The following is a 1,105,013-nucleotide window of genomic DNA, read 5'->3' on the forward strand; positions in this document are numbered from 1 at the left end:
AGGAATTATCAGCGTCCCATTCCCACTGCCGAGGAGCTCCTCATTTTGCTTGACACCAAAGGCACCATCAAACTAATCCCCAAATCCATGTTTGGAGGGATTGTCTCCTGAGACCATTCCTGGTACCATTTCATCAGCCAGTATTCAGTCAGGAAACAAATTAAACCAGTAATTTAAACAGAAAAAAATATAAATAGTAAAAAAGCGGTCAACTAGTAAAAAGGGAACAGCAGTGGCAACCGCAGCTGAATCATGAGGGCTGGGGAGGTGAACGTCCCAGGCCCCATTAGTCAATCTGCACGCTGCCCTGAGAACTTCAAGGCCTTGTCTCTTGCTAAATTCTACGGTGTTCCTCCAGCCCCCCCTGTTGGCAAAGGAGAGCTGTCTACAGGGTCCAGAGCTGCTGAACCACAATGCAGAGCAAAGGGCAGTAATAACTGGCACACTACTCGTTTATACGAAAACAATCTGCTAAATTCAGAATATGGAAAATTCTATGAACCAAATGACCAGGTTTCTTCAATAACTAAGTGGTAAGGATAAAGTGGGGGAATTACTGGAGTCTAAAGACCAAATGCAACAGGTCACCCGTGTCTGGATTCTGCTTCAAACCAACCAACTGTAAAGCACCTTGGAAAATCAGAGAAATCTGCCCGCGAACAGGATATGCGATATTAAGGAAATGTTAGTTTAGGTATAACGATATACGGTTGAGTCTTTATCCCTGGGTGAAACGTTTAATGATGAAATAGGTCTGGGATTAGCTTTTTAAATAACCCAGAAAATGGGGAGGCAAAATGAAAGTGGCCACAAACTGATATTGTTGAAGTTGAGTTATGGATTCAAGGACATATATTATACTATTCTTTGTATTTGAAATTTTTAACCATAAAACATCCAAAAAAAAAAAAAAATCCCACCCCCAGCCGTTAGAGAAGGGATAGTACAAACAACTCACCTCACATTAGGAGCTCTACATTCTGCTGCTTGGGGAGCTAGGTGGCAAAGAAGCCAGTCTCTAGGGCATCCATGCCGACTGGGATGGGAATGCGGCAAAGGGCTCCTTCAAGTTAAACCTGAAGAAGAGTTTGCTTCCTACTTTCCTTCTCTCGTCTTAAGTCTAGCAAGAGGAGTGGAAGCAAAGCCTCATGGTTAAGAACGCACTGGAACAAAAACACCTGGGGTGGAATCCTGGCTCCTTCGTTACTCGTTCTGATTTAGGTAAGACACTTAACCTTTCAGAATCTATTTTCCCCTCTTTAAGGGACTGCCAGGGGTTAAACGAATAGCATTTGCTACCGTTTAGAAGAGTGCCTGGCCCAAGGTTAATTTTAAAAATTCCAACCAATGATTTGCTACTTAAAGCTCTTGCCAGAGTGGAGCTAAGGTTTAAAAGAGAGAGAAGGAAGAAGGGAATGTCAGGAAGAACAAATATAATGGAAGCTTGCAACCTGCTTTCACCCCCATTACCACGGTGTAACTGAGGATGGGAATTCCTGACCTCCAAGTTTAATTCAGTTTCTAATTAAAGGCATAAATTTGAACTGTAAAACCAAAGCCCAGGAAGAAAACCACAATAGTCCCAGCAAGTTAAACCCAAAGACAAACCTGAGGAATCCTCTGCATGCCTGTTACAAAGGATGCTTACGTGAAACCCATATGACCCTTAACAGGTAGCAGCTGGCGAGGGAAATGACCCACAGTCTAAGATAGCAGGCGATGCAAGCGTCTGAGGTTCCCATTCCCAAGGAGATGAGCTGGAGGGTTCTGCAGTTGCTGAGCTCATCTCTGGTAAAGTTAATTATGGTTCATTCCATAGTTATTAGGGAGAACTGCAGAATTCTAAAGAAACCCTGAAAACCTAGAGGTGTTGTAACTGGGCAACGTAACGGAAGGGCAAATGAGAAGCTAGGGTAGTGTAAAGGAATTAAAATTTACTCTGAGTAAATTCTGGTCAGACTTACTGGCAAGACATAAGTCAAACAATAAAATTACTGCAGAGAGAAGGAAAATAAAGTAGCTAGAGCATTATATTGATGGTGAGGTAATTGTCTTAAGAAATGACAGAGGAAATATGAAAAATGGTCCCTATACTGATAATACTGAACTATGAAAAGGTTTACATAAAAGTCAAAAGAACTCTTTAGTATTTCAGCTTACAGGTTTCCCCCACCCCCTCACTTCACTATCCATTTCCCCCATTTAACAGTATCCAAACATGCATTTAAAATACGATAATCCTTCCTGGGCTAGGAATACAACTGAAAAGATTTCCTACACACTTGAGCCCTATGATTGCTTTACAACATCTTACTAGGAGGCCATATTGTCTTATTTTGACATAACCCAGCGGCTCCAAAAATGCTGCACATTAGAACTGGGAAATTTTAAAAAAACTTCTGGGTGCAGGTCGTACCCCATACCAATTAAATTAGAATGTCTGGGGTTAGGAGTCAGATGTCAGCATTTTTAAAAACATCTCCAGGTTGTTGTCAAAATGCGGCTGTTTTGAGAACTACGGAAAATAACCTAGAGTTGTCCCACTTCTTAGGAAGAAAATCGCTCATGCAGGACAAAAACTTTAGCAAAAAGTCTTTTCCAGGGATGACAGATTGCCTAAACTTTGGACATAAAAAGGAAGAACACAAAGTTTCTGTCCTGGGGTAATGTTTTTAGTTTTCATATGCTAACATTCAAAACAATAGTTTATTTTGTACATCTAGCCTCCCTGCACAAAAAAAAGATTTAAAAAATTAAATCTTGTTTTTTCGCGGGTTGGGGGGGGAGGTCAAATCATCTAATAAGAGTTGAGATGTAGAAAATTATATCCAGATACTTTGTCATAACGAAGTAAGAAAAGGTAAAATACACTGGTTTAAGATAGAAAACTTCAGAGTTTGGGGTCAAAAACTGTGCAGGTCTTAAGAAAAACAAAAACTTGTCATAGAAGACCATGCTTCCTAAAATGTCACGGCAAGATGTAGAATATCACACTTAATACTAGCAATAAACTTTATAAGTCATTTCCATTAAATTTACTTTTAGTGAGAAAATGACTGCCACCTGCTTGGTCATTAACCCAACTTCCCACCTGACACTTAAGCTGTCTGCCCAAGTGCAATGACAAGACAGACTATGGATACTGTTTCCCTCACACTTACACACTGTTTTCCATCATAAATGGAGAGGAAGGATCTTCTCCTTGCAAGTTTCTTGTTGCATGGGGACTGTATCGCTGTAAAGTTCGGTTGGGGGAGGGTGTTCAGTGGGGAGGATATTCACATGTAAAATGATTTGATAAGTTGTACTCAGCTTGTTACTACATCCAGTTATTTAGAATTCTAGTTCTCACTTGGACTACAATTTCAAAAGATTTAAACTACCTTAATGGTTATTTGTGTGTATATCCCAAATCCTTGATGTGAACATAATTCCTCTCATTTAATAATAAAAATGATTATTTAAAGGTTACTTTTCCGTTACTATATCCTTCATAATATGCATTATTTTTATGTCAAACTCAAGAAACACAATTCCTAACTTGCCTGCATTCAGCAGGCCCCATAAATACCTAGTTACAGTAGCTAGGTGAGGAATGAAAAGCCATTATAAACCTACAATTTCAGGCCACTAGTTATTATGATGTCTAAGTGATTCTCTACTTTCTTGATTCTCCTTCCTAGGTGATTACCCCATTAACTTGTCTCTCGGAACTCAGCCTTCTCTCTCCAGTTCCTATCCCACCCACGTTCCCAAACTACTCCGGACATCCCTTCCTACATGTTTCTAGCCAGACCAATTTCACATTCGAGTAGAATAAACAAGTGAAATGTTCAGCATGCATAATGGAGTCTTTTCAAGAAATAGTGCAGACAACTGGATGTATATCCCCATGTAAAAGAATGAGGTTAAGACTCCTACCTCACACCACATTCAAAAATTAACTGAAAAATGGATCATAGATCTAAATGGAAGCTAAAACCACAAAACTTAGAACACAGATGTCTTCTTGACCCTGAGTTAGGTAATGACTTCTTAGAAACACCAAAAGCACAGCAACTGAAAAAAATAAACTGGGCTACATAAAAAATGAGAAAAACTTGTGCTATTAAAATGAAGATAGGAGAAAACATTTGCATATCATGCATGTGATGAGGGACTAATATCGAGAATATATAAAGAATGCTTATGACTCAATAATAAAGACAAAAGTTCAATTAAAAACTCAGCAAAGGACTTGAAGACATTTCCTGAAGGACAAAAATGACCTATAAACACATGAAAAGACGTTCATCATTGGCTAGTACAGAAATGCAAATCAAAACCCCGAGATACTATTTTAACCAGAATGACTAGAATTAAAGTCAGGTAACAAGTAACTATGAGAATATGGAGTAGCTGTAATCCTGACATTGTTAGTAAAAATGTAATGTGCTATAGCCACTTTGGAAGAGTTTGGCATTACTCAAAAAGTTACCAAATGACCCATCAATTTCACACCTAGATGCATACCAAGAGAATTGAAAACATACTGACACAAACTCATACAGGAAAATTCATAACCGCATTATTCATAACAAGGACAAAGTGGAAACGTGAAACGTAGTATATATCCATACAATTGACTGTTTCACAATAAAAATGAAAACACTTTTAAAGGGTTTTATCTCAAAAAAAAAAAAGATGATTAAAAAAAAAACTATGGAGGGAACATTCAAGATCTTCCCAGAATTGTTGTCAGTTTGCTCAAATAAATTCATTTTAAAAAAAAAGTGAGAAATTTAAACAAGTGAAGGGAGAATGACAGGGAGTGTGAATTTTTGTGTTTTTGTGTTCCATTTTAAACAGGGTTGTTAAGGAAAAAAAAATCAAGTACAAACAATAACCTAATAGCAAACATAATTTAAACTGTTACCAAAAAACAAAAACAAAAACAAAAACTTAAAATATACTTTCTCTAGTTTAGAAATGTATAAACTATGATCCAGACTAAATTCTGAAATATAAAATGGTTGCTCATTTGAGAAACTTATAAGCTTCGTAAAGGACTAGTCCTCAGATCTTTAGTCTACGTAGTGGAGATCGCAGATCCCTTTGCCGGGGTTTAAGACAAAATTTAACAACCAAAAAAAAAGTACAAGTCAATGCTTTATCTTTGGAAAGGAACATTCATTACAGCTTGGCAGCCACTTTCATTCCAGGTCTCTTTTTTAACATTCGGAATACTTTGCAAACATTTCCCCAAACAGAAAGTTCACGCCTCAGATGAGAATACTATCTTCCTATGGGCAAAGGAGGCATGGCATCAATTTGCCGTTTTCAAACACAGAGAACAGGTCAAGAGTTAAGAATAAAAACTGCCAGACTCCAAAATCCATATATTTACTTTTTATTGAATTTGTTAATGTTACAGAGTTCTTGCACTGCCAAACCATGCCTGAGAATTCAAAGAAAGAAATGGTACAATGGACAGCCTCAACCACCCATCATACAGTATATTAAAACTTGATTCATGTGCATTTTGATAATTTCACAATCTTTTAAAAAGTTATAACAAGAGTTGGTTTTAAATCTCCTGCAGGTCTTCAGATTTCTTGTATAGTATGCCATTAAATAAGGTCCACATACCCATCTCAGTTCATTACTCAATAACATAACCCCCAACAAAATTGTTGGAAAAAAATGCATACTTTTCAGGGAAAATATGTGGCTCAAGGTATAAGAGATTTGTTAAGATTTTTGGTTCCCAAATGAAGTCTTCAGTTTAACCAAGAATCTCTTGTTTCTTGCTTAATCATCCAACCTCTCCTTGGCTTGCTCAGCAACTCACCCAAATACATCAGAAGGCAGGCATCCTGCCTGCCACCTCAAGTAACGCCAACATTATTGCCCAGAAATGGTTGGCAGGTCCTGTCAGGAGATACTGCAAACCCCACTAGGAGTCCAATTCCTGTATTAACACTTTCATCAAAACTAAGCTCCCATAAGATAGGATAGTTTTACTCACCCATATGCTTCACTCTTGCCAGTAGCAAGTCTGCAACTCCTGCCATTTGGCAAAGGGATTTATTATAGAGACACCCAGACTCTGCATCAAGTGGTCACATACCACTTTGAAATATTTCTATTGAACCAAAGATACAAAACTAGGAAATTGCCAGGCTATCTCATTAGATGGAAAGACACTGTTCAGCAATCCTGGGTATCTTTCTGAAGTCCCTTTTAAGGACTTAAAATTACTGGGTAGTTTAAGCTGTAATTATTAAAAACAGAAGTGCTACATCACCTGTCTTTCACCCCCGACTCTCCAAATGAACAATGTAAAGACACATCAGAAGGCTGATAACAGAGCTAAGCTGGGACAATTATCGCACTTATAGAAAGTCCAATACCTTAAACATCTGGGCACAAGTGTATCTGGAACTGTCAAAGTTCATGAAAGATCCATGAAACATAAGTGTGTTTTAGGTTGAGGTTCTGCTCACAATGCTTTGAATTTATAAGGACAGGTCAGTGAATCCCTTGGCCTGAGCAGGAACTATACTCTTTGCACTGCAGTTTACAATTTAGACCTGATTTTGAGGAGGCTTTAGCAGCACCTGAAGTAGAGCCCCCTGCATCCACTGCCCTTTACACCAAAGGCTATTTGGTTCCACTCTAGGGATTGGCAAATTCACGAGACACCTCACAATTCTAATGCATATTTCAGGTTACTTACTTAACCAAGCAATATGCTCTGAATATGCTCTGTCAAAGAACTTATTCCAAGTCAAAGCAAAAAAAAAAAAAAAAAAAAAAAAAAGGCCTTAATGTGGAACACAGAAAAAACACTACCATCCAAATAAAAAATTACTAGAAGAAACAAGATTATTCCCTCCCCTGCCCCTCAGTGGACCCAAGTTTGGTTGAATTTGTGGTTACCTAAGAATACAAACTCAAAGTTTAAATGATAAATCACAGCCCTACATAGATTATCTGAACACATCGGTTCTTTTGAGAGTGGCATATTCCAGGAACTCTAATACAGCCACAGCCTACTACAGAGAGTATTCCTTAAGGGGCACAGGACAGGTTAATTAAGGTCACTTAAATCTTCATCTTTTACAGCAGATCAGAACCCAGATGGCTGACTTTCTGCAGGATTTCTGATAGGAATCCAATAGAGCTGGTTTCAAGTTTCACATCGACACTTATAAGCTGAAACCTTCTTATCCAGAAGTTGTGATCCACATGAAGTTCACAATGAGTGCAGCAAATCTGAGGTAGTCAACCCTTACGAAGGCTCAGTATCTGAACATAAAAAGATTTTGAAATGACCACTGGCTGCAGGGTTTTTTTTTTTTTTGTATTTGCAGAGTAATTATTATGAAAGAACACTGCTGAACCTACTTCACACATTTATAACAATGAAAATCCCCCTAAATTCAATATAAAGAGCAGCTCTGACTTTAAACTTCCATAGTGCAATAGGGCCGGTCACTTATACCAAGTGGTCTGCATCGGTTGCTGTAGATCCAGGCAGAAATCAGATGACGAATGGCTGTTCATGGTGCTTAGCTGTGGTCTAGTTACCTTATAAGGGTTAGGAAAAACCATTCCTTAATTGTACTGTGTGTGGCTGCTTTTTTGATTTTCGAGTACAGCATACTGGTTGTCTAGCTGAAGTTTAAGTGCCTGGTTTTTTGAAACCTCATCCCTACCTCTAGTTTTGTGTCTTACTACTTCAAAGCTCTTCTCCATTTCTTTATCCCTAAGGGAAAAGAAATGTAATCAGTAAATATTTCTTGAGGTTGTTTTGAAAATATTCTTCCTTGTATTAAAAAAAGAAAGCCACCCCTTAGAAGAATCTTGAAGGAGAGATAAGAGAGAAAAACAAAATCCTTATCAAACCATTTTTAAGACTTCAATTGAACAGAAAACATAGAATATTGTTAATATAAGTTCTATGGTCCCACTTTCTGTGGTAGCAAATCTGCTGAATACTATTATCTGCAAACCTACTTTGGGACCAACATGAAGACAACTGGAAAGTTAAAAAGCTAGAGTAATATGATGATTCCTTCTAAGACTCACTTTTATTTTAGCAAATAATGGACAATACATCTCTCTTTATGCATAAGGGCAACAATTTTCTCATTCAAATAAAGCTCCGCTTATTACTCAATGATTTCTCCTCGCTTCTCCTTTATGGGCAAGGACCAGGTAGGGAAAGGTGAATGTGGTGGATCACTGCTCCTCATTTTGCAGGACAGGGCAGAGGAGCAAGTCCCGGTGGAGTTTCAAATTCAAGCCAGCTGTGCTCTTAAAGAGGCAAAAGGCTGAGATTTACTTTAAAAGGCACCCTCCAAAACCAGTATTTCGATCTGATCTCATTTATATTTCTTCCCATTTTAACTTTAAAAATGCATGTCCCTAAGTAAGATGTGGATGTGCCATATGTGGTCATTTAACTCCAGGTAGCATTCATTTTAAGAACCTGCTAAAATAAGATCTTAACATTAGATTTATAAAAGTCAACAACTTTCACCTATTCACATTAACAGGGAATACAATGAAATACTGTTCTTTCATTTTTAGTTTCTGTATATGGAACATAAACCAACAACATGTGCTTAATAAAGAATTCTAACTAGGTGAGGCTTCTAATAGCTACAGAACATAAGCCAGGGATAACGGAACTTCTGCAGTTTGTTTTTGGTGCCCTTCCCCTTCTCCTGGGCACTAAGTCCCATCCTAATTATCAGCTGCCTGTCAGATGCAGCCTGGGCTTTACCAGAAAGGAGTAACCTCCTCTCCCTTCCTCCCCAAACACACACTAGGTACGTTTTTCTATCTTCTCTATCCCGTTCCCAGTCAAAGAACAGAGAGGGCTCCAAAACAAAATGTGACCATTAGAGTACTTACTTTCGACTTTCTACATGCTTGGCAGTGGACTGCAGGGATGGGAACTGTGTGTCACTATATATTTCTGGTGGTCCTTGCGGTGTTTTCCTTGTTGTGGTTAATCTGGCTCCAGGAGGCCTATACACACCACCAGTCATTGCCGGTTCCGGGGTTTCTGTAACTAACATTTCAAAACAGCTTAGAGGAAATATTCGATGCTTGGCATTTTAATAAGCTAGACTTATAAAATCTATCATTTAACAATTACAGGAATAAAACCAGTATCTGACTAAGAAAGGTCTCTGGCCAACAGAAGGAAATTTAGTTATCTGAGGAAATGTCTGAAAGTGAAAATATTCCAGTGTAGCCCCCTAAAGCTCTCTTCCACGTACAATTTTAATTCCCTGTGTAAATAAGTTCTGTAAGTAAACTAATTGGAAGTAGAAAGGAATCTGCTAGACCTGGAAGACAGGTCTCAGAAAAATTGCCTTTCAGAGTATGACCACTTTAGTCCTCAGTTTACATAACAGTAAATGTGGATAATCATTTCTTTACCTGCTTAGTGGATTAAATGTCGTTTGTAGAGAACTTATTTAATAAAATGCCTGTGTAGTTCTTTTTAATTGTAAAGAAGACTAATAAAAAAATAAAAATAAATTCTAGATATAACCTTAATGATTTTACTGTCTTCCAGATCAATGGGTTTTAAGGTTCTTCTTTATTTTTTTGTAAAATGGAAAATAATTAAGCAGCTGAGCAGCCCAAAGTCTTTCACAATGGATAACATTTTGAGAAGGCAGCCTTCTAGCCTTTTCCTACGTACCAATTTCCCCCATCTTCAATACAGATTCAGTGTTTTTTAAAACCACATTTTAAGTACTTAATAGAAACATGTGGCTAGTGGCTACTACACTGAACAGTGCTATTATATCCCTGCAAAAATACACTACTGGACAGTACTATTGTAGAAAGAGGACACAAAATATGTAAAAAGATAGGTGCCATACCAATAATGGAAGTGGGGGAAGGGTTTGTAAAGTGAGCACAAAATGGACAGTGAGGTGCCTGAAGAAGCTGTGATTTTAAATAAGGTGATTCTGGAGAGTTGTCAGTGATGAAAATTAAGCAAAGGCTGAAAGGACGAGGCCAACATATCTAGAGTTGGCAAACAAGCTGAATCTGGTCCAACACTGATTTTATAAATAATGTTTTACTGGAAAACCACCACACAGTAGGTATACATAGTGTCCACGGCTGCTTTTGTGCTACAACAGCAGAGCTGAGTAATTTAAAAAAGTCTGCATGGCCCTCAAAACCTAAATTACTTACTATCTGGCCCTTTACAGAATAAGCTTACCAACTGCCTATATAAAGAAAGAGAATTCCAGGCTGAAAATATCGGTACAAAGGGCCTGCAGTAGCAGGGCGAGCAAGTTCAGATTACCGAAAGACAAACTACAAAAAAGGGGGATCACCAGGCAGGTGTCTATGGCCTGCGTGGCCATAAGTCACTGAGAACTCAGGCTTCTACCCTGATTAGAGGGAAGCTATTGGAAGTTAACAAACAGCACAGGGACGTGCTCTGCCGTATCTGAAAAGATTACCACTCTTGCTGCTGGCTGTGTTGGAAACTGTGTATGTAGAGAAACAGGCAGATCAGGTAAGGGGCTACTTTAGGAATCCATTAAAAAAATGATAGTTCGAAACCAGGGTGATAGCCATGGAACTGCTGAGAACTCGTCATATAAACGGTCTGAATTTATTTTGAAAGTAAAGCCAAAAAGAAATTACTGACAGATTAAATTTAGGTTTGGAATAAAGAGTCAAAGATGACGCCAAGGTTTGTGGCCTAAGTGACTGAAAGCATAGCAATGAGATGAGAAAGGTTGTGGGGTGCGGCAAATATATATGAACAGTTCGGTTTTGGACATGTTGAGGCTGAGGTGTTTGTTGGGTAGGCAGTTAAGATAAACTTGTGTGGAGTTAGGAGAGCTGATAATGTTAAGTTTAAAAGTCGCTGGCATGTAGACTGCCAAGGGAGAGGGAGGGTAGATAGAAAAAGGGGAAAGGGCTGAGTGCAGGAGCAGACTAGCATGTATTGAGCAGGGTGAGAAGTGGTAATAGCAAGGGAGGCTGCGAACCAGCCAACCAGTGGTAGGAGAATGTGGTGTCCTGAAAACCAACAGAAGAATGTGTTCCAAAAGGGTAATCAACTGTGGCAAATGCTGCTGCTGATGGGGTCAACCAGCAACAGATTTAGCAATGCAGAGACCATGAGAGATCACTGACAGATGCAGTTAAAAAAAAAATTAAATAGAAAAACATATACATAACAAAAGGCCAGAAAGAATGCAAAAATGTTGATGTAGTTATCTGTGATCCCTGGGCAGTAAGACTTGAGATGATTTGTTATTCTTCATATTATTTTGTACAAAATACTACAAATACATTAAAGCAATGTTTCTACAACTTTTTTCATTATTGTCCTCTTAAGGAGCTTTTTAAAAAATGTTTCCTAATCACCACTGCCATCCCACCAAGAAATGTTAATACCACAGACACACACTGCACATCTGTTTACATACTTTGGCCCTCTGATGGGCCACAAACCACTTTAAGATCTAAGATTTCTTCATCCCAAGAACTATTTTTTATCTCCTTGGAAGTGATAAAATCCTCCCTTCTGATAATTAACACTTCAAGACAGGAAAATGCAGAATGTGAAGAAAAAAAAAAATGACCACAGGTGAAACACAGGTAGCCAATATTCCTTAGTCAGCTGTCTAAAATTGTAGTAAATACTTAAATATTTAAATTGGGCAAGTTAGTTTACATATAAATTTAAAGAGCATGTATCCTTTTATTGCAACTGTGTTTGTAGTAATGTTAAGTATATAAAAAAAGAAAAGCCATGTATCTTAACTTTCAAATTTCTTTGGATGTGGAAGTCTTTAAATGTACATATATAAATCTCTCTCCCAAGAATGGAAAGGAGCCCCACTAACCCCACCACAAGCATGCCTTTAGTTGAAAGCTGACCATACATAAAATTATACATAGACGTCCTTATAAAAATGAAACATTAAGATTACCAATTACTGGAGCAGGAGGTGCTTGTGCCGGAGCTGTTTTATTCCAGGGACCTGAAGATTTTTCTACACCACTCCCACCACCACCACCTCCACCTTCTTCCCAATTATCACCTGGATCTTCTCTTTTTTCATTATCATCTTCTTCCTTTTCACTATGGGAGAGAGAAAAATATGGGATTTAACCTATTTTATACAGTGGAACTTCTACTTGACTTCACATGAAAAAAGGATTTTATTGCTGAAAAAAGGTTTAGAAAACCACTTAGTTGGATAGGCTCCACTTCCCTTTTGCAAACTTCATATACTCAAGAACATTTAGAAATATTTAGCATGCTGACATGCTAGGCTACGACAATCTGCATAATTATTTATAGCAACCCCAAGAAAGAGCAGGACTCCAGCTACCAGCTTAAGCAACTGAGGGAGGGAAGAGACCTTACCCTAACCTGAAATGCAGAGAACAGGGCGACTTGAACATTCAAAGTATAATTACTAGATTTTTTAAGACCAAAGTGTACAAACAGGCACTTATGGTAAGCATATTTTTAGTTATCGAACAAAGAGTTTTTGAAAAGTCATATAATTTCATTTGCCAATCCTTTAGTACATGTTACAAAATACTCTCAAATTTAGAATTCACATTCCAACAGAGGAAAACAAGTCAGTGCTCAATGTTTACATCAGTGCTACAGATTTAATTAGTGCAAGGCTCTACTGTCTGATACGGAATATACAGAACTGGTCCCTAACACCAGATATGCGCCACCCATTTAAAACAGATTATAATACAAGAACTCAGTCTTTGTGGCTTACTAGTGATTATAAATGCAAACCATATCCTCAATGGTAACACAGCATCCTGAGATTCCCTGCAGTATTTTTTAATGCCATTTGAAAATTTCTTCTTGAATTGACCTAAGTCAGAAATCTATAATTTCTCCAAGGTATCTTTGATTATTTCTCCTTTTGCTGTATTACTTATTACTATTTTATGTAAACTTGAATGTTCTAAATAATCAAGCACATGTTTCTTGAGTCTCTATAGTGCTGCCTTCACAACTGGGAAATAACTGCCAAACTGAACTTTTTCCAACTCTTTGCCCTTGCTGAGGATGCACCTGGTACAGACTAGCAATCTCTTCCCTGATAATGGTGGTTTTTCCTAGGTCATCAATCTATTAATCTCTACCATTCTAACTACCCTTTTCCCTCCTACAAAAAAGAAACAAACAAAAATAAAACAAACAAAAACCATGGCTGTTGCATGAAGCTCTGCCCCCTAGCCTTCCTCTCATTTAGGCATTTTCTCCTTTAGATATCTGATTCATGATCACGGTCATAAAAACGTACAGATGATTCCCACCCTGACCATGTGACCTTAGGAACATCATGGCCTTTACTAGCTTCTGCAAAATGACAGGTAAGGGTGCTTCCTTCCATTTTTATTTAAACAAGATAAGTCCTGGCTGCAAAACAAATTTCTTCAATAGCTAATGGTCTCGTATAAAGACACTTATAAACCAACGTGAGTATGGCCTTTAACTTCTGTATGCTTCAGTTTTCTCAAGTGTAAAATAGAAATAACAGTCCCTTTATGAAGACTAAGTTAACAAAGAACTGAGAATACTGCCTGGCACATAGTAAATGCTGTAAATGTTCACTGTAAGCTTTTAAATATTCACTAGTGTTTTCACACAAGCAGCATGTATACCTTGATAATAGGAAAAAAAAGTTTTCATTTGGAAACATGAAGATATGCTCTAAATAGATTTTAAAATTATAATAAAATAAATGGATTTAAAAAATGGACACCAAACAGTATGACCTTGTTTTCTAAAACTTTTTAAAGTGAATGAAGGACCAGGTAGAGATATGGAGGTCATAATTTAACCAAGAGTATATAATAGTGGTATCCAACTATCAGAACTGTCCCTCCATAATTTTTAGAAAATTACCCACTTCTGAAGCTGTGCCAATGTAATTATACAATAATGTAATGTGCTTGGTTCATGAGTAAAACCGTGCATGTTATTCACCTAGTTACAATGAACTAATTAGTAATGTGCTAGCAAACCCAATACATGCCAGACAGGAAGGTAAGACCCCTTACAAAGATGTAAGTGCCTTCCTTGCAATTTTATACTCTTATATACTCAAGCTGAGAAAGCTTTCAGTTGGTCATTTACACTTTGAAACAGCAATGTGCTGAATCACAACTGTTAAATATATACATTAGACTCTAAAATAACTTTCCCCTCAAATTAATATTTGGTGATTAATTCATCCAAATTCCAGAATTATCAGCTTGCAATAAATAACTAAAAATCAAAAAAATTTAACCCTAATTATCTCCAAGCAGAAGGGACTGTAATTCTTATACATATGCTGTTAATCTTTCAAGTGTTCTTTTAAAAATAAGTATATTGTTCTTTGGATTCACAAAAAAATTTTAAAGAAAAACTCCAGTTTGTTCTGATAAAATACGGAGTCTGAAGTAAAAAAATTCCTTTACTGTCTAGTATTTATCACCTCTTCACCCTGAGACAAGTGAAATGAATAAAACAATCATGTATCTAAAGATACCTCTAAATTATAAACTATTACTAAAAAATAAGAGTGATCTGTTTAATTAGAGGGACTGCATATCTATAAAAATAGGCATGAGACAACTTAGTATTTTGGCTTCTTAAGATTCTTAAATATTAGCTAAACTCAACATTGGAAATCGTCTAGTTAAGACCCTTCATCCAATAGAGGGAACTAAAGCCCAGAGATGCTAAGAGCCTTGCCAAAATACCACAGTGCTAACAGCAGAGTAGAAATTATTTGAATATCCTATTATTTTTTCATATACATATTCCAGAAAATGTCAAATCTCCAAATACTAAAGCCAGAATAAGAACTACGTTGTAAAGAATTATTTTCACAGAAGACAATTAGGCTAAAATTTCGTGTTTGACCCACCTATAGATTCTTGTAGGCCAAATCGGACGTTTTTAAACACTATAATGTTATCGTAAATTCAATACCACAATTTACAATATTCTAGTCTTAAATATACGTATGTATGTGAGGCACTATTGGTGGGGTAGGGAGCATGATGGTGCTAGAAAAGGTATATTTACTGAAATCTCTACCATGCCTGGCAGCGCGCATACTACAAAGTTCTTAAACCTTGCAATAACACTAAGGCAGGGAGAAGATCCATCGTACATATGAGAAAACTGATAGACATTTAAGCACCTTCTCCAGGACTACAAAGTAGCAGCACCAAGCCAGTGGGACTCCAGGGCCCTTATTGTTTCTGGTTGCCTCTTATTTCATTTTATCCTCCCTATAGCTCTGAGATACGACAGAGAAATTTTCTCTATTTTGAGATTTGAAGAATTCACTTTCTTTAATAAGACTGTTCAGGATTACACATCCTGCAGCAGTATATTTATAAAGAACAGAATGGTTTTACCTCTTTATCTTTAGGGACATTACACGAGATTCATGGATCCTAACCCCTCTTCCCCGACATTACGTGGGAGAAACTGCTAAAACACAATCTAGACTTAACTGCTCTTCTACTGGAATGCTGGGGATCTCTACTGGTTTTACACTATTAGCCAAACACTATTACAACAGTAAAATAGGGAGATAGAAATGGCCTGCTGAGTTATGCCTGGCAGCTTAAATGTCCCTGTATTTCATCCAAGGACTCTTTCGACCCATTGATGGTAGATTAGACGAAGTGTCTCCTGTGCCCCATATCACTGAAATGATCTACTGGGTTTGGCAGAGTATAAGTTATATTTATGACCCCAAAACCCAGCACACAGTACTCACAAATATTTACTACAATGAATCCAGTATGAATAAAGGAGTAATTTCTTCTCCCCAAAGGACAACTTAACCAGCCTTACCTAATGGGTTTACAAGTCTAGATTTCTTAAGGTTACCAGAAAACCACTGGGCTCCAAGAACTCAAATCTTTATCGAAATATGACATATACTCAACATTTTGTAACCTCAAGCAATAAATGAAATCTTTCTCCTAAAAACCCATGTTAAAAATGGGTGAAGCATATAGGTTCACTATCAGCCAATAATCTAAACTCAAATGTTAGGCCCCTTCATTTATCACCATCTCAATGGCTCCCCTCTCAAAAACTTATCTATAAATAATGACATGACCTTGATTAACATCTATTAATTTACACACAAAATTTGACACGTCCTTATAACAATACTCCTGGTACTCAATTCTTGACCTAGTTGGTAAATGTGAGATAGGACATTACCACAGCATTTTGCTGCTACTGAAATTTCCCCCTTTCAAATGTGCACTTATCTTTGATAAAGGTCGAGCTTGCTAACCTACTATAAGGACTAGTGTCAAGAACTTGAAGATTGTATGCAATATCTGCAGCTAATAACTAAAGAGAAGGCATATGTGGCAAAAACGATTGGTAGATGTAAGCAGAGTACATAGGTGCTTATTTACTATTCTTGCAAATTTTCTGAAGTTAATAATTTTTCAAAGCAAAAAGTTAAAAGAAAAGGTTTAAGACTATAGGCTGCAAATTTCAAAATATTTTAAGTCAACTTACAAAGTTTCATTTTCCTTGCCCACATTGAGATAGACAGGCTGCTTCTCACAGATAGAAGGTAAGAGATTAAAGGCATAAACACCACCACCTCCCAAATCCCAGAGAAAGGAAAAAAATCTCATTTCTCTTTCCTTCTATGGGCTTTTGCCCAAACAGGACAAAGCCATAGAAAATAATCATTCAAAATTGCTAGCAATACTGAACACTCTGAGGATTTTTGTGTAGTTATACTAAAGCCAATCTGAACAAGTCACTTTCTTCCATTATGTCCACAGTGAACTGATTCACCAGTGTCTGACGTTAGTCATGATAATCGTGTATAACTCCACTTCCCTTCTCCTCAGATCTTGGTACTACAAATCAGGGGTCTCATGGGTAAACAGAGTAGGTCATTCTAATTTACCCACTGAACAGAGAAGATTAATGTTAACTCAGTGGGTATTTTACAAACATCTTCTTCAAAGTCCTCACAATTCTGAATAGCTGGTTCAATTTTGTAGATAAGAACCAATGTTCAAAACTAAAGTGACTTTCCCGAGGTCACACACAAGTAGCCAAACTAAAATGTAAACCCAAGTTTGTCTGTCCCCAAAAGTCCATCTTTGTGTCACATTATCAACTTCATCTATGTAACTACTCCTATGAAAGATCTCTTTCCTTGGGAACGCCTATCCTACTTTTACTGTAAAGAAAATTTACTACAGTTTACAAGAATATTGAGTATGTAAAATAAAAATTTTACTTATTGTTATTAAATCTCATATGGCTTCTCATTCTTAAGCCTTTCCTGAAAGCTGTTAAGATTTCCCTGTATTGAATGATTTATAGAGGCAACAGAAATATAGACCCCCCAGGCTCCATAGTGACTGAGGATCTACATAAGCAGTTTCTTATTAGTAGATTAGAGGAAGATCTCTGGATGGCCACTTGAATAATGAAAAAAATATATATCTCTATCTATCTATCTATCTATCTATCTATCTATCTATCTAAAAGCTGGTCTACTTAAAGTCAAGCAGAACTTAAATAGCTATACTAGCCCCTGGAAAAGATGAAGGATGTAAGTAATTTAAGAAATATTTCACCATCTCAGGAGGAGCCAAATATGAAGACTAAAATAGTTCTGACTATGAATATAGGATATTCAATGCCAGAAAACTAGGTAGTTTAAATATCTTCCATAATATACCAAAATCAATTTCTAACATTCAGTGAACTTGAATCCTTTTCCCTTTAGAAAGTGCTGCTCTTGCCCAGTAAGTTCAACACGACCAAACACTTTCCTTCCTGTCGCTGAAGTCTTCAAGAAGCTTCAGTCTGGGGCCTGCAGCCAGAAAGGCAAACCAAAAGCCTTATTCCACAAGAGAGAGGAAACACACACATATGCACCCACGTAAGCAGTTCCACAAACCCAAATGGTTAAGAACTAAAAACTCCAATCTAATCACTTCTACTCAACACTACTACAAAGGAATCTTAAGAGTAGAGAGGCCACATTTCCTAAAGTTGCCCACTATCAATCAGGTTTCCCTTTGGTTAAGCTCATGAAATGATTTAAAGAACCTAGGACATTAATGCCCAGCTGTGTTAAGTATTCAACAAATGTCAAAAATATTAGCTCTGGTTTTTCAATGAGTTATTTAAGGCCATAAATATTACCACCTAGAGAGATCAAAAGACAGTAAGTATTCCATGAAGGAAAATGATTTCCTCCACTATGCCATATGGTCACTGGTATATACAAATTGAAAACTTCAAACTAGAGGCAGGTCATTGGGATCATTTCTTTCTTTAAATTGTGAATAAACGGTTTTTAATTTTAAACCAACGGAACCACTTTTTCCTACTTCACCAGCCCTTCAAAACATGACATTTATATGAACCTAAAACTGACTACCATAGATTGGACTTGGAGGGGAGCTTTCTTCTCTACCAGTAATGTTCAGTTTCTTGACTTTGGTTAACTGTGTGCATGTGTAACATCTGTTCTTCTCTGTAAGCATGCTTCCATTAACCTGTTTATTGAAGAAGATCTGAAAACCTGTTATATCTGAAACAATGAGAAAAACTAAATTCAACTCACCAATATTAAAAGTATTTTGTAATCACAAAAGCATTTTTAGCTGTCTCAAAAATAACCTAACCAGCACTGGAAGTAGGCAAGCTCTCTCAGGATTTTGGACTGGCAGCTAATTCTGATCAACATATAGAATGACTGCCATCACAGAGAGAAGGACTACACACTATCTATTAGAGGACTAATAAGATTATATAAAGCACAAGGCTAGGATGATGATGTTTTGGGGCTAAAGAATAACCGAAGATACAATACCTACCCTAAGGGTTATCTAAACATTTTTGTAACCAGATCATACCTTATTTGCATTGCCTGGACTCTGAGGCCGCTGTAGTCAACCTCTTTTTGCTCAAATTCTTTCCACTCATCTTCGTCCTATAAAATACATATCATTTGATTAATTAAAGATAATTATAAAAATACCATGAAGCAAATGTCAGACTATGAAAAGGGATCAAGTGACTGGAACCTAAAGTATGGACTCGTTTCCTAGCAGAAGCTCTTGCTTGATCCTGAGGTCGACTAGTTTGGAGGACAAACGCGCCCAGCAGACAGTTACTTCCACTGGGTTCTTTCTCGGGAGCTGTTACTTTAAAAGCGACCAGGAAAAGCCGAAGGAAGAAGTCAATGGTTAAGACCACAACTAAATGTCTACCTCGGTGTTGCCATGTGATTTCTACAGGCTGAGACCGAGTAATGCCAAATTAGATAGCTACAAATGCGACTGTTAGAAAATTCAGCTTCGAATACTGGGCTGAAGTCAGAATACTAAATTACTCAGAGTAAACGTCACTCGATAAATGCTCATCTATGCTGGGCACTTCGGACACAGACCAATTTCCCCTCGAGGGTGCTGCTTGCCCGGGTTTTGGCACAAGCCGAGCGACACGGGGTGCAGAGGGGCGGGTCGGGAGCGGGGTGGATGGGGTCCCGCGGGGAGAAGGCAAGCCGGCCCAACGTGGTAAGCCCACGTCACGTGGCCAGACTCCGCACCCGTCCGCTCGCTGACCGGCCCCGGGAGGCCCCTCCCGGACGCTCCGCCAAGCAGATCGGCGAGGGCCGGCACATGGTCGCAAGCTCGCGGCCCCGGTCCCAAGTCCCAGCCCCTCACCTTCGTTACGGCCTTGGTGGCAACCCCAGGGCCCGCGGCCCCCGCGCCCGAGGTCCCGCCGTCGCCCGGCCGGGCCCCTGCGCCCGCCCCACCGCCCGTCGCGCCCGCTGCTCCGCTGCTCCCGCCGGCGCCGCCCGCCGCGCCCGCCGCGCTCGCCGCCCGGTTGCTCCGCTCCTTCTTCTTTTTCTTGTCCCTCTTGGCGAAGAAGTTGTCCAGGCTCCGCTCCTCCGTCTCAGCCATGGCCTCGGTTTCCTCGGCCCGGATGGGTGGGGCCGGGGACGGGCGCCGCCGGCGGGGTTCCGACCTCGGGGTCGAGGCCGGCTCTACGCTCAGGCTCTCGGGCGCGGCGACGCCTCAGCCCCGCGGGGTCGCCGAGGCGTGTGCGGCGGGGCGGGCAGCTCCCCCCGCGTGCTGGCGGGCGGTGGTACGGTCCGCCGGGGCACTCGCGCGCCGCTGCCGCGTCTGAGCGCGCCGGGACTGCCGCTGCTGCCGCTACCACGCTGCAGGATCCTGTCCGCTCCGCAGCCGCAGGGGAAACGGCACGCGCGGGCCAGAAGCTTCGGCGAGAGTGCTGGACTAGCGGCGGCGCGTGCAGAAGGAAGAAGCGCGCACGCAGGCCGGGAGAGGAGGGGAGAGGGGGTGGGGAGGGGAGGGAGGGGGAGGAGGGAGGGCGGGCCACTACAAGAGAGAGGCAGCGCCCGCGCCTGCGTACAAGAGCCGCCCGCCGCTGTGGAAGCGCGGGGGGGGAGGGCGACGGGAGGAGACGGAGGCGGAGCTGGCAAAGGAGCCAATCAGATGCCAGGACTAAGTGCTTAGGCGACAATCCCTGCTTCAGACGGGGTGGGGCCGTGGCGTGGGGGCGGGGAAAGGAGGGAAGATGCTAAATAAGTGACGTGTTGATGACTCTAGCTTCCCGATTGGTAGAGGGTTCAGTCTTGAGGGTAGGAGTTTAGAGTGGCTGGCTGGTGACTGAGCGAAAGAAGTCCGTCGGGTCGAAGGAGCGGGCAGGGAGCCTCTGGGCGCATGCGTAGGGTACACGTGTGTTTGCTCTCCCAGACCATATTGTGGCCTTGGCATTTGAACTTTAGCGAAACGGAAAGGCACGTGTGTTGTTAGCTGTGTTAAAGATGGTACCTCTCCCTCTGCTTGCTTCTGTATATCCACCCTCTCTGGTCTACCAACTATTAATTTTCATCTTACGGGATGATTATTATGAAAGTGAGAACAGTGGGCTTGAAGTTAGGGTCTCGTTTACTAAAAGATCTTTAATAAACCAGAAGGTAGACAGAAGGGATTGATTTTGTCTGAACTCCACCCTCTACTAAGCTTGACCGTCTACTAAGGTCAAGCTAGGTAAATCTGACCCTCCACTCTTGACCTGTAAAATGGGAATTATTAGCTCTTCTAAGATAGGTGGGGAAAGTGTACCTGTTAGCTGCCCAGCACAGTGTTTAACATTTATGTCGGATGAGACATAAATGAGTTTTTAATATATAAATACTGCCCCTCTGCCCTGGCTTGAGTCTAGATGATTGCAATTTATCCTTAGCTTTTATCCCTGATAAAAAGGAGACTAATGTATCACAGGGATGGGGACAAAATGCCCATGCAAAACCCGGCTTCACCATTTAAGTACTTTCTGGACCTTGAGAATGAAATGAATACTCGTATATGAAAAAGGTGGTCTAATGTAAGGTATTAAACTTTCCACTTCCTCATAAGGGCAGAGGATAGAACTGTCACAACCACTGAGGAAATGACTCAGAGGTATGTTAGTAGCCTCACGGGATATAGAGCACAACCAGTAAACAGAGCTACGTCTTTGTCTTTTCCTTTAGTTTCCCCATTAAAGGTTGTCTTCTCACCCTCCTCCACTTTTAGAATATGTCAAAGTAGTAAATCAAGGACCAAGCCTTGGCCAACAAGCTTACATATTCCCCAAATATAAACTGCCCCCAACCACCCAGAATGGGTCCCTGGTAACTTACTTCTGTGACACCACTTGTCTTCTGTGATGCAAGCTAAGTTCACCTGTACCTCCCTTTGACAACTGTGACCAAATTTTTTTCTTCTTTTTCCTTTTCTTTCCTTCTTTCCTTTTTCCTTTCCTTTCCTTTCCTTTCCTTTCCTTCCTTCCTCTTCCTTCCTTCCATCTTTTCTTCCTTCTTCCTTCCTTCTATCTTTTCTTCCTCTCTTTTTCTTTGTCTCCCTCCCTTCCTTCCGTCTGTTCTTTTCTTATCTATGAAGCACCTATTTAGCAACGGTTAAGTCAGCGTGCCTTATTCTAGGTTGAATAATTTGTCATTTCTGCCTTCAAGTCCCTTATACTTTTACAAGAGAAGATCTGGATATGAATAACTGGAATTCAGTCCTCCCTTTCTTAGGTCCCCATCAATATATCAGTGTCTTGAAGGAAATAACTTGGGAAAATGCAGAGAAGGAACAGTAGTTGAGAGTAGACACAACAAAATGTCCCACTACATTTTTCAGTGTGATTGATGGCATGCTCCCGGAGCTTGATCAAGTGTAAGAAGTTCAGGCCAGAACAGTTGAGAGACCAATGTCTCTGTGGTTGTGTCTCTTGTCCATGTAGCTGGTCTCTTCCTCCTTGAATTCCCTGCCCTGAAACTGACAGCGTATATTCCCAGCAGATGTTCTTCTTAAATCTCCCCTGCCAACCTCCTCCAAAGCATTTACAAAGAGCCCTAAATCCTGCCATCACCACCCCTCCTCATCATCACTCTGCCATTGAAGCACCTTCTTGCTCTTTCTTGCTGAAGGTATCTTCCTCTCTGTCTTCCAGTATTTGGACTTTCCCCACCTTTAAAGCAAAACAGACCTTCACTTGTCCTTGCTAGATGGAAAGTTGAATAGTGTAGAGGACTCAGACTATTCCCAGGTATTTCAGCACGTCTTCTAAGGATCCTAATGCTATCTGAATATGGAAATTTTCTCTAAGTCCTCCGAAGTGGTAAGATCCAAAGGACATCATTTATCCCCCTTGACAAGGCCCCCTGAGCTCCAATATTCTGTGAGCTCAAGAGCTGGCAAAGGGCAGCTGGGCCCAGCCCCATTGTCCCTGGGTTCTTTTTTGCTGAGCTATTTGTTCCAAGTTCCATTCTGCTACCTAGGCTGGAAATTCCACACATGCTCAGCTCAAAGGAATGCAGCTCATGCTGGCCACAGAGCTTGCCAGGAAATGAGGAGCAACTTTTCATTTGTGGCTTCATTTCACTTGTGGCTTCCTCTCTCGCAGCTATGAGGCAGACTATGCTACTGCCTGAGCTGTTCCACCAACCTTTTTTAATCAGAGAGTGACTACTTTCAGGTCACCTCCTCTGGGGAGCCTCTTGTTAACTTCTGCAATCAGCCTGGTTCCTAACCTTTAAAGGCCCAGAGACCTTTCATTTGGTATGGTATATAATGACTTTCTGATATTTCCATGTTTTGTTTAACCTCTTCATTTATTTATTCATTCATACACTCCTTCATTAGTGTAAGACATCTTTTAGTGAGCACCTACTATATGCCAGGCCCTATGATAGGAGTTAAGGATTAGTAAATCAGACATAGGCCCTACCCTCACAGAACTTATTGTATGGTAAACTGGTAGCTAGAAGCAGACACACAAGGACAAATACAATTATAGCACAATGAAAATAATTGCAGGTAGGAATGGTGTACATCACACAGGTGTTTGAGTGCTGTCTGTAAAATGTCAAATGTCTCCATTAGTCCCCAGTTTTCCACATTCATAGGGGAATGCACAAACCATGGGCTATCTAAAAGTGTTCCTTAAAATTATTCCTTTTTGGCTTCAGAACACATACTCTGTCATGTGTAACAAAGAATTGACCTTCTCCCTCAAGTTTCTCCTTTGTTCATCTCTGACATTAAGGCTTTAGCTGGAGGATGAGTGGACAGCAAAAGGAACAAGGGCACAGACACCAGTGCCTTCCCAGAGAAGCTGGTTTCCCAAAAGAAGTAAAAAGCTGCCATGCCTGACCCCCACAACACACACCTACCACTATGGCTTGCAAAAGAGAGTTAGACTTATTAAGCCTGCCCTTAATGTATCCGGTTCACTGGTAGTTGAACCACATGAAGTTGTTGCTGTTTAACTGCTTTTGACCTGCCAAAAATCCAACTTTATATGGTTCAACTTAATACATCTGAAAATAAACAAAAATTCCATATATAAATAAAGAACTTGGGAACAACCAACACCCCTCCCCCCCCCCATCAAGATGACATTCCTGACTTAAACTTGGGTGGGAGGGGTAGGTTTGGAATGTGATGATAACTGAATGATCAGCAACCTAATCAACTGTATTGTATGAAGAATGCATGAAATAAGAATGAAAGATGAAGATGGAGGATAGAAAGAAGAAAAAAGAAGTAAGGTAAAGCCAAGAGGCCAGGAGTCAACAGTTGTTACCCACCACTGTTCGGGAGAAAGCAACTTGAAATTGGATCTAACACAGATGTGCCTAGCTATGGAATGGAGATGACTCACACTAATCTCCACCCTGACTTGGATGAATCTGCCACCCTTAACTCCTGGGATACACTTGCCAGCTAGCTTGCTGATGACTCATTTGGTCCCCTGGGGTTGCTGAGATTGGGAAAAGGGTGCCACAGTTGACAGAGAAACATTGCAGTTATAGAAGCGCTAACATCAACTGTTAATGAATACATGGATACCTGGTTATATACTTCAGCCTCCTATGAGTTGGGTTGCTGGGAATTATGCTTGTCCAGGTAGATGAACTTCAGGATAGCGACTCGACTGTGGTAAATTCATTAAGGCGATACCACCCTGGGCGACCTCTTGGGGAGTCAGTCAATGACTCTGGCACAAAGCAAAACCTTCTGACTCAATCATTTTGAACTTACCGTGCAAAGGCTATAATTATGTTGGCAAAGGCTCAATTATCCTGTTCCTGATGTTAATTAACTCTGTTTCTAGTCTTTCCTCATGACCCATCAGGTAGATGTGAAATTGTCTGGTATGTTCTGCTTCTGATTCAGAGCCACCCCAGTTCCAATGACCAGGTCAGTAGGTCAATGGTATTGTCATCATTCTTGGGCTAAAAAAGCAAGGAAAAGGCGAGCGTATAGGGAATGCAGAGAGTTCATCCTCATGGTGAAGAAGTCCTTTATTTTCCCTGCAGTACCCAGCTGTTTACTTCATGGTCAAGTGCATGTTTCCTAGAGCTAGACCTTAGTTAAAATCAGAGCTCTGATTCTTCCTAGCAAGTTACTTCTCTGCACCTCTGGTTTTTTCATCACCGTAAAGTAGGGATGATAAACAAATTCACCTTATGGAGTTTTAAGGACCTAATGAGGGGATGAATTAAAGACTCATCAGCTTAGTGCTTGGCAAATAGTCAACCCAATTAATGTTAGTATTATTATTAATAGTAATGCTATTACTAAAGCATGTATTATGAATTATATAATTTCTGGTGACTGCTTCTTTTATCTGTCCCCTTTGACTCTGCTTGTCTTTTATTACTAGGTCTTCATTGTCTGCTGAGTGAGTGCCTGCCCCATGGTAGACAATCACTAAACATTTGTCGACAATTTAAAAGAAAGTTTTCATGCTTTATATTTGCACTTACTATGAAATTGCTTGATATATTGGTATCCCCTCTCAAATCTCCTGATTATACAGTTTTTACTTATGCTAAACTGTCAGTGATAAAGGGATGGATCAAAATAGCCACTAGAAAGTACTCCATTTACCTAGCGATTCTGCAGCTCCTCCTCAGGACTTCACTGTTGCCAGCTATCCATTCAGTCTTTTGAACTGGGGAACCACTCTCTCCATAAGCACAAATAGAATTGGACTTACTGGTCTACTTTCCAGTCTAGAGTTTGAGGAAGGGGTCAAGGGTAGCCTCAGAAAATCATTGATTAGCCTCTAGTCAAATGATTACACAGAGGAAGAAAGCATTTTGATGACTGTGGCCTAACCTCCTGCTTGAAGTTAATCCTAGATGGTGTGATTCTGGGGTCTGCCCTACCTCCAACTCCTGCCTGGCTTCAGGCAGACCTCCCACTCTAAAGGGAAGCCCAGCCAGAAGAATGTCAAAAGGACAGAAACTGGAAAAGGTTTGTGAGGCTGCCTGGGGCTTCTCTCTGTTGCTGACAAATCTCCTCCTCATAGGAATCTGTGGGGTCTTGGCCTTGGAGGAACAAAAAGCATGTCCTGTACTTGTAAACAATTGCAAATTTATGTAAATCAATAAGGTGCAGTTATAAATTATGTATTGAACCTGATGCCTGCCAAATGAAGCTCAATGAAGAATAACTCAACTTGTGAGTTCTCAGTAAAATAGCAGTTAATTAAAGATCAGTAGTGATGCTATGCCTCTCCCTCTCCTCTAACCGCCTCCCTCCCGCCCTGCCTGCGGCAAAGAAGCTCATCCCAATGCCCCACCCCTATGCCCACCACCAAACTGCAGCAAATCCACAATTGCTCCATAACTGCTTATCACCATCCCAGCCCAATTCCCAGGTCCCTGAGCCCTTCACATTTTCCAGGATGTCCTACACAAAAGGGAACTCAATTTCCTGGGTGTGGAAAATGTAAAGCCTGAAAATTTCTCAATCCTTGAATATGACATTTAGATGAAAATTACCTGGCATCTGGTCTTGCCTGACCAGCCTCAATTGAAGGCTGTTCTGTGTATGCAGGTAGATTTTAATCAACTGAGGTTTCAAAGACTTTCAGTTCAATTCACTCTGACACTGCCCCCAGAGTCCCCTGCTCAGGCTTGTTCCTTCCCAAACTTCCTTTAGGTGATTCTCCCAGACTGTGCCCACCTTGCCCCACCTGTCTCTACCCTTGAGACTCCAGGCCCCTCTGAAGTTTTGTTGGGCACTGGATGTGTTCTGAAAGATAATACGAAGGTTTAGTGTTTTATAGTTTTTACATACCTTATCTAAGTGCTTAAATAGAAAGAAAGCAAAAGAAAAAATACAGATAGGAAAGTAAGAGGCAAGGAGAATTGAGGCTAGAACAAAAAATGCACCTCTAGAAACTCTAGGAAGTTGCTTTTGGGTGGTAAGTTATGGACTGTGCTTCCACCATTTTCCCCCAAATGATGTCACAGGGAAGTTCTCTCAGTCATTGATGACAAAAATGTCTTTGGGTCAAAGGTTAGATCATTGCCCCAGATCTTCATGATCTTGTGAGTCTGAGCAATATACATAGTTATATTTCCTTCCATCTAGAAAGAGTCATGCCATTGCAAAGCACTCACAGCCCTAGCTCATCCTTTATTTTCCCCACTCTGGATCTCTGTACCGGCCATTCCCTCTTCAGAGAATGTTCCGCCCCCTCCTATCTGCCTAAGGAAGTCAACCTGTTCTTGTTAGGTAGCTTAGTCAGACTTGAGCAACTGGAAACAAAGGAATAGAGGCCCAGCCTAGAGACCGCTCAAAGAATACCCTTATTGGTAGTTAGAAAATCCCTCCTGCATCCCCAGAGACAAAGGACAGGAGGGCCATAATCTAACTTGCTTAATCCAGCCATAGATGCCTGTTCAGAAGGTACTACCCTAATCTACCTTTAATCTAATGCTCATTATACTGTCATTATAATACTTTATGCCTAGAAGTTCATGAATCTATTTATAACAGACTGAATCTGGGTAAGCACATGCATAGTAGGCAAAGTGTTATATAGCAGCCAGCTGTCAGTCAAGGTAAGCTCACATACAGATCATCGAGGACCTCCCATCACAGCCCAAACATAAACAGACCTTCCCACTTCTACTTTGTTACAGTCCCCTTGCTGAAAACCCACTCCTCCCTTGAGATATATTGTCTTATCTCTTCACCTCCCAAATTCCATAGGGCTGCAGCCTTTCTTAGCATGGCCTGTCTCCTAAAATGTACTTTCAATAAATCTTACTTTTTCTAAATCTCGCTGACCTGTAATTCTTTGCTGTGTCGGTGGGAAAGAACCGAGGGACAACTTAAAGTCACCGTCCTCTTCTTCCATGATGCTGGGGCAACACTGGAATGTTACCCCAGCAGTAACATTCTTCAGGGCCCAGAAGAAACCCATCATTTCTGTACCTTCCTAGATGCCTAGAGGAAATTAAACTCTTTGCACCTCTCTTAAATCACTGATCTGAGCCTGTGCTAGTCACCTTGGACTTGTCTCTAGCTGGCTGTAGATTTTTGGGAGGGCAGGGACCAGGGCATTTTCTCCCTGGAGCTACATCTAGAGTGGTGCTTTCTCCTAAATACGAAATCATGAAGAATTGTCGAGGAGGTGGCTTCATAGTCTGCTTTACACGCAGAAGGTCCTGGGTTTGCGCCCCAGGTGGAGCCTCGGACCATGCCCTGGGTGCGCCAGGCCCCCCAGGTGCACACCATGAGCATGTGGGAGAAGAACGCCCCGCCTTCAGAGATCCAGTTCTTAAGAGGAAATGGCAACATCCATGGGTCAGGGGGAGAATTAAAAAGGGGCGGGGGTAAAAGAATCTTTGAACTGAAAAACTCCAGGGGACTTGATGATCTGTAGCAAAAAGAGCTCTTAAAGATGGGGTGGTCCCAGAGGTCCTTCACAGAAGGAAGGTATTAGAAGTCTCATGGGTTACTAATACCTCATGGTGGTTCCCAGTTCTGCTGGGCCAGTTGTGCTTTCTAGGACCTTTTGCTTTTATGGGCTGGGCTGGCCTATAGGGCCTGAGTCCCTTGACCAAGTCTCTAGCCAGCCGGCCAGCAAGAACCTCAGGGGATGAGCATCTAAAAGTTAACCTGCCTCAGGCCCTGACCTCAGGCATCCCCAGCTCCTCTGGTCCAAAAGGGAACTGTTTTGTTATTCTCTTTCTGCATTTAATCCTACCTACCCAGCTGTCCTGGGTGGAATCCTAGGGTCATACTGGAGTCCTGCCTGTCCCCCACCCTTCATCCCATTAATCATTAAATCCTATTGAACTCCAAATCTTTCTAGATCAAAAAATCAGATCAGGTTATCACTCCTCTGTTTAAAACCATTCACTGGCTGGCTATTGCTCTCAGGATAAAGACTAAAGTTCTTAACAGGATTTAAAAACCTTTTACTTGGCCCTTTTGAAATAAGAGGATTTATAATCTTTTCAAAACCAACAAGTGTCCTGACATAATCTTAATTTTTCCAGCTGTCGAAGCTATTTAAGATTGATAAGTTCTGCATTAAATTGTTAAAAGGTGATTAACTCATCTGGCCTGAATGGCTGTGAGTTCCAAGGGAATTTTTTTCTCCCTTTATTTGGTCCACCTGCTACATGACACTTAGGTGACTGTGTAAGCAGGTTCATTAAGACAGGTTGGAGAGGGTGGGTATGTGGGGAGAGGGCTGGAGGAGTACTGTAGATGAGACTCCGGTAATACCAAAAAACCTCAAGAGTGGCCCCTGTAGAATTTCTACTCTTATCAGCATGATTAAACTGTCAGAATTCCTCTTAATGGTGAAAATATTTGGAAGGAATGTAACAATAGGGGAATGGTATGTAAAGTATAGCTGGAATAATATGCTGCCATTTAAAAGGAATGTTTTGAAGGTTTTGCAGCAACATGAAACACCACATATGATGTCACAATAAGTGGAATGTTGGCCACTGTCTGAACCAAGAGAGGTGGTGTGGGGATGTGAGATGCTGACAATAACAAGGATTTTCTAGCTGGATAGACCAAAACTAAGCATTAGGTTCCATTTCCCCCACTCAGGAGCTGTGTGAGCATATGAAAGTTACTTAACCTCTCTGGGCTTTGGTGTCTTCTTTTCCAAATGTGGATAATACAAACTGGATTGTCTTGAGTATTAGATAAGATAATGCATGTGAAAGTGCCAGCCAGAAATCAAAGTGAGAATTCAATAAACATTAGGTCATTTCTACTTCTCTAAGTTGGGTGTGTATGTGTATGTGTGTGTATACACACATATATGTGTATGCGTGTATATATACATATGTGTGTGTGTGTATATATATATAATTTCATAAAAAGACTTGAAAATAACAAGATTAAAGACTTTTTAATTTTCCCAGCTGTTTTAGTTATCTATTGCTATGTAATAAACTGGCCTAAAACTTAGTGGCTTAAAACAACAACCCTTTTATTATATCTCATGATTGTCTAAAAGTCAGGAATTTATGCAAGTGCCTGGCAATTCTTCTGCTCCACATTGCATTAACAGAGGCCACTCACTGGTATTTGTCTGGTGACTGGGCTGGTCTGGAGGGTCAAGATGGCTTTTTCATTCATGGGTCTAGAGCCTTGGTAAAGATGGCTAGAAGGCAAGGTTCATTTGGAACTGTCGACCAAGAGGGAAGTGAATCACAGGAAGAGAAATTTTAATATGCAAATGTGTGAAGTTGTGAAAGTACAGAGGCAGTAGTTCAAAATAACAAAGTGCTTCGGAGCATCACATGAAAGGAAGCTTACATCTGTTTGGGAGATTCTGAGAAGGCCTTCATATGGGCCTTACAGGTTATGGAAGAGTTCTCAGGCCAGATTGGGATGGAAGGCCTCTTAGAGGAGATTTTAAAAAGCACTAGCAAAAGCATAAATGTGGGAAAATAAGAGACTTGTTTGGAAATGAAGGTGTAAATAAATTTGTAATGAAGTATTTTTACAGGTGGTAAGCCTGAGTAAGCCATACTGTGAGGATTTTTTACTGCCAGGCGAGGCCTATTTTATTTCATAGGCAAAGAGGAGGTTTCAGTTGGCCTTAGTGATAAACTCAAATTCCTCTTGGGATGAAGCAGAGAAGATAAATGAGTCAAGTAATCTGGGTATAAAAATAATCGTCTTGGAGGCAGCCAGTGCTCAACTTTAGCTCACAGGGATCACAGCCACTTGGCCAGAACCTTTGGTTTTCAAAATAAAATTCCAAATTCTTATGTGAAACATCTCACTTTTAAATGTTAACAATGAGTTAAAAACTGTGGGCAGGCTAAACAAAACGTGTCTATGGGCCAGATAAAGCCTGTGGGTGGCTGTTTTACCACGTCTGCTCTCCCTAGATACTTGTAGGACTGAACTGTGGTGCTAGGGCAGAGATTATGGGAGGAAGATCAGGGAAAGATCCCTAGAGGGGGAGCTGCTTTAGCTCTCATTTTATCCTGACAAAGAAACCTGAAGGAAACATCTCTGAAGTGTTGGCATGTTTTTTGTTTTTTGTTTTTCCTTTTGGACTCTTCTCAACCCCAGCACTGGTTTGCCAGGGAGCTCCGGATTGGGCTTAGCTGCTGCTTCTCACTCCCTTCAGGCTTTCTAACCGAAAAATCTTATACAACCCGTCCTCTTTCAATGGTTAGTTGCTTTGTCCCAGGGGTGAGGTCTCATATAAGGAATCTGTGTGTGTGCGTGCGCGCGCGTGCGTGCATGTGCATATGTGTGTGTGTGTGTGCGCGTGTGCATGTGCATATGTGTGTGTGTGCGTGTGAGAGAGAGAGAGATCTTCCTTCTGGACTTTCTCAGTAACAGTAGATCTGCTGAGCTGAGCCATCTGAATCGTCAGGAGCTGACTTTTATGGAAATAATCTTTTGCCTGTCATAGTCTCAGAGTGGTCACCGACTAAATTCATAATCTCAGCCGACTATCAGAGGTTATTAGCAAACCATGGTAGAGGAGAATTTCTACTACATTATGTCTGTGCACAGAGATGGAAAGTAACGTAGTGGAAGAAATATTAGAATCTGCGGAGTTAGATTAGAATGTTTTATTTGCTAGGTAACCTTGGCCAATTCACCTTACCTCTCTGTATCTCAGTTCCCTCATCCATAAAATATAACCAGAAATATTCACCTCCCAGGGATATTGTGAGGATTCAGTGATATCATGGATGCAGAAATGCCTGACACCTAACTATGCTAGATCAGAAAGGAAAACAATGAAGGTATCAGAGCTAGGGAGATGCGGATTTAAATCTCAAGTCCACTACTTACAACAACAGCTACCATGAGTTCAGTAATTACTGTGTGCCAGATTCTGTGTATTATCTTTTAAAATCCTTGCAATAACTTGGCATAGATGGAGGTATTGTTATTATCCTCGCTTTACAACCGAAGAGACAGGGGCACAGAGAGGTTAATTAACTTGTTCAAGGCCTCTCAACTAAGTGGCGAAGTGAGGCTATCAGATTTCAGAGCCGAGTTAGAATAAGCCCCATAATCTTTCTGATCCTAAAGCTATACTATTAGAAATTCTTTGTGAGGATTAGGAAACAAATATAAAAATGACTATCATAGTGACTGGAATTTCATGGATATTAACTGGTTTTACTAAATGCTCAGTATTTCGGATCGAATTGTCTCTCCTCACCCAACTCCCCAAAAGATGAAGTCATAACTCCCAGTGCCTGAGAATGTGACTTATTTAGAAATGGGGTCTTTGCAGATGATTAAGTTAAGATGAGGTCATTAGGGTGAGAAATCTGGACACAGAGACATACACAAAGGGAAAAGGCCATGCCAACACAAAAGCAGAGATCAGAGTGATGCATCAACAAGCTGAGGATTGCCAAAGATTTCCAGCGAACCACCAGAAGCTAGGAACAGATTCCCTTTCACAGCACTCAGAAGGATTAACTCTGCTAACACCTTAATTTTGGACTTCAATAGTCTCCAACTACAAGAGCATAAATTTCTGTTATTTTAAGCCACACAGTTTGTGGTACTTTGTTACAACAGCCCCCAGAAACTAAGAGCACAGCACATGCTACTTGTATCTTCACCTACTTTGCATGGGTCTCTGGGTCCCTGGGTATACTCAGTATCCTGCCCTGAGCATGCTGGGTGCTCTGCCTGTGTGCAGCCTTGTAGCCTAACTGTAAATGGTCTAACACAACATTAGGAGGCGGAGCTAAGGTCAGCTTTGCAGGGGCCCACCTGCCTTTTGTGCTTCCCCGGATTAAGTTCTCAATGCTCTTATGCTACCCTGCGCAGGGAAAATGTCTTCAATAAACTCATTCAGAAGAAGGTGCTGGTGAAGAAATAAAATTTCCCTCCCAAGTTAGTTAATCACACTTGAAAAGTGAAATCTCAAATATCCTGGTACCTGGTTGGAAAAGATTTTAGGTCAAGACCCCCAGGCCTCCCCAAACCATCTGCATGTCGTGCGGGCCCCACACCCCTGTGTGTTGCTTTCTTCACACAGATGTCCACGTTGCCGGGGCTCAGGGGATATTTTCTAGTAGAGAAGGCTGTTTACATGGCCCAGGTGAGCACCTCTGGCCTTCGGGGAAATCATGGTGGCCTCAGAGAGTGTTCGGAAATGAAGAGGCGCGAGGACTTCTGAGCCCTAGAGATTTATTGTTAAAGCTTGGAAAACAATTAGAGTCGGAATGAGCTCACCCAGCAGCAGCCATGGGCCCTGCCTGCCCTTGCTCTTCAGGAACTCTAGAAGCAAAATTCCCTCAGGTTGATTTTCAGGAAAGGAAAAGAAATCCCCAGAAAGAAGAATCATCACAGCCGTTTAAAACAGGATGGAGAATGTGGTCTGTGTATGTTCCCTGTTCCTGCTATGTATAAGGGCGTAACAAACCACCTGTATAAATTACCTGTTGCTGTTTAATAAATTACCCCAAATTTAGCAGCTTAAAATAACAAATATTTATTATTTTGTGCAGTTTCTTGAGGTCAGGAGCCTGGGATCAACTTACTTGGGTGGTTCTGGATCAGGGTCATTCATGAGGTTGCAGTCAAGCTGAGGCTGTGAGCTGAGGCCACAGTCATCTCTGGGCTTGACCGGGGCTGGAGGGCTGGCTTCCATGATGGCTCCCTCAAGAAGCTGTTGGCAGGAGGCCCTCAGTTTCCTGCTTAGTGTTGTCCAGGGGCCTCAGTCCTTCATTATGTGGGCAGAGGGGGACCATTCTGGTTTGCCCAGGATTGGGGGGCTTCTCAGGATGTAAGACTTTTAGTCTAAAACCTGGAAAGTCCTGAGCAACAGGAAGAGTGATCTGAGAGAGGCATCAAGACAGAAGCCACAACATCTTTTATAACCTAATCTTGGAAATAACATATGTATTATTTCTGCAATATTCTTTTAGCATACGGATGAGCCTGGTATAACGTGCAAAGGGATTATAAAAGGGTGTGAATATCAGTAGGTAGGGCTCACTGGAGCCACCTTAGAAGCCGGCTACCATATTACCCCCCAAACCTAGTAGTTAAAAACCACCACCATTTTAGTGCCTCTCGTGAATCTGTGGGTTAACAGGGCTCAGCTGAGTGGTGGTTCTGCCCCACATGTTTTTGGTTGGAGCTGCAATCATCTGGGGTTCAGCTGCGCTGGAATCCCACAGGACTCATCTGCATGGCCAGCAGTTGGTGCTGGCTGTTGGCTAGGAGCTCAGCTGAGGCTGCCAAGGAGAGTCTTATTCTCCCTGTGACCTCTCCACATGGCTGGGGCTAAGTTCTGAGAGGGACCACCCGAGAACAAGCATATAAGAGGAGGGAAACAGAGGTTTCCAGGCTTTCTAGGATTGAGGTCAGAAGTCTTCAAACATCTTATGTTGCATTCCATTGGCCAAAGCAGTCAGAGGGACAGGCCAGATTTAAGGAAAGGGGAAATAAGCTCTACCTTTAGATGTGAGGAAAAGCACATGCTTATAGGAAGGGGAGGCATTATCAGGGGTTACTACACTCCCTTATGGGGGCTACCATACTCCCTAAGGATTGTGTTTTGGGGTCTCTCATTGGAGGAAATACAAAATACCCAGAGATGGAGAGGTATTCCAAGCATTCTTAAATTCCTAGATCTATAACCCCGGCTTATTTAAAAAACTATACAAGGAACTGTATAATGACATTCATTATTTAAAAAATTAGAATACACAGGTAAGGACAAGAAAAAACCTTATACTGTCTAATTTTGGTACATAACATCCATCCTAGAATTTATTCTGTGCAAAAATAATAATTTTATTCTACAAAGTGGAACAAGTCTATACCTACTACTTTATAACCTGCCATTTTTCACTTAAAACTACATTGTGCACATCTTTTTCCATGACAGTTAATGTAAAGCTACATCAGCTTAAGGGTTGTAGAGTGTTTCATTGTATATAGACCAACCAAGGTTCTTGATTGCAGCAACAGAAACCAACTCTGGTTAATTTAATCAGCAATAAAAGAAATTTTTTAAGGAGGGCATTGGATAGTCCAGAGGACCTATGCTATATTAGTTTAGTGTTCCATTAACTTTGCATTGTCACACAATATACAAAACTTAGTGAAATATAACAGCCGCCGCTTTACTATGCTCATAAATTCTGTGGGTCGGGAATTCTAAAGGCACAGCAGAGATGATGCTGCAGTACACGGGATCTCGGTTGGGAAAACTCGGAGTAGAAGTGAAATGAAAAATTGGGGTAGGGGTGGGGCGATGGAATTATTCGGAGGCTTCTTCTTTTATGCGTTTAGAGATTGAGCTAAGAGCACTTGACCCCTGGGCTGAGCTGGGACACTTGGCCAGAGTGCCTATACATGGCCTCTCTGTGTGGCTTGGGCGTCCTCACATGTGGCAGCCTCTGGGTGGTCTGACTAATTACAAGGTAGCTCAGGGCTTCAGGACCTAGTGTTCCAGTAAGCAGGGAGGAAGCTGCGTGCCTCTCATGACCTGGCCTTAGAAGTCACTTTCACCTTAGTCCATTGATCAAAGAAGTCACAAGCCCGCTTCAAGTCTTCAAGTCAAGGGGAGGGGACGAAGACTGTACTTCTCAATGAAAGGTCAAAGAATTTGTGGCCATATTCTGCCATGATTAGCATACGCTAAGCTTCTGTAAGAAAGAAAGCCCAATTTAGAGTGATTTAATGAATATAATTTACTTCTTTTGTACAAAACAGTTCCAAGGTGAGTAGTCTAGGTTATTGAAGTGGCTGTCCTCCACCGGAACTTTACCTCTATGCCACTGGCATCTAGGCTTCACTGCCAACACGGTAATCTTGAAAATCATTGTCTTTTTGCCTTTGTGGGCAAAGCCTGAGGTGGGAATACCTCATGGGCCACACTCAGTTCACATGTCAATACTTTCTAGGGAACAGGGAGGGGCATATTTGCCTTCCTCCTGCTTCTGTAGTGGAAAGCAGGGCAGGGTGCTTCTTTCATATCTTATAATTTCCTCCTTAGTGGAAGGATGGTCAGATGCTAGATACTCTAAAAGCAACTAATATCCCGTAGAATATGGATGCATCATCCCATCTCCTACCTATAGACATTTAGGTTGATAATGTGCTCTTGATAACATGCTATTCACACTGTTGCAAAAAAATATCTTTCTACAAATATCTTTAAGCACTTGTAAGATGGGTTTTCCCCTTTAAGATAAACTCTAAGGAATCGTGTCAAAGTTTCTGATTTCTATATCTAGTTCTGCAGGATCTAATTAAAGAGGGAAACCTCCCCCTTTTCTTCAAGTCAGGGGTGGCAACTCAGACATTTGTATAGGCCTGGGAGAAAAAATGAAGAGATCCAGCAGGTACTATCAGGATTAGGTGTCAGCGTGTCCATGATCGTAACCTAGTCCTGTTTATGGAGTACCGTGTGAAGGGCTTTACACATACTATCTCACTTCATCTTCACATCAGTCTGATGAAGAAGGCATTATCTTCATTTGGCAGATGAAGAAGCTTCGGTTCCAAAAGATTAAGTAATTTATCCAAGGCCTTAGAGCTAGGGCTTAGTCCTAAATCAGGGCTTTGAACCAATTCCTCCCTCTTAGAACATTTTCTCTGAGGTGACTTCCTTTCTTAGTCCAGCTGATATATTGTGGGACACCCAAACCACACAAAGAGACTATGTGTAGACATTTCGACCAACAACCCCAGCTAAGCTCCCAGCTGACAGCCAGCATCAGCTACCAGCATGTGAGTGACCCAGCCTGGACTTTTCAGCCCAGTTGAGCACCTGGATGGCTTCAGCCCCATCCGACATCACACAGAGCAGGACGGCTCCGTTGGGCTCAGTCAATTCAAAGAGTAGTGAAAACTACTAAAATAGTTGCTGTGTCGTCACTAAGTTTTGGCAAGATTTGTTACATAGCAATGGAGAACTAAAGCAGGTGGGAGCTATTCGTTCTTGAATGTGCCCAAGCAGAGCCTGAAGAGGGGACTTCTGCTCTGGGGGCATAACTAGAGTAGCGGGTCTTTGGTGATCCTTATGAGTTCGGGGCACTAGTCTGGGCCAATATATGACAGTTTTCCTTGTTGCCTTTCCCAGCTGGGGAAATATTCACTGAGTCACAAGGCTGAGAGGAGAAACCGTGTGTGAATGAGTTAACAGAAATCTGGGAAAGATTCCCAAAGTAAATAATGTTGATTCTCAGCATAAAAAAAGGCATTACTTAATGCTGTGAAAACTCACATAAACAGTGATTGGTTTAAGACTGATTTACTATATTTTCACATTTCAAAAAAGTAACCATAATAACCATCAGCAAAAAAGTAAATAAATAACAGCACTTGGAAATGCTTAAACATTGCACGGTTCTCGAGGGTCATAAAAATGTCTTTTATTTTTTAATACTTTACAGTCTTGTGGGCAGGAGATGTTGCCAATATGACCTCAGGGTTACCCCAGCTGGCACTTGGATCCCAAAGCAAAATCCAACTCCTTCTTCCCACCTAAAAAGCAGAGGAGGAAGCAAAAAACAGTAAGATGGCGGCTCTTGGCCTTCATCAACCTCAGGCATTTACTCTTCTATCCCTCACCTCTCAGTCCCTTCTGGCTCAGTGGTTCTCAAAATTGGGGGCATCAAAATCATCTGGAAAGTACTTCAACAAATGCAAATTTCAGGGTTCCTCCACAAAGGATTCCCATTCTATAAATCTGGGGTTAGATACCAGAATTTTCATTTGTGCAAGAACCAGATGATTCTTTCCTAGACAGTCCCCATACCACGTCTTGAAGAGCACGGTAACCTCAGGCTTTCCCTAATAACATGGAAGAGAGATGGAGAGAGTCTCCTCTGAGCCAAACCTCCAGAGATCAGGATGGACCCTGGAAGCAGGTCAGATAGGGACTGCAGGTCTCAAGCCAGGTAGGATCAAACAAGCCCATCTAGAGTAAGTGGTTTTCAAACTGTTTTTTGAACCCAGAAATCCTATCACCTCCACCCCAGCAGTTTCTCTTTAATCCATTTTATTATAGTAGGTTTCCACGAAAGATTCCATTAGAAAAAAAGATTTTTTTTTTTTTTTACTAAATGCCCCCCCTGCTTTAAAAAAAAAAATTCTCATGTTGGCGAGGATGAGGAACAAACAGAACCCTCACACACTGATACGATGGGAATAGAAAATGGTGCAGCCGCTGTGGAAAATAGTTCAGTGGTTCCTCAATAAGTTGAACATAGCATTACTATATGTTTTAGTCTGCTCAGGCTGCTATAACAAAATACCACGGACCAGAAGGCATAAGCAACACTTATTTCTCATAGTTCTGGAGGCAGGGAAGTAGGAGATCAGGGTTCGGTTCTTGGTGAGTGTCCTCTTCTTGGCCTACAGGTGGCTGCTGCTCTCTGTGTCCTCGCGTGGGTGGGAGGAGAATGAGAGAGCTCTGGTTTCTTCTTCTTATAAAGACACCAACCCCATCATGAAGCACCCTCATGACCTCATTTAAACCTAATTACCTCCCACAGGCCCCATCTCCAAAAACCTATCACATTGGTAGTTTAAGGCTTCAGCATATGAATTTTGGGAGGGCACAACATTTTGTCCATAACACCGTATTGCCCAGCAATTCTACTCCTGGATATACCCAAAAGTATTCAAAATAGAAACTCAAACAGATGTTTGTATACAAATGTGCATAGAATGTTTGGCTATTCACAATAGCCAAAAAAGTGGAGATAACTCAAATGTCCACCAAGTGACGAATTAATAAAAGTAATATATCTCTACAATGAAGTATTATTTAGCCATAAAAAGGAATGAAGTGCAGATACATGGATGAACCTTGAAAATATTATGCTAAGTGAAAGAAGCAAGTCACAAAAGGCCACATAATTGCGTAGTTTCATTTATATGAAATATCCAGGATAGGCGAATCCATGCCAACGAAGATTAATGGTTGCCAGGGGCTAAGGGTAGGAGTAATGGGGAGCAATTGCTTAATGGGTGTGGGGCTTCTTTTGGGGGTAATGAAAATGTCCTGAAACTAGATAGTAGTGATGGTTGGCGTGACACTGTGAATGTACTAAATGTCAGTAATGACACATTTTATGTTACGTGAATTTTACTGCAATAAAAAAATCATCGCCATTCGAAAGATCTAAAACAACCATTTCATTTTTCACTGACAAGGAAGTTGAGGTCAGAATGGGACGATGACCTGGTGAGACCACCCAGCTTGTCAGAGGTAAAAGCCAAGGCGGGTGACACCCAGCCCACCACAGCAGGCTGCTTCTCTTCGTCAACATCCAGGCCCTGCCAGAAAAGCTCAGATTCAGGGACAAGCAGAGGCCTGGGCTGCAGGCCACTCCGGAGTTTCTACAGCCAGGCCCCTGGCTTTCTAGGCAAAAGTCTACCTCGCCCACTCACAGAGTTCTCGGCCAGACTTTCTTCTGCTATCTCCAGTGCCTGCTCTCTTCAAGTGTGTTGATTAAAAACATAACCATGTCTAACTTCATACTTGAGTAAATCTTCCCAAGGGCCTCAGCCACAGCTGCAGCCTCTGATGGGCCTGATAAGGGCTGGGTGGATCAGATTCCTTACATTGCAGACATTACTCACTTTTCCAAACTCCAGCTGAGCAGGCAGTCTGGAGAAGCTGGTAGTGGTCCCAGGGCTGACTAGGATTGCTCCCAGCCCTATGCATTTGTGTGCACTTGACTCCCCTCTCTGGCTATTGGATCATATACATCTGTCACATACTAGGTGCTTAATAAAGATTCGTTGGCACCAGTAGTTTCGGTCTTGGGGTCATCTTGGTATTGTCTTCTTCATTCTAGTTAAAAGAGTTCAGGAAAAGGTATCATTTTCCTCGGTGCCCCCAAGAGTAAAAGATAAAGGGTACGCTTGTAAGTGAAGCAAGAACATTTTATCTGGTCACCATCCGAGATGGAATTATTTACCAATTTGGGAGATGGCAACTGATGACGTTGGGTCTTCTGGAACAGCAGCCCCTTCCCATGTCTCAGGAAACCGCTAAAGCTTTTGGTCTGTCCCAGATCCTGACCTTTCCTTAGATCTTTTAGTTATACCCTCCGCATTTATCATGGATGTTTTAAAAAGTGTATTAGCATTCAAAAGGACAACTGCAGGACCCAAGAAAGTTGGTTCTCTGGAAATTTATTGCACTCAGCAGCTGAGAGACCTGGCTGAGAAGGGAAACCTAGCTTTGTGCCTTGTGTTCAAGACTTGCTTCACGACGGGAATGAGAGGGGGTGGTGAATTCCCTCAGTTCTGATAAGGTAACCCTCTTCTCTCAGCCTCAGATTATCTAACACCCTGAACTTGAACTTGGAGATGGGCTGCAAGCAGCAGGGATGAGTGGGGACATTAAGGAAGACTGCAGAGACACAGGAGCTGCTGTTTGTAAGTTGCCATTTGGGATAAAGCAGAGATGGAGAGAATTTCCACGATGCAGGGGTTTGGGGTTATAGAGCTCTAGGCTGAGGCCGACTGAGGTTGTGTATGTGGTTTCCTGCTGTGTGGATAGATTTTCTATTTCCAGATGCAGCCGTCCTAGCTGGGGAAGTTCTCCCAGGACAGCAAGGTTTAGGAAACACTACAGACTCTATTCCTCATTGGAAATTTTAAAGTGCACAACTCTGCTCAATGCTGAGTCCTGTGGAAGAGAAACCTGCTTTGGTGTTAATTAATCTAGTGTTTCCCAAAGTTATTTGATCTCCGAATTCTTTTTCCCCTTGATAACACTCATGTATACCCTATGAAAGCCAAGTTTCCAAGAAAGCACTTGGAAAATGCCACCCTGATGTCCAGTGGAGTTGGTTCTGGTCCCCACTGCTCTACAGTGAGCAGTGACAGGGACATTTGGGTAAGACATACAAATCCTGCTATGATAATCCAGGAAATACAATCATTTATTGTACCTGTCAGTCTCCCTCCCACACCGAGATTTTGTGATTCTCTCCACACCAACCAGGAAGACACTGACATTTACTGGGCAGCGTGTGCCTGGATCTTCCCACACGTCATCTATGTAATCCTCTCTCAGCTCCATGTTCCCCATTTTACAAATGAGAAACTGAAACCCAGAGAGGTTCTGTAAGAAGGTCACTCAGTTAAGTCTGTGGCAGAGCTGAGAGTCAGGCCGAGGATGCTGGGACTCCACACTGGTATTCTCTCCTCCAACACCAATGGTGGAAATGGAAAATAGTGCAGCCACTGTGGAAAATCGTTTGGCATTTACTCAATAAGTTAAACACAGAATTACCATACATCTTAGTCCACTCAGGCTACTAAAACAAAATACTATAGACTGGGTAGCTTAAACGACAGACACTTATTTCTCACAGGTCCAGAGGCTTGGAAGTGTAAGATCAGAGTGGGTTCTTGCTGAGGCCCCTCTTCCTGGCTTTCAGATGGCTGGCCGCCTCTCCTGCATCCCTCCTCTGTGCCATTCCTCCTCACGAACAAGTGGCATTTTCATGGCACTGTTTCCAGAATGTCCGATTCCCATGGGGAACTGTTCTGGTCATTGGAAAATCCAGTCTTCTCGGGGGAATTTTTTTCTCCTTCAGAAATTTTATTTCTCTTGGATTGAAAATCCAGCTCTGATATTTACGGGTTATGTGACTGGGCCTCTGGGCCTCAGTTTCCTCATCTCTAAAATAGGATAATAATCTCATTTTCTTCCTTCTGAACTTTTTCTTCTTTCATCCCACTGTTCCTTTTTCCATCTCCTTTCCTTTCTTTCTCCCTCATTTTATTTTTCAATTTTTTTTTTGTAAACCCCCACCCCCGCCCCACCCCGTGCCAGCCTCCTGTGTTAATTTTCCCCCAGAAGATCCCTGGAACCCCACAGGGATGCTCCACAAAGTGGCTTGAGAGGCACTGGTAGTTTTTCAGTAACAGAGACCAGTAGAGAAGGCGGCTGCTGATTAATTCCCTGTCAGCCGGCGTGTTCTGTGCTCTGCATCTAGAATAGGGCAGTTTCCAAGGTGACCGAGACCAGCGTGTGAGGATAAGGTGAGGGCCTGGAGTTACGAGCTGCCAAACTCATACACCACGCGGGCTTCTTCCAAGCCACTCTTCGCACACTGCTCACCAAGCAATTTAACAACCGACTTGTGGCAGGCAAAGCGTTCCAACGATATTTAATGATCAGTGAGTGCATCTATAAATAGGATCGTAAGAACAATTTGGATAGATGTTAATATATAGGTTCAGTTGTGGGGTTGACTAAACCTTGAGCTGTTTTGACCTCAGAGAGCCGTCAAAAATCTGCTGCAAGGAACGACTCTGTGGTTGTCCACGGTGACGTTTTGTTCCTGTTTAACATGTCCTCATGTGTGGACATGTTACTAACATGATGATAATGTGCTGCTTGGAAGTTTGCAATTTACAAAGTGCCTTCGTACAACCTGCTCTCATTTGAACATTGCCAGACATTGTTATTGAGGTTCAGGGAAGACGAGTAACTTGTCCCAGGACATCCAGATGGTGGAGCGACTGGGGCTGAAGGGGACAGTGATGGTGGTGGTGGGGATAGAGTCCAGCTGTGAGATAAGGATGGTGTGGATCCCACACTGATATTCCTTTCTTAGTCCACCAAAATCCTACCTCCTGGCTTAAAAAACTTGGAACAATCAATACCCCTCCTGTCCTCAAAGAGGCCAGGACCCTATTCTCTCCTCTGATTACTTTGCATTAAAAATAGGCTTGCCAGATTTAGCAAGTAAAAATACAGGACACCCACATTAATTTAAATTTCAGATAAACAACGAATATTATTCTAGTATAAGTATGTCCCATGATATATTTTATCTGGCAACCTTTATTAAAAATACTTGTTATGAAAATCTTTTTTCTTTAAAAAATATGGATTACTTACAGAAAATGTTGAAAATTTGGATAAGCAAAAGGAAGAAAATATAAATTACTCTTAATTTTACCAGTAGGTAATATTAATGTTTTAATATTAATTGTTAATATTTTGGTAAATCTACTGTGAAATTTTTTCTCATGTATAGTTTATATGCACACATCTTTTTTTAAAAAATTGAAAATGAAATTTACTGAATACACTACTTCAGACTTGCTCTTTTTTTTCACTCAATAATATGTCATGAACATCTTTCATAGCTTTACGTGTTTTGTAATATTCAAACACCTGCAAGGTCATCGACTGGATAGCACACTATGTCTAGCTTATCTCCTGTAGGCAAACCCTTAGATTGTTTCCAGTGTTTTATTTTTACAGACTTGCCATGCATAGCCTTCGCTAGGTCTCTCTGCACGTCCCTGGCATAAATTTCTGGCAATAGAATTCCTAGGTCAAATAGTGTGAACACTTTCAAGGTTTTTGTTATATATATAGTCAAATTGTCTTCCAGGAAAGTTGTGCCAACTTACGTTCTCAAAAACAGTCTCGGAAAGTGTTGTTATTATTATTATTATTATTATTATTATTATTATTATTATTATTTGCATACGTCAATACTGGGAATTATCATTAAAACAAAAAAGAAAAATAACCACTTTGATTCTGAGCCTGCCCTTATTCAATACTCCACATTCAATACTCTGTCCCTAACCCACACTGTGTGATCTTAGTTCTTTTTACTGAGTCTTCATTTCTAAAAGAGATGAGTAAATTAGATTGGGGATAGAAATTACTACCATTGTTTCATCACATGCCCATGTCAGACATCAATAACCAATTCTAGAAGGAAGTAAAGCTGTTACTATTTGCAGGTGAGATGATATTATGTATAGACAATCCTAAAGACCTCATCAAAAAAACTGCCAGAACTAATAAAAAAAACTGCCAGCAAACTCTCAGGATAAAAAGTTGATATGCAAAAATCTGTTGAATTTCTACATGCTAATAATGAATTCTCAGAAATTAAAAAAACAGTTCCATTTACAAATGTATCAAAAAGAATAAAATACCTAGGAATAAATTTAACTAAGGAGTTGAAAGATCTGTATACTGAAAACTATAGGACATTAATGAAAGAAATTGCAGAAGACACAAATACATAGAGATTCAGTGCTCATGGACTGAAATAATTAATATTGTTAAAATGTCCATAGTACTTAAAACAATCTAAAATTCAGTGCAATTCCTATCAAAATTCCAATGACACTTTTCACAGAAATAGAACAACCTTAAAATGGAACCACAAAAGACTCAGAAAAACCGAAGCAATCTTGAGAAAGAACAAAGCTGGAGACATCATGCTCCCTGCTTTTAAACACAATTACAAAGCTATAATAATTAAAACAGTGTGGTCTTGGCATAAAAATAGACACATGATCAATGGGACAGAATAGAGAGCCCAGAAATAAAACTGCCTATCTATAGTCAATTAATTTTTTACAAAGGAGTCAAGAACATACAATGGGGGAAGGAAGTCTCCTCAAAGAATGGTGTTTGGAAAAGTAGAAACATGCAAAAAAGTGAAACTGGACCTCTATCTTACACAATATACAAAAATTAACTTAAAAGTGGATTAAAAACTTGAATGTAAAACCTGAAACCATAAGACTCCTAGAAGAAAACGCAGGAGGTAAGTTCCTTGACATAGGTCTTGGTGATGATTTTTTGAATCTGATACCAAAAGCAAAAATAAATAAGTAGGGCTACATCTAACTAAAAAGCTTCTGGACAGCAAAGGAAACCATCAACAAAATGAAAAGGCAACCTACTGAATGGGAGAAAATACTTGCAAATAATATATCTGATAAGGGGCTAATATCCAAAATAGATAAAGAACTCATACAACTCCATAGCAACAAACAAACAAACAAACAAACAAGCAATCTGATTGAACATGAGCAGAGGAATCTGAACAGACATTTTTCTAAAGACACGTAGAAGGCCAACAGGTACATGAAGAAAATGCTACATCATTAATCATCAGGATGATGCAATCAAAGCTGCAATGAGATACCTCCTCACACCTGTTAAAATGGCTATTGTCAAAAAGACTAGAAATAATAGTGTTTGTGAGGATGTGGGGAAAAGGAAACTGTCAGTGGGAATATAAAGTAGTGCAGTCACTATGGAAAACAGTGTGGAGATTCCTCAAAAAATGACAAATATAACTACTACATGATCTAGCAACTCCACTTGTGGGTATTTATCTGGAAAAAAAAAACCCCACTAACTTGAAAAGATATATGCACCTTAATGTTTATTGCAGCATTATTTACAATAGCCTATGTGGAAACAACTTAAATGTCTATTGATAGGTGAATGGATAAGGAAATTGTGGTATATACATATATGCCATATATATGTATATGTATATACACACACAATGGAATGTACACACACATATGTAAATACATATATGTATATTCACACAATGGAATATTATTTAGCCATAAAAAATGAAATATTGACATTTGTGACAATATGGGTGAAACATGAGGGCATTATGTTGAGTAAAATAAATCAGATAGACAAATATTGTATGATCTCTGATATGTGGAATCTAAATATATATATATATGTATATACACATGCACGCACACCTACAGATGATAGATTTATGGTTGCTACAGCTGGGGTGTGGTGATGGGTAGGAGAAATGGGTGAACTTTTTGTTTGTTTGTTTAAATAAATGGAATTTTTCTTAGTAATTAACTCGGCCATTCTTTCCCCTGAGTTTGGAAAGGTCTTCAGAGTCTTATTCATCTCAGACAACCATTACTAATCTAAACAAATTGCTCATCAGGGAAAATCTTGATAGAAGAATTCGATTAATAAATGGAGAAAGAATGACAGAAATAGAATGGCATTAACCATCAATAACTGTATATATCAGGTGCCCTGATGGAAGAGCACACCACCATAATGAAGTATTCTCTTCTAGATCCAACTACCAATTTACAGGAAATAGAACAGAGAAAATGTTATACTGCAATATGGACATATAATCAGCACAATCCAGATTGTGGGAAACTCTATAGGTCCAATGACTTTTTTCTTAAAAAAAAAAAAAAAAGAATGAAGGGGAAACCTATAGATTAAAAGATAGCTAAAAGATATGTCAATTGATCACATATCAATCACAAAAACTATTGGAAAAAAATAGTCATAACATTTATAAAACAACTAGAAATTTTGACAGTGACTAGATATTTGATTAGACATAATTATTGACTTTTGTATGTGATCATAGTATCATAGCTATATTTTAAAAGAGACCTCATGTTTTAGCGGTTCTCGGTTTTGGTTTTTGCCCCTAGGAGACATTTGGCAATGTCTGGAGACGTTCTGGGTTGTCACAGCGTGGAGGAGGCAGGGTGGCAGTCGTGGTGGTGGTGGTGGTGGTGGCAGTTCTGACTGGCCTCTAGTACAAGGATCTCAGAAATGTTGCGAAACACCCTGCAATGCAGAGGACAAGCTCCTCACAACAAAGGCTCACTTGGTTCACAATGTCAACAGCACCGAGGTTGAGAGATCCCGTTTTAGAGATAAGGGCTGAAATATTTATGGGCAAAAAGATAATACAGGTAGGATTTCCTTCAAAATAATAAATTGTGGTAGAGGAAGCGGATGGAGGTCTGGATGCATAGACTGGTTGATGGGCATGGGTTGGGGCTGGGTAAGGGGTATGAGGCTGCCTTACGGTCTATCTCCTTTTAGATGTTCGACATTTTCCATAATAAAATGTTTTTAAAAACATTTTCATGAAGTGAATTGCCATCTCTGGAGTCCTTCTCTAAGAATTCTCTTTAACATTCTCTGGTGACTAAACTGTGAACTAGTTTATTTTCAGTGTCCTATCTCTTCCCTCCCTACCTCCAGAGGAGAGGTGTGTAGGTTGAGCTTTCTCTAACCTATTTCCTTATCCTAGTTCCTCGTCTACAAAACAGGGACACAAATGAATCTTGCTTACTCCTAGAGGTGCCGGAGACACAGCATTCCATTTCGTCTAGCATAATTAAAATTGCAATATTTTTCTTCCCTTAATAGTGCAGTCTTTTGTCTCAACTTGAATTAAAGTCAAGTACTAGCATAAAGTTGTTCATAAATTTTCCTTATCATCTTTTTAATCATTGTAAAATCTATAGTGATATCTCCTCTCTCATTTCTTAAATTGGTAATTTGTGTCCGAATTAAAGTCTTTAAACAGCAAATATTCAATAGGAAGATAGGATTCCTTTGTTCACATGAGAAAACCTACGTAAGTTTGAAGTCTGCTTTTATACATTTTTATAGGATTATTTCTCATGCTGAACTAATGCAGCAGGAGGCTTATGGGAAGGGGAAGGAGAATAGTCAGGTAAAAATCTGCTTTGTAACCAACTGCTGTCATTATGAAAGGAGGGAGCAGAGGTAGTGGGTCACCCAGCAGTGTTTTTGCATTCTGAATTAGTCAAAGAATCAGGTAGTTTTCGTCAAGAGCATTGGCTCCTACATTCTGGATCCTTTCCAAACCATTCAGTTAACCATCCTATTATTTTAGTATTTTAGTAGCATGTGATCCTAAATGATGTCATCATGTCTGCTTACTCCCAGACCTTGGAGATTCTGACAATATAGACCAGCTCAGATAATATTCTAGGTCTGCGTTTTCAAGAACTGTCCAGGGGAAGTTTGAAATTGTGAGAAAACCATGGGTTTTGGAGTGAGACAGACCTAAATTCATAGTTTGGCTTTGCCATTCACTAGTTGTGGACCCAGGACGACTTCTGAGAGTTCTCTGATCTCTACTTTCCTCATATATAAAATTGGGTTAATGATATCTGCTTCATAGTGCTCTTGGGATGTTTAAATGAGATAATATATATGTCTAGCACATATTATCAACTTCGAGTGGATCTCAAAGTATAGAACCTAGACCAGCAGCATCAGCAACACCTGGTTGTTAAAAAAGTAAATTCTTGAGCTCTACTTCAGGCCTACTGACTCAGAAACTCTAGGGGTGAGGCCTAGCAATCTATGTTTTAACAAGCTCTCTAGGTGATTCTGATGACCGGTCAAGTTTGAGAACCACTGGACTAGCACAGTCTTTGGCACCTGGTAGAAGCTCAAGAAATGCTAGTTTTCTCCCCTTACTTACGCTTTCTTGATAACTATTCTTCTGCTTATTCTCGGCTCTCATACTACTTAAACTCTTTAAGTGTTAAGATAGTCTCTCTCTGTCTCTATTTTTTTGCCCCTTTCTCTTCCCCAAGTTCCTGGTGAATGTTAGTATTCGGTAAGAACTCAGAGACAGTTAACTATATTTCTATGTGCCAAATAAGAACAGAACTGCCCTTGGCTTTCCCATGCTTTACTTATTTATTTGACTTATATAGCATCTTGGCTCAATTGTGCATCTGGAAGATGAAGTGTTCACTGTATGCCTGGAGTGAATACCAATCTAGCTCTGACACCAAGGATGCTGGGAGTGCAATGTCTTTCTCCCAGTGTCACTCAGGCACCACTTCAATCCCGATAGACATAAAAGCCTGAGCCATGTCCTAGACCATGTGGTCCTGATTAAAGAAGAGAGGTAATAAAACCTCATTAATTCACAGCAAGCGGAGTGAATGAGAGAGGAGAGGGAAGACCAATAAATAAATGAAAAATCTAAGTTACATAGATAATTCTTTTGTCTGAGGAAAGCATGGTGACCTTAACATTATTAAACACTCAATAAGCAATATTTGTAAATTATTACTGGTTGTAATAGAAGGTGATGGATGAATGTTTATTGAATAAATGGCTAATAGAATGAGTGATTGGTTGAATGAATAAATGAACTATCAACTTGTTTGATCGCAGATTTTTTTTTCTTATTGCAAAAGCAAGCTTCAGGGAAAATGATTCATTTAGTAGCTAGTGAGTCCCGTAACAGCTATTTGATCAGTATAGTTGAAATTAAAACAAACCAACCAACAAACAAGCCAAACTAAACCGAAACTTTTTCATAATACCCCGGAAGTAGAAACCACCTAAATGCCTATCAAAAGGTGAATGGATAAAGAAACTGTGGATCATCCATACAATGGCATACTATTTAATATTTAAAAAGACTGGACTATCGATAGACACAGCCAGGATGAATCTCAAAAACGTTATATTGAGCAAAAGAAGCCAGACAGAAAAAGGTTCATACTCTATAACTTTATTTACTTACCATTCTAGAAAAGGTAAGCTGAATTTATAGTCAGGAAGCACATCCATGGTTGCCTGGGGCTGGGAAGGGGCTTTGGAATTGACTACCAAGGGACCTATAGGAGCCTTTCGGCATGATGGAAAAGTTCCATATCTTGAATATGGTGGTAGTTACAAGAGTGTATACATTTGTCAAAACTCGCTGAACTGTACATTTTAAATGAATGGATTTTATTGTCCTTAAATTATATTTCAACAAAGTTGATTTAAAAAGAAAACAGCAACACTGTCTCCTACCAAAGACTGAAAGCCATTTGTGGTACCAGTGTAGATTTTGAATCCAGAGTGAGATGGAGCAAAGGCTTCTGGACTTGCACAGTCTGTACTGCTCTGGCTAGAGAGGCCATGCCCTGTCCACTTAGGTTGCATCTACTGGGTCTGATTGCCCCAGGAGAGGAGGCCAATGCAGTAGTATGGGATAGTGTGGCCTAAAATGAAGCCATTCCTGCAAGGAGAGCAGATATTTCAAGCTTTTTCCTCAGGTTTTCTTGTCTTTTGTTTTGTTCTTAAACTACACAGTAACCTCTATTTTCAGCACTGACCAATTTGGAATGTTCCAAAATGCATTTAAACGCAATGTTCCAATCCCTACAGGAACTATTCAGAGGGCCCCAAAGAATCTTAACAAGTTGAGTCACCTTGAAAGGCTACCTTACAAATCATTTTCTGAGCTCCTATAATCAGAGGCGTTCAGTGTGGCCTCTAACCCCACTGTAGTGTAAGCTTGGTCACCACAAAAGATCTGGGCCAAAGTTTAGGATGCAAAAATAGGCACCATGGAGAGGCTGCTTCTATCTACTTAACTGCTATTTATCTATCCACCTACCTAAGTATCTTCCCAAATAACATTTCACAATCTAAATACGAAATCAAAACACGGTCATCTAGCTGATTCGAAGCATGCAGAAAAGCATGAAAATTAAAAATCACTACCAATTAGTGATAACCACTGATTAACATTTTGGTCTATATTTTTTCAGAGACACACACATACATCTACTTTAAAAATAGGACATTATTGTATTAGTTGTTTTGTTATCTACTTTTGCTACCACTTAATAATTTATTGAGAGAGAGGGAGGAAAACAGAGAAAAGCTCTTCTCAGCAGGAAAGGTGAGTTGCCGTTGGAGAGATGAAATTTTTCCTGAGATGATAAAGAAGAGCAAACAGCAGAACTTCAGGGGGGACCATCTGCTTTGCTCAGGAATGCAGTAATAGGGGTGGGAGTAAGGCAAACCAAGGGTCTTTAACTCTGAATGAACACTTCATTTCCCTTCGTAGGTTTTCTTTAGAAAGGAATGTAAATAATAGGGCAAGAATTATGGATAGTATTTAGAAAATTATCATCCATGGGCAAGGACTTATAGGAAGTTCAGAGTTAGATTTTTTTGTAGCCCAAACACCCTCTACCTCTTTTCTTGAATATCTAGTGATTCATTCAACAGACATTTACTGTCTCTTCTCCTGGGAACTGCGTTGGGTACCGGGGCCACACCTGTGACAGGACGAGTACCTGTTCTCATGGTGCTTGTGTTCTCTCAAAAGCAGCTGAAAAAATTTCAGACTTGCAGTGTTGAATGAGAGTCATCGAATAATAAATAGTCAAGTGATACTCACTGATTCACTGTTTCACTGGTTCATCCATTCAAAAAGATCTATTTAGCAGCTGTTAGGTACCAGGTGCTGTTCTAAGCATAAAAGAAGAGCTTTAAATGAGACCTTATCACTGTTCTTGGAGATTAAACAGATGGGCCCAAAGGCAGTGACAGGAGTGTGACTATTGTAGTGTAAGGGGAATGTAGTATTATAGGAGAAATGTGGTAGTTTGTAGGGTGACTATGACAGTATAGTGTGACTGTGATAGTACAAGAATACTGGGCAGGAATGGTCACTTTGCCTGAAAGGCTCAGGGAAGTCTTCTCAGAGCAGAGGACATTTGTACCTAGTCTTGAAAGATATCTGGTGAACAGGGAGGCTAACGTGGTTTTGGTCAAACTGGAGTTAGTTTAAACAAAAAGGGGGAATTTTCTGGAGCATACATGTACTTTCCTGGAACCCATAGGAAACAGGGCCTCACAAAGCATGGGACCAGGAGCAGGAAAGAGCCTCTAGGAACCATGGTAGAGATGTCATCTGACTCTCTAAAGCTTCGTGGTCTCTGTCTCGATCCTTTCTACACATCTGCTTCCTGACTTTCCCTCAGGAGACCAGCTATCTGGATTTCTCTGCCCAACCATAGCTCCTGAGCTGGCCTATCTTTGAGTCAAGCAACCAGCAGAACCTGACTTATTTATATTTTAGGTTCAATTCCCCATTCTTGGGAGATAAAATTCTGATTGACCGTCTTGAGTCAGGTGTCCACCCTCGGCCTAACTAGCTATGGTCAGGGAGGGTCAGGGTCACTGATAACAAAATGGCTGCCAGGTTGCATTCCTGAATGTAGGTGAGACAGTTCTCAGGAAGGGGTGAAGAGCCATCCTGACACTATGGAAAGTGTCTTCCACAAGGTACAAAGGTGAGAAGTCAATGAAGGCTTTTAATTTTAAACTCATTCAAGAAAACTGACAGCATACAAGATGAAGAATAGCAAATATCACAGGTCCAAGTCAAATTCCAAAGCCAACAAGAATAACTAAACACAAAGAACAACATAGTAAAGCTTAGATAAATACCAGATGATTAACTAATAGTATCTTGGGAGATTTCCATAGTCATTTTAACTAAAAACGAGCTATAATCAGATTCAGGGGTCAGGCAGGGGTCTCAGAAATAGTTTGAAAGCTGGAATTAGGAAAAGAGCAGAAAAAAGAGGAAATGAAATCTTTCCAGGTTGCGGGGTGGGGGCAGAGGTGGGGAAAATAGCATAGAGAAATAGGAGAAGATCTGGAATTCCCATCTGTGGGGATTTTATTATCACTGTTGATCTTGTGACCTTACTTCACGTGGCTATTTTAATCAGATAGAAATAATCTGGCACTTTCTCAGAGAAGGGAAATTTCTTTCCCTTTTGGGTCATAAATTTCCCTGAAGCTCTTGGGACTGCTAGAATTTTGGTTATGAAATTCAGAAATCCTGATAATTTGGGGGGTAGCACTGTTATTATTAATACTAGAACATTTTTAAATGGCAGAAAGAAAGAAAGAAAGGGAAAGAAAAAAATGCAAAAGTCGATAAAATGTGACTAAAATATACAAAAGTGTATCACTGAGTAGTCTAGGCCATCAGAGATAGGTAATGGTTATAATTTTAGCTTATATTTTCAGTCGTCCTATTTCTTTCAGGGCCTGCCAATGACTAAGCTGAGACAACTAATGAGAAAGAAAGAGAAAAATATAAGTTTAAGGCTGCTCAGCCTTTCCTGAGTGGTTCTCAAAGTATAGTTTGAGGAACTCTGGGGGAGTGGAGTGCTTCCCCAAATATTTAAGGGAATCTGTGAAGTCGAAACTTTTCTCATGATAATATTAAGACTTTATTTGCCTTTTTCACTGTGTTTATATTTGCACGGATAGTGCAAAAACAACGGTGGCACCTCAGGATGAATCAAGGCAGTGTTACCAACTATCCTGTGCATTTGATGGTCACCTAATTCTCCATCATGATGTGCTTGCATAAAAAGAAATGCCAGCTTCCCTTAAAATTGTCCTTGATGAGCAGTAAAATTTATCAATGTTATTAAACTGCTACCCTTGAATGCCCATCTTTTTAATGTTCTTTGTGACAGATGGGAAGTGTTCATAAAGCACTACCGTTGTCCTGGGGGAAAACACTTATGCCCTTGAGTTGTGAGTTGAATACACTAGATGGCTTTTTCATTGAATGTCAGTTTTACCAGAAAGAATAACTGACAAACTATTACAATTTAGGCTCCGGTATTGGGCAGACATTTTCTAGAATGAAATGAGCTTGTTATTTTAAGGAAAACGAATGACAGTATTTCTTGTCACTCAAGCTTTTAAATGAAAATTAGAATTTTGGAAAACTAGTATTTGCCGTGATGAACTTTACATCTTCCCAATACTTTTCTTGTAACATTGGTGGTGATATCAACAAGAGTGAGTTTAAAAATACTGTGTAATAAAATGTGTCAATATTTGAAAGATCTGCATAGCTCAGTGAAGCACTATTTTCCAAACGGCTAATGGATAATGTTACAGAATAATGCATGGATAAAAGATCCATTCAAAACATAAGATAAACCAATGAATTTTAATTTAACAGAATAAGAAAAATTCATTGATATGGTTTCAGACTTCACATTGCAACTAATCTTTAAGAAACCATCATTTATAGAGTTTAGATATAGAGTAGACCCTCCTTTTGTGCAGTTTCACTTTCTGTGGATTTCAGTTACTCTCTGTAACCACTATTCCAAAAAGTTAAAGGGATAGTTCCAGAAATTAACAATTCGTAAGTTTCAAATTGTACCCCATTCTGAGTAGTAGGATGAAATCTCTTACTGCCCTGCTTCATCCCACCCAGCATGTCAATCATCCCTCTGTCCAGTGATTAGTCACTTAGTGGCCACTGGGTTATCAGATTGGTTATCAGAGAGAAAGAGGGGATACTCACATAACTTTTATTACAGTATATTGTTATAATTGTTCTATTTTTTAATTAGTTATTGTTAGCCTAATCTATAAACTTTATCACAGGCATGTATGTAGAGGTAAAAACATATTATATATAGGTTTCAGTACTGTCTGCAATTTCAGGCATCCATTAGGTATCTTGAATCATATCTATTATGGATAAGGAGGGACTACTATAGCATAAAAAAAGAATATTGACAATTATCTGAAAAAACCTATTAAAATACTCCTTTTTCAATTACATATCTGTGTGAGGCTGGATTTTTTAAAAATGTACTTAAAACAATTTACCTTACAGACTAAATACAGAAGCAGATATGAAAATCTAGCCTGCCTTCTATTTTAAGCCAGATAGTTAAGAGGTTTGAAAAAATATAAAATTTTTTGTTTTACAAAATGGTTATTTTTATAAAAATATTTGTTAAAATGTAATGAGTTAATTCTTCTTAAAGGAATATTCTAAATATTTTTCAGTTTTAACTTCTAATACAGTATGTATCACTGGATATTTCCTATATAAACATTTTTTTTAATTTTCAATACTTTTAAGAGTGCAAAAGGGGAAACATAAAGAGTGTGTGGTTTGAACTAATGAGAGTTTCCTGCTCATGTAACAGTACAAGGTGGAAAGGAAAGCTCTCCCCCACACTCAAGCTTCTCCCATGTTGTAGCTCTGCCAACCCTCAGAATCTGCCCATCACCTGTCTTCAGTTAACACAGGGAAAGAGAATGAAAGAAGGCATTGGAAGACCAAGCCTGCAAGTGGTAACCACTCCTTCCTTACTTTCTGTTGGCTAAATTCAGTCACAGGGCCTTCCCTGCCCCCCGCCCAGGACTTAACTGGCAAAGAAGCTGGAATATGGGGGATGTTGCAGGCAAGAGGGGCTGGGAACCACATGGCCATTCTAACTCCAAAGGAGACTGAGAAAAAGTCTAGCTGTGTGCCAGGGAGAAGAGGAAATAGATTTAGGGCGAAGGGTTTGTAGTCTCTGACATACCATCCCAGCTTCTTGGTACACATTTCTTATCTCAATTATTTCTAATGTCCCCTTAATCTTTTTATTGATTCATATAATTTTAAAACTTTTTATTCAAAATAAAATAGACGCGCAGAAAGCTTCAACAACAGTATAGAGTTTTGTGTACCCTTCCTGAAAAGAAACATCTTATATACCTGTGGTACAACAAGAAAGCTGACGACTGACATTGGTTCATTACTGTTAAGTAGACTACAGACCTTATTCAGCTTTTACCATTTTTAAAAACCTGTATTCATGTGTATGTACATTTATATATCTTTTAATTAAAAAAATTATCCTATAGTATGTGTTTTAATATGTGCCTTCCATTTTTAGAAGTGTGTTACAAATTATAAAGAAATAAAAAGTGTCCAATGGGCTATATCAATAACCTTCTTGATATGCCTGTAAATGGGTGTGGTGGGAGGGGACTCATTTCTTGTAAACCTGAAGATTTGTGCAGCTTAGCTCTGTAGAAAGAGCATGAAAACTAAAGGCAAATAAAGCTTGGTTCAAATCCAACCTCTACCATGTCCCAGCTGAACGATTGAGGGTGGGTCACCTAACCTCCCTGAGACTTCTCTATCCACTTGCAGCATAATAAAGTACAATTCTCACTTTACAGGCTGCTGTGAGGACAAAGTGAGATCATGCACATAAAAATTTTTGTACAACACTCTGCAGAGTTGTACTTATAATTAGGAACATAAAGAAGTACAGAGTGTGCCAGGAATTGGGATTAGTGCAGGAATTGGGATTCCTAAACCCAGCCCCAGGAAAGCAGTGCCATCCAATGAAGATCTGAGTGTAGGTCCCAACCTCTTAGGTCATGAGGACCCTTTTCTAATGACATAACTCCCAAGAAATCCTTCACCCATAACTGCTGCACTTAAGCTCTGATACAGCCAGCACTTTCAGTTGTTCGGATCTGGGAATTTTGAAATTTAGGGGCTGAAAGAAACCTTTAATGTCATTAGGGGGAGACACTTCAGTTTATAGTTGAGGCTCAGAAAAGTGAAGGCTATTGCGAAAATCATACAGCAAGGTAGATACCAAGTCAGACAGAACCTATGTGCCCTACCTGCCAGTTCAGAGCCCTTCCCACTAGGCCGTGCTCCTAAGTCCTCAATGTTTCTTTGTCTTTTTTCTTCTTCTTCCCATCCTTTTCCAAGCCCCATTCTTCGAGCTTGGGTTTTTTTGCTTCTCAGTCTGAACTTCCTTAATTTGAGATCACACCAACATTCACTCCTTCCTCCATACAGGCCTTCATTCATCCATCGTTGACCAAATAGAATTTGGTGCCAAAGCCTGTCTGGACAGCGAGTGTACAGCTGGTTATCAGAGGGTCCCAGTGAATGAAGGTGTTTCATTATCAAGACTAGTCCCCAAATGCAGAACAGGAAAGCCAGCCCCTCAGTGGCACTAGATAAGATCTAATTATGTATTAGCATCTTTGTTTAGGGGTTCAGAAGTCCTACAGGCTTCAGAGTGATTTTAAATCACCTCATTTACATTGCCTGATCTGTGTTCAGGGACTAGTTTAGTAACCATTATTTATCTACCTAGCAAGCTTGAAATTCACATTTTCCTCCTAGCACACAGTTAAGGAAACAAAGAGAAAGGCTCATGTTTGATAAATCAAAGAGGAAATAGGCAACAGACCAAAGAGGTTTCAGCCCTTGGGTTCATGAGTTTTCTGAAGCATTTTCATGCCCTGTCTTAAGAACTACTAAAGAAGGATGAAATGTTAAAACTTATTTAAGACAAAACAATGTAAATTCAAAGCTCATACCACATTCTTTCTAGAAAGCTGATATTTTAAAATATTCAATCGACCACTGGCATCATCTTTCTAAAATAACACACATTTCCTTTTCATGTTATTTCAGTTGTTAAAGAGGCAGATGAAACTGATAGTTATTTGGCTGAATATGTTTGTGTTGGGTGATGTCTGCATCCTGTCTCTACACCCAAGTCATTCATTCAACAAATATTTATTAAGTGATATTAGTGAAGTGCAGGGTTTTTCAAGCCATGAGTCACAGTATATTGATGGGTCATAAACTCTGTTGGGCTACAACTGGCATTTCAAAAAATGAAATAAGACCAAACAGAATTGAAAACATTAATGTAAATTATGTCTAGGAAGGGTAAATATTGCTGCATGAAACTTTTGGTGCACACTTTACTGCACTTAAAAGTTTATGTCTTATTGTGAGTCACCATCAAAAATGTTTAAAAACATCGATATAGCATTTAAGACCACAGACTCTGGAGTTAGCATTAGTTCAAATTCTGGCTCCCTCATTTCCTACATGTATGATTATTCAGCAATTATTTAAACTCTTTGTGAAACAGGGATTATGATAGATTATGACCCAGGACCAATGCACCCATTGGCCTGGGTGGCATATGGTCATGGTGACTGGGGCACGTGATATTTTTAGGAGTGTACTAAAATGTTTTCTTTTTTTTTTTTTTTGAAATTAGAAGAAAAAATGAATATTTACTATTGAGGAAAATATTTTACTTTTTTCCTTTACTCTGGTAGGAGGGGCTCTTGAAGGAAGAAGTGCCTAGGGCCCATGAAAGTCCTGATGCAGTTGTGAACTGACCTAATAGGTGGGGTGACCAATTTGCCCCAGTTTTAAAGATAAAGTCCCACCACCTAGGAACCCCCTCAGCCCCAGATAAACCAGGACAACCATCCACCCCGCTGATAGGCTTGTTGTGGGGGTGAAATTAGATGGTTGCTGGCAAAATGTGGCAGAAACCGAGCACATCAGTGTTCAATAAATGCTTTAAGATGCATCAGGCATTGTGCTGGCCTTTGAGGGTTTTAAGATGAACAAGACATGATGGAGAGAGAGGAGAGCAAGCTTTCTGGTGTCTCTTCTATACATCCTATTGAACAGAATTTAGTCATAATACCGACCTTATATCACTCACTGGCAGAGGACAGTGGGGTTACCATGACTGGTTTAGCTTAACTGTGATTCCTGCAAATCCAGCTGGTCTTCTTTTAGCAAGTAGGAGGAGCGGAATGGCTGTTGGGTAGGCTTCTGAGGGTGTCTGCCACTGAGCAGCTCCCTAGGGAGCTAAGCAAAACACTGACAGGTACTACAGAGTGGAAAGAGTGGCACTAATGGTAAAAATAAAGATGAAGGGGTGGAATTCTTTAGGGATGTGACAGGCATGCGAGTTGGGTCTTGAGGCTTGAGGAAGATTTCTTCATGCAAAGAAAAGGAAAGAGAAGAAGGGTGTGGAAGTAGCCAGAGAACAGAGCAATCAGGGCCCCACAGGAATATGCTGGAAGGGAGACTTCAGGAGGCGAGAATGGGTGGTAAGTGATAGAACTGAGGCAAGAGACGTTGAGTGAGCCCAAACCATGGAGACTTGGATGCTGGGTTAGGGAGAATGGACTAGATCCTGAGAGCAGTTTGGAGCTTTAGAATATTTGAATCAGGGGAGTGGCTAATTGGTTGGACGTCAAAGGAAAATCCATGTTTCTTGGTCTTGGGTATGTACTTTCCAGTGGACACATGATGGTGAGGTCGGGGCTTTTGAAGTCACAAGATAAATAGATGCATCTTCTTGCATGCAACTGAATAGTTAGGGGAGAAAAAGTTAAGAAATGTATCCAGTAAACAGCTTAAAATTTATTTAAACATTAAAAACAAACAGGTATATGTTGCAAAGTAAGACAAATTTTCAGGAATAATGAAGATAAAAATAGAAGACTTCAAAGAAATTATGAGTTGTGGTGGTCTTTTTGGGGTTATGAGCCCAGTCCTCTTGAGTCTACATTTACTGCCCTCTATAATTAGGGGTTTGTTGGTGGAAAAGTTGCAAAGGCCTGGGGTAAGTAACAAGAACAACAGGAAGCTATCTTATTCCCTCTCGACATATTCCTTACTTGCCTGCCCATGACTGAGACCCTTCTGATTTAATAAGCTTCTTCTTCCTTGAAAAGTATCCTTCAGAGGAGAGTTCACAGAATTTATTGAAACATATTATGCTGAGTCATTCTATTGTCAACTTGGTTAAACTGGAAACTGCAATTCCAGAATCAGCCTTTCCTGTATGGTTTCAGGTTATAGTTGGCCAAAAGAGGAACTTCTGTAAAATTTGGGAGATGGAAGAGAAGCAGCAGCCATTACCCTCAGAATGTCATCATGGTTAGATGCAGTGACAGATGAAGAGGTGCCAGTGGATCCAACTTATCCTGGTTCTCCTGTACTCTGAGACCAGCTCTTCTATCCAAGTGTGGACCTTGATGACCAACAGCAGCCCCTGGCCCATCAACAGATGCCCAGCTGTGGACCCATAGCCAACACAGACAACAGCTTCTTGTAGATTCCTCTATCAGCTTCCCCCTTTGCATCTCACTTCAACAGCAGATGTATTTCTCAGATCGACATATTGGTGACTCTCTGAACTCACTCCTTTATGACCAACTGCCACTTCCCAGCTCCTTCCATCATTATTTAAGGTCCGATTCCAAATCCCCAGAGCTCATTGTGGTTCTGCTTCTCTGATTGAACCTGGATTGGCAAACATAATTTCCTTTTGATGCTACACTAAGCCTTGAAGAAAGAGAGGTGTTGATAAAAAATAAAAAGAAGAGGTAATCAGTCTTAAAGCTGTGGCAACACTAGAAAAGGTACGCCTGGATAGGACACGGCAGTGGGAACCCACAGACAGCAGATGTACGTTGAGATGAGGGATCTAAAGGCCATGGAGAGGTGAGAGAGCACCAAAGGAAAAAGGATTTCTGCTTCCTGCTTTCACCAGGGTCTGCCTCGGACAACAGCTTACTCATTCTGTTCTGGCTGTTGAAACGATTTGCTGAAAAATGGCTTGTAACAGATGATGCTTACATCTCCAAGAGAGAAACAAAATCAGAAAAAACATATAAAGGTAGGTCAGTGGAAAGTAGAATACTGAGTGAGAAGAAAGTCACACAGTGAATTCATTAATCTAGACAAGACTCATATAAATTCCTTTTGTAGAATTGAATTTATAAAACTATATCTTTCTCTATTGTCTTCATAGTTAGGATCACAGGAGAAATAGTTATAAGTAGATCTTTCCTTATTTATTTGTAAAATGATTACTGAGAATGTTGTCTACTCTATTGTTCATGGCCTTATACATAAAGATCCACATAAAAATTGTCCTTTCAGAGTTCAAAGATGAAAAGAAAATTTGAGTCTTCCAATAGTTTGGAAGACATTCATGTATGAGGAAAAAGAAATATGACATCTTTTGTTCTTCTTGCCCTGGCTGCCAGAAAATTCAGTGATACGTTTTGTTTTTGATTTTGTTTTTGTTTTTGCTTTGTTTTGTTTTGCTTGAATGCAGAAGTGTTCTTAGTTCAAATTAGTGTTATTATTTTGTACTTGATTCTTTTTAGAGTCTGTAACCTTCCTTGAAAATTTTCTTTATGGATACTTGAAGCAATTCTATCTTTATTGAATTTGCTATATTGAATTTGCTGTCTCTTCCTTTCTCTTTTGGTTTTGGAGACAACGTAGAGAGGAATTTTATTTCTGATACTTCACACAATCCCTTTCCATTCTATGTAAGAAATCAACACGATCCTTGACTGAGAGGAAGACAAATGAGAAAGTGGAGGCCATATTTCCGGTTTGGACACAGATGAAATTACACTTGTGCGTGGACATTAAAAATATGGTTATTTTTGTCTAAAATACAAATAAGATATGGAACACCTATAAGATTGCTCATTTTTATGGAAGTACTAGAAAAAGTTTAATAGATTGCTTCTAAACAGTCAATGAAGAGTTTTCGGTCATATGATGAATGTGCTTACAGGTTACCTTAGAAACCATGGGCTTTTTCTATGGGTCCTCGGCTTTTTCATTTTTAGGTAATAGTTCAGTTAATCAAAAACAGTTATAAAAATAGTTTTCTAATAGAATCATATATAGGTGACTTTATTCTTTAACTTATTGAAAATGTGATCATATAATTTGCAATTAGAAATTAAATTTATAAAGAACAGTTTGTTATGACAACAAACTGAGTTCCCATGTGTAAGGTTAAGTCTATAAATTTAATCATAACAGATCTATCCTCAGGCTACAGAAAAGTGGATTAAAATCAACATGGATAATTTAATCTGAAGTCCTCAAGAGAATTCAAACTAGTTCCAGATAATGTGAAAACAATAAATGTCAAGGAAAATTCAATCTCATTTTATTAGGAATATAAAGGATCTGGGTACCACAGGCTAGTAAAATGTCAAGAATTGACATAGTAATTATGTAAACATATCATTGTAAACCCAAATACACCTACACTGTGTGTACCACACAAGCATATATACTCAAAACGTAAGCACAACAAAAGTAAGGACTTTTTTTTTGATTTGTGGTATCGCCAGAGACCAAAACATTGTCTTGCCATGGTAGCTACTCAAACATATATTGAATAAATGAACACAATACAAAAAGCACACAAAGATATCAGTATAGATAAAAATGCACCCTCAAATAGGGGCATGGTCTCCATAAGTGCTTTGCACTGTAAGAACGTACACATGTAGAATATTAATCTAACATAATAAGATCTATGAGACAATAAGCTAAGACAATAGAATGGGTTGAAGAGGACATTGCAGAGCTAAAGAAAAGTTAAATCTATTAGATATGTAATAAATATACTTAATATTGTTATGAGTAGACATGGCTGGAAGTCAAATTTTGGTGGAAGGCCCAAGATAATCACAACGAACGCAGAGAAAAGAGAAATATTTTAAAAACTAGAGAGGAGATGATAGACATAGACAAGAGTAAAGACGATCCTTTGATGGCTTTTAAATATAGACTCTAACAAATGGAACAGAAAAAATACTCAGAGAGGTAAAACAGAAAAGTTGCCTCGAAATGAAAGAACAGAATTTTCAAGCAGAAGGGCACATCATATAATTGGAAAAAAATGAATACGAACAATAGAAATCAAAGCACATCTACATTCTGATTTATTTAAGAACTTGAAAAATGAAGAAAAATATTCATGTCTCCAGGAAAAAGCAGTAGGGGTAAAGAGGTAGATTGGCCTCAGGCTTTTCCACAGTAGTTAAATCTGAGAAACTATTAAGTGACATCTACCAAGTTCTGAAGGAAACAGAGTGTGACTTTGTGACTAGCTCAGTTCTTATTAACAGAAACAGACATGCCCAAATGTGAAAGAAGTCGGGATGTCAAGTATCTATCAGCCATCAGCCCTTCTTGGAAAATTCCTTAAAGGTAAATGTACTTAAACAAGACATGAATCAAAATAAAATTTCAGGAATGAAAATGCTGGGGTAAAAGTACTCATTTAAATATAAATTTATTTAAATGTGAGTTCATTTAAATATAGACTAAGATTGATCAGCAAAAGGAATTATTGGTTGGAGAAAAGAATGTGTGTATAATCAACCTTGATAAAGTAAAAATGATGTGTGAGAAAACATATTTAGAGGGAAAGAGAAGGGGAAAGGGGAAAAGTGTGGCCGTGATAATAATTACATGTTGTTTGCCCCGGAGACAATCGATAGTGTATAAAACTGAAACATGTGTTTAAAAGAAATACGTAATATTCCACCCTCTTAAAAGTTTTCATTACCTTTTAAAAATAAAATCCTAGGCCCAAAAGAATCTTATAGTAACTAATATTTCTTAAGGTAAAAAATCATTTATCAAAAGTTCACTATTTCTCTGAATTTCATGTCACATTTTTTTTTTAATGTTAAATGCAAGTGAAATGGAACCTTATTTTTTTTTTTTCAAGAAGCAGCATGTATATAGCATGAGCCTAATCATATATAATTTATTCTGGTTGCTTCTCTTTCATCTCTTTTGATCAATATTTCTTACCCACTGTGGACACAGATGGAGGGCTAGAGATCACCAAATGCTAGCACAGTTTATTTCTAGATGATGAGATTTTAAGTGATTTATTGTTTCTCATTTGAACTTCTCAGTGTGACTTAACATTTCTATAATGAGCAGACTTTTTAGGTTTTTACTTTTTAATCATTCTTGACTTTCAGAAAAGTTGCAAGAATAGTACAAAGAAATGCCACATTCCCTTCATCTAGATTCCCCCAAGTATTAATACTTTACATTTGCTTTATTACTATTTGTATGTGTCTATTTCTTTATTCTCCTGAGCCACCTAGAAGTAGGTTGTAGATATAGTGCCCTCTTTACCCTTTAATACCTCAAGCGTATTTCCTAAAAACAGAAACATTCTCTTCTATAACCAGAGTACAATTATCAAAATCAAGAAATAAATATTGATACAATACCAATACATACTATTATCTAACCTATAGACCTTATTCAAATTTGTCAATTGTCCTTTATAGAATATAGAAATATGTCCTTCATAGAAAAGAAAAAATTCTGGTCCAGGATCCAATTCAGGTACATGGGTTACATTTAGTTGTCATGTCTCTTTAATTGTCATCTGGTTAGTTTCTTTGTGTTTTTTTATCTTTTATGAACTTGAAATTTTTGGAGACAGTGATTTTTTTAAGCTGTCTCTCCATTTGAACTTCTCTGTTTTCTCATGATTTGATTTGGATTATGCATTTTTGGTGGGAATAGCACAAGAGGGATGTTCTCCCTCAGTGCAACAACAGGAGTCACATGGTAGCAATATGGCTCATTCTTGGAGTGTGTATTTTTAAATTAAAAAATATGATCCTTAATTAAAAACAAAAATAAATTAGGGGCTACTTAACATTAACCACGTGACAATGTTAAAAGAGTGAACAGATATGTATGTCAGTCACCTGTTTGGAATAAGCTTCCTGTGTAAGGAAACCCCCTCTGTTATGATGTTTACAGTGTGGATAGCCGATGGGGGATTTGGGCAAGTTATATTCATGATCAGAGTTCTGGCATGAGGTAGATGGCACATGCAACTTGGCTACTTTGAGGAGAGTTTGATAAATGGATAATGTACAATGGTGTAGAGTGCCGAGGAGATCACATGAGCTAGTGTGGCATCACCAGGCTGGGGCAGCAGGGCACTGTTACACCTCCAGGTTTGGGAGTGTGAAAGGAAGGAGCCATTCCCAGACTCAGAAAGACAGAATTGTGTGGAGAAAGCTGACTGATGGGGGCAGAGAGCTTTAGTCAGGTCCTGGGCCAGCTGGTGGTGATGCCACAGGGAGGGGCAGGGGAATAAACACTGGCCTTACCCTTTCTCCCCCTGCATTCTCTTGCTAGTGATCCCTATTGCTGGTATACACTGGAGTCTGTGGGGAAGGAAGCCATTCTCACAGTTCACAGTGCACACAGATCTGCCTTTCAGGTACAGAGTAGGTGGCTCAAAGTCGAATGTTCAATCCTCCAGGTTCTGGGGTAACCAGGGAGCTGCTGCTCTTCAATGGAGGACAGTTGTCAGAGTGGTGGGCAGAGCCTTTCTCTGACATTCTAGGAGTTTGCACTGTGATTCTCCTACTGTGGCTTGCCAGGGTTATGTACAGTGTCTCTGTCTGCAAGACACTTCCAACATCATTGGGTGTACTGGCCATAAGACCTAGGGCAGCTTGCGCTCCCTTGAACCTGCTACAGATCCTTTCTTGCTCTAGGCCCCACTTAAAACTTGTAGCCCCTCCACAAGTCCACAATGAATAAACACACAAACACAAATAAATAGGAGAGAAAAGAAAACTTTCTTACAGGAGAAAGCCAACTGAAAATGTAGAAGAAGTAATAGATTTTAAAAAATCACTATTTCCCAGCCATATTTGTAATAAATCATTCAGGCAAGAATCATCAACCGATACTAAAGCTAACACTAGTGGGAGAAAGTTTGGGGAGTAACAGAATATTTATATAGTCTCAAAGTGCCTTCCCACAGGATACTTATTCATTACAAAGAGGAAATCAATAACTTTAGGGCAGAGAAGTTTACACCACCTTAACTAGTGATCAAAATGAATGTCACCAGTAATGTGCCTTTAGATCAGATTTATAGTATTCCAACCTAACATGCACAACCTAAATCATCTTGAGGAAACATTAGACAAACCCAAATTGAGGGACATTTTGTTAGTCTGGGTTGAATTGTGTCCCCCCACCCCTTGAAGATATGACAAAATCCTAATTCCTCAGAATGTGACCTTATTTAGAAATAGGATCATCGTAGATATAATTAGTTAAGATGAAATCTTTTAGAGTGGAATGGGCCTTAATCCAATATGACGAGTGTCCTTATAAGAAGAGAAAAAATCAGGGAAACAGACCTTTGATGATAGAATGTCATGTGAAAACAGAGACAGAGATTGAAATGCTACAGCTGCACACCGAGGGAAAGCAAGGATCGCCAGCAAACCAGAAACCAGAAACAGGCAAGGAAGTATGCTCCCCGACAGGTTCCAGAGGGTGTACAGCCCCGTAGACACCTTAATTTTAGACATCTAGCCTCCAGAACTGTGAGACAGTACATTTGTGATAATTTGTTACAACAGTCCTAGGAAACTAATACATTTGTGCTTGTCACAATGCCAATGTCATAAAATACTGACAGAAAGATTGAGGATTTTTTCAAATTCAGGTACACTAAAGAGACATGACTACTGAATGGAATCCATGATCTGGAATTTTCTTTTGCTCTAAAGGATATTATTGAGATACCTGGTGAAGCCCAAACGAGGTCTTCTGATTGGATACTAGTATTGTTAGCAATGTTAATTTCTTGATTTTGATAATTGTACTGTAACTATTTAAGAGAATTTCCTTCTTTTAAAGATATAGTCATTGAATTGTTTAGGGGTAAAAGAACACCATGTCTGCAACTGATTTTCAAATGATTCAAAATTCCATCAAATTATTTTGTGGACATAGAAAAACTGATTCTGAAGATTAAGGCAAAAGACTCAGAATAGGCAACAGATCCAATAGGCAAGAAGCAGAACAAGTCCAGAAGATCGACGCTATCAGACTTCAACCCTTGTTATAAAGTTACAGTAATTAAGACAGCGTGGTTTGTGAAAGAACAGACAAACCCAGAGGAAATAGACGAAGAGAGAGGAAAAAGGTGAATGGGTGGAACACAGGATTTTTAGGGCAGAGAAATTATTCTGTGTGACACTCTAATGGTGGATACATGACATTTGTCAGGACCTATAAAAGGTACAAGAGTGAATCCTCAAAATAGACCCACACAAATAATCAACTGATTTTTGGCAAAGGAGGGAACAACCGGACTTCCATGAACAAGAGAAATGAGTCTAGACACAGGTATCACATCTCTCACAAATATTAACTCAAAGGAATCATAAACCTAAATGTAGAATGCCAAACTATAAAATGCTTACAAGATTACATAGAAGAAAACTTTGAGTTTGGCAATGAGTTTTTTAGATACAAAACCTAAAAAAAAGTATGATCAGTGAAAGAAAAAATTTGGTAAGTTGGACTTTATTAAAACGAAAAACTTCTGACCTGCAGAAACTACTATTAAGGAAATGAAAAGATAAGTCATAGACTGGGAGAAAACATTTGTAAAACGCACGTATAATAAAGGATTGTTATCCAAAATATAGAAAGAACTCTTAAAACTCAGTAAGAAAACAACCCAATTAAAAAATGGGCAAGAGATCTGAGCAGACATCTCACCAATGATGATATACAGGTGGCAAATAAGCCTATGAAAAGATGCTCAACATATGTCATTAGATTATTACAAATTAAAATAACAATCATTTAACAAATGTACCTCACTAATGTAAGAAGTTAATAATAGGGAAAGTAGGAGAGGGAGTATAGTGGAACTCTGTAAAATATGCTCAATATTTCTGTAAACCTAAAACCATTCTAAAAATTAAGTCTACTAATTGGAAATTATTACTTAATATTATACATTTTAAATAATAAATTTTTAATTTTAAGTTTGTGTCTCAGTGTTTGCCAGTCAAAATTTCTAAAGCTAAATAAGGACATAAGAAATTTAAATACTTTAACTTTTGAAGAGAGACTACAGCAGATTGATGAGTTACATGGGTCTGGATTTAGACTCTTTGCCCTACCAAATACTTACTTCAAATCAAGGAGGTGCAGGACAAAACCCAGGATTTATCTATGGAAATCCATATCTGGTATCCAAGAAAGTTCTGCCCCCAGCCTGCTCCCTCTCAAGAAATGCCCCACCAGGAAATCAGTCATCGCTGATGACATTTTTGATCACACCTTGGAACAGCAGCCCATCCAGACCCTTTATTTGAATTGTCCCATTTGTGACAAGAGTTTCTCAGCAAAAGAAAAGCAAATCTTTGCAGACCATGTGTTCTGCCACACTCTATAAGTGTCCTCACCTCTTGGATCTATATACTAGACATAGATTTTATAGAGTACGACCTATAGCTTCTACTATGAAAAAAAAAAAGCTCATAAATGCCATTTAAGTTCATGGCATTTATTCTTAGGAAGTTAGTAAAATTTAAAACTACATTAAGATTTTTGGATTTTCTCTCTCATTAACATTTGTGGAATCTGACTAAAGGGTTTATGGGAATTCTCTGACTCTTCTTTCAACTCTTCTGGGTCTAAAATTATGTCAAAATGAAAAGTTAAAAAGAAAAAACTCAAACCTTGTAGCTTTATGGGTTACTGAGTTAAAATAGTTCACAGTCAAATCTGGATCGTCTTGCTTCTGAAAAATCAAGCTTTGTGCCTCTTTCCTCATGGTACTTGATGTAAAGTACATGTACTCACTTTAGAAGGGTTATCCCAACACATCCAAGACCACTGGACTCCTAGAGGCATCACCCATGCAGCAGGCTCCTGATGGTTCTCAGGGTTTACATCCCAGCCTCTGGCATGCTTGTGCCTTACTAAGGTACCTAGGTGCTAGCTCCTTTGGGCCCACCACATCCAATTAGAATGATGAAAACATGTAATGGATCATCTTGGTGTTCCGTGAGTCCGTCTAGACTACATTATGACCAAGTGCAGGGTTGCTGACATAGCCTGAGGCAAGACAGTAAGGGTACGCTGTTCTCTCTGCCAAGAGTGCCAGGAGAAGATGGGGAGAAAAGCATTTACTAGGCTAATAGTGGCATATCAGATGCTAGAACTGTGTGGATTTGCTCTGGGAAAAATACCACCTCTGCAATCCTGCTATGATTCACCTTGCCATTTGATTACTCTGTGATAATGTCCAGTCATTGTCCATGGCCCACCTGACCTGTGCACTGACAAAACAGGAGAGTTAAGTGTGGATATGATAGGAGCCACCATCTTCATCTTCAAGTCTTTTGTGGCGGCACTATGCTCTTGTGAAGAGCAGAGAAAAACATTTTTAAAAAGGTTGCATACCATAGGAACTTGATAAATTGTAGCTATCGTTATCATCATTGTCACTATAATTGTTGGTAGGCCAAACTTGGGTCAAAATTTATATTACCATTTTCCTTTTTAAAATCCTATATTTTATTGATCCTAAGAAGCACATTGTTTCACATCTTTGAAGTCATGATATGATAACAGTTGATGATGTGTTATTGCTGTCCCGCTGGATTAAAATTGAGTTTATTCGCAGAAGATTTCTGTTTGCTTCTGCCTGTGGCTTAGGGGCAGAAACATATTTAAAGCCCTTTCACTTGTGTGCTCTTCCAAGACCTTGCAAGGATCCCCAGTTACAGCTTTATAAGACCGTTATGTTTTTGTAAAATTTTCAAAATAAGGCATTTCTTATTCATTTTCTTAAATATATCCCCAAATTGTATAATCTCTGGGCTCTGCCTCTGCCAAGGTACTCAATAATATGAGGTCATTTTAAATAAAATTCTCTGTCTGAGGTTTTTTTTTTTTTTGACTATTCAGCTTAGTACCACGCCCTGCATGAGAGTTTGGGGTTCAACTGATCAGGGAAGATATGTTCCCTCCCTCTACCCACTGGAAAATTTGAAACGTGCACCTTCCATTGCTGTCTTGCTTTGCATGTACCTTCCTTGCTATCTTTTTCTGTTACAGATTTTCCCTGCTATCCGAAAGTAGAGCATTCCTGTGAAACTTTTGGTAAGCTAAAAAGTGAAGCGAACGGCATCCCCTGCATTCTGAAAATTTGCATTACACTACTTCACTTTTGAAAGACCTGCATTAGTACAAGAGATTTTTTTCATGGAAGTGAAAATCCTTTTCAGAATTCTCTGTTAGTGAAAACAGGTACTAAGGTATTCTCATTTCTCATTTGCCCCTATTCTAAGGCCTTTGCCCCTGTCTCAGTTTATCTGGGGTCTCCTAGTAAGCTTCCACTTGGAGTGGTTTTATTTCTTAGTGTTACCTCCAGTAATGATGCATCTTATAATCAATAACGCCTCAAGTTCCATGAACATAGTATATGTAACAGGGTATGCAGGCTGGATCCAGCTGAGATCTGTAGGCAAGTGTATGGAGTTGGACAACATTGCCCCCTAGAGGTCCTTCTTGTACTTTGGGGAGATTAGTACCCTAACTACTACTGATAATTCAGGAGTTTCTTAAAAGTCAGGAAATATTTGGGGACATTGAAATAAATGTCTGGTCACATGCCCTGATTTGAATAAGGCTGAGGAAGGAATGTGAATTCAGCCTTGATATGGGGTTCATTTCTGTTTGAGAACTGAAATGGTTGTGTTGAATTCCTGATGAAGCTAGACTGAGAAAGAGGCTGTGGGATCTTGGAGAGAAAATCACCATGAGGGAGAGAAGAAACTGGCAGAATGGTTTAGCTGAGCAAGTAGAAGCTAGATGTGAGGTCATGCTAGCTAATTTTGATTCAGCTTATCTCTTCCAGGGCTTGTGTAGTTAAAAGATCAAGGAAAGGAGAGGAATGTGACATAAAACAAGAGACTTAAGTTCTCAAGAGGCTCAAGAGCTCTGCTAGGGGAACTCCTTCCAAGAGAGCTGGTTATGCGAAGCAATGCAGTGGAGTAGAAGAATTACCCAAGCAAAGTAGGAGGCCTGTCAAATTGTTGGAATGGCAGCCACTCTATTTATACCTGGCTAGGAAACTCAAGGATACCTGCCTTCAGGCATTTCAGACATATCTGGGGAGGTGAAAGCAGGACCTCTTCCAAATACAACCTCAATTGTTTTCACAAGCTGGGCAAGCCCTTTGTACATCCCACCCATCTCTACGCAACTTTTGTCCTCACTATCTAATATGGCGGCCACTAGCCATGTGTGGCTATTGAGCACTTGAAATATGGCTAGTGTGACTGAGAAACTGACTTTTAAATGTTATTTAATTTTAATTAATTAAATTTTTAATTTTAAAATTGAAGCAGTATAGAGTATTTGCCCTATAAAACTTCTAAAATTTTTTGAAGATTTTTTATATTTACAAACTTAGAGTTGATTTTCAATTTATGTAATATCTCCTTAAACTTGGTATTAACAATACTGAATAGATACAAGAATTAGTGAATTTACTTAACTTGAACAGGTGTGGTTTTGCAACATATGCTTTTGCTTCAAAGTCAAATAAACTCTTTAAAAAATATGAATCAGTTTTGTCACTATAGATAAAAACATCAAAAAGAAACAATGTTTTCGTTCCTAATTCAGTTATTGGAAAACATTTAAGTAAGTTTGGACAAGTTGGGCTTGTGAATCTGCTTTTTCAATTATAAAATTTATGAAATCCAGCAAAATATATTATTAAAACCAGTTTAACTGTTTTTCCCTTTTTTTTTTAAATGTGGCTATTATAAAATGAAAAATTATGCATGAGGCTTTTATTGTATTTCTATTGGACAGTGCTGATCTGGATTATTTAAAGTCAGGTCCACATTTTGTACTTCTCCATCTCCTTGGCACCTAGTGTAGTGCTGACAGGTAACGGGGGCTGAATAGATGTTTACTGAGGAACGGGTTTTAATTTTGGAGAGAGTTTTCTATTACTGAGCACGATGATTGCTCAGGTGAACTGCTCAGACTGAATCCTCAAACTAATATGTAAAACCACTATTTCACTTCTCCAGGACAGTTTATTACCCTACATATTTCTCTAGTCTCTTTTCTCTTGGCCGCCAGTAACCGAATGAAGTGCCGAACCTACCACTAGTTTATTGGTTCCTGCCTCCTCCACTTTTTTTCCTTCTGAAAGTACCCATAATGCCACTAATTACCATAAAGAATGTTGGCATCAAGTTGTCTTAATTATCTAGTCAGGTTTGCCAAGTAGGCTTTTTAGTTTAAAATTGTGAATTCGTTTATACCTATTTTCCTGTCCTGGCCATCAGTAAGATCTTTGGCTGCATAAAAAATAAAAATAAAAAAACAAAACAATAAATGTATGATTTGTCCAAAGAAATTCAGTAGTTTGTTGCTCATCCACTTTGCAAAGCCCCTTCTCCTAAAACGTCGCATGGTTGTTGTGTCCAATCCCAGAATTACACTGAAAGCTTGACTCCCTGTGGTGTGAATTACCTCTTACTCTCCATAGGACTGAGAGAAAATGGAGTATTTCCTCTTAGGAATAACAGAGAAAAGTGGGATTTCTGTTGACTTTGCGGCATAACACATCTATGCTGAGATCTATTCTAGTTCCTGCTCAACCTATTGTTCAAAGTTACCAGTCTATATGATCCAATTAAGCCAGTTGCTTTGGCCGGAAAATGTTTGCTTTATTTCTTCACTCAACTAGCTGATTAATTTCTTGGGCATGATTGGACTTGCTGTGCTGTTGTGTCAGGAGAACAAGCTTTCAATCAAGCAAGACGGGGCAAAAATATATCCTGGGCCACCCTTCCCCTTCTTGTATGTCGGCATATCCAAACCAGAAGTGCTGGACCACCTTCATATATTATCTGAGGTCAGAGAACTAGGTGGGGAATATCAAGTACAGAGTATTTCTGCCTGATAGGGTAAAGGCTGCCAGATGACTTTTTAGTAGAAGCTTGTCTCATTAATGCATCGAGCATACTTCTACTAAAAAGTTATTTGTAGTTTACCTAAATTCAAATTTACCTGGGCATCTATATTTTTATTTGCAAAGTTCAAAAATCCTTAATAAGGTGCTAGAATTGCCTCTAAAAGGCACATCCTCTTTTGCCACTTCTCAAAACAAAAATAATGTAAAGGTCTATGGAAGAGTATCCGGGACACAATAGCCTCAGAAATGATAAAATATTTGGGAGTAAATTTAACCAAGGAGGTGAAGAGCTTTACACTGGAAGCTATGACATTGATGAAAGTAATTGAAGAAGACACAAATAAAAGGAAAGACATCCTGGATTTGAAAAGTTAATATTGTTAAAATGTCCATACTACCCAAAGCCATTTGTAGATTCAGTGCAATCCCTATCAAGATTCCAATGGCATTTTTTATAGAAATAGAACAACAATCCTAAAATTTATGTGGAACCATAAAAGACCCTGAATAGCCAAAGCAATCTTGAGAAAGAAGAACAAAGTGGGAGGTATCACACTCCCTGAAAAGAGCTCCTTGACATGGACCTTGTGAATGATTTTTTGGATATGACACCAAAAATGTGAGCAACAAAATCAAAAATAAACAAGTGGTGCTATACCAAACTAAGGAGCTTCTTCTGCACAGCTAAAGAAGCAATTATCGAAATGAAAATAATGGGGGAAAGTATTTGTAAGCCATATATTTGATAAAGGGTTAATGTCCAAATTATATAAAGAACTCATACAACTCAATAGCAAAAACAAACAAATAAAAAACAAATACAATTGACCCTTGAACAACATGGATTTGAATCTCTACTTACAGATAGATTTTAGTGTCCAAGGGGGGTCCTGGAACCCATCCCCTGTGGACACTAAGTGCCAACTGTAGTTGAGTTTTGGAGGAGGCAAAATTTATATGTGGACATTGATTGCATGGCAAAGGGGTTTGGCAACCTTAATCTCTCAGATGTTCAAGGATCAACTGTAATCTCGTTAAAACACAGGCAAAGAAGTTAATAGGTAATTTTCCAAAGAAGATACTCGAATAGCCAAAAGGTACATGAAAAGTTGCTCAACATCACTAATCATTAGGGGAATCTAAAACCACAATGAGATACTACCTCGTACCTGTTAGAATGGCTAGCAGTAAAAAGACAGGAGATAAATGCTGGTGAGAATGTAGAGAAAAAGGAACCCTTGTACACTGTTGGCTGGGGGTGAGGTAGGGGGATTGAAAACTCGTAATAACCACTATGGCAAACAATATGAATATCCTCAAAAAATTAAAAATATAACTACTATATTATTCAGCAATTCTACTTCTGGGACTATATCCCAAGGAAATGGAAACATCATGTTAAAGAGATATCTGCACGCCCATGTTCATAGTATTAAGCAGCATTATTTACAATTTCCAGGAGATGTTAACAACCTGTGTCCACTGAAGAATGAATGGGTAAAGAAGTTGTGGCATGTATGTATATATGTATATGTGTATATATAGATCTATGTGTATATATACACAGACACACAACGAAATATTATCTAGCCATAAAAGGGGAAATCCTATAGTTTGAGACAGCAAGGATGCATGGATGGACCTTGAGAGCATTACACTAAGTAAAATTAGTTTGTGGAATCTTAAGGAAAAAAAAACAACCCAAACTCACTCAAACTCACAGAAAGAGGCCAGATTTGTGGTTACCAGAGGCAGAGGTAGAGATGGGTGGGGGAGGGGGATTGGATGGTAATAAAAAGGTACAAACGTCCAGTTATAAGTTCTCAGGACATGACAACTACAGTTAACACTGCTGTCTAGTACGTAGGGGAATTGTTAAGAGAGCAGATCCTAAGTTCTCATCACAAGGAAAGAGAATTTTTTTTTTTATCTATATGAAATGAAGGATGTTAATTAAGTTACTGTGGTAGTCATCTCATGATATATGCGAGTCAAACCATTATGCTGTACACCTGAAACTTACACAGTGCTGTATGTCAAATATATCCAATAAATCTGGGGGGGGGGGAATAGAATATCTGCAGGGTAAAGATAACTGGAGACTAGCATGGTGCTTGTTGAATCATCTCACTCCAAATTGACATAGATCAGACCTGGATGTCTATTTTCACATTGTCTCTGATAAACTGAATTATGTGAAAGGGCCACGCAAACTGTAATGTCCTGCTCTGTCTGCTTTGCTTTGTTTCTACTTTTATGTGCACACGTAGACTTGCCAATGAGATTGTAAATCCACCAGGGCAGAAACTGTGTCTTCTTTTTATACTGAAGGCCCCAAGACCAGCAAAATGTCTGGGCACCAGTAGGTACTCAGGAGCATTATAGATTATAATGAAGATGAGACTTAAGGACCTTGGCTGAAAGCCAGCCTCGGCTGCGAGTTAACACTGTGTTCCAGAAGTGAGGACAGAGGCCAGTGGAGTTACCTGGTGGGGAAATAAAGCTAGTCCATGCTTTTGGAGGAGTCCATTGGAAGCCCTCTGGTCTGCCCCAGAACAAATGCTCCGTCCTTGACACCAACACAGCAGCGGCCCCCTTGCCGCCTGTCAGCGGACCACTGCCAGAGTGTTACTGTACCGGGTGTTGTGAGAGGAAGCCAGAGTTAAATAAGGCCCTGGTGGATTTGGGGGACCAGCAGTGCCTTTTCTTGCCTGTTAATGAAGCCTCATTAGCAGCAAGAAACCCACGCTGAGAACTGGAAGCACCAGCCAGCCTTGGCTCTCCCTGCCAGAGGATGATTAACATAATGATTTACGGCAGCTGCTACTTGAGGTTACAGAGCAGAGGAGACCGGTGTGTGCAGCCTGGCTCAGCGTGCGGTCTGATAGAAAGTCAGGCGGGGGTGCAAATTCATTCTCCCCTTCTTCCAATGGCTGAAACAGCTTCACGGCCATTCAGATGCAGAAGCATCTCTTTTGGATGGCAGACCTTCTGGGGCCCTCCACTGTGTTTGGGTCAGGGATTTCAGTCTTGGCTGGAGGGTAAAAATTTAATTATAACAAGTAAAAAAAAAGAAACAGACCTCAGGTATGGTATGTCCAATACAGCTGGGCCAGCTGCACACTGTGTCTTCTGGGGAGGCCCTTGTACCCAGTGCTTAATTATGAGCACCCCCAGAGTATGCAGCTATGGAGGGATTGATGCTTTGCTGAAATGTAGCATTAGGTGGTATCTTGCCTATTTCTGTGTCTTAAACAACAAATGGAATTATGTACAGATGTCATGCAAACTGTAAACAGCTGGCTTGCCCATGTGACTTAATACAATTCCTTTATCCTATCAGCCAAACAGAAAGCCAGTTGGAGCAATTTCAAACAGGAGACCCTGGTTCTTACCTTGCTTCTGTTTTAAGCTTTCTTAAGGGTAAATAAGATTTCTTTTGTTTATCTGTAACCCTAGTTATTGAAGGGTGGGTATCTTTGAATGTGTCTGTAGTGGATACATTCCCTACCTGGATTAGCACTTTATGAGGACAAAGATTCAACACGGATATTTTGGTTAGTAATTCTGTGTGACAGGTGGACCAACAGACGCTTGTGGAAAGAATGAAAAAATTGAGGTTGAGTTTGTGTTTGTGTGTGTGTGTGTGTGTGTGGTGGGGGGGTTTGGAGGCACTGAGTGCCTCTGCTAGAACACAGGTGGTGGTTTCAATTTTAATCAGAAGGCAGAGGCATCTTGCTTCGGTAGGTGGCAGATGCAGTAACTATATTTGGCTGGCCCAGGTCCTGACCCTGAAAGGCAATTCTGAGGCTGCAAGAGAGGTAAGCAACCACGACTAATTAATGCCCCACACACTTGAATGGAAGTTCCCTTTAAGTTAATTAAGAGGTGCTCTGAAAGTAGTGGTAAAGTGTGTGTCTGCACATAATACCCATGCAGAGTACATTAAGGAGGTCTGAATGCTTTGTGATGCCTGTAATTCTATTACATGCAATAACGCAGCATGCCCATCCCTTCTCTGGTAAATACTGTTTTTGCCTCAAATTGTGGCAAGCTCAAATGCTGTGAACACAACTCTTGCCCAAGCATTATATTTACATTGATAAATCCAAGAGTATCTGACCCTTGGATGGTGAGGCAGATGGCATTGTGCTCGAGAAACCTTCCAGAAGCCTTCAAGAATGGCTCCATGAGCAACAGCCAGGCAGGTAAAGTGATATCCATCTTCAGCTGATAGTGAGTTGAACAAGGTGGGCAGACTGAGAGCCACACACAAAGCATTTATTTGTTGAGGGACAAGGGAGGTTGCTCAAGCTACAGTCTACTTAAAGGCAGAAGGACTCTCTCCACTTTCGAAAAGCTTTTTGGCAGGTTGGGGGAAACTGCTCAAGGAACTTCATTGGTCACTTGGTGAGGAAGGCAGCATTTTCTTCATGACAAGAGGAAGTTTCTCCATTAGCTGAAACAAACAAATACATTTTTTTTTGTGAGAGAAGCCATGGATGATGAAAATTAGTAACGATATCATAGTAAGATTATAGGAAAGGCAGGCATCTCATGGAAAGTTGGCCTTTGGAACAAAACAGTTGGATTTCAAATCCTGGCTTCATGGTTATTAGCTGTATGACCTTGGACAAATGACTTAAGCTCTCTGAGGCGTTGTTTCTTGTCTGTAAAATGGGAATAAATGATGTAGTACTGGCAGGGTTTAAGGTGAAATGAAGATAACAAAGAATTTAAGGCTGTGTTGGCACATAGCCAGCATTCACTAAATGGTGTTTTTATATTTTTGAAGAAAATGCAGCCTAACTTGCTACTTTTTGTATTTGTTTAAAACTGTTTTATGCATTTATTCAGACGTTCATAGGCATCTGATAAAAATGGCTTTGTTAGGAACATCTAGCTTTTATAATCAATAGAAGTCAATCTAGTAATAAGGCAGTTTGGAAAGGAGCTGGATGACACATTTCCATTTGAAAAGAGGATTAGGCCACTTCCATGAGGCTCTGTCTTCTGAGGAAAGAGATGTTAAGGGGAGTGCTTTGGAAAGAGCCAGGAGACCTGGGAGCAGTCCCAGCTCTGCCTCCACCTCCCCCTGTGATCATGGTAAATTCCTTTTCTGTTCTGAGCCTTTTGCATTCTCTTTGGAATCATGGAGGTTGGACTATATAATTGCAAAGCTGTCTCTTAGAGCTGATATTCTATTCAACATATGCCACAGAAGAGACTTTGGAGGGAGACATGAAGATACAGAATTATGATAAGATAAAGGCTTGGATTTCCTTAGACAGCTGGCAAGGAAGCTAAGCCCCAAGGCTTATGCATTTGCTCCTGGAATCCCTACCCACTAAAAAGACTGCACATATATGTATATGTGCACATATACACATATGTGCACATATACACATGCATACACACATATACATTCATAGTCAGATATATGCCTTGCCTCTCTCCACTATGGAGGCTGGAAAAGCTAAATAGTTGCTTTTCTAGAATCCCTTGCAGGTAGGTATGGCCATGTGAGCAGGTTCCAGTCAATAAGAAATAAGGCAAATCCATTGGAAGTCTTCTCAAAATATTATTCCCTCACTGACTGATAAAAGAAGAGCATTACACAGGGAAAGGCCTTTTTCATGCCCTCTCTTCCCTCCCCCTTCTTCTTGTCATAAACAAGGATATGATGTCTGGAGCTGTGGTAGGCATTTGGCAATCATGAGTGACAAAAATGAAGACAAAATCCAAAATATCAGGGATGGTGTATCAGAAAATAGCTTGGGACCTTAATGAAATCATTGAGCAGCCTAGACCACCTTATTTCTGGAATTCTTAAATAAACATGATTTATACCCAAGTTGCTTAAAGTGTGGTCTGGGGCCAGCAGTACAGGCATCACCTGAGAGTTTTGTTAGAAACGAAGATTCTCAGGCCCTACTCCAGACCTACTGAAGCAGAATCTGCATTTTTAAAGAAATGCCCAAGTTTCGAGCGTTTAGGGTGCATATTAAAGTTTCAAGTGCATTGGTTTATAGCCTTGTCAATTAGGCTTTATTACATGCAGGTGAAGGCATTCTAAACCGATGCCATGCATGTACAGCAAGTTCTCACGCAATATTAGCAATAGGTTGTTGGAACTGCGGTGAAAAGAATAATAAAACCAGTTGATCATATGCTTGCTAATTGATATAAACAAGAGTGAAGCTCCTATGGCATCTCATTAGCATTATAACAAAACAACATTGAATGAAATGTTATTCAAGGACCTGCTATACTAGTTAAGTATGAACACATATAGGTATGTCTATGTGTGCATATAGTCGTATATACAGATATACACACATATACATGTATATATGCATACATATATAATATATTTTTGTCTATATTTTTGTGCATATATGCATATATGAACAGAAAAATCCTGGAAGGACGCAGAGTGGAAGTGTGTGTGGGAGGGTGGGGTGGGGGGGAATTTGGGGAGTGATTTCTTATCTTAATTCTATAGTGTCTGAAAAAAATATTTTTAAACCCACAAGTTGTATTCCTTTCATAATTAAAGAAGAAAAGAGACCCACCCGCTCTCCTCCCTGTCTAGCAGAGCATGGTAGGACGCCACATCCCTCTGCAGCTGGCCCTTGTGAGCCAGCAGATGCTCTCGCGCCTGCTGCTGCTGCTCCGCCTCCGCGCGCATCTCCCTGAGCTCCGCCTCCAGCCTGCTGACCACCGTGCCCAGGTTCTGCAGCTCGATGTCGTGCCAGTGCTTGGCGTCGTGCAGGGTGTTCTCCAGGCCTCGTTTCTACAAAAGAGGGAACATGGTCCAAACACAAGGCCAACAGGCAGGGCCCTTGAAGAGGGCGGAGGGTGGAGGGCAGAGCCGTAGGCGGGGTTGGAATTGGCCTGGTTCGTTCATGGTTCGTTCAATTCTTCAAAGACAGTAACCTTGCCAGGCTTACGTGGGCGGCTTGGTGGGGGAAATAATGAATCCTCCTTAGAAGGCTGGACTCTTGTTTTGTCTAATTCACTGAATTTTCTGATAGCAGGGGGCGGGGGTGGGAGGTAGATGTGCAGGTGTGTAGGTGTAGGAAGGGGAGGAAGGAGGAGAGGGGAGGAGGAGGGAGAGGGGGAGAGAGAGAAATGAGATATAATAATGAGAGACAATGAAAAGTGAGTGAGAAAATGAGAGAAAAATTGAGAGACAGAGACAGATTCTGGTGACAGGCAGTTTGCAGGTGTTTCTTCAAAGAAATCTTTCTCTCTGAACTGCCTCTGGGCCTTCTTGCTCAGGATTTCCCAGCCCCTGGGGGGCCCTTTTTTTCCTCTACTGCTGAAACCCCATCCATCATTCAGGTAAATGCTGTCTCCTCCAGCACTCTCTCAGATTACCATTGTTAGATACACTCAGCATTTCCTCCGTTGGTGTTTTATAGGCCATTTTGATTAATTCGTCTTCCTCTCGCTTCCCCTTCTCCGTGGGCTCCCCACCACCCCATCCCGAGCCTGTTTCTGAGCTGTGCCTCCTGGGCCTGTGTTAGTTGGTCTCTACCACACAGGATTTTAGTCGTCTCTCCGCTGACGGCTCCTGCATAGATCTCTCCCCTAACCACTGACCCATTATTGAACTTCTTACTGGAAACATGTACAGTCCAGCTGCACCTCAAGTCAAGGCATCCAAAATGGAACCACTGGTTTCCCCTTGGACCTGTTGGTTTATCGTATTCTGTGCTTCAGCTGGTGAACATATGTGAGCAAGACAATGGGGAAGGACATTTCCCTGATCTTGCTCCCCTCTCAAATTCAGTCATCATTGAGTTCTGCTCTTGTATATTCTGAAAAATTTTCACATCTCTGCCCCTGCTTCTCCAGCCACCAGTGCGCAGGATCAATGCTTATCACCTTTCACCTGGGTAACCTTAGTGCCCTCTTAGCTTGTCTCCACCCTCTAGTTCCTTTTTGTCCTGCATTCCTCACATAGCAGCCACCACGCTCTAAATCCAAATCTGGGCCTGTATCTCCTCTGCTTGACCCCCACCCCCGGCTCCCCAGGGCCCCTAACATGGCGCACACAACTGGCCCAGTATCTTTCCATTTTTACCTCCCCCACCCCTCACCATGGTCAACACATCTAGACTGAGTCAATTGGGTTCATGTTTCCTGCACCTGTACCATGTTTCTCTGTTTCCTCCAGCATCATTATCTGGCTTACTCTTTTTCATCCCCAAGTCCAAGCTCAGGGATAACCCGCCAGCCCAGAGAGCCTTCCTTGACACTCTCTTGCCCCGCCACCACTGGCTGGGTTAGGGCTCCCTCCTTTGGGGTTCCATGACTACCCAAGCACATGCATGTCCTTGAACTTATCATTCTGTACTGAGTTTCTTAGGGGCATATCTCCTCTACCATGTGGTGAACAGTCTGAGAGCAGGAATCAAGGCTCTATAACCCTAGTGACAAGATAGTGCCTAGTGCAGAGTAGGTGCTTGTGTGTATAGATTGCCCAGGATGATGGCACTTGTATTACAGTACACTTATTGTCCTTCCTACCTGTCTCCCCATTTAACTGGAAACTTCTCATTTTCCCATATACCAGGCCCATTTACTGTGGGCTGACCAGTAAATACCTTTAAAAAACTGTATGCATCTGTCTAACATTTTTAATAGTTGTAATTATGGTGTACTTATAATTTAGCATTTGGCTTTTTATATAATACGTAAGAAACATATAAATATCTTTCTAAATTGGATTAAGTCAAATCTTGACGAAACAAGTTTCTGTACCCTGACACCCAGGAGGAGGTTTTTCATACTCTTTTGATCACTGTGGCAGAAATGGAAGATTTCTGGTTATGACTCCATCTTGAATCATGGCTGTTGTTAAGCAGGGATCATCATATTATCTTATTTAAATCTTGATTCCATAGATCATCAGGATGTTGAGTCAGATTCCTATCCTAGGTATATTTACAAGTGGCAAACTCTGATCAGTGGAAAGTAAATCTAGATCAGCATCTAGTTGGATCTGAAATCCCCTATATGGCAGAGAGGACACAGGAACGGCCACCTGGACATTGAGAATTGTTGCCCCAACATTCCTGGGGGTTCTTTCCTTGTTTATCAGGAAATTGCTAGGCTTGTTTGTGAGTGGTGCTTATTGGACCTGTTATTTGGAAACCATTTCACAGAATCACAGTTGGGTCATCTGTTCACAGTTTTGGCTCCATGTTCATAGGGACTCCTCCATGTGGCCTGGGTTTTTTCTCTGATGTCTTAGGCCCCACTGCCCAATGTGGGTTCACGGGAACCCCCATCAGCAGTCCTATGTCTTTCCCATCCTACTGTCACAGTCCAAACCCAGCTTCCCCACTTAAATCCCTGACATCCTGACCCAGTTCTAACAAAGATGCTTGAGCGGCTGCAATCAGGCCACTGCTGTAGGCCCCATCCCACTCAGCAACACACTACCAGCAAGCAAACCAGAACACAGAAGCACACTGACTCCCCAGACTCTGAAGATTTGAAAGTAAGTTGTATCCTTGAAATCCTTGACTTGTAAACACTCCAGGAAGTGAAGTAGTGACCTTCCATGATTTCCGGTTAACTAAACACAGAACTCAATAGGCCTCAAGCACATTATCAATGCCTAACTGCCAGTATCAATGGTGCCTTTCTGGAAAAGGGGCTGAAAGTCTCATCAGCTTGGTTGCCTGAGGCTTATATTAGCTTTGAGGAATCCTATGTGTATGCAGGTTGCTCTGAGAGTGACAGGGTGTCTGGATGAACTCTGCTGCATTTGAACCCTATAACAGGTGTACTACCTATTCTGGCTCTGTCTGTGCTCCTAACCTTGGCTGCAAGGACCAGTGACCAAAATTCTAATCTGCCAGAGGCAGGAGGGAACAAAGACAGCCTGTCTTGGATCCTGGGCACAGCCAACATGCCATTACACCTGTCTTCTGGTTGTGGTTGTGAGTTCTTTTTCCATTTGTTCCAAAAATTAGGACCATGGGGTTTAAGTGAGGTGACCAGATGATGCAAACTTGGGGTTACTATACTGGTAGTTATAATAATTTATAGTGATAATAATAGATACCATTTACTGACTGCTCACTCTGTGCCAGGCACTGTGCTAAGGGCTTGACCTGCCTTATCTAATTAATCATCCCAATGACTTTATGAGGTAAATTCTGCTATGGTCGAGGGGTAGATTACAATTCCAAATGCAACAGCAACAATGATCTCCATCCCATATGCTCTTCTCTATGTGATCTTGCCATGGCCTCATCAAGAAATAGAGTTTATTTTTATTCCTCTTGATTCTGAGCTGGCTTTCTGACTGCTTTAACCAGTATCATGCTGTCTAAGTGATATTCAGGAACCTTTGAGCCCAGGTGGTAAGAGGCCTCACACTCTGAGGGAAGTCCAACTATGTAAGACTTCCACGACATGAGTCAGTTGAAATTAGCTACATGGAGTGGCCATATGGAGAGAGAAAGAGAGATGCATAGCTGACATGTGAGTTGAAGAGGCCATTCTTGGATATTCCAGCTCCAGCCTTTGCTACATGGAGCAGAGAAGAGCTATCTATCTCTGCTGAACTCTGCCTAAATTGCTGAATGAGTAAACAAGCAATTTTAAGCCACCAACACAACGGATAAATATGATAACCAAAATAGACTCTCACTTTATAAGTGAGACAATGGTATCTTAGGTCATATGACTGGTGAAGAGAAGAGCAAGAATTCAATTCCAGAGTCTGAGTATCAATCCCCAATTCCAGAGGATGGCTGTGGTCTAGGAGAGAAGTAGAGCCAGAAGGGCATGTCTCCTCCACCTACTACTTATGTTAATGGGTAAATCCCTGAGCCACAGTTTTCTCTTCTGCAAAATGGGATGGAAGTCAAAGTCCAGCCCACTTCTCAATGTTTCTATGAGGATCTAATGAGAGAATGCCTATGAGCATGCTCTTATTACTATTGGTATCACTTTGAAGACATTTTGTTTTGGGCACTGTACCAAGTACTTTGAAAAACACAAAAGTAATGAAACCTGGTCTCTGCCCTCAAGGAGCTGATGCAACTTCTGTAGATGAGCTGTTATCACCACACAAACTATTCTGAATGTGAGTGGGTGGCAAGTGGGAAAGATCATCCCAGCTGTAGGAGTCAAGGATCTAGGCTTCTCCATGGGTAGAGTGCTTCAGTGTCTTCCACCTCACTGGTGCCAAGGGTGTGAGGAGAGGATCAGGTAGAAGTGGGCCAACTTGAGGGGAGGGGTCTTCTTCCAGCCATAGGAAGAGCGTGTCCAAGCTCTCAAGGATAGGAAAGCAAAGGACAAGTTTTAGACATTAAAATGAAGCCAAAGCTGGGTAGTGCCAGAAGTCTGGCAAAGAAAGACTGTCTTTTAGGCTGTTAGGCAATCCCGGGGGAAAGGACACTGAAAATGCAGAAGAGAGGGGACAGTAGGTAGAGGCCATCCAGATGGTGCAACATGGGATATGTAGAGTCTATTGAAGGAAGAGGCCATGCATAAAGCTTCAGAGGTATTTTGAAATGGGAAACAGAAACCAGAGACCTTATGTTGGGGATCTTAATCTTCTCTGCAGAATGGTGCAGGTGACAGCATCTGCTGAGGGACAGAGAGATAAAGGTGGGCTGAGAGTTGCTTAGAATGGAGACTGTTGGGAGCAGCTACTCTGGGGAACATTGTCCCTTGGCTTTGTTCAGACATTTGTGCATGAGTTTTCTTTACCAATTGGGTTATGAGCTTTCACGGGACGGGAACCGTTCAATTCGTATTTGCCTCCTCAGGACCTAAGGGAGGGTTTTGCACATGGTAGGCACCCAATATATGTGTGTGGAATATGTGCTGAGTCATGGGCCACCTGCCGCATAGGTATATTTCATCCAGGCTTTTTTTGATGTGGGCTTGAGGATATGGCCCCAACCTTGTGCCTAGAACTTTGTTACCAGGAGAGTGAGAATTTTGGCAGGTACCAGGATACCCTAAAGCAACTTGGGCAAAAGGCAGCACCCCTAATGTTAGGATATTTTTCAAGGGTTACGGCACGTGACTAAAACTGATTAGCATAAAATTCATATAACTCTAAATAAATGTGATCTCTTTCAGACAGTTTTTAAGTTAAAGTAGCATTGCTTTAGGCTGTAGTTTCCTGATTTTCTCATCTTAGCTCTTTACTTATATCTCCTTACTCTGACTTAGATTTCGTCAGAGAATGAGTGGGACAGAAGTGGACCAGCAATATGCCTGTCATGTTGTAGCAAGTCCAAGCATCTTCCTGAGCTGACTGGTATTGTATGACCTTGTTGGCTGTGACCTATGTGGCAGGTGGCCCATGGCTCAGCACGCATTCCACACACTTGAAAAAAATAAAACTGGGGGTGATGGGATGATCTTGGCAATAGGCAGAGAAAAAGTTGTTTCTGTGGCGAACTGACTAGAATGAATGAATACCTGAGCTAACTTCATGGCAGGCTGTGGCTCCAGTGGGAGATGGGGCTGGTGGTTTGGGAATGGGTGACAGAGTTGAGATGCAGGTATATGGGGAGGGGTGGAAGAAAGGGGCACCAGCAATGTTATCTGAAAAGCCCCAGGACTTGAGGCTCATGGGATAAGGGGGCTTCTTGGGCTTGAGACTACCTCAGCTATACAAGGATTATGTGAGCCAATTCTTTCATGCACTCTGCTGTGTACAACACACTTGTGGTTTGAACCAATACATGCCTTGGAGAGGGCATCAAGGAGGAACTGTGCTTGACACACTAACAGAACTTCGGTTCTTCCCATAGAGCAAAGGGTAGATTGCTGTATTATTAATAACTATTTTAATTAATAATAATAATTAAGGATGCATAAGATCTTCCCACAAATCACAGTGAGTCTGAGGAGTCTTAGGTTGCATGCCCCAGAGCAGAGCCAGAGACAGGGACCTTCCTGGTACATGTAAATAATTAAGAGGGTGCTCTCAGGAAAAGGGGGAGCAAGGGCAGCAGGATAGGGCAGTGGAAGGTGCTAAGCCAGGAGATGGTCTCAGCTGAAGTCTGACTAAAGCCTGATCTGAGGGAGCGCCCTGGAATGTGAATTACACCATAGAGCTGGTTCCACTTTGAAGCAAGTGTGCTGGGCTTTTAAATCTCCCTGTGAGTCAATCATTGGCGAGTAAAGTGAGCTGGCCTCACCATCTACGACAGGTGGCTACCGTTGGGCAGAGTACAATTCTCCAGAGAAGAGGGGCAGCTGAGAAGGGGCATCTGGGGGTTTTAGGTATTTACATTCACGGCAGCAGCCTGGTGAAGGGTCTTGGTGCGGCCCTCACCATGACCACTACACTTGTGATTTGGTATCAGACGATCCTTTCCAGACTCAAAACTCCTGTGCTGTGAGATGGGAACCCCTTGCAAACTGTGACCCATTTGACTGTAATTTGGCAGTTGAGAGTTAAAAATTGTCACAAGAAATGCCAGGGCTCTTCCTGGCCTACTCACCAGGGCCCGCAAGGATTCCGTCTCAGCCTGGAGGCTCTGGACCTGGCACGAGGTGTTGTGTAACTCCACCCTGAGGGCAGCAGCCAGCTTCTCTTCCTGGGTCTGAGCCATGCGGGCCACTTCCGCCTGTTGCTGTGGAGAGTCAGGTCTCGGGTGAGCAGAACGAGTGGAGGCTTGAACCCATCCTTCCCTCTCACCTTATCTAATGATCACTGTGTATAACTCAGAAGAAACAGCTATTAGATTTAACACCCCTCTTTTTCTATAGGCACCCATATCAGCTTGTATACAAATATTTATTCAGTTTAAACACAGAATGCATGCAAATAGAATAAAATTCAGAAAATTTTCTAAAGAATATCTGGCAGAAAGCATATGTAATCTTTTTTCTTCCTGTGCCCTAATTATCCAGTTCTCAGGTTCCCGGTTTCTTATACTTCCTTCCAGAAATATTTCACATATTTACGAATATATATGTATGATCATCCCCTTTTCTTTGATACTTAATATATCTTAGAAATGCTTCTATATTAGTATATATAGATCAATTATATTTCTTAATGGCTGCATAATATTGCCTTGTTTTAAAGTACTGTAATTTTTTATAAATCCCCCACCGATGGACACATAGGTTGCTTCCAGTCTTTGCCTGTTACAAACAATGGTGCAAAGAATAGCCTACATCCCTCATTTTCCATACAAGGGAGCATTTCTGGGGGCTAAGTTACTCTAGTAGATCTGCTGAGTCAATGGGTAGGCATTTGTAATTTTGATGACTGTTGCCAAATTGCCCTTCGGAGAATTTGTAACCTCTTCCAGCATTGTAAGACAGTGCCAATTGCCCCACACCTTCCTTAAATAAGGAGTTAGCCAACATGATCTAATCGTTCCTGTTTCCTTGTAAAAACATGTCTGGCCACGATTGTAACTATCAAGGGGTAAAGTCTGTGTTTTGAACTTTCTATCTGAGCAAGATGGACATACGTTGATTCTTCTCCATACATTAAGGGGAGTGGGTCATTGTTACTCCTCTCTTTGCTGGGGAAAAAGGAAAAATTGAGAGATCACTCTCTTCAATGCAGTCTGATGGAATATCTCCAAATCAGTGATATAGGAGGGAAACACTGCTTTGTCTCCTAGGTTACTGGCTTTTCGAGTTGACCATTTTTACTACACATGAATAGTTATTTATAGAATTATGCGAAAATAGTCCAATCTAATTGACTGGCTAAGAAACCACAAGTCAAAAGGCTCATATCTCAGTAGTAGTTCTCCCAGTTCTTGCTGTTTGAGGGCTGTGAGGAGCTCAACAAAAATGCCCATTAAAAACCTGGGATCAGCTGAAGGAAAACTGAAGCCATGGGCCCAGCTCTGACTAATTGGACCATGGCCGTGTGTCCCTGGGCCATCATTCAGCCTGAGTCCCAGTCCCTGCTCATAGAACACAGATGACAATGAGCAGAGAACGATAATCATATAATGACTACCTCCTGGGTTACTATGAGACTTCCATCAGGTTATGCACATACAAGCTTTTAGAAATTTAAAGCCATACAAATATTGGCTGTATATATTTTCTATATGTAAAAAGTAATATTAGCCAATAAATGAGTTTGTAAGGGCCACTATGAATTGAATACTACTAATGATAACTCATATGTGTTAAGCACTGTTAACTGCTTTAAGTCCATGATCTCATTTAATCTTTACAACCCTGCGAAGCAAGTGTCATTACTATTCCTGTCATCAGTAGCCCTGTTTTTATTCCTCTTTTCGAGGTTGGGCCTGGCCAAATGGGCTGGGTGGGTGGGTGGGAGGTAGGAGGCAGGTGTCCTGACAGACAGATGGAATCAGGCAACAGCTATATAGAGTGGCCATGGGCAGTGTGAGCTGGAACCAGATCCTAACAGCTCATAAGAGCTGAGTGTTCAATTTTCAGAAATTTTGTAAGCTGGTTGTTAAACACAGCCATCATTAAAAATTAAATCATATCAACTTATAGTTAAGTAAGTTACATTAAAAATGGTAATGAATAGTCAAAACACATCACTTGCTAATTACTTACATTTTATCATTGTTTATGCTATTGAGGTTATTGACGGTACCTGTGTGGTGGGAATAAATGGTGTGCTCCTGCTGAACTCTTCCTAACTCTGTGTTCGTTTACATAAAGTTAGTAGTTTGAAATCAGCCATAGTGAGAGTATTAACATCATAGAAATTGGCAAACACTACAAATCCAGGATTGAATTATTGTTTTGTTGATTGTCTAGACTTAAAAAGTGCATTTAGAAATGTTAATAAGGCAGATTAAACTTAAAAATGAGTCACGTCTGTAGCTGTTGCATTGTGAATGGCACAAAAATTAGAGGGAATATTTTCCAACATTTCAAAACTATTATCTGTTTTGCAGAAAAGTTATATCACTGATGAATGAACTCATTAAGGTCAATGAAACTATCAACCAAAATTCACATCAGAGCTATCCTCATTCATCACTGATGTTTTTATATAATCAAATATTAATGATCAAACATTTTTCTGTGTCTGATTTTGTGACACTATTGTTGATGACAGAATTATAAAAATGGTGGGTTTTGTAAGAAATAGCAAGTCACACTGAAGTTACAGGTGCGAATGGAAAAGCTAATTATTTTATCTTAAAATTTATGTGTTTTAAAAATATAGAAAGAAAACATCAACAGCAACTTCTTTCTTAATTTTAAGTAGTATCATGAATTTGATTGACATGTAAATATATTTTCTTACATTTCCCCCCAAGGGGATGTTACTAGGACAACATGGGTAAGAGCTGGGCATGAATGGAGGCCCAGCCCCATGCAGCGAGGCCATGTTTCAAAGTCTTGGCAGTGGGTCTGGGGTAAAGCTGTTGGCTAAAGCTCTCGCCACAGCGCCCCATATAATCTGTCCCTCCTGTCAGTGATTCAGTGGTATATACTAGTCTCTGGCAGGACGAATCCCCATGTCTTTGTTTCATTAGCAAAATGCTGTACCCAAGTGTTTCCCAAACATGGGAAAAACCAGCATGTTCTTTCACATATCTGAATGCTAATTCAAACTATTTCCATTTCGACCAATTCACTTTTTCTTTGTACATAAATGTGTTTAAATGGAAACTGTAGATAAGTTCTTATATTTTAATGAGCATCAGCATCCTTTGGAGGATCTTGTGAAAATACAGGTCTCGATTCAGGAGATTCTGAGTGGGGCCCAGGAATCAGCATTTAAAACTCCCATATGATGACTGGTCTATGGAAGCAAGTTTCTAGATTGCTACAGAAACCGACACAACTGTTTCACTTGCCATAGATAGACTATAACTGAAAAAAATAACAAAATTAAAACAAGCCAATGTTATTCTCACAAATGTTGCTTGCCAAGTTGCTGAGTCCCACAGCCTGCTCTCTCTTTGTTGAAAGGTGAAATTAATAGTTATAAGAGAAATGTTAATGACCTACCAGCACCAAATGAAAACTTTCTTATACAATATAATTAGGATTGAAAGAGAAAAACAAATTAATTTGATCACTATGCATTCCAATGCCATTTTATATCATGTCTCATACTTTCCCAAACCAGCTCACCACCTACTTGCCCATCATTTGGGAACAATTAATAATTTTAACTCACCTAAAAGTATTACATGTTCTTCTTCAATGGCTTTTGAAATTTGTGCTTTCTCATTACTGTAATAACTCTATTTTTGTTTCCCATTGACTCTAGATTTCTCCTCACAGACCAAATAGTAGGTGTGTGATTCTAGACCCTGAGGATAGGAAGGCAGGAATGTGTTTTGTTTATCAGTGCAGTTGCTAGGATGTGTAATGAGATTCAAGTATGTTAGTCCCAGGCTTTCAAACCAGCTTGAAATCTTGGTTCCACTGTGCAGGAGCTGGGCTGCCCGTAGTTGGACTCCATCTAATCACTGGGGAAAGAGAGCATGTGGACATTTTGAAATTGAATGAAAAAAATTTAAATTAAATTTGCTTCTTACTGCATGTGAAAAATGGGTGTGGGAGAAGAAAAGCAGCATGCTTTTGTGTTAAGTCAGAATGAAGTATTTGGGAGTCTCCAAATGGAGGGGAAAGCAACATCTCCAAACCCGACCTACTATGCTGATTAGCATTGCCATTTTCTAAAGCATCCTTGGCAATGACTCAGAGTAATGTAGAAATGCCACTCTGTAGTGTGAGGGGAGAGTGAGAGCTTCGGAGGAGGCAGACTATGGAGAGTGATGATGCAGGTGTGCTCTCAGCAGCACATGTATCCAGAAGGAGTGCAGAGTTTGAAACGTGTATTCTGCCTTACTCCAAGCAGTTGCTGCTCTGGCTTCAGCAAGCCACTTGAACTCTCTGCTATTGCAGCTGGTGAAAAAAGGCTTTATGAAAGCATTATTCTGCTGCGGAGTATAGCTAACTGCCTTGCTCTTCAGCATCTTAGACCTGCTTGGATTATACTAACCTCATTATGTTCAATATCATGGAGAAAGGGAAAGCAGTGAATCCCTGGGGGATAGTGCGGTTCCTGATTTTGTACCACAGAGGAATCTTATTCCACAGGGAGGGCATAGAACCCTGGTTTGGTAAGATCCTGACAGAAGCCTGGTATAACCTTTTAGGCCCTCATGTCAGAGCCTCCCAACTTCACATTCCACAAGATGTCACTCGCTCATTTTTTAAAAAGAAAATGAATCACAGTTCCCCCAACTCCATGTAATCTGTCCAGGTTAGCAGTCAGGAGAGTTGATTCTGGAGTAATGTTAACAAAAGGCTGGCTATGTAGTAAATCTGACAAGCCTAATTGAAAGTTACCTCAGAGATGATTTGATCATAAATTCCTAAGTGGCCACAGGTCATACCCCAGGCCTATAACTTCCTTACTAAAAGGTTAATCTTTGCCTTAAGCAAGCCCTGTCCATTGTTCTTGTGTATCTAAGTTAACAGACCTTTGAAATACCAGAGTAACCCTTTTTTTCTAGATCCCTCAAAATCATGACCACCCTCAAGGGATTACATGATCTTATTACCCATATACTATCCCTATTTACTGTAAATGTTAAATGTTAACTGTCTTATACTCACCAATGTAAGAGAGGTATGTATCTTTCCATTTTACTTTTTATCCAATTATAGAGATTTGTCCACCTTGCATTCTTATGTCTTCTTAATCTATCACCGATGAGTTTCATGTGATCTTCCTTACTTCCCTCCTTTGATTCCAAATACATTTTTTAAAAAGTGCAAAACTTCCTTTTTCCAGGGCATTTTCCCAGTCCATTGAGATCTTGTTTCTGAGCATGTTCTCAGTTTGGCTCAAATAAATTCTAATAAACTCTTATACAATTTTTCTATGTGTTTAGACGTTTGTATATTGATAGGATGTGTGACTCGAATCCTAGTTCGGCTACTTTCCAACTGTGTGATTTTGGGTACGTTACCTAACCTCTTTGTTCCTCAATTTTCTTCTTTTGTAAAATAGATTAAATCACAATACTGGGGAGATTAAACAAGAACATGCCTATCAAATACTTAGGACACTGTCTCGCACTTGATAAGTGCTCAATAAATGCTTTGCTGTCACTGTTCTCATGGCACATCCCGTTTGACCTTGTAGAAGATGGTCTTTCTATCCACTGCCTCCCACACCGCCCCCCACCTCCAGCCACCCTGTGTGCAGGGTCAACTTCTTAGTTACTCCTTTATCTTCCCTCCTCCCCCACCACACACTGGTGACCTAACATGGCTTTTTACATGGAGGACATGCTCAGCGACAATGATTGAAGGTCTACAAAGTGTGCCAGGTACACACTAGGGACTAAAAAAGAAGAGGATCTCAGGAATGGGGAATTAAATCAAATCTCCTTTTCATTAGGAAGATTAGCTTTCATTGTTTTAACAATTATAAGTCACTTTACAGTCATGAGATGTCATATAAATATTATTTAGCTAAGGATAGCTCTTGACAGGCGGCACACACACCCTGACTGACTCTAGCCAGATGTAGGATTTATTTGGGAAAAGGCTGGATGCCACCCAGTCTTCACCAGAGGCATGGGTTTCTCCTTAGCGGGAATTAAAAAGAAATGCATGTCTCACTCGGTGAAACTTCAGCATTGGCAGAAGAGCGAGCCTGTCTAGGCCAAGCCAACTTTCTCCTTGAATTTACACAAGAATTGCCTGGCTGTTGACACTGCTCTCTTTGGGGTGTAGGACCAATTCCCAGCTTTGGTTGAAGCTGCCAAAGGAAACACGAGAGCACATGGCTCTGTGGACTCGCTGCCCCCTTGGTCAGAAGTAAGCACACCATCCTGATGACAGCAGCAGAAGAGGCTCAGCAATGAATGTCATTTTGAAGAGAAAAGTATATTTTTCTTCTTAAAGTAATCATTGGGTAAGTCTAGATGATAGTATTTTTGCTCTGGTTTGTTGAGATCATCCTGTTCCTGAGAAGAAGGGACTTCTCTGCTTTGTCCCTTCCAGGAGACCACCTTAATTTCTCAGAGATTTGGGTTGTTTCATCTTTGCAAATTTCTTATTTTAGAATAAGATCCCTATACTTTTATAGGAAAGAGCTACTATTAAAGAACACGTACAATAGCTTGGAGACCAGAAGAACTGGGTGGCCTGCATTGGGCATTTTTTGAAGCCAGGAACTTTGCATCCACAGCGCCAAGAGCAGGACTTGGCAACTGTCTGTGGTTGACAAATGGAGTCTGAACGAGTGAGGGAATACTCCTTGGTAGAAGGTGTGAAGAGGAAGAGGCAATGTTGAGTGATACCCTACATACATAGTCACCCAAATATTTGTTGTCGACCAGTTGTGGGTTTGAAAACACAATGCAGATGATGATGGCCTGGGAGTGCCCTCTACAACGTATATGGTTGTATTGGGTAAGGTAAATGACAGGCAAAGGACAGGCAGTACCTGCCTCAATGCAGCAGTCTCTTCATTTTCTCTTTTCACTACTGATTCCCCCTGCTTTGACCCCCAGTTGTACCAGCTGAGATACAGTGGTATACGGCAACAGAAACCAAATACTGGCCTACCTGTCTTCTGTAATAATCCTTCCTTATTGGCTAATAGTATCTTTTGAAAGCTAGGTGGAACTACATAAATTAAGTAAAAAGACAAGTGACAAGCTGGGAACATATTTGCAATTTATATTATAGAGAGAATCAATTTCTCTAATGTACAAAGAGCCACTACAAAGCTATAATAAAAAGTCCAAGACTTATTAAAAATGGGCAGAAGATATGATCTCATAGCATGCACAAAAGCAAGTATGGATAAAATTCAGCACATAAAAAGATGTTCCACCTTCCTTATGGAAATGCAAAATAAAACTTCATTGAAAAACCGTTTTTTACCTATAACATTGGCAAAGATCACAAAGTATGGGAACTCACAGTTTTGGTGAGGATGTGGGGGAATGGGCACTCTCAAACATTTCTGATAATAATGTAAGTTGTAGCAACCTTTATAGAGAATAATTTGGTAATATTTATTAAAATTACCAATGCACATAAGTTTTGACCCAGCAATTCCATGTCTATGAATTTCTCTCACAGATATAATTCTATACTGGGTGGCCATACGAAGTTAGTGACTAGTCTTCATTATAATAGCAAAATATAGGAGCCGCCTAAGTAATTATCAGAAGGGCACAGGTTAAACAAATCCTGGGGTATCTGTGAGCTAGAACAGTGGTTAGCAACGTTTTTTGTAAAGGTTCATTTTAGGTTCAGCCGGCCACATGGTCTATGTTGTGACTATTCAACTCTGCTGGTGTAGTGAAAATGCAGCCGTAGACAATATGTAAATGACTGAGCATGGCTGTCATTCCAATAAAACTTTATTTGCAAAAACAGGCAGTGAGGCAGATTTAGCTTATGAGCCAGTTTGCTGTGTCCTAGGTGCAGCTGAAAAGCAGTATGTTCTGAGTACTTCTATTTGTATAAAAATAGAAAGGATTATGCATATCCTTGTATATGCATAAAACGTCTCCAAAAAGACATATAAGAAAAGGATAACATCGATCGATCCCATAGAAAAGAACTGGGTGGCTGGGACATGGGTTGGATTATACTTTGCATTGTGTATCATTTTGTACATTTTGAATCCCAAACCAAGTGAAGGTATTATATATTCAAAATGCTTAAATAAAATGAAAATAAATTTAAAAAAAAGAAATGAAAGCAAGCTGGAGCTCTTTTGCAAAGCTCACTCTGTGACAATCTGTGAGGTATAGAGATGATTCCCCTTCAGTGCTGGCTGTGAGCACATCAAAATAAACCCTGGCTTATTTCACTGAAGGGCCATCAGGGCTTATAGATAACTCATCAAAACACAGGGACCTCCTAGATTACAGATGCTCTCAGGGGTTCTGCTTTACTCTCCCAATTGGCTATCATGGCCATATCACACTTGGCCATCTTGTAGTCTAGAGCCAGTGACCTCAGTGGAGTAGCAGAAATCCAGTTTAATCCAATTTCATATATCCTAGAAAATATTGACTCTTCTTGGTAAAAGCAAGCAAAGAAAAGGCATAGACACAACAGCCTACATAAAACGTTTGCCCTGACAGGGCTAATTGTTTGTGAATATGGATGACATGGGGACATGTTACCCAAGGTTTCTAGTCTCCTTTAGGCAGATCTAGACCTACATATATACTGTCCTATATGGTAGCCACTAGCCATATGTAGTTTTTAAATTAAAAATAAAATAAAATTGAAAATGCAGTTTCTCAATTGTATCAGGTGCATTTCAAGTGCTCAGTAGCTCACATGTAGCCAGCAGCTGCCATTTGGGATTGTTGCACAGGTTATAGAACATTTCCATCACTGCAGAAATGTCTGTTAGAGGGCACCACTCTAGTTGACCTCTAATGTCTCTTCCAGCTCGAAGACTATCAATAACCAGAAACCTCGCCATTCATTTCAATCTCTGTACCTCTCTCATTCTTAACCATCTCCATAAACAATCATTCTGATTGCTTAAGGCCTGATGGTTACTGCTCAGATAAAGTTTCTGACTACAAACACCTTAAACTGGTCCGAGGCTCTGACCTATGATCAGAGCAGGTAGCAGGGCAGGGATCTATGTTATGGAGTTCCTGGCCCTGAGAGAATATTAAAAGGGTGCTGAGTTCTCTCTTACCAGTGCCTCCAGCCCCACACCAGTTTGTGCTGGTAATCGAATAAGCCTTTGGTATTAAAGACATCATTCAGCTGCAGTGAATGAGGGACAGAGATGAGGCTTCTGGGAATGAGGGTATATGAAGCCCTTCCCAGGGAAGGAAGGAAGACCCAGGAGGAAGTTAAGAAGGTGAAATAGAGCCTTCCTTGCTGTGAGCTGAGTGCAGACCAGGCTTAGGGCGAGGAGCAAAGGTGTCTCAGTGCCTAGGCTGAGAGACTGGATAAGGAAGAGAGGACCTGGACTCCCTTGAAGGAGGTAGGCTGAAAGCAGCACTGTCCACCTGGCAGAGGAGGCAGCTGGCAGGAGCTAGAAGTTCAGTCTTAGTTCTCTGCTGTAATACTGGGTGGCCTGGTGTAGTGGGCAGGAATCTGAGGTGACCTCAATGATCTCTGCCTCTAGGTATTGTGCCTCTGATTAGGTTACATTATAAGACAAGGGTGAGGGGATTTTGTAGATGTAATTAAGGTCCCAAATCAATTAATTTTGAGTTGATCAAAAGGGAGCGTATCCTCGAAAGGGCTGATTTAATTGGATTAAAGATTTAAGGGTGGAGCTTTTCTCCTGGCCTTGGAGGAGCATACAGCTTTGTTGTGAGCTGCTAGGGGCTCAGGGCCTCAGTCCTGTAACTGCAAGGAACTGAATTCTGCCAACAACCTGAATGAGCTCAGAAGATGAGAATGTAGCCAGGCTGGTACCTTGGTTGCAGCCTAGTGAGACCCTGAGCATGGAACTCAGTTAAACCTGGATTCCTGACCATGGAAACTGTGAGACAATCAATGTATGTTGTTTTAAGTCACTGAGTTTGCAGAGACTGGTTACAAAGCAATAGAAAATGGACATATGTCGTTACCTTGGGGGAGGGCCTCCAGTTCCATCGATGGGTAAAGTGAAGTGGGAAAGGTCGACCTTTGCAGCCTAAGCAGCTTTGTTCAGAAACTTTAGAAGCCCTTAGCCTACAGGCTGGCCTGCTTTCCAGGAGGATCCCACATTGTAAGGAAAAGGTTGGTTGGAAGAAACACTTGATTATATTTATTATAATGGACGGACACTGACATGAAAGGCAATAATTGTATAATATTCTCGGAAGTGTCATTTTGGCTACCTAGAACATCATTTTCCTCTTGATTATAAAAAAGGTTGTGTCTGTGAAAGAAAACTTTAGTAGAAATAACCTGGCTGCAGAGAAATTAGAAGCTCTTGCCTCTCTTGATTCCCCCTCTCCCACTCCTTCTCTCTCACTTCAATACTCATAGTTCTTGCTTTTGAGGGTGTTGTGAGAACTGGACCAGCAGCAAAGTTGTTAAAGTTCTGGCCACCACAGATGCCCTCACCAGGTTATCAATTTTATTTTAGAACTTTAAGTTTGAAAGCAGTTATTGACGGGGTAATTTCCATGCACTCATAAGTTCCACAAAAGTTTTACAGAAGAAGGGCAGCAAGAGAGCTTAATTTGGACAAGGTCAGGGTAAAGCACACTTGATTTCAGGAATCTCTTTCTCGTTTGTCACTCTGCGGAATGAACACACCTCAGCACATGAATCTAGGAAACAGGTGAATAGAAGTGGCCTTGTATTTCCAAAGGTGACTTTTTAAAAGTCTGTTGGTTGCAGATTGAGGAATGGATTCCATCCTAGCCAAGAGGTCTGGGGAGTGGTATGGCATGTTGCCTGAGGTTCCTGAAGCATCACCAAATACCCTGAGTTGAGTAACCACAATGAACAGAAAGGGAAGGACCAGACTTTAAGATCCTTCAGAAATTCTCTGGACCAAGTTGATCCTCCCAAACACTGAACCATATAGCTTTAGAAGCTCCAAACACCGGACCACCGAGCTTCCTGATATCCGTAACAGTGGCTGGAGAGACTAAGCAGAACCTCTTTATAAACTTTTAATGATTAAAAAAACTAAAAAAAAATTTATGGAAGATAGTATGGAAGTTCCTCAAAAAGTAAGACTAAAAACACCATATGATCTAGTCCTTTCCCTTCGGTATTTATCCAGAGTATACACAAACACTAATTAGAAATGATATATGTACCTCTATGTTCATTGCAGCATTATTTACAATAGCAAGATATGAAAACAACCTAAGCGTTCATCGATAGATGACTGGATAAAGAAGATGTAATACATATATAAAATGGAATATTACTCAGCCATAAAATAGAAAAAAATTTTGCCATTCATGATAACATGAATGGAGCTAGAGGGTATTATGCTACATGAAATAAGTCAGATGGAGAAAGAAAAATACTGTATGACCTCACTTATATGTGGAATAAAAACAAAAATAAACAAAACAAATGAACAAAACAAAACAAAACCAGTCTCACAGATACAGAGAACAGATTGGGGGTTACCAGAGGGAAGGGGGTTGGAGGAGGGCAATATGAAGAGGTAAACTGTGTGGTGATGGATCGTAACTAGGTTTTTGGTGGTGATCACTTTGTAGTGTATACGGATGTCAAATTATAATATTGTACATCTGAAACTTAACATAGTGTTACATACCAATTTTAACTCATTAAAAAAAAAAGAAAAAGACTAGGCAGATAAGTGGTAGCAGAGGCTGATGACATCCACCTTTATCCCTCAGGCCTTAACATGTTAATTCTCCACAGCTTCCTTTTCACTGCGAGATTCTGTACCTCTGCCTGAAAACTCTCTAGCAGACAGAGGACTGATGGGAGATAGTAATATTACCCCCGGCTTTCTCACGTTCCCCTCTCTTGTATTCTGTGAGGTTCCCCGGAACCCCCGTCGGGTTCGCTGCAGTCTCTCACAGTGGTAACTCATTGGATAACACATTCTTTGTTGGTTCCCTTCTCTGCTCCTCCTCTACTGCTATTTTGGTGCTTTTCCCCCACAACATCCAAACAAACCACCTCCACTTCAGTGTTTGTCTCTGGATCAGTTTCTGGGGGAACCTAAACAAAGACATAAATTAACCATGTCAATTAATCTTCAGCCTACCCGAGCTGAAAGGTAATTAAATATATGTTTGTATTCTCTCTGCAAGAGGTTTTGAAAGCAGTGTGTGCTGAGCCATTTCACATTTGTGCTTTGCCGCCAAGAAACCTACAAGAGGTGATCAGGATGGACAAATGTCAGCCCCTGAGGGCATGACTGCAGCTGACAAAACTATTTATTGGAGGACTTCTGGCTGTCAGTTCTGATTCTGTTGATGATCGGAGGAATTTACCCATTCTGCAAATATTTTCTGAGCTCTGCCTCTCTGCAAGAGGCCCAGGCAGCATTGGCCAAACTAAAACAAGTACTGTCTGTTTTCTCTGAGATGTAGCTTTCAGATTACTCTATTAAAAAGACACTAATGAATCTGTTTATAATTAATGTTTGAATTACTGTTGGGCTGGTGATGATTCTTAAGCGTGTGAGGGGTGAATAATAATGATCAGTTTTTTTTTCCTGTTTCACACTACACAAAATTTATTCCTGTTAATTACAACACTCCTCCTCCCTTTCCCAAAGAAATAATCACTATGGTGTGGTGTACATCCCAGGTGTGTTGAGACAGAAGCAAGTTTTCAAATTGCTAGGCCACCAAAGATGTAGCTTTGGAAACAGAGCCAAGGAGAAATGACGGCCTGCTATTGAGAAAAGGCCCCTGGATTGAATGCCAGGTAAGCTAAACCGTGATGCTACAACCAGCTCTGTGACCTCAGGACGTCCACTGTCCTTTCTGGGTCTCCATTTTCTCACCTGTAAAGTGAGAGAGTGGGATTGGATGGTTTCTAGGGTCATTAATTGTAAATGATTCTCCTGAAAAAGAAGCAATGGACCAAACTCAAATCCAGGGTTTGGTTTCACCTTCCTGCTGTGTTCTTTCACCTTTCACTAGGTTAGGGTGGGGTGGGGGAGGGCTGCATTTTGTGGAGTTACTAGACACTGTTTGCCATAAAAAGTGTTTGTTGTGAACTGGCCCAAGGAATTGAAGGTTAGAAAGGAAAGAAGCTGTTGAAAGGCTGTAGAAGGTGAAGAAATGGGGGAGTGAAAGATGTTTCTTGGGCTGGAGAACAACTGGCGAATCTTGGATTGGTAGAGCCCCTTCTGGGAAGGTTCCTGTTGACACTTGGGGGGCGGGGGATTGAGCGGGGCTGAGAGAAGGAAGAACAGAAAAGGTCCCCCTGATTTTCTTTTGGTAGCTTTTATAAATTCCTGGTTCTCAACCCTGGCTGTGTATTAGAATCATCCAGAGAGCTTAGAAAACCACAGTCTCTCTCTGATTTAATTGGTCTTGGGTGTAGCCTGGACTTGGGCATTTTTGAAACTGCTCTGAAATAATACCTCTGTGCAGCCAGGATTGAGAAGCACTCAGTGGTAACCAAGGATGCAGGAGCAGCCCTCTAGCCTCGTCTCAAATAGCTACTTTATTTTTCACACTTCCTCCACAGTTTCCTTCTTCTCTTTTTGTGCTCTGCCTCAAAATTCCAGCCATACATAGGTGGAGGATGGAGAAAGGAAGAACAAACCCTATGCATTCTATTTCTGGTTAATTCCTTTATTGTTTATGACGTTTAATAAAAGTTCTTTTCCTCCATGAATAGAACTCTACTACTCAAGAAAAACTTAATACTCAAAACCAAGAAAACAAAACATTTCAAAGTGTCAAATAGGTCCATCACTCAAAGACAACCACTGCTAACACAGTGAACATTTTAGTGTTTTCTTTCTAATCCTTTCTTGATGCCTAATTTCTTTCAATGCTTTATCCTACTGTATACACCAGGGGTTGGCAAACTGCAGCCTGCAGACCAAATCCAGCCCATCTCCTGTTTCTGTAAGTGAAGTTTTATTGGAACACAGCCATGCTCATTTGTTACCTGTTGTCGATGGCAGCTTTCACACTACAGTGGTAGAGCTGAGTATTGCAACAGAGGCCACTTGGCCCTGCAGCCTAAATATTTACTATCTTGTCTTTTACAGAAAAAGTTTGTTGGTCCCTGGTATATACCATTCTGTAATCTTTCTCCCCCATCCTTATTTTACCTTATTGCATGAACATTTCCCCATGTTGTTATAAATCCTTCATAAATATCATTTCTTATAATTGCCTGATAGTTCATTTTGTGGTTAGGTTGTGGCTTAGTCTTTCTCCTATTATTAAACATCGATGTGTTTTTCTCCCCATTTTCACTCTTATAATGAATGTATCAGTGAGTATACTTGGATGTAGACTTCATTTGTATTTTCAATGATTTCTTTAGAATAGTGTCCAGATTATTTAACTAGTAGGGTAGGGATATTTTGGGACTTGATACATATCACCAAATCCCTTACTCAAAGGGATTTGTATTAGTGCTCCCCAATAACATAGGCAAGAACCTCCTTCTCTACATAACTTGCCAAAATTATTAGTAGTACCATTTTAAACATTTTCTGATTTTAGATAGTTAAACTAAATGCTATTATTTTAATTTGCACTTCCTTTATGTCTAATGAGATTGAAACAGCTGCATTTCTTCCTTGGCATGTTGACTGCTTTTCTTCTTTGCTTGGCCTCCTTCTGCACAGGGCAGAGTGGAAGATGTGGGCCATACCTCTTACCTTGACTTGGAGCAAGGCTCCTGCTTCTATCCGGTTCTTTTCAACATCTCTCTCCCAGTGAATTCTGATTGTCTCCAGGATGTCATCCAGACCAGTGCCAATGGGAACATCTGCTTGTTCCAGCTCAGACACTGCCAACTGTTTATACAGCACTTTCACATCCTGAAAATGACAACATACACCTCAGGTGAGTTCCACCAGAGAAGGAAAACACATGGAAATCTAGCCAGCAGAAGTCCAATTCTATGGGCACTACTTCTGCTTCTCATTTTGCTTCCACCAAATGTGGGACTTCATGGAGACTGGCAAAGTCCCTGATCCTCTTCCCAGCTTAGGCATCATACTCTCTTTTCCCAGGATGCATTTCTCAGCTGGTGTTCATAAGCCCAGGCCCAAAGCAAACATCAAAATTAATAACTAAATAATAACACAAATAGAGTAAGCAATAATGAATGGCAAGATGGAATTCGTGAGTATCGTAATGTCAGAGCAGGCCAAAAGAGATTTAAAGATAACTCTGGAGTCTCTGAAGGGTTGCAGTTGATGAGTGGTGAAAAACTACAAAGCTAAGAACAAGAGGAAGTAGGCTTATTGGTTCCTGATTAGCTTAAGGGTGGACAAAAGAAGGAACTTCCTGACATGAGCATTGTTAAGTGGGTTTTGACTTTTTCAACTGTAAGCACTTTAGATCTCGGGTCAGAGAGTGGCATGTGGGAGGTGGTTTAGAATCCGTGCCGTTCTGCGGGGAACCGGACCGTGTTGCTGTGGGAGGTTCCCTCAATCCTGTCACTCCATGATCTGACCTAATTCCACTAACGAGTATGTGTAAACCACAGCCTGGATTTACCCTCGGAGTTGTTTTCTTTGTCCTATATAGCGCTGAAAGTAAAGATCTGAAATCGAATGTTTTGAGATACGGGATGCCCCCTCCAATTCAACCCAGGCGCCATCACTCGCTGCTGCTTGGACCTGTTCCCTCCCCTGTTCACGTGCTAGCCTGGTCCTGAAGCCCTTTGAGTTTGAGACTCCTGGGCTGACCTGACCCACTACAAAGATGAAAGTGTCTCATTGGCATTTTCCCTGCAGCCCTGGGTAAGTGAGGGTATAGAGAGGCTCAGATGAGTTACCGGCCCCTATGTTTTGAAGTGTGGCCAGACAGGACAGGGTCTATTGTCTTGTAGCTAACCTAGTGTCACCCGGTCCCCCACCTACCTCTTCATAGCTTCTTGACAGAAAGCCAAGTTCCTCTTTCAGGCTTTCTATTTGACTCTCCACATCCATTTTTGTCAAATTAGCTTCATCAATGACTTTATATAGAGAGTTAATTTCTTCTTCCGCTGCCTTTCGAAATGGCTGCTCGTTTTCATATCTGCAGATAAAGGAACTTAATCAGCATAGCTGGGCAACCCCAAAGAAAAAAGAATCAGATTATAAATGCTACCAACAGGCCAATTCCGTGCTAGGTAAACAATGAATGTTAAATGTCACTGTTTCAGCAGCTTTGAGGGCACTGTTAATGCAATTATTACATGTTGATTTATGAAAATAAAAATGATTACAGCCAACTTCTGACAACCTAGCTTAGTGGGGTGCCAGCCTCCTGGGGCACAGGAAGCACAGAGCTCTAGGGAAAGTTTCTCCAGGAGTTCAGACCCAGGTAAGGGGATCCAACATCATCATCATCATTCTAATTTGGCATCCTCTTTACCTGAGGATCCTTTAACATTACTGAGAATCTGCCAAGTCCCAGGCTACATGCTGGTGACCCCCAAGTGAAGAACATGATTTCTATTTCATGTGAAATAGAAAGAGCCCATGCAAAATTTCAGGACGGTTGCTGCAACCCCAGATGCCTTCAGAGGCCTAGTGGCCAATGTAGATGAGGGCCAAGGGCCAGTTCTGGGCAGCAGGGAGAGGTGGGAATAGAGGCACATGAGACAGCCCACACCTAACCTGAAAGGGCACTGCTACTCAGCTGTCCCCGTTACTGCTGAGTGGGGAGGGATAGGCCAGTTCTTTTCAAGAGAAATGGGAAACCTGGATTTATATGTGAAATATCCAGAGTTTTAAAAACTTACAACTTACACAATAACATACATGCATATATGCATGCATACTGACACGAGTCTGAAATTGTCCACTCTGAGTTCTTTCAATCTCTGGTTTGCAGTAGGGCCTTTTTTCTAGAATCTACCCAACATCTTTGCCAATTTCTCCCAGTGTCACTTCTGTCCTTCCATGGCCTTCCACATGGCTGTACCACTCAGTCAAATTTTAGTTTTTCTTCATCTGGCCATAGAAGGAAGATATCTCACACCTCTCATTATAGAAAACATCTTAAGGACTTAGAATTTTAAGGGACTTTAACATCCAACTATTCAAATTCCATCTAGTGACAATACCTTGATAGCATTCTCAGTAAGTGATCATGTAGCCTCAGCTTGAATACTTCCAGTGACGGTGAAACTCATTACTTCTCAAGTCCACCATTTCATTTTCGGACAGCTCTAATTATTGTAAATTTCTTCCTTCAAGAGCTTACGTCTCCATTTCTATAACAGTTCTGAGTTCTGTCCTCTGGAATAGCCAAAGTCAGTCTAATTCTTCCTTCTGGCAGTCCTACAAATATTTAGAGACCGTCTCGTATGTCGCTGTCTCATTCCACCCTGCCTACACCCAAACCCTCTAAGCCTTTTGCTCTTCAAGTTATACATTCCAAATTCCTTCTTCCATTCTTCATATAAATTGGTTTCCACATCCCTCATCACTGAGGGCAGGGACTGACCTTTCCATCTTTGAATTCTCAGCACTTAGCCCCAGGCTTCAGATATATTTGTGGAAAGATCGTAAATGCTCTAATTGGTCTTATGTCCTTCTTAAAATGTGATACAGAGAATGTAATGCAAAACTCCAGATGTCGTCTTATCAGTTCAGAGTCTCGTGGGACTGCCTGCTCCTTTGTTTAAGCCCTTTAATTTTATTCATCATGAATCCTAGGATTGCTTTGTGGATTTTTGTTTGTTTGTATGTTTGTTCATTTGATTTTGACCAGCTGTATTTGCCGCTGACAAATTTGGGACTTTTGTCAACTAGAACCCCTGAGCATTTTTCAGAAGAGCAGCTGTAAGCCCAATTTCCCTCCCTGGGCACACCTGGTATTTAAACCCAAAAGTAGGAGTTCATATTTATCCTCTTTCAGTTTCATTAGCCCATTGTTCCAATGCGTTGGGATCATTTTGAATCCTGATTCTGCCATTCTGCTCCTCGCCACCCTTTCTGGTTTTGAATCTTTTGCCATTTTTCCACATCTGCTTTCTTGCACCATGAAGTTAAAAATAGCAAATGAAGGAACAAAGGACAGAGCCCTGTGGCATACCACCAGAGACTTCCTTCAGAGTTGGATCTGTACCTTTGAATCCATACTCGGGAGATGGTTTCCTAAGCATTTTTCTGTACTCTATATGTAGGGTTAACTTTTCTATTCAAATGTATTCTTTATGAATGATTGTATTCTTGTTCATTTTTAGTTCTTTTAGAAATAGTCCTGTCCTTCCAGATGAAGTGAAAATTCACCTCTTTAACTGGGCTTGGTCTCTGGTAATCCAAGCCAAAAGAATCCCCCTTGGGCCTCAGAAGTCCTGTTTTACTCACCTCTCCAGGGAGTCTGGTCCCTCCAGGTTATGGTTCATTCAGCATTATGGGAGGTCTTAGGTGTCCCACAGACCAGTTTTTGGGGAGTCCTCTAAGAGCATGAAATATATCTGCTGCTCTTAAGCTTTTCGCTTTCTCTTGCTACACATTCCCCCTTCCTCCTTCATTTTGAAGTCTTCGTTTAACATCTCTTGCTCATGATACCCAGATTGTCTCATCTTGATTTGCAGGCCACTCCAGCCCAACACCTTTGGTGGCATCTCATAATTTTTGCTTGGTTTCTTCACTATTAGCTCAACTCTGCTTGCTCAAAACTGAACTCATTATTTACCCCTGAATTTAAGACAAGTGTTCTTTTTCCAATTTTTTATTTCAGTCAGTAGAACCATAGCCTTCTTAATTACCTAAGTTTAAAACCTAGAACTTAGCTTTCTTTGCCTTCTTTTTTCAGACTGTATATTTAGATAATTGTCAAATCCTGCTGATTATTTCTTTGACCTGTCCCTCAAGTGCACTCATTGCTACCATCCCAGGCAGACTGTGAGCTAGAACAGCCTTCTAATTGTCTTCCCAGACCAATAGTATTGTCTCAGAGTGACATCCTTAACCACATTGAGTCACTTCTCTGCTCAGAAGCCTTAGGTGTCATCCTCTTACCTCTCTGTAATCTGATTTTACCTTACTTTCCAGCCAGTGGCTTCAATGCAGACCCTGCCGCTCCACTGGTCCAGTCCTTTCATTCCCACTGTTTCTTGCTCATTTGCCTTGCCTTTCCTCTTCACCAATCTAAGGCTTCCTTTCAAGCTCAACTTCGATCATGATGACACTGCTCAAATCCTTTCCATGGGAATCCCTCTGCTCTTAGATAATCTCTAAGCTCTTTGGAATGGCTGACATGGTCCTCCCGGATTGGTCTCTCCTTGGTTTTCAAGCCACATCTGATGTCCTCCTTCATTCACTCCACATGCCTCAGCTATAATGAGCTAATCCCACTAATGCACCATGCTTTCTGAGGTCCCCCTGCCTTTGCACATACTGTCCCCATGTGGCTGGAAAGCTGTCCCTCCTTTATTTGTCTGGTCACTCCTACATGAGTCTAGCACCCAAATCAGGCATCATCTCTTTTGTCAACTCTTCTTGGCCAGACCAGATGTCCCCACCTCACCTGTGATCATCTCAGTGGTGGCATAACTGCTCTGTATTGCTTGTTCACGCCTCTGTTTTCGCCACTAAACTGAGTTCCTCGAAGTTCAATTCACTTCATTCCCATGCCTGGCAAAGGGCCTGACAGATATTCATACTTTTGTTGAATTCATTCATTTATTTATTCATTCGTTGTTGAGCATCTGCTTTGTGTCTGTCACTATTATAGGTGCTGGTAAAACAATGGAGAACAATATAGACCAAATCCCTGTTTTCGGTGAGTTTACATTCTACTCTGTTGACTTGCTGGATGAAGGCATGTATGAATGAATGAATGCATAAGTGAATAAATGAATGAGTGAAAGAAATTTTAGTCAGGTCCTTTCTTAATTTCACACTTAAATTCTCCCTTACATTTAGTACAAATTGTTTTGTGCCTATTGACATCTATCTTTAATTGTGCAGTAAGCTGTCAGAAGCTGGATGATGGTTTCACTTCTTCGCGCTCCTGTGACCTTGGTTAGCACAGTGCTGGACCAAAGAGTAACCCTGGCTAGCTGAGTCTCCTTAACTTCAGAGTAACCATTAATGGAGACCCTTTCAGCAGGTGGTGAAGCTTAGTCTTAGATAAAAGAAATGAGTCAGGGTTTGAGGAGATGGTAGAGAGTCTCCTTTCCATCATCATACCTTCTTATCCTAAGAGAAGAATGATGGTGGGATCATGGTCTTTCCCAAAGTTTCCCAAATACATGCCTTTTCTCTTTGTCTTTATGAATTTAGGAAAATGTTCTCTTAAATAACTACCCCATCACCCATCCAGTTGCCCAATATCTAGGACATCTGCCGCATAGAATATTCTCAAAGTCACTGTATTCATCCATAAAAAGGTCTTCTTTATTTCTTCTCCATTATACCCAGCATTTCCCAAACCTGACTCGCTTTCATGATTTTGCCCTAAATGCATATCTCCTATATCATTATTTACTTTATATAGTTCCTTAAATTTATCTACTTAAAAAGTAAATCTTAAATCAATAAACTTTAAAAGCTCTTTATATGAAGTAAATTTTAATTGCTACTATAAATGATGGGACTATAATGGAAAAACAGTTAATGAGTCATGAATAGAAAGTAACTATAAAGATAAATACATAACTATTAAAAAATATTTATTCTTATAACACTTAAAATAATCTTTATCAGCAATATATACACCATATTCCAGGAAACACTGTATTAGACTTCAAAGAGATGGTTCTCAAGGTTCTTGAGCTTTAAAAATGCTGAGGTCCGGGCCCCACCCCCAGAGACTCAGGTTCAACTCATCTGTGTGGCTTGTGCACTTGCATTTTCAAATGCCCAGGTAATTCTAACATGTAGTCACGATCAAGAAGCATTGCTCTAAACCAGTAGTTCTCCAAGTATGGTCTGAGAACCAGCAGGATCAGCATCAGCAGGAAGTTGTTAGAAACTTAAATTTTAGGCTCCTCTACAAACTCATTGAGTCAAAAACTCTGATGATGGAACACAACAATCTGTGATTTTTTACAAGCCTTTTAGGTGATTTTGATTCACACTTGATTTTGAGAACTCCTACTCTGAACCAAATGACATTGGGTAAAAATCTCTGAGCCCTTGGAGCCTAGTTTGTGTCTGCAAGGAGGGTTTGGGCCAGATCATTTTGGCTCTGCATTCCCTGGGGGCTCTGTCATCCCACCCAGCTTTTCACGTGGCTGGAGGTGAATGCTGCAGTCTCCAGGACAGCATTACCGGTGTCACACAGAAGTCTGGGGGCACGGAGGGACTGTCCCCTTTGTGGCAGAGCGTTACCTCTCTTTAAAGTCGTCTGCGCCCGCCTGGATATTCTCTGTCTGCAGCATGAGCCGGGCGTTTTCCAGGACTGCCTCGCCCACCTGCAACGATCACACACAGCAGAGAAGACACGGTCACTGATAGACCTTCCCTCCTTCTCGCCCTCACCTGGGCTGGGCCCAGAGGCTCTGGGGAACTTAGAGCCCCTTTCTTACAGCAAATATTTTTCAGAATTCGAATATCCCTCTTTAAAAGGGGGGGGGGGGAGAAGATAAAGCATATAATCTGGTTGGATTTTGGAGCAAAAAGATCAAAAGCAAACTTATTCATAGCTGCTGTCACAGTGATGAGCTTTCAACCCCCTCCTTAAAAGAAGTTCCACCAGCTTGACTTAGCGGCTCTTATCGTTTTCTGGTCATGAATACCTTTGCAAAGCTGATGTAATCTCTTGATCAGAGCTGTCCAATGGAACCTTCTGAGTGATAGAACTGTGCTATATCTACACTATCCAACATGGTAGCCACATTTGGCTACTAAATTCCCCAACTGTGGCAAGGGTAACTGAGGAACTGAAAACGTAATAATATTTAAATTTAATTAATGTAAATAGCCACATGTGGCTAGTGACCACTATATTGGACAGCGTGGCTCTAGGATTTCATCCACCTTCAATCAAAACACACATGTGAACATAAACATTGCATATATAGTTCAGGGTTTCATGGAGACTTGAAGAGTGGTCTCTCAAAGTTGACTCCCCAAACCATTCTGGGTCCCCACAGATGGGGACTCGAGGTGGGGGGTGGTTTTCCCCTTAACCTATGATATATACATATCTCATAGGTTAAAATATATATATATATTTTATATATATGTGGCTTTTCTATGATCTTCAGTTTGGGGGGTAGGGATAAAAGGACTTACTTGAAAAGGAGGGTGCAAATCACTGTTTTAAGCTATTCTCAGTTCTTTGCACTTGCATGTGAGTGAGTTACAAGCTCTTTATGGACCAGGAGGAGGACATAGAGCACCAGAGGTCAGAGAGGGAGTGGGACGAGAAAGAACTGAGAGGGAGAGACACCATTTTCTCTGCTCCCCATTGTGCCCCAGGGCCAGACTGGAGCAGAGAGAAGATTAGGTTGCTATGGGAAATTCGAAGAAATGAAACAACATCATATGATCCTACTGGCACAAGGGAGGGGGCACTGTCACTTCTCGCCACGGTAGCTGAGGCTTGGCCCACTCCTGTGAGTCCTCTGTCTCCCTAGCAGAGCCCTCACCCCGCTGTGTTGAGATGGCTCTTCTCCATGGTCACCTCCTTGTTCATTGCTGTGTCCTCAAAGCCTGGCTTGTGCTAGACATCCACCCATGCCTGGTGAATGAATGCATGCATGAATGAATGCTACGACCATGGGTGAGCAGTTCCCAACCTTTCCTATCTCAGGTCTGCAGGCCATTTCTAGAAGCCTCTTGAAAGGGTGCCTTAAAATTTACTCAGGATTTTGTCTTTCTTCAGGTGTGGTGAGGCCAATAGATCAGGAGATGACGGACACTGAAAAGATCGTTTGTTATTCAGAGTTCCCTAGAGGAGGGGGCAGCCACACCCTGCAGGGCCACACGGAGGAGCACCAGGGCTGCCAGGAAGCAGAGGGGTCAGGGCAAAACACAGGCAAAAGCTTTATCGTGGTTTCCATGGGAAGGAATGGGAAAGGCAGATTAATCAGCTAGGATTGGATAGTTCGAATAATTTCAGTGGACTCTGGGCTGTAGGGATGGTCCCTCGCTGTCTGGTACCCAGTCCTGGGGTGATTAGGGCAGAGGAAGATTTCCCCCCAGAGTGTAAGAACCAGAGAGGGGGAGGCGGGTAGGGGCATGTACTCAGAATTGGCTGGTTTTCATGTCAAAGGTTTGCTCGCAGGCCAGTGGTTTATTCTCTCCCAGATTAGCTAGCCCCGCCAGGGGCAGTCTGACCCTGTCGGTGAGGCCCCAGATGCCAGAGCATCAAAAATGCAGAAATGAAGAAAATATAGTTAGTATCGCCAAATGCAGTTCATCCAAAGGGCTCTGGCTGTGTGAAGCCTCCCTGAGGGCTGGCCATGGCTGCCCTGGCTGAACCCTCTCTTCAGCCTCACCCACGCTGATGCTCCACATTCAGGGCCCTTCCAGTCGTAGATGCTCAGTGATGCCATTTTACAGGTGATGAATTTGAAGCTTGAGGCAATTACCTTGCTCGGTTTCTCACAATGATGCCCATGGCAAATGTTCCACCCAGTGCAGGACCCCGAGTTATAGCAGATTGTGGGCTCAGAAACTACTGTGGTAAAGAAGATGGCTTCAAAAGTGCCCTAGACTAGGTGGCCATGCAGGGGCAGATGGGGGCAGACGGGGGCCTGCAGCTTATAGAATTTGGGAGACTGTCTTTAAGAAAAAGAATTAAAAAGGACTAGCACAAAGGAGTGTGTGTGAGTGAGGGACTTTGAAGTTTAAATTCTTTACTTGGTACAGCTTGGTTTTGTTTCTGCTTTTCAAACTTGGACTCAGGGGGTGGACAGAAAAAGTTAAAAATAAAACTCTAGTGTGTGTGTGGGGGGGGGGATATATGTGTGCCATATTTAGAGTCATAAAATTCTGGAAAAGCAGAGATGGTTGAAAATGCAATCCCTCCAAGTCCTGCCGTCCAGCATAAACACCACCAGCATTTGGATTCACTTCCTTTCAACATTTAGCCTGTGGGCTTCCCACAGTACTGAGTGTGTGAATTTGTAACGTTTCCTCAGTTGATTGCAAACTCTAAAAGCAAGAGGCTGCCTGAGCAATCTGGGAAGGAGTCAGGCAGGAAATGCAGACTGCCAAGGTAAGGCGAGGTGAGAGAGGGCTACTCAGTGTCCTTGCTCTTCCGGTCTCACTCAAGGTTAAATGAGTGCTTTCTGAGATAATTTGAGTGTTGCCTCCAAATTATAGGGCACTTCTGTCCAAAGGTCTGTTCTATGCCACTCATGCAGCACTAGGCTCAGGGAAGCTGGAGCCTTCCTGCTTTACTGTTGTTTGGTTACAATGAGGGGTTTGTCCAAGTCTCAAATGGAAGCTAATGATAAGCCCTGACTTGCCAAAGCACAATTGATTGGTCAGGCTCTCCCATCTCCTTCACAGACTAGATCCTGAAATAACCTGCTAGTCCACCATGCAGCTTCAGAGAGCCCTGCACTATGCTGTAGGTGCCTCAGCCCAGCAGAGGCGACGTCCTTTCTGGTATTAGAGGTGGCTCAGCCACCCCAGTGTTAGGAATGGCATGGCAATGGCTGGACCTTGGCTGAGGTTTAGCACAGGCTGGGGAATGGGATGGTGGCCAAGGCCGAAAGTAAAGCTTGGTGCCCGAAGAAGAACAGGGAACATCTTTGTTTCTACCTGAAAAAGAGTCATGAAATCCTCCCCGGAGCCAGGGATAGGAAAAGAAGAGGGAAGGGAAGTCGTACTGACTGATCACCTATAGATGTATCCAGCTTTCGTGTTGGAACTGGCTGGTACTGGCTTGTGAGTAAAGACTATTAACTATTCCAGGAGTTTTGTGAGCTGGTTGTTAAACACAACCATCATGAAAATTTTAATTATGTGAACTTACGATTAAATTATACTAAAAACACAGGTAATAAATGCTCAAAACACAAAAGTCCTAAGTAGTCATCACTGCCCAATTGTTTTACTACCTGTGACTGTCAGCTCTGCTCTTGAAGTTATTTGTTTCAATTGTATCTCTATGGTGGAAACACTGTATAACGGTGTGCTCAACCCTTCATTCAGTGACATTACGTTGTTAGCTTTGTATCAGCCATGGTGAGAGTAGTTACACCAGGGCAAGTGGCCAACACTGTTTCATTCATGGGGAGCTGCCCCACACTCTACTAAGTTCTTAGCATTGATGACTTTACTAAATGCCTCTGACATCCCTCTGATGTTGATATCAACAACTCATTTTACGGATGAGGCAGCTGAGTCTCCAAGAGCTTAAGTTGCCCCAAATCATACAGCTGGAAAGTGGCAGAGCCAAAATGCCAAACCAGGTCAACATGACTCGAAAGTGCGCATATTTTAGTCATCAGCTTTGGAAACTAGGCACATCAGAATCAAGAAAGACTGTTGTGGGGATTGTTTTCTGTATTTTTCCTATAACATAGGATGGTTAGGACTCTTGGTCCCTATTTGGGCAACATCATGAATATAAAGAGATCTTTCCTACTGGCTGCGAGGATGCTAACCAAATCAAACCAAACCGAACTGTAGGTAGGCAGGCTGGCAGTTTGTACATGGTGTGCGAGGAAGGCCAGCAGAGGAGATCCCCTCCTCCTCTTCTCTCCTTCTGCCCAGAGCCAGAACCCCTACCATCAGGGTGATACGACTTAATGCCAGGTCTCTTTAAAAAGAGACACTGTTTGTCACAGCAGCATTAGTGTGAATTGCATTGTGAGATTAGGTAGTCTTGAGGGGGTAGGACCCAGAGGCTCTCTCCTCAGCAGCATTTTCAAAGGGTTGTCAAATGTTTGCTGGAGTGAGAGACAAAAGACCCTTCAAAGCATAAAACTCGGCTGAAGAGAATGGCAGGGTGGAGTCCCAGGAGAATGAGCAGTCCGAGGTCATGGTAAGCTTGGGGTTTATTCTAAGAGGGTGGTTAGGAAAGGAAAAGGAGCAGACTGAGCACTGGCCAGTGTCTGCTCAAACTGCTCGAGGTGTGACATTCATTTGCCTGGAGCTGTCTTCCTTAGCATACCTGTACTCATGGCCCCTGGGCCAGCAGCATCTGTACTACCTGAAAACTTACCAGAAATGCAAATTCTCAGACCCTACCTCGGATGGCTGAGTCAGAATCTCTGGAGGTGAGGCCCAAAGATCTGTTTTAATAACCCTGAACAAGGCTTACAGGGCACACCTGCCTTGGAGAAGGCCCACTTTACAGACACTCCTGCTCCTGCCACCTCCCAAGCTGCTCCTGGCTTCCCTCCATGTCCTTGCCCAAGTCATTGCCTGTACCTAGAACACCTGGTTTTACCACCTTACACCCTGGTCCTTACCACATGAGAAACTCTACCCCACTTTAATGCTCATTCAAATGTGGCTTCCTTTGGGAAGCCTTTCTATTCATCCATTCACTTATTCTTGCCTTCATTTCTTCCTCACATGGTTGACATTTCCTCTGTGCCAGGCTCTGTGATGATTGTAGGGGAATCAGCAACTATTCTGGAAGAAGCAGTTAGAAAAGTAGGCAAAGACCAGAAGATGGAGGAAAGGCCTTGGGAACAATGGAGAGGAGGTGGGATTTACTAGGAAGCCATGGAGTTTCTGAACGGGCACAAGTGTGATCCGTGTGGTAAGTGATCCCTCTGAGTCCAGTGGGAAGGGAGGGGCATGGGATGAGGAGGCAATGCTGAGGGCCCAGCTAGGGGCCTCCAGGGGACAGGATGGTGGCTTTGACTAGGGTGGTTGTAGGGACGGTGGAGAGAAGCAGACAGATTTAAGGCATCTCTCGGGGATGGAACAGATGGTTTTCAGTGATGAAAGTTGCAGGGAGAGTGAGGGAAAGGAATTGAGAATGACCCCAGGTGTTTGGCCTGAGCTGCTGGGTACATGGCAGGGCCCATGCTGACTCTCTTGCTCTCTCCAGTATCTGACTTGCCCCCACCTTTGAGGGTCATGTCCCTCTCTTACAACACTCAGTGGGCAATGACAGCGTTCTCCTATTCTTGAACCTAGCTCTTCCACTCACCAGCTTGGGCCAGTTACTTGGGTAACTCTAATAATTGGTTTCCTCATCCATGAAAGTTGGGTAATACTCCCTACCTCTTAGGATAGTTGTGAAAATTAAATGGATAGTTGTGAAAATTAAATGAACTACCACATGAAAAGCACTTGGTTGACTGTCTGGCGCAGAGTAAATATTCTATGGGTGGTAGCCATTATTATTATTATTGGTATTTGTCTTAGTGCAGAGCAGTTGTTCGGCGACTGTCAAATGAATTTGATGGGTGTGTGCAGTCAGGCTCTGTTCTCACTCTGTTGCACACGCCGTTGAATAAAGATTTCTTTCTCGTGGCTTTTTTCCCCCTTTTCAGTTTTTCCTATTCACAGTCATTTGAAAAACCCTGGTCACCAGTACTATGATAATGAGGATTTTATTTCTTCTGACTGCCATTCTCATTGGGGATGCAGTTATTAAAATAAATGGAGCTGGTGGCAGCGGGTGAGGGATTTGTCCATCACTGTGTTTAAAAAGGGCAAGGACAAGCAGCATTTTAAAAAGTGTTATCGTTTGGGCCCAAGGGTACAGTGAATGCTTTATTTGGAGTTAAATATATTGGCATCTTAGCAGCTTTAGCTTCGGGCATAGGGAGGAGGTGGGCAAGACTAGGCTCCTGGGAAATTAGACTTGTCTGGCTCCGTGGCACGATGCAAGAGTCCCTGGAAACCCTTTGCACGTTTAGGTGACTTTCAAGTTTAGGACAAATGTGCAGCATGACTTTCTTCTAGCAATAAATAAACAAGAAGTCAGTATCTGTCGCTAGTACCTCAGAGACGGCATCTCCACCCAGATGGTGAAGATCACCAAGTCACCAAGCCAAACAGATGCTTCTTTGTGCTTATCTGGACCTGCCAGCTGCATTTGTCACAGATGTCCTTTCCTCCCTTGGCTTCCATGACACCACTCTGTCCTGCTCTTCCTCCTATCTCATTGACCATTTTCACCAATCTTCTCCTTCATTACTTCTTCTTCTTTTTTTTTTTTTTATCTGACATCTACATGCTAAGACTGAGCCTTGGACTTGTTTCTTTATCCCTAAGTGATTTCATCTATTCACATGGGCTTAAACATATGTGCTAATGATGTCTACATATATATCTCTAGCACGGAACCTTCCTCTCAACTCCAGACTTGCAAACCACTCTCATTGACGTCGTCTCTACTTGGATGTTTCTCAGATATCTCAAACTTAATATGACTCAGAATGGAATTTTAGATTTTTGCCCTCAATCATCTCCATTTCGGTAAATGGCATCAACATTTACTCAGAAACCAGGGAGTCTTGCCATCTCACTTTCTCTCGTCCCTCACATTTAATCCAACACCAAGTCCACTCAATTCTACCCGCCATGATGTGTCTGCAATCCGTCTACTTCTCTCTGTCTCCACTGCTGCTACTCTGGCACACATCACCATCATGCTTTCCTCTCCCATGGCCATGTCCTTCCAATCCCTGCTCTGTTCTTCTCTCCTCCAACTGGTTCATTCTTCCTCCTCCTTCTAGAGTGATCTTAAACTCTTTAAATCGGACCATGCCACTCTGATTAAATTAAGTCATAATCTTGTTAGAAGTGTTTCTTATAATGGAGAATAAAACTCAAACTCTGACTGGACTTCAAGGCCCTGCATGCCTGTCGATCTTCCCAATGCTCACCAGGCTCTGGCCATGCTGGCCTCTGGTCTTTCTGGACCATATGCCAGTCTTCCTCCTGGCTCGAGACCTTAGCATGTGCTGACTCCTCTGCCTGGACCACTCCTCCCCTCTTCTTTGCATGAATGGCTGCTCCATCTTGATCACCTCACCTAAATTAGAAGCTTCCTTTACTCTACCGCTCTCTGCCTTGTTAGCTTTCTTTAAAACATTATCACAGCTCGTAATTATTGTCAATTTTTATTTATTGGCTTATTAGTTATCTCTGTATTTGCCACCAAAATGTAAACTCCTTGAGGTCAGGCACCGCCTTTCTGTCCTGCTTATTGTTCCATCCCTGGCACAGTGTCTGCTACAGTAGGTATCAGGTGAATCAACGAGCCCGGCAATAGTGCTGCCTCTTTGTGGAGAACCGAGGCAGGGAGGACCTGGTTCCAACCTGAAATTACTTTCAGCATCTCCCCTTTCCTTATCTCCCAAATCAGAAAATGATCGATCCCCCACATTACTGTGCTTGCTCCATTCCTGCTCCAATACCGAGCCTCGATTCAAGCCTTAATCATCTCTTTTCTGGTTTGACCTGATAGTTGTTACCTGGGGATAGAAAGTACAAAGTCCAGGCAGTGAGTCAGGGTTGCATCTGCAAGTGGAGTTGGGGGACATGTCATCAAGTAATAGAGAAGCTGAGAAATGTGTCTCCAAGACAGTTCTTCGATAAGCACAGTCACAGCCCCTGGGAGTCCAGGGAGAATCAGGGACACTCGAGGGCTAAGATTGGGTCTTACTTTGGAAGGTCAGGACAATGGAAACTTCTGCGTCTGTACTGCAAATAAGGCTCATCCTCAAACTGTGCTCTGGCTGAAGGAAGAAGGTCTTTGTAGAGGGGTCACATGAGCATGGAGTGAGAGGCCATACTGGTGGGTGATGTTGTCTACCATTCTTAGGCAATCAGGAGCAACTTTATCCCTAGAGTTTGCCCTCTGTCACAATAAAGACAAAATTCCTTAGGCCTCATCTCTTCAGGAAGTTTCTCCAGCCATCCCAGTGCTGATTCTGGGCTCATCTAGCATCTAGCATCTTGCCTTGAGCTACCTTTGAATAGGAGGGCTTGCTGTGGACAGCAGGTACGAGTGCTGGACATGAGAGAGGTTTAACCGCCACTGTATATTAGTACATAGACCTGGCTGTATATGTCAGAAGGGTTTGTTATGAGCTGGCCTGTCAGGACCTGATTTTCTAGATGTCCTAAAAAATCTGAGTTTCGAGCATCCAAGCACATCCTGGGAGGCTCTCTTTGGGCAGCTAGCTGATCTCCCTCTATGACATTCTCGCCCCTCCCAGCCCTCCTCATCGGAGCAACTGCTTTCCAACCTCCTATTCCCCTTTCTACTGGAAAGAATTTACTAAGATACATATTTGAACTTGCATTTTATTCAGGGGTATGCTCTTGAATAAATCCTCACAATCTGGGCCTTGCTCTTCACTCTAGCTTTATCTCTTCTTTACTCCCCTACTATGAACAGAATCATTTTTCTAAACTGACCCGGGCCTTTCCAGCTACCAGACCTGGACTCATGTTCCTACCTCTGCATGTCATGACCAAACCGTGCCACCCAGACTCCATGCATTCCTTCTTTGCCGGGTAAACGTCCTATTCATCTTTTGAAACCCAGCTCAGACCACACTGGGCATCCTCTGTACTACCCATTATCACTGCAGCTACCATGCTGGAATTTATTCCGATATTTTTTTGTCTTTCCCCACCACTGACCAATGTGTCCCCAGGGACAATGTCTTTGCCTTCTCAGCACCCAGCTCAGTGCCTGACACCTAGGTGTACAAGAAATGTTTGTTAACCAAGTAGATGAAGCCGGCTAGTTGGGGAGAGCAAATTAACACGAAAATATGAGGTAGAACATAATTAGATGTATAGAGCTAGGTATAAATGCCTGAGAAGCTGAACTCAAAATTTAGAGCCAAACTTTTTTTACCCATAAAACCCAAAATAGAAGCAACCAAACAAACCAGACTCAAACATCTTAAAATACTTATTCTGTTTTATGTCATTATCAGCCCTTTACAGTCACACTTTTGTTTAATCCCTACACTCAATGTAAATGGTCACTCAAATGGGTGTATATTAGCTATTTCCATTACACAGATGAAGAAACTGAAGCCCAAGTGGCCCAGCTGAATTTAATCTGTATCTTTATTTTTCTTAAACACACACACACACACACACACACACACACACAAAACTTTTTATTATGGACAGTTCCAACTATATAAAACTGCATATAAAGGTAGAGAAAAACTAGGATGATGACCTATCTCCCCATCTCTGCACTTCATCAATTAAATCCCATGGCTAATTAAAAAAAAAAAAAAAAAACAACTCTACTCCCACTCAGCTTTATTCCTATCTCTGAGATTATTACATAAATATCGTTTTATCTGAAAATATTTCACTAGTCCATGCTCTATTTGTCCTTCTTGTATTATAATTTAACGATTATCAAAGCAATACACACATTTGATTGAAAAAATTAAATGATACTGAAAAGAAATGCTGGTCAAAAAAAGCATTTCCCTGCCCTGTAACCTGCCTTTCCCCAAGTCCTAGTTTTCAGCATGCCCAGCTTTCCATTTGTCCAGAGCTGCCCTGTATTTCTACAGATTTCTTGATTGCTTGAGTTATTAGCCATAGACATCATGTACTGACCTGGCTGACGAATGAAGATTTAGCTCACTCACACATACCTTCCCTTTTCTTTTATTTATCGCCTGTGTTGGTGACTTTAAATAATAAAGCTCTATCTCTTTCTGTGTCAATTATGGACAGTTTCTTTCTCACACTCATTCTCTCTCTTACAATCACAGATGTTTTATTTTCTAAGGTCAAAATGGAAGACAAAAAAAAAAAAAAACTGAATCCTATGTGAAATACAGGTCCTTTCTGCTAAGAATTATGATGTAGGTGCCCCAACTGTCAGAAGCTATGGGCAGATGGCCAAACTGTTTTGTTTCCCAACAGAGTATCCTCAGGCCTGCAGAATAATGTCAGTCATTTCATGGTCTTTCACTGTGTTATACTCCCCAGGACATGGCTGCAAAACCCACAAGCAACCATCTTGCCTTATCACCATGCTTGAATCATGATTTTAACATTATGTAGCACAGTTTCTTCTCTTGTAAATGAGGGAGCTTTATCTTGATAGTATCAGACACACAGAAATGTCGTAACAGATGTTCGTTAAATAAATGAATAAGTGATATGTTTTTTAAAAAATAACCATGTTTTTAATGCTTAACAGAACAAACCTATTTTTTTTACTATTAAGTTCATTATGAACTTGAATCACTAAAGGTTTAAAGTCTATAATCAATTTTAAGCCTTAAGCGACAATATCTTTTGTGTTAGGTGACTTAACTAAGGAAACTTTGTGCAAAGTCATGAACTTTCATACATTTATGATCTCCAAAAAGAGTGATACATGTTTAAAGAGACAAACACATGAAATAACATCGAGAAACTAATTTACAATCATCAGATTGGCAAACCTTTGGGAGGTGAGGCTATGAAGAAAGCAGAGCTCTCACACATGGTGTCAGGGAGGGTAAATTTGTAAAGCCACTTTGGGGAGCAATTTCTTAATGCCATGTAAAAACTTACGATAGGCACAGCCCATTCTACTTCTAGGTACTGACCCAGAGCAGGGTCGGAAACTTTTTCTGTAAAGGGCCAGATAGAAAATATTTTAGGTTTGTGGGTCTACAATTTTTGTTTCAACTGCACAGCCCTGCCCTTGAAGGATGAATGCAGACATAAATGTATAGTTCATGAATGGGTGTGACTATATTCCAGTCAAACTTTATTTTGCAAAAGCAAGTGCCTGGTTGGATTTGGCCTGCCTGGAGTTTGCCCACCTCTAACCTAGAGAAACTCTCCTGTATGTGTTTATGACCCCTCCTGTTAATGACAGAGTAATTTGGAAGCAACCTACATCCATCAACAGAAAAATCAAATAACCTATGATATTATGTGCAATGAAATATTATGTATATCAACATGGATAAATCTCAAAAACAAAATGAGGAGTGAAGAAAGCAAGTTGCAGAAGGAAACAGTATGTGATGGTTAATTTTATGTGTCAACTTAGCTGGGCCACGGTGTTCAGATATTTGGTTAAACATTATTCTAGATGTTTCTGTGAGGGTGTTTTTAGATTAACTTTTGAATCAGTAGACGCTGAGAAAGCAGACTGCTCTCCAGAATATGGGTGGGCCCATCCAATCAGTCGAAGGCCTGAATATTACAAAGACTGAGGTCCCTGAGTAAAAAGAAATTCGGTCAGCAGACTGTTTTTGAACTTGAACCAGAACATCAGTTCTTTCCTGGGCCTCCAACTGGCTGCACCTTGACCTTGTACTTCTAGCCTCCATTATTCTGTGAGCCAATTTCTTAAAATAAATCTCTTTCTCTCTCTCTATTGATTCTGTTTCTCCTGAGAACCCTAATACACAGTACAATACAATTTAATATAAAGTTTAAAATCATGTAAAATAATCCTATAAGGAGTTTAGATACATCTATAGTAAAACTGGAACAACATTGGCAGGAATGTCAAATACCAATTTTAGAGCAGTCATGTCTCTGGTGGGGGAATGGAATTAGGACAGAGCACAAAGGGGCTTTCAAGTGAAATCTTTGATTTCATGCCTTAAAAAAAAAAAAGGTCTGTAACAAATAACCTTAAGGTTGACAATTCTAGATATCGGTTACTCCTTTTTATATGTTTGTACTATTTCATAATTAAGAAGAAAAAAACGAGATAACATAAACAAAACAGCTAGGAAAAGAAAACCAGAGCAGTGAATGGCATACGCTAGGCCCCTAACATACCTAGAGCGAGACTGGCTGGGACAGGCTGGATGGAGACGGTGGGTCAGAGACGTGCAGGAGGTGGACAGGTGGAGGGGTGGGGAGGCCTCTGGAGCTCCAGAGAAGGCCTCCAGGGGCAGCAGGGGATAAGGATGGAGTGAGATTTGCCAATAGACTCAGGGTGGGAGGTGGGGCAGAGCAGACCAAGAGGTGTGGATCACGGAACAGAGACAAGGAGAGTGTGGGTGAAGCAGTGGGCAGGTAGCTGTGGAGGTGTGGGTTGGTCGTGTGGACTTGGCCACTGTTGTTCCGGGCTCTCCAAGCGTACCTTGTGTTTACCTGAAGGTGGCCCTGCAGAAACGGTTATCCCTGACTTTCCTCTAGGCACTTGCCAATGTCAGAGGAATTTGTGCTTTTGCCGGGGACTTGCCGAAGCTTAAATCAAACCTCAAGCGCTTCTCTCCTATTTCAGGTGTGGCCGCAGACACGGCTGGAGCAGACGCTGCCATTGCTAGGCCAGACCCCCTTGAGTTTTGTGTGTGTGCCCTGAGGTTCAGCGTGGTTCTCCCTTCCCGCCGTCAGCACTGGGCTCTTTTTGGAGCAGTGCCATCGGACTACCAGAGCCCACTTTACAGTCCCCTGGACTAGTCCTTTGGGAATGACTGACAAGTGTGGGGGTGTGAAAGTCAGATCTCTTGCTTGTGGTTAGGACAACGCTGAGGTGGAACTTACCTGCCTAAGTTTTTCCTTGGCTGAAGTCAGGACTTGGCCTGATTTGGTTCCCTTCCTCATTCCTCCCTCACAGGTTTCCCCTGGGTGTATCTCTATAGGAGGTCCCCTGTTAAAGAATCCTAGATTTGGGTTCTGCTTCTTAAAGATCCATCTAAGATAAGAGTTCTTAGCTTTGTGCTCTTCATCCAGAGACTCTCTCGGGTCAGGATGCCTCAAGCCTTAGCCTGTCTGGAGTGGAGCTGGGTACACAGCCTCTGGAGTCAGACGACCCAAGCTGAAAGTCTTATCTCTATCACTTCTTAGCTACGTGACGTTGGAAAATTATTTAACTGCTCTGTGCCTCGCTTTCCTCATCTTTAAAAAAGAGATCATAAACGTATCGGCCTCAGAGGGTTGTTGTGAAGTTAAATGAGGTAAGATATGTAAAAAAAATCTCAGAAAAAAATTTGGTATACCGTAAATGTTCAATAAATGTTAGTTTTGTTTATTTGTATTACAACTAAAGGAATACTTATGGGCAATCAGAGAATAGATATACTTTACTCTTGAGCCTGGGCCTTCAAACCAGGCTAATTTAACAAAAGGAACAGACTGATCTGTTGTGTTGATATGTAACCTCAATTTTATTGCGTCGGGACAGAATGAACAGATCAGTGGGTTGGCAGGGCGGATGTGGCTGATATTTTAGTAAAAGAATTATAAAAGAATTCTCGCTCTTCCTTTGCCTGAGACATCACTGCACCCTCCACCCCAGTTGGCTGAGGAGCAGGTGGGTTGGGGCTCTATGTCTGGGAATGGGATTCCAGTAGGGAGAGTTAGGGAATCGCAGAGACACGCTCACTTAATGCTGTGTGAACAGCAGCAAGAACGAGAGCACAGGACCCCAAGGATTAGACTTGGAAGGGGAAACCGAGCTTCCGGTCCTGGCTCTGGTTTCCACGAGACACCGTGTTTCTCATCTCAGAGTCTCAGTTTCTCCATCTATAAAAGGGGAGCAGTAACACCTGTTCTACTTACTCCACAGGGAGGCTGAGATCTAAGGAGACACAGCAGAGGACATGAGTCCTACGCACTGGAGTCCTATCCATGCACCAAAGTAAAGATGTTACGAAAACTTTGCAACTGCACAGACAAGATTATCCTTGGAAATCCCTTAGAGGTGTCATCTTGGAGACCCAGGGTCAAAAAGTCCAGCACAGCCAGGGTTTTTCTCCAGATAAGATAGTCGACTTAAACCTGAGCCATGTTATCTGGAAAGTGCCTCTCTTGAAACACCGGCATCATACTCAGTATGGCAATTACCCTCTCATCATGAGAGGCACACAGGAAATGAGCCTGTCCAGACAGGAAGCAAATTCATGCCTTCCTTCTCACATTGAGTATCGGGCACTTCCCCATGCAGGGAGCAGGATGCCAGCACCGTTTAAACGGTGTTTCTTTCTCCCAGCACTTGTGCATATTCAGAGACAGGGCGTTAGGGCAGGAAGTGGAGAGCTAGGCTGCTGGGCTGCCTCTCCCACCGGAGGAAGAGGCCTCTGCAGAACCCTCTGCCGTCTGCTTCCAGGAAACCTCAGAGCAGAATTTCATTACAGTTTTAGAATGCTAAGTGCTCTCGAAAAATCACCAATGATAAAGAACTGAGGCGCAGAGAGGTGTGATGGCTTCTCCCAGGCCTCGGAGCAGACCCTTGGCCCTTTGGAATCCAACAGCAAGGACTCGTGGGACGACGATGGGCTTTGCCTGGAGAGACAGGGCTTCGAACCCAGTCTTTGTCACCTGGGGATGTGTGATGCTCTAAAAACCTTCCTATTTCTGGGACGGAGATAAGGAAACGTTCTCCTCAGGGTAAGATGATGAAAAGACACGTGTGTGGAACAGAGTGTGAAACTGCCCGAGCTGAGACTGGCAGGTCACTACACTCCTTTTACGGTGGCCCAGAGCTACACCCATCCTGGGGAGCAGAGGTGGGGCCTGTGACAGGCATGTCGGCCTCGGTCCGTCTGAGGGGCGTCCTGTCCGTGAAGGAAGCCTGCGAGGGTCACGAGGGTCACGGGATGTAGTGCGGCATCAGCTGGAGAAGCGGCTTGTCCTCCCAGCTGGGCCAGCAGGGGAGTCTCAGAAGAACCCAGAAAAGTTTCCCCAGGAAAAAGAATCTGGTTTAAACTTTAGTCAGACCCGGACATCATGAGGCCAACTTACAACAGTCTCTGTGAAGGAAGAACTTTCCCGCCCTCCTGTCCTCCTGCTTAGGGTTTGGCTGCTATAGAAACGGCAGTGGGGAGTTGGGGTGGCAGAGCAGCAGGAAAGAGCCAAGGCGGGGCTCCACCTGGGGGGCGCGGGAGAAAATGAGGGTTGATATGTTGAATAATAATAGATCGACTAGGCATCCTTTTTACTGAATTGAGACTTTGTTTTGTGACTTGAATTGCACAAAATTTTCAGTTATCTTCAAATGAACAGAAAAATCATACACCCTCCACGTCTACATTCAGAGGCAGGAGACAGTATTTACCTCCCACCAAACAGGTTGAAAGGGACCTCTTCTAAAGTCCCTTTCAAACCAGAACTACTTTTATAGTTAAACCTCATGAGTCCTTCCTGTTCAATGCACTTGACATCCATCACACACCCAGCTCTGTGCTTGGCACATAGCAAGCACTCAGCAATGTGTGGCTTTATTTACTACTCATCATCCCTCTTAGACCTCAAGGACCTAGAGTCTGAGAATTTTGACTCTTTAGCTTTTGAATTCCCATAGTGCCTGGTGAAGAGCAGACCCACATTCGGTGCTTGATAAATGAACGTAATAAAACTGAATTCCGTGCCAGCCCCATAGCAGCTACCAAGACAAATGTTACACTCAAGACCGCTGCTGAGGAAGAAGGCAAGGCCGACGCATGCCAACATCACTACTCACATGTGACATTAATTACACCCATAGACTGAGGAGCTGCGGCCTAATCTCTGACACTAACAAAGCCTTTTTTCACTCACATTATTCTCCTTTAGAGCTCAAAAGGGTCTGGGCCTTGATGGCAGGGGTAATTATCTCCCTCTTTTTGAAGATAAGAAAGCTGAAGGTGGGAGAGATTAGGGACCTGGGCAAAGTATCTGGTGAGCTAAGCCTGGGTGGGACTCAGGACAACTGACCCCAAAACTCAAGCTCTGACTGAAAACCCAAAGCCACGGAAAATGCAAATGAAAGAGAAAAGGCGGTGTGTGTGTTGTAGGGTGGGGGTGGGGGAGAGGGGAGTTTCTTCCATCACAAATGGAAGCAGGAGTGAATAGAACAGATTTGCTGGCTAGTACATGCTTAATGTCAGGGCAAAGTGAAATTTTATGGTTGGTTTATAATCCTCAGGAAATTGGGAGCTGTTGCGGAAATTCTGACATGAACACGGTGACTGCAGGGCGGCATGAATTGCACTGCTGGCCTCTCAGGATCAGGGTAGCTTCTCGGTGAAGGGATGATTATAGGCATCCAGAACTTGAGACAAATAACATTTTGCAGCTGGATGACTAGCTGCGTAAGACCAGTTCCCCGAGTAGCCAGAAGGTGGTGCCACTTGCCAAGAGAACTGGGTCGGGGCAGCAGCCTGAGACTTGCCCCATTTGCAGGGGCCTCCCCTGCGACTCTGGGATTTCCGCCACAAAATGAGATGCTCCTGAGACACCAAAGGTCCATCCCTTACTGCCCCTGTGCAGATGCTAATTATTTCTCCCTGGGGTACTCTAGAGCTAGCTACACAAACTAAGTAGTTATTATCATTTTAACTACTACAAACCATGACAGAAATTACTACTACAGTTCATTGAGTGCTTATCGTAGCCAGGTACTATGCTAAGTGCTCTCAGCGAATGATTGGATTTGATTCCCATGAGAATCCCGTGGAATAAATATTATCCTGATTTCACAGATGAGAACATTGAAACCCAGAGAGGTTAAAAAATTTGTTTTAGATCATAATGTTGGTCAGTGGCAAAGTCAGAATTTGAATTAGTTCTTTTGGACTCTATAGCTTGTAATCACTGGATATACCCTTCCTTCCTCCCTTCTTCCCTTCCTTCCTTCCTTCCTTCCTTCCTTCCTTCCTTCCTTCCTTCCTTCCTTCCTTCCTTCCTTCCTTCTCTCTTTGTGCTTAGCCCTGTGCTGGGTGTTCTGTTCCAGAAGGATCAGACCAGACTTTCTGCTCTGGGGGTTCCTGGGTGTAACACATAGGCTTGGATCGGCTGTAGTGGTGATCAGAGCCATGATGACAGCGTATTGAAGGGAAAAGAAAGTTCACTTGCATCCAGCACCAGGCACAATGCTGGGGGCTATTCAAGTTGGAAATTCTAGCTTTCCGTTGGTTTAGTTTAATCTGGGTTCCTGTGATCTTGGATCAAGTGTGGGCTTTGCTGTCTCTCTCAGTAACCCCTCTCAGTAACTGTCTAGCCAATTTCTCCCTTCACTGCCATTTGGCAGACCTGGGATGTATTCTGGCAGGCACAAGTGTGTGTGTGTGTGTATGTGTGTGTGTATGTCTGTGTAGTGTTTAATAAAATTGCTGCTTCATCAATGTTGGAGCATCGGCCACCACCTAACTCTCAGGAATGAGGAGGGTGGCTGCATCACTGAACATTGCCAGTATCAGCCAGCCAATCCGCTGAGCCACAAAAGATTAGGGACCTGGGCTCACTGGAGGGTTGTTTCTTCTTTTTAGGCTCCATTCACAGCTCAGAGATCATGGGAAGCAGTGACAGAAAGGTCTATGGCCCCAGGCTTGGAAGATCAGAGAATTCCGCCCTCTCATTTTACAGAAGAGGATCCTCCCAGCGAAAGGGAATTGCCTCAGAGCACACAGGCAGGTAGCAGCCGGAGGGAAGACAGACGTGAGTCAGCTGCACCTGGTCTCTTCATGTCCATGAAGAGAATGGTGAAGTGACCACCTGCTCAGCGGAGTTATGGAAGGGCTCTGTGTCTGCAGGGAGATGTTGAAAGAGGTGGAATAACTTGTCCAAGGTCAAGCAGCTACTTAGTGGCATCTACGTTTCTACTATGTGAATAGCACTCTCTTGGCTATCAGGACCAAGCCTTTCTTTTCTGAACCCCAAGCTCTGTGTGGTTTGATTGGATTTGGGATCTGATTTCAAGTGCAAAAGGAAGTGAGGGAGAAGTGGATTAGGTACAAGAACATTGGTATTTCGGGAACCTTTAAAAATGAGATTTGAGGTAATAGGCTAAATGTTGGAAATCAGGACTATAATGTGAAAAAAAAATAGCTACTGTTATGGGTTGAGTCGTGTACCACCCAAAAGACACATTGAGGTCCTAACCGCGAACCCCACTCCTGTGAATACCTGTGAATGTGACCTTAATTTGGAAATAAGGTTTTTGTGGATAGAATCAAGTTAAGATGAGGTCATGAGGGTGGACCTAGTCCAATGTGACTGGTGTCCTTATAAGAGATAAATTTAGACACAGACACACAGGGAGAATGAAACAGAGATTGGAATAATGTACCTGCATGCCAAGGAATGACAGGGATGGCCAGCCACAGCTAGAAGGTAGAGGGGGGCATGAAGCAAATTCTCCCTCAGACCCTACAAAAGGACTCGATTCTAGATTTCCAACTTCTGGCCTCCAGAGCTGCTAGAGAATAAATTTCTGTTGTTTTAAGCCACCCAGTTTGTGGTATTTTGTTATGGAAGCCCTAGGAACATGTCTCGTATTAATCGGTTACGATGCTGGGCATGGTCGTCTGTGGGTTTAATCATCATTTATTGGGCATCCACTGTGTGCCAGGCACGTGGGTGCTGGAGTAGGAGCGGGGAGTGGGAGACGCCAAGTTCCTGCCTCGCTCAGGTTTACCTTCTAGTTCATGTGCATCATCTCCCAGCGTCCTCACGGCAGTCCTGTGAAATAGAGACCATTCTTCCTCAATTTAGAGATGAGGAAATTTGCTCTTAGGAGCCAAGGCCTCACTTCTGGTTAGGCCGAAGCTGGGGCTGAACTTCTCCAGGATAAAGTGGTTAAAGGGTACAGGTGGGCTCTGTCTGAGACACCACCCTTCCTTCACAGCTTAGGCGCATGACTGCTGAGAAAGACAGCCAGGAGTGTGGGCTCAGAGATACGTCCCGCTCAGCAATTCTGGGGCACAGAGTGGGCCCTGCCCCCTAAAGCCATAGCATAGTCCAAGAAACTATACCTCGGCCCCTGGCCTCAAGGGCCCTGCACAGCTCCGTGTAAGGATGGAACCCTCTCCCATGCCGGCTCTGTCTGCACAGCCCTCCCTCCCACCGCTGAGCATGAGGAGGCTGAGAAGCCCAGTTTGGGCAGCCGAAGGTAAAATCATGACTCTGGAGGCTGGCAGCTGATAGGTACTCCACTTGCACACAAATATTCACAGAGTCTCAGTGATAACCAGACAGGGCCGCTCTGTGATCCAGGTGGGAGGAGACGGAGGCAAGACCACACATGATCATATCTAAACAGAGAGGCAGGGAAACTCTACAAACACAGAAGTCACCATTCCTTGTCCAGCGAGCACCGTGACGAGTGACTGCTGTTTATTAAGGACAGCTTGATGCCTGCTTCATTCATCGCTTCTCCTGGATAAAACCTATAAGATGCCCGGTCATTAAACTGCCCCCAGTTCCTGACAGGATCGAATGCTGAACAAGTCCTTGCTCTTAAACTTTTCCCCGAATCACCCAGCACAAGCCAAACCTCATAACAAGCCCCATCCAACTAGCATGTTCCGTTGCAGCAGGCTAATGAACTTGACCTTGCCCACCACTCAGTGTGCTCCTGGTGGTCTGCCTGGCTTTAACGGGTGCATGCCTCACCCCCAGACCCAGGACCCATGGGATTGCCACTGGGGACCCTCCACAAGCTGTGGCCTCTCACCTCCTATGATGAACTCTATCCAAGCTCTTGGAGTAGCCCATGGAACTAGGTATTGGTTGGAGATCACTCTTCAGGGGCCATGGATCCCAGCCCAGGAGTCTGTGGCATGCATTGACATAGGCATGTGTTTTAGGAGGCTGCCTACCTCCCGGGGTGGAGGGGTGATCCACGCAAAATTCCTAAACCCTGCTCAGATAAAGACCTTCTGCCTCAGGGGCCGACTGCTCAGCACATTTTTCTGAGCATTAAAATCACTGAGAAAGAAAAATAGAAACCTCTGGGGGGCTTCACCATTCCCTGGCAGCAAAGCTATTAAACTTTCAAGTCCCAGTTCTGATCGGCTTGACAAGCTGGAAGCCGCCCAGCCTAGTGCATTGTAGTTAGTTCCAATGAGAGTGTGCTTGGGTAAGGATCAATCACTGTTTCTGACAGTTTCTTCCAAATTAAAAGAGGCAGAGAAGAGTAGACAAAGGAAGCATACTCCGGAGTTTAAACTCCTCACAGAGAACAGCTCTTACTGGCCATGACTCTATCTTATCACACAGTGGGCACTAAAGGATATGCAGACCCATGATACCTTGGGGTCTGGGATTTGAGGCAGGACTGACACCGGTCTTATAAATAAGCATAACAGGAGGTTTTAAATAATGTTTTAGGGGTTGAGGCAATGCTGAATTGGTCCTGGCTGAGACACTAACTCAATGGGGAACTTAATGTGTGTGGGCCTTAGTTTCTTTGTCTATAAAATGGGTGTTATGGTCTGAATTGTGTCTCCCTCGATCAAATTCATATATGGAAGCCCTAGCCCTCAGTACCTGGGAATGTGACTGTGTTTGGAGATAGGGTCTTTAAAGAGGTGATTAAGTTAAAATGATGCCACGACGGTGGCCCTAATCTAATGTAACTGATTAGAAAAAGAGGACATTTGGACACAGACGTAAGAAGGGAAGAAGATGTGAAGATGCAGGAAGAAGGCAGCCACGGATAAGCTTCAAAGACAAGCCTCAGCGGAAACAACACGAACGGCACCTTGATCTCGGACTTCCGGCCTCCAGGACAGTGGGAAAAGAAATGTCCGTTGTTTAAGCCACCGAGCCTGTGGTGCTTTGTTATGGCAGCCCAAGCAGATTAAGACAGGGCTATACCCCATTTACTTGGGTGACACAGATATTACTGAGAGAACCAAATGAGACAGGAGCAAGATTTCCTGTTAAAACTTACATTTGAGGCCTGCAGTTCATAATGAAAAAGTGGGCAGTTTTATCTTCATGAGTCTTATCAAAGTACATGATTTTATTAGAGAAGGAACATGATTTTGTTAGACAACACTGGAGGGGGACCTGCAGAACCCCCAGAGCTTTCGTGCCCCTCCAGGGGAGGCTGGGATCTGGAAAACAGCCCAGGAATTCAGGGGGCTGTCCAGGGCTGCCCAGTGGAGTTAGTGCCAGGCAGGGCTGGCCTCAGGGGGTACGGACTCCACCCTGGGGACCCCTGGGCTCCCAGGCACCTGCAAGTAGTCTGAATAGTGCTGGGAGCAATTCACTTTGCAGGCAGTGCTCCTTGGGACAAGGACAGAAGCCCGGGAGCTTCACTTTCTTGTCTCATTTACTCCTCACAAGGACCTGTGACCCATGAGAAAGCCATTTTCAACTTCATTATGTAGCTAAACAAACCGAGGCTCTAGTAGTTAAGGGACATGCCGTAAGTAATAGCAAATTCATTTATCGAATAAACCTTCCTTCTCAGAATTGGCTGGGAGCAGCCCTGAGTAATGGGCTCTTACCTGGAGGAATGGAAATGAAAACGAAGAGGACTCGGCACAGTTAAAGGCCAGGCTGATTCCCGGAAGCGCTCAGGGCAGCCGGGCCAGACGGAGTAGCTGGGAGGCGTGCGCGAGGGGAGGGGACAGGTGCTAAGGGTGGGCTGGCAGGTGTGGGCAGTTAGAATTCAGGGAGGGTGCTACTTTGCCTCCTGCGTAACTTTGCCCTGAGTCTGCCGAAGGGGGTGGGGGTGTTTTCTAACTTCATTTCTTTCTCCGTATCGTCGGATTTCCCCTAAGACTTATTTTGATGGTTATTCATTAGTCCTTGAAATAAATAAATAAAAATGACAAGTTGTTTTCCAATAGCAGGTCAGTTTGCGATGGAGTTTTCCACTCCCCGTGCACAGCTTTTCATTACCTACTGCTAACAGCCGAAATCGCTCCTCATTTCTGCTGAATAATGCGTTTGTGACAGTCAGCGCTGCTAGCTCGTTTACGACCAGATAAATGAATCTTTATGTGCTTTTCCCCAGCCAGACGGACGATAAACTGGGTTTTATTTTCCTAAATTGAGTCCTCAACTTTGGCGGATCAGCGTAAACCCTCTGGGGGAACGCCGGGGGCCCCTGCACAACGTTCTGCTTGGTTCAGCCATTCTTTCAATAATTCCCCGTAAAGAGCCTCCACATTTGTGCCCTGAATTTGCACCAGCTGTCTGGATTAAGCGTTAATTTAGTTCTTCTGGATTGTGTCGCCCATTAGATGATCTTTGCTGTTGCTCTTCTATACGGATAATTTTGTGGAGTTTTTGTTTGGAGAGGAGGCTGTTGAGATAGCTTCTCCTCTCCCCCGCGGGAAGCGTCAGTAGAAGGGTTCTGTTGCTTCTACGAGGCTCTGAGGGCTTCGCTTGCACCAGACCTGGCCTGAACCCAACCCCTGCCCCCGCTCCCAAGTAATAAGTTGTTGGCCTGAGTTTTATTTAGTACTTCATTTTTTTTTTTAAAGGTAAAACATCCTTGCAGTGCAAAAAAGTCTATAGCCCAAAGTCAGCCCGCTCCCACCCTTGTGCCTTGTCACCCAGTCCTCTCTCTCAAAGTTTCTGTAACTACCATCACCTGGGTGTGCTTCCAGAGAGAGTCTGCCTTCCCACACTTCTTAAAAAACACTAATAGCAGCATAGCATAAACAGGGTTTTGCGATCTGCCTTTTTACTAAAAAATATATATTGGTGCTAGTTCCACATCAGTGTATAATGAGCTTCCTTGTGCTTTCCTTATAGCTGCCGAAGATTCTGCTGTGTTATTTAGTTATATCAAAATTTAAGGCTGTGTCCAGTTTTTCACTTCTGGTCTAGGATTTTAAAGAAGCTCTCTGCCCCTGGCTTCAGGGTTCCGATTTGAAACCTGAGGCTGTCTGGTTCTGTATTCAGCCCTCGCTGCCAAGCATTTGTTGGCTGCCTTCGGGGAGCTGTGGCACAGTCCCGCTGTGCCAGGCTCTTGGAACAGAGAGGCGATGGGGACAGGCAGTGACCCGGGGAGGGCCTGGCGCTTGGTGGTGAGAACTTTAAAACCCTTGGCATAAACGATGCCATTCGGCCCCCGAGGAGGGGCCCTGATCAAACTCTAATCTGGCTTCTGTCAGCCCTAGACCATGTCCCTGGGATGACCCCAGCGCCTTAAAATGCCTGCCTGATAAAACTCAAGCTGCCGAAAGCATTTACTGTTAATTTCAGCCGAAACCTTCCAAGATGCCCCTGAATGCCCTTTTCATAGGCAATTACTTTAGGAAACTTGGAATTGTAAATCCTTTTCTTGCCCCTTTGAGAAATAAATCTCCTGTTACCCAGAATGTTTTCTCAAGGACCTGGGAACCACATCTGTGAAAAGCAAACATATGTGGAGGTAGCCCCGCCTCCCCCAGTTTCTGTGGGAGCGTACAATGCTAACTTTGGTGGATGTGTAGCTCTAATTTGTCCCTGTCATAAGGATATGAGAAGTGCGTTTCTCCTCTGAATAAGCACCAGTTAGCAAACACAGATGGCCTAGTCGCATAAACCACCCCCTCTCTTCACCCCCTTCAGTACTTTTTGTTTGTTTGTTTGTTTGTTTGTTTGTTTGTTTGTACTTTGGCACTCCCCGGCATTTAAAGTCTCCTTCCTTTTGATTCTGTGGAGTTGAGCTCAGCTCTATACTGAAGTCTCTCTCCCTGACTGCAGTAGCCTGAATAAAATCTGTCTCGCCAATTTTAACAAGTGTCCAAGTGCAAAATTTCTCTTTGACAGTTGGGAAGTCTGCCCCATATCCAGACTGCCTTGCGGATGGTCACGCCCGGTCCTGACGTTCAGGTTTGTCCATGCGAGGCCCGGAGCTGAAGTGCCATCTTTTGGCACATTTTTTTGTGTCCCACATTTAGTCTCCACTTCCGGGTCCTTGCTCGGGACTGGTCAATACCTTCTCTTCTAAACTCCTGAAGCATTTGTGGGTTGAACGACTCATGAATGCATGTATGTAAACACTGTTGTTTACGTTTCTACTCATTTGATGTCTGTACCTCCAAATAGTCCATAGACTTTAACTGGGCATTGATTATGCACCCAGCAATTTCCCTGCATAATTTCATCATGTGTAAATAATGGACCAACCTTATGAGGTAGATATTTTATTTTCGTTTTTGTTAGAAAAATCTCAAACAGATGTAAAAAGAGAGAATGGTAAACAAAAAAGAGGGAGAGAGGGTGGTATAATGAACTCCCATATACCCATCACCCAGCTTCCACGATCACGAACGCATGGCCTATTTCGTTTCACCTATACCCCCTCGAATTTTTGCTCTGCTCAGATTATTATTTATTTTGTAAATATTTCAGCATGTATCACTGGATTATAAAGATGTTTTACAGAAACACATAACTTCGCAATCATTATATTTAAAAATTAATGACAATTCCTCAATATCAAATACCCAGTTCTATTTTTTTAACCCTGATGTACCTACCTATAGATCTTATGGGAAAAGCAGAAAAAAAAAAAAAAGCCCAATTCTTTCTCATCATTTACCAGTTTTCAAAATCATGAGTTGGTTCCTCTGTAGACTCCACAGGTAACTATTTAGGGATTTTTGTTTTGTTTTGTTTGTTTTGCATTATACTGAAGTCATAGATTTAAGCATATTTAGTGTGTTCCAACCCACTGAAGTTAATAGTCTTACTAATAATTCATTATCTTTGGTTAGTGGGATCTTATTTGAATTGACTCCTAAGTCTTTTGTCATGACTCTAGTCCTCATAGCTTGCTTGGTTTTCACAGGACAAGACATTTTAGACTCATCTTGTACATTTCCTGCCCCCAAGCCTGGATTCAGCCATTTCTCTAAAATGCCTCTGTTTTTTCTTAGTGAAAGAAGGTAGTTAGACACCAAAATCTGGCCTAAAAATGCTCATTGTCACTGGGATGACTATTATTTTCTAGGTCTTTTCACTGGCCAGAGCTAGGAAACAGGTATTTATTTTTTGATCACACACATTATGAATTTATACTGATAATTACGATTCAAATTTAGAAAAGAATGGTCACTAAACTTTATCAGTCTTACAACTGTATTGCCTCTCACTCGCACTGAAAGTCTCAGTTCTCAATGACACACATAATTATTCTTTTGCTTTATCCCACATGCACACATACACACATACACACACGCACCAGTGCCAGAATGAGAACACTAGCACCACTACTGACAATATGATTACTAAAGCTTATTTAAGATTCACCTTGCAGTACTCTTTTGTATCTCTACAAGGATATATAGCCAAATTACTTTGGTTTAAAAAGTCACTTGGAATAGTTCTTCTCTGTGTGATTATACCATTGATTTGATACATAGTTGGGTTTATTTGTGTCCTTTTCCTTTTGATTTTTAGTGTTTGCTTTTTAAGATTTAATTTGTCTTGTAATTCTGTAAAATATTTACATGATTCCAAAGTTATCTTGATAAATTAAAAGAATTCTATTGTCTATTTCTTTTCCCTCTTCCCTATTCTCTCCCTTATCTTACAAGTGATTATTTAAAAACACTTAGGAGTTTTTTTTATTCTATTTTTTTCAATTATTAGCAAATATGTGTGTATATGTTCATAGCCTTTCCTCTTTCTTAGATAAATGGATAGAATGACATACACACTTTCTTCACCTTGCTTTTTAAATTCCACAATGTATCCTGGAAATCCCTCCATAATAGCTATAGAGCTATTCATTCCTTTTGTAGACGCGTTACAGCTTATTTAACTATTCTGCTGTTGATAGGTATTTGGGTTATTCAGTCTTTTGCTATTATTGATAAGATTGAAGTAAACAGCCTTATGCATACTTCTTATCCATGTTTTTGCCAATGTGTCATTGGAAGAGATTCCTAGAAGTGGGATTGCTTGATCAAATAACATGTACCTAAATGCATATATAATTTGTCTAGATATTGCCAAATTCTTCTCCAAAGGGGTTATAACATTTTCCATTCCCATCATCGTAAGAACTTGCCTGTTTCCCTAGAGCTTCACCAACAAAATACACTCACACATTTTGGTGGTTTTGCCAATCTGATAGGTGAAAATGGTTTCTCAGGTCAGTGTTTTTTTTTTTAATTTCTCTTATTATGAGTGAAGTTGAGCATCCTTTTATACAGTTAAGAACCATTTTCATTTATTTTTATGTCAACTGTTCACATCTCTAGGCAATTTAAAAATAAGAGTGTTACTGGCTATTTTTTAAACCTCAAATTTGAAATGCTGTTTACAGAATAGGAACATTAACATTTTATATTCTAAGTTGCAAATACTTTTTTTAGTTTGTCATTTATCTTTTAGTTTTGCAATGCAAAATTAAAAAAAATTTGGCAATCAAGAATATCAATATTTTCCTTTATTGATTTTTAGGTTTTGAATTATATCAAGGAAAAATGTCCCATACCCAGGTTATAAAGGAATTTACTCATGCTTTCTACTTGTATGGTTTCCTCTTTTACATTTGAGTCTAGGATACATTTGGAATTGATCCTAGGGTACAGTGAGGGATGGATCCAATTTTATTATTGTACTCTGTCCATTTGTCTGAATATCACTTATTAAAAAGTCCATTCTTTTCTCCAGTCATATCAAGTGTTGCCTTTATCAATCCTAAATTTCCACATGCAGTAGGGCTTACTCTAAAATTCTATTCTGTTTCATTGGTCTTTCCATCTTTTATGTGCCAAAATGAAATAGATTTAATGATTGAGACTTTCTAGTATGTTTTAACATATGGGAGATCTACTACTTCCTGTCGCTTTTTTTTCCCTTTCAGTTTTTCTTTTTTTTGGCTATTCTTGCATTTTTTGTTTCTACAAATAAAATTTATAATAAGTCCATCTAGTTCTAAAAAAATGGTATTTAAAAAATTAGAATTACACTAAATTTATAAATTAATTTAGGGAGAACTGAAATCTTTATGCTCCTAAATCTCTACATTCAAGGATATGATATTTTTTCCATTTGTGTCTTTCAGGTGGGTTTTATTGTTGTCTCATACATTTTGGACAGTTCTTGTTAAGTTTATTAAGAGGGATTTTATTTTTTGCTATTATAAGATTTTCTTTTCCCTTACATCTTTTTTGTTGTTCATATATATGCTATTTACATATATGTTAACATTATTTCATAACCTGCTACTTTACTAAAACTATCTTACTGTTCATTGTACATTTTTCACATGGATCCCTTTGCACCTTCCAGAAAGACCATCATTTTTTCTCTTTCTTTCCATTTCTTATACCTCCAATTACTTTCCCTTGTCTAATCGCATTGACTGTTGTGGTGAACCAATGTGCCATAATAGTAGAGGTGGTGAGCACCCTTTGCTTTGGAATTTCTGTAGGAAGACCACTAGTGTTTTCTTCTTAGAGGTATTTTATCATGTCAAAAAAGTTTCCAAATACCCTCATTATCTAGATCAGAAATAGAGATGTAGAGAGATCAATGAAGAACTTATCTCAAAGTCACACAGGGCCTGAGTATGACCTCAGGGCCCTCTGGCTTCAAAATCCCGAGTCTTTGCAGTATAGCCCTGTATTTTCCATCATCTAGACTTGCCTGCCCTCTATTCCTCAACATGGACCTCACACTCTAAGATTTAAGAGTGGCTGAGCTCAGTGTTTGGGAAGAACATAGAAAGAGGCCCCAAGTGACAGGGTTTAGTCTCCCCCCTATTTTCTTCAGCCATTCTGCTCCCTCCCAGATACTCCATGAAGCAAAAACAAAAGCCCGCAGGAAATCAGATCTATCCTTTTTAGAAAATGGTCTAGCGACCAAGACCCTTGGGAGCAGCCTCGCGCCTCCCTCCCCTCCCTGCTCCATCAAAATATTTCTCCCAACCCTATATATCACTCTCCCTAAGGAATTTCTCCTGAATATATTTTTCTTTGTATAGTTACATTTCTGAAGATACTTTAGTGTGGCCTAATTTCAATCTTGTGTTTGGATGAAAAGGCCCACCATCACCAGAGCTTATAGCATGGCTAACGGAAAACTACCTGGCTGGCCTGCTCTGATCAAACGAATTGCATTTATTAAAACATAGGTGGAGTGGTTTTGTTTTGGATAAATGTTTTGAGGCTTTTGCAGATTCTAAAACAGCTCATGGGCCTTTCTCCCTCCCCCTTTCAGGGATGCCAGCTTATGAAGTATGAACAATACCCCTGTTACCTTTCTTTTTTCTCAGTGGGGAAGGATTAGATCTTATTTTTTAAAAAACAAAAAACGAAAACAAAACCACACTGGGACCACAGCTTCTGAGGGGAGAAAACCCTGGCCCTGATCTAGATTGGCTATTGCTAGCAGTTTCTCTGAATAGGCAGGTCCCCAGAGTATGGGCTCTCTGTCTGCAAGGGACAGAAAAGAGACTGTGAGCAGCAGTTCCATTTTAAATCAGGCTCATTTTAAATTCTAATCCTCTTGCCTTTCAGTAATTTTGAGTCCTCTTTTCCTCCAGCTGACAGCCTTTGCTGTCGGGGGTATAAGCTGCTGTCTTCTCCCATGGAGGCCACTAATTTCAGCGGAAACCTGAGCCTCCACGTTCCCCCATCGTCCCCAGGTAGCATCTCCTGGCCCTGGCTTCTGCTCACAGCTGGTGCATTGAAACGCCACCTTTGTGCTGTACCTCCTCTGTCCCCACTCTCCTTCTATCTGCAGCTCTTAGGCATGGAAGTCGCCTAATTTCAATCTCGTGTTTGGCCTTTTTGAGGATGAAAAGGCCCGCTGTCACCAGAGCTTATTATCAGCATCATTAACTTGACAAGAAAAGTCAGGATCCCTCAGCAAAACAGGGACGACAGCCAACAACATGCATAAGCTGATGCCCAGTTTATGCCCTTTCCATTTTTCTCACTGTGCTGGGGGGAGCCGGTCTTTGCCTAAGAGGGCCTAGAGTGTGAGGGTATGGATATATCAATGATCACGGGACAACATGGGAACTGCAGAATGCATGTGTGTACAGGCTGTCACGAGATCATAAAAGGAGCAGGGAAAGCGTCACAGAATAGCAGCCAGGCCGAGGGCCCCCAGGGGGGTGGTGCGGCTGGGAAAGACGGGCGGCTTCAGAAGGGCCTTGCGGTCATGGACCGTGTCTTGTCAGAGACGAGGAGCCCAGAAGGATTTGGTGCAGGAACATAATGTGGTCAGATCCTGTGTGTCCAAAAGATCATTCTGGTAACTGCGGGGAAGACCAGGATGGGGGGCGGGTGTCAGGAAGCCCATCTTACAGCCATATGTTGGGGTCCGAAGGGGGTGGAACAGTGTAGGTGTTTTGTAAGAGGGTCAAAGGGAAAATTACATATATTTCTCAAATGTATAGAATTTTCTTTTGTTCTTGATGGGACAGATATTAATATGCTGGAAGTCTGGGCCATGTGATACAGAAATAACTCCACGTTGGTCTAACTATAGCTTTAAGTCCATGTTTCAATAAAAGGAAGAAGAGAACTCTATATTCATATCTAGGATCTCAGTTATAGTCACTTAACAGGAAAATGCCCCTCGTTTGGGATTCCGAACATGTGTGGCGGGGGGTTGAAGGTCTTGGCATTGGGCCTTCACCTCTGCAGCGCGGTGGCTGCACTGCTGTCCCTGAAGAGTGTTCTAGTCGACCTTCAGGCAGGAAGCATGCAGCTTATTATCTATGGATTTACCGGAACATCCATAGCATTATTATTCCCATTTCATAGGTAAGGAAACTGAGGATCAGAGAAGTTAGGTAAATCGCCCAAGCCCCTGTAGTTAGCTGGAGCCAGACCAAATTAGTGTCTGTTGAGTATGGACTAGCTTTTGTGGCCATACTTTTTTTAACCTAGAAACAGGGATGGCTGGCTTCTTATGGAAAATCCGTGTGGCATCTGAGTGCAAGAAGCTCTTGGGCAGATGCTGAAATATTAGCATATCTATGGATGTTCTGGTAATTTAAAGGACAAAACTATTTGAAATAGGGACTGTTAGGGTGAATCCCAGAGGACTGGCTACCATAGATTTGATGGCTTTACGGCCCAGGCTGCTCTAAGATGGCTCTACCTCACAGCCGCGCTGGACGCGAGCGAACAGCAGCTCCAGGGCGAAGCTGGGAGGACGGTGTTATAGGTCATGTGTACTGTGCTGTCAGCTGGGCACGGACGGACACTGAAGGAGAAGCCTTCTGGGATGGACTGGGCGATAGGAAGGAAAATGGGGCGGTCCCGCGTGTGCCTGCTCAGCATCACTCGGCCACACACTAGTGAAGGTTTGCGATCTCGTCTTGGGGGGGCTCATGCTGGGCCCCGCAAAGGAATAGGTCTGAGCTGGCAGTCAGTCCCTGGCTGGGTGAGAAGCTGATTTAGCTCAGAGGGATCCCCAAGCCCGCACTTGGTGGGGGGAAGGGAGGAGAGAAGGCAGCCACCCACAAAGAGACAGATGAGATGTGCAGTGTTGGCTGGAGTCCCAGCGTTAGAGCCACAGGCTGCAGGCCAGACATGACGGATGGGCAGGGCGCTCTGCAGAAATCGCCCTGGAGAGCGGTCTTGACTAAGCAAGGGAGAAAGATGAAATCTCTGTGTCCTTTCCTGTTCTGTAAGACAGCCACTAGCCACATGTGACTATTCAGAGTAACAAAAGCAAAATAAAACTTTAAATTCCTCAGTCTCATAGCCACATTTCAAGGGCTCAGTAGTCATATGTAACTAGTGGCTAGACAGTGTGGCTACAGGACATTCCCATCATTGTGGAAAGTTCTATTTGAAGGTAAATTATCTCATTCATATTTTTTACATTGCTCATATATTGAAAAAGCATTAAAATATAGTGTTAAATAAGATATAACTTCACCTGTTTATTTTTACTTTTACTTTTCTTTTATTGTGGGTAATAGAAACTTGTAAATTATTTATGTGGCTCGTATTTCCATTGGACAGTGCTGTTACAGATGGATATAAGAACACACCCCCAGTTAGCCATTTTTTACAATACACACATTCGCTGGTATTCCATTTGATGATGGCTGAAAAACCCTTTCTTAACACAAAGGTTGCAGAGGCAGCCCAAGTTAATGGGACAAATGTAAGCTTTGGAACCAGAAAAATTCAAGTTCAAATCTCAGCTCCATCCCTCTGCTAGCTGCATGATCTTTGTCAAATAGCTATTTGTGCCTCAGTTTCTTGTCTGAAAAATTCAATCAGTGAACGAACCACGGCATAGCACAGCTGTGAGTATTAGAGGAGACAGTGCCAAGTACAGGGACGTGTGTGGGCCTGGCCCCTGATACGCCACAGTCAATGGTAGTTGTTATTGCGATTATTACTGTCATTAGTATTTATAGCAAGACAGTAGAATAGGTTATGGCCAGTTTCTCCGGCCTCAGACCCCTCACTCCCCTGCCCCGTCCTCTGCCTCAGCCTGCTTGTTCTATAATAATGACCTCCCAGAGATGGTGTAAGAGGCGGTCAGTCAGCAACCCCTCCCGGCCCTCTGCAAAGCCCTTGGACGTGGGCCTGAGAACTCACCTGCTGGCAGCTGCTGGCCCAGGAGGCCCTGAGGGCGCCCCAGCTCTCCGAACGCCCAGCCTTGCTCTCCAGGTGCATCCGCAGTTCTGCCTCCAGCTCCTGGCTGACTTGCTCAAGGGCATGCACCTTGGCCATGTATTCCACCAGGCAGCCCCCCAGGTCTTCGACGGCACTGAGGTCCCTATCTAGGCCTGGAGCAGGCGCTGTGGCCAGGCCTGAGCTCCGCAGGCCCTGCAGAAAGACACTGCTGATGCCCAGGGCTCGGCGGGTCACGCGGGCACCCAGGCCGCCTGTGTACCCACTGGGCGCCATCCCTACGTAGACCCTGGGTGCTCGGACAAGGCCACTCATGGCATTGGTCCTGGAGGCCGGGGGGCTATCCAGGGGGGATGATGACCGGGTCCCCCTGAAGGATGCCCTGTGCCTCTGGAGGGACATGCCGGAGCTGGTGCCGGCGGGCGCATCCACCACCACTCGCTTTGAGCTCATCACCCCTTCTGCCTCTGCTGTGCCTAGTGGGTTCACAGAGTCCAGTGGCTTTTGGTTTCCAGCCCCAGAGTCCCTGTGGTCCAGTCATGGGCCTCTCTGGAAGCTCCCCGAGCCCCAGGGCTGCTTTGTCTGCTGTTTTCCATGAGCTTCCATCATTCACTGAGCTGAAAGAGAAGCGGGCTCTGTCCAGGCCTGCATGCAGAGAGGCACTCGTGCATTCTCTGGACGGTCATGTGCCAGACCTCCCAGATTTTTCTGTGGGTGGTTGGGGGAGGCTGGATCAGGGCAGGCTGTAGGGGTGGCTCATCTGGGTGTTTGTATTTCACTACCGAAGAGAGGGCAAGGCTGGCATCAAGCAGCCCCATTTCACAGATGAGTAAATCGAGGCTCAGATCACAAGTGCAGTGAGTGGCTGAGCCAGGACTAAATCAATCCAGGTGTTCCAGGGCCAGTTTTGGGGCTTTCTACATCCTTATACGTGTGCTGTGTCCGTGAATGTGCGAATGTACACACATGTCTAGACAGGTAACAGAGGATGGAAACGGATGTGAACCAGCCACGGCAGGAGGTGGCCCCAGGGTGTCAAGAAAAACAAACCGAGTCTGTTGCTCCCTTTCTGCTCCCTCAGCCCTGGCAGCAGCGGCAGGTCCCTTCCTAGTATCTTTCTTCCCTTGAAAACCACTGTTCATCGGCCGTTTGACCTTGACTGCATTGTTTTTTCCCTTCTCTGGACTGTACTTCCCACTCCCTGGCCTGGACTCTAACTCACTACTGCATTAGACAAGGGATCTTGGGCAAATTCAGGTCCCTGTTTCCCTCTAGCCGCAGCCTGTACATCTGTTTCCTCAGCTGTCAGAAAACAAGTAAGTAAAACAAAGAGAAAGTTTTCCAGGAAGCTCTTTAAGGGTACTCCAAGTTAGGATTGGATGATGCCTCCTGGTTTTAATTCCTCAGAACCCGCTAAGGCATGTTGTTGTGTTCTCACCTCAATCACTTCTCAGGCCAAGAAAGGATCCTCCAGCCCCAGGAATGACATAATGGACCTAAAAACCACTGCACTCAAGTTTTACCCAGAGGCTAAATATTTGTCCCAGATCCTACAGTGTGGGGATCCACCTCCAGTGAGAGAAAGGAGGGGAGTCAACTTTCAGCGTGTGCCGAACCCTTTCCAGGGCCGTGTATGATTTCCATATTTTATTTCATCAGTCCTCAATTCAGTGTTAGGAGGTAGGCACAGGGTTGACATGTACTGCCATTTGGGCTGCGCACTGCACAACTCCAGGAATATCATTGTATGTCCTATGACTGGCTATTGTTCTCTTAGGTGACAAGGACCTTGAGAGCTGCAATGACTTGCCCCACATCCCATGTTCAGAGTGTAGCAGAGCTGGATAAGAAGGACGGCCCCCTCTGACGCCTAGTCCAGTGACTTATCTAGGACAGCCTCTGTGTCCCACCAGCTAGGGAGCAGGGTACCTACCCAAGGTCACACAGGAAGAGTTAGAAGCCCTGGTCGCCTACTGGAGTATTCTATGTGCTCTTCCTTGCTGATTAGGACACCACAATTCTTTTCTTTTTTTCTTCTACTTTGCCTTGTTGAGATGACATGGAAGGTATTTTATAAATATCAATGTTGGTTGTATGATTGACAGATCAAGGAACCAATGTGATCAAGTAAAGGCCGGCAATGTCCCTTGTTTATTTAGATGTGGTATTCTTACTGTGAAGGGCCCGTGGTGCCCATCAAACAGTGTTATGACAACATCCTAATACACGTGATGCTGACTGGGTTCTGAGAAGCTGCATCCCTGTGAATTCCAAGATGTACTGTCCAAGGCTAAATGAAGTGTTCAAGCTACTAAGTTGTTTGCAAAAGTTTAGGTACTATTATTCTCTACAGGATGGCAACACTCAGTGGCTAGGTTAGCTTCAAATTTCCCTGACCCAAAGATATTTACAGTAAAGATCCAAGCCCTGGGGAGGGAGAAGGCAAGGGGGGATAGCCCCTCATGACTCCAGTGTCTCCAAAGACCTGAGGTGAGATGATTCTCTTTTGGAGAAATCGCAGACATGTTTTAAAGGTTTTGTCTTATCGAATGATAAATTGCTAGTCCTATTGGCTCATAACTCTCATAAAACCCAAAAGAGATTAAAAAATACAGATGGCTGTTAGGTGGTATTAATACTGAAGGAAGACTTAAAAGTTATTTTAAAATGAAAAGAATGCAAGATGTATTAGCAACTTAGTCTTCTGGCTAATAAAATAAGTTTATTTATATATACATGGTAGCTGAATTCTGTCGATAAGGAAAAATAAGTCATACATCCACATATGTATATATAACATATGTACCTTTGATTACATATATTATATATAAATTTGACTTTACAAACAGATTTCTTTCTCTATATACACACACATATTGATATACTGAATGCAACAGCTAACAAATATTATGATGATGTTAAAAGGTCAGACAACAGCACACTGGAAAATGAACCTCAGATCAACATGTAACCTGCTCCTTTGTGAGTTGAAGAGTCTTTGAAGAGAGACAACCAGCGAACCCATGTTGAGTACATTCATACAACACTGAAAACACATTTTCGAAGGCCATCTTTTTTTTTTTTAAAGGAAAATGTAGAAAGGAAGGAAAAATTCATGATAAAAAGATCACAGCGACAACACGAACATGTGGCCCGACATTCAAATTCAATTCGTGGTCTGACTATAAGAACATCTATATTCAAAATATACTATCAAACTATTTTTCTTTTGGAGAAAGGACGTGTTAAAGCGGTTATCTTCTGTCCCAGCCACTACCTATTAGGGGAAAAAAAAATGGAGAAGCAGCCGTCTCTGGAAGGCCCTCTTTTGTCTCTGAGGGTCTGACCCCCATTGGCCGAGCTGGACGTGGTGTGGGTTGAGGAGGGGGCTGCCCGCTGACCGGAGCAGTGTGGTGGGTTGGGGGGAGGGGACTGGAAATGAGAGCTGACTGGCATGTCCATCTGCTGACCCCCAAGTTGGTCTGCAGTGCTGAGGAGGGATGTGATGGTTCTTCTCCCAAGCTGTCGCTTTGGCAATCTTGTTGTTTTAAGATCACAGGAAGGTGATTTCAAAAATTATAGCTCCACACTTCAAGGCTTCGTACATAAACATATTCCTCGGGGGCGCAATCCAATGGCCTTTTGAGAAAATGAAACTGGACCCCAATAAACATGTGATCCTTGAAGAAGGACAAGAATTTTCAAGCTCCAGGCTGGGATCTGCGTCTAAACCCTCTCCAGAGAAAGGCACGAGTGTTGAGTGCAGATGTGGGTGTTGGAGAGGGTGCAGGCATGTGCTCAGAGGGGGCCTTCTTTGGCCAGGGGAAGGCAGTCCTGTGGCTGGCACAGCGGAAGGCCCCTGTTGTGTGATGGCAGCGGGACCGCGCCTCGGGGCGCCTGGTGAACTCCGTGGGTCCTGCAGGGCTGCTGGCCCTGCCTGCGTCTGCTTGGGTGGAGTTGCACTCAACAGCCAGCGTGCCAGCGCGAGGCCCCAGGGCCCTCCTCTGCTGGGATGATGACGTGTTCCCTGTCCTGCTTTAGTACATGAGTCTGTCATCCTCTTGCCCCGAGGTGGCCCTTCACTGATGTGCATAGGACGGGGGAGGCAGGGGTCTCACAGAATCCAGAGGAACCAGAGCTTTAAGAATCACTCAAAGGACCGTGCACAGGACAGTGTAACACTCCGGTTCTACAGGCGGGTCTCTTCCCTCACCTGCCTGGGGCTGCTGGGCCCCCCAGGTGCTCCGGGACAGTTAGTAAGAGAAGCAATTAATGCCACTGCTTTGCTTAGAAATACTTTTATTTTATAAAGCCATGGACTGTACTGTAAAGTTTTTTTTTTTTTTTTTTTTTTTTAACCACACTTATAAAAAAGATGTTGACAATTCTTAGGGAAAAAAAAAAGCTGAAAATGTTTCTCATTAAGTCAGGGCTACACAAAGATTATATTTATAATATATATTTGTATATTTATAATTTAGAGATGAAAGGTAGGGAACGGCAAAGCGAGGGCTGCTACGGTTAGATCTCTGATACCTGATCGTTTCCCACAAATAGCGTTTCTTGGCAGAAGGGGTTAACAAGGACCATCCCAGTGTCTCTATAGTCACCGTTGGCTGGGGAGCGGGGCTCTGACAGCTGGTCCTGCAGGGAGAGAGACAAGGGGAGAGTGTGAGCTAGGAGGCTTCATGAGCTGCCATTCTTAAAGCAACGTACCCACGGGGACATTTATTTCCAAAAGGAATTGCTCGGTAAACATTTTCCATCATCCTTACTGCCAATGCTGAGCCCTCTCTACTCTTCTTTCAGATTTTTATAGCAGCTTCCAAAGAAGATTTCCTACTTCCTAACTTGCCCTCACTTTGGAGATGCCAGAGATGGCCCTGTTCTCCTTGTCAACATGCGAGAGGGCTCTCTTGCCATGTTTGACCCACAGCGCAGGGCTCACTGCCCCAACGGGCAAAATCTGGTCCACTTGGGCCCCAGACTCTCCTTCTTGCCTCTCTCTCACAGATAACTGGGAGACCACATTGCTTTTCCTCTCTGAACATACCCTACACTTGCCTACCTCTTTCCTCTCCTGCCACCCAGTTGTCAGAGCCTTCACAGGCTAAATCCTCCCCTCCTGAACTCTCCAAGAGTCAGAATCCATGCCACATTTCTCGTAGTACTAGCTATGCTGAGGTGAGCAGATCTGAGTCTCCGTATGATTTGCACAATCGGTGGTAAGTGGAAAATTCAGTCTATCGACACAGCCCCTGGAGGAGAAAAGCCTAGAGACAGGCAATCCACTGCTCAGGTCATCTGAATGGCTGTGGCCTCCACTACCAAGGCATGCAAGCTTTTGTGGGCCACCGAATGGCTGTACTCGGACTCAGGCCCAGGCAGTGATGTAGGGGGAAAAGTCATAGCTTGTTGCAATTCTAAACAACTGGAGTCTCAGAACCGGCAGGCAATTCCAGGGAGAAGGCTCAGCCACAGGCTCGGGTACAACTGGCTTAAGCTTGACTTGCTTAGGTGTCTGCACTTAAAGGAGCCACAATGAATACTCTGAAGTTTACTTTTAAGCAAAGTATATATAATTTTTGATGAGTTCATGTTGCATTATAGAGAATAAGGAGGGAAAGGAAGAAATGCCACTTGTTGGTAAAATGTCCTCTGAAGACAAGTGTTTCCTTCAATGTTTTCAATTAGTTGAGTGCCCATCTGAGGGGCAGGTGCGGGGCTAACTCTCTAGGTAAGGAAACAGGATGGCATGTCAGCTAGGGACAGAAATTCTCCGTCTTCCCTGGGCTTTTGGATTGAGCTGTGTAGGGGACTTTGGAGGCCAAGGTCTGGCTTGTCATTTTACGGTTCTTGCAAAACAAGTATTCACCCAGGGTAAACCATGTGTGGACTTTTCACTGCATGAAAAAGAGAAAGTTATTTAAGAAGCAACTGAAATAAGAAATAAAAAAAAAAAGAGGAGGAGGAGGGGAAGGAAGAGGGAGAAAGAAGAGCAAGCAGAGCAGGCATGGAAAAGTTCCCAAGCGCCTGTGGGGTCATAGTTTTGCCTGTGTGGCCCAGACTTGTGTTTTGCTTCTTTCGTGGACCCAGAAAGGGAGCAGGGCACAAGACAAACCTGCTTAGGCAAAGCACTGGGCAGCTGCAGAAGCTGGCAGCCAAAAGGCAGGTGGTGAGTGCGCGCCCGAGGCTGTGGAATGCGGTGGAATGTTCCCTGGACTGTATAGGCACTCTGCGGGTGGCCTGCAGTGCACGCGTGTGCCCGCAGAGCCGGAACAACTGTAGCATTACTCTAAATAAAGCAGAGAGAGCGGGCCTGCCGGAAGGGAAACCTATAAACTCACTCTGAAGCCACACTGAGCTTTGTGCTGCTGGTTTTCTTGTGACTGCCTGATCCTGAGCTCATGGCTGGTGGGGGTGGCTCCTTTACCTGAGCCTCTGGCTTGTGTCCCATGCTGGCCCTGGTGCTCTGGGCTAGAATGACTAACTGGCCCTTTCTATGGTGCACTCACATGCACTGTCCTTCTCAAAGAGACTATGAGAAATTTAGAGTTCAGGGGTTCGTGACCCACACTCAAAGTGGGGGCTGCCCCTTGGCCGGGTTACCCAGTTTTCACTCACCGTAACAATTCTCAGGTACACTTTTGCCATGCGAAATGTGTGCTGACCATACTAAATGCCAATGCCTTCATGAAGCCCATCCCTCTGCTTGTCCTTCGGCTAAAACTTTTATTCAGCATTTACTGTGAGTTGGGCATTGGCCTGGGTGGTGGATAAATTGTGAGTAAAACTTTGGGTTCATTTGTGTGACTAACATTTACCGAGTTCCTATCAAGTGCTGGGCACCGTTCTAGGTGCTAGAACAGAGCAGTGGGAAGAAAAATCAGGCTCTCGCCCTTAGGCAGCTTAAATTTAGCAGGGGAGACAGATGACGAGCAGGTCAACAGCGAGGACGACACAGTGTCAGGTGGTGAGACGTGCTCTGTGCAGGAAAGGGAATAGAGCACCATGGGGTCGGGGGGAGGGCGGGCTTCTAATTTGTACAGAGCAGTCAGGGAAGGCCTCCCTGAGGAGGTGACATTGGAACAGAGACCGGAAGGATGTGAGGGCTGGAGGCAGCCAGGAGCAGAGCATTTCAGATAGTCACCAAAGCAAAGCTCCAGGGTGGGAATATGCTCACTGTGCTAGAGAACAAAAAGGTTGGTGTGGCTTCAGTTTTTGATCAAAAGGAGGTCTGGCAGGAAGGAGGCAGGCAGGTGGGCGGAGGCCAGCCCTTGAAAGGTCTGATCGGAGGAATGTAGGTTTCGTTCAAAGTGTGAAGAGGAGCCATTTGAGGATTGGGAGCCATGGCTGACATGAGGTCCTGTCTTAAAAAGACCATCTGGCTGTGCGAAGGACAGACGGTAGGACGCCAGACAGCAGCGGGGAATCCTCTTTTCAGAAGCTGTTGCAGCAATCCACGACTGAGGGATGGTGGGAGCTCGGATGAGGTGGGCAGCAGTGCAGGTGGTGAAAAGTGCTCCTGTGTAGGTCAGGGGAGGCCTCTCTGAGGAAGTGATGGTTAGGCTGGGCCTGAATGCAGAGTAGGAGACAAGTGGAGGGGGTGCCAGTGGGGGACAGAAGACATTCCAGGAGAGGGAACGGCTTACGCACAGCTGTGCAGTGGGATATAACTTGGTGTTGTAAAGAGTAAGAAGAAACCCGGTGTGTCTGTTGCTTAGCCACTGAGAAGGAGAGGGGCATGAAATAAAGCCAGAAATTTGGGCCGGGGCCAGATCTACCTTGCAGGCCCTGTAACAGACTTAAGAGACTAGGAAGCCACTGAAGGATCCTGAGCATGGGAGCAATGTGGTCATGTTCATGCTTACTGATGCTCGCCCTGGCTGCCGTGGTGGTAGATCTTCACGGGAAGAACCACTGGGCTCGCGCTGCCTTTACTCACATGTCCACCATCTTTCTCCATGGACATCTCGACTGCATCCAAGTCGATCTGCTTGTGTCTAGTCTGTCTGTCTGTCTTTCCTCCACCGATTCATCCATCCAATGAACCATCCATCCTTTCCTCCCTTTCCACTCACTGATCACATATAGAATGCCATCACCAGGCCATCAGCACCACCTTTCTAAAACTAGGTCACACGCAAAGCTCAAAACTTTTAATGACCTTCTGCTGCCCAAGACTAAAGTCCTTTCAATCCCATTCGAGAGCATGCCTAATCCTTCTGCCTGTCCTGCTGCACCCTGGCCTCTGCCCCCCTTCTGTGTGAAAGTAGAAAGATCGTAGACTCAGAAGCCAAAGAGACTGGGGTTCAAAGCCCAGCTCTCTCACTGGCCAGCCAGGTGTTTTGGCCAAACGCTTCCTTCAATACCACGCCCAGCACACATCCCCATCTTTACTCAGGCTGAAATACTGTCAGAATCCACTTATCCCTCCCAGCACCTCTACTGTGAAGACTTTCCTCGCCTGGGTTTCCACTCTCCGTGAACTCTTCTTACATCTCCCCTAGTTTGCTTTGTTTTTGAATGATGCTTGGGGTTCATATCTCAACCACATCTTGGAATCTGGGTCCCTTGAGAGCAAGCTCTCATGTTCATAATCCCTAGGGAGCATCTGCCAAAAAAAATCTGCCACAAAATGGGTCCTTAAAGAATATTTGTTGACTCGTCCCCAGAATCCAGAAGTCTCAAGAACAGTGCTTCTAAAACTTTAACATGTGCGTAAAGCACCTGGGGATTCTTGCTAAAACAGATCTCTTGATTCAGTAGGGCGGGGTGGGGCTGCAGCCTCCTGGCTGCTGCCGCTGCCGCTGCTGGTCCCTGCAGCACGCGTTGAGGAGCAAGGCGCTTAGAAATAAGCAGATGCTCCGCAGTTCTCTTTGGAGTTGCTGCCTTTGCAGGCAGTGGGGCCAACGCTTGCAGAGGGTACCCGTGGCTTTAGGCTCATTACCTCGGAGGTTTCGAGGGACTGGATCTCCCTGGGTAACTCCACGGCATGCTTGTTGAAGTAGTCCATGGTGATGGCATTGTTCCAGTAGCTCAGGTTGTTCTCCGGGTTGGCCGTCTTCTTCTTCCTCCTCAGGCAGCACACTGTCAGCAAGACAGCTGTGGAGAGAGTTCAAGTTAAGAGAAGGAGAGGGAGGTGACAAGCACAGAGCCAGCATTGCCAGGTGACAGATGCCAGCCTCCAGGTGGGGGTGTGACAGTCATACATTCAGCCACTTATCCCATTCATTAATTCATCTGTTTGTTCAACCAATAGCTATATATGTTGAGTGCCTACTTTGAGCTGATGCTGGGGATATAGGGAATGGAAAAAAAAAAAAAAAAGACAAGGCTGCCCTGCTTCTAGTGTGGATGCGGAGGGATGCAGAGGGGGTCAGACAATATGTAAGTAATAAACAAAATGAATAAATAAGGTAAATTCAGAGAGTGATAACTGTTCAAAGAAAATAAAACAGAGTGAAGTGAGAGAGACAATGGAGGGGACCTGGGGGAGAGGGTGCTTTGGAGTCATCATGAAAGGCTCCCCTGAGGAGGTGACCTTAGAGCTGAGAACAGAACGTGGGGAAGGAGCCAGCCATGTGCCGAAGGGGGGCGGTGTGTTCCAGGGAGCGACAACAGCACGTGCAAAGGGCCTGAGGTGGGGATAAGCGTGGTGTGCGTGAGAAAAGACTAGCACGGCCGGAGTGAAGTGAGTGTGGAGGAGTGAGGTAGGAGATGAGGCCAGAGCAGTATCTAGGGGCTGCATCCATCGGGCTTAGGGGCAAGAGACCGGATGTAATTTCAGTAATCTGGAGTTATCTGGGCAGGCTGGAGTGCCACTCCCTAAGTCCGTTCCAAGAAAAGGCCTTGCTCATTCGGCGAGAGGGCTGCGCAGAGCCTGGCTGCTGAGAATGGCATGTGTGCTCTGAGTCGCTCTGCTGGGCTGATGAGCAGGAGGGTGGCAGAAGAGGGGCGGGCCTAAATAAGTGCTTGATTCTCATAGAGGGCCTTGATGGCAGAGGCCCGCAGAGCAGAATCACTGGGCAGAGGTCTTGGCGTCATCATCATCATCATCACCGTTATCATCATCATCAATCTCCACCTGCCTCCCCCCGCCCCCCCACCTCACAGTTATATAGTGCTTATGTGCCAGGCGGGATTCCAAGACTTTATAACCATTAATTCATTTGGTCCTCCACTTATCTCTATGAGATCAGTACTATTAGGTTTCCATATTAGACTGTTAGGAAAACTGAGACTCACAGAAGTGCAGTGACTCGGCCAAGAGCAAACCCAGACATCTGGACTCTAAAGTCTGTGCTCTTAACCATCCACCATCCTGCCTCACAGAGACACACCGAAGACTGATGCCGCAGCCTGTACTGCACAGTTGGGCCTGATCAGGGCTCCACACAGCTTGATAGGTGACCCTGTCTGTTCCAGCTCTGAGACTCCTGGGGTCCCAGGGAGGAAGGAGTAGGTCTGGATGTTGATGATGAACTGGTGTGAACACAGTGGCCTGGGCGCGCTGACAGGGAAGGCCAGAGGTCAGAGAGGTGGGATGGCCTGTCCAGGCTCACACAGTGGAACAGATGATGCAGTGACAAGAGTGGCGAAGCCTTCCTGGGGAGGAGCCAGTAAATGAAGACTGGGCGTCTCCTGTCCAGGCTCACCATCACCGGAGCCTGTAGGGCGGGTGAAACTGCAGGCCGGGGGTAGGCAGGGCTGCCCCCGACACCCTGGAGGGGTCAAACATCTGTGCTGAGGAGGGGGACCCAGATTGAGCTGCCCACAGAGGCTGGCACCATGATGGCAATGGCCACCAGGGGGCAGCGGAGGGCCAGCTTTGTCCACAGCAGCTGTAAGGGTCTGGCTAGCTCCACAGGGAACTCTGCATGCAAGGCTGTGGTGAACTGGATGCAAAAGTTGTCACACACAGAGACCACAGGACCTACACCCCAGACCTCTGTGGGAGGAATTCCCCCGATGGAGAAATTCTGTAGCTCTCTTCCTGGCTGCCAGGCCTGCCGGCATCTCAACCTGAGAAGGCCAACAGACAAGGTCAAGAGATGTGGCAAGTCTCCACTTCATCCGATCTGCTTTGATCAAAAACACTTCTAATTTGCTCACCACTCTTCCAGGTGCCCTTAAAAATGTTTTAAAAATATAAAAGAAATATATGAATGTTTGAGCTAAAAGGAATCTTAGATTGGCTGGTATAGACTTGTTCAAATTTTGTGGGTCTCCTTCTTCCCTTCCTTCTTTCCTTCCTTCCCTAGAGCCCTTTCTTCAGCTGGTTGAGGGAGGAATGGGGGATGGGGGTGGGTGAGATGCAGAGCTCAGCCTGAGAATTTGCTCATTTAGGACACCACCTTATTCCCCGGAAGAGAAGACTGTGATCCAGAGGATCCAGCTGACTCGCCACAGGTCACAGGGCTGTGAGTGGCAGGGCTGGGGCAAGACCCCAGGTCCTGTCTCCCTGTTTGTGGTGTCCATATTCTTCACTGTCACTACCTTTCCACGCTGCTCCTGGAGCTGGAATGGTGAACTAGCCTGGGAGAATTCAAGCTGGTGAAACAGTGGCCGCAATGAGGGGTCAGGCCGCAGTACAACCGCGCCGCTAACCCAGGCTGGCGCCGGCTGTGGAATCTAGGTCCCCTGATCCTCCCCCGCTCCCCGCAAGTCCTGTGCTCCCTCTAAACCCACTCCGCCCTGGTTCCAGAGCCTGGGCCTGCTTTAAATCCTGAGAGAAGGGCTGGCACCGCTGCGGATGGCCTCGGGGCTGAAGCGGAGGGTTCTGTTCCTAGCTCCCCCTACTCCCTCCCCGCCACGTTAGTGCTCTGGGCCTGACTGTTCTTTTTCTCAGGAGTTGCCACTGCCTCTCAAGTGCCATGTCACTGATATTCTAGCAGCTGGCCTGGCTATAGAAAGAGAGCACGGGCTTGGCGTCCGAAAGACCTGGGTTCGGGTTAGGCTCTGCCGTGTATGTATTACACTAAGTCACTTCATCGAGCTGATGACTACAAACCTCAGAGTCGTAACCAGAGTTAAAGAGATAATGAATGCAAGCTACCTAGTGCACTACCTGACACACAATAGGTGCTTAATTAATGAGAGTTTTCTTGTTCTCCCAGCATCCTCCATAAGAGGTCTCGAAAGAAAAACTGGGCTGCATGACTGTTCGATGGCTCAAGGCCAAGGCTTCTCCACTTGTGGTTTACAATTTTCATTCTTTCCGTGGTCTGACCTTTAATCCCAGAAAGGACAGCACAACTTGGACTTATGGAGTCTCGAACATGTCCCCAGCCCTGACCTAGGTGCTTTACAGCCTGATTTAACCCACTGCGTGTGAGGAAGGGATTGTTATGCTTCCCAGTTACAGTAGAGGCACCTGAAGCTCATGGAAGTTTGCAACATTGATCCTGCTCACCCAGCTCAACACTGGAACTTAAACCCAGGTCTCTGTGACCTTCAGGTTGATGCTTGCTGTCCCATATTGTCAAGACCACTGGAGGGAAAGTACCTTAGGCATGTGGAAATACTTTAAAAACTGCACGGTTTTGTGCAAACACAAGGCGTTGGCCACCCCTTTCCATTTTAGTCAAAAACTTCAACAGCTGTTTCTCGAAAGGCAACAGCTGTCAGGCTCTAGGTTTTAAAATTGGAGTGAGAATTAAGCAAGTTCTCTTGTGTTCCTAAGGATGTCAATGGGGAAATGTTCATGGCTTGTCGGATGTATGACAGGAAGGAGGAAGGTCACTGCTTTTAAGATGGTGTGGATGCTGCAGCCACGAAAATCCTCTGCTCCGATCTCCTGTGCAGGGAGCACCGCTCGGGGACAGCCCCAGTCGCTGCCCCTGGGTCCACCGTCACATACGTGCTGACGGCATGCTTCCCGGCCTGCTCTCAGCCACGACTGACGGCAGCGGAGGTACTGGCGCCGGCCCATTCCTGCAGGACAGGGGGCTGAGGGCTCGCTCATGCTCTGAGGACTCCCACTGGCCTGCCAGAAACTCCCTTAGAACTGTACCACAGTCCAAGACTCTTCCTGCTCACTCCTCCTTGTCCGTCTCCCTTCACAGGTCAGACCTGCACTGCAGTCTGAAGCTCTCCCTGCCTGATCCGGTCCCGTCTTTCATCTATCACAGGTGTTTCCCCAATGAATCTCTTGCAGGCCTAACCCCATCTTGGTGTCTGCCTCCTGAAGACTCCGAACTCACACAGTGGACACTGATCCTATTTTTACAGGTGACATCTTGGAACAATGATTAAACTGCTTGTCCAAGTCCAACAGGCCATGAGTGGAAGAGCTGGGATGACATCCAGGTGTGTCTGGTCCCCAAGCCAAGTTTTCCTATCACATCAGGCCTCCTCTCCAGCAATTCATGCAGGTTTAAAGTTATGAAACGTTAGGGCAGGAGCTCTGTCATGTTTTAGTGTGGCCATTCATTTTGTACATGGAAAATATGAGACCTTACAAGGAAGGTTGGGTCCGGCAGTGCCAACCTGAGGGGTGAGCCAGGCTGTGCGCAATCATTTTCCTCCTTGGAGGCTGAAGGAGGAGGCCCAGGGGAGGCGTCAGGGTACGGAAGGAGGCCAGGCTAGACACGAGGCCATGGACCGGCGGGGTGGGGGGTGGGGGGACCAGGTCTGGGATCTTACTGTCTGGCTTCCCATCCTAGCTGGAGGGAATAAGCCTGAAGAAGTCCAAAGAAGTCTCCACCAGGGGGCGCTGATTGGGAGACTCAGAGATGCTGTGAGAGCATGGGCATGAATGACATTGGTTGAGCTGAGGTGACAGCCCCTGGACCAACCCTGCCCTGCCCTGAGGCTTCTCTCCCTCTTCCTCCTTCAAGTGGTTCATAAGCCTCAGGGAGACAAACCTAGTCATACTTCCTTCTTGTCTCAATCTCTTTTCACTGGAAAGAGTAAGTCTTACCCCGGTTTTCTTATATAATAATTACAAAGTCAGTTTGGGCCTATGAGTAAAAGGTGCATACATACATTCAGATTTGACTGCTATTCAAGGAAAAACTAATATAGCCAAGAACCGTGTTGGGCACAAGGGTATGGTATCTCTTTGAACACGGCACTGACATTCCTATGACATTTACTGTACATCTACAGGGAAGCCAGACTGCTCCGGGGCAGGGTGCACATGGCCCCTCACACACCCGGGGTCAGCGAGAGGTGCTCCTCTGCCCTGGCTGGGCTCAACTGGATCGATGATGAAAAACGTCTGCAGCTGGCCTTGCTTCTCGTTCTCGCCCCCATATGCCCCTACCTTTTCCCAGGGAGGCTGGGCGGAGACATTCTCAAGAATGGACGTGGCAAGTGCAGAACAGGCCAGAGAGCCTGGAAGAGACACAAAACTGACCTCCTGATGAGAACCCCGGGCGCCGACAGTAGTGAGCTAGGGTCTCAGTGCCAGGCCCCGAGGCTTCTAGCAGCAGGTTCTGGGCTCTGTCCTGATGGTGGCAGCAGAGACCAGCTCAGACCCGCTTCCCTGCCCTGGCCAAACGTGGCCTGGATCCAGTTAATTCGGTTCCCAGCACAGAGGAAACCCGGGGTGGCTGTCTCTGGCAAGGCTCAGGAGACAAAGCATTTCTTGGTCTGGCACAGATGCCCTCAGCCGTTGGGAGGGGCTTGCGAGCTGGAAGGGCAGGTGGTACTGATGACACCCCTCCATGGCCAGGCTTGGTATCTGCTATGACCAGCCCCTGCTTCCAGAGCAGGGGATCACCACCTGCCCGGCGGCCCTGGCCATTTGAAGTCTGGCTTCCGGTGGATGGAGGGAAGTAGGGCAGGGCGGCTGGTCTGAAAAGTCAGACGCGTGGAGATCTATGCATGTGCTTTGCTACCAGCCGGATGCCCGAACTACCTGGCAAACTGGCAAAGGAGGAAAAACCTTCTTTGAGAGCTGTCGACGGAGCTTTAGGATAAGCGTCAGTGCTGGGAAGGTCTGAGATGGGGCCCTTAGACCTGAAAGAGGTCTGTCGGCCTGATGACCAGAGTAGGGTTGGGCTATGAAGACGGTCTGCTAAGTCATTCATCTGCGTGTTGAAAGAACGCAGTGTTCCGAAGTGGGACACGCATTCTATCTTACTGTCCTTCTCATCTGGGCCTTTGCAGGGTTGATGACGGTCCCACAGGAGTTGGGGCTGTGACCAAGGGCAGGCGGCTGATGTGGAGGAGGCCAGAGCGGAGGCAGGACCCTGCGTGAGGCCTTAGCAGAGCCCGCCTCACGGGCTTCTTGGCTGTGTTAGTTTTTCCCCGTGGATGCTGGAGATGCAGATGGATGCCAAAGGAAGCGGGGCTGTGAGTCTGCTTGAACAAAGCTTTCATGTCATCCTTTACAAAGTCATATGTTCTATCCCTAGCACCTGCGGGCTCCAGTCAGTGCCAGAAGCATTTTTGAGCTGCAGTTCCAGACCCTGTCCTTGCTTCTATCTTGGCTGACGTTATCATAAACGGCTTAGGCGGCCCATGGGTTTTCTGCCTTTGCAGTAAGGTCTGATTTAATCTCAAACTCATACATAGCAAAAGGGCTGGAGAAGTCTTTTTAGAGCTGCAAAACCCAGGTGGGTGTGGCCTGTGACTGCAAAGGCTAGATCTACTCTATGCTGTCCAGCCAGGCACAGAGGAAGCCCAGGTGGGGAGAGGGATCTGGGAGTGGGGGAGGAGCCACACCCCACACCTCCGACTCCCCAGTGCTTGGCACAGTGCCTGGCACACAGTGGGCACTCGGGAAATACTGCGTTGACTCAGACATATTCTACCACCAGATCTGGGCTGACTCACGTGTGATTGGGGCCCTGGGCATGTCACTTCACCTGGTGACTTACTCCCCACCTGTAAGGCGTGTTCCTTGCTCAATGTGTTTACTTGTTTCTGTCATTATTTTATTCCTCTGGCTAGTCTGTTTTAGGGATGGAATTATTAAAAATGATGGGAACTCTGTCTTCTAGAGCCTAGAGACATGTAAAGAATGGAAAATTAGAAAGCTGTTTCTAATGTGGTTACTTTTCTAATATGATCATTATTAATAATTCATTGTACAATGTTTTCTCATCATTCTTTTGTTTTAGAAGGGAGCAATCACAGTTTTAAGAATACATGTGTATGTCAATGAGAGAGAGAGCTGCTTAATGAAACAATGAAATGTGCAACCTATAAACATTGTCACTTTTCTTGAATTAGATCCTTGAGCCGAAGTAGGCTCTCCCCATCCCTGCCACCCCAACGTGGAAAGTTGGCTTTGCTTATCAACTATGAGAGACAAAAAGCTGGGAAAGGTGGCTCCTGAAAAGAACCCAAAATCTAGATGAAAAAGATCTTGTTGGAGTACAATGCCAGGCAGAAATCATTTTAAAGGCAAACACCTTCTGCACTAATGTTCAAACGACCCAAGACACAAGCATGGGCTGAGAGACCTGGCTTAACAGCCTCCTCTGTGGAAAGTTCCTGGGACTTTGTTCCTCTAGAGACCAGGGTGAGCGCACAGTGTGACGTGACAGTACGACCGACATTGCTGATGCCAGTGCAGGTTGCCTGAAGGGGACCAGAGCGTCCACACAAAGGAACCATCATCCGTTTTCCTCCGCATGGCTGGGCATGTGGAATGCTGTGCTCTCCCTTCTGGGGGAGCAGGGATAAGCTGGAGGCCATCTGGAGGGGCAGACGGGGATGGGGCGGGGGAGAGGGAGGCGGGGCCAGGGCACTGAGGGCCCTGCCCTGCGGAGACCTGAAGCAAGAGCGCAGCTTGGACACTGAGCAGACTGGCCTCAAGAACCTTTCCAAACATTTCAGGAGTTGATCGACTGCTTTTGTGTGATTTCAGAGGATGTGGCTTAGGACCACAGAGTGAAAATTACAAGGAAGCGAATGTCAGGCCCCCAAGAGAGCTGGGTAACAACCAGAGGGGTCAGAGGAGAATGGCCTGTCCAATGAGTGAGGATCACGGGGCCAGGGGGAGTTCTCACTCCTGAAAGATTCGGAAGGAGGCCGGATGATAACTCTGTGCGGGTGGGGTGAGGCTGAGGCTGAGATCAGTGAGGATTCCTGTGAGGTTATCAGAGAAACTCTAAGAATCTAGGATCAAGTACATGGGGAAGACAGAAAGGAAGCCCTAAGGTCCTGAGCGATTGCATCAGGTTTTTTTTTTATGGAGCTATCAGGGAGAAAGCCTCCCGACTCCTCATTAAAGAATGACAGGCAGCAAGCAGCAAGGAGGCGCTGGTGGCCTGGGGAGAGCCCTTTTCACCAATACCAGTGGAAGCAAAAGACCTTGATGAGGTCCACCCCGCATCCAGCTCAAACCACCCATTAACAAATGAAAGAGGTAGGAGGGGGGTGAGAATAGCTAAATTCTCAGGTAACGCTCAAGCTTTAGTTTAGCTACAAGAATTGAATTATGTTTTTGCCAAGGCTAACAGAACTTCCTGCAAGATCAAAGCTTCATCTCTCCTTCCTTGGGGGAAGAGAGAGGGGAGGAGAAGAGATGAGCGAGGAGAGGAAAGGCTGGGGGAAGTGGACATGACGCAGGAGAGGTCGGTTAGGGCTCTGCTCCCTGGAGGCTGTAAATTTGGACATGACAACTTTCACCTATGCTGTCTTGGTCCTACAGGCACTAGCAGGTCAGCCCTGAAGGTAAATGGGGCAGGATGGTGTCATGACAAGAGCACTGAGTTGAGCTGTAAGGCAGGTGCTTTGGGCTCTCATTCCAGGTCTGTCTCCAACTCTGGAGTCTTAGGTGAGCCACGTCACCTCTCCAGCTTGGTGTTTTTCTGCAAATGAAGGGTTATAACCAGTGGATGCCTGAGCTGTAGCCTGGCAGAGCCATGGATGGGGAGGGGGCAAAAATAACCCATGATTTTTTGTCTTGCCACCTTCTTTCTCGGAATTCTAAAAAGTTTTGTAGCCCACTTCGTGGGGACTGCCCATCTCTGGGACAAAGGAATTCTGGAGATGGGCAAGCTGATGTGGCGGAGGGGGAGGAAGGTGAGGGGGCGGGTGGGGAGAGGGCGAGGCACTTACAGCAGGAGGAGATGGGCACGCTGATGGCCAGGATCACCCAGGCGATGTCCATCTTGCTCAGGCAGATGGTGGCTCTGTGCTGGGGTTTGTCCCCTTCGGCCACATGGGAGATGTTCCCTGCAGTTCCAGGCTTCCAGGTCCCCGCAGGGACCAGGCGGTTGAGGAAGTTTCCGGTGGCCGTGGATACCATCGTGGAGAAAGGACTGGGAACCCTGTCGGTCACGGTGGGGGTGGCCACAGCCTCCTCCTTGGCGCGGGAAGCAGTGCTTTCTGAGACCCCGGGGGGTTGGGGTGGGGCCTGTGGGGTTGAGGATGTTCCCTGAGGAATCCCCTCGGAAGGGGCGGAGACGCTGGCACTGAAGGCAGCCTGGGTGGGCCCTGTGGCGGCCGTGAAGACTCCGGAGCTGGCGGCCAGAGGTCTGTTGGTTCCAGGGGTGACAGTAAGCCAGGAGCTGCTGGGGCTAGGACTGTCCTGGGGGTCACCACGAGGGTGCTGAGAAGGCACTGGGGCAGGCTGTGGGCTGGCAGGGGCACCTGAGGCTGCTGTGGCATCCGGCTCCCCTCCTCGGCTGGTGAAGGTAGGACCACCCCCCCGGTCTGCTCTGCTAAGGCCTGGACTGTCCTCTGTGGGCACCTGGGGGGTAGCGGGTGGTGCCCATGAGGTCCTGCTTGGTGCCACAGTTGCAGCCACTGTCTGGGTCTGTGGTGAGAAGGAGTAGCCCCAGAATGGGTTCCTGGGGGTGAGGGTGGAGGGCTCAGCCTCCACAGACCCTGTGAAATTGCCTTTGTAGATCTGGAAGATTTTCCCCAGAGGCCTCTTCTGCCCCAGATGCATGGAGCTCTGGTTTCTTCCCCGCCAGCCTTCCTTCCTTCCGGAGTGGCCACCGAGTGCAGGCAGGACAGGACGCGAGGAGCTCCCAGCCGCCTTTCGGGAAGAGCCGGGGGGCCTGGGGGCCCTGCGTGTGGTAGCCCGGGTAGGTCCTGCGGTGGGACGGCTGGTGGCTCCAGTTGGCCTTGTCAGCAGGATGGTGGGCCCAGCCTCCCCCAGAGGGTGGCCCTCCAGGTGGGAGGATGTGGTTGCCATGGCAGCAGGAAGGGGCCCTGTGGTCAGTGGGCCTTCGGCAGAGGGGGTGCTTGCTGTTGCCATAATGGTGGAGACGGCGTTCGTAGGGGGGCGTCCATCTGGATGGGGCGTCATCGTTGCTGTGGGGGTTTCGGCCTGTGAGGAGCGTCCATCGGGATGGGGGGTCAGTGTCACTGCAGAGGTGGGGGCAGCCGCCACGGAGGAGTGTCTGGCAGAGCTGAGGGGTGCTGTCGCCATGGTGCCTGAAGGGAGGACCTGAAGTGATTCCCTGGGAGACGGTTCCTGGGCAGCAAATACCAGTGCTTCGGTCAGTGCCAAGGTCAGGAGGGAGCCTTGAGAGGGAGACAGAGAGAAGAGGTAAAATACCCGGGGAGCGGCTCGGTGCCTGGGCCTCCTAATCCATGAACCTGTGACGTGGCGGAACGCAAGGGAAAGGTGGGGAGCCCTCCGGGGGGCCACACTGCTGCCCGACACTCCCCGGACACGGAGTCACGTGGAACTGGGCAGGTCTGTTAGGTGGGTGCCACCCAGCACTGTGGGAAGAGATCCCAGCTCCAGGGGAACCAGACAGAGCCAGCTAAATTGGCCAGGCCCATCCTTTCCCACATGCCTCTGAAAGGCCAGCAGTCTTCTGCCCAAGTCAGCTTCTCAGAATAGGCTGGGGCTGGGAGCAGGATGACAGCTTGTGGCCTCTGAGTGCCTGGGGGCCCTCTGCGGCCAGGGAGTGGTCAAGGCCAGCTCGACCACAGGGAAGCTGCGGCTTAGTGTGAGCCACCCTCAGCCACACTTCTTCTCAGTCTTCCATTTACGAACTGGACAAAAGTACAAAAGAACAGACCTCTCTCCACAGTTGCGGAGGGCCTACCCTCTCCTCGACCTTGGAGGATACAAAAAAGAACAGGGCAGTCTCTGGCCCTGGATGAGCTGGCATAAATCCACAAACAGTCCCGAAGAAAGGCAGGGGCATCTCGGTGCAGGCAGAAGGGAACAGGGGTCTAGAGGAGGGCGACCGGATCAGGCGCCTGTAAAGCACTTAGCACAGAGGCGGGACGAGAAGGTGTGGTCTTCTGGTTGTCCTCAGTGTTCACTGCTCGTGCAGCTACACTCTCTGTGGGAAATCACTGCTGATGCCTGGACTTTTTGAGTAGGCGGAACCCTTTTGAGCATTAAAACAAAGTCGTGGATTTTGCATAATGGTCAGCGGGTATGCTTTTAGTTCATTGAGAAAATGTACAAGAACGAAAACTTATAAATTTAAAAACACTTCTAAATATATGAGGCTTAATCACAACAGCGTATGCTTATCATTAAAAATAATACTTGACGTAAATGTGAGGACATAGGACCAATTCAGATTATAGACTGAAGGACTGGCCACCCAGGGGCAACAAACACGTGGCCTGAAGCAGCAGCCTGACAGACTCTGAGGCCTGATTCTGAGCTGTGGTTCACACGCAGGTCACTCCCTCTCGTGCCCTTCCTTCAGCCCTGCTCGCTGACCAGGCTATGGTAGAGCAGAGAGCTGTCTTCTTCTGGTCCCTCTCTTGGAACCTCCCTCCCCCAATACATTCCAGCAGGATGGATGGCCAAAGGGGGTCCCTGGTGGCGATTTCTGGCAATTTGGGATGGTCAGCTAAGCTGCTGACAGGGGAAGGCAGGGATGCTGGTGAGCTTCCGGGAAGCAGAGAGGGGGGAGTCACCTCCTGGCGTGCCTTTGAAGCAAGTCCCAGGGTGACCCCTGGGGCCACCTCCAACCTAGGTGTGGAGTGCGTTCTTGGAGTGGACCGTTGTCCCATCCCCCTCACCCTGCACTTCTAAATCAGTGGGTGGACGGAGGCCGAGGGACTGGAGATACATCGGAGACTTCAGCACCCATGATCTCTAGGATCGACAATTTGCCCTAAGCAACAATTCTTTCTAAACTTTCGTTCGTGATCGAGCTTAGACATCAGCAGTGTGCTCCGCTTATTCAGGCCAATGCTTAAAACTGTTTACGGAGCACCCATTCCAGCCCAGTCATTCACACTCGATTTAATCCTCATAACCACTCACTGAGTAGGAAATTGAGGCTCAGGGAGATTAAGTAACATGTTCCAAGTCGTATGGTAGCAGAAGTATATGAAACCAGGGCTGTATCCAAAATGCATGCTCTTTCTGGTCAATCATCACCAGTGATACAGAAGGAGGACGAGGGGCGGGCGGGGGGGGGGGGAGGGAACTGCATCCACAGAAGTAACAGCCCGCTGCTATGCTCTGACCAGTTCAGGGTTATTCAGCCCCTCCTTTGCAGTTTAATACCACAAGGATGATTTATTCTTAGAACTGGCATCAAGACATCTGATGTTTTGAGAGATATTTCTGTATAAGCCTCTGCTTGGCTCCTGAGTGCCTTGGTTACCCGAATTGTGTTATCCCCAACTTCATACGCTGAAGCCCTAATCCTCCCCACCGTCCCCCGCCCTGCAGTAACTCAGAATGTGACTGTATTTGAGATAAGGCCTTTAAAGAGGTGATTAAAGTAAAATGAAGCCATGAGGGTGGCTCCTAATCCAATACGACTGGTGTCCTCGTAAGAGGAGGTGATTAGAACACACAGAAAAACGGTCGGGAATGCTCGCGCAAAGAGCAGGCCATGAGAGGTCAGCGGTGGGGGGACACAGGCGAGTCAGGGGGAGAGGTCTCGTCAGGTGCCAATACTGTCAGCACCTTGATCTTGGGCTTCTAGCTTCCAAAACCGTGGGAACGCAAATTTCTGTTGTTAAAGCCTCCCACTTTGTGGTACTGTTAAGGCAGCCTGAGTGTCTCGTGTTAGAGACCCCCCAGAAAAAGAAGTAGAGACTGGGGCTGAGTGCCCATAGTTTATTTTGGGAAGCCATAAGGGTCTGAGATGAGCGAGACAGGGCAAATCAATACAAGGGCAAGTTATAAGCTGCCCAGAGTGGGCGACTCAAATTCACTGGAAACCAATCAGGAGCTGAGCAGACGGTCTCTCGAACTGTCTTGAGAGAGGAGCGCTTACATGCCCAGCAGCTCCACCCCGGGGGCCAAGGGCTGCCCCGTGCTCCTGGGTGCACATTCCGAGGCACCTCCTCACTCCTGCAGGGGGCCTATGTGGCTGTGGCAGAGAGGGGCTGTCTGGTTCCACCTGCATCCAGCTGGAATTAAAACGCAGGGTCCAGAGCATTCCTGGGGTGGAATACCAGATGCGTTGGCTACAACTGGAAGCCAGAGACCAAGGACACAGCAGTCTCTGGGCAGCGGCATCCATCAAGGGCAGTGCAAAGCTTTCAGAGAGACCTCGCTGACTGACGGGGTAGGGGGAGGGAGAGGAGCCACCCTCGCCTCCAGCACTTCTGCAGCACTCGAGGCAGAGGGGTTAACACTTCCCTGTATTCACAATACTCAGGGAAAGAAATTCCCCTGCCTCTCCCACCAGGAGCATCCCAGGGGCTATGACTGGAACCCTTCCTGCTGCAAGACTTGATAGTGCAAGTAAATGTGTTTGCCTTTACGGCGCCTTAAACTATTTTTCTCTCTAGGACTGTTAAAGCGCCCCTTAGCCATTTCTTCTTTACGCTTCAGAGCGGCGGTGCCCAGTATTTTTGGCACCAGGGACCAGTGCTCCTATGAGAAGCTAATGCCTGATGACCTGACACATGAGCCGAGGTGGTGATGCTGGCGCTGGGGAGCGGCTGCAGATACAGATGAAGCTTTGCTCTTTGGCCTGCCGCTCACAGTCTGCTGTGTGGCCTGGTTCCCAACAGGCCACTGACTGGTACCGGTCCACAGCCAGTAGGTTCGGGACTCCTGCTTTAGAGTAGACCATCGGTACAGTAAATAGACACTGCCGTCCTGGCTACGAAGGGTTTTTACCTGGAGGAAAACGTTTAGCTGTCTGGATGAGAGGGGCCCTAGAGGTAACTTAATCTGATCCTCTCATTTCACAGCGGGGCAAATGGAAGGAGTGACGTGAATAGTCCAAGAATACACAGCTGGTTGGGGACACAGCCTGCATCACAGAAATTATTTCAAAGCAACTTTTCATTTGCATCATAAAAATGGCTACAATGTTGCATTGCCCAAACACCTTCAACCTCCACTGTCACCTACAGTATGGAAATGAGACAAGCGTTTACCTCTCCTTCTGGGCGCAAAAGGTTAACAACTGAATACAAAGAGTGGCACACTGTCACAATAGCGGTGCAAGGCCTTCAACCCTAACAGATGCAATTTTCATTCACGGCCCTTTGTGCTGGCCTGCTCATCGAGCTCCCCCGCCCCAATCTGGGGCTACTGCCTCTTTGCAAGCCATTTGCATCTATTTACATAATGGATTCTGGAGGTTCTAATTCCACATATGTAAGAGAGACTAAAACTAAAATCTAGCTTGACATGCTTTAAATATGGAACCGATTTTTAAAGCATGTTGGAATAAGGAGAAGTGTGAGTGTGGGGTGGAAACCCTCAGATTGATGGGAGCCCTGATATCCATGAAGGCCTCCTCCTACCTAAAATTCCAATGTGTATGTGATCCCAGGACCTGGGGAAAAAAGGCCCTCCCCTCTGTTTATGTGGTTGGTTCCTACCGTTCATATTAGACATGATGTTTACATCTGGCAAAGGCAAGGAGGTGAAGAAAGAAATGGCTAGTGTGTACTGCATGGTTTCTACATACTGTGCTGCTTGAAGGGTTAAGCCTATCCTGACACAACCCTCACAACTATTAGCTCCTCCCTGTTGCAGCTGAGGAACTGCACAGAGAGGTACAGAAACCGGCCTGCTCTCACACAGCTGGGGAATGGTGAGCTGTGCTTTGAACCCGGCAGCTTGGCTCCAGAGTGTATAATTTAAACCACTTTCTCTCACTGCCTACCCCGCAGGCTGCTCTGCACAATGAAAGCAATGATCTACAATGTATTGGGAACTGATTTTCTATTATTGGTCTTTTGACTTTTCTTCCCTTTTACCTATTTCCTTCTATCTCCATTTCAGGGCTCTATGTGACACATTTGGCATTCTGTTAACAATCCAGTCCAATCAATTAACTTTACTTTCTACTTTGCCAAGTGACCAGGGCCTGGGAGGGGGATGGAGAATGGAGGGTGGGGTTGGGGGGAGGAGATGGGACAGGATTTGGAGTAGTGCAATTTAAGAGCTGGAAATCCCTGCTGTAATTTCCTCTTTTTCCCTAATCCTGGATCTCATGCACATGCTGCTTAATTAATGGTAAAATTTTTCTGTTAGAATTGCTTATACACACATACAAGACATGTTACATACATTTTTCTCTTACACACATAAACAGAGTTCTAACTCATTTTCCTTGTAATTTAAAATATCTTCTTTTAAGTAGAGCTCCTCATTAAACTAGGTTTCTACTGCCAGACATCGCCATTGCCTCTAAGCCCTATGACAGAGTCCCTGGAGTCTAAGAAGTCCTTCTACCCCATCTTGGCACTAAACAAGATGGCAGCTTGGCCAGCCTGGATGCCCAGTGTGGTGGTTGAAAATCACATCTACAAGTTCTCTGACACTCCTCCCACCGAGAGGTGGCGTCTACTTCCCTGCCCACGGAACCCAGGTAAGCCTCTGTGACCTCAATGAACAGAGGGAAGCAGAAGTGACACCACGTGGTTTCCAAGGTCGGGGCAGACAAGGTCTTGCAGCTTCTGCAGGTTTCTCTTGGGGGCCTTCAGCCCCATGCGAGAAGTCCTGCTCCCTCGAGGCCACCACATGGAGGGCGTGTGGAGAGACCATGTGGAGAGTGAGGGGGAAACCTGAGGGGCCCCAGCTGTTCCAGCCCAGCCAGGCATCAGATGTCAGAGTGAAGAAGCCTGGGAGACGACCCCAGCCAGCGACCATATAAGAGGCCCCCAGTGAGAGCTGCCTAGCTGAGTAAACCCAACATTCATGAACAAAGTAACTTACTGCTTCGAGCCACCGTTTTGGGGTGGCAGCAGTAACTGGAACACCATCTATGTAGAAGTGAAATTTCAGCTCTTTCAGTGACCACTCTGGCTTTCAACTTGGGTTTCTTTTTTTTTTTTAGTGCTTGGGCTCCACAGGCTGATTTTGATTTTGATTCCCTTACTGTCCTCCTCTCTTGCCCAGACTCAAGGAAAGGGAAACATCTCAATTCTGGGCTCTTTCTACAGCATCACGACTTCTCTGGTCTACACAAAGGAAGAAAGGAACAAATGCATAATAGAAGTGCCATGAAGCTTCCTGGCACATATGCACTTTGTGGTCTGTGGGGACACACGGAATAAGGCTGGAGGCTAGTCCATGGTGCCCGCATGTTGAGATATGGCCATGTCCTTCAAGGAGCTGCCATTCTCGAAGGGAAGAAAATCTGTTATGACAGGGGCATGAATGCACACACCAAAGACGTCCCGTTGAAGACTTTCCCCAAACAAATAAAAATGAGGGTCAGAATTAGACGGATGAAAAGGTCAATTCGACTTCTAACAAAATAACAGGATGCTTAATATTCAGGCAACATCTCACTGACATTACGGGAAAAAAAAAAAAAAACAAAAACAAATGTATCATTCCAGACTGCCTTGTACTCTCACAAAGGAAAAGGAAAGGCTCATAAAAAATGTTCCACGTTTTACAGCACAAAACCGGATAAACACTGCCTCAGCCAGGTGGTCAAGGTCACATCCACAGTGACAAAGTCATGGTGATGGTATGTGCCCTTGACAAAAAACCAGAACTTTACACCTGTTGCTTTCCTTCCTCAAACCTGTAACTCCAGTCTAATCGTAAGGAAAACACTCAAAAAAAAAAAAAAAAAAAAACAAAACAAAAAAACGATTAAGGGACATTCTAAAAACACCTGACCAATACTCCTCACAGTTGTCAAGGTCATCAAAAACAAGAAAGTCTGAGAAACTGTCACAGCCAAAAGGTGCCTAAGGAGACATGGCGACTAAAGGCAATGTGGTATCCTGGATGGGATCCTGGAACAGAAGAAGGTCATTAGGGAAAAATGAAGATGATCTGAACCAAGTACTCAGAATAATGTGCCAATATAGGTTCATTAATCAGGACAAATGCACCACAGTCACGATAATAGGAAACTGGGTGTGGGACATGTAAGAACTCTGCTACACCTCCGCAACTTTTTTGTAGGATTAAAACTATTCCGAAGTTAAAGAAAACTGGTTCCACAGAGGTGAGACGGCCATCCCAGCGGGGTGGGCCCTGGAAGGGGCCTTGGCTGAAGGGAGGAGGCTTGCAGGCAGCTTCCCCGGCACCCTGTGTGAGACCATGCACTCACAGATGTGTTCTGGATACTACTTAGGGAAAGAGACAGGGGAAAAAAATTCCATGACTTCTGCTGCATCTATCTATATCCCCTCTGATTCTCACCTTTTTAATATTCGCCAAGTGTGGAGTTTGGAGGTGAAATGGCCAGAGGGACTAAGAGCCTGAACATATGGGTTTTTAACCTGTTCAAATTCCAACTGAGGGGTCAGGGTAATGCCACCCATGTGACATAAACAGTTACAGCTTTCTTGACCAAGGCCGCAGGCTGCACGAAAATCAGAGCTTATCATTACCACAGGGCTAGACTGTCCATCATTCCATTTACACATGGAAGCTATACAACGTGTTGGGCATGGATACATACCTCCTCATTCAAAATTTTTGCCCATACCCCTTTTCCTGCTAGGAGATGACACATCCATCTCTAAAAACCCAACTTGAACTGTCACTTTGTCCACACAAGGTCAAGATCCCTTACCTCTTCTGGACAGAAAATGGTCTCCCTGAGCAGTGCTCCCGGGGCACTCTGCTCCTGTCTATATTGTGGCCCAACTCCCCGCAGAGCTCTTCAGTCAAGGGCCTGGTTGGAAGGCACAGACCTGGGGCTCAGTGGGATTTAGGTTCAATCCAGGCTCTAACTTCCTGGTTGTGGGACTTAACAAATTAGTTAAACTTTTGTTTTCCTCAGTTGTATAACAAGAATGATAATGCCTGACTTTAGGATTCGTTCAGGGATGGGAATATGAGCTAAGAGGCCCAGAAGCCCCACACGGTGCCAGGCATTCAAAAGGTGGTAGCTGTGGTTTTAACTTTTACTACATTTAGGTCACTCCCCTGGGACTGTGAGCTTCTTGAGACCTAGAGCCTCAGAATTTAGTTTGCTGTCTGACTTCTGCTAGGAGCAGGATGTTGTCTGAAAAATCTGAGAGTGAAAGAATACTTAAAATTCCATACATGCCACTGAATGCAGTAAGTGATGTGAGTCCTGTGGTATGGCAGTATGGGGGTGTGCGTGTATGTGCGCACGCGCATGCTTGCACATACCCATGTGTATATGTGCCTCATTTTTTACTTTGCTTGTCAGTGATTAACCAGTTCAAATGAACACACATTTCATATGACAAGTGAGGCAGGAGCAGGCAGGGATGGAACCCACTTCCTGCACTTCCCTCCCAAGACCCTCCCCAACAACTGCACCTCTCACTGTAGGTTCCATTCCCAATTACAGCAGCAAGTTGACCTTCCTTTCCTTCCCAAGTTCTAAAGGGCTGTGTAAGCATGTTTCCCAGGATCTGGGATGTTCACAGACAAGTCCCAGTATTGGCTTCCTGGTCCGAGGTGTATGCCCTTGAAAGGTTTCGATGAGAGCTGTCAGGAAGTAGGACAAACAGGAGGACTTACTGTTGGGAGGCAGCTGTCAGGGCAACGCTATGGAGGGCCTCGGCATGCCCTAGAGAAGTTTGTGGTGTGTCCTATAAACCCAAGAAAGTGACTCCTGCAGAGCCTGCAGACCCGCAGTTGGGGTCTGGTCCAGTGGGCTCCTCAGCAAGCATAATAGGACCTTTGGGACTCTTGGGGAACTCCCTGAAGAGTCCTGGGACCTTCCCAAAGAGGCTGAGGTACCTGACCCGAGCACACCAGCATCTGTCTACCCTTAGCTTCAAATTCTCAAAAACCAGGAGAAAAGAAAAAAGACACCAGGTCCTTGCCTGATCACGCCTGAGAGTCACTTACCTAAAAACAGCATCAGGGCTGTTCACCTGACATCCTCCGGAGCTTGCTGACAGCCTGAAGTGTCATCTCTTAGCATCCCCTCCTCCTCACCAAAGAGCCTGCCAGAGAGGAGGTGGCTAGAAGGGACAGTAGCAGTGTCTGCGAGGAGGGGGGTGGGCAGGGCGCAGGGAGAGCTTCAGGGGCTGATGTCAAAGAAGGCTGGCTGCTCTGTGGCACACCCGCCCGCCTGCCCCGAGCCCCTGCAGCTCCTCCCTGGGCGTCCTGCAAGGCTGCTTGGTATTCTCGCTGTTCCTCGGCCGGCTGGCGGACTGGCTGCAGGCTACCTGGCACCGCTCTCCTCGGTTAGGTTACCGCCGGTTCACTGCCTGCTCCAGTTTGGCTGGAACAAAACGGCTCAGGAAACACAGCTGTGCATCCTTGTGAAATTGCCCAATTTCCCATTTCAAGGCAGGATGCCCCTACTCCAAGGTATAATTTAGGCTTTAGGCATGAATTAGATTTCACAATTGAATTCTGAAATGCAGCCCTCTAGGCTGTGTCTGTTTGGGCATTAAAATCTTCCTCCCCTCTTGTCCCTCCTCCTCAGTACTGAAACTGATACTGTCACTAATTCTAAATTTCTACTTACTGAGCACCTACTATATGCCAGGCACTCAAACGAGTAATTTTTATATATCATCGTACTCAATCTTCATAAAACCCTCAAGTTGGAAAAAGACAAATCTTAACCCATGTCTTGATTTTAAGAGTATCCATCCTTTACTTCTTCATTGTTCTTTTTAGTTATAAATCTGTGGATTTAGGTACCTGACTAATTCAACATGGCCTTGGAGGTAGCTTTCTGAAGGAAACACCAGTAAGTTTTGTCCATGTCAAGCCGAGGAAACAAAAACAAACATGAAGAGCAAGGAGAAAACAATGGAGGGTGGTCATTCTGCACTGTGTTGGATGGAGCAGATGTTCTGTGCAGCCACTTGACAGGGAACCCATGAAAGCTGGAGGAACCCAGGAAGGCTTCCTGGAAGAGGAGAAACCTGAGCTCTCTTACTGCCATTCCTCCATTTGCTCATTTCCTCATTCACACATTCAACACACATTTATTGAGGGCAATGCTAAGCATAGCATTATGTTTCTTTACCATGGAAATGGCTGCTATTGCCTTATTTCCCACCATGGGTAATAAAATGCATACTGGCAGAGAAAATTCTGACAAATTCTGAAAAGGTAAGTTTATCCACGGGTGGGAAACACTTTAGCATACATTATAGTGTGCTGATGTTCAGAATAAGAACACACTTATGAAGCACCAATTACGTTTGCAAGTATTTTACATGTGCAAACTGATTTATACTCATAAAACTTTTGTGAGGTGGGTTTTGTTCCCTACAACTGATGTTTAGAGAGCTTAAAAGAATTATTCAAGGTCACTCATTCGAGGGTAGCTAAGATGCACATGTAAATGTATATTCCCCTTCTCTACTTTTTTTTCTGTTTCCAGCTGTGGACAGTACCAGCTACAAAAGCCCATTAGTGATAATGCTTGATTACTTCTGCTCCCAGTGAGCTCACCACCTGATCAAAGGAGTCCTAATTTCAGCAGACCTTGGAGATGACAAGCAGATGACCATGCAGAATCAGGCCCTTCAGGGCTGTTCCACTCTGGTCTGGCTCTACTCCAGAGGCACAGTTCAAACTTTGTCTCTGATTTGAACCCAATAAAAATAATCAGGATCAGGACTGAAGCACTTCCCTGAAAGGCTCTAATCCCCAGGCCAAGCTTGGGGCGGTGTAGGGACGGCCACGACCCTCTTTAGGGATGTTGTCTTTTGCAGACCCCCTCCTCAGCGGTAGGAAGGTAGCTGCCTCTACCTCCTAGGCTGGGGGCTGAGGAGAAGAGGTAGTTCCTTGCCACTGAGATTTGTTTAGCTGTTTTCCCTTTACTCTAGCCACAGGACCCAAAAGCTCAGGTGCCCGAGGCACATAGGTAAGTGTGCACTTCCCTCCCCCAAACACGGTCCGAATTTCTTTTAGATTCTAGAACACACAGTGTTACAATCCTACAGATCTAGGAATAGGACACTTTGAATAAAGGGTGTTTAGTTCTATTCAATCTCCTTTTTCCTGGAGAGGTGTGGCGAGAAAGGACACTGGAACCAAGTGTAAATCCACTCACTAGTTGTATAACTGTTTCAATTTCCCAGAGAAGCTGGCTACATTCAGAGTCAGGCTGCTGCTTTCCATTCCCTGTGAAGTTCTCTCATTTGTTCTTTAGATTTTGCACTGTATTGGTGTAGTGGACACTGTAGTCCACCGCCCAGATTCCTCCTTCCACACAGCTGAGTTTCTCCTCAGCAATTGGTCTCAGTTCAAGAGAGCTGCATCACTCAAAGTTACCTCCCCCCACCCCCGCTGGGAAACCTGCATCCAATGATTGGTTCCTGTGGGGTTAAAAGGGCTGGTCCCCTGGCCTCAGTCTGGGGGGACTATGAAGGGCCATGGAGCTCCGGAGCTCCCTGCTGGGTTGGCTAAAGCCTCCGGTGGTGTAACTGAGTCAGCCCAGCTTCTCCCCCTGCCTGATCCTGCTCCCCTCACCCTCCTAAAGGTGTTGATTCTGGGAACACTTCCAGAAACCCTCCTGTATGCAGATGTGCAGCTCAGTCTGCTTCCAGGGAGCCAGGTGTGCAGAGCACGGCATTCGGTCAGTGCTGCTGCTGCCGCTGCCGGGAAGACGATCCTTCCTTCTCCTCGGTCCTTTCCTGTGTCTCACTCTCTCATAATCCTTCCACCTCATTTAACATCCTTTTAAGGATTTGCTACTTCTGGGTGGCCTCCCTTGGTGTACCCCTTCTGGGTTCCAGTCGCCCTAATCGTGAATGCCACAGTCAATGATAGTACGTAAGACTTTTCCTTTCGTCATTGTGTATTTTCTTACACTCTTCCATTAGCTTGGAAGCTCCTTTAAAAAGGCAATCTCACGTTTAATTTAAAAATATTCCCTCTCACCCAGTCATATACGAGCGATGACTGGGGACACCCAATCCTATTGGCTGAACATTTGACAAATCCCTCATCACTACCTCATTTTCCTCTCTCATTCGCTTAATTCATTCAGCACATATTTACTGCATGTCCCGTCTAAGCACTGTGCGGCTAACCCTGCGGCCACACTGCCAAGGTTCGAACCCCCTTTCCCTGCTTTCTAGCTCGGTGACTTTGGGCAAGTTACTTCAGCTCTCTGTGCCTTGGTTCCCTCGCCTGTAAAATGAGATTAATAATACTAATTACCTCACAAGATTACTGTGAGGATTACATGAGTTAACATATACAGAGTTTATAACATCGTTTAGTGCACAGCGAGCATTATCTAAGTCTGCACTGTCCAGTATGGCAGCCACTAGCCACATGAGGCGACTGAGCACTCCAAATGTGGCTGCTTCAAATTGAAATGTGCTGTAAATATAAAATACATACCTACTTTTGAAGACTCAGTACAAAAAAGTAGAATAACCCATTAATAATTTTTGTATTGAATACATATTGAAATATTTTAGATATATTTGGTTAAATAAAATCTATTGAAATTCATTTCATCTTTTTATTAATATGGCTACTATACAATCTAAAATTACATATGTGGTTCATATTATATTTCCATTTAATGTAGGGAGGAGGCAAGCGAATTAAAATGTTAATGAAGCCACAATCAGAGATTGCATTATGCTGGTCAGCCCTGCAGCCAGGCCAGGAGGACACCTTCAGAACAAAGGAAGAGTTCTGCTGGATTGCTGACAGCCCGTTCCCCACACCTGTGAAGGGGAAACAGGACCCAAGAGTCATTCCCTGTGGCTAAAGGCATGGGGAGCCTAAGGATTAAAGGCGGGAACTGGCAGCAGGCCTTTCGTTCTACATATTCCTACCTTTTCATGCTACATACTCTTCCCCTTCCTCACTAACATCCATAGCAAAGGAAATGGAAACTAAAAAATGACATATAAACTGAATTCCCTGAATACTCAGGGTCCCTTTCAGTGACTTTACTCTGTCTCTCTCTCTGTCCCTCTCACTCTCTGCCTCTGAGAGGAGACCACACTCTGCAGAGTGTTACCCCTTTCCTAATAAACTTTCCTATTGGTTCTAACTTTGGCCTGTGTGTTGAATTCTTTTTACACTCTCCGCCAAAGGACCCTCTTCTCTCAGTGCAGGGCTTGGTCTCCCCCCGCACTTGGGGAAATTTGCCCTGTCCAGCGTCATCCTGGACAGTATTAATTTAAGTCTTTGCTATAAAAATAGTAATGAAAAGCAGAATATAATAAATCCTGTAACAGGGACATGCACTGCCAGGAGTGTGGACCACCAGCAGCATCAGCACCACCTGGGAAACTTGTTAGAAATAGAGACCCTTAGGTCCCCACTCCTGAGCCACTGAATCAGAAACTCAAGGAACAGGCTAGACAATCTGTATTGTTTTAAAAAGAAACCTACAGGTTATTCTGATCTCACCAAAGTTTGAAAGATATGGTCTAAGAGAGTGCAGCAGCGTCTAACTGGTTCTGCTAGAGAAGACCATGCTGTCCACAGGATAGTCACAGAGAAGAGGTAGGGAGGGAAACCACACAGGAAGTCATCTAGGCATTTAGTAAGTTTCAAATAAAAATAGTCGGGTGGCCTACAGCAACGCTCCATCCCGCTCTGCTTGGCTAACTTCAGATGTAGCTTTTTTTTGGAAACAAATGCTATCTGGCCTGGCCTGGTCCCTGGTCCTCTGCACCTTCTTAATCTAAAGTGAGCCAAGAACAAAAGGAATCTCAACTATCTTCCCATGGTGAAATTAATTTGCATTTGTAAAGTACAACCTCAATACGTGTTTGTTCCTCTGTGCTGTGCTCAACTCCCAGTGGATGTGGAATCTTCTGGGGAAGCCCAGATTCAGAAAGTGCTCCTGCACTAGCTCAGGAGCCCGCCAGTGACAAGTAGGTCAGTTTCTACCTAGAGCTGCTTCCTGAGAGCATCATGAAAGGCAGTGGGGGATGAGGGGTGGCTGTAGAGATCCTCTTCCATCAGGAAAAGACTCTACACTAACTCTGTGATTTTGCACTTTGGATTTATGGTCTATTTTTTCTTGGGCTCTTAGTAGACACCTTTCAATTGATGAAGTCCAAATTTGGCCCTCGGTTGTGAGTTTTGAGAAGTCCATGCATTGTAGTGTGGGTTAAAGAATTCAGTAAACTTATGCCACATTTCTTTCCCAAGTAAAGTGGGAGGGGAGAGCTGGGAAGAAAGGGCTCTACGGGCCATCATCACTGGGCAAGGAGGCTGCAGGTGCACAGCAAACTCATTTTTGTACAGAAGCCTGAGTTTGCTTTCTGCCCCCTTGTGTATTCATAGCCTCCCTGCTCACAATGCACACATCACCTTCACTCATTGTGAATTATGCTGCAGAAATTTTGGGCCAGCAGTGTTTTCCCATTGAATAATTTCCTGGAGGTAGCTTTTGTGTCTGTGGCTCTAACCCACCAAGGGTGGGGCAAGCATCAGCACATCAGCAGTGACAGCCGCATCAGGATTAACAGCAATAATGCTAATACTACTGATAGAAGTGAGAGCACTAACAGTGATGGCAGCGGTAGAAATGGTCAGATGGGTATCGTTTATTCGGTCTACATTCCAGGTACTGAATTATGTACTTTACTACTACTCCAGGTTATATTTTCCAAATAGAACTGCACCAAAATATCCTATCGCACAGGTTCTTCCCACAGTGTGATGTTAATATTCACAGAGAGATGGAGTCTACGTTCCCTCCCCTTGTATCTGGGAAGGCCTGTCACTTTGGCAGAAGTGACAAGATGAGTTCCAAGTTCCCGTATGAGTTAATAAAAGGTGACCTGTGGTAAGTCTGACTGCCCTGAAGCTGCCATGCTGGGTAGATCACACAGAGATGGAGATGCCCAAGGAGTCCCAGCTCTTTAAGCCCCCAACTGTGAGTGGACAAACCTTCAGGTGACTTCAGCCCACATGATGTCAAGAGAAGCAGAGACAAGCTGTCCTCACTAAGTTCTGTCCAGAATGCAGGTTTGTGAACAAAATAAATGGTGTTATTGTTTTAAAACCACAGAGTTTTGGGGTGGTTTGTTACACATGAATAGTAAATGGGACTCCTACATTATCTCGGTAAACCATACAATAACATCTCAAACCCTCAATAACCTAGGTATTATTATCACAGCTAACTTAAGATGAGGCAACATGCAAAGAGGTTAAGTGATTGTATAAACTGTAAAGAAATGAAGACTCTTCAGACTTTACAAAATGAATTCCATGGGGGCCATGACAGTAATGTCAACTTGTGCATGATGGGAACGCCCTTAGGGTGTGACCAGAATGCCCCAAACCACAGAAACATCAGCTTCCACTTGCAGGAGCCAATACGCATGAGGGTCCCACCTTGTAAGGTCCATATAAGCTGAACACCTTAGACAGATGATGCTCAAGCCTAACCCAACAGCATCACGAATGGATGTGCCAGAGCCAAAGACTCTGACCTTCTGACCCATCACAGCTGTTGGCCTGGGACCCATGTGCAGCTCTCCACACCCCAAGTCAACAGAGCTCACTTTGGGGATGCTAAGGGCTTTCATCCCTTGGCTCTGTCGAGTAAGACTGTACTTTCCTTCTCTGTGTGTTGTGTTAACCTGCATGGGTACTTGATTAGTTTACCTGTAGCTTCCACTCCATAAACCTGGCATTATGGAAAGACACAAATGCGTTCAAGAGTGTTACTTCGGTAGCTGCTTTTCTTGCTCACAGCAATAATCTTCCCAAGATCTCACATCTGGTAAGTGGCAGAGCCAGGCTGGAAGCCTAGGTCCATCTTACTCTGCATGCCGGCTCTGAGTCCCATCCTACCCAGACCTGGCCACATGTCCATCTCATGTATGTGCTACAGTCCCCGGTGGGTCTGTATTCTTGCCTAGACATGTCTGCTAGATTACACACGGACATCCGTAAGCAAAGACGACCACTGGGTCTTTTACTGTCATAAGAGAGGGGACTTATCTTCAAAGGTCTGAAGATTAGGCTGATTCCTATACCCAGTATGTGTGTGTGTGTGTGTGTGTGTGTGTGTGTGTGTGTGTGTGTGTGTGTGTGTGTGTATATATATATATATATATATATATATATATATATATATAAATAAAGAACACTTGGCCTTAAAGTGGGAATGAGAACTTTGGCTACAATGAGGTTAGCATAGGACTTTGATGTCTTGGTTTACTCTGGTGGACTTTTAGAGGTTGGCTTTTTTTCTATTTTATTATTATTATTATTATTTACTGTCCATAATATTATTTCAATTAGGAAATGTGTTCTAAGAGTCAAAAAGCGTCTTTACTGTCTTTTACTTCGGAGTCCAATTGGTTTGTAAGCTGGGGACGGTCCATTTGGAGTAAGATTTCCAGGCTGTAGCAAAGTCAAATGTGTTGCTGATATTTTCACCAGCTATTACACCCCAAATGATGCTGGGCATACCCTTAGAAATGGCAAGGTCCCAGAAACAAAGGTAACACCATCAAGGACAGCATATAGCATAGTTGATCCAGCTCATGGCATGTAGGAGAAAGGGTCCCAGACTTATTTATGGTGAGTGGGGACCTTCACCCAGGTGGAGCAGCTTTGCTCCTGCAGACCTGGTTTCCAGCCAGCTCGAATAAACAAAAAACAGATGCAGGCAGGGTCTGCTCATCTCTGTTCCTCTGGGGTTCCCACGTTATAGGGCAGAGGCTTATCCTGCTTATACTTATACAGGAGGACTGACATCACCCATCTTCTAATTACTGAATACGCCTTCCTCTTTCATTGCTTCCTTTTGAGTGGTTCAGAAAGACATTTCCTTCTTTTTAAAATTAAGTTTATTAGGTATGATTTATATGCAATAAAATCCATGCATTTTAAGTGTACAAATTGATGAGTTTTGACAAACATATGTGATTGTGTAGCCACCACCATCATCAAGATATAGAACATTTCTGTATCTCTGGTAAGTTCCCTTGTACCCCTTTACAGTCAAATCTCCTCCCCTACACCTACTTTAGGCAGCCAATGATCTGATTTCCATCACTACTGGTTAGTTTCATCTGTTCTAGATTTTTTTCATTTACGTGGATTTAGATAGAATCTTTTGTGTCTGGCTTTCACTCAGTATAACATGTGAAATTTATCCAAACATCTGTGAAATTTATCCACTTGCTGTATATAGCAGTGGTTCGTTCCTTTTTTATTGCTGAATAGTATTCCATTATATGGATATACTCCAATTGGTATGTTTATTCATCTGATGATAAATATTTAGGTCATTTCTAGTTTAGAACTATTGTGAATAAAGCTGCTACAAACATTCGTTTTAAGTCTGTATGCACATATGTTTTCATTTCTCTTGGGTAAACACCTAGGAGTAGAACCTCTACCAAACGACATATGGTAAGTGTATACTTAAGTTTCTTAAAAATTGTCAAATTGTTTTCCAAAGTGTTTTACCAGTTTACATTTTTGTTTTAAAATTTAATTATGTTGACTGATTAATCGATTGTTTAGGTAATAAAGTCTATTGGCATGATCCAACAGTCAAAATACAGAAAATAAATATAGTGAAAATCTCTCTCTGAGCTGAAGGTGAGTGGTGTTACCAGTTCTTTATGGACCTTCTGGGAGATAACTGAAACATGCACAAGGAAACACTTAAATACACTTCCCCTCCCACGTTTTATACAGATGAGTGTGTACTAGGCACACCTTGCTTTACTTACTTAGTAACATATCTTGGATATTGTTAAACAGTCATTTCCCAAAGTGTATTCTTGAAGAACTCTATACCCATCAGGAGCTCTGTAAGTAAAGGGTTCTTGTGACAATGCTGCATGCCTTCCAAAATTCACAATGCATGTTCACTTATTAAAGGCTCTAAGAGGTTCTGTGATTAAAAAGCAGGGTTTCCACAATTATTTGATCTGAGAATCCTTTTCTTTGCAGTAAAATCTATGTAACATTTTTTGCAGAACTAGAATTCTGCAGGATACTCTTGGGGAAGCACTTAACTAGGCCAGAAGTAAACAAACCTTTTCTGTAAAGGTCAGAGAGCAAGCATTTTAGGCTTTGTGGATACGGTCTCAGATGCAGTTACTCAATTCTGCCATTGTAGTATGAAAACAGACATAGACAAGATGTCAAGGAATAGCCGTGGCTGTGTTTTAATAAAACTTTATTTACACAAAGCAGCAGCATATTGTAGTCTGCCAATTCCTGATCAAGAAAATGGTAGGATTGGAGATGGGGGAGGTTCCAATTAAGTTTTTAGACTGTTTTTCCAAAACGTACTGTTTGTGCTCCTTTTTCCCTCTATGCCCCATTTCCTTCCCCATCTAATCATCCCACCTAGAAGAGGGAAGGGAAAGGAAGGGCGGAGGGGACAAAAGCAGAGAAAGAAGATGGCGGTGGGAGAGAAGGAAAGGCGAGAGGAAGTTGTGGGGAAGGTGTCCTGGAGGAAAATAAACACTGCTGAAGTCTGAATGAACAGGTGCCCAGTCGGAAATGTCCTCCTCACCCAGCTTGTCCTCTCCTTCCCCTGTCCTCTCCAGGACCAAGGTGTCTACTTGGAGCACTGAGTAAAGAGCCTCCATGTTCCACACTATCATGATCCATCTCATTAGACAAATGTTCAGTGACTGAATGCAGGCTTTTGGACTCTGGGCTTTGCCATCTCCATCTGTAAGAACATGGAAGCCCGAGACTCCTTTACAGCTCTCTCATTTTAGGATGCCACAAAACCTTTGTTGTTCATGGCTCTAGGTCCGGGTCTGGCTGTGATCCAGGCTCATGGCTAGAGGCAAGACTCTGGATTTAAAACGTCATGTTAATGTAGTAAGGCGCCTGCACCTAACTTATGCAACTATGACCCATCTTATTGTTTATCACGCATGTGTGGCAGGATGCTACTATTGTTCTCTGACATATATAAAGCCCATGCGGCCCCCTAGCGCAGAGGCATGTGCCCCCTGCAATAAAGCTGGTGCCTGCCGTTTCAACCTCATGTCGGCTCCTCGTGCATTCTTTCAACTGGGTGTCTCACCAGTGAAACCCCTTCTTGATCAGCTCGGCACTGAAACGTGCTGTAGCCAGAAGGTGAGTACAGCCCCCAGCTCTTTGGACGGTCCCCAGGTGGAGAATACCCGAGTGGAGGACATGTGGCCCCCGCTGCCTCCCAGTGGTGCCCTGTGGCCACGTATCTGGCTATGTGAACGTCCCCGGAGGACTGGCATGGAGTGAAGCCACGTCCAGATGATGTTGGGAAAGCCCTGGAGTTGCTGGAGCCCAATGTCCCAACTGCTCACTGGGAGGCAGCGGGTCGGGTGGCCTGGATGTTCCTGGCGGTGCTGCGGCGTTCAGGACGAGGCTCAGCGGGTGCAGTAATTGCAAGGTCAGGAAGAAGCGCTGGGAAGGTGGCAGGCAGCAGCGGAACGCATGCTGCAGGGCCCTGACGGGTCGCTGCCAGCGTCCCAGTCTGGGAGCCCAATGACAACACCGCAGCAGGCGCGGCCGGTGATACGGCAGCAGGTTGAAGGAGAGCAGCCGTTGGCCCCGGGGATCAAGCTTATAGTGCCCCCCTCCCCCTCATGGCTAAAAAGCATACCACCTTGATCCAGTACACCCTCACCGAACTCTGGACCTGATGAAGCAGGTACGGCAGAGAGCTGGGGAGATGGTTCCAGGTGGCTGCTGCAGCTGTGGGATGATGGGGCCGAAGGGACTGAATTATCTCCAGAAGAGATGGCTCAGCTGGCCTCTGTAACGGCGATACCGTCCCTGCAACAGCACCGCCAGAATGTGGCACGGACGGCGTGGGGTGCAGGCCACCGCTCCCTCATTAACTGGCTCATGTTCACTGCACGGACAGTGTGGGCCAACCCTGGGGAGAGGCCAGAGACTGTGAGCAGATGGACCACCTACTTAGATCCAGATAATGAGGGAAATGGGCATGCGACAGATGAAGTTTCATGCCCAGTACACTAGCCCTGATGAGGAGGTATTTATAACCCATATGAAAGACTTGATCTTGACCTCTGGCCTGGCTGGTACTTTGAGCATCATGGCAGCACTGCTGTCCCCTAATGTGGATAGGCGGATCCGCGAGGTAACGTCCACCATGGCAAGGTTGGGGGATGTGGAACTGGAACACAAGTAGTGTTCCACCCAAGTGCGTGCCGTACCACCCCTGGCACTCCCACACTGGTCAGTGCATGGAGGTGTGGCTGAAAGGGGTGGCGGTGCAGTGCCCAGACCCATCGGCAGTGAGAGTGAGCCACAGGCAAACGTGGTTTGATCTCCTCGCAGCAGGGGTTGCTGCAGAAAAGACTGAGCAGCGACCTAATGAAGTGCTGCTGGCGCTGTGGAATCAGCCGGCCTGACCAGCAGTTCACCCCATTCCCGGGGAAGCCACAATCTGTGAGATGTGGCTGGCCGATTAGCTCCCTGAATAGGGATTCAGCCAGGACATCCGGTTGGCAGGGGAGCCAGCTGACCTGACGCTCATGTAAACTGACTATACATTGGTCCCTCTTATAATGTGCAGAGGGTATTAGCCCTCGTGGATACCAGTGCTGATGCCATCCTGCTTTATGGGAATCCGGACAAGTTTTCCAGGCCCACTGTAACCATAGAAAGCTATGGGGGTCGAATCATTCGTGTGCGGCAGGTCTCTATGACATTGGGTATTGGCAGATTGCCTCCTCGGACACACCAAGTGTACATATCCTCCATACAGGAGTACATTTTGGGGGTGGAAGTTTTGTGAGGCTTGACTATAAATACCACTGCTGGTAAATTTTGCCTTGGTATCTGGTTGGTAAAAACTATTATCTGGGGACATCCACACCATGCTCTGTAAGTGTTGCCCCAGCCTACCCAGGGAGTGAATACGAAGTACTGCTGGGCAGCCATGAGGAAATAAAATGCACCATTCTGAAGCTGGAAGAAGCTGGGGTCGTTCATCCTACTCTTACCCCATACAACATCCCCGTGTGGCCAGTGGAGAAGCCTGATGGCTCCTGGTGCGAGACAGTTGACTATTGGGAGCTAAATAAGGTTACGCTGCCCCTGCAAGCCGCTGTACCAACAAACGTCAAATACATCATGGACCGGTTGTCACATGAACTTGGACGATACCATTATGTGATGGACTTGGAAAATGCATTTTTCTCTATTGCCATAGCCCTAGAAAGTCAAGAACAGTTTGGCTTCACCTGGAAAGGGCGATGGTGGACATTCCTCATTTTTCCCCAGGGCTATCTGCACAGCCCTACTTTGTGCCATGGTCTAGTGGCTCAAGTCTTAGCCACGTGGAAACGATCACCCGCAGTGCACTTGTATCATTATATTGATGATATAATGCTAACCTCTGATTCTCTTACAGAACTAAACCAGCCTGAGAGAAGCTCTTGCCGAGTGGAGCTGGGCAGTCAATGAGGACAAGGTCCAGGGACCTGGGTTCTCTGTCCAATTCTTGAGATTTGTCTGGTCGGATAAGACAAAATTAATCCCAGAGGCGGTGATTGATAAGAAGCAAGCATACTCCCAACCCGAAACCGTGAAGTAGCTCTAAACCTGTTTGGGACTGCTGGGGTTTTGGAGTGTTCATTCCTCATTTTGCCTCCTTGTTGTGACCCCTGCACCATCTAGTGTGATGGGGTGCTCAATGGGATTGGACCCCTGAGATAGAAGAGGCCTTTAAGACTACAAAGCAAGCTGTAGCACAGGCCCAAACTCTACATGCAGTAGATCCAGCCCCCCCATTCCTGCTTACGGTGCAGGTGGACCATACAGGGTTTGGATGCGGCTTGTGGCAGAAGCACGGTCCCCAGAAGGAGCCGATAGGCTTCTAGTCCTAGTTATGGAAAGGTGCAGAAACGCGGTATTCTCGATAGAGAAGCAACTGGCTGCCATATATGCAGCCCTTCTGGCCAGTGAGGCCATCGCTGGCCCCGATCCTGTAACCGTGCAATCCACATACCCCGCGGAGGGGTGGCTGTGGTCTTGGGTGAAGACTCCCTGTACGGGAATTGCACAAACCCCTATACTGCCCAAGTGGGGGGCGTACCTGGAGCAGCGGGTGCAGTTCTCTGCGAGCTGCCTGTCAGGTCAACTGCACTCCCTATTGGGATGGTGTAGTTTCAAGCAGGTCTCCTGGCGGAAGCTGCTGAGATGGGGGACGTACCGAGTCCCTGTGTAGAGGGTCGGGCTCCCACCCCTGAGGATGCCTGGTATACAGATGGCTCATGCCACGGGCAGCCCCCGACATGGGCTGCCATGGTGGTACAGCCATCCACAGAACCCTTCTGGTATGAGACTGGTGCTGGCCAATCCAGCCAATGGGCAGAGTTTCAGGCTGCATGGTTGGTCCTCATGAATGAAACTGGCACAGTGCACATCTGCACTGCCAGCTGGGCCACGTATTGAGGTCTAACTCTGTGGCTGTCCCGGTGGGCTGCCCAGGAGTGGATGACAGGCCACCATCCCCTATGGAGTTGGGGGTTGTGGGAAGACATGTGGAAATGGGGTCTTCAACAGGGGCCGCTACATACCATATCCCTGGCCATCGGCCATTACAGGACCCAGGCAATGATGCAGCCGATGAGTTGGCAGGAGGGACTGCCGTGGCACATCACTCCGGCTATGGCTGGGAACTGGATGTGGCTGCGTACCTGGAACGCCACACCTGAATGGGTCAGCAACTCCCCGCGCCTCATAGACTATGCCATTCCTAATGGGTGAGGATGGCTGGTAGTAGAACGTGTGGAATTGCGGGAGCAGGCCCCTCACTGAATAGGGCAAGTAAGACCTGTGCCCAATCATATCATGGGGTGTCTGCCCCCCGAGCTGTGTGCTAAAACACCCTTGCTAATATTTCCAAGGTCTGGTGGGATGGGCAATGTTATGTTGGTACGGAGCCTACTGATCGGCTGGCTACCTGCAAGGTATCTCTGGGTCTGTGGGCACCATGGCTGGCCCTACTTGCCTGCTGATTGGACTGGCCATTGTACCTGGGGATGCTCATATTTAGCTGGACCCATATTATCTACCTTGCCCCAATTGCCTCATAACTGGGATCCCGCAGATCACCGCTGGCACCGGCAGAAACGGCCAGCATGGTGGCTCTATCCCTGGCGTTATTCATTCCAGGGGTGGGATCCATAGATGTAGAATTGCAGGTAGAAGCTTTAGCGCAGCACATCGCACAGGCATCAAACGCTACGCGTCAGGCTATAGTCCTTTTAATGGATGAAACTATGCAAATGTGGAAAGCAGTTCTGCAAAACCACATGGCCTTTGACCTCCTAACCGCTGCCCAGGGTGGCACCTGTGCCCTGCTCCATGTAGAATGCTGTGCCTACATTCCTGATCATGCCGAGCAGGCAAAGGCAGCTCTCCAGGAAGTGGATGCTGAAGTCCAAGCCATCCATGCCCTGGGAGTAGACCCTTTGACAACTTGGTGGAATTCCCTGGTGGACAGTAGCTGTCCTAGCCCTTGTAGCCTGTAGCTTGGCAGTATTTTGTTGTTCTTTATGTTGTTGTTGTGGATTGTGGGCCAAGGTAGCGCCCTCTGGGCCAGATCTCATGCCGCAGACCTGTAGGGGTGGAGTGCGGGTCCCAGGTCCGGCTGTGATCCAGGCTCGCGGCTAGAGATCAGACTCCAGATTTAAAATGTTACATTACTGTAGTAAGACGCCTGCACATAACTTATGCAAGTATGACTCAGCTTATTGTTTACTACACACACATGGCAGGATGCCACTATTGTTCTCTGACATGTATAAAGCCCATGCGGCCCCCTAGCGCAGAGGCGTGTGCCCCCCGCAATAAAGCGGGTGCCTGCCGTTTCATTCTCACGTCGGCTCCTCGTGCGGTTCAACTGGGCGTCTCACCACTGAAACCTTCCCTTCCCGATCAGCTCGGTGCTGACAATGGCAAAACCAACTAAGGAGGCATCAGCTTGTGGTCAGTCTTGTGTTTCTGGGAGTGAATTTTATAAATTTCCTCATGCTAACAATTGGGCAATAAATATACTAGTTAAGGAAATTCTAGCTCTTCTGTTTGAAGTACATTTCATCAAATATAAAAAGCAACATACTACTGTTTTACGCACTAGTAAGAGAGAGAAAACACTGCCATTATACTCACATAATGATTTCTTACATTTCTTACATTTTCAACTTTTATTCTATACTTATTGAAGGAGCTCCTTAAGACTCTTCTAGACACTTTTATCATACATCCCTTCACTTGTATCACATGGCGTGTAACTGCCAGTCTTTCTGTGTTTTGGCAGTGAAACACAACCCAGTTTCGACTGCTTCGTGAGCGTCTTTCCTTTAGTCCCATCTAGAACTCTGTTGTTACTTTGGAATATGGAACGAAGACCATTCTTACAATAATGAACATTCGTTCCACAAATATCAAATGTCTTTGCTGTTGCTCTGCTTTGATGCCCTCTGCATATACAACTTTTTGTTTCAATGCTGAGTCACAGTGAATCTTTGTGAAGACTTTTTAAACAGCAGTTAAATATACTTAGTACCAGTGATGCATTTGTCTCAAATGGAGAGATGAACAACTACAAACAACGTTCGCCTGTGTGTGGGCTGCGATAACTGTGTCATGAGTGCTGTCTGGCTGACAGAGACCGTAAGATGCATCCTGATCTCAGAGATGCTAAAATGAACAGAAGTTTTTCTAACAGCACAAACCTAGATGAAGATGTGTGCTTAAACAAAGTCTCACTTTTAAACTTTAGGAGGTAAAGAAAAAAAACAACTGCTTTGAAGCAGGACATTGCAGCATGTTTTTTCTTTGCAACTATTTCCAAATGCTGCTTAGGGATATTCAGATACTTTTAGCTGAATATCTGTGCAGTGGAAGTGAACTAGATGCGAATAGGTCTAACTATGGAATTCCTACAGGTCCTAACTTGATATGACCCACAAAACTATCTTCATGCTTGCCCTCCCTCCCATGAGCTCAAAAAATAATCTTGTGGTTCACGTAATGAATTATGCATAAGAATGTGATATGCTGATCATTTTAAAATAAGATCGGAATTGAACTATAGCTAGTTTTTTAAAAACATGTGCTTAGCACATATGCCAAAGGAATGTGTAAAGGAAAAAGCAAAATTAGAAATTTATATTTATGTAAAAAATGGTTATATGACATTTAAAGTAAGATCTGACAAGCTACCGCTACAGTTAAGGAGGCTGCTTGGCTCCTTAAACCCCCTCCGAGCTGGGCTTGCCAGGTTCTGTTTGGCACGGTGGGGGTTGTAGGCATCTGGTGAGGCTTGGGTGTGTGTTGGTGTGGCAGAGAAAGCACCATGCCATCCTGCGGGCCACTTCTCTTGGTCATGGAACTTTTGTCTCTCCTGCCTGAGATTCAGACTGAGGTCTGCCTAATCCCAATTCCCTGTTCTTTCCATCCAATACTGTATTACAAATGCGCTGCTAGAATCCAATATCAAAACCTTAATATTTCTGTTCTGTACAACTCCTTGTAGTAAACAAGCTTCCTGGCAGAACTCCCCTGGAGATAGGGCTGAGTGATGTTATGTCTGGATGCCAGCTCGTCCTTCTGTGCCCCTCTACTATGGCAAGTGTCTGTCAGCTGCCTGTCTAGATTTCTTGAGTGGCTCCAATGAATCTGAATTTGCAGATGCATCCCTGGTGCAGAGCTTCACTGGTACACCCCTGATGTGTCTGCCACGCTCCTACCACAGACGGGGCGGGGGGCAAACTGGTGTAATTTGTTTTCGACGTATGCCTTTCATGCTTTCAAAAAGGCTCCAGGGTGGTTTACAACAGGATGGGCACCAAAACGAGTTTTGTAACATCAAAACTGAGATCAATACTTTACAGAAGAATTAGAAGATGAAAATGAGCTGAAACAGAGGGTGGAAGCAAACCCAACAGAGGGAAGCAAGAGCCACCTGTGAAACTCCATGCTGCTCACCCTGCCTCCTGTGGTCTCATTGCTAAGCAACCTTAAAGGACACAAGCAAATCAATGCTTCTCCAGAATGTTAAGGAACAAAATCTGGGAGAAGTCACGTGCATGCCTAGTGTTTGTGAAGGAAAGTTTGGGAAATGGGCTATATGATTAAATTGGATCGTAGGCAAGACACAACACTTTCTTTTTCTGAAAGGGAGAGCCTGAACATAGCATAGTGACTGGGGAAGACGACAAGGTTCTTGGCTGGCTCCTAAGTCTCCCGTGTATGTGTAAGAAGTGATTATTTCTTCTCCCTGTACTACCTTTTTCCCAGTTCAAATCTCACAGCTAGTACTTTCCTGCCAATATAGAAGCATGAGGGCAATAGGGTTGGGGCAGACCCCATGTGCCCACTTTAGGTTAGACTGAGGTCCTACTTGATTGAGTCAGAGATAAGACTCACAGGGCAGAAGCAGATACAGTAATCTTGGCATGTGTCCCTGGCTTCTAGTTCCCTAATGGATAGGATCTTTATATCTGAGGTCATACCAGATTCTTGTTATGTCTGTGCTCTGGATAGGCTTGGATCTTACACCTTCATTTTGGAAGAATAATAATGTATACACTTCTGTTTGAGGAATGCTTACAAATAGTCTCTCTTAACTCTATACTCAAATAAACATCAAACTGCTCTCCATATCTTCAGCTTCTCGGGATTTGGGGTGGGTGGGGAAAGGTAGCGTTATCAATGCCCTGGTGTCCCTCCAACAATGACTTTGCCTCCAGCTTTCCAGTATTCCGGAAAGAGCTTACGCCTCACCCCTAGCATGCCATTCTGCTGCTCAAAAATCTAGTTGGTTTCCTTCAGTTTAAGGAGAAATTTCAAGATCAAGATCACATAGGCAGTAAGTGGCAGAGCTGAACTTCAACCCAGGTTTCCTATTTCTGTTTAGAACCATGACTCCCGCCACATTTGAGGATGCATGGTAGCACCTAAAATTTCTACTGAAGCTGCTTGTTCCGTGTTTTTGTTTAGTCATCGTTTTGTTACATTAATATAAAAATAAAGTTGTCCAATAATGCAATCTCAAAGCTTAGAAAGGAGGTAACATTAGCTTTTAAGATGACATGAACTTTGTATTCTAGGGCATTTTTTGGTGTGCATCTAATTAGTTCCCAACCTTGGCTTTTCACTGGAACCAATATTTTTAAAAACTCCCCAGAAGGAAAAAGGAACCTTCATACACTGCTGGTAGGACTGCAAATTGGTACAGCCACTATGGAAAGCAGTATGGTGATTCCTCAAAAAATTAAGAATTAATCTATCATATATATGATCCATCAATCCCTCTACTGGGTATATACCCCAAAGTTCTGAAAACCCATACCTGAAAAAATATTTGCACATTGATGTTCACAGCAGCATTATTCATGGTGGTTAGGGCATGGAAACCACCAAAGTGTCCTACGATAGATGATTGGCTACAGAAGCTGTGGTACATATATACAATGGAATATTATCCAGCCATAAGAAGAGATGAAATATTTCCATTTGTAACAATGTGGCTGGACCTTGGGATAAGCATGCTAAGTGAAATAAGCCAGACAAAAAAAGTTGAAAATCACATGATATCATTTACACGTGGGATATAAACCTAAAAGCAACAAATGAACAGGACAAACAAACAAACTCACAGACATGGACAATAGACTAGTGATTACCAGAGGGTAGAGGAGGGAGGAGGAAGGTAGATGGGGCAAAAGGGGTCAAATATGTGGTGACAGAAAGAAATCTAAATATGGGCAGTGAACACACAATGCAATACACACACACATATATCCATATAAGGCATATACATATATACATATATATGTGTGTGTGTGTGTGTGTGTGTGTGTGTATATATATATATATATATATATATATATGCTTTACTGCTAAATTGTACTCCTGAAACTTATCGGATTTCATTAACCAATGTCACCATAATAAAAAAATAATAAAAAAATGAATCTAGACACACAGCTTACATTTTTCAGAAATATTAACTCGAAATGAGTTATAGATGTAATGTAAAACATAAAACTATAAAACTTCTAAAAGATAACATAGGAGAAAATCTAGGTGACTTTGGGTTTAATGATACGTTTTTAGATATAACACACAAAAAAATTCAATCCATGAAATAAAAGTTGGACTTCATTAAAGTTAAAAACTTCTACTTTGAGAAAGATACTGTTAGGAAAATGGAAAGCTACAGATTGGGAGAAAATATTTACATATATCTGATAAAGGACATGTGTCTAAAATATACAATTAACTCTCAAAACTCAATAAAAAATACCAACCCAATTAAAAAATGGGCAAAACATCTAAACAGATACCTCACCAATGAAGATACACAGATAGCAAATAAATATACAAAAAGAGGTTCATCGCATGTCATTACAGAACTGCATATTAACACAAGATACCACCACACACAAATTAGAAGGCTAAAGTCTAAAAAACTGTCAATACCAAATATTTGTGAGGATGTGAAGGAACAGGAACTTTCATTCATTGCTGGAAGGAATGCAGAATGGTACAGCCACTTTGGAAGAGTTTGGCAGATTCTTAAAAAGCTAAACATAGTCTTACCATATGATCTCACAATTATGCTCTCACGTATTTATCCAAATGAGTTGAAAACTTATGTCTACAAAAAAAATCCCTGCATATGAATGCTTAAGGCAGTTTTTTTCATAATTCCTCCAAATTGGAAGTATCTAAGATGTCTATCAATAGGTGAATGGCGGTAGAAACTGGTACATCCATACTAGAATATTATATTTAACGACAGAAAGAATTTTCAAGCCACAAAAGTCATGGAGGGGCCTTAAAAGCATATTGCTAAGTGAAAGAAGCCAGTCTAAAGGCTACAGATTGTATGACTACAATTTACACACAGGAAAATTTGCATGTGTTAAGTGTGCAGCGTACATCCATTAATCAGTGCTCCAATCACGATGCAGAACATCTCCATGGCCCCAGAAACTTTACACTCCTTTTTGGGCAATACTCCCTCTCAGAACAACCACTGTTCCAATTTATATCACCACAGATTAGTCCTGTCTGTTCTTAAACCTCATGTAAATAGAAACATTAGTTATTAATTTTTTTTGTATGTTGGCTTTGTAACTGTATACTAATGTCTGATGCGTTCTAATGGCATAGGGTTTTTCAGGAAAATTCATATTCCTACAAATCATAATTTTATATTACTCTTTCATAAATTTGTTACTTTTATTTTACATTTTATTGCATTGATGTAAACATTCAGAATAAGGGTATCTAACAATAATCATGGTGGGCATCCTTGTTTTGATTCTGATTTGAATGGGAATGGCTATACCTAATAATAGTTACTGGTGTTATCCTTCTATATTTAATAAAGTTTTTTAAAGGAGATATAAAATGCTATCAAATAATTTTTCTGTCATCTATTGAGATGGTCATTCAACTACTCTCCTTAGACCTCATGGTTTATATTAATAGATATTACCAGCAATCCATCTGCACATTCTTTGAATAATCCTTATTTTATCCTAACAGAACTTTGTTTCAGATTGTTAGATCTGTTTATGATTAAGAATGACTGATATGTGTGTGTGTGTTAAGGCATCAATTGGGTTAGGTTTTGATAACCGAGTTACATGAGTTGCATAATAGAAATTGAGAAGCTTTAAGAGTTTTCTGTGATGCGGGCCAGTTTATACAACATGTGAAATATTTGTTCATTAAACTTTTTTTTAGTCTATTTGTAAAACAGTAAAACCTCTTTTTTGGAGATATAGTTCTGTTTTTCTATATAATTTTGGTTATCTGTATTTTTCCAGAAAATTGTGAATTTTGTTGAATTTTCACACTAAAAACAGAATAAAGTGTAGCCTTTTAAAAAAATCTCCTTATTCATTATATATTTTTCTCATAACAATTTTTGTCTAATTTTCTCTTTTTTAATAGACTTATCAAGGCAAACTTACATTATTTTTTTTTTCAAATGACTCCTGAATATATTCATGTGTGATTGCTCTTCTAATTTCCAATTATATTCCCTTTTTTAATATTTTCCTCTTCATGTTTTATGTTGTTCTTTTGATTTTTTTGAGGTGTATTCATAGGCAATTTATCTTGATTCTTCCTCATTAAATATTGGAAGCATTCAAGACTATGGATTTGTTGTCTGAATTTAGCCGTAAGATTTTCTGTATTTTTGCTTTTGCATTCAGAATGTATTACCAATCCATTTGTTTTTATTGCTAACCCTAGTTTTTACTGCATTAAAAGTTCACTTTTTAAAAATTTATTGAAGTTTTAAAATTTTTTGTCCAGTATAGAAAAATGTTTTCTAAATGAACTATGGATATTTGAAAGCATATCAATTGTAGGTAAAATTTGATATATATGCGATCAAATTAACTTTATTAAGTACATTTAAATCCTAATCATTTTTGACTCCATGATTTACTGAAGACTAAATATGGTATGCTAATTTTCCTACAGTTTTGTTTTTTCCAGCTTTTCTTTATCTTCTAACAGCTTTCTCTCTATATATATTTCTATGCTACATTTTATAGTACATTATACATTCACTGTGGATCACACTTTTATAAAACGATTCTCTTTATCCAAAAATTTTTTGTTTTATTCTAACCGATATTAATATTGCCACTTTTATTTTGCCTCTTCTGTTTTATTTAAAAATATATTTCAGCTTTATTTTTGTCCAATTTTTCATTATCCTTGTATTTGTAAATCTTTTGTGTCACTGTGTTTTAGGTGAATAGACTATATATCTATATTTTGTTTTAGATGAAAATCTTTGTCATTTTATAGGAGACTTTAATCTATTTGCACTTATTGACATCGATTTGTTAGGTCTTATGATTTCTGTTTTATGATTTGTTTTTTTTTGTTTTTTTGTTTTTGTTTTGTTGTTACCTTGTTCCTTTGTTTTAAAGTATATCTACTGCTATTGTTCTGCCATAATTACATTTCTCTAATTATCCATGTCAAACATGAAATTTTGAATCTCTCCCTCACCTTTCTACCAATCCCATTTAAAAGAAAAAAAATCTGTCAAGCTAGGTGGGCCTCATCCATTTCTGTTTTTAAACAATTGTACTTATTTAACCAATCTGTTTCAAAGTATTACCAACAAAAAGATGTCAATCGTTCCTCATTATTCTAAATGAATTTTATAACAGGGACATTTTAAAATGTCATTTAAGCATAAAACTGCTTGAGGATAAATCAGAAATGAGCAGATTTAATTCTATTTAATTACCATAAGAGATCTTGGTCATAGTTTCAACGTTCTACTTCCGTCTGCTACAGACCGAAATAGTAACTCAGAGCCCTTCACCATATACAGTTTTGGATTAGCCTCGGGGAAGGCAGACAACCAAGAATTCCATCTCTTCTAGGACCGTAAGTCACCAGCCCTATCTCATCCATCTGGAAATTCCTACTGGACAGATCCAGTCAATGCTCTCAATGCCCTGCTAGTTGATCCCATGCCCACGACTGTTCTGGCTACTGTCCTCCTCCTATATCCATAGTGATCTTTCCATCCACCTTTTTTTTTTTTTTTTCTCCAAAGCTGGGCTCAAATCTCACTAATTTTCCTGACAACTTGCTTCTCAGGATGGCCAAAGAAGTGGAAGTTGTTCTGCTTATTGGATCTCATTTGTCATCTATTAATAACTACTTTTACACTTCAAGTGTCTTAATTTGATTATGAATCCTTCAGGGCAGAATCCTGTCTTACACTTCAAAAATGGGCTTACTTCATTTTGTGATTGGGAAGAATTTCAAAAGTCATCCATAGATAGAGGATCAGGAAGACTAGGGTAACACTGCCATTTCTGATTCTAAATAAGTGACTTTAAGAAACTCACTTTTTTTGGCCCTGCAAAATGAGGACGAGCTCCAAAGCCACTTCGTAGTCTTATTTATGACTCGACAAAACTAATGGTCATTTTGTAAAGAAGGAGCTGACTCATAGCCCAGAAAGAATAAAATGACTTGCCTAAGTTTATAGAGTTAATTAATGGCCGAAGTATAATTAGAAGTTCGATCTCCTGATCCCCAGCCTGCCAGGAGCGTTCTTAGAATGCCCTTCAACCCTCCCAAAGCAGCAGCACAGAACCTTGTTAGGACAGATGTTCAATGAAAATACACTAATTGACTTGTAAAGAAAATAAACTTTCCAGAAAGATGCAGCTGACCCCAAACTTTGACTATCCTTAAACACATTATTTATTTACTAAAAAAATTATATAGTTACTTCTCCATTTCAACTCCTAGGCACCATTCCTTGTATGCCATGCCGAAGGTTAGTTGTTTTTTTCTCTCTGTTAAAAAAAGTCTTATTCTTGACCTTGGGACCATCTGTCAAGCTCTGTTGTCTCTTACGTTTTTGATTTTCCACTTGCTCTGATTTTCCCCACCAGAAAGACAAATTACAGCAGAAGCATACTAATTTCTTTGGATCTCTGTTTCCTTATCTGTAACCAAAAGGTGTCGAAATAAATGTTCTCTAAAGGTCTCTCTGACTCTGAGATTAATAGTGTTTTATTTTTTATTTATTTTTTATTTTTTTGAATGAAACAGGAGCGGAGTAAGGAAGGTGAAAGGAAGGGGGTGTTTCAACCCTAGTTTCCCCAGAAAGCAGTCTGAGACATGGTGTAATTGTAGGTATTGTGCAGAGTGATTTCAGAGAACACGTGTAGGGGACTGAACAGAGTGATAAAGTGGAGAGAAAGGAAGAACATCCAAGATGGTGTTATTGAGCTGATCACCACTACTGACAGCTGGGGCTCAGTCTTACTGGGGATCCTCGGGGAAGCTGTGTAGAATGTATCTCACTGTCCTTCAAAGGGACAGAAGAGGGAGAATCTATCCACTTGCTCTGTTCCTCATTAGTCAAAGGATGCCTGCCTTGGGCTGGTAACCTGCTCACCTATCATGAGTGTGCATGCAGCAAAAGGGCCGAGTGGTCCTCACAGCCATCCCACACGCAGGGGCGGAATGAGAAGATGTGGAGTTGGCTGAGGCAGGTGCTACCTGGTTATTTCTCCATGTGGCTGATTCCTGCAGCAACAGCTTGAGAGAAAGATGGACTGAGAGGGAGGGGAAAAGGATTTGGGATTGAGGTCCTCAGAGATAACTCAGTGCCTGGGTGACTCAGATGAAAGAAGCAGTAAATAAGAGTTTGGGTGGACTGAGAGATATTGGTATTTTCCAGAAGACTTAAAAATAGGGGGGAAATATCATTCAAAGAAAGAGAATATAAAATATGTTACTTCTCTGCTCAAAATTCTCTAGGACTTCTAAGTCTAGCTAGAGCAAAAGCTCAAGTCTTAATGACCACTACCTTTCCCTCTGACTTCATTTCTTCATGTTTCCCTGCCTCACTCAGCTCCAGCTACGCAGGCTTCCATGGTGCTCCTCTAACACACCAAACGGGCTCCTGTCTTTGAACTCGTTTCTGCCTTGAAGCCTCCTCCTGCACTTGATTTGGTCTCTGCTGCAATATCGTCTGAGAGGCCTTCTGTGACCACTCCACATATGACAGTGCACTTGCATCACCCTTTACCCCGACCCTACTTAATTTTTTTATATAATGCTTAATACTATATCTCAGTTCATATTAAATATTGGGGTTTTTATTAATTTATTTTCAGTATCCTCCAGTGGAATGAAAGCATCACCAAGACAACACCTTTCTTCTCCATCCCCTACCCCCACTGGCGTATCTCCAACACCTGGGACAGTTTCTGAAAATAGCAGGTACTTGATAAATTAAAAAAAAGAATGAATGACAGATTGAATGAATAAAGATATTCATGCCTTGCTGATGCTGAATTTGTTTAAAAAAAAAACCAAGAGGGTCTAATAATTGCCAAAAATCCCTTTAATAGAAGCACAAAGACTGTTGGATCATGTTCTTTCTGGACGGTGATGCAAGATGTTAGTGTAAAAGGCTGTGATGTAGCAAGACTTGAGCTCTGTGGGCCGGGAAAGGCCAGTGTGCAGACTGTGTCACACGCAATTGTGTGCTACTGTGAGAGACCCTGGGGGCTCAAGGGAGCCATTCTGACACAGCCTGCATCAACTGTCGTCATCTGCTCCTATGCGCCCTCCCCGCCGCCAAACATCCCATGGCTTCTGGGGATGTTTTGTCCTCTTGGCTAATTCAATCAGGTACTTAACCTAAACTCACAGAATGTCTAGGTAAGTGTAGGTATGTATGTAGGTAGGAGTCTCTGTGTGTGTGTATCTGTCCATACGCACACATGTGGACAAATTCCCTTTTAAATTCTCAATGTGTAAATCGACAAAATGTGCAAGGATGTGCTACAGAATCCAAGGTGGCAGCCCACAAAGTGTGACTATGGCAGCAGAACATGCATGTACGTGAGCCTGAACAGAGCAGCTAGTGGAAGGAGAAGGCTGCATGAAGGTGTTTCAGTGACAAAGACCTCAAGAATCAGAAAAGATGGGAAATATTCAGGATTCTGACAACTTTCTATAGATGATAGATGGTTCAGATAGTGAACCTAACAAGAGTCGCTGAATCCAGGCTCTTAGAGGAAGAGCTGAAAGTAGGAAAGGGGTTTATATTAAGTAGAGGCAATGGCCTGATTCTTAAATGATGGTGGGCTTGTCCGTGAAATGCAAAGACTATCAGTGACATATGAAAGTGCGCTTAGAGCATAACCCTGAACTTTGTAGTGCCATTCATTCTTAAGATGTGTTTACTCTTTTGAAATCATAAAAATCTAATATTTATGGATTTCAGCAGCAAGAATTTGGCATCTGGAGATTCTAGGAAAATGAGACTAGCAAAGAAGCTTATAACTGATCTTGGTTTACCTGGACGAAGAAGTACAGGGGTTCACAGACATCCTAAAACTGTATACAAAATTTTATATGTAGCCATGTACATTTTTCTGGAAAAAGGGAATAGTGCATAGTTGGCAAAACATTTTCTGTGAAGGTCCATATAGTAAATATTTTGGACTTTGTGGGTCAGATGGTCTCTGTTGCAAACTATTCAATCCTGCTCATGTAGAGTGAAACTAGCCATTGTGAATACGTAAAAGAATGGGCGTGGCTGTCTTCCAATATAACTTTACCTACAGTCACAGAAGGTGGGCTGAATTTGGCCCACAAGCCATAGCTTGCTGACCCATGGAATGAGGAGAGCTATATACAAGAACTCTCTTCAATAATGAAATGTTCTATGTCTGTGCTGTCTAGTGTGGTAGCCACTAGCCACATATGCTATTTTGTACTTGAAATGTAGTGAGTATTACTGGGGTGCTGAGTTGTTAATTAAATGTAAAATTTAATAGTCCCATGTAGTTACCAGCTACCATGCTGGACAGTACAGGTCTAGAACTTTCATCACAGAATTAGACGTATGGCAACAAAGCCACAAGCTCTCAGAGAAGATGCTCGCCCTGCAAGGAGAGGTGCGGCGTCCACGCTGAGCTCTCCAGGGACTCGCTGTCATGGTATGTGCAGTCATTCAAACCTTGCCTCAGATTGGGTCTTGATGGATTTGTGTCAAGAACTGAGGAGCTGATCTGATTCTATGACACCCATGATCTGCCTGGTACTTGGAGCACTATAAGAGACACACTTTCTCCTCTCTTTCCCTCAATTTATCTGCCTGAAATAGTTGCAAAAGTGACATTAATGGTTACCTACTTTCCTAATGATTCATTGGTTGCATGCTGTGCAGTGTGACTAATCAGCTTAAGGTATAGAAGACTCAATCACAGTGCTTGGTTAATGACTAAAGTAGAAGGGCTTTAAGACGTATACGATATTTCTTTCCCTCTATCTTTAGGAAGTCTTGAAATATGCCAAATCCTGGCTCTAAATTTAAGCATGGGGCTATGAGCATTTCCCAATAATGCAATTATTATAGTATCTGAAGGATCTTTCTGTAACACCATTTTATCTACCTGCCTCTAGAAAGTGTCCAAGTTGAGAGGAGATCTCTAGTTTCTGTGCTTGACTGTCGCTGTCTCCTGCCACATAGTCCAAGTCTTTTGGTAAGCATGTTCATCATCCTCTAGAGTTGGTGGAAATGGATGTGTCAATTTGCATTTGGTACCTTGATTCCAAGAAGTTCCCTTTTGTCAACTGTTGTCATGACTATAGCAAGAGTCATACAGAGACTTTTCCAGATAGTCAACATCCCCCTTCAACAGAATTACTCCCAGTGGGATCTCTAGCCTAGGTGAAATATGCAGCTTCCTCAAAACTCTAAGAGATGAGATAATTCAATGGACAAACCATTTTCTTCTCATAAACTGCCCTTCCCAATACAAGGAGTGGCTAGTCCAGTGACAAATTGTATACCTCAGCCTCCTCTAAGGATCCTGACTCATCCAGGCAGATCATAATTCAAAGCCCCAGCCAGGAAACTGAATTCAAAGTTTCAGTACATTTTTTTCTGACACAAATTGACTTCTGGTCTGGTGTCTGTGTCTGTCTCTCTGTCTCAGTTTCTGAGACTTCTCATTCTCTCCCACTAGAATTCCCCTGACAAATATTAATAGGAATGTTGAGAGTTAATTAGGTTTGTCCCTAGGGAAGTATATACATCATGGAACACAGGGGGCCATGCTTCTGGGGAAAGCAGAGAGAAAGAAATGATAATCAATGAGTCCTTGGGGGGACCCCGTGGATATGTAGCTTACATGTAGTGTCTAAATGGAACTGATATAGTAGCTAAGGAGAGATTCCATATGCCTTATGCTCCCCAGAGGATTCTGACACATGAAGAAAGGCAATATTTTGTCTGTTCAATCCACACTGCAGTCTGCACTGGATGTTTTGTTGTTGATTTTAGGAAAGTCATTTGTCTAGTTTCTCTGTCTCTATTAGGATGTTCCATCAGAGGAATGTTTCATTAGGATGGTAAATTGCCCATAAAATAGTCAGTAGTGGAAGAGACCTATTAGGCCTGGATCAAATCCATAACCAGGAGTTTCTTTATTCCAACATGTTTTTTCATTACCAATAAGACATTTGATGACAGTGAGCATCCCCAAACAGGGCAACCACCACACCAATTCCTTTTAGCAAAATACCTTAGCAGCCTGCACCGTGATTTCTTTGTGATCTACTGTGTTTGCTTCCGTATCTAAGGGCAGACCTGAGTACCCTGTTTCTTTTACTTTTTTATTATAGACTTATATGAACCTATGTAAAAGTAGGCATAATAGTATTATGAACTTCCATGCACCAACAATTATCAGCTCCTTGCAGTCCTGTCTCATCTAAATTCCCATCTTCCATCCTCCTCTCCCCCACTGCTTTGAGGTAAATTCCAGACATTATATAACTATTTTAGGGATCCCTCTTATCCCCCTTGTTTGGTATGTTATGTTGTTTACACTCACCTCTAATGTTTTATTTTGAAGTGAATCCCAAATATCGTACTTTTTAGGGATACTTTTCTTCCTCCAGTCTGATATAGTTTATTATAAAGTTTCTTGTTCATTAGTTTGAATAAATTTGAACATATTAAAAAAACAGGTGTGAGCTAGTCAGCATAGAAAGCATGCGTTAGAAATCTAGTGAGGCGACAAAGCAAACTCCACTCTCTAGAAAGGGCTAAATAGAGTTGGAAGACACAGTATTTTATTTTAGCAAAAGCAACAAAACAAAGCGAATATCCCACCAGTAGCAATAACAGCAACAAAATAAAGAGAAAAACTCACTATGTACTCTATCTTTCCCATAAAACTAGATGGTTTTATTGCCTAAGATTTTCTCCTCTGTCATTCTGGATTTTCCCAAGAGAAGTAACTATAACCCACATATCAAATAAAACATGTTCTCTCTTCATCTCTCTCTCTGTCTCTGCCTGCCTGTCTGATTTGAGAAGAGAGCTTCCTCCCACCTCTCTGCCTCCCCTATGGACTCTCCTGGCCGAAGTTGTTCTCCATGGCAACACAGAGGTCTCACACACACAGCGGCCACTGTACTGTAGGCTTCAGCATGGGAACTGATGCTGGTGAAGAGAAAGCTTCTTATCTAAAGGCAACTTACTTATTCTTAAAAAATTGTCTTAATGAAAAAAATTGTGTGTACCCAGTACATTTCAGGGTACTAAGCTGGAGGTGTTTATGGCATTTTTTTTTTCTTTTCTTTGTATTGCCTACAGAACCTGGTCTTCCTAGATGGTCTCCCATCCAAGTACTAACCAGGCTCGACCCTGCTTAACTTGTAAGATGAGATCGGGTATGCTCGGGGTGGCATGGCCGTAGACTGTTTATGGCATTTTTAATGGTCCTTTTCCTCCTCACAGTGTAGTGGTGGCTTCTTTTCCAAAGCAAAGCTGCCAGATGCAAAAGATGAAAAGACAGGAAACTGGTTCCATAGAGAACCAATATGGCATCCTCCCCAGCAACGAGTTACTTGATATGGGGAATTTGAGGCTTGTTAATCTTCTCTATGCAGAGAAGCTGTAACCACACACTGCCTGGAAGCATGTTTCATTAGCAATTAAACATCCGCTCTCAGGACGGTTCCGGGATGGATGCTGCCTGTGAGTGCAGTTTTGGGCGAAGGCTGAACAGAGGGCCCTGGACCTTCACTTTGTGTATTTGTGATCTGTGATAAGAATTATTTGAAGTTTTTCTTTGCCTTAATAGAAAACAACAAAGATGAGGCTAACCAAACAAAGGAAAGGGTAAGTAAAATCCCTCCCAAAAGATGCTCGTGTGTAATTAGCAAAGCTGCTCAGAGCTGAACTTGCAGGGTGAAGGGGCAATTGGAAGTTGGGCTTCTTCCACTTCCAGTATTGTCCTCCTATTTTCGCTGAAGTTTTTCTGTACGGCCTTGAGATCCTGTCTGCAGAGGTGAGACCCAGCAAAGCTCTGTCGGTCACAGCCAGGCTGCCACAGGCCCTAGGCATCAATGAACTCTTGCTTAGAGAACAATATTTATCTTTCTCAGCAAAGAGCCCCAACTGCATTTCCCAAATTCCTTCTATGATTTTTGTGACATCGACTGGAAAATGCTCCAAGGCATTAGGCAATAGTTACGGATTTTATATTATTTTTGAAGCAGACACTTTCCTTTTCCCTTGCGCCCACCACACATACAATGTGGCTGAACTGAACAGAGCAATAAGGGTTTTCACAAAATATCAGTGTTGTCACATATGCACTGAGATTCATTCACTTAATAATTTCTCAAATACGTATTTACCACCTACTACATTCCAGTCATCATATTAGATTATGAAAATGGTTAAAATAGTCCTGACACTCTTAGGCAACTTATGGGTAGGTGGGTTGTGGGGGAGGGATCATACATACAGATAAACAAACACCAGCAAAATGTGATAAGGGTTAAAGCAGAGGTATGGGTTTAACACAGTGAGATAAAAACTGGGAAGTGAATAATGACCTCTAACCACCTTCCTCCTACTCTGTAGTATTTGAGGAACCTGTGCCACAGAGGGTTCAGAAGGTGTTGTTCAGAGTTCAGTCCTACATTACACCTACCCTGTTACAAACTTGGACACTGAAAGTAAAAAAACAACCGCACTGGTGTTATCCACCTACTGCTCTCTGAGGGTGGACCGACTCTGTCTGCTGCTGCTATGATAGTCTGACAGCAGGAGATGAGAGACAGTAAGATGAGGTTAGGAAAAATCTGCTTCTGTTATCTGCCTGGAAATGTCTGATAACATTTATATCGCCCACCTTGGGTAGAAACGACCAAAGAGCCCCTCTTTCTCTCACAGTGTGACAGAGAGGGAAGACACATGCTGACCCAGGCTGGGGACTCCAGACAGTCAGCAGGTGGTGGAGACTGCAGACGGTTGTGTTAACTGTAGAAAAAGGACGTGCTGATCAAATTATAGGGACGTTCATTGATCTCTACCAGATTTTTAATTACAGGTGACAGGCATAGAGTTTTTCCAACATCCCATTATTTCCTGTGGTTAGGAGGTCATGGCTTGATTTTACATTCAGGCACAGATGATTACATTGCTATTAGGCGCAAACCCTTGCCCAGAACTGTTCCTTCTGATCTCATGATATTGGGATCTAAGGTGCAAGATGATAACAAGTTCCCTGTCTGGGAAAGTTCACATCTAACTTCAGTTCTGAATGTAGTTCCACGTCACCCCTGGACTATGAGCACTCCTAGATGCCAGCTCGAAGCACTGGTGGTATCAAGTAAAAAAAGAAAGAGTTTTCGACAAATGGTATTGGGACAACCAATTAAGCACTTGGAAAAAATTAAATTATATGCATAGTCCATTCTACATACTTGTCATGCCCATCTCCTCCCTCTTGCCTTCCCATCTTCCTTCACTGAACCTTGCTGCTCTTCTTTTCAAAATTTTCTCAGCTCTTCTCTTGCCTTTGCTTGTCCTCACAGACTTTAGAGTCACTGTGACCTCACCCCAAACACATCAACATAAGTAGGCCTTGACTCTGCACTCTCCTTTTAGATGGTAGGATCCCTGCCCCTGAATCTGTGTGGCCTTGAACTTCTGAGATGAAGTAGCAAGACTGTGATGGGGCAGAGGAGATGCAAATGCTTACCCCACTCACACTGACCTTGACATCACTCTGGGGAGGAAGCCACCTCTTTAAACACTTGAGGAAGCAACAGCCCTCGGGCTTTTCTGCCCACAGACTTTTGCCAGGAGGATTCAGATTGCTAAAGTGATCAGTAAGCAGCGGGGTGTGCAGAGCTGGGACCTGAGGCTAGCCTAGGGGAAATCAGTCCTCACATGCAGCTAGGCTCAGGGTGGCCACCTCACTCAGCCCTCCTGGCCACCCGACACATTCACATGTCTGTCTTCATTACGACCTGGCACCATGATGCCCAAACTGGGGACCTGAATCAATCGAGAAGATATTTAAACATCGTAAAAAAAAAAAATGTGATTTGCTTCAAAGAAGGCTAAATGCTCTGACAATAGCAGTTGGGGTCATTTTTCTCCTTGACTCTTAGCGCTAGTCTGAGTCATTCATTTGAAAATAAATTCCCTTCTCTGGGTGACTGGCATTTTTCTTCAGAGCAGGGACACTGAGAGTCCATTTAGCACCTTTGCACAAAGTAGCCAAAGGCGGCCTTCCCTCACTGAACAGTCCCACACTCAGGCACGCTGGAGGAGTTCTCCCAGGTGCCCCATGGCGTGAAAAACCTGTGCAACCTTATCTGTTGACCCTGCTTCTGAAGCACCCATTTTCTACAGAAACACCTAGTTACAACATTGATTTAGTTACTAAACATCAAGAGAGCACCTGAGGGTGGTGGGAAACTAATACTTCCTGAGCCCCAGCTACAAGTGGGGTATTTTCATTAAATCTTTCATTAAATATTTCATTAAATCCCTTTAGTGGGCATTATTACTGCTATTTCACAGAAGAAGAGGCTAAAACATTTGCCGAAGGCTACATGGTAGGTAAGTAATAAACACAGAATTTGAACCTAGGACTCTGTGACCCCAAGGCTATGGTCTTCCCACCTCATATACTGGGAACACAAAAAAGCACAAGGTATGATTCCCTCTCTCAGGGAGTGCAGTCCAGGAGGGGGATAGAGATGACCTAGAAAATGTCAGGCACTCCCTCAGTAGAAACTAGTTCTTCTCTCAAATCATTTCTGGTTCTTAGCTGACTGGTGCATTTGGAAGCCAGATTCTTGGGAGGGATCTTTAGGGTTTATGCTATTACATTATGTTTATGCTGTTCTATTTGATCACCACAGCTCCTCAAGGCTCAGCAAGTAAAGAGCTTTGCTCAGGATTATGCCGCTACTAAAAGGTAGGGCCAAACATCCAATGAAGAGCATTCTGATTCCAAAGACCACCTCCTTTGCCTTACATCCCATTGCCTCCTGGGTTCCTTGAGTTAGATGGTCTGTGGGGCTGATTGCATAAAAACTGAAGACCTGAAAGAGGAGAATCTACCACAGGCAGGAAGTCCAGTGCTATCTTGGCCAGCTCTATAAACCAAGGCAGCAACAGGCAGGGGCACATGAGCTTTGATCATTAGACTTGGTCCTTGCAACCAGCCTAATGGAGGAGACAGGGCACCTAAGAAAGTAGTGGCTGGTCAATGTAACCAGTTCCACATTCCACATTCATCATGGCGCTAGTCTGAGTCATTCATTTGAATTTTTTTTTTTTTTTTTTTTTTTTAAGAACGTGAAGACCACGTTTAATGAGCTGGTGTTAGCCGCAGGCCCGAAGGGATGTCTTATGGCCGTTATGGTCACTTTGCCAGGGTGTTTTGTTGGGTTTATTTTTAGTTTTTATTGTGGGAGATTTTAAGCATATACAGAACTGGAAAGAATAGTATGCAAGCACCATGATCTTGCTACAGTGCTGATCGGCAAATAGCCAATCTTCTTTATTTATTCTCCCGCCAATGCATTATTCTAAAGTTAATCCCAGACATCATCTTCCAGCAATATGTATGTACCTCTAAATTAACTCTTGTTAAAAAATATAGCCACGATGTTACCATACTTAAAAATAAAAATAATTCTTTAATATTTTCAAATACACTGGTAGTGTTCAAATTCCTGAATGTGGTCCATATACTGATATGAAATAGTTTGTTTGAATCAAGATCCAAATGAGGTCCAAACATTGCAATTGGTTGTCTCTTAAGTAACTTTTAACAAATAGGTTATTTCTCACTCACTCTTTTTCATGTGATTTATTTGACACTGTACAAATTAAAAAACCAGATAATTTGTTCTGTACAGTGTCCACACTCTGGATTTTGTTGAGTGAATCTACACCTGGGAAATATTTTTAGGATAAGGAATGAGAAACTTTTAAAAACATATTCAGGAGTAGTGTAAAGATCATAGATTGTGGTATCAGAGAGATTTTGGTTTAGATCCTTGAACTGCGACTAAATAAATTTGAATTTGAGCAAACTATTTAATCTTTATTTCTCAATTTCCTAATCTATAAAATGGGCTTGAAAAATGACAGGGCCGAGCAGGTGAATTCTAAGAAAAAAATGTTAAAGAGGCAATTACAAAAGTCTGTGATGTCCTCAAGACGTAAACCAGTCATCCCCATTGTTTTCCCTCCCTCTTATTTCCATTGCCCGGTGGAAAGCGTAAGTGTGGTGCCTTCTGGGAACATTTACCCCAAAGCAGAACTCTCCCTCCAGGCAATCTGCGGCTTTGTTTTACTAACACAAAAGAACACTCCTTGGTGAATCACTTTCTAAATTTGAAATCCAATCTGTTTCTTAATTTCTCTTGTATCATATATCAAAGTACCATCATTGACCAGAGCTTAAGAGCTTGTGACAAAGATCACACAGTCTAACTGCTTCACTTGATAGATGGGAAATAGCTATCTAGAGAGTAAAATGACTTGCAGGAGCATCCAACCGCCTGCTCTGGAAACTTCTATTCTGAAATTAGAGACACTGGCTGCGTTTCTCCACTTTCCAAGCCGAAGCACCATCCTTCAACACATCTATTCTCCTTTTTAGTTTTAGACTTCTTCCTTGCATGCATCCCCCATCTACCATACCACACATTCTGCTTATGTATTCTGTTTATTAGTCTTTTTGTGCTAGCATGTCAGCTCCATGAGGGTAGGTGCTTGGTCTTTTTGTTTGCTTCTGTATTCTCGATTCCTAGAATGCTATCTGACACATAGAAGGCAATACTCCATTCACATCTGCTGGACTGAACTATGTTGTAAAAAGCCTTTTCGGTTATTACTTGGGGCATCCACCCCAGATAACCTCCCTAGCCAAAATAGCATTAAAGGTTACAAGCAATTACTATTTCTTAATGCTCTTTAGATTTCAACTCTGCTTATTTTCAAAGTTTGGTTTAGTATTTATCTTCCTGCTGATAATTTATGTTCTGTTTCCAATTTGTTATTCACTAAGCCATCTGGGCAATCTGTAAATCTATTACCCACAATTTGGAGAATTTCATTTCTTTAGAAAAATCATATAATTGATATCTGTCAAGATCTTCAATATTTGGCAAAATCTTCCATTTCCTCTCTTTCAGGTAATGTTTATTGTTTCCTTAGCAAAGGTGGTAAAAGCTCAGCATTGTTACTGAGAGCCTGTCAAGCATCTTGTATGAAGGGAAAGGTATACATTTTTTAAAAAGCGAGTTATCATAGCAATATTGTATCAACAATCTACGCATTCTTTGGAGATACAAATCCCTTTCAATTTCTCTATCATCGGATGTAGATAAGCAGGAATAGGGCTGTGGGAAACACAGCTGATGTGGGACCCAGTGGGGACTGATTTACAAAATGGGCTTTCTTCAATTTCCATTGTAAAATATAGTCTTATAAATATGGAGAATACCTATAGGAAGAAGGAACAAACTGAACACCCACAATCTTATCACCCAAAGAGAATCGCTCATCCCTTTGGTACATTCCTTCCAATCCTCCCCCCCCCCAAATATGACGATCATATTTGTTTTTATTTTTTAAGTCCTTTTCTCCCCCTTCCTCATATGTGTATTTCCTTTTATTCTTACTGTTACGGTGATTAATAAAATGCCTAATGAAACAGGGGCTCTAGAACAGTTGATTATTAGAAGCAATGTTTGTCTGTTTATTGGCCCCTCTTTTCTGTCATTTGTGTGTGTTTCAGGAAAGGCGGAAGGGCTCTAAATCGTTCCTGGATCTCAGGAGCAGGGAGGTCTACTTTGAGAATATGTGCTAGCTATAGCTGCAGAGAATGCATGTCTGCTTTTTCTCTCTCTATATAACTAGTGTTGATGATACTCATGTTCACTCAATTATGTATTCTTTCAACTTTAATGTGCAACAAAAATGAAGTGCTTTTGCAAACATGTGCTTCTGTGGTGTCCCCTGTCAAAGTTGGGTCAAATTTAATTTTCATTCCTTAAAGATCTGAAGTTATAAAAGCCATCACTCGGACACTTTCTTGGTCTTTACTTCTGAAGGAGCCCTAACTTTACATTTGCTGCTGCCACTGTGGCTGTTGGGTTTGGTGGACGTAGCATACCAAGTGAGATTTCCTGCTGGGGTATAGCTAGGAGCCTGGAAAGGGCAGGGACCATGGGGGTCATGCTGTTCCTGCCCCCATTTGACTGGCTCCTCACTGAATCTGTGGCAGCTGGCACAGATCCAAGTTCTGGTGGGCTTGAGGGCTGGGGCAAGGGACCAAGAACTTCTGTGGGGACACAGTCTGGTCCTGGCCTTGTTCTATATATCCAGGTGGGGTCTTCAAGGCCTTCTATGCTTCAAAACCATTTAATGAGATAAACTGCTCAAAAGACTGGAGAGAAGAGGGACTCAAAAGCTCGAAACGGCTTCCTGCTCTCTTAGGTCCCCATTTAACGACTACGTGATAGGCAAATCATTGAACTGCTTGTTTCTACTTCTTCACCCATCAAAACAGGATATTAATCCATGCCTTTACTTTCTTGAGTAGGATATTAGGATAACGACAATACTTGTATTAAGCATTTCCTGTGTGCTAAGGCATTGTTCTAAGCACTTTATCAATATTATCTCATTTAGTCCTCACAAAAACTTAAGGGCAGGAAACCACCATTATCTCCATATTATTATGGATGGGGAAACTGAGTCAAGCAAGGTTAAACAACTTTAAGATTACATAGTCAGGAGATGGTGATGACAATATTTAAACCAAGCATTTTGGCTATATGGCCCAAAGGAGGTATTTCCAAGAGTGTTTTGGAAGGGCAAAGGGTTATGCAAATCCAGATCATTGTCAATTGTTATTTCTCTCAGATGTATCAATAGTCACAAGCTTTGGTAGTTGGGCTGAGCTATTTCTATAGACGGGGGAATTCCAAATCCTAAAGTGATGCTACCTGTCCTCACCTCATAGACTTTCAGGGAAATTCCAATCCATCCACTAATCACCAGGATAGATTCCATGTATCAAAGGTCCAGCCCTGGACTTTTGTTGGACTAGGTGGAGAAAAGACTTTAGTGTTCAGATGACAGCTCTCTGGTGATCTGGGCTATAATATATGATGGAGGAATGCATACAACTTCGGACGCAAAAGTTACTTTGAGAATAAACATTTGCCGTGAAGACCTGTTACACAACCATTCCTTCCAGAATCATGCACGTTCCTAGAAGTAGTCAGTCTGAGAATAGGAAATGGATCTAGAAACTGCTCCATCACTGACATCACAGCTAATAATCGGTAAGTTAGCTTTTGAAGGCAACTGATCCTCCTATTTGGATGTGTCTTCAATTAGTATCTACATAATTTAACAACAAAGCTGTCATCCTCTCCTATTAACTGCATGTGGAGATACTGATGAGAAGTGGCACACGTTTCGGATTTGTCATCATCTTTTTAATTTCCCCAAGCCATTAAAAATGTTTTTTCTCCAAGTATTACTCTTTCCAATAAAGTTGGAGCCATTTCGTTTTAAGCTATTCTTTTATCTTTGATTTGATGGAATAGAAAAAAAAAATAAGCCCAGCTCCATCCATTTATTCATGAACTAGCAAGGCAGGGATCGAATCAGGGAAGTCTTCGACTGGAGATATTAATAGAACAGCGGAAAGGAGTTAATCTTATATTAGATTACAGTGGATAAGAAAGCTGTCATCCACTCGGTAGCGGCTTTCTCTAACTCTAATCGCCCATGCATTAGGGAAAGCCCTTAAATACACATTAAAAAGGCCTTTGAGTTTTAATGCCATTATCAGTGTTCCCTTCTCAGGGGGTAGCAATTACTTGTAGTGTTGCAAGTACAGTTGTTGTTCCTCTCCCTGACAGGGACGCTGAGAAAATATCTAAGATGTTGGTTCAAAAAGACAGTCGGAAGATTTACTAAATATAAGGGGAACATGGTAGTTACATAGTAGAGAAACTGAACATCATCTTTATTGGCTGATGAAAATGAACATCGATGACGGGCGGACGGACACTGGCTGCCTCTGGATGTGTCACCCGGAGAAGGACACACCATCTCCTAAGTGGCATTCCGCCTTGGAAAGTGTGACACAAATAGAATTAGGCAGACACATCAGACAGAAAGCAAAGAACATTTATCTTAAAATAATTTTAAAATTATTTTCAAAACTGTAAATATACGTATTTTCTGAAATCTGATGTTTTTTGAAAATGTATTTTCAGAACTATCAATGTTATAAAATGCAAAGAAAGGCTGAGGAAGTGTTTTAGATTAAAGAGACATGACAACTAAATGAACTGTGTGATCCCGGTTTGGGTTCTGTTCATGTGGAAAACATGCTACGAAGCATCGTCCACTTGGCGACACTGGGATATGGGTGACCGATGGCCAGATGCGAGAGTTTTAACAACGTGAAGTCTTGTGAAGTCTCGTGAAGTTGGTAACTCTCGTGTGGTTAAGTAAGAGAATGCGTTCTCAGAAAATGCACACTGAAGCGTTTAGGGGTAACGGGCATGATATGTGCAACTTATTTTCAAATAATTTAGAGATAATTACATACACACAGAATGATAAAACAAATGGGCAAAATGTTAACAATCATTGAATATGAACAATGGATATATGTATGCTCTCTGTATTATTCTTACAACTTTTCTACAAGTTGGAAATTACTTACAAATAAAAAGCTGATTTATAAATTCACTCGATTATGTTGAGATGTCAATTCTCCCAAAACTGACCTATGAATCTGACACAATTTTTATCAAACTCCTAGTAAGCTTTTTAGGAGAAATTAACAAGCTCATCCAAAAATTTATATGAAAATGCAAAAGACCTAGAATAGCCAAAATAATTCTATAAAAGAACAATGATGGAGGACTTATTACCACCTGATTTCAAAACTTTCTATTAAGACAAGTAGTACCGGCACAAGGGTAGGTATATAGATCCATGAATAGGACAGAATTCAGAGAGATATAAATCCTTATATTTCTAGCTGACTGATTTTCAATAAAAGTATCAGGACAATCAATGAGGGAGGGGAAATACTATTTCCAACAAATAAGGCTAGGACAATTGGATAGCTACATGCAAAAATAACTGATTTAGATCCTTATCTCATACTATACACAAAAATTAACATGACACATAAACTTAAATTTAAGATTTAAACTGTAAGATTTCTAGAAGAAAACACAGGATAAAATCTCTGTGACTTTGGTTGGTTAAAGAGTTCTCAAAAATGACATCAAATGCATAAATCATCAAAATTTAAAACTTTGTACTTTAAAAGATCACTATTAAGGAAATCAAAATATAAGCCATAGACATAAATATAAATATAAATCACAGGAGAAAATATTTGCATTATGTAGATTTGTAAATATTTGCATCTAGAATATATAAAGAACTCTTAAAATTTAATAGTAAGAAAACAATCTAATTTAAAAATAGGCAAAAAATCTGAACAGATATTTCACCAAAGATGACACGTCATTTATTATATGGCAAATAAGTATATGAAAAGATGTTCAATATTATTAGCTATTAGAAAAATGCAAATTAAAAACTGCAACAAATATCACTTCATATCCACTAGAATAGATGTAACAAAAAAGACAATACAAGCATCAGGGATGATGTGGAGAAAATGGAATATTCTTACAGTGCTAGTGGGACTATGAAACGGTTGAGCCACTTTGAACAATCATTTGGCAATTTAAAAGAGTTAAATGCAACCTTATCATATAACACTAGAATTTCACTCCTAGGAATCTACCCAAGAGGAATGAAAACATATGTCCACACAGAGACATGTACATGAATGTTCACAGCATCATTATTCTTAGTAGCCAAAAACTGGACTCAATCCAGATTTCCAGCAACTGATTAAGGGATAAACAAAATGTGTACACTGTACAATGAAATACTACTCAGCAATGACAAGGAATGAAACACTGACATGTGTGATGGTCAATCTTATGGGCTAAGGATGCCCAGATAAGCTGGTAAAACATTACTTCTGGGTGTATCAATGAGGGTGATCCAAGAAGAGATTCGCATTTCAATCAGTCTACTGAGTAAAGATCACTCTCACCTATTTAATGTGGGCATCGTTCAATCCTTTGGGGTCCTGAATAGAAAAGGCAAATTTGCTAATTGACCTGGGACATCCATCTTCTGCTTTCAGACACTGGCACTCCTGGTTTTCAGGCCTTCAGATTTAGACTGAAACTATACCAGTGGCTTTCCTGGGTCTCCAACTTGCAGAACGTGGGACTTCTGGGCCTCTGTAATCACGTGAGCCAATCTCTCATAATCAATCAATCTACCTACCTAGCATCCTATCATCCATCCATCCATCTATCTATCATCTATCTATCTATCTATCTATCTATCTATCTATCTATCTATCTATCTATCTATCTATCATCTCCTATTGATTCAATTTCTCTGGAGAATCCTAATACAATGCTGCAACATGGATGAACCTCAAAAACATGTACAATGAAGAAGCCAGATACAAAAGACTGTATATACTGTGCCATTCCATTTATATGAATGTGTAGAAAAGGTTAATTTATAGAGAAAGCAAGCATATCAATGATTGTCTAGGGCTGAAGGCAAAAACGAGGTGCTACAAAGGGGCATGAGGAAATATTTTGAGGTGATGGAAATGTTCTATAACTGTTCTGGGTGATGGCTGCACAACCCCATACATTTATGAGAATCACAGAACTATATCCCTGCAATGAGTAAATTTTATGGTAATCTATACTTCAATAAAGCTGTTTTAAAAATAACTATAGCCAAATTCAGAAGGAATATGTAATATATAAGGCAACTTCCACTCTGTCAGACTGTTCTTATATGATTATGGCTGAATCAAGATGTCAACCACTGTTTTGGAGTGAGATGACCACAGCCCTTTTATGGAACATGTAGGTAAGATAAAGAATTGAGCCAGGCATAATTTACCAGGCATTGCGGTTGTTCCTTTTCTTACATTATTCTATTTAATTACCACGACAGCCAGTGAAGTTGATTAATTATTCCCATTTTGCAGGTTTGGGCTCAGAAGTTGTTAGGATGTCAGAGCTATGTTAATATAGCTTGATGAAGCTGAATCTCATATCATGAGACATATTGGAAGTAGCAGCTACCATTGGCTTATGTAGCAAGATGTGGGAAAAGTAAAGTCCCAAGTCAGGAATAGTTATAAAGTCAGAAACTATATTAACAGAAAGATACTTCGATTTCCTACTTAGGCAGGAAAAAAACAGCAACAAAATTACTAAACAATCCATTTGTATTTCCAATAGATTAAAAAAATCTACAACAAAGTAATCAATTAAAATTAAACTTTTTTGATATTTCATTATGATAGCAGTCAAATTTTTCAAAGTGAACTGTCACATAATTAATTACGTGTGATTTTGTCTTCGTAAATCAACCTTGGATTAGTAAATTAACAGAATTCATTTTAAGGGTATATGTGGTTGTTTAATGACTAAAGTAGGCTTTCATGTTTCATTAAGATTGCATAATGAATGAATAAATAATGAATAAACAATGGCCAGATCCCTTTAGTGCTTAGGGCTCCTGATTTTAGAAGAGGGACATTAGGAAGTTATTTTCAGCAACTTATTACACTAATTTTCTACACATAGTGAAATGTTTAGGAAGGCACCAAAGAAAGAGTTGTTTCTGGCAAATCTCGATAAAGTTCATTGTCTATGAGATTTGCCGCTATTATGAAACACTTTCTTTGAAAAGTCCAGACCTTGCCCACTTCCTCCCTATGAGTGATATCTGACCCCTGAGGGGACCCTGACTGACATGGCTGATGTAAGCCAGGCAGAATATGAAGAATGTGTGTCTTCCAAAAATGATGGTTAACAATAAAATGTACGAAGAAGTGTTTGCAAAAAGACAACTCTAAATAATGTATAAATGTATACTGTGATTATTCTTGAGATAGCTGCCACCACTGTCAGCTCTAAAGGATATCTGTTTCGGTAATTAGAGTTATATTGCAAAATTGAAGATGAGTGGTGTCATGGAAAACCATCCCATAGAACAGTTTTACTATCAAACAGCCTTCTGGTTCTCATAATATTTCTTGGACAACTTTAGCTTCTCCTAGCAGAACTTGTCAAGAGACAGTTAAAGGACAGGGCAGTTGTGTATGAGGTCCATTGTTCTATCAGCAACTTCTTTTTGGACTTGGGGGTCCACTGAGGAGTGTAGTAAGGGGAGCATGAGGCTTAATACTATTCTGCTCATTCTTGAGGGCAGGTATGACACACGTAATACTGGTGCTCCAGGGATGTCCAATGTCACAGGATATAATGCTAAACCCGAAGAACTTGAAGATTAAATACATTTTAATATTAAATGTGTTTTAGAATAAAAATTCAGAAGACTTATGAAATTTTACATTTTTAATGAGTGGCTTTGGAATATGTCTCCAGTCCACCAAGTGTTTAAATTCCCTGATATGTGACATTTGGCAATGTGTGTGCACATGCGTGTGTACACACATGATGCTCTTGTGGTCCCACTGACGTGTCAGTTTGTTTTCATTGAGATAATGAGCAGAGAAATGTCTCAAATCACACATTCCAGCTTCAGACAAAGTGGCAAGATCATAGATTCGGAGGATGTAAGATGTAAGGATCTTACAGATCCCGTTCCCTCTGCACCTCCCTTCCTTGGCCATTCTATAGCTAGAAATGCAAAGCCGTTCTCCTGGTCTTTCCACAGGGCAGAGGGAGAGGCAGGGCAGGGAGCCAGGTCTCCTGACCCCATGGCTGCTGGGCCCGAGCACTCACAAAGCAGAGTGCTTCCTGAGTTGCAGCTGCGTTATGTGCAAATCAAGACACCAAAGGACAATGAGGAAGAACGGACAATGTAAAGCTTAACACATGGTTTTACCCAATGTGTATTTGTGCTGGGCTTTGAATATTAGGAACATGGAACCAAATGAAATGAAAATGATGGTTAGTCAGTACAGGCTTGCAGAGCCTATGGAACTGAAAATGACTGTGCTAAATGCTTTTCTATTACTTGTCTTTTCCCTTGATCCCATCCAAACCATCACTTTTATCTTCTAAATATGCATTGTTAAGAATCCCCCAAAGTGATTATTAATAAGTGAGCCAGTCTGTGCTTGTAAACCATTTTACAAACACAAAAGGCTCTGCAAATGTTTATTCTCATTACTGAAGCTAATTTAACAACAGCATGATATAGTCTTCCCAGATAATGCTTTCTAGCAATGCTAACCGTGCCTGAACTCTGGCTAAACCTGTCAGGTAAGCTGGAGTAAGTGCATTTTCTGTGTTGAGACAACCAAAATGACCAGATATGAGTCCTGCACTGCTTGGACTTTCAAGCCTGTGTCCTGTGAACTACATGCTGCTACTGCATAAAATGCTTCAATGTTCTTTGGGTCCCATGTGCTGATCTTGAAAGATGAATGGCTTTTCATGAGGCAAATTGCTTAGTATCAGAACTGACTGCAGGCTTGCTGGTTTTATACCTGGGCATCAAAGAGAAACAGAATGGGAGATCTTTCTGATATTGTCCTTTACAGTTCCTTACATGCTCTGGGAAAACCAGCCACTAAAACAATGATGCCTCTTACATTACAAAACAAACAGTAGACCTTTTGCTTGAGTGTGTGTATCAAGAGCTGTATTAACTATACTTTCTTATCTACTGTATTCTTATGCTCTGGCACTGGGCCTTGCAGACCTGAGGAAGGAGCGCCCCTCCCAGGGTTAGCTAATTCCTAGAGATACTGCGGTTGTCTGTGATCCTGGCTTTGATATGCAGACCAACCAATCCTGAGTCCATACTCCCACTCACTTCTTTTCATCAGGCACTGGCAGTATGGGACACTATTCCTCTGCCCTAATCACCCCAGAGCCAGGTACTTGGAAACTAGGAACGACCCCTATTGGCCAGAGCCCACTAAAATTATTTAAACTAGTTAATCCTGAACCTGTCTACTCTGGTTACCCTGCCTCGCTCATTCCTCTTTATGAAAATCACAATAAAGACTCTCACCCATGCTCCCCCTTGCTCCTTCTGCCTCCTGACTGACCCGGGTGCTCCTGTGTGGCCGTGTGTGGCATGCTGTGCCTCCTGTTTCTAGAGGTCTGTGAGTAGAAACTTCTTCCTTCATGGCAGTCATTTCTGCGTCCAGATGTCTCACCAAACCTTACCAAAGCAAATCCTGGGTACATTTTAAAACAGAGTCCCTTATGCAGTTGTGACCATAGTCAGCAAACAGGAGTAGAGGTGGTAAATTTGCTCTTCTGAATATGCCCCCAATTTCTCTTTGCCTGGGACTCTGTTGCTGCAGGGTGGCAGGAGATCACCAGGAATTCAGCCTCTGGATAGTAACCATTCTTTCAGTTCTTATTTACTTAGTTTATTTTATATGGCCCAACTTCCTCCTCCTAACTTCCTAACAACGACAAAACCGTTTTCCATCTTTTGAACACCTTTGAAGCTTTTCATGACTTATTAAATGACACAGTGAGCTATGGAGCAAGGGAAGACATGGACCTGTGAGGCAGCCTGTGCCCTCAACATACTTCACTTGGGCCTCATTGGCTCTTTACAATTCCTAAAACTTGGGGTGAAAAATCGGCTATTCCTATTTTCTCCTCACTCTCACATTCCGCCTCTTCTAATTTTCATATTTATCACTTCTATGTGGTAGGAAGACCACTTAAAAATGTGCTAATGATACGTGATAATTACATTTATAATTGGGGAGAATGGGGAACAGCTGTATGATTGTTAATGCTGGGAAGGTCCAGGAGTGTGTGTGTGGGTGGTTAAAGACGTACTCTGGCCTGGGGGAATGGGAACCACATTCAGTCTCTGCTATTTATGGTATCACCCCAGGAAAAGAAGAACAGTGGGCCTGTGTCATAAATGAGAAAAAGCAAAGAAATGCCCTATGATCCACTAAGATTTCCGATGGTTTTGGTCCAATGTCATCCCAAAACCTTAAGCGTGACTTGACTGACCCAAGTGGACCAAGGGGTGGAAGGGCCACAATGTCCGTGAGTTCCTCCATTCTAGGTCATCCTCTAAACGAATGTACTGCAGAAGGAAAGATCCATACTCGCTGTGCAAACACAGCTTTAAGACAAGCCTTCTTAACACTCCATTCCAAAAAGACCACCAACCCCATCTCCACTGACCTCCAAATTAGCTTCTATCTACAGGATGTCAAAACATCCAGATTAAAAGACAAAAGCTAAACTCACTGACTGGTTGGTTAATCTATGTGCCACTGAAGAGATACTGTTTTTATCTTCCCCACTGATATAAATATAGACAATTTGTTTCTCTTGCTTAAAGAGAGGCTTCACGGCTACCAGGTGACCCAGGAGGCACTGAGCAACATCAGGCTGCAACGCATCATCAAGTATGGGAAGCCTTCACCTTCACTAAGCTGCATGCAAGCTTTATAATTTCCCTTTACTGTGCCTAGATTATACTGGCCATAAATCAAACACTAACGACCTCCCCTAAAGTGCCCTTTCTCCGCAGAGTTCAGTTTTCTCCAGTGGAAATCATGCAGGACTGCCACCTCTGTCCAATGGCTCAAAATAGAATGGAGCAGACAGCTCTCTTTGAAACCTATCCTAAACAAGTAATCTGAAAGAATGAAAATGCCATTAGCAACAGGATGTTCTTTGCAGTTATTTATAATTATAAGAAACTACAAGCAACCGAAATATTAAGCACTAGAAAGGTAAGTAAAATGTTAGCATTGCATAGTGGTTATGAGCACAGAAGAGCATATGTCTGTCTCTGTTGCTTACTTACTGTGTGATCCTAGGCAGGTTATCTAACTTCTTTGGGCCTCAATTTCCTCAAGTATAAGATGAGCCTAATAGCGTTGTTAGGTATGTTAAATGAGTTTGTATTTATAGACATTATAAAGATGAAATGAGTTAGTATATATTATAATATTTAAGTACTTAGAGCATGGGAAACGTTATGTGAGGATTTGATTAACAAAGTGGTACCTTTCCTAGATGGAGAATTTTGCAGCTTTTACAAAATCATTAACAAGGCTATAGAGCAATGAGGAGAATGCTTATATTAGAAAAAGTTCCATGAAAATCATAAGTATTCTATGTAAAATACAAATATGAACATTAATTAAGGGACTATATCAAATGAAAATAGTTGCATTAGGATTGAGGAGATCTTCTGTTTTTCAGACATTTTATATAGCTTTTCTAAGTTTTAAGGAAATTTTGACAAGGATTGGTGAGGGGAAGTGGAAGGGAACAGTTTTTCTGGGCCTCTGATTGAAATGGATCACCTGATCCTTCTGGCAGAGCTGGGAGAGTTGTCTGCTCTACCCAGAGTTAATAGAAACCAACTTATAAGACTATCCCCCAAAAGGGAGATAAATGGGAAAAGAGAAGTTTCAGCAGCCAGGAGCTGGGGAGGAGGGGTGGGGTATGGGGAAGGGACTAAAGTCAGTGGACTGGCACTTCCTTTCTACCTACTCTCTGATTGGCTAGGGGTGTGGTTCATTAGGGGAGGCCGGGAACTCCGAGCATCTTAGGTTAGATGGACAAAGAGATCAAAGTATTTGATATAAGGAGAAAATACCCTCATCTGTCAGGGGCTTGTCTATAATTAGTGAAATAACCAACAAAAGCAAATAAATACCCACACCAAGCATCCCGCTCTCTCCTCCTCTGACCTTGATATCTCATCAGTCTTTACCAGGAAGGCAGATTCTTCCCCAGGATAGAGCAATATAATAGAGCAGTCCTGCCCTTTGTGTTTGCCCCACACCCCCTTTTAATCTCCCTTCTCATAAGCAAAGGCTCTCAAGGCTAGAAAGGAACCTTAGAGATTGCCTCAGCCAGTGGCCCTTGAGGCTGGCCCGTAGCCTATTCTTGGAGATTTAAAAAATATAAAGGTGCTGATAGGAAGAATTAACATTGTTAAAATGTCCATATTACCCAAAGCAATATAGATTCAGTGCAATCACTATCAAAATAACAATGGCATTTTTAACAGAATGAGAACAACTAATCTTAAAATTTATAATGAACCACAAAAGACCTCGAATAGTTACAGCAATCCTGAGAAAGAACAAAGTTAGGTACACCACAATACCTGATGTCAAACTATACTACAAGACTATACTAATCAAAACAGCATGGCACTGGCATAAAAACAGACACGGAGATCAATGGAACAGAAATAAACCCATGTCTATATGGTCAATTAATCTATAACAGAGGAGGAAAGAATATACAGTGGGGTAAAAGACAGTCTATTCAATAAATGGTGCTGGGAAAACAGGACAGATACAGGCAAAACAAAAACAAAAACAAAAACGAAAAAAACTAGACCACCTTCTTACACCATATACAAGAATAAGTTTAAAGTGGATTAAAGACTTAAATGTAAGGCCTGAAATCACAAACGTAAACAGTAAAATCTCTGACATTGTTCTTAGTAATACTTTTTTCTGATATATCTCTTTGGGCAAGGGAAACAAAAGGGAAAATAAACAAATGGGACTATATCAAACTAAAAGTTTTTGCACAATAAAGGAAACCATCACCAAAATAAAAAGGTTGGAGTTCTAGCAGTGGAATTGGTTAGCACTCAGTACTTTTAACAAAACGAAAAGACAACCTACTGAGTGGAAAATGATATTTGCCAATGACACATTAATATTCAAAATTTAGAAAGCACTCATACAATTTAACGCCCCCAAAACAAGCAATCCAATTTAAAATTTGGCAGAGGACCTGAACAGACATTTCTCCAAAGAGGCCATACAGATGGCCAATAGACATATGAAAAGATGCTCAATGTCACTATTAATCAGAGAAGTGCAAATTAAAACCACAATGAGATATCACCTCTCACCTGTCAGAATGACCATCATCAATAAATCAACAAACAACAAGTGCTGGTGAGGATGCAGAAAAAAGGGAATCCTTGTGCATTGCTGGTGGGGCTGCAAACTGGTGCAACCACTAAGGAAAACAATATGGCGTTCCCTCAGAAAATTAAAAATAGAACTACCTTATGACCCAGCAATTCCATTTCTAGGTATTTATCCAAAGAAATCCAAAACACTAATTCAAAAAGATATATGCACCCTTATGTTCACTGCAGTATTATTTAGAATAGCCAAGATATGGAAGCCACTTAAGTGAGCATCAATAAACAACTAGATAAAGAAATTATGGTACATGTATATAATGGAATGTTACTCAGCCAAAAAGAATGAAATCTTACCATTTATGGTAACATCGATGGACATAGAGTGTATTATGCTACTGACATAAGTCAGACAGAAAAAGACAAATGCCATAAAATTTCACTTATATATGGAATCTCAATAAACAAAATAAATGAACAAACAGAACAGAAACAGACTCAGAATAAACTGATGGTTGCCAGATGGAAAGGGGGTTTGGGGAGGTAAGTGAAAATGGGGAAGGTATTAAGAAGTACAAATTCGTAGTTAACAAAATAATCACGGAGATGTAAAGCACAGGGAATACAGGTAACGACACTGTAATAACTGTGTAGTGCCAGGTGGGCACTAGACTTATTGGGAGGATCACTTCATAAATTACATAAATGTCTAACCACTATGCTGTACACCTGCAACTAATATACAACTAAAAAAATACAGGTTCCTGGGCTTTAAGAAGTGATAGCTCTGGGGAGAGGCCCAAGATTCTGCATTTGTAACCTCTCTCCACCCCTAAGGTGAATCCCACTCATGTGTGGAAATTATAAATCACCGAGATCATTTTACTAAAACAGTTTAATAAAACAAAGTTTGCCTTCTTTTTTTCTACCTCTTGGTCACTTCCTATTTTCTCCTCTACCTTCACCCCAGTTCTTCTGTCTTCCTCTATTTCTCTCAAAATCTTTCTCTCTTTTTCTGAGCTGGGACTGACATGTTTTTTTCTTTTTGGTTTTAGCATTTTATTTCATAGTATTCTTTCCATGCTAACTTTGAGCTTCTTAAACTGTTTTATTTTATTTTATTAATTTATTTTTCATTGTAACATTTGTTAGCTAAATCCATTATGTTTCAGCTGTAACAGTAAGGCATATGTATATTTACATTGTGTGTTCACCTCCCATAGTTAGATTTCTTTCTGTCACCTCATATTCGACCCCTTTAACCCCATCTACCTCCCCCCTCCTATCCCGCCTCCTACCCTCTGGTAACCACTAGTGTATTGTCAATGTCCATGAGTCTCTGTTTATTTGTCCTGTTCATTTGTTGCTTTTAGGTTTATATCCCACATATAAGTAATATCATGTGATTTCCAACTTTTTCGGTCTTATTTTGCTTAGCATGATGGGACTGGCATTTTTAACTATAGAAATGAAAATTCCAATTGGGGGAAGGGAGGCTGACAACCTATTGTCACTAATAAACATGCTGGCATTGTTCCAGGATAGCCCAACATCCTGACATCTGTCTCAGGAAGAAAGAAGTATGCCCAAGCCATGTGCGCATCTGTCCTGGTAACTATGAAGGGACACAGAGAAACACTCTTAATTAAATTCGAGTGAGCTATAGGCCTAATGAGCATTATTAGTGTAGCTGCATGCACTTAAGAAAAACCAACCGTTAGCCTAATATTGTGTTGACTGCCTTCAGAGACCAAGGGGGTCTGAGTGGTTCAGCTCAGATCTGGGTCTTGTCCTACTCTCTTGATTGGATATCTAAGGACTGGGCCCCTCCAAAAATGGAGACAGTAAATCAGCAGGGGTCCATCATTCTTACTGGTTTGTACTCTCTGTTCTTGCTCCCACCCAATGAGAAAGCTGTTTGCTTAGATTCCACACATTCGAATCAGCAGAATATACCCTCTTCAAACCTTGTTTCTGGCAGTCATCCTGACACTTCTCCCCATGTTTGCTCCTGACCTTTCTGTGCCAGCCAGCCCTTGGCCCCACTGTCTAACAATGGTCCCCAACAGCCCCTGCCCTGCTCTCCTGGCCCTTGCTACGTCGATGGCCTTGGCTCAGGTAGGTCCCTCCTCTGACCTGTCCATCTCCCCATGAGGGTGGAACAGAGATCTGGAGAAACATAAAGGCCAATAAAAATGTCAGATTATTTCTTTTTTATTAGGTGGTGTTGTTTTTTTTTTGTTTTTTTTTTTTTTTTTTTTTTTTTGTTTTTTGCAACCTAGCAACCTGGTATTAATAGTTTAATACTTATATGTCACTTCTCAGTTAGCATGTCTACTTGATATTTTGAGTTTTGGAAATACAGGCAGAGAAAGAGAGATGCGATCTCCTTGTGCATCAGATTTTTTGTGCATTTTGTGTATAAATATAAATCTCACTTTACCTCTCGTGTTTAATTCCTGTTTTAGTGATGTAAGGCTATTTTACATGTAATGAACTCAAAAAAGTAAGGGCTTTGGGGGCAGGTACTCTGAGATTTAAACCCAAACTTCGCTAATTCAATAGCTTTAATGTTTCTTCTGTTACTCTGGCTTAGTTTGGTTTTTTGTCTGCCTTTAATATTTAGTAAAATTCTTTAAAAACTTAAACATGACTAAGAGAAAAACAAGAAGAAAAGGGGCTTTTGTTTATGTTTGAACCAGAGTGTTAAGGGTGAATGCACAAACATTAGAAATACTCGGAGCAACAGGAGTGAAAATAAGACAAGGGAGACTTTTGGAGAAATAGTTGGGACCAGATCCCTTCTCAGTCTTAAAATCCCATGTCTTGTTCTTTCATTTTAGTAAGAGAGGCTGTTCCCTTATAGTCAGTCAGTCCCTTTACCCTGTTGGCTATAAAATGTCTGTTTTCATTCAGGGGGCCTCGGTGACTGTACTCACATCATGTGGTTTTCTCTTCAGTGGGCCCGGATACAATGTTGGCATCACTTACCCAACAGCATTGCCTATGGCCTATATTTATTTATCCCTCTGTAGTGGATGAGGCAAAGGAGAGTAACCGAGTTGTCCAGCAGCTAGTGGTGGCCCCAGCGCTGCACTCATGATCTCCCGCCTGCTCTTTGTGACCCTCAGAGACAGGAGGAACCTGGACTGGATGTTAGGACATCCTGGATACAAGGCTTGTTTTGCCAAAGAATGATCTTGGGCAAGTCACTGGCCACTTCTGCTCTCCACTGGAAAGCAAAGGGGGTTTTCTAGATAACAGTAATAACAACTGACCCTGACATTGGGCTTTAGGCATATAGTTCACATAATGCTTGCAGATTTTATTTCATGCTCATGACTTTTTAGGTAGACATATGTGTTATCACCATTTCCATTTACAGATAAGGAAACTGTGGGCCAAGGGCTCAAGGTCACATGGCTAGACAATGGAGAGCAGGATCTTCCCTGTCCACTTTTCCATCCCTCCTTCTAGAGGAGCTGTTCTCAAAGGCCCCTTCTAGATCTCAAATGTTATGGTTCTCAGGGTTCAGTACAAACTCTGTCTAGTTTCATCAAAATATTTGGATAATTTATACTAATCTCCAACCTTGTCCTTGTTATGAAACAAACATGAGAAAAGTGTTTATGACCTATATGCTAATAATATATAAACTTAGCATCCCAAGTTTTATCTAAATTCACCATTTCCCAATAATTTGTTGTTACAAAAGTAAATAATGGGGAGTAACTGAAAACATAGCCTTTAATTAACTTGATAAACTCTAATTGCTTTTGCCCACAGTAACACTCCTAGAGTTGATGAAATTTGATTTCAGGCTAAGAGTGTACATTATTCGGTTGGTGGTTCGGCTCTCATTAGACTGAAATGACACATACATTCATTTCTTTAAAAACAGTTCTTCAGGAAACAGTAAAGACATATGGATGCTTGAAATCTCGTAAATCTGAAATTACCCCAACTGTGAATCAGCCAACATCGTTAAAGGGAATGGGCTGGCTACCATTTCCTGAACTTCACCATTTCAGTAGTAGCCATTTAATAAAAACTGATGTGCATTTAGTTTTAATTAGTTTCCATCAACAGTGATAAAAATTTAAAAAGTAATCAAGCAAACGCAACAGAAATACATCTCAATATTGCTACTTGGGAAGTAAATGGATTCTATCCTTTTGCAGATAAGGGTATTATCACAGGAGGCAAACCCCCCATCTCTAGAAATATTCCTCATGCCAGTATTCAAATTAAATTGTCCAGAAATAATCATATTTGAAGGAAGCAGAAAAAACATCATGAGATGAGTCATCATGGGGTGATGGCTCTGTGACATAACACTGTGCAGTTTTGTGGTTTTATAGGTTTCTTTGGCTTCTCAATTCTAAATTGGAATTTTTTAAAAAGCAAAACAAATAACACAAAAACAGTGGTTTCACTTTTATTACCACAATTTTTTTTTTCAGAGAAGTTCAAAGAATTCTAGAGTCCTGTTTCTTTCTATCAGCTCAAAACAGCTGTAGGGCTAGAAGATTTTTACTGGACAATAAAATTTTCTTCCTTACATTTAATACTATCACTTTCCTTCTGCCTAAAGATGCCTTGCATTTTTATAAAGAGAAGAAATACAAATGCTTATATTCAAAAAGCACATCTAGTAAATTAAATTCACTCAAATCACATGAGAAAAGGTACAGAGGACTAAATATTTCAGAAAATAGAAAATAAATAGTCATACACAACGAATCCAAGATCTTCTGCATACCAGTCTGGTATACCTTGGCAAGAGGATCGCAGTGTTCCAATCTGTAGCAACTTCCCTCAGGGTGGTTGATTTCTGTTATGAGCTGCTGTTGGAAGTAATTCTAACATTCAAGTTGACAATTCGCTAGCTCTTCTGTTGTACTCTGAGATGACTGTCCCTGCTTCCAACCTAAACTAGATCGGACTCTATAAGAAGAGTCTTCAATTATGTAAAAAACTTTATACACAAAATGCGGATATGCTCTACTCCATTTCATTTAAGTGAGGAAAGAGGAAATGGACATCAGCTGCACAAAGGATGCTCATGCTTGATGAGTTAGCCAGCGAAACCACTCCATGTCCCCTTTAGGAAGAAACTAAAAATAAAGGGTCCTAATGTGTTAGGTGCTTAAAAGTTGGCTCTGGAGAAGGGCAGGAAGTTGGCAAGATGAATCCTTAAAATCCATTCCAACTCAGGAATGTGTATTGTGTTAATCTTTGGCCTGAAGTGCATCTAATCCAGTGCTGGACAGTGTCCAAACTTATTCTTTAGTAGCTAACATTGGTTACTCTGTGCCAGGCCCTGTGATAGGCTTGGGGACGGGAATAAAGAAGGTTTCTGCCTTTGAGGAGTGTAATAAAGGCTTTCATGGGAGGAAATGCTAACTTCTTCAATGAGAAACCAAAGGCAGGCATGACTGACTCTGTCTGCAGATTTAGTGTTGAAGAAAGCTGGGGCCTAGATTCTTTGATGAATGGTAGCTGGTCTAGAGATAAAGGCTTTCGATGAGAGTTAATATTTCCTGAAAGGTACCTACTGGTAAATCAATTCTTCGTGTCTCAGAAAAAGCAACTTGTCTTATGAGGTTAAATTAAGCAATGTTCTGTTCCCTATTGTTCTTAAGAAATAGTACTTTATTTATAGTATACATCCATTTTCTCAAAGTTCCATTCACATAAGATCTCACCCATTTTTCCTGGCTGCAGATAGTCAAGCATACTATTATGCCAATTTTATACACGGGAACTGAGACATAAAGAATGTCTCATTTGACCAGGTTATTTGGCTGAAGGTAAACAAGTAGCACATGAAACAGAACTAGAAGCCAAGTATCTCCTATGTCAAGGCTAAAGCTTTCCAAGGAGCTTTACATCGAAAACAAATTCAGAATTATACAACAGGGGAATTGTGGCTACAGAAGAGGAGAGGACTTGGTGCTTAAGGGAGAAAAACTTTGATGAAAACTGTCTCCAGGTTTCCCACGGCGAGAAGGCTAAAAACCACACAAATTCACTGCCAACTGATTGCAGAGCACTCGGGGTGGGTTGCTCATGCCTGATGCATTTTATCAGCAGCCGAGTTCCAAGCTATGTTGTTTCTCTCTAATTCTTTGCCAAAGCAAAGAATAAACAAGAGGTAGCCATGGTGGGATCAAAGGAAAGCTTGAGACCAACCCAGATTCTGGCGCTGGGCCTAATGAAGACTGGGCAAGGAATCCGCCACCCAGTGAGGCGGAAACAGCAGAACTGGAGAGCTTAGCAAAGAAACCATTATTAGAAGAATTATTATTAAGAATGCTGATATTTATAAAATAGCATCCTTCCCATCTGAGTACTTTTTTGGAGCACAGTTTGAAAACCTTCATTCTCTTGAACTTGCCACACAAACTCCCTCTTCTATACTTGTCCACATAGCATTTTATGTCCACGTGCAAAAAGAATTCTATTTTTCCTTTTGCCAATCTAGTAAACTTCTACTCACCCTTGAAGAGTCCCAAGAAGTGCTTTCTGACAGAATCATCTGAGGTAACTGTTAAACATAACAAAGTTGCGGCCGCATCCCAAACGTACTAAATCCAGATTTCTGTTGCTCTCGAGCACCTCAGATGTGCAGTCAGGATTGGGAACTACTGCAGATCCTGTACTGCAGAATAGTTTTTAACAAGAGATGATTTACAGTGGGACTAACTCCAAGGGTTTTGGGAAGGTGAGAAGGTGGTTTAATCTGGGACTGTAACTTGCCAAGAATCCGGTGCTGAGAAAGGCCAAGATGGAAAGCAAAGGAGCTGAAATGGCTCCAGATCCCTTCAGAAACTCTGCCCTCTGAGTCTGATGGCTTCATTAAGGGCACAGAAGTGAGACAATCAGCAAGCTGAGGGACATCCAGGAAGCTTATAATCGAAAAATCTGCAGTTTTCTCTTGGGTGAGGCTTAGGGAAATTCTGAAGCTCCATGAAGGTTGCAGGTGTCCCATAAAAAGATTTAATGGTGGTGATTTAGCTTAAAAAAAAATTCTGATATTTCCATTTACAAAGTTTTTAAATGTACCATAAGGAAAACAATGCACTGCCTGTTTGATTGATGATTCTAATTGCTATTAACATTTTTGGTATTGACTTCTGTGTATTATCCATTGTTCGATTAAAAAAAAAAATCCCCTCATGGCCCTTCATTCCCATCTTCATGAAACATCTCCATACAAAAGCAAAATATTGTTATCATATGAGCAGCTGGTGTTAGTACAGTGTAGATCCCATTTAAAACAGCTACACATTTTGCTAGTGTCATTTAGCATCTCAAATTATGATAACAGGACTCTCATCTGCATAAAATCTCCAGGCCCTTCTTCATTTCCCATTGTAATTGGGGTACAGTACTGAGCTAGTGTGATTACTTATTACCTTTTACCTTTGTTCCCTCACCCTCCAGGTTCAGGTTCCTCTAAAAATAGTGAAGTCCGGTAAAGCACAGGGAAGAAAAGTTACACGCTGTTTTCCTTTTTCATTTATTTATCTGGTGTAAAATAGTTCCATCACTTTTCTATTTGTTGTACAACTGAACTCTAAGGCTCTGTTTCTGAATTATTTTGTTAAGTGATAACTCAGTGGCTGACAGTTCTCTCTTACGTCTTTCAGGTCTTTACCCGACGACCGTTATCTCAGTGAGGCTGTCCCTGGTCATCTTGTCTAAATTTCACCATCTCCCCTCTCTACCCCAGTTCCTATCCCCCTGGCTTGCCTTTGCCCATTCTTAGCACTTATTGCAGTCTAAATATAAACATGTTTATTGTTTGTTAATTTTATTTTCTGTTTTCTCCATCAACATATAATAAGCCCCACTGGGGCAGGGATTTTTGTGTCTTGTTCACTGCTGTATCCCCTGTCTAGCACAGCACCTGGCAAGTAGCAGGTGCTTCATAAGCACTGGTTGAATGGATCAGTGATGAACCTGTCTTGCTTTTAATGATGAAGCTGGGCTAGCACAGGGGACTGACGTGCTCCATGTTTTGGCTTCTATGTCTTAGTATAGTGCAGGGAACTTTGGTTCACAGGGCATTTAGTTAGATTCAAAAACTTAGGAAGTATTTATGCCCTAATAATCTTAGTAGCCACTTGAAAAAATATATATGTACACTGAAAGAAAAATACTTTAATATGTAATACTGCAATCGCTTTCTAATGTGATGTGTGAACCTAGTAGGGCCTGTACAGCTTTCGAACCTCAGAATCAGATTGGACACGAGTACCCTGAGTTCTTGTTCCACATTGATTTTCACGTGGTGCTTGCTTTTTATCACGAGAAATGCTGAAAAGCCAGCTTCACAGAGATACGACATACTCATAGGAATGAAGCGCAATCTAATGTGGAAATTGTGAATTTGAGTAGTAGTTCAGATGGTATCTGACAGATGTGGAGTTCTGCCATGCTTCCATCCATAGTTTAAAATAACCTGCGGGACCCCGAGTGCTGTTCACTGTTGTACCCTGAACCATGGGTAGTGGCTAAATGTGCACCCTCTAAAGTTGTGTGAACTTGAGCAAGGCCTCCCATATATAAGAAAAAGAAAAAAATAGTATCTACCTCATAATTTTTGTTTTGCTTTTTATTATGGAGAACTTTCGAACCTATGTAAAAAATACACAGAATAAAACAATGAACCCCATATCTCATCACCAAGCCCCAAGAACATTCAATTACGGCCAACTCTGCTCTTGGCACACTCTGTATACTCTGTACCCTAAAATTGGGACGTAAATCCCAGATTTCAGCACCTCTTAGGTTTTTTTTTTTTTTTTTTTTTTTTTGGTGAGAAGAGAATTAAATGAGTTCATACACGTAAAGCATTTTACAGAGTGCTGAGCACCCTGAAGTGTTTGGTATTGTTATTACTGTCATCTCGCCACCAGCAGCTCTACCACAAGAAGTACTCAGTGCCTCCCCTTCCAGGGGTAAGTCCTAATACAGGTAGAAAGTCGAGTGATTTTGCCCAGTATAAAGGAATACTCGCGATCACAGGGAACAAGGCTGCTGCAAATGCATGCCTCGCCAGTGGAGCTCAGCAAGCACTTTCTCCACGAGAAACTTATTTGTGTCCACCTTGGAGAACGCACAGGATGCAGTAGAGTTTTGCTTAATTGAGTGTATCAGAATGCTGCTAGCCTATTATAGCATGATTTTGGAAGAACCAAGAAAATCAGTTTAGGGAGAGAAGGTCCAACCTTCATATAGCTTCCCCCCACACGTGTTTGATTGTTGAAAGGCACGGCTGCTAATTTATGCAGCTGTTCAGGCATGAGGTATGCCAATGATTATGAGGGCAAAAAATAATTGCTATTTTCTATTAATGATTTTATGTAATTCTCCTTTCCCTCTTGGAGACCGATTACAACGTAACTTAAATTGTTATCATCTCAGGGTCTCTGGGTCCATCATCCCAGAACCCAGGCTAAGGCTCCCCAGGGAGTGAGGGATGATGACCAAAACATGAAGTGCTCCTCTGACTTTCATGCCACAGCAGTGAAATTCTCCATTCAGCGTTCCTCAGTTTGTTTGCTGTGGAACCTAAGTGATTATCTGTGTTCAACAAAGCTCAACAAATTATTGATCTGTACTTTTTGATTTACAGTCTATTTGGTTTATGGACCTTAGAGAGGTCCTAAAATTCTTTGGGTTCCATTTAGCCCAAGGGCAAAATTGACAATTAAACCCCCTACAGCTAGCGTCTATCTCTTTTAGGCAATAAGCACATCTTAGACTAGGAAATTGTTCTGACATCTTATCAGCATATCCTCTCTCACAGCATTCATTTTATTGTAATCTGCATCAACATTATATCATAAAATCAATCTAGTTCCTTCCAAAGATGTACAGCAATCTCATACAAAGGAGCAAATAAAAACATTCTGCCAAACAGAGTGAATGGCTAGAAGTAACACTATTAACCTCCATGCAACCTAGGAAGGAAGGGACTCAATAAAATCACATTTGTCTGTAGCTTGTTCAGGGAGTAAATACATGTGAGATATTGTATTATACACTTGAAAACTCCATAGTGCTTTGTTTAAACAGTTTTTACTGGGTTAATGGAATCACTGACTAAGGTCACTCACACCCAGATATATTCGGCCTTGATCTATTTCTAAAAAGGCTTTATAAATAAGGTTTTTGGGGGAATTTTAATCCATATTCCTCACCAATGACCTGATCATTCTCTCCTGAACCTCACTACATAAAACTGCCTAGAGCAGGTGAGTTGCTAAAGATATCAAAGACCACCTTGCCAATCACACTCTCAATTCCGGTGGCAGTGAGGCAGGACTTTGCAGAATCGGCGTCTCTTACTTGTCTAGCCTCCCTGCCCACTTTTAAAGCAGAGAGGAGCATGGGATTCAATGTAAAAACTGGAAAAATAGAGAATGCTCAAATGTGGGCATTAATTAGATGAAAATCTAAGAAAAACACAGGATCAGAGAAGCAGACAACAGAGTCTACATGAAGAAAATCCAATCCATCTCATGTTTGGCCTGCTTCCTGCTTTCCTGTTAAGACAAGCTTTTTCAGTTACTAAGGCGGTTAGGATCTAGTGACAGTACCTACCTATGTGTTTACTAGACATAGAGCAAGCAGGTCCTTGAGTAACCTATTGTTCAACATCATCTTATTATAATGTTGATGAAATGCTGTAGGAACTTAACTCTTATTAATATCAATTAGTCTATGGTAAAATTGGTTTTGTTATACATCATTTTGTTTAGCCAAAGAGCTTATTAATGACGCTAAGTGAGGACTTATGGTACAAGCATGCTGAGGATCGCTCAGGGCCAAGAGCCAGAGGTTTCACTGCTGCTTAGTTCCTCATGCTGCTATTCCATTGTAGCCCTAGGCTAATACAGGTAGGAGCTAGTGGATCGCATCTGTGACTCCCTTTCAGGATCCTTAAAAAGCAGGGTGTGCTAAATTAAAGATGACCACAAATTCCTTGCTATTTCTCCCAGTGAGAGATGGAGTCTAATTGCCTTATTTTTAATCATTCACATTAAATCTAGGTCTCCTTTAGTGACTTGCTTGACCAACAGAATGCGACTTCAATGATTCCTGGGACTTCCAAGGCTAGGTTACAAGAAATTTTGCAGCTTCGGCCTGGCTGTCTTGGGACAGTCTCTCTGGGAGCCCTGAGCTGCCAGGTAAGAAAACCCATGGCCCTGAGATTCCTATGTAGAAGAGGCCAGAAGTGGGTGCTCCAGTTTACAGGCAATCCGAGCTCAGCCTTCCAGCTGTCCACACTAACATATGTGAGCAAAGTCGTCTTGCATCCACCAGATCAACCTACCTGCCAGCTGAATTCCACCGAACGTTCTCAGTCAATGCACAGGGAGAAGAAGAATCACCCATTTTAACCCTGCCCTCTACTTCCTGACTTACTAAACTATGAGATAGAGCAAAAAGGTTGTTTGAAGCTACTACTACACAGCAGTAGATAACCGGAACACCAGCTCTACTGCTTTGCAGCACCATAGCGCAACTGCCACTTCTAGAATTACAGCCAACTGGTCTTGGGCGAGAATGGCCGGTATGTTGTTAATGACTGGTAAACTGGGTCAGCCAGGGGCTCTGAGGGTGATGGCTGGTTTGGAAGAGATGACAGAGCAATGATGGCTTTGTTGAATGAAAACCAAGACCTGTGAGGGGTGTGAGGAAGACTGTTCAAGAGGACTCTGAATGTGTGGGGTTTTGAGCACTGTACAAAATGCGTTGGTTTAGTGATTTGAGGGAGCTGCCAGGGAAGAAACAGACAGAAAATGATATTAGTTCCCTATGTTGGACAGCGAATTTTTAAAAAGATAGACTGTCTTTTTGGAGAAGAGAAGGGTCGGGGCTCCAGAAAGAGGGTATAAAATCACTGCTGTTGCCCCTCACCTGGAACATCAATAGAAAAGTGAGGAAATAAGATGGCTATACACGGGAATCTCATGAAACTAACCACCACCCAATCGGCCACAGGGGACCATTCACTCTGGTTTGCTTGGGACGGTCCCAATATAAACCTGCTGCTCTGGGGTGATTACGAAGAACGTTCTCTTTCACTTTCACAAGTATCTGGTTTTGGATGATAAGTTATGTGCCTCCTCTAATTCTAGGGGCCTGTGTGGCTCAGTGGAAGAGAGTTTTAAACATGTTTTATATCATCCCATTAAGATAACACAGAAAGGGTTTGATGAAAGGTTATAGGGGATCTTCTCTGGAGGTAGTGCTTGTCTTTAGATCTGATATTTCGTATAGTCATTCGACAAATATTTAACGAGAGCTGACTGTACTGCATTCTTTCATACTTATGACCAAATGCTTGGGGAATGATGACTACAAGAGTGACAAAGTCTTTACTTGTGTGTTATGATTAGAAATGGTTTTAATTTGACATTCATCTAGAATTGTCTGAACAGCAAAGGCAGCAATTCAGAAAAATAATATAGGAAAAAGAGATAAAAACCATTTTTTTTTTTTTAAAAGGTAAACTCAAAACATCTGGCTGGTCACTGGTCTCAGGAGCCACTGGAACAAACCATGAACCTCCAGGCGTCTGGAGGTGAAGGCAGCAACACCTGCCCCATAAGAAAGTGAAGTAGGAATGTCAGCCGTCACCTAGTGAAGGCAGCCATTTGAGTGTAGACTGAAGGACAAGGAGAATCTGTTGCCAGTGCTTAGAAATCAGTTAGCCTGAGAGAGGTAGGAAAATGACCTCGAAGTGGAAGGCCTAAACCATGTGGGCTCCCAGAACAAACGGTCCTTTCTGTGCAGACATTAAGAGGATGCTGGGAAGTACTGGGAACCAGGAGAGCCACAGTGGGTGGGAGGGTGGAGGAAAGGGCTAACTCTGGGAGGGACATGGGATGTTTTGCTGGGGACTAGATGCTGCCTCTTCTGGCTGAGAGCTAAGGACTTAATGCAGGAGACCAAAGGGGAGGGTCAGAAAGACAGAGCTGACTGGAGGGCAAGCTAACTCCCTGCCCCCCAGCACCATGCAATCCCTAACAGTCCTCTGGCCTGGGAGGCTCTCTCTCAGTATGCTCTAGAATCATGCTGTCCAGTACTGTATCCACTAGGTACGTGTAGCTAGTCCTACATCTGTAAACACTTTGCACAGGCCTTTCTTCCTACATCACTCAGTTGGGAGATGCTATTGCTGAGTTTTCTGAGTACGTGTGAGGCACCAAAAACATGGCATACAGATCATAATTTTAAAAAATCACAGAAAGCCAATACGAGACGCCACCCATAATTTTAACTTTCTTTGAAATTTACAAAGTCATGTTAGGAACTTGCAGTGTCTCAATGCTATTGTTATAAACATCAGTTATCAGTATATGGTACTATAATTGCTGGATGTGTAAGAAATTAAACGTCATCTGGACTGACCCAGTGACAGAATTTGAAAGGTGTTTTTGGAAGAGTTCCTGATTTTAGCCTCTAACTTATCTCATTTTCAAAAAGCAGAGTAAAGAGGAAATCTGTTGATTATGTAAGCTTTCTGGTTGTCCAGATTCTGAAGAAACAGTACTCACCTGTAATTAAATCGTAAGGAGTTAATTGTAATTAAATTGCACAGTATTTAAGAAAAGCTGCCACTTCTTGGAATTAGCTCTGAGAAGAACACTGAAATGATGGAGTAATTAAAACCTGAAATGCATACATTTTCAGATGGTTCTTGTCCAGGCTGGAATAGACAGCTTCCTTATTTCCCAAAAGCTGTGTTATTTTCACGCACACTGGTGGGTCAGAAAGATGATAACACCTCCATGCACAGGGTGCTGGGTTATTAATCCGAGAAAGAGCAAGTGATTTTCTTATATCCGGAGGTGAATATAAATCATCACCGCCTCTTTACAAAAATCTGTTAAATTTGTTTTTAATTACATAAAATAAATGATTATTTTCTTAATGTTACAAACCTAAGTAATACTGATAAGGCAAAGATTCTCATTACTCTTCCTTACCCCTACCTGCAATGCTGGCTTGAGGAAAACACTGTTACCTGTCTTTCCTGAGGAATCTTGCCTCGTTTCCACACATCTATACCTATACTGAAATATATCACTTAAGTTAGGCTTTCCATGAACCCCACATTAGATGCATTTTTATGTTTTTTTTTTAATTTATCAATATCTTTTGGAAAATAGTCCATGTTAATACCAGTGAATCTTACTTCTTTTAACCGCTGCATTATCTTCCATCAAATAGTCATGCTCTATTGTATTAAACCATTCCTGCCCCTATGGGCATTTAGGTGTGTCCCACTTCTCATGAACACGAATAATGCTGCAATGAACTTCACACTTTACAAAAAGGCTGACTGGAGATGGAGGCAGTAAACACATCCTTAACCTCACAACTGGTAGAGAAAGAGAGATGAAACTACAATGGGCAAACGGAAACGCACACAGCAGAACGGGGTATGCTGTTCAATAAGTGCCAGGCACTGGAGAGCCTTCTTTGGTACCATCTGAAGACTCGGAGATCCAATCCATTAGAGAAGTAAAATGCCAAGGCAGAGAAAGTTTTCTAAGCACCTGAGATATGAAGAGTTTATGCAAAAGTGGAAGCAACCAGACGACTGTGTTAAGAAATGCGGATGTGCTGTAGGGGTGGGGTGGGGAACAGAATCCTAAATCACTGGATTCCAACAGGGAGCCTTGTGTAACCTAAAATGCCACTGGGGAAACTGGGAGAGGAAAGAGTCCCTTCTGATTCTTATTTGCATAATTACTTTTTTTATCTCAAAGAAAAGAAGTAAATTAGATTTGGCAGAGACAAGGCCACTAAATTCCTGGAGTTAAATGATTTAAAAATACTCTTTTCCCCTGCACTGCTTTTTGGGATATGCCATTGTGTGTTAAGGTATTCAGCAATAATTCTAATCTTACTCTTGGAAGGAATCATAGATAATCAAACCCACTCTATTTGGTAGAGGAGGTAACCAAAGCCTAGAGAGGCAAGGTGACTTGGGCAACGTTACAGAGCTGGTTAATGGCAGAGCCAGGTGCAGTTACCCTGAACTGGCCCTCTGGGGCTTCATCACCACCCCTTGTGCAAAAAAGCACTGGGAGTCCCATTTCTGCTTGCCGCTTTCTTAGTCATGTGACATAACATTTTTTGTTCAGACCCCTGTGTCCTTGGTTGCAATGCACAGAGAAAGATGCTCTGTCAGCTGTGGTTGCTCCCAGCTGCCTGAGGTGTATACTGCAAAGGTACTTTTTATCTGATGCTATGCCTCTGCATAGCTTTGAAGCACAAATGCCTGGGAAACCACACCCCATGCACCTTTCCTAAGGTGATCATTCATTCCTGACCAAAACCAATTTTGCAAACTCTAGTGGAACGATCTGGCTCTCATTCCTCCCCTCCACTCCCTTGGTCAGACTACATTTAAATGCATCACACCTCTGACCTCCAAATGCTTTCCTTTTGCCCTGGCAGTTTAAACTCTATATACTGATTTCACTCAGGGCTTTGAAGCTCTTCCCCATCAAGAAGCGAAATTTCTTTCTCAACCTCTGTAATCTGTGTGACTTGCTTTGGCCGACAGAATGAGGTGGAAGTAACAGTGTGCCAGCTCTGAGGATGGACTTCAAGAAAAGTCTTTTTCTGTTGGTTCTCTTGGACATTGGCTCAGCCTCTATGTGAACAAGCTTGAACTAGCCTGCTGTAGATGAGCAATCCCAAATGAGACCATCCTAGATCGGCCAGCCCTCCACTCACTTGTCAGCTAAGCACAAAGGTCTGTGTGAGTCCAGGTAAAACTAGAACTACCCACTGAGTCTAGTCCACATAGCTGACCCACGGAAGTATAAACTAAATAAACGATGGTTGTTTTAAGCAACTGAACTTGTTTTTTTTTTTTTTTTTTGGCGGGGGGTATGCAGCAAAAGCTAATACAGGATATTGATTCCTTTATTCTTGTCTGCAGAAATGTTTATTAAATTGGGCCTCTCAGAACAAAGAGATACTTCCCACTTAGTTCTGTACATTAACTAGAAGAGTAGCTTAATGAAGATTTAGAAAAAATTTATTTTCTTGAGAGGAATAGGGAAATAAGAAAGGCTGATGAAAATTTGATTCCCATGTTCCCTCTATACTTAGCCCATCTCAAACTCTATAGCCTGTGATTAAAGAAATAAATAGAAATCCACAAGATGTAGGGCATGTCATTAATCAATACTAGAATAGCAAGACAAGCAGCAGAAAATTGTTTCCTTATAAGACTGTACAAACATACACTAGGAAAATTATCTAGGAACAGGGTGAAAACCCTATAATCTTTTCAAACATCCTGGATTCCCTGATTCTTTGCTGCACCATCTCTTTGCCACTGTCTTAGGGTCTTGCCTTTGAGCCCACCTTAGTTCCTTCAGAAAGGCAGCAGGAGAGGGGTGGGGGGCCACATCACTTGGCTGCTATGACCAACGCTGTTTTAAGTCCTTCTTAGGCCCTCGACACTAACTTTTCGAGGCTCTATCCATGCCACATGTTAAGATGTGCCCACATCCCATGATTTAATATAATTTATGTAGAACTCAAATGGTCAAGTTGCACTTGACTAGCTGACATTATAACCAGCTAGTTACATATTTTAATGTTTACTTTGCAGTTTTCTTTCTGTATTCTGGAGTTGTTTTGTTATTGATCTTCACGTCTGAAACATTTTCATAACCCCTTGAAGAGCTCACAGGTTCTGAGCTCTATGCCTATAGGCACCTAACAGGAAAGTTGCCCTGGCCTAGTCAATCAACAAACAGCTATTTATTGAGCACTTAATAGCTATAAAACATGGTGCTGAAGTCTTCATCGAAGTCATTCATTGAGCAGCCATTTGCCATGGCCAGCTACTGAGCTAAGTACCTAGAACCACCCTATAGGCACTGCAGTCCCTGCCTTTGAGGGCTCTGAGTTAACTGAGCCTTGGCCCAAAGTAAAGAAAAAGAATTGTGGAGTTAGGATCTGCTTCTGGGCCTTTCCTTTAATCTACCATAAGGGTGAGCAGAGGTCATTTGGGGTCATCACGACCTTCTACCTCTGGCAGCAAAAGGAGACTGGACAGCCAGTCCTGATTCCTACTTGCAGTTGACCTTGGGTTAAGTCCTACATTCGCTCCCTAGCATAGGACGGTCTCATGATGGCCATGGTGGCCTCTAGGCCTAAGGCAGGACTTGGGAGTAACTCAGAGGGGATGTACAAAGTGATGGTGGGTGGAGGCACAGGGGACTCGCTCCTTGAGCTTAAGCACGTGCTGAGGCGAAAGCTGGGTTGGAGTGCCCAGTGTGTTTTTAACGTTCGTCAGAGGTTATGCTGGTTTGCCAGACCATTAAAAGACATACTTTACAGTCTAAATAGGCAAAATGCCGAACAATCAAGTGGCCTCAGTGGTTCCAGCAATCATCAGGTCATTCAGAAGGCCTAGTTTTAATAAGCTCTCTCAGGCTTCTTTAAATGTATCACTTTAAGAATCAACTCAAGGGAAGTGTTTTACTTCAGCTTCTAAAACTTTCCTGTGCATATGAATGCTCTGGAAAGGTTATTAAAATGTAATTTTGGTTCATTAAGTCTGGGGTGAGGCCTGAGGGACTACGTCACTGTCTCCGCATGACATCCATGCTGAACTACACTTTGAGCAAGGCTTTGTTATATAGCCCTTTACAGCTTACCAAGAGCCTCCAAATACTGTGTCTCATTTAATTAATTCACAAACTAAATGAAGCATGAGCATCCCCATCTCACAAAGAAAGGAATAGGCTCAGAGTGGCTTGCTTTAAAACCACCAGCTAGTAAATGGCAGAGCCAGCATTCTGATCCCAGTCCTTTGAATCCTAGTTTGGTATGATTGTCATCCATTCTCAGCCTCAGACATTTTTTCTTTTTACTTTTACCTCCCATGGTTTGTGAGGTCATTTGTCTCAAGGTTAAGGTCCAGAGTTAATTTCATACTTTTCAAACCTTCCTGCTGATAGCCTGATCTTGCTTTTCATGCTGTGTGGCAGCTGGGGAAGGGAAGATTTTCAAAAGTATTCTAGAAAGGGCTTGCAGCGATTCTGTCCGAAGTGATTACGCCTGCTAGGAAACCAATCATGCTTGGAAACACTGCTCAGAGCAGCTAAGTGAATAGGCCTTCCATAGGGGTTTAAAATTAGAGGGCTTCAAGCAGGGCAGAGCTTGAGTCTCAGGCTCACAGACTTGGGGACAGACTGATGTTTTCTGTTTCTGACAAAAATAAGACTATGGCCAGCAAGCCATGGTCTTTCTGTGGAAACAAAAATATATTTAATTTTTGGGGACTACCTATGACATACCAGATACTCAGTCAGATGCCTTGCAAACATCGCCTCCAATCCTAACAGCCAGGCTGTGAGGCAAGTTACAGTACAGGTTAGGAAATGAGGCTCGGCGAGGTTAAGGAGCTGGGGCACTGCAGTGCCCGACTGAGTGTGCCTGATGTGTGGGCTCTTACCACCCTGCACACTGCCTTTGAAGCTGAAAATGAAGTTCAAGTGTAGACAGACCTAAAGCTGCCCTAATTGAGGAACATCTGTTTTTGGACAGTATCAGGCTGCCATCCTTTTCCTTTTTATTAAAAAAATTTTTTTTTACTGAAAAGTTACGAGAATAGTACAATGAACTTCTATACCCTTAATATTGATTTACCAATAGTTACCTTTTGGCGCATTTCTGTGCACATGTGAGAGTACAAGTTTTTTTCTGAATCATTTGAAACCATAAAAATAAGCTTCATCCTTAAAAACTAGGAAACAAAACCATTCTCTCACAACTACTCTCTAAAATAAATTATATCCAAATTTTACCAGTTGTCTCAATAATATCCTACATAGCAACTTTTTTTTTTTTTTTTTTTTTTTTTTTCTGATCTGGGGTTTAATCCAAGATCATGTAGTGCATTTACTTGTCCCTTTAGTCTCTAATCTGGAACTGTCCTTCAGTCATGCCACTGCTGTTGATCCAGCACTTTCACAAGTCACTGGAAAAAATGTCACTAAAAGGATCCTAAGTGTGCCTTATCAAATTAGTGGATATCATGCCGTCCTCTACTTAGTCAGATTTGCCACCTGCTTCCTTGATTCTGAGTCACAGTCCCCCAACTTGGCAGAGAGTGCTGGGAACGATGCTGTTTACGGGAGCCGAAGCCCACATTTGATGCAGGTTTCCAGCCTCTCCATCCCTGCACCTGGGCGAGCAGATGGTTCTTAAAGCAGTGCTTCCTCTTGGCATCTCAATTTCTGAGGCATTTAGAGAGGGAATTATGCTGTCTACAAATGCCCACCACTGCCCACCCCTCATTTAAAAAACAGAGATTGTTCCTAATTTACACTCCTTGATTTTCTTTCTGGAATCATTGGTGGAGATTTAGAAGCCTCAGAATCAGGGGTTGCCTGATTGGCTTACGGCTTACGACCTGACAAGGTTCTTAAGGGCTTTAAGACAGTCAATTAAGAATGCCTGTCAGATTAGTGTTTGGCTCATCAAAGTTCCCCCTGCAATGACCTAGGCCATGAAAACTGCAAATACCTCAATTGTAAAATTAAATTCTGTCATTCTCAATTTTTGGAATTCTGAAAGCAAAACCCCCAAATTTCTAGTCTCTTTAAACATCTAGGCTGCTTTGTATGTTTCATCTCAGCAAATGTGATGTGAGATGAGAAAGACAGTCTTCCTTCATGCCGCCTTAGCGGGCCCACTTGCTGAAGCGGCTTTTAGCCTGCCCGATGTAGTACATAAGAATGCAGTATGCCCAGGTAAATCTGAATTTTAGATAAACTTTATCTGAAATTCAAATCCTGTGTGGGACCTACTAATACTAAAAAATAGTTTGATGTTTACCTGAAATTCAAATTTAACTGAGTAGCCTCTGTTTTATCTGGCAACCCTAAATTTAAGCCCCATGATCACCTTTTAAGTTGGCTGGAGAGAGTTGTCACCACTGAGATTCACACAAGGGAGAAGACACAATCAGCATGCCATATCCACGGCTAGCAAACAGACAACTGCATTGCAGTGTCAACGCTGGGCTAGTTTTTGATAAGCCAACCAAGTGAACACAAACCTATGCAGACAGTTTTCATGATAGAGATCCACAATCCTTTATCTGTAATTCCAAAAGATAAAAAAAAAAAAACCCTCTGAAAACTGAAATTCTTTTTATTAACTCACTTGGCAGCAACATTCAACCTACATGGTGTTATTTATTGTCTTTATCTCACTCTGAATTATTATCCTTTTAGCTACAGAAATTTTGTTTGATCATGGAGTGTTGCTCCAGACCCCCTAGGGGCATAATACTTAATTAACATATGATAAATATTGTATTACCTATCAAAATATGAAAAATTGACTTCTGAATCTGACCTTGAAAATGTCAAATAAGGACTTGTGGCAGATTAAAAAATTAATAGCCAGAAAAGACTTTAGAAAACTTCACTGTGCAACCTAACAGCCATTAGCTTACATGTAGCCACACTAAATACTTGAAATGTGTTCAGTTTGAATTCAGATGTGCTGTTAGTGTAAAATACACATTGGATTTCAAAAATTTAGTATGGAAAAATATGATATATCCAAGTACATGTTGAAAATAATATTTTGGATATATTAGGTTAAATAAAATATATTATAAAAATTAATTTCACCTATTTCTTTTTCTTATTTTTAATGTAGCTACTAGAAAATTAAAAAGTACTTATATGGCTCCTATTATATTTTTAGTGGACAGTAATGCTTTAGAGAATATTTAAGTGTAAAACTTTCTTTAATAGTTGGGAAACTGACTAAAAAAGTGACTTTGGTTATGTAGAAAGTTACTTGTTGATTCTGAGTTAAACCTTTGGTCTTCTGACATCTGGCTCTTTCCATTTCTCCTTGAAAAGATCTAATTCCAACATAAAAATCCTCAGATGATTAGTCAACAGCCTTTGGGCTTTATGCTTGGCATTGGAATTCTAAGACTATTTTTAGAGTCTGAGTATTTGTGGTTCTTTCCTTAAGTAAGGAAAATCAAGCACCAACTTGGAACCGATGATTTCAGGTGTAACAGGATGAGACTCAGAGAAGCAAATGAAAAAGATTTATAGTTCACTAGTTCCAGTTGATGGGATATTTCTCAACAGGTTCAGGATAGGAGAGGCTGTGAGTGCCCTGCCTGAGAGCCAGTGCAATTTCATTCAGAGATGCTGATCCGAGGCAAGCTCCTTCATCAGCTCTGTTGGAAATGGGTCAGGGGCAGAAAATCACACCACGTAGGTGTCAACTGTCTGGTTGACAAATGGCACAAACAAAGGGCAACTATCTCCAGAAAGATCACCTTCTAGATACAAAGTAATCAGAAATAAAATCCTAGTTACCTGAGAGAATGGTAGTAATCGCAGTGGGAAAGAAGTCATCTGTTCAGCAATAATTATGACTCCCCAACAGGCAGCAAAGGGAAAGGACTCTTGCCCATCAGCACACACTGTATTTGGCTGAATTTAGGAAAAAACAAATCTCCAAGGAAAGTAGAACAACGAACTTTGGCGGGATAGAACAAAGCCACCTGCTTAGTCGCCTTGGGAAAGCGGATGCAGATGTCCTTTTGATTTTGATTTGAGCCAAGTCTGGGAAGATCTCAGGGGCTGCCATTCCCACTCAGTAGTGGCCTTGGTCTCTCCCCTCAGTCTAGAAGGAAAGGATCAAAGTTAAGCAAAAGAGAGAAGGAAGCCCATGAGATGTTGTCTTGACAGGATTCTGTATGGCTTTGATGGAAGCACAGACCACCAAAAAAGTGAAATGAAAGTTAGCAGCCTTGCCTTCAGCATCCTGGAAGGACCCAGAGCAACTTGAGAAGGGTCCTGTGGCTGGGGAGGCTGCTGTAATTTGAAGCAATGGAGGCACCTGCTGAGCAGATGATTTTGGCTGTTTGAAAGCATCATTAACTGCTGTTCACTCATTTTCACAAACTAGCTGGGTGTCTGGGAGGGACTGGGTTGGGGTGAACTTGGCTGAAGAGTCACACAGAGCTGGGTTTGAATTTTGGCTTGGCTGTGAACAAGTTACTTAATCTGAGACAGTTTCTTCATTAGTAAAACAGACACGGAAATATGCCCCAGAGGGTTCTGTTCAGGGTAAATGAGATGTGGGTAAAACTCTTGAAGAGTAATTATTCAAAATGTGTGTTCAGTCCTTTTTTTACACCTGACCCTAAATCCTTTCTCACAGAGTGTTATCGAGCTATTCATCTTTGCTCTCCTCATCCCTCTCCTCCACTCCTTCCCTGCCCCCCTCTCCAAAACAGCACCGCAGAGGCTCGATGATTCACTACCTGTTGCAAAATGGATGCAGCACCCTGCAATGGGGGCGCTTTGCCATGTCACTGATTGAATGGGTCAGAAACTGCCCACTTAGAAAAATTTAAAAACACAATGTCTGATTTACAGCGTGACTAGTAATTAAAACCTGAGGTCCTTTTAACACTCAGCCAGGACGCACACTGCTTCAGAAGGGACTTCACAGCTCAGGGTGAAGGATCCTTTGAAGTCAGCGCCCACTCGCACCTCCGTCCTGCTCCCAGTGCTTCTTAATGTAGCGGCAGGAGAGGGAAGGTAGGTGCCGGAAGCAGGTTCAGTGTTCACGTGGCTTTTACTAGGAAATACCAGCTATAATTTTCAAGTGATGGATAAAGTCCATGGCTTCTGATGAATGAAAAAAAGAAAGACAGTCTAATAGTCTGGATAGCACTGTGCCCACTTGACAGGAAAGGACAAATTTACTATTCATTCCATTAGGAAGACACTCTTCATCTATAAGAAAATATAAGCAAATTTAATTTCTTCTACTTTATGTCTTCCTAGACCAGGGATATTAACTTGGGATTTATGGATGGGCATAAAGAGGCTCATAATCCCACTAATATTAAGTGCAAAATCTGTGTGTTTGGGGAAGTTTCCAGGAAGAGGTTTTAAAATCAATTCAACTTAAAATCAATGTAACTTAGCCCCAAATACACATACAGTGAGAAACTACTGTTCTGTAAACAATCACAGAGCCTAGTCTCCTCTTTGCTTCTAACAAGTTCTTCCACTTTTAACAAAGTCACATTAATCTCGTGTTTCTCAAAGTGCTGCTGCCATCTGGGGCTGGGTGAGTCCTCACTGGGTACGACTATTCCACTCATTCCAGGATGTTTGGCATCCCTGGCACTTACCCATTAAATGCCAGGATCACTCCCTTCTCACTGTGGCAACCAAAGGTGATCACACACACGTTCAAATCCCTCTTAAAGTGCAATAACTCCCTGGTTGAGAAGACCAAGTTCAGCTTCTTTGACTTCTCTTTCTTTATCAGGAAAATGAAGGAGACTGAGATGACCTCTAGCGTCCCTTCTAGCTCTATGATTCAGTAACATCTCACACATATCACCCCCTCTTTGACTGTAAAGCTTGTTCCTATTCACCTCACTATGCTACAGATGCGTGTTCCTTGGAGGGACCTGCAAGGTACCATAACAAGTACAAAATTGTGGCCTGGTTCTAGACTTGGCTCTGCTCGTGGTTAGCTGTGTGACTTTGGGTAGTCCTTTAACCTCCTAGCTTTGATGTCCATTAACCATATACACGATGAGTTGATCTGGAAGGTCAGTTCACCTCTAAAGTTGGATGATTCTACACAGTAATGAGAGTAAAGGTCTATAGGATTTCTAGCACCTCAATGAAGTTCTCAGAAGTCTTTCAGATAGTATAATAAACACACCTTTGGGGGGAAAAGAAAGCATTCTGAGTTAGAGGCAGAAGGCCCAGTATGCTCCTTCAATGCCCTGTTAGGTCACATGGATCGGATGTCTAATAAAAAAACAAAAAGACAGAAAATGTTCTAAGGGAAGGAATATCCTGGCTGGCCTTATTAACACAAATCTGGGAATCTGACAGCATTGGGTGAAACTGTGAGGGATCAAACTCAGATGATAGCACCTCTCAGAAACCTGCTTCAGCTCACAACCTAATGTCTATGCACTTTTATTATGACATGCACTAATTTTGCCAATAATTGTTCAATATTTGCTTATCTGCTTAGAGCTTTACTGAGCATCTGAAGTCTTCAAAGACAGAGGTTGCACAGGCCTCTCATCTTTGCCTGATCAGTGCATATCTAGCACACAGCCTGACTCACAGAAGGCATTTGGATGAACGAATGCAGGAAGGCAGGAACAAGACTGGGCCCACGGGCTAAGGAATGAAGTGACAGAAACAAGCTCGACTTGCTTCTAGGTGGGGCTGGCTCATGATTTCTGTAAAGGCAGGCTTCAAGCTTCGTTTCCTCTCACTCCCAGGAGAATCAGAAGAGTGCCTGGTGTGTCAATCACTCTTTCCCTGCAAATGAGACACCACCTGAACTCACACACTAGCTAGGCGGTCCTGTGAAGCCAAGTGAACCATATCGTTAATTCCTCCTCCTTAGTTATGTCTCTCTCTTCCTTGTTCCTCCTCCTCCTCTTAGTCTCTGTCTCAAATAGCATCTAATGTGCAGAAAGACATTTTACATTTTTTCTCTAGGGGCCTAACACTATGTAAAAAGTTATTTCCAAGCAATCACTTTTGAAATGCTTATTATAAGTATTCCTATTGGAAAATGACAGCCCTGTAATAGGAAGAAGAGATGATTTGAACATAGTATTCAGTAGGTAAAAAATTAATATTTTCTAATGACATGATGTAGTTGATTCAACTCCTGAGTCAATTTGCCTCTGTACGGCTGCCAGGTCCTGCCTATTTCTTAGTCCTGTCCCTGATTCCTAGTTCTCTTCTTTCTAGAACTCCTGACCCTGACCCTGTCCCTCAATTAGTGAGCTCAACTTTACCTGGTTTCTACAATTCTCCTTTTTGGCCCCTTGGGGATGGTAAGAATGGTATGGGGTAAGGGAAAGAGTAGGGAAAGACTAGTTAGATGTTAGGGTATGATTTGGGGGTTCAGAGTTGTGATGCGTGATCATCTGAAATAACTATGAGTTGTAAGAATCAAAGAATCACAGAAGGTAGTATCCTGGAGTGGGTCAAAGGTCAAAATAGTGGTTGTATCAAGCAGATGGCTTAGAATAAAGCTTCAGCACCTCAATAATTCCATTAGCAATCCCCCTGCACCAAATATGACTGGGGCTGAGGTTATGACTTTTTCTGACAGAGCTGTGTGTTGATTTGGGCAGCTGGAGAATTGTATGTATGTATGTGCGGGCATTCTTCAAGCCGGCGGAAAATCCTGGAAGCAGAAATTAGTTAATATAACCAAGGAACAAAAGCCACATTTGACTACCAAGGTCTTCTCGGTAGAAAATGTTCATAATACTTGCCTACTTCTGAGCAGGACAAAGAAAGTCCCTTCTTACGGGTGGATCAGAACCAGTAGCCCCCAGCCTCCAATCCAGGCCCATCAGCCAAAAGCAGCAGGAGCGATGGAAAGGGCACAGGCTTGAAACATCTGCTTCTGCAAACTAGCTGTGTGACCTTGGGTGAGTCACAAACTCTCAGGGTTTTATCTCATCATCTCTAAACGAAGGCACTGAACGGGTTTCAAGGTCCTTTAAGGTCATTAATTTATTCAAATAATATTATATACTATGTACCAGGTAAAGCAGTTAACACAAAAGACTAAAATCCCTATCCTCATGCAGTTTGCATTCTAGTGGAAGGAGTATGATAATAAAGGTAAGTATATTATAGTTTAGAAGGAGGTCAATGTAATCACATGAAATAGAACAGAATAGTATAAGGAAGACCAGACAAGCTGAATTTGGGGGGTGAGGGGCGGTGGGTGGAGCAGGCAAGTTACAAATTCTGTGATATCTGATTTTCTAGAATCTCAAAGAATGCCTTTCAACGTAAATCTTTTGAGGAATAGGGATATGATGCCTATCAAGCTGATATACTCAAGAAGAGAAAAATGAGATTTATGTTTAACAAAATTTGAGAATGATCTTAATTAGCATCTCTTACCCAGACTCTAGCTTATTTCCTTGAAGAGAAGATGGATCTTATTTTCAACATCCATTAAGGGTATTATACAGTGGGAATATTAACATGAAAGTCTAAGAGGGGCGTGGTGCTATTGAAAATTTTTCTTCCTACTCATAAATTAGGAATCCTTGAAAATCCCAGAGAAGTAGTTTATACGTGACAAGCAACTTAGACATCTACTACCTAAGGCTCTGAAATTACCAGTAGGCACAGATTTACCGCTCAAGGATGTGCCTCATCACTCTAAGTAGCAATAAATAACTTCATATCATTGTGAAAAGTCACTAAAAATGACTCAATAAATGATAATTCACTGGAAGCCAGACTGTCAGGGGCTGAGATATGGAAAGGACTTTCAGGCAGCAGAGCCAAGGAGAAAGCGCCAGGTTCCCTTTGGTCCTTCCTCTATGTGGACACATCCTGATGGAGCCATTTAATCTCTAGCAGCTCTTGGGGCCAGGTACTTCAATGCTCTTTGAAGAACTTACCTGAATTATCTCCTCCTTATCAGTAAGGACAGCAATTCATGCCTGAAGAATGAGACTAAGGCTCTCGTAGGTATTAAATCATTCACCACTAAAGTAATTGAGTATGTAGGAAGAGGAAACTCCCCCTCCTCCATGAATAAAGTATTTTAATTGTGCCAGTACTTGTTTATAAGCTTTTGGAGGTTTTCATTCATGCATTCATCCCTTCTTCCCTTTCTCTCTCCTCCGCCCTTCCAGAGGTAGCTAACGTATTTATATGAGTTCTAAGATCCAGAACAAATTGATTTATATAATTTTAATAATTACAAAGACCTGGGTAGAAAAGAGGAGGAAAATACCAAGACTGACACACGGCACATGATGATAGTTGGCACCTGCCAGCCCACAGACCAGGACTATATCACACAATGCACTTATTCTTCAGTGCACAAACCACTGGGTGGTGGCTCCCATTGACCAGAACGCAAGTAATGGATTTCCTGGCAGACATTTATTGTGTGAGGCCCAGCGGTTAGTTGGCTCCTACATCTGATCCCAGAAAAGATAATGCTTGGAAAGGTCATTTGGAAATCAGGACATTTTCCAGAATGTGCATTATCTCGTAGCTTTCCAAATCTCTGTTCATCATATTATTCCACTCTTCATGGCCTCTCTTGTGAAAATTTAGGTTATCTGCTCTTCAGACTCTGAGACAAAGCAAATAAGCTGATTGGAAAATAATGTAAAGTTTTATAACAGGAAGAAATTCAGAAGGTTTCCTCTGCCGGCACCAGTTACATGATTATAATTTATAACAAAAGAGAAGGCATGCCTGTTATTAGATTATATCACACCATTAGTTACATACACTGTGACTATCCACAGCACTCTGGACTCACAGCATTCTTGCCTTAGATTCAGGCAAAAATGTTTACAATATGCTTTCCAGCTTGGAATTGGCACAAATATGACTTGGGAGTCAGTCTTCTCTCCTTTTTTCTCCCCCTCAACACATAATTTCTAATTAGTTCTACTGCATCTTCTATAATATTACTTCTCAAACTTTTAGGTGTATATGAATCAGATTCTACTCAGTATGTCTAAGGTGAAGCCTGCATTTCTGCAAGCTTTTAGATGTCAATACTACTTGTCCATGGACATTATTTTGAGTAGCAGAGGTCTACACTGACACGCAACTGTCCTGATCTGGGCCCACATCATCTCATTGGATGTTTATGACAGCTCAGTAGCCCTTCTATTTTAAACCCTTTTCCATATTCTCCAAGAGCCATTTTTAAAATGTAAATCTGACACAATCAATCTCTTCTTACTGCTTCTTCAGTGGCTCTGCATTGCCTACAGATGAAGTCTCAGCTTCTTACTGATAGCTTCTGGGCTCATGATCAGGCCCTGCACCTCACCGCCTTCTTCTGCCACTTCCTGTCCTAAGCTTAATATCCTTGTGTGCTAGCCAGCTCCAAGACTTCCTCAATGATCCCTGTCCACACTCCTGTAGAGTCCCCTCCCACACTGCATAGGACTGACCTGTGTAACCACTAGAATTTTTTGTGACTTCTAACATGTTGTCATCACAGATATTTTAGATTTAGCCTTGCCTTTTCTTAGATGATTCAGCCTGGGAGAAGCCAACTGTCATTTCATACAAACACATGGGCAGGCCTACCAAGAAACCCACATTGCAGGAACCGAGGCCTCCTGACAATAGCTATGTGAGTGAAACATTTCATAAGCAGATCTCCAGCTCCAGTCAAGCCTTCAGATAACTGATAACTTGACTCCAACTTAAGCTCTGGGGTAATTTGTTGTACAACAGATGACCTCTTCTGTACACAGTACGCAGTTCCCCACGCAGTGCTGGACCCTCTTCTGTGGATACTTTTCATCTGGGTAACTATTATTCACCCTTTGAGACCCGGATCTCTAGATACTTTCTCTAGGAAGTCTTCATTGACCTCTTCCATGGGCTCTCATAATGACCTGGGCATGTCTCCCTCCCTGAATTTATTATAATATCTAGTCATTAACTAATTATCTGACAGTCCCACTAGACTGTGAACTCCTTAGAGGCAGGGAGTGAACCATTTCGGCATCCTCAGTGCCAACCACAGCACCTGGCACATGGTAGGCACTCATATGTGTTGGAATGAACAAATGAATGAAGCCAACTGCTCTGGAATCATGACTTTACAGCAGCTATAACCCTTTACGTTATAAGTTCTTAAAGCACTTGACACTATTTACTTTACCTGCACTCTCATATAGGCTGGCTATGATTCAGTCGTTTACTGCTTAATTTCTAGTTTTTTTTTTAAATCATACCACACATTCATTACTTCATTGGCTTTATGCAGGAGAACACATTAGAATCACCTATAGAGATTTAAAATATATATATATATTTCAGTCCTGCCCCCAGAGATTCTGATTCACTAGTTGTGAGGTGAGCTCTAGACATATATATTTTAAGTCACCATAGGTGACTTTTCATATCCCAGTTGATATCCACTGATTTGATATTTAATCTATGTTCAAAAAGAATAATAATAAAAAAAAGAACAGGATTTTAAGAACACACAACTACTAAAAAGAACAACAATAAAACTCCCAAAATCTTAAAGTATGATAATAAGAACAAGTGATGATAAGGTTGCATGGGGGAATGATTATACTACAGAATCTAGGCTAGGAACACTACTGCAAGTGAATGAAGATATTTTAGAGCTCCCTTGGAGCCAAGGCAAAAGGAGATTTGAATGGATTACACAATTCTCGGCATTAGAAAAGGGTAACATAAGTTTTTCAGTAAAGACTTTTGCCCTACTGTTGAATTATAAGATAAATTTATCTTGCAAGTCTTTATGTAAGAGGCACTGAACAACACAATAAATGCTGTCTTCAATATTTTTATATATTTTGAATATTTGATAATTTAGTTTTATTCCTTTTAAGCCTCATTTTACAAAGAATATTTCACCCTTTAAAATATTGCAAAATTAATAATTGTTTAGGTAAAATTAAATCCCAATGTCTTTTCAAGACTTTATTTTATAGATTTTGTTATTCATAGCTGATAGAACATTCAGAAATATAAAACAAAAAAGAAACAATAAACACAAAATTAAGATAAAAAATAAACTTTCTAATTGCTCTCAGAAGGAACATATTATGAATTTGAAAAAATTATATTTTGACATTATTGACTTAAGTATATTATGATGTGAATAAGTTTATCTTACAAGTATTAAAAAAACTTAGTTCAAGTTGTAAAACGGAATAACGATTATTTTTAAAATTCAATTTATAACAACTTTTGAAAAGTTGCATAATTTTAAAGTAATGCTTAGTCACTTTTGATACTTTTTTTTTTTAAAAGAAATGTACAGGAAAATTTTATATACAGCCACATTCAAGGAAAGTCAAAAGTATAATGTTAAATTATAGGTTGGTATAGGTAGTTCTATGGAGAGCCAAATAAAGTATGTAACTTCCTTGTCATCTGCCTTGATATAGAAGACTTATAGAACCTGGAGGAGAAAATAGCATGAATATTCCATTCGTTTTCAATGGTCTCACTCAGGCCTTTTACAGAAGCTCAGTAGATCTCTCTCCACCTCATTAGTTGGCAGTCCAAACATGGGATAGTCTCCCATTACAGCTGTGCTTGCCAAAGCTTGTAAATGTAGAATGAATTCTAGAAACATGGATTCACAAAGCCTCCCTGATGCAGGGCTTGGAATTGCAGTACTGTAGCCTCAGCAAATGATGGAAAGAGCAATATTTAATCTGCAAGTGAATACAGCCCGGTAGTTCAGACTACGGTGATGACATTCAACCCAAAGCATATGTTCTGTCTAACAACACATTGGGAGCTCAAGGACAGCTTTTTAAAGGGATAATTTCAAAGCTTCAAGGTGGAACATCAAACCTTGGAGACATACAGAATGTTAGAGGCAGGAAGGAGCAGCAGTCTGGAGGAAATTAAAAAAAAAAAAAAAAAAAGAACACATAATCAAAGGACCCTGCCTTGCTTATGTCTGGCTGTGATGATTTCTAGTGGATCAGTGCCAAACTGGTCCATCCGAGCATACCCAACCTGTGATTAATGGGTAACTGGTCAGTGAGGTATCGAACAGTCACCATCATACTCCTGGCTTTTCTTGCCAAACACAAAAGATAGTCTTGGAGGTCATGAAAAAGCCCTAGGACTGTAGGTGCTGACTGGGAGAGGACTGGGGTTGTAGAATAATATTCTATGCCATTAATATTGCAGAAAACTTGCAAAAGTTGTACAGAGATTAGAAGTATGCCTGCAAGTTCTGATTCACATATGTAAGGGACATTTTAGCAGTGCTGTCCAACAGAACTTGCTAAAATATTGTAAATATTTTATAACTGCACTGTCCAATATGTTGGCCACTAGTTATACGTGGCCATTGAGAGTTTTAAATTTAATTTTATTTAAATCACCACAGGTTGTTAGTGGCTATCATTTGGATGGCACAGTTCTATAGGGTACGGACCAAACTGCTTCTTCTCTGGAACTGCTAATTGAGAATCCTGAACTTCACCTTCTGGTGAGGGGTATCCCCAAGTATAGCTGTATATTCATGACTTGTGCCCTGAGAGTTTGGGAAGCTGTCTTGGCCAAATCAACAGGGCCTCTCAAGCCAGTAGTGCTAACTTTAAGCCTCAGGGGAGAGGAATCCTTCAGTCCTTCTGGGTCTCTGGGTGCCATTAAAAATCAAGTTGTCAAATGAGCTCTTGGAAATGAGGGCTGAGACACCAGGGTTAAAAGGATTACCTTACGTCTAAATATCAAAGGCAACAAAATATAACTAGACTTTAGCAGACATTGCGTTAAGTACTTTCCTGCTCTGATAAGTAATGTCACTTGATTTCTCCACCCTCCCTTCCACCCTGCTGGCTGGAGAAGTTGAAAATCACGTCCTCTAGCCTCCTGTATGTAGCAGTGCTCTGGATGTGTACTACTACGTGCTTGTGGGAGATGTGACTGGTAGAAGTGAGTGACAGGCCATTGTCCTGTTTCTACAGATGCTGGCAAGTCAGCTCCTTTTCAGAATGAGAAGCAGCAAGGCAGCTGTGTTCCGTGTTTCAGCATTCTAGTCACTACTTGGTTGGTGCTTAGAGAGATGACTGTGCTGGTGGCCACGGTGGCTCCTGGGGTTAGGCAGGAGCAGTTCCTGATCTCTGCAACACTGCTACGTGGCATGTCCTTGGACCTGAGTCTCCCTGACTTCTACTGTCCCAGCTTTTCCAATGGTTTTGTAAGCACTTAATTCCTTCCATACAATCTCTTGCTGCTTAAAATATCTATAGTGATTTTGCTTCTTGTACTGTTTTTCTGACCAACACACTTGTGTTATCTTTTAATCCCCTTGGCAACCCTCTAAGGTAGGTAATTTCAGCATTGCCTGTTTTTATAGACAACCATCAAATCCAGTCTGTTTGTGGTAAGTATTCTGCACATTCATGGTCTCATCTTTTTCTCCAAATAAATCTAGACCTATATCATGGACTGTTTCAAAAGCCAGGACATGTGCTTAGGACTTCAATGCTTCTCTTTGAGATAAATTTGTACCAAAGCAGAAAGGAACAGAATGTTAATGGCAACTTGCAGAGGAAACGATGTTAACTTTGTTAAAAAATGGTGTTGTCAACTGTGGACATAAATTCAATCCCAAATTAGCTGGCTTCCTGCTGAGAAAGTCGCAGTTCCAAGTTCATAGAATGAATCTCTAACCACAAACAAGCGGCTACAACTGTTTCCCGATCATGAGCAATCTGGACAAGAGAATATGGATGGCTGAAGTAACCTATTACCAACTGGGAGAGCAATCTGAAAATTAGCCTTCTTTGGGTGAATCAATACTGTTTGCTACTTCTCCTAAGTTGAGTATCTAAATTCTAAGAATTTTCACCTCCAGATCACCAATACTCCGTAACTCACTGACTATTCTCTCTGTTGGATGAGACACTGACCACTCCGTGGACATATCAAGTCACTGCCCTGAAATAGTTGGCTCAAGCTTGAGAGGAAGAAAACAATCATTTCTAAACTGGCCGTGACTTCTGCAGCAGATCTCCCACCGCGGCTGTGTGGTCTGGGGAAGGACAGCATGACAGACTGACTTCGTTACTTTGCCCAAATGCTGCCTGCAAGCTTTGATTACGCGTTGATTACCTAATTCGTGGGTTTCCTGTGTGCTGCTCCATCTTCTGTTGCTAACTTTGGGTCACTTGACTGTTTAAAAGTCCATCCTCCCAGAGGCTGATTCATGAATAGAATTCAAACTCACACCAGTGAATTTGGTTTTTTAGTATTATTGGAATCTCTAATTATATCACTCTGAGAGCTGCATTTTGCCCTTCCAATGCGTCAAACAGAAAGGGAGCGATGTTCAGGGATCGGGGGAAGGTCAAATTTAAAGAATTTGTAACATCTTATTTTTGTTTGACTTTTTCTTATGCCAAGAAAACTGTGTGGAACTGAGTCATTTTTAAATTTAAGTGAAGGAATATCACCCAGAAATCCTCTGAGGGAGAAAAATACAAGATTATAAGCAACTCATTTAAACCAATAAATCAGCTGTTGTTATCAGTGAATATTCTTTAGTGTTTATCTTTTAATAACTAAGAATAATCGTGAGCTCATCTATGACCCAGGACACTTCAGATCCATGAAGAAATTTCACTATTATATTTGTAAGCCAGATTCTCCAAGCACTGAAATGATTTACTTTAACCATAATTAGGATAGAACAGTAATGTAGTAAACAGTACCATATGTAACATACCAGAACTGATAGAGCTTTCAAAGGTAGTACACATTCAAGCAATAACTTAGCTTCAGATGACATAAATGTTCCTTGCTACTTACTTGCTTATGCAGAAAATGGAATTCAGCTAATTTCTCACTTGTCACTCCAATTCATTCCCTCTAATTTACCACCACAGTATTTTGATTCTTTTTTCTCCAAGAAAGTACAGTATTTCCACTTCACCACTGTCTGTAGTTCTTGTAATATCTGTGCTTTCCACCTCACTTGGGGTATTCTCAATAGGTCAGGATCTTTGCAAGGGAACAAAGCAATAGGCCTGCAAAGTTTTATAAACCATCACCTATGATCTATAACAGCAGAGAACTTCCAAAAACATGGAAGGCTTATTTAAGTATTTCGAGTGGAGGATCTCATTTCATCCCATTAGCAGGATATTCAGGACAAAAATTTGTTTTATAATCATAAACTGATAGCCCATTCTCAAGAGATTTAGGGAAAATAAGTCTGGTAATAAAGGGGTTCTATTTGCAATTTTTGTCAAGATTTTTGCAAAACAACGCTTTTGTGTACAAGGAGTATGATTTTTAGACTGCATGTTCTTTGAAAGGCAGCAACCATATCTTTTCCTGCTTGCATCACCAGCAGCCAGTGGGGCCTGACACACAGTGGGTGCTTACTAAATAGCTAATGAACTGAGTTCTCAGAATCCACAAATAGTGCAATACTCTCATCCCTGATAGACAGTAACTTTAGAAGTGGGCTCTCTGCTTTCTCTAGACCCTCTATCTTGGTTGCTGAGCTCACAGAAACCTAAAGCAGTAAAAAGGAAAGCTCCGTGCTGTCTCTTTCTCCCATTTTTGTTTGAACAATCTTTCTATGTTACTATGGTAATGCCTGGTACCAGGATGCTCTGTAAATGAAAGTGGGAAGGAGGAGGAGATCATGAGTGATGTCGTTCATAGAAAAATCTGCCCAGAGGGCAAACCTCTTTGACAGTCTGCAAAGCTTGTGTATGTCCCATTTTATAATAAATGCATTTAAATAATACATGACACTATGGAATTGATACAATATGTTGAAACAGAGAGCTACTGAGCCCAGGAAAACTGCATTAAGTCTGGGACTATAAGTGAATATTTTAAGACATTTGAAAATATACCAGAGGGGATTTAGTCCACAGATAAGACACTTTCTCATTTCAACACATAAAGGTAATAACTGTGGAATTCCAAAGATAAATACATGAGGCTATACTGAATGGAGGCTGGATATTAACCTGGGACCTGATCTAAATGGTGAGTACAATTACAAAGGGCAGGGATAAACTAATGAAACAAAGACATCTATTGGTGATATTTGCCCTCTGACGTGTGTAATTGATTGTAAGGCAAGGCATGACCAAAGCTAGAGGTAGAATCTGGGACAAGAGAGGAGAAGAGGGCAAGCAGTGTTTGACACCTGAACCACAAAGTCAAGTTTCTCCATACCACTTGGGCACTGTGTGGGTCGTAACTTAAAACCCAAGCTGGGAATGCTTCTGCCTGCCTGAAGCAGGTGCTATAACACCACTGGAAACCTTATATCCTGCAGATAATTTTGTGTGAGGACATTTGAAGAAAGCTGCTATGACTTCTTGATTTATGGCTTCATTAAAATGTTTGGGCTTCAAGCCTCCATCAACATTTATTGGAATTAACAGCTTCTTAAAATGGAAATAGTCCATGATAAATTAACACAGCTTGTATCTTGTGAGAGGGAAAAATAGAGCGCTCTAGGCACCATTTATATTCCTCCAGGAAAAGAGTAATACTGTCTGCCACTGTACACTGGAAAGTCTCAGGAATGAGTAGGTGAGAAGAGGAAAATGAGAGTATGAAGAGAACAATCATTGATTCACAGCCAGGAAGAGTGGAGATGCAAACATTCTTTTCAGAAACGCATTAAGGAAAAGGTCTAAATTGTTCCTGCTATAGAAAGACCACAACCAACTCAGAAGTTAAAAGGCTGCTGTGTCTGTTACAGACATTAACTGACTTGGTATATCACAGAGATCTCCATCTAAAGATGTAGCTTTTAGGTAGGCTGTTTGTGAAGATACCCACAGGGACACAAGAGTGCGAGCTTCCAAGGCAGCTCTAACTCATCTTTTTATATTCATAGCACTTAGCTATATCTAGCAGATACTAAATATTTGATGAATGAATGCAACAGCTACCATTTCTGAAGAGAGCCCCAATTCTTTCCTTGTAGTTTCTCTCTGTCCATTTGGTCAAACTATCCTAGGATCTAGAGATGTAGTATTGCCATCAGCACCAAGCTCAACAAAGTCTTACTTATCCCTTTCCTTATAAATTCATATGCGGACAATAAACAATTAATAGGGAAATTTGGACCTAAAATCTACTTGGTTAGGACATCTTTTACCCTGTTGCCTGCCAGGATTGATAGAACATCATGACTCCCCCACTCTGTATCAACCAATCCATGAACAAGTCCCTTCCATCTACATCCAAGATGTTTGCTGACTCTGCATCTCCTTGTCTCCATGACTGCCACCCTAGTCCAAGTTATAACCATCTCTTGCCTGACCACTATAACCGCCTCCTAACTGGTCACCCTGCCTCCACTCCTGAACCCTTACAATCGATTCTCCACAAAGCAGTAGCTATCTTTTCAAAACATAAAGCATATCATGTTATTTCTCTATTTAGACTTCTCCAATTGCTGCTCATCACACTTACAACTCAAACCTCTTGCTCTTGTTTGCCCACCGTATACCGCGTTTCATCCCATTGGTCCTCTCGCTTACTGCACTCCATCCACAACTGGCCATCTTGCTGTTCCTCAGCAATTATGAGCACGTGCCCACCTTGAGGCCTTTGCCCCTTCTGTCCTTCTATGTGGGCTGTTCTTGTTTATTCACCTTGGCAGGGTAGACTTCTTTTCATTCAGGCTTCAGCTTAATGTTACCTACTCCAAGATGTCTTTATTTTTATTTTTAAATTACAACTGACATTCAATACTATCTTAGTTTCAGGTGTACACCAAAGGGGCTAGACATCTGTATAACCCACAAAATGGTACTGGTAAATCTAGTACCTACTCGACACCATACCTAGTTATTACTAGGTACTGGTAAATCTAGTACCTACTCGACACCATACCTAGTTATTACATTATTATTGACTACGTTCCCTAGGCTGTACTTTTCATCCCTGTGATTATTTTGAAACTGTTAATTTGTACTTCTTAATCCCTTCACCTTTTCCACCCAGCTCCTGCCCCCAAATCTGGCAACCCAAGATGCCTTTCTTGACCACTCAATCTAACTAGCTACCCAATCACATACTATCACAATAACCTTGTTAGACCTCTGCATAGTAGGATTTTCTTTCTGATGTTTTTAAAATTTCTCTATTGTTTGGGTTGCCCAACTAGCCTGTAAGCTCCAGGAGGCAGAGATCTTATTTATCTCATTTACTATCAAGAAAAATGCCCAGCACAATGTAGATTCCTAATATTTTTAAGTAAAAATAGAAAGTCTAAAACAGTCACAGGCAAGTAGCTTTGCAATCAAGAAACAACTTTACTGAATGAAGGTTCCTGAGCCAATCTAGGTGCTAAGCAAAGACACTTTGCACCTAGCTTGGGGGTATATGAGTTGGTGAGTTGGCATAGTTGCTTCCACATCTGATGAGAGTCTCACTCACCCCTCATATCTACAAAATCAGTTTTAATTCTCTTTGGCTCTGGGCTCTGTCTCCACAAAGTATTCACCTATTTGGACCCTGGAGAGTCTGCTGCGGGCATCCACCTGCTCTGTGCCACTTCAGGAGCTGCCTCCTTGACCGTCTGAGTCATTCAGAGGGCTAATCTTCCAGGTCTATTATTTTGAGGTCTGTTCTATTTATAAGACCCACACCCACTCTCTAGGTATTGAAGTTCCTTTGCTCCCTGTTCTAAGTTGTCCTCACCAGTGGCCACTTGGTACTGTATCAGGGCTCAGAGATACTCCTTTCCCTCCTGCTGCAAAACTTGTATTTCTCTTTTGTTAACCCATTATTTCCCCAATTACTAATTAGACTAGCTGAAGGAATACTGAGCTTAATGTCAGACTGTAGGGATTAAAATCTTAGTTCTGTTATTTTTTTTTTTTGATAGCCAATTCAACCCTGGGTATATGATTTAACCTCACTGAGCCTTAGTTTTAGCCTCTGCATAATGGGATATTACTAGCTACCCCTTAAATAAATATGTGAAAACACTGGGGCATGTACTCTGCAGGCACTGTACATCTGAGCCAAGGAGGGTGGCAAGTCCGGAATTTATGGCCTCATCCACTGCTCAGTGGCTTCCTCTGGTAGTTCCCCCAGTATTCACAGGGAAGTGAAAGATTCTTCCAGAACTCCATCAGCAGAGTCTCAGAACACCAAAACACTGCTTTGGTCATAAAAACACAAGCATCATAAAGTAAAGGATGCTATCTCGTCATAGGCTACTTAGAAGCATTAGAGGCAAAGGGAACTAATTAGACCAGGTTTATTAAAGCACAAAGTCAGACAGACGACAACATTGAATTACATAAGACTTTGACTAAATACCAGTAATGTGTTAAGTGCCAAGAAGATCTAGCTGGTGGTTGGAGGAATGTCAGTGGACCCATTATCATACGTTAAAAAGCTACCCATCAGGACAGCCTGAGACTTAATACTAAACCAAGGGACAAGGCAAAGGTTACAGCACATGGCTCTGCAAAGACTAAAACATCAAAGTAATTATCCTCATGTCATGAATAAGAACCTGCTCAATATTATTTATCTGAGTGTGAGTTTTTATTCTCCCAATTTACATTTAAATTTTTCTATATTTTGATAGTGAATTTAAGCCACTTGAGGTAGAGATCAACCCATTGTTTCCTATGTAATAACTCTAAGAACAACTCTTTTCTCTTAGGAAACTTCCATTAGGCTATGAAGTGGGTTCACCTGGTCTTCTGAAAAGCATGTCTATGATTCATATCATTCTCTGCTCCAGGGTTCCCAGCAAACATGCCTTGATATCACCGGAAACTACTTTAAATCAGTGTGGGGGATCTGCGAGAAAACACTAGATTTTCTAACACAAAAGGCAGGCAGAAGTGGGTGTGGGAGGTGGGGTGGACGAGAACAAGGAATGTGGAAACCAGGCACTGCGCATCCATCACTGTACTGCCATGTCCATGCAGACTACCTCACTGGACCTTGGAGGAGTTATACTTTTTCCCGTTTAATAAGTGAGGAGGCAAGCAAAAGTCCCCTAGCTAAAACTGCAGCACCAGGATATCCTATGGTCTCAAGTAGTTCGAATTATTGACATTTCCAGTACAATGTATTAGATTTAGGAGTTCTAAAAAGAAAAAAGAAGAAAAAGAAATTTAATTCTCAGATAGTTCTCACTGGCAGCTCCAGACCTTACAATCTACCAGCTGGGCATGGGCCTCTCGCCAGAATACCACCTGGGTTTGTCAGAATGAGAAGTATGCTCTGTGTTTCCTCAAAGTTTCTCATCCAACCTTAAATCACAGTCATCAAGACCAGATCCCTTATTAGAAAGCTACATGAATAATTAATTTCTACAAGTTATTTGTCATTTATTAGGTATCAGGTATTGTGCTTATAACCTATTAAGGTAATCTCATTTGAACCTTACAAACTCCTACATGGTTATCCTATTCCTTCTAGAAAGATGAAACTGAGACAACTAGTAAATGACAGAAACAAGAATTGAATCTAAGCTTGTCAAAGCTCAATTGGCAAACTCCTGTCATTTTATACAGCTCACAATCAGCTCAGATTAAGACAAAATAAAATTGACATCTTGGATACTTGAAGATAAAGCAAAAACAGCAATATTAAATATCCAATTGGTTTAACATAATATTAGAGGTCAGTTTTGCTCATCTCATCATGCTAAACATAGGTAATGGGTAGACATATAGAATAATGATATTACCAGAAAACTTTCGATGCAATTCTTTTGTAAAATGCACTTGCTACTTCTAACCACCAGCATCTGCGACAGCATTTGTGATCTAAAAATCAGGCAAAAGAGCTTGGAAAACACAGCAAAACAGTAACTGAGCACTTCGGATTTAAATGTAAATTGAGTGACATTAGAAAAGGTAAATAAAATCTCTGACTATTCCTAGGAATGTCCGCAAGTCTGTTGGCACATAAAGGGTCTGTTTCAGTGCTTTCTCAACTGCATTAAACAAGCAGCTAATCCTGAAACTGCTCTTCAGTGTCCAAATTTAGTCTAAGAGGCTTAAATAACCATTTTTTTTTTAAAGTAGAGATGTCACTGTAAGACAAACAAAACACTACCCTTCCTCAAACCAACAAAGAACAACAACAACAAAAGTTTCTCCACACAGTGCTTTGCTCTTTGTTCACAGCGTGAGTTGTTTTCCAGTTCCCTTTATCTCCTCTCCTGTCTCTGTTCCCCCTTCCCTCTGGATGAGGAGCTCATTTTGCTTTCCTCTAAGTCTTGAGGATGGCTATTGGCAGAGGGGGAAGGTTGGAAGAACTGGCAGAAGAGTAGCAGGTGGCAGTGGCGATGCTGGACAATGCTGATGGGGATGTTGGGGATGCTGGGGATGCACCTCTGCTCCCTGAGCTGCAGGGATGGGAGGTGAGATGGCGACAGCTGCCTTAGAGAAAAGGATGTGACATATGGACACCTGAGGGATTCCTCTGGACTTCTACCACTCTGCTTCATCCACTTTTACTGGCAGTAGCTGGGTCCAGCAGCCAGCTCCTCTAGATGCCACATGGCCTTCCGAACCTGGTTCTGGAGAACCACCAAGTGTGCCTTCCTGCCTTCACGAAATTCTTGACAGATACAATGGTGGGTATTTTCACCATGGGATTCATGGGCATCTGAATCCTGTCTTATCCTCCCCACAAAGTCCCTGAGGGAAATATATCAATCAACTCTTCATGGAGCCCTTCACATTGAGGAGATCCTTGCCTCTCGTAAAAATTGTCTGGGTCTCTGACTTCCTCCTAACATGCATAGCTCAGAGTTATATACTCAGTAAGTAGATCACTGCATGGAAGAAAAGTCCCTGTAATTGTCTCCCTCATCCCTGGGAATTGGCCAAAGTTTACAACTAGGCAGCAACTACTCTGCCCAGGTCAGATGAACCCTATGAGGCCTTTTCATCCTATTTCATCTGCCCTTTACTCAGTAACAGCTCTCACAGAGATGGGAAGGAGGAGAGGCAAATCTAAGCGCTTAACTTTTCCTATCCGAGCTTTAAGACAACACTGAATAGAGGACAGGTCAAACTGCTGCAGTCAAAGGGAGAAACAGAATACTGCTTAGGTTTTGTTTTGGGAGGGTCAAATTTTAAGAGGCAGTGATATTAGGAGGTCATGTCTCACTGTTGCATATTTCTGGATATGAGCAATGCTTAAACCATGCAAAATGTATTGCTTTTCTAAGGATTATTAATAATGCAATTGTAGCTACTCAGAGAATGGTTATAAACTTTCAGAGACAGAAAGAGAATGTAAACTGTCCACAGAAACAGAGGCCAATCACTTTGATAAATTATTTTTGATGGCGCCTCATCTCCTGTAACTCTTGGATTGGCTAAGAGTTTACAGTTAATCCTTCGATAACTCCCACAAGCACCTCATTACTCATCAGACTGTGACATCTTGGGCCGTAAAAGAGGTGCTATTATATAACACAGGCGCTGTGTATCAGCCTCAGGTCATGACAACCTCAATGAGCTGATATCAACAGAGTGTGAACCTGTACCCCAGAAGTAAACCGGAAGGCAGCATGGTGTGTCCTTGCAGCATTCTGAAAGCAGGAGGGACAGGTGCAGACACTGTGTCCTTTGCAGCTTTCATGATCACCATCCCTCTCGCCAAGCCATGACTGTACAGTTATGTTTAAGGGTAAGACTGACCCAGAATTTTCTCATATTATCCTTTTCTGGCTTTTGCATTAAGTGTACAGTACTCTTAAACCTAGTTGTGAAGCACTTAACTGCTTAGTTTAGTCCATTGACATTTATTGTGCTTACTGACAATTGCTTTTGATGTCTTTTCTTTCTTATATTTAAGATCTTCCTTCTGAGAAAAATTTTCTTCTTAAAGCACATCTTTTAGAAGTTCTGTAAAATGAGCTTCCATCTGTGAAATGCTCTATTAAAAAATCTGCAAATGTCTATTTTTCTCTCATGCTTTAAAGATAGTTTCATTGGATCCATAATTCTTGGATCCATAATTCTAAGTTGACAGTTATCAACTATCAGCATAAAGATATTTCACTTGTCTCTTGTATGCCATAATGGCTGCTGAGAAGTCAACTTTACACATCACACTTTACGGCTTACACATTATCCCTTTATAAGCAACCTTTTCTCTTGGCTTTTAAGACTCTCCCTTCATCTGCAATCTCATTGTCTGTATACTTAAGTGTGGAGTTCTTTCTACTTTTTTCTTCAGACTCACAGTACTCCCAGCATCTGAATATTCATACCTTTCACAGAACCTAGAAAATACTCTGAGCCATCATGTCTTCAAATATTTTTTCTCCCTCATTTTCTCTGTTCTCTCCCCAATTACACCTGTGTTAGGCTTTTTCATACTATCATTCATGTCTCAATGACTCAAAATTTTTTTATTTCTCTATGATACATTCCAGGTAATTTCTTAAACTCTGTATTCCAGGACATTAATCCTTTTTAAAACAGATTTTTAAATCTGCTATTTAATCCATCCGCTGAGTTTAAAATTCTCATAGCACATTTTTTAATTCTGCAAATTCTAGCCGGTTCTTTTTTCAAAACTAACTGGTCAGTTTTAATAGTCTATTATGATACTCCTGTGCCATTTCCATTTTTTATTTCAAATATTTTTACATTTTGTGACATTATCTTTTGCCTGGCTGCTCTCTCTGCAGATGCCCCTGGGAATCAGGCATCATGCTGTGGGGAAGGCTAGGCCGCATGGAGAGGCCACATTTAGATGTTCTAACTGATAACTCCCACTCCAGCTAAGGTCTCAATCACAGCTGGTAAGAACTACCAGAAATGAATGAATGAGCCTTCAAGATATTGCAGCAGCCAGCTACTGAGTCACTCCAGCCTTCCAGCTGAGGACCCAGAATACATGTGGCAGACACAAACCATTCCCCTCACACCCTGACCCACAGAGTCCGTAAGCGTAACAAATGGTTGTTTTGTTTTATGCCACTAAGTTCTGGGGTAATTTATTAAACATGAATAGATTACAAGAATGAATGCCAGTATTATTATCCAGTATATTTATTGTTTTTGTTTTTATTTTAAATTTATTAGTTCATATTCACTATCTAATAATTCTAATATTTAAAGTTCTTGGCAGTCTAAATAACTCTCTTCCTCTTCCCCTTTTTCTCTTTCCTTTCTCTCCTCTCTCCTTTGCTGACTGCTACTATCCCAGGTTGTTTCCTCATGTATTTGGTAATTTTCACCGAGCTCTCATATTTGGCTGAAGTTAATCTGCAGGTATCCTGAGGCCCTTTGGTTGAGGAAGCTTTCCTACTAAGAGAATGTGCATTTGTTTCGACTGCCTCCCAGAAGGTACTATCCACTGGAATTATTTTTATTTATATCTCCTCTTGGAGGTACCCATACTGTACATGTAATATGGATTCAAAATCCAAAGCACAAGAAAGTGGGTCTATGGTTAGACATTCTTAAGGGAAACTATTGTTATTACTATTTTTCTCCACTAATAGCCATAACAGTGACTGAGTTGGTTCACTGGTTGCCTTTGTTGCAGGTGGATTTTTCCTGGGCACATTCATTCAACCAACCAACACTTAATGAATATCTTTTATGACTGTGTTCCTTTAGATGATGTGTTTAGGATCCCCAACAGTGCTGCAGTCAGGTTTACAATTTAGTTTTTTAAATTAAACCTTTCCAAATATCTGCTTTCCATACGTATTGGAATTAATGAGAAGCTATGTGACATTACGTTTATTATCTTTTTCCTTTATTTTCTTTAATACGGGCACGCCTCAGAGATATTGCAGGTTTGGTTCCAGACCACTGTAATAAAGTGATTATTGCAATGAATTGAGTCATAATCTTTTTGCCAGTAGATGATCTTGGCTTCTGTTTGTAAAAAATGCAACATCTGTGACGAGCAATTAAGCAAAGTACAATAAAATGAGGTATGCCCGTACACATAATAACTACGACAGTCCAATGTGCACAGAAATGTTCTGAACATTTCCTCCCTAGCTTTACTGAGGTGTAATTAATGAAGATTTTAATATATCTAAGGGATACACCATACTTTCATATACATATACTGTGAAATGATTACCACAGTCAAGCTAATTAACCTATTCATCACCTCACATAGTTACCTTTTTTTTTTTTGGTAATGAGAATATTTAAGGTCTATTCTTTTAGTAAATTTCAAGCATACAAAACACATTTTTGAAGATGACTATCACCCAACCAAGGGAAGCCTGGTAAACAATGAAATCAGGTGATATTAGCTTAACTACTAGCAAAACAAATCTTCCTACAGGCAAGATTTAGAATTCAAAAAGTTTATCAGAAAGGTGGCATATATTTCAGTTTTCTATATAAATCTGATATCTAAAGAGTTCAAGAGTTTAACATGTATTTAATAAGCAGTAACACCTGTCGTGGGCTAACTGAAAAGATCACACACTGCCCTTTATTTATATTTCTTCTTTGGTGAGCTTTCTCCATGCTATCTGACTCCAATGTGGAGCTCTAATGACATCAGGGTCATTTTCTTTGTTTTAGGGCAAAAACATTCATCCATTTTTAAAGTTTAAAATCAAAGAATATTAAGAGTGGGAACAACCTTATAAAACACTTGATGTTATTTTTTAATGTTCTTTTTATAGGTGGATAAACTGAGGCTCAGAAAGGTGAAATAACTGATAGCAAGAGCAGTATTAGAACTCAGCTTTTCTGACTCAAACATTTCTGCCACAGAACTACTTGTCTTATGTGATAGATAGATAGATCTATCTATAGATCTATCTATCTATCTATATCTATTTATATATATTGGTGTGTGTAAAACAGCGACTTCTGTACTAGGTTGCTCTACATTCTATGTTTCTTTGAACACTGTGCACAGGAATGGATATCAGAGACCCTCTAGTCTATGCTTCCCATTTTACAGATGAGTGACCAGAGGTCCAGAGGAATCTCTCCATCTACTTGTGTATTTCTCAAAATGTCATAACTACCTGACCCTTCCATCTTTTGTTTCTCAACCTTTCGTTAATCTCCCAGCTCTCTTCCTCCTGATTCTTACTCTCCACTTCTCCATAGAAACATGAAGTACCTGCACAGGAAAAACACCTCCTTACATTCTATTTAAAGAAAAACTTGATCAGAACTTATATTAGAAAAATCTAAAAGGAAAGTTATCTGCTGGGTCCCATTGTGAATCTACACTTACAGCATCATAAACTGTGTTTAAAACGCTACTGTCTTCCTAACCATTCCACTGCTAAAATTTTTCATTCAGCCCTCTAGATAATAGCCACATAATTCTAGGAGGACACCATTAACACAGCCTACAATGTGAATGGTGCCCCTACCATTGTGTAGTTCAAAACTTGAATAATCTTACATAATGGCCCTGTTTTCATTCATCCCACATACCCAGACATTTTCAGCTCTTTTATTACTACCATAGCAGGGAGCTGAAATGAATTATGTTTTACTTTCCTTTCATCCATCTCAATCTGTGAACAGCAATATTTACTCCCATGAATCTATCAAAACTTGAAATTAATGTGGTTCTAGCCACTCATTTATTTAAAAGGTGCTCACATCAACAGATATGGTGATAATGGCAGTGATGATAACGAAACTCCATAATAGAAACCTATTAGTGAAACAATGCCGTAGGAGTTCCATAGCAATGGTGGTTAGAACTAGTTATTTTTGAGAAGTCTTCCTGTTAACTTTATTTTACTCTATACTATAAGCCGCCAGAAGAATTGAATGCTTGACAGGTTTTCTTGTTTTGTTAGTTATTCTTCCACCTGGAGCTTTAAGCATAGAGCCAAGAACACAGAGATGACTAGTTTACTATGCGAGATGCATGTTCCCCTCCCATAGTGCACATGTGTTCCGGGAAGGGGCTGCACGGACACAGACAACATTTCCCAGTCCCCCTGCATCCAGATGTGGCCAGATGACTAGATCTAGCTAATGGGACAGAAGCAGAAATTCATGTGAATTACTTACAGGCAGAGGAGAATAAGCATCCCATACTTATCCCCCTTCTGTGATGGTCTTGGAAGCTAGCATTAAAGATAGGTTTCTGATCATACCTTGGAGGAAAGTGACCCAGCCAGAAATATCTACTTAGGAACTTTGGATGAGTGAGAAACAAACCTGTGTTATGGTAAGCCATTGTGATCTTAAGGGTATTTGTTACAGCAGGTGACCTATACCGACTAAAACAATGAGTATCTGTTGGTTTGTTGTATGAAATTTTTTGAAGAGAAGAAATCCTATCTTTATACATTACATTCTCTGCATTGCCTTCATAGTAAGTGCTTAATCAATATCCATGAAAATTTGTTTTGCAAAAAGATAATTTTTAGCTATCTTTCTCAAGGGTTTAAGATTTTTAAAATTTTGTTTGTTTGCTTTTTAAGGGCTATATCCAGAATCTAGCACAGTGCCTGCAATATAGTAGACATTCAAATATTTGTTGAATGAATGAAATTAGTGCATATTTTTTGTCTATTAATCTCATCCGGTGCCCATTTGCGTTACAGAATGGCGATGGACTGACTGAGATCCTAGGGAAGTTCGCCAACTCACCAGACATGCCAGCAGGACTACACAATTCAAAGATGAGACCTCAAATGAAGTCAAATGAACAAAATCAAAGGGATTCTTGTTTCAGTGATACTTTAAGCAAGTGGCTCAATGCCAAAGAATTCTGCTTTAAGAGATGAGAAAGGAAGAAAAACAGACAAATCAAAGAACTGAGAATTTTAGAAAGTCACCCACCTGTACAATTAGAGATCATAATAATGTTTTAAATCACTATACTTGCTCTTCAGTACAATTTCTATAATAGAGTAAAAGTCCCCCAAAGAATTGGGTCAAAAATCCCAATGCTTCGCATTTGATTGAAATGCTTGGCATTTGATGATTTGCAAATATCCTGCAAAATCCTTTTGATTAACTATTGATGCTGTCCCTGACAACTTCAAAAGCAAACTTGTTAATATTGAGAATATAATGCATTAGAAATCTATGATCTAGGCTAGTTTTATCCAGAACTAAGGCAGAGTACTATATGTGTAGATTATTGGATATTATTCTACTGACACCCCCCAAAAGCATAATTTTTGAAGCTTAAAATGCATATTTAAAACATACATATAACCCCTATCTTACCATACACAAAAATAAACTCAAAATAGATTAAAGACTTGAACATAAGACCTGAAACCATAAAACTCCTAGAAGAAAACATAGGGAAAAGGCTCTGTGATGTCAAAAGGAAAGACAACAAAAGCAAAACTAAACAAGCAAAGCTATATTAAATTAAAAGCTTCTGCACAGCCGAGGAAACCATCAAAAAAATGAAAGCGCAACCTATAAAATGGGAGAAAATATCTGCAAATAATTGATAAGGGGTTAATATCCAAAAATATTAAAAGAACTCAGATGATTTGATGGCAAAAGAAAAAGAACTGGGCAAAGGACATGAAGAGGCATTTTTCCAAAGAAGACACATAGGCCTATGGGTACATAAAAAGGTGCTCAACATCACTAACCACTGGGAAAATGCAAATCTACACCTCAAAGAGATATCATCTCATGCCTGCTAGAATGACAGTCATTGAAAAGACAAGAGATAACAAATGTTGGTGAGAATGTGGAGAAGAAGAACCCTTGGGCACTGCTGGAAAGAACATAAATTAGTACAGCCACTATGAAAAATGGTATGGTGGTTCCTCAAAAAAATTAAAAATATGATCCAGCAATTCTGCTTCTAGGTATATCTCCAAAGAAAATTAAAACAGGATCTCAAAGAGATATCTGCACTCCCGCATTCATTGCAGCATTATACACAACAGTCAAGATATGGAAGCAACCTAAGCATCCATCAATGGATGAATACATAAAGGTGATGTGGAATATACGCACACACACACACATACACATATATGTGTATGTATGTATATATACATATATGTACATATATGTATATGTGCATACACAGAGGAATATTATTCAGCCATCGAAAGAACATCCTGCTATTTGCAATAACATGGGTGAAACTTGAGGGTATTATGCTAAGTGAATTAAGTCAGACAAAGACAAATTCCAAGTATGATATCATTTATACGGAGAATCTAAAAAAAAAGCTTAACTCATAGAAACAGAGGCTAGAATGTTGGTCACCAGGGGTAGGGTAGGGGGTAAAAACAATAAGATTTTGGTCGAAGGGTACCAACTTCCAGTTGTAAGATGAATAAGTTCTGGAGATCTAATGTACAGGATGGTGATTATTAATGATTCTATATTATATGCTTGAAAGCTGAAATGGTAATTATGGGACATCATTCAGGTGTTAGCTAACTCTATGGTAGTAATTACTTTGTAATATATAAATGTATCAAATCAATTTTTGTGTATACAAATGTATCAAACCAACATATATGCCTTAAACTTACACAATGTTATATGTCAATTATATCTCAATAAAACTTGAAAAACACCCAACTACATTTTCATAAACTAAAATTTTCATTTTATTTTAAAAAGTTTTCTACTGTATATATGATAATCACTGACATCACCACATTGTTCAAAGAATGAAAAAGCTCTTTGTTCCTTTATTTACTACAGAAGTTAATTTAAAATGATGGTGCTTCCTGTAGCTAGGTTCCTAATCAGATATACAGACCTCTGAAATATCATCAGTTATAGGATAAAGATGATCGGGGTTATCCTGGAGGCATCTAAGTAGCTATGGGAACAACTAAGACTCAATAGTAATGTTACCATTGTAGGAATCTCTGATGAATTTGAAAACTCATCACTGAGGTCTGGCTGCTTCCTTGCTCCTAATTTTTTTCTGATATAAATAATTCACTATCACTATTTGTGGATGACATGATTCTCTATATAGAAAACCCTAAATACTCCACAAAAACATTACTAGAAACAATAAGCAAATACAGTAAAGTTTCTGGATACAAATTCAATGTTCCTATATTCTAACAACAAAGTGTTAGAAAAAGAAATGGAAAAATAATTCCTTTCATAATTGCAACAAAAAGAATAAATTTAATGAAACATGTGAAGGACCTATATAATGAAAACTAAAAGATCCTATTAAAAGAAATCGAATAAGATACAAAGAAATGAAAAGATATTCCGTATTGTTGGACTGGAAGAATCAACATAGTTAAAATGACCATATTACATAAAGCATTATATAGATTTAATGAAATCCAGATCAAAATCCCATTGGCATTTTTTAAAGAAATAGAACAAAAAAATCATCAGATTTGTATGGTAGCACAAAAGACCTCGAGTTGCCAAAGCCTGACTGACTTCAAATTATACTACAAAATGACAGTAATCAAAACAGCAGAATCAAGAGTCCAGAAGTAAACCCACATTTATATGGACAAATAATTTTTGACAAAAAAGCCAAAACATACAGTGAAGAAAGGAAAGCCTCTTCAATAAATGGTGCTGGGAAAACAGGAAAGCCACCTGTAAAAGAATGAAACTAGACTGTTGTCTAGCACCATACACCAAAAATAACTCAAAATGGATTAAGGACCTGAATATAAGACCTGAAACAATAAAATGCATAGAAGAAAACATAGGAATGAAACTCAAGGACCTTGGACTTAAAGAAGATTTTATTGATTTGACCTCAAAGGCATGGGAAGTAAAAGCAAAAATAAATGAATGGGACTACATCAAACTAAAAAGCTTCTGCTCAGCAAAAGAAATCGTCAACAACGTAAAAAGACAACCATCAGAATGGGAAAATATATTTGCAAGCGACACCTCCAATAAGGGCCTAATATCCAAAATATACAAAGAACTCATACAACTCAATAACAAAAAAGCAAACGATCTAATCAAAAAATGAGCAGAGGACCTGAACAGACACTTCTCCCCAGAGAACATACAAATGGCCAACAAACATATGAAAAGATGCTTAACATCACTAGCTATTAGGGAAATGCAAATCAAACCCACAATGAGATACCATCTCACACCTGTTAGAATAGCTATCATCAACGGAACAAGCAATAACAAATGTTGGAGAGGACGTGGAGAAATAGGACCCTTCATACACCGCTGGTGGGACTGCAAATTGGTACACCCACTATAGAAAACAGTATGGAGGGTCCTCAAAAAACCAAGAATTGATCTATCATATGATCCAGCAATCTCTCTACTGGGTATTTACCCCAAAGACTTGAAAACTCATATCCATAAAGATACCTGTACACCAACGTTCATAGCAGCATTATTCGCAGTGGCCAGGATGTGAAAGCAACCAAAGTGTCCTACAATAGATGACTGGCTAAAGAAGCTATGGTACATATATACAATGAAATATTATTCAGCCATAAGAAGAGATGAAATAATGCCATTTGCAACAACATGGATGGACCTTGAGATAATCATGCTAAGTTAAATAAGCCAGACAGGAAAAGTTGAAAATTACATGACATCACTTACGTGTGGGATATAAACCTAAAAGCAACGAAGGAACAGGACAAACAAACAGAGACACAGGGACATGGACTATAGACTAGTGGTTATCAGAGGGTAGGGAGTGGGGGAAGAGGGTGGAGGTAGACAGAGTAAAGGGGGGTCAATATAGGGGGGTAGGGGGAGGGTGAAATGGGTAAAGGGGATCAAATATATGATATCTGAAGGAAACTGGACTTTGGGTAGTAAACACTCAATAGAATATACAGATGTCAAATGATAATGTACACTTGAAAATTATGTAATGGTATTAACCAGTGTTATCCCCAACAAACTTAAAAAAATTTAAAAAAAAATAAAAGCAAGACTAAGTTCAAAACCATTTTATAACTAGAAAGGAAACATATCTTAAAACAAAAGGAGACCACATTATTTAAATAAAAAAAGAAAAAAAGAAAAATATAAATAATTCAGTACAATGGGCAGATCCTTTGTACTATAGTGTTTTGACTCAGCAAATTTAACAAACTTTGTTAGTCAGGCTTTTTACCTTGTTCCTCTTTAATTTCTTAGGAGATCTTTGGCATTTGATACACTCACTACTCCCTGCTGAAATTTACCAGTCTCGAGGGTTAAAGAACAGAATTTTGCAAGATACTTGCCAAACTGGTGGGGTATTCAGACTGCCATATTTTGGGCTTCCGGGGACTTTTTCTCTATTATGGAAATTGTATTGAATAGCAAATAAAATATGACTTAAAACTATCTATAGCATTATGATCTCTAGTTATAGGATTAAGAGTAGGTTATAGAAATTCTCCATACTCTCGACTCTAATTTGTTTCCCATTTTTCTTTTTTCTCATCTCTTTCCCAGCCTTTCCACCTCATAGCTTCATAAAAACTCTGGACTCAACTATGACCTCTTTTCTAATTCCTTGTACTCCTTTAACTACATTTCTTAATTCTGTGTTACTCTGGGATGCTAGGCTTCTTCGAAACATCTTTATCAACTCTCTTCTGGACTCCCTCATTGGACCATATCATCTTTCTTCTGGGAAAACAAAATAGGATGCCAAACAGATTTTTTCACTGGTCCCATGACCATATCTTGCATATTCTTTTCTCTTGAAGGAAAAGGAGCTATGTCAGGTGGGCTTGACAGTATGGCACTAGTGGCCCCTCAGCAGTGAACCAGTGAAGATGTGAAAGCGGAACTAGGATGAGGCAGGTGGAACAGCTGGAGAAGACTAACCAGATACAGACAGTGTTGCTGATGACAGCTCAGAATGTCCAATGGGATGTGAAACTATCTGGTCTTCATCTGCCCAGGTAACGAGAGCTCAGGTGTGGAGCTTAGGCAATATCGAAAGACTCCAGGCCAAGTCGGCTTCCCTGTCACAGCTCTGGGTAACCAGTCTGCTGAGGGCTGGCCTTTAGCACGGAGGACTTTCAGGAAATAGAATGCAGTTCCCTAGGGTAAAACAATGACAGGTGCTCTGCAGGCAATCCCAAGATGAATTTATGGCAGTGTTCTAATGTCCACAGGACACTGGAGTGCCTGGGGAAAAACGAAGGCAGAACTTGGAGGTGGGATTGGGGAGGAGGCAGCAGGTGAACCCTCAGAGAAAGCAGAGGGTGTGTGGAGGAGGGACAGCTACTATAGGACTCAGGAGGTGGCAATGCAACATCAGTTTACATCCCTCATGGTCAGTGTATTCTCTTTTCCTTTACAACTCCTTCAAAGCTTTCCCATAATTAACCAGAGTGTGAGAGAAGCAGTTTAAGGACTAAGATTCCCCGCCCTTCACTGCACTGGTGTGGCCCAACAGTTTGCCATATTTATTTACTTTCTAAAGTCCTCCAATGTACAGTGGGGCTGTCTCATTATTGCCTCTTGCTCTTGTCACATCAGCTTGAATGAGGCTTAAGTGCCATGACTAGAATATCAGACTTAACACAAATTTGCTAATGTTTCACTTAGAACTGTGAAGGAGATGTCACAGTTACCCAAGCTTCCTCTTTGGCCTTTTCCGACTCCGCCCTCCCACATCCAGCTGGTGTCAAGAATAAACGACTGGATGAGGAGGAAGACCACCAGCACCCTGACACATCCTTCGGCACCTGGTGGCCTCATGAGCAACCACACCAGTGTGGCAGTGTTTAGTCAGCAGCAGGGGAGGGTGCAGCATCCTTTGAAGGCTAGATGAAGACAAATTTAATTCAAGAAACAATTAAGCAGGATGTATATTGGGAGCCAGATTTCTTTTCCCATCCTTTTTCACAGTTGCTATAATAATCTAAGACTTCTAAAAATATAGCCATAAGGATGGCAAACCAGAACTTGCTAACTAAAAAATAATGAGGCTAAATGAACTACAGATTCATCGGCTTATGAAAGGAATGGTCCATCACTTTAATGGGTTGCAGCATTTCTTTTCCCAAATATTTCCCAGCCAATATTTGACTTGGGAGCCAAAACCTCTATCCTGCTACTGTTTGTTTTATTTCTTTAAACAGACACAGGGGGTGGGGAGGACAACAAGACCAACCACCAAAGCTGCTAAAACAAGACGAGGCATATTGCAAGGGAAAGGCTGGAGGAGTTTGCTGACTAAAGTTGAAAAACTTCAAGAAAAAAAAACACACAAACAGACAGCACAACTGTCCTGAGAGGGTAACACAATTTTCTCTGTAAAAGAGCTGTTACTTAGGTAAAACATGGGAGTCTGTGGGACTCTGGAAAAGACATTGGACTTGGAGTAAGAAGACTTGGCTCCAAGTTCCTTATAGGATTTGGGGCACCACACTTGGCTTCTTTGGGTTTCCATTTCCTTAATGGTAACATGGCAATAAAAATGATGCCAATCAATAGAGTTGTCAGGATGACTAAATGGCATTTTAGATGGGAAAACACTATGAAGTATAAAAGGCTTATTTTCATCAGTCTCCTTTGTTTGTAGTGCTGGTTATGGCGACTAATCATTGCCTCTCTCCAAGTTTGGAACCAATTAAAATGTACATGGAGGAATCAGAAGTGAGATCAAAAGTCCTCTTCATTACTTGTTATGTTGGATTTAAGAACGTGGCTTGACCTGAGGCTTCTTACTAAATCCTGTAATGTACTGTATTCTTTTCATCTGCTGTATCTATTTTTTGGATTATACTATAAGCTTCTTGAGAGCAGAGATTATGCCTCATATCTCTGTGTAGCCCCAGAATTTTCCACAGAGCCATACACTTAGCAGGTGCTCTGTCTGATAAGGGACTACGACTGAACACATTTGTATTCTAGTTCTGTGTGTGAAGCCTCTCCTTCCACTAGCCTGAGATCTCGCTCTTAGAGGCAAGGGCTCACGTTTTTTCATTTCCAGTGCTTGGCATAATGCCTGACACACAGTAGGTGAAAGAGTGAAAAACAGAAGGGTAGACAAGGTGGTCTACCCAGGGCTTAAAGAGAGGGATTTAAAGTAGGGCTATCTCCTCGGATTTCTGCTCTTGACAGCTTGGTCCTATTGGAAGAGCTGTACTTGCAAATTACTCATGATTTAAGGATTTATTTGAAACAGTTTTCTTCATGACAAACTTTAGCTTTTGTCTATTTGTCAGGCACCTTGGCTATGTGGGTATCTGCACCCTGGATATCTCAATTAGAGTTACTCTGCTAATGTTCTTAGCAGAGAAGAACTGTCACTTGGTAATTAACTTAGAGCCATGACAAAAGACTGTGACATCCGATGTTTCAGAGTATAACGCTGACCCTGTTCTTCTCCCAAGGGATGCACGCAGCATGAAATACTTTCCTTTGTTGTTGCTGGTAGAATTAGCTCACAGCATGATATCTAGGCCTTTTGGAAAAGTATAGGGAAACTGTGAGAAATAATGTGTGTGCTCCCTAGGTCACTGAGTTCCCTGGTCACTGAGGGACATGCAGTATTGCCAGGCCAGGATTAAAGCAGAGATAAGGATGAGATGGCACACAGAAGACAGGAGGATCTTATAACACTCTTCTGAGGAGTGATGCTCCCTAGTTCAGGGCCTTGCAAGGATCTGAGGAAAAACTTCTATAGGTCAGGGAACCAAATTCATACCAGTAGTTCTCTTTCTCTTCCTCCTCTGAAGTAAGATAGGGGCCTGTAGACAGTTCTTTGGGTTGAGAAAAGGGTTATTTTGTGTAATCAACTGTTCAGTATATGCAGAGAATGGAAAAGCAAGATGTATCAATACGAAGCATAGTCTGTGGCATAGTTTAAGAACTACAAATGCCTGAGTGTAGAGCAAATGCTTATTAACTTCCTAAAGCTAATCACTCCTTAACTCTAAGTATCCAAATAACTTTGATTTGAATAGATATTAGTATATTAAAGCTTATTTTCATAAGCTCATAATAGTCTTAATTTTAACAATTAAGTAACATAACAATTTCCAGTACACAGAACTGAGGCAAAGACCAAATCTGCTAACTCAGGACGCAGTGTCTTCTCAGCAGTGTCGTGTTCTTAAAGGTTTGTGATGATGCTCCTTGAATCAGGATTGGTCTTAGTGACCTCTTTGGCCAATACAATGTGACTGAAGTATTGTTCTGGGATTTCTAAGCCTAATTCATAAGAAGCCTTATAGAGTTTGCCCTGGCCTCAGAGCCCTGAGATGCCAGGTAAGAAGTCTTACTACCCTGAGGCTGCTCTGTTAAGAAGCACCACTTTGTCATGCAAAAAGCCCTCAGGGAAAAAAATGTTGGGCCAGTCCCAGCTGTCCCTGCCTCCAGCTATTGGGAGTTATTCCAGCCCAGAACCCAGACACTGGAGCAGAGTCTGCCAACCCCTGCCCAAATTGCAGATGCATGAGCAAATAAATGACTATTGTTGCTTTAAGCTACGAAGTTTTGAGGTGGCTTGTTATGAAAGAAAAGATAACCAGATGCTCTCTTTATCAGGCTTTTCCCCCCCAAATTAAAAACATCAATTTTGCTGAGTCACATAAAGTAACATTATGTTGACTCTCTTGTTCTCAAGTCTATTTTAGACACTGAAAAACATTTTGTTTGTGGACGTTAATCCAGGCATAACTTAATAATTGGCTGCCTAATGACATGTATGAGTTGTTGTGTGTGTATGTATGTATGCAAGACAGTTTACATTATCTAGGAATTTTACTAAATGTTTAATTCCTCTCATGAGAAAAAAATGCTACAAGTAACAGTCCTTTTCATCTCAATGAACTTGTGAAAATCATGCTCTGAAGTCAGACTAACTGAGTCTAGTGCCCAAGGTCTCCACCCTCCAGCTCTCTTCCAAGCTGGGCTCCAGCCTACAATCAGCTATCTAGTAATCAGGGTGGATTACTCAAGGACACTATCTACCTTCCTCCTAACCAGCAGGAAACTACCTACTCTGCATTTCTAGGCAAACTTGCAATGAATGTGTTAAGACAAAGTAGATTTCTCCAGGAATCCAGATAATCTTTGAAGAAAACCCCTTCAACTTTCACATATGCTCCACTGGGGAAGAAGGGCCTTGTTATAGCATGAGTTGACTCTGAACCACAAAATACTTACCTGATGCCTTTCAAATAATATTTGACTTTATAATATTATGCAAACTTTGGAGACATATAATCAGCATAAGTGAACTCATTTTGCTGCTTTCTAACTCTTCTACGCTCCTTTTCATTTCCTGTTTCTTCTGCCTGTAAAGCCTGTCTCCCTTTTGTGAGTGTGTGTGAGTGTGTGTGTATGTGTGTGTAATTTTATTTATCCTTCAAATGTCCCCTCTCCCATCAAGGTGGAGTTAATCATTCATTGATAACATTGCTTCTTCAATCTATAAAGCCTTTTCTCTAACAAGCAAGCTTATCATTAAAAAAAAAAAAAAGGCAACAACAAACTTACAGTCCTATGGAATACATGGAAAAAGAATGAGAGAGAATCCCTACAACTCCTGGCAATGTTCCATCAGGCTGAAAACAGGCTGACGTGATCTGTATTTCAGGGATTAGAATTCAATAGCAGAAATGAGTCAATTAAAATACCAACCAGAATGCTGACTGTAGATAAAATGTTTTGCACAGGGGGTGCAACGTAACCTGAACTGCTAAATTCTAAGGGCCAACTGATTTGCATCTCAATCTCTTTTCATGTTATTTTCTTGGCAAAAGTTAATAAGGAGCCACTCAGCCTAGGAAAGATAGGTCCTCTTTATCTGCCTCAGCAAGAACCATACAAATACAATGAACTTCGAGTTTTCCTAACTTGATTGCTTTTGTTTGACCTGGAGTGGGCAAAGCCTGTTGTCCCAAGTGAGTCAATCTAAAAACAGCAACCTCACCAACTGATATTGGTTATTCCATTCATTTATTCACAATTCCAATCCCAAAGACTATTCAGGTGGCAACTGGCACTTTATGGCAAACCCCTAAAAGACATGAGCAGCACATAGAAAGTCATAATTGAACATTCTTCATTCCACCATCAATCCTAAAGAAATCACATTTTTACCACTCATTAATTAAGTACACATATAACTATGCAAAACATTCCAAGCCAAAGGCTATACAAACACTGAGTGGTAACAGGTTCTATGTGACAAAATCCATGTGAAATCTATAGAGGTTCACCCTTGATTTTGTTACAAAAACAAGAGCAGTATTGTTTTTGACATTCCCTGTAGAATTAACTGTGCTTAACATGTCAATTTAGAATTATCATAATAGAGTCTACATTACAATTGATACCCTAGGTGATAGGATAACTTATTACTTGATACTAAGAACCTAGACAAAAGCAGAGGGAAAAATTTACTTCCTCTTTCACTGACCAAACCCTGGTCTTCCTCCAAAAGTGTATAAGTTCTCGGCACTGGACAAATAACAACACTGGCATATTCTAGCAAAGAAGAAATGTGATATCAACTTACTTAACAGTTGGCAATAGAGGGCCTGTAAACTTCTCTTCATGGTATCATCTGGTCCTTCTTGTCCTCCAGTTTATTCATGATTCTGTCTAGGAAATTGGGAGAAGAAAATTGTTATATCTGGGGAACACAATTAAAGTCAATAATCAGAAAGACCTCCATGCAGTGTAACCCTAGTTTTAAAGCCTAAAATACCTGACTTTGAAGAGGAAAATTCTTAAAATGGATATGCAATTTAATTTACAACAGTTTATGTTCTAAAACCACCAATTAATTAATTGGTCAAATCCTGAAACTATATACAATCCTGAAGGGAACTTATATAAGTAACTAGAGAGTGAGAATCTGGCTTTGGAATTTTCAAGAGCTTTCAATTAATCTCCCCTGAATCTCTAGTTTTGAAACAGGAGTAACAGAAATTTCTAATCTCATTTCCACTATGATGCTTATCAAAACACTCAAAAAGCTTCACTGCACTTGAAATTGTACTAAACAACTTTTCTATTATTTTCGGATTATAAGATACCTCTACTACAGAAAATTTGGAAAATATAGCTAAACCAAAAATATAGATAATATACAAGAAAATACAAATTACCTATCTCTGTAGCCTTTCAAGAATTCTTGAGACTTCTATTGGTCTGTCTCATTTTATGTAGTATACACTCTAATTTTTTTCCCTAGCAGAAACATCCTCCTGTGTTGTAACTATTACTTTACTACTTTATTTTAAATGGCACACAGTATTTCTTTAAAGATAAATTCCTAGAAACGGAATCACGAGGACAATTTATGGCTTTTGAAATATATTGCTAAATTGATCTTCATCAATATCAGTATATAAGGATATCTATTAGACTACAATATACCCAATGATGAAAATTTATAATCTTTCCATCTTTGCCAATAGGTATATATTCTATTTCATTAATTTGTATTTTATGTTTATTAGTCATTTGTCTTTAAAACATTTTTCATTCACATCTGACAAAGATTCTTTAGTCATGTCCTGTGAATCCTCTTCTTAGGCCATTCTACACACTTTTGTAAAACCTAGTTTTAGCAAGAACCCTGCTAAATCAGTTTAATCAGAAGCCCCCACCCTCAATATCTGATCAGGCACCTCATCCTCCACCATCTGCAGGTGATGATTATCCTGGCTTGCCTTCAGCAAGAATCCTGATAGGTCGGGTTAGGCAGCATCCCTGATGTTTCTTCTCAGTAACATTCCACCCAATGACCCCCAACGCTGCTCCTTGCTAAATTCTCACTTGCTCATGCTGTTTTAGGAGTTGAACCCAATTTCTCTTCCCCATGGTAAAATCCCATTGCAGTGGTTCATATACCTACCTCCACATTCTGGAGTAAAGTCTACCTTACCGCTTTTTAACAAGTGTCATTGTGTACTTTCTTCTTTAAAATAGTCTTTAACTATTTTCTACTGGCATGCTGTCTTTTATTTCCATGCTACCCCAAATGGAATGGATTTATCTTTAAACTTATTTTATTGAGATATAATTCACATATCATAAAATGCAGCCTTTAAAGTGTATAATTCAGTGGTTTTCAGTGTATTCAAAAGTTGGGCTCCCACCGCCAGTACCTAGTTCCAGAATATTTTTATCACTCTGAAAAGGAAACTTCCATGTTCATTAGCAGTCATTTCCAGTTCATTATCCCCTCCCCGCCAGCCCCTGGCAACCACTAATCTATGGATTTGCCTATCCCATACATTACACATAAATAGAATCATACAATACATGGCCTTTTGTGTCTGGCTCTTCCACTCAGTACGTTTTCGAGGTTTATTCACATTATGAAGCATGGTTTTGTTTTGTTTTGTTTTTGTTTTTGTTTTGCAAGAATGAAATACACACACACGCACACACATTATCATGATTAGAGAGGCCTTCCACAGTCCAGGATTGTATAGTTGCTTGTGTTTTCTTCTGGTATTTTTCATTTCCTTTTAGATCTGTTTCTGGACTTCGTATTCTGTTTACTTCTCTGTTTGTTCTTTCTTCCATTATAATGATAAGTGTTGTTTAAATTACTCTTGGTAAAATTAATTCTCCATTTTTACTCTTCTTTTTAAGGTTTGTCTTGTTCTTTGAGCTTGTTTTACCCCCAAATTAATTTTAAGGTCATTTTATTAAATTCCAGGAAAGTAATCACAGTTAGAATTCTACTTGCTTTATTAATTTGGGAGAGACTTGATCTTTTCAAAGTCCAAGTGTGGTGGGAGAAAAATAAATGATATTTAAGATTGTATCTCTAGAGATAAGAAGAATTCTTTTCAGAGGATGAGAAGTGCTTTTGGAAAGGAGAGGGACAATAGCTCAATGACTTCTTTGGTTAGGAAACCCGATGCACCCTTGAGTGTCATCTGGATGAGTAAAAGGGAGAGAGAAAGATAGTTAAGTTACTCTCCATTAAAAAATAACAGGTCTGAGTTCCCAAAGGCTAAGAAAGAGAGGTTAAGTCATCCAGAAATCAGAGAGACTGAGACGATAAAAAGATATATTGAGACAAAAAGAGGCAACTCCAAAAGATAGCAGCAGGTGGGAGCTAAGAATAAAGGATAAAGTGAGAAGTTCTCCACAGGAGGATGATCTGTGAACTTTAACATATATGTGCAATATTTAATTTTTCACTGTTTCTTTTTTTTATGCGGTTTATTCTTATGTACTACATGTTTTCCTTCTCCTCCATACTTATCCACCACCACTAGTATCCTCAAAACCTCAGCAAAAGTCCTGTACAAAATAGCCTGTATTGATGGTTCTCACCTGGGCACTGAAAGAGAAGGTACTATGTCTCAAGACAAGGGTGACCAGGAACAGAGGCAGGAGCCACTGGAGTCATAAGCCATGGTTAGTGGGCATCTATGGAGTGCTTAGGATATGGTAAGTATCCAATAAGTGTACAGCGAATAAACAAATGAATGAGTAAATGAATGATCAAGTAACACAAGAGCAGAGAAACAGGTGTAGCTTATGCTGATCAATAGGAACATATACCCCTCAATCATCTCTGGAGTTGCTTAGTGAGTTTTGAGAAACTGTTACTTTCTACAAGGCAAGGACTAGAGCCATTTTATTCACATTTCAAGAAACAATTGAGCCCATAAACCTGGAACATTTGGGATCGTCTGGGTCACACAGGGCCATCTCAACTACAAGCACTGTATGGCCTAGTGCTTATTCCAAATTGATCTTTATTCAGGTCTTTCTGTAGAGTTTTGTATGTTTTACCTTCATTTAAGTTCTATAGTTTTGTTAATTCCTAGGCATCTCATATTTATTTTTTTTTTGCCACTGTGATGGAATTTGTTTCCATTATATTTTCTAATTGTCTTTATAAGAAAATGATTGGGTTTTGTATATTAATTTTGTGACCTAACTGAACTCACTGTTGTAATGATGGCTGAGTCTCTTGGGTCAATTATGCTGTTATGGATGGATGGTGAGCCACAAACAGATTCCTTCAAAAGTCTCTTTTTAACTGAATAGTGGAAAACATTAATTGTATCTGGTCCTTCAGGGAATAATTTAGGAGCTCCACAGATGACAACTAATTTCTGGAATAAAATCTTAAGCAAGTACAGAGTTTTACGGCCAAAGGATGAAAAAAAGCAAAAAGAGAGGAGAATGATGAACACATCTGACCTAACCTGAAGAGACAGCGGCACAGATGGGGATCTCACTGACTATTAGCTCAGGAGAAACAAGGGGGTGCAAGTAACCTGAACCACTCACTCCTCAAAGAGAGTGAGCTTAATAGAATCTCCCTCTTTCATTGACTTAAATCAGACAGTTACAGTTCCACTGACTCAGGAGGAAATTTCTCTATTGTAGACCACTGATAATGTTCCAATTAGAAATGTCCATGCAGCAAGGAGAAAGTAATAAAGAGCCAAAGGAAAAGATCTGATAGTTGATATGCAGATTGACTTGAAACGACAAGTTCACTGAGAACAAATAAAGAATAACTAGAAAATTCTGGAAGACAAAAACAAAAAACTCCCAACAAGGTGAAGTTAGGGGAGGAAAGAGCTGTCAGCCCTACCAGACATTAAAGTATAATTTAAAGCTTCCATAATTAAAAACAATTTGGTATTGACACATGAATAGACCCAATTTTACATGGAAATTTAGGATATGATAAAGGCAGCACACCAAATCGGTGGGCAAAAAGATGAGCTTTCAAATAAACATTGTTGAGAGCACAGCAGAGCAGTACAAAAAAAGATGATGGTGCCCATTCCAAATACCATGCACCAGCATAAGTTCCACATGGACCAGACATTTAAACGAGAAAAAAGTAAAGCATACAGGCACTAGAAGAAAATATGTGTAAATTCTTCTATTACTTGGGAATAGAGAAGCTTTGGTAACTCTGACTCAAAGCTGAATAAGGTAAAAAGATCAACTCTATTACATAAAAAATTACACAGTAAAAAATACAATTAGTAAAAGTACAAACAGCAACAAAAAACAGAAAAAAATATTCAATTTATAACAAGCAAAGAGTTAATATCACTAACATTTCTTTGTAATCCCAGAATCCATACTTACCGTGCTTTAGCAATCATTGGCAGACATGTGTAGAGTGGCAGAAAATGAGTTGCCCAACGTGCCATGTTCCCAGCTGGGATCAAACAAGGCAACGTTCTGTCTTGTTTCAGCTCTCACGCCATGAACAAATGTCCTTTCTTGAGGCCATTTTCCGGCATTTTTGTGCTTTTTCTAGATATCTGTTTGAAATGGCCCCAAGCATAGAGCTGAAGTCCTCTCTCTCATGTTCCTAAGTGCAAGAAGACTGTGATGGGCCTGACAGCCAAAACACGTCTTAGATAAACTTTGTTCAGGCATGAGTTATAGTGCTATTGGCCTGGAGTTCAAAGTTAATGGGCCAACACTATATATGAAATAAGGTACCTTTAAACAGAAACATATAAAGCAAGGCTATGTATTGATCAGTTGACAAAAATGTGACCAGAGGCTCATAGGAACCTAACCTTGTATTTCTCCTAGAAGCAATGGTTCAGTATTCACTAATTATTATTTAGGACTTCACTGAACACAACTACCATGAGTAATAAGAATCAAGTGTATTTGAGTTGAGCTTTACAATATTTTGTGAGGCAAAAATAAAGACGGCTAACAACAGAGCTTTAACAAAACAAACCAAGGGCCCTACACCTCTCTAGGACAAGAGAAGATCTGATTAAGCTGGTAACCAACATACCTTAGAGTGCCCTCCAGGAAAATGAGTGGGAAGAGGACTAGGACAGCTGACATATCAACTAACATCACAAGCTTGTGAAGAAATTTGAAAGGAGCATACTCTTCCATTTTACAGATGGGGACAGACACACCAGGAAGTCAAGGTCTCTGCTCAAGATCAAATGGCAGGAACTTGAGCTAGTTTCTTGACTTCTCTGATCTTTAGATTCCTTATTTATAAAAGAGATAAGATAAGAAGAGTACTTGATGTGCTAGCTGCAAAGCCTGAGACAATGCAAGCAAAGTACTTGCCCCAGTGCTAGGCACATAGTAAGTGCTCAGAGCAAGTTAGCAACTATTTCCCAAGAGCAGAAGGCAAGATAATGACATATCAGGCCAGAGCTCACCAACTGTCTCTTATATTTAAATTTGCTTCACTTAAACTAGAAATGAACTAAAGGCTTTGGGCTATTCCTCAAAGAGCCCCTTTGTTGCTTATTTACATTGGATTTAGAAATTATACTTAGGGGTATAAACTGAACTTTAAGGTTCTTATTTATAATTTACACCTTTGTCTTCCTTAAAAAGAATCTGCGGGAGCTTACTGCTAGATGCAACTTGTACAAAAGAATCATTAACACATCAAAGTATATTAATGGCATCAGAAAGAGAGATCCAAAATTATGTGGAGGAAAGGGAGAATTAATTTTACCATCGGATACAATGGGACAATACATTTCCCTTGGAGCTTCCTGAAAATAAAGATGAAAAGGATAGCTAGCATCATTTTTTTCTGGCTGCATAAATGGAAGTATATTTTTTTAATTTTGTTTAGAAATATCAAACTTTCCCGCCACTAACTTCTGAAGAAAGATCATTAGACAGATCATTTTTTGATAATCATTGGCATCCTCAATAGTAGTTTTATAGAATATGCACAGAATATTCTTATCATGGCTGCTCTTTATCAACCCACAATAAAAGCTAATTTCATTGTATTAAGTAGTAATTCAGGGAAAGCAATTCAGGGAAAGCAGAAGCACCATGGTGTAGGTGAAAAAAATCAGACAGGCCTGCCACTGAGTAGCTTTGTTATGTGACCTTGGGCAAGTTACTTAACGTTTCTGAGCCTCAGCTTTCTCATTTGTAAATAGGCTGACACCTAAATCAGAGGATTGCTGAGGGAATTAAATGAAGGCACCTACTGTGTGCCTGGAACACTGTATGTGTCTCTTTTTCCTGAGCTAATGGGTACACAGACATGTTGTGTTGGGTCATTTGGGGACAAAGAGAAACTGGGAAAACAGAAGGAACCAACTGATATTGAGCAAGTCACCCCAGGGCTCGAGCATCATGAGTGTTGGATTTCTTCAGGAAGGCAAGTATGAAGGTCTCCAAGGCTCAGGACATAAGTCACAAAAGGCTGCATGTATCCAGAGGGCTGGATTTGGGTTGCAACGGAGTTTTTAATCATATTCTTTTGATACAGATGCTTTGCATATTAAACACAGGAATAGCTTTCACTTCCACAAAGAAATAGATGTTCTTTCCCATTTTTCTTGCAATTTGTGGGCTCTTATAGTCTATTTCCAAATTTTCTCACTTTTGTGCAAGAAATATTTCACTTTCCTCTAAACCAGTGATGAACAGTGTGAGCACAATTATAGTGGCTGTTAGTTTGTCTCAGGTCTGGCAATGTATAGGGACTATAATGAAATAGAAAGAATAAGAGAATAATGTTTTTTTGGCTCCAGTCGATTGTCAGCAGGAAAAAGGTCTTTATTATTTTCTTAAAGAAACTTAACGTCCTCTCAAAAATGTTTCCCCTAAATTTTCAAGGGAAGCCAGATACACAATCTTATTTTTAAATACTAGCTATTAATTTGTGTGGGCCAACACTGCAAGCCAAAAGAAATAGGAGTGTGTGATTTCTGATTTATAAGGCTTTCCTGATGCAGATACTGCATGAACACTTTTCTGGCAAACTGAGGGCTAGAGCATCTGTCTGTGGTGAAAATCGGACTGATGGAGGAAGCGGGGAAGCGGGGCAGACCCGCTCTCCAACCCCAGGCTTTGTTCGCCTGGTCCTCCAGCAGCCCTGTGGCCCAAGCTCTCAGGAAACTTTAAAGGATAAAAAACACCTTCAACAGAACTCCTTTCCTCTCTTTCCCTTCACATTTACTTCTCTGAAAAATAAAATACTGGAGGTTGTTGGGTTTAATGAGATACTGAAATCCAAACAAAAGGGAAAAAATCATTCATCTCCTGCTAAGGAAAAGCCTATAAAAGGGAATCGGCTTCTGGCATACCTCATTTTATTTCACTTCACTTCGTGCTTCACAGATGCTGCAATTTTCATAAATTGACAGGAAGACCCTCCACCAGCAAAAAGATGATGATTCACTTTATTGCGACGTACACTTGATTGCAGTGGTCTGGAACTGAACCCGCGACATCTCTGAGGTCTGCCTGTAATGCAGATTCTGTTTGGAAGTCTGAGAAGTAACTGCCTGAGTATTCCTCCAGACCAGCTGGAGTTTATCTGCATTTGCCGGGGGAGGGTGTTCTGCTATCCACAGCCACTGAAGTCAGCAACGGGGTAAAAATAGGACCAGGAGCTTGAGGCTTATTAGAATGACACAGACCTCCTTCTTCTGGCATTAAGGTGTATTAAGACCATTTATCTCCTTTGAGGAGACAGGTGCTTGTGCAAGGTGAAGAACACATACCACACTTCCCCCTTTATGGCTTTAGAATTAAAACCTGAACACTGAGGTCAGGGAATTAAAGGATATTGTAGCAATGCCAAATGCTAAAAGAACATGTTCTATCGTTTTGACTGCACTGCGTATGAAGAAGATTATTTCTTGTCCACAGCAAACTCATTTTTCTTTTTTCTTTTGCAGTGTCTGAAAAACACTTTCAGATATTGAATTCAGGGATCTAAAAAATACATGTATTTCCTTTGGGAAGCAGGCATTTTTCTGAAAGATGTGCCAAATTTTTTCAAAGGGATGGGCAGCAAGACCATAGGAAGTCGACAAAACTATTATCAGAATATTTTACATGTGGAAAGAACAAGCAAATACATGGTGCATCCTTTGAATAGGCAAAACATTGCAGCATGCAAAATTACTCGCAATATCAAAGTCATTACTAAATTTTAATTTTGACCTCAGACTCTTTTTTTCCCATTCTCCTTCCTTAGTTCCTTTCATTCCACTTCATCCATCTAGAGGTTTCTGTAATACTTGAGCTAGTATGAAGACAGTTTTAATTGGTGGTTCTGTTTTAGTCTTTCAAAATACATATGTCACTTTTGTCAAGCAATTCCATAGGACGGGTAAAGTCTATTGAACATAATGCACAGATGGAATAAAAATTACAATCAACCGAAAAAATATGTGGGCAAGACTAGGGTGGGCCAACATAAAAAAGTTGAGCCATCACTGGAAGAATAAGGATCAAGGTCACAGGTAAGACCAGTGCATGTTGAAGTCACGGCATTCCAAGCATTGCCAATGATTCTCAACTTTATGCCTTGCTCTAGGAAGCATGAATAATGTAACGATTTCTCCTCATCTGTGAAGGCCTTAAGTAGCTCATTTAACTATGTTGATAATTCCACCTTGCTCTGACGACTGGCAGGGCTACAATATCCCAAAGTGCCAAGACTAGAGTTCCCCAAACCCGTTGATGGTCAGAATCTATTTTTAAAATAGTTTCCTAGATTTCTTTCTCAGGAATTCTAATTACTAGGTTCTTCAATGGGGCAATTTGAAAAGGTACTCAAGATGGCTAGCAGTTCCTAACCCTGACTGCACATTAGAACTTTGGGAAAACACACTAGACCAATTAAATCAGACCCCCTGAGGGACTGAGGGAAGCTCTCAGGGGATTCTAATGGGCAGCTGAGCAAGAAGCAGGGACTCTTGCCCCTGCCTAAGAGAGAGCTAGAGTCACAGTGAGGCCAGCCCCACTTGTTTTCATTCCTGAACCTGGCAGTTTTACCAGAGATGGAAGAAGTGGGATGATAAATGAAACCACATTTGCAAGTTATATTCAAAACAGAAAATGAGTGATTCAGAATTTCTTAAATATTTAGATCCACAGCCTCTCATGCAATTCAAGTTTTAAGCAACATGAATTCTCTGTGCTTTTTCTTTGGTAAACCTCTCACTTGTCTCTGCTACTTGCTTCATAGGGAGTCCAAGATTAAGGAGATAATGACTGAAAGGGAGAGAGACTGAGGTTCAGTGAAGAGGGTATGGATGTCACATGCAAAATTATAAAGGCATGAAACCACCTTAATTTCTAAATCACTTGTTCTCAAGATGGGTTGATATTCCTTTACCTGAAGGCTGCATTCAGAGGTGAAACACAGCGAAGAGTTGATGCTGCAAATTCCGAGGGTGGAAGGCCACATTGAAAGGGTCCTCTACCCTGCAGGGACCACAGCCAAAAGCAGAGAGAGAGAAGCAGGGCAGGAGGATACAGTACAAGCAGCAGTGAGTCTGGAGGTCTATTTCTTTGGAAAACGTGAGTGCCACCATGTTACAAGCACTGTGTTAGTAGGAGGGGCTGTGAATAAAAGCAAATGGGACAGGATGCCTGCCCTCAAGGAGCTCGCCGTTTGGCAGGAGAGAATATCATGTCAAAAATCACTCAACAGCCAGTTTCGTCCCTACCAGCTGCATTAGACAAATCATTACACTATAACTAATTATAACAAATTAGAGATTGTGTTATTCTTCTTGAGTTTCAGCATCCCTACCTGTAAAACAGGTATCACACCTACACTGCAAGGTTGTTTTGAGAATAAAGTTACATTCCTATCACTTCAGAGAAAGTTAGAGCAAAAAAATCCCATCACCGAAGTTTTTGAAGAAGATGCGATCTCAGCTAAATTTTCAAGGTTAAGAAGGATTTTGAGAAGAAGTAAAGGTGGAAAAGTTCAACGGTGCCGAGTGCGAGCAGCGAGGCAGGAGTTTGAGGATGAGTACACCAAACAGCAGTTGATGTACCACTGGCCGCTTTAAAATTCCCATAACATACAATTTTGGATATGATGTGACTGGCTCTCTAGCTTCTCAAGCAGGGTTCTCATCTTCTGGGGAGGGAACACTGATAGAGAAGCAGCATACAGCAGCTGAGGAGCACAGAGATGTGGGCTGAGTCCTCAAGGTTCGATCTTCCCAGCAGAATGACAAAGTAAACGCCTACCCAAGAGATAGCTCGAGTGTCACTGTCCTGGAAATCCCAAACGCTACAGGACCCAGAGTCATCCCCACGGATGTTTACACAGCATTGGATGACCACCAGCAGGTGGTGCCAAACCCGGGTTAGCACTTGGATAGATCCTGGATAGAGCTGGACTCTCAGATACCTAGGCTAGCTAGCTATGGAGCTCACTTTCATCACTGCAATAAATTTACAGTAATGTAACCACACGGTTTAGCCAGTGGTTCTCAAAATGTCTGCAGACCAACAAGTGCCCAGGAATTTGTTAGAAATGCAAATTAGTAGGCTCCACTCAAGACCCAGTAAATCAGAAACTCTGGGTGTAGTGCCCACCAACCTGTGTTTCAAAAAGTCCTTCAGGATGCACACTAATGTTTGAGAACCCCTGCTGTGAACAGTGAATTTCTGAACCCATTTATTATGTTACGGCAGGAGTTTACTCTACAACTGTTATCTTGGACAAATCATTTTCATCTTCAAAGGACCAATAAATGAGGAAAGAGTTGGAGGAGAAAGACCCCTCACCAAGATCTTTCATTGATTGATTTACCAGTGGAGAAAATGTTTACAGTTCCTTAAAGGGATTGTTGGTGTTAGCATTTGCAGCTCTTGTTGAGAGCATCAGCAGGGTATGTCTGAATTCTAATGGCAAATTTAGAAGTACCACTCATTTCCATTGTGCGACTTTTTAGACAAGTAATATTAACACTGTATGAGTAACCCCATATGGAGAGGGTGTATTAAAACATGGGCTTTGTGGTAGGAAGACCAGCAAAATAATTGTAATGTATTTGCCTCTGCTGTGGTTATACACAACCAGTTTGAACTAGACCTTTCACTGAATTAAAATTCTAAACACAGGCAGCCAGAATTGATTTAAATGATTAAATACTAGAACAATTACTTTCAAATAGACCTCTCACCCAGAACCTAAAAGACTTAACAATGACAGCCAATACTTAAAGGTAAATCAAACGTATAAATCATTCGTGCCTTGCAAATCGACCCAAATTAGAAGTCTAAAATTCAGAGGTAAAAAGTTGAAAAAAATCAAGCTGTATCTCGAAGAAATCAAATGAAGATGAGCCAGGATTTTTAAAAACAATTGGCCATCTGTTTTCCCTCCTCGAGCTATCGATACACAGACATTTGGATGCAGGCTTTCTAAATTGAAATGTGAGTTCTGTAAAATTTTATCCATCATGTCTGCTACTGTATCCTCAGTGCTTAGAATATGGTCAGGCCATAGTAGGTATTCAGTATAGTTATTAAGTAAGTGCATGGGTGATCCTGCAAAACCGATGTAGGTAGCACTGTCAAATAGAATTTTCTGTGATGACAGAGTCCTCTAAGTTGTATTGTCTGATATACTAGCCACTAGCCTACAGGTGGCTACTGAGCACCTAAACTGTGAGTAGCGTAACTGGGGAACTGAATTTTAAATTTAAATAGCTGCATGTAGCTAGCGGCTACCATATTGGGCAGCACAGTTATAGAGGCTTGAGAAAATGTGTGTGGGGAGAAAAACAACAAAAGAACAGAAAAATGAGTATGTAATGCAGGAAACATTATTTCTGACCCTGGAAAGTGGTTTGAGAGTGAGCAGTATGGTTGAGCAATGCTTCCTGGGCTCCAGATTCTTTCCACTTTCTCTTCAGCCCACTAGAGGCTGTGGCAGCATCTGTTGAGGAAGAAAGGGCTAAGTTTCAGATTTGAGGAGGAGCATCTGTACTCTCCTCCCAACAGGAACAATGCGGTTCTGGACCCATGGACACAACAGCTGGTCGAAGGAAACTGCCAGGTTAAAAGACGTAAATAAGCCTCCATAAATTTATGATACGTGTTGCTAAATTATTTTAGGAAATGAATACATTAATCTACATGGCCACGATCATAATTTGAAACTATATATTCTGAAAAGGGACACTACTTGTTTTTGTAATTATCTAATTCGTTTCCATTTGATTAGCAGCTTAAATACTATTAGTAGGTTCCAAGCTCATAGGCTACAAGGTGAGAAAAAGCTCTGTGGGATCCCTACTCACAATGACTCTCAGTATTCTGTTCACTCAAAAGAGCAGGACGTACAATATTCTATTTTATTTTTTAATCAAGAGTTCTGTTTTGGTAGAAGCATTAGAAGAAGCTTGCCATCTACCTTGTGCCCATACTAACTACTCATCTATCCATCTGGTTGGATCATGAGACCAGAGCCTACCACTCAGTGGCGGCCAACACAAATTACAGGTAAAAAAAAAAAGTCTAGAAGAAGCACGCTGGAAGAAATAGAGACAATTAACTCTCAATATTGAAACTAAGACTAAAATTCTACAAATGACACAACTGTATATAGCAGTATTTCTCAACTTCTTCATTACTCCCTCCCTTAGAAGCCTTTTTGGACATTTTTGCTCAACTGTTCCCCCCATGAAATGTTAATACCATAAACTGCATGTTTGTTCATGTAGTGTATGTACATCTCTGTTTTATACAAAACAGTAAGTATGAAGCTTACAATTTTTATTTAATGCAGGGTTAAGGATGACTACATAAACATTTTAAATTAAAAGATAAAGTTAAAAAGTTATTAATATTTAACTGAACTACATAAATGTATTTGCTAATTTAATATAATTCACTTATATAATGTATGAAACTGAAAATTGAAACTAAAAATGCAAATTGGTAATTTATGTAATTATATAAATGAATTAAGAAAATATTCAAAACTGTTTATCTTCTCCTTAAAAGCAAAATAATTGAAAAAGCTAAAATTATTATAAATTCTTTTTAGTAAACTTAATTTTGCCTGATGTGAGTATATGATTTTTAACCTAGCTATGGGGGCTAGATATTGTTAGTATTTTTCTTTTACATATGTGATATAATAAACGATGGGTTGGATAACTTTTACAGGATAACAACATGTAAACTATTTTTATTTAATTCTGAAGGCCCAAATTACGCACAAAGGCTGAAGGTTAACCGTAAACAATGTCCCCACTGTACCAACAGGTATACACAGACCACCTCCAGCTACGGGACTCTGAGACTGAGGAGCTGATTGAAAGTCCTCCAATTATAATCACATCAATTTGCCATAGTTATGTAGCGCTGCATATACTTTGTGCATCTTCCATCAACTAAATGTCAATATTGCTTTTATGATACCCAAGAAAACCCAGTGAGAAAAATTATATACCAAGGAATAAGATTTTGCTGGGTAGGATTAAATTTTGGAGGCCCACGAACTATTGCAATATCTAAGACTTGAGCCACCCTAACACCTCTCCTTCCTCAAGAACCAATTTTCATGTCCTTGGGGCAAACTGCCCCTGTTGGAAATACATAGTCAAAAGGCACAGAGCAAAAGTCATTTCAGTATCCTGTCATGTGACACAGAGTTGAAGTATCTCTGTGGAGATGTTTTAAAGTCTACATAAACTTTGTCACGATGGGCAGTGTCATTGTACACACTTCCCTTTTCTCCATATTCCTTTTAGTTCATTACTGTCTCCTCTTCCTCTGCTACTTCTTAAATGTGGGCATTCCTGCCTATCCTCGCCTCCTCTGTTTTTCTTGCTCAAAAGGTCCTACTACCCAATCTCTTTAAACTCTTACATTTTAGTTACATCTGCATTAGTTATGCCTCTGAGGTTCCCACCTGCAGGCCTGAGAACTCCTCAGAGAAATCCTCCTCAAACCTCCAACTCAATGTTTCCAAAATAAGATTAACAAAACAGATTGACCACATCCTTGAGTTTTCTGTCTTGGTAAAAGATTTACTCTCTCAATTACCCAGGCTGAATTTCTTACCTTTTAGATTTTATCAGGTAACACATCTCAATGTTTCATTCCTTTGCTATTGAAGTGGCTTCCTAACTCTTCCTCCTATCTGGAAGCATTTAAGCATTGCTTCTTCAATGTGTCAGAGCCTGGGCATCTTTGGCCATGAGACATGCAGAAATTTCACAAAATAGCTACCTGGAAAGAGGAAGAAGCCGGGGAGGAAACTAATCTGGTTGGAAAGGCTGGGCTTAAGATTGGTACCACTCTGGCATGCCAGTACCAAAGACAAGCAGCCTGGGTGCATCAATCGTAATGTTTTAAGTAACAGGGCAGTTTTACGACATCAGTTCTTTTATGGCAGGACCCGAGGCCTGATAGACAGTTGTGATAGTCTCCTACGTGTTTCCTGCCTTCTACCTTTTAGTTTCTAAAAACTGAAATCTCATTCCATACTACGGTACTTTAAATTCTTCAGTGGCTCCCCCTGCACTGGGCATGATCAAAAACATAAAAACAAAAACAAGGGTATAAATCTTCACTAGCTTGGAGCAGAAAGTTGGATAGAACAGTTGGCTCGAGAAGCTCCTGTTCATGCACTATACCAGAGGTGATGACATCTGAGACAAAAACCTAAACTCAAGATCCCTCAGGAGATAGTCCTTTTTATTTTAACCACTTTGGAGATTACCTTTGCTCTCCATGCTCATCCACAGGAGCAATTCCTTAAACTGACAGTCCACTTTATGACTCCATTCCTTCCTGGCCCCGATACCTAGAATGCTGTGGGCTACTTTACCCTTTCTTTGCCTATCCAAACTCTGCTCATTTTTCAAGGGCTGGTTTGAACATCATCTCTTCTGTGGACCTTGATCAAACAGCTTCATCCGGTAGGAAGAAAAAGTAACATGTTTTTGTTAAAGCAATTTCAAATAAGTACTTTTGTTAAAGCAGAGTCAATAGGCTAGAAAGATGGGCTGATGTGACAGCAGGGCTCTTGCGTGTCTTGTTCTCTGATACTTCCCCAGGACCTAAGAATAGAATTTTGTACATTGTAGGTAATCAATACATATTTGTTGAATACATGAATTTGCAGAAGTATATAAGGATGGAGCAAAATCAGATTTTATGAGCTAAATAATATTTTGACTCAATAATTATAGTTGACTGTATTAAAAAATATTCACAGCCCTTACTTGAAAGGGGTAAAGGCTAAGATGATCTGTAATGGGCATGCAGTATTAGTGAACAACCTTTGTTGTTTCAAGTTACTCAGATCTGGAGGTCTTTGGTTATTATAGCGTAGCCTAGTATACCCTAATATAGTAACTGGCATCAGGAAACAGTGCTCCTGTAACAACAAAGAGCCCCCAAATATAAGGCACTGACTTGGGGCCAGGCAGGGGTCCTGCAGGGAAACTCTTAGTGAAGCTTGGAAAAATAGCAATCCACTTCACAGTAGAAAACTGTCACCAGTGACAATTCTGAATACATACAATGCACCCAATGAGCTTGTTGCTCTGGGTGAAGAGGGTGAAAAATGGAATGCTAATAGCATCCTTTGATTGCTGTTGGCTGCATCTGACATGGTGCCATGAGAAAGAGATGATTTAAGAAATAAACACTTTGTAAGCAGAAATGAAAGGGACTAAGAGCCCAGAAATTTCAAATCTTACAGGATTAGAAGAGGCAACATCTTTACAACTCAAACTATAACAGAAAAAACTGAGACCTTTGAACAATGAAAGATAATTAAATCTCAGTTTCAGGGAAAGGACCAAATTAAAGATGTGGCCTTCATAATCTTTGGAAAACAAAAAACAAAAAAACCCTCTAAATGCCTTAAGGTGGCCCCCAGGTGAACAAAATGACCCAGGAAAAAGTAACCAAAGGTGTGGCTCTTCCCCAAGAAATTCAAGGCACTTAATTAAGATTAAGTTTACAAAAGGGATTTCCTTCCCTGCCTAAGCTTGGTGATGTGAGCTGTCTGGCTAATGAAACGTGAGCAGGAGTGATGTGTGTCAATTTTGGACTGAAGCTTTAACAGCCAGCCAGTGCTTAATTAACAGGAAGGAATTCTCTTGTTCCTCTACCACAAAACTGGCAGTGTTCCAGACAGAGGCTAGCTACATCAGCCTTGGTCTCAGAGTAAAGATGACAGCAGGGCTGTAGCCATCCGTGTTGGCACGTAGCATGAGTGAGGAATAAACTTGTGATTATCATCTACTGATGTGCCTTGTGGGTGGTTGTTATCACAGCATAAATCAGCCTACTCTGACAGATACAGTGACTTTTAAAAACATATCTCAAAACTTCAGAGAAGAGGCCTATGTCATCCTAAAGAGGTGAAAGTTTGCTCACTAAACAAAGGTGGTAAAGAGTGGGAGAGAAAACTGATGAATTTAAAACTTAGTTATTATTAAGGCTCTGCAGCAGACTATTCTTTGTTAAAACTGATCCTTTTCTCTGAGTTTGTCTCCCCACCCCCCACATTTCTTTTAAAACAATCTCTGCATGTCTGTCTTGCATATAGTATCTCCAACTCCGATCCTCAGATTCCATTTACAATGGTACTACTCAAAAACATATGGTCACTTCCATAAATTTCAAGTGAAAAATGATTTAATGTTTTTGATCATTAAGAATAAAAATGAACCAGACTGACACATTAAATTTTCTCTTTGCAGTGAACCACTGTTTGAGATACCAGCTCTGTCAACAACTGATGCAATTGTAATATATTTGGCACCAAAGGCTACCAAATGTTGTGTTGAACACTTAGTTTAGAATCTCATGTAGAAGTGACAGCCTCTAACGATGCCAAACATGAGCCAATGTTGCTCTTTGTTCACAAGAGCAAGGAAGATGGTACACACTATAATCTCTGAGTGTATCCAGCAGCCAGCACGACGCTGGCCACAGAGCATGTGATCAGCAAGCATCAAATCTCCTCTTGCACCCAGACTCCTCCTTGCCTGATCAGAAACTATCACATTAAGGTTTTAAAATACAGGTGGCAGGTAACTTCTCCACAGCATAGCTTATAGAGCAGGTCAGTTTTCTAGACCTGGGTGATCAGGTGTCCCTTACAGAACTGGCTCCATTATCTTAAGCAGCTTAAGGACAGCAGAGGACTTGGCAGGAAAAGAATGTGGTGACGTATAACAGAGATTAATTTAATTAGCTCCACTCTCACCCTATTTTGGGGGGTCTTGCAATATTTAGGGAAGTTCAACAAATGAAATTTCCTATTCTTCCACCCTTGAGATATCTCTGGAATGAAAAAAAAAAAAAAAAAAAAAGGTCATTGTTCCTGGGTAGAAAAAATGTCTTACATGGCTTAAGTATTACTTCTTGCCATAATATAAATAAAGTCCTAAAGGCCTTCACTATGGACATTAGCCCTTTGGCCCAGATGCTCTAACAAAACCCTGTTGCCAAAGATCACACTTGCATTCACAATATTGCAATCTTTAAGGCTAGAGAAAAAAAAATTTCATGTGATATCAAGTTAAAAGTTGTGATCTCTGTTGCCATGGAGATGAGCTTTTTCTTGCAATGCTGGCCTTTTGCTGGCAGATGAAGCCAGGAGTATAATCAATAAGAAAGCAGTACTTCATTTTCCACATCCCTCTTGGGGATAAAATTCCGAGAAAAGGCATGTAGAACCATATTTTATGGTCTTAAAAGTCCATGGGTAGAAATTTCCCCTGTGGGATACTAGCACGACCAATAAAATTCTAATCTATGCCTTCACTATGCTCTGCTCAAGGAGTCACTAAAGTTGGAGTATATAGGCCAATCCTTGACTTCCATCAGTTCCTAGTCAATGTTTCTTTACTTCTTTTGGCTTTATCTAAGAAGTCTTTCATACGTTAAAACTGTTCTTAATCAAGACCCAACTTCAGAATTAGACTCTGAATTTTGTAATAAGGTTAAGGGGCATAAATGAACTTCTCTAGAACACCATGTCCTAAATTGTGTCAAGTAATCTGTTACTAGATACCTTGATGACACTTTATTCCATTATCATTGAAGGTGAAATCTCTCTGGCTTTGTTTTTCTTTTGATCATTTAGTATCTTAAAGCCCTGTAATTTTCTCTTCTTTCCCAGAGAGGAACAGCTTGGTAGAGAAGAACAATGATTTAGAGCATTTGCCTACATACTAGATAAATAGATGAGATCTGCTCTTACTTCCCATGTGTATACATTGAATAGTCAGCATCCACTCTCTGAAGAATACCAATTTAAAAATATGGTAATTCAAGCAGGGTCTGTATTTACACATGTTTACTGCTGACAGTAGAAAAGTCAGAGAAAAACAAATGGAATAAAATAGGATCAAATGAATATGTGCCTAACCACTAGATAAGTTCAAATAAATGCCTTAGTGTCATTGCAGGTAGACTACCCTAGGACTAGGACTTGGTGTCATCACAGGTAGACTACCCTAGGACTGTGTGCACAGGTATGGACAGCAAGAAGAAAGGGAACCAAGGCAAAATCAACATTATGTGTTCACCAAACTTGTTTCCTCCTTCTGCAGGTACAAGTCACAGAGTTGAGCTACGTTTACAAAGTTCCTGTGCAGTTAGGTGGGCCCATGTGACTAAGTTCTAGTCAAAGGCCTGGAGAGAGATCCACCTCTCTCTATCCTGCATGATCCTCTATTCTCTGTCCTACTTCTCTGTCAGGTAGATACAGAGAATCCAGTGGAGAGATGCTGAATTTGAGAAAATGGCAGACTTACGTAACAGAGAAAGTCTAGGTCCCTAAGTGACTACATGGAATAGGACCTTTCTTTCACCTTACCTCCCTCCAACCAACATTGAATCCAGGATGAGTGGTAAATTTATCATGTCAAACCACTGAGATTTTGACTTTTTGCTAAAGCAACTAGCATTACCTACCCTAAAACCGGAAGCTAAATAGATCCTGAAATATAGTTCTTTTCTAATGTTCAGCCCACCTTAAGGAGCCAAACAGCATCTTAAACTAATCTTAAATTATTCACATTAGGGTCTTGAGATGACTCTTGGTATATAGACAGTGTTTATTGAGCCTCAGAGTTTAAGAGCCAAGAAGCAATATTCTTAATAGTAAATGCAAACCTAGAATTGCTGGCCAAAAACATAAATAAAAATTCTCCCCCTTTATTCCCCAAACCCTCCATATCTATGAAAAAAAGAGAAAAAAATTAGGACTGCCTCTAAAAGCTGGAATGCACAAATGCCACTTCACAGTAAGGTGGGGAAGGACAAGGGAAGGAAAAAAGACTATCTATTACATCCAATCTCCTTCATATTATTCATTCATCGTTTATATGAGATTATCCTCCTCCAACACCACTTTCATTTGCAAATGTTTAGTGTACAGACTTTCCTGGCTCGATGGAAAAGGTTTCCAAGAAAATTAAATGTCAAGGCTGCTTGGCTTATTGGTTTTGTTCTGTATAAATTCACTTTTTAATTCAGCTTTGAATAATTATATTCCTCAGTGTCAATGTGACAAATTAGCTTCCATCTTAATGGGGTGTGAGAATCGAGAAAGGAGGCAAGGACTAGCAGCTATGGTTCTCATCTTAGAAGGTTAGAAATAGAGAAAATTAAATTTAAAAGACAGCCTTTAATGGCTTTGAGGAAGAAGTGGCCCATGAGGTATCAGATATATATATTTTACAAGTATATTAACTGTTTCTCTTTTTCCTTTTCCAGAGACTCGTGCATTGATATATGTAGAGCTTAAAGTAAGCTAGAAGGCACTCTCCTGAATGTGGATAGGAAATTGCTAGGAAAGCCATGTTGTCTTGTTAGATCAATCGCAGTCAAGACTACGATTTATGTTAATAAGTTAGTGATCACCCTGAGAGACTCAGGCCCAGAATTCCTTCTCCCACTTCTTGACCCTACAGTAGCTCCACGTAACACCATTCTATTACATAACTTCCAATGCTGGAGTTGGTAGCAGTGGGGTGATGGTGAAGATTGGGTTTAGGTGTGTGGATCCAATTTTTGGTCAAAAGAGATTTAAATCTCTCTTAAAACCCGCATCTCAGCTTACATATATTAAAATATAAAACAAAAGTAAAGAGAATAATCTTGTACATATGTGAATCATATTATCCAGGGCTCTCAGGCTATGTTATCTGCATGTGCAGCATGCATAAACATGTGATCTCAAAAGGTGAAGAGGCTTAAGAGGTACAAATGTCCAATTATAAAATAAGCTGTGTGATGGAATGTACAACATAGAGAATAGAGTCAATAATATCATAGTAACTATTTATGATGTCAAGATGGTTACTAGACTTATCATGGTGATCACTTTGTAAGGCATATAAATGTTGAATCACTATGTTGTACACCTAAAACTAATATTGAATGTGCACAGGTATATCAACTATAATTAAAGGAAATAATTCTTTCCCACTAGAATAAAAGAATAAGTATGAAATGCTTAAAATAAAACAGTGCTATTCCTTTACATTACAATGTGAGAAGACAGCACAGAAGTTAACAAGGTCTGGTTCTCTGATATGACCAACTGATTTGATCTCCCTCTCACACAAACACAAACGCACACACACAAACACACATGGAGAGAGAGTAGAAATGATAGAGTAATTTGCATGTTATACCCTCAGATGTCTGGAAGGAATACAATACTACTTAAAATATCATCCCCAAAGCATGCATCATCCAGCCAAATTATCCTTAAAGACTTGAAACCTAGGATTAGAAAAACTTTTGCCACGGTTTTATTAAAAGGAAATTTGGATTGGAAAGATTTATTTCCTTCTGTGCTCTTTCTAGGGATAACAGCACAAATCAATAGAGGACACGTTTCTCACAAATTTGTCACAATACGCTCTTGAATAACATTTTTGTTTCTACTTACAAATAGGAAAACTAAGTTGGAAGCTGAGTTTTGATTCCTAAGCCTTTTTAAAGATTGACCCTAGCACAGTGATGATGCTATGCCTTTTAAAGTCATTTTATGGCTTTGTATGCATGTTTCAGAGCTAGAATAGTAAGGGATAAATTATAAGCTGTGTTTACAGTTGGAACAGAACAGTAGTATCAATTCAAACGGTTTGAGGGAAGTTGACCAACTCCTACCTCCAATATTTTGAAAGTAAGATTCAGGAATGTGCCACAAATGAATCAAAAATAGTAACTAACACTATGAGGCAACCCTTAACAGTACCTAATGAAGCGAACAATGCTGGCCCCAGAGCAAACGATACCAAGATGAAGCAATAAAAAGTGGGTTAGCATTCTTGATCCTTCAGCCTGAGAAGGCTGTCAACTGTTCTAAAGATTGCGTTCTCTGATAGATCCAAAAGGTCCTCAATTCATTTGCCAAAAACAGTGGAGGTACCTGCTCTTCATTGGGTGAGTTTTCCTATAGCTGGAGAACTCAATGAGCACTCACTGAAGTTCTGCCTGTGATTCATGGTGAGGGGTTAGTTTGTAGGATCTTTGACTCTGTAGACAAGGGGAACACACACACAGGCAGAACGTCAAGAAAGAGTTTACCAACTCTCCCTTTAACCAGCTCTACTGCAGGCTCAGGTGGCCATAGGGAGTTGAGATTAGGCTGCTACGTAAGCAAATCGTGCCTGAGCGTGAAACAGGCAAACCCTGCATGGCACTGGACATGAAATGGTTAAACAGGAACACCTTTAAACATAGGTAATAATGCAGGTAAGATAAAAGCCAGAGAGAAATATAGTAGTTACATAGAAAACACTCCTATGTCCATTCAATGGAGGAAACAACTGTTTCTAGCTTGGACCTCTAATTAGAAATATTCCAATTGGGAAGTTACTTTTCCAACCAAAAGGAGCATAAAACATCCCCTCTTATTTAGTCTATAGTCAGAGCAAAGAAGTCATTGCATTGAGAGGACACAGATTAGAGGAATATAGAGAGAGCCAGAGCAACGAAGACAAGCCAGGCTTGGGTTAAGTGGTAAAGCAGGCAGCTGTAATTCTGAAGAAGTTGTGGCAGGAAGCAAATTTTCTCACATATATACAAATGAAGATCATATTTTAAAAGATCTTTGAGGAGGTGGGTAAGCAAAAACTAGGATAAACTACAGACAAGAAAGAAAAACCTTATTGGTTCATCAGCATATAATCAAGAATATTACGGAAAAAGACCATCAGAAAAATCAGGATTCTGCTAAATATCCTTTCACCAATGAACTATCTACATTTATGGTTTCGTTAATTTGTTACAGAGTGTATGTAGTAGCGTTTCAAAGTTTAACCCCCAGTGCATGCAACTTGGAAGTACAAGAGAAAATGTCATTTTAAAAATGTCACATGTAACTAACGTGGCCTTCCTTTTGAACCCTCGCCTGCTGTTAGAGAATGTTATACTACTCACACTCAACTGATCTCCATTTAATGAACTTGCCGAATTAGCCAGCAGCCTCCATTCCTCCTCCACATCATACTGGCCAATTCTCTTGGTACAATGCGAACTCACAAGTAACATGTTTCTCTCTGAAGCGTCTCTATGTCAGCTGTTTTCAAGAGTCAGTTGTGTCTCCAAATCTATTATTTCAGTTATATAATATACTGAAAAATGAGAAAAAATGACTGTGAAGAGAGCTGTCTTTAGGAAAACTAAACTGAATACTTTGAATAGACTTAATTAAGGTAAGTTTCCTTTAACAATGCTTTCAAATTAGGTATCAAAGCAACTGTAAAATATTTTGTTTAACTAAAACAATGTAAGATTCTATGCTCATATTTCTTTGGAATTGTCTTAAAGAGTTATTTCCCTAGTAAAGAAAATACAACTAGAAATTGTGGACAAAGCATTATGGGGTGATTTATGCCAGAAATAAGAAGCAGAACTCTAACAGGAAGACCACTATGCAAAGCAAAGGTCCTGGCTCTGCATTAAAAGACTGCTGTGTGAGTGTACATTTACCTTAAATTAAAATCAAATGTTCATGATATATACATATTTGTGACTCTGCTTTACTTTAGTAATTATTACTAAAAATTAGTTCTGATTGCATCTGATGTAATACCTTTCACTATAACTAAATGGCCAATCCAATTAAAATTTAGTCCAATAATTTAGAAAATAACTTTTAGAAAATATTCAGATTCCCTGATCATTTCCCCTCTTCCAATAATGGCACCCCAGCCTTCCTAGTGTTTACTGGAGCAGCCAGCAGGCATTTCATCCGCACTGCATGGCACCCACTGGTCTATATTAATGCCCCTTGTTTCCCTGTAAGGCATGTGCTCAATATGGTCTCTGATGTTAAAGTACTATATTGGCCCCTTCTTTCCCTCCAGCAACACTCCCAGATGGGTCTGGCCAACTCCCCTTTGCTGTTGAGCTTTTCCTCAGCTCTGGCCAGCTGCAGACCCTAGAGTGTACCCCAACGGCATTCAGGAGCCAGCACAATGGTTGATCTCAACATCGGTTTTAATGCTTCTGCTTCTCACCTTAGCATCTTTGCTGTATGGTAACTGCACTGCTCCATACTGGCCTGGAGGGACCCTGCACAGTGCTCCTTCCCATTCCCCAGTCCCAACGAGAGCACGGGGATAAAATCCTGTGCCTGCGGTGCTTCCCTGAATTCCTCAGTCTCCCACCACCAAAGCTCAGGGAGAACTCTGGAGTTGCGCCTCTTGTGCCCACTTCTGCCTCCCTCCCCCTTTCCATTCTCCTTCCTCCCGTCTTTGCCCTGGCTGAGACAGAGGCAGACCTTTCTTTTATTTCTCATACATCATCTTGCCTTTCTTCTTAATGCCAGTCTTCACAACACTGTAGAGAACCTGTGAGGTGGGCCCTCCAGATATGCCTTCTCCATATCTAAGGAGTAGACAGAGGAATTTAACAGGCCTTCTCACTCCTCGATGGCTCCTTCCAAGTCCCTGTCTTGCCCGTCTCCTACATGGAAGCCATAGTCCATGGTGCCTTAAGAATGATGTGCTGAAATGAGACAAGACTCTAGGGGAGGAGAGGAAGTGTAGTGGCTTAATCTGTGAAAAGATATATTTGTATATATTTAAATATTTACTTATCATTCCAGAGTAAGGGGTCAAACATGCCCAACTTATACTTTTGTTATTATTATAAAGCCTCTTCTACCTCCAGCCAAAGGTTAACATCTGCTATTGCTACATATAGATGACTGGACAGCACAGCGAGGATGCTGGTGACAAAGACGACAAACCCGAGTCAGGTGCATCTCTTACAGAAACAGCATCTTATCAAGACATATTTGGTCTGGGTGCTATGACACAAGGCATATCTTCCCTGGACTCCAGAGGCTTCATTGACAAAATGGGTGCATTCAGCATACTGGTAGCTGGGCTCTAAGCTCGTGGAACAGTGGAAGAATGAGATGTGCTGACTGAAGTAGTCTCTCCAGCACACATGAACAAATAACTACTATATAAGGCAGTGTGTTTAAGTCTATAAAACTATTAAAACATAGAAAGAAAATACCTTATCATGAACCTTCACACAAGTAGACACAAAAAGCACAGCATGACCACCGAATGCTGCCACCTAATGACCCTGGGATTCCTAGGATTCTCTTCTTAGGGTCTCCTAATTGTCAATGTGCCTAGTAATAAATCCATATTGAAATCTCAGGCTGTTTCTTCTGAAAGGTGATCCCCAGCAGGTCTTCTTTAAGAGCTCACTTTTAGCTCAGAGAAGCTCACAGGGGAAAAATCAAATCTACACATTTTTCTAGATAAAAGCAAAATTGAATCTTTTATACTCTGCTTATGACTATTAGTCCTGAAGGGAGAAGTTACTCTTTCCTGCCCTCAATGTGGCCAGGTTAACTGACCTACCAAGGGGAAGAAAGGACAGATGACTTCCATTAAAATTGGAAATGAAAATCCAGCAGTAAAGTGCATGCAGAAATGACTGGACTTTGACACATCTGGCAGATAAATGGCAGGTTGGTGGCAGATCAAGCCAGTTGGGATTGTCTAGATAGGGTGAGATCTACTACGTGAAATACTAGGTTAGGAAGATTTGGGGTTCAGAGGCAAAGGCTATTGTCTCAGGTTGATTATAACTAAACCTATCTCTGACCCAAAGCTCTGGGCAAAAGGACTTCTGAATATTTAGATTCTGTTTCAGTATCGACCATCTTCAAAATTTCAGAGCCTAAAGCATAAAAGCAGAAGTTTAATTCTGATCACATTCAAGCTGCTTTTAAAAAGGACTTACCACGAGTGGATTCAGAACTGCTTAAAGTTGGCTCGCCACTTAATCTCTAGTCCAATTATCAAAGTCCAAGATTAATATGGTGATAATGAATAATCTCCCCTTTCTCTGTTTAACTGAAATTTGTGCTTCTGGATTTGGTCTGCTGAAAGCTTAATTTTTTGGAGCAAAATCACTCCTTGAAAACCTTTATATATGTTCCACATTAAAGTGCAGGAAAATATTTCTCTTTGCAATGGGTCTCTGAGTCCAGGCTGTGGGAGGCGCAACTTTAGTGGAGAAGTGACCCTAAGCATTAGGTTTTTGGAAACGAAGCAGATTTTGCTCTCAAAAGGCATAGAACTAAGGAAGGAAGCTGTCAAACCAGAGTGAAATTAAACACACATGCACGTACACACACATGCTTTCCAAATCAGAGCAGCCATAAGGAGCGATATAACCCTTGAGTGGTTGATAGGAGAAAGAGGGTTCTCTCTTTTCTTACAATGAAGAAATAGGGAGTGATGGGGCTCAGGTAAGGCCACTCAGGCTCTTCTTTTCAGGAACAGGACAACAGATCATGGATGAAATTCCTTTACACCTTTACTGACCCTCAGCACCACAGGCTTCCTGTGGTTGCCTAGCTTCCTACATCAATAGTAGACTGAAGATAGCTTTCAAGCATACACGTTATCGAATACAGATTGTCTTCATCTGAAAACAACTTCCCAGTTGGAATTCTCTTGACTATGCCAAGTAAATGTCTCCGAGTAAAGAATAAACTGAGTGCTTTTTGGAATGTTGTTTTTACGGGGACAGAACTGGCCAATACTACCATACAACATCCTTTATTTCACACAGGATGCTCCTAGTACAATGATGACAAAAGTAATCTTAAAAAATTCTATTTCAGGGCTTCATTTTTTTCCTTTGTTAGCCAAATGATTCTCTCTGGAAGCACCTACTGTACTTGACTAATTCTACCAGATCCTCATTCCTTTTCACGTGAGCAAAGCAGTACTGCAACATCACTTCCAACAACTTCATGAATTCTAACCCTATAAACAGAAAATGTCTAATAGTTTCTATGATGAGAAGCAGGAAAAGGTAATGTGTAAAAGCAGGACTCTGGAGCCAGAATGTCCATTCTTGGCTCTGCCATTTCTAAGCCACAGGACTTTGGAAAATTACTGAACTCTGAGTCTCAGCTTCCTTGACTGTAAAATGGAAAACATGGGGATAACTGCACCTCACAGGGTTGTTGTGAGGGTTAAATGCACAGCAGTTAGCGCAGTGCCTGGCACACAGTAAACACTATGTGGGTGTGACTACCATCAGCATCAAAGCGCATAGAAAACCTGCAGCAGCAAGATTCCAGGTGTGTCTAAGTTATAGGAACTTTTGACATTCAAAGTGGTAACCGAGAATTTAACATGGATAAGTGAGGAAATTAATGGTTCAATGTCAGGAAAGTGTCAGACTGTAGACATTTGATTTTCTTTCAACTATCCTTATTAATAGGTTAATTAGTGATTTATGCCTGGCTCATTCAGAGTTAGGCTTTTCAGAAAAAGTGTAACTAAATGGCATCCCTTCGTAACTATAAATGGATGCTGATTTAATCCAATTTTATGTTTTCTTATGCTGCCCCCATGCAGTGTTTATCAATCTTTTCAGAGAAGAACATTTACTAGAATATGAGAGTAAATATATGACCCCTCGCCCTAATCCCACTTTCTAGAGTCTCAGGGTATACGGGAAAGTGGTCTCTCTATGCAGGAAATTTCCCTGAAGTCTCCTATTTTGTCTTTAAAAACCATGCACATTTTGCTTTATAGGTCATACCATGTACTTATCACTTGAATATAAGAATGTATTTTAAACTATCTATTATCAATAAAACTTGTTTACATTATTTTGCCCCATCACCCTCAAGTAAAATTGTTACTTGAGCACATTACATTTATCTGTTCATAGCTTTGATAACTTCTTTCCTACAATTAGTAAGTGTGGACAAACTACGATGTGGAGATACAGATTAATAAAAAGACAACTATCACCATCACCATCTACCTGATGGTGAATTATGTAGATATCAGAGGAGAAAGGCAAAACCAATGACCTCAGGCCCACAAACAAGTAAGTAAAATAATGAAAAAAGAAAAATCAACTGATGACCAACCCACCTCACAGAGCTGCACATTACTAATAATAACCCCCACTGCTTGAGTTGCCTAATCTTCATCACTTACCTAAAGGTTAGGAACATGGGCCAGGGTGATGTGAGGTTTAACTGTTGATTATCTAGGGGTGGACAAATCAATCTGAAGATTAACCATGAACAAAAGGTATGCACAGATAATGCATCTGTCAAAAAACCAGTACAACACGGCATGAATATGTGTATCTTTGAATGTGTGTATTATTGGAAATATATATTAACAAATAGATATTATCTCTTATCACATCTTGGGGCCATCTCTCTTTCTCCACACACACGAAAAGCCAACAGTATATTTTAACAGAGGTTGATCTTTTTAAAACTGTGGTTTTAATATTTTGACTATTTCTTTGTTGAGGAGGACAAGTGATGTTTAGTGGCTTGTGCATCATCAATATCTAAATTATTTATGCTTTTGGATGATGTTTTAGAATATCAATGTGTTTCTAAATATTAGATAAGTTTTGAACTAAATATATTCACAGATAAAATTTTGGTATGCATTGACTGGTTTTGATTTAACCATACTTTAAATTACCTGTGCTCTTTCCTTTCCCCACTTTATACCTTAGTTTAATCCAGAGCTAAAAGTTCCTGGAGTCTATAGCAGGGTTTTCACAGGAAGCATCTTAGAAGCTTTCAATTTATTTGTTATTTTAACTAAGCAGAAATGGAATGGTGGCCTAAACCATTTGGGTGGCATCAACTCATGTATGCATAGGTGGACACTGTGAATATTAGTTTTTCCAAAGCACTCATAAATAAAGCTAAAAATGGTTAGTTTGACATTCCTTTTAAAGAAAAATTTCCTAGGAAACACACATTACCAGTCTTTACAAGTGATTGGAAAGTAACATGGTCATCTCTTATCATAAAATTTACCAGGAAAATTTTAATAAAAATGAGAATGCTGTGGAATAAAAGCGCTATCTCCATGTCTCCCAACTGTTAACATTACAGTAGTATTGAAATAAAGCACTGTTAATGAACCCAAGAAAATAAAAACGCGAGTCCGACCCCGCCCCTGTTTCCAGTACATCTGCACTGAGATGGCTTGTTGTTATTCAACCAGCTAATCATGTCTTTTGTTCGCATCACCATGTTTTTACTCATTGGGGCTAATCTACACAGCCATCTGGTATTTGATAGATAATTGCCTTTTTCAAGTCCCAGGAGCCCATGAGGCCTCTCAGGGGGAAATGAACTAGTCATATCCTTCTCATAGAGAACTACTAGAGCCACGAAGGAGGTAAGTTCAGAGAGATAATTTTGAACTGAAGTGCAGATTTGCCCCATGGTATGATGAATCTGGGGTTTATATGGGAAATGATGGTTCTGCTAATACTCGTTAATATGACTTAGTCTAGAATCTGCTTCCACCCTCCTTGGCAGCCAATTCTCCTACCGTTTTAGCTGAGTCAGCATCTCCAGGGGTGAGACTCAGAAAGCTGTATTGTTCCCAAGCCCTCTCAGGTGATTCTAACACAGTCCAGACACTGGGGGTAAATAGTAAACAACGCACAGTCCCTTTTTCTGCATAGATAATATTTTAGGGTTTTGTTTATAATCATTATTTTTCTGAGTATGAAAAAAATACATACTCACTGTAGAAAGCTTAGAAAATACAGAAAAGTCTAAAGATAAGCCCAGAAGCACATCATCCAATGATAACCACAGTTAATATTCTACATACACCTGTAAACTTTTTTATGAAAAGATTATATGTATAAAACAGCCTATGGTCTTTTTTTTTTTACTTGCTAATATGTTATGAAGAGTTTTTAATGGGACACTGTGTTTTTCTTGATTTGTAAACTCTATTTACAGCTAATGATTTTAAAATGCTCTTCTCAGTTACTCTGAATCATTCAATGTGTCTGCCCCCATGTCTGCCAAGTCTACTCTCCCTTTTTCTTCTCTCATGATTCTCAAGGGCTGTCTTTCAAGCTCCGAATGGGCAAAAGAAGCCCTCACAAATCCTCTTCATCCCCATGAAAGGGTGACCTGATGGTTGTCCTCAATCCATCCCTTTAAGCCACTCTGTCTACTGCTTTACATCATTTTAGGAGTGATATGGAAATATGTTATATAAACAGAGGTAGTTCTTTATAAGCCTACAGTCTTCCCAGGTGTTCAATGAGAACACATAAAAAATGGCTTTTTAAGAGAATCGAGTGGAGTTTCATACAATGTTTTTAATAAACACCTAGATCTCTCATACCAGCGGCAGTAGTGTTTTCACATTTTGCTCCTGTATGGGCATAAAGGCACAAAAAATCTTTTCCCACAGGATAACGTGCATTCCTCATCTACATGGCTATGTACTTTTTTCAATACGGCACCCTGGTTGGATACATTAATGCTCTCCCAGGTGGACTTTAAAATATATTTGTTACTAATTTTATCTTCAGTACAAATAATACTTGTACTGTGAAAACTTAAAGTTAAAAAAAGAAGGGACTCTCACAAGAACCCCCTAACAGAGCCAGAGTTGTCTCATACACAGCTGTAAAAACTCCATTCATGAATGTATCAGCAATGCCAAGCATGGTTCCTGGTGCAGGGTAGTCACCAACACCTGACCAACATCAGGTAAAAGGTCTTGATGACATCATGTGGCCAGTAAGTTGGCAGAGTGAGAATGGTCCCAAACCCAGGACTCGATACAAATTCAGTGTTCCTTCTACTATATTACACTACCTCCCATTGGCCTCTGAAGCTCCAAGACAAAGCTTTTCATTCATTTTCCCCGATAAGAGTCTACTGGGTCTTTACTGTTCAGCTCAGGGACTCTCCATTTGCTCAAGGTGTTGGGGTATCCATACATGGTTCATGAGACTGGCTGAATTATGGACTGTATTAAATTACTGGTGTGTTCCATGACCTGAAGAACTACCCCTTAGAAGAGCCAAAAAACTCTTCAGTGTTAGGTCAAGTCAGGGAGAAATCTCGGCTCCCCCTGCTGTGACTTGACACTTACTTGGTCTTATCTGCTGAGAATAACAAAATTATTCTTGCCACACAGTAGAAAAAAGCTCTAAATACAGTTCATGCAAAGGCAGATACATAAAGATGGTTGTGATGGCTCCATTATAAATCAATCAGAGACCAACTCTAATGCAAGGAAAAGCAAAAGAGTGTTATGAAGAGACAGTTAAACTGTGCATCTCCGATTCAAACCCAGGTAAGGGTAACCAGAAACAGGTAGTACCCTAGCTTGGAGTAGTGAAAAACCTAAAAATCAGGAACTTGAGACTGAAACACACAGCTATCAGAAAACAAATCCCTTCTGTGGGACAAACTAGGGCGTTCCTCAGCTTGAGCTTTGGTGGCCAGTGCCGCATTGACTCAAAGGGAGGAGAAAGGTGAGAGTAGGTGGCAAAATCCTCCAAAGGGCTCAAAAATCCAGGCCACTGAACACTACCCATACCCCATCCCATACTGCCACCCCAGGGAGGCACAGAGCTGAAATATCCTCCCTCACAGCCTTCGAGGCTGTAGCTGTCATTCCTTTTAATCTAATTTCTCTGGTGCAAAAGATTTGGAGGATCAGAGGAGGCAGCAGTGTGAGCTCCTGAATGACTGTCCCCTGATGGCCTTGCTAAGGCAAACAGGAACAGCCTCTCCTTCCCTTACCCTTCCACTGTCAACCATGACACCCATTACTACTTGAAATTCTCTGCTCAACTTATACTACTGTCCTTGACTCCTGGTGTGTGTGAGGAATTTTGGGGCAATTTACCCAACATTGGTGTAAGCTGGGCTGGGAAACGCTGTTCCAACCAAGGCCTCACATGTATTCCTATACTTCTTCTGGCTGTTGCCTTCTACAGTGTCCTGCCTCTCCCCCACTGGATGGAGAAGATAATGGCCACTTTATATGTCAATTTCCTCTAAGAGGATGGGTGGGGGGAAAAGGAAAGCAAGGCAAGAAGCCAGCAGCCCATCTCGTAAAAAGGGTTCCCTGACCTCTGCCTTCTGACTCTCTCTCTCATTAATATTAATATCTAACTCCTTTCCTTGGCACTCTCTGGGGGATGGCAGCCCAGAGGCTCAAGACTGTGTGGCAGGTAGAAATGGGAGAACTGACAGGCATGTGATGGAAAAGCAGGCAACAGCCATTACATGTAGATTGCCTGGATGTAGACCTCTGACCAAAACCTACATGGGGTGGGATAAAACCCCAGGCAGAGATGTTACTATAGTGTTCACATTACCGTTCGGAAACACACATACCCAGCAAACTGTTTCATATGCTTCCAGAAATAGACGGAATGCAGCTGGGAGCTCTGAGCTGTGCTACTCTGCAAATCATTTAACTGCATACAAATGATAGCTATTATACAGACGGGATCCCCAGGGAAATAATTTCTATCCCCAACTCCTCTTATAACCTGATGAGTCAGTTGAGGTCAGGTGGGTGGAGCGGTGTGTTACGGCAGGTGGCCAAGGACTCAGGAACACTGCTTCGGCAGGCCTGGTGATACCGCAGAGTATTGCCCTGCTTCCCCCAGACCACGTCCTATAATCCTTAGGGTCCACCTTGCAAATGCGTGGTGGACGTAGGGAGCCTAATGGAGAACACTGTTGGCTCTCAAAGCCAGAACCCACAACGGAAGACAAAAGGGATAAAACATGTCCTGACCCCACTTTAGGAATCAAGGTCACTGTTATGGCTGTGTAGTGAGACCATTCTTCATCTTGGTCTGCCCACATACGGCTGTCTCGTACTGCATTCTTTTCTCTACCTCTAACAGTTTTCCTTACCTTTCAGGGTTGGTTTCTAATCCACGGTAGTTAAAAACAAAATAATAAAACAATAATTACATCTAATCAGAGTCAATGAGGTTCTAAGTGAGGAGGAACTTTGTGACAGTAGACCTCTCCTCCCTCTTGGGTCCAAAGTTTTGCGGCAGGATGCAAAGAATGAAGAGATTTCCCTTCCATGTATTCTGGTTCCTAGTAAAAAGCTCCCAGGACTCGGTGCTCTCCAAGTAGAGCTATTAAGTGTAGCCTTTTTAAAATACCATTCAGTTTAGAATTCACTAAAATCTTTACTCAGTTTCCCTTTTTTGCTGTATGTGTAGCAGGTACAAAGATGTTCACCTATGAATAGCCTCAGTCTCACCTCCACCCTCTACTCCCCTACCCCAAGTGTGTGTGCTTCACTCCTGACTTTTTCTTATGCTGATTAAGAACATAGGTCCAGCACCTGGAGGTGCTCAGCCAGGGCTACAGATTTTTGAAGGAGTTCTCTGAATGCGAGTTGCCAGGGAGACAAGAAGATAAAGTTGGTAGAGTGGCTGCCATGAGTGTTACATATTGTGCGTGATAGAGGTGGTGAGACAAGATTTTAACAAGTTTTGTTACAGGTGAAAAACATATCCTCCCATTTTGGCCATTTTCTTGGGGAAGTGAGTAAAGATTTTAATTTCCCTCCCTCAAGTCTTAGTTTTCTACTGGACATCTGTTTCTCTCAACATGTCACCTTTGAGAATCAGGACCAAATCCCAGTTATATTAAAGTTTCACCTTTTTGTTGTTCTCTGATACTATAATTGATAATATCTAACATTTATAGAACACTTACCATGTGCCATTCATTCACATTCAATTAATATTAACTGAACCCTTACTACGTTCTATTGAGGAAACAACAAAGAATAGGACATAAAAGGTCTCTGCCTTTGTGAAGCTTGTTTTCTAATGGAAGAGATAATGAACAAAAAAAAAAAAAAAAAACAAGAGACATAAAAGAGTGCCTCAGCGAAGATGCTAAGTGAGGATCTGATGGTATGAAGAAGCCAGTCATGTGAAGATCGGAAAGCAGAAACAGATTGTACGCAAGTGCCAATGTTGGCAGGTACTTACAGTGTTAGAAAAGGACAAAGGTCAGTGTGGTTGAATCAAAAGGTCAAGACTGTACGAAATGATACCCAGAATATAGGCAGGGATCAGATCATGGAGGGCTATGCAGGCTTGCATGTGGAAATTGAGTTTAATTCAGTGTGCCCGAATTGAAAAGTCACTGGACGATTTTAAGAAAGTGACAAGATATTTTTCATTTATAAAAGATCATATTGGCTTTTCTAGAAAATGGCTTTTGGGGGACAGTGTGAAAGCAGGAAGGCCAGTTAAGAGGCCATAATGAGGGCTCAGGTGATGGTGCAGCCTTAACACCAGATGCCATGCTTTGCATGCTAATAGTTCTTTAACTCCTCAGTCTCCCAAAGAGGTATATAAAATTACATAAGGACTAGGGCTTAGCATAAGGACAATGCTGGATTGGCCCAGATATATTAATAAATAAATAAATAGATAGATAGATAGATAGATAAATAAATTAATTTAAAAAATGGGGCAGGATGTCTAGGCCAAGTAACATGCAAGGATTAGGCTGAGAAGTCCTCAAAGTTAGAGGTTTAAAGGCATGACCAAGTTAGCAGTGACAGCAAGCCATAGTCAGCTAATCAGATCCACCCTGGGAGAAGTTCCATCAGTTTTTTAATAAACATAAAGCATTCAATGGTGGCAGCTATCCTAGCCATGCTCTAAGTAGGGGTTCCCAGTCCGTGGGGCCACACATTGGTACTGGTCTGTGGTCTGTTAGGAACTGGGCTGCACAACAGAAGGTGAGCACTAGGTGAGTGAAGCTTCATCTGTATTTTCAGTCGCTCCCCAGAACTAACATCACCGCCTCAGCTCCACCTCAGATTATCAGGCATTAGATTCTCATAGATGCACCAGTCCCCAGTGTCAGAAAGGTTGGGAACCACTGCTCTAAAGGGACCTGGTCCCAGAACCCAGGGCTAAAATATTTTTAACCTATGCCTAAAAGAGCAGTTCAAACTCTTTGGGATAAATCCTAGGGCACGGGACCTCTAAGAACTCAGAATGACAATCAGGCATTGTTTGGTTCTTGATGGCAGAATGGACTGCCCGATGGAAGCCATTTCCCAGTTACCAATGAGAAACTTCTCATCGCATGGCAAGGACATAAGGTCTACAGTCAACACTATGGTGTAACTTTTAGGTACCTACCCCTCTCATGGCTTCAGTTTTCACAAAGACTTCAACCTCCTTCTGAGGCTGATGTGTAAATGTTAAATGAGTGAGACCAACTAAATGTGAACAAAAGTTAATTACTGAGATAGTCCAAGTCTAGTGTGCTAATTAGATGCCAAGGACAGTTAGCATGTCCCCCAAGTCACAAAGTGGGAAGTACCTATTTGTTTGCTTGTTTCTTTCTCTCTCTCCCTCCTCCCTTTCCTCTCCCCTTCCTTTCTCCTGCTGTCTACCCCCACTTCCATAAGGCAGCCAGCAGTAAGTAAATGTCAGTAATACCAGAAAGAGGTTTCTTTCAATGTAAAATTACAGATATTTTGCCTGTTTAAATGGATGTGGAGAAATGATGGGAGAGGGGTTGGGTAAATGCAGAGGTAATTTACCTTAAAATCTGATCTTGTTCTCAGTTAAACAAGTTATGCTAAACTATAATATAGGTTAAAAAAAAATTCTAGCAAGTGACATCTGTCAACTTTCAAGCACTCCAACTAACATTTGCTCTTTCCTTCAATAAGCAGAAGTTGGAAATGAAGTAGCTCACAGGCCAAAGATCAGGTTGTAGCTCTTATGATTTCTTGTGAAAACATGAGCAAATCTCTTAAACCTTCTAGACCTTTGTTTCCTGGTTTATATAAGAAGGGAGCCAAGGCGGGGTGCTCCCCAAATTCAATTCCATACTTAAAAAGGATCTGAGGATTTTTTCAAAGAACTTATTTCAAAGTCAAAGAACATCAGAATGGAGATTATAGATAACAGATGATTTAATATATTCTATATGGAGCAACATCTGTTAAGCTTTAGTTTTTTAACAGAGGTCCTTTGCATAATATCAAGCTGGGCGGGGGATGTAGGGGAGGAGACATAAAAGGTTTATTGCTACCTAACTTAAAACTGCTCATTCTTTTCTTTTGTCCTAGGGTCCACATGCACCATAAGATGCTCAGTACCTACACCCTCTTGCCCTACAAGTGCCAGAGATTTAAATAATTGAAGTGAAAAGATACTGCACCAAGAAGCAAAATGCTCTGTTTGCTAAGACTGCAGCAACAGCCTGGAATGAAAATGGAGTACTGTTTTTGACCCAAGTCCAACTTGAGAACTGGAACCATACACATGTTCTCAGAATCTCATTCCAGACCCACTAACGAAGCAAAGTTGTTTCCTATGATTCCCTGGAACAGTGGCAGTTCCTCTCCTCACACCAGCTCCACTTTGCAGAACCAGCTTCTTCTTCACCATGGAGTGCTGGGAACGCCTGACCCCAGTCAGCACTTAATTTCTCTGCATGTTACACCCTCAGGAGATTTAAGACTTGAACCTGAAAGCAGCACCCCACCCCCGCCCCCCTCCCCACTCAATAAACATATCACAGGAGATCATTGCAGTCCTTAACAGCTGTCAGCAAAGAAGGTGACTGCGAATCAGGAATTTTTTTGATTCCTGGCTCTCCCCATGCTTCTCAACATGTATTCTTACTTGTAGTGATATCAGGAGCAAAACCTTTACATTCTCTTTGTGTCCTGGTTAAATTCTCTTCAATAAAACAGAAAAAAAAAAAAAAACCAGAAAGAGACCTTACGTAGATTGAGGAAGAATTCATAAAAAAGCGAAAAGTAGCAGCAGAATGTGAAGTTAAAGGAAAGAGGCCCTAGAGACACAGTGACTGGATCGGAATCCCAGCTCTGCCACTTTTGGCTTTCTGACATGGGGTTAATCATTAACCTCTCTGTGACTCTGTTTCCTCACCTGTAAAATGGGAATAACACCAGCACCCATTCATAGGGCTGCTAAGAGAGTTAAGAAGAACATGTCTGGTCCAGAGTCAGAGCTCCGTAAGTGTTAACTATCATTGTCATCATCATCATCACTGTGAGTTTCTTAAAACTGAATGTAAACTTGTGGTTCTACTCTTGGAAGGAATTACACTAGAAATATGCTAATCAAGGTATAAGAACCCTCAAAGATTAAGTAGTCAAAGGGTGGATCCCTTTGAACAGATGGAGGAAAATAAAACAGTCATTTAGAGCATGTACAAATGCAGCCAAGGAGAACTGAAAGAATTGCCCAGGTGTATAAATGTTTTAGAATATATAAATCCCAGGAAAATGGGCTGTGGGGATTTGCCCAAATTATTTAAGAAAACCAGAATAAAAACTAATTTATGGGTGAAAAACAAAATATATCATAGTGACGAATTCCTTCTCATCACTGTCAACTGGTACAGTAAGAGACATGTGGAATATCTCACCACCTGGTTTAAATAGGAGAAAATCACAGAGGACCATCTATCAGAAACAGCAGGACGTCGTAAGTGAAGATTTGAGGAAAAAATGAACACAACCTAGGGAGAAATTAATGTTCTCCCTTTGCATAGGGCAAACCTGCACTTTTGCTGTCCTTTTCCAGGCGATTCATCACATGGCCCGACAGTTACAGCATGACTGTAACACTCTCCGTGTATGGGAAAGGCTGCAGTGTGCACAGCCTGGTAAATATATCTACAGGCTGAGCTCTACTCTGCTGTGTTAGCCGACTTTTCACAAGGCTTGATTAACAGCTGGCTGACATTAGCCAGAGTGGGACTGGTCAACAGGAGACAGTAATCTGGAACACTAGCCCTGAGATAGCATCTCTCACGACTTCCTATTTACCAAATTACTTTTCTTGCCCCTCATTCTGGAGACACTCAGTTCTCCAAGTACTGCTGGAAGAAGGACAGTGCTCTCTCTCATTTTTTCCCAGGACACCTATAGGCTTAGGAAGGGGGTGGCTCGCCGAAATATCAACCATGGTTCACCAAGCATGGTTGAATTTTGGCCAATTTAGATCCTATTGACTCTTATCTTACTTTAATTATCTATGAAAAAACATGTCCCTTTTGTGATGTTAGAAAAAGAACTATGGAGTTTGCTTCCTTAGGCCAACCTACCTCATGTCTAATTAATCTTTAAGATCTATGAGGCACAACAGATAAATGTGGAGGGCAGAATTTACCTGTTTTGTTGTTTTATCTATAAAGGGAGTTGACAAGACTAACCGCATTGTTAAAAGGATTAAAGGAGATAACCCATTTCAAAGTGACTACTCCAGTACCTGGCATATAGCATGTAGGATGTGCTACCAAAAGATGGGTTAATCTCTTTTGTCTAAAGAGACTAAACAGTCAAAAGGCCCATGTCACTGCCTCCAGTGTTGGCACCAACCACTTTTCCAACACACTCATACTGCCCATGAATGGGCTAATCAATCACACAACAACAAAAAGGGGGCTTCATCTGACTCACATACACCTACCAAAAGCTACATTCAATGGCATACATTTGAATCTTCATCCTAATTGATGGCTCAGATCCTCAGGGTGACTACTATACTGGATGCTTACTCTATTAATGCAGAAAAAGGTTCAACATTAAACAGTTCTGTCTTAGGTACCATCCAAGAGGATTTGTCATCCTGAAGTTTTTAAAAGTCCTCTTAATCAAAATGCCATTCCTCTCATGGCTCTTAAGCACAGGCTAACAGACACATGGTCTAAAATTGGTCCAATCTTTCACTAAGTGGAAAAATATATCAAGTAGAGTAAGAACTTAGGTTTACTTTGGCTGAAATAAGAGTCAGGAATTATTTTGTTGTAATAACTACAGACTAATTTTTTAAAAATAAATAAACACACACACACACACTAAAGGTAATTTGTCTTTTGTTATTTTTGAACCATTCTTTCAAATATTGTTATGATCAAGTAGAAATCTTGTCTTGACCAATAACTCTTCCTTTCAGTTAAGCTGATTTTAAAAAATGGAAGTAGACAGAAAAACCCAGTTTTATTCTTGTTCTGTAGATACCTAAATACCTGACAGGAAAAGTGGGAAAAAAGGAAAAATAAAAAAGACATGATTGGTTTAAGACTGATATCTTTTTTTAGAAAGAGACGTTAGCAAAAATATGAATTCCGGAATTCAGCCGACTACCAGTATAACATACCTAAAACCTGAATATACAGATCATCAATATTAAGGATGAATGATACACATTCTAGTCAGAGTGTGCTAGGAAACTATGCAGCGGTAACAAACAACCCCAAATTTTATTGCTTGAACATGACAAACTTATATCTTACTCATGCTCTATAGTCAGCATTGTTTGGCTAGGAGCTTTGCTCATCATGGCCACTCAAGGGACCACAGGGTGACAGAAGCAGGGCAAGGAGGGAGAAAGTAGTGAATCACCCAGAGGCCATTAAAGCTTCAACATGGAAGTGACCAATGTCCACTTGGGCTCACATTTCATTTGCAGATAAGTTAGATGACCATACCTAACTTCAAAGGGGGCAAGGCAGTACAATTCTACCATATTTCTAGTAGAAGGCACCAAGCTGGACATTTCTGGTGAACATCATTAACTGCTATCTCAAACGACCACATTATCTAAGAACTTGGCACAATTCTTTCATACTTACTTGGTTTCTACTCAACCCTTACAGTTTGGGTTCTATCAGCATCCTATTTTACAAATGAAATAACCAAAGCTCAGAGGGATTAGCTGACTTGCTCAAATAAAATAATTTGTAAGTCAAACAGTTTTTGAACTCCAAATCCTAATCTTTTAATTAAACAGCTATTGGTGTAAAATCTTCGCACCCATAATTTGCAGTACATTCCAATTTGCTATTTATTTGTACTATTCATTAAACACATTATCAGACATTACTCATCTCATTGCTAACTAAATTATGTTTCTTGAGAAATATTGTCATATAGTTTTTGTGTTCTCCACAGCATCTCAGCCACCTGAGAACTATAAAAGGCAAGATATTTGTAAGTGTGCCTTGGTTGATTTGTAGAACACCTACAGAATCACTATTTTCTGAACATGGCTGTGCTTTGAGCATCTCAGGAGAAAGATGCCAACCGGATAAATTAAATCAACTACTTTATTGTTAGGGAGAACTTCAGGCTGCTCCATTTGGAGATGTCCTTCCGTTGTCACCTGCATTTACAGGTACAATGTTTCACATACATGTGCTTCTTTTTTTCATTAAATTACACCACACACCACTGACAATGCTCCATTCTCACAACAGCCTCCACAGACTGCTCAGACTTCCATTTGCCTTGATTTCAAAACTGAAAGCTCCTCTTAGTGGATTCACTAAAAGTCATTTTGCCACGATAATGTCATTTCCATAGATTGCCACTGGCAGACTTCCTTCTGAAAACCCCAGAATGAATGCAGTGCTCCTGTATAAAGGGCAACATTGGAAGACTCAGGAACCAAGTGCTAGATTAGCACCAGAGTCGGAATAAAATATAGAAGTGATAATGATGAAAGCAATTCTCTGATAGCTTGTCTAATTTGCGTGAATATAACCACATACTGAACTCACCCTGGACATGCTACTTAACTTTCCCCAATTTCTTCATTTGTAGAAGTGGGATAATAATGGTACTTAGTTTATAAGGTCGTTGTGGAGATTAAATAAGATAATGCATGTTAGAACATGTTTAATACATGGTAGGCACTCAATGTAGTTAGTTATTACTATCCTTTCGATTTTGCCAAATGCTTCTATTTGAGCCAGTTAACATATAAGAACTTTTTAAGGCTAGAAGGGACATCGGAATCCATCTGCTGCAGAGAAATTCAAAAGACTTGCCTAGGATCACATAGTTTATGATGGAGCCAAGATGGAACCTGGACCTCCTGATTATAATTTTATGTCTAGTGGGAATATCTTGTTTAGAATGGTGGCCAGCACAAGAAAAGAGCTGTCTACTTGATTTCACATGAATAAAAGTTCATCTACTTTGGTTAGTTTTAATTCCTTCTAAAATTCCATCTACTACTTAAGTACTCAGAACACGATCAACTCCCATCACTGTTAAATTTTGTCCTGAGTACAAAAGGAAACAAGTCTAAACATTAAGACAAAGCTCTTTGCAGCCTAGAGCTAGGACTCATCTGAAATTAGTTCTATTTTGTTCACCAGCTTAATGATATTGTCAGTTGCTTTTTAATTAAGTCACCCTTCACTGCTATACTGCACAAATTTTAAGAGCTAACGGAAATGGTTGCTGTGTTCCCATGTACTTTATACTGAAATAATTTGAACTGGTTCTCTTTTAAAAGGATTAGATGAGGATATTTCAGTAAACACCTTAAAAGTACTTTTCCAGGTAATCGGAGTCTGAAAATTCCTGCAAGTTTCCAGGCTCTGAAAGTTAAATTCGCATTCCTCCAAAGAAAGCCATTAAAATTCTTTGTCTGTGAAACAGAAATCATGATCCTTGTAACCCAGGGGAGATAATGTGACAAAATCATTACCCAAATAGGTGGTGGCAATTTCCAAAACAACTGTAAAGATGGATGTCCTCTTTTTTTCTTTCTTTTTGGAATCAAATCAGTATTCAGGGAAAAGCAGGTATGCCATCTTAGTTCCTCTTCTGTCCCTATGAAGGTTCGCCTGAGATACCTCTTAACCAAAATAGATGAAGTGAACAAAAGTCAGTTTGTTCCCATAACTTTGGGAGGCAAAAAAGAGATAGAGCCTCCTTCTAGGGAAAGAGCCTAATTAAAATAATGTTAATTACCAGCAAACAATGTTTGCATGAGAATGTAACACTGCTGTTTCTTAGCAACTGATGCTTTTCATCAAAGACACTGTGAACAGTAAAGTAAGCTAAGTATCTTCTTCTGTCTCAAGTATCTGAAGTGTAACTTGAGACTCTAATTAAATGAATGTTCTCCGGGCATCTTGAAACTACTCACTCAACTGACAAAGCTTGCCCACAGAGATGAGAAATCAGATGCTGTTTTGGTCAACGGAAGTCTCCAACAACCAAATAAATACATTATCATTTTATCTGTGCAGGTCACCTCTAGATGCATACAATATCATCTGGCCTATCCTAGCTGGCATCTACCATGACATTTGACTTCCCATTCTCTTACCTAGCCCGTTTGTTCTTCTCTGCCACTAGCACTAAGAGACAACTGATGTGTGAGACACCTAAGATCCTGAGATGCCGTTGAATGGTTAAATGAATAAAGCTCTACTTAAAGTAAGAAGATACAAAATTTCATGACAATTTTCAATTAAAAATATTTTGGAACTGCTATATAATTGCTCTATTGCTATTTAAACATAAACCAAAAGTAGTATCTGTCACTCAAATACTTCATTTAATAAGCTCAAACTATAAGACTAGTTTTATTGCAGTGCAATAGGTTCTTTGTTTCTGTTACTTCCACTGCTTAAAATCTTGGATTTAATGCCAATGATCCTCTCTCACCCCCAACTTCTATTAGACTCTTCTTGGAATATAAGTGATAAAACAACCCTACAAAGAACATTTATGTTTCAAAGGTGGATTGTAATTTGATTTCTATGGTTGTTTTCCCACTGAACATCTCTGGAATAGGCTTTGGAAAGTCTCCTTGGTAACTCAGTTCAGCTTTAATAGAGTTCATGTGTTTGTTCATTCAAGTGTTTGTTGAACATCTTGGTGCCAGGAACTGTGTTAGGTGCTAGGGATGTAGACAAGATAAAAGTGTTCACTGCCCTCAGGCCTACAGTACCAAAAAGGCAACAAAAATAAAATTAGCAGCCACATACAGTAAAGCATGCCAAGTGCTAGTGATAGAGGAGGTTCAATGCTGAAGAAGTGCCCTTACCCAGATTCCGAGGGGGTTCAGGAAAGATTTCCTAGAAGAAGTAGTGATGAAACAGAAGAGGTGAAACAGCAGCAGAAAACCTTCTGGGACGAAGGAGTATCAAGTATATAGATTAGGAAGAGGGAGGACATGGCACACGAAAGAAATGGAGAGAACTTCACTGTGCATACAGTAGGGTTTGGATAATGAGATCTAGGGTGGTAAACCAGGGCCAGATTGTAAAAGGTTGGGTAAACCAGTTTGAGGTGTTTGGCTTTATTCTATGAGTATGGGGGAGGCATTAAAGGGTTTTAGAGAGGAAGATGGGCGTGTTCTTGGACTGCGGCCTTCTGCCATCTTAGAACCTACTGGAGTGATGTCAGTCAGACCACCTCTCCTCATAGATAATAACACTCGACCCCACCCCATTTTAGAAAGCATTAGATATTTTATAACTACTGAATGACTTTTGTCTTGGTATAAAATAACACCTCTGTTAAAATAAAAAAGCTAAGCTATCAGTCGGTCATGTTCTTAATCTAGAAGGGACTTTAAAGATCATATATTCTAATGCTTCTCACTTTTCGGGTAAGAAAACCAGGTTAAGAAAGGTGAACTGTCTCGTCTGAGGGCCTGAGGGTGCCAAAGGCTAAGAAAGTCCTAAAACCCTGTTGGTCATTCCTCTCTGCAGCGATATCAGATAGTGAAGTCTAATTTGACTGATTTAGACATTTTTTCTTCTCAACATATAAGCTGGGTTAAATGAATTTTTTAACCCTATCAGTACATTTGAAAGCTGAAGAGCTCCCCTGAATGATCTTAATCAGGAATGTAATATAAGAAACCCTATGATGGATCCCTGCTAATAATGCAGATTTATATATTGAATACATAAAACACCTCTGAATGAAACCTCAGGACTTTTGTCAGAGTTAACATCATCTAATTAAATGTATAATCATATGATATATGCAGTATCCTCATGGAAGATCATTTTAAAAAATTATATCCCTAGAAACAAAAAGACAATACCACAACCTCAACAAAGTTATCCTAAGCATTCCCCACCTGCTTTGAGAAAAACAGCTAGTATACAGACTTTAATTATTGCTTTTGAGGATTCTCTGAAAACTAGAGTGGTCATAAACTTTTCAGGTAATGTACATCCCACCAGCACTATTTAATTATAATGTATGAGGTGGAGCTTTGCAATGTGGGGAAACATTTGACTAGAAACTCAAACAGTACATGTAATGGCTTCTACTAACCCAAACTCAGAATATTTTTAAAATCAGGAAAACACAGACAAATGTTAGGTCCTATTTTTATTTGTGGTAAAATAATACATATAAACTATGGCCTCTATCTTTCCAAGACCCTTTAAGACATTGTTCTACGGTTTACCATATGAACATAATCGAGAAAATCGTGCCCTATTTGCTTAAAAATTATCTACTACAGAGCCTCGCTTACCCTCAGGGGAAGGCGTAGTTGACAATTAAAAAAAAAAAAACCCCACAACTAACCTGCATGTACTGGATTATTTACCAGGTATACTTCAATAATTCTCCAGTTTTCTCAGCTTCTGATAATTTATTCATTAAAAATGAATCTATTTTAAGAGAATTGCATTTTAAACCAAGGTTACGAAAAGTTAATATTTTTTTGTAATGCTTATATAATAATGGGGGCAGCATACATATTTGAAAGAACGTAATTCTTAATTAAGATATAAGTAGGTACACTGTGGTCTTGTGGAGACTAAATGCAAGTGCCGAAAAAACGCAGGCAAAAGTTTTTAAACTTATTTTTAAGTAATTTTAGATTTACGAGAGTTGCAAAGGCATCACTGAGTTCTTCTATAATGTTCACCCCACTCCCCACTGCCAATATCTTACATAACCATGGTGTGATTATAAACTAAGAGGTTAACATTGGAACATAATTAACCAAATGATGACTTCATTTGAATTTTCCCATTGTTTTCACTAATGTCCTTGAAGGATTTCAGAACATGCCACCCCAAAATATGCCACTTTGGCATACTGTTCTTTTGAGCTGAAGGCACTTGAGAAACAGCAGAAGCAGGAAGGGCTCTCTGACTACCCCTTTTCCTCATAAAAACAGGCCATAAAATTTCCCATGAGAAAGGTGCCCTCCCTGTACCAGGAAGAGATCATCTTTATCACCAGAGACTGGGAATCGATGCTGAAATGCGTATGCAAGAACGGCTTACTAAAATAACCCTTGTCTTCTACTACTTTCCCTCTCACCTCATATATATCTCCTAGTCACTCCCCAGCAATTGACTATGGCAATTTACCGCAGTGTTCTAATGATGATTCTCTATTTCACTCTTCTTTAGTTAATAATTGGAATTCTTCTATAAGGAATATTTATCCGTTGTCCCATTTATATTATTTTTTTCTTGGGATGAAACAACACTATATTGATTTTGTTACTAAAAGTGGTCCAGCTTGGGCCATTGGAGGTTTTTACAGATTAGCTTCTGTGTCCTTTTAATATGTTCTTTTTTTCCTTGAGCATTTCATTATTCTCTGGCACTACCAGATGCTCTAGGTTCATTTGTATTTTCCTCCCCCAGCACTAGAATTAGCCACTTTTCCAAGGAGCACTGGTTCATTTTATTGGAAGATGGTACAGGCATACCTTGGAAATACGTGGTTTCAGTTCCAGAATACCACGACAAAGCAAGTAGTAATCTTCCTATTGGTGGAGCCCCCTTCAATTTGTAAAAATGCAGTATCTGTGAAGCACAATGAAGCTCAGCACAATAAAACAAGATATGCCTGTATTGAGAAACCAAGATCTGGGCACTAGGTATGCCTATTGCTTTGGGAGTGTTACTGTTCATAGGTACTTTCAGGGGACAGAGCAAGAAAACATATGTATGTAAATTAAGCTATGTCTACATAGATATCTATATATCCACATGTACATTAAAATAAACAAGAATTCAAATTGCTATCTCCAACTTTAATCCAGCTCCAAAGGATTCATTCAAGCATTTCTCAAAACAGGTGAGTCTTAGGTCAGACTGAGAGAAGAAAACACTGAAATGACCATTGAGTTTTTTGAATAAAATCTCCTTGGCAGGTGGCAGTAGATCATATTGACTACATTTTATAGGTGAGAAAAGTGAGGCTCCAGAGAGGTCATGGAACTTGGCCAGCATCTGACATACTGGTAAGCAGAAAGCCTTCCCCTCCCGCCCTTGTGGGATGTTTATAACTCGGGAGTTTCAGCGGCGAGGAGAGGGAGCACTGCAGGCCACCAGCCTGCCTGAGGCAGAGCACAGCGGCTCTGCTCCCAGTACAGCGCAGCACACTTAGGATGTGTCCAGGGGCTGGAGGGAATTCCACATCTAAACCTTGCTTCTGCCTCCTCGGGTAAATGGTTTTATCTCTCTGTACCTGTTTCCTCATATGGAAAATGATTATGATGTTTCATTTACCACGCCGGGCAATAATGAAAGGTAAAGGAATGAAAGGATAAATGCAAACTCTTCTGCCTCATAAGCAGTTTTGCTTTTGGATCTGTTGAGGATAAAAATAAATAATGCAATTGAAAATGCGCTTTATAAACACCAGGCATTCTTATTTTTAATAGGTCTAGATGAGTACAGTGTATTTTAATGTCACGGGAAATGTGAATTGAATGTGTTAGTCCACAATATCTGGAAATGGGACAAATTCAAAAACTAGTGGAAAACATTCCAACTAAAGCAAGATCAGTTTCTAGTACTTTTACCATTCCGAGTATTTGGGATATTAATTGCAAACACTGAGCTTCTTTAAATTCAGCTCTGGAATATAAATTTCCAAAAGAAAAGCCCCAGCCTCAGGAAGTTTTGGATTTCCAAGAGACCAGAGGCTCTGGGTAGGAACTAGTAACTCCTTCAGTGCCACACGCTTGTTTCTATCTTCTATGCAGTTTTTTAATTTTTTAATTTTTTGCTATCTTTGTCACATATGACAATTTGTCAGGATGGACAGAGAAGGAGTATAATATGGACGAAAAGCACAGACTCAGGAGCCAGATTATCTGTATTCAAATCCTGTTTTGGCCACCTACTGGTTGTATAACCTTGTATAACTTCTCCATGTTTCATTTTCCTCCTATGTAAAATCAAGAAAATGACAACTAGGGCTGTTATGAAAATAAATGACTTGACATATGTAAAGCATTTAGGACAGTGCCTGGAACATGGTGAAAACTTAATAAATGTCAGCTCCAGTGATACTTTACTAATAATTTTATGAGGTAGAATTCCTAATGAAGGGACATGAGTTGTTAAAAGTACTGGCAGGGTATTTAATGATCATATTTAATCACATGAGAGGGGAAGAGTAGAATCATAATGAATATATGTAAAGTCCATTTCCTCAAACTAACTTCATGCCTAGGATGTGATCTTTAGGGATCAGGGAAATATGGAGCATGGGGCTCTGCTTCAGGGCAACGGCTCCTTGGCCCAGACTCCTTTCTTCCACCTTCCAAACATATGCCTCCGCTCTGAGCAGGGCAATGTTCTCACAGTCCCAACAAATACACTCAGGCTTTCTCCGCTAGCTGAGTTGTCCTTCCCCCATCCTCCCTACACATGTCAAATGCTGTACATCCTTAAACGCTACTTCCATTCCTGCCTCCTCTTCAGCACCTTTCCTTATATCAGCCAATCCCAAACCTATTTTTAATTCTTTTTCACATGTATGCTGAGAAGTACACCACTCCAAACATAATTTTTACCATATTTTCCATGTATATTAGACGTGTCTACCCAATTGGATTGTGAACTCCTTGAGAGTAGAACCATGTCTTACACAAGCATCTTTTGGATCTTTCGGCAGTGGTTCTTAACTGGAGAATATTTTGCCCCAGGAGACATTTGGCAATGTTTGGAGACATTTTTGGTTGCCCAACTTGGGATGTGAGGTATGACTGGCATCTAACAGATAGAGACCAAAGATGCTTGTAAACATCCTATAACACACAGGACAGCCTACTCTCCCCCATAACAAAGAATTATCTGGTTTAAAATAGTCACAGTATCACATTTGGGAAACCCTGTCCAACAGTATCCAGTGTAAAATTAAGATTCATTTCAATTTTATGAATTTTTTTTTCTATAATATCTCAATGAGCCAAGCACTAACTCTCAACTTCCATTCCAGGGTCATATCCATTAACCTGGGGTTCCTTTTTAAAACTTATTATTATTACCAGAAATAGTAATCATGAAAACATGGGAATATTGTTTTTGAGGGAATATTTTATCTTTATATTATCTGAGCCTTGTTAGTGTCAGCCTATGTAGCATAAGCAGCAGAGACTGCTCAGTTCTCTTCGTGAATAAAGACAATGATATCTCCTTGGTATTGAAAAGACAACTGTAGAGGTCAGTCCCTGTCTCCCAACCTCAGCCAAGTTATAGGCTCTGAAAGCCTTTTACCGGCAGGCTAAGCCTGGGTTTCATAGCTGGATATTAGCAGCCCATCTCATGGGCAGGTAGGGTCTGAGGTTGATTTTGTTGTTCTTGCCCGGGTGCATCTAAGGTGACTAGAGTGGACTCCAGGGCAACCATCTGCTACTTCATTGCCATTTTCTCTTACCAAATCCTGAGACCTGCCCAGTCTCCACGAATGAGCTTAAGCTCTGAATTCCTGAGGTCCAGTTCAACCCTATAATTCAGTTCTTCATTCTCTACCTCTAACACTCAACAGACTCAGCTATCCAGAGGATGGGCTCAGGTCCCAGTATTCCAGTCACTGGCTGTGGGCCTGTTTCAACCACAAGAGCCCTTCAGGCACCATAGCTTTGGGACTATCCTAACCATTAGAAGTCTGTATTTGTTTCCCTCATCAGCTCAGACTACCTGGCCTCAAGAGTCTCCTAGATATCAATTTTTTCCCTTTAGATAGTATGATTTTAACTTTTATCTTAAATAATTTGAATTCCAAACTATTTGAGCAGCACTCACTGTGACTGGCTAAGCTGGTCCTTTGAGTGAACCCCCTACATCTAGTGCCTCTCCCTTAATCTATTGTGGCACGCACAGCCTACTTTATTACTGAGGTGGAGCTCAAGATGGCACATGCAAGAATTTTCTGGAGCGGGGGAGGGACAAAGATAAATATTTAAAAACTTTTATTAGCACAATATAGAAAAGAAAATGAATTTTGACAAGTTGCTATCCCATTCTCAAAGCCAGATTTCATCTGAATTTTCTTTCTCCTGGTATTATAATATGTTTTCATCACTCAAATGTGACTGTGGCTTAAGGATTTTTAAGTAGTACAGAAAATGGAAAGAAATATATGAAAGGAATAGAGTGAGTTCACAGCAATCAATTTTGTACTTAATTTCTACTTTGTATGTTTTTAAAAGATGCTTTACCACCCCTTACCTGTTGAATTCTGCTGAGACTTTTCTTTCAAAAACAAAAGAAATTGTAAACTTGTCAGTTATTAAAGTACAAAATTGTCCAGCTAATAATATTCTTTCTAATGGACTTAGCCGGTGAATTATAGAATTCACAAATATTCTACCATTTGCAGGATAATGTCTATTGATATATCTTTCAAGTTGCTAACAGATCATGAGATAATATACGTAGCCAATTGTTTGCATTAGATCAGTATGGTTTACGACCAAGTCAAGGTAAATTACACTTGCAGGGCTCACAGAAGATAACTGAAAGGACTCACATGCTTACAACTAGAGTGCATATGCACTAATTTGAAGTCATAAAATCGTAAAATAGGTTTTGAAGAAAATTTTATAAATACATGAATGAGGTAGGATTTCTGGAATAACTGAGTGAGGGACTCAACTAATCTTTTCCTGCAAAAGCAATGACAAACCTGGATAAACTTCTTAAAAGCAACCAAATTTGTTGAAATAACAATCAGAGCAAAAATAGAGACTAAAAAGACAAAAGAAAATATGGATGAGGTTAAGAGCTGTTTACTTTTTTTAAAAGATCAACAGAATAGACATATCTTTAGCCTGACTTGCCTAGAAAGAGGACTCAAATAAACCAGAAATGAAAATGGAGATGTTACATCTAATACCACAGAAATACAAAGAATCATGAGACTACTATGAACCAATATACACCAACGAATTGGACAATCTATAAGAAATGGATACGTTCCTGGAAATATAAAACCTACTAAGACTGAATCATGAAGAAATAAAAAATCTGAACAGATTGATTACCAGAAAGGAGATTAAATGAGTAATCAAAAACCTCCCAACAAACCGAAGTTCAGGCCCAGAAGGCTTTGTTGGTGAATTCTACCAAACATTTAAAGATTAATTCACTGGTATTAATTATTAATGCTAATTCTTCTCAAAATCTTCCAAAAAGCAGAAGAGAAGGACATGCATTCAAACTCATTTTACAAGGCTAGCAGTACCCTAACACCAAACCAGAAAAGAACACTATAAGAAAAGAAAATTTCGGGCTAATATTTCTGATGAACATAGATGCGAAAATCCTTAAGAAAATATTAGCAAACCAAATTTGACAATACATTTAAAGGATCATTAACCATGGTCAAGTGGGATTTATTCTCAGGATGCAAGGATGGCTCGACACTCACAAATCAATCGGTGTGATACACCACATTAACAAAATGAAAGATAAAAATCATATATGATCATCTCAATAGTTGCAGAAAAAGCATCTGACAAATTCAACATCCATTCATGATAAAAACTCTCAACAAAGTGGGTACAAAGGGTGCGTACTTCGACATAATAAATACAACAAACCCACAGCGAACATCACACTTACTGGTGAAAAGCTGAAAGCTTTCCAAGATCAGGAACAAGACAGGAATTCCACCTTCTCCACTTTTATTTAACACAAGTATTGGAAGTCCCAGCTAAAGCAATTAAGCAAGAAAAAGAAATCGAAGGTATTCAAATCAGGAAGAAAGAAGTAAAACTGTCTCTGTTTGCAGAAGACATAATAATAGAAATCCTTAATGCCTCTACCAAAAAGCTGTTGGAGTTAATCAACAAATTCAGTAAAGTGTATAAGATACACTTTAACCAAAGAGGTGAAAGACCTGTACACTGAAAACTATGACACTGAAGGAGACACAAATAAATTAAAAGATAGTCCGTATTCATGGACTGGAAGAATAGTGTCCGAATGTCCATAGTACCTGAAGCGATTTACAAATTTAATGCAACACCTATCAAAATTCCAATGGCATTTTCTGCAGAAATAGAAAAATCCTAAAATTTTAGTGAAACCACAAAAGACTCTGAATAGTCAAAGAAAACTTGAGGAAAAAAACAATAAAGTTGAAGAATTATACTTCCTAATTCTAAACAATATTACAAAGCTATAGTAATCAAAATAGTATGATATTGGATATAAACAGACACACAGATTAATGGAATACAACAGAGATCCTAGAAATGAAACCTTGTCCACATAGTCAATTAGTTCATGACAAAGGGGCAAACAATAAACAGTGGGGAAAGAACAGTCTTTTCAATAAATGGTGGTGAGATAACTGGACAGCTACATGCAAAAGAATGAAACTGTGTCACTGTCCTACACCATATGCAAAAATCAACTCAAAAGAAAAATTAAAGACTTAAATGTTAGACCTGAACTCATAAAACATTGGGGGTTAGCTCCTAGACATTGGCGATGGCAACAACTTTTTGGATTTGGCAACAAAAGAAAAAAATAAGTGGGACTACATCAAACCAAAAAGCTTCTGACACAGATATATGCTCCAGTTCCAACTGCCATCCAAAACTAGTAAGTGTTAACATTTTCATCTTTTCAACACAGCTTCTTTTCACAAGAAAAGGCTACTCATGCATGTCCTCCAGCCCTATTATTGTAAATTCTGCTTGTTCAAGCAAGTGATTATAACTTCTCTTGTAGACAACCGAATACTCCATGTGAATTAAAGGCTGTTTTCCCAAAGCTTGGTAGAATGTAGAAGCTACTTCAGGTTGATGCCAAGGAAACCTGCTCCCAAGACAACCTTTATATGTTCCTGTCTTTCTTGATAACTTGACATTTAGCTAATCCTTGGCATTTAGTCAATTTTAAATCGCTACAAAAAAGAAGGAACAAATCCCTCTATTTATACAGCTGACATCTTTGCTGCTCAGAATCTCCTGTAATCTGGCCTTGTGAAAAGAACTGCCAAATTTTTTAATAGTTTAAAAACATCATTGACAAATAGCCTAACAGGCATTCAAAGGAGTATAAAGCAAAAATGCAGTAGGGCTGGCTACTGCACACTGCAGTGAGCTCCTTCTTCAGGTCTCTCTCTCTCAGTCCTGGTTACTTGAAGACAGCATCTGAGAATAGAAGGCTGGAACCTGGGGTAGGCGTAGAAGGATGGTGTCTTTATCAAGGGAAAACACCTGGGTGAGACTAATTCATCATAAAAACCACATCTGGTCTCTTAGATGAGAAGAAAAAATACTGAAACAAGCCTGGAGGCAGTGTGCTATGAATTTTGCCATCACTTATATCTGCATTTGAACTGTGGCCACCATACACCTGCTCAGTGACTATGGACAGTTTCCTTATTCTTTGAGCTTCTCTGAGTTTCCACATCAGCACAATTGATTAAATGAGATAATTTAGGTATAAAAATCCACAGCACTGTTCACATGTACTCACATATGTCACCAACCACCCCTCTTTTTCTGCCTTAACAATGTCACCCAGAGGCTGGTGCTAACAGTGACAAACCTATCTCTATGCAGATATAGAAATATATTTTTTTGTCATAATTGTAATTCTGGCAATAATAAAAAGTATAGAACTCAGTCTGTAATTTAGCAACTCAAATTCTATTTCTTCTTTTTCTTTTTTCTTTTTTCTTTTTTTTGGCCAGGATGAAATAATTAACTTTTACTTGACACTTTTCCTACTGAGTCACTTCTAAAAGATCAGCTATTTTAACAGCAGCTGATCTACACAGCAGGATCCCATGGGTCATCCACTACCACCAACATAAAAAGGCTAGGAACTACTTCAGATCATGATGCTGCCAAATGAGAGCACAGCTCCCTAAAGAAAACATTTTACAGTACTTTTTTTTTTTTTCTTTTTGAACAAAACTCCCTGGCCAGTCTCTCCCTCTGCCAAGAAATGTCAGGATGTAATGAAACCTTCTGCATGCCTGAGTCCAGCGCACTCCATGATGGCACCACGTAGAAGACGAGGAGCTACTCAGGTTTCAGGCTGACACACCACACCTGCTGTCTGTGCTACTTCACACTCTGGCAGGGAGAAGCTCCTCTCAGCAGTGTCCACTGCAATTATTACATGAGTGACGAATAAGTCACAGAGTCACCAGGATGACTCGCACATCAAAAAGAAAGCCCTCATCTGGGCTTATAGGCCAGGCAGCAATCTCCAGGGGGAGAATCTGATCTTGCTAGCTGAAAACAGCAGGTAGGAAGCATAAGCCCTGCAAATATTTTAATTAAATGGAAGATTTTCCCCCATCCCCTCTTCCCTTGTTTCTGTCTTCTCTCCTTTCTCTTCTGTATTCTCAGATGTTTTTAGACACTCTGGTCACATCTACTAGTTATGAACAGCGCTAAGATAAAAACAGACCCAAAACAAGAGATCCAACCAGCCAAGAGCAATCACTACTCAGTAGCAATAATTATGCAAAAAAGCAGTGAAAACCATTCTACATTTCAAATTCCTAACCTAAAACATAATTGAAAATTCAACTACTAACTATATTTTATTTATTGCTGAAAATAGACCCTTTGTACCCTGAAGCAAAGATCTATATTCTAACTCAGAAAGCAAAAGAAGGAAAAACAGTTATGACCAGAAGACCCAGATATAATCAGAAAATGTTGTTGAGTTCTCAGCATAGAGATAACCCTAATACAATAAATATCAATTCCTCTAAAGACAGCTATTAGTCCTAAAAACACATCAAATGGTTTATGTTACAAACTAAACTCATTCTCTCTCCCAATGGCGCCTTACCCCTACCTCAATCATGTACACCCCCTCCTGTGCTCTTAGTCTTGCCAGACCTCTAAATTAGAGTCCTTGGAGTACGTCTTTCAATCCTCTCTACTTTAAATCTGTTGTTAAGATTTTACCTTGTAAGTTTTAAAATTTCATCTTTTCTCTTTATTTCTTTAACTTTGTCGTCGTTTAGTTGTACAGCTTCCTCCCAGGTAACTATTTCAATTTATGACCCTCCATGCAGTCACACATTTCATATTAAATATTGCATGTGATCATGTCACTCCCCTGCTTTAACCCCCCACACCCCTTCAGCTATTCATTGCCTTTTACGGCTCTCCCACCAGCTGGCTAACTAACCTCTAACTCCATCTGGCACCAACCAGCATCTCAACTCCAGCCTGACAAGCTGATTAATGGTCCATGAACGCACCCAAGCTCTCCATAACTTCTCACCTCATACACTTGTAGTCCTTCCTGAGATACCTCTCCACACACCCCACACAAAGCCTCTCTTCTCTGTGTGCTCAACACCTGCCCTGATCTCTAATTTTGTACTTAGTTTACACTGCAATTGTGTATGTTATGTGAGGGTATCATATTCATCTCTGTATCATTAATATGTATGTAGCATGGAGTTTTCTATTTAAAAACAACTCACTAAAAGAAATTCTGAACATACTTCAGAAAGAAGAAAAATGGTTGCAGATGGAAACCCTAAAGTGAAAGAAAGTAACAGTGAAGGAAAACATTGGTAAACAGGTGGGTAAAACTAAGCACACATTACCTAAAACTATAAGAAAAGTGTGTAATTTGTGGAGGAAAAATAGGCAAGGTGAGGAGAAGTCAGTCTTTTAATTTTGGGGTATGAGTGGTAACACACTCATTAAATAAAAACTTTTAAAAGCGATCCTGTTAAAATAGCAAAAACAGCTACTAAGTAAGTAGACATAAAGCATATTATTTTCAGAGAACTGGGGAAAAAACTGGAATGGGGTAAAAAAGAATTATAAATTCAAAATGTGATAAGAGGAGGGGAAATAGAAAACATTAATACAAATACATAAAATAGTGCAGAAATAAATTTAAATATATCATTAATCCCAATAAATGCAAATGGACCCAACTTTCCAATTAAAGGTAAATATTTTTAGACTAAACAAAAATCTAGCTATATGTTGTCTGTAAAAGTCACACCAAAAACAAGGAACAAGGCATGCACAAGAATGATAACTCTGTATGTACCTATTAATATTACTTCAAATATGAAAGCAAAAATTGACATGGTAACTAGAAAAGATGAACATATTCATCACCAGAGAGAATTGCAATACGACTCTCCCAGTAATTGACAACTTCAGAAGATAAAAAAATCAGGAAGGACAGAGAGAATTCAAAAAGCATAATTCATAAGCTTTTTTAAATAATATAGAACATACATGGAATATTAAGGGCAACAATTAGTAACACATTAAACAATTTCGAAAACTAAGCTATAATGATAGCCTCGATAAATTTCAAAAGATTGTATTATAATACAATTAAATATTGGAAATATATTTTTAAAACATAACTAAAAATTTCCCATACATTCAGGAGTTTAAAGAAAACCACATTTCAAAACAACTCACAACCAAAGAAATAAAAATGGAAACTGGAAAATTCTTAGCACTGAATAATAATAAACTGTCATACCAATTTGAGGAGCCAAATCGGTACTTACAGGGGAGTTTTAATTAATGAGGAACGCATCCTATTTAAGAAGGAAGAAAATAAGAATAGGAAATTAATGAAAGAGATAAAAAAAAAAATATGTAACAGAAATGATCAACAAAGCCAAATACTGGGTTTTGGCAAAAACTAAGAAAACAGGAAAAAGGTCCCAAAACCTAGAAGTGATATATAAATAATCAAAGGGCTGAAAGAATAGCAACTATAAATGCTGCAACTAATAAACAGGAAGATATTTTAAACTTTAACCCAATACATCTGAAAACTTAGGTGAAATGGACAAATATTAGAAAAATACAACTTACTAAATATGACCTAAGAGATAATTTTCATATTCCTATAACCTTGAATAAATTGAACAGATAATTAAAATCTTCCAACAAAAAAATTGTTAGGCTGAGCTTCTTTATCAGATTGAAATTACTATTCTGTGAATGTGTCACAGAACTTGCTCAATCTCACTCTTACAGTCTTCTAAAGGACAGAAAAAGAAGGAACACCCCCCAACTCATAACCTTGATCCCAAACCAAAATACAAATAGAATGAGAAATAAGCATTATTATAGGTCGATTTCACATAGGTGAAAACTGGTTAATGTAATTCATCCCAATAACAAAATAAAGGAGAAAAACTGTATGATCACATCATTAATTACAGAAAAATACTTGTTAAAATTCAATATTCGTTCATGATTTTAAAAACTCAGCAAAGCAAGAACAGAAAATAATTTCTTTGGTCTGGTAAAGAATACATATCAAAATTAAAAACAAAACAACCCAGAGGGAATAGTATATACTTTGTAATGAAAATAAAAAATGTATCTTAAAATCAGAAACAAGCCCAGGGTGCTAGCTATTACCATATCTATTCAGCATTATTCTGGAAGGCCCAGCCAGGGCAAAAAATTAAGGAAAAGAAACAATGTAAAAATCAGAAAGCTACGAAATTGTTATTTATAAAAAACATTTACACTGAAATCCCAAAAGAATAAAGATAATTATAATTTGTAAGATATAGCAAATTTGATTTTCACAAAACCAATATGTAGAAATCAACTGCATGTTATATTCAGCAACAATCAGAATGATACCATTAACAACAGCAACAAAAAACTATAGTACCTAGGAAAAAATCTAACAAAAGATGTGTAAGCCCTTTATGTAAAGTGTTTTTAACTGAAGTGAAAAACATTGTATAAAGATCCAAACGGATGAAGGATTTTACTTTGTAAATGGTGTAATATAAAGGAAAGAAAGGGGATGGGAAGGTGGTGGTTCACTTCTTAACCTGGACGGTGGGTACACGAGTATTCATGTTTTTAATTCTTCAAACTTAACTTATAAATTTTATATTCTCTTTTATATGGGTGAAATATTTTAGTTTTTAAAAAAGGTACCTAAGTTTGTTGTATGCCACGCCACAGGATTCCCACCCACATTTTACAAGGAGAGCTTGAGAGAAAACACTAATTTTGTAAACTTTGAGAAATATATCTTGAATAATAATTTCATCTCCAAAAGAGGAGGCAGCAGCGGCTATAAAATGTTGGAACTCCCCTTCAGGAAATGTTCAATTTTAAGTGCAATTATCTTCACTCTTTAGTTCCAAATGGAAAGGTTTCTATGCATAGTTGTTACATAAATATTCAGCTGTTTACCTCTGCATATAAGGTAGAAAAGCAGCAATAAGATGACAATTCGAGAACATTAAAAAGGTATCAGTTCAACAATGATGGGAAATTTAGGGTGAGTTTCAACTATCTCCCTAAGTAGCCTAATCTGCTAGTGTTTTATAAGTAATTTGTTTCTAATAGTAGAGTGCCAAAAATTTGCAGAGTGGGTTATGGTGGGTTAAATTATAAAGAAATAAATATTTCATTTGCATGCCAATATGCTCCCTTGGGTGGAAGAGAAATGTCCAAACATACAGCTGGCTTGAGCATTGGCATATAACTCGTAGTTTGGCTTATCTGTGTAGCAGACTGTATTTTCCAAAAATGTCCACTGCAGTATATCCAGTCCCACATGCTTTTCCAGAAACTTTCCACTTCCCTATCTAGAGATGGAATCTATTTCCATCCCCACTGAATCTGAGAGGCCTTTGTAATTGCTTCAATAGACAGAATGCAGTGTAGGAATGCTGTGTGATTTCCTCAGGTGGGTCATAAAAGATAAGGTTCCCCCTTGATTTTCTCTCCTGGGTCATACACTTTCAGAGCACTGAGTTGGCACAAAAGTCTGGCTACTCTGAAGATGTCATGCAGGAGAGACCACAAAGAAAGAGATGACGGAGGAGCCCAGCTGTTTAGTCCTCCCAGCCTAGGCTCCGGGCATGTGAATGAGCAAGCTCCAGATGATTACAGCCCCCAGCCTGCAGGCCAACCTAGCTGATGCTAAGTGGAACAGAGATGAACCGTCACCACTGAGCTCAGCCCAAACTGCAGACTTGTGAGCACAATGAAGATGGTTGTTGCTGTAAGACACTAGGTTCGTTGTGCAGCGTTAGATAACTAGAACAGTTGTCATACCTATGAGAAGGATATTAAATGCAAATGTCATTCTCTCATGTACTTCAAAATTAAGAGAATTTAAAAAATTAATTAAAAAATTAAAAACTAAGATGAAGTATTTCACTCAAGCAGCAGCAATCACCACTCCTGAAAGTGTCACTATTGGGGGCAATTTAAACTTCAGTGTTGCTCAAAGCCAGGAGGTAGAATAATGGCGCAGAAGTGTAGTTAGCATTTTTCCTCAGTTCTTCCTCATTGACTCAGTGAAGAATCACATCAGTGAGATTTAGAAAAGATTTATTAAAAGCATATTTTAGAAAGACAAAGCACGCTCCAAGGAGGAAAGAGGTTTTAGCAAAGAGAGCTAGCTGTAACAACGCAGAAGTGGGAATGTCTCAATTATATTTGGGCCGTGATAGGTGGTTCCAAAGGCATTCTTAGGTGACTAGCAAGTGAGGTCATTTTGATTGACACTTGGCTGCTGTATAACGCTTTGCCTAGTGCACATGCACTTACCCAGAATTCAGCCTGTTATAATTAGATTCATGAACTTCCAGGCATAAACATGGTATTATAATGACAGTATAATGAGCATTAGATTGTGGGTAGATTAGGGTAGTACCTTTCTGTATAGATTAAACCAGCTAAGATTATGGCCCTCCTGTCCTTTGTCTCTGGGGAAGCAAGAGGGATTCTCTAACTACCAATAGGGTGTTCTTTGGGCGGTCTCTAGGCTGGGCCTCTATTCCTCTGTTCCCCTGTCACTCATTCTAGCTACCTAACAAAAGTTAAATCTGATTTAGGACTCGTTACACTTTTTGCCACTGATCAATGATGCTAACTAGTAGGTATATTTATACACTGATTATTTGTTAAAAAAAAATCCTTTATATATATATATTTTTAATATCATCGAAGGGTCTCTGAGATACAGGGTAACAACCTCTGCTCACAAATGAAAATTCCTCCATTACTATGCCTTCCTTCCTTTGGGGTTATGTATTGTTGGTGTCAATAGCATGATATCAGGTGTCCTCCTCAAATTCAGTGGAACCAAATGTCTACATATCATCATCCACTACTGGATGTTAGTGGAAAGTAATCAGATTTTAGAGCCAAATAACATCCCTGCTTACTTACTATGTGACCTTAGGCAAGCTATATAACTTTGCTGAGCTGTTTTATTGATCTGTAAGATGGAAATAATAACTATCTACCTTGTAGGATGGTTATAAAATATATATACATATATATGAAAAATACTTAGCATGCCTGGTATTTAAAGGGCAATCGATAAGTTTGCTTGGCACTTGTCATTTTTTTTTTTTAAATGAATGATAGGCTAAAGGATTATGGAGGCTCCTGGGTTTGCCGAGAGCTAGAAGAAGCTCTTCAGAGAAAGCCATGTTCAGCTTCCTATGAGTGCTGCTCCAACACTTGGAAATAGATCTCCAACCTACACTGAGAATTAGAACAAGAGCAGCCCACTGGGACTCTGTTCTGCTTTGCTTTGTTGTGTTTGTTGTTTAATTGGTAAATATCTGAACAAATTTAACTCTACATTCCAGTTACTGCTTTTCTCTTTAACATATTATCATGTTAGATTGTTCAGACATATCCCACAATATATATTATTCAGCAGAAAAAAATTGCAATATATATATTACATTTTTTTTTTCACTTAGAAGTCATTGGGATATTTTGTGCCATAAAGATGTATAAGCTGAATTACTGACCACTTATATGAAGGAGGCAAAACACATGTAACCAAGGGGTTTGAGAGGTTTTGGCCAGTGACCTCAAAATATAAGCAGACAAAATGATGTTATGGGGAAAAACAACGAGCCATCTTTCTGGATATCTTCATTTAGTTCAAGCTCTCTAAGTGCATGATGAAGCTTCTTGGGTTGGATAAGCACACAAATGAGAACCAGAGAACTGCTTCCTACTTGCTCTGTGATCTCAGGAAGTGACTTTCCATCTGAGAAGCTATGAGATTAAATTAGATGATCAAAAGATGTGATGGCTCAGAGGGGTCTCAAGACCACCTGCTGTAACACTCTCACTTGACAGGTAAGAAACAAGGCCCAGAGCAATTCAATGGCTTTCTTGATGTCACATCCCTCACAGCTGACAGACAGATTAGCAACCAAAGTTTTCTAGCTGTCACTGATACTAACTCCACAAAGCCCTATTTAAAATCATGTGTTTCAGAACATGGAAGGTGAATTTCAACACTGTCATCAGTGATGTCCCTTGAAAGTGGCAGGTACTCACTTGGAATTGATGAACTTCTGTGTTCTATAACTACCTGGTTTAGTCATTAATATATTTTATGTCAAACAAGCTGCAGAACCAAGCAAAATGCAGGGCAAAATATTCTGGTAAGGCTAAGGGGAGTCTTTACCTCCTAATTCATTACCTATGTGGGTATGTGTCTACTGAAATATTTAATTCTTCCCCTCTAGGGGAAAGAGAGGTTCTCTAAGGTTAAAGTTTTAATCACAAGTGACTACACTGAAAAACTGATTCCTCCAAAAAAAAAAAAAAAAAAAAAAAGAAAGATACTTCCCTGAATAAAGAGGAGAGTGAAGTTTCCTGTCTCAACCAACTCTAGAAATCTGGAGCATGGGGCGAAGGAGGAAAATTTTATTATTCAAATTAAATCAACCACAGTGACCTTGATATAGATGACCTTAATTAAGAACTAAACTAGAATTTGAACATTTGAATCCTTCACTAAAGTAAAACAGAAATTAGAAATGTGGAAAATGAAACAATGAGAAAGATAACGGGGACTATTGCCAGGAAATGCACTGATGTAATGGAAATGAGCCTGAGGGAGTACAGAACCAGAGGAGCCCGAGGGAGGCAGACCGGCAGTGTTGGCAGTTCTTATCTATTAGAAAGACAATGAAGGGTGGGTTTGGGAGCAAGGGTGGAGATAGCATGGTCAACCAGATCGATAATTCCTTGCCAGGCAAGTTCTAATTAATATAGGTTGAATGGAAATTTCCTTTTGAGTGTAAACTCTTTGTAGTTCCATGCTCGTAAAGTGAGGTTCTTGCTCCATTAGATTGTTCAGACAGGCCCTGCAATCTGGGGAATGTGGACGTGAAGAAGCTAGAGAAAGGCAGCCCTCTCTATGCTGCCCAATATGGTGGCCGCTACTAGCCATATATGGTTACTCAGTGCTTGAAATGTGGCTAGTGTGACTGAGGAACTTAATTTTACTTTATTTTAAATTTTAGACATAGACACTGATTCAGGTTTTGAAAACTTGATATGCACATTTGGAACAACTTGGGTGTATAAATTTACTTTCTCAACTGTAAACTTGAATTTGAATACAGATGCGCTTTATGTGAAAATTTAGTGTCCAAACTGAGATATGCTGTAAGTGTAAAATGTACACTATATTTCAAGTTTTACTATGAAAAAGAATGCAAAATCTCGATAACTAATCACTATTAAAATGGCAACTTTTGGATATATTGTGTTAAACATATTACAATTAATTTCACCTATTACCTTTTACTTTTTAAAGTGGCTACTAGAAAATTTAAAATTACACTTAAGGCTCATATTTGAGGTTCACATAACACTTTCATTGGACGGCACTGTTCTAGATTCTAGAGGTCTAGATAAGAAAATCATTTCTAGAACATCATAGCCAATACATATTTTGGCTTCTTTGTCAAAATCAAATTAGAGAAAGCTTATACCATTTGAAGAATCCAAACATAGCCTTTTTAATTACACTCTCCAATTAATTAAAATTTGGCATTTGGTTTACAAGTTGACTCAGATTAGTTTGTGTCAATCAACCAGCATCAACTCTAAAGTGAAACTGACACTGAAGTTCTAAGCCAAAGAAACTGACCAAGGGCGTGAGCCCTGAAACAGCACAGTGACCCCTAATCTGGGTCCCATGGCATCCTTTGTATTTACGCATCTCTAGAATCCAAAAATTTGAGAATAAATATCATGTTCTGTTAGTCTTTTCTTGCATGACCCAAAAAAGAAACCATATAAAATGAAACAATTATATATATTCCATATATATACACATACATACACACACACACACACACACATACATACATACATATATTCTAAAGAAGAAACTATTCTAAATACCCTCTGAACATGAGTCAAATATGTGGCAAATGATGAAGTTATATATACTTCATATGTACAAGTAAAACTTTATCCGTTAAAGAAAGTTCCTAAGATTGTAACCTGAAAATTAGGAACTCTTTAACCTAAATCACTACTGAAAGATAAACTAAGCCTGTCATTATCATCAGAGGCACTTTGGGATCTTACGCCATCCCCAGAAATTATGTTCAATAAGAGCAGCACCCATGCTCACACAATTCCAGAGAGGCACCACCCTCTCTCCATTTTAAGAGCTGGATAATCGATCAATCATAGAGAAGTTAAATAGCACACTCAAAATTTAACATTTTCTAAAAGCTGCTTATTTCTGCTTGGGCCCTGAGCTGCCACTCTGGAAGCTGCCCAGATGCATAAGGTGCTTATTAATGGGGCAATAAGCCCATCTCTGAGGATCTCATCAAGGTTTAATACCGGTAGCACACAATTTGGTTGTGTTTTTTTTCCCCCCTATAAAGACAGAACTCAATAAATACAACAGCATAATTCATTAATAAATCTTTAATCACTATCTTTGTCTTATGAATTAAAATAAAGACATAATTTAGTGTAATATTCATATAAATAAAAAAATGCCCTTCAAATTAAGTATTATTTTCCCATTGAATTTCACTATTTTAAATCTCCATCTAATTTAAAGCTGGATTTACTCCAGTGTCTAATTGGAATTCCTCCCGACTTAATTCTGGATTGTAATTTCTCCAACAAATCGCAGGTATTCAGAATAGCCTAAGAGTTCACAAGTAATTTTCCTGAGTTAATCTATTCTTTCTTCTCATTTTTAGCTTCATAAGCCATTAGTTTCAAGGGCACTGAGAGTCTCATCTGCTGAGCCCCTTCCTCCCTTCAGAGGATGCACTGTCCTTAAACCCTTCCCATCCCTGACACCTAGAGAACTCTGGGTTTCGCTCCTTCCTCCCCATGACTTACCTCTGTTCCACCGCCCACTCTGGGCTCCCATTGCCAAGCAGAAATAACCACAGATGCGGCTGTCTTGCTCTCTCCACTCTATGGTCTTGTTCCAATCAGGGAAACATTCCTATGGCAACCAACATGCACCACCATCTCACTCCCCTTCCCTGAAAGTTCCCTATTTGCATGGCAGACGTTTGGCAAAGACACTGAATTACTTTACTTGCCTAGCAACTACTAACCTGTTCCAGCCTCTCTAAAGGGACTTAGCTTTTTTCTCTTTATCTTTTAAAACACAGTCAGGGGTTGGCTGGCTGTGGAAAGGGCAGCTGCCAAGTCAGCCTCCCTGGGCACTGACCTGCAGCACGCACAGCTATTGGGCAAAATGGAGCCTACTCTTGCATGAAGATAAAAAAATGCCCTTGGGCTCAAGACAATGGCCCAAGAGTAGACAGCTGTAAGGGGCTCACTCTGGGCTAACTCCAAGAAAATTTCAATTCTCAGAGAATCTCAGATTCCACTCATCTTCACCTATAAGAAGAATCAAATTATCACTTTATTTGCCTCCATTCCGAAAACCAGGTTTATTCATTATGCTGTGTATTTAGGACCCTCCTATTGACATATTATTTAACAGGCTAGCTAGCAGAGATTTTAACTTATAGATTATGCTTTACTCATTTAGGTAATTTTGATATCAAGAACCAACATGGTCCCAAAAATGACTGATTCTACTAACCACATTTTCTCCTCTTTAATGAATTCTAAAGAAATACTTGAAATGTCTATAATTTAAGTGCCCTAAAATGAAACACTTTTTTTCTGAAAATCCATAGAACTACGGGAGTATGACTGGTGAACAAACTGAGTTTCTCCAGCACTTGGACTACTCTGATGGGACCCATGCTTGCCCTGTGCCCTTTCAAAACTGAGACCAAATAGGGGATGCTAGCTTCTTAAAACAACTGACGAGATCATCAAGCCAGGTACAGGAGGAAAACAAAATATACTGCCTTTCACGAGGAATGTAAGGTCACTACAGAAGGGGATAGTTGCCAATTTAGGTCATGAATAGAATCTAAAGTTGACACTCATGGACACTGTCCATCCTTTATGAGGCGACCTCCTTCCGCCAGCAGGAAGGAAAAAATCCATTTATTTATCCTTGTAACCTTTAGATTTCTTCTATAAAGAGGCGTCTTATTAACTTCCATGACTCAACAAGGACAATTTTTGATACTCAGATCCTATGTAAATAATGACACATAGTAAGTACTCAGTAAGCATTTACTGAAAAGAACTATAAACACAGAACTAAAAATATAAATTAAAATAAGATACTATTTTCACCTATCGTACATGCAAACTAAACTATGCAATGGTGACAAAGGTGTGGAAAAACAAAAGATATACTGTTGGTGGAAGTATAAATTGCTGCAGTAATTTTGGAGGACAATTTGGTACTATTTAGTGACACTAAAAATGCACACACTTTCAATAGTAATTCCCCAGCTTTAAATGTATCCTACAATATATGTACCAAAAAAATGTAAAAGATATGTCTAAGAATGTTTAGACAGCATTGTTTACAACAGGATAAATCTGAAATCAACCCAAATGTTAATAAATAGAAGGTAAGTTAAGGTATGTTAACAATGGAATTCTAAATATCCAGTAAAATGAGGTAGACTCATAGGTACTGATATGGGTAGATACTCAAGATATAGTGCTAAGAAAAGTACATTGCACAATAGAATGTTTCCATATGTATATACATAAGTATGCGTACATATGTATATGTATGTATTTGTGTGTAGATGAATAGAACATTAACTCATTTCTGCAAAGATTTGCAAAAACTTAACAGTGGTTACTTTAAAGAATATAGGAAGACTAACTTTCACATTATAGATTATTAAAATTAATTTTAAAACAAAGTCTAACTCATACTTTAAAAATTATTTATGGTTCACAATTGCTTTCATATTAGTTTTCTTTCTTCCTCCTTTTTTTTTTTTTTTTAATTAAGCCATCAGGTTATTTTTACCATTCAGGTATATACTGTGTAACTAATTCAGAAGTGCCTAAAAGCAGCCACAGCTCTTGTGGTGAGGGAGAAACTGCAGAAGGGGAAGCAGCAGCTCACATTAATTGTTTACAAAGCTTCTACTTTTAATGGGTTGGAAATGAGTTGGACAAATATAACAAAATTTTATTAGAAATTAAGAAATTATATTAGAGCTATATAAATCAAGATAAAAAAATTGTGAAAACACACTTTGTAATACTAAAAAAGTAAGCCAAAATAAACATCTCTTCTTAATGCTTGACTCCTTTTATTTTAAAGGTAGAGGTAGCAAAGAAATAACTAATGCTGCTAAATTAGAAATCATAAGCCTCAGAAGCCCTGTACATACATAAAAATTAAGAAATCATAACTGGATCTAAGAACTACAAATATTTAATCAAATAAAAAGACAGAAAATTACAAATGTGTCTTTTTGGTGGCAGGGGGCGGTTACTTAAAATGCAGAGAGGGACAGATAAAGAGAAATTTCCCTTAGTCATTTTCAACTCAGTAATAAGAAAATGGGAACCGTGGCATAATTTTTTTCAACTTAAAAAGATTAGAAAGAACATTCCATTTTTAAAAGCATTAAAGTTCATTTCCTCATTATTTCCAGCCTCCCAAATATTCCTACTTTTTTCATACAAACTCAAGAGAAAAAATTTCCCTTGGTATTCATTATAAAAGCCCAGAATTCTCTTGACATTGCCATTTTAAATGTCTATTGTTCTCCTAACTCCAGGAAATCTCTGAAAGCCAGACATAATGACTGTTGTGACAGTTTTCAGTAACAAGAAGTGAAGTTTTCTGTCACAAGAAGTGCTCTCTCCATTTTCATCATATGCAAAACAAGATGCTTCTAAGAGCACCTTTATCGAGAAGAGGTACTTTGAGATCCTAAAAATGTACTATAAAGGATGAAAGAATGAATCAAAATGACAGATAAATTTGTGGGAGTTTTTCTCTTTTAGTGATAGCAAATTATGTGTTTTATTTCCCAATTAGTACTGATTCTTCGGGCAAGGAACTGGCTTTTTACTCTGGAGCCATTAAGGGCAGATTCCAGATAATAATCCAAGAAGGAGAAGAAAAAAGGTTGGGAGTTGGTGCTATTTGGAATACTCTAGATCCTAGACTAAGCAGAGTGGCTATGAAACATGTTATATTTATAATGTTCTTCCAGTAACTGCTCAAAGTCACCAAGAACCCTCATCTCTCATTACGACTGAGAGGCCAAAGCCTTCAGTAGAGATCTACTGGTCTGATGAGAAGGTGATATGTTACTGAGAGAAGAGACTTGGACCAGGATTCAGAAGCCCTGGGTTCACGTACCATACAGACCTGCACCTGTGGAGCCATCAAAAGCAGAGACTCACCCTCATTTGCCTCACTTCTCCCATGTAAATGAATGGAGATGGATGTGTCACATCAAGCGAGGTAACATAGGGAAACAATTTGAAAAAAATGAGATGCCAAAATGGCCTTACTATTCTAAAGAGCAAGAGTTTGCTTTATCGGTAAGGTGGAAATAATAACACTCCATGGATACTATGAGAATTAAATGAGAGAAGATATGAAATGTTCTTAGTGTCTGGCACAGATAGAGCAAATACTCAAAAATACCAGCTATTACCTCTAGTACAAAGCTATTTACTTAGCTGTGAATGGATCCCTGCTACAGCAGAGTCTCTAGATGTCACACGATTATAGTATAAAGTGAAAAATGTGAGACATGAACATAAAGCAGGGGTTGGCTCTACCACAGTATCTGCCTTATTGTGACTAGTGGCCCAACCAGTCAAAAAGCAATAACCACAGGAGGATACCTGGGAAAGGACTTGGACCAAGTACACAGCAACTATGAGTGAGAGGGAAAGGCTGTACTACTAGTCTCTCTACTGGTACAGTTGAGTGGCTTGTACACTAAATATGACATGCATGAGGGCAAGGACTTTGTCTGTGTCTTCTCTATGCCAGGCTGGTTCTATAGTAGGTTCCCCCAAAATATTTGAAAGATGGGTAGGTGGATGGATGGGATGAACACAGGTAGAGCATTCAATACAATCCTCTTGCAGAATTTCTATCATAATACAGACTGTTTGATATTAAAATACAGTTTATATGAAAGATAAAGGAGAATCCCAAAGATGTATGTAGTCTCATATCTTCGTTCATTTAGTACAATGTTCACTATAGGTCAAGCACGGTGCAGTAATTATTTTATGAATAATAGCTTATTTATGCATTATAGAAATCTAATCAAATTTTTAGGCGAAGTTGGCCTCTATCTTGGACTGGAATTTAGTCATAGTGGAGACACCTCCCTCCCTCTCTAGTTGGCTTCTTATAGGCAACTCTTCTCTGCATCCAAACCTCAGCAATCTCATTTAAGTGTCAAGACATTTGTCTTAAACCAAGGGGAAATTGAAAGTCCTCTTCAAAGAATGTAACTGCACCAGACAGTATCCAAGGGATATAGGTATATGTAATTACAATATCTTACAACAAATTCATACTGATGGAAGACAAGTGTGAAAATATTGAATTATAGATGAGCTTTAAAGAAGTATTTTTTTAAAGTAATCCAAATTAAATACTAATAAAATATTACCAAGTAGAAATTCTTGTAGGACTATTTAAGGACTAGAATTACTTATAATCAGTAGGTAGTTAGGATACAAACAGATGCATCTCAAGCTGGTTAATATATTTCCTAGAAAACTTATTTACACTATTCATCTGCTCTGTGGCTCCTTTTTTCATAAAGTAAACTTCAGATTTACCCTGGAGAAATTAAGAACCATGAATTAACGGGGTACAAACAGATATAGCATTGCTGCAGAGAAATCTAGCGCTCTGTCAGATTGTTTATACTCCAGTGTTCATGCACTTTATCACGAGAGGCTCTGTCTTTGCATACAAAGCAGAAAAGAAGTGCTGAATGAAATCAGTGTGCTGAATGGAGCCGGAGAGTGGGTGGAGGGGAGTACCTGCCCTTTTCTCCCCTTTCTTTCCTATGTTATTTTTTCTTTTCCCTGTTCTCGGGTATTCTGGGATGTACTCCAACAGCTTGTTCAAACTGAGGAGCCAGAGAAAGATGCACCTTACAACCTAGACTCAAGAAAAGCACATACACACACTTTTTTCCAGCCTGTGTAGGATCATCAGACCTCAGTGAAAGGAGCTAGCACATTTCCAGAAACAGCAAAGAATGATCAGTGCTGCCCATTTGCTACAACCACCTGTGGAACAAGGAGGCTGATATCTTCACTTTACAAGAGAGGTTACTGATGTGATCGAGGCCACACTGTTAGAAAATGATAAAGCAAGCATTGAGTCCAATCTTCCCACTATTGGTCTGCAGAGATGTCCCACATCACACTGTCTCAGCACATAACAAGGCTTTTTAAAATACCCCCATGGTAAACTGACAACCCCTGGCATCCAACCTATTATATCTGTGGGAAGCAGAACCCTAGGTGGAGAAGAACCCATGGTTCACAGCCCTCAGCCTCACTGTGATTTCGCAAGGGATGTACTAGGTTCTGGGACAGCTATTTTTCAGATGTCAAGTAAGTTTTATCTGCATCTGCTCCTCTACTAATAAAAAGCATGGTTTGGGTGCAATGTTCAAGGAAAATACCTATTGTTCTCAATTTTTATTTCTAAGCAAATGTGAGGTATATATACATTGAAGGTAAAAGTGGCTAGTCTTCTAAGAATAAATGAGAGGCAACTGAAAAAGTATTTCGCTTAATTAAATTTCCTCCAAAACTTTAAATGTTCTTTTTCCCTTCAATTTGGAAAGAATAATTCCATTTACAGGCTCATGGTACTCTATAACTCTAAGTAATACATTAACATGGAGGAGATTATTTTTTCATCAGAGATAGAGTAAAAATCTGATGAAATTATAATATCAGTTTAGGTTTGGGGAAATCTCAGGATTGGAAAGTCTAAAGACAGTCTTGAGGTCATACCACTGAGTAGTTCCCACACCCAGACAATGGGTATCAGAGTCCCAAAGAAGCGCTTATGTTCAGCTATGCATGAGAACCCTTGAGTAACCAACCCCCAGAGACCAGACAACTTGGTCGGTAGCTAGAAGCCTGTCGAGTCCATGTTGCTCTCTCCCCTAGAAAAACGTAGCAAGAAACTCTAAAGAAAGGCAGTTTTAAAATAGCTACCCACCCTGGCCACTTGGGGGTCTTTTATGGGTTGGAGAGTTCCAAACCTCACTCCCTTACTGATTACACTAAGGAGCAGCTGGAACGGTTCAAGAGCAAAGGCAGCCGACAACAGGGATTTCAAGGACTACGTTTTAAGATCTGTGAATGCTGTGAAACAATTCATACTTCTGATTTTTCCAAAACCCAGTGCACCCAATCCAACCCCACAAATCTTCACTTAGCATTTATTATGTGCAAGACACTGGTGTCTTTTGACTTTGGATTCAGAGTAAAACATGACAACTTAGCCTCAAGCAAATAAATCAAGATAAACTCCCACGCCCCACAGCAAATGTAGTACAAGTGAATTTGTCGAGGATATTAGGGAGGATCTGTGAGGTCGTCAATGATTGCCATGACAACAGCCAATGACACTCAGTCATTTTCAGCTCTTAGTGCAATGATTTGGGATGAGTCTCCCTTGGAAGATTTGTTGGCTTTTGATAGAGTCCAGACAGACTTATTATCTTTCATTGGGAGGTTCTGCCTTTGTCTCTGGCAGAAAGAAATACATTTTTTTATTAAAGATTGTTCACAGTCCAGATGCAAAGCAGAGAATAATAATCCAGAATTCTATCGTTCACTGATTTGTTTTTGAAGAATCAAAAGAAACTGTTCAGCTTTAGCCTATCAAAGGCCATCTGGTCACTCACATGGTATAGCAAGCCAAGTCTCAACTCATTTCACTTGGGGCAAACACTCAATGCTGTGATCTGTCCTTGGAGCAAACTATCAGCCTGTGAAGCCGTCTAAATACACCTAAGCAATCTCCAGCACACCAAACCAAAATAAGTACTCTTTGAGTTAAATGTAAATAAATCAAATACAGATATATTTTCCTTAGAATGTCCTAGTAATTCATGACTGACACTAAGTGTGCAGCAAAATGTTTTGGGTCATGCTGAATCCTAGTCAGTTTAAAATTTGGCTGAATTTGATGATATGGTATTCACCTGAGGAGAGAGTATCTTAGAACATCTTCATAATCAGGACAGGAAAAAAAGGGTACATATAGAATGACTCATTTATGTAAATATGTGTATATTTAATATATATATATACACATAACCATACACACATATAAAATACTAGCAGAATATACATTGAAGTTTTAACACTTATCTGTAAACAGTAGAATTAAGAATAATTTTATTTTGTTTGTTCTGACTTACAGTTTCTAATGTTTTTTCTCTTTTTAGGGCTTGAGCTAATCATTATGCTCCGTTTCTGGCACATCATTATTGTTCTTGCAAGATTCTTTCTTGCTTTATTGTTTCCCTATTTATCTCCACTTCTCTCCCTCGTCCAACCCTCACATAACCATTCTAAAGAGTTTAACAGGATTCTCTTTTGTATGTACTCTTACAAAATGAGTATCATTTTATGTGCATGCATTTTAACTTGAAGAAATGGTTCTGCGTTGCATCTCATTTTTCTTACTTTTTTTGCTTGATACTATGTCCTAAGATCCATCCGTGCTGACAAATGTTCACCTAATAAATTGCTTCTAACAGCTGCACAGTAGTCCTTTATGCTCATTCACCAAATCTGAACTTCTCTCCTAGTGGAGGACAGCCAGGTTACCTCCAATTCTGTTATCTCAATACCCTGAGCGAATATCCACTTATGTACACACATAAGTATCTATGTGTGCCTGTATACATGGGTACATATATACTTATATAAATACATATGAAACAAAAGATATTTTCATACATTCCCAAGGGTGTAACTGCTGGGTCATAGGAGTATGACTGCCCCTAATTTGAACAAGCGTGTTCAATGGCTCTCCAAAAATGGTACGTGTATGTTCCTATTTGCAATGCATGTCCCAGAAACACCTGGCATAATTCAGCTCTCTAAAATGCTATATGTAATATATCATTATTGATTTAATTTGCATTTCTCTCATTACTAGTGCCTTGGAGTATCTTTTCCAAAGCTTGATGGCCTTTTGAGTTTTCTCATAAAAATACCTTTTTAAACCCTTTGCTCAAATGTTCTGCAAATAACATGTATTGTTTTAAAAATAATCTCCCACCCCCAGTGAAATCAGGCAATAGAGACAAAAAAAACCCACAGATGAGAACAGATGGCACTTAATCCATCTCCTGTAACTGGCAGTGACTCTGGAATCAACACTGAGTCTGAGAATTGCACAATAACAATAGCAGAGACAGCAAAACTAGTGACGCTGTGTGAAATATATCTACTATGGTCCTGGCTCATAGTAGATGTTCATTAAACACTACTTCTCTCCCCTGTCTTCTTAGATTACCACAAAAAAATCTGTGAGAAAGAAAAATCATGTATTATTTTTATCTCCCTTTAGTGAATAACAAAATTGCTTGGAGAAATGCCCTGAATTGTCTGCTAAGTGAGAGGCATGACTGAGGTAGGTGCCTCTAGCTCCTCCCTTCATTTCCACTAGAGTGTAAGCTTGACAGCAGACGGCCTCCTTTTGCATCCCAGCTCAATTTACTAACTGTGTGGCATTGGGCAAACCACCTCTTTGAACCTTGTCCCCACACTCCATCAAGTGGAATAATAATAACGGCATTTTTCTCATGGGGTTGTACTGAGGATTAAATGAGCGATTCCCCGCTGTATGCCATGCAAAATAGCTCTGGCATCCAGTAAGTACTCAGTGAACGTTAGCTGCCACTGTTTTTATTATTCAGCTCGTCCTTGAGGTGTAGAGACAGTACTATACTGACACCATAGTCTTTCACATGAATACCCTCCAATTACGTGATTTTTAGAAATCATTTTGAATGGTTAAAGGCCACATAACAGCACATGGACACTTTATATCTTAAATATATTTCATTCTAAACATGTTTCATTATACGTATTTTTCCAATTTGGTTTTAAAAAATGTCTTGAAGAGTTAAACATTTTTTTTCCTGAAATTTTCTGAGATTGTTTTCCCCCTCAGATCTTTGCATCTCTAGTAAAATAAGTCTGAGGACTTCACTGACTAGATAACACAAAACAGCTGGAAAACAGGCCTCCATACACAGTTGGCTAGCACTTTTGTTTTCCTTTTACCAGGATTAGTCTTACTCACATACCTATAAATAGAGGTAAGAAAGGATGTCTACTAAAGAAATAAAGTAACTAGTAACCAGGGCCTATATACAAATGGCTCTCATTTTGCTCAACTTTAAAAATAAAATAAAAAGGAAGTGGCAAACAGGGGAATCAAATCAAACAGGTGTGACAAACGTCAGGGCTGCCTAGATTCTTAAGTAAGTGCACAGAACTCACCAAAATCAATCCGACGGTAGCAAGAAAACAGCGAGGAGCCCTAGTGTTTAAGTCCAGGCTCTTCCCGCTAGTCGTGCTGCTTCTGTAGGCTTGATTCCATATTGTAAGGAGAAGCATAGGACAAAATAGTCTCTTTCCACATTTCCTTCTGGGCCTAAATTCTAAGACCTTATAGTTTACTTTCATCTAGATTTTTAAAAAATTCTCACATGTTTATATGCAAAGTACCTATCCCAGCAAATATATTAGTGATACAATGTTCATCTCTCTGTAATCTGAATGCACACATGAGCATGCAGCTTCTATAACTAAGTGGAAGAAAGGTTCAACCTGTTGAAAATAACCAGAAGCTCCTTCCAAAGTCATCATGTTCACTATGCTTTTTTTGGACATGGCTAGGCTAGGCTAGCCTGCAAATATGGACTCAAAGATGTGGTGCTACTTTTTTCTCCATTGGATTTTCTCTTCTTTCCCAAGGTGGACCTGAAAAGGATAACATACCTGGAGAACCCCAAAACTAACCATCACAAATATTCTGCATGCAGGAGTTGCCACATACTGAAATCAACTAATGAGACACTAGGAACTACCCTGAGATCTGCAGCAAATGTGTATGTGTGTGTACATACATTTTTTTCACTGAACAACAAAGGGCTACCTCAATAGGTACCACCTATGACTGTCAGTCAAGGAAAATAACAAAGGAAAAAAGGAATGACACCCAGTTATCAATGACTCAGCCCCACTTGGCTCAGCTCAAAGGCAGGGGTGGGGTGGGATGAGGTGAGACCATGTCATTTTGACAAGGCCATTTTGCTACATGGGGAAAATTCTATGTGCCCTAAAAAAACTAACATTTGTTTTGTAATTTTGAGAAAGGAACTTTACTCATTATTATTTTTTTAAATAATTATCTAAAATTTTATAAGAGATAGGAAATTAATATATATAAAAGAGCCATCCTCATGTCACAGGTAGCGATTATGCATTCTAAAAACAAGAGAGGGGTGAATCCTTTGAGAATTGACCTGTAAAGGTGATTCTGTCATAGTACTTGTTTTGAAAACACAAATTTGATTCAATGCAATCGACGTTAGGGAACAATTTGAACATAGTGTGAATTGTATGTTTGCTTATGAGCAATTTCGTCCACGAGAAACACTAGGTGACTGCAGAAAACCACACAGCTTATCTGAAATGCATGTACATACTAACACCAACCAGCTACCTAGTTCTCCTGTTATGAGCCACCCATCCACATTTGCTGTCACAATTTTCTTTCAGATTCCAAGTAATCCTCCTACCATTTGACAATATCTCACAAGGTGTAACCTTTCCTGTGCCCACTTCCATAAGCAAAGTTAAAAACAAACAAACAAACAAACAAAAGAGTGATTTTATTTTATATTTTCCCAGAGTCATTTTGTTGCTGGGGGTATCTATGACCACCTTTTCTCTCCCTTTATCACCATTCTTCCTGCAATCCAGCTCCCTGTTTCGCTATAGCCTTCAACAGATGCTAGATGCTAGAATTTCTGTTATTCGTCTCTCACTGGAAAAAGAGCTGTTTTCTTTAGTAAAGGGGGAAAAAATATACATTGCTATTAAGGTAGACGAAGTATATAAACTCTCACTGCAGACATACTCTCAAAGCCCTCGGAGTTTGTTCTTGTTTTCCAATGGAGTGAATATGTCAATCCAGACCGCCAACTGTCTTCCACCAGTACTAAATAATGCCTTTATCTCATTTATGGAGAAGTACTTAGGAGAACGGGAGGAAGACAGGGCAGCAAAGGCAGTTTCAACTTCATTTAGTAACGGTAGTCAAGGGCATGGCTGAAACCTAGAATAAGTCTATGGCTACCAAAGAGACATTTTCTTAGACTTAATGTGAGGTATAGAAGAAAAGCCAGCCTGTGTGTGGAAGACTAAATATGTGCATATGTTCACTATACTTGGGGGAATTGTATATTCCTTGTTTTGTTCCTAAATTGCTCTAGAGCAACTTAGACAGATGCATATTATATAGTGTGATAAAAAAAAAAAACCATGAAAAATAAAAATAAACCAAAGAGCATGTGTATGTATATTCATATACAAATGAATACACACATAGGTATAATTGTATAGGTATAATTCAACCCCTAATTAAAGAATCATTATACTCTTGGCTACATAAAAATGAGCAAAGAAGGTGGTGAAAACCTTCACAATAGAACCCAGGAGAAAGAGACTTAAGTGAAGAAAGATCAGAAACTGAAGCCAGAGTCCTGGGTTAAAATATCAGCTCTGCCATTTACTTTCTGAGCAAGTAAGTTAAACTTTTTGAGTTTTAATTCTTCATAGAAAAAAGTGAAAATATTCCCTTGTTATTTTCAAGATTAAATGACAGTGTTCCTAAGGTGAAAGGAGATAGCAAACTCTGCCTTAAATCTCTGGTTTTAAACTGTATTGAGAAATTCAGACTGGCTGGGCATCCCAGAGTTCAGACAGTTGCAGCTCTCTGGGACACTCCAGATCTGAAGGACAGGATATGAGCAAACTCCCATGACCCCCAGACCCAAGGAACAGTGGGTCAGAGCAAAGTCTGCTCTAAGGAATGACAGAATGGAGAAACCCAGAGAGACTATAGCCCAATTTTAAATCACTCCAGGTTGGGGGAACCCTTAGGACAGTTAGCCTCAAAATGTTGTGTCTGGACCAGCAGCATCCACTTCGCATGGGAACTTGTTAGAAATACAAGTGATTGGGCCTTACTTCATACTTACTGAATCAGAAATTCTGGGGAAGGGGCACAACAACTGGATTTTTAAAATCCTCCAGAAGATTCTGACGCACATTCTACTTTAAGAACCATAGCCTCAAGAGATAGTTTTCCTCCAGCAGGTTCAGGAGTTTGTATCTGTTTCAAGTTAGAGTTTCAAAAAGGTCTGATTTAGTATAAGAATCCTAGCATCATTCTGGCCCTGTTCTATAAATTAGCAAGGAATTCACACCACCCTCTGGCTATGCACGAGTAGGATGCTGGTCACCAGGCAACACTCCTCACTTCTTCAGACCATTAGAGGTGTGGTTGAATCCCTGATCTGACCAGAAGTGTCATAAGTATGCTGATCAAATGGCACTGGAGGATCTGTGGACAGAAAGCAATGAAGAATGTAATTCTCTTAAAATAAAAGGAGTGTAGAAAAAGAAAAAGAAAAAACCTATTGGAGTGCGTAAATAGGATCCATAGTGGAAGGACCGATGTCGAAGTATTTCCTTTTACATACCCAGCAGCAACTACTTATTTCTACTTGTCATCCTGTCCGCTCAGTGTCTTAAGTTGTATTAGCATGCTCCAACAGGGCAAGCTGCTGTAACTGGTGACCATGTGCTTTCCCTCCCCTCCCCACACTCAAATCAACTCCTGAATCACCAGTTTGATTTTACGTAGTTCTTACAACATATAGGCCCCATAATCTTTTTCCTTTTCATTTCTCTCCTTGCTCATCTGACTGCATTTTCACCAATCCTCTAAGGAACGAATGGGTAGGAAAAGGAGAAAGAAAAAAACTAGGCAAAAAAAAAAAAAAATCGGGCTTGATGAAGAAGAGTTACAATTACAGTGGAAGCTAAAATACAGGATTTGTGATTATCAGTGAGTTTCAGTTATCCTGCAGGGTTCTATAAAGGTCCCTTTATCCACTTCTCAATCTTGAAAAGAAAATCTGTAACAGCTACACATTAATTTCCAAGCATCCTAATGTTGCACCAAAACTAAGATCAGTCTGGTTAATAAACAAAAGACTGCACCTCCTGCAAGGTGTTAAGAAAATGCTATAAACCATAATACTTGATAAAAAATTGCAATTATTAAACAGAATATGAAACACACTGAATGATATCTACGACACAGACTTCCTTGCCTACTTATGCCTTACTAATGCATGCAATAGCAGGCAGCCTTTTAAATTCTTCCTACCATAACCTTTATGAGTTTTGGAAGTTAAATAATTCTTACAGTTACAAAGAAATACTTATGTTACACAGAACACTAAATGGATAAAATTGTGTTTAATAAGTGTATAAATTTTCTAAGGAACATTTTTGGCTATAATATCTGTCCTATTTCCTTTAGAAATAGTCACCTTATCACTCTAAACTCTCCCCAGAGATAATGGTACCTCAATTTTGATGAAGAGATTCCATAAAATGAATCATAAGTCATGAAATATTATAGTTAGAATGAACTTTGGGAATCATCTAATCCAACCCTCCCTCTTTTTATGGGTAAGGAAATTGAGACCCAGGGGAATTCAGTATTTGCCCAAGATCATGCAGCTTGTTAGTGGCACAGTGAGAACTAACACTTTTACCTCCTGACTAAGCAATCCATTCCATTGTTCTTTCCGTTGTATCATTAGGCCCCTTCAAGCAGAACCAACTAGGGATGAAGTCTCTGAGGTCACATGCATGACTGACTGCATTCATGATGTAGAAAGGTCATCTTCAGAGGCACAGTTACCATAGGAGATCTATTAGCTCTTATAATGTTCAAGCAATCCTAAGATGTGGGGTCAACTTAGGCCAAGGGTCCTCAAACCTCGGGCCATGGACTGGTACTGGTCCATGGCCTATTAGGAACCAGGCTGCACAGCAGGAGGTGAACGGCAGGTGAGTGAAACTTCATCTGTATTTGCAGCCGCTCCCCAGAGTTAGCATCACCACCTCAGCTCCACCTCAGATCATCGGGCACTAGATTCTCATAGGAGCACCAGGTGGTGCCATAAAGGTTGGGGACCGCTGCCTTAGGCCATCTCTCCTAAATCTGGATTTCACTCTACTTAAATGGAAAGTATTCACTCCACTCCAGAGAAGGTTCTAATTTGGAGGCCATGGCTATTAACCGACAGGGTTTAGGTAGAGGACTTGCAAGCCCTAAAGGTCTCAGAGATGCAGGATATGTCACTTGATTCTTCCTAGGTATCCTGGTGAATCATAAACAATCACTCTTCCCCACTTGCTATTAGTTGATGTCAAAGTTTTGCTAGCAATTAAGTTCCTTTCATAATTTGACTCCACCGAAGGCCAGAGAATAGAGGCTTTGGGTCAGAGTTTTCCCACTACACTTTTTCCTATATCTGTGTTTGGCTGAAATTTAATTATTACATACTTACATACCATGTATACTTCCTCCTGGTGGTAAATCGCAGATTTGCCTCTAGTATACTCTTCAGATAAGCCATTCTGTCTTTTAGGGGTTCATGCTAGCCTTGTAGGAATGCTGGAAGTATCAAGCGCTCGACTAATTCGAAATATAAAAATATGATTTCTAGGATTGCAGAGAGTCCAAGACTTTAAGATTCTCACTCAAAAAAAGATGAGACAGATGTATTTGGAGGGTATTTAATCCCTTAGTGACTGCTTTCCAGGCCCAAATGGCATGGAATTCAGTTAATTTGTAAATACTCCATATTGCAAGAGACTCTCCAATAGTCTATTTTTCCAAGCACTCTGCTGTTTCAAAGCCCTTCAGTGTCTCCCACATGTTTACAAAATGAAAAATAAGGTTCTTAGATTCCAGGGCAATTTTTTTTACAATCTGTTCAACACCACTTAAATAAGATTAATTACTCACTCTTTTAAATTCATGCTATATTAGTTACCTATTACTGTGAAACTAGTCAGCCTAAAATTTAGCAGTTTAAAACAAAAATAAACACCTCACACAGTTTCTATGGGTCAGGAATCTGAGAGTAGCTTAACTTGATGATTCTGGCTCAAGGTCTCCCATGTGGCTGCAGACATCTGAAGGCTTGACTGGGACTGGAAGATCTGTCAAGATGGCTTTCATGTGGTCTTGCCATACGAACCTCCCCGAAGGATGCTTGTCTCTTAGGACATGGCAGCTGTTTCCCCTCAGAATGAGAGACAGGAAAGCCAGCTACAAGCTACGTAGTCTGTTTTGACTTAGCCTTGGAATCACACATCATTATTTCTGCAATATCCTGTTGATTACATAGGCCAGCCCTATCCAGTTTGGGAGGAGGCTACAAAAAGCTGTAAATACCAGTAGGTGGGGATCACAGGAGGCTACCGGAGGCTAGTTATTGTACACACTACACTAGCCCATCTCACTGCCTTCACTTACACAGTTCTCTGCACATGGTTTGCCCCTCCACCTTCTGCTCATCGAAATGTGGTAGAGTGAAAAAAAGCACACGATCTAGCACTGGTGAAAAACTGGGTTCCACCTCAGTCAAAGATTGGAATCTGATTTGAGCAAGTCTCTCAGACTTAGCTCCCATATCTATATCACAAATGCTATAATCTCTACTGCAAAAAGTAACTGTGACTGCTAAATTAAATCCAGTATAGAAAAGTAATTTGGAGGTTGCAAATATATAAAATTATTTCTCAAACATCACCTTTCTTCAAGGACTGCCTATATGCCATTGTTTTTGTTTTTGTTTTTGTTTTAAGCACTGCCTCTCAATAAGAGGTTCCAGCCACCTTCTCTGGGATCTGACAGCATTATGTGTATTCCTACACAGTCTTCTGTGTATTTATTGTATTTAAATGAAATTCACCCCTACTAGGTTATAAATTCCTTGAGATCAGAATCTCCCATGATACTATCTACAGAATAGTCAATAGATGTTTAAATAATTGACTTGCATGCCTTTAGAAGGCCCTTTACTCTTTAGCCACCATCCAAAGAGACAGTGGGTGCTTTATACGCACACTGTCCATGGGGTGGGTACACATGATGTAACAGAAAAATGCTTATCTTAATTCTAAGTGTCCAGAGCATCTCGAGGCCTATGGTAGAAAAAATAGTTTGGTATTTCTGAATATTTCTTGGGTATCAACATCTGAAGTCCTAGGATAAGCAATATTTTTTGAGGAACACATGCCTACTCAGTTTATCCCTCCACTTGGAGAGAAAAGTCAAGGGAGGTTGCGAGTAAGAATGTTGTAGTCAGAATTCTAAAGATGTTAAACCCCCTTCCCTACCCCCATCCCCAACTTCCTATTCCTTGGCTAGTCAATCGACTACGAATCTAGGTGCTGCTGTGAAGGGACTTTGCAGATAGAGTTAAGGTTACTTGTCAGCTTTCCTTAAGACAGAGGTTATCTGGGTTGGTCTAATGCAATCACCTGGACCCTAAAAAGCAGAGGAGTCAGATATGCATGGAAAAGAGTAGGCAAGAAAGATGAGACAGAAGGAAACATCAGAGAAATTCAAAATGTGAGGAAGATTCAACCCACACTTGCTGGCTTTGAAAATGGAAGAAGCCAAGAAATGTAGATGGCCTCTAAAAGCAGAGAAAAACCCTTAGCTGACAGCCATCAAGAAAATGGAGATCTCAATCCCACGAAGGCAAGAAACTGGATACTATCAACGACCTGATAAGCTTGAAGAAGATGGTGATTTCCGCCTTGTGAAACCTGATTCTGAGAAGTCAGCCAGTCATCCTGGACTTCTGACCTACTGAACTGTGAATAAATGTGGGGTGTTTTGACCTGCTAAATGTCTAGTCATTTGTATGGCAGCAACAGAAAACTAAAGCAAAGAATAAGAGTTAATGCTGTTTGGGGTTTATGAAAAGGAAATAGGCCCCTTCTCTCCTGATCTCTCTGACCCAAGCCCAGGTGGATGGGGGCGAATCAGCAGAATCCCTAGGCAAGTTCAGAAGCTGAGAGAATCTCAGCAGCTAACAGGGTCCAGAAAGATGGAAGACCCTTGGCAGTACAGAATGAGCATGGAAATGGATGGGAAGCCACCTTATAGCTTCCAGGCTCTCCAGTGAAGTGCCAGAAAACACCAATAATTTCCCCCAAAGTATCAGAGATGAAGCAGGTGGACCAGGTTCCCAGAAACCAGAGGTATCCACAGAATCTGGAGTGTCAGAGGCAGAAGAGGAATAAGACCACTAGGAACCCTACGTCTGAGTGCAAGTGTCACAGATACCGGAGTAACACCTAATTCTCAGACCATCATCCTAAGGGAGAAGGAAGGCAGAAGGAAAGAATCCCAAATCAACTGAGTATGTACTCAAACTAGAGACTGAGGGAAAAAGTCTGGAAGTCTCCAAATTTACCACAAATTAGCAAGATTTCATTTTCTGCCAATGAAGGAAATGGAGGATCATGAGATAATACCAAATCTGTGAATTATAACTGCCAGAGATCAATAACACTTAGTAAGCAGCTATTATCTTCCAGGATCCACAGTTTGTATGTATCCTATAACTTAATATCCATAATAATCCTGGGTTTTACATTGTCATTATCTCCATTTTACAGGGAGAGAAGTCAAGACTAAGAGATGTTAAGAAAACAGTCTAGAATGTTACAGCTGGTAAATGGTATATTCCAAGTTCAAATATCTACCCACCTAGCACTTTGAATTCTTTGCAAAGAGTGTGCAGCAGGGATGACAGCATTTATAAAACCATTTGAATGAATCCTCCTGTGATTATACTATTTAAAGGATTAATTTTATGAGTCTTTAGTACCACAATAATCACAATAGCAACTGTGATCATATATGAAGGCATACCATGTGCCAACCAGCTTTAGTGGTTTTTATGGATCATTTACAAGTTATGACTTTCTCCATTTTATTGATGAGAAAAGTGAGGACCTCTGTGTCTAAGGGCACAGAGTAAGAGCCAGGGCTGAGATTTGGGTGTAGTTACCCAAGAAAATTGATGAGAGACTCTGATGAGTGGAACCACATTCAAATGAAAGGCCTTTGTTCTACATCAAAAGACTTGTGAACAAATGACCAGTTATATGTCTTGAGTTAAAAGAAAATTTTAAGACATATTACTTTTATGTCTCCCTATTTTAATCATTTTGTTTTTAATTAAAAAATCATGTCTCAGGTCAGAAGTCTTCTACCATAATTTAGAAGAACTGAAATCCATCCTATAAGTGGGCAAATGTCTACAGACGAGGCTTGAGAGGGTGGGACTGCTCACATCCTTATGAGCTCTGCAACACGTTAGGCTATGTGAGCTCACATAAAGACTACAGAGGAGCCATTGATGCGTTAAGTTAGATTCCTGTTTGAGAAAGGTCATGTTGAAATGTGAAGAATGCTTTGGAGAGAGTCAAGACTAGAGGCTGTAGAAGCAAACCAGTGAAGAAATGACGAGGCTTTACCTAAAACTAGGAGAGTGAGGGAAGCATAATTTAGGGACTCAGGGCCTAAACTAAACAGTACTTGGTGAGCCAGCAAGATAATGTGAAGTGGTATGACAACTGAGCTCTTAATGCACTTCTCTGGAGGACAATTTAGCAGATGTTTCAAAAATCCTTATTACTATAGAATTGAGCTTTGACCTATCTATTCCATTTTGGGGAGCAATGTCCCTAATAAAATAACTAGAAAATTTCACCCAAATTTTTACACAGAAGACTCTTTTCATTGCCCCACTATGTCTAAGAGGAAACGGTGGAGACAATTTGAAATGTCCAAAAATAGAACACAGATAAATTATGTGCAAGTGACAATGAAGAAATGTTCTTAATTTAGGTAATAAAAACATGATTTCAATTTTGAAAGTCAAGTTATACACACAAGGTATGATATCTAGATATAAGCACACACAAAACAAAGCTTAGAAGGTTGATTGTTCACAGTGATTATGATTAAGTGATATCTATGATCTAGGGTTATAGGTTTTTATTTTCTTTACTGTGCTCAACTGTATTTTCTGGATTTTCTACAATTAACACATTACTTCTTTAATCAGAAAAGTATTAGAAAAAAACTTCTTCCAGGTTTCAAATTTGATAGATTGCACAGTGAAATCTAAGTCCTAATACTTATTTAAAGTTTTAAAGAGTATGCTTTTAGGGGTACTGAACCAAATCTACATTTTATTGATTTAGATCATGTATCTTGTTGATAAGTATCTAACCAGGCTGAAGAATGTCTCATTTTTTTTTAATCTATCCAAAGCAGCCCTTCCCTGTCCTTGATTTACTTGGTTTTTCTCAAATTGAATCTAACTGAAACCAGAAGGCTGAGATAAGAAACCTAAAGCAAATATTCCTATAATTGGCACTCCACTGCCAGAAGGAGCTAAGTACAGCACCCATGTGTACCGTAAAGAATATGATAAGGCATGCCTCCCTTCACCAATAGAGCTAGTCCTGAAAGGTAACAGTAAACTACATTTCTGTCTCTCTGGATAATTACTAAATGATGCCAAACTACCAATGAATTCTACATAGAAGTCTAACATTTAGATCGATGGTAACTGTACATATAATAGATATTAACAACACAGATATTTTAAAGCAACCTTTCAGTGCCACCCATATGTATAGGTGATTTACTGAATAGAAAGGCAAAGCAGAATGGAGATCAAAAAACATTTCCATTTTAAAATAAAAATAAATTTATAAGCCTATTTATAATATCTAAAGTGGCTTCACATACATTGATTAGCTCATTTAGTTCTTATGAAGACGGAATGCCATTTTATAGGTGAAAAAAAAACAGACTCTATTAAGTATACAGTGTTTCTAATTTTGTCCTTTCAAATGCCACCAGTGTTATTTTTTTTCTTTCAAAACTGATAGATAGAGGGGTGGGGGGTTATGAACATGTAGAGAGCCTACAACTGAAAATCAACTCACAGGCTTAGCAAAAGCACCCAGACTGGGTTATTATCAACGACTCCTTTGGACCTGTTCTCATAGTACGGGACCACAATAAATGCATTCTAGAATCATTAGGAAGAACATTAAGACATTTAAAAAAATGGTTGTGTTAAACATCAGAAGTCTAAACCATAAGAAATCTACTTCTTTTACTTTTTGTCTACTCCTTAAATCTCAAGTATACTTAGAATGCATTAACCACAGAACACTGTTATGGTTTTTTTTTTTCTTTCAATAAAAGATGTTTAAATTGATTCTTTAAATAACAAACACCACAGATGCAGGGTTATTAACCTAGAATGACTGCTTTTCTAAACACACTACATTCTGGAGACAGATCAAAGGGCTGCATCTTGTTTCCACAATGACCCAAGGTTGTTGCCTCTACATAACTTCAACATTGTTTAAAATGGCCAACTTAACCAAGTTTTAGTCCCCACACCCCAGTTACATACAGTGCTTCTAACATGCAGGGAGGCTGATGAAGAGAAACAAGGGAGGAAGTTACCTGCAGTAGACAAATGGCATCTCCACCAAGATACCCAGATGTTTTTTCTTGGGGCCAATCACTCAAGATAAGTTGAATTTTGCCCTAGTTTCTTGGTTCCTTTTTTCTCATCACTAGTCCTTTATTCAATGTCAGTTAACTCACATTACACTGCTGTGCACCAATTTATATACAGTTGGTCGTCTAGAATCTGAGCAATATAATCCACAGAAAATTGCACAGTGACTGAATTGAGAGAATGAATGGTTACAAAACAAGCAGTCCTTTAGAATTTGCACTGTTCTTAACCAACTACTGTCTGTTTTGACACACATTAAGGCTGCAGAGCACGGTGATAAGTGAGGCAGAGCCAACAGAATTGTCCTTGGATCAGGTGAGGCCGTTCATACGATCCAAAAAGATAAGAAAAACTGTGCTGTTCACCAACAGAGACAGTCTAAGTCTCCTTCATCACTGAAAATGTCACTCACTGCATCCTCAAAAGTGAATATAAGTGAGCAGTACTTCATGTGCTCCAGGAAGATACTGTGAAAGAGTTTAAGAGACTAGATCTTCCTTCTTTGGGGTAAATTCAGGCAATTTTCCTTCAGTATAGCTTACAGCTAGGATGGCAAAAGTAAAAACACTACAGTTGAATGAAAAGAATATTTACAAGGGAACAAAACAGCAGCTGGCTGTCAGTTTTGCCACAATTATTAAGTGTTGTGTGGAGAATTTTTGTTTTGCATAATAAAAGTTTAAATAAAAGTACAATAGAAATACAGATGCTAGGAGTCAATCACCCATGTGGCAGATGGAATGACCTTCTCTCCCTGACTACATCCACACACACCTCTCTCAAACCTCTTCTCGTCCATTATTTGAAATGCATTCCATTAAAGAGTCGAGCCTTTGAATCTGCTATTAAGAAACAAACTCCTTTCTCAGCAGCAACATATCAGGCTATCAACTGCTAAAAACCTCTTCATTAATTAATCAGAAATTAAGAAGCTAGTTATCCAGAAAGGACCTAAGGGAATGATGGAAAAAGCTGAATTTTTCACTTATCAACATTTATTGAGGGTCTACTATTGAACAGCATGGTACCAAATGGTGATACAGTGATAAATTAATTCACTCATTCACTCACTAACATCCTCTTTCATTAGTTCATTCATTCATTTACAGGTATATACGAAGCTTTGATATAGAAATTCTGCCCTCAGAGGGACTACAATCCAGTAGAAGAGATATTTGTATCTGCAAAGCAAGAGTACCAAGAAGTTGAAAAATGAGATACATGCTATGTAAATTAGTAGGTAGGAGAGATTAATGCTAGATGAGGGGATCGACATGGCTTCATAGAGAAGGCATATATCGTGAGTTTTGAAGGATGGCTAGCAAGCATGTGAACATGCCAACTGGGAGAGATGGCTGAGGAAATGGCATAAAACTGCCAACCTACTGCTTAAAGGGGCTGGCCAGCAAGAGGAAGCAAGAGTCTACTGAGTGCTAGATGCTGGGCGATGTGGAAGGAAGGGAAGCGAATGATGAGGTATCCAGAATGGTGGAAGAAATTGCAGAGGCAAACAACACGTCTTGCTTTACCAATGTGCCTGGGGCCAGCCCTGCATTTATTTATGTTTCAGGCCTTACTTTTCTCAAAGTATAATTCTGTGGATCCTGTAGAAGTTCTCTAGCCGAAGCCCTCATTTTACCATGGAGGTCTGATAAACTACCCCAGGTCACAGAGCTATTAAGTGGTTGATATGAGATTATAACTGAGTTGCCCTGCAATGAATGAATCTAGTATTCTTTCAATTTGTACCAAGAGCTATTAACCTGGACAGCAGCATTGTTCGCGTGTGTGTGTGTAAGTGTGAAGAGGGAGGGGAGAAAGGGAGAATGCCTGACTTTGAGGTTAATTGGAAGGGATGTGTTCTATGAGAAGGTTAAGAAGCACAGACTTGCATATTCTCACATAGTGGGAGAAGTTTCCTTTAGAGACAAGGACTGGACTGGAAACCTGAGCTACAATATATAATACTGTATACATCTACACAAGAGCTGGCCTATGAAATAACAACTCAAGCTTCTAAGACCTTAGCTACCCAGGTGCCTGCTTCACACATCAACTCCCCTGCCATCGCTCTTGGTATTAATGCAAATGGCAGGTTCATGGATGGCCAGAGATTGACCTCTCAGCAGGATAGAATGGAACCAGCAGAAAAAGAGTCACAGCCATCCACTACTCGAGTCTTCAATGAATTTAAAGCATCTCTATTCACAGCCAGATTTCCAGTTTAGAAAGATGTGCCGTCTTAACAGTAAACATAAAATGCCAGAAAAGACGAAAATCTAAAGTGAGTTGCATTGGGCCTTCTACCCATCTGTTCTGGGAAATTTCTGTCTGCATCAGAATTAAGTTTCCTCCACCCAGTAAGTCATATTCGTTTCTCGCAATTCCAGGCCACTCAGAGTGGTGTTGAGCAGAAATGATGTTTACAAATCACAGAATTAGAAAATGTTGGCAAGTATCTTAGACATCTTGCCTGACTCTATTTTTATATAAGATGGAACTAGTCCAGAGAAGTAAAGTGACTTGGCCAAGATCATACACGTAATAAAGATGTATAACCATTCTCAGGTGATCTCCAGCCTCCAAACTTTACCCACCTAGGGCCTGAAGAACAAGCTTCCTTGCTGTTCTCCTGGCCGAGCAGGAGGCAGGTGTTCCTCCCCCATCAAGACTACAGTGTGCTCCAGGTTCCAGCTTTAACCGAGGTCAGTTCCAGTTCCCTACCTCGAGTAAGACTTCATTCTAACCTTTCAAATGCATATTTACAAACAATAAATATTAAAAATGAGATTATCTTTTTCCTTCCAAGCCACTGATATGATAGAGTAACATTTTCAGATATGTATAAGTCAACTTTTTAGATACTTACACAGTTTCATGCCATCTCCTTCTAGGTAATTCTCTCTCTTCATTTTTAAATATTTGATACTTCCACAAATGGATGTATTTTAATATAAATATAGCTTCAATGAGTACTACAGAATTAAAAGCTATGGACATGTCCTATGATAGAGAATGGTTAGTTATGATCATCTGATGGAAGATGATTTTGCTGCTAACATTATCTTGATAATTAACATTATCAAGACTAAAGTGTGAATTAGGAAAGCACTTTAGGATTTAAAGTGAAAAAGTTACAATACAGAATAGAATCTATGATCACACTTTGTAAAACTCCACCTTTAAAAAAAAAGTTAAAGATTAAAATAATGGCCAATTGTGTTACAGTTGTAAAATTACTAGCAAATGCTACTTTAATAATTTCTAAAATTCTAAAAAGTAAACTATTATAAGATTTTGATACAACTAAATAAAATTATAAATTTAAATTTTGAAAGAAAACTTTTAAATATTGGCTGAGTGAAATAGACTAGAGGATACTATCACCTGCAGTTCCTAGACCCTGGAGTTCAGGAAACAATGGAGATGTTTCATAGCACTCTGGATGTGTCAACTAATCAAAGTGGAAGAATGTTCTAGAAACCAATGCCTTTTCCATAGCTGGTTCTTTGTCAGCCTGGATGTGAAATGAAATTGATTTGTTTGCATCATTTAACTGTTTATAAATTCAAGGCTGAAATGATGGACTGTTTCCTCCTGACTACTCCATATCATGTTAATAGTTATCAGAGAAGAATACCTCAGATTGGTACCAAAGGAAAAAGCTGCAAGCTTCCTCTCAAGGCATGCCTTGCAATTTTGAAGCTCCAAGTACTGCTGAAATCACCATACTTTACAGACTCAGTATTTTATTAGAGAGGGACAGACCAGTCGAAACTGGTCTAAGAGGGTATCAAGTAATGCATATTTTCAGAGAGGCTCAAAACAAGCACGAACGATACATTTGTATTTTTGTGCTACCATGATGGTTTTTAGATGTCTCTCAAATTAGAGAAGTATCTCTAGCAGAGTTTTGAGAGAGAGAGGATGCTCTTTCGAGTATGAGTCAAGCTTTGTAAGACTTTAGGGCATATAAACCAGAAGGCTATGCACAAAGTAGTTATTATCACCTTTTATTCAGTTCGTAAATTTGAATTCCTTCATGGAAAAAAAGGATAAATTCTACAGTACCTTATATTTATATACTTTGAGTTTATAAATTACTTTCATATGTGTTATATGTACCCTTTATTTTTTATGAACGCTTTAATGGTGAGTAAAGCTATGATAATTATTCCCATTTTACAGATGGAGAATTTAAGGCTCAGTTAGGTTTGGCTTCACCAAGGTAGCTCAAAGGGCCAGGATTCAAAACAAAGTCTTCAGACTTAGTACTCTCTCTCTCTCTCTACTGCCTCTTCCAGCCTAGTTTGATTAGGCTTTGACTAAGGACAGAAAAATGAACTTGACTTGTCATAGTCTTCTTCAGGCCCGAGAATTTGAACAGGTTGATAGTAAATAAGTAGAGGAAAGTATTTAACAAAATATGCAAAATTTTAAAGTATTATATTAATGAATTTGTAAATCTATAATAAGAAAAACTATTTCAACTATCAGATAGTTTTCTTAATGACTTACTAAACCATATTATGTACCGTGATCAATAAATGTCAGGGAAAGAATAAAGAACAGAAAGTTAAAACAGGTATGCATTACGAGACATAAGAGCCATTGATCTAATCAGTAAATCCATAAGAATAGCTGTCCTTCGTCTGGGTTTGCAATTAGTCATAAACTATGGTTGCCCCATCACTCATGCTCACTGGGGAAGCCAATCTACAAAGAGAATCACTTTCCAGAGTGCAGAATAAGCCAAAACAATAATAAATACGAGTACACAATGCATGGGAAAAAATCAATTTCTTGGGAAATCAAAGAAATGCAAATTAATAAGCTACCATGTTTTATTTACTAATCTGCAAACTAATTTTTAACAGTAACACAGTGTTGATGGAGAACACTGAAACAGTCTCTCACAGTCCTAGAGGAAATATAAATGGAGTTAGCTTTTTGGAACAGTATGGCAATGTTTAATAAAAATGTATATATTTTACAAATAATTTGTTTTACTAAAATATTCACAAACACTAGTTTAATGTGCAAGGATGATCATCATTGTTTTACACAAATAAAAAAAGAGCAGATAACCATTATTTAACAAAAGGGGGGACATTAAAATACAAATCTGGGATATCCAGGTTTAGTCCTTTAAAAATTATGTTCTCAAAGAATATTCAATGATATGGTAATTTATATGATGCTTGAAAAGGTAGAGCACATATTCTTCAATACAGTATAACCCAAGTTTTATAAAAGCAAAAAATACCAAGTTCATATAAATTATACTGGAAGGAAAAGCTCCAAACTGTTAACCGATGGATTTCTCTGGATGCTGATTACATGAAAGATTGCCTGGTTTTTCTCTTACAATTGGAATTTCTTGCAGAATCAATGTGAGAATGGTAGTACATTGACTTCTCAAGCTTTATTTGATAATATGAGATGAGTATAAAATATCTTTATAATGGTGGGAAACGACAATGATGCATATTGATGGCTTTGTCCCATAGTCATCTTGACAACAGCTGAGATGGGAAGGAAAGTCAACGACACCTGGACCTCAGGCTACTATATTACTGGACCACAATATAACAGCAGCTCTGGGATATTTCTTTTTAAAATTAAGTTAGGGGAAAAGACTGTCCTGAAGAATTGTAATATTTATCAAGTAATGAGAATTATATCACTGTCTTGAGATGCTACAGAGTTAGAAATGCTCGTGGACAACCTTTTGCCTGGCTCCTGATGTTTTATATTAAGGACTTTAGAAAAGGTTTTTATTTTGTTTGTTTCAATGGGAAGGATTACAGACTCCAGGGTGAGAACTTACATGTGCTAAAAGGTAACAAATGTTTCATTTTGTAATTAGGCACTTGACACAAGTTCTCTAGGGTTTTAATAACATGCCTGTAAAACCTTCTTCCATCTCTACCATGTTCTTCATCTTTTCTTGTCTCATTTTAATCTGCTGCTTATGTTCAACCTATAAAGCTGGCAGAGTATGCACTTGCCTTTAAATTCCATTAGTTGACTGCCTTTCATTTTTGTATAGTTTGGTTCAGGAATTAATTCTACATATTGAACATATGCTAAACTGACATTTGATTGAACTTGGGATCTTTACCAAACCCCGGTATGCAGCCAGCCAGCAAATCCATTTTCAGTCTATTCAAGACAGACAGGCCGACTTTCAGCAGGTCAGCTTATGAATGAACAAGATCTCCAACCAGAACATTAGCATTTTTTTTTCCCTAAGAGCCAGGAAATGAGAGCTAGCTTGTACCTCTGAACCACATGGTCTGGTACAAATCTGGGATTCAGAAAAGTAGATATTCATTAAACCAGCCTCCCTGCAGCTCCTGAAGCTCTTCTTTCCTTACTTGGAAGTTAACTGCCTACTCAGTCACTATACACATGAAATGACAACCAATATTAGTGTCACCAAATTTACCTGACCACAGGTGTATCTGAGGCACATTCAGATTAGTGAACAAAAAAAGTTACCAAAAGTGAATAAATTATGGCAAAAAGGTAAGATTCATATGCATTTTCTTCAAAAGAACAGAAAACTGAAATCTATTTTTAATAAAAAATTCAAAATATAGTAAGTTAAAATCATAGAAAAGGTTTATTTCTCTATACCTAACATAAACTGGCAAATTGATTAGACAACTGATATAATTTTGATGGCGACCCTCCCATGCATCATGTGCATGGTGACTGGGGCTGCGCCCATTGGATGATTGCTCATGGAATTCCTGGCATGACACAGCCAATCTTAATGACAGAGTAAGCTTCCTTTGTTGGTCCCAAAGAATAATGTCAAGGGCTACTGTAACACCACAGCTTCATGACTCTAGAAATCAACCTAGTACGTAGCTACTGAAATGTCTATAATCAACCAGAAACAGTTATTAATGTCAATACTTATTCCAAGTCAAACATTCAAATACAGTGTAAATGTACTACCTGGCACCATAAGCCATGCAAAATTTCTTCTTTTTATAATGAACTGCTAATATGGATCTATAAAAGTAGAGTGGAATTAGTTAGGAGGGGAACACACAGCGGTCTAACCTTTGCTGCTCAAAAAAAATGTTCCTATAAAATGGGATGCTATGTTACACCAGCAGCAGCCTCAGACATCTTGTATTTACCACCATCTCCTGACTGCATCATTTTCTCTTGTGCTTGATTTAACCTCATGTTGTGTTGTACAGTAACATGTTGTACAGGATTTTAGCCTCAAAACAATAGGCTCTACCATATAGCCTAAGTGTGTAGTAGGCCACACTATCAAAGTTTGTGTACGTGCACTCTATGATGTTCACACAATGATGAAATCACCAAATTTCTCAGGACATAGTTGTATCATTTAGTGGTGTATGACTGTATTTCTCAAAGGCACCTGATAGTTGAACCTTGACTCTAATGACACAATAGGCAATGGTCTGACCTACTAGAAGGCGACTAGGAAAAATAAAATGGCAAACTCTGACTACCATGGCACATAGTAGATGAATAGCAACACTAAGTGCTCAGATCAAGAAAGATGGCCACGGTCCTTACTCTTATGACATTGATAGTCTTGTTAGAGAGATGAAGCCCAGAGCTAGCTAACCGGCAATCACTGGGTCCAAGAACGGTGCAAAGGAGTGGACAGTGTAGGCCTGGCACAACCAGTCTCAATGACAGAAACTTTCTTCACCTGGTTCCATAAAGCAATGTCAAAAGCTAATTGTCATAATGTCACAGCTTCATGATATTTTTTAAAGGCCAGCACAAAAACAAACTAACAAACAAACCCAAACAAATAAAAACAAAAAGAAAAAAACATTCACTTGGTTAACCCCAAACAAGTAGAAGCCAGTGTCTAATTCCCCAGACCAAGGCTGGGCAACAGAGCTGTCCTCCTGTGATTACAAGGGTATAAGGAGATAGTTTCCAGAAGATTTGCCCAGCAGGGTTACCAGATCCAAACAGCGCAGAACTAGAAAGGTCAGTGTGGGATGGTAAGGTATGAGGGAACACCTGGAGGCGGTGTTCAGAACACATCAAGGCTTCGCTCCAGCCCAGAGACCTGGAAAGCAGGGAGCAGGTCACTGAGAGATACAAAGCAGAGTCACAGCCAAAAAGGGCAATGAGGGAGGAGCCCGGAGAAAAGGGAAGACAGGGTGAGTCAGGTAGGATTGCAGCTGACTGCTGGGGACAAGCACTGAGTGAAAGTTGAGCAGAGCCAAGATCCTCAAGTTCAGTGTTCCTCCTCAGGGTTTTCCGACATTCTGATTTCCTTTTACAAGTGGGAGAGTAAGGTTTCTGGGCTGAATACAAGGATTTCTCAACATCTGTATTTTCCCAAGTCATTCTGTGATTTTAAAAGTGCAAAGCGGGCCCATCTTTCCATAGCCATAGAAGTGGGATGTGGGATTATGTGGCTAATCCACAACATCCAAACCGTACTGTCCTAGTCAAAGAGCTCTTCCTTCTGCTACCGAGATCTTTGCTAGCTTTGGACCGACTGAATTTAGCTACGTGAAATGTCATCGCTCATTCCCATGTCTGACCTCTGGTAGTACAAAAAGTATACCTCGTCCAACGGAGGAAAACAAGACCTGTTTCACTCAGATGATGTTTTAAAGAAGACTCTTAGAATTGTAATTATTTTATGCAGTTTTTGTAGTTGTGTTATATTTAACCACAAGCAAGTTTAGAGAAATAAGGCAGACATATTTCCTGCAAGTGTAAATAAATAATACAATAGAAGGAATTCAACAACTACTGAACTTTTGCTGCTCAAGTACTCAGGTCCTGTACTTACACTGTGTAGAATCCTCGCCTCCAACTTTCAAGGGTGGTTTCGCTTTACTTTACAGATGGGGTGGGGGGACTCAAATGCTCTAGAAATTAAATAAATGAAAGATAAAATGTGACTCCAGGCATATCTGGCTCTGAACTGAGCAGGATGCGTTTGCCTCTAGCCAACACTGAATAGGCCGGAGGGGTGCAAGGGTGGAGGGACAGCCTCAAACGCAGGGAGCAGAGGTCACAGAGGACAGCAAACATTTGAGTTTGCCAACCTTTTCACCACTCTCTGTACCAGTATTTGAGAGTTCTATTTCTTCTCATGTAAAATTTCCTTAGTAAGCAATTATCGGTGTTTTCTTTCTCTTTTCTATTTTTTAAAAACATGGCTCAGCAGTCAAAGAGAAAAATAAATGGAAGAGTTGAAAAAAGAAAAGATAAAATTAGTAAAAAATAGAAACACTTGATTTAGGGAAGCTATAAATTCTATTTCCAAAATAAGCCTCCTTCTAAAAATATTACTTTCGAAGGCTGAAATACTTTTATTTTTAATTGCAAATGGTACATTGATCTAACTAATGGCTTTCGAACTTTTTCAAGGCGGCCTAAAAACCATATAATCTAAACCAGTCCTATTTTTCCACATAAGAAGAATAAAATTACAAAAAAATATCTATTAAGAATGTACAACACAACTTCTTATTGTGTATTCTTACTATTACAAGAAGAAAAGACTTGAAGACTAATGAGGTTATTGCAAAAAGACACAGAAAGCAGATTAAAGAGGCTTTCAGAGGCCAAATTTGGTAAAAAAAAAAAAAAAAAAAAAAAAAAGAAAAGAAAAGAAAGAAAAAGAAAAAGAAAAAAGAAAAAAGAAAAGAAAAAGAAAAAAGTGATTATTATAACTGATTGTTAGAGTGAATAAACACTCATGAGCATACAGTAATGTATCAAAAATAAAAAGGGAAAAGCGAGACCATTATAACTCAGTCATGTTCCCATCGCTTGCTGTAGCCTCTCACCTGCGCATCAGCGATGTGTTTCAGTGTTCTTTTCACAGTGAATTTTTGCGTTGCACAGCCTTTCATTAGAAAAGTAAAATAAGAAAGTGAATAAGTACCACAGCAGGCAATGTGTTTAGTGGCATAGAAAGAAATGATCTTTTCAGATATCAATTACTTTTTGAGGCTATAAGGCGAAGGAAATGCAAAAAAGGAATGAAAACATTTTATATTAAGCATTTTATGCAAGGAGGTAGGAGACTCTTTTTCAATCCCACATTGACTTTGCACCACGTCTTAAACCCATCATATTCTCTTAATGTTTGCAAAGTTCAATAATTTTCAGAGTTAAGATTAAAAAAAAAAAAGCAAGAAATAATTTTGGAAGGAATAAATAGTAAGGGTCAATGCTAACAAAAGCCGAAAGAGAACTGATACCGTGAGGGCTCCTGAGGTGCGCTGGCAGTGGAGACAGCTACACGGTACAAGTGAAACACACCAGGCCCGACTCAGGATTGCTGGATAAAAGTCTCAGCCTTGCTGCCCACTTAGCTGTGCCTCCTGGAAAAGCCCCTCACCCCTTGTACTATGGCTTCCTTAATGAAGGAGGTGTTCTCCATGACCTTCACTCCCACTCTGTGATTTCACGAATGTCCGAATGTGTATCTCCCTGCGCTGTGTGTCTTTGGAAGAACCCTGTGCTTCAGGTTCCTCAGTTATAAAGTGGGGACATTAATAGTTCCTGTACCTCCCTCAGGTGCTATGAGAATTAACAAGGTAATATATGTAAAGTGCTTGGAACAGGGCCTGGTATGTAGTAAGCATGCTAAAAATGTCAGCTATTGTTGTCACTATCATAATAAAAAACTATAATTATTATTTCTTTCATTATCCATCCGAAAGGTTCTCTAAAAGCTAATAATCCTTCAAATACCAGCTCTGATGCCTTCATCATTCTGGCAGGAATTGCCTCTATCTGTCTTCCTTGTTATCCAGTGATGTTGTGTCTTTTGATAGCTCCTGGATGCCTATATCATTTCAAGATGAGATAACTTCACAACTTCCATAATATTAGACCAATTCTCTGAAGTGGAAAAAGAAGGGAACAATACCTGGAATAGGTCTAATAGATTTTTTTCAGTGAGAGTGAAAGGAATCTAACTAAAGAGAAACCAAGCATTGGAAGAAAAACCAACTGACCAGAGAGCCAAGCATTCGGAACTCATGTAGACAAGTCTGGCTAATTGGCAGAATGTGGATCAGTGTTGACTCTGGTACATGTGGCTCATGATACTGCTCTCGTTGGTTTTTACCAAGTGAATATTCCTAATAATTTTTTCATCTATATAATTTAAAAAATCTAATAGTTGAACATAAAATCTTAACCATTCCTGATACTGGGGAATGCATGCTACACATGACTGAAAACTTCCTGGTTGAAGAGTAACCTCTTGGATGCCTTTTCTCTTCTCCCTAGAAACATGTCGAGAGCTTCATCTTTTATATCTTAAGAAATTTTCTTTATCTAGGAAGGTATGAACTATGAACACAAAGGGACTGTGAAGTTTTTAGAATGACTATCTGCCCCCATTTTTTACATTATGTCAGGACTAGCCCCTCTGGAAGGAGAGAAGGGAGAGCAATAAAGGCAAGGCAAGGAAATACACCTTCAACTCCCAATTACCCAAAGTCTGGTTCTTTAAAAGTCCTTTTGCAAACTGTGGGTTTTTTAAAAATTATATATTCCTTTATAACGAGCCCAGAAATATTGTCTTTGGAATGCCCTCTGGGTTAAAACTATCTAAAAATAAAACATTACTTCAGAGACATGAAAAGAAATATAAATTGCCCAATGAATGTGACACCACAAGGAGAATTAAAGGAAAAAAGAACTACAGAATACATTTCTTTCAAAGAAGCCCCTTTTAGTCCACAGTTCTCATAACTGGGTAGCTCTGGGGATAGCACTAAGCCAGGGGGAGGAAGGTAAATAAACTCTAAAAGGTAAGATAAGGGGAAAAATATCTAAAAAAGAGGAAAATGACTCACTTGAGGACTGGTTCCAGCTTAATAGTCCATGTGGCACACATCAACTACTCTCTTATCTGTCTCGATCCAGTTATTTGACAGATTTACTGAGCTCTCAGTATGTGTGAGATGCTAGGAGAGGAGGGTGAGGAATGAGAGAGTCTCCGGTGCTCTCACAATGTGCTAATAATAGAGACATATACAGGGTATATAGGCATCACATTGAAAATGCCAAGACAGGCTAAAGGGTTGAACAGGGCATCAGAGGCCGTCTTTGCAAGTAGAGCCTTGTGAGAGGTGAAAGAGCCTGATGGTTGGAAGCACAGACTCAGGGCCAGACTGCCTAGGTTCAAATCCCAACACTGGCTCTGTGACCTTGATCAAGTTATTTAACCTCTTTTGACACTGTAAAATTGGTAAACAGTACAGATGACCCTTGAACAACACAGGTTTAAATTGTGTGGGTCCTCTTATACGCATATTCTTTTCAGTACTGTAAATGTATCTTTTCCTTATGATTTTCTTTTCTCTATCTTACATATTTTAAGAATACAGTGTATAATACATATAACATACAAAATATGTGTTAATTGACTATGTTATTGGTAAGGATTCCAGTCAACAGTAGGCTACTGGTAAAGTTTGGGAGTCATATATCAATTTTTGACTGTGTTAATCTCCATATTATTCGAGGGTCAACTACAGCTACTGTACCCCCCCCAAAAAAAACCAGTAATTATTAAATTAATACCTTGTATAAAATGCTTAGAATAATGCAAATTATAACAAATAAATGACCATGTAATATACTGTCCAAATTGGGATAGTTTGAGCATGAGAGAGGGCAAGATTGATAATTACACTGAAACAGAAAGAATCATCTAGAACTGCCCAAGGTATATGGGACATCTGGTTATCCTATGTGTTCACGGATATTTTCATTGAAGGATGCTGGCTGAACAAAGAAGCAAGGGAAGGATATAACGGCAGAGGGACCGCACATGCAAAAATAGTGATGAGTTCAAAAAATTCAAGTTCTTTTGTCACCCACTCCTATCTTCCTTTTCTTCAGGCACTCAGTGCAGTTGGTAGTTATGCATCTATCAGTGTGAATATTTGACTAGCATTTATTAACTCTATTAGACTGCAAACTCCAGAAAGACCTGGTTTTTACTCACCAAGTTTGGGTGGCAGTACAAAGTGGGTACTCAAATACATGTTGAATGTTTAAGAAACTTGGCATGGCAGAAAAAGGAATACAAAGCAAACTGGAGTTGCCAGGAGGTGTGCTGCTCAAATTAATTGCAAGAGAGAATCTGCCACAAAGAGTACAATTAGCTGACAGCTCTAGCTGGGGGTGTCTTTAGGATCTGCCTCAGCTTTCAAGCTGACCTCTCCAATGGAAGATCAAGGCTTGCCATTCCTCACCAGTAGGGACTCCTCCTTACTGGTAATAAAATAGGTAATTTTTGCATCAAAGCTCCTGTTAAGCTGACCAAGACTTTCTCAGAGCTGCATTGAAAGTCTGATACTCTCTTTACCCATTGTCTTTCTTTCTGCCTTTCTTTTTCATGGTTGTCAGACCAGCATCATAATCTAAAGCTTTCCCTGCCTACTTCTCCTCCCTCTCCCTAATATCTTTCACAGACATTTCCCACTAATAAACCTATTGCACTTCTAATTCCATATTGGTGTCTGCTTCCTGGAGAAATCAACTGACATGAAGGTCGAAAGATATAGCGTTGAAGCATGAAACAGGAGTCAGAGCCTCACTATTATGTTAAGAAATTTGACTTTTATTCTGGAGATAAGAAAGAAGTACTGAGCTCCAGGAAAATGATGATAGATCTTTACTCCATAAACACCAGTGTGGAGAACGGCTTGATGGCACGATCATCTTCCAGTAAAACATCCATATCAGAAATGAGGGTATGAATGAAGGCATGAGTAGTGACAAAGCCTACCCACATCTGCCAACCATTTGTCTTGAAACTGTGCAAGGGAATTGTAATCATCTCCATTTTACAGCTCAGGAAAAGGGTGCAGGGAGAAGTAGAGCAGCCACTCAAGTCACCCGTTTGACCAGCTTTAAAGTCCGTGCTCCATTCATCAGACTACTCTCCCTCTCAGATAAAGGAACCCAGAGGAGCTTTAAGGAGCTGAAGAGGAACATGGTGAGTTGTTTGATATATGATGAAACGTCACTTAGTGTCTGCCTGGATATAAAACTTACATTCTCATAAACATTAGGTCTTAGTATTTTTACATAATCTGAAAAAAAATACGTAAACATTCTGTGCAGCAATGGCAGTGCTTCACAATGACAATACTGAACTGTACTGGCTTTCTTCTATATAGTCCTTTCTCAATTAGTTTATGACACTGAATGCCTACTATTTCTAGTTTCTGAGTGTAAAAAATCAATAGATGAAATCTGTCATTAAAGATCTTAAAATTCAATGGAGGAGAAAGACACGTAAATAACCAATATGTGGTCAAAAGAGATATGAACAAAAGCTATGAGAAGATATATAAGACCTTGATTTTGAGAAAAGAGCTCAGGGAAGGATTATAGGGCAAAAGTGTTTGAGTTGGTCCTTGAGGAAGGAGCAAGCATTAGACAAAGCCTTCTTTCCCTGAAGTTACTTTCAAGTACCAAAGGTGACCCACAAACGCCCTCGGAGGCATTTGCCTGCAGCAAGCAAGGCAAAAATGCAAATGAGTTTCTTAGTTTCACTATTACAATTCACATAAATCAGTTCTTTAGAAGCCTCTGGAAATTAATCACAAACCAAAGAATCTGAAATTCACCATCTCTTTGCTTTTGGAAGCTTAGTCTTACTTTATAACAGTGAATGAACATGAATGGGAGTGGGCAGCAGATGGTGGACACTATACCACCATCTTCTACAGGTGGTTGCACAGCTCTCAAGAACATGGTTGAAAAGTCTCCAATTCGAGCTTTCCTCTGAGCATTTTCTTGATATAAAGAGAAACTTGGTCAGCTCACTTTAGCACACAGAGCTCTATTTTGTCAACCAACTCCCTTGAACAAGATGACAACAGGTAGAGTGTGTGGAGGGAGTCTACTTCTTGTTACTCATGGCTTTGGCACAGCAGAAAATACCAGTGCAAAACTCAGGTCTCACTCCATGCACTGGAGTAAGGCATCTGGCCTTGTAGGGGAGTACCTAAGCCTGCACTCAGAGGCTTCTCTATGCCTCGGGTGAGGCCCTGCTGTGAAGAGAAGGTACACCTAGTGCCTTTGTTCAAGCAGATGAGCAAGATGCCAGTTGTGGACAAATACTCGTCTCTGTTTTCAAGCTTTGTGCCTGTCCCATCTGCCATTTATTTACTTCAGAAGGATACCTTGCTGGGGTCCTTCTTGTCATAGGGCCATTCTGACCCTGCTGTTTCTTATCAGTAAAGATAATGGTGAGCATCTCCAACATCCCCAAAGAATCATTGGGGGGATGTGGATAACTCGCTTTTGGAAAGTCCATTGCTTGAATAAAATCTCAGAAAAATGCGTTATGCAGAACATATTTTATCTCATCTGAGCAGGCTTAAAAGTCCCTCCTTTACACACAGGGAATAAATCTAGGGGAAATCAATTATTTGTTAAAATGCAGCTACCAAGAATCACTTTTCCTTAAGTCACAGCTGTCTGTGCCATTTTTCTAGAATCTAATTACATACCACTGGTACTGCTTGTTGTCTTTGATCATTATATATTTTCATAATATTTTTCAAGTTTGTCTTCTCTTCTCAGTTTAACTGAAAGATTCTGAAAGGCGAGAACCATTTCTTAGGCATCTTACCCCCCTCACAGTTTTGAGCAGAAAGCTACACATAAAATTTAAATATCTATTTATTGGATAAACAAATACCTTTTTGGGTCTTTGAAAACAATCAGTTCCTTCTTGTTTTTTTCTACAAGACCCAAGTGTGATAAAATATGTGTGCATGATGTGTATTGTAGAAAGGGGAAACATTTCACACTTGGTAAATGAATAATTTAGTCTTAGTGAAATTATTCTGAATACACAAATTCCAACCTTAAATCTTCTCCAGTTGAACATATTTCACATTTCTAATTACTTCCTAAGTTGCATTTATGTTTCAGTTAATTATTCACCTCAATTCCTGAGTCACTACAAATAATTAAAAATTGAAAATATCACTAGTAATTCAATGGCCCCTCAGAGTGTAACAGTCTTATAACTATGGCTTTAATTTTTCCTGGATTTCTCTAACCCTTAATCTTACCTTAGACCCTCAGCTCAGCAAGTCAGAGCAGCTTTGCACAGCATCATTAAATTGCCACAAAAGGTTCAGACATTAGCCTGTTTGGGGGTAACCTGTATCTTTTTATACTTAAGAGCTAAGAAGGAAGGCTTGGGCTACCCCTTGGGTGATAATGGGTGAATGTCTCACAGGGTTGAGAAGAAGGGAATATGTGCCCTGTCATCCACAAGCAGTGACTCAAGGGTACATCGGTGAGTGGCCTGAGATATGTAGACAAAAGAGTACTCCAAACCCCGCCCCTTTAGGCCAAGGTATGCAGATGAGACTGTTTTGCCCCACACCCCTGCCCATTTCTGCTTCATGTTTCAGTTTAAGAAGCTCTTTTTCCTCAAGGCTGATTTTAGCTCCTATAAAAGTCTTAGGTTAGAAGACAGAGAAAAGAAAGCTGGCAGCCTCCTGGGTAATTCCTCCCAATGCTTCTAGGATTGCCCCAGGAGGACACACAACCACCTGCATCCTCAGAACAGACAACACTGAATCAGTCTGGGATCAAGAGCTATAGGGATCCTGGCCAGGTTCCTATTCACTCCTTACACAGAAGACAAGGATTAGTGGTCTTTTTTGATTAGACCATCTCCTGTAGTCTAAGCTGTAGGCAAGGGAAGATGGCTTGAATAAGTAGAATTTACCTGGTCACAGAAAGCCTAGAAGTGCTGGAGTATTTGGGGGCGGGGGGGGGGGGGGCGGGGGGGGCGGGGCGGGGAAGTATTTTTATTTCTGCTTTATCATTTCTAGAACTTTGGAGACTGCCCCAAAGAGGAAATGTGACTCAAACATCAGTCTTGGAGACAGTTTACCTTCATTTTTCTTCAGAATTTCACAAGACCCACCTATCACCTCAAGGAAAAACTCAGGAGAACAGAATGCCAAGTTTCTTGGGCCAGCTGACTCACTGGATTCTGCTTCCCAGGGCCCACGCTCTCCTGTCCTGCGCCCTCAGCGCACCTGCCTCAATCCCCACTTCCCAGCACCGCATCTGAGCAGCAGCCCTCCCTCAAGTGGCTGGCTGTTTACTACGCACAATAAACAATGGGAAAAAAAATAGGAGAAATGCAAAACACACTTAAATAGGCCCTCTTTTCTCTCTGAAAAAATACTCTAAGAACTTAGATTTATTTTGTTTTTCATTTTATTTTCGACTTATAAAACACTATCTGCCAACCCTGCTCACCGCTGGCTCAGTCTCAAGCATCTGGGTACCCGTTTGCTCACTTCTCTTGCTTCTTACCCAAGTCCTTAGCCCAGCCAGCCAGAAATTGAGGAACCACAGGAGCTTAGCCCCAGGTTCTGGTCTCTCTGCTGTGGATCTATGTGCCTCTACGGGCATGACTATTTGATATACAGAACCAAGGCAGGGCCCCTAGCCCTCCCAGCTCTGAATGCTGTCATTCCCTGCTTTGGTGTGGCAACTTGATTCTGATTTCTTGGCCTTGGCCTTGATTTCTATTCCTTCCACCAGCTTCTTCCTAGATCTGAATCTCTGTTTCTGACTTGAGTCAGATTCCAAGTAGCCTTGGAAAAGTAGTGCAGAAAGAGGGTAAGTCCCTATGTTCTGCAAGGGTCAGGCCCCCTCTATCTCAACCTGGAAAACTGTTTTTTGGTCTTCAGTCAAATGAGTATGGAATAAAATATCAAGGTAATCAGCTCTGACATGACTCTAGATTCTAGATTTCTGAGTCTAGGGAAAAAATGAGGAAACAGTTGAAAATAAGTTATAGGACATAACTTTTAAAGAAAAACTAGCTTAATTTTTACTATACACTCCTGCTTCTGAAGTTTTTCTGTTCCTTTTACTTCCTTCCTCTTTATGTTCTGCTGTTTATGGTCAACTGTTTGTCCCAGGCACTTGCAAACCAATCTTTGGTATGTCACAGAAATAAGCTACTATAAACCCCAGGTCCAACCTCTGTTCCAGGTGACCTCAACGAAATCCCTCTCCCCATCAGTAGCTTGGCCTCCTCCTATGCATAAGGATGGCATTGATACCTCTAATTCCTCAAAATGTAAAAAGGATACTAAACTGTGAAATGATAGACACTTGTAAGGGATTATTACTACTATTAGCATCATTTCCTGCTTTTATGGAAAAGTTTTACTTCGTTTTAGTTTTTATAACTATCAATTCCTGATTGATCCCTACCTCTGCTCTCTATCCATAGGAATTACTTTTATCTCTTCACTGATGTTTAATCTGTTCTCCACCTTAACCTTCACTCTACTTAGCTCTTAAATGACTGAGTTTTCTAGAATCAAAGATTGGTGATCCCAGGAGTAAAAGGTGCGAAATAAGGGACAGTCAAGAATGACAGCCAAGTCTGGAGTTGACAGCTTTAAATAACTGTCTGATAGAGAAACAATATGCTAAGGGCCTTATAAACTCAACCCTCTGTTAAATCACTGCATTTTACCTAGCACATCCCCATGGTTTTTTCCTTCTCCTTTGGCCCATAATTCCCAGCAATTACTACAGCTGACCTTAAAAACCAAGAGGAAGCAATTCAGAAAGCAGCTGTTTCTGGGGGACCCTGACTGAAAGATGAAGTGGATCAGGTATCATTAAAATCTGTGTGTTGTGGGGAGGGCCAAAAAAATACTGCTGAGGCATCGATATGGCAATAGAACCTCTGAAACAATAGACAGCTGTTGCTCTGGGCTGTTCCTCCCTTTTAGTGGCTTCTTGTATTTCATCATCTCTGACATCCTTCTCAACCTTTTGGAGATGTGATCCTCAATGCAACCCTTTCTTCTCCTCCATCCCCTCCTCCACAACTTTGGGAACTTGTCCAACCCAGCAACCAACAGTCACTGTTACTGACCCTCATGTATCAGAGCTCCCGGCTGAGTGGATGGGACAGACTTTGCAGAACACTGAATTAGAGTATCCACACAACTTTCATATAAGTTGTAAAAATGTCTATTACTATTTCCCCTGACTAAAAAAATTAAAAGCCACTTACCACATGTGGCTGCCGAGCACTTGAAGCGTGACTAATGAAACAGAAGAACTGAATTTATTTAATTTAAATAGATACCTTAGGCTAGCAGGTACCATGTTGGATAGCAAAGCTCTAGATCCCTCCACATGATCTAAAGGGGTAACATCTAATCAACTGTCGTTGGTACCTCTGCTGTGAATTAGCCAATGAGAAAAAACGAGAGACATGAGACAGAAAAAGTTACATTCTGACTCATTCATGTGCCATTTTCTAAGGGTGATTTGATTTAGGGTGCTGGTATGTGAGATCCCAGAGGACAGCCTGAGTTTGATTTACTTAGGAACTCTCAAACTTAACACCAAATAGGCACAGAGGAAGAGTGTTCACTGTGGAATGAGGTGGAGTGAGGATGGGCAAAGCACTAGGACAATCTAATGACACCAAAATTCAAAATCTCTCTCATCCTTTAAGCCTTCCTGTCAACCCAGCCAGAATAAACTGCTGCTTCTCCTGTGCTCTCAAAGGTCTGAATTTATGCGTCTATATGTAATAACGACCGTGACGTAAAGCCACATCATTAGTCAAGGAAAGGCAAATCTAAATCACATCAACTTCACACCCACCAGGATAGCTAAAATCAGAAGTTAGATAGTAACAAGTGTGGGAAAGGATGTGAAGAAACTGGAATTCCCATGCACTGCTGGTGGGAATGTAAAATTGTGCAGCAGCTGTGGAAAACAGTCTGGTAAGTCCTCAATTATTACTCATAGAGTTACTGTATGGCCCAACAATTCAACTCCCAGGCATATACTCAAGAGAAATAAAACCATACATCTACACAAGAACTTGTATACAAATGTTCATAACATTATTCACAATATCAAAAAAAGTGAGAAGTCAAATGTCCACCCACTGATGAATGGATAAACAAAATGTGGTATATCCAAACAATGAAATATATGACCATAAAAATGCATAAAGTACTGCTGCGTGCATGCAACATAAATGAACCTTTCAAACATGATGCTAAGCAAACAAAGCCAGGCATAAAAGGCCACATATTTAATGAATCCATTTAAAGTGTCCAGAATAGGCAAATCCACAGAGATAGAAAACAACCTGGTGGCTGGCAGAGACTGGTTGGGGAGGAGGGTAGGGTGTGCTTGCTAAGAGGTAGGAGGTTTCTTTGGGGGATGATAAAACTGTCTCAAAATTATATAGTGGTAATGGTTGTAAAACTGTGTGCTTATACTAAAATCTACTGAATTATATATTTTAAAAGACTGAATCATATAGTATGTGAATTATATTTCAATACAGCTGTTATTTAAAAAAGAAAGCATGTAAAAAGGAATAAAATAACGTGTCAGGTATCTGGTAAAAAGCAAGGGCAAACACCTTCGATGGAGTATTCTTTGGCAGTGTATACTGTCTTCTCCCTTTCCTAGATTAAACATGGTCACTGATTTGCAGAATTATGATCCAATCTATGATTTTGAGATCTTTAATTATTTTAGATTAATTTTTATTAAAGTTTGAAACTCAAGTGGTTTTCAGCTTAATTCTGAGGTAGAGATTTTCCTTAACCAAAATAACCCATTCTCTAAATAATCTGAGGTTTTATTACATTTTGCTTGACAGATTTAGCAGTGTCACATTCACAATAATATGTCTTAATTTTAACAATCTGTTCTCAGTAATTCTTTTTATATCATTGGCCTCATTTTTGTGAATCTTTAAATGCCGTTTGCTGGGATCCCTTTCCTAAATGTCATCGGGAGTCACCTAATAATCTAGTAGGCTTACGGAGTTATATGTCTGGCAATACAGAATAAGTATTTTTAAAATAAATAAAATAAGCCTTAATTTGGTATTGTGCTGACTAGTTTTTAACTACTGCTTTATTCCTCCCATGAAAACAATTAAAAGGAGTTTCTGGTTTTCGGTCAGCATGTAAGGAGCTTGGAAGTCATCACTTCTGTCCTCAAGAAAAAAAAAAAAAGCTGAATTAAAAATCAACAACTCTTCTCAGATTTATCAGAGAACTGCAATAACAGGCAAACCACCACCCCTCAAATTGGAGATGGAGAAGTGGATACAGAGAATCACAACTTACTGGAGCAACAACCCATGAGCAGAAACCTCCAGACAAGAGATGGAGGTTGGGGGCTGGGGGTGGGTGCGGGTTGGAGATGGGGACTAGTACCAGGGTAGGAAAAATTAAAATGTAACTGATGAATTGCTGGAGGTTTGGTGTGGACAAGTTTGAGAGTTAAAAAATTCAAAAGGGCCCAGTCTTAGAAGGGGTGTGCCCACACTTCTGTGAATTTTACCAATCAGCAATTCTCACAGTGAGGACTAGGGGAAAATCTCCTCCTATTTCTTACACTGGGAGGGGAAGTAGCCATTTTGAAACATACCAGAGCAATCTGTTCTTAACAAGAGGCTGCCCTCAAAAGAAATTATTTTACCACAGCTTAACTGACCTGAAGGAAGTACATGTCTAGCCTTCAACATGGGGGAAAGGAAATGCCCACCTTTAACCCCCTCTTACCTGCCAGTCACACCTAAAGGAAGGGAGAGAAAGTCTAAAAAGCAATTGTGAAGTTCACAGCCAGGGACACTGGCTCACTAAGAGATTGAGGCCTAATCATAGGACTAAAGAAGCACTGCTGCTTTCCCCACCCCGCCCCCATGCCTTACCGTGTCAGTTGGGCTTCTATATAATAGTGGGATATAACTGAAAGAACTGTACATCTCAGATCTTATTTAAGAAGCAGTCTCTAAGGAAACCCAAAGACTACAGGAAAGACAAAAACAGAACAAAATATCCAAGAACTATGAGAGAATTACAAAAGGTGTAATAATATATATATATATAATGAGAATGCCAGAAGAAAAAGGAAGAGAAAGGAACAAAAGAAATTTATAAGCCATAATGAGTGAAAATTTCCCTAATGTCAGACCCCCAACCACCCAACCACACAGATCTGGAAAGCTCAGAGAGCAGCAAGTAGGATTAAATGACTAAAAATTACACCTAGGCAAATCATATTCAAACTGCAGAAAATGAAAGATAAAGAAAAACTCTTGAAAGAAGCCAGAAAAAAACTTAACTTATTTTCAGGGCTATCCGGCAGCACTAGACACATGTGATATATTCCTGTAAGGAAGTAACCATACCTTTCACAGTAAGAGAGCAGATTCAAAATTAGCGGCTTTTTATGACTATGAAACCTATTTTTAAAATTTGAAAATGACATGTTAGAAAAATATTCCAGCAATAGCTATTGCGTGTTCATTAAACTATTACAGCAGTACTATATTTGCCTAATGAAAATTCAACATTGCATGCTTTTTAATAAAATTGCTCATTGCTTCTTGGGAGTAAAAGAAAAAGAGGAAGTGTAAGCAATACATAAGTATTTGTCACCTAGTTCTCAAACTCAGCACCCCACTGCTGAGTTTCACTGCTGAGTTTCTGAATTTGTCTGCTCCTGAAGGAAAGGTGAGGAGGACAAGATCTTCAAGAAAGACAGTGTCTCCAGAATTGAAATTCTTTAACGATTTACATTAGAAAGAACAGAGAGTAACTCCTAGGAGGAAAGGGGAGCTCAAGGTGAAGAGGGGCAGAAAAGAGGACTAGTAAGCATGAGATTTGAGAGGGAAGATGAGGGAGCAGTGGTTAGACATGATATGTGAGGTAGAGGCAGGCAGACAGGGAAGGAGGGCTGGATAAGCAGTGCTGTTGTGCATCATGGTGGGACTTCCCTTTGGGTTCTTGGGACTTTGGGAAAGATTTAAACCATTTCTCATGACATGTACTAAATGTCAGACTGTTTCCTTTGTACAACACTGTGCAATGAATGACTAAGAGGCTACTCAGCTTTATGTAGCTTATATGAGCATTCAGTATGAATAATATCCACTTGGCCAAATGTGAGGTGCTGGGTAGCATCCATCAAAGAGAAATCTATTATCTTGGAGGAGGGAATTCTATCAGTTTGTGAGTAAAACAGGTTATGTTAAATCAACAAATTCAAGAAACCATATATACACATATATACACATAATTTATATATGCATACAAGACTATGTATACACACATATACATATATGCATACAAGACACTGTGGAAAACAGATAAGGAAACTGGATGTTCACATTCTTGGAACCATAAGAGGTGAATCAATTGTACAGCAAGACTCTGACCAAAGACTGGACAGAGCATGAGCCACTCCTGGCTACAGGCATGACGTGGTAAAGGCAAAGTCATAAGTGAAGGGAGCCAGAATCCAGGACAGAATACCATGTGGTCTCACTATTTCCACCTTAAGGGCAGGCCTAGGGAGGAATTTGGGCATTAAAGAATGATATATGAAAGGGAAGGGCTTGGACTATAAATAAAAGGATCTGTACTAAACTGGACCTTCAAGTCCTTCAGAACAATAGACGTGACTTGATCCTAGCTGATCTAAATTAAAAAAATCCTGCGGGTTACCGCAACCATTTCCTCACACTACTGCTGAAATAAAGTCTTGAGGGAGTAAGGTAAGTGCTCTAATATTATTGGCTAGATATGTATTTGTCTAATTACTTATCATGGTACTTAAAAATAAATTGGTTCTTCTAAGTAAGACTCAACGTCAAACTAAAATTAACCATGTGACTTAGTGAAGTTCCATAAGAAAGTAACCCAGGACCAACGAAACCAATGTGCAATCAAAAACACAATGGGGCTATTTGTAAGGACACTGTACTCCTAGTGAACTCTTCTAAACTAGAGCTGTCAGCCACATCTTTGCGAAGATGTGAAGCATGTATCAGTTCACTACTCCACGACTAGCGCCATCTTTAGAGAGGGGAGGTCATTCAAGATCTCTCACAATCCGCAACAGCTCTCCCGCCCTCTAAATTCACCTTCCAGCCTTCCTCTGTTCTATCCAAACAGAGGCCTACACCACTGTGCTCTGCTTAGAATGTCTTCCCTACTCCTTGCAATTTAACTTCTACCCATCTTTCCAACTCCATATTGAAACTGACTGCTGCCCCAAGAAGCTTTTCCTGATAGCCCCTGTCCACATCTCTCCCTTTTGTGAAATTCTAAGTCATGTCTTCTTTGTACAGCAAACTTGGCAGTTAGCACTATCAATTTTCTTATGCATGTCAAATAATTATGAATGATTTATGGAGGGAAAGGGCCATACCTTTATCCTCACAGATAACAAGGCACCCCAAATATTAATGATTTTGTGATTCTTTGAACACACTTCCTGCCCCTCCATCCACTCTTCACATGCCAGTAAGAATTATCTTAAAAACGTCAACTACATCATGTCACCCTCCCCATTCACCCCCCCATTCCATTTCAAATCCTTTACCAGCTTTCATTGCACTTAAGTGTGAATCCACACTCCTTACCCTGCCTAGAAGGTTCTACATGATCTGGTTCTTAATATCCAACCTTATCTCTTGCCACAACACTCCAAACCAGCAACTGCCTTCCAGCCATATCTGCCTTCTTATAATTCCTAAACATGCCGGGTTTCATCCTGCCTCAAGTTCCTTGTACATGCTGTTTCCTCTTGGTCTGAAATGCTTTCTCTATCCCCTCGCTGCCCCACATGGAGCAGTCACATGGTGTGGCTAACCCTTTCCTTACCAATTCATTATGTCTCAGCTAAATTCCCCTGCCCGAGGGGCCGTCCTTGACCACATCACCTGAAAGACATTTCTCACATTATGCTCCATCTCAACACGTGAAATTTCCTTCAAAGCACTTTTAATTTATAATTTGTTTACAGCACTATTGGCCCTCACTCTCTCAATATACATAAGGTCTCTGACCGCAGAGCACATACCTTGGCACTCACTAAGTGCAGTATCAAGAAAATGATTTATGTGTTGGATTGAGAAAATCATAACTGAACACATCTGAAAATGTGTTCCAAATTCTTACTCTAAGCAGGTGGTGGCATATGAAAATAAGTAATTCAGAGGGCTGATGCAGGCGAAACACAGTGAAGTTTTGGTGGACAGCATGAAGACAAACTTCAGGGAATAAAGAGAAATTGTCAAGAAAGGTCTGGTGAACCAGATGAGTGAGAAGTTTACCACTGGTTAATGTATAATTCCTTTACAAAGAATGTATCAATCTACCACATGAGCAGATATTAAAAAGTCAGACAATATCAAGTGTTGTGAGGGTATGGAGTGTGAGAACTCCTATTACACTAATGGGAGTGTAAAATGGTATAACCACGTTGGAAAACAATTTGGCATTATCTAGTCAAGCTCGATATTCACAATTCCTATGACACAACATTTGATAATTAAATGGCCTAGAGAAAGTCTCACAGGTATGTACCTATGGAAAGAATACATAAGGGAGACATGAACCAAGAGACATAAATAGGATCATTGATAGCACTGTTGTTCATAAGGGAATGGATAAACAGTGCACATTCATATAAACGAAAATGAATGAACTTCAAGCTGGAGGAATGTCAAACAATGCTGAACGCAAGAAGCAAAAGTTATAGAAAAACACGCATATTATGATTTTGTTTTCTCCTTAAGAATATGTAAATAGATGAACAGTAAGGCAGAACTACAAAGTTTAGGATACTAGTTACATCTAGTATGGGCAACTGGAGAAGAGCACTTTGGGAGCTTCAAAGGAAGCTGTAATGTTCTATTTTTTAAGCCAAGCAGCAGGTACGCAGGAGGTATACACTTTATTCTTCATACCCTACGTATAACTTTATAATTACTTTTCTATGTCTAAAAAATTAATTATTTTAAAAGAATAAGCACTGATCAAACTACAGGAGGGGAGAAAGTAAATGTTTTTTTTTTTTCTTATCCAAGGATAGTGTGTAATGCAGCAGAGATTCCATTCAAAATGGCTACTATAAAGCCCAAAGCCATATATGCATCTTCTCAAAAGCGAGAATGTCGGTCCCCGTAATTTTCAGCTTTCTTAGCTTCATTCGAGGTTCTGTTTTTATTACCCCACTTTTTTTCTTTTGCCTTCACTCTTAAAATTTAACTTGTTATATATTGTGCATTGCTGTAAACCACTCAATCCTTTCTAGAACAAGGTCAGGTATAAATGAGATATAGTTAGAAATAAGATGGTACTACAGAACAGATTGAAGGGATCATCCTTTAATCAGGCACACCAAATACTAAAGTGGCTTGTATTGGAGAGAAACAGGAGTGAAGTTGGTGGTTATCCCAGTATAATATCAATTAAATTCGAGCTCCAGGAAGAGTCCTTACTTCACAGAAAAGATAAGTAAATCAATGAAAATATAGTGAGGAATGTCATGCTTGAGCTGCCAAACATAGTAAGGTAATTGGAGTATAAGTACATGTGAAGAATTATGATCACAGTAAAATCTCAGAAACCACACTAATGAAGCAAAGATGAGTAGCTTTTCATAGCTATTTATAGTTGTTTTGATTCCTTACAGTTAACTTAGAGAATATATTTACCCACTACAGAAGAACCTTCAGAACACTCTATTTCCTTGTTTACAGAACCAAGATTACCAAGCATTAATAACATTATATTGAAACATTCAGATGTGTGATCCCACCTACTTTAAGCCTTGAAAGCAGCTGAACTATGTAGAAATACACACGTGCTAGTATTGCAATTACCATTTTAAAATTATATTTTTATTCCTAGAACGCTATACTCTTTGTACTAGTTGTACTAGGAGTACAAATAAGCACCTAAATGCCATATGCACAAAAAACCTCTCATTTTAAAAACTGGTCCACTTGTGAAAAAAAACTTGTTAGAAATAAGATCGAAGCGCTTTCAATTAAATGCATCTTAGAAGCTCTTAAGGAATATGTATCCAATGCTGAGGTCTTTTCTCTTTTTTTTTTTTTTTTTTTTTTTTTGGAAAAAAAAAAAATGGGTTTCTTCTATACTAACGAGAGCTTGAAAATGCCAAAACTAGATCAGAGGTAGAGATTAGGCTTAAGCCACCAGAGAAGGCGCCACATTCCCCTTCCCAAGCTGTCTGATTTTGATTTCCTATGACATGATTTTCCTAAACACGGTTGTTTCCTCCTTGAGGCAAAGGATTTAAAAATTAGCAAAATACAACTACATTTACAGTAAACTTACTACACTTAACCACACTTGGGAAATGCAGCATTCTGGCTAATTGAAAATCATGTTAAGCAAAAGTTAGTGTGTTTCTCTGTATATCCAAGTACCTCCTGTGTCAGTCTGTGTGTGTGTATGTGCGTGCATGCATTTGTGTGTGTCTACTTGTACAGGTGTATATTTGTATATATCCTTATACACACCTGAGCATTTGGGTTGCTAGTACTCACAAAATTAGAAAATAAGACACAGTTCTAAAAAAATAATAATATAATAATAATACACTGATTACATCATTGTGGCTGTGCTACCTAGGACATCCCAAAAGGTGAGATCATTTCTCCAAAGTCACTGTGTGAGACATAAAAGGCCTGGTCCTGCCTTCTGAAAGTTTATAGCTTGGCAGGGATCTGATTTCACTTTGCTATCTCAGGACTTACAGGATTTTCCAAGAAATGGACTATGATCATGACTACACTACAGATGTAAGGAAGTGTTAAGGCAAAGCTGGGAAAAAAAGATCAGTAAATCGACTTTAGTTGTTTATTATTTACATAACAAGTAAGTGACCTGTAGGATGATTTCTTTGCAAAGTAGGAAGGGTTACCTTTAAAATTACAATTCTGTCAGTGCTCTCTTCCCCTGCTTCAAGTCCATCTCTAAAAATCTCTACCATATGCTATAATTTTTCACAAGAAATTGGAGTTTCCTTCTCTAACCTTTATCTCCACATTTTATTCCCTCCCTTTGTTCTGATAATTATGATTCCTATCTGAGAAGTCCCCTTACACACAAAATAGAGCTTTAGAAGTGAAATGTTAAAATAACTTGAGTGTTCCATGAAATGATATTTATGTATGATATCCTTGTAAAGGTAGCAGGATTCCAGAAAGGGGTATCGGAATTAAAATTAGGTCCTTTTATCAAATCATTCTTGGATCTCTTTATATAAGTGTGTTTAGGGCTCATCAGACTGTGACATAGAGAATAAAGACACTGAAAAACACTAGCATCTTTCCACAGGGAGACAATATGAACTCTTCAATGAGTACATTTTGAATTTTAAATCGGATGCTCATGAAGAGTTAAATGTAAATTAATTTTCCCAAAATAGATCACTTAAAGGTCAGTTCACACATTTTATTTCTTTTGGCTGACACTATGGAATACCTTTTGGATTGCCCAGAAATAGAACTGAATGAATGACTTCCAGGTTGGTAGAGGTGATCGCTGGTTTTACACAAATGCCTTCCTACAGAAGGCATCTTAAATGAGCAGAGCACATGGCAGGCCCTCTGCCCTCAGACAGTCAGCTTCGTTTACCCAGATACAAGCAATACATATAGGTAAGAGGGAAGAAAACAAGAAGTGAAGCAGGGCTCTTCATCAGGCACAAAGTAACCAGCAGAAATACAACATAGTCAAAAAGGATGCTGTTTCTGTGGTGAAACATGCACAGTGATTCCCAAAGTTGAATAAAGCAGGAGAGCTTTCCATGACCCTCTACTGCTCTTTGCACTTCCCAAGGCGGGGTAGGGATGAGCTCTGAGTGCTTGGAATTAAGGCATCCCCTCCTCCTCTGGCTAGGGTTAAGCAGGAGCCCTATGCACTCAGTGTAACACTACCCCTCAAGCATGTGTGTCCAGAGACCCAGAACCCAGGGTACACCAATATCCACACTGCCTGCTTCCCATGCCACTTCTTATACACATAGGTTTGGGGATATCAGGACTAGTTTCATCACACCTTTTCTCTCTGTTAACAATACACACAATATGCAGCCCAGGTCTTTCTCATTCCTTCAACTTTCATGGCCATATGGCCTTTTCCATTCCTTTTCTTGACCCTATCTCCTACCCCTTCCCAGTGCCTGAAGCCCTTTCCCTGTGCTTCCTGGAACTCACAGGCAGCCATCAGCAAGATCCCCTATACCCTTGGCCTCCTCTCTGAATGCCCCTTCCATCTTCCTTTTCTAACCAGAACCTGGCTGTCCCCTGAGGACACTACATTCCTGCCCCCGACCTCTCAAGGGGTGGCTGTTTTCTCCCCGCATTCCTTGAACCACAGAGCTTACAGGTGGGGTGGGTGTCCTTATTCCTTCTCTTTACCATATCCAGGTCATTGTTCCTCCTTTCCTCTTCTGTAAAACTCTGAGCTTTGAATCACACAAAATCAGACTGTACCAACTCCCCCTCATTCTGGAAAGGTCTGGGTTTCTGGCTCCTGTCATTCTCCATCACTACTGTGGTCATGATTTTAGGTAAATTCAGTATCCACACAGATGATCCTCCAATATTCTGGCTTCTCAGTCCTCGTTCTCCACCTTAACTCCAAGGTAACACACCAGTTCTCAACTGAAATTCCTCCATATTACTCTCCAGCCACCACCACCTTCTGTCAGTTCCTCACCTCTGGTACTCCAACTTCAGTGACCCCAGTAAGACCACTGAGTCTATCACTCTTCACTTTCCCCCACGTCTGGGTTCATCTCCTTAACCAGTTTAAATTCCACATCCAATTGTCATAACCACACCCTTCCCGAGTGTGGAGGGAGTACCCCTAAACTCCCTCCTCCTCTCGAGTGGACTTGTGCAAACAGCAAAACCACAACCTGGTTGACTTCATCACTCCACTCATCACACACAGGCCCAGAAAGGAAAAACACACAAACCCACTGAATGCTCTCACTCCCACTCCGTGACCTCCAGTGAGTGTGTTCTTAACATTCTCTGGGCAGTGGCTGAAGTCGTCCCAAATGCTGTGCCCACTCCTCCCCTCATTGTCTCTCGAATCCACAGGGGTTTGATAAGTCTTTGTGGAAATGAACTGACATTAAATAATGTCGTCAGATATTAGACTGAAACAAACGACTCTGTGAAAGTAAATTTTACACAACATTTACTTCAAATTTCTAGGGTGGCATATATGTCCTGAGTTAGAATATTTCCAAATATTCCCCTTAGCACATATTCCTTTAAAATTAAAGAGTGAATGACAGAGTATATTAAAGATTTAAGCTTACTAACCAACTTCTTTTAAACTTATCCTGAGATTCTTTATACCATGAATTCCTATCCTTCTGGCCCAAAAGAATGTCCACTGGCTACAGACAGATGTTTTTATTCCTTAAGCTTGTTATTCCATTAACAAGACATTAGGGAGAATTAATAAAATTATCAAAAACTCTATAAAGGTTTCAAGACTATTTTTTTTTTTCGTGCATCAAATCAATAGGTTACAATTTTCCAATGTCGAAAAATAACATGATCCTGCTAGAGGAAAACATCCACATCAGAAAAACTGGGGTAAGGAATGACTAAGCACTAATTTTATTTTTAAAGCTAATAAGTGACCTTTTCTCCCAGAAAATGCATTCTCTGACTTCCTGGCACGGGATGGAGAAGACTCAGTGTCCATGTGCACAAATTTAAATTGCAGGAGTTTAGAATACCTAATGAATTACCTTGGAAAGAAATCGCTAATTCCTTTTAAAAATAAGTGTCAACATGGGTAGCAACACTCACCTAAATGGTTCTGGAAGTCCATAAAACTGTGCCAAAATAACTCCCTTCAGTGTGAAGCACTCATTGATTTTCCTTTCATACTTGGGGAAATGTTCAAGGTAAAATGAAAAATTTGAATATACATGTTATCATAAAAGCTCCCCTGGGCAGGTACTTACACATTCCATGCCACAGAACTGCATATCTACTTGATACAAAGTCACCTTTAAGTTATTCTAGACTTTAAACTCCTAGGAAACAAAGACATTCCTCTGTATTCCTGTCACCTAGTGTTATAGTGTATACACAGTTGAACTTTAACAGATGTCCTATAAAAACAATATCAGTCCTTTCCATCCTTTTAATGTGCTGCCTTATTTAGATGATGCTGCAACACTTGATTGGTAGGGCCGAGCATGTTTTAAATAATGTTCTGATTTTTAAGAATGAGACATGCTCATTGTACATTCAAACTCCACAGCAAAATACCAAAACAAAATCCACCCATTAAAAAAAAAAAAAACTGCTAAGATTTTCTTGAATATTCTTGTGTTCACATACATACTTATATACATTTACAAACAATTATATATAAATGGGCTCATTTTAGTTATGTTGTTCTGTGATCAGAATTGTTTTAACTTACTAACTTTAATGTACCAATATGCCATGAAATCTTTACATAAAAAAATATAAAGAATTATTACATCATTTTAAATGGCCATATAGTATTCTATAGCAAGCATAATAATTAGTTAATAACAAGTCTTCTCCTAATGGATATTTGTTTATCCTTAGTTTTTTCTTACCAAATACAAACCTGCAGTGGGTATCTCTGTGCATCCATCTTGTAACAGCTGTGCAATTGCCTTCTCTAGACAAATTCTAAATGCTGAATTGCTGGGCCAAAGCGTAAAAACATTTTACACTTTTGTACGGTCCCAAATTGCCCTCCAGAAAGTTTTTAACAGCAGAAACAAATCAGTGCTCCAGAGGTCTCTTCTCTTGTCAACATCATAATGGTGAACTTTATAATCACTTCCAATGTGTTTCTACTTGCATGTTAGGGATATCAACCATAAACATGCTCTAAATATTTTTAAGTCACATCTCTGAAGCTTGTTTATAGTGATTTTCATCATACATAAGTTTTATTGTATTATAGAACAGCAATTTAAGTTCCTGATCTTCATGACATATATGGAAAGATTCTCTCACTCCAAACTTTTTAAAACCAATATTTCATGCTAGTAGCATCCATTATTCTTAACCTTCTTGTAATCAGAAACTCTTTTGAGAATCTAATAAAACCAGAACCGCCCAGAAAAAATGCCCTTAAATGTAAACATTCACAGTTCAAGAATTCATTAGCCTTGTGTAAATCATATTTTCTGTATTTATTGTGTTTCTCTGCAAACTAATACAAGATGGTGAAATATTTCTCTATAAGACCATCTGCAAAAGCATGATGCAGAACATCCACTATACCTATGGGTTATGCAGGTTCCCTTCTAATATCTTCCTTCTTGAGGATGCTATCGCCACTGCCTTGCTCCTCTTCCCATGCATATTACATAAACAATTTGCAAGTAAATGTGTAAAGAGGAGTTCTGTTTCATTTCTGCTAGCTGGTGTCTGGCTGAACCCACAAATGTAAAGAGTTTGGAAGAATTAGGGAAAAAATGGTAAAAATATTCTTTTCTATTCTCTACCCTCAAGGGCCACTCTCAATTTCTATAAATCTTGGGTCTTTAATTTTTACTTCTCTGTAGGACAGAGTTCAAAATTAAACCCTAATGAGTTAGGGGAAATTGAACAAAACTTATAACTGATGGACATAAATTATCATAGGACTGAGTGACGCTAATAGAAGTAGAGCCAATATCTACTAAAACATACTAAAACACTGTATACTGCTTCAAAAGTAGCAAGGAAATATATATATATGGTTTCTTCATTATCGAAACATCAGTAGAAGAATATCATCAAAATGTAAGTTATTCATGTAACAGCTAAGCCACGTAGCCCAATGAAATTCTGAAGATCGGAGTACTCTAATGATGAGTGTTTTCCTAGCATTCTCACAAAATTCAGAGGAATGAACCCAGGGTAGGGCAGAAAGGTAGGTTACGGGCCAGGCTCTGCTACTTATGAGCTACTTGGGCAAGTCACTTCCCTTCTCCTGTTGATAATCCTCAGCTCAAACATCACATCCTCACAAAAACCTCCCTGGACCCTACGGCAGCTCCCCATCGTGGGCTGCTGTAGTTCTCGGTATTAATAACTCTCATCAGACTTTTAATTATTTGTTCAGTGTCTATCCTCTCCATTTGATAATAAGCTCTATGTCTATATTCACTTCAGATCCCCTGATCCTTACACAATGCTTTGCAAAAAATAGAGGGAGGGAGGGAGGAATGAAGAAATAACTGAATCAATAATTGGTCAGAAAACGAGATGGTAAACTAGATCACCCCTAGGGTATGCTTAGATACTAATGTATTAAGAGTATTTCTTGCTGTTGAATTCTACGAATTCTTGGGCTTAATTAAGTTAAAACATTTATGGATCACCTAATTGGAATGGAATCTTATGCTTAGTCTACAGGGAGAAAAAGGGTGGCCAAGGATACATGAGAATTAGGTCTTGTCCCTGCCCTTCAAAGAAATGGGTCTGGCTGGAAAAAAATTGTATTAAACAACTAGGACAAAGAAACAGAGTAACTTCAATGAAAACAATGCCTTCGCCAGTGTGATGGAGAACCCAAGGAACAGAATGAGTGATCCGAGAAGCTGGGATGACTCTCAGTTGAGTGTATACCACACAGAGAGGGGCATTGACACCGCTGCAGCCGCACAGCCAGTCTACGTGGGACCTGATGGCGAAGAACCTAAGCCCTGTCAATCTCCGGGCAGGGAAGGAGAAAGGAAGTCCTCATGGCAGAAGAGGGGCTCATGCTCCTGAGACTGCAAGCTCTCACCAGGGTTACAAGACAGGAAAGGGTAAGAGTCAGCTAAACCAATAAAGCCAGAGACAGTCAGATCGATCCTATTGCAGACTGCTTTAGAGGCACACAGAATTTGGACCTATCCAGAAAAATAAATGCTACTCCAAGGAGAACCAAGCAAGTGGTTGTTGAACAAAAATATGTAAGAATGATAAGTTAAGGTGAAGGGAATGAATAAGATAGGCTACAAAGAGAAACTATTAATGTAATGAAAACCTCATTATTCTGAGCTCCTGCCATGTGCTTCTCACAGTGCAGGCAATGCAAAGAATCCAAGAGAAGCTCATGGTATGGTCCATGCCTGTGTAGGCCACACTATTTGTAGAAAGAAATATGTAACCAAGGGGGAAAAAATCCAGTAAGTAATGAAGTCTCCCAGTTCCCCAATGTGGCCTCAAACTACGGCACTCAAAGCAGCAAAGTTTTGTATACAGGGAGGCTTGGGGCAGAATTGTGAAGCAGAGCTTTGCTATTGGCATCTCTTGGTCTCTTCTTTTTTGTGTCTCTCACCCCTTAGGAGCATTCCTCTCCCACCTTCTTCACTTTGTGGAAGAGGACAGGTAGGCACAAGAGAGTAGCCACACTTATCAGCCCTGCAGCCAAAGACAGAAAGGGAACCGCAGATAGATAAGATATGGCAGGGAGCACATCTGAGTATATCAGGGATTCCGAGGGCCAAGCAGGGTGCGACCTGAAGAAGCAAGATGTGAGTCCTTTTTCCTTCCTCAGAAGCTACCCCCCAGAGGGGCTGCAATCCTACCTAGACAAGACCCGATCCCAGTGGCTCTTCTTTCCTACATTCTGAGGGAACAGAGAGAGCTTCCAGGAGCAGGAGAAAAGTTCTCATTAGCCGACAGGGCAGGAAATTGAGAGTTTTATTTAAAAATAAAGATGCCGCAGGATATTCAGACTAACACAAGTCAACAAAGCAGCCATGTATTTGAGATGCTGTACATCTCGCCTTCTATTTGCTTATCTTATCCTGGTTCCAATCATCATCATCATCATCGTTTCATTTAAAAGCCAGCTTGATCAGAGGCTGTGTTTCTTGCTTCCTCCAACTATGAATAATTCTGTGAAGAAGGACATATGGCTGAGGCTCTGGTGTTTCCCATTCATAAGGATCAACAAGCAACTTAGTGCAACCTAGTCTCAGTTTATTGTCACACCCTCCCTTTCTTTCGCCCCAAAACACACTCAGACACTGGCACTCCCTCCACCACTGCTCATGAAGAGAAAAGGTGGGAGGCTGCCTATAAGATCTCTCCACTCAAAGAAGTTATACTAGATAATCTTTCTGATTATAAGGGGAAAAATCTATCTTAATGCTTCTCCAAAATGGGAAGAACAATATATTGGGATGGGTCCTTTCACAAATATTCTCACGGCTTTCTTTATATTTCCCTCAAAAGCCCAAGGTAAATACAGACGAGGTGCAAAATAACAGATGACTGGTAAAGGTTCAATTAACAATATACATAAATAACCAAAGAATGCAGAAAGAATCCAAGCAGCTGTACTTATGTCTCGCACCAATAAACTCATGAGCAGATAAAGAAAATTAATTCACCACACATATATATGAAATTATAGCCTAAGTTAAAAACCAAAAAATTGACAGATCCAACTAGAAAAGCAATACAAGCATTTAAGTTATTCTTGAGTATTCTTTCAAAGCTGTATTTTGAAACATACATGAGACAATAAAGAAAATGGGGAAAAAGGAGGAAGAAAGAGTAAGAAGGTGCAGAAGGTATTAGGTTTTAGGAAACCAAAATTTATAGACCTCGCATATGGCTTAAACCATATGAGCGAGAGGTAGAAAACCATAACTTAAACAGAATGAACAAAAGAAACACTGCTATGCTTTCGGTCTCACAGCTGGATCAGGGCAGAGCCGCCAGCAGCGCATCACCACTGTTTGAGAACACAGGCAGGTTTATTCATGCTAAACAAGTTATAACTGAGAATCAATATGGGGCACAGCCTGCTTAAATGAACTCAAAAGGGTTTGTCCAAGAAATCTTGTCAATGTCATGTTACATTTTATTAAACAATGCTTGGAATAAAAAGCCTGTTGGTTGGGCCTTGGAAAACTTTCTTTTAGAGAGGTATATCTCGTAATGACAGCCATAGTCATAGCATTTGAGCTCCATGATAAATCTCACTATACATGAGAGGGAACAAATGCTAAGAAAATGATTTGGTGCTCAAAGTTGTATAGAGTGGCCTTGAAATTGCTTTCAGTTTCTGATGTGGGCAGATATACCAGAATACCATAAGTGTCCGTGAATATAATTTTCACAATCATGGGTGAAGGAAGAAGGATGTATCTTTAGGTGCTTATTGATAAGGGTTGGGGTTACTGGAGTGTTGTTATCTAAGAAAGATATAGTTAGAGAAGATAGGGAAGTGACAGGCAGAGGATGCCTAATCATGAACTGTGATACAGACCAGCTCTGTGATTCTGATGTTCAATAACTTCATGAGCAAGTGCATATGATGAGCCTACATGCAGACTTCTGTGCTGGACAGGCAGAAAAGAGAACAAGAGGGAAAGCACCCAAGTACCATGCACGCGAGCATCCTATAAAGGTAGGTATTATGAATCGCACCTTATAAGTAAGAAAATTGAGGCTGAGAGAAATTAAATATTTTGCCCAAAGTCACATTTCTAAAAAACTGATAAAGACAGGATGGAGATGCAGATCTTGCTACTGGGCCAAAGATCTTTCAATGCTACCAAGCCAAATGGTCACTGAAAAGAGAAAAAGGGTATTCTATACAGAGGAGAGAATGGGACCGAGGACCAGTTTGAGGAAGATGAAGTTTGTGCGCAGAAAGAATAGCGAGTCAGGAAATTGGAATCAGACTGTTGACAGCCTTTTTGCTTAGTTCAGAAGCACCTTGTCCTAGAGTCAGCTAGGAACCACAGAACTTTGGAAATAAGATATAAGAAGCAGGGCAAAGAGACTAAAGGATCTAAACAAGGTAACAGGGGTAATGGAAGGAGGGAAAAGATGCAAAGGAGAAACACCAGAAAGAACAAAAAGTTAAAATCAAGTACTGTTCTAACATGGGATTTTGGTTTCTCAAAGTAAAAAAAAATTTGTGTGTGTGGTGGGGGCTGGGGGTGAAGGTGTCTTTACATAATGTCCTATTGTTTAACGCCTGGCAAATATTTTACTAATATCAACAATTTAAACATTCAGAAGTGATCCGATCAGTGTTCTTTCCCAAAGAAAAGAGACAACTTTTGATGGCTAAGGGAAGCACACACCTGTTTGCCTTCTTCCATGCTCATGAAGCCTCTTTTAAGGGGTCTTGCTGATAAGGACTGGGTCATGTTTGAGGATATTACATCAGCCACAGCTTCACTTCTTAGAAAGGTGAAGACTCAGTGATGGGCTCTGGAGGGAGAGGGCTGAGAGAAGGATTGATCACCCCTTCCTGTGCTCAGGGGAACGACAGGGCAGTTCACCGAGGCTGGAGGTTTATGCCCTGCCTTCAAGTATCTGTGCCCACAATTCTTACCCTCCACCATGCACGTCTGTTCCCCAGGAACCTCATAGGGAGTGACCTGTGGCAGGACAAAATCCCAGGATTCAGGATCCTGGGCATCTTTCAGAATCTCTCAGAATTTCTTTACACCCTGGAGAGAGAAAATGTCTTTACTATTGCCACAGAATCTTCATGGAAGGGCTGCAAATTAATTCCAGATTCTATGAGAACAATTTTGCTTTACTTTTGTAAAAAAAAATGTATATGCACAAATTTGAGTTATTTTCTCTTTAGTGTATACTGTAAGATTAGTACTACTTTAAAATTAAAATTGAAGATTTCAATCTGGCAATATGTGGTTATCTATATATATACATATACACACATACAAATCTTCTTGTTCAGAAAAAACACAAATATATGTTAAAACTCATTGGGTACAATGCTATATTTTTCCATTCTCTTACTTATTAAAAAAATTCAATAGAGGGGAATAGGGATCTTCAAGTCAGAAGAGAAACTGGAGCAAATGATTTACCTCTGCTCCTTTCACTGCTGCAGTCAGCAGCTGGGTGAGGAAGGTGATCCTGATCACCTTTCAGCAAGAGACCACATTCCTTCCTCAACCAGCATTGCAGAAGCCTTGCTGAACTACTCTGCCTTTCAACAAAAGCTGCATCTAAGAAAATACTGATTCTCCGTATGTGGCATCACTGTGCTCCAGCTGCCTGAGAAGTATGAGAGCCTGAAGTCAGTGAACGGACAGGCTGTTTGTGCGGCCACAGATCACACCACTCACAGCTATGAGGGTCCATGGATCTGGGACATCGTTTCTACCCTGACACAAAATCATAAATACAAACAGAGTCTTCTGCAATAGGAGAATGAATTTCCTTGTAAAGTCACACTCAATCATTGGTTCAAATGAAACTAACTCTCCAAGATCAGGGGTAAATGCGCAAAATGTGCTACAACACAAAACATTTTTAAGTCTATTTTGTAAGTCAGTAATCTGCCAAATGACAACAGCTATGTGGAATTTACTTTTAGAGTAATAAGCCAAGTTATTTTCCTTTGTCAGAACTGGAATCTCATAAACCCAGCTGTTGAACAACACTTGTCAGAGATGTCAAAATGTCTTTCAATATTTAGACAGCCACCTAGCCATTATTCCTGTGGGATATATGGGTGGCTGAGAGAATCACATGTGACAGATGCAAAATATAAGATATCCATACAAAAAAACACAATTCCTCATTTCCCAATCATCTAGCTCAGCAATTTCCCTACCATTCAGTACTGGGATGCAGCCAGTCTTCTCAAAAGAATGGACTCAGGCTTTTTCATGGTCACTACTGAACATGCAGACTTTGTAAATAATCTTCCAATTCTTTATTATACACACGATCCACAAATACTGTTTGTATTTATTCCAGGAGTTAAGATTCAGGACCATTATACTGGAGAGGTCTCATGTTCTATCAGTCTACCCCACTATTGCTCCCTTCTAGAAAAACTCTCAGGACCGAAGTCCTGACCAAAGCAAGCAGCCCAAGCTCATAGCTGTTTAGACCAAGAGAGGGTACCAGTACCTCTAAGACTGCCTGGTATGAGATCGGTAGGGATGATAGTACAGAATTATCATATTCTTTCTCTTCTTGGTCCATACACAGATCAGTTAGGGTGTAGAGACAAAAAAGGGGAAGCAGGAAGGAGGACATGAGAAGCGTGGAAATGCTGAGCCATGTGAATAACTGAAAAGCAGAATATCAACTGACCAACCACTGTTACTGCAGACACATCCTGGAGTTGCAACGTTTAGCAACAATCTTCCTGGTCCTCAGTGGTGTTTCTATGAGACTATGGCACCTGAAAGGCCCCCCCCCCCTGCAATTCTTCCCAACTTGCCACTATCTGACATTCTGTGTTTCTTTTCTCTTTACTAACTATAAAACAATCTCAGATTTCCCATCTGATAGCCTACACATAACCTCACAAATTTAGGGCTACTTTGCCAGTATTTGCAATCACAGAGAAAGAAAGGAAATGGCCGGCAAAATCTATCTCCCTTTGCTTGTCTTTAAATTGTCTTTGTTGCATTTTTCCTCCCAATTGATCATTGCCACATGTAGACTACAACTTACTTTCAAGTAGATGTATAAGGTTTAGCCACAGTGAGTCAAGAATGATAACCCAGCATCCTATGAGACCTCAGTAGTCTTTCTGCCCTCTGTGGCACTGACAGATACCCCTGTGACTTCCAGGTTGTTTGCAAGGCTTGGGAGCCAAGTTCTGCATCAGTAAACCTGATTCTTCTGTTTCCTGTGGAATAAAATTGGCTCCCTAAGCAGTCCCAAAACTTGGAAAAGATCAGGCCATATCAGATATTAATGAGCCAGCCCCTCAAAATACCTGTACCTTCCCCAACTCTACTTAGTCCTCGCTCCAAAAACAAAACAAAACACTATTCATTTTTCTAGCAGCCAGTAATTCTCAACTACAGGTATCTGGAAATATGGGGGACATGTTGGTTGACTCATGACTTGGTTAGAGTAAAAGGGGCATTTAGTGACCAGGGATGCTAAACATCCTATAATGGACAGGAAATTCCACACGATGATGAGTCATTCTATCAAAATGCATTAGGACCTCCCTTGAGAAACAGCGAGCCCGTGCTAACTTTTGGGGCAGACATTAGCACGAAAGAAAGGCAAACTGAAGAGAGGAGGAAAATAAAAGGACAAGCAGTGTGCACCCCACAGAACTGAAGAAAGCAAGTGGAGGCCGTCAATGCATCGGGATCAGACTCCACCCACCCTCTTCCCCTCACCTCCAGCAATAACACTCAGGCCACACAGACTCCTTATCCTCATTCCTTCTACCATGCAAAACCACCTTGGACGCAGTTAGATTTAAATTACATCTTTTAAAATTTGTGTTTTTTTCCACATCTTTTCATTTGTTCTAATTATGATAGTTTCTGAGCAATACTGGTAATAGTAATAGATAATATCAACTGAAAATTCTTCCATGTTGCTGAAGGGCTTAATTACTAAATAAATCCATGCTATGTCTCTTGGAAAATTTGCTTCAGAGCTGTTTCCTCAGGGGATAATTTCTCAGCGGTTAAGCTTGTGAATCAATATCCTCTTATGAAACACTTTTTTGAGCCACGTTGGGACTTATAAGAAGGGGAAGTAAAAATTCTCTAGCCACCTCTCCCAGGCTCTTTGTTAAGCTCTAGGCAGTATCAGGAGAGACTCGTACACAAACACACTTCACCACTGAGGATCAGGGTGTGGAGAGGCCAAATGGAAAGAGAAAGCTCAGCAGCCTTGAATTAATGGGCAAATATTTCAGAAGCAGTACACTCGATTATGTCAGAGACAGGCCCATGGCACCTTCTGTGACAGCCAGATGCCACAGTAAGGTAAAAGGTTCAGCAAGATATACTCACAGACTGAAAGGCTCCCCAGGATGGAGAAGTCCAAAACACAATTCTGTTTTAAATGAGTTGAGGTCTTGTTGTAACAGGAGCATGCTATCACCACAAACGTGGGTTTCCATGAAATAAAGTCCTTACAGACTACAGCTGTGCTGTCCAATAGAATTTCCTCTGATTAACTTTCTCTGACACAGACATGCAGTGTCTGTGCTGTCCAATATGGTGGCCACTAACCACGTGTGGCTACAGAGCACTAGAATGTGACTAGTGCAAATGAAGAACTGAATTTCTAATTTTATTTTATTTTAATTAATTTAAATAAAAATAGACCCATGTGGCTAGTCACTACTGTACTGGACAATGCAGGAGAAAGTTTAGATCATGGTTTGGGAAAATGATCTAAGGTTATCACAGGGAAATCTTATATATCTTCTGACCACCTAAATAAAAAATACTTGTAGTATCTCCCCCAGTATGAACACAGTTCATTAAGATGTCACTACATCAGAGACCGCTAGAACAGTGTCTCTCAACTTTTAGTGTCCATTAGAGTAACCTGAAGGTCTTATTAAACACAGATTAGGCCCACTCCCGGAGATTCTGAATCAGTAGGCCGTGACAGTTCAAACAAGTACCCAGGTGATTCTGATGCTGATGGTCCAGAGCCATACTTTGGGTAGCACTAGAATAAAAACTAACATTTAAAAACTCAGAGCAAGATTAAATTATTGTGTTCCTTCAGCAGTGGTTCTCAATCAGGGGCAATTTTTCCCCTCAAGGGACACTTGGAAATGCCTGGAGATATTTTTGATTATTGTGACTGTGGGTAGAGACCAAACATGCTCCAGTGCACAGACTGGCCCCCATAACAAAGAACTGCCAGGCTCAGAATGTCAACAGTGCCGACAATGGGGATCCTTGATCCTCTGGCATCTCTAGCACTACTTTCTTTGGCCCCTACTTAGTGAATGGCTCCCTCTTCGATTTGGTCCTCGTACAATATTTACGCAGAAACAAGCCAGCCAAGTGCTTTTTCCGGCATGCCATACTTTTTAGTTACTTTTAAAATAAAAGATAAAGTCGGCTCTCCACAACCACAGGTTTCATATCTGTGGGTTTCACATCCTTGGATTCAACCAACCATGGATTGAAAATATTTGGATAAAAAAAATCCCAGAAAGTTCCAAAAAGCAAAACGTGAATTTTCCATGTGCCAAGCATTATGCTGATTTCACTGAATGAAGTGATGCATAGGCATATCCTGCTGTAGCCTATATGCAAATACAACATATTTTATATAAGGGACTTGAACATCCTCAGGGTTTGGTATCTAAGGGGGTCCTGGAACCAATCGCCCAAGAATGACTATACATGGGAGCCACAGAAGAAAATGCGTAGGTAGGAAAGTCCAGCTCCTTTTCTTTAATGAAAATCCTAGCAAAAACCAAGTCCCTTCATTAACAACCTCTAGAGCTGAGCTATGGTCTGTGTCTGGCTGCTCACCTGGACTCCAGTTGTTGACATGCTCTGCAGCTGCCTTTGCTCTGCTCTGCTTATCTCTAAGCACGTGTATCACACCAAAGCAGTAATGATGTACGCTTACAGGACTCTCCAGAGAGCTACAGCCCCTAATTGTCTATTTTGTTCAGTAAATTATACTCATTACCGAGTCATGTGAGGCACCGAAGGACATCAGACTTTCTGGATGCCCTGTGTCTGACTCTGGATAATGGGACATTATCTGTTAAGGGATCCACAATGTTGAACTGAGTTGCTTGAAACTTTCCATCTAGTTTCCATCTGAGAACTTTAACCCCCTGTCCCTCTTTCCCAATCATTCTTATCTCTGCTTAGATTTGTATTAATTATAATTTTCCCTTTAAGAAGCATGGTTCTAGCTTAAAGTCCAGAAGCTGGAGAGCTCAGAAAGGAAGTGATGTCCTTTCCAACCTCTCCTTCCCAGATGTCCACCTAGACTCTGAAAAGGGCATACCAAACAGTAATATCTTCTTGTCTCAAAAATCTTCAGAACAAATAAAAATCCAAAGCCAGCTTTGGTTATAATGCTCCCGATGCCCACATTCACTGCCCCAGGGACTGCAAATAGATAAGGAGTGAGTGCACATGTGACTCCCAATGACACTGGATAAAATAAAATACAATGGGCACAACCAGGAGCTTTGCTAGTGCTATTTTCTATAAAACTTGGAATCAACCCTCTGGTAAGCTATTTCTCCTCCTGAAAAAAAAAGTGATTAATGAAGAAAAAGTCAAGCAAAGTGATCCATGGAGGAGGAGGATGCTGGAAGAGGGGAATACGAGCCAGCAAAGCTAACAGTATGATATAGCTACAAGAAAGAGGTCTAGTTCCCTTCTCTACAATGTATTTCAGGGAAGTCCAATAACCCCTCTCCTCCCCCCAACATAGGTAAATCACATCACATACAAACTTATCAAAAATTCTTGTGTTTGAGTATTTCCATGCACAGATTCCATCCCATCACCCTGACCATGGTTTTATTTTTGTAACTGCTGATTTTCATAGTGTCTATGAAACAAATCAATAAAAGTTTTGAGAGCCTGCCATATACAGGGCACTCCACTGCACTGACTCCAAGAGGCTATTGAGACAAGAGCCTCTATGACTTAATAAAACCAGAGAAACAATGGCAGAGAATGACTTTGACTCACCCTGGAGGAGAGGGTGGGAGAGCCTTCAAACACACTTACATCCTCATGACCCATGAGCTCTGTTGCTTTTCACCACTCACTTCTGCATGTTGGACCACAGCCGATCGATCACCAACTGCCAAAGACGAAAAGTGAATGAATGCATTAGACCAAAAGATCCATAACTTCAAGTCCCAAACCACTGCTCAAGTAAATCTGTTAGAGTAGGCTAAGTGCTTAATACAGAGACTCAAACACATGTAAGGGCTCAAACTCAATAAAAGTTTTTTCTGGTTCCTATATGCACTGGAGAGATGAACAGGCCAGTCAATGAAGTGGTCCTTCCTGACCAGTGATGCAGGTACCCAGGCTAACAAAAATCCTGCCATCTTTAAAATAATTTCTGAGCTTGCTCTAATGGTGCTCTCCATTCTAGCCTGCTGAGAATAAAAAACAGCATGGAGGAATTCACATGAGCATCTGCTTTTTTTTTTTTTCCTAGAAGTGGATCACAACATTCTTTCATATCCACTCACATTCTATTGGCTAGAACTCAGCCACATGACCATAACTAAGACCATGGGCTGCTGGGCATCTAGTAGTTAGTTTCTATCATATAAGCCTATCTATCTCCAGCCCAAATCCAAAAAGCAATATTAGATTTAAAGTACAAAACTCTAGGTGAGAACTAACACAGTAACCTTTGTTACTGAAAAACTCTGAGTCTTTGTTTCTTGGTTTCCTTATCTGTAAAATATTCTGCTTCCCTCATTGATCTGGAGGGTCAATGTAAGACTCAAAAATGAGACAAAGCAGCATTTTCAAACTTTAATGTGCAAGCATAGCACCTAGGCATCTTGATAAAATGCAGATCCAGGCTTAGTAGGTCCTGGGGGGGAGGCCAGAGAGTTTGTATTTCTAACAAGCTCCCAGATGATACCAAAGCTGTTCTCTGATTACCCTTTAGGTAGAAAAGAGATAAAGAATTAGAGAATGTTTCTGTAAATCACAAAGTGATCTGTAGATATAAAGAATTATTATCCTGGTACCAAATTTTGATTATAAATGAATTCCCATCTACCCAGATTTTTTAGGACATGTTTAGTCTAGATACCAAATAGAACTTCATAGAGTATAGGGATTTTGGAACTGAAAATAATTTCAGTGGTCACTGCTCTCTATTTTCTAGACAAGAAAACAAACTCAGAGAAGTCAATGATGCCTAAGAAATCTCATAACAACTCAGTGTGCTGGGATCAGAATTCATAAATTTGACTTTTTTCTGTTATTACATAAACTCACTTGACAACAACCTTCTGAAGAAAGGGTAATTTAGATTCTCCTGCTAAACCAAGAACAAACACTACTCAGGCCCATACCCAAAAAGGTACCAGAAGATGGCATTCACTAGCATGGGTCACCATGGTACCAAATATCAGTAAGGGATCACAGGACAGGTATTGAGATTTTCAAGCAGATGTTCTTCAAAATTTAGTGAGCTCCAAATTTATGTCTCACTTGTCCAAAATGTGACTTGAACACAAACTGCTCTATACCTTCTGGAAAAAAACAAGAATTTTTATTTTCAATATATACAAATTCTGAGTAGCTCCTATTTGGGAACAATTAGAAAAAGAGAAAACATGAGGTTAGAACAGGAAACAAATAATTAGCCAAGGAGGAGCAGTGGTTTCTATGGTAAACCCTGGGGACAGATAAAGAAACCTCAAGATTTTTTTTTTTTTAATCCCTGGTGTGTAAATTATTTTGCATCTCTGAGATTATAGTGAGCCTTAGAAGCTTATAGTAGAAAGTAAAATGTTAGGACCTCAGAAGTAAAAGATAGGAGTCAAAAACTCCAAGTCATAAGTCAGAAAGACATTGATTTACCCAGAAATAAAATGAGATTGGGGAAGAAGGGAGCCTTTTACTATGTATGTCATTTCCAATGAAGCAATGTGAATTTGAGAGTGTTTCAGTGAAGTTAGAAGGAAGTACTTATTGAGCAAGGAATGATAAATGGAAATCAATGTTTGCATAGCCATTATCAATTTAAGATGGGTACAATGCTATTATTAGCAATTTTAAACATTTTCATATAGGTAAACTGTTCTAAGAACTTCTATAGGTTTACCTCCGTACTCCACCCCTAAGCCCTCTTCCACTATAGTTTCTTTAGAGCCTCAAAAATTCTCTTATCCTAGCGATTTTTCAGAACTATAGAATATTTACCTCATTTTATGCCATAGACCCCATTAGCAATCTGTTGAAGGAACTTCTTCTCAGAATGACGTGTTAAATATATAAAGAAAAAATACATATGATTACAAAGGAAGCCAATTATATGGAAATACTCTTCTTTCCACACAGTCCTTAGAGTCCATGGACCCAATTTAAAAACATCTGATTGGGGAATGACCCTTCTAGGATGATAAAAGTTTTTTCTTACAGGACTTTTTATGCAAAGAAGTTTTTAAAACCTGAAAACGTGTAGTAAAGAATCCCACTCAGGATTGATTAGTCAGTGAAGAAAAGAAAAGCTGCACAGAGAAGCCTGACCTTGAATTTCTGCCCAAATACAACACTATTCATGCAGCAGCTTTAAAATACTACATTATGGAATTACTCAGAATTTTCTTGGCTCCAGACCTGTACACACTGCATGTCCTGTGTACTGACAGCAGGTGAAGAAAGGCAACACTGGAGAAGGGAAGACTGAGATGAGTCCAAGTTCAAACTCTAGTTCTCTAGTCTTCTGCCATTAACTAGTTCTATTAGCCTGGTCAAGTCACTCGGCTTCGAGTTGAAAGTCTCTATGAAATAGGAAAGTTGAGTTAAACCAGCTCAAAGATTTCTTCCAACTCTGAATTATTCGGATTCTGAGATAATGCACAACCGTTTCTGAGAAAAAATATTAGCGAGATTCCTTTCAGTCCTAGGCTCGCAGTATGAAAATACCTACCAGATGAGAATTTTTCTACTTTATGAGAATCACCTAGCCATAGAAATCTAGACTTGGAAGGAATTTTAAGAGACATGTGCCACCTCACCAATCCCACTGACCATGTGAGAAAACTAAGGTTCAAAGGGCAAGATTTGAGGTCACATAATGAGGTAATGTTAATGGACTGCTGTGACTACTGCCATCTAGCACTGGCAGGATTTTAGGATTAATCACTAGTAAGTAAAAACCAGCTCAACAGATCACTTGGAGACAGAAATACACCTCAGATAAGCTAAGCTATAGGATGGGAACTGCACAACGAAGAAGGTGAGCAGAGTGCCGGCACGCAGCAGCAGTGTGCTAGACCTCAGACAAGATGAAAGCTGAGGCCCTCGTATTCGGTAACCTCACTGGTAACAACATTCACCTCCCTCAAATACCATGGCTACAAAATTCATTTTGAAGAGCAGTCAATTACAAAGAATAAAGAGTAACTACTTCACAAGAGGGAAAGGGATGAATGAATCCTAACTAATAAGGTCAATAAAAACAAAGTTCAAAATTTGAATTATTAATACAGTCTTGAAAAGGACATTAGCTAAGAAAATCTAAAACTTAAAAGTTCCTCACAAGTATTTTAAATAGAAACTGATTTAAAATAACTTTGACCTACCTGCTGTGGACAGCTATGAAGTATAGTAACTTCTTAACCAGCATTATTTTTACTGATACTCTCACCACTAACTTCAGAGCGTGGAATTTCTGGATATTGATCAGGTTTAAAAGTCATGCGTATATTTCCATAGTCCAGACCATGTATTTAGGCTAGTTTTATATGCAAAGCATTAGTAATTATGAAGTTGGGAATTCTGACAGAATCATGATTTCAGCCTTATTCAATTAACCAAAAACATGACTGCCACATGCTTTCAAAACCTGTGTTACAGTGTTTGTCAGTTTACCCTTTGCCTTCTCTCCTAGGACACACACAACAAACAAAAGTAATCACACCCACTCCTCAATCCTCACTACACACACACACATCATTCCTATCTTATATAAACAGTTCTGGCTTTCAGAGCTTGTTTCTTTTTTGGAGAGTCTCTTTGACTAAGAGCTCACATAGCCTTTCGAAACCTAGACTAGGGTTACACACCACTGGTTTGCCAGCTCTGTACTGCATCTCCTCCAGAAATTCCCAGAGGTAGCAGTGCCATCTATTGGTAGGAAGGGCACAACTTGATTTCTGGAAGCCCGTGGGTGACATAACCCCTTAAAGAACAGCAGCCTAGATTTGTGTCTTTGTGAGCCCCCCCCCCTTTTTTTTTAAAAAAAAAAAAAAAAAAAAAAAAGCACATGGCAAGAATAACTGATGCTTATAATCTGAGACACAGAATCTCCACAGGAGACTCAGTCATGAAGGGCAGGTCTTCTGGAAGCCATATAAAGCCCAGCCAGGCTCACCAAAAAATGAGACAGCTCTGCCTGGAAATGCCTCCTCAAGGCTCCAAAGGCAAGCAACCTCACTGAATTAAACATTTCTTGGCTCTCCTTTCCCCCTAGTGCTTCTGTATCAGATGATCTCACCCGTGCCCCCACCTGTGGCAATGTTATCCGGTTCTATCTTACAGCATGTGTCCCAGGGAAGGTGCTCAGACCTTTCTCAATGTGAAGGCTCTTACATTTACACAATGTGACACAGATCCTGCTCAAAGGACACTACTGCTTAGGCATGCAGGTCGGACTCTAATCTCTCTCATTCACTCTCCATCATCCCTGCACCTCAGCCAGGGGACAGAAATGATGGAAAGGAAATGATTTTGTTGTTGCTTTGAAAGCAACACTAGTAGGCTTTTATTGAATCAGAGAATAAAACCTTGTCCTGTAGGTCGCTAAGGTACGTCACCTTCTTCAAAATGAACTAAGCCTGCCAATCATCTTCTTTTCCCCTCTATAACTTAATAAGTGTTTCTCAACCTTTTCAAAATCCCTGACTCCCTTCCACGGGCTAAACATAAACGTTGCATGCCCTTTGTACAGTTTATCTATATTTTTTAAATGACATTTTGGAAAAACATAAAAGCATGGATTTTTCAAACTATGCCACCTAACCCACAAATTCCTTCCTCCCTCTACCCCCGCCAATAACATACAAATCACTGATAAATTTTTAAATCATTCCCACTAATTTGCTTTATATTCCAATCTATCAGGTGACAATATATACTACACTTTACTAGGGTCATTTGTTATATTTCCAAAAAGCTTTGCAGCAACTTCTTTTACTTTCATTCACCTCCAAAATTTGATTTGCTGCAGCTGATAAATGTTAGTTCTGATTCCCCCAACAAATTTAAGTGTTCCTTCTTCAATTTGTTTTAGTTTGCCAAGTAAATTAACTTCTCAGTGAGTGTAGACATTTCATAGGTATGAGGTGTGTCTTAGGTATATGAACATTGTTTTCTAAAGAAATGAAACTTTGTAAGGGGAAGGTAAGAGTAATGGAAGAGTTTTGAAGTAGAATCAGGATGTCTCTGAGGAATCAGGTAAAGAAAGAGATTCTTGTCTGATACCTGAGTAAGTTCTAAGTGGATTCCGGTGAAATCTGGAATACAGTAAAATCTTCCTAATAACAGCTGAACCATTTCTTACCAAGTAGACTACCAGATACATCAAATTAACAAATTAGTTAACCAAGGGAAAATTAAGATATATATATATTTCATTATAAGATGCATAGTAAGCCCCTGCTATTGCTGGTCTGGGGAAAAAGAGAGGCAGGGGATGCCTTACACACACCCTCCCTTTTTAAAGTATGACTTAAAAAAGACCCCTCCCCTCCCCAACATACACACCAATTTTCTCACCCAGATGGTCTTTAAACGCGCACTTTTCAAAGAATTAAGGAGGTCTGAATACGTAATTTAGACCCTTGCCTTCCCTTCTCCCTACAGCCCATTAGCATGCTCAAGTAATTATTCGCTTGGGCTGCCCTTGGTTTATAGAGATTACCACCTCCTCCCCCACGAAAAAACAGAAAACCTGTCTTCTTGAAAAAGAATCTCCCTGTGATGATCTGGTCTGCGGTTCACTGCAGGCATTTCCCTCTTTGCAATTTACCAGTCATCAGTTTCACTGTATCTGTAATTCCTTTTTGTAGCCTCTCATTTAGACCTGCCAATCCGACTGCTTTAAAATAATTTTTTCCCTCCGCCTCTTAACCAATCTTTGGATTCCTTCAGCTGACTAAAAGCGATCAATTTCGGTGCAACTCAGGTGAGAGAGCTCGGGTGTAGGGACAGAGAAGCCTTTTATGGGGCAGCACCTGGGCTCGGTCCACCCGTCTTGTTCCCCACCCCCGCCCGCACAGCTGCGTTAGAAATTCCGCTTCGCTCGGCGCTGCCGGATTAGTTCGCGTCCCGAGGCTTGGCCAAAGTGACACTACATTTTTCCCTTCGTTCTCACATGTGACAGGTCCCACTGCATTAAAGCCATCTTCTCCCCGGCCACAGCCCAGATCCAGCGCCCGTGACGCCCCAGACCCACCACCCTCAATCACCCGTTACCTGGGAAGGGGGCCGATACCAGCACGTCTCCAGGCGGGAAACAAAGGCGGAGGAGAGGGCTGCCAGGTGGGCAGGACCCCACGGGTGGACCTGTCACCACGGTGAAGAGGATGGATAGGTGCATTAAAGCGTAGGAAAAGGGAAACCGAGGCATCTAGGGGGGTCTGCATTCTCCCCAAAGAGGGACACCTCGAGCAGGCAGACCCCAGACCTTTCCCGGCCCGACCAGCCCGACCCACCCGGCTTGGCTGCACCCAGCGGTCGACAGGCTGGGGGCCACCCCGCGGCGGCGCTTACCTCGGGAGAAGCGCTCCAGCTCCCTCCGACGGCTAGGGAGAAAGCCCCGCCGCACGCGCACGCGCACTGGCGTTCTCGCGCCTTCACGCCCCCGCGCGCGCCCCTCCGACCAGGCTTTAGCCCGCCCCGGCCCTGTCCGTCAGCGTCCGGAAGAGCCAATCCGGTAGCGCGGGAGGCCCAGAGCCAGTCACATGGTCAGACCAGCCAATCATCAAATTGCCTTCAGCAGCACCCTCTCCGATGTCTCTGGAGATTCGGTTGCTACCGAGTGGAGCGGGTGCGAGGCAAGCACAAAGGACTGAGTCTCTCTTCTGGGGCTCCGTGTCGCTCAATTGATCAGTTGATATCCCAAATTTTAAACATGAACAATTACCTAGGTGTCTCAGTTAAAAGGCAGATTCTGATCCAGTTAGTGTGAGATGGGGACCAGAGAGTCTGCCTTTCTAACAAGCTCCAGGAGGTGTTGATGATGCTCCTGGGCTGAGGACCACGCTTTGAGCAGCAAGATTTTAAGGGTACCTGTCAGAAAATGATAGTTATAGCTCCTGCTTCATATTATCTAAAAGTTTTGAGACCTTTTTTTCTTCCACCAGTGATGAAAAACATTCCAGTGACTGACTAAACATGGGGCGTCCTGGTGACACATAGTTTAGGCATTGGCTGAGGGACCTGTGTTTAATTCCCACATCACCTGCCCTAGTCTATGGGGCAGAAACCTGTGCCAATTGGTGGTTGGAGAGTAGAAACTAGAAGTGGGGACTGCATGCTCCTCTTAGGGGAACATTAGGTCACCCTAAAGTATGAGGCATATGTGTCCAAGTGGCACTGGTTTATACTCTTGGCCAGAGAAGTAACATAAGTAGTTTTTGTGTTGTGGGAACTTACAATCTGTTGTGGAACTACACAGGCAAGCTCGGGAAAAACCATATAGGAAAGCATGCAGAGAGCTAATGGTCTCAGTATCTTGGACAATTCAGGCATAAGCCAGAGAATTTGTAAAATAACTTATTTTAGGGATCTTAAAAATTGTCTGGATATCCTCCTGTCAGTAATTCCGGGGTCTGGAAGTCAGGAAGCACAGTGCCATCTCTCAAACTTGACCTAAACCTAAGCATTTTTGGACTGGCAAGCGAGAAACTTTGTCATTCTGTATAGTCAAATTCTAATAAGCTCTGCAGTGTACCAAAGAACTAAGCACTAACTTCAAAACCTCCCTGCCCCTGGCCCATCTTCAGACCAGTTGGTATGACGCTGCTTCAAACAATTTTCTCTCACTCTTTATCATGGAGATCAAACTGCTGCTTAGAGAAAACTTCACCCTTGTCAGTGTGTCTTGGGCCTCTCTGCCTTATCAGCCCCAGAAGTGAAGCCTGCTTAGCATTCTCAGATATTGTCCATTACATCTCTATCAGAGATGCCATAGCACAAAATTTGGACTTTTAGGGAACACATTGAATCTAGCACAACAATGGTTCTGGCTATAGCAAGAGTAAAGAAATGTCTAACCAAGAAAACTATGTTTGAAAGCCTCAAAAAAAGTTTCTTTTGCTATCATTAAACCAGCGCTTCTCAAGCCTTGCCGCACAGTTAAAGTTTTAAGAAAATAGATTTTGGGATCCTATGCCTAGAAATTCTGATTGGGGTGAGGAGTGGAGCCTGGCAACTTTAGGTTTAAAAAGTTTCACAGGTGATTTATAGTCAGCCATGCTTGAGAATACCTGCATATGCTGCTAGATAAATGGACTCAGTCTTTAACGAGGAAAAATCAACTCTACAACACAAATCACTAATGACATAAAGACTCTGAGAACAGAGGAATGTGTCCACATAATTTGTGAGAATAGATTTTTAAAAAGAAAGAAAGGCCACAAATAATTCATAGATAATAAATATTTCAAAGACTATTCAGTGGGACAAATTGAAAAGCCAGGTCCACAACTAGGTTTAATTCCAGTTGATAAAATAAATATTTCAAAAAGAATCTGTTACCTTTTGTTAACCATACCAAACGGATCAACTCTGGTGATAGCTTCTCTTGTTTAATGCCCTTCTTAACTAAATGCAAGTTCCTACTTGAGCATTATTCAGTTATTCTCTGAGGCTTTTCCTAAAGCGTTCAATGGAATCACTTGGAGTACCTGCTAAACTGAAGATTCCCAGCATCCCCTCTAAAGCTTCTTTAGTCTCTCTCCTGTAACAGTTTTGAAGTCAATGCTGATTAAATTTGACTCTAGGTTGTACATCCTGATACAGAACTTCTGCATACTATAAACCTGTATGTAAAATAGCTGTGCTATTAGTTTAGTTTTGCATGCAAGCTAAATAAAGTTGAGTCAATTTTAAAGAATTTGAAGAGTCTCAATTCTCTTTACTGGGGTTTTACCCAATTCTGTTTTGTGAAATAAAGCGATTAGCATCTGGATCTTGGAAAGTTATTATTGCTGAGAATCACTATGGAGTGATATTTGCTGTAGTGGAGTATGACCTGGTTTTGAACTGAATTAGTGAGATCCCCTCAGAACACTTGGCCAACAATAGCCATCTTGGCTTAAAAGCGACTTTATTTGCCACATCAGAAATATGGAAACCCAAAGTGTGAGCCTGCAAACTAGCTTCCCTCCTGCTCTGACACTTTTAAAAATATATTTTACAGCATTCGAATGGGAGAGAAATTTTTCTCACCTTATAAACTTGTAGCTTTAGCTACTGGGTAAAATAAGGACAATTTTCACTGGTATTTAACTAACATGAAAAATTTTAATTCTTTTTCTTTTTTTTTAAGTTTATTGGGGTAACATTGGTTAATACAATTATATAATTTTCAGGTGTGCATTATAATTTGACATCTATATATTCTATTGTGTGATTACCACCCAGAGTCCAGTTCCTTTAGCTACCATATATTTGATCCCCTTTACCCACTGCACCCTTCCCCAACCCCGCTACATTTGACACCCTTTACCCTGTCTACTTCTTCCCCCCTCCCCCCACCCCCTACCCTATGGTAATCACTAGTCCATTGTCCATGTCCCTTAGTCACTGTTTGTCCTGTTCTTTTGTTGCTTTTAGGTTTATATTCCACATTTAAGTGATATCATGTGTTTTTCGACTTTTTCAGTCTGGCTTACTTTGCTTAGCATGATTATTTCAAGGTCCATCTAGGTTCTCGCAAATGGCAGTATTTCATCTCTTCTTATGACTGAGTAATATTCCATTGTATATATGTACCATGGCTTCTTTATCCAGTTATCTATCATAGGACACTTCGGTTGCTTCCATGTCCTGGCCACTGTGAATAATGCTGCTATGAACATCGGTGTGCAAATATCTTTTTGGATATGGGTTTTCAAGTCTTTGGGGTAAATACCCAGTAGAGGGATTGCTGGATCATATGGTAGATCAATTCTTAGTTTTTTGAGGAACCTCCATACTGTTTTCCATAGTGGCTGTATCAATTTGCAGTCTCACCAGCAGTGTGTAAAGGTTCCTTTTTCTCAGCATCCTCTCCAACATTTGTTATTACTTGTTCTGTTGATGATAGCTATTCTAACAGGTGTGAGATGGTATCTCATTGTGGTTTTGATTTGCATTTCCCTAATAGCTAGTGATATTGAGCATCTTTTCAAATATTTATTAGCCATTTGTATGTCCTCTAGGGAGAAGTGTCTGTTCAGGTCTTCTGCCCATTTATTGATTAGATCGTTTGTTTTTCGTTGTTGTTGAGTCATATGAGTTCTTTGTATATTTTGGATATTAGGGCTTTATGGGAGGCGTTGCTAAAATTTTTAATTTTTAACTATAAAAAAAGCATTTTTCTCTTTGTGAGTGTCATTATCATAAAAAGAAGCAAGAGAAAATAATGAGATTCCTGCTTGAGGAGAAGAGTTTGAAAAAAGAACATCCATGCTGTCATTCATTTTGTTTCTCATCCTGCTTTGCCTCACATAAAACCCAGCTATTCTATAATTTCGGGAAATAATATGGTAGTATCTGATAAAAATCATAAGTTAACTTAAGCAATTCCCCCTAATCATTATCCCCCAGAAATTTCTTAGCAAGAGATTTAGGTATATTTGAAAAGAAAAGGAAGAGATTAGATATAAACCACCAAGTCTCCAGAAAACCACCCATTGCTTTCCATTACAACCAGAAGCCTCATAGACTGCTTTATAATTGTTAATCATGTTTTTATCTCTCTAGCAATAAATAGCTTCCCTAAACTTAATTGATTTCATTCATGATGCCCACAGATTACCCAAGATTCTTGTCTCCATGTGCCATATAAATCCAGCCAGTTTAACATTTTATATCTATATATATATGTGTTTTAATAACTGGTACCTATTCCACTATTTAGTGTGACTGTGTACAGTAAACCTAACACACTGGACATTTTTAAGATGTTTATATTCTTTATGTTATTTATATTATATTATCAAAGGTAAAAAAAAAAATTCTCTTGGCTTGACCCCTCTCCCCCATGTTATAATTGCCTGTCCTTCCTAAAGTTAGAAATATTCTTTTTATATTTTAAAATATATTTCAGATGTTAAACACATGTATATAAAAATGTTATATGCCCAACTATACCTCTGCCAACTTAAGAAATAAAACATTATTAATACAATCAAAGCCCCCATGTACCCCTTCTAATAATTTGATTTTTTAGATGGAGATAATGCACTTAGCAAGCTTAGCCACAAATGAGAGAGAATAGTTTATGGAAGGAAATATCATATTGTATACATAGAATAGAAAACATAAATGTAAGTGGGCAAAATTCTTACTGAATAAAATGTTTGGAAGTTCTAAACTGACATAAGAAAAAGTAGAACTGGAAATTCCACATGGTTCATCTCGGTGTGGGTAACTTTTAGAACACAAGTAGTTTGGAGCAGAAATAAGGTGAGGAATCAAGTCTCATTCATTTAATAAAAACACTACATGAGTCCTGTCTTTAGCTCATTTTAAGTTACAGAAGCCATCACAATTGAAAATAAAAAGTATTATATTACAAGCACAGCACATACCATTATAAGAAAGCACAAAGAAGGAGCACCATTTCTGGTGAAATCGGGAAACGCTTTCTATAAAAAATGATATCTGAAATGAATTACGAAAAACTAGTAAGAGTTAGCCAGCAAAGGACTAGAGAAAAGATGTTCCAAGCCTAGCAACAGCCCATACAAAAGCACAAGGGCATAGAATATCTGGGAAAAGAAAGTAGTTTAATTTTACTGGCTGTGAAAGGAAAAGGAGAACGATTGAAAGGTAGGGGAAAGACCAGAATTGGAGGATGGCAAATGCGTGATATGCCATTCCTCCTTCCTCTAATCAACTGTGGAATTCAACTCTATTCTAGCGAGTATGAGAAGCATCTAGAATCAAATCCCAGCTCCTCCACTTCTGGTTGCGTAAACCTCGATAAAATTATCCAAGTCCTTAGAAGATTTTGGATAAATGATTGTACAGTTTTCTCATCTATAATATGGAAATAATGGCAATACAAGTACCTGTCTCAACAGTTGTCAACGAACTTATTGTTAATTAAATAATATAAAGTGCATAAGCAGTGTTTGGCATGTAGGAAGTACTAAATAAATGATAGCTATTATTAATAGTACTCTCCTGAACCTGGATGTGGCCTCAGACTCCTCAGCACATTGTTACTGGCTTCCCACTTTAACCAGTCAGAATTGGGACCTGGGGAAACCTCTTGGCTCTCCCTGGTTTAGAGCTCTACATCCTAGTACCACTCACCTATGCTAATTCTTAACTACATTTAAGCAAGTTCTTTGTAATAAAATGTCCTTCTCAGTCCAACACCAACTCACAAAAACAAGTTGCTGACCCACCTAAATATTTTCCCCCAAATTTAAAGAGATTATTTTTGCTGTTTTTTTTTCCTGTGTAAATTTTAATAAAACATATCATACTCGAAGCAGTTTCGACTTTTTGTCCCTCAGATGTATTGTCACTTGCTCACACTCAAATTAATATACCATTTTAATGATTATATTCCCCAGAGTTCTGAATTTTATTCCTACCAACTTGCTATTCCTATGCCGAAGAGCTTAGCATTGTCTATGAAGATGTACTATTGAGGCATGTGGCTTCCACCAAATGATTTCTCAAACTTCTCAAGACTAATCCCTGGGCCCGGGATGGTTTTCATGTATGTATTGGTTCCCACTCAGAAATTCCTCTGGGATGTCTATGGTGAATAAGAACTTGACTAGATACTAAGAACACAGAGCCAAATGAACAGGCATGGTTTCCCCAGGGGAGGCTTATCATCATCTGCCTCTGTTTCAAGCCCCACTCTCTAGTCTGAGAAGCTCTGATGTCCCTGGAGTGAACACAGATGATGGCCTATCAAGGGTCCCTTAGGTCCCTTTCACCAGCTCTGTGCACTCATCCCCAGCTTCCATTCCCTTTACTATAATCTTTAGAGGATTACCTTCGACACTGGAGCCACCTCACCTATATGGAACTGAAAATGCCTGAGAGTGACACCACCCTGTTGGGCAGCCCATAGCCAATGACTAGCAGGTGTACATGTACAAAACTTCAATTCCTTTGCCTCAAAGTGTGACAAACTTTGTGGTGTGCTTTATACTACAGAGCTCTCCATAGATCAGGCTGAGTCTGTTGTTTGAGATCCCACCCTTACTGTTTCTCATTAGTTCCTCTTAGGAGCATTTCCTTTATAAATCACTTGCACCTGAATGCTTAGCTCAGGGTCTGCTTCTGAAAGATCTCAACCTATAGCCACTCATTTGCTTATTATTAAGGTATGGCATTTATTACACTACATTTACTTAGTCTAAGTCAAGTGATATACTCTATATTATAAGTTGTATGAGGACAGAGACCATGATTCATTCATCTTTGAAATTCTCAAATTATGACACATAGTTGGAGTTCATTTAACATCGAATTGACTTGAGCTAAAATGTCTCTGGCATGTCTCACCACACCATCTCCATCCCTCACCAGCTACTTCTCCGATTTTATCCCTACGTCTCTGTCTCTAGATAACTCAGCTCCAGCCACATTGGCTGGCCTTCTTAACAGTTCCTCAAATATACCAAGCCCACTCTTGTCTCTGGCTGGAATATACTGCCTCACTCACATCTTACATCTGCAGGGCTCTCCCTCACTCACTGAATTCATGTCTTTGCTCAAAGAATTATTCAACAAAGAGACCTTCCCAGGTCAAATAATTAAAAGTAGCACTCCCTCCCACAGTTCCTCTCTAACCCAGACTTTCTCAACCATGGTTCCATGAGAGTATTAAGCTCTAGAGAAAATGATTTCAGTGACTATTTCCTCCCATCTCCCAGGGATGGTACACAGCTGGTATCATTCTAGCTGTAGAGGAGAGATGTTAATTCGTTGTCTGTAAAGGATACGTTAGGGCATTAGATTTTAATCCTCTGGTAGAACTGGTAGAGAAGGGCTGCTCTAAGCTATTATCCACATCTTCTTTTTAGCTCTTATCGACATCTGACAAATTATTTCTTTGTTGTCTCCCTACCCCACCCCTCAGTAGAATATAAGCACATGAAATTAGATTCTGGTCCCTGCTTATCCTCAGTGGCTAGAACTAGTACATAACAGGTACTCAAAGAATATTTGTTGAATAAACTTCACAAGATATATTTGTGTTATTACCTTTTCATATAAAAACTTTTCAGTTGTAAAAACATTCACATTAAAACTTCTCCATATAGAAAAATATGTGTTATAGACTACCCAAGTGAAAAGACAAGACAGAAAATGCTAAATGGAACTGGGAAACCTAAAAAAATTTGTCCAGATAATAATAATAAAAGGCTTTAATCATACAAACACAAAGTAACCAATTGCTCAATCAGGATGAGAGATGAGATGGTGAGCAGTGGGCTGGATATTAATAAATCGAGGACGACTTCTATGTTGCACACGGAAGGAAAATAGAAGGAACATTCATCCTAAACAGGATCAGAAATGCACCCAGGAGATTGCTACAGGTGAGCCACTAAGCAAAAATTAATAACATAATTAAATTCTCCATCTTCGTGGGACAGGAGAAAACCATGAAACCCATCCCATATACTCTAGATTTTAAAATAAGGAATATTATAACTATAGGCCTCATTTAGGAGACAATTGAAAGGAGGAACTGTAAAAAGTCAAAAACTCACAAGAAAAGTCTATATACCTTTTCGTTGTTATTAACTTTCCATAAAATACATATACCAAGAAATGAAAATAACAAGCATTAGAGGTAGGAGCAAAAAGAAAATTGCTAGAGCCATATAAATTATTGGGAAAAAAAGAGGGACATTTTCCCTAAATTGGTAAAGGAGTTCATGTGAAGAAAATAAAAAAAAAAAAAAACAATTAATTATACGTAAGGAGAATAACTACAACAAAATCATTTTGAAGAGCACCTTGCAAGTATATCTGTAATCAAAAAAAAAAAAAAAAGATTATTTTAACATGTTGAAGGGAGAAAGTCACTCAAAGAATAAGTAGAATCCTTTGATCTTGTGGGATAAAGAATTTGCTCAAGAATGGAAAGGGGCATTTTTCACAGGCCGAATTATTTGCTGCAATTTTATATACTGAAAGAATAATATAGAGACTTTCTTTACTATGATATCCACAAAGATAGACAAGTTAGAATTACTTGATTGTAACAGTGACCATGTGCTTAGGATACTTTGAACAAATCAGTGTGGACAAACCATAGGAATTAGAGATGGAGAATCTGCTGACTCAAATGGGTGACAAATATGTAGCCATTGCCCATTCATGTAAAGGACTCAGAAGAGACCTGAAAAAGGTAGTTTCAAAGATTATTTTTGTTTAAATATACAACAATTTTTAACCTCAGACTTTGCCTGACCTAAAATAACTTAATGAAATGGCTATTTGACTAGACTTGATAGGAATTACATGTGGCCATATTCTTTCTATTGTTTTTTATGTCTCTTGACATTAACAACCAATTGTGAATTTTTTGGCCAATTATCCTTAAAGTTACAGGTTTAAGACAAACTGAAAGCCTGGCACATAGTAAGTATTTAGCAAATGTTACCTGCTTTAAAATTCATATGGTAAATAAATAAAAATATGAATACCAAAAAATTAAAATAAAATAAATTTTATTAACCAATGTTATCCCAATATATTTAATAAAATAAAAAATAAATAAGTTTCAGGCTGTGTGTCCCCCTCCCTTTTTTTTTTTTTTTTTTTCCTGTACTGGGCTCCAACTAGAATTCCATCAGTGATCCCCTACTATATCAGCAACAGTCCTCTGACAAAAGTTCCTACCACCTAGGGACCCAAGGACATGGCCCTCATATATTCTTATAGTTATTCATGCTCAGGAGCCCTTATGGCTATAATTTATCCTGAGAGGATCTCGGAGTACCTAAAGCTATATTCTCCCTTTTGAGAGAATAGTCAAATCTTCTACTTTTAAAGATTTTTAAAAAATCATTTTCTGTTGGCTTGAGCCCTCTCTCCAATGTTATCATTGCCTGTGTTTCCTGAGGTTAGAAGTGGTTTCAGAGAGGCCTCTGGACCCAGTTCTGCACTTCTGCCAAGGATTCTGATTTCCATAATCCAAGATCTCTTTCCTCTGAGACCAATGCTTCCCACCTCAGAAATGAGCTTTAGAGAAATACTTTACTAATTTCCTTCTGTTTACTCCTACATTTTGTTTCTGCTTTAAACAGCGTAATGGCCATTACAAAGACCCCCATCTCCCAAGTCTGGGTTCAGCGCCTTCTCCTCTGAGCTCCCACAGCAACCTTGCACATCCCCCTAAATTGGCTTCTATTACACTGTATTATAATTGGCTATTCAGCGATTCATTACCCCACTAGACTAAGTTCTGTGAGTGCAGGGAACATTTCCATCTTATCCTTCGTTGGACAAGAACAGCAGCCCCTAGAACGACGCCTGGTGTAGAGTAGGCACTCAATAATCATTTATTAAATGAATGAAAACACTGATTCTCAGAATCCTCCCTTTACTTCTGTGGGCATCTCTGTTGATTCTGCTCTGAGAGAACTCCATTATCTCTTCATAGGGTCTATCACTAACATCCCTTTATGTTTATTTTTCTGTCCGGGCTCTGTTCTCTCTACCAACATGTGCATGTACAAGTATTTAAATTCCTCTCAGATTAAATTCTTTTTTCCATTCTCACATTTCTTCCTTTCTCCTTGCTAATTTTAATGCCATCATCAAACCTAGATAGTGCTGGTTCATATATGAGCAACTGACACCTTGCACACATTGCCAGTGATTGTACTGGTAACCGAAATCCTAACATGCAAGAAAGCAAAAGATACTCCTGATATTTCATTCCTTTACAGTCCAATTTTTCTAATTCTAAGTAGAAACTTCCTTTCCTATGAGTTGTTCTATCATTATATCTCATTTACTTACAAAACACTATGTCTCACACTTGAGTGTGCATTGGAATCACTTGCAGCACTTATAAGCAAAATTGGTGGGGCTTTTCCCCTTAGAGACTGATTCAGTAGGTCTTGGGGGAAGGCTGAGAATGTATGTTTTTAACAAGCTCATAGGGGATATTGCCTAAGGACTATACTTTAGAATCACTGAACTGTGTCATTAAATGACAAACTCAAAAACAATATAACAAAAAGTAATTAGTAAAGACTGCAAAACCTGCGTACAAAAGGAATTGCTCTCTACAATTGGTTGACCAGAAGAGTGACATCATTCCAGGATGCCAGTCCAGTGTGGCACTACAGATCAAATGATCAGCCCATTGTTAACCATTATTCAAAATAAATAGCTTTTTTTTCTTTCTAATAAAACTTTTTTGCACCTCTGGTTACTATAATTAAAGAAAGTGACAATGGCCCTGGAAAAAGTGTCAGGAAGGGCAGCTAGGCTGATGGAAAGCAAGAGTTCCACTAGAAGAAGCCTGCCTTATAATGCCAAAGGAAAAAAGGTAGGAGAGTTTTTCATTTCAGAATGGTAAAAGCTAAGACGTGGGACAATTAAAGTCTCTAGTATCAGGAGCAGTACAGATAGGCTGATAATTCTGAAATGTTGGAATGCAGAGGGTCCTTTGAAACTTGAGCTTAGGGAGGATTATGAAGAAAGTACTACTTCATTCAGTGGGTATAATTTGTGGTACTCATAACCCTTGAGAATTATGTAAGAAAAATAAAGAATCAAAATATATTTTGTCAAATGGATGAATGATAAAACCATAAATTGTTAGCTTTTTATGGTTCACAGAAAGTAGGACCACCTATCTCCCTATTACATGTCTCCTAATGCTGCCTTTGGTAACATAATATGGTAAATACTCCTTGAGTTTTGCCTTGTAATGCAGTTCTAACCCTTAAGATCAGATGAGCAAACTAAGACCCTTAGATTTCCTGTGGTCCACTTCACTCTGATGCATGGCCTGTGTAAAACATGAAAGTGATTAAGAAGTACAAATTGTCAGTGAGAATAGCAATGGGTTATAAAGTATCACATTATAATAACTACGTATGGTTCCACATGGGAACTAGACTTATTAGGGTGATCACTTTATAAGGTATATAAATGTCTAATCGCTATGTTATATACCTGAAATTAATATAATATTGTATATCATCCGCAATTGAAAAATAAATTTAAAAAAATAGAAAAGATATATGGCCTATGATCCAAGTTTGGGACCAGTAACTAAAAATATTAAAGTGAGTGAATAATAATCCCATTCATTTACTCACACATGCTCCAGCTTTGATAAATCTCTCCCTGGCCATGATAATTTAGGCATACTTGGTAACTGAGTTTTGGGACATATCTGTCACCCAGGCTAAGGCACAGGATAGAACATAGCATAAGACACAGAAGGGAAAAAGAGTGAGGGAAACACAGACTAGGGTTTAAGGCAAGGTATATGAAACAGATACTTTCAGGGTGAGGCAGGTAAAGAAAGAAGCACTGTAGACCAGTGGTCCCCAATCTTTTGGCACCAGGGTCTGGTGCTCCTATAAGAATCTAATGTCTGATGATCTGAGGTGAAGCTGATGTGGTGATGCTAGCACTGGGGAGCCCCTGCAAATACAGATGAAGCTTCGCTTGCTAGCCCGCTGCTCACCTCCTGCTGTGCAGCCTGGTCTCTAACGGACCACGACTGGTACCAGTTCACTGGCCCCGGGGGTGGGAGACCCCTGCTGTAGACAAGAAGACAATAGGAAGAAGTGGGGACTGTGTTGCTACTGAGTTGCAACCTATTATGCAACATGAGAATGTGAGATGGATCATATTTCATTATTTTTAAAGAATTTAGATATCTGAGTTTTTATTAAAATTTATCCAGTCTTTTTCAAAGAACTTCCTAGAGGCCAAGCAAAACATATCTGCGAATCAGATATGGGCCACAGATATACTCCATCCTAAAATCTCCTAAACTCCTTCTCAGAACTGTGTTATGTGATCACTGTTAGATACAAGGCAAGCTAGGAAGTGTAGTTTTTAAGCAGGGCACACTGTTGCCATGAATAAAATCTGGACTCTACTACTAAGCAAGAAAGGAGGCCACACAGTCTAAGAAGGAAAGATGCCCCACGCTTCGGAACACTAGAGAATTCCACAAACATTCACCTTCACAGCAACATCTTTTCTCCCTACTCTTCAATGATCCTTGGAGGTCTCTAGATCAATCCATTAGCCTGAGTATAATGTGACTTCTACTATTTTATTATAGAACTATATTAAATTAAAGGGCTGCAATCATTGTGCTAAATGTGGCCATTCCCAATTTAGTACAGGTCTGCATAAAGCAGACAAGTGTGAAAGAAAAGATATACTAGAAATCCCAGGGGCACAAATTAAAACTTGAATCCCTGCTTTTATTACAGCTTTCATGATATGACAGATGTACTTCTCCTGTCATTGCCCCAGTCTCAAGACAAGCAAACATGTGAAAAATCATTGGATTTAAATTACTTTAGGAAAGATCTTTGCAGTCAAAAGGCAGTATGGACCAAGTACATATTCCTCATTTTCATGTCAATGACTGTCTTATTTGAAGAGTCAATTGTACTAATTTTAAAACTCAGAAAGAGAAAGCGGTAATCTACTAGTAATACAAAAGGGCCCTGGGTGAGGATTAAGCCCTTGGGATTGTCTTAGCGGGATTGTCTTAGCGTTTTTCTGATTTAGATTTTCTGGCTTCGCCATAAACCACATAGGTGTAATGCATCTAGGTGAGACACTAGGAAGAATACCAATTTCACATTTTCTGTCATCTAAAGAGATCTGAATTCACTGTTGATTTCACCTAGAATGCATTCTCTTCAAATTTTATGATGATCAAAGGTGTACTTAACCTCATATTCCATTCACTGGGAAGAAAAAAAAGAAATTATTTACTTTCATTTTTACTTTTTATTTATTTCCAGGGATTATTGTTTGTTCATTTTGTTTGCTTTTCCCTTTTAAAATTTTTTTTTCAAATACAGTTGGCATACAATATTATTTTAGCTTCAAGTGTACAACATGGTGAGTAAATATTTATATAACTCTGCCTACAAGAGACTCACTTCAGATCAAAAGACACAAACAGACTGAAAGTAAAGGGATAGAAAAAGATCTTTCATAAAAATGGAAACAAACGAAAAGCTTGGTTAGCAATACCAGAAAAAAAAAAAGATGTTAAAACAAAGGCTATAACAAGAGACAAAGAAGAACCCCATAATCCCACCTCTGGGTATTTATCCAGAGAAACCCAAAACATTACTTCGAAGAGATATGTTTTGTTTGCTTTTTAATTTTGTGAGGTTTTATTTATTTTGGGGGGGGGGGCACTAACAATGAAAACTTGTCTTAACATCTTAGTTATCAAGTTTTCTAGAACTAATGATGTCTGAGGAGTTTGAAGTTTGTCAATAGCAATATAAATGCATATTTGAACATTAAATCTTCAGTACTGGAATTGTTTACTCTGAGCCAGGCTGACCAACTCTTCCTGTGCCTTCATCTATTTTCATTGAAAGGGTTTGCCAGCTTTTGTAGAGCCAATATTTGTGTTTCAATCTAGCCAAGTCTCTTTGGAGTTCATCCTTCATTAGTCTTCCAGTGAGAAATGTCAAGGCCCTGATTTTCATGTAGCTTTAGGGAATGGCTTTTCCTCATCCTTATTTTCCAGAACAGAAATCAGCTTGGAATTGATTTTTCCTTGTCAATCCATAAGTTTCACTTATATTATGTTTGCCTTCAGCAACTCCGGCTAAGTCTTGGGAATCAATCCTTCATTCAGACTTTTAAGTCCATATTCAAGATATAAAATATCCCTCTGTTCTAGACAGGCATTGCTTTGGACTGGATATATGAGAAATACAGCTGCTGTGGCTTCAAATAACCTGTTCATGTAACAAGAAGTCCAGAGGTAGGCTGGTGGAGCAGCTGTGCAAGACAATTGTTTGTTGCAGGTCAGGTTCTTCTGGAAAGCAAATTGTGATGCAGCCTACATGCAAGCAGTTTATTAAGAAGTGTTCTTAGGATTAACACCTGTGGGGTAAGGAAAGGCAGAAGGATTCGCAAGAGGAAGAAGTCGGGCTGTGGTGTGTTCATAATAAGGCCTTAGCCATTCACATGGGAGGCTCTGAAGCCGGCCCCTCAGAGTTTTCCTGTGTTGGGCAAGGGAGAAGGCCTTTATGCCCTCTCAGCAACCACTCACTCTTTGGATGCAGGCTACCAACCTGGAAGGGGTATGACCTGGGGTAGAGTGTCTGTCTTCAGCTGAGGGCAATTCCCAGAGAGGGCTGCCAGTTGAGGGACATCAGCTACCTACTGTCTCAGCAGTGGGGATCAAAGACTTCAATCCTGAAGGGGATTCAGGCTGTTACAGCCCAAGGCACATCACAATTGTCAATGTTCCAGACTCCTTTTTGCTTTCTGATCTGCTATTCTAAGCATGTGGCTTTCATGCTCATGATTGTTTCATGATCTCAAGATGACTGTTCCACCGCTGGCCTCAGATCTGCATTTTCTGTAATGGCAAGAGAGAAGCAACAAGGAGGAAAAGGTAGCACTTATATCAGCTCCTAATTCTCAGAAATGCCCAACAGTCTTTCATTATGTTTCATTGGCCAGAGCTTGTCACATGACTACTATAGCTACAAAAGATGCTAGAAAATGTGTGTTTTATCCAGATGCATTGCTGTCTTGACCAAAATCAGAGATCAGGGTTTTTAAAGAACAAAAAGAAGAGGGATATTGGCATTAATAGCTGGCAGGTCTTCCAAACCACCTATTTTCAAGAAGAGTTAATTCTCATTCGCAAGGAATTAGGGACACTCTGCAAACCTCAAGGAATTTTTCTTATTTGGTTATAAGAAGCCACTTGTCAATCTTAATTGGGTACTAGTTATACTACTACCTCTTCCTGCAGTCACTGGAGGTTAGATTCAATCTTCTTATAGTCATGCATATCTCAAAATAGTAATTCTCAAACTTCTTTCTGAATGATTCATCACTTCTCTTGCTCTTTCTCGCTCTCACACATGCACATACACAGACACACAGTTTCACTATCCTTGTACTGTTGAGAGTGACCATAACAAACAATCATCATTAAGTCCTGGTCAGTGCTGAATCAACTTAAGTACATTTAGAGATAAGAGAGAAGACAGACCATCGTCAAAAGGAACACACAGAGAACAGAGGCACAACAAATCCAAGATGGGGAATGTTGCCAAAGAAAAACTGAGAGTTGGGTTGCCAGATTTAGCAAATCAAAATAGAGAACACCCAGTTAAATTTGAATTTCGGATACATAATAAATAAGTTTTAGTATATTACCTATGGACTGAATGTTTGTTTTGCCCTGAAATGTATATATTAAAACCTAATGACCAAAGTGATGGTATTAGGACGTGGGGGCTGTGGAGGTGATTAGGTCTTGAGGGTGAAGCCCTCATAAATGGGATTAATGCCCTTAAAAGGGACCCCAGAGAGCTCCCCTGACCCTTTTGCTGTGTGAGGTTACAGTAAGAAGATATCCATCTATAAACCATGAAGGGGGCCCTCATCAGACACTGCATCTGCTGGTGTCTTGGTCTTGGATTTTTCAGCCTCCATAACTGTGAGAAATAAATTTATGCTATTTAAGCCACCTAGTCTATGATGTTCTGTTAGAGCAGCCCAAGTGGCCTTAGACTATGTCTCAAATATTGCATGGGACGTACTGATCCTAAAAATTTATTTGTCACTTATCTGAAATTCTAATTTAACTGGTTATCAAGGATTTTATCTGGTGACCCTAACTAGAAGGAATAGTGTCACTGTCACAGAGTTTGAGACTGCCATTGTGTCCATTTCTATAGTTACTGACTTCACCTCTCCCTTGGGACCTACCCACAAACCTCTGGCCTGAGAACCACTGTCCAATATTTCTGAGACTCATGAATCAACGTGGCTAAAGCTAAAACTCTTTTCTTTTGCAAGAAATTACATTTTGAAAATTTCCTGGAGCACAAACTCCCTGGAGGGCATGGATAGGTTTCAAATGGGTCTCTGAATCCACTGAAATTGTGTGGAAAGTTTTGTGTGTATGGGCTTATGTGCATTTTTCTGAAGAGGAGGCCCATAGCTTTCATCCCATTCTAAAAGGAGTTATGGACTCAAAATAGGTCACCCCCAGGCAGCGGCACTGAGAAAACGCCCGGCAGCCTGTGGCTCTCTCTTGGTTATTTTACATGGGGACAGAGGTAGAAACATCAGTTATGGAACAAATGCTTTAGAACTCTTCTTTTAGGGAAATTTGGAACAAATATGAGGAGAAACTTCCTTCTCTTTGCAGTCCAAAAATCAATTATTGGATGAGACATTAGTCAGAAGGTTTTTCAGCAAAGCCTCTCAGAAGTCACCGACTCTGTTTTCTCAGCACCTCTGTGGGTGAGGGTTCTCTCCTTTAAGTGTTGAGCTGTTTCAAAGGGTAGAGTAGATGTTAGAGGTCACCACACCCCCTCCTCGACCCATGTACTTAGAGGGGCACATTAAGAGGCTTTTGTTTGGTTTTTTTTTTTCGTTTTTTCGTTTTGTTTTCTTTTGTGATCAAATCCTGTAGACGTGACCTTGTCATTACTCCTTTCTTTTAAGTGTCTTGTCTACTCATGGTGCTTGACAGTGAAAACCTCCTATTATAATACTTTGCTTCTCATTTGGGTTTCTGTTCACTTACAGGAAATGCCACAAAGCAGAAAGCATAGAAATAGTCTTGGAATCAAATGTAAGAAAGCGGAATATCCCATGCTTGTTGCTCCCTTCAGTTCCCAGGGCAATGGCATGGTCTAACCCTTGAAGCATCATGCTCTCCTAACAACAGTTTTCTTAATTCATGGGCTCATAAAGGACACACTCACTGTACTATGGCAAACTGTCAAGACACTCCAAGATACATCTGCACGATTCTCCAAGGGTCCTTGGCACATCATCATTAACTGCATCCCAGAGTGAGTTATGTTCAATATACTATGAGCATCTTGAAAGAACCAAATCTTATTTGACTTCCAGCACCTCCCCCTCCCTGCCCTGATCTAACAATGCCATGAATATAGTAGAAAGCCATAATGTTTGTTGAATTATTGAATAAAGGATGGATAAATTAATAAATTAATGAATGAGTGAAAGCTGTACAAGACCACAAGGAACGAGCTTAAGATAGCTTGGGCATGGGACAATATCAACCTTCTCTCTTCTGGATGTAGGCTTCTCCCCCCTGAGAACTCAATGCAGAGTGGCTTCATTCCTCTCCAGTCTCTAGAAAGAAAAAAGCATATTTAGAATTTGTATTCTTTTCCTGAGGGATTTTGTTATCTTTTATTTTTAATACTCTGGAGAATTGATTCAGAAAAGAAAAAGAGAAGAGAGATTCTAAGATTCTAGATCTATCTGTAAAACAGTCCATCAGGGTCACTAACATAGATCCAGGGATCAGAACAGACTTCTAGGAGAAGCTATCCTATCTTCTAAGACCCCCCAGATGAATGGGGATTAGTTAAGTAAACAGGATAATGAGAGTTGGGGCAGAGGGAGAAACCTGTGTTCCAAGTAAAGAAACTACATGTGTGTGTCAGAGGCCAAGGATGGGAGACACCTTGGCACATTTGAGACAGATTAGAGGAGTTTATAAACCAGATGAGGAAGCACCTCCCTTAATCATGGGTAAACTCCTTAAACACCCCCACTCCTACTCCATTTCCCTTGCCCAGCTTGGGCCTGTGCTTCAGGGGGCCTGTGCTTTGGAGGACCTTCTTTAAACTTTTCTAAGTCCTCCTCTGGTGTTTGGGACCAGTTGGATATGACAGTGCCATTTGGGTGGGTGCGCAGAGCCCAGACCGAGTCCAACATGGACTCTGCTTCTCTCTTCAGAGTGCTCTGAATCTTCTACCCCGTGGGTAAGGACAACCAGATGCCCTAAGACTCATACTATGGGGTTGTCTTGGGGATCCAGGGCCAGGCCCTGGTTCCAGAATGGCAGTCTGGCAAGCAGATTCCTCTGCTGGCAGATACAGCATTTTTTATGGGGATCACATGAGATCAAGCTGCCAGAATGGTGCTGACAAGCTGATTTATTTGGGGTGTTAGTATAGACAGGAGCTCCACAAAAAAATATTTGCCCAGGGAATGTGGGTGGCTTTGTTAAGGAATTTGGATTTTATCCCAAGAAGATAAGAGGAAAGATGAAACTACATTACCCAAAAGATCATTTTGTCTAAATCTCTTTGTTAATTAAAAAAATATTTTTTATTGTAGCAAAATGTATATAACATAAAAGTTACCAGTATAACTATGTTTAAGTGTACAGTTCAGTGGTATTAACATTGTTGTATAACCATTAAATCTCTCATATAGTAAAAAACTAAAACCCGGAGAGGCCGGCGGACTTGCCCAAGGTCATAGAGGTGATCAGTAGAAGAGCTCTGCATTGTGCAATGAGTGCTTTCCTCACTTTTTCAGTTCACTCATTTTATAGAGTCCAGAAAGCCAAAATGACCTTGACCTAGTTAGAAGTCAGGCTAGCAAGATCTCCAGTCCTCCTGGAGCTGTGGTCTGCTTTCTACCTCACTGTTTCAGGCTTCCCTTACTTCCCTCATCATTTTCGTTCCCCAGTTCTTTCCACCAGAAATTCTAAGCCTCCTTGCGCCAAAATGTGAGTTTCACACAGCCAATTATCACCTAAAAATGATTTTCTAAATTGGTGCTCGGGGAGTGTCAAATCCATTGGCTGCAATATGTCTTTACACCAGGCTTCAGTAGTTTTTCAGTTATGGATTAAAGAAACTACTTGCCACCATTTCCCATCACTGCCAAAGTCCTGCATGCATTGTTTTGGCTGTAAATCAACTTTAAAGAATTGGTAGAGTAATTTAGATAATTTCCAACACATTATATACATTAGGATTAGTATGCTTAAATATATGGTCAGTTAAGTGTATCTGACATGTAGCAGGTGATCAGTAAATACTTGTTGGAAAGGTGAATGTATTATCCACTGATTTTTTTTTTTTTTGAAAATTAAAGTATAATTTACAAGCAATAAAATTTACCCTTTTAGGTGTACGGTTCTGAGAGTTTTACAGTCATGTAATCACCACAACAATCAAGATTTAGAACAGTTCTGTCATCCCCCAAGTTCCTCCAGGCCCCTCCCCGCAAACTCAGCCCCTCACATCCACCACTCTATTTTCTCTCCTTCTAGGTTTGCCTCTGTGAGAATGTCGTATAAATGGATTCGTACAGTAGGCAGCCTACTGAGTCTGGCTTATTTCACTTAGAATAATGTTTCCGAGGTTCGTCTATGTCAATGCACGTATCAGTAGCTCATTACCGAATACCGTTCAATATTGTACCATGGTTCGTTTCTCCATTCCTCAGTTAAAGGTATTTGAGCTGTCTCCAGGTTTTATTATGCACTGACTTTCAATTACAGTTTTTGTTTAAAGCCTTGTCAGAATCTGGTGCTATAGGAAGAAGGCTATATATAGTTCATATTAGTTTACATATTTGCATGATCTGTATTGGAGCTGGCAAAGATATTAAAGACATAGTGTAACTTTCTGATAACAAAACAAGAATTATAATGCAAAGCACAAACACAGATACAGAGTGGTGTTGGGCCCTTATCCTGGATCTGCTTTGGAACCTTGATGGGCATTTGTCCTTTTTCTGGCCAACTTGCATCTTGTGACTATCCGGCCCCCATACTGGTGGAAGCATACCATATTATGAGATCTGTTCTGTTTCCCCAAGTTTCTTTGCAGTTGTAGCACAGCCACATGACCTCAGATCCACCAGTATGCAGGAGATTGGTCTGTAAGAGAACAAAGGAGATTCGTTTTCTGGGGAGGATGGCAGTGAAGGCACCTGGCTTCTTGGTCAGTGAGGTGGCAGTCTGGCACCGCAGCTCTGCATTACCCATGCACCTGTGATCAGCAGCAACATTAGCTGAAGAGGAATCATTTGTCGTGGCTAAAAACAATACTATCTCAACAGAAAAAGGCCAGTAAATGACCCTCTGTTATTGTTTTTTCTTTTGTAAAATGGATAAAAAATTCCAGCCTTTTCAAAGCTAACTGTTATGGATGATTTTTCTTATATTGCACAGAGTATTTTCTTTTTGAAGCTCCAACTAAAAACTGCACTCAAGTCTCATGAATTGCTGGGCTTCCCCCGCAGATGCATTTTCATTCTTACATTACGAATGTAAGAATTAATTGGTGGTGTTTCCTTTATGTTTTGGCTGTTAGGAAGACTAGGCCAAACGTGTGTCCTAATGTCAGCAGTAGCTTAGATAGACCTTAAGCATATAATTTGTATTCCAAGTTACTCCTGCTTTCATCCAATTTTTCTACTTAAAAAAATATTCCTGATTTCCTCACTTTAAAAAGTTTATGTTAAAGAAAAGATGGAACATTATCTCATCATCCAGATAACTCCAGTTATACATAATATATGCACACATAGATGGAAATTGGTTAGGAAATTCAAAATGTATAGAGAAATACAACGGAAAGACAAAAGTTTTGCACTTCTCCTAAAGTTCAATTTCCTAAAGATAACCACATTTCCTTCTGTGAAAAAAAAAATGCATCTGTGAGCATTTTGTTTAAAATTATTTAAATTTACGCAAAAGAGATCATACTCTACATAATTTTCTGCACTTTTTTTTTTTTTTTTTGCACCTAATGATATAACTTGGATATCTTTTAGTATCAGCGTATATACAGGGAGCACTTCTTTTAAATGTCTCCAAAGTATTCCATCTTACTAATGTGTCAAAATTTACCTAACTGGTCCCCTGAATGATTAATACTTTGTTTTTCTCCAGTTTGCCACTACTACTACTACAAAAAAAAAAAAAAAAAAATCACAATGATTATTCTGAAAACTACATCTTGATAAAATTTTGCAAATAAATTCCTAGCAGTGAAATTGTTACACCAATTGATACAAGACTTGAAGATATTGATGTTGCTAAAATGCCCTCTAGGAAATGGGCACCAATTTTCACTCCTATGTCTGTTTTATCAGCATTACCGTTTCCATATACTCTCTTCATCACTGGATATCATCAATCTCTTAAATTTTTGTTGGTGGGGGAAAATGGCACCTGGATCTTGTTTTAATTTTCATTTATTTAATTATAATTTTTAGAGTTTAAAAAATCTTTGGATGTATATATTTCGGAACCCATTTAGAAGTCTTTTCAAATTAATGTGGACTATAAAAAATTCTACATATTGCATTTATTTAGAGCACTTTAAAAGCACTGTCCTACCTCTAAATCAGTAGTGTTCCATCTTGGCTGCACATTTGAAACACCTGGAGTGCTTTTTGAAAAATACCTTTGCCTGGGCCCCATCCCAGACCAATTAAGTCAGAATCCCTGGGGGTAGAGCCCAGCCTTGACATCTTTAACAAACTCCTAAGATGATTTGCAAGTGCAGCCAAAGCTGAGAACTACTGCTCTAAATGCATTATAATGGATGCTACAAATAGTATGTTTGAAAGGTTTGAGGCTCAAGTCCTTCATGGTACCAGCTGAATATATAAAAGTAAAACGTTTTCCAAGCTGCATTTTTTTTTTTTTCACACAAGGGTCTGATATATTCATAATGGTGAAGTGACTGTCCCCTTTCTCAGCCACTATCCTCCTGTTCCACTGTATACCAATCTGCAAATCCAGTATTCCGGTAAGAAGTGACAAACTCACACTTTGCAAATTAATAATTGATATGACCAAACTACAGAGAATCACTAGCACAATGGTGATTAATATCTTTATGATCAAAGGTGTAAGGGCCCCTTCCTACCGAGCACTGACTATAATTGGCACATCCTTCGGTGGAGAAAAGAAAAGATTATCATAAGGAAGGAACGTTATCACCACCCCACGTGAAGGAGACCCTTTAAAGTTTTCCTGTCATTCTTCAGCTTCCCTGGTTCCTGTGACAAGTGTGTCACAAGCTGTCATTTCATTTGCTGGAGCTAAACCATGATGGATTTTTCTGCCAACTCAGCAAATACCTAATCGGAGAAAAACTAGCTTGGGAAATGATCCAGTTTACAGATTCAATTTGAATTTTCTATGATGTAAATAAAATATCAGATAAAGTAATAACATAACTTCTTAAAAGATTTTTGAATGTGTATACACTTTAAAATACAAAATCAGGTAATGTGAATGGGAAAACAATTTGTAATTCTTATAATTTAATTGCTTTCGGTTTCCCGATTTATACTATTACGTATTTTCTCTTATTCACTGAAGAAATTGGATAATACTTTCAAGGAAAAGTTGTTGATGAGCAAGAATTAAAACATTGAAATCTTTTAAAAACACATTGAATAAATTAAAACTTAGAAGTCACAATTAATTAATAACCCAACTCTAATACAATTTTAGAAAGAAAATATTTGGAATTTTAGCTTATCTTTTTAAATGGAATTTATTGTGTCGTGTTGTGATTTATGTACAGTAAACTACACATTTTAAAGTGCATAAGTCAATGAGTTTTTAACAGATACACTCCTGAAATCACCATAGTCACAATAAAGATCTTTTCCCCTCACTCCTAAAAGTTTCCTTATGCAGACCCTCCTTCTATCCCTGGCCTCTACGTAACTTTTGATCTGCTTTCCATGTCTATAGATTAGTGTGTGTTTTCTTTTTATATGAATAAAATCAGACAGTGTGTACTCTTTTTGTGTGGCTTCTTTGGGTCAGCATAATGTCTGGGAAACATATGCAGGTTGTTGCGTGTATCAGTCACTCACTCCTTTTTATTGCAGAGTACTATTCCGTTATATGAATGTACTGCATCTATTTACTTGAGGATAAGCTTCTGTTTATAGTCTTGGGCTATTGGGAGTGCTGCTTCTATGAACAGTCTTGTAAAAGGGTTTGTGTGGAACTAAAATAAATGATATGTGAATGCTAATACACACACACATATAGTTCAAGTTCTAATGCACATATGTAGTTTTGTTGATTTGGGGGCATTTTATAAAACTCAAATATGATTTTCGTGGTAGATGAGATGACCCTTTACTCTCCCCATCCTCTCCATCCCCAAACAAAACATATTTAAGATTGTACATGCACAGCTCTATTGGGTGCCATTTATATTATGATGCACCATCTGCTCAACTGCATGTGGCAGTGTAAATTCTTAGTTTTCTTTCAATGATGCCAGAATATTTTCCCTTTCCTTTCCCCCTAATATTAATCCTGATGGACTCATCTTTCTAAAAGTCACTCCCATCATTATTCTGTCATGTTTAAGAATACTCAGAGGCTCTTCCTTGCTACTGCTCCACCCGATATGTAAAACCTAGGTAGCTACCTAGGTAGCCAGCATTATTTCTCATGGCTCCCAAACATGGTGAGGCCATATCTGTCCAGCCTCTCTGCCATCAGTACTGCATGCCATCATCATGTCTCATGGGTGCTTTTCCCAATCTTGCTCTTTCTCTGCCTGCCCAACTTCTTTCAAACCCTCTCCTGGTCCTCATTTTAGTCCCTGACTTTGTGGACTTATTCTTTCTGTGAATACGTAAAGTCCTGTTATATTGTATATCCTGGTGTGCTGTATATCCTAGCATTGGCTTTTTAGTTATTTCCACGTGTATGTATAATCTCCTGAATTATATTTCAGTCTCCCTAATGCTAGGGACTGTATCATTTATTTTATGTAAATATAAAATGACACTTGCAAAATTGATTGGTGTCTACGTATCTCCCCAAACCCTTACTACTATATCACTGTCACAATAGTCATTGACCAGACCATCTTTGACTTCACTTTGAGCATGCCAATGATTAACTTCATTTGATGTGGAATCTCTTTATTGCCCAACGTTTAGGTATGCTGAAATGAAATTAGCCATAAGCTACACTCTGGCTCCTAATTTTGAATTATTGTAGCCTCTCCTTGGATGAAAGAATAAGATGATGATTATCATAAGAGTTTTGCAAAAGTAAAGGCCAGTCATGGTAAATCTTTCGAGTCCTCGATGGGCCTGGATCAAACACTGATGCATGTCATATCCAGGGAGAGGCCAGAAAGGAGTAAGGGAAAGGAGGGAGCTACTGATTTCAACAATTCCTTTCAGCAGAGTGTATCAAGCCTGAATAGATGGAGAAGGCTATTTTTAAAAGCCCTTCACTTTGTGCCTGATTTATAGTCAGACACTAAAAATATTAATAAGTAGAAATGGTGCTGATCCACAAACATGATGAGCTTTCAATTTCTGGAGCTGCAAGGTGACAGACTGCATGAAGATGCTTGCATCCTCATAATATCCTGGAGGGGTTTGTCTTTAAAGAAGAAAACATTGGTATTTTAAATCTCAGTTTGGCATTTAACTGTGTTAAGTCATTCTGTTACACTGGCATCACTTAGATCGCCTTAAAAAAGGAATTAAAAAAAAAACAGATTATACTACACATCACAAAGGCTTTAATATAGATGCTTTAAGCCCAAGGGAAATTATGTCCTATGCAAATTATATCCCTCATATTGGTTTTCTTCTGAGTCCCCTAATCCCAACTTGCACATAGCTATATTGATACAGGTCAAAAGTTGATTGAAAAAATGAGAAAAATAATGTCCAAAGTAGTGTATCACTGGGGGGAGTTTAATCAAGGAAAACAAGAGTTGGCAAACAGAACTGTTCGCAAACCAATTTACCAACTTATTCTTGCCAGGAAGACCAGGTGCAGTCCTAACCACATGACTCCGGTACACCATTATAATAATTAAAAATAGAAAAGCCTAAGCATGGTATAACCTCTTTGGAAAAAGTTTGACAGTGTTTAATAAGGCTGAAGATATAATACCTTAATGACCACCAATTCCATTCCTAGGTATATATCCTAAGAAACACATGCTTATGTGCACGAAAAGATATTGTATAATTATATTCATAGCAGCATTCTTTGTAATAGCATTTGTGGAAACAACCCAACATTTATAAACAGGAAAATGGATAAACAAACTGTGGTATAGCCTCACAATGGAATACCACACGACAATGATATTTAGTGTATGTTTGTCACATTTAAAGAATAAAAAACGGGATTCTTGACAAGGCTATTTTTGCCTTACATATTGTCAAGAGAATTTAACAACAAATCCACTGTTGTATATCTATGTGCATCTGTTTTAAAGTTGAACTGTTACCCACTTTTAAGTTCTCCTTAAAAATATCTATTTACTCCTGTTCTCTAAGCAAAGTGATTACGTTTTTCAGATGAAAGTTAATAGGCAATAATTAGAACCTGGAAGTCATTTAAAAAATGAAAACTATCACTGTCCTTGATCTAAAAGGAAAGAAATAAAAGTAACGTTTGGAGGCCATCACCTGAAAGCTGTCCAAGGGTTATGTTCCTAGAGTATTCAACAAGGACCAGCCTGTAAGACCATGAGCTCTTGCGTGAGCCCTTTTCCTTTTAGTTGACCACCCACGTCAAATCGCTTTCTCCATTACTAACTGACCTTCTTCTAAATGGACACCCAATGCGAAGAGTGCACGGGTCACTGATCTAACCATAGGTCTGAAAGAGGGACACTCAGAGTCCCAGACCCTGCAGGGCTGCCGTCTACTGAGTATCCACAGGCAACACTGATTCCATGTTTCTTTTTTCTCTTCATTAGATTTAGGTCATAACCTACTTAGTCTGCTTTGCTGTCTCAGCATATGGAATCATTATTTCAAGGCTGAAAAAAATAATAATTATAATTAAAAATCTCTACTTTTATAAGGAGGTTTAACAGATTCATGAGAGAATTTTATTTTTCAGCTTTTGTGTTTTTGGCACTTTCAAGGATTTTCATTTTTGTATGCATTTAAAAAACTGATTTCACTGGCTCTCTCCTTTCTCCTTATGGGTAGATTTCAACACTATCGTGAAGTTGTTTTATTTTTTAGCTTCTGCTTGGGTTATTTTTGGCATTTTCAAAGATTTTCATTCTTGTACTCATTATCAAAGTTCCTTCACTAGCTCTCTCTCCCCTTTCCTTCATTCAGCCCCTGGAATGTGGAATTAAATTGGATGGGTGAGAGAAAGAGCAAGAGGGTTTCTACCTGGGCAAGGGGGAAGAGAGGAAAAAGGGCAGGGATGCAGATGCGTTTATAGGTGGATGTGCTTTCTTTCTTTTCTTTTCCATTTTTTTTTTTTTTTTAGACGGATGCACTTTCAACGTGAAAGGTTCAGCATGAGACACTATGAGGCCAGGAAAAGATGTCATTTTGTGACTTAAAATGAGATTTTTGGCTCTCTGCACATTTTTTCAATGCTATTTATTTATGCATCAGACAGAGACACTTCTCCAGTTTTTTTTTTTCCTCCCCAAGATAAAAGTAGTAATGTCAAGATGGGACAGATCCAAGGAAAATAAAAGTTACTTATGCAGAGTAAATTCAGAGAAATTACAAGAAATTCTAATACCTTATTATAGAAAGTCAAGATATATAGGAAAATCTCAGGGATAAAAACCAAACAGGCTAGATTTTTCTTTCTATCTACAACCAGTTTTGAGTTAAAGACACCTTTGAGAGTCTAAGAAAGTTGTGAATGATACCTTACCCTAGAAAAATGTACATAGGCAATTTTACGTACACTATCGGAGAATTTTGCATATACTATCAGAGAATTCACAGACATGCCAAAGCCCATCCACCTATTACAACCCTCAGGCTAAAGATCTGAAACTCTCGAATAATGCCTAAGGTATTTCCAGCTGATAAGATGTGGAAATTAGGAGGCATCTTCCCCTTTCCATCCTGGGCAATTGGGACAAATGTTTTATTAAGGCTGCATGAAACAAAAGAGCTGTCACTATTTTTCCAGCTGTGTGACCTGGGCTCTTTTTATTGTAAGGAACAGTCTTACTCATTATCGCTCAAGGTAGGTTTGCTGTGAAAATATCTAAGGAAACTAGCAAAACAATCTTGTGGCCATACTCATTTAAGAAAAACTGCACAGCCAAGCCTCATGGTGACATGATAATGGGGATTCATGGGTTGGGACCCTGGAGGTCAGTTAGGCTTCAGAGAGGCTCCGAAACTGCATTCCTGTATCTTGACCTTAGTATGTACCTGGTTGGGTGACTTTGCTACTCATTCTACCTCCATTTTGCTCTGTATGTCCACTCTTAGAACCGGCTCACTGACTCTCTGCATTATAGGACAGCTCTACAAATCTAAGTGCTTCAGATGCTCACTGTCTCCTGTATATGGGCTATCTTAGGGTCAGATTCTCTCTCTTTAAGCTAATCAACTTTGACTACCTTTGACTTGGAATAAGTGTCTTAGAAGGAGGCTTTAAGGCCAGCCTTCTGAAGTTTGGCCTGTTTGCCATTTTGCCCGAAGAACCCAGGACACTATTTAAAATAACTCTAAGTATATATCTACGAAGCTAGGACTTGGAGGTCATTCTAGATCATGGGCCACTGTACACCAGCAATGAGTCAATAGTAAGTTTGAGTCTAGAATTCATCATATGAATAGAATATTCTGACTGTGGACTTCTGCGGATGTTAGTGCAACACAGAGTAAACCTTTTGCTGAAAAGAACTAAAATGTTAAGCAAGATTTGTTGAAAATTTTAAAAACTTTACTTTGGTGATTATAATGTATCAATGTAGGTCCATCAGTTGTAACAAATATACTACTCAGGTAGGGAATGTTGAAAATTGGGGAGGCTATACATGTGTTGGGGCAGGATTATATGGAAAATCTCTTCTCAATTGTGCTGTGAATCTAACACGTCTCTAAAAAAAGATTATTTTTTAAAAAATAATAAAGCAAAACAAATAAATTTAATAAAAATATTTGCATTGTTATTTTTCCCCAGTGGACCATCTATTCTCAACCAATGGTATGTTAATAGTGTTTCTCCTTAAAGTTAAATAGTAACTTTCAGGGAAGTTCAGTCAGATTTTTTTCCTAAGTAATTTATTTTCAACAAATTTTATGAATTTTTAGGAATGGAAAAATTATTCCTTAAATGCCCATGAGAAATGAGAGGTTTTGATTTGGGCTCCTAATGATTTTAGCCAGCATTTCCTAGAGTGCAGTGGAACAAAAGTTTTATGAGATTCTTAGAGGAGAAAATAGTTTTGTAGTTCAGTAAGTTGGAAAACACTACATACTCTAGTCCTCATTCTGAGGATTTGTAACACCCATCAGCATATTAAAGATACTTGGAAGCCCTGAGATAAAGAAGCCTATTTCACTGTATTAAACCTAGCATTTCCCAACTTCCCAAATGTATTTGACCATAAGCGTCCTCCTTTGTTTTTGTTTGTTTGTTTGTTTGTTTGTTTGTTTGTTTTTTCCCCAACTGTGTATTAACTGCCCATGGAAATAGTATTCTGTGGATGAAACTTTGAGAAGTACCACTTTAGGCCAAAATATAACCCATCATTGAAAAATTGCTACCTTTAGTAGAAAAAAATAGAATAGACTCATGTATAGGATAGACTCATGTTTTTATTAAATGTGCACTAAGATACTTTGAAGATAAAGAACAACATACCAGATGATGTTATATCTAGCTGGTGGGTTAAGGAAGCCTCTCTCTCCCTCCCTCCCTCTCTCTCTCTGTCCCTTTGAAAGTCTTCTCCATGAACATTGGCTGCTTTTATAAGAAAATATATTTTTAAAAGGACAAATGCCTACTGAACTTTTAGGAAGGATAATGTTTAAACTATTTGCTTGTGAGTAGAGGTCAGAATGAGTTTGAGAGAGTTAGGATGTTAAAATATATATCTGCCTTTTCCGTTCTCAATCCTGTTCCTTGGCAAATGAAGCACAGGTGAGAAAACAATGAGAGAGTTAAAGTTGCTGCTTCAGGTATGTCCAGGTTCTTGCAATTGTCATACTGGAAGGAATGGAAAGTATGGTTAACAAAAACTCACTTCATTTCAAATACTCCCTTGAGATAAATGAGTTGTATTTAATAGTGTGATAACCTCAGGATCCTTAAGAGAGAGCCAAAATACAATTGCCTGATGTTAAGGGGATTTGAAGAGAAATTAGGGTTCACCAAGGAGCAAGATGGCAAAAACGGTTAACAAAATTTCTTCAGACAAGAGAGTCATTGAGCCATTTTGCTACTGCTGCTTGGGTCATTGATTTTGACTGAGAGTTATGTACTGAATTTATCCTAAATGTTGTTGCCACAGGTAAATGGCCCAGGCTAAACAAGGAGCTGAGATGAACTGGAGTTCTCACAGAGTTACACTATTTACCAGGAGAATTCTGAAACCAGTAAGGCCAGCCTTCACTGCCATCCCCATTTCTTCCCAAACCATAGATATCTCTGACTTCATGCCTGTCTCTGCATACATTCACCCACCCTGCGACCATTCCTTCCTGCATAGTGCCCTAAGTTCCAGAATCCAGCCTGCTATCTGTTTTATACAGCCCAAGAGTTAAGAATAGATTTTACAATTTTAAACAGTTGGAAACAATCAAAAGATAAATAATATTTCATGACACAGGAAAATTATATGAAATTCAAATTTCATTATTCCTAATGGAACACAGCCACTCCCACTCATTTGCCTATTGCCAATGGCTACTTTCCTGCTACAATGGCAGAGCTCAGTAGTTGGCACAGAGACCATATGGCCTGCAAAGCCTATGATATTGACAATCAGGACCCTTACAAAAATGTCTGTCAACACCTGGTTTAGACCACTGTTTCCCAAAATCCATTTCCTAGAATTCCTAAATTCTATCAGATACCCCTAAAGACAGGGTTCCATAGCAAAGAAAAGTATGGGAGATTTTTATGTTATATGCCTCGCTTAGAATTAATGCACACTTGCTTATTAAAACTCTGAATGGCACTATGGTTTAAAAATGTAAGTCGCACCCAGTGTTTCCCAGCCTCAATTGAAGATGGATCCAGTTTCTCCAAATAACACCCTTAGAGTATACCTATAAGCACCCCAAGAACATATCTTGGGAGATAGTGCTCTGGATCAATTCTTCTCCTTTTCTTATTGAAACATGTCTTCTAGTCCATTCCTTTGAGTCCACACCTGAAAGCTATTGCCTTAGAATTAGGAGAAGGACCTTGCCTTATAAACTGAGAACTGTATTTCTCAGCTCATATGAATTTCCATATAGTCCTCATAAATGAATCTTCCTCAGATATAAAATGAAGATTATGACAGTCCTCTTGCATAACACATGGCAGCATTGTGGGAGAGAATAAAATTATATACATGATAGGTTTCTAATTATCAGAACATACTATACAAAGATAAGACATTATTATTGTCACCTCAATTCAGAAGATCAGTGACAATCTGTTAGCGTTTCTTCAACTCCATTTTTCCTCATTTAATTATTTCTGTATATTACTGCCAAATGAATTTCCTAAAATACACTTTAAAAAAATGTCAATCCTCTACTCAATTACTCATAATTGCTCCTTATTGCTAAATGCAGTGTTTGAAAATTGAGTTCTATAGAGCCATAGAGTTCCATGTAGCTGACATGGATCATCTCAGGATGAGAAAGGTAGAACTAGACTATGGGTCTCCCAATCACACTTTATCTATCTTATGTATTGGAATTTCCAAATAATATTTTATTAAAAAAGGATTCAGTTTCTAAAAATATCTTTGAGAACCAGTACACCCAAGTTTATCTGTGTGATTTTCATATCTCCAGACCCAACTGTATTTCCCATATCTTTGCAATAGTTATCTTCCTCTCCAGCTGGATGTTGATAGGATTGGCTCCCTGAGAGGGTGGATCAGTGCTGCATCTGTGCACTATTCTGGGAACACCCAGCAAGAAAAGACAATAGGGAGTAGGGGAATTGTGCATGACACACTAAGGCAGCAGTGCCCCCAAGAAGAGTCTGGCCATTACAACTACGGATTGACCATATACGCTGCTCCATTCTTCATTCAGAAAGTTCTCAGGTTGCAGGGAGATGCTTATTGGAGGTGGGGGGAGCCTGTGCATGTATGAGATGGGAGGAGAGAAGCAAGACGGTAATGCATGGAGTCTGAGAGATATAGATAATAGATCTTAGATTCTAGTGCAATCTAGGTCATTAACCAATACCATCTTAAATGAGTTAACATAAGAAAATTACTTACAAAAGTGCCTAGGACATAGCCAGTGCTTTATAAGTGTTAAGGATTGTTAGTAGTAGTATTGCTATTATTATTCAGTATAAGGCACAGATGGAGTAGGAATACAGCCTGACAAGAAAGGTTAGCTGGAATAAAACAAAATGCTAGGCCTGTTTAAGTTGATGCCTTACCTTGACCTTACCTCTCTGCATCCTATTTAGGTTTTTAAAAGCACTTAACGCAATTTGTAATTATATAATGTTGAGGGTTTTTTTTTTTGTTTGTTATGGTTTGTTGTCCACTTCCTCTATTAGGTTTTTAAGCTTTATGAAGCCAAGGTCTGTTTTTATTCATAATCCCATACCCAGTGTTTAGCACAATGCCTGGCACAGTTCTCATTCAATACATAATGATAACTAATGACCAAATAAATGAATGAATGCCAAGTGGGTGTAAAGCGGGCTTCTTCTAAGAGACGCAATCTCAGGGGGGGAAGTTGGAAAAAAATCTTTGATGCCCAAATATCCCAGATAAAAGGGAGCCAGAGAGGCAGGCCGAATTCCTGGGTGCTTCAATCCAAAACTATGGAGCAAGAGAATCTATAGCCCAATGACAGTGGGGGTTGGCACACTGGATATCTAGTTCAGGGAACCCATTAGGGCTCCTGGGAAAGGGTGGCAACAGCTTGCAGGTGTCTTGGGTCTGTCCCCTTGCAAGTAGACGGGATAGGGCTAGGAGAAAGTCTCACACTGGTCAGTTTCTTCAAGATCTCCAGATAAATTCTGTAATCTTTTTCCTAACGTGACCTCCTGCCTCTTCAACACAAGCTCAACAGTACAGTCTTTGCCTTGTAGCCTATTCTAAACTGTAATGCCTTTAAATGAGTGACAATTTTGAGCCATAGATGGAACTTCAGTTATACATATTTTGGAAGTTTAAGTATGCTAATTACACTTTTTGTGTTCTGGGTTCTTAGTCAGTTGATAAATAATGGCAAAGAACCAAATGAAGCACTGAACAACATCAGCCTTTTTACTCATAAGGTTGGATAAAGATCATGGCAAATCCTCCTCCCTCCCTTCCCTATTCCACTCTAAGGATCTACAGAATTCTAATTTACCCACCCAGATACAGATAGAGAATTTGGAAGAGAATGAGTCTGCTGATCCAGGCTCCACTCAGCCTTTTTTCTATTCGAAGACAAAAAACACAAGCTCCAATTACCCATTGCCCATATTTTGCCTCAGCCTTTTTTCAAGGGAGAACAGTTCAGCCCAGTCTGCGTTTCAATGCAATGGCCCTGGAAATCACCATATTTCCTTTCTTGGGGAGGGAAGGATGAGGGATTATTGAGTGAGGGACCAGAAGTAGTCCTTTGATACTTCCTCCTCCTGATAACTGGCATGGAAATTCTCTCATGAGTGTGTGTGAAAAGGGCATGAAAGGCTTTTCTCCACCTATACATCTCACACAAACCTATACACACATTGATTTGATGAGTCTCTTGTCACTCTTCTGTATAGTCACTATTTCAACATACATGGCACATCGTATTTTCCAAAGATGACTCCCAAATATCTCCCATCTCCCAAGACTCTTTTAGAACCTTGACATTCCTTCAGCAAGAAGTTGGATCTATGTCTCCTCCTCTTGAATCTGAGTAGATCTGTTATTTTGACTCCCTCAACCAATAAGAGGCAGAAGTGACATTCTGACTTCCAAGTCAAGATCATAAAAATGTCGTGCACTTCCATCTTGTTCTTTTGGGACACTCTCTTGAAAACTCAAGAGAAAAGGCCAAGCAGCTTGTGGAAAGGAACTAAGTTCCTTGGCCTTACAGGCTGAATTCCATCTTGACAGCCAGCATCCATGTACCTGTCATGTGAGTGGGCCATCTTGAAATGAGTCTCCAGTTAAGTTGCCCCAGCTGATGAGCCATCCCTGCCAAGCTCTTACCAAATTTCAGATTCATGAGCAAAATAAATGATTATTTTTTGGGGGGCGGGGGGCGTTTTTGTATAGCAATAAATAACTAATATAATAGCTGACAAATATAAACCATAATAGTAAAAACACCAAAAATGAGCTGTGCTAATTAGCGTGAGGCATCTTACTGAATAACATGAATGACTTGATTATGAAAGAATAGATCTTCTGTCCAGAGGGCAGGCCAACTACTGTTTGGTTATCAGTATAATAAGCACACTGTGCTGTCCTAACTTACAGCAAAAAAAGAGGGTGTGGAGAAACTACTGCAGTTAGCCTCTATACTTGGAAACTTTGTAAGAGGGACTTCGCTCAACTAGGTTTCACGGGCGAGGTATAGAATGTCAGACTTAAGCATAAAAATGTATTTTTTTTAGAGTGGTTCACAATTGGAAATCAAACCATCTTCTTTAAATACCTCACTCTTTCTTAGTCACCAAATCCTTCCTGGACAAGCATTTCAAAACACTGGCTGTGCTTTTCACCTTGTGGAACTTCTGAAAGGCATGTGGCCCCTTTCCTGGGCTATTTGTACATCTTCCTCCCTTGCTTTTCAAATGTTCTTTCAGTATCCCAGAAGCCTCTCTCATGTTCCCTCCCAGCCATTATTCAACACCCCCGCCCAAACGGGTGACCAATATTCTAATTCCATCAAATGTTAGAATTCGATGTCTAATATTGTTCCCTTCACGAAACATTTCAGTGTAGTGTAGATTTTATTTTGCTCAAGGTTACACTGATCCTTTGGTTTACTTCCATTCTCATCCTGATTCCTCCTCCCAATTCCTAGGGCATGGGATGCCATCCTTAGATTTCCCCTAGAATTCAACAGAATTCTGGTGAACAAAGAGAGAAAATTAAATGTCAGGAGAAGACAAAGACAAAGAATTAAACATCAGGGAGAAGAAATAAGCATTTCCACTGTGCCCTTCTGAATTCCTGACCCACAGAATCCATGAGTGCAACAAACTGTTTGTTGTCTAAGTCACTAAGTTTAGCAAACTCATTACATAGCAGTAGGTAACAAAAACACAGGCTCCCAGTAGGGGGTCTTGCAGTACATACAGAACATCAAAAACAAATTTCTCACCCAGATTACACTTGATCACATTGTTACACAAAACCTACTGGGCAGCTGCCCAAGGTCTGGGGACAGAAACCGTGCCATTGTTATCCATGTGTAAGCATATTAGAAATGGGTTATGGCCCTGAACTCACCATTTCCCACTTACCAATAATGAAAGCCCTGCCAACCACTCAAAAAGCCAGATTGAACAGATGCACTCAGCAATCTGGTTCTTCCCTTTATTAGCATTAATTACGATCATTTTGCTTTTACTGGCTTTATTTTTTATTAATATCACTTCAAACAAGCCCAAAACAGAAAAGAACAAATGGCTTCATACATGGGCAAGCTTCCATGGGCTCAATGACACAAGCTAGGCATGTATCAAAATAGGCATGGTTGATTCTCCACATACCCAGCACTTGTGTTAGAAACTGGGGTTGAGGGGGCACAACGATTCATACTAATTAAGGAGCAGGGACTTCATGTGTGGACTCGAGATCGTCTGCCAGACTATGTCCCAATTTGGGATTATGATTCTTGGCCCATCCTTCATCACTGAGCCGTGGAGGCGAGTTACTCACCAACTTCCCTGAGTTTATTTCTTATGTTGAAAAAAGAGAAAAATATATTGAATGATGACAATCATCACTGTCTTAGGCTCTCAGAGCTCAAAGGGAGACATCAGGTGACAGTTCTAGAAATAGATTAGACTAATTCTCTCTTTCTAGTCCCGTTGTGTTTCAACATTTATAGAAAGCTACATTTCTATTTACCCATCCATTTATGTATCCAATGAATACTTATCAACAATCTACTCTGTGCTAGAACCTTTGATAATGCAAGAAACACAGAGATGAAGACAAGACTCATTTCTCAATGCCCAACCCAAATACCATTCCCTCTGTAAAGCTCTGGTAGCAACAATGCTGTGTATTCATATCATTTTCCTCCTGTGCTCTCTGGAAAATTAACTTCCCAGCTTCCCTTATAGTTTACTTTGAGCTGTATGACTGAATTCTGGCCAGAGGAAAACGTGGCAAATGTGATGTCTATATGACCGCCCCAGTCATTAACCCTATGGGCAGTTCTCAACATGTCCTCTTTTCCTTATGTGGTGGTTTTAGAGGACATGTGTTGAGGATAGCGAGCTCACATGATGGAAGGAGCCTGTGTTCCTGAATGACCCAGTGAGCAAAGCCACCTATATTACTTATCTTTATTATTCGAAGCCACTGGGATGGATCTAAGTTGTTTGTTCCTTTGGTTAGTGACTCTCTCCCTGCACCTGCCCCATGTCTAATACAAAAGTTAAATTGCCTCATGATTCAGAGTCCGTTCAGCAGACAGAAATAATACCCATTTTTTTTATTGTGGTAAAATATATATATAACATAAAATTTACCATCTTAATCATTTTTAAGTGTACAGTGTGGTAATGTTAAGTATATTCTCGTTGTTGTACAATCAATCTCCAGAACTTTTCTTCTTGCAAAACTGAAATCTATACCCATTAAACAGCTCCCATTTTCCTATCCCCTAGCTCCTGGAAACCACTTTTTGCTTGTATAAGTTTGACTATTCTAGATATCTCATGTAAGTAGGATCCTGCGGTATTTATCTTTTGTGAATGACTTATTTCATAGCATAATATCCTTATGGTTCATCACGTTGAGGCAAATGTCAGAATTTCCTTCCTTTTAAAGGCTGAATAACATTCCATTGTATGCACAGAGCACATCTTGTTTATCTACTTATCTGTCAAAGGACACTTGGGTTGCTATTGTGAACAATGCTGTTACAAAAATGTGTGTACAAACACCTTGCTTTCCATTCTTTCAGATTTATACCCAGAAGAGGAATTCCTGGACCATAAGGTAATTCTATTTTTAATTTTCTGAGGAACTGCCATACTATTTTCCCTAGCAGCTGGACTATTTTATATTCTCACCAACGGTGCACAATGGTTCCAATTTCATATCCTCACCAACATCACACCAGTTTTATTGAAGAGAGGTAATTTAATATAAAGACTGTTAACTAAGTAACTGAAAGGGTGAAAAAGGAAATACTAGAGTTTTAAAATGGTCACAACTGCAGGAGAAGTGGGTGCAAGCAGGCCAGTACTGGTACCCCAGAGGATGACAATGAAGCTGGTTCTCTGACATGGAAGAGACTGAAAACTGGATCCAGCTGCTGCTGGAGTGAACTGCCATTGTCAAACTGGAGCTGCCAAGGTGAAGAAGCATTGCTAGGTTGATGCTCACAGGAACAGAAAGCAAACAGGTGAAAGAATCCCTTTCTCCTTCTCCAGGCTCGCAGTCTTCCTCAAACGCCCACTATTGATGGAGCCTAACAAGGCAGCTGGAAAAGCAGAAATGTAGTTTGCAGAATCCCAGCCTCAACATCAGCAAACAGAGTATGGAAGGGTAGGTTTCCAGCTGAGAGGCAACTGAACAGCTGGCCCACACACCAGGGAGTGACCTCTCTCTGCAGAGCACTTTCAGCACTTTGCCTGCTTTCTTGTATGGCACATATCGTCTTGTACCTTGAATGGGAATTCTTTGGATAGGCCCTAACCCTCTCGTTCCGTTATAAATTTCTTTGAGAGAACGATCAGTGGCTGACTGATCCCTGTATACCTTCCAGATGCCCTCAAATCTTAGCACGATAGTTATACATAGTTGATATACAGTAATTTTGTTGAATGAATGAATTTGATTCAAAATGAGTAAAATAGCAGTGGTTAAAAGGAAGCAGGAAGTGAGCACAGAAGTCCAATCATATTGAAAGTCACTGCAAACTTGACGATTGAATGGAATTTGGGCCGAGACACTTGAAAAGGCTTGTGAAAAGTAAGGTCACACCAACTTTTAATTAGATTTATATAAGATTTAAGATTTAATTAGAAGTGTCCTGAAAACCTGCAGTTATTTTGGTATTGGATCCTTAACTCCAGCAAGAGGAGAAGTGAAGAGCGGGAGAATAGGGCTAGTCCCAGGGCCCTCACATTCTTTATAGCCTGACCCGGTCTTCCCAGAGTCACTTCGTGCTCTACTCAGAATGCTCCAGAACAGTTCTCAGACTCTAACCAATAAGATCTGGAAAAGACTTTGGAGAGTTGGTAGCCCCATTATTATTTCTTCTTGACTAATTATTCCCAGACTTTGTGGCATAAAACAATAACGATTTTATTATACTTATGGGTTCTGTGGGTCAGGAATTCAGAAAAAAAGACAGTGGAGATGGCTTTTCTTTGCTTGAGGATGTCTGGAGTCTGAGCTGGGAAGACTCTATGGCTGGAGGAGACCTCCTGGGTGAGAGCTAGTATTATCTGGGGACATCCTCACTTCCATGTTTAATGCTGCTGCTGACTGTCGGCTGAGACCTCAGGTGGGGCTGTCAACTGGAGAACCTACTTGTGGCCTCCCCACATGAGCTTACCATCCTTACATGGGGGGTCAGGGTCCCACAGCAAGTGTCTTAGTACAAAAGTGGAAGCTTTTATATCTTGGCCTCAGAAGTCATGCAGTGCCACTTCTGTCTTGTTCTACTGAGTACGATTGAGTCACAAGGTCACTGATGTTTAAGGGGAGAGGACACAGACCTCATCTTAACGAGGGTTAATATGACCAGTTGTAGAAAAGCCTGTGGGATGAACATTATTGTGAAGGTTTTTGGAAAATACAATCTGCCATAGCTGTTAAATCCATTCTCCACATTTTCCAGATGAGGATGCTGAGGTCCGGAGAAATTGGGAAGCATCTTGCAAAATTTGCTCAGTTCTCAGCGGTATCAGAGATCTCAGCCGTATTACAGCTAGAGCTGCTGTAACAAAATTATACAAACTAAGTGATTTTAAGCAACAGAAATTTATTCTTACACTTCTGGAGGCCAGAAGTCTAAAATCAAGGTTTTGGCAGGGCCATGCCCTCTCTGATAGTTCTAGGGAAAACACTTCCTTGCCTCTTCCTAAATTCTAGTGATTCTCAGCAATCCACGGAGTTCCTTTGATTGTAGATACTTCACTCCAATCTCTGCCTCAATATCACCTAGATCCTTCTTATGTGTCTCTTTTTTTGCGGATCTGTCTCTGTGTACAAATTTCTCCTTTTAGAAGTACATCAACTATATTGGAGTAGGACTCACCCTAATGACCTCATCTTAACTTGATTATCTCTGTAAAGGCTCTCTTACCAAATAAAGTCACATGGTGGGGAGTTAGAACTTCAATGATTTTTTTTTTTTGGAGGGACACAATTCAATCCATAAAGCATCCTTTATGAAAAACCCATGAGACAAGGAGAACTTAGAGATTTATTCTGGTTAAGGCTGAGAAGCATAGCAGCAACCGTGCCGAGGGAATTTCTCTGCCAGGTGAGGTTGGACCCAGACTCTGAAAGTGTTTTAAAGAGAAAAAGGGACTGGAATTGTTTGAACATGCTGGCTTTGTGTTACCAGAATACTGATGATAAAAACAAATGGTGGGCAATGAGTGCCACTGAGGTGGATCCCAGCAATTCCAGTGAAAGATCGGATCCTGGAGCCCGTTCCCCCTCCCCCACGACTAAGGGTGATGTTTGAACAACAGAAGCAGCGTGGGCCCCAGTAGCACCAGCTTGGCTGACACGCAGTCCGCTGACAAGCTGAGATGGCTGGTGGAGGAGATGAATAAAGGAAAGGCTATCCTGATTCCTCTGGCTTTGCACTGTGAAAGACAGCTCTCCCTTTCATCGAAACAGTGATATCAAGCAGACGACACACACACACACACACACAACACACACACACACACACACAGATTTTGGGGCCTGTGGGACTTTTAACAAAGCTAGGAGCCCTGGATTTGAGGAAAATTGTGTTTTTACTTTATCTACCAGTGTCCTTTCCCCCCAGAAGTTAGGGAAATACAAAGTTTTTTATATTATTCACCAATACAATATTAGAAGAAACAAAAATTTTTACTTTTTATCGAGGCGCTACCATGGACCACACGCCCGGTTGAGTGGATCATCCATGCTACCTATAACTTTGCTGCACTTTCCTCATATGCCCTCCAATCCCTTTACCGTATTCTTGGACACTGGCTTCTGGTGTTGCTTTTAGTCCCTAAAATTGCACCCTTTTATTGGAGGACCATCCTTAGGCTAAAGGAGCCCAATTTTGGGGGAACAGGGGGAGGTGAAAATGTTTGGGAATTTACATCCCCCCAAGGCAGCCTTTACCTCATGATGCACAGGTTTGGGAGTATAAAGCTGTCAGCATGGAAATTCTCCAGCTCCCTAGCTTCTCCTGTGTGTCGTTACCTAGGCTGTCTGTCCTCACTGTCCTCCAGGTTGAGCTGAAATTACTCTCTGTGAGATGTGACTGGATACTTCACCCTTATTTGGCCTCCTTCCCCTACCTGTCTCAATTTCCCATTTCTGTTTGTTTGTTTGTTTGTTTGTTTGTTTTTTGATAACAGTCTCTAATAAACAGTTTTCACATGCATTCTAATTTCAAGATTTGTTTCCAGGGCCCAGTCTAAGACACCACCTTATCTCACCTTCACAACCACTCCCACAAGGCAGGCAGGATCATCCATTCCTTTTCCACGAACACGGAAATTCTGAGTGGCTTTGAGTGGACCTTCCCCGAAACGCATCATAAGTCAGCAGCTGTCCTGACTTTCAAACCAGTCCTCTCTCTGCCATATTATATCACGTCAAAGACACAACTAGTCTTATTTCCTTTTCCATTAATAGGTAACTAGAACACACAGACGCATCGAAAAGCGCCTGTATTAGCAACCAGTCTACTACCTCTCCACCACCTCTCATGCTGCCATTCCACCTGCTCCTCAGACTTTCTCACCCTGGTCTTGGAATTGGAAAGAGATGAACTTGTCTTTGAACATCACCCAATGACAGTCGTATTCAGCTTCCAACGTGACATCCTATTTAAGGCAGGAGTAACCACCACATAGGAGCAATCGGTCTTAAGTAAACCAAATAGTTTGGGGACCAGCTTCCTCCCAGCACCACTAAGCTTTGGTCTTCTACTTCCTCATTACCCTCTAAGTCATTTTTAGCTGTTGTGGAACCCCGACACTCTGGGCATAACGAGATGGCACGTTCTTGTTTGCAGAAGAATCACTGCTTAAGAGTTTGGTTCCATTTTAACTTTGCCACTTTGCCACCTTGGGCAGGTCACAACCTCTCAGAGTTTTATTGCTTTATTTTCTTGCCTCTAAAATAAGATGGTTGTCTTGTGAAGCATTTTAGGCCTCCCAGGAGAATAATTTGTTCCTATGGCGTTTTTTTGTTTTTTTGTTTTGTTTTGTTTTGTAGTTTGTACATGCTCATATTATAAATCATATCACATTTATCACACATGTGTTTTATTCATATTATACAGAGCTGGCGACATGGCAGAAAGAACTTTATAGGTTATGACTTGGGGGTCAGACAGATCTGGATTTGCTGTTAACTAGCTGTGTGACCTTATATAAAGTATTTACCTCTCAAATCCACGTTTATCTACATGCAAAATAAAAATTGTCATACCAACCTCAAACAGTTGTATTGAGGATCAAGGTAAATAATGTAGAAAAGCGATGAACAGGTAAGTAGATAAGGTGAGTAGATAAAAGCAATAAAACCTGCTGCTATCCTTCTCCTGAAAGCTTTTCCTGTATAAACCAATTCATGATATCATTTACTTCAACTTACATTTTAATTGACCTGAAACAAATTATGACTCTAAAAACACAGAGCTTAAAGAATGTATAACTTACAACATCCAGAGTAAACAGACACACTCACTTTTTTTTTTCTGAATTCACTCAGAGTAAACACTTGCCACACCCCAGGCAAAAGCACACGCCGTATATATGCCTCCCTCTGCTGAGTCCCAGCCTGCCAAAAAAGACAAGTATATTTCATGTAGACTCAGCAGGTCTTCCATCTTTAGTCTGAGGTCATCTTATCTGCCCTCAAAAGTTTTTGAAAAGAGAAGTACAAAAAAGAAGGAAGTCTCAGCCATTTCCCCAGTCCACTCAATAAGCCAGGGTAGTCTCAAGCCACTTTCATCTTAGGAGTCCTGTGTCTTTCAGTCAGCAAGACAGTGGTCCTATGTCATCGCCAGCAGATGGAGGAACCTGGACAGGGCTTGCTCTGAGGGTGCTGACCAGCACGAATGGTCAGCAAGACCTCAGTCCTGTTTTGGCTTTCAATTTGCTCAGCACTTACACTTCTGTGCTTGACTGCGGAGAAGCACCTGCCCTTCACTTTCTTCAGGACGGGGGCTGGAGTTGGGGTATCAGGGTCCAAGTCTTGCTCATGTTTAATTCCCATCTCTCAGGACAATACCGTGATAACACTCAATTGGCTGAATTAATGATTAAATGAATTAATGGATAAATTAAATCAGCTGGGTTTTGTTTGTCCCACCACTTACATTGACCTCCGCCTCTGACATTGTCATTCAGCATGTCTTAAATTTGGGCTACAGAGTAGGGAGAAAACATAATTTATAAATTCCCTGCTGACTACATACCGTACATTCTGTCACTTCATTCTTCTAGCAACTCTATTTTATGATGAAAAAGAGAAGTTCAGAAAAAATAAGTAATTTTCCTAAGCGCCCATGGATAATGGGTGGCAATTTCAAGATTCAAATTCCAATTTACTGACTTAAAAGTTCATGATCTCTCTACTACACCATGACAATTCTCAGAATTAGAAAGAGATGGTGGTTGGTATAAAAGGGAAAAAAAAGGCTGGGGTGTCTGACCCTTGAGATAAACTATCCTTCTGTTGAATGGCATCCAAACCACTTTTGACAGATGGGGACCTATGCCTGTTACAGATATTCTGGAATAGGGATGACCACTCACCCCACAAAACTAGATGGAGCAGCTCCTACATTCTGGCACCATCTGAGACAGACAAATTAGACCCCAGATATGCTCTCAAGGAACTGCCCAGGAAAGCTCCCTTGACCTCACTATCAAGGAAATTATTAAAAATGAATCCACATTACACATTTTTTTTTGCAGCAGCAGCAGCAGCACCAGCAGCAGTGGCAGCATCAGAAGCACAGTAAGTACAAAAGAAAATGTATTCCATATTCGACTTTCAATTCACATCAGAGAAATATGTACAGATAGAGATGGCTATCATATGTGAAACAATAGTAAAAAGGCTGAATTCCTAATGCTGTTGTCGGATGCTTGTGAAATGCACCTCTGCAAAGCCCCAGACTGCTGATCCACAAGTGCCTCTGTGCCATTTCTCCTCAGCATCCTTCTCAAGCAGGTCAAAGCTTTCATAGAACATAACCCAGCAAATTGTTGGGCCCTTAGTTGACAGTTGCTAAATATAAGTCTCTGCAAAGAAGAGCACTTGAATGTCAGCAACTGTTACTGGCCCTGATTCATTTCCCTTCTCACCTGAGAAACTTAAAAAAAAAAGTCTCAAGAAATACATACTAGTAGGAGCAACGTGGGAACTCTCTATCCTGAGTACATCTTCCCCCGTGCAGACTTTACTTTTCTGAAAAGGAGGCAAGAGACATGAAGTTTTTGGCCTTAATGATAACAATACCAGAGTGAAGAAAGGACTCAGGAATTCCATTTTTATCTGGCTTTGCACATATCACAATGTTGCATGTTAGATCTCTAGAACGTATTCGTCTAGCATAACCAAAAGTTTACCTATTGAACAGAAACTTCCTAGTTCACCCTTCCCCAGCCCATAGCAACTACCTTCTTACTCTCTGTTTCTATGCATTTGACTATTTTAGATACCTCCTAAAAGTAGAATCATGGAGTATTTGTCCCTCTCTGACTGGCTTGTTTCACTTAGCATAATGTGGTTATTGTGAATTATGCTGCAGTGAACGTGGGAGTATAGATATACTTTATGACCAATAACTAATCGCTATCTACTTAGATACAAATTAACTTTACATTTGCTTTATAAATATAGTCAATATGTCTCTGGATAAACAAACAAACAAACAAAAACTGTTTGCAGTTTAAAACAACACCTATATCCGAACTACACATATATCATTTCTATTATTGTTGAGGTAATAATACTGGTAATTAAAACTAAAATATAGTCTTTATACTAGCTAAAGTATAAAAATAAATTAAAATATTACTCATAAGTTGGTACGTAAATATTATTTAAAAGCATTGAGAATCATAGTCCCATCAAGTTCAATTTGAGCACAAGTACAGTCTCTTTCAGTAGCAGCAGTTTCTTCAACTAATAAATGAAAGATAAATCATTCCAAAGTTATTTTTTCAAAAAAAGACAAAAAGAGAACCCATATTTTTCAGTATGGTTCTGAAAATCTTCAGTATTGTTCTGGAATATTTTATTTGTTTGAAGGTTGAGTTAGTCTAGAATCAATCCATTTCTGTTTTAAGGATGTGAAGGTGGTGGTGGAGAATCCAGAGGAGGACAGGGAGAAAGAGAAGGAGAAAAAGGTCCTTTTTGTAGAAATTGTCCCCTTGGATCCACTGGCAATAATGAATTCAGATTGGAGGAAGATATGAGTCAGTGTAGCACCAGTGAGAACCCAAACAGAAAGGAGAGAAAAGCTCTGTTTTCAGCCTGAAGTTCCACCTGTTGGTGAGGAACTCCATGGAAACTGGCTGTTGGCTTGATATTCTGTTCGAAAAGCTGCTTGTAATGTGATGGCTCTTAATTCATCTACTAGTGAGTGGATCATTCGTATAATTTCAGCCACCAACTATTCTTGGTCTGTGCATTTAGAGCTTTCTTCATTCAAGTCTTATTCTTGTGAAGTTATTTCATTCTTAAACTTTTCACAATTTCCTGCAGTTTCTGGGTTTCCGGTAACTCTTTCTCTAGGCTAGCGTTCTTCAAAGATGACTCCAGTTTTTCATATTCCTTTTGAACAGCTAAATCTGTCAGAGTTCACTTTTTTTTTCTCCTGAATTAATGTTAGCAAGCTCTGGGGCAAGTTTCCCCCCCTTTAATAAAAAGCTGGTTCTTATACAACCTAAATATTATGAACAAAATCTGAGACTTGTGAAAAACATGACTCGAGCTCCCACAGAAGCTAGAGAGGTCAAAGTCCAGGCAAGGTCAGGTCATCAAGCAGTACAGCCATCACCTAGCATAGCTTTTCAGGGAAGTAAGGCTTCATAGAGGTTCACACCCCCTCCACAGCACCCACGCTCCCCAAAATCCCCTTTCAGCAAAGGCTCTACCTGAGGCAATACCTGAAGCGCGACTCCCTAGTTTTGCCCATGGAACTCGACCCCCCACCTGGCCACAAGGACAGACCATAAATGGCACCAATAGAGAAGAAGACAGGTACAGTACTCACTTGCTGCACAGCTGTCCAGTGCTCCTTCTTCTTCACCTCTTTTATAACTTTTTAATTAGATTTAACATTAACCTTACTCATATCTCTCTTATTCTTTAATGTTTTTTAGATGAAACAACTGAAAATAAGCCATAGACTTATTATAACCTCAACAATAATAGAAATGATATATGTGTAGTTCGGATATAGACTTCCTAACACTTTAGCATGCACTTCCAAAAAAATAGGACATTCTGCTACATAAATCTATAACCTTGTAGTATTATTGTTACCTACTTTACAGATGGAGAAATTCATTGGTGACTGAAAAATCTCATGGAGGAAGGTAGGGAACTAAAACTTTAGCATATTTAGTTGTTCAGGTCTGTAGGGTAAGATGGTGAGTAGCTCTGAGACATGAATGAGGTTGTCTATAAGAGGCAACTCTGAGGAAGCTCACTGAACTGCTGAGGCTTACATGTACACTTTAAATTACTGTAATGGAATGAAATACACCATAAACAAAGTTAAAAGACAAAGGACAAACTGTGAAATAACATACACAGTTTATGTATTACAGATCAAAGGTTAACATTCTTAATGCATAAAGAGCTCTTCCAAATCAATACAAAGCTGAACACTTTTTAAACAGAAAAGAGTATTTTAGTGGTCGTCTTTTGTTTTGCCAGTCTAGTATCCTTTCCCTCTCTTTTGCATAATTTCCCTTGGGGAAAATACCTTTTACTATCTGATGGAACTGTCAATTGCATGGCTCCACCTTCCCTACTCAAAAATTGGAATGTGACCAATCAGATTACTTCATCCTTTAAACACACTGATAAGTCCAAGAGATTGGCATGTTCACCATTAATCTTTTTTTTTTTTTTGCAGATGCTATAAGCTGTTGCATATGCTATAAAAAAAAAAAAAAGGATCCCCCTCTTTTTTTTTTTTTTTTTTCTGGAATCACTAGCTTTGAGGACAATGTAAGCCTAGACCCATCTTTGCTGCTACGTAGGGGAAAGCCTGGTTAAGGAAACAGACCGTGTTGGTGGGGCAGGGGGAGGGAGTTGGGGAAAGGAAAAGAGAGAGGGAGAGGAATCCTGGACCTAGACTTGCCTAAAGGTAAGTGCAACCCTAGGCTTTCCCGTTATAAAATCCAACAGGTCCTCAAGCTTGTTAGGATTCTGTCATTTGCTATCAAAGAGTATGTGTGGCCTGATATATTTTTGCTGGACAATTCACAAGAAAAACTACAAAAAAATGTCTAATGGCACATATATTGTCAATATAGGAACAATCTCACTGGCAAAAAAAAAAGTGCAAATTAAAATCAGATAATATATTTTCATGTATCATATTTTAAAAGTTTTGAATGGTTGATAAATACTGAAAAGGTATAAAATTAAATGCTGCTTAGGTTACAGATGTATAAGGAGGGTAGGGTTAAGGCAAGATGGCTTGACTGACCTTCCTGTCAGTTTAATCATTTTTACCTTCCCTGGCTAGATTCTACATCCAGAAATCCTCCTTTTACTTCCCTCAAACTTCCTGTTCAGTGACCCGATGCTATGACCCACCACTTTCCAAAAAGCCCCTGAACTCCTTTACTGCGATCCAAGGTCTGGCGGCTTAGTCCCAACTCACTGACTTCTCCCTGGAAGGAGTTCTCAGCATGCTCTGTGGCTGGGCATCCTGAGATCAGAGTCTGCCTTGCAGAAAATGACTAACGAGCTAGAAGTTTCAGCTTCTTCCCAATCATTAGCCTACCTCTTCACACCACAGTTAAGATATGTGTGTGCACATGCATGCAGGGGTCTGTATGGCAGTGCAATTTTGAGTGGCAACTGTGGTATCAGGCTGTCAGGGTTTCAAACTCGTCTCTGAATCTTATAACCCTGGGAAATATATTTAACCCACTGTGCCTCAGTTTCTTCATCTGGAAAATGGGGACCATAAAAATATCTACCTCATTCTTTATTTTATAGGGTCAATGAATGTATATGCAAAACTTTCAGCACAGCACTTGACACATAGTTCACCATCACTACGTGAAATTATCATTCCTTTATAGGCACACACACTTGTTTACAGAATGAGAAAGCTCATATATCATTATGAAAATGTATTGATAAGTGACAGAAACAAAAGTCACAGCGGCTTAATTTATCAGCTCATTTAACTGGGGAGTCCAGAGTTTGAGCTTACCTTCAGCCCAGTTATATCCAAAGTTCAAATAGTGTCAAAAGATCTTGTTGCCAATAAATCGGGCCACTGAATTTTATAACTATGGTGTGGATATATGAGAGAATTAAATTTAGAGTTAAGAAGTCAGGATTCGTCTGCAAGAGACTCACTTCAGATAGAAAGAGACGCAGACTAAAAGTAAAGCGATAGAAACAAACAAACAGAAAAAGCTGGGGTAGCAATACTTACATTAGACAAAATAGCCTTTAGGACAAAGGCTTTCACCATAGATAAAGAAAGACCCAGCAATCCTACTTCTGGGTATTTATTCGAAGAAACCCAAAATACTGCTTCAAAGGGACATGTAAATCCATATGTTCATTGCAACATTGTTTACCATGCCAAGATTTGGAGGCAACCTGGGTGTCCATCAGTGGATGAATGATGGATAAAGAAGAGGTGGTACAGGTACACAATGGAATATTACTCAGCCATAAAAAAGAATGGAATCTTGCCATCTGTAATAAGATGGATGGACCTAGAGGGCATTGTTCTGAGTGGAGTAAGTCAGACAGAGAAAGATAAATGCCATATGATTATACTTATGTGTGGAATCTAAAGAACAAAATAAACAGAATATATATAAACTCACAGCTGCAGATAACATTTTGATGATTGCCAGAGGGGAGGGTGTTTGGGAGTGGGTAAAAAAGGGGAAGAGATTAAGAAACACAAATTGGTAGTTACAAAATAGTCATGGGGATGTGAAGTATAGCATGAAAAATATAGTCAATAATATTGTATAAGTATGTATGGTTTTAGGTGGGTATTAGATTTATTGGAATGACCCCTTTGTAAGTTATATAAATGTCTAATTACTATGTCGTACACCTGAAACTAATATAATATTATATGCCAACTGTAATTGAAAAATTAAAAAAATTATTAAAGATAAAAAAGAAGTCAAGAGTCAAATCCCAGTTTTACTACTTGTCAATGAATGAATTTTGAGGAGGGTCAATCCCTATCTTTGAGAACCTGGGTGAAAAAGTCCCCTGCAGGGTCCTGAGATCTATACCATCATGTGATAATTTCTCTACCCACATTCCCCTAGACAGGAGTTAAATTAACAGATTGTGACTATCATCTAAAAGTACACACACACACACACACACACACACACACACACACGCTAACTTACTTTTCAAGATTATGTCTTCCACAAGATCTCTCAGTTTCCACAATAGAATGATGTGTTAGAGTGGCTTTTTGTGAATTCTACTAATAAATTTGATTAAAAAACAACAATTCTACTGTGTTGTTGTATGCTATTCAGGCAGTGGACACAGGGCCCAGCACAGAAGTTGAACAACATTCATCCACAAAGCATGCCAAGAATTAATCTGGAAGGCTGTGCAAGAAATCCCAGAGGAAAAAAGAAGCTGTATGCTTGTGTACATTAAGGTTGCAGTCAATGTCAGATCTCTGCCACAGGACTGATCCCGCACAGCTGTTGTCATCTGCGTGTGTGTGTGTGTGTGTGTGTGTGTGTGTGTGTGTGTGTGTGCTGAGTAACAGAATATTCACTTTCTGGCAACAGCCATCCTATTGTCTTGCCCTGGCTAGGCATAGAACCCTTCTGAGCATGTAGGTTAGAGGCAGCAAACACCCCCGCCCCACAGTATTAGGTCTGCAAATCTGTAAAGTTGTGTGGGCATGTGGCTTCTTACAAGTATAAAATCATTGACACCTTCGTAATGCACGCATCTGGGTCAAAACTAACAGTGGGACTGAAAAAACACTTTCTAATTATCAACAAAGTGAATCTTTTTGCACATTTGGGAGACTCTAGTTTTGAAATATAAGAGGTGGAAGAGATCTCAAAAGTCACCTTGTCCAACTCCCTCATTTAACTGTAGAAGGTCCAGAAAGGGAACTCCCTGTACCAGAGGTCAAACAGCTAGTGTCTGAGCTTTTACCCAAACCGAAGGCTTCTATTCCCTTATTATAACCTGTTTGTCTCAGAACAGCCTGCCTAATACCACCTAGGTGATTACACCCACTTTATCTTGTACCTTATGGGTTTTCTCTAGTTGATTCTAATGTTCTGCACTCTTATCATCCTCCTGGCTATAGGCCCAACCTCCATGCTGATCTGTGTGCAGATAAGGGAGCTCATTTTAATACAAACATAAGAACATGTAGTGATTTGGCTAATTTATACCATTGTTCCACTTCATTAAAATGAATTGCCAAGAGTAAATGCTTGTGTGCGCTCATTGCGATGAAACCCTCTTGGTAGTCTCTGACTCGTGAAACTGGAGCCCAGTTACTCCTAGAGTTCTGTGCATCTTCCCTACTCAACACTTAGCCAGATTTCTGTATTGATTTGTGTCTCTTCTAATCATTTTATCTTATAGTTTATCTGTGGGGTCTTCTTTTATTGGGTGACCATTTTTTTTTTCTTGCCATAGGCTGGTCACCAAGGCAGCTGGTGTGTCCAGTAAATGGAGGGAACTAACTGATTGTGAAGGAGGGAGTAGAGAGGACCTTTGGAGAGAAATAGCATTATTTATAGGATTGCATCTAAGATGGCTCGATTTATGAAGTCTTTTTTGATTATCTTCCTAAAGTCATATATCATGAATGTTGGATGCATTATATATTCAATATTTCTTGAATTGATGAAGAAATAAATGAATCGATAAAACAGGAGCCCTTCCTACTGTTTAGTTTTACCTCTGCTCTGCAGATATGTTGCCTGCCACATGAAGCTAAATCGAATCGTCCTATCTCGGTTCTCACCTTATTTGACTCACAAGCAGCATTTGACAAGTTGATGGCCCTTCCTCTGGGCTTCAAGAAGACCACTGTCTTCATACAGACTCATTCCCTTGTTGATCTCATCAAGGTCCATGACTGCCGACATCTCAAGTCATATCTACAGCCTGAACATCTCTCCTGGACTCCAAATCTGTTTACCCAACTATCTACTTATACTTCTACTTGGAACATACAAACTTAACATGACTAAAAGTGAGCTACTCATCTCTTCCCCCTAAACTTGCTCCTCCTGCCATCTTCCCATTTTAGCTAATGGCAACTCCATTCATCCCGTTTTTCAGGTCAAATCTTTGGAGTCATCCTTGTTCTCATCTCTCAGATGAAAACAACACTCTAGAGCATGGTGGAGACACAAGAGAAAAAAACCCTGAGTTCCTGGATGGAACATGGCTGCCTTACAAGGCTGGATTAATTAACTCTGGAATGTCACATGACAAGAAAGAAATTCTAAATTATGTAAGCCACTATATTTTTGGATTTCTTTGTAATGGAGGCTTACTTAGCTTGTGCCCTAACTAACACAAGAGGTGAGGAACTAAAGTTGTGAATGTAGAAACCATTCTTTTCAGAAGTCTGTGTATGTGGGAAGGAGAGAAATAAATAAGGTTATTGCTAGAATGTTTCACTAAAAAGATTGTAAGAAGATTTGGCTCTAGGGGAAGCTGCTGAAATGTAATCAGTTCACTGAGATTCAAGCCTGCGCTCTAAAACAGTAAATCTGCTGAATGTCCCCCAGAGAATTTGAGTCCCTCAAAACTTTGGAGGTGAAGGTGAAGCTGGTAGAGCTTAAGTATCTGAGCCTCATTTCCAACACCATTCCTTCTTCTGGTGATAATATATAATGTAAAGTTTTTAAATAATGGCATTGCTGACCCAATAGGAGGAAGCACAGACTGAGCTATTTAGTCCTTAAATGGGTGATATTTTATTTTTGTACTGAATCATCCATGCTCATAATTCCCTCTTATAACAAAAACCATACCTCTTAAGAGGTGATGAGAATAACACAAGGAAATAAAAATACCAACAACTCTCAATTATTAAGCATCTAAAATGCATTCTGGTCATGTAGGTGCTGCCTGCAAAAACCTGTAAACCAGGTCTTACCACACACAGCAATTAAACTGTAATACTCCTACTGATAGTTGCTTCCTAAATTTTCCCCTGGCAACCTGGATTGATGTGTACTTTGGTCTTGCATAGGTCTGAATTTGCCTGCTTGCATTTCACTGGCCATTTCTTCTATTGAAACACGTTAACAAAACCTAAAGTAGGCAGGAACCTTTGACTTGCATGTCAAAATCTGCAGAAAGCACAGCTTAAAAGTAGGCCTTCATTTATGGCAAACATCAATCTTTTCTTAATACATATCTCAGAATTCAATGATTTGGCTCCAAAAGGTTTAATACTAGAACAGCTTGAATAGTAAAGTTCTGAAAATCAAGCTTAATTGTCAAAGTAAAACTTATATTGGATTTTGAAGCATATAAAATATTCTAAATGTTACTGTACAGAGCCAGTGAAGAATTCCCTATGGTTCCTGGAATGGTAGGTTTAAGTCATTTTTAGAGCCTGAATGCCATTAAAGTCTTGGCAGGGAACTCCACTGGACCTGGGATGAGAAATCAGCAGTCTAGGGGACATAGATATGTCCAAATTCATAAGTTATATCTATGATTCTCAGCAAGTATACATTTTTAGCCTGGTTATGAAGGTGGCCAAGGATGAACAGGCACAAGAAAGTGTAGGACTGATGCTTGAAGAGACCATGCAAACTCATCATGAGGTGGTGGAATTTTTCTCATGGTGAAGCCATAACAGATATTTCTAGATGTTTGTGTTTTTTCCCCATCAAATTTAATCAATCAGCCATCAGCATACATGAGAAGAGTCTTCTTGAGGCCATTATCTTTGAATGAAGCTGTTAAACAGTCCAGATTAGAGACAGTTGTAAAGCAGATGACCCTCCTGAGACCAGTAGAAGCCACGCTCACAGCCCACAGAAATGGAAAATGATATAGGTGAATCCATTCGAGGGAAGTTTCTAATTACTTCATTTCCTCATGTGAGGGTAAGAGGCCTCTGTCCACTCCCAAATTGACTTGGAGAAATATTCAAATTCATATGTGAGTATTTTACTGGAGGAGGTTGAGAACTTCACTCTTTAGCCCAAAGAGTGCCCCTCATGCAGCAGTAAGTCCTATCGGGGGGAAAATCTTACCTAGATACTTCAGATCCCTTCCCAGGAGCAAGGGGAGGCCAAAGTTGGTCCCAAGTTGACTCCTAAGTGTCACTGCTAGAATTTAGTAGTTCTCAAATGTTTTGCCCACCACCTGCAGTAAGAAACACATTTAACCTTGCATCCTTGTTCGTATACCCAAATTTTTGTATATATTTAATGGAATCAAAATTTTCATTCAACTATACTTTTTCTTACTATTTGAGATACACCTGATATTTTCTATTTGAGTCTATTTTATTATATTGTAAAATTTCTGGGTAAACTTAATAATTAATTTTACAAAGTCCTAATAGTATGGTGACATGCAGTTTTAAAAACAGTAGTTTTGATTAAGAGAATGGAGAGATTCCTATAAGTCAGTCTATTGTCAAGTAGGGAGATGTTTTTCTTATTGCTTTATAGCTCCCTCTTCTTTAAAATTTATAAAGCAGCAACTCTCTTCTGTAAAATCTTAAAGTCCTTATCCTGTATATAACCAAGCATCAGTCAGCAGCCTTACATCTGGTAGGCTTGGACCCAGATTTGCCTACCTGGCTCTGCAGAAGGAGAATCCAAGAGATCAGAGATGAGGAAAGGGGAGTGGATGTCAAGAAGATGGGGACAGGCCAGAAGATGAGAGTAGAAACTGGTCCTCAAGACTGGGAAGAGGTTCAAAGCTCACCTGTCGGAAGGTTCTAGAGAAGAGAAGGGCAGAAAGAGACACAAGGAGAAGAAACATCAAAAAAAGCCTGGCAACTTTCCCTCACCTCTTTCGGCTCTCAAACCCTAGCAATGTGGTCTCAGAGGGTCACAGACCCCTCCTCACCTTTCCTTGGGTGCTTCCACCCACGGAAATTTTCCTCCTGGTTCTCTGAATCTCCACCACAAGGAGATTCCAATGATTACCCTCCCTCCCCTTTCATCCAGCTCCCTCCTTCGACAAGCCCAGCATCTCCCCCAGAAGAGGATCTAAATTTATAGACAAGAAGACATGCCCTGAGTCCTGGCCCAATGCTCCTTCCACCGAGCTCCAGCCCACATAGGGCAGAGCCTCCTAACCCATCATGACCGGGCACAGTGAGCTCTCTGCTTTCTCAGGGCTCGGTGAATGAAAGGCAGCACGCGGGGCTGTAAGCAGCCACACAAGGATAACAGGGCTGGGTCGTAAAGGTGACTCTAAATCATTGAGGAACAGTTTAAAATATCTTTATCTCTGAGAGAATGCAGAGAATTCAAAACCGTATTTTTAAAGGATTTTCACACACACGCACAAATGTGTTAAAATTAAAGACTTGGAAAGAGGATTCATCATCAAATATATGGAAACTCAACTTCTGTATAACATACCTCATTTTCCTGATAAGGCTGAATAAATAGATCATGCCTAGGCTGATAGGAAGCAGACAGGGGAGTTGGTATTATTGTGCTGGTGTTATGGCCAAGGCCCTGAAACACCTTTGCTCAGAGAACTACTTGTCTAAGGAAGAGCTACTAAGAATCAAAGTTCTACTTGATTTGTTGGCGTACATGCCTATGACTCAGAGTGGAGCCCCACTGCAGCTGTCTGGAGAACACCGGGCTGGAGAGGGATCACCTACTTTCTCTGAACTTAAAATCAAATCCTGGGATCTTGCTACTTTCTGGCTGGCTGCATACAGTTAACTACGTACAGATGATCCCTCTTCAACATAAGAGAAAGATAGATAGTCACACAGAGCCAGCCCTATATCCACTCATTCATTTAGTTGTATGGAAAAGTAAAAGAGAGGGAGGGGAATTTATTGCTTGTTTCCCCCGACTTGTCCCAGTGGTCACATCCAAACACCACAACATCCAAACAAAGAAACGGGGTTGTTTCCTCCATGCAAATCTTTCTATCAATCCTTTTCTATTGCCCTCAGAACTCCCTCCATATGTTATTGGCCAGAATTGGGTCAGCTGCCCACCCTAAATTATCATTGGCATTGTACAGGGAGAGAGAAATAAAATGAGAAAACTATCAGCAAGAATGAGGAAAACAATGGATTGTGGGTTGGCAACCAACATTTGCAAAAACAAGTTATATAAGTAATAATGACTACTATTTATCGGCCACTTATGGTGTGCTAAGTAGTGTGCTTAGTGTAATATATGCATTGTTTCACTTCACTCACAAAACTATGAGGTAAATAATTCTATTTTATCACCAGCTTTTTTTGCAGATGTTGCAACTATAAATCATGGTAAATCCATGACAGAAATTGAGTTCTGTCTGACTCCAAAGTCCATGTTCTTTTATATAAGCCATACTAACTTTACTAGTTAAATAAATATTTTACAAGGTTAATTGAAGACGTGGATCCTTATTTATGGATCTTTCTAATTATATGCAGTTTGTGATATAAATTAGACCCAAATCAATAGCAGCTTTGATACCAACATGAGACAGTTAGCAGATTCCATCACAGAGGCTCATATGCAGTGTGGCGGGAAGTATGTACTTATGGGCTCAGCAACTGGACAGAGGGCTCCTGAATGTCATATCAAGTTGGGAAATGCAACATCTGAAAGGGTCCACAGTTGCACTACTATGATAGAGAGAGATAAAGTGGTACTTAGAGGTCAAAGTGAGAGAGATGAAAACATGCATAACAATTAAGGGCAAGATAGAGGTGTAACAGAGACCAAATGTGTAGAAAAGTTGGTAGCAGGCAAGTTGGGAGACTAGGCATAAGGCAAAAAGTGTGGGCCAGGTGGAGTATCACATCTTGGCATGTGCTGTAGGGTGGGCTGTGAGGACTTAGGAGGTTCATGCCAGACTGCAAGAAGACTTTATGGAAGAATCCTGGAGGAAAGACTCTTGAGGAGATTCTGCCCTTGCAAGTGGATTCTCAGCTACCATATCTTGAAGATTGGCTACCAGGCAATGGGAAAATATTGTTTTATTCTTCACTCCATCCTTGTGTCTCCACCTGCTCATATGGGACCCCACATGGCTGGAGTTCCTTCACAGTTCCTTTGAAATCTTTGGGTGAGTGTTAGGAGCTCAGGAAAGTAATAGAGAGGAAAGCAATCAGTAAAGTCAAAGAATATAGAGAAAGCCCTAGAAGATAGGTTTTTAATTTAACTGGCAACACCCTTCACACTTCTTATCAATTTCTATCGTTATAAGTCGGACACTTTTTAGAAGCTATACTTCCTCCTTTTGTTATAACTTTCTGCTAAAAATATCTGAATTTGTGATTGATTTAATAATCAAGAATTGCAAATATCCTTACATTTCATGGATGAACCTAGATTATTATAGTCAAAAAAGGAGCTGGAAAATATTTACAATCATGCAGTTCAGTTGTTTTCTCAAACAACCTTAAGCCACAGAACCACTTTTCCCCTTCCTCTTCCTCCTCCTCGATCTTCTTATTCTTCTTGCCTTCTCTCTCTCTCTCTCTCCCTCCCTCCCTCTCTCTTCTTTCTCCATCTCCTTCTCTTCCTCCTCCTCCTCTCCTCTCCTCCCCCCTCCCTCTCTGTCTTCCTTTCCTCTCCCTATTACTCTCCCTCTCCTCCTCTTAATTTAAATCTTCTGTAGAATCTTAAAACATAAAACAAATAAGAAATGAGCTGCTCAGGCAGACAGTGGAGTAGTGGAATTTCCCTTTGACTTCCAAGATGGCCCTTGAGTAAAAACCACTGAAGTAGTTCAAATCTATTTTACAATAGAGTCTGAGACCCAGAGAGGGAAGTGATGCAGCCCCAAGTCATACAGTTGGTTTTATAAGTAGGCCTGGAAGCAAGAGGTTGTTAGAAGGTAGTTTATTATCTAAATGACTTGAAATTAAAACTATTTTGCCTCTCGGTTAAAGCTGTACTTTCTAAAACCAATGATTTTCAAACACTCGAATCCTACCAACCACCTAAAAATACCATGTACTCTAAACAGGGGGCAGAACAGTTTCCAGTAGAGCCTGGGGAGCTATGGCTATGGCTGCTTTTCTCCAGGGATCCTTATCTATTCCAAACTTGAAATGAAAGAGAAGCAGGAGACTTTATAAAAAGTGGAGACTCAGGAGGACTGCCCCTCAGAGGTCCATAGTGTCTGGGGTTTCAATTGCATAAGCCCTGCATTTCAATACTTTATCACGTGGAGCTAAGAACACCCTAGGAGTGTATGTTTTGACTTTCTGAAGGTTTGATTAGCAGTCAGCAGAAGGGAGTAGCAATGAACAGAAAAGAAAACTCTGTAGGGGAGTCACAACAAAATGACAAACTCGTGATAGATGGAACAGGGAGAAAGAGTGATCAGGTCATGGAACACCATATACCAGACACACACACACACACACACACACACACACACACACACTCACACACACACAGGCAAACACAGTTTCCCAAGTGTTCGGGCCACAGGAGCAACTCTACTTTGCCTCTGTGCCTTGGTGCTCTTGGTACATGCACCTAAAGAGATGTTATAGTCGCATCCTAAACACCGATGAATGCCACATCTAATTTTTGCCTGCCTGTCCTCTCTACAAACTCTCAAACTGAGAGCTATAGGGAGGAGAGGAAGATGAAAATGACAACAGTTAAATGGAAAATACAGCCTTCATCGGTCTTTGCAGTAAATGAAATTGTGCCAACATCCAGAGTGACTTGTGTCATTTTGACTAATTTGCCAACACACTTACACAGTAGAATTAAGATTAGCATCCTTTCTACTTATTAAATTGAAATCTCCTCTGTAGCTCTCATACAATTTGGCACTAATATGAAAGACTTCAGTCAAAGAATGTGTAGCTGGGTAAGATATATCATCAAATGCTAAAGAAAATCATTATTATCAGCATAATGCCAACTCCCTATCATAGGATGATAGAAGTGAAAAGCATAAAAATTACATCCTGAATCAAATGTCTGTCTCTTCAACTAGACAAAGTGAAGACAAGTTCACTCTAGAACCCATGGTCCATCTTATCAGGACTCCACTGATGGTAACAAAGATATTAAGGTGATAGGGTACCAGGGTGCTCTAAATAGAGCATGAGCTATGCAAAAATATCTTTTTCAATGGTATAACACAAGCCAGTGTTAAAGATATTACCATATGTTGAGATAAACATTGTTACAAAAAAAAAATCTTTTGAAATTCAGTCATCCTTTGCCAGCTGCTGGAGTATCATGATTGACAAAACTTCGGTTGGCAATCACACATTCTTATAGAAAGTAGGGGTTAGGAGAAAAACTATAAAAATGGTATTAATATGCATTTTAAGCCCAAAATAAACAGAAGTTCTAGAAAGCAGCCATGCTCCAAATTAACAGAGTTTGTGGCATGATAGGTTCTTTACCGTTCAAAGAACATAGCCATGGCACTATGCTCTGAAGAGGCAGGAGTGTCTACAGATTTTAAGTTATGTGCATTAAGTATCCCTGTAAAGTTTTAATAGCAGCCCCTCTGGCTTGAAATTGGTACTTGCATTCTTCTTGGTTTTAGTTTTGCAAGTCTCAGCGAAATACCTTTGTAATCTCCAGGCAAATTCACAAATTCTGGAACTGCTTAAGGACATGTTTTCCGGGCTAACTCTCCTATCAATAAATTGAGGGTTGGAACACAAAGAGGCCTCATCCCATAGATTCTCTCACGTAGTTTATAGGATGGAGCAGCAAGATTTGCTGCCTTCTTTGGAGACTGTATTAGTCAGGGTTCTCCAAAGAAATGAAAGCAATAGGATATTTATCTATCTATCCATCTGTCTATCTATCTATCTATCTATCTATCTATCTATCTATCTATCTATCTATCTAAAGTGGGAATTATCTCACATGGTTTGGAGACCCAGAAGTCTTACAATCTGCTGTCTGCAAGCTGGAGAACCAGGAAAGCTGGCGATGTAATTCAAATTGAGTCAAAACTCCTGAGAACAAGGGAGCTGATGGTATAAGTCCCAGTCTGAGTCCAAGAACCAGAAGTGCCAATATTCAAGGGCAGGCGGAGATGAATGTCTCAAGCAGAGAGATGGAATTCACACTTGCTCTGCCTTTTCATTTTATTTGGGCTTTAGGTGGATTGGATGATGCTTACCCAAATTGGTGAGGTTATTCTCTTTAATTAGTCTACAGATTTAAACACTAATCTCTTTGGGAGATGCCCTCATAGACACACCCAGAAATAATATTTTACCAGCCATTTGGTCATCCCTTAACCAAGTTAAGTTGACACATAAAATTAATCATCACAGGAACTTAAGCGAACTGCCCAAATGTTGGCCATTCCCCTTATAACATTAAAGTCATGTAACTGCACCTCAGAATTTCTAAATTTGAGGCCAGAGATCTTTTTTCACTGTACACAGGATGGAAAATACATTTCGAGTGCCAAATCTGATTGATTGACAAGGGCTTCCCGGAACCTTTATTAAGAAGGTGTATCAGGATTTACCAGAAAAGACTTCCGTAATTGATAGGTGATGTCTGCTATTGTTGAGTGATAGGGAGCATGACAGTCAAAAGAAAATATATTTTCTGAGCCTAAATAATACTGTCTTCTCTACAAAAGTTATCTTTTCAATAAAGCCTCCCTATAGAACAATTAAATTGCAATTTTATTTACAAATAGCTTTCCACGAACACATCCAGTTAACTCTTACTTATCCTCTGGATCAGCTCAAACCTAATCTCTTCAGGGAAGCTTGCTCTGACAGTGTGTTAGGTCATTTTCTGTTACATATCCTCATTGTATGAGGCTTCATCCCTTTTTCTCCTCTAACTAGTTGACATAACTATTCATTAGTTTGATGATTGGATTAACAGCTGTGTATTTCAACTTCTCAGGCAGAGAAAGGCCACATTCTGTTTTGTTTGCTACTGTACCCCCAATGTCTGCCATAGTTTCTGGTACTTAGTAGGTACTCATTAAATATTTGCTAAGTGAATTAGGAAGCAAGCATTCATATATTTTTCTCTTAAACTTCTCTGAGACCTAGGTCATTTATGTTGTCTTTTGTTGCCTATCTTCTCAGCAGATTAAGGCACATGCATACACACCTACCTGATTCAGGTTACAAACTTGGGGACATTGGAATTCGAAATCCTGGGTTTATGAGTCTCTAGATTTGTTCCCAACTAAAGTTTCCTCCCTATCTACAATGCACACATGACCTGTGCTGCTATCTGAAAATGTTCATTGTAGGTTATAATAAATGATGGCAGGGCCAGAAACAGAAACAAAAATCTTTATATTTCAATAGAGGAATGTAGTATAATGTAAGGGAGGACTAGACTGGAAGTCAACAGACTTGAATTGGTGTTTGAGCCCTATCAATTATTATCTTAGCAATCTTGGAAAACTAAACTCATCTCTCTTCATTGGTGAAATAGAGTCAGTAGTTTTCAAACCTATTTTTTTATGGTGAAACTATTTAAAATGAAATTTCAGGAATCTCATATAGAGCACAACACATTAAAGAGATGAAATATTGCTGCTCTGAGTGAAGGTGGGAATTTAGGAATTTTGTTTATCCTCTAATGGGAAGGAAGCTCCTGCAGCACACACAGGCACCTCATAAAGCAAAACAAACAAAACAAACACAAAAAAACTTTAAATTTTGAAATAATATAAATTTACAGCAAGTAGCAAAATTAATACAGAGAGGTCCTGTATACTTTTACCAGTTTCCTTCAATTGGCCCTTTTAAAAAATATTTGGCATAACAATATGAATGTACTTCATTCCACTAAACTGTATACTTAAAAATAGTTCAAATAATAAATTTATATTTTATACATTTATCACAAGACAAAATTATAAATTAAAAAATTTGTTTGACCCATTACTAAAAATTTCTCCAAGACTCATCCAACTCCAAAATTCTATGATGATATAAATCCTAAAATTAGGTCATCCACATTGCATTCGACAATCATGGACTTTGAGTGTTTGAATGTAACTTAGAAATCAGTCCATGTATAACACAGTTCAAGTCTTTGACTTCTCTTCAGGGCTTCTCTCTGCCACAGAATTTAACTAGAGTCTTGAATCGGGCTTCTCAGAAATGTGCTTCACAGCAGTGGTTTTCATTAATTTTTATTTTCATTTTCTTCTACTCGTAATTCCCCATTGACTTTCTTTATATGGGCTGCAAGGGCTGGTTCTTTGAACTTACTTAACTCATTTTGATTTATCTGATGGTGGAAGTGCATCCTTCTCCATCCCCCCTCATAGTGGGCTTGTCAGGCCTGCTGAGTTTTCCATTTCCAGTGTCATATTACAGTGTTCTTTATGGACACACCACTACAGGTAGGCTGCACTGAAATGGCCAAGGGATCAGTAAAACTCACTTCCCTCATTCTGTTTATTACTTGTTTCTGTTTAAATATTTATACATGTAGCCATTCACATAATTTTACATAAATTCAATAGGTGTGATTATATCATACATACTGTTTTTTATGCCGTTTTTATGTTGGTTTAACTTTTCCTCTCCCATGCACTCCTTTCTCAATCTACATTCTCTTCATAGACACAAAGTTACCCATGTTAACAATGTACTGTATATGCTTTCATATTATTCTTTATTCTCATGTATTCATAAATAAATGACTCAACATAATGTATATACATATTTACAATGTATGTATGTGTGTATATATATACACACACACAGAGGTTGTGTCATTATTTTATAAAAATTGGAACATACACATATTTTTGAATCTTGCATTTTCTCAACAATAACTCTATTCCTAATGGCTGGATAACATTTTACACTGCATTGTGTTATAATTTATCCAACCATTCTCCTAGTGATGGGCAATCAGTTGTTTCGACTTTTTTTTTTTTTTTTTTGCTTCTAAAATAATGCTGTAGTAAACATTCTTGTATACATACTATGTACTTGTGCTTTCATTTCCACAGAACAGATGCCCAGGAGAAGCATGTGTGGGTCGAAATGTATATGCATTTAAAATCTTAACAGTTAGCATCAGATTGCATTCCAACAACAGCTGAGGCAATTCATCTTCTCACCGGCCATGCATCGTAGTATCCTTGCCTCTGCTTTCCTATCAACAGTAGAGGTTGTCAGTCTTTGTAATTTCTGCCAGCCTGAAGTGGTAATGCTATATTCTAGTTTGAGAATACTTTCATATATTGCTTGGATATTAGAACCTCCTATTTTCCTATGAGTTTCATGTCCCTTGTCATTAATTTTTCAGAACTGTTGCATTAGAAATATTATCTCTTTGTCTATTCTCTTGTTGTAACTATTCATTCCACATCTATCATTTATTGGTTGACCTTACTTATAGGATTCTTTTGTAATGATACTTACTATGTACCAGACATTATTCTATGTACTGAGGTTTCAACAGTGAACAAAATAGAAAAAAGTTTCTTCCCTCTAGAACCTCCTATTCTAGATATGAAATGCAGACAATAAGTAAGAAAATAGTATTTATAGTGTCTTAATATGGTTTTAAAAGTTTTATGTGGTCAAATGATTCTAACTTTTCTTATATCACTTCTGGGTGTCCAGTCTTAGTTAAGAAGGTCTCCCTTCTCTCCTCGTCTGTACATCTGGTCTCTGAGATTTTGTTGTTCCTTCCTTTTGTTTCTCCAACATGGCTGGTATGAATGCTATCCCCAGAGTAAAATTAGGCAACAGATTTAGTTCTCAGGATTTTATTGAATTAATTCATCATAATTATATCAAGCCTTCCTTTTCTCTTCTAATCTGTAGATATCACTTTTCTATAAAATTCATCAAGGGTGCTACCATATATCATAGTTATCATGAATTATTATATTGAACCATATGAAACTGCTATTTTTGCAGCTAAAAATAGTTGAATATCACTATGTACATATGCTTTGATTTACAGATAAGGAATGGAAAAGAAACATTTTATGTGCAAAATTTTATTTAATTTCCTCATAATCACTCTGAGGCGGGTAGTATTAGCTCCATTTTTTAAAGAGAAGAAATATTTTTGTAAAATTAAGATATTGCTACCACAAAATTATTTAGAGTAAGAGCCCGGATTGATCTCATTTGGTTCATACCAAAGCCTACACATATTTATCTTTGGCATTAGCATTTAATTCAACAACAATTTATAAAGCACTCTATAGGATTTGCATAGTGCTGAGTACTTTAAAAAGTGCTGGACAAGTTTAGCTCCTAGAACAACCAAATGCAAAGAAAGACTCGATAAATATGGGTTAGATGGGATCCTTTACCTTATAAGGTGTTACATCATAATAGGAAGATAAAATGTACACAAGAATCAGTGGAATAAGAGGAATTTCAGGTGTCTGATGGCTATTATAGATGAAACATACAGGTTTTATTTGTTTTATTTTTTCTCATGGTAAACATTACTTAGATATATGTATAACAGAGTACCTAGCACATAATAGGCATACAATGAATACTGGTTTATTCAATTAATTAAATAAGCCAACTCATTGTAAAAATATTTGGAAAATACAGAAATATATAGAAGAAAAATTTTAAATCACCTATAACCTACCATTTACACACATACAAGATTTTAAAACCAATTCCTACCAATTTTTAATTCTATAATTTAGTTAATATAATTTCTATCCAATTTAGTTGGACACTAGATATTAAGTTGTTGCCCATGCTATTAAATATTCTTATTAAAACATAATTTTTTGAGAGCTGCAAATAATTTATTGCATAATTTTACATAAATTCAATATGTGTGATTATATCATACATACTGTTTTTTATGCAGTTTTTATGTTGGTTTAGCTTTTCCTCTCCCATGCACTCCTTTCTCAATCTACATTCTCTTCATAGACACAAAGTTACCTATGTTAACAATCTACTGTATATGCTTTCATATTATTCTTTATGTTCATGTATTCATAAATAAATGACTCAACATAATATATATACATATTTACAATGTATGTATGTGTGTATATTACAACGTATGTATGTGTGCAATTAATTTAGTCATCCTTTTTTTCCCCTTAAACATCTAAATTGTTTCCTAATTCTTGTTATTATAAATTAAACTATTACCAACTTTCTTAGATATAGATCTTTGTCTATCTCTCTGAAAATTTTATTAGGATAGATGTTTTAAATTGGAATGACTGTGTCAAAAATCTATGGACATTGTTAAAGCTGTTGATACATATCACCAATTTGCCCTTCAGAGAGATATGGTACCAAGAAATGATCTATTTAAAATTATATTTGGATATTGGTAGTTTAGTATTCTGGAAATTTATTCTAAAACAACGTGTGAATATTTAAATCTAGAGACACCAAGAAGTCATTTCATTTTTCCCTCACTCTGAATCTCCACTCAAATTCCTGTACCCACTCCACGTTGGAAATAATGATACACTTTTTGAATCAGTTGTTCTCATGCTAGAATGCAAACATGTGCTCTGAGGAGTTCATGAATCCCTGGGTATTATATGCAAATTTATTGTGAGTCTGCAAATGTATGGAGGTTTTCCTCTCAAGAAGATATCCATATCTTTTATCAAATTCTCAAAGAGGTTCACGACTTAGAACCATAAAGAACTTTATAAGTGGATGTAAACAACTGAACCATACTGTCAAATTCCCCATAACTTTTGTGGGGTTGGGAAGAGAGGTTAGGTTTTAAAGAATTTCTGCCTTTGAACTGCAGGCTATGTGAAAACTAAAATAAATATGAGGTAGTAATAAAATATGAGATTAAACAGTGTGGGCAAAATTGGCAATATTTGCTTGCAGAAAAATTGAAACTTGTACAGCAGATTAGTGAAGTAGCCATGCTTTATGACCCCCGGTCTTTATTACACACAGTGCCATCTACACTCCCACTTTTGTAGAAAGCAACCTTCTCAAACCAGTTCTTCAAAGCTACAGGCCTTTTTCTCATTTTACCTCTAACTCAGACTAATTACAAAGAAATGAATATTTTATCATCTTTCTTATGATAACCTAAGGCTATTGAATCTTGAAGTCAGAACCATTATTTAATTTCATCATTAAAATATACTATTAAAAATGACTTCCTTCATCCATAAAAATGCATGCATTTGACAAAATTTCATGATATTTAAACTATGAAATATGATTTTCTTCTAGTGAACCAGCAACATTGGAACACAATTAAATAGGCTGAATCCCTCATAGTCACATTGATCAAGATTCCATCCTCTCTTCCTCATGGTCACTTTTTAATTTAGTTTGTACCCAAGCCTAACTTGGCTTGAAGTCCTTTGTCTAAAGAAAACTACTCAGCTTCACCTCTCTGCAGCACAATAGCACTCTTGGGTGTTCTACAGAACCAAAAATGTCCTTCAACAAAATGTCAGGGCAATGCACTGTCACGGAGCAGTTTCTCCTCTTACTAATGAGAACCTCGGAGGGTTAGGTTGGCGTGCCCCACGTGTGGGGAGATCTGCTCCTCCTTATACATTTAATGAGCAATCAGCAGCTTGGATAAGGGCACACAACATTTTCCCAGACAAGAGCAGGGAAAAAATAAAACAAACAAACAAAATCATGCAAGCATGTAGAAAATTTTCCCCAATGTGCTCGACAAATCAAATAGCTCAGAGGCTTTCATCTTTCATGAAGTGCGATTCCTCAGCCTCATCTGGCATGTGACAGGATAAGTAATTGTGTGGGTGCTGGTGACTATACACTCCTATCAATTTGGGTTCCATTTCATCAACCATATTTGTTACCAATTGAAAACAGTTTCTTTAGCTCTTTACCTCCTCTTCTCTGCACACTCTCCCCATCTCCCTCTCCACAGGATTTCTCCATAGAGATGTTCTTAAATGACAATGAAGGCTGAGAAAAAGTTACTTGACCTTTATGATATTTTTAAAGACATAAGGATTTCTTTAGAGACATATTAGTGTAAGACTTGGCTAATATTTCTGATTCACTACCCAACAAAAGATATCTCTTTTCTCAGATGGAAAAATGATTTCACCGATGTGTTTCTGCTTTATTAGTTAGAATTTATTAATTTACTTTGTGCCTTTTATAATGCTAAGTGCTTAATGTACCTTTGGTTCATTTAAATCTTACAACCATGTGAGATAGGTTTTATTGTGTCTCTTTTACAAATGAGAGAACTAAGTCTCAGAGAGGTTAAGGAATAGGACCAGGTGTGCCTGGAAGTAATTGATCTTGGATTTAAACCTGGATCTTGCTGATATTTAAGACCATGCTCCTAACTATGACTATTCTATATTGCTTTAAATATGGCCTTACCTCTGGAACTGACCTCCTCCTATGAGGGCGATGAACTAGCAATTTGCCTCGGGGTAAGAATATCTAGGAAGGTGAATTCTTTAAAAGGGTCTTAGTACAATACTATGTAGGAAATGTGTCAGTCAGGATCCAATCAGGGAAGTAGAACCACTATTAATGATGTGGAATAAAGGATTCTTTATAGGAATTTAGACCTACTCAACTGTGGGATCTGGTAAGAAGTCCATGGAAGGCTTGCATCTGACAGTAGGCCTGAAGTATCGACAGGTTCAGTAGGGCCAATAGAAAGGAGGAAAACTGAATATAAAGTAGGAGAGAAGGACAAACTGGAATCCTTATCTGTCTCTTACAACCTCCAACCCTGATGACACAGTGCTCTGTAGAAAATGCGGGCACTTTTTGTTCTATCGCTGCACGTGCACCTGGCTCAGGACTTAGAAAAGCTGACGGAGATGATCTGGTGAAACTGGGGGAGCTAGAGAGCTGGCTGTGAACCCATGCCAACAAGGCGAGGCAGCAGATGAGTGACAATGTGTGCAAGCTGCAGTGGTACCTGGTGACCTACACTGACCTTGCTGCTTCACTTCCAAATCTCATGCAAATTTCTCTTGTGGTCAACCCTAACAGAGAGCCATATAAGAAAGGGAATTTAGGTAAATGAAATTCCGGCTTAGCCAACACAGTGCAAAACCACCACAAGGAACTTTTGAAGGGTTTATAAGTGGAGACTTCTATTTGGCACACATCTACATTGTCGAGTTACCGTTGTCTGCTCAGAATGCCTTCCCTGCCCTGGTCTTTTGCTAAGTGACTGCACCTCTACTAACTGTGTGAGTGAAACAGAGTCCCTGACTCCATGGAGCTTATAAATGAGACTAGACATATCTGAGAATAAAAATATTATACCCACAGGTTTATCATGAATAAAGTAATTTTAATTCCATGGGCGTATTAAATGTATGGGTGATCACTGATGCTGTGTTCTGGGAGAATCTTCCACTCTATTCTTTTACATAAGTCACTAAAAAGCATCCTCAAACTGCAGCCAGATATTTAAAGGGCTGTCATGTTCTAGATGACATCGTCCTCCTACATACCTCTGGTTTGAAAATATATAATGGAATCTGTAATAAAATCTCTATATAGAAAAAGTTTCTCTGATGCCAATCAGGAGCTCTAACAAGCCATTGAATGGTTTTACACAATGAGAATGATATGGTCAGATACTTTTTAAAGAAGACTTATGTGGAGAACATTGAAGAGAGAGGCTAGAACAGGTACAGGTAGATGGGTTAGGCTAACAGCCGGTGAGAGTCTTGTAGGTTGGATGAGGAAGGTGAAAATGGAAGTTAGATTTAGAGATACTCGAGAGATAAAACACTATATGATCTGGTGATGATTTAGATACATGATGAGAGAAGAAAGACTTTCAAGAATGACTTCAAGGCTCCTGGCTCTTGTGAATAGGTGGATGGAAGTGCTGCTCATCACTGGGATACTAAACCAGGGAGTTTCATGGGGGATCACGAGGTCATCCATGGACATACTGAGATACTAAACTGGAGACGCTTCTGAGACATCCAAATGGAGATGTCAGTTGAGCAGTTGTATCTTCCAGGCCTGAAGCTCAGAGGAAAACTTTGGGCTGAAGATATGAATTCAGGAGTCAAACACATATAAGTGGTCATTAAAACAATGGAAATCACTTAAAAATATATAGAGTGATTGTAGTGTGGTGAACATTTTTTGGTCAACCTTTTCCTTTTGAGGAAAATTATTCCCACATGGAAACCAATGAAATTAGTATTCCCCCTTCCATTCCTAGAAAGTTAGGGAGCAAGCATGAGACTTAGGCTCAGCCATCTGATGCTTTAGGGCTTTAACACAAAAATGTAGGGATTGTTAGGAATTCATTTGTAAAGATAATAATAGGAGTGACAGAAGTCCAACAGATGGATGGGCAAACTTTGCCAGTGACATTGTCCCAACCAGCATGTTCCTGTGGAGTAGCCTTGGATGTGCGCTCAGCTAGTGGATCCCCAACATGTTTGAAGCTGGTTCTTTAATCCTCCTGTTGAATCTGTGAGTTGAGTAATTCCCTATTAAATTATTTTACTGGTTAAGTTTGTCAGAGTTGAGTTCTGTTAAGTTCAAAAAAGAATACTATTTATATAGTATGTGTCATCTGTAAAGTAATGTAGAAATTAACATATTATGTTGTAATGATACATTTATATATCTATTTCCCATATCAGAGCAGTATTTTCAAAACTGTGCTTCCTGATCCAATTAGTAGATTGAGAGATCAATTTAGGGGGTCACCAACAGAACTTTTTAATGAAATAGAATAGCGTATCATAGTAAATAAAGGGAAAAGAATACAATAGAATAAAAGTATCAGAGTAAGTATTGTTTTTGAAAACTTGTTTTGGTTACATGTATTGAATGTACTAACATGAGTCACAGAGACTTTACCTCTTCTTAGGATAAAGGAAGCTGCCAGATAATGTCACTCCCACCTTAACAATGAGAAAAAAACTGGATAATCTACAAAATCCTAACTATTCTTGAACCCGTCAGAGAGGTGGAGTTTCATGACAACCATGTAAAATGAATTACAAAGGGCAAAAAACCTTCTGATGTTCACGGGGCTCATGAACTGATTCACCTCGGGCAGAGCATGAGAGGAAGATAAGGTCATTTAATCTCAGAGGACAAGCAAAATCAAGAAAGAGACATGTCATGACAAGATGGAATATGAGTGGAAGCATTTAAACATCCTCGCCTGTCATTGAAAACCATGCTGCCATGAGGTCTTTTGTGAGGAAGCTATGTTTCCGCCAGAATAATATTGACGGTTATTAGAAACAACATTTATAAACACCCGGGGTTCCTTTTCACAGACTGACCTTTTCCTGAAAAGTTGTGCATAGTAAAAAAAATTAGTAACAAAGTCATTTTCCCCTCAGTGTCATCATTAAGCGATGTTTTAATTTCTCACTGATCCTCAGTTGACCCTTAAAATTTCTCTGCTACCCTCCTCTCCAAAATGAATTAATCATGAAAGCAAGAGGGATTTTTTGATTGGAGAAATTTTTTTTCTGTAAAGCGAGAAATGTCTTTAAAGTTTTTACATTTATATTTAAATTATCTGTACCTATTTAAAGTCTCAATTTATATGCTTAAAATGGAGAACATCAAACCTCACATTAAGAACTATAAGTGGAATATTGTTGGGCAGTAACATATATATCTAAATATGAATATTTATATTCTTCAAGCGTTGTTAAAAAGTAATTGCACAGGACTTTTTAAGATATTGATTTTATTACAATGTGAAATAATTGTAATAAAGATATAAACTGCAACTTCTTATCACTTTTCTACATAAATTCCTTGTGGAGTATAATGATTAATTTTAGATGTCAACTTAACTGGCCACAGGCACTCAGGCTAAACACTGTTTCTGGGTGTGTCTGTAAGAATGTTTCATGATGAGATTAGCATTTGAATTGGTGAACTCAGTAAAGCAGACTGCCCTCTACAAAGTGGTTGGGCAACATCCTATAATTTGAGGGCCTGAATAGAACAGAAGGCAGAGAAAAGAGAAATCTGTCCCTTTTTCCTGCTTCACTGGTAGAGCTGGGACCCTTCATCTCTTGTTCTAGGACAGGGATCTACATTATCATCTCCCTTGGTTCTCAGATCTTTGGACTCGACTCAATTATACTGCTAGCTCCCCTGAGTCTTCAGCTTGCAGACAGCAGATCATGGAATGTCTCAGCCTCCATGATCATGTGAGCCAATTCCTCATAAGTCTTTACCTCTATTACTCTCTATATATATTGTATTGATTCTGGAGAACTCTGACCAATACATAGAATAAAATATTGGTTATGATATAATGATATTAATTATGATAAAATTACGATAGAATCAACGAAACAAGTTTCATTGTTGATAAAGTAAAATGTGGGATCCTTAGTTGCTCACTATCTAGTCGTACTTTTTTATATCAACAACCTCCATCATTTCTCCCCAACATGTAATTTTCTATTTCTTCAATAGCTGTGCTACTTTAGGATTGCTCAGTCTGATTTTCCAGTGGTGTCTCCTTGATATTACTATAAAGTCTCAATTTCACCACATATTTTATGTGGCCTCCCACAATCTGACCTCTTGTTCAGTCCCGCTTCTGAGTTCAGGCTGATTTATATAATCTGTGCTCCGACATAGTGAGCTTCTTTTAGTTCTTTAAATAGGACGTGCTCTCTCCCTTCCAGGGTCCCTCAGGTCACAGGGTAGGTGCATCTTCCAATTACTAGATACTATATATTCAATGTTTTCGTTCCCCCAAAATGCATGTGCTAAAACCTTATCCCCAATGATGATATTTGGAGGTGGGACCTTTAGGAAGTGATTAGGTCATGAGGGTGGAGTGCTCATGAATGGGATTTGTGCTCATACAAAAGAGACCCAGAGTGTTCTCTCACCCCTTCCACCACCAGCAAAAAGATGGTTGCCTATGAACCAGGGAGTGGGCTCTCATCATATATCGAATCTGCCAGTGCCTTAATCTTGGACTTTGTAGACTCCAGTACTGTGAGAAATAAATTTCTGTTGCTTATAAGCCAACCACTCTTTAGTATTTAATAGAACAGTTTGGAAAGATGAGAATGGGTGTGAAAAAGAAGACCAAGACAAAGATGACTCTGGTGGTGAATCCATTAGGGAAGGAAGAATGGAAAGAGGGGTGGGATAAATTATTGTGTGACCACTACGCCAGTTCATGTTTTAAGCCCTAAGCATAGAGCAATGAACAGAGACAATTTTTATTTATTTTTACTTACTGGGATTACAGTGCTATGGAATATCAAGTTGGAACCACCTGAAAATTCATAAGTAGTTTTAAGGAGGACAGAACCACATGAGCAAATACATTGAAAACTATTCTTGTAAATTTACTTCTGAACAATCATTAACAGCTTAACAGTTCTCTCCTTATTCAAGCACTCCCTCTTAATCTACTGTTCCAAAGACATTTGCTTTCTGCCCTTAGGAGGCCTGAAAACCAGCACAAGTTTAAAAACATAAATGAACAGAGGGAGGGGATGAGCTGTGATTCCTACTTAAGCCTTTGAAGTCACAATAGCACAAGAGAAAAATTTGCCAGCAGCATAAGCAACATTTAAATGTGATGTGCACATTATCGATATGCACCGAGCACTTAGGTGCAAGACCGTTCCAGGCGCTTTCATGTGTGCCGCCTCGTTGTCCCAAAGGTGCAGTGTTTTCAATCCCGTAAATAATTTTTTAAATGCCATAAAGAGCTCAATTCCACCAGGAAGAAATATGTGTATTTTTCAAATGAGCCAATAATAGACGCATTCAAGTCTATAAAGTTCAATGTAATTTCAAAATCAACTTTTAAAGATGAATTAAAAAATTAAACAAGAACCTCATAATTTTTTTTCTGTGATTAATTTTCTTTAAGATATAGAGAAACAAAATCGCAAACCAGAAACTGGTTGCAAACCATCATGAGGTTTTAGCTTTCCTAAAATAGGTATATTTATAAGTATATTTAGTCTTTCATTTAACATGAATTCATTCTTGGCTTGAATTTTTGAAAACCTATATGTTACACTCAAGCCAGAGGGAGAAGGCTAGCACGCAGGACATTTTATAATGGAATAATGAGTCAAGGGTCTTTTCTCCCATGACATCAAAAAGGAGGTCAATAAAGGGGCATTTTTCATTTTTTTCTTTTTCTCTTTTATATTTTACAGTTTTCCACAATGAAAATGTATTTCTTTTGTAATGAGGGGGAAAAGCGAGAAAAGACAGGACTATGGAATTATTTTGGTAAAGCCTATTAAAACCTGAAATATAAAGACTTGCAAAAAATAGGTACTAAAAATTAATATTGATTTTTTAATGTGATAAAACAACCACAGCTATGTCATGCCATGTTTCCTTTGTTCATTTAAGATGAAAGAATACTTCAGGGAGAGTTTGAGGTATTAGTTTTCCTTGCTGCCAGCCTTCCCCATCTCTTCTCAAAAGATGTTAATAAAGGTCAATTTATATGTTCAAGTCCATTTGGCTAGTACCTGGACCTGATGTAATCACATTTTTTTAAATAGCCACAAACTTTGGCAAGACTATTTCTCTCAGAAGCAAATTCTCTATCCAATCCTTCCCCCAAATCCCAGAACTCTGAATATCTGATTCACCACCTTCATGACTAATGGATAGCAAGAAATAGCCAAGATGTACAAAAACATAAAAAAGAAGCCTGCAAAGGATCAGTTGTATAAATGGAATTAAATTCAGATGACTCAAAGGGAAAATCTAAAGATATTTGAGAGAAATAACATAGACTTAGGAGCGAATTTGAATCCCAACTTTGTCACTTGTAATGAAGTAACCAGCAAAGATTTCTAACCTCTTTGAATCTCAGACTCTTCATTAGTGAAATGAGGCATGGAACAAAGTGGCTTTAAGGATTAGGTGAGATGGCATCTACAGCACAGGCAGACCCATAACAGTTGTAAATGGAAACTTCATTGGAAGTTCATGTGTTATTTCAAATAATCCCCCAGATCACCTTCCAAGATGATTATTTGAAATAACACATGAAAGGCATATATTACAGAGCCTGGCACACAGTGTGTGTTCTATATATGGTATGATGATTATTATTCTCATCAAGTTCTCATGTCCTTTCTCATTTGGAAGTGGGTAGGCTGAGCGACTGCCCTAAGGAATACACAAAGACAATTTCAAAACCAAGAGTTACTGACAAATGAAGCTGGGCCAAGTTTGACTAAAAATAGCAAAAACCCTGGCAGACAAAGAGGAACTACAGTTTGTTTATATTTGTGATATTTCTATTTCTATGGGCCATGGACCAAGGTGACATGTAAACAAACAAGTGCCCAAGGCCACTGTTAACATGAGACCCAAAGTTGAATGTCATTTGTAGGTGCCTGAGTCTTATAAACTCTGTCACTTACAACTGAGGGTTAATATTTTAAAGACTCAGGAGACCTTCATTAGGACCAAAGAGAACTGAACCGTAGGTAGTGTTCACATTTTCCCAGTAGAGAAGGAATGGAGATATTGATGAGGATTTATTTAACTCTTCAAATTTATAACCTACTTCTTCTATACCAGAATGCCAAAACAATGATGGGAAGGCTGTGAGTGACTTGAAGGACCTTCTCCCTTAAAGGCCCTTTTAATTTTAAATGGATGGATAACTACATATAAAATATGGTTACTGTTGTTTAGGTATTGAAAAATTAAAGTTCTGAAGATGGATGGATGGTGGTGGTTGTACAACAGTGTAAGTGTACTTACTACCTCTGAATTTTGCACTTAAAAATAGTTAGGTCGTAAATTTTACGTTTTGTGTATTTTATCAAATTAAAAAATTAATATTCATTTTCCTTTATTTTTCTTAACTTTATTCATTGCCCTTGACAGCCACATATAAAAGATAATTGACAATAAGGCAATAGCTCCTCCCTCACAACAACACAAAACAAATTTTAAGTGGAAAAAAGTAGTCATTTCTCAACAATGTCGAGCATAAAAAATAACAGGTGCTAGAAAAATGTGGGCGAAATAGTTTTCTAATCCTTTGTCAATGAAATCAGTAAATTTAGGTTTTACAAAGTCAAGTCATCTCCCTTCAACATGATCAAGGCTAAAATGACTCCAAACTATAGAGGGAACATTGTAGTTGTTGCTCAACTGCAATTCAAACAATACTTTGTCAAATTTTGTTTTACCCTCATTAAAAAAAAAAAAAACCTATAATTTCTAACTAATACACTTATACTTATATAAGATAATTACATATTTCTGTTTTAAATCACCCAACATAAGCAGTGGTCCTATCGGTTGTTCCTGGAAGTGCTAATACATAATTTCTATTCACAGATTTGTTTTAAAGTTCTGCCAACATCAGAAAACTGAGATTCAGATTCTATCAGTGGGACAGGACACTGAAGGCACGCAATCAGGATTCAAATATTTCCCCCATGGTTGCTTGCCAGCACCCAAATGGGTCTCAGAACCATTTCTCCTATTGTACTTCTTGGCGGTTTTGCTTTCAGCCCACTGGGCCATGGCCACATCCCCTGCTCTTGGTTTAGAGAATATGGGTCATGATCGAAGCAAAATATGTGGGTGAGAGACTGGAAAAGTCATTTTTAGGTTATTCCCTAGAAAGTTGCCTTTTCTCTTAGAATAGCATGCAGATCTGAAAGCTGGCTCCAGGTCCATTTGAACATGGACATTGAAGTCTAGAAGTTAGATAACTTCCAGATTTTTCAAAGCCCATAAGCCATATTGCATTTTATATGAAAAGGTTTTCCTAAGAACTACAAAACAACAACCCATTGTATACATTTATTAGATTTCTTGCAAACAAAGAAGATGGTCCTTACAGGTTCTAGTCATTATCAGAGGCCCCATCCAACACAAGCACAACTGGGTCTTTCCTCAGACTCACCAAGTTCTTTCTGTGAAACTCAACCACCACCATTCATGGAGCCACCAAACTCCAACTCTGTCCTTTGGCATCTATTCAGAATCAATGGTCTCTCTTTTGCTCCATTTGTTTACATTCAAAAAGTCATTGAAATCATTAATATTGGAAAGGGGAGAGTATTTTGTTAGCGTTTAGAAGACAAAAATGAACAAATTCATTCAAAGTTTTCAGGAACTGAACTTCCCCCTTTTATGTATTTGAAATTGCTCTCAGTTACCTGGTCTTTGTGAGATTGCTCATTTAGTGTTTAGGATCATGGACGTGGAGCCAGACTTTCTCTGTGTTCAAATCTTGGCTCCATCACTTTATAACTGTGCAACACTGAACAAGTTAACTTAACATCTTTGCACCTAGATTTCTCCATTTGTAAAATTGTGCTGATAATAGTACCTACTTCACAGGGCTGCTAAGATTAAATGAATTAATGCCTGTAAAGTACTTAGAACAGTATTTAACAAATACTTATGTGGCACATTGTAAGCATTATAAAAAATATATCCTCATTCTGACCTCACACAAATCCATTGTATTCTGTTACCAGGTTTCATTGATTTTTCTTTCCAAATACCTCCCAAATCTGTCCCCTTCTTCTGACTCCAGGGTATAAGACCTCATCATTTCTTGCCTGGATGACTGCAATCCTCTTCTAGCTGATCTCTTAGAGTCTTAGAGTCTAAATTAAACCAATTAGACAGAAACCTTTCTCTTTTTCTACTGACCATCAGGGACAGCTTTCTACATTGTAATGACATCATACATCTAATGGTTTCCCATCAATGTGAGGTGAGGTTCAAATCCATGACATGGCATCCCAAGCACTGACACTCTGGTCCCAGTATACTTTTCCAGACTTATGTCAAGCTGCCCCTTCTACCATCCCTGTGCCTGACTCATATCAGTTACACACCACTTTCTAGTATACAGCCACGCCTTCAGATACAACATTTCCTCCATCTTGAATGTCAGTCCACAATACCCATGTCTACTTTCTAAACTCCTACTTATCCTGCAAGCCCCCATCTGAAATACTTTCTTCTCAATGATACCTCCTCCGACTCTCCTTGGGCAGAATCATTTTCTTCAGTCTCCTACAGCTCTTTCAATATCCAGCTATTAAACCACTTATTACATTATAATGAAATTATATATCTACCAGACTATGAGCTCTTTAGACAAGGACGTATCTTTTTTCATCATACACTTTATTCAATCATAGGCTGGGAACAAAATTATAAACAAGGTAAACTTAATCCAAGTCTTTGTGGCATTTATAATTAAATAGTGGAGCCAGGAAATAAACAAGTAAAACAAATAATTAATTAATTAATTATAAAATGTAGCGAGGACCAAGAAGGAATAAATATGATGATGTGAAGGAGAAAAACAGGAAGCGATATTTCTGTACACTCAGTGTTGATTATGGTGTCTGGATCAAAAGTCCTCTTAAGTGCAGCCAGATCAGAAGAAACCATTGTGATTACTCATTTTGGTTAACAAGTGATTGATTCCATTTTCAACTCTAATCCCAAGTCCTGTACAAATATATCTCCAGAGTAAGACAGAATCACTATGGCAACTGTTTTTTGCTGTTGTGAAACATTCACACAGCTTGGCCATTCATCAACCTAGATCAGACAAACTACTTATGTATTGTCCTTGAAATCCACATGATGTAAAAGTAGAGGGAAATGTCAGTCCTTTCGAAATGTGAATTTACATCATAATCAGACAGAAATTTGTGGGTTCTAAATCTCAGATTAGCAAGAGATCTAAAGGACAGCTGCAGTGAGCAGTGGTTCTCAAAGTGTGGTCCCTGAACCAGCAGCAGCATCACCTGGTAAACTGTCAGAAATGTACATTCTCACGGTCTGCCTCAGACCTACTAAGTCAGGAAGTCAGATGGGGTTTGAATAGACTATTCTAGAATCTCTCACTTGAGAATTTGATAAGAGACATCAAATTGGCCATTGGTTTGCAGTAAGACATAAAGCTGGAAAATGATGCAGCTAGGGGCCAGGGTGGGGAAGCTACGAGGTCTATAGACTCAAGAGTAAACCAAAGAATTCCAACCATCATGAGAAGGGAATGAAGCAGTCATGTAGATGAGAGCAGGGAGAGCTCACTGAGAGGCAGAGAGTATGACTGCAGTTTCTAAGTGTTTTCCACTGTCCATAAGTCCATGAGAAGACCCTTTATTTGAGTGATCTTGAGTCCGTGTGGTTACAAGAGTACTCAATGACCAATAAGCTTCCATGTAGTGTCATAAAAGGACCACTGTTATATTCACAGATCAGATTTTGTTGGTAAGGAATTTCGATTTGGTGAGATTGACTTATTTCTTTCTTTTCCATGCTCCATGACATCTTAGAATTCAGCTTGGAATATTTGCATGGCTAGAGGATTGGAATCATGAAGAAGCTTCTTCATTCACATGGATAGTATCTCTGTTGAGACTGTCAATTGAAATGCCTATATATAACCTCTCCATATGGCTTGGGCTTCCTCACGGCGTAGCAACTTCAGAAAAGATGGACATTTTACATGACAGTTCAGGGCTTCAAGAACAAGTATTCTAATGAATGTGGCAGAATGTGCATGGTCTTTTATGACCTAGGCTTGGAAGTACCATAAAATCACTTTCACTGTATTCATCAAAGCACCTACAAGCCAATGCAGAATAAAGGGGAAGAGAGATAGATCCCATCTCTCCAGGGGAGAAGTGTCAAAAGAATTTGACTCCATGTTTTAAAACCACCACCATATGCTAACAAAAAGCTTTCTTTAAAAGGTAGGCTATGTTCACTGATTCCAGCTGTGAGAAAATAACACTTCACAGAAGAAGAAAAAATAGGATGTTTGCAGATACTTAAAATGTCAATTTTATTGAATCTGCTCATCACCATAGAAATAGTAAAGTGTGGTTTTAATATTTTTGAGGTGTACAGAGGTTGAGGTACTACTATACAATGTCTTTCTAAAAGTAATTACAACATGGACTTAGGACTACCTAATTTATGCAGCTTTGGAACATACAAAGAACTCTTACCTCAATAATAAAAAAGACAGACAATCTAATTAAAAATGGGTAAATGATTTGAATAGACACCAAAGAAGATGTAGAAATGGCTAATAAGCACATGAAAAGATACTCAACATCATTAGTCATTAGGAAAATGCAAATTTAAACCACAATGACAGGCCATTTCACACCCTCTATAATGGCTATAAATAAAAAAAAAAAAAACAATAACAAATGTTGGTGAAGATGTGGAAAAACTGAGGTTTCATATATTGCTGGTATTAATGTAAAATGCATCCATTTTGGAAAATAGTTTGGCGGTTTCTTACAAAGCTAACTGTAATTTTACCATATGACCCAGCAATTCTACTCTTAGGTATCTTTCCAAGAGAACACATATCCACACAAATACTTGCACATGAATGTTCTTAGTAAAATTATTAATAATAGCCAAATATCAAAAGGAAGCTAAATGTCCAAACAGTGAATGGATAAATAAAATTTTGGTATATTCACACAATGAAATGTTATTCAGCAATGGAAAATATAGACTACTGATATATGCTGTGACATGAATTAAACTTAAAAACGTTATATTAAGTGAAAGAAGCCAGACAAAAGGGTCCATATGTTATATGGTCTCATATATATGAAATTTCCAGAAAGGGTAAATCTACAAAAACCAAAAGCAAATTATTGGTTGCTTGGGTTGAGTGGATGGTGAGGAGAATTAAAAATAAATAGGCATTAGGGATCTTGCTGGGGTAATAGAAATGTTTTTAAAACTGATTTATGATGAAAACTTATTTTTAAAAATTATTAAAAAATAGACTAGAAATGGGTGTTTTATATGATATACAAAATTTGCCTCAATTAGTTACAAAAATAAATTTAAAAAATAAAAATACATTTTAAAATTTACTTTGGTTTATTTTATTCTCCTTTTTCCAAACCAGTCTTGATTTCTGAATATACAAAAGATACAGAGTCAACTTTAAAAAAGCATATTCACCCCAAAGAATTAGGCTTGCAATTAGAATACAAGACCACAAGGGAAGAATGTATATGCTGATTGCATGATCAACCATCAGTTTTAAATTACAGTTATGATTAATTAATTGAGGTCAATGAGTGCAGAGAGCAAGAGCACTCATTTGGAGTCAGACCAGGGGTGAAATTTTGCTATTTACTTGATGAGTGAACTTGACTAAATTTCTAGACAATAGGTTTTTCACACTCAAAATAAAGATTAAATGGTGCAAACCTCAAAGGATATCAGAATTACATGAGATCATATTTTGGAAAAATATAAATGGGAGCTATAAACCAATACTGAGTGATAGAACAGTAATCCCCACATTCATTATAGTTTTAAAATATATATAATTGTTAGAACAAATTTTAAAAGCCTCTTGAAAAACATTTTATTTAAATATTTAAATATAGATTTTGTGTTTCAGTACTTAATAGAGGACACTTCATATATGTTAACTGAAAAAAAATAGTTTTAAAAAAATCCACATAGCTCTTGTTACACTGTCTTAATATGTAAATTAAAGCTTAATACAAATTTGTGTTTGTCTCCAGATCTTATTTTACACACACACACACACACACACACACTTTATTTGTAACTGACTAGCATATACTCAGCTATTTCTAGTGCTGAGGTGCATAGCTGCAAGATTTTGGATAAGTATGCCATTAGAACTATCTAATTTCTCTCTTAGCTCTTGGCTATGAATACACTAAATTATCTCTTCTGCAGTTTTGAAAATGAGGGTAGAAAAGCCAGGAAGAAAATACAGTATCTCCTCACCTGTTCACAGCTCTCATCTACCCTGACCTTCTCCCCTAGCAGCAAGAACAGAGGAGTGAGCACTGCTAACCACAGCTCCACCTCACTAGGAAAGCTGCTTTCAACAATCCAATAGGAGTCATTTTCTACTCTATTTAAAGAATAAAGACGTCTTTTTCCTCCTGAAAGATGTCTCCTGCTGCTGACTGCTCTTCCAGATATTGCTTGAAATGAAATTCAATGGTAGCTTCTTTCCTGCTATGGCTGCTCATACGACTTGCAACTTTTATGGTTTAGGCATAGACAAAGATATTAAAGGGAACTTTAGACACTATTATAACTCAATCATCTTCAGTAAGGAATTTGTTTCTGATACAACTGTTTTAGTAAAAGTTCCTCCAAACTAATGTTTTAAATATTTTGAGTGCTTACGTGTTATGTCTGTATATGTGTGTTGAAAAACATTATGGAACAGAAGCAGTTCTAAACAGATTTAAAGTTTTATAACCACACTGTTCTTAAACTCACACTTTCTGGGCCCGGGAATTACTCGGAAGGCTTTTAAAAACAATTGCTGCCTCATCCTTCCCCTCTTCCTGCCTCAGTTTCTGATTCAGCAGCTCCAGCCTGGGGACAGAAAGTCACATTTCTAACAAGTTCCTAGGTGAAGGTGATGCTGTTGCTGCTGGTCCAGGAACTACACTTTGAGAACTATCATTCTAGAAGCACAGCTTCTCTATCTGCTGACCCAAATTCTTAGAGTCACCATTATTAACTGGAGCATTCAAACAAATGATTTTCCATTGTGAATCTTCTGAATGAAGATAACTCTGAAACCTTAACTATACTAAGTGCTATCTCTCCCCCCCCTTTTTTTAACACAGACTTTTGTTGCCTAGGGAACAGACTGAGCTAGAAGAGGTTTCTTAACCAGAATGTTGTCTAGTTTAAGATTTTATTTCCTATAATCCAATACAACTTCAAACAGGTTGCTTCTCGATTCCATGTCTCAGCTATCCAATCTCTATATAATATACTTATATAATGTGTGTGTGTATTCTTATTAAGTACTTTTAAAATGATGAAAAGTAAAATAATTAAATTATCATTTTTTATAAGAATTTCAAGCAAGGTAAGGGTGGCTACACATATGTTACTAATTCTCACATTTCTACTTTGTTTAGACATTATAAAATGGCATAGCATTTTTCTTTTTCTATGCTTGTGGGGAGTACATGATGAGAAGAGTATCATCATGTAATTAAAAGGATATTGTAATCTGGAAAATTCTTAGTATAGGTTTGACTTTATAGAGTAGAGGTGTTGCTAAAAAAATGAGTATAAATGAACCGAATGTCAAATCCAATTTTATTACTGCTTTTCATTATGAAATTAAAGATAGGCTCCTTTGGGGAATAAAATTGGCTCTGGCATATAATAAACTCATATCTAAGGATATAATAAAACTCTTTAAATGGAATAGTGCAATTTCATGATAAAATAAAAATAGCCAATGTGTATCGCATATTATGAATACTAAGTAGCTAGGGTCATTCTTATATTTGGTACCTTTGCTTAAAGGTTGGGGATGTTAGAAACTGTCAGTTTGGCTGAAAAGAATTCCCTGGATGAAAACACCACTGTGAAAGCCAGCAATGATAAACTGCAACACTAAACAAATGCTTGGGATAGCATGTTCACTAAAGATACTACTGCATCACCTGTAGGCCTGGAGACCTGCTGAAAAGTCTTTAAAGCTAGTTATTCTGGAATGGTATGTCAAGTTAGTTCTTTAGAATTAAAATTTTAGTAGAAAATTTCTTAAGTGGCAGTGCAGTTGAGTGGTAAGACCACAGACTCATAACCAGACAGCCTAGGTTCTATCCTTAACCTTGCAGCATTAAAGTGGCATAAGCAGGACCCTGCTGTCACAAACCAGCAGCATTGGCATCACCCAGGAGACTATTATAAATGCAGACTCTCAGCCCTGCATTTGAAGATCCTCAAATGATTCATAGACACACATGTAGTGGTACGGGATGAGCTACCCAGTTCCTCCTTCAGAATGAAGACACTCTCCCAGTAACTAAGGATGCTTCCTCTGGAAAATGTCCTTGGCAGAGAGGACCACTTCACCAATGTCATTTCCCTTTTTCCAAGGACAGCTTTTATCTGATAACTGTCAATGTGGAAGTCTTGGCCCCCTCACTTTGCTTGTAATCACTCTAAAGGGACACCTCAGCTTCAAAGCTCCCCATGACATTGACAAAGCCTATTGCTAAGACTGCGTTCTGTCCAAGTTCTCTTTCTGTTCAGTACTGCTTTCTTCTTTTCCCTTCTACGGGTACTTGTCCTGAGAGTACTTATTATTAAACTTTTTGCATACTAAACTCCATCTCTAGATCTCCTTTCTGGAGAATCCAGGCTGACATTTGAAATGCTTGAGCTTCAGCTATGTAAATTAATCTCTGGCTTTTCAGTTTTCTGATTTGCAAAATGGAGATAATAACAGTATCTGTCTCATGGTGTGCTGTGAAGATTAGATTGTCTAGTATTTGTAAAGTACTTAAAGCAGTGAATGGCTCATGCAATGTTAGATAAGTGTTAGGTATCACTGTAAAGTGAGTCTGTGGATAAAGAGTTAACGTCTGACATGCTTAGATTCCTTGTTCAAAAAAAAAAAAACACTATCACTAATATGTAAAAATTAGGTTCAATTGGAAAATAATCTACTTATATATTTAGCACTTTGCAAGGGTTGATGGGAAGGAAGTACAGAAACACATATACTAATATGGCATCTGAATTAGGATCAAAAATATCAAGCTGATAAAAGCAAGTGGGTTACACTGTCTTCAGAGCATAGTGAATTCGTATTTCCCCTTAGGCAGAGAACAGTATAAAACAGAGAAAAGCTCTGACATGAATCAAAAAGACAGTGATTCATGGAAGCCTTAGAATCAAATAATTTCAGGGGAGAAAGAGATCTTATCTATCTCATTCAACCACTCATTTAAGAACAGATAAATCTAGTTGCCCAACCTAACAGGTATGTATAAACCTTATCTTATTCTATCTGTCGGCTGTGTTGAGAGTGTTGACTGTTCATTTTCTCTTTTAGAAACCAAACATACACACATTTACACACATGCGTACACACACACATACACATACACACACTCTTGAAATTAACGCCCTTGGCCCTGGTGTTTTCCTCCAGATTTTAGCTCCATTCATGTCTGGCCTTATGAGTCAGCACTACCTTCCACGTGGTACTCTTTTCCTGAGTCTCCACCAGGCTGCAATGTCATATTTTTAATGTATTAATCACTATAGCTTAAGTCCCTGACTCATGCGATGGTATAATCTAGTCTTTGCCAGATTCCTCTTCGTAGTTACTTCTAGGAATCTTTTAATTAAAAAAAATTATCAAAGAAACTTTTTTTTTTTATAATCGAAGCAAGACCAAATTCCTAGGATGAGGAAGCCTACTATATCTGAAGAAGGGTAAGTTTTAAATACAAATAAATGCCACCTAGACCCATCATAGTAAAACTGCAGATTACTGAAGAAACAGAAGTTTTGTTTTTTTTTTTTTAGAAGGAATGAAACTTTATCTCAAAGTTACATATTAGGAGAATATAAGTATAACAGTAATTAGTTTATTCAGCATTGTTTCTACAACTGGTCAGGATATGTTTTATTTCAAGAATAACTTTCACACCTAAAAGCAATTCTCTCTACATTAATGATTTACCCTTCAGGTATTAACATTTTTATTTATTTATGTATTAATTTATTTAAAATTATTGGGGTGACATTGATTAACAAAATCAAATGTTTCAAATATATTATTCAACAGTAAGTCATATATATATTGCATTGTGTGTTCACCACCCAGAGTTAGATTTCCTTCTGTCACCAAATATTTGAACCCTTTTACCCTTATCTACTTCCTCCTCAACCCTTTTCTCTCTGGTAACTACTAATCCACTGTCTGTGTCCATGAGTCTGTTTGTTTGTCATGTTTGTTTTACTCGGCCATAAGAAAAGATGAAATACTGCCATTTGCAACAACATGGATGAATCTTGAGAGAATCATGCTAAGTGAAATAATTCATACAGAAAAAGTTAAAAACTACATGATATCACTCATATGTAGGATATAAAACTGAAAGAAGTTCTTAAAAATAATCACCAAGAGAAGAGAAAATACCTACAGAGGAACAAGTGAACTAACATTAGATTTCTCATAGAAGAGAGAAAATAATTGTTAAGCTGGGATTCTGTACTCAGGTAAACTAGCACTTAACACTAAGATAAAAAGGAAACTTTTGCCAAAAGTTCTTTTAAAGGATATAAAAGAAGGAGAGGACAGTAGAATGTGAGAAGAGATGCAGAGCAAAGGCACTGGGAGGCATGTGAATAAATCCAAATAAGTATTGACTGGTAAAATAATAATCAACAATGGGTTAGAAAAAAAATTTAGCTAAAATACTGGCCCTCAATGACATTGCAGATTAAAATTAATAGGTTCTAAATTGTTCAGGAGGAGAGTAAATACATTGATCAATTTGACTTTGTGAAACCATAGGCAGAGAGGAGACATTCACAATGCACATAATTAAAAAACAGAATTTTCATGCAGAATATATCAAGAACTATAAGCTAATAATTAGAAACAATCTAACAGAAAAGTGGGGAAAAGGTTTAAAAAGGGCAATGCACAAGGAGGCAAAACTTGAACTGCCAATAAATAAAGATGTTCAATTTCATTATGAATTCAGGAAATGCAAAATAAAATAACAATAAGAAGCAATTTCATAGCCATCAGATTTATAAAAGTTTAAAAATATGGTAAAATCAAGTAATAGCAAGGCTATTAAGAAACATGAACTCTTATCCAGATTCTAGGAGTGTGAATTGTCACAGCCCTATGGAAAGCAATTTGGTAAGATCTAGTATCTTAGTCTGTTTGGGCTACAATAACAAAAATACAATAGACTGGGTGGCTTGATCAACAAACATTTATTTCTCACAGTTTTGAAGGCTGAGAAGTCCAAGATGAAGATGCTGGTAGATTCAGTGCCTGGTGAGAGCTCATGGGTGGCTGTCTTCTTGCTGTGTTCTCACGTGGCAAAGAGGGGTGAGGGAGTTCTCTGCAGTCTTTTCTAAAGCCACTAATCCTATTCTTGAAGGCTTCACTCTCATGACCTAATTATCTCCCAAAGGCCCCACCTCCAAGTACCATCAGATTGGAAATTAGGTTTCAGCACATGCATATGGGGGGAACACAAACATTCAGTCTGTAGTACCTAGTAAATTAGAAGATGCACGAACCCAGTGACTTGACAATTTTAACTTCTAGATATATGCCTTTAGACTGTAGTGATCCTCAACAAGGACAATTTGCCTTCCCCCTCTGCCACCCCAGGCCATTTGGTAATATCTGGAGGCATTTTTAGTTGTTACTAGTAGAGGCTTGCTACAGGCAGATCTAGGGAGTAGAGGTCAGGGATGCTGCTAAACATCCTACAATGCACAGGTCAGCCTCTCTCACATACACACAAAATTTCTAGTTTAACACATCAATATGGTTAAAGCACAAAAAGAGTTTTGGGTGATAAAAGCACACTGCAAAAAGAAATGGATTTATGTTGCCATTTATGTAACATTTTAAAAACAGAAAGTAATTCTCTAGTATATTTAAGGGAGTTTGCCAAAATGAATATAATAATTCCCCTTCTGTATCCATCTCCATACAAAGTCCCCTGCCACACTGACTAAGCTGTGTGACTTGCTTTGGCTTATAGAGTAATAGAAAAGTTGACACAAGCAGATACTTGCAAAGTGCCTGGGCAGCTCAGTTTGCCCTCTCTTGCTGCTCTTGGGAACTGTGACCACAACAGTGTGAATGATCACAGGGCTATTCCATTGGATGATGAAAGGCACTGGACCAAGTCATTTCTGTCACACCAGCTGACACTGAGTCAACTGCCAGACATATTCATGAAGCCAGAGATCTATTCCCTAGCCCAGAAAGAAGGACTGCCCAAGTGACCTATGACATTATGAAGAATAATGTTTGTTGTTTTAAGTTACCAACTTTTGTTACAAAAGATAACTGATACAACTGTTCATAGAGAATACATATATGGTAAAAGCATGAATGGGTAAATATAACCAACCTCACTTTGGATACTGATTAACCCTGAGTAATGATTGTGAATAACTGTCTCCCTGAGAGAAGGAAGGGACTGGAATGAGGAAGTGAGCTTCAATTGTACCTTTAATATTTACTTAGAAAGAGAGGGCTTCCAGTTTCAGCTCTGACATATAAAGAGCCTGGAAGTTGTCTCATCCTTAAAATAAGAAAAAAGCACAGGGAACTGAAAATCAATGACTTTTCTTGTACCCATCAGAGAAGTAAAGTTGCAAGGCACACTGCCACACTGAAATCTGGAGAGATAGGCAGCTACAGAGAATCACAGTTGAAATCAGCTTACTAGGAGCCCCAGTTTCTAGAGCCACAAACTAGTAGGTACACTTAACTGGTGTTTTGATAATTGCTGGAGGCTGAATGTGGATTAGCATGAAAGTGAACACCTGGATAGCATGACCTTACCCATAAAGGGCTCTCCACACTTTTGTGGGTTTAATCTCCAGGAAAATCCTTTGTGTCTATGGCAGTGGGAGGGGGAAAGTAACTGTTTTGAAATATACCCAGGGCACTTTCTATAACAAAGATCAACTCTCTTCGGGGAGAGATCCTATCAGAGCTCTATCTCACTTAGCAAGAAGGGCAATTACCCACTCCTAGCACCTTCTAGCATTACTGTCTCGCCTAAGGGAGGACAAGCTAAGGAACACTTGTAGGGTTGCAGCCCAGGGATACAGGCTCACTAAAAAAATCACTTAATCATAAGACTATAGAATTATTCCTCTCTGCCACACTAGAACATTAAATCACCAGGGCTCCAGTAAAATAATAGTGGAAATAGAAGGAAATCCTAAGATAATAGCTGAGATGAAAGCGAGGACACTAAAAAAATTGGAAATCTCTAGAACCTACTGCCACAGCAAGCACTAATTATAGCCCAACTCCGAGCCAAATTATCCTAAAATCTCATACTAAAGGTCTACTTACTTTAGTTCCTATTATTTGATTTATTACATCCAGCTTTCAACAACAACAACAAAATACAAGGCATGCTAAGAGGCAAGGGGTGGGGGAAGAAAGAACAAAGCCTGAACAGACAAAGCGAGCATCAGACCAGATTCAGATGAGACACATATTTGTCAAATTATCGAATAGGGAATATAAAATAAATATAACTAATATTTTAAAGGCTCTAATGGGAAACATAGACAACATACAAGAACAGATGAGTAATGTAAGCAGAGAGATGGAAACTCTAAGAAAGAATCAAATGGAAATGCTAGAAATAAAAATAGATATGAAGAATGCCTTTGATGGGCTCATCAGCAGACTGGGCACAGTCAATGAAAGAATCATTAACCTTGAAGATCTGGCAATAGAAGCCTGGCAAACTATAATGCCAAGAGAAAAAAATAATGAAAAAAAAAAAATGGAGCATAATACCAAGAACTGTGGGGCAATCCCCAAAGCTGTAATATATGCATAATGGGAACATCAAATGAGAAAAGAAAGAGAAAATGGAGAAGAAATCTTGAAATAGTGAAAGGCTGAAAGTTTCCAAAATTAATGATAGACACCAAACCTCAAATCTAGAAAGCTCAGAGAACACCATGCAGAATAAATACCAAAAATATCTACTCCTAAGCATGTTATATTCAATGTGCAGAAAACCACAAATCTTTAAAGAAGGCAAAGGAGGGAAAACATCTTATCTATAGATGAACAAAGATAAGAATTACAGTGGGCTTCTTGCCAGAAATTATGCAAGGGGAGTGTGACGTGGACTATTTGAAGAGTTGAAAGAAAAAAAAAACACCAGTTCTAGAATTCGATAACTAGTGAAATTATTTTTTAAAAGCAAAAGAGGAATACTCTCTCAGATAAACAAAAATGAAGAATTCATTGCCAGATCATCCACCCTGCAAGAAATGTTAAAATGTTTTTAAAAAGTTCTTGGAGAGAAGAAAAATGATACGAATCAGAAACTAAGACCTACATAAAGAAAGGAAGAACATCAGAGAAGAAAAAAATGAAGGTAAAATAGCCATTTTATTTTTCTTATTCTTCGTTGATCGAATAGATAACTGTTTAAAGTAATAATGGAAACAATGTATTGAGTGATTAAAACATATAGGTAAAAAACAATGACATGAATGTTTTAACAGATAGGAAGGAGGAATTGAGATATATCTCAGCATTTTTACCTTCCTGAAATTCTTATATCTTGTAGTCCCCTACTTTGGAAAATGGACCTTTGTGACTGACTTTATGATAAACTACTGGGATATTTTTGCTTCAGTGCTTGAATTTAGTCTTAAGAGTTTTTTCAAACATGCAACATTTCCCAACTTTTATTTTCAGCCACAGTATCTCCACAACTTTTATTTTCAGCCACAGTATCTCCACAAATTTCAAGAAAGGCCCTAATATTATGCATTGTAAAGTCAACTTTTATTTGTTCCGTTTTTCGTAATCCTATGTCTGGAAACTGAAAGGAGTAAAAATCTCCAAAACTTAAACTAAATTCTTCTTAGACTTTCTTTTGGTGAAATTGAAGATCAGATGTGTATGGTCACTGGCTGTAGGAAGGTTTTAGGTGCATTAAACTAAATGACTTTCAATTTGGCTGAGTTGGCCACCAGGTAATTTTTATCATTGTATCCAAGCTATCTTATCACTTCTTATAAGTAATCACTAATGAATCATGTTTATTTAGTTTTCAGTGGAGTCTGAGTATTATGTCATAGTACCCTTACATTATTTACACTTTACAAGATAGCCTTGAATCAAACGAAGTTAGCATTTGAACCCAATTTCCTTTAGAGCACATTTTAAATCTTTATTACTGTTAAACGATTTATTCTAATTATTTTCTCCACAAATCAAAAGTGGTGGGTAAGTTAGTTTTTTCCTCCCCATATCTGTTTTCCTTTGTAACTTTCTATAAGCAAGAATGAAATTGAAAACCTATAACCTTAGCAATTTAAACAATTATATAGTTATTATGCCAACATGCCAGGGAGACAACATCAGAAGCAACTTCCTTTGGAACACCTGCTAAAAATATTTTTTTCCATAAAAGGTATAATTTTTCTGATGAGTATTTATAAAAATAAGTAAACACAAACCCTACAGTGAGACAGACTCTTATGAAAACTCAAAGGAAACATGTATTAGAAGTAAACAATAATGAAAATAGAAATCCAATTCATTTCATTTTCCGAATGTATTCGTGCAGAGTAATTGACATTTTTAAAAACACACTTTTAGAAAACTAAATGTTTATTCAGAACTTTCCAGCTTTAATTGTTTTTTCCCCCCCTATAAAATAAAATACAGCAAACAAAAGCACTCCTTGAGGTTCTGACAATCGATTCTTCATTCTCCATTCCCTAGAACTCAATTAACTGGATTTTCTATCTTATTCGCATGGCGCATGTATATTCAGTTTGGAATTACTAAGATATGAGGATTATATTCACTTTTCATTGGCTGGTGAAGAGTCTTGAATAGATGTAATTTCAAATCAGCTCCTTTAATGCCGCTTCCCTGGGGGTTAACTGAGTTTTATATTGGGTATGTAGATCTGCTCTATAAGAACAAATGTAAATAGTACTTGGTACAATGCTTGGTTTATATAATTACCATTCCAATTAGGTGTACAATTTATGGTAGAAATTATCACCTGAGGAATAGGCCGCCTGCCCATGAAGACTCCCCCACTCCCTACCCTCATTCCCCTGACCCATCCGCCAAGCTGCTCTGTCAGTTTGAGGTTTTTCATGGGAAGTGACTGAAATGTGTCTTGACAGTGCTGGCCCTGGGCTCTGTATCTCAGTGAGACTGGCTTTTATTTCCCAGACTTTGGCTAATGAGAGGTGCTGGTGGGAGTTCGGAGGGCAGCAGGAAGGGAGAAGCCAGACTAATTCTCCCCTGCTGCCCCATCTCCAGCAGCTTCTCCTACTGCAACTGGGTCTCCTTTCATTGCTCTAGCTCATGCTAGACAGGTCTACTGAGGTTCCACCTTCTTCCAGGTAACCCTGGCCCCTAGGCTCTGATAATACCACTTCCTCTCTTGGTGCCTCCAGCCTAAGGGTGAGAGTACCTTCCTGCTCTGGCTGATAAACCTCTAGGCTGTTTCCTAGGTTTGGGTTGGCTTCACAGTTTTTCTGTCACCATTGAACAATCCCCTGCATCTGTTTCCAAATCACTTAAGTAGTTTCAGTTTCCCCAGTTAGACCTTACTAATGCACTGACTAACTTGAGAAGGTAAAAGGCATGAGAACACCACTGGAGTCATTAACAAATTGAAGAGAGAACTGGACAAACAAGGCTGGAAAGTACAGGAACTAGGTCAGTTTTAAGAAATGCAGTATCAAGAATTCAAGGACAATCTCTTGAGCACTGCCATCTATGACTCAGCTCCAACAGGCTGTGTTCTTCTCCACTGAAGATTCAAACTCCCAGAAGAGGAAAGTTCATCAGTCCAGCTTGGGCCACAGGCCTACCCCTGTGGTGTTGGTTGTCACAATTGAAAGAGCCAAAAGTATCCCAAAGAATAGAAAGCAGAAGAGTTCCTCAGAGGATGGAATGCTGGACAGACAAAATAATAGATGTCCAGTACTGTAACGTTGATCTTGTCATGGTCATATCAAGACAAAAGACTCAGAGACAAAGAACACACGTGTTACAGTGCTGGCGGTGTTTGCGTTTCAAGATACGCAGTCAATAACTCTAGTCACTGCCAGTTTAATAAACACAGTTATTCTTTCCTTCTCCATAAAATCTGCCATAAAAACTCAAGTTAAAGTTGACATGTCATTACTTGAAGTCATTCTAAGAGCCTCCAGGCCTGATTCATAGCCCATGTTATTCATGGATTACAAAGAAAGCAGGGATTGGGAGGTTGTATCTCAGTTACTTTCAGAAATCAAATTACAAATTATAGTACATAGATGTACGCCCCAGAAGAAAAATATAGACCACTTGAGGTTGAACATCAAATAAATATATATTCTATCTCAATTCAGTCTTTTACAAGGTAATGTCCAAGAAGTATTTCTGATGTTATTTGTCTTTCTAATGTTATTATTTGTCGATGCCTGCCATCACCCATAAATATTTATTTATCCACCATTCAACTCTGTTTCTAGATGCACTGTGATTAGGGCTCATAAAATGAAAACACTTGCATATTTAATTTTTATTCACACACCACCTCATAAACACCCCATAAAAGTCTATAGAATGCTTATTTGAATAATAGATTGTGGGTATGGGTTTGTGTGCATATAGAGACACAAAGCTTATGTTTTCTTGAGTATATTCAATTCTGGGAATTTGTAGAGAACTAATGTGAAGTATTTTGACCCACTCTCATTATTCTTCCTGGGCAGCCGGAGTTCTCAGGTTCAAATGTATAAAATCTGAACTCCATTCAGTTGGCCTACACAATAGAATAATAGAGAGAAACTGGTCTGGGCATTTGTGGCTCACTTTTGCCACCTACCATTTCATGCTGTCCCAAGTGCATTTCCTAGATTGATTTATTTTTCTTGTATGGTACAGTTATAATCTCTCTCTTTTCTTCCTTTTTCACCTAGATCATATGTCTTTTCAAATACCCAATTAATACAGTTGTGAGAATTTCAAATAATCAAGACAACAAATCTATAACACCTTGAGAAATTTTCCCAGATCGAAGCAAAGGGGATACCGTTGACAAACTTCCTCAGTGAGAAAGTATCCCCACCTACCTCAGGCAGTGGTGCACAGACCCTGGGTGTGTGTCTGTGTGTGCACACGCACATGCACACACGTGCCTTTTCTGCCCCTACAGCTCTTCCTTTATGCAATTTTGTCCTAGTTACACAGAAGGAAGTAAATTTAATTGTCCCAGTGTGAATCTGAATGAAAGACAACCCTAGTATTTCAGAAAATTCTAGATTCCTATATAACAGAATATTCAAAATATACACTGTCCCTAATTTTAACCCAGTAATTGGACTTCTGGGCATTTATCCAAAGAAAACCAAAATAATAATTTGTAAAGATCTGTACACCCCTATGTTAATTTTATAATTTACAATAGCCAAGATATGGGAGCAACCTAAATGCCAATCAACAGGCGATTGGATAAAGAAGTTATGGTTCTTATATACAATGGAATATCACTCATCCATTAAAAAAGAAAAAGAAATCCTTCCATTTGCAACGACATGGATGGACCTAGAGGTTATTATGCTGAGTGAAATAAGTCAGGTGGAGAAAGATAAATACCATATAATTTCACTTATATGAGGAATCTAAGTAACAGAAAGAACAAACTAATCAAACACTCACAAATACAGAGGACATTCTAGTGATGGATAAGGGGGAGAAGGATTGGGAGGCTGGGAGAATGGGGTGAAGGGTTAAAGAAGTACAAATTAGTAGTTGATAGATGATCGTGGGATTGGGAAGCATGGCATAGGGAATGCGGTTAGCATTAATATGATGGCTAGGTAGAGGGTCAGGAGAAGGAGGAAGCAATTAGAGGGGTCATTTTATAAACTATATAAATGTCTAACCAATGTACTGTATACTTGAAACTTATAATAAAATTAAAGTTTAAAACGAAAATGTATGTGAAACTGAAAAAAAAGTTGCTTGATTAATTCTTTATACACTTCCTCTTACTATTAACAGACAATCCCCTTTCCCCGCCCCCTCTTCTGCAGGCCAGATCTCACTAATTTGGTCATCTTCTTTTTCCTTAAAAAAAAAAAAAATCCTAAAGCCTGTTTCCAACTTTCATCTCTCTCTGTATTTACTATCCTCTCTTGCCCTCACAACCATCAAATTATTAAAAAGAGCTATCAACACTTGCTCTTTCAGTTTCCCATCCAAACCAAATATCTCGCCACTTAGGACGAAACCTATAACCAACATTCCTAAGAGTTCTTCGCCTTTTGAAAGTGTTGAAAAGAAAAATTACTACACGATTAAATGAATATGGTTGTCCAAGCTGGAAACGTGTAAGTAAAACATATAAGCATACATCCTTCTACTAACTCCCTCATTCGATCAACCACCAAGTCTTTTAGATGTTACTTCCCCAAAAGCTCTGATTATCTGTCACCTTCTCTTCATTCTCATTGTTATTACCTTAGTTCTAATTCAAACTACCAGCATCCCTTACCTTGATGATTGCTATAGCTCCTTAACAGGTCTGCCCAACTCCAGGTGTCTCAGAACACGTAGCAGCTAGAATGGCCTTTCACAATACTACTTCCCTGCTTAAAAAATGTGACTAATGGATTTCTATAGACTCCAAGATCACATTCAAACTCATTACTGGCTGGTATATGTTTCATGACTTTATACTGCTCCCCAATCACTAAAAACATATTGAATTGTAATTTCCCAAATAGGCTATTGTTTCTCCTGCCTCTAGAAATATGCATATGCCCGCCCTTTTGCTCAGCTGCTCTTCCTCTCCAATCTTTCATTCTTTTTACCTGGCAAACTCCTACCTGCTATTTGAACTCACTGATTCTGGGAAGCATTCTCTGCTTCTCTGAGATTCAATCAGGTGTCCCCATATTTTCCCTATGACAACCCACACTCTTCTACATATCAACACTTATATCGTTCTTTTATGATTACGTTTACTTGTTTGACTGGTCTGTTGAATGAGTTGAATTTGGCTTTATTCTCTCCCCCTAATGCTGTCAAACACTGGCTAATTTCCCTTCTTTCTGGTAATATTTGGGGCATATCTCATTGCTTTACAAATACCTGAAGTCTTGCTTTCAGATATTAAGAAATGTACTCCAATTCAGTATCAGCATTTCCATCTTTCATCCAATTCTGTTTTTGCTTATGCTGCCTTCAAGAATGGGATCAGGGAGAGGGATGAGAAGAAAAGGGGTAAAGATCTATTTATGTAACAGGTGCTGTTTATAGCTCTCATTTGCCTGCTGAATGCCCACACCCAAATGCTGGCTAGTTAATGGGGCACACTGCTAGACTCTTGAGTGATCTTCTTGGGGATAATCTCACTAACTAGATCTTCAGTGCTCTGCGAACCTCTCCACTCCTCAGCTTCTGCTTTCTGTCAGAATACACTCAGAATTCCCTTGCCCTGAGGGTCAGCCCTTTCAAACTGGATTCTTTCACAGTGACTCCAGCTTGGTTACCTTTCTGCAGAGTCTGCTGGGCCCACCAGTAAACGTCTGTACCCTTGCTCTCTCGCAAGCCCTGCCAGTGTCGGCCATTCCCATGTCAACAATTTCTCTTTTTTAAGGACATTGTTATTTCCTCCAGCAGCCTCTAAATGAGACTTAGAGCCTGTTAAAGTCCATGGGACACATATTTTTTACTGGTGTCCCACATCTTCAACCTGCCTTAAAGGGAGGTGGTAGGTATCTCCCTTTTCTCCCTAATGAGGAATGTAGAGGAGTCACCATAAAGAATCTACTCCTATGAATTACCTTCTAAAAGTTATTTTTCCTAACTAGGCTTCTCTTTTATCGGTTGAATTTAGGTGCAGGGCTAGGAGTCACAGGATTGACTTTGCTAAATCTTAGCGACTTCTATGGGGATGGTCCTTATCCTCCCTAGAATATGTAGGCACATTGAGGCAACAGGGAAAACCCCACCTGACATGGTGTTATGCCTGTCTGCCTTCCTGTGAGGACTGGGACTGTAGTCTTTCCAACCTCATATCTCCAATGTCTAATGTCTGGCACATAATAAAGCTGCAATAAATTGCTATGCATTATGATTCATTTATGATAAGAGACATAAGCAATATGCTTTACTACACGAGAAGAGAATAGATAGGTCAACCTCAGGACGTTAGGAAAGATTCATAAATGCAAAAAGTACATGTCCTGCATCATCAATTAGTTTCTAAGAAAAGGCATATGTTTTCTTCTCTAACTAGCTTGTTGCTTAATTGTTTTCTAGAGGAATGTACTGAATATAAATAACAAAATGTTTTAAAATTATTTAAAACATTTTTAAAACATTAAAATTAATAGTAATGCTCATATCAGTAATGCTTGTTTGAACTTAATATTTAAATATATGGTGATGGAAGATTTGATTCTGGGTGGTAAACACACAATGCAATATACAGATGGTGCATTACTGAATTGTGCACTTGAAACCTATGTATTTTTATTAACCAATGTCAAGCTAATAAATATAACTAAAAAAAATAAAATGGGAATAGTTTTAGCTTTAAGTAAACAATCACAAAAGTGAATTTCCAAAAGTATTACCTAGGGCTTTTCCTGGTTGTCAATAACGGAAGCCCCTTGGATTCAATTTTAGCTGAAAAAAGATTATTATAAAGATAGCAGTAGCCCTCATGGAACCCAAAAGCAAACATGTAGCTGGATTTCAGGAACACACTGGAACCTGAAATTACTTTAGAATGTTCTGGTGAAGCCCCCAAATTCTCTCCCACTGTTTCCCAGCCTTTCTGTTTTATGTTCCACATAGCCTCTGATTTATACATGACTCGTTTCAGTATCCTTAATGCTGCTTGCCCTCTATCTTAGTTCCAAATTCCTGTTTGGATCAGGTGCTCCCCATTTAATCAACCATTGTATAGATTATGGGGAGAAGACATTTCCAAGACATAGGAATAAGTGACTGGACTTCTAATAGACAAATAACTAGAATACATATTTCAAAGGCTCAGTTCTTTATCTCAAGAAACTTTCATCTCAGGATTTTGGCAATTGATTTAGCTATTGAGAAGAGATATGACTCACTCTGTTACACTGAAATAACTTCTATTCTATTCAAAGATTTGGGGATCTCCTTGTTCCTTAATGAGAAAACTTTATTTTTATAACCTCAGTGTTACTTACCATTAGTTTTCATTCATAGTTGCTATTGTATTTAAAATCAGAAAAAAAGAAATTACAACACAGCATCACTAAGTATAAATGAATATTAAAATCAGATTTTAAATCCATCCAAACTCCAAATTTACTATGCATCTTTTCTGATCATAACTTGTAGAGAAGGTCAATGGGATTTTAATCGGAAATTATAGTTGACCCAGAAAAAACTAACCATTTATTCTTTTTCATTTGACATGTGGCTCTTTTGGCAATGATCTTAGTGTCTTTTAAATTACATTAGGCTCTATGAACAGCTTTCTCCTTTGCATTACCATGTTCATTTCTGTGGAACACTTTTACCTCCATTGGACTGTTTATTAACATTCCACATGTTTTCCTCCAGCTCTCCTTCCTCCCTTGCCATGCAGATATACTCAGAGCACATAATTCTAGTTTGCACCAAGGAAATAATGAACCCCAGGGTCTTATAAATATTGGGAGTGAGGAGGGTGCAGAGAGATGGGGGAGCACAGGGAGGAAAAGGTTAAGAACACCATGGGTAATTGAAGGCACATAAAGAGCTCTCCATTCCCAATGGAGTTTATTTCCATAATTAAAGTTTCTTTTCCCTAGTCTCAGAAAAACATGGCAAGTGCAAGATAATATCAGAAGGTATCAGATGTTGAGTAGATTTTTACAGAAAGGTACAACCACGGGGGTATGCAATTCTAACAACGACCTTATTTATACTAACAATGTTATAAATACTATTTGAGTTTAATGAAGTAGCTGTGTATTTGTTTTTTTCCACTGGTGCCATCGACAAGATGCAATTTTAGACTGGGACACATTTAGCTGCTCTACTCAAATCATATAGAATACCCATAATTTGCTAAATGTGGGACTGAATATACAACACACCCTCCAGGCTTTCATGTTTATGAGCACTTGTCTGCATCATTCAGGACTAAAATAAATAGCCATGAATGTTGAACACTAATCCTCTCGATCATTTGGCAAACATATCTGTTTGGAAAATGACAGTAAATATAGCTGTTATTTTAACTGAGTCTTTGCTTTCAAGTTAGAGGGCATTCCTCATTCTCATGAATTTAAAGGCGTGGAAACTGGCAAGGAGGTTGTCATTTGGACACTGTGTGTCAATCTGATTTTACAATTTTTGTCTCTATTCCTCAGATGAGTAGTATTCCCAAATGAGTAGCCTGAAGCTGATTGTAACACAAACTGTGGCTCTTTGTTTCAACATATATTTTTTTTAATTTTAGGTCAGATCGAGTTGACCTATTTATATTTATGCAACATCTGTCAGTCCAAAAACCCTAGATAAGAACAAACAAAATCAGACTATGGGAGACAGGCTAGGATAGAGTTAACTTTCTCTTGTTTTCTTGGGGCCAAGAGAACAAAATCTCTCTCTGGGAAAGGGTAAGGATTTTTCCCTAAAAAGAATGGTTGCTTCTCCTGTTAATAGTCCTGGGATAAAGGAAAGCTTGAGGAGGGGGGAAATTTGACAGTCTTTGAGATGAGGAACGAGAGGAAATTCTTTTCTCTGGTCTTAACCCAGAGCCTTGGGGAGGCAGTTACAGTAGAGTAGGTGAGGCATGGAGCCAGCAGAACTCTCTGTTGCCTCTGCCACACAGAAACTATGCCAGCACCAGGACTGTTAGCGCAAAGAAGGGACACCATGGATATGCCACAAGGAAACTTGGTGGTGGACAAATTTCTAGCTAGTAGGCCAGTGGGTATATATATAAAGCTGAAGTTTTGGGGCATATTCAAATATATAACATTATTTGCTATCATTAACCAAAGACTATTGGCCTGATATGTGAGGATTATTTTATCTATATAAGTAAATATTAACATATCAGTTTCCATAATTTCATTAATCCAGAAATAATAGATACCTATAATCCGAAATGTTCATTGGGGTATCTCCCACTTTTGGCAACACCTTCAATGCTTTGTCATTTTGATTCAAGACTAGATTCCATACTTTATTTCAAGTGCACCCTGTCCCTCAGAAGCTTACAATCTTTGAAGTTGTGTCAAAAACTATATCTATATATGTATGTACACTAAAGAAGAATGCTAAGAATGAAAAAGTTGTGTAGGGAAATTCTCCTTTAAATATTTTTACCTAATAGCTATGCTGTGGCCATTAAAAATATAATTTCAAAGAATATTGGTGGCCTGGAAGTATATAACAGAAAAAACGTAGAATACGATTTTGTATATATAGTGTGATTCCAATTTCTAAATGAATATTATATATTCACAGAGGGAAAAAAGCACTGGAAAGAAACACAGAAGGTTGTTTGTACTGGTTCTTGCTCAGATGCACGATAAAAATAACTTTAATTTTTTTCTTCATTTTTTTCAATTTGCAATTTTTTAATGTTTTACTCTCAACACACAAAAAAGTAACTTCTAAAAATCTAGGCTTAAAGACTCTGAGATATATATTGTTAAGTGAAAAAAAAATGGGGAAAATGAACACACGAAGGCAGATCCAGGTGTACTACAATTTAAATAATAATTAGATTAAGTGGCGAAATTATAGATAATGTCTTAATTTCTCAACTTCCTTTAATGTCGCTATACTTCTTTTTTGATATAAACAAACAAATAAAAATACCTCTTTAATGTATTAAAATTCTAACAAAGCATGGAATTAAAAATTAAAACAATAAAAACTTATGTCTAATTGGTAAACAGAGTAAGCACCAAGTAAAATTATAGAATTCTTTCTCCACAATAGGAATATATAGATAATATAACCAGAACCACACTACCTAGGCATAATACCATGTGAGTGAGGGGAAGGTGCAGGATACTAAAAGACAAGGGAGGCAGGGTGGGAGGATGGGCCAACACAAGGATGGGGCCAGCCCACCAGGACTTTACTTCTCAATCCACCACTAACTAGCTGAGACACTTTCATAAGTCCCTGGTTTTTCTGAGTGCTGGTTTTCTCACCTGGAAGGGAGTTGTGGTGCCAATTGCTACTCTCGAGGCCGTTATGAGCAGTGCATGTCAGTGTATGTACACAAAAGGGTGTTTAACCTGAAGCACATTTTTAAAGTGCTAGTATTCTGTCACTAACTCCTATGGAGTCGCAACAAGTGATACATGTAGCTGCAGAAAGGTCTCCATCATCCCATAGTTGGACGGACCCCAAACTATCCACCATGTCAATTCTGAGTATTAATAATGTAAAGACTAATTTGAAACTCTATGGTGACTCTAGAATCCTAATTACTCCTGAATCATTATTTTAATAAACATTTAAATATTGAGACATAGACACAGAAAAGTGCCTAAATGAAACATTGTAAAGTTCCACGAAAGTTCACATGAACACATCCATGACCAGCATCCAGATCAAAAAATCCGTCATAGCCAGCACCCCAGGAGCCACCCTCATGCGCTCCTCCTAGTTATACCTCCCTCTCCTCCCAAAACTAACCACTATTCTGACTTCTAAAACCAGAGATTCGTTTCTCCTCTTTTATAACTTTCGTTCAACTTCGTGTTTGTGAGATTCATTGGCATTGCACGTAGCAATAGTTTGTTCATTTCCATTGTAGCATAGTATTTCATCATATGATTACACCACAACTTATCCATCCTCCTATTGAATGTTTATGGCCACATGCACAGTGCTGCTATAAACATTCTCGTATCTGTCTTTTGGGAAAAATACACTCTTATATCTTGGGTGTATAACAATGAATAAGATTGCTAAGTTCTAAAATACACTTAAATTCACCTTTAGTTTGTATTACCTGATAGCTTTCCAAAGCAGTTCCCTTTTTTTCCTCCCCTAATAGCCCTTGGCTACTAGCATTCTACTTTCTGTCTTTATGAATTTGACTATTCTAGGTACCTCATATAAGTAGAATCATGCAGTATATGTCCTTTTGTAACTGGCTTATTTTACTGTGCAGAATGTTCTCAAGATTCATTCATTCTTGTTGAAGTATATGACAAAATTTCCTTCCTTTTTAAGGCTTAACAATATTCTATTGAATGCATATACCACATTTGTTAAATTCATTCACTAGTCAATGGACATTAGAGTTGCTTCCACTTTTTGGCTATTGTGAATAATGCTGCTATGAAAAGAGTATATAGATACCTGTTTGAATCCCTGTTTCCAATTTTTTGGGTATGTATTCAAAGCGGAACTGCTGGATCATGAAGTAATTTTTTGAGGACCCACCATACTGTTTTCCATTGCAGTTGTAACCATCCCATTTCATTTTAAGTTTTCTATTCTGAACCAAACTCAGGTCTTTCATCTCACATCTTACGCATCTTTTGGTGACAATCTAGCCTTTGTGTGTTCCAGCCCTAGTTATCTGTGTGATGTGACAGAGGCCAGGAACAAGGGTTGAACACGAAGGAAACCTAGTTTCTATTTCTGATTCTACCACCAATTCATACCATTATTACATAAGAAACAAGAACCTTCACAGGCATCCTGAAGTTTAATGAGAAAACACAGGAAGTTAGAGTAACAGGACGAGTAAAAATTTTTAACACACTAGACTTTACATATCAAATGCATGTTTTTACCTTCAAAGCAATCACTCCAGCTAGACTGAGTCAGATCACACTGCTATTGCATAAAATCTGTTTTATACCTTTTTTTTTTTTTTTGGTAATCATCTCCAGAATCTAAATGTAATTCATTACTGTGCAAGGACATAAAGATTCAAAGAACTGAGAGCTTTAAATCAAAGGAAAGGCAAGATTCTTTCTCTCTTGGAGAAATATAGTGTGATAGCTACTGCTTTTTACCCTTTTTCTGCCCAATACTTCTTCCTCCATTTTTCCTCATTTGCTTTTTGATCAACAGGAGGTGGCAACCATGAGGTGTACAGTTCAGACTGCCTTTGAAAGAGCCTGCTGGGTAGGTGAGGGCATAGGTGACTACAGGCTTCAGCTGCTGCACCTTCGGATCCATTTTGGTGTTCATCTCAAAACACTCTTCACCCAGGCTACTTCCAGCCAATGAGTGAGTATGTTGGGGTCTAGAGCTAGGACGTTTCTGCCCACTGTAGAACTTTTCCAGTGGGCAATCTTTTCTTGGGAACTTCCTCTTAGCTTGGGCTCTTCCTATTTAATCTGTCCTTTTTTCTCTCTTTTCATATGCATCAGACCTGCGCCACAGTCTAACGGCTCCCCCTGACCACTCCTGCTCCCTTTCAGTTTATCCTTTACTGGCATTTTCCTCAATAAATCTCTTGGAAATCTAATCCTGTCTTGGCATCTGTTTCTAAGAGGAAGAACTGATCTCCAGGGGCAAGTCCAGGACCAGGGGGAACCAATGATCATCATTCACATCAATGGCATCAGTGGTTGGTCAAAAGAGTGATCCTGTGGTCCTCATAGGACAGTCAGAATACTTTCCTGGAGATTAGTCAACCTCAAATAGGTGAGGGAAGGGAATTCTGTGTCAGTAAAGAAATAAACTCACACTTGCTTGAGGCCATGTATCCTGGCAGAGGAATTCAGTCTGCAGTTGGAAAGAATGAGACCAAGTATTATAGAGAAGCAGGAGGGAGAGAAAGCTTAGGAAGTGGAATGGTAGGGTTTGAAGAGATCTAGATTCTGAAACTTGGAGACGAGCATCACCCATTATATTTGATCACAAGAGTCAGGAAGTTTCCTGTTCAAATTTGGTTTTGATCCCTTAAAATCTAAGAGTCCTAATTATGTTACTTTCTTGTTTAATGATTTTCCATGGCTTCCACTGATTCTAAGATAAAGTCTTAACTCCTCTATTATAATATTTTGGTTTGAAAATTCCCCAAACCTACATCATAATACTTCACCCCCAAATACTTTTAGAACAAAGGTAATTTTCTACACAACCGCAATACAACAATCACATTCGGAAAATTAAACTTGATACAATATTATCTGATATGTAGTCTGTATTCAAATTTCCCTAATTGTCTTAATAATGTCCCTTATAGTTACCGTTGAGGTTTTTTTTGGATCCAAGATTCAATCAAGGATTCTGTAATGCTTTGAGTCGTCATGTCTCTTTAGTCTCCTTTAATTCAGAACAATTCCCTAGTCTTTTCCTGTCTTTTAGTACCTTGACATTTTTTATAAGAGTCCAGGCAGGTTATTTGGCAGAATGCACCTTACATTTGATTTGTCTGGTTGTCTAGTCAAGATTAGATTCAGGTTAAACATTTTCAGGAGTAAACATGCCCTCAAGGCATTTGCAAGGCTGTTCCCAGGCCAGCCCTGTCTGTCTCTCTGGCCTCCTCTCTCTGCTCTCCCTGTGATCTTTCAACCTCCAGCCCAGTGAAGTTCTATGGTTCCTCCAGCCTGCCTCTCTTTTCCAGCTTTCATACACACTACTGCCTCTGCCTGACACTCTCTGTCCTTGGGTCACTGACACAATTACATATATATATACACATACATATATATATGTATACATATATACACATATATATACGTGTGTGTGTGTGTGTGTGTGTGTGTGCGTGTATCCACGAGGCCCTCCTAGACCATTTGGAATTGGCCATCTTACCCAGGTACCTGTGTAATTATCTTTCCTTCCATAATACTTGTTTGCAAAATGTGGTCCTCAGACTCCCTGGGATCCTGAGGCCGTTTCACCAGGTTCAAGAGATCAAAAAAATTTTCATGATTATACCAAGGCGTTATTTACCTTTTCCACTATATTAACATTTGCACTGTTGGTGTAAAAGCAGTAGTGGACAAAGCTGCTGGTGCCTTAGTGTGAATCAAGACAGTGGTAACCATGTTCCACTTGCCTGTGTATTCTTCACCCATCCACTCACAAGGGAAAAAAATGCTAATTTTACTTAAGAATGTCCTTGATTAAGCAGTAAAAATGATTAATTTTACAAAATTACAACCCTTTATATATGTTTGTTTAATATTCTGCATGACAAATGGGAAGTATGCATAAAGAACTGCTGCACACTAATGTACGATGGTCATCTCAAGGAAAAGCACTTGTGTGATTGGGTTGTGAGCTGAGCTAGATGCTTTTTTTATGGGGCAACATTTTTACTGGAAAGGATAACAGGCAGTTCCACTGTGGTTATTTAGACCTGAGTGTTCGTCAGACATTTTCTCAAAAATGAACAATGTGAAAATAACTCAGTACATGTTGCCAATAGTAAAATCCAAGCAATCAAATAAAAATTAGAACTTTGGAAAAATTATATTTGTCACCACGAGTTTGACAGTGCCCTAACACTTAGACTTTTCTGATGTGATCAGTGCTATATTAATGAATGCGATTTTTATATATTGTATAAAAAAAAGTATCAACATTTGAAAGAGTGGTATAATTCAGTAAATCAATGTTTCCAAAAGTACAATGCACATTGTTATAAAATCACATGTTAGATCCATTGAAAATGCAAGATAGACTAATACGTTTTAATGTAATTTAGTATATAAAAAGTTTATTTCATATAGCTATCACTGATATGGTTTCAGATTCTACATTGCAGCTAAGCTTTAAGAAATTACGACTTGTTGATTTTTGGTTTAGTAGCAAAGACGAGTTTCCAAATTATCGGAAAAGGCATTTATCATACTCCTGTTTTCCAATTACATATCTGGGTGAAGCCAAATTTTCCTTATATACTTCAACTAAAACTACATAATGCAACAGATTAAAGACAGAAAAGCAAAGATGATAATCCAGCTGTCTTTTATTAATTCACGCATTAAAGTTATTAGCAAAATTATAAAACTATGCCACTCATCACTTTTTTTGTTTTGAGAAAAAATAAGTCTCTTTTCATAGTTATATATTATTTATGTTTATATATAATAAATAGGATTATTATGTTGTTTTTAAATGAGTAAATTTGTTTTTAAATTCCCAGTTTTAATTTCTAATACAATAAATTTCAACAGCTACAACTCACTTAACCTAAAACCCTTTGGGGTCCTCAATAAGTATTAGAGTGTCGCAGCATCTCAGGCTGAGAGACCGACATTTGAGAAACACTATTCTAGATTATACACTTTGTGATGGTCAGGGTTATATCTGTCTTGATCGCTACTCTATCCTACCTGGGAGATATTTGAAAAGTGGTTGGTAATATTTGTTGAAAAATGATTGACTGAATGACTATGTGACTGAATGACAATCAAAATGGACCTTGCTAGTTATTCCAGACAGAAGGAACAGTCTGATTAAAGGACCAGAAACAAGAAAGTAAGGATTTTTGGAGAAGAGTGAGTGATTAAGTATATAGAACAGACTGGCACAGTGAATAAAAACTTAGGTATTGTATATAAATAATCCTGAGTTCAAATCTTTGTTCCAATTCTTATTAGTTAAGTCACATTGGGTAAAACAATCATTCTGAGCTTTGGCTTATTAGCTGCGTGTACTAGCGCAAGTTACTGTTCTCTGTGCCTCCATTTCTTTATCTGAAATGAAGATGATAACAGCACCTACCTCCTATGTTTGTGTTGACACTAGTAAAGTGCTTAGGGTTCCAACATGGCAGCCACTAACCAAATGTGGCCACTGAGCACTTGGTATGTGGCTAGTGTAACTGAGAAATTAAATTCTTTATTTTATTTCGTTTTGATGGAAATTAAAAATGTTTTAATTGAATCAGTTTTGTCAAAATGGATAAGAATAGAAAAAGAATGATTTCTTGGTAATTGATTCAGGTACTCAAAATCATTAAGTATGTTTGGAACTTAAAGTTTCAGTATGTGAATCTACTTTTTCCGGTGTACTTTTTATGAAGTCTAAATACAGATCAACTATTTTCAATGAAAATTTAGTATCCAATTTGAGATGTATAATAGGTATAAAATACACAATGGATTTCAAAGATAATACACACCTAAAAAGAATATGAAATATATCATTAATAAGTTTTATATAACTTATTAATAAGTTATAAAATATATAAGTTACAAAAACATGATAAAATATTTTATTAAAATTGATTTAATCTGTGTTTTTTTTTTTTTTTGCTTTTTTAATGTGGCAATCTTAAATTACCTATATGGTTCATATTTATTTCAATTGAACAGTGGCTTAGTGCACGGTAAGAATTGTACAAAGTGTTAATGATCATTGTTTTATTGTTTACTATACTATAGAGATAACTTTTGCCTTATGAAATCATAGAAGGATAAATCAAAAAATTATGTAAACCTCTTAGCACAGTGTGAGGCACATAATAGTGGCTCAGTTCATGGTGCCTATCATCGGTAAGTAGAGAGCATCATGTGTTCTGAGATGACAGAACTGGAAAGCTAGGTGGGAGTTGCATACTGCAGAAAGTTTTGAAAATCTGACTGAGAAGCTGGGACTTAATTCTCTATGCAACTGAAAGCCAGTGAAGCACATGATCTGAGATGTGTTTTAGAAAGATAACTTTGACAGCATGTATTCTCAGAGGGAGGACACGAGTTTTGGAAACAGTTCTAAGCCATTCAGAGCAAAGACTGCTGAGTAGGTTGGATTATCAAGCTGGGAAATGCTGTCTGGGGTCACAAACCAAGTTTCAGTTTGAGTGATGAGTCTGGTTTCACAGAAGGCTCATAATCCAGCTTTGTGGGCAATTCTGAAAGAGAAGCTTCTCAGGCATTTTTGAAAAGTGACAGACAACATCATCAGCTTAAGCAGATCCCTTTCCACTGTGACTATTCCAAAATGTGTACATTTTTGTGTGTTTACACAATCAAGCAAATAAATGGCCCCATTACATTTTAGTTTGTGTATGCTGGATAAAGGGCTCTTTTGTGACAGCTTTTATATATATATATAAAAATCCTAATCTCAAACACTTATCAGTTCCTCCAAGTTCCTCTTTTATATAAATAAGTCCATCATTCCCTAAGAAATACCAAGGTACAGAAACAAACAATACTGATATTCTTTCATCATCACTGCCCTTGGATCCAGGCAAAAGAGGCTCCTATTCCAGGCCCCATACCTTTAGGGTACTGGGATGGCCCCTTTTCTACTGCACTGCTCTCTTTTAGTAGTTATTTAATGTGCCATTGAAAAATCACCACAAAACGTAGTCACTTAAAATGAATAATCATTTCTATCTTTCATGCTTTCTGTGGGTTGTGAATCTGAGAGTAGCTTAGCTGGATGGATCTGGTTCAGGGTCTCTCATGGTGTTGCCATCAGATGTCTGCTGAGACCAAAGTCATCTGATTGCTTGACCTGGACTGGAGGGTATCCTTCCAAGGAGGTTGGTTTGCTCACAGGGCTGGCGAGTTGGTTTTGGCTGCTATCAGAAGAGCTTAGCTCCTCTCCACATGAGAAGCTTCCTCATGAGATGATGGCTGGGTTCCCAGAAACTGAGTTTATAAGTGCACAATGGATAGACCCATATATGAAAATAGAACTTCAACCAATATGCAGCATCCAGCCCAGAAAGCCAACCACGACCTCTGTGGCAATAAGCTTAAAATGGTTTGGACTTGATTAATAATTGATAGTTTCTCTAATTTTTGTTCCCACTTCCAACTTTGGACTAACCAGAGAGAGCCAAATATGCTCCCCTAACCAATCACATAGGATGTCCCATTCTGTTTCCGGTTTGCCTGCCTACAGCTTCCCCATGCCCATAGGCTCCAATTGGGGCACGCCTGATGCCTTCTCTTTTCCCACTTTATAGCTTTCCTACTCCTCTGGCTGTCTTTGGATATCTGTGAAACAGAGCAATAGTGATTGATTCCCTTACTACATCAGCTCTGAATTAGATAGCTTTTGCTTGTTCTCATTTAGGTGGTCTTTACTATTTCCACAGTTCCAAAAGCAAAAGTTGTGTGTGTGTATGTGTGTCTGTGTGTGTATGTGTGACAGACACACAGAGAGAAACAGAGAAAGAGAGAGAGAGAGTCTGTGTGTGTGTGTGTGTGTGTCCATGTGTGTGTCCGTGTGTGTGTCTGTGTGTGTCTGTGTGTCGGGTGAAGCATGAATGCCAGGCAAAAGGCAGAAGCTGTGTCCTTTTCATGACTTAGTTTTAGAAGTCACACATCTCTTCCACTACACATCCTTGGTCCAGGCAGTCACAATCCCCTGCCTAGCAAGGACATAAACCCCACCTCTTGATAGAGACATATGTTAATCACATTGTAAGACCATGTGAGAGGAGATAAATATGTAAGTTTGGCCATATTCAAAAAATTCAATCTGCTACCTATCCACAGGACAAGGAGTCTGTGGGGTCAGGGACATGCTCACATAGATCACACTACCCAACTTTTAGATCTTCATTGAACAATATGGTTGCTACTAGTCAAATGTGGCTATTTAAATTAAAATTAATTAAGATTAAATAAAATTAAAAATTCAGTTTCTCTTTCACACTAACCACATTTTGAGTACTCAGTAGCCACAAGTGTCTAGTGACTATCATATTTGGTAGCCCAAATTGGACAGCACTGATCTAGATCAAATTCTGGGACCTCGAAAATCCCTATTCGGGGCCTGAAGCCCATTTCCCAGGCTACAGGCTTTTCCTCTGGATTAATCTTTCCAAAAGTAGACCATGTTGTTGATATGAGAACCTCAGGGCCTGATGGGTAACAAAAAAAAATGACTGTTGGCAGGCTATATAAATAGAGCTTGGGTTTCCAGGCTGGAATGTCCATAAGCTTGTGTTATTGACTGAATTGTGTTACCCTCAAATTCATATGTTGAAGGCCTAACTTTCATTGTGATTGTATTTGAAGACAGATAGGGCCTTGAGGAGGTAATAAAGATTAAGTGAGATCCAAGGGTAGGGCCTTAATCCAGTAGGGCTGGTGGCCTTAGTAGAAGAAGAAGAGACAAGAGTTTCCTCTCTCTACATGCCATAGAGGAAAGGCCATGTGAGGACGCAGCAAGGAGGCAGTCATCTGCAAGCCAGGAAGGAAACTCACCAGAAACAGAATTAGCTGGCACCTTGATCTGGAACTTAAAGCCTCCAGAAGTATGAGAAAATAGATTTGTGTTGTTTAAGTTGTTCATTTTGTTATGGCGGCTCATGAAAATGAATACACTTATGCACAAGGTCCCTCACAGAACAGACTAGAACTAGGGATGAGAAGAGAAGGGTAAGTGGGCCATAGGTTGGGGGCTCAATCTCCATTGCTATCTCATTCCAGCATGGAACTTCAAGGAATGTGAAAATCATTAACTCAAATCTGGCCTGCTAGGTTGTTATGAAGGCATATATGTCAATACGGAATGCAACTAATTTTATTTAACAACTTGTTAGCTCAATTTATACCTTTTAAATATTCAGATATATGATACGTAGATCTCCATTAGCACTCTTGCATTGAAATACTACAAATGTTAGAGGTGTACAAGACTTTACATAGTTTCTTTCTCTGGGGAAGAGAAAAAAAATATGTGTATGCTATGTTGCACTATTATTGTTTTAATGAAAACACTGAATTCCAAAAAGAAGGGTGCTATCTGGCAGGCCCAGTGTAGTGGCATAAATGAAGTAGAGCAATTTGCTCTGCCTCAAAGCATATTTCATAGATAGTTTTTCAAGACTAAGAATCTAATGTAGATATCAGCTGCACATAAGAATATTTTAAGGAGACTGCTGGAGTTCTTGAAAAGAAAAGACTATATAGGGCAGGCTTTGGAGTAAGATACTGTATTAGTCACTGTTGGTGCTTACCTACATCTTTTTTACTAGGCTTGAGCATCCATCTCTCAGCTGGTTTGAGTGTTGGCTATTAATAGTTCAAAACTTGACCCCTTCTTGGAAGAACTGCCTTTGGCTGACAGGAGCCAATTCAACCAGAAGGCTACCTCCCCAACCTCCCCCAATTGATTAAGGCCAGTCCCCTCTCCTCAAGATGGAACATTTTTGTGGTATTACATATGGTCCACATACCCTATGGATCAGGCCAAGGTTAGACTTTACTTGAGACCACATCTTTGCTGAACTTCTTCCCTTGCCCTATCCTGATTCACTCCATCCCCTATAGGTTTCTCCTTAGGGTACTCTCTCAATAAATTCTAGGTTCTGAATACCTGCTTCAGACTCTGCTTCTAGGAAAATTGACCTAAAACTATTGAACCTGGTAGTGCAAAGACTGAAAACTCTTTCACATCTGCCTCTGCAAACCTACCTTGCTGACTTCAAACTCTTGTTTAATTAAAATTTCTCCTCTGTTAGGTCTAACACAGGCTTGAAATCCTACAGTGAGAAAGGAAGATAGGGCAGGATTGGTTTCATCATTATTTCCATGCATTATCTATTCTTTCTACCCCACCAATTTTGCTTCAGATTTTCCCAGGGAGTGGGATGAAGCTGGAAAAGTAGGAAAAAGATGTTTCTTCTCTTAAAAAGGTACAATTGTAATCTGGTACTGATGCCCCGTAGTGAGGCGGATGTCCAAATGCTAATTCTTTTTCCTCTGGGACATTTTTTGAGTTCCCTAAAGATACTACTCCCTTCCCCCTTTAAACACACACACACACACACACACACACACGCGCGCGCGCGCGCGCGCACGGTCTGCAACTGCAATTTTCTGGTGTGATGATACCCCTTCTGCTGGCTATTTATGAGTCCACCTACCACCTTCAGTCTCTGCATGCAGCAGTACTCCTTCAGATGCATTCTGCCCGGGTCAGTTCACCACAGGAGGGATGCTCTTTAGAAAGTATCCTTTTAAAGAAAGCTTATAGTGGGATCCCTTCCAAGGGGTCCATATCTTTGCAGGCACCCTCCCCCCAAAAGTGACCTCTCTCCCTATACTATGCTCATTTTTCTGCTCTGGTCTCTTTAGTTACAGTCTTTCACCTACAGATTTTCTCAGATGTGTATCAGGGACCTTCCCTCACATTCCTAAATTCTAGCAGATGCAGGCCACGTTATCTGGGTAGTTTGCTTGACATATTCTCTTTGCTTAGCTTAAAATGATACAGAAGTACATCTGTTTCCTGGAAATTAGAAGCTCCACAGTTCTCCATCAACTCTTTCTAAAGAAATACTTTTTCTCCTCCACATAATCTTCAACCTCCCTAACTCTGGCAGAACCAGGCTCTGGCCACCCACTTCACAGCATAGATGGTCTAGCTGATTTAGTGACTCACATTGGACTGTGGGAGTACCTGACCTAAGGTACTCAGTTGAGAGGCCTCAGCTAAACAAACCTCTGAGATTTTAAGAACCTATTATATATGATAGATGATAATAACTAGATTTATCATTCCAAATCCTTTCCCTGTACTGAATCACCTTAATCCCACATTTCTCCACAGGTAGATACAATTTTAATCTCCATTTGATAGATGTGAAGACTGAGGCAGAGAGAGGTCATTACCCTGGGAATAAACGTTGAGTCCTTGATTGGAACAGGCTCAACTGACATCTAAGCTTCAATGCACATGCTCAAAGTCACCTTAACAGATGGCCTCCATCAGAATTCCGCTGGAATTCCTCACATTCTATGCTGAGTTTGTTAGTTGCTCTGGGGGTGACTTTACTTTTAAATGATCCCTAGAACAGCAACCCTCAAACACCGAAATGTTTCTTGAAACATTCTACTATTTTCTACCTGGTATGTCTTTAAACAAAAATGCTTGTCAGCAGCTGGCACATGATGAAGGTCACTATCAGTTTTCCATAAGTTTAAAGAAATATTTTGGGCTGTCCTTTGAAAAATCTCTTTTTCCAGATCAGCGAGTTCTCTAGCTGACGAATGTTCCCAAACCCATATGGCTGCTGATGGTTAGAATCCAGATTCCTGACTATACAGAAAGTGGCCCTTCTGCCTCTGCAACTTTGGGTCGAAGAGCAAACTATGCCGTTGGCTGGTGCAGCTGAGAGCCTTTCTACAGCATGATAAAGACACTTTTGGTACTTCTTCCTTTTTGGGTTACTTTTTGGATACATAGTCTCTGACCTTGAGGGTCTTTGTGGAGTTAATACAATATAACCAACACTGTAAATTCTGCAGAAATTACCTAGACTCCTAGACAAGGTAACGGATGTGTAAACCAACCCTGCTCCAAATATACAGAAAGGTTGTTAATATATTTTGTAAATTAAAAATAGATATGTGCTGGACAGTATGAAACAAAGACCTCCAAATATGGTTCAAAACAAAGCTGGATTTATGGTTTACTTGGAAGGGAGAGCCACTTCACATCATTCAGGTGTGAGTTTGGCATGTCTCTCTAAGTGGAATTGAAAGAACTTGGTTATGACAAAAAGAAAGATGTGTACCAACAAGGCGAGCTTCTGAGCTTGGGTCTCATATCAGGAAGTCTTGGTTTCAAACAAGGCCAGGATTGGTTGCCTGAGCTTCCAGTGGGTCTGCAGCCATTCAGTAAGTGGCTTAATCCCTCAAAGCTTACCAAGGTTTCTCCTTGATACACAAGAAAGGAAAGGAAAGAAAAATTCCCTGGAGCCAGAAGCAAAGAAGGAGACTTTAGAGAGTGAGTTAGGTTTAGGTTGAAGCTATGAAGCTCTCAGGATGTGATTCTTAGATATATCTTAGGGGCAGAAGTATTAATGCCTGGGCAAGAGGCAGAATCGAAAGCAGGCAGTCATAATCAGGTTCTTACACAATGTCAAAGGTCAGAAAACCTGTCCCATCTGTGGTATAGAACTGAAAAGTTGCACCTGGCAGTAAGCTCTTTGTCTCAGTCCTGGGTGGAAGCATCACTAGTGAAAAAATAGAACTTTAGCTCTGAGCAAGATTGTCCAGGCCCTATCTGGTGAACCTCCTGGGCTTGGCAGAACTAGCTACAAATCCTGCTCATGGGTATCCAAACCCAGGGCACCGTCAGGATTCTCAAGAAAAAATGAGCTCTCCAAAGTCTATCAAATGGTGGCAAGTACTATGTTTCATGGTTCTCATGAAGTGGGGCACTAGGAAAGGAGGACTTCAAATATGCAGTAGGAGAAACCCTACTAGAGCTTACATAGTTCATTTATTAATCACCATTGTGTGCCAGGCACTGCGCCAGGCTCTTTACCGTGTGTTATCACGAACCTTCTCAACAACCACATTCTATAGCATATCCTCAACCTGGGCAGGGCAGCCCTTCCAATCTGGCACTATTTTCAGAAATCTAGGCAAAATTCTACTCTTATTGCATGCCTAAAATCCCACCATCTATCTAAGATGTATCTTTTGGAGTCTTGACAGCTTTTTTTATCTCCATGTGTAAACATGCCTTCATACTAGATTACAAACCCTGGGCAATATGATATAGTGGAAAGGGCTCTGAAATGGCATCCTCGTAACCTGGGTTCTGATCTGGGCACCACTGTTCTGACTATGAGACTTCGGATGTTGTATGTAGATGGTTCGGTACATAGTAGATGGTCAGTAAATGATAGTGTATAATTTTCATTATTATTATGTATTCCTAATGAAGGGCTCAAGACCCCCATATGTCATAAGAGCATATGGAATGCTGCTGCATCTCATGGTGAGGTGTGCAGTCACAGTCCTTCATCAGAAAAAGCCCAGTCTTACTCAAGGCAAGTGTGGAACTCGCTCAGAGCACAGAGAGTGTCACAGATGTTTATATAGTTCCTTGTTAGTACTAAGACCTGCTCACATGGGTCTGGAAGCCTCACCTACCACCCCTTTGAATTCTCTCCCATTCCTTTCCACTATTCTTGGCCAAGAACACCTACTTCACTCTTCATGGTTGCCAGGCTGACAAATCCCATTGCCCAAGGTTTTAAATTCTTCCTAGTGGAGCAGCAACAAGAGAGACAAAGCTCTTTCTTCCTAATGTTAAAGACTTCTTGCAGCATAACTTTGACTCTATGTATGATTAAAGTTTCCCTCCAGAAGAAAGGATAGAAGAAAACAATGAAAGTCCAGGGACATTAAAATTTGTCCCATCATGCAAATATTTTATTATAAATCTATAACCATTTTTAGAAAGAAATATTCTGTGATTTCTATGATTTGGACGCAACTCTGCTGTACACATTGACAGTATAAGGGGCTCCCAATAAGCATAAATTTGATGTCAAAAGAAGCCTTTACAATGACACATAATAATTTACCTTTTAGAATTTAAAACTGAGTGTGACTTGAAAGGCCCAGGCAGAATTACTCAAAACCTCTTCCCTAAAATTATTACTTTAAAAGTCCTCCTCATGGATGCTTATCGCCTGCTTGACTTGAATTCTAATAATAATGTTTCTCACTGAAAAGAACTGTTGGAAGGAACAGCTGATCCAATATTTTTCTGCCTTGTGTCTCTAACTATTCAAGACCCTACTCACCCTCAGAGCAAACAAAGATGACCAGACCACCATAACAGACAGTGCTCAGCAGGCTTCTCACTGCACTGGAAACCATGCAATCAGCTACCAGGTCAAAATGATATTCTCCAAAGTGCTCCTCCAAGAAACTTTAAGGCAAGCAGGGGAGAGAAGCCAGGTACAAAGTTGGGACCTCAGATCGAGGAAAGAAATAAAGCTGTGATTAGGTGATAGACAGATGTAGAGATAAAAAGAAGAAAGATTTTCAAAGATCTCTTTTGAAATGGGAGATTGGGGTGGGAAACACACTATGGCATGCTTTAGACAGGTGAATGGCATCCCACTTTGATACCCTGATGAGGCAGCATTGGGTGGGAAATAGAGCACCAGGCTGGAGCCCCAGCTCTCTCTCTTAATAGCTGGGAGACCTAGGGAGGGCCACTCAGTCTCGCTGAGCACAAATTGCTTCATATAAAATGTGATTTTTATGGCTCCTTTTAGCAATAAAATTGTGGTATTTAACTTTCCTAATCTCTTCCTCCTTATTTACTTTATTTTTTAAGTGAGATATACTTGACATACAATGTTGCATTAATTTTATCTTCCTCTTAAGACGTGATTTAAAGATGAATACTTAAAAGAATTCATGAATAGAAAAAAATGAATACTTAATGATATGCTTGTTCACTTGAAATGAAGATGTGTGATATTATGAAGATGCGTGATATTGCATACTATACACACACATAAACTTTGAATTCATGTATCCAAGGATCACAAACACATATTCAGTTAACTTTAAGAAGAGATTCAAATGCTTCTGTTAGAAATGGTGGAAGTTATCCATCTAGATGTTCCATAGGCACTTCAAACTCAGTGTCTCTAAGGACTGATCATCCTTCCCTTCAAATCCACTCCTCATCCTGCATTGCCGTGTCAGCTGATGGCACCACTGTGCCTGCATCACCTTGGCTACAAAACGAAGCCTCTTTGTCTTTTTTCTTATTCGTCACACTCATAGGTATTCAGGTCCTGATAAGTTCACCTCCCCACTTTTTTCAGACATCTCTGAGAAGAGGTAAGGGACGTTCATAGCTCAGATGCTCATCTTTACTGACCTAGACCACTGCCTGGCATCATCTTGCCCTCCACCATCTGCTCTCCATTGTCCATGCTCCTGCCGTAGCAACCTTTTGGAGCACCATTCACTTTCCTATTCAAACCTTTCACTAGCTTCTCTCGCACTCTTCCTTGGAGTCCTTTGCCCCACTTGCTGTGTCACCCTCCTCCTGGTCCTTCATCAGGCTAATGTCCTTTCGTCCTTTAGACTCAGGAAGCATGTCTTTGCTCCCTACTCTCCTGCGAGGCTCCACCAAGTAGACCCACTATCCCACTGCCCTTGCAGAGCTGTACTGTTGCTTTAGTGCCTCAAGTTGTAACTGCCTGCCTCCTTAACCAGGCTGTGGACTCCCTCAAAACAGAACTGCATCCTATCCCTGTCACCTCGCCCATCCTACTTAAAAACTTTAATTTATCCATGTTTTCTCTGGGTCCAGAAATGCCATTGATCTAAAGCAGAACATAGCTAAACAGAAGTAGGCTGAAAGGTAAGCCCAGTGCTCCAGACAGATGCCAGGGTCTTTGTTGGGCATTAGTATCTGTATGTGGTAGACACTGAGTTGGGTCATGTTGATGCTAACCAACTATTTGAGGCACAGCCATTCTGACAGCCATTTCTGTTTCAAAATGAACATTGCATGTGACAGATGCTACATTAAGATAATTATTTTATACAAAATGTAATGAATTTGCCTGTATACTTTCTCTCCAAAAAATGATTCTGTATAAAGCAGTTTATTATTTCGGCCTGGCTAAGCTCTTTTTCTGGCATGGAAAAAGAAGTGCTCCAGAAACACTGCCAGAAATTTCTAAATATCACTGAGTCTTCAAATATTGTACTACGCTGATCAATTTTCATTGACTCCACTTACATAGTTGACTCAATTTCTTTGCAAATCACTCTCTTTTTTAGATTTCATTTTCTTTACTTGCAGAATGAAAGGGATGAATCAGAATCTTTTAAAGATCTCTTTCCAGTTTTTAAATTAGGCTAGTCTAAGATTCGTATTTTTGTTTTCCTTGTTGTAAGTCAACTGGCGGCATAGAAATTTAGCAGTAAAATAAATAAATTAGGGAATTACTCTTTATATAAAAACGATTTGTTGTTATATAGAATTTACCATTAAATACCAAATTTCCCTAGTTCATTTAAAATAGATTTTGATTACAAATACTTGACCTACACACACCATGTGTATTACACAAAGCAACATTTATCTCTAGGACTAGCTACATAATTTGTGGTAACCAGTACAAAATGAAAATGCTGGGCCCACTGTTTAGAAATTAATAAGAATTTCAAGATGGCAAAGCAGAACATTAATGACAGGCGGGGGCTCTTCCGAGGGTGGGGCCCTGTGCGACTGCCAGCCCTCTTCATGCATGCTGTTCTCTCTCTATACACCTCGGTTAAGCAACAAAAGTGTCTGTTAGTATTAAATATGCCTAAACATTTTCCCCAAGTTTGACTTCAAATAGATTTCACAAAAAGTAATAAACATGAACCCAAGGGAAGAGATCATTAGATTTTTGGCCACATTCGATGAAAAGGCCCAAGGCTAGAATCATACATGGGTGCCATGTCTAGCTCAGCCATTGGTCCATTTATATGACTTTGGGTAATTCGGTGGACTTCCTGAGTACACGGCCTTCTCCTCTGTAAAATAAGAGATATTGTGTTTGGCACTAGGATTTCATCAGTCTTTGCTTGCTTTCTGATTTAGGCCTTGTTTCCATGGCCATGTAATTATTTTTTAACTTATGACTGAAATATAACAAATATACAAAAAAGTGTTCATATTATGTGTATACAGCTCATTGGATTTTTGTAAACTGAACACATCCATCTAATCAGCTTCCAGATCAAAAAAAGAATATGACCAGAATCCCAAAAGCTCACTTCACGCTCCCTTCTAGTGATAGCCCCCTACTCCCACAAGGGTAACCACTATCCTGACTCTTAATATCATATCTTAGGTTTGCCTGTTCTTGAACTCGAAATAAGTAGAATCATATAGTATACATGTACCTAACTTCTTTAACTCAGAATTATGTTTTGAAATTCACACACACACAGGTGTAGATTGTTTATGCTGACTGATAGAGCATTCTGTTGTATAAATATACCACATTTGAATTACCATTCTATTGATGATGAGCATTTGGGTAGGTTTTATTTTTTTTGGCTGGTTGTAATTCTGTAATTTACTAAAAATTTCCACCATTTCTAATTCTCAATTTTAGTAAGATTGAAAATAAGTTTCCTTTCTCTGCTTTTATAAATAGTGAGGTTGAAATGCTCTTGTACAGGGATTTCAAAGAGCCTCGGACTCTTTAATACTAGGAGTGAACAATGAATGGAGGATAATTCTCTTGTTCCTCTTTTAGCTCAGCTTCTACTTGGCATTTCATAATCATAGATGAAGCAGTTGTTGTTATTGTCCATTAACATCTGACCAAACTCTGTCAGATGATGACAGAAATGACTTCTGAGTATATTGGGCTCAGGAAGTCTGTGATAGAATAGACCTCACTAGAGTAGGGGGTGACTAAGTGACAGGAACAAGTCACATCTGCCAGAAGCTGCAGGTGCTTATATACTGGCCAAGATCTAAGCCACGGTGGTGGTAGGTGGGAGAGAGTACTCCAGGTATGCAGGTTAAATACAGTCTCAAAAGGTATGGGAATAGACAAAAAAAATAGGCTATATTTGGCAATTCTAGGCATGTGGCTAGGCAGTTTAGCAGAGAGTAACACAGAGTTCCTCTCCAAAAGGAACTCAATAACAGAAGACATGAAAGCAGGCCATCCTTTTACAATCTGAGCAGAGCTGAGAAGCATTGCTGGCCATGGGCATAACTCCAACCCTGAAGGAATTGGCAAAAGCAAGAGAAAACCAGACCCCATGATTGTGACTTCAGGCAGGTTACCCAGACAAGGGCTCAGGCAGCCTTCTGGGACCTACCTAGTACCTTGTCACCAGAAACAGGACACGAAGTAGTCTCAGCAGTAAGATTGAATAGTGATGCCATTTACTAATCTAATAAGCAATTATTAAGCTCCTAGCCATATGCCGAGCACTGTACTAGTTGACGGTGGTGAACAAAACACACATGGTCATTACATCAGTTGGGATGTTTTTGGCTCCAAGTAACAAAATACCCAACTAAAAGTGGCTAAATAATAGAGGTTAGTTAGTAATCTTATACACAAAGTCTGGAGTTTGGCTGTCCTAAGGTTGCTTTAGTTGCTCACCAACGTCAGGGGTCTGGCCGAATTTCTATTCAGTTTCCCTCATGGTTGCAAAGAGGCTGCAGTAGTCCCATAAATCACACCCTTACACAATGGTGCTGAAAGTAGGAAAGAATAAAACAACTTCTTGTATGTCTATTGTTTTTTTTAATTAGAGAGAAAAATCTTTTCTAAAAACTTCCCAGCTGAATCCTTCTTCCATCTCCTTGTCCAGAGCTGAGTCATATAACCACAACTAAGCCAATTACTAGAAAGGGGGACGGGATGACCACAATTGCCTAGACCAATCATAATGCAAGCCCTGGGTTTGATATACTGTGCCCTGATACCAAGGCCATGTCAGTGAGGAAAAAGGGATGGCTGTGGAGTAGTCAATCAAAAAACTGCAGCCAATACCTAAATTCCTGGAAAAAAAGGTTCCTTTCAATTGCCATGGGGCCAGGACAGATCTCAAAGTTTGAAGATCTCTTTTACATAACAAAATCGGAGTGAGTACCCTCTCTGGGCAGACAGATGTGGGGCTTCCAGCTCTGAGCACAAGAAAGCTTCAGCCATCAAATCACTCACGTCTTTGAACTCTATCTACACAAACAGATTTCTTATAAGGACCAGCCCATTTTTAATCCATCTTGCTTTTTCAAATCATAGCACTCAAAGGGATGGGGGGCTACGGAAACAACAGTTGTGTTCTGAGCCTTTAAAAATTCAGCGTGTCCTAACTTTAGGTCATACTACCTCTCCTTGAATCTAATTACCTGTTGGCTTATACGACCACCTGGAATAGTGATTTCTGTATGCTTCCTATTCACCAAGTAAGGCAACGCTATTTTCAAAATGTCTCAATACTATCTCCTTTAAGCTTCTAAAGGTTTCCTCATCTGTTTATTAGTGTTTCATTTATTAGAGGCTAGCCTGTAAGCCTATCACAGATTGTTCTTCAGAGATATCGTTGAAGCCGTAATGGCCAGAAAAATAGTTGGCATTTATTGAGCCATTACTACGTGCTAGGCACTATTCTAAGTCCCTATAAAATATATTTATATGTTTTAACTAATTTAATCTTCAAGAATCCCTGTGAGGGAGGAATCTCTATGTACTTTTTTGCAGAAGAGATACAGAGACATTAATTAAGTTTCCCAGGATCACATAGCTTATAAGTGGAGGAATAGATTCAAACTCCAACCATCGAAAGCTAGAGTTCACATATTCAACCACATACACCACTTCTCAAAAGGGACAAGATATTCTCTTCCTTGTGGGGCTCCTGGGAATTTTTCACCTTATGGCTTGAAAGCACTTCAGAAGACTTGCTGGGGTGAAATAAAATCATATATTTAACAGAAAAAGCCAAGCCAAGCCAGATATTACACACTGATTCCTTTCCACTTTGTCATCTGGTCTTTCCTCTCAGACTGCAGGGGTGCCTGTCACATTACTCGGTAAAAAAACATATACTCAAATTCTCACAGGCAGATTGTCTCTACTTTATGAAGAGATTGTCTGAGCAAAGTGGCAATTTGAGAACAGCTGTAGGAACCACATTTCCCTTCTGAGGTAGTTTACAGAATAGTTTTCTTACAAGTCTAGGGCAGACACAGCTGTCTCTCTCATATCTTTTTAACATTTAATCATACACCCACTGAAAAATACTGATTTTTAATTGTCTTAGGTGCATGTCTAGTTGCCCCAACAAAATTACAAGTTCTTTAAGAATTGGGATTACGTCTTATTCATGGGTGCCTTCCCCTGGAAGAATCTTCCCTTAGAGAGATTCTGCTTTGTGTGTGAGGCTGGTGGTTATTGATTGCCCTTTGTGTCAAATACTGTGCTAAGAACTTTATACACATTGCTCATTTAATATTTAGAACAATCCACCAAGGCTATTTTCCCCTCACCTTGAAATGAAGAACTGGAAGACTTAGAGAGATGTGCCAAGGCCATCAATCTATCAAGTAGCAGAGACAAGACTCAAGCTTAGGCCTGTCAGACTCAAGCCTACATGTTTAGAGCTATGCCCTTTCCATCAAGTCAAGCTTGTTCCTGCTTCCAAGCATTCATCTGTGCTGCAATTAAATGAAGGGAAAAGTCCTTCTCTTTTTTCTTTTCTATCCATAACCAAGGCTTGCCTGAAGCCCCACTTCCTCCAAGAATCCTTGAAATACTTGAGGCCATCGAAGCCCACATCTCATAGCACTAAATTACAGACCATCTAATACTGCTCTCAAATAGTTTCGTATATGCTAATCATTCTTCTTATCAAAATTTTAAAGCTCTTCCAGGGAAGAAATTATTGCTTAAATTATTATTTTTTAATGTGGCCACAATTCTCTGAATTTGTATGCAGTGAGAAATACGGTAAAGCATTTATGTTGGTTTTTCAGTCTGAAGATTGAGCTTGTTTCTTGCTATTATCATTATCGAATTCCCCATGTTGTTTTCTGGCTTCACCAACTGGAAGGCAAGACAGATCAGGCAGAATTTATCTTCTCATCTACTGTGATGCAAAGAGCAAGAGCAAAAGTTTAACTAGTTCTTTGAAAATTTTCTGCTTGGAAATAAGACTATATACATAGATGTATGCTTATACATACAAACACATGAACACACATGTGTACAAAATTATCCAAATTTTGTGTAAAATATTTTTATATTTTATTCAGTTGGGAAGAAAAATGCAAAAAGCGAACAGTGATTATATCTGGGTGGTAGAAATATGACTAGTTTTTATTTTCCTCTTTATTCTTTCTTGTATTCCCCAATTTTCTACAGTGAAAATGTGTTATTTTTATAATTAGACATTAACAAGATTACCTAGATCCATTAGTAAAAGGTAAAGTCAACAATCTAAAAAAAGAAACACAGGTTGTAACTAATTAGTGTTTTTCAATATGTGAGGAAGTGCAGAATAGCACTGATAAAGTGATAACATTTGATCCAAAGCACAAATGATGATACCAGTATGAAGTTTTTTCTCTCTCCTTTGCTCTACTCTGTATCCTAGGTATTGGTAACATTCCTAGGAGCCTCCTTCCCTAGTGTCCCAGTATAGCCACCAGCAGTTTTGGGGCCTAAAGATTTCTAGATTTAAATTTAGAGAGGAAGAAATAGTGCTGTTTCTCTAAATTTCAGCAGAAATCTTGTCCCATCTCATTGACTCTGAATGAGTCCTCTGTCCAATACGAAATCAATCAATTGGGCCAGGAAAATATGTTGAGTGGATTGTTTTATACCTGAGTCATTTGCTCTACCCTGAGTCATAAAGTAGGACCAACTCCTCTGGAAACACCTGGGCCAAAAGCCCTTAGAACTAAGAGTGAGTTATCAAGGTTGAACAATACAAAGTCAATACATCCAAAAAAAAAATCAATTATATTTCTGTATACTAATAGTGTACAAATAGAAACTAAAATTTTAAAAGTAGTATCATTCACAATAACTCAAGTAATAGAAATATAAGAAGACATATACGGGATCTGTATGCTGGAAACTGAAAAATGCTGATAAAAGAAATTAAAGGAGATCTAAATAAATGAAGAGAGATAATAGAGATAGTAAAGATGTCAGTTTCTCCAAAATGATCTCTAAGATTTGACCAATACCAATCAAAATTCCAGCAGGATTTTTTGTAGATGTATACGAATTATAAATTTTATACGGAAAGGCCAAGGAAGTAGAGTAACTTGAATTGGACACTTTTAAATACTCTAATCAAAGACTTACTAGAAGGCTGGAGTAATCAACACAGTGTGACATTGACAAAGGGGTAGGCACATAGATCAATGGAACACAATAGAGTTCAGAAATAGATTCACTCAAATAGACCCATATCCAGCAAAGGACTTGTATCCAGAACCTATAAAGAAGACTCAAAACTCAGTAATAAGAAAATAAATAACCCAATTTTTTAAATGGACAAAAGACTTAGATACCTTACTAAAGAGTATGTAAAGGTGACAGATAGACACATGAGAAGATGATTAACACCACTAGCCATTTGGGAAATGCAAATTCAAACTACTGCTCAACTACAGAATGGCTAATATAATCTCATTAATCCCTCTTGAAGACAGAGTAACTAGAACTCTCACATGTTGCTGGTAGGAGTGTAAAATTGTATGGATACTCTAGAAAACAGCTTAGCAGTTTCTTCTAAAGTTATACATACATTTACCATATGACCCAGCAATTCTATTCCTGAATACTTTCTCTAAAGAAATGAAATCTTATGTTCACACAAAACCTATACATAAGTGTTTATAGCAACTGTATTCATAATCATCTAAAAGTGGAAACAACTTCCCTCAATGATATACTAGTTTCCTATTGTTGTAGCAACAAATTAGCATAAAATTAGTTATCGAAAAAACTCACACTTATTATCTTACAGTTATGGAGATTGGAAGTCTGAAATGCATCTGACTGGGTTAAAATCAAAGTTTTGACAGGGCTGCATTCCTTTCTGGAATCTATAGAAAAGAACCAACTTTCTTGCTTTTTCCAGCCCCTGGAGGCTGCCTGCATTCTTTGGTTCCTGACCCCTTCCATTTTTGAAGCCATCGGTGGCTGAGTCTTTTTCACAATGGTATCTCTTTTGTTCTGACTCTTCTGACAACCTCTTCCCCACTTAAGGACACTTGTGATTACATTGGTCTCACCTGGCTAACCCATGACAACTGCATTAATGAGGTCAAATGATTAGCAACCTTATTCTATCTGCATCCTTAATTCCCGCTTGCCAGGTAACATAACATATCACAGGTTTCAGGAATTAGGATGTGGACTCCTTTGGAAGGGCCATCAATCTATCACAAATAGACAATGAATAAACCAACTGTGGTATGTCCATATAGTGGAATCCTACTCATCAATGAAAAAGAATGAACTTTGATATAAACAACAAATTTGGTGAATCTTAAAGGCAGTGTACTGAGTAAACAAGACCAATCTCAAAAAGTTATGTACTATACGAGTCTGTTTATAGAAAATTACAAAAAAAAATCAGTGGTTACCAGGGGATAGAGATGGGGGCAGCGTATGACAACAAAGTGACAGCACAAGGTAGCTGTCATGTTATGGTGAAAAATGAGACATACATTGAAATTTGGAGAACTGTACATCAAATGGAAAAACTTTTTTATTGCATGATAATTTTCAAAATCAAAAAATTAATTATAAACTGTACCACTTCACACACACACATACACAAAGATGCTCATCACAGTACTTAATAGTACTAAGGGGAAAATGCCAAAAATTTTACACCAGACTCTACCATTTTGGTGGTGAGTTCAAAACAGCTTCTGCAGTTCTCATCAAGCTTCCCTGAAACACTAAATCTGTTTGCGCCTCCATTTTCTCAACTCAAAATAAGAGTAATATTAACTTTATCGGGCTATTAATAAGATTAAATGAAAATGTATATGTAAATATTTTGACATAAAAGGATAATCGATTGTGTTAATTGCTTTGTTTTTGCCAACCTGTTGGAGTGTCTGAACTCTCAGGTCTTCTTTCTCTCAAGACTAAGAACTTGTAGATTTTAGAATTGCCAGTGTTATGAGTGGAAAGATAGACATTCAAAAGGGAGATGGGTAGGAACCTACAGAGTCACAAAGGATGCTCCTAAGATGTGACACCTCCCAACAAATACATTTACATAAGGTCTGCTGTCTGTGAGACATATTTTATTCCCATTTTTCTAACATAATGCAATCAAAGAGTTACACCATTAGCATCTTTACAGATGTCTTCCATGCCTTCCTCCAGTCATCTCCAGCAGCTTCCTGTCCCTACATCTACTTCATGGACCTCACAAATATCTAATGAGGTGGACAAGAACGGAATACTCACCCATGAACTTATTCTTTTGTTCAAACAGCATTCGTCGAGTATTCCCAATTGCCAAGCACTGAGCTCTACCTAGAGATGGAAATGTAGATTGGCCTCTGTTCCTTCCCTTGAGATGTTCAGGGTCTCATTGTTGAAGGTCACAAAACATGAGATTGGTGGTGAAGACAGAGGGTAATAAATTCTACCACTTTGGATGTTAAAATGCAAAATTTGCTTGGAAAGCTTTAGAAAGCTCTCCTAATCGGATATGCAAAAACATTGAGTAGGAAAGAGTGTTTGGCAAGGGAAACTATAAAAGAGTAAAGTAAAAATACATCTGAGAAGAATAGGCAGGAACTAAAAATGCTAAATAAAAAAAGAATGTCTCCTTTTTCTAGACTCACCTAAATGTAATTTGTACTTGTCTTGCTCTGATGTGTGGTATTTGCCTTGTGAGTATTGTCATCTAGTTTGCAAGTAGATATTTGTAAAACGATTTGGGTTTCTCGTAGGAGAAAAATGGGGTTATACATAAGCCTAATGAGATTAATTATCAAGTGGCTAAACTGATGAATTATATTATTAATTTCACTGAAGTCCAATATTGGCATAGAATTAGAAATGACCTCATAAAAATTCAAATTTGCCAGACTTTGCCCATATACTCCCAGGAAGAATGATCATACATAACCAGATATATATTGGAAGGTTTTCCTGTAACCCTGTTCTTCTCAGCTCACTGAGTTTTGATGATTCTGTTAAACAAATAGGCCTTCAAACAAAAGATTCCTATAAACATGGGTAATCACAGGAAAAGAGAATAACATGTCTTTCCCTCTATTTGCAAAATTTGGGATTGCTGAATTCTGACCATGGCCTATTTTGAAATATTAAAAGATGTGATAAAAAAAAAAATTCTTGGACAATGTTTGAATGTTAGTTTTACTCATAATGAGGGATTGATTCCAGGATCCCCCATGGATACCAAAATCTATAGATGCTCAAGTTCCTTATACTATAAAATGGCATTGAACAATGCACACAGTCAGTCCTCTGCACCCGTGAATTGCCAACACTGTTGAATCCGTGGATGTGGAACCTCTGGATATGGAGGGCAGACTATATTATCCATTTATGCCTCACATCTCCATCTACCATATTACCATATTGATTAGAAAGAGAAATGGTATTTGTGGATGGGATCTGAAAAATTATAAACATTTTGAAACTTGTCTTAAAAATATATATATATGTTTGGTTCATTTATACTTAAGATGCTTATTCCTGCAAAGTACCCTGGCCCGTACCCTCTGTGTCACCTGGAGGGCTCTCTCATCTCAGTCTTGGTCTAGCTGAATCCAACATTCCCCAACAGGCTGCTCTCTAGTTGCTTTGCCACAACGACTTTCTGAACAAATTCTCTCTTCCCGTGAACCATGACAACACTTCCGCATCCCTAGCACAGAATTTAGCATCTTACTGTGCACAGATACATCTGTTAACATGTTAGATGTGGTCCAACGAGGCACTGTGCTTGTTGAGGGGAGGAAGTATCAGAGAGGGTGTGGGGATGTATTCCAGAAAGTCACAATGGCATGGGGGTGGGGAAGTTTCAGAGCAAAAATGTGATTATATACTTAACAAAACTAACATAACCCTTTCCAGTCATATGTTTTAAAAGGTTATTTTGTATTGACTAAGACAAAGCAATACTGTGTGTTGCTATGGCAGCCTTTTCTGAGGTCCTTGGATATCAGGGCTGCAGATGGTCCTTGCTTTTAGTTTTGGAGTAAGAATCAATTTATTCCCCGTTGAAACATATAATTTTTAGCTTCTAGGCCTTTAAATCTATGAAATGCACAAATGCATCAAATCAATTTAGAAATATTTAAGAATTTATTTAAGAATATCTACTAACCACTATTGCTAAGTAGCTAATAGTAATTAATTCCAAATATTTATTGAGTGCTTCCATGGCAAAGCCCTGTGACAGAATCAGAATGTTTAATTCACAGTTCTTGCCCTTTGGCATTTTGCAACCCAAAAAAGGAGAAAGAGATCAACAACATTAGCAATTAATGCTGCTAGTGGTTAAGGAAGAAAAGGAAGACCTGACTGGGAGAATAAAAAATGATTTCACAAGGAGTTTAGTGTAAATATGTAGAAGAGAGAAAGACAAGGAGAGAAGTCCATTTGGAAAGATTCAAGAACAAGTTTGGCTCCACCTTACAAAGAGGAAAGAAGAGGTTTAAGTCAGAGGGGACATAGATGGTCCTATAAGCAAGTCAAGAATGATGAATACTAAGCCATAGTCACTGGATTTAGACTTCAGTGACCAGTTTAATGGAAGGTCCAATTTCAATAGCAAAGTGGAAACAAAAACCAATTGTAAAACAATCCCAGAATAAAGAAGACCATGTTTTACAATGGGAGAGAGTCAATTCTAGATGTAGGCAGAAGGAAAGGATTTAGGGTAAAAGAGAAAGAAATGATAGTAATCAAATTTAGAGTAATCAAACTGGGCTAGAATTACAATGTGCTGAAAGAGGAAAGCCCTGGAAAAAACAAGTCACATTCTTCATTCTGTTACTCTCTCTTGCATGTTTATTATTAGCCTCCCCCAAATGCACCCTGAGAGCAGGATTATAGACTATACTAGCCTGGTATATAAAAGGCTCTTAGTAAATCATTCGTAAATAAAATAAAATATGAGGAAAGAAGGAACAAGTGAAGATTCAGAAAGATAAAGTGTAAAAAAACATGAGAGTGTGTATTGGACTCCTTCACCCACTAAGAGGAGTAGCAAGGTCACTACTGAGAGTGAAAGAGGTCAGAGTGAGCTTGGTGGTAAGAAAGTTGAAAGCGGATGCTCAGGAGTGAGGAAGAGGACAAAAAGCTGGACCATGTGACTGAGGACTGGACCATGTGACTGGGGACTGGACCAAATAGCAAGGCTTTGTGACTTTCTTCAAAAATTTTTGGCCACCTCAGCAAGGGAGAAGCAAAAGCCAATGGCAGTTGCTGATGGCTGGAGGTGGCAAAGCAGATACAGTAGGACAAAGTGGTGTCAAACTTGATGACCAGTCAACAATCCCATCCCTGAGATTATGATGCAGTCGATTCATTTAAAAAGACAGTCAGCCGAACCTACCTTGCATTCCCATCCTCCTTGTAGGTATAAGCCACAGCTTGATAGAAGAGCTATACTTTGGGGTCAAAATCTGAGTGGTCGCTTCAAGCCTTTAGAATTTCTGGGGCTGGTGAGAGTTCTTAAAGAGTGACAAGCAAAAAGGTACCTGGTGGGAGGACCAAATGAGGCATTTGTTAACTGATGCCACAATAAAATCTGAAGTATATCACCAGCTCCCAATTTCTTCAGCTTCTCTACTGAAGTGGTTCTCAAACCTTTGCATTCATCAGAATCACTTAAGGGTGCTTGTTAAAACAGATTGCAGAGCCCACACCAAGAGTTTCTAATTCAATAGGTCTGGAGTAGGGCCCCAAAATTTACATTTCTTACAATGATGATGCTGATATTGCTTATCTGGGGACCACTGTGAGGACCACACTTCTAAGACAAAGGGCTGCCTCTTCATTCTTCCATATATCACTTCTCTCCTGACCTTTTTCGTAACTGACAGAAATGTTCATTGAGTGACTACTACATTCCAGGCAATAGTCTAGTTCTTTTTTTTAAATAATTTAAAATTTTTCAATTATAGTTGGCATACAATATTATATTAGTTTCAGATGTACAACATTGTGATTAGATATTTATGTAACTTATGACGTGATCACCCTGATAAATCTAGTACCCATCTGACACCACACATAATTATTACAATATTGTTAACTATATTCCTATGCTTTCTCTCACATCCCCATAACTATTTTCTATCTACCAATTTGTGGTTCTTAATCCTTTTCCCTTTTCACCACCCTCCAACTACCATTTTATTAGGCAAACATCAAAATATTCTTTGTATCTATGAGTTCATTTCTGTTTTGTTTGTTTATTTATTTTGTTCTTTAGAGTCCATGTGTAAATGAAATCATATGGCATTTGTCTTCATCTGACTTACTCTACTCAGCACAATACACCCTAGTTTCGCCCATGCTATTGCAGATGACGATTTAATTCTTTTTATAGTTGAGTAATATTCCATTGTATATAGGTACAACCTCTTCTTTATTCATTCAACCACCGATTGACACCCAGGTTGCCTCCAAATCTTGGCTACTGTAAATAATGCTGCAATGAACATATGTATTCCCTCTAAAGTAGTATTTTGGATAAATACCCAGAAGTGGGATTGCTGGGTCCTTCTTTGTCTCTTGTTATGGCCTTTGTTTTAAAGTCTATTTTGCTGGTATTAGTATTGCTATCCCAACTCTGCTTTTTTTCTTTTTTGTTTCCATTTTTATGAAATATCTTTTTCCATCCCTATACTTTCAGTCTGTGCATGTCTTTCCATCTGAGTGAGTTTCTTGTAGGCAGCATATGAAAGAAACTTGTTTTCTTATCCATTCAGCCACCCTATCTTTTTTAAATTTTATTTTATTATTAATTTTAAGTATACAGTACATTGGTTAGACATTTGTATGGCCACCCTATCTTTTGATTGGAGCATTTAATCCATTTACATTAAAAGTAATTGTTGAATATTCTAGTTCTTAGAACAGAGCCTGACCCAGACTAGATACTCAGCAAATGTTTGTGAATAAACAAATGACTAGTGAACAAAATCTAGATACAATTCCTGCCTTCAAGGAGCTTATAGACTGATGGGGGAGTCTACATAATCTCATAAATAAAAATATAATTAAAAACTGTGATACATACTAGGAAAACAAATGCTAGTGTGCTTTTAGAGTAATATTAACTGGAGGATTGGGAAAACCCAGAAGGGGAAGGAGGCGTGTTGTAAAATAGAGACCTGAAGTCACTATGGATTTAAAATGATATCATCAGGGTGAAGATGTTTGTGGGAGTTACGAGCACAGAGCTCCGTCGTCTGCCACATTGGCCCTTTCACTAAATTCCACGGCACCCACCACAGTACTACTGAGGAAATGGTAAGTGTTCTACAATTTTTAACTGAGCGATGATACACCAGCTGGTAACTAGTGAGTGGTTCTGGGACAGTCAATGAAGTAATTTGGGTTTTAAGCTTCTCATCTGTAGAACAAGGGTGCAGGGGGCGCAGTATCTATCATTGTTCCAGGACTGGGGTTCTTGGCCTTAGCTGTGTATTGACACCTTCTGGGATGCTTTAAAATAAAGCCTGGGTCCCATTCCCAGAGAATCCAATTTAACAGGTCCGGGATGCAGCCTGGGAATCGGTATTTTTAATAGCTCCCTCAAGTGATTCTAATGTATAACCTAGGTTGAGACTCAGTGAGCTAGAAGGATTCTAGATGATTCCTCTAATTGGTTGCAATAGCCAAATTCTCCAACGTTATGAGTTAAAAATCCCAATGTCATAAGTCTTCATGCTTGGTTTCTAAATTAAAATACATCCAAATTTTAGCTAAGATGGGTTCCATTTTAAACAAGCCTCTCAGAATGAATCTGTTTCAGTATAATTATAGTTTCTCTTTCTTGAGTTTATAGAAAAAATTCTTAGAATTTTATTCAACTTGAACTCTAACTGAATGTAACATAAACCTGATCTTAGCAAAGCTCATTTCTTTCCAGATTCAGCAGGGCTTGCTAATGGCACCTGTTATCATTTTACTTGAGTGGTCTTAAGAGTGGCTTCAAGCCAATCCCCGGGAAAAAATCTGAAGTGCTCTTTATTATGAAAATCCTGTCTGCGTTGCTTTTAACGCTTAGTGAAATCTAAAGACCCCTGTTCTAAAATATTTGTTGTTGTGTCTCAAACATAAGTGCATTCGGTAAGTTTTTCCCATCTTGGTTAGCTCAGCTAGAACCATGTGATTTGAGATTGGTATATTTGTTGCCAATTATATTAATCCATAAGAGAAACATCTAGTTCATAATTATAATCAGCAACACTTTACCTGGGCCACAGTGAACCTGACCCACTTCTCTGTCAGCTCCTTCCTTGTTTTATGATACTTTATAAACTTTATCTAACTCCAAGCCAGGCATGTGCTGCTAAATATTTAACGACCTATTCTTGAGCGTGGGGCGAGGAACCCTGATTTGTAGTGTTTGCCATTTTCTATGGTGTAAATGCTCCCATCCTGGTTTATTTAGCCTACCAGCATATCACCCCTGAACATGGAATTTGTAAGAGATATGTGGTATTCACTCTTATGACTGGGTACCAGACAGCTCCAGCCTACAACTGCTCCACCTCCTCCCCAGGAAGAATATAATCTGGCAGTGTGTTACTTGATATAAAGTAACATGTCTTCCTAACTCACCTTTCCACCCTCAATCTCCAACACAATGTATAATCTGTTCCCTCGAGGTCCTTGCACTCATTTCAAGTAAGAAGGCTGTGACAGGCACTAAACATAGACTTAGAAGATCCGTGGGCTAGATTCCTACTTCTGCCACCAACTCCTGGAGAGCTCAAAAGGGTGGGAAGTCCAAAGAGAGATGCTGACCCCAGAGGTCCAGTGACCAGGTTCTTGTCTTATGCCGCAAGAAAGAATCAAGGGCACGACAAACAGCAAGTAAGAAAGCACAAGTTTTATTAAAGTAAAAGTACACACTTAAGAGAAAAGGGCAGGAAGCTCAGAGAGAGAGAGAGTCTGCCCCAAGCTGTCCGAATTACGGGCATTTGTCTTCTTGGGACTGGGGATGTCTCAAGGCTATCCATCTTGCCTTCTGGTCTTGGCTTGTTTCTCATGCTACCTGGAGGGGAGGAGGCAGCCCAAGGCCATCCATCTTTTCTCCCTGCATTGGCTTGTTTCTCATGCTGGAGTGTCATGCTTGAAACCCAAACAGGGAGAGGGCCGAGCAAGGGATAAGGGAGACATTCCAGAGCCAAAGGGAGAGGCCTGAGTAAGAAACTAAGAAGAAATTCCAGAACTATATCTTGGAGGTGGGGGTACTTCCCTAGTGTAACTATCCTGCTTCATCATGATGCAAAGATATTTTATTTTTCCCTCTGTGTATGCAATGTGAATCCTTAATTATGATGCTTTTCACATAATCTTTCAGACCCTTGTATACTGTATCTCTTCTTTATGGTGACTTTGTACATGCTGTTCCCCCTGCCTGGAATGCTCTCCTCTATCTTTTCCACTAGTAATCTCCTATTTTCCCTTCAGATTATAAAACAATTATCACTGCAGCAAGGAAGGCTTCTCTGACCTCCAACCTAGATTAGATCTCCCTAATACATTTTACTATAGCCCTATCTACCTCTACCTTGGAACATCTGTCACAGTTAAAGTTTATGTGTGCTTGTGTGACTTTTAAAACATAATATCTAATTTCCCCAGTAGACTCAAGTAAACCCATATAGGAAGAGACTATGTCTATTTTTGCTCCGCCATTGCAAATGCAGGCCCTGGAGGAGTACCTAGCATTGGGATCTCTTTTGATTGGCATTTGATTCCCTATGAGGTGGGCAGAACAAACATCTCTTTCTACATTATTCCCATTTGATTGATGATAAATTCAAGCTCAAAAACATCTGTGTCTTGCAACAGCTTATATAAGAAGCAGAGGAATGGAAATTCAACCCTTTAACCTGGGTCATAGTGCCCTCTGGCTCTAAGGACCTAACGAATCCTTCCCAGTGAAGTGTTAGACGCACTGCAAACTCACGTAAAATATTTCAGGAAGAGGGTGAAAAACTGAAAGAGAGAGATGATCTTTTACATGCTGTCCTCAAATATCTGGCTTGGGAAATGTCAGATCAGATAGTCCCCAAGATCTTGAAAAGGGCAGAGACTATGCACTCTAAAATTATATAACCAATGCAAAGCTCCCAGATGTCTGTGTTCTTGTTCTTTTTGTTTAGCGATAAGCAGACATCAAAGCAGACTGACAATATTGCTGCTGGTTTAAAGCTAGAAGTTTAAGAAGTAGGTGCCTGTTTGACCACATAAAAAAAACAATAATTGAACTTCACAGTTGAAAAAAGAAAGAATCCATTATTTGCATAATGGCAAATGTGTCAGGTCTTCAATACCTTTGATAACAAGACAGTGCAAAGCTCCATGGTCATTGTGGCTGGAACGTTTTTGAAGCAGTACTTTTCTCCAAGCTTCCTTTGAAAGTATCAATTTTGGGTTTAATTCTAAGGGCTCCTCTGTACTTATGGTATGTGATTTGATGGGAGCAGTACAGTATGCCCTAGTTTTGGCTTGAACAGTGTCTCAAAAACTCTAGTCCCTGCAATTTATATTCACCTACAAAGCAAATGACATACACTTATGCTTAATTGCCTCCTTGTGTTGCCCAGAATTTAGTGCCTGAGTTGATTAGAAGTAGATGGCTCTGAGCTCATTCCACTTCAAGAAATTTTCTTACTCTGCCCCTAGTACCTCCATGCTGACTCTGCATCCCCGTGGGTTCATGAGGGGAGGGGCAAGTGAGGGAGAATAGCATCATTTTGGATGAGTGAAGATAGGTACAGTGGGAAGTTGGGGTGCTTCAAACGGTTGTTCAAACCCTAAGTCTGCTGGGTAAGGATATAAAGCTCCCCCCAAATGATAATATGGGTCATAGCAGTTGTTTGGACATGAACATCCCTTGTCAAGTAATGGGTGAAGTGTATTTCTAAGGGACACTGGGAGATGGTGGGGGTGTGGACATAGCTAGCACACTTCTATGGGCATATACGCTTAGAAGGTGGAGAGGCACCCATGAGACTCTCTGAGGCACCATGGTCTCAAGGACAATTTTCCTTAAAATGTTCAAATGACCCCAAGATGCCTGAGAATGGAATTGCAGGTACAAGGTATTCAAAATAATCCATACCAAAGGAGGCCAGAACCACTAGGGAACTGAAAAACTCCTGTACGCGGGGTTTTGTAAAGCCTAAAATTTAAATGAAACTGCTTTTTTATCATAAAGGTTGCATTGCTGACGTATTTCCCTCAGCCACCCTCTCTGCTTACTGTGGGAACTGACCTCCTCCCAGAAGTCAACATGGTTACAGTAGGGCAGAAGGAAAAGAACCTCCCCAACACGCATCAGTGAGATCCTTTCTGGAAATGTGGAAGTGGAATAAGAGGTGCAAGTCGGCCTTGCTCGTCTGTCTTTAATTGAGGAGATGCAAACCTGGTATTTGTTGGCAGTGGTTATTCTGCCATGTGGACTGAAAAATAGAGACAGGTAGTTTGGACCAAGAAGAAAGAATTAAGCAGATGCAGAGAGAAAAATGGGGACGAGACAGGGTGGGAAAATTTCCTAGTGCCCAATAGCCTTCCATTTCGGGGTTTCTGAGACCCAACTAGCCCCTGCCCTTGGGTTGTCTGAGACACTCTGAATCCTTATATTCATTCCAGCTTTTATCTAGGGTAATCCCAGTGGGATTCTGCTATGTGATTCTCCTGGTTATAAGAGAAGCCAAATCATGTTATTTATATGTGCAATACTAGTTAAGTAACAAGAACAATAAATGGAAATAAGTGAAGACCACCCAAAAGAGAACAAAGAGAGGTTATTATTCAGAGTTTGGCATAGCAAGGGAGTAAGCCACCATCACTTGCATTTGGCAGAAACTTAAACACAAGCAGGGTAATAGGAAAGCTTCGTAGAGAAAAAAGAGAAGACTTCATGTGTACCGTTTTGAGGTTGGTAGCATGGGATGCCAAAAATGAGCTAACTAGAAGCAGTGTATCCTATCCAATTTGTTTGAGGGGTGTGTTTGACTTTCTCTGGTTGGTCCTGAGTTTGGGGAGGTTTAAAAAATAGAAAAGCTGGCACTTATTGACTGAGTCTCCATCCTTCTAGGTCAGTTAGTGCAGAGGTTGTGGGTCGGAGTTCTTTCGTTATACCTGCTCTGGCCATTATCCGTTCGTATATTCAGTCTCTCAGAACAAATATTCATTGAATACCTCTTAAGTGATGAAACTCACTCCTGACTGCATGTTAAAATTACCTGAAAAGCTTTAAAAGCAGCAAACTAGACCAAAAAAAAAAAAAAACAGAACTTCTGAGGCTGGAGCCCAAATATCAGTATTTTCAACAGTGCCACAGGCAATTTCGAGGCACAGCCCTGATCAACAAGCAAACAAATGTCGATTTGACACAATCTTTGGTAGGGCTGCTAACTTCTCCTGTGATCCTCTTTTCTAGAAGATACATCATTGACAAGGACCTATAAAAAATTACCAAAGTGGTAAAACTCAGAAGCCATGAAATAAGAAAAGTGGCTTTACCAGGCATGGAGTAGCCACTTAATAGTTTTTTAAAATAAAGGAGTGCCCGAGAATGAATGCAGTTCCTAATATTTGTGTGCATTTATAAGGCTGTTCCAAAGGTGGCAAAGCCTCCATGGGGATTTAAAAGGTATTTAGAGGACCTTAATAAGAGCTATCATTTATTCGACACATTCCATGTACTAGACATTATGCTAAATGCTTGGTGTATTATCCCATTTAGCACTCACCATTATATCTCACTAGTTTAAACAGAAATGTAGATTCACCCCAGAGGCAGTATTTGCTCCCAAATGATCATCTAATTATTTAATTAACAAGCATTTATTAAGCAACTGCTATGTGCCATTACTAGTCTAGATTCTAGGAATGTAATAGTGAGAATAACAACCATGGTTTTTGACCTCATGGAACTTAAAAAATAGTGTGAGATATTAACCTTAATAAAATATCACATGATATATCACATTTGGGTTTTAAAGAAAAAGTATAGAGAACTAATGATTGACAAACTTCCAGTAAAGAATCAAAGAGTAAATATTACACTTTACTTTCCCTATACTGCACTTTATATCCCCATGACTATTTTTTATAACCCATAATTGGTACTTCTTAATCCCTTTACCTTTTCCATACACATAGTCAGTAATATTATAATTATGTATTGTGTCAGATTGACATTAGACTTATCAGGGTGATCGCTTCATAAGTTATATAAATGTCTACTCACTATGTTGTACACCTGAAACTCATTGAGTATTATATGTCAACTGTAGTTGAAAACTAAACATAAATATATATATACATACATATATACATACATATATCAAAAGATATGGGGGAAAAAAGATGAAATATTTTAAGTTTGTGGGCCATATAGTCTCTGTCACAACTATTCAACCCTATCATTATATTGTAAAAAAGTTGCCATAGGCAATATGTAAATGAACAGGTATGGCTGTGTTGCAATAAAACTTTATTAATGAAAACAGGAGGCCAGCTGGATTTGACCCAAGGGCCACATTTGCCGACTGCTAGTTTATAACGTAGAGATTTAATCTACTTTGAAGAGTGAGGAAAGAGGATTATTTAAGGAAAGAACATTTGAAAATTGATTGCAAAACCTGTCTGGTATTCTGGCATCCAGTGTATCCTCGAATCTTTAAGTACCAATATACTCATATTTTGTTGCTATGTTATTATGCTGGCATCTGTAAAAAAACTAAAGCCAGAATCATGTCTTGAGGAATATCAAGAGTTGTATTCTGCATTAAAGTTTTGAATCCAAGTTGCAATCATTATGAAAGTGTTCTTTTATCCCTCCAGGATACAAAAGATAAAAGAGAAATGACAGTGGACAAATACCAAAAAGAGTGGAATAGGAAGGCGGCAGTTTCTATATTTATATATAACTGCACTAGAATCTTTATCTATACATGAGAAATCTAAGGATGACCAAAATAAACCAGAAATTCTTTCTTTGAAACACAAACTCTACCTCAGTATATTAAAAAAAAAAATGGGGAGACAGGGAGATCCTGTAGTTCCTATAAGGGAAAATGTTCAAATACATCTTGTCAAAGTTTCAATTAAGAAATGCTATTACTCAAAGACACGAAAGTCAGAAAGAAAATGTGCTGGTTTTAAATTCCTTCTGGACATTCACAGACCAGAGCTTCCAACAGTTAGATAATTCTGCAAAAAATACTCTGGAGTTTCAATAATGACATGATTGTCATTTTTTGTTTTTTAAGAACAAAGTTTTTTAAAAAATAAAAAATTATTTTGTAACAAATGTTTTATTATTATTGAAGTTTCAGTCATTTTTATGTACCATCAATATATTTTTATAATATTTTATTTCTACTAGTTATATTTTTATAGCAGAAAAATGTATGTCTAATGTTTTTTCCATAATTTAATGTTCTCATTTCTTTTTTGTAATAGGTTTAAATGTGTTTGTATTGGAAATGTATTAAATACTTAAGTTTCTATTTTTTAATCAAATCAAGTTTAAAAAGAAATACTATTCATTTGACAGTTAAAAGAAACCCTATGAGGCGGGTACTAGTATTATTTGCACTTACAAATAGGGAGACTGAAGCTCAACAAGGTTAAGAAACTTGCCCAAGGTCACACAGTCAATAGCAAAGCTAAAATCCAATGTTAGGTTGCCTAGCTCCAGAGCCCATGCTCTTAACCACTATGCTGATACTTTTGAAAATTAAAATAATGGCGCTAAAACTAGAAACAAATACAAAAATATCAGCATTGTCATTTTCTCTACTATAGCAATTACTACATTTGAACCGAACTCTGAAGGATGAATAGGCATTATCTCAGTGAAAAGGGAGAAGAAGAATATTTCAGATACTAGAGGCCCTAAGGCAGGAGCTACCGTGGACAACAGTAGGAATTGAAAGGGGATTTCTAATGGCCAGTTTTCCCACGTAAGTTCATAATAACCAGAAAGTCTTCATTTCTGGATGCTAAGAAAATGTTTGTGTGTGCTGGGAGCACTATTTTGGGTGAAAAATAAGACATTTTCATGTAGTGATAGACTGTTTACAATCACTGCATCCTGGTGCAAGTGGTCTGGAAATGGAAGATAGCCATTAAACTGGAGAGAGTTGAACGTGGATAAGTTAGGGTAAATAAAATAGAAGTAAATGGTTTGGGGGCTGGTAGAGGAAGTATGAAAGAAAAAGAAGGTGATGGAAAAATTGACTAGAGTTATCGAGAGACCCCAAATCCAAATCATTCATCAAAGAAAAAGGTTATTGTGTCCTCAAGCTAAAAATGGGCGGAAATGGTTCTTTCGTGTTTCCCTCAGTTCCAGGTTCTTTGCCTTTCATCATACCACCATGCCAAATGGTGCCCATGCGTGGGTCACAGAGGCAGAAAGTTTTATTTTGAGTCTAAAACTAAAATCTTTATAAGCCCAACATTCCTTATTAATTTAAGTGCTTTCAGGGACTTTCCTATATTCTGTGAGGACTCAGTCATCAGAAGACCATCTCATTCATCCCATAATCAGGTGCTCCAATCTCCCTCCCCCAGTATAAGCTCAGGCTGGTTTAGCCTGACCTGTGATGGGGAAATGGCCTGCCTGGAGACGTGACCCTTCGGTTTTCAGACGGCTTCCTTTTTCAACCTTCCTCTTAGCTTTATAGCCACCCTTTCTTTTTACACGCCCGCCCCAGTCACAAGTGAAGCCAGGGTCCGAACTGAGGGGCTGATTTAGTGCCATCTTTTGAGAACTTTCTCTGTAATGCAACTGCTCCAGTGACTTTTCATTATAGTCTTAAATAAAAAAATTTAAATAACCTATCATCAAGGAGGATTCTGGGGAGAATATGCTCCTAATGGGTGACCACTCCCATAATTCTCCTCCACCCCACCCACCCCCAGGTATCTCAGCCCCCAGGGATAGAAAAACCTTGCTTTCCCACCAGTGTATTTTTAAGGGGTCGCACTCTTAACAAGGAAACCCACCAGTGTATTTTGACTCCTTAATTATTATAATTGTTCTATTATCATTATATTAATTATTATTATTATATGATTATGATTACTATTATTATTATTATTATTATTATTATTATTCTGGCATGCCAAGATATGCCCTCTACCCCATTTGCTGACAGGGAGGCATTGAGCCTTCCCAAGCTTACCCAGGGGTGGTGAGAATCCCCACAGGGGTGTGACTTGAAACCCAGGCAGTATCCCCCTTTCCTCTCCTAGACATCATTATATCACCCAAAGGATTCTCATATCCCAGTCTGACTTTTGCCTTTGGATTATGTCAACAACGAATTTTCTATAGTATGACCTCCAGACAAAATAAATATGATGATCAGATATGAGCAGCTCGTGTTGGATGACATCATTATTCATTCATTCTTTTATTCATTCACCAAACCTGTGCTCAATTTTTACTACACATCAGTCATTCCGTGAGACATAACGAATAAGATATGCACTCCATCCCTCCTTGGAAGCTCAGTATTTACTGTAGGACAGACTCATAAAGAGACAATCACAAAACAATATCAATGACTGTATTGCATCCTGAATTTTAGATCCTATGTGATATACTGTAATGATATGTGTTTGCATTTATGGCAAGAGCACCACACTCTATGTGTTTGTAAAAGATATTTATCATCAAAAATCCTTTGTTTTCTCCCTCTACCAAAACCAGAAAATCTCATCATGGCAGATGAAGATAGAAAAGCCACTTAATACCTGGCCAATTTATCATGTCATGGAACAGGTGTGGGGAGAAAATGATTGTCTGAAACGATCAGGAAAACAATCACGTTAAGAAAGAATTAATAAAGGGAGCCTACTGAGAGGACTAGACTTAGCTATTTTATTTTGGTAATTAATAATCATGAATAAATGAGCCGAAGATTGCCAAAATAATCTAAATGATTAACCTGTCAAGCCATAAGACAGACCAAAGCAGTTCTTAGGATGGGTGGCAAATGTGATTCAAAAGGCCACCTACAAAAGGCTTAGTTCAGAGGCAAGGCATGGGATATGGTTCTATGAAGAGTTACAACAAATTAAACAGCTCCATGTAGACTAGTGGTTCTGAAATCTGAGCCCACATCAATATCACCTGGGGGTCTTGTTATCATGCAGACTGCTGAGCCCCTCCCCACACAGAGTTTCTAAATTAGCAGGTCTGAGGTCTGGCATAAGACCCAAAGTTTGAATTTCTTTTAAGTCACCAGATGATGCCGATGCTGCTGGTCAGGGACCACTCTGTGGTTATGAACCCTGGGTGTACATTAACATCAGCTGGGGAGCTTTTTAAAACTTTCAAGGCCTTGACAAAACAATTAAATCGTAATTTTCATAGGTATGCCATAGACTGCGGCACTTTTAAAGTTCCTAGAGTGGTCTACTGTATAGCCAGGGCTGAGAATCACTAGGTAGAATGAAAGCCAGCAATAAACATTAGTAATAATATAGGAAAGAGGCATCTACTACTCCCCACCCCCTCTTTCGGCATAGGACACGAGTCCCCACTGGGGGAGGATTTGCCCTGTCCTGCATCAGTCCCTCTTAGAATTTATGTGAGATTGATAATTTGGTGGAGAACATAATAGAGAATAAGAATTTAAGCCCTGAGAGCCTCAATCAAAATCCCAAATGGGACCTTTAGATATGGTTGTCATGTTTTGGGGTGACTTAGAGTCTCAGAAGCTTCCATGTGAAAAAAATTAATACAAGAATTTTACTTAATGTAATATGCAAGAGAGGGAGGAGAGGGAATGAACACTTTGGATTGGTCAGCTGTGCAATTAGGTAACCAGGAGAAAACTGACAAATCACCTCCCAAAACGTAGATGCCCATTAGACAAGAATGAATTTTAATCTAATTGTACGAAAGTGTGGTATTTTTTCTCTGAAAAAATGACAATAATGTCATTTCCTCTGAACCCTAGGTTATTCTGAGGGAAGGAACTCTACTGAAAGTTCTGTCTAGATGATGATTTTCCATTTATTTTTCCCACCCATCTATATCCTGTCCCACCCCTCCAGGCCAGCTGATTGGGCCTGGTGGGCACCTGACACAAAGACAGCTAATCATCTGCCTATGGCAAGTCCTCCTGAGGACTGGAGGTTCTGCCCAAGCAGAGATGATGAATATTTGCTGAGCCAATTAGATTCCATCTCTCATTACTGGAACCAGAAATAGAGGGAGAATAAGGCAGTTGGTGGTATGAGGCCAAAATGGGAATCCTTGAAGAAATGGATGTACTAGGTCGGTGGTCCTCAACCTTTCTGGCACCAGGGACCAGTGCTCCTATGAGTATCTAATCTAATCTGATGATCTGAGGCAGAGCTGAGGTGGTGATGCTAGTATTATGGAGAGGCTGCAAATACAAATGAAACTTCACTCACTTGCCCGCCACTTGCCCCCTGCTGTGTGGCCCAGTTCCTAACAGGCCACGGACTGGTACCAGTCTGCAGCCCAGGGGTTGGGAACCCCTGCACTGGAGGAGCTGGGCCTGATTGTAGAGGAGTCCAAAGGGCGAACTCCTTAAACACCTTGAACTGCCTCAGATTTCAGTCTCTACCTCCTGGCTTTAGAAGACCAAACCCCTTAGGTAGATTTTCTTGAAAGTTCTCAACCACCTTTGCCCCAAATGTAGCTTTAGAATAACTATCCCATTTCTGTTACCTGAGTCTCTACTACTCTTGACCAAGAGAGTAGTTTAATTGGCAGGAGTCTGTCATACAGACACGTTCTTGCTTCCCTTCAGAGGCCTTGCTTCTCTGTCTTCTCCTCTGACGTTTATGCTCATTCCCTCTGTGGAGCTGTCATGCTATGTTATGGGCATGGTCTTGTCTGAAGACAAGAGGGTCGGTTTGTTTAGGAGCTTTGACATTTAACTTCTCTGCTGTTGGGGGTCTCTGTTTCTTTGGCTTTATTTCGGGTCTTTTATACCTCATAGGATTGTGAAAAAGATAGGAGTAGAAAAGTACATCAAACGTGTGCGTGCATGTGTGTGTGTGTGTACACAACATATACTCTAAAACCAGACTGCCTAGGTTTAAATTTGAGCTCTACACCTTCCTAACTGTGTCACCTTCAGTAGGTTACTTAACATCTCTGAGACCAGGGATAAAAGTAGAACCCTCCTCATCCAGCTGGGAGGAATAAGTGAAATATATATGCAAACATCTTAGCCCACTGCCTGGTATAATGTAAGCATTCTATCAGTTCCAGCTATGATTACTGCACAAATACAAGAGATTATTTACCCATTTAAAGGGCTATCTGAAGACAAATGGATTCTCACAGTTAGAAATTGGTATAAAGGTCCTGACAATCCAATTGGCTTCTCACTATAGGTCTCTTACCTATAACTGTGAGTTGAGTTAAAGCTTCAGTAGCAGGAAACCATCTGGAACCTTTGGATAAGCAGCAGTGAGTCATTCTTGGGCCTCCGAGGGACTCTGTGAGCCTTCATCTAGGAAGTGAGGCTGCCCTGTGAGCAATTAAAATACAGTCATGGAGATAAGAAAAGCTCCACTAATTAAAACATAGCACATGTTGTCATGAGGGACTCATCAACTTACCTGTGATCTCACACTTGCCTCATCTACCCTACGATTTCAAGCCCTAGTCCTGCCTTCTGGGACAGTATACAGACATGAGGTTCCAGGAGGGAAAAGCAAGTGAGAGAGGCCCCCCCAGACATAAGCTTTTTAATCCTGACATCATGCAGTAAGCAAGACTTTTACAGCAAGTGAACTCATACAATCAAAAAACTTGTACCAAATCAGAGTGACTCTTTTAGTCTTTAATGACTCCAAACATATTCAAGAAAGAATAGATGATTGGAAATACCCACACTGGTAAGGCTCATGAACAAGAGAAGTAAGTCTTACTAAGCCTCCATATGTAAAAATCTAGGCTACAGTTTATTCTAGATTGTGATCATTCACATAAAATTTTAAAATATTTTAATTGCCAAATGCATATTTTACTAATTGTAGTAAACTTTCAGCCTTCCTAAATGGGTTGGAGAAAAGTTTTCTTGCTGAATTGCTAAATAGTTAAAATACAATGATGTTCTCAGTATTAAAATGAGCTAAATAAAATAAAAATAAAACGTTGCATGATATAAATTGAATCAACTTTAGCTACTTAGACTAGGACAGTTAACTTTCTGTTAGAATTTTCTGTGTTGAAGGAGGTGTCCTATATCTCTGCTATTTAACATGATGGCCACTAGCCACAAGTCAGCCACATGTGTGGCAAAATATGGTTACTGTAACTAAGATACTGAATGTTTACTTCTATTTAATCTGAATTTAGTTTTAAATAGCCACATGCGGCTAACGGCTACCATTTTGGAAATTGCAGAAGGATTAGAGATTGGTTAAATCTAAGGTAACCCAAAGATGTGCCTGGCATGGATCATTTCAGAATTAACACAAGTTACTTGTATATCATCTGTCTTCTCATAATATAAAAATAAAGTCAGAACAATCAATATCTACTCTCTAAACACATACAAAACAAAAACCCATCATCTGAGCTTTCTGATTAGCTTAGATTTCAGATAGTCAGTTGTCATATATTTAACTGTAAAAAATAACAAGAATCATAAAATTCCAGAATTGGAAGAAGCATTAGAAATTAGGCAAAGTGTTCAAAACTCAGATTCTTTGGAAATATTTGGGGATATTTGGGGCTGTCATGGTCAGAGGCCAGAGATTTTAAGCATCCTGCAATGTGCAGGACAGTTTCACAAATGGAAGAAGGATTGTCCTGTAACTTTGAGTTGAGCAAAATGTCAATTGCTCTTTCATTGAAAATATTTTCTGTCCAACTGTTCATTTTAAAAGTAAAGAATTAGCTTCCAAGGAAATTAAGTGATCTTCTCTGGATTCCACAGCTAGTGAAGTTACCCAGACCATGACACAGGAAGTAATGACATCTGAGTGTAAAACATATTTGTGCCATTGCTCCACAGGCCACACTAGATTTTTAGAAGAAATGAATGAATACATAGCAAAAGAAGATGTTTTGTTAGAGTTCACTATCCTTAAATTCAAAATAAAATTGAAAGAAAACTCTCATACTGAGGAGGTTTATGATGCCCCCATTGACTGGCATCTGGGCATATAAAGGGCTCTGTACTCCATTAATTACAATGGCACAGTTGAGTTATTGTGATCGAGACTGGCCTGAAAACCCTAAAATATTTATACCTGGCTCTTCAAGAAAATGTTTGCCAACCTAAGAAATCAATTATTATAACACTGTACAGTTAGTATGATAATTGAGGTAAGTACCAAGTGCTATGGGCATCAAGGAGTAGGTAACTAGAAGATCCAGGGAAAGCTCCCAGAAAACCGAACCTTGAAGGATAAATAGTCAGAAAACATGATACGGTTGGGCTAAATTGTGTCCCTTCCAAAATCCATATTTTGAAGCCTTAACCCCCTGTACTTCGAAATGTGACTGTATTTGGACAGGGTCATTAAAGAGATGATTAAATTAAAATGAGGCCATAAGATGGGCCCTAATCCAGCCAGTCTCATTTTTCTTTTATAAGAAGAAGAGATTTGGACACATCAGTAGATATCAGGGACATACAGAGGTATAACCATGGAAGATAAAGAATGAGAAGGTTGCTGTCTGCAAGGTGAGGAGAGAGGCCTCAGAGGAAACCCAATCTGCTGACACTTTGATCTTGGAGTTCCAGCCTCCATAATTGGAAGAAAATAAATTTCCGTTGTTTAAACCCCCAGTCTGTGGTATTCTGTTCCAGTAAGTAGCTCTAGCAAACCAATACGAGGTGGAAAAGAATGCTGTTCTAGATCAGAGAAATCAACATGGGCAGAGCCTCAGGGCACAAAAAGTCATGGAATTTTCAACAAATAGCAAAAATGTGTCTTTGGAGAATTGACTTGACTATGGGAGGTCGGGGGAAAAGATGCAATAAAAAAGAGACACTGAATGCTAAAGCATTCATTTCATCCTTGGGCAGATAATGAGCCTCCAGGATTTGATTTCTAGAATGGTGATTTTGATGGCAGATGAGAGAACAGTGCCAGGAAGACCAGCTGGGAAGCTTGAAATTCATGAACCAGAGATAAGGTAAACCTAAACCTTATTACTGCCTAATGGGAGCAAAATTGTCAGTGGATTTAAGAGACATTTCTGAGGAAAAACAAAAAGATTTTGTTGGCCAGTCGGATATGGAAGAAATGGTACAATGAAACTGGGGCCTCAGTAAAATTAAATTTCCACAAATTTGAAACTGGTCCTTTCTACAAAGCTATATTTAGTTCTAGCCCAAGAACGACAGAAAATGTTATTTTAAAGGGCCAAACTGTGCTTCTTAAGCTTCGAGATGGATAAAAAATATCAAATGACTTAACTTGAAAGAATTTCTCAATAGATTTCTTATAAATTAAAGCAGAAAAAGAAAAAGGCAGATGAGATGGATGGTTAAAACTAGACAGAACAATTAAAATAGTTTATTAATTCTAGTATTTGGAAGTGTCAGAATGATGAATGCATAGACCTTACCAGACAAACAGAGATGGCAGCCTTCAAAATAAGCTCTGCGTTTGTGTGGCTGGATTAGAAATTTATTACTTTAATATAAATTTTCAACTGATGCCAGAATTGTAAAATAATAATAGCATCGTTGCATAAAATTTGGATTTTTTTTTTGTCCTGCATTCAAATATTTGCTCTTAATAATGTGATGTTCTTTGAAACTGACATCCTAATTATGCAGATATCCATTCCTGAATGAAATAAGCCAAAGAAGAACCAGCCCAGCCAGATGTAAAGCCTAATGATACCCTCATTTTCAGAGGCCTCATTTTGAAGGACTTCAGCTCTATTATAATCAAAAATAGCAAAATCCTAGTTGTTTAAAACAACAAAAATTTCCTTGTTGTTCATTCTACCTATCTATTGTGAATTGTCAGTCGGGGATTCAGGTTCATGGAGAAGCCCTCGTCTTAGACTTTGCCAGCTGTCATGGTAAAAGGAAAAGAGGATGTGGCAAAGCTTACTGTATTCTTAAAAGTTTCTTCCCAGAAACATTACGAATCATTGCCAAAACAAGTCACATGGCCACACTTAACCTCCAGTAAGTGAAAAATAAAATCCTATCATGTGTCCAGAGGGAGAAGGTACTAGAAAAATATAAAATGGAACACTTGTAAGAAGTTTTAATGGATACGAGGACAGGCTATGCTTCAGGTCCTCAAAGCATGACCAGTGACCTCTTACTTTGTATTTTCCTGTGAGATAGAGCTCATGAACTTTTTTCAAAGAAGTCATGTTAAGTGATCATTTCAATGGAATTCAAAATGGTATGCAAGAAAGTCCATTTGTATCATTCATTTATAATCTTGAAGAAAGTAATTATGCTCAAAGAGTATTTTAATAATAACAGCTAGCATTTATTGAATGCTGGCAACATTCAAATGCTGACTACAGTGCTGGTTCTGTTCTAAGCACTTTGCATGTATTACCTAATTTTATACTTGTTATAACCTATGAAAAGGCTATAATTGTTCTCTAGACTTAATAGATAAGGAATCTGAAATATAGGAAGGTTAAGTAATTTTTCCAAGGCCTTCCACCTAGTGAGTGATAAAGAAAAATACCAAACCAGAGCTAGCCTGCCTGATCACTTATTTATACAATTAATAATAACAAATAAAATGAAATACATATTTAGTTGAAGGAGCCTTTTAGTAACTGATAGAATTAAGCCAAATTATGATGATATTTCGTTTTCATTGCACTCCAATATTCCATCAACATTATAATATTTACATGTTTTTAATATCAGTAGATATTAATATTGAATTGTTATATCGACTTCATCCATGTCATAATTGGAAACTATATATTTTAAAAACACCCCTATTTTCTCTAAAGGAACCATTTAATTTCCCTAGCACCAAACAGATTTGGTACTTTATATGAACTTTACTTCACTGACTATAAGGGGTCAAATTCTTTCAGATCACTGAGGTAGCTACACAGAGCTACCTCTACTCCTCTCCTACTTTCTTCTGGAAATATCTTCTTCCCCCTCTTTTTCCCTTCTTTATTAACATGGTAACCTCTGGACCAATCATCTTGTGCAAAATGTGCCCTGGCCAGTTAGTTGGTCTAGGAGAATATCTGGGGCATCACCTCCCAGAGCCTGTTCTGGCCAGCAGATCCATTCCAGAGTGAGCATTTGATCCATGCTGAACCACTCAGAGGCCTTTGCCAAGGATTTGGTAACCAAAAACAAGGCGAGTCTATCACTTTCCAGATGACTGAAACCATAAATGAAAAACTCAGGTAGGTCCAGTCAACAGCCATGTTTTCTTTCCATGAGAGCAGAGCAAGCCAGTGAAAAGTGATGAGGAAAGAAATGAGGTAGAAAAAAATAAAGACATGAACAGGCAAAAGATGAAGAGAGAGGCCTGCTGGAGACTGGTATCCGAGCCCCACCCCTGCCCTTGAGATCTGTGACACATCGCAACATCTTGCTTCAACTACTGGTACTTTGTTTTCTGTTATTTGTAACCAAAATAGTCCTAATTAATACAATCAACTTATAAAATTCTTTATCCAATTGGTATACTATTGAAAGTTCTCAAAAAAGAACGTGTTTACAATCATGATTTCTTATGATTCACCAAAGGAAATAAAATGATCTAAGTTGAATAGAAGATTGAAAGAATTCCATGATGACTAATTACCCACATAATGAAACCACAAGAAAAAGGGTGATTGCAGATTTTCTCTAAATTTTGCCTGTCCTGGCAAAAGGAAAAAAAAATACTAGAACCACATGGCATCTACTGCTTACTCAGAAAGGAGCAACAATAGAACAAAAATCATTTCGAGCATGCTATCAAGTGACTAGAACCCCAATTTCAGCATCCCTGGCAAGTGACAAAATTGTAAGGACCCTCTCTTCTAAAGCTCTCTTTTAATGTGCCTATTCCTTTGATATTTTGAGAGGATTCTATTTTATTGGGCAGGTCCAATAAGTGTGTGTATTTTTTTTCCTCCACGCCACCGAGCAATTCTCCGCATCTCAGCAGAGACTTGAGTGTGTGTCTATAATGTAATTCAATTATGACACTATCTATCCTGATGTAGCATGAGATCCTATAGAGTAAGGGCTCACCAACCATCCTTTTTGGGTTTTATGGAGGCTGCATTACTTAGGCACAGTTGATTAAATTACTGGCCACTGGTAATTGAATTCAATCTCCAGTCTTTCTCCCCTTCTTGGAGGTTGGGGAGTAGTGGGACTGAAAGTTCCAACCTTCCAATCACAAGGTTGGTTTCCCTGGCAACCAGCTCCCATCCTTAGAATACCTAGGAGCTTTCCAAATGTCACATCATTAATGTGAGACAACCTTCTCTTACTTAACTTCGGAAATTCTAAGGGTATTAGGAGCTCTGTGCCAGGAATCTAGATGCAGGCTAAATAAATGTATAAATGTGTATTTATTATAAATCACGCCATTACAGCAGGGGAACAAATTTCTTCTCAAGACGTTGATTATTGAAACAGTCATCAGGATTTCCTTTGCATGACAAAGATCTAGAATTTGGAGAGGGTCCAGCTTTACCTAAGAAGGTGTTCTTCTTATCCCCTTTCCCTTAAACCCCCTAAATTATATGGACCAGTCTCATAATAACCACTTAATAGTGTATCAACTAGGAACCGCTAATTAGGCAGGTTTCCAGTTTTAAATAAAAAGAAATCACATTATATCCTCATTATCAATTCAATTAGGCCTTAATTATTCATATTAATAGATGAGAATAAAATGTGAATTATACCAAGCAGCAGATAATTTCAATTTAACTTTTATAATTAAGTCAGTTTATCTGCTGTGCAGATTCTCCAAGATCTCTTTCCAATCATTACACCACAAGATCCTAGTTATAAACGAAGTATCAGGTTGGAAGGCACTTGAAACCAGGAGCAGAAAAGATGAGTTTTGGCTATCAGTAAATGTGGGACTGGGTGCATCTTAATATAAAATATAAATAATTTTTGGATAATCTATTTCCCTGTCTCTTTATGTGGATAACCAAATACTACAGCTGGTTTTGGAATGCAGTTACACATCCTAACACACACACACACAAACACACACACATACACACTGTAATGTTTCTTCTCTGTATGTTTGATTCTATTGGTAGGCTTTAATGAGAAAGGGTAAAAAACAAGATAAAACACTAAAAAGGAATTCTATCTTAGCCTTTGTTCTCCTCAAAGCAGAAACTGAGGCAAAAACTTCCATACGGGTAGGTTATATTTTGGAGTATATTTCCTAAAGAGCAGGACTCCAAGACAGGGAAAGTGAAACAAGAAGGCAAAGCCAATACAAGAAAGTGTTACTGACTGAGGCGTCATTTCTATGAGCAGCCATTGCTTGATCTAGCAAGACCTTTCAAGTAGTTTTATGTATTGTATCTCAGAAGTGTCCAGCGTTGGGACAAAAGAGGGAGCATGCATCCATCTGCTCCTCTCTCCCAATGGTCAGGGTGGATCAAATAAATTTCTGCATTGCATATCCATAAATACAAAGAAGTATCCCATGATGTGATATCAGAGTAGCTAGAGGGCAAGAAACTAGAGGTACATGATCATGGCATGAACCCATAGCAAGACTCAGTCTAATTGCCCCTGCACAAAGCATCAAAATCTGCAAGAACTAGTTCCCATGGAAGTAGCTCAAGTAAGAAGTAGACCTGATCAATTTTTAAGTAATGCACAAAAGCTGTCCAATCAAATAAATAAGGTCATAGGTTTTGAAATAAAGAGATTCACTTCCAAGGCAACTTTTAGAAACACGTCGTTTGTCAAAAATGCCATACATCTGCTCATGAATATGATCCCAACATCATCATGTTAACTAAGGAGGAAAGGAGAGTCTTCTGTATTATCTCTGCCACCAAAGAAGAGAAACATAGCAGCTCTTTCTAGCACAAAGTTTCAGCAGCTGAGAGTAAAAAAAAACAGATGGTAAATTCTTAAAGTATGATTTGATTGTTTGGCGGGGAGATGAAAGACAGAGTATCATGAGCTCAACAAATACAAGATCACGCACGGCTAAAAATATTCAGCAGCAAACTAAAAAAAGTATTAAAAAACTCTTGAGTAATCATTATTTTTCATAAAAAGCAACTAAGAGTCTCCAGATCAAGCCATTCTCAAGGTATAAAAGCATTAAGACTCCTTGGGGTTCATTTTAAAATGATCTATGGAAATCATATTTATGTGGTCATCCCATAGGAGGGATACAAAATTAGACAAGATACTCTGTATAAAACTGAGAATTTCTCTCAATAAGACAAAATTCGCCCAGGGTCTCAATGTGCAGGCAAAAAGAAAGTTACAAAAATAAAGTCGCCCAGGGTCTCAATGTGCAGGCAAAAAGAAAGTTACAAAAATAAAGTCTTTGCATTTATACTTTTGATCCTTGCCAGTTTTAAAATAAACCATGACTCTGTAAGACCTAAACTAAATTAGGCTACAGTCTTTAGGAAAACAAGGCAGCTGGCAGATGTAAAAGAAATAATCATGTTTCCCACACAGTTTTTACAGGAATTAGAGGTTAAACTCTGAGTTTACCTTGTTGCAGGCAAATATTTTATATATATTGTTCCACAGAGAGGAAGGAGCTCCCTGGGTCAATCCATCCACCTGAACCACAAGGATTAACACCAAGCCTGTGCACATCCCTCAAAGGGCTCACCACACCCTGGAGGCTGGACTCTTGACCAACTATGTCAGCAAATAACAATAATATCAGGAGAGTAGGAAGAAAATGCTTTATAAACACTAATGTAATTATATTGAAAATGTGAACCTGAGTTTTTATTTTCTTACCCTATAAATCATGTTCATCATTTAAGGCCAAGCCATAAAGCTTAATGCCTTGGGAAAGTCAGCAGGGCTACTTAGGACAAAGATTCTAAAGACCAATGAGAGAGGAAATGACTCAGAGGAAGTTCCCACAAGACAGAACAGGTCATTCCTTATCTGGAGGGGAAAGAGAAGACTAGGGAGAGGAGCGAATAAAGGAAGAAGAGTTTGTCTGGTCCCCAAAGGGCCCAGCGTTCCTGTCTCTCTAATCCTTCCCTCAGGCAGTGGGAGCAGGCAGTGAAAGTTTAGAAATCTTAAATAGAAAGAAGGCAATAAAAAAGTGATTCAGGTATACCTACAGGTCATTGGGGGGTAGGGGGGTGATAAAAGGTAGCTGAATGTAAAGACTATCAAGCCTGCATGGTGCTACCATGAAACAGTTACTCTATAGAAGAGGCTGGGTCAGAGGCAGACATCCTGGGCAAGGCTACTGGATGGGACTTAGCTACAGTTGAGATCTAAGACTTGCAAGGCCAAGAAAAATCTAGCTAAGTAGGACTGAGTTAGCAGAAATCCTAGCCCTAAACTTTTGCTGCTGAAGTCAGCAGGGTATCCAGGGACCAAGAAAAGCATAAATTCCTGTCCTCCCCTCCACCACAAGGACAAATGAGTTACTCTTTATACCTAGATACTGTGTTGGCTGCGAAAAGAGTTCCTGAGAGCTTGAGTGTGTAAAAAATATATATGTGTAATTTTTTAAATGAGATTATTATTAATTGGCACATTTAAGTCCCCTGTCAACCTCCAACAAGATTCAGACTTGACAGTAAAATAAGTTATAGAAAATAATGTTACCCTATTGGCACATCTGAGTTGTCATTCAAGACAGATTAGGTTATGCTGAGGTAATAACCCCCGAATCTCAGTAGCATAAGATAATTATTTCTTGCTCATGCAACATGTCCATTTTGCATTAGTGGGGCTATGAGCAACTATTAGATGTTGCCCTCACTCCAGGACCCAGATTAGTGAAAGCTCCATCATCTGGAACATTTCAGGTTCTGATGCCAGAGGAAAGAGAGAACTGGAAGGTTTTAAGGTAGTAATTAAATACTTTGTTTCATATGCCACTTTTGCCCACATCCCAGGGGCCAGACTAGTTACATGACCCTATCCAAACAGAAGACGGATGGACAAGAGTAACCTCCCATGGGCCAGGAAGAGAGGCATACAGGATAGGATGAGCATTAAGTCTCTGCCACCTAAGGCAGAGATTTATTCTATTATATACATTATTATGTAATTCTTTTTGAAAGTCTGAATTATCCAAATTTTGCATTATCTCCCAGAACCCAAAATGTAAGTCCTCCAGCCACCAAGGTCATCTTTTATTTCCTAAACTTATCTCAGAACTTGTCTGGGAGTCTGCATCCCTAACCTAACCTCCTACTACTTACCTTCCTTCCAAACCCTTTCCACAATGCCTTCATGCAATCAACCATTCCTAGGAAAACTAACTTCTCTATTCTTGGTTCCCTCACTTCCCCTCAAATGCTAAACACTTTCCAACCTTCACTAGCCAACTTGGACCCTCAATGCCCTCATAGCACCCACCACTCCCTTGGATGCCTCTGCCTCTGCAGCTCCCATGCAGCTAAACTCCAATATTTGTAAGAACTTGATAGTCCAACATCCTAAGGCTCCAATAGTCAAAGGCCAATTAAAATAGAACCAATCAATAAAGATCAGCTTCAGCTGTATGATACTTTGAAAATTGCAAAACTCTGGTTCATTGGAACTGCAATAAGATTTAAAATCAATTCTAATATTCTATGACCTAGGCACTTTTTATTTTTAAAAAATATTTTGTCCTATTTTGTGTCACCTTGCCCAGGACCTGATAGGGAGCCTGTAACTTCCCTGATTGGACTGTGATATGGGCGAAGTTGAAAATATCACCCTGCACTGTTAGGGAATTTGAAATTATCCCAAATAATTCCCTAAATTTGTTTCACATATTTGCATTCACTTTACCCTGAGCCTTCATAACACCAAGGATTTTAGTCATTTTCTTCTCAGCCTTTATCTAGAAGTTGTGAATCTTTTTAGTCTATACTCTAACCTGGACCTAGCCACCAATATCTTCTAAAAATGGTTCCGTGAAACTGACTTCATATGTAGAGAAAGAACATTCCTCTTAGATCAAAATCTACACAGATAAAGGATACGATTTAGCCTGATTCTCTTTGTATATGTCCGAAGGGAAATGAGTAGAAATTAAGCATGGGTGAGTTAAAGAATTCATTGGTCTCTTGTCAGGGATGGAGACAGTCTTACAGCAAAGCTTCTCTCTTATCTCCTATCGGTGATGCCTACAAACTCCCAAGGGCCTTCAGTAATTGTTTGCAACTCTACCATATGTCACTTCCCGGTGCCCTTCTGAGAAGCTTGTCATCCAACAAACTGTACAAATACTATCTTAATGAGACTGTGATTCTGAGACACAGATAAAGATAGATCTCTTCCCGGAGCAACATTTTCATGGTCAGCAAAGTAGTAAGCAAAAAAAAAAAAAAAAAAAAAAAAAAGGAACAAATTATTCCTAAATTTAATGATGGAAGTTTTTACCCCAATCTCCAAACTTTTCTCAGAGGTGTTTACACCTTCATTTCTCAATCCAAAAAAATCTTTGAATCTAATAGCTTATGCTCACTCCTGATAGTCACTAATTCTTTGGCAGACTGTATTTTCCCAAAGATGAATGCAACGATTCATATTTCTTATCCCATATGCTCCTCTTAGAATGTGATTGACACTCCCCACCATGAGAGGCAGGACATATATACCTTCTACTTAACTTGGGTGAGCTTAAGACTGCTCCTACCAATAGGGCAGAAGTGATGCTGTGTGCCTTCTGACGTTGTCAGAGAAAAGAGATAGTGTCCACGTGGCTCTCTCTATCAGGAAATTCACCCTTGGAACACAGCTGCCATGCTGCAAATAAGCTCAAACTAGTCCATGCAGAGAGACTGCATGGGAAAGCCCATGTGGCAAGAAACTGTGGCCCCACGTGGCACCTAGTAACAACTGCTAGTTAAGTGCATGAGCCTTCAGATAATACCTGCTCCCAGCTTTACATCCTATTTGATGCCCCAGATCTTGTCCAAATTCGCTACCCACGGAATTCAAAAGTATAATAAATATCTGTTTTGTTCCACTTAGTTTTAGGGTAGTTCGTTATGCAGTCATAGTACCTGGAATGAAATCTTTCTAGGTATTTAATCTCTCATTTCATCTTTAGATTACTCTCAAAACACCTAAAGATTATATAATAACATCTAGGGTAGTGGGAGGATTATTTCTGTCCATCTACATTTCAACCAAAGAAGATTTTGTTTCTCTGTAAGATGAAGGGAGTTCTCAAGGTCACAGATTAAAACAAAAGCAGTTGGAATGTATCTTATCTTCTTATAGGAAAATGGAACTTTTTGAACTAAAACTCTGTTCCTCATGTTGATAAGGCCCTTGAATCAATGGAAGATATATTTGTTTTTGTGCCTATTTGGCTTCCTCTTAATTTCTAAAGAACTGAAAAGAGTAGAGAGCAGTTTCCAAAAGAGACCAACAATAATGTCAGGGCCCATTAGTCCGAGAGGAAGCCAGAACAAGTGGTCTGCAGAGCTGGTTTTCATCCTAAAGATAAAATTAGTAAGAATTTCTTTAGTAAAAAAGAGGAATAAGTCAGAAACGTCATAAAAATATTAAATAGTAATAAGGGACAAAAACCTCTCCGAAAACCTTTCCGTAATTGAAGGACAGTTTTCATTTTAACTCAGATTTTCATCAGTTCCACAGAGGCTCTAACTGAACTTCTCGCTCTGTCTACACTCCCATACCTTTGATATACTCATCTGGCCTCTACTTTTTAATCACCCCTTTTTTTCTTGACAACTCCCAAATTTGTGTCTCCAATCGAGTCTTTGTCCCTAAACTCTGGACTCATATATCCATCTGCTGCCTAACATTACTTGATGTCTAACAGGAATTTCAAACTCAACTGCAAACTACAGACTCTTGATGTTCCTTCCCAAACCTATTTCTCTTCCTGCCTTCTTCATCCCAAGTGAAAAAATTTTCTCCTTCCACTGGCTCAGGGCAAAATCTTGACATTACTTTGACCCCACTTTCACAAACCACACAGCCCATCCATCAGCAAATCCTATCGGCGCTAGCCTCCAATCATATGCAGACTCTAACAACTTCTCCACCACTATAATAACATTTCTCATCTAGATTATTGCAACAGCCTCCTAACTGATATCCCTGCTTTGCCCTTGCCTTCCTATGGTCTGTTCTTCCCCCAGAATCTAGAATTATCCTTTATGGATCTAAGTCAAATCATGCACTTCCTCCGCCCAGAATCCTCTAATGACTTAGTATCTCACTTGTAGTAAAAGCCCAAATCCTTAAAATGGAAAATACACAACAACAACAACAAACGCGGTCTACCATGACTGGGCCCCCATTTCCCCTGTCTTATCCCTCTCCCCCTGGATCATTCTGCTCCAGGCTCGCTGGCTTTCTGGCTATTCCTAGAAATGGCAAGCACCCTCCTGCCTTAGTGCCTTTGGACCTGCTCTTCCCTTGGCCTGAAATACCCTACACCCCAACCCCTTATCTGTGTGACTCACTCCCCACCTCCTTCAATTTATCAATAAGACCTTCCCTCGCCACCCTGTGTAGAACTAATCCCGTGCCCTGTAACTCTAGGTTCCTCTTCACTATTTCATTTTCTTTTTCCAGAAAGCTTGTTACTCACCACTGACCATTAAATAAGTAAATAAGTAAACAAACATGTTTGTTTACTCGCTTATTGTTTATCTCTCCATTTAGAAAGTTCCTTTATAGAAGGGAATGTGTGTGTGTGTGTGTGTGTGTGTGTGTGTGTAATTTCCAGTGCCCAGAATAGTTGCTGGCACATAGTAGTCACACAAATGGATATACTTGTTGATGAACAAATGAACAAAGGAACCATTGGGCCATAGTCAATTCACAGACAAGCACCATCTGTGCTGGAGGCAGAAGACATGTGGAGAGCTTTGGAGAATGGACACATCTGCCTGGCCAGCTCCTGGGTGCAGAGTAATAGCAGAAAGGTTATTACTGGTTTCCACCCCAGAGGACACAGTAACGCTCCATGAAAAGAGCAAGCTGTAGTGCCAGAGGTCTGGTTTTAAAGTCTGCTGACCATTTGTATGATTTCAGACAAGTTACTTAATCACATCGAGTCCTGGTTTCCTTATCTATAAAATAAAAATAACGACTATTTTTCATAGGAGATGCACTAAAGATTAAGAGAAAATACATGGAAACAATGTTGTGTAAGTTATAAAGAGTTAAATAAATATAAAAAGTTATAATTATATAAGAGAACACCCTTTTTGAGCCCACTTAGCAATTAACACAGAGTGACATATTCAGTGTAATTGATGAGTACATGACTAGTCACATAAATGGTCAAATTGACTGTTTGGTTACTGCTGTGAGACTTATTGCCCTAAAAAAGGAGGAGACTGACAATTTTTTAGTACTCATAAGTGGTAGGTACTTCACATACATTATTTCATTTTATCCTAATAAAAATTCATGGGAGATAAATATTACAGTTTTAAAGTGGTAAGTGAGGTTCAGAGAGTTTAAGTAACTGGCCAAAACTCGTACAGTCATGTAGGTAGGAATTGCAATGCCCTCTCCAAGATGTCAAGCCATTCTCTTAGACTTTTAAAATTAAATCTCTCTACTCATGATTTTTAAATGTGTTAAAGACAGGTATTCTACATGAATGTGAATGGAAGTGACATTGTAGAAGAAGGTAAAACATTTCATTAAAATTCAAAGAAAACGGGAAAAGCACAATATAAAGGAATACATACTCTATGATTCCATTCAGATGAAATTCTAGAAAAAATAAGCTATAGGGATAAAATCAAGATAGTGATTGCTGTGTGCTTGTGTGTGTGTGTGTGTGTTGGGGGTGGAGGTAGCAGAGATTTATTGGGAAGGGGTTAAGAGAACTTAAGAAGATAGAAATTTCCTGTGCTATGTGGATATTGGGTTAGATAGTGTATACATTTGTCAAAATTTATCAAACAGCATACTACTTAAGATCTGTGCATTTCACTGTACAAAAAAAGTGCTTAGTCCATTCAGGCTGCTATAACGATATACCACAGAATGGGAAGCTTATCAACAGAAATTTATTTCTCAAAGTTCCAGGGGATGGAAGTCCACTATCAGGTGCAGCACGGTTGGGTTGCAGACTGCTGGCTTCTGGCAGTGTCCTCATATGGTGGAAGGGACAAGGGAGCTCTCTCTGAGATCTCTTTTATAAGGACATTAATCTTATTCATGACCTAATCACCTCCCAAAAGCCACACCTCCTAACGCAGTCACATTGGGCATTAGGATTTCAACATATGAATTTTGGGGGTCTACAATCATTCGGACCAGTAACTGCATTTCAGTTTTAAAAATTTAAAGTCATAGAAAAAATGATTTTTAGATTTGAAACTGAAGTGAAACATAATGACACTGTTTTAAGGGCTTTTATTAAACCTCAGGAAAATCCAAAAACGTAGGTTTGAAAATCAAACTCATCTTCAAGATGAAGAAGCTGAGGTCTACAATATTAAGTCATTTTTGTTGTCCACACAACCAGAGGGGGTGGAGCTGGGATTCACACTGGTTGTGTAACTAATGACCCCACTACAGTTGTCTCTGAAGAGGGTTTATCATGACAACAATGAAGCTGGGAAAGGAAAGTTTTAGTTCCTTTTTCCCCAAATATATACCAAGTTCTTAGCCTCAGTATCATGTGGATAAAGAGACTATATGAATACTAAGTAGCCAGCCGAGACCTTCAAAGAGGTGCCTTAGCAGGAGATTATAAAGAATGACGATTATCCGTAGAACCGTAAAGATAGAAATAAAGATTAGATTTTGTCTCTTATGCCATAGTCCATTTCGTTTCACCTTACTTAAAATGTTTTTAAAAACATTTAATCTTTTCTTCATAGGAATAATTGAAGTAAACATATAGCTTTGAGTTTTAACAGAGAATGAATGTTATATTGAATTGCCACCATAACCAAGATTAAAGTCATTTTTAATAAACCACATTTAAAACTAATATGGAAGCTTTAGCCACACTGTATTGTGTGGTCTATTTTTAATGCATCCCCCTAAGTACAATAGCTTTTATTTAATGTGAGGGAAGAGGCAAGAATAAAAATGTCACAGAATAGATAGGAGCCTTATGGCATATTATTTCCCAATAGTCTCTTCCTTCAGTGAATGAATGTGTTACATCTTCCTTATAAGGCAAAATGATGGGTGATTTAAATTCAAACAACCATGCAGGACGTGGCCGACTTAGCAGGCAGAAGTTTGCAAAAAGGAACTCGGGGATCAGGGAAGCTATTAACCACCATAAAGAAACAATGGAAGATAAATAATAGAATCTTGCTTACCAATATAGACATCTAACTATGGGGAATGAATACTTCCTTGACATTTTTCTCAAATGAAACATTAAACAGAAAAGCCTTGGAAGACAAAAGCACTTATTTGGGTGAAAGAAACATAAATAAAAGTTACATGTTATAAATAATGCCAATACCAAAGAATATTATTTGATGCATGCAAGCCAAAACTTCTGTGAAAACCCTAACTTACAGTGCAAAAGAGTTCAAGTCTTCTATAGGAGGTCTTACAACAGTGCTGCCCTCTAGGACTTTCTGTGATGATAAAAATGTTTTATATATATTTGCTCTGTGGAAGCCACTACTCACATATGGCCAGGTGAGTACTTAAAATGTGGCTAGTATGAATGAGGAACTAAAGTTTTCATTTTATTTACATTTAATTAATTTAAACAATAACCCAATATGACTAATGGCCATTGTACTGGACAGTATATTTTTTAGAAATAAACAAACATCAAAACTGATCTTATCTTCAAATGGTCTCAAAGACTCTGTCATTTCCTAGACTGAGTTTTGAATGTTAGTCAGACATATCTGTATGGTTTAAAGAGTTCTATTTGTTGTAAGCACCTGTGTTCCCGGAGGGGGCGGGGGGAAGCCTATAGCACTTCGAATAAAAGTTTGCCCCACAGTAATGAAACGGATTGTGACATGTGGAAACACTCTCACTCCTCCCGTTGGCCCATGAGATTCCCAGGACATGGCCTTACACACAGTTGATGTAGACCTTTAACAAATTCTTGGATTCTACACCAAGAAAATAACAAGGTCTCCTGGTGGGTTTCTTGAGAAGATAAAATAGGTCTGACACCTTGGCCTCCCTTTAGCAAGAGCTTGTTACTCTTACTAACAGATTTCATCTGTGCAGTCAGCTCCTCCACATGCTATAATGCTCTAGTATTATAATCTGCTGTAATCTTCCAACCTCTCTACTCTCTTTCAAACAAATCTAGTTCCTGGTAGAAACCACCCGTGAAGTCTAGGCAGTGAAATTCACTTTTAACTAACCAAAGTGTTAAACTTTCATTGTGAACAAGGTCATAAAAATAACTAGAGATGAAATGCAGATTTCATTTAATCAACAGATAATAAATGCCAGAAGCAGTTATTGATAATAAATTAACAATGTCTTGAGGTGTCCTGAAGTGCATTTAGGCTTAGTGGAAAATCATGCTGTAATTATTTAGTAATATTTTCCATGGGCTCATGAATGGAGACTTGTGGCTTCTGTGTTCTCTATCTGCCATCTCTAAGTGAGACAATGTAGGGATACACAGTTGAGGAAAACATAATCCAAACACATTTGCCATTAAATATCATACAAGAAAGTGTTGTAGGCAGAATAGGAACACAGGGGTAATAGAGATTAATTGCAACAGGAAATACTGTGGATGGCATTATGAAAGATGAGGGGACTGTGGAGTACATAAGGAGGACAAAGGCATTATTAACGATAACAGACAGCAGAATGTACAGCATGTCAGAGGAAGGGTAAATGTGTAACAAAGGCAGAAAGAGGTGCAATGGAAGATACTATTCAAAAGACAACATACAGTCAAATCTAGAAAGACATTGGATACTGTGCTATGGAATTTGTTTTGCAGTGATAGGTGGCCAGCAAATTTTATGAGCAAGGTTGTAGCAGGGTCGTTCCTATACTTTAAGAAGACAAGTTTGACTGCCATGAGCAAGATGGACAGGTGAAACAAGATACCAAATGTAGCAAGTTATTCTATTAATTTACTTGTAACATAAGCATCGCAAAACTCCAAAACTGAGTTGAGAGGGCTTATTATAACCACCATTGTTGGTTGCCACTCCAACAACCATTTTCTCTTTATTAGTTTATACAAATTTGAATTTTTTCCAAGTGGCAAGGCCTTTCACCTTATCTCAAAAGTTGAATAATCATTAGTCCATAAAATTCATTGCCCTTTGCTAGTTATATTTTTCAATAGGCATAAAAAGGTATTTGACAAAATTTAATGTACATGCGTGATACATAATAACTTTTGGAACTTATGGAGATGTTTATTAATTTGATTATGGTTCCGCTGGTGTATACATGTGTTCATACTCATCAAATTGTACACATGAAACAGATGCAGTTTTTTGTATATCATACCACAGTAAAGCTGTTTTAAAAAACTCGGAAAAGCAGGAATAGAAAGGAGTTTCCTCCATCTGACAGATGCATCAACAAAGAATGTGCAACTAATGTTTTCTCTAATGGTGAAATATCAGACATGTTCCCCCCAAGACTGGGAGCAAGCCAAGAATATCTTCTCTCATCACTTATACTAAACATTGTCCTTAATGTCCTAGTGACGCTTTAAAGCAAGAAAAATGAGTAAAAGTAGTAAAGTTTAAAAGGAAGAAGTAAAATTGTCTTTATTCATAATTAACAAGACTATATGTATAAAATACTTTCAAGAATGTACTAAACAACTAGTAGAACTAATAAGTGAATTACAAAAGTCACAGGATACAAGATGAAGGTCAGTCATATGTCTATATTTTGGCATTAAATATTTGGAAAACAGAGACTTATAAGTACTATTTAAAGTATATACTCAAAAGCATTGAAAGCAAGGATTCAGATATTTGTATACCCATGTTCATAGGAGCATTATTCACAATAGACAAAGAGTGAAAGCAAGTGTCTATTGATGAATGAAAAGATAAACAAAATATGGTATATTCAGCCTTTAAAAGGAAATAAATTCTGATATTCATGTTAGCACATGAATGAAACTTGAACACATTATGTGAAGTGAAATAAGCCAGTCCCAAAAGGACAAATACTATATGATTCCACTTAAATGAGGTACCTATGGCAGTCAAATTCATAGAGACAGAAACTGAAATGGTGGTTGCCAGGAGCTAAGGGAAAGGAAGAATTGGGGATTATTGCTTCATGGGTATTGAATTTTGGTTTGGGAAGATAAAAAGAGTTCTGGAGATGGATGGCGGTGATGGTTACACAACAGTGAGAATATACTTAATATGAATGCACAGTTACAAATGGTTTAAATGATAAAATTTTGTTATTCATGTTTTACAAAATTAAAAATACCCTTAACAGTAGTACTAAATTACATATATAAAACTTAGGAAAAATTTAACAAAAGACATGCAAGTCCTATACACCAAAACCCAAAAAAACATTGCCAAGAGAAATTAAAGACCTAAATAAGCAAACAAACAAACAAACAAACAATGTCGAAGTCTCGCCCTACATGATTTCAACTTACCATAAAGATACAGTAATCAAGACAGTGTTGGATTGCTGAAGGACAAATAGAGTAGTAGACCAGATTAGAAAGTCCAGAAATAGACCACACATTTATAGTCAACTGATTTTGGACAAAAGAGCTAAAGTAATTTAATTGGAGGAAGGAAAGTCTTTTTAATAAATGGTGCTAGTTCAACTTGATAAATATATGGAAAAATGAATTATAAACTTAAATGAAAAAGTTGAAACTGTAAAACTTCTAGGAGACCACATATGATCTAGAGTAGGCCCAAGAATTTGCATTTCAAACAAGTTTCTCAGGTGATGTACTTACTGCTAATCCAGGGACCACACTTTGCCATTGTTTTTTAACAGCATGGTACAAGAAAAAAAAATACAAGAGCTAAAATGTTTTCACTCAAATCTTTCCATGAATAATTAGAACGTAAAATAGCAACTTCTTAGGAATAAATTGAAAGTATTAATAATTTAGGATTAAGTAAAAATGATAGAAGCTGTAAAGAAATATTTTTTCAACTATGTTAAATTTAGGACTAGGAAACCACAGTTTTTTGAGAAGCCTAACTGGGATACTATACATTAAGAGAAATTTATTGCAGCAATGACATGACTTAACTCAAAGAAAAATAATCATGCATATAGTATGTACCAACATGAAGGTATTCAAATATAATTCAGCTTGGTGGCCCATTCTTGCTAGATTGAGCTTCATGATGATATATCACTGCCACTTTCTAGATTAGAAAAAGCCTTTTGTATAGAGACTTTCTCTTATTCTTCTGTTATTTGTTTGCCGTTATGATCACTCTGTGTCATGCTTCTTTTTGCTGTCTTCTTTAAGTTTTAGCCCTGCAGTTTGCAGTTAGTATATACTCCTTAGAGCAGCAAGCAAGCTTCAAACAAATAAGCAGCATGAAGGAATTTTACAACTTCGTAAAGGAGACCTTACTGATGATGATCTTACAGAGAGAGTAAGGGTTAGGAGCATGGGCTATGGAATCGGGCAACCCTGATTTCATATTGTGATCTGCCATTTAATAAGAAACAATTCCTCAAGCAGTTTCTTCTACCATCGAAGATCTGAGTTTTCTCATTTTTAAGTTGAGCTCTTATGAGGATTAAATGAGACAAGACAATGTGTAGAAAGTACTCAGCCCAGTGCTTGAGCCCAATATGAGTAACTATTATAAATGTAACTGGGATAATATCTTAAACCACATAAATGTCAATTTCTCTCCTTTTTTTTTTTTTAATAAGAAGCATTTCCTTAGCCAGCATAAAGCATTAATCTGGGGAAGGGTGTGGACAAGGAGTATGGAGTAGAAAGGGGAAGAAAATTAGGAGATTTATTGTAGAAACATAAAGAAAAATAATTAATATTCATATTCTGGCAGCCAAAATAGAACATTTTTGAGGAGAGAGAGAAAAAAACAAAAATAAATTTGAGGCATTGAACATTTTATTTAAAAGACTGAAAATTTACCTAAAGGCACCAACCACATGGCACATTTTTGCCAAACTGGCTGCTCTCATTATCCTCTTTGTATCCACTTCTGCAGCCATTTCCATCAGGGAAACGTTTCAGCAGAATGAACAGCAAGTGAAAAGACCCTAAGGCAAGAAGGAACTCGACAGTATTCAGGAAACACAAAGAAAGCCAGTGTGGCTAGAGTGCACTGAGAAGGAACTGGGGAGCAAGAGAAGATGCAGTCAGAGAACAGACAGCACCAGATCACATAGAGACTGTCAGAGTAGGAAATCCCTGGCAACTGTAGAAGGACCACAACCTTAAATCATTGTGGCCCATTTATATACAAGGTACAGGAGGACATATTGTTAAAATATTAAAATGCTTTCATTCCAGTTGGTAAACAGTCGTTGTGTTGATCCTCGCCAAGCATTCCCATAGCCAGGGCCAGCCAGGTCTCTTTCCGAGGACTATAAACCTTCCATAATTTTAGGATGCATAAAACCCTCTAACTCCGACCCAGCACCATGATTGTAACATTATCCCTAGGCAAAAGGGAGAGCATATCTTTATCTACATCCTCATGGACTTCAAAATAAGCATGAATTCATTCAATCAGTAAATATATATTAAGTACTAACCATGGGTCAGGAGGTACTGTAGATGTCAGGGATGAGCAAGGTAAACAAACCAGTTTCTTCCCTCACAAAGCTTAGGGTTCAGCATTCAGGCACATTGCTGCCCGCGGGTAGCAATTTCTAGGCAGTGGTTCTCAAACCTAAACTGCACAACAGAATCATTTGAGAGTTTTAAAAAGTACTGATGCCTAGATGTCACCACCAGTGGGTCTGATTTAATTGCTCTGAGGGGTGGCCAGCACACTGTGAATTTCTAAAAGTTCCTCACCTGCTTCAATGTACTGCCTTGGCCGAGAACTTCTCAGAGAGATATGAGCCAACATGGATAACAGAGAATGGGATTTCAACATTTCAGTAAAATGTATGGATGCAACCTAGAGAATTAAGTCTTTACCACATGTTCACTAATAAAGACAATCGAGACGAAAATATGATTCTTTAAAGGTATTTTTCAGAAAATTCTAGAAGCTGTTTTTGTAGAATGGCAATTTGACAACATGTTGGCTGGCAGTCTGACCCAATATTAGGCAGGTCGACTACTCAAATTCTGACAATGTGGAGCAAAACTTTGGGCTTTTCTAATAGAATTCCTCAGAAGAAGGACTTCTAAATGTGAATACTCCTACTACTCCTACTACTCTCCCTTCCCCCCCCCCACCCCCACACTGACAGGTCCACTCTCAAACTGCACCCAAAGCTCTTCCAAAGAATGAGTACATACCTGGAACTCCAGGCCACGGGTAAGAATTCCAGCCCTGGAGCTCAAAAACCATGACTCAGTGGACTGAGATTGCTTTTCAGATGGATTTCTTCCCCCTCTAATTGCTTTCAGGTGCTTCCCTAAGCTGTCCAACAAGTGACAAATGTTTAGGATGAAAAAGAACTGGAAACACTTCAAAAAGATTCGACCCAATGGAGAGTCCAGACCCATGATTGAAAGGGAGACATGAACCCAATGCTGGGCTGCAACACACATCTTCTAGATTCGTGAGGTCACTGAGAGGCTGTCACAGCCATTCTAAGGCAATGAATGTGCTCAGCGCTACCTCTTGATTATTCCTTCCTAATAAAGGGGAACAAGGATGAGGATTTTTTGAAACAGCAGCTAATTTTAATGAGAGATTTGGTTTTGACTCTGGAAATCACTATTAGCTAAAGAAAAGGTACCCAGCCTATCTGAGCACATTTCAACATGGAATGTGGCCAAGATTGCTAAAGAGAAAGTAACTGAGGATTTCAAAACTAACCAGAGAAAACTCACAAAATGGACACATTTCAGTGGAAATAAGAGAGCCCTGGATTATGATGTAGAGGGCAAGGATTCCTATCTCTGGTCTGTCGTGCCCAGATGTGTGACCCTGGGTAAGTAACTTTTCTGAGCCTCAGTTTCCCCATTTTAAAAACGAAGGGACTGAATTTAAATAATCTTTAGTAGGATGGATGGGTAAAATGAAATTTAATGTCTGTGTGTGAGGGAGACAGAAAATATTGATATGTAGAGCCTAAAGATTGCTGGGAGGGAGTAGCCAAATTTGCATTTGGAGCCCAAAACACACCTACGGGATGAGAATGAGAAGCAATCAAGTCCCCACACTTTGTCTCAGAAATTGAAACTAGTTAGCGTGGATGAGGATTGCCCTGAGCAGGGCTTGGAATCAGGAAAGGGCTTGTAAGACCCCTCAGATAAACTCACCAAGAAGAAAAGATGGGAGCACCAGCTCGGCCTTTGCACAGATTAGAAGTTGAAAAGGGAGCTGTGTGTCAGTGCACACTGCGATGGGACCCAGCCAGGAACCAGGGAGCAGGCTTGAGTTCTGTTGAAGCGTCTGTATGAACAACTATGAAGAGTGATAATGATGAGAGTCCAAGCCAGGCTTGCCTGGAGCCCACCCCTAGCTGAACTCACCCCTGAGGGCTGGGGATCTCCTCTCTGGCCCCTTAAAGGAGAGCAGTGGCCCAAACAAAGGTCTACACTAGAAGCTTTTTCTGGAGCCACCAGTCTCTGTGCGGCAGCAGAGTCCTCTAGCCTTGAAGGAGCTGGAACCCCAGAAGTTGAAATGAAAATGACCAGGATGGCTCTGGGATCTTCAGGGGAAGGGACACCCAGGTAAGGACACTGTTTTCCTGTTTGCTGGGCATGTCAGGGCTCACATGTTTAACTTTGGGACCCCATCTGTATGGTGCCTTTTTCACGTCCCAAACTATAAACTGAGGCATTCCAGTTACAGAGTTATAAGATCCCTTACAGCTTCAATATATTGTGATTTCAGTGTATGATTCAAAATGAAACCCGAAGACTGATTTTAATTCAGATTTTAGCACATAACTATACCATTAAGTTTGTAGACAGTGGTACTCTTGGCTTAAAAAACATGCATAAACTAGTGATCCACTCATCTGTGACTATTAAATAGCCTAAAATTAACACAGAAGATATATTACTGCTAACGATCTATGAATTCACTCCATATGCATTCATTAGAGATCACTAAATGAAAGCTGGGAATGCAAAAGATAATTATATAGTTAGAATAGCCAAACCTTCTTCCTTATAGAGGGTAGATTTGTATGTATGTGTGAAGTAAAAGTGTGTTAGCCCAATATTGGAACTGAAACACATGCTTGCTTCAGGGGAAGAAAATTGTTATATTAATTTCCTACTTAAAATTGCCTTAGATGATAATCATCAGCATTGTAAATGTACATACAGTTCAACACAGCAATTTTACTTGTAGAAATTTACCCCGATGAAATTTCGTACATGTATACAAAAATAAAAATACAAGAATATGCATTTTCACAACATAGACAGCAGGGAAAAAATTGGAAAGAACTGAAATGCTCACTAATAAGAAATTAGTTAAATAAATCATCTCAGTTATCCATATGCTAGAATACTCCACAATTACTAAAAGTCATCAAACATACCTTTATAACAGAGAAATAACTTTATATTAACTGATGTAGCTGTCATTCGTAGATTGTTTGCTCATTCTCTCCTTTACATAACATCCACATCGAAGTTGAGGCCATCATTATGTACAGAAGGCATGGTTACAAAGAGCATGGATCACAAAACATAATTCTTAGCATTAAGGACCCAAGACAAGAACTCAGAGCAAGGTTTTGACACTCCAAAGGGCACGCTTTTGAGAATGAAAGGAATGCTGTTAATAATGGCATGGAAATAACTTGGACTTTTCTGGGGAAACAGGGCCACCCTACTTGTGGACTTTTCCCTTCAGGTTAACTCATTTTCTTGTAAACCAAAGGCAAATGTCATCTTTTAGCAGATAAGATCCTTGCTCTCATGGAGTTTAGACAAAGTATACAAAATAATTAACAAGATAATTGGAGACGCGTAAAGCTTTGAAGAAAATGTAAAAACTAGGAGAAATGATGCCGGATGGAGAGACAGAATGGACAGGAAGGCCTGTTTGAAGAGAAGAGATTTGGCTGGAGAGCATCATGTCTAGACAGGGTTAGGCATGCCAAGATGTGGGGATAGAGTGCTCCTGACAGGTGACCAATAAGAACAAAGGCCCCAAGACCTCCATTGTGTTGAATGAACAGAGCCCATGAAAAGGGAAATCCACTGAAGGTTTTAAGTAAGGGGGCGAAACAATCTGATTCAGAGCTTACTGGAAGGAATGAGAAAGAAAGAAACTGTGGAGACACAGATAACTGAGGGAGGAGGCTGGATGATGTGCCTGGGAGAAAAAAATCATTAAGGGCAGGAAAAGATAAGTGGAAGCCGTGGAAAGAACAATCCTTGTACCTGCTCCAGACTGGAGGTGGGATAGGTGGTGCTGAGAATTGGCACTGCCAGGACTAGCAAAGGAGTATTCCTAAAACTCCAAACGGATAAGAGAGAGAGCAATAAAACTAAAAATTAGAAAAGTACAAGCTAGTCAAGGAAAAGACTAACGCAGTGGTAACTCTTAAACATATTCGTTATAATTACAATTTATCTCAGGCTTAAGTCTCTGGGATTGAGCTGACTTGAATTTTTAAGTAGAAGAGGTAATTTGGGCTACTGGATATTTCCTCTGTGTGGAAATACTCTGCAGTGATTAATATTTTGCAATTCCATCTTTTCTGAACTCTGTATTGTGTTCTACTGATCAATGTGCCTATCCTTTTGCCGATAACACAGTGTCTTGATTTATAAAGACTTTATAAACACTTAGTTTTAGAATAAATCTTAAAGTTAAGAAGTGTGAATCCTCCAACTTTATTCTTTTTCAAACTTATTTGGCCGATTCTGCAATTCTACATTTTAAAATCTTGTTTTAATATTATGTGGAAATTTTGTCATATTTATTAAATATAGCTGGCTCATTTATTTTTATCTGGAAAAAAGAAAGAATGCTGCCAGTAAAGGATACTTTGGGCTGTTAGTGACAGAATCCTTAATTGCAGTACCTTAAACAAAGAGAGGTTTATTTTCCCCAACATAAGAGAAAGTCTGCTAGCATTGATTCAGTGGTTCAACAATGTCAGGGCCAACATCTCTGTGGGTCTCTTACCTCTCGCTCATGGTCACGAAACAGCAGCTACAGCTGCTGCCATCTTGTCCATTCAAATAAGAAAAGGGGGAAATGAGGGAGGGTTAACACGTCCCTTATCTGGAATTGTGTCAAATGGCCTCCCCTGGCTGCAGGAGAGGTCAGTAAATGGAGGATTTTTGTTTTTCAGCCTGTATGATAGACACAGGCCAGGAAGAAGGAGGTTTGATGTGAGAGTTGGGAGTGCCAAGCTCTGGTGTCTGCCACAAAAGTTGAGGAAAGATTTCAAAAACAAAAACAAACAAAAAGCAAGTTTGTCATTAAATTCTGCCTCCCCCAGCACCTCCCCACCACCCCCCCAAAAAAACATCAGCAGAAGAACCAGTGATAAAGAACCCATCTTAAGCCACTCACTTTCCTTCTCAATGTTGGTTGGGAACTATCTCAGTGCCTCCTTATTCTGCCTCTCCCTGCCATGAGTTATTTCTCCCCACCACTCTACAGAACTCACACATTCCTTGAGAGTCAGAAAGGCCAACTAGAAAAACAAACCCGGTCTATCCCTTAAGGACAACACTGACATTATGATGAGGCTACAACATAGATCTCTTTAATAAACTTTCAAAAAAAGGATGTTGGAATTCGATGCATGTTTATGAATTACCCATTTCAGACCCTGCATGGGGCAAACTGGGCATTTCTTCTTTTCCCTTATTCAATAAACATTTATAGGGCTCCTATGTGCCAGGCACTTGGCGTTTTTACTCCTCTTCCTTTTATTATTGTTCCCTGTCCTGTTTTCTTTGATTACTTTTTCTCTCCATGTGTATGTGTGTGCACATTAAAGCGTACTGACAATATGTCAAACCTGCAAAGCCCAAGGTACCATAACTACGGCTCTCTCTGGTCTCCCTGCCTGAAGAGAACTGCTCACATCCCCTTGAGAAGGAGAGCCTACGAAGATGTAGAAAATCAGGATACAAGAGGTCATCGTGAGAAATGCTGCTTCTTACAACATTCATGTGCTTATTCATGCATTTATTTATTCAATAAACATTTACTGAGTTCATTTGCTAGATTCTAGAGATATCGTGGTGAATGTACAGACATGGTCTCTACCCTCATTGAGCTTATACTTTTTGTGGGACAATGTTTTTGAAATATCAACTAATGTTATTTCTCCCAATAGTTCACTTTTTTTCTTTCTCTGTTTCCACTCAAGTAGCTAGGCTGTGTTCATTGCCTCAGGAGAAAGAAGTAACAAGCAGAAAGCAGAGGGAAAAAAGCAGACCTATATTTTAGGGGATTAGAAATCACATTAGAAATAGGCAAAATGCCAGCGTGAACAGGGCTTCATCCCCCACAGATATTCTGCTGGGTCAAAAAAAGATTCCTCTGAGCTGAAAGGGAGAAAAGAGGCAGAGGGCAAGAGAACTCCCATACAAATGAGTTTGGAGCGGAGGGAACAATCCAGACCTGAAGGGGCCATGAATGAGTACAAGCTGTATCTCTGCCCAGGACCAGATGGTAGCCAAGGGTGCATCACAACCCATCACCCACACCTAAACCTGTACCAACCATCCTTTCCCCAGGCTCCAAACTCTTCTTCCTGAGCACACAATGAGACTCTCTTTCCCAGCTTCCCTTACAGCTAGAAATGAAGCTGTACTATGAACCAGTGAATTCTGACCAATGGAATGTGGGAGGAAGTAACAGACGCCACTTTCTGTTTTGTCCATAAACACTTCCAAAGCAGTCCTCCATGCTCCCTCTTTCCTGTCCTTCCAGATATAGATGAAGGGCTCTGAGGACCTAGGGGATGGTAGGACCAAAAGAAAGAAAGAGCCCAATTCTTGAGTCCCTGCTTGGAAGAACCCCTAGGTTTCTGGTCCCACTCTGACCAGAAACATTTGACTTGTGTAAACAGAAGTTATTTTTTATTGTGTTAAGCCACTAAGATGTTGTAATTTGTTACAGAAAAATTTTTAACCTATTCTGAAAAGTATTCTGAGCAACTTCTCAGCTGAAGTAACATTTTTCTATCCCTGGACTTAGTTCACTCCTTATTTAACTTACCATATAAAGACAGGTACCCCATTATAAAATACCAGGATACAGTAAGCACCCCCATGAAGGGAGGCGGAGCCCTCACAATGTACCATTGTTGTGTGACAGTAAGGAAGGGAAAGGTCCTGCTTTTATGCTTGTGAAGCTAAACAGAACCTGCTTAAGACTTTTCCTACGCTAGGAGAGTGATTAAACACATAAACATCACACGGTTTAGAGAGGAGAGAAATATGGAACAAGCAGAATTATGTATAGAATTACAATGATTTTGAAATATCAACTAATGTTAATTAAGCTTTTTGGAGGAAAAATAGAAACAGTGTACAGAAAATAATAAGTGGGGCTATAACTTAAGGAGTCAGAATAAGTGAAGACTTCTCTGAGGAAGGAACAGTTGAACTGAACCCTAAAGAGGGAATCAAAGTCAAGCAGATTAAGAGTGGGGGAATAGCATTCCAGGCAAGAGGAACAGAATGTGCAGAGGCCCTGAGAAAGGAAAGAGGTTGGCTCATTTGAGGATCTGTAAGATGCCAATATAGCTATGATGTTGAGAGAAGAGGGGGAGATATGAGATGTGGATGGAGAAAGAGGCAGAGGCAAATTCCTATCATCCCACAGAGGCCCAGTTCCTGATTTTACATTTTATTACAAGAGCCTAGGAAGAATTTTAAGCAGGGATCAGGGCCAGCGTTGTATTTTTAAAATGTCAAACTGGCCAAGATGGAGATTGATTGGAAGGTAGGCAAAATTAGAAGGAGAGAGACCATGTAGGAGGCTATTTCAGAAATCTAGGCACGAGATGATAGCATATTGAATTAGAATGGCAGCATGTATATGGAAATGGATGGGATTGGTTATAACATTGATGAGATGTCTTTGTACATAATTCTTATTTACATTAATTAGCCTATGGTAATTGGTTTCACTCAAAGTAGCAGAACCTATCAATTACATTAAGCGAAGACCTTCCGTATTACCCTTTTTTACTAAGGCTTACAGATTAGTATCTGTCCAAGGCCATGTCTCTAGTAAGTACAGTAATGTATATTCAAACCCAGCTCTGTCCTGACTCCAAATTCCAGGTTTCTACCCATATAACTTAATGTGTTGAGGAGGATTCCGAAGATGTATTTGGGCTCCATGGAGCAAAGGCAGTGGGTGCAGTCTGGTCAGTCATGTATTTGCCACCTCTGTAACAGTTCTGAATGCCTCCAAAATATATAGATCCTATTTAAATAAAAGTAGAGGCTAGGATTAAATCTCTCTCCCCTAGCTGTCTCACTGTAAAGTGAGTACCTTATAACCATGCTGCCTTATTCTAAAAGATAAATCACTATGGATTGCATCCAACTTTGAATAACAAAAGAAAAATGTAATTGTACTTCATAATTTCATAGGCTATCATATTCATATTCTAATGCCCGGTTATATTTTTTAGACCAACTTATAAGAAAGCATATTATTTGAAGAATCTGGTACATGAGGGCCTCTAGACGCCTTAACACAAGAATTCCAAAAACACTATGAAAGATTAAAAACCTACTTTGAGAGCTTCTTCTCTTCAGAGCTCAACTGGGGAGTTACATCAGGCTAGAAAATGGTTCTGGGATGAAGCCAAGCTTTGAGCTGTCAGGGAAAGGCAGCATTGAAACAGAATTGCATCATCTCTGGGAACCCAATGTTAACTGGTATAAACCAACTTTGTTGTTCCTGAATGCTCTCATGAGAAAAGAGCATTGAAACTACGAATGTAGCTTTCTTCTCCTTACCCCTTTCTTGCCCCCAGTGGGGGAAAAATGTTTATTCTTCTTGTATAATTTCTCTCTTCTTTATGTAGCCAAATGCCTTGTGATAGTATTATACTTGACAGATCTCTTACTGAGAAGTTGCCAACAACCAAAAGATAATTAGCTTAGTTTTCCAGGCCAAAAAAAAAAAACAAAAAAACAGAGAGTGGACTATGCGCAATTCACTGGAAATAGTGTCCAACTGCTCATATCTCTGAACTTTGCAGGGGGTGTAAATAATTCCACATCTTAAAGAATGCTTTGTGCAATAGAATTTTTGCTGAAAAGAAATGGGTCCTTAACTTTTAGGGAATAGAAGACAGGCAAAACTATAGAGGGAATCAACAGACATTCATAAAATGTCTGTTTGGTCAGGCACATTGCTAAACTCTGAGGATATAAAGAAGAATAAGATCTAAAAGAATTGACAGTCTAATAAAGAAGGGAAAGAAGACTATACAGCAATCCTTACAGTAAGCAAAAAGAGGTTAGTGTGTCTGTGTGTGTGTGTGTGTGTGTGTGTGTGTGTGTGTGTGTGTGTTTCTCAAAGTTGTGGACCTCAGGTCAACAGCTTCAGCTGGGAACTTGTTAGAAATGCAAATTCTTAGGCACTACAAGAAATATACTTTGGGTGCCCAAAAAGAGCAATATCAATGAGGTCAGCAAGGCCCAGGTCCTCCGAACAGGACTGCTAATCCTTATCTTCATCTATCTACTGGATATCTCCAGTGCTTAACCCCCTGTAAGTTGGGCATTCTTCCCTCACCTTCTTCGGTCTTCTTTACCTTCTAGACTCCACTTAAAACAGCGCTGTTTCTTGAATTTTACTGTGCATCGCTATCTGGGAAGAACTTGTTCAAAATGCAAATTCCAAGGCCTACTCCTAGAGAGTCTGATTCAATCAGTCTGGAGGTAGGGGCCTAGGAATCTGTGTTTTTAACAAGCATTCTGATGCAGCTAGTCTCTTTGAGAAACACTTAAATGAATATATTATAGCAAAGTACTGAATATAAACTATGTTCTAGAGAATGTTGAGATGAATAAAAGGAAGAATGTGGGCAGTATACAATTTAAGGGTGACAAGTAAAAATGTGAAAAGGTGTGTATCAGTAACAGTCAACCACTAGGAGGAGTGCACATGCATGCGCGCGCACACACACACACACACACACACACACGTACACACACACAGATTTGTTATGGGGCTTGAGCTTATGGAATTATGGTAGATAGTCAAGAAGTCTCTGTGAGGCTTTGTGTCTGAAGCTAGAGAATGAACTCCACAGGGTAAACAGAAGGGAAGATGGATAAAAGTGGAGGAGATCAAGATCAGTCTGGAACCCACAAACATAAGCTGGAGCTCTGTAAGGGTGGACTGAAGCCTGTGTCAGTTCTTGCTATCTCTGCCCACAGTGGTGTGAGTGCCCTGCAGAAGCTAGAGCATTCCTCATAGAGCTGAACACATATACCTGGCCTAGGAATGGGAGCTGAGAATGAGGGTCCAGTGGAAGGCAGAGCAGTTGCAGATGGAGGGCCTCATAGCAACCAGGTGGGCCAGCAGATAAGTAGCAATGTTTGTGAGCTGTAAGATGGTTGCTCCTTCACTTCCACCCTCCAAACCTCCCACAAGAATCTCCTTTGTGGTCCACATAAGTACAAACATACAGGAAAGAGAATTCTTTGAAATTTACTTCAGCCTAGCCAAGCTAGCACATTACAAAATACCATAAGAGTGGTGTTTGTGAGTTTGTGTTTTAAGAAGGGACAGAGGTCACCAGATGGAAAGGTTGAGGAGTCAGTTAAGAGGGACCATTGATGAAGCAATATCACAACAAAAAATGGAAACAAAGGGGTCTAGGCTTTGATGTTTGAAAGGAGGAACATTCCTTCCTCTAGCATAAATAGAAATGGGGTAAGAGGAGAAGGGAGGATGTGGATGGAGTGGGGAGAGAATGGTGTAACTCGTATCAAAACACAGTTGTTGGAAGAAAAGAGAGGAAGGCAGGTAACTTGATACCACAAAAAGGGGAGTATGGCTCCTCTCAAAGACAAGAACAAATTTATGTCACTTTCATTCTGAGTGTGCTCACATCAGAAAACTTCCAGGAGCAACCTACTCTAAGATAATCTGCAGTGTTCTGGTTGTGGATACAAGATGAATTGATGATCTTCTGAAACCCAGAATGTGATGTAATTTTAAAATACGGTTATTAAGCACCTGTTTGTTCATCACTGTGAATTTAAGGAATTTACAGAGGTCACATCTTAGCATATGGTCTACTTCTTTCTCGTTGAAGTTGTTGGCAGCATAGCTGCTCACAGCTTTGTGTGCTGTGCTAGCATGAGAATTTAAGGAATGTCATGCTGTGCCAGCCAGTCCATCTGAGATTTCTGGCAGAGAGAGGCCCCAAAGGGAACTTTCTGGGGAAGGCAGAATTCTTCTTTAAAACTTAAAGTTACAAGTTAAGAATGTACTCGTACACCCACGAAACATCTCTAATCTGAGTCTGTTGTGAATGGATGACCTAAACGAATGTCAACCAATTTATACTATTAGTCTTCACTTCTTGGGGTAGTGGTTCCTCTTAGTTAACTTTCCATGTCAAAATAGAACAATTCCTCTTTTTATTAACTTTAATTCTTCTAGTTTCAATTCTTCAAAGAAGCCCTCAAGTTCTAATAGACAAGATTTGATGAACAAGACTGGTTTAAACTATCTTTACTTCATTTTACGAACTTTTGGTCATGTCTCTATGATCTTTTACTTTTTAGACTAGAAAATGTTTTAGTTTTCTCCTGAAAACAATGAGACTTGAATATAGATTATTTGGACTTCGATTCCAGTTTTCCCACTTGGTTGGGCAAATTAATCTCTGATTCAGTTTCTTCATCTATAAATAGGGATACCATTAAATATCTCACATAATTATAAAGATTAAATAATATAATACATGTATTAATTAGTCAGGGTATAGACTAAGTTTCTATGACAAAGAGAACTTAAAATATAGGAGCTTAAGCAAGACAGAAATCTATTTCTTATGTAGTATTATAAAATGACCCATATGTGTCTCTATGTTTTCAATATATAGCTTTCATTTGTGAGTGAGTCATTTCCCAGCTGGCAGTAGAGGAAAGAGTAGTGGCAAAGAGCTTCTTTTTTTAAGGTATGATTTAGAAACCACGGACATCACCATTGTTTATAACCCATTGACCAAAAGATAGTCAGTTACATGGCCACATCTAACAGCAAGGAAGGCTGGGAAATGTAGTCTTTATCTAGGTAAACATATGCTCAGTTAAAATTGTAGGGGAAGTGGTGTATTATTAAAAGGAAGAAGAATAGAATGGATATTGGTGGATAATGAGCAATTCTTGTTAGTTACTCTTTCACTATTACATAGATTCTATTATGGTTAAAAACAACACTTGACATTTTATTTCTGATCTCCCTTTTTTACCAACAAAGAATCCCACAAAGCCAGCAACCTCAAGGACTAGAAGATGAGTTTTTTGAAAAAAGAGGACCATGTCTTATTCACCTCTACAACTTCAAAACATAACACAGAATTATTCTTAATAAAAGTTTATCAAAGTGAACCATCATCCTCACTCTGAGAGTCCTTGTCTGGATTAACCCATTTGAGTAACATGTGGATTGTAGCTGTGCTAGTTTTAATGAGCAGTACCACACCATTTACATGACACTGTTGGCTTTACCTATGATATGATCCAATAGGTTGCAGTGAAGTGCTTTAGTATGTTCTTGCTATAAGATATTTTTGAGGAGAAAAAATCAAAATCTTAAAGAAAAACTTGGCTCTCAAAGTGGCATCATGTTTTCTCAAGTTGACTATTTAAATCAAACATGAGATGATTAACTTAAAAAAAAATAAAAGTTTACCATCCATAGTCTCATCAGTCAGAGGAAACCTAGTTCAGAAGCAGTCATTAGGAATCATAGTCTGGCCTAGTTCTGTGGTAATATTTTGTAAACCCTCTTTCTTTATAACTAGTCCTAGACTAATATTGCCTGAGGTTTGGCAAACCAATTGAAAGTTTTCACAGAATCTCAGATCTCAGATTCTTCCTATTATCTGTGGCTGCGCAAGATAAGTAGTCTGGGGAAAAAACTAACTTAACTATGAACAGGAAGGAAATCTAGCTGGAGAACAGAAAAGAATTTAATATTATTGGGCATCTACCCTGTGTCTGACACTGTTCCAGGGCCATTCAAACACATTATTTAATTTAGTTATGATAAAAACCTGAAATGAGATAGGCATTGTTATAGGAAACATCTTTTAGGGTCAAAGAAGTTAAATAACATAAAAGATCACTGACATTACATATTGAGTTCCTAGGAAGCAGATGCTGAAATGGAGTTTTGTGTTCAGAAAAGTTGTAGAGAGTATTCTCAGGATCATTACAGGGAGGAAAAGGGAAGAAAGCAGGATTAGGCCAAGGCGAGAGTCGGGCTTCTACGCAGTCTCAGCGAGGCCTCAGTTAGTCCTATGGGGAAGCTCTAGAGCTGTGACAACCCTTAAGAGTTGTTCCAAGTTGAGATGAGGGAGCCAGGATATTTTACTCCCATGACAACCAACCAGATACCCTCTACAGCACTTGCAGTAGCTGGAGGAACTAATTTATTCAGTCCTGAATAGGTATATAAGCAACACGACACAGCATCTGCTAGAGTCAAATAGCCTGGAAGTAACAAAGTCTGAATATGAACACAACTCTGACATCAAAGGCCATGCACTTTTCCACTGTGCTTGCCTCAAAAGGCAATTAGCCTGTTGGCTACCTACTTTAGAAAATGGTAAAAAGGAAAATAATTTGCAAGCTAGTTCTAGAAATAGGGCCTTAATATCTTATATCATGAAAATTTTCCAAATTTTATATAGATAAGTCAACCTTAGATCTATTTTTTTAAATGATTAACACATATTCTAAGGTTATCTATAAAAATTTCCTTACTTCTTAAACTAGATTCAACCAAAACAATTAGTGTGCTAAAGACTTAAAACATACTCTATTTAGGCTGATTCACTGGACAATTCCAAACGCTTCATTCTAAAATTCTCTGAGAATTCAGGAATAATTGAGTAGCATCATTTGTGTCAGGTGTGTGGTATTCAATTTTAAATATTTTTGATCACCTAAGGCCTAATGGTTAAGTACAGATATCGGTTTAGAAGTTCCAGGAAAAAAAAGATGTATAGGGATTCAGAAAGACTTAATGAAATGCATATGTCTCTCACCTTGATATGGAAGTCTGAAAAATACAGCTAAAACTTATCATCCATGTTCTTCAACTTGAAAGTTTCATGACTAAGCCAAAGTAAAACCAATGGCAGACAGGCATTCATCCATTCGACAAATATTTAAAGAGCACCAATGCAAGGATCAGTGGCAAGTACTCTTAAGTGCCCTGGTTATGACTCAGCTCTTACAGAGAAATTTGATCGGCTTTCCAGCTGCATCATAATGATATCTTCTTGCTGTTGTGTTTTAAAACAATCAATCAAAACCGAAACACTAATTTGTAAAGATCAATACAACCCTATGTTTGTGGCTGCGCTATTCACAATAGCCAAGATATGGAAGCAATCTAAATGCCCATCAACAGATGATTGTAGAAAAAAGTTATGATTCATATATATAATGGAATATTACTCAGCCATAAAAAAGAAATCCTACTATTTGCAACAACATGGAGGGACCTAAAGGTTATTATGCTGAGCAAAATAAGTCAGACGGAGAAAGGCAAATATTATATGATTTCACTTATATGCAGAATCTAAGGAACAAAAAGAACAAACAAATCAAAAATAGACTCACAAATACAAAGGACAATCTGATGACCATAGGGGAGGGGGGAGAAAAGGCTGAAGGCTAAAGAAGTATAAATTAGTATAACAAGCAACCATTCTATGTAAAAAGTAAAGCCAAATATCCTTGTCAATGTTTTCATATATAAACATAAATTTATGTCTGTCTATCTGTCTGTCCATCTGTATGTATTTATATCTAACAGTTGGATGATATAAAGTTCTATAATTTGTGTTCATGGAAACCAAAAGAACTGGCATTTTTGTTATTATCTCCCTTTCAAGCCAGCATGAGAAAAAGTGAGTCATGTATTCCAAAGTATACAATGAAATAGACTAAAAATAAAGACATTTGGAAAGATTTTTCACTTGTATATAGCATTACATCATAATTTAGGGCTGCTCTAGGCACTGTAATGTTCTTTTCTCTAGGGCAGTGGTCCTCTTTGTGTGGTCCCAGGACCAGCAGGTATCAACATCGCCAGGGAACTTGTTTAAAATGCAAATTATTGGGTCCCTCCTCAGATCTACTAAATCAGAAACTCTGGGGGTTGGGCCTATGGTTGTAAGATTACATATTGAACTATGTTTTTCAATTTCCATTCAATAAATGTTTATTTGGGGCCATATAATAAAAGCTATATATTATTTAATCTTTGTCAATGGCTCTTGCGCATCATGTATCATGATTTAAAATATATATTTACATAATATTATGTATTATGCATGTTAGACACAATTGTGTTTCACAAGCTCCCCAGGCAATTCTGATGCACACCTCAGTCTGAGAGACATTGTTCTAACTCATTATTCATTCTTTCTTCTCTAAACAGAAACCTGGTATGATCCACAGCAACAAATATCAATGTTTTACTCATCTTTAAAGAACAAGAGGCAAACAAAGATCTAAGAATTCTTGGCAGTACAAAGCATCTTTTTGCATTTCCAAACAATGAAGTGCATCAGCTAGAGTAGCAAATTCTGCATGAAAACACTTGGGTTTGAGTCCCTGTTCTTTAACCACCTGAATGTTGCTTTTTAAGAAATCATTTAATCTTTATAATAATTTGTTTCCTCATCTACAAAAGGAGAGTTTTGCCTTGGGCATCTTTATGGTGTGTTCCATCTCATAAGCTATGTGATTCTAAGCATCTCAATCAATATGTATGTTATTATCATTTTGGAGATTCCCATATTATCATTTTTTCCCATTTCATGCTGTTACTCAAAAGCATATCAAAACTTTTACAATATAATAATAAGAATACAACCCAAGTAAAAAGTGAGCAGAAAATCTGAATAGACATTTCTCCAAAGAAAATATACAAATGGCTAAAAAGCACTTGAAAAGATATTTGACATTATTAGTCATCAAGGAAATGCAACTCAAAACCACAATGAGATTGCACTTGATACACATTAGAATGGCTGTAATAAAAATGACTGACAATAGCAAGTGTTGGCCAGGATGTCGAGAAATTGGAACCCTGATACATTGCTGGAGGGATTGTAAAATGATGCAGCTGTTTTGAAAAATAGTTTAGCAGCTCCTCTAAAGGTTGAACACAGACTTCCCATATGACCCAATAATTCTACTCCTAGGTATATACCAAGAGACTTGAAAACATACGTCTAGGCAAAAAGTTGTATACAAATGTTCACAGCAGGCTTATTCCCAGTAGTCAAAAAGTGAAAACGATCCAAATGTCCATCAATAATTAGATTAATAAGATGTGGTATATCCATACAACAAAATATTCTCCAACAACAAAAAGGAATGAAGTAAGGATACATGTCACAATATAGATGAACCTAAAAAATATTATACTAATTGAAAGGAGATAGTCATAAAAGACTACCTATTGCATGATTTAATTAATGTGAAATGTCCCGAGTGAGCAAATCCATAAAAATCCATGGCTATTTGGGCTGGAAAAGCTGAGGGAAAATGGAGGTAGGGGGTGACTGTTAAAGAGTAAAGCATTTCTTTTGGGATGTTGAAAATGTTCTGAAATCGATCGTGGTGATGGTTGCACGGCTCCATGAGTATACTGAAAACCATTCAATTGTACACCTTTAAATGGGTGAGCTGTATGGTATGTGAATGATATCTCGATAAATCCATTACAAAAAATAATTAAAACATATCAGAACTTTCTCCCCTGCTCCATTTCTCCCCTAGACATATCGAATGACCATCAGTGAAATACTATACTAATGCCTCTATGACTATGATAGTCTGGAAAGAAATGCCATCCTACTGTATCTCTTTCATTATTTTAATACTCAAGCAATGTATTGGATGTAGTGTAGATCGACCAACATATAATCCTATTTTACTTTTATTCAAACCCAGACTCCTAACAAAAGGCACTTACAAAGATAAATACTAGAAGCTGGCTTTTTTTTTTATTATACCAGAAATGACCATTGCAAATTAATAGAATGCTTTGAATTGGGCATAAACAGGACATCCACAGAATGAGCAAACATTTTTCAATTCTTTCTTTAATCCTTGGATTCATTCAGTGTGACTTCTAAAAGTGAATGTGAGAGGTTTGCAAAAAGGAAACATCTCTACTGAAGCTCACCGACTTAAAATTTTACACATACACACATATGCACATGCACACACATGGTGCTTTGAAATCTTTGCAAAATTATTCACATGAAAATGAATAATCTAGGAGGCAAATTCCTAAAAGACTACAATGGTGAAGCTAATTGCAATCATAAACCGGGCCTTACAGAACAACACACTGAATATCTGTGAAAATTTCCCCTACCTGTTTTATTTGCTCAGGCTTCAGGTGGACCAAAGATATTCATTGTAAAAGTCCCCATGACTAATTTTTTCTTAATCAAATCAGGAATGTAAATTTCCTTTCCTAATAATCCAGGGCCACAGGACATGATTTCATTATAGAAAGGACTGTGGATACATGAGGACATTTTAAAATCTGAGCCAAATGAGATTTTAAAACATTAAGAGCTAGTAAGAATTTGTTATGTTTAACTGCATGTTATAGTAAAACAAAATCTTTAAGATGTGAGAACATAAATAGTTGATTGCTGCTAGTTAATTATAGCCTAGCCCATCAGATTGAACAAAAATCATATCTCTAGAGACTGCTCTTTGTATAATTGTTAACATTTGGAGGAACAAGGGACTGCTTTAAGAAGTTGGAATTTATATAGCCTCTATGCTTATGAAAATGTAAGCATGCATTTTTGCATATAACTTCATGAACATACCCCGAAGAGGTTCCATAGATGTTAGTTAAGAATCCACAAAAACTTGAAAAAGAAACCAGAGCTATGACACACCATGACCATAATGAAAAAAGTAAGTCTTACAATACCAAATGTTGACTAGGATGTGGAAAAACTGGAATTCTCATACACTTGGGGAAACTCACAATTTCTTAAAAAGTTAAACATGTGTCTACACTGTAACCCAGCAAATCCACTCCTGGGCAGTTACCCAAAAGAATTTAAAACAAGTGCCCATACAAAGTCTTGTACAATGCTATCCTTACCCTTATTCTTAACAGCAAAAAAAAAAAACAAAAACAAAAACAAAAACAAAAAACAGAAACAACCCAAATAGTCATCAGCAGGAGTATGGATAAATAAATTGTGGTATATTCATACAATGGAATCCTATACAAAAAAAAAAAAAAAAATTAAAGAACATACTACTTATATCCACAACAATATGGCTAAATTTCAAAACCAAGATGCTGGGAGTAATTTAGAAGAGTAAGAGGGGAACTAGTACTACATAAACAAATAAATATTAGAGTCTGTTTATTGAAGGTTTACTACCATAAGCTTATAAGGGATAATACCTTTATTTTACTGATGTGGAACTGAGGCTGAGAGGTTAAGTAACTTGCCCAAGGTCACAAAACGAGTAAGTGTTAAAGCCAAGATTTAAACACAAGATAGTTTGAAGCCCAATCAATTTCAAACTGTCCCCACCCCTCCAGCTTCCTATGGTGCTAGAGCTTGGACTCTGCAAACCACATTTTGGGTTGTCCGGCTGCTCACTGTTAGGCAATGCCAACTGGGGATGCTGATGGAGGGAGAAAGAATGTGCTTTTTCCCGTTTGCTTCCTGTCCCTCTAAACATCACCCCAGAAATGCCTCTGTACCCCAGTATTAGCAGGTTCTTCTTATAGGCTGATCCAATTTGCAGTTAATTAAATGCTCCTCCCCCAATTACATATTAGCTTATGCTTTGGACCATAATCTGTTTGATCATGACTTTGAAATCATGAGTTTCAAATGGGCATGCTAATCATAATGACTCTTCTACTCAATTAATAGCTCCATTATGAGGGTCAAGTGAGGTAACGTCTAAAGAAGTGGATGGATCATAGATGGCTCCTTACTTGTTAGAAAGCATTATTATACCACTTCAAAATGAGCCTGTTTTGTGAATATGATAGAATCAGATCAAATGAGTTCTGCTCATAAAATGTATACTCCAGTTGCACAGAAGTTTACACTTTAGAGAAATGCTATTCTTTGTGTGAGATGTTTGACTTTGACTTGGGACTAATGTTTCAACAACTGGCTGCTCAGAAACTGGAACATAAACTGAACAAGATGCAGAAACAGAAAACAGAAAAATTCCACAATGGCAAATTTTTTTTAAGTCAAGGTTTTGAATTTTTTTCAGTTACACTATTAGAATGTCTTAACATTCAATTATCTTTTAAGTTTATGTTGCATAAGAAGTATTTCCTTCCCTTTTCTTTGATTTTAATATTAGGAAACTTTTCTATACACAGTAAATTCCCAAAGCTGAAGGGAATTTGACCCAGTATCTAAAATGCCAGGTCTGTGTTTTTTAAGGAGTAAATAAACAGACAAAATGTGGAGTTTGAAGTTAGAAGACCAGCATTAAGTTCTGACGCACTGTCTGAACCTTAACATGGAAAGATTCTCAAATGCTCAGCCTAAAGTAATTTTTCTTCTCTTCATAGTATCTTCCCACAGATAAGCAGGGTGTAAGACTCAGGCAGGAAATCTCTCTGGCCTTGGCTTACTTCATTGACCACCAATCATCAGAGTTTCGTTAGGAACTTTTCATTCAAAAATATACAATATGGAAAGTACAGCACTACGATCAGCTAAACATCCACTGACCTCTAATTATCTGGTAATCTCTGTACCCTATCTCCAGGGAGGAGATAAAAATAAATAAATAAAAGTTGTGGTCCTTGCTCCATGGCAGCCACAATCTATGATTAAAAACCACACATAGGTAAATTAAAAATAATTTTAAACCATTATAAACAAAATTTGAACAAAAGTAAATAATATGAGAATGACCATGACTTTTTTTGTGTAAAGGAAACTCAAAGAGTTCACAGAGGTTGATTAGAGGTAGCTGTATCCATTTGTGTCATTTTCTCTCCTACCAGAGAATTTATGTTCTGCAACCACAGATATTGAATGATCTTTGATAGACATTCCACTGTTCTGTGACCCAGTTTCCTAATATATCAAACAGAAAAGCATTCTCCTCATATCATATAATTCACCGGGTGATAGTTGGAAAACACTGAGAAATATCTCATTGTAATATTGCATATATATTTAAGATAAAATGTAGATAAATTAAATTACATGTCACACTTACATCTATGATAATTAAAAGATGGTACAGTGAGGCAATTTATCTTTGCAGCCTAAACTTAAGGCAGATAAAAATAAAAATCTTATGACAAGATAGATCCATACAGAATATGAATGAAGCTTACAGGTTTTTAAATATTTCAGTCAGCATTTTTAATGTATCAGAAGTGGGATGTCGAGCAATAAATCACTAAAGTGTTTCTAGCAAGCAAATAAAGGTTTTTGTTTTTTGTTTTTGAGAATTAAGTTTTTAAAAGAGTGAGTACAAATTGATTAACTCAGTTGCTGCCTGGAGCATCCGCATTATTTATTTTCCCTGGGTTAAGTGGACAGCAGAAATTTCCTTGGTCAATTTCCAATTGAAAAAAAATAGAAGGAATTCTTCCATCTAATGCAGCCCATAAGAAGGGACCCAAAAAATGTTTGTCGAATGACTGAATCAGTAAATGAACAAATCTATCAATTGTTAAAAACAGACATTTATATGTTGAAAATGATCCTGCTCTTTTGGGAAGGCATGATCTGTAATTATTACTATATTTGTCAACTATTTTTCTGTTCTAAAATTGATGTTACAGTATTCTAGAAAATCACCTGAAAGGCAAGTCATCAAACAGAACTTGGGGATATAAGCAAGCTTAAGACCTGTCAATATTCTGTTTTACCCATAAACTGAGAACTCTAGAAATTCCTGACAAGAAGCAGGAATTTCCCATGAGGTTTAATAAGTAGCTTCAGCTAAAACAGAATGAGACAAGAAGTTTGTGCTGGAGGCAGCTAAGAAACAACAGGAAAGTGACAAGGCGCTTGGGATCAGAGGTCACCATTTAAGTCCCCTCAAACGAATAGGCTTACACCCCAGGTGAAAAGATAAATAGAAGCAGACCTGATAGCTTGCTGGTGAATATGTTTCAGACTGGCTTGATAGGATGGAAAGAAATGGACAGAAATGAGGATAGGACTTCCAGGAGTCACCTCCATCTGTAGTTCAAGGAAGAGTAAGAAAAGACTATACCACTCAGCTGACGCTCAAGGCAGCTCTGTGTGGGGAGGAGTAGAAAGTTCTGTTAAAACTGAACTAAGAGGGGCCAACAGAACTTCAGGCAGGACAGGGCCAGAGAATGCAGCTCTAAGATCTAAATACAAGGTAGGTTCCTACTAAAAGTTTGTTAGGGGAAATAAAATGTTTCCCAATAGGCCAGACACAGTGGTAGCCCAGAGTGGAGGGAAGCCTTGGATAGACTTCAAAGCCCAAAAGCTTGACAGCTCCCCCTCAGGGCCCTCAAATAAACTTCATATTCAACATATTAGAAACGATATGTCAAGATTGTTTCCTGAAAACCAGCTTTTCGCCTTTTATTGCTCCCTAATTCAGCAAATGGCATGCTCATTCTTCCAGTTTCCTAGCTCAAAAAGTTAGGTCTCATCCCTACTTCCCTTTCCCCCACCCTCTATATCCAATTCTTAAATCTGATCATTTCTCTCCATCTCCCTCACCATGCTAGTTCAAGCCATTCTCATTGTTCGTGTAGATTTATAAGTAGCCTACTAACAAATATCACCTGAATCACTTTTGTCTCCTATAACTTGTTCTCTACCTGCAGCCAGACCTGGCATCTTTTCAAAATGCAAATCCGATCATGTCATACTGCTGGTCAAAACCCATTAAAGACTTCTCACTGCTTTTGTGATAAAGCGGGGACTCCCTTAAGACTACAAAGCCCAGAATGCTCTGGCTCCTGCGTTCCTCTCCAGCCTCTTCCAGTTCCACACTGCCCACAGCAATCTGCCCTGGCCTTTCTGTCCTTTAAAGCCCTTTTCACTCACTAACATCCATCTTGCCAAAGGGCCTTTTCATCTAGTAATTCCATCCTTTCAGACTAGCTCAAACAGTTTCTCTCCAGGGGAGCCTTTCCTGACCTCCTTGGCCAGATTAAGTCTCTCATTTCTGGATTCTCCTTATCCCCAAAATCTCTCCCGTGTAGCTCTTCTCGCAGTTGCAATTTTACATTGATTCATGCAATTTGTTTTGCTTTTTTTTTTTTTTTTTTGCTATTAGTATTCTCCTTAGATTCTCTAAGTTCCATGAGTGCAAGGTGAGGGTCTGCTTTTTTTTTTTTTCCCTCTTACCACTGGACCTTGAGCTCTCAGAAAATAGCAAACAGGCCAACGCTGTTGAAAACTAAAGACTGATTGCACAGAGACGAAAGCCAGAAAAATTCAGGGACCATCTGAGTGCCTGTCTTTCTGTTTCTGGTCTCCTTCATGTGTGACCAGGAATAATTTTAAAACATGGCTTTTTTTTTTTGCTTTTTTTTTTTTTTGTGGTCACAAAGTGCTCCCCACTCGAGGAACTCCTTGGTGTCTCTCTGCTCTGTGCCTGAATGCTGCCACCTGTCGGGACATCGTCAATGGCTATGAGTGCATATGCCTGGCAGAATACAAAGGTGTAAGAACGGACAGCTGCCCAACACCAAGAAATGGTCCCGAAACCATTATCTACAATAATAATGCATGACGCTTAAAGAGAAATTGTTATGAATGGGAAGGGAATTCTTTTTTAAATAAATGGTGTTAGAGAAATTGAGTTGCTAAACAGAAAAAAAAATAAATGTTCTTACACTTCTAAATAAATTCTGTATAAATTAAAACACACACACACACAATGCCCTAATGACACAGGGTGAGGTCCCTGGTTATAATTCCATCAAGGGAAAAGGCTTTGGGCACTTTCAATCAGAATCTTTAGGTCTCTTTGATACAATAAGAATTTTTTTTCTGTAATGTAAGTGCAATTTTAATGGCAGTTCAAGTTTTGAAATGTGTAGAGTATAAAAATAGTGAAATCTAGGGCGATAGGAAAATAGTCTCATAATAGTATTTATCATTGTAGGTTAGGAATGAAAAAGATATTTTTAAAGACCTTTTAGTGATATAATCTAAAAGAATCATTATTAGAAAAAGAATTTTTAATCGAATGTAATATGTACATGTATTTTCTGATAGAGAAGAAATTCTTTCAAAAGTTTCCATATTAATAACTCATAAAAGATTGAACAAATGAGGACTCACATGTTCTGGTTGCTTTAATTTACTTCTACCTATACATTTCAGACCAAAACTATCAAAATTCAGACCAAAATTCTATCAAAGTTCTAAGATTTAATGTATTATTTTGAAATAATTCACAATAAATATTTATAATATGCTTTTATACTACTTTAGTTCTAACACCAATGTTTATTTGTTGAACGAAGTCAGTTCTTGTTTATAAAAATTTTCAAAAAGTTTTGTTTTAAAGCATCGAATCTATTGAAAAATAAACATGCTTTTAGGCCTGAGCTGCAGTGGTGCATTAAAGAAACAACAACTTAGGCCACCGTGGCCACTACCCTGCAACGAGCAGGTGCTGGGACCCTGGGGTCTGGGGACCGAGAGTCTGGCTGCTGGAGTCTGCTGTCTGGACTGGCAGGTGGCAACCTTGCATCCTAATGGCCTTTCTGTGCCCAAGCAATTTCTCTTGTGTGGTCTCCCCTTGCCTTTCTGGGGTGTCGTTTTTGTCCTGGCCTCCAACTGTTTGCAGAGACTTCCCGGAGGTTCCAGTGAGCAACAGTACTCAGAACTCAAGCAGATAGAAAAGTCTAGAAGACATTTAAGGTTGGCACCAAGGACCAAGTCGTCGAGGAAGATATAGTTATGCGTAAAGGTGCTCTGATTTGGGGGAGCACAAGCCAATTCAGAGACTTCAAACTTCATAGTTTCATCTACCAGTTTCATTCTTTTAAAGGTATATGGCTAAGACCTGGTCACCATTTGCACCTTGGTGAATTCTTGATGGACCTGACTCTTGGTTGCTGCCAACTCCTGGGATACTACTATCAGAAGGGTTTGGAAGGCAGAATTTTCATCTCTTAAAGGGGAATTTTTTCCCATTGAAACTGATAGCTGTTGTCTTTGCCATGCTTCCCTTTTGTGAATTTTTGATCTATTACTTAGTCACTAGTAATTGACCTAAGGTGAAAAATCCAGGCTGTGAGGGTGAATGAAGAAACTCTTGAACCTGTGCCGAAAGCCATATTTTTGGCTGATAGCCACCTGCCTGGGGGAGTAAGAGGTCACTGGCTAGATGAATTGCAAGAAACAGCAAGTGGAGAGAGCTTTCTAGATGGTCCTGTGGTTGTCTGCCAGAGTTGTCTTCATTCTGGGGGACGTCTTTGGTGAAGGGAGGTGGAGCTCCTCAGGGCCCAGGCAGATGATGTGGAGCGGTTCCAGAAAATGTTCAGACACCCGCATCACATGCAGCTGCAGGTAGTTGCTGGCAACCATAACACTGGCCTCCACTATTGGATGATCACATTCAAAATAAAATGATTTGAGAAAGTTTTCTGCCCCGAAAGGCTGTTTTCATAGAAAGGAATTTCGTGATAGTCAACAGCATTGCACTGGAAGGGGGTGGCTGCAGCATTTGCTCTGAAGCAGAAGCCAGACTCACCAAAATTTCTCACAAATTGAGTTGCTCCTGAGATGAACATTGCTCCAGCCACTGTGGGGGTGGGCGGCCACTGCCAGCATCAGCCTCAGTTCTTCTGCAGTATTTTCCACTTTTCTGGAGAAGTGATATTAACTGTTCCGGGGAAAATGGGGCACCTCCAGAAGAAATGGGACATCCCCTTTAAGGGGCGATGTGATGCCTCATAAAAGGTGTTGTGGCTCCAGTCACACCTTGTCCTATGTGGCCACACACAGTGCCTGCAAGGTGCTCCACGAGGCAGGGATCCCCAAGCTCAGCGTGCCGTCTTTCAGTTGGGGGGACAGAAACGACTCTAGTTTCATCATGGGCAGCATGACGCCCACAGAGTACGCCCTAGCCAAGTGCTACCTTTCCTTTGAGGACACAGTTCTGGTCACATACTGCGAAGCATCTGGGTTTCTTGTGGTCCTCATATTGGTTCACTTCAGGCTTCTACCCTCACCTTTTCTTTTTGGTTGGCAGCTACTCACAGTGTGAAGAGAAATAAACTTTTTGCATTTAGTAATAGATATCAAAGCCAAAGAAACTGAACTTCAGGCAATGATCATGTGAGATAAGACCAAAGTAGGCTGTCTCTATACACATGGTAGAAATTCTAAATCTTTGGTGCAAAATTACTACAGAATAGTTTATTATATTCAGGCTATAAAAATGGAATGTCTGTTTTCTCATTTTATCAAATATATGTATATATACATAATCAAAAATTGTATCTGTACAATATGTAAATGCTGTTAATGTCATCACTTGCATGCACCAGATAGTCCTTCCTTCCCCAGATGGACACAGCAGTCCTGGAGCACACTTGGAATTAGGTGTACACAGACCAAACATTGGGTTTGCTTTTATCCTACTCTGAAGTCATTCTCAAACCCCTACATATTATAAAATTGTACACTGAAATGTACAGGGGCTACAAGAAGAAATAGATTGTTTACACAGACTTTTGTTCTTCTGTGCTAAATTAATGGAATCAGATTTTTAGATAAGTGTAATTTTCTCTCCAGCAGATCAAGTTGTTAAATCTGAATTTTAATGCCTGTGATCAAAAGGAGTTTGACAAAATACTAAGAAGAGGTTTTGGGTATTTAAGAATAAATGTCTTAATAATTTTAAGCCAAAAAAAATTGTATTATTTTTGTTTTTGTTTTTTTTCTTAAGACCCTGGCGCTTCAATCAAACTTTTAAATAGGAAGGTCAGTTACAGGGGAGTTGTTGAGTAATAATGCATGTAACAATATACAACTTCATTTTTTGTGGATGTGGTGGGGGTATATCTTCAGTTATTCTTTGGTTTTACTTTGAAAACGCAATGAAAACTGAAAGCAATTTCTACTTTATACATCTCAGTTCACTTGAGAGTTTTATAAAAGGGTTAAGGAGAGGAGCAGGAATTCAGTGACAATGAAATAAAATATGTGTTGCACTGATTGTCTATAAAGTTGTCATCCTTTCTTTCAGAGACAAGTAGTAGTATTTAAAATTGGATAAGTTTATAAAGGATTATAAAATGCTGATTATATTAGAGAGTAATCTTTAAAATACCCAACAAAGGCTAAAAGACTAAAAGGAATTAATGAAGTAATGTAGGCTAGGATGTTACTTCCCTGGATTTGTATTGTTGAAATATAACTTCAGACATCATTGCAGATTACCTTTGACCTAAGGAAACTATCCTCAAAGCTGTGACTGTGGATAAAACATGAAATGTCCTTGTTACAGTGATTCCTGAGTTCTAGATATACTGTGCCATAAGCTGAGGCTGCATTTGCAAATATTTCAAGTTTGAGAAATAGCTATATACTTTAACTTTATATTTCAAATAGAGGTTTCATAATGGTTCTTCAAAAGGCAAATGGAGAATCTACCTTTGATTCTCCTAGGCAGACACAAATGCTGGTCCCCCTTTGTCTTTTTCATCTTTTTTGCTTATGATGGAACCTGTTGTCAAGTAAGTGGTTCAAAGCTTTGAAAGTGAGGATAGTTGACCTATTCCCACCCAGGGAACTTGAAAAGTCTTTAAAAGCAAAATAATTGAGAAATATATTGTTTGGAGAGAAAAAAATATCCTTGGCTCCCTGAAAGAAGTTTGCAATGTTAGTATGGCATTGTTTATAAGATGTAGATGATTAATTTGTACAGTGTGTGTGTGTGTGTGTGTGTGTGTATACACACACACATATATATGTTTATATTTAACAAGTAATTTTAAAAATATGATCTGATAATCTGATAAAATGTACTTAATTCTAAAACACAAACAAACAAAAACAAAAAGCAATGTGCTTTTACAGGCAAAACACACTCATGTACATACATATACAAATATACATAGCCTCACAGTTTCAATGAATCATTAATAAGACTAACATAACTCATTTTTTGAGTTCTTACTGTGTGCTAGCCCTGTTGTGAATACTTTGTGATAATTATCTCTTACTACCCACTACAACTTTGTAAAACAGGCTAGATTTCTATTCCCGTTTTGTCATCCTTTTTATAATTCTAACAAAATACTAAGGCTTAAAATGGTTAAACAAATTACTCAAGCTCATAGCCATTAAGAGTAATAACTTTAGTTAAATAAAAAATTAGTCTGAAAGGGAACAAATAATACATGGACAAACTAAATTGCTGATTGTTGACTGATTTTAGAAGAGTTGCAGAGGGTTTGGCTTTCTCATACACACTTATTATAGGTGACCTAAAATACCAAGGACTAAAGAAGTAAATGACTACAGAACAAACAAGATGCTGATTAATACATCATCCTTTCCATCTTAAATAAAGATTTCCATTTACCTCACTCATATAATTATAATTCAAAAGCTCAAAAAATAACCCTGTAGAAAATATCAATTCATAGTTTGCTGTGAATAAATGTTGACTTGGTCTCTAATTAATGTTCTGGAAATAGAGTTGGTTCCAGTGCAATGGTCTTTCCCGGTTGCTGAATTTCAAGGAGCACAATTTAACATTCTATAAAAACAGACATAATCACCAGGAAATTGGGAGATAGTCACCACTCTGAATGATCATTGTCATCCTGTTTGTGTTTCTATTCTCACCGGAGTTTTACTTAAATCCTTAAACAGTCTCATGTTTGAAAGTTTTGTCTTTTCTGATTTAACAAGAAGCCTTGTTCAGGGGCAAAATTTGCAAAGCAATTACCACAGAGAGGTCACATTACTTCAGTCTTTGTCAGGAACCATCTTTATCCTTGCAGAATATATGTGTTCTCATTCCACTATACCGTCCTGTGCCAGCAAGACCTTTGATGCTGCTCTTGACCCAGTCAACATTATACTTTTAAGTATCATACAGCATATTGCCAAAAAATAATTCTGCGATATATACTCTACTAAACTGAGACACATGTCAAGTTAATATCAAAGCTACACTGGCAAAGTACCAGAATTTTAGAATAGTCTGCATTTCATCATCCTCATCATTAGTTAAGCAGTCATATTTTTGATCTTCTAATTCTTTTGGGGGGAGTTGTGATATATACTTCAAAATCCCCTGAGTGCTGTTAGAATATTTCTCTCTTGACCTAGAAAGGGGTAACTATAATAGGTTTCCTGTTGACTTAACTCCCAAAAAAGAACTGTTTGGTAAATTCATTTTTTTAACATCTCTATTTCCATTTTTATTAAGAAAAGTGTGACAAGAAAAGAAAATACGAAGTTTTACCTTTGCTTAGTGCTCCTACAGATGGAACTCATTCTTAGCATTAGGTCTTAGAGGGATCTTTGGACCAGGTAACAGAAATTGAAGTATAAATGTCCAGCCCTCTGCCATTTACTCTTTCAACCTACAAAGGAACTTATAGATACCTTCTATCCACAGCCAAAACTATTCACTTCTGAAATGGGCTCACAGTCAAAGCCTACACCAACTTATTTATATCAGCTGCACAAATAGTCATTGGTCCACGTTTTCAAAAAACAAAAATAGACACTTAATTCAATAAAATGTAAACAGTAACTGTCAGTATGGCACTGTAATTTATTCTGCGAGAATCTAATTAGAATACTTTAATGTTCTGTAGGAGAATGTGATGGAAAATAAATGGGTAATTTAGCTAAGCTAAGCTCACTGAGTCAAATATATTGACTGAACTTTTAAAATCCTGTATTCAATATCTTCCTGATTAATTTTCAGAGAAAGAGTCACGAAAAGCTTATATTCTCTTATCTTCCAATATGTCTATATGGACACTTAAATGTGGATGAAATACATTTTCAGAGGAAGTAACTAAAGCAATAGCATTTAGTTGGGTGCTTTTTTATTGGAAATTATTACAACTATATTTTGTCCAAACAACAGTCCATATAACTTAAAATAAATCTAGATAATAACAAGCTTTCCACACAGCCTTTAGAAAGGAATTTATTCCACAAAGTTCAATGGATTAGTCTCATTTGTCATGCTCTGCAGTAGTTAACAAGAATGTAGATAGCATGTTTATCACCATAACACTAGAATGGTTTTGTAAAAAATTCATCATTTCAACAACTTACTTAGTTTGCTATAACAAAGCACTGGCTTAAAATGTAGCAGTGAGCTTCCTTTCTGATTTAAAAGCTGTATGTATCACTGACAGTTCTGAGCAGTGTTTTTTATGGCTTTGTTTACCTTGTTCTAAAATGAAATGACAATTCATTTTTCACAAATAAGCTGAAGGGTCGTTACTGCAGATATTTTTTCCTTTGAAGTAAATTTAAAAGAGGTTCTCAGATGTATACATTTTTTCTTAAGTATCAAATGGAAAATATCACCAAAAGTTTTGCCTTCTGACATCTGGGAGAAAGCCTTGTAAAGCAGGATCTACTCTATAAGCAAATGACAAACAGTGAGCGTCATAATTTGCACCTCTTTTAAACACACAATTTTCCACATTCTAGAGTTCGGTAGTTTCTTTCCCGTTATACTGGAAACACAGTAAAATTATTGCTTTTGAACAAGAAAGCATGTTGGTTCTTGGACTAATACATTTTGTGCTAAAAAAATACAAATTCTGAAGTGTCCTGTTTTTCATTTCAAGGTAGCTCTGTTTTTTAAAATTTACTTATTAACTAACTTCTTTTACTCAATTTAGAGCTATAGAAAAACTCCAGAGTAGAAAACAAGAGACTCCAGGTCTAGTCCAGGAGCTAGCACTGATATTCAGAAAATACCAGTTGTTGAGAAAATACTGAAACTCTTTTAGCCTCAGTTCTCACAACGATAAAACTAGACAAGATAATCTTCCAATCTTCCATGTCTACAACTCTATGAGTCTATGATTCCATAATCTAAAGGAGTCAGTTTGATATAAGCAAGATGGTTTAAATCCATAAGGAAAAGTAGAAAATTCTGGTATTACCTACCAAGGAGAGTAGCTGCCCATGGTTATGTTTCAGAAAGCATAGCTGTGTCTGATAGCAAAAGGTGTCTTTAGAATGTATTTAGAAAGTCTTCACTAAGACTTTTCTTTCTTCTTCAATTTCCTAAGGTATTACACACAATGGCAATTGAATCTGCTTCCAATGATCTATCTTTTCTTTCAGAAAACTGTTTATCTTAAATATAATGAATTTACTTTTATCATTAAAGTGAAATGATGCATGCATTTTTATTACATTTTTATCTCCTACAAATATATGAAAACAGATCTGTACTCAGCATATAACATATAAACTAAAATTGCTTATACGCTATAATATTTTGCAATTAACTATCCTATACTATCATCCAGGAGTCACATAAATTTTTATCTATAGGTATATAGTATTTTATTATTATCTGTATTTTATACATGAGGAAACAGGCAGAGGATAAGCATGGGATCTACTCATGAATATACAGTATCTCTGAGCAGGTCAAAAATGAAAATCCTTACTCTACCATCCCACCAAAAGCCATTATGCTTAGGTCACCACTACTACCTTCCCCTATCTCTGAAATTTTGTAATGAGTGTATTTCTAAATATCTTTATAGCACTGACAAAAATTTTGATTAGAACCATTAACAACATAAAAAATCATAAGCAAAAATAACAAGCAAAAACTGACAATAATATGAGTACAAACTAAGAGAGTATTATTTTCAATACATAAATTTCTGGAGCAAACTGACAGAAGATAAAGGTATAACCCCTATAGATAAGTCATGGTCAACTGAGCATATTACATGGGCAACCAGCAATTTAGAAAATAGGAAAATAAGTTTAGTAAATCTATTTTAATAGGTCAAACTCATTCATAAAAGAAATACAAATTGGCACTGTGAGATAAAAAAAAAATATGTCAAAGGAAAAAAGAACTACTGAGGCCTAGTACGCAATGAGAGGATATGATGAGATAGCCATTCTCATATGCTGCAAGAGGGAATTTAAGTTGTCACATTCTTTTCTGGAAAACAAGTTAGGAATATAATGCATATGAAGAGTCTTAAAGATATTCCATACTGTTGGGCCCAGTAATTCCCCTTCTAAGAACACACCCAAAATAAATCATCCAAAATGAACATATATATGAAAATAAAACACATACTTCATTGCAAATATTTATGAGAAAAAAGAGAAAATCTAAATGTTTAAAAATAAAGAATAATTAAATAAATTATGGCACATCCATAGCATAGAAAGTTATATAGCCCCTAAAATTATTCATGAAACATTTTCAATAACATATGAAAAGGTTAATGAAATAGAGGGGGAGCAGGTTACAAAACTATGTATATATCATGTGACCTCAAGTATGTTAATATTTAAGATAGATAATAATAGACCTAAATATAAAAGTAGAACCATAAAGCCTGTCAAAGAAAACATAGGAGATTATTTTCATAACCCAAGAGTGGGCAAAGATTTTTTTTTAGGCAAAATGTAGAAAGCGATAAAAATTTTTGATAAGTTAAATTTCATCAAAATTTAAAACCTGTGCTCATCAAAAGACAACACTAAGAAGAATAGGCAAGCCACAGATTTATAGAAAATATCTAAATGTATGTCTGACAAAGAACATATCCAGAACATATAATGAATTACTACATTAATAATAATAATAATAATAAATGATTGAAAATAGGAAAACACACAGCAGACACTTCACAAAGGAAAACACACAAATGGCCAATAAGCACATAATAAATGTGTTCCACATTATTAATCATTAGGGAAATATCAGTTGAAATGCCAATGAGATACATCCACTACAATGGCTAAAATTAAAAGACTGAAAATACTAAATGTTGACAAGGATATAGAACAGCCAGATTCTTATATATTTCTACCAGAAATGTAAAATGGTACAACTACTCTGGGAAAAGGTTTAGTGGTTTCTTATGAAGTTAAACATATATATACTTTTGATCCAGTAGTTTCACTCCTATGCATTTATATAAGAGAAATCAAAACTTATGTCCACAAAAAAGGCTTTTATAAAAATGAACACAGCAGCTTTATTCACAATAGCCAAAAACTAGAATCAACTCAAATGTTCATCATCATGAGAACAGATTAACAAATTTAGATATATCCATACAATGGAATGAAAAAGAATGAACTACTTATTCACATAACAACATGGACGAGCCTCCCAGACATAGTATTGACCGAAAGAAACACAAAAGACAATATCCTAAATTATTTCACTTAAATGAATTTCTAAAGCTGGCAAAACAAATATAAGGTTTAAAAAAATCAAAACAGTGGTCGTCTCGAGTGGGAAGAAGAGCATTAGGGATAGTCTAGAAAAAGACAAGAGGAAATTTTCTAGGTAGATTAAAATGTTCTCTATCATTCTAGGGTACGTGTATTGGTCTACCACAGTTGCTGTCAGAAAATACTACAGATTGGGAGGATTAGACAACAGAAATTCCACATAGTTTCAGGGACAGGAAATAGAAGATCAAGGTGCTGGCAAGTTTAGTTTCATTCTGAGCCTCTTCTCTTGGCTTGTAGGTAGCCACCATCTTGCTGTGTGCTCACATGGCCCTTCTGCGGTTACAGAGAGAGATCTCTAGTGTCTCTTCCTCTTCTTAAAAGGATACTAGTCCTGTCTGATTAAGATTCAACCCTAATGACCTCGCTTAACTTTATTACCTCCTTATAAGCCCAATCTCCAAATAAAGTCACACTGGGGATTAGGGATTCAAATTATGAATTTTAGGGGGATACAATTCAGTCCATAACAGTACAGTTATATGAGCAGATACACTTGCCAATATTGTACAGTTCTGATTTTTTTCTTTGATGTTTATAAATTCTACCTCAATTTTGTTGTGAAAAAATTATAGTAAATTGAGGGTTGCAGAGTGAGTAAAGGAATAGATGAAACAAGAATTACATGAAATATTGGAATGTTGAACAATTTCGAACTCTGGTAATAGATACATGAGGACACATTATTCTATCTACTTTGTGTTTGTAAATCATTCTATTAACTTTGCATATGTCTTAATTTTTTTGTAAAAAATGTGTAAAAAACAAAAGAAAATGACATGCGTCAATGGAAGAAGATACTTTGTAGAGATGAAGATTCTGTGTGGCATTCTCTTGAACTAAGCTCCATCTTACCTATGCTTGTATTGTGTTTCTTGGATGGGCTGTCTTTTGGGCTTGATTTACTCACCTAGAGAACGCATTTGTTAGACTTTTTTTGAATACTCATAAGGTGCAAAACACTAGGCACTATGGTGAAGTTAGCTGACATTTTTCACTAAAGTTCTGTTTAGCATTTAAATTTTGTAACATTTTTATGTCATAAATGCAGGTCAATTATGCTCTCTTTTGATACATATCCTCATGACTTTTAACCTTTATATCTTGTGTTTATTGTTCCTACTTGGAAATATAAGATTCAACAGGCCAGGGCAGCAGTCATTTTTCAGCAGATTTGTTTTCTACTAAAGTCTTTTGGTTTAGTAATACTTCTGAAAGATTAATATATTCAAAAATATAGATTACAATATGGAGAATTTTATGAAAGGACTGGACTCTTTTGAAGGACTTAAATTAAAATTCTAGTATAGATAAGCAAATATAATTAAATAAATATAAGAAGTAAGTAGATGATTCTAAAGGCAGATTAAACTCAGGATAAGAAAGGATAATTGAAGATAATGCAGTATACAATGTCCAGACTGAAGTAAAGAAGAGTAGAAAATGTAGGGAAAAAAATGAAACATATAAGGTGAAAAGGTCAGACATTTAATAAAAAAAACAAAATAGGCAGTATGGACCTTGAGAAAAAAGATACCTACCAAGAAAAGATCCTGGTGGATAACTTGGTTTAGAATTTAAAAAAAAACAGCCTCTCAGGCATTTTTAAACAGGAAATTCACATGCAAGCTACGCTTCAGGGAGAAGCCTGCAGTAAGCTGCCTGCCTGAACTTTCTGCCTGCACTGTGTTCCTGTGGTCTGAGCCAACCCTTATAAAGGAATTCCTGGAATTGTACTTCAACCAATAGGACTGAGATTTTCCCCGTCCCATCAGAGCTGTGCAGTTATATCCGCCATCAGCATCTTCAATGACCAATCAGAGAGGCTCCATTCAAACCAATCAGCACAGTAATTTTTAGACCAATCAAACTGCCAGGATTTGGAGCCCCCTCTCTCCATGATAGACTAATCAGGGACCAGGGGTGAGGACTTCTCTCTGCATAAGTCGCTCCCCTCTGGCTTGGGGACATTTTCCCATAAAAGGCTGAAGACTACATTTCTGAGGTTGGAGCTGAAATACAGATGATATCTGATGAAGCAGACTGGAGCCAGCAGAGAGACAGAGGGGAGCAGGGTGGAGCAGACCAATTTGGAGCAGACCAAAGCAGAGCAGAGCTGTCTAGCCAGAGAGGGGCCTCAGCCCAGGGCGGCCTTGTAGTTATGATGGCTGTTTCATAATTGAACTGTAACTCTATTGAGCTGTTTCACGGCTATGCTGTTCTCACAGTTGTGCTGATCACAACTAAGCTATTTGCACCAAATAAAATTTCCTTCTCCACTGCCCCAAATTGGGGATTCCAGTTGGTGTTAAATTGGCTCCAGCAACCATAGGTTGACAGAAGAGATTTGAGCAAAAACAATATATGAATCAGTGAAACTGACTGAGAATTTATAAAAATGATCAACCTTAAGACATCGAGTATTATGCTCAAGAAACTCTAAAATCCAAAGTAGATGCAAAAAAAGAAAAAAAATCATAGTCAAACTGCTAAAAATGAAAGATAAAGAGAAAATCAAAAAGCAGCTACATAGGGCAGGGGGGACAATGTCTTCAGGGCTCAGCGGTGAGATTTACAGTTGACTATTAAACATAAGAGATGAAAGCCAAAAATCAGTGGAATGACACAATTAAAATGCTGAAAGAAAAAAAATCTGCCAATCTAGAATTTTATATTCAGCAAAAATACCACTCAAAATAGAAAGTGAAATAAAGATATTTTAAGACAAACAAAAATTGAGAGAGTTTGTCACTAGAGAGCTTTCTCTTAAAGGAAATACTAAAGGGAGTTTTTCAAGTGACCCCAGATGAAAACAGTATTATGCAACAAGGAAGGGAGAGCAACAGAAAGGATAATAAGGGCATAAATATGAATAAATATTGACTATATAAAAATAACTATGTATTATAGGATTTAAAATATCTGTAAAAATAAAATGCACAACAAAAGCACAGTAGTTGAAGGAGAGTAAATGAAATTTAAGTTTTTAAATTCTTGTACTATATGAGAGTACTAAAAGTTTCATTAATAATAAATTCTAATTAGCCAAGGATACATGTTGAAATGTTTAGAGCGACCACTAAAAGATTAATATGTAAATGTATAACCAACAAATATGGAAAGATAAAATAACATTTTTAAATACTTGATTAATGTAAATAAAAGTTAAGATACATTTTTTTTCTTTTTCCTTTTAAATGGAAATAGAACTCCGGCATCTGTTGTATCTAGGTCTTTGGTTCATTTTGAGGGAAAAAAAGGGGGAGTCAGAATTAAGTCAGGAGTATTGACAACAAGTATTGTCAATGTATATGTGACTTCTGTAATTATTATATTTAAATCCATGAAGTTACTAAAGAAAAACTATCCAAGATATAGATTTTATGATAGAGCTCAATAATATACAGAAATTGTTTCTAGGGAATGAAAAATAATTTCAAAAATCTAGGTAGTTCTGGGGAGCCAGTTTATTCTAAGAAGCTGAAAAATTCAGGATAATTTAAAGCAAAGAAAAAAAATGACAAAAATTACTTTTCAGGAGATGATGTTTTATTTCTTAAAGTTAAGAATGAGCTAATTTATTCAAAGGCTGTTTGTTCATAATCCAAGGAAATACTATCTGATAGATGTGGTTTTCTGGCACTTCACTGCATCATGTTCTACGAAACTACATTAAAATTAAATTTTTTATTCTTTTGGTATCTTAATCTCCCAATGTAGAGTTCAAAGGAGATATTTTATGGAAATATAGCAAAATATTTTAAAGAGAATTACTCATAATTTTTGTATGCGTGTGTGCACACACATGCACACACACACTCAAACACAGCCATAAGTGGAAGTAATGGACATCACAGATGTTCCACATACTGAAATTACAAGATAACTGAAATTTTCTGATGAAGAATCACTATCTTTTTCAAGAAAGCATATTAACTACTTAAACATTAACTGCTTTTTTGAAACAAAAATTTAAAAAAACAACTACTTTCCAATGTACTTAAACCAACTAAAAACAACATAATACATACTTTTACTGACAATTAAAGAATTATTACTATGAAAGTAGATTATTATACTAACCTACAATGTTTAAAGGGACTGCAGAAGTGCTAGATTTATTTGTTGTTTTTCTTCTAATTCGAAACTATTTCTCAAAATGTTTAATTCTCCTACTCAATCTTTATAGCTTCCCTGCTTTCGCCCTTGACTTCAGGCTACAGTTGCTGTTTTCACTTCCACAACATTCCTGCCTTGTCCAGTCTTTGCTAATCTGCTATAAATTTGGAAGGAAGCTAATATCCAACACAAGAGTGCTTAGGATCTTCATGGAGGCCTTAGATCCTCTCCCGTCAGTGAGGTGAGTGTTGGCCATGGAAAGTGCAAGGACTTTTACAGCCATCAGTTTTCTTCTCTTTGACTTAAGGGTTTTAGGTTGTATTTCACATAGCCAAGGTTTCCTGATAAGTAAACTATATAGAAGTAGTAGCTGTGTATTTTGATTTGTATTAACAATGCATATAATGTCAGAACTCACTTCAGTCTGAATCAACCCTGTAACACTTTCATGAAATTGGTTCTATTTAGTCCCCGGATGCAAGGAGTTGGGATGGTAGTGGAGGTGAGGGAGGAAAGAGCTACCATTGACTTAGCAAGGGATCACGCAAGACAAAGCTAGCAACCACTGTGACACCAAATATCATTCTTATGGCCCGTCTATGATGCACATATTACCAACTCCATTTTACTATTAAGGGGAAAAAAGGCCTAACAGAAAAAAAGCAGGTTCAGAGAGGTAAAGTAACTTGCCAAAAGCCACGCTGCTGGCAGAGCTGGTATTTGAACCCTGGTATGTCTCACTGCCTCCTTTTTTCTTTTCTGCTAATCCAAAGCTTTGGAAAGTCTCAGAAATTAACTGGAAAGGATCAGTGCTGGAGAATGTAATATGGTGATAATATAACTCCAACATTCTGGGTGATATTGTTGTGACTCTAAAACTGCACGGAGATGAAAAAGATGGCATGAAAATCTAAAATCCTGGAATATTAATTGGCCATAAAGAAGAAAAAAAATCTTACCATTTGTTACAAGATGGATGGACCTGGAAGATATTATGCTAAGTGAAATAAGTCAAATAAAGAAAAACATGATCTCACTTACATTTGGAATCTAAAGAACAAAACAAACAAACAGACTCATAGATACAGAAAACAAATTGATGGCTGCCGGATGGGAGATGGGTAGGAGGGCTGGGTGGAAAAGGTGAAGGAATTAAAAAGTACATTTTGGTAGTTATGAAACAGTCAAGGAGATGAAAAGTACAGCATAGGGAATATAGTCAATAATATTGTAATAACTGTATGGTGTTAGGTGGGTACTAGACTAATTGGGGAGATCACTTCATAAAGTATGTAACTGTCTAACCAGTATGCTGTACACCTGAAACTATTATAAAATAATCCTGATGTCAACTGTAATTTAAAAATATAAAAATTTTTAAATGGAAAAAAATAAAAATAATAAAAATAAAATCTCTAAAGAAAAAGTGAACAATTCTAAATAATAAACAGTACATACAGGAGAAAGAGAAAGAATAGTTTTTAAATGGAGCTAAAGTTTCTTCTTAGGTGATATTATAAAACTACTCACAAGGGAAATTATGGGTAATCACCAAGGATCAAAATTAACCTGTAGAAGGCAGAAGGTGAGGCAAAAGTGGTGAACCCAAATCACTGGAAACTTCCTAGTGACTGGGAATTGTGTAAATTTACATAAACTGGCTTTGTGAAAAAGTGGTGAGACACAATACTAATTGCCAGACTTGAAGACTAAATCGTGTGAGAAAAAAAAAAAAAGACTGTGGCTATCTTTAATGGGAATGATTAGAAGATAGGCTTTCACCAGGTATGATTTGAATTACAAATGAAGTACAGTTGACTAAAGGTAATGTGAAAATGAACAGAGGGGAGAAGTTCAAGGGTCGGAGGGTGGATTTAAACGTCACTTGTATGCAGATGACCTCATGGATAAAGATGGGGCCACTCAAAACCCAAGCACACTGAAAGAAAAGCCAAAGACACAGTTTTGGGGAGACTCCCTGAGTCCAACAGAAGTGGAGAAAATGTTAATTATAGGTAATAAAAAGTGATTAAGCAAACTACTCCCTAACTGCTACACCCTGTAATTCTGTGCTATCAACTAATGCTTTGTCAAGACTAAAATCGTATTCTATTTTAGTTAGGATTTTTGCATGGTGATAAATACTTTTCCTCCATTTTCAGGGTAGCACTTTTGTGGATACTATTTTGCTCTGGTTTGATTCAATCTGATTTATGTCTGCTGTCATCTGAAAAACTGATTATTGAAAACAACTCAGATGCTGCTAAGGAGTCTGGAATTTTCTGCCTTTTGATGTCAGAATCTACCAGACCATCTTTGTGGAAAGGTTTGATTGGTTCAAAATGGAATAGCCACAAAAGATGTCAAGAGACACCAATTTTTAGGACTGTGGTGATGTGTGCTTAAGGATATAGATACGCCAGTATTTTTTTCTGTCACGGAGAGCCTGAGTCTTGGACCGTCAATCAAAATAGGCTTCAAAGAATGAAATACATATATCTGTCAGGTTTGTCAAATTTTCTTTAGGGTCACCCTACTGAGTTACTTAGAAAAGAGAATTTAGCTAATTTAAGTAGTGTGTTTTCTGGATCCCTGAGGAACAAAACATCATGAATTATAACACTTTTAGTTTACTCGTTTGGCTTTCTACAACTGCTATGAAGTGAACTATCTCCATTTTCAAATGAAACTTAAGTGCAAGAAGTCAAATAACTAACACAAAATCTTGCTAGGATCCAAGCAATGGAAGCCATATAACAACTTGGTCCTTGTCCCCTCCTCCAGGTCCCCTCTCTGCTTGAGCATCTGATTCAGACCAACAGAATGTGCCCACTTTGACCTATGGTTATAGATGTCCTCTTTTTTCTTTTCTTTTTTTAAAGCAAATTTTCTTTATTAAAATAAGTAGATATACAGAAAAGTGTACAAATCTTAAGTGTAAAGCTGTTATTTTTTCCCGTTTTATTAAGAAATAATTGATATGCATTACTGTATAAATTTTGGGTATACAGTATGATGGTTTAATTTACAAATATTGTGAAATGATTAATCAGTTAATTTTTATAAAGTGAATAAGTCATGTTACTACCTTCCAGTGAAAAAGTACATATCAAAGAATAGAACACTACCAGCACCCTACAAGCTCTCAGTCTCTCTCTTGCTAAAGGAAACTACAAACCTTTATCATCAAAAATTACTTTTGCCTGCTTTGGAACATACTATAAATGACATCAGAAACATAAACTCAAAAATTTGGGTCTACTTCTTTAGCTCCACATTTGTGAAATGTAATTATGTTGTTGCCTACTGAAATAATTTATTCATTTTGATTATTGTGTAGTGTTCCATTGTGACTACACCACCATATATTTGTCCATTTTACTGTTGATGGGTTCTTGAATAGTTGTAAATCCTACTCCTCTTCACATTCTTTTACTTTTTTTTTTTTTGGTAAATGTACGTATGCATTTCTATAAGGATTATGTCTAAGACTAGAATAGGTGGGATATGTAGCTTTAAGAGATACTATCCAAAAACTTTCCAAAGTGCTGTGTAAATTTATACTTTCTCAGACAGTGTAGGAAAGTTCCAGTTGCTCCAAATCCTTCTCCTTATGACACTTGGAATTCTATTTTTCATTTTATTTTGGTTGTTTGGATGGGTATGTTTTGGGATCACATTTTTCCAGGTTTATTAAGATATAATCGAAAAATAACATTGTGTAAATTTAGTACAAAATGATGATTTGACATACATATATATTGTTAAATGACTATCACAATATGGTTAATTGACACATCTATCATCTCATATAGGTACCATTTGGGAGTGTATTATAAAAAGAAAGATCTACTCTCTTAGCAAATTTCAAGTATACAATATTTTAACTGTTGTCACCATACTATACATTAGGTCTTCAGAATTTATTCACCATACAACTGAAAATTTGTACACTTTGGCCAACATCTCCCCAACTCCCCCCATTTCTGATAACTATTGTTCTACACTTTGCTTCTATAAATTTGACTTTTTCAGAATCCACGTATAGGTGAGATCATGCAGTATTTGTCTTTCTGTGTCTGGCATATTTCACTTAGCATAGTGCTTGGTCCATCCATATTGTCACAAATGGCAGGATTTCATTCGTTTTTAAGGCTAAATAATATCCCACTGTGTGTATACCACAGTTTCTTTATTCATCTGTCAGCTGTTATTTAGGTTGTTTCCATGTCTTGGTTATTGTGAAAAATGCTGCAATAAACATAGGGTAAAGATATCTCTTCAAGATAGTGATTTCATTTCCTTCAAATATATACTCATAACTGAGATTGCCAGATCATATAGTAGTTCTATTTTTAAATTTTTGAGGAATCTCATACTATTTTCCATGATGGCTGTACCAGTTTACATTCCAACAGTAGGGCAAAAGGGTTCTTTATATCCTTGCCAACATCTGTTATCTCTCGTCTTTTTGGTAAGAGCTATTCTAACAGGTATGAGGTGAAATCTCATTGTGGTATTAATTTGTATTTCCCTGATAATTTGTGATGTTGAACACTATTTCCTATACTTGTTGGCCATTTTTATGTCTTCTTTGGAAAAATGTCTACTCTTGTTCTTTGCCCATTTTTAATTGAATTATTTTTTGTCTTTTTGCTATTGAGTTGTACAAATGTCTTATATATTTTGGATATTAACACCTTGTTAGATATATGGTTTGCAAATATTTTCCATAGGTAATCTTTTCATTTTGTTGATTTTTTTGTTTGTTGGTTGGTTGGTTGATTAGTTGGATTTTTTGCTATGTGGTAGTTTTTTAATTTGATGTAATCCCTCTTTTTTTATTATTATTTTTGTTGCTTTGCTTTTGCTGTCATATCCAAAAAATCACTGTTAAGATCAATGTCAAGGAGTTTTTGCATACGTTGTCTTATTTTTTCTTAGTCTGGCTGAAAGTTTGTCAATTCTGTTTATCTTTTCAAAAAAAAAAATGTTAGTTTTGTTGATTTTTCTATTGTTTCCCTATTCTCTATCTCATTTATTTTTTTCCACTCTTTTTCTTTTTGTAGGTATCCTCTTCATGGTGTCTAACAGGCCACAAACATGAGCAGGGGTGATAGCTACTCAAAGATAGATGCGTTCCTAAATAATCTGAGTAAATATACTAAAATCATGGTTTTATAGAATACATATTACAATGGTATCTGAATTGGTTTTATTCTGAACTTAGCATAAATGGTATTTTATGTGCTAAGCTGAAACAGTAACTACTTTGTCTAACATTGTTTCTTGAGAAAATATGCTTCAAATACTAAATACCAAACTATTAAATTAGTTATTGGGATACAACTCATTTATAGACTGAGGCTATAACTCATATATAAAAATTCCTATCATTGTTATGATCAAAATTAGTAAAACTTTTATAACCTTAAATAATTCTTATCTAAAATAAAAACTGTTCCATGTTTTAAGCTCTGAAAGTTAAAACCTACCATTTTCATTCATATATCACTTGTGAAGCATTTTTCTCTCTCTTAACTACAGATCTCAGCTAACTTTCTCCTCAGTGTCTGACTTCAGTTGGAAAATGCATATCCTTTCTCACATTTATACAGCAATGAAGAAGACTTCATTTGTCCTCTGTGGGAGATGATTAAAGGCTCCTTGCCTTCTTCCTGCCATGTTGGTCATGAGTATGGCTAAGAAGTAATAGTCACTAATCACAGCCTGAAGTGGATATTGGCTACCAGACATGGAATGGGTGGTCCCATAGAAGAAATTAAGGTTATATTCAGCTTCACAAATGAACATGAGTGGGAGTGGAAGAAGGGGAGAGAACAGCTCTGAACTTGAGAAACAAAAGGACATTCCTCATAAAGCAAGAAATAAATGGCTTCTTGCATCCCAGAGGCTGCTTCTGCTCCAAAAAACTAAAACTGCTTTATTTGCTAAACAAATGTCCGAAATATGCAGTATGCTTTAGGACCACAAGTAAAAGTATATGCTAACACATTCTTAACATAACCCATGGCAGGTCTTTGTAAAGCATGGTTTCTATCTACATATCCATACATTTGTTTAGTCCAAGGTGAAACAGCCCAGCGCATCCCTATCTTTAGAGACAATTTCATGAGGAATGAATACTCCGTATTTAAAATATTCTTACCCAAGTTTCTTCCCCACAATATCCCTGTGTGTTGCATTTGTTTCACCCTAGTACTCATCTTGGTATTAAACTCTTCCTTTCCACTGGTTTCTGCAAAGAGAGAGAGAGAGAGAGAGAGAGAGAGAGAGAGAGAGAGTGTCAAAGAGAGAGAGAGAATCCAATCACAGCAAGTATTTTGAAGTTATAAATTTATTGAAGTTTGGGATATTTTAGGGGGATACTGCACAACATTCCATCATCACGCTCCACTCTTCTCTTTTTACCTTTTTCTTCAATCTCCTCTCCTTTTCTGTTCAAAATAATTCAGTATGCCCCTTTGTCAGAACAGTCTACGATGTGCTATGGTACAAAACAATCCCCAAACCAGTGGCTTCATACAAAGATTTATATAAGACTGAGATCATTGATGTCCTTGAAGAGTACCTATAGAGACAATCTGAGTCTAAGCTTTACATTTAGCTCTTTAATACTATGGATAGTTATTCAAATACTGAAAATATTCTAATAGGCCAAGGAAGACCTTGTAGTTCCCTAAAAGGGGCAGTTAATTTATTTTGGCCTAATGGTTACTGAATTTGCTTCAGAATCATGTGGGGACTTTAAAAATTTCAAATGCCTGGGCCTCATCCACAGGTATTTTGATTCGGTATATTTGATAGAACTTTAAAAATTTAACAAGCTCCCTAGGTACTTCTGAAAACTATCCATGTTCAAAAGCTACCCCTCTATTTGAGGGGTCAGCAAACTATAGCTCTCAAGCCAAATCTGCCCCACTACCTGTTTTTTGTAAATAAAGTTCAATTAGAATGCAGACATGACCATTCACTTATGTATTGTATGAGGCTGTTTTCATGCTATAATGGCAGAGTTTAGTAATTGAGACAGAGACCACATGGCCCATAAAGGGTAAAATATTTACTATCTGGTCCTCTATTGAATAAGTTTGCAGACTTCTGCTCTTGTCTGTTTCGTGACTAATTTCCAGAGTCATGTTATTACTTGTGATGGGAACTAAGTAAGGCATTGTAGATTATCACTACTGAAAACAACTGCACCTGAACTGAAAATTTTAAAGTCGTCATAATCATGAGAAAGATGATTCTTTTACATATACAAATTACCAGCCAAATTAATTTTTCCTGAGTTATACTGCCCCCTACTGGTAAAAAAGTTAAATCGCAGATGCTTAATCAGATTAAGCATTACTAATGACATAATTACTGAAATCAGAGTCATACTTATAGACTTTGTGGCAAAAGACCTTAGGAATTAGACTACATTTGGTAGAAAAGAGCAGGACTAAACAGTCTGGCTTAAGACTGACAATTTTAATGAGAATTAGAAACCCTTCCTTCTGTAAAAATCCTTTCTCTTTGAAGACTTTGTATTATTCCGTGTAGCATTTCCAATAAGATAGGTCATTTATCTCAAGGCGATAAATTTTCTCAGGAATATTTTGGCCACTTGTGATGCCATATCTATTTCTATAATTGAAGCACATGTTATCAAAATCAGAATCATATGTGCACTCGCTGTGATAAGCTGTGATGAAAAAAAGTTTATATAGGAAACTAGATGCATGCAAACATATGCTGAGATGGTTACCAAGGGGGATTGCATACATTTTGGCAATAATGAAACGGCACAGGATGAAACTATTGTTTTTTCCCTTGACTATTGATTAAAATCATATGAGGAGCTATTAAAAAACAATGGCACATCTCCACCCCTGGAGACTCGGATCTAATTGGTCTGAGGCAGCAGTATTTTACGTTCTCCACATAATTGTGATATACAAGCAAAGTTAAGAATCATCGTTCTACAGCAGTGTTTCTCAAATTTGAAGGTATATTCAAATTACCCGAGGATCTTTTTAATCTGTATGTTGTAATTCAGTAGGTTTGTGAAAGCACCTGAGAATCTGATTCCTAACAAGCTTCAAAGTGATGCTGATGCTGCTATCTGTGGACCAGATTTTGAGTGGTGAGGAATTACATCATCCCTAGCCACAGTTTTTATGCAGTCTCAGTGGTTCTGAGATCTTAAATTACCTAAGTACCACCTGGGAGTTAACTAAACATGCAAATTTGCAAGCTCCAATCTCAGAAATTAAAATTCAGTGGATCCGTTCCAAGTGATAGAGATTCATAATCTAGGAACCAAACACACACTAACCTACAGAAATTATATTTATTCTATAAATCACATTTTTTAAAAAGATGGCAGCATTATTTATTAATGTTACAAGCTACCTTGACGAATTGTGTGGAAATTTTTCTCTTGTTCCAGCTGTACAAAGAATTAACCCCAAATTCAGTGACTTAAGCCAATAACAATTTTATTATATCTCGTGATTCTGTGAGTCAGTAATTGGGCAGAGATTGGCTGGATGATTCATCTGCTCTCCCTGTGGCATCACCTAAAGTCACTTAGTTGTAAAAGGCTGGCAAATAGGCTGGTGTGAAGAGTCCAAGATGGCTTCACTTCATGTGCCTTGGCCGGAAGGCTGGACCAAACTGGGACTGCTGCATAGAGTGCCAACACATAACCACTCCAGTCTGGCAGTATCAGCTGGTGTGGTAGGTCTCCTTGCATAGTGGCTCAAGCCTCCCAGAGAGAGTATTCCAAGACACAGGAAATAGAAGCTGCCATTCTCTTAAGGTCTGTGTTCAGAAACTAACACAGTGTCATTTCTGCTACAGTTTCTTGGTCAAAGCAGTCATACCAAACGAATTCAGAGGGAGGAGTCACAAACAGCCTCAAGTGCAGTTGCATAGGTCCCTGAACTCAAAAGGGCCCCATGCTTGATTTAATGCTCTACTGTTGCCATCTCAAAATTCTTTATAATTTTTGAACAAAGGGCACTACATTTTCATTTTGCACTAAGTCCTACAAATTATGTAGCCTGTCTTTATCACAAATCTTACCTTTCAATGGGAGGAGTGTTAAAAAATTGTAGGCATCTTTAATCAACCATAGCTGCCTGCCAAAGACTTTCTTCCTCACTATATGTCTGTATTCAAAGTTAGCCTTTCAAAATACAAACTGATGCATGTAAGTTAAATTCAATATAAAGGGAAACAAATTATGAAGCTGCAAATTATAAAATTCTGTGATGTTTTAGGATTAAGAAATATGCTAAAACCCAAACACACTATTCTGAGTAGCTGCAAACATTCTATATTTAATCGGCTCTGGAGTCACTCAGGCCACTTAGGCATTAACCAAGGGTTATTCAAGGTCAGTATGTATGCTGAATTTATACATATTGGCCTTGATGAGAAAGACAGACAGTAACTTCTATATAGGGGGATGTCTCCATGATGTCAGGAAATCTGAATTTGTGTTTGGGGACATCTGCAAAACTACTTAAAGGGTATTAAGGAAGGCAGTAACAACTCATATGCTTTTTGAGAACTGGAGCCACATTGACATCTCTTTGGGTCATCAGTCATTTGTATTACATTATGTTTTCAGCAAGAGCTCAATAAGAGTTGTTGGTGGTGAATCTAAACAACAAATGGTATAACAACAATAACAATAACAACTACCAAAAAAAAAAAAAACAACAAAATTATAGAATGTAAATATAACAAAGAACAAGGAGGTCAGGAAAATAGTCGAGTACAGTGCTTTGCACATAGTAGGTGAGGACCGCTAAAACTATTGATGTGATAAACTCTTGAAAGGTATAATTATACAGAGAAAGTTTCTTAGAGAAAGATGCTAGACTTTGAAAGAAGTGAGGATTGGCAAAACATAGTGAAAGAAAATAGAAACCACACTTGAGGAGAGGAAAATCAGCCTGACTAGGGTGAAGGTAAGTAGAAGGGTGTTTCTGGATAGATGAGAGGTGGGAAAAGAGGAGATTCATTGCTTTGGGGCACTCCATCTCAGGCTGCAGAATTTGAATTTACTCCACGGAAGTTACTGTAGTTTGTAATTGGTTTGGAGAGAATGGGTGATGGATTTTTATTTCATTATGCAAGCATGATATTGGAAGTCTTCAGCTGAGGCACATTCCAAAGGAGGTGCAAGACTAAGATGTAGAATTTTTCAAAGGATGTGGTCAGAAATCTAGTGGAATGATCCTTAAACCACAGATCTACATTGAAGATACAAGAATTAGAAGTTGCAGATCAGAAAGAACTTTAAAAGGGAAAGAATTCTTGAGGTAAAGCGATGGTGGGAGTGTTTCCTTTATCCCAGCTTAATTTGCATCTCCTAGAGTTTAAAGAACACAATGGCCAGGTGTCTGATTCTCTCCTGAAGAAAATCTAAAAAGTAAGAGAAAGGACGACTAGCTATTTTGATGGAGGGAGTTAGAATTGGCCTGCATCCCCAGAGTTTTTTAGGGCAAAGATTGTGTTTCCTATTGTGGTATATGTCATGATGACTTGAAAGACTTGTTCCTCCAGCCATTGGAAGTGATGTCAGCAGACAGCCCTCAACTGCCCCTACAGGGAGTGTTTGGGCTGAGGAGAGCTGACAACTGGCTGGTATAAGGGTATAAAATCCCAGTTCCCTGCCCCAATTTAAGACAACTTTACAGGGCCATCTCAGCTTCAGAACTCCCTGTAGATTGGATGAGGCTTCCATTAAGACTGCAGTAGAGCTCAACTTCTCCTTCTGCCCTACCTTGCTTCTTTCCATCTTTTCCATATGTGTTGACCTCAAAAGTACTCCCTAATAAACATCTTCCATGGTTATCTCCATCTCAGAGTCTGCTTCCCAGGAAAACTGACCCGTGTAGGCCCCTGGGGGAAATGAACCAGTGTGGATTATCTTGGATTTGTCCAAGGGGACACCTTGGAGGAATGACGAACATTAGCAGAGAGGATGCTTAAACTATAACTAGATTCCTTATAGCTGGGAAAGGAGTGAGCAACAGCTGGAATAGAGCTGTACCAGGCCAGATCAAGAGAACTACAGATTAAAGATTCCCAGTTATGAGAAGTCTTTGAAGAATTTACAAAACTCTAAAAGGAAAAGGGTCAGCGTTAACGGTTTCCTGAGTCCAAAGAGCACCAACATCCAGCTCACGGCAGTGTCAATCAAACATGAGGCTTTCCTCCCCTCTCTCTTGTCCTTTCTTGCAGGACTCCAAACCTGAAGAGTTTAGAAGCCCGAATTAACTGGTGAAGGGGCAAGAACACAAGACGGGGTAAGAGAGAAGATGCCAACTCCACCTTTTCCCTGACTTTAAAATCTAAAATGCTTCCCCCATTTCTTTTCATTTTTCATATTACCTACACCCCACCCTTCCCCCAAATACTGTAATATTCTCTTTCTCTTTATTTGGTGAGATGCCCCACAGTTTCGCTGATGTGTGGTCTCCAGTGCAAAAAGTTGCAAAAAGTCAAAAAACCTCACCTCGTCGAAGGTCTCAGGCTGTAAAGCCTAAAAGCGTTTTCTTGGCTGGTACTGTCTCGCCGGACATTCCAACTACTTGCATACTGAGCGACACGTAGTGAGAGGCACATAGCAGGCGCTTAATAAATTCCTCAGATCTCCCAAGTGCCTTCCGAGAGGAGCGCTGGGTCAAGGGAGGCGACTGGACGGAAACAGCAGCAGCGGAGGAAGAACAACTCCGAGACCAGGACAGTGCTCACTTGTGAAGCATGCCTGAGTCAGGGAGCCTCGAGCCTGGAAGAGGCCGCTGAGAGGAGCCCCGCGTGCGTGCGCGCAGACCCTGCCCCGCCCCCATCCTACTGTCCCGCTCCCATCTTACTGCCCCGCCCCGTCCCGATGCCCCGCCCCATACTCTCGCCCCGCCCCCTGCCGCACCCCCGCGTCCTCCTGCTGCCCCGCCTCCTCCCGCTCACCCATTCCCGCCCCACTCGCGCGGTCCCGCCCCATCCTAGTACCCAAGGTTGGGGCAGTTGTCGGCGCCATGGGGACAGCCTCGTCGTTCGTGAGCCCCGCGGGTGGGGAGGTAATCGAGGACACGTACGGGGCGGGGGGCGGAGAGGCCTGCGAGATCCCGGTGGAGGTGAAGCCCAAGGCCCGCCTGCTGCGCAGTTCGTTCCGCCGGGGCACGGGAGCGGCGGCGGCGGGGGCAGCGCCCGGGTCGCTGCCTCGAGGGGCGGGCGGCGGCGGGCTGCTGGGGGCCAGCTTCAAGTCGACCGGTTCATCGGTGCCAGAGCTGGAGTACGCGGTGGCCGAGTACGAGCGGCTGAAGAAGGAGTACGAGATCTTCCGGGTCAGCAAGAACCAGGAATTGCTGTCCATGGGCCGCCGCGAGGCCAAGCTGGACACGGAGAACAAGCGGCTGCGGGCAGAGCTGCAGGTAACGCTGGACCTGGGCGCGCACCGAAGGCGGCCGCGCCACCCGGGAAACCGGGCCTCGAGGCGTCCCACTCATGGCCGCGTAGCCTTTAGGCGACAGTGCCCAGCCGGACTTTGGATGCCTGACCAGTCCCTCGTCCATTCTGCCTCCTCTCCAAACCAAGTAGTTTTGAGAGTTGAGCAGAAACTTTTCTGCATTTTAATTTGAGAGGACATTTTGTTGGATCTAAACTGCTTCCCTAATTAACGCCTCCCCTTTTTTATTTCTGGTTCATTCATTCAGACACCTTGAAGCAATTAGCCTGAAAGTGTCCTGAAGCAGCAAATGCCAATCTCCAGGGCTCAGGGAAGTAAGAGTCACACTGGCAGGGCACATATATACACAAAAGACTTTTGTTACATCTGTTGAAGCAGCTCATCCGACTCTTTGTAAGAGTTTACAAACTCCTCAGCCTCCTCAAATTATACACACCTTCAAGGTGGTGCACATGTCTCAGTTTCTTTGTGAAGTTCCATAGCTCTTAGGTTTTAATAACCCTGAAGTGAATTTTTCTGGAAGCCCCTTATTTTCACCATCTTAACTGCTGTGGTTGAGGCATAGTCAAATTCCCTTCCCTTAATACATTTGATTAATTTACTCAAAAAACCTCCACAATTGTTGTTGCCCTCCCTGTAGTAAATCTGTTTTAACTCATTAAAATAGTACATACAGCAAAGAGTTGCTTTTCTCTGGGCAAGGTTGTGAGACTTTGTGCCGCTTGAGGGTTGTGATTTGGTTATTCTCTTTTCTTCACTATGGAAGAGACTTTTAGACAGCCCAGATGTTCCTGGGCTCATCAGAGCAGAAACTGAATAAATACCTCAGACTGATTTTTCTAAAGAAAAAGCCTTCTTTTCTTCCTTCGAGGCTAGGGATTCTAGTAACCACCCCCCCATCTCCCCCACCACCACCATTAGCTATTGTATAATTGGCATTGTTATCTGGGAAGACATACTTATCAGCAGTCTGTTCTTAATAGTTTACCGGGCAAGCATAATGCACTTGCCTGTGTAAAATACACTTACGCATTTCAGATATCTGATTTCATGCATCCAGGCCACTGTCTAGTGGACACTGCACATTAGAAATGACTGTGAGGTGGAGGTAGAAAAGTCTGGACCAACCAGGGTAGAAGTGCTGTAAGGGTTGACAAATAGCATAGTCTCAGGTTCTTGCTGTTACCAGTCCTGATTACTTATGTAATCCTTTTGTTTTTTTCCTCATGTATCTATCTAGGCATTAAAAAAATTCGTGCGTATTTATTAATCCATTCAGTCAGACATTAATTGGAGGAGGCCTGTGGATAACACCGTGAGTTAGATATGGAGGCAAGGAGAGCACTGTCTCCCAGAATTATTATTCAAATTAAGCTTACAGATTGTTCTTTTTTGTTCTTTTAAAGATCCTCATCTTTAGTGAGATGTAGGGAAGATTAAGAGCTGGTGCAGTAAAGAAAAAGTATTAATTTCTATCGAATGCTTAATGTTGAAATATCTTCATTTACTATACTTCAAGCATGTTTGCATTTTTTATTGTGTTTGAATAAAATGGTAATATGCAGTTCTAAATAACTGGTAAAATAGTAAATTGTTAAAATTCTAAGATATGTAATATATGTAAGATAATATAAAATTTGGGAAGACTACTGTTTTTGTTAGAAATAACAAGGTAAATTATTCCAGGCACTTCAGAAAACTTACCAGAAGATACTTCGGGAAAAGGAAAGTGCTTTAGAAGCCAAATACCAAGCAATGGAGAGAGCAGCTACATTTGAACATGACAGAGATAAAGTTAAAAGGCAATTCAAGGTATTCCTTATATTTTTACCCCCAAAGTGATGAGGAATAAAAACAGTATATTTTCCACATTCGTATAATGCTACGATGGATAAAGAAAAGTAATAAATAGAAGAAAGTGATCTAAGAGTCATGAAGGTTATAAAAACTAGAGGAGTGAACTTTTTACATTTATGAGCTAAAACTGGTAGACTTTAGATAATTTCAAAGAAAAGGTATAAAAGTGAACATTGTAATAAGGATTTTGAAAAAAAATAGACTGTTTCTGTACGGAGGAACATATTTGAAAATGTTTGGAGGTGTTTTATATGCAAGAGCATTACTATTATTTAGTGGGGGAGGGACAAATTTGCTAAACATTGTGCAGTGCACAGACAGCCCCACACCACAGCACACAGACTTCCACTGGGTTCCAATTACATAGCAGTGAGGTGGAGGTACTCAAATTATTCATCCTACAAAAGAAGTGATCAAAGACCAAATGAATATTGGTTTGACGAATGAAAGATTTTTCCCTTAAAAGTCGATGACAACTTTTTTATTATAGAAAAGGTTTCAAAATTTAAATTCTTCTTTAAAGATTTTTAGGGAGACCAAGGAAAATGAAATTCAGGACTTATTGAGGGCCAAGCGAGAGTTGGAGAGCAAACTTCAAAGGCTACAGGCTCAGGGAGTCCAAGTATTTGATCCTGGGGAGTCTGATTCAGATGACAACTGTACGGATGTTACTGGTAAATTTATTTCCTGTTTATAATATTTTGAACTTCTGACATAGGTGTAATGATATTGTAGAGCCAACTCTGTATCCTTTAACTTATAAGTGATTGCTGTTACAAACAGTGTTGCACCTACTTTCTCAGCTGTTATGACAGCTCTTTTCCATGAAATCTATATTGTCGGGACTGAGATTCCTTCTATCTTCCTGCTCTGTCATCCTTAACTCAAAACTTCTCTCTCTAGTCTGATAGCTCCTCCAGGTCCCACCATCACTTCCACATTTTAACCGGTTGAAGAAGGAAAAGAATACATTCCCATCCTTGAAAATACAGTCTGAAAGATATACAAATTATTCTTACTCAAATCCCATTGGCCAGAACTATACCTGGGAAGATTGGAAAATGTAATCAACAGCAGGAGAGCCATGCACCCACCTAACGTGTGGGGTTCTGTTACTAAAGGAAGAAGGGGGAAATGGGTATTGGAGGACAATTAGTCTCTGTCACATTATTTTTCCACATACAATGTATTCTTTGCAACTATCAGAATGTATGCATACTATTTCGTTGAATAGTTTCCAATGCAGTTTTGTGAACTAATCAAAAAGTTTTTATAATTAAGTTTTTTTATAATTAAATATATAAAATATTTTTTTCTAGAAATCAAAGCCTAGAATCATAGAATGAAAGGGTTCACCATGTTCCAAGAAAATATTAATAAAATATGACTGCTACTGAAAAATGAAAATGATTCTATTTTAAATGCAGTGGGATAATGCAATCACTTTCCCATTTATTAAAAAAAACACAAAAAACCTATAGTCTTACAGACTGATACATTTTAGAGTGAAGTATGGCTACTGACAGTTCTTTCTTAACTTGCACTTTAATACCACTGGAATCTGACCAGCATCCTGGGGTTTTTATTTTTAACTTTTGAGAATAAAAAAAATGAAGTGATTCTTACTAGCTTAGAGTGACTGAGAAGATGTTTTTATGCCTCCACATTAATTCTAGTGGTTATTGCAGTATTGACATATCTTAAAATGTATAGTGTTCCAAAACTGTTATAATTGTCTTGGCAAGTTGATAAAAACAAGTTAATATTTACTCTTAGGTCTTTCTTCATATTTTGATTTATACATGGAGGACTGCCTGAGAGAATGTCATTCATTTGAGATTCAAAGACCTACAAATATTCATCTCAATTTTGCCAGAGATTTAGCCTAACTACCAGTTTTCTTATGGTTAGTCAAGGATGTCCTATAGGTATTCTGGCAAATATCATTTATATAAAATCAGTAAGTTCCTAAGTACCTATTGATTCAGACATTAATTTTGTTGTTCTGGGAGATTAAAGAGGATGCATTCTTTCCATCCTTAAATTACAACAATGAATTACCAATACTAATTACTGGTGTGCTAGTAATAGTATTCCTTTTAATTTTTTCCTTAAAATTTTACATTGATACCTAAACCATATAGTTAGAAATGTTTTTTAGAATTTTTATGTGGGAATGTTTTTAACTTCTCTGTTATTATAATTCCTTAGGTTATTATATTCTTAATTTTTTTCATCTTTCTCTTTTTAATTTCCTTTTTGAATTCGCAGTGATAACCAGAATTATATTAATGTGCACCTTAGAACTTGCCAGAAGTTGGTTGCAAAGTACTTTAAAAATCATTAAAGTTTGAATATTTGTTATATTTATATTATTGTAGTATTTTTTAAAATTAGAAATCCTGTTCAGTTTACAATGGTAAGTTTTTGACTATTTAGTAATTTGATTTTTACGAGATGAAATCTCTTGCTTTAACAGCTGCTGGAACCCAGTGTGAGTATTGGACTGGAGGAGCCTTGGGAAGTGAGCCTTCCATAGGGAGTATGATCCAGCTTCAGCAGTCCTTCAGGGGCCCTGAGTTCGCCCACAGTTCTATAGATGTGGAGGGACCCTTTGCAAACATCAACAAAGGTAACACATGCCACTTGCCATTTACTGTAGCTATTGGTATTGACTGTTCTTGTCCTGTAATTCTGTACTGGGAGAACTACCATTAGCAGAGCATGAAATTTGTGTGTTGGTGTCTTCCATTGTCAAACCATCATGTACCGGTGCTGTCACTGCCCAGGGCTGATGAAGTTACGTAATTCACGAAAGTATCAGATGGTGCTCCCAGCCAGACTGGCCAGTCAGGTTCTAATAACTGAGCTTCTGGTTTGAATTCTCAGGTATTTTAGTTTGAGCTGCAAGAGTCTAATGTAGATTAACTGAGAAACAATAGCTTTTAATCTTTCTCTCTGTGTCTTTATAGTGTTGAAGGTTAGAGCAGATTACAGAGTAGAAAACAAAACCTCAGTTATGTAATATACTATTCACAGTAAAAAGAATAATATTTTCTTTATTTTTATTTAATTTGGTGTCCAAAATAGCTAGCTCTAAGATCTGTTCAGAATTTCAATACCAGGTTACAGTCTGAGATGTTATAAGTAGCTCTACTCTTTTTTTCTTAAAACTATAAAATTATTTATGTATTAGTAAAATTAAAACCATTTTTTTAAATTATGCCTTTGAATTAGCCGAACATGTCTTATAATGTTCATTCTCACTAAGTAGCATTGTGGTTACTTTTCATTTTATGCCATTCTTTTACTTTCTTTTTGACTTAGTATATTTCAAGAATAATAAGTAGGTAAAACTATAGGCCAGCCTGGGGATGTAGGCTCTACTCAAGTAGCAAACTAAACGAACAGCCCATTGGCACAGTTCCATGACATTTGTGGAACCACTGGTACCCCAGCAAAGACCACTGGTAACTGATTGCTTTAAGCCCCAGAATAGAATTGGACAGTAGAGAAATGATTGCCTTCCAATATGTTAGTCTAGAAGTTATGTCAGTATTAACAAGTGAGATCAGATTTCATTCTATGGTTGTGTTTTTTTCTGACTTTTTAAAAATCATCTTGTCAAATGTTTTTTGGTAATTTTTTTTTCATGAACTTATGAGAAATTTTATTTTCAGATGACTGGGATATTGCTGTAGCTAGTTTATTGCAAGTTACTCCCTTGTTTTCGCATTTTCTGTGGAGTAACACTGTCAGATGTTACTTCATTTATACACATGAAACCCAGCCTGAAATGGATCTTTTCCTTAAGGTAAGGATATTTATAAATTATGTATTCACCGATTTAAAATAGAAGTCAGTATTATGTCCACTTTCTCAAGTAGTTTATTACCTACTAGATTATATGTCTTAAAGAGCAGGAAACATTGCAGTCTTTTCTTGAGAGAAAATTTTGCTTAATATTATCAGTGTATTTAAATTTAGGTCTTGAAATTTTGTGCTTTTGAATGCTTCAGTACACAGTCACAATGTTTAAGACCCTTGTTGATAGTGCCTGCTTTAGCAAATATCTGCCAGCTCTATCCTTGAATCTCTTTCAAATTATAACAAAATCTAATCCTTGTAATAGTTTTTAATTTTTCAAGACAGCCATTGGGATTAATCTAAGGCTGGGGTTGGCAAACAATAGCCAAACAATGGGCCAAATCTGGCTACAGCCTGTTTTTGTATGGCACAGAGCTAAGATTGGTTTTTACCTTTTTAAATGATTGAAAAAAATCAAATGGAGAATAATATTTTGTGACGTGAAAACTATATGAAATTCAAATTTTAGTGTCAATAAAGTTTCATTTACATATTGTTGTGGTGACTTCATACTACCATGGCAGAATAAATTGTGACAGAGACTAAGTAGACCACAAAGACCTCTGCTAAAACAGCCAAATTGTTAAGATATTATTGATTTGTAAAAATATTTGCCACCAGTCTCTTTACAAAGAAACGTTAGCTGACTACTGTCTGTTTTAATTGAACTTTAAATAAATCTGCATGTCACATTCTATACCTACTATATTAACATCCCCTAGATTGTTGATTGATAAGTTTATTTAACTTCCCTTCTGATGTTACTCAATTTTGGTAAGAAGATAAAATATTTTAAAACCAAAGCTTTCACTTACTAACTGAATATAGGTTATTTCCAAACATATATTGAGAAATTTAATAATTTATTATTGCATACAATAGTTATCATTACTTAATAACTTAATTTGTTATAGACCAACGTATTTTTATTTTATATCTGTTTAGTGTTCTACTATATCACGGTAGACACTATTTCCTATACAGATATATGGATTTGTATTTTTCACTCATTATAAAAATAAAATAGAAATTATTTATAATAATAAAAATTAAAAAATGCCAAAGCAAAATGCCCTAATATTTTTCTTCCATTGTTTAGGTTTTATCATAGAATAAATAATTTTCTGAGCTAGGAAACAGCCAAGTTGCTAAGCTGTTATTATTTTCATTTATAGAGAAACTTGCCTTTTCTCTTAAAGATTTTCTTTTAAATGTGATTATATACTTTTTAAAATTTTTATTCAGAAAATGTCTAACATAACCTAATCTAAAGCATACATTTTTATTTTTAGTATGAAACTGACTAGATTTTTAGTTAAATGCTTTTATATGTTTTAATTTGTTTTTAGGACTGTTCTCCTAAACTTAAAAGAATGTGTGAGACAATGGGATATTTTTTCCATGCTATATATTTTCCAATAGATATTGAAAATCAATACCTCACTGTAAGAAAATGGGAAATTGAGAAGAGTTCATTAGTTATCTTATTCATTCATTTAACTTTACCAAGGTAAGCTGAAAATTCTGTAATTTATTATAGGAGTTAGTCTTCTAACTTTTTTGCAGTCTCATGAGTCTGATCCATTCTTTTTAGCCATGTTTAAGAGTATTTTTGAGAGTTTTTTTATAATAGATTAAAAATGTTACATATATATTTTAAATTTTGATACACAATTTATTGTACCTGCTCTCATTGTCTGCTAAAAAATGAACATATTTTAATATGAAGTTGGAACAGACTATAAAAACATCCATTTTTGGAACGCTTCACTTGTTCTGCAGCTGGGCCTTTTCTAGCCCCTTGGCATTACAGTAAACCCCCACTATTGACACTTAGGTTGATTGACTGCTGCCACAGTGCAGTGTAGTAAAAGTAATACTGATTTCCAATATAGCTTTTTATTGGAAGACTGTGAAGAAGCTTTTCTGAAAAATCCTGAAGGCAAACCACGATTAATTTATCATCGTTTGGAGGATGAGAAAGTCAGTTCTGACTCTGTCCAGCAATTGATTGATCAAGTTTCTAACCTGAACAAGACCAACAAAGCCAAGGTAAAATTCATAAGGTTGTTTTATAAGAACATACTTGGCAGAGGGAAGTGCTAGGCAAAGGTCATGAGGCAGAGTGAGCCTGACAGTGTGGAGAGAGGAAGGAAGCCAGTGAAGGAAGGTTAGTAGGAGAGGTAAGAGGCCGATCATGTCGAACCTTGGAGACAGTTTTTAGGATCTTGGTCTTTTTACTTCAATTGAGATGGGAAGCCACTAGAGGACTTTAAGCCAAAAAAGAAGAAATGCTGTTCTAAGAAGGATCTCTTCGTCTGCTGTGTTGAGATTTGACTGAGGTTTAGAGGGTTATGGGGGAGGGCAAAGTTGGAGACCTATCACAGTTATCCAGGTGAGAAATGCTGGTAGATGGGACCAAGGTGATATAGAGAAGGTGATAAGAAATGGTAGGATTCTGGATAAATTTTGATAGTAGAGCCAACTGATTTCCTAACAGATTAGTTAGGAAATATAGTATAAAGATTGAGAGAAAGAAAGGAATAGATAGCATGTAGATAAAAAAAATATGACCTGTGAGTGGAGTAGACAACTCAGATTCTTTACTGGCTTTTCTTTCCAAGCTTTTTCTCCTTTCGTTCTTTTTTGTTTTTTCTTTTCTATCTATTTTTGACCAAGGATTAGTGTAAGAAGAAGCCTTTTTAAACCAGCCTTTCTTAAGAGCGCTAAGAAAAGCAAAAAACTGATGATGAGTGGGAAAAAGAGATTTGATCATCCCTAGATTAATGGTGAGATATATTTTAGAATGGAGACTACAGGCTTTGCATGACTGTTCATTGAGATAATTTGGTAAATGTTTATAATTAATGTTAACAATATAATAGAAACCAACTCTAGGATTTTTTAAGTTTTTGTTTCTCTGCTCCCACCCAGAAAATAAAATCAAATGTGAATACAAGCATCTTTATATCATTTCATATTGAAAAGATAGCTTGAGACCCGCATAACATTAAACTGAGGAGCCTAAGCCAAAAAGTGCATTGTTATTATAGTAAATCTCCAGAGCCATTTCATTCTTTGTTTTAATATTTTCGTTATCAGCTTAGTCCACTAGATCCCATGAGGAAAGATATTCATTTATCTTTCTGATCTCTATTCCATAATATCACTTCAAAAAAATAATGCACTGGAAGGGTGAATTTATTTTATAAAAATAGGAGTAAAATAAGATACTCTACCATAATTATAAATGTAAATATAAGATAAACTTCCATGCCAATTCACTTGATATGCATTCTAAACCATTGCCTTATTTTAATCTTAAAGAATTACTCATTTATTAGCAATACACATCTTTATGGATAGGGCATTCATTCACCAAACTCAAAAGACTACTGTTTTACATTTTGCTTTTTGTTTTGCATAATTATAGCTTTACTGGCATAAAAATAATTTTGATGTTTTTTGAAGGTTATGTATATTGAGTGGTACAGAAATACGTAAGATGAAATTTGGACATATAAGCGAAAAAAGTATGTTTTTTATTTTATTACAACATTGTTCACACTAAATCCCTTGCATGATCCTAGACAAGTTACTGAACTTGCCTCAGTTTCCTCTTCTATTAAATGGAGGTAATCATAGTCTTTCCCTCATAAGATTGTTCTGAGGAGAAATGAGCTAATACCTGGAAAGTACTTAGAGCAGTTCATGACATGTAAACACCACCACTTCCTCCTGTTACTGTTTTTTCTTTTTGTTAAACTTCCTTTTTTTCCCCCAGATCATTGATCACTCAGGAGATCCTGCAGAAGGAGTATATAAAACTTATATTTGTGTGGAGAAGATTATTAAACAGGTGAATATTCATTCCTTTTAAGATTTCATCCAAAGAATTTAAGACCGTTCTCTGTAAAATTGGGTTTTTCAAAGAAAATCACTTGTTTGTTTTCTAAAAATAATACTTGGGGAGAGTGCCACTGCTTTGTCGGGAGTTCATCCTGTGTCGTTACTGCGGCGTTACTAGTGCCATATATCTTTATCTCCCACCCATTTCACAAAACTGTTTGATGCTTCAATACCTGTTAAGTGTAAACTGGATTACAAAAGTACTAGTTAAAAAGAATTTTAGGGAAAATGTCAGTTCTATTCAATGGAGAGTCTCTTCAGATTTTGCGCACCCCTTGAATTTTTGTATATTAGAAAATTCCCTCTCAAATTTTTCTACCAGATTATCTCTAACAGCAGAGAGGGGTGAAATACCTTCTACCTTTAGGGGTCTGTGGTCATGGATCATAGAAGTGTCTGAGCTGAAAGTTTCTATGATGTCTCATATTATCTTGAAAATATATGTGAGTTATATATTCTGCTTGATAGTATACCTGTGTTTATTTTTAATATAGAAAATCATTTTTTTTTGTTTTATTTTATTAGGTTCAAGTATACAGTACATTGGTTAAACATTTATATAGTTTATAAAATGATCCCCCTAATTGCTCCTTTTCTCCTCTGGCTCTCCACCTAGCCAATACAATAAATATTAACTGCATTCCCTGTGCCATGCTCCCCATCTCTGTGACCATTTATCAACTACTAATTTGAACTTCTTTAACCCTTTACCCAGCCCCCTAATTCTCTCCTCTCTGTCTGTCACCAAATTTTCCTCTATATTTGTGAATCTGTTTTTTGATTTGTTCTTTTTGTTCCTTAGATTCCACATATCAGCGAAATCATATGGTATTTATCTTTCTTCATCTGACTTATTTCATTCAGCATAATAATCTCTAGGTCCATCTATGTCATTGCAAATGGTAGGATTTCATCATTTTTTTAATGGCTGAGTAATAATATAGAAAATCATTAAAATCACATATCAGCAAAATAAAAAGGAAAATACTCCCCCCTCCCTATCTTTGAATAAAGTGGACACAAGAGGAAGATGTATCATGTTTAGCCTGAGGTCACTCATATCTGCTGACAGTTCCCCCAGGGTCTGTACTTAATAAGTAAGGAATTAGATTACTTTAAAACATTAACTTGCATTCCAAGTATGAAGATTTGTTATCAGAGATAAAGAGCGAGCCCCAAAGCATAATGATATAACTTCTGTCAACACATTTTTAATAGTGTCAACATATAGTATAAAGATTGACATTATTAATTTTGATCTTCTCAACTTTATGAACTTTAGGAACAAGATAAATAAAATCGATTGAGCAAAATAAATGGCAGCAGGTGAAAATGGATATATTTACCATCTCTACTGCTTGAAGGATACATATTTTCAGTGACACAATATAAAGACTAGGTACTACAGCAAAAATATTTGATATCAAGAACCCCATCTTAGTAATTACATTCTTATAAAAATGTAAAGCAGCATATTTCTTAGGCATTTGCACAATCTTTAAAATTATTCACGAGGCAGATATAACCAAAAATAGTGTAATATTTTTCAGAAAGCTGATTCCATGTGAGTCAAATACTCCTCTAACTTTGTTTTTAATAGAGAGGTCTTTGTTTTTATTATTTTAATATTTTTAAATTTTATTTATTTTTTATTTTTAAACTAGTGTTTATTTTTAAAGTTATAAATTTATTCTCGTAGGTACTATACAAAGGCCATGGTTTTGGACTTAACCCTCCTCAGTAGGTGAAGCCCACTTTAGGCCTCTGTGCTAATATTGCTACAAGGTCTTTATGTTCTTCCTTCATTTTCATGTGCTTGCCCTTGGTGTTCAGGACATTCTAGGCTTTGAAAACACAGACCTGGACACTAAGGATTTGTGCAGTGAAGATTCTATTCCAGAAGATGATGATTTTGGTGATGTTCTGTGGGATATACATGATGAACAAGAGCAAATGGAAACTCTTCAACAGGCTTCAAATTCAGCCCATGAGTTGGGATTTGAGAAAGTAAGCATTTGAAGTATTGTTCCAACAGAGATCAGCCACCACTTAAAGGCGGCATTATGGTTATGTTTTCACCTAAATGTGGTCAAAGTTAATATTTGTGTTAATGTCTGCCCTCATGGCTGGATTATCCATGTTGAGATGTGTGCTCAGGTATGCATTATATGAAAGATGTGAGATTCAAGTATCCTTATGAACATCAAACATTTTTAGTTAAAGATTAGGATTTATCAACCACATGTTCATTATGCTACCATCTGCAATTCACCAGACCAAGATTAGTGTATCTAGGAAATTTGATAAAAATAGTAAAGCTATCTATTTTTCCAATTCTTGGAGGAATCAAAATACCAAATATACACAAAACAAAGCACAGTAGTTAATGCAATAGGCAAATCACTCCTTCAGCATATATATGTGTGTGTGTGTGTGTATGCACACACACACACAAAGCATCTATGTCCAACTGCAAAAAATTGGAGTGCTTTTTAAGTCAAGGTAAGAACTAATATTTTAAAGAATATTGCAGTAGCCGTCACTAACAGCTATATTATTATAGGGCTTTTATCATTTATACTGTCTATGTTTATGTCCTGGTTCCACCATTTCCTAATAATGGGTTTTGGTCAAGTTCCTTAGCTCGAAACTTAGACTTTCTTGTCTGTAAAATGAGAATAACAAATAGTACCTACCTCACATGGTTGTTGGGCGGACTAAACCAAATAATACACATAAAGCACTTGGCACGTGATAAATGTTAAATCATTGTTATTTTATAAGAGAGATATCGTTATCATTATTTTATAAATGAATAACCTAAGGTTCAAATTAGGTTTGCCTAAGAGCACACCGAGAATAGATTGCAGATCTGGGATTTGAACCAAGGTCTTCTGGCTCCAAATCCTATGCTTTTTCTTCAATGGCAAAGGTCTTAATTTGGAAACAGTGGGTCTATAAATGGGCTTTAGGTGGAACCATGAACTAAATTGTTAGGATTTGGAAGGTCATAAACCAGTAAAGCCTTTGCTTCTTTAGAAATATCATTGCTCTCAGAGTTATTTGAGTTCCTGGAGAATATATTCTGTATTTACATTTTAAAACAGAAAAATTTATTGAAAAACTATACCAGCAATCATTTATTGTAGTTGCTGGAAATTTCTGCTACCCTAAACCTAGCCGTAAACTACTTGTTACATATTCTTTTAATTCCTTAACAGTTGTCATTTAGACCACTGGTACACTTAATAAACATCTCAACCCCTAAGATAACTTTGGAATCTCCTTAATAAGTACTGAGATGTTTTAGTTTTCTGAATGTGTCCTTTTCAGCTCTGGACTGGTTTTTAGTGTCTGGGCAAAGCCTGGGAAATATGAGCTCACTCAGTTTCAGGAATATCTCAGGCAGTCTGTCCTGATCTGATTCTCTGTAGGAGATTGGGAGACTCCGAGGCCTTAGATGAAACCTGCTATTGTTTAGACCTAGTTCCAGGAATCCCAGGAAACAGGTGGTCTCCAAGACAGGTGTTTTGCCCAGGAGGTCATAGATCCCTGTGGGCACCCTCAAGGCCTTCTGTGCTACTTTATGTGGTTTAGGGACTGCAGGCTAATACAGTGGCCTCTCTACAGCATTCTGCAAAATGTCTGAATACTGTAAAACTCCATGGGAGATCTTAAGTGTTATCCTTCCTTCATTATTTATAGCAATACTATGCATAGAAGAAATTGGGGCCCATTTGTAGTTTACTACTTTGGGCATGTTTAACCAGCCATAAAAATAAGCAACTCTAAGGGTGCTGTTGACTAAAAACAGATTTTATTTCCTCATGCAGCTTTTCTCCAGTGATTTCAGAGGATAATCAGAAGTTGACTCTGTTTAGTATCCTACAAGGCATATACTTTCTCACAATTTAAACTAATTTTTTTTTTTCTAGTATTACCAACGTCTTAATGATCTAGTGGCAGCACCAGCACCAATTCCACCTCTTCTTGTATCTGGAGGACCAGGTTCTGGAAAGTCCCTTCTTTTATCTAAGTGGTATGATGCAGTGCAATTCAATTGTTATTGTGTCATTTCAATTATCAAATTCATTCAACAAAATGTAATATTGTATGTCTGCCTTTGTGCATAGTCTATGCTAAACATTAAAAAAGCAAAAGGAGTGAAATAATAGATTTGTGCCCTGGCGTATATATAGTTTAGATATTAAAAGGCACAGAATCAGAAAGGAATAGCAAATATGAGCATTTGTGATTGTTCATATAAATTATGTAGGTCAGAGTTAAGGGAGTGCTTTGTAAGGGTGTGGTCAGTGTGACATGGAATTGGGTGAATTCTAGGGAGAATTCAATTATTGGCTTTATCTTAAAATCCCAAAGAAATTTTATCTTAAAAATTTCAAAGAAATTTTATCTTAAAAATTTCAAAGAAAATCCCAAAGAAATTTTATCTTAAAAATTTCTTTGTGATTTTAAATATTTGAAAGAAGACAAAGACTAGAGTGAAATAAGTCATAAAGAATATCAAAATAAAGGATAACCTTTACTATGAATGCAAACTAGTTTTTCAAATTATGGTCTAAGGTTCATATAAGCTAGTTTCATTTCAGTTCATATTATTTAAAATAAGTAGTAAGAGTATCTTCTTTCAATCGTAATTATTTACATTGAAGAGTTAGCATATGTTATTTCTTTTTTTATTGCTTTTTTTATTTAAAGCTATGATTGGAAAATACTATTTTGGTACTTAACAAAGAAACTTTGTTTCCCTCTAACATATTTGTAATTAAAAATGCATGCTCATTTTCTAATACTTTAACCTGAAATGTACTCTATTTTGGTTTATATTAGTTAATACAAATTTATAACTTAAATGAATCTATAATTTTTAACAATGTATTTAAAAGGATCTAAAATTGAAGTAAAAATGGGAATTTCCCATATTTATTCAAAAGTGACCATGAGATTGCTGACAGGTAGCATTTGATGCTTAATGCACTGTGAATTCTTTTTTTGGTTGACAGTAAATTATTTTAGTCTTATGAAAGGTCTTTTTCTTTCAGGATTCATTTACAACAGAAGAATTCCCCTAACACGCTAATTCTTTCTCATTTTGTGGGGAGACCCATGTCAACCAGCTCAGAGTCTTCCTTGATTATTAAACGACTTACTCTAAAGGTATAGTATGCTCTCTTTTTGAATTATCAGAATTTTAATTGAGATTCAGAAGTTATTGGGGATAAGTACCTGATGATAAGCCAGTTTTTAATATTACTCATTTATTTTGGTTTTGCATAAGGTTAAAAATATACTCAATGTGATCAGGTCTTCTTGGTGAGGTTCGAATTTTGGTTTAAAATTCAGAGATAGGGTTTCTACTTTAAGTTGTGTGTATTCTCATCTTGTAGTTGATGCAGCACTCTTGGTCAGTATCTGCTCTGACATTGGATCCTGCTAAGCTTTTGGAAGAATTTCCACGTTGGCTGGAAAAACTCTCTGCCCGTCATCAAGGCAGCATCATCATCATCATTGATTCTATAGATCAAGTTCAGGTAGTGTTTTTACTTTATAACTTATTGATACACTCAGAAACAAACAAATATATCAGTAATAACTATAGCAGGCATTTAATTTATGTGTTTGTGAGAATAAAATGTTGATGTTGTTTCTTTTATTTCTGTTTAATGTCTAGGGAGGAAGCATGTGGATTAAAAAATACACTGTATACCAGTAGACACTAGTGTCTTATTTGGAATGACCAACTGAACTTTCACAATTAGCAAAGATTGTTCATTTTGACATAGTTTTAGGGCCTGGACACTTTTTTAAGTTTCCAGAATTCAGATCAGCAGCAATAGTCTTTTTCCACTTGTTCTTTAAATATTCTGAGATACATCATCCAAAAATAAGATTTTATCCATAGTAGTATGAAGAAACTTAATGAGAATTTTCATTTTACTTGGGGAGCTATTATTGGGTTGTTTTGAAATATTTTGAATTAATAGATTGAATTTTGTTTTTATATTTTTAAGCAAGTTGAAAAACACATGAAATGGCTGATAGATCCACTGCCAGTGAATGTAAGAGTAATTGTTTCTGTGAATGTAGAAACATGCCCTCCAGCATGGAGGTATGATGCTAACTTTAGTTCTTTCAGATTATGTAAAATGTTTTAAATACAAACAAGGAAAGGTTTTTGATATGTGTTTGTGTATTTCATATTTTTTATAAAAGTGGCAGTGAGGATGGGGAGAAGCGAATGAAATTAGCAAAAAGATATAATCTGTGAGATTTCATGGGAGGTTAAATCTGGGATGTTAAGGAAGGTGAAGGCTGAGGTGGCTCTCAAGTTTCTGACTTGAGAAATTAAGTAAATAATGGTTTCATGAATTGAATGGAAAGCGCAAAGGACAGACAGGTTTGTTTTCAGAGATGGTTAGTTTAAGTTGCCAGTTACAGCTTTGAGAAGTGATGTCTACTAGGCAGTTAAATTTGTGGGTGAGGAAAATATGAAGAGGGTTGTGCTAGGAATAGTAGACCAGACACCTGTTATCCTGAAATGCAAGTTCATTTTAACAGTCCTTAAAAAAGGAATGCAACGATTGACTTCTGTGGGACAGTGTTTCCCAACCTATTTTTGCATCGCTCCCTCCAAGAAGCTTTTTAAATAATTTCTTCACAATCACCTCTCTGCCAAGAAATGCAATACCACACATATACTATATATCAATTCATGTATATAAGTAGATATGTGTGAATAGTTGTGCTTTATACATAAAAATATTGATTTTTTCCACCTCCTTCCCCAAACAAGCAGTTTTCACCACCCCTCTGAGATTACATGTTGTAGGGTGATTAAATTTCAATTGGATTACAAGTCACTTATGGGCAAAGTCTGTGTCTTGTACTATTATAGGTACTAATATATTTTATTTTACTGATAGTACAGAACATAGAACTAGAAATAGTTTACCACTTCACTATCTCATTATATGCTATTTATTTTATGTCTTTGTTGTGATTAATTGCTGAAAGAAATGATAGACATTATCATATAATAATGAAATGAAATAATATTATTTAATACAATTAACAGATTAGTTTTACTTATTTTATAAATATAAGCAATATAAAAAATTAATTCTTGTAATGGATTTTACTGGTCAGTAGATTACAGCTTTACAGATATTATTAGAAGAGAATGTCATTTTTCTTTTCTTTAAATAAAAGGTTGTGGCCTACACTTCACCTCGATCCTTTAAATCCTAAAGATGCAAAATCTATTATAATTGCAGAATGCCACTCTGTAGACATTAAATTGAGTAAAGAGCAGGTAAGTGTTTTTAATTGTGCTGCTATTTTGTTACTCTCTGTCAGCTTTCTTATAAAATAGCTTATATCAGACTTAAAATTCAATGTAAGAGATCTCTGTTGTTACAAGGAAAATTGGAGTTTAGCAATTACTTTGTTAAATGCATTTGCTCTTAAACTAATAACAGATATAGAATAAGCAATAAAAAAGGTTTAGTCTTAAGGTTTACTTTACAATATTATATTAAGCAAGTAATTTTAAAGCAAAAAAAAAGCATTTATATGCCAACCTCATCTTTAGTCCACCACCACACGGCAGTGATGCTGCTGATGAAGCACTAGGAACTATGTCATTCCTGCAGGGATACTTATGATGGCTTGGTAGTAAAGACCACTTAAGTCCAAGGTGGTTATGTATTTTCGTTTTGTTTTTTTTTTGTTAAACTGGTGCAGGAGAAGAAGCTAGAACGACACTGTCGTTCTGCTACAACCTGTAATGCCCTTTATGTCACCCTTTTCGGAAAAATGATTGCCCGGTAAGTGGTGGTTACTTTACATGATCTGCTGCATGTTTCGTGATTGCTGCAGACTGCTTCCTCGCCATGTGAAACAGAGAACTGATCGTTATGACAGTCTCTTGGGCCACTCATATTCTGTTTTTTGTAACAGTGATACTAACATCCTGTGAGAATGTGACTTATGACTGAAGATTGATAGCCCATGAATTATCAGCACTTGTTGAATTTATTTGTGTCATATTTTTATCACACTATTCTTTACCCTTGGGGGTTGCAAAAGAAGGCCATCTTTGCCCGAATTTAGGGCCCAGCCATGAGTGCTCATTGTCATCTGCTTGAGGCCCCCTAGCTTTGGAAAAGTGAGGAGTCACCTGAGGCATAAAAATGTTATTATCAGTGTCTTTGAATATTAGTAGGTAGGTATGTAGGTAGGAATTTTTAGTTGTCTCTAGTCTCAAATCCTGATAAACCTTTCATCTTAAAATAGATTTTTCTGTTTTAGATATCCATTACTAATTTGCTTTTAGATAAGCATTAGAAAGTCTTACTACATTTGCCTTTTCTTCAGTACTGTCTGAGCCTACTTTGCTATTCCAAACCAGAGGTTTTTAAAAAAGATTAATATTTTTTTTAGTATTCGTCAAATAGATAGTAATTCTAACAGAACTCATATTCTAGACACTGAACCTAGTACTCTTGTCTCTCAATTCCACATTTTCAACTTAAGCACCAAATTTGAAATGAAAAACTCTTCTAAAACTATGTATTGCCGACGATATTTCTACTATTCTTTCCCATCGTCCCAAAATTATACAGTGAATCTGGCCTCTGTGAATATCAGTAGCTTGCATGAGAACAATTCAAGAGTACGAGTCACTTTTTATACATTTAATAATTTTTATTGAAATTATCTATTTAAGAGGGACTATGGACCTTTTTTTGGTTTTGTTTTTTTTCTTTTTCACATATCTTTATATTTAAAAAAGAAACTGTCAGTAAATATTCTGTAATATTTTAAAACAAATCCCCCTATTTACTGATTTTTTTTTTAGCTTCATGTTTTCCAAATTCTGACTCTAAAAAAAATTGAATTTGCATGGCTAACTAATCATATTTACTTATAATTATTTTCCTGCTTCCACTATGTAGTCAGCATGCTTCTAGATGACAAGAACATTGCCTTGTTTTTCTATTAGGCGTAGTAATCATTTGATGTATATTAAGTCCTAGTATATGTATATTGAATTGAATTAGATGGTACACTAAAATAAACTTGATGACTCTAGCAGACCCATCAAACTACCATTATCTTGTATCATGTTTTATTGAATTGTTATCAGTTGCAGTATAAAAAATAGAGACCACGTTGTTTTTAATGTACCCTAAATTTTTTACAGATGTTGACAGTCTGTTACAAATTAAATCTATTCTCAATTCCAACAGTGCTGGGAGAGCAGGCAATTTAGATAAAATTCTTCATCAGTGTTTCCAGTGTCAAGACACTGTTTCATTATATAGACTTGTTCTGCGATCTATCCAAGAGTCCATGGCAAATGATATAGATAAAGAACTAATGAAACAGGTAAAGTATAATAAACTTATAAAAGGAAGATTATTTTGGCTTGTTAGTATTTTTGTTTGCATTGAAATAAATAGCAAATTTTTCTAAATTTATGTTTAAATATGTTTGAAGCGTATATAAGAATGTGTGCTACCACAGTGTGCTTGTGGCCACAAGTGATACCTCAGGAAATTTGCATTTTCCTGGTTATCATTGAGATTCTTAATCTTTTCATGTTTGTTGGCTATTCTGTGAATTCCTTGTTCAGGTCCTTTAAACATTTTTGAGTTGTTCATCTTTTACTAATTTATAGGCATTCTTAAATATTACATTCAAATCCTTTGATGTAGAGTTTGCAGATAAATGTCTTTTTCCGGTTTGTTTCTTATCTTTTATCTTTATCATGCCATTCATTATACAAAGTTATTGCAATATTATTGAATATATTCCCTGTGCTGTACATTATATTCCTGTGGCTTATTAATTTTATAACTGTAAGTTTGTACCTCTTATTCCAACCTTTACCTTTTTCACCCATTGAGGATGTAGAAAAAAGAGAACTCTCATGCACTATTGTTGATAGGATTGCAAATTGGTACAGCCACTATGGGATACAGTATGGAGATTCCTCAAAAAATTAAGAATACAACTACCATAGGACTCGGTAAATCCACTTTGAGTATTTATCTGAAGAAAACTAAACACCAATTTGAACAGATACGTGCCACCATGTGTTCATTCCAGCATTATTTAACAATAGCCAGGATATGGAAGCAAGATGTTCATTGATAGATAATTGGATAAAAAGATGTGGTACGTACATACAATGGAGTATTACTCAGCAATAAAAAAGAATGGAATCTTGCCATTTGGGATAACATGGATGGACCTACAGGGTCTTATGCTAAGTGAAATGAGTCAGACATAGAAAGACAAAGGACATTTTAAAATAGTTCGTTGCTTTTTATTCAATTTGATTTTTAAAATTTACATTATATTTAGCAACTTTGCTGAATATAGCTTGAACCTGAATCCATTTTTATGCTCATTTCTCAACTTGGGGCTTCCTGGGGTTTTGACTTTTTGTCCCGCCTCCTAGCCCACAAGTTGCCTTGTCTTCTCCCCATGTCTGTGGGCTTATGTTTTCCTCATGTTCCTCTTCCCTGAGGAGACAGCCCTTGGAAGTTCCTGGTGTGGGCAAGCATTCTAGTTATATCTTCTTGCCTCATAGGGCTTACAGGCTCACTTTACATCCTCACTGTGGGTATAAAAACCCAAACCCTTAAGTTACTGGGACTACTGCCTATCTTCTATCCCGACTCTCCCCAGGGACAGCATCCTCAGCACCTAGCCCTCTGATTTTCAGTTTCCTATTTCTGGCACCTGGGGGATTTCCCTTTCTTTTCTCCCAGCTCAACTGTGCTGTTAGAAATGTTTTGTTATATGTTATCTGATATTGACAAGCATTTGTAGTAGGAGGGTTATTTTCTTCTACCGTCTTGTCAGAGTCGGAACTTTTTCACTAGACTTTTTTCTATATGTGTGTTATCTTTGGCATGCTAGATTTTATATATACACTATTGTTGACCTTAATAAATAGCCAGTTTTTTTTTTATTAGCAAAATAGATTTATTTGAGAATAGCAGAGAATTGCAACTGGGGACAAGCACACTATGGCAAAACCATAAGCAAGTCCAGATAACTAAGGAGAGGGGAGGAAACTGGGGAGAGTTTTTCTGAACAAAAGTTCATTGGAGAAGAGTTCCAGGTTGTGGCAGTTTCTCAGTGGCTACAAGCAGGGGTTAGTGTATTGTTGGGGCAGAAGAGGATCCTCCTCCTTTTATGTAAAAGCAGGAGATGAAATTCCCATGTGATTAATGTCCTTCGTTGTCAAAATAGGTATCTTCCTTCTTGCTGGATATACAGGCTGCAACGAGTGGCATATGTATAAGATGTTACCCGTTTGGGGCTTCCTGTCTCCATTGTAAATGAGGTTTCCTTTATTTATTTTCACTCTGCCTTATTCCTGATCAGTGTCTTTTGAGAAGTGTGTTTTATTCTAAAAAAAAAATCTTTCTTGGTTTATTAAATCATTTGAATAAGAAGTCAATAAGCTTATGGAAATTTTAATGGCTGTTACTTACATATAGAGATACTTTATGATTATCGTTCATTTGTTTTTCTGCCTAGATTCTCTGCCTCATCAATGTTAGTCACAATGGTGTGAGTGAATCAGAATTGATGGAACTCTATCCTGAGATGTCCTGGGCTGTCTTGACCTCCCTTATCCACAGTTTACACAAAATGTGTTTGTTGACTTATAGTTGTGGTTTGCTCAAGTTTCAGCATCTACAGGTGAATATTATTTTAATAAGGTTTTTTGACATGTCAACATATCATAATTGGCTAATATTCTTCTGTAGGACCTTTATGAGATGGCTATTACTTTAAAAGGTAGTTTCTTTCTGGAAGAGAAAAAATATTTTTTTCAAATTTTATGTTTCATTGAATTGCAGGTATACATGTATTAAGAACTTGGACTCTGTAAGTCGGTCTGCCTCTATTTAAAACCCAACCCTTCGCAGCTTGATAGCTATGTAACCAACCGTAGGCAGGTTCTCTAATTTGGGGGCAGAACTTTCCAGTTTACTACAGGGATTGTGAAGAGTATTAATTGAGATAGTCCTTGGTCCTTGTGAGGCACTGGACATAATGTCTGCCACATAGTAGTAAATACCTAGGAAATATTGACCAATATAATTCTTATTTGCAATGCCATGATTGATTTATATATGTATACAAATGCAAATGAAGTCTTTCATTTGGGTATGCTATGCTATATTTGTGGGGAGGAAGGAAGTGCAATGTTTATAATTTCATAGGCTTATCTTTCTCTTTTATTATTTATCACTTAAATATAATTTACTCTTTTTAGTACTTTTTCAATCCACATTTCTGAGATGAGATTTTTTTTTATTGAAGTATACTTGACATACATTATATTAGTTTCAGGTCTACAACATAATGATTCAACATTTCCATTTCTGAGATTTTTAATGTGTTAACAGTTTGAATTAAATTGTGTTTTGAGTTCTTAAAATATTAGTACAGGAATTTTTATTTTTACATCAGTTAATCACATAAATACATCCTGAATTTTGAAATATTCTACTACCATTTTTATTATACAACCATAATTGAAATAATTGTAAATTCCTTTTTGCAAATTAATGATTAGATGTACAGTAACTGATGGAAAATAGACTGCAATATTTTTTCTTTTTCTCCCTAGGCTTGGGAAACAGTGAGACTGGAGTACATGGAAGATACCACCATTATTTCCTCATATAGACAAAAGCTAATCAACTATTTCATCATGCAGCTAAGGTATTATAAATGTCCATATTGTTCATCTGTAGCTTCTGCCATATCTTCTACCTCCGGGTGCTATTTCTCTTTCTTAATTTATAACTTAATAGATAAAATTTTAATGATTACAAAAGAAATTAAATGCTTTTCTATTCCATTAATGTCAAAAGAACAAGATGATTACATAAGTCTTAATACTGTCTTAAAGATTTAAACATAAGTAAAATCAATGCAGTATCATTTTATAACTTTATTTTATTCCAGTTAAATAGTTTAAAAATATGTATGTCTCTGTAGATATTTATATGTGTGCATATTTGGGTCCATTTAGGGTGGAGTTTTTTTGTTTTTTTGTTTTTTTGTTTTTTGAGTTTTTCAGGTTTATCTATTTTGAGTGCATTTCATTTTTAAAATTATTTTTATTTTGATGATTTTTTTTAATAGTTCAGTTTTAGGAAAATACCTTTAAAGTTTGGTTGGTGGCCCTGAATATCACTTTATTTATTTTCATGGACAGATGGGTAAAGTTTCTCATTTTGATAATTAAAGAGTCAGAGGTATATGGTAAATATATTTTTTTCCTTCAGCATGTGTCTGAAGGTTTCTAATGAGATCTCATTGTACTGAGTGCTGCCCCTTCTCTTCCACTAGTCAGGACCCAGTGACCTGGAGAGGTGCAGATGAACTCCCATGGCTTTTTCAGCAGCAGGGAAACAAGCAAAAGTTGCACAATTGCCTTCTCAATCTCTTTGTGTCTCAAAACCTTTATAAAAGGTAAGAAACATTTGTAGAACACCTTCCCCTCAGAGAAACAGATTTAAACAGCCGTTCAGCATAACAAACAAAAATAGCATTTTTAACTTGAAAATTAGTCCAGTTTCAGTGCTACCTGAAATATAAAACAGTATGGGAAAAATTTAAGATAGTTTGCAAATTGCCATGAGATTTATGTTTTCCAAGAGGAAGAATAAAAAGATAAGAGTACTGCTGCTTCATAAAATCAGACCTAGACTGATCCAGAGATAGCTTTATATTCTCAAATTTGAAGTGAAGCAAGTTTGAACCTAAATTACCCAGAGAGTTGATAACTGATTCTCAGGGCATTCAGATACCTCAAAGTGTAACCTTCAAACCAGACTGGGCTCTACAGAGAATCTAACTGGTGTTGAATTTAAAGAACAAATTACCCCTTTTCATAAATATATTGTTTGTCTTTTCTAGTATGTTTGAATTTGCCAGTGTCAGAACCACACCTTCTTATGAACCAACTTATTAAACTTCATGAGGGGTTTCTTTGGTCTTACTTAGAAATTTAGACATTTCTCATACCAGATGCAGAATTTTAATTTTTTTTTTTTTTTTTTTTTTTTTGCTTCTGAATGAAGTCTCTCAAATTTCTTTGTTGTACTTCATAACTTATATCTGATCTCCATTCCAATTTTTCATGATTCTTTTGAAATCAGAATCTACAGATGAGTAAGCTTACTTTTCTCATTCAATTTCTTGATGGAAATACAAAGTAAATATTCTGTGACAGTTTGCCTATGTTTCATTAGTTTCTTCTGTTCTAATTTCCATCATTTAAAATAGTGTGTTCAGTAAACTAAGCAGTTGATTGCATATCAAGAACTGTCTCAAAAGGATTCTGATAGATTTCTATTGATGAGTAACCATAATGATACTAATAGTAATAGCCAACACTGTGGGGTACCTGCTATGTGCCATAATCTCCTTGTAGTGACACTTTAGGCAGGTAGTGTCAGTGCCTCCCTTTTGCAGATGAGAGCATTGAGGTTTTAGAGGTCAGGCAACATGTTTACGATCACACAGCTAGGAAGTAGTATAATCAGATAGTCCAAGCCCACAGTCTTACCTCATTGCACTATACTTGCCTACTAGTAAATTGTCCATATGAATTCTGATGTGAAGTCTGGCATTTTCACTTGATGGTGGGTTTTAAAGTTTGTTTTTCATGAATTACTGTTATTTGTTGGACAGAGGGCACTTTGCTGAGTTGCTGAGCTACTGGCAGTTTGTTGGCAAAGACAAAAGTGCAATGGCAGCAGAATACTTTGATTCTCTGAAGCAGTATGAGAAAAACTGTGAAGGCGAGGAGAACATGATTTGCTTAGCAGATCTTTATGAAACCCTGGGGCGATTTCTCAAGGACCTCGGCCTACTCAGTCAGGTAATGCCAGCTGGAATCATAGGCAGTGTGGGTTTTTCATGTTTGCTCTGTTTCCTAGGAGTTAGTGCAACTTTTATTTGCTGTGCTAATCAGACAGTACATCTTACAGCCTTTCACTCATTTTAACTTTTTAAAAGATGTACTGTCTTTAATCTTTTTTTTCCCCAGGCTGTGGTGCCTTTGCAGAGGTCTCTAGAAATTCGAGAAACTGCTTTAGATCCAGATCACCCACGAGTAGCTCAGTCCCTCCACCAATTGGCAAGTGTGTACGTGCAGTGGAAGAAGTTTGGCAATGCAGAACAACTGTATAAACAGGCATTGGAAATCTCTGAAAACGCTTATGGTGCAGACCATCCACAAATTGCTCGTGAACTTGAGGCACTTGCGACTTTGTACCAGAAACAAAATAAGTAAGATTCAGGTCACTAATACTCTGGTTTTATGACCAGGAGTTACAATTCTTAACTGCAGTCATTTGGTAGGCTTTGTTTTGTGATTGTGTGCTCGCCCTGTTCTATATTTTTTTGAATGCACCATGTTCAAATATGATTTCTCGGTCTGGGTCTTCATGGGCCAAACAGAAAATAAAACTGTAAGATTCACCTCTGTCTGAAGGTGCATGGAGGATAGAGCATGAATGGACTTCGGAGTCATACAGTTGAGTTAGAATCCAAGTTCCTTCACTGACTAGCTTTGTAACATTGAGCGCATTACTAATATAGGGGGCTGCAAATCATTGCCCACAGCCCAAGTCTAGATGCCCTTCTATTTTGTAAACATAGTATTATTGGAACACAGCTACATTTTTCTCATTTACATATGGTCTATAGTCGCTTCCTTATTTTGTCAGTAGAGTTCATTCAGTAGTTGTGACAGACTACATGGCCCACGAAGCCTACAATACTTACTATTTAGAGCTTTACAGAAAAAGTTTGTTGGTCCCTGGTAAAATAAAAAGTGTCTCTTATCTGTTAGGCAGCCACTGAATGACATCTTTTCCTCTATCAGAAATCATTTCTTTCGCCTCATCATAAGTGATGCATATTGGAATATTTTTATTTTAACTTTTAGAAGTATTGTTTCACACACATTTTGTATGAATTTCACATTTATATTTGACCAAAAATTAGCCTTTATAGATGATGATATATCAAACTAAAATTTTACACTTTCATTTAGTTAGGTTCTCTTTTAGAGATTCAAAGTGAGTCGAATCAGTTATAAATCTGTTAAATGTCTGCCTGAAGGACTAGATTTGTTTTGTTAGATTTTTGAAAGGTTTTATGAAAGGTTTTGTTAAAGATTTTTAATTCTGTATTGACTATCACTTCTAGAAATAATGCTGTTTTTAATAGCCAAGAAAGTTTTTATACTAGGAGAGCTTTCATTTCACTGAAGTATGATACTTAGGACATGTTTCTTTTGTTTGACTTACTTTACTTTTTTTTTTTTTAAAGATATGAACAAGCTGAACATTTTAGGAAAAAATCTTTTAAAATTCGTCAGAAAGCTACAAGGAGAAAAGGCAACTTGGTAATGAGAGATTTCTTTTGTGTTATGTTTTAAACCAAAGAGAAAAAGATAAATTCTGAATATAATATAGATACATAAACCTTACATGTTTAAGAACTTTAGATTTTAAAGTGACTTCTAGAAAAGTACTGATTAAAATATTCTTATTTGTAATATGTGTTTAAATATTAGTATTACTGGGAAGAACAACTTAGTAGGCTCTTAAAAAGTGGAACAATATTTTATGGTAATCATTTTTTGATATATATCTAGATCAAACCATCATGTGTACACCTTAACCTTACACAATGTTATATGTCAGTTATATCTCAATAAATCTGGGAATTGCTTTTTAATTTTTGAAAAGTTAAACAAGTTCATTTGAAGGTTAAATTTTGGAAGTTGGACTTTAAAACTACTTCATTTCTTTAAAAGTTGGAAAAAGGAGTAAAAGAAATTTAGTTAACATTTTATGTTAGAATTAAATGCAAATAAGTTCTTACCCTTAAGCACACAAAAGAATTATTTTCGCATTTCTAAGCTGCTAACAAAATCTAAATATAGCATGTTTGTTTTAACTTGAAGAGCTATGAGCAATTTTTTTATTGAAATATATTTGATATATAACTGAATTTAAGATGTGCAAGATGTTGATCGGATACATTTATATATTGTAATATGATTGCCACTGAAGCGATAGTTAGTACCTCTATCACATCACATAATTATTAATTCTTTTTTGTGGTGGGAATATTTAAGACCTAGTCTCTTAGCCAGTTTGATGATTATAATACAATATCATCTATATTCATTATACTGTGTATTCAATCTTCAAGACTTATTTGTCTTCTAGTTGCAAATACTATGTGCAATTTAAATGCCTGATGTTTAAGTGTTCAGTAGTGGGGTTGGTAAATATCTACAAGTTAATTCTGTTTCCTGATTTTTTCAAAGCACTTTAGGATTCACTTCACTTTGCTAAAATATGTCATAATCATTTTCACAGTTTTTAATGAATTTTGGAATGCGATGCCATGTGGAAATATGCATATTTTCAACAACTATGAAATTAATTCGATGTCATACTTAAAATGATTATAATCTACCTTAAAGAGAGGGAACAAAAGGTGAAAAAGAGTTTTTAGGATCCTAGTATATTGTTTCAGAATCAAAGATTGTACTTACTCTAGCTGATTGCTGTGAATTTTTTGTGTTTGCTCCAGTATGGATTTGCCCTTTTGCGTAGACGGGCCCTGCAGTTAGAAGAGCTTACATTAGGTAAGGACACACCAGACAATGCTCGGACCCTCAATGAACTGGGTGTTCTCTACTATCTTCAGAATAACTTGGAGTGAGTACCATGATATTACTAATGAAAACAAGTCTCTATTTTATCTCCTAGGTGCAAAGTTGTTTCACATTTCTATCAAGTCGAGCTAGAAGAAATTGATAGAAACTATGCCAAATTTCATGTAAATGTTATGAACATAGCCACACTTAACAAAGACCATGGCTTTTTTTTTTTTTTTTTTTTGCTGTTTCCTTTTATGTTGTTTTTTTAGTAACTGTAGTTTCCCTGGTATGTTATATATGGTTAAGAGAAGTGAGTTTGTATTGATATTGTACATGAGACATTGCAGGAGAAGAAACTTGGGACTAAAGGAGAATGAAGAAAAGAATGTAGATGGGTGCTGGTTTCAGTCTTCATTTTAATTGGACGCAGAAGACTCAAAATGACATTAATGTTTATACTTTCTGAAAAAGAAGTTTTGTGGCTTCTTTGGATGTCAGAAAAACATAACGAATTTGATATCTAAAGTATCAAGAATAAAGATTCCTCAGTTCTCCATCTAACTAGGGCTAGGGATTCTGACTTCTAGAGAATAAACTGTTTAAACCATTTTTGGTCTTTATTCATAGTACAGCTGACCAGTTTCTGAAGCGTTCCTTAGAAATGAGGGAGCGAGTTCTAGGACCAGATCACCCTGACTGTGCCCAGTCTTTGAATAATATGGCGGCTCTATGCAATGAAAAGAAACAGTATGAAAAAGCAGAAGAACTATATGAACGAGCTTTAGATATTCGGAGGCGAGCGTTAGCTCCTGATCATCCTTCTTTGGCTTATACAGTGAAGCATCTTGCGATCTTGTATAAGAAAATGGTAAGTAATCTTCGGCATGCTAACATGTGTTTTATAATATACCAGTTAAACCATACTTGCTATCAGGAAAATAATTTATCTTCTAGTGGATAGATTCTTTTTTTTTTTTCAATTACAGTTGACCTTCAGTATTATATTAGTTTCAGGTATACAGCATAGTGGTATTTGTATGATTTACAAAGTGATCCTCCCAATTAGTCTAGTTCCCACTTGACAACATACCTAGGTATTACAATATTATTTACTTGGTTCCCTATGCTGTATTTCACATCCCCATGATGATTTTATAACTACCAATTTGTACAACTTAAGTATTCCTTTTTCACTTAGCCCCTCAACCCCTTTCCATCAATTTGTTCTCTATTCCTATGAGTCTCTGTTTTGTTTATTTTTTTTCTTTAGATTCCACATATAATTGTGATCATATGGTATTTGTCTTTGCCTGATTTATTTAACTTAGTATAATATGTTCTAGGTTTATCTATGTTGTTGCAAATGGTAAGATTTCATTATTTTTTAAGACTTAGTAATATTCCATTGTATACATGTACCACCCTTTCTTTATCCAATCGTCTATAGATGGGCACTTGGGTTATTTCCATATCTTGGATATTATAAATAATGCTGCAGTGAACATAGGTTGCCTATATCTTTTTGAATTAGTGTTTTGGATTTCTTTGAATAAATACCCAGAAGTGGAATTGCTAGGTCTATTTTTAATTACTTAGAGAACCTCCATACTGTTTTCCATAGTGTCTGTAACAAATTTGCAATCCCACCAACAGTGCACAAGGGTTTCCTTTTCTCTCTCACTATTTTCTCTGAGCTTTTACATCATGATTTAGTTTTTTTAACAAATAGTTGAGTAGAGCATTTAAAAATATTATTTCAGACTTAAAGTATTTCTTTGATTTTGTAAAAATATGTTCTAAGTACAAATGCATTCATTAGCATTCCAATTAAACTTATTCTTATAATACATTTCAGAAGTGCTAAAATTCAACCAGTGTTAAGTTTGCTATTAAATTACCATAAACATAACAAATCACCCAATTTTCAGGGCTGAAGGAGTTTTTATTGATTAAGTGAGCATTTTAATTTTACTCTTTTCTTTGTCCACAATTAAATGTAACTATTCCTTGTCGTAAGGTACTAGCCAGTGACATTTGGAACTTTTATCGTTCTTCTCCAGAAAAATGCAGAGAAGCTTGCTTTCATTTAGTTCAGTTACAGAGTTGTGTAGACCGTTTCTGGACTTTGTTTGTGAGACTCCTTTGCTGATCATCCTGACACTGAAGTTGCTGTTTTAGTAAGAAGGCTCCATTGTTGCTATATCTCCCCAACAAATAGAAAGGAAATAATTGGAAAAATCTGGAAGGGATTTGATGGGAAATGAAATTTTATTTCAATCCCTTCTCTAAGTCATCTATAGAAGCAAACATATTTTAACTGACATGTTTTTATTTCACCAGAAACAGTAATAATAGGTGATCCTGAAGGGCTTTCTGAATTATTAAAGAAAATGTTTTTATATTCAGTATAGCATTTTTACATATTCTGTTAGGTTTCAGTTATCTATAAACTTAACCAATAAACTGGGAGGAAATGCTTCTGAATTTTTTCCCTCAAAATATGAAATTTTATTTACAAATAAATAAGCTCTGATCAGATAGTATTTAGTGCTTTAATATTTTTGTTAGATTTCACTTTTGTGTTTTAGGAGAAACTTGAAAAAGCTGTACCTTTGTATGAACTGGCTGTTGAAATCCGGCAGAAATCCTTTGGCCCAAAGCACCCTAGTGTAGCTACTGCCTTGGTGAACTTAGCTGTTCTCTATAGCCAAATGGTAAGTACCCACACTTTAACTCTTTATAAATGAATGGTTTTCAGGTATGAAATAATAGGTTAACATGAATTAGGTGTGACAGAGTGAAAATAATTCAAGGGAATTTAAGATTGTCTCCTAATGCTTCCTTTAGTACTTGAGAAATTATCGAAGTTATACTTATGACATAGTCCCTTCCTCTTAGCGTAAAACATGAGCTGAGTATTTAGTTCATGGCACAGGCTTAGTTTTTTTAAATTCTGGAAACTCCCTACATCTTTGTATCTAGTATTGTCTTTAAGCTGTGACATTTGCCTGTGATAGGTGAGAAACAGGTGTGGTAAACACAGGGCAATAAAGAACAGGTTTGTGCTTATATAGTTGGATTAAGGTCAGTGGTTACCAAGCCAGGTCTAAAACAGGTTTCTGACCTATAATGCTTTTCCTGTTATGATTATTCATAAATTAATCCATTTATCTACATCTCTAAGAGGGACGTTAACATTTTTAAAGTGCTTACCCAAGTTGGTCAGCTTAGTCTAGAATACACTAATAGTAATATCAGAAACCCATTGTGTTCAAGTGAGTGTTATTTTTTTTTTTTAATAAGAAAAAACACATCGAAGCCTTGCCATTATATGAAAGGGCATTAAAGATTTATGAAGACAGCCTGGGTCGGATGCATCCTCGAGTTGGAGAAACATTAAAAAATTTAGCTGTGCTTAGGTAAGAATTTTTGCACTTTCCTCATACAGCCAAACTCTATTTTAGAACCTTTAATTTGACTTGTCATGGAACAACAAAAAATACTTATTGTTGAATATGGTTTTTCTTGGAGAAGGGGTAGGGTTGTTTTTGGTGACCTACTTTGAGATATGGTAGTAGTATCTAGAAGTGAAATGAGGGCTGCACAATCTATTTAGGTAAAGCATTATATCGTGACAAATAGTAAAGGATGGTTTACATTTGCAACCAACTGGCTGTGGGGTAATATGGGCCATCTGCTGTCCTCAGAGCTAATTTACCATTAAATACATGTTGACTTTTGCTTTGTGTTTGTTTAACTCAGGATGCAGAGAATACCTACCTTCCCTTAGGAATTTTACTGTCTCCATTATAACATGATATTAATGGTGTCCATATAGACACTGAAGTGTTCCTTAGCAGTACAAATAAAAAGGAAAAGAGTTTGGGTATTTCGTTTTTCTGGGCTGCCTGAGTGAATACACTGGAAAAAATGAGCGATTTTTCACAAGTTGATTTTTTATACCCTATAAGGTTATTTAGAATTGTTAAGAGGTTATTTCTCATATTAAGAATTTTTTTCTCTCAAAGCTATGAAGAAGGGAATTTTGAAAAAGCTGCTGAACTATACAAAAGAGCGATGGAAATAAAAGAAGCCGAAACCTCACTTTTGGGTGGAAAAGCTCCTTCCAGACACTCATTGAGTGGAGACACATTTAGTTTAAAAACCCATTCTCCTAATGTTTTCCTTCATCAAGGACAAAGGTAGTAGCAGCAATTATAATTTATTACAAATGCACCTTAGGATAAAATGATTAAGAAACACTTGGAATGTTAGGATTTAAAACTTACAAAAAATGTTTTTAAGAAAATTTTTTTATTTTTGTGATTTAGCTGACATTTGTATGAAATTGTATTGGACTACACTGAGGTTTGAGCCATAATTATGTCAATGTCATTTAAAGGAATTAACTTCCCTATTGTATGAGATCCAAGGGTGTAGACACAATAGAATCCTAAAATGACATGAATAGGTGGGTCTCTGTTCAGCAAGAGCTGGCAGACCAGTTAAGAGATCAAGACTTCCATGATTCTTTTCATCTCTCAAAACCTTCTTTAGCCTCCCTGTTCCTTATTTTGCGTTTGAACAGTAGTAGTGTCCAATTCTCTACCTCAAAGAAGTTTCAAGGAGTAAAGGGATGTTTATGAAAAGTATGAATTGTCTTCTCTAAAATTAACTAGTAACAGTAATCTCTGACTGCTACATTTTTTTATTCTACCTTTCCCTTGAGCCAAATGGGCCAAACCCTCTCTCCTTTCTGTGCTCTCTACACAGTATATTATACTGTGTAGTATGTATTGGCATAATATGAGGTCAGTCATGCAGTAACAGGTCAAGCTCATTGGCATTCAAAATAGAGACATGACATACATTCTGGTTTTTCTTAAATGCCATAAATGTCTCTTCATTTATCTCAAACTCAAAAATACTATCATTTTATACTGAAAAATATTTTTTGATTATATAAATATTGCCACATTTTGAATACTGTTTTGTACCATATATGTATTTATATATAATAAAATCTTCGATTTTAATGCTTGTAAGATTCCAACATGTATTAATTGTAAAGGTGAAAGATGTAATAACCATAATTCACTGTTTTAAAAGTACAATTTCAAGTTTTCTTTTTCCCACTCCAATTTATACAATAAGGTTAGATTTATGTAAGAAATAGGTTGAACACTGCAAAAGAAGACTTGAAAGTTGTTACTACTCATTAAGTAGTTTGCTCTAGGCTTTGGTGATTGTATAGGATTTGGATTAATGTTCTCTAAGGCCTGGCTATTCACAGGTTGGTCCATGAACCACCACCTGGGAGCTTAATAAAAATTCAGACTCTTGAGACTCTTTTTAGACCTACTGAATCAGAACCTGCAATTTAGCTAGGTCCCCAGGTGATTTGGATGAATATAAGTTTGAGAAGCAATGGTCTCACACTAAGGCACTAACATGGATGACATAAAAGACATTTGTAGGATCTTATGAAAAGAACATCCTTTTTCTTCCTTTTGAGAAGTTTAAGAGGAAAAAAAGATCAAGTATGACCATAACACATATTTCTGGGTTTGCCAGCTGTGTCAGGCATAATTTAATTTACAAATATACCAAACACTGATTTTACAAGTAAACTATTGACATTTTGACTATTTAATAATACATTATGAGTAATATAAGTTGAAATGCCTTAAAAAACTGCTTTAGGAAATAATCTGAGATCAATATACTAGAACACTGAAAAAAGAAAATCTAGCAAAATAATACCCATTTAGTCTTTGTTCCTACAAAATTGAGACTTGAAAACATGAAAAACAGAAACTTGAAAAATTATTCAGGTTAATAATACTATTCAAGTGACGTTATGGTAAAAACTCAATATTTCACTTAGGGGATGATGACTATATTTCAAAAGATTTAAGTTTAAATATAATTTTAAAAATTATTTTGATCTTACACTAACAACTCAAGTGTTTATATGTAGAATGCCTACTTAAAAAGAAAAATAGCCGGGACATTTATGTGTATTCGAGGTTCTCAAACAGGAATATTATGTTCACATTAATATAGTCCTTCACAATGAGAAAGGTAGGTTTCAGACAACTCAATTATAAAACTGAACTGGCAGGATCCAAATTATGGTTATAATTTTTATTAACATTTATGAAAGTAATTATAAAATGTGACAGGTGTCAAAGCTTCTTTAATAAATATTTTTAAATGGTTATTGCCTTTTTGTGTTGGTCAGTGAGTTTGTAGGTATTCAGGGAATATTTTTATGTGGAGAGACACATAATACATACTTTCTTTACTACATAAAACACATTCAAGTAGTACTACAAATTTCCCATTAACAATGAGAGAAGAGATTTAAGTTGCACATACTGTTTTACTAGAATTTAGAGCCTTTCTTTGAAGGCAGTTTTAGGAGTGTGTTTCCATCTTTCGTATTAGAAACAGTGTTTATAAATCTGGTCAAACACGATGGTTTTAGGAATGTAAAATTCAATGATTAATTTTTCATAATCAGCTGCTTACATACACAGGTTTTCATGAGAATGAGACTATCAAGAGAGCACTCCAGGTTGTAAAAGATACCTGTTACCAAATTTTTTTCATGTAAAATAATCCAATAACTTTTTAATGAAAGACCAAAAGATTAAAATAACTTAGATTTGGTGTAGTATAAGACACCAGCAGGGTGCAGTACCAAGTTAAAGGCAGAATGAGGTCTTTTAGAAGATGGTGAGTACTATTATTCTTTATCGAAATACAAAATGTTTACCTTGTAAGTAAAGTCTTGCCAAAGTGATGTGCCAGAGCTTCTTGCCAGAGCTTCCAAAGGAGTGGGATTTAGGAAGACTGCATTTCTTTTTTTGTAATTCAAAACATCTCTAGTAACTAGAGAAATTGTTTTATAGATGAAAACACTAAATTTTTAAAATATGGCAAACGACCTACCAAGGCAAATAAGTTTCAAAGCGGGAAACACTATCCCCATACTTTCCTGACATTACTCTAAATATAAGAATCACAAAACTAGAATCTCAAAACTAATACACTGAACTTATTTGAAGCTTTCTGAAATCAGTTTTTAGAACTTTATTTTACAAGTAAGGAATGCACTTTTTAATTTTTTACTAGCATTTTCCCCCTAAAGATACAATTTAGATATTCATATCTCCAAAGCAAAAAATCATCAAAATAGATCAGCGTAACAACAGCCTACAGATAATGGTTACACATGCATATTCTTCACTGGTCTCCAAACCATTGGGAATTTTATTTCAACCAAGGCTCTCTAAGCCTTCATTATTTGTATGCGACTCCAGAGAAGACTAGTTTATCAACTGATGATTTAGTGGTCACCATCAGGGAATAAATGATACTCTTCCAGTGAATAAATACATGTCCGTCATTTCAGAAGCAGTTTAGGCATTCTTCATGCCCACTATCCAGGACAAACCCCGCCAATATCTAATTACCTAGGGAATCAAATTTAAATAGACAGAAAGGAGCCCATACGATGGGTATAATCTGGATGATCTTAACCTAAATTTATTTCTTACTCCTCAATAAAGTACAGTTACTCCAGATATGTCCCACAGATTCAATGCTTTCTTTTCCTTGGTCAGTGTGGAAATATAATTTGTACTTCCTGACAGTACCTTTATCCACAAGGAAAGCTTCCTTTTATTTGCCTTTGTCTTATTTCAACTATATAATTCACTGGTTTACAAACTTTTCCAATTACTACATTTCAGTTTGTAATCAGGAAACATTTGAGAGGACATTTTTATTTGTTGTTGGCCAAATTAGTAGTGGCAGTTTTCTTATAGAGAGCAATTACACACAATGAGTAGATGCCTGCTAGCTCTAATCAACAGATTGCCCCTCTTGTTCTTTTCCCTGTATTTCAGGACCATGAACTGCTTCATTGTTCATGGCCTCAGGAGACAGACCAAGAATTACTGGATAGAAAAGGAACACATGTAATATCAAATTGGTCCTTTCTTCCCATCCCTCCCACAAAAGCCAAACATTTCAATGGCTAGGTTTTCAATAAGATATATAACAACCTATAATAATCCTTTGAAACTTTCTTACTAGAATGAAACATGAATTTTAGTAGAGTTATTTAGTTGAGGGCAAGGGGACCAATAAGCAACAGTATTTTCAAAAGTATAACAATTCAGTGACGATTACACATCAGTTGATGTTGCCTTAGGTTTTCTCAGTTTTAAAATGATTTTTTTTTCATTGCAAGGGAATAGGCTTATACAGAAAATAAAATAGAGGCCAGTCCATTATCTACATATTCTTCATTTTAGCCATGAGGTCTTCCAAGCTTTCACTGGAATCTTCCACTGTTACCTCAGGTACAGAATCTTCTTGCTACCAACAAATGAGAGTACATAGTTAAAAAATAACCATAAAATATTCTTGATGCTTAGGAATATATAATGAGTAAGCTTTAATCATGTTCAACAAATTTACAAAGTAAATTTAATAAATATGCCTTCAAATTTTTAAAAATTATTTATTGCCTTCTAATTTTTAAGAGAGACATAAGTCCTTTACTTTCCCCACCAGTCTTTTGACTTACAGGCAGTAATTTCAATATTCTTGAGATATTTATTGAAGCAGTACTTTTAAATGGTATTGTGGCTGAAATTACCAGCATACAAAAATGATACTTTCATTTAATCAAAATCTACTTTATTTGATCCATTAATAAATGAACAAGACAGTATGTCTATGTTTTCAAACAGTTTAAATGTGCTGTGCATATTTCCATATTAGCACTGCATACCTCCGTCTTTCACACATCTTAATCAAATATCGAAAATAGTGTCAAATATCAAAAATAGGAAAAACTGCATTGACATTACGGAATGGGATGAAGATGAAAGAAGATAAACATTTTCTTTTATATGATATTTACTTATGGTAAATCAGAATTTAGATATACCTTTTTGGGAATTGTATATGCCACTGTAATTCCTTCAGGTAAGTCAGGAACTGGACCTGAAGAATTTTTCAGTTCCTCTTCTGAAACCTCAGATACCAATTCAATACCTGTAGAATTAAATTTGATCTTATGAAGTTTTTAAGGAACTTAATAACCAACAATTATTCAAAATTTAGATAATCTTAACTATAACTAGATTCTCTCCCATACAAGTTTGTTTTATGCTGCCATTTCAGTTTATGAAAGAATTCCTACCCCACTCATTATCTTCATGTATTATCTCTTCCTCTTCTTGAACAACCTCTTGTTTGGGAAGTGCTACTACCTTTTTCTGTAGAAATCAAACAGAATGCAAGTGTTTTTACATATTCTCAGTTTTGAAGCATTGATTAAAAATTCAGGTAGACTTTTTATCCTACTAAAAGCAAAAAAAACCAAAAACAAAAACCCAGAATTTTCAAAAGTTTAAAGATCCAGAATTGAATTATCTTGTATTCCAAATCCAAATGTTTCTTCTCTTTTAAATTATACCTATGCAATATCATCTCTCATACATTCTGGCAAATCGACATATACCTTATATTCTTCCTGTTGCCTCCTGCAATTTCGGTCATCGCACTGAGGATTTGGCTTCATGGACATAGTAGGAAAAAAATCCTGCATTGCATTGTACCCAAGATAAAAACTAACAGTACCAAAATTTAACAGAAACCTAGAAAAACAAATCATGGTACATTTAGATAAAGAAATAAAAGGAGAAAAATATTAAAATAACTGGATTATTAAAAAATGATTTTGAAGAAAGTAATCATTTTTGTAACAAGTAAACCAGAAAACAAATTTTTTTATCTTGTTTACAGGACCTGTCTCAGGTGATATTTGTTGAATGACTACAAGAAAGAAAACATTACTCCATTTCATCACTGTAGAAATATTATTTTATCAATCTCTAATAAAGATAAAATGCTTCCAATTAAACTAACTTAGGAGTGGAATTTCTTAATTAAATTAAAGTCAACAAGCATACTGATTTTAGAGAAGTTAAAATGTGGAAGAAGTATCTTAAAAATCCCCAAGGTATGGGAATAAATCTAACTAATTTGTTAAAGTTTTTATATATAACATTATAAAGTTTATGATCTTAAATGTAGAGCTCAATAAAATTTTACAAGTGTTCACCCATGTAATCACTACAAGATCAAAATATAGATCGTTTCCAGTATGTCATAAAGCTCCCTGTGCTCCTTCCCAGTCAAATCTGATTCCTTTTAGAAGTTTTTGGAGGGAAAATCATGTATATAAGATAAACAACAAAAGAAAAAATATTTGCTAACATATGTTCTTAATATACAAGACAAAAAACTGAGCAAAGCATATAAGCAAACAATTCATAGAAAAATATGTGCTCAAATTACCCCAAATAACTGAAAATTAAATAATACCCACTTTTCACCTAACATACTGACAAAGATTAAAGAATCTGATGATACCCAATGTCATCAAAGGTGTAGGTGAACCAGGTACACCTAAATTGTGATGGAAATGTACAATCCTTTTGAAAGAGAAATTTAGTAATATCTATCAAATATTGCATAAACCCAGAAATTCCACTCCTAAAAATCCACACTGTACAAAAATCTAGTATACGGAGATATATATATGGCAAGATGTTGTTTGCAGCATTCTTAATAATAGCAAAAATATATAAGTGGCCTAAATGTCCATCAACAGAGGGCTGGCTAAATTTGACACATCTGTAAGAGAATATTACCATAATTTCTCTCCCTTTTCGTATCCGACTATAAAATGTTTTGTTTAGATAGGGCCTACTTACAAGGCTATCTGCTCTTATATGAAACAGCTCTAGACTATTGCCTTAAGAGTTCTTATGTATGCTTTATACAATTTCTTTGCTGGTAGCGGACATTTCTGATATCAGATTGCCTTCCTATATATGTTGCAGTTTATTATCATATTGGAGACTTCGAAAGCATAACTAAGCATATTAAAGCATAAAGTGAGAAAAATATTGACCTGAACTGGGAAACACCTAAAGGAATTCTGCTTTAAATAATGTGAGTTGGTTCAAAAACTCTTTGACATTAATCTTCGCTGCAAAGAAACCTTTGTCATTTTTAGCTATAATTTAGATGATGTAGTTACTGGTTAAATCTGTTTCTGGGTAGCAGAGATAGTACTCTGGTTAATGTTTAATCACATTCATATTATTTTTAGTAAGAGTTAAATCAAGATAGTGGAAACAAGTGCATTTCTGCCTAAGTCTCCAACCTAGTTAAACCTGTAGATTTATATCATTTAGTAATGTGTCATATATAAATACACCGGTACCATTTGTTCCATTTAACAAGAGCTATTCCAAATGCAGATAATAACACTAACATGTATGTGTATAATATATGTAATATTAATTAATATACAATTGACCCTTGAACAACATGGGTTTGAACTGTGCCGGCTCCATGTATACATGGGTTTTTTGTTTTTTGTTTTTCAAAAATATACAGTCACTCCGCTGTATCCCTGGGAATCTGTAGATGCAGAGTTCTACACCATTTTATATAAAGGACTTGAGCATCCATTGGTTTTGGTATCTGCAGGAGGGTGGTCCTGGAACCAATCCCAAGTGGATACAAAGGGTCAACTCATTAAGATTTTCGGAGAGTCAAAAGTTATATGTGGATTTTCAACTGCATAGGGGTTTGCACCCCAACTCCTGCAGTGTTCAAGGGTCAACTGTACATTGAAATTAAATCTATTAAGACATATCTACATAAAAATAAAAAGTATATGTATATCATACACAACAAAATAAAAATATATATTTAAAACTAAATTTAAAAATTATAATACTTAGATGATAATTTCAATATTTAAGATAATTCGTGAAATATATTTATTTTTATCAAAAGGAAACAAGACTATTCAGAAAATTTAGCCCTCACTCACTTTAACACATTTTGTACCAAGATCCCAGCAACCACTCCCATAGTGGTGGGAAGACTGGCTGCACAAACACCTTCTCGTTTCAGAGTCTTTTCATCAATATTTGCAGCAACTACAAGTGGTGGAGCACACTACATGAAAAAGAATAAAAGAAAATACATTTCAAAGAAAGGGAAAAAATTTATATCCCAAATAGTATTCCATCACATTCAAAGTTTCTTTTTTCTTTGAATTGTAATACATTTTCAATGTCCCTAGGAACTCCAGTACTTAACAGTGAAAAATAACCCAAAATGAATTATGCATACCGCAAAACAAGCAGATTCTCCAGGAATTATAAGCTGTATATGCCCCGAAACTGCATTTTCACTGACCCCAGACTCCATCCATGTTTGTCCAAGTTCATTACAAGCCTTAGTAGAAATAAGTGAAAGAACATAAAAAAGCAAGAAGTAATTTACCATAACTTCTTTTTATAAAAAACTGGAGTTTAACTAAATTATCACTTTATTTTACCACAGGTTTTTAAAAATTAGCTTTCAAAATTAAAAAGTTGTAAAAAATGGAATTCCTTGGCAATTGCCACTCTCCATCTAAAAAGTAAACTGACAGGTAAGCAGTCAAATATTTATTTAATTAAATTTAACCATAGTTTATTGGATTTCTTATTAGGTTAATGTAGAACTTCATTTTTCTAAGATATTTTCAGCAATAAAAAAATGCAAAATGTCATTTGAAGAGTTGAAAACAATAACTTAAAAGAAAAAGAAGTCAGTTTTATTTCTGAGAAAAAAATGTTCATATGCGATTTGTGTATATATTTACATTTACATAAAAATAAAGTAAAAAAAGTTAAAACCAATGCTAACCAAGAAAAAGTATTATAAGAGTATTACAAGACATTGATTTATTTTAAAAAGTTATACATAAGAAGTATCTGCTATTTTATAGTTTCCTCTATCATTGGCATAGAGAGAGTAGGATACTGAAACATATGCCACCAAAGCAAGGCTCGACAGGTCCTGCAGCCATTGGAATACCTTTCGACAGTAGGCTAAGAGACCTAAAAGGGTTTAAATGCATAACTATTCTTAGTATGGGGAATATATATTGATGGAATCTACAGAAAAATGGATAAATCCATGTGCATAACATTTTACACAATAGGAATACTCACTGTGTTTATTGTCATTCGAGCTTCAAAATTGTCCACACAGCTAAGAACTAGGTCAACAGGTTTTCCCTCTTCTAATCCACCATTACTTGGCAAAGAAAATAAATTTTATTTGAAAAAAATCAGAACACGAATACATTCTAATTAGACTTTATTTGTTCAGTCACGTTTATTTCAATAAATGTTTATATAATTGTAACATAGTATGTACTTAATATTAAAGATCCAATATGTATTGAGTATTGAGTAACCATTAAAAATAAACATCAATACTACAGTACTTATTATATGAAACATATAAGAATGCAAGAAGTATAAAGACTTTACAAAAGTTACCATTTACCAATAAGCTTTCACAGACTTTTATTCTTCTTTCACTAAAAATGTAATAAAAGTTAATACAATTCAATATTTCGGTTGTGTTAAAAGAGTCGACAGAAGACCACTTTCAGATAGAAATACATTCTAGAACACAGAACTTAAATTGAGGATTCTTTGTTTACTATTATAATGAAAGGCTTTTTGTTTATTTTATTTTGTTGTTACTATTGTTTTTTGGACAATATATACTTTTTACTGAGTTTCTAGTACATAAAAATTACACAAGAAATTATTTTAAAAACAAAAATATATATCATTCTATCAACTCGCTGACTCAATCATCAGTAACTATTTTCTAATAATACTTATTTAACTGAGCTGGACATTAAGCAAAATATTCATAAACAAAATTTTACCTTATTCTGTCTACAAAATGTTGAAAGTTTTCTACTGTGGTTATATTATAGTTGTGTACTTCAAAAAGAACGTCAGGATTAATGTTCCTAAGAGGGAAAAAAGGTATGATTAAAAACTACTAGTAGGTAATCATAAAAGTTAGCAAGAAAAAGAACTAAAGATCATTTAACAGAGAGTACAGAAATGGAATTCAGGCTAGTCAAAGAAAACCCAAAGTCCTCTTCTACCTTTTTTGTCCTATTTCAAGGACTAGGTTCAAAGACTAGGTACGAAACATGTAGATTGTCAGAACGCTTACAGAAATGTTCCCACGGTCTATATACGGGGAATTAAGGCTTTATCATCTCTGTTAGCTCCAGCTCAGTCTGACACATGAGCTTCTTTGTTCCTTACTCAATTCAATGCAAGTATGTTTAGGCCCACAAAGAAATTTTCTAGAGTTAAGGTTAGCCAACTATGGCCCTTGGGCCAGAACTGACCTGCCACCTGTTTTTGTAAGGTCTGCAAGCTAAAAATGGTTGCATTAAAATATATACCCATATATTTTATGACATATGAAAAATATATGAAATTTTAATTTCAGAGTCCATAAATAAAATTTTATTGGAGCATAGCCATAGTCATTCATTTTCCTATTTTTTTCTATTGCCTATGGCTGCTGTCATAACACTACAACTTTATAGCTGAGCAGTTTCAACTGAGCCATATGACTCTCGAAACTTAAAATATTTACTGTTTAGCCCTATGCAGAAAAAGGTTGCCAACCCAGATCCAAAAGATAAGAGAATTCTTATATAACTGAAATCTGCATTTTTATAAGAGAAAAATTCAGATCCATTTATACATTTACTCATTCCAAGTACACAAAATACGATTTCACTAAATATGGTTAAAATTGCTATTCCATTTACCTCAGAGTATGTTCTGCTGCTTTAACTTTACTTAATCCTGCTTGATGAGGTTGGAAAAAAAGTCTATTCATATTTGCCAGTTCCACCTTGTCATAGTCAAAGAGTAGCAACTAAAATGAAAATAATGATACTCTGATGAAAAACATGCCAAAAAACAAACAAACAAAAAGTAACAAAAGAATAAACTAGTAGGTTTTATATTTGATGGGTTTACCGAACTCTGAAATACTAGGTGCCATATATTAACTCATTTAATGTTCATATGAGATAAGTACATAGATACTATTATCCTCCTTTTAAAAATGATAGAAATAGAGCACTTGCCCAAAAGCCACTCAACTAATATGTAGTAGAAACGGGATTCAAATTTAGGCCTTCTCAGTCCACATCTGTATTCTAATCACAATGCTGTACTGCCTCTAAATGATTCACTGATATAAATGTTCATTCCATTTCATACCAATTTTTAAAAATTCTGCCAAAATCCTACTTAATTCCAATTTTTTGCTAAGAGTCAAGAACTCATTAGAAAAATTAAAATTTTAAATTAGATAAACACAAATGCCATAACTTAAAAATTATAGTGTAGCTTGACTCCATTTGAGAATATACTATATGTGTGTGTGTGTGTGTGAAAGACTTGAAAATATTAATAAACATTTTGTCTTTTTGCATCATCTTTCCTATATTAATAGAGTGCCAACTTTGAAATTACTTTCTTTTAAGAATTTGGGACATTGATAAACTTTATGGGAAAATGTGTGCTTTGTCAAAATGACCAATTAAAGAGCATATAATTAGGTACAGTTTAAGTATTCAACCACTTTAGCTTTATAAATCTAAGATTGGCAGACTGATTTCTGATATAAGGTTACTTATTTCTACCCACAAACTAAACCAATTTTAGAAAAAAGTAAAAAATGTATGGGTTCAAAAAAATCTGGAGCATTCTCCAGTTCAATTTCACTTAAGTCCAAATTGTTTATATATTACTCAAACAAAAAAAGTTCCTGAACACAATTGGGTAGTCCTTACTTAACTAACAATATTAGCTTCCATTCAGATGAGGTTATGTCTTAACCCCTTCGGGTAGAACAATCTGAATAAATACAACACAAATCAATAACCATTAGTAATGAGAAATAAAAATCCTAATATGTACCTGATTTACCCCAGAAGTGAGTAGTTCCCTATATGATAGGCAAAGGGAAATGTTTTTACCTTACCAATGCCACATCTTGTCAGCATTTCAGCAGTTACACTACCAACTCCACCAACACCTACTATTGCTACAGCAAAGGTACGGATTTTCTGTGAAATGCAAAATTATATGTCTTGATTAATAACTCTTCATCAAAAATGTCATCAGAAATTATTTTCATTTACTGAAATCATCTTCAAAAACTTGGAAAAGTTTATCATACCTCATAGTCGCTGACAATTCCCATTCGTTTCAATGCCATCAAGCGGCTTAAAACAGAAAAAAAAATGCTTAAAGCTAACAATCTTTTAATAGTGACATAGATAAACCTTTATCATAGAAAATAAACACCAAAACTCAATCACTACTAATCCTTTCAAAGAAGAGAAATCTTTCAGCTGGATTTACCAGATTAAACTAAATTACCAGGGCAGCTTTGAAAACACTGATACTTGAAAACCCTCCCAGGTACAGAACACACAAGATTTTTTTTAATTGGAAATAATTTTTCCTCAAAATTTTTAAGATACAGTTCCAGTGTCTTTTAGCTTCTGAAATTGTATGTGCCTTTGAGTGAATCTATTGTCACCCATTGTGCTGGGTGCTTGATGTTCCCTTTCAATTTGGAAACACGTTTTTCAGTTCTGGGAAATTTCCTTGAAGAATTTGGTGATTTCCTTCTTTGGTTTATTTTTCCTGGAACATCCTTCTGGAACTCCTATTATTTGGAAGTTGGACCACTTGGAGTAGTGTTCTACTCTTATTTTCTTTCTCCTATTTTCTAAGTTTTTAGTTTTCTGCTCTAGTCTCTGGATGTCTTTTGATTTTATTTTCCAACTTTTCTATTGAGATTTTCATCTTTGTTATTCTCCGTTTTCAAGAATTCCTTTAAACCATCTGAATGATGTGTGTGTGTGTGTGTGTGTGTGTGTGTGTGTGTGTCACCTTGTTCCATTTCATTTCCAATATATCATCTCTCACCTGGGGATACGGATAATATTGAGGATGTGTTCCCTTTCCATAGTCTAAGTTACTATTTTTACTGTGTTTATTTCATGTTAAGAGCTTCTCTCATTCTTTGTTCTGCTTATATTTAAGAGCCAGACACTAATAAAGACAAGGACAGACAATGCTTGTTTGAATTTGGGCTTCACTATAGTGTGATCTGGCCAGACTATTTAGTTGTAACACATAATGTCACTGTCTTTCAGTCTCTCTTCTTGGCTTGATTAGATTTCCTAAAGAATCTTTCACTTTCCAGCCTGAAAGGTGTTTGTGGCTCTCAGTTTTGGGGTGTTAAGTGGAAGAGCAAGGCTGGGAGTCCTAGCCTTGCTCAGTAGGTAAATATTAGTTAAGCCCCTTACTTCAAGTACAAATACCTGTTTCAATTAATAGAAATCATCTATTTCACTCTCACCAATGAGTAAATCTCTAGTCTTCTCTCCTGGTAGGCAAGAGGCATTAGCATTAGCTTGGCTACAAAAAGTGGTGTAGAAAACCTAGGCTGTATCTTCAACAGATTTTCAACCACATCTTTTTTAGCCCTACCTTAAGCCCTTCTAGAAGTATCTGCCTTTCCTGAGCCTTTAGGGAATTCTGTGGTATAAAGTGGGTTGAAGACTTAAGAGTCAACTTCTTTGGATCATTAAATCGGTGATCAGTCACTCATCCCTTTTCTAGTTTCTAAAATTGTATTACTATAATCTTCAAGTACAGGGACCCACCCATCCCAATTATTAATAGAAACCCTCTATTTTTTCAATGGGGGTTTATTCCTTTTTAAAAATTTCTTTATTGTCACTTTAATAGAAATGGGTAGACAGTGATAATAAATACCTTTGATCGATATGCCATGTGTACTTTGATGCTCTCTTTCATCTTTATAAATAACCCTAAGAAGAATGTATTGCAACCCCCTTTTTCGAATTTGAAAAAAGATTCAGGTTAATTAACTTTTTCGAAGATGAGCTAAATGGCAAACAAGTATTCAGAGGTGGGTTTTTAAGCTAATATTTGAAACTAGGTTTTCTAATGTTAAATCCTCTACTCCCTTCTCCCTTTTCTCCACATGCTTATAATTATAGTCTATATCACATAATTTTATAGTTACTTGTGTTGTTTGATCATTATTCCACAACCACTGAGTCTCCCAAACTAAAGCAAATGGTCTTTGGGGGTCAGAGGCTTTATATTATATTTCTTTTGTATCACTTGATGCAATTAAAATGATTTAAACACCTACAAACTTCTCTATTTTTCAATAAGCCTATACTTTATCAAAATTCTTAATGTCTGTATTGCAATCCCATGTTTACCTTTCTATCTAATGCTGATCTGGTGATCTCTGGAGGGAAATGACAATATCTACTTTGTATCCTCAGTGTCTATGCATAAGAAATAGTCAATAAATGGTAAATAATACCATTCGGGAGGGCTGGAGATGAAAAGAAACATACCAAATATTAACTGAATGAACAACAATCCAAAAGAATTAAGGCTTAACTTTATCAATTTTCCATGTACTAACTGGTGAGGAGCTTTGGGTGACAACTGCCATTTCCTATGTAGCAAAAGATAAAGGGTGCGAATAAGACAGAAAATACTAAATGTTTATATTTGAGTTCTGAAAGTTTGTGATTATTAAATGTCAAGGGATCATCTCATATTAACTGATTCACATCTTATATTTAGGTAATTCTAAATATATAATGCACATTCCTTTACTTTTTATTCTTAGATGAAAATTTTCAGATTTTTCATTTGTAAAATTACAAAATGTTTAAGGATGCAAATGGAATAGTTTCCGCTTCTGACTAGAAATGTCAGTTTGTGCTTATTCAAACTCTAAAGATTTTGGATTAATCCTTCATATTTGGCAATACAGTTAAAATACATGCACCTCTGTCAATTATATCATAATAAAATTGAAGGAGAAAAGAAAAAAGAATTAAGACAACTTTCTAACCTATTAGATTTGATGAATGAAGGAAAACGCAAGCATCTGGCATGATTTCATTTGATTTGGGTTAATATGAACTCTTTAATTATGCAACAATTAGTATTTTGTCTGGTGTTTCTATTATAAATAATAGAATTAACATCTTTGTACCTAAATAGTGGTCTGAATTTTAGGTTTAAAAAAAAAAGAAAAAACGTGCACCCTAAGACTTACTCAGAGGCTTTATATGTCACAAATAAAACATTTTTTAAAAATCCAAACTCTTCTGCTCTTTAAAGAAAAAGAGCAACAATAACATCTTTCCTGTTTCACCTACTTTAAAACTATTCAGCTTTTTAGTCATACTACATAGTGGCTTATTTTTTATTGCAGAGTACCATGTGAACTTTGGTGTAAAACAAACCTAATGCCAGTCCAGGCCTTATTATATACTACTAGCTCTATGACCTAAGCCAAGTTATAGCAGCTCGCTCGTTAAGCCTCAATTTTCTCACCTATAAAATGGGGGTAAAATAATAGTGGCTATCTGCTAGGGTCGTGGTGCGAAGGAAAACACATGAGTAAGGGTGCATGAAAAGTGCTTAACAGGTAGAGAAAGCTCAGTAAATGTTAGTATCTGCACTGAGCAATAAAGTCTTGTACAAAGCTTAGCACATACAAGCGCTAGTCTAAGAATTTTACATACACCGATGTTTTCGATCCTCACAATTCTGACAGCTATCACTATTATCCCTATTTTACAAGTAAGATATTTAAGCAGATAGGTTAAGAACTTGCCAAAGGCTGCTCAACTGCTAAGAGTTGGGATTCGAATCCAGTCTGACACTAGAGTCCTTACCCTTAACCACTGCACTATATTCAGCCTGGATTATGAAACCTTGGGAAATGAAAAAAAGGAGTGGATAGAACTGCTAAAGTCAAATGGCTTTAGAGCTAATCCAACCCTCTCACCACTCTCCAACTTAAGAAACACTGAGAAGCCTTTATGAAACCGGACGTTAATGCTTAGCGGGTTTTACATATGATGTCATCCTCTGAAAGTTGTCACTATCAGTTTTAGGCAGAGCAAGGTAAACTGAGTCAGGTGCGGTAGGAAACTGGATACATGTCCTCAGCAGGCACAGGAGCAGCACCATATGGCTGATTCACTTGGATTTTTTTAAAAGGAGAAAATAACACCTTTTGACCAGTACTAAGACGTGGCGTTATCTATTTGGGAAAAGGACCCCCAGAACAAGAAAAGAGATATGGGGGCCCCGGGAACTGGACGGAAGGGGAGTGCCTCACTCGACCACATGAGAACCGGGACCTCATCCCCTTCACCAGCCTCCGATCCATGACGCAGGTCACCTGTAGGGATTGGAGTCTACTACCTCCGGGCTCATCTTCTCGATTCGAGCCCGGCCGCCTCCTGCGTTGCAGTCTCCCAGGTCCCGCCGATTTCTCTCCTGGGCCAATTCTCGCTCCAGTTCCTTAACCCGCTGCTGCAGCCGCTCCACAGAATCGGCCATGGCTGGGTCCCCGGCCGCCAATGCTTTCGGCCCCAGCCGTCGCCGTCGCCGCCGTCCCACGCTGCTAAGTCTACTGAGTCCGTGAGGGGTATATAAGGAAGCACCTAGCGGTGGCTTTCCTAGCCTAGAACCTTGGGGAAATGCTCCCAGATCCTCACATATGGACACGTCTCCACCACTCCCACGGGCCTCTCACAGTACCATTTCCGGTTGCAGTCATCACTCCCCCTCAGAAAACATCCGCTCCTTTTAGTTTTCTTTTTCGCCGGGTCCTAAGAGACCAGGTGTCAGCAAGGCCGAGGTCCTAAGCGTCCAGAGCCAGCAAGCAGCCTACGATGTCGCCTTTCCAAACTGGAAGCTAGTTAAAACACCAGGATCTTTTTTATTCCTGGGCTCGAGTTCCTGTCGGTCCCTTTTCTGAGCCGAACCTTATAGGCCTTCCGCCTGCCGTTGCATTAAATTTGGAGGAGGAAAGGCCTCTGCGTTCTTATTTGTCCGTAGCGATTAACGTGACTTTGTTGTCTTTAAAATTGAAGTCTCCAGCTCTGACTCTGACTAAAATTTAACAGCCCACCACCCAGAGGTCATGGTTTTTCCCCTAACACAGCCTAGTCACGGGATTCAGCCGGCCCGCGTTGCTCAGCGACAGCGCCTATCTCGACTGTGATTTGCTGGGGTGGGTCCGCCCCTGGCCTTGCACTTTCACTTCAAGTAACTTCTTTAGAAAGAAGTGTCTCTGCGGCTTGCGGCAATAGTCATGGAGACCCGTGCCTCCAGCGAACCCGAAGTGGCGGAAGTGCTGCCCCAACATAAGTTCGACTACAGGTCCCTGGAGGCCTACCTAAACCAGCACTTACCCAGCTTTGCAGCCGAGCCCGAAGCCAAACTGACGGTGGCCCAGTACAGGTATTGGCACCGACCTTCTCCAACAAAAACAAATCTATGCATCGTGCTTTTTCCCTCTTCCTTTGGATTGGGTGGGTTACTAATTCACCCCACCATAGTTTCTTTTCATATAATTACGCACTCTGCTGGCGGGAGCTGCCATCACCTGTCACCAACTTTCCGTTCTGGTATTAATTCGAGGACTGTAATGGAAGCTCTGTGGGATATAAAAAAAGCTTTATCTCAACTTTTGTCCTATAATCATTAGATTTTTTTTTTCTTTTTTGAGAAGCAGATGTAATTCCATTATAATTGGCTGTGTTGATGAAGGTGCTTAATGGTAGCAGCACGGGGATCCGAATTCTAATTCTAATTCGCAGCACCACTTTGGCCTTTAGTTCTTTTTGAAGTGAGAGAATAGAACTGGATGACAGTCCTGGGAGTGCGGCTTTATAAAATAAACTTCTAAAAATAGTCGTTTTATAAAAATTAAAAAAAAAATTTAAAAAGTTACAAAACCGGTCTTGGCTTCCACAAAAGTAGACCTGCCACCTACTGACAGGGAATTTGAATATGTTCCATAAATTCTGATAGTTTCGTAATCTGTGATAAATACCTGCCAGGTCTGAGTAATCCTGGTAAGTAAATAAAATAATAGTAGTGAAAGGCCTTGAACATTACAACAGAACCACATACTTGTGGCATTTACAGGGTCCGGTAGAACACTTTGGACTTTCCCACGTGCAGTGACTTCTTGCAACTGGTTATATCCGTTAGTAGGACCCTAAAAGCTGTGCCCAGAGGACTGCTGCCAGAGATAATGGCTCCTGTGAAGCATGAGGCTTCTAAGCCAGGGTGGCACCCATACTCGCCCATTGTGGGTTCATTTCTTCAAACCTGAGCTGTCACCAAAGGAACACAGGAGTCATAGAGTAAATCCTAGTCTGATAAATGGATTACTGTGTGGATTCCCCTGAGGAAAGTCATCTGATGCTGCCATGCTGGCATACTGTGTTTCCTGTCTTCATATGCTTCTAAGTGAACCGATGCCCAGAGTGGCCTGTTAGGGTCTTGTGAGACTGACGGTATAGTCAAAGCCTTCTCTGACCAAGTGAGTGTTTCTTACCACACATATAAATGCAAAAATTTCATCTTTGTTAATTAAGGTTGGACAAATCAAAAGTGCCACCTCTTTGGTTATAGGTTAATACATTTCTTTAAGCACCAAATGCCCAAGTCCTAAACAAAGCACCATCACTGGATAGGCTGCATGGGGGGCGCTAGGGTCTTACAGGAGGACGCTGAGTTCTCAGAGTGAGGACTGGAGGCAAGGCTTTTTCCCAAGCAGAAGTGCCTGAGATATCCATTGCTCCTCTGTTAAGCCCTCCCACCTTCCAGCATGCAGACTCAGTGCCGCCATAGCTGAAACACCATCAAACTGGGTAACAAGAGGATTCCCTGAAACTCCACCTCCCCCAACTCACGACCCCACCCAAGCCATATCCAGTTGTGTTCTCAGCGAGTCAGGTGCTCCTTGCTAAGCAGCACTAAGACTCACACTGGTGGCAACTGGCCTCGGGTTTTGGTGTGGTTTCTTGAGGCAACTATAAGCACAGCATCTGTGGATTTCTTGCTGAATCTTAACAGGTAGCCCCAGAAAGGGCACAGGATGGGGTTAAACTTGACCTGCAGCTGAACCCCTCTCAGGATTGTGCCACTGGACACCTACTACACAAAGCTACTCTAATTAAAGACCAGGAGACTTAGGAGCTTTGCTTAGTACACAGAAACAGGCAAGAAAGGTAGCCAAAATGGAAAGACAAGAGAAAAGCAGTTAGTTACCTACAAGGGAGAACACATAAGACTGGCAGCTGATTTCTCAAAAGAGAAAGGTCAGAAGGGCTTGACACCAAATATTCAACATGATGAAAACCCAAGATCTACAACAAAGAATACCTATCCAGAAAAGCTATTATTTAGAGTCAAAGGACAGATAAAGAGCTTCCCAGACAAAAATAAGCTACAGGAATTTATCAACGCCAAGTCAGTATTACAGGAAATGTTGAAGGAACTTCTTTAAGAAGAAAAAACATATATCAAAAACATGAATGAAGAATGGAGTGAAAGGTTGAAGAAGTGCAAATTAGTAGTTGACAGTTGTGCACAGGGATTGTGGCAGAAGGAATGCAGTTGGATTTAATATGACTAAGTGGAGGGCCAAGGAAGGGAGGGAGCAATTGGGGGGATTGTTTTATGAACATTATAGATATCTAACCAATGTACTGTATTCTTGAAACTAACTTAAGTAAATAAATCTATATTAAAAAATGGTAATAACTACATATTTATCAAAAAGTACCTCAAATGGAAAAGAACTAAGTGCTCCAACGAAAAGATAGAGTGGCTGAATGGATAAGAAGACAAGACCCCTACATATACTGCCTACAAGAGACTCACTTTAGATTAAAAGACACACACAGAGTAAAAGGAAGGGGATGGAAAAAAGATATTGCCTTAATGGACCTAGAGGGTATTGCACTGAATGAAGTAAGTCAGAGAGAGAAAGACAAATATTGCATGATTTCACATATATGTGTAATCTGAAGAACAAAATAAACAACATCAACGAAAATGGAAATTCAGATACAGAGAATATTTTCAAGGCTACTATATGGGAGAGGGGTAGGGGGATAGTGAAAAAGGGCAAAAGGAATAACAAGTACAAAATAGACATGGAGATATAAAGTGTAGCATAAGGAAAATTAATAAATATGTAAGGGGTAGAGGGGTAAGAAATATATTTAGTGGTGTGATAACTGTGAGTTACATAGATCTCTAATCACTATGCTATACAAGTGAAACTAATATATTGTATGCCCACTATAATTGAAAAAGCTCACTGAGTTGTACAATATAAATATGAGCAAATTGTCTACTATATTTCAATAAAGCTGAAAATAAAGTTTTTGTAAGGTTCATGTCAACTTCACTCTTTACAGCATCATAAATAAATTATTCCATGTCAAGATAGACACATAGCTTGAGGAGGTCCTATTTCCTGATCATTGGCAATGATCTGCAGTTTCTTATGCTAAAATGCACCTGCACAGGATTAGATGATACCAAGATCAGTGCTCTTTGATTTGATTTTTAGGGAGGATAGGTCTAGCTTGTAAGAGAAAGATGTAGACATTGGAGCTGCTGCTGCATTTAGTCTGAACCCTTGTTCTTTGTGGATTGAGGCTGGAGGCCTAGAGAGGAACTTTGAAGAAAGTACTTCAGGGATTGATTCTTATGTTTAGTTTAAGGCCTCTCTTTCATGCTGTTGGATTCTTTAAAAGTTTGGTAATTCTAAACTGCTCATATTGTAAATGAAGGTGAAGATCAGATAGTTTTAGTAGCTCGAGTGTATTCCCTTTGTTTGTGTGAGAATTTCTGTTCACTTGGTGGAGAAAGTCAGTGTCCTGGTATAAGTTACCTGGGGCAATGTTGCACTTTTCTGGTCGAGATATTCACTCTAGAACCTTATCAGAATTCCCGTTGTAGAGAGTTGTACTTAGGTGCCAACCTTGGTCACACCAATGGGGGTTATCTCTCCAATAGCAGATAAGGAGACACTAACACAGCTGTTCCCATATTTGTTGCCATCTGCTTTTATCATTTAAAAACTTATGTTCAGACATGCTGTACCACCCCTCTTGGCCTTCAACATTGAAATCAATTTATTTTCATTTTTGTGTTTCTTCTGACATTTCAGTAGGATTTGGGGAAGAAGGTAAATATATTTTTATAACTTACCATTTCTCTACTCTTCTAGATCAGGATATTCCAATCCAACCTTTTATCTCCAGAAGGGCTTTCAAAAATATGTACTCAGGAAAAAACCATCTGGTCCACTTCTTCCTAAGGCACATAAGGTATGGTATACAAATACAATGATACATTCTTTGTTGAAAAATAATGCAGTTTTTACAGATAAAAACAATTTAAATTTCTTTTAAATTCATGATTATTAAATATTAGAAAATACATTTTATTTCTTAGATGAAAATTTTGTTTGAATTGTATCCCACCTTTCTGCCTTGAAAAAGGAATTGAGGCTGAAATCTAAATCTATCTTTCAGGTATTAATCTTGATCAGCACCCAGTCCTCTTGTGGATTTTATTCCTTCCTGTATAATTGGCTAGAAATATCATCATCCAGTGAATCAATATTTTCAGTGTTACTCATTCATAAGTGTTTTGTACTTTAGTTATATATTTAAATTATATTTTTAAATGTATATTATTATATCTACTCACTGAATTATTCTGAAATATTTCTATGACAATACCCTGATCTTTTGGTGATAAAAAGGAATATTTAATCATCTTATAGTATTCTCTAAATATTAGACTTAGTAAGAATTATAAAAGATTTTTGTTAAAAATTGAGTCTTTCTGTTTTCAGAAAATATACTATCTATAGATTTTTAGAGAAGAAAACAGGAGAGGATAGAAATCAAAGCCCTGAAGAATATGAAAAGCACTATTCATATTTACAGTATTATTATAATCATATGTCACAGGTGCTTCCCCGGCCTAGATGACTGGGGAAGGTCTGTTGAGGAGTGGGCTTACCATCACAGTAATGCAGAGTGCTGGTTCTGACTTTCTTAGTCCCACATCATGTTCCCAGACACATGAAATATTTTTGGATGCTTAAGATCAAAAAGTTGGGTAACTTTTATTAAGCCTCAATGTGGCACAACTCAAGGAGAATACCTACACAGATATTTATGCCCCCGAAAGCAGCTCTTATTGTCTCTCTTTTTGATAACATCCTATCAGAAGACATCAGAATATAATATATAATGAACTATATAATATATAGTTCAGGGATCTAGAATACTTTATTTCAACTTTTTTCATTTTTTCCCAAGTCTGCATAGAAAAAAGCAATGTTTCCATACTATCATTGACTTAATGACTCCCTAACCCTTTTGTCTCCACCACCATCCCACCCCATCCCCATTTCCAGCAGCAGGATGGTTATAAACACTTCTTTCCGACAGCAATGGCACAGATGGCTTCTCTTACTTTGGTCATGGATTTAGTCACTTTCTGCTCTAGCTACTGCAGCAGTTGCTGCTTTATCCCTGCAGTCTCAAAGTGAGCTTCATGGTTTCTTCTTAGAAGTGATCACTCACCACTACCTGAGTCTGGGGCAAGGGGACTTTGCGTGCAGATGAGTTGGCATCTCAGCTCTGTTAGCTGTGTCCACAGGTCCCGAGTGATAGGCCCATACACCTGACCTGGCTGAGGATGCATTTTTTTTTCACTCTCTTATTTGGGCTCCTGATTCAGCACTGGCTTGCTTCTCATTTCCTTCTTTCCCTACAGTTATCTTGAGCTTCACAGCAGCCCCAAGCACCAAGGATTCTTATACCCCTGTCTTGGAAACAAGTTTCCTCCATTGATCTCCACAAAGAGCAGGTGCTTTTCCCTTCTACCAGTACTCACTGGCCTCCCCAGCATCCTGTAGCTGACTGTGCCCAAAGCATTAGAATAGATGCTCACCTGAGCCTCCTGGGGAGATATGAGAGAAAGAGTTAGCCAGTCATCAGGGAACAGGTGGGAACAAAGGAATGTTTTACGATGATATCTTTGAGATATTGGGGTCAGGAACTGTTGCTTTCATATTACTGGAGCCAGGATTAAGCTTCATGAATGTGTCTATCTTTTTAGCCTAATAAAATTATTTTTTAGTGCTGGCCTAATTTATAATTATAATAATTGCACTAAGACTAAGACTATGTTTAAGGGAAATAATCAGAAAATTATTATTCTCTGGGTTATTTGTTGATACTATTTCAAAATTCTATTCTTAATGTTCACTCACAAGTAGTTATTAAATTCCTGTTTCTGATTTTTAATAATCTATCATCCTATTTAGATTGATAGAGAATTTGAAGTCCAGAAGGCTTTAATTTCAGTTGGATTCCCTGTTCCCAAGCCTTTGTTGTACTGCAGCAATGCTTCTATTATTGGAACAGAATTTTATGTGATGGAACATGTGCAGGTAAATTAACAATCTTACTTTGTTGTTGCTTTTATTTTTAATTATAAAATTAGATGCTAATAAGTGGTAATTTATTAGTCAATATTTTAGGTAATTAGTTTGCTTTTCAATGGCTTAAACTTTAGTTTTAACCTAAGCACATACAATGTGGGAGGGATGAAATAGACTAAGAGCAAATTTAGTTTTCAGGGCATATTGACTTGTTCTTAAATTTTCCTCCAGGTGTCAGTAAAGAGCCATATGTAATGGCAATAACCAAACTGCCTGTCAGCATGGGGGGAAAATTAGTCCAAATAGAAAATCAGTCTATTAAGAACAATAAATTCAAACTGTATTAAATTTTTTTTTTGTAAAAATTAACTTGAAAGTAGTTTTTGTCTTTTAAGTTCATCTTGGCATATATCGTATTTCTCTTTGGTGTATATACTCTTACACATGTTTCACAAAAGAACATTTTTCTAGCACGTTTTGCAAAGAATTGATTTTGATTGCAAAACTGTTACCTTGATCTTCTTTTATAGGCAGTATGAGATAATGATACAGCAAAAAATCGGCTGAAAATATTTGTTTTAAATTATCTGTTGTAATTGCTTTCATAGGGTCGAATCTTTCGTGATGTCACAATTCCTGAAGTTAGCCCAGCAGAACGCTCAGCCATATATGTGGCAATGGTAGAAACCCTGGCTCAGTTACATTCCTTGAATATACACTCATTGCAGCTGGAACGATATGGTATAGGTCCTGGGTACTGCAAAAGACAGGTAATGCATCCACATAAAGAGCTTTCTTTTCTCAAGTTCTTGGAAATAACATATTCTTAGTCAAATTAAAAAAAAATTTTCTGACATTTGTCTATAACTTTTAATATCAGTTTTCAGATTAACTTGTGTTTTAAGCATAAAATAATTGTGTATTTTTAAATTAGGTTTTGTTCAGCAAAAGCTTCTGTAACTGACAACATGTACCTGAATTTTCCAACATATTTTCTATACAATTTTCTTTAAGTTAGGTTAACAGACATTTTTTAAGCATGACTGTGTGTTTAATATGTGGTTGGTGCTGTGTTAAATACAAAATAAAAATAGAAATAAGTTCTCCTAAAGAAACTTAAGGTCATTTTTGAGAGTACTGTACATGAATCTAATTTATATGAAACTTGAAAGTGGTTTAAAAATATATGTAATCTAGTAGTGAATTGTTTGGTGCTCATCATGAGAACTGTTCCATTCAGAGAGTGGATATCAGTATGCCCTTGCTTAAGTGGGGAGTGTTTCCTGGGAGAAAGAGATCTTACACTTGTGTACTTAAGGAAGGATAAAATCTAAAGTAGTAGGGAAGAGATGGTGCACATTTCATATTAAACAACAAGACCAGATGTGGATAGGATTGTTTTCCTTTGCGCTTTTCAGAGGAGCTTAGGGGAGAGAGAAGGGAGCTAAGGTTTAGCGGGCGCTCACTATATGCCAGTTCCCATGCTAGGTAAATTGTGGACCTACTCTTTTTTAATCTTTGTAACAGCTCTAAGACATAGGCATTATTACTTCTGTTTTACCCATGAGGAAACTGAGGCTTGCCATTATCAAGCAATACACACTTAAGTGGCTTATACATAATTTAAACCCAGGTCTATATGATTCCAAAGATGAAGCTCTTTATAGCACTAGGGTAGGTAAGGAGAAAGAGGGTCAAGTATGTGGTGATGGAGAGAGATTGGACTTTGGGTGATGAACACACAACAAAATATATACATGATATATTATTGAATTACACACTTGAAACCTATAAATTTAGTTAAAAATAAATTAACAGAGTTATTTGGGGGAGTGGGGAGAGAGATAAATATAAACAGATAAGTAATAATGTCTCAGTTAATGGAGGACTTTGAGAATAGGTTGATTTGTTTGCATTCAATTCTAAGAACAATAAAAAGTCTTTGTATTCCTCATATCTATAATATATTTAGAAGATTCTATAGGTAATAAGGTATTCAGATGAAAAGTAAAATTCTCCCTTCTTTTTCTAGGCCCTGTATTCCCTTTTCCAGTGACTGTTTCTTGTGACCTTTCCGGAAATTTTCCATGCATACTTATTTATGCATATATGTGTGTGTGTATTTGTATGCATTTTTTTTCCTTCCAAAGTAGTTACCAAAAAAGACCAGAACACACATCTCTTGATTCCTAGGCCAGTATTGTGCATGTGTGTTAAAAAAAATCTATGTAAGTAAAATGGAACTAGTTGTAAGAGATACTTAAATGTTTAAGTTTTAGGCTGATACTATATCATAGTCATTTGTCTTGAGCATTTAGGAATAAAACCAAATTTGATATCATTGAATTTTGTTTTAATTTAAAAATTGTTGGATCTTGCATTCCATTTTCAGCTCTATCATTTTCCTTATTTATGTATCTTTAGGTATCAACCTGGACAAAGCAATATGAAGCTGCAGCTCATCAGGACATCCCTGCCATGAACCAGCTATCTGACTGGCTAATGAAAAACTTACCAGATAATGATAATGAAGAAAATTTGATCCATGGAGATTTCAGACTAGACAACATAATTTTCCACCCTAAAGAGGTACTTTAAGCCATGTTTACAGTAAATTATTTAGCTCTGAATTAGAGCACAAGTACTAAGGAGTCCAACCTGTCCTCACTCTTCTCCTATATTCAGGACTATCCACCACTCAAAACTTTTAGAAATGAGTCCTGTGGATTTTCTGGCATAAGTAACTGCCTACCTTTAAGGATGAGTCTAATCTTGAGTGATATTAGATTTACTGTTTAAATAGGATTTGAGAATTTACATGCATGTTGCTGTTTTCTTCAAAAACATTTTTCATCTAAAAATATGTAGTTTATAAATGTTCATGTTCTTTCTTCTGGTTTGTTTTCATTTCTTTTTCCTATCTCATGAAGAATTTTTAATTTGATTATTATAAGTTAAGGGAAAAAAAAACAACAGAATTCCGAAAGCCTTATTTGAGACCTGAAGAATTGCATGAGATTAATGTAACCTTGCTTTGCTTAATGTATACAGTGTAATCTTTATAAAGAGTACAACAGATCAAAACTATAACCCTCCTCCTGTGAACACTGACAGTGAGGACTACCTAGAATTGGAGGAGTGTGGTGGGAATGAGGAAACTACTTTAATTCTCCTCTCACCTATGTGCCTTTGGGCAAGACACTTGGCCCTTAGTATTCTGACATTAATGTGAAAGATCTATAGTTCTCTGAGTCCTGCTTCTTAGAGGATGGTTTTCTAGGTCTGTTAGTTCTCTCAGAATGCTAAGCTCCTTTAGGGCAGGAATAGCTGCTCTAAATTAATGTACTAAATTTCTGGGTTTTCATATTCTTTTTCTATAGAAAAAGGACATGAGGAAAATAGCATTATAAATTGCATTGTTGTCATAATTCAAAGTATTACTATATCAATTGAAAGTTCAAATATAAGGACATATGAGCACATTAACCAACAAGATCAAATTTTTCCTAAAACAGTCAATTTTATTATTAAAATTAAGTATGTTAATTGTGTATGTGTATAATCTTTTGTTAATGGCACTGATGATTTTTTATTCCTTATTTTTTATTTTTATTAAAATGTAGCTAAAATGCAATATTATATTAGTTTCAGGTGTACACCATAGTTATTTGACACTAAAGAAGTGATCACCATGATAAGTCCAGCAACCACCTGACACCGTACAGTTCTATCACATTATTATTGACTATATTTCCAATGTTATACATTACATCCCTATGACTTGTTTGTTTTATACCTGGAAGTGAATCTCTTATCCTTTTCCCCCCTCCACCCCCTGCCCCTTTTTTGACTTTTTGATTACAGTTGACATTCAGTATTATTAGCAATGATGAATTCTGAGTTCTAACTTTGTTAAATATAGAGTAAGAGAATTAAAGAATGCTAATTTATAACCTGGAAAAATAGTAAATGTTTATAACTTAAAATAGCAGAATCTGATCTATTTTTGAACTATATCACTTGTTTCATTAATATTTTAGGAGACTATATGAATGTCAGAGCTCTCTATGAGTTCTGTAACTATAGTTCGTTTCTATTCATTACTTAAGCAAAGAAAAAAAAATTAAGACTTAGATCTCCTGAATTATGTGTTGTCTACTAAAATGTTTAAATTTTAGGATTAGAATCATATGTTGAAAGTAATGGCAAACTACAGTAAGTACCCAAAAGTTATTTTTTTAATATTTAATCTCTTATTAGAAAGTTATTTCTTATAGGATTAAAGTTTGCCAACAAGTATCATCTTCCTTTAGACAAGTAGAATAATCAATAGTTAGGGGGAGACTTTAAGAAAAAAACCAACTGGTAAAGGCACAGCTTTAAACTATTTAGCTGCCATACTAATTTGTTACATATATCATTATTATTTAATGTTTTAGGATTATGTAGTAGCTAGTAAGATGTCTTCTACTTTATACCCAGTAATTCTATAATTATTAGTTTTAATCAGTTTCTGCCTCTTATAAATATTGTAGCTAATTTTTTATGGAATTAATATATGGTTGGCAGAGTATAAGTCAACTAGCATTTACTCATTACCAATTATGTGCTCTGATCATGGTGTTGGGACGGAAATACAGCTCTTAATAAGCTCAAAATGCAGATGGAGATAAAAGATATTCAGGAACACCAGAGATCAATATATACCCAATTGCTAAAGTGTGTCATACAAAGCAAACTACAGGAGCAGTCAAAGAAGAAAAGATACCCACTATATACTGGCATTAAGAGCTTTAAAATTTTAGAATTTAATTTTAGTTAATAGTTTATCTTTTCCACCTCACTTAAAAATTTTTTGTAACTGAATAGGAAATTAGACTTTCTTTTTTTATGACTGCACTCCACAAATTGGTGTTGAATATGTGTGTGTGTGTGTGTGTATACACACACACACACACACACACACACACAAATGCTCACCTGTATATATTCCTAGGGATATGATAGAAAGCTTTTTATTTTTCCTTTGAGGGTAAGGATTATGTCTAATTTTTTTCTTTCCTTTGCCTCTAAATTCTATATGGTAGATACTCAATAAATATGGACCTCCTAGACTATGAGCGCCTTTATAGTGATTGTATCTTATTCATTTATGTGGCAGGTGGTTACATGTTTCTGCATGAATCTATGTTGAAAGAAATGATTTTACTTAATCACTATTTCCATCTCATATTTATACTTAATTTTTATTCTCTAGCAGTGTGACCTTAAAGCAAATTATTTAACTCCTCTCTGTCCTTCAATTTTTATTTTAACTTTTATTTTGAAATAATTAAACTCAAAAGAATTTGTAAAAATAGCACAGAGGAGTCCTGTGTACCCATCATCCAGATTCCTCAAATGGATCTCACAGAACTATAGTATGTTATCAAAGCCAGGAAATTCACATTGTGTGCCTTTTAAATTGGGAAGAAAACACCAGAATTTCAGAGTTGCTATTTTTCTATTCTGTTTTTCTAAGGCTATCAATCTCTATTCTTTAGAAAAATATTAAGATAAAAGTAATCATTCATGATATTTACTAAAACTTGGTGATGGTAGGGGATGACTAAATCATGGGAGACTTTTAAATTTTACATTCCTGTAATGTTTAAGTTTTGAGGTTTTATTGAATTTTTTTGTTGTTAATTTTTTTTTTTTAATGACTACAGCACCTGGTATTCCTAGGTGGTCTCTCATCCAAGTACTAACCAGGCCCAACCCCGCTTAGCTTCCGAGATCAGATGAGAATAGGCATGTTCAAGGTGGCATGGCCATAGAGTTGAATTTTTTTTTTTTGAAAAACAGCATATTTTATTTTTATCATCAGAAAACCAAACAAGAAAGAAAATAAAAACAATTTTAACTGAGAAATCTTCCAAGAATGTGTGTGGTTAGCCAGTCAAGGGTTACTAAAGGGTATGGCAAAACAAAAGTATATTACTCAGTGTTGCAATCCCTAGTTATTTTCCAGTTACTTGTATATAAAGTATTTGAAGCATGTGTGAGCGTGTATTTCAGCAGTGTAACATGCTCACTGAAATGTTCAAAAGAAATCCAATTTTCCTGGAAAATACTTTTATTTTTCTAAATATAAATCTTACCCACCTGGCAGAGACATGTTTAAGATTTTGGAGTTTCATGTACATATTGCCGTTTCAATTTGAAAGTCAAATATATTTTATTAGAAACAGATAAACTCATAGATATTTCATCTATATCTATTAATCATCAGATGTGTTTAAGATAACAAATATATGTATACTGATTCTTCAGAAGTAATCTGCCTTGCAGTTTATATGTATTAACGTATGAAGAAAAGAATGGTTTAATATGCAAAACAAAAATTGTATTTTAATGACTTTTTCTTTTTAATTCCCCCCATTGTCTCTAAAATGTCAGTGTAGTTGGAGAAAAGCATAGTAGTAACATTTAATTTTATTGCTAGAAAAGACCTGGGGATTGGGGTTTTTTCAGTCTTTCTACTTTACAGATGTTTTTAAAATATTGCTTATTAAATGCTTTTTGGTAGTAAAGTCAGGTTTTGAACTCAGGTCTGCAGACTTCCAATACTGTATATAATGCCTTCTACGCTGTCTTGCTTCTCATCTCTGCTAGAACTGGTTAATTTCAGTGATCTAGGAATTTAGATGGCTAGTCTTTGGCCATGCCTCCTTCACCTTCTACTTCTCTTATTTCTTTATACCACCCCTGAGAGGCTGCAAATTTGGTTGCTCTTACTTTAGAAGACTTCTTTATCCTGCCTGGCCCATGTAGGGATGATCGAGCACTTAAAAAAATACTTTTTTAAATTATTAATTGAATTAATATTTTTTTTGACTGTGGATGTGTGCAATATGAGTTATAAAGTTTCCTGACCTTATATTACTCATTGTTCAAGAATCTTCTCACCTCTTGACTTTACGCAATCGCCAACCCTGATCTTGGGTCATCATAGTTTTGCTGCAGAATAGTCATGAAGTTAGGTTAGCTGTGTCTGGGACATGTATGTGCTACATAATTTCATCAAAGCTATAAATTTATCTCTTCGTAATACCCGGGACTTCTTTAAAAAATGGCTTTTTCACACATTTTCTGTTCTTCTCAAACCCTCAAGTTGCTTTTCTCATCTAGACTCTGACTCTCAGCATATGGTCTTGCCTTCTACCTGACTCATTTTTGTCCTTTTAGTTATTTTCCAGCACAAGCTGCTCCCTGGGGATTATGTGCCCCTTGGAGTTCTCTTGATGTTGTTGAGGACATCTACCTAGTATCTCTTTCATGCAAATTGATAGGTAACATTTTTCTTAAGCCTCATTGTCAAGAAAAATTGTCACTCTTGAACATATGATTTTTAGAAAATGTATATACACTATAAACATTGTGACTGATCATGCTTCACACTTTATTTTTTCCATAGGCAAATCGGAGCAAATTTTACTGTCTACACTAACAACTATATATGACCCATGATATTCAATTTTATGCGATAACCTTGTTTTACCTTTTCAAAACAAGAGAAACATATGAAATCTGACAGAACAAATAGTAGATGAAGAAGGCAGATGAAACTAGGAGTAAGATATATATTAATAAAATTTAGTAGTGCAAAAAGCATACATAGAGAAATAAAACTCAATGTAGCAAAAAAAAAAAAGCCTTCAGTTGTGCTGAGGTTTCAGAAGAACTGTCAGAAATCATTAATAAGTTCTTTAGCAGCAAGATAAACTAGTAAATGTTCATCTCAACCACTAGGAGTTACACTGAGCTTTTTATTGCTCTGTACACAAACGTACATAGACAAGATTCTAATAAACCATTGCTAATTAATTTATACTAATCAATACAATTTAATGAACCATCGAGTTTTCTCATTGACTGTTGTTTCACAGCTTTGTATAATTATCTAAAAAATGTTTCAGATATCTTTAAACTTAACTCCATAGGAGTTAATTTTCACTGAAAAAAAGGTAAACATTTATAGCATAAATGTCTCATCTTTTCTTTGGATGTTAGGAGCACAGAAATAAACAGAATAGTATTGAGAAAAATGCACTTAATCTTTTTTTTAGCTTGTCCAATCTAGCTAGTATGGTAACATATAATACAATATAACCACAACAATAAAAGGCCTTATAAAGTCAAATGGAGAAGTGATTAATTTTTACCATAGTCGTAATAGAAAAATTTTGATTGCTTGCTATATGCCAGGCTCTGTAATTATTCATTGAATAAATACATGTTGGCTACCTACTATGTGTCATGTACTTTGCTAGGGACTGGTAAACACACTCCCTACCCTCAGTTAATTGTCACACTTAACTCTGTGCAAGAGATGCATGTTATGGCTGAGAAAGGGTCAGAGAGGTTAACTAGCTTGTCCAGAGTTACACAGCTAGTAAATGGTGAAGCTAGGATTTGAATATAGATCTATCTGATTCCAAAGGCCACATTTTTCCACAAAGCTACAATAATGTGTACAAGAGTGCCAGAAGAGTAAGGCATGAAACCTAGTAATTCGTATTGCCCAAATAAATTCTGCTGTTTTATCTGGCTTGGATAATCTTGTCTAGATTATTGCTGCAGCCTCTTCACTGGCTCTCCTACGGTTTATTCAAAACATAGCAGCCAGAGTGATCCTCAAAATGCAAATCCCATCATGTATGTCACTTCTCTCAGGGGTCACCAACCCTGGAGTCACAGAACGATATTGGTCCATGGCCTGTTAGGAACTGGGCCACACAGCAGGAGGTGAATGATGGGCAAGGGAGCCACTCTCCAGCACTAGCATCACTGTCTCAGCTCCACCTCAATTCATTGAGCATTAGATTCTCAAAGGAGCCCTGGTCCCTGATGCCAAAAAGGTTGGGGACTGCTGCTATACAAAATCCTCCAATAGAGGTTCCCCTTCCTATAACCTATCCTTTCTGCCTTAATCCTTTGAAGTAACCGCAGCCATTGCTCTGTTTGGTGTATATCATTTCATCTTCGAGTATTCATATATAGCTTTATTATTTAAATGAAAACACTACATAGTCTGCGAATTGTATTTTCCACTTGTATTTATAGTTGAATGTCCTGTGTTCTTAACATAAAGGTATATATTTCTTTGTTACCTATTGTTACAAAGTAAAACGAGGAAACCTTTCTATTTTATTCATTCCAAATGACATGACTGTTATGTTGCTATATAATGGTGATTTTATATTCCTAAAACAAACACCATCTTTTATAACAATTATATTTTTGTATCTACAGTGTGAAATAACTTACTTAAAAAATTACTGTTGCCATAAGAGTATAATATGTGTTGTGTAGTAAGTTTCGTTACCAGAGCAAACTCTTAATTATATATGGCATAACACAGATTCTTAAATTATAAAAAGTAATTATTAGAATTATTTCTTTACCACAGTTATTCCCAGTTGGGAGATTTCAACTGCATTTGCCTCTGCTTATTAGTAGAGATATCAAGACTATAAAATAAGATGGCCAGTAATGGAATCAGAGGACTTGGCTCTACACAATCAAGACTAATTAGTTTAATAAATGAGATGTGCCATTGTGTGTAAAAACTGCAAACTATGGCCTCCACTTTGCTTTTGATGGAAAATGTGATTTTGAATGTATTCTATTTCATTTATTTGATTATTTTAATTTTCAATTTAATATGTTCAAACCTTTTTCATTTTAATTGCAGTCTCGAGTTATTGCTGTACTGGATTGGGAGCTTTCAACCTTTGGTCATCCTTTGTCAGACTTAGCTTATCTCTGCCTGTTCCACTTTCAGCGAAGGACAGTTTCATTGACAAATCAAGGTTCTTATTTGCAAGAAAAAATAATGTTGTTTGAATTGCTGTAATATAAAATTATCTTTATTGTTCCTCATAATTTAAAAATAGAATTAAATTATGCAGTTTTAGATAGCTTTTGTTTCTTGAAATGTTTCTAAATATTTTATACTTTGTTGACTTTTCTGAATGTAGCATTCCACTTTTAGTTATTTATGACAAAATGTAACTCTTTGTACATAGTGTTCTTTTTGGAAATCAACATTTAGAACATATTTTGTTAAGTAAACTAATGGTTATTATATTTAGTTTTCTGTACACATGCAGTATTATAACACTTTAAAATATTCACCATGAGATTTTAATTTAAGTTTATAGTATGTGCTGTTTTTATAGGGATACCGTCAATGGAAGAACTAATTTCAATATACTGCCGCTGCAGAGGAATTAATCTTAGTCTTCCTAACTGGAATTTCTTTCTTGCCCTTTCATGTTTTAAAATGGCTGGAATATTACAGGTAATTAATTGTTTTTAACATGTATTTCACCATTATTTATAAATGTACTGTTGACAGTATTTTCTTATCTTCAGGGCTTTTATATCCTTTATCCTTAAGTCATTTACCTTCTCTTAATGACAAATACCAGACATGGGTAAAATATAAATCCAGAATAGGAATTTAGCAAGGAAAAAAGATGAGTAGTAAAATGTGTTATCTTTGTTTGGTATAATAAACTTAAAAGATGGAGAAAGGAAGAGAGAAAGACATGACAAAAAGAGAAGCATGTGAGAACTGGCTATATCCTAAACATCCAATGTAAGAAAGTGCTAAAATCTTTTAATAATGTCTGTTTCAGACTATAAAACCATTTATTAACTAGGTCTGATGATGAGGAAAGAATTGTTTTTGAACTTCTCAAAGCCTAGCACAAGTACCTAGCATATAGTAGCCTCTTAATATATATGTTTGAGTGAATAGATGAGTAAATTTTTCTATTTTTTAACAACATATTTATGTGATTATTTTGAGAGGAAATTTAGCATAAATTCAGTTGTTTTTTAAAAAATACTGCTTAAACAAATGTATTCTTTTAATTCAGTTTCCATGTACTTTGAAGCTTGGGGGCTTATTTAAGAAATTGATACACTTTATAAGTGGCAAGGGGCTAGGGCTTAGAGGAAGAACAGGTAAATAAGAAATTTTAGAAACCAAAGAAATGGGAAAAGAAGAATTAAGGAAAAGTATGGTTATTTTCTTTGTCCTCAGGGTTCATACTATCCACAAACAACTGAAATGTCTTCTAGGAAATAGTTGTGCTGCATATCATCCTGTGTTTTACAGTTATATTAATTATATTAATCAAGTTGATTAGATGGGTTTCTCAAAATAGGATTTATGGTATGTTTCTATATCCATTAGTTTTCACAAATCAGTTACCAGGTAGGCTTCAAATTTAAAGTTCATTAGATTTTCATTTCAAATCAAAGTTTGACATGGGTTATGATTGAAATTAATATATATGTAATAAACTATAGTAGTAGCCTTAGAGGTGATCATAACATTCCATTCTAATTAGAAAGATGAAATTAGAAATGATGGGAAGACTGTTAGTATTTTATTACACAAAGAATTATATAAAGAAATAAATTAATGAAATTCACTTGATTGTGTTTTGGTGGGGAGGCAGGGGAAAAGAGAGTATATTATGTTGGAAGTATAGAATATGGATAATTAAGAAAGAAAAACTGCTTAGCATTCAGCTAACATTGTTCAAAGGAGACAGTTTCACCTAAAGTTGGGGTCCAAAAGGGAGATAAAATATTCTTAGAGGTCATTTGATTGCCTTCTCTTTGGTTTTATAGTGTTTGATTTTGTTTTGGTTTCTTGAGATTTTCCCCCACTGTGAATGGAGAACAATGATCTTTAAAGATGTTATAACTTGCCATTTGGCATCTTTAGTAACTGCTGAGCTCATGTGCAAGTTTGGCTTGAATCTCAGTTACAGTTATGTTAGGATGAAAATGTGTTAATAGATGATACAAGTATGATTCTTTGAATGAATTCTTCATGTAAATTAATAGAATTGCTAATCTGATTTATATCTTGGTACTCTGTAAGTTTAGTCACTCATATAACTGGGAAATTGGAAAGACTGGCTAGCTGAAGAATGGTTTTCAGTGAATTTTAATTGCTTTATGTTAATTATAGGGAGTATATAATAGACATCTTCTAGGAAATAATGCATCTGAGAATAGCATTCTGGTTGCCAATGATGTGCAACCTCTGGCAGAAACTGGATTGCAGCTCTCGAAAAGGTAAGCAAAATAGAGTCTTTGACTAACTCAAAGTAGAGCCTTTATTAAGTTTGGGAAGTTTATAAACTTTAGGGGAATAGGGTTGTTTTCATTTCTTACACCCAGATTGTTGCTGCCAATTGCAATATTTTGTTTGGTAAATCTCTTATCTGCCTGAAAAGAAACTGACTTCAAATATAAAGAAAATTACCCAAATTTATGATTAAAAGTATTTTTGACAACTTAAGTGTATAAACTTTTAAGGATATAGATAAAACTCTTAAATGTTTCTTTCTAATATTTGTTACTTAAATAAACCCATTTACAATTACAAATTATATAAGGTGATTTATTAAATTTAAAAATACTACTTTATTCCACCATCACATGTCATGAAATTTTATTGAGACATTTCATATGCATTTCTGAAATCCATATCTCCATCAGTGGAGCACATCTACTACACTTTCCCAGTCACACTTCCATTTAAATGATGTGATATATAGCACTTACTGAATGTGTGGATGATGCTGTCCCTGGAAATTCTGCCCAAGCCACGAGTACCTGTGGCATAACATTAGGGCAGTTGTTTTACAGTTCACTTTATAGATGGATGTTGTGATCACCACAGTATAACTGATGATGTATGTGACCCTTTACAGGTCTTGTTTATAGTAACATCCAACAGTTGTATTTGTGAGGCATATACAAAAGTAACTATTAAACTTATATTCCATTTCTTTGGTACACAAATTTAACAAGTGATTCTATAAAGATTAAAACTATCATTGATTGGGGTCATGCCGGGCTTATGTTTTCCCCAAATAGTGCTATAAGCATTGACGTTTGATGTTCAAAATAAAGTGATTCTGCATTTATCTCATAATATGAAAGACTTTAAAAATTCCAAAATATGGCAACTCTTTCTGAGGAGCTAGGGAAGACTTCACATTATATTCAGAAATATGTAATAATGATTATCTTCATAACATTTTTTCTTACAAAAACTTTTAGAACTACACTACCACAGATTGATACTACCCCAGGGTTGTTTGTACAGACTAGGCGAGGCCAAGAAGTTCTAACTAGGGTAAAGTACTTTATGAAACAGCACATTCTTCCAGCTGAAAAGGTAAGTATTGTATAAACAGGATGTATTTAATGAATTACTTCTGTTATCTCGCTTCTAGAAGTACTATGGCACTTTGCAGTCAATCCTTAACTTGATGCCCCTCCTTAACTTATCACTGAGCTTCTACAGAACCTGATCTTGAAAAATTCTAAGCTTCTAAAGTATGCCAAGGGAATGCCATGGAAAAGTCTATGGAATCAAAATTAAGTCAACGGGAATAAACTTTTTTTTGTAAAGTTGAGATCCTAAGTATATTAGAGTAAAACACTACTTTGGAGGCTTTTTCCTGAAGCAGTGACTTTCGGCTTTTTTTTTTTTTTTTTTTTTTTAATGGACCCCTTTGGTAATTAAGAGAGCTATACACAAAACAAGATAGGCATACCCAGAAAATTTTGCATATTATTTCAAGCTGTTCACAGATATTACCACTGCTCTCCCCACAAGCTGCTATTTTAAGGTATTAGGTTTCAGTTAGTTCACTGAGAGTAGGGAAGTAACATGGTACATTCATTCATTCAGTTAACAAATAATTATCAGTGAACTAATAATAGGTTAGGCACCTGGAGAACCATTGAAAGTAAAAGAAAGTACAAGACAGGGCTTATACTCCCACAGAGCTTATACTTTAGCGTAACATAGCGTAACACAGACGTTAAACAAGAGATGATAAATGCTGTGAAGAAAAGATAAAAGCTTTTATGAAAATATGTAATGGTGAAATATGTGTATGGGTAGAATGCTGTCATAGAAATTATAAGGGTTCAGTTCTATCCCACTCCTGCCACAAGTTATGTGGTCTTGGGCAAATAACTATACCTCTCAGAATCTCGATTTTTTCATCTATAATGTTTATAGGTATGACTAGATACACAATAAATTCCCATTTTAATATTCTAGATTCTGAGAAGGCTAGAGCTAGACTGGAAAAGTCAAATAGGAAATTGAAAAAAGACCAAATTCTTTCAACAAAAATATTCAGAGTTGATATGTGTTTATGGAGTGGTTAGTGTTATTGCTTAAATTATGAATAATGATCACAGTTTAGCAAAGATCTTGCTTGACATTAACTTTGCTCACAGATTGGGGTATAGATTTTTAAAGAAAATACTTCTTAAATATGAGAAAATTCTAAAATCTGTGTTTTCAGTTAGTATATATACAATTTTGATTTTTAAAATTTTGAATTTTGGGGTATTAAAAATAAAATGCAACACTTTTGATTCAAGATGGCAGCATTTGCCTCTCCTTTCTCAAATAAAATTCCATTGGATTAACGATAAAGAAAAATTTTAAAAACAGAATAAATTGGTAATAGCACAAAAACAAGAGATATATACATCAGAGAACTAAAAGTTTTGAAAAGAGAATGGAAATTGGATTTGGAAGGTGGACTATATCATACCAAAGAATAAACGTTAACAAAGGAAGCCACATCTAAAAAAAATTTTGAAGAGAAGGCTGTAGCACAGGTGGTAACCTTTTTTTTTTTTTTTTTTTTTTAAACAATTTGATTGGCTAGTGCTGAGAGCAAGAGAAAGATGTTTGACTGAAGAACTAATCTATAGGTGGGCTGCTTGGGGTTGGTCTCTAACACCTCCTAGGTAGTAGTGGTGTTTACTGTAGACACATGGCTACAAGAGTACTCTAAAAAAGCAAATGATCTGTTTCAGAGAAGCCTGGGCTTCAGCATGAGGGTTAGCGCTCTAGAGTAGAGTCTTCAGTTCTTGGCTTTTTTTTTTTTTTCTGGTGGAGGTTTGGTGTAGACCTCAGCTTGCCTATCAACTTGTCTGTTTCGTACCTGATCAACCGTAAAAATGAAGCCTATTTGTTGACATGCTAGGCTATAATGAGCAGAAGAAACCAAGTAGCCTTGCTCTTTCATTCAAAAATATGAACAGGCAATCGAGGGAAACATGCATCATAGAAGAAAAGTAACACAAGTTGGGTTGTGATACATCTGCTGAACTTAATATTCTGCAGCTATTAAAATATTTACAAAGAATTCGCAATAAAGGAAAATATGACAAGTAAAAAAGCAGTCTATACCCTTAAAAGGAAGATAAGTCAATATTTTGTGTGGCAAGGAAAGCCTCAACCATTTTGTCTTTGTAGATCTTTCAAATCTGGATTATATGCACATCTAATAATGTAGCTTTTTCTTTCTTTAAGAACTTACCAACATCTGTAAAAACGTTTTATTCCGTAGAATGATTCTGAACAATACTAATCCCTATCTGTGAATGTACACATATGAAATGATAGTTGGAGAAAATTAATTACCTTTTTCAGAATGGAAAGGGGATAGCCTATAAAATTCTATCAAATATTATAACTAATTTTACAAAAATTAAGTTATGTCTGAAAAACAAGACTATATTACATAATACACCATCGTTTTAATAGTACATAAATTTAGTAAGACTCGATTTTTTTAATACTTTTACACATTTTTTCAATTATAACAGGAAAAAATAGGCTTCATTTAAACTATTCCAATGACCTTTTCAAACTCCTTGGATGTTATAAACTTAGAACATAAGAACCCATTATCTATGAAAATCTTAAAAGGCAATTCTTATTTTAAATGGATAAGAAGTCCTGAAAATAGCATAAAAAGTAGAAACTATCAACATGCCATATTATCGTGAACACACTTTTAACATAACAATAGTTATATTTTCCTACTGAGTCTAATAATGTATTAGGAAAGAACTGTCTCTTCTTTCTAACGAACTTAAGCTTAAAGTGAAAAACATTATGTAGCAAAATTATTTGTAGGTTCAGAGTTAAGATTCTGAAACAACATACTCCAAAGCAGTATCTCAATCAATGAATAAGAAAGTTAGTTTTTAAAGGTACTATTTGGGAGAATTGTTCAGGCATCAAGCATATTTTCTGCTTACTTTTTTTTTTATTACCAATAAACTCCTTTTAACACTTTAAGAACTAAAGAAAACTTCTTTGTAATGAAGTATTTTATTTTAATTCTGATTCCTACCATGCCACAAATAGACTTTGAAAATCTCTAAATAGACGGAGTTTAGAATAAGAAGTATTAAATGTTATGTTTTTAAATATATAACCACTAGCATAATTTCTCACAACTGTAGTGTCATAGAGAGGTAGTCAGAGATGAGGAATTTGTAAATGTATTGCATAATATATTTTTTATTAAAACAATAGGATTGACTGTTTTCATGGCAATGTGACGAATGGAAATAATTAACAACCGTAAACAGGAAATCTTCCTATTTAACTCACTTCCTGACAGAAATAACAAGTGGTATTCATCCTGGTGCCTTTGAAAGAGCCGTCCTTTGTCTTCTTGAAGTTTTCACTAAATACAGCAGTACTCTAGACTAGCTATGCTTCAATAAAAGGAACATTTTAGTATATTTATTACTTATGTACTGTAAATTGATGGAACATTTTTAGAAAATAATTTTGTAATATGAAATTTTGGCAATTTTCATACCCTCTGATCCAGTAATTCTACTAGCCTATGTGTAGAAAAAAATAACAGGTACAGAGATACTATGATAGCAAAATACTGGAGAATGCCATTATATTTTAGTTCATTTTTATTCTTTCGGTTTTACAAGTTAGAGATTACTGTTATTGTTTTATGTGGCTATTATCCATGTGTTTATCACTTTATTTACTATTTATTCTTTCTCATGTTTCTTCTAGGATCAAGTTCCTTTCATGAGAATTTTCTTGTAGACTTTTTCTTATTTCACTTTTTCTCTCTTTTTTTCTTCTTTCTTTTTTTTTTCTTTTTTTTTTTTTTTTTTGGCCTGGGAGAGAGAAGTAATGATTCATATCCTTATCTAGCTAGCTGGATATTTCTATCTCTGTTTCTTTTTTTTAATACCTTTATTTTCCCCTAATTCTTAAAAGATTGTTTTATTGGATATAGAATTCTAGGTTGACAGTTATTTTCTCTTACCAATTGAAGATAGTATTCCACTGATTTCTGGCTCCAATCATTGCTCTAAGAAGTCAGCTCTCAGTCTTGTTTATCACTAATCTCCCTCCCCCCACCCTTTCTCCTTTAAGAACCTCTCTTTTTCTTTGATGTTCTACAGTTTGACTGTGCTCTGGCTTCATTCAGCTTTCTGAATTTGAGAATTGGCATCTTTTATCAGTTCTGAACACTTCTTAGATATAATTTTTCCCCCAACATTCCTTCTCTTTACCCTCTTCTTCTAGGGCTTACGTGAGAACTCTGTGCTCATTATGTCCCTTAACTACTCATATTTTCCTTCTGTTGAATTTCTGTGCTTCATTCAAGAAAGGAATAATTTCTTCATCTGTATCTAATCTTATTTTTTAACCATAATAGAGCAGTGGTTTCCAAATTTGGAGTGTGTCACAATTGCCTAGAGTGCTAGTAAAGAATCAAATACACCTTCTAGAAATGAAAAATACAAGATCTGAAAAAACCCATGAGAACAGGCTTTTTTATTCCTGGCATCTAAGGAATTTCCTTATGTTCCTTCCATTTAGTAAATGCATTACTAAATGTATTTTTTTAATTATTTTTAATATTTTACCTGACATTTTTAATTGTACTACCCTGGGAAGGGGTTTCTATGACCATCTAGTGTGCCATGTTGCTGAAAATGGAACACTAAAAGCTCGGTATAAGATTTTAGAAGTTTTTTATCTAATATTGAGGCAGCATAATTTTGTTAACAGCAAACTTCTAGAATTTTTATACTTCTTTGTCTGGTTTTAGAAATATTGATTTAATAGCAACTAAAAAGTTTCTTCACCTAAACATGTTTACTCTGGATATTAAGTTTATGGCATTATTTACTTAGTATTAATTCTACCTAATGAACTTTTTTCTTTTCAAGGAGTTAATTGAATTCTGTGTTCAAAATGAAAATTCAGTGGACAAGTGGAAAAAACCTTTAGTGATTGATAAGCTCAAGGTAAAAAATAAAACATTTAATATTGGAAGATTTATGTGCAGATGATTTTTAGACACCTTAGTTTGTTGTTGCTTTTGTTGTTATGTATATAGAGGATAATTATATCAATAATTTTTTAAAAGAAAATTAAAAATAGAATCTGTAATAAACAAATTAGGTTATTTTGTGTTTTGTATATGGTATGTAATGAAGACAGCATCGTACAGCTGTGCCAAGAAAAAAATATATAATCGACACTACATAGTACCACCTGTCACTTAATTGAGACTGAAGTCAAGGCAGGTCATTTGTCTCAGATGGGCTTAATCCAAATTTTCATGTTTTCAAATCCTAACAGCAACACGTGTTAGGAATTGAAATACACTAAATTGTATATTTGGCATAACTGTGCTCAAATGTGGAAGATTTTGTAATAGCTGTGATTCAACAACAAGTACTCAAGCAAATTTAGTTTTTCAGCCAAATCTAAGGAAGCTTTCAGGAAAAATCATTTCTTTAACAGTTAAGAAACCACTGATTTTTGATAATTAGTTACTACTTGTCTTTGCACGCTAGGATACAATAAAATAACTGCATAAGTGTTTTTAAATTTCAAAAGGCAAAAATACCAGTATCTTTTTAAAAATAAACTATTTTAGTTCATGGTAAATTATGATCACTCTGGCATATTCATCATCTTGACAGGAAATGGCCAAAGCAGAGGGCCTCTGGAACTTGTTTTTGCCAGCTGTAAGCGGTATCAGCCAGGTGGACTATGCCTTGATTGCTGAAGAAACAGGAAAATGCTTTATTGCTGCATCTGTCTTTAACTGCCAAGCACCAGGTTACTACATTATTTAAAAACAAATGTTCTTGGATATTTTGAGCAGTGTTTAAAATTTCTCTATTTTATGATAAGGAAGTTTTTTCAACATAAAGTCATTAATTTATAAATATGTCAGTAATTTTACTTTTCAGTTACATTGATTTAAATATTTAAAAAATGGATCTAATGTTTGCAGTGGATTACTCTTTTGTTAAACATCATTACATTAAGAGTACTAGTGAAAAAAAGCTGCCACCAAAAGGACTGGCAGTATACTGCCCTCATGGAGCTGATATTCTAATGGAGGGAGACAAAAATAAGTAATAAATATAGGAAATAAGTAAATAATGTTGTAAGTCTGAAGAGGAAAGTGCTTCGGTGAGGGGAAACCCCAGCACCATAGGGGAGTTCTGGAATACTGAGGGACAAGGAATATGGATTACAATTTAAAATAAAATGGTTGGGCTTGGCCTCATTTAGAAAATGACATTTGATAAACACTTTTAAAAGATGGGAGAGTTAGTGCTGCTGATGTCTAGGGAAGAGTTTTCATAGCAGAAAGAACAGAAAATGCACTGGTCTCAGCAGGCAATAGTGTGATTGATGTATTCCAGGAAGAGCTAAGGAGGCCAGTGTGGCTGGCAGAATAGTAGAAGATATCAGAGAGGAAAGCACCTTATATTTGGGCTTTATAGGGAGGATAAGGGCTTATAACAGTGAAATGGGAAGCCATTGGGAATTTAAGCAGAAGAGTGATGAGATGTAACTTCACTTTTTAAAGGATTGCTTTGGCCACTATATTGAGAATTAACAAAAGAAGGGAAAGAGGGAATCGGGAAACTGTTATAATAATTCTGGGGAGAGATGATGGTGATTTGTTCTAGGATATTAGCAGCAGAAGGGGTAAGAAGTGGCAAGATTCTAAATATATTTTGAAGTCAAAGCCAAGAGGATTTCCTGATTGGATATGGGATATACATGGGGGAGTCCAAGATTGGAAGAATGAGGGATGGAGGCCAACTTTTCTTTTAAAAAGTAATGTAGAAGGGACAAATCTGAGATGTAGTCTATAGAAGGTGTTTTTAAACCTAGATTTGCAGAAGAACCACCTAAGTAACTTTAAAAAAAATTTAAAAATCGAGATTCATAGACTCCATCCTGGAGATTCTGATTCCGTAGGTTGAGGGTAGACCCTGGGAATATCTTTTGCATTTTTTTTTTTTTTTGCCAAGTTACTCTGGTTATTCTAATGCTGCCAATCAAGAGCTTGCATTCGATTTGTAGTAGAAGGATGATGATATGATATTCTATAGTGTGCCTGAACAAGATAGGCCTCGGCGTTGCCTTTTGTGTTTACCATATGGCCCTGATGCTAAAACTGTCGCAAAAAGAGTTAATGAAGGGTAGAACTATCAGAAAGAGGTATATTGGATATCTGAGAGAAAACACAATCTGGATGCTTAGGGAAGTATTTCCTCACTGGACTTTTACTCTCATTTCTTTGGAATTATTGAGATACTTCATAGACTTCTTTTGATGGTCACACTTGTCCCTGATGCCATTTTCCCTCTTCAAAACACTAGTTTATCAAATTACCACACTACAACATTTTAATCTAATAATGAGGCTATTGCAAACGTAAGGAAATCTATTCATGGAGTTTCTAAAGATTTCATCTCACTTGTGTGAAGCTATTATATCATGCTATGTAGGTAGCATAATTTTATGGAAAGAGAACTGGTAGTCTTTTGTTTAAAACTTTTTCATTGCTACTTATAGTAAGAAATATATTTTATATTGTGATTCAGTATGTAGCATATGTAGTTGTGTGTGTTCATTGATGGATGGGTGGAGGTTTGGGGTCAGGGAGAGAGAGATACTTATATATTCCTGAAGAAAGTCTTCCTAAAACAATAGTTTCCCTTACTACATGCAGTGCATTCAGATATTTTCCATGAGTCTGATCTAACATATTCTCTTTTGATTTATCTTATATGTTAGAGATTGCTAGCCATATCCCATTAATTTCATGACACCCTAATGATTCATAATATGAAAAATAATGCTGTAGAAGACCTTTGCAGATAGCTAGCTCTGCTGCTATTTTTCTATTTGACCTGTAAACTCACTTTTCACTAGGTGGTCATGGACTTTTTTTCATATTAAAATTTTACGTGTCTATTAGTTGTACTGTCTAAATGATATCATCAAACTGCTGAAATTTTTTAATTGGCCAGAGAAATACATTTTCTTCAATCAAAGTATGATTAACAACTCTCCTCAGCAAACAAAATGTGTAAAACTATAAATAGAAAACTAGGCATTTTCTCTTTGTAGTGGAGATATCTTCATGAAGGCCTTACTGGCATTATTTTGGAACATTTATAAAGCAGATAAAGAACAGTATATAAATGATGTCAATTAAATACTTTGGAAGGTTTTTTTAAATATCAAATATGAATTTTTACTCAAGCTGCCCAAATTATAATAGTTATAAAAGCTTATGGGTAACATACATTATCTTCCAATATGTCTTTTATGTTTTTTGCCATTCAATTATATTGGAATGTCGAAAATAGCAATTTTAATTCTAAAGCTATTACTGAAAAATTTGGAATGATTCAGGAGGAAAAATTGTAGAAATAATTTATCTAGGCTTTTTCCCAACCCATAAATGATAGCTTTGTTTTGCCAGCTTCTCAGAATAAACTGGTAATTTTTGGAAAATTTTATTCAATATTTACCTCATGTGAACTATAACAAGAAACACTGAATTTAAAACAAGCAAATAAAACAATGAGCTTTATTAATTTCAACTCAGGACTCATTTTCTCCCTTCAATCAAAAAGAATTTTAAGCTCGTGTTAATCTATTAGAAATTTGGTACAACTTTGGCTCTGTTAGTGTCTGAACAGAGTACAAACATATTTCGAGAGACTTAGACTTAACTCAATTTTCATAGGCATTTCAGTGACTATCCTTAAAGTCATTTTAAGAGGTGATACTAAAACATTTTTCCTCAAAATTGTATATGTAAGTAATCAATATTCAAGAGAAAGGTTTTAGGTGGTATTTTTAGAAATTTGATAGGACTGAAAATCAGAGAAAGGCAATTTGCTCTACAGCAGACACAAAGTATTCTTTTTTTTTACCTGAGAGTGATACTACAGTGTTATCATGTACTGAACAATACCCTCTGAGGTTTGGAGAGGGTCTTTGAAGTTATCTACTGTCATTTTTCTACCCAGGGTAGGGATTCTGTGTTTAACATTCTTGAGATATGACCTAGTGATTTTCTAGATGGTATGGGGTATACAAAAGTAAGAGCAATGTTAGAGGCAGAGATAGTAATTACTATGTGAGTTCAGAGGATGGAGATATTTTTGACTGGTTCATTGGAGATTCTTCACAGTGGCGGTAGCTCAGAAGCAAGAATTTACTTAGGAATAATCGATAGAATTTCACTTGAGAGAAAGCCTGGCTCAAGCAAACATGTTGAAGTTAGAAAGCACAAGGGTATGTTTGAGGAACCAGAGTCTCAGTAGAATAATGTTAATTGTTTTCCAGGAGCATTGCAATCACTCTTAGCAGAACATATTTGCAAGTCAGCAAGCAAAGTTTAAGCCAGTAAATTGTTTTTCTCAGTCTTAATTGAGTTAGGTCTCATTAGAGCCATGCTTTTTTGGGATGAAGTGGACAAGCATCTGTGATTCAGAACAAGTCGAATAAATATGCACTGAATGTCATGTACTTATAACTGTTTGTGGCACACCTGCATTATAAATTATATTTACTATTTATGTCAAAATATTTTTATTAGCAAACATTTGCTTTAAAAAGATGCATGTCTATATTTACTACATGAAGTTTAGACTTCATATTGGTAAATTTTTAAATTCAAAACAAATGTTTTTTATTATGTATAGACTCTGGGAACATGGAGTTGCTCCACCTATATGGAAGTGAAAAGCAGAAGCAGCAGTGGCTTGAGCCTCTTCTTCAAGGGAGCATTGCCTCCTGCTTCTGTATGACAGGTAAAAGCAAATCACTGTTTTCCCTTGTGCAGTCAGACATCCTAGACTTGTTATGGATGAGCTGAAGAAATGTGGGATGTGGTTCTGTGTTTCTGGCAAAATTATCCATGGCCAGAAATGTGAATATGTTTGTTTTAAGCTCAGCTTTAAATTTTGGCATTTTTAAATGTGCAGAATAAAATTGCCCTCCCTTTTGGGAGGACACCAGATGATATTTCTTGGTAGCATACTTTAGGCATTAGCAACAGGGTAAACCTAGTTTCATAATCTTTTGAGTTGCATTTCTAAAATTGCCATCTATGGATGTTTATGATCTTTTTTGCTGTTATGTATGAAATATTCATCTTTTTGATAATTTTATATTGATACTTATACTTAACTCTACATAAACCCAGAAAAATAGAATTTTCACTAATACTGGTCATAGTGCTTGCTTCGGCAGCACATATACTAAAAACTAATACTGGTCATAAACCTCAAAGAGTAATCATATGGGGAAATAAAACTAGAAGCATGTTAATAAAAATAGGTTTGGTACCTTTTGTACATAGGAAACAGTAATTAAGAACTCTTGGAAGGACAAAGTCATCATTTCATAATTGAGTTAAGAATTAAACTAAATTTCACTTGGCCATAATTTTGGCCAGATTTTATTATCTTCTGTAACACTGTATACATTTATAACAGCAAAACTGATCTCCATTTAAATCAGTTAGAGGCATTTATTGAACCACCTACAGTATGATGCATTATCTACAAAGCACTAATTTGAGGTTACAAAATAAGTACACAGCTCCTTTTCTAAAGGGGCTGAGTCTCTAGTTTAGAAAAAGAATACATAAAATATCCGAAGGCCCCGTTTAAAAGAGCAGCATATTAACAAGTGCAGGTTACTATGATTGATAGAGCTAGCCTATAAATTCTGAAATGCCATGCACTAAAGCAGTTGTGTAAGGGTGTCCTATGGAAAACTTTCTAAAGACATTATGTGTTGAGCAGGCTTTATAGAATACAAAATAAATAAATCTGTGAAAGCATTCCTAATGGAATTTGCAAGGCACAATTAGAAATTATTTAAGATAGTAAACTGTATGGTGGGGAAATCTGGCCTGTAGATATTTAGTACAGATTTCATTATGGAAAGAACAATATTTTTAATATACTTTTGATGACTGAAGAAAGGATTGAGTTGTATTCCAAGTTATGTATCAATGAAGAAGCCAAGAACACAATTCAGATTGCTGATCCGCAGTGTTCTAAATAGTTCATTCATTCATTCTTCTAATGCACATTTATTGAACACCTACTATGTGTAAGGTTACAGGAGAATCAGAGTGTAATAGGGGAAGGACGGGAAGATGAAAAAGACAAAGACGCTTTCTCTGTCCTCAAAGAGGTCACATTTCTTTAAATAAGTCTCTTTTGTAAACTGATGGTATCTGCCTTCCTGTAAATTCAGCCTTTGCTTATTTATAGAGCCTGATGTAGCATCTAGTGATCCCACAAATATTGAATGTAGCATCCAACGAGATGGAGATACCTATGTGATTAATGGCAAGAAATGGTGGATTAGTGGTGAGTATTCAAACTGATCCTTTGTGCTAGATGCTGTGCTAGAATAATATGATACATAGTTATTTGTTTCATGACCACAGTTCTTTAACTTCTGTCTTTGAAAGCATTTTTAAATTTAGAAATAGTTGATAAAAAGAAAAGTAATTTTAAAATATGTTTTGATCAAGTGATATCTATTTAAAGAGAAGAAAATGTCTTTTACAGTTTTTGAGAGATAAAATTCATATTAATGCACAATATTTTTGACCACTGTAATTTCTGTCAGAATTAAATTTTAATAGGGACATATTACATAGATTATAATCATTTACATATAATGTTTCTAAAGAGAGAAACTATACACGTTATTAAAAATAATTTATTTGTGGTACATATTTTTATTGCTTAAAAATACAAGTATTTAAGTGAAAAATAAAAATTTGTATACATAGAAAAATACATTATTTAGTCAACCTTCAGTAATAGACTTGCATAAATGGATAAACCCTTTAGAAAGTTATAAAAATTAGAACCTAGGTAAATATAATTATCTGAGGATTGCTTCTAGAGTATACATGATAAATCTAACAGAATAACCAGCATATTACTAAAGGAAGTTGACACGTGGAAGCAAATTATGCATTTAGAACCTTTCCAGAAATGGATTAAAAGGGTTAGAAAAGCTTTTTATGTATTTTTTGTTTTTGTTAATTACTATTCTTTCTGGAGTTTTATTAACTCACAAAATAAGGTAAAGAAAAATAGCTTAAATTTTGTTCTGTAGTTATTCAAGTATTTATTATGCAAGGAAATCTTATATTAAAATTTAGATAATTTAAAATAATTATAAATGCCCCTTTAATATTTATTAATGTTTTAGATAGCCTAACATAAAATAGTGTTTTTATGATTTATGCCTGTTACTACTGTTTTCCAATATTGTTCATTTTAATTTTCATATTTTACGCATTGATTATTTTGTTTCCTCTTCTTCTTGGCTTTTATCTTCTGTCCTTCCTCTCCCCAACCTCTTCTTTGATATAAGTTGCCACTTCAGTGTTTGAGATTTGAGTTTCAGAATAATGCAGATGTTTTATCTGAGGAAGAAGTATCATTCATGTGTATCGAAGCAAGATACAGGGCAGTTTGACATTTAAATGCTGAATGTACTGGTTGGGTCTGTAGGAGCTTCAGAATCAAAAGGAATCTCCACCACGCTTTGTCTTTGTCTTCTCCAATACCCATATTTTTTGGCAACTTTCATAATGTAGTTTTTAAAAGAGGATCCCATAAAAACATACAGGATTGGGTTGAGGCAGCTGTGAAAGAGTGCAATGCTCTCTGTGATTTGGATGGCAACGTCCATGCGTTTGCTCATGTCGCAGTCAGTGATCAGGGAGTAGATAATGTCTATGGCTTGGGAGAACTTGACAATGTTGTAAGGAAGTTGAGTGACAATGAAAACTATAACCACTGTGAGCAGAACTTTAAGGGGTCGAGATTTTTTAATGTTTGGCATCTTGATGAGTGTCCTTGCCGTGATAAAGTAGCAGACTCCCATAACAAGAAAGGGTATCACAAATCCAATGCAGATTTCCAGCATTTGAATCGAGGCTTTCATAGATGTTCTTAGGTGATCTGGAAAGATGGGAATGCACCTAGCTTTGTGATTTACTGTATAAAAAACAAGCTGAGGTATACTCAGCAAGATGGCAGCCATCCAAACACAGAAACAGATGAGCCGGCATGGTTTTTCCACTCCTGAATGACTCGGAGCTTTAGTTACTGCCCAGTATCTGTCTATGCTGATACAAGCCAGAAACTGCATCCCAGAGACAAAATTGACCGTGTACAAGGCTGAAGTGACTTTGCACATGATTTTCCCTAAAACCCAGCCATGAACTGCATTAACTGCCCAAAAAGGCAGAGTGAATAGAAGGAGTAAATCTGCCACTGCCAAATTCAGGATATACACATCTGTTTTGGTTCTCTGTTTCTTGTAGTAGGCATAAATTGCCACTACTATGGAGTTGCCTGCAAGTCCAATGATGAAAGCTATTGTGAAGAAGGCAGGCAGGAAAACTTTTGCAAATTTTCTGACCTCTTCTTTTATACAGATCTCTTCATATTGACTATAATCATGAGTGCCATTTATTTCATTTTCCTCATAATAGTAATCTGTTGACTGGTTGTGTTCTAAAGCCATGCCTGCAATCTAAATCGCAAAAAGAATACAGGATATTCATTTTAATATTGCTTAAAAGGAAACATTTTTTATCTAGCATATGTTTTGTTCTTTTACCAGGGAATAGATTGTTGCAATAACATACAGGATCCTGAATCTGCCACTCTTTGAAACCCTTTAATTGGAAGCCACATTGGAATATGTCCCCAAGACTAGTTTTGCATCCTTTGTTTTTAAAAGTCTGTAAGCAAGAGCAAGAATTTACATAGGGAAGCTAAAAATAATACCGTGGGGGATTTTCTTAATCATTAAACAACAAATAATAGTAGTGACTTTTTTTTAAACAGAGTTTTTGAAATATGAAAATTTAATCAGATTTCAACAAAAAGGAGTCAAAACATTATAATTCTTATATATACAAGTTTGTTATTCTGATATAGTATATTGATAGAAATAAAAAACATTTTAATTACTTAAATTTACTTTTGTTTTTTACTTATAAATTTATTTTAAAATAAATTGTCTCAGCATAATTTCATTGGTTGGCCTTTATGAAACGATCTTCTCTAGTTAGCTTATCTCCAAAACTTGTCACTACATGCTTAATTGGTACTACTATTTGGTAGTATCATCATTCCACCAGTCACCTAAGCCTTAAGCCAGCACTATCCTTGACTTCTCTCTTACCTTCATCTCTGATTTCCAGTCAGTCTCTAAATTCTGATTTTACCTTCCAAATAGGTCTTGACCCTGTCTCCTCCTTTTAATCTGCTCTTTAATACATCTGTACACTTAAACCATCACTGTTTCTTACCTTGTCTACTGCAGTATCTTCCTAACTGGTATCCTACTGTTCTTATTTCTCCTTACCACCTCCTTGTCAAACCCATTTTTCTGATTGCTGTCAGAGTGCTGTATCTCTAAAATGCCAATCTGTCACTTCCCTGCTCAGCTCATCACCTGAAAGACACATCTCTTCACGTGAAAGATATAATCTAAGCTCCTTAGCATGATATTCACGACTCCTACATAATGGGGTCCTACCTATAGTTCCTGCCACATATCTCTACAATGGACCTCATACCATAGATAGTAAGTACTTGTACTGATTTGTCAGCAGTTTGTTGGCACACACCATGGTGTAGCACATGTCTATATCATTACTCATTCTGTTTCTTTATCCGATATACTATTTCCTGCCCTTCCCTCAAAGGGCTAATTCCTACTCAAGTAACTTGAATGTCGCCTCCCCAGAAGACTTTCCTGATCCAAAAGCTATATATCCATACCTCTCAGAGAACTGACCCTATCCTATGAAAAAGATGAAAAGACTACCTTTTCCCTCAATGCTAAGTTCCCTACGAGTATGACCTGTTTGATTCATGTTTGTAATTAATACTTTAATGAATGCCTGGCATGCACTAGTTGCTCTGTAAATATCTTTCAAAGGTTTTACCAGCAGGCGTAAAGTTGTTACTCTTCTGTCTTCATCATTAAGTTATTTTACTCTATTATCTATTACTACCCTGTAGTAATAAGGTCAGCTTGCACAGAATTCACAAGTTTTAAAATGTATTTAATTATGACTTTCAATGTTTTCGTTATAGTATTGAATTTTGTTTTCTCCTTTTTCCTTGGCCTTTCTGTCTCCTTTTGGTTATTTTTTATGCTTGGAAGAATCTTACATATTCTTATAGAATTATTAATGAAAATATTTTCAAAACAGAGTGCCAACTATGGTACATTTTTAAAAGAATATTTTTACACTTGGTAACCCTTTTTGAATGAGTAAAAAGTAAAAAATGTCCCTTGAGGAAAGATACCACATAAAAGAACTACTTTTGTTATGTGAAAACAGGTGCCAACAATTTTAAATGACTGCTTTTATCCTTAAGATTATTTGAAACATTTCAATCCGGAAGATTACTCCAGAAGTGATTTTCACTTTCTTATGCATTAATTATTAACACAATATGAACTTTATTCTTCCCTTCTCTTTTATCGCAGAAATCTTGAACCATATAATAAGGAATAATATAAAGTATTAAGGAAGGATATTTTTAAAAATTAGTTTTACTAAAAATGTGCATAATTAAGAGCAAAAGTGGAAATTATTTGCAGAAATGATCCTCTGGCAGATACATAGAGACACATAAGAACAAAAAAAAAATAGTATTTGTAAAAGAAAGCAAAAAATGGTTTCACAAAACCTATTTTCTCATTAAAATTTCATAGTCAAGTAACGGTATTAAAATAATATATTCTTGCTATATTCAGAATTTTGTTTTAAGGTGAAAGTATATAGCTGTTTTCAAATAGCTCTTTTTTGCACATGTAAACATTTAGAATTTTATGCATCAAGACTCCCTCTATATAAGTAAATATACAAAGTCCTTTTGCTTAAAAAAAATATTATATCCCAGTCAGAATGAGAGAAGAATGAAAAAAACCAACCTGTTTCAGTGAGCAGAGGAGAACAGTCTTGAGCGCAGAGTAAAATCAAGTGACCTCTCTAACTCAGGCTACTTTTGTTTTCGTTTTATACCCTGCCTTTGTCTTACATCCAAGAGGGCTTTCCTGAAATTTAATCTCGTGAGCACTTGTTCTTTATTTCATGTATAACCATTCTGTGAAATCAAATCCAAGTTCTTAAGTATCTTAGGATACAAACTTAAAAAAATTCCATCTTGTTTCAGTAACTACAGACCTTTCCAAGTTTCCACTCAGTCGAAGGCAATCAGAAAGTGCCTGTAGCTGAGAACTAACTGCCAAACCAAAAGAATCCACTGAGAGCAACAAGGCAGCCAACAAGCACTTGTAGGTAGCAGCTAGAGAAATACTCTCTAACATTATTTTGTCTAGGAAGGAAAACAAACATTTTATCCCAGAAAGTTATCTTTTTGAAGAGTAAATTGTCAAAGCCTAAATTCTAAGTAACCATTAGGCATATATCTCACTTAATTTTTTAGTGCCACATCAATATTTTACTTACTATTAGACTCCTCTCCACTTCACTATATTCCTCTATGCTTGATCCCAGAGCATCTTCTCCCCATGAATTTAAATTCACCTGCCTTCTTGTAAGCTTTTTTTCCAAAGACCAGCATCTGATCCCATGTCTGAGTAGGTTGTTTATTCTTCTTGCATTTCCAAACAAATGAAAATTAAAGAGAAATTTATGTAGATTTAGCCCTTGCGGTTTATTTGAACTTGACTTCCTCACATTTGCATAACATTTCCTTTATTTATTATATGTTCATGTAAGGCTAGGCTTAGTATCCACCTGCAGAAGTTATTTTAGACCCCTGTTGTCTTTTTCTCCAAGCAGTTGATCTAACTCATTGATCACAGAAAAGAGGCTGTAGGGCCCTTATCTTCCATCATCTTCCCACAGTACATATCTGAAGGTGCTGCCAGATTCTCTCTTATCTGCCACTCTTCCAGGAACGGTCATTTGCATGCAGCTAAACCAGCTCACCAAACTGGTTTAGTGTGCCTCAGTTGGTGGTGGTTGTCATTTTCCATTGTGTAAATGGTTCCACCATGGTCAATTTCAAGATACCAATGTGAAGTTACTGAAAGCAAAACTGCTAAGAGGCAAGGACAGTGACCTCTCCTACTCAGGCTCTAGCATACTTCTCCCAAAATAGACATCTCTTGTACTTACCATGACTAATCATTAATTTCTTGCTGCCTTCTGAAGGACACTGTTTTTAATATTATCCCTATCCCCGCCCTCTCTAAACTGACTACCTGATCCTTCACCTTTTTTTTTTTTTTTTTTTTTTTTTTTTTTACCACTTTTTCTTCTTGATCTGATGTATATCGGGGCAGGAGGAAATGAATGAGCATCCTTCCACTAAATTCTTAGAGTGGTCTACAAAATCCCACAAGGTCTGCCTCCATCCCTACTTGCCCCTTTGTTCACTTATTCTGCCACACCAGCCTCCTTGCTGTTTTGGAATGTACTAGGCACATTTCCTTCTTAGGGCTTTTGTACTGGCTCTTCTTTCTGCTGGAAGGTGCTTCCTCCTAATATTTGCAAGCCTCACTCCCTCATCTATTTCAAGTCTTTGTCCAGTTTCCACCTCATCACTGAAGCAGTCCCTGACTTCCCTATTTAAAATACCCTTCCCCTGCCTATACTCCCAATCCACCTTACCCATAGCACTTATCATGTACTAATGTATCATATCATTTCTATTATGTTTGCTCTCTTTTGCCTCTTGCCCTATAATAAAATGTTTCATCAGAGAAGGTACTTTTGTTTACTTTGTTCACTGATATATCCCAAGTGCCTAAAATATTTTGAATTAACAAATAACCTACTTTTCCTTCTGATTATTATCCCATTTTACTTGCCCTTGATGTTATACTTTTTAAAAAACTTTTTATTTTTCCATTAGAGTTGATATTCAATATTATATTAGTTTCAGGTGTACACCATAGTAGTTAGACATTTACAAAACTTACAAGGTCATTCCCCCGATAAGTCTAGTACCCACCTGACACCATACATAGTTATAATTTTATTGACTACCTTCCCTATCCTGTACTTTACATCCCATGACTATTTTGTAACTGCCAATTTGTATTTCTTAATCCCTTCACCTTTTTTACTCAGCCCCCCAATCTCTTACTATCTAGCAACCATCAATGTGTTCTTTATATCTAGGAGTCTGTTTTGTTATTCCTTTATTTATTTATTATAAATAATGTATATAGGTATAGAGGTTATCTGTATAGTGAGACCATATGGTATTTGTCTTTCTCTGTCTTATTTCCCTTAGCATAATACTGTCTAGGTCCATCCATGTTGTTGGAAATGGTAAGATTTCATTCTTTTTTATGGCTAAGTAATCTATTATACATACATACCACATCTTATCCATTCATCTATGGATAGATAGTTAGGTTTCTTCCACATCTTGGCTATTGTAAATAATGTTGCAGTGAACATAGGGATGCATTATCTTTCCTAATTAGTGTTTTGGGTTTCTTCAGATAAATACCCAGAAGTGGGATTGCTGGGTCATGTGGTAGTTCTTTTTAAAATTTTTGAGGAAACTCCTTACTGTTTTCTATAGTAGTGGCACCAGTGTGCCATTTTGCCAACAGTGCATGAGGGTTCCCTTTTCTTCACATTCTCACTGACACTTGTTTGTTGATTTATTGATGATAGCCATTTTGACAGGCGTGAGTGATAATCTCATTGTGGTTTTAATTGTCATTTCTCATTTCTCTGATAATTAGTGATGATTAGCATCTTTTCAAATGTCTATTGGTCATCTTTATGTCCTTTTTGGAGAAGTGTCTATTCAAGCCCTCTGCCCACTTTTTAATCAGATTGTTTGCGGTGTTAGCGTTAAGTTCTGTGAGTTCTTTATGTATATTAGATATTAGCCCTTTATTGGATGTATTATTGGTGATTATCACCTGTTCAGTAGGTTGTCTTTTCATTTTGTTGAGGATTTCCTTTGCTATGCAAAACATTTTTTATTTTAATGTACTCCCATTTGTATAGTTTTTCTTTTGTTTCCCTTGCCCAAGGAGACATATCCAAAAAAAACCCCCCAAAATATTACTAAGAGTGATGTCAAAGAGTTTACTGCCTATGTTTCCTTTGAGGAGTTTTATGGTTTCAGGTCTTATATTTAAGTCTTTAAAAATTTTTGAATTTGTTCTTATATGTAGTGTAAGAAAGTGACCTAGCTTTATTTTTTGTATGTATCTAAGTTTTCCCAACACCATTTATGGAAGATCTGTCTTTATCTCATAGTATATTCTTGCCTCCTTTGTCATAGATTAATTGACCATATAGGCATGGGTTTATTTTTGGACTCTCTATTCTGTTCCATTGATCTCTGTGTCTATTTTTATGCCAGTACTATGCTGTTTTGGTTGCTGTAGCCTTGTAGTATAGTTTGATGTCAAGTAGCATGATACATCCAACATTGTTTTTCTCAAGATTGCTTTGGCTATATGGGGTCTTTTAGGATTATTGCTCTAGTTCTGTGAAAAATGCCATCGGTATTTTGACAGGGATTATATTGAATCTGTAGATTACTTTGGGGAGTATGGACATTTTAATGATGTCGATTCTTCCTATCTATGAGCACAGTATAGCCTTCCATTTATTTGTGTCTTCTTTGATTTCTTTCTTCAATGCCTTATAGTTTTCCAGGTCCTTTACCTCCTTGGTTAAATTTATTCCTATGTGTTTTATTCTTTTTGATGAAATTTTAAGTGGTATTGTTTTGTTTATTTTAACTCTTTAGGACAGTTCATTATTGGTGTATAAAAATGCAACCAACTTCTGAATATTAATTTTGTATCCTGCTACTTTACTGAATTCATTTGTGAGTTCTAATAGCTTTTTGGTGCAATCTTTAGGGTTCTCAATATATAGTATCATGTTATCTGCAAATAATGACAGTTTTACTTCTTCCTTTCCAAATTGGATCCCTTTTAGTTGTTTTTCTTGTTTGAATGCTGTGGGTAGGATTTCTAATACTATATTTAATAAAAGTAGTAAAAGTGGACATCATTGTCTTGTTCTTGATGTTAAGAAAAAGCTTTCAGCTTTTCACCACTGAGTATATTATCTGTGGACGTGCCATATATGGTCTTTATTATGTTTTTTAGGATTTTCTTTTGTAATTGATTTCTAGTTTTATACTATTATGAGCAATGAAAATGCTTGATATAATTTCAGTGTTCATAATTTATTGAGCCTTGTTTTATAACCTAACATGTGGTCTATCCTGGAAAATGTTCCTTATGCCCTTGAGAAGAATGTGCTTTGGAATGAAGTTTTCCAAAAATAGAAATTAAATCCATCTGGTCTAACATGTCATTTAAGGCTGCTGTTTCCTTTTTGATTTTTTGTCTGGATGATCTATCTATTGATGTCAATGGAGTGTCAAAGTCCCCTTCTATGACTGTATTACTGTCAGTCTCTCTCTTTATGTACATTAACATTTGCTTTATATATTTAGGTGCTCTTACATTGGGTGCATAAATGTTTACAAATGTTATATCCTCTTGTTGAATTGATCCCTATATCATTATGAAATGTCCTTCTTTGTCTCTCGTTATAGCCTTTGTTTTAAATTCTCTTTTGTCTGGTATCAGCATTGCTACACCAGCATAGTGTTTAGACATTTATATAACTTTCAAAGTGATCAGCCTTAGTTGTAATTTTGATGTGGTCATGGAAGGAGACGAGCAATAGCATTTACCTACTCAGCCATCTCGATCAGTAGTAGATGCTATACTTCGCCAATGAATAGTCTAACTACAGCCTCCATAATTAACAATTACATAATCTCTTTTGTTTATCTATATGGTATGTATATTCAATACTGATTTGTAGGCCTTTGCTCTTGCTATCACGCCTATCTAGAACACTCATCCCATTTCACTTTAGCTGCCTAACTCCTACTTAGGATTCAGATTCAGTCTGACCTTAAGGTTACTTAATCCTTACCTTTCTAGATTAGATCAGATATATATACTCTTTACTCTAATAATACTATCTCATTCTGTTGTTAGTTCTTAGTAAAATACTCTTTCTTCTATAGCAATCTTGTATTCTGCTGTATCCTTAGCATTTAGCTTTGTGCCTTACTCATAGGAACAGCTTACTAAAAAATTAAATACACGAATGAAAGAATTAACCATTCAATCAATCAGTTAGTGTTTAAGTAACTTACCCTCTGCAGATTTGTAAGTTTAGCAATGGAGCTGGAATTTTGGATCTAGATATTCAATCATAATTTGCCTCACCATTCAAGTAATATAGGACTTTTAGAATGTTTCCAATGTATTGCTATTATAAGTGATGTTATGGAGAGCATATTTGTAGATATTGTGGGAAACTGAACTTAATCAAATCTTATTGATAAATGTTGAAGAATGTGACTAACCACGTATAACTATCCCCCCCTTTTTTTTTCACAAAAGATAGCATTCTTACTATTCACACTATAGAATAATTCTAAAGTTCTTTCAGATAAGTGCATAGAAATCTTCCTTAAGGTTTTTGGAAGAGTTCCATTATATGGACATACCACCGTATATTTAAATAGTCTCCTATTGAATGATACTGGTTTATGCCCAATTCTTTGCAAATACAAATAATGCTACTGCAATGAATAATCTTGTGCATCTGTCATTTCATTCAGAAATAGCTAAATCCCTGAAGTTGAATTGATGGATCAAAGAATAAATGAATCTGTAGTTTTGATGGATATTGCCAAATTGTATACCATAGGGATGGTGTTACTTGTACTCCCACCAATAATGTATAGAGGTGTCTATTTCCCTAGAACCTTGACAGTAGAATGTGTTGACTACCACATTCCTTTCTAAATGACTTGTAACAGATTCAGTACTCTTCCCCTCCCCTTGCCAGCCATGTATGAAATATTTCCCCAAATTGTTTTTTTTAACGTATAATAGTTTTATATAGACAAACCAATTGAACTTTTTCTTTTGATTTCATTTATCATTTTTAAGTTTTAAAATTTCTTTCCTATCCAGCAACTTCTTAAATATTAAATTATCTTTTCTTCTAATTTTTTTTTATGGCTTATTTAAATGTAAAAAAATTTTTCAATTCTGTTCTATTTGGAATTGATTTTGATCCAACCATATCCTGTAACAACAGAAACAGTAACAGCAGCATGTAACATTCATTGAATACTTATTAGATATAAACCTTACTAGAGGTAAAGTAAATGAATTTCAATGGGTCAGTTTAATGTTTTTTTTTTTTTTTAACTATACGCTTATATGATAAACACTAATTTAACAAGTGGAAATTTCATTATAAAATGGTACTTAACTCATAATGGTTTTTGATTCTCATTTGGATTAAAGTTATCTATTAGTTTTAAAGCTAAGACCAAATTAAGTTTAAGTTTTTCACCTCAGTCAATATTGGTAGAAGAAATAGCCTTGAGACTTTAGGGATGCCTAACTGTTCTTCATATTATGTAATTATGTACATCACTTTATTGTTGTAGACCACATCTATACCTAGTAGTCGTGTTTTTTCTTTACCTGTCATCTTCCCTTGTGTTACAGAATGATTTTGTGTAAGAGCCTAAGAAATTAAAATTCAACAGCAAAAACCAGAAAGATGTCATTTTCAGCCTGACTTAACCCTGACTCGTGAACAGTCTTGAAATACCACAGAGTCTGGATGAAAAGCAAAATTGTTTTATCTATGCCATCTGTTTTCATTCATGAAGGCCTGTGATACAACAGATACATTTAAATGCTTACTGGTCTATTCAGATTTCCTCTAATATATTTCATTTATGACATTTGGTATCCTGTTCACATGAACTAGAATAATATAAAAGAGCAAAATCTCTCTTTAGAAGAAGGACATTTCAGCTGCTGTACCTGCCAAATTCTGCTTGTAGGTAAGATGAGATGATATATTTGTGAGGGATTTTTCCCATTTTCTGAAATATCAAGGTTAAATCAAAACATTTCAAAATGTATAACCTAAGCACTTACCCTTCCTCTACTTAATGACTTCAGAAGGAGAGCCAGTTTAGAAGTTTTATTTTTTTTAATCTGAATTGTTTTCCATATTAGATTGAGCAAGAGAGAATCAAATAATTATTTGCCTTTTTTTTTTCAAAATTACCCAATATTTGAAATCTATTGGGCATTTACATAAAACTGTAGCAACACATTTTCATGACAGAAAGAGCAAAGCAAGAGAGGCTACTGGGAAATATTAAAGAAAAAAAATATATACTGAGTATTAGAAAGATAGGGCTTTCGACTAGAGCCTAAGGGAATTGTAGAGAAGATTTTACTTTTGAAGGATTCAGCTTCTGGTTATCTAGGATTAAGAGCCATGAAACCTTAAAAGATTATATTCAAAACATTCTTGATTACCAGGATAGAAACTGAGAAAGAAAAGGATCTCCAATGAAGATGAACTCCAAATCATGTCATTATGTCCTAATCTGATTTTCAGAAGTATGCTCACCAGACAGTTATATGGGGCAAGTGGTGTGGCCCTTCAGCCTGTGGGCCTCAAGGTTTCCCACAACTAAAACCTCAAAAACCCCAACTAAAAAAAGATCCATTTGAAAAATTTAAAATGAGCCTCTCTAGAAAAAAGTCATTCTCTGTAATTTCTAAGAATCAAAGCATAATTGCATATTATTACACTGCTATGACCAATAAAGAGTGAAAAAAAGTTTCCCCAGCCCAGCAGTTTCAGATAAGAAATTTCAGATAAGATCTATGATGACATGAAAGTATTATTATCTACCATTTTAATCATCCTAGTGCTCTTTGGGTCAGAACTGATTGAAACATAGATTCTGTTAAATTCGAAAGAATCCAAATTACAAGCACTGGTTTTTTAAAACAATTGCATTTTAATCTTAACTATATTTTACTTTACATGTGTAATTTACAAAACAGAATAATTGAGGGGATTAGAATTTTAAGCTCTTGGTTTTATAGGTTTTAAAATTTTAGAGCTTGTAAGATTTTAAGTTCTTATATGGTCATATTTAGAGGTGATCATTACATTTCTAAAACTTCTGCAGACACTAATGATAGGTACATGAATATATAAGAAACTATCACACTGGGTAAGTGAAGAATGGGTAAAGGAAAGCCCTCTGAGGGAGTTCCACTTCTGGTGCGGGGGAATTAGCACCTAAGATCAGCCTTCTCACAGATAATGACTAAAAAGTGACAAAAAAAGGAAACACCTAAAAACTCTTGGGAGTTTTGAGTCCAAAATCAGCCTGCTTTTGGACTCAAAATTGGAAGATGATATAGGGACAAGGTGAGTTTTCATTTTTAGACTTTGGTTTGAGGACACACTGTGGCATGAGAAAGCTGAAGCTTCTATAGAAAACTCTGGTTTTTATGGTCTAAGAAACCAGAAGACAGTGTCTGAGGCAGCCATTGCTGCTGGAAAATGAGGTAATAGGGTGGGTATTCCAGAAAAGAAGAAAGCCAGGAAAGGGGAGCTCCAGGTTTTGTGTGTAAATTTTGCCCAAGTCTCTGGCTGACTCCTGAATCAGTCATGCACAGGGCAGACTCAGAGCACTTTGCAGCTAAGTAAAAAGAACTAAACTGAAATTTGATCTCCTACCATCCTGTATTGAGACAGATTCTACATTTGGACTCTACCTAAGTTAATTGCCCAATAAAACAAAAACATCAATGCCTTTGGGAGACATATAACAGATCCAGAGTCTTCAAAACAAAAAAACATCAAAATCTCTAAAATATAATCTGAAATTACTCATCAAATGAAGAACCAGGAAAACATTACCAGTTTTCAAGGGAAAAGTCCAATTCCCAAATGACTCAGATATAGGAATTATCAGGCAAGGACTTAAAGCAGCAATTATAAATTTGCTCAATGAAGTTAAAAAATCAAAAGAAAATATCAGAAGAGAAATATAAAACAAAAAAATACAATTTAAAATGTTAGAATTAAAAAGTAAAATATCTGAAAAAAATTAATAGAATGGGCTTAATGGTATAATGCAGATGACAGGGATAGAGTTAATGAACTTGAAGATAAACAAGTAGGAATTATCCAATTTGAAGAAAAGATGGAAAGAAATTAAGACAGTGTTAGGAAGTTGTGGGAGAATATCAGAAAGTCTAAAGTATGTGTAATTGGAGTTTCAGATGAAGAGAAAGGGAGAGATTGCCATTTAAAAGAAGAACATCCGGATAATAGAATGTTATTCAGTGCTAAAAAGAAATGATCTACCAAACCATGAAAAATCATGGAGGAAACAAATACATATTATTAAATGAAAAGACTGTGATTCTAACCATATGACATTCTAGAAGAGGCAAAACTGTGGAGACAATAAGAAGGTTGGTGGTTACCAGGGGTTGGGAGTGAGAGAGATGAATAGGTGGAGCACAGAGGATGTTTAGGGAAGTGAAAATACTTTGAATGATAGTATGATCATGGATACGTGTCGTTATGTATTTGTTGAAACCCATAGAACGTACAACATCAAGGATGAACCATAAGACGAACTATGAACTGTGAGTGATTGTGAAGTGTCAGTGTAGGTTCATCAGTTGTAACAAATGCACCACTCTAGTGGGGGATGTTGTTAATGGGGGAGGCTGTGCATGAGTGGGAGCAGGCAGTATATGCAAAATCTCTGTACCTTCCTCTCAATTTTGCTATGGACCCAAAACTGCTCTAAAATAAAGTTACACATATACACACAAATTATAGAAATTCTAAAACTGCCTTTTATTGGTTGAAATAAGTATGTTTAACATGCATTAAGGGCCTTTGTTGTCTAATGTCAATACACACACTGCCGACTTTTCAAGGCATTGTGAAGTGTTCTACTTGAACATAACATTTCTCTTCATACTTATGAAAATGTTTGCACTTTTCTTTTAATGAAAAACATTATTTTTAACATTATAACTTTCTAATTTAGCTTTATTTGCAACAGTAATAAGAATATATTGCAAAAGTCCAGAAGGGTGGAGAAAATGGTATTGTTATTTATCTCATACATAATATGGACAATAAGTTATATATCTGGGAAAAAATAGAGTGACAATTTTGCTTAATATTTGTTATCTGATTACAGTGTGGCATCTAATGGCCAACTTAATTTTTTTTTTTTTATGTCCTATTCTAAGTTAGTTAAAAGGCTTCTCCCTTACTTTCTGGTCACAGATAAAAATCATATATATGTATATATGATTGCATGTTCTGACAAGCTTGGTAGCTTTGACCATGGGGAAAGCAGTTGTGTGGTTTAAGATCTAAATCAGTTTAGGGTGTTTCCTTATTCCACTACCAATCTGGGGATGAAGAGTCACCCATTTTAGGCAAACTACCTTCTTCTTCCCCTTCCCTCTCTTTCTCTGATGAAATTTATTTTTATTTTTTTTAAATCACTTTAAGTGTTGTATAAAGCAGAGTGTACACGTAGGATTTCTGGAGTTATGTCTTATCACTTAAAAGAAGTGGGGAAATGCCCCATCCTATGCAGGAACTGGTTCTTATCCAGAGAGCAGATTAAATGTTCAAATTAAAAGGAAATTAGGAAAGAGAAAAAACATTGCAGTTTACTCTACAAGTCTCCGTCTCATTCCCTGAATTGAGATCTACAGATTGATTTACAAGATGGCAGGCTAGTGTTTTTTTTTTTCTTTTTAATGTTTTTAAATTTTATTATTAAATTAGAAATGATAACAAATCAGAAAAAAATCTAAGAGCATACAGTTTCCATTCCTCCACACCCCAATATCATACACTAGAGAAAACTCTTCTAACAGTTTGTTTTTAGTTCTCTGGTTTCTGCTATAATTTTAGGTAAAATGCTTTTTTCTCTCCCAGTTTGTACATTTTAGATACTATCCATTGACTCCCCAATTTGAATAATGACAGTTTCACTGATTTTTATTATAACTCTCTGCCCTGTCCTCATATAGATATGTTATTGTTTCAAAATTTTTTTACTTTTTAAACATTAAATGATCTCTGAGTCTTTCTTCTATATTCTCATTGGACAGAATCTCTTCAAGCTTCATTTTATAACATAGTAAATGAGTGCACTTACCCTTTCTCTACCTTTTATCCCTTCCTCTCATATCATATCTTATATCAGCCACAGCTTCTACTTTTACATTGTTACGATAACTAACATTTATGTTTTATCTTGCAACCACAATCATGGTTGATCATAGGATGACTCTAACCTTTGAAAACCAACACATAGCACTTGCCTTATAGGACTTTGTGAATATTACTCAGTACTGGTCTAAACTGTGTTAAATTTCTGTCCTTTTCTAACCGATGCAATATAATGTCACCGTAGCCATTCTAAGTAAGGTGTTTCTAGCATCGAAGTCAATTAGAATAGCTTTTCTTATGCTTTATGTATTAAATCCATGCCATGTTATAGTTGGTTTTATATTTGGGTCATGTTTCACTTGTACATTTAAAAATTATTTTCTTGGAGTTTCTAATTGTCATTTTTCTTTCATTGCATTATTTGCTTTTATCATATTTTATCTCCTCCCCCTACACATACACACATACCTCTAAATTATACCTGTAATTTCTTTATTTTCTGGAGACCTCTCTCTTAGAGTCTTTAGTCTGATGCAAGTCTAATCCTCATGACTTTGTAGATGATTTGTTTTTCCTCTTTGAAACCCTTTAGGATTTTCCTTTTATTGTTGATGTTTTAAAGTGCCACAAGCACATATCTGAAGATAGATTCTTCTTGCTAGTGAGTGGCTCTTTTTATCTGAAGACTTTTTTTTTTTTCAGTTGTAGAAACTTTTCTTCTACAAGTCATTGATAAATTCTTCCCTTTATTTTTCTCTTTATTGGACCCTTTTCTGATGTTGGACTTTATGTTTTTGCTCTGAGTATCTCTATCGTTGCTTTCCTATTTTCAGTCTATGACTTTTTCCTTTGCTTATAGAACTCTTCCTGATTTTATTTTTAGCACTTCTATTAAACTTTGTCTTAGCAGCCATAGATAAATCTCTAAGAGTTTTCATTTGTTCTCTGTTCCTGTTCCATAGCATCCTTTATTGGTTTAATGGCTACAATACATTTGGCTCTCTCAGATTACATTACCTAGACTTTTTGTTGTTGGGTTTAGCTCAGTTTTGTTTTAGGTTCTCTCCATTTCTTTTTTTTTTATTATGTTCCTAATTGGTCCATTTTACAGTTGATTTTGGTCAGTCATTCTCTTTAAGTCTATGGATTCAGAGCCTTGTTTTTCTGTTCAGGCTTAAGAGAAAAGGAAGGGTAGCTGGTTTTCTTCATTATTAACATGGCTTTTCCAGCCATGTTTTTCTTCTGAGTAGGAATTCTGTAAGGAAAATTGGTGGATCAGGGCTGGGACTCACTCTGGAGTCAGCTGATGGGAAGCTTAGCTTTTAAGTCTCAGAATGACTTTGTTTGGGTTTTTTGTAACACACCATAAGTATTTTTCTCCTCAGGTTGTCAAGATACCTGCCTGTAAGTGCCACCTGGTACATTTTCCCACTTATAAATCTTGGATTAATTTCCTGTTTCGAAGCCTCACTTCTCAGTCACACCTTCTGATTCTGGGCCAGAACCATATTCTCTTTATGTCATTTTCTAGACTCTGACTTCTCTGCCCATTTCACTAGTTAACTTGCCTCTGTTTCCTACACAGTTATTGAACTCGCTTATCTGTTGGTGACCACCAACACCCTCAATCCTATGCCTCACCTTCTCTATTTTTCTGTTATGGTTATGCCTTCATTGTACCTTTATGTTTTTATATTAATGGGATTTTAGGAGCAATGGAAATCAACACATATTTCTGCCATCTTGAATCTCTCCAAGTTGGGTTTAGAAAAGCTATCAATTCAGTTTCTATTCTGAACTCTAGCAAATTCTAGATTGTTTCCATTGTATAGTTTTCTCTGTTCATTTGGTATCTTCTCAAATAGACTGAAAATACTACAAGACCTACAGTTGTACATTCTGTTTCATTTGTTTATTCTATAGAACCAGAGATTCAACTATAGGGAGTTTCAAAATTTCAGATATAAGTGCTAGGGTTTAAAGTAGACCCCTTCTTTCTAATTTTACTCTTCAATTTTATCCTCTCTCCTGTTCCTTTTTTCTTTTTCTTTTTTTTTTTTAACCTCTTCTTGCTTTGCTCTGTTTCTTGCCTAATCAACTTTTCTTATAGCACTGCTTCTTCACTATGCCCTTTTCCCAAGTCCCTCTCAATCTATTGAGTTAAAGTCCTCTCTTTCCTCTGGGCCCTGCTCTCCTTTACTCCTCACATCCACTTCTCTCCTATACCCTTAAGTTACTTAGATAAAATGTTATAAAGAATAGTAAGGGTTGTTTTGAAAGGGAAGATTCTAATCTCCAAAGGGTAAAATAAGATTGAGACCCTTAGGCTCCGTCACAGGAGCGACTGGACTGACTGCAGGCCACTCGCAGCCATCTCTGGGATCTCCTCAGGCTGTCACCAGGCATCACTTACGTAGCAGCCCACCAGGAACAGTCAGTCAGGTTCGCCAGGCTTTTGAAACCATATGGTTTAAAAATAAGAAGTTGCCCTTTATAATACCCACATGACGGGAAGGAAGGAAGGCGAGAACTCACCAGTGAAGGCTTTCCCCACCAAGAACTCTCCAAGATTTACGTGTGGTCAGCAGCAGGGAGGGCTGTCCAACAGGAAGTTACCAAGTGGTTCACTGTTATGTGAGCTGTTCCCAGACAGTTCAATGTACCACCCATATTTTCTCCTTCATATTTCTGCTACACATTTAGGTCTCCTAGAAATACTCTTTGAACAGTTTTGAGACTTGACAATGTCCAACTCACGATCAAACTTGCGTCATCCCTACTCCCATTACTTCCTTCCTCATATTATTTCGAAATAAATCCCAGACGTCACATCATTTCCTTCAGGTATTTTAGTATGTATCATAATAAGAGCTATTTCCAAAATGTAACCACAGTACCATTAGCACACATAAAATCACTTAATATTATTGCATATCCAGTAAACATTCGCGATGTAATTGTTTCAAAATTATTAATATTTTAGTTTGATTAAATTAGGATCCAAATGAGGTCTAAAAATTACAAGTGGTTGATATGTTTTTTTAAGTATGTAAGCTCCCTCTCTTTTTTCTTTTTATTGCAATTAAATTGTTTAAAAAACTGGATTATTTGTCTCAAATTTCCCATAGTCTGGATTTTGCCGATTGCATCTCTGCATTGTCTTTTCATATGTTCCATGGAGTTTATCCTTTTAACTCCTGGGATTGCATGGCATTCTTCCACTATTTGATATAATTCCTAACATTTCTTATTGAATCTCTATATAATTTCAAACTTTTTGACAGCACTTTTTATAAGAAATCGGATAATTTAAGACTTTGTACAGACATGTTTAACTCAATCTGACCCAGTTGTTTATGGTTTTGTAATTAGAAAGCGAGTTAAATGGTAGTTTCCTTGAGGGCCCAGGTTCTTAGACTTACTGGTGATAATGAAATGTCTTTGTTTGTTTGTTTTCCAGTAAGACCTCTTTGGGAAATTCCCATAGACCTCTGAACTGTGATAAAATAAAAGTTTGCATTAAAATGAGAATAACTATATTTTTAAATTGCCAACCCATAATAAATAAATGAGAACCTAGGCTTACTGAAGGTGGTCTTAGAGCCTCATATATGTGGAAAGTTCCAAGAAAAGCATTGTCAGATGCTCCACAGTATAGCTAGGGCAAATACTATCTGGAGAGGCACTGAGAGCCTTAAACAGACTCACCCTCACCTAACTCCATTGCTGGGGAACTTAGGTTTTCCTCAGCTACTGGTTGAAGAGTTAATATGAATTTTAATACCTTCTTGTCCATGTGTCAGAAAATATGAGGTCTAAACAGGAGAAAATACACCAGAATTTCATAACTTTTCTGCCATATTGACATCTGAAATGGTATGAATGGGAGAGCTGTCACTTTGCCCTCAGGGTTACAGCTTTTTCATGGCTTCTCGTTATTTTTGTGCAGCAGTTTTCATTGACGGAGTCCATTGTTGGCCTTGCCTAGTCATTTTTCTCAAGTTATATAGTTTTGTCCATAAGCATTATTTTTATTTAATATTAATTAAGGTTTTCTTTCCTATTTGTTTTTTTTGTTTTTGTTTTTGTTTTTGTTTTTGTTTTTGTTTTTGCCAGAGATAAACTTGGAAAGATAAGAACTTTTAAGATACAATGTCAGAATAAAAATTTCCTTTTATGATGTATTCTGCTCATTTTACCCTTGGTTTTAGGAGCTGGGAACCCAGAGTGCAAAATTGCAGTTGTTTTTGGAAGAACTAAAACCAGCTCTACAGACAGGTAATAAAACAATTGTGATTGAGAAATCTATGTAGGAATAGAGTCTTTCTATCCACTTAATTTGTTTAAAATGTACCATTTGGGCTCACAAATCATATGATATTAAATGTCACATATTTGTACTTCATAATTTTGCTAAAAGATATATTTAGGAAACATTTTAAGGAGCGTTGCTATACATTCTTCAGTGTGGAATTTTCTGTATAAAAAGTGTTGCTGAATGCTCAGTTTTTTGGATCACATTATAAGACATAGAAGTTTTCAAAACTGTCTCAAAGTAATTGATATTTAGATCAAAGGCAATTATTCTGAAATATGTTTAGTATTGTATTTCAGTTCTCACTGTTAAGCAATGAGAAGCCCTAATCAAATAACTTAATTATTTTCAAATCCTTATCATTCCAGATCATAGCCTACATCTGACTGTGCTTGATGTATGTTTTTTAGACCCCATTTCAGATATCATTACTTACATGATTACAGGATAACAACAACAAAAAGACAATTGTGACTACCTAACATCCGTTTTATTTTTCCACTTAGCAACTTCTCCTAACATCTGTTTTCCTTTTGAGCAGACACAAACAACACAGCATAATTCTTGTTCCTATCAACACACCTGGAGTAGAATTAATAAGGCCTTTGTCGATTTTTGGCTACATGGGTAAGTACTCAATCAACATGACCATTCAGGAAGACTAGCACATGTAGTAATACTGAAGGGAATGGATAGCATTTCAGTGTATGAGGTGTGTCTCAGAAATCTTTTGGCCCTGATAGCCATCTTAATATAAATGCCAATGTTCAGAATGCGGCAAATAAAAAGAGATGGTGTGGGATTCTACTTTATCTTTTTTTCTTTTTCTTTTTTTTTTTTTTTGTAACTTTTGGAAAAGGAGAGATTGTATTCAAGGAACAGCAGCTCTGACCACCAGTCTTCTCTCTGCCATCCAAGAGGATGGATTAATGAAATATATATAGAAAAATTAAATCTAGGTAATCTGCAATAAAATCCTCTTAGCTTTAGAAAGTTTAGCTTTCTTAATCAACCTATAAGAGCTGTTAATAATCAATGAGCTTTGACTGATTTGAATGCAAAACTTTTCCTTTGGTGGAATTTCTAAGAAGCAAGGATACTTTTTTTCCTGCCACCCACCTCAAGCTAATGTCCACTGTTTGCTTTCTACTCAGGTCATCAAGCAGCAAGTATTTATTGAATGCCAAGCACTTTTCTCCATGCTTAGAATAAATTAGTGAAAACAATAGACTTAGATTTCTGCCCTCAAATAATTTGCATGTTGAGGGGGGAGGAGGTAGGAAATAACTACAGACATGTATATAGGGAAATTAAATGCGTGGTGATTATACAGCAGGTGTTAATACTATGCAAAAGTGTATTGAACTGCAGGTTCTGTGATGACTCTGACTTTTTCTTTATCATTGAATATGGCTAATGAAAAAGTTCAAGTAGCAGACCTAAGACTTGCAGTTTTGTAGAACATTTTGCATAATCACCCTCTGTAGAATGTAGCTGTGGAATGTGCTCACAGGTAAAGTGTTGGCAAGATGGGAATGAACAAACTCACTGGAGCAAATTGTGTGTGAGGAAGCTGGGTTGCAGACCAACAGCTGGAATGACTCCGAAAATGGGCTTATAATATAGGTTGGCTGCAAATACTCTCCATCGCAGAGCCTATCTTTGAATTTTCAGTATGACAAATTCACTAGCACCTCTCCAACACCCTATGCCCAAAGCCAAAAGAAACAGTATGGAGAAGGTTGATTATTAATGTCTAATCTGACAGGAAAAGGGTGTGGAGTTAGCATGAGATTATCTCTAGAACTTGGCAGGGAGCAGGGATTCTGTAAAGACAAAGTGTGAATATGTTCCCAGTTTCAGTAAAATGCCAGTATTTTCAAGAGGCAAGGACATAGTTAACAAGCCTGGATTGGGAGTAAACCAGTCTGTGCTTTATCTCGAATGCTGAGGCTGCTCTGTCCCATTGCATCATCAGGCATTAGTTTCAATAATGATAAAATAAGAAACTTGAATTACATTAGTCACTTTCAATTTTTGAAAAATTGGGACCTTTTTATTTTTCTTCCCAAGCAAAATTTTCTTTGGAAGCTGTATAAAAATTTTCAAAGAAGCAATAACAAAATAGTCTGGTTGGTGCTGCAAGGCCATCTTCCCTTTTAGTAGCTCTACAACTTTAGAGAATGAGTCCAAAAACCTCTGGATCAAATGATTTCTAAAATCTCTTCTAACTTGAACACTTGATGAGTTTTCTGGGTTAAGGGATGCTGGAGGTTCAGGGCTCAGATCTACCTAGCAATGTCTGTGACATATGAGGCTTTTAAATCCCACTTTTTTTGAGTAATTATACTTCAGTAGATTAATTGTATGTGACTATATTTTGGTCAACTCATTTTGCTCTTTAAAATTTTATTTCCTATTTGATAGATTATTTTCATGGAGGACATTTTGAGATCCATTTTAATCAAGTGAGAGTTCCTGCCACCAATTTAATACTAGGTGAGATAAATTTGTAAAAATGATTTTCCAGTATTGTGTGTTAAAATATTTTCAAGCTTAAATATGGAAAAGATATGAAGTCTACCTTAATTTAGATACTTTCCCATCTTACTCCATTTACAAGGGAACATTTTTCTATCTGGTGGATTTTCTTACATGGAACAATGTCTTATTAAAGTATTTGATTGTGGTTTTGTATCACATCAGTTGAAAACATAGCTAAATACAAAAATTACACAATTCAGAGCAATATACTTTTTCCTAAACCATGACCTTCAGGCCTCTACTTGTTTTAAGAAAACTTTGATACTTTTTGAATTCAAGTCTTACATACACGTTAGAAACATATATAACTTTGAATACTACATATCTGGAATGACACCACCCTCCTGCTTGTTGGAACCATACCCAAGCTTCAGAGAACATCTCAAATGGGACCTCTTTTTTTTTTGTTTCTTATCCCATCCACTTACCAAGCCCCTGATGCCTGCCAGGCGCTAAGTTTACAATCTCTCCCTCCTTTGCTTTTCTTTGCCCCCTTATCCCTTATCCCTAGCATCTTTTTCCCCTCTTCTTGATTCTAAACTAGTGTAGGGACTGTCTAATCTACCTTCTCAACCATTGCAACACTAATAAATAGCTTATGCATAGTAGGTACTTACAGATAGTTCTTAAATTTCATCAGAAGGTTTAATGACTTATGGTGGTTTAAAAAACAGAAAGCAAAAATTCCATAAATGTATAATGAACCTGATTATAGAGCTTTTTTCCTATCGGAATCCCATTTTTATGGAAGGTAGCTCTTCACTTTGTCAGGATTTGTGTAAAGAACAAAAATCTTGGGCTGTGGTCACTTTCATGTTCTTTTCTTTCTTACAGGTGAGGGAAGGGGATTCGAAATTGCCCAACACCGCCTTGGGCCTGGCAGAATCCACCACTGTATGAGGTCAATAGGTATGGGGGAACGCGCTTTGCAGATCATGTGTGAACGGGCAACACAAAGAGTGGTTTTTAAGAAGAAACTATATTCACATGTAAGGATGATTATTTATTTGAATTTATTGTAGCCCAATGCACTACACTAACCTTGAACCAAAACAGCATTACTTAGTCAGCAAGAGATTTCCTGTTCATAAATAAGGTGATTCTTTTCCCCAAAGTGTATTTATGTCTGTATTTAAATATAGTCTGGCGAGAGAGATTTATCTGAAAGATTAAATAACTCCAAAAGGGCTTCAACACTTTAGCATACAGAGTGTGCACAATTCCTTCAACTTTCTCAGACTTTCATTCTCTAGAGAACCTGAACACTAGCACTCTGTGTGGAAATGAGAGGGCTGTTAGAGGAAGAGGGATTCGCTTTGTTTTTTGGCTTTCTGGAAGGAATTCCGGATAGATAAGTGTAGCGATATAGGAAAACAGCCTAAAACTCTGTGAAAAGAGAAATCTAAATATAGAATGGACTGCTTCAGGAGGAAGCAAGTTCCTTGTCACTGTAGAAATGAAAGTAGAAATGGGACCAGCATTTGGTGGGATGTTCATGATTTTTTGAATCCTCATCTATAAATTGTATATGATTGAGTCTGTTGTTTACAAAGGACAATAAACAGTGCAGGCAATATAATCAGAACTAGAGAATATTTTCAAGGGAAGAAGTCATCATTTCAGACTTCCTTGGAAAAATTTTTAAGAGAAGTAAGATATTCATATCATCCCCCCCCCAAACCCTCTCTAACTTCTAAGAAGATTAAAAAAAAAAAAAATAGTTTTAAATATTTAATACTTACAGTCGCTAACATGTTAGTGTTGGGGCAAACTTGTGATGATAAAATTGTATTTGTGTTTGCTGGAATGTACATTTTAGTGCATTGGTCCCCTTGTAAAGTACATTAGTGACCATCTTATAAAATTTTGCAGCATAGTTTTTTACCTTAAATTTCTATAGGCTATGTTTAGTTTTTTTGTGAAATATTACTTAGCCATATCTATGATTTAGTTGTAGCATTGTTTTAATGGAAAAATACAGCTTGCTCTATGGCATACACCTAGGAAGAATTCATGGGGAAGCCCTTTTTAGTACATAGTGAAGGCAAAGGTTCAGCTGCTTCAGGGGCACTGCGAGAGGGGGTAAGAAGGTGTGAATGTGGGTGGCCGTGGATACAGCTCTACATGGCTACTGGAGTAGATGCTAAAGAACTGCTCATGGCATCAACTATCACTTCTTACACTTTTCTTTTTTCAAGATTGCATCCAACCCCTGGAGTAGGGTGAAGGGAGGACACAAAAGGTTGATGGACAGGCATCTTGAACACACGAAAGCACTCTGCTCAAGTGCCGCTTTCATGAGATTTTTTAATACTGCACTAGAGGAAAATTTCCCTCCTGCTTTCTAAAGTTAATCTATCCAGCAGAACAAGCCTGGGCTTTTCAAAAATATGATTCCCTTTACTGGAATCTTCCTGTATTTGGCACAAAGAAAATGATCTGACAGAAGTAAAAGAGATATGTGAGCAAGTCATAAACAAAAATCCGGCCAGCTTCCACCCACCCACACCCCCCCACACCCAATTTATGAAAGTAACATTCCTTTTCCCTGAATTTGGAGACTCCTTCCAGCTGCCTTCCAAATATTCCAGGCACTAAAGCTAAAAGTTCTTTATCATAGTTCAGTCTTAATAAATAATCTGGCAATCCCTTAGAGCACTCAGTTTCTATGCACTGAATGCTTTTCAGCCACCCTAGGTTCTGTAGAAACCCAGCTGAAAAGTTTCCTTTATTCTAAAGCTAAGAAGTAAATGCATTTTGGGTCTGTTCAGGAAGTTATAATCACCTAGTTCCATCAAAAAATACTAACCACTGGTGGCTTATTTGAAGTTGTTAATTCAGAGCCTTGTTTCAAACTCTAGGGCAGAGCCATCTAATAGAAATATATTGTGAGGCACAAATGCAATTTAAAATTTTCTAGTACTACATTTTTAAAAAGTAAAAAGAAATAGATGAAATTGATTTTGATACCTTTTATTTAGTCCAGTATATCCAAAATGTTATCATTTCAACATGAAATCAATATAAAAATATTAAGGTATTTAACATTTTTAAATACTGATTCATCTAAATTGGGTGTATATGTCCATTATGGTACATATTAGTACATTAGTACATTATAGTATATCTATAGTACATCTCAGTACAGACTAAGTATATTTCAAATGCTCAATGGCTGCATGTGATTAGCGGCTAGCACACCGAACATCACAGTGGTGCGGAAACTGAGCAAATGTCCACTGCTGAAGAAATGTACTAGAACAACATGACCAAGCATAAAAATGGCTGTGGAAGGTGAATAATATGGTTCAATCAGAACATTGTAATTGTCTGCTAGTCAAATTTATCCTTAACAAATATGATTCTTCACTATAAACACCAGTTCTGTGGTTAGAATTGGGAACCAAAAAAACGTAGTATAGCCAACTGGAAGCATTTGCTCTGTCTCCTGAGTCTGTGTTGAATTCTAAATGCTTGGTGGCTTGTGAGATTTATGGTAGGTTTGGTCTCCATATTCTCCCATTTTAAGCCCTGCCGTACTGCCCGTTCCCTTCCAAGTTCTGACCAACTGAGAAAAGTGAAACTGTTCAGTCAAATGAGAAGCAAATACCAGTTTTTTCAATTTTTTATTTTGAGATCATCATATATTCACATGCACATATGAGATGATACAGAGCGATCCCGTATACCCTTTACTCAGTTTCCCCCAATGGTGACATCCTCCCAAATTATAGTACAACATCGGAACCGGGATGTTGTCGCTGTTACAGAACATTCCCGTCACAAGCATCTGTCATGTTGTCTTTTTATAACCCACTTCACCCTCATCCCCACCCCACAAACCCCTGGTGATATTTAATCTGTTCATTTTTATAAGTTTATCATGTCAAGAATGATATCATACAGTATGTAAACTTTGGGGACTGGTTTTTCACTCCACATAATTTTTCAGAGATTCATCTAGATTGTTTCAACAGCTGGCTCCTTTTTATTGCTGAGTAGTATTCCTTGGTATGGATTACCACAGTTGAACTATTTACCTATTGAAGGCTACATCGGCTGTTTCCAGTTTGGGGCTGTTACACATAAAGCTGCTATAAACATTTCATGTATAGGTTTTTATGTGAACATAAGTCTTTTTTACTCTACGATAAATTCCCAAGAATATGATTGCTGGGTCATATGGTAGTTGTATGTTTAGTTTAAGAAACCACCAAATTCTTTTCCAGAATGGCTTTACTAGTTTTCATTTTCAACAGCTGTGTATGAGTTATTGTTTCTCCACATCCCCACGAGCATATAGTGTTGTCAGTATTTACTTTAGCCATCTGCTAGGTTTATAGTGATAATCTCATTTAGTTTTAACTTATATTTTCCTACTGGCTAACATCTTTTCATGTGTTATTTGACATCTTATGTCCTCTTCAGTTCATGGCTTATGCCCATGTTCTACCTGGATTGCATTTTTACTATTGAGCTTTGAGAGTTCTTCATATATTCTAGATAATATGCCATGGCCAAATATGTGATCTGCAAATATTTTCTCCCACTCTGTAGTTTTTCATTCTTTTAAAAGGGTCTTTCACAGAGTAAGAGTATTTTATTTTGATTAGCTTCAATTTGTCAGTTTTCTTTTTATGAATCATGTTTTTAGTGTCAAGTCTAAGAATGCTTTGCCTAGCCCTATTCCTGAGGATTTTCTTGACTATGACGTCCAAGTGCTTCAGCACCATTTGTTGAAAAGGCTGCCCTTCCTTAATTGAATCATTTTCACACCTTTCTCAAACATCAGTCAGGCAAATTTGTGTGGGTCTGTTTTTGGGTTCCCTGGTCTGTCCTCTCGATCTACATTTGTCCCTCCGCCAACACCACAGTTTTGATTACTATAGTTATATAATTAATCTTAAAATCAGGATGATTGATTCATGTCACTTTATTATTTCAAAAAATTTTTAGCTATTCTAGTTCCTTGGCCTTTCCATATAAATTTTAGAATAATCTTGTTATTATCTGCAAAATAATTTGCTGGAATTTTTATGGAACGTGTTAAACCTATATAACAGTTTGGGAAGAACTGACATCTTTACTGTGTTGTGTTTTCTAATCCATGAGCACAGTATGCTTCTCTATTTATTCAGCCTTTCTTTGATTTATTATCTATATGAAACTTTCAACATGAGTCCTACACATGTTATATTTACATACACGTATTTACATACAAATATGAGTGATTATAAATGACAGTGCTTATAATTTCAGTGTCCATGCATTTATTATCCGTATGTAAAAATATAATTGGTTTTTGTATGTTTATATTGTATCCTCTGACCTTGCTGAGCTCACTTATTCTAGTTTTTCTTCATAGATTGGGGTTTTATATAGACAATTATGTCATCTGTAAAAAAGGGAAGTTTTATCTCTTCCTTTCTTTCTGTATATAGGTATATATACATTTTATTTTTTTTTGCATGCCTCATTGCACTGGCTAGAATTCCCAGCACTGTGTTGAATACGAGTGGTGAGAGCAAACATCTTTGCCTTGTTCCCAGTCTTAGGGGAACATTAAATATGACGTTGGTTGTAGGTTTTTTGTAGATATTCTTTGTCGAATTGAGTTCCTTTCTTTAACTAGTTTTCTGAGAGTTTTTTTAATAATGAATGAAGGTTGTGTTATCAAATGATTTTTCTGCATTGATTTGTATAACCAAGTGATTTTTCTTTAGCTTGTTAATATGGTAGAACACATTAATTGATTTTCAAAAACCACACCAGCTTTATATCCTTGGAATAAATTCCACTTTGTCATGGTGTGTAATTCTTTTGATAGATTGCTGAATTCTACTTGATAGCAATTTCTTAAGGATTTTTTCATGTGTATTCATGAGGAATATTGGTTAGTAGTTTTGTACTGTATCTGGTTTTGGTATCAGAGTGATACTGATGTTACAAAATGATTTTTGTACTATATTTTAATTTTTTTTCCAGTTACAATTGACATTCAATATTATGTTTCAGGAATACAGTATATAACTTACAAAGTGATCCTCCAATAAAGTCTTGCACTCACCTAGCACCATACATAGTTATTACAATATTACCCTATGTTGTACTTTATATCCCAGAGACTATTTTATTACTGGCAATTGTAATTCTTAATGCCTTTACTCAGTCCCCCAACCTTCCTCCCACATTGCAGCCATCAGTCTGTTCTCTGTATCTGTGAGTCTGTTTCTGTTTTGTTTGTTCATTTATTTTGTTTTTTAGATTCTACATATAAGTAAAATCATTTGGTATTTTTCTTTGTCCGACTTATTTCACTTACCATAATACCCTTTAGGTCCATCCATGTTGTCGCAAAAGGTAAGATTTCATTCTTTTTATGACCGAGTAATATTCCATTGCATATATGTACTAAAATTTCTTTATCCAGTTGTCTCCTGATGGACACTTAGGTTGTTTCCATAACTTGGCTATTGTAAATAATGCAGCAATGAACATAGGGATGTATATAACTTTTCAATTAGCGTTTTAGATTTCTTTATAAATACCCAGAAGTAGAATTGCTGGGTCATGTGGTAGTTCTACTTTTAATTTTTTTAGGAACCTCCATACTGTTTTCCATACTGGCAGCACCAATTTGCAATCCTACTAACAGTGCATGGGGATTCTCTTTTCTCCACATCCTCGCCAACACTTATTGTTTGTTGATTTATTGATAGCCATTCTGACATGTGTGAGATGATAATCTCATTGTGGTTTTAATGGGCATTTCTCTGACGATTAGTGAAGCTCATCATCTTTCTCATGTGTCTATATGTCTTCTTTGGAGAAATGTCTACTCAGTTCCCTGCCCAAATTTTAATCAGATTGTTTAGGGGTTGTTTGTTTGTTTGTTTGTTCGTTCATTTTGGTGTTAAGTTATATGAGTTCTTTATATATATTGCTTGTTAACCCCTGTATCATTGGTGAATATCTCCTCCAATTCAGTAGGTTGTCTTTTCATTTTTTTTTGATGGTTTCCTTTGCTATGCAAAATCTTTTTTTTTGATGTACTCCCATTTGTTTAGTTTTTCTTTTGTTTCCCTTGCCCAAGGAGACATATCCAATATATATATATACACACACACATACATATATATATATGTTATATATATATATATATATATATATATATATATATATATATAATTACTAAGAGTGATGTCAAAGAGTTTATTGCCTGTGTTTCCTTCAAGGAGTTTTACAGTTTCAGGTTTTACATTTAAGTCTTTAAAGTCTTTAAACAATTTTGAATTTGTTCTTGTATGAGGTGTAAGAAAGTGGTCTAGTTTCATTTTTTTGTATGTATCTGTCCAGTTTTCTCAATACTATTTATGGAAGAGAAGGTCTTTACCCCATTGTATACTCTTGCCTCCTTTGTCACAGAGTAATTGACCATGGTTTTATTTCTGGGCTCTCTATTCTATTCCATTGATCTCTGTGTCTATTTTTATGACAGTACCATGCTGTTTTGATTACTATAGACTTGTAGTATAGCCTAATACCTCCAACTTTGTTGTTCTTTCTTAAGATTGTTTTGGCTATATGGGGTCTTTTGTGGTTCATATAAATTTTAGGATTATTTGTTCTAGTTCTGTGGGAAATGCCATTGGTAATTTGATAGGGATTGTATTGAATCTGTAGATTCTTTGGGTAATATGGACATTTTAACAATGTCGATTCTTCCTATCCATGAGCACAGTATAGCCTTCTATTTATTTGATTTCTTTCTTCAATGTCTTACAGTTTTCCAAGTCTTTTACCTCCTTGGTTAAATTTATTCCTATGTGTTTTGTTCTTTTTGATGAAATTGTAAGTGAGATTATACTCATAATTGCCTGGTGGGATGGAAATCCAGGATCCCCATGTGGTCTCTACTGACACCACAGGGGGAATGTAGCTTATTGCTGGACTAGCTCCTCACTTGGCATTCTCCGATATCACTCTGGCAGGGGTGTTGAGGTACCTCATTACAGCACTGATGAGGGTAGAAATCTATGCTGGCATGAATAGGAGAAGGGCCAAAGCTTTTCTATGATGTTGGCTTGGGTAGGGTCGTTATTCTACAGAAGCTTTCTGTCTTGCTAGGCTGCCCCTACCCAATATATTAGCTAAAGAGAGGAGGTTTTTGTTGGGGCTAATTTTTTGTTTGATTGTTGTCTGAGCTCATTGGAATTTCCAGGAATTTCCAGGCATCTTCAGCTTCAAGTCTGGGATATATGAGGCAAAAAGAAAACCCAGGGAAGTCACCACCAACTTGTTCTTTTAGTCTGCAAATCCCTAATAGGTCTGCATTCTCTGTACTTTTCAGAGTCTTGTTAGGTTTGTATAATAAATATTATCCAGGGTTTTGGCTGTGCTTAGCAAGAGGAATAGGGGAAAGTGCATCTATTCCACTTTCCTGGAAGTCATTCAAAGTACTATTATCTTAATCTGTGCAGGTCCTCTATAAACCACATGCAAGCTCTGGGAAATGCTGGGTGAGAGAATGGGCCTGGAGCTGAGGCTGAAGTGGCATCTCCTCACTTCAGATCTGAGCCTTGGGACCCACACACGCAGACATGTGTAGTTTTCACCAAACTACAAAGCTGTGTTACGTGACCTTGGACACCATCTTATCCCTTCCTTTTTTCTGTTTTTGTTACCCTGCAGGAGATTGTGACTCGGTGGATTGCTGAAAGCCGCATTGCCCTTGATGAGATCCGCTTGTTGACCTTGAAAGCTGCCCACAGCATTGACACTCTTGGCACTACTGCCGCTAGGAAGGAGGTGAGGCCCCTTTGACCACTGCCTGCGAAGCCTTCTCCAGTGTCTCTACCCACTGGGCATTTCAGGTCTCGTGGTGCCTTGCTAGCACTCAGAATTTTGGAAGCTTCTATGTGATTTTGGTTTAAAGCTTATAAATGTCTACCACTTGCTAGTTTTCCTTTCACTGAGCTGCTTTGCGAATGATTTTTAGGATGCCAAATATCTTCGTTTTTGAGATACAGCAACTGAGATTAGGGAAATCCTAGACTTTATACAAGCCTGGTATTGTACTCAGTGTGTCACTTTCTGCTAGCCTTGTGGCATTTGGCAAAGTAACCTTTATGCCTAGGGTTCTAGTGGAGTGACCAAGATGACATAGAATGCACAACACTGTGCTGACACGTAGCAAATGTATCATAAAAGGTCCCTCTTGTCCCCTGCCACCTTATGTTTCTGGCTTATATGGAATAATTCTAAAAGCTATTAAAATTGCTTAGAGAAAACTAATTAGTGAAGACTCTTGAACTCTTTTTATGACCCCTAAGATGATGAATGTAATTTATCAGTTGCCTGAAATTCTTTTGGAAATAGGAAAATTCTAAATAAATGAATAGAATGTGATTTGGAAGAGATACCTCTTGCCAGAAGGTCCATATTAACTGAAATATGGCAATTAGCTGCATTGCAGCGGATGTCTTTGTTGACTTTCATCAGAGATCCTGTTTTTGTGATGAACGCATATGGGAAAGTTCCCTTGTTCCATTTCACAAAGAAAATACAGATTATATCAAATTCTGCCACATTGTGTATTATTGAAGAAAGGAACATTCTTTTGGTACCTGCTTTTGTAGATCGCAATGATTAAAGTGGCTGCCCCCCAAGCTGTCTGCAGAATTATTGACTGGGCCATCCAGGTGTGTGGAGGCGCAGGTGTTTCCCAGGATTACCCTCTGGCTACCATGTGAGTAGGTGCCACGTAATAACCATTTACACGTGATAGGCTTGGAGTTAAAAATCTACAGATGCCTTGACACTAAGAAGAAAATAAAGATACCAACTTACATTAAAGTATAAATCAAAGGCCATATAAAGGTCTAGTTATATGCAGATTTTCAGCTGCATGGAATATTGGTGCCCTAACCCCCACATTGTTCAAGGGTCAACTGTAGTATAGGTACTTGAATATAGAGCCCAGTACCAATAGATGGTTGCTCTTATGATTACAATTACCATTTCATTCACTTATGTTAACTTTTACACTGTGTTCCTGGGTAGAAGAAATAACCTGGGGAACCAGGGAAAAGAAGAGAGGACAGAGATGGCCACTGGGAGCTGAGAGCCAGGCTTAGGTATGTACTTAGGATGCTCTCAGCCCATTTTACAGCAGTGCATGTCAATCAATGACCATCTCATGTCCAGATTCTGGTTGCTGGGAGTCAAGAAGGAAAACTGTCCACGCCCATTACCTCATAGTCACAATGCCGCCTTCTCTGTCACACTGGAGGTGATGGAGGTGGGCCCCATCAATCTTTCACCTGAAGAAAGAACTAAATATATAGTACTATATAATTATAGTATATAAGTATTATATATTTATACTTCACGGCTTATGGCTTACTTAAGAGATCTTTTAGCTCTAGCAACTCCTAGTAACCTATAGCAAATCAAGACTGAGATTAAGCCCACTGCACCATGCCCTTTAAGAGTCCATTTTCCAAGGTGAGAATTTTTAAAATAGCATTTCAGATGTCCTTGGGCTTTTTCCTTGATTTGCTCTGTGCTCTCTTTTTATCACTGCCTTGGCAAGATTTCAAAAATTAGTAGTTTTGGCTTAGAATCAGAATGACCGACGTTAAAGTGCCATGTTCCTCTCTGATAACGGCTGCCATCCCTGTTCTCTTTGTTTTTTCAGGTACGCCTTCTTGCGAACTTTACGCATAGCGGACGGGCCTGACGAAGTCCACCTCTCAACGATCCTAAAGCTGGAGCTTGCAGACCAAGCCAGAAGCTTGCAGGCCACACGTCTGACACTGTCTCACCTTTAGACAGACTTCATGAGCATTGGAGTCTCGTTCTATTTTTGCAGCAATTTGAGCATCTATTTTGATCAGCGGGTGTTATAATTTCAAGTGTCACACAGGTTTAAGTTAGATAAATTCTATAGCTGTTGTCATTCAGTCTAATATCTATGATTTTTTAAACACTAAACTATTAAAGATAATAAATTGGAGAGCTAAAGCGTAGTCATAAAAATATTTTTACTTTTTGATTCTCACGAATTGTTCCATTTAAATAAATATTCGAGGAATATTTAGTCATTACTTTGTAAAAAAATACAGTGGGATCTCCCTTTTAACACTGATTTTAGGGGTTGGTTTAACATGTTACAGTAATGTTTTCATTGGAGAAAGATGCATGACTGGGTCATTTTAGAATTCAAATATTAAGTATCTTCATAATTCAACAGCATTTATACAAAAATTGAGTACAGTTTAAAGTTTAATAGAAAATATGGCATATTATGAGAAAATGTAATTAAGAAAAAATTTAATAATCTACATATTGATGAGACAGTGGATAGTTTAAGGTAGAAGAACGTTATTTATTTTTGAAGAGATTGATATTTTCGACTCAGTCACTGGAAAACTTTTAAGTATGATTGGCATAACGTGGGTATGTGAATTGACTTTCAAATGTAAATTTTATGAAATTTAAATACAGAGCAAGTATTCTGAATGAAAATTTAAGCATCTGAATTAAAAAATAAAGTGTAAAATACACACCAAATTTTGAAGACTTAGTTATGCAGAGTATTTTTATTCATATTTACTTTATTAATACTTTAAAAATTTTGATTACATGTTGAAATAAAATTTGGATATTTTGAATTAAATGAAATATATAATTAATTTTACTAATTACCTTTTTAGTGTGGATGCCATTGGAAAAATAACTAGTAAATTTTTAAATTTTCAAATAAAAGTATTTTTATTTCTAAAAATGATAAAAAATGTTTTATTAAAAACCATACATATCACATAAATTTATTCAGGTCATGAGATTATTTCAACCATTAACTATTTAAATGTCATCTCAGAATGGCGGTGGGGAGCAGGCATTTGACAAAGACCTGGGTTCTGATTCCTTGTGTACCACTTGGCTCAGTTAAACGTTTGCCTTTGAGCCTTAACCTCTTGTTGGGATTAACTTTTAAATCTAGAGAACCCTTACCTACTGAGGGTTGGTTGTGACACTCACTGAAGCCACATGGAAGCACCTTGATTTTTGTGGACCACAATATTGTACTTTATAAGGTATTCTTATTTCAAGTGAACAAAATCTATAACCCAATCAATTTAACCCTAGTACTAGTTTTAAAAGTTGTGACTTAGAAGAAATCAGGTTGTTTCTGTATAATTAGAATTAAAGGTTATATCTGATACTTATTGTTGTGATAATTATTCTGTCTTTGAGGAAAACTGGCTAAAATTGGTGGTTAAGTTGTTTCAATTCATCTATTTTTATCTGTCTGTCATATACACAGCCATCCCTTAAGGCAAGTCACTCCATGTGGCCCATTTCCACTTCTCTCCTCTACCCTTAATTTACTCAGATAAAATGTTATAAAGAATAGTAAGGGTTGTTTTGAAAGGGAAGATTCTAATCTCCAAAGGGTAAAATAAGATTGAGACCCTTAGGCTCCGTCACAGGAGCGCCTGGACTGACTGCAGGCCACTCGCAGCCATCTCTGGGATCTCCTCAGGCTGTCACCAGGCATCACTTACGTAGCAGCCCACCAGAAACAGTCAGTCAGGTTCGCCATGCTTTTGAAACCACATGGTTTAAAAATAAGAAGTTGCCCTTTATAATACCCACATGACGGGAAGGAAGGAAGGCGAGAACTCACCAGTGAAGGCTTTCCCCACCAAGAACTCTCCAAGATTTACGTGTGGTCAGCAGCAGGGAGGGCTGTCCAACAGGAAGCTACCAAGTGGTTCTGGACCAAGCAGTCCTGGAAGGCGTGGCAGTGCTTTTCCAGGGGGGTCTCTTTGGTAGTGGACATTTTAACCTTTGAGAATACATAATAGAAAAGTCAGCTGATCATGGAGGAACTGATTTCCTCATCAACCTGTGGTTCTGTACAAAGGCTTCCCTGAGGTCTACATCACCCAGCTCTTCCCACAACTACAGCCTACTTACACCTTTTGGCCTGCTCACGTACCATCCATGAGAGCTGAAGTGGGTGAAAGCAGCAAAGTCCAAGAGCAGCATTAGGTACTTTCATAGGTTATGTTAGGCTTGCAAATAATGCTTTTCTCACTCTTCTTTAAGCTACAACAGTCTGAGAAGTTCAGAAGTTAGATACTTCTTAGCCAGGCTTCTGAAGGGATTCAAATTAGTGAAGGTCCTAAATAAAGGATATTATAGAGTGAAATCTACTTAAGAAAATGTCTTCTATGAATAAATGCTGTTTCAGTAGAGCCAGGTAGCCTTGGCCAGGCTTTGCTTTTTCACTGGCACTTGATGGTCCCTCCCCGAAGGAGTAAAAGGGGTGCGAACCGATCAGTGGACCTACTGTTAGCCCGTGGGACAGTGTTGGTCTGTGGCATGGATTTCTTCATTTCTTCTGCCTGCATTACTGTTGCAATCTCCTCACTGGGCTTCTAGTCTTTCTTCACAGCAGCCAGCGTGACCCTTTCAAAGTGTTGCAGTGGTTTCCATCTCATAATAGAATCCACAGTCCTGGCCTTGACTGACAGAGTTCTCCATCTGAGCATGTCCCCAATACCTCTCCAAGCTCATCCCCCTAGTTCACTCCTTCCATCAGGGCTTCCTGGCTCCTGTTCCAACAGTCAACCACACTCTGAGGGTTGGTTCTCACGGTTTTCGCTACCTGAAAAGATCTACCCTAAGATTTCCAGAAGCCTGCTGAAAGGTCACCTTATCAAAGTGTCCTTTCTTGACCACTTGTTCTAAACTAGCACCACATGCTTCATCATTCTCCACCCCTTTACCTCCCATTCTTTTTTTTTTTTTTCATAACACTTACCATTTGACACATGCCTTACCTACTTATTTATGGTCTGTCTTCTCACTAGAGTATAAGCCCCATGGAGTATGTCTGAGCTCTAGTATGCACTCGATAGAAATACAAATGAATGAATGATGAGCATGGATGCTCTCCTGATCCCTGATTTGCATCTGGTGAGATGACAAAGCATTTATTTATAGGTCTACAAAGAGAACAGAGCAGAAAGCCTGAGCCCCAGCCTCTGAACACAGAGATGGGACCGTAGACGTAGAATGGGGTACAAATAGCTGGAGAAAACTGGGGCTGAGACAGGACATCAGTGCCTCAGCAGCGGGGGGTGCACAGCAGTTTGGGCAAATCAGTTGATGAAATAGTTTGAGTATTTAACAACCCAGGAGAATGCACGTTTACTTTTGCAAATTTTTCTGATGTCTAATCCAATCTAATCAGAGTGCTGTAATGGGCTCTAGGTACAAAGAGAAGTCGGGATGTCTAAGTAAAACAAAACCACTCTTGGTGATTTTTGGAATTTTCCAATTTTCCAAATAAACAGGATTCTGGGAAGTGTCCTCACTTAACTCAAGGCAGACAAAGAACACTTAGGGTTTATGATCCTGCCACAATATTTTTACTTTTTTTTTTTTTCAGTATCTCTTTCTCATTGGGGTTATTGAGTTTATCCTGAAAATCCCTGTACATCCTAGTGTAAGAGTGTGGTTGCTATAAGCTCTGTGAAAAAAGAGCTTTCTTCTGCCTCATTGTCACCCAAAAATACGTGAACAAACAAAGGGTGATTATCTGGAGTGGTGCCTCTCTCAGGACACCCTACGTAAGCACTGTTCAAATGGAGAACAGCTGTGGACAGGGTCTCCGGAAGGCCTTCACCAGCACTCCTCAGCCTGCTGGCTTGAAGGCTAATACCACCCAGGTGAAGAGCCATGTTTCACTTTTTAAATGCATGAAAGCAGAGACAGCAGATGGCTCCTCTCCCCAGCTCCTTACCTCTCTGCCTTCAATGTCCACCATTCTTTTTCCTTACTCCACATCAGCCACGTTGGCCTTCTGCTATTCTTCTAATACCAGATTTAAAAAAAAAAAAAAGTTAGAAACCATATTTATTGTTTCCTGTTAAAATAAGGCACTCTTACGGAAAAAGAATGTGCCAAAAAAAGACTTCCTGGATTTTCTCACTGGGTCTATCGATTCAAACCTTTCCTCACTGTGAAGATGGGAGAGCCCTCTACCTCGTCCTGGAAAATTAGGCTACTCTAGTTTGACTTCTGATTATTTGCATGAATAAAAAAAAAAAAAATCAAAACCCAACTGTTAACAGGCTATCTGTCCCTAGGCACATATGTCCAGTCCACTTGGACAGACAGAGTGGGCTTTAGATCCATATCCTCACGTGCAGTCAGGATTAAAGGTACCCTAGAAATCAGGTGGGCATTCTTAACTAGGGAACTGAGGCAGTCCCCGGCTCTTAGTCAGCTGGTTCAAATGACACAGAGCCTCCGTGATCCCCTCTCCAGCAAGGATCATGTGGGGGCCAGTAGGGTAGCCTTCTGGTCACGGTGGCATCTGGTCTCCAAATCCTCCTGAGATCTCTTAAATTGACAAGAGTGGATTCAAGTTTCAAACTGGCATACCAAAGTATACACGGTAAAGCATGTCATTAAGGCAACGGTCCCGCCAAGTCCACGAACAGAGCGGAACCCAACATCCTCCTCCCGGTGCCCTTCAGGACCACGTGGTCCTGCTCCCTGCTCCTCGGTGGCCACTCCCAGCATCTAGAAACTTTGAGTAGCCCTCGGCCTCACAAGTTAGAGGTGGTCTAATTCAGGAACTTCACGGCAACTCCGAGGCCAAAGTTCTACCTCAGGGATTTTGCACTTGCTTTTCTGTTTGCCTGGAAAACTCCCCCCCGCCCCATATTCTCAAGGCTTGCTGTTCCTTTCCTGCCAATATAACATTCTAAGGGTTCCTTCTGTAATCACTCCAACTAAATTTCTATGCCCTTTTCAACACACGCATACAAACGTTTCTCGCCCCCTTCCCTGGTTTGGTTTTCTTCTTAGAACTTTCAGCAGGTAACATACTCTATACTCTCTTTCATTTGGCTTATTATCCCCTCTCTCCCACTAAAAAGCATGCTTTAGCAGAGAGGTGTTTTTGTCTATTTTGCTCACTGCTGTCTCCCTAATGTCTAGTACAATGCCTAGAGTATAAATATTTGGTGCTCAATAAATATTTGTTGAATGCATGAATGGAATTCCTCCACATGAAGGGCAGGGATCCCAGGAAGTTTGCTTAGCATCTGTATCAAAAGTGTGGCAGCAGAGGCTCATGTATCCTCACTAGGCACGCAGATGCTTACAAGTAGGCCTAAAGCCATGCTTCACAACCCTGGCTGAGTATCAGACTCTTCAAGGAGCTTGATACAGACTCAGCTGCTTCTGCCAGTGCCCCAGTCCCAGCCCTGATATGACTTTGATGGTAACAAGATATACCAGGGATTCTAATGAAATAAAGGGTCAAGGGTAGAGACTCACTTCCTGGCAAATCCTGATGAGGTCTGTTAGGATGTTTGATTGCAAACACCAGGAAGAGACAGGCTAATGTGAGCAAAAGGGAATCTGTTAGGTAGAATTAGAAGCCTAAGGCAGTGGTCCCCAACCTTTTTGGCAACCAGGGACCAGTGCTCCTATTAGAATCTAATGCCTGATGACCTGAGGTGGAGCTGAGGCTGTGATGCTAGCTGCTGCTAAACAGATGAAGCATTGCTAGCTTGCTCACCTGCCGCTTACTTCCTACTGTGTGGCCTGGTCCCTACCAGGCAATGGACCAGTACCGGTCTACAGCTTGGGGGTTAAGGACCCCTGGACTAAGGAAGTGTGGAAGATCTCACCAAGACACAGGTAGAGAGAGTGACCCCTGCAGTTGCTTACTTCCCGTTGACCTGCCCACCAGTTCTCTGTCCTTGCCTTGCTTGCTCACACTCTGAGGAGAGTTTGGTTGGCCAAACTCAGATTATAGGTCACCTAGCCTGTCCTGGAACAGGGAGAAGGAAGAGAAATATAAGCAAGCCACATGTGTGATTTTATAATTTCTAGTGTCACATTAAAAAAAAAGTAAAAAGAAACATGTGGAATTAATTTTAGCAATGTATTTCATTTAACCTAATATATCCAAATATTATCATTTCAACATGTACCCAACATAAAAAAATATCAATAAGATACTTTACAGGTTCTCTCCAAAATCCAGAGTATATCTTACATTTATAACATGTCTCAATCTGGAAGCTGAATTTTCAATGGAAATACTTGAACTGTAAGAAGTTAATTGTATGTACATTTCATAAAATTTAGTTGAAAAAGTAGATTCACTTATTCAAATTGTTTCAAACATACTTAATTTTTCAAAAACTGAATTGAGCATCAGTTTTAACTTTAAATAAGTTAACTAAAGTTAAAGCAACCTAGGTGCCCATTGACAGAGTGGATAATGACGTGTATGCAGTGGAATATTACTCAGCTATTTAAAAAATGAAATCTTACCAGTTGCAATGACAGGGATGGACCTAAAGGGTGTTATGGTAGGTGAAATAAGTCAGAGAAAGATCAACACATGATTTCACTCATATGCGCAGTCTCAGGAACAAAAGAAATGAGCAAACTAAATAAAAACAGACTCACAGAGAACAAACTGGTGACTGGCAGAGGGAGGGAGGTTGGGGGACTTGGTGAAAAAGATGAAGATGAAGAAGTATGAATTAGAAATTACAAAACAGTCACGGGGATACAGATGCAGCATAGGGCATACGGTTGATATTACTGTAATGATGCCAGATGGGTGCGAGATCACTTAGTGGATTGTATAAATGTCTAACTTTTTCAAATTTAAAATAAAATGTAGATAAACAAACAAATATTCTGTTCCTAAATACATTTTTAAGTTCTCAATAGTTACATGTGGCCAGTGGTTACTGTATCACATGGCACAGCTCTGTCCCTTTAGCTTCAACAGGATTCCTTCACACCAAAACCACATTCAATGGGGAAAGGACTTGGGGCATTATTAGAAATGGAGAGTGGGTGCTGAGCTGCCAAAAACAACTGTCTACTATGGTGTCTAAAGGAAGATAGTGATTTTATATCTTCCATGTTTTTGTCTAGTAAAGGGAAAAAGTTAAGTTTGGTGTATTTTCTATATTTGAGGGGGAAAAAACCCACTCAGCACTAGCTGAAGACCAATCATATTGCAACAGGTACCCTTTGCCTGCCCCCCTTTGTTCTTGCCGTATAAATATGTTTGTTATCCAAAAATAAAATTTGAGGCTTGATCAGAAAAAAAAAAAAAAAAAAAAAAAGGATTGCTAAGCATTTCTAGTTTACCAACGATCCTGTGGTATAACCAATCCCTAAAGATTATGTGTGGGTTAACTGGCTTTTGCTCGGGGCAGTTAGGGTTTTGAAGTGGAAACGAAGGTTGGCTCCAATACGTTGGTTAGAAGAGTATAAACTCAGCCTCTTAAGGTTACACAACTGATTTCTGAGCCGGAGTCCTTCCAGCTTGGTGGGAATTAATAATGATCTTGTCATAGAGAACGGAGACTTTTTTTAAATAAAATTCAAAACTGTGATCATCAGTTATTCTCTCCCAACTCATCTTCTGCAAAATTGTTTATGATGAAATTTTTGGCTTTGGAGGAAATGGTCCATGAATGGCTTGCTTGCATTTCATTCCATTTAGTCCATTAGCACTCCTATCTTTGTCTCCAAGATGCTAAATGAACTTTTCACTATAAGGGACTAAGCCATGAATGAGGCTGGAGGGATGGTCCTCTCAGACGCAGATGCTCCACGCCTAGGAGAATAAGTGCCCCTTCTCTGGAGGGCTGAGAAGCTAATGTGGCTCCCTTCACTCTCTGCTCTCATGGGTGATCATGGCTGCTGCTTTGCAGGCCAGATTAACATAAGCCTGTTGGCCCTGGCTGCCTACCCTCCTTCTTTGGTTAAAGTTAGTTTTAAATTTTAAACCCAGTTGAAACACTTTTGCAAGAAAGAAGTCTCCTTCTAACTCCTCCGGACACCAGACTAAAATTCCAAGGGGTAAAAATTTGACAGGAAAACCATTATATGCTGTGATCCTCACATACTAGGTTAATAATTTTCTTTGCTCTATTTTTAACTTTTTTTTTTTTTTTTTTTTTTTTTTTTTGCAGAAACAGCTATCTCCTCAGAGACGCTTTAACATTTTGCCAGAAGTAGTGCATGAATGCTGAGGGACTTAACATTTCGTTCCTATTCACTGTCAGCTTTGCTATCTTACGATTCTTAAGTGTACTGTCATAAGGATTTCTTATTTATAGCTAGTTGAAGCAACGCTAGACCAACTGGAATTGAAAGAACACCGGATTAATTTTACAGTTGAGACAGAGGACCCCTGCAATCCTGGGCATTTCAGCCAGCCCTACTGATGCAGGGCGGGGTGAATCTGAGCTGGGGGGACTCCAGCCCTGGCTGAGAGAGAGAGAGTTCTTTGCTGAACACAAGAAAAAATTCAAACTGCCCACCAAAGTTAGAATTAAAAGGAAAGTTTATCAGAGAAGGGAAAAAGCAAAGACAGGAGAAAGCAAAGACAAAAAGCCAAGGCAAGAAAAAAAGCCTCAAGGGTTGGGGAACCCAGTTGATACATCATTCTTGTTCTATGAATTACAGCTTAAAGACTTTGTTTACCCATTTTCCTTTGATATGGGCATACAGTGAGAAAGGATATTAGTATGTAGCAAGAAAAGGTAAGAATATGTAGTGTGAAAGGCCTGCTGGCAGTTCCCAACCCTGATCCATAGCTTCCCCATGGTTTTAGCCATAGGGAATGAATGATTTTATTTTGTGTAATGGGCTCTGTTTTTCCTGTTTTCCCTTCAGGGTGTAGGAAAATGGTCTATTAGCAATCCCAGCAGAAATCTTCCTTTGTTCTGCAGGTGTCCTTGTGATGGGTCGATGGGCATATTGCAGTCTCTGAATGTAGCTTGATTTGACTTTTTAATTCTCTTGCCTCCTCCCTACATTACTACTGAGTGTGCGTAGGGGAGGCACTTGTGCACAGGCCCAACTGTCCTTGCCCTCAGGAAGCATTTCATCCAGCTGACAACTCACTCGACCTCACCCATTTGTACTAGATAGGGCAGAATTTTCATCAATCACACAACCTTGAGGAAATAAATTGCTACTTACACAGGAAAATATTTTCGAAATTTCTCTCTTAAAATCCCATTTCCACTGTAAAAAACTTCAGGACAGTCTGCAAGATTAGTCTGAGGTAACTTCAACTGAAGAACCTGGAAGCTGGAAACAAGATAATAGATGAGATTTCTTCCCCATTCGGGAATTTTAGTTCTGGCCTCAAAGCTTAGTGAGTTAGATGCTGAGAAGCTGGCGCTGTTGAAAATACTCAGAAGTCAGAGGAGAATTTCTAATTTTGGAAACTGGCGCATAGGGCGCTGACTCAGGCACAGCCCATGGCTTTATTGATGTCAACTGGTAAAAGTTGCCGTTTGCTGTTATCCATTTTGTACCATGTGAATTTGGGCTATTTTTTTTAATCATGAAGAACTGATTTACTACAAGCCCAAATACTTACTGAGTGCCTATTGTGTTCTAGGTATAATGCTAAATTCTAGGGGATCTAAAGATGAACAAGACAGATATGATCTCTGCACTCATAAAACTTATGTCCTGTGGGGAAATGGTCAATTAAACAAAACGCTCTCATTAAGAGCCCACAGTATCAGGAGGGAGTCACGGAAGGCTCTCAGACCTGAAAATGAGAGGTACAAAGAGCAGAGAAAAATGTTCTGAATAGAACAATACGCGTGGAGGTTTGGGAGGGAAAAGGCTGGCAAGTTCTAAAAATGGGGAGTTCCCTACTTTTGAAATAATACAGAGATAGCAGGAGAAATGATGCCAGCGTAAGAAAGAGCCATGTCACGAAGGGCCTCACAACCCAAGATGAGGCACGGGACTTGGTCCTGAGAGCAGTGAGGGGTCGCGGAAGGGTGTTAAACGTGGGATTGAAAAGACCACATCCGGGTTTTAGAAATATCACTCCATGAAAAATGGACTGGATTCAGACTACATTAGAAGAAGAAACACCAGTTAGGATCCTGTTGCACTGATCCGAGGAGGACACACTAGCGGCCTACGCAATGGTGGAGACAGGCCGGAGAGACAGTGGAGAGAGAGCGGAGAGAGAGCGAAGAGAGAACAGAGAGAGATTTAAGATACAGGAGAAACGAGACAGATGATTTAAAGCATTTTGGAGAGAGAGATGCTCATGGCTCCGGCGTGGCAACTTGGCTGCATCTGAAGGTTCACTCCGTTTATTTAATGGATTTTATATTCATTTTTCACACTTTAAATCTTTGATGTAGCTGGGGTATATGTACATGTAAGAAAGTGAGGGGAGGGGAACCATTGCGTAGATCCTTTCCTATATAGGGTGGGGTCTATATAATGGCCGGCCAGCTGCTTGCCGAATCTATTTTTTCTCGTCCCCAAATACATACATGCGTTTAGTGGGAAGGCCACCTTCATCGCATGCTATTTATCATATATACTTGGGCTGATTTTTTTATACCGTTTGGTTCTGTTGGCCTTTTGTTTACAGTGCCTATACATTTTAATTTTCTGCAGCTTTTTAATATACTTTAAAATCTGGTTCACGTATTTTTATAGTATTCTCGCAAATGAGCCATGCAATCATTTCGCTGGAATTCTGATTGAGACTGCAGTGAATTTAGGGACAACTGACACCTCTACAATACCGAATCATCCTACTCAAGAATAAGATGTGTCTCTCCCTTCAGGAATTCCTTCATGTCCTTCAGTCGAGGGCGTCTTCACAGAAATCTAGCACATTCTGTGCTAAGGTTATTCCTAAATATTTTATGGAGTTTTGTTGTTGTTGTTGTGGATACTATTCTATTTCCCGCACATTGTCTGCATGTATAAAAGCCGCTTTTTAAAAGTTCTGGCTTTATCATTTTTTAAATTTTCCCTTAATATGTACTGATTTTTTAAAAATTGGTTTTTATATTTTATTACTTTTATTTTTTTTTCTTCTCCACCGTTTTTATTTGTAATCAAAGATGTACCTGTCAGAGTTCGACAGTGAAATCTGTTCAAAATCGATCATGAAAAACATCAGCGTTTCCCCCTCCTCACCCTTCCGATACGCTGATTTCCCGTTCCGACGGGCAAACGCTTCCATTTTTAATAAACATGGCTATCTACTTCTAAGTAACGCCACTGTACTACTACTCATCTCCCAGCTTTTAGTGTTAAAGAATTCCAAACCTTCGGGGAAGTTCCATGAGGAGTATGATGGACACCTGTACACCCCCTCATTTAGACTCACGTTTGTGCTTGCGCGCGCGCGCTCTCTCCGCTCTTTGAGAGCTGCAGACATCATGCCATTTATCCGCAATACGATGATCACGGCCGAGAAATCTGACCCTGGTAATGCTACTATGCATATGTAGAAATATTGTCTGTTACATCGCTTCTCGTTGACTTTTTTGTTTTAGCCATTAGTTACCGATTCCTTAATTTAGAAGATTCAGCTGTCTTTCACCTTTCCCCCCACCCCTCTCACACACATCCCGTTTCTTCATTCTCCCAATATAATCACGTTGGCATTATAATAACGTAAGTGCCACTTAGAACCTTACCTTAGCATGTCATATGTACTGACGATTTTGCTGTCTGACGCTTTTAAACCCTTCCCTCGGGTAGGCCAGTCTCCTTCCTGTCAGTATATTTAAACAGATAGGTTGACTATCAATTTCATCTTCTTCAGGAATTTGCTCCCAGAGCCTCTGATCTGCTTCATTCTGGTTTGGTTGTGCTCTAAGTCGGCGGCAAACTGTTGTCTTAATTTAGAATCTCTTTTTGCCCCTATTTGGAAAATCCCACCTCTCTTGCTTGCTTACCCTGCTTTAGTGGACAACATCCTTCAGGAATTTCTTAACAAAACTTTCATGGGAGATAAGTCTGAGACCTTGTGTGTTTGAAATTGCCAATTTTGCCTCCTCACTCGATTGGTAGTTTGGCTGGATCCAGAATCCAGGGCTGGGAAACCATTTTTCCTTAGACTTTTGGAGGCATTACCTGCTTGTGTTCTACCTCTCAGTCCTGGGAAGTCCAGTGCTACCCCAATTCCCGTCCCTTCCTGAGAAATGTTCTCCCCATTCTCCTCCACAGCCTGGAAGCTTGTAGGAACTTCTTGTTTCCATGTTGCAAAATTTCAGTGTTGTACATTTGTTAGGATTTATTTTCATCCACTGGGCTGGGCATTTCAGTGGCATACTCTTCCTTTTTGAGAAGGTTTTTGAAATTTTCACTTTCTCCCCCACTTGTTTAGTCAGCTTGGGTTGCTATAACAAAATTCCCTAAACTGGGCGGCTTAAACAAAAAAACATTAATTTTTCAAAGTTCTGGAAGCTGAAGTTGAAGATCAAGGCACCAGCAGATTCAGTATCTGTCCAGGGCCCTGTTTCAGGTTCTTAAATGCTGCTTTCTCACTGGACTCACATGGCAGAGAGAGCTCTCTAGGTCTCTGGGGCCATGTTTATGAACACTAATGGCATTCACGAGGGCTCCACCCTCATGACTTAATCACCTCCAAAGGCCCCACTTCCTAATACCATTATCTGGGGAGTTAGGATGTCAAAATATGAATTGCGGCGGGGGGGGGGGCACTCAAACACAAACATTCAGTCTGTGACATCTTTTCAAAACTAGTATCTTCCCGGATCTAGGCTTTCTGGATAATGGGCCTCTCATTTAACTTTTATCTCTTGTTTTTCCGTCTCTACCTTTTTACGCTGCTTCAGGAAATTTTTCAACTTTATCTCTCAATGTCTTCCATTGTTCTTCATTTTTTAAAAAAAATTTATGACTTAGTTTTCATTCTCCAAAAAGATATTTTTTAGAGTGCATCCTGTTGCTTTGTGGATGCAGTGCTTATCTCTAAGGGCATTAGTGACGGCTTTCTTTTCCAATGTTTTCTTCTTCCTTCATTGTTTTCTCCAAATCACTCCCCCACCCCCACCCCGCCCTCTCTGTTCTGGCTTTTTTTCAAGCCTCCCACTCTCCTGCCTGGGGATATACACTACTTAGTTTTCAAGCTAAAGTCTGACTTCAAGCTAAGCTGTTTCAGGAAAGTCCTGGTCACATGAAGGGTGTGGCATTTCATACAGCTCTGGAGCAACTGATCACGTTTTCTGTTCTCAACTAAAGAGGCGCAGAAAAACTCTTGCCAACTCTTACATCTAAAGCCAGGAAATTTGCTCCATTTCCTGTCTTGGAATGCTAGGAAACCAGAGAGTTGTATACAGAGGGCTGTTTTGAGCAGTCCTATAAATTATTAAAGTGTGAGAATGGGGTTTGAGCTTAAGTTCTAGTTGAAGACAAATTCACTGAATTTATTTATGTACAACTAAATATTTGTAGAATTACTTCCACATGGCCTTTCTTTTGAAGACAAATGACTCACTCCTTCTTTAATTCAAACCACATCTGCATAAACTTTTCCCTAAAATAAAGAAGTTGAGAGCACAGGCTTCCTCATTTCCTGTTCACAGACACTACTTGGCACGGCCCAGGAAATGAGGCAAATGTTCCTTACAGACATTACATTTTATATACACTGTCATTAGAGAATAATTCAAAATTCTTTACACACAGTAACCACAGAACCTTGTGATATAAAGCATATACCTTTTCAATGTTAAAAAATGTAGCCAAAAACAGTAATTCGTATTTGTATATATAACTGAGACTTCCATGAACAGTTCTGGGGCTTTTCTCTTCTCTTACAAATTTATTTGCCTAAACTGGGCTTTATAAAAATGAGGAAAATATACACATCTTTTTTTTAGTAAGCATGATGAAAAAATAAGCTTTTAAAACTGGCCACCCTACTTTCTGTATTCACCCTGCAGCCCACAGTAACTCAGCCCTGAATTTAGAAGTTAGTGGCTGGTCAATAATCCTGACGAGAAGTTCTTGGCTCTAAATACTAAGTAACATATTAAACAACATATGTTGTAAAAACTAGCAATAGGAAAGCCTTGATGAATAAGTCTAGTTCCTGGATGCCTCTACTACAATGGAGGAGACAGTCTGTTTCACAATAAGCCCAATTATTTGTGGGAAATCTCTTAATTCTTAGAAATGATCTAGCTCTGGGGTTTTAACTGGGGTTAGAGTGGGACTGAGCTCTCTAATATTTTTAACATACGAGCTTTTCGACCTTTTTATAGAGCAAGCGCTTATATTATCTCACCAGATTCTTAACAGTGAAATAGTTCCTGACCACCCCAACCCAGGCATTTTATGGAGGAAATCAATGCCCAGTCAGAAACCTTAGTAGGGCAGATTCTGCCTGCCAAGCCAGTATGTCTTCCCAACTCCACCTCACTGTCTAGGAGGCCGGCACTGTATTAGGTGTTTATACACATGATCTCTGATCACAGACCACCACCATGAAAGAGGCATTCATAATCTCCATATTTAATGATAAGAGGTCACACATCGAGGGCCAGAACTGCAGCCTGGATGGCCTCAACTCCAGGGCGCACGCTGACCCCAGGCCAAGCGGCTCCCTCTCTCTTTCTCCTGTTTAAACAAGACTGGGTAGTGGCACAAGACCATGAGTGAGACATAGAATTTGACTCGAAATCCACATAACCACTTGGGGTTGATGTGAATGAGGATGGACTATTTAGCATCCATGCCTAGGTCCTTGGATAGTCAAGAACAGTTGGGGTATAACCTGGATACTCGAAATTTATATATACTCTAAAAAGACCAACAAAATAAGGAACATGCAGGAGCCAGAAGGCGGCCAGTTACCTACTTCTAACCCAGTGCCCATTCCAAAGTTTTGGCATGTGCTGTAGACCAGGCTTGGGGTTTTGCCTTCAGGATATACTACCAGTTGTTCCTTCAGGAGCTTGACCTGAATTTATATCAAGTCCAATCAACAGTCAAATGGCTCTGGTTCCCATCAGCTCTTGATCTGCTAATCTAAGAGCGAACTCTCCTCTCCCTTCTGCTACTGGTCTTCCAGCCAGCACTAGAGTATTAGTCCACTCAGGCTGCCATTAATAAAATACCACAGACTAGGTGGCTTAAAACAATAGAAACTTATTTCTCACAGTTCTGGAGGCTGGGATGTCTGAGATCAAGGTTCTGCCAAGACAAGTTTCACTCTGAGGCCTCTCTTCTTGGCTTGTAGGCAGCTGCCCTCTTGTGGGCACACAGAAGAGAGCACAGCTTTACCACCTCTTTTTAGAGGGCACTGATCCCGTCATGAGGGCCCCACCCTCATGACCTCATCTAGCCCGAATTATCTGCCAAAGGCCCCATCTCCAAGCACATTGGGGGTTAGGATGTCGATACATGAACTGGGGGGAGGGGTGGGAAGAAGCGCAAACATTCAGTCCATAACAACAAGCTTTTCTGAAGTCCTGCCCTCCTCCCTTTCCTCATAAAAGTAGCATGAGTGCACCTGGTGGTGAAATTAAAATTACAACCGATTCAACAGTTAATCCATTAGACAGAAAACATATTCATCTAATTCCTCGTAAGCACTATTTCTATTTTATTTCGAGGGGACTAAACTTTAGATTTTTTTTTTCTCCCCGAGGAGGCAAATCTAATCCACAGATACTTTTTGTATGGACCTCCTGGTTTAAAAAATTTTAAATGGCTTGCTTGTATTTAAAATCTGACTTCACATACAAATCCAGATTTCCTATTCTCTTGAACATGGGAGCATTTGGCATCCCTTAGGAGGCCCTACTGGAGCCAGGTAGAACTGGCCCCGACAGGCACAGGCGACCCCTCTCTCCACGCATCTACCTGCCAGACATCTGCAGGCCAAGGTTTTAGCCGTGGTCTCTTCACTTGTGAATGGAAGCTGGAGGCTGATTGCTATAGTCTTCAGCCCTGGTAAAAATCAGCTTCACAAGGAATTCTGCATTCTCTAGCTTTTTCTAATCAACTAACTTCAAACTTTGAAATTCTACAAAATGTGAAATTTTACAAGACTGGTTTGATTGTGTCAACAGTCTGTTTTAGTTTTGGGTCAGAACTGTTCATTCAACTGTTGTCAGGCATCCTTCTCAATTTGGAAGCTAATTTGAGTCATTCTTTGGGTCTTGCCTCCTGGCAGCTCAAGGGAAAAGATGTTTTAGTGTGTAGGAAACAGATGGTCTTGCTGCCCAAAGGTTATGACATCTGATTTTGGAGCCAAGATACTTACTTTTTAGTTAGGGATTATATCACATGGTTATTTTTGAAAATCATTAAAAAAATTACAAACCACTTTATGTAGGCCTATTCCTGATCCCAAGAATAAAGATGAGAAAAATTGCTGTTGGTCATTGCTGATTTTGACAGTTTACCATTATCATCACTATGGTTATCCTCACAGTGCCCAAAGTCCTTTCGCAGCCATATTTAATCTTCACAGTAGCCCTATGAAACATGAGTTAAAAATTATCAACCTTATTTTATACATAAAGCAATAAGCCCAAAAGAATCTTGGCATTCCTTGCTCATTATCCTCTCAGACCACTAAAAGAAAAGTGCGTATCTCCTACGGGAGGCCAAGCATTCCTAAAAACTCAGGCAGGGGATTAAATCCTAGTCAACACACCGCCAGACTGAGTTTTATCTGAAATATTTTTTTCAAACTGCTCTTCCCAAAATCCTAAGAAAAACTTACATAGAGAATTTTTATTACATAATGGACAATTTAAGCGTCGAGAGAAAGATGACAGAATTTCTGGACTAAAAGGGATTCTTGTGCTATCTAGTGACAATCCTCAGGCTTACAGATGACCCAGCAGTGGCCTTTTGCCCGTTTCCAGTGTTTGTCCCCTGTGTTGCTCCTAAACTGAGCTGTGTGTTACCATCGTCTTTGATTTTTGCCACTTCTGATCACTCTCTTCACAACATACCAAACTGATCACACGCAGATCTCATTTTGGAACCACAATTTGGCCTGGATACCAATGTCTCAAACTGGCACTCAGGACATTGCTACTAATAGCCTACTGTTGAACAGAAGCCTTACCGATAACATAGTTGACTAACACATGTTATACTGTATTTGTGCGATAAAGTAAGCTAGAGAAAATGTTAGAAAAATTATAATTAAAAAATACAGTTACAGTATGGTACTGTATCAATACCGTAAGTTTACATTCCGTTTACAAAATGAGTCATTGCTTTATGGTTATAGCCTATACATGAATGAATCATAAAATTTTTATGGCACAGTATTACAGTCATATCCATAACACAATGCTGGGAACATTATTACATGTGTTTTTAAAAAATACCTATGATGATAGGCTGATATGCAGTTTCTCCGATGAGAGAGAGGGATACTATATGGTAATGTAATTCTTTGAAAGCAAAGTTATAAAACAATAAGAAAACACATTACTAATTTTATATGAAGCAACACTCACCTTACGCCTATAAAAGGACAGGCTGTCCACTTCCATACAGGCCTTGCGCACATTACTTAGGCAACGATGATGAGGACCCCAAAACGTCTCACACGTTTCCTGCCACAGTTATTAGATATTCACGTGAAGACGCTCACATACATAAACAGTCACTTTATTAACTGTATGGCTTTATTATTTACTACTCATTAGGTGGAAGTGGATTATCATCAAGGTCTTCATCCTCGGTCTTCATGTTCAGTAGGTTGAGGAGGAGGAAGAGGGAGGTTGGTTTTGCTGTCTCGTGGGTGGCAGAGGTGGAAGAGATGGAGGAGGCGGGAGAGAAAGTGGTAGAGACAGGGGCTTGGTGTAACTTTACGGAAATACATGATAATTTCTCTAAAAATGTTTCTATATTGTATCAATCCTTCTTCCACCATTTGCTTTGTTTCAGTGCCCGTATCACAGAAGGGTTCATTTGGTAAAAGAAGTCAAAAGCAGTCTTGAATAGCTGGAACCCTTCTGCCAGACTAATGTCAATGTCAATTTGTTTTCTGGCTCTGCTTCTTCTACGTCTTCTTCCTCACTGCCAGGCACTGGTTCAGAAGCACTCGCCTCCATCAAGTTGTCCTTCTGTTAATTCCTCTAGTGTGGTGTGTATTAGCTCTTGAATTTCTCTAAGATCCACATCTTGAAACCCCTCATCCACCCCGCTTTTTGCCATACCCAGTCTCTTTCATGATTTCCTTGACTGGCTCTGTTGTAAATCCCATGAAGTTATGCACAGTATCTGGACAGTTTCCTCCAGCAAGAATTTACTGTTTTGGGCTTGATGGCTTCCAATGGTGGTGTTACAGATATTTTTTTCTGTAACAATGATGGCATCTTCAATGGTGTAATCCTTCTAGACTTTCACGACATTCTCCCTATTGGGCTTCTCTTCCACAACATGACAGACCTTTCCATAGAGTACCCTGTTTAATGAACCTTAAGTGTCCTTACAACTCCCTATCTAGGGGCTGAATTAAAGACAGTGTGTTTGATGGGGCACAGATCACTCCAACTCCTTCGGTGTTTAATTTATGGGTTTCTGAGTGGCCAGCGGCACTGCCCAATTTCAAGAATCCTCAGTGATTTTCCTAATTACTATTAGGGAACTTGTCTGCTGCTTCTTGGTTGACAGAGAGCTACACTTCTGTGGTTATCTTGACATTTTAAAGCAAAAACACTTTCTAAAATTATTGAACCATCCTTTGCTGACATTAAACTCTCCAGCTTTAGATCTTTCACCTTCTTTTTAAGTTGTCACATAATGACTTGAATTTTTCTCTAATCACAATAGGGTCTATAGGTAATCCTTTCTGATAGCAAAACTGCACTTACATAAAAGCTGCATTTTTAATACAAGATAAAAAGGTATTTTGCAAATAGTTTTTGTGCCTGCTGGAATAGTTGCAGTGGACAGCTTTACAAATTTCTTCTTTTTTATAATGGTCCTTACACTGGATTCATTTACCCTGAAATGAAGGGCAACCATAGCTGCACACCTCAATCTATAGCACATATCGAGCAATTCAACTTTTCTTGTAATGTCATGACCTTTTTCTGCTTCTTTAGGAGAATTCCAGCATCGCAAATGGCACTTCGTATGGGTGCCACGGTGTTAATCAAGATTTAGGGTATCGTACTGAACGTGATGAAAAATATGCAAGAATCGCAAGAGATCACTTTTTACCGCGATGTAGAATTTAATGGAGACACAACTGTTCACGCGGAGATGATCAGCGTCACACGGCATTTCAAGTGGATACTTGACACATGAATTCACTGCAGTAGTAATAGGAAGTGGCTATGAAATTATTTTAGTAGTACAGTATGTACTACAGTTAACTTTATGGAGTTATGATTTAATACTGCATCTTTACATTTGTTTACATTTCTCTAGACTGCAAGTGGCACCATGTACAGTATGTTTATGTAAGTTTTGATAAATTTTAGCTTTTTATAATAGATTTGTGTCTATTTTATGGTCGTAAATAACAAATAGCTTCATGTATTTTATGTATTCATCTTTCTTAATTTTTTCAATATTTACAGGCCATGTGGTTTGTCTCCAAATTTTTTCAAATTGTCAATATCTAAAAAAATTTCTCTAATTTATTTTATATAAAATCATACATAAGTGGACCTACAGTTTAAATTCATATCGTTCAAGGATCAACTGTAATTGCTAACGACTGAAACACATCAAATATGTTTAAATTTATGATACTAAAAAACTACAGTAATGGTGCTAATAAAACAATAAAGCAAACTGGTCACCTTCAGAGGATGACAAAAAGCAAATTCACAATCTTGTAAACTGATAAGGGAATGAATTAAACCTTTATATTGCCTTTCCCATATGAAAAATGCCACTAGGAAACAAAGGGAATCATTTATCTGCTATTTGTTACCCAGTGGCACATTTGGAACTATTCCAGTTAATAAGGGGAAGGGCATAAGAACAGCAGCATTTTGTGACTCCCAATGTACGAATGGAGCTAGACGCACTGAGCCTCTATTGCTATTAACATCACATGACAACAGATGTGATGCATCTCCCAAAAGAAAACAGAAGAACCCAGCACCCCTCCAGTCTTGCCAAGAGGTTGGAATCTGAGTCTGACCAAACCTCTGGAGCGAGAGGACAAAAGAACAAGCTGCACTGCACCAGTAGGGTGTGACCGGCAACTTTCAGATTACGGGAAAACCACCAAGTCAAATGGCCTTGGGATCTTCAACAGACAAGTTGTAAGGGGAAAAAAGGAATGGAAGAGGAGCCAGTAGATTAAAGGGCTCAAAGACATATTTAAAAAAGAAAAAAAGTTATGTCAAACTAAGCTGCTATACCTCTGTGAGCCTGGTGTCCTTTACCTGGAAGACGGAATTCTATTATTAGGGATGTACACTTGGGTGATAAATTTCGAAGGAACACAAGGAAGTGCCAGATAAGTGGTCCTGTTTGGAGGGAGAGGATGTGATTTTGATGGGGGTGCACGGAGAGACTTTTGGAGAGGGTGGCAAAGTTCTTGACCTAGGTGGTAGTTTCAAGGGTGATTCACCATATAATCACTCATTAAATTAACTCATTCAGTGATATTTTCTGTATCTGTGTTTCTGTTTACAGTAAATAATATTTAAAAACAAAAAACTCAGTTTTCCCAGTTACAGAATCCTGCTTGAGATAACTGCTATTTTAGGATAGTGGTTCAGGACACAGAGTTTGGTGTCAAATAAAAGTAGTTTTGATTTCTTACTGTTACTAATTGTATGACTTTTGGTAAGCTGCTATACCTCTGTGAGCCTGGTGTCCTTTACCTGGAAGATGGAATTCTATTATTAGCAAGTCCATAGGTTTGCTCTAAGGATTAAATGAGGTTATGTATGTATGACACTTTATACAATGCTTGGCACACAGTAAATGTCCAATAAAGATTAGCTATTATTGGTATTCATACATTAATGATTGTAGATTAATTTAAATGGGCCTTTAAATATGACAAATATTCCCAATACTTATGTTCTCTTAGTATTTAAAGAAAATATATTGCGGTATTGATTTATGCTCTCTCAAATGCCAACTCCCAAGTTAGCTGTTATAATCTCTTCTAGTGAACATATTTTTATGACAAAGTATTGTCTAAAAACTAAAACCTTAGCCATGTATTAAAATACTTACATGGGTATATTACTCCATCATCTTGATTTGAGAGATGATAAATCTGATGGGAAATTTTGAATTAGCAATTTGGGATAGGAATAAGTCTCCATTCTAGCTCTTCCTACACATCAACTTGGTTCTTGCTTTCAAAAGCAACTTGAGAAGTTAGGTTATTTCTTCATTCTTTAAGAAGTTTTAGTAAGTTTTATATATTTATGTTTTCTTGTAGTTTGTGATCACACTAGAAGACCTACGTGCTAAGATTTGTGCCATTTGACATATCCTCTTTTTAAATCTCTCTTTCCTTAAAAATACTGGAATAAAGTCACATACATTATTAACAGCCTGACCCATTCCTAAATGTTGAATGGAAAATAAATGAGATGCTATCTGTTTCTGAAAATTTAGAAGCGGTCAAAATATTCAAGAAGAAAGTTAGGAACGACTAGATATGTCAGTGTGGCTGACTGTATGAAGAGCTGTGAATGTGAGGTAAAACCTGTGTTGTAGCTACCACTACTGAATCTGTCTTAGAATAAGATATATGAGTCTTCAAAGGGGGAAAAAAATTAAACTAAACCAAATGTATCTCATTAACAAAGCAGTCAATTCCCTTTATTTTTAAAATTTTATGTACACATATGAATGATCTGTATAATGTACATTCAATATAGAAAGCTTTATATATTTGATAATGTATAGAACATTTCACAATTACACTAATCTCTTAACATCTTGACATCCATTTTTAAATTTTTTTGCACAAGCTCCTTTCCTATTCAATTTGGTAAAGTCAGTTATACATACTGATTTGTACTGTGAGCTCTCAGAAGGTTAATGATTGAGGAGAAGGATACCAGTGAACAAATGCAGGAAAAGACAAAACCTAATGGTGCTGGATATGGGAAGAGGTCAGCCAGGTGGGCTCGATGCAGTCGAGGAAAATACCCTTTTCCAGGGACAAATGACTTAGCCCAGTTTCTGTAGACTGTAGTTAACCTCGCAGTCACGCTAATTCGAAAAAACATTATAAAAACTAGGAAGGAAGTTTTCTCTTTTTGATTCACAGTCTTGTAAACAGATATAAAGGAACAAAATGTGCTTACATACATCAAGAAAAAAAATTCTTGCGTACCCACTTAGGTTGATCCACAGAGTGCTTTCTTGTAACGTGATATAATTAGAGTCACTGACTTTTTTCCTAAACAAAAATATATTTATAGAAAAAGGAATAACACTGTCATGAAATCAGGAGAAAGGCAGTAAGAGTTTGTTTCGGCTGGAGGAATGTGGACTGGGCACTGACTGGCCTTTCAGCATTTCTTGTCTCTCACAAATGTTTCAAGTCGGATAGCCAACATCGCCTGCCTCATGGTCTACAGGAGGCGGCAGATTAGACATAACTGACGAGGATGTCCCTGTGGTAAGGTAGCCAGCAACTCCAGGTCCTGCAAGAGAGAAAGGAAAACACGCACCTTCTAGAAAGCAGAGCCATGTGAAAATACTGAGCTTCATAAAAAGTCAGAACCATATTAGTACCCCATCATAAGAAACTGATAATCTATTAAAATTATCTAAATGTACAAGTAAATCTTAACACCTACAGAGCACCATTTTCATGGTTTGCTTTTACCTTATGACAAAGTTAAACATGATTTCCATATTTATGCTGGACAGTAACACTACTGTGAATACATGGAAAAAATTTCCCTTCTCACATCTAGAAGTTCAATCTTTCAAAATCTCTTGGGCATGGAAGGATAGTTATGTCAAATAAAAAAAAAAAAAAGGGAACAGAGGAAAGACACTCTATACTTGGTCAGCCCATCCAAAAGTCATACCTGATGAAATTCCCAACAAAAACACTTCTACCATCAAATTAACTTATTTTCATTTGATGAAATATATATATATATATATATATGCTATTTTAACAAGTAATACCAAATGAACAAGAGTTGCTACACCAAGGTCTCAGAAAAAAATAAGGCTCTGGACATGTCATAGGTCAAAACAAGAATGCTACAGGACAGGTATCTATATTTTAGTTTTATATGTCTTTTTTGATTCTGAAAGTCTCTATTGCATGAAAATGCTTATATGCCAGCATTTGTCAAGATTTATCCTATGAGCATATCAACGGCTTTAGCCACTCTATTTTATCTTAAATATTGCAGAGACATTTAATTACATCTCAGAATCACTGCACGAACTGTACAGAGTACTTGCAGGAGACACTACAGCATAATACTGCATAGCGATCAATTCTTTTAACTGAAATCATAGGAAACAAGGCAAACAGCTAAGGAACATTGAAGGGTAAGGACTAAAAAGGCAGTGGAAGCAGCATGCATTTAGCAAAATGGTTCTCTACCTGCTTCAGAGAGCTACACAGAAGTTAGCAAGCTGCCTGGCAGAGCGGATCTAAAGCCCGCTCCTGAGGTGAAGGGGGCTGCTGCCAGTTAGAAGGGAAGGAGAGACACCTGAGGGGAAAAAAGAAATATAAGCAGCAAGGGAAGTTGTGAGGAAGTGCAATCAGCAGAACAGGAACTAATGTAGGACAAATGGGGCACGATTCAAATCATCTTGTTTTTCACCTTACAAAGCATTTGTATCGAGGATGTGAAATGGCTTATATTGCTGAGCACTGTGCATCTAGCATGTGGTTATATGACCAGAGACAGACAACTCAGCCTGCATGAGCTATAACACGCCACAACAGAGCGCATCCAGGCACTCTGAAACAATGAACTCAATAACCTTAGAAAAAGGATTTTCCCTTTTTAAAGCCTGCACCTATCAACCCCTGCCTTCCACCAATGAGGACACACGCCTTCCACAGACTGCTCAGGGAAAAAGACTATGGGTCAGCACAGCCCTTCAGGGCTACAGTACCACACTGTTACAGCATCTCCCTCCAACCTAACACTCTTTGAACCTTAGGCAGCAACAAGATTACTAGAAAACTATCGAGCAAATCTCATTAGACGAAACCCTTAGGAATGAATTCCCAAATACTCCAGGTTGGTACAGTTCCTGAGCACTTCTGATCATGGGCTCAACTTGGTTCACATCAAACGAGTAGGCCATGAGACCAAATCATGAATGCCACAAACAGAAAATCGACTAAGGCTGCAATTCTCAAACTATGTGTGGAGGCAGCTCACAGGCTCACTGTGGTTATTTTTAATTTAAGAAACACAGAGACATCTGTTGGACACCATACAAACAACTTTCAAGTTGTTTGGACATAACTACTTAATAAACTTAACTAGTAGGTATTTTTTTTATTTTGTCTAGAGGTACATGAAAAAAAATGACTAAGCTATTAAGGGCACTGTGATGTGAGAATGTCTGAGAACATCTGGGCTAAAATCTAGACTGTGAAGTAATGGGCCTCAAAGGATTATCTAGAATATCCTAGCTCTTTAGGAAAGACAAATCAATTCCCTGATATTTCTGTGAAGGAAGTCTGAGGTGATCTCTCCCACATACCTCTGGCCTGTCCTTGAGGGCATGTCTGGTTTCTAGAGGCCAAAAGATACAGTCTGGTCATCAGGATGGGAGGGAACAGCTGTGTTCTCCAGAGAAAGGTGGGAGAAAAGAGTAGGGGTCGCCAGAAATGAGGCATGTGGCAGCAGTGGGCAAGGTAGGCTTAGAAGGAATGAGAAAAGATGGAAAATTAACAAAATACGAAACGAAATTGGCTGCCATGATGGAGTAGTGAAAGGAATATGGGCTTTGGTGAAAATGAGCAAGAAATTCCCAGCGGGGGGAAAGGGGGTGGTGGAAAAAAAGGGAAGCCCTGCCTTGGGAGCCAATGTCCTATAATAAACTGACACTGACCTCAGGGAACCTCTCCTAACATCATTCACATTGACTGGTCTTATAAATAGGAGTAAAAAGAAAAACAAAAGGTAATAAAATCCAACTTTGCAAAGAACTAATGGTTTGAGGAAAGGACCAAGAACTGAACTCTCTGTCCCTGTAATGCTTAGGAAGCCATGTTAGCTATTTCATATGCCTCTAATTAGATATGTATAAAGTTTTTTTCATCTCGAACTCCAGCTTCTGAAAGCATCTTCACTTTAGCCTGTTCTCTTGCTCTTCCTGTTTCTTCTTTCTTTCATTTTCTAGGTGACATCATTTGAAAATTTTCATTGATGAAACTATTTTACGAGTTCAAAGTTATATGAACTTGTCAGCACCAAGCTCTTCTAGAACCTAATAAATGGCTAACCCGGGGCCCTGGACGAGCAACCACAGATCATCTGCATCACAGGTAAAATCCCAAAGAGGCACTCTTAGATGAGCATTCATCATAAAACTAAATAATATGCCGGGATAGCGAGCCAGCCTCATCTGAGGCGGTCTCATCTCAATTTATCAACACTGAGTAATCCTACCTAGGACATTTTTCATTTTTACCACAAATCCTGAACATGACTGAGTGACACTTGCTCAGTAGCCAGTGAGAAAATCGTAAGTGTATTTTTGGTCCTTCTCATCTTGTTTTGAAATAGTAACTAACTTTCGTTATTATTCTCCACCTCCTAAACAAAATCCACTTTACTGTCAAACTCACCAAAAAGTATCAGTTAGAAGAAAGGCCTGGTGATATGTGTTCTCACAGCACCTTATTTCATTTACAAATCGATTACAGAGGGGCTGGGTACAATATGAATCTTTTCAAGATTGAAGGTAGGGAGAGGTAAATTTAAAATTCCAATTCTGCACAACACTGTATACATTCCATGGAGTTCCACATGATGTGATTTTACCATTATTAGAAGTACCTGCGCCTTTTATCAAACACATGACACAATAATACATTAATGAAGCTCAAATACACACAACAAAAAAACATCTGGCAACCCAAGCAATTACACATCAACTCAACTGGCAGTACTCTTCAGAGTTATTTAGTCCTTTCAAACAGGACAGGCCAGAGCTGACAGGGAAATCTTCTTAAACAACGAACATCTCAACAAAAGAACACCCAAGATTGATGATTTGCGAGAACTGGACAAATTTGGGCCAGCACATCTCAGAGATGGTCCAGATCATCCCATGCCGACAATGCCCACTGGCTTCAGCCATGGCTTTCACAGTGGCCACGGTAACATCAAGCCCTTTCTAGGGTTAGATTTATACCATCTCCCCCTTGACTGGCTTTATATGAAACTTGCTGCCCTTTGGGCCAGCCCAAAGACTTGAAGTAATTTGCAAACACCAGCCCTCTTCCACCCCCTATAACTCATCACAGTTGCTTCTCACACCTCATCTCAAAACCCACCCCAAGGATCCAAGTAAAAGGAAAGGCACAGACAGAAACCTTTATTCTCTGTCCTTTTTCTATAGTTAGTAAGGAATACAGATGGAGGTGAGGACTAAAATGATTGTAAAGGAAGTCTAGGTCTCTGAAGATAAATCCCTCTCTCTTCTGTATTCTAGCCACAGGCCTTTTGGCCCAGGGCCCATTAGTAAGTCAAGGACCACCTGCAATCTTTTATTCCATCAAGTCAAGTCAGTGAATGCTAAATACAATTGAAAACAAAACAAAAATTAGAAGAAGCCTTCTCGTAGGGAAACTTATAGTCTACATCTTACTATTCTTCAGGACCAGATTTTAAGTAAGTTTACTCTACCCTAGAAAAAATAAGGCAGATTTTCCAATCATAACATCCTTGCATACAAAATAATAAAATGTAATGCCACAAAAATGTGGTATTATATAAACTTGTGGAAAAATAGTCTAAAGAGGCAAAGTTTTTAGCGTGCCTATAAGAACATAATCCTACTTAGAAGCTACAGCTTTACCCCAATTTGAAATAGAGATATGGAAGAGGCTAAGACCATATTCTAAGTATTTCTCTCCATAGTAATCATGGGGGACAGAAAAGTTAGAGGGGAAGTCTATGGTACTCTGCTCTTAATGTACACACGTGACCCAGCAGCCAAAGCACCAGGTTTATAAATTTTAGGACTCTGATTATAAATTTTAGTGGATTAATATTAAAGTGATCACAGTGAAGGAAAAGACAATAGTGTCACAACTCAGTTTAAAATTAAAACCAAGCAAAGTCCTCATTTTTAATATTCATAATTTTGTCTTCTAGATTTATAAACTTCTATACTAGTACTCAGGATTAATAAGACAATTACACTGATATGAAAAACACTGGATAATAATTTTCTTTCAATTTACCTACATCATCTCTGGTCAGAGGAAGATGCAGGGCTGACATTTTTTAATATACAGTTGGCCCCTGAAACAACAGCAGGGCAGGGGGGAGGGCACTGACCTCTCATGCAGTTGAAACTCTGTGTACAACTAGTTGGCCTCCTCATATACAGACTCCCAACTTTAGAGTTGACCCTTGAACAACATGGGTTAGAACTGTGTAGGTCAACTGAAAAAATTCACATATAAGTGGCTCTGTACAGTTCAAGTCAGTGTTGTTCAAGGGTCAGGCAGACAGCAAAAACTAACTCATATTCCTAAGGTTAATTTCAACAGAAAGCTTTTCTACCAGAGACTATTTCATTTTTAGCAAATAACAACAGAATGCTAAGAGTTAAATAAGCCAATATGAAAACAAGTGTTCTAAAATTGTTATGCAATTAGTGCGTCAAACAGACAAATGTACTGAGCTTCAAAATTGTATTATCTTTTGATCCCTAAGCACATATTTCCTCCCATGAGAGGACAATCCCTCAATATTTAGCAAAATTACAGATTAATCACTAGGAACTCAGAAGAAAAATATTTCACATACGAATATACATATCTGGAACTTCAACCTATTATTCTGATGGAAATGGAAGGATGCTATCATGTTTCTGATGCTATTATTTCTGAGTAGGTCGTTCTCCACAATTTTTACATGTTCAAGATAAACATTTTAACACAGCCATGCTCCAAATACAATCTATGACACTATTAATTAACTGGATCAATAATGAGCAGAGCTCACGTTTCGTTCAGCACACCTTCAACACAACAGCAGATTACATGCTGTCCAGGGCTAAAACCAGAGGTGTGCTCCATGTCCACGGCACCTCCAGGACGAGGTAGGTAGTAGCCTAGGAAAACCCTCTAACTGCTTTTTTCAGTCTAGTCAGGACAAAAGGAGGTCCACGTGGCTTCTGCCATATGTCTTAGGGTAACCAATTAGATGTGGTTTACCTGTGAGGTATCCTGCTGTTTGTGAGTCAGAAATAAACAAATCATGTTTCTGATCTTTGAAGGCACTCCAGACTGAAGAACGAGACAGGATTTCATTCACCTATGGAAGTAAAGCAAACTCTTGAGCATAAATAAATTAAGGACTAGATGCTGCAAAATGGAACTAAAGCAAACTTCCAAGACAAAAGGAAGAAGGCCAGCTGAGGAAAGATGCAAAGATGAAGTAAGACCTAGCATTCATCACACACCCTATACCATGTACACTTCATCAACCCAGACCCACAGAAGTCCCTAAGTTAGTCTTCTCACTAATCTTGGACCCTACCACTTGAACCTAAAATTGACTGACTTGTATGTAATTCGTGCAGGAAGATTTTCTTGTGATAGTAACAACTGTCAAAGAGTGTGGTGTGAGCTCGTGAAGTATTCCCAAAAAAGGGGTATGGGGAGAAGATGCTGCACATTAAAGTTAAAACTTAAAGCAGTCTTTCAAATTATGGGTTGTGACCTGTTAGAAGTTTATGTAATCAACACACTTGAGAAAATAAAATAGGTTAATATAGAAAGCATTAGAGTATCATATGTAAAATGGATATTGTTCTGTGATACATATATATATACATACATACAAATGAGTATAAGATGTGTGTGTAAATATGTACTGGACTAAGATGAAAGACATATTTCTGTGTGACACAGACTTTAAAGTTTAGGAAATTCCAATTTAGAGAATATCTTTTGCATATTAATGGTTGCATCAAATATTTGCTGAGTACCTCCTATGTGGCACACTAGGTGGACACAAAGATGAGAAAGACAGTCTTTTTCTCATGTGCTTACAGTCTAGTAGGAGAGACGGCGTCAGAAAATTTAGTGGTAAGCATTTACGTAGGGATCTACCTGGGGTCATCTAAGTCCAAGAGACTCCTTGTTCAACCTTGGAAAAATGCAGTAGTATAAGTGATTGGTTGTGAAGGTAGTAGAGGAGTTCCTATTTTGCAAACTATCACACTTCTTTCCTCCCCTTGGGTCACTTTGCTAATTTCACCAACAGGAATCCTGAAGCAAGTCAAATGGGAAGACAACTGTCTGTATGTGGTGTACAGGAGTGGCTTTACTCGGCATTCAGAACACCTATAGGCAAAAACCCCAAGATACTTTACATAAACCTATAAGTTAATGACTGCACTACACATGGTGTCTCTTCTTTAATATCACTTTAAATTGTTCAGATGATGACACTGATACAATAGACAAACATAATGAAACATAAAAAATGTTTCTTGGAACACATAAACATAATGAGTAGATTCACTGAAGGAAAGCTTTAAGTCAATTTAAACCTATAAAAGAACATTAGTAAGTAAAAGCAACCCAAATATTCATTAACAGATGAATGGATAAATTGTGGCATACACATACAATGGAATATTATTCAGCCTTAAGAATGAAGCATTGATACATGCTACAACATGAACGAACCTTGAAAACATGCTAAGTGACAGGAGCCAAACACAAAGTCACATATTGCCTGATTCTGGCTATATGGAATATCTGAAAAGGGGTTCACAGCAAGCAGAACGGCAGCTACTGGGGCCTGGGGTAGGGAACTGAGCAGTAACTGCTTAACGGGTACACGGTTTCCTTTTGAGAACTAGATGAAGGTGATGGTTACACAACACTGTTATTGAACCACACACTAATTATTCGTTTACTTTAAAATGACTAATTTTGTTATGTAAATTTCATCTCAATTAAAAAAGAAAGTATAAGTAGATAGGGCTATCTAGTAACCTGAATGTGGAACTTCCCAGAAGGAACACAATGAAACTAAAGAGGAAAATTAAATTATTAAACTGGTTTGAAATCAGCATATCATGCAGCTGAAACACATTAACAGATAAGTCACACAAAAAAGGAAACCAGCACTTTATAAGTGCCACTAAAGAAAGGAGTTGAAACTAAAATGACGTTCTGTATCTTTTAAAATGGCAGTATGGGTGGGATGGTTAATGAATGTGGTTATTGCTACCCAACAACTCCTAGAACTGAAAGTTAACCAGCCCTAAATGCTTAATATTCTTCAATGCTAAAGAATTTTGGCATTTTTCTTCCTAAAATGTACAACGCGCTATCACTATCCAAAAAAAGAAACTTCCTCGGTGACTACCTGAGTATACGGTTTGTGTTTTTTCACTTGTTATGAGGCAGCTATGCTAGTCCATCCTTGGTCTTGTGATCTGCTCCAGTTACAGCCAAACTGTTAAGCAGAAGCTGAGCAGAGGTGCATGGATCGCCCATGGCCAAGACCCTTGTCTTTGAGAACACCTCGTTGTAATCCACAGATCAAAGTCAGCTCTGTACAGACTCACCTGTTCTCCATGCTGCAGGCTTCGAGTCATTGCCTTGAGCGCTTTAACAATCTGGGCCTTAGTGGCTGCTGGGCTGTCCAGATTTTCAAGGCCAATGCCTTCAAGTAATTTTAAGAGGTACGGGACCAAATCTGCTTTCAGGGCCTAGAAGACATTATTAACCATATATACATATGTTGAAAAAAATGTAAACCATCCATTGAAGAAATAATTTTACCCACAGGACCATATCTGGAAGAGGACAGTGCTTTCTTTTAATGTCAGATGCACATATTCTTTTAGTATCTAATGATAATGACATTCTCATTTAATAAGATCTTATTCCATGTCATCAATTGTTCTAAAAGCTATATACTATTTTATTTGATCTTCCCAACACCTAATAATGTAGGCACAATTATTATTACTGATGGAAAAATCAATGCGCGGAGGATGAAATGTTGACAGTTACAGATCTAGACAGTAACTTAATCTAGTAAATGAGTCTAGATCTAGATCTACAAAGTGGAGAATCTTAGCTTTCAGCCACTATACTGGGCAACAATCTAGTGACGCTATACTAAAGGGCACCAACATTTGAAGTATCTCTATTTTTTTTCTTCACATTTTCTTAAAACATTTGCATTCACCATAACATTTCCTATCTGCAATAACAAAAGTTAAATAATACTTTTGTATCACACAATTTTCAGTACCTACTCTGAAATTCAAAGAGAAGAAGGGTAAGTAATTAACATTCAGTGAGTGTACCTTTCTACAGATATGAGTTTCATAACCTGTGAGGTAGTTACAACTTTATTTTATGGATAAATAATCTCAGCGCTGTAAGATTATCATGCCTGAGACAATGGAGGCCTTCAAGTGGTAGAACTAGCTCATGTTCTTTCTAATATAATAAACCCTCCACACCAATAGTAGCTTTGAAAGTCAGAGCATCCAATGATTTCCTTGAGATGTATCCAGTACATTTACCTTGCCTAAATGAGGGATGGGGTTGGGTAGAAAGAGGAGATTTGAGAGGAAAAGGGGCTAGGAGAATAAGAGGGACAGATAATAAAGATGCAGGACTGTGGTTCAAGTAATGAGAACCCACTGAAGGGTTTTTAAGACAAAGAGTGGCCCAATTATATTTAGGATTTATATTTCAGAAAGATCACTGTCATGATGGGTTTTAAATTTATTCTAAGTTTCTTGTTCTTTCAGTGTTTGTCTATTCTACATTGGTATCCACCAAGTCTTATTTTCATTGCTATGGATAAATGATTACTACATAAACAAAATTTAAATTTAAATATCACAAAAGCACTTTACCATTGCTAAGATTTTTGGCAGCTACCCCACCTTTCTCTCTCTGTATATCTACAGCTGTGCCTGTATGTGTGTTATCAAATATAACATAACATATGCACAAACTCACAAGTTACCTCTCTGCCAGACCTAAGTCAGGAAAACCAAGCTGTGCTAAGTGAAAACCCATTTGTCGGTATATCTGCTTTCCTAAAATAGTGCTGACTCTAGAAAGTCACTTACTTGTGCTACTAATTCACTCTGCTCCTTCTGAAACATTCGATTAATTGCCTCGCAGGCTAGACCAACAGTATCTGGTCGCTTTTTCATTCCATTCATCAGTGGCCCAATGGTCTCTAAAGACGCCATAGCTCGAACACACAGCTAAGTATCCCAAAGAGAAGGTTACATGTAGAGTAGCAATATTTTATATAGCACAGTAAATACCATATTAAATATACAAAAACTTAAGTTTGATTCAAATTTAATAATGACAATCAAATTCAGTCTTCTATTAATTATATCATTTAAACTGGTTTAAGAATTGTTACAGTACCATGTGGTTCATATGCAGAAAGGCACACAGTAGGAAAGGGATTTATACTGCAATGTACATTAGTCAGGAAGAGGGAGTACAGATAGAGAGCTATAATCAACTAAATGGATTCACTGATACCTCGTTTTCAGACAGGACATGGATAACCCGAATGGCGCTCTTAGGGATGGCATTATTCCTGTGATTCATTGCCTGGATAACTTTGGGAAGATGGCCCAAAGGTGGCACCTGATCGGCCAGCTGAGGCTGTGCACTAAAGAGACACACCGTGGCCATTGTCAAAGTTTCCAGAGTTTCTCCCTGGAGGGTATAAAAAAAACAAACTATAAATATGAATAAAGTCTTAAACATCCTAGGCAATTATTTGGTGTTCAAAAGTAGGTATCCACAAATTTAAGTCGTGATACGTGGAAACTGATTCACAAATCCTACAAGAGCAAACTTCCCCATCTTGATAAAAGACATGAATTCAAAGGACTTTAAGAATGTGGTATCTTAATCTAAGCAGCCTTTCACTGGGCAAGGTCATATCTCATTTCTGTTTAGGTTTAAGAGACCATCTCCCAAAAGATATTACTAGAAATGTTTAGATAATGTTACAGAAATATCAGTATCAGAGAACATCAATGATTCAGGAGAATGCAAAACTACTCAAATGTTTTCCCCAGGTCTTTTAAAAATCCTATTATTTAACATGTCTGGCCACCATAATGCACTTACTACTGGGCATAATAGAGTGGAAAGACCTATAACTTACACCATTATATGCAAACGCATATATCCATAACATAATGTACCTTAAATGGACAGAGAAACTGGGATGTGCCCCCAAAAAAGTGTATAGAAGGAAAATGTAATGCTTACCCTTTCTAAGTTTCTACTTTGAAGATCTCATTATTTAAACAAACTATATGTAATAAAAACCTTAGTGAAGAGAAAATGTGACCATGGAAACAGAAATAAGTAAATATTTCCACACTAATATTTTTCAATGTTTTGCTAAATAATAGTAATAAATAATTTCTAAGTACTCGACATGTGCCATATCAAAACTCAGGGGCAGGTTCTATGATCATTCAAAAATGAGGCAACTGAGGCAGAGTCATGAGGTATTGCCAAGGTCATAGAACTAGTCAGTGGTGGAGCTGGTGCTGGGATCCAAGACCATTTAACAAGACAGCTCAGGCTCTTAATAACCTCTCTATAGATAGCTTGTTTAATTCAACAATCATATACCTCAATTATTTTCAATCTGAAGGTTCAAATAACAAAACCTCATATACTATCAGGGTTTCTAACTCACCAAAGTAAGATGAAGGCTACTTTCTCACTCTGGCTTTCTTGATGTGGTTACTACTTTCCCATCAACTTCTATAACTAGGGTCATCCCCACCATATGTGTACAGCTGAGTGAAGAACAGGCCCTAGCAGAACACAGTTCTATCTAGATTTCCATACTGAAAATTTAGGTTTCTCCTTAAAATTAAAATCATTGAAATGAAATGGCAGAAACCTTCTTTCTGAGCTTCTATAATTGTTAGAAATAGCATCTTCTCAACTGTGGTTCAGAAATAACCATTTTACTAATGAGTTTGACTTCTGAACATGTCAAAAAAAGAGATGAATGGACATATTTGAATTTAAGTGTAGGTGCTATATTAGCCAATTCTAAATGCATAGTCAATGAAGATGGCGTTTTAACAGAAATACTATCAGTGTATCTAGGAAACTATTTGAAATGTTTTGCTGAAACTTACATGAGGATTGTTCTTCTCCAGGAGCTCAGTTAATTTTTCTAGTAGTGCAATAAGAAATTCTCTAGGTTTTCTTAGAACCCAAGTTGGCTGTGCAATAAAGATTCGTAAGAAAACTCCTCCAACGGCAAGTTCACCCTCTGCTTCTCCAAACACCACAGTAAAATCTTCAGGCAACTTTAAAGAGACAGAACCATAGTCAAGTCACTTAATTGTCACTAGCTGTAAATTAAGCAAGAAATGCAAAGACATGTTTATGAAATTAACTAGTACTTAAATTGTTAATATAACCAAACTGTAATTATTATTACAAGTTTTATTATCTCAATAAAATTCAGAAAAGCTGCTTCAATTAGTTACTTTAAAAGTAAGTATTCCTACTTTTATGTTTAAAACCTGTTTTCCACGGGAAGAACTGTAGTGTCTCAATGACAAAGTATCTAACAGGCTGACATTAAAATGACTCACCAGGAATTTTTAAAAATAACAACAACAACAACAAAACAAATGTAAAAGTCCTTTGTCTGAATGAAAGTATATTTACCTTCCAGTTTACATCAGGGTTGTCACGCTGATTTTTAAAGTGCCTTGGGGGAAAAAGAGGGGATCACATCAAAGTTCAGTCACAAAATACACTTTCATTAACCTTTAAATAAGTCTTCGAGAGGTGAGACAAAGTAGGAAACATTTGCCCTTCCAGGTGACCTTACCTGGAGGCCACAAGTTATTACATATGTCTTTACTTACTCTAGCATCATTTCTCTAACTGTTATGGACACTTTATCTCTGGAACTATCATTCCAAATTAACTCAGGATTTTCATGAGTTCCTTCAAAAATATGTACAGCAGCTTCAGGGTTGTCTCTCATGGCATCCATGAAAACACTTGGTAGAAATTTCATTAATGTAAGTCGAACCTATATGAGGGGTTTGAGAAAGCAAAAAAAAAAACCTATTGGAAACATCTCAATATTTGGTTTGCCTTACATTTCAGTAATATAAAAAACTGCTATAATCTGTGTTATGGCTAATAAGCACCATAGCTATTATCTAAAAGTTCTGGAGTGGAAGAATAGGTAAACCTTGGTTTATGCAATGATAACTTTAATAAGGATCACTAAGACTATCTCCTACTTACTTATTTAGTTTCATTCTCATTCTCTGCCTCAAATCTAAGAAAGTTTAAGAAATTCAGTTATCACTGGTGTGTAAACTTCTCAGAACACTCTGCTGGGTCATGCTTTGCACCTGCTGTTGCCTTTCCAGAGCGCCCTAGGCTGGCCTGTCCCTCCCGACACTCCTCCAGAACCCCTACCCTCGCAAACAAATTTTTCTCATGCTACCTTTGTGTCCTACGAGCATTTTTTAGCGCATTTATTTTGCTGGACTATTTTTTATATTATACTGTGCCTCTTCTCAAAAAGCATTTAAAAAACAACTTAAAAAAATACATCCAAAACTCAAATACACACAAACTAAAAATTTGCGTGACGCATTAAGTACAAAATGAAAATAAAGGTTGGGAAGGTAGGTTTTTTTCCTTTGTGTCTTCACAGGGCTCTTGCTCCTTCATGTTATTCAAGTCTGTGCTCAAATCTTGTCTTGAAGAAACCATCCCCGGCCCAAATGTCTTGCTCATTCCTTGTATCCTCAGCGCCTGGCATATAACAGAGCCTCAAAAATTTACTTGAATGAATGAGACTAATGTGAAGTCAGCACAAAAAGCTCTGTATAATTACTAGTGATATACTACAAATTTAGCTGTGAACTTCCTAGTAGCCAATGAACTAAAGGAAGCAATGTCAGTTACATGATAGAAAGCATCTATAAAATAGGAAATATGTTTCTTTTCTTGGTCATGACAGAATTCAAATAGTAAGTGATCACTTACTTAAATAAATTTTAAGAAAATTTTTTTTTTACATAATGCAAATTCTTTCACCATAAGCCTTCAGAGTTGTGTTCTGTTTACTGAGCTATACTAGAATAGGGGTTAGAAAACAAGAGGCCAAATCTGGCCTGCTGCCTATTTTTGTTTATAAAGTTTTATTAGAACACAGCCACACCCATTCACATAGTTATTATCTATAGCAGCTTTCCTGTTACAATGACAGAGCTGAGTACTTATGACTGTGATCACAGGACCCACAGAAGACAAATATTTACTACATGGCCCTTTATAGAAAAAGTTTACCAGTCTCACCCCTACCTCACACCATGTGAACAAAATCATTCAAATGGATCTAAGACATAAATACAAGACTTAAAATTCTTAGGAGAAAACATAGGTACAGATCTTTGAAACCTCCGACTAGGCAATGTTTCTTAGATATGACATGAAAAGCAAAAGGTACAAGAACAACAATAAAAAGACAGATTGCTATTTCCTCAAATTTAAAAACTTTTATGCTTCAAAAGACACCATCCAAAAAGTGGAAAGACATCCACAGAATGGGAGAAAATATTTGCAAATCACGTATCTGATAAGGGACTGGTTACCCAGACTATATAAACAACAATTACAACTCAATAGTAAAATGACAAATAATTCAACTAAAAAATGGACAAAAAATTGTGGACATCTTTCTAAAACAAATGTACAAAGAGCCAATAGCACATAAAACATATCATCATTAGCCACCAGGGAAATGTAAATCAAAACCATGACATACCACTTTCACACCCTAGGATGGCTGTAATCAAAAAAGTATAAACAATAAGTGGAGAAATTACAAGTCTCACACACTGCTGGTGGGAATGTAAAATGGTACAGTCACTTTGGAAAATAGTCTGACAATTCCTCGAAAGGTTTAACACAGTATCAGCATATGATTCAGAAATTCCACTCTCAGAAAAATAAAAATACATATCCACACAAAAACTTGTACATGAATGTTCATAGAAACATAATGTAAAATAGCCAAAATTAGAATAAATCCACATGTCTATCAACTGATAAGTAGAAAAACAAAATGTAGTATATCTGTATAATGGAATATTATTTGGCAACAAAAAGGAACACAGTACAGATACTACAACATAGTGAATCTTGAAAATATTATGTTAAGTGACAGAAAAACAGTCACAAAAGACCACACACTGTATAATTCCAATTATATGAAATGCCCAGGAAAAGCAAATGGAGACAGTAAGTAGGTTAGTGGTTACCAGGTGCTGGGAGGAGGAGGAATGGGGAGTGACTGCTAAAGGGAATGAATTTTTTTCCTGAGTTGATGAAAGCATTCTTAAACCGACTGTGGGGAGCATTTGAAATTTGCTCCCCCTCAGTGTGGCTCAAATAAACTTTTATAGAAATTAAGAAACAAAACAAAAAAAACAACTGACTGTGGCTGCCCAATCTAAAAATATAATGAAATCACTGAACTATACACATCACATGTGTGAACTGTGTGGTATGTTAACTATATCTCAATAAAGCTGTTACCAAAAACAAAAAAAGTGTACTGACCCCGAGTCTAGAATCATTCAATTAAGAAGTTAATACTTATATTTTTCCTATACAAAAAATTTAGGTGTAAATACATTCACCTTGATAAAATTTCTCTCTCATATACTTCAAAGGTCAAAAAATTACTGAAGAGCTCAGTCATTTCCGGTATATATTTATTTTAAACACCTAAAACATTATGTAAAACATGTAATATTAGGTAGTATAATTATGTGCTACCCAACTCTAGCTTTAAAGAAACAATATTAAATATCAATATTTATACTTTTATGGACTCTTTCTATAGGTATCCAAAGGTAATCTCCATCATCTCATAAACCCTGCACTCCAGAGACTGTCAATCTTATTCCCAAAATACAACTTTCAGGTCTTGTGATAGATTCTTAATACCTTGATCAAGAGATCAAGCAAAAATAAAAATAAAAATAAAAATCTGAATCCAGTTTACTTTATTGATATAAAATCAGACTCTCAAAGTGGGGGCTCAGGAGCCTTTATCTCATGGTACGCCAACAAGTCTCTGCTGCTTGGTGGGCTGGCAGAGACATGCCTCAGAGAATACTCTTCCTTGCGAAACTGCATTAAAAACAGAAGAGGACTTTGATTATAGCTGTGTCTGGATGGAATTTTATTTAGCAGTACTGACTCCACAGGTTGCTGCTCTACAATCTGGACCATATGGTTCTAGAGATCACCAGGTCATCTCTAGATTCTGAATGAAAACTCTCCCTGCAGAGTGGGGAGGCAGTGGTACCATTATACTCAAGTGCCTGTATGGTCTTACTTCCCAAGGGTGGTGTATCCTTTCCAATACAGATGTGGAGTTATAAGAACATCTCCTGCACTAGCTACTTCCATAGGCCAATCCTCACAGTGTGAAAAATCTAACCTAACCTATCCTCGGTCATAACCTAATATACTTTGTTCTTTCAAGAAAGATGAACAATTTATCACCATTGTTCAAATATTCTCTTAAATCTTCTCAAATCCAGTGCAGGCTTCCCTGACGATAATTTTTTTTCAAACTGGTAATATACAGGAATAATTTCGGGTATGTAAATCTTCCAACTTTCACTTCACATCATTTCCTTATCCTTACCTTCTCGGACTTTGGTGAACTGCATGAAATCAAATCAAAGTAATAGCTTTAATAATTAATTTCTAAAAAACTATTTTGTGCTCACCTTTGGACCTATTAGTTTGTCTGCTGTCATTTTAGCAAAAAGTTCTGCTGTTTGGGCTCGAACTTGTGGATGTGTTGAATTGCAGAACATATCTAGTAAATAAATCAAAGCTCCTATGAAAGAAAACAGAATTAGTGTTTACACTATACATAAAGAATATAACTTTTCTAATCAATGGACTTCATTTTTAACCTTAGTTCAACTCAATGCAATTCATTTTTTTAAAACTGAAAGCTTTCCTAAGAATTTTTCTAGTTTACAGATTATACGAAACAGCTCAAATAAACCTCATCATTATTGAGCATAACTAGATGAGAAAGCACTCCATACATTACCTTTTGCCATTGCTTCTTTGATTATTTTTGTACTTGATGTCAAAGCATAAAGAGTTTCCAGAACAAGCTGACGACCTACAGAGGAAAAGACATTTCAAGGAGTGCACCATCGGTAAGCTTACATTAGCTCTGTGCCAGGCACTGAACTAGGTGCTCTAAATAGGGTGATACTTAAAACTTCACAATAACCTGTGAGACAGACATTATTATTGCCTTATTATAAATGAGGAAGTTGAGGCCCAATTTAACCAGTCCAAGGTTTCACACCCAATAAGTGGTATAGCTGAGTTTTACATAGAGGTCTGTCTGACTCCAAAGTCCATATGCTATGCTGTCTTCCTACCTCCTTGTTCAGTGGATAAACAAAATCTTCTCACCTCCTAATACCTGATGACACCCTGATAAGGTATCTAAGATTTTTTCTGGTGCTATTATCTTAGAGAAATGAGCAGGAAGTAATAATTGCAAGACATAGTTCCAATCTAAGACATAACAGCATCCTTCTGGACATAGTCTGTGCCCCTCCCATTCCTTGTCATCAAGTATACTGGGCTATTGGACTTTATTCTTCTAGACTCAAATGGCAATGACAGACAGGTGACCAGAGAGGTAAAGAGTTCCAAAGAGAGTAGAGGCTACCAAGTATTAGGCTGAGACTAAAACAATAACAAAGGCTTGTTAGCTGGAGTGGGCTAAATTAACATGCAGGAGAATAAATCTTCAAAAGACAATTCCTAAAGAGCCATGATACTATTAGTGCAGGCTGTACTCTAGAAATCAAGTTGGTATTTTTTTTTAAACTGACCTCATCTTGGTGGCAATAGTCTCTATCAGCACCAAATCAGTAAAGGACAAATAATGCAGAATTGAACTATAAGCTGAACACAGGAAAATTTTCATCTTAAGCATTTTTTCCTATCATCCAATTTTTTTTTTTTTTTTTTTTTTACAAACCATGGAATATTAGTGACTCCTCAATTAGTCATGTGTAGTTTATATTCAGCAAACTGAAAATCTTCGGTTCTTTTCCTTTGCTTTTGGACCTCTCTCACCTCCAAATTTCAACTTTTGATATGGGACATGAAAAATAATTTTAGTAATTTATGTAAAGCATAATGAGGAAGATAATTCTAATATAAAGAGTACCACTTAAATATTCCAAAACTAAACATGGATAACTTTATATCAGAGGTTTTGTTTTATCTATAACTGCACCCCTCTATGAACTGGCTGTGCTGTGGTTTCCAAAATTCCGTTTGCGAATATACATACTTGATGGCAATGAATGCAGAAGAGCCAATAAGTTGGACAAAACCATCGATTCAGCAATATTGTTGACACAGTCTTGGTTAGATGTCACTATATTAACAACCTGAAAGTTAATTAATAGGATATTAAAAGTTTTGGAAATAATAATAAATAATAATAAAAAACCTAAATTAATTGAGTTGAACTAGTCAGACCTAAATAAATTAGAGGCTTCACCAAAGTGAGAAAAACGCTTTGAAGACAGAATATTTAATTTTTAAAGAAAAGTTTAATTTTAAAAGATTGGCTTTATTATTTGATCTTTTGAGAATAAAAAATGTTAACGGTTATATATATTATGTACATTAGTTTCCTATTATTTAGAGCTATGAATTAAATATAATGATCTAACGAATATTTTAAGACAAGTTCACAATCTTTAGTCTTTTAAGAAACCTTCAATCCTACATGCTCCAGAACTATGGCATAGATGGTAGTGTTTTCCAGCTATAGATTTGGGGAGGGAGATAGTTTGGAAGATAATGATCCTCACTACTGAGACTTTCATTTTGTTTTTAGAGGGAGAAAGCAAATGTCTTCAAGGCCCAGCACAAGAGGCTGAGTCTATCTTTGCATTATAAAGAAATAGGCATTCTTTTTTTTCAAAGAGGATGGCCTCTTAAGTCTAACTTTTATAGTATACATCTAAAGATCAATGTCACTTGAACCGCATTGTCAGAACCTCAAAGCAACATATTCTAGATTTAATAATATTTAGAAAGTTACAAGGTACTCAAAAGAATTAAGTCGAGAACACGTTTAAGTATTTTGACCAATTTAACCTTTATTATTAAAAACCTCTTTTAAACCAAAATGTAATCTAAGGATATGTTAAACAAATCATTCATAAACCATTGATTAATCTGCTACTGTAGGGTTGAATTTGGTGTTCTTTAAATTGTGTTACACTGAACAAGATTGTCTGAAAAATGGTCCTGGAAGCTCACTCTGGGTTGCCTGGACAAGGATCTGCGTGACCAGGAACTTCCTGCCTCTTCCAGAAAAAAAGGCTCTACCCAAACAGCTTCCCATGAAACCTTCACTCTCCTGAACGAGGGGCCTCCAATTTCTCTAGAATCTCTAAGGCGTATAGGTTCTGGGAAGCTGTTGTCTATCTGCAACCCTCACTACAAAGGTTGCTTTTGTGCTAGACAAAACGAAAAACACATTAGAAGGGAGAGCCACTGAGGGAAGGGGTAAGGTCCTTCCTCTGGAACGCAAACTCTGTGTAGCCAACAGAGTGTCCTGGTCTCAAAGTTCTCTCTGTAGGGACACTGAGAGATTGAGAAACAGTAACTCTTTTTCTTATTGATCTGTGGTTTCCAAGCTTCTGTAGTAAAGCCCTTTGTTTAATGTTTTTTTTTGTTTGTTTTCTTTTTATTCTTAGCCCATTTCTTAACCCACACCACACATTGACAATATACAATGCACCCCAACTTCTAATGCATAACAGACAATGATTACAGAGGAAATGCCCTTGAACAACACTGTGTAACATTAGCTCTAGAAAATGAGCATAATTTATTCAAATTTTAAAAACATATTCACCTGGTTTAATAGACAAAATGCAAAAAACCACATGTAAACCTCCATTCGGCTTCAGATGGTGATTAATCAAAGCTCAAACCACATATAGTAATAGTAGGACATGCTTTAGTACAATGTTCTTTTACCTCCAAAGCCAATTGCTGCACCTGACCAGCTCCATGGACTCGCAGAAGAGAAAATATTAATTTAAAGTGCCCAATACATTCACTTTCAGAGCCTAGGAAATAAAAATAAATATATTTTATGTCCAAAAAATGTTTAAATTACAAACCTTCAGAAAACTAATACACACTGTTTACTGTCCATTTTAAGTCTCTGATAACGTTTTCTCAACATTTGTGACATGAGGTGAGTAGCAGTAAATCTTAAAAGGCAAAAATAAGCCATTTCAGTTTCTTGTATTTGTTTTGTTTTCATTTTCATCCCCACTTCTAGCCTCACATTAAAAACAAGAAATTTATCAAATACACAATCCAAATACAATTCAAAAATAAAGGTTTAAGGTTGTAATTTTACTCTCTATCTCTAGACCTTAGAGCTACCCTTCTCAGCCTAATGATATTTTGGGACTAAGTGACATCATTTGGCTTTTAATTAAGACTAACTTAGAAACCTGCCACTTGAGGACTACATTACGAACAAAAAAACTGCTATGCACATTAAAGAGTTTCTTGTGACAACACCTAAAATTGAGTGGTATCTCATTCCTACCCACCTCATACCGCAATCTCATATATTTACTACCATTTAATAAAACAAAAACACTTAATGTTTAGGTTTTGTTCTGTGCATTTTTCCTTTTGTTACATGGTAGTAAAACACAGTGTAATTTATAATCTTTGGAGGCACAATAATTCACTATGATCCCTCATTTTAAAAAATCTGAAATTATTCTTTAAACAGGCTGGTGTTAAATTCATTTTCAAACCACTTCTTAACAGTTAAGAATTATCATAAATTTATCAATGATTCATAAATCGTCCTTCTAAATTACAAGTGAGCATATGATTCTGACACATGAACTTTACAGATGCTATCAAAATAAAATTTCTATGCAAGCCTTTCCTCAGTTTTTATAAGTTCCAAATCAATAGCCTGCTTTGCTGCAATTTCTTTGTAGCTAATACATGACCAATAATGTTTTACTATGCTGACTCCAAACAATAAAAAGTGAAGTTTTCTTCAGATTTTATAAAACAGCATTTAATAACATATCAGTGTATACCTTGGGAATGACTATTTTTCCTAACATTTAATTACTGTTGTTTTAATAATTTGTTGGCAATAAGCAAAATGTCAGAATTTTAATAGTACCAAAGTATATATAGAAAAAAGCAAAAAAGTACCTGAAACACAATATTAAAAATATTTTAGGTTTTATATTCTGTATGTTATCAAAGCTAGAATTGAAAGTATTCAGATTTTCACTCATCTGTCTCCCTAGAGTCAGGCAAGAGTGATGATGTTTTTGCAAATATCCTCTTAAAGATGTTTAAGAATGAAAATTCTCACCTTTATATTATTTCAAATTTTATACACCAGAAACCTCAGGCAGTTTTTCAAAATTATGAGTGGCCATATACACATAGCATTGTGTTAGGGACCAGAGGCAAAAATTAGATCACCTAATAAATAAATTTAATTTAAGCACTCATACTGAGTATATCAACTTATATCATCAATTTGAAATTTTACACTATGAAGTTATTCTGCCTTTTCAACTCACTAAGACTCTTATAAACATGGTGCCTTGACCTCTCTTTCCAGCCTACTATTTATAGGTAAAAATATTATAGGGTCATTTCCTCATAATGTTATACCAAATATAGCATTATAACCAAGTAATTTTCCCTGGGTTTCCCTGATAAAACAGAACTGGAATTTTCAGGGCCCTTCTATTTTGAGTGTCTTACTAATCAAGGGTATAGTCACACACCTACCTGTATTATATTTTATGACATTTCTCAGAGCCTCCAAAGCCATTTCCACTCTTGGCAAGCGGTCTCCGTGTTGCTCTGACTCCACTTTTGCAGCATGTGTAATAGCCATGAATGTGTGGAGGTACTGGGCCTGGGAGCCTATGTAATCCAACAGACTCGCAGCAAACGCTTTTGGAACCTAAATTGAGTGGGAATATACTTTAATACAAATGATCTGTAACAAAGACTCCAAAGCAAAATAACAGAACAAAAACTTCAAGCTATGAAAGTGATTAAATTATACATCCACATGAATACATCTATGGATCAAAGGGCAGGGTACAAAACGCAGTTGCATTATAAAGAGTTTCTCAACATTTTTTGTCCCAGGACATAAGAGATCTGAATACTCCCATCAGTACTTAAATTTAACAGCTGAGATTAGAGTATCTCTTTCCTTTACCAATAAAAGTAATTGATAGTATGATATGTAACTTCTATAATTTGGTTATATTTTTATATTTAAAAGTTATATATATTTAGAATATAAATTCAAAAGACAGTTTTCAAAGAAACTTCACAAATCACTGAACTAATTCTGCTAACAGCTATTTATATATATTATTCTGTGATAAATAATATACATTAAAGTTTAATAAATCCCTCGTTTTCCAAGAACAAACTCTAAATAAAACAAAGCTCCACTTCTTCCTTCCTTATAAATCAATCATGCCCTCCAAAAAAAACCTATGACAAAAAAATTCATACATGAGCCCCAAGCACTAAGAAGAAAAAGAAGCTCCTCGTTTGCTCCTGGAAGTGACTAGAGATCACTATAAGAGGTGAGCTGGTATGATCACAAGCAACTAAAAATCTTTGTATCTCCACTGCATTTTCTTATTTTCATCTAATAATTGGCCAGAGAAGAACTTCTGACTGGTGATCTGTTATGTGATATGAGGGAGCTGAGTATATAAATGGCCTTGTACTTCCATTAAAGACTAGTAAGTTGAAGGCACATATAAATGACACAGTGAGGTAGTATTATACATAACAAGAGGAACAGCTGGGCAAGAAACAACATCTTATTCTTAAATCCAGAAAATTTAATTCTTCGACATTCAAAATAAAGAGGCTTATAAATTATCGATGGTATTCCATCAAAAACCCAGGCTTGTATAAAGCATTTGGTAAAGAAAGAGCAGGTATTACTTTGATGTACAGTGTGAATAAACCAAGAACTTTCAGTGACAAATGAACAAAAGCACCAGGCAAAACTAAAAGTAGAACACTTACCTCTAGCTGGAAAGTAGGGACTTCATTATACACTCTCACAAAAATCTCGCCTACAATAAGTTCTTTGGCATGATCACTATAGACAAATTCTGATCCATAAGTTTTATCACAATCACCCTTAAAAAAAAAATAGACTGTTAGATATGAATCAGATTCATCAGTGTCTGGCTTATAAATCTATCCACATTTAGCCTAACAACAGATAAATAACTTAAAAGAACCATTCATTTTCCAGAAAGGAAAAATGTGCTGGGATACACATAAAGCATTTGCTGCAACTTATGTTCAGAGCCAGTAATATGGATTCTAGAACAGGCACAGAGTTGTTACTTTCTAGTCCAAAGATTAGTATTATAACTCATTTTAAAATTTCAAAAGCTCACAGAAGTCAGCCAATGAAGTATCTTATAGCTTGTGTTCATAAAGCAAGTGTGACATTTGGCTCTTCTCACTCCACTTAGCAGACATTTGGCCTAGCCAGATGTAAAGTGATAGAATTAAGAAATGAATACATTTGCACTGGTTTCAAAAAGTAATACATTAAATGAAGGGGCTGGAAAACAGGGTTTCTGAGTTAAAAAAAAAAAAAAGACATAATAATATTATGTAGGTTGACAAATCAAGAAAAGTTTCCACTTAAGAAAAGGGAAAAAGAAAAGAATAATAGGAGAAAAATAGTCCCAATGAAGATTTAGGTTGAAATCGCACAGAATTTAGGTTGGACTGAAATAATAAAAGTATATAATAAATTGAAAAGTGCTAAAGAAAGATATTATGTCTCTTCTGATAAAATAAAAGATGTATAGAAATGCAAAACTTGTTCTCCCTAGTTCTGCAATTCTCAAACCTTCTATCTAAACAGTTCTGGATGACTTATTATAAAATGAGTTCAAAACCAATTTTGAATGATTCAGTACATAACTGATGATTATGCTTTAATAACTTCCAAACTCGTAAGCACAATTATCTTCTAAGCCTCCAAGACCCAACCATTCTAGTGTATGTATTATCCGGGCCTTCTCCTTATCTCTCATACTCTTTTTTTTTCTTTTCTGTGGCTTACTAGCTTCTCCATTGGAAGGTGGCAGGATAAGAGAAATTATACAATTTTGATACCAAAAGGCAATTTTATTTTACTGGGAACAGAGGCTGAAAAGAACAATTAAAACAGGGTTTCTGGGTACAAAAACTGGTTATAATAGAAAATAGCTATATGCAAGTGGTAACAAAAACAACAAAAAATTCTAATGTATTATTAAATACAGTAACACTGTTCTTAAATGGGCCAAATATTAGGTAGTAAAAAGTTATGATATAGGCTTGACTACACCAAATGAAGAAACAATGGGCTTCTGTTTTGTCACTACTAAGTTATATTTCCAGAGATTCCATTAAAGTAAGTTACCCAAGAAATTTATAAAACAATAACGTACTTTTTTAATCATGTTTTCTTGTTGAGATTCAAGAAATTCAAGTAGTTCTGCCCTTGTACAATTGTTCCATATCAAATAGGGGTTCTCTGTGTTGCTGTTAAGCATCTTCAAAATCTAAGAGAGAGAATATGTTTTGTAACAATTAGGAAAAAAATAATATTGAGGGTTTTAATTTATTAAAATGGTCTATTACATTTTGTAATGGGTACCTTGAGTAAAATGGAGCCCAGTTATAAGGATCTGAAGAATTCTAAAAAGCTTATTAATAGTATCCATTATTCAGATGAGAAAAATTAAGGCTGAGAAAGAGAATTATTTGCCCCAAGTCTCACAATCCTTAAGTGGTAAAATTGGGATTCAAAATCAAGTCTGTCTGACCTCACATTCTTAACATCGGCTCTGCTTTGATGAAATTATACATTGTTTTGTGTTATAGTATTTAATGAACACTCGGTGAATATAAGCTTAAAAAAGCATTTCATACTGCCTTTATATACATATATTTGAAAACAAAATCTAAGCCTTTATGAAGCATACACTTAGGAAAGGAAAAAAAATTTATGGGCAAAGTCAGTTTAGATTTTCTTGGCCAAGCCCTGACTCAAAGCTGCATAAAATAGTTCTGCAGACACAACTTCTGACTGCTGAGCTGTCGAGTGTGCTTTCTTTTTGTTTAGCTGTCCTCCACTGTAAATGAACTTAGATATTTGATTCTCTTTTATCTGTTTTAGTAAAATTTTCTTACCTATATGTACAGAGCGCCATGCCAGGAGGAAAGCAGCACGGTATTACCTCCATGCAAAGACATCCAACCTTTGTTTTCAAAACATTAACTACTAATTAAGTAAAATGACTAAAATATATCTTTAGAAAAACTGTAAAACTTTGATAACTAGCAGTTTAAAATAAGCATTTTATTAAATCCAGATGGATACATGATAAAATTTTGAAATGCTTTTTTCTTTGCAGTAATCAACAACTTACTAGTATTTCTGGAATGTTTTCAGTCAGAAAAACCCATCATATTTGTAAACAAAGTCCAGGAAAAGAACAAAGAGTATGAGTGACATCTAAAGCTCTTCCCTCTTACTCAGGGGCACTAAAAAACAGTTTCTGTACTAAAACTCAGACTTAATCAGATTGGATTAAAAAACAAATAAGCTATATAAATTTTAAAGTATTTTACCTTTAGAACTCTGAGGATTTTTTTCCATATAAAAGTATTAGATAATCATTATAGAACACAAAATAATATAAAAATAGCCTATAATTCTACAATTCATGGATAACTACAGTTAACATTGGTACAGATCTATCTACCCTTTCATTTTTTTAATGCCAAAAATGGGAGTTAGCCTTTTCATTTGAAACATGTCTTTAAATGTACCTTTAGAATTTAAGGCTTCACAATATTCTATTTAATGGATTTCTACAGGTTAATTCTCTAATGCTACATTATTACATTGTTTGCCAGTGATCCTCACGACAGAGACCTTAGATGTTGCGAGAACTACCAAGGTCATACATACCTACTTTTGTCATGAATGCATACGTATGTGCATGTGTATTTACTTTTAGGATTTCAAACCTAAATCTCAATAAGTTATAGCTTATAAAAGTCAGCTAAAAATACAGGTCTCCTGACTCCCAGTAGTCTAGCCATTATGAAACACCATTCCAAGTTCACTCTCTTATCCTGACCCTTCGTGACTCAAGGTTGGCAAGAATTATGGAGGGCTCCATAACTGAGAAACATGAAATTAATTTACCCTATAGAAAGACTAGACTTATAGAGATGATATCATTAGCATCAATCCAAATTAACTGAATTTCTTAGTTGAGAGAACAAGCATATGAACATTTTCAATTTTTAGGTTTCCTACAGCAATCAGCGTTATGCCCTTGTGATATATAAAGGATCTTGCACTATTCATCAAAACTCAGGCTACCTCTGAATCACGTACCTCAGTAGCACTAACCACAGCAAGTTTTCTAGCAACATAAGGTGTCAGCATGCCTGCTAAACTTTTCCTTATGGTTGGATTTTCCGGGGTTGCTTGTTCTTCTGGCAGATACCCTCCAAGGCGACTGAGAGCATGGACACTCAGTTTGGCAAGGCTGTTGGCTACTTCCTGTTAAAAATTAAGACATCGAAGTAGTTCTATTATCTTCTATAAATAACACAGTAACTTTATGGAATCAAACTATATGTAACATATTTCAGGAACTGAGAGCAAACATACAAAAAAATACAAGTCCCCAAAACTGATGTCAAAGAGTTTATGCATTAGAGCTTATTCTTTTATTTACACAAAAGACCATCAGAATCTATGTTCGCATTTACGACAATACAAAATCTTGTAGATAACTGGTAGAAGCACATTTGGGAATAGTGGACACATAAGTAAATTTGACTGCTGGGGCACATGCTAACGATGTAATAAATGATGGTGAATAGGAAAGGAGAGAAAAAATACCTGTAAGAATCAGGTAGGTACTCAGTGTTCAAGGGAGCTAGTCCCAATAGTATCATTTTATTTCCCTGTTACACAACCATAATTTTGCAATTATAAAGATGACTCTGAGTAATCAAGAAAAGATTGTTATGCCCAGGATATGCTACTGCAAATTCCCTTGCCTTGAATCCTTCCAGCATAAGGAGTTAAAATAAAAATGTTTGAGGGTTTAAAGAGCAATAAATTTAGTTACCTCAAAAACAGTTTATGCGTTGGGGGTTCTGGATAGCTGGAGCTTTGCTTCACATTAACCTATGGTTTAGGTTCAAATTCAATATTAAAGCAGTATTAAAGTTACCTGCTGGTTTGTCTCTTCACTTTTCTGAATGCCACTCTCTTCTAGTGTGTAGTCATAATTAAACAGATAACCAAGCAGATGCCACAAAATTCCAGCTTGAAATAGGTGTGTCTGTAGCCAGAAATCCACCGCAAAGGAACTCACACATTCTACCCCAAGAGCAGCCACACGTGGAATACTCTTGAGAGAATAAGAATAATGGAATTAATTACAGGGTTAAAAAGAAGTTGTTTATGTATGTCAAGCCAACTATCTTACTGTGCAAAATGTTTACCTCCTCTTACATTTTCATTTCCAATTTAAATCTGAACCCTCTATCCTTTAAAGCCTAGAATTAAAAGTAACTATGACAAAACAAAGACTATCTGTGAGCTAGTGTTCAAAGACTTGGGAATACAGTTTCTTCGTTTCACTTCTTGAATTTTTAATAATAGTGACGAGGCATTAATAGCAACTCACATGCAAGTGAACTTAAGTTTATCAGTATCTTTAGTGCAGGAAAACAAATTTACTTCTTTATATCAGTTTGTATTCTTACTAAATAGTTCTAAGGACAATAAGTAAACATAGTTGAGGAATATTTTCATCAGATCCCTTATTTCTAGATACTTTAGTCCAGGATCAGCAACCCAATCCTGTTCTATTCTAACACAGCTCTCACTCTGCCCAGTTATCTAAGAAATCTCTCTGACTTTCCCTCAGTAAAACTACTAGATTAAGAGGAAACAGTAAGCTCTCAGATCCTTATAAAGCCTTTCCCATGTGGCAGTGACTTGACTCAGTTTGAGGTTTCGTTTGGTCCTTTACTTTTCATTTGATTTACTTGTAGTTTTCTTTCTTCCCCACCTTTTTTCTAATGTTCAGACGAGACCCAGTTCTCTCTAAATATGTCACCAGTCTTATTCTTTGTGGGCCAATTTAGGAACAAAGCTTCATTTACAGCAAGGCATTTGTAAAAAATGCTCTGAACCCTTTTCCCATTAGAAAAAAAAAGTGTAGCTTGCTACCAGCATTTATTTGACATCACGTGTAGGAATGCTACGTTTTCCAGGATTTGACATTTTCAGCGATTGACAATTACTATATTTTGTAAATGGAAATGCCACCACAAAAACAGAATGCTATAAATAGAATGGTGTCATTTGTTTCCAAAGACTACTGACATACTTGAGCAATGTGAAAATACTGGGGATAATGTTAGGAGTATAATTCTTTGGGGTAAATGCTGTAGCCACAAGCGCTACCGGCAAGTATTCTCGGGGCAAAAAGGAAATGTGTTAAAAACCCAAATAATTTACTTAAAAATAATTTTGGGAAAACAACTTGTTTATAAATTAGAGACTGGATATTTGATAATAAAACTCATTGTTGACTCTATTCAGAAAGTATTAAAGATGAACTCTACCTTGCCAAAATACAATACCCGACACAGATCCTTGATGATGCCAGGCATTTCTGTGATCTTCTCCCGGCATTCTTCGAACTGAGCAGCTACACTATAGCATTTACTTATATGTCCACACACCTGCAGACAACACAACAGAGCAAAGAAAAAGTCACAGGTGCATTCCTTACTTAAAACGGCGGGAATCAAACCCATGGAGACTCATGAATAATGCTTAACAGTATATACGATGCTCTAAAATAAAACAGAATATTTCCATTAAATCGCTAATATTTCTGGTTAAGATTTCCTATAGATGCAAGGTTGGCACACCATGGCCACTATGGCACATGGGCCAAATTGACCATGGCCTGTCTTTGTATGGCCAGGGAGCTAAGAATGGTGTTTACATATACACACACACTCATGCGCGCGCGCACGCGCATGCCTGAAATCCTCAATATTTATTCTCTAGCTTTCTACAAAAAAAGTTTGCTTACTTCTGGATTAAAGTATTTTTGTCCAGCTTATTAATACTAAAGGATCTGAATTTTATTTATGTACTATACTTCAAAATAGAAGATGAAACTCAAAAAGCCTATATTAAATTATTGTATAGTCTAAATTTTGTTGGCATAAACAAAGGGCTACCTAATGAATTCCTGACAGATTTTCTATCAAAGAATTCAACTATTATAACCCTAACAGAAAATAAGCCAATTAAAATACAAATGGGGGAGAGAGGCAGAAAAGGAAATCAGAGAAAGGGGTGGAAGATAAGTGAAACAAGAATGGCAAAATGGCATTATACTATTCTTTAGCCAACAGATCACAAGTGATGTAGTGCAGTGGTTCTTAAAGTATGATATACAGACCATCAGTATCACCTGGGAATTTGATAAAAAAGCATGTTCTCAGGCCCCCATCTCAGAGACAATAAACTCTGTGGGCAGAGGAAGCTCAGCAATCCATGTTTGAATGAGCCCTCAAGTGGTACCAAGAGATGTTAAAAGCCTGAACTACAAGTCTAGTGCAATTTTCTTGGAACCATATGTTTTAGCCTCACCTGTACTGACATGTCACTTGGTTTACTAGAACGATTTAAGACAGCCACACAGCGACTAAATGCCTCTTGTAACACCTGCAGAGAAAAAAGTCAGCCATTAAGTCTCCATTCTAACTTAAAGTCTGAAGAGTCTTTTCTGGTAGAAGTAAAATATTAATAACCTTTTGATATCTGGTAAATAAATGTCTGCTCAATTAACACTTGTTAAAGAGACAAATAAACAAAGAGACTCTTAGAAGTTTCTTTTTAAGCATTCCCAATAAACTACTTTGTAAGCAATATTAAGTTAACCAATTTTGACTTCAATACTCTCCAATTCGCATTATGAGATAACGCTCCATTTCTACCTTTAATTTTGGTACTGAGATAATAGGGAATAAAACATCGTCATCTGTTGGAAACAATTAAACTATATCAACTGTACCTGCACTTGGTGAATTCAGAGGCATACACTATGCCTAAACTAGCTTGAAGATAAGTACAAAGGTCATTCTGTGTTACCTCAATTCCATTCTCCCTTCTGAGCTCTTCAGCATTGAGGGCTGAGCAGTTGACAGTATGGAAAGCCAGCTCTACGGCAGCAGGCAACAGTGGTGATTCTTTTGAGAAAAGGAGGTCATCTGAAGTTTCCATTGTTATGGTCCTAATTAGCATGGGGTATCCTGCATATTTATAAGGCTGTAAATCTGAAATAACCAAAGGTTAGTGTTGAAAAAATAACAAACAGAACAAAAACTGGTTATGCTATAGCTTTAAGTTAATTTTGACAATTATGTTCAATTATATTGCCTTAAGAAATGATAAAATATTCAACATCTTAAATGTATCCTAATTCTAGTTTATTTAAAAAAAAAAACCCTCAAACCCCTTGGATCTTTTCTTTTCTAGCAAACTTGTTTGGTTAATTTCTCTAAAATGTTCCCACTAATAAAAGAATATTTTGACAGATTAAACTTAGTGTATAGTGGTTTTGATCCTCTGCAGAGTACCTACTTTCTATGTTGTCTGTATGATCTCTAACTTTTCCCTGAGCAAAGACAGTGGGACATAGCCAACACACCAGAGACTATCAACAATCATGATATTCATATCTCTTTGAAAAGCATAGTGAAAGATATTTGATATAAATGAATGTCAATATTCTACTTTCTGAATAACAAGTGTACTTTTCTTTCTATTTCACCAGTTATCATAAAATAAACATTTGAAAATTCTGAATATAATTTGTTACTAGAAATACAAAATATAATTTATTAACTGTATTTGGCTAGTTCCATGTTTTGATAAGCAAATTTAAAAGTGAAAGCTGAAATGTACTTATGCCCAATTGCTTTGTTCTTTTGTCCTTTTTTTTTTTTTAAATACTAAAAGGCAGCAGGAATATGCTAATTGGCTGTGATTTTATAAGTACCTCTTTAATCCCATTTGAAATCGGCATAAAACTTTTGCCTTTTGAGGATGACCAATAATCTGTCTTAAGTAAACTCGTTTAGGAAATGGCCTTAAAAAAAAAAAAAGCCCCTTACAACTGGTCCTAGTAGTCCTTACACATACATACATATATATGGAAAGAAAGTAAGAGTGAATTAATTTAAAGTCCTATCAGATCAGGTCCCTCACTCCAGAATTCGCTGGGGATAAGCCCTACCCCTCATTCCATGGGAGAAGAAGAAAACACGGCCTGAAAAAACACATTGACCTTGATAACAAACCAGTGGTGAGCCACAACCGTACTTTGTGGCTAATACAGAGTTATCAGCCATTAAAAAATAACCAATGGTTTGAAAAAGATGTCTTTAAACTTGTTCTGATAAATGCCATATAACTAAAAGCTTACAAAGGTGTTCTGTTCAGTTCATATGCAAAAGTGAATCAATTAATTACTATTTTCTAATGACCCAACTGCTAGATCTCCCCTTGTCCCTTCCAATTCATACTTCAACTGCAACTCCACTTGTCTCCAATTAGCCAGCAGTCCCCTTGCTTATCTCAAATCCTCACTGTCCTTTCTTTCTTTTTTCCTAACATCATCCTACAGAGCGAATGGATCTCCCACTTTGTTCTGTAAACCAAGTTCAGTTCCCAATCCAATGGACACCAGCCATATTGAACCTAATTCTCTATCATAAACTCTTAAAAGTTTTCAACATATTCCCAGCTTTCCGGCTGCTACTATTAGAGCTACCACAAATGGCCCTGCAAATATGCTGGACATTCCGAATAACCCTGTACTCTGCGATCACAATTTTTTCATCTGTAACAGTGTTTTTCAAACCAAGGGTTTTGAAAGCTACCACAGGAAATGAGAGGTGTGAAGGGAAGTATATGATCATTCATTCGGAAAGTTTCTATTGCTTTTGAAAGACCAGAACATTCTTGGCATTTTCAATTTTCAGAGACTTTTGGAGTCATGATAGGCACAGTCTTTCATGTGTGAATTAAGAATAGTGAATAATCCTTAAATTCCAGATCCATTTTAGATGCCATTTAATATGTTTGCTGATAAATGACTAAACACAAAAACTAACCAAATACCTCCACGGAATGAAAATTTCCTTCAGGAAATAAAATCTTGTTGGAAATGCAAAATATTGAAAAATATAGCTATTAAGTGGAAAATATAAAACAAATAACATTTGGGTCTTCCTATGGAAAACTACTAAAATGCAAAACTAAAACTATCTAAAATGCAGTTTCGAGAGTTTTGCAATAATAATTATAAATCCATTAAAATATGCATAGAAACAAGTTACATGGTAGAATAAGCTAGAAGGTAAATTAAAATTTGAGAACACATGCCTTACCTTCTTTATGACGGTTGAAGAGGATACTCTGTGTTTTCAGAATTAAAATTATATTCTCTGGATCTGGTCCATCCACTATTTTTGCTGATTTGGTACATAAAAATTCATATGCTTTATTCACTTTTTCAAACATATCCTGTATGTAATCAAAGAAATGACTTTTTAATTTGGAATATCATAAATCATAACTTTAAACAGAACACAACTGGTTTGTATTTTATCAGTAATTTCTTGTTATTATTGTGGTTTTTTTTTTTTTTTTTTTTTTTTACATTAAGGAATTAATTCCAACTGTAATCTAGCTGGTATACCTTAAGGTGAAACTTATTTTTCCCTCAAATAGCTATTCAATGATCTCAATATCATTTACTGAAAATTTCTTCTTCACTGGATTATATCAAAATTTTATATTAAATTCATTTACACAAGAGACAGTGTGTTATAAAAATAATTATGATAAGAGCTGTTTACTGAGCACCATGGCAGACACTATGCTAAGTGCTTTACATATATTATCTTGTTTAATTCTCAAAACAGAATGTGAGGTGTACACCATTATTATCCTCATTAGTTAGATGATATTAAATTACTTGCCTAAGGCCACAAAGTGAATTGGTGATACAGCCAAGACACCCAGATCTATTTCCTAAATTCATGCTCATAACCTACTATATTATGTTCCTTGATCAATATATGTTGATTTTAGTGCCAGTATTTTACTATTGTAGCTTTATAGAGTATTATAACATCTGGTAGGTTAAGTCTAACAATTTAATACTGCTTTCAAAATTTCCTGAGTGTCTTTTCTCCCAGATGAAACTAAATTACTAAATTTCTCAAAAACATTCCAGGCTTCTGACTTAAATGTCTTCAATATATAAAAGTAGAATCTTTTCAATGTTTTCTTCCCATTCAGGAAGATTCTCTGTCTCTAAAAACAACAATGAACTTGAAATCAGTGGAAATTACTCCAAGTTTCTAGCAATAGAGTGTCAGTTCTAGTTTTTAGAGGTTTTTGGTTTTTTTTTTTTGTTTTTTTTTTTGTTTTGTTTTTTTAACCTGATTTCATCTTCTATGAATATCCACTGGTATTTCAGTAGAAAGCTGGAATAGGCAGGACAGGGAAGGCTGGTGGCAGATGACTTTAAGTATGAACCAAAGTTTCTACTTTTTCAAGTTAGAGTGATACAAAGTTGAATATCATTAGAAAAAAATAAATTACACAATGCAATCTGGATAGCAATGGCATTACCTACAAATAAATTAAATTCAACCACATTCCTAACTTCCGATTATTCATGTGATTGCCCATTGGAGTTAATTCTCAAAGAGACAAAGGTAAGGAGAGAGAATAAAATCCCTCAGTAACTAGTCACAAGAGCAGTCCTTTTGGTACACTTTGGTAAATGATTCAAGCAGAAAACATGGACACATGGGCTAGAAGTTAAATATACACTGGGCATATATTATGAGACAGAAACTGGCACAGAAGATAAGCTCTTGTTTTTCTGTCTAAAATAGTAACAGAGAAAAAGGAAGTCAACCCAAAAACCCAAATTCCAAAAGAAGTACATACCCTCCCTTCCGGATTCTTATCAGGGTGGTACTTTTGTGCAAGTCTGAAGTAAGCTTTTCTAATCTTGCTCTCATCATGACTATTAAATAGGAAAATTGTTTTATGAATACAGTAATATTCAAGAAAAAAATACACAATCATCTAAAATGGTATCATAAGAACTTTACATTTATTGTACATGATTATATATTAGGTATCAAATTAAACACAGATTTATGATTATTCTTTGTATATAATCTTTACCTATGAAAGATAAAACCTAAATTTCCCCTATTCAAGGTCATCATTCACTTCCAATTACAAAACTATATTTGGGGTTTGAAGAAGAAATTTTTTAAAACTAATTTTAAAAATATCACTTTGAACTCCATAATTCTAAATTATTTTAACAATCATTTTTGCCAAAAATATACAAATTCAGTCAATGCTTAAGAAAATGTCTTTTAAATTATTTTTCTCTAACATCTATTCTACTATAAAAAATAACTGATAAAGTAAATTTGCATTCTTTCCTAAGCATTTGTTATGTAGTCTCTTAGACATAATGCTATCAAATCTCCTCCTCATAGATAACACAAACTGCAAGAGGAAAGGAGAGAGAATACTGAAAATAACTCACGGTCCCTGTCCTTGAGGAAGATTGAGCACCTCATAAGCATCATCTATTGACATCATGGGTGGCTTTTTTTCTACTTCCTTCTTCCAGGCATCGAGAGTATCTTTTAGAAGTTTAACCTTAAAGACAGAGGATTAAAATTTATATCTATTAAAATAAAACTATTTTAGAATATAATTTTAAAATTACATTTTTATGCTATATTAATTTAAATTGTCATCTCTAGGCTCACCAAATAACAGCTTTCTGAAATCACCTCCTTAGCATTGTTGAATAGTTAGGTAGCAAGGTATCTGTTACAGCGCAATATTCCTCTATTTTTTTAAGTGATATTTGTTAAAGAAATGTTTAGAAAGTATGGAAAACTTTGAAATTAGTAGATAATACACTATAGGAAGAAAGCAAGTAATATATGGTAACATGCTTCTCAAGATGATCCAACATAATTTTGGTATGCTGACATTCAAAAAAATGTTAAGGGATCACGTCCAAGGGCACTGTGGCCAGGCAGACAGCAGATATTACTATACAAATAAGTAAGTCACACTTACTGCCTCACGTGTGCCAGGAATTATGCTATGTTTATGTGAATTCTCACTTAATCTTCCTAACTACCACATGAGATAGCTGCTATTAATAGTAGTAGTGGTACTATTATCATAACAGAGGCTTAGAGAAGCCAAGCAATGTACTAAAAGTTATATAATGGCCAAACTGAGACTCGGTCCCTCACTGCCTAACTCCAGCATCTGTGAGCTTAATCAGGCTTCCACCAAGCTATTATATAACTCTGCTATATACAAGAGATTAAGTTTGTTACATTTTTGTCACAAAAGATCAAGATTGTGAAGTTCCTGATACTCCGTTCAAAATATTATCTTTCAGTTTGGGATGTACCCAAATATACTAAACTACATTCAGAGTTACACAGTGTTTAAGTAAAAGGAAATACTTAAAGAAGCTAGTAGTTTTCTTCTCACAAAAGGAAGAAATACTCAGAAGTGATTAGAAGCTTTTTTTATAGTTTAAGAAGGTGCAAATTAATCTGATGACTTACTGGGTCTTTAATTGGCCAATCTGGGAACCGGAGTGTATCACAAAGTTGTTTGAGGTAATAAATATTACAAAATAGTTCATTTTCCAGTTGTGGATAGTTGATAACTGGGATGGGACAATATTGATAAAGTGCTCTTGTGTTACTCTGAAGACGAGGTGTGAAATCAGCAAGATGGGCAGCGATCTTCTCTATCATGAGGCGCCTGCAATTACAAAAATCTCCAAACATTACAAAGGGCTTATTTGATTTTAAAGAAAAGGTTAAGCTAGGTAACCATGCAACATAATTACATGGATCTTCTTTAGAGTGGCTCAATTATTGGTGTCAATTAAAACTTGCAAGAATGTTACTTGGGGTATTCTAGAAAGCTCAAATTAGCTCTCACCCCCAAAAAGCTCACTCTGTGGTATTTATTTTATTTAACTTACCACAATCTTGGGTCTGGCCCTCAGCCAAGCAGAAACTTGATCAGTACTCAGGGAGCTACATTACTAAGAGGGGAGACTCATAATAATCAGTCTCGAGAAAAATATGACATAAAAAATTTATATTCCTATACCCTTGTCCCCAATGAAAAATATCACTGTCATACAGAATATATTCAAATTGGTACATAGCACATGCCAAGCCTACCAGTTAACCTACCAAAAAAGCCAAATGATAACCAGAAAGTGGCATTGTGAGTGTGGAGTCAGCCATAGGAGAGTGAAAAACTGACTCAGAAGGTCAACTGCCATCCAGCTGAGAGAACTGAAGAGTCCTCTACAAACGGGTAGCCTTGACACTGGAACTATGAAGTGCCAAGTCTTCCTGAACAGAGGCTGTCTGTATGTGGACATCTGTTTCTGGGCTTCTTTTTTCTTGATTTCCACAGGTATTCTCCTCATAATAAGGACATTTTTTAGAAACTCTAACCTCTACCTGAAGGTCAAAATGTGCTGGCTGTGGAGCCCTCACTTTAAAATGATTTTGAGTACCTCTGGCCGGATCCATTTTATGTGGACATAGTTTTTCATTCGCAGAATACAGTTCCATTTCCAAATACCCAGGAGGTGCATCTTGATTCAATCTCTATATATTCCGCACATAGATATTATTTCATTGCCTAAAATTTTACCAGTTCTACAAATTGATTTAAGAAGCACTAGTGATAAAAAGCTCTTCCCTTACATAAAGCTCTATTAAGGTCACAGTAATTTATCAAATCATGGAATAGAAAAAAGCTTATGGCCTTGTCTCTTGATGTGGTACCAATGACTATTGTGGCTTCAGACTATGCAACCAGTGAAAGCAGTTTTTAAGAGTCAAAACCAGACTTGCCTTTTAGCAAGAGGCAAAGATTCTCAAATAAAAACAATCACCTGGCTGTTTACCTCATTTCACTGCTCCAGATTGCTTCTGGAGTATCAAATTCTCCAAGGAAAATCTCAGAAAACTTTTCAGGTTCATAATTTTCTAAGTAACAGACCATTGCTTCAGGTAAGATGTGTCCAAGTATACTTCTTTGAAAAATATCTTGTCCTTTTGACTTTAAAACAAAACAAAATGTAGTCAGAGATACTAAAGCTATCTTTCAATTTTCTAATAAATAAATTAGGGTTAGCGCACATTTTAAGAAAAAAAGAACTAGATCAAATTGCTTTTATGCTTTGGAAATTTAGATAGAAACATAGCAAACTGCAAGTGGAAGGTGTCTGGTATAAACTGCCTCAGCATGAGCTCAGAAGTGGAACTAACGCCCTCCATGTCTGCGGCAGTCGTCACCTCCTCAGGTGTCAGCTGCTGCCAACATTATTTAGGACATGTGGCAAAGATTTACATCGTTTATTCTGTGTTACAATTGTTGCTGCAGTTCACACCTGAACTTGCTTCTGTTTTCAAAAACAAGTCCAAAAAACTGAGATCTCAAAAAGTCTGTCCTCATAAAGTATGCCTAAGATTTAGATGAAGAATTGCTATTATAAGCAATTATAATTACTGTATTAAGAACTCCATATCCTCTGGCTGGTCAAATGGAATCAGGGTAATAACATACTTAATCATACTAAAATTCTAATTTCTTTACCTGATGGAAATAAAATCCTAAAGACTATAAATACTTTTCTTATTTCCTTGTAGGCAAATTGAGGATTATTCTTCCTCTAGGATATGACAAAGTGACAGGAGGCAAAAACCCAGACTTGGTTTCACCACTTAGTGCAAAGGAAGATAAAATGATGAGTATTTTCAGGCTTTGTGCTAATAAAAACTATAAATTCACTATCTGTTAAACTTTTGGGTGAAGAATTGCCTGTTCTGCTCTTTAGAATACTATTATTTGGTAACTCTTGCATCCAGAGTTTTGTTATACACAAACACTGTTTTGCTGGTTATTAAAAATAGTGAGGTAAAATAATGTACATAGTTTCTCATATTATAAATTTTTTTTAAGAAGATTACATATCAAATGCATAGAAGGAGAAAAAAAGAATGTTAAAATGCCTAATGCTACATTAAATGGTAGCATTAGAGGCAATTTTTAAAACTTATATTCTCATTTTCTACCTGTATAAAGCTGTGAAAATTTCACTGTCATGGGCATCTTTTTATTATAATTTGACAGATTAGTTTCTATGGCTTCACTGGCTCTTCTATAAAATATGTAGTTTGTTCTATCTCTAGTATCGAAGTGGTATAATATTCCTCAGTTAAACTCCTAAATAGTGTGGTGTGTTTTTGGTTTATTCTTCTGCTCTCCATGAAATCTGAAAATTAATGCTCCATGAAAAGCCTAACAAAATTTGAAACACCCTTCAGTTAAGTGCTGACAATACCTCTGCAAATGTACAAAGTTGGAGGTTGTCAAAGCTACCTGGATAAATCTTATCTTTTTCTGGATTCCTACTTTTCTTCCTCATTAAAATGGCAATAACACTTGAGAAAACTAAGTAGCTTCAAAAAAGAAACTTAGCACTTCTGCCACCTTGGGATTTGAACAAAAAGAAAGTCTTCCTGAATATTAGCTGACTATATGAAACCCAGGTATATAATGAATTATTTATAAAAATCACTAATCCAAATTTTACACAAAGGGAAGTTTTCTATTCACAGTGGTGTCAGGTTATAATTCACATCTTCAATTACAATATTAAGTCTAATGGGAAACATTTGTTTTCATTTAAAAAATATGAGCTTATACTTTCTATTTGCAAAGTACCACAAGGAAATGTAAAAGATGAATAAAACAATACCTGCCCTCCAGTGCTTATAATCTAGTAAATACACATAGCTCAGGAAATTTTGTTGCCAAGGTAGTTTACCCAGTGCTATACTAGGTATTCAGAGGATTCATCTGGCTTACCTCCTCTGACTTGAAAGCCTGTTTGGTATGTGTGTATTTCAAAAACCTAGAGAAAAAAAAAATTACTTATCAGATAGGAGAACTGATTAAGATTTAATAACGTTAGTTTTCTAAAGATGAGGTCTCTATGTATAAATAAAAGCCATGAAAGGCAACTTGTAAATCCATAGCCCCAAAATGTTTAATTTCTAATTAAGACAAGAACTTAAACGAATTAGAAAAATTATTGTCATATTAAGGTTATGTAATAATGTGAAAAAATATTCAATTTTAAGGAAAAAGCAAAATGTAAAATTGCATGTCCAATATGAATGATGGTTACATTAAATATATATATGAAAATACTAGATAAAATTCTTATGTTAGATGTGATAAAGCGGTGTAATACTGAGTAACTTTTCCCCTATTCTTCTAATTTCCAAATTTTCAGATATATGGTTAAACTGCTTTTATAATGAAAAATTTAATAAAAGTAATGATGTATACATACACAAACTAAATCAATCTGTCCATGTACAATTCAAATAATAATTTTAAATAGACTATCAGAGTTCTTACCGAGCAACAGGAAGTACATTGGAACCTGTATACATCATGATAAAGAAAAATACTCCACTTAGATAAAGACGAGGTAACTGTGGGTTATCTTGCATGACATGGTATAACAAAATAGCAACCTTCTCAACAAGGATAGGGTCAAAAGTCAGTAGTAGCTAAAAAAGAAAAAAAGAAAAAGAAAAAAAATGTTTTTGTTATTGGGTTATAAAAAACTTAACATCATTCATTTTAGGTTTATGTATTTTGTGTGCTGAAGTTATAGTTTCTTATATGTAGTAAGTTACAAAACAAAAACCCAAGAGATTCAATATCCTTGTTATCAGACTCTAAAAATATTTGAAAAATTATTCATTTTACATTCAATGCATTATCTGAATAAGTTTTGATCAGAACTTGTTCAGAAAATGCCCAGACCTGCCTAAAGATGTTTTGTCATGATTCTAAAATTGTTTTTTTGTGCAGAAATCTTCCTGAATGGACTCCTCTTTAAAAAGTTCAGATGAGTGGACGTGAAGCATCCCCCAAATGCTACTTAAGAACTCAAGGAGAAGAGCAGAGAACACTACCAGTGAAATAGCACTAAGCAAGCAATAGATCTACAGGTACAGGGAGAAGGCAAGAGGGTAACTGGGTAACTGAATACCAGTAGGAATTACCACTACCAGATAGTACCAAAAGATGTGGTCTATAGAAATCTGAGCTGGCCAGTACTGAAGGGATTATCTGGGACAACAGTAATGAATCTGGGCTAATAAAAAAATCATACAGTGTTGCTATGAACAAACACAATAAATTTAGCAAGTTTTATCTTAATAAAAATAGTATTTCAATCTTCTACAAACAGTTACTCCAAAGAATCCCCAATTTTGGGTCCAAAGCTACTAGCAAAAAATAAATTACAATAACAAGAATTAAGTACTAGCTGAGATTAGGAAGTCAAAATCCTAGATTCGGATATAAGACTAAATAGCTATATGTCTTTAAGTAAATATTTAATTTTTTTCTGTTTTGTTGTCTTATCTGTACAACTAGGTATTTAGACTGTTTAGTACTATGACATAATTTGCAAAGGAAAAATTGATATACTGTAACACAGGATCCACCCTAGTGTTAAAGTTTGGCCGTAATTCAAGACTTGAAACACTTCAACAAAAATATAAGAATTAGCAGACAAAAACCCAAAACATTTGTTGATATTGTGACTATACCAGAAGACCTAAGATATTCAGGCCTTTCTGGCCTGAAATTCAACAATGTTTGCATTTATTTCTTTCCTTTTAATTTCAGAGGGCTTGGAAAAATGTTTAGGAGAGGTAGATTTTCTAGGCACGGTCATTTATCTACATGCCGAGAGGGTCCAGAACAGAAAACAAACTTGCACCGTCTCACATATGCCTCTCGCATAGTCCTCTAGGCTAGGCTGGTAGTGGGTTACAAGAAACAATAACTATAGTGTACTTTCATTTAAGCATCTAAACGGAAATGTCCACAACAGAAAAGTAACAAATTCAAAATGCAGGTACGTTTAACCCATTTCCCGTTTGCCCTGAGAATACTCGTCTGCGGGGCTTGCGGCTGCAGTGTTTACCCAGAGATAACTATCAGGTTAGGCCTGGCCTTACCCTCAAAGCTTGCCATGAAATATCTCGCTTTTTAAAATTATTTTTGCATTACTCTAGTATATTGATAGTCTTTGGAAATAAATTATATCATTCTGTTTATAGCATTCTGTTTTTAGTAGTGGTATTTTCAAAATATAATAATTCTCAATTACTGAAAATGTCAAATCCTAGGAAACGCAGCGTTCCTACACATGATGTTAACATCGTTATCGAACAGTTGTTAGCTTGAGACTCATTTGATGAATCTGATTTATGTATACATCGGTTACATTAGGAATAGAGACAAGTTCTATTTAGAAGTAACTCCAAAAAGTTTTTATATTTTATTTTCACACTGAAAATCAGTCAGATTTGCTTCAGCCTCAAAGAGTGTTTATATAAAATTAAATTAAATTAAATTAACACTGGCAGCAAGCTGCACTTTCTTTTCCTAAACAAGAAATGAGTTAAAAAGCAGAAGCTGGCAAAAAAAAAAAAAAAAAAAAAAAAAAAAAAAAAAAGTTGATAGGGCATTGCCACTGTATTCAGTCTTTTTTATTACCAATGACTTACAGAGGCATTAATGTATCTGTGAATATAAAAATATACAAACTAACTCTCTTCTCCTTTTTCAAACAAATGTACAAATGATAGGTACAAATGACACAAATTACTGGCATATATTTTAAAGTCATACCATGTGTGGTTAATATTTAAAAAATCAAGAACAGAATCACTAACTGACAAGAGAAAAACACTGGCCAACTGGGACTTGACTCCTCTGAACTTTAGGCAGCTTAATTCTCAAAAAGCAGAAAAATGAGAAAAAAAAGAAACGATATATGTTACATAATTCCAATTACGTGCTTTGGATTAGTTGCTATCCATGAAAACCTGTAACTGAGAAGAGTCAAACTCTGAGGCAAGCTGACGACACAGCTATATTGTGTAAGATACAACCCACTATGTCCACATTTGTGGCCTGCTGGTGTGTTTCCCAGTATTCCTAGCCATCTCAACCGGCACCACAAACTAGAGTGTGTAACCTTTCCGTGGTGTGATTTTAAGAATGGATACTAAGTAAAACTTTTTGAAAATAATTCTGGAGTCCAGAGGGTTCCCATGTTTAGCTTCTTGGATACACAATCTTCCACAGTATATTTAGAATATCAACTCGATTAGGAGTAAGAGAAATAAATGAAATAAATGTAATTGGGGTTCAAGCTTTTTGAAAATGGAATAGACTATAATAAAACTTAAGCTGGGGCTCACAGTAAATTAAATAAGGAAAAATGATTTTCAAAATATGGTTCCTAATTTGATAACATAAAAGAACTCACCTGGATAATATGGGGAAGGCAAGAGCTGTCTGACAGCAGTCTTTTCACTCTGGGTAAAGGCCGAATGATGGCATTATCTTGATCCCTAAAAAACACTTTCTAAGGTCAATTTTAAATGTATTTATTAAAATTTGTATGTTCAGAGCATATGACTTTCTACTAAGCATGAAGCATGTTACCTTACTTTTTTGTTAATGAAGACTAAGCTCTCATACAGCTGGGAACATGATTAGGTATTTTGGTTTAAATCTATTTGGCTGCTTAATATGACTTCATTTCCTTCCATAAGATTTCCTTGAAAAACAGTACCCTAGAAGAGCCAAAGACTCTTATTTATTATTTAATTGATTAAACTTGGTGTTGTCCAACACTGTGAGTGGTTATCTCCCCACCCCAAAGGGCACATTAAGCTTGTCAAATAATTTAAAACTTAAATTTAACAACTTTCAGTATTTTCCAAGTATATCCTTAATTTTAATGCTACATTGTTTCTAAATACTGATTACATGGTTTTAAGTGTGATCTGACTTTTAAGAGAACGGGAACCATGAAAGTCTTAAGTGTTATAAAATTGACAGTTTCTCAGTAATTTCCATCATAAAATATCTTAAGCATAATAACAAAACAAAATGATGTTTATACAAATAGTTTGTAAAGATTGAAAAGTTCCACTCAAGGGTCATAATTATGATTAACACTGGATAACAAATTCTCACCTTCACTAGTCAACTGGGGCAAGATGTGGCCCTAGACTAATGTTCTTTTATGAGGAGTGGATAACCTGACAGGTCAGGAGCTGGTGCTCACTACTAGTTAGTTACGGACTGCAGTATGTTTTTATCAAAAGTTCACATGATTCACATAAATGGCAACTGCTACTGTTGCTAGAATGCAGCTTATAGTAAGCCTCAAATTTGTAACATTATTTGAAGTTTCCTAGAGGAAGCTGCTTTTTACCTACTTTATCCATATAATTGGTAAATTATTTCTTTATATGTTTCAAAAAGCTCCAAAGTTCAAAGTGGCATTCCCCCAAGCCACAAATGGAATTTCACTGTCGTTAATCACCAGACGAACCCCATGCTATCACTGAGGAAGCATCCATCAAATGGGGAGACAAGATGTTCAAGAGACCCTGTTAACCATGGAAATGTTCAATTACATTTTACCTGCTTGGAAAATATCCACACATTGTGATCAACATGTTCAAAATAAGGGTAGCAAGGTCAGTTTCATTTAGTACAGCCTGTCCACTGGCTAACAGACACCACTTAAGCTGAGGTATTGCCTGAAGTGGTCGCCATCCATCCATGCCTTGAGCCCAGCATCTGGTTTTTGCATTTAACATTCCTTTGGTCCACAATTCTTGCATCTAAATGAAAGCAAGCCGCGATTAAAAGCAGACAAAGCAAGATGAAAAGGTTTGCTAATGTTTTTTATTTTATAGTAAGCTACATACTTAACTATGGAATAAATATACAAGTTCGCTATTAAAGAACAACAAACTTTTGTTGGCAAGCCTTCAGGAACATAAATTTGGCTACTAATGTATGAAAATAACCAGTTAGCTGGCCAATCCATAGAGTATTAAGAAAACATTGGAAAAAATAAAGACAGTAGGCAGAGTGTAAATTGACCAAATTATACAAACAGAAGGCCTGGTCTTTTATAAAACTATCTTTGACTAAATTCCAATTGAGACTGGGAGGATGAGGATTGGAGGGCAGGGTCAAAACATCAGCAGATGTTAAGACAGAAATTACCTATGGACTGTACAGGCAATTTTTAATGAATTTCAGACTGCATATTAAAACCTACCTGTCTATACCATGTAGAAGCATTATAGTTTGACATAATTTTTAAAGTAGCAATTGTTATATAAAATACATTAAAAACCTGAGTGCTACTTCCATCACAATTGCTTTTAAACAATAAGGTCTGAAGACATGATTGTGTGTGTTTCTCTAGAAATGCAAGCCGTCTAATACTTAGTGTAGAAATTGAATGGCAGAGACCTTAGAGTTGGTGACGGTCATTCAAATCATAGTTTTAAATGATTTGTGTGCAAAGGGGTGCATAAAAAAGGTTAAAACTTTCATGAAAAGTTTCTCTAAAACACATACCTCATGAAAACCATATGGGCCACTCCTTTCTTTGTCAGCATTGCCAAAGTACCATTCCTTCTCACTCTCTCTTTTCATATCTGGAGCAGCTTCAATCACATTGGTCTAAGTTTTAAAAAGATTTATTTTTCAAGGCAGAAAATTAAGGGAGTAGATGTCTTTTATAAAAAGTTACACGATACTAATTTCTTGGCTTTTATCCCTTTAGAAATTCACCTAAAATTTTAAGAGACTTTAAGAATTAAGGGTTAGCTACAGTCCAAAAAAGTGACTTCCTTATTAATATGCACTTGAAATAAATGGGTCCCTACATTCGCTTGGCAATTTAAGCTAAATTTGAATACATATTTATATTCCTGATTATTAATAAATCTGAGGGCACTAAGCTTTAAGCAAAGAACAATGCAAACAGCTATAAAAATAAACATATATCATTAACCTGAAAACACAATGCTCAAAATACTTAAGTTCTTTTGAAAGAAAAATTCATTCCAACTAAAAGTTTCAATAACCACCTGAGAGCAGAGAGTTAAAATGCTAACAGGAAAAGTTTTTAGTGGTTTTAAACACTTAATTTACCACCCTCACTACAGATACTTCTTATAATTTTATATGTTAGTGTTTATGAAAATTAAAATAGAATTTTTATGTAGTTAGTAAATTTTATTAATTAAAAGTTTTTAAATGCTCTCATAACTATCAGCTTTCAGTTACTCATATAGAGGGAGAGCAGAGTGGTTGAGAACATAGACTTCTGGATTCTAACTGGCTCTGTCTCTTATTAGGTGACCTTGGGCAATACACTTAGCCAAAACCTAACATGATACATCTCCTTACACCAGAAGATTAAACAAAAACAAAACATAACACCAAAAGAAAAAAAAAAGAAGAAGAAAAGAAACCATCAATGAGCTAAACATGGATCCCCTCTATAAATTAGGTATAAGAAGGCAGCCTTTCAGTAGAGACTGGCAGCTCTGTTCTCTTACTGGCTGGTTTTTATAAGGTATCCAGGTTCAACATACTCTCAGTGGTTTCAATGCTAAAAGTTCAAGTTACATAACTGACGAATACGGTTTAATTCCTAAAGGTTGCATTGGCTTTAGAATAGGCACATTAGAGTTGCGGTTACTTTAAAAGACAAGAGACATTGGAAAAATAAAACTGGATCATCACCATCCATTTTGGATTGTTCTTAGAGTTAGTTTTCCTTTCTTGTATGACTTAATCTCTCAAGCATTAGTACTATCATAATTATTGGAGAAATACATTCATGACCACATATATTGATATATTTCCAGATTTTTATGATTCTTTTGATTCTAAAATTAAATTCCAAAAATGTTAAACTTGTGAAATCTAGATAAGCATACATACCTGCAATGGTACTGTAGCTCGGCTTACATGGAGATGCGCAAGGGTAAGCAAGTCCACAAGAATTCTAATTCCATTTGAATCCATGAGATCCTTAACATTTTTCTAGAAGACAAAAACATTTTCACATAATCTAAAATGTTTTTCTCCAGTAGGTACTACTACCTTAGAGGCTCTTAAAGAAGAAACTATTTGGAGTCTCTAAAAAAATTAACACATAATGGGTATTACTTGGTATTTTCAGTATTTTGTGTTAAAGGAACATTAATTTAGATAAAAAAGAGCAAATGTGTATATATGTATATATTACAAATAGATCACATAAAGAATTTTTACATAAATATATTCTGAGCAAAACAGAACAAGCATCAAACAAATTAAAGCCTGGAAGGAATAACATCCATGTAAACTGTCTCGTTCTACAATTATCCTGCATTTTCCAAGGTCCTTTTCGTATATAAACACATTATTCTATAATCAGAAATCAAATCTGATATATTAAAAACTTTTCAATGTTTCATTTTATGTCAAGCATTTATTTTACTTAAAAACTAATCCTAAAGATTCCCTAAGGAAAAATCAGGTAACGACTTCATTCCTTATTGTTCTTCACTTATTATTATCATTAATTTAATCAGTATTAGTAATATCAGGGCAGAATATAAATGGAACATTTGGTAAAACCTGTTCCCTCTAGGAGTTGAAAGCACACAGAACTTTCTAATCTAAAAAGAAAAGTTAATAAAAGAAACATGTCTGGATAATTAACTCATACTGTAATAATTTATCTTTTATTGCATATTCATGTGGCTTACATGGAAATAATAGCATACTTATGCAAAAATACTGTACCTTATTAAGGATTAACTTGTTAAGGAAGAGGATCAACCTATCTCGTTCAAGTTTATCTGTGCACTATTAAAATAAATGAGAGTTTTGTTATAAGTGAACAGCAACACAAAACATCATCATTGGACAAAATCAACCAACTAACGATAAAAAATAATGTCATCTTGTAAACAATAAGAAAATCAGAGAAGACTGTTAATTATTACAATTTTTCAACGTCTTACATTCTCTACAGTTTTTAATCTCTCTAATCTCCCTAGAAAGGCAGATATTTTTAAAAGTCATAAACAGATTACTTCAATATGTATCTTTAAGAATATATGTAAAAATTAAAATAAATGAATTAGTCCAAATGATACTCTTGAATTAAGTAAAAATTCTAAAGGATTAATGACATTTTACATAAACCATATCATGATGAATACAAACAAGAACAATGTCTGCCTAAAATATAAATGCTATGCCTCAATTACTCAGGTTTACTAGATTAAAAGTGATTTAGAATTTAATAATGCAATTTGGTGTAACAGTAAACAAAAAGGATTTTCACCTGGTCATATTATTTGCTAGGTATGTTGTGAGATCTTATTCAGAATCAGTTTCCTAATCTACAAAGCACGACTGACAGCTGAGGGAACTGTAAGAAGCACTAATGGCCATTATCAAAATTGATGAAATGGTTCTATGGCAGTTGGCTAAAATTTAAATTGTTAAGTGTATGAAGAATGTAAACACAAAAATAATGAAGTGTATACACTGCAAAAAGCAGGTAACACTCAAATTTGAGCTGCATGATGGATAAACTGATCAATTTGAACTTTCCCCATACCATGCTAATAGTGTTAAATGACAAACATTATAAATAAAAAAAATGGGCTCACTCTAAGTATCCTTTTTTTAGTCAGTGTAGTGCTAAAAAGTTTTACTGACCTCATGCTGTGAACTTTAGTATGCTAGCATCATTTAATATTTTTCCAAAATGGAAAACAAAAAGTAAACATAGCTCTAAAAGTCATTATTTCTTTTACACACCTGTCCTGCTCATCCATACTTAAAGACTGGCAAATAGGCTGCTAAAGTCGTTCAAAGCAGCAACTGAAAAAAAATAAACTGACATGGAAAGATACTAACCCATTAGTTGTTTTCCTATTTATCTAACTTATATTTATATAAGTACAATTTAAATTAAAGAAAAACTCATGAAGAAAGTTATGGTAACAGAGTTATCAAATAGAATTTAAATGTAGTTTTAAAAATTTATCATGTACCTCAATAACACTATCAAAAAGTATCTTTCTTAAATGATATCCTTACCCTCTCTAACATTCCAATGATGTATCTCGTATCTGTAAAAGGTCCTATTTCTTCATGGCATCTGCCATAAACAATAGCAAGGGCTTGTAAACATAGACACTTCATGTTTACTTTTGGAGTGAGCAGGAAACGATGATAGAGCTCATTAAAAAATTCATACCTACATTAAAAAAAAAATTCATGATAGAATTAGCCATGAAACTAATAGTGAAAACAAATATACAGTAGTCTCCTGCCCTCATCCTTGGGGGATACATTCCAAGACCCCCACTGGATGCCTGAATCCAGACAGTAACGAACTCTATACATACTGTTTTTTTTTTCCCTACATGTACATACCTCTGATAAAGTTTAATATATTAATTAGGCACAGTAAGAGATTGACAGTAATTAAAAATAGAATAATTATAACAATGTACTGTAATAAAAAGTTATGTGAATATGGTCTCCCTCTAACTTAAGGTATCTGAGAACCGATCTGTTAACTGAGATGGCTACTAAGTGACTAAGGGGCAGGTAGCATTTACAGTCTTGGGGATAATTCACGGGATACGGTAGGACAGCACAGATTTCATCACGCTACTCAAAATGGCACACAATTTAGAACTTATGAATTGTTTATTTCTAGAATTTTCCTCTTAATTGTTCTGGACTGTAGTTGACTGTGGGTAACAAACTATAAAAAGTGAAACTGCGGATAAAGAGGGACTACTATAACAAAATATAAAGACTAGCTTACGATCTCTTAATTGATCCACTTTCTTCATTCTCATCTTCCTCCAACAGTAATCTCAGGTAATAATCTCCTATTTTGATCTCCTCAGCCAGGCACTCATATTTTACCTTTATTAATAAAAGCAAATTACATTATTTTGGTGTATGATGGATATTTGGCAATTTCCACACAATCACTTCTTAAATTCTGTTCAGAGCTTTTTCTTCCCTTGATAAGGCAGGCTTTAAATTCAGGGGGGGGAAAAAATCACCATTTCTTAAAATATCTGGTTATTATTGTGACTATTTCAGTTAAATGGTAAGTGTGAGAATTATGCACCAATTTTATGAATATAAAATTTGATGATAAAAACTCTCAGGACTCCATGGTGTCCATAAAGGCTTAAGGGAAAAAAGAATCAAAGCCCTTTTAAGGGATAATCTGCTTCATTCTCTTCTTGGCTTGCCTTGACTAACCAAGGATTATATGGTCTTGCACCACATACAGTCTGCCCAATTCACACAAGCTACTTCAGGTCTTCCCTCATCTCCCAACACATCAACTACATTTTATGGTATACTTTTGTACAGCATTCAGTCTCTGTATGTCAAATTACCCCAGGCTACAGACTGGAGGTAATGCATGAGAGAGTAGCCCGTGATCAGAAGCTGGGGCAGCACCATGACCCTTGTACTCAGTTAGGCTGCTTATCTCAAGTAAAGATTTGCAGAATATTATAAAAAAAAAAATACTTCCTGACTAGGTTATCAGAATTATTTTACCAAAGCCTAAAATAACTGACTTCTAAAAATATAAATTATATAAAATGAAATACATAATGTATATCCATTTAACTTGCTTTCTATAAATTCTGAGCATCCATCAACTTCTATTTTTTAAGCATATACTGTGTGTACCATGTACTACTCTAGTATTCAGAGATACAACAATAAACAAACATAAAAGAGTTTTGTCCTTACAGGTGTAGCAGTTACAAAAGTAAAACATATAATAGCTGAGTGATAGTAAGTGCTATGGAGTGAAATAAAGTAGAGGAAGAGGACAAAGAGAATGTATATGTGTGTGTGTATGAGTGTGTATTTTTAAATACAGTGACTGGGGAAGTCCCACTTAGATGATGACATTCAGGAAACGACATAAAGGAGATGAGAAAACAAGTTATGAGGATATCTACAGAAAATAATGCTCCACAGAAAATAAGACAGCACATAGAAAAAGACCCCAAGTCAAGAACATGAATTTGGTGTTCTCCAAGAAGCCAGTGTGGTTGAAGCAAGAGTGAATGGGTGAGTAGGACTAAGACCAAAGAAACATAAGATTAGAGGTTACACAGATTCTGTCTTGTAAATCATTTTAAGGACCCAGACTTCTACTAAGTGAGATGGGAATCCCTAGGAACACCAGAGGACTTTGAGCAGAGAAGTGACATTTTAACAAGATCATACTGTTGCTATATTGATAATGAATTAATTGTAGCGAAGTAAGGGTGAAAGCAGAGAAACTATAATTCTATAATCCTAAATTTTAAAGGTATGCTAAATATACTTGTTGACAAATTAGATTTAGAGTATAAGAGAAATGATTTCAAAGTTTGTGACCAGAAAATAACAAGGAACCATTATCTAAGATCAGAAAGATTACAAAAGTAGGTCTGGGAGAAAGACAAGAGCAAAAGTTTTAGAGCTAAGTTCTAGATGCTTATTAGGTAGCTAATTATAGGATAAAAGCATTAAATCTAGGAAGGAAGATCTAAGCAAAAAAGGAAGCCATCATTATATAAACATTTAAAACCATGAGAATTGAGGCAATGATTATAAATGAAAATAGGTCCAAGAACTAATCCTTTAGGGCCAACCAACATTTAGTAGTTGAGGGACTAATGAAAAATGAGTAAATAAGGAGCAGCCAGAGAAGGAGAGAAAATCCAGGAGATTATAGATTCCCAAAACCAAAGTAAAGAAAGTTTTTCAAGAAGGAAGAAATAAGCAAAATCAAATTATTACATATTTTAGAAATGCAGCTGGGTTAAAGATCAAAGGCTACAGGGTCATAAGTATCTTCAAATTTACAGCTATAATAAGAATTTAAATTATACACAGGCACGCAAAATTATCTACTACCAACATGTTTCTTGTTCTTGTTTTGTCATTCTTCACATCAATATTTTAATAGAATAGCAAAACATAGTCACATTAAGAATCAAATTATAAGAATTAAATAAGCTATAAGGAACAAGGAGAACAGCTGTTTCCATGGAAGAAGAATGGGAAAAAAGGAGGGAAAACAATCAAAGAACAGATCTGGAATGCACAGAATCAAATTTATTAAAACTGTTGCATTATTCTCAGGTACAAATCCCAGTTACTTAACAAATTAATTTTTTATTTTTGTCTCATGCAGAGATTAAAGTTTTCCAAAATTACTTCCATAAAATTAAAAGCAAAAGGACATATGTTATATAAGTTAAACACTCCAAAAATAATACATGCTTATTTAGAAACCTAATCTACTACAAATATTAAAATTTACCTCAAATTCATGGTGGTTCCAGGAGATCACATTAGCACTACCAAGTTCTCTATCAATATTAAACGCTCTCATTTCAGATTCAAGACTATCTCTCAATTCTTCTCGTGTTTTGAAATTCCAAATTAGGTTTGACCTGGCGTGGTCCTGACCAAACCTAGACATACATATAACAGGAAAATAGTAGGAAGCAATTAACATTTTTAAAAAATCTATAAATATCCCTTACTACATCTTATAAGAATACGGTAGAATTATTAAACTTTAGCAAGTGTAAATAAAGAAAATAAAGCATCTAATAAGTAAGTATAGTAAAATGTTAATGGTAGAATTTTGGTGATAAGTATATAGGTATTCACTGTAAAATATTTTCACCTTTTCTGAATCTTTGAAAGTTTTCACAATAAAATGTTAGGGAAGAAAATGAACCCAAGCCATAAAACAAATCTATGTAAATTTCAAAATAAGAACACATATTTCCATTTTAATATTTATTGATAATATAATTCCAGCCAGAGAATAATAATAATCCGATATGAAATTTCGGATTGAGGTAAGAATTTCTGGAACTGGGTTTGAGGTGTATGGGATGAGCAACATTATAGATTAGAACTTTACAAACTACCCAAGTAAGAAACTGCCAAGCTCTGATTGCTATTTTTAAAATATCTTCCTTTTATTTCTGAAATAATTTAACTATTGTAATAAATCTGGACACAACTCTGAACTGGGGATGGATGGGCTTCATAGCCATTCATTTTCAGTCTGTAATCCTCCTAGAAAGTGTGATGTCAGAGTTCCAAGGAGTTCTAGGAAGGGACAACACAACTGAAGGATTCCTGAGGAAGAAAATCAAGGCATATTCTTAAGGCCATACTATGTGCATACTATAGACTTTAAAAGCACTGTGGGAAGTTTTCAAAGTACATATTTTTCTTTTATTAGCCAAGGTATAATCAATAAATCAGCTTCTAGACCGAGTACTGTGAATTATCTCAGAAAGTTTTGCAAATCCCCCAAAATGTTTGTTTCAAAGTCAGTCCTTCTATGTATATATATTGGGAGGAGGAAGGGGTTAATAAATGAGGAAAAGAAGGGGTTACCATGTTAGAAAAGCTAGAAAAGTATGTGTGAGGTAGGCTAACATTTATATCCATTTTCCATGAGTCTCATGTTTTCATCATTCACCTCTTTTAAAACTCCATTTCCAACAAGGCATAAAGAAGTTATGATGCAGTTATTTCTAAACCATAATAAAGTGTTTTAAGGTAAACATTTATAAGCCTTAATAAAATTTTAAAAGTAACTTTGGCTCCTTATACTACCAACACTCTATAAAAGTCCTTAATTTTATTGAAGCATCACTAATCATACCAAATTTAGCAGTTATAGTTCTTGACCTTGATAGCATAAAAATATCTACAGCAAAAAGTACTAGGTCTAAAAAAACAAATTTAATCTATGTTGGAGAAAAGGTTTAAAGTTTACCTATAATAGAAGAGATCCCAATTTGCTTCTATTTTTATTCTTTGTCTTCTCTTTCGAAGAACTACTGGTTTTTGATTTAAATTCTGGAAAAGGAAAAAAGTTCATAGTGCTCAATCTGAGGCTACCAGATAGGCTCAGTCAAAACATCCATCACTTTGTAAGTGATGTGAAACATTTCCTTCATCAAATTTTGGCAGAAACAAAATTAATGAATCAAAATCTATGAAATATGAATATATTAGATATCATGATGTAATGCTTTGACAGCATATATGTGTAGTGTTGATGAAATATTTTCCACGTAGCCTAAAGTTATTGTTTCAACACCAAACTTTGTTAAAGTTTATAGTGATGATTAATAAAATTTATAACAGTCAAAAACAGTGACTTGTTTTAAACACTGACATGCAGTTAATACAAAAGTCATGGGAAAATAATAAATGCAAAAGGTTACAGGTTATTAAACTGCTACCAAAGCCAAGAGAAACAAGTATAAATTGAAATAGCTAATGGACAAGAAATAAGTATCTACATTCAGACACATGTGAAGTGAGACTTGAATTTATTAGACAAAGAATATCAAAGATGACTCCACATGCCAAGCAGTTTAATGAATTTCACACATGTAGCAGGAACTTAAACTCACCATATTGTTTCTGTCCTGAATATAATTGTAAAAAGGAAAAAATAAAAATTTAAAGAAAATAAAAATGAGTCTCTAATTGCTAAGCTATATCTATTATACAGATTATACTAGGAATGTCACCCATATAAATCGCCTTCACTTTAAGATGGAAAACAGTCCACCTGCTTCTCTAAGTCTATGACTTAAATTTTAGAAAGTATAAACCCATTTGAGAATTCAAAGACAGCTATGGCCCCTATTCCAGAGAAAGACATCTAAATAAGGTTTACAACTGGAGGGGAAGATTTTAAAGATTTCTTCAAGTCTATACATGGACTGGAGGTTAAAATTTTTTGTCCCAAGTAAAACTTGTACGTATTTCAGACTCAAAAATTCTAATCTTCAGTGTGATAGAAACAAAAGTAGAAAGTAGTATAGATTAAAACATGAAAGTAGTACTTTCATTAAAGAAGTGGCAAATTATATAAAATGAAGCAAGAAAACAGACTAGATGACAGAACAAAAGGTAAAATGAGTAGGAACATTTTAAAAAGTAAATGCTGTTTGAAATATAAAACCTACTGTTTAAAGAAATACTTCCTACAAATTTTAATTCTGTGCACTATCATGAAAACTAATGTAAGGGAATGTAAACAAAGTTTGTAAACAGTTCAAAAATGTAGTATTAATGACAAACCTTTCCTTGAAATTAAAGAGTACTTTCTTCAGTTTTCCCTGCCCTCAGGACAAAAAGCTGGGAGTCTAGAGCAATGAAAATGTAAATGCTATACAGAAAAAGGACAACCGGCTCTCCATAAACTGAGCTGACTGATTTTGAGACTTAAGCTAGAAGCTCTAAATGGCTAAACAAATCTCTAAACTGAAAATAACATAAAGAAGTAAAAAGCCATTTTATACATTAGCCAAAGGTTATTATTAATTCAATGCAAAACATTAGCTACATATGGAATTGACTTCATAAACATTCTGATTATATAAGAAATGCAGTTAATTTCAAAGACTAGCTGGTTAATCTTGACAATGGTTAATTTTTAGACTTTAGCTAAAGCACAAGATCATTCCATATTTTGGTGTTAATATTTCTACAAATAAAATAGTACCAAGATTATTCGGTTTCATTACAAGTAATTAATACTTAATACAGTATCCTGGAAGAAATAATTAGTTTGCTACCAAAATAATTTCTTACCCGCATGTATCTATTTGGCAGCATTATTTGCTCAACACTTTAGATAACACTCCATGTAAACAAAACCAACAGACCAACAAAACATTATTGATACTAAAAAATCATTCTTTTCCCTCTGAATTGTCTTTAAATAACAGATGTTAACTACGCTTCTAGCTAAAATAGTTTTGTGTTCAAGCTTAAGCTGGATAAATGTGATGTATGAAATCTGATGCCAAAAACTTATTTTCAGTATAATTATATCCAAAGGCTTGAAACAACTATTATTTTAAATGGATTTAACTACCTGAAGGCAGGAGCTTATAATTTTTAGTAACTGTGAAAATCATTCACATCATATTTGTAGATTAGGTTTTCATTGGTCAAATGCCATAGCGATATTATGACCAGTCATGTCTATAGTGCTTTTATTACTATCTTGCTTGTACAGCAAAGCAACCCTATAGGATAGAGAAGGGAGGTCTTGTTATTCTGATTTCAGGGAAAAGGAAAGATTTTGAAAACCCATTTTGCTGTATGGATTAATAAGTGATGAAACCAGGCTCAAATTTAAGTTAAGTAATTCAAAGTTCAGTATCCTTTTTACTTTCCTAGCCATTTGAAAGCCTAACTAATGATTCTTTATATTGAATATATCACTCATACAAATTAGCATTAACCCATTAAGGTCAAGTTCTAAAGAACTTTATTTTGGTCTCAAATTTCAGATACCCACAAACTAATATTTGTTCTGTTGCATCTAATGCTTTATGTTAGGTATTTTGAAAATTCATGAGAAACTTTTCTTGAATAAGGAAATAGCTACCATAAATAAAGAGCAGGTTAAAAGAAAATAATATAAGTGTGGTCCACAAAAATTGTGAATTAACTTTTACCAGATATCTTAAATCATTCTTAACCACTGTATAATTCATCTTGAATAGAAGAATGTACATTACTGAATTAGATTCTGTAGCACATATTACATTCCGACAAATGAGACTAGAACTGTTTTAAATCTAATCTTGATTTGAGAAGCTAATATTGAAAAATTTAAGTACACACAGTAAATTTACTTTAAAAACGTGAATCTTATTTCCAAAACACTTTTCTGGCTAGCTGTGAATTAAAAAGCTAAACAAGGAGGACATCTTTATTCTTATAGCTACAAAACAAATTTCAGAGATGGAAATAGATACATATGAATGAAAATGTATGGAAACTAGAAGTTACAATAGAAAATTAAGAGAACTTTATATTAAATTTCATATGAAATATCTAACTAAAACCTTTACTGTTGATTCATGAAAGTATGAATAAAGAAAAATTTATGTAAAAATGTGAATCAATATTAGCCAACATTTCTTTAGGTGTTTAGTCTGAAATATTCAACTACCATCTATTGAACAGCGATAGCTGAAGTAAACCTACCTAAGATATACAGAAGTGCTAGAAGTTTGAAAGCAGATTTTATTTTTACCTCTTTTTGTGCAATACCCATTCTATCTCTCCAATGCATTAACACAAGATCCACTTTTTCTTTGGCAAATTTTTCAACTTCTTTAGCAGCTTTTCCAGCTAGTCTTTGCCACTCTGGAACTTTATTAAATTTTCCATACTGATCCTATAAAAAATGTTAAAAATCCATGATAGTTTGTCCCGTTTGAAATTTATTTTAATCTAAGTAAAGCTGAGTCACACAATTTATTCATATGATTAAATAAATATAAGATGTTAAGACTTAATGAAAATACAAAGTGAAAATTTCTACAATAAATTATACTTTTTGTTTGGGAAATCTTAACCTGTCTTAGTTTTCAAGATGGTTCCTTTTAGAAAGGTGGCCAGATACAAGTGGGAAGTGGGGGCAGACAGAGAAATGGGGTGAGGACATCTCGAAATGTGTTGATTTTCTCAAAGATAGCCCAACTTTAATAATTAAAATAGCTAATTATTACTATTCATAAATTAGATTGCAATAATAGGTATATAACTGTAATTATATAAGAAATTATTAAATTGTACACTTAAAATAAGCGAGTTTTTTGATATAAATTTTATATCAATAAAGTTATTATTTTTTAAAATACTATTCAATTTAGTGAATTCTTGGTTCATTTCTGAAATTTTTAGTGTGTTTCAGAAGGAAGTACTCTTTCATCCTGAAACGATACTTAGGACAATCATATTTACCATTGCTATTTTCACATTATCTCTAACATGCATCCGATCAGCATCCTTCTCAGGAACTGAATCTGAGCTGTCCAAGTATGCCAACAAGCCTGGTGGCTAAAAACAACAAAAACAAGGCATAAAATCCATTTTCAAAACTACACAAAAGAAAATTTAGCCTTCAAAACCCTAATAAATACTATAGTTTAGTTATTTAGGGTAGAATTTATTATATGAATGTCCCTATGATAAGAATCTTTTAAATTAAAAACAAATAAACTTAATAATCTTTTAACAGCATAACTAATAAAATATTATTGGGCAAGAAAATATAAATCTTTCCAGTTATTCGACTGACTTACCAAAATGCGTTTCAACAAGTTTGCTGCAGTTGCATTATCAGCTGTCCAGAGTCCCACTAAATGCCTACTTAGCTGTCTGAAAAAAGCAGACGTTGAGAAAGGTTTGCTGCTTTATCTCAGCTAGAACAGAAAGGAATTTTTAAAAACAAAATATCACATAAGAAGTATGACTACAGTAAAAAAATCATTCTGTTAAATATTAAAAATTAATTTTAATTTGGAGAAGCATGAAATAGTAATTCAAATATTGCTAGAATTTAGAATTTTCTCCAAATTAAAATGCTTCCCTGATACACTCACTAATTTTCAATAGACCTGAACATTAAGTAGGTTCTTACCCCATTTAAAGATAGGAAAAAAAATTGAACTTGATATAATTTGTTTGTACGATGAAAAAAAAAATTAGGCTTAATGATAGTTTGTATAACAAGTCTTGACAATAATGACCTTAGTATTCTGGCTTTCTCTGGAATTCTGAACATGAACAAAAGTCAACAGTTCTAATATAATATAACCTTTATGACAAGGTTAGAGATAGAAACTACTTTCAGTTTTGGAGTTTGGACAAAGACTTAAAGCACTTGAAGCAAATTAGTCTACTTGTCCCACTTTTGAGTTAACTAAAACCATATTTTGGTTCAAAGTGAAAATCTAGATCCATGTTGAACCTATGAGTTAGTATTTTATTAATCTTAATCCTCATGATAACATTTGTCCTAGGCTGGAAGCTCTTCATGAGCAAGTAATATATTTTATTCACCGCTGACCCTTCCGTTCTTTGTTAGGGATTCAACTGCCATTTGCTCTAAGAATAAACATGAAACCTGTGAGGGAAATAATCAAATAATCATAGTCACGTGTATTTAAATGTTATATTCCCAGAATAAAACGCAAATTATACTTTGTTCTGTCACCATAAAAATGAACACTACTAAAACTGTTCATTACTGTGCCTATTTGAAAGCTAACGTATTGAAGTAATTACACTTGTAATTTCCTTCACTGGCATTTGGTAGGTATCATATCAATGATTCCTAAAAAGGCTCTAATTAGGGATAAAAGAGATAACATTTTATAATAGCAATTTGTAAAAGATAGAGCAATGAAAATAAAAAGTGGTATTTCTATTATAATTTGACGGCTTTTCAATATTGTGATTGATCAGAGTAGGGAAAGTATCTGGTTGACAATAAAGAGGAACACAAGAAAACATCTAACATGGGGGCTTAATAGAATAAAACATCAAATAAGTCTCCTGTAATGAAAGATGACGTCTAGCACTGCTAATAAGGCCGTAAACCAAGGAAATAACCTTCCTTTTGCATCTTTCTGTCCTCTCAGGCAACATAAAAGACAACTTTTGTGGCCAGCATTTACAAGTGAGGGATGCACATAGCTTCTTATAATAGTATAAACAGTAGAAAACTATTAGCAAGGCAGCATACTAAGACATCGAATAACTGGACGTAGGTGATAAAGAAATTTATAGTATTATAAAATGAACATAAGTCAGCAATGTGTTATTTAAAAAGTCAAAGAGAACATAATTAAAAGTCATACCTTTTTTTTTTTTTTAATGAGTCATAACGTGGTATAATAAGGATATCTGACAGGGTCACACCCTGGGAATCATAAAGTTTAAAAGGGCTAGAATCCATATAGCCTGGAGTAAATGAATAGAAATATGTGTTTCCTTATATTTGAATCATTATTATAAAAAAGATGATTTGCCAAAGGGAAAACTGTTTATAAGAGATTTAGGACAGGCCTAGGTTAGACTGGTTAGTAAATTCTTACAGTACAGTATCTGACTGACCAAAGATATTTAAAAATTGATTATGCGAAGTTTTCACATGGGGTCATCTACATGCAGGATAGTCAGAGAGAAGTATAAGAAGAAAAAGCCTGGGCATATGGTTCCTATTTCTACATGCTTCTAGGCACTCTTTTCCACATTCTAGTTGCATGACTATAGGTGTAGAGCCTGATAATAGGATAGTGGAGGAAAAAGCAAATAGTTTTATTTTTTTCCTCCCAAGTTATCCAGGGGCAGGGGCAATGATCATTTCTGCATAATTCTTAAATAAAAAAAAAAAAGAGAACAAGGGAAATCAAAAACGAACAAACAGAATGAAACATTTGTATAATCGAAACACTTATTCAGTTTGTTTCATGTAATTACTGAATTCATTATCTAAACAGCAAGTTAATTTACAGCAAATTAAATTTAACCTACCTATTTGTAAGCATCCTTTGATCTGAGCTTATGGTAAACATCGCAGTATGCAAATGTCGAGGTAAGGCACCTTCACTTAGGGCAAGCTCCTGCATTTTTGTAGCAATTTCCTTGTCACCTTCCTTGGGAAAAACGGTAAGATGATCCCTAAAGCAGCAATCTAAAGCAAGCTATCCTAATTTTGTAAAATTGATTTTACATCTCTAGATAAAATAATCATTCAGTACACAATAAAACTTAAAAATGTACCTTCGATTACCCTCAAAATGACACAGGTGAGTAGTAGTACGCATAATTTTAAAATTATTATTTGCCTTTAGAATGAAGTTTAAATATTTCCAGACAAAATTTCCTATAAATTAAACTTCGCTTATTAATTAAGCAAAGGTTCATCCCTGAGTACATATTAGCCAACAAAGGGGAGAGGTCACAGGGAAATTGCCAATTTCTACCAAAGGCATCTGCAAATCTGCTTGCTTCTGTTATTAACAGTATATTAATTTTCATAGTAAACACAATTCTCTATTTTTTTAAAGAATGATGTGATATAAGAGTAATTCTTTTTATTCTGATTTTACTTATATGGACTCAGTTTGGCAACAGAATAGAACAGATAGAACACCTAATCAAAGTAATTATAGAACTATATAAATTAAGCAAGCAAATGTGATATTTAAAACAACTGCCGAAAATTAAAAATGGTTACAATGTTACTTAAAAAAGTATAAGTATATAGTACAACTGAATATGCACATATGTCATTTGAATAAATATGTAGTATATATACGAACATATATATAGTATGTATACATACATATATCATTTAGAACAGTAAATAGTCTAAGAGGAAATTTAAAAAATGCTAATAATAGTTAACTATGGATGGTAAAAATACAGATGATTTATTTTTATTTATTCTGTGTATTTTTTCTGAACTTCCTGATGTATCTTCAAAGACCATATAATGCTTTTACAATCAGAAAAAAATATTTCAAGATACTGGTCAAGATTTCAGTGTAAATAAATAATATTATCATTACACAGACATCAGCTCTTGTCGGTGGCTATGAATCTGACATATGTGGTTTGTACTGAAGCCAAAAATAGGCATTTTGGTTATACCTGGCACTCAATAAATACTTCTGAATTAATGGCAATACAGTGGTGGAGCAGTGTCAGGGATACACTTTTGTTTAGTCTCTTGATCCTAACTGTCCTTGGCTACTGCAAGCTCTGTAAATGAGAGATTTGGTACTTTGGAAGCTAAAATGAGTATAGATAGAACTCATTAGCAAGAGGGAAAATTAGCCTTTAGTTGTATATATACAATAAAAATACAAATAAGCTTTTGATGTTCTACCAGCTTAATTCCTATAATTTTTAAACAGCTACAGTATACTAGTTCTGTGCTTATTATTTAGCTACACGTTATACTTATGAGCTACAATTGCCAAGTCTTTTGATAAATGGGGCACTCTTACATTTTATCCAAATTACTACATGATAACAAAAGAATGCAAGAATTCAAAAGCCATTTAGACTGAAGTCAAATAACTCTACCAGCAATATTTATATATAATTTTTAATAGCTACTTAAGAGTATACTAATTCTGTGTTTTTTAGCTACATGTTATATTTATGAACTACAACTGCTGATTGTTTTGATGAAAAAAGCACTCTTACATTTTATCCAAATTATTACATGTAGCAAAAGAGTACAAGAATTTAAAAGTCATTGTAAACATCCAGTAAGCAACTTGACATTCATAGACACAAATCACAACTCCTAAAAAACAAAGATAAAGCAACTATTTTGGAGAAACAATATCCCAATTCTGATGCTATCATGTCCTGTTCTCTTAGAGGTTAATTACAAATGCACTTTAGCATGAGGAACTAATTTTTAGTACTGTTCTGATTTGATACCACTTTGCTATAAACTGAAACGTCATTGACAGATTTCTATGTAACTTCAGTACCTGAAGATTCCAATACCATCACCACCAACTACTCCCAAAAAAAGAACAAGGAAAAATTCTAACTTTTAATTCTTTTTAAATAAAACAAATAATTTAGGAATAGCAAGATTTATTTGCTCTTATCCCACTTAAGAATTTAAAACTTAGTTTACTACTGTGAATTGTTTCTGCAATTCATTGTAAATGAATTTCTGAATAAAGATTTAAAATTACTTTCCTCACAAAGAAAAACTGCACATTTCCCATAAAAGATTTAAAGGTAATTTTGTCAGCTTCAATTAAAATAGCCAATCAACATTCAACTAAGTTAAAAATTTTAAAATTGTTCTCTTACCTCAATTATTGCCTTCATAACCAATCCAGCTCCCTTTATAATTGCCATGGAAGGATGCTTTAAAATGGGGTGGGAGGGGGTGGGGAATGTACCACAGAATAAAATAATTTTATTCCAACATATTTAGTTTTTGCTTTTAAACAATATACATGATTTTATAAAGGTATAAAACATAAAATAAAGAATACATCTCAAAGTCAGATGAGTTTGGTTAAAAATTTTAAATATTCTTATAATACACATTCTAACAGATACTTAAAACAGAGTTTACATTAATAGGAAATAGCTGATACATATTTGAATAATATTATACTTATTTGAATGGTAAATATCAAGCAATGTTATCAAAAATAGAAACTGACATTTATAAGTTAATATAAAATATCACACACACACATGTATAATAAATACTACAGTATCACACTGCTAGGGTGTTAGGTAGATATGAGTAACTGGGGAATGAAAGCCCCTCCCAAAGACCTCCCTAAGTACCTCTCTGGAACATTCATTTTATGGTTATAAATAACCCCTACATCCTGAGGTTCAAAGGAGTGAAGATCCATAAACTAGTGGCTGGTTTAATCCATCCACAAGCGCTTGTGCAGTAAGTCCTACATTAACCTTATGCCCTTAGCCTCATTACACCATCATTATAATATCATGCCTATGCTCGGAATTCATGAATCTAATCATAACAGACCGAATTCTGGGTAACCGCATGTGCAGTAGGCAAAATGCTCTATAACAGCTAAATATCAATCAAAATGACCTCACATGCCAATCATCGAGCACCACCCTCGTAACATCCCATCACAGCCCTTCCTAATATAATACAGCCTTCCCCACTTCTGAAGCTTTACAGCCCTCTTCACTGTAACCTGCCCCTCCCTTGGAACATACTTTAATTACACCTTTTGTTTCCAGCCTTCTCTGACATAGCCCATTTCTCTCTCGAAATGTATTTTAATAAATTTTACTTTTTCTAAATTTCGTTCATAGGTAATTCTTTATTGTGTTGGCGAAAAGAATCGAGGTACCCTTCAGTGCTACTGAGGTGACGATCGATTGTAAATCGCCCCAACGATAACAATATGAGATAATATTTTAAATTGCTTGTAAACAGCCCTGCTAAAGATCATCTTATTATTTGAAAATTTGTAAAGACAAGGGAACTTTGGGCCTACCACAGGAAAAAAAAATGAGTTTTTCATCACTTAAAGATGGGTGACAGAGTCAAAAAGTGAATAAAAGCCATTGATAAAGCTGTACATTAAATACCAAGTCTGTGGAATTAATGTCCTAATGTAATCATGTACTAGGCTGTATTTATCAACAGTACTATAGGATCACACAAGCAATACTTTAAAAACAAACTGAACCAAAAAGTGGTTCTCTTTGATTAGTTCTTATCTGATAAGAAAAATACAAGCTCTTACCTGAAAGAGTTTAAAGAGGGTTCTTCCATTGGACGCTACCATTTCTAAGAGCATATCAAACTGCTGCCCTTCTGTTGTCTCACTATATGGAGCACAGAGGGCAAAAGTAAGGAAGTCCAAGAGTGAACTAATAACCAGGGCACCGGTCCCATGATCCTGAAACAAAGTAACATTACCTTGACTCAGGATAGAGAGCTTCATTCAAACATAGCAATAACGTGTTTCCTTCTGTTATTCTATGTTAGAAGTAAACATTTAATTTCTCAACAAGAGGTTTGAAGTTTGAAGTAGTACTTGTTTTACTAATGTAGCAAACTTGTTGCTTCCCATCTCAAAAGGAAAATAATTAAAATTTAAATTTTGAGAGAATAACAAACTCTTCAAACATGTACAACTAAAGTTAATGTAAATTTGTATTAAAAGCAATCATTGACAATACTTGCAAAAATCTGGCAATTCGATTATGTTCCTTCTAATAAGATTTCATTGATTGCCTGTCTCTATCTAATATTGTTAACCAGTGACCAAAGAACAAAGATTAGGCTTATTTTTTCTTTTTTTTAGAAAGGCTTATTTCATGACATTTTAATAGAAAGACAAAATATCAAAAATCTGAAATATCATTATAAAAATCTAAAGGCTTTGCAATCCATCCCTACTATATGAATGGATATAGTCCTAACATAGAAAATTTATTATTAGTGACCAAGCTGAACTACGACCAATATTGACCAAAGTTAAGGGCCATAATTAAAAAACTGTTCATGTTGCAGTTCTGGAACACTTTTCAATAAAGTGTGGTATCTATAATTAAAATAAATTTAATTTCAACTTACCACATGGGAATTAAATTTCTCCAGTAAGTTTTCCAGAAACTTCTTTGAAGAGAGAAGAGAAGCTTTGTTTAGCTGTTCTTGTCTTAAGTCATAGTCATCATGCATGGGCTATTGATTAAAAACAGTGATAATTCATGAGCACTCCCATGTGCTGGCATCATACAAAAGTCATTTACAAAGCATATTCATTAAACACAGAAAGAAGTGATAAGACAAGGAGGCGAAAGTAATGGTTTCCCTGGGGGTCTGATGAGACTTTATAATTTACCCATCAAGTTACTGTGGGTAGTACTGCATGGGGTACTTTCTCAAAAGTCAGAAATCTTCTCACAAGAGAAATAACACCCATTCCTGCTTCCTCAATTTTATAATTTAAATTTGAAATAAAAGTTAGCATTGAAAAGCAAGTACTAAAATTTATAGCAAATATTTGTATCAAGGTGATTATCTTTTGCCTCTTGGGATAACTGAGAGTACAAAAGGATTCCAGAATAATAGTTAGGAATAAAGATAAAATCCTAATTCTGCTCTTGGCTACATCTGACCTTAAACAAGGAAAGTTACTTTAACTCTTAGTCTCCTTTTCCTCAGCCATACTGTGGGAATAAAAGTATGTACCTGTCTCATAACACTGTTACAAAGCTTAAGTGAGATAATTCATGTAAAACACATAGCCAAAACCTAAAGGGTAATGAGGGCTCAATGTGTTTGTTTGATACTACAGGTATTTTATGTTCTAATTGTCCCATTAATTCTTTCAATGGATTTACTTGTAGTAATAAAAACAATAAAATTCACTTTTGGAAATAAATGCAATGTGATTACTTAATTTGTTCTATGCCGAAAAGTTGCCTATAACACTTTACATAAAAATAAAGTACCATCTACTCTATACAACATTGAGTAAATCAGAAATTTCAAAGCTATACTGAATAACTGCTTTCCCCCCGCCATACAAGTTGTCACCAAGTCAGACCTCTACTTCCCAAACAGCTTTCAAATGTACCTTCTTTAGCCTCTATCCTACCTTGGCATCCTTACATGGTCTACCTGCCTCTGACTTTACCTGTGATCTACTCTCTGCATAGGACCCTTGAGCTTTCTAAAATTTAAGCCTGACAGATTACTGCTCCCCTGATGAAAAATTTTTCAGTTTTCTTATTAACCGGTAAAAAATCTAGCTTTTTTGTCTGATATGAAAGGGTTTTTTTTGTGACTAACAGCATATATCTCTAGCTATAACTCGTAATCCTGTGCACCCCTAATACATACTTTATGATATAGCCACTTTCAATTATTTGCGTCTTCCCAAACATGCCTTTGTATATGCTATTCCCTCTCCCAGGAAAGCTGCCTCACAGCTGGAAAATACTTGATTGTCCTTCAAGATTCAGATCAAAAGTAACATCTTCCAGAAAGATTAGCCTAGAATCTTTTATCTTCCCTTTACCACAAAATCAAAATTAAGTGCTGCTTTTGAGGGATTCCATGGTCTCTGCAACTTTTTATTGCACACATATGCTTACCTTATTAAACTATCAGTGATTTCAAGGAGGGAAGGAGCTTTACCTTAACACTTTTGTATATCTATTATGTAGCATAGTGTCTATAAGATGTGCTAAACGAATGTTTATTTGAATAAATAAATGGTAATGAGAGCAATTTAGGAAATACAGAAACACTGAATTTCATCGGTAAAATGGGTTTGTGGAAATTTAAATCATCGTTCAATTTAAGAAAAACACTACTTACACACATGAGAGCACAGAGCATATCAACAGCTGCATGGATTACTCCGTTGTTGTTCCTCTTGAGTGCTTTTACTACCTTCACTCCCAGACGCTCCCGAAACCTTGGGGGGGTCAAAGTATACAACGGCAATATCAGAGCATTATTCTATCACTTCATTCTTAAAATATAACATAGTAAGTCATCTTAAGTTTCCATTGCATTACTGAAGCGATTACATATTTTGAATCCCACTTCTAGAACATACCAGTTTTCATAACTTTCTTTCTTTGAAGGGGAAGACTTTATGGCTAATTAAAACTAAAAGGCATGTAATTTCCCATTAGAATTCACTAAAACAAGAATCAGTAATATTATGGGTGAGTATGATACCAATATACCCCTTCAGTTCCACTCACCTTCCTTTTTGCCCTCATGAATAAAAACTACTATATCACCATATAAAAGTTATCAAGCTCAGTCAGCTATAAAGAGGTAAATTCTTGATTATTTGTTTTGAATTGTTCAAATTCTCTAAAAGAAGTTATGTTTCAGGAGACAACTTACTTTGGAAGCTGAGTAAAGGCTAAAAAGCCAGCTTTGGAAGCCACAAGCCTCCTCACGGCCTGAAACTGACTCTCGAGTTCTGCATTTGAAGCAACAACATCTCCCTCTTGGGACAATAATGCCGTTATGGCATTATTGATCAGTTTTTCTTTGTTTTCTGAGAAGAGACCCTAGGTGAACAAATATTATTTCAAAAAAGCTTCCATACCAAAAGTTAATGACAATGAACAAATTTGGATACAATTTATCTTACATCCTGTGTCACTGCATGCAGAACTCCGCTATATGAAATATTAGCATTGAACCTGAATACAGCATCTGCAAAGTTGCCATCTGTAAGGAGATGAAAAGGTTCAAAAAGATTTAGAGATCTGCATTCTTAATTCTTAAATTATTATTCATTAGCTGGATAGAAATACAGTTGCATTTAAAATCAATACTTACTTGGAGGTGTAGCCAGGAATCTAAGATGAAGGCTCTCTACTTCTTCATCCACAGGCATGCTGAGTAACCCCCATCGTTGACCTTTATGGGTTGATGTCATTTTTACACAAACGTCTCTGTTACCAGAGGCTCTTACTCCATCCAGCAGACTTGCTAATAAGGAATCTCTAAGTAAAGTTAAAAAGGAAAAAGGTTTTAAAATTGATAACTAAGGGGAATTTTGATTCGGAATGCAACATAGGCCCTTTAGCAGGTAACCTGTTCAGGTGGGTATTCTAGGTACAATGGGGAGCACAAAAAAATGGGCTTTAGGAGAAAGCCTAGTGTTTCAATATTAGCCTCCTCATCTTGCTGTCACCTACCTTGTATAAGTTAAGCACAGTAGCTTTACTGTTTTTCTGCTATTTCTTTAAGATTATTTTTAATAGTTTTACTGAGGAATAACTTAAAAATCGCAAAATTCACCCAATTAAAATATATAGTTTGATAATTTTTAGTAAACTTACACAGTTGTGCAATCATCACCACAATTCAGTTCTGGTAAAATTCTATCACCCCAAAAAGTTTCCTTATGCCCATTTGCAAAAAAAAAAAACTCCCCAGGCAACAACTATCTGCTTTCTATCTATATAGTTTTTCATCAAGGGATAAAAAGAGAAACCACAGGCTGGGAGAAAATATTTACAAAAGAGACATCTAATAATGGACTGTTATCCAAAATATATGAGAAACTCTTAAAATTCAACGGTAAGAAAAACAATCCAATTTTAAAAAAAATGATCCAAAGTTCTTAACAGAGACTTTGCCAAAGATATACAGATGACAAATAAGCATATGAAAGATGCTCTCCATCACATGACATTAGGGAAATGCAAATTAAGTAAACAGGTGAGATACTACTACATACCTATTAGAATGGTCAAAATTTGGAACACTGACATCACCAAATGCTGACAAGGATGTGGAGCAACAGGAACTCTCATTTGTTGCTCGTGGGAATGCAAAGTGGGATAGCCACTTTTGGAAGACGGTTTGTCAGCTTCTTACAAAACTCAACATTCTCTTACTGTATGATCCAATGAACATATTCCTTTGCATTTACCCAAAGAAATTAAAAACTTATGCCCATGCAAATCCATACAGTGATGTTTACAGGAGTTTTATTATTCAGAATTGTCAAAACTTGGAAGCAACCAAGATGTCATTCAGTAGGTGTGAACAGATAAATAAGCCATGCCACATCCAGACAATGGAATACTATTAACTGCTAAAAAGAAATGAGTTACCGGTCCATGAAACGACTTGGAAGAAAGTTGAATGCATAAAACCATGTGAAAGAAGCAAATATGAAAAGCCTACAAATTGTATGATTCCAACAACAACACTGGAAAATGCAATATTATAGAGGAGTAAGGTTTGCCAAGGATTGGGGGTGGAAGAGAATGAATTTCAGGCAGTGAAACTAGTCTATGTGACACTACAATGATGGATACATGTCATTATACATTTGTCCAAAACTATAGGTTCATTAGTTTAACAAAGGCACCAATCTGGTGGGGGATGTTTATAATAGGGAAGGCAACGCACATGGAATTTGGGGGAGGTGAAGTAGGACTTATACGAGAAATCTGTGTACCTTCTGTTCAATATTGCTGTGAACCTAACACTGCTCTAAAAAATAAAGTCTATTTTTAAAAAAACGTAATAGAAATTAAATCATAATATGAAGTCTTTTGTGTCTTGCTTATTTAACTTATTGTATATTTTTAAGGTTCAGTCCTTTTTATTGCTGAGTATTGGACTGAGTAGATACACAGCATTTTTGTCTATCCCTTCACTAGGTAATGTATATGTGGACTGTTTCTAGTTTTGGCATTATGAGTAATGTTATGAACATTCACATAGCAAGTCTTTGTGTGGGAATATGTTTTCATTTCCCTTAGGGCAGAAACTTAGAAGTCGAACTGCTGGGTCATATATGTTTGATCTTTTACAAATTGCCAAACTGCTTCTCAAAACAGTTTTGTTATTTTACATACTCAGTAGCAATGGATGAGAGTTTCAGTTTCTCCACATCCCTGCCAACAACTGGCACTGCTAGTCTTTTTGATGTTACCCATTTTAGTGGCTACGTAGGAGTTTTAATTATCTCTTCCCTAGACTCACATCTTTTCAGGTGTTTATTTACCACTTATATATCTTCTCTGGCAAGGTATCTATTTAAATCTATTGCCCATTTATTATTGTTTTGTTTGTTTGCTTGTTTATTTAGTATATAGTTATAAGAGTTCTTTATATATTCTGAATGTAAGTCCTTTATCAGCTATATGTTTTCCAAATATTTTCTCCCTGTCCGTGACTTATTTATTTCCTTTAGTTAATGGGCAGTTTTAAGTTTTGAACAAAGTTTAATTAGTCAAATTTTTTCTTTTATGAATTGTGCTTTTGGTATATCTACGAAATTTTTTTCCAAATTTAAAATCACAAAGAAATTGCTGCACTTTCTGAATGTAAGCTTTACCTGTAATAATAGCACTTCCTAAGTACTATCATTAAAATTAATCAATATAATGTACATAAAGCTACATAATAGACATGACAAAGTGTAAGTATTGAAATTCTTCCTCTGACTGGAACATCTGCACTATTTTTCAGAAGTTCTCTTCCTTGAATTCAGGGCAGAAAAAAATACAACCTTTCGCTTAAGATACCAATTTTGTTGACTTTAAATCAAAAGCTTTCTAAGGTAAGAAAATTACTGCTCATACCACAGGAAGTGAAAAACACTTCAATAAGGTTATATTACAAACAGTGGCAAAATGTACATAACTGTTTCAACTGTTTTAAAAACAGATTAAGTCTCTATTTACTAAAAGAACTGCCTGGAATGTAAACGCTGCTAATCCCATGACAATGGTTTAGTATATAAAGGGAGATAGTCATTCACTGAACAGCACAGCACAGCACAAGGTAAGTATGTTTACCTTACAGGAGGCGTTTATGAGCTATAGCATCTCACAGGTTTGCGCATCAACAACCAAGCCACAGTAATATAAACATATGAATATTCCACTGAAAAATTAGTAATTAGCCTAATAAACTAACACAGAAAAGTAACTTTGAGTATAGTATTTTAAGCGACTTGCTGCTTTAAATATCCAAGAATTTAACAATGAAAAGTAGTAACTGCTATTTTAAAATAGACTTTAAAAGCTTTTGTTTCCGAAACATTTTATTTTCATCATTTCATTTAAAATCAAGTCACCATTTTTATATTCTCTTTCGTAATTTGACAACTGAATGAAGGTCATTTAAACATACAATAAAATAATGCTGTCTTTACTTAAATTACATAATTTAAAGTTCTGGATTGTATATTTGTTTTCCCTCTTTGAGGGAGCACTGTGCCTTGCACATACTAGACTCTCAAAAGCTTAATGGATTTAAAAAATACCTCTCTGTTGAAGAATACTTCCGTATTTGCCCTTTTATAAATTCAATGGTAAAAAGTTGTGGATTTTCTGAGTCGCAAACCAATGCAAATACCTAATAAAGACAAAAACAAGTTTATCAAAAGACGTTTAGTTTGATTGTATTTTGTTAGAAAAACCACACATTATTTCTTTTACAAAAGTTGATTATTTAAAAATGCTATTGTAAACATATCAAAATTTCATATAATTATTGAATAAAAAGTTCCATTCATTGTATACGTGGAAAATAAATTTTGAAATATTCATTGTTCTAAGGCCAATAAATAATGTGAAGAATTAAAAATATATATTCTTCTGGTTTCTCATTCTTCAAGCATGAAAAAATATTATCATAGAAAGAAATTTATTCTACTTTATCAATGGGAAGAAATCTCATTTAAGCTAATACTGATGGAACTTACTTCTCCTAACGGCTTCAATGTTGCAATATTATAGGTTGCTGGATCGCGTTCTACTAAACATGTTTCTGTAAGCGCTAGAACTCTTTTTACAGGTTCCTTTAAACAAAATCAAGACATTAAAAAGTTATCAAAGAAAAATGTCATAATCAGATGAACAAACTTTTATCTTTCACACGTGGGTCTTACCGAATGTCTAGGAGATATTTTTTGGACTATGAACTCTGCTAAAGATGTGATGGATTCATCAGTGCTGTATTTTCCAAAGCGGAGATTCAAATATTGCTCAAATTCTAAAGGTTCTTTTCTGATCCGCAGTGAAATACCTATGTAGTTGCCAGCATGATCTATTGCACTTTTTATAATTTCTTCTCTTTGCTCTGATGCAAACAAATGCTGCACAAATTTTGAAATTTAAAAAGTCAGGGTTGAAATACGTAAAGTGTAGCCATATTGAATCAACTCATAGAAAAGAGACTGAAGTATCAATTCTAGAGAAAAAAAGGTAGTAGATATTATCATAGGTAAATAAGCAATGTGTTGTGGTAGAAACACTATAACTAAATTAAAATCACAGAGTTTGAAATACAGAGCCTTGCAAATAACTTCACTGAATGGAAATTATAGCTACTCACAGTCTGGTTCTCATCACCATATGGAAAATAGCACTCTGGGACTTTCAAAAGGTTACCCAGGGACTCCAGCCAAGTCCAATGGGAATGGTGAGCAATATGTGGGCAGGATTCCAGTTTCAAATAAGGTAGCTATGATTTAATCTGTTTTCACAGTGGGCCTTCTTAAAAGATTACCTTGAAGAATGTTTAAATGCTTACAAGTCATTGGCCCATAGATATTGCAAACCAACCCTCAGGAGTGTATTTATAAAGGTTAAGAATAAGGTATTGCTACTTGCATTCAGTGCCTGGAGACCAGAAATACTAAATGCCTGCAAAGGGCAGAAGAGTCCCACACAAGAAAGAACTGTCCTGTCCAGAATATCAAAATCTCACCTACTAAGAAACACTAGATCGGATGTTTTAAAACCCAGCAGCTTATCACAGTCACTATGGATCAGAAGGTACCAGATACAGATTTCCTGAATGAATCTGTCACGTTACTATACTTGTAGTGAATTACCTCATTTTAGCTAGTGTCCTATTTTTTTTTTTTTTTTTTGCTAGTGTCTTTTAAACGGCAGGGAGTATGTTTAGAAAGCAGATGATTAAAATTAAAACTGTTTGATGCCATTTAGCAATAAAATACGTTGGGAATTGAGAAGTACCAGAATTATCATCCTTAATATTTATCATATGCACTGTAAGGCTTGGTTGAATTACTGTGATACAGTTACTCTGTTAAGGTCTGCAGGGCCATAGTTTTCCACCAAGGGATTAATCATTACAAACTTCTACTGCCCAGGAAAGAGACAAGATTTTGGACAACAACACTACCAAAGCAGGCTTTTAGGCTGCTTTTGGGTGAGAGAGGGAACTAATTTTCTCTTTGGGTCTTCATCTTTTGGGTTAGATTCAGAGGTAACAGCATGTCTACATGTGTGCTCTTAGATGAGGGACACTAGGATGGCACCCATCACCTGGATAAACAGTGAAATTTAGGATGGAAAAAGGCTTATAAAGCTCTGAAGAGCTAACATATTTTGTAAATCATATTGTTTGCCTCCCCTTTCATTCTCTTTACTTTCCTTTTGCTACTCTCTAGGCTCTTATATATGTAAAAGTTTCAGGCTCACCCTGGCTCTGCTACCCAGAGTAGTATAACGTACATACAGAACACTAAATCTTGGAGTACTGTACCCAGGCCACTGAAGTAGCTTTAAGAATTAAAATTCTCAAGAGAAAGCTCAAGTGAGCCTCTCTATGTAAACTCTCTCTCTCTCTCTCTCTCTCTCTACTGTTCATCTTGGAGGTGTAGGGTTTCAATAAGGAAGGCGGGACACTTCTTATAAAAAGATGGTTATCATCTATAGCTCAGCCTCTAGTACTGGTTAACAATCAGGGTCTCAGCATCTTAAATAGCTTCTGCTGTACTCCACAATTTACATATAATTCATAATTTCAAGATAAAAACATGCAATGAATTCCAAATTTAAAGTTTCAATACTCGGATTTCAGATTACAAACAGTTGAGCAAAGGAAAGAAGACTATAAAAAGAGACTTTAAATTACTTTCACAAAGAAAGCTTAGAAACTTTCAAGACATCAAAACTAATGAAAATAAAAATTCTATCATTTATTGAACACTAAGCCATACACTGTGCTAAACATTTTACATAAATTACCTCACCTGATTCTCAAAAAAAAAAAAAAAAAAAAAAAAAAAAAAGACATGTATATTACTCTTCTCATTTTAGAGAGCTACAAATTGGGATTCAAGCTCTTTGATACCAAAACCTAAACTCTTAATATCACACTTCCTCCCAAAGGAATCACATGAAATTTCAAAATAAGTGTCAAAACTCTGCTTTCCTTCAAATGGTCATGCCCCTTTTTAAATAACTCTTTAAAAACAGCACTTACCAATCTACTAAATCCTCCATAAAGTATACAAAACCCTCCTTGATAATCAGAGAGATCTACAAATCCTTCAATATTTCTATAGTCATAGGAACAGAGGACTCTATTGGTTGCTGGATTAATTTGGTCAAAGCCTCCAGGAGTTACTTCCAAGATAACAGGTTTTCTTGTATCACTCCAGTGATGCTTATAGCAGTTATATCTCTAGAGGAAAATAATATTAATTTTAGGTTCATATATAAAAAATAAAGTTACATTTAATGTGTCAGTTATTGATGAAACAACCAAAAATCTAAACAATATTATAAATATTTAGAGCTACTATCCAAAATGTGAAAAACATTAATTTTAGCTATTTGGAGGTTTGTGTTTATTTAATTAAGAATGTTCACTCCAACTGAAGACAATATGCCCTTTTTAAATTAAGTTTGGGGTTACGATACTTTGTAAAAACAATTTTAAGTCACTTTTATGCAAATCTATAGGAAGAAAAAAGAAATCCTAAACAGAAATGTTATTCTCAAAGAGTTTTATTGGGGAAAAGATTTCAACTTTTGTTGATGGATTCTTTTAATTGAGATCCAGGAAAGGCTAAGTCACATTTTGGGGAAGTTAGAGTATTCAATTTAAACAACCTGAGCTAGTTCAGAATATTAATATAGATTTTCTTTCTACACACACGAAAGCTGAAGCCTCAGTTTCACTTTAGGCTTTTCTAATCACACCAGTGGAAAGTTACCTTCAGAAGGTTGATCTTATTAGCAAGTAAAATTCCATTTAGGCCAAAACATTCTTTTATAAGTTAAAGTACCTAGTATCAGAAATGACTAGAACTGTCAACATTCATTTACTACCCAGTTTTAAATTCTTGAAAAAGAAAAAAGGGATTAGTTGAGGCTGCTAAACAAAATTATATGATACAGAAAAATGAATTTAAAAGACAAAAGAAGCAAAGAGAATATAATGATAACAATATAAAGATGTGAAATGAATACCCCCTTGCCCACCCAAAAAGTCCACAAAATTTCCTACCCTTCGATATGAAGAACGCAATGTCAGTTACATGACTCTTAAGGTGAAAATAAATTGGTTGCTCAAGAGTACAACTATTTCTAATTCTGAAATAAGAGGGAAATTCTCTTGTGGCTGTTCAGAATAGAGAGTTAAGGCATGAAATAATAAACACCTCCACTAACATCCCAATACTAAACCCAGCTATGAGGTTTGCAGGATCATATGACATCAAGGCCCCTCAGCATTATTGATTGTGGCATCATACATATTATAGTTCCATAAAAGGAATTCTGCAGAAAGACAAAAGGGCCTGCATAACCCAAGAATGTATTTAGAGACTTAATTTCCGAACTGAAGGATGAAGCTGTGCCATACCTCTCCAGGAGTGGGAGTAAAAGAGAAGCCACAAAAATGGTAGTGCTTTTCCAAACTATGCCTATTTACATTCCCCAATCCACTATGCAGGATATTCTACATTCTTTCTAGCAGATAATCAACTGTCATAATGATATATGCTCAATGGAAACAAATCATTATCCTTCAGGACTGTAGAGGCCACAAAAGAGAAGGTCTGAAGACCAAACTCAGCTTATGCAAGAGTGTTGTTTAGCCAGTACAGCACCTGGGGGAGGAGAAGATACCACTTATTTCTGATATAAACTCAGGTAGACTGTCCTTCAGGCAATCTTCTAAAGATACTTTTTCTGCCGCAAAGTTTTAAAAAGTATTAAGCTGCTGACGTTAACTGATATAGAAAGAAGTTTATCAACAGAATCTATTGTATGCTTTTGGAATCAGTTGTTTTCCAAACAGGTGAGACATACTGAAAACTCACCTGCAAAAATAAAATAAGCATACCAAATTATGATTTATAGAAATTTGTCTGTGGTTCATCAGCAACAAGAAACAAGCAGTTTGCCAACTGCCATTAAACTCCTGGGCAATCAGCCACTTGCTTGAGTTGAGATCATCAAGACTCTGGGATGCTGAAACAAGCAGTAGAACATCCATAGAAAGGATGAGAGCTTTAAAAAGATAGGAAAATGGTACTGCCAGTGTATCAGAATTCGGTTCCTGCCTTTTGTTAGAAGCCAGAGTTCAGGACAATACTATGAGTTTAGGCATTATTCTGCCCCTTGTAACTCCCCAATTGTAAAAGCGTACATTCTCATGGAAAAAAATTCAATATTTCAAGGGACTGAAAAAAGCATAAACTTCCATTTCCCATCCTAGAAATCTCTGATTTAGTCTAAATGCTGCTGTAACATCACTAGGAAAAAAATGGGGAAAGTTAAGAAGATTCTAATAAGTAAGCATGACTTCCCCAAAGATGTCAGCACACCATGTAAAACTTCGTTACCATTCAAATCCACTGCAAGAACATACAAGATATACTCAAACCTTACAACTGTAATACTTCTGAAAAAGGAAACTCCTACACCAAACAACTATTGCCATGTTCCAACAACTATTATCAGCAGTACAATGCTTACTGTTGCTGTGTAGAATACTGAATAAAGACCACTTGCATGGTGATAGTGTTGTTTTTAATGCTCCATAGTTCTCTGCCTGAAAATTTTCCCAATTATCAGCATTAGCAGCCGTAAATCTAATTCTTCATATTTGTATTTCCTGTGAAACTACATTCACTTCTTTATCACATAGTTATCAGGAGACATTAAAATTGTTTTCTTTTTACCCTTTAGCTTTGCCAGAAAAGGAACACAGAGATCATGGAATGATTTTTACAATAAAGGACAATAGATGAACAAATAGAAATAGATATTAATAAATGTTAGATACTTGCCCTTCCTGTGATTTTTCCTTCTGAGAAATCAGTTCTAAATCTCTGAAAGGGAAAGCAGAACTACAGTTAATGAACAGAGCAGAAGAGAAGAATCACAGATCAGTCCTTTCTATCCAGAAAATGAAAAATCCCAACTTGTAAACTTGATATAAAAAAAAAAAGTTATTAAAGGTATAGTTTAAGGATATTTAACAGAGAGTGCGTGTAACTTTTTTGAAAAACAAGATAATTAAATATATACCTGCTCTGTTCTGTATATACACTTAAAAAGACTAAAATCTATGAAACATACAGGGTTTTTGAGTCTTAGAGAAAAGTGAAAGTTTTACAGTGTCGAGTTAAAGGTCAACAAGAAAAAATAAGCATCGTGTGAACAGAGACTCAGAACATTAATATCTGTGCTTTAAAAAACTTACTTTTTTTTTTAAAGAAAAAGAGAAATTTATTTTATTAACATGAAACTGTTCTTACCAATGCTTCTGTAAGAAGTTCTGTTCTGTGCTCTGTAGAAAATTTTAAAGTTTCTGACTTTTTTCCACTGCCTTTACGAAACGTGAGGTTGAACTCTGTTCCTTGTCCTTTTCCAACAGGGCTGATGCTGCAAATGTCTCCATAAGGCCACTAACAAAAGAAAGGAATTCTGTCAACTGGTGCTGTAAGTGTGACATTATTTTCAGTACTTCAGTTTCACAGTCACTGATTAAATGAGAAAAATTTTACATAAGACTGAAGTCTAGAGAAGTTATATCTTATATCAATTCTATAACAAATTCTTTTAAAAGTTTTCAGTCATTAGAGACAATTTTAAAAAAACCTCATCTGTACTCCAATTTTAATGAATAATGACGTTAATCCAAAACAACTAAAAAACAGAAGTGAAATCGTAGAATAAATTTGTATGATTACCTGCAAATCAGATAAAAACAAAAAAAGGGATCTGTAAAATATGCCTAATTTCAAATTAAAATAAACTAGAATATCTACACAGACCACACACATATGTTTACTTATCCATGTTCATATTAGTCTTGACTTTATAATCGGTAATCTTCCATAAGTATTTTCTGACCACTGCACTTGTGATTGTATTTGTGACATGTTTGCCTGTGTTACGGTAACAACACAACTTTTAAAATTATAAAGAACTGATGTACCAATTTTACATAACAGAGATGACTATAATCTATAATAACATATCAAAAAGTTATACCATTTAGGGCACAGAAATAAGTACATTCTCTTCCAATCCCCTTCTACTTATTTATTTTTAGTCCTGAGCACTGAGTATTATATAAGCATATCGATCTCTTTCAGACTTGACATTTCTAACTTAAAGAACTGATTTCAGACCAGAGGTTATGGTTCATGTCCCAGCTTTTAAAATTCAAATGGTGTTCACACGAACACCTAACAGCTTCTAATATAATTACCTGATTTGTTACTTCTAAAGTATTGGGATTATATGTAGTAATCGCATGGGTTCCAACTGAAAAGACACGCTTATACCTACAAAGGAAAATTTTTAAATTTAGTCTTAAAGAAACATTTTATAAGAAAATATATAGGATTTCAACACAAAAGGAACATTTCAATAAATAAACAAAATGTGTTAACTGATTAATGGTGACAAAATATAGTTTTGTTTTATATTCTCACATTTTTTAAACATTCTAAAATATAATTGGTATTAAAACCCACCCACCACTCATTTACTATGAACTAGTAAGATCCTTAAGTAAAAAAGTATGGTCAATGTAAGCAATCTTGAGGATCCCAAAAGATTCTAAATGGAAAAATTTTATCTCAAAAAAACAAACAAACAAAAAAAAACCCACTGCATACTAATGTCTTTCAAAATATCCTTTTAAGAAAGCCATGACCTGACACTGGTCAGTCACTGCCATATTCTGGAATCTTAATCATTTCTATTTAAACAACTACCTATTACATTTAAGTGTTGCAATTTTATTGAAGTAGGAAGCCTATACCACAGACAAGCAATTTTCACTTCTCACTTCACTGCCTTCACTTAAAGTGACATATCAAGGAAAAAAACCATTTGGATATCAGTAACCCTTTAAAAGAGAGAGGAAAACACAAGTAAAACTGAATTAGAAAAACATTTAAAACTGAAGAATTTGTTCTTTGTAAAAAAATGGGTAAAACATTAGCCAATCTAAGAAAACAAAAACAAAATTAAAAATAATTTATAAACATACAGAAAAAAATAAAAAATGAAGCGTGTAAATCAATGCTAATAAATTTAAAAACTAAGAATAAATCACTGCTATATAGAAGAACTTTAGAAAGCTGCAAAGAACTACATCCTAAAAGCACCAAGACTCAAACGAGGAGATAAAACCTTAAAGGAGCAGGTTAAGTCCCATGCTTCTTAAAATGTTCCAAAAAACAAAGAACAGCTTTTTAATTCTTTTAGTATACCAAAATCTACTAAGAGAACATAAAAAAAGACGAAAAATTCGCCGATTTTTAAAAATTAGTATTAGCAATAAGAATCAAGCAACATATTAAAATAGTAATACACCATGACCAAAGAAGGTTCATTTTAAGACAAGAGTTCTATGTTAGAAAAATCTGGTAATATAATTGATCACATTTACTGAAACATCCATTTGCATTTCAGTAAGAGATTGTTAAATGATCAAAGTGGATGTTAAATATAATCAAATGCCTTTTTAATATCTATGAAGATGATGCTTTTCTGCTTTAAACTACTAATACAGTAAAAAGACATATATTATCTTAAACCAACAACCATTATCAGACTTAAGGGTAACACACTAGAAATATTTCCATGAAGATCAAGAGAAATTTCTCATATTTTAATTTTTTTAGTCTATTTTTTTTGAATCAGTACCTTATAAAAATGATAAGGATATTTCCATTTGAGAAAAAATAATAGATTTTATTAATTTTTACCATATAATACAAAAATACACTACAAATATTTTTTTCCCTGCAGAATTTGTTTATTTTACTCTGGTAGCAGAAGTATAAAAATTAAATGCCTGAAATGTTCCAAATGTCAACTGATATCACATTCCAAGTCTTAGGGGAGCTCCGTTAAGAAAATATACTTTGCAATTCTGTATGAATCTCCTTCATACAACTAAGCCCCTTCTAATATCTTTCTCACGTAACATTATCATCTAGATTAGTGTTGTGCAAAAGAACTTTCCAAGATGATGGAAACGTTCTACATCTACACTGTCCAATGAGGTAGCCATAAGCTACATATAGCTATTGAGTACTTAAAATGTGTCTAATGCAACTGAATTTTAAATCTTATTTAAATTATTTACTTTAAATAGCCATATATTGGGAGAACACATTCTAGATCCTTCAACAATAGGATCCTAGAGTTATGTGTCCATTAGGCCCAAAGTACTGTCATGACTAGTAGACTCAGAGCTATCTTTCAGATATATAACTAAACTCTAAAGCATTCCTTAAGAAGAAAGCTATAAGAAAATTCTTAGAATTCCCTTCCATTCCCCTCTCTTAGCCTTTCCTTCTTCCATAAGAGCTCCCATGACTCTCTTCTTTAGAATGGCTATTGAACCTCCCTCTAAGGATAAGGCAAATGCATTTAGGTCATTTAAAACACTTCTATAGCAGCCCCAAACCTTCAAAGAATACCTAAAAAGCCCCCTTGGATATTAGATTTAGAGATTAAAATCTGAATAATCTTGTAAATCACAACACTTGTAACTTACTTTTTTTTAATCTTTTACTAAGTCACTGATGTCCTAAGTCATGCAGAAAGATTCCATAAATTCAGGGAGGTACATGTCTTCATTATTTTAGAAACTCTAACCTATAGTAATTCCCAGAACTGCATACAAAGATACTCAAAAAATGTCTGTCAAATACCTAAATAGATCAATCTATCCAACGAGTCAACATGCATTCAAATCTATGATCTCCTGGTTTGCTCTTTTTTTTTTTTTTTTTTTTAATTGCCTGTAGCATCTGGTATTTCTGGGTGGTCTCCCATCCAAATACTAACCAGGCCCGACCCTGCTTAGCTTCCAAGATCAGACAAGATTGGGCACATTCAGGGTGGCATGACCACAGACTTGCTCTTGCTTTTAAAATAAAACATAAGTTGGATAGCAACTAATTTCACACCAATTTTTTACTCACAACCCTTATAACATCAGGAAAAGACTTAAATCTATATTTTTATGAAAGTGCATTTTATTCACTATCTGCAGAAACTGCTATTTATAAATTAATTTGCTGTTCCATAGGTTTAAGATGAATTTGTTGGCTAATTGTTAAAAATTATCATACTGAAAGTTCTAATTACAAAAATACAGCTATAGAAAATCAAATTACAAAAGGAATAAAGACTAAAATAAAACATGAGAAATTTATGACAGATGATGCCATATACACAATATGAAGAAATGTGAAAGCAAAAAATTTCCCTCCCAACTGAGAAATTAGTAATCATTATTGACTTTACTTACTGCACTTGTTTCCTTTTTATTTGAAACTAGTTGTACACATCAATAAATGCCTATAGGGAGAACTGGCATTTGTTCCACTCCTTATGTTTTCATAATTCACAGATTTAGTCTCCTGTGACAGCTTATTAAGAAATAAAATTTATATTACCCATTAACTATATGTTACTTAGAATTAGGAAGCTAATGCTATTTAAGTAAATAAAAAACTGAGGCAACTGCTTTATCTGTGGGGCCTTTTGCTCCCATAGCAATTGGTGATAAAGATATAAACAAGTTAAAAAACACTGTGTTAATAATAGAGCTGATGAAGAGAAGAAAGATCATCTGAAAGCAATGATCACTGAAGCAAAAGCTGGAGATATAATCAAATTTTGAATTTGACAAGTGATGTTCAGATTTTTTAATAGACAAACTTATATTAACTTGAATTAAAACAAACACGCTCCTATGTTACTTTAATTCCTGCAAATAAAAATGTTATATTATTCAACTTTCTAGCCCTTATTAATATTGCTTTCCACTTTGACACAACTTTTTATAACAGGATTTTTTTTATATGTGGCAAAAAACTAATGTGAAAAAAAAAAAACTAATGTGTTGGCTCAGATACTGTATTAAGTATTACCATGGACACATCCAGTATTTGAAGAGCACATAACACTGTGCTGAGTTCAATGATACAGTAGTAAATAACAGAGTCTCTCAGAGAACTAGTTTTCTCCCAACATTTTATTTATTAAATTAACTAATTCAGATATATGAAATAAACTTCAAAATAATAAAGAGCTAAGATACTCATCATTGTTTGAAAGTAATTTCAGACTTGAATACTCTTAACTAGATTATATCAATTAGGCATGTACAATAGTGTTCAATAGAATGAGATACTACAAAAATATTGGCTACCATCATGGTCATACTTTAGTGCAAAGAAATTTGTATTACTCAGTTCTCTCAAACTAGAGAAAATTCAACATTACTTTCTTTTTATAAAATACAGAAAAAACTTATGTTTCCTATAAAATAATGGTTCTCAATTTTTTTAAGCTCATAAAACCTTTATTACTTTTAAAATTAAGATCTTCAATCCTTTCAGTGGCTAGCCTATGCAATGGGCTTGAAATAATCCAGACAGATCTAATCAGAGATGGAAGACAACTTTTATGTTACCTAGTCTAGTTCCATAACAAGTAGCTTGAACCCTTATGGTATCCTGAGCAAAGTTACCTAGTTTTAATGGTTGACTACTCATACAAGGGAACTAATTAACCTTCCCCAAAAGTTAATTCTATTAATTTCCCAGTAAAGCAGATATTGACCACTGTTCTTTAGAACTAAGCCAATATACATGTTCCCCATAAATTTTACCTTCTGGTCCAACTTCTGTCTTTCAGCTTCACACAGAACATACCTAATTTTTCTGTCAATCTCAATTTGAATTCTCTTCCCTAGGTTGAATACCCGAGTTCCTTCAACCATTTAAAATATGTTTTGGCCACCAATTTCCAGAAGCCTTTAGGATTCTCGCGGAGTCTAGGGTTTTTCCTTTATTAAAAACTTGAGAATCCAATTACTTGACCATCAGGTGAAACTAAAGATAACTAAAACTAAAGTACAAGCTTTCTCAAAGACTTAGGACATCAAAGGTAAGCACTGCTAAAGGAGGTACTACAGCTTAATAGTTAAGCCCACCAGCTCTGTAATCACACTGCCTGGGTTTGAATACTGCCTTAGACAACTCACTTTCTATGTGATCTCTGATAACCTGATTAATCTCTCTCAACTTTAGTTTCCCCATATGAAGATACTGATAACACGTATACCTACCTCATAATGTGAGGATTAAAAGAACTAATCCATGTAAAGTGCCTGTCACTTATTGTTTACAATTGATAAATGTTAGTTATTCTTATTGCTATTATTCTGCTGATTGCATAATAGAGGAGGGTCTCAAAACTCCAAGAGTTTCTAAACTACTTATAATTAGCATCATTATGTTTCTAGCAGTTATGACTGCTGCATTCACATTTAAAACACAGAATAAAATAGGCAAACTGATCGTTCATCTGGCTGTATTACCAGGACACTGATTTTGGTCAAACTCCACTTAAAAGATCAGCTTCACCTAAGAGGTCTCAACACATCAGAAGTTGTACTACTCAGAAAAGGGAAAGAATGTATAGGACATACTCTCTGTGCAAACATCTGTCACAGTAACTCAGAAATGTCCCACTTCTCTCAGAGGAAATAAAGGGCATCCCATGAAATGTAGTACAGTAAGTTCTCACTAAATATCACTGATAGGTTCTTGGAACTGTGGTAAAATGACATATAACAAAACCAATTTTACCATAGGCTAATTGACATAAACAAAAGTTCCTAAAGCATCTCATTACTGTTATAAAGAAATGACACTGAACGAATTTAAATTTCATGATGCAAGGTCCATATTTTTTCTAGTTCAAATGAAGCTAGCTTTTTAAAAAAAATTATTTTTCAGAGCAGTTTTAAATTCACAGTAGTATTAAACAAAAGGTACAGAGATTCCCCATATATTCTTTGTCACCGCCCATGTACAGCCTCCCCCATTATTAACTTCCCCTACCAGAGTAGAACATTTGTTACAATTGATGAACCTACACCGACATTCCATTATCAAAGTCCACAGTTTACACTAAGATTCGCTCTTGGCATTGTAGTTTCTATGGGTTTGGACAATATATAATGGCATTTATCCACTATTACAGTACCATATGCAGTAGTCCCCTAAAAATCCTCTGTGCTCTGCCTATTCATCCCTCCCTCTCCCCTAAACCTTGGCAACTGCTAATCCTTTTACTCTTCAAAGTTTTGCCTTTTCCATGTTATATAGTTGAAATCATAAAGCACCTAGCCTTTTCGGATTAGCTTCTTTCACTTAGTAACATGCATTTAAGTTTCTTCCATGTCTTTTCATGCCTTGATGGTTCATTTAAGCACTGAATAACATTCCACTGTCCAGATGTACCACAGTTTATCCATTTACCTAGGGGACATCTTAGTTGCTTCCAAGTTTTTGTAATTATGAATAAAGATTCTATAAATATCTATGTGCAGGTTTTTGTGTGGTCATAAACTTTCAACTCCTTTGGGTAAATACTAAGGAGTGTAACTACTGTATCATATGGTAAGAGGATGTTGAGTTTTGTAAGAAACCACCAAACTGTCTTCCAAAGTGGCTATACTATTCTGCATTGCCACCAGTGACAAATGGGAGTTCCTGTTGCTCCATATCCTTGCCAATATTTGGTGTTGTCAGTGTTCTGGATTTTGGCCGTTCTAATAAATGTGTAGTGGTATCTCTACATTTACATTTCCCTGATGACATATGATGTGAAGCATCTTTTCATATGCTTATTTGCCATCTGTGTATCTTCTCTGGTGAGGCATCTATAAGGTCTTTGACTCATTTTTTAATCAGGTTGTTTTCTTATTGTTGAGTTTTAAGGATTCTTTGTCTATTTTGGATTAACAGACCTTTATCAAATATGTCTTTTGCAGATATTTTCTCCCAGCTTGTCTCTACATTTTCTAGGCAGTGTATTTTGCAAAGCAGAAGTTTTAAATTTTAATGAAGTCCAACTTATCAATTCATTTTTTCATGGATCATGCCTTTGGTGCCGTATGTCAAAAGTCACCACCAAACCCATTTTCATCTAGATTCTTCTTCCATGTTATCTTCTAGGAGTTTTATAGTTTTGCATTTCATTTTTATCTGTGATCCATTTTGAGTTAATTTGTGAAGAGTTAAAGTCCATGCCTAGATTCATTTTTTTGCGTGTATTTTTTGCATGATATCCCAGTATTACTCCCTTTGCTACTTTTTAATACAACATTGTGTGCAAAATATAAAATTAGTATAAAACAGACGTAACCTACATGCACTTCTGGATAAAAGATGTTCATATTTCAGACTGCCGGATAATAACTGCAAAGTGTTACACAAAGAAAACATAAAGAGAATTCAGGATGGACTCATCAAAGGTTAGAGTGTGGCAGGGTCAAGAGCCTGGATTAATAAAGCAAGGGAAAAAAATCTCAGGATGTCTAGGGCTATCAGTTAGTAAGGTGTGTAAATGCCGGACAGCTAAAGAGAAGGGTATCTCTTTTGTAGGATTCTATTCCTACTTTGAAGAAAGGTTTCAGAAATTCAGAAGTTTCACTTTTCCTCAACTCATAACTCAATTTCCTCTATCTAGGCATTAGGTGGGCTGTCTGTGAATGTAGTGGGCATTTGCCATTGAATTTCATAGATTGAGCACCACATATCCCAATGTATTTAAGTTAAAATCCTGTTCAGATACTAAAATACTACTTTTAAATTCAGACCATTTGCTATTTGTTACAATTAATACATGCAAATATTAAAGTGTTCCACAGGTAGATTTTGAACATTACTCTGAAGTTTCCATAGTGACTCTGCTCTGCTGCTATAACTGAAATATATGCATTTTCCTTCCTAACAGAAATAGCTTGTTTAGGCAAAAAAAGAAACTGCTCTTTTATGAAAGAAAAGTGCTTTTGACCCCTGAAATCTACTCTCCCTTCCTGTTCCTTCCAGAAGAAACATAATTATGTGCTTTATAAGTGGGAAAATGACAGGCACAGAGGAAAAGCGACTTTGCCAGCCTAGGAGTCTAGGCTGATGATGAACAGACCTGAATTAGTAAATGCGCAAGTAGTGGCTACAAAGTGAGACATATGAAAACTATTACAAAGGTTAAATGAAATGGGTCACATGAATATCATCAAGGGTATGAACAAAAAAGGGGGCTATACTGGCAAGCTTGACAAGCTTAACAACAAAAGTAATGTTTGATCATAAAAAAATTCCTGAGTGGGTCATGATGGGAAGTCACGCCCAAAGGCCTATATGATAGATTAATCTTTTACCTTGAGCAAGCTCTATCCATTGCTGTCATGCGTCTAGAGCGACATACTTAAAAGGCCAACATGATCTCTTCTCTAGACCTCTAAAGATAAACACTCCTAGTATCAGGCAAGAGTACTCCAACATTCCTCATTATTTTTTACCTGCACACCTCTGTTAACTATGTATGTTAAACATTACCTATCCTGCACTCACCAACACACACACAAAAAAATGTATCTCTCCATTTTACAGAGATTTCCCTGTTTTACTTTTTCCCGTCCTCCTTAATCTACCACCAATGAATTTCATGTAACCCTCCTTATGTCTTCTCCTTTTATTCTAATTATAAAATAAAATGAAAACTGCTATTCCCTGGAGCATTTTCTCACTCCTTTAAGATTCTGCATCAAGGACTGGCCCCTAAATCTTTCTTTGGGTTTGGAATTTCTTTTGTTGACAAGAGAAATATTTGTAGAGGTTATCTTTAATTTAGGCATATTAAAAGAAAAATATTTATTCATTTTTACTGCCATTATCAATATAGATTCCTGAAATGTTGGGGCTGGATTAGTGGTATATACATAGGCATGAAGTCTCTTAAAACTGAGGCCCTATATCCCCAAAATCACATGCAAAATTTGTTGTATACAGACGTGTTTCTATAGAGAGGGTTCAATTAGTAACTCTGAAACAAGAAAAAATGTTTAATGTTGGCCATTTTTTACATTAAGACTGATGAGAAATATTTTAAACTTAGATTATAATTAGCCACATAAAATGGTAAGTATATTAAAGTTTTGGTGCCACAAAACATATATGACCTAATGAAATAACTATCACTACCTGGAAAATGTAGGCACTTTCAATAAGCTAAAAGCTTCAATGTGTGTATTTGTAAAAACAACAAAACACTACTAAAAGAAATTTTAAAAGATCTAAATAAATGAAAAGACATCCCATGTTCGTGAATAAGAATTAATAATGTAAAGTTGGTAATACTCCCCTAATTGACTACAGATTCAATGCAATCTCTATCAACTGCCTTTTTTATAAAATTGACTAGCTGACCATAAAATTCATGTGGAAATGCAAGAGATCTAGAATAGCCAAAAAATAATCGTAAAAATGAACAAAGTTGGGACTTCAAACTTCCTGGTTTCAAATTCAGTTCAAAGCTACAGAAATCAAGACAGTGTGGTACTGATTAAGGATAGGCATGGGACAACTGATATCCATATGCAAAAGAATAAAGCTGGATCCCTACCTATTGTGTTCTATATACAAAAATTAACTCAAAATCAAAGCTATAAAATTTTTAGAAGAAATCACAGGTATAAATCTTTGAGACTTTAGATTAGCTAACAGATTCTTAGATGTGATACCAAAAACACAAATGGCAAAAGAAAAAAATAGATAAATTGGATTTCATCAAAATTTAAAACTGTGCTTCACAGGATACCATCAAGAAAGTGAAAAAGAGAAGCCACAGAAGAAAACATCTGCAAATCATATATCTGATAAGGAACGTATATTCAGAATATATAAAGAACTCATATCTCAACAATTAAAGACAGATAAACCAATAAAAAAAAAATGGGTAAATGATTTGAACAGACATTTCATTAAAGATATATAAATGGTCAATAAGCCTATAAAAAATATTCAACATCTTAGTCATAAAGGAAGTGCAAATCAAAACCACAATGAGATACCACTTCATACCCACTAGGATTGTTAAAATAAAATAAACAGACATAACAAGTGTTGGTGAGGATGTGGTGAAATTGGAATCCTCATATATTAATGGTAGGACTGTAAAATGCTGCAACCACTTTGAAAACAGTTTGGCTCTTCCACAAAAAGTAAAACATAGATTCACCATTTAACTTTACATAACTCCACATAACATCAATTCCACTCTTAGGTATACCTACGAGAACTGGAAATATAGATTCACCCATAAACTTATACATGAACATTTATAGTAGCATTTTCCTAAAAGTAAAAAAGTAAAAACTACAAATGTCCACCAACTGAAGAATGAATAAACAAAATGTGGTATATCTATACAACAGAATATTTGGCAATAAAAAGAAATGAAGTACTGACATATGCTGCAACATGGATGAACCTTGAAAACATCATGCTAAGTGAAAGAAGACAGTCACAAAAAATTACACATTGTGTAATCCCACTTATATAAGATGTCCTAAATAAGGAAATCCAGAGACAGAAAGTAGATTAGTAACTGCCAGATTCTGGGAAGCAATTGAGATTTTTTTGGAGGCTATTTAAGTGTTCTGAAAACAGTTAAGCGGTGATGGTTCACAACTCTACAATATACTAAAAACCACTAAACTGTACACTTTAAAGGATGAATTTTATTCATGTAAATTATAACTTAATAAAGCTGTTATAAAAATAAAACAAAAAAGTTTCAAGGTATGAATGAATGATGGGGATGAGGAATTGTGCCAAGCATAGAAACAGTTCTCTGATTACAAAAAAAAAAAAAAAAAAAAAAAAAAAAAAGAGGACTATCTTAAGTCTTAGTCACTACTTTTTAAGAACATAAAAAAAAATTTCCAGATGATCACAATTACTAACAAGCTCACAAAGCAAAAAGTATTACAGTAAGTTTTTTCTTTAGAATTAATGCATCGGTATGCTATAATTGTATTAAAAACAGAAGTTACTTTATGATGATCAGTGCAATCTACCACGTGAGGAAAAAAATAAGGATCATTTAAATCCACAACTCTTTTTTAAGACTGCTTCAAAGAACTACAGTTTCATATTACCCTGGATGTGCCAATTTTCTTTCTAACTTTACTCAATAAAATTAACTGAAGAAAAAATTTCAAGACAAGTATTCTACAAGTAACAATTATGCTAATGTAGAAGCTCATACAAAAAAAAAAACAAAATTAAACACTCAAATCTTTCAAAATTACAGTCAGTTTGCCAAAGTGAACCAGAAACACTACAAAATTCAAATGTTGCACCCTACTAAAAAGTTGCCACACTATTGTACCAAAAAATAAAAAGTTAAGAATAAAAACTAATTATTGGCTTTGTGCACATGTCATGTTTTATCTATCTGAGGCATGATCTTGAACAATGTGGTCACCTATCTGTCAAAGTGTGGCACACTCATTTTACTTATTACTATTCGAAAGGAACAGAGACTAAACTTTGTTTCTAATGGTCAACAGGTGCCATTCTTTGAATACTCAGTGTATTTAATGCATGATATTAAAACCATCGCACACTCCATATCACATCATTTAATCCAACGGCAATCTGAGGGGCAGGAATTACCATCCATTTTACAAAAAGGAAACAAGCATCTATACCTTAATCTGACCAAGCAAATTACTAAAAAATGTCACTGCCCCCTCTGAAGGAAAAGAAAAGGTCAAACCCAATTTTAAAATTTCATTACAGGCCTAAAGAAAAATTATAAAATGTACTACAGGCATATTTCTGACAGTCGAATGGATATGAAAATGTGTTGATCACACAAGGCTAGTCTCTGGGAGAGTAAGCTGTGGAAGTCAACACTCTGCTACTACTGCCTAACATCATCATAAATTGACAGCATCCAAGAGGGTGGATAACTGATTTACTTCCTTTTAGTTGTTACTTATAATTCTTACCAAACTCCTTCCAAGACAGGCACAGAAAGCCAGAAATGTCAAAATAAAAAAATAATTTATTCTAAATGCATTTGCATTTAAAATACGTACATATGCTTTTCAGAAGAGAAGGGCTGAATGGCATCAATGAATTGTGTGGTACTTAAAGAGTTAATGTTTAAAATAATACTCTATAGAAGCATAGGAAAATAAAATCAACGGAAATACTTACTTTCCCCTCCATGAATGTTTTGTTGTGTAGAAACATGCCAAATCCTTATTTTCCCTAATTATGTTCATTTTGTGCTGAAACCTGAAAGATAAAAAATATAGGTAAATTTAGTACAGTGTTATCCTTAAGAGTTTTTCCTGAATCTCCTATACTGTACTTTCATAGCATGCCATATGGTACTGATTTTAAGGCACAATTTCTTCTACAAGATCATAAGGTTTTAAAGGACAGAATGGTCTGTCCACTTCTTTGTCACAGCCTTTAGCATGCGCTATCCTATAGTGCACGTCTGCTTTCCTCCACTAGACTGGGTTTGTTGAGGGTAAGTACTGCCCTCTATCAACATTCTGAGTGTAGAGAATCTAGTAAAAAATGTTAAAGTAAATGAATCTTTAAATCTCATATTGCCAAACAATGTCTTGGCACATGATAGGCACCTGAAAATGTTTACCAAGTGTCCAACCAATCTGAAGAGGTTTTTCTTGAGTTGCTAAGTACCAGCCATTTTGCTATCACTGTCACTTTAAAGAGAACCTATGACAAATAAGATTTAACTTAAAAATACCTTCATTATAAAAGTAATGTATGTCCATAGTAAGAAATCTAAAATATTCATAAGTAAATAATCTTTTATCCTAACATCCAAAGATAATCATTCTAGCCTCCTTTATTCTAGAAAAAATAGGTATTTTTTAAAAGACTATCATTTGTACTGCTTAATTCATTTTCTTTTTTATTATTAATCTTTTCCCATGGAATTAAATATTCTTGGAGAAAATTATTTTTAAGGCTACATGGTATCCACTGTATGAACACAGTAGAATAAGTGCAGAAATTGAGAGTATGTGTTTAGAAGCTTTTATAGCAGTTTGGTTAGTGAATTCCTCTGGGTAAACTGGACATAGTACAGTTCAGGATTGTTGATCTTGTGTGATGAATCACACGTGGTATGAGTTTTCTACAGACCTCAGGCACAGGGACCATGTTGTGAGCAATATTTTAAGATTAGTTTGTAGACTGCAATATTGAAAAGTAGAAAATCCAGAATCCATTTATTTCATTTAAAAATTAAAGTTTAGCCAAGTTTACAAGATAAATTGTTTGAAAAGGCTACTAATGAAAGATTGATAAATTTTGAAAATACTACATTATTTGTTTCATACTGAATAAAAGTTTAAAATGAATATGGTCATTTATTTCTTCCTCTGGGACTTGGTTATTTCTTCCTACTCTCAATAATTAGAAACACACTCTAAAAATACTCTAAGATACATACCAGAGTGTCAATAATCCAAACTGAATGGTTGGAATTGTGATTCCCTTAAGCTTTGTTTTTCACATTTTTATACCTGAATCTAATTTTTTTTTAATCAGTAAGTATTCTTTTCCTAATTAGCATAAAAACATTTTATTTCAAAACATTTTTATCAGTTTTTGAGACAACTCACACACCATAAAATTCACCTTTTAAAGTACACAATTCAGGAGGTTTTAGTATGTTCAGAGTTCTACAACATCACTATTTTAAAAATATTTTTATGACACCAAATGGAAACCCTGCTAGCAGTCATTCCCCATCCCTCTTCACTGTCCAGCACCTGGCAGCCACTAATCTACTTTTTGTCACTACAGACTTGCCTATTTTGGACATCTTATATAAATGAAATCATACACTATGTGGTCTTTGCAACTGGCTTCTTTCACTTGGCATGACATTTTCAGTTTGCCTGCGTGTGGCATGGATTAGTTTCCTTCTGTTATATACTAATACCGCACCTTGTCTATCTCATTACCTGCTGATGGACATGTGTGCCGCTTCTATTTTTTGGCTATTATCACTCATGCCATTCTAAACATTCGTTTTATGTGAACGTGTCTTCATTTCTTTGCATATATACCTGAGTAGCAAAAATATTTTTAAAGACAATTCTGTTTTGCAATTGTTTTCTACATTCCTACTTGGTTTTGTATTAGCAGAATTAATGAGGACCTCTGTACTCTATGTAGAACACTCTTCTCTAGATATCTACATGGCTCACACCTTCGTTTCCTTCAAATCTGTGTTTGAATGTCACCTTTATTATCAGGCCTATCCTGTCTGCTTTAAATTATGACCACCTTCTTTATTCTACACTCTCTTCCCAATAACTCCTGCTCATTTTTCCTCCATGGCACCTTTCACAGTTTAATGTGCAGTTTATTATATTTATTATTCATGTAATCCAACTCGAATACCCAGAAAGAGGTATTTTTGTCTGTCAAGCTCATTAATATAAATTTATCTCCCCAGAGCCTACAAGAGTGTCTGACATGAAACTGGTATTCAATAAGTATTTGAATGAATGAATAAAATGCAGCAATCTCATAGAAAATTCTGATGTCCACTTCAATCTTGATGTTCTAAAAGGTACTCTCAAATAAGGTTTGTCATACTTTTTGGAAAAGCTTCAATTCACGCTCTAAGGAATAATTAAAGAACCACAAGTGACAAAAAGTGAGAAAATGCCCCAAAAGTGAAAAATATATGTTTACAAATGATATTTTTCCCTTATGTAACTGAAGATTGGAACGCTAGAAGAAAAAGGAAGATGGAAAAGTGAATGGCTGATATTGGGGAGTGGAGTTTGGATTCCCAGTCCATAATTTAAGATATCTTAAGAATGACTGACTCTGTACCAAGGGCCTATCCTGGGAAAACTGACAGGGGAAAAAAAAATGTGACTAAAGACTGGTTGATTTTATTAAGGACCTTTGAAATTAAAATGAAAGTTGGAAAAATAATAAAGACTTTTAAAAAATAAAGAACTTAGGGTATGACCCAGAAGGAATGAAGAGATGCCTAATAAATCTGAAGGGGTTGGGGAGTGGAGGAGAGAAGCAAAAGAATCTCACAACAACAAAGCAAATTTAATAATAATAATAATAATAATAAAAGAATGACTTCATTAGGTATCACAGATTTAGGGGAATATGTAACCCAAACAGGTTCGTTTAGCAGAAGAGTTAAAACAAATTTCACATCAAGAAGACTTATCTACAACTTTTTGAAGACATAGCAACTTGGGGGTGATGAAAGTCCCAAATTCCAAAGAGTTTTTAGACAAAATAAAAGGAGAGAGAAGATATAACACATTAATATAAAATTAAACTACTAGAAGATATACAAATTTGCCAAAATGTATGTGAAAATATGTTCAATGTTACTATCAGGGAAATGCAACTTAAACCACAAGGTAATGCTTCACACCTGTTAGGATGTCTATTAACAACAACAATAACAAAGTTTGGTGAGGATGTAGAGAAACTGGAACCCTTGTACACTGTTAGTAGAAATGCAAAATGGTGCAGCGGTTATAAAAGTTCCTCAAAAAATTGAAAATAGAACTATCATGTGATCCAGCAATCAAACTTCTGGGTATTTACCCAAAAGAACTGAAATTAGGATCTCAAAGAGACAGCACTCCGGTATTCACTACAGAATTATTCATAATAGCTAAGGTGTGAAAACAACCAAAATGTCCATCAAGGAATGAATGGATTAAAAAAAAAAAAAGTGGTATATACATACATTGTAATACTACTTGGCCTTAAAAAAAGGAAATCCTGCAAAATACAAGAACATGGGGGGAACCCTGCAGGCATTATATTGAGTGAAACAAGCCACTCACAGAAGGAAAAATACTGCATGATTCCACTTACGTGAATAATCTAAAACAGTCAAACTCACAGAAGCAGAGAGTACAATGTCATTGCCAACGACTGGGATGAGGTGGAAATGCAGAGAAGGCAAGATGAGTAAGTTCTAGAGATCTGCTGTACAGCATTATGCCTATGGACAACAATACTGTATTATACACTTAAAACTCTGTTAAGAGGGTAGTTTCGTGTTAAATGTTCTTACCACAGTAAAATAAAAATTTTAAATTTTTAAAAAAACTATTGACTACCTGGCCACTTAGAAGAAATAGTACATTCCTGATGTGGATTACAATGCTGACAGAAAAATACAATGTAGGATTAAAAAAGTACTTTGATTCTCTGAATGTCAGTAGAAGTTCTTATGGCCAAAATCAGCACATTTAATACTTGTCTCCACTATTTTAGGAAATAACAAGTGATACTGCTATTCTGTATCCCATCCTGAATAACCACCACCAAAAAAAAGGCTAGTAAATGGCAGTGTACTTTATGGCAGAAAATCACTCCTCTATCTGAAAAGCTTGCTTTCACACACTATTATATTTAGGCAGGGGTATGTTTGAGAGGTAAGAGAGGGAGGAGATACTCACTTACGTAGCCAAGTCAACCCCAAAATTAATGGGATGATTTAATGCTATTATTGGTGTCTGCACAGGCTCAAAATGGAAATCAGGATAATGATTTTCCATTTTGAATCCTTAGTAAAGATTAACCTGAAGTTGAGTTTAGGTGACCCTAACCAAAAAATTTATGATATGTCCTGAAATTATGCAACAACTAGCTTTTATGAGTACTCATCACATTAACGATTATACTAGGGCATTTACTACTCACTTATCTATTTTTTTTTGTCCCCATAACAACACCATGGTACAGGTACGATTGTCCCCATTTCACTGACAAGAAAACTGAGGTAGGAAAATTAAATCACACAAGCTGTTAAGTGGTTGGGCCAGGCTTTGGACTCGACTTGCTTAACTTGTACTTAACCTAAACTCTAATACCTTCCCTCAAATTTAGGAAACCAAAATAAATTCATTCTGACCATGTAATTAATTATAGATTATTTGACAGCACATTCTTAAATTAATTTAGAACTAATTCCAATTATTTATCTTCACCTGGAAATATGACTAGACATTTGTTGGAAACAAGTTTGAAACCCACAGTTTCAAGCAGTGAAACAAATTACTAAACTCAAACACAGGACAAAAGAAATAAAAGAAAAATGAAGACTCCAATGATGAAAAAGTCTACCATCTAAAAAAATAAACTTTTAAAATATTTCTGTCTATACGTAAACTTTAAATTTTTTAAACAAGGTGTTTAAAACATATGAGCATAGAAATTTGCTACCAATAAGTGATTTTAGGATAATCTATAAGGAGAGTTCGACACCAGAAAAATACCAGCATTCACCTTTTAAAATAACCAGATTGATGAGATCTGAGGCTGGGACCTACTTCCCAAAAGTATAATATTAATCTCTCCAAATTTTCAAGCAAATCTATTTTATATTTTCAGTAAAACCTTAACCACTTTGTGATAAAGTTATTTCATCCAATGAAGGCAATTGGTCTGGAAACTGCATTAACCTTTTCCAAACCATTAGGATACTTCAAGATAATTCACTAGTGGATAATGGCAATGCACAAATAACAAGAAAAATAGGACCAGAATATTTGTACTGATTAAGTACTATTCAAAGTGACTGTTAGAACAACTCCTAGAGAACCACTGGAAAATGGATGAAGGCAAGTTTAGGGTCCCTCCTAGTGTAGTGGTCAAATGATGATTCAATGTGGGAAGACCAACATGGAATACCTCCCCGTAGCATAGATACCAAAGCTGCTATTCCACATACTAAATGTTAACTGACTAGCACAAGAAGCTACATTAATACATAAACACTGAAGTAGTTTTAATATTCAATCTAACACCAAGGTAACAGCAGTGAATTTTAAAATCATTACTTAATGGCCAAAGACTAGTAATAACTGCCATTTACTGGCTGCAAGAATTTGAACAAGTCTCTTCTTAGAAGCACAGTTCATCTGTAAAATAGCAATGACAGTACCTATTCTCAAAGAGCTCTGAGGACTAAACGAGGTAACTCAAATAAATGAGTTAGTGTGATGCTTGGCTCAGAACAGGCACTCAAAACTATTAATTGCGATCATAATAATCATTACAGTACTTTAAATATATCACCCCAGAGAAGCGATAATTGTTTTGAGTATCTCTATTACCTTTCATTTTCAAGATTTCTCCTTTCTCTATACATCTTAAGGCATTTGGGGGGTAAAGTTACCATTATTAAATTACTTTAAGTCTTTTATCTATTAACATCAATCCTTCTAATATTCAATGTATATCACCAACGTATGTTACCTGGAATGCCTACCATCAAAAACTGTTTTATTAATTTAATCAGTATTCATAGTTTTTACCTACTCAAAAATAACTATACCAATACATATTTCTTAAACTAGGTGGAACATATGAGGGTGTCATTACTTTATTATTTTATTCTTTATAATTTATCTTTCCTAAAACATTTTTAAAAGAAAAGATATATAAGATAGGCCAAGATAACTATAGCTGAAAAAATTTTATCTTCTTAACTATTACCTAATACTTAGGCTTCTTTATTTCAATGCTATTCTTACAAAATAGTGTTCTTTCGCATGTCAATCTTATTTACTACATTTTAGATATCCTCCACTTAGGCATCTGGAATTTTAATTATTAGAAGTGTTTCTTTACACAAAACCAATCTAATACTTTAAAATTATGTTTGATGCCTACAAGTTCATAGTTTGAGAAACTTTTGGAAAAAAGACCACCACATAAAAATAATTTAATCTTCATTGAATATATTCTGTATATATTTCTTTAATAAATTCTAAAAGTGTCTCTAAAATTGTTGCCTATAGGCAAAAACTCTTACGCAACCATAATTCCCATTAATACCGATGAAAATCTTTATACTTTTTATTACCAAGCAGCACAAGCATCAAGCAGGTCATAGCAATAATCATTTATAGGCATATTGTATAAATAACAGTAAATTGTCCAACTAAAAAATGTAAAAATTGGCATTTGAGATCTTGACAGCAGCTGTATCATAAGCATTTGCAATCCTGCCAGTTGCTGAGATATTGTTCAAATTAGCAAGAATTTTTATGTTCAAACTAATGGCTTAAATTTCATCTCCTTCATTTCTGCAATAATGTCTCACTTCGAATTTTCAAAGACCTACCCTTCTTTTTGATGAGAAAAACTCAAGTTTATATGCCCACTGTATCTAAATCACATTGAAACTATCTCCACTTTTTGCAAGTTGGCTCAGCTGCTTTCATTCTATATCTTAACATTACAACACCAACAGAACCTTTTTGCAATTTCTCAGTTTGTTCTTTTGAAAACTGTAGTACGGTTAAAAAGTCTAATAGGGCAACACGGGCATTTCAACTACATTCGCCTTTTTCAATAAATTCCCTTGCTTCAAGCTTTCGAAAAACATTTAATATTCTCACATTAACTAATTATGACTGGCAGTAAAACTGACAATCCATTTAAAATCATTTATGGATAAAATGAGAATGATCTTTTAAAAGCTATTATTTTGACACAAAATTGTGTATTTTAAGAGTCCACTGAGCAGAAGCTTGCATCAAAATGACACACAGAACAAAAAGCAGGATGAAGGGACTCAACACCCGGGCACCCAAGCAGATTATAGCCAGGCTAAAAGCAAAAGAATTTGCACACTGAGCAAAATTAAGTGTATGTGCATGGCTTGTGTTAAGTAAATACTCTAACAGAGCACTCGTTTACCCAGGAATGAATAAGTGTCCTCAGAAAAGTAATACACTAGTTTGTGTAGTGTAGGAACAGGCTTTAATCAAAGCTATTGGCATAACCAACTGGACCTGATTATTACACAAATATGAAAACTCCTTGAGAGCAGATATACTAATTTTTCCATTTTGAGTCTGTAAAATGAAAGAATAAACTTTCATCATTAATTTTGCTCTTAAGTGAATTAAAAACATGAGTTTGTCTTGAAATGGATCAAAAACTAAGACAGTTGAATCGATATGTGATAAAGCAAGTACAGTAAAATGTTAATGTGAAAATCTTGGAGGTGAGTGTATGAGTGTTTAATGTAAAGTTCCTTCAACTGGCTTAGGTGAAAACTTTTATGCTAGTGAAAAATTACCTTTCCTTTATTTTCTGACCTAACTCTCCTACAACAGAAATACTTTTTTTTTCTGTTACATTATGAAACTACATCTGAAAATATAACAGATAAAATATAACTATTTTATGAACTTAATGCTTCCTCATACAGGAATGTCCCACTGAAAATGCAGAGGGAAGGAGAACCATTGTTAAGACAAAGGCTAATCCTGAGTAATAACTGAGGAGAGAATCCCTTAATATTGTCTTCTTAAAGACCCAGTTTCGTTTGTAACTGGATTCAAAATCTGAGTGAATTATATCACTAAGTTAACTCAGTTTCAAATAAAAGGTAAAAAATATAAATGGTTAACAGACATTAATTTTTACCCATATTAAAAAGCTACAACTAGACTGTCTTAGATAAAATGTGCTGTGTATAGAGGAAAACTATTACAAACTTTAACCTTTTTTTAAATTTTTAACTTTTAAAGCTTCATGTTTTAATATATAACTTAAGTATACACAAAAGCATTTCCTTCTAAACAAACAGCAAATCAGTATGTGTAATGTGTACTGTAACTTACCATATAAGGATTTTTAAACACTATAAAATAGATCACATAGTTTTAGTACAGCCTGTCTTATCTTTCTTGCTGAAGAACTCAGTAACTCCAGAGATAAATGTTGTTAGAGAGAAAGCCAGTGGTAATATCAAATTTCATGGGACAATCATATCTCCAAATAATTGCCTAGGAGTAATAATAGTGAAACCTTTGCATTGTCTTGTCGCATAAAAATAGTTTTTAAAATACTTCCACCATCGTAGGGTAGGGCAAAATTATCTAAGAGCCCCTCGCACCCCAATCTCTTTTAAAAACCTATTTCTTGCAAATTAGACTAATTTCCAATTAGAAAGTAGATATATATTTATGAAATTAGAATTCAAAAGCAACCACTAAATCTGAAGAAACAATTTTTAATAGTATCTTAATGGGAAGAGGGCCAAGCATCTATGCCATAGTAGTTAATTCTGTTGACCTTTCAGTCTATTCAGTGTGAATCAAATATTGAAAAAGATACCTGCCTCTTTATATTTTAATCATATAGATGCTGATTTCATGTGACGGAATAATTCTTTTTTCTCACAAAATAGACTTGTATCTGTTGTAACAACAGCAACAAAAAACACATTTTATTCCAAGAAAGATGATTCTTTCCTTTCCAGAACTTAAAAATGCCTTGAAATATTCACCTGAAAAAATACTAAGAAATGTGTTCACTTAAGCAAGTTTGTAAAACTGATGCTATTGATCATTTACATTTTTAGTTTGTACACATTCTTTAAACTTTTTAGACCTAATTTTTGTTTCATTATTTTCTTTTAGGTTAACTTGGCTTATGCGAGAACAAATGTACTAGTTCAATAAATTCTTCAGCTTACAGACACTTAATAATCTTGCTCTATTATCCTCAATAGACCCTAATGGGGAAAAGAGATTTTCAATTGCTATATTTTAACTTGTAGCTGTTTTCCCTATCACTACAGTAAATGCATAATAGGGGACAAAATTTCCTAAACATAAAAGAAATATAACTTAAAAGTTTTACAGTAAGCATGCTAATATCCAAACAATATTCTCTTTATATGTAGTAAAAGACAAGGAGTTTGAGTTGCTACAATTTCTCTTTCACCCAATACAAAATATCAACAAAATGTAGATTTCTAGTTTGACTCTCAGAAATTTCCCTATTATTCCCAACTCTGCAACAGTACCTTCACAGCTTACAGAACACTCCCAAATCTATCAGGTAACAAAAAAAAAAAAGTAAAATTCCACTTTAAAAATTAAACCCAGCAGCTCTAAGGTTTGGGAAGAAAATGGCTTATCTATTCCAACATTTGATAAACATCCAAAAAATACTCTGTATCTTGACTAGAAGTTTGAGGGAGAACCCAATAGCACTAACTGACTAAGGAATACGAGTCTGAAATCTGTGTATAAGAATTTAAATTTTAATGTAATTAGTGTAGAACTTACTATATATCAGAGAAAGTCTCTTACAGTCATAACCTCATCGATCTTTCAAATATATTCTGACAATACTTGGCAAAATCAGAACATCGAAATAATTATTTTAGATTGCTTTAGGGGTTTTGTTTTTAAACTGCCCATCAAAAGATCAAATTCTTACTGATCAATTGCACAGAGATATTGCCAATCAGTGTGTGTGAAATATGTGAACACTGGTTAGCCAGTGTGGGCTACTTCTAAGGGCAACTTAGAGTGCTAAAACTACAAAATTCCACTGATTTTAGATTTTGTTGTTTTAGAGATCACTCTTCTTCATAAGTAGTCTATAAAAGTACAAGTAAAACTCAAATACATAGGCTGTTGAACAAAGTTAAGGGCATCTTAAAAGAACGACTAGCAAACTGAATGTTTATCTTTATTGACTGAACCACACTTAAAAGGACAGAGGGGAGGGAGTTGGGGGGGGGCTGGGAAAATGGGTGAAGGGTTAAAGAAGTTCAAATTAGTAGTTGATAGATGATCACGGAGATGGGGCACATGGCATAGGGAATGCAGTTAGCATTAATATGATGGCTAGGTAGAGGACCAGGGGAAAGAGGAAACAACTGGGTGAATCATTTTATGAACTATATAGATATCTAACCAATGTACTGTATACTTGAAACTAATTTAAATTTTTAAAAAGTACCTTTACAAAGATAACTGTTCTTAAGTTTGCAAAGATGATCACCATCATGCCTTAAGTTATAAAGATATCCCCTAAATCTGTGATTCTCAAAGGAGCTCCTATGATTAAGAATCATGATTAAGAACCATAATTGGCATGTGCTGTGCATGTGAATGTTGCTGATGCAGAAAAATGTTTTGAAAAACCACTGATTCAAATTTTGAATTAAAGTAATGGTTGGGGCAGGGGACTTCTGGTCACGATGGCAAAATTGGTAGACACTGTACTTGCCTCCTCTCACACCCACATCAAAATTACAACTACAGAATAACCATTGTTGAGAATCACCTGAAGTCCAGCTGTAGAAAAATCCTATAACTAAGGATATACAGAAGAAGCCATGTAGAGGCTGGTAGAAGGGGCAGACATACAGAATTGGCTGGTTCCACACTTACATGCGGCAGTGAAAAATTGGGAGGGATATCTTGGCTGCGGAGGTCCCTCTGAGGAATGAGGGGTCCCAGCTCTACACCACGCTCCTCAATCCAGAGCTCCAGTACTAGAAAGAGAAGTCCTCACTTCTGGCTGTAAAAACCAGCAGAGACTGTGGCTACATGAGATGGAAGGTGGTTAAAGTCACAGACATTTCTCTGAAGGGGCCCATGCACTGACTTACTTGCTACCAGACTCACTTGCTCTGAACTTCAGCACTGGGGCAGCTTCTAGAAAAGCACCAGGGACATGCTGGGAAGAACTGAATTTTCTGGCTTCAGGGTGAGGGCTGGAGGGGCAGCTTTCTACTAAACAGAAGTGCTTGTAAAATCTATTGTTCCTTTGTCGAGTCTTCCCCACATCCTGGTGTGCAGACACAGGCAGGCACCTTATCTGAGTTTCCATCAACCTAGCTAACAGCGGTCACCCCGCCCTGGTGATTCCCTGACACCCCATCCTACCCAACTTTTAGACCCACCCAAGCCACTTCCAGCAGCTTTTCCATACAAATGGCCTGACCTGGCTCACGCAGAAGACTTTCCTAAATAGTCTTTCAAAGGTTCATAAACCCCAAACAAACAGCATCTGGCCTGTGTGCCCCTTCCCTCTTGCTGAGCAGTCCCCAGTCCAGCATTAGTGGCAGCCAGCCTCAGTTCACAGCTTAGCCTCTCCCTGGCACCTCCAAGCCCAGCACAAGTGGCAACCATCTGCAGATCACTGTGTAGGTCATACCAAGTGGCCCCAGGCAGGGCACAGGCAATGGCTAACTCTGGCCTGCAATAGAGTCCCTCCCAAGAAGTCCCAGAATCAATACACCTGGGGGCCAGCTTCAGACAACACCAGAGCAACACCGAACTGCACAAATGACACACCTAAAGGCAAGACTCCACAGGCACCAGAGCCCTGCTAAAGCAAACCCTGCTCCACAGGGTCAGCTCCTGTATAACAGTTCCTCCACTGTAGCCATATCCAGTCCTCACAACCAATCAGCCTAAGTAAGAGTCAGTCCTTCCCAGTGACATGCAAACTGTAAGCAAGGCTCAATTACAACAAGAGGGCACAAACAACCCACCAGATGCACCAAGGGACACACCTGGAACACCAAATTCAGATGACCAGGGAGACTGTGCTGCTTGGTCCCAGAGGACACCTACTACATGAGGCCACTCAGCTAAGACTGGGAGATACAGCAGCTCTACCTAATACACAGAAACAAACACAAGTAGGCAGCCAAAATTAGGAGACAACGAAACAAGTCACAAATGAAAGAACAGAACAAAGCTCCAGAAAAAGAACTAAACAAAATGGAGACAAGCAACCTGCCAGATGCAGAGTTCAAAACACTAGTTACAAGGATTCTGGATGATCTCAGAGAGAACTTCAACAAAGAGATAGGAAACATAAAAATGGAGACAGAAAACATAAAAGAACCAGTCAGAAGTGAAGAATACAATAATTGAAATGAAGAAAACATTAGAGAGAACAAAAGATTAGATAAAGAGATTTGGAAGATAAGGTAGCAGAAAACACCCAATCAGAAGAGCAAAAAGAAAAAATAATCCAAAAAAATGAGGACAGTTTAAGGCAGGAGACCCCAACTTTGTTGGCACCAGGGATGGGTGCTTCTATGAGAATCTAATGCCTGATGATCTGAGGTGGAGCTAAGGCGGTGATGCTAGCACCGGAGAGCGGCTGCAAATACAGATTAAGCCTCCTGCTGTGCAGCCCAGTTCTTAACAGGCCATGGATCAGTCCACAGCCCTGGGGTTGGGGACCCTGGTTTAAAGGGCCTCTGGGATAACATTGAACATACCAACATTTGCATCATAGGAGTATCAGAAAGGAAAGAGAGAAAGCAAAGGATTGAAAACCTATTTGAAGAAATAATGACAAAAAACTTCCTTAATCTATCTGGTGAAGGAAACAGACACACAAAGCCCAGGAAGCGCAGAGTCCCAAACAAGATGAATCCACTAAGGCCCACACTGAGACACATCGCAATTAAAATAGCAAGGGTTAAAGACAAAAATCTTAAAAGAGACAAGAGAAAAGCAGTTAGTTATCTACAAGGGAGCTCCCATAAGACTGTCAATCTAAAGAACAAAATAAATGAGCAAATAAAACAAACTCATAAATAGTGAACATTTTGATGGTTGCCAGATGGGAGGGAGGTCAGGGACGATGAGTGAAAAAAGGGAAAGTATTAAGAAGTACAAATTGGTAGTTACAAAGTAGTCATGGAGATGTAAAGTACCGCACAGGGAACATAGTCAATAATATTGTAATAACTATGTATGGTGTCAGATGGGCACTAGATTTATCAGAGTAATCCTAAGTTATATAAATGTCTAGTCACTAAGGTGTACACCCAAAACTAATATAATACTGTATATTGACTAATTAAAAAATAAAAATTAAAAAAAGATAATGGTTTGGGCAGGATGCTACCCCATAAGAGACACTATTATTAGAATTACGACTAAAATTTAGTGAATAGGACAAGATACCCTTCAGTGTACAAGAGGATCTCATAGATTGAAGAAATGTCCTCAATTAACTTTCAAATATCCAAGTGTTTACATAGGAAAAAACCTATTTATAATTAACTAATCCTAGAACTTAATTCTATATTAAATCACCAAGTATATTTGTTTAATATGCACATAATTTTCCAAGACTACACCTATTACGTAATTTGAGAGATTATACTTTGAGTTCTCTCAGTCTATATTTTATCTTCATTTTTGAAAGATATTTTTGCTGTTTTTCTTTCGGTACTTTAAAGTTGTCACTTGTCTTCTTGCTTCCATGGTTTCTCTGCTGTAACTCTTATCTTTGTTCCCCTGTATAATGTTTCTTCTCTTTTCTTTGACTACCTTCAAGAGTCTTTCTTTATCCTTTGTTTATAACAATTTGAATGTCTGGGTGTGTTTTGTTTACATTGAGGGAGGCAGGTATTTATCCTGCTTGGTGTTCTCTAAGCTTCTTGGATCTGTGGTTTGATCTCTGACATTAATTTTGCAAAATTCTCTATTATTTCCTTAAATATTTCAATATTCTGCTCTGTTCTCTCCTGGAATTTCAATTACATATATATTGTTTGGTATTACCCCTGAGCTCAGATGTTCTTTTTCAAAATTTTTTGTTTCATTTGGGTAATTTCTACTGACATCTGAAAGTTCACTGATTCTTTCCTTGGTCGTGTCAAATCTACTGATGAGCCCTAAGACATTCTGCATCTCTTCACTGTGTAATGAAATTTCTTGCCTTTCCTTTCTGTTTCTTAGTTTCTCTCAGTTGAAATTACTCATCTAATTTTACATGTTGTTTACTTTTCTGTTCATACCTTTAACATTACAGTTAAATTCCCTATTGAATAATAGCATCTATGTTAATCAAAGTGTAGTTCTGATTGCTCTTTCTCTTGGGAATGATTTTTTGCATGCCTTGTAATTTTTTTGTTGAAAGCTGAACATGTTGTATAGGACAGTGGAACTTAAGGTAAATAATTTGTGTGATTAGAAATGGGCATGCCTTTTCCTTGCTAGGTCTTTAGTGTGGGACGTTAATCTGTTTCAGAGTTGGGCTGGGTTTATAATTTGCTGTTGCTATGGTTATCCTCAGTGTTACCACAGCCTTCAAATTTCTGCACAATAGCTCGTGCATATGGTTGGGGAGTGGTATACTAAAGCAACGTCTTTTTTATTCTTTGTGCTGTGCCTCTTTGCATAATCTTGTTCTGCTCTTCATAGTACTCTGCAGCAACTTCTTATTCAAAGCTTCTTAACTTGGTGGCAGGGGCTTATGGGTAGTTTTGATTAATATCCAGTCTTAGGCATACTCTATGTCCCTGGATCTCAAGGGTGTGATCTTGTTTCCTCTGGCTTTAGATCTGGGCTCAGTGCTCCCTCCCCCAGAGAACATTCTTTCCCTCTTCACTAGTCTTCCTCTAGCTCAAGAAATGCTCACCAACAGTGCCAACAGAGATGCCCCGTCTCTCAAGAGATTAGGGGTTTTTTTCCACTGAAAAGGCAGAAGGAAAGAATCAAACCATTTTTTTGCCCATCCTGAAAGCTCTGCTGCTACTCCTCATCTCTGAGTCAGCACCATAACACACACGACTCAGGGCTCTTTCCAACATCTTCTAGGAGTATCTAGTGAGGTTTATGGATAAAGAGATTGGAAGAAGGTACATGCAATCTTCATCAATTTGTTAGCTATTCTCGCTGAATTCTTACCAGTATCCAGTGTGTTTAACAAAGGTGAATATGAATTCACATCTACTCTTTCTCTTCTTAAATTCTGGCCAGTGGTTTGCTCTATAGCCTCAGCTCTTTAATAGATTTCAAAAAAAAAAAAGTCATGAATTTTAAGTTAGTTCCTTTTTGCTGTAACAGTGGGTGCCGAAGCTAGTGGTTATAATATTTATAAATTATTTCAGTATACTAGAAGAGGTGTTACAAATTACTTGGAAAAAAAGGTTGTATTTATTGAGTTTGATAAAGTTGAGAAGCACTGACTTAAAGAATCTTTCAAACAACTCTCCTTTAACTACTTTTAAACATTACAGTCACATTTAGGCCCAAAATATTAGTTGCAACCAATTTTTTGCTATAGTTTATCTGCATAGCCTTTCTATTGACAGACATACTACAGAGATATTGCAGGTTCAGTTCCCAACCACCGCAATAAAGCAAATATTGCAATAAAGTGAGTAGTAATTTTTTTGCTGGTGGAGAATCTTGCCTTCAATTTGTAAAAACACAACATCTGTTAAGTGCAATAAAGTGAGGCTCAGTAAAACAATGTATGCCTGTATTTTACTAATTTTAAGTACCTCAACCAGAGAAGCAAGTGAAAGGTACGTTCAATGAAAACCTCAAATTCACCTGCGTAAATAGAAGTGGTTGAGGAATGGAAACAGATTAGTTAAAACTTTTTATTTCAACCTCAATTTAGTATCTACTGAAAGGCAGAGTGTACTATCAACCTTTTCACAAATAAAGCCAGTATTGGTACAGTCCACCTAGCCAACCTTTTATATATTTGTGGATAATGTTAAATTCTTACATTAGCATCTAGCAGGAAGAGTACTCATGCTTTCCATGAATCCATAACTTTTTCACCAATAACATTCATATTTTTTGGACTATTTACTTATTACTGCCCCTTTACAAAAAGAGGAAAATCCAATGCCTCCCAGTGTAATACAGATGGTAGTATGTTCCATGAAGTGGACTCTAGCCTTAGGGTTCTTGACATTTTTATCTCTTAATAACCCTCTGACTCCTCTTTTCCTCCCTTAATATGTTCTAACTTCCTATTTTCAATCTAGGAGTATAAGATAATATATATTTTCTAAACAAGATCTCATGTTCCATTGTGATATTAATTTAAAAAAAATATTTGAGAAATAGCTGCTTAAACATTTTATAGTACACTTAAAATGTTAACAAGGTTTTATATGTTAAATTAAGTCAAACAAAAAAGCACTCTCTAGAAACCAAAGAATAGTGAAATCAAGTCTTTTTGGGGCACTAATTTTTGACAAGTAATTTTCTAAATCTCCTCTTTAGGCAAGTCCTGTTTCATATTCCCATAGACTACGAGTACTAGTAGTGAACGCTGTGAGCAATTTCCTCAAGGTCTGCAGACAGTACTTTCAAACACATAAATCTATTAGAGCCATAAAATAAGAAAATACAGTAAGAAAGACAATCACTGGGCCAGGTCCTGAAGAAATATTCGGAAACCTTACTCCATCCCCCTCCACCCCCCACCCCCAAACACTACTCTCCAAGTAGCTCAAAATTACCCTACAGCATCAAGCCTTTTAGAGAAAAGGCTACAGCAGCATCAGGTAGAGGTCCTTTTTAAAGGAGGATCAGGGCGGGTCAAGGGGAAAAAGCAGAGAGAGGAAATCATTACTTTGGGAGACCACTGCCACATGGGGCGGGGAGATTTTTTACTTTTTTCTCCAAGAAACTGATAAAGGAAACAATCTCAAGAGTGGTTAACTGAACACCCTATAATATGGAGACAATATAAGGGAAAGCACTCTCCTTAAGTACACTAAATCAAACCTGCGTTTAACAGCCACTTCACTGGGTGTCCAAGTCCTACTTTCCCCACTCCAAAGGCCGCATTCAGAGGCAAAATCACACAGTAGCAGAGGAAAGGCCACCGTGAATAAGCTACTTTGCAGGAAGGAAAAGCTTTAAGGAAACTTGATTTTGGAAAAAGGAGAGACTGGAGAAGAAATGACGTGGATGCTTCTCATTTCCTAACAAAACGAAACAAGGCTAAACAAAGAAAAAGTCCGGGGGTTGGGGGAGGGCTGACCCAAGGAAACGAGAGTTATTAGCATCTAGCAGGAAGAGTACTCAGGCTACAAGGCTGGAAGGGAATCCCGAGGGCGGAGCCCAGAGGGGAGTAAGGGGTGTGTGGAGTGTAAGGATGTGCTGAGGGGAGTGACGGACCTTAGATGGGTAGAAAACCAAAAAACAAAGCAGAAAGAGGGGTGGGGCTGACCAAGGCAGCGCCCCGAGCGAATGTCACTCGGATGGGGGGGGGGGGGAAGAGGGGAGAGTCCGACAGGAGGAACCAGACCAGCAGCCTGGGGGGAGGGTAATCTGCTTTCCTTAGCAGCTGGACGCTGCAGTGGCCAAGACAGTATTCCTTCTTTTCCCTGCCCTTAGCTCCCCAAGTTCCCGCGGCGTGCGCAGCGGGTAAGGCAAAGCCCGAGTCTGGTGCCCCGAGAGGTTTACCTCGCGTGAGGCTGGAGAAGCTCCAATCCGAGCTCCTCCCGCCGCCGGCTCTGCGTCCAGAGTGGGATGAAGCGACCTCCGGCCTTCTCTCCCTCACCACTTCCCCTTTCCCCCGCCGGCGCCCTGTAGCTCAGCTGCCGCGGGTTCCTGGTGCCGCGGCGGCGCTGCCTCCCCGCCCCCTCCGCCTCCTCCTCCTCCCTCTGCCTCTCAGAGGCTCACTCTGGAGGCCGCCATCTTCGCTCGGGCTTAGAGCGAGCACGTTCGAACACGCCTGCGTCGCCCCCACCCGGGCCGTCACGAGACCCTGTCAGCTGATTTCCACTCTTCCGTCTTCTGCCCCGCCCTCTCCTGTACATTTCCCCGCCCTCCCCGTCTTATTCTCCCCTTTTCCCCAAAATTCCGTATTCCGCCGGCCCGCCCCACGACGCCCCCAGCAATTACACATGCGCAGAACAGCGAGGCCGACTGTGGGATTCGGGGTCCACGCAGGCGTGAAGGGGACCCACCGCTTCGGCGCGTGCCAAGGCCACGCCCCTGGGCGCGCGCGCGCGAAGAGCCAAGCTCCCCCGGCGTGTTCCGCGAGGGCCACGCCCCTCGGCTTGTGACTCTGAGTCCTGAGAGCTGTGCTCTGCGGCCCAGGGTTTTGCGCTCTTAATCCCCTGACGTCATGTTTTAAAGCATTTATACCGCCTATCCCTCGACTTCAAGTGCCACAGAATATCTGCTTGGTAGTGTGAAGCCTCAGCCCACTATCTGGTTTGGCTGGACTGCGAGCCAGCAGGTTCACTTGCTATTGAGACTCCCACAAAGACAGTTGAAAACGATTTAAAGTTTGGTTGGTCTGGGCAGTCGCAGAGACCAAAGCTTGGGTGATGCTTTTGAGAGGGCAATGCCTGAACGAAAATACTGATAGTTCCTATTTGTTGTCTGCTGATCACGTATCAAGGGGTTTGCTTAATCCTCAATTCTGTAAAGTAAGAATTATCCTCGTTTTGCAGATAAACTGAGGCCTCTCCCCACAAGAGTGGACTTCATGTTTGAACCAAGCAATCTGACTCCTCGGTACTATCTCTCTGAACATATATGGGAGCTGGGGGAGGGGTGTCAGATTAGAGAAAAGAGGATACTATGTGTTAGCTGTTGGTAAAGGTTTAATTAAGGAAGTTTATTCTCCCCTCCCAGACCTGAACTCTAAAGACCACAGTTCAAAAGTAAGTAATCCTGTTGCAAACTTCAAAAGATGATGGTATAGGGTGGCTTGCATGGATACATTATTTTATGAGGGTTAAAGGTTTGTGATACGGAGTTTAATACTCTGCAGAGCAATTCAGAAATTGTGATTTCATTGGAATCCCTTTCAGTGGTCGACACGTTTTTTCAGAGATTGTGAGTGCAGGATGAAAGTGTAGACAGTAGTTATTACAGACTTTGCTTCTTGACTTTATTGACTGTTTGGCCTACATTGAGTTAGAAAAAGACTGTATTTACAGTGGACTTTCCTGTACTGCAGCAGTAAGATAAGGTGTATCTAAGGGGTGGTACTAGGAATAGCTGGGTGTGGGAAGAAGAAACCGGACATAGAGTAGAAAGGGAGAAGAAAAAAACAGGAGGGCTGCTGTTAAGAGGACTACTTGGCTCATCCCATGGAAACAGAAACCCGTGTTTATGAGGCATCTTAAAGGTTGCAGAGCCTTTCAATAATCTAAGGAGTAGATGTGGGTATTTTATAGAGGAAGCAGACTCGGAGAGTCCAAGAGACTTGCTCAAGGTGACCTAAGTCCTAAAAGTTGAGCAGAGATTTAATCACAGGACTTGTAACATCAAGGCCAGTGAGCTGTAAAACCACACTGCCTGTTCAATATTTGGGAAAGATAAAATTGATACTGGGAGTTGGGAGGAGCCTTAGGCATCACGAATTGCCCCTCCCTGCCCATTGCCTACAGTGGAAAATTCCCTGCCTCTCAGGACACTTTTTTTTTTTTTTTTTTTTTTTTGCAGTTTTAGAAAGCCCACCCTCTTTGTATTTAACCAACATGCTCTCTCTTTCATGAGCAGTTTTGTTGGTTTGTTTTAATGCTTTTTCTTCCTATGTGTAACATCCCTTTAAGTATTTGCCTATATGGAGAATTACTCTATCTCACTCCCTCTTCTCTGCTTATCCCTCTAACAACCCCAGCCACAGCTTCTTCAAAAGTCATATTCCTAGTGCTTTCAACTGTTGCTTGCAGGATGTGGTTTCAAGCCTTTTCACAATTCTCTTGGTTTCCTTTCATTGGATTTGCACAAGTTTGTAATATTCTTCTTAAAATTACTCATGAGAGTCAGGAAAGATAAGAGGACTTGTCTCTTCTTTCCCTTTCTTCTGTTAAATCAGTTTTTACTCTGCTATTTTTTTTTAAAGGGTGACAAATGCAAGGCAGGACCCTCAAACTTCTCTTTCCTGATTTAACTTTTTATTCAAAATCCAATTATCCGTTAGCTTTTCTGACACTTTCATAGTGCGCACATATCAAATTTATGATCAGGAAAGGGGAACGACACAGAAGATGCCCTTCCAAATCATGTGATATATACTTATAATATTGTACAAACTTTTAGGTATCAGTAGTGTTTATCAGTGGTATAAGGATAAAATGAAGGAGAGATTTAAGATTTTAGGAAATACACAAGACAGTTAATCACCTGCTTATCCAACTCCCATTGCTGTTATATTGACGACCCTCATTATATCAATGTCAAGATCCTAAATAAATCCCTAACAACTCTCCATAATTCGACAAGATTTGAACTGTTTCCAATACAGTAGCCACTAACTTATGTGGCTACTTAATACTTAAAACACACAGCAGGTTTAATATGAAAAAGGTAAAATATTACATTAATAATTTTTCTGTTGATTACATGTTGAAATAATACTTTGGGTAAATATATGATTAAAGAAAATATATTTTTAAAATAAATTTCGCTTGTTTATTTTTTAAAAATGTAGCTGCTAGAAAATGAAATTTTATGTGGCTCCTGTTATGTTTTCTTGGACAGTGATGCTAGAGACAGTCTTGTGCAGACATACAGTGTCAGAAAATACTTTTCAGTTGTGTTGGCAAGCTTGAAGCTTCCACAGAATCATTGACTGGACTTCATTGTAATTTTTTTATGTGGTTGTTTTTAATTTGTCTCCAGTAGTTTTTCTCAAGGTTTACCTTAACATATATATTTAGTTTTTTTGTGTTCTTCCATGCCTTACTAATATATCGACTTAAAATTATTGACAAAAATCTGACAAAAATGACAGGATTCATTGACACATATACATATGTATCTACCATAAACAATTTCCACAATTTTTTTTTTTTTAATCATAGCCCGGCTCCCACTGCCCACTTAATCCTATCCCAGCAACTCTAATTTTATTGTTACTAGATTTCATTATTATTTGCAATGAAAGTGTCTTTTTTAAAGTATAACACTGTTCATATATAAAGAATTTGGACTTACAATATTTTTTATTAACAAAAACATGCTTTCATTATAAGAAATTGTCTAGTTCTGACCATATTTTCAGAGTTGGGTCAAGAGGAAAAATGAAATACCAGTTCTGTGGTTTAACAGTTTGAAACCATTATTAAAATACTAACCGATTAAGGAAAAGGCCTTTCTGTGTTTTTTTCTCTTATTCAAATTAAGTCCTGCATTGCCCTTTTTATGCAATACATACATTGCTGAGGATTTTCCAATTCAAGTGTTCTTACTAGATAATCCAAACACTCCCAGTATTACCAGACTTGAGAAAAATTTAGTCTTACTCTTTTTTCCATAAAGAGTTTTGAAGTGAGCAAGATTTCCAATCTGCTATGAAATTATTACATTCAGACATTTTAGTCATCAGCACTTGAAGGAAATATAAGGTGGTGAAAGGATCATAGACAAGCAAGTCTCTTAACCTCTTTGAGCCGAAGTTCTCTCATCTGTAAACTACGGTTATTGATACTTACCCTGAGAGACAGTAGTGAGAATTAAATAACTTAAGAGGAGCATCTGAGTACTCAGTAACTTTTGTTTCCTCAGTATAGTTAATCACAGGGTCTTCAGCTGGTATATAACCCTTGTGTTTGAGTTTCCTTGGACTAACCATGACAAGGCAAACAGACATTTAGACTGTTATTAGCAAAAAGGAAGAAGTTCAAATGTTCATTCTTGACAACCATATCTGAATACTCATAAAAATTGTAAAATAGTTCATGCCTGAGGGTGTCATTATTTTTTATTTCTATATTTATATATGCTAAATGGGCCATTTGATTATCTACACATATTAAAATGAATAGTTTTTATTCTTGAATTTAAATCTCTGTCAGCAAATAAATTAGTTCTAAAACATAAATAAGTGCAGGTTTTGCAAAAAGTCCCTGATGAATAATACAGTGAGAAATTCGAATAGACTATGGGTCCATGGTGCCTTAGTTCTAAAATGAGCAAAATGTGGTAAATCATTATTTAGCAGCTTCCTCATAAAAGTTATTAATTTGTTAGTAAGGTTTTCTATGCTATCTCAGATGGTGAAGGAAAGGTATTCTAGTTAATCCAAAATTCTGGTTAATTTTAGACCAATTTTCAAAGAAATATCATATGTAATATATCATCCTATCTTATTATTTTGCATACTATTATTTGTGTATGGACTTTAACACATCATCTCATTTAATTTTCCTCACAATCCTGTAAAGGAAGATACTATTGTTATGCCATTTTATAGGTTTGAGAAACTCAAGACTTTAGATAAGGTATTTAGCTTCCCCAATGTCTTACCACTGAAAAGCCAGAGTCATTCAAATCAGGTCTCTTGGATTTCAAAGTCCCTGCTCTAAACTACTTATACTTCATTTAACCTACAAGCTCTAATAGCCATGATGTCCTCTTTCTTTGACCATTTAGGAGTCACTTGTGGTTATAATTCTACTAAAATTTGATGTTAGAGATTTTTAAATGAAGGAAAGACAGTGCAACCCACACTTTGTTTTTAGAGAATTTTGCAAAATGACATGGAAGGCCTACAACTTGTGTTTTATTCTTATTGACATCAACTTAATAAAACCACATTATCTTTTTATTTAAACTTGACCTATATATAAATTATCTCCTCAAAAATACCATGTGTCTATAATTTCAAATAACTGAAAATATGATTCACCCTCGTCTGCAGTCTCCCCTCTGTTCCAGCCCGTTTGTGGCCCAAATTATGAGTAACAGAAATGCAGAGTAAATGTTCTGTTTCTAGTGAAATCAAATAAATGACAAAGGGGAAGTGAAACTGCAAAATAATACAAAATCAACTGAAATTAAACTATATAGGGTCAAAAAGGGTGGAGTAAAGGGCATTTTCATGTTTTTCATTTTTTTTTTAAGTAAAATGGCTGTATCTTAATGTTTGAGTTAATTTATTACATTATCAGTTGACTTGCACCCATAGTCCAAGTCTACGCAGTATCAAGATATTAAGAAATCAGGTCTTGGAAACTGTTGACTCTATTCACACCTTAACTCCCTCACCCATTTGATAAAAGATGTGTTGCCAAAGGGAAAAAGCTAAGTTCAATGTTGGGAACAATCTCCCAATATTTTAAGTAAGAAGATGGATATATTACCACAGCCAAAATTTATCACACAAACACCCTGATTATTATTGTTTGTAAGAGTCTGCATTGATTTGAGTGGCACTTCCATAATACAATTTCAAATTATTAGAATGTTTTATGTTGGAAAAAAGCAACCAACCATTCCCTGCTGCTGTCCCTTTTTTACTATGTTCTTGGACATTTCTTCCATAGCAAGTTTCCTGAAAGTTGGCAAATCAAGTGCCACAAACCAGACAGGAAGGGGTGGGCAGTGACTTAAATGTCTCCAAAGAAAGCTTGACTCCTTCTAGCTCAAAATGCCGTCATCATCCTCACAAGTTATCACTGTTAACTCATAGAATTGGGATCTCACTCAAGACTCTAGCAATTGGATTGTGGGAGATGAACTTCAGTTCTGCCAGTGGAGGTGCCAGAGTAAACTATTAAGCACCCCCAGACTCTTACAAGCCTCTGCATTGTGGGCTGCTTATGTGATTTCGTATCAAAACCTTGGTTGTGCTAATCAGGTAGAGTAACCACCATTTAAAGAATCAAAATTAAAATTCCCAGAGAAGTTATAAAGATTGCAAAAGGTTTTGCTGTGAATCTTTGAATGCATTCTGTTGAATAGGATGAAGATTTTACAAAACATTATTTTTTATGATAACATATGAAATAACTACAAAACATATGTAGCAGAAAGTTCATAATTCCATTTCTGCCTCTCTGAAGAACTGATTTGATACCAGCCCAAATAGCCTTCACAGCACTAATTTCGTTTCTGTCCCATTCTACTTTCTACTATCCTTCTTTCCTCTTTGTGACCTGTACAAGACATGAACAGAAACTGTCTAGGATCATCAAAGCAAGCTGTTGCAGAAGTTGGACTGTTGACTCAGCGTTTGGCAGAAGAATAAAAGGTCTTTCGGTGAAAGCCTTGATTTCATTTTTGTTAGGCAAGCAAACAATAGCAGCATACTGGCTTTGCTGATAAAAAAGAACAAAGAAAAAAAAAACCAATACCTTTTGCTGACATTTCTATTTCTACTGCAAAAAAGAAAAAAAGAAAAAAAAAAAGGAGGGGAGGTGTCTTCTCCCCTTTCCACCTTTCTCTGACATTAGGAAGTTTTAAGTAGCCACACCAAGAACATGGCCCATCTCTCTGAGCAAAGGCTTAAAAGCAAAATCCATAAAAATCAATAAATAGAATAATCTTTCTTCCAGCTCTTCACCTCTGACTCCATTTTGCTTTGACTCTCTTCTCTTCCTACTGTGTTCCACATTGTTATCAGCTCAATACAGTTATTCTCTTTATAAGGCAGACTATTTAGAGAGGAAAGATGTTCACTGCTTTGTAACCTTCCTGCTGCCATAAGCAGTGTTCTGGCTTATAGTTCATAGCTGACCATGCTGAGAAAGGCCTTCTATGAGCAAGCCACAATGCCCTCTCACAATATAGTCTACCATTTTCTTGCTTATGTTTTGCTAAAGTATCAATGCTGCATATTTCACAACCCCAGGTTCCTATACCAGAGGGAGTTTGCGTTCAAAATCAAAGGACAGAAGTCTCCCTCTGCTTTTCTGCCATCTCTGGTAAAACCTCCAATAGTCTAGAGAAGAGGTTTGCTCTAAAGAATAAGGAGGTTGTCAATTTGTTCTCTTTGGGTAAAATGTTTTGATAATCTCCCATAAAAGAAATATGGACATTATCATATTTTTTTTCTTTTTTTTAAATATTTTTTTATTTTTCAATTACAGTTAACATATAATATTATATTAGTTTCAAACATACAACATAGTGATTAGATATTTGTGTAACTCATAAAGTGATCACCCTAGTAAATCTAGTACCTATTAGACATCATACATAGTTATTACAATATTATTGACTATATTACTTAATATTATCATATTTTATAATTTTCAGAATTATGCTTGTTCTGAGCCAGCTCTGTCCTTATTAAAAATAGAGGGCTATAAAACAGTTTGGCTCAGATAGATTTTTGTCCTTTTTATTGCTCGTCAGTGGGAGCTATTATTGTTCCTTTGCCATCTTTTTGCTTTTTTAGTCACTCTTTAATGTATCTGTTGTCCCCATGCCCTCTCTTAAGAATTTCTGCTGCAATTTTCCTTCAATTAAAATTTCTTTAGACCTATCTTTAAAATTTCTTTTTGATTACAGTTGACATTTAATATTATATTAGTTTCAGGTGTACGGCATAGTAGTTAGGCATTTATATAACTTACAAAGTGATCCCCCTGACATCTAGTACCCTTCTGACACCATACTTAGTTACTACAATACTATCCACTATAATCCCTATGCTGTACTTTACATTTCCATGGCTATTTTGTAACTATCAATTTGTACTTCTTAATTCTTCACCTTTTTCACCTAGCCCATAGCTGGGTTCCCACCTGGGAACTATCAGTTTATTCTTAGTATCTGTGAATCTGTTTCTGTTTTGTTTGTTTATTTTTTTTTTTAGATTCTATACATAAGTGAAATCATGTGGTATTTGTCTTTCTCTGTCTGACTTATTTCACTTAGCATAATACCCTGTAGGTCCACCCATGCCGTTGCAAATGGTAAGATTTCATTCTTTTTATGGCTGAGTAATATTCCATTGTGTATATGTACAATAACTTCTTTATCTAGTCATCTATTGCTTTTTATTTCCTAGTAGTATTGCATTGTATGGATGCAACACAATTTGTCCTTTTACTAGTTGATGGAAATTTTGATTGTTTCCAGTTTTTGGTGATTATGAATGATGCTGCTATGAAAATTGATGTACATATTTTTTGGTTGAACATGATTTCCATTTTTCTTGGGTAGATACCTAGGTATGGAATTCCTCAGTTGTATGGTAATATGTCCAAGATTATTTTTTAAATCAACTTTATTATTTGAAAATTATTTACATATAATTTTTGTATTATTTACATTATTTACATATAATAGATAAATTATTATATATTACCTCTTCATTCTTTCTCTATTATTCTGGACCTTTTAAAGTTATAGAACCAGGCTTAGAGACAATACTCTAAAAAAGGAAGTGACCTATGGTTCTGCATATCATCATCTTGTCCTTAACAAATCACATATCTTCATACACATTTAATTCACTTCACATAAGTTATGAAAGCACTTTTAATTAAGTATCCTCCACTGAAGTAGCCATTACATCTGTTTTTACATACCACTTAGAACCCATCACATGAGTATGAACTTTAACATTGCTTCTCAGAAATTGTCTGAAAACAAGTCAGGAATTACATTATGTATTTCTTATTGTTCATAACTGATATTAGTCACTATTTATTGAGTATTTATCATGTGCCGGGTACTTTGTTAGGTGCTTTACATGCATCATTTCATTTAATCTTTGACAAAGTCTATGAAATAGATATTGATATCCCTATTTTACAGATGAAGAAACTGAGATTAAAAAGATTGTTCGAGTTCAAAGTAAAACATCAAAAAATATTTTTTCAGAATATCGTTATTTTCTAGTTTTATATATCTTTGATAAAATTGGAGGAAGTGGGGAATGAGGGAAAATCAAGAGAGTCCAAAAGGTCATTAGCCAGTGGCATCATTTCATTTGGGGTAAGTGCTGGAATCAAGAATTGACTTTGTTATCACCATGAGGAACAAAATGCTTACAAATAGTAGGGAGAAGGGAAACTGACTTATACATTCATTTACCCAAATCCATTGGCTCTCACAGTTTGCATCAGAATTTTGAGTAATGTCTGGTCAGGATCAGGAACCTCTTCAGCCAGATTGAATTAGAGAGAGGAAATGTCCACAGATGCAATTTGTTTCCTTCTTCAATGTACTTAGCAATATTTTCAAAGTGTAAAACCAGTTAATATTTGTAAAGTACTTGGGATAGTGTATGACATGTGATAAGTACTATGGAAGTGTTTTTCTATTATTATTTTTCTAGGATTACAGCAATATCCTACTTAATGTCATGGGAACCTACAAATTCTAATAGAGGAGCAAACATATATCTCTCGTCAAATAAGTATTAGATTCACTTATGCATTCATTCATCAAATATTATTGAAAATCTATTAAGTTTAAGGCATGGTTTTATGTTCTGCCAATTTTTAGATACCAACTCATAATTTTAAAAGACACATTTAAGAGTGCATTACATTAGTCAGCAGACCAGATGATGGTCCCTGGATCAGCATGGGATGAATGGAAATGAGAAATCATAACAACAAGCTTCCATTAAAGAGTATCTGTTTAATCAAAAACAGATAGAAAATATATATGACATTCTTCTTCAAGATTCCTAACTTCTTTCCTAATCGTAATACTATTTTTCAGTTGACAATGGTGGACTGATTAGTTTATCTTCCACTTTAGTTTTGTTAGCCATGTCACTTAAAAGGAGGGTGTACAGCTCAATAAAGGATGTAATTATATGTTTTTGTAAAACTGATTTTACTCTTCTTGTTTTATTTCTACTTAACTACTTTGCCTGGGAATCTCGGTGAATAGGTGGAAACTTTGCCTTTCTGGATCAAAAGCTACCTCAAGTATGGGATTGTGGGATTTTTGTTTTGTTTTGGTTTTGCCATTTCTACCTATACCACTCTGATCCAGGTACCATTATCTAGTCTCTTGACTGATCGAATTCATTGTTTCTTAAATATGGCTTTTAGGATTATGAGTTAGTGCTTAGAAGTGTGCAGCATAATGTATTAAGCTTATTATATTCTCAACAAATATTTGATGAATGAATGCACAAATGAATAATGTGATACTTGCTTGATATGGGGTATATATTTACTCTCCTATTAGAATTATGTACATTTTCCATCCTTTTAATAAATGAACATCATATTTGAATTGAGTTTCTTATAGATGGCATAGAATTGGGACATGGTTTTTTAATTTATTCTGACAATTCCTGTTTTTACATCAGTATGTTCAGATCATATACATTAATGTTATTATTGGTATGTTTGGATTTAGATTGATAGTATTCCAAATTCTGATGTTCTTCCCAAATCTGCCTATTGCTATTTACCTTTCAGAGTCTTTGAATAGTTTTTTCATGCATTCTGTCCAGGTTTCGTAATTATATTCAGTAAGAGAGAAGGTGTGACGTATGCATACTCCTTCTTACCTGTAACTTGAACTCTGGGAATAATTATTTCCAGAATTCCTTTTACTCTGGGGATCAGATTCCAAGTTTCTGCCAGTCACATTAAAGTTCCTATCAGATCACAGAACATCAAATTTGTCATTAATTCAGCATATTTATATAAATATTCTCTTTCAGGAGAAATTCTCAAGGAATCTCAGTTCACTGCTGTAGACTTAAAAGGTCCCCATTGTTCAGAGATGCTTGAGGTGAGCATTCATGATGCGAACTTTTCTAAGATCAAACTGAACAGAATTTCCAGGCCAGGAGATGACTGACATCACAAAATAATTGTATATATTAACTTTTAAACAAATATTACAGATCAGGTTTTGTTCTAAATATTGGGGATGTAGCAGTGAACAAGAAAATGGCCATATCTCTGGCAAGGAGCAGAGATCATGGTAGAGAAGATCAATAGACACATTGAAAAATAAATGAGGCAGTTAGTGACAAGTGCTATGGAGAAATGAAAACAGGGCGATGGGCCAGAGAGTGATGGAAGTAGGGAGGATAGAGTGACTACTTTACCCAGGTGGTCAGGAAATGCTCTCTAGGAAGTGACATTCGAATTGAGATCTGAAGGTTTATAATGAGGGAAGCTGGGAAAGATGTAGGGGGCAGAAGGTTCCAAGAAAAGAGAAATGAAATTGAAAATGTGAAGGCTTGGTCTACCCTTTTTCTATCTTTTCTTCTGCATTTCTGACCACAGAATTCAAATCTAGATGAGGGAAAGTTGCTTGGTTTTGTTTTTGTTTTCCTGCAGAAGCCGGAGACCTTAATTTAACCCCTAACTATGAATAGGTAATAAGCTACCCCAGAGTTTGATTGAGATAACCCACTCTCTCAGTAACGTTTTTTCTGCAGATCAATGAAAGCTCAAGTTCTGGCCCAATATTAAGGGAACAGGAATAGTGAATTTTACTAGATATGATGTGTAGAATGAAGGAGGCAGATCATTGGTTTGTAGATAAAAGAATGTAGATTTGCTATCTCATTCGTTCATAAGAAACATTAAAACATAATTTGCATTTTTAATCATACTTTTAAACTGCTATGAAAGCAAACATGCAAAGACCACTTATGGGCAGTAGGTGGCAGACTAGACATACAAATTAGTGATTGGTTCCTTTGTGTAACCTCACAAATATTTGGGCTATTTGCACCACAGTGATTAAACCACTTAAAGAGTATATGTCAAGGATATATACAAGTGTTGGGACATTGGAAGTTTCTGTATTCTGACATCACTGAAAGTACCTCCTCACAGTAAATAGACATTTAAGAGACTCAACTCTGAGAAATAATATTTTAGTAGGTAAAACAGGCCAGATTAAGTTCTGTAGGATCTAAGCTACCATGTGTGAATCTTATAAGCACTAGCACTTTTCTTCAATTAGGAATTTTGAAAGAAGATGCATGAGATGGGGTCTTTGAAGTCCTTAGCACTCTCCAGATTGAAATATAATAGGTAGTATACTCAAGCAGTATAGTAGAGAAAGGCAGTAAAACCTTTGAATATGCACAATGGCACAATTATGTGACATCAGCCATCTCCTAGCTTAGAGATTTGGTCTTAGCAAAGTCTCCGACAACATGGATGCTCACCCCAGGCATCTCTGAACTACGAAGAATTCTTGAGTCTCTAGTGGTCAGTTTTTTGCAGCCCTTCCTAGGAATCCCAAAGCATTTCATGAGGCTACCATTATTCTGATGCCAAAAGCAAACACATTATAAGAAAAGATAACTACAGATTAATCTTTCACATGAACACGGATGAAAAAATGTTCAACAAAACATTACCAAATTGAACCGAGTAATATATCAAAAGAATAATAGATTACACTAAGCTGAGTTTATCCCAGGATGAAAGCCTAGCTTATTATTCAGAAATCAATCAATGTAATCCACCATATTAACGATCTAAAAAAGAAAATCTTCATGAGTATATCCATTGATACAGAGAAGCATTTGACAAAATACAACATCATTCTGTATAAAAACTTCCAGCAAACTAGAAATAGAAGGAGATTTTCTCAACTTGCTAAAGAGTATAAAAAGAAATCTACAACTATTATCATATTTAATAGTGAAATGCTTTCCTCCTAAGCTCAGTGATAAGTCAAGGGTGTCCTCTCACCACTCTTATTTAACATCTTATCGAGAATTTTAAGCCAATGCAATGAGGCAAGGTAAAAAAAAAAGACATGCAGATCGAAAGGAAGAAACAAAACTATTCCTATTCTCAGATGATTCTCTATGTACAAAATTTCAAGCAACCTACAAAAGAGCTCCTGGAACTATTAAATGTGCTTAGCACAGTTGTAATGTATAAAATCAACACTCAAAATTCAATCATATTTCTTTACACTAGCAAAGTAGAGATAGCAAAATATTTTTTAAAAATGCACAATTTACAGTAGCTCAGAAAATTAAATACTTTAGTCTAGATCTAACAAAACATGTGCTGGATCTGTATGCTGAAAACGACAAAACACCAATAAAAGAAATTTAAAAAGACCTAAATAATGGGAAAATATACTGTGTTCTTAAATTGGAAAACTCAACACAGAATTCTTTCCAAACTGATCCAAAGACAAGAAAGATTTTTTTTTTGTAGCTATGGACAAGCTGATTCTAACATTTATATGAGAAATCAAAAAAACTAGTAAGAGATAAAACAAGTTTTAAAAGGGGAGGATACATTTGCAGCAATCTGTAGAATGAACATTTTGTACTTTAGTGAAAAACTATGCTATGCACTGTCTATAATATACCTTCCACCTTATCAGCCTTTGATTCTAAGGAAGCTGTTTTGTAATTCTGTAAGACAGTCATTTTGTTTCATGTGATAGAGGCTCAAATGTCTTTCCTCACACCGTATGGAAAAACTAGTTTGCTTCCATTTGAAATTCATTTCAATATTTTTTACTCCATATAAATATATGCCCTTTTAACCTTTCCTTTGAATGATTCATATCATCTGTTTGGTTCCCTTATCAGCAAGCAAAATAAAATATGTAACATGTTTATTTTTATATCTATATGAGAGTCCTACTTTAACATTTTTTTTTTGAAAATTACATTTTAAACATATCACACTATCTGATTTAAAGACTCAATGATGAAACTCCAGTAATCAAGACAATGTGATATTGTTGAAGGGACAGACATATAGATCGATGGAACAGAACTGAGAATCTGGAAATAGACTCACACACATGTGGCCAATTTATAATTTTGACAAAGGTGCAAACTCAACTCAATGTATTACAAACAGCCTGTTCAACAAATGGTGTTGGAACAACTGAACATCCACAGATAAGAAAAACATTTAAAAAGAACCTTGACCTAAACCTTACATGAAAATTAATTTAAAATAGACCATAGATCTAAATGCAAAATGTTAAACTATAAAAATTTTTTTAAAAACATAGATCTTAGATTTAGTGATGAATTCTTATACATGGAATCAAACGTATATAATCTTTAAAAATAAAGTTGATAAATTGAGCTTCATTGCAATTTTAAAAAACCTTTTTGCTCTGAAAAGGACACTTTCAGAAAGAAGAAAATATAAGCTACAGACTGGGAGAAGACATTTGCAAATTACGTATTGGCAAAGGATTTTTATCCAGACTGTATAACTGGAACTCTCAAAACTCAACAGTAAGAAGACAAACACCTATTTAAAACTTCACCAAAGACATGGATGGACATTTCACCAAAGAGAGAAAATGGATGGCAAATAGACATATGAAAAAAATGTTCAACATCTTTTGCTAAATGCAAATAATCAATGAGATACCTACATTTTTGAGTGGCTAAAATAAGAACTGCTAACAGCACCAAGTGCTAGTGAGAATTTGGAGCAAGCAGAACTGCCTTACATTGTCATCGGTGGGAATGCAAGATGGTACGGCCGCTCTGGAAAAATGTTTGATAACTTCTTATAAAGTTAAACATAAAATTACTGTATGACCCCTAAATTCCATTCCTGGTAACTGCTTTATGAAATGAAAATGTATATCCTCACAAAAGCCTGTACACAAATGTTTATCATAGCTCTATTCATAATTACCCACAGTTTGAAACAACACAAATTCCTTCAGCGGGTGAACAAACTAAGTATGGGACATCTATACCAAGAAATACAACTTGGATGAATCTCAAAAACATGCTGAGAGCAGAATTCACTCTCAAGGTTACATAGTGTGTGATTTCAGCTATATGACTGTCTTGAAAAGATGAAACTGTAAAGAACATATTAGAGGTTGTCAGGGGATATGGGTAAGGGAGGAGGTGACTATTAAATAAACAAGACAAAGAAACAAAAACTCATAGACACAGACAACAGCGTGGTGGTTACCGGAGGACTCATTTTATTTTATGCATTGAATTTGTTAAAAAGGTATTTTCTGCTGCCCATGTATACCTGAAAGCTGACTCTTTGTTGCCCATATGAATTTAATGAATTTAAAAAATGCAACTTGTTTTGTTCAGAAAGAACTAAATTCAGTGTTGGGAATAAGGAACCAGTTCCAGAATATAGATCTTCTATCACGGAATGGTGGCATGATCCAGCATATCCCTTCATCTGTTTTCAAGTATCCCATGTCACAAATAAAAATAGACCATAGATCTAAATGCAAAATGTTAAACTATAAAAATTTTTTTAAAAACGTAGATCTTAGATTTATACGTTTCCTCTCTTCTAGGAGTATATAATAATTATACAAATTATAATACTAGCTACCACTGTACTAGACTATTTACATATATCATCTCATTGGGTTGTCACGACAGCCTTATGAAATAGATATTATAAGTAGATCTGTTAACTACTGGAAACTTGAAAATCTTCAGTTTAATTCCAGCTCTGACATCCACAACCTTGCAAAGCCCAGGGTCCTCCCCCGCCCCTGCTCTGCTCTCAGCAAGTCTACCTTCCTAACAGCTGTGTATCATCTGTTGACCTTTCTGCCAATGCAGCTTTTTTGTCTCAGTGCCTTAAGCTTCTCAGTTCCTTCTACTATCCTATAGACTTCCAATGGTGTTATAGATGATCCATCCAACATATCAGTATTTCTTGAATTCGACTCCAATGATTTTACTTTCACTCCAATTCAATTCCCATTAACTGGGTCACATTTTATATTTGAGAGTTTGATCTATCTTAGAAATCAAAGTCTAAAATCCCAGTTACGGACCAAACCTTTTGTCATTTTAGCTATTTCATATCCAAACTCCGTTTAATCTCATAAAAACCTCTGGTCTGCTTGGCCCCTCCTTGTTCCCTTTTGTGTTGGCTTCACACTCTTCCCACTTCTCTTGTTTCCTTGTCGTGCTTGAAATTCACAATCAATCCTTTGATCTTCTTAACACCAGCCCCTTTTTCATATTTTGAACTGTCTCTTTGGTTAACTCCTTCTCTCCTTAGTCCGGTGACTTCTAGTCCTGTCCTATTCCCTACCACTTCACCTCTTCACATTTTTTATCTTTACTTTTTTATGCCTCATTAATTCATCCCCCCACCCCCCTTGCCCACTGATTCTTGCTTTATCCTGCCAAAGCACAAAAAGTGATTTCTGGAGGATGGTTAATGTTAGTTCAACTGCCAAATATAATACATGCAAAATGTCTTAATTCCCTAGATAGTAATTTTGTACCTCAAAATGCAGATCTTTCAGTAAGGTTTCCATTTGAAAGTGATTTATATTTTCTTTTCTGTGTATTGTACTTTGTCAGTTTTTTTTTATCAGACTGTTGGCCTTCTTATTCATTTCTTTCTATTTTATTTTATTTATTTTTGTTATGGTGGCATTGGTTAGTGAAATCCACTGTTTCAGATTTGTTAATTTCTAAGAGCGCTTTACTTTAAAGGAAAGAAAGAAAGGCCTCATCATATGTGTTGCCATTTTCCTCCAAGGTTTGTCATGTGCCATTTGTTAACTTTTGTACTATTTTGTTACATATCTAATTTTTAATACATATGTAGTTTTATTTATTAATTTCATAGATTATCACTTTTAAGTTTTAAAAAGCCTTTAAAAAGCTTTCCTATTCCAAAATTAGACATACATACACATGCACACATATATCTGTATAATTCTTCATGTTTTCTTAGTATACTATATGAGTTCATTTAAAAATATATAATTTTAGATAAAATAATTTTTGGTAGAAGTCCAATTATACTCTTTCTAAATAGCTAGCCAGTTGCTTAACCCATCTTTTTGTTGTTGTTGTTGTTGAAACATCACCTTTATTATATATTAATTTTCTGTATGCATTTGTTCATGTTTCAGGAGTTTATATCTTTACCCCTCATTGGTCTGTCCATCCATGAACCTGTACAAAAATGATTTAATTCTGTAGCATTATAAAAATCACCAGGGTCATATACATACCTGTGTTTATTTCATTATGATATTTAGAAAGAATATATATATATATGTTATATTCTTGATCCATCACAAAATATCTTTTGTATCTGACTTTCCATGAAATAAGAAGCAATGTATAATAGAAAGTTAGTGCTACGTGAAATAAGTCAAACAAAGCCAAATATCATATAATTTCACTTATAAGGACTCTAAAAACAAAATAAATGAACAAACAAAACGGAAACAAACTCATAAATACAGAGAACAAACTGTTGGTTGCCAGATAGGAGGGAGCTGGTGGGATAGGTGAAAAAAGGAAAGGGATTAAGAAGTACAAATTGCCAGTTGTAAAAACAGTGATGGGGATGTAAAGCATAGGAAATATAGTCAATAACACTGTAATAACTATGAATGGTGTCAGGTGGGTACTACACTTACCAGGGTGATCACTTCATAAGTTATATTAATATAATCACTATGCCGTACACCTGAAACTAATTTAATATCGTGTCAACTGTAATTTTAAAATTAAAAAATAATAAAATATATATTTAAGAAAGAAATCTAGGAAGAAATTTAAGGAAAGAAAAAGAAAGAAAAAACAAGAAGGGCAGCCTATTTTATCATGCACCCCTCTCCCCCAATACAATTTGTTCCTAAATTTTTCTTTTTAGGAATAAATGCAAGAATTTGTTTTTGGAACTATCTGGAAAAAAAAGAAAGAAAGTTAAATATTCTCTCTGTTTTAGTTTCCTCATCTTGGGAAATTAGATTAATTCATGTTTCTCTATTAGAATGAGCATATGGTAAATACTCAGCATTAGCTGTTATTAATAATAAAATGAATAAATTAAGACCCTTCCCTCTATTTTTTTTTTGACACTTTCCTATCTGGATGCCCTTCCTCCAACTTTTGTGAGCTTTCTTCATATCTTCTGTAACCATAATTAATTCTTGTATGCTTGGTTAGTTGACTGAATCTAAAATGGAAAATATCAGTAGACAATATTTCTATTATTGTGTTTGTGTTAATATTGATTATTATTTTATGATTTCAAAGTGTCTTTATTTTATTTATTTTTTATCATATGCCTTCAGCAAGTCACTAAGATTATCTATTTTCCTCAACATATTCCATCCATGGTAAGGGATGCAATATAATTATTGAAGGTATATTTCCCAGAACCCTCTGACTTCTTTTTCTTATCTGGACCAGCTACTCTCTGGACTGGATGCTGACCTGACATCCTGACTTTCTTTTAGCTACGTCCTGACCTGGAGGCTGTGCTCTTGGATCTCAAGTCCTTACCTTTCTTATATTTTATTCTTGTTTTGGCTGAAGAATATCTTCAAATAATCGTCTTGAAAAGGCACATGAGAAATAAACTTTTTGAATTTTTATACGTCTGAAAATGACTTTATTTTTCCCTCTCACTTGATTGACATGCTAACTATATATAGAATATTAAGTTAATAACTATTTTTCTAAGAAAGTTGAATCTATATGACCATTGATTCTAATAAGAAATCATATACTTGTTATTTGTAGGAGATGTTTTTTCCTTTCTGGAATTTTTTTAGGATACTTTCCATATGCTAGGTGTTGTGAAATTTATTGAAGATCTGCCACTATTTGGGTCTTTAAAAAAACCTTTTTGTGGTCATGTTGTATACACATAAGTGTATACAACAGTTAAAAATCATTATAAAAAAAAAAGTGCTGTGTTGAATTGAATTTGTACCATCAGGAGAAAGAAATTTGGTAATTCTTAAAGCCTGTGCTATAGCATTCAATATTAGATTATGCCATTGTGTATGGTTTCTCTAATTATTTTGTTTTTAAAAATTTAATATTTTGATTTTCTCCCACAATAAGAATTCTTAAACTTTCTTTTGGGTCATGAAACCCTCTGGCTTCCTGATGCAACCTATAAGACCCTTTCTAGAATAATGTTTTTAAATGTTTAAAATAAAATATAAAAAATTATAAAGGAAACTGGTTAAATTGAAATACAGTTACCTAAATTCTAAAAAAACAAAATTGCAATAGAGTAATATATTGCTTCTTTATTAACACTTTCAATAATAAGATCTAGTGGAGGATTTTATAGCCTCTATAATTTCAAAATAGCAATCAGTATAAATAATATTTTGAAATATTTATAATAATTGAATTTGCTAAAAAAAGTCTATGATTTCTCTCTTTTTTTGTAGCTAGAACCCAACTACACCAATTGTTACACCATTTTTTTTATTTACAGAATATAAAGCTCTTCAAAAAGATATATTCTTTCATTTAATCAATAGTTAAAGGCTTTATTAAACAAAAATAAAGCTTTTTATTTTCATATTTATCTAAAGAAAAATACAAATGGTTTCATTAAAAGTTTATAAACATAAAAAATATATTTTGTACATTCATAATGGACAGAAATTCTAAAGTTTAGTTAGAGATTAGGTGAAATAAAGATATAATTTTTCTTTCAAGTTCAAAGACCTGAATTTTATTCACAGACTCTTTTTTATAAACCCTTGACTTAGAATAAAAGTACTCTGAGGTATTGCAGACTGCATGTTCTAAAGATGGTAGCAATAATATCTCCTACATATGCTCCTTCATAATATGACCTTGATACTCCTCAGTCAAGAGGTAGAATGTTTCTCCACCCCCTTGAATCTGGGTGGACCTGTAATAGCTTTGGCCAATAAGATATGTTAGAAGTGATATTATGCCAGTCTGAACATAGCCCTTAACTGAACTGTCAATTTCTGCTTCCTTCTTCATAGAAGCAAGATACCACGTAAAAAGTGCAGTTATCCTAGACCACCATGCCGTGAAAAGCCAAAACCATATGAAGAGGCTTTGGAGGATGAACCATGTATAGAGAAAAATTGACCAAGGAACACTGAAGAACTAGACCTGAGTGAAGAAGACATCTTAAAAGTGAATCCTTTAGTCCTGACACCCTAATTAATGGCACCTGAATCAGAAGTGAACTGTCTCTCTGAGGTTTTCTTAATTCCTGACCCATAAAATTGTGGGCAAAATAATATGCCTCTTTAAAGCCACTGAATTTGGGAGTAATTAGTTAGGCAGTAATGGGTAGAACAGAGGGTAATAACCATGTTCGATATGTCTTTTGTATCCTTCACATCGATTAGCAAATTGGCAGGCATAAAAGAGGGGCTCAGGAACAAATGATATATAGAGGCTTGCCCAGAATTTGGTGTTGATAAAGAACCACAGGGAGTAACATCATGAGATCAAAGTATATTGTCTGGTAGACGACCTATGGCAATAAGGCACCTCAGCCTGCTTTCCAGAACCTCAGATTAATCCTAGTATCCTCCCCAAATGTTGGCTCCTAAATTGGTTTCCAAAGATTCTAAGAGGTTACACTCTCTCCAGGGAAGAGTAGAAAAAGATTAAAGAGGGGATAATGGGAATGCAAATTAAAATGGTGTAGTCTCTCTCTGTGTGTGAACACTTGGACAGAGGACACTATTGCATCATGGTTGTGAGCAAAGGCTCTGAAGTCAAGGTGTCATGACTGAAATCTGGCTCAGCCATAGGCCCTGCTATGTGCTAGGGCATGCAGCTTAATCTCTCTGTGCCTGTTTATGCATCTGCAAATGGAAATAAAATAGTATTATTTTCATAGGAGTATAGTGAGGTTTCAATGAGTTAATACATTTGGAAGATTGTGTGGCACATATAGCACCCACTAAGAACCAGATGGATCTCTCTAGAGTTACTTTCAGTGACTCTTGCATTGTTTAGGTGGTTCCTAAAATACATATGTGCCACATGTAATTTTAGATAGTGCACATGTTGACTTTTTATGATTACAGAAGTTTATATTTAGTTTAATGAATATTTGAAAATTTATAGCAAGGTTCACACATAGGCTAGAATAACACTTAAAAAAAGGGTCAATTAAAAGATATATTAAACCATAAATAGTATAGCTATGGCCCAAATGGTAAAGATGAAACTAAAATGCTTGGAATTGGCATGTAGAAGATATAAAGCAAAGAGTTTGCAAAGGAGAGAGAAATAGAGAAATGCAATCATTTATTCATTTTCACTGAACCAGTATCATCAAATGCCAGCAATTCTTTGCCTCAATCTATTTTATTTCATACTCGATTACTCCAAAATGGGCAGCAATATATCTCACTTCCAAAAGAACAATATATCTTTAATGGGGCAAGCCACAATATTTTCATTTTAGCATGTTTCTCTGAAAAGGATCATTAATTGGTTTCTACAAAATGCTGGTCTACAAAATTATTGTGTTACTTTAGTAAAGCAAATTTTTATTAGATTGACTAATTTTATTGTCATGTACTCTGACTTCTGGAAACTTGTCCTCTTTTTTTCTTGTGTCAAGGTTGAAACATTCTTTGAGGAGCTTATAATAGACTTTCAAATATTCAGTTATGATTACATTATTTGACAGTAACTTTGTGGCACAAAAATAGAGAAAAATCTGGGAATTCTGTTGAAAGCTTCAGCACTAATGTTTTGCTAGGTGGGACTAAGAAAAGATATGAGTTATTAACAAATATCTGATTACTTTATCAACATATTATATTATTAACCTAGATATCTTAGCCTCCGAATGTCATTCATCATATTATGAGAGTATCACATCTCATCTTCACATCCTATTGTATCTATAGAAAAACCACAAGCTTAAGGTCATGTCTATGCAATTGTGACAGGTCAAATTTAATCAAGAGAATTAGATGTCTTGTGACTATAGTTACTTCCCAAACCTTTCAGTGACTTTCGAGTGGCCAAATAGAAATGTTATTTTCCTGAAAGAAAAAAAAAAGTGTAAAATAAAAACAACTCACTTTCGTTAAGAGGCATCAAGTTTGAAATTATCCAAGTAAAATGATATTCCTCTTGGATGAGAGTCACATATTATCTTAGCAGTCATTTTCCTTCTGGCATTTACATCACTCAAGAGACATTTTGGATAGAAAACAGCAACAAAACAAATAAGAAAGAGGTGTGATTTTCTGAAAAAGTACTTTTTCTCAAGGGAAGGCTGTGGCTTAGCAGTTCAAAAGGGGTGTCTTAAAGAAGACAGTCTGGGTTCAGATCCCATCCTTGCCACCTGCTGGTTCTGTCTCCTCATCTGTAAAATAAGCATGATGTCACCATTAGCGCCTGCCTCACAGAACTAACACACGTAAGTGCCGTGTATTTGTTAAATGAATGGAACACACAAAATTAATTTTGTTGACCACAGTAATGTTTTCATCAATTGCTTTAATGAAATTACGATGTTCCAAGTTTATGAATTCCCATTCATATGGATACTTCTTCACATTCTAATAAAGAGTAACTTTTTAGAAATTAACTCTATGATTCCTAAGACTATAATAATTTATTGAGATCAGTAAAGCCTGGGCACAAAAGAGGCAGTTTACTTCTACAATTATAAAAAAGAAGTTGAGATACAGCAGGAGACTAAAGAAAGTCAGAAAGGTGTCTGCCACTTACGTTGAGTATTGTTCTACTTTTTCATTAACAAAGTAACGAATCTTTAGAAAACCAATGCTTTGCTTGATTTTATTCTTTCTGCAATATCTAGATTTGTGACGTGAAGTTGACTTCACTGTTGCATCTGTCTTCACATTTAATGACTTTGATTTTCTAAGCATTCTATTATAATTGACCTTGTGCTAAAATCTAGTTGTTTTGATTTTTTTGAGAATATTGAGAATATTGTTCTCTCTCAGAAAGAAATCCTCCATCAAAGTAACAGTTTTAATAAAATCTCAAGTTTTCTTGTTGTTCCAACAAATGAAACATCCATCATTTTAATAATAGTTGTTATTTCAAGATGTGATATAAGAAGATTGAAAAAAGCAAACAAACCAGCTTCAAGAGTATACAGAGAGCTAATGAGAAATGATATGGTTGTTTCTTTTAACTTCATAAAAGTCAAAATAATAATGATTTAAGCTGGAAATAATAAATTCCTACTCTTTTCGTTCAATATTTTATATAATAAACACTTACATGGTGTCTACTATGTGCCAGGCACTGTTCCTGGCACTTTACAAATATTAACCCATTTATTCCTATAACAATCCTCTGAAATCAGAAATCACATTTTACAGATAAGGAAACTGAAGCATAGAGAAGTTAAATAACTTGTCCACGTTAATACGGCTAGTAAGTGACAGAGCTGTGATTTGAACCCAAGCAGTTTGGCTCCACTATCCTCTTCTCTTTTATTCTCCACATTTGATAATAATTAACGATCCAAACATAGGAGATAATAGTATTGAATAAAATTTCCCATGAGTCACTTCACTAGGAACAGTAACTTCTAACACAAAAGTACTTGTCAAAAAAAAAAAAAAAGAGAGAGTTTAAAAGACTTGGATCCTCTTCTATAAAATTTTAAAACAATTAAATTATAGGTAGGTCAGTCATATATAAGAGGAGACACTGCCCAAAACAAACAAACAAACAAACAAACAAAACTTTTTTAAAGATTGAAAGGGAGACATAAATTTTATTTCTCCCCATACATTTTATTTATTTCAAGTACATTTTACTTTGTACATTTGTAAGAAGAATGGAAAGTAGACAGGAAGACATTGTGATAAGAAGTAGTGTTGGAAGATGTAACAACGAAGAATTACATATTTAAATTTGGTTTTACATTTTCTGTGGTATTCTAAACACTACTATTTGTCTTAGATTTTTTCAGGGAAGTTATTGTTTCAAATATCTTATTACGTTGTAAGTCTATTTTCTCTATGTTTAGGCCTGGAAAATATGATCACTGTAAGCATTCTATTCATTTAATAATAAAATGAATTATTTGGAGAACTATAAATTGCGAATGGCTGATCTTTTTGAGAAGCTATTACTCTTTTTTCTCAAGACCACCATTTTAAAAGGCCTTAATACTTTAATTTCCTCTCAAGGCGAGACTTACTAAAACTACATTTCTAAATGTGATCTCATTTCCAACTTCTTCTATGAACTTTTTTTGAAAATATATCTTCAGTGCCTATTTAAGGCAGTTTTAGATCTCTAAGTTACCTCACAGACTCTAGATGAAGTAGATAAACCTGAAGAAGTCGGTTTGTATTCTCCTTATTCTAAGGATTATTGCATAGTTTAGAGCACGGTTTCTCAAAACAAGGTCAGGAACTGCCTTCAGCAGAATCACATGTGATACCTGTTAAAAAGGCAGACACCTAGGCTGAATCAGAATTTCTGGCACTGAGAGCTAAAGAGAATCTGAATCTTTAACAAGCATGCTAGGAGATTATTATACATAAGGAAGTTAGAGAACTACTTGTTTAGCTATACTTCTGGTAGAGTTTCTGTAACGAATGAATTCGAGGTGGGACTTCATGAATCTCCTTTAACTAAAAATTGATCAAAAGCTAGCATGGTTAGTAATATTTGTTGGGTCAATCAACAGGTATTTATAGAGGACCTAATTTGAATATATATTCTTGACCAAGGGCTAGAAATGAGTCTTAAGAATTAAGTGCAAAGAGGACAGACCACATGGTTTAAAACAAGAAATGTGCTGAAAGGCAAAATTTGGTAGTGACCATAGAGAGAAAGGGCCAAATCCTCGAGGTACTTTGAAGGAAAAACAATATAAGCTAGCAAAAAATGAAAAATCTGGCTAAAGAAATTATTTAGCTATGAGCCCTCTAAAGGGGGAGACCTTTAAGTAACTCAATAGCATGCTCCCCATGTCATATAATGGCATTATACTTTTTCTTGAACTGAGATTCTCTTTGAAAAATATGATGGAAACTAGGTACCCTAGTTCAGGCTAAGAGCAGGCACTTGGCCAATGTTTGTGAGATTAGGTTACATTGTGTACATAGTGTTATGTCTGTTTTTCCCCCTACACTCAATGGCTTAACTATCTTTCTTCACTTTGTCAGACACAGTTATAGATCCCTTTGCTAGAAAAACAAACTCAAGTTTTCTCATTTAAGGAAAAAAGACTTATTGCACCTAACTTTCCTTTATTCCAGTGTTCTACTGAAATAATAGACAAGATGTTAAAAAAAAAAAAAAAAAAAAGACCGAAATCAAAACAGTGTTAGAGAGAGTGACATCAGCAGGTCAGCTATTTTGAGAAATTCTTCAATGATAAGCACGCTTGCTGAAATTGATGAAATCGAAAGAGAGACGTTGCAGTCAGACCCACCAGACATGAACATGGTTCATGGCTCAGCTTATCACATAGGGCATCCGGGAACTGGGAAGTACTTGTCAGGGTAGCTAATAAAAGAAAGCATTCCCTATCAGCTGCTCATCCCACTCCTTCCTCCATATATACAGAGTGGCTGCCTCCCAAGAAAAATCTGGAGGTGTGTTCTCTGTAGAAAGAGGATGCTCTCCTGGGAGGACTGCTAATGTGGTTGCTGTGCCCTGAAGGAGAAACAAAGCAGATGCGGATGTAATTCTGGATTTTTATCACAGACATGGAGAGGCAATTTTTAAAAGTTAAGGTGTTTCCACTCAGGAGGTATATACATAGAAACACTCACCCCAGTCAAGAGTAAAGTCTCTTTATTTTGGGATATGTCCCTAGCTGATGTACCACTTCCCTGCCCACAAATGTCACTGGGCACCTGATGCTATAGCTCCCATCCTTAAAAAGGAACCTTTAATCAGTCCTTCCCATTCAAGTGAGAACATCTACTTCCAATAATGGTTATGTACTTCCTATCTGATGAATTTCCACAGATAACAACTATAAACTCTGGGAAAAATATAAAATACAATTAATTAAAGCTATGTGGAAGCAATCAAAAGTAGGCAGACACTAGAGGAGAATCAGCATTTGGGAAAAGAGAAGAGCACTAGTTGATTTTTATTTTTTACGGCTCTTAGCTTAAGTGCAGGTTCAAGTTTGTGCAAAGCAGAGGCAGAAGGTGGAGATGGGATGAATAAAATGAAGAAGGAAATAGTCCACAGTTTTACTGGCTTGAGGTACAAGAGAATAGTGTTTGAGAGCATCCATAGCCTATTAAAATTAAGAGGAAAATCTCAAAATATTGAAAGTCAGAGAGAGGGATATATAAACACTACAGCTGACCCCCACACCTTGAACTAAACGTACACATGGAAGACTCCAAGCAGCTTGATTTAGGCTAAAATAACTGAACTGATATTTGAGCCTCTGTCCTTTGCAGGGGAGACAATTTGCAGTTTGAGTTCAGCCAATTTAATTGACTGCTTAAAAAAAAAACCAAAAATTTCTAGAGGAAAGTAACAAGATCTGGAGTCTCTACAATATCTAATTTACAATGTCTAAGACACTGCAAAATTACATACAAAGAAACAGAAAAACATAACCCATACTTAGGAGGAAAAACACTCAATTAAGACCAGTCCTGAGGTGACGAAGATGTTGCAATTAGCAAAAGAGAATTTTAAAACAGTTATTCAAGAAAATGTTTCTTGGGCAAACAGGTATATAGAGCTAAAAGGGAAACTAACACCGGCCAATCGTACTAATCCTCAAAGTTCTTTGGGGTTACGATTCACAAGAAGTTGAGAAAAACCCAGAGCATGAAAGAAAAGGTTCAGGATTAATCAATTCAAACAATGGAGTCCAGAGAAAACAGAGGTAATTTTGAGAGCACAAGAGAACTTGAAAAATTCTAAGTAGTGGCCTTAAAGATAATCGGGAATAGATTGCATTCATAAAATATGAAGAGGCCACTATGAAAAAGGGATAATGAATAAATAGGAAAGAATTCTTGGAAATAAAAATAAGGATAATGGATTTGCTGAATGCCAAAGCGGTGTTCCTGAAAATGTTATTTCTTAGAATGTAGAAAAATAAGATTAAAAGCTGGAAATAGTGAGAAAAAAATTTGAGGCATGGAGGAGAGAGATCCAGGAAATTCAAGTTCCAAAACACAAGTTTCTTGAGTCAAAGACACATGTAAGCCATGCAGGATCAGACAGAAAACAGACTAATATCCATGCCTGACTATATTCTAGTAAAACTTCAGAACTTAAAGGGTAAAAAGAATATCTTAAAAGATTCATCAATACATATATACATACACAAACATATGTATGTACATATGTAAAATAAAATGAACAATAGTAGATTATTTACATTAGAATGAGAATCAGACATATTAGACTTCTTATCAGCAGTCATGTATGCTAAAAGACAACAGAATATTGCATTCAGATTTTGGGGGGATAATGATTTTCAACCCGAAAACTTTTATGTCTAGCCAAATGATAGCTAAGTAGGAAGGCAAAATGTAGACATATTTGGACACATTGGAACCAGAAAACTTAGTGCTCATGTATCCTTTAAATGAAAAAAAAAAAATACAAGAAAGAGGACATCATGGGTTATAAGAACAGTGAAAGATGTGAAAATTTCAGAAAATAAAGGTATTATTAATAGAATTCATGCTAATCACTAGAAGAACAAAAACTAGATATTGTTGACAGCATTGTCTCTGATGATCGAAAGTGAATAGGAAGGTCTCTTACTTTGTATTTTATACTCTTCTGTAGTCTCTACATTTATTTTTGTTTTTAATACAATTACTTTTAATAAAAAAATTAATAAAACTTTAAAAAGGAACCCTTCCCCGCCTCCCCCCACCCCCCCTCGCCAATCTAGCAGTACTTATTTTCTAAGTATGTTGTCAAATTTCTTCTTCGGTCATTTAATAAGAGGACCTAGTCCATTTAGGATTGTTTTGGAAAAAGTATGAACTGCTACTGTTAAGACAGGTTTACAAATAAAACATTTTGGAAAAATCTTTTATCAATTCAGCATATATGTAAAAATAGTAAGATGTAGACATAAAAATATGACTTTTATTCCTTCACAGTAACCTGAAAGTGAATTTTACAAATTATAACTAAGAATACATTCTCTCTGCTTTAAAAGATTATCATCTAATTGTCTAAAGCAGAACTGTCCAATACGACAGCCACTAGCTACATATGGCTGTTGAGACTTGACATGTGCCTAGTCCAAATTGAGATGTGCTGTGAGGGTAAAATACACACCAGATTTCAAACACTTAGTATGGAAAAAAAAAAAGGAAAATATTTTATAATATTAAAAATATTGATTATATGTTGAAGTGACATTTTGAATGCACTGGATTAAATAAATTTTATCATTAGAATTAATTTCATTCTTTATTTTTACCTTTTTAAAATATGGCTATTAGAAAATTTTAAATTCCACATGTGGCTCTCATTTGTGGCTTGCATTATATTTCTATTAGACAGCCCTGGTCTAAAATACTAAAATGTTGCACACATTCGTTTTTGCTCAAATGGGGCTTCCATAAAGAGAATTTTAAAAGAGAAAACTAACGCTTTGGTTTTCACTTACCAAGAAACCCCTCTGGCTATGAAGAAAGAATCAACGTTGACAATATTAGAACAAGATAGGAAACAGGAAGTTGGGAGAATAGGGAACAGGACCAAGAGAAGAAATGCCAGTTCTAATATAAAAAAGGTTTATTGGTTGAATGATTTCCATGTTTGAATGTTTGACTCTAAAGATTGTACTCTTCTAATGCCATGAATTACTTTTTATAATCATATTCTCTTAATGCTTTCTTCATGCCATGCCATTCTAGCTAGGAATATTCTAAATACAACTCTTCTTTAAAACTTTCCTACATATACTTTGCTGATATTTTCTGTGGTAGGAAATGTCCCTACATTGATGTGGTAATTATTGAATTATTCAAATTCTGTTCAAAGGCTTATATTGTGGTTCAAATGTGAAGAATATGTTTCAGAACAGAGCTTATCTCAACCTAAACAATTTTCTTTCAAATAAAATTTATCATCATGTCAATTAAACTGATCTTTTTTGACCCACCTGAAATAGTCATTTTCTTCAGTAGAGAATTTGCATGCGTTCCTGTTGAAGTTGGATGATTAACTAATTTCCTGAGAAATGTTACAGTATACTTGTGCTCTCTGCTTTATCACTATAAATCATTTGTCACTTGTGAATTTTCATTTGTCACATTTGCATATTGCCATAAAATATGAAAAACAATTACAGCATTTATCAACAGAGTAACTCTATGGAAGGTAAACAAAACAAGTCAGGAGTGAGAGCTTTCTTTACAATAATCAAGAGGATAGAAGGAAGAGAAATGGGGGATGTTAAAAAAACTCTCTGAACCAATCAAAAGTAGAGGTCCTTTTTGTTATTTACAGTAATAAAAGATGATATGAGGAAAAGCTTGGAAAAGTTTTTACTTTTACATTCTATTGGCCCTGTGTAAGGTTGTTGGGGACAAACACCTTAATAAGCACATTAGGGATGGAAAATTTAGAATCTAGGCCAGCAATTAGCAAGTAGTAGGTTTTCCATAGATGTTTGTTGAATGAGTAAGAAAATTCACGACTTGTGGTTCTGTTTATGCTTCTATTTTAAAGTCTTGTCACCTACTAGCATAAGATGTTGTGGCTTCCTTATTGATATGGCTGACTACTTTATGGAGACAGAAATTTGTGTATTGTTCTTGCTGGTATAGATGTTTTTCCCTTTCCCAAGTCAAGAATGTGGCCAGATCCTGCGCTTCTTTGCCTACGTGCCTCCTGTGTTCCAGCATAAGGCAGCAGTTGCTAAGCAAGAGAAGACAATTCCTTCTCAGGCTTTTGTTTGCAATAGTCTAGGGTCAGTGAGAATTATGTGGAAAATAAGGATGATAGAGGTAAGTGCTTGGAGTTTAACAGGTGGAAACTGTGGGATCCAAGGGGAGAGGAAAATTCCTGAGACTAAGAAACAGAGAGGGGTTCAGGGTGGCGGATCTCTGCTGGTCAAAGGTCCCAGCACTGCTTACAAATATCGCCCCAATTAGGGGCCTGGACAATGCCAGACTGCAGAACTCTAAGTGCGTGGCCTTGGGAGGCATGGCACAGGTGTCCTCTGCCTGCCTTTAGAACACCATATGGGAATGAATGGTGAGCTGATTGGAGGCCAGTATGGACCACAGCCTAGCAGTCTTTCATCTCACTCTTTCTACCAGAAACTGAAGATTGCTACCAATGAATGAGATTGAATTCCCCACCAACTAGATGGTTGGAAGCTCAGCGCAGAGTAAAGTTGTTTAGAATAAATTTCAGGCTACAATGTTACCATTCATGAAAGTGCCTGCTTGGACAATGACCAATCCAGAGCACAAAATGAAAAAAAAAAAAATTGTTCGCAGAACATGAGAACTAGATGTGACTTCTATGTTCATCTAGCCCAGACTTTTCATGTTCAGATTATGAAAAGAAGGATTAAGATTTGTTCCAACTTGGCCTAGAGCCAGCACAGAGCTCAGGCAGTGGGTCATCATCCTTCAGTCTACTTTTTTTTAATCTACCTTACCACTTGAGAAACTCAGATCTACTTATAGCAATTAAAATTCATTATCATTTCATCATGGCCATGAAGAGCCCTTATTCAGGTAAAATCTGCTAATTTTAAAATGAAATAAAGAAATCAGAACTTCAAAGATATCCAGCTCTGATAGTTGAGGTTAATTTCCCATTTGCCCCAAGAATACTCTCAAGAGGTGCTTTTGGCTGCACCTTGTGTTTACCCTGAGAAAACTCGCGGATTAGTCCTAACCTCACCCCCAAAGTTTGCCGCGAAATATCTCACTTTTATCATTATTTTTGCATCACTCTAGTATATCGATAGCTTGTGGAAACAAATGACATCATTCTGTTCATAGCATTCTGTTTTTTAGTAGTTCCATTACTGAAAATGTCACATTCCAGAAAATCTAGCAATCCAATGCATGATGTTAAATGAATGCTGGTAGTTGTACATTTTTTTTCTAAATGGGAAAAAGGTTTAAAAAAAAAGAAAAAAGAACCATGGCTACATGGACTTCCTAGTTATTCCTTATTATAGAAATTGTGGGGGGAAATGACCTGAGCTACAAGTAAAGTAGTTGATATTACATTTTCTCAGAGTTAAATACCTCTTTCTAAGACATTTTCAATATAGTCGTGTATATGTATGTATGTTAGTATACAGACACAAATAGAGAAATCTGTTAGCTATCAAATATTGGGTAGGAGTTTCTTATCAGGAGTGTGTGTATGTGTTGTATTAAACTTAATGGCTGAACAAAAGATTTATTAAACCTTCTGATTGTGTCTTATTTCTTAACAATCATCCTATATAATACTACTTCTGGTCTAATTTCCCCTCATTATCTATTCTTCTTTAATCTATATCTTTGTCACACCTTGAAACCTTTTACTCTTTGCAGACACAAGACTGGTTGGAGTTTAACTTCTCACTTCTCTCCGGACACCTGTGTAGAGAGCTTCTTCACAGCTGACTGAGAAGCCTGCACTATGGTGAGGAGACCTAAGCAATCGGGGTGTTCATTCATCAGTAGGTCCAGCAGCTATCACTGGGTCACTATGAGTTCTTCCTCTAGGTAGGCTCGAAAAGATGGATGTGAACACGGTGACACCCACATAGTGAAAGTGTCCTTTGAATGCTTCATCACTGAGAGATGCTGCCTCACAGGAGGTTGGCCTGGCATGTCTGCCCTTCTTCAGTTGTCCCTTCAGATGGTCCGATAGGAGTTTCTCTGCCAGCAGGTGCCATGGCGAATGAGGAGGGTAAACAGCAGTACCACTAGGACACCAGACACCAGGCAAAAGGCAATAGCAAGGATGATCCGTAGAACTGTGGAGAAATAGGAAGAACCTTAAAGTAAAATTAATGAATTGGAATAATATGAAGATTACCAATCAGTGTTGATTTCTGCCTTAATTGTAAATTTCAGTGGCATTGCCAAAGCAGCCATAGTGTGGTGAAAATAATACTGGACTAGAAGTCAAGAGATGACTTAGGCTCCATTCCAGAATGACCTTTGACCTTTGGGCCTCAGCTCCAGAAGTATTTCTAAGGCCCTCCTCCAGCCTTAACTTCATACATTTTTCTACAATTAAATTGTTAATTGTTCATGGCCTCAGAGTCAAAGAAATTTCTGAATACTCAACTGCAATCATTGCATGGGTCTAAAAAAAAATGGAATATCATCTTTTGGTCTTTAAATTTGATTTTTAGTAAATATCTTTTAGAGTAGAAACCTCGAGCACATGTTGACTATAGCAAACATTTTTAGGATAACTGTGTACTAGTGCTAATCTGTACCTTTATTTACACACGTCCGTTTGATGGCTGACCAGTCATGATGCAGCTATATGGGGGTCATTTTTTTTAATGAGATGCTATTCATTATTTCATCTGGAAAGTTACCCCCCTTCCACACACACACAGTCTAGTTCACTATAGTATATACATTGCAAATATTGATTTGTACCATCTCTAAATGTACATCTGATTTTCACTGTAAAAATATGGAACCGTTTGTTGGAGTTGGCAATGGTAGATCAAATGTCTGATCCTGGCAGCTCTCTACAGAACCCTAGTGCTCCATGGAACACAGCTGAAAATCACTTACTTAGCCTAACCTTGTTATTGTAGAGATGAGAAAAATGAGAAGTGGAGAGATTAGATAATTTGGCTAAAGTTAAGCTAATAATTGCATTTGTGTTGGAATACACTGGATCTTATTAGTCTTATGATTTTAAAAGCCATCTATTCAGTAACTGACTTCCAAATTTAAATCCAAATTTAAATCCTCCCCAACTCAAGACTCACATATCCAACTGTGTACTTGACACCTTGGACACCTAATAGGCATTCCAATACTGAACTCTCAATTTCTGCACCCCTGCCACCAAATCCGTTCTTTCTGCAGCCTCCCCCATCTCAGTTGATGGACATTTTTCTTCTAGTGTCCCAGGCCAAAACTCTTAGAGTCTTCCTTTACTCCTATCTTTCTCTCACATACCATACCAAATCTGTCAGGAAATCCCATTGGTTCTGTAGCCAGAAGCCAACAATTTCTCCGCTCCTCTGCCACCACCCTGCTTTGAACCACCGTCATCTTTTGCAAGGACTACTACAATGCTCTCCTCACTTGCTTCCTAGCTTTTATACTCTTTTCCCTACAATCTATTTTTCACACTGCATCCAAATGACTTCAAATAAAATCATGGCTCTCCTCTGCTTAAGACAAAGTCCGCGATGAATGCTCATCTCACTTGGAATGAAAGTCCTGATGATAATAGTTTATGAGACTCTTCCTCACTTGGCCTTTTAACCTCTTGGATTTTCTCTCCTACCCCTCCTCTTCCTTCACTATTTTCTTTTGGCCACACAGGCCTTCTCATCTTTCCTCAAACATGCCAAGCACACTCCCCTTACTGCTTTTGCTATATTGTTACCATTGCTTGGCTGCTTTTCTCACAAATCTCTGCATCAGACAACTCTATCACCTACTTTGCCCAAATCTCATCTTCTCATTGAGAGTTTTCTAGTTAAAGGTGCTACCTATATGCCCTCTCCTCACACCCCTTCCCAGCCTGGTGCTTGTGATCTTCACCTTTCAAAGTACTTATTTATTATGTTTATCATTTATTGTTCATCTCTCTCTCTCTCTCTCTCTCTCTCTCTCTCTCTCTCTCTCTAAGAGAATGTAAGATTCACAAGGCAGGACCTTTGTCTTTTTTGCTTGAAAATGTATCTCATACACTTAGAACAATACCTGCCACATAGGAGGCATTCAATAAATATTTGTGGAATGAATTAATGATCTAAATGCTTGGGTTCTCGACTCTTAGTTTTTTATGCTGTCAGGGTGCCTCTTAACATCATGAGAAGATGAATATCAATAAAATTAGATCCTGGGGGATGGGTGCCATTAGTACTGAGGATGGAGCTAATGTAAAGTTGGAAGGAACCAAAAATAATTGAAGGACGGAAAGGACTAAATGGAAATAATGGAGGAAGGCAGAGACTAATGATTCTTAAAAATTAACGTTCATGACTGACTTTCTATATTTGGAAATTGATTTTTGGTTATTTTTATTGGCTATATTGTCATGGTGGTCCCATGGAATGTGTTTTCCCTCTTTTTCCTTTCTTTGTTTCTTCCTAGGCATGCAGTGAGCACACACCTTATGCCAAGCCAGCTGTGTGTTGGGTTCTGAAGTTCCACAATCTCTGCTCTTGAGGAGATCGATATTTTCTGGGAGAACCAGATAGACAATTATGAGATAATATGATAAATAGTAAAATGGAGGTGTTAAAGATACGCTATTAGAGCAGAGAGAAAGTTGCAATTAATAATACAAAGTGTTCTATTTGGAAGAGAAAGAGTTTGGAAAATCTTCCGAGAAAATGATAAGATTCGAGCTGGCCTTAGAGGTAAATCAGATTTGGCCATGAGACACAATGAGTAGCGCAGCACAAGAGAGAGCATGTTGAGGAAATAATAAGCAGTGGCATGTGACTATAATACAGGTTATGGCAAGGTGAGACCAGATACGTGATTTAGGGTCCAGGTTTTAGGAGGTCTGGTTTGCCATGGAACAAATGGAAATCATCAGCAATAATTACACATGGATGTGACATGGCCTAATTTGTGTTTATAAAAAAAAACCTCCAAAACTGTGGGAAAAGATATGATAGAGACAGTATAGGCCTGATCGAGAGCTATTAAAATGCCTTTGACAAGATACTGCATGGTCAGCATTAGACTGTGACCCCGAGAATGCAGATGAAGGAATTCAAGAGACCCTCATGAGGTAGAATTAACAGACTTTGTGATGAACTAAATGAACTGCTAACGAAGGGGTCGTGGTGAAGTTCGCCCCATGGGTTCTACTTTCAGTGAATGAGAAGGTGGCTAGGCTGTGAATTGACATTGGAAGCACATTAAAAAGGATCAGTTTGGAGTGGAGAATTTTGTTTCAAATATAGTATTGAGATGGGTTATTGTCCTGGTAGAAATGATCAGTAGGCAGCTGGAGAAAATAGGTCTAGAATTCTATATGTAGATGTGGAAGATGGAGGCCAGGGTAGTACCGGCTTATGGTGAGTGTGGAATGAGGAAACCAAGGATGGGGCCCTGGGATGTGATCATTTAGGGGGTTGGTAGAAGGTATCAATCAGTCCAAGAGGAACTGAACAAGGAGAACAGAGAGAAGACTAGGGAGATTCTCTCTCTAAATTATATGCTCCCTTGTACTGTAAAGGATTTTGTGAATTTGACAGAATCTAGAATTTGAGAAAAGAAAGAGTGATCAATTCTATCTTATATTGCTAACAGGTCTAGTGCAGGTACTGATTGAAAAAATGCCCTACTACATGGGAACACATGAAAGCTGCTCAAGGCAGTGTGAATTGGTACTTTTTTTTTTGAGAACTATTTTGGCACTATGTATCAAAGGCCTCTTCCTTTTGCCATTAACCTCACAAGTCTTGTCTACTCTCTCTTTTCCTTCTTTGAATAAGCCTGCTTTTCTCCTTCACTTACCCTAGTGCTTGGATTATTGCAACCGCCTTCCAACTGTTCTTCCTGCCCTCGATCCCATGTCTCTCCAATCTATTCCCTCCTCTGAAGCCAAGAGGTCTTTCTAAAACAAGAAGCTGGTCACATCTGTCCTCTGCCTAAATAAAACCTTCTAATGACCTGACCCAGGAGACACTTAATGCCTGTCTTTCCAGCCTCTTTGCACCCTCACCAGACATCATGTTTCCAGTATCTAAAATGCCCCATGTTGTCTTTAGCCTCTTGGCTTTTATATATTTTCTCTCTTTTGTCCCTAACATTCTCCTCCCCAACATGATTCACCTAGTTAATTCTTTCCCTCCTTTAAGTTTTGGTTTGAACATCACCCCTTTGGGAATTCTTCTCTGACCCCTAAGACTTATGCTGATTGCCTCTGCTGTATGTTCTTATAGTTACCTCTAGTCCTTCATTATAGTGCTCACTTAACAGTAAGGGCTTGTTTAATTCTCTGTATCCCTCTCCTCCTTGCTTGCCTCCCCACCTCCCTCCCTCTCTCCCTTGCCTTCCCAACATAGTATGGGACTTGAGACTTATCATGAATTTCCTAGCAATGTCTCCAGTTGATTTAATTGATGAGAATAAAATTAATTGGGTCTAGTAACACTAGCTGAAAACACTGCTTATAGATACAGTTAAGATTTCAGAGGTGGAAATGCACTAAGGTACAGGGTTGACAGACATTCTATGTACAAGGACATGGCCTTATTTAATGTCTGGCTTCCTGTATTGGCTTTCTCAGGAAACCCTAAATGTCCTTAATTCAGCCCAGTAAATTATAAACATTCAGCAGTTAGAGCTATTAATTAAATTCATTTGGGAATTCTGTACTTTTACTTGCTAAATTTGGTGGCCCTACTAAGTCATCATTCCACCCCTACAAACTTCCATGCTTCACCCTGCTCTGTAGTGTCTCTGCCAAGGCAAGTGGCAGATCATCTAGGGCACTTCTGGTCTTAATATTTCTTAACACTGAACACAATTTAATCTGCCTTCCTGAAATGTATACTTGCTGACCTTAGCATTGCTCTCTGAGATCACGTAGGACGTGTGTAATTCTTTTTCCTTAAAGAAGTTCAAATATTGAATTCACTTTGTTGAAGACCGCCCTGTGTTATAGACTCTTAACAAGTTTTCTATGTGTGCTGGTAACTAGATCTAATAAAACAAAAATCAGAAAACAAAACTCTGATTTGTGGCATATGCTGATTTCTGAGGGAAAAATACTCCAGCCATGGCACTATGACCAACTTCAAACTGCCAAAATGAAGTCATTGAGCTCGGAGTTGGGAAGCAGTGTGCACATCCCACTCTTGATCTGCTTGGGCCGGCTCCAGCATACCAGTCCCCAAGTTTTCTTTTTATTAACATATTTTCCTGCTTTATTATATTTCGTCCTATTTGGATCTCGAATTGCTGATAGCGGTGTTTTGAGAAAAGGATTTCTACTTACATACCACAGGTAGATTTGATAAGAAGAAGTGACAGATTAGCAGTGGAGGATAAGGGAGAGGTTGGGGGTCAAAAGTAACTTACTGGGTATTGCTTCTTACCAAGATAGAAAAGAGTAAGTTCAGACAAAAAATGTAACTAATTTATACACACATTGAGGAAATGTTCATTGAGTGTCAATCTATGCCAGGCACAGGCCCTTCCGGGTCTGGAGGAGAGATATAGCAGAGAACAGATAGAATACAAATAGAAATACAGATAGGACAGATACAACAGATAGAATCCTTGCTCTTGTGGAGATGACATTTTATCTCATTAGAATTTGTCCCTTCAAGAAAATCTGTGGGAATCAATTTGAACACTGAATTTTCTGCCAAGTGACTCCCCTATCTTTTCCAGCTTCAAGCCACTAGGACATTTGATAAATGTGTTTCTAGTACCTTGTACCGCACAACTAGAAACCTCTGTCCAAACTGGTTTCAGATGGTTCAATTGTCACCTCTTGCAGGAAGCCTCCCCTGATATCCCTTACTACCTTTTTCCCTTCAAATTTATTTAACTCTTGTCTCCATAGCAACCCTTGTAGGCATAAGACATAAATTACCCTTGTTATTCTGTCTAATATTATCTCCTTACTTCTCTACTACATTGTATTCCCAATGGCAAGTTTTATCTTAAATAAATGAAGCAGGGCCATCCATCGGCTTAGTCTTTATCTAAAGTAATAAAGTCCAAACTAAATACATTTCAATGTAAAATATTAATTTAAGCCAGTCAAATAATTTTACTTTATATTTTTCCTCCTGTTACGTTAAATAAAACCGCAAAACAAAAATTGAGTCCCAAAAATCTGTCCTTTAGGAATTTTATTATAATTAAAACACACACACACACACTTCAAAATTCATTGTAAAAAAAGTAATGATTTTAAGATTCCTAATAATGACTTTATTGTTATCCAATGACCAACTAGGAGGGAATGACCATGCTCTAGATGCTGGCATCCAGTATAAACTTATCTCCAGAAATCACTTCATCTTTAGCCATAATAGTGACGTGGCATGTTGGTCTTTAGATGTGTTGCATCTGCCGCATGGCAAATCTACAGGGCTTTAAAGAGTTGTCATTTTGAACATGATTTCTTACATAGTGGTAGGTTTCAGCAGGATCTGTGAGTGCTTAGGTTTTTCTGTAGATACCAGAATCAGACCATATCCATTGCTTTTGTCCTCAGAATAGATACCACAGCCATAATCTCAACATTCTAATAGGTTTTGATCTTGGAGACATTCAGGATATTCTAACATTTGTGATTTTGTTCCAATTTCATATGTGCCATTATACTTCCTCTCTTAAATCACATTCAACATCTATTACCATTGGAGCTTTAAGAGAAACTCCACTCATGAAGGGCTCTCATCTCTGATAGGTAGTATCTGAATATCTTGCTGTCATCAAATTACTTATTTGTTATGATGTATATACTCCAAGAGCTGTCATATATACTACATACAGCAAAGTTTTCTGGCAAGTTTGCTTTTTGTTTCTTCAAAAATAACATGATTTTTCCAGGACCAAAGGAAACAACGACCTATTTACTTTTCAATTTTGCCACCCTATACATTTTAACAGAAATATTAAATGATTTCTCCAGATCTCTCCAGGGTATCTCATTTCTTTGCTTCTCCTTGTGAGAAGACTGGAGCTAATTGGTTAGTTAGTCCTTTGCTCATTAGCCTAAGATTAAAGTTTTCCTTCTTTGCTCTCACCTAGCTTGTGGGAAATCTATATACTACTTCAAACACGTAAAGAACAGCTTTATTTAATTCTGATCAAAAGAAATCTGAGAGTCTTTAAACAACAAAAGGTCTTATGTGGCCAGTCATATAGCTCATGGCAGCCTCATGAAATTTGACCAAAGTTTTATCTGTGATGATATTTTAACACTGATGCCCTTTTCTATTAACACTGAAAAAAAGAAAAAAAAAAAACAAGTCAAGGTTTCCAACAAGTAGGGGCAGGGCCAGGTGTAAAGGTAAGAGTTGCCTGAAATTGGGCTCTCTGAAACATGTAATTATTATTTAAAACCCATTTCTTTCAAATCTGGGTGTAATGATCAAGTTATTCTCAAAGACCATTCACTCTAAGAAAGAGTCCGCATACACCCTAATCCAGCACATCCTTAGTACCTTGGCGGCTGCTCGTGATCATACACTCCGTGGGCCAGTCCTGTGGGATCACAGAGGCGACCAGCTCAGCAAACTTCCTCAGAGGACAGCTGTGTGTGCAGCCTGGCAGCGTGAGGGGATATGGCTCGTGCTGAGTCTCATTTCGATAGTACATCTCTACAAAGTACTCTCTGGTGGAGGAAGACAGAAGAGAGAGCTCTGTCAGTTCTGTGTTGTTGAACTGTTATTAAATTTCTCTCCACTTGGCCTAGAACACATCGGTTGAGGGATTAGTGGAAGAATTTATGGGAATAAGCAAAGTTTAGCCAAATTAGGGGTGGGAATAAGGAGATTGGACAGGTGGGCCAGATCCAGAGGGTGGAAATGGGAAGGATGGTTTGTTAGATGGTCAGGGGCATAGGAGGTGGGGACTAGCGTACTTAATCAGAGAAGGAGCTGAAAGGTGACTGTTGGAGGAGTCAGGGGTGATCTGATGAGCCTTTGAGTAAGAAGTGGGAGGCAAGTGGATGTTGGAGTTTCTTTCTCCTGGTTTCTCCCTTTTATGCTTCTCATTTGCTCCTTTCTCTTCTCTTTTCCTCTCCCAGTATCTTTTGGTCTTTTCCCCAGTGAATCTATCTTCCCTTTCCTTAATGAGGCAGTAAACATGGAACTGAATAATATATAACATATGTGCTTGAATGTACAGCCAAGACTTTGTAAAATTATACCTCAGAAAGATGGGGTGGGTGTTCTTACATTCTCTCATATTAAGGCGGGCTCTCTCAATTCTTTATTTCAAAAAAAAAAAAAAAAATGTACTGCTCAAGGAAGGTCCACTGGCCCAAACCAATATCAGCAAAGTTAGTATGAGGTGCTTGGGGAGGCCATTTGCCAAAGCGGCAGGAGGGAAATTCAAGTAGGATTTAGCGATTTTTCTTGGGGTAGTAACCTCAGAATTGCCACTTTTGAATATTATAGACAAGCCTTTTTAAAGATCGCTTTAAAAATCCATACATAGAGTAGTAACTACAAATATTCACTTACACAATATGTTTTTTAAAACTTCTTTAATATTATATGAATAAGTACTTATATTGCAGGATAACATTTCCACTGACAGTATTTCTATTTCAAGATGATGGTATGGCAAAGATGACTAATCAAAGCCTAGCGAAGTACGTGATTCCCTTTCCATAGAATAGTATTATAGCTCGGAAGTGACTATATTTCCCAGACTCCCTTGCATATCGGTGGGACCACGTGACTAATTTTAGCCAGTAGAATGTGAGTAAAAGTGATACGGTGCTGCTTCTGGGCTGAGGTGGTTTATAAGCAGGTTGCTTTGTCCACCTACTTGGTCCTTTCTACAACTGCCTACAGGTGAACATAGCAGTCTTGACAACTGTACGTCCAAAAGATGGAACCCTGGGTCCCTTGTCACCATGTGTGAATCACACCATGGCGGAGTCACCTCCTATTAGCCAGGAACATCTGCACTGAACTGTTAGATGTGTGAGAAATAAATCTTCATTGGGTTAAACCTCTGAGAATTTGAGGTTCATTTGTACAGTCGCCAAAATTACTTTTATTAGTTACTATATCTGGTGAACAGTTTTAAGAGATTCAACATATGGCTCTAGTGGGGAAGACACAAGTCAAGATGCATACAGTGAGTTTGGATAAAATCGTTACATAAAATGTTAAAGTAAAAAAAGCAATATTTTTAACCGAGTGAATTATTTATGTAGTACATGATTTTAAAGGTATGTATGTAACTAAAAATTAAATATTTTAAGAAAGTATTTACGCCAAAAACAACAATAATAACAAAACCTGGGGTCCAGGGATATTAATTTTGAAAGGTACCTTTGAGACACTTACCCCTTCTCAAGGTACAATTCCATTAAGTGACAGGAAGCATAGGGAGGAAGGATTCCATTGAAAACATCTAGCGCCATCTGTAGGCCACTCACAGTAGTGTCATGCTACAGAGATTTGAAACAAATTATTTTTGACTTTACCTCTGGTTCAGATTTACATTCAAAAGGTATGTATTAAACGCTTCTAGAGCATCATGATGGTTTCTGATTCGATTAAATTTCCCATTCACGCAATGACTTAAGAAGTAGAGAGGAGAAGAACTAATTTTGACTGAGCATCTGCTGTGTGCTAGGCAATGAGATTTACATATATATCATTATTTCTATTTAAAAGATGAAGAAACAGATCCAAGGAAATGAAGTAACTTGCTTAATATTATATAACCCCAAAATTGAAGAAACTAAATTTAAGCTAGGTCTTCGGATTTTGTCCCATGCCTTTTCCCACTAGTATCTCTATTCTAGCTTCTGTCATTGATTTTCATTAAACTTTAAAATATTTTGGAACACCTTAGAGCCAGATTATATATTTTTTGTATAGGTTAGAATAATCTGTGTGTTTTTTTTAATTGGGGAAGACTATATGAGGTTATAAATGTTAAGGGAGGATAAAATGTAAGGAACTATTTTGTGTAGCTTAAAAATAATTGGTAACTGTTTATCCCAGGGTGGCCGGGAGGCATAGGGGACTGGTTTTTAGTCCCAGTTTAGTCATTGGTTAGTTATCTAATCTTAAGAAATCCTCAACTTCCATATCTAAAAGATAGGTATAACATTTATTTGCATAGACTATATTGCAGCACACACATATTCAAAGGGGGTGAGAATCAATTTACTAGAGAAAGAAATGGAGTTATAGACTTGCCAGAAGTCACACAATTAGAACAGGGAATCAGATTATAAACTAAAGAACTCATAGAATTGCCTTTTCGGGACTTCCTTTCTTCAGGAAGCACTATATTCCGCGAGCTTTTTATGGGTGAAAGATAGAGCCATTTCACTATTGTCTGTTTCCCCGCTCATTCCAGACTCCACAGATAGGCATCAGTACATTAAGCATCCCTGGAATTCTCCAACTGTATCTATCTCTATCCCTGACTCCTGCTCAAGGTGGAAGTCTTCTCCAAGATCTTTCTTTTCTTCTCTTTCTCTCTCTCTCTCTCTCTCTTTTTCTCTCTTTCTTTTCTCCCTTCCCTTCCCTTCCCTTCCCTTCCCTTCCCTTCCCTTCCCTTCCCTTCCCTTCCCTTCCCTTCCCTTCCCTTCCCTCCCCTCCCCTCCCCTTCCTTTCCCTTCCTTTTCATTCTTTCTAAGGCAAACCTTGGTTGACCTCACAGATTGCAAGGACCTTGTCAGTTTACAATCCCTTATTTTTTTATTTTTATTTTTTTTGCGCCTACAGCACCTGGTCTTCCTTGGTGATCTCCTGTCCAAGAATTAACCAGGCCCGACCCTGCTTAGCTTCTGAGATCATACGGGATCGGGCTTGTTTGGGGTAGCATGGCCATAGACCTTTCTTTTCTTTCTGTACCCAAATGTAGCTCTAACTTCAAGTTGCAGCTCTCTTGTCCTTTCCCTCTTCTATCTTCTTTGCCATCTGGAGTTTTTCACTCAGATGATCCCCTGGCATGTCAAACCCAATTGTCTAACTGGTACATTCACATGGCCCAAGACCACCTCTGTTGATGTTGCCACCTTCCTTCTAGTTATCTTGGCTTGAAACATTGTCTTTATCCGTGGCTTTATCTTCATTTGCATCATTGCCTTCCACTCACATTCCAGTTCATCACCAAGTCTTGCATGCTCAGCTTTTCCTCCTCAAGTGGATGCTTCCCTCCTCCCAGACACCAAAGCACTGGCTTGTGTGGCATTTCTATATGGCTTTGTGTAGTGTTTATGTGCTTACATGTCTTCTTGTCAGTGTAACATTGTGATCAAGAATCATGATCACATATTTAATTTTAAAGGCATTGAACAGGTCTACCATCTACTGGGCTATAGGAAAATGATAAGATGAGGCCCACTCCTCAGAGAGATTCCATACTTGAACAAATGGATGTTGAACAGAGAGAGACAAACATACTTACTGCAGAATATATGATAAGTTTTCTGTGGTTCAATGGCTGAGTTGCTCTTTTCATGTTATTGAGGATTTCATCAATCAGGACGCCTTAAAGAAGATAAATCAACAATGGAGCTGAACCAAATATGGGCTTGTATTTTAGTTCATAAACTTTTAGCTAATTCATATTTAATAATTCCCTCTGTCATGATTCTCAAGACTTAAGAAGAGAGGGAAATAACTAATTTTGGTTGAGCATCTGCTTTGTGCTAGTGTGATTTATATACGTTATTTCACTGAATCCTGACTTCTGTCCCCCATTTACAGGTGATGAAACTGAGGTCCAGAGACATTAAGTGACTCACAGAGCTGCAGAAGGGGAGCTGGACTAGCATGCCAGAACTCTGCCATGCCAGATTTTGTTAAATCTCAGTTAGGTGGCCGAGAAACTTGGAATTAATTTCAGATGGCTTTTTCTTTCAGACCATCATTAGCCAATTCTCTTCTCCAAGGCAGGCCTGAAATAACAACATGATGTGTTCTCCTCTGTTTTCACCTCTCTTCCTTCCATGCCCTGGCAGTCAGACCTGTGGAAGACCATGGGAGAAGGCAGCTCTCTGGATGTCTGGACATGTCATAGACTGCTTTCTGGGGACAATTTCTGCAGGTTTCTCTGGGTGTCACTTATCAAGGGGGCATCCAGCATCTTCAGCTTTCATGTGTCTTCAGCAGACGAGAGCTTCTAGGCCTTTCATATTTGTTGCTCCGAAGGTAGTGAAAGGCAGATGCACAACTCAGAGTTTCCATCCTGTATGTAGACACCGAAGGCTGAGGGGTACCTCATGGTGCCAGGTACTGTTTTGGGGACATATTGGTTCAGGGACTTCCATTACCATCACTTGATGATCCTTTGTTGGTGGTCTCTCTATTATACTTGTGCTCTCTTGGCTTGCGGATGACCAATTTTTGTCTTTTGTAACGAAAAGGGCATCAATGTTAACAAACTGACTCTGTTATCCACTCAGCAAACACCCAGTGAGAAGCTACAATGGGCCAGATTATTTTGCTACACAGATCTTGTCCTGCAAAAGCTCATAAAAGTGGAAGAATAGACTTTACTGGTCTGTATAACAATAAGAACAATAAAAGATTAATTGAGGAGGGAGGAGATCTGTTGTCTGTAAATGCTGGGACTTCTTTGATTAGGAATGGAAAAAGATTGCTGCTATACCTCCAACAGGTCTACAACTCTCTGTCCCAGGAAAGGTTGCCCTCAGGGAGTCCTTTAGAGATTTTAGCTTGATCTTCATGCCACATAGGTAATAAATTTTGTGAGCAAGTTTCTAGGAGTCATGATAGCCACCTTTAATCGGCAACTTGTCCCTTGTCTGTAGGTACGTCTGCAACAGCCTTCAGTGTTGATAATGGAATATGATATCAGCTCTTGGTTCAAGGGCAATTGTCCACTTTGGATAAAGCATCATAATTCCCCAGGCTCTAGCATGCCAGTACTTATGTTTTATAGGAGGGAAAAATTGAGGTTCAGGGAGGTTCAGCAACTTGTCCAGGATTACACAACTGTGAACATAAGGTTTAAATTTCTGTGAACTCAGCATGTCCTACTTCAAAACTCTTGCTATGTTAGGCTACACTGCAGTATAAGCTAGCTTCTGAGTTCCCTGTTGCATCTTTTATTAAATCTGCACACACTAAACAAAATACCATTGATTGGAAGACATAAACTTCACTTTCTTCACTCTTGGTCCATGCAGAGTTTGGAAAACTTTTTCTGTAAAGGTCCAGATAGTAAATGTTTTTGGCTTTGTGAGCAATATGGTCTGTCCCAACCGTTTAATTCTTGGGTAGCCATAGACACGACCTAAATGAATGAGTGTGGCTGAGTTTCAATATTTATTTACAAAAAATGGGCACTGTGCTAAATTTGGCACAGTTTGCCAACCCTTGGTCTACAGCAGTGGTTCCCAACCTTTCTGGCACCAGGGACCAGTGCTCCTATGAGAAGCTAATGCCTGATGATCTGAGGTGGAGCTGAGGCTGTGATGTTACCGCTGGGGAGTGGCTGCAAATACAGTTAAAGCTTTGTTTGCTCACCCACCACTCACCTCCTGCTATGCGGCCCAGTTCCTAATAGGCCACGGACCAGTACTGGTTCGTGGTCTGGGGGTTGGGGACCCTTGGTCTAGAGCAAGAAGAGCTTTTCATTAATATGAATATGACCAGCCATATATTGCTAAATGAGCTATAAGGATTTTCCCTGAGTGTGTGTGTGTGTGTGTGTGTGTGTGTGTGTGTGTGTGTGTCTCTCTCTCTCTCTCTGTGTAGCAGGTGGGGGTGGGGGGAAGAGATTACCAAACAGTGTCACCCCTGATACCAGCTGATAGAAAAAAAGTTTTGGCAAAGGTCAGAAGATGCTGGTTAAAGTCCTGATGTTTCCATGTGACTCTGTGTCACCCAGACAATACGTGTTTTCTCTGGAGGACTGCATCCAGCGGCTTCATCATTCAACACTCATGTAGTTGACAAGTCTCTCTTGCTTAGCCAGATTTGAACAATAGGCCGAACGTGTGTTTTAGCAGGAATCACTCAGGAAACGATTTCCTACCATATTGATAGCATACACTTGCTTCAGAAAGTAGGCAGTTGCATTCACACGAGTGCCAGCCTTTAGAGTCCGAGACCGAGAGAAGACCTTAGGGAAAGACTCTTATATACAGAATCTAGTTTAATACACTCATCAGATGGGGAAACTGGGACCCAGAGAGGGGAAGTGACTTCTGTGAAATACAATCTTTAGTATCCAAATGAAAAAGAAGGAAACATATGAGCGAACTGCTAGGATAAATCTTATGTTTTATTCATGCACAGACCTCTGCATCCGCTATTAACAAGTCCTGTCTGGCGTTCCCTACTCTTTTATCCATCATCTTGTACATCTAGAGGAGTGCTTCCGAAACTTTAATGTACATGAGGTACCTATGGATTTTATTAAAATGCAGATTCTGATTCAGCTGGTCTGGGGTGGGCCCTGAGATTTTGCATTTCTAGCTAAATGCTAGGTAATGTTGCTGGTCCTCGAACCACATTTTGAGTAGTGAGGGGCTGAATTCTTGAGCCCATTGTAACTAGGTTGGAGAAATTAATCAAGAGTCCTCCCTCCACCATCTAATGGGGCTTGGGATTGAGTCATCTTTCCAGCACCTGGATGGTCCAGGGATGAAGCCTGGTACTTGTATGGCCAATGAGGCCCGACTTCTAGCTTCTGCATCATTTTGTTGTTTATTATATAAGATTGAGCTGCCTCCTTATACAGTCTATATCTTGCCTGGTAATTTCTTCCAACATACCAGGTTCCATCTAAGACTCATCTCTGGATGCTCTCCCTTCCCAAGAGGCTGGATTTTGTTGTTCATGTCCTTAGCATAGAGTAAGGACTCGCACATTTCTATCAGGTATGCTTCTGTGCCAAGCGATCAAGACTTCTTCAACTTCATCACGTCATTTATGACTATTGCCCTGAAGTATATGCCACAAGCTACTTTGTCCACTTCTTATAAAGTTGCTTTTAACCATTCTGACTTCATACCTCATTAGCTGTTTTTCTGTAGCTATAAATGACTCCTTTCCTGGATGGTGATTTGAATTCTTTCTCTAGCCATGCAGTCTTGAGTAAACTTCCTTCCAAGATGGTCCAACCACCAGGATGCGTTGCCTCTATGTATTCTTCGGGGGTCCTGACCCCATGGTGAATAGAGGCTGGCCATGGTTGCAGTCCTAATGCGATCAGACTGTTCCTCACACTCTCTAGAGTATATAACTTAAAAAACCATCTCCTGTGGCTTAGAATTGCTTCACTGTTATGTCAATGTGAAATAATGAAACTTCTCTTGTTCTCTACACTTAGTTTCAATGCCTACATGAACAACACTGGAACCTGGCACACCCTTAGGTTTATTAGTTGGCTCACCCAGCTGCCCTCAGAGCCCTGAGTTTCTATGCCCATCCTGCCTGGTCCTTGTTTCTTCCTTCCACCCACCTATGCTAATTATAAGGACATGACATCCTCTTGCCTGGATCTACCTTCATTATGATAGGGTGTCCTATGTTATGAAGGGCCATGGACAGCTGGGAAGAGCCATAATTGAGAAATAAACACCTCTCAACACCAACGGAAAAATTTAAGGTGTGCGTTAACCTGTCAATTGCCATAGGTATTAATCTACAGGGCATAATCAGCCTGCAAAATATGTGTTGCTAACTTTTGCAATAGCTACAACCAAGGGTTTCAGGAAAACAGGCCACTTTGTTACACCACCCACTTGAAAAATTCATTTCGCAGGCTACGCGACACAATTGATTTTCATGGGGCTCAGATACAAACTCCTTGATTCTTTGATCTGGAAAGCATAAAAATTATCATTTAACTTTAGCCCAAAGCTTTCATTTTCCAGATGGGAAATCTAAGGCCCAGAGTGCTTAATACTGATGATTATAACAACACATAATATTTACTGTCAGTTTGTATATTATATACCAGGTAGTGTTTTCCAGGTAGTGTAGCCTTTTGAATACATATATTCATTTTAATCCTTATAATATATGAAGCAAATATAATTATTATCTTTATTTTACAGAATGGAAATTGTTACAGGAGTGATTAAGTGACTTGTCCAAGGTCACATAGCTGATTAGTGGTGGGACCAGGATTTAGGCTTATATCACTAAACCACAAATCCAATACACTCCTCTCATCTTTAAAAAAAATGTACTTACCCCCCTGCAGTCTAGATTTCTCCTTCTGCTTGTGAATTCCATAGAGGGACAGGAGGGACAATTCTGATAATTCTTTCAACTTAGTCATGGCATCCTCTGTGGCCCAGGAGGGTAAAGTAAAATTGTGAATATGCTGCAGCAAAGAAAAAAGGAAGGAAATGTGTATTTTTATTTCTGATTGCTCTTTGTTGATTTTTATCCTCTTTCACCCCACAAGAACTACTGGGTTCTGCCTTTCTTGTCCTGCCATTTCTATCTGGGAGAACTTTACTTTGCAATAAATAGTGGTATTGACTTTCAGAAGAAAAATTCATGGGAACTCATTTGCCACTTCCTGCCAAGTGCATAGCTTTTGGCTTAATTCTGGGTAAAAAATGATTTGTATTTTGCATAGTAAGGGTAGAGTTGGGCAGGAATGTACCTTATTTCTTTATGAAAGATTTAGAAATCTTTTTATTAACCTGGGGTGGTAGGGAGGGAAAACCGACAGGGTTGTTGATGTTTCCTTAAAAGCCGAACGAGCAGCCTAAGAGGACAGGTGGGAAAGGTAATATATTTCCAGAGCCTTTAATAATATACCTGACTCCTATCAGCTTCTATACTTTGCACACAGCAGGAGCTTGGTAAATATTTGTTAAATTGATAACTAATCTGTACAGCAGGGCAGGTAGAGACCTTTTGTCAATATTTATTACTTGCTATGAAAAGTTAACTAAGATCCCTCAGATTCAAATGCAGGATTTGATAGAGAGAGAGTTTGTGGAAAAGGAGATCAAAGTAAAGTAACCTACAGAGGAAATGAGGATGAGAGGGGTGAAAAGGAACTATACACCTGCCCATATCAGATCAAACTGCAGTAAGGAAGAAAGAAAAAAATCAAGATTGGGATCAAAATGCGGGCTTTTGTCTCTATTGAAGAGTCTTTTATAAACAAGCTCATGTATCTTCCTTGAAACCTATGCTGATGATAAAGTAAAAATATTAGAAAATTAATATGTGCTTGCATCAATTAACTCTGACATGGAGGGAGGCAAACTGTGTTATCTGTTATTGAGATGGAACTATGAAAAGTAATTGTTGCCTCCTCCTCCCTCAACCCCTACCCAACACTCACAATGACCTCAATATCAGAGGAAGATAAGGGTCCTGAGAGTGTCAGATTTGCCCCGGGGTTCAGTGAACTGGCTGAGAATCAGGATTACAGAGTACTCTTTTTGGCCAGCAGGTGGAGCATGGTGAGTGAAAAACACCTTGTAACCTTGAAAAACAGTACAAATTTATCTTGCTATAAATGTTATTTTGTATGCGTTGTATAGCAAGGAAGAGATCTTTTCCCCATAAACCACTTTCAATAGCCTGACTTAAAGTTGATTTGCTTGTTTTAATATCCAGAAACCAGGTAATTTTTTTTCTTTTACTGTACAATAACATTGCATTTTTCATTAAAATACACGACAGAAGCCTAGCATTCCTAAGTGACTGAAAAATAAGTGGCAAGGCATAAAAGAAAAGCAATTTTGCTTACAATTTTCTAAAAGGTGAAAACATGAATAACAGAGAGAAGAAATCAGAATGTTCAAGTTAATATAAAGAAGTCTTGTACTATATTTCTATGTTAAAGAAATATAACTAATACATTTGTAAAAAAGCAAAAGAAAATGTATTCTTTTATTTCAAAATAGGCATACATCATAAAATCAGAATGCAAGTTAAGTTTAATATTTCTTTCTTTTACCTCACAAAATAAAGGGTCGTAGATTTTACTCCAAATTCCGAAAAGATCCTTTCCATGGTATCCTGAAAGTCTTGGCAATGTTTCTATAAAATCCTGAAATACACAAAGTGGGAAAAATTTCTACACCAGGGTTTCTCAGCTTCAGCATTGACATTCACCTTGATATTTTGGGCTGGATAATCTTTGTTGTGGGGGGCTGCTCTGTGTATTATAGGATGTTTGGCAGTATCCCTGGCCTCTACCCACTGATGCCAACATCATCTTTAATCCCTCAGCTGTAACAACCCAAAATATTCCCCATGTGGCAGATTTGCCCTGTTGAGAATTGCTATTCTTTACAGAAAAGTATGCCAATAATATTGGTTATGATAATGCCAATCCAAAGAATTTTACAAATATTAATTGACTGTTTCTAATTATTACATCAAAAATTGAGCAAATACTGTCTTACTGTCACATGCTCCTTCCTGATTTGTCCTGGAATCAGACTGAACTGCACTGCCTCAAAATTCTTTTTGGAAGTAGGTTATGTATAACTCATATGCAAATGAGTGTCTAAGGCAAGAGGGGAAATATGTTTCAGGCCAAAGGACCCCAGAAAAACACGACAGAAACAGAACCTAGTGTCTGGCTCTAAGTATGAAATTTGGATTGGATGCAAACATTTCTTTAGGGTCTGTGTTATTCTTGAATTTCATGTTAAGGACACTGACTGTTCAGCTATCTGCCTGATGAAATTGGCAGCAATTTCTGTGAAGTCTTTTGGAAGATATTTTTTGTCTATTGGATATATTTTCTAGGAAAATATAATTTTCCATAAAATAAATAGAAATAATTATTAAAGATCCCTTGCCCTTCCCTTCCCCCAAAAAAACCCAGAACATAATAAAACAAAAGCTCTAGGGTCAGATGATTTTATGGAAGAATTCTACCAAGTTTCCCAACCTAAATTATCCTGTTATTTTAACTGCTCTGAAGCATAGAAAAAGAAAACTTCCAAAACATTTTTATGAAGTATGTGTAATATTGATACAGACAAAGATTATCCAGAAAAGAAAATAATAGTCTAATGTCATTTTGAATATCAATGCAAGATATCTAAGTAAAATCTTAGCAAATAATTCAATATAATATTAAAAGAAAGGAACTTGATTTTAGATATATAAAAATGGTTCAATATTGGTAAGTCTATGATAGAGCTTAGTAATTGATCCAAGGAGAAAAATTACTTGATTATATTAAAATGTTAAAAAGACCTTTCGAAAAATTAAACACCAGTATTGACAAAACACTCAAGAAAATAGGAACTCATACAGTTCACTCGCATGTGGGATATAAAACTGAAAGCAACAAACGAACGAGACAAAAACTCACAGACACAGACAACAGCATAGTTGTTACCAGAGGTAAAGTGGAGAGGAGAGAGGTAGATAAGGGTAAAGGGGGTCAAATATATGATGACAGAAGGAAATTCGATTTTGGGCGATGAATATATAATGTAATATACAGATGACGTATCATTGAATTGTACACCTTAATAAATTTAATAAAAAACAAAAACAAACAAATAAGAAAATAGAATAGATGGCTAGTTCCTTAACTTGATAAAAGTATACCTATTTGGTCCCAGAGCTAGCATGCTTAAAAGAGAAACACTTCTAAAATCAGAACAAAGACAGGGATGCCCACTATCAACACTATTACATAATATAGTCATGGGCTACTGAAGAATGGGGATATGTTATAAGAGATGCATCTTTAGGCAATTTTGTTATTGTGTGACCATCAGAGAGGGTACTTACAGAAACCTAGGTAGTATAGCCTACTACATACCTAGGCTGTATGGTACAGCCTATTGCTCTGTAGGGGAGGAAAAATAATTTTCCTTCTCCCCTTCTGAGTTCTTGACTGAGACATCCTTGTAATAAAAGATAGGTTAACAGGAGAAGAATAAAAGTTTAACATGTCTGTACATGAGAGATTCAAGAAAACTGAGTAACTTGCCCAAATGGCTGAAGCAACCAGCTTCAATATCATCTTCAGCCAAAGAGAAAAGAAGCCTTTGGGGATAGTGGGTGTCAGTATGGGAGGTTACTAAAAAAAGCACAATAAACAAGGGTAGAGTTGTTATGCAGATTTAAGTTGTTATCATCTGCATCAGTAAGAGGTTCCAGAAATAAAGTTACCCCCCTTTTCCTGGTGCAGCCAGTGAGACATGCTGAAAAATGGAAATTTTCCTTACAAACATAGATATCTTTTACAAAGGATAACTTCTACTTGGTTTTCAGAACTTCTTGCTGTTTCTTTAAATCAACCATGACTGTTCTGTACTGTAAGTACTGGTCACTGGAGATAGGCAAAAGAAATCAGAAGTATAAATATTAGAAAAGTAGAATTAAATCATGATTATTTGCAGATATTATAAACCTGGAACAGACTTAACAAAAAATGTAAGGACTTATATGAAGAATACCCTAATAAAATATTGAAGATAAGAACAAAAAGTAAAAAGTATCATGTTCTTAGAAATGAAGATTCAACATCAAAAAGTTGCAAATTCTCCCTAAGTTGATTTATAAATTTAGTATATCCCAATAAAAACATTGAAAGATTTTTAAAAGTATTTCTAGACCTAGACAAGCATATTCTGAAATTCACAAAGAAAATAAAAATATAACCAAGAACTCAGGTAAAGTAGAGCAATGAGGGATGATCAGACCTTTGGATATTAAAATTATAAAGTCTTAATAATTAAAACAATGTGATTTTAGCTAATGAAATACAAAAAAATTAGAAAAATAAAACTTAAAGAAATGGACTCCATTCATATGGGAATTTTAATATATAATAGCTCAAATTAGTTGAGAAAAGAATGAAATATTCAATAAATAATGATGGGGCAATTAGGTAATTTTCCGGGAAAAAACTTAAGTAGGTATGTATCTCATACTTAACTGCAGTATAAATTGTAAATCAATCCAATAAGTAAGCGTGAAACCGAAGGCTATAACAGAATTAGAAGAAACCATTGCAGACTTTTTTTATAACCTAGCAATGGGGAAGGCTATTCTAAACATGACTAAAAATATACAAACCAAATATGAGTATATTGGCATACTTACAAGTACATGGCAAAAACACTGTAAACAAAGTCAACAGTCAAACAATAAAAACAATGCCATTCACATTACAGACAAAGATATTAAAACATAGAAAGTTCCTAAAAATTATAGAAACCTCCCCCCGCAATAATTTAAAAGAAAAAGTGGTCAAGGGATATGAACAGAAAAGGAAATACAAATGGCATTTAACTAAAGATACCCAAGGCTTACTCATCACTAAAAGTACTATAGCACAATGTTGTGTTATAGTGAGGACATTGTGCCTCCTTGTCTCATTCCTGATTTCAGAGGGGACTCTTCTAGAGATACTGTTTTTTCACTTAACAGATTGGCAAACATCCCTAAAGTCGTCTATGCACAGTTGGCAAGGCAGTAGAGAAACGGGTATTCTCATGCATTGATGACAGGAGTAGAAATTGGTATAACCTCATTGGAGGGTAATTTGACAATATTTTAAGTTACTAAAATATTGGTCCAGAGCATCTACTTCTGGGATATTATTCCACAAATATTCTTGTGAAATTATTTACATGCACAAGATATTCGAGCAGACTGTAAAAGATTACAAATGACACAAATTTCCATCAATAGAGACTGGTTAAATAAATTATGGTATGAACATAAATTCAAATACACAGTGGTAAGAAAAAATGAAGAAACTATTTATGTACAAATATAAAAATATTTCCAAAATATTTTGTAAAATGAAAAAAAAAATACAAGTGACCAACCTTGTAGTATAGCACTTTTGTATAATAAAAGGGGAAATTACCAGAATATATATTTGCATATACATAAAGAAACTGCAGGGCTATATAAGAAACTTCTGCCCGCAGTTATCTGTGGGGTTACTGAGAGACTTTCTACTGTATTCTTTATTTTTTTGATTTTTGAACCATGTGAGTGTATTGACATTTTCAAAATACTATTTCTAAAAGTACAAAGCATCATATCTACCTTTTGTATAGTTTTGAAAAGAAATATTTTGCAAAGCAGAAACAAAATTAAAAAATACCGCCCCCCCCCCCAAAAAAAAACCTATCCTTCAGCCTCACAATAAGGCACATCATTTTAAATTTGCATTTATTCGGATCCAGCCACACAGTTTCACCTGGTTCCTCACAGGCGTATGAGTGTCAGATTCAGAAAGGACTGGCTTCTTTACTGTCTTGTGGCCATAGCACTGCGATGAGGACTAGGTTGTGATGACTGACCCTCATTAAACAATCTAACCCACTGTTTAACCAGCCACCAGCAGATAAATTCCCCCGACGCTTTTGAGAAACTTCACCCTTTGTCTTGGCCCTCACACTCATGTACACGACTAAATGACACTATCTTTTAACCTTATAGGGTTGCAGCCTCTTCTGGAATTCTTCCGATTTCAAAGTCTCCCTCCGAAGTTGTTGAAAACGAGGGCAGTTCCTGAAAGGCAGGTACAGCAACTGAGGACAAAAGAAAAATCATAAAAAACTTTATTAGTCAGAAGAACTTTGCTAAAGAAGAAGCGGCCATATTTTAAGCCTAATTAGATGCAAAGAGATCATAAAAAAAGATTCAGACGTGTTTTGAGCTGAATGAAAATTCTAAAATTGAAGGCAAAGAGATAAATGGTCTGCAGGTCTTAAACAGCAGGATATATACCCAGAACTGTAAAACTTTTTGTTCTTTCATGAAATTGCCTAGATGGGACTATGCTGTTGGTAAATATTCACTTTTTGTGAAATGATAACTGTTACGTTGCTTTGTTCCCAACTCCTTTCACTTCTAGCGCTAGATATACACATGCGCCAGTACAGAGAAATAAATAGGAGGTTCTGGAAAGAATCCCAAGAGATCAATTTGCCATTCGTTGACTTAATTCTTACAAATTCACAGACTATTAAAATAATGGTACATATTAAATCCGTGGAAAAATATATTTAAAACCCTATTATGAGAACAAAGTGATCATGCTAAAACGAGTTTAAATTTAACAATCTTTTGTAGTTTTAACTATAACCTACAGGCTGGTGACTTCCGAGTTTATTTTGTTGCTCTGACTTTCCCTCTGTGTCTAGCCCTGTATTTCCAGCTCTCTGTGGATAGCACTACTTGAAATTTTCTCTTCTTCCTCAAATTTAACATGTATAAAGCTGAACTCAACTTCATTTTCAACTGTTTCCTCTTTGCAATCCCGTCTACTTTTGCCAATGGCAACATTTATCATCCTGCTTCATCAACTAATCACTTTTGCTTGTCTACTTTCAAAATATTTCCAGAATAGGCCTCTTCTCTTTATCATAATTGTCACTAGGCAACGGTCCAGGTTCAGTGGTCATGCTAAGCCTCTGCCATAAAGATATGAGATGGTCATGCTTATAATGTGATTGCAGGGTGATTAGGAAAGAGTCCTTGTCCCAAACTACTTCCTTCATATAGCCTTAAATTGTATACCTAGATTAGTTAGATTTATTTATTGCTATTTAAAAAATAGCAAGTCCTCTCAAAAGGTTAGAGAGTTCTTGATCAGCACCACCCAGTATAAATAAATCTGAGGTTTCTCTCAAATGGCCTCATTCAGGCAGTTTGGTTTACAGCACTGTTCTCAGACTTGGCTGTACACTGGAATCATCTAGGGAGATTATTTTTAACATACTGATGCCTGGGTCCCACCCTCTGGAATTCTGATTTGTTATGGGTTATGCCCTGGAAATCAGGATTTAAAAAAAATCATCAGGTTATTCTAATATGCAGCTAAGTTTGAGAACCACTAGTTTACAGGGAAGGAAATTGCTCTGGAATTTCCTGGTTTTAGTCCCAGTAGTAATGCATATCAGCTCTGTAGCTTGGGGTCCATTTGGTTTAACTTATCTATAAGCACTTGTTTCCCTTCCTATAATATTGTCCATTAGAGGCTGTTATGAAAGGTAAATATGACACACATAAAGTGTTGGGCACCAATGATATACTCAAGTCTTTCTCTTTTTTTCCTACCTAGAAATGAGGATTTTCATGGGGGAGGAGAGGGAGGTACTTTGTAGGTAAAGATGATTTAAGATATTCTGGAGAAAGGAGAACCCTGTGTGGTACCAAAAGCCCAAGAATTGAAGGCAGAACAATGGGAGAGGGGTGTGTGTGTGTGTGTGTGTGTGTGTGTGTGTGTGTGTGTGTGTGTAAAGATAGAACCAAATTGCCAAAAAGTTGAAAGAACGGCAAAACAAAATGGATGATAAAGATCCAAAGAGAAATTCTCTTTTGACCCTCTCTTGCTTTGTGTTTTCTATGTCCTACATTGTTCTTTGCACATTCATTTAGAAAATAATTAAGGCTACACAAGGAGTGTCCAGACTCCCCAATCTGCAAGGACTGAGCAGTCTGCCTTCCTCTTCCCAGGCCCCATAGAATCTCCTGCTTTTTGCAGAATACTGACCCGATCTTCAGAAAGAGGGACTGTGTGCACCGGGATGGGTTGCCAGGGTAGGCTGGGATTCCAGACACTGATGCCTTTTGGGGGGAATAGGGCTGCAAGGTTTGTCATAGCACTCATCAATGTCCGGTCAACATCTGTGCTTTGGATATAAACCTAGAGTGGGAAAACAGAAGCAGAATTCAGCTGAGAGGAATGGTGGGTTTTTCCTGTGGAGCTAATATTTGAGAAAAGGCAGAACACCCACACCAAAATATTAGCAGACACTGTGGTAGCATCATAATCATAAGATCTATTATGGAAAAGACAGTATCATGAGCATGCTTTGGTATATAACAACATGGTACGCCAATAGCTGAACTGACAAAACAGACCAATTAAGTGGTAACTACTTGCCACCAGTTGCCAAGCTAAAGTATTTACCATAACTGTCCATTAAATTTTGAACTTACTCATATTTATAATTTTCTAGGAACAAAATAATTGTGCAAATTAGAGTACATTTGTAAACAAAATATCTGACTTGAACAAGTCGCTTGAAAAACAGGCAAAGCACTTTCATAAATGTGACATTTTGTTAAACTCTTTCAAGGGAAAAAGTTGCTTGTTAACGTTTATAAGACTCATTCAAGAATTTTAGCTCTCAACTTGCCTGTTGATATTTATAGGACTCATTCAAGAATTTTTCATATCTTGTCTTTAAATACTCTCCAAGTTCATATTGCTGCTCCATGCCCAGCTACATGGGGGAAAAAAAAACACACAAAAATTAGTAAAAATAACTTAGTGAATCTTATCTATGCATTTCATCTCTCCTCACTAAATGAGCGAAAAATGGTATACTTTAATAGTTCCACAATGACAACATATTTTTTTCCTTTTTTAATTTCTTTAATTCCCCCACCCTGTCTTCCTCCCCTCTCTCCTAACACATTTTAAAATGAAAACAAGAAAAAAGAGCTATAATCTTTAGTCATGACTCCCTGAGAAAATTCTTTCATCTTCATTAGCCCTGAACATAGGCTCTTGAATAATTAATAGTTGGTAATTAATCTGGTTTAAGTTAATGGTTCATCTCTGGTGTGGTAGAGCATTCAATGGTCATCTTTTTAGGCAGAGCATTCAAAGTGTTAGTTGACCACTTGGAGGGTTTGCGGAAGAAATTCAACCATCTGATAAGAGGTTGGGCTTAATGAATCTAAAGATCCTGTTCAACCTCTGGTGATTTATTATTTATACCTGGTACATTTAAAACTAGAGCCTCAAAGTGTGGCCTGTGGATCAGAAGTATTAACATCACTTGGAAATATGTTAGAAACCAAATTCTTCGGCCCCACTCTTGAACTCTTGATCCAGAATCTTTGGGTGTGAGCTCAGAAATCAGTTTTTAACAAACTCACTAAGATTCTGATGTCCAGTAATGAATGAGAAGCATTGCTTTAGCTCAATAATCTTTAAGCATTACTGTGCATCAAAAGCAAAATTTATCTTGGGGTGCTTGGTGAAATGCAGACTCCTCAGAATCTCCCCCAGAGATTCCCACTCATTAGATCCTGGGTATGGCTCTCGAATCTGCATTTTAATGAGACCCTAATGATACAGATACATGTGGTAGAGCACCATTCTTTGGGAAATACTGCATTCAAGTCTGTCTTTAATATAGAGCCTCACCACTGCTTTGGGACTCAGAGAGGATGTGGTCACTGTGGCTTCTGCTTGATCTCACTAGCTCATTTGTTTGTTAGTCCTAGCCATCACTACCATTACCACCCCTCCAGATTTGGTAAGAAGGTAGAAAAAATGATAAATAATGTGTGCTTTGAGGTTTGTGACTTTCCTGGATGAACTGGGTAGCTGAATAAGCAGGTACTTTGGGTCTAATCATTGTTCTAACATTGCTGACTTTTGAGGAAATAGTCATCTGCAATAGAGCAATGGTTTTTAAACTTTAACATGCACAGAATCATCTGGAGGACTCATTAAAACAAAGATTCTCAGGCTTTCACCCCAGAGTTTCTGGTTCAGTGGATGGGGCTAAAGATTTTACAAATTTTGTCAAGTTCCCAGGTGATATTGATGTTGCTCAGCCAGGAAACCCTACTTTGAGAACCACTGATATAGAACGCCATCACTTGTCATTACGTAGATTGGAAATACCTGGCCCAAGGACAGGACTTTGAGCTCTAGAACTTTGCTACTTCAAGAGTGGCCATGTACCAGCACCACTGGCATCACCTGAGAGTATGTTAGAAATGCAGACTCACGGGGCCCATGTCAGATCTGTTGAATTAGACTCTGCATTTTAACAAGATCCCCAAGTGATTCATTTACACCTCAGAGCTTGAGAAATACTACCCTAGGAGAATCTGATGGCTAGTCAAGAGACTCTCGAAAGAATACAGATCCAAAAGTCTGGGAGAATCTTTTGGTCTTACTGGAAAAGCAAAGCAGGAGAACAGGAGTCTATACAGAACCATAGTGTTAAGAAGCAGCCCTGAATTCTTGTAACACTTCTATGATTCAAGAAGCCAGAAGCTGGGTAGGCCTAAGAAGAGAGGAGCTCTGACCTGGGAGCCAGAAGCTGTTGGCCTCAAATAGCCTCTCTGAGTTCTCTCCTCTTCAGGAATCATCATAGTTGAGTGAGGGCAGTAATTCTCAGCCTTGGCTCCACATTAGGTCAACTGGTCAACTGAGGAGCTTCTAAAAGTCCCAATGTCCAGGCCAAACTCAAGAATAATTAAATGAGAACCTCCTAGGCAGACATCAATGCTTTTAAAGCTCTTCAAATAATTCCAGTGTTTAGCTAAAATTAAGACCCTTTCGTTTTGGAGATATCCAACTCTAAACATTCTTTAACATTTTCTTAATATACTTAAACAGTACTTTAGTCAGAACAGAAGCAATGCACTTGGCCTTGTGGCCCCAAGTAGAAGAACCATACGCTCTTATAAGTGAAGGGTGTGGGGTGCCGGAACAGAGTCTACATTTGCCTTTGTTTCCCAGTTCACCTTCTCCTTAGGGGCGCTGTAGGAAGTAGGGCTCCCTGTGTTTTGCTGGTCACTTACAAGGAGGGCTTGATCCCAATAAACCCGCCTGACAAGGAATTTGGTATCAGCACTTTCAGGGGAATCGGTTTCCCAGCCCTGCTGACTCAGCTTATTGATGAAAGATTTTCTGCTTTCTCAAGTGGAGCCTAAGAAACTCAGGGGCTGGCTTTTAGGTATCTCTTGATTCTCTTTAGTGTCCCTAAACTTCTGGACTCTTCTGCCGCACATGCACACCTCTTCAGCTTTACTAACGTCAGCAGGGTAAAAAAAAGATCAAAACAGGCAATTCTATACACTTTTGCTAGTTGTTATGGGTGATTTGGACATGATCGGAAATTAGCTAGGCTAACCATTAGTGCTTCTTATTCCACAATCAAAACACATTTTAGACTTTTTAGATCCCAGATAATTGTGCAAATTACTTTCCTAGTAACTGAGGTAGTTAAATGGTTTCGATAGATTACAGATTCCACAACGTTTAGTTTCCCTTGAGACTCATCACCAATATTTAGCTGAAAATCCAACCAACCTGAGTGAGTTGGCCAAATCCTTGAGGCCATGAGGATTCCTTAATGGGGTCATTAGGAAAGGTTTCGATGGGACTTCGGTCTCCATGCCTAAACACCTGGAAATAGATTGAGAAGGTAACGTGACAAACCTCATTTAGGTTTCTGCCTCTACTCATTATAATAGATCTTCTAAACCGGCAGTCCCCAACCTTTTTGACATCAGGGACCAGTGCTCTGATGCGAATCTAATACCTGATAATCTGAGGTGGAGCTGAGGCACTGATGCTAGTGCCGGGGAGTGGCTACACATACAGGTAAAGCTTTGCTCACTTGCTGCTCACCTCCTGCTGTGTGGCCCAGTCCTAACAGGCCATGGACTGGTATTGATCCAAGGCCAGGGGTTTGAGGACCCCTGTTCTAAACTACTGGTTCTTAGCCTTGGCTGCTTATGGAATCACATGGGGAGTGAAAAAAGTTCTGAGGGTGTACCCACTTCTAATGATTTTGTTTTAATCAGTTTGGGATATGGCCAGGCCATCAGGATTTAAAAATCCTCCCAGGTAAATCTCATATTAGGCTCACTAACTCTTTTCCTGAGCTTCGGGTAATGCAGGTAAGGAGATATAGCCATTAGGAGGCAGGCAGCCCACACAGGGAGTCTGGTTTGTACCATTAGGGCAAGAAGTAATACAAAGCTTAGTTTGGTTACTTTATTGAGCTAAACTCTGACGAGTACTCCCCACTTAACTGTGGTTACAGCTATAATGATGTTAACATTTTTGTATATGATAAAAATTGTGGCTATTAAATACTACATAGAATTCATGACCATTTTGAGCCAATGACTTGTTAGTCTTTAGGAGGTTAGGGGTTAAGGAATTGTGGTAAAGAGATTAGAAAGCAAATTCTAAACACTTTAGGGACTTACCTTTTGATTTGGACCCAAGTCATGCTATTTAGATTGCCCATTTTACTCTTTGGGGAGAGTAGCCTGGACTTTTGAAACCTTGGTACTTTGATTACAATATGCTTTCTGAGTGGTATACCAAGCCAAACATAAAGCTATTTTTATAAGCAAAAGACAGGGAAAGAAAAACACTCAAGAAGTACAAAATGAAGTCTAAACTTATGTCATAAACATATTTAATTGCATTATCTGAGATTTCCTGCACTTTCCACTTATACTACCAGCTAAGATGTTCCACTGAAATTCTGCTACCAGATATACTACCAGAAGGCTGCTCCTTTGAAATTCTGTAGAACAGTTCAGTATACACAGATTAAGGAACAGTCTCAAACTTTAGTCATCTTTGAGATGGAATTCCAGGACAGTGAGGGAGGCTTCCAAGACCAGAGTTGTGTCTCTGGTGTCTGAAGAAAACTGATCTTTGGCCCCCTAACCTAGTGAGAAACTAAAATCTCAGTAGAACAGGTTACAGCAAACAGAGGGCTAATGGTGGAGTGGATCTTAAAAAATCATTTTAGTCAAATAAGGAATTACAGTCATTGAATGTTCCACTCATGGCAGGAAGAAAGGCCGCATATTCTCTGATGAGCACCTAGTCACTAAGGGTGCCGTGGTCATGACCAGAGATTATCAAGGTTAATTATCTGTGCTTCTCTTTCCACAGCTGAAACAAATGGTGTGTGCAAAATGCTTTCCCAGATCTGAGTAAAGTTGTCACATAGTTTCAGTAGGTTATAAACCCTATGTTATTTAGTTTCCAGGGTTTCTCAACCTTGGTACATAGTTGACATTTAGATCGGATAATTCTTTGTGGGGGGCTGTCCTGTGCATTGTAGGATCCCTGGCTTTTCCCCCACAAGATGCCAGTAGCATTTCCCAGTTGTGACTACCAAAAAGGTTTCCAGACATTGCTAAACGTCCCCTGGGGGCAAAATCACTCACAGTTGGGAGCCACTGAGAGACACTGACCAGGAGTGAAATAATTTACAATGCTTCCTCCAGCCTATAAACACAACAATAATTCCTCAGCATTTTTTGAACTCTTGCTTTGTCCTAGAAAGCGTGCTAAGTGCTCTTTATGCATTTAATCCTCTCATCAATTCTACAAAGCAGTTACTATTGTCATCTTACAAACAAGGGAACTATTAGTTAAGCGATCTGCCTAAGGTCACACAATGTTAAGTGCCAGAGCAGAGACCCTGACACAGGCTGTGTGTGTGTCTCCAATGCCAGCAATCTTAACCTCACCTAACGGTCTCATTTCTCTATGGCCAAACACACCCCTCAGTGTCCCATCAGGTAAATAAATGTGCACAATCTGAAATTTGGGGCTTCTTTATAAATGTCACTCTTTTCCTTTAAAATTAGAAGCTATGTGTGTGTAAGGGTGTGCATCAGAAGACACCAAAACCTTGTTGTAAGAAACAACCCTAAACATTATTTAAAAAATATAACTGAGATTATGCAACTAAATGACAGAATGGCCTGTGGAGAAAAAACAAGTGTGGTCCCCTAGAGAAGTGTGTTTTAAAGAGTAGAGCACTGGAACATAATCATGAGATGCGGGCAAGCTTTCTTATTCTGTTCTTACAGGTCAGGAATAATTGTACTCCCCTATAGTGCAGTAGGTTTGAAGGGTTTCTGAGGTAGTGGCTTAAATATGCTGTGAACTCTTTAAAAAATGAGTGTCCTACAGAAATACTTAATAAACCATCCGCCTCCTCTGATGTTAAAAATCAAAGTGTGTGTGTAAGTGCGTACGTGTATGTGTGTGTGTGTGTGTGTACGCAGGTGGCATTCTTGAACTTCCAGAGTTTCATCAATTCAGCTGGAGCCCTTGGACCATGCTTAGGTGCTCTTTTAAGTCTGTGGGAGAGCAATCTTCTTAACTGCTGCTCTGCCAAATGTATAACCTCTGTTCTCAGTCCAGCAATCAAACTCTAAGAAATCCTTTAGAAACCTAAAAATATATTATTAGCAATATGACTATCTGCAGTACTAGTGATAATTACAATAGGAAGGCATCCAAGGTAATAACAACCCATTGTGTTAGTGCAACCCTCCACGGTTTTGTACAATCCTCTCTCCTGCTATTTTAATTCTTACAACCCCCACTGTGAGGACAGGTTGCACTATTGCTACACTGAACAAATAAGGGAACAGAGGTTCAAAGAGATGGAGTAAGCTGTCCAGATCTCCTAATTCTCCTGATTGCCAGCCCATTGTTTTCCCCACCACGTCACATTCACTTCACCCTTTTCAGTTACAGGTAACCTTTTTTTATTTTTTTAAAGAACCATGGTGTGCCATGGGGCTGTAAAGTATGGCATACGGAATATAACCAATAATATTATAATAACCATGTATGTTGCCAGGTGGGTACTAGACTTATTGGGGGAAGGATCACTTCGTAAATTATATGGATGTCTAAACACTATGCTGTAACACCTAAAACTAATATAACATAATATTGAATTTCAACTGTAATTGAAACAAAATAAAATCTAACTGTAAAAAAAAAAAAAAAAGCAGTTGAGGAGACATTAAAAAAAAAAAAAAAAAAGACCATGGTTTGCTGCCTTCATGAATGATCCTGCTCCACTGAGTCTGCTAACTGCCGACCAGAAGTGGTGAGTTGCGTAGACCCTGATGGGTACACCGGGGGACACCATGTCCAGTCCCTCTCTCCGTGCAGCAGTCAGTGTTGTTCAAAAAATGTCTGTCAGAATATATCACTGACTGCTTAGAACCTTCTGATGTTCTCTCATTCTAGCAAACTTTATTTTGCAGAAAACCGTAAAGATATATAAAAGTATAGATTTTTATAACGGGCCCCTCCCTATAAGTGTACCGCTTGCTCCAATAGTTATCAACTTATGTGTGGCTAGTCTTGTTTCATTTATAATCACTCACTCTCAGACATTATATTATTTCCTATCTCTCTTTGTATAAAATTCAAAATTCTTACAATGGCTCACAAGATCCTACTCGATTTGGCCCTGGCTACCACGATGTTCTCACCTTATATTCTTGTTAAATGTGCTTAACCTCCTGTTGTTACATTCAATACATTATGTCCCCAAAACAGCGCCAGCACACAGGAAGTACACACATATCTCACACACACACACACACACACACACACACACACACACACACACACCTTGTTTTAATGAATGAATGAATCTTGGATTGGGTCTAGCTCCTCCAGGTACATGGTGACATTCTAATTTCGATACATGAGGGCTTTTGATTTTCATACTTACCTATCATCAAGGTATACTGTGTGTGCTTCTTTCCCCTACCACCCCCTCCCCCCACTTCCTTTTATTCTCTTGTCTTTCTCCTTGATGTCCTCTATATGTGCCTTTGCTTCTAGAACAGTGAGTCTGTCTCTGGTCTAGATTGGAGTCTAATAAACCATCATGTTTTCCTTTCAGGTTTGGAACTCAAGATACTTCACAAAACTTTGGAATGATTCTGGAAATCTTACAAGGGATCGTGGCTATTGACATTACTCCTCACTCTCTATTTCATTAGGGTGTACTCCAAGTTGTGAAAATCTCTTGATAAACAAACCTTGCCTTGAATAAAAGCCTTTTATTTTTTTCTTCTAGGAACTGAGGAATAGGTCCATTGGTAAAAATAATTAAAAAGTAAAGGAATATGGGCAGAAATAAATGAACCAAGTACATGTAAATTACTTCAGAGGTATGAAGGAAGGCAGACAAGCTATAACAGGAATCAGAGTGAAACAGAACTGTAAAAAAAAAAAAGCAAAAAAAAAAAAAAAAAAAAAGCAGTTGAGATACTGAAAAAACACTCATGGTTTGCTATCCCCATGAGTGATCCTGTTCCATTTCCCATACTCCATGAGGGAGGCAGTAAGGCAGGCCACTCTAAAGAGACTTTTATCCAGAAAGGACACAGAGGCCTGCAGGAGAGGGGGAGGGTGAAACTGTGTTACATTATGTGGAAGTTGTGTCCTACCTTGGAAAAGACTGCTTTTTGAGTTAGTTAGACCTCGGTTCAAACTCCTGCTTTGTCAACACCTAATTAATTGGATGACCTTGGGAAAATAATTTAAGTCAAACTTCTACATGCCTCAATTTCCCTCTTTGTAAAATGAGAAAATCATTAATTCCCATGCAGGAGAATCATGAGAATTAAATGTGTAATATATGCAAAGCTAGCATCATAGAACTGAACATAGAGGATGCACTCTGTGTATGAGGTTTGCCTTTATATTTGTTACTATTAATTTTGTTGTTGTTATTATTCAGGGATATACCTTAGCTACCCCCTATACTTCCCTTCCTGCTGGCAATGGCTTGTAGCATATAGGTAAATGAGCACTACTTGTTGAGCAAAGGGAAACATATTCCTCTCCTTCAAGAAATATTTCTATCAACTCCCAATCATCTCTTCCCCACTTTTATTTTTCTCACTGAGAGGAATAATTCATTTATTCTGTCGAGTTTAGGAGACTTTGAAAGCTATCAGCACCTGTAGTTGGCTGATTGAAACATCTTGAGCCAAATCTAATTTCCCTGATCAGTTTACCACTTTTAAAATTTGCAAAATGTATTAGCATAAAACTGGGGAGACGCTTGCATCAGCAAACTGGACTGATCTCTTACTTGGCCCACCACCAACACTCAGTACACAGTGCTCTGCCCAGCAAATGCCTTTGAAGAACATGCAGGTCTCCACAGACAGCTTTGCTGCTCCTTGGCCCGTGATTAGGGAACCATAGAGCAAAGGACAGACATTGGAGGGTTGTTCTTGAGCAGAGGCAGGAGCCCTGACTTTTGCTCTCCAGTAGAGAATTTTATCTGGTACATCTTTTGTAAGCCAGCTCACAGGTTGTAGATGGGCCACCTGACAGTTAACATCTTGAGTCCCAAGCACCCAGTACCCCGCAGGTTAAGTTTCAGCTCCTATTTTATTACTCTTATGTAATATCAAGATAATATTTATACTTTCCGAGGTCATTTTGGGATTCAAAGTACAAATATAAAGAGCCTGGCATCTAGCGGATGCTCACAATATGGTAGCTGTAACTGAAATTCTTTAATAGAAGTGAAAAAATGGTTTATAGGCCCTGAGAAGTTCCTGCCTGTGTTCAAAGGTATAGTTCAAACACGAACAGTGAAGCTGAGGAAATTAAAGGGCAGTCAGTAGTCTATTCTAGCCAAAAGTTATTAAGGAAAGGACCAGTAAGTTAATAGATTCGTAAGTCAAACCACGGTTCGAATAAATTCTATTTAACTCTTGAGTAATATTTTAAATATATATATATTTTCCAGTTTTTATTAGGCCAGGGGACAAAACTGGGAAGAAAATGGACCAAAGTTAATGGGGAAAAAAAACATCCTTTTGCGAGTAAAAAGAATAAACAGAAAAAAACCTTGACATTTTAATTAACTGGTTATGTGAACATTATAAAAAAACACACAAGAGAACTTTGTGAGAATACATGTATTAATATTAGTTACAATGTTTTGAGCATTTACCAGATAGGCTTAGAAGTACGTCTGTGTATGAAGTCAATTAAGCCTCACAACTCCACAAAGTACTATTATCCCCATTTTACTGATGATAAAATTGAGGCACAAACAGGTTGAGTTACTCATGCAAAGTCACATAGCAAAGGACTGAGCTGGCACTCAAGCCCAGGAGGATTAACCTCTGTGCTACAGTGCATTGTGTAGAACACAATATTATAAATCTCTTTATTGTTTATAGTTCATATTCTTTTTCAAGAATTTCAGATGTTTAAAGCCTTTTCTGTATACTGTCTCCATGGCATCATCATCTTCTCAGCAACCAAATTAGAAAACTCAGGGTCATTTTGTTTTCTTTTTCTTCTTTAATACTCACATTCAACCCACAGGATTCTGCCTTTGCAATTTTTAAAAGAAATTCATCCTTTATTTACTAATTTTATGGCTTTCTGACTCAACTTAGGTCTTCACTGTGCCTTTCCTGAGTTGTGGTGGTATCCTCTCTCCATTCTCCCCATCCAGCTCTCTCTCCTCAAGCCATACTTCAGGTGTGTCACCCTCCAAGAGAAAATAAGTTAGCATTCATACATGCGGAAGCCTTGAATATAAATTAGTTAAACGGTCTGAAGTTCTAGTATAGATAACTATCTAATACTTTATGTTCTCTCATATGCTCCTTTTAAGTTATGTGTGTGCTTAACAATTAAGTTTATGTATTAATTTTATGAACTTGAAAATAATATTTATATCATATTAAATTTATAAACTTAAAAGTAATAAAGGATTATCTAGTACCTTGAAGTTCTATGTACTTATGTTAAGTACAATGTCAGTATCAAAAGGACAAATACTGTATGATTCCACTTACATGAGATTATATAGAGTAGTCAAATTCATAGTCAAATTCATAATCAGAAAGCAGAATGGTGGTTTCCAGGGGCAGAAGGTAGGGAGGAATGGGAGCTGCTATCTAATAGATATGGAGTTCCAGTTTTGCAAGATGACAAGAGTTCTGGAGTTGGCTGGTTTTAATAGTAGCACAACAATGGAATACACCTAATGCCACTGAACTATACGCTTTGGAAGGGTTAAGATGGAAAACTTCATGTTCTCTGTATTTTACCATGATTTTTGAAAAATAATAATTAAAGATCATACAGATTTTATCCAAAAAGTTGGAAAGTTTCTGTTTTGAACTGATAGCTTCTAGCAGTACCTTCCATTTGTACCACGGTTCACACATTCACATGTGTATCATGCCATTTGAACCTAAAGACAACTCTGTGAAGTAGGAAGCATAGTCATGGTCATTATTCTCAACTTTACGTTTGGGGAACTTGAGCCTCAGATGGATTAGGTGACCTGTCTGTGGTCCCATATATGTTTTTAATAATGCTGGAACTTGCATTAATCAAAGTTTAATGTTTTCCTAGGTATAGCTTTCAACCTCTATTTTAGCACGTAGCATTAACAAATTTATAACAATAATGGACTCCCAGCCTGAGAAGGAACTTCCCAATGTTTTACTTTCCAGGAGAGGCAGGCAGAACCCTTAAGATCTGCTGTCCCTGAGCAAAGGGCAATGGCTAGCATCATTTGCATTTGCCTAACCACAATATGGAAGTTACCCATCCCAGTGGCGAAGTGATGTGCTTAAGATTCAGAAGCTGTTTTCATCAAGGATGTTCTGTGACTTGAGTAAGAACTTTGCATGGTAAACCAAGAAGAATGAGAAGAGCTTATACTTTGTGACATCCCTTTCTTTATAGAACCTAGGTGGATGAGAAGGAATTTTTCTTTCTTCCTTAGATCCCCGAAACTTGTGGTGTTTCCCTTGCTTAGGGGAGAGAGAATACTTTCAAATGGCATTTCCCTATCTACAGATAAAATAATGATGTATGGGATTACCTTTAAAAAGCCCTCTAGGCGTGTGTGGCATACAAATGAAAGAAGATGCACCGTGAGTGAGAATTATTTAAGTGGGTTAATAAGTATATTGTGATTCACCATATCTATTATTCTCTCTCTATAAATTTAAAAATAATGATTCTCTAAGGGATTTCTATGGACACTTTGGAAAAAAGAGGAGGTGGATTCCGTAGTCAAAATTTAGGAAATACTTGAAAGTTTACTTGAAAACCACAGAAAATATTAGAATATTAAAGACTCTAAGGAGTCTTGCATTTACTAAATCTTTAAACACAGTGTAACCACATTTCGGTCCTAAAGCCGATCTGACTATTGAGACCCATTTTTTTTTTTTTTTTTAACCAGGCAATGCCGGTTAACAACTCGTCAAACTAGCATGTCAAGAGACACATTTTGGTGAACCTGTTTTAAAAAGTCATGTGGTGGCTCTGTTCATGAGAAAAAACAAAATTTAAGGACAGGTTCCTGCTCTTTCCGACAGGAACAGCTTTTCAGAACCAGGGAAGATTTATTATTATTATTATTATTATTATTATTATTATTATTATTATTTGGATCACGGTGGAAACATAAGGAAACTACTTGCTTACCTTAGGGAAGAATTAACTTGGATTCCCTAACCAGGAGTTATCTGAAAATGGAGAGGAAGAAAAGAAACCCACAAGAGTTTGGTAGCCAAGGGAAGTTAGCCTGGCCTACTCGATCAGCTTGTCACAGGTTTACAGTGCTGGCAATGCAGTTTCTGTAGGGTCGCTACACTTGCTTAATGCACATGTTGGCAAGGAATCCATGAATAAAACTGAAAGTCTTAACTCACATGGATTTCCCTATATGACTAAAGTCTGACTTCCCCTAAATGGTACACAACATTATACAGCTTTTTCAGCACAGAAGCCTGACAGCTGGTAGATCATTTGTAAATAAATTGATAATATATATTTCTCTGTTTCTTTCTCTTTCATCGTTGATTTATGACCTGGTAAGATTTTTTGGACAAAAAATCTTGATTTGCATAAACACCTGGTTATGAAATTTTTCTGCAGAAGAGAAAGGAGTTCTGAATACATTAAGCTGAGAAAACAGGAACTTCATGTTTAATTTTTAAGTAAAAGTTGACCTCCCTTCAAATAATAAAAATAGAATTTGAGTATTCTTACAGAAAGAAACTTATTGATCAGTGTGCTTTCATGATCAAATAAAAAAAACTATGAGGCAGAGCGATGGAGAGAACCCGTGAAAGACAAGGAGAGGGTCAGAGGCAGAGAGAGATATTGAAATAGAAAATAAAAAGAAATAGTGATACAGAGAAAATCAAAGACACAGACAGCAACCAAGAGTTATAGAGGGATTAATTCCAGGACTCTTATGTTAAGTGGTTAAATCTCCCTTAATCTGCAAATTCTCTTTCTATCTATTTTTAAAACGATGTCAACAGTGTATTTTCTTTCCCTGACATCATGCATTAGGCAGCCCCCCTTTTTTCCATAAGTTGTCACACATTTCATGGGTGAGGAAAAACATGATTTTAATGGTCAATCAACTCTGTGTATCAGGAAGTCATTCTAGAACTCTTGAGTTTAGTTTCACTTTTATGCACAAACACCATTTACAAATACATTCCTGATAAACAAAATGACTGTTGTTTATTTAGCTCTTGGTGCTAAACAGCACGAATAGTCCAATGTGGCTATTGAGAGGAATCTGTATTCAAGGCAGTTGTAAAACAAGTGGATAAATAAATAACACTGGCAAAGGCAAGAATAACCAAACCCAACACCTCTTTGTCAGGACACGTTATATCTTCATCATGAGGATCTTGCAAAACTTGATTATTCACTTTCTGAGTTTGGTCTCTGGGAGACAACATAAGGTTAAAACGAAACCAGATACTTGGTTTTCAGATCCTGATGGTCACAGCTTTAAGAGAAAAGCAATGAGAAAAGTCTACTCACCAATGTCACAAACTTCAGCTCCTTAGCTACCACACTTCGGTCTAGCCAGAAGGAAAGTAGAAGCAAGAAGCTAAGGCGAAGGCTTGCTGCCCTGGCTGAGAGGAGCTGGGCAGCTCTCATGCTGGGGAGAGCTGTTTCTGGCAGGAGTTAGGAGGTGCTGTGCAAAAGCCACAAGAGGGGAAGCTATTTAATTAAGGATTAAAAGAGGAGGAGGAGGTGGGAGGAGCCAGAGTCACAACCAGTAAAATCTCCAGGTAGTTTGGGACTAAGTTTGACATGTGTCTGGTCAAATAAATTTGGGGCTGTGTGCTAGAGATCACAGTTTCCTGGATTTAAGTGAGAACATTGAGGCCCAGAAAGGCTGTTGCTCAAGGTCACAGAGCATTTTTGTAGACATTTCTTTGGTAGTTCACCTTTTATCTTTTCTTTAGATGGGGTGGTGATACAGCGTTTGTTTTTTGGCTGTCACTTGGGAAAAAGATCTACCCTGATTGTGGAAACTTTAGGCCAGTGATTCCTAATCTTTTGGGAATCTGGGAATCTGGAATTCTAGGGAAAGAACTATGGAAGGAACTGCAGGTACTGACAAATTTTGGGTCTATGCTCCAGGCCAAACAGAGCTCCCTTTTCTAATACTGTCATGTAGCCTACAGAAATATTTCTTTAATTGAAGAAAAGTGAGAGTCATTTTAATTTGAAAACTTTTTGTCACTCCTTAAGGTATTTGAGGCTCATCTGTGATATCTCAAAATTAGAATTGACAGTACCTTTTCTAACCTGACACAGTTTAAAAACAATAATGAACTAACCTACAACTCTATATTGTCCCTCATGAATTTTGGCCAGGAGCCTTATATTCTGTGTTAGTCACACCCTTGCTTTGATCTCATCAGGGATGCTACAAAATCAGATAATCCGGATTGAGGAAATTTAGCATCTCATTTTCCCCAACCTGTCAGCTCCAATCAAAGGCTAAAACGGGATTTTTGTGCAGAGCTCCTGTGGTGGTGTTTCCGCCCTATTAGCAGAGGGAGAACAATGTTTTTTTCCCCACAACCTGTTTTCTGGTACACTGGACTCACCTGTGACAGGAGAGTTCTGTTGTTACATGACATAGGATGCCCTAGAATGTGGTGTGTGGGAGAGCTGTTGCTTTTTCTGGTATGGGGAAATATATGTGAAGAAGGAAGTCATGTGTGGTTAGGTTAGACATTTAAGGGGACTTGTGACCCTCTCTTTGCCATCACATTCTCTACTTGTCAGTCTCCATTGTCATTTCTAATGGGGAAGCTTTTGAGGGGCTGGGTGCAGGGAAAAGGGGATCAAGATTGAGAGGTTGTCCAGGGCAGAGATGAAGTTCCCACACTGATCCCTGCTGCGTGCACTAAGCAACCCGAGAAAGGAGGGTAGTACCTGCTGACCATTCACAGGCTTAGTTCTGAACTACACGCCTTAAATTGTGCCAAATACCTGCCTCTGCTCGATGTTTTATTTTCTCAAGGATCAGTCTGGCTCCTTGTTTGCCTATTCCCTGTCTCGTCTCACCCTTGGATTGAAGCCTGTTACTATTTCAGCCTTAGTGCTTCCTGATAATTACTCTGGTTCCGTGCCATGTTGTGCTAGGTTGGTTTGGATAAACCTTACTTTTCTGTGTGTGTGGTTTTTTGTTGTTGTCGTTGTTGGGTTTTTTTTTTGAGGGGGGGGGTATTTTATTTATTTATGTATATTTATAAATGCCTTTTAAAAATTTCTTTATTTTTAAATTACTATTGATATTCAATATTATTTTATATTAATTTCAAATGTATAGCGTAGTGGTTAGACATTTATATAATTTATGAAGTAATCCTCCAATAAGTCTAGCACTCACTGTTAAGGGGGGAGAATTTTCAAATGGCCAATTACTGCTTGCTTGTTTAATGTTTAATCAGGGTGTAAGTTCTAGGAGATATCCTGTGCAAAGATATGCTAATGTTAAGGGTGTAGTTATCCTGTGCAAAGATGTGCTAATGGCTAACTTCTGCTTCTGTAAACCTGCTAGCTTGTTTGATGTAGTTTCAGGCTTTTTAAGCTGCCTTCCCTAGAAGCTCGGGGCTGATTCTCTAGTGGGGAGAGTCAGTCACTGGCTGGCTAATAAAGGCTCATAATTAATCTCAATTGGCTCTGTGGGTCTTAGATTTGAAAGCGCCACAACATCCACCTGGCTCTGTACGTAGTTTATTACAATATTATCGACTGTATTCTCTATGTTGTACTTTACATCCCTGTGACTATCTTGCAACTACCAATTAGTACTTCTTAATTCTTTCCTTCATCTTTTTCACCCAACCCCCAATCCCCTCCCATGTGGTAACCATCAGTTTGTTCTCTGTATCTATGAGTCTATTTATATCGTTTGTTTGTTTATTTTGTCCTTTAGCATCCACACATAGATGAGATCATATAGTATTTGTCTTTCTCTGTCTGACTCATTTTACTGAGCATAATATTCTTAGGTCCATCCATGTTGTGGCAAATAATAAGATTTCATTTTTTTTTGACAAGTAATATACCATTGTATATAAGTACCACATCTTCTTTACCCAGTCATCTACTGATGGACACTTAAGTTGCTTCCATATCTTGGCTGTTGCAAATAATACTGAATGATTATAAGGGTGCATATATCTTTTTGAATTTGGGTTTTGGATTTTTGGGAGGTAAAACCTAGAAGGAGAATTGCTGAGTCATAAGGTGGTTCTATCAGGTAAACCCCATTTTGACCTGACCATAATTTCTCTGGGCTCCTTTTAACCCTTCAAATAAGAACATAACAACAACAACTTTTTATAGAGGCAATCAGGAAAAGGTTCTTTGAATGGAATACATCTCAATTTAAACTTAAATTGGAATTAGTGGATGGTTTATATCTCTGTCAGTCACCATCCTAACTTCTACTTTGATCATCAAATTGTAGGGGAGAAGATTATAAATGTAGATCTGCACACCATGAAGTTGAGTCTGAAAGATCATCAACTCGCATAAAATCCATTTAGAATTTTCTCTGGTCATGTGAACTTTGAATTCACAAAGCCTATGTAAAGACTGAGAATCATTTGGAATAAACATATGGATAAGGTAGCATTGAAGGTTGAGATATATCAATAGGTATATTGGTTCACCAGGTAGAAACTCTGTTGACTTTCTACATCTTCAAAATTATATTATCTGTCTCTCAGTGTTATATGTACTTTGGGAACTAATCAACAGTCACTATAAAGGGAAATTATTGCATCAAAGCCTTTTTATAAAGTTAGCTGCTTTGAGGCAAAATTTAACACAGGGTGGGATTAGAATAAAACTCTCATCAGCCAATCAGTGTGTGTGTGTGTGTGTGTGTGTGTGTGTGTGTGTGTGTGTGTGTGTGTGTGTCTTTGCTTTTGGAATAAAATGACTATTTCATTGTTTAACATTTAGACAAACTTCCCCCCATAGCACCAATGATTACTTCATTAGAATATTATCAAAAGTAAAGTGAAACTTCAGACATCATCTTTCCTGTATTCCTCTAACTTAACATATGTAAGAATAACCTGGAAAGCTTTATAAAATACAGACTCCTGGGCCTCCCAGAAATTCTAGTTCAGGAGGTTTCAGGTAAGGTCAGTAACAGTGCCCCACCAAGCCTTATTGGAGCTTCAGGTGAAAGGAAAAATTAGTAATACTGATCTTGTCTTTATTTAAAATTTTGACATTTTTAAAAATGATAGACTGTTTTACATTATTAACTTTTATTTTTTCAATATCGTTTATCTTGATTAGGGAGTTTTTTGGGCACCCTCTTAAATTACGTGCTCAGGACGAGTGCCTTACTCTCCTCACCCTAGCTACCAGACCTGACTCTAAGAATTAGAAGGTGGGAAAGAACAATTTCTTTTTTCTTTTGAGATTAAATGATCTAACTTTCTCTGGTTCTGTGTACAGGGAGGTGAAGGCTTGGGTGAGATGAGACTATATTTGGATGACTATACCGAGGCATTGAAAACTGGAAAGAACTCAGTGGTTTTGTTTGTTAGATTGAACAATGCTGACTAACAGCTAGTCCTTGGACCTGCATTGAGCTGTCCTCCCTCATAAATCCTCTCCTTGTAATAAAGTTCCTTTTCTCACATTCAGAACTAACTAACCTGAGAGAACAGAGGTAATAGTGACTCATAACTAAGAAGGAGGACAGGAGAACAGGAATAGAGTTCAGTCTTTCTGAAACTGTCACCCAGGAACCAGTCTCAGTTGTTCAGGTCCTGGCATGAAAGACAGAACACACACGTTTTGTTACAGTCCACTTTGCTCGTCATTCCAAAGTTCTGATTACTAGAATAACTAGGAAATGTCTCATTGCTGTTTCACCTTTAATACAGCCTTACTGATTGAATACTACACTGGTTCTATTGTATTTCAAAGCTTAAGGCTAAAACTCACACTTAAAAATATATTACCTTATTTCTTTTTGTATAAATGTAAAATAAAGCCTGAATGGATAGGTACATTTTGATGGTGATTTTTTTCTGGGTGACGTGATGATAGTGGTTTAATTTTCTTTCTGCTTTTCTCTATAGCCAATTCCTAGGTGATTGAAAAGAAAATTTTCTTTTTTCTGTCCCTCTCTTCCATATTGTGATATGTCCACAACTTCTTACAGTATCATGAAACTCCCAGAAAACACAACATCCATTTAGAAAGTTCTCAGTTTGTCCTTGAGAATTTCCTGAATCAAAGTATGTCAATGGCCTAGTAAAAATCTTCCATTGACTTCCCAATGCTTAAAATAAAATCTTGACCCAATTGAGACCCTGCTTGTGCTGGCTTCTGCTACATCTTCAACTCATCTCTTATTATCACCTCCTTGCTCATACCTTTGCAGCCACACTGATCTTATTGTTTCTCAAACAAGCCACAAATGCTTCCTCTTCATGCCTGTTGCATTTTACAACTCCCTTTCTGGTATACTTTTCCTTTGGATGGGCTGATTCTTTCACTTCACTTCTTTAGACAGGCCTTCGTAGACCACACAGTTAAACTAGCAGATTCCCAGCAGTCTCTATTATACCACCCTGTTTTATTTTTGTTATAGCACTTTTCATACCTGACATTATGTTATATATTTTTTTGCTTGTTTTTTTGTTTCTTGTCTGTCTCCTCCATTAGAATATAAACTCTACAAGAGCAGAGGAGTTTACTGCTGTGTCCCCATTGGATAGAACAACACCTGGCACACAGTAGGGGCCCAATAAATATTTGTTGAATGAATAAATAAATTCTTATTAATCAACTATTTTATATAAAAAGAAAATCTCCCAACACATTTTGAAATTTTCTTAAAATATCCCTCAACTAATTTTCTGTTCATTTGTCCCATTGCCAGAAAAGGGTGGGCACTTTTAAAGCTTGGATAACTTGTTTTGAATAAATAAAGTCATGTCAGTCTTTATCTCCTGATTGTGAGACTTTCAAAGCTTTGTGATTTTCTGAGTCCTAGTCTCCATTATTTGGCTGCTGACCATAGTCCTTCTGCTAATTTCTGTCAATTGTGGCGTGTTTTCGGGGAATCAGTCAGCTGAAGGAGAGACATTTTTTGAATCCCATATTTAATTGAAAAATTAATGTAACTTCTTCATTTTATGTGATAATGTCTGTGTTTATTCGAATAAAAATAACATTTGAATTACTTATCCTTATTATGGGGCACATATTCCATGATGATGTTACACACACACACACACACACACACACACACACACACACACATACACATACATGATTGTATGCCTTAGGATAAATATACCCTCTTTCTGGAAGTGTGGCATTAATTATCCTCAAAGGGTACTCCTGGGAGAATACTTGGGGATATTTCGTGATGCTTAATGAGGAAAGTTTTGTGGTAGGTAAGTAGGGCATTTTCTGTTTTATCAAAGTGAGGTTGAGAGTAAGTTTTCTAAAACACCCTAAATATATCCATTTTACCCCATTTCATCCTTCTTTACTTCTCAATAAATCTATTAGAGATTGACAATAAAAATGGAAATTGAGCAATTTGAATGTCATACTCTTTGCCTGATACTGCTCATTAGAAATAATGTTGAACAATGAAGTATTATTCTGGTCATGAGAAAAACTCAAACACTTTTGTAACATGACATATTTTGGGATATCATATAGATGTAGCAAAGAAAAAGATATTTGTAGTCAAAGTTTGGATAACAAAGCAGTAGCTTTCTTTATTCATCTTTATGAAACTAAACTCTTCATGGAAATTATTATTGTAATGTACAGATAGTAGTGGATTGGACCAGATTATAAGGCCACGTGGCTGTTTCAATCATAAAAGTCTTGTGATTCAAAGGAAAACCACAGGAATCTCCATTTATTGACTCCTTTTTTGTTGTTGTTGTTCTCAAAAAGCTTGACAGAAGACTAGGGTTCTTGTTGCTAAAGGATTTTAAAGTTAATGATGCTACTGGAATTATAAAATAGTAATGTGAAGAGTCATAAAATATATCCCAAAATATCAGTTGCTTAAAAGTACCATTTACTTGTATAAAAAAAAATCTTTGCTTACAGCAGTACTATCAAAAATATATATTTGATTAATGTGCTTTGTACCATATTACAACTTTACAAATCCCATTTTTTAATCCACAAAACAATGATTCATATCAAATGATTGCCAACTCCACTTCTTCTCAAAGATCCCACTGGGTCAAAGTTGCTACAATCAATCTTAACTTGTTATCTCTCTGTCTATGCACTGTACCCAAACTGGGTCAATGTATTTTTTTTTCTGAATCAATTTGTTCAATGAAGAATTACCATAAGGCAGTGGTTCTCAAAGTGTGGGTTAGGGTCGCTGAGACCCTTCAGGAGGTCCCTGAGATTCTTTCAGGGGATTTCTGAGGTCTATTCAGAGGGTCCATGGGGTCAAACTATTTTCATAACAAGATATTATTCTCTTTTTCATTTTTATTCTATCATGAGTATTCATTGGAATTTTCCAAAGTCTACATGACCTGTGATGACATCATTGCTGTGACGGCAAGTTGAATTTATGCTTGTGTATTACTGTGTTTTAAAATTTATCAGTTTTCTTTTCAAATACAGTAAATATCAATAGCTATAATCTACTTAAAAAAAGTTTGAGAACTGTTGCTACAGGTAAGCTGATGGCTAAAAAATTTGAGTATCTACTATGAACGGGATCTGGGAACGTCAAGTTTAAACAGATACAATTCCTTCCTGTGGGGGAAGACAAACAATTATAATGTGGCGAACCCAGTGAAAGAAGCACAGAAATATTATGCTTGCTAAGAAGAGGAACATTCATTTGATCATTTATTTACCTAGTATTCAGGTCAAAAGAAAAGACATAGAGGAATGAGAGAAGAATGATACATTCTGGGGACATTCAAGTTGTCGGATTGGGATATTTAAGTTTATATAGCTTAATTTTTAATAATGGCTATGTTTAACAACCATCTTTCACATTGTTAATTATGGTGTCACTACAATTTCCCTAGTTTTGAGGGGGATTAATGTGGGATTTTCTGACTGAGAGACAGATGAGGATTGTAAAACTCCAGTTATGGGTGTAGTTATGGGAGGGCGTGAGTGGCAGACAGGGTGGGCACAGTATAGCTGTGTAAGGGCTCAAACAGAAGGGTAAAGAATAGTAATTATGAAGTCAATATCAGAGAGCAAACACTAGATATTAGAAACGGAAGTTCTTTGGAGGAGAAGGAAGTTTGTCAAACTTCAAAATCCTTACTCTTTTGATTTCTTCAAGCAAAAATAGAAATTTCACAGGGTAGCGGAATAGGGGTATCTGGGAATACAAACTAGAGGGACAAATACTGAGGCCAGAGCTGCATCAGTATGAAAGCAAGATCACAATGTGCTGGAACTGGAAAGGTGAGTGCAGGACAGGGCAGTCTTTTAGCTGTCTGAAGCAGCTTCCTACAAGGAAAGCCTGTGGTTTCCAACAGACAGAACATATTCTTGTGACAAAAGAGAATCCTCTCTCTTTTCAGGAACTGCCAAGAGCCTTGTGCGCTTACAGCCAGCATCATAAGAACTGGTGCAGTAGTTAAAGAAACGTGTTATAAGCAAACTGTAGGAATCCAGAGTTATAAAGATGTGATTTATGGCTCTCCATACAAAACCCCAATAGAAAGGAAGAGAAAAAGATCCCAGGGAGATGGTGCTCAGCTCTGCCTTTGTCTTGCTCTTTCTTACCTATATTGATCCTCAGATAGCATGAGGGCTATTGGTCTCGCCCTGCATTTGCTTAATATGTTGGTTAAGTCCTCCAGGAAGCAGATGTCAAGACAGAGTTAGAAACACAAGCTCTTTATTGGGGATAATGTCTAGTAAGGAAAAAGGGAGATGGAATAGGCAGGGAAAGTCTTTGGACTGGGACACAGGTCCAATACCTGGGAAAAGAGTGGTGGATGGAAGAACAGTTGCGTAGAAAGAGCTTTAGACCATGATACAACCCTGAGAAAGTCTTGGTATGCAAAATAGGGTCTCCAGTGCAATAGAGGAACCCCGAATTGGGCAGAAATTTAGTAGCCTGCCATGCACGGTCATTGCCAGAGAGCTGCCTGAGAAGAATGTTGCCTCAGCACAAACACCATAGTAGATCCCAAAAGTACTGCAACTGGAGGCTGTCAGCTAACTGCACTCCTTTGAACTTACTGGTAAGTTTGGTCTTGAAGGCAGATCTGAGTATCACACCTCCCTGTGTGCTCAGAAAATTTGCCACTACTACTTTTCCAGATAGTGAAGGGCAGTTCTCATTGGCTTGACATTGATGGGAGAAACTACAGGGTCTCAGTCCAGGTACTTGATTCTTAACCAGATCCCCACTCTGAACATCCGATTTGGAACTTCCCTTTGGGAGGGAGCTTAATACCTTCTCTAGAGCTTGCTATCCACTTAAGTATTCAGGATTCTTTAGGTGGCAAGTGACGGAAATCTAATTTAGTTCATCTTAGGCAAGGAAGGTAATTTTTTTTTTTCTTTTTTTGCCTCATGTAACTAAACAAAGGTAAGGGTAAAGATCATTGAGGACTTGGAAAAAATATGCCACTGGTATTTATCAAATTCATTCTTTTCTCTTTTCCCCATTATGGCTTCAATTTCTCAAACCATACACTCTCTCTACAGAAATTAGAACCAAGGCTTTTTCATAGCTTCATCTAAGAAGAAAAGACTCTTCTCCAACTCCAATTCAAATATCCCAGGGATGAATCTAGTTGGTCTGGTTCTAGTTGCATGCCCATCACCTCCCACTGAGCCAAACAATTATTTACTGAGCATCTACATGTATTGGGCACTCTTCTAGGTTCTTAGACTGCTGGAGTGGACAAAACAGATAAGTTTCTTCTTTTATGAAACTTATTTTAGCAAGGAGAGGCAGTTAAACAAGTAAATGAATAAAGGGACAGGATGATTCCACAGTGATAACTACTGTGAGTACAATCAGATGAGGTGATTTGACAAGGAGAAACGCTGTGGTAAAGATACTTCAGGTGGATGGTCAGGGAAGGATCTCTAAAGTGACATTTGTGGTGAGGCCTGAATGAGATGAAGATGTAAGCTATGAGGACACTTGGAGCAGGGCAGACTGTACAGCGTGAATAGCAAGTGAAAAGGCCCTGAAACAGGAATGAGGTTGTCATATCAGAGGAAAGAAAAAAAGGGCAGTGTGGCCGGAGATCTGTGAAGGTGGCGAAGAACGGGAGAAGTGTTTCAAAGGCCTATTAAAAATTCAAGTAGAGATGTTGAATGACTATCGGATATGGGAATCTGAAGTTTGGGAGAGAAATTGGGACAGTTGACATAATGTGGTTACCCTGGACACAGAGATGGTATATAAAGCCACAGGCTTATATGAAATCACCAGTAGAAAATATGTCAAAGGAGTAAAGGAAAAGTGAATCTATAGATAAAGCTGATTAGTAATTGCCTAGGCTGGGTATGGAAACCAGAATTAGCTATAAATGAGCACGAGAAATGTTCTAAAACTAGATCATAGAGGTAGTCGCACAACTCTAACACAATTTACTAAAAATCGTTGACTTGTACACTTAAAATGAACGGATTTTATGATCTGTAAGTTGTACCTCAGTAATGTTGTTTTTACAAAAGTAAAGAGAAAAGGACAGAGAACAGAGCGCTGTGGTGTGCCAAAAATTTAGAGTGCAAATAGGAGGGGCCTGGAAAGGTATAATAACTTGGGAGGGAACAGTGCAATGTCACAGCAGCTGGGTGGAGAAAGTATTTCAAGAAAGAAGTGGTTGTTTCAAAAGTCCTGAGTGTTTGCACAAGCAAGATGAGGACAGAAGCAGAAGCAGTGACCACTGAATTGGGCAAGATGAAGTCGTGTTGATTTTGATGGGAGCAGTGGGGGAGATGGAAGTACAGAGCTAATTGAGGAAGTAATGAGAGGTGGAGATGTAGACATAGCAACCACTGATTGGAAAAATTTAGCTCCAAAGAGAAGCTGAAAATGGGGAGGCAGATGGAGCAGTAGAGGAAGAAGGTGTGGGATTTTTTCCCTCTGTGTTTGTGTGTGTTTAAGCATTGAGTTTGTATAGAGGAAAGTCCTTGAATACGGGAGAGAATGGGATCCAGCATACAATGAAATGAATGATTAGGTAGACAGAAAACGGACAATTCATGCATTTGTGCATGGGATGGGGATCAAGTTCTATTCTGAGGGCCTTTGTATTCAAAGTAAAAAGTAAGCAATAACATCATCTAGGGAAACAGAAGTGAAGAGGGTGGAGAACGTTTTAGAGGTTTCAGGGGCAAGGAGTTGGTAAACACGTGTCCTGGATAGTGGGGAAATGAGTATGCGACAGAACTTTAGTGCAGATTACCAAGCAGAGAGAAGGGCTTGGAGGTCTTGGCTACGGTATTTTAACACTCTTTAACTGAGATCGTTTTACTCACTTATCTTTTTTTCTAGTACAAGTTTGTTAAGAGTAACTTTAAAGGTTTTTTTTTTTTTTTTACCTCTTATTTCTCTTTTCTAATTGTAATTGTTAGTACTTAAAACATAATTTTAAAACAGAGTTGTGGCATGGAAGCATTTTTAGCTCATTACTGACTTTAAAGGAACTACTTATAATGTTTCGCTATTAAGTAGGAAGCTGGATTTTTCAATCACACATTCTCTACTACCCACAATTATAGAATTAAAAATCTCTTTTCCTGCTTTATTAAAAGTCTCTAAAAATTATGAAAAGTACATTAAATAGGTATTGGATATTCTAGAAATTTCTTTTCAATCTCTGTGGAAAGAATTATTATCTATTTTTCCTCCTTTGAGCTTCAATATGTTGAATTTTAACTTTAAATTTCTGTAGTCAATTCCTTTTGATTATACCTTTAATGCATGTTGGGTCCCATGTCTATCATTTTATTTTTGATTTTTAAGAAGTATTCGTAAAATATTGGTTTGTACTTTTCTGTTATCATTTTTAGGTATGGGTGTCAACTGACTTTGTAAATACTGTTTGAATGCCTTCCTTTTCTCTCCATGCTTTGGATCTATTTTAATAGCATTGGAAATCATATTACTTATTATGTTTGATGGAAGTTGATTGATGTCCCCTGTGAAATTGTCTGGATTTGGTGGTTTTTAAAGGGTAGCTATTTGACAATTTTCTCTGTTTGTTTATGGTATTTGGTCTCCTCGTTTTTTTCTATCTCTTTGCTGTCTGTTTTTGTCATTTATATTAAGCTATAATTTATATTTAAGTTTTAAAATTTATATTAAAATTATTCATTTCATCTAGCTTTCTTATATTTTAAAATTCCCTTTAAATTTGCACATATGTGTGTATTTTTTCTCACATGTAAATTTGTTTAAAAATTACATTAGCCAGTGAATTAATTTATTTGTTGATTTCAAGATTCAGTTCTCAGGTATTATTAGCTCTGTCTCTGTTTTTTATTTTTTGTACTGATTCATTGCTTTCTACTTTGTCTTCATTTCTTTCATTTTATTTCATTTGGTTTACTTTTGCTTTCTTCTAAAAAGACTTGGTTTGAAAGTTTAACTCACTCTTGGTTAGTAATAAAAAGGTTTAAAGTTATAAGTTTTCCTCATAACTTTAGAAGTTTCTCACAGTTCCCGATGCGTTGTGATTTTAATATTTTTACTTTCTAAATTACTTACATTTTTTATTTGAATTTCTTCTTGACCAAATTGAGAGAGGTTTACAAAAATTTTTGGCGACAGTACTTTAATTTTCATTTTTATTAATTTTCAATGGTAAGTTAAACTTTCCTACTGTAATCGTATTTCTGTCCACTACTCAATGCATTTTTCTAAGTTGACTTATGGCTTTATATGCTATGATATTTGCTGAATAAAAATTTATGATAGTTGGAATACTTTGTGAACTGTACCATTATTTTGATATAGTGACCATCTTTATGTATTTTTTTCTCTACAAAAGTGGCATACTTTCCCCAATTATTACATGGCTGGGTTTTTTTTTCATATTACAATACAGATTCTAAACTTATTCCCATGTTGAATCACTCTGTCATTAAAACAGCTAGCATTCTATAATAAACAGCCAAATGAATTTGTAACTTATACATCTTGATCCATAGCTTCAGTTAGGTTGTTAGAGTTCCAAATGTCTCTATCCTCTTTCTTAGCATCCAGAAAAAAGTAGAGAATGTATCCTCCATAAAACTAAAAATCCAATAAAACACACAAATGTAAGTTGGACAACAGAGGGTGCTGGGGGATAGGAGGTTGTTAGGCTTTGGAATTACTTTGAAAGAATCACTGGGGATGCTGGTAAAAAATGCAGAATCTTGGTCTCTGCTCCCAGAGATCCTGAATCTCTAGATTTGGAGGGTTGGGCGGGGACATAAATTGAAATTTCAAAAAGTACTCCAAGTGATGTTGATCAGAACAGTATAATCCATGGTCTGTGCACTTCATTTTAAAAAACACTGATTTAGGGCAAGGACTCTAGCTAAAAAATAAACATAGAAGTCTGGAAGAAGAGCAAAATTCATCTACTTCAGGCTGTTTGCCCACTTTGAACAATAGGCCTCCTAAGGGAGTGAGAGCTATAATCCAGGATCTCTACCCCATGAGTCTCACGGCCTGGAGGGACATCTCTGCATGGAGTTAGTGAAAGAGTGATGCTATTGCTACTCATGCTTTGATCTCAGACCTTCTCTTGCCCTCTCCAGGTGTTTAGCATCCTTTCTTTTCCCAGTTAAGTCTCTGACATACCTTTGCTTGCACCTTGACATTGAAATCTATCTCTAATGCACAGGAGAAAAAATGCAGCATCTTCCAGATGGTCTACACGGATCCATCACCTCCTCAGGAATAAAACACATAGGTAATATGTATTAACTATTTTCAGGAAACGAGGTTATATTGGGTATTTTAACATAACTATTAAAAGCTTTCTGTGAATATTTTCCTTTTTTTTTTTTTTACCCCCTCCCAGAGAGACTCTCAGTTTACTAGGATGACAGGCATTGCTGTGTTTTCTTCGCTCTCATTTCCCCTTCCTGTCTTGCCCCTCGTATTAGTTTTCTAGCTCTGCTACGACGAATTGCCACTAACAGAAATTTATTGTCTCACAGTCCTAGAGTCTAGAAGTCTGAGTTTAAGGCTACTTAATTAAGAGTGGGTGCTTCTGGGGCTGCAAGGGAGAAACTGTTCAATGCCGCTCACCTAGCATTCGGTAGTTTGCTGACAATCTTTGGCATTCGTGGCTTGTAGATACGTCACCCTGAAGTCTGCCTTCATCTTTCCATGGCATTTTCCCTGTGTGTATGTCTGTCTCTACATCTAAATTTCCCCTTTTTATAAGTTACATGTATTATTTGTAATCATCTGCAAAGTCCCTATTTCCAAATTAGGTCACATTCACAGATACTGGGAGTTAAGACACCAACATCTTTTAGGGGCACACAATTCAACCCACAACTGCCACTTCTTTCTCTTTCTAGAGGCATGACAGTTGCTTCCAACTACTATTACTCTATTACTGCTCCTTCCTTTTGACTATTGGATTTTGGTTCTTATGCATTGGCACTTCTTTCATAGGCAGTCAATTATTTACTTTTATTTACTTTGTAAATATGATCGAAAGAGTGTAATCCATTCATTATGGATTTGTGGAACAACACACTATAAAGAAGAAAATAATATGATAATAGTATCATAAATGAATAGTATTTCACTTAATCTAAGACATTATTAATTTTAGATTTCAAAATGTGGAAATATCTTAGAATCAATCAAATATAATATATACATATGTACATAATTAGAATCACAAAATTCTATGAAAATCTCCCAAATTCCAATAAAACATACAACTTCTTGCATTCCCACTATTTCTTTCTGAGATTAGCTTCAGTATTTTCCTAAGATATTATATATATTTAATTATGTTAATAGCTACATTTATTATAGTTTAACAATTTAACATTTGTATTTTTTTCCTGTTTTGAATTATACTGAAATGAACATTGTTATATATAAATCTTATGTGATTTTGGATTATTTCCTTAGGATGGATTCTAGAACTGCAGCTACTGACTCAAAGGGTGCAAATTTCTAAAATGCTCTTCCTAATATTACCAAGTTATTTTTAGAAAACTTCTTTCAATTTTTATCGCCACAGATGAAATCCCAATTAAAAGCATATAATTTCCACACTTTAATATTTTCTCTTCTTTTCTTCCTTTCCTTCTCTTCCCTTTCCTCCCTCCATCCCTCTTTCCCTTTTTCCTTCTCTCTCTCTCTGTCTCTCTCTGTCTCTCTCTGTCTCTCTGTCTCTCTGTCTCTCTCTCTCTCTGTTTCTATTTCTCTCTAATTTGATATGAAATAGTATTCCATTATTTTAGTAGGCATTCCTTCAATTATTGGCAAATGTAAAAACTTTATTTTAAATTCCGGTTTCTCAGCCATTTAAATTTCTCCTTTGGTAAATTGTTAATATCATTTATGTTTTTTACTAGGTTTAAATACTTTTTATATTGATCGTTTGACCTTTTAAAATATTAAATATTTTGTGTATTGCAAATACTTTTTATATTTTGTTATTTAAGTTTTGTTGATATTTTTGACATGCTAAAGTATTAAATCCTTACATAATCATTATATATATATATATATTTTTTTTCTTTCAACCTTTTTAACCTTGGAAAATGGTTAGCGAATTATTTACCAGTGCTCCAACAAGACTCATTGGAAGGAGGCTAAACTCAAACAATTAAATGAAAACATTTTCTAAGTATTAGCCAGAACACAAGTCACAAGATCTGGGAGGTTCTTACTAAATGTAGATGCTATTCTTGCTAAATGTTAGAATGTAGCATAGTATTAAGCAGATGCCTCTGTAACCAGGCATGCTTGACCAGAACCCAATGGGATAAGTTTAGCCAAGAAGAAATCAACATGTAATTAACCAAAGGGGGACATAAGCAATGGCTAAGCCTCCCTTCAGGAATAACTTGTCTCCTTTACTTGCTCCAAGTAAACAGAACACCCAGAGAGGAACCCCTTGAGTTCAGTAACATAAGAGTAATACAAAGCATTTTCTGAAAGCTTTCTATTGTCAGACTCTGTGACTAGGGCTTTATACCATTCTCAGAAAACCACTTAAAGTGTCGGTTCACAGCCTTGGGAACTTCCCAGGTGAAACCTCACACTGCCCCTGCCCACCTTCAACACCATGAAGGGCAAGGAGAAAGAGGCAAAGAAAGAGGCAAACTGCTTCAGATTATTAGGTTGCAGAGTTAACAAGGGAACTTACCTATGGGTTTTGTCTCAGAAGATTGCAAGATGAGATAATCTCTACACTTGCCTGCCAGTCTTAAAAGTTTATATAGAGACCTTAATGGTATTTAGTCACATATACCATCCAGACAGTCTCAATAAATAATGCATTGCTCTTTCAGAATGGTGGGCAGACCCTACATTCCAAGCATAGGGGAGGGAGTGAGGAGGTGAGGAGCCACCAGTGGCCTGGGGGGAGCCTCTCGGGTCAACCAAAGGTCACATCCTCTTGATGACCTTTTCCCATAAAAAGGTAGCTGTTACCTCCAATTCACAGATGAAGAAAGAGAGTTTGGAGGTTAACAAGTTTCTCAGGACTCAGAGTATTAAGGGCCAGAGTTAAATCTAGGATTCCTGAAAATAAAGCCAATACTTTTAAGCATTCTGCCACATGTCTGCTAAAAGGTATGTGTAAGCCATAAGTTTTTAAAGTAATGACAATTTTCTAAATTACTGTCTTGTTATTTAAATTAGCAAAAAAAAATTGTTTTCTATCATGCATTTAACAATTATTTATTGGAATCTGAACTTTATTGGGCATGGTGGTTGGTAGGGATGCTGGCGATATACAGGTATTTACTTTTGGAAAGTATTTTAGAGCGGGGCACGTGAAATTGAATAAACTAATAATCACCTAACATGTGATGGGCATGAAATGCTCAGGAAAGAGAGGAACTGACTCTCTTTGTATTGTGTGATATTCTTCCCTTATCCTCTGAAAGCCAAGGTCACTCCCAAACAAACCTCCAGAACTTGGAGTTCCTTTCTCCATGACCACAAGCCTTTGTACGGTCCCTGCCACTTGCTGCTTATCTTTACATAAACTATTGTTTGCTCTCTATTCCCTCTATTCTCAATATAAACTCACTTTCCTGAGCACTAATCTGCCTTTACCTTTTGGACAGGAACAGAACAGGTGGTTTGGAGTAGTGGATGTTTCTTGTGTTCCCAAATGGAACTTTATAAGATACATTGGCTCTAATGGTTGAGTTAGAGAATACTGCCCCCTTTAAAACACGTTTTCTGCGCCTCCCTCAACTTGAGTTATACATCCGTTTCCTACTGAGGCTCCAGTGAGGGGCTGGAAAGCTTACTTCCTCAAAGTGAAAATGTTTTACTTTTCTGACAGCATTCTACAATCTTTTGAGTGTTTTCCCATTACAGAAGAGTTGGAAGTGACCTTAAAGGCACATTGATCCAATCACTTTTCCACTCTCCAGCTCTCCAGAGCAGGATGTAGTGTAAGGATTAATAACACAGGTGTACTTTTGACTCCTGATCTCACTTCATGCAACCTGTGTGTCTCCCAGCGAGTTCCTTGAGCTTGTGAAACCTTTATTTTATTTTCACCTATAAATTGAGATGATATTATTAGTGCTTACCTCATAAATTTTGGGCACAGGTTGACTCAATAAATAATATAAATAATATGTATTATTATCTTAGACAACTGATTCTTTGGCATTCAATTAACAAATATTTATTTGAGCATCTGCTATGTGGCTAGAGAAGTTTTAAGTGTTAGGGATATATAGCAGTGAAGTATGATTATAAGGACACAACACAACGAAGACCCTGTCTTCCTAGAGCTTACAAGAGAATGGAAGAAACAGACAATACTCAAAAACACATAAACCTGTTATGGCGCATTCAAATCTAAGACCCACGGAGCCAATTGAGATTAATTATGAGCCTTTATTAGCCGGCCAGCGACTGATTCTCCGCACTAGAGAATTAGCCTTCATTAGCCAGCCGGCGACTGACTCTCCCCACTAGAGCATCAGCACCGAGCCTCCGGAGAGGCAGCTTATAAAGCCCCAAACTATGTCCTGGTTGGCCTTGATCAAGCAAGCAAGCAAGCAGATTACAAAAGCCAAAGTTAGCTGTTAGTGTCTAGCACAAAGGAATATGGTTTCCGGTGGACAGCTATGTTATCTGTACTTCAGCGGCAATATTGTTTTAGTTTTCTTCTTGGGAGCCTTGGAGCTATTTACTCCTGGGAAGCTGGCACCTGGAGATATCACTCTCTGCCCTGTCCTTGGGGCTGACTCACTGAGGAATTGATACCGATAACCATAACAACATATTTTCCAAAGTAGTAATGGCCGGAGTAAAGAGGGGAGATGTGAACAAGGAAGATGTTATTGAAATGCATTTTTACACTGTTACAAACCTATGATATAACTTCAGATAGTAATAAGTTCTATGAAGAAAATGAAGCAGGATAAAGGGAAATAAACAGGAGATGCTGTTAGATGAAGACATTAGGAGAGTCTCTTTCTCAACAGGTGACACTTGAGCAGAGACCTGAATAGAGTAAGAGAGTGAAATGTGGATTTCTGAGAGAAGAGTGTAGTCGTTGATGGATGGTCATGGGGACAGGGAGCAAAACATAGGGAAGGCAGACAGCAGTAAAGTAATGGCTAGGTGTAGAGCCAGAGGAGAGAAAGAGCAATCAGAGGAATCGTTTCATTTCTAGAGGTTGCTTGCAGTCCTTGGTTCATGGCCCCCTTCCATTCTTAAAGCCAGCAATGGCCAGTTGAGTCTTCTCACATGGCATCACTCAGACACTGACCCTTCTTTTGCTTCCCTCTTCCACTTTAAGTACCCGTGTGTTTACATTGGGCTCACCTGGCTAATCCGGGATACTCTCCTTTTCTTAATGTCAGGTGATGAGCAACCTTAATTTCATCTGCAACCTTAATACCCCTTTTCTATATTCATGGGTTCTGGGGGTCAGGACATGGACATCTTTGGGGGGCATTATTCCACCTACCACCAGTACTTATCTCATAGGGCTATTGAGACAATTCAATAAATTAATTGTTTAGCTGAGCTAAACTGATAAAGCACTTTGCACAAAGCTTATCATGATATGAGTACTTACTAAATGTTAGCCTTATTGTTGCGATTATTAGTTTGTGCTTTCAGTTCCTCCCTCATTTCTGCCCAGACTACCCTTCATTTTGCATTAAGAGCTATATTTTTAAAGACCAATCTCATCACACTCTCCCCATCTGCATCTTACTCTGGACTCCCTTCTGTTTTCCTGCTGTTTCCTATATGTCAACTCCTTATTCTCTAATTGTTGTTTAATTTGCCTATCTTTCCCCAGAATGTAAGTGATTATGCTAAAGTGTGGTCCCTGGACCAGTAACCTTGGTATCACCTAGGAACCTGTTAGATATGTAGAACCGCCTACAGAATCAGAATCTGCATTCTAACAAGATCTGCAAGTGATTCATACATATATTAAGGCTTGAGGAGAAATGTTCTAGAATGTCCTTGGTAAATAGTAGATGCTCAATAAATGTTTATTGAATAAAATAATAAATAAATACCAGGCACTTAGGTAGGTATGAAAAGTACAAAAACGACAGATATGATTTTTCACAGCTTTTTAAATATATTCTGCTCTTATATTTCTCCACTCATGGTGTAGCCTACATGATAATCATTGTAGAATGATTAAAGGGGGTAGTTTTAACTTCTGCAGAATTACACGGGAGCATGACAGAACACAGATTGGTGAGGACTTTTGTCTATTTTGCTAACCGCTACACCCCATCACCTGGGATAGTTCTTGGCATATAGTAGATGCTCCAAAAATACAGTTCAATAAGTGAAACTATGAATCCATTGGCAACTTCACCACAATGGGGAAAACATTTTCAATTCAAACCCATTCAGGAAGCTGTTCTTTCCATCAAAAGAAACAGGGTATACCATGCCTCTCTCCTTATCCCATCTCGGGAGGTCGTTAGTCCCTAGAAACAGACGGTTGCTCTGTATACAAAATGTTCAAACATGAGAGAGAGGGAGAGAAAGCTGCAGGACTCTGTCACGGAAGAGAGAAGCCATTCGTTGGCGAATATATATAGTAAGTAGGAGAATTCTTCATGGCAAAACTATTGCCAAAGCCTCTATTACGACTATGAGCCTTGAATATATACTGAGGCAGCCACTGAAAGAATAGGTTCTGATCCAAGTAAACAGTGCTAATTGTATTGGGATGAAAATAGCCATGAGACTCAGAAAAGTTGATCGGCAGATCTTGAACAATGAAAGAAGAAATATGAAGTAACAAGAGTCCCAGTGGCTGAAGATTTTTACTATTTATTTATTTATTTATTTTTGTAATGAGAAATTGAAAATTAATACCAGACCTTTCGTGGTTGATTCGTTGCCCACGCTACTGAAGCTGTATAGTAAACTGTATGTGGCACTCATTACATAGTTTGGGCTCATTCATTCTTAACTAATTGTTCGTTGTTGTCACTAAGCCCCGAATGAAAATACCTATAGGTATTTTTATAAATAGCTCTTTGGCTTGGGTGAACCCAGGTGAAAGATGCTCAAACCTGGAACACCAGATAAACACTCCCTCCCCGCCCCCCATTATTTAACATTTGTTTTTCTCCTAGGGTGAACTTCACAATACATCTACATATGCTGTTCTCTGCCTAGAATGTACTGCGTCTTGCCTTTGGCTCTAAATTCATTTCTTCATACCCTTTAAGACCCAGTCTTTTTCAAAGTCTTTTCTGACTCCCCTGAGGAGCCCTGTTGTCACTACCTCCTCTGTTCCATGGTCATTGCACATACTTCTATTATTTGACTTCTTTTCTCTCTGAGATAAACTGAGAGCTACTTTAGGTATAGACTGCATCTGACTCTCCTTTACTCTGCTCCACCCCTTGACTCTCACAAATTGCCATCACATGGTAAGCACCTGGCAAAGGTTTGTAAGCATCGGTCTTATCACCAGGGAAGGCAGCCTCACCAGTTCTAGGAACATCTCAGCGAAGGGACAGTTGACTTGCTGTGAACAAATGCCTGGCCTTAATTATTTAGCTGAGTAAACAGGCCATCAGTCTCATGATCAATCAGCCTGGCTAGAAGAAAGATAATGTTTTCCTTACTTGGTGAATAGACCATAGATACACCTCCCCACCCCTCCTTGCCAGTGTCCTAGTTGCCAACTGCTTTGTATAAGCTAATGGATTGTAACACACTGGCTTTTTAAAGTCATTACCATTATTATTAAGAAATTATTTGAATTTTTATTGCCAGATGAACTTTATCTGGAATAAAGACCCAACTAAAAGTAAACATAAAATTCTGCCTTCAGAAAGATATTCAGTTTAGTCATTTTGAAGACATGCCAATAGCACACTATATATTGAACTAAGAGTATACATTTCCTTCTTCCTTCCTTCCTTCCTCTTCCTCAAATATTTACTTAACACTTACTTTTTAGGCATACAGTATACAAAGCAAAGGAGCCAGAGCCTCCTACCCATCCTACCTCTCCACCCCCTAATTGCTTTCTTTCTACAGTTTTATATTTGCAAAAAGAGAAAGATGAAAGAAATTTGTTACAAAACTGTAATTTGAAATCTGTAAAAAATAAATTCAGAGAAAAAAGGTGGCATCTGGCAATGAATTTTGTGCCAGTTGAGACAGAAAGCACTTAGAAGGGTAGAAGGGCTCATCAGATAATAAAATTAATTATTTAATAGCCATAAACCCCAATTGTATTAATTTACTTTTATTCATATTGTAGCAAATGAATATAAAATATGGCCCCTGAACTCAGGAACTTTGTCATTAAAGTGATATCTTTTATGGGAATCTTAAGTTCTTTGCCAACATGATGAAATACTAGCATTGTTATGTCTCTAAATAAGCTGGAGGAGACAAGTTTCTAAGAGTCTGACTTGTTTAGTCTAGACCACTAATTTTCAAAGTGCTAATCCCCAGATTAGCACCATTATTGTCACTTGGAAACTTGTTGAAAAGGCAGATTCGCTGGCCCTGACCTAGGGCTACTGAGTCTGAAATTCTGGGGATGGAGAAGGGCAGCAAACGATGCTTTAACAAACTCTCTGTGATTCTAATGCAGGCTCAGATGTGACTGAGAACCACTTCTCCAGTCTAGACCCTTGATATTCACAGTGTGGTCCATGGGCCAGAGGCATCAGTGTCCCCCAGAAGCTTTTTAGAAATGCAGAGGGTTGGACCCTATTCCAGACTCACCGAATCAGTCTTTGCACTTTAACAAGATTCCTAGGACATTTGTATGAATGTGACATTTGTGAAACACTGCTCAAGACAGATTGTACCTTGAATGGCATTGAGCCAGGGCCAGACTATGACTTCACCCATCTCAAACATCACATCACCGAGGCACACCAACACATTCCACTTCCCTCTGCCCACGTTCGTATTTCGCGAACGGGACAGTACCAAGGTTTCTTGCAGAGCAGGCTCAGCTCCTGTCCACAAAGACTGAGGGTGGAGTCATTTGAAATGTAATTAGTTTGCCAATGCCCAACAGTTTGCTCTTAAAATTGTCAGGAGATTTCCCTTTTCTTAAGATACAATTAAGGTTTTTTGTTTGTCTAAAGTAAGGGTAATAAAATTTCCAACATAAGTGGATCACACAGACTTACAAAATATTGAGTAGTGGGGAAAATTTGGGATTTTCAGCCTTGCATTTACCTTAACATTAGGAAGGGCCAGTAGAACCAATCTGATTAATATAAGATATTGTGATTTTTCCATAATGGGATGGTAAGTAGCTGCCACCCCTTGCCATCCACCTCTCCCTAGAGTTCCTATGATGTGGCCCTCAACAATCAAAGTATTCTTTCCAGGCACATCAGGAGCCCTCAGGGTTTTAAACAACGTGGTTTGCATCTCTCCTAATTTGCTTGCGCTCCTCCCCTATCACTTGCTGGGTGTTGTCAATCCTCACCGTTTGCAGATTCTATATTTTTGAATATGCTTACTTGCTAAAATTAACTTGTAATCTCAAATCGATACTCACTGTCGGCAAGAGGATGAGGTTAACCAGGGTGCTGCGAGGGAGGAGAATTTCAGGCAGAAGGGGCACAATTAGCAGAGGCATGAGTGTGTCAAGGGTGTGGGTGGGGAGCAGGGAGGTGTGTAGGAGTTTGGGCAGACGAGGAGGGGACAGAAAGTTTCTGTAATTCGAAAGAGCTCCCCAGTGATGCCAGTATTGCTGGTCCACAGACACACTTTGGGGAGAAAGGGTCTGACTTGCTTTCGCACTGGAACAGCCTTTTTTTTTTATTTTTTATTTTTTATTTTTTTTTTTTTAAATACTGATGTCTGGTGCTACCCCCAGGACTTTGATCTAATAGGTATAGGGTGTGGCCGGGCAATGAGAATTTCAAAAGTGCCCCAAGTGAAAGATCAAGTGTGTTTGTTTGGTTAGTTGTTTTGTTTTTAAAATTTCACAAGATGATACTGGAACCTGGAACCAGTGGCCATACAGAGTGGGCAGTGAATGGGGTCTTCACTGTCTTAGGAGAGAAGGACTGATGATTCGCCCTGGGCTCGTGCTGGCCACTGGAGCCTGGAGTGGGCTAACGGAATGGGACTTCCTTGCTCATTGTCTTCCAGAAACGGTGGTCCCTAGGAGGGTGCGGGAGAGCCTATGGAACATCTAATAATTGCCTGGTAGTGATGGTTTTACCTGTCAGCCAAATCATTACGGAAGAGCAAGGAAGAAAAATGCTTTCCTACCTTCTTGGATCTTCCCCTTAACTCTTCTCTCCTTGATATAGATATTGGCTTTAAACTTTCTCCTTAAGAGTGGCTAGCTACCTTCTCTCACATTCTGTTTTGCAAAAAGCCCTGTTATTTCACAAATGTTATTTCTTTCCCTCTCTTTAAGTGCTGGATAGAACCCCCAGTACAATGTTGCTTAGGAATGGCGGAATTGATTGCCCTTGAGTTATTCCTGATTTTAGAAGAAATAATTTTAACGTGTTACCACATTTGTTTTTATTTCTGAAGGGGATAGGACTACTCTTTATTAGAGTAAATAAATCTCCTTCTATTCTTGATGTTAGGAGTTTTTCTTCTTAAAGTTATGAATATTATTAGTGTTCGCCAAGGTTTTGTTTTTTTTTTTTCTTAACTGAGGTAACAGTTTTATCATTAAGTTTATTAAGGTAGAGATTTTCTAATGTTAAACCATACTTGAATTTCTGGGAAGAATCCATTTTGTTTATGTTGTTTTTTTTACACATTACTGAATTTATTTCACTAGCATTTCGTTGACTACTTCTGCTTCTATAGTAATGAGTGTCTTGCAATTTTTTTCATCTTACAATTTTTCTTACTCAAACTTTCTCAGTTTAGACATCAAGGTTATGCTAAACTCATTCAATAATTCTCTGTTTACCTATTCCCTAGAAGAGTTTGTTTAAGACTGAAATGATTTGTTTCTTGATCTTGAATGTTCGATAGAGTTTGGTGATTAAGCTAGTAGAGCATTTTTTTTTTTTTTGTGGTAGATTTTTAACTCATGACTTATATTCCATTATACTTGTAATGGTTGTAGTGTTCACTGATTTCTGAAGTGTAAATTCTCTCACTGTAGCTGATATCAATCTATCAACAGTTAACAATCAACTCACGAAATTCCTTAATACTTAGTAATGCATTCCAGGATTTTAGTGTGAGATAGCTCTAGAACACTTATTTATAAGGTTATAAGGCCTTTTTATTTTTAATATGATTCTGGGGGGCTTTTTTTCTTGATCAATCATGCTAATGGTTTGTCAACTTCAGTCTTTGTTAGTCTTCTCTATTGTATTTGTCTTATGTTGTATTGATTTACTTATCTTTATTTTTCTTCCATCTATTTATTTTGGGTTTATTCCATTACTTTTGTCTTAATTTCTTAAGTTCGATGCTCTGTCACCCAGGGTCCTGGCAGGAAATAGGTGGCATACTCGAAGAAAGGATTAGCCGAAGAGAGTTCAATGAAGAGAATGTCTACATAGATGTGTCAGGGTTAAGAAAAGAGAGAAGCAATCAGAATTTACAGCAGTAGGAAGCCATTATTACTCCCCAGTGTGAAATTGTAGGGGAAGGTGTGGTGCTATCAGAGTCCCCTGATAAGATCTTTAGCCTTGGAAGATGGGCTGCCCAAAGCAAACCATGAACTGAGAACAATGTACCTTTGTCAAAACAATGGCTCAGTAAGGAGGGACCAGACAATAAATAACCTGATTCCTTTTCTTAACTTCCCATGCCTGCCAGCATCACCCATTGAGTAAGCTCTACTAGAAACCAGCTGACAGATGGATAGACTGATGTAGTCTTTACAAATTAATTTCTTAGGGCACAGAACAAGGAAAAGAAGGGCAACCATGAATCTAGAGTGGCATACAGAAAGCCATCATCAGAGAGTCTTAGCTCATTCATCTTAGTCCCCCCACCCCCGCTAAACCTTGCTCATTTGTGTACTTAAGGCTATAGATTTCCTCTAAGTACTCTTTTAGCTGCATCTCATAAATTATAAAATGAGGTAAAGTTATTATTGTTCATTGCTATATATTTTGTAGATTCTGTTAAGATTTCTTCTTTAACCTATGAATTATTTAGAGATATGTTTCTTTATTCCCAAACATAAAGGTTTGGGGTGGTTATCTTTTTGTTATAGATTTCTAAATTAATCACATTGTGATCTGAGACTGTGGTCTGTTTTGCACTATTTCTTGAAAAATTTTAAAGACTTGCTTTTTGGCCTGGTGCATAATGTTCTCTGTGAGCTTGAAAAGACTGTAAATTTTGAAGCGTTTAGTTATAGTCCATATATATCTATTAGTCCCCATAGATTAAGCATTTTAACTGTTTATTCGAAACTTCTATGCCCTTACTGATTTTTATCTTCTTGATCTATCAATTACTGAAAGTATATTAAAATCTGTGATTATAATGGTGGATTTTTTTTTCTATTTCTCTTTTAGTTTCTGTCAATTTTGTTAATACATTTGTAAAATACTTTATTAGAAGGATAGAATTTAGAGTAATTTTTTTTCCCCTGAAGCATTCAACTCTTTGTAACATGTACTGACCACCTTTATTTTTCTTTTATTTATTTTTGTCTAAGAATATGTTTTGTTCTTATTACTTCTTCTGGTGGGAACAACATTTTCACATCTTCTTTATACCTTATAATTCCTGTTCATCCTTCAAGGGGAAGCTCATCTGTCAGTTTCTTAAGGAAGCTTTCTTGACACCCAAGACTAGATCAAATTCTTGTCTATGTGGAAGATTTAGCATCTTCATTGTCTCTTTTTAGTTATTTTCATAGTTTGTAATTTTACATTTTTAAGTGATTATTCGACTTTACGTCTGTGTCCCTTGATACTGTAAGATCAATAATGGCAGGGAAAATATTTACAGTTGTTTATCGTTGTGTCTTTAGCATCTAGAACAATCTTGGAAATTAATAAGTTCTCAATAAATATTTGATGAATAAATAAATAGAGTGAAAGCTAATTATAAAGACAGTATATTAGTTTGTTGGAGTGGCTATAACGAAGTACTACAAATTGGGTGGCCTAAATAACAGAAATGTATTGTCTCACAGTTCTGGAGACCAGAAGTACAAAATCAAAGTGTGAGCAGGGTTGGTCCCTTCTGAGGACTATAACAAAAGGATAAGCTCCAGTCCTTTTTTTCTTGGGTTTTGATGGTCATCTTCTCCTACTGTGTCTTCACATTGTGTTTCCCATGCAAATCTCTGGGTCCCAATTTCCCCTTTTTACAAGGGCGCTGATCATGTTGGGTTATGCCACACCCTAATGACCTCATTTTAACTTAATTATCTCTGCAAAAACCCTTTCTCCAAATAATGTCACATTCTGAGGTACTGGGGATTAGGATTCTAACACATGAATTTTGGAGGGACACAGTCCAACCCATAACACATGGTTATAGGCCTCTTCCTTTACTGGCCACTGGAGTTTGAGGCTTAGAGGGATGGCGAGCTCCGCATGGTATGTGTGTATCTGGCGGGATATACTTAAAGGAACAGAAGCAGGGGAGGCACCCATGAGCATGTGGTAGATCCAGAATGCAAACTTTCCCACCTGAAAGAGGTTTGCTTATTTCTACATTTGATGTTGAATTTTTGCTTTTGTGGGATAATGTAACTTTTGAACACATGGGATTAAAAAAATGAAATATCAAGATAGGGAAATTTTTTACATGATTTGTGAATAAAAGATTTCATTGTTAGACACCCCTCACCTTCTTAGAGTGTTACAAGGTACAGCGAGCGACATGCTAAAGCCTCAGAAATCTTGCGGTAACATGACCTGATTAATTTTATTAAATTCGAGATTTCTTGAACTTATTTTTACCAAAGACTCCCTTCGTTTTTGTATAATATGTACTGTATCGTATCGTTTGATTGGTTAGGTTTCGGAAATGCTGGTCTGGGTTGCTGCTATGGGTGAGAGAGAGACGGAACCCTGAGTGACTTCCTTTTTGTCTTTCTTCTCTTTTTAAGAGGGTAATTACTGCACCCTCTTTCCTGTTTACATTTTATCAGTATTCAGACCTTTAGGTTTTGTATGAATGGCAAAGGCTCTGGCTGGGGTTCATAGTTTTGGCTGCTGTCACAAAAGAGGAGAAGGCAGTTGTATTTATGGTGTAAGTTTGTTTATAGGGAGCTTTACAGGAAATTTGTAAAGAAGCCCTCGTTCATTCCACTGCTCTGAGAAACTTTACGAACTAAACACAAGATCTTTTCTGGATGTCTAAGTGTTTCCGTGATGATTTGAGCAGTAGTCATGCATCTACTGCAAGCTTTTCTTTGTTAAGATCCCAGTTTTAGGAGCATCAACAGTATAAAATACCACTCCTGAGTGGGAGGTTGATTTTAAAATGACAGATGCCAGAATATCATCAGATGGATTTTAATTCTCTTACAGTTAATCTCCACAGGTTTTTTTCCCCAAGAATCTAGAGCAGACTTATTCTAAAGCATCTGCTCCTTCCCACGTTCCTCCCACTTAAGAGTGAAGAGGCAAATTGTTTGGGGAAAGCCCCTGGTCAGGAGCCAGCCTCCCTGGAGATGGATAGGTCAACATTTACATGGGTGTGATTAGGAAGCAAGTGAATCACTGCATTTTGGCACCATCACTCATCAGCATCTGTGACAGACCAGCAATAGTCATTTTCTTTAAGCAACACTTCAACACGCCTGCTTGAGATTATCTGTGGGATCACAGGAAGGCTGAGGAAAGACCATGAATTCCCCAGCCTTCAGCCTCTGTAGCTCAGTTTCTCTTTATTTTAGTTCCAGAGGTATAGCTCTGATGAAAACATCCTGCCAAAAAGGATGGTCTAAAGGATCCTGGGAAACAAGAATGTAAACTTGAATGAAGAGTTCTAATGGATTCTCTTAGGAAATATTTTCCAGAGTCTCTTTGACTCTAGCTTAGAAATGCCAGGGATTGGTTGCTTACTATGCATCAAGTACTCTAAGTGCTTTACATGCACTGCTCCTTTTAATCTTTTAAATCATCTTATGATGTGGGTTCTGTAATTATCTTCCTTTTGTAGATGTCGAATCTGCGGATCAGAAAGGTCAAACCACCTGCCCAAGGTCAACCATAGCTAGGACTCACACTCAGATCTGATACCTGAACCGCTGCTCTCAACCACCATTGTGCCATGCTGCCAGACTTCACGTGTGTGTGCACAGCATTTTATAAATAGAAAGGTACTTTCACACTCATCTCTCTCCATCTCTGCTCTGTGTTAATTTGAGCAGATACAATTACTCTTCTGGTACAGAAGTGGAAACTGAGACTCAGAGGGATTGAGTGACTTGCTCAAGGTCATGTGGTGATAAGTGATGAGATCAAGGCTCCCATCCATATAGACTTCAAATCTAGTTTTTTTCCCCGCCACCGTGCTGCTCTTGGAAATCTGCTGTTTTCCAGCCTCTGCTTGTTCTCTAGCCCAAGGGCATGGCCAGTGCTTGAGGTGTCCTAAAATTGAGTCAAAACCCAATTAATGATGGAGAGTACATAGTAAAGCTGTTAGGAAGAAAATTATTATTTTTTGTTTTTCTTTTTTTAAAAAAACATTTGAACATTTTGAATAAACAGAATCCGTGGTTTTTGGTTTGAAATATAGTTTTTCCACTGCCCTGCTTCTTAACACTCCTCATTGTGAGTATTAAACAAACTCAATGTATTCAAATTCTGACAAAACTCTAAGTTACCTAAGCAAAATCAGTTTTTACTTTATGGCCACTTGTCAGGCCAGAGAGTCGATGTCCAGATGTCCATGTAGAAGTAAGAGAAACAAGTGAGCAGGGCAATGTTCAGGGAGGAAGTTAACAAAGAACCAAGAGCCTCTGAAATGGAGCAGTAGTCTGACTGACTCATTGAAATAAAATCCTACTAAGTGACGTAAGTCAGGCGGGCAGAGAAGGACAAATACCACGGTTTCACTTGTATGCGAAATCTGAAAATAAAACAAAAACAGACTCTTAGAAAAAGAGACCAAAGGGATGGTTAGCAGAGGGAGGGGATTGGGGAATGGGTGAAAAGGAGAAGGGGAATAAATCCAGTCAATAATATTGTGATAAGTTTGCATGGTGACAGATGATTTCTAGAATTAGTGGGGTGATCACATTGGAAGGTATAAAAATGTCTAATCACTGTATTGTACACCTGAAACTAATATAACCAATATAAGATTATATGCCAACTATGCTTACTTAAAAAAATAACTTAAAAAAATTCTTCGTGAATTTACCTTTAGAGGTTTGAAAGACAAAACAAAAACAAAAAGTCCTGGCAGATTGCAGCCTAGTTAGGGAGCTCATCTTACTTTTACCTTTTACTGATACATACAAAAATATAGATGAAATCATATGATGTCTGAGATTTCATTCTCCAGTTGGTGCTATAAATGGATAGGGTTGGTAAACAGGGTTGCCGTGTGCTGATAATTGTTGACATTAGATGATGGCTACATGGACGTTCATTATCATATCATTTTGTATGTGTTTGAAAATTTTCATAGTTCATTTTTTACTTTTTAAAACTAATTTATTACAGCCACTTAGTGCCATCTATGGGTCATCCATGGGAACTGTCTTCTATGGGGGAAAAAACTCCCTAAAAGACTAAAAAAGAATGCCACAGGGACTGAGAAGTGGAACACTTGACTACTCAGTTTCTTTGAAGGAATAAATGGACAGCTGATACAACTGCTCCTATTTTTGAGTCATTAGGTTTGAGAATAGTATGAAATATATATAAACTTTCCATGTCTTTCTATTTCCATAGGCAAAGAGCTTAGCACAAGATCTGGTCAGCTGTTAAAATCCACTCAATGCTCACGAATAAAAGAATAAGTGATTCTACGGACAACAAAGCTATCTTTGCAAAAATGAAATGCGTCTTATTGAAAAATTCATGTGTTTTGCGTCCCAAAGTGTTGATTCAGCCACACTAGTTAGTATAGTTCAAAAGTTATGATTTGTTCATCTTTAGAAACAAATAACATACATGTGTGTGTTTTTCCTCCTTCCCCCCTTTCTTTTCAATTTTTTTGGAGAGACTTTAGCAAATCAACAGTTTGGAGGATTATGTATATTCTAGTATAAATAACTTTTGACATTAGAAAATAATTGTTCTGAAATCATCTCTGTACTAATGTTTCTTAATATTTGTAGGTTATTTGGGACCTGTAACAATAATAGTTTTCTGGAGTTCAGTGGCTCACTTTTCAGTGTTTGGACTTTTATTGTATACTGCCCTCCTATTGATTTGACTCACTTCTGTCCAAATAGCTGACTTGCAGCTTCAGGACCATTTTAAATTAGGAAAGGAATAGAAAAAAAAGAAAACATTTGGGTGGCTGGGGTGTCTGCAGGATTGGTTTCTTTGGAGTCTTTTTGAAAGAAGATGGCTGCCTTGTTGCTGTGTCCTCACACAGCCTTTGCCCTGTGCATGGACATCATGGTGTCTCTGTCTCATCTTATGAGGCACCAGTCCTATTGGATCAGGGCCTGCTCCAATGACTTCATTTAACCTTAATATCTTTGTAAAGTCCTTATCTCTAAATTCAGTCATATTCGGAGGAACTAGAGATTAGGACCTCAATATATACATTTTTTGGGGGGTTGACACAATTCAACCCATACTATTTATTATTATTTTCTTTCATCATTAGATTTTTGTCAGCGATGAAGGACAAACATGGAGATTTTTGGTATCCTCCTTAAGATCCCATAACTTGGAATCTAGATTGCTCACCCTTTTGTCTCCTACACTGCATGTTGGTTTCCTGTTTACCTCTTTCTTCATGCTAGCAGACACTTTTCCTGTCTCTGACCTCTTTTTGATGAGCTGGACATCACCTTCTCAGCTCACTGCTCTTTGTTGTTTTTTGAGAACAATAACAACTTTTGTTATTGTTTTATTTTAGTATTAAATTGCTTTATGGCCTACAACTTTTAAATTCAGTTGTGTTTATTTCAGTAACAATAAAAGGTTCTTACTCCTCATTCCCCCAGGGACATTGACGTGGGCTACCACAAATAATAAAGTTAGGGAAATAATAAATTCTCGTCCTGGTACCCTTGTTTCTTGTCCGGATTATCCTTCTTAGCTGGCTCTTCAGGAGCCCTTAACCTTCTTGTTTTCTACTTTATTCTTAAGATGAGCTGTTCAATAACCTCCCTTTTCCCATTTGCTCTCCCCATCACTTCACCTTCCTTCGGTCTATTTCTGTAGGAAGGTGTCTGGAGTCAGTTCCCTCGTAAAGTTTGAAGGCTTCCTTTGAGCATACCAGCACCGGTGAATCAGCAGGTGATTCAAAAGTCTGCTGACTTCCAAATGGTAATTTCCACCTTAGAAGAACCCCACGCAGGTGGCTCCCATCTCATTTGCTGTCTTCTTGGTACAGAAAATTTTTCTTACCTGCCAATAATAATATTAAGAATGAAACTTCCTGTTCAAGATGGCTGACTGAGCATGCCTGTTTACCTTTCCTCCTTTCCAAAATCCCATTTAAATAAATGAAGAAATATAAAAATTGAGTATAACAATACCTTACATATCTATGTTCACTTAATCTTCACAACAAATCTGGGTCAGTAGTAGTATCAGCATTTTTGATATGGAAGCTAAGCTTCAGAGAAGTCAACTGGCCTGCCCCAGGCAGGATAACTTGTCAGTGGAGAAACAAGCACCTCAACCCAAAGATCCAGAATTGCCTAATTCAGAGCTCTGGTTTGTCTAAGTTATTTTACTTAGCAAGTCTAACCATCTGATCAGGCAGGATCGATTTCTAATTGCATAAGAATTGCTTATCTTTGTATCTAATTTAAAACCTGAAGATCTGTTTTTATTTTCATTGATCTCAATTTACAATATAGGATACATCTGACTTCGCCATCTATCCCTCTGGGTTATCAGCATTTTCCACAGTGCCTGGATAATACCTGAGGCTCATTAAACTGGCTATCTTAGGCAGCTCTGTATTACATTTAGTATTATGACAGTATCTCTGTTTTCATTTGGGGGTTGAACTAAAATCCAATTTGATATATAATTAAAAAAAAAAAACTCACCTTTTCATCTTATTGGTGTCTAGCTGAAAACATTTGCCAAATGTTCAGTTTCTAAAAGGGATAAGCAGAAACAAGTGAGACAGGCGTCTATGGAGATTTTGCCCTTTTTCCTGAATCCAAAAAGATCTGAGAACCATTGTTTCAGATCATCCTAAATAAAATGAAAGATTCACAAGCAGTTATGTAAAGAGGAAATGCATCGAATCCATAGCTTTACTAATGTCATTAAATAAGCATTTAATGACCAAAAGCTGTTCGGGAGAAACATGAGCATGGATTTCTGTACTGGCCTAGGAAAATCACTTATAACTAAACATAGCAGATATAAAAGTGAATTCTGCAAATCAAACCAAATCAAGCCAAACAAAGATTAAAAAAACAGTATCTAAATTGAAGAATCTGAGAGACAAGGTAGTATCCTGCAAGATGTACCCAATAACTGGAGAATTTAAATATGGTGACATTAAAAAAATGATTTTTCTTATTTGGTATATGCTTTTTGTAGAAAATTTCATATTTGCTTAAATTTATTATAGAATTGGAGAGTAAAACTACATATGATTTTACTATATGGATATAATCAAATCTGCTTTTTAATTGCATTCTCTACTATTCTATTTCTTGTTCTCTAAGTGTGTCTAGACATACACATACTAAACACGTGTGCCATGCGTACCACATACAAACGCACACTATGTAGCTAGTGGCTACCATACACAGACACACACATACAGCTGTGTATATTCAGAATTATATTACACATGCTATTTTATAAGCTGTCTTGTTTTCCTTTAAAAATCATGAGTTTATTTCCATGGCAATGAATGCACATATACATTAAAAAATGCTTGATTTCCAAAGCCAATTCCTAAGTACCCTGGCCCTGAAGTTTCATCTTTGTTTTTGCAAAGGAGGGTTTTCCTTCTTCCTCATGGCTGAATAATATTCCATTATGTATATGAACCACATCTTTATCCATTTGTCTTGGCTAGTATGAATAATGCTTCAATTCACATGGGAGTGTAGATAACTCTACAAGATAATGATTTCATTGCCTTCAGATAAATACCCAGAAGTAAGATTTCTGGGTCATGTGGTAGTTTTATTTTTAATTTTTGAGGATTTGTTATAACATTTTCCATAATGGCTGTACCAATTTACACTAACCACAGCGTACAAGAGTTTCTTTTTCTCCACACCCTTGCCACACACTTGTTATCTCCTGTGTTTTTGATTAACGCCATTCTAACAGATGTGAAGCAATATCTCATTGTGGTTTTGCTTTGCATTTCCCTGATGATTAATGATGTTGAGCACCTTTTCTTGGACTTGCTGGTCATTTGCGTGTCTTCTTTGGAAAAATGTCTTTTTAGTTCCTCTGCCTGTTTAAAACTCAGATTATTATTTTGGTATTGATTTGTATGAATTCCTTATATATTCTGGATATTAAATACTTATCTAATATATGGTTTATACAAATATTTCCTCCCACTCCACAGGTTGAATTTCATTTTTTTGATGACCTATTTTGTGTGCAGAAGCTTTTTAGTTTATGTAGTCCCACTTGTGATTTTTATTTTTTGTTGCTTGTGATTTTGGTGTCGTATCTAAAAATTTATTGCCCAAACCAATGTCAACTAGATCTTTCCCTAGGTAAAACTCGTATTTTAATTCTCAATGTGATAACCTTCTTTGCCACTTTTGAGCCTTTTCCAGCACAACGGCTTACAAAACCTTTGCTATTCATCATGTGTCAAAAATGTTCACCAGAATGTGTTGTTAGGGCAAGAAGAAATGTAATGACTGAAGATGGTGCTGTAACAGGGACAGTGATGGGACTGGTCCCCTATGGACGCTGGCAATAATGGGCTCATTGCCTCTAAAGAGTTTAAAACTAATAATAAAACTAAAATCTGGTCTGCTTTTTATCATCAACATGCACCAGCAATTCTAAAGAATGTCAGTGATAAAATACTTCTTCATGCCTGAGCTGACCACTTTCACCCACTCCCCACTTGAAATACCACTGGCAAACAAACACAGACTGCCAGGCTTTTTCTACGGTGAAGGAAGCACAGTTTGGTGCATTATGCCTTCTCAATGAGAGTGTTAAAATAGCATACATTAGAACCGTGCTGTCCAATAAGGTAGCCACTGGCTACAAGTGGCTATTTACATTTAAATCAATAAATATTAAATAATATTAAAAATTCACTTCTGCAGTTTCACTAGCCAGCCACATTCAACAGTTCATCAGCTCCATGTAGCTAGTGGCTACCATATGGGACAGCATAAACATAGACTATTTCATCATTATACAAAGTTCTATCAGACAGTGTTACTCTGGATTCTACCAGCTGTCTGACCATATGGAAACATATATTAACTCACTCATATGTAACATATTATATATAATACATAAAATAAATAGTATTGTACATAGTATACTTACATAATATTTTGTATGTATAATATTTTTTCTGCAATAAATAGTGGTATAACAAATCAAAGTTTTATGGGACCCCATCGAATGAAATGTCTCTGCCCATAAAAGTTTGAGAATCGTTTAGTTCAACACAAATATTAGTGAATGAATACTCGCTATGTGCCAGATAGCAGAGAAACTAATCATATTCCTGTGTAGGCAGAGTTTATTATCTAGCTGGGGAAATAGACAGGTAACCAAAGATTATATTGCAATATGAAATGTGTAATAATGTAAGTGTAATTAAAGCATGGAGTCAGCACAAAGGAAGGTTTAATAGACTATCTCTATCTTGAAGGTGGGAGGAAGTTGGTGTTTGAAGTATTTGAGGGGAAGGGCAATATGTTAATTTAATTGGAGAAATTAAGATCTAGGATAATTTACTCACAAAGATTGATCCAGCCAATGCCATGTAAAAAGAATAAACAAAATGGTCTGTTCTTGAGGAAAAATGGTGAGTTGTGTCCCTAAGTACTTTAATCATTGTTATTGCTATATTAAAAGATGAATTAGGTTGATGAGATTAGAAATGTCAGCTGAGTTCCTGTCATAGAATCTGTGTATTTTGGGGGAAGCCATTGTTTAGAGAAGATGTAAGTTTGGCAACAAAAAAATGGTAATATAACTATTGAATCAAGAGTAAAGAGGTGTTGAATGAATTGAGGATAATGGCATGCTAAGGTAGGGAGGTGGAGAAGGAGCTATAAAGGGCTAAGCATATTAGGAAAAAACAAAGGAGCCTTCTCTGACCTAGTGTTGAATCCTCTCTAGAATAAAGCTGATGCTTTTTGCTATAATTACACTGGCAGAGGCCCTGAAGCCCCAGAGGGGGTATAGTTTTGTCAAATCCCTAATTACCTTCTAGGTACTTTGGAGCCTATAAAACACTTGAAGGATAAATATAAACTGTGCTTACTGTGGTGGATCTCAAAATTTAGTGAGCATGAGAATCTCCCAAAGAGTTTGTAAGAAATAAAGATTCCCTGGGCAAGTTCCCATCGCATCCCAGTAGGTTTGGGATGAAGCCAAGAATTTGGATTTTTAACAAGCATCTTAGGTATTTCTGATGCAGGTGATTCTATTGATTACATTTTAAGAAATATTAGTTTATCAGAACAATGAAAAAGGGAAGGAAAAATTCAGGCCATGGAAAGATTTTCTGATCACTTTCTTTGTAAGAGAGGAAAAAGAATAAGCAAAGCGAATATTAGTTTTAATTTCTAATATCCAGAGAAATTTGCATCTAAAGCAAGTGGCAAATGGGTTTCAGAAATTAGTCATTACATGTGGACATGTGCTGACCTCACTATAAATACTGGCTAAGAGGGAAATAATTGCTTGCACTTTAAGATTTATTTAATTTGCAAGACACATTTATTAGCAATAATATGTTCAATTCTGTAATTGGGCCCTAGGGTAGGACTTGTTTAGCCAAAGCGGTGGGCAAAACGCTAAGCAGAGACTGAGTGGAAATCGGGGTCTTTGTTGCAGTCAGTATACTGCCTCTCTGTGGTTCTCAAAGACCCTTTTCAAGCTCCCCTGAGGAACGTTTCCCTCCAAGATGAGGCAGCTCGGTGTCCTCCTAGTTCATTGTTATTGATCTGCCCTGAACTTCCTTTCTGGCCAAAATGAAGGGCACTGCATCAAGGGACCTTCTTGGAAAAGTGGCTCCTGTGTGTAAGAGAAGGGCCTGAGGTGGCCGGTGTGGTTTAATGTTCTGTATCCTTGGAGATAAAAGAGAGCACCGAGGGTATCTGGGCTTCTTGGAATAAGACAGGGACAAAGGTGAGGAGAATGTGGGAGGGTGTTTTGAACCTCTTTGGCTTCTTTGTGTGTGATCTTGGACATCCCTTATAATTTCATTTAGCTTAGTTATTAAGTCCTTAAATAAATAATGTTTGTTCCTTATTGAGTGGATAGCATGAGCAAGGGAAATGTGAGTAGATAGGAAGTCTTAGAGTTCTCGGGGAACAAAATCCCTGAAGATAAATAGAGAACAGTCCGACCTCCCAGAAGCCCAGGAAGTAAGTGGATTGGCTGATAGAGAAAAAGGTATAACCTCAGGAGAGGTTAGACCAAGGAAATGCCTTCTGTTAAGTGCTGAAAAATCTCACCGAATCTCATTATTATTGCCCTGATGTATAGTTTCATCTTTCTAATTTGCCAGGGACTGACATGTGTCATGCTCTCTCCTCTGGACAAAAAGGTACTACTTAGTAGCTTAGGGAACTGAAAAGTTGGTAACCAAGTGAATTTCTTCATAACTATGCTCAGGAAAAGATCATGAAAGCCTCCTATTTCTGGAAGTGAACTTTTTGGGTGACAATAGACTTGAGGATTGGCTGGGGAAGGTAACCCTTCTGTAACCCAGGCTAGGGTTGCCTCGAGGCTGAGGCAGAGGGGTAGACTAGGGAAATTCAGGGTAGATTAAAGGAAGCACAGTGGATAATGGAGGGTGGATGGGGGCAGAAATAGCCAGGGAGTACCTTGGGATATCTGTTCTCAAAGGATCACCTTTGAGACACTTCCTCCTCTCACCTCCAGAGCTTCAAATAAACCATCTGATGCATGATGTGAAAAGCCACATCACATAACTGCATGATCAGCAGCAACTACAGAGGCCACTGGCTCACTCCTGATACAGTTTATGTTCTCTGGGTTTCTAATTTGAAGAAACGCTGACTGTAGAACAGAACAAAATCTCGACAGGAATTATTTATTCCTATGGAAAATCTCTCATTGTCTAAGAGAGTAGTTCCCAAAGTATAGTCCCCAGAGCAGGTAGTAGCAGCATCTGGGAAATGATTCGAAATGCAAATTCTTGAGCCCCACTGCTGATCTACTGAAGCAAACATTCTGGATCTTACCTCCAAGCCTTACAAGTCCTTAGCACCTAGCCAATGGGACACACACATCTCCCCCAGAGTCCTGTCATTCCTAAGACCCTTAGCTTTAGCCCAGTTACGATTTTGGAATTCTTAGGAATTTGATGAATTCTGGCATGGCGTATGTGTGTGGTGGTGGTGGTGGTGGTGGTGGGGGATGTTTCTTCTCTCTCATTTGCAGCACACAAAGAAATATCTAATAAATTGAACAAACTCAATACTTCTCTCTCCTCACTCATGGCCAGAGCTCTTAGTATGTAAAATAGAAATAAAAGACAATTTTATTAGCAAAGAAAATCGATAGCAAATTGGAAAGCTGCAGAAGCCTCATTAAGATCACTGTCTTACAAAATGTATATTCTTGTGGAATGCAGAGATATCTTTATAAATTGCACAGAAAGAGAAGAAGAAAACAGGATGGACAGGTGTAGGCTCCGGAGAATCAGCACCATCTGCTGCTCAGCCTGTGCGTATTTCTGGCAGGTGCCTTCACTCCTCACCCTCAGTGAAAGGTGGTTCTTAACCTGAACCCAGTGGCTCTCCCAGCAGGCCTGCCTCGGACTTCCTGGCACACCCACATCTGCTGCTGCCTCACTCATCTGCCATATTTTCTCCTTTTACCTCCATTTTCTGTTTCTTTCTTTTGGTGGGATTACCAGTACATTCATTCCTGTCTATGCTAGATCGAAGTAGGATAATACATCTTGGCCCTTTCCAGCCCTAATGGCTCTCCGATGACATGTCCCCTTGCCCTGACCTTAATTGTGGCCCTGATGGGAGAGAGTTCTGTTCGCTCACCAACTACTGACTTTCCTTTAGCTAAAGACTCACCTATTTCAGTGCCTTTCAGGTAGGGTTGCTAGATTTAGCAAATAAAAATATAAGAAGCAATACTTGGGACATACTGATACTAAAATTTTATTCATTGTTTATCTGAAATTCAACTTTAACTGAAGTCTTCTATTTTATCTGGCAAGCTTACTTTCAGGGGACAGGGATAACTTTTTCAGTTGCTCATCTCAGGAGAGGCACTTTCCCTCAGAAAGAAACATATTTTGTCATAAAAATAAGGGGAAGCTTATTTGCACACAGCTGCGCCGTCTAATAAGATAGATACTAGCCACATGTTGCTGTTGAGAAATGAAACGAGTTGGTCTGAGTTCTATAATTACACACTCAATTTCAAAGGGTTAGCATGAAAAAGAGACTATAAATTCAGTAATTCTTTACATACTCATTACATATTGAAATGATAATTTTTTCATATATTGGATTAAAAATGTATTATGAAAATTTACTTTTCCTGTTTCTTTTTACTTTTAAAGTGCGGCTGCTAGAAAATTAAAAATGATATGCATAGCTCACATTCGTGATCTACATTTCACTTCTAATGGACAGTGCTGGCCTAGAGCTGAAGCCAAGTCGGGGCCACCTAATGACCGCCAGGCCAGGAGCCAGGTGCCAGCCTGCCCAGGAGAAGAGTCTCATGCATGTTGTGGCTGAAAGTGTTGGGGTGCACATAATCCTGGAATGTGGTATGTGTTCACAAAGTTTTTATTGTTTTTATTTTCTATTCCAATAAAAACTTGGTGATTTTTGAATGGTTACAGAACAAATAGAATGTTTCCTATTATGTATACTTGGCAGTTGAGTTAGGTTGCTAGATTGAGATATGGTGGGTGGAGGTGGGCTGGGGCTGTTGAAGGAGGATAGGGGGAAACTGAGAAAGGTCCCGGCTCATGGAAGCTGTGCAAGTTGTTCTTTTTTTACTTATCTTTCTTCCTTTGGTTTTATGATTGAAAACTGGAGGTGGCAGGACGGCTCTGACTATATTTGCTAGAAACAGATGTTCACAATAACTTAGACTTTGAGAGACTGAAAACCATAGAGGGTGGCACTATGGAATGTGGAAGAGGCCAGCGAGAATTTTGTCAGCCAAATTAAGCCTCCGAAGTCTCATGGCTTCTGAAAATGACTTACAGAACAGGGTTCTGAAAGTGGGACGTCTTTTTATAACTGAAAATATTTTAGGATTTCAAAGTTTAGATCTAGGACTTAAGTTCTCATTGATCTGCCACACCCTTCCCTCTCTCTCTCTCCCTGCTATCAACCCTCTTCTGAAGTTCTTAGAAAGCAAAGAAATATTAGCGAAAGCAAAACAAAAATTCCAGACCTTACAGAGACCAAGGGTTTGGTCTATGGTAAAATAACCTGATCTTTTCCAAGTTTCATTTAAAATTTGTATGCCAACCGTGCCAAACTGAAGAGTCATTTCTTGGCTGCAGGAGTCACCATATGTCCATTTCCATTTTTTTCTTCCTAATCTCACCACCCACTGCCTGGGTTGCCACATTGCCCTCCACAGATGCCTACCCTCTGATTCTAGGATATGACATCCAAGAACTCAGGCCAGTGAAAAGGAGTTGCTGCCAAACCCTTATCAGCTGGCAATCTAGTGAATCTAGTGATTATTTCATCTAATCCTGCAGCCCCTACCCCCAGGGGCCTTTTTGTTGGCATTACTATCATTATTTTGAGAGCTATTTTGGTATATATGCAACATTTGGCTTTTCGGTAAAAGGAGTACTAATGGCAGTGGCTAGCAGAATGAGGCAGGGAACAGAGGCAGAGAGACTGTGTTCCAGATACCATTTTGGGAGAAGGAGAACATCTCACTTGCTTGAAGCCTTCAGATCTCAGACCCAAAGGAGATTGAGATTGAGTGTGTAGGAGATGACCAGAAAATTTGAATGTGTGAGAAAATATTGCGGCTGGCTGTACCCTCTCCCTCATAGGGAATTGTGGCTTGCCTCGAGAGGGGTTTGAGGCAGTGGTATTCAGCTAGGAGTTCTGCCAAGTGAAGCTGGAGATTTGCCAGAAGCTCATCATCCATTGGTCACTGGTCCTTATCTTAATCTTAGACCAATAGGAAACCGGAGATAAAATGCGACTTTCTAGATGGCAGTGCCCTGAGAAATGTAAAGAAAACAGAAAATCCAGAAGTCTCAGACCCAGTCCACCAGACCATACTGTCAGGTGTCAACTACCAGACTATATGTCCTTTTTCTTGTTTATTGTTTAGTCATAATCATGTTACTCACCATTATGTTTGCACTGTCTTGGGTTCTATCCATAAGGCAGTTCAGTTTACCATGGCGAGTCAGAGCAGGTAAGGGGAGAGACAGGATCTGGATTTAAGTCTCATGCATTGTGACGATGGTGGGGGATGATCAACAAGAGAATTCCCCAAGAGCTACAGCAGTGGCAGGAACCACAGACAAGTAGTTCCACTTATGTATTGCTGCATAATAAACCATCTTGAAGTTAATGGTATAAAACAACAGTTATTTATTATACTCATGAATTCTGTGTGTCAGAAATTTGGTAAGTGCACAATGGGGGAAAGTTTGTCTCTGTTTTGCAATGTCTAGGGCCTCACCTGGGGAGACTTGAAGGCTGGGAATGATTTCATGACTGGGGATGGAATGATCTAAAGACTTGTTCACTCTCATGCCTATTGCTCTTTAGCTGTGGCTGTTGACCTGAATACCTACACATCAACTTTCCATGTGACACTTTGTGTTTCCTTACAGCATAGTGGCTGGGATTTAATAGCAGGAATCCCAAGAAGCAGGTGGAAGCTATATGTTCCTTTCTGACTTAGCCTTAAAAGTCACACAGCATTACTTCTGCTATACCATAATGGTTGTAGAAGTCCCAAACTCCTGGTCAGAATCAAGTGGAAGGGATCACTTTTAAATGGGAACAGTGATAAAGAAATTTGGGATCATGTTTTTAACCATGTTTTAAAACACACTCTGTCCTCTGACCACATTGTTTACATTCCTCTCAAATGAAAAATACATTCCTCCAAAATCCCTACAAAAATTTTATCTCATTATGAAATCAGGGTCAATCCTGAGGTCCAGGTACAAATGAAGATTCTTGGGTATGATTCCTCAAAATCATCTCCGTCAATACTATCTTTCTCAGTCTGAAGATTTGTGAACTGAAGAAACTTACCATCTGTCCCACAAAGGTGGGATAGGCATAGGTTAATTGTAATAAATACATTAATTCAAAAAGAAAGAAAATGGGAGGCACACAGCAGCCACTGATCCACAGCAATTCTGAAATCTAGCAAGGTACATGTGACTAATATCTCATTAGGGCTCAGTGCCACTATCATGACCTTCCATACCTCCTGACTCTGCCCCCTGGGCTCTTAGTTTTGCCTTCTGAGTTGCCCTTTCTTGTCCACAAGAAATGGACTCATAGGTCAATGCTTTGAGATTCGGGAAGGGAGGCAGCCAGTACCTGGGCAACTTATCCACAGGGAGCAGAGCTCTGGCCCCTGGTTTTGGTTCTGGAGCAGGGATCAGGCCATCCCTGCATATAGAAACTGCTGATAAAGTGAGACATATAGCTCAGGTCCTTGTGGGGCTGCTAGACATAGTATCTGATGTCCCTCACACAAAAGGGGGGCCTGGGCCTAGGTATTCATTAGCTAAGGTAGAGTGGAGGACCCAGGTAGATGAAGGAGTTTTTCTGTAAGGCAAGGGCTGAAGCTGTTTTACTTTGTGTGAACTTAGTCAAGTCAGCAAAACGTTTATGCTTGATTTTCCCCCAAGCTGAATTCATTTCCTAGAAGTCAATTAAGGCCCTTAAGAGCTGTATTCTTCCCAGAAACATTAACATGATGCATTAACTAGCTGTTCCCAGGTGACATAATAAAGGAGTTTTGATCGGAAGGAGTTTTTCTTCAGAGCTACTGGGATATTTTAATTATTTCCTCATAGTTTATATTTCATATATATCCAAATAGGATTGCAGCAATATACATTAAAAACACAAGATTATCAAAATAAAAATAAAGGACCAAAAACTATGTGAATAAGTATGCTAAAAATTAGAGCTAATTTAGTAACAGTGATTGAATGTTTAAATTTGCTTTGAGTTTCATTTCGAAATATGCTTTTATAAAGCTGTATGTGAGATATGGTTTGACATATCTTTGAAAATATATAAAAGTCTCAATATTTTTGCTTCTGGAAATATTTACTTCCAGCTTCAAAAGAGATGAAGCTTCTCTTACTGTATTCAGAGTGTTATTTAGAAGATTTATTTCAAATTGGAATGTTTGGAGTGATAGGGGTCTTGTGAGATCATCAGTTCTACTTTTTTTTTCTCTGTAGATAAAGGTTAGAGGGTCCAAAGAGATTCAGGGTATTCCCAAAAATCAGACTGATTGAGCAGAGCTGGGGTTGACTGCTAGCCCAGTGTTCTACGTATACCACAGAAGAGAGATGGTTAGGTCTGAAGTTTTCAGGGTTACCGCTAAGCAAAGCTTAATGAGAAATGAAAAAAAAAAAACCTACATATTTTCAGTAAGAAATTATGATCTGATACACACAGGACTGATTTCATAAATAAAGTGACTCTAGAAAGACATGAACCAGCAGGTTCATGGCTAGACAGTGGTGAGTACCAGGGTCAGAGGCAGCAGAACACAGTCTGTGCGGGAATGAATGCGAGGTGGTGGTGTGCCCTGTTAGAAGCTTTGAGAGACATTTGGGTTTGCTTCTGAGTTAGAGGAAGAATTCGTCTTGATCTGTCAATCAGGGGAAATCTGTTCCCTAAGTTGGAGGTTGCAGAGTTGCTTACCAGCAAGTGAGATAAGCGCTGATATGTGCCTGTGGTTTCACGATAGGCATGTGTTTGATTTTCTTAAGGTGGTGTCTTCATTACTCAACTTCTTTCTAATATTAAAGCATAGGTATTTTTTTTTTATTTTGGTAAATAAACACATAACATTAAATTGACTCTCCTAGTCATTTTTAAGTGTATAGTTCATCAGCGTAAACTGTATTCAGATTGTTGTGCAACAGATCTGTAGAACTTTTATCTTGTAAAACTGAAACTCTATACCTAGTAAATACAAGTACCTTCCTCTCCCCAGCCCTTGACAACTACCCTTTTTTTCTTTTTAAAATCACTTTATTAAAGTATGATCGACATTAACAAAGGTGTACAATTGTAATATATACAACAACTTGAGGAGTTTAGAAATGAGTATATACTCGTGAAACCAACACCACATTCAAGCCCATAAACTTATCGCCTCACCTCCAAAAGTTTCCTCCTGCTCCCTTTATTTTTATTTAATTAATGATATATTTTTTTCTTTCATAGTAATACCAGTTATCATAAGATTTACCCTCTTAGCAAATTTTTAAGCGTACAGTACAATGTTGTCAACTGTGTGCCCTACGTTGAAGAGTACATCTCCAGAGTTTATTCATCTGCCTTGGTGGAAACACGGGACCCTCTGACTGACACCTCCCTGTTTCCCTCTCTCCCTAGCCCTTGGTAACCACTATTCTATCTATTGTCTAGTTCTATGAGTCTATTTTAGAGTCCTCATAAAAGTGGGATTATGCACTGTTTCTGGCTTATTTCACTTAGACTAACATCCTCCAGGCCCAGCTGTCTTGTCATAAATGGCATTACTGCCTCCTTTTTAAAGGCCGAATAACATTCCATTGCATGTATATACCACATTTCCTTTATCTATTCATTTTTTGATGGACCTTTGCTTCTGTTTGATTCTGAAGGCAAGACAAGATGATGTCCCAGCTCAAAGCAGTCAAGCAAGAAGAGGTCCCTCTCACTCAATCATTTTGTTCTATTCAGGCCTTCAGTAGATTGGATGAAGCCCACCCCAAAAGGGAGGACCAATCTGCTTTATTCAATTTACTAATTCAAATGTTAATCTAATCTAAAACTCTCTCACAGACATGCCCAGAGTGATGTTTGGGCAGATGTCTGGGCACTCTGTGGCCCAGCCAAGTTGACATAAAATTCACCACTATACTTTGGTTACCACTGAGCATTTTCAAATGACTTTAGGGACAGAGGGCCAAATTTACCAGCTCTGTGACCTTGGGTAAGTTATTTAACTTCACTGTGTCTCAATTTCCTCATCATAAATCGAAGATGATAACTTTTTCTTTTGTTGGGTTGTTTTACGGATGAAACAAATTAGTATTTGTGAAGTGCTTAGAACCATGCATGATAAGCTGTAAGTGCAACATGTGTTAAATACAATTTGAACATATTGGAGTAATGTATAGAGCATTAAGAATTGAGGACTTTTTGGACTTTACAAAATAAACTCCACTGGGAGCCATCACAGTAATGTCAACTGCTAAACAAGCATGAAGGGAATGCCCTTAGGGTATGACCAAAACACTACAAACCACAGAAATGTCAGCCATGACTGCAGCCCAAAAGTGACTGCGAGAGCCAATAAGCAAAAGTATTTTACCCTGTAAGTACCATATAAGCTGAAAACCTCAGAGAGATGATGCTTAAGCTCAACCCAAGAGTATCACAAACAAGTACACTGATAGCCAAAGACTCTGACCTTCTCCCCACTTTATCTGCTGGCTTGGGGCCAACGTGAGACCATCCATATCGCCAGTCAACAGAACTTGCTTTGGAGACAGTTGGGACTTTCATTCCTTTGCTCTGTCATATAAGACTCTGTATCTACCCCTTCCCCTTTCTGTGTGTTTCATGTTAACTTTCATGAGTACCTGATTGATTTATCTGAGAAGGTTCTACTTGATAAACCTGGCATTGTGGAAAGACACAAATGCGTCTAAGGGTGTTACTTTGGTAGCCACCTGCCTTGTTTGCAGTAGGTGAACTCTTGGTTCTGCTACTGATATGTCTGACTTTAAGCAAGGCTCTTCAGCTTTTCTCCATCCGTGTTTCTTAGTCTGCAAAAGAGGTGGTTGGAATAAATGATTTCTAGATCCCTTCCAACACTGGGGTTCTTTGATATGAAGCACACAGTATATCTGTTACTGCTAAAATCTCAACTCCCACTGATGTCCAGGGCGATAAAAGAACAAAGAACAAAGCACATTGTGATTCTTTTCTTAGCTCTCAATTCCAGCCTGAGGCAAAGGAGAAAAAGAATGAAAGGAAGACTCTTCTTCCTGGGCTCCCAAACAAGGATAACCTGACCCAAAAAGACCATTCGAAATTTAGGATTGTTTGAAAAGACCTGGAAAATGTATGTGGTCTGGGAAATAGGCAGAAGAGAGACTTCCCAACAGGTTTAGCCATGCAAGATTTCCATCAGAAGCACCTGAACAGCTTTTTAGGGTAAGAGATGTTTATGAAGCTAAAAATGTAGGTGGTTCCAACTGCAGTTGTGTTTTGAAGTTGAAAAGGACTCTCTGGTGGTAGGACCAGGATAAATAATTTACTTAATTGATTAAGAGGCTCTTCTTTGGACCCTTGTTTCTTTTCATCAAATGACCTTTTTGGAGTTGACAGTATTCTAAGTTTCAGGCAAGTTATGTTACATAAGAATATAACTCACCGACCATCTGTTTTTGTGGGACTAAAATCGTCTTACAGTTATAGCTTGAAAAAGCTAGCTCACACAAGTCGATATTAATACTGTTTGGTTATCTATGATTTCACTTTCTGTAATTTCAGGGACCTGCAATCAACCATGGTCCACAAATGTTAAATGGAAATTCCAGAAATAAACAATATATAAGTTTTAAGTTGTGCACTCTTCTGTAATGAAATCTCAAGCTGTCTTGCCCAGGGCCCCGGCTGTGAATCATCCCTTTGTCCATATGCTCCCTGACCACTCCCCTCCCATTATCACTTAGTAGCCATCTTGGTTATCCGATCAACTGTCAGTGTGTCTTAGTGCTTGTGTTAGGTAACCCGTAGAGTAGCCTAATGCTACTATGTCACAATGCCTACGTCACTCACCTCACCTTATCCTAGCATGTAGGCATTGTATCATCTTCTATTATCACAAGAAGGGTGAATAAAATACAATAAGATATTTTAAGAGAGACCACATTCACATAACTTTTTATGTTGTTATAACAGTTATAATTATTGTTGTTAGTCTCTTACTTTTCCTAATTTATAAATTAAACTTTGTGATAAGTAGGTATGTATAAGAAAAAATAGTATGTATAGGGGTTAGTACTATCCTGGTTTCAGGCACCCACTGGAGGTCTTAGAACATGTCTCTCATAGGTAACGAGAGGAGAACTACTGTTTTTATTTTTTTTCAGAATCAATTTAATGCAACAAATATCTATTGAGTGTCAGTTATGAGCTCAGTTCTGTGAAGCCATGAGGAAGAATGAGAATCTCAGTTGCTAGGAGCCTCAGCTAAGGGAAGTGTGACAGGAATCCAATCATCCACATTATATTGATTTTGCCATTTGTGGAAAACCTGATGATTTTTGCTTGGAATTGAGATTCATTTTATGTAAGATATGGTGAACAGGAGAGGCTTTGAGTATGGGAATGTCTAAGAGTTTCTCGTCTTAGAGAATTCAGTTCCCAGGAGTCCTGTCTTTTTTCATAATAACTTCTTCTAAGACTTGTAATGCCCATAGACTTTCTCCAGGCATCATTCTCTCTAATTAAAGCTCCCCTGAGTCACTGAAAGTTTTTAGAACTAGAATGTTGAGAGAGAGAGGGTGAGAGATCATAAAAACAACTCAGCTTGATGGGGGGTATAGCTCAGGGGTAGAGCATTTGACTGCAGATCAAGAGGTCCCTGGTTCAAGTCCAGGTACCCCCTCTCCACTCCTCTTGTTGCTTACAAAGAATATGGATCGACTGTTATCTTTTGTTGCTCATACCTGGTTGAATAATAATGTCCCTTCTGTATATGCCAGACATCATTCTAGGTTCTTTACATTAATTAGCTCCTCTGCTTCCTGCCAAAATTTAAAAGATACCTATTATTAACATTTCCACTTTATAGGAGGAGATTGAGAAGTGGAAATGCTCAGTAAATTGGCTCAAGGTCAAAAAACCACAAGAGCAGGTCTAGGATTTGAACTCAGATCATACACTCTCATTGACTTCATTATACGACTCGTACTTTTCTCCTAGTGGTAAAAGCTTTGTGACAAAATTCCACTTAGCAATGGTCCCAAGGTGCTAGGACTGTCCTTTGAGTTTTAGGACCTTTCGACTGCAAGGCCAACCCAGGAACTTGGTGACTGTGCCCACACTTTGTAGTACCCTGGGGTAAGTCAAGGAATAGAGTCTTTATTCACAAAACATTGCTAGGAGTAAACTTGAACTGGCCTGAAATTTAGGGAACTGCATTCTTTTCCTGCTCTAAAGTTTAAGGAATTTCTATCCCCCTTCCTTTTATTTCTTCCATCCCTGCACACTACTACTTAGGTGGCTTCCTTCAGGACTCAGGCATGGGTCAGAGGTCAGACAGTCTAGGCCTAACTCCTGCCCACAGCACAGGCCCTGCTATATCTTTAGATCAGCTTGAACAACATACACTGAGCACCTACTCTGTGCCAGAGCTGTGCAAAGCGTGAGCCCAGAGGTGAATAAGACATAGCCCATGGCCTCCGTGTACTCTCGACCAGGAAGTAGGTCTATAAAATACGAAATCAGAGTCATGTAAGCTGTACCAACCTGTTCCAGCTTCAGCAATGCAGAGGAGGCAGTGATTGCTTCTGTTTAGAGGAGAGGAAGTTAAGGGAGGCTTTCTGAGAGGAGCTGATGGCAAATCAGGGTTCCAAAGATGAATAATATCTCATTGGATGGAGCGTGGAGCGAAGTTTGGGGTATGGGGAGTGGTGGTTGAGTTCTAGGCAGAGAAAACGACGCAGGCAAAGGCTGGAGCCTGAGAGAAGCAGTTGGAGGCAGCTACAGCACAACATGGGTTAGGAGGAGTGTCAGAAGCTGAAGCTGAAGCTGAAGCTGAAGAGGCAGATAGGGATCCAAATGTAAGAACTTAGCAAGTCGTGTTAAGAGACTTGGAATTTTTTGTGAAGGCCTTTAAAGGGGAGTGACCTAGATAGATAGACTTTGTTTTAAAATGGGCTGCTCTGGAAGCAGCATGGGGATGGATGTGAGGGGTGGAGGCCCCGAAGCCATTTAGGAGGGGGTGACTCTGCCAATGTAGGGCTAGGGATGGGTCTAAGTGATGTCACAGCTAAAATCAACAGTTTTTAAACTCTGGAGATTAACTGAAACTGGTCAAGAAAGAGAGGGTGGGAGAAGCCCAGAGTTGAGTTATGTTTTGACCAAATGATTGAGTACACAGTGGTGTCACCAATTCAGACAGGGAGGAGGCTATCCTGATGATTGGTCAGGTGCAGCTCTCAGTCCTGAGCCTGCCCTGGAATGCCAGCCCCTCCACCTCCTAGCTGTGTGACCGCTTTGTGCAGCAGTTTCCTTACGGGCAAATCAGTATGCTCATAACAACAATACCTATTTTATGGGATTTTTGTAATGATTCAATAGAGTTATGAGTAAAATTTTAGTGCTGTGCCCAGCACATAGCAAGCATCCAATAAATATAAGCTGTTATTATTACAACAGAGCAAAATAGGAGGAGATGCAGGCTTGGGCAGGAAGAGGACGTTTATTTTTGGGTGTACTAGGTTTGAAATCTGGGGTTCCTGTAAGGAACCTCAGAGTGGAGAGGCTGGAAGTGAGTGTCTGAGGGCCTCAGAGAACTTGTGAACCTGGGCTCTGGCTGCGGTTTGCTCCTCAGCTCCAGGGCAGCTGATAGACCTGATCAGAGAGAATTGGTTGTAACGATGATTTCCTTGACCTTTCTTCTCAATCATGTATATACACAAGATTAAAAGTCCTCAGATTACAACTCAGGGAAATAGGAATTAGAGATGTTTAAAGGTGAATTTTGCACTTTGGAACATCCAGTTTTTTTTTTTTCTTTAACTAAAATGACACAGTTCATCTTGGACTCAGTCCCCTTTGAAAATCTAATGAAAATATGCACAATATACAATACATGCACATACACAATGTTTGCCTATAATTTTAGTGTTGTACATGAACCTCTGAGGTCCATTCGTGGATACCCAGATAAGATGCCCTTCATGTCCAATACTCCTTGGTGGCTCATAATAGTTAAAGCATTCACCAATGTGCCTGGAGGTTTATGGGCAGTTGGTGGTGTGTTTTAAAAGCTTTAGAATTAAACTTGGAATATAGCACTGAGCTTTAGGTGCTGGGAAGAAAATTAACATACAGGCGCTGGGAAAAGCAGTAGGTGGAGTAGCTAGAAGAGAATTGGGAATGAATTTAAATCCGGGAGGAATCTCAGCTTCAAAGGTATTTACGAAGAATGATGTAACTCATAATAGTGGAATAAGTATTTATAGGATGCTTATTCCCATCAGGGGGTATAGCTCAGTGGTAGAGCATTTGACTGCAGATCAAGAGGTCCCTGGTTCAAATCCAGGTGCCCCCTGAATGCTGTTTTGCAACTCTTGGCCACCTCATTAAAGTATTGCATCTAGGGTGAGGCCAACAAGGTAGGTGTATAGGGCTCAAAATTTAAGGAGATTCTCACTCTCAGGTTCATGTAAGCACCTTGGCTCATTAATTCTTTCACAGCAGAGCTGCGTATTCACATAAACTCACCCTTTCTCCAACATGAACACAGGCAAACACAGCCACACACCTAGAGACCTATAGACACACACCCGCAGACCAGATACCACCAACCACGTACATACACAGACCAGTACTCACTCCATCCCACAGACATAACAGCAGACAAAAATTCACATATATACACACGTGCTTTCTCACATCTACTTTAAATTCTTCTTTCCTATATATTCAATTTTATTAATCAGACCTTTTCTATTTTCCTTTCTTCAAATTTTTCATCTTCTACTAATTTTAAATTTTCAGAAGAGTTGTAAAAATGGTATAGAGAAGCCCCGTATGCTCTTCCCACAGCTTCTTCTAATGTTAACATCTCGCATAACCATGGCATATTTACCAAAACTATGAAATAAACATCTGTGCAATGCTATTAACCAATACACAGACTTCATTCAGATCTCACCAGTTTTTTCACTGATATCTCTTTTCTGTTCTAGGATTCAGTTCAGGATACCAGGTTGTACTGAGTTATAATGTCTCCTTAGTTTCCTTTAATCTCTGAGAATTTCTCAGTCTTTCTGTGTGTGTGTGTGTGTGTGTGTGTGTGTGTGTGTGTAACCATAAGACTTTTTTGCAAGTCCTGGTCAGATATTTTGTAGAATGCCCCTCACTTTGGGTTTGTCTGATATTTTCTCACAATGAGATTGAGGTTATGGATTTTAGGGGAAAATACCACAAAGGAATTGTGCCTTTGTCACGGTTTAAGGGATGGAAGAAAAATACTGCAACAATTTAAGAGTCTGCTACATTGTAAAATTTTTAAGGGTTCAGTACCTGAGGCTTCTCAGGTTATGCCTTCTAAAAGGAGAGACACCATATATCACTTGATGGGTTTCTTTGGATTTCGATGGCAATGTATTTGGATATGCTTCTCTGGTATATTAACTAGATAACCATAATCCATAAGATTGTCAATTTTTTTGTGTGTCCCAGAGCAAGAAAAAGATTTGCACTCAGTTCAGGCTGTGGGGAAAGCTGTTCCTCCAGGTGCCTATTTTGATTTAGTATTGGAGGTACAAATGGCAACCTTTTCTTTGTTTACATAGCACATTGAATTTACCTCTCTTTTATGTTATTACATGGTGTATTGTAAAGATTTATATGTCCATGTGTCAGTCAGGCTAATCTTGGCTATACTGTGGCAACAACCGTGAAATCTCAAGAGCTCACCATGATAAAGGTTGTATCTTATCCATGCAAGATCTGATGCAGGTCCGGTGGCCCTCGTCCCTCTTGTAGCTACGTCATCTAGTAAAATGTGGCATCTATGGCCATCGTTCCAGGGGTAGAGAGAGTTGGGGAGTCACACCAGTCCATAGCTGCCTTAGCCCAGAAGTGACACGCATCATTTCTTCTCACAGTTCTTTGAACAGAATTAGTTACAAGGCCCCAGTTTCATTGCAATTGAGGCTCAAAAAGTAAGGAAGCATTTGGACACTGAGTACTAATTTTCTCTGCCATAAACTGTCTTAACCACTCCAATGTGGTCCCTTAGATGATGGCAATTCTTTCGATTCTTCTTGTAATTACCAGTGACTGACAAGTAGCTTGCCCATAGTAGGGGCTCAAAAAATATTTAGTGAACAACAGCTGTTGGCTAATTGCATAAATGAATAAATGAATGATATGAGTATATAAACAAAATATATTTTTAAGTTATTTGGAAACTGATTTGATTATAAGGCAAGAGTTATACTTCTCATGTTTAAAAAGCAGCTTATTTCTGCTTTTCTAGACAATCTTTTAAAAGATGACCCTTTATTAAAGAAGAGAACTTGTCTATGCCCATCAAATAAAACACAGAATAATAATTTTTTTACCAGTTTGTTTAAAAAATAAATGTTTGCTACTCTGCCTCTCTTTCTAAAACTGTCCACATGGCATATACCCATTATAAAATCAAAATATTTTTATCGGATAGACCTTTAAACATATATCAAAGAATATAGGAGGGAATAAAATTTGGTAGAATCTCCACCACTGTCTTTTTTTTTTAACTCTTGTTTTTTTTATATGCGCTTGTGTTTGTACATGTAAATACATATTTTATGTGAGTATATGTGTAAATATTTATTTCACAAAAATGTATTAGGCAAATCTTAGGCAACATCTCAGATCCTCTTGGCCTTGACTTTTTCTGAGGCCCTCGGCCAGCTTGTCTACCCTGACCGCCACTGGGATGACCAAGTGTGTACGGACTCCATCGGCTTCTCCCAGGCAGCACCCTGCAGTCCCCTCTCTCCTACCTATGCCGGATGCCCCTACTGTTGGGATCCTCTTGCTTTTGAAGTGTGAGAGGCCCTGAGACCCAGTTGGTGCCTCCACAGGCAGACTCTGGACGTGTCGAGGAGTTCGTGCACCGAGGAGTCCTTTCACCAGTGAGACGCAGAGCTGAGGGCTGACGTCTTCTCCTCCCTCCCTCAGGACAGATTGTCATGGAATTCAACAGTTCATGCATGTTCTAAGAGAGAGCTTATAAGTTTAAACAATCAATCGCACTAATTACCAAATGATGGCCAGCTTGGAAATGCAACTTTGCCCTCACTAAACCTTCTTTCTCTGCCTCACTACCTTTCACTCCAGCTCCCTGGCATAGCGCTTTTCGAAAACTAACAACACAGAAGCTTTGGTCTTGCCTTATTCTAATTGCCAGAGTTTATTCTACATCTGTTTATGGCGAGCTGGAAGTGCCAGAGAATTAATGGCCCCTGGGGGCACCCCTCAAACGATGACTGACGGAAGTTGCTGTTTAAACACCCCAGATTCCTTATCCCTTCCTGGCATAACTCTGAGCCGGGATGGTTTTACCTTGGCTCCGGACTTCCAGTGAGATTAAGCTGGTTTTCGTCAGTAGTCACTTTCATGACAATGCAACTTTCATTGGCTGCCTTCCCTATGTCTCGCTTCCTCTCTCCTTTACCAGTGTGACCTACAGTCACCAAATAAGCTACTGACCTTGAATTAGCGTCTGCTTCTGTGGGAACCCAACCTAAGACAGCCTAAGACACAATTTTTGAAATTTATAAACTGAATTTTTTCATTTAACAATATAACCTGTATATAATGTTAAATATTCTAAAACCTTTCTAAAACATACGCATTTGAAATGCTGCGTGGCATGTATCATATGGATTACATAAATAATATGCTGGACATTTCTGTTGTTCCCAATGTTTCTATCCAACTTTAATTAACTCAGTGCTAATCAGACTCAGATAGGCTTTGTCTCTCGGGTCAGAACTGCAAATAAATAAACCACAAATGAGTCATTTTTCACATAATAAAAAAGAAATAAATCAACATCAACTTGGAGAATTCCCCTGACTTCTATTTGATGTTTTTGAAGGTTGCCATATAGAAGGGTTCTTAGAGGAAAATCAAAGGAACCTTATTTATTTTAAAAGGAAATAAATAGCATCTACAATTTCGTTAAAAAAGGTACCAACTCTATTATCTTTGAAAAGAAATGACAGCTAAAGCTCATTATGTGGTACTTTTTGCTACCTGATAGAGTTTGTTTATGGCAGGGGAAATTGGGCTTCCTGCTTACAAAGGTCTCTCTCTCTCTCACCCTCTCCCTCTCCCCCTCCCCCTCCTCCCCTCCCCCTCCTTCTCTTCCTCCCCTTCCCCCTCCCCTTCTCTCTCCCTCTCATCTTTTCCTTTCACTTTCTCTGTTTTACAGAAGGATAACTTCTAAAATTTTATTCTTGCTCCCTAAATGATTTTGAGCCCATTAACTAACTCTGTAATCTCTGGGTTCTTTACATTTGTACATTGGGGATAGTAATAGTGATCCCTTTACTGTGATGTCAGAACTGTATAATATAATATCAATGAGTACATATTAACTGCTCAATAAATGATAGCAATTATTTCACCGTTACTTTATTTTCAGTGGTGAAAGACGTAGCACAGAACAGAACAGGGTGGAACTTAAGAAATATAAAAAGGGCATGAGGTAGGACATGCAGATATCTAATTAGATTCAGAGAACATGAATGGTTCTCTGCACAAAGATGCCTCCACTACACATTTTTCCTGCTCACATGGACTGAGTCCCAACGTCCTGTATAATTCCAGCCCTTTTACCTAGTTTAGTGCTTCTCAAAGTGCACTAAGAGCATCAGCAACACCTGGGAACTGGTAAGAAATGCAGATGATCAGATTCTCCTTTGGCTTTAGAATTAGAATCTCTGAGCAGGGTGGGCCCAGTAGTCTGTATTTGTAAAAGCTACTGAGGCACATTAAGGTTTGAAAAACCCTGATCTAGCTTGAGCCTTTAACCTGGCCTGCCCAGTCCCTGCTCCCATTGCTGCCCTGGCGGCCCTGCCTGATTCAGGTTCCTCTTCTTCCAGCCTTCATCCTGAGATGTTACAATTTGTTCTGTCTCAGTTATGTACTCTCTTCTAGCTCTGATTTTGACTCCTCATCTTTTGCATTATACCAATCTGCCACATGGTGTGATTTCTATTTGTCCCTTGGTCCCTGTGTCTGGTGGCTCCAGACAACTCATCTGGTGCAGTTGAGCCCCTGGAACCTTAGTCTGCCTGGAGCCAGACCAGGAAGCCAACATTTCCACCAGGTTTTGACCCATGCAGGAGGACTGGCCAATTACTATCCAAACTTTGACGCTAATTCCTGCCCCAGGCTCTGCATCAATGGGACTCCAAGTTAAGGGACATAGCAGAACCTTTGAATTCATAGCTCTGCCTCTAGGACTCAGGCAATCGTGTAGTTTCTCTTGAATGGACTACCTTAATTTCCATATTTGAGCTCCTGTCTTGGTCCTGGCTCAGTGCTCCGTGTCTTCTGGAGCTCAAGTCCTACCTGCCTCTTACTGCTCTTAGTGTCTGGAGTCTTGTTCTTCTCAGCATGTTAGTTATCTATTGCTGCAATGAAAAATTACCCCAACACTTATTGACTTAACATCCTGATAAACATTTGTTGTCTCACATAGTTTCTGAAGGATGGGAATTCAGGAACAACTTGGGTAGGTGGTGGTGACTCAGGATTTCTCATGAGGTTGAGGTCAAGGTATGGAATGGTTGAAGGCTTGACTACCAATGGACATGCCGCTTTCAAGGTGGCTCACTTCCATGCCTGGCAAACCAATGCTGGCCGTTGACGAGCACCCTCAGCTCTTTGCCGTCTAGTCTTCTCTGTAGGACTGCTTTAGTGTCCTCATGAGGTGGCAGCCAGCTTCTCCAGCAATGAATGCTCTGGGAGAGAGTAAAGCATACTTTGTAAGATCTATTACCTGAAGTCATAAAACCTCATTTCTGTCACATTTTATTTGTTAGAAGCAAGTCTCTAAGGTTAGTTCAATCGAGGGAAGGGGAATTAGGCTGTACTATCTGAAGGGAGGAGTGTCAAAGGTTTCTGGGCCTATTTTAAAACCACCACAGGTCGGTTTTGGAGAAAGCTTCCTGCCACATACCACCCAATTTCTAAGATGCTCTGCCGGCCCATTCTGGCAGATTCCAAATGCTGACCTTTGTCTTTGGCCAGGTGTCACATACCACCCACTAGATGGAGAGCCCTTTTTATCTATTTCCAGTGTTCAGTCTAGGTTGATATTGATATTCAAGAGGTCTTTTCTCTTTAAAATGATGATTCAGTCATTTATTGAGCACCTCCTACATGAATTGATAACTGGTACATTGATCATCCCCTAATTGCTTGGTGAGTCTGCTTGTCCTAACATAACCAAAGCCTTTGTCAATAAGAGATTAATTTGAGTTTTTGTATGTTAACCAGGCTCAGAGCTGTCACATGAATATATACAGTTCAAACATGATACAAAGCTGCTTAGCTGGGAGGGTGAATAGTGGCTGAAATGCAGCCCACACTCCACTAGCCAAGTTAGCTTAGACCACCTGTGCCTTAAAGACAGGCAGTCTTTTTCCAATGAGCACGTGCCATTGATTTGCTGAGCATTAAATCCTCACGGATAATTTTCAGAGAGGTGTGTATGGGCTAGCAGTGGCCCTGATTGAGTGTATTTCTGTTGCATGCAACAGAAACCCAACTCAAACTAGTTTTAGGAAAACAGGAATTTAAATGAAAAATCTAGGTTTCAACTTTGGGTGTAAATGTGGCTGGATCCAGAACACCAAGTTATGTTACCAGGAATCTCTTTCTCTCCTTTTCTTGGATTCGCTTTCTCCATTAACATCTCAGGAAGATTCTCTCCAAGTTGACCCAAGTTTACTTCCTTCCCTTATAGCCACCCCAGGACAAAAGGAAAATTTCTGGTTTTTCTAGTCCTGTGATTAAATCTCATTGGCCTGTTTCTGAGCTGGTCATGCAGTAATAGCCATAGAATTTCTCTGATATGAACATTTCTAGAGCTGAGGAGTTGGTCCGCCCCATTCAAACCACACTAAGATCAGGAGTAGGGTTATCTTAAAAAAAAAAAAAAAAAAAAAGGATTCTTTTACCATAAAAAATTAAAAATAGATCTTGGATTAAAAGCAATACATAACTGCTACATCTAAATTCACATTTTGGTATGACTAGTTGTCATAGAGTCAAATTATACAAAGGGAATTGAGAGATGATAAAGGAAAAGTGTGGGTTTAACTTTAATCCTGGGGCATTTCACAGATTACCCTTGCGTTGCTTACAGGTTCCCTTCTCAGGGAATTGAGAAGTAATCACATGGCTCAGCTTAGCCTGTCAATGTCAGCAACATAACTGGGGTCTCTTACGTAGCCTCTGGATTTTATCTCATTCCATTTTGTTTTCCATCTAGTTCTCGGTCAGGGCTCCTTGTAGTGTACTGCAACTTGGATTTGAAGAATATTCACGGTATGTTTTGGATGTGTCCTGCGTTGATGTCACTGGCTTTTTCTTTCTAATTCTTATGCTGCTTCACTTCTGAGTTTGTTTCTGAGGAGCAGGAGCTGATGTCTACAGACCCTTCTGTAGAGAGCCCAAAGAGCATACTTCTCAAACACAGGAGGTGTGTTGACTCACCTGAGAAAGAGCCAGGTAAGAGCTTAGAACTCGAGTGATCTAAGAAATGCCATTTGGTTGTGCTACTGCTCAGAATCCAAAGGTTTGATTGCAAGGCAGAAAACAATCACTTGAGTTTATCCTATTTTGGACATTTGCTTTGGGATGATCCATTTTTGGTTGAGGGCCTGAAGGCAGTCAATTGGATTTCCTTCTCTACAATGAGTGGTTAAGAAATGATTTTCAAAGGGACTGTTTATGGTTCTTTTGGGAAGGGCTTCCTTTTTTCTTGCAAGCCTTGAACCTGAAAGTATGCAAAGGCTATAGAGCTTTTTTTTTTTTTTTTTTTTTGCTAAATAAAACCCATAAGCTTTAGTCCATTCTGCCGATGAAGCTGCTAGTGCAGAGGAAGTTAGACCTGAGAAATGGAGAGAAAAACCCAAGACCTCCTTATACGGTTCAGCCCTTAGAGCAAGTCACACCAGAATCTAGATAACGCCTAGATTTTTCAGTTACGATATTCATAAAATCCCCTATTTGTTGTGTTGTCTATCACCTGCAAGCAAATGCATCCTGAGGTATCATGCTCCAATGTTTTCAGAGATCCAGTAAGGCCTGGGTTTTACTCTTCATAACCAAAGCCTAATTTTCTTACACACAAAACCCTGAGATCGGAATTCCAGTTAGTCCCTCCACCTTTCTGCACTTGTTTCTCTCTTTATAAATCTATAATAATAATTCATGCCACCCATCACTTTTGGGGGTTGAGGACTAATTAGAACACTTGTGAAATTCTTTGTTTTTACTAAGTGTTAGCAAAAGAGAACTGTTCATTAATATCTATTACTTTTGATTTTTTTTTTGCCTTTAAAAAACACTTCTGAAAAATAAAACTTATCTTTTCTTTAAAAAAAAGACCAATTATTAGGTTCACTTTCGAAGGCGTAAATGACTAGACTAAAAGTACCCCTCTCTGTGGGGGATTCAGGGCCAAACTGCCTCTCTCATTCATGTTCCCTCACTTTTCTTCCCTGATATTTCTAAGTTCTCAACTTTGAGGTTTTCAGTACTGGAAAGAAATGCAGTAAATTAGAAAACTCCAATGCCAGTGAGATGTTAACCTGACTGTTTTGAATCTAAGTTTATCACTAACTGGTATCATTTTGAGAAAACGTTCCTTTGATTTGTATACGTAAAGTAGGTTTATTATTCACACAATTAACCATACGATACAGACACGAGAGAAGAAAAAAATGATGAAAATGTTTGGGGAAGAAAGAAGAGAGATAGGAGGGGGGCAGAAGAGGGAAGGCAGTGACAAGAATCGAGGTAACAACTATACTTGGGTCAACGTGTGATGGTGGTGTCAAGCTTCCGTAAGTTAATAGAATATTGATAGGATTGCCAGATTTAGCAAATAAAAATACAAGACACTCAGTTGAATTTGAATTTTAGGTAAATAATTTTTTAGGATGTCCCATTTAAATATTGCATGGCAATCCTTAAATGTAAGAATGTGAGGGTTTTTCTTTTCTAGGGTCAATGGATTGTCTTGCTTGCATTCTGGAACCCATAGTTGAGACTGACTCCAGCTCATATCTTGGGATCAAATCCATAGAGTTTTACTATAAGTTCTTGAAATTCTGAGCTCTTCCTTGCTTCAACAGATGACTTTAGCAATTGAAGTGCTTTCATATTCTTTCTATCTGAGCAGTATGATTGTTTCTTTCTTTCTTTTTTTTTTTTTTTTAAAAAAAACCTTTTTTATTATGAAAAAAATTTCAAATACACACAAAAGTGGAGAGAATTATAATAAACTTCCATTACCAAGTTTGAAGAGTTGTCAATGTTTTGCCAATCTTGTTTCATGTCTTTTCTTCCATCCCCTTCATTATGCAAGAGTGTTTTAAAGAAAATTCCAAACTTCATGTCATCCTTACATACTGTTTCTTTTTTAATTTTATGTTTTATTTTCTTCTGTCCTTAAGCATATTTACTTAAAATTGCTAAGATCCTACTTTTCACCTCTGTGTCCCTTTCTATAAAATATAAAATAATCATTTCTTCCTTCACAAGATAATAGTCCTTTGTTTTCTTCCTCAAAGCATCCCTATAGTTCACAACTTTCTCCTAACTCTGGTAGCCTATTTTGGCCTCAAGGGATCTGTTGCACATTGTGCTGAGGGGTCAGTGGATGGGTGGGAGGAGTAGTGGAGAGTGGGAATGAGGGAGTAGGGGGTGAGGATGGGGGCGAGGGTTCTCAAATTTTGGCTTCCTTTCAAACTTCCTTCCTATAAGAAATACTAATCTTGTCTCTCTTTACTTCTAACTTTATGCATCATGCAAGTCTAGACTTTTTAGGGTAACTATTGGGTCCTCTGATTTACCCTAAGATCAGAAGTAGGTTTGAAGATACTGAGAGCATCAGGGTAGAAGACAATGGCTTTCAAACCTCAGTATGCATAGTAAAAACTTTTTGGTTATATGAAACTGAAGAAGAATCCTTATTCTGTGATCTTGGGCAAGTTACTTAACCTCTCAGATTTAGCGTCCTCATCTGTGATCAACAAATGTTCACTCCTTCTCCTGTGCCAATAATGACCTGTTGCTTTGAAGAACAAAACCTCACCTTTCCTTCATGTTGTTTTGTTAGTGGCTAACCGGAAGTGGTTTTGCCTATATTCACCTTTCAGAATTCAGTTGCATTTCTCATGTAGAGCTTTGGGTAAACAAAAATAAATGTTGGACTCAGAAGATTGTACTCCAGTCTTGAAGAGAGGGAATGATGAAGAGATATCTCTAGTGCATTCATTCAGCAAAGGCCTATTGAACACCTATGGTTACTAAAAATTCCCCAAGTTTAGCTGCTTACCACTTGAAAGCCAATACTCTAGAGACAGATGTTGGGTGGAGAGGAAAGCTTGCTTTATTCAGGAAGCCAGCAGTCTGGGAAAATGGCAGAGAAATGTCTAAAGACTGTCTCCAAAGTTCTGGTTCAAGCAAAGGAGTTTTAAAGGAAAGGAGGGAAAGAGGAACTCCAGGGAACCGAGAGAGAAGTTTGCTTCTTTAGTGATAGATGATGCTTCTTCACATCAGACTCTTGGGCACCAGCAGTCATAGCTACCTTGGAGACATTCTTCCCTCCTGTAAACCAAACTCGTAAATTCTCCTTGAGACCCTAAAGTTATTGCCTCCTGCTTGTCAAAGAAACAGTACATCATTATACAAAATTATAACAATACACAAAATTATACTGTGAGAACAAAAGGAGTTGAGCAAGAATAGTTAACATGTGAACAAAGGCCTAATTAAGAGTTAAATTATTTAATTCTAGTGATATGGGAAATGTAAAGAAATCTAAGATGGCTACTCCGTCCTGGAGGAATTTTTCCAACCTCCTCTTCTTGGAACCCTACCTTTCCCACTCGTGCAAAACAAAAGACTGCCAAGTATGCGGAAGTAATCAATGTATAAATCTACCTTCCTGCCTTTGTTTGAGGCTCAGACTCTGGAGAGTGACTCCTCTGAGCCCCACAGCGTAAATAAACTTCCTTTGATTTTTAGTTTGCTGAGTGCCGCTTGGTTCTTCTGGGCTCACGGCCAAAGTCCATAACACTAGCTGCCAAAGTTGCTAGGGGCATTAAAATTACAAGGGGCATGACTACACTACTATGTGCCAGCCAGTTAGACTGGATCATTCATTGTCCTTAGGGAATTTTGGATTCTAGTGGGGTGAGTAAAAGGGAATGATCTTGGTGGGGCCTTAATAAGAAAAATACAACGAGGAGTCAGTCAAATAATAATTTATATTATTCTCTCACAGTTTCGGAGGCCAGAAGTCCAAAATCAGTTTCTTTGGGCTAAAGGCAAGACGCTAGCAAGGCCATGTTCTTTTTGGAGACTTTAGGGGAAAATCTGTCTCCTTGTTTTTTCCAGCTTCTAGAGCTGCATCCCTTGGCTCATGGCTCCTTCCTCCATCTTCAAAACCACCGGTGTAGTACCTTTAAATCTTTCTCTCATCACCTCACCTTCTTCTGTTGAATCAATAACTGGAGATAGTTTGTGAGCAACAAAGAATATAGGTGCAGGGTGGAAGATGATCCAGGGAGGATGGGAAAAATGTCTAAAAACTGTGATTACAATCTGCCACAGGTGTTCTGTGAAGTTGTGTGGTCATGCAGCAAAAATGAGAAACATTTATTGGAAGGTTTTCACATGCCAGCTGTTTTATAGGCATTTCTCCTTTAATTCTCACAATAACCCCTTGAAGGAGGTACTGTTTTACACATAGAAAAATTTAAGGCTCAAAGTTCACCTTACCCAAGATCACAGAGTTAGTAAGTAAGAACACCAGGATTACTAGTATTAAAAAATAAAACTCGACTGAGTAAATTTGAAGACTAATTGGCTTCGTTAAGTAAATCATGAATTGGGTAGCATTCCATCTAGCAAGTAGATTGGTCCTGTGAGGGGTTGTACAAAATGGAAGGCTTTCATAGGCAGAAGAGTGGGGTGAGGGAGTTATTAACAAAAGAAAAGAAAGGATTATTTTTATACCAGGACATCTCCTTTTGGGGCGAAGGGAATGGCAAGGGATTTTTTTCTCTCGGATTACCTTTTCTTTGTGGGGCTGGGGAGAATGGAGTGGGCCCACATGCCAGATTACCTCGTCGGTGTTGACCAGAAAATTCCACACTTTATGTTTCTGCGAGAGGTTAATACTACGGTTAGATCAGGTATCGAATCTAGATTTGATATCATGGGCTTTTAGCATGAGTGATGCCATTTAGGGCCTGTGGTTTTCTCTTTTAACAGAAGGCAGGCAGCCTGCCTCCAGAGAAGAACCCTAAAGAAAGCCTTGCTACATAGTCTGTGGCCTAGAAGCATCTAGGAACGGGTTAAAAATTCAGACTCAGGCTCTACCCTAGACCTGTTGAATCAGAACCTGCATTTGAATAAGAGCCCTAGTGACGCAAACACACTGTTCCGTTGTTCTGTTAAAGTTGGAGAAGCATTGCTGCCAAGGACTCCACTGGAAATACAGTGAAATGTCATTTTCAGCAGCTGTGGAAGGTGGCAGAAGTATCTTTCTCTTTGGTGTTTGCTCTAATAAGATTAGGGAGCCCAGTTAGTCTGAAAAGTCTTCATTGAAGTGAGCAAATAACAAGTTCAAAAAAACACTCCTAGTTTTTGTCTTCAGGCCTAAGGTAGGATACCATGATGCCCGCTAAATACCAGTTATTTATCTCCTAGGTGGTAGAATATGTGCTGACTCGGTATGTATCATCTCTGTGTGCTGCAGGGTCCAGGGTGATAAATTATGAATGAAGGTTATTAAATTACCACACTCGCTCTTACATCAGGTGCTAGCGTTAGGCACATTTTGAACGCTGCAATCATCGCACAGCAAGTAGAGAAATATGATGATTTTGCTTATAAAAGATGCTTATTCACTGAAGCTTGTTTTTCCCTGGGTCCTTGTTAGGCTGGTACTCTATTTCTAAATCTTAGAGTGCGTGGTTTTGACAGCATCAAGAACTCGAATAAATAGAAATAGGAGATAACTAGTAGACTAGTGTTTTTCATGGACTCTTTGAATTGGAATCGCTTGGTACTAGTTACAAATATAGATCCTTAGGCCTCACCTGGAAAAGTCTCTAAGGGTGATATCAGAAAATTTTAATTTTAACAAGCTTACCAGGTAATTCTAACATAAATGAATCTTTGAGAATTACTGTTGTATGCTATCTGTTATGGTATGGGTGAGGAATCAGAAAAAGACAGCAGTATAAGGACTTGCCTAAAATTTCAGTGCCCCACACATAGTAACATTTCCCATTTTCTTCACACACACATACACACACACACACACACACAGAGTATGGTAGAGATGACTGGCTTTTTAGGACAGACTTTTAGAACATTAGTCTCTAACAAAGGCAGGGCTAGCTGATTGTGAGTGGCTGAATGTGAGCCAGGTAATTAAGTGCTAAGTAAACAGTAGTTAAACTTTTAAAAAAGTTCTCTCATGTGTTAGATATTAAATGACCATTTGTCATCAGGCATGCCAAATCCACAGGGTTTTACTAGAATTTAAAGAGTTAAGGCAACTGACTGAGTTCCTTGAAAGATCTGATATAATGCCACAAATTGCCGGGAGGGGACAGCAGAGAGCTGCCGAGTGGCCCGTAGAGGCCAGGTGAACCAAGGTTATCAATTAGGAAGATGTTAGAATAGCAGCCAAAAGCTAGCTACCCCAAGTGTGTCTGTTAAAGACCCTTCTAAACCTGAAAGGCTGAAGCTTAGCCCTAAATGAGGAGGGCTGGCTTTGAAGCACGGGAATTTTCTTCTCATGAAAAAAGGCAATGCCCAAGCTGGTGGGCAAAAGTGAGGAGCTAAAGTCAGAAATGCAAACTGGGTGAGTCAGGAGTAGGGTGAGTGCTGGGTGACTGTGTCACAGTGAGGTGGTGGGACTGTCTGGAGCTAATGGGCTGTCAGGGAGTATCAGCTTCTTCTGAGGCAGTTATACTGACTCATAGTATTTTAGGGGACACTGCCTTGGTACAATCAGGAAACAATAGGGCTCTTGATGAAAAACATCTTATAATCAGATCATTAAAAAACCTGGAAACTAATCCCTTATTTGAGAAACCCTTTGGTAGTGAGATCTTCAAATTCTGGTTGGAAAATGCACTAGCGTTAAAAAAGAAAAAAAAGAAACCCTTAAGGAATAAAGGACAGGATATGATTAAATATTGCAATTATGGTATAATCAATACTTGTTCAAGAAGCTTCAGTGAAGGGAGAGATCAATGAAGGTTTGAGTGGCAAAGAAAGGCTTCTTTAAGGACATGGAATTTGATCTGAGCCTTAATGGACCAGTACATTTTACAAAGACAAGGAGGACACTTAATGAGCCAAAGGAGAAAAGCTCCGTCCATTTGCAGGCCTGTGAGGAGGCCACCTGCTTATATGAGGATGCCTGGAGGCGGGCTGGGACATAAAGACACTTGTTTGACTTTGCTTAAACTTTGTTTTGTTTGATGGTTTCCAACATGTTCTGAAGGAATAAAGTCTAGCTTCTTCAAGCAACAGGAGTGCATCATTTTCTTAGAGGAAATAAACTTTGGTGCACATGCACATGACACAGGTAGCTCACAATGAGAGCCGGGTAGGGAGTAGATACTGCCTGACTTCTTGTAGTTGGGGAACCACGATCTTAACTCTAAGAAGGTAGGGTCTGTTCAGTACATGTTTGGATATATAAGATTATACTCAGAATTGTATAAAGATGATAAAATATTGTATCGAGAATTCTTGAAACCATATTCTGTACTGAGAACCAATTATAGTTAACTAAGCACTTGCAAAATAAAAAAACACAAGGGTCTTTCACCCATAAACAGTTGGTGATTATCCCTTACAATTGTGGTCCAGATGGTAATTATGATGTAGTTGGGTAAGTGATCTTTGTATATCCCATCTCTCCTGAGATGTTAGATTCTTGCTTTTTATTACTAATCACTGATAGATTTTTTTTGTCTTTGTTTACATACTTGTAAAAAATACTCTCTTTTTCTTTAATTTTTATAAGGGGCTTTATTCATTTCCTTCTAATATATTCCATAAAGCATTAGCCTGTATTTGGGTTCTTGGCACAGCAGGTCTTGTTTCTCCAATGTAGAGTATTCCAACTTTATTTACATGTATATTTTTTGTTCTGAGCAACTTGAAAGACAAAAAACTTTCCCACAAGTAACAGTGGCTCTCTGTGGCAGTGATTCCAATGGGAATGGAGATGGGGTTGGGGGTAAAGTAGGAAAAGACATCTGACTCACCACCAAGGGAAATGTCATGGAGATCCTGAGACATCCCTCACTCCACCTCCCGTGGTGCTCTTGGCTAAGAGACATTGCTGTAACTGCAGGATCTGGAAAACTGGTGTGTGTGTGTGTGTGTGTGTGTGTGTGTGCGTGTGTGTGTGTGTGTGTGTGTGCGTGTGTGTGTGTGTGTGTGTGTGTGTGCGTGCTGCAGTAATCATTGTTTAGTGTTCTATGTCTGCTGTTGGTTTGGGAGGAGTATTGGTAAGTCCTTTTGATAGGTCAAATCAGTTCTCATTTGAGGTACCAGGAAAGTGGGTTCCTCATTGGGTATCCCAAGGATGCTGGGATGGGAAGATATTTCCTTCTAGGCCATTCCTCAGGGTATCGGGGTATCCATAAAAAATTATTTGAGGAAGAGAAAAGGCTTCTCTCCTAAAGGGCTAAAGTTAGGGTCAGCTGTCTGAAGTTCCATATGAAAGGAAGGATAACAGAAAAAGTCAACTACTTGTCGGGCATTTACTACCTCTAAATGACTGAGTTGTTAGGAATAATTACCAAATCTGAAATCACAGTGGAACCCAGCTTTAGTTAAGTTCAGGCCATATTAACAGAGTAGAGTTGCCTATGTTTGTAGCTGGGACTGCACACTACATGCAGAGTATATAGTTTATTTCCTAATTAACTGATCTGATCCACCCGGGTAGATCTTAATGTTCAGTCCAATGGAATAATTTTAGTTCAATCCAGTAATTTAATCATCTCTATAAGTTTATGATTTTTTTTTTTTAAATAAACTCCCTTCCTGTCCTGACTCATTGTGCCTCTTCAAAGTTGTGACGGGTATATTGGTGGTTGTGATTTGTGTGACCTTGGCTGGTGAGGCGGGGATGGGATTCTTGCACTGTATTGTTTTCTGGAGGAGCTCCGATCTCTGTGGCAGAGGGACTGAGTTGAAATGCTCCCTGGTGTGGAGAATTCCAAGGTCAACAAGCTCCACCAGAAGGGTATTCAGATGATGTCTGCTGCTGAGCCCCAATAGTCTGGCCTCGCTCATTGCATCGAATTTCTGAGTTTACTTAGCCCTCACCCTGGTTTTCGCTGTGCTGTGGGTACCCCAGAAATTTGGGAGTCCCTATTAGGATTGCTTCTGTGAAACTCCCCAGGCTGACTCTTAGGGGCTCTGGGGATCTTCAGGCATCACCCATGGGACCAAAGGCGGCTTTGGAGAGTTATGGAAATTATCCTCTATCCAATCATGTCTCATCATTAGGTTTTGTTTGAGATAGAGTGTCCACATTGGTTATTTTCATTCCAGCATTGGAAATCACAAGCTGGACAGAAGTTCTTTCCTTTCTGGAAATTCCTTTCCTAATAAACTTCCAGTCTCTGGGACTCTAGTCCAAGTAGGGGAGACTGAGGTACATTTTACTTTCTTTTGCCTCCTTTGTTCCTTCCACTGTTCCTCAAGTTGTAAGGAAAAAAATTGGGTTTTATATCTTCTCTTCTTTCTACCTTAGAACAGCAGCAAGCCTCGTGGTGAGCCATTAAATGTGCAAATAGTAGCCTCCCTGTGGTGTATTGTCACTCAGTGTGTGGTCCGTGGACCTACAGCATTGATATGTCTGGGAGCTTGTTAGAAATGCAGAATCTCAGGCCCCACTCCTACCTAATGGTTCTGAATCTGCATTTTTAACAAGATCCCCAGGTGACTTATGTGAACACTAAGGTTTGAGTAGCACTGGTGTAGAATAAACTATATGATCTAGCTCACTTAGGCTTAGCCCTTAGCAAGTCAGTAGAAGTTAAAGAGATTTAAGAAATCCTTTTTCTCTGGAAAAAGCTTGCTTTTACAGACTGTTAAGTTGCTGCAAAGTTCTGTTTTGGAATTCCGAAGCTCAATTTTTTTTTTTTTTTTGCACTCTTGTTATAATAATTAGATGTTATAATAAATAGATGTTTCTGATAGACTATGGGAATTTCAGTATGAGGAAATGCAGAAGAGAAAGTTACTTAAACATGTTAAAATATTATCCCTTATAGATTTAGAAAACAGTTAAGTTGGTGACAATATAATTTTTTATACTTAAGTTGTTTTTTTTTTATTACTTTACTCTGGTGCTGTGTAGGTTTTTAAGTAGAAAGAAAATTTAACTGATTTGTGTCACTATATTCATGCTTCCTAAAGTGTTTTGCCAAAGTGCTCTAAATAGGTGGGCTTCATAATTAGTTTGCAAATGCCGAAAACTATGTATTCTTTATGGAGACTTACAGTAACCATTATCATTATAAAGTCCTGCTGTAAAGTCTCCCAAAGGAATCCTTCTGAGATAAGCTAATGGGGGTTCCTAAACCTCATTTATCTGTGGAACTCTATTTCATGTCATATCCATTAGCCTAATGAAAGACTCGTGTTCTCTAGAACATGTTTTAGAGTATTCCGATCTAAAATAAATCCCTTATATTAAATACATGATGATTGCGAAGTCTAATTGGTGGTGTCCACCTGGCTTGTCCAAATGACCCAGATTCTTTTCACTCACTGGCAAGGTCAAGGCCCTTAGGATCTACAAGGCTATCTAGGCAATGCCTCCTCCTCCCCTTTGTCTTGGACCTGGCTGCTCTGCCCTAGATGTCTGTTTTTGTACCTAGTCTTGTTTTCTGCCTATTTAATCAACCAATTCAATTGATAGCATGGATTGTCTGATTGCCTCTCAATTCGTTTTCACCCCAGATGCTTCCTCTTAGATCTCTTTGAAACTGAGAACCAATAGAGATAGAGAAGCTGACATCTCCCACTTACAAACCAGCTCAGGCTCCCAGGTTAAGTTCCTGAGACTCCTGCTGACAAGGAGAGTTGGACAATTACTGAAGTAACCTACTGTAATGAGTCAGCACTGACTGACCGATGGCAGCAGCAAGAGGCAAAAACAGGCCTTTGCACCTCCAAAAGGAGGACACATACTCTGCAAAGGATTTGTGTCATTTCCTGGCATGGTCCTGGAAAAATTTTCAAATTCTATGTTACTAGTCTTGCAATTTCAGATTCTTTCTGGTAACATTGTGTAGATAAAGCATGTGATGGGGTCTTAGAAATGCTTTCCTTTTTCGTTCTCACAGTGGAAAGAGTCTCATGCGTACTGTGTTTTAAAATCAAGCCTCATTCTATAGTTACATGTATAGTCAATTGTGTATAGATTAACATGAAGTATATTCCATGGAACTAATTCGGTAGATATAAGTCAGAAGAGAGTCCTGTGGTCAAAAAATGTTGGAAACTGCTGGGATGGGTAGGGTCAGAGTGAGATGAAAGGAATGCCAGAAAGCTAATGGATTGTCAGAAGGCAGTAGAATTACGCCCGTATGCTCAAGCCACAGCCTCAGAATGGGTGGGATGTACTTCTCTGTCCTTTGACTAGGTGTCTTTCTTTGGCCAGTGAGATATTGGCAGAGCTCATATGAACAGAGGCTTGAAATATATTTGTGCAAGAGCTTCCCCTGGTGGCTGCAGACAGAATGAATACTCCAGAAGCTGACCTGACTCCAACCCAAAGCCCAAAGCCAAGTCCAGCCAACCTTCCTCAGCCTGAAGCAGTTGTGCCCAACTGAACCTAACCTAGCTCAGCCAAATTATTGTCAACCTGAAGACTTGTGAGTGTTAGAATCAATGGTTGCTGTAAGCCAAGGAATTTGGAAGGTTGTTTGTTATGCAGCACTGTAGTGGCAATAGCTGGCTAATATACTTGGCTAAACAAAGTTAAACAATTTCTTTATTGCGTTGTTTCTTAGAGGCCTTAATCTTCTATGTGCATCTTTAATATGACCATAGAATGAATGGCATTTCCCACTGGACCTTTATTTCTCAGAGCAATTTATGATACCAAGGCAGATGGAGAGAGAACCAGAACTGGCTTCTAGGGGGAGGGTAATTAACTTTCCCCTGCCCCCTTCCCCTTAATGCAACACACACACAAAGAAGTTCACCCCGATATGAAGAGTAGATAATATGATTGGTTACAGCCACATGGTTATTGGTCATGGTGTTAGGAAGACTAGTTTGGGATGTGGAGAAGGGAAAGGCGAAATTTTTGAGATTGCGCCATATCTTCATGCACATAGCTATTAATACATCTATAGCAAATATTCGTTGTTTGGGAAATAGATATAAAAGACAACATGAAATGGGGAAAATACATGATCTCTCTGTAGTAGGGACAACATCTAGCTTTAAGGAAGTAAGAATGGAAATATGAGGTATGACAATAAAGTCATCTAATTACCACACCCACTAGTTCACTGAGGTATGTTTCCTTCTAAGTTTTTCTAGTGAATCCTTTTCTGTTACAAGGGCTGCTTGCAGCTGCCACCGCACTAGGAGGAGCCTCCTGCCTTGAGGAAGCCTGGGGTGGGTGACCCTGGGTCACTCTGCAAGAGGTCTCAGGGAGAAATGCCCTGTTTCCCTCCTGGGTGCACATGTTCTTGGGTTTCTATTTCTTTGTCTGCTCTTGCCATCAGCCTGATGAAACCCAGATGATAAGATAAAGAGACCAAGGAGGCCGTTTGCTTCTAGCCTTTGGGACAGGGGTTGGAAAGCCATTTTCTTTTTTTTTTCCCAGAGCCACAAGTAAATATTTTAGTCTTTGCAGGCCATTCAATTTGTATCAAACCACTCATTTCCATCATTGCAATGTGAAGGCAGCCATAGATAATACTTGAAAGAATGGACATATTTGGGTTCCAATAAAATTTTACTCACAAACGTAGGTGGTGGGATAAACTTGGTCCATGGGCCACAGTTTGCTGACCTTCGCTTTGGGCAATGATCTTTTACAACGAACATACCATAGTGCTTTAAGCCAAATAAAACACATTTAAAGAAAGTGCCTTTTTCTGCAAATTCCTCTCTGTACTTCTTACTCATGAACTTCTAGTACAAAGTGTTGAATTTGCAAATTCTGGACGTATGTCATCTTTCTCTGTCTTTTCCTTTTTTACAGACAGGACAAAAAATAACTTGTGATGCTCTTATGAGTTAAGCTGTATCCATAATAATTTTGCCCATATTTTGCAGATGCTTGACATTTACTTTTGAATTTTCTAAAGACATACTGGAAAAAAATTCAGTAGCAAAATAAATTGGAGCAAGTTAAACATTACAACTTAATTAACTGCAAAAAGGCAAGTAGAATTTGCAAGATAATCATCACCATACGATTAGACACTAGTGTATTACTTGTGCATTAGAAAGGTAGTCAGCATATTTAGCATTGTGGTAGGTCAGTAGGGATTAACTAGGAATTCAAGTTCACACTAATGAGACCTACACCATCTGCATAATAGCCTTCCCGCATTTCTGTGTGTTTGAAACTTTAATAATGCTACCTTAGAACATGGCCCAGATTTTTCCCCTTTTATGAATCTCTTAAGTTGTATGTCATCACGATTTCTTATAGAATAACTGCAGGTAGTGTTGTTCAAGCAAGCTGAAATAGAGTTATACAAGAACTCATTCCTGCTGTTCCTGATCCACTTAATTGCCAACTTCGCCGGATCACCTATTAGGTAACACAAAACTTTTCTAAAGAAACAGCCAAAATCAAGGGAGGATATTTGACTGTTGCCGGCATGTGGCTGCATTTTTCTGCCTTTGGGCACCAATGGATTCATTTTCAGGCTCGCAAAGGCAAATAAGGCTTAGGTGCCTTCGTCCCTGAGTTCCACAGCAAGCAGCTTCTCCAGGAGTATGAAAATGCAAGCCGAGAATTCTGTCTGCTAATTTATAAATCTCCATCTTAAATTCTACCCTATTGGCTCTCCTGAACTCTGTGAAATCTAATTAGACAATTTTCTGTCTGATTTTCAACCCAGACCTTATGCGCCTTTTGTATCTTCTCATTTTGATGCCTAATGAGCAGAATTGGGCTCATGCTTATCAGCTGGTCTCCTTGAGGTCTACAAAGCCACTTCCAGAGAGAAAAATCACAGGTAACAATTCCAATTAAAAAAAAATGTGGTAACTTTCTCCTAAAAGAACCCAAAGCAGTAGCCTGGGTTACATTTGCTCTGGATTAGTTTTTGCTTTCAGTACCTAAAACCAGGGAGGCTTTCTGATAAAATCAAACAAACAAAAATGTCATCTGACTAGTTTGTTAAAGACTTTAGAAATGATCCAAACAACACAAAATAAATTAATTATCATTGCTTCTTCTATTGCATTTTCATGAGAGTAATACCTTGTGTGACCTAATGAACCTATTAAAAGGGATACATTTAAAAAGACAGTCTATGAATATCACATATTGTGTCTAATAAAGTCATAAGGTCAGATTTTGTTTGGCTTCTTTACGGCATCCACTGTCTGTCTGTCTCACTTTTACTACCAGCTGTTTGGACAATCCGCCTTCTTCTTCTTTTTTTGGGGTAAGATTCCACTCTCCAACTTGAGTGTTATCCAGCTTCACATTACCTACGCCAATCAAATCATTGCATGCCTTCTGGCTACCAAGATGGTTTTTAATTGGGTTACAGGCTCCTTATTAAGCCGATGAGATATCTTTAGACTTTCACCGAGACATACGGGACAGAGGCAAGTGTTCTTTTCGCTGGATTTGAAGAGGAGTCAATGTATGTCTTCCTGCTGTCGCAGCCGTGCTGCTCTCGTGCAAACGCTAAGCATGAGTTCGACACCTATAGACGGCGGAGCCAGGAAATAAAGGAGGAAACCGATTTCTGGGGACGTCATTGGAACTTTGACCAATCCACACATGAGTTCCTCATAGATTTTTAATTATATAAAATTTAATAAATTCCCTTTTTTGCTTAAGCAACTTTCAGTTATGTTTCCTGTTACTTGTAAGCAAACATGGCCTAAATATTTAGATATAGATGGCCACTGCTCATGCTGAAAGGAACCCGAGGGATGATCCCTTTCAATACATTATTTTTAGGATGCAGAAGCCAGGAAGATGGGACACAGACTTGGCACTAAGTTGGCTGGTGGTGAAGATACGTCTAATATCTGGATCTCTTTCCTTTCCTGCCTCTAAATTAAGAGCTATATTCACCATTAGGAGATGAGACACATACAAAAAAATTGTTCAGTCTTTTTATTTTCATTCAAATATGCAAGTTCTAATGTCAGTTCTTACTTTTATCTTCTAAAATAAAGTCACAACTAAAACAAGTAAACAGACAAAAAAAGAGTTATTGAAATAGGCCCTTGGCTTGTCAATTTGAGTTGAAACCATAGTTGAAACCAAATGATTACATGATGCCTCTGTTGCCTTGAACCTAAGCACTGATTCTACCCACGGGCATCAGATCACTTGACTTTGACCCCAGTTCCCACAGTGATTTCTGTCCTGCTCAGCCCCTGGGATCTGGGGATTGAGCTCCCATCCCATTTCTCCTGGAGTCAACCTCTGTTCAGGAAGGTAATTTCTCTACTTTGGGCCAAGCTTCTCTCCTCCCCAGGGATGACACAAATTTTTGTCTCTAGTCACACCTCCCTTCCACTTCTCATTGAACTTTCCCCATAACCAACCACTGGATGTGGGTGGCTTCTGAGACGATAGAATATAACTTAAGTAAGGCAGCTTTCTTCAGCTAAGAGAAGTCTCCACAGAGGGACTCAGCAACCCTTTTAACCTCCATATTCCTAGCATAGAGAACTGTGAGTACTTTAGTCTTGGAGGGGACATTGCAGGCAACACACAACAGCAACTACTACAGCAAGGTTTGGTGCACTGTAGCCCATGGGCCAAATGCAGCTTGCCATGTGTTTTAGTAAATAAACTGTTATTGGAACACAGACACGCTCAATTCTTTCATATTGTCTGGCTGTTTTCCTGCTACAATGGCAGAGTTGAGTGGTTATGCCTAAAATATTCATTCTCTGGCTCTTCAAGAAAAAGTTAGCTGCGGACACCTGGGATAGAAGCAGCCAAATCTAAAGTGTCTTCTCCAAGAAAAGTTCTTCTAGATACTAGAGTTGGGTAGAAGGAGGGGAAGGTGAGCATAAGGGGAATGGTCCTACTCAGATAGGAGACCTCATTAAAAAAAAATTTGCCTAAAGCCATTTTAGGTACCAGGAAGTAACCTCTTGGAGAGTCCACTGCAGTAACTTGCATCCTGGCTCAAGGTTATTTCTTTTCTTTACATGATGAGGTCAAAAAGGAGGTCCATGATTATTTTTACCCAGATAATGCAATTTGCAAGGAGCTTATATAATTTTTGTATTTAAAAATGTAAATGGTAGGAAAAGAAGGTGGTCAACTCAATCTCTCCTCCATTTGAACAGGGTCTGTGAAATAAAGGGTTTGGGATATCCTGGAGACCTAAGGCCTGCATTAGAGGGAAGGGGAGAGCGCCAGAGGGGCCATGGCTCAACATCTCTGTGGTTAGAGACAAACACATCTGAATGTCCAATCAGCCAAGATGTGCATTTAGAACAAATAAGGCCTCCCAAGTTCAAATAAGAGCTTGTTCATTTCAATGGAATATGTAGTGCTTCTCTATTATCCACTTAAAATAGGTAGTTTCTATAACAACGGTCTTGACTTAAATAGATGCATGCTCATCTCTTTGTTATGGAGGAAAACAATGTTTCAAAGACCTGTTCTTTGTTAATCACTTTCAAGACTGAAAAAGGTGCTCTGACTCATAACTTCCTCAGGGGACTGAGCCTGCCTCACCAAGTTGAGCTCTGAATTATTGTTTTGGAGCAGAACCCAGTCACCTGTGGAGGCCAGAAACCCATTTCTCTCTGTGCAATACTGCAGTTAAATGCATATGAAGTCTTGAGTCTCGACTGAGATAGTTAAATATGCAAGACACTCGGAATATAGATGACATCCATGAGCCCTTTAGCAGGGCAGGTGGGAGAGAAGGTTGTGGATGAAATGGAAGCTTTTGAAGGATAAAGGTAACATTTTTAAAATTGTGACAAAAGACTATCTGCTTTAAGGTCACTTGGAGAGCTTGATTAAAAAAAAAAGACGCCTGGGCCCCACTCAATGTTTCTAAATCGAATTCTAAGAGAGCAGACTTTTAAAAATAAGCTCTTCGGATGATTCTGTTGCACACAGTTTGAAGAGCAATGGCTTAGCTCATCTTTTGTTCTGCTGCTATCTACCACAGTCCAAGAGAAAGTGTGTTTATATGACCAGCAAAAATTTGTGGGGAGATAAAATCATAATGAGGGTTTGACATTTAGGGATGTGGTGATACTGTTAGGGTTTATGATTTTAGGTATATAAACTGCAGATCTTTGATTCATTCTTTCAAGATTCAGTCAGTATTTAAACATTTATTGACCACTTACTATAGGCATTGTACTAGGCTTTGTAGTTTCCAAGAAGTACAAAAAAACCCCTCTATCTTCAAGGTGTTCACGGTCTGGCAATAGCTTCCACTTCACGGATGACAGATTATGGTTCAAAGGTGTTAAGTAGCTTACAAATATGACTGCCGCTAAGTGGCAGAACTAGGACTCAGTTCTGAACTCCTGAATCCCAGTCTAGCTTTCTCTTGAGTCTACTTTCTGTCATTTCAGATGTAATGATGCTCTTTTTAAAAAATGAAATTCGACTTGGCTTGGAACATGCTAAGAACATGAAGAATCATACTCATTATATCTTACCATCGTTTTTATGTCAGAGCCATCTCTTTGAAGTCAGAAGTACTGCTATTGCTGGGAAATAATTATGGTCAAGCCTTGAGACTTTCCTGAATGAAAGGACTCTTTAAAATAAGGTTCTTTGGAAACTTTCCTAAGTAAGCTCTCTTAAAAGGAGATCACAGAGAACAAGGTCAAGTACTACAGTGATGTTGAATAAGGAAAATGGAGATGAAGCCATTAAACGTGGGACTTAGGAGGCCATTAGTAACCTTGAGGTGAGCAGTTCCTGTCTAGTGGTGTGGACAGAAGCCAGAAAGCAGGGAAGGGAAGGAAAGTTGAGGGAGGAGCAAGATAATCGAGCTGAGCTCATAGGATGATCAAGATAAATGGGGGCAGGTAAATGGTAGGAACTGAGGTTAGGAGAAAAACTTGGCCAAGGCAACAGGGAAATTGAGCACAAAAGAGTGAATGGTGAGTTAGAGCCAGAGTTGGGGTTATTTCCAGAGATGCAGAGCAACTCACCCAGGTGGGCAGACCAAGTCTCCTTACAGAAGGTGAGGCTCCATCGACAGCTCTGATGTGAAATCTCTTTCTAGAATTGACCTTTGACTCGTATTTGCACTTATCCCTCAGAAGCCATCCATTTTCTGTTTCTCTGTCATTATCTTGCCCAGAGATTTGCCACCAGAATGGACCATGTGTGAGGCACATTTCTCTATGGAGCTTTTGCGGGTACAACAAACCACAGTGAAATTGTGTGGTTTAAAACAACCACCATCTGTTAACTCACAGTTCTGCAGATTGGATGGGCGAAGCTGGGCTCATACATGTCTGTGGTCAGCTGCTGGTCTGCTGGGAGGCTCTGCTTTTGAGGTTTGGCTGGCTGTTGGCGGAGGCAGTGGGAGGGGACCAGGCCATGGGTTTCTCATTATCTAGCAGGCCTGGCTCACATGGTGGCTTGGCAGATCCCAAGAAAAAGAGTGCAATGTTTCTTAAGGCATGGGCTTGAAACTGGCACAATGTCACTTCACTGCATTCTCTTGGCCCAAGCAAGTCATGACGCCAGCTCAAACTCAAAAGATTAAGAAACAGAAATTTGATGGGAGGACTGAAAAATGATCTTGCAAACAGGTGTGGATTCAGAGAGGGGAATATATTTGGGGCTACTTTTGCTAACAATCTGCCCAGTCCTCCCTCTGCTTCTGTGAGCAGGCAGAGCCCACCATATTGAAATGTAAGTTATATTTTGCAGTTTGCACAGAAAATCAGCTCCTCTTCCTGAAGGGTGAGGTCTGTCCAGGCATCTACAGAACAAATTGGCTGTAGCAGTGGTTTCATCCCTAGTGTTTTCTCTTAGGCCTAGAGAGCAGGCATCTTGATCCTGATTCTCTCCAACGTGCTCTGTAGTCCTTTGAACTTGAAATGCTCTTGGTAATGGCTTACTACCCAAGGGAACCAGTTCTGGAAGGAATGTTTAACTCTAGCAGAAATGAACAATACAAAGTGACAGTAAAGCCCCATGACATCTGAGAACATTCAATACAAAAACGTCATCTCAATACACTCCTTGATCTCCATCTCAGGAGATGACCAACAGTTCCACAAAACTGATATAATTAAGCAGCATACTCCCTAGGTGATGACATTGGCCAGCCCTAAGAGCCTTGCCTTCCTCCTCCACCATCACTGCACTGATGGGAGCTGCCTTTAGGACTTCTTTGTAGTTGAACAAAGGTGTAGTTAGTGAACCCCTTACACGGGATGACCCTTGAATGTCAAATATGCTGGTTGGTCCCTTTCCACACGGCGTGCAGCCACCATTAACATTCCTCATGTGCCTTTTGTGAGAATCATAATTACAGAATGCGTAATCAAGTGCTCCATCTTTCAAATGTTGAAAAAAATAGCCAAGCATTCCACCTTTTGAGCTTGATTTTACCATTGGTGATTAGCAACATGATTCACTCTGAAACTGGAGGGGTATGCTTTGAAACATAGTTTTCACTTTTCAAATGTAACAAAAGGTTGGAAGGTCAGGACAGGTTTGATTTATTTTTTCCCATAGAAGTAGAGTTGATTGGAACGCCCTTTCTTCTTGCCCTTTGTAACTTATTGTTCAGTTCTCATTGGGCTTGTGGAGGGTACCCTCTCCTCACTGACTAGGAAAACAACTACTGACATCCATGCAGCACTTTGTAGTTAGTCAAGCTTGTTTACACCCATATCTCATTTAATACTCACAACAAGCCTTTAATAAAGGTGTTTTTATCTCCATTTTACACTTAGAGATCCTGAAGTTCAAGGAGTTTGTGTGATTTAGATTCATACTACTAACTAAAAGATGACTGGCGTCTTTGGCCATGGTCAGTATGATTCTAAAATTCCACGTACTTCCTCCTACAACGTATGGTAAGGGTAGGGGCTCAGCTGGATATGTTCTGTTTGGGCATGCCTTGGGGTATGCCCAAACAGAACATATTTCATCCCTAGAATTTTATCATGTCTGATACAACCCAGTGCTGCTCTTTATGAAAGTTGTTAGTTGTCAGGTGGAGAGTGAGAGTAAAGTTATGGCAACACAAAGTCAACAGGTAAACTCATCCTATAAGATAATTTCCCCAATAAATGGCTAGAAAGTGTGGAGTAAGCTTCCCTGGACAGAGGACGCTTCAAAGGAATTAGGTATATGTATAAGGAAAAACTCTTTTTATTTCTTTACTCACATTCACAACACTTCTGATACCGGATGTGTGGGTTTTTCCTACACTGACCAATTCTCTGACACTAGCTGTATGTCCTATAACTCAATTCAGTTCCGACACTATCTACCTGGAGTTAGTATCAGATTCCCCAAGTTAAGGGCTCAGTCTCACAAGACCGTCCCTACCTGAGATGCCAATCACAAGTCCCAGGTTGTCACCTGCACTTCTGACCAAGCAGCTACAAATCAGAGTTCCCACGACCCCCTCCATGGGTTTCATAATTTGCTAGAACAGTTCACAGAACTCAGAAAAACACTTCAGTTTACCAGTTTATTATATAATAAAGGACATAATAAAGAATATGAATAAACAGCTAGATGAAGAGATATATAGGGCAAGAGCTGGAAGAGCTTCTGTGGAGTTAGGCATGCCCGACTCCTGGCATGTGAATGTGTTCTCCAAACCAGAAGCCCTCCAAACCTTATTATTTAAGGATTTTTTTGAGGCTTCACTCTGTAAAATGGAGGGATAAGACTGAAAGTTCTAAACTTCTGATAATAATTTGGACTTTTTTGTGACCAGTCCCCATCCTGGAGTCCATCAAAAGTTGCATTATTAGAACAAAAGACACTCCTATCACTTAGGAAATTATAAGAGATTCAGCAGCTCTGTGTCAGATACTCTCATTACTTAGAAAATAACAAAGGTTTTAGGAACTCTGTGTCAAGAACGAGGGTCAAAGACCAAACACTAGCGGGAACCCTCCCTCCCTAAAGCAAGAAAGCGAAGCGCAGCAAGTGCAGAAAGGTAAGAAAGAAAGGAGGGAAGGAAGGAAAGAAGGACAAAGGAAGGAAGGAAGGAAGGAATGAAGGAAGGAAGGAAGGAAGAGAGAGGGAGGAGGGCGAAGCTAGCGCGTGGCGAGAGAGAGAGGGAGGGGAGGGGAGGAGGTGGAGTTTGTGGTGGGAGGGTGGGGGGCGGGGAGGGAGAGATGGGAGAGTAGAGAGAGGAAGAACGTAAACGAAACGATAGAGATAGTAGTGAGAGTATTTAGGGCGAGAGAAAGCTATCGAGAGAGGATGTAGGAGTTCTTCTCTTTCTTTCTTTCTTTCTTTCTTTCTTTCTTTCTTTCTTTCTTTTCCTTTCTTTCTTTCTTTCTTTCTTTCTTTCTTTCTTTCTTTCTTTCTTTCTTTCTTTCTTTCGTGCATATACATCTTATTATTTCACAACTTATTAACCTGTGAGTACCTACCCTCTGCCCCCTTCCTGCCCAGTTCTCCCATTTTATTATCTTGTCTATTTTTGTCTCCATTAGATCGTTGTTCCATACTTAAATCCCAAACCAGAAAGTGTATGGATATTTAATATATGAATCAATTAGCATTCCTCCTTTCTTGGTTCTGGAAAATGAGGTCTAGGACATCTTGGAATTTTTAGAAAATGCCAGTAATCTCTTTTATAGAAGATGCTCTAGATAGCCCACCCACCTCCCACTGGTTTACCATTTAACTAATGGCATCTATATTTCTTTGCTTGAGGTCTCTCTCTGGCAATAGAGTATACCTGAGTGCCCACTGGGCAAGCTGAAAATGCCAGGGGTTAACATTCACTGAGAGCTGTCCTCAACCAATGACTGATGGGAGCTGGGGGATAAATACTCCAGCTCCTTCGCTCTTCTGGCAAGATAACTTTGAAGCATGTAATCTCCAGAGTTTTCCCGTGAGAGTGAGCTCCAGGCACCTACTCAGATAGCTTACTTGAAAATGGACATTTTATTTGCTACCTTCCTTTTCCCTGTCTTGCTCCAAGTCCCCTATTTGGGTTTCCTTCACCTCACACAACACTACATTTGGTTCTACTTGCAGCAGATTCAGGGTCTGCTTCCAACTCTGACACCTATGTAAGTTCTAAGACACCTTTGAACTAAAGGCACTTCCCTCTGCCAAGTTGACAATTGCTTGTCAAAGGCCAATTCTTTTGCCAAGCATCATGTATGGAGAGCAGGGTTTCCCAAGCGAGTTCTCCAAACTCGCTCTGGTCATAGAAGATTGGGAAATACTACATGCTACATCTCCTACATAATATATTTTCAAATAGCTGGGTTTTGAAAGTTCCTGGTATATTTTGGATAATAGCTTTTTATTGACTGTGTCTTTTACAAATATTTTCTCTCAATATGTGGCTTGTCTTCCAATTCTCTTGATATTGTCTTTCACAGAAGTTTTTAATTTTAATGAAATCCAGCTTATCAATTTTTTCTTTTGTTGATTGTATCTTTGGTGTTGTTCCTTAAAAGGCATCACCGTACTCATGGTCATCTAAGATTTTTCCTGTGTTATCTTCTAGGAGTTTTATAGTTCTGCATTTTACATGTAGGCCTAACACCCATTTGAGTTAATTTTTTGTGAAAATTGTAAGATCTATGCCTAGATTCATTTTTTTGCTTGTGGATGTCCAGTTGTTCCGGCACTTTTTGTTGTAGAGACTATCTTTACTCCATTGTATTGTCTTTCCTCCTTTGTCAAAGATGAGCTGACTATATTTATGGTGGTCTATTTCTGGTCTTCTTATTCTGTTTCACTGATCCATTTGTCTATTTTCCCCCAGTGCGACACTGTCTTCATTACTGTAGTTTTGTTATCAGTTTTGAAGTGGTAGCATCAATTCTCCAACTTTGTTCTTCTTCAATATTGTGTTTGCTATTCTGGATCTTTTGCTTTCCATATAAACTTTGGAATTAACCCATCGATATCCATGAAATAACTTGCTGGGATCTTGATTGAGATTGCATTGAATCTATAGATCAAGTTGAGAAGAACCGACTCTTGACTTTATAGAGTCTTTTCATCCATAAATATGGAATGTGTTTCTCTTGATTTAGTTTTTCTCTGATTTTTGTTTATCAGAATTTTGTAGCTTTCCTTATGTAGATCTTGTACTTCTTTTTTTAGATTTATTCCTAAGTATTTAATTTTGGTTGGGTGGCTAATGTAAAAGAGATTGTGCTTTGAATTTCAAATCCCACTTTTTCATTGTCAATATATAGGAAAGTAGTCAACTTATATAAAATATTTGTTTTAAAATGATTTTGTACAAATTATGTTCTTGATCACAATAAAATTAAATTAGAAATTAAGAACAAAAAAAATTTGTAAAGCTCACAAACATGGAAATTTAAGAACACTGCTAAACAATGTGTCAAAGAAATACAGGGGAAATAAAAAAAAATACTTTGAAATGAATGAAAATGAAGACAGAACATACTCAAAATTATGAAATGCAGCTGAAGTAGTGCTTGGAGAAATGTTTATAGCTGTAAAATGCCTATTTTAGAAAAGAATAAAGATCTAATATAAATAACTTAAGGTTTTAATTTTAAGGTCCTGGTTAAAAAAAAAAAGGAGCAAACTAAACCTAAAGCAATCCAAAAGAGAATAATAAGGATTAGGGCAGAAATTAATAAAATTGAGAACTGAAAAACAATAGAGAAAATCACCGAAACAAAAAAATATATATATTTTTTCATAAAGACCAACAAAATTGACAAATCTTTAACTAGATTGACCACGGAAAAAAAGGAAAGACTCAAATCACTAATATCAGAAATGAAGAGACATTGTGACTGTCTTAAGTCAGCTCAGAATGCTGTAACAAAATACCATAAACTGGGTGACTTAGCAGTAACAGAAACTTATTTCTCACAGTAAAGGCTGGGAAGACTGAGATAAGGGAGGCAGCATGGCTGAGGTCTGGTGAGAGCCCTTCTGTGAGTTGCAGACAGCTGACTACTAATCCCTGTATCCTCACATAGCACAAAGAGCAGATTAGCTCTCTGGCTTCTTATTAACCCCATTCATGGGGGCCCTACTCTCAACACCTGATTATCAAAGGCCCTACCTCCATGTACCACGACACTGGGGACTGGATTTCAACATACAAATTTGGAGGGACACAAACATACAGTCTTTAACACAAATCCTACAGAAGAAAAAAGATGTCAAGGGAATACTATGAACAGCTGTATACCAATAAATCAGATATTTAGATAAAATGGACAAATTTTTAGAAAGACATAAACTACCACAACTAAATCAAGAAGTGGAATGAATATTCAAATAGGCCAATAATAAGTAAAGAGATTAAATTAGTAGTTCAAAAAGTTACTCTCCTAGAAAAACAAACAAACAAACAAACAAACAAACAAAAAACCAAAAAAACTCAGGCCCAGGTGGCTTCGCTGGCGAATTCTACCAAACTTTTACAGAAGAATTAATACCAATGTTTCACAAACTCTCCCAGAAAATAGAAGATGAGGAAAAATGATTCATACAATCTGTTTTCAGTTCCCAGCTGCACAACTTAGGTCTCTGGTTTAAAACTTGTCCCTTACGTCCTGGCTTGCTAACTCATTACTTCGGTTTGGCTTTGGAAATCCACATGTCTGAACTGTCCCTTTGGAGAATCCTGATGAGATGAAGCCTGAGATCTTAGATATATTCCTGTCTCTTGTCTATTGGCTTGGGCTTCAGCGGACCAGACCCTGTCCAGCTGAGATGCAATCTCTATTACTTCCCTGGGTTAAGAAATGGTTTAGTTACTTAAGAGACATGGGGCTAGACTTTACTTCATCCTGGCTCTGGTTGTATATAAGTCAATTAACAGCCATAGAGACCCCTTCAGAGCATGTGCCAACTGGCTGGGTCAGCTTCCAGTCAGGATCTCTCTGGTAGCACCAGGCGAAAGAATGGGGTGCTCAAGCACATGGCGGGGTTCAGCACTTCCCCAAGAAAATAATCCATCTTTAAGGGCTTCTTGATCTCAATAAGCAGGACGTAAAGCTATGACTGGCTTTATGGTCTATATGAGAAGCTTCTTTCAATAAATTAATTCATAAGAAAGGCTGATGACAGTGTCTGCGATGTAAAAAACTCTCAGCAAATGTTAACCATTATTGTTCACCACTTTTGTGGTGCTTGACCCTTAATGGAGACTCAATAAATGATAACTTACCACTACTATCAACTCATGCTACCCTGCATACCCCACTGAGTTTAAACAAAATTGGGAGAAAAAATAATCCTGTGGGCTCTTGGTAATTTGCAAGGCACAAAACAAATGCAAGGGGAAAACTTCTGGTAATATCTGCATTCACAATTTTAAAAGAAGTATATGGAAAAAGTAGTAGATATGTATAACAGTATTTTGACTGATTGATTCTTATGAAAGTTTATGAAATGCTCAGCAGGGTTAAATAATACAATCCTTATGCTGGAAGCTAACATTATACCTGCTGTGGAATTAATAATTTTTAACGACATAAGAAAAACTTAATGTGTCTGTATAAACATAGATTTATTATATGTTAATAATAGACATTCGAAGATGTATAGTTTGAGACAATTATTCCTTGCACTTTCTTTCTCATTATCTCATTAAAATTGAGGGAGAAGAGTACTTTTAAACTTGAAAGCGATATGAAAAGATTCAGGTTCCCATTGTTTTTACTGTACCCTAATTACTCTAGGGAGAGTCAACCAGGGGCTAAGAATGATTTATAAAAATAACCCCAAATTAGTTTGTTCTCTCTTGCTTCTGCCCCCACCTGCCTGGTGGGATCTTGGTTTCCCCCAAAGGATTCTGAAAGTACCTGGCACAGGCCTCACTCGTTTTCTTGGCACCCCGACTGAAACTGCCTTTACCCTTTTCCTCTCGTGCTCTGATCTGTTATGGTGATTTCTTCCATGCCCTGCTCTGCCACTCCTGATGGAGCTGTTGCTATCTCAGCGATACCCATCCTCATCCAAAAGCCATTGATTCTAACCCAGTGTGTCCTGTCTCCCACAGAACTTACTGTGCTAATGTCTTCTTGAGGGACCAAAGAGATCATAAACAAGAAAAGCAGTTTACTCACTTGTTTGTTGCAGCCCTCCTTCCCCATAATTCAAACTCGAGTCTGCAGAAGTTAGGGGACCATCTAAGGGGGAAAGACTTGCTCTTCTCACAGGCACCTCCACTCCTCTGAGTCTGGGCCTCTGTCTTTGAACCCTATTCTCCTTCCACCTACCCTCTCTCCCCTGGATCCTAGTACCCTTCAGACATGTCCCAGAAGCCCAAATCCCGAGGCAAACACAACTTGGGACCATTCTCAGACTCCTGCTCCTACTGATGAAGCCCAATTGGCAATTAAATTTAAAAATCAAGCAGATCTGTTTTCTTTGAAGAAGTAAGCACCTTACAAAGAAGGTGATATAGTTTTTATTTCCAGAAGATCCTTGCAATTCTCTAGAAGTATGGCTTGCAAGCTGTCCTCTTGGTTGATTTGACACCTGATATATCCTAGCATGGGTTCTGGAGTCACACCCGAGTTTGAATCCCATCTCTGCCACTTAATTAGCTGTGTGATCTAGGCAAGGTGCCTAAATTCTATGAAATTTGATTTATTCATCTGTAAAATAGGGATAAAAATAACTTCTTTATGAGCTGGTTGTGAGCACTAATTGGTGTATGTAAAGTGTTTAATAGAGAATGTGGCCAATAATTAACATTATAGTGCCGAGACCAATCTTTAGTTATCATGGTCCTTGGGGTCTTGAAATAACTTGAAAAAAAAGACAAAGACTGTTCTGGCCTATAGTAATAAGGGAGAATTTTAGTATTTTTGTGAAGTCGAAGGAAAGATAAAATAAGATACCTCAAGCCTACCTCAAAATTTAAATTTTTGGTTTGAAATTAATATTCATAACAAGAAATTTCTTTTCCTAGTGCGAAGAATGGGAGGGGAGCATCACTAGTCGAGGTAGGACAAAAGAGCTAGCTGCTGCATCTTTACTCGGAGAAGTACTCTAGGATTGCCAGATGTAGCAGAGAAAAATACAGGACACCAAGTTAAATTTACATTTTAGATAAACAACAAATGGTTTGTTAATGTAAGTGTTCCCCATATGTTGCATGGATGTCCTGAATTTCATCTGGCAATCCTAACCCTCCCGCCTCTCCTCTTGAGGTCTGGCACCATGTGGCTTTCTGCTCTAGACATTTACCAGATATCTTGGTGCTTGCATTTGTCTCCCATGTCCACGTCAGAAGATCAGCAACAATCATCCCAAATTACAGAGTTCACACATCATGATACAGAAGCAAAATCTTGAAAACTAATCTCCAGAGTATGGGTTGTAATGAGGCTGTTCTCTTTAATCAACGAAGAGATGCCGGCTAGAGGGCTTCTACCTGGCTTAAATATTGAGCATCATCATAATCCTTTGTGCTTAAATAGGTAGCTCAGAATACAACTGCCTTTGTAGCTGAAGCCGACCAAGGGAACTATCATGGTAGTTATTAATATTTGCCCCCATATCACCTGGATCCTTTGATCACCTGGAATCATTTGTTCCAGTTCCACTGTGTGAGATGACCTTGATGCAAATTTCTGTTAATTACGGCTGGGGCTTTTCGGGAGGAAGATTGATGGCAATTAGTTGATAAAATTTATTTGGGAAGCTGCATTACTTTGTGATAATTACAGAACCATGAGTAAATCATTCCCCCCCCCCCCACCATCACTTTCCCGGCCTTTTCATTAATAATTAGAGCCACAGAGACATGTAGAAATTGCTACAGCCTCTTAATGATCTCCCTAGGAAGCTACTTTTCCCAGACAGCTGGGACATGTTTTGGAGACTGGGCAGTCTCAGTGGTGGCAGTTGCTCATCATATTTCCAGGAAGAACATGACAGTCTGGAGCTGTTTAAAGGACTTTCAGGGGCCACCTGCCTTCATTCCCTTAGTAACAGTCTCTCTTGACTTAAGGGGGAAGTTGGAATTATTAATACGAACTCATTGACAGAGGTTTGCAAAAGTCTGTAATAAAACATGTTTGTAGGGGTTCTTACAAGACTGCGTCATGCATTTTATCCCTTGTATCATAGCAACTGTACAATAGCAATTGCTGTAATCCCCTTTTTGCAGATCAGCAGGTGTTAGGACTCCTTAAAGGTAGTAAATTTTTGGGATTAGAATGTAGGTCACCTGACCATTAAACAGGGTCACATTCGGTCTGAAGGCTCTGACTTCCTCTTGTGATCACCTCCTAGGAGAGGAAAGTTTGTTTCTTTAGTATTTGAAGAACAATTGCCTGGTCCTAGAAGAAGGTATTATTCCTATTTGGCCCCAAATTTTGATTAAGGCTCCATGAAAATCAGCAATATTGTAAATTTTATACTCCTCCTCAGCCATTTATTAAACAATTACCATTATGCCAGTGTTAGTGCTACGAGACAGGGCTTCTTTCCTATATCAATTTATACAGTTATTATTTTCTAAAATAACTTTTCCCTACTACATTTATACTGTCCAATATTGGAATACTAGGTATACATGTCTGTTGAATGTTTGAAATGTGGCTGATCTGAACTGAGATGTGCTGTAAGTATAAAATATGGACCAGATTTCCAAGCTCTTACTATGAAAAGAAAGAATGTAAAATATATCACTAATAATTTTTAAAATATTGATTACATACTGAAATGATAATATTTTGAATATGCTTGGTTAAATAAAATGTATTATTAAGATTAAGTTTAACCTTTATTTTTTGCTTTTATTACTGTGGCTCTAAGAAAATATAAAATTACACGTCTCACATCATATGTTTAATGACAGCGTTGCTAGACAATAAGCTTCCTGAGGACAGGAACCATTGTTTCCACAGCAACTAGCGCAGTGTCTGCTGCACAGCAGGTATTCAATAAATGTGTGTTGACTGAATGTATGGACGTGGGTGGAGGGAAGATGATAGCTATGTAGTGAACAACTGAGCAAGACCTTATAATCCATAGAACTGTCTAACCTCCAAAGTCAGAAGGGATGGTAGAAGTCACACATGTAGATTAAGTTCTCTGCCAGTGATGGAATGCTGTCTTTCGGTTTCCTGATAGACAGATGGCACTTTGTTTAGTGACAGGCAACATCATGTCTCAGGAGGGTATCTGCCTCTGGCTGGGCCTCCACTTGCTCCAACAATCCCCACTGCATGGCCTTGGGCATACCCACAAGAAATACCAGCAGCTGCCTCCTCGATGCTGAGGGGCAACTTGAGGCTCCATCTCTCTCCCTCTTCCCTGCTGGCTCCACTGTGGCCTCCTTCTGGGATCCTCCCTCTTTGCCAGCTCCCATTGTGATATATTAGCATGGTCTTCTGGGATTTTGAATTAGTTCTTTCCCAAGGCACTGCTACCCCTCAATTACTCCTTTGGTTTCACACATACCAGCTCTCAAATAAGGAAAGGGCACAGCTTTGCCCCCAGACCAAGCTCTGTGGGTAATGACCATGAGCTTCAGGCACCGGTCCCTTCCCAGGGCTCATGCTGCTTAGACAGGGAAACTGGAAAAATTGCAGCACAGCCTCTCCATCGCTGGATGTTTTTTATCCATGGGAAAGCTTTCCTTTTATGGAACCGAATCTGTCTTCCACCCATTAGCCTATCTTCCTATTCTTCCTTCTCTACCTCTTCATCATTTAATAATAATAGCTAATAGTTACAGAAAAATTTCATGAGCCATCAGCTCTGTTAAGCCTTTTACACCACTTATCTTATTTAATTCTCATAACTACCCTATGAAACTGGTTGTGTTATTAATTCCATTATAATGATGAAAAAAGCTAAGATTTTGAGAAGTTAAATAATCTGCCAGAGGTCATCCAGAAAGAATGGCAGAACTAGGATATGACTCATCTTCAGTCTGATTCCAAAGCCTAAACTATTGGCCATGTTGCTGTACTGTTTTTCAATCAGTGTGTTCCACATTTCCAAACTTCATAGTCGATTCCTGCTTTCCTTCACAAATCTCTTCCTATTTTCACATGACAGCCCTTCAAGAGTTGAAGACAGTAGTCCCCTCCTCCCTGGCCTAAATACCAATCATAAGTCATCTCTCTCTCTCTTTTTTTTTTCAGAGTGGTCACTCATTTCCACCAGAGTGGAAACCTTTCCTCCTCTGGTTCTGGTTCTTTTGGTCAGGCTATCATTTTAGAATTGGAGGAATGTTTGTCATGTGAGAAAATAACAACATATGAATTTTAAAAATGAGTTTTTACATATACTATAACTTGTTTCGGTTACACAATAACCTGGAGAGATATTCTTCATATTTCAGACCATAGCAAACAAGATATTAAGTGACTTAAATCCAAGGTTCTGCATATAATGAATGAATAAATTAGAACTTTAAACATAGACCTTCCTATACAAAGTTCATCTTTCCCCCACCTTAAGTGCACCAGTCAATGATGATGGGGTCTTTGTGCATATTGGCACATTAACCCCCTGGGCCTTGTCTTCATGATTTCCTGCACCAGATCCTTGGACAGCATACAAGATAACTTTGACAGCCAGATTCACTCTTCCAGAAATGTTACAAAGGTATTGCCATTTATTCTTAAAGATGCGAGTTTTTAAAGAGAAATTGCATCTTTCCAAAAAAGTGTAACCAGTTGAGAAACCCATTTGGATGGCTGAGAACAGAGACAAGAGACTGAATGAAACCATTGCAAACCTGGTGGACCAAAACTTACAGCCACATAGACTCCCAATAGAGAACTTTGTAAAGTACCTGGTGTGCAGTAGGCCTTCGATAAGTATTCATTAGAATGAGCAAGTTCACCCAGCATTACAAAGGTGGAACAGAGTAGATTAACTTTCTTTCTCCATGTAAGGAGCAAGAAGAGTCTAGCAAACTGAGGTCACTTCTCAGTATTTAGGAATATCTGATATTTAATGACACAGCTGGGGCTAGAACTCAGATTTACTTATCTGAGCCAGCCCTGCCTTTGGTCACCATCTCATATCCTGGCAGAGTGCCTTAGAAAGGTCCTTTTGGAGGGTTGGTAAACAGTTGCCATGGGAACAAGGTTCCATGGTAACCAGACACAACTGGGTTGGTGATGTGGTGTTGAAGTCTCTAGCCAGTATATTTCACCATTGCTTCCAAAATCAAGGCTGCACTATGGTTCCCTGGGAAAGCACTGGGGCGTGCCCTGCAGATAAGAGGTTTCAGATGGAAATGAAACAGTTTCATCAAAGACTTCTGTAAATCACCACTGAATTACATTGATAAGCCCATCTGCTAAGTGTTGAGAGCTCTCTTTAATAGCTCTCTGTCTTAGCACCTCTCTGCCACAACAGTCACAGTGCAGTTAAATTATGAAGCATTGTTTCGGTTATTAGATGAGTTTCCATAACTTAAGCTAGTTTGCGGCTCCTTTAGCAGCCACCGTTCTCTGGGAAACAGTAGCACCATTTTGTTCTGGATGGCAATGTAAATGCAAGTTGCTCTTCCCTTGTACTCAGTTTAACAAAAATACATGAATAACCAACAGTAAAAATAATAATGGATGTCAGTATACTGCTTTGCAGTTCACTGAATACCTTTATGGTCATTATCGTATTTCATCCACACATGAACCCTGGGAAGTACTTATTATTTCCATTTCACAGATGAGGAGGAGAATTGATCCTCAGGAAATGAAAATATCTTATTCAAAATTATATTGCTGGTAGTGAGGGGGCTGGGACACAAAACTAGGTCTTTTCAACCTCAAAGCTACATCTTACTACTCCACCGTATTGTAGTACGACCCCTTACATGTCTTCCCAGCCTTTTTTCTTGCTGCTCGTCCGGAGCTATCCTAACCCGTTCTGTTACATTCATGTGGAACTGTTTGCCTATTCTCGGAACACCATTCTCCTTCTTAAATTGCTGCCTTCGCGTTTTCATCCAAGAATCTCCTTTAGTTCTTTGCCTCCCTGCAAAACATCTACTCATCTTTATAACCCAGGGCTTTACCTCCTCTGCCAGACATTCTTATAACCTTTCATCTTTATAAGAAAAAGAACTTTTGTTCTCATGAATGACATTAATCTATTTTCTTATTTCTCTTTACCAGGCTGTGAACAGATTGAAGGTAGAGCCTGGTTCTCTTTGCTTCTGTATTGCCAGGACCTACCTCAATGTCCAGAACTGAGTAGAAACTTAATAAATGCCTTTTGAAATGAAAGGCTCACATGTACTTCTAATGGTTAAGCATAATTCGATTTCATTTGATTTATGAATGTCATTTCTATCTGTGGACTGTCACATCCTTGCAGAGGATGAGCTCTTTGGCTTCTCCTGGTGGTAAGACGTTTCCTGGGAGTGATTTACTGGTGTTCCAACAGATCATGAAGGTGTGTTTTAATTTCCATGTGATAGTCAGAATGAGATCCCTTTTCTTCGGTGGCCATGATTATTGGTATTTATTTATTTATTTTTGCTTCCCACACTTTAATCTTTAGTTTATAGATCCTTATCAGCTCATTGGTCTATAAAACCTTTCTTAACAATTACTGGGTACAGGGTTCAATTTAGTGCTCTTATATTTGGAGGAAATTTGAAAAATGACTTGTTGGCTCAAGAATGCCAAACACTTTGCAGTTTTCTCAAAACAATTTATTTTTCAGTAAAAACAACTTCTTGGTCACTGTGACTCCCACACTTGTCCTTCTCAATGAAGATAATGGCCTGAGATGACACTACTTTACTTAAACGAGAATAAGAGAATTGAAGGCAGATTGCTTTGTTTTGGCTAGAGCTTTTAGGTCTCTCCTCCTTTATATACAGTTATAAAAATTTCCTGTGTTTTCAGTTAAAGGAGTATCTTTTAGACAATTATCTGCTATGGATTAGAATATGGGGTACTTAGATATCATGAAACAAGTATTACCGTGTTGTTATATGTAGTATATACTATGACTTACTGTCTGTCCTTTTGTCCTTACTAACAGAACCCCAATTTAATTCCTGGGAGCAATATGTCCAGCCTCAACAGAACATCTGTGATTAGTGTAAATGAATCATGGCTTTCTACCTCTTCTTGGCCAAATAATTCTTTTGTCTGTCTCCCTGGAAGCAAGCTAAGGGTAGAACTTTGAGTGTCAGTGAGCTAAGGAGAAGGTCCTCTAACTTGGCTGCTCCCACCCTCATCACTTCTTGCCTTGAGACCTTGAGGTTATAAACCTAGGGATAAAAACCCAAGTCCTTAGGGTAGTGGAGAAAAGGACAGCAATTGCTGAATTCTTGACAACACACTTGAGTTGCTAAACGACTCACAGGCTCTTACCTCTGGACTTTTAAGTAAACAGTAAACATCTTTAAAGTAAGCCATTGCCTGTTGCACTTTTCATTACTTGCAGCCTAATGCACCCTGACTGATGTAGTATAGCCAACATCTTGTTTCCACACCTTTAGCAGTCAGCTTCTCTACCTCACTGCAGGGATCTGTCCGATTATAAGGTGCTCTTTTAAAATGTCTTGTTTTTATTTACCCCTATGGCTAACTAAGCATGTGCCACATATTTTTTCATAAACTCAGCTGGCAATAATTTACAGTTAACCTGTATTTTTTTTCCTCTGCCATCTAAGATCATCTCTGCATTTTGTCTTACTATTTCCGGCAACATCAGGTAGTAGGCACCTACTTCCATCCCAGCAATTATAATGAATACTTTGCTTTACTTTCCTGATTGTATGATTATCTCTTTGGCCTAGGCCAGTGCTATCTAATACAAATATAATGAGAGCCCTGTATGTAATTTCAAATTTTCTAGAAGAAAAAGTACATACACATGACAACACAACGTAATATGTGATGCAATGTAAGGTTAGGATGACATGCAACTTTACCGAAACAACAAAATATGTTTAACAGAAAAAGATATTTTGCTTTGTTTAAGTTTTAAAATTTAAATTAATTAAAATAAATTTATTGCACTGATTATATTTCAAGTGTTCAAAAGCCATATGTGGCTGCTGTATTGGATAGCTCAGGCCTATGCTCTTAAACCTTTTCAGGGCAGGAACTATGTTTTATATGGGTCTCACCTTAGTTAATGCTTCTTCCCAGAACCCTTCCCAAGTCCTCTAAGACTGGATTAAATCCTCTTCTTATGAGCTCCTACAGCCTTCCGTGACAACTTCTATGATGGTACTTACACACCTGGTACTGCAATTCCTTATTTACTTGTTTATAGGCCTCTTATAGGCAAGGACTGTAGTTCACTGTTACATACCCTGTGCTTAGTATAAGGCCAAGTATGTTGTAGGCTCTTATCAAATATATATTCATTGTTTTTCTCATTTAACTGTTAAATTCATCCAAAAAAGTTGTTTTGGATCTTTTATCATGAATTGCTTGTAGGTAGGGATCATGACTTATTCCTCTCTGTAGTTTGCTCACCTAGCATAATGCTTAGCACATAGTACGTACTCAATAAATGTTTGTTGAATGGCCATTAAAATCTACCACAACCTCAGGTTTTAAAACTCTTCTGTCTTCACAGCTAAGACTGGCTAGTTCTATCTGCAGCCTCAGCTTCTCTCTCAGTCTTCGAGACTTAGAATCACCTTCTGAAGACCTGTGTCTGAGTCTGCCCTGCTTTCTCAGTCTGGTTGATGCTGTGGTCTTTCTTGGGCTTGTCAGGCTCCTCCCATCACAACTGGCTGTATGGCTAGAGGCAATGACCACACTGGTTTACTGAGCCGGATCTCCCTCTAAAGTACTTTTTCCTGGATTATGCCTTACCTGGGTTTATATTTTGTGGTTTCCTGGTGTAGACTGATTTCTAGCCTACAACCATACTTACAAAGTCGGGATTTCCTGTTCCAGACCAGACCAGATTTCTTCTCAAGTCAACCTCATTTTACTAGTTTGGGTTGTGCAGTGACAGGGCACACCTCCAAGAGGTGACATGCACTTGCAATCACCCTAGATATAAGTAGTTACTTTGACAACTATCCAGCAGATGGCAGTAAAGTGTTTTGAGCAAGGAGCGCCTTTTTCTATTTTGTACAAAGTGTCTGAACAAGCTAGTATCTGGGCGGCCAGTTGAGTCTGTTTGCAAATCTGGCAGGAGAGTCTGTTGTAGTTTCTTGTCACTCTCCACTTACCCCTTATTCTTGTAATTAATCATACCTGGCCAGAGATAGTGAAGACACGATAAATAGCAAAAGCCTCACGATTGGGAAATGAAACATTTCCTTGTGACTCTTTCCTGTTGCCAAGTGTTACAGGGTATGGCCGCACAGAACATCCCCAGCTTTGCCTTAATCCCTGAACTCTAGTCTCATTCTCTTGCTGTATGTAATTCATCTGTAGACAATACCTGTGCTCTATCATGAGTTTCATTAAGGCTCTTTGTATGGGAGGAGATTGGAGGAACATTCTATGCAAGATGATGATGATGATGATGATGATGATGATGATGATGATTTAAGAGAAAGCTATTTAAGACTATCGAAAGAGAAAAACAAAGAAATAAAAGGGTTCCAAGAGAAGGAAGGTGCTGAAATGCTTGTGATGCTAACTTTCCTTTTAGGCCCTGTTGTCTGGACTGGTGAAATCACATATAAGAGATCTATAAGAAATAAGATCTATAAGATCTATAAGAAATCACTGTGAGAGATCTATAAAGCTGTGAGCATCTCTATCCATGAGAGTCTGTCGGGAGGAATGCAGCCCTCTGATTGTTGACTCCGTCATGAAGCATTTCAGAGTGCTTAGGAATGGAGAATCTATAACCACAGCCCTGCAGTGTTGACTCCAGCCCTCACCCCAGTAGGTTCCAGGTAAGAGAGCGTGTCATAACATTCAGCATTTAGTCAGTTCTGTCCTGTTGTACAGAGCCAACTTTTCCCAGAGAATCACCTCGTCCCCAACTTTCCTCGAAATATATTTCCACTTAAGAGAGCAAAACCAGTCATTATCTTGTTTGATTCTTCTAGGACTGGACTATTCTAGATTATAGGCCAACTTGGTATTGGGGGCAAGAGGTCACCACCACCTGCTGCCTGGGAGAACTCCTCACTGACCTGGCATAGTGGAGATTAACTTAATGATCTTGCCAGAAGCTCTGTAACAAATATGGCTAAGATAAACGGGAACTTGTCTCATTGTGAGATGTCATTGAGGATACTACAGAGAACTGATGGGGAGAAAATAAAACTGAGTTCTAACATTGGTCTTGCACTTCCAAGTAGTTATGTAGCTTTGGGAAATTCATCCTTTCTGGATATTGCTTCTCTTACATTAAGGGTGAATTCGAAAAAGTGAAAGTTTCCAGAATTCTCTGACTTGGGGTGTTGTATAACCTGGCAAGTATTTTCAATGCAAATACTGAATCACTAAGAGCAAGAATAGCAAGTGCCTGGCACTTTGCTGCCACATTGCCACAATCAATCCCACTACTCTTTTCTCTTGCACCTGGGTGTGGTCTCAGAAACTTTCTCAATATAGTGCCCCAGGAGCCACTGCCAATCAATTGAAGTTAACCTGCAAGATGGATCCTTCTTGCTATCCCAGGCTGTGAGAGTTCAAGGTTCCACATCTCTCATCACATGGGAATTTCCATTTTTTTTTTTGTATACAAAAACTCCTAAAACTAGTTAGTTTTTCATGACAACAAGCATCTTAAAAGATTCATTAAGATAAACTCCCATTCCTTTTATTTTTATTTTTTGGCATATTTCAAGGAAAGGATTTCTGAATGTAAAACCAAAGGAAATGAAATAAACAGAAACAGTAAAGGCAGAGGCTATATTAATATTAATGAATGACATTTGATTTATGCTATTCTAAGTAGGGGAGAGAGAGAGAGAGAGAGAGAATTTTTTAAAAATTTGGTTTGACAAGGCATTCTCATATGTCAGAATAGAGGAAAAATCCCTTTGGCTAACAATGTGTTAATAATTCTGTGTTGCTAATTTGAACACTAAATACCTTTTCTTTGCCTTGATATAAACTGATGGACTGTAGCCCACAGTCTTTGTTCTCCAAGGATGGGAACTCAAGGCCTCACATCCCATATACTTTTATGTTAGTCCCTTGACTATTATTTACATTAGTTATTGTATGGCTGGGTCAGAATTTATTCCACGGTGTCAGTTTTCACTCTTGATTCTCAGACTTTATGTGTGACAGGATCTCCTAGGGAGCTTGCAAAAGTGCAATTTTCTCGTCCTGTCTCCAGAGAGTCTGACTTAATAGGTCTGAAATAGTGCTCAGGAATGTGATTTTTTAAATCAAGTTCCAGATAATCCTTAGATTACAATTTGCAAATTAGTGTCTATGCTATAGTGAACTGAGCTTAAAGCCAGATATTAATGGCTTTCATTTTGCATACAAGTGTGACACATGGTGCCACAATTTAATTCTGTGGTGTTCAGTCTGTGTCATATCTTTAAAGAATAGTTTCAAGAAGCTGTGTGGAGAACAGCAGTAGTTCTTGAGTATACAAGCCCCTAATGGAAAAATAATATATTCATGTGATAATATTGTACTTTTGGTACCTAATGATAGAAAACATATACAATAATAAGAAGATGCAGCAAAATATATTTCTGCTTCATCAACGGCATCTATGTACATTCAAAAGTATTAGTGCATATATGTTTGAAAGATACTATTTATTTAATCTACCTACAAGAATTAGGAAAACCTATGAAAGAATTCTGTTGGCTAACCCATGAGTCCTCCAATTTTCCCTGAGTGCTCTTGACACAGAAGTTTGAATTATTTAAAATTAGGAAAACCCCAGGAAGACTTGAGTTTGAATTCCATAAAGGACACAGACTGGCTACTTAACCCATATGCATAAGTTTCCTCATTTGTAAAATGATGATGGCTAATATATTCCTAATGGGTTTAATGTAAACATTGAATGATGTAATATATGCACAATTCTTGGCGTGAAGTAGACAATCGATGTTAGTTTACTTTCTTCCTTTAAAAGAATGAATGAAGTGACTCTTTAAGATTATAGCCACAGGAGAATCTGAAGCCTTACGCTTTCCCGTTTGATTCAGCTTGACTGTCCCAGAGGCTTTCTTTCTCTACGGGAGAAAGTTTGGGGGATCTAGTTAGTGCTATGCTAATATGTTTTTGGCCTGTGTTTCTTTTGTAATTGTCAGTTGACCAAGAGTCTATAAACCACAGTAATCCTGGAAAATAAAGTGCAGAATTAGAGCAGACTTCCGCAAGTCATGGGAATCTGACGCTATTGTTCTTCATTAAAAAGATTCTCAGCATTCGGGAGTGATACAGAACAAACAACCACCCCATCCCTTTTCACTCGGAGAGGAACACAAGGAACGTCACCCATAATTAGTGTGTTTTTGTTCTTAATGTTCCCAAGTCAAGCCTACAGATGGAGCCAAGCTTGTTACATTCACTTGGAACATTCTTTTTCGCCTCTTGTCAGGAGATAGCAGGAGGAAGGTCGTGTTTCTCTTCTTCTGCAGCTATTCTACAATTTGACACTGAAAGCACTCAGGCTAGAGGTTTAATTTGAATATCTATGGCATAAAATTACCAGTGTTCACATCCTCTAGCATTTTCCTGACAAATTAATTGCCAATACAATTTTCAGCAGTGGGTGTGTATGGAGGGTGGTAGGGTTGTGAGTTCAGTTTACGGGAGGTAATTATGGATGCCCTTGGCCAAGAAAGAGCAGGGATGATACTAAGGGAGCCAATATTTTAGGTAAGCGGCACCAGCTCCTTCCCCTGCTCTACAGACCCATAGATCTGGAAAATATATAGAATTTGGAGGATTTAGTGTCTACCTTTGGTACATGTAATTTAATCTCTTAAACATGATATGATCTCTGTGGTTGCTGTGAACTCTCTGAAATCACTGTGTGTCACCGTTACTTGGTTCTTAGATCTTTGATCCATTTTATATTCAGCGTTCCTGGTCACAACACACCAGGATAAAGAAAGCAAACAACAGAACTGACTAAAGCAGACGGTAATCTCTTTTTAGAGACTCTTCATTTAGCCTGGGTCTGAGGGAAGGGGTACTTTTGTTGACATATCTGAAAGTAACTGCTCTCCTCTGTAAGACATGGGAAAACATTCTGTTGGGGTGAAGCATTTGACCTTTTGAGAAATAGTCTTTTCTCACTTCAAAGTCTTCATTGAAAAATCATTTCCCTGAAATATATGCCTTGAGACAAGACACATAAGTTCCCTTTTCAGCTTAAGCCTCCCACAACAGTTGTAATTTTGTAGTTTCAGACACTTGCTGCTGGAGTTGTTTTAATTTTTATTGTGTTTAATTGGAACAATAACAATAATGACAAGGAAACCAAGCGGACAGAGAAATAAAAGCCCAAGCTGTGATGAGGAAGGAGTAGAGGTAGAGAAGGCCAGAATCAATTTAAATCCTAAACACTCTCCTTAAATTCTTTTAAGTTTTTAAAATATTAGCACTTTTGTAGATTTTCATCTCAAAGATATTTTTAGAAATAAAGGGTAATAACATTATTGTGTGACAAAGGAAAAAAAAAGCAAAAAACAGAGATGTGCATACATTTGATCCCATTATCTTGTACTCGAGTTTTCTCTCTGATGTCAGTTGCTTTTAAAAATATTAAAGGTCTAGTGAGGATGAGATAACATTTCTGACACTCTAGGTTTTAGAATAATAAGGCTGGAGAAAAGGAAGTGAGGCTATTTATTGGCCAAGGTTAATGGGCCAAGGTTTCATTGGTTTTTCTCAAAGAATTTGGATCTCATCTCCCAAATACCTCAGTTATAAGACTTCTGCCGTGTTTCCTGGGAGATAAGTCCACTCTCAGAACTCTTACCAGGGTCATCAGTTGGAAGATGCCAGGGCTGGGTAGCACCATCTACTCCAATATTTCATTTCACAGAGGCCCACAGGTGATCAAAGGACTGGATTGCCAAGCAATTGTAACAGAACTAGGGCTAGAACCTAGACCTGGTTGTCTTTAAGGTAGCAATAAGCAAGTGATACAGGGCCATAATCAGTTACTTTACATGTATATGTGCCTAGAATTCTTAATTTGGAAACCAGCTTTTCTCTACAAAATTTGCAAGTTATGATGCTTTTGATAAAAATGTCAGGGTGCTGACAGGCAAGTGAAGCTGCGAGATAGTGAATGTTTATTGAGTGCCTGCTACTGCTGGGCACTTACAATTTACTATTGAATCTCCTTTTAATGTTTTTCTAAGAAAAAGAATATTATTCCTATTTTGTAAATGAGAATATTGAGGCTCAGAGAAGTTGAGCATTTTGCCCAAGATCTTTTAGCCGTTAGTGTAGAATTTGAACCCATAAATACATGATTCAAAGTCCATCTACAATTTTTCCATTCATTAACTTGTTTAACTCTAGCACCAGGGAAACCGTGAAGCAGGGTCTAGATAATCAGCCTTATCATTTAACACAGACATTTACAGTGAACCTACTCCGCTTTGTGCTGGGTGTGTGTGTGGTTAGGGGAACCTTTGTGTAATTGCAAAGCATAAGGGCATCTGATAAATGTGGATTTCCATTACAATTAGCAAGAAATTCAGACATTTTCCCCTGGCTTACAAGCTCTTATATTCTTGCTATTCATGGTAGACTCTGTGGACTAGCAAAATGATCATCATCTGGAAGCTTTTTTTTCGCCCTAAATATACTTCTCTGGCTCCTACCTCAGGGTCTTTGCACTTGCTATTTGAATTATCTGATTACTTATGGCTCTGTTTTTGTCATTCAGATTTCAGCTCAAGAAATATTTCCTCAGAGAGTCTAAGAGTACTGCTGACTGTTAGGGAACTATATTATCTTGTTATATATTTTCATAATATTTATTATTCTCTAAAGTTATATATAATCTATTTATTTGTTCGCATGTTCATTGTTTGTCTCCTCTCACTGGAATATTAAACTCCATGAACACAGGAATGCTTTTCCTGTCTGATTAACTGTTTTATCCCCAGCACCTGGAGCACTGTCCAACTCAAGTTAGGTATTCAATAAGTGTTTCATGAATTAATAAGTGAATGAAAAATGGAAAGTATTTTGTTGCTATCGAAATTTTAACATGTTGATATTAAAAGCTAAGATTATTTGCAAACACTTTTCTAACCAAACTGCTTTTCTATGCAACAACATTTGTTTGTGTGTTTGCTGGTTTAAATAAAGTTCTTTGGTGCTACAATTCATGAATCAAGGAAAGAAATGCTGTGGAAGAAAAAAACTTTCTTCTTAAACTTTTGCCAATTTTATATAAATTAATTTTGTTATGGTGGCATTTGGGGATTTTGCATAGGTGAGTTTTTCTCAATATCTTTTCACCAATTCCCTTGAGCAATGCGGATGCTTACCTTTGGCACAGGCAAAAAATGTGGTTGGAAACTTTCTCTTTTTATTTATAGGCAGTGAAGTGGTTTTTTTCTTGGTTTAAAATACCAGTTTGGAGAGAAGTTCATACATACTTTACGAGCTGACTCTGCAATAATATACCACGGATCTTCCTGGAATGAATAGCAAAGATAACCTCTCAGAATTCTGATGAGACATCCTAAGAAAGATTCTCACATCTACTATCTACGAAGGCCCCATGAAAAAGAAAGTGAGTAAGAAAATGTACTTGATACTTAATATATCAGGAGACTTAGAAAACAAGATCTTATTTTAATTCTCATAACAAGGTTACAAGGCAATATTACCCCATTTACAGAGTGAGAAAAAAAAGTTAAAAGATTGACTGATCAAAGTCATCCTGCTAGTAAGTGGCAGACCTGGAAAGTCAAATTCGTGTTATTTCTATCATATTGCTCTCTCATTCTTAGTAAAACTCCATCCTCCGCCATTCATGTTTTTTGGTAACATGACACTAGTGCTATCCTTTTATATGAAAACTTTTCTCATAAGCCAAATTTCTACTAACTTCAAAAGAACACCCAGGAGACCAATAACATTATAAAGGATCAATGAGGAAAATAGAAGTGATGATGCAAAATCTTTAGTACCATGCAGATAGAAGATGCTCTAGTTCTGAGATGAGGAAATCCAGACGAAAATTTTGTTTCTCTCACAGGACTGTGGGAATTTTATTCGGCAGATCCAATCAGAATATAACTGACTAAGAATTTGAGAGATGAACCATTGTGGTTTCACATATACACATGTATACATGCTTATCATTTTATTAGTCAGACTGTGATAACCATTGCTAAGGGGAGGACCTAATTCAGATTGAATGTTCACGAGCATGTTTTGTCAACAGAGCAGAAAATAATTTTGAAGGCAATATAATATTCAGAGAACATTTTTTTCCCCCCTTAACCCAGTCACCTGAAGGCAGTGAGAGGAAGGGGAAGGGTTCATTGGATAGGTCTTCCTCTCCATTAGATTCTACCCCTAAGCCCTTTTCCACTTTATAGAGATGATCTGGAGCCTTTATTTCCTGAGGTGCTCATTTTGCATCTTTTCCACTGGAAATGGAACTTCTAATTCAATTCCAGTACCCATTCAAAAGACCAAGACGATAAGATTTCCAGGTGAACCCAAAAGTCTGCCTGGGTTCCCAGAAGTTTCTCTTCATGTTCCAAGAGGCCACTGTGCAAACTGAATCCCAATTTCATCTCTAAGTGCACTGAAATTTCCCAACACAGTTTGGATAAATCCCAGAAGATGGTACTCAGCAACAACTTTCTGTAAAAGACATGAAACTTTTTCAAAAGAACTACAAAAAGGTTTTGAGTTTAGAGCCTTTTGGAATGCTAGAGCTTTATAAAAGATACATTTTTGCTCATTTCTTGATATAGCACCACTCTTGCAGAAATCAAAGGGCAGAAGGGAAAATTGATTTTCTTTAGTTTATTAAGTTGTTTTCTTTATAAAATTTTTGTTAACTGCAGTATCTTCCATGGCTTGGGGATGGGGGTGTGGGAGGGCACAATTAGAGGATTTTTCTCCCTTATTTTTTTCCACTTAGAGGATCTAGAGGTATCCCTGTCCCCTCTCCTCTGAACATATTGTGCCCCCCAAATTTTCATTTGGAGGTCATTTGCTTAGATCTCAAAGGTCCCTTCTTGAAACAAGCGATTTAAAAAATGGTGGTGAGGTGCTATGAAATGCCTTCTCAGCCCTCAATGTGCTTGAAGTTCAGTCTCAGCATTATTTTAATAAAAGATAGGCACTGTGAACACCGTGATTTCTTTGGAAAGTGAATTCTGGATTCTTCTCTTCTCAATGGACCTGCAGGTGCTGAAACAGTCCTCCTGGCACCAGTACTCATCAATTTGTTATCCTAGATTATAGAGGGGGATGCTTATGAGCTCTTATGCTCTGTTTTTCTTAAATGGGCAAACATGAACAGTTCTCTTCCCAGGGCAAACCATAGCTTCTTCCCTGTCTAGGGTTTTGAGAATCCATCGTTCTGAAACTAGAAGATGCTTTTCCCTCAAAATCAAGTCTCCAATTACGTCTGTATCTTCTTTCAGTTACTGAGTCACCCTATCTTTGGCAGGTATAGCCACACAATAAACTAAAATGTTTTAATCACAATTTTTATTCATTATAAAGGATTTTTTTTTTTTTTGGTGGGGGGAAGTGAAGTAGAAAAGGGCTAAAAATGCGGTTCAGGAGGTAACAGATTGGAGGAAAACTTTGATGATAATTCACTAAAAGTGTTCTTTTAAAAATTATGGGTCATTTTTATCATCAACTGATGTGACACACCATTTTTCTCTATGTAGACGCTGTCCAGTCTAAGCAGAGATGGAATCTTTAGGTGAATCTAAAGTGTCTCCCAAGACCTTAGGGGCCCACTAATCAGTCTGATATTAGTGCAAAATATATTCTCAGCTTTTTGCTAAGTTTCAGAGGGACAGAAATATTTAATTTGACTGTGAAGTACATAAGAGAAAATAAGGCTCTGTTTATAAGCTATTTTCAGATGTATATGAGTTATCCTGCTGAGTTTTTATTTTCTTTTCTATTTTTTTTTTTTTTTAGTGTTTCCTCCCAGAGTATGTTCTATTTAGATCTCTCATTTATTTATGCATTTGATAAATACCTACTGAGCACCTTCTACACGCCAAGTGCTCATCTAGATAAGAAGCTGGCGAACTATGGTCTAGGGGTAAAATCCAGCCCACTGCCTGTTTCGTAAATGAAATTTTATTGAAATACAGCCATGCTCATTTGTTTACATAGTATATATAGCTGCTTTTGTGCTACAGTGGCAGAGTTCACCAGTTGCCACAGAGACTGTTTGACCTGCAAAGCCTTTTATAGAGAGACTTCTATTCCCAGTAAGGAAGGTACAGTGGTCCATGACCTGAATGAGTTAACATTTTTGAGAGGAGACATGGTGCTGGAGAGAGATAATAAACAAGCGAACAATTTAAAAAATGAACTACTAAGTGCTATAAAGCAAATAAAGTAGAGAGATGTATTAGAGAATGGGTAGGGGGGAGAGGATCTATTTGAGATCAAGCGAATAGTCAGGGCAGGCCTTCCTGGGGGAGTTACATGTGAATAGATATATCTAAGTGATGGGAAGGGACATACAGATAGAGACTTGGGTAAGAGCTCCTGGCATGAGGGAAGAGCCTGTGCAAAGGCCTAATCTGGAATCAGGTTGGCATAGACAAAGTACAAAGAAAAGGTCAGTTTGGAGTAGCAGCAGTGAGAAGGAGAGATATAGAAGAAGTCAAACAGGCAGTCAGGGGCTGGATCAGGAGCCTTATTCCACAGTTAGGTAGTGGATTTGTTCTAAATACACTGGGAAGCCTTTGGACGGTTTGAAGCGGGGTGGTGTCATGACCTGATACATGCTTCCAAAGATCATTTTGGGTGTTAGAAAATGGGTTGGAGAGGGCAAGAGTGAAAGCAAGGAGCCTGACTAGCAAAAATCTAAACGAGAGTTGATGGAAACAGTGGTGGTAATGATAAGTGGATTGATCTGGGACACCTTTTGGAGTTATGGCCAAGGGCATGCTAATAGGTTGGATATGGGGTGTGAGGGAAAAAGAGAATTTAAGGTAACTTAAGCTTATGGATGGAGAAACCAAGTGGAAGGTGATATATTTATGTAACTGGAGAAGACAGAGGGTAGAACAAATTTGGATAGAGATATGAATAAAGAGTTTTGTTTCAGGGAGCTTTAGTTTGTAATGTTGTTTAGATATCCAAGTGGAGGTATCGGGTAAGCTATTGGTTGTATACTTTTGATATAATATCAAAACCGGAGTGGTACCAGAATTAAAAACAAGAATTTTAGACTCTGTAGCATATAGATGGTTATCATAGCCATGGGGATGGAAAAGATCACCTAGGGAAATAACACTGCAAAAAAAGAGGAGAGAGCTACCCACTAGGTGTAAACATTGAAATAATATTCTCATAGAATTGGAAAAGTAGGAATTTGACCCAGACTCTATTTCTTTCTCGATCCCATGCTGTCCATGTAGCCTGGGCCCTTTTACATCTTTGGTCCTCAGTTTCCTGATGTTGAAAATCTTAGAAATCTATGACTTTTAGCCTCTGATTTAAACAGTAATTATTTGCCAAATCATGTTTCTTAGCAAATCATGAGTCACTTCTATGTGGAGGAGCAAAGCTCCCTGATCTTCATGTGTTCTCACTTTAAATCGTTTTCCAGCTTTGTGTATCAAGGAGCGGAAATATTAATGATCCTATATTTTGAAACTCTTTTTTGATCTAAATGCAGTTGGCATCACAGGACACTTTGAGAGGCTTCTAGCTTCCTGGCGACCCTTCCAGTTTGTGCTGACAACATTGAGCCAGTGGTGATGCTTGCTTTGCATAGTCATCTGAGTTGATGTTATGAAGAGCAGACACATCTCCATACAGGAAAGAGCTATCTGCCATTTCAAGTTCAGAGCAGAGTTTTAGGGTCTCAGGGTTCTGAACTTGGCTGAAGTATGGCCAGGAGGCTTAGAATTGGGCAATTCTCCGATAACCTCTGCCAGTGTTTTCAAAGAGGCCCAGACACTGTTAGCCTAAAGCCAGTGGACCTCTGCCCCTGTTGCATCATCCTGAAATGGAGAAATGGAGATTGCTGGCCTCACTATTTCCCATCTGAGCCAGCCCAGGAGTGTTGATCTCAGGCCATCTGACTTCGTGATGAAAGATTCTGCCTTTATAGAGTGACTTAAACAACTTACCTTTCTAAAGTCTAGTTTCCTCTTTCTGTGAAATGCACATAATATCAGCTTTATTGGGTAGTATATGGATTAATGGAGATCCCCTTAGTAAGAATATGGAGTAGAGTCAGTATTGGTTTCCTCTCCTGTGGGGTATACTCCTGGGCTGTCTTTAACATGCTCTGCCCTGATGACTTCAGGCAATGATAGTAGGACATGAGAACTGGGGCCAGCCTTGGGGACGAGTTCCTGGAGGATGAATGAGGATGCGAAAGTCAGTGAGAAAACAAAGATTCACCTGTAACACTGGAGTCCTGCTTCCTGCACAACACTCAATCTCCTATGTTTTCTAAATTTTCTACAAATATAATGTACTCATTATATTATTTGTGATATTGGGATTTATAATAAATATATATTTGTTTTTTGTCCTTTCCTGGCACAGAGCTCTTAAAACCCTTGGAATTTCCTGTGATGAGTGCTATAAAGATATCTTTTGTTATGTTAATGAGGTTACTTTTATAAAGCATCTTAGGTTGGGCACTGGTTGCCAGGGAACCATGTGATCAGAGGGTTGGGACTCTCAGTCTCACTCTCTACTTTAGGGGACAAAGGAGGGGCTGGAGATTTAGTTCTATCATCAAAGGCCAATGATTTAATTAATCATGCCTATATGTAGTGCAGCCTCCACAAAACTCCCCAAAAGATGAGGTTTGGAGAGCTCCTAGGTTGGTGAACCAGATGCATTCATGTGTAGCTCTCCAGGTTCCCTACCTCCATAGGGACAGACGCTTCTTAGTCGGGGACCTCACTGTATGTATCCTTTCATCTTGCTGTTGATCCATATTTTTTAATACCCTTTGTAATTAACCAGTAATCTAGTGAATAAAGTAGTTCCCCAAGTTCTGTGAGCCACTCTAGCAAATTATTTGAACCCAAAGAGGGATTCATGGGTACCTCCGATTGATAGCCAATCAGTGTGAAGCATAAGTAACAACTTGGATTTGTAATTGGCATTTGAAGTGGGAGCAGGTTTGTGGGACTAGACTAGACTGTTAACCTGTTTGAAGCTACCTCTGGGTGGATAATGTCAGAACTGAGTTGAATTGTAGGACAGCCAGCTGGTATCTGAGAGCTGCTTGGTATGGGGGAAAAATCCACACATCAGAATTGGTGTCAGAATTGTATCATTAAAGATCCACCTTACCTTCCTCTATCCTGCCTAGACACCAAATGTATTGAATTCAAACAAACTCCATTTATTGTGCATTTATTGTATGTCGAGAAGAGGGTATAGCATAAAAAAGCATCAGATCAATGAGGACGGAGGGGTGGCACACTGATTCCAGCTTGGCTTGACCCAAGGCTTGGGGCATCTGTAGAACTTTCCTATCTACACAACAAAATAATTTCCTCAAGACCACGGCATTTGAATTTACTGAAACTTTAAGTGCTTATGATTCATCTTGAAGTCTTGTTAAAGTGAAGATTCTGATTCAGTATGTCTGGAGTGGAGTCTGAGAGTCTTCATATCTAACAGGTTCCCGGTAATGCTGATATTGCTGCTTTAGGGACCACATTGAGTAATGATGGGCTAGATTTCTTCTGCGTTGAAATGCTACGATTTTATGGTGGGATTACAGAAGGCATATCTTTGTCATCGTTCATTCATTAATTCACTTATTCGATATTCAGTATTTATCTAGTGCTCCACACGAGTCAAGACCTGTGCCAGACATTGGGGTTTTGGAAGTAGATATGGCCTGATTCCATTTAGAAGGTCATACTCTAGTCAAGGAGACAGATATGAAAACAAACATTTTTCAAAATCACTTTGACCCAGATTCTTGAAACATTTATTTCTTTCATTTCCTTAAAATCCTCATCTCTTCCCTGGATCTGATCCTTTTATTCATACATACTGAGGCCATCTTAAAAGATACGATGTAGGGCAGGAAGCTGATTGGCATGTCTTTAACAAAAAGAGAACTGGATTTAGAGCATCACAGAGTTCATTCTAAGTCTCAGCTCTTTTATAGCCATGAGACCTCAGTCAAGATTCTTGAGGCCTCAATTTTCCTATTTGCAAAATGAAGAGAATTATACCTAGCTTTCTTATCACATGGGATTTTTATGTAGCTTAAACAGATGATAGATGTGAAATGTATTTGAAACATTTCAGCTTATACCAGGTACAGACAGTTAGTTATCTATACTGTTATCTATAATGATGAAAAATATTGGAAATAAATGTAAATATTTCAAAAATGAGACTTCAGTAAGGTTGAGGTCATACGACTAGTTACAGTCAATAAACTGTGAGCAACCATGACATATTATCAGTTCTAGGCTGTAGCAGTTGAGAACCAGTGTTCACCCCCGTTCCCACCTCGCTCCTGGTACAGAGACCCTGAAGGCCACACGTAACAAACTGTTTAACTACACGATGGAACAACCCAGGTCTCTAAGTCAACATTTGGAGGAGCGTCACACAGGAGAGCTGCCTGTCTTACATCACACTTTTTGTGAAGATAAAATAAACTTTTATTCTGTTATGATGTTGAAATGTTGGAGTTATTTATTATCATAGAATAGCCTATCCTATCCTAATGAAGAATAGTGTTAACTCCTTCAGACTTTCTATGAATATAGATATATAGGCAATTATAAACTGTATTTTAGCAAAACTTCCTCTTACTACATATATTGTAGTATAACTTATTTCCTCTCTGTAATATACCAAAGACATGTTTAATGTTGGTTCATATAGATCTACCTATTCTTTCAGCAGATACAAAGTATTCTATATCAGGCTACTACCACATTGGTGGATAGTCAATTTCTCTCTCTTTTTTCTCTCAAACAATACTGAAATAAACATATTTGTACCTGTTCCTTGGTACATGCGTTGGTATCTTTTTGGAATAGATACTGAGAAATAGAATTGCTGAACTATATGTATTTAAATGTTAATAAACACTGCCAAAATGTCCTCCAAATTAGCTGTTTTTGTATAAAGTATTTGTATATCTTTTTTTGTTTGTTTTTACATTCGCTATGAACTGAATTTTTACTCTCATCAGCAATGTGTGAGAATGCCCATTCCACACATCTTTATTTTATTTCTTAAGTAAGAATATCTAAAAATTGTTGTTTCATTTACCTATTGCTGTGTAACAAACCACTCACAAAACTTAGTGGCTTGAAACAACCACAGATTTTATTATTTCTCATGATTCTGTAGTTTTACATGGTCTCTGTTGGGGAGTTCTACTTCTTGTGATATAGGGAGGCACTGCAGTTATCTGGGGACTCAATTGAATAGACTATCTGAGAAGGCTCATTCTGTGGCTGCCGTTGCATCTTCCCTGTGTGGCTTGGAGGGCTTGTAGAAAAGCAGCTGGATTCCTGTAACGAAGTGGAGCTCCCAGTTCTCTTAAGGTTTGCCCTCTGAAGTCCAAGAGCATCATTTCTCCCATGTTGATAAAAGCACTCACAGGGCCAACTCAAGTTCAAGGAGAGAACAAAAGAACTTGAAAAATGTTGGTAGCCATATTTTTAGAGACTATTTACATAGTTATTATATATTATCAAATAATAATTGTATCTTTGAGTTTGAAAAAGTTGAAGATATGGTATCTGCAAAACTTCCAATAGACAAATACAGCTTTAAGTTTTTAATTCTTGCTTATGAGGTGAATAAGCTCTGTGCTAATCACTTGGAGAAATATGAAGTTCTACTAGGATTTCTAGGTTCAAGGTCAATCATCCTACCAGTTACTAAGTAAGTCAAGGTGTGAACAAGCTGTAATTTCTTCCCATTCTAATGTTTTCTAAATATACGAGTAGAAAACAAAATGAAGAATCAAGTTCAGGCTCATTTCTAGCTATCCATCATGTATTGGGAGCTTCAAGGTTAAATATGATGGGAAGCATTCAAAATAAATGGTTCAGATGTGTGCAAGGTCTGCATTATTCAGAGTGACAGTTCATTAATTACTCTCCTGCTCTAGAGATGGGGTAGAAGATAAGGCAAATGAAGGGGTTGTGGCAGGAGGGGAGAGCAGGGGCTTGGAGGCAAGTCCACTGAAACCACAAGTATAAAAGGTAGATCAGGAACGCTTTCCTGATTGGTGGTCTTGATTTAGCTGTGCTGTTACGGGAAGAGACAGGAACCGGAGCCAGGGAAACAGAGTTTTGGCTAAAGGGGGAAGAAGGAGATATATGTCATCTTTACCTGCTTATGGTTCCTGGAAAGCACCCTTTCTGCTTGTTCTAGAGAAGATGACTATGAAAATATTCATGGTCTTGGTTGTATTATTTTAAGTTTGCTGGAGGAAGGCCATTAGGCACCAAATTTAGGGCTTTCTAAAATGTTAGGACACTGAGTTAGAAGAGGTTCATTGAGGAATTACACCTTTGAAAGGGAGAAAGAGGGAGCTGAATTGGACAAAGAGAATCTAGATTGTAATACTGAACTGGCAGAACCTCTGCTAGTCCAATGGAGAATACAGGGCAGGGGGCAATTATCCACTAGAGGAGGCCTGCACATAGTGCTTGCAGCATATGTCCTGCTTAGTCATTAACGAGAGGATAGAAAGACCTTGACAACCATTGCTGTGGTCAGCCATTGGCTGGGGGCTGCCTTCTGAATAGCCTGCCCTTGGCTTGAAAGTGCAGGCAGTCTATGAGAGTGCTTATAGCTGGAAGTGTCAGCCAACCACATGTCTTCCAGCTTAGCAGAGAATTCTTTACTGGAGGGATTCTGTTGGGTCTACTGTGGAGGATCTCATTGGTGCTTCTCTGTGTCTGCTACATGTAATTTATTTTTCTCCAGTTTTTTTTTTTTCTTAAGTTTTCTGTAAAGCTGGATTGCAAAAAAACATTCTCTGCTGTTAATTTCATCATCAGACTCTTGGTTGCAAGTGTGTGAGAGCAACTTGAATTTGCTTAGGGGATAAAGGGAGTTCACTGCTCATGTCATCAAACCACATGAAGGTCAGAAATGACAAACCAAAAACTCAGATGCTTCCAAGAGGTTCACTACCTCTTATTTCTACTTATCTCAATGTCATGGGCTTCTTCTTGTGTGCTGGAAAATAAAGTTGCCCTGCTGTATTTTTAACTCTCTCCACTTCTGCCCACAGAGAGGAAGAAGTCCTCTCCTTTTGGTTCTAATTTTTAAAATCTCAAGCAATGATTCTTATTGGGTATGTTGAGATTGTGTACTCATTTCTGGATCAATCACTGATGCCAAGCAGGCAAGGTAGAAAGCTGGCAATCCCCACTTAAATTATATGATCTAAAGGATCGCTTCCTAGAAGCTGGAGTGGAGTCGAAAAGGCAGTGCAAATAGATGTCTACCTTAACCCCTTCTCCACTTTTCCATAGTCTCAGCTTCATTTTCTAATTATTTCCAACAATAGACATTTAGTTTAAAGGTAAATAAATACTCTGTTTTAATCGGTCTCTTTAAATGGTATTTAGGCCACTTGAGGCTTTATACCTTAAGAACAGTTTTTCTCAGCCTGTTTTAGTTGATGTTCCCTTTGAAAGAAAACGAAGAATATAAACATTTTATTCTTCCTGATCCACAGAGATGCAGGCACTCTTGCCTCAGCCACTGCTTTGAGAACCTCCACAATTTAAGATTTTGTTTAATTTTATTTTTCTATTGTTTTTGTATCAGTTAGACGTTATAGCAATACAAACTACTCAAAAACTCAGTGACTTCAAGCAATAAGCATGTTTTTTTGCTCAAGTCTGTGGGTTGGCTGGGTGTTTCTTCTGGAGTCAGCTAGACTCAGGAATACGTTTGTGCTCAGCTGTGGGTTGGGGAACATTCAGTTGATCATGGCTGGTTTAGGGTGACTTCATTTAGGACAACCAAGCTCTGTTCCATGTGAACCCCTGCAGGTTCACTGAGGCGTGTTTATATGGTGGTGATAGGGTTCCAAGAGAAGGAGAATATGTGGGCAAAGCCTCTTGAGACCTAGATTTGGAACTTGGTCAAACATCAAAACAGGCCAGATTCAAGTGGTGAGAAAACATACTCTACCTCTTGATGGAAGGAGCTGCAAAATCATGTCGATATGGAGAAACGTCAAGAATTGTGGACACTTTTGCCAAAAAAATTATTTTACTGCAGATGGGGAAAAGCTCAAATAGAAACACCTTAAGCTTTTTTCAAAATATGGTCTTTTATTATAAAATAAAAAAAAAATGTCTTTACTATACCTGCTTCCTCCCTATACTTAAACAGCCCGCCCTCCACTATCCTTCCTCTCTTCACATGCCAGGCACTTATACATCTTAGTTGAGAAGCATTGCTTTAGAGGAAGGCTTAGAACTTGAAAAGAATTCAGAGAAGAGGGATTTTCCACTGGACTAAAAAAGAGACATAGAGGCTGGATTTTACTGTGTGTTCGAGAAAGACTGTTAGATAAATAAATTGAATGGAAAAAGGAGATGAAAAATGAGGGGGGTGAGTGGGACTAGACAACTCTTAAGATAAGGTCAAAAGGGCGGATGTTGAACTTCAAACTTTTAGTTTGGACTCACTCTGTTATTTCTTCTTTTCATAGAAATTCTCCCAAATCAGAGAATGTGGTCTAAAATGGATTCAAATAAAAAACAGAATAGTTTGGGGAGAGTAGCATGGAGTTAGAGAGAGAAGGAGAGAAACATTTGCTGAGTTTCCCTGATATCCTAAGCTATGGACTCTGCATTTTCTGTTGTGTTTTACCTTTTCTACAAGCTTTGTACCAGGTAACAATATTCTCATTTTACAGGTGAATAAATGGACACTCAGTAATGTTAAGAAATGTGTCCCAGTCTCACAGTTGGTGGCAGCTTTGCTGCTGTTTATCTCTGAGAATAAGTGATTGGGGGGTGAGGAGCTGAGTGGGACGATAGCAGACCCTTGCAGGCAGCTGATGGGGGAGGAGTTGGAAGTTCTATGATGATGATTGTGAGCTCCTTAAAGACCTTCCCTGAATCTCCTTCACCTTTGTATCCTAGGTGCTCAGCTTAGTGCCTGGCACATGATAAATATTTGTGTTTGTGGTAGAATCATGTATCATATTGCAAATAATAACATGAGGGCTCTGTTGATGTGTAATTATGAGAGCATGACTAAAGTGGTAAGGAGCAAGCAAACAAAGGTGAGGCATGGTGGTGGCTATAGGACAATACTGATGGATGTCATGGTTACCTGGGCAGAGGTCAGGCGTGGGGTGAGGGGGGAAGCTTCTGGAGCCCAGCTTTCTCCACTCAGTGGACACCGAAGCTCTCCCGAGTTACTAGCACAAATACTGAAGCTTCTCCTGTGGGCTGCGAGAAGAAAACACCTGGAAACTTTTAGCTTTGCCATAGCTCGGAGAGAAAAGTCAGTAATAACCGAAAAGATTTTAAGAATGACATGAAGTACAGTGAATTGAGGCAAATTTTAGAATGCTTCTATGGGAACCCAGGGAATCCTGTTTTATGATAGATACTGGGTACTAATTAGTTACTGCAACAGGTGATGAGACAAGTGTCTATAGATACTTTGGACATTGGGGCTTCATGCATGTGTCTTTTTTTTTTTTTATTTAAATCAAGCAACCAGGAGAAATACAGTGGAAGGCATTCTTTATTAAAATGATCAATAGGATAAAGATGCCAGGAAACAATTGTCTTTATGAGCCAAAGGTTTTGCTAGCAGCCAAAGGTTTTACCAGTGTGGTTCTAGTTATTGCTGTTGTGTGGCAAACCAGCTACAAACTCAGTGGCACAAAAGAGATGGCTTCTTGATATCTGGGGCCTCAGATCAAGCTCTGGGTGTATCCTAGTGGCTTAGGGTGCTGGAATCATCTGGAGGCTTCTTCACGAATATGTCTGACAGTTGATCCTGGCTGTTGGCTGGGACCTCAGCTGGGCTTTTGACTTAAAACACTTACATGTGGTCACTCCATGTAGTCTAGTTTGGGCTTCCTTGAAATGTGGTGGCTAAGTTCCAAGAGCACGTGTCCCAAAAGAACACGTTGGATGTGAATAGCATATTTATGCTCTAGTTTCAGAAGCTACATAGTATCATTCTTGCTGGATTGATTGAGAAAGCCACGAAGATATACCAAGTTCAAGTGGAAGGGACATGAACCTTGCCACTCACTGGAGGAATATCAAGAAGGGCACATGGGATGAAGGATACCATTGTGATCATCTTTGGAAAATACAATCTATCACAAATGCCCATTCCTTTTTAAAAGTAATTTAATGGCAGAGTTATCATAACCAGTACCCTTCCTAGCACTAGACTCTTACTATCTCAGTACCGCCCTGGACATGAGGAGAGCCTCTGGCTGAATTTATCCTAGGATTTCACCCTGGGCTGGAAATGGACTAGCCAGAATTCCAGATCCAGCCACACCTGGCGGGGCCTCAGCTCCTCATCTATAAACTTCTAGAGGTCTAAGAAGTTAAGAACTCTGTTTTTCAAAGATTAAGAAAAGAAAATTGCTCCCCACCCCCTGGGTGTTAAGTTGGATTCCCAAATCTCACTAGAGGTGGTCTCTATACAAATCATTTCACACCCTCTTCTAAAAGAGCCTCACCTTGCCCTAGCCCTAGAGAGAGCAGTTCTAAGTATCACATGACCCACCTCACCACCACCCACCATGGCAACTGTTTGTGCCAGGGAATCACCTAACCTAAGCTGGTTTCACTGGAGTCCCCTCCTGGGAATCTGGAATTTCAAGTGAGAGACTAGTTAGGTGGTGCTGGGTGTTCAAGTGAAAGGTCATGGTGATGGCGAGCCTCTGAGACATTTCCCACCATAGGCCATCGAAGCACAGGATGCTGCTTTGCAGAAAGACAGGAGTAAGACCTTTGTGGAGATGAAATAGAGGTGTATGTGTATGACAGAGAGAGAGAGAGAGAGAGAGAGAGAGAGAGAGAGAGAGAGAGAGAGAGAGAGAGAGAGAGATCATATAGATGAGAGAAAGAGGAAGAACACAGGAATGAGAGAACTGGTATGATTTCATGATTTTATGGTCTCTTGTAAGATCTATATGTGCTTTGTCCATTTTAGTTCTAAGAAATCCCCGAAGTTTCTAGAAAATTTCCTGTTTGCTTGAGAAGTACAATGGGATTCTATCCTTTTTAACAAAGCATGCTTGACCAAGATGCTTACTCCAACTTCGCTATAATGTACTTGACATTATAACCTAGATGAAATTCATCCATTGCACAACACTCCTCCTCCCAATTTCACTAGTCACAGGCTGGTGCCCATACTGTAAAATTCTTCATGAGTTTCACCCTGCAGTGTATTATTCTATGAGCATACAAAAAAGAGAAGTAGGAAAGTTGTAAATATCAGTCTTGGAAGAGACCTTGGAGATCGTTTAGAGAACAAGCCGTTTATATTATAGAGAAGGAAACTGAGAGCAGAGAGGGGAAGTGACTTGGCCAAGGTTGTAGATTAGTTAACAGTGGAGATGGGTTGAAAAATCACATCTGACGATCGTTTCAGCCCCCGCATCACTTTAAATCAGCGAGAACTGCCTAGGAGAAAAGCAGAAGCTGATTGAGCAATCAAATATACATTTTGTGTCGCTTTTCTCTGCACCTCTGTTTGTTCTCATGGGAATTGGACTCCGTAGGGAAACCTTTACTTATAGAAGTGACAGATGTTTGGTTATTGCCCCATTGCAGGAAACTAAAAGTGTAGAGGGGAATAAATAAGGGTCATTTTAGGGGTTGAATTAAAATCGTGCAAACCCAGCATGTTCCTAAAAACTCTGGCAACACAACTTAGGTTATAACAAGCATGCAGTCAAATTACTTGTTGACCTTCCCAGTGATGGAGGGGAGTATCGGCACGATGTCACCTCGAGGCCACTTGTAGTTTTAGGACTCTGGTTATGTGTTTCTTTTGAACTTTTTATTCTAAACTATTTTAAGCATATACAAAAGGGAACAAAGTAGAGAAATGGATCCACACATAACAAAGATTTTTTAAAAAATGCTTTATGAGATTTAGTTGATGTCAAATATCTTCACTATAATTAAAGGGTACAATTTGGAAAGTTTTGACATGCACATATGCACATAATTGTGACTTCATCAATACAATCAACACAATCAAGATAATTAACATATTTTTTACATCTTCCCAAGTTTTCTCATGCCTCTTTGTATTCTCCGTCTGTGGCAACTGCCCGTAGTCTCTCCTCCACTTCCCTTCTCTCTATGTGCAGGAAATCATCATCTGCTTTCTGTTGCTATAGACTTGGATACATTTTCTAGAGGTTATGTAAATGGAATTATCATGTACTCATTTTAATGTCTGATTTCTTTCACTGGGCGTAACTATATTTGGATTCATCTCTGTTATCACGGGTATCAGTGGTTGATTTCTTTTTTATGGATCAGTAGTATTCCATTGTATGGCGATTACCAAGTTTGTTTATCTAGTTCTTGATCGATTAACATTTGCATTGTTTCCAGCTTTTGGCTGTTACAAATAAAGCAGCTATGAACATTTGTGTATGTGTCTTTGTGGGGATATAAGCTTTGTTTTTCTCTTAGGTAAATCCTAGAGTGGAATGACTGGATCATATGTTTGGTATGTGTTTAACTTGTTTAGAAACTGTTCTAAAGTAGTTGTAACATTTTACATTCCCACTAGCAGTATATAAGAGTTTTATTTCCTCCATTTGATATGCCAACATTTGATATTATGTCACTTTAAAAAGTTTCAGCCATTCTAATAGATAAGTAGTGGTACTAATTGAGATTTTATTTTCAATTTTATAATTGAAATTATAATTATTGAGCATATTTTCAAATATTTATTTGACATCCATATATTACCCTTAGAATTTTATAGTATTTAAATTTTTGCCCATTTTTTAAAGTTTGGTTGTTTGTTTTCTTGATATTTATTTTTTATAGTTTTTTTTTATACATTTGGATTCAAGTCCTTTATCAGATGTAGACTTTGTAAATATTTCTCCCAGTCTGTGGCTTGTGTTTTCATTATTTATTTATTTATTTTTAAATTAAGTTTATCGGGATAACGTTGGTTAATACAATTATATAATTTTCAAGCGTACATTATAATTTCACATCTGTATAGTCTATGTGTGTTTACCAACCAAAGTCCAGTTTCCTTCAGCCATCATATATTTGATCACCTTTAACTACTTCACCCTCCCCCTACCCGCTGTATTTGACCCCTTTTACCCCATCTATCTCTCCCCTCCTCCCCCAACCCCTTACCCTCTGGTAATCACAAGTCCATTGTCCATGTCCCTGAGTCACTGTTTGTTTGTCTTGCTCCTTTATCGCTTTTAGGTTTATATCCCACATATAAGTGATATCATGTTGATTTTCAACTTTTCCTGTCTGGCTTATTTCGCTTAGCATGATCATCTCGAGGTCCATCCATGTTGTTGCAAATGGCAGTATTTCACCTCTTCTTATGGCTGAGTAATATTTCATTGTATATATGTACCACAGCTTCTTTAGCCAATCATCTATTGTAGGACACTTCGGTTGCTTCCATGTCCTGGCCACTGTGAATAATGCTGCTATGAACACAGGTGTGCAAATATCTCCTTGGATATGGGTTTTCAAGTCTTTGGGGTAAATACCCTGTAGAGGGATTGCTGAATCATATGGTAGATCAATTATTAGTTTTTTGAGGAAACTCCATACCGTTTTCCAGAGTGGCTGTCCCACCAGCAGTGTATGAGGGTTCCTTTTTCTCTGCATTTTCTCCAACATTTATTACTTGTCCTGTTGATTATAGCTACTCTAACAAGTGTGAGATAGTATCTCATTGTGGTTTTGATTTGCACTTCCCTAATAGCTAGTGATCTTGAGCAACTTTTCATATATTTGTTGGCCATTTTTATGTCCCCTAGGGAGAAGTGTCTGTTCAGGTCTTCTGCCCATTTTTTGATTGGATTGTTTGGGGTTTTTTTTTTTGTTGTTATTGAATTGTAAGAGTTCTTTGTATATTTTGGATATTAGACCCTTATCAGAGGCATTTTTTGCAAATATATTTTCCCATTTGGATGGTTGTCTCTTTACCATGTTGATGGTTTCTTTTGCTGAGTAGAAGCTTTTTAGTTTGATGTAGTCTCATTCATTTATTTCTGGTTTTACCTCCTTTGCCTTTGAGATCAAATTCATAAAATCCTCTTTAAGTCCAAGGTCCTTGAGTTTCATTCCTATGTTTCCTTCTATGTGTTTTACTGTTTCAGGTCTTATATTCAGGTCCTTAATCCATTTCAAGTTAATTTTGGTGTGTGGTGATAAACAACAGTCTAGTTTCATCCTTTTGCAAATGGCCTTCCGGTTTTCCCAACACCATTTATCAAAGAGGCTTTCCTTTCTTCACTGTATGTTTTTGGCTTTTTTTTGTGGAAAATTATTTGCCCATATAAATATGGGTTTACTTCTGGACTCTCGATTCTATTCCACTGGTCCATATGTCTGTTTTGCAGCCCATACCATACCGTTTTGATTACTGTCACTTTGTAGTATCATTTGAATTTGGGCAGAGTGATGCCTCCAGCCTCATTCTTTTTTCTTAGGATGGCTTTGGCAATTTGGAGTCTTTTGTACTTCCACATAAATCTGATGATTTTTTTTGTTCTATTTCTTTAAAAAATGCCAATGGGATTTTGATGGGGATTGCATTAAATCTGTATAATGTTTTAGGTAATATGGTCATTTTAACTATGTTGATTCTTCTAATCCAAGAACACAGAATATCTTCCAATTTCTTTGTACCTTCTTCGATTTCTTTTAATAGGGTCTTGTAGTTTTCATTATATAGGTCCTTCACATGTTTCATTAAATTTATTCCTAGGTATTTTATTCTTTTTGTTGCCATTGTGAAAGGAATTATTTTTTCAACTTCTCTTTCTGACACTTCGTTGTTAGACTATAGGAATGCTATGGGTTTTTGAATGTTAATTTTCTATCCAGAAACTTTACTGTATTTGCTAATTGTTTCTAGTAGTGTTCTTGTGGGGTCTTTAAGACTTTCTATATAGGGAATCCTGTCATCTGCAAATAGTGACAGTTTGACTCTTTTGTTTCCTATTTAGATGCCTTTTATATCTTTCTCTTACCTGATTGCACTTGCTAGGACCTCTGATGTTATATTGAATAACAGTGGCAGTAGTGGATGGCCTTGCCTTGTTCCTGATCTTAGAGGGAAGGTTTTTAGTTTTTCATCATTAAGTATAATGTTGGCTGAGGGTTTGTCATACATGGCCTTTATTATGTTAAGGTACTTTCCTTCTATACTGATTTTGTTAAGTGTTTTGATTATAAATGGATGCTGCCTCTTGTCAAAGGTTTTTTTCTGCATTTATCGATATGTTCATCTGATTCTTAATTTTTAATATATTTATGTGGTGTATCACATTAATCGATTTGTGTTATGTTGAACCATCCCTGTGCCCCTGGGATGAAACCCTCTTGATCGTGGTGTGTAATCTTTTTAATATGTTGATGTATTCAGTTCGCTAGTATCTTATTTAGGATGTTTGCATCTGTGTTCATGAGAGAGATTGGTCTGTAGTTTTCTTTTTTTGTGTTGTCTTTACTAGATTTTGTTATCAGAGTAATATTGGTCTCATAAAATAAGTTGGGAAGTATTGCCTCCTCTTCGATTTTTTGGAAAAGTTTGAGGAGAATAGGTGTTAAATCTTCTTTGACTGTTTGGTAGAATTCACTAGTGAAGCCATCTGGTCCTGGACTTTGACTTTTTAGTAGGTTTTTGATGATCATTCCAATTTCCATACTGCTGATCGGTCTATTTAAATTTTCCTGTTCTTCTTTATTCGGTCTAGGAAGATTGTGTTTTCCCAAATACTGGTCCATTTCTTCTAGGTTATTAAATTTGTATTATATACTTTTTCATAGTATTCTTGCATAATCCTTTGTATTTCTGTAATGTCAGTTGTAACTTACCCTCTTTCATACCTGATTTTGTTTATCTTTGTCCTTTCTCCTTTTTCTTTAGTGAGTCTAGCCAGGGGTTTGTCAATTTTATTAACCTTCTCAAAGAACCAGCTCTTTGTTGCATTTATTTTTTTCTATTGTTTTTGTTTTCCATTTCATTTATTTTCGCTCTAATTTTGATGATTTCTTTCCTTCTGATGACTTTAGGCTTCATTTGTTCCTTCTTTTCTAGTTTTTTAAGATGAAGCATTAAGTTGTTTATTTGGGTTCATTCTTGTTTTTGGAGATAGGTCTGTAATGATATGAACTCCCCTCTTATGACCGCTTTTGCTGTGTCTCAAAGTTTAATATGTTGTACTATCATTATCATTCATTTCTGTGTATCTCTTGATCTCTCTTTTTATTTCTTCCCTGACCCAGTTATTCTTCAGCAGCATGTTGTTTAATCTCCATGTATTTGTGGTTCTTCCTGATTTCTTTTTGCAGTTGTTCTCTAGTTTCAAAGTATTATGATCAGAGAATATGGTTGGTATGATTTCAACCCTCTTATATTTGTTGAGGCTATCTCTGTGTCCCAGTATGTGGTCAATTCTTGAGAATGCTCCATGTGCACTAGAGAAGAATGTATAAACAGCTGTTTTGAGATGGAAGGCTCTGTATATGTCAATTATGTCCAGTTGGTCTAATGTGTCATTTAAGGATGTTATTTCCTTGTTGATTTTCTGTTTGGATGATCTGTCCATATCTGACAGTGGGGTATATAGGTCCCCTACTATGATAGTGTTTTGGTCTATTTCTCCCTTTAGTTCTGTTGGTAATTGCTTTACATATTTTGGGGCTCCCTCATTGGGAACATAGATATTAATAAGTGTTATATCTTCTTGGTGCATCATTCCCTTTATCATTAGGAAGTGTCTCTTAGTATCTTTCTTTACCTTTTTTATTTTGAAGTCTATTTTGTCTGATATTAATACCGCTACTCTCGCTTTTCTCAGAATGCCATTTACCTGAAATTTCATTTTCCACGCTTTCATTTTGGTCTATATTTTTCTTTGGAGCTGAGATGTGTCTTCTGGAGGCAGCATATAGTTGAGTTTTGTTTTTCAATTCATTACTATCTTGCTATAGCAATTCTCTTATTATTATTTAAGCTTATAATGCCCTGATCTTAGTAAGGATTGAGCTCCTCCTCTTCTATTTTCCTGATAGTCGCTTTACTCCTAATTATGTATTTTTTCTTTTTTCATTTTGTTTTAGGTGAACTGACCCCTTACAGTATTTCCTGTAGTGCAGGAAATTCCCTCAATTTTTGTATGTCTGGAAAGTTCTTAATTTCTCCTTTAGATATAAATATAAAATATAAATATCTAAAGAAGAAATAACTGGATACATTATTCTAGGCTGGTAGTTCCTTTCACTTAGTAGTTTAAATATTTGATTTCATTCCTTTCTGGCTTTTAAGATTTGCGCTGAGAAGTTTGAAGATAACATAACGGGTTTTCTTTTATAAGTTATTGTTTTCTTCTCCTTAGGTGCCCTGAGAATTCTATCTCTGTCATTGATTTTTGATATCTTTAATACAATATGTCTTGGTGAAGGCCTTTTTGGGTTGAGATAATTGGGTGTTCTGTTGACTTCTTGAGTTCCAAGTTCCAGTTCATTTCTTAGATTTGGGAAATTCTCATCCACTGTTTGTCAGAAAATACTTTCTAATCCCTGCTCCTTTTCCTCACCTTTGGTAATGCTCATTATTTTTATGTTTCCTCTCCTGATGGTATCAGCTAGTTCTCATATTTTTCTTTCATTATTTTTTATTCTTTGGTTTCTCTCTTCTTTCTTCTAATTTATTTCTAGATTTCTGTCTTCGATATCACTGATCCGTTCCTCTATTTGGTCGACTCTATTTCCTAAGCTTGGCATTTCATTTTTCAACTCTTGCAGTGTGTGTGTGTGTGTGTGTGTGTGTGTGTGTGTGTGTTTATCTCCAGAAGATCAATTCTGTTCTTTTTGAGGGTTTCAATCTCCTTGCTCTTCTCATCTAGTTGTTTTTTTCAATTCCTGACATTATTGATATAACTCACTTTGGAAGTCACTCAGTTTTTTCAGAAGTAATATCCTGAATTCTCTGTCATTTAAGTTTCATATTTCTATGTCTGTAAACTTATTTTCTGGAGATTTTTCTCTTTCTTTTTGAGATGCCTTGTCACCTTGGCTGTTCATGGCGTTTAATGGACTATTTCTCCACCTGGGCATTAATGGAAATATATTCTGCTGTTTTCTAGAAAGAAGATTTATTATATAAAGGTCTCTCTTTAGCCTACTGCAAAGAAGGCACTTTTATTTTGGTTTCCAGTAGGCGGTGTCTAAGCCTCTTGGATCCCTGCTTTATTTAAAGCTTAAATAATGCCTCTTTAATTTTCTTATAGATATTTAATCATACTCGCTACCTTCAGTTTCAGCCCTTGTCAGTGTCAGCGACAGTCTCGGTAGCATTTGCTCAGATTCCCCTGGGGCTCTGCAGTGATCGGTCTTGAAGGGTATGAGAGAAGAGGCCCTTGGGATTGGGAGATGGGGGCTGTGGCTCAGCCTGGGTTTTGCAACCAGGGCTGATAAAAATCAACTGTTGTTTCTCTGCTACCCTGTTTCTCTGCCCTCTGCCCTGATGACTGGACCCTGCTGCCGGCTGTGTGGAACTCGCAGCACTTCAGCCATGGCTGTTCAGGGAAGTTGCTGTAACTTCTCCCCTCCCCCTTCTCCTGCAGGGAGCTCCAGAGGCTGCAAGAGGCAGCTTCTTTATTTCTCCCAGTCCACCACCTGACACCCAGGGTTCTGACCTGTGGTAGCTCTTATGTGCAGATCCCACGCTCAGATGTGCTTGAGTGCAGTTTGAGTGTTTTTTGTTCAGTTTTAGATGTCAGCTTATTGTTGTTTCAAGGGAAGAGATCTGAGGATGTCTCTCACTCTGCCATGTTTCCCAGAATCCTGTTTTCATTATTTTAACAATGGCTTTTGAAGAGTAAACATTTTTAATCTTAGTAAAGTCAAATTTATTAATCGCTTCTTTTATGAATTATTATTTTAATAATCATATCTAAGACATCATTGCCTATCTCAAGATCATGAAGATATTCTCTTATGTCTTCTTTTAGAATTTGTAGTTTTAGGTTTTATATATAGGTCTATGATCCATTTAAATTAAGTTTTGTGTATGGTGCAAGATATGGATCAAAGTTTATTCTCTTTGCATATCCAGTAATTCTGGTACTAATTGTTGGCAAAACTATTCTCCAGTGAACTGCCTTTCCACTTTTTAGAATGATTGTGGAAGAGACAAAGAAGAGATGGCATTTGATCTGAACTTTTAAGAATAAATAGATTTTGGAAAGGCACTGTCATGCCAGTAGTCTTTCAACTTCCAATTAGCTGCATAAGAATGGCCTCCTGCTCCCTTGGAATTGATAACCACTACCCTGTACTCTGACAACTGGCACTGTAATGTGTGGGTGAAAGGAAAGTCAGTAGCCCAGAAGGAGGTCAAACAGTGCAGGATTCAAAGGGCAATGGCAGTGCAGAGTTGGTACTAAAGTTCTTCCCACAATGTATCTTCTTTCTCAGTGTTTTGGCTTAAACTCTCCATTGGCTTCCCATCGCCTGCAGAGTATGTATCAGCACCTTCATGATCTGTCCTGTCTTGCATTTTCAGATTATTTTCTCACCAGATCCCTCAACCCTCCTTCCTCAACTCCAGATCCAGATAAACCAAATGGCTTCTAATTTCCCATGGGAGCCATGCTCTCTAGATTTCAATACCAGACTACATCCTGTACTCTCTGCCTAATACTTCCTCCTCCATTTCCCTCAGTTCACTTTTCCTCGCTATTTCTAACAGTCTTGTAGGACTCGGCTTTTGAGAAACTTTCCTCAAATCCCAATTGTGTACTCATAAAATATATTGCTAATCAAGGTCGGTTACATAATTCACCGAGCCTAGTGTAAAATAAAATTGTGGGATCCCTTTTATGAAAAGTAGGAAAAAAGTGCCATTAAAGGTACTACAATTTAAAGCTTTTTTTTTCTTCCATAGTCTATCTCTTGATTTGTCTATTTGTTTATTGTTTATTTGCTATTTAATGTCATTATAAGTAAATTAACATTTTACATTGCTCAAAAACATGAAATTTATTACCATTTATCTTTATATTATGAAATGCCAGTTTTATATAAGAGCATTGATCTCATATGTAGGGTCACCAAAATTATAGAATTCATGTTTCATAGCTTATGTGTGCATATGTGTTTCGTTCTTACCATACAGTGGAAAATACGTACAGAATTAACTCAACATTTTAAATTTCATTTCTATCTGAGAACACATTATACCAACACTCTCTACCTTCAGTTTACTGATGAATAAGGGAGGTCTGAAAGGAAAAGGAACCGTGGGTTGTTGGATATTTCCCTTCCTTTTGTGTCATCATTTTAAGTATAAGTGGGTAGTTAATGCAGGAAAATAATATGAATAAAAAGAATATAATAGTGTTGTATTCTCGGCCGTATGTATTCGTTAGAATGCCAGTGCTTCCTTTCTGTGTTTTGAAGCTACTTTTGGTTAGAACTTTAAGTGTGGCCTCTTAGGGCCGTCAGACATCTCCTTCCTCCTACTTACTCAGTCATAGAAGTAACAATCTTGACTTCTGCTCACTTCGAGTTTCACTGAACTCCTAGTAATTGTGGGTCCACTGGGTATCTCAATGCAGGGGATCTCAAATGAGGTGGTGAGTAATAGTGAGCATGCATATGACGTGTATCTCTTTCTGTTCACACATGTTCTCCACTGTCTCATTGGACTTCACTTATAAAACACAAGTCTGAAGATAAAATTACCAAGACTTTCAGATGGCGACAGCAGAGCATATAACCCAGGTCCTTCTAAGTGTGGTATTTTGTGTTACTGCACAGGTCACATGCCCATGAAGCTAGCTCTAGTGCTAACTCAGACCGTTAATCACTGTATCATAAATGCCTGGTATTGTAGAATTCTGAGAATTTATATTAGTCAGGGTTCTCCAGAGAAACAGAAACAATCTAAATTTTCCTTCCTTCCCTCCTTCCCTCCTTCCCTCCTTCCCTCCTTCCTTCCTTCCTTCCTTCCTTCCTTCCTTCCTTCCTTCCTTCCTTCCTTCCTTCCTTCCTTCTATCTGGTAGAGACCCATGAAAATGTTGATGTTGCAGCTCAAAAAAGGCAGTCTGGAAGCACAATTTCTTCCTCCTTGGGAGACTTCAGCCTTTTTTCTTAAGGCCTTTGACTGATTGGACAAGGCCCACCCACATTATGGAAAGTAATCTGCTTTGCTCAAAGTCTATTGATTTAAATATTAAACACATCTAAAAAATACCTTCATAGCATAATTTAGGCTGGTATTTGACTAAAATCTGGGCACCATAACCTAGCCAAATTGACACATACAATTAATCATCACAGAAGTAGACTCTGAAAAGGATGTCAGTGTGCAGGAAGTTTACTGAGGAGCTCTCTTGGATCAATACTTGTGGAAAGAAAGGGAAGCAAGCAAGATTGGTCAGAGGAAGAAGGTGAGCTGTGATACAGTCCCAATGTCAGCCAGCCCTATGGAAAATTCTGAAGAGATATGACCCTTCCTTTCAGAAATATCCCAGTATGGAGGAAGAAGACTATGCCTTTAAATGATTGTTATTTTATATAAAATCCCTGTGAAGGGGGTGTGACCTTGGGCAGGATGACTCTTTTCAGCCCAGACATTCCCTCTAAGGGACTGATAGTATCTTCAGCAACTGGAAAAATAAGCTCTTTGACACCAAAGGGGAATTTGGGTGCAAAATAACAGCATGTACCACACTTAACTCCCTTTTCTTGTTGCCCTTCAACCCCCACACTCCCTGCCCCACTCTATAGACTATATAGTCTTCGAAGATTAGGATTTCATTATATGTCCTCTGTATTTCCAACCCATAGTCCATTGTCTGGCACATAGCAGGCATTAACTAACCTTTACTAAATAAATCAACCAAGATCCTGAGCACAAAAATAGTTTTCTGTTAACAAACAGTAGATTCTGATAAACAATAGAATGACCATGAATGTTTATACTGTTTTTCACAGTTCCCACAGCTCTTTCACACTTTTCTTATTTAAACTTCATAACAAATTGGTGAGATAGAAAATGACTGGTTTCATTTTCTAGATGAAGAAACTGAGGCTCAGAGAAACAGAATGGTTTGCCCAGAATCATAGAATTAATGTGTGGTTTTTGCCAGATTCCCTTTGCCGCAGCTTAGAGTGATTGTGTTTTGTCGACTAAACACGACCCATCCTTTTTATCTCCTGAGACCTGATCCACATTGTCATGCTCTAAGGATAACATGAACGATCACATGCCCTACCTTCCTTTAGCTGCCCAAAGGATGTTACTTGCTTGTGTTTACAGTAGCAGCATGAGTTAAGGGAGATATACCTTTCTTCCATTGTAACTTCTGGTGCCAATGGTGGTTTATGTGGCTCCAGAACATTCCAAAGCTACTTTAACGACCTCACCAGGGATAGAGCTAGTCCCTTCTCCTCCATTATATAAACACTCTCTAACTACCCAAGGTATCTGGCTGCTGATAACACAAGGTCAGGTTTGAGACTGTTAAAAAGAGAGAGATTTATGGTAGCTCTTAGCTTCTCCTTTTCACTTCTATGATGCTGACCTTTTAAAAAAATCTCGCAGACCATCAGATGAAAATAAAAATAGCCTTTCTTGGCATTAAATAATCTGACTTCTCTTGACAAAGAGGTCATAGATTCCCCTCCTTGGATGGTTTCTTCTTTTTGATTAACTAGCCAAATATATTGAGGAAAGAGCATTCAACTCTTTGGGGGAAAAAAAGTGGAAATGTTTAGACAAAGGACATTTTTTTTAAAGCTGCATTTTTAGGTGACTTTCATTTGATCTTATTGAACTCATAAAGTATAGATAGATCTGTGGGTTGGAGTGATAGTAATAGAACTATACTCTATTTTTTAAAAGCAAGTAAGATGTACCAAATATGTCTTCTTGTGCTTGGGTGTCCTAATAACAGGGAAATTAACAGCAAAAGTCAAAAGCCCATGACTCAGTGCTCTTTTAAAGCCATTGGTGATGTAATGAGAAATTAGTAAACTCAGATACAAGAGAATTTTAGTCCATCTTGTATTTACCAACTCTGTGACTCTAAATCTCAGTTCCTCAACTATAAAAGAAGATTAAAAATATAAGCCTTACTGGACTATTGCTCAGGGCAGATAAAATGCTAGTGAAATTTCTCTCCAAGCAATAAAGTGATTTTTACTAAAGTGCTTTACTAGTTGTAACATAAGTAAAGATGCAAAGAGACTTCAGAGGGCCCATGTCACTTGGAATGATTGGGTACCAGGTCTCATGTTTAATAGTCACACTATGCTTAATGTAATCGATCATTTGGATTTCAGAAAGACCTTTGCTATTATTCGAGTCTAAATAATTTGAGTAATAAAGTAGTATTTTTCAAATGATAAGTCACTACCCATTAATAGATCCAAAATTAATGTACTCATTTTATGTACACAGTTCCATAAGTTCTGACAGATGTAGATACCCATGTAACCACCACCACAAGCAAGATATAGAATATTTTCATCTCCTACTCCCAAATTCTTTTTTGTCCCTACATAGTCCTCTCCTTCAGAGGCACCACTGGTACTCTTTGTCATTAAGAAAAGATTTTCTTATATATAATTTTACATAAACAGATTCATACAATATATGTGATTTGAGTCTGGTTTCTTTCACCCAGTATAATGTTGGCAAGGTTTATATTGTGTGTTCATATTTAGTTGCTGAGTAGTAGTCCTTTCTTAGGCTACATTACAGTTTGTTTACCTATTTATTTGATGGACATGTTGATGGACAAGTGATGGTTGTTTCTATCTTTTGTGGGAGGGAGGATTTTCAATGAAGCTGCTACAAGTATTTAGTGTAAGTCTTTGTGAGGAAATGTATTTTTATTTCTTTTGAGTATATACTATGAATTGCTGGGCCTTATGGTCAGTATATATTTAACTAAATAAAAAACTGCAGAATTGTTTTCCAAAGTATGCCATCCTCATTGGCAATTGATGATGAATCCCAATTGCTTCCTCTTCTCTCCAACACTTAGCATAGTTGGCCATTTAAATTTTAGCAATTCTAGTGTGTGTTAGTTGTATCTCATTGTAGATTTTATTTATAATTCTCTGACAAATGTCTTTTTATGAGTATTTTTTCATGTGTATATTGGTCATTTGCACATCTTCTGTTGTAAAGTGTCTGTTCAAATATTTTGCCCATTTAAAAAACTAGATTGTCACAGATAGCTTTAAAATTAAAATTACATAAAACAGAATAGAAATTATCAGAGTACATTGCAAGTAGTATATTTTGTTTCATTATGTTTATTTCAGTATACATACACATAATTGCGTGCATGTGTATATACATATACACACAAATACATATACACTGTGTAGCGATGTTAAATACATCTATTATCACTTAATACCACGTTTCTAATCAAGTAATAAAAATATCCTCTTCAATGTCTTCAGTCCATTGAAAGTTGAATTTTCTATTACTTGCAGCTGAAAATATATCTATTCTGGCTTAAGCTTCTATAGTTCTCCCCTGGGACAAACTCTACATTCCATTCCTTACATTATGCATTGATTTAGAGTTGTGCATTTGAATAAATATACAGAATATTGTTCATCTTGCTTGCTTGATTGCTAAGTGTGTGATTGCTCAGAAGTGGAAGTCGTCTCTAGCTATCGACACTTGGATTCAAAAGTTTAGACAGAAAAGTATGGTTGGAAAGAAAGGGGAGATGCATGACATAAAAGACTTTTAGGGTGGGAACACTGGTGATTTTATTACATTTTCAAATTATATTTTATTCCCTTTAATTGATTTTTAATTTATCAGTTTTCAATTTGGAAGTAGTAGTGGTAGTTTTCCAGAAGGTTTCGGAGTTTATTAGTTATACCACATTTGGTTTCAGAACTTTTTATTCTGGAATTTTCTCTTTTGATTGGTTAACATAGGTGCCCAAGAAATTCTCCACATGCTGTTTTGAAAAGAAGAGAGGACTTTTCTGCTCATTTTTAATATATTCTCCATATCAAAATTTTAGGGCTAAACCTATCCCTGTGATGGTTCTGAGTTGTCTGGGAGTTTGCCGTTCCCTGAATGTTCCACAGCTGCCTGATAGGTCTGGAGGATGTTTTACTTTTCTGCGCTAAGTGGTTGACCAAGGGAAATGTGTGTCCTTCATCCCAGGAGAGACAGTCCCAGAGGTGTTGCTTATATTTGTTAGGATAATGCAAACTTCAGTTATAAATAAATCTCCAAATCTCAGGGCTTACACAATAGAAGTTCACTCCTGTCTCATGTAACAATCCAGTATGGCTATTCTTGATCAAGAGGCTGGTGGGTGAATGGCAGTCTGCTCCATGTAGTCCATGCAGCCATTGAAGGACCCAGACTAATAAAGGAGCTGCCATCTTCAATTTAGTGTGTTCCTTCCATAATCACCCTTGACACTGACCTCTAGCCAGAAGAGAGTTAAGAGCAAGAAAGATCATGCTTGGTACTATCTCATAGGCTGGGCTTGAAAATTGTGCGTGTCACTTCTGCTCACATCTCATGGGCCAGAATTCAGCTGTGTGGGCATACCTAATGCAAGGGAGGCTGGTCGCTATGGTCTGAATGTTTGTGCCCCAGCCTCGATTCATATGTTGAATTCCTAACTCCCAAGGTGATGGTGTCAGGACATGGGGCATTTGGGAGTGATGAGGTCATGAGGGAAAGCCCTCGTGAATGGGATTAATGCCTTTATAAAAGAAGCCCCAGAGAGATCCCTTGCCACTTCCACCATGTGAGGTTCCAAGGAAAATATGGCCATCTATGAACAAGAGAGCTCTCAGCAGGCACTGAATCCGCCAGTGCCTTGATCTTGGACTTCAAAACTGTAAAAAATATATTCTGTTGTTTTTAAGCTACCCGTTTATGGTGTTTTGTTATAGCAGCCCAAATGGGCTAAAACACTGATACATTTAGTTTGGCTTTTTGCTTAAGAAAAAGAGAATTTGGATTTTGATTTATAGTTTCCAGTCTTTGTCACACTGCCCCCTTTGTTTTGTTTTTCATAATTCCTTATTGTAGAGGTGGGGGAACACAGAGACCAAATGAAGGCGAGAAAGGATGCTGGCACATGGCGGGTGGGTGGAATCAGAGCAGAACCCAGGTAACCCAGCCATCCCTCAATATTACAGAGCCTGTGAATGGCCTTTCTTCTCCTCTCTCATCTCCCACGCGGTGTTCCGGCCACACTGGACACCTAACTCCTCTAGAACTCCAAGCTCAAGGCCTTTACCTGGGCTCTGACCTCCGCCTGAACCTTCCCCCTCCTCTATTACCGAAGTGCATCCTGACTGTTTCAAGGGTCTTAGCTTCAGGGTTCTTGCCTCAATCAGACTTTCTCTTTACTAGTAACCTAAATTGGTCCCTTTAGTCATCTGTCTTAGAGAATCCTTTTCTTTTTTCCCTTTATAACAGTGGTTCTTAAAGAGGAAATTCCCCCTCCCCTGGACGTTTGGTGATATCTAGAGACATTTTTTTGTTGTCACTGCTTGAGGGGCATGGGTGCTACTGGCATCTGGTGGGTAGAGGCCAGAGATGCTGCTAAACATCCTACAATGCACAGGATGGCTCCCGATAGAATTATCCACTTCTAAATATCAGTAGTGCCAATGTTGAGAAACTCTGCTTTGCCACTTATCACAATGTGTAAATAAAATTTATGTGTATGTTTGTTTATTGTCTATCTTCCTCACTACCTTCCTTACTGCACTCACCATTTCACCATCTAACATGCCATGTAAAAAGTACTCAAAATTTCTATTCATTGAATAAAATGATTCCAAATATAATTCACTTCCATATACTCATTTAAAAAGTATTTTTTGATGTCTACCAAGTGTCAGGTGCTGGAAAACCAAGATGAATAAACTTAAGACCCAGATGTGTGTGTATGTGTGTGTGTGTGTGTGTGTGTGTGTGTGTGTGTGTGTGTAGATAGTCTTTTTAGCCACATTTGTTGTGTTTACTATGTCCCAGGTATTGATGTAAATTTCTTATATAATTCTGTCATTTTTGCTTCACAAAACCTCTATATGGTAAGTGTAATTTATTATCATTATTTTCCTATAGATAACACTCAGAGGGGTTAATTGATTTGCTCAACATCACACAGTAAGCAAGTGGAGAAGCCAGAGTGCTGGAGCCACCTCCACATTGAATTAGCTCTTTCAAACTACATCACAGCATTCATTGCTTTTAAATTTGCTTTCAGCTAAGACTTGGCACATTTATCGGTTGCTGGAATTGGCAACAAAATGCAAAAAACCCCGAGAGGTAAAGGGATAGAATTTATTGTAACAGAATGGGGGAAAGGAAGCTCTGTAAAGACAACTGACCTGCCCAAAAACATGTCCACTAAGTGGCAGAACAAAGAGAGGAGGAAATAAGGTGTCTTGTTTGCCAGCCACAGAAACACACCTGCGGTTGAACAAGTGTGTTTATTGGAGTCTGTTTCAACAAAGGAGGACACACAGCATGGAGAGCCAGGGGGCATTTCTGTAGGAGAAGCTTGTCACAGGATTGGACTTGGAGATTTGGGAAAGGCTTCAGGGAAGCACGGCTTTCTTGTGGATTGAGCCCCTGTTTGGAATCAGAACAATTCTACAACCAGAGTACCTTAATGACTGTTATTTAGGAGGTCTGAGGAATGGAAGGGTGTAAATGCAATTGATAAGCAGTCACTCATTTTAACCACCAGAGAAGATATTTTTGTGGTTTGCACGGTCTTCTTGAGAGATCTCCTTTTTGTCTTTGACCAGAGGGATTTTGTCTGACGTTAGTGTTCTGTAAAATTGTGAACTAGAGAAAACCAAGGTCTACCTGTGAGGCCAGGCAGCTGACTTGCACAGCTGTCAGTCAGGGGCTGTTTTTTTTTTTTTTTTTTTTTTTTTTGCTTTCTGAAAGATCTTGGTACTTCTAGTCTAGAATTTTTCTTACTATACAAAACCCGCCTATATGCACGCAGTCATCTCAATACTGTGTCTACAGGTTCACAGGTTTGTGAGAAGGGGCAACGCGAGTGTTTGGTGGTGGGATATGAGTTCGCCTCAGGCTCACTGCCCGGCTGCCAGCACCACACCTCTTGTTTTCACCTCAGTACTCCATAGTCAGTGCTCTAAGTCTCTTCCCTGTCAAAACCGGCTCCCCTAGAAGATATGAAACGGGCATACCTTGGGTGTAAATGATGGATGACATGCCCAGAGACCCTTTGCAAGAAACAAGATAACAAAGTTTTAGCTTTTCTAGAGGACCGTGGAATTTTTAATCAGTTTACTTATTAGTCTTACTTTCATCAGAAAAATAACAAATACTCACTAGATGAGATATAAATAGAAGAGTAGAAATTTTTAAAAAGTCCCTTATAGTTCTACTACCTGAAGAAAAAGTTAATATTTTTTACCAGAATTTTCTCTCTGCATAATAGTGTATGGGATGTGTGTGCACACCTTTGTGTATGTGTGCATTGTTTTGATCAGAATTGCTACATAAGTTTTATCATTTTTTTAAAAAATAACCATTGGCATATGAGTTGCAAACATGATTTTTAATTTTTACTTGATACTCCATCACATGGCTATGCCAAAATTTATATGATATTTTTTCAATATTCATATTGGTTACATTTTTTTAAACACGATAAATAATACTGTGATAAACTTGCTGGTAAGATGTTTTGTTGCATTTCTGTTTGTCAGATTTAATTCCTATGCTGAGGCTGAAAATTGAAGGATATAAACATTTTAAAGCCTAGTAACATATAATATTAAATTCGGACAGTTATATTTTGAGAATAAAGTCCTCAGGCTAAAGGACTGAGGATCTTTCAGAGGAATTCCAGATATTGGCCAAATGGTTGATGAGAGGGAAGAATGATGGGGAACATCACTTTTTCTGGAAAGGAGGCCATTCCTTCTCTTCCACATCAGCTCAGCCCACATTTTCAGATCTCAGGAAGTATCCTAGCAGATCACCAGAGCAAAGGGGCTGCAGACCTAGAGTGTAAGAGAGGAGAAACCAAAGGTTCATTCTGAAAGAAGTAGTTTTGCCTTAATTTAATCCCCTCAGAGGAAAGGTTGCTCTCAGCTACTTGTAGAGCTGAAGGCTGATCCGAGTCCCTCACCAGAGGCTGCTGAGGTGAGGAGAGTGACTGGGACTCATTAGCGTTTGCTCAAAATGAGTCATGGGAGACGAGCAAAGCACATTGGCATGTCAGGTCTAAGCTGCAATTGGCGTCAGGGCCAAGACTTTCCATTATCTGCTACTTCTCATTCAAGACATCTTAATTCCCCCTTGTTGTCTGGGTGAGGCATTAACTATACAGTCCGAGAGAGCTGGTGAACTTGGTGAATTCTTCCACCGGGGAAGAATCGAGCTAGCTGATTCTTTCTTTTCTGGGTGGCAATTCTCTCTCTCATGACCTCTACTTTTAAGAATCTGGAAGCACTTTTGAAAGCCTGCTTTTGCTTGGGACAGGCTTTTGTTTCTTAAGTGAAAGGTGCAAACAAAAATGGTATCACTTTCAGAAGGCCAGTGGCAATGGGGGAACACTGGGAGGACTTGGCACTTCTTGAGGAGATAGGAGCCACAGACCATGCAGCTTATCGACCAGGGAGGTGGAGGAACGCATTCTACCAAGGTGGTGGGGAGTAAGCTACTGTCGTGAAATAGTGATAGGTACTTAACCAGGAATACAAATCCCTTGCTAGAAGGGGTGTTATTGTTGCAATGTGAAAATTGGTTACCAAATGATATACTTCAGGAGAGAGAAGGAAGGAAGAAAGCTAATATTTACTATGCTTATATTATTTACTAGGACTCTGCTTGGCACTGATCTTGTACTTTCTCATTTACCCCCCAACTGCTCTATGAGATAGTTGTGTTAATAATATTAAAACCTATCTGTAGGGTCAGGAAATTGAGTTTCAGAGAGGGTTGCTACTTGCTGAGGTCTCAGAGCTGGTTGGGGTGGGAATCAGGTGGCAGAAGGAAGACTGATGCCTCTATAAAATAAATAATGTTTCTAGAAATGCATGAAAATGCATTGAAAGAAATAATAATAAATACATTTTAAAAGCCCAGTAGTTAGGTATGTTTTATTGTTATAATTTATATATCTTAAAATTCAACCATTATAAGGATAAATACAATAGTTTTAGTAAATTTACAGAATTATGCATTTATCATCACAACCTCATTTTTGATGATTTCTATCCGAGTGTACTTCTTTTCATGCAATAAGGCTACATTTGACTGTGCGAATAGAGAAAATATTATAATTTCTGTAATTTTCATTAATTGCTTACATTACCTTTTCAAGATTCTAGAGAAAGGAAGAATATATTGATTTAGGGTGCATGGACTCACTGTAACTTCCAGAGTGGTGCTTCTAAAAATCAGTGATGGCCCATATCGCTATAAAATAAAGTGCGTGGAGTCCTCCTGGTATTAGTTAAGTACATGCAACATTAGCACTTTCAAATTGTTGGCCTGTAATTATAAAGTTTCACTCATATTCCATGTTGATCTTAAAAATCCTAGGATATTGAAACATTAGGACGAGACTTGAGAAGATGGCTCAGTGTATGTTGTTTCTTCTTTGCCTACCCCTAGTTTTGGATTAGCCATCATGTCTTCTAGGCTGCTGTCTTTGACTTTCCTTCTACCCTTTTCAAGGATAATTATATTCCTTTATAAAATGTCATAATCGCTAACACATTAGTTATCACACTGTGTGGTATTGTTCTATTTCAATGTCTTCCTCATTAGATTCTAAGCTACTCGAGAGTACATAATTTGTTTTCCCTTTCAGTAATAAAGAATTCGCTTAGATTTCATTTTGATTCTAGTTCACCTAGAGAGTTGAAAAGATAAAATGATACATGTTACTTGAATTTTTCTAGAAATCAATCTTTTTAGAGAAGATCGACTTCAAAGTGTTAGTATCCATTAACATCCGAAGGATGAAAATCTGTAAGAAAAAAATATAAAATACCTCTGAGATTTTAATGTAGCTAAGTAGGACAGGGATGAGGTGGATGTATAGTTGGGGTTTTGGGGGTGGGAGTTGTTCAGGAGGAAGATTTCCAGTTATAGAAAAAATATTTATAAAATCACATACGTAGTATAGATTCTCCTAAAATTCTTGATTATTTTGAGATTCTTCATTTTCTTCAGTCTAGAAATCTTGAAATATTCCTAGAAATGTTTAACATTTGACAACCGCTTTAAGCATGAACCCTGAATTTTCATTAGATTCAATTTTGTATAACTCCAGTCCTCGCTTTTAAAAAATATTTAAAAATGTATAATACGTTGTCTGAAAATGATTTTCCCATGTGACATTTGCAAATGTTTTATTCATAGCAATTTGATTTTCTTTAGGCCACCATAAAACTGGATGTGTTAACTAAATGAATGTCTGAAGGTTTATTTTAAATATGAACTTGGATGCTAGTAATTATCTAACCTTTGAAGTTCTTGTCGTAATTAATGTACTTCTTAATCCCCTTGTGTCCTCTATGCTTCATATGATAAACTCTTCTGCTGACTTATATTTAAATAACTATTTGCACCTTGACAAAATTTCTCCCATTGTTGTTTGGCTTTGTGTTCTAGAATATATTGGTCACTTGTGGAAGTTATTATTATTTTCTTATTGCTCCCTGGCAGGAAATGTAACTGTTTCTTGATTTCCGTATTTGCTTGTTTATTAAGAGCAAGGGAGAGCCTGTCGTCTGGATGGTGATTTAGTAAGTTAATTACCTCCAATTATCTTTCTGAGGATCTGCGCCTCTTCCAGAATTGTATTTCTTGACCTTTCTTAACCTACTCTAGGAATAATTGGAAAACCACAACAGAGCCACTGCTAAACAGGCAAATTTGGGTTAGTGCTGGCAGCCAATGAGAGATGCTGTGTTTTCCTCCACAGGACAAGCCAATGTTCCCCTTTCTCCTTTCTGTCTATGACAAAGCAATTTATTTTATAGTAAACTGGGGCACAAGTTCAGATGTAACTCTAACAGATTTATTTCCAAGATGGCTGAATAGGCTCATGATTCCAGTGCATGAAATTTCCCATTTCTGCACATTTCTGCTAGTAATTGGTATCATCTGAATTTTTTACTAATGTTATGAGCAAAAAGTGGCATCTCATTTTGACTTGCATTTCTCTGATTATTAGTAATATGAACTTTTTGGATTTCTCTTTCCACAAATTGCCTCTCTATATTTTTTTGCTCAATTCTTGTTTTTATTAGAATTTTGATCTTTTCTCCCAAACTGTATTTTGTTGGAAATTCTATAATTAATAAGCAAAAATGATGTTTTCCTATTTTAGCATGCTTATATTTTTACTAATCTCTACCAATCTCTCCACCTGCTGACTATCTGGCTTCCTAGCAGCACTTCTAATCAATGAGTTGACATAATTCCAGGCAAAACTGCCAGATATATCTGCTGATCTATATGGCCATATACCAGTAAACATAGCATTTCTATGAGCCTTTTAAAATGTTTGAGTTTCAAACATTGATGACACACCTCTGAGAACTCATGGGGGTTTCCTAGGACTCCATCTGGCAATCGAGGATTTAACTCCCTAAAAGAAATGAAAACAAAATCTTCCTAAAGCCTAGAGCATTTTTTCCCTGGATTTAGGGATCTTTAGGGCTGACCCTTTGACTGATCCCTGAAGTGGTATTTCTCCCTAAAGGAAGGGCCTTATAAACCCACACTGAATGTCTATAAAGTAAATGATCCTGTTAGAATTAGGTGTGTAAGTCCTGCTCTGTGTTTCTCTCAAAAAGTATTCATTCACTTAAAAATATTTATTAAGAAGAGTCAGATGTGAATTTTGCCTTCAGATATAGTCTAGTTTCATTCAAGTTCCCGCCTTTGGAGGTAGCATCTTTCTTCCAATTATGTTGTACTCATTCGAAACATCATAGATCTCTTACTATTTTATAATTATAAAAAATCCAAGTGGTTATAACTTAGGCGTCCACAGTTTGGAACTAGGAATTCAGAGCTACTCTTCAAGTGACTGAGTTGAAATTTAACTTTGCCACACTTGTCTGTGTGGTACTGGGTATAATAGTTAATGTCTGTGGAGCTCAGTTCGCTCAGGCAATAATGATCCCACAGTCACAGGATTGGCAAGGATGATAAACAAGAGAGCATAGGGGAAAGTCCTAGCCCAGTGATGGACACATAATTAATAACTGCAAATATTACTTACGTTGGAATCCAAATTTGTTTCAAAATCATAATGAGCCTCTTAGAGTGTTCTGAATGCATGTGAGTACTACAAAGTTTTATTCTTCGTGTTCGGATGTGTCTTGGTGAGACTCCATAATTGCCATCCTTTTTCTGTCTTGGAGATAGGTCTGTCCTCTTTCCTCTCAAAGTATGCTGACAGTGCCATCTGTCATGAAGTAGCACCAATATTAACTTTGGGTGTTTGTGGAGTAACCTGAGGGTTTCCAGAAACCTACCAGGAAGGAGGCTCTCTATTTCTACTTGAAGTAAGTCCATGCAATACAACATTCCCTGACAACAGCTCCTATGACTGATGGAAACTGAAAGGTTAAACTTGGATTCCGGGGACAGATTTCTACGCTGCCTTTACCATTCAAATAAAGCAGTTTGGGACTTTTGAAAAATACCTGTCATTGATGGTTTTTAAAAATATATTATCTAAGTTCTTCCATAGTCATGTTCATCCTTAGGGTTCTAAAAGCATGATGGAATAGATCTAGGTTCAAATTTACATTCTCATTTTTACCAGCCATACAGTCTTAACCAAGTCATTTAATCTTGTTGAGCTTCTATTTTCTCATTTATAAAAGGAAAAAATATATATACTGACTTTGCAGGGCTGTTATGAGGACTGAATGAGATAATGTATGAAAATCCTAAGCACTTTGCCAGGCACATTGTAGGTTTTTAGCAAATTTCACTTCCTTCCTGATTCACTTATCCTCGAGAAAAAATAGTTTGCTTTGTCAGTTGAAAGCCACGTGTGCCAGTATCTGATTCTAAATTGGGCCTCCTCCTCAGATTCCTATCAGGTACTCTAAACTGCACTCTCATTTTGACAGATGCTAGACTCTGGATTTACAAGGCTCAATTCTGCAACAGTGCCAGGATGCAAATGAAGCCTTCTCAGGAGCTGCTGAATGTCAGGAAGGCAGCACTTCCGCCAAAGACTATTGATGTGCTCTCTTTTGCTCCCTCTGTTCAAGCTGTCAGGAGTGCCTTAAAAAATTTTTAAAACCAATGAGCTTCCAGGGCTTGCTAAGGTAGAACACAGTCTTTCTCATTGTACCTTGAGAAAAATGACTGGAGATATGGACTGGTAAGACGTTGAGTGATTTATCCACAGTCTCTAAGATGCATACCTGAGCCAGAGTTCTAATACCATGGATTAGACCATGTGGTTTTAGGGAGGAGAATAACTAGCAGCCTGGGGAGAGAGAGGTGCTAACTCTTTCTTGGCTTGATGGGAAAAAGTGGCCTCACTACTTTGCCAGTGAGGGGGTGTTTCTACTTAATTTGCCTGTCAGCCATTAATCAGGCCAGAGCATCTACCCTAGAGCTCAAAGGTGGAAAGGAAGAAGATGAGGCCCATTTCAAGGAATATGTTACACAAGTCTTTGCTGGACAGTAGAGGTCTTTACTTAAAACTACAGAGGGCAGAAGTTTGTAAGTAGACCACAAAGTCAGAAACTGGAAACTAAGGAACTCTATGGTTTATTTATAAATTCCCTTTGCATCTCTTACCTGATGTCTAGCACTGTTCTCTAGCATTGGCCTGGGCATTGCCCTTGGCTACTCTAAAACTGAGTCATGTATGACCATCGGAAGCCTGCCCAAGCTCCTTAATATTATGACCGTTATTATTTTAAAATCTGGTACAGGCTCCATTGTGCGTGAGTAGGTCTCATGACCTGAAGGAATCAGGCAGAATTGTATAACTTGCTTCAATCATATATTTCTGGCTCTTGGCTAGTGTAGTGGTTAGTTATTGTTGCATAACAACCAACTACAAATGTTCTCAGTTATTTACAATAAGCATTTACTTAGCTCATATGTCTGTGGGTTTATTGGGATGTCTCTAATTCAAGGTGAGGGTCCATTTGGCTCAGGTGTGCTCCATGTGTTTCTTTCTGAGGTTCAGGATAAAAGGACAGTGACTATCTTGAGAAAACTCTTCTCAAGGCAGTCACAGAGGCACAAAAGAGTAAGCAGAAATACACAAGGTCTCTGAAGGCCTAGGCTTGGAACTAGCACACTATCACTTCTACCCATATATAATTGGCCAAAGAAAGTCACATAATCAAGTCCAAAGGTAAGGATTGAGAAAATATACTCTATCAGTGAAGGCAGGAGGAAACATTTTTTCAAAGTCTCATATATAGTACATGGATATACGAAGGAAGAAAAATTTGGACCAGTAAGCCCATCTGGGATTTAGTAGGAAGACCTGAACTTATAAAAGTTTTATTTTATTAGATGAATTCCTGCATACTTTGCAGGTAAATTTATAATTTGGAGTACTTTATTAATTATATGTGCCAAGCACAATAGGAAATTAAATATCTTCATGTGCGTTCTCCATTTCAACTAACGTTCAGGAAGATAAGCCAAGAACTGAAATTAAAGTGTGAAGTTCACAAAGTTTGTCATTTTAAAAATGTTTGTTTTAAAAGAATAACATGCATTCCAAAAAATGCACAAATCATGAGGGTATAGCTTAAGGAATTTCTATAAATTGAACACAGCAGTGTAACCAGCACCTAGATCAACTGACAAAATATAACCAGCATCCTAGCAGTCCACTTTGTGCCACCTTTTAGTCAGTATGAGATTTAGAACTTCATATAAATGGATTGAATCAGAAACCAGATTCTGTCGTTTGAGCTTCCAGTCTCTCCTTAATGTGGCTTCTTCATAAGTTCCCCCTTTACATGCCTTTCCAGGTTTCAAGAGCCCTCTCCTCTTCACATACTCCTTGTGAAGGAATTTCATGGTTCACTGGCACTTTGTTCAAACACAATAATACCAGTATTCTAACATTTAAAATTATTTTATCTCTAAATATCAAAAAAGATGTCTTGTGATGTAAATATTGTTGGTAATGGTGTGAAGGGAGGGTCCTGTTCTGACCTTCTATGTCTTCACTAATTTTTTATCTAGTTATTCTATCATTTTTGAGAGAGCTACGTTAAAATCTCCAGCTAGAATTCTGGATTTGTCTATTTTCCTCTAGTCCTGTAAACTTCTGTTTCACATACTTTGAACTTTTAAAATAGATGTATATGCATTCATATTTGTAACTTCCTGACATATCGATTCTTTTATTATTTTAAAGGCTATCTCTTTGTCTCTAGTCCATTAACCTATTTTGAAGAACTCAAATGAGACTAAGGATATGGAGCTTTGTGTCACAGTGGTGTGTCCTTTCCTTGAGACTAGCACTCCTGATCAGGGAGTGCGTCTTTGTCATATGAACCTTTTTATAGGTCAGAATCTTGGAAGAAAATAGATGACATACTTACAAGTTTTAGGTGAAAAAAGTTTAAATAAGGAAATACAAAGTGTTGACAGAGTGAAGGCAAATAATGAAGGATGGGGAACATAGAGGCTGGAAACAGAAGGGGACTGTCGACTCGCCTAGGCCTAGAGAGGGAAGGGAGTTGATGGTGCCAACAGAGGCCACGGGGAGCAGGAGTGAGGGCAGAGTGGCTGCCCAGCCGGAGCTGTGGCTCTCTGTTGAAGAAGTAGCCATGGCTCACACTGTAGTGAGGTAAGGAATGAGTAGGGGATACATTTCCTCTTCCCATCCTCTTATCTCCTGTCAGCCCTTTCCACTGGCCAGACCCAATGGGAAGCCAGAAGGCAAGACTAGAGGGTCCAGCCTGCCAGAACACAGAGCAAGGCAGAGAAGCGTGAAAACTGGTTCTGGGGATCCTGGGGGAGACAGAGAATAACCAGTAGGGTTCCTACAATGCCCAGGGAGGGAGAGTGTAGAGCCTAGCATTTAGGAGCCTAGATTCTGGAGGCAGACTGCTTAGGTCAGACTGCCTTTGCCACTTACTAGCTTTGCTGCTACTTATCCTATGCGTAGCTCCATTCCTCCCTGTACAATGAGCATGATCATGACCATTGTATCTGCCTCATAGGGTTGTTTTGAAGAATAAATGAGTGAACAAGTGTAAACACATAGGAGAATGCTGGGCACATAGTAATACATAGGTAATGTTTTAATTTTTTTGGTCCGGTGGCTGAGAAGTCTTAACTTTTTAAAGCTCTCTAGCATCTAGGATATACTGCTTTGTTGTTTCAGCAATTTTCAAGTGAGCATGAGAAGAGGACTGATTGCTAGGATTCTGGAGTATGGGTGGAGGAGAAAAAACCTCAGTGCTACAGGTCAGCGAATGGGCAGGGCTATGGGAGGGCAGACCATGAACAAGAGTCACACAGCTTTGCCAGAAGAAGGTCCAGGTATTCAGTCTACTTTGTATTTTTCTTAGTGCAGTTGTACGTGTCTATATGAAGATGCAAAATAACAGTTCCGTGGGCTTTCCTAGGCATTGGCAAACCAACAGAATGAGGAAAAAGACGAACAGTGGCTTGTTTGTATACAAGTAATTACCATCATTTATGCGCATTATAAGTATAATTATGAAGCTGCACAACATAATTATGGCTAGCATTAGATGTTATTTTATTAGTGCTAGGAACTCAGCTCATTTTTGCTTGCCTTGCCAAATATTTTGTCCACATTAGATGATAATCAATAGAAGTTTCAAAAAGAGTAGAACGGACCTGTATTTATTCCTACCTCCATCACTAAGTGAGTGGGTAACCTAGAGAAAGTTCTCAGTCAATGAAAATATGATATTTTTCTCTACAGATGTTGCTAAGGCCTGAAGCACTTTGAGATCCTTAGAAGTGAGATTCCTTTTTTTTTTTTTTAACCCATGAATATAATCTTGGAGTTCCAAAGAACGGTATTGACAAAAGTAAGAGGAAGAGGACACGGTACAGAACAGGGCTTAGTAAATATTCATAGGTTAATAGACTCAGCAATCCTGCAAGAGTCATGCACACAGTTTGCTGCCTTTAAAATGCCATTAGCCTTCTCTGCTTATGTCAAAATGCTGATGTATGAGTAAACATCAGTCCATATGAATTTCCTTATCATTCTCACTTGCTTTCATTGTCTTCTCAGTAAATGGCTCACATGACCTGATATGGCTCATAAGCCCGATATCCCTTAAAAAGTTTCTCTTGTCAATTAGGAATATGTTCAGCTGAAAATTAAAGAAAAGCCAACTAAAAGAAGTTTAAATAAAGGATTTGTTTTACTCAATAAAAAGCAGAGAGAGAGGCTGGTGCAGCTGCCCAGGGATGTCCCTGGGGACTCAGGTTCCGTCTCCATATTCTCCATGCTTACTGGATCAAGCTTCATTCTCATGCTTGTTAACTCATGGTCAAAGATGGCATGGTAGTTCTATCTCTAGGCCTCAAGATTTCAGGGAGAAAGGTGAATGGTGGAAGAGTGCTTTTTAGCAAGGTTTAAGTTTTTTGTCCATGGAATTTTTATCTGCCTTAGGGACTTTTGCCTATCATTCACTTGTCAGACATGTGCGCTAGGACCACCACTGTCTATAAGGGAGGCTGTATTTTAAATTGCCATATTGCAACCATAAACAAATCAGGTTAGTAAGGAAGAAGTATGTGTGTGAGTTGGGGAAAAAAGGAATGGAGAGGGGTGCGTGTTAGGAGGGGAAGTGATGGCCACTAGGTAGACAATTAGCAGTGTCTATCTCAGAAACTTATTTGTTTTAGCAACAGGTTTTCTATTCTCATGCTTAGACCTATCCTGAAGACCTCCTTGCTCTTTGTACATAAAGACATGAATAAGAAAGAGTTTACAGCCCAGTGGATAGCTTTAGCAAAGGATCCTAGAGGTAAGCAGACTCTGCTTCTCTTTCATCTGTCTTAAGAACAATAGAGTCTCTCAAAATGAGATATTCATCCATTTTGCACTAAGTGTCAGAGACAGTAATTGGGGTGCATGCTGCATCTTGTAAGTGAAATCAGCCCTCCTGTTGTTGCAGTAGGAATAATTGGATAAAATCACTAGTCTAACAGTTGGTGGCTTTGATAATGGGTGTATAAATCCCAGACAGATCAGGGGAACTTTCACTGTACTGTTTGCCTGAACTTACCGTCTGTTTTAAGAGTATTATTTCTAAGTTTTTTCCCCATTCAGCCTAACAGCCCACAAGCATACCCCCCTCAGTGAACCAACACATCAGAGTAACATTAATGAAGTGATATCATCATCGTATCATCACCTTGCCTTTAAAGAGCCCCTTTGGTTTCATAGCTTTTTCTGCATACGTCACCCTTAATTTGATTTCCACAATCACTTGGTGGGAGTTGAGGTGTGGCACTAGAGAAAAAATTTCAGTCATTTTTTTGTAAGTAATTTGACTGCCACTGAAAGAGAAGAAGTTAGTTAAGGCCACCTAACTGGTACTTGCCCGATTTCTGACCCTAACCATTAAACCAGGAAGCCCATTTATGGAAGCAGCTCTTATTTAATTTAGAAGGCCACAAATGCTAGCTGACATTTTTGGCAATTTGACGCTCACCTCCTGCTTTATTCATCTTTTCTCCCTGAATCCCTATTTTTGACTCTGCATATCTTCCTAATTTGATACTATGTGGGATCATTCTAAATTCTCTTCTTGATCTTATAATTGGTTTCCAACATAGTTGCTGGGTTGATGTGCCCCACTCCTTGCTCTGTGAGCCCACTCACTCATGGTTCCTTACCCCGAGCCACCTCACGCCACTTCCTATCAGGGAGCGAGTCATGCTGTCTTCTTCGTACCAACCTGCCTCCTCATCTTTCTACCATCTTACAAGCCACAATGCTATTCTGTGTGGAATAAAACCGTACTTCCTACCTCCCTTCCCACTTTTAATTCTCTATGACCAAGGTTAACATATCAGATTGGCATTGCATCTTTCATTCAGATCGCCCCTGGTCCCCTGCAGCACTTCTCCCAGCCCCGAATCAGGAAGTCAGATTCGTCCTCTTGCTCTCACTTCACAGTTGCACAGATAGGTTTCTTCCCTTTTCAGATTCACCTTGCAGTTCTCAAGATTTGCGTGAATTCTCTTCTCCGTTGTCCATCTCTTCTCTTTCTCACCTGAAAAACCCATGTAGCAACTTGAATTCTGTTCCCCCACACTTCCCTGCCAGGAGCCCAGTCAACTGGGGTTTTAGTTATTTCTCTCCTGCTACCTTGGGCCCAATTTCTGTCCCTGTCCTCTGTCTATTGTCATCGCTGGCAACATTTCTGGTCCCTCATATCTGATTTTTAATTTCTTCATAGTGCCTCTTCCAACAAGGCTGTCTCATAATGAGGTGGGAAACTAGGAAGGGAAAACGTTCCAGATGACAGCAGGCACTTGCCGCGTCTTCATTCTTGATTACACCTCTGCCTGCCAGCTGTCTCCACAATTTTCCTGCCTCCTGCAGCTTCCTTAACAGGGGGCCCCATGCCCTATTTCTGGACCAGGTTACTGCTGGCATCTCTCGCTCAGTTATTCTCCAGCTGATAAAAATAGATTAAGAACAGGTGGCTGGCTTCCTTGGCCCAGAGCCAGGAAGTAGAAAGGATGAATAAAATATTGGAATCATTTTCAGAATTTCAAAGTTAAAATCATCTCAGTTTCCACGTTGTGACTTTGGAAGAGAAAAAATACAGTGCTATATCTAATGGTTAATGAGAAGTAGAGCAAAATAATTGGAGACCTAATAGAACAAGCAGAAACTAGTTACTGAGAAACCAGTGTTCTATTTCTGGCTCTGCTGCTACCCAACCAGTTGTATGATTTGGAGCAAATAGGTTCACCTTTCTGAGTCTTATAACTGGACTAGTTATCAGCCTTTGTCCATCTCCCTTTAGGGCATCAACTGTGCCTCTTTAATATCCACTAAGTCTTATTCTTGAAGCATAGTTATAAATAGGTATCATTTCCCAGGCTATTCCTGGGGTCTAAGCTAGAGCCATCCAGTGTCTGCACTCTTTGTATGAAGAGTCTGCCCTGTTTAGCATCTTTTCTCATTTAAGCACTAGGTCTGTGTCCTCTCTTTTTGGTGAATTGGCCTGAAACAGTGATGTGTTTCTCAAATTTGAGTGTGCATCAGCATTACCCAGAAGCCTATTAAAACATAGGTTAATGTGTCCTACACATGGACTTTCTTTTTTAGAAGGTCTGGGGTGAGAACTGAGAATTTGTATTTGTAAGAAGTTCCCAGGTGATGCTGATGCTGCGGGGCCCACACTTCCAGAACCTTGGCAATGGAATGAGCAAAGGTTTGCATATGAATATGAGTTAAAATTCTGACTGTCATTTACTGTTTATGTGACTTCGGGCAAGTTATTTCATCAGTCTAAGTTTTGATTTCCTCACATATAAATAGGACAAAAGATACTGCTGTTGCTGTGAGATTTAACTATTGCTGTGTATTACTGTCTGGTATTTTGCCAAAATTCATTTCTTATTTCCTCATTCTTTTCTACTTTCATTTGAAGTCTTCTAGGAAAATAATCAAATCATGGAATATCTTGTGGATAGCAACTGTAATCTCACAAGTGGAATTGAGGGAAATGAACCCCTGACAGCCTTCTGAGAGGACATACTTTTAGCGAGTTTAATAAAAACCTTTCTGAACGTTCAAAAAAGTATTTTATAGGGAACTTCTCATCTAAACTCTCAAGTTTTTTTTTGGTTATATCATATATGGCCAAAATATTAGCCTTTGTTATGCATCTAGAATCCTAAGAGAATCAGACCAGGGCTAAAATGAGGCATAAAATCTAGAGGAATTAGGTTATTGTCATTCTTTTTCATTTTCTTTTAACTTAAACATGTCGAAATTATGTATCTGTATGGGTGATTAAGGATATTTGGTACTAGTTTTCTATTTTGCTGACCTTTTTAAAAAATCGGCTTTTAGTTTCATTGATCTTTTCTATCATCTTTTTAGTCCCTATTTCATTTATTTCTGTTTGGATCCTGTTATTTCCTCTTTGGGTAACTTTTGGCTTAGTTCTTGATTTTCTAATTCCTTGAGGTGTAAAGTTAAGTTGTTTTTTTAGGTCTTTCTTTTTCTTAATATAGGTGTTTATCACTATAAACTTCCCTTTTAGAACTGCTTTTGTGGTATGTTGTATTCCATTTTTGTTTTGTTTCAAGATTAAAAAGTTTTTTTGAACCATTGGTTGTTTAGTAGCATATTGTTTAATTTTCACATAATCGTGAATTTTCCAGTTTTCTTCTTATAATTGATTTTTAGTTTTATACCACTGTAGTTAGAAAATATACCTGATATAATTTCAATATTCTTAAATTTATTAAGACTTGTTTTGTGGCCTAACATATGATCTATCTGGGGGAATGGTTCATGTGTGCTCAAGAAGAATGTGTATTCTGCTGCTATTAGATGGAATGGTCTGTAAACATCTGTTTAGTTCATTTGGTTAATTGTTTCCTTATGGCTTTCTGTCTGGATGATTGGTTAACTTATTTTTGACAAAGGTGCAAATAAACTCAATGGAGAAAGGATAGTCTTTTAAAGAAATAGTACATAGTGCATGTGAATTCATCCATATGTTTGTGTATTTCAGTAGTTTTTGTTTGTTTGTTTTGTTTTTTATTACTCATATATTCCATTGAATGGAGGTACCGGTTTTATTTATCCATTTATCGGTCGAAGGACATTCGGGTTTATGGTGATTTTAAGTGGAGCTGTATAAACAGTTATATATAGTTTTTATTGTGAACATAAGTTTTCATTTCTTTCAGGTAAATATCTAGGAGGGGGATTGGTGAAACATATGGTAAGTGTATGCTTAACTTTGTAACAGACTGCTAAAGAGTTTTCCAAAATGACTGTACCATGTTGAATTCCCACAAGCAATGTATGCGACTTCCAAATGCTTTGTATTGTCACCCGCCACTTGGTATTGTCGTTATTTTTCATTTTATCCATTTATTGCGTTTGAAGTAGTATCTCATCGTCATTTTAATTTTCTAAAGTCTAATGATTTGGATTAATGATTTCTAGTGACTAATGACTTATTTGCCATCTGTATATCTTCTGTGGTAAAGTGTGTTTATGTCTTTTGCCCATTTTGGGGGAGAGTGTTTGTTTTCTTATCATTATGTTTTGAGAGTTCTTTACATATTTGGAATATAAGTCCTATATCAGAAATATAAGTTGCAAATATTTTTTCCAAGTATGTGACTTTATCTTTTCATTTTCTTAGCATCTTTCCAAAGATATGGAAGTTATAAATTTTTATGTAGTACAATTTATCATTTTTTTCTCTTATCAATTGTAGTTTTGGAGTTGTATTTAAGGAATTGCCTAACTCAATGTCACAAATATTACTCTTTATGCTTTCTTCTAGAGGTTTTGTAAGGTTAGGTTTTCTTGTTAGGTATATTATCCATTTGAGTTACATTTTTATGATATGTGAAGTATGAGTCAAAGTTTCTTTTTTGTATAAACGTCTAATTGTTTCAACATCATTTGTTGTTCAGTTCACTAATATCACTTCAGCAGCACAAAACAATTTTGTTTTTAACACTTCCATTGAATTTTTGTTTTCACCAATCATCTTTTTCATTTCTAAAATGTTAATTTGTTTAATTTTAAATTCCACAAGGTCTTTTTGATATGCTCTTTTTCTTGCTTATTTTTAGGTCTTTCTTTTACTTTTTACACATTTTCATTCATATTTTATAATTTGAATTTTCAGTATATTTTCATGCTACTTTTTTTACGGTGATTCTTTTCCCTTGTATTGGTAATTTTATATTGTGAGATCCTATTTCATTGATTTTATTCTGTGAGATTACTTAGAGCTTGTCACCAGACAGGATTTGAATGTGTTTCTATTGGAAGCAGGTGGGGCTGGTATTCCGGAACTACTTTAACTTCCTGTGAGAGTCTAAGCCTAATATAGAGGACTTAAGTTGAGTTCCCACTTTACCCTAGATTTAGTTTCTCTTTCCTAATGCTGGTTTTGGCATTTTCCCTCAAAGAGACACTGGCTTTTGCTCTTCCTCACTGCTTAGCTTTCTGGTTATAGTTTACTGTGTTTTCTCCACCCTCCCTCTACCAAACACAACCTATACTGGTGATATTCTTTACTTTCTTATCAGCTCAGCAATGCTTTGAAAAGGTTGACTTTGTAATTCATTTAGCATCTAGTTATATTTCAATGAATGTGCTTTTCAGAATATTTATTAGCCATATTGCAAGAAGCAGAGATCTGTTTTATTCCTTAAAAATTTTTTTTTAAACATTGTGCCTAGAAATAGTCACAAGTCACATCTGACTACTTTTGTATAGTTAAGACAAATAGTTCATTATTTCAGGTTCACAATCAAAGTAGATTTGAGAACAGCCCTTTCCCCTTGCTTTTCACAGCCATCTTATTTTGACATACTAAGTGTAGACACACTATCAATCAGTCATTCATCTTCAGAAAGCCTAGAACATCCTAGAAAACAAGCTAATGGCGGAGCATGCTTCCTTGGGATAGAGAGCATTAACTTGTTTTTACTCAGTCATCTTGGGAAAAAGAATAGCAAAATGTAAAACAACCGACCCCACCGGCACATGCTGTCCCCCCGTTAAAAGCAATCATGACATCTGTGGTCATGGTTTCCATGCGAGGCGAAAATGGGTGTCAGCTGGAAAGACTGGGCCTTGTTCTCTACTCTGGAAAAATGGATGGGACATTTCATGTGTCTTCTGAACTTTAATCTCATCCTTCTTTGACTAAAATAGGTCTGCCACATCTTCAATGAGCCACAGAAGGCTATCAAGAACTGGATTCAAAGCAGGTTTGGGCCTGGTTAGTACTTGAATGGGAGACCACCTAGGAAGACCAGGTGCTGTAGGTATTAAAAAAAATGAAAATAAAAATTAAAAGAAAAAAAAAAAGAACTGGGTTCAAGTGTGGGCTCAAAGCAAAATTTTGAAGAAATTGCAGTTAGGGAATGTAGCTATATTACCTTCCCAGAGACTACTTTTCTAATAAGCATAATTATTTCTCCCTCAATTTACTTGCTCTTTTCCAATTTTTATTTGTTTAATACAGAGTTGTCTTTCCTTCCTTTTTCTTTCTAAATCTAAAACCAAGTTTCTGTTTTTGAGAAAAGAAATAATTAACTAATCAAGTACTCATTGTAAGATATGTTCTTATTTTCCTGAAACTAACAGCATGAAGAGACAGAAAGGTCATGTGTTTCCAGTAAAGATAACAATTTTTAAAATTTATTGCAAGTGTACACTGTGCTAGATTAGAGTTGACAGATAAAATACAGATTACTTCTATTTTTATTTGCCAAACTTTGTCAAAAACTGTGTTAGAGACTTTACATAGTTTATCTTGAATATTTATCACAATTCTACAAAGTAGGATGAAAAATGGCCAAGCTGGAGTTTGAATCCAGTTGTGTCTTGTTTTTCAGTCTAGACTTCTGCTCCACTTGTTCCTTGTTCCACATTAACTATAGATGTCCAAATAATAAAGGCTAAGGAGAATACCTGTGAGATTGGTTCCTGTTCTGAACTGATCTTCTCCTCTAGGAAGAAGGCAACTTACCTCACCTAGGAATTAAAACCTCTTCCCAGAAGTCAATGTGGCCTTTGAGAATAAATTGTCAAAAGGCTTAACTATTCAGAAAAGAGGTAAGAGTGAGAAAAATCTTATATTTTTTGACCTTTTCATTTTTATTTTTTGTGGTTTGAGACAGAGTATGTTCTGAAACATGATTTTTCTTAGATGGTGTACTAGGAGCTAAAAATATAAACAAAAAGCTCTTATCTCCCCACCTCAAAACCCTCAAAAGCTTATTACATAATAATCTTGGATTTTCCTTTCAGCAGAGGTTCTGTGATTTAATAAAATACTATTTTCTTTTTATATAAAAAATGATCGAATGTCCATTTAACTTTAAAAAACATCAAAAATTTATTTCAAATGGTCATATAATAGTTGAAAGACTTCAAGACAAACCGTAGTTCCCTCTTGTGAACCAATATGTGAGTAACCAACCATTTCTCAGAGGGGAAAAATCCAATCCCAATGTCTAAAGTGGCCTCTTAGTGGCTTTTCTATTGTCCCAGTAAAATGATAGTAGTGATCATAATGATGAAATGAGGTTATATTGTGCCAGTGGGGAGAATGCAAGTGTAGCTTAGAGCAGTATTTCTAGGCTTTGGACATCATATATCACCTTACGAGATTATTGCAATGCCAATATCCTCCTGTTATTCACTTCTTTTTAAAAATCAACTCATTTTTATTTAAAAATAAGTTTAGCCTAATTCTAAGTAAAAATATGCATACAATTGTGAGTTTGATAGGTAAATATACATTTGTTTCTAGTAAACTTTAAATCACAAACATAACTTAAAATTTAAAATATTTCTTTGTAAGCTACCTAAAATCACTCAGTATACCCCTGGTCCAGTAGTAGTATGTGTTTAATACTTTGGGAAACATTGGCTTAACCAAACTAGAGAAAATTCTCTTAAGCATAGGCTGAACTCACAGTGTTTAATGAAGGTCTATTGATAGATTTCCACCAAATGTCAATTTGCTGCAGGAACTAGCTGTCTCATTATCCCCTCGCCAGCTGGACTGACATTCCTGCACTTCTCTCACATCTTCAAAATGGCAGTAATATAAGATGGAATGTCAGGCTTGAAAACTGACTTTGAATAAAAATTCAATATTGATGTAGCTGTCATCCCTAGCTCTGATACCTATATTCATGGCAAGTGTGGGCAGCTTCTGTTTGAAGTAAAGTTGAAAATTTTTAAGTGGGAAAGTAATTTTCATGAAGTAAAGGAAGGGAAAAACTGTGAAGTTGTGTCGCCTTGTATTGCATTGTTTGGCATTTTTTCTTAGTTGTTTCTTCTGGAAGGAAGTAAACATTCTTATATAAAAACAAATGAGAATTGCTAATTTTGAGGACCAAAGAGAAATGGCCAGGTGTATGTGTGTTAGCTATTGATTGTTCTGGAAATACTAGAGATTCATAGGGTCCTTTGCTGACGTAGGCTATGGTACAGTTTATGGCATACTGAGCATGGCGAGGGCTTTGTTCACAGCAGCTCTGACGTGATGCTACAAACCAAGGAGTAACAGAGGATAAGATCAAAGGTAGAAGTATAGCCTTCCCAGTCTAACCAGGGCACATCTAGTGATAATTTCCAGTGACTTAAATTTGGCAGAGACATATGTTGGGATCTCATGAAGAAGTCTTCGTTGTGTAGCCTGTACATCAGGGGGTGGCGTGGGCTAGACACCACAGCTTCTCCAGGATCAGTGTCATCTGGAGGATGGCTGAAGTGACTCAACCAGGAAAGTCTCATGACAGCTGGGGAGCAGAGGGAAGGAGGGTTAGTTGTAGTCCACCAGGCTTCCTATTTGCCCTGAGATTCTGTATCAGAATAAGGTCCAAATTCTCTCTTTCGTGAACCTCTTTGGAGTCACAAAACCTATCAATCATTGTGTATAGAAGTTGAAGATATCTTAGGATTTATCTGCTTCAACTCCTTTGTTTTATTTCAAGATGAAAACTGAGGCCTAGAGAGGGCAACTGAATTGTCCAAGAATGACCAAAACACCTTCCCTCCCTCCTTTCTTTCCTTTCTTCATCTCTTCCTTCCTTCTTTCTTTCTTTCCTTCCTTCCCTCCTTCTTTGTACAATTAGGTATTCAGTACCTACTATGTTCCAGGAACTCTTCTAGGCAGTTGGGATATGTCAGTGAACAAAATAGTGAAAGATTCCTGTCTTTGTGGATTCTGAATGCTATTGAGGAAACGGGCATTAAACAACATGCATAATAAATGTTATACAATATGATAAGAACTATGGAAAAAACTCAGTGGAAGGAGGGAAAAATGTAGTGTTAAATAGAGTGGTCAGGGCAGCATTGGGTGAGAAGGTTTAAAATGGTGAGAGTCTGCTGTGTGGAAATCTGGAGGGTGGTATTCTAAAGTACTTTCTAGAATATTCTCTACCTAGAGTATTTCAGATAGAGAGAGCAGCCAGTGCACAGGCATCGAGGTAGGAGTATGTCTGGCGTGCTCAAGGAGCTGGAGTGGAGTAAATGAAGGGTGGAAAGTAGGACAAGATCAGAGGAGTGTAAGGTTTATGATTATTTTGCGAATCATTGTAGAAGACTTTGGCTTTTTATTCTGAATAGGATGGAAATCCTTGCAGGATTTTTAAGCAGAGAAAGTACATGATTTGATTTATATTTATTAAGATTAACTCTATATGCCATTTGGGCATAGTCTGTAAGAGGGCAAGGAGAGAAGCAGGGAACCCAGTCAGGGCTCTTTGTTAGAACAAAGGTGGTGAGATGCCTCAAGTATAGTTTTCAGGTAGAGTGAGCAGTGTTTGCTGTCAGATTGAATTGTGGTGTGAGAGAAAGAAGAGAGTCATGAATAACTCCGGAGCTGTTGTTTGTTTGTTTGTTTTACTTGAATGATGGGTAAGATGGAGATGTCATCAATGAAGCTGATTAAACCTTGGATGGAGCCAGTCGAGTGAAAAAATCAGGAGTTTCATTTTGCGCACGTTAAATTTGGGATGTCTATTAGACATTGAAGTGGAGTTGTTAAAAAATGGATAGATGGTGAAGTCTAAAATTTAGGAGAAAGCTCTGGACTAAAGATATAAATTCGAAAGTAGCCATTGTACATATGGTATTTAAATTTATGAGACTAGATGAAGTTGTCAGGAGAGTGTGTATAAACAGAGAAGAGAAGATCAAGGACTCAACCCTGGGGCACCTCAGTATTAAGAGACCAGGGAAGAAGACAGGCAGTGCAACCAGGGAAGTAAGAGGGGAATGTGGTGTCTTACGATTTAAGTGAAGAAAGTATAATCAAGAAGGAGGGAATGAGGAACTGTGTTCAGTGCTGCTGATGAATCAAAGAAGATGAGGACCGAAAACTGACCGTTGGGCTTAGCCATTCAGAGGAGACTTTAAGAAGAGCAGTATTGGTAGAACAGTGGTAGAAAAAGCCAAGCTGGAGTTGATTTATGTGAGAATAAGAAAAGAATTGTGACAGTGCGTGTGAATAACACATTCAAAGGTTTTGCTTCAAGGAAAGGAAAAAATGAAGTGGCAGTTAGAGGGAAAGTTAGAAAATAAAACCTAGAAAGGATATTTTAAGATGGGAGAAAAGACATGGTTATAAACTGATACAGGTGATTTAGTAGAGGGTAAATATTTGATAATGTAGGAAAGAGAAAGGAGAATTGTTAGAACGGTATTCTTTAGTAGTCCTCAGTAGACAAGGTTAAATGCAAAAGATGAGGGGATGTTTTTAAGTAGTGAGGTTAACTCATATGTAATCAGGTGAGAAATTGGAAATGTGCCTTCAGTAGATGGATAGAAGGGGTGGCAGAGTTTGCCAAACTGCTGTTGTTTTGAATTTTTCCATGAAGAAGAAGGTGACAATCAGTTGAGAGTAATAATGTGGGAGGGGTCGTGGGGGTTTGAGGAGAAAAGGTGTGAGAAAGTTCTTTTAAAGAGCAGGAAAGTGAATGGACTAAGGAAAGTATGGTACCGTCCCTCCCTGTGTTCCTCTCTCCCTCCTTTTTTCCTTTCTTCTTTAATCCGGTTTTTTCCTTCATGTCTACAATACACCAAGTACTGGGTAACTATAAGTAGAGAGACAAACAATTTTCTCAGTCAGTGCTGTGGGGAGAGTCAGTCCCGTTTCCAAGTCAGTATCATGAATGAATTAGCCAGGCATTAGGCCAATGCCACAGTCTTGAAAGATGCTTTAACCAACAGATGGTTAGAAATGAACAGTCAAAATGCTGGAGAGTAGAAATCCAAAACGCAGCAGTGAAACTGAATTTGCCTCACTTTCACACACAGGTTCTCTAATTTCATTACTTAAGGAGGTAGTTCTCATAAGCCAGTTGTCTAGAAATTCGATTTGGGTTATTTCTCAGAACTAAATTAAAAACATTTTGTTATAATGTAGTATTTTCAGAATATATCCAAGCCAAAGCAAGCCATCACTTAAATCAGCTAAAGACTGTGGTCAATATTTCTTTTTCGAGGACCAACCAGACTCTCAACATCTCATAGCTGCTTGGAGCATGTAATGTGAGTTGGACATAGGGACCAAAGACAGAGCAATATAGAATTTACAGATTTTTTTAAATGAAAAATGGAAAAATGAAACCTTCATAGGAAACAGAATGTTTAGGCATTACATTCTAAATAGATTTTTTCAAAATTCTGAGGATTATATCAAATAATATGAACTTGAATATTTTTAATCTTTTCTAGTACATCATTTGACTCTTATTTGCATTGTGTTGGCTTCTCTCCTGCCTCTTTCTTTAGTGTGTTAACATATTTCCAATCATTATGAGGCCTAAAGTTGCTCAAGACACTTTAGGATGACTGAAGCTAGATTCATAGTTCTAACTAAAAATGCATTTTAAAGGTTGGACTAGAAGATGTTTGTATTTCCAGGAGAGCTCATTTTAAGATATGAGCTAAGAGCATATCTATAATAGAAATGATGCTATAACATCATCATCACATTTGCCAGTGAATCATGGAGCTACTTTGCAGTCACTGTTGAATCTGTACTGTGTTCAGGTATGGCTTCCTCTACACTCCACTCCATCCAACACTCCATCATGATTAATTGGTTTCGGTCCTCTCTTGCTTTGCTATTGGTCACTCGTGTAACTCCCTGGGCTAGTCACCTTGAAGGGACAAGCCTCCCTCACTATGAGTCCATCAGAAGGGAGATGTGGAACCAAACATATTCCTTACTGACTTGCCTGACCTCAGTTAAGCTATCCTCAACATATACCGCTCAAGGTTGTGTGGGGATGCTACACTTTACTGAAGAATTGAGAGAGGCTGTTAAACTGTAGCTTAAATTTGTCTTGTTTTGCAATTTTCAAGGGGAATCAGGAGAATTACACCCTTCAGAAAGGTTCTCTGGCAGAACACCTTCTAGTTTCTATCCTACTCCTCTGCCTTTAGCTGCTTCCTTTTTTTTTTTTTTAACTTCAGATTTGTGACTTTCCACACAATTTGGAGAAAACTTTACTCCTTATATGGTGGGATCCCAGATTCTTGGCCTTTGCAGTGAGCTCCTAGGCACACCGTATAACCATCACCCTTCAAGGATGAGTCCTGGAGTCCCACATTTGTGGGTTGTGACAACCTCCATCCCCTTCCCAGTTGAGACAATCTCTTTTATTCAGGGCCCTGAAAGGAAATTTTCTGTCTTCATTCACCCTTCTCTGACTCATATAACTTTAAGGGATTTAGACTTTCCCAGAGACTCACCAGGTACTTCAGCAGTTACAAGGAATTACAAAGAGCCTGACTACTTTCCTGAAATGGAAAAATGGGGGAGGAGGAAAAATACAGAGACTAAAATAAAACCAATATCTCAATCATTTTGCCACATGTATTTTTGTTAACATCTGTATGTGTAAGTTTTCCTGTCATTTGAAGGAAATAATACCACTATTTCTGGGGCGCAGTGTGAAATTTCCTTAAAGGCTTTTTTTGACAAACCACAAAAATATCTTAAGATGGGATGGTGCATGTCTTAGCTAGGTTTTCCCTAGGGTCTTCCAAGAAGACTCTGAGATGAAGATTTACGTGAAATATTTTTACAAAAAGTCATCGAAGCCCTGGGGAGCTAAGATCAGTAGGAAGAGTCTAAGGAAGGGGGTCGTATTACAGAAAGTTCCCAGAGGAGACCTTGGGCTCTATGCACAGAGGAAGTCTGAAGACGATGCAGGCCACATCTCATAGTTGCCTTAATCAGGAGACAGGCAAGATGGAGTATTTGTACCTTGAAGATTCATGAGCAAAATGATTATTATTGTTTTAAATTGATAAGTTTTGGTGTGTGTGTGTGTGTGTGTGTGTTCACATTTAGAAAAGGTATTACTTTTTATAACCTAGCTTTGGAAGTCATATAGCGACACTTTCTCTAACGTCGCAGATCCACACAGATTCAAGAGGAAGGAACATAGACACAAACTCTCCATAACAAAAATGTCTATGTCATATTGTAAGAAGTACTTACGGGATGAGAAATCTTCTTGTGGTCATATTGGAAAACACAGTGTGTGCCACTGAAAAATCTGAAAACCACTGGGCGGTGTTAGAAAGGGATTCTTCTAAATGCTAGTATAGGCTGTGGCTAATTTTTATCAGGCTTGAGCCTCTGAACATCAGAGGCTGGGGCTTATCTGTCTTTGAATGTTTTGCACAGACAAAGGTATTAAGTTCATAGTTTCTCAATGAATATTTATTGTATAAATGGATGGTGTTATTTAAATTCTATCCGACCTAACTTTCAGGAATGATTGTTCCAGGTTCATTAAGAGGGGGGACTAAGAAAGTGAATAAATCGCATGAACTTATAGGAAACCTTATAAAGCTGCTGCTGGCAGTGGTGAGACAGACCCTGATCCTATCTGGCAGAAACGGTGTGGACAATCCAGTGGCCACAGAGAATGAGACAAAGGAGCAGCACCTGCTAAGTAAAGTCAACGTGCAGTTGATTGCATGTAATACCATTGGCAACAGCAGTAATAATAATAATAATTATTATTATTATTATAACAATGGCAGTAATTATAACATTAGATAAATTTACTATGGAATCATCTATATGCCAAAGGCTTTAGAAAAATTATCTCTGATCTTGGGAACTATTGAGCAATATAGGTGTTATTAACCTTATATTTTTAGATGAAACCATGGGTAAGAAAGATTAAGTAATTTTACTAAGATCACACAATTATTAAGAGTAGATCTGAGATTCGAATCAAAATAGATCTGATCCAACAGTCTGTGCTCACTCGGCTACATCCCGTGTCCTCCCTAGGAACTTTCAGTCGCCACTGAGGAATCTCAGACCTCTCTTTGGGAAAATAAAGAATTTGGAGGTTTGGGAGGCCGGGGATTCTCAGGCTGAGATAATTCAGTTGGTTACCAAATTCTTGAAGGTTCTCTTTCTGATTAGTGTGACCTAGAAAGTAAGAGTTATATTAAAATATGGAAAGAGAGTGAATATTTTACTGTGAAAAATGGCTTTCCATCTGAGCATTTTAATTTCCCTGTATTTTGCTGCTCTATATCTTGAAGATACATCCTTTGAAGTCTTTATTTGAGTGGAATGAGATGAGTTGACAGCCATTCCTGGAGCATCTCAAACTATCTCATTATGTATTTGCAAATGGTCATTCAGAAAAAGCTACATTAAGTCTGAGTTTATGAATGTATGAACCTATTTCCTATTCATTTTGCTTCAGGTGCTATTTACCTCAATTATAAGTAACACTTTATAAGTCAGTTTTTAAACTATTTGTTTTCATCAAAGATTTATATGCACACGATTTAGAGTCGATATGAAAAACAGTAACCCTCACCCTGCCTTCATTTTTCCTCTCTAAGAGACAACCATTTCCATCTCTTTTAGTGGAGTCCTTTGGTATTTACAACTGTAGTTTAAAATAACATTTTTCTGTTAGGAATTATTTATTGACTTCCTAACTCGAGAGGATTTAATTATCTTTTGCTCTTCATGCCTCCTATCAGCACACTTCCCATTCTCCTGTCTTACCGTAGTTATATCACAATATCATATCAATACTCAGGGTTTATACTGTGACAATCTAAACTATTTACAACTGAATAATGGGTTATACTAGAATAACTATTTTGCACTGCTTTTGGTTTTTCATAGTGAAATTGTCCTTGTTTGTTTGCATAGTTTTCTATATACCTTTCTTTAAATTAAGACCAAATTTTCACCAGCTGTCCAATTAACCTCTCAGTATATATTCAAATGCATCAGGCGTTATATTAATTTTCTTGAAGACATCTGTCCTAGAACTGTCTTACTTGCTTCGTTATGGACTGATTGCTTTTTATCCTGGATGTCAGCTGCTATTCTGGGATTACTCTTCACCGTCATTTTGGGGATTCTAGTTTTTCCTGTTTCCTGAACCCCAAATCTTTTTCTTTTTGGTTTACTTTTTTTTTTTTTTGATAGCTCACATATACCAGTAAATGCCTGAAAAACGTTGCATGAAAGATTTACTACAGCTTTAGAGGTACATATTAGGATAGTAAAACTATAAAATAAAATAAGGAAGCTTAAAATAATGGTTCTCTTGGGGGACAAGCAGTAGATAGAGATTGGGAGGGACCCGATGCAAGCTTCTAAAGATGGCAATTTTTTTTTTTCTTACATGGCTGGTGGTTACATGGATGTTCCTTATTTGATAAGTTATCGATCTATTAATTTTTTTGTTTGGTGTACTACTCTGTATGGATAATATCTTTGATCATTAAAAAGTATATAAATAAAGTTTTAAAGCAATACTTGATATATAGTGTTAACACAGCAGTTTTTAACCAATCCCGAGTGGCGATTTTCCCACTCGGGATGTTTGGCAATGTCTAGAGACATTTTTGGTTGTTTCAGCTGGGGAAGGGGAATGGTACTACTGCACCTATTGTGTTGAGTCCAGGATCCTGCTAAATGCCCTAGAGTGTGTGGGACAGCTCCCAGCAACAAAGGTGATCTGGTCTGAACTGTCAGCAAATAGCCCTGAGTTGAGAGATCCTATTGTAAAGGCTCTCATGTGACATGTAACATCCAGAAGCCCTCTAAAATGGTCATGCCCTCCCCTACTACAAACTATATTCTTTACTTATGTCTCTTTATAATTTTCTTGTCAATTATATCACTGCTTCAATATGGTGACAATGCTCCCGGTTTCTGATTGATTCAAGGTTAGATATTGATAAACACTGATTAGATAAAATAATGGAATGGCCAGGATTGCCTCTTAAATCACTTAGCTAGGGTAATTTCCTATTTGTTAGCAATGAACTTAGCTTTCCAGAGTCACCAGATACACTAGACATATCCTGCAGTTATCTTTTCTTCTGACTGACAGGGGTCATCTCTTGTCTTCTCGAGGTCTTTTTCTGTAAATCCAGTGTGTTTCATTACAGGCCTGGCTTTTCAGGCAGCAGCGGCAGCGGCCAGCGGATGCCATTTGCATCATCACTGCTTAAGCTCCAGTGGGTACGACTGAAGGGCTATTGGCACATGGAGCATTTCTTTCTCGGGCCATATCTCAAAATCTATTGGGCCACCGTGGCTGTTTTTTCCCCAGTCATAATGATCGGCCTCCTAGATTAAGATACTCTCAAGTAATAATAATCTTTTAAAAACTCAGAGAAATTTATAGATAATCCAAAATTAGTGCATCGATGTTTTCCCTGGTTGAGGAAATAACCTCAAAAGGTAAGAAAATGAGTTGATACTTATGTGTGGCACATTGATTTGATGAAACAAGTGGGAGGCAATAATTAATCTGATTTAGTATAGCTTTATACGACTTCATAATATGTTAAGTAGAATAGTACATTTAAACCCTGTTAAATCAAATAATTTTTTAAAAAATTATTTCATTCCTTTGCTTAACCACTCTGCCTTAAAAAATATAATGCTCTATAAACTCTGGAATTCCGAAAGCTGTACTACTTATAATTTAACGTCTCATGCCATTGATCTGGACCTATTTCTGATATCGTACCTTGAGATTTGTTTTATTGTATGTGTGCTTCAGGCAACAGCTTTCTCCTGGAGGCTCTTCCTTGATTTGCAGTCACTCTGCCAGAAGCTATCCCTGGATACAAATCTTAGACATCTATTAATGAGGGATTCTGATTATTCTGGTTTGGGTCTTTTGTGCCAGGATAGATGAAACTTCTCTCTCTCTGATATTAATGTTTTACCATCGTTCAAACAGTTTTTCATGGTATAAATAAAATAGCAAACATCTTGGCTTAGTTAGATCCCAGCTCTGCCACTCACTGACCACATGGGAAAGTTTACTTGACCTCTCTGTGCCTAAAGTCTTTTTCTGTGGAAGAAATGGGCACTTATCATGCTCTGAACAACTATGAAAAACTGAAAGGAGAATGTCATGGGCTTTTAGATGGACTGTTTCATCAAGAAAAGTGTTTGGGAGAGAGGCAATTATGAAGGTAACTCAAACCTAAGGGCTAGGAATTAAGTTCTGAGAGAAATTCAAAGGCTTAAAATTTAATTTGACTGACTATAGAAAGAGGAAAAGGGAAGCGAAAACAACTTATCTATATGCCCATCATCTGCTAGATACATTACGCATTTTATCCTTATTTAATCCTTACAGAGATCCTACAACGTAAATATTAGTTTGCTCCTTTTTAAGTTGAACCATAGGATTGCCAGCAATTTATAACATGACCTTGGCTCCAAAGACGAACCGTACCTATTATATTTTTGCTCTTGGCAATCAGGGGGAACAAAGGAGGAGGGGAATGAGAGAGAGAGAGGAGGGGGAGGGAAGGAAGGAAGGAGGGAGGGAGAGAAAGAGAGAGAGAGAGGAAGAGAAAGAGAGAGAGAGAGAGAGAGAGAGAGAGAGAGAGAGAGAGAGAGAGAGAGAGAGAGAGAATTCCATAAGGTGTGCTTAGTTTGCAAGGCTGCCCAAAGCATTGATTTTGTAGCTCCAAGTCAAGGGTTATCCCCACCTAATTTCCAACCCTGTACACCCTTATTCAAAGATGAGATCATTTAGATTGTTCTTCTCTGAGGTTCTAGTCAACATCATAATATATTATAAATGAACAATCTCTAGCAAATGTCTCTTAATTGTTGGCTGAGAGCCAGGCACTGTGCATATAGATAAGAGAAGCCAATTAAGGCTACTTGTCTGTAAGGGATAAACTTGGGATTTTCCTTAAGGCTTCTTTCTGCATATTTTCTGACTTCTACACAGACTTCTAACCCAGTCTTTGTGTGGTCAGTGAGAATGAATGACTGAGAATGATTCCTAACTCTATGGTGCTGTACACTCTATATAGGGCCAAACCAGCGGTTGTTTGTGTCTGATCAACTCTTCCTCCCTCATCGTATATTGCCTACTTTGCTTCTTGCCCAATATACTAGGCTAGTTTAGCCAAATACTTAAAAAATAAAACAACACAACTGTGTGTGGTTGTAGCCACCATCCTGAAACTTCTTCACTACCCTGCCCTTTACCATTGGTCTGTTCCTGATCTTTAGTTTCTGATCTTCATCTGATTTCTTGGTTTCATAACCATGAACTTGACCTCACCTCTGGCATTCAGAACTAGGGCATTGTAGCAAGGCTGTCTAGTATTTAAATCTTGCCTTTCCCCTACAGAATTTGCTTTATTACCCCTGCTGCTATCATGCTGCCCAAAAGTCTCTTGACAGCAGTTGGGCCATTCAGAGTCCCTCACGGTTGGGTGTATTCAGGCATCTCCTCAAAGTACAGTTTTCAACAACTGCACCGGTGGGATTTAGCCAGCAAATAGAGCAGCCTGTGCGTTCGTGTCTGAAAAGGACTGGGATAGAAGGAAAAGGACAGAATGGAAATGAAGTCAGGATCCTGAGATTTCTGAATCTGGACACCCCAGCAGGATACAGGACAGAAATTTGTCAAGTGAGAGGTTTATCCTGGTGCCCTGAATAACTTAGGTATATGGGAAGAATCCAATATTGCTGATAAATTGATTGATTACTTGGTTCGGTCATTCATTCAATTGTTTAATCACACATTTCTTAAGAACCTGTCATGTGCCAAAACTTAACCTAACAACAAATCTCTTTTGCTTCCATGAAATACTTCAGCCATCATATTTCCAAAAATAAGCATTGTAAACTGTGGCCATATGTGAGACCAAGGGTGTGATCAGGAAGACCTCATTTTCAAGCTGTGCTGGTGGCTATGAAATTACCAGGACAATTAGATTTGCTCTCTTTTCCCAACAGCCAGCTGCATGGTGCAATCTGAGCTCTTGCGGAAGCAACGAAAGCACTTTAGGGTAAAGTCCACGTGGAAGGAGTTCCCAGATGAAAAGATAAAACAGTTACAGAGCAGGGAGTCTAATCCTTGGCTTGGCCAGTGTCTGAGCCATCTTTGTATTCAGGAAATACAGAAAAGTCTAAAGAAGAATTTTATATGGTCTATAATCTAAACTTTCAGACACAATCTTATGTATAAATAAGATTACGAGATGTATACTATTTGTATCAGGCTTTTTCACTAACATTAAGTCTTGAAAACTTTCTAACATCACTACATATTTAAGAATATAACTTTAATGGCTACATATGTTTCATTGTTTGAGTGTCTTAATTTATTTAACCATTTGTATTTATTTTTCTTTATTATAAATAGTGCTCTTATAAATGCTCTTTGTCTGCATCTTTGATTATTTTTTAAATTAGAGTCTTAGAATAAGTACTGAGTTTAACAATTTTAAACTTTAAAGGCTTTTGATTTATACTATAATTTTTTTTTATTTGGTCTGAAAGTCCCAAAATGTACCCCCCTCTCTGCAATGTGTGCAATTGATGGAAAAACTATTCTTTCTCCAATATTATGTATTACTTTAAAAATTCCTCTATTATTGAATTAGTTGCTGAATTATCTATCAAAGGCTAAAAAGAGTCTCTTACTACATTTGAATGTTTATTACCCTTTTCTATTTCCCCGAGAAAGATGAAGAGAGCGAATCTGCTATCCAGAAAACCATCATTACTGCCTGCATTGTCTGATGTGCCTTCGCCTTGCTGCCAAGGGGCATTGTACATGATTCGGCTTCTTCTTCACCCTCATCCCCTCGCAACACTTGTCTCGATGGTATGGTGATTTCTCTCTTCTCCTTCTGGCTTATAATGAAATCAGAATGTGCTCGAGGGTATGATATGACTTGAAGTTGCTGATTAGAATCTAGGAAAGGAAAAGTTATAAAGACTTTCTTATCCACTCGACATTTTGACCGTAACTTAAAATTAACTTCAAGAAGAGTCCTAACTTTGGTTTTGTAATCCCTCCAGAAGTCCTTAGTTTTACCTGAGGTTGCCTTAAAATTGTTTTCAAAGGTAATTAAAATTAACTTAATTTGAAAATTAATTCAATAAAATTTTTAGAAGGAGAAGGAAGAATCAGAAAATCAAACCAATAAAGTAGAGCTTCTTAGCTCCCAGAAGATGGGTAAATACCACCTTAATGGCAAAGGACCTTCTACGTGCTGGGTGTTTTTACACAGCCAGGCATGTTTTGCCTGCGAATAGTGAAGTAAAGTTAACTGGAATGAGATCAAAGCTGGGATTATCTGTTCACTAGGATGAACTAGCACTTATGCAACAGGACTAATTTTGGAAGCTGGAAAAAAAAAAAGCAGCCCAGGTGTGTAACATGTTATCTAAATAATATGGTAATAAACACTAGATAATATGACAATAATGAATGTGATAGAAGATGTGGGTTTCAATAGGAAATAGTGGAGACATCCCAACAGGTTGGTGCAACACTGTGAAAATAGATGGCTCTTGTGATCTTGCCAATGCTGTCAGCGTGTCGGGGAAGGCTTTCAGAAGATTATACGTGTCCAGACATTATGGAGATAGGACATGGGCTCTGGTTTTTGTCTTCCTGAAAGGAATAAGGTGGTTAAAGGACCTACAGAGAACTTGGATCGTAGGCAGCCTAAAAGGCAGACCAGTTAACCAGAGAGAGCATGAGGTTGTCACTTGATTTAAAAAATAAAAATTCTATACCCTGAACAAAGTTTAAGGCCAGAGCTACCTTACAACTGAAGGGACAAAGCTGTATCATGGAATGTCCTTCTTATTTTCCTTTTGCTCATTTATCTGCCAGAGGCGAATCATCAGCCCCGTTAAAGAGGATGAAAAGAGGAGCCTGAGAAGGAAAGTGCATCAAACTCTCGTTGCCAATGTCACACCTGTCAGGAGGTAGCTGAGAGCTGTGGGATAGCCTATCCATCTTTTTCCACTAGTGTGTTCTTAAAAAAGTGATTCATAGTGCCAGAACAGCCCTCCATCAAAGCACTCTTAGCCCTTACCACAACCTTGACAGAGTTAGAAAAGTTTTCTGCAAGCGGAGTTTGTAGGGAAATGTTCCAAGTTGAAGAGAAACATGGGGACTGTTATTTTTCTCCCCACCTTGGTCACCCCATCTGTCTATCTTTCAAAGTACCTACAGTGTTGTGCAGTGAAGAGAGCGTGGACTTGGAGGCCAAACATACCGGGGCTAGAATCGCAGTCTTACCATTTAGTAGCCGAGACTGATCCTCAGTTTCCTTATTTATAATCCAATGTCTTCTTGGGCTGCCTTCTAGAGTTGTTTTTTATATCAGTTGGAATAATGCAAATGGAAATGTTCTATGTAGTGAAAAATATTGCACAAATGAAAATTATGGTTACTGAGTAAAAAGAACAATTGAAATAATGTATCATTTGTCCTCTAAGTTGATCCTCCACATCCATCTCTAACCCAGGCCAGAATCTAGAGATGAGCAGGGTAATAATGCTTTTATGCACCAAATCATCTGAACTAAATCAAGGCCAACTAGCAGGTCTATTCACAGCCACCTAACATGTAGTTATATATTGGGAAGGGAAATGTTAGCAGAAGAAGGCTTGTAATCCAATCTCTCTTTTTATTGGAGCAATACATCTGGAAAAGAAAGAGCACAAGAAACCTCGTTAAATCTCCTACTAGTAAACATGCTAATGACAGACTTCTTAAAAAATAAGCTTAGTCCTTGTCTATAGCTTTTAGCAAAATTCTAGGACTCTTAACTTGAACAAACCTGAATTTTTGGCTTTATACGTCACAGCTCCCTGGAAGTTAAACTGTATACTGAGCATGACATGACCTGTTCTGTGTTACATGATATGAATTGCAGATATCGCTTAGAGACTCATAGGTTAATTTGGGCCTGGAGTATGATCTGATGTGGCAAGAGGAGACTTGAGTGACAGTGTTGGAAATCCTCCTTGTTTTGTCTGTGCCTAATGATTAACCGTATCTATGAAATTATTAGAAAAGCTTGATCTGGTTAGATCTGGGTAAGGTCTCTAATCCATGTTAGTCTAATTTGACAGTCTTAACCCTGTGTGTTATCTCATATATTTTCCTTAAATATGAATTGAAGCCCTCAAAACAGGACTTACTTGCTCATTGTTTCCTCCAGAGAGTATATGTTTTTATGGCACAAATACAGCTGTAGCCTGGACATACTTAATAACACAGTAGGGAATCTCGTGTCTGTACAATCTAGTTATATTAATTCCTTCTTCCCTCAGCCCTTTCTCTACCTTTGACTCCTCCTCTAACATCTTCCTCCCTGCACCATATCCATCAGGTCATGGTCACTGGATGCTCTTCCTCAGTTTACTATTGCTTCTTTAGGCGTCATTAGCATTTAGCTCAGTAGGGTCTTCCAGAGGGTTTGAAGCTGCTCTCCTCCTGAGACTGATATCTAATCTTCTATCTCGTGGGATCTTGGTAAGCTCTGTTTCCATCCAGTTATTGAGTGTGTGACCTTCATATAGATTATCCTTTCTCTTCTTAGAATGTTTACTACTTTTTCTGGGTTTATCTGGCTGACTCAGAATTTCCTGTCTTCGCCCTTCTTTCATTACACTGATTGAGAAGAAATATATAGCTATAGTACACAAACAGTAATAAACTTAATAAAACACTATACATCTACACCGTTTCCTTATCTTCATCACTTACCTGTAAATGTCAGAGTCAAGTTTTGTGCATTGGTAGAAGAGTTGTTTTACAGTTTCTCATCTACAAATAGTTAACTTCCTGCTGTACTCTAATTGGGAGAGATGGCCTCCCCAAAATCTTTGACAAATGGGCCTGCTCTTATGTACTGTTCTGCTTCCTTGGACCTGTTCTATTATAGGTGTCCTTGGTATTTAAAAATCAGTTTGAGAGGGGAAAAAAATGCTGCTACCTGGGAAGAACACCATCTGATTCTAATTTTTTAAAGTGGGATATTGAAATATTTGGAAGATAAGGAATCTGATTTAGGATGACTGTCCCTTTCATTCTTCTCATTGTGTCCCTTGGACACAGGAATAAACCGCATAGTGATATGGTAAGAGGACATGAACCTTGACATCGGAAGACTGTGAAGTAAGGAAACCCTCTTTCTCATGCAGTAACTGTGTCGTCTTGGACTCATCCTGTTTTCTCTCTGAGCCTCATTTGCTTTATATATAAAACTGAAATAAATATATACATTGAAGGGTGGATGAGAAAAGTAATAGTGGATATGAAGACATTTTATAAACTATAAAGTGCTATAAATAAACGATTTAGTATTTTAGATGAAAAGGGGTGCATTGTTTTTTTTTGGGGGGGGTGCACGGTTTCTGAGTTATCCTTATTCCCCCTGCTCTCTTCTCTGATTGGCAGCTCCATAAACATTTGACGTGGGCGGTTAGGCTCTATCAGTCTCCTGGCCGACCATCTGCTTAATTAATCCTAAGATCTGTTTAAAAGAGAGCAGAAATTCAAGGAACCAAGGTACACATACAAATGCACTCATGCACATAGATATGCACACACCCACACACACATACACACTTGCAGACAGACATCCTTTCCCCCCAAATCTCAGAACTATGATTTCTTTAAATCATAAGATGACAAAAAATATTTTTGTTTCTCTCACTGCTATTTGTAATGCCACCTGGGAAAGCAGTATTGGTGTCTTATGAGCTGGTGCCTACATGCCAACTTGAGACTTCATGGTGACTGTGACATTCGAAGGGAGAGGAGAAACTCAATATCCCCACAGAAAGGGTCATCTTGGCATCAGAAATCAGGGTTAGGATGTGAAGTGCCAAGGCTCTGTTGACGTCTTGGCATAGAGTTTCTGGGGACTGGTCCCTGAGATTTGTTCTTAACTCTGTGACTTCATTCAGTTGTCTCATGGAGATGGTTTAGGAGAGGGTGAAGTCCCATTCATTAAGCTCTTGAAATGTTCCATTTAGTTCAACAGAGGGAGGAGCCAAAGCAGCAGGATTTGTATTTCTTAATCCCAGTTCCCAGCCCCCTTCCCATCTGGCAACCATCAGTCTAGTCTGTTCTCTGTATCTATGAATTTGTTTCTATTTTGTTTGTTCATTTATTTTTGGTTTTTAGATTTCTTTGTTTCCATGAGTTCTGTCTCCCCTCCAGGTGCTAATCTCGAGGAGTCCTGGGATGTGTCCTTAATTCTTCTACCTTCTCTTCCAGTGCACAGAGTGGCCTCAGTTAAATGCTTATCAATTCACTAATATTTACCAAACCAAGGACCCTAAATTTCTCTCCTAACCTAAAGTAGTAGAAAAATATTTTTAAATCGCCAATAGTCCTTCTTTATTGCTACTTCTAAAAGTTATTTTCCCTGTTATCTTGAGAAAACCGATGTGCACTAGTGGATGTATACACATAATGGAATATTTGTATTATTTTAATTAATCCAATTTCTATAAGTACAGAAGAGAAAAAATTCAATAAAAGAATTTTCATGATAATATGTAATTACAGTATGCTGGTGGGAGAACATTTGCCTGAAGTTATGTCTTCATGTTCTTATCACTGAAAAAACTGGAATTTGGTCAAAGTCATGTTTCAGCTTCTGTTATGGTTGAATATGGTGAGGAGCATTTATGCTGGTCTGATGGCACACATGTTCTCAAGAATAAAGTCTGGATGAGGCAAGGGTAGCTAGAATGGGCTAACAGATTAGCCCATGTGTTTAAATTCAGAGTATTGGAAAGCCACTGGCTTTGGTTCAAACCCTGAGCTGGACATTTTGGGACTCTGTGAATGTCTACTCCTCTCTAACCCCTGGGAGAGGCAGAGAACAGCACAGTGTAACAAAATAAACTGAGATTTCTGGGGGAATCCAGGCCATTGTTAGAATCTCTAACCTGTTACTGGTTCTGTGAGTCAAGGTGAGATGTTTGATTTCTCCGAGCTGTAGTTTCTCTATTAGGATAGGATGACTTGTGGAGATCACGAGTGAGGCGTCTGGCACAGAGTGGGCACTCAATAAAAACAATGGCTTTATTTGTTGATGGTCCCAACTCCGATACTAACTAAATGTGAGACTTTGGACAGGTCACGTCCAACATGGATTTTGTTTTCTCATCCATAAAAAAAAGAGTCGCACTGGGAGAATGTAATTTTTAGGTTCTTCTATCCCTAACATTTGACGATTCAACTGTGTTTATACTGTACAAGGCTGTGTCTTCAACTTAGGCTGATGTGGGTTTCCTTTGTCTTTCTCTGCACGTAATGTTGTCATCTACGAAAACAGAACATTATAAACAAGCTCTCTCCCTTTTGCTCTCCCAGGATCTGCTTCTTGATTCCCCAGGCAAGGCCCTGAGCCATACAGAGTTCACTTCCAGCCAGACAGTGAACACCTCATTCTCGCTTCTCTCTCCCCATGTGGTACCCATGTTCAGGTAAGCTCCTTGAGGAACTCTTGGCTTTTCATCTTGCCCATATGGATGGAGTACATGGTTTGCTCCTGTGCTGCCTACTGTTTAGATGACTCAAATGTCCCAGTGAACATTGCTGTTAACATATATGCATTTGGTTTATACTTTGCCAACCCATATTTAAGACAGTCTAGCATTCAGCTCAGGTTATACTTAGGCTGTACCTGTAGACCTAAATTTATACAACTTGTTAGAGATGAATAACAGTATTGGGATCTAGGTCTTCCAATTCCAAACTGAGTATATATTTTGCTGCTTTGACTTAAAACATCTTGTTATGCTATACGAAAATACTCTTTATATCTCCTTCAGTTCGTCAAGATTGGCAGACTTGGTAGAAAATAAACTTAGGAAGGAAAAGGGCTATGAAAATGGTGACCTTCTCAAGATGTCAAAGAAGAGAGTTGGGGGCTGCAGGCTGCTTTTAGCCTAGGCCTCCATTTGTAACTCATCTGGGGATAGCAGACCAGACTTGACCAGGGTATTTTATAAACAGGTCAATGAGGAAAAGGCAAAGTGAAGCTTCCAGAATCAAGAATGAGAGTAAGGGTCAGTGAGTGAGACCGAGATGCGAGGGATACATACAAAGAACACGTCAACAATTCTTGTGCAGAGTAGAATACAGAATAAAAATAACTTTGGAAGTTTGACTGCCTTGTGGAGTTAAGAAATTCCAGGGCCAGAAGAAAAAAGAATGTAAGGAAGACTGCATCAGCCTTCAGCAAATCTTAGAACAGGAACATCTGCTCTCTCAGAGATAGCAGTCTCGTCCTTCCACTCTCTGAGTGGAAACCAATGCCCAGGTATGAGCAGCTTGAGGTCTTTCAGGTGAGGAGGATTGCTAGTGGCTGGCTGGGCGGTGAGTGTGGCCAAAAATAGTTGTGGCTCCTGGTAGAGAATGTTCCCTGACATCCTGTTTTCCAGGGAGGAAGGACACAGAATCAAAGACTCAGAAAACATCAGAGTTGAAAGATTCATAAAATGGTAACAGTTGAGATTTTATTGCAAGTTTCTACTCACTGAGGTTGGACTCACCGCTGTTGGTACTTTTCTTTACCCTCATTTCAATGGTGAATATATCATCTGTATTTACTTCAAAGATGGGAAGTTATTCTGAAATTGAGATGTAATTTCGCAGCTCATAATTGATAATATTTTATTTTTGTTTTGTTTTCTTATTCTAGCTCTGGAACCATGTATAAAGTATCCCTTGACTCTGTGAGAAAAGCCTTTTCTTTATGTGACAGCTAAACGTGCCCAGCAATATAAAGTAGGAGTGTTAAGAAATGTCCCTGGAGCAGGGGGATTGAAATGGGTCAGGGGGGATTTGGAGTCTCGGGACAAAAAGTGAGAAAAGCCACAAAGTATCTTCTGTGAGGCTGAGGCAGGATGAAAATGGGGTTATAAAATCTCAAAGGTTATGGAAAATCTTAATATGAATCTGTTCGCCAAGACCCCTAAGAAATTGGGAGAACCAATTCTAGGATGACTAAAGAAAACCCTGACTTCATACAGCAGGCAGCAAACACGAGATTTATAATAATAGATAGTACAGCTGAAAATGCTGTTTCTGTGCAAATAGATGTATCTGTGGGTGAAAGTTTTATTCAAAGTTGTTAGGGGAACTGAGTCACTGGTGTTCGAGCTGAATTGCTAACCTCACATGGCTGATATCATTGGAGATTATCATGACCTTTAAAACACTTTTCTTGGAGTCGCTCTAAGAAACTGAAATTTAGATAGAAGAAATTATTTCTGAACTTGTAGTTTATAGTTGTCGTTAAAGACTTTACTATTTTGTAAAAACGTTATGAAGACTCATTCTAAGAGATTTAAAGAATACGAAAAGTACTAAACTCTTCAAATCTCATCACCTGGGAATAACTATCATTAACATCGAGTACACATTATTCTAATGATCTCTCTCCACTCCTCCCCTTTCTTTCTTTCCAGACATATACAAATATAGAAAAGTGGGTGGGTTAGATGGAAATGATAATTATACTAAGAGATATATAATATGTGTCATTTAAAACAAAATTTTTTTAAATTTTCTTAAATTGAAACTTAAATAATAATTTCCCAAGAGAATCCAGTCCCTAAAAGCTCCTTCTAAGGTAGTGGTCTCTGGACTGGCAGCATCAGCAATCACCTGAGAACTTGTTAGAAATGCAAGTTCTCAGGCATCAGTCCACATCTACTAAATAAAAAACTGTAGACGTACCCAGCAATCTGTACTTTAACACGCTCTTCAAATGAGTTTGGGCACACTAATATTTGAGATCCACTTTTCTACGGATAAGAAAATGATAGAAACATTGACAGGTAGGAGTCATACATGGTTTTTAAACTGTGTTTCATGTTTAAACAATACTAATTCTTTCTCTACCATGAGAAATAAAAAAGTTGCACATTTACATTTTCTATTTTCCTTTCTCTCACTTCATTTTTTCCTTTAGCTATAGTATTTTATTTTTAAGTTGTCAAGGTTTATAACATTTGCTTCTATTTTGTACAATTTCCATAATTATTTAATCCTTATTAGTAGAAATTAGTCCTTTCTTTTTTTTTTTTTTTACTATAGTTTCTCTATTCTAGAATTCTGTATTTTGATTTAACTTTTTGTTGGTTTGATTTAACTACCTATGAGTTCTTTTCAAGGCTTCTTGGGCATTCTAATCTCTAACTCTTTCATGGTAAAGGCAATTGTTTGTTCCCTCTGTATTCAAAAGACATCTTGATTTTAGAAAGATAGTTTTGGGTCAGAATTTCTTGAACTCAGAACTTTGTAGCCATTGGTCACTGATATTTTTTTAAATTAAATTTTTCGGTTTATAAATTTAGGTTTCAGTAATACATCATATGTATATTGCATTGTGCATTTATCATCCAAAGTAAAATTTCCTTCTGTCACCATATATTTGACCTCCTCTACCCTTATCCACCTACCCTTCTCCCCTTTTCCCTCTGGTAACCACTGATATTACATTTTTCTATGGAGATTTGAAGCCGGACTTAATTTTTTTGTTCTCATGACTTCCTTTTTTTTTGTGTACGAAATATTTGAAGAATTTTTCTTTAACTTCAGAGTTCAATAACTTAGTGATAATTTCGATAATTCTCTCACAATTATTAATTTTTCCTGGAATGGTCTATGTACTTTCGGTCTCCAGATTTTCCCCCCCTATTTCAAGGAAAATCTTTGTAATAACTTTAAAATACATTTTCCATCTCATTTATTTGAATCTCCTATTTCTGTAGAAATAATATGCCTTATGTTGAACCATTTTTTTTTTTTTTGCTTTCTGTTTTCAGCACCCATTATCTTTTCTTATTATTTTAGGCTCTTTTTTTCCCCCCTGTGTTCACTGTGATTAAGTCTTCCTTATACATTAGTAATTGTTTTCAGCTGTGTCTATTATATTCCTTGTTCCAAAATGGGTTGTTTTGGTCTTTGGCTTGTTTCCTTATCTCTGCAATCTCAATTTTCATCTCACCCTGTTGTTTTATTATCTTTAGTTCGTGGTCTTAGTTTACTGATTTCATTTTCTATAGAATCCTAGAGCAAGATTATAGCATGAAGAACTGTCAGAGAATTTTCTTCCATGTCAGCTTTTGAACAGTTTTTGGCAACCTCTGTCTTCTTTCACTCTCACTCTCTTACGTTCTTGCATTTGCTCTCGTGCTCGCATCTGGCTGCAGTACGCACTCCTAACGCCACACCATTTCTTTGAGTCTTCAGTGCTGGATGTGGACGACTCTACCCAAAGTTTGTATGTGTTCTCATAATGTGGACCGATTCTCCTTGACTCTTTTCCCACTCTATCAGTAACTTATCTATCTTTTCCTTCTGAGCTACTTTGAAGAGTGCACACTGTAAGGTCTACTCATTTTTAAAAATAGCCCAGAGCATGGGGAGGGCTTTGGAGAGATATGATTGGGTAGTGTGTGGCCTTTGGAGAATCTGGGATTTCTCTTTCTTCCGAAACTTTGTTCTATGTCCTATATCAAGACTCATTGTACCTGGGTGAAGCCATTTTCTATTCCTGTGGAGTGAGGAGAAGACTGGATGACATCTTTCTTTGGATCTGTCCTTCTAGTTCATGCGGACTATACTTTCATCAGAGAGGTCATCCTGGGTGTTTTATATTGCTATTTCTAGTCACCTTTTCCCAATTGCTATTTCTGTGCCTGCCAGTAGTAGAAGAAAAACAAAACAGCATCTGGGGATTAGGTGCCTTGTTTATAGTTCCAAGTGGAGAAGTGAATCTTTGTTCATCTGGGGTTCTCAGTGCATACTCCCTATACCCTAAAAGCACATTTTTTTTTTGTCTTGTTTTGCTAAGTCTTTTTTATTGTCGGAGACAGTTAGATCTGGGTAGTTCTGATCCTTTTGTCTTCTTTGTTCTTGTTTCTCTGAGCTGGGGGATGCCCAAGGAGAGTACTAGCATTTTCTCTTGTCCCTTGGAGGTCCTGCAGTGACAGGCACAGGGTTGAGAGAATTTTTACAACCTCCTCCGACTGCTGACTGTGCCAGCTTTGGGGCTGTTATTGATTATTCTCAGGTTTGTTGATTCATTTTCTTTACTCAGCACTAATTCTGCTAAGCTGCACCAGAATCTTCTGCCCTACTCCCCTGGGTCAGCTGCCATTTTTATAAGTTTATATCCAAATGTTGGTTGTGGAGGTTCTTTTCACCTTTTAAATAATGTGCTTTTGTTGTTATTGTTGTTGTTATGTACTGCGGGGAGGGAGATTCTGTGACTTGCTGTCTTTACCTGCCAGAGCACTTTTCTTATTTTAAATTTTTAAGTTTTTATTAAATTTAGAGGTGCTGCCAGCTGGCTGTTTGTAGCAACAGTGATGGTTTACCGATATGTTGATAAGTTCAGGGTTGAAAGAAGTAAGGGAGGTTAACACTGATGTCCTTGATACAGCCCCCTCAGGAATTGCCTGGGTGCTAGGAAATGCTCCCACTGAAAGTTACGCCAGGAAAAGCTTTGTTCCTTTGGGGAATATCTACAGGAAATATGGCTTGAAACCAAAGAGCATAGTGTAAAAAATATGAGCTGTGGAGTCAAAGAGGCCTGGGTTAAATCCAGTCCCTACCACATGTGACACTGGCCAAGTGCTTTAACTGCCTTAAGCTTTAGACTCCTCATCTGTAAATGAGATTAATATCCAGACTTATGGGGAGGATTGAATGAGATAACATAATTAAAATAGTGGGTCTACTGCCTGACCCTACTCGGGTGCTTAGAAACGATAGTTCCTGCTTCTCCTGAGCCTTGTTGCCCCTCCCCCAAATCCTCCTTTCTGATTTGCAGAAATGGCCACCTGATCTGAACTGGTAGAGTAGAGACCATTTTGCTCAATAAGGAAATGAGTCTGGGAGACTGACACATATCTTAGTCTTCATAGATGCCTCCCTCACCTTATTTCATGATCTCCTCTAGTATAAAGAGTATGAGGTGCAATCAAGTCCTGGGCAGGTGGTCAAATATTTGCTTTCTGATCTATTCCTAGATAATAGGTTATACTTTCCTTTAAAATACAATTTGTGTAAAATCCAGGAAGTCATAAAAAGTGCCTTTTTATGAAACTAATTGTTCTCCCAAGGAGGGCTCTCAACAAGACCCAGCAAGGATTAATACATATTGCTAAAACATAGGTGCAAAAGGCCAAGGTATTTGATTTTAGATGATTTGTAGTAGGCATAATCCCCTCTGGCTGCCCCCAATCTCTGGTGAGAAAAAAAGAATGTTCTGGCAGAGAGAGCTGGACTGCCAGAGGCCGGGGCGAAGAAGGCAAGGGCGTGACTTGATCAGAATCTAATACTCTTCTTTCCTCTAGAGAAATAAGCCTGAATGGGATCTGGCCTTAATTGCCTCTGCTGAGTGAGAGGATAGTTTGAAACATTTGAAGAGGGATGGATGAACTTTCAGCTACGAGATCTAGCAACAATATAATACTTAGTTTGGGTTTTCCCAAAAGCTGACCCTGAGACAAGAATTTCGGTGCAAATGGTTTATTTGAGAGGTGATCCTAGGAGGCAGAAGTGAGGGGACAAGGCAGTAGATAGGAAAGGTTAAAGTTATCTGCTTTGTGATTATCGTCCCATTGAAATATTTTCCCCCTTGTATCTTTAATGCCTAGCAGAGTACTTGGCACCATAGCATGTACCCAGTAAATACTTATCGACTGAATAAATGAACAATGTTCAACACTTGCTTTTGATTCTGTGCTTCTATATTCACCGAAGAAAGTATTCGAGAAGAAGAAATGAATCATAAATAAATCAATTTGCTACTTGTGACAAATCTAGTAAGAGGCTGTGGAATGTAGTATCTCTGTGATCCTGCTCCTTGTATATTTATGGATGAAAAAAATATTTACCAAATAAAGATAAGTCTTGAAATCCAATTGATTTGATATCTATAAAAAGCAAAGATACTATGATGTGTTACATCACTTTCTACAAATTTAATGGCCTTAACCACCCCCATGAGTGATCTAACATTTTTATTTATCTTACTTGTGCTGATTTTAATTATAAAACTGGTTAATATTGGTAAGCAAGGGGTTGAATATAAAAATCTCTGATATTCTAAAGCCAGAAAGAATGTTTTGCGGTCCGTATAGAAAGAAATGATTATGTTTCTACTCAAGGCACAGATTTATTCTTAGTTTGGGCCTAATCTGAAAGCTATTCTTTCTGTTCCCAAGAGCAAAAGGTCAGATACTTTTCCATGGATGCAAAATAGGTGAAACAAATAGACTTTCAGTGAGAGGAATACAGAAACTGAAAATAAGACCAAAGAGAGAAAAGCCACTCCCAAGGCAAGGAACAACCAGCAGCTTGAGGTAGAAAAGCACGTTTGAAGAGCTGCTCTTAGAAATAGTTGCTTAAAGCTCTGCATTTAAAATTTTAACTTTGGGTGATTGATTATTCATTAAGAAGCTGAAAAGTGTCTGCCAGTCATGTTAAAGCAGCCCTGCTATGAGGACTATTCATCACAGAATGACGTTGAGAAGAAGCTCATCAGAACCTGTATGATGTGAGAAGATTGAATTTCAGACAAGACCACATTCAATAAAAGCCACTTGGTCATGCCTAGCTAATGATTTATGCCATTTCTAGGAAGTTGGACATGTAACTTGAACTTGATAGTAGGAGAATATATTATGTATACTGCATTGAGTCATATAGTAAATCACATGCAGGCCTCATCCTCTAACAAGTCTTCAGTTATACCCAAATAAATCTTTTGTTATCTTCATAAAGTCCCAGCATCCTGTTTATACATATATACAAGGACTTAGTGTTATCAATATTGAAGCCCCAAATGGGCAAAGTTATATAAGCAATCACCGCTCTCCACTCTTAGAGAATCCCAAATCAACTTCTGCTTGCATGTGTAATGAAGAGTAGAAGGAGTTATGTAAACTGGAGCTTAAGTTCTCATTGGGCAGAAGAGGTATCTTCTGTCCTACATAGGCCCAGCATATCTGGGTATAGAACGTATGGCCTATAAATTTTTATGAATTCGGTCATGGAAAAGTACATAGTGATAAGTGCAGTACCCACGACTCCATGACTCCCTTTTTAATGGCACTCCAGTTTTCATTTAATTGGCCACTACTTCCCTGAACAACCTACTTATCTGGGGAGTGGAGAGCTTAAGCCATCAGCATATTACATTATCTTGGCCCCAGCATTGACTCTTTGCTGACTATGTGGCCTAAGTGACACCATCGGAATAAATCTTAGAACTTTTTCTTGGGATTTCTGGACGAAAGTATTTTCTCTCAGCCTCTGGACCCGCAAATGTGTAGTTTGAGCAGTCAGCTGTCTCACAATTTGTCAGAGAAGTAAGACGGAGCCAGAGTTACTGCATAAAACCACTTTTGATTATTTTCCTGCCTCTGGAGTCTTCCAACTACATGAGCCGATCAGTTTCTGATTGTTCAAACTAGTGTATGTTCATTTTTCAGTTATTTATTACCCAAAATACTCCAACTTTGTTCTCTTGTATAATGAGTAGAAAAATTATGAAAATTTGAGGGTAAAACATACATAAGGAATAATAATAATATGTGATTCGTTCGGTAAATATTTATTGAGAGTACACTATGTACAAAGCTCCATTCTAGCTTTGGTTGTACAATGGTGAGTAAAAGATAATAAGTTAAGGGATACAGATAACTAAAACAGCAAATACGACAGAAAGGTAAATGCTGTAGTCAGCAAGTATAGGCTACTTGTGGGCACATAATAAGACCAGGAGATTCAGAGCAGGCTTTCTAACAGGAGGAGTATTTCTTCTAAGACTTGAAAAATTAGCCAAAGTGTGTGTGTGTGTGTGTGTGTGTGTGTGTGTGTGTGTGTGAGTGTGAGAGAGAGAGACAGAGAGAGATGCACGTGCGCGCGCGCGTGCGTGCGCGCGCACACACACACACACACACACACACACACAAGGAATTCCCAGCAATGGAAACAGTATGTAGGAAGGCTTGGAAATAGGAGTTGAAAGACCTGAAAGAAACTCAGTCTGGATAAAGCATGAATCGAGGAACTGGAGGGGGTCATAGTGAGAGACCAAGCGAGAAAAGTAGAAAGGACTGGCTCGTGCAGGACCTGCTATGGCATGTTAAGAAGTTTAGACTATGCTGAGAGCGACAGGAAGGTACCGAGGGGTATTAAACAGAGAAATGACATGATCTAATTCACCATCTTGTGGATCCAAAGAAAGACAACCTGGAAGTAATGAACTAGAGGAGTGACGAATTCAGTAACAGAAAAGGAAGTTATTAAGAATGCTGGAGTTAGGAGAATGGGGCTATGAAGGATTCATTAATCTGCTATTATATAGGTTTTGACACAGAGAGAAAGTTAGAGAGTGAGCCTGGGAGATCAAAGGGAAAGGTTTGGAAAGAGAACTGGAAGGAAGGAGAAATGGAAGAGCAGGGCAGGGGCCCCACAGGGAGGAGAAAAAGGAGTGCTGCATGGTTATCCCCAGAGTGACCTTGCTTTTAAGGGAGAAACAAGCCAGTTTGTCAATAACAAGCCAGTTGTTATTGTGAGGTAATTACAGATTTACACAAAGATGGCTGTATTTGATTTAGACTGTTATTGAAGTTAAAAAATAGCCTTCTCTTACTTAGGTCACTCTCTCCATTGAAAAGATCATTATTTATAAATGTAGACATATGCACACATGTTGCACACTCTCTACAAGACAGGTGGGAAGGTGACTCTAGTTTTACCATATTTAACTAGCTGTGATTTTTGGTTGTGTTTGTTTTTCTTCTTGTTTCCATTCTATGGACAGGGGTTGTAATGGAAGGAGTGGAGGCCTTATATTCACTTAGTTCTTGGATTAAATCCTGGCAATTCCCACTTACCAGCTATGTGGAAAAATTACTTAATCTCTCTATCCCTCAAATTTCTTATATCTTAAAAAGAAATAAGACTACCTTCTTGTGTTAATTTGCTATTGATGTATAACAAACCACGTCCAAAACTGAGTGGTTTAAAATAACAAGCAGTTATTAGCTTACGATTTTTCCCAGGCTCAGTTGTTTTTGGCATGGCTTGTTCGTGTGCTATGGCCAGCTGAGGGTTGGCTGGGGATGGTTTGCTGACCTTGCCTGTGCCATCTCGCATGTCTGGGCTTCGGCTGCGGCGGCTCGTCTCTGTTCCATCTCTCACTCATCCTCTAAAAAAGATAGCCTGGGCATGTTCACCGTGGCTGGATGGAAATATGTTGTACCAGGCTCAGAACTGGTACAACATCACTTCTGCTGCTTTCTATTGGCCAAAGCAAGTCACAAGGCCAGCCCAGATTCATGAGAGCGGCCAAACAGGCTCCCCTACTGGGTGGGAAGAGCTGCAGAAGAGGTATAGATATAGGAAAGTGATTGTTTTTGGAATCTCCCACACTGTTACCTTGCACTCTTGGGAGAAATTGATGAAAACATACCAGAAGGGGCCTAGTACAGTGCCTGACACACAGATGATTACTACCTAGGTTAATGTCTCCTTGCCTATAAATACCAACAGCAAGATCAGACACAATATAGATCATCCACTGCACACTGCTATAGAAGGAGGTGATAGAAAGGGAAAAGATAAACTTTTTAATATATGCCTCAGTGTTACTTATGCCTTTCCCAACAGGCAAGTGTTTTTAAAAAAGATTTTCAAAAGAACAAAATTACAGGCCTTGCTTTTAGAAAAAGTAGACAATGTGGTCTCTCTCTTGCTCTTCTTTCTTTTCCCCCTAGAATACCCTCAGAATGATAGGACTTCACCTTCTCTTCTCTAGAGGAACAATGTGTTATTTTGGTCTGCCTTTGATCACCAGTGATTCACTTTAAAAGGCAGCGCTGCTGGGAAAATGCAGAAAGCAGAGTTGCAATCAGAAAAATGACTATGTAAAAATGCCATCCTCTGACTTACTGTTCTTGTTTCTCAGGAATTGTTCTTTTCTTTTCTTTTCTTCTTCTTCTTCTTCTTCTTCTTCTTCTTCTTCTTCTTCTTTTTTTTTTTTATTGTCACTTTTTAATTCCTTTGTCCAGTAAGAACCAGTCAGGCTGGGAAAGGTGGGCTGGGTCCTGAGTCTGGCAGGTCTCATCAATATTCTTTCTGAGTTTTGCAAGAAGTTAACTGGGAAATGTCTTCCTGTGGAATTTGCCAAGGAGATATTTGACTTAAAGATACCAAGCCGATAAAGCAAGGTTTTTTACTTACAAAGCAGCAAAAATGATGGATTAAGTTAAATTACTCTCCTGGTAATATATCACAATCCTGAATTATGCATAGTCTTCATCTCAACTAGTCTAACTTTATCCTAAGGAAACAAGTGGAAAAGTTATGTGGTTTTTAAAAACAAACTTTTAATTTGAGATAATTTCAGACTTAATGGAAAAGTCGTACAGAGAATTTCTATTACTTCTCACTCATTTTCTTTAAATGTTAACAGATTATACCATAGACCATTTGTCATCACTGGAAAACCAACATTGGTATATTACTATTAAGTAAACTCCCCACTTCTTTCGGATTTCATCAGTTTTTCCATTCTGTTTCAAGATCTAATCTAGGGCACCACACTGTATTTATGGTCATGTCTCAGTATTCTCTGGTTTGTGACAGTTTCTCAGTTATTTTTTAAAATGATGTTGACAAGTTTTGAGGAGTACCAGTGTGATGTTTTAGAGAATGTTTCTTAATTTATGTTTGTTTGTTTGTTTTCTCACGCTATTAAACTGAAGTTATGAATTTTTGGAAGACTACCACAGAGACGTCCTTCTTGGTATTCTTGTTGCATCATATCAGGGGTACATGATAGAAAAGCATGCTCATGGAAGCCTTGTGTACAATGGTGAGAAATTGGAAACAAATGCTCAAAAATGGGGGATTAGTTTAGCATATTTTGTTACATCCATAATGGGGGTTTTCCATAGCCATTATAAATTATGATGTAGGCTAATATTTTTAGACATAAAAAGACAGACTGCAAAGTGGGATATATAGTAAGATTTCATTTAATAATTAAAAATATTATGATATGTAGCTTATAGACTCTGCACACTACCT

At 38.3% G+C, this 1,105,013-nt stretch overlaps 9 protein-coding genes, 2 non-coding genes and 3 pseudogenes across 43 annotated transcripts; 5 read left to right on the plus strand and 9 right to left on the minus strand.

Annotated features, from left to right (window-relative positions):
• Positions 1–5,373: 5,373 nt before the first annotated feature.
• CDV3 (CDV3 homolog) lies at positions 5,374–20,376 on the minus strand. Of its 3 annotated transcripts, none has more exons than XM_016140318.2 (5): positions 19,759–20,374; positions 18,946–19,022; positions 11,976–12,127; positions 8,905–9,064; positions 5,374–7,290 (listed from the first exon to the last, which is right to left on the minus strand). In XM_016140318.2, the coding sequence occupies exons 1-5, from the start codon at positions 19,996–19,998 to the stop codon at positions 7,284–7,286; spliced, it is 636 nt and encodes a 211-aa protein (XP_015995804.1). In that variant the 5' UTR covers positions 19,999–20,374; the 3' UTR covers positions 5,374–7,283. The 3 variants fall into 3 exon arrangements, with proteins under 3 accessions (XP_015995804.1, XP_015995803.1, XP_036074881.1); XM_016140317.2 differs by having other exon boundaries at positions 5,374–7,750; positions 19,759–20,372; XM_036218988.1 differs by lacking the exon at positions 5,374–7,290 and adding an exon at positions 7,822–8,301 and having other exon boundaries at positions 19,759–20,376.
• A 55,419-nt stretch (positions 20,377–75,795) lies between these two features.
• Positions 75,796–139,129, minus strand: BFSP2 (beaded filament structural protein 2). The gene is made up of 7 exons (XM_016140217.2): positions 138,193–139,129; positions 106,463–106,545; positions 101,051–101,207; positions 99,839–100,000; positions 85,056–85,187; positions 78,135–78,355; positions 75,796–76,018 (listed from the first exon to the last, which is right to left on the minus strand). Exons 1-7 carry the CDS (start codon positions 138,679–138,681, stop codon positions 76,015–76,017), a joined length of 1,248 nt encoding a protein of 415 aa, XP_015995703.2. The 5' UTR covers positions 138,682–139,129; the 3' UTR covers positions 75,796–76,014.
• Positions 139,130–140,928: 1,799 nt separating this feature from the next.
• On the minus strand, positions 140,929–614,053 carry TMEM108 (transmembrane protein 108). Of its 22 annotated transcripts, XM_036220004.1 has the most exons (13): positions 613,733–614,053; positions 608,360–608,449; positions 544,565–544,692; positions 530,520–530,664; positions 457,830–457,973; positions 457,279–457,390; positions 425,261–425,352; positions 422,727–422,798; positions 398,208–398,322; positions 271,325–271,410; positions 156,250–157,665; positions 147,179–147,333; positions 140,929–142,872 (listed from the first exon to the last, which is right to left on the minus strand). In XM_036220004.1, exons 10-13 carry the CDS (start codon positions 271,362–271,364, stop codon positions 142,750–142,752), a joined length of 1,734 nt encoding a protein of 577 aa, XP_036075897.1. In that variant the 5' UTR covers positions 271,365–271,410; positions 398,208–398,322; positions 422,727–422,798; positions 425,261–425,352; positions 457,279–457,390; positions 457,830–457,973; positions 530,520–530,664; positions 544,565–544,692; positions 608,360–608,449; positions 613,733–614,053; the 3' UTR covers positions 140,929–142,749. The 22 variants fall into 22 exon arrangements, with proteins under 22 accessions (XP_036075897.1, XP_036075898.1, XP_036075900.1 ...); XM_036220005.1 differs by lacking the exon at positions 457,830–457,973; XM_036220007.1 differs by lacking the exons at positions 457,279–457,390; positions 457,830–457,973 and adding an exon at positions 527,390–527,458.
• Positions 589,157–590,946, plus strand: LOC107508439 (annotated as a pseudogene).
• Positions 614,054–614,196: 143 nt separating the features above from the next.
• NPHP3 (nephrocystin 3) lies at positions 614,197–649,278 on the plus strand. Of its 3 annotated transcripts, none has more exons than XM_036218940.1 (27): positions 614,198–614,648; positions 616,370–616,495; positions 617,064–617,214; positions 619,020–619,172; positions 620,221–620,354; positions 621,757–621,917; positions 622,303–622,459; positions 624,192–624,266; positions 626,150–626,323; positions 628,252–628,355; positions 629,380–629,494; positions 629,725–629,868; positions 630,349–630,446; positions 631,547–631,649; positions 632,075–632,163; positions 633,589–633,727; positions 635,897–636,061; positions 636,999–637,093; positions 637,727–637,849; positions 639,074–639,263; positions 639,432–639,673; positions 640,721–640,796; positions 641,999–642,126; positions 642,696–642,936; positions 644,657–644,782; positions 645,372–645,487; positions 646,097–649,278. In XM_036218940.1, the coding sequence occupies exons 1-27, from the start codon at positions 614,253–614,255 to the stop codon at positions 646,272–646,274; spliced, it is 3,999 nt and encodes a 1,332-aa protein (XP_036074833.1). In that variant the 5' UTR covers positions 614,198–614,252; the 3' UTR covers positions 646,275–649,278. The 3 variants fall into 3 exon arrangements, with proteins under 3 accessions (XP_036074835.1, XP_036074833.1, XP_036074834.1); XM_036218941.1 differs by having other exon boundaries at positions 632,081–632,163; XM_036218942.1 differs by lacking the exons at positions 645,372–645,487; positions 646,097–649,278 and having other exon boundaries at positions 614,197–614,648; positions 644,637–644,782.
• On the minus strand, positions 649,152–662,662 carry UBA5 (ubiquitin like modifier activating enzyme 5). 2 transcript variants are annotated; one of them, XM_016140302.2, is made up of 12 exons: positions 662,334–662,662; positions 658,248–658,293; positions 658,045–658,134; positions 656,824–656,933; positions 655,912–655,998; positions 655,178–655,262; positions 654,309–654,413; positions 654,004–654,131; positions 651,613–651,748; positions 651,292–651,367; positions 651,037–651,143; positions 649,152–650,459 (listed from the first exon to the last, which is right to left on the minus strand). In XM_016140302.2, the coding sequence occupies exons 1-12, from the start codon at positions 662,492–662,494 to the stop codon at positions 650,376–650,378; spliced, it is 1,215 nt and encodes a 404-aa protein (XP_015995788.1). In that variant the 5' UTR covers positions 662,495–662,662; the 3' UTR covers positions 649,152–650,375. The 2 variants fall into 2 exon arrangements, with proteins under 2 accessions (XP_015995788.1, XP_015995789.1); XM_016140303.2 differs by lacking the exons at positions 658,248–658,293; positions 662,334–662,662 and having other exon boundaries at positions 658,050–658,134.
• A 560-nt stretch (positions 662,663–663,222) lies between these two features.
• On the plus strand, positions 663,223–728,259 carry ACAD11 (acyl-CoA dehydrogenase family member 11). Of its 2 annotated transcripts, XM_016140301.2 has the most exons (21): positions 663,223–663,400; positions 667,197–667,296; positions 669,315–669,440; positions 670,040–670,201; positions 671,856–672,020; positions 679,171–679,288; positions 679,658–679,779; positions 681,472–681,578; positions 682,572–682,689; positions 687,552–687,629; positions 688,314–688,452; positions 692,361–692,468; positions 693,945–694,043; positions 714,043–714,109; positions 714,688–714,773; positions 716,574–716,645; positions 717,525–717,679; positions 725,382–725,498; positions 726,329–726,438; positions 726,753–726,826; positions 727,390–727,497. In XM_016140301.2, exons 1-20 carry the CDS (start codon positions 663,252–663,254, stop codon positions 726,811–726,813), a joined length of 2,259 nt encoding a protein of 752 aa, XP_015995787.2. In that variant the 5' UTR covers positions 663,223–663,251; the 3' UTR covers positions 726,814–726,826; positions 727,390–727,497. The 2 variants fall into 2 exon arrangements, with proteins under 2 accessions (XP_015995787.2, XP_015995786.2); XM_016140300.2 differs by lacking the exon at positions 726,753–726,826 and having other exon boundaries at positions 663,252–663,400; positions 727,390–728,259.
• On the minus strand, positions 675,134–675,252 carry LOC118602693 (annotated as a pseudogene).
• Positions 694,299–699,427, minus strand: ACKR4 (atypical chemokine receptor 4). Of its 2 annotated transcripts, none has more exons than XM_016140305.2 (2): positions 699,200–699,427; positions 694,299–696,237 (listed from the first exon to the last, which is right to left on the minus strand). In XM_016140305.2, the coding sequence occupies exon 2, from the start codon at positions 696,226–696,228 to the stop codon at positions 695,176–695,178; it is 1,053 nt and encodes a 350-aa protein (XP_015995791.1). In that variant the 5' UTR covers positions 696,229–696,237; positions 699,200–699,427; the 3' UTR covers positions 694,299–695,175. The 2 variants fall into 2 exon arrangements, with proteins under 2 accessions (XP_015995791.1, XP_015995790.1); XM_016140304.2 differs by lacking the exon at positions 699,200–699,427 and adding an exon at positions 698,662–699,123.
• Positions 728,260–749,330: 21,071 nt separating the features above from the next.
• Positions 749,331–857,474, minus strand: DNAJC13 (DnaJ heat shock protein family (Hsp40) member C13). 3 transcript variants are annotated; one of them, XM_016140295.2, is made up of 57 exons: positions 857,238–857,474; positions 839,392–839,472; positions 827,544–827,619; positions 826,585–826,734; positions 826,114–826,155; positions 823,296–823,496; positions 820,948–821,154; positions 820,762–820,857; positions 820,321–820,412; positions 816,867–817,033; positions 816,676–816,755; positions 816,423–816,592; positions 815,880–815,979; positions 814,128–814,235; positions 813,292–813,447; positions 811,856–811,912; positions 809,543–809,664; positions 807,307–807,382; positions 806,966–807,061; positions 806,253–806,396; positions 803,605–803,619; positions 802,959–803,041; positions 801,474–801,627; positions 798,948–799,051; positions 798,209–798,368; positions 796,898–796,960; positions 796,049–796,150; positions 794,672–794,776; positions 793,718–793,920; positions 792,549–792,633; positions 789,608–789,762; positions 789,050–789,095; positions 787,083–787,237; positions 785,710–785,911; positions 784,656–784,771; positions 784,037–784,115; positions 782,461–782,596; positions 780,158–780,342; positions 779,657–779,731; positions 778,612–778,731; positions 777,207–777,386; positions 776,357–776,524; positions 774,393–774,506; positions 772,960–773,076; positions 771,685–771,862; positions 769,870–769,961; positions 768,161–768,260; positions 766,889–766,963; positions 766,554–766,666; positions 762,648–762,817; positions 762,445–762,487; positions 761,904–762,077; positions 760,267–760,446; positions 759,834–759,974; positions 758,304–758,447; positions 755,932–756,031; positions 749,331–750,190 (listed from the first exon to the last, which is right to left on the minus strand). In XM_016140295.2, the coding sequence occupies exons 2-57, from the start codon at positions 839,457–839,459 to the stop codon at positions 750,084–750,086; spliced, it is 6,747 nt and encodes a 2,248-aa protein (XP_015995781.1). In that variant the 5' UTR covers positions 839,460–839,472; positions 857,238–857,474; the 3' UTR covers positions 749,331–750,083. The 3 variants fall into 3 exon arrangements, with proteins under 3 accessions (XP_015995781.1, XP_015995782.1, XP_015995784.1); XM_016140296.2 differs by lacking the exon at positions 857,238–857,474 and adding an exon at positions 856,554–857,140 and having other exon boundaries at positions 749,412–750,190; XM_016140298.2 differs by lacking the exon at positions 803,605–803,619 and having other exon boundaries at positions 749,412–750,190.
• LOC118602228 lies at positions 830,095–830,213 on the minus strand (annotated as a pseudogene).
• Positions 857,475–888,157: 30,683 nt separating the features above from the next.
• Positions 888,158–927,641, minus strand: ACP3 (acid phosphatase 3). Of its 3 annotated transcripts, XM_016140292.2 has the most exons (11): positions 927,402–927,598; positions 917,067–917,162; positions 914,143–914,229; positions 913,494–913,646; positions 911,428–911,526; positions 906,960–907,052; positions 905,225–905,357; positions 900,459–900,541; positions 898,376–898,479; positions 896,516–896,685; positions 888,158–889,138 (listed from the first exon to the last, which is right to left on the minus strand). In XM_016140292.2, exons 1-11 carry the CDS (start codon positions 927,519–927,521, stop codon positions 889,017–889,019), a joined length of 1,260 nt encoding a protein of 419 aa, XP_015995778.2. In that variant the 5' UTR covers positions 927,522–927,598; the 3' UTR covers positions 888,158–889,016. The 3 variants fall into 3 exon arrangements, with proteins under 3 accessions (XP_015995778.2, XP_015995780.2, XP_015995779.2); XM_016140294.2 differs by lacking the exon at positions 914,143–914,229 and having other exon boundaries at positions 927,402–927,608; XM_016140293.2 differs by lacking the exons at positions 888,158–889,138; positions 896,516–896,685 and adding an exon at positions 896,693–897,164 and having other exon boundaries at positions 927,402–927,641.
• Positions 927,642–974,636: 46,995 nt separating this feature from the next.
• TRNAC-GCA lies at positions 974,637–974,708 on the plus strand. Its single transcript has one exon. It is a non-coding gene; the product is annotated as a tRNA-Cys (tRNA).
• A 2,601-nt stretch (positions 974,709–977,309) lies between these two features.
• On the plus strand, positions 977,310–977,381 carry TRNAC-GCA. Its single transcript has one exon. It is a non-coding gene; the product is annotated as a tRNA-Cys (tRNA).
• The last annotated feature ends 127,632 nt before the right edge of the window (positions 977,382–1,105,013 follow it).

Source organism: Rousettus aegyptiacus, unplaced genomic scaffold (assembly GCF_014176215.1).
Source record: "Rousettus aegyptiacus isolate mRouAeg1 unplaced genomic scaffold, mRouAeg1.p scaffold_m13_p_4, whole genome shotgun sequence".
NCBI lineage: Eukaryota > Metazoa > Chordata > Mammalia > Chiroptera > Pteropodidae > Rousettus > Rousettus aegyptiacus.

Bases quoted from the DNA above. Each gene is read 5' to 3' on its own strand.
- CDV3 (XM_016140317.2), bottom strand. From the start codon at position 19,998: ATGGCTGAGACGGAGGAGCGGAGCCTGGACAACTTCTTCGCCAAGAGG. The intron at 12,128-18,945 runs GTATGATCTGGT...TCTCTCCCATAG, and splicing joins GTCCAGGCAATGCAAATAAG to TGAAAAGGAAGAAGATGATA. The intron at 9,065-11,975 runs GTAATCTTAATG...TTGAAATGTTAG, and splicing joins ACCTCCTGCTCCAGTAATTG to TTACAGAAACCCCGGAACCG.
- BFSP2 (XM_016140217.2), bottom strand. From the start codon at position 138,681: ATGAGCTCAAAGCGAGTGGTGGTGGATGCGCCCGCCGGCACCAGCTCC. The intron at 101,208-106,462 runs GTAACGCTCTGC...CTTTATCTGCAG, and splicing joins GCAGACGACTTTAAAGAGAG to ATATGAAAACGAGCAGCCAT. The intron at 100,001-101,050 runs GTAGGTGGGGGA...TGTCATTTTCAG, and splicing joins TGTCAAGAAGCTATGAAGAG to GATGTGAAAGTGCTGTATAA.
- TMEM108 (XM_036220017.1), bottom strand. From the start codon at position 271,364: ATGAAGAGAAGTTTACAGGCCCTCTATTGCCAACTGTTAA. The intron at 157,666-271,324 runs GTAAGTTGATAT...CTCCCTCTCAAG, and splicing joins CCTCTATTGCCAACTGTTAA to GCTCCCTCCTGACCTTGGCA. The intron at 142,873-147,178 runs GTAATGAGCCTA...CTCTCCCTGCAG, and splicing joins AGTCCCTCGAAACCTCCGAG to GACCAGCTGTCAGAGCCCCG.
- NPHP3 (XM_036218940.1), top strand. From the start codon at position 614,253: ATGGGGACAGCCTCGTCGTTCGTGAGCCCCGCGGGTGGGGAGGTAATC. The intron at 624,267-626,149 runs GTGAATATTCAT...CTTGGTGTTCAG, and splicing joins TGGAGAAGATTATTAAACAG to GACATTCTAGGCTTTGAAAA. The intron at 629,869-630,348 runs GTAGTGTTTTTA...TATATTTTTAAG, and splicing joins ATTCTATAGATCAAGTTCAG to CAAGTTGAAAAACACATGAA.
- UBA5 (XM_016140302.2), bottom strand. From the start codon at position 662,494: ATGGCCGATTCTGTGGAGCGGCTGCAGCAGCGGGTTAAGGAACTGGAG. The intron at 658,294-662,333 runs GTGACCTGCGTC...TTCTGTTTTAAG, and splicing joins GTAGACTCCAATCCCTACAG to CCGCTTGATGGCATTGAAAC. The intron at 656,934-658,044 runs GTAAAAACATTT...TTTTCATTTTAG, and splicing joins CAAGATGTGGCATTGGTAAG to TTGCTACTCTTTGACTATGA.
- ACAD11 (XM_016140300.2), top strand. From the start codon at position 663,252: ATGGAGACCCGTGCCTCCAGCGAACCCGAAGTGGCGGAAGTGCTGCCC. The intron at 672,021-679,170 runs GTACTTTAAGCC...TTTTAATTGCAG, and splicing joins TAATTTTCCACCCTAAAGAG to TCTCGAGTTATTGCTGTACT. The intron at 717,680-725,381 runs GTAAGGATGATT...GTTACCCTGCAG, and splicing joins AGAAGAAACTATATTCACAT to GAGATTGTGACTCGGTGGAT.
- ACKR4 (XM_016140305.2), bottom strand. From the start codon at position 696,228: ATGGCTTTAGAACACAACCAGTCAACAGATTACTATTATGAGGAAAAT.
- DNAJC13 (XM_016140295.2), bottom strand. From the start codon at position 839,459: ATGAACATAATTAGGGAAAATAAGGATTTGGCATGTTTCTACACAACA. The intron at 815,980-816,422 runs GTAAGTTGTCTC...GACCCCCCCAAG, and splicing joins GCCTTTACTCAGCTTCCAAA to GTTTCGGGAGCGTCTGGGAG. The intron at 785,912-787,082 runs GTAAACAGCCAG...TTGTAATTGCAG, and splicing joins ATCTGGAGCAGTGAAATGAG to GCGCCTCATGATAGAGAAGA.
- ACP3 (XM_016140292.2), bottom strand. From the start codon at position 927,521: ATGAGAGCTGCCCAGCTCCTCTCAGCCAGGGCAGCAAGCCTTCGCCTT. The intron at 914,230-917,066 runs GTTGGTTGGATT...TCCCCCATGTAG, and splicing joins GATTTGGCCAACTCACTCAG to CTGGGCATGGAGCAGCAATA. The intron at 889,139-896,515 runs GTACTAAGGATG...ATTTCTCCACAG, and splicing joins GATCACGAGCAGCCGCCAAG to TTCTACGGATCATCCTTGCT.